Source organism: Rhyacophila brunnea, unplaced genomic scaffold (assembly GCF_057557595.1).
Source record: "Rhyacophila brunnea isolate RB1 unplaced genomic scaffold, BYU_Rbru_1.0 scaffold_8, whole genome shotgun sequence".
Taxonomy (NCBI): domain Eukaryota; kingdom Metazoa; phylum Arthropoda; class Insecta; order Trichoptera; family Rhyacophilidae; genus Rhyacophila; species Rhyacophila brunnea.
In genome coordinates this window covers 27,192,393-28,218,375 of record NW_028233350.1, presented here as the reverse complement: position 1 = coordinate 28,218,375, position 1,025,983 = coordinate 27,192,393, and the positions used below count along the sequence as shown (strand labels likewise).

Sequence of the window (1,025,983 nt, the reverse complement as noted above, 5' to 3'; positions counted from 1 at the left end):
GTTTTAATTTAAGTAATAATTTTAATATTAAATTTATTTTTTGGTTTACGTTTTTGAATTTTGAATGTATGAATTTATTAGCTTTCGTATTATTGTGCCACCCCCTAGCGGAGGTCGGCCACCATCAAGGCGATCTTATCTTTGTCATCTGCTACCCGGAACAGTTCAGTGGAGCTGCATTCGTACCAATCACGGAGGTTCTTAAGCCACAAAATGCGGCACCGTCCTTTGCTACACTTACCATTGATCTTTCCTTGAATGACGAGTTGGGGAATGTTGTACTTTTGTCTTCTCATAATGTAGTCGAGGTACCGCGGTTTCCTGGTTTTGATACTACGCATAACTTATCGGTTTTTTCCCATTCGAACTTCAACATTTTCACCCGGTCAGTCCAAGGAATTTCAAGGATGCGTCTATATACAGCTATATCTCCGAAATTATCTCGAAAGCTGCAGGTCTCCACGATTTCTCTTGGTTTAGCGTCTATACTTCCATACCATTAGTTTTAAGCACTGTAAAATATAATAGTCTTCCTGCTCAGATGGTCCAAAATTCCGAGAATTCAAGCTCAGTACGAGCCATTTGTAACAGGGTTCGAAATGGACCGGAGCGCACCGGAGCGCCGTTCCGGTTCATAAAATCCCCAAAATTATCGCTCCGTCTCGTGAAAAAATAATTTGACAATCCGAGCTAGACAGGCCACGTAATAAAAAAATCTAACACACTTTTTTTGGAAAATACACATAAAATTAGATAACTACCTATGTTCATATTTTCGTAAAATTATCGAGCGCTCCGGTTCGTAAAATTTTCCATTTCGAGCGCTGATTTGTAACATAGGCTAATCGGGGCCAGCGAACGATCGGCAGTCGAACGTAGCCCTTTCAGGAGCGGGTCCGAAAATCATCGTCCATAATTTTTGGAATAGTTAGTGTACTCTGTTAACTTCCTTTCTGGAATAAAAAACCGTTCTAAAACGAAGATTTCGTTTATCGGACTATTGCTCAGCCTGAGCAGTAGGTACGAATGTAAAGATATAATTATTACATTGAATGTAATATAATACTGTAAATGAGCAGACATAACATAGATCTAATGGAAAAGGGCCGAGGGAATGGTCACCGTATAGTAGAATGTCAGAATTTAATTCATAATAAATAATATATACATAAGTATCTAGGTACCTACTGTTGGTGGGAAAATACAAAATTTGTAATGTCGATATGAATAAGTAATTAAAAAGATAAATTGATTATGATGGGTTAGTAAATAAATTAAATGAAAAATATTCTTCTTCTCATGACTGAGGATCGCCACCCGGATAATTTTGACGTAAGCTGCTGGCTAGCCGTTTCCACGGCTTGGCTTCACCTCTCCAACGATCCACGCTAGTCCTGTGATCTCAAAAAACGGGTGGCAGTCTTGATTCTTCATCCTCCGCGATTTTTTTCCAAGTTGTCGTCCCTCTAAGGCCAAAAATAATAATATACTAACTGATTAGAGGAGAAACAAATTCTATAGTATAAAAAACAAATGTATAAGCATATTGGCTACCGAAATATATAGGTATCTGCCTACTGAGATATTTAGATAACATTAGTGTTAACAGAGATTCTCAACATTATTGATACGAAGAGCGCATTACAAATTTTGAAAATCGCCAATGAGACATAAAATAATTGACCTAATTATTCGTAGGTACTTTTTGACTGCTGTCAATTATTAAAAATCTTAAAGATAAAAGTTTAAATCAGTTTTTTTTATCTATTACTCAATTTAACGTTATGGAGACAGCGCTCGAAATGGAAAATTTGACGAACCGGAGCGCTTGATAATTTTCCAAAAATATTACCATGGTTATCTAATTATTACACTTTTTTTTCTTTTATTTTGTTAACTGTCAATTCATGGTGGTACCGCATTGTATTGTTGTTTTATTAAATTAAACAACAATCATTATTATACTTTATATATTTTTTTGTTATATGGCATATCTGGATCTGGGTAATGGAGATATGTCTTTCATTACTGTATATTGATAAGATTTTTATGTAAGCTCTCCCGATAGTTTGATTGATTTACAGATATATTTTGGCGGCAGGCGCCTATACAAGAAGGAGGAGGTCCTGTACTGTTTAACTGTTATATAAAACCATTAAACGTCGTGTGGTCTATGCCATACTTGGAACAATACATTAATATTCTTCGAACGGTAACTCTTCGGGCAACGCAATGATATAGATTACAGATAATAATTATTACCGTTAGCCTTGGCGGCCAGTCGTTGCTCGATGCATGTAAGAATTGTGCATTAGTAGGTATATTAAGTCAGTAAAAAAGTTTTTTTGAAACAGTTTGCTTAATTTGCAGAATGGCGACGAATTTTATATAATATTTTTCACAATATCGCTGAAGTTCAACCAGTGACGTCCCGTGGGGGTAGGCAGATTGAGCGTCGCTTGGGGCGGCAGTTACTTGAAAGGCGGCAAATTGAGGAAAAACATTTGGAATATATAGAAATAGCTACCTAAACTTAGTAATAACGAAAATATCTTTCCATTAAAAAATTCAGCTCATTGGTTTTGTCGGGTTTGCGATATCTAGTTTACTTCCGTTGCACTTTGACGTCCTTATTAGTCTGATATTTTGTTAGTAATGTATCCATACAACACATTTCTTAGATATTGGATGGATGGAAGGATGATAAAAATAATGTATAAAAAAATGAGGCGGCATTTCGGCGCTGCTTAGGGGCGGCATTTTATCTAGGGACGTCACTGAGTTCAATGAAAGATTGGAATGTGAAAAACACCATCGATATGAGTTTATGAAATAATAATACAGTTTGCTTTATTACATGTGGATACTTTATTATGTAACTATAATACTCACTTGTCTTCTTGGTGGTTCAAGTCGTAACGTTCCTACGTGAATTTGTTGTACATTTCATTGTCCTAAAGTTGCCCTGTTATCCAGGCGTCCAATATGCGGCGCCGAATCGTCCTAGAAAAAATATAATGTGGTAGGGCGCCGCGTTATCGTCATCTAGTTTAATTTTTTTTAAACTTATGAGATATTATATCCATTTCAAATAAACACTTACATTTGCGTTGGTTCACAAATGCATATAATAATACTAATGTTCCACAAGCATAACTCATGTAAATGCGGTTTTAGGCAATGCATACAAACTCAAAGGACTCAAACTGTTGTACGAAGTGTTTATATCCTATAGCCAAAGCACAACGCCGTACCTTATATCATGTAGTGTAGCCGGTGAATTTGAGTTATCAGCTGATTATTTCGAATGGCCCACAATAGCCGCTGTCACACGCACAAGAGTAATCAAATCTAATCTTGAGCAGTGGCCAGCAGCTGCAATGGGATTCAGATTGAAGTTCATCGTCTTCTTTCTTCTCGATTTTTTTTCTTTATAATGATAATACCTACATACCAGTTATGCAATTACGTATAAAACACTCCGCATATTTAATTAAATATAACTTTTGTTAACTTCTACCACAACACAATAATCGTACGTTTTTGAAAGTGTTGAAACTCAACCTTAAAATTTGTTTCAGATGAAACAATAAAAAAAAACAGAGCGTTAAAGCGGCCTTTTTTTTTAGTTGCTCAGCTCCAGCTCCGCTCCGGGGCCTAATACTTGCTCCGGCTCCGCTCCAGGGTCTGCTCTGCCCCGGGTAAAAAGTTTTAATAAGTATTAAGTATATGCATACAAATGTTAAAAAAAATAAAAAAAATAAGTACCTACATAGTTTTAAAATGATCGTCATTTTAAATATTAATTCTATTAAACAAACGACAGCAAATCGTCTCTCATTATTTGCTTCTTCCGTCAAAAATGTGAGGTTATTTATCACTCGGCAGTGTTGCCATATTTCAAATAATTCCAGTGTTGCAAAGTTTCAATATGCATAATATACTATTTGCATTGAATTTTTGGACAAAAATTTAATAATAATAATAAACATCCGGAGCAGTGGAGCACTACAAATTATCGGTGCTCCGGCTCCGCTCCTGCTCCGGCTAAAATCCCATTGCTCCAGTGTTCTGTCCTCCTGCTCCGAGCTCCGCTCCAACTCTCTGAAAAAAAAACCAAAAATGGTCACACTTGCTTGTTTATCAGAACATTAATTGAATAAGTTTTCCATCCGCGGCGGATAATAAAATAATGGTTATTTCCCAAAAATAATAATAATTGAAATGTGTTTACACAAATATTTTATATAAAATATATAGATAATAACTTTAAATAGTTTTTACACCATCTTCATTTATTCACTGGCTTATGTATAATGTTGTATCTAGATCTCGACTTGGAAATATCTTCATTGTCATAAAATTACTAAAATGTTGGCGGTCCACATTGTTCTTTTTTTATGAAACTATTTACACTAATATTTACAGTTAAGGTAGAGTTTTCAACATTTTCCTTTGTCCACTAAGTCAAGTCTATTCTTTGATATTGAGGATTTTTGCAGCCTTCTTCCTTATGAGGCTTATGGCAACCTTACATTATCTTCGGCAGTCGTTGGACGTCCGCAAATCCATCACCAATCTAAATTACAGAAAACGTGTATTAAACAGTACCTACATACGCAAAATAACCACAATGCTCGCTCCAGGCGGAGCATACGTATTCCAGAATATAGAGAATGTTAATTATTTTTTAAGAATATTGATTCGCTCAATTTCTATTAAGGCTACTTCAGCTGGGGCACGGTCTAAAACGATCGTGACTACGCGACGCGAAGATTGTGCAAATGACGCGTGCAGAACAAAACATAATTAGTCATAAAAAGTCAACATGCGTCCATTTAATGTTATGTTTATTGTTCTATTACTAATACTAATAATATATTCATTGGCATGTTTTCTTAAATTAAATGGGTAACGTTTTTTTGTCATCTTTACATGATTTAAGAATTAATTCCCCCGTCGCCATCACAAAACAAATCGACGTGTTCACAGCTCGACTTTTGCTCTCCGATTGCCAGCCAGTCCGAAATTTCATCGCGCCTATAGTTGAAAATTATTTGCCGTTTCACTGAAGTACCGTCTTAAGAGAATGGAAAATAAGAGGAAAGACAAAACATCACAACCACATATTCCAGTTTACTGAAATACACAATTTTTTTTTTTTTAAATAGGTGTCTAGTAAGATCCATACAAATAAAAATATACATATATGTCCTAGTGACAATCAATTAATGTATATAATATTATAATGTAATTATTTAATCTTTACATTATTTATTTCGTAAAATTTCGTATCTTCCCAATTTGTATACAATACATTTCTGAAACTGTGATGGTAAAAGCAAGAGAAGTATTTGAATTGTGGCGTTGGAGACGAATGCTGGCAGTCTCATGGATCACTGAACAAATTAATGTTTTCATAATCATCACATTTCAGATTAGATATAGACTCTCCAGTTTACCTTCGACGAACTCTCCAATGTTTTACTTTTGATAAATTATTACTAGTCAGGCTGAAGGTCGGAGTGGACGAGAAAGAGCTCCCCCTGGATGGATGTATCCAATCAATAATGCCATGGATTTCCCAGAAGAAGAAGAAGATCGAGGTTGAGACAACACTTACGTGATAGCATTAAAACGATTGGATAAGTATGACAGAAAGTAGGTTTTGTTAGTGAGTTATAAAAAATATTTAATAAACATCATTTGAAAACATCTCGAATATATACCAACTAGAAAAAATCTTTGAAAAAAATACGACATCCGACGGGAGTTTGATAAGCATTTCAATATGTAATAAAACCACTAATTACGCCCGTGTTGGTAAATCACTTTGACGTGAATCCAGTGGACAAGATACAGGTTCAAGTGCCGTCGGACATAGTATTTTAAAAAAATCTTTCGGAAGTTATAATATATCGGAGGTGTTATCAAATTATGTAGGTATGTTTAGTATAAAGAATGTAATATTTTCAAATCTTGTGAATTAATCGTTGAATAAAAGAAATAGTAGGTATTTTAAAATATTTTGATAGTATTAGTATAAACCTATTTGGTTTCTGTGATGCATTTGATCAGATAGGATAAACTAATAGCTACGAGCAATAATAATACATAACTAAGTAAAAATTATTCAATTTCGTTAAGTACTCAGTAGGTACATTATATATATATATTATATTTGTTTTATTTTTCATTGTAGTTTAATGGTGCGTACTATATATTTTCGCTTTTCATAAGATTAATGATAACGCCTATATTTCTTTAAAATGATACAGTTTTTATTCAGTTACTTGCATCGTATTTCAATAATATGGATAGAAATTCAGCTGTAACCGATATTTTCTTTCGTAAATCAAAATAATAAATAATCTGCAGAACACTATTTTAGAATGGCATTGTTTGTTATATACTGATGAGATTATTAAAATTTATATAAGTATACTTTCACTGAGGAAGTAGATCCATATCGCCATAAGCAACAATATTATGTAGTAACCTACACATTATTATTATCGTCTTGAAAAGACGTGCGTGTTCCCACAAAGTTTGATAAAACACATGGGAATTTACCATCCCTCGGGAAATAGGAATATTCAAGTGGATTATCGATAGCACTAAAAAGAAAAACTTATTATAGGTATACGTTCCGAATGTTTTAAAGAAGATAAATTCATAATAAGAAATATTTTACATGACGTGAAGTTATGAGATATAAGAAAATTGGTTTGAATAATTTTGTCTATTCGAATCGACAGTATGATATTTCGCTGGTTTAAATAGATCACAATACCTCGATTTATTTAAAATAACAACGTAATTTAGGGTTAAAACCGATGTCACTAAAAATATAATTTTCATGGTTTTCAAAGAAAATAAAGCACAATAAAAAAACCCTTTAAATGCATCTGAAAATGACCCAAACTAACGATCTCCAAATTTTAGTAGATATCAAAAGAAAACTATACAATATATAACAGACAAATGAAATTATACCTAACCGGCTTGCAGCTTGCAATTTACTAAATTTAGAAAAAGTATACACAAAAGAAAAATATTCGATCCGTTGGATTTAAAATACACTTAGATAAAATATCTATGAATACTCGTACCTGACGCGTTTCTTCGTTGGTGACTAGAAACATAATTTATTTAAAAAGCATCTGTTCTTGTCGGCCCGCTTTCCATGGATTGTGATTGTACTATAATCTATAGTAGGAGAATACTAACCAATTATTATTATTTGGTTATATTTATTATTGTGGCACAAAGTAATACATGTAAATCTATAGCAACCTAATGCTCTCCTTTACATGGCCCAAGCAAGGCGAATGTACGCGGCGGTATTTGCGTTGTGTGGACAATGGTCGGCAAATATTCGCCGCATTTCAACACAATGTCGGTATTTCTGGACGCATCAAAGGTCGACAACATTCGCCTTGCTACACTACAAAATACTCAAGGCTGTACAATCCAACGTGTATCTTGCTGCCGCACGAAGAGATTTCAGAACATTTTTTTACGAGAAATTGATGTTAGCCATTTGTTCAATCTATTAACGCTTTCGCTGCTGAATAGATAATGAGATTTGTAATTATGTAATTACAAATCTATATAATAGTAATATAAATATTTGTAATGTAATAATGTAATTGCCCCCTTTTACATTACGCACCGTGTGCGTCTTCCGCGTCCAAAGTATTAAGTCCAAACTCTGGGTCCAACTAATTGAAAAACAACACGTATATTAAAATTTTCAGACATATTTGAATGCGAGACCGATGCAATAATTAATGGATACGTTACCACTCGACCATCACGTGCGCCTACTCAAATCTTACAGATTGCGACAATTAAATTGAGAATCATGACATAAATGGTAGGTATGTGTTTGGCTTAGGCTCACAAGATACTATCTGAACAAAAGTTATCTATTAAACGATTAAATTATTTGCATTGATACCTTTAATAATTTTATCGTTTAGTTATCGCTCATCTCTACAAAATAACTATAAACGAGCTTTTCAAGAGCTTTTTATAGCCGTAAAAGTTTACTTATTCATTTATATTAAATAATCATTTTCACTGACAGTGTTTCAGTTCAATAAAACATTTGTGATAAACCTACATTATATTTTGATTAATAATGCAGTACCAATTAATATAAGAAAAAATAAAGCAATTTTTCAATGTATCAAGTGAACTCGGCTACGTTAGTTTGATAACAACTAGGTTAGATAAGCCAGGTTAAAAAGCTTACCAGTAAGTAATACGAGTATTTTAAGAAACCGTATAAAAGCTATGTTACTTAGAATGTGGCTTTTATTTAGTCTGTTCAACACGCGATGCTATTAAAGAATGGCGAATAATGACATATTTCTAATAAAATATAATCACATGCATGCGATACATTAAAATGTTTTAAAAGTTTGTAATGATTGTCAATTGAAAATATATAATTAAAATATTAGCTATGATGATGACATTTGATTATTAACAAATTAATGTTGATTAGTTACTACAGGATGTATAAGACAGTTTTAATATTTCAAATAATATTATATCAGGTTAGTAAAATTGTAATCAGAAATGTACCTACATGTCTTATATTACTATCTATCATTTAAAAATGTACGTACATAATATTATTATGCATGCACGATAATTATGAAAACTATTCACATATGTCAACACAATACAGTTTTTAAAAGTTTGAATGAATTAAATTATTTTACCAATATTTAATTTTAATATAAATTCATGTATAAGTATTTGTAATTTTAAACCCATTATGTTCCCACATTACTATAATATTATATTCAATTATTGTACATTCTGATGATTGCTAGCATCATAAGCATAAAAGAAAATCACATCCATCAATAATTAATAATTATTTTTACCAATACAAATTACAAGATAAGAAAATTATTATTACATGTATTGAAATTAAAAAGTGCACATACTATATTTTCCGAAAATTATATATCTACTATATTTATCTATTCATCATAGTTTTAATTATGTATAGGAAACTTTATGAACTTAGCAAGCAAACTAATACATAATATTATATAGGCAGCAATAATTAAATTGTAATAACATTATTTATGTGATATTATTTTTTTGAGAAATGTTCTCACAATAAAAATAAAGTTAATTTCGCCTATTTACAAAAAACTGCTTATAGTTAGTATAGATACTTGCCACAACGTTACGTTCATTATAATCGAATGCGGACTGGGATAGTTTATAAAAATATACTGTTTCGCACCATTATAAACATTAAAATCACAAAAATTACGTTAAACCGTCAATCAGGTTTAATAAAAAACGACAATACAAAATCTTCACTCAATATAACTGCACAGTGACTAATACTAAGAATTAGTAGTGGACAGAGCTTTATAAGGAAGTACCCCCACCCCTCGTGTAGAGGGTAGTTAAAAAACAATAGCCAATAGCCAATGACAGAGATCGGCAACATTTTATTGGCAATTAAATACGGCACGGAGAATTATTGTTTTTTCATAAATATTATGTCAATATTATTATGGGCACGCGTAGTTTATATCGTTATCACAATCAGGTGTACATTGAAGATAATGCCTCCACCAAACCACAACTGGTCTCAAAAATCACCCTACTTTTGGATGTCAAACTTTCATTTCTTTATGATTGGGGATATCTCAGAAGCAGTTACTGAAGACCGAGGACGTCTTGCACTCATGAGTGCGTTGACTGATTTTACATTACTTTCAGTTAAGAGTGCTTGGTGGAGGAGTAGCACATAGAGGCAATACAATAAAAATGTATTAAAGTAACAAAAGCTAAGAGAAAACTGTTAAACAATATAAGTGAAGAGATCTTCACATTGGCAGTAAGATAAAAAGTCAAAAAAATTGCCTTTATGGTGATCAGATCAGAGAGTCAGAAGGGCTCAAGAGCACATTATAGGAAATTCCCAGAGTACCTATGTGGTTTTTCATAGACGCTGTTCAGTGGTGGTTTTAGGTACGTGGATGCCCATGTCGTTGACATGTTTGGAGGCCTTCTATTGAATATTATGCCTTTTTGATAAACCGCCATTGGATAATAACATAAATCAGTTGTGATGTCGCACTCAGATTGTGAAAAATACGCATACATACAATATTTTCATATTTTTAATAAAGCGACCTTCTCATCTGCCTTACGGAAAATTGCCACTGCACGTGAAAATATTTGTACGGTATTTTTTAAATCTATATAGTTATGGATAGTTTATGAATAAAACATTCTTCAAATATTAAGTATAGGAAAATTGTGATTTAAATTAATCATCTCATTACTTATCTCATTATTTGTGTGAAAATTCATATTTTTTCAACAATTATTCATTTTCTTGGGATTTATTACTAAATCGTCAAAAAATTATGCATAAAAATCTTGAAAACCGAATCGCAATAAAAACATATATTATATATATGATATATTATGTTTTAGTTCCTATCATTGAGTCATATTACGTTGTTGCAACTAATGAAAAAAACGCAATTCCTCCAAATTGATTGAAAAAATTCATCGGTATACAATAACCAATGTGGAAAAGATGTTTCAGAAGATCTACATTACACACACACCTTCCTAATCAATAGATTTTTTGTCTCGCGATTACAAAAAATATATAAATATTATTAATTAATTCATATATCGTAACTGTAAAGATGGTTTCATACCTCTGCCGTGCCGAGGGAAGGAGGGTAAATAAATTACACGCTTATCACGATTGTAAACTACAATACGTAAGCAATGCTTATTTTTTAAGAAAACTTAATAAAAATAAGAAAATATAATAAAACATGTGGTTTTCAGCATACACTTGGAAAAAATAGTACAGAAAATACGCAAAAATAATCGTATTATAAAAATATATAAATACATTACTGTGCTGTGTGATTTCTTTCTATGCCATGTATCTTCTTGGACGTCGGTAATCATTTTACCTATCTTTTCCCTGTATGTCGCTACTTTAAATAGGGTTATAATGCTGAGCTCCAATGCGAGAAATCTTAGAATAGTTAAATTCTAGTATATGTTCATTTGAGTATCTAAATTAAGCGTCTCTGTTGAATACGAAAAGCTTAGAGAATTAGTAGGCATACATTTTAGGGTCTGGGACGTGTTGGCACCGGACAACTGGACGCTACGGAAATCTAAAATAAATAGACGTTAGGTACTTATAGGTACTTTAAAAAAATAATATTATTATTTATATTTAAATGATTATATTACGATTTAATAGTTGGTGAGAATGTAAATATGCAGACGTAAATAATGATTTAATCGTGCATATGTTTAAGTTCTAACGAAAAAAGAGTTTTTTATTTTATATATAGCCTTAGGCATGGTAATTCTCAATCCACAATAAAGAATACATTATGTTGAATTAAAACTACTAAGTAGTAGATAGAAACTGATTAAAATACCTCGTCTACGTTCTGTATACGTGTCTACGACAGTGCGGCGTCCAATTGTCCGGAGTACAGTTGTCCCATTCTCTAAATTTTATACATTTGTCCTAGTCAGTGAACCTTAATAAATTATCTTAATTTAATAATAAATATTAAAAGATTGTATGTATTTAATAAACTATTTCTTTTATTCAACGAATAATTCACAAGATATGAGAATGTTACATTCGTTAATGAATATTCATATTCAGGAAACATACATATAAGTAAGAAGAAAAAAATAAAAAAATATGATGCCGGATGATCCATCGGCATTGCTTTATCGATTTAGCGACCTGCATATTACTTATTACGACGAAATTAATAAATAGTCATGTAACCGTAGCGTTTCTCGAATTTCGTTAATGTTGGCGACTGGTTTTTGTGGTTTGAATCAAGGTACCAATAATAGGTAACCAGAATCTCACCATTTAGTTTTAAATTACTTGCACTTGTTAATAATATATTTAACTATTTTTATATTCAAGAATAATTCAAAATGAAACATTCTTAATTGAACGGATACAATTCAGAAACACATTAGAAACAAACCTACTAATATGTAAGTTTCTTATAATAATATTTTATAATATCTTAGAAACTAATAGGTGTTTCCGAATTATATAATATGGTTATATTTATTATAATACGATGAATTTTCACCAAATTAGAATTCCATTTTCAAAGTAAAAAAAATAAATACAATGACAAAAATTCGTGTACAATGTACAATGATGCATTTCTGACAATTTTCAACAAAGTTATCGATGTGTGAGTGACTTTTAAAGCTTTCATTCGATTGGAATTTGTTACATTACTTATAAGTTTATTACTGTTGGATATAGTTATAACATCAGCGTGTATGTATGGGTATATCATAGTATAGCGGAATGCAAATTAGATTACCACTAATGCTTCTTATGTAATACGAAAAACAAGGACGATATCACAAAAGCAGCGTTACGTAGTTGCCTATGTACACATGTAATAAATCTACGTAAAACTTTGTTTCTACTGAACCTTTTTATGGGTATTAGGATTCATTTCAATAAAAACACAACATATAACTTCATAATTATAGATTTTTTTTAAATGTAATCATTATAATATTATAATATACATATTAAATATTGGCACCCATTCTATTATAAATTTGATGAATCCAACATAACCTAAAGTATCAAGATATCCCGACAAGATGGGCTACTCATGATTTGCTGCATTCGTCTGGTTGAAGGATTGTCTCTAGGCCCTCTCTTATGAGGTTTGTTAAGAGAACTATGTGTACATGAAGTACCTACCTACTTACGTAGAGTTTGTGACGAGAAGTGGATTAATTTGGATTATGTTTTTGACACATAATATGAACGAATAAATTATTGGCTTAATTAAAACTGCAAAATGCTGCACATATAGGAAAATGTAAATTAATTATAATTAATTAAATACTTTTTTGTCAGTGTTCATATCTTTAATAAACAACTTAAATAATACGATAGCTGTTAAGTAGATTGTATTTCTTGTATAATATTAGATCGTCATATTTAAGTGGACAAAACGATCGTGATTTTTTTTAATATGTGGAATGAGCATTATATATTATTGTGTTATATTTTAAATAATTCTTTTCATTATGTTGTTTGTATTCATGACTGTAAAAATGTTCGTTGAGTTGAAAATGTCCGTCTAAGTGTGGATGTAGCATTATTTATAGTCGACGTCCTGTAATCAGACTATATTATGGGAAAAATCATAGTTGTGAGATAATTGGATCAACATATTTTGGCCTCACTGAGCGCCCACGATGGCTGACCGGTTACGCGTCAGGTTTATAATGTCATGGGTCGCGTGTCTCGGGTCTGGAAAATTCACATTTTTTTTTCAATATGTTTTTGGGTCCAGGGCTAAGATTCACTTCTCATAAAAATATTAATCTGTTAATATCACATCCAATCTGTGGAGGGTCATATAATATTATGAACTTATTAGGTTGGAACATGGTAAAAATTAAATTTGGTAAAGGTAGAGATATTTTGGTAAAATAAAAACAAATATCCCCGAAACCACACTGATAAAACTGACATCTGATACTAATGTAGTTAAAAGTACTAAGTTATGAACTACAATTTATTTAAGTCTACTCCACTATATACGCATACTTTTATTAGAAGTTAGACTATGTTTTTATGAATAACTCCAAAATAATAATTAGATACACCAGTTGATACAAATAATTGTAGTAACTCAAAACTGCTTTTTTTCTAGATACTATGTAATAGTCTAGTCCGATGTCGCCGATGTACAGATCGTATTGTATTTAGTTAAATGATAATAATTATACGTAACTTATTAAACCCCCACTAAATTTGATACAAATTAGCTGTTAAAAATGCTTTCAATACACATCCAGTTTATCAACAAAAACCGTATACACAAATTTATTAGTTGCGGTGTCGAAGGCATGATAAACTTAGATATCATAAATATGTAATTTTAATTCAGTCGATATTGATCCATTACTTTTGAACGACATGATGGAAGCTTTTACAATGGCGGTGTGCACTCGAGCTAGGGTTAATAAGTACATTTAAGAAATATGTGCAAATAAACGTAAAATAATTTGACAAATAAATTAATACAAACTATGTATAAGTAATAGTAACGAATATAGGTATAAATAATTTATATTCGATTTAATTAACTGTCAGTTTTATGAAAGCATTAAGCATTTAGATTTCTCTAATTATACTGTGTGACATTAAAAAAAAGTATAGTAGGTATTTCGAAGTAATATTTTTTATATAATTATAATCGAATGGTAATCATTACAGTATAATCGTAATATACACGGAAAATATTCAACAGCATAAAATGTAGGTATATTATATTTTTGTTGAAAATACATAAATATTATTACCAACTATCAGAAGTTAAGAATAACTAATTTATTAGACTGTAGTATTTTTTTTGTCAGCCGTGAAACTTTAAGATTGTAAGAGATAGGCCTTCGTAAAAATGAGTTGTTATGTTATCGTTTTGAAGATTTATTATATCATGTATAAGAGATTATTGTTTTGCTGAAGATTTATTATTAAATGAGAAATCTTTCACAAAATCAAAATATTTAAAGACTCGCTGTAGTGAACCGTTAAAATTATTAAGTCACGATAGTAATAACAGAAATAACAAAAAAATATGTTTATTATTGTGTTTGTTTAATACCTAATGTTATTTATAGCAACTTTTCTACATTTATTAAAGACCAAAACTGGTTAATATTATTAAATTAACACACGCTATATAGTATCCATATTCTGTAAAGCGCTTGTATACTGAATAAAATACTAACACTCACATTAAATGATTGACATTTTATTCTCACTGTTGTTTTTCAGAAATTCGAGAGGTATTCTATTATTATATCGAGCGTTAACTAATAAAACCAAAAAATCTAAATTCATAAATAACATGTGATTATTTTGGCCTTAGTATGATAAGATTAACTTTCAAAAAGAACTGTGATATTAAGTTCATTTTTTACATTTATGATCAGTATAGTATATATTTCTTGAACAACGGTGCCAAAGTATCCAAATTTACTTTCAAAATTATTAGTCGTCGATTCGCGCCACTTATAGATGCTGTTTTACCGCAAAATTGCGTTCAGCGATGACGCTTATTTTTGGCTAAACATTTTTGGTTTGTTAATGAGCAATATTACCACACGTGGAGTGAAACCATTCCAGAAGACATCCTAAAAGTCGATTACATCAAAAAATGCACTGTTTGATGCGGCTTACTCGCTGGTGGCATTATCGGACTATTTCGACAAAATTTGCTAAACATACATTAAATAAAATATTTAAACGTCCACAAACATACTAAAATTATTAGTGATACAGTCAAACACTTTATACGCTCCACGGAATCTACTCTCAAAAGTCGTTTTATTAAACAACACATGACCCACTAGTTTCCACGGAGTGTTACTGTGGCAACCCTTATTTATTTTTGTTCCTGAATCCATGTTATGTAGTCTGAATTCGGTAACTGTATTTCTTTATGTCTACATGATAACCTCAAACATTTTAAAATAAGAACATATTTTCTTTAAATTCTATGAACGTAATATAATACAGGTACTAGGTAGGTACTTATATAGGTACCTGGTTAAAATCCTATATCATATTATGTGCTGACGTCTATCGCGTCATATATAAGCCATATATTTAGAGCACCTATACGTTTTATAACTTTGCACATTATTTGCATTATTTACTACACTGATAGGTACGCCGCTTTGCCTGAATACCTTGCATACAATTAGGTCAAATAATGATATTCACTTGTATTAATATATGTAGCAATAAATAAATAAATAGAATATAGGTATATGTAAAAAAAACATTTTTAGAATATATTACCTACATCATTTTTATCCTAGAGCCGGAGTGCAAAGTTATGAAGCGTATACTCTACCACTCAATGCTAAGCACTAAAATGAAATAATTGTGGAAGCGAAAGCTTGTGCAATCGTGTGAATCATATGCTATGGTAGAAAGAAGAAGACAAATGGTCAGGTAATACCTATCGATAGGTTAATGAGCATGACGGTACGCCACTAATTCGTCGCATGACAATATGGAAAATGGAATAAGGAAATCTCACAACTGCCGCCCTCGAATTCTTCCCTCCTCACCGGCCAGCCCCACTCCACCCCTGTTCCAAAGGCTTAGTATAAGATTATGCCGGCGGAATGACAAGCCGTCCTCTGTTGTTTCATTTTAATTTACGTATCCGCCTATAGAAAGAATTTAAAGGTGGACGTCGGAAATATGTTCAGTGGCGCCTCGCTATGAATGATTTAACAAAATATATTATAATGTGTAATACAGTTAGCTGGGTGCATAGATTATGAAAGCAGTGTCGCGCTACCTTAATTTAAATCATAATAATATATTAGAACTTGTATAATAATATTATAATTATTTTTGGTACAAGTCGGTTATGTGGAGTACAGCGGCAAACACATTTTGAAAATAGCCGATATACTGGATTATTTGTTAGGTTAACCTAACCAAACCTAACCTAACCTAAACTAACCCAAACTAACAAATAATCCAGTATATCGGGTATTTTCAAACACTCGATATATATATATATATATATATATGTATATGCCTGTCTACTTGCTGGTTCAAATCGCATCATACGTAAATGTTTTCTCATATTTTGTTCACCTGTGTGGCGCCCAAATGTCCGTTGTCCAGTCTTCTCTCCCTCCAATTGTTCTTGCGTCCAGTCAGCAATTGCGAATCATCATAATATGATATGAAGAATATTATTCTTTTTATTTTTCAAAAGCCAGCAGCGTATTTACGAAGATATCTACAGATCCACTTTTTATAAACTCCAGAATGCTTCCGCCAATCTCCTTTATCCATTTTCATCATGCAACGTTTAATTTTTTTTAGATGTTCTTCAAAAAAATTATTAATAAACGAACTCGAGGTCTTTTACCGATAGGTGGTAAGTTTTGTTTATTTCTCACCTGTCATCCCCATATGGAAACCTTTAGATGTGAATCTAGATGTCGATTTTATTATCTCCTTTAAAGTGACTCCTAATAATATGTACCGTAATACGGATCTCTGAGTCATTTATAATTTATAATAATTTATATGAAGATTGCTTAGTGAGCGTCGTGATTTGGTTTTGATATTAATTTTGTAGTATATTGAAAATATAAATATACACATAGCAATGTGAAATAAATTAACTATAGATGTGATTTAAAATCGTTAATATCCATTATTCGTTTTGTATGTCGGGGGTAATATTGTAACATGATAGTATGTCGAACGCTTCTAAGCTTGAAGCAGCCGTATGAACGACACACGCTCTAACTATAGAATATGTTGACTGATTTTCTTTCAACGGGCGATGTTAAAAGTTAGAATTGAAGAAACATATTTATTACACTGCTACCTAGTATTAAAAAACCTCTAAGAATAAAAACAATCGGTATATTTTCACCATTATTTTTACACTGCATACTGTTTAACTGTTAATTAATTATCTGTTTATTTTTGTTTCTCTTAGAATTGTAATATTATACCTTCTATAGATACTAAATATAGTAATTTTATTATGAAAATCTTTCAAAAACGTAAAGATTTGGCTGATGTAAAAAAAAATGATAAACAATCATAAAAGGTCGCATTATAGATCGATGTTAATTGTTTAATCTATCATGAAAGATTCAATCATTCTGTCGCATTTACGTACACTCAAAAGGACCCGTACTAAAAAACCTGTATATTTTTCCTTGTTGTGAATTATTCATATACACATACTATTTTTGCTTACTGTTATAAACATCACTTATAATCAATATAATCTTTCAGAATCTATTAACATTAGAAGTGAATATGATAGATGAATATAAGATTAAAAATATCTCTATAGTGATACAACAATAATATTTTCGTTCGTTTTTTCGACTTTTGAATACCTATGTAGTTATAATGTATCATCTAAAGGAAATACACAATTATTTGAATATACTGATATATATTTTATAATATCCTATATAAATCGTACGCTATTCGAATTTGGATTAGTTCCAAAGGACAAAACAGTATAAAAATACTGAATTATATACAAATTCTTAGCAAATATCGCCTTCACTTTGTGGACTAATTATACTGACATGTGATAGTTACCAATATGTATGTCAAAATCTTATTTTCATAAAGTTGAAATACATCAGATATCGCTTTAGTTTCAACAATATACTATGAAACGTTGGAAGTTTTGTACATAAATTTATCTTTTCCTCAAAATCTTTTCTATATCAAAAATTAAGTTACATATTAATTAATATATCTAAATGTTGGAAGTGGTATTTCTCATAGCTAGCGAAGCCTTAAAAGCACGATCAGTGACATCTAGCGAAGCGTTGCCACACTAGTCTACCGGAAGGAAGGGCTCAGTTCAGCCCCAACGAGGGCGGAAGAGTCATTGCCTCCTTCCTTATTGAAATACGATCGCGATTCTCCTATCCGACTAACAGTAATTCAATATGCCCTCTTTATAATTATGAATACAAAAGTACGCCTAGAATGTTATGCAAGGTGCGTTAGGTAACTATAAAAATATTCAATTGAATTCCAGCAATTTGTGTGCTTACATAAATACGACTATATTTTTGTTTATGACTGAAATGTCTTCACAATTAACAAATTCTTAATAGTATGAAATATGCCTTACAAAAAGTTAGTAATTTCGAAACCTATACAAAATATTAATGTAGGTAGGTGCACCATAATTTTGATATTCAAATCCCAACATGCCAAATTTCCGATGTGTACAAATGTACTAACGAAGGTATGGAAAAATGAAGGTGAGTCCTGTAGACAAATGTGTAAAATACTTGATTCTCATTCGAGAATTCCGGGTTCGATTCTCGGTCAGGTCACAATTCATTTAGATAATTCTTTCAAAGCCTAGGTGTTTTTGTGATTATTTCTCTGTCACTACTACACTACTGTTTTACAATTGTAATTAGGCTTCATGACCTGTTTTAGTATAAAAAAGAATATAACAAAATAAAAAGAAGTAAACATCTGATTGTTTTTACGATTATATAAATGTATAGGGGTGGAAGGGTTTGAACATATACCTAACCCAACTGGTATTTTGAGATTTTTACATGTCAGAATTTTTACAAATTCAGGATTTAGAGTTTAGACAAATCTGGAATTTGTACGCTCAGAAAATAAACATTTAAATTTCCCTCTCTCTCTGCAAACAAAATATTAATTGAAACGCTGTTCAAATATGAAATTCAAATATATATGTATGTATATATATTTCAATTAAATATATTTGTGGACAGGTGTAACTTATCGCGGACATTAATTTTATTGTACCTATGTAACCTTGGCAAATATAAGAACAGCAGATATGTGGGAAAAATTGAATATTTAGTTTTGTAAATAATATACAAATTGATTTAAATTCTGCATATTTCCATCTATTATGTAGTATAAAAAAACTAAAATCTTCAACGATTTTCAGTAAACCTTTTCTGTTAAGTAAATGAAGTTAAATTCAGTACACTGGTGCTAATCCGTAGGCAATACATTATATTGAACTTTGAGGGCGGTGCAAGAAATAATTTCTTCAAACTCTTTTATTAATTATCAATCTGAAATTTTCTGAATAAAATGTAAAAATTGGTGTCGTCGATCTACTTTTCGAGATAATGCAACGGATACATTGCATTAGTGAACGTTGTCGTTTTGCGCGAGTAAGGAAGGGGAAGTAGGAGCTTTGGCAGAAGGCGGTCGGTTCAATCGTTTTTTTCTTTGCGTTCTCAATATTTATTATAATTAATTAGGCATACATATTTCATACATTTTCATTTTTTTTCTTGGTTTCCTTTTTCTTTCTCACTCTATTTGATGTTTTGTAATATGGTATTGTCCATGAAATAATAAATTAAATGACAACTTATTATATTAAATTATAAAATGTAACTATTTTATTAGTAGGTATTGAAAGTACGAAGTAGGTACTAACTCTAATAATTTATTATACCTACAGCTGTGTTGGAGACTTATCCTATACATATACATAGTAACTGTGTTTAAATATAGAATGCGCTCGAATCGCGGGAGGTCGCTTCCATGAACTTTGTTACGTCAATCATACAAGCAGGGCATTGTGATCAGGAGAACAGGATTGAAAACGGGTAGATTTTCTTCTGCGCAACCAACACGCGTTCTGACGTCATCAGAATTTCGAAATGCATAAGTAAATAGATGTGCAATCGGCGCATGCGTAAATTCATACGTCAAATCAAAATAAAATCTTTTATTCCATTCAATAAACGATAATATTGATGGCTAGTTAATTAATATATTTGAAGAATTGATGGATAATTTTCTAACATTTAATTTGAACTTTCGAGTACCATTATTGTCAAATAACTAAAATAAAAATATATTATTGTAGATTCCATTTGAGAAAATATGACATGCGGGAAAATTGTGAACTAAATTAACTCTTACATTTTCCGCTAGAGTATCATTTAGGAATCACCATTGAATTTATATAATATTTTATTTTAATTATGAAGAGATTACAAAACTGTAATTTGCCAAAATTAATAAATACTATTTTATTTCTTTGAATTATCTATAAAATAAATCGTCCTGCAAGCCATTTAGAGCCGTAGCCAATCAAACGAAATAATTCCTAAAATCAAAAGATAATAATATACAATTTATTGCTGGATATAATAATTATTTAATTACGATTTAATTAAATTATGTAGTGGTAAAGTGTAGAAATTACAGGGGACATAGAATCATTATTATGGAAAAATGAATAAGTATAGCGAAAATTGAATATCGTAGCGACATCTCTGGTATAATATTGTTTTTGTTAGAACTTAAACTAGTGGTAAAGACAGAAACCTTCCAAATAAAATAATAAATAATTTTGAAATGAATAATATGGTAGGTATTAATATAGGATGTATTTTCATAGCACTGTAAAGTTGTTTTTGATTGATTGATTGACAATAATTTTAATTGTTATTTTTTATTAATTTAATTGTATATATACTTTTTATTCGTGACTTAATATCACAAGGATTTCATAATATAAAAATGATGAAAATTCATATATAAGTACATAATATTATATGTTTTCGAGATATTTTTCCAAATAATTATCATTACGCATCAAAAATATATTCAATTTATTAACACGATAAGGTTTGGTACAACAAGAAAGATTTGGTTGAGAGTTTTTGGATGTTTTATCGATATTAAAAAAATGCTATTAAGTATTAATTAGAATACGATTATATTTTTTGCCTTGATAAAAAATTAACTTCACTTTAAACGAAATGTATTAAAAAAAACAAAGACAAAGCTTAAATCTAAGTTTCAGAGCTACCGTATCTCTACTAAGGGGATTTGGCAACACTACTACAAAGTATGTCATGATAATTTTTATCATTATTTTGTAATTCAATATGTAAACTATTTCGACAATAAAACATACATTTTTCTAGAAAATAAAAATGTTTACAACTTAATTATCAATTTAATCTTATTTTATTTATGTCAAACCAAGTTTTAGCACCTATTGTGAATGTACCGAAATTTAAAATGTTTGTACTTTCCTTTTATTGTTTTAAGATACGCCGTATTAATTAAAACACTTCAAAATGTTAATTATAAATAACATAATATTATCTTAAATTTCAGTTTCTTTTTCGTTGTCGGTTGACCTAGTAGAATTACCCTCACCCTTAAGACAATTACGAGTAGATTAGTATTTTTTTTAAATAACGCTATTTTTCTTGATAAGAATACCACAAATGATAATAATAAGTGACCCTTACCAAATATCATTAATCATATAATTATTTATACACTATGAAAAAGGGAAGAATTTCGATTAAACTGAGATTAATCTTTAAATAGTAAAATTAAAATGTCAATCGTTATTACATTTTTTTCATACTGTTTTATTTTATTCATTAGTGTCGTTGTAATCGAAAAACGTTATTATAAAATTGCAATAAGTAAGTATTTAGAAAAATCTTTAAATAATAAAATTCAAGTGTCAAAACACTAAGAAAGTTCTGAAACTGAGAGGAACACAAACGCAGCCGATCTATTTTTAGCGGATTGACCCCTATTCTAAATATAGCGCCCCCATCCTAGCGGCGAAGCCTTCGCTATAGGAACGGGGCTGTTGGAGAAACTGGGTCAGAGGGTTGCGACGCGTCAATACGCATGCGCGAATTAATCCCCTCCCAGCCTCCGTGACGTCATTCGAATGGAATGTGTAGAGTTCATTGTGATAACGTGGCATTGCCGGCGTAGATGCCGAGATGAAAAGTCCACTATGAGAATTTATTATATAAGTATTATTAAGTTATACGATAACTGAAAAATTCAAATTTTCAAGAAAACTTTTAAAATATTTTGACATCGCCTTATAGTACAGTTTTAATGAAAGGTTTTAGGGGCATAAACACGTGTACTTATATTCAATTATAATTAATACAGGTTGATGGGTACCTACCAAACAACGATGTTGTTTGAGACCTTACAAAAATGTACTCCTTTGTAATAATTTTTACTATTTACTAATATTTCTAATATACGGTCAACAATTTTCGGTTACAAAAACTGTCTTATCTTGGATCTGGATGTTTTGAATGAAATAATTTATTTTAATTTAAAAAAAACATACTTATTTCTCAAAATAATAATACTAAATACTGAAACAAAAATATTTTGATTCAGTATTTATAGCAGGTAAGTATATTTAGAATTTTATTGATATCAAACTATTAAACTTCTAGTTCATATCTTCGAGTTGCCGAGAAAAGAAGTCGTCATTCATTATTCCCAAATACCTAATTACGTTCCTAAGTAAATAAGTATTTCCAAAAACGTAGGTACCTACGGTCCACTAACTTGTCCATCGCGATATCAGCATTTGTAACTAGTTGTAGATGCATTGATCGTTCTTGAATCACTCATATATTTTCAGTACACTCAGTATGACATTTAGTTTATTCACAATAATATATCCATAAACTAAGTGATGAAGTCGCATTAGATGATTTTTTAGATCTAGATTATGAATCTAGATTAGTGGCAGCGTTTTACGATGCGGAGCGTGCATATTGTGTGGACTTGTTTAACATGAACTCCGCACGCCCCGCTCCGCAAAACGCTGCCACTTAGATATTAGCGTTAGCTCTCAGTGACAGTATTTTGTAGGTCGGAGCGTGTAGCGTGCATATTGTGTGCACTTGTCTTGTTTAACATGCACGCCGCATGCCCCGTTCCGCAAAACGCTGCCACTTAAATATTAGCGTTAGCTCTCAGTGACAGTATTTTGTAGGTCGGAGCGTGTAGCGTGCATATTGTGTGCACTTGTCTTGTTTAACATGCACGCCGCATGCCCCGCTCCGCAAAACGCTGCCACTGAAGCCTTACACTAACAATACGTCTGCTAAATGGCGGCAATTTGCCTAGAGATATTTTACCATCAAGTTCATATATTTATCTTTTATAGTGTTTACAATAGTCATAAAAACAATAAAGTACGCTTGAAAAAAGACGGTGCAGTATAATAACTATAGTCCATGATCTATGTGATCGAGGAAGTTGAAATTTATAACCTTTTACCCCTATTATTACTAAAAAAATCTCTTGTAATGTGAGTGGCGCTTGATGCATTTTAGGACGGTCTATTTTGTTGTATCTTTATTTAGATTTCTCTGGCTTGTAATAAAGTAAAATACCATAATTCATTCGTAGCGGGGTATATAGGCTTCTACAGAATGGAGGTTGTTTGACATTTTTTTTATATGAGAAATAGTTTGTAGCCATTTGGCCAACTAGATCCATAGATCGGATGGAATGCACGTTGAAAATACAACATACATTTTTCATCAGTCTATCCTACAGCATCTTACGGTATTGCATTTAAAATATGGCCTTTATAATAACTAGACCAACGTAAAATTAAAGCTTATAAAATAAAAATCGTAATTATATACAAATAAAAAGTGGAAAAACTAATAAAACTCTCTCAACAATTTAAATAGCTGTTTACTGTTCATATAATAAACATCTTTTTATAATATATTTTTTCAATTTTCCTGAATTTTTATGTAATAGAAAAATGGCAGTTAGTTAATTATTTAGTTAGTTTATTGTTTAATTTGTATTTTTTTTAACTATCGTTGTTTTTTTATTTGATTTATTTTGTATAAAACTATTTTTTGCTTTGTTTTTTTTCTCTACCTTGTTGTTTCTCTAACTGATTACTTGCACCTTTTATTCTAAGTGTCATGTTGTGAACGTCCTGAATTAATAATTTGTTATGTACTCAACGTATATTTTTTAAATAAATAAATTTTGATAAATTTTATAGACTATTAATGCACAGGTGATAAAGTTTGATAAAATGTGGTATTAACATGTTTTGTTGGATCCATTATAATTTTACTATCGAAGGTTATATGCTGAAAACATTGAATCAGCGCTCGAAATGACCCGGAATGCACTGGAGCGCAACTCCTGTTCGTGAAATCTCAGAGATTATTGCTCCATCTCGTGGAACAATTTATTAAAGAGTGCAATCCAGTTTGTGAATTATTAAATAGTAATAAAATTAACATTACTTTATGTATTTTTTAAAAAGTTTATACGAAGCCTGTCGGAATTATAGTAACACAAAAAATATGACGTGACGTAAACCTCGATTTTGGTGTATGGCATAGACCCTAAACTTTCATGACGCAAGTTTAAAGACATTTATTCAATTTGACCATCTGACTTTTGCAGGTATATTTTCCATATAATAAATACATAGGTACAACCATTACATAAATATGTAAATATTTTTGGAAAATTGTCAATTGCTCCGGTTTGTAAAATATTTTATTTCGAGCGCTGTATTTAATGGAAAATTAATCCATTAAAAGTCGTTTAATCAAAATAAAGGTAACACATCATAGTATATAGACGTGTATGCTGCCATAATACACAAGGAAACAAATGGAATTACTTCTAAGAGAACATACAAGGATATGAAAGAGTTCTATATAAAGTTAAAATATTAATATTCCAAACATATTATAATATAATAATATGTTATATTACAGCCCAAAAAAGAGAAGTTGCTGGATAAGTCGATTCATTCAGCGGTAAAAAAGAGATATGAAACGTCCGAAAGGTAGACGTAATAGTGTCTACTTCGTTGGAAAATAATTCATCGACGAAAATAGTTGTTCGCAGACATGTGTCTATAAAAAATGGTCAACATATCGGTTTTTGAATTTTCACTGAATTATTATACCTCCCTTATAATTTGTCATGTTCAATATAATATGTAAAAAAAAATTGAGCTGAAATGAATTCTGGGCAAATACTAAGCAATAAGCTAAATTAAATACACAGCACATGAAAAATGGAATTAGCTCAGAAAACATTTATCTAGTAGTAAATAAAGCCAGACCGATGATAATGATTATTATATATCATAAAATCACATTTATTATTGACAGTAAATCGATCGATGTAACGAGGATTTATTTTATTCCACAGTATTTCTATATGTCATTTATCAATAATACTGTCGATATAACCGGATGACCGGATATAATGTGAGGTATAAATAATCAAGTTGATTTTTTAATAGTGCATACGATTTGGCTATCGTACAAATCACATTCATGTTGTGGCCAATTACAATCGGACTTATCTACATAAATTTATCTTGCTATTAAAAAAATTATCTCAATGGTTGGAAACAAAATGTATTAATAATTAACATAAAGGGTTTAACAGGACTGTATTTTTTGCCGGGCTCGCGATATGTAAGAAGCCACTGTATTACCAACGTCAAAAAATTTAACTTTTGGGGTAAAAATATTAAATAAATTTAATTTTGTATGTTTTAGTGGTACATATTTTGATAGCACCTAGTGTATCAATACAACACATTTCTTAGATGTTGGAGTTATAAAAGGATGATAAAAAATACTGGATAAAAAAATGAAGCGGCATTCTGGAGCTGCCTAGGGGCGGCATTTTGTCTAGGGACGTCACTGACTTTATGCCTCGTGGGTCTAATTCGTTAGAAATTCTCATGAAATCAAACGAGAGAGTATGTAATTCACATAATATACTATTATGTACTTTTACTAAATCAAACAAGCTGTACATATGCTGATATCATAAACATGCATAGATTTAATGATAATATTATCATACTGCAATAAAGTTAAAGTGCATTGGTAAATAAAGATGGATGAATAGATAAGAGCGCATACTGCTGATGGATCGCAAAGACTTTAATCAAATTGAAAGGAATATTTTTTTTCAAGCATGCCATATTGCGTGTTGTAACATTGTGAAAGCAAAGTAGGTAATTTGCCTAAATAAATACAAGGAAGATACCGGATAAGGGTATTAAAATATACTGAATTTACAAGCCTTAATATCATGAATATTAAAGTAAGGTAAAAAGTGAATGAATGTAGTTGTATTTTTATGACTATAGTTGTAAAAATATTACCTACTACCCAAAACAATCAATGTAAGCTTTCTTATAAATATGATTATTTATAATATTTAACCTTCCATTGTTTAATTTGTTATTAGATTGCTAAACATATAAGCTTAGCTCATAGAAAAACTATAACCAATATCAGAACATCTAAAACTATTACAGCAGACAAATTTAAGGGTCAGCCAACATGCTTAAATTTCGTTATTTATATTTATTTATTTAAAAAGATACATTGAGCACAATTAGACCAATTGAAAGTAAATAAATTAAATATTAAAGAACCGATAAAACCGGTCTGAAATTATGAAGTGTCCATGAAAACGTATATATAATATATTATATAAGGTGTTTTATTAATTATTATTATTTGCAATGGTCTTCCACTACGGAGTAAGTGATGCTGCAGTGGCGAAGGGTGGAGCAAGGCTGTTAAGCTCCGACACAAGTTTAGTGTGCACTATATATGTCAGATCTAAACAGCCTACCCCCACTCTTCGCCATTGGGTGATAGTTATATAATATTAAAAGTGTGGTGAATTGTCATACGTTCTATATTCTGTCTATTATTCTTGGATATTTTTTTCTGATTTTTGATTATAAAACTTTACACATGCATGGATTTATGGCCGCAAACATGAACCTTAGTTAGTATACAAGCACAATATAATTAACTTTCGCGGCAATAACGGTTCGATGAACTCTAACTTATAGCGCCTATACCTGCACGTGCATGGATTTACTAGCAGCAATATTGAGTATTTTAAACTATCGTGTAAACAACTGTTTATACGTCAATATGTGGAGTGTCTCTCCAATTTCATTATTCAATTGTCATTTTATGGTACTATTTGACAGGTAGTGAAAATCGGTTAACCTCAAAATGAGTCTCTGCACGGTGTAGATCGAAAAACCCCAAGTGTCACATGAAAATTCAAAAGCTTCCGAACTATGTTGGTTCATGCATGCAATCTTGCAATTACAGAATAATACATGTTTACACGTATATTTTCTTGTTATGGCCACGATAATACGTACTGTCATCAGTAAATCCATGCATGTGTAAACGGGGTATGATGCTTGCGAATGCATGTTAAAATTGTCGCGATAAATCTTTAAAATATGTAGGTATCTACTTTTACTCAATTAATGCCGTCAATAATGTTCCAATCTTCCGGTTTTGATAGGATTATTGCATGCAAGATTAAAGACCATTTTTATAGAAAGAAAATAAATATTGACATTACTAATTTTATTGTAAAACTACAAAATCTTTCCAAAGTTCGATGTATGACTCGCTCAGATGTACGCCATAAAAATTACGAAGTCGTTTATAAGTTGCGCGAATCGACATCTAACTTTCAAAGTAATTTTAGATAATTTGGTAGCGTTGTTCAAGCGATGATTTGACAGATTATAATGATCATACATGTCAAAAAGTGAGCACAGTATCGCTTCTCGGTTTGACAGCTTTTGAACACTTTCGAAAGTTCTATCAGCAAAAAAAAATCCCTTTACTTAGTAATCGTATTAATAAACCACGTGCGTGTATTTTGATGATTATAGTTTTGTTTCTGTGTTGAATTCTTCACACTACCACTAATACGACAAGACAGACAATATTTTTATTATAGCATTAGAAAATCACGTATGCCTAACTATGAATAATATTGTTAAATAAGCTGCGTTTAAAATGAAACTGAAAAACAATGATGCAGTATTATCGTCGAACAAAAGCTTCGCAGGGTGGAAGGCCCGTTGGGTGGAAATCTTGCGTACTGTACATCCCGATGACGTAATTGGATAGATGCCAGTGCCGGAGGAGGCTCCCCACCGCCCGCTGCATGACGTCACGAGACACCCCGTGACGTCGGAGGCAGGCCGTATCGCGAGCGCGACTGCCCTCATTTTCAGCAGTTACATAAAACTGAATCAAATTTACAAAAATAAAAACAATTTTGAAACTACCCTACTTTGTTCTCAATAATATTTTATAAAAATATTATATTATATGAATATAATTTGGTCAATAATTGTGATGGAAAAACCTAAAATATAATACATTTCCCAATATGTCTGATAATATATAAATTCATTTCTGACGATGACATATTATACATAATTGTATTATACACGAGACATTTTTGTGCGGAGGAATTTGCTAAGCATCAATTATAATGATAGATCTTATAGCAGGTCCTTTCTTGGTGTACGTTCGCAGATTTCACGCGTGCATAGTTTTCAACATTTTATAAGGCAATCGAGCTATTTATTGGTCGCTCAAATGGTATACGCGGTATGAGGCAATTAGGTTTCATATCGCTATTGCAGGAAGGAGGGACGTTGCAAATGAGTGCCTGCAGTCGGATAAAACGTACTTTCGTTAGAATCAATAAACATTTTGTAAAAAAAAACGGCAAATAAATAATATTTTCTATATGTAGATATCAATAACTTACCAAATTTTAATAAACTACAGATAGTCTTTTTTTAATTACACCATTGACGATACTATATGTAAAAACAAGCAACATCTAACAAGAGTTTTAGAAAGAACAATTGTTTACTCGACTGACTGATGAACACATGTAATGCTTTAATAATAAGGATTAAGATACCTTAGTTTTTAAGTGGATGTAGAAAATTTGGCTAAGATAAAATTACCAGGTGATTTATAAAGTGCATTTTGTTTTTACTCAATATGTTTTCATTCGGTTTCAAGTTTCTATTTTAATATTTTAGTCCATTGAAATAATAAATAAATATCTGTTTTTATACTCCCTAGTTATTCTTAAATACTTGCGGCCCGATTGTTAAAATTAAAAATTGAGTGTGGATCATCAGTCTAAAAAGGTTGCCAACCCCTTCAATAAACTTTATAATATTATTAACCTATATATAGATGTGGTGGAAGAGAAAGAAAAGGGAAGATGTTTTTTTCTCTGATATTGAACGTTTAACATCCAAACACATATTATAACTACTGAAGTGATTCAAATAAAAGTATATTTATTTAGGTTTAGAAAGAGAACATTGCTTATTAGTTTAATATGTTTACAGCATAACTTGAAAAACACAAAGAGAAATGATCAATATTATTAAAAATATACATGATTTTCCTATATCAAACGCTACGTCGCTATAGCCCTTACTGTAAGGCTTACAGGTATATATCGCGACGCGGAGAACGAAAACGCCCTTCAGCCCCTTGTGGTGGGAGTCCTCCGAAGAATTTCTTAAGGCTATACCTCAGCTGAGGCATGGTCTAAAAAGATCGTGACTACGCGATGCGCGGATTGTGCAAATGACGCGAGCCGAACGAAATATAATTTGTCAAAAAATTCAACAAGCGTCCTTTTAATGTTATGTTTATTATTATATTCGTAATACTAATAGTATATTCATTGACACGTTTTCTTTTTCAAGCACATGCGGAAAGTTTTTAAGTCATCTTTACACGATTTAAGAATATATTCCTCCGACGCCATCACAAAACAAATTTACGTGCTCACATGTCGACTATCGCTCTCCGACTGGCAACGCGGCCAAAATTACGTCCCACATACTGTTGAAAATTATTTGCTGTTTCACTTATGTACGCTCTTTTAAGACAGTGGTTGTAAACAGAGTACACTAAAGTATGATTGATTGCTAATTTTATTTATATTATTACTATTCAAGCTTGGGTAGGAAGCGACATTTTCGCTATTTGACGTCGTAAATTTACCAAAAAGCTAAGTAATTCTTCTCGTAGAAACCTTGTTGCAATAGCCGATCGGACTAATAATTGAATATTGGACAGACTTCGGTAAATCTTCTTTTTACGAACGGCATAATACTCGTATGTACCTATAGCTTGAAATGGGAATTTTATAAACCGTATAGAAAATAGTTTTATGCTTTTGTGTATACTTATTATATAAAAATAAGTGTGTAAGATTTTTTGTTATATACTTACGTAGCTTAGATGGTCGAATGAAATAGCAGTTATATTAAGATAGACACATGCAGAAATTGTCAGCGTTGTAGGCGAAAAACGGGCTTTACAGTAATTCGTCATTAATATCTCTATATATATAAAAATCTCGTGTCACGATGTTTGTGGTCGAACTCCTCCGAAATGGCTCGACCGATTTTTATGATTTTTTTTATGTATATTTGTTAGGTATGAGAATAGGTCAACAAGTATATTTCATACCGCTAGGTGATTAGGGTATCTCTATCCAGAAAAATTTTCTTTTATTTTTTTGACATTTTTTTTTTGTATTATTTTTATTATTTGGCTTAAAAATACCTATAACCTCAAATTTTCACTTTCCTACCCCCATCCTCCCATTTTTTAATCGCGATTATATTATTTTTGTATGAACAAATTTAACCGTCGTTCGTATTTCAAACAGAACGAAATTATTTATGTTGTTGAATGACAGATGGCACTACGTCCGAGAAGAATTCAAGAGAAGCGTCGCGTCATTTTGACATTTCATTCGGCAAATCACAACGCAGTGCGTGCAAAATTTTGTACGATTTATTTTAATTTATCTATTTTTATGTGCGTGTATTACAGTGCACAATGCCAGCAAGACACAAGGGGGGCCATTTGGGCCGTCGAACGAATAAAGCAACAAACATGCGAAATAGTAGAGTAGAAAGAACAGACGAACAAATCCAACAAGATAACAAAAACGTGCGTGTAAAAATGTCACAGTTGCGTGCATCTCAATCACAAGAGGCACGAGCTGAACGAAATCAACAACGACAATTGGAACGGAGCCAAGCGCGCCGGTTCGTAGTTAACACACGCAGAGCAAATGACCGACAACGCCAACAAGTACATCGAACATTTACATCCGCTTCGTTCCTTCGTCTCGCATTCGAGTACGAGCCAGATATTGAATATTCCGCTCATCCGAAAGTGCTGATTGGTGCTATGGACAAAGAATGTCCCCATTGACATGCGCTCAAATTCAAACATGAGTCAGCCGGGATGTGTTGCGCATCAGGAAAAGTGCAACTACCAGAAATTGAGATACCACCAGAACCATTGAACAGCTTGCTCACTGGCACGGTTCCAGATTCAAACCTGTTCCTGAAGTCCATTCGCACATTCAATTCATGCTTCCAAATGACTTCGTCCGGAGCAACAGAAATAGTTCACAATACTGCGGCAAATGGTCAACAATTCCATTCTACGTTCAAAATCAAAGGTCAAGTATACAACAAAGTAGGCTCATTGCTGCTAATGCCAAACGAACCACATACATTTTTACAAATCTACTTCATGGGCGCGGCGGTGAGGACATCAATCATGTGGATGCACGTTGCGGCTACAATAGCCTCAATTCGCCTAATGCCAGGCGCATCGTCGGCGAACTGGACGCCCTGTTGAATGAGCACAATGAATTATTGAAATTCTTCAAAGCACACATGCACGAATTGCAAAGTGACAATCACGCTATTGTCATCAATCCTGATAAAACACCAGCTGGAGAGCACGTACGTCGATTCAATGCGACTGTTGTTGACGACATTGCTGGAATCATGGTTGGCGACCGCACATCGACGCGAGAAATCGTGATTCAAAGAAGAAACAATATTCTGGAGTTCATCGCTGACACACACCGTTCATACGACGCTCTCTAATATCCGCTAATTTTCTGGAAGGGACAAGACGGATATTGCATAAACATTAAACAACGAGATCCTGTCACAGGTAATTCATTCATTATGAACATCATTACTCATTTTGAATTGAGAAAATGAATGGTTGATGTTTTTTTGTTTTTATCGGCGGTCATCGTCTACAGTGCTCTATTCCTCTTTCTGTCATAGATCCCATCCCCACACACTTACGATACATTCGTTACTTTTTATTTAACAACCAAAATATTCACTAGAAATAATTTATATGGCAGAACAACGTTTGCCTGGTCAGCTAGTATATATATATATTTCTTTTTAACACTCAATAGGCCAGGTAACCTAATGACTGTAGTGCAGTCATTTAAGTGAAATTATAATAATTTATAAACCAGTGCTGCATTCCAGTGTACTCTGGTCAATTTAGAGCCCTGTGATATGGGGATACTCCCAGAGGTTATGATTAGCATCGGGCAATTTGCCATATACTGAAATAATGGATATTAAAGGAAATCTTCGTAAAAATACACTTTATGGGGTAGGGCATAGACAATCATCAAAACGATCTCCAACAATGGTTAATTAAAAATTATGTGAAATGATACAAAAGGCAGTACTATACCGAACGAGCTCAGGAGAATTAATAAAAAATGTCCACATAAACCGATGCAATTTCGTTGTGTACAGTCAGTATACCTGTTAAAACACCTTGGTGCAGCAGCCCTTGGTGATGAATGCATCATAAAGAGGCCCTTCACTTGAACTGAACTTGTGTTTTGGATGTTGGCAGAGAGCGTACCGCTATAGCAGTGGGTGCCCTTTCTTCACCCTGCAGCTGTGCTACAAAAACGATCTACGCGTTGCAGTTCTCATGTGGCTTGAGAGGCAAGACACGGTGATGGTCCTATGAAAGTGACGCGACCTTGTGTTTGTCTTCTGCTCCGTGGCTGGAGCATAATGGGGTGAAGGAAGTAAGCAGCACCGCAAAATTCATGTTAGTTCTGTACTTAGGTATATTAAAATAAATTATGTATAAGTTTTTTGTTATACTACGCTTGTGATGTATAATTAACTAAACCCCGAAATATAATATAACATGGTGATAACAAAATATCTCAGAAGCAATACTCAAAAAAAATTCTTGCTAATTACTCATTCGTAATCAGTGAATAGAATGATGCTGTTGAAAACTACATAAATAACAAAAAAATTCGATGAACTGGAAACATGGATTCACAACATTGGGGATGCGACAATTATTGTTTAATCATTAATGAAATATAACAGATATCATTAGCTTTTGCATAATATTAATTAATTAATTGATGTAGTAGATATTAGATTAAATTATATATTATCAACGCTCGAAATTGAAAAATATAATTTTATGAATATTGTTTATAAAAATAAGTATGTTAGATTTTTTTTATAAGATCTACTTATTACAGACAATCAAATTATTTTTTTCAGGAGACGGTGCGATAATCTCGTGGATTTCATAAATAAGAGCTGCGCTTCGGTCATTTCAAAATATATATTACAATAGTATTTATGTACTATTAATTATATATTACAATGTCTTACATTCAGATAAACTAATTTTATAATATAGTTATAGCTAATATCAATATGTGAGCAGATGGAATGCCAATCGTAGTGAAGGTACATAATTTTTCACTTTTTCAATTAAGCTTTCAATCGGCTTTCAGCAATTGTTAATAGAAAGATACCTACTGATAAATGTGGCACTGGAGTGGATTTTAAGCACATTGAAAATATGTACTAGAGTTACGTTCCACCACAGTCAAAAAAATCTATTATAATTATTTATCAATTATCAATAATCTTGATTTATCTGTCTGTAACGTAGTGCAATACAACACAGCACAACACACTCTCTGTCTGCACCCCCTGAGCGCATCAACAATAATTTGACAGGCGGTACTGCCATTTGGTATTTTTTTCAAGTAATTATTATAAAATCAAATAATTAATATAGAAATTAATAAATGAATAATAAATGGCCTACATAGTGATTTCTTTTTGATAATACGACGTGAGGTTAAGAGCATACTTCAGTAAAATTCAGTGTTTGTTTCATGGTGGCGACGTGGGTATTAATTCTTAAATCGTATAAAGATGACTTAAAACGTTACCCATTTACTTGAAAAAGAAAACATGTCAATGAATATATTATTATTGTTACTACTAGAACAATAAACAGAACATTAAATGGACCCATGCTGGATTTATATGACAAATTATATTTCGTTCGGCATGCGTCATTTGCACCCGCGACCCGCAATCCGCGCATCGCCTAGCCATGATCTTTTTAGACCATGCCTCAACTGAGGTATAGCCATAAGGAGCTAGTGCGGTAGACTGTAGAATATCAGTGGTGTTATTACTACATACTTTTTCGTATCACGGTGCCCTTCGAGTTTAAAAATTGAATGAGCTGAAAATGTTGCACTAGGAATTACATTCAGTAGCTGTTTTAAGCTTTTCTGAACTAGCAGGAGGTACCTTCTGTTTTTCGAAAATATGTACAAATGTGAATTTGCAAAAGAAGAAATATAGTCTTTACGTCTCTCCGCTATAATACTATACGACTATCATCTAAAATAAAGGACGAATGTTTACTGTAATGTAACGGACGATTGTTTAATGTAAGGAAAGAGCAGTTGACCTTTTATAATGGCATGAAAAAAAATAATGAAGCTTACAAATGTACGATTATGAACGTACGTCGATTGTATTACGATTACCTGGATCTATTATTTTGTTGAATCGCTTGCGACCCTAATAGGAATTACTTGGCGCACACTTGATTGACTTCATAATTTAATTTAATATAATGGCTTTCCATCAATTCAATATGTTTGATTAAGACGATACTTCAGTGAAACGGCAAATAATTTTCAATTATAGGTGCGACAAAATTTCGGACTGGCTGGCAATCGGAGAGCGAAAGACGAGCTGTGAACACGTCAATTTGTTTTGTGATAGCGATGGGGGAATTAGTTCTGATATCATGTAAAGATGACTAAAAAACGTTACCCATTTACTTGAAAAAGAAAACATGTCAATGAATATATTATTATTGTTACCACTAGAACAATAAACAGAACATTAAATGGACGCATGTTGACTTTTTATGACAAATTAGGTTTTGTTCTGCACGCGTCATTTGCACAATCTTCGCGTCGCGTAGTCACAATCGTTTTAGACCGTGTCCCAGCTGACGTATAGCCTTAAGATTTCTGAATAAGTTAAATCAAGATAAGACATAATTATAATACTTATGTAAAAAATGATAAACCTTTTATCTGTATTTAATATCTAGAGTTCCGTAATAGATGATATTCACTGGTATAACTAAAAATATGATATAAATTGGGAACATTTATATTGAATTCTGAATTTATTGAATAACAACTTCATTCAGTACCGTCGTACTAAATTTAAACTCTATGGGGACTATTATCTAATATTTATGTAGTTTATTTGAATCAACAATTAATGATGAAAAACAATGTTAAGTATATATTTTTTCTAGATCTGAGAAAATAAACTCCAACACACACATTCAGAGATGGTCTTCATTATAGTTGTTGTACCGTAAATTTAATTGTTACGTTTTTTTGTAAAAAAAAATAATAGTATAATCATTTTAGTACTCGAAACGAATGTTATCAATAACTTAAGATATTAGAATAAAAAAAAATCTATTAAACACCTTTTTTAACTAGGTACATACTTACTCAATTATATCATCGATTAAAATTTATAGAGATATTTGGAAAATTGCCAGAAGTGACGGCTATCTCGCCATAAGGGGTTGAAAAAGAAAGCGAAATGATAAAAGGTATACATATCCAAGACAAAATAATTATTGATGGTCATAGATTCAAACAATACTATGTCGTAACCTGTATGCTGCTGAAAAATATCGAGATGGTCAACGAATATGTTTTTATTGGGTCGAGCACCGTTGTGTAAAATGTAAATTCGAGACTGATATCAAAAGTAGAAAATGACCAAAAATGCTATATAGAAACTACAACGAATTTCAAATAACAAAAATATTACCAAAACGGCTAAAATGCGTCTAGTAAAAGCTTTTGTCTTCCCGATTTGTATATATTATTATGCCTTCGAGGCTTGGACGGTAACGAAAGATGTTTTTAAATTGTAGTGCTGGAGGCGGATGCTGAGAATATCGTGAACGATTCTACAATCAGAGAACTCCAGATTTGAGATAAACTTTCTTCGATTTACCTTCGCCATATTTTTTAGTTTTTTGATCATATAACCCGCAAGGTAATTTGGAAAACTCATGATGTTTAGCCAGGATGGACCAAATCAAGAGTGTCACGTATTTCACATTGACGAAGGTCCTGCGCGGTGCTGAATGGAGCAGATCTGTGGAAAAGGCTGTCAGATAATTAAATTAGCTTGGTCACGATCCTCAGTTAAGACGTACCGACGAAGAAGAAGTGTCATAAATTTATAAATACTTTATATATTTTTTTCTATAAAATAAGCACATTCACTATAATATTAAAAAAAAAATGTTTTATGAGACGCTAAACCTCTTAAGAACAAAAGCATATAAATAACCTGTAAAAGAACAAATTCGCAGATAACCTAGTGTTTATCTCTCAAAGTTCTGATTACATGTTTTACTATAAATTCTATTCCAATAGAGTATTTTCATAAAGTAGTCAATGATTGAATTCTAAGAATATTCCATATTTCTATTCCCAGTATCGATTGATTTGGCTATGAGTGAATGAAATGTAATGGTACACTTTTCTGCCGTCGAAAGTATGAATGGGCGTGGTGTGACATATAAAAATGTAGGAAAAACTTAACTGTTAAATAACATGTATCATACATGTTATTTAACAGTTAAGTTTTTCCTACATTTTTATATGTCACACCACGCCCATTCATACTTTCGACGGCAGAAAAGTGTACCATTACATTTCATTCACTCATAGCCAAATTAATCGATACTGGGAATAGAAATATGGAATATTCTTAGAATTCACATGTATGTATAGTATTTTACAGAATATTTTCTCGACTAGAAATGATTTTATCAATAATTAATATTGCCATAGTATATAATATATTACGGAATTATATTATTACTTTTGTATCCAAAATAATAAATGATTTTTAAATAATGGATAAAAAGAATGATCCACTGATATAAACTATTTAATTGATTATCTAAAGATATAACCTAATCCAAGTTATAATACAATTCCAATCCATATTGTTAAACGCCGAAAAAAGTTTTGGCGTATTTCAAGTATTTTATTATACAATTCGTACGATACTAATCATTTAAAATCTTACAATAGATTATATATGTGTCCGAGATGTTATCTCACATTCCATTAATATTGGCACCTTTTTATGACAATTTTGTGACTTTCGATCAAAATATTTACCCTGAATCCTAGATGGCATTAGGATTAGCTACTTAATCAGTTTTTATTAAATGGATAATAAATAACACGTGAGATATAATTAACCGACAAAATTAATAATAATTAATTTTCATTTTTGACAACTGATATTAATTTATTATAAAGTGAGATAATTAAAAATTAGTTTATATTCCATAGTCATTGAATTTAGCCTATATATTTAATGTACGTACATTTCCATAATATCGAAAATGAGAATAAAATATTATAATAAAATCTGCTTTGTACAATTAAGAATATAATCTATTTTAAAGTTAATGTAATTTATTATTTTATAGCTGTTAATTATCATTTTAAAGTTAATTAATATTAATATTAATATTAATATTATAATATTAAATAATAGATTCTACTAGATAAATGTCCATTAATATTGCTTAATTTTAATATAATTCATTATGGGATTGCGCATGCGCATTAGAATTTTAGGATACATAACCTTATTTTAAAACGAGATTGCAGTAGGTATACACATATTTATTTTACGTAAACAAAAAAATCATATATAATTCGATTTATATAATGGCTAAGGCATTTCTATTAAAGGTAACATTGGGTTTAGACATCAAGAGTGTGTTCAAATAATAATTGTAAATGAATTAAACATCCGTTGTTCTTAATACCGGTGTTATAAAATGTCCCTTTCGCACATAAACTATATTATTAATAATATTTTTGCTACCCTCAAAATGATTTTCAAATTATTTACTTGTTTAGAAGATAATAATAGTGAGGTTAGAATGCGTATGGAGTTATTAAATATTATGTTACTTGTATTGAAATTACAGAATTTTATGACGTATACATTATTTACATATTATTTAAAAAAATGCCAAAAGTTATATTTATCAATTTCAAGACATTCTGACAATATAAAAAAAACTTTTATAAAGTTTTAATTTTGGATTCGTTAAAACTTATTTATTTTTCAATGGGTAGGTACTAATATTAAAGTTTTTATCTATTGGTGATTTGGTCGCTTCATGGAAATTTGTGTGAATTTTCACAGAGTGGAACGGCTGTAGACATTTCAACGTAGGCGTAAAGGTACTGTAGTATGGGGGCTACGATTTCGCGTAGGCGTACCGGCTCGGGGGCTATCTCGCTCGAAGCTCTACGCCAGAGTCTCGCGGTACGTCGAAGTTAGTGTGCTACGGCGTAGGTACCAGTGAAAATGTACTACAGTGATTATTCGATCAGTGTCACAGACAAAATATTAGTGTTAGTTGAAGCGTTATATTTTGTGTTTACTACTATTAATAACATTGGAATATGTTAATTGAAGAACCAGATGCGATTAATAACTGGGTATTTGTTGGTTTGGAATCGTATACCGGGTTATGTGAAATACAATTTGCCGGTGTGTTTCTTCTTGACGTTTTCCATAATAATAAAGATTTTATTTCAATTATGTAATACAATTTTAACTAAATTAAAAACTTTTAACTAATCAAAAGGTTTAAGCAAAAATTATCTAATTAGCCAAATTTTGAGTGCTTTTTTATTTTATCTTTTGAGCAAGTTTAATCATTTTATAATATTGTTAATAAGAATATGATTATTACTCATTGTCAAAATTGAAAGTCAAAATTAAAATAATTTACTTTATAATTGTTTTAATTATACGGACGGAAAGTTTTTGTACACTTTAAACAATGTTTTAATATACTACAAGATTAATAATTTATTTCTGAATCATTTACTTACACACAGACTCACCACACTTTGATGCTCTCGTAAATACTTGATTGACTGTAACACATTCACATTATTTTTTATTCTTAATTTATAAACCTAAGTACACATTTGAGTTATCGTTTTAATGTCAATTTTTATATTATTGATTATCATTATCAGCGTATTATCGAATTTTATTTTAGCTGACCTAACAAATTATATCTGAATTTAGATACTTTTTTTAAAATATAAATATCCACTTCATGTTTTTATTAAATTTTAAAAATAGTGAGTGTTCTTTTAATAAAATAAATTTAAGGCAATACAAAGACTGTCTTAGTATAATACTTATTTAATTATACTAACATTTAGAAACGATGTAGGCTTTAAATAGTTTAAATCATCAACTATATACGACTTTATTGTAAATGTTTGATTTTAAAATTTCAATCCTACTATGTTTGGATTTATTTCAATCGTATAATATCTCAAATTCATATACTTAGAATTTTTATAATGAATATTCCAAGACTTTTATATTGAAAGCTTAAAGCTCGTCGCCTACGCAGTATGCAACCCGTCGAACCCGCGTGTGGCGCGATACTGCCTAACCATCAGGCGCTGCCAGTTTTCCTCAACGAATTCTGGAGGAGACTTTAGCTGAATGGACCTCTTCCGTGATTGGTGCACAATGTTATGACGTCATCCCGAATTGATTATGTATATATCTATGTCATGCATTTCCAGAACTGGGTCACCACTTGCACAACCCAAAACGTGTGTATATTACACAAACACTGTAAGGAAACACCTCGACAAGGGTGTGTGCGTGACGACCTATATAGGTAAAACCTATACATTCAGTCAACATGAATTTTTCCCATTAACCAAGTCAGTAGGGCTCAGCTATCCGGAGGGTTCACATCTCGTAACATTTACACCTGAAACACAAAAGGCCCTCCAAATGTATTCATACACATAACCATTTTGGCTAGAAACATTCTAAAATAAGCGTAACAACCTTCATAATTTAATAATGTATTAATAGCAACCTAAATAATTTTATACAGACCTTTTTTACCATGAATTTGCTTACACAATACTAGCTGTGGATCTATATGTAACACAATTAATGTAAGTATTTACTGAGAAAAATGCTTTGAGATTTGAAATAGAAGGCACTGGAATAAAGTTTAATATTTACAGCAACTCTCAAATTATTGCTCTAATAGTCTAATACCTTGAAAGATATATACGTAAAATGCATATAATAATGTAAATAATTCCTATATTATATAATAATCATTTTATATTAATAATGCAATATAAAGTGAAAAGTTAGGATGATAGTAAACAAACTGTTCTAAAAATATTCTCCGTTCAGTGTATCGACCCCGCCAAGCGTGGTTCATTGTCCGATGCACTTCCCCACCCTGTTTGCCTCTCGTTCTCGCTATCACAGCTTCCATTCATCCCTCTCCGTCTGTTACGCGGGGGTGTTTGACCCAGTTACCCCTACACGACTATTCTCGGATCGAGGGTGGTAAGGCGACTACGTGTGTCCTATATTGCAACAAGTGAGGCGGCTCCGATGGGGCAGGTCTTTTCAATTCATCATTAATGAATTGAACATATTCTCTTATCCATTTTATTTTATTTTACGTAGGTATGTGGAATCCATCGAAAATGTATCATGAAATTGAATTTTTAAATTACTCATATTTACAGAAGACGTAGGTATTCTATTTTCAGTTTCCGTGATTCCTAGCCTTTTTTATTTGGCTTAACCCTCATAGTATTATATAAAATCTCGCGGAATAGACTCATGGCTTTCACAATATTATATTAACGTGCAGAGAGGTAAATTACAAAATAAAAGTGTAAGACATATTTTGCATTGAAAACTTTATTATTATTAGGCATTTCCGCTAAATCTACTTATAGTATACTTATATTATTCGCATATCTTTCTTTTTGGGATCTCACAGCCGGAATTTATTAGTCAATACATAATATTCATTAACCAATATAAAATATTATTTATAAAAAATAAATTAAAGTGTATTATTTATTGTTTACACTTCGAATACACAAATTATCTTCAACGATGCAAGTTGTACTTTTTATCAACATTTTGAGAACTCTTGCGGAACCCCAGATTGGGTAACTCCGAACCCTGGTTCCGAATCACTTACTTAATTATAGACAAAACGCTGTTATAAAAAAGTCTGAACATGCCGACAAGCAAAACTTATGTCTCAAATAACGATCAACATGATAATGAATGTCATTGATAACCGAATGGTTTTATATATTTTCTGGTTTTCATTGGTTAGTTTAGTTACCTATAGGTAGTCATGAAATAGTTTTTAATTTTCTTTTATTTGAATGATTTGAGGTCTTTGATTGGAAATAGTTAACGGGTTAATATGTATAATATGAAAAGTTGAGCAAATGTTACACAGTCGTAATAGCTATTGTAATCGCAATTAATCTTAAAGAATGTGTCTTGTAAAGGAGACACCCGGCTTGGTTAATTATGCGCTCAATAATTAGCTCAATACATAGCTTATAATTAGTATCTTTAGAATTATCTTTAAATGTATAAATCTTGCCAATTTTTTCAATAATAAAATGCCTAATTCTTGTCAAATTTGGGACCACAGAGATTATCAATATATTTTTTATCGCAAATATTTCACTATAATAATGTCGACATAAATTTTACTAATGGTTTTATAAATGTTTTTAAAAATTAATAAATCTAAAAAATCTTAACACCACTGCACATGGATGTACTGAAATATGACTATATTCTAAAACATTAGATCGAGAGGTTTAAAAGAATACTATTTTATGTAATGAAAATACTTTATGCAGTCATCAAATGTTTAAAATAAATATAATGCATAATAAGGCTTCAAAATTATATAAATAGATTATCTACAACGTTTATGGAATGTCCAGGATCATGCTTTGAAAATAGCATAAAATCTCCATTTTGACCTACGATTTAAAAAAAGAACATCGGTGATGATTAAAAATGATAAATGCATAATAATTGATTGTCTTTTCTTTGTCATGTAAATATTGTTATAACGTTGTTTTGATGACATTGTTTATTTTAACCCAATGTTTACGGGCCGCACAAAATTGTGTTTTTACTAATTACTTTTCAAATGCAAATTAACACGTTAATTACAAAATTAATTAAAAGGGCCCGTAAGCATTGGGTTAATATGATGCTGTAAAGATATTTCCATATTCCATCAGAAACGATTTGCTGATCGATTGAACGCCCCTGATAATAGACAGGTTGATCGCAACATTCTTCTGAAAGTGGGTTTACTAAATTTTAGCAACGTAATTATCCTAACAATAAAAAACCATTATAATTTTATCATTGATTTTTAAATATTCCAATCATATAATGAAATTATGTACCTATTATGAATCTGCCATATATTATTATATACATTATGCTATTTATTCAAGTACCTAACAAATATTTCAAGGTAGAATTAGATTCCAAAAATATTTTAATAATATTACCTTGTTCTTCTTGAATACCAACCTTTCGTTTTACATAGCAATATATCTATCTGTCGCAAAAAAAAAATGGAACATTTGATGCGAGATAGACAAGGAGATGTTACGGATAGCATCAGTGACAATCGACTTGGCCATCATAACAGCCATAACATCAGCGCTCGAAATGAAAAATTTTACGAACCGGAGTGCTTCATAATTTTCCAAAAATATTAACATAGTTATCTCATTATATGTACATCTTATCAAAATGTGTTAAATTTTTATGGCCTGTCTAGCTCAAAACGGTAAAAATATTTTTTCCACGAGACATTATAAGCAATAAAACATAATGATAGCTATTGATGATGGTTTTTAATATTATTTATTTATAAATAAAAAGTAATTAATAAAAGCTTTTCATGATTTTACACTAGCAAATTTAGTGACTATTTCGGAATAATCGAACGTAAAAGCAATCTCGCTAGTCAGTCACTCTTATTGTTGATGGCAGTTAAAAAAAATCTTTTCATTAGGAACACTAAGTGATATGTCTCCTTGTCAACACTCACATAGGTACATAGTTAAATAAAATCGAATTGCAATAATGAATACACACAATCATTAATTTATACCTATATTTTGTAAATCCACAAAAATGTAAAATGTAAACCCTTAAACCACCCCCCTTATTATATGACTAATATGGTAATGACTTTACTGTGTATATTCTTATATTGTGTTTATTATTGCCTCATACTCTGAAACCATACAACATTTTGAATTATTATATATCTTACACCGATAAATATCAGTGGTGAGGGTGAATGTAGACTGTTCAGCTTCAAGCTTGTAGATTCAACTTAAATAGGACACACTAAACTTTATCAGTCATACTTATTTGTATTCATTGTACTAAGAATACAATTTTCAGATTGTGCTAGTTAGATTTTAAAATCCAATTAAACCCTGCCTAATCCAAACCATAACAGTTTAGGTATGCTACGTGCGATCCGACAAACATAGTGCATATTTTTTCAGTCATACTTATTTGTTTACGTTGAATTAAGAATACATATTGTTTCAGATGGTGTTGGTTAGTTTTTTTTAAATTCATTAAATCTTGCCTAACCAAACCTTAGTCAATATTCTTCTATCTATAAGATATCTAAAATTATGTAATTATGGTTTAATAGCATAATTTTAGATATTTTACAGATAATCGAATATTTTTTCAAATTTTAAAAACTAACAAACACTACCTACACATTGTAATCTTAATTCAAAGAAAATAAATATGTTTAAATGACAATTTAGTGTGAACTATTTATGTCGGATCGAAAAAACATACCTACACCATTCGCTACTGATAGATATTAAATGAAATGTTTTTTTTGTGTTCAAAGATATCCAATAGTGGGTACTGATATGAACATCGATTAGAAAATTGGAGATAGTTATTCCACGAATTATTATAAAGTTTTGCCGAGCGGGAATTCGAACCCTGACACATGAGTAGCGGGTACAACAAAGGTGCTGCATGGATGTTCCGGGGATAAATGTCACAGTTGAGCTAGGCTGGGTGGTGCATTGGCGTCACTGCGCACCCTTGCTTGTGCTATGACGTCTGGATAGTGAATTTTCGCCGGGGTACAATTATTTAATTGGACAATTTTATTTATTGTATTTATATCATTGTATATTTATATCATTTATATCATTGTATATCATTTATATCATTATATCATTGTAGATAATGTACTATTTACTTTGATTTAAATAATATTTCTTTAAATAACTTTCAATGGATTAATTAAAATAAAAGACAATATTATATAATCCACATTGCTTAAAAACAAATACGACCCATTCCGTCAGCTTCAATATTATGATCAGTTAATAATATCCTATTGTAGTGGACTAACCTACATTAGTTTTTTTTTTATACATATAGCCCAAAAACAGTTATATATATAACACAAAGTAACTAAGTAGGTCGGTATATAAAAAGATAATATGCTAAACATTTCTGTTTGCCAAAATAGTGTTCCTTGTTACCTACGATACTATCATTATTAAAATGTAATATTTTCCTGGAACCGACTTACAATTCGACAGTCATTAGTGAAAGGAAACGATAATAAATTTTCTATTTCATTTTTCATTGATTGCCCAAGCAAAAACGCCTCGTATTGATGTAGGTACGCTGCGACGGCGATAAGGCGCTGCTCTCCGTACTTCGCGCCTATCCCCGCCGAGCTTTAAGCTTCGGTGACGTCATCACGGGATGCTGTCGATATAGAGCTTCGGGCTTACTAGTGTCGGTGTGTTCCGTTCGTTCATGCTCTCACAATATTTTTGGCTCGTTGGAGAGGTGGTCGGCGGCGTTTTCCGTGTATTCAGAAATAACTCACGTAAATGGCGGACGGAAATAGATATCTGTAAATATATAAGCTCTATCTGTGATCTGTATTAAGAGTTTTGATGTAGTATTTGAATGATTTAATATTAAATATTATATATAATTATATAAAATGATTTTAATTCGGTATGATTGCAGTCAGATTATTGTTGTAAAATTAATAGACGATCTATTGCTAAAAACATCTGAGAAAAATCTGCGTAGCGTGTAAAGTATAATAGGTACATATTTGACAATCTCTTAGAGAATAGTTTATTAGTAAATACATATTTTGAAAACTATAACCAGCAAGCAATGACAGTTATGTTTATTAATTAATTATTAATTAGGTATTTAAACACATATCTTTCACTTTACGAGTGATGGGTCTATATGTAAAGCTACCGATTTGATTGCCCCTCTTACTAATATTGTCCAAGAGCTATACTATCTGTGGTTTTCAAATTTTGCCAAGAACAGTTTCAATATATTTTTAAAATAATAGGTGTGTAAATAGGTACCTGTAGTTTTATTTTAATAATAAAAAACTAAGAATATAATAATATAATAATATTAAGCATTGTATAATAAATCCCTATCACAAAGTTTCCGTCTCTAAAGCTTTGGTTGCAGGTCCAAATTTAGTTTCTGATCAACTGTCCTGAGGATAGTGAAGGTTTTATTCATAGACTTTTAAAATGAGGAATAGTAGCTAAACCCATTGATTCCTTGGTATATGATAAATAAACATTTACACGTGGTGATTTTTGACAAACAATCTGGCTGTAATCCACCATGCATCCAATACTGTACATACAGATTTAATTGACACCTATAAAATGAATTAACAGACACACATAGGTACCGTTAAACAATTCCGTTATAAAATTATCTTTGTTCACTATAAGGGAAAACTTTGTTCCCGATTGAAAAACGGGAGGGTGTTTGTACATTGTTTTCAAAACTGTTTGACACATGACCTTTCCATAGCTCCGCTTTATTTAGACTGCTAACCTAGAATTGAGGCTATTCTGGACCATCCTTATGTTTCTATAATATAAATCTATTGATATCAGTAGACAGTTATTTTGAATTCATTGGGAAAATAATAACTAACTATTTAATAATATTTGAAAACATCAAAAATAAAAAAAATGTGCAAATTCAAAAGAAACGTTTGTATGTTAGTTTAATTGTTAAGTAATATGGAATCTACACTGATTAAATTTAGTACCTACTTATATTAAAGAAAATATATTCCTATAATAAAATATAATATATACATTAATTAATATATAATATTACTCGTCAAATTAATTGAGCATTGATATTCCTAATTCAATCAAATAAAATATGTAATATGTAACAAGCCACATTGCTTTAATGATAATTATTATAATCTTAAGTACTTATATCATATTGCGCCGAATATATATTTTCTTAATAATTTAGTTCATAACCAACTTATATAATGATTCTTTGCGCAATCAAAACTTATATTCGTTAAACAACTATTTAGGAAATCGGTAAAATGCATGCAATGCTCCATCCCTAAAGAAATTATTTAGTTTTTAAAGAGACCATTAAAGAAATTATTACTTGTATATATTTTTTATTATTTTAGGTATCATAGTTTGAAAGATTCAACAATGTCGTAAAGATTTTGTAGTGATAGTATTATTTAATTTAGAAGTGATCGGAAAACCTCATTTATTATAATAATTTTGTTTCATGAAAAAAGTCAACAAGTAAGCACTCGCCTAATTTTTTTCTCAAAAAAAAAATTCTCTCGAAGAGGTTAAATATATAAAAATGAACATGAAAAAAACTACTAATACTAATGATAAAATTTGTCATACATTATTTTGTGTTGCAGATTCATTTTGACTTTTCAACACAATTTCTGATTCATTCAAACATTGAATTCTATAAAACGTTAAATGTTGTACCTAATTGTAAAAATAAACCAGGAAACTTGATTGTTTTATTTATTATTAAAAACTGCTATTCGAATGGTTTTAAGCATGACCCTCACAAGGGGTGGGGGGGGGGTGACAGGCCTCTAGCCTGGGGCCCGGGCTCAGGAGGGGCCCAGCGAGGCGAGTCAACCAGATAGGTAGATGAGATAAACACAATATATTACAAATTTGTTTTAATAGTAAAAAAAGTCGCCTGTGGCGCTATTTATATTATACTATATGGCGTTTGAGAGTGAACTGACATTTTATTAGCCATATAGTAACCATTTGTAACAAGGCGCTTAAGATTTTGGGTTTCGTTATGCGTACTTCCCGGATCTTTTCGGATGTTACGGTATTAAAACTTTTGTTAAATTCTTTAGTTCGAAGCAGGCTTGAGAGTGGGTCTATTGTTTGGGCACCGCATCGGTAGAAGTATGGACTTATGGTCGAGAGGGTTCAGAAGAAATTCTTGAGACTCATTTACTTGCGGTTGTATGGATACTATCCGTGGCTTTATCTAACCGACTTTCTCTTAGGTATGATTACATACTGCGGTCTGCAACTCAGAAGAGTTTTTTTATTTAGCTATGTATTTTTTTCGACTTATACGAGGTATACATGACCGCTGTGTCCCTGATAACTATCTTAGAAATAAGGAGCATCTGTTGTTTATTATCCCAAGGTGCAGAACCAACCTGCCACTGGTAATGCCAATTGGGAGGGCGATAACTATGTTCAACCAAATTGCTTCGGGTGTTGATATATTCCACTTGATTGAGGATGAATTTGGGTGGACGCTATTTTATAAATTCTTAAAATAATAAGGTGTCCTTAGCAAACTCGGTGTACTTCTTTGAACTACTATAGATGTATAATTTCAATTTTCATTGCGTTTATGTGTTTATATTGTGTTCTCTTTTTATATTTTAATTTTTATCCCTTTTATTAATTTTCTTTTTCTTTATTCTTTATAATACTGTTACATGTCATGTTGTGAACGTCTTAAACTTATAATTTATAATGTCCACAATATATTAAATAAATAAATTGAATTAGATTGAATTTGATAAAGCATAACAAAATAATAAAAAGCTATAACATAACTACTCAAACAGATATGTACCTACTTATAGAAAATAAACCAATTAAGTATATTATTATGTGTTATAACAATTATTTTTAGTCACAAGATGTGATTTTAGGAAACAGATTCATTGATATTTTTACTAAGTTTGTAGTAGAAAGTTAATGGTTTTTATTTTGTGGTGGGTCTTAAAAACAGACAGTCCTTCGGATTTCCAAGTCCCTAAAAACACCACTGAAGAAAGGTGGTGACTAAAAATAATAACTTATAGTCTTCGTGTTTCAATTTTATAGTAATTTTTCCATACTTAACCGTTGTGTTGTAAACGTAGGTAGATAGAGATTCTCATGACTACGGAACCTCCGTAAATCACTCAATGAGCAAGGTGTTCAGGATCTGATACGACAGGCCCAGAATATGGAGGTCTAATAATTAATAATAAACTTCGCAAGTTTTTCCCTTGATATAATCCAAATTGTTTGGTCCCGCACCTATTGACATCCTAACGTAAATTTGTTTTCATATACCATACCCCAAACGCACCTTGATATTTTCTCCACTACGGCACCTAGGCACCTATCCCAAACTCCAACGTGCCCCCTCGCCACCCGCGCCCCTGTCTCGCGGATCAAGCCGTCGGAGCGGGCGGCGGGCGACATTTCAGAATGAAACTGACCCAGTTCCGGAGAAAACTGCCTTAACCCCGCGTATCCTCGCCAACTTGCCCCCTGTCATGCGAATGCGTGACGTCACGCGTTGGGTTTGCCGAGGGGTTGAAGAGGGGGAGGTTGCGATGAAAATGTGGGTCACATCTGGCCGGGGTGCACCGAAGCGGTAATGTTGCCAGGTATTTTTTTTAAACGCGAATAATAATTGAATATTTTATTAGAAATAATATAAATTACTCACCTACTTTTGGTTTTAACCGAGTATATTCACCGATTAAACGCCGCCTATTCTAACGGTGATGCTTTACAGTAGCGAATCATGGCACCTTTCGGAAACATGTTTACGATACTTGGTATATGGTGGTATGACTTTAGGGCTTAGGCGTAACAAAGAGAAAGAGAGAACTGAGCAGCCTCTTATCATGCTGAGAGTGAAGAGACGACGTTGGACCTGGCTCGGCCACGTTATGCGGACGCCTGAAGATAGCTTCATGGAAACCGGATTCCGGCATCCTGGAAGGAGTGTATATGACCTATGTCCTATGGGATGCTGGCATGACCTGAAATGAGGCAAGAAGATTGGCAAGCGCAATGATTTTTGGAGGCGCCGTGTGGTTTTCATACACATACCTACTTACTTACTTCACCTTGTCACGTTTTAGTGTTGGGATATAAGATCCCTAGCCACGTCAGTTCTGTAAACCGTAGATATGTATTGTAGCCGTGTTGCTGGACGAACCAGGGAAAATGTGTCGCTGTGGCATACGGGTGCAGATGTCTGGATCCATAAACCCCTCCCCCAACCTTGTGTCCGCGCCTGGTTTTGAAACAAAGTTTTAATGTTATTTTACGACATTTGATTTGTTTATGAATGGTCTACGGTAACTACTGCTATAATTATAGCTAGATATTTAGACAACCCGTGTTCATGCTCCTTGAGTATATTATGTTAATATTTGTTTTCATCCTCATTCACAACAGTGGCGTAGTCTTAAATAACTTTTTTCACTTTATTTAAAAACTATTTTTTCTTTATATGACCTATAGAATTTCCTATTCGTCAGAAAATAATTGAACAAAAAATTTCCAAAACTACACGAATTACCACTATCACTTGCTGTAATATATTATAAATCTTTCTAATAGTTTTTTTGAACGAAAAATCATTAGTAGGTCCATGATTTGATATATAAAATAGGTGAACAGAAAATTAAAAAAACTTTTCCGATAGGTATTGTAAGTTGGGAAAGTTATATATTTAATCTATGGTTGGGAGATAATTAAATATAATATAGACAGTTGTTCTCTTCGATACATTTGACTATTATTGTTTTATTTCTTATCATCATTTTCTTAAAACATGTGACCAGTAACTTTGTTAATATAATATATTTTTCTTAATAATTCGACCTGGCAATCTGCAATTCATATCGAAACAGGTCGCGGAATTCGGGCGTCATTCACGTTTACCAAGAGAGATCCGTCCTTGGTGCGTGCACGCCGCAGTCTATATCTCCACAGCGCCCCTCCCTCCTCACATCCCTTCGAAGCGCCCCTCGCACCCTGATCACTTCTGAACCAGCTTACAGCCCCTCGCCCATCGTGGCGCAGCCTCCATCCGCCCTGCAAAGAAATTCATTCATCAATTCTGCAGTAACAGAGAGCAGAAAATTTGAATTGAGCTTTGACATTTTATTTGTCAATGTTATGTTAGATCGCTGAAATTGTGTTATTATCTAATTAAGTATTACAAGGTGTGTTATAAGTATTTATATTTTGAAACAATCGCTTCGTTGTTTATATATAATTCATTATGTACCTACTATATATTTGTTCAATATTTTATTTATATTGATAGGAAAGAGGTAAATAAGTCAGTTCAAACATCCAATAATCAATCGGGTAATGTGCTACGAGAAACAAATTTATTTAAAAGATACATTTTAAATAAAGCTATGCCATACTATCAATAATCTCTTCTCAAGAGTTAGTAATAGGTATATTTAAAAATATTACATAGATTCTACACCTATTAGTGAAGAAAACATCTTAAAATAATATTATTCTTTATAGATTTATATTACTTGGAAAGTCAAGGAATTAGATCAGGAGTAGTCCTTTTTACCTTTTTATTGCAACCGCCCACTTTTGTATCTCTGTTAGTAGTAAAATTTTCTAACCGCCCACCGGTTCCTCAGTAATGGTGATTTATAAAGTAGGGAAGTAACTTTACTTAGTACTACTAGTAAAATTTATAAAGCAAGTTACAGCAAGTTAAAGCATAAATATAATAATAATTACTTACCAAATACTTTATGTCAGACTTTCGCTAAGTTTGGCAGAATAAATCTTTATAAAACAACCTAATGTAGTTAAATCTATATTTTTATTTATATTTTGCATACATATAAGTATGAAGTCTGATGAAATTACATTTAATAAATTAAATTATTAATGAGATTCCTGAAACTGATGGTGCAAAATTAAATACTGGATATCTGGCCAATTTATGAACATTTTTAAAACATAATGAAAATGTTTTTAAAACCCCTACCGCCTAAACTGGACAAACTGGAAACTAAAAGCTGGAACGTCCACTAGTGGGCAGTAGGGACCAGGTTCACTACCCCTGAATTAGATAATTTCAATTACTCATAATCGATTATTTACAAAATGTGGTATACTTGAGTAATGTTCTAAAGTGTGGTTTATAACAAGAATAAAATAATCTCCTTTATTTCAACCTTGGTCTGTTGAGATACTCCTGGTAAAAAGGAGTCAAAATTCGTCACGCCAAAGTATATTCGAAAACCAGAAATGACTCTTAGTTGTACTCATACTACAAAATATCTTTTAATAACGGTTCCTTTCGTACAGTATTTTGAAATAATAAAAGAGATAGTACTATGGTAGCTGCTGCGTACATCCGATTTTTTACCGCTAGGCAGGTTCGCGTTAAGCTACGTTAAGCGAATGTGTATTTCATATACTACGTCCGATGTCACCGACAGTGTTTAGATTCAGCCTGTTTTATCGCATTGTCACGCTCGACCCCTGACACCCTTTCATATTTTATACCCAAACTATCAAATCTTACTTACTTACATAATATGGTATTAATAGAATTAAAAAAGGTAAATTAACAAGTCCCCTTCTAAGTGGAGGTTATATTATATTTTTACGAGGAATGGTTGTTAGCCATTTACCCAACTCAATTTTTCCTTGCATTATATCAAATACGCATTGAAAAAAGCTACAAGATTTTTAAAATTTGTAAATAATTTATAATTGATAATATAAAAAACATAATATGTACCTACTCACATGGGTGTACGTACCAATCTAATTTTTTGTTCTTGTGAATTCAAGATTTTTACTTATAGAATGTTAAAACTTAATAATTGTGCAAATTAACATTTTATTATGTAAGTACCTAACTATTTATTTATGAACAGTAAAAATAGTTATACAATTTTCTGTGTTGTTTATTTGTTTATAGTATTTTCCTAAAATTTTATGACCATGAAAACTTGGCACGTTCCCTCTCCCGTGAGCCCTCGAGGAATAGTCGTAACGAGGGTGTGAGTAAGGGAGGCCGTTTTATTCATTTGACCTGTTGCCTTGGCAACGGCAGAGTGACGTCATTGAGGTTCGCAGAGAAGTGGAGGAGTGAAGGAGATCCTGGACCGCCACTGGTTTAGCAGAAGACCTCGCCCGCGTACGCCACTGGTATCCCCCCACCATGCCTATTGTTATATAGGTCATCCGTATTTTTAATATTTTTACCCTCGTTGCATTTATATTTACTGTTCAATGTTGCGGACAATCTATATTTGGAATCAAAACTACTAACTATTTTATGAACATTATTATTAAGTCACTAATATGTTCATACAATATAATAATGTTATTACACAGGTAGTTATTATAAATACATTTATATCAGTGAACTATCAACCCCATAGCCTTTTATAAAATACTAAATAATTAATCCTCTACATTCACTTCATTCAGCCTTTCTTATAAGCGAATGGTTTTCATGATAAGAAAAAGATAAAAATAACTAAACAATTACTCGTAAGTAACCCTAATTTTACAAAACCGTGCAAAGGGATCAAATCATGAGAAAATAGAAATATTTTTAACGAAAAGTGACCATTGTACATTTAATCAATCATAATAATATAATATATTACGATCAAATATAATATATTGAATAAAGAATAGATGAAGAGATATATTTTAAATATAATCTTCATAAATATGTTGTCGACATACGAGGGAGGGTTTTCTTTGTCGATTGCGTCAGTAGCAGCAAATAAATACAAAATGCATACCTGCGAGTGACGATCAAATCCACCACTCGACGAATTCATATATCTGGGATCGTGCATTGCTTATCAAAATTATGTCAGCCAAGAAGTAGAAGAGAAGGACAAATCTTTTAATCTAATCTTTTACAAGAGACTTCAGATGAAGACAAATCTCAAGTAGAAATTAAACTAAACCTTTACTAAATGCTCATTAGACCCATATTGACATAGGGTCAGAATGCTGGGTTTACATCCACACTTCTTCTTGAACTTTCCAGAACAGAAAAATGAAGACCGGGAAAAAGGTATATTTTAATGCCGTAATTGGACTCTGTAGAATGACCATCCACCAAGGCGAGGGTAGTGGAGACGTTTTATAGAGGCGATCAAACCCCACATTAGGTTGTAGTGCCGATGATGATGATGTATCTCCTTATTTTTTTGCCTATTGAATGAGATAGATCAGTATAGTTTTATTTTTACATATTACCAAAGATAACAGAAACCATGATGTGAAACAAATCTGGATAAGTATACAATGTAGGTATTTCGGCTAACTGTCATGTAGTATTAACATTATATATTATGCACTATTGCGTATTAAATATTATTTAAAAAAATATAATTAGACATCTCTCAGTCAGAAATCTATGAGTGCATTCACGAAAAATTAAGCGTACATAATAATTATATATATTATCGTCATAGATATAGCTGATTTTGGACTTAATACTTAAAAAATTGTATTGTATTGGGAAAATTAGGAATTATAAACAGTATTACATTTTTTAGCTTTTCTTTTCTACTTTTGTCGCATCCGAGTGGTTCTCCTTCTTTTTTTTCCTCCGACCGAGAGTACTTTCGCTTTAGGGTAAATAACCCATTTGTTCCAGGTGATACGCGTAGTTCCCATCACTCTGATAAATGACAATTGGTTAGTAGAATTAACATTATTGTATATTATATTGCGTACCAGATGTGTTTCAATATGGAAAACAAACTTGTTTTAGGGTTGATCTAGCGTATATACTTTTCTGCATATCAGCGAAATTTCTGCAGGAAACACATGTGGCATTCGTGCCATAGGCTTGCTACTACTGGTCAACATGGTCTGTTAAAATTATAATAATTAATATATTAAAATAAGATTTATGATAGTTTAATATATTTCATTTTAGAATGATAAATCTATCTCTCTCTCGACCCCGTCCGATCCTAATAAGATCATATTATGGGCCTCCACAGAGTGGAGGTTTGTATTAACAGATTTTATTTTTACGAGAAATGTATGTCAGCCACTTGCTCAACCTATTAGGTCCATACTAGGATTCATACATAAATTGAAAAACAATATGTGTACTTGCCAGACCCAGGATTATAACCTGGGACCCACGACGTTATAGGCCGACGCTTAAGCCGCGCGACCATCGTGGGTATAATGATTAATTATTTTTAGGAAGTAGACTATGTCTATCATTGTCAAGAAATAGCAGATTAGCTAAACTGATTTCTGCTTAAACGCTAAAGTTATGTAGTAGTTATCATGAATAGTGATACATATAAAGCTATACTGCGTGCTGTTGCTTTGGGGTAGGAATTCCTCTCAGTATCGAACTAATGTATAATAAGTGTTTAATGGTATTGACTTACTACCAAATATGTATAGCCAGGGTTGGCAACATTGTACCGGTGTTAAATTGTGTTAGGGAAAGTCACAGGAACAATTACTATAAAAACATTTCGTACAAAGGTCTGATGCCAGTGAATTTTTTCGAGGAAATGTCAATATATTATGATGTAGAGAAATACGATTACGATATTAAAATAATAAAGCAATATTTATATACACTTAAATGTTGTATATAATTCGCAAATCAGACCTATATATTATATCTAACCATTATTTTGAATTATTAATAGTCAAATGATTAAATAGCACCCTGATAATACGGTGAAAATTTTACCAATTATATACATATTTTGAATACATCCATACATGTTTTATTCAAATTGTTTCCACGTGAAAAAATAACAAAATACTATATTGAAAGGAGAGTAACGACATCTGTTATTTTTTGGAAAAGCGAGTAAATGAAAATGCTTTTAGGGCAGGAAAGCGATGTTTATTATTGGGAATAGCGATACTGCCTACTGAAAAATTACCATAGATGGTAGGTATTATCTAAAATGACTCAAAATTCAGTAACAACGAACTCAATGTTTCAATTTTTATACATAGTGGATAGTGAAATAATAATTATTGAATTATTATATCATAAAAATATTATAATAAAATGAAACCTGATCGAAGGGTTGCATAATATTAAATAATTTGTTGTCGAATTCCATTGACAGGATTACCAAATTAGTTTGACCATGAATACATCTGACAAAAAATTAATTGATTATTAATGTCAAGACTCAAGAACATGATTAATGATTAAAAAAGACGGCGTACCAGTTTTTTTCAATTAAATGTTGGTACGTTTATGAAACTCATATGATGCATAAAGATCTCATTTTCCAAAATTATTTATTTCAGTAAATATAATTAAATAAATGTCAAACACTATTTTTGCTATTTATGTATTTATTTATTTTACTTTTCCGTAAAATTTCCACAAAGAAAATATAATTAATAACCAACACAATCAAATTTGATTTGCGCAACTTATGTTTTTAAATTGTTGTTGCATGATTTGTATATTTAAAGTTACAGTGGTATCCAAGGGGCACTAAACGACCAAGGAGACGCCTTAAAAGCCGTTGGATAAAAGAAATTCACAAAGTTCAGTGCATGTATCTGGTAAATAAGAATTAAGGACCGAGAAGGGTGGAGGGAGATAGGGGAGGCCTTTATACAGCAGTGAATCGACAGTGGTTGATGATGATGATATTAAAAGTTATCAAACACATTGTTGGCCATATTAATTTATTAGCGATTAAAAATTCTAATATTAATTGTATTTTATAATTTATAGTAATTAGTTTAAAACATGTTTATTGTGTTATATTACATCGTAAGAGTAGCATATTATATTCAATAGGTATACTATATTGAGACAAAGTTTACGTAGGTACGTAATATAAAAATTTAATTCCAAGAATGCAGGTTTAAAAAATATACTAATTGTGAAACTATAGTGGTGCAGTGCGTGAGGCGCTTGCCTTCCACCCGAGAGTTCCTGGGTTCGATTCCCGGTCAGGACACACAGTATGTATGTGTTTTTCTCAAAGCCTGGGTGTTTGTGATTGTTCAAAATTACTAACAACCACCTTGTACGAAAAAGCAAGGATATGGTTATTAATAATTCTAAAAAAAAAAAAAAAATACGCTAGGGGCTACTGTCACCTTCAATCTACCCCATTTATGCATATTATGTATATGCACTTACTTAGAAGGCGTTCCTATTTCTGGAAGTAAGTTACTCTAAGTTAGGTACTTAGTATAAAAATCTTCACTCCTTCAACTCAATTTTAATATAGCTAGAAACCACAAGGAACAAAGTCAGGTAAATAGGAAAGATGATCTAATTGGGTAGTCTATTTTTGGCCAGAGAGGCACGTGAGCGCATTGTTTTCAGCTGTACAGATATATTTCATATATATTATGGTTTTTCAATTGAAATTAGGTTAAGTAATTACAGTTTAATTTGTGATTCTTCAGCTAGTAATCTCACACTTAATTGTCTGTCGGATCATATATAATCTAATCGTAATATGGTAATATTAGCGTCAGTCAATGTTTTTTTGGCGGTACATTTATGGAGTCATCTAGCACCTCTTTTCGCCCATTTTTTGAATATTTTATGCCACTCAAACATACTAGACTTTTTCATGTTAGCCAACGGTTCTACGGTAGAATCTAGTTCAACGGTAGAATCTATCATACATCCGATTATCATACAACGTGTGTTTGATGGCGGCTCTCGTGGTGCAGTGCGTAAGGCGCTGGCCTTCCATCCGGGAGCTCTGGGTTCGATCCGGTGAGGACACAATATTTATGTGATTTTCTCAAAGCCTGGGTGTTAATGATTGTTCAAAATTACTAACAACCACCTTGTGGGAAAAAGCAGGGACATCGTTAAAAAAAGTTTGTTTGATGTTAATAAGCAGCTCTAAATATTAATTGCCAATTTTTACGGCAAAATCTACAACCAAATATCTGTTAAATTTCCAATAACTAACTAACAACTGGCTTTATCTTTTATATTATTTACACACACATCAGTTAAGAAACGTACGCGATTATGTTACAATTATGTCACGGATATTAGGGAAATTGAAATGTCAGAGGTGAGACATTTGATATTTACTTACAAAATATATATAATATACAAAATATGTATAAAAATTGTATACTTATGTATACAAAATAATATAATAATTGAAATTTATTGGTTGAGGTTTTTGATAACCCTAGTAATCAATTAATGCAGGATTACAAATGATATTCGTGGATTTAAAAAAAAAGATTGTGAATCGTTTTGCAAACGTTTTCGCGATCATTAAGATACTCCTGATAAAAATGGACCATGTAATGGGATCCGGATAATTGGCAACATGCCCATTGAATCTGCCGCGCTGAACCAACCGAAATCTTGAAAAATACGACTAACCTCACTTCCCAGCGCGTTGTCATCAGGGATTACAATCCCGGGTAAATTCGGTCCCGGGATGAATAAAACATATGAAATGTCTTGCGTTTGTGATTTCAATCATTTTTTACTATCTGGAATATTCAACATTTTATTAAATAATCTTATATAGTTGGCATTTTGTTTTAAAGATAGTAGATACAATAATTAATAGTTAAATATATTCTTTACCTGTCTACATATTGAAATAAGTATTTATACTTTTTCCCTCCGCCTTTCGAAAAAAAATATTATAAATTTAATGATATTTTTTACGAGTTTCTATAGATAATCTGAATAAAATTGGAGAAAAAGACAGAACTATTTTTATTAATCATGTTCAATGATGAAATCAAAAGGAATAAGTGAAAACATGACTCATTTGTTTTTAAAGCAAATGAAAATACAGTAAACTGTATTACCGCTTGAGCTTTCATTTATTATTTTCGTTAGATGTCACTACAAATCTGTATCTAATTGATTATTTTTTCAACAGAATTTGTCTATGATGCATATTTAAAATTTAGAAAAACAGTCATTTATTATAATCTTAGTCACGTAAAATATAAAAAAGTGAATTAAGTAAAATAAAAGAGTAGGTTAATACGTATATATGGAGTTAAACCATGCGCAATATCTTATTATAATCATGTTTGTTATTGGTACCGATTTATTGAGACAATAGTAATGTTCTTAAAGTTATATTTCATTAGATTACGAAAATGGTTATTGTTTTTAATAAAAAACAGTCTGTAAATTCTAAGATTAATTTTATGTCGTATGCTTTCGGGGTCAACCAATCGAGTGGAATCCCGTGGAAAAAGGGGATTTAGGTATTGCAAGCCCTAGTTGTCATCACCAATCGTTGCATATTTCGAGGATAGCGTTGACACAGATACACCTCATTTGCAAAGAACAGAAAAAGATACTGAAAACTCTTTATAAGATGCATGTTCAAAACTTTCTCAGTGTCTACATCAGTTGTCTCCAAACCTTTTTAATTGCGGATCCCTAAGACAGAAAATACATCTAATATTATATAAACCTAATATGTCTATTTTTTTAATACACTAGATTCTTTATTATAGGAAAAAACACAAATTTTGAGAAACCTCTAGTAATTGAAATACCGCAAGTTAAATGTAAATATAAAAAAATGATTTGCACGAATCATACACGGATAGATAGCTTCGAGGTTAAAGCACTCACCAGGAAAGTGACAGACGCAAGTTTGAGTTGCACTGGGTTTCTAATAAGTATTGAAGTAAGTATTATCGAGGTTTTTCAAATAAATATGTTTTAAATGTATTTGTAATTTATTTTGAGCAGTAATTAATTGATATACAGTCAATCTACCTGAACATACGCTCACGGGTCAATTTAAGTACCCAACGTTGGAGATTTATGGTCTACATAGTAAATAGTTATACAGTCATGCTAAAATGGTATTATTATCAATTGTAGCCGATTAGAATGATGGTTGTCGAATATACATTATAATGATTAATTATAAAAATATCAATATCAATTATAATATAATTATACACTTATATTACAAAAAATGATAGTCTAATAAAATAGAGTTAATTCTGAGGTTTAAGAAAAAAAGAAAATGTACTTAAAATAAGTTAAAATTAATAATAGCGATCTGAGATGTAGATTATAATGCATATGACAGTTGAATGTACTGTTAAAGCGGTATACACCACATGCACACGCACTTGTGGTATGTACGCTATTTTTATAACAATGCAAATTTAATGATTTATGCGCTCAGCTGATAATTTGAATCAGCGCACTGAAGAGTATTTTCAAAAGAGACTTGTTTTGTGCATAAAAAGTAAGGTGTTCAACCGATGTATGTCACCGTGCTCTCAACTATGAGTACATAATAAAATTAAATAGGTAAGATTAAAAATAGCGCAACTTTGTGACATGAATAGGTGCATGTTGGACATAACGCGGAAGTATCACACACTATTTCAATGTATACGAAGCAAAAAAAGAGTACGCGGTGTGATAGGTGTGATAGGTGTTACCGAACCCCTAAATTGGCAGTAGTATGAACAATGGACATGCTGCTGGGCATGCGGATAATTGTTGGACAAATACAATCAACCAGTGGTGCCCAAGACATATTTATTAATGGCCCACATGCTCACCGTACGTCAAAATGGAGCTTTTATGCTATTTTCAAACCATGATCCTGGACATACCTTAAACCAGGGGGGGGGGGCAAACTTTTTGGATGGAGGGCCAAATTCAAGAATTCAAAATGAGCGGCGGGCCGCATGTAAAATACCATTTTTAGATATACACTATTTTTTATCACGAAAAACAAACATTACAAAAAAATGAGAAGAATGAAACTGTTGTACATTTTTTAACATTTTTTTAAATTCAGGTGTTAATTTTGTAGTTGATATTTTCAAAACTGCTTGTACGTGGGCATCGGAGATATTTGATCGTAAAGAAGTTTTATTGAGGTTCATGATCGAAAATGTTTGTTCACATAAAATATATAGGTTGATCCAAAAATAACGAACATTTTTCTTGCATAATCTTTAAGTTGGTCGGATTTGTCTGAATTAAGGGCATTGTAAAATTTTGAGATTTCTTCACGACGATGCAATTCTCTTAAATCAGTTGCACACTGCAGATCAATAATCTCAAGTTGTAGCTCTGTCGGTACACTATCAATCTATTGAAAATAGATCGCGTACTATTGCTAAACTAGTCTCAATTTTTCGGAAGTCACTAAATCTTTGTGAAAAATCGTCATTCCGAGCTTTAATAATTTTACCAAATTCTTCAAATTTATATTCTGATATATTCAGCAACTTCAAAGTTGGAAAGTGGTCCACGTTGTTATTCGACATTTGTCGAAGGAATAATTTGAGTTTTAATTGAAATCCATTCAAACTTTTTACCATATCATGGGCATATATTTTTTTCCTTGCAACGTGGAGTTAAAAGTATTTAAATGTGTCACGATGTTCAAGGTAGAAAATAGTGGTTACATAATGTGAGACGAGACGCAAGGAAGACTTACGAAGGAAGTTATTCATAATCAGTAGTACAATTAATAATAGCGGGCCGCAGTTTGCCCCCCCCCCCTGCCTTAAACGTTGTAGATAATCTATTTACATAATTTTGAAGCCTTATTATCCTTTATATTTATTTTAAGCATTTGATGACTGCATAAAGTATTTTTATTACATAAAATAGTATTCTTTTAAACCTCTCGCTCTAATGTTTAAGAATATAGTCATATTTCAGTACGTCCATGTGAAGTGGTGTTAAGATTTTTTATGTTTATTAATTTTTAAAAGCATTTATAAAACCATTAGTAAAATTTATGTCGACATTATTATAGTGAAATATTTACAATAAAAAATTATATTGATAATCTCTATGATCCCAAATTTGACAAGAATTAGGCATTTTATTATTAAAAAAATGGGCAATATTTACACATTTAAAGATAATTTTAAAGATACTGGTTATAAGCTATGTCTTTAACCATTCAAATGTGATAAACATTCTACGAATAATGTTTGCTTTATAATAATTATTGACCAAAGAATAAGGTAGTATTTAAAAATATATTTTTTATTTATACAATTATCTAATTTTATTGTTAAAAACAAAAAAAAACGGAACCTGTATTTTTATTAATAAATGGATAAAGAATAGAATATTCTGAAAGTACTTCTTCGATCATAATATAATGTTGGCACGATAACGTATTATAAAATATTACACTAAGCTGGTATTCTCATAAATAACCTACCCTCGTTAAGATATTCGTAGGTCTGTTAAGAATGTTAAAATAACCGTAGCTTCACACGGTGACGGATATGGAATTATGTTCCGACTTCGAACGGAAATGTGAGTTTACACTTTTACCCACAAAATTTTGACTGATTTATTTCTGCACCTACGGTAGACGAAACATATTTTTTTAGAAGAAAAACTACAGCTGACGGGAAAACAGAAATAGAGTAAATCTGTTTTGTGTAATAGAATAAAAATAACTACTGAATTAGCTTGAAGTAATTATTTATTACGTATTAATAGTTTGACATTATATTAAAACTCTTTGCACTGTTTCATTCATTCAAATTGATTGAACAATATTTTACGCTCAAACTCTAAAATACAATATAAAACAGTGGATGATATTAAATATGTGTATTTTACAACGTTTTTATTAGGTCGTATTCTTATGTGTCCGGTGGTTGTTTGTCCGGTACAAATCTTGCAATCAATTTTTAACTAACTTCCCGACTAACTAGACATTTGAAACTTTTAAAATATACCAGAACACGATGCCAATGCATTTTTTTTAAATACTTTTAGCCATTTTTAAGTAGAATTAAATTCATTTTCAGTTAATTCTGCTTTGTATGAAAAGTTATTTCGGAAGAAATCCGTAATCCAATCCACTATTATTGGTTGCTAGGGTCCTAACAACTAAATTATTAATATATACGTGCGTTACTATGGAAATCAATATGAGTGTCAAAATGACATTTCAGTATTATTTCTATCAAATACAATTTTTTTTGATCGTTTAAGCTAGTCAAGTCAAGTTTATATGATTCAACAGAAAATTTAAAAACGTTGTATATAAAAAAGTTCTTTTTATCTTGTAATTATTTATAAATAGGTACATTTAATTTGTGGCAGATCATAATATTTTATACGTAAATCAAATATTATAAATACAAATTAATTGTACTAGACTGAGGTATCTGGAAATAATGCAGTTTAGAGTTAGCTACAGAAATTTTATCACTATTCAATCCTCGGTGAAGTGCATCTTCACGATTACGTTAATAACAGACGATTGGCATATCAGCTAACGAACTCGAGTCTTTGTAATGCAGTTGTACCAGTATACTCCTAAGATTCGGGGGAGACTGATTGCCAAAGCTCATAAGTCGAGACCTTTGTGACTTGGTAAGATGAAATGTCTCAAAGCCATAAAGGACAAAATGTATACAAATGACATTGCAACACTGAAAAGACTGCCATCCCCAGCAACTATGGTACCTAAGTATTTAATTATGGTCACACAGCTCGTTAGGAAGACTGAAAACCTGCAAAGAAGTTTCGGAGTCAATGAATGCATCACTGCATATTGATTTGTTTTTTGTGGCACACCTTTAAGGTTTCCGTCACCGTAGCTAGCCGTATCTTATCCTGCAGCGGTACTATAATGCCGATCTACGCGGTGCGGGACACATTTGACGGGAGGCGCGAGACGTGGCGATGGACCGAGGAAAGGGGCGCGATCTTATACTTGCCCTACGCTCTCATGTTAGAGTGTAACATGGTGCAATGGTAAAACTGTCGTATTTAAAATCAACCTTATTTTGTAGTTATTCACAAAAAAGTCTTACTTCTAATGATATTGTATGCACTGGAGTAGACTGTAGTAAAATACTTGCTATAGTTTAAGGGGGGACGTGCGCCGCGTAGGTCAAAATGGAGCTTTTATGGTATTTTCAAAGCATGATTTTTGACCGTTTAAAAAGAAGATTTTTTTTTCGGTTAGGTACATGTTCAAACACGCGCGTTAACATGATTTTACTCCCTACTTCAATTATAGTTTGTCAATTTATGGCTACGGCCGTATGTTGTAACTTGACCACTGGGAAATGCCAAAAGAAATGGCGTATTTCAAAAAAATACTACCTTACTCTTAGGTCAATAATTATTATATTATAACAACCATTATTCGTCTGATGTTGATCACACTTGAATGGTCAAAGACATAGCTTATAATCAGTATCTTTAGAATTATCTTCAAATGTGTTAATATTGCCCATTTTTTGAATAATAAAATGCCTAATTCTTGTCAAATTTGGGATCACAGAGATTATAAATATATTTTTTTATCGTAAATATTTCACTATAATAATGTTAGCATAAGTTTTACTAAACACCACTGCATATGGATGTACTGAAATATGACCATATTCTAAAACATTAGATCGAGAGGTTTAAAAGAATACTATTTTATGTAATAAAAATACTTTATGCAGTCATCAGAATGGTGTGTAAAATAAATATAAAGGATAATAAGGTTTCAAAATTATATAAATAGATTATCTACAACGTTTAAAGAATGTCCAGGATCTTGCTTTGAAAATACCATCAAAGCTCCATTTTGACCTACGCGGAGCACGTGGGCCGTTAACCGTGGCTCGAAACTTTAACACAATTACTCTACATACATAATTTTGAAAAACACTTCTGAGAAAATATATTATAACCAATAGAAAAAATCTTTTTGAAAAAAGTAAGGCACCCGGCAGGAATCTAACCTACATCTCTTGGGTTCACGCCCCGTCCGCGCATTATCCACTATGCTACGACGTGACATACTAATTACGACACATTTTAACTATTCGCCTTTTAATACTTGCTCATCAGCGCTCGTCTAAATCAAGCTACTATTCTCAATCGGTACATTCTTAAATCTTTTTAATTATTCGTTGAATAAAAGAAATAGTTAATTAACAATTACTTTAACTCGCTAAATATACTAGTGTGGTTTCTGAACTCTTTGTTTTTAATTTAATAAATTATTTCTACCTCTACCATTAGTCAATACTTGGTTTAGTGAGATAAAAATCTTTTAATCCAGTTACATATTTATTATCTCAAAAATTATGATTTTTTTAGATACTATAGTCTGGTTTCAGGTAGGAAAATATATTAATTTGATTAATATACAATAATTATTTAACAGTTATGTTTTTGAAATATTTATAATGTTACTTAAATGTACCACATGCATATTGAAATTATTTAGATATTTGGCAATTTCCCAACATGGACGGTATGGACAATTTTACGATCAAAGCTGTCAAACCACATCTCGGAATGCTACGGGATAAGATGTTTTTCTACAACCTGTCTAAATAATTCTATTGGAAAAATTTTGAAATAGTTTTTTTAGATTACTACATCAAAAATGTTACGTCGATATTACGTACTACAAAATTCTAAGGAATGGTGTTTCTTAATGGTAAATGTGTATGCCTACATTTATTACATTCCTGAAAAAAACATTTTTTGACAATATACTAGTGTACGAAGTTGAAATGAAAATTTAATTTTAAAATATTTGCTTCATTTAATCCAGTGTTTCCCAAACTTTCGACATCTGTGTCAAAGAAAATTGCATAAGCCGACTTTAATAACAATCAAAATATATTTATTTTTTCCCTTTTTAGTACATAAACAAAATAATAATTACCGAAAAATAAAATTCATTCATAATAAAATAAATGGTATGAGTTATATTATAAATAACATTCATTATAATCAATGAGAAGGATGAAATTGTTTATGTTGAGAAGACAGATCATCATAATTTGGTTCCCTGGTTGTTAATTTTAATCTGAGATGGCGTTCCACATCCAAAAGCCTGTTCCTTTTTTTAATGACTACAAATACTGAAAAAGCAACTTCACATAGATATGAAGTTGGAAAAGGCAAGATGTATTTCAGGATTTTACTTGTTAAAACTATACATATGTTGCATTTTCAACCAGAATGATGTTAAAGCATACACCTTATATTTATTTTTCAAGAATCCGTCTGAAGCTAATTCCAACAATTGCTCTTCTTCCGCATACGATAAACCTTCTAGCATGGATGTTGTATTGATGTCGTATTAATGCTTGTTGCACCAGGAGCAGCCAAAGCCCGGTGCAGCGCGTACCCCCACCAAACTTTTCCCGTTCCCCAGGGGGTACGCGTCAAACACTTTGGGAAACACTGATTAATCCATACACATTTTTTAGTTTCTTATCTCATGATATAAATATGCCAACCTACAATCTAAGATGTATTAAAGTAAATGATTTTTAGATCTTTTTAAATTGTTTTTATTTTGGAAAATACATCCTCGATATTTTTCATACATATTTCATTATTCATATTCATCTAGCATACTGTAAACGTAGGTATACAATTTTTTTTATGAGATTTTATTGATGGCCTTTTCAAACCATGATGAGATGGAAAAAGAAGAAATTTGATTTAGGCATATTGTATTGTATCAAAATAGTTCCTACCCAATTAATTATAGAAATATTGCACTCGTTATTTTACAGAATCATTTTGTCTAATTATAAAATAAATTGAAAGAAAAAACACCGTTAAATATTTAAGTGTCTAACTTAGCTACCTACCCAATTAAAATTAAAATGGGAAAATTGTTTTTGTATTGCAAATCTCTATCGTGGATACGATGGTCAGTTATAAAATACTGAAGCTAAAATTAGTTTCTTAATTTATCTCGCTGCTGTAAACATTCATGTGTTCTTAGTTAACAAACAGGCTTACTGATATAATTTTCAACGTATTCAGGTAACCTACTTTTTGTATTTTACAATGAGAAGATAAGCTATGTATTGCAGTAAACTGAAATCGAAGAGACCCTTTTTATTACATAGTTTTAGCTTAAATTCATTATTGATTGTCTTTCTGTTCCTAGTTTTCTTACAGTAGTGATAATAATTATAAGGTAAAAAGAACTTTTTATATACAACGTCATTATATTATATTATATATCAACACAAATCATACTTGATAGATATACTGAATAATGAAATGTCATTTTATATTGATTTCCATAGTAACGCAAGTATATATTATTTAATAATTTAGTTGCTAGGACCCCCTAGCAACTAATAATGGTATCGAAATAACTTTTCATACAAAACAGAATTAACTAAAAATTAATTCGATTCTACTTAAATATGGCTAAAAGGCTTTAAAAAAATGCATTGGCATCGTGTTCTGATATATTCTAAAAGTTTCAAATGTCTTACTAGTCGGGAAGTTAGTTAAAAATCGATTGCAAGATTTGTACCGGACATACAACCACCGGAAAAATAAGAATACGACCTAAGAAAAACGTTGTAAAATGAGAAAGTTTCGACTCACAGATTGAATGCTCACATGATTAAAAAATATACCATTGCTAAATGAATGAAGATTTTTTAATAACTTGTTTAAATATCAAAATCCAAACATAAAATTATATTGTTAAATTTGACTGTTTATTGTGTTCTATGAATTATTTAAATAATATGAAATTGAAGGATTTTTTTTAAATAATGAATTTATTCAATATTTTATCAAGCATTGGAAAGTTTATTCTGAAGCCGGGTACTCATTAGCGAATCGTAACTGTAATTGTTATAGATACTGTAACTAACTCTAGATCTGGACGCTTCGTCAATGATCTGCTTGTAACCGATGACGAGCCGCCGTATCCGCAATGTTCGTTCTGAGATGAAACATGTTCGAATTGATAGCTAGTGCAGCGTATGTTTGTATAGACTTTTTACTTGATGAAAACAAGCGTCGTCGACGATGTTGGTGGAGTCACAACATGTATAAAATAAGAAGCAGTTCTTCTTTACTTACTGTATTAAAATATAAACATATCAGTGGTCATTACAAAAATTATCCTATTATATTTCTACAGATTTTGAATATGTATTTAATTTGATTGGACCTTATATTGAGAGAAGAAATACTAGATTTCAAGAAACAGCATTAGTGCAAGATAGATTAGCTGTATCCTTAAGATATTTCATTACTGAGAATTCTTTCACAAGTGTGCAATATCTTTTTTGCATATCTAAACAGACCATCAGCACTATTGTACCGGAAGTCTGTCAGACGATGACCGATGAATTTAAAGCATATGGTAATATACTTGAAAAAATGCATCAAACCAAATCATATATATTTATATTCGTGTACGTACTACAAAGGGAGTAATTATAAGTTTCGGTTAGTGTAAAGATATACGACTCAGTATCGAAGTATTTTCAATGTTCGCAGCAAGAAACGGGTGTCGCATTCTACATACATGAGTGACTGCGAGCCTCCATTTGATTTGCGGCAACACCAAAAAACGATGGATCGCTGTGAGCACGCCGCTAGCTGCTCGCGGCAGGCTCGCAAAATAATAATTTGCTATCCATACTAGTTACTGTATCTGCAACGGTCACAATTACGGATCGCTAATGTGTACCCGGCTTTATACTTCTCATAAAATGATAAAACAGTATTTTCTTTTTAACATTTTCAGGTATTTACTAGTGAAAACTGATGAAAACATGATTTGTAAAAGTATTAAAAACACACATATTAAAAAAACGATGAAACAATAATCGTTTCATTATTCAAGCCCAAATATATCGCAACTCTTAGTACTTTACAAATTAAACAATCGATTCACTTATTATCCGTGGAGATATTTTATAACAACTACCTAACTGAGGTATTTCAATACATGTTACCTACCTTTATTGTATCAATAATTAAAGGTATATTTTGTATTTTTTATTCATACGTGGCGTCAGGATTTACTTTTGGCTTGCTAATAATTTGAATTATTCATTTCTACATAAAACATAATTTAAAACATACTTTAAGTTAGTCAATAACATTGTTAATAAAATATTAAAAATAACTATGTGTAATTTTCAGGTAATAATAATGTTATTACATTTAAAAATATTTAGAGACTTGAAAATAATATGAATCTGCTTTGACTGCAATCTTTCCCCAATGTACTTAATATATTTGATCACATTTTACTCGATTTAGTATAGGCACCAACTTCGTTGCGAATTCTAAAGTTTACAAATAATGTACAAGTTCTTTCTATAATATTTTAGATGATTGTATATATTTGTATTTATCTATACCATTGGTAGGGAACCTATGGCTCGCGTGCCACTAGTGGCACGCTAGATGATATTGCATGGCACGCGTTTAAAAATATAAAAATACATATTATTATTAAATGGCAGATCGCATTTTATAAAAAATAGCAGGCAAATACTTTTCAAGAATACGTATTACGTTTAATGTAAATATATAATTGCATAGGTAGGTCTTTAAGCTTGATGCGTCATATTTAATATTATCGCATTATCCTCATCAGGCGGCGGGGGTGCCGCGCCGCGAACCTCTAATTTTTATCGATTTATAATGCTTGAGACCACGGTAGCGTGAGAATGCCTCATCTGATTGGAGAGATTCTGATGTCAATATATGCGTAAAAAACCAAACTAATTAATACATTGACAGAAAATTTCATTTCTCCCTGGGAAAAATGGCTGCACCAAATAAGAAACAAAATCTTAGTAGAGCTAGTAGTAGTAATTCTGGCAGACAGTTTCATAATTGGTGGACCGAAATGTATGGAGTAATTGAAAAAGTGATAAAGTTATATATGTGCTATCTTCTATGAGTGGTATTTAGAACACCGTCATTTTAAAAAAATAGGATTATTAAAAACTATGTTTTTCCATGAAAAACTGCTCTGCACGTCAGACAGTCGAAAAATAATGTTTGTGGAAATTTTGGCACGCGTACGTAAAAAGGTACGCCAGCCCTGACCTATATCAACTGATAATAATCATATTTTTTACCATGTCCGATCCTAAGAAGATCATAATTATGGGCATGAGAGATGGATGTTAGCCACTTGGTCAACCTATTGGGTCTATACTCTAACTGCAAACACACATTCAAAAACAATATATTATGTATTTTACAAACTCAGGATTCAAACCTAGGTCGACATTATAAGCTGACGCGTTAGCTGCTCGACCATCGTGCGCCTTAATACATCCTCTGCTGAATGAAGACCTTTTCGAGCGGATTTAATTTCACTCGGTCCTACGCGATATTTCTTTTCTATACCACACTGTGCTATTTTATGTTTCTGAACGTCTTTTTTCAAAGGGTTTATGTTTCAGACATAATATGTGTTTGCTGGGAGTACCTAAACGGACAACAGTCAATATAATACTTTCAAGACAAATACTTATTTTGAAAAACTCAAAAATTAAATGAAAACCTGAAAATCGTTTCATATAACTGTTCAAATGAAGTTAACGCTTCCAAATCATACGATAATAAACGATGTTGAATTTTAAATATTTCACGGTAAAATACAAAAGATGTAGTAGTATTGAGGTCGGAGGCCTTTCAATCCCTCACCGGCCCTGTGTATCGCTGTTCCATATCCGGCACGCAAACAGCCGAAAATATGGCCCGAAAAAAAACATGGAACGTTCAAATTACAGAATTCTCAATTCCCACATATCGGACGGGAGAGACATAACACCCAGTTTTGTGTTTTATTTCTGGTATGGGGGGTGAGGAGGTGGCGAAACTAAAAACGACGCGGGCCCGGGGCATCGACGACGTCGCGACGCTAGTCCGCTTTAGCGCCTCACACCGGCCAGTGCATCTGTCAGGGCTCTCGCACGCACAGTGTTTTAGTGTACTTCCTAGGTGAGTGAAACTTGAAAGCTCAACTTTACCCTTTACCACCCAAATCAACCGCCAAAGAACAGCCTCCTCACCGGCGATCAAGGACAAAGCTTTCACTTTTGGATATCATCGAAGTGACCCGAATATATTTCGATTTAACCGCCTAACTCTTGAATACCGAAAGTTAGGCCCTGGCCAAACTTCAAGTGGTTTAACTCTAGTGAACACTTTTTGACCGACCCTTTGTGCACACATTCATTAAACATAGTTTATTTCATACCAAAACCACCCACACTTATCATTAAGTTATACGACCGGTTAACATACGGCTTCTTTCAAAGTGCCGAAGAACTGATGTGCAGAATTTAAATTAGAGTTGCGGAATCTATGTAGAATGTTCTAAAATTAGTTGTAATACGTTCTTCGCCACACTGCATTAGCTTCCAGGAGTAGGTCGTTATGTCTGCGATATAATTCTTGATTCCGTTACTTTACGAATTAACAAAAATACCAATACCAATAAATTAACTACATACATACTGATTTGAAACGCGTCACGTGATACTGAAAACGTGTGAATCTAAATAAAAATATCGTTACTATTCTTTACTGTTTAACTTCAATTGATTCGGTATACTTAGAGTAAAACGGTTTTATATAGTTCATATTATTCATTAGTGATAATACTGATAATATAGAAGGTTTGATATTTTAAAGTCAAGTTTTCTGTTAATTAATTTAACAATTAAACTGATTTATACATTCATTATTATATTATTAAAAGAAATATGATATTTTGGTTATAGATAAATAAATTATACATTCATACGTCAATTAGCAATGCTCAGTGTCATATGAAATCATATCAGCTGTGTTGGACATTGTTCAAAAACCTGAGCTATTGTTATTTTAGTTTCGCGGCATATTCGAGTTAAGGTAGTGTGCCAAATATTAAATTAGAAACTACGACTATTTTTTACATCTCGTACTTGATTTATATTTACAGAAATAAATTAACCACGTTCTATAGATGAATCTATACAATACAATATTTGGAATAATTTTAGGATATAAACGTAGTTTATAGTTTGAAAAAACTATACTGAGACTGTTTCCAATACTTCAATTTATTTGAATAGTATTGATGAATATTGTAAAAATATTTTTTTAATTTTTAAAACGTATGACGGAAACTTTTTCAATCATGAGATGCAGTACAATAATGAAAAAAATAGTAATAAATCAAAGATGCAGAAAAAAGTGACATATTTTTTTTATATAGTTATTGGGCAGTAGTTTAAATTAATGTTTAATATATTATATTTTTGTTTAGCACACATATTTTAAATGAACAGATAAAACAAAAAAATATTTGAGTACAACAACTGTTGTTATCAGTTGAAAAGTTTTATAATCATTTGGTAATATAATTTAAATTATATTTTAAATAGTTTTGTTGATTAATATTTAACAAAATGATATGATAATGCAAAACGTAGGTAACGCTTTAATTCTAATTGATGGATTGTACTATTCCATAGAGAATGGTTCTGACCCTTTGATATTAAATTATTTAACACAAAGTAATCAATTATTGAAAAAAATATAAAGCGTATAAAAAATGAATAAATATTGGCGTCAAATCTTACTAAGATTTTATTTGATTATAACTACACTTCACATATTAAATGCAACCAAGAATAATATATGACTCTTATAATTTCAATACGGACGTAAACATCTAAAAAACTTAATCTTGATATGACTGTATTTTAAAAGGACACAGTAAAGTAATTAAATATCCAGAAACTATAGTTATCTATTAATATTATTGGCATACGTATAATTCTTATATATATAATATTCTGAGCTAATAATATAAATTAATAAATTTAACTATCATAAATAATGAATAAATTTCAGGATTAAGAGTAAGCATAGTCTCGTTGACAGAACGATTGCGCGCAAACTTTCGCGAAGACGTCCGTTCGCAGCTTCCGCCTGTAACCGAAGACGTCGCGACGCCAATTTTCAGTGTGGGCGCTCACTCGCCAGCCAAATTAGGCTTCAGAACTCGATAGCGTCTGCATCTGGTCTATTTTAGTAATACCGGCGCGATTTTTCACGAACGCATCCGAATAATGTCGGAGTTTATTTTAGCCACATTACGTTTTTGTGTACTCTAAAGCCGCCATGATGATATATGCACATGTTTAGCAAAAAGAACTAACATTTTTATAATTTAAATATATACATTTAATATAGTCACAAAGTATGTTTAAGGATATTTTATTTATGTATTGATTTATAATTTAATAAGTATATTCTATTTTATTGTAAAGTAGCGTAAAGTCAAAATAATTTTATACTTAATCAATAGCGAAGGACAGACATTACACAAAAAAAATCTTCCGTACGTCAAAATACACAAACCAAAAACCCTACACAAAAGACAGAAAAACAATATATTTAAATATAGTACGAGTACTTTCAATTGAATTAATCTCATGGAAATCAATAAAGTCGCCATATTATTCTATTCGGCTATATTTTAATGAATAGTCATTTGCTGGAGAGTTGTTTCATATAGCATATATTACGATTTCAGTAGTTATAAATATTTGAAAAATTTAGTACTTTTAATTTACATTTTATCTGAAAAGTATAATGGAAAATATCTATGTTGTATAAAATATAATGATTTTCATGTTATTTTTTCTTTGTTATAGGACCACCTTTAAACACAACTCATCACCATGGCGGACGATGAAGTAAGGTTAGTAAATCAATGGAATATTCCAGAACAATAATATAATTTATATTACGAAACAATTTAAAAAAAAATCTATTTTTCACTATCTTTCAATCGTGAACAGTTTTTTTTGCGTTTGAAAACTTTCAAATCGTTTTTGGCAAAAACCAACATATAAGACTCATTCTAAACAAGCATGTCAAATTTTGGCAATGGTAAGATTTAACGAAGCTGAAGTTTTGAAAATAGTACAAAATTAGACGTAAAGACGTAAATGTATTTCAATGATAAATCACAACGCTGAAATACATCATAAAATATTTAGAAAACAATAAAAAAATAATGTAGTCTTTATAAGAATGTTTATAATGATCAATAAAGCATGTTATATTCTGTCGTGTATAGTCATTATATCTGAAAAAATAATTATACAATTCGTTGAGTCGAGATTGGTTAAGTATGTTGAAAATTTTAAATTTCTTCGATTTGTCATATCTTGTAATCGGTTTCGTATAGTATAAAATTTAAAGTATAGGAAATTGGATGTAAATATTCATTTAAATTTGTATATTTCCATATCTAAACACAATTCAACACTTCGCGCTGCCTGGGAACTGTCTTCACGATTTCATCCACTTAACTACTTGGTGAACTGAATTTTTGGCAACGACCACATCAATTATGGAAATTTTATACATACAGTATAAAAGAAATATATATTTTAAAAGGTAACTTGAATGTCCTAATACGCATGATTTATTATAGCTATAAGTTAACAAAGAATTATAAAAATAAGTCTATAGGAACTTAAAATATAAATTCAAATAATAAAACGTAGAAAATTATTTTCTATGATCAACATGATCGAATCGCTTCAAGATGAAATGACATGATAAAAATTGACTTTAGTGAGTTAATTTAACATTTCTATATTAGTAGTTTTAATGAACTTTGGTTTTATTTTTTAGCAATACTAAGTCTACATTTTATCATATGATTTCAGCTTGAAAAAAATATTTACGAATATATTAGATTTGATATCAGTGAAATATATATCACATGAGTATTTAAAATGTTTTCTAAATAATCGAAACAAAAGAGAAATTCTTCTTCTACATATTCAAAATTCTATCTTTTTCTACACCTAAAGGCAAATACTACTATTTAAAGTATTCCTTCCAAAATTTCTTATACCCCATCACAGTTACGATGTGTGGATTATTTCATTCATCATTCGAAAATACAGAAAATATACCTATTTCCGAAAAAATATTACAATCAGATCTTTTTTAAAAACACAACTTAAAGAATTTATGCTATTTTCTTTCTAAGTAAATTAAATATTTTGAGTATTACACGTTTAAATAACCAAAACTGGAGTTCAGATTTTTTCTAGATACATGATATACATTTCTTATAACTACACACGGGTTCAGTAAGTAAAGTGGGGTATTGGAATCTGTGTCATCTAATGAAATGTCTTTTAATACTTAATGTTATGTGTCTGCCAATCACCCCACGAATTTACCACATGGTTAGAAATACCACACCCCACTGCAAACTTGTCGATTTGTATTTTAAAAGATTTTCGTAATATAAGCTGCATTTTATTTTGTGTCAATATTGGAAGACATTACCGAATCATGAAGCTTTTAATTTGTTCATACGTTTAAAATGTAGCTTACATTTAGAAAGCTTTTATGAAAATTGCGGTTTTTTGTGTTTGTGGTCACCACACATACATACACTCGTTTCATTCGCACAGAATGTATCCACTAGCACACTGACATAGAATGATTAGTACGCTACATCTAAAGAATGCATAATAAAAAAGCATAGATTGCACAAATTATCCAAAATCACATCCACTGGAATAATGTATTATATTAATATCAACATAAAATATATTGCATACCTACTTAATTAAGTATTAAGATAAATTGTACGCTACGACCTAACATTATGCAATTACGCGTCGAAGGAGTCAATATTGTTGTTATTTTTATTCTTATCAATTTTAAAAATCAGGTTCCATTTTTCCAATAACAAAATTTACGATTAACTTTATATAATATTGCATATGGAAAGAAGATGTTGAATATGGAACTCTTAAGTCTAAGAAACAATATCTACTGTTTCTTAACGGAGTTTTAACGAGAAATGGTTCCCAGTCATTTTCTCAAATCATTGGATTCATTGGTTAAAAAACATGAATTAGCCAGTGGGATTTATTTCTGACTGCTCAAAAGGGCCACACAAAATTGGATTATGGTGTGACTTGTCTCTTTGTAAGAGAATTAATTGACTTAACTATAATAAATGCAGGTATATAGTTTATCGGGAATATTTTTGTATGCATATAGTATAATTATGTTGGTATTAATATAATATAAGTTTTTTTGACATCATTTCAATAATACAATTCAATTACGATTTTTTCATCCTAGTCATTTTCCTCAAATATCCAACACTTTTACTCCTAACTATCTTGCACCAGAGTAAACAATACGTGACTTACAAATATATCAATGTATCGATGTTAATATTGATTGTCATTTAATTAAAACCTTGTCATAATAAAATGTTTATGCTGTCACGAAGAGGCAAATATAATATGTCTTCATAATAAAAAATGCCAGATATTTGTTTAAAATAATTTCATGTGAAATAACAAAAAAAACGAGCATTTTGGATAAGATTAATTTATTTTAACTGTTTTATTGGTATAAAATTATCAATAATGCATATATGAGAATAGATTTAATTTTATCAATAAATGCTTTATTTATAAAATAATTATCTTATATTTAACAAAAATAATAGCTTAGCATGGTAAACCACCACGTTTTTAAAAATGTCATATTTTGTAAAATTATATTTATTTATATCCGTCAAGAATAATATTATATTGTGCATTTCCTATACGTTAAATATTGTTGTATAACATTATTTATTTTTTTATTCGTTCAATGTTTAACAATATTTATTTTCGTTATATCCATCTTAATGTTTTAATATTATATAAAATACGTCGTAAGTACATTTATGTTTTAAATGCGTACCTATATAATCACGTACTTTTTTGAATACATCCAATGATTTTTTTCTAAATCGTTGTTTTCTCAATTTTAATTCAATCATAAATGGCGAAATAGTATTCATAATATATTTTAAAGAAAAAAAAGTTAACTTTTAAGTGTGTCTGTTAGATGGCAACATTATTATTGTTTAAACTTTTATTCTTTAGTCATGAAATGCCATCGAATTGAAGAATAATGAATAAAAAAATATTCCCTTTTTTACCCAGATCATTTTAATTACTTATAAATGCAAAATTCTAATGTTTTTTGTTTTTTTTTCTTTTCAGAAAAAGAAGATCGAGGAGGCTAGTATATCACGCAAACAAATTTACACTTTACATTTTACACATTTATTTTTTTAAACATTTACATTTCCGTTTTATTAAAATATTATGGTTACCTATTAAATTAATTATTCCTTTAAGCTCAAGAATAACAACTGAATTCATAAAAAAATAATATCTTTTTTTTCAATACCGAAAAATGCCAAAAATTTCCAAAATTATGTATTTTATAAAACATATCACTTTTCAAGTAGGTACATACTTATACTTACAAAACTTTTATCTACATATTCGTAGTACGTAAGTAATTAGAATAGTTTTTTTTTTATAATTAATAGTCTAAGTGGCATACAAATAGATTAAAACATTCAAAACTATAAAAAATGTGTCATTTGAAATATTACATTTTTTACAATAACTATAAAATGTCATGAAATTTATTTCTTTTCATTTAACATCGATAAATAACAATTAAACGTTTTTATATTGGAAAAATACCTTTTTATCAACTAAATAATTTAATTTATTTGTTTCATTTTTACAGTTCTCAACTGTAGGGTTGCCAAAAAAATAAATTTGACAACTTTAGAATTCAGAATTCAAATCCAAATTCATTCACTTACATAACATTAATACATAAATTGTTATGCTATATTATGTTACTATAATTCATTGATTGTCCTGCCGCGGAATAGGCGAAGAAGGCCAAACAGGCCGAGATCGACCGCAAGCGTGCTGAGGTGCGCAAGCGTATGGAGGAAGCCTCCAAAGCTAAGAAGGCGAAGAAAGGTTTCATGACACCGGAGAGGAAGAAGAAACTCAGGGTAAGTGGCATTATTATTATATCGATTTTAAAACAAGAATCCTTAAAATAAGCTCACATAGATAATTAATTAAACTTTTTTTTGGAAAATTAACTTTCAAATAGTATTTACTACATGTTGGATATGAAAAACATTACGTTTTAAAATTTCTTATGTATCTAATAAATGTTTTAATATCCAATCCAACAGTTGCTGCTCCGTAAAAAGGCTGCTGAGGAATTGAAGAAGGAACAGGAACGTAAGGCCGCCGAAAGGAGGCGCATCATTGAAGAACGTTGCGGCAAACCAAAGATCGTCGATGACGCCAATGAAGGTAATGTAGAAAACTGTTTTCCCAACATGGTTTTTCACCCGTTGCACAACCCTGTCGAAACAAGACCTTTTACGTTTTCCCAGTAGATGTCCTGTTATATTTTTTATAGGAGAAATCACTGAAAAATATTTAAAATGTAGGATGCTTTTTCTACTTTTGTTTGTTAATTATCTTAATGTTTTTGTGTAAATTTATTGTAAATATTCGTAAGACAATATTTACGTAGCTGATTGTACTGAGAATACAAAAATATAGTTTTGAAGTAAATTAAATAATACCTACAGTCAAGTTATTCAAGTTAATTAATTTTTTTATTTATTTATTTTTAAAATATTATATTATTATAATTTTTTGTTAATATTATCATCTACTTTCTATGTATCACAATTTAATATGACTTTCTTCTGATCTTTTTTTCTATTTCTTCTTTCATATTATTACTTATTACAGTAAGTCACTAAGTAGAAAATTCATGGCATAAAATCATTGACTAATCACATGAGCGTAGTATTCATATTATACATAGAAACCTAGTATTTGCTTTATTTCCAGCCGACATTCATTTTGTCATAAAAATGCCATGGGTTGAATTATTTCATTCATGTAAATACACTAAGTATCATATTACATTGGCCCATATATCACAATCACACATCAAGAAGGCATCTGTTCAATTTATTAGAGAAGACTTCATCTGACTGCCTGATGTGAGTAAAGGTATATGATTTATATTAACGAAGGATCTTTTCAGTGACGCAGAAGTGTAGGATTAACTGATGAAATGTATAATCTCGTTCTGACTATTTGAATCGATGATGTTTTAGAAACACTTAAGGAAATTCTGAGGAAATACCACGAGCGTATCAACGGCCTTGAAGACATTAAATACGATACGGAATACATCGTTCATTCGAAAGACGCTCAGGTAGTAATATAAGTCAATAATGTGAAAGTCACATACACGTACACGCCTATACACACCCAACTCACAAACACATTAATAATATATAACAAATCGTTGTTGATCAAAAACATGCTTTATGAAGGCAAAATGATGGTTTACCTTGTGTTTACGTTTTATTTGTAATCTTGTCTAGTCGCAGGCGTTCCGACCGCCACACAACGTCCTAATTAGGCTTATGTCTTCAATCTGTCTTCCACCTTCATCTTCACAGCCTAAAATCATTCATCAGAAGGCTTCAGGGTCCCCCGAAACTGGCAAAGATAATACTATATAATATGAAAAAAAAGACAGTGAGCCAATACGAAATTTTAATTTTATTATAGAAAACAGTTGTCGTCTCAATATAAGACAACAATTGACACTTATTCATTTTAACGTTTTGAGATTTTAATTATTCCAATTATAAATTTATACAGTATTCATTAAATGATACTGAGTGGAACTTAAATTGTCATCTTTTTAATAAGTTAAAGTAACCTAATAAAAATAAATAAACGTACGGAATATAAATAAATTGAAACGTTTGTATTGTTTGCTCATTGCCATGGTACATAGTAAATTGATACCATTATCAAAAACTCAATATTTTTATTTTTAATTATTTTATCACTTGAATGGATTACACAAAATCACGATTATTGTATATTTATTCGTATTATATTATATACACGTTTTATGATACAATTGTCAACGACGTCGTGCATAATTTATTTACACATATTTAAGTGATATATTAATTATTAAAAACACCAGAGAAACTTTACGGCATCCGGCAACTATAATGAAATAATATTATGTATACAAGACATTTTTATAACATTATATATTCTATCTTATTTTTATGTATGTAATGTATGATAAAGTTTATCATAATAACATTCGTGTAAAATTAATATAACATATAATTTACCAATTCATTATTGAATTTACAGTTGCATGATAGTAATAAAAGTTCTCTGTTGTAACGTAAGGATAGTGAGTTTTCATAATCAAATGATAAAAATCTACAACTTGATCTGAGAAAAACCTTGAAATACAGGGAAGGCAGCCAGTTAAAGTTGTAGATGCACGTATCTGTGTCGCTTTCGAGGAGCCCTGTTTTGAGTAAGAAAATCCGACGCACCGAGCTACAGTTGGTTAGGGGATCGTATTACTCGTATTCGTATGTTTTACAAGCGTGCAAAACTAAAAGCATTCATGACTGCTTGTTGATTCTGTAGCAAACCTGAAGAGTATAATTAACGGGTACCACACTCGCATCGGGACCCTCGAGGAAGTGAAATACGACCGGGAGTACGAAGTGGCCCGCAAGGAACTCGAGGTTCGGAACTCCCTAGCATTGTAGCTTATTGCGCTATTGTTTTAGAACAAACACCCATGTACCACTTTCCAGCCCGCCCAATATCCACTTGTTTGTTATAAATAAGGTCGCAGGTTGTGTATAGCCTTTTGTTGACTTATTTCTAGCATTTTAGTATTACTTATTATAATATGGGCAGTAATGTTATCCCCTTTGTCATTATTCGCTATGTGATAATAATCCTGGTATGTAACCGCCCTTCCGATAGCAGAAATTAATCTCTAAATAACATCGTACGATAATTTAGGCTCTAAACGACCACTCTTGTAAATGTTGAATAAAAACGTTTTGTTTTCAACAGAATGTTAGATGTTTAGATTCCATCGTTCACAATGACTAATATTAAAACCATCATTTTTCTGCTTTATGGTTTTAATATTTTTCACGATTGTTACAGAATCAGATGGGTTTTAAATGTTCTAACATTGAACTAAACCTGAACGGTTTTACTCGACTTTTACCAATAACATCGGTTGTTCGATAAAACATTAGAAGAAGACGTAATCGATACTCGTTCGTGAGAATACCTTTTGATCTATCGATCCGACAATCGGCAACATTCGTTGCGGTGTCACGACTTCTTCTATACTTTTGTTTGCCGAATTTTCTCTTCAGTCTATTATTTAACTTTAGCTTCTGCTTTCGCTTTTCCTTCACACCCGGGTCATTGTCTTCCGCGAATCCTACGCCCAAACTCAATTCTTGGATTGTTATTTTCTCTAGCCGAGTTGCAGACCATATGCGCCATGCACTGGCATAGAGTGTACGCTCTCGAAGGTGATAAGTACGATCTAGAGAGGGGCATCAAGCTAAAACAGATGGAGGTAAACCTCTGGGTCCTGGGATCCGTCCGATGATAAGAATGTTTCCGTATTTCACCCACACATCACATCACGACAACAAATTCAGTTTGCGAGACAATTAAGATGCGGTTTAGTGCGATAGTCGCGTGAATAAGCGATTCGTATCAGTGTCGTGGTCAGTCAATTCACCTAGTAAAACACATCTCTCAATCAAATCAAATACAGATGAAAATTTATCAGTTGACCACAAACAAACAAGTCTGAAATTGATCCATATCGGGTATGGGAATAAGTCGAATTGTCCTGGCGACGACTCTGATGACGTTCGTAAGCGTACGGCAGCGTCCGCGGTGGCTCGCTCGCCGTCTTCAGCATTTTGTTTTCAGATAGCTGTAGAGATTCTTCAGACTCATCTCATCACATTGTTGTCAGTCGCAACTCGCAACATCGGCTCGACTTTACGAGACGACGTTACTCATTTTTCATTTTCGTGTACGCTCCGACTTCGGCGACGCATTCGATCACACATCTGATTGACATTAATTTACTTCTATCGAAATTTAGATTGAACCGTCAATCCGCAATGAATGAGATTTTAACGTAAATGTTTCCATTCCGTAGCCTTGCTCAAGAGAATAGTACAGGAGTATTATGACCGCATGTATACATGCGAAGGCCAGAAGTGGGATTTGGAACATGAAGTCAGGAAAAGGGACTGGGAGGTATTTAATTGTATCAATAATGCACAGTGAACATGTTGTGAATATAGAATCAGATCACACAACCGAACGTGTGAACGTTCTTGTTTTCCGTGTTCATAACGCTTGCAGTTTTGGAAAAGTTTTCTTTTTGTAAATAATTTATCTCTTGATCAGTCCCCGGACACGAATGCGATCGATCGATCCTGCAGTAGTCTTCTCCGGATTAGTGGAGTGCACTTTCCGCCGGGGCTGACCAAGTGTTCCTAGTCATAGACCGTAGAGCCGATGTACATAATTCCGCAGACATTTAGATGAATAACTTCGCTTGCGAAACGTGGCGGTGGTGCAAAATCGATTCTGCGCGCCGTCAAAGAGGATCGCTCTTCGGCGGCGTCCTCCGAAGAGACATCGTCGGTTTGGAAGGCCGCCCGCCTCCGCCTCCGCCCCGCCCACCCAGTCCCGCCCGCTGCCAGACCTCATACCGCTTTCTAACGAATCACGTAACTTACTCACATGGACTGAGCATCTCATACTAAACAGTATTATATTTTACTTACACATTAACACTTCACGGTGTGGGGGTTACTAGGTTTCCAGCCCTCACCCGCCGCTATTTAATTCTTGATGTCGGCCTCCCGCCATAGATAACCAAATATGTCACCCTACTACTCTACAAGCATGTCTCAATCTGCACGTTGTACCCTTGTGTATGTTTTCCTACTTTAAAATGTTTCATCATTGCAATGCCACCAAGTAGTTTTGGCCCTTGTTTTGTCTTGCTCCACATTTGAAAGTATGGCACTCGGCACTGTAAAAAATTTAATTCTCATTTTTTGTGTGATTGCTATTTCAAATCGATTATTAATATTCTAAAAAATGTAATATGCGCTGTCTTGACGCGTCTGTTTGCTTATTTGGCGGTAGCATTTGTTTGTTGCTAATTGCGACGCATCGTGGAGTGAGCGGTGAGCGGCGAGCGTAGCGGCTAGCGGAGCAGCGGAGGAGGCGTCCGCGCCTCGCTTTGCGCCCCGAGCCCCGCCACCCGCCACCCGCGACCGACGCTTCTTGTTCCAAATCTCCGTCTCGCTAATCGACGAACGTTCGACTCCGTTTTGAAAAGTACGAACGTGACCCGAACGGAACGAACCCAAAAGTGCCATGCTACGGAATCAATCCTTCACGTTCCATCCGTGGCCTGCCCTCGGCGGCGAATTGCCACTGTATATATTGTTCAACCGTTTACACCATTTTTTCCAAAACATTGTGAAATCCCGCCAGACTGACATTCTAAGTGATTCTTTTTTCGACTGTACCTACAGTATTTGAGTACACGTTTAATGAATCGATTTTGCACCGAACACTCCCGCACACTGCCACTTAGTTGCCTTCATATACGAGAGAACAGATGAAATGACAAACTGTGTTTGTGTGTCGTGTGTTGTGGGATATTCTCATTAGACTAGTGGTGAATTCAATTTTTGGTTTTCATTTTCATTCGAGATCATTTCAAATTGTTTCGGATGACTGCAAACACATTCAACCACAGAACGAGTATTTTACAACACTGATAACAGCAAAATTTGACATTAAACGAAACAAGGTGAAATGTATCTCCAATGTATGCACTGAACGAAATGTTTGAAAAAAGGTGATTGAAGCCTGACGGTGACGCTGTACATGACCAGCTGTACCTGGTTTTTGGACTCGGAATGAATGAATGATCCCAATGGAATTTTGCAGACCCAAACCTTTCCATCGATCGAACCTTATCTAGGTACGAGTTGTCTCTCGGATTCTCTCTTCTACAGATTTTCTGAAGTTACAGCAACATATTTGTTTTATGAACTTTACAATCTGTCATATTATGGCTATATCTTTGATTACTCTCGTATATCACAAAAGAGTAAATTGTAATCTATCATCAAAAACAATATCTTCATTCAACTTATTCAACTCAATAAAATTAAATGAAAGGAAACTAACATATTCTTCAAATTTTAAATACTACAGATTGTTTAATTTATAATACAAATAAATTACTGCTTAATGATGCCCAAGATTTTCAAACACAATTGAAGTATTTTTTTAGGAAGAGACAAATAAACCAATTCTTTAATACTAAACTTGAGAAAGCCTCATTTTGTACATGATATCATAAAAAAAATAATATATTATTTCCATATTGGTTGATAAAATAAATGTTAAACGTACAATTTCTCAAGTTTAGTATGCGATTGGTTTGACACACCCCCCAGCTGTAAATAAAAGCCTATGTGACTAACATTGGCATCGTACCTACTTATATAAATATGACAACATGAGAAAATTCGTATTTTCAGGAACTTACAATATTTTCGTTTGATTATTTGTTTCAATCGTTTTGTTCACAGGTTTCATAATTGATTGGTTTTAATTTCTCTCGATGAGGTATTTCCAAATTGACTCTATAAATCCTATTATTGCTGAATTCTGACTGCACGGTCGTTGATCCGTGGCTGCGAAGAAATTTTTTTCAGTTTTCAGGGATATTTGTCGTTATCTGTGTAACTATAATAATTATTAATGTGCTATCCAAGGAGCAATGATTCCGTACGCTAATAACAAGCCTAATTTTCATTTATGTCTATTACATTAATATCAATAATTTAATAAACTTTATGTTGTTCACATTTTAGTCAACTGAAAAATTTTGTAGTGTAAATAGACTAACAAATTTATAAAATTTCTTTCAAAAAATAAATATCGGTGTATAGATTTATTCAATATACACAAATTGCTACAGATACTGATATTTTATTTTTTTGAGAAATTATTTTATATATTGTATATTATTTTTATTTCGTGTATTTTATATTATTCGCTTTTGTGTTTGTTTTTGTCTTTATGTAGTATCTGTTATACAATACAGAAAAAATACATTTTTTTTTGTAAACGTATGATCCTAATGTACATATAACTCCTCACAAATTCATAAGACCACATAGTGCACGCATTAGTTTTGGAATTTTTGGTAGTATATAGTGTTATGATTTGTACACATTTTGTTGTATATTCATATTTTGACACTTTTTGATGTTATTATTTTATTTTTAAATATGATTTAAAAAAAATGTAAATACATATAGATACCTATGTACATTTATAAAGTAGACAGTATTATTTTTATGTGTATTTTTTATAATGTTTCCAGAAATATTTTAAAGGTTTTATTTTCCATATTTTAAAAGCTTGTTTATTATCTTATTCCAAATATACCTTTTAGTGTTTTTATACCTGTTTGAAAATATATTTCTATAGATGAAATAAACGTAGATATTATTATTATTTAGCTTCCTGTTGTAATGCAGTAGTATTCCAATCATTTTATTTGTGATGTCTGATTGAGCACGTATATGTTTTTGTCTTTTCTAATTATTATACAATTTCTAATCTTATTTGTATTTCCCATCCAGATCTCAGACCTTAACACTCAAGTCAATGACCTCAGAGGCAAATTGTAAGTTACTTAACATATTCAACAATTTATTTTTATTAATTATAAATTAGAAGTCACTATTATTTCAAATATTTTTGATGTATCCAGTTTTTTATGTCCACCAAAAAGTAATTAACTTTAAAAGAAATATCTATGTTTTCAGCATTTTAAAATGCCTTAAAATGTGTACTTGTAGCTAGTTTTATTAAATTTGTTTTTTATGTAAAACAATTTATTATTTAATGAGATAGGTAATACCTAATATTACAATATTAATTCAAATTTAAACGATAATAATATCTTCATTCTTTAATTAGCTAAATACTTATGATTAACATTTTGTTAAAATTGAAAAAATTGAAATTTCCATAATAATTTGTTTTTATTTTATTAAATTGTTAATCTATAAGAAATGTTCTTAAATCATACATTCTTTATATTACAGCGTTAAGCCTACCCTTAAGAAGGTGTCCAAATACGAAAACAAATTCGCCAAGCTCCAGAAGAAGGCTGCCGAGTTCAACTTCCGTAATCAACTCAAGGTAGTCAAGAAGAAGGAGTTCACCCTTGAGGAAGAAGACAAAGAGGTAACCCATACTTCTACTATAATTTTAAATTTTTCAATAATAATTATGTTCTCAGTCTCGGGTATACTGCGAGAACTTTTTAACCCCCTACCTCTAATGGCTACTTACTTATCTTAGAACTAAATGTATTAAAATGTCTAAATATTAAATTAAATAAAACATATTCACAAATTATTTGTGAAAAAAATGGTTATATTGTTAAAAACAATATTAAAACCCCTATAGATATTCATCAAATATCAAAACTAAAAAAATAAGCAATGAATCTATACTACATAATAAATATTATATTATAATTATTTTTAATAAAGCAGTTTAATGTTTTGTAAATGTAAAGATTTAATAAATCTCTCATTATAAACTAAATGTAATTGTACTTAATAATTTAAACAAAGTTATTAATACTTAACCGAGGTTTATATATGAAAAAACTTCAAAGGTGATGATAGTATTAAAACAAAAATGCTTTATTAATTTATTTGCCCATTAAAAAGTCATATTATATAGAAAACATTCTTATTTAGCTGAGAAAAGTAACCGATATATCATTTAATATATTGTTTTCTATTTTTTCGCGCATCGCTTACAGGGCAGCTCCGGTGCTAAGGTAAACAATGAATGGAAAAACCCGAATACAAAATGTAAATTGTCAAATATGCCTTCTTAGGTGAAATGCGGAGACTTTTTCTTAACATAGATGAAGTTAATATTGCACCTGAATATAATCATGCATTCAACACAAAGGGCCTTACTAAACAAAAATAAGGGTCTTCTTTTACTGGAAATTTCCAAAGTAAATGCTAATGAATTCATGGGCATTGTATTTACTTTAGAAATAGCAAATAATACTTATTTTTGTTGAAAAGACCTTGTACTCAATATTAAATATTATATTATTAAACAATAAAGTATTGTTATCACAAATTTGTAAATAATTCACCCACGATTAAAATTTGTTCTGTAAATACGATATAAGTTTTCTTTTATGCAAATAATTTAAATATACTTTGAATTGATTACGGAAAATTTATGATTGGACGAAGGTAATCTTATCTATGTCTTTCTTAATACACATTTATTATGGTTGACGATTGTAATAATAAACAAAGGGATTTCATTAAAAAAGTTCGTCATAAGCTTTATAAGCTTTCATACAAAAAATGATGTGGTTCAAAAATCCGAAGCGGAATCCACACGATTGTTTTTTTTTTCATTCCTATGTAAATCTGCATTATCAAAGAAACTATACCATAATAGTCATATTATCATCAATATTATGGTTAATCACAGTTTGATTTTTTTTACTGAATTTTAATTTATAATGCATTGTTCCAAATTTGAATATTATTTTTTGATTAAATTGAAGAAAAAAATCATACGGTAAAGTATATAATCAAACAGTGATTACGATAATAATTACCTATTTTCAATCGTTCATGAATTTGTTAAAGTACTTTTAGATGCTTTTACATAAATTCCATACCTACGTAGTGTTTTATTTTTGTTTTATTTATTGACGTAGTGATTATTATTTTTTATTACGCCGACTTTCTTCTGCACAGTTGGAATTGTTCATCACAGTTTTCACTGCACAAAATGCACAATAAATGCTTAAAACAAATATTTTATAAAGCAATTTGTACAGTTTTATTTTCAAACTATGATTTGCTTGATGAGAAAATTAGAAGCATAATACTATTTTATTATTATTATTTGCTTATGGTTTCTAGAGTATTTAGGATTTAAATTAGTTTTATTTTTGTTGGCGACGAAGATTATTTCGATTTTTTCTTTTTATTGCATTTAGCTAAATTGTAAAAACGCTTAGTTTATTAATGTATACGTAGCAAATAGATATATACATATTATACTAACAAGCTTATATAAGATAGTTCTTTATAAACAAAATTATAATTAGTCCCGCTTTAGATTAAACATTTATTATAATGATTACTTGTATCATCTTACTAAAATCACCTCTATTTATAATTCTTAAAAACAAGGTTAAAAATGTATCTTTAAAATACGTATTTTATCAAACAATTTCTAAATATATATACATATATATTTAAATTAATATAAAATGTCAGTACGTAAATGAAAATTAAAATTATTACAATAATTGGTAATGAATTACGGGTTTAAAAAGGCGCTCATGAAATGTTTCATTATAATTAAGCTTTTATATTTTAATAAAACAAATGAAACTAATCTAATAACAAAATATCGTTTTGTACTTATTCAGAGCGTTAAATTATTTTCATAAAGCTGGTAAAATATTATTATATTAAACACATAAAGTAGGTAGGTAGTTACTTAGTTCAAAATAAAAATAAAGTTTGTTATGTGTTTTTAAAAAACAGTTCTCTAAGAGATTAATAGAGAAATCAAACCGAATGCCCAGTGCATAAATTTCGTTGGTTCATTTATGAGCACATTCTGATTTATGCGTTCTTGTGATTGCAGAAAAAACCTGACTGGTCCAAAGGAAAGCCCGGAGATGCACAAAAGGTAAAGGAGGAAGAAGTCGAGGCATGAGCATTCTCTTCAGAACCCTTCTTGTACCTTTCTTTCCCAAGAAACATATTCCAACTACGTGTTTCGATATTTATATTCAACATAACAATAATTTTATTACCATACGAACCATACATTTCACAACATTGTTATTAATTTAATCTACACTTTTTTCAACCAAAAATAAATCATTATTTATATTGTTACAACTTCTTTATATATTTAATTTATATTTTAAAAGAATAAAAGTGTTTTTATTTTGATTTCCATATGTATTATTATCATTATTATTATTGTGTAAAATTGTTTATTCTTGTAAAATACATTATTTTATTATATCGTAACAACTGATAGCTCTATGAATAATTAAAATTATTATATTTTATCCATTATGTTTTAGAGGATATTTCGTATACTGTGGGTAAAGCATTTTTACTCATATTTATATGACAATAATGAAAAAGTAATAAACACAACTCAATAAAAACACAATTTGGATTTTTTACATTGAATTTCATTTCATCATATAAATCATTATATCACTTTCATGAACACAACTTACAGTAAATATTAAATTCTCTTATGAAACTTTGCATTTATAAATAAAACAAACTATATTTTCTTTCAATTAAAATTAGATTTTTAATAATAAGATAACAAATCGTAAAAACACCTACGTAATATCTACATTTTTTACAAACGTTGTTTGCTCCTAAATTTGAAATTGATTATTTATATACATATAATATTAAATTTTCAGTTAGATTGAATAAATAATTATTATTCAGAGTGTATTCAATAGTTCTGATATTTTGAGCCACTTCATAAATAACAAATAATAAAGTACACCACATTTGAAAATATTTATTTATTTTTAAAATTCGCATTAGTTAGAAAAGTACAACAATGAACTCAACATAGTACAATTTTGTAAGACAAAACATCACGAGATTACATTAAGCGTACAATATGTTATGATATGATTTCCATCACTGTTTCACTACAATAAATTGTTTAATATATACATACACGGAATGTTTACATATTACGCTGTCTATGTTACTTTTATGTTACACAGTCCAAGCACGATGTCAATAAAAAGTTTTGTGTGAGAATGCATTTCCACCTTATTACAATGACTCGTTTTGATTTTTGTAGTTGTGACATGGATGTGAAAAAAGAAGTATTCCATAATATTGTTTACCTGCCTTAGAAAGCGTGTTACCTTGATACCGTCGAAGTTTTCTGCAATAGAAGAAGATTTATTTATCACATATTTTTATTCAGAAAAGAATTATGATTTACAAATATCTACTAGAGAAATATTACTGTTAGACAAAATTATTATATTATATGAAGAGTGCAAATAAAAAGCAATAAACTACTTGTAGGTACATTAAAAATAAATACTTGAATAAAATTATTAGTCGGCAAATGAAACAAATTATAAGAGGAGCCAAAGTAAAATTGGAGAGTTTTTGAAGTACTTATAGAAATCTTGATTAATTCTTTATCATGCCATACAAATCTGTCAACTATGGAGTTTGCTGGTGTTGAAAATATGTATAAATTAAAATATTATTTAAACGCGTTTTTCTCAAAACTATAATATATTTGTTGACACTTAAGCCTGTCTTAAATAATAAAAAAAATATAAGCATGCGAGATTCATAAATCTTGTAAACTTGATTATTTAATTGAGTAATTAATTAAGTAATTGTATTCAATAGCACTAAAAAGTACCGAACGGTGAAAGAAATTGAAATATTGAATTTTTGTGTGCATGAGAAGAATGCCAATTTTTTTTTTATTATCAACCGTTGATAACAGAAGATGGTCAACATTATTAATCTGTATTTCGTTTCTACGTTTAAGTACATACGCTACAAGATATAATTTGAAATAGTGTTCTACATTATTTTTAAAATTGTCTTTTATAATTGTCAATAATTATGTAGATAGGTAGGTATCATATATATAGTGCTGAGCATCATTGGACATTTTGGCGAACGTCAACATTCAATACATATTCATGGTAAGAGCATGTTCTTATTTTAGTAAAAGCACGTATTTTTGTTTGCATTTTTATAAGTATAATTTATATATTTTATAACAATCACATATATGTCATGTAACGTATCTTTTTCATGCTTTTCGTCCTTTACATTATATTATCAAGACAGTTTTATTGATAAACTTTTCATAGTATTTGCTACCACTGCTCATGTATAACAATCTAAATAAATTGATGAAATCATTTTAATACCTTTTCTATAATATTATAATCTGCTTCTCTTTCTTTGTTAGATCCTTCTTTATTTTATATTTAAAATTGAAATAAAAATAACATTTATTAATTAGTTTGAGAAATTAAAATATTAATTTGAAATATTTGGTTGCTTCGCGTACAATGATTTAATCTTATTAATATTACTACTTAGGTGCTTTTTAGCTTTGTTTTAAATGCTATATATATTTTTTTGAATATTCTTTCATTTGTCAAGCTTTAGGAGAGTACGTAAAAATATCAAAATAAATGAGAATTTTATAACAATTCTGAAAATGTCCATGGTGAATGTTTCACAAAGAGAATCTTTTGGAAACGGACCTTTGAATAGGTAACCGAGTGACGTCGGTAAGAGCTATGTTTTTGCTGGTTCCATATCAGTGGCAGTTATTATGGCATCATGAAAAAAAATATGTTCGAGATTTTACTGAAAATACGCTTCGCTGAGCGAGAAAATATCTGTAAGTGTATGTGGGTACATACAAAGGTTTTTATGAACTAATATCTTTTGTAGATAAGGATATTAAAATATTTTTCAAGATCAAACAAAAAAAAGGAGTTGGGACATGCTAGCGATATTGTGCGATCCAGCTACTGAGTAAAATTGTATTATGTAATATTCAAGTAGAAACGTTTGAAGCCTTATAAGGTACAGGAGAGCATTATTTGCATAAGACCTTGTGTTGTGCAAATAATTATACAGTATAAAATAAATATAATTTCATACTCCTTAGTTATGAATTTACTCTGCTGTGTTTGTATTATCTGAATAATAAAGTTTGCCTAAAAATAGTAAGGCAAATGAAAGAATAATCGAAAAAATACTATTGAAAATATTGAGGATATTTAATGAAGTAAAAATGAATAAACAGGAAGGAGAGGCTGGAGCGGAAGGTGCCGCTCCACCCGCAGAAGGTGCAGCTCCACCCGCAGACGGTGCAGCTCCACCCGCAGATGGCGCCGCCCCTCCGGCTGATGGTGCGGCACCCCCGCCCGCGGATGGCGCCGCTCCACCTGCGGACGGTGCCGCTCCCGCACCTCCCGCAGACGGTGCGGCTCCACCACCCCCTGCAGACGGGGCGGCACCACCCGCCCCCGCTGCCGATGGAGCCGCACCGGCTGCTCCTCCCGCCGATGGAGCCGCTCCGACAGCCGCCCCCGCTGCCCCTCCGGCTGATGGCGCTGCTCCACCAGGTGCCGCACCACCCGTTGAAGGTGCGCCTGCGGCACCACTGGCGGAAGGTAACTGAATTTCATTATACTCTAAATACTACCACTTCCGTTCTGAAATACGGCGTTATGAAATCGAAACCATGAGATATTTTTTTGTAGAATTTGTCAATCATTTTGGACTATAAATAATGTACCATATGATCAGTAAGGTTCGATAACAGGAAACAAGAAAAAAAAATAATAGAAACTGTCATTCGAATTGAAGAATAAGGGTTTTTATGTACCTATAATTAATTTATTATAAGTAATAGTTGACACCGAGTGGTTAAAGAATTAAATACTTAATTAAGTTAATAATTGTTGCAATATGGTAAGAGATTGTGAAAAATATCTATACACATTGTGTATAGAATATGTTTAATTAAGAAAGCGAGTTGAATTTATTAAGTATGTGTATATAGGATTCGGTGTTTTATTATTTCAGGAGCACCCCCAGCACCCGCCCCCGCGCCCGCAGCAGAAGCCCCACCCGCTGCACCTGCGGAAGGTGAATTAATTAATAATTACTAGTTTCCATTTTACTACGCCACATTTTCATAATTTTTAAATGAAAATAATGTATTAAATATAGTATAATTAAAAGTATATGTCGGTATAAAATATTTTTTTAATATATGTAACTATTTAGTTCATATATTCTAATATCTAGTGCTCTTGGCATATTAAATAGTTTAAATAGCGGTGACCAACTCGTGATTAGCACGTTGATTTTAAGGTTTGAAGGTTTTTACAAATTATGAAAGACATACCTATCTCATTACATTCAAAGTTTTGCGAACCCGTTTGGTTTAATGACAAAGTTAGCAAATGCGCTATGAATAATTTTTGGATAAACATAAATTGTTTTCTTTAATAAATTTTATTATAATATTAACTAACTTAGTAAATAGGTACATGACAGTTACACGAATCGGTAGGATTACTTTGAATCCCAGATAGAAAAAAAATAAACATCATATTCCTCGAATAAAACGAAAAATTCTTCTACTATATAGTAAAATTTATATGCAGTAAAAGGTTTTCTATCGCTGGTATAAAACGTACGTTTATAATGTATAGTAATTACGAATATAAATAAATACTAACATTTTTTTTCACAATTTTGTAAATACTGTAACTTTTAAGTAAACGGCGCAGTTCAAAATAAAATAACAGATTATAATAAATAACCTGTTTTGTAAAATTAATGTAACTTTTGTATGTAGTGACATCAGATACGTACTATTAGTACAGACAATACGTCAAAGCTTTTTGTTTTATTCGATACATTTAATATAACGTCTTGTGTATATTATCACTCGACGTGATGACAACTTCGCCACTACAAACTATAAAATTATTGTTAAGTTTTACTAAGCCGGGTAACAATATAAAATTTGTTGTTTTGCAGAACGTGCGAATGTTTATAATATTTTGTAGATTTTAGACTCTGACAAAAAAGAAAAAAAATAATATATTAATATAAACAAAAATATTTATTTTTTAAAACCTTTGCAGCCGCCCCAGCACCCGCTCCAGCCCCCGCACCTGCACCAGAAGCTGCTCCTGCTCCTGCACCACCAGTGGAAGGTTGGTACCATCATACCTTTGCCATCTTAACGCAACATGTTTGCGCAATCATCAAATATATTTTTCATGAGATTATCACAACGTATAACCACGTCATAATGGAGTTTGCCGTGTGTTAGCATACTGGTGAAGTAGTATTACACAATAATATTAATATATAGTACAACTTAGTGTTAAGATATAACATTAAATTTGCTTATTATAAAGTATACAAACATGCGTTTCTATATTTATTAATAATATAATTGTAATGTTAGAATGCAACCGATTTTTAAAATTGTGTTTATACTTCCTATGTTCCATTTAGTACATATTATTTTAACTTAGTCAATTGATATTTTAGTGGTTACAAAATGTTAATATTATTTAATTAACATACTAAAATTATTATAGTTTTAAAATCAATTGAGGAATAATAGTATAAATATTATTCAATAATAAATAAATAAATTAATACAGTGTAATTTCTCTTAAGATAATAATTTATTTCTTCTTTTAATTATTTGCATAGTACCTACCTAGATTATTATTGTATGCAATACTTATTACATTGTAGAATCTCGAGTCATTCCCGTAGGCGTATATCAATAATTTATACTCACTATTGTTTTTTTTTAATTTTATTATTAAACTAATCAATTAATATTTTTATAAATGTGTTTTATTTTCAGCTCCCGCTTGATTCCTCAAATCGTGATGACATCTGTCGGTGATAATATACAATCTCTCCTTTCCCAGAAAAATCTCCTTGTATTATTTTCCGTATGTTAACCAAAGTAAAACATAAATACTCACTCAGTATTATTTTTACTCCTTTGGTAACTTTCAATACATGTGAAATGAATTTTATTATACAAATTTTCTTAAATAAATGAATTTTCGATAAAAAAAACACATAGGTATTGTTTTTATATTATTTCGTAATATTTTCATAGTATACGATTTTTAGCATCACAATTTTATACAATGCTTATAAAATTGATATTATAGGAAAGCAGAATAAATCAGAAGGTATATTACAGTCGGTACTAATTCCTCAGTGCCGGCCTGTGGGTAGGGCGTAGAGGTGAGTTGGAAATACTATCACCAGTTTGTGTACTCCACACCAATAAACTTATTCCAAAAAACTTGTGATGATATCATCGCGAGTCGCTGTTCTGTGCACTCGCCAGTTGGTAGACTTTCAACACTATTGACATTAAATACGCGCAAATGAGATAGCACTTGCATATAGGTATATTTTAATTTATAAGTCTATTGCGTTAGAATGTATGAATAATGGGTCATAAATTTTGTATCGCAGCACAGTTGTGAGATCACGCATAGGCTTAGGGATCGCTCAAAACATGTTTAAAATTAAAAGAAATCACTGTCATTCATTTTAGTTAACAAGAATATTGTAACCTAACAGAAAAACAGCTCATAAATTTAAAATATGTTTAAAATTTTATAATAAATGGGGCTATTCGACAAGCGGGGCTCAGCGTATTTTTAGCGATTCTATTGAAACCGATACACAGTCTGAGTTTCCTGAGCCTTTTAGTTTCAGTTGAGTATGAAACTTTTGTCGCTTACGCACGCCAAACGCTCTATATAGTATTCCAAATACTAGTAAGTATTTTGGAATAAATTTCTATACTAAGTATTTTTTTATACTAGTAGTAAGTATACTTAGTCTTCAAAATTGTCCAGTTTTCCCATCTCTAGTAGGGCGAGCCACACGACCGCCAAAACTGCCGAAATCGTTGTTTTTGATAATGGCCAGAAATGCTAACAACGATTGTCGTTTTGCTTTTGATGCCTGAAATGTTAAGTTAATTTGGGAACATACTACTGCACCAGTGGTGCGAAACATTGTTTTATCTATTTAGTTATATTGTTTTGTAATATAACCCGATTCATATATATTTTGTGACTGGGTAGGTTTAGAACTTATAACTATTTTATATATTTTTCATGGCATCACCCTTTTTATAATAAAAACAATTCTAAATACAAATTTCAGTTTACAATATAAAAATTTGTTTAGAGTCAAATTCTTGGTGGAAGGACAATGTTTTATTTTATTTTATGGATTTGAACCAATGGGAAAGTCTTTTACTCAACTCAGTGTTTAAAGTAAAGTGCATTTTTGTGCTATATAAAAACAGTTTCATTTATAAAAAAAAAATTAAATAAAATCATTTGCAATACATATTTTAAATGTTCCAATAACAAACACCATAAAGACCTTTTTCACAAATCACGCATATTGTACGCGATCTTTGAGGCTACCATGCATTTTTTTTCTTTTCAGCCGGGTAGTTTCCTAATTCCACTACTTTGTATTATCCTTTATGTGGGATAACCGATTGTTTCCAATAACTGGTAAAAATCAAAACTCTGTGCGCGGATTGTGCATTTCGCTCGCTCTCTCGATCGCCCGTATGATGGAGCGTGAAAGAGATATGTCAATTACTTTTAACAGTAGATGTAGCTCGGGATATCTAATCGCCTCATTATCTATTCAAAACGATTAATTAATTACGAAACGTGTTTTCATAATATTCCGATTTCGCAGAATCAATTAGAGTGGTAAGGTGTCTAAAAATAATACAATACTTTAATTTATCGACAATTATTGGTAGCAATCCTCGACCGGATTTTGCACAACATCGTAGCAGCCAAAGGGTTTTAAAACGCCCGCAGCAAATGGGATTTATGGACATTTTAATTATTGAAGTTATACTTCTTTTTAGGCGTTTGGTAGAGAGTGAAATTGAGAGCCGTTATAAAAGTAATTGACAGTATGAAGTTAGCTGCAAATCAGTTAGCTATATACAAACGCAAGTTTGATAGTAGAATTGTTCCGTTGCCTACGCTTCTTCTTCTTGTTGTGCCATCCCCTAGCGGAGGTCGACCACCAACAAGGCGATCTTAGCTTTGTCGTCTGCTATCCGGAACAGTTCAGTGGACCTGCACTCGTACCAATCACGGAGATTCCTTAGCCACGAAATGCGGCGCCGTCTTCTGCTACGCTTACCATTGATCTTTCCTTGAATGTCAAGTTGGGGAATACTGTACTTTTGTCCTCTCATAATGTGGCCGAAGTACTGTAGTTTCGTTGTTTTGATACTACCAAGAACTTATCGGTTCTTCTCCATTCGATTGAGAACTTCAACATTTGTCACCCGGTCAGTCCAAGGAATTTTGAGGATGCGTCTATACAGCCACATCTCGAAAGCTTCAAGTCTCCGTGACATCTCTTGGTATAGCGTCCATACTTCCATACCATAGAAAAGAATTGAGAGAACATAACAACGTACCATACGCAGTCTCAGACCTAGGTTAAGGTGTCGATTGCTAAGGAGGCGTCTCATTTTGAGAAAGGGACTCCTTGCGATCTCAATTCTAGTTTTTATTTCCTGAGACTGGTCCCATTTCTCATTAACCCATGTACTTACATATTTATAATGGGTCACACATTCGATTGGTTCGCTGTTAATGATAACATTTGTGTTGTTGTCAGGTGTTGCTATTTTTGATACTATTTTGTTATATGATGTATAGAAATAAACCAGCGGCACTCCAATAAGTGGCCCTCCTTTATTCCAGTTTTTGCGATGCCGAAGACTGACGCGGAAAATTGTCGGCACTATCGATTGCGAAAAAATATGAAAATGCAGCTCAACCTCAACCAGGAGTTTCTATACGAATTCAAAAAGCCATGACAGCAGCAGAATGCATGCGACTTTATAGACTACGAAAGAAAAAAATAAAATGGCTTGGAATGAAAATGAGTCATTAAATCACAGATCTTCTACGCTTGATAATTGTCATACAACATTGCAAACTGCTCCACTAACATCAACGGACAATCATCAACGGTTTCGAGCTCAGAGAAAAAAACCAACAACCAATTGACACGTCACAGATACATCAAGATGCTATGGACCAAAACTCATCTTTGCCATACAGCGGTTATAATCGATTCAGAAGTGCTCATGATGAATTAAAAAAAAAACTCCTATAATTCATTTGGACATGCGTGTTCCGTATGTGATGGGTTGTGGTTCAAAGATGATTTAAAGCTTCCATCTTCTGGACATGAATAAATTTTAACCAAGATTATACCTAATATATCTGAAGCAAATATTAAACTATGCACCACATACATTCAAGCTTTAAATAAAAATAATATACCATTGATGTCAATGTACAATGGTTTCAAATTTCTAGAAATACCTGATGATCTACCGCCGTTGGATTTAATTTAGGAAAAATTTATATCACCACGTATTCTTTTCGTGCATATCAGAACACTGAGATATGTGAATGGTCAATACGGTATTTATTTTATCGTATTTCTACTTATTTGTTTTGTTTTTGTTTAGTTACGCCAAAGAAGTATACCTTCTAGCGCGCGTACATAAGTACACGCACCGATTTTTTAAGACTGCATCAATTTATTCTCTTACGGTATATTATATTGATGTAATATTTTAAATAAAAATGTGCATATTATACAGCATAATAATAATAGTATGTACGTACCTGTGGCGTGTGGTGATTTTTGCTTGTAGAAATGCTGAATAAATAAATATTTATTAGCATGTTAAATATATTATTATATGCTTAGGATATCGTAACATTAGTATTGGCGGACTGGTGTATAGCAATGATACAAAAAATACATAATAATTTTACATATGAATATATCGATTATTTCAGGAGATACTTCGCATTTAGAAAATCTATAGACCAGACGCCACTGGTACCTACCTAATTCAAATTTACCTTTAAAACATATATAATTTTGAAAAACACTTTCTGAGAGAATATATTATAACCAATAGAAAAAATCTTTTTTGAAAAAAAGTAAGCCAACCCGACGGGGAATCGAATCCCGTATCTCCCAGGTTTACGCCCTGATCCGTGCATTACCACTATGCTACGAGGTGACATACTAATTGCAACAAATTTTAACTATTGGTCAATTTTAATACCTACTCATTAGTGCTCTTCCAAATCAAGCTACTTCGGAAATTAATTTTTGTTTCTTCTCTTAACTATTTACTATTACTTTGATTACTAACCGACGTCGTGGAATTTCTCCAATATTTTTATTATATGTAATATTTAAAAATCAACACAAACATACTTGTAAAATACTTAGATAATACACTATACTTACTTAGTTTCATTTTCACTACTTATACTAGATAAAATGGAAAACGATACTGTCATTCTTCTATGTGGGAAAATGAATAATAATTCATCCGGAAAGCACCAAAAAAACCACAGAAATATAATATTGAACCCAATGAATATGATCCCAAGAATAATAATCGCAAATATCCGGTAGGTAACAAATCTTTTCGGATAAAGCTTATTCACCTTTCATAGAGAGTAGTTTTTTTATACTAAATTACTAGGTTAATAATTATACTAGATAAATAATACATAATATGTTATACATATTATATTATAATGTACTGAACACATATATATTATCTACTTTACGTGAAGGTTATAGGCAGTAAGTCATTTAGTTGGTCAAAAATATAATTTTTATCCATATTGTGACATTACATGAGTCAGATACTGTCAGACACAGGTTTATTTAGAAAAATTTCGTAAATAAGATTGATTGGAAAATGTATTTCCTCTATCCGGGTTTTCCGTCCAAAAAGTTAATACATTCGCCGCTAGATGTCTGCAGTCTTCCTCGCAGTTCCGTTTGTTAAAAGCGTGGTAAAATTATTTCTCAATAGATTTATATTTTTTCGAAGACAAATACCTCATATATACAAAACGCACAAGTATTTTTGAAGGTCGTAAAAATATTATCAAATAACGAGTTGACAGTCTTGAATAACTTATTATTATTAATTTTCAATATTTTTTTACGTATTAAAAAATATATTGTATATTTGGAATACCAAACATGTTTTAATTAGATTAAACGAATCGTACGTTTGTTTGATAAGAGGTATTTTATCCAACGTGAAGATGAAATAGCGAGAGTTTTGCCGCGTGAGGTTTACATCCGAAGTAAAACCTTTTCTGTTTTAGTATACCGGCCGATCGCTGAAAGGACGGTTGTGCGTTAGAGCAGATGAACCGGTATTTTGACGTTCTTTTGTTTACATTCAAAACGTGAGTCGTAATAAAAAGGCGCGTAATTTATATTTCGAACGACAACTCAAAAGGTTAAAAAGTAGTTGACAAACGAAGCTATCGATATTATTCATTATTGTCTATGATGCGCGTATCCGTTCATGCGTTTGTGATGATTGTCTATTTTTCAATCGATGGATTTTCCATAGTTGAATAAATAAAATCAGTGATTTGTTTACATTTAGTTCGCATGTGTGTGAAGTAACTTGCTCAACTGTTTATGTTCACACTCAGATAAATAGTGTTTTATTGTGCTACAAACATTGCACGCTGTGGAAAATTCATTGAATGGTAACGTACCTATTTAAATTTAAAAAATATATATTTTTATATTTATTAAATTTTACATCGGTAATTAATTAAATCAGATTTGTACCTATATTATTTTTTATGACTTCCGATTTGAAAGTAGACACTTTCAGATTTTGTAAATATAATTAAGAATGAAGCATGTACAATATAAAACAAAATCGTGGTATGTAGGTACCTACTTTATTCGCGTAATTGAATAATGACAAGCACCAGTTTCACTCGATTACAAAACTGGTCGCGATCATTGTTGTGTAATGCCGGGTCCACACTGGCAACATGTCGCGCAACAACCTCGTTAAATTTTACGATAAGTATTATAATTATCGTAAAATTTCTTAAGCAATTATGATAATTATCGTAAAATTTAACGAGGTTGTCGCGCGACATGTTGCCAGTGTGGACCCGGCATTATATTGATTGATTTAGTACCATTTTTTTTTTGCTTTATTACATGATAATGGCTTTCCAACAATAATTGACAGTAAGTTTAAGACATTGAAGTGAATAATGCGAATTTACACAAAGTTTTATTTCCATTTAGGTTACAACCAAATTATTATGGTATTTGTTCTACAATTTTCGAGTTATCGATGTTAATAGTTGTTTCGAACTATAAACCCATCGTCAAGACGGTTCAATGATTTATACCTGAAGTCGTTATAATTATTATAACTCCAAAATTGTATAATAAACAAAAAATAAATAAACAATTTTTATGATCCACTACATCGTTATAAATTAATGGAAAAATCTAAAATTTCCTTCTTGTCAGACGGAAGTTTTATTGTTGTTTTTATTTAATAAAACGCATTTTTTTTTACAGTACTTATTCCACTTTAATTAATATATTAGGACCGGTTTCGTCCGCCTCAGTGGGACATTCTCAGTTGAAAATGTCCCACTGAGGCGGACGAAACCGGTCCTAATATATTAATTAAAGTGGAATAAGTACTATAAAAAAAATTGCGTTTTATTAAATAAAAACAACAATACAATGCAGTTCCACCATGAATTGACAGTTAACAAAATAATAGGAAGTTTTATTAATTTGTGTTAATAATATGATTGCTGACGTCTTCATATAGCAGTATATTATTGAGGTTAAAATGAAATTACTTAATAGTACGCATCGTAATGTTAGTTAAAATATAATTCATGTGACAGTCTGAAAGTGCTTGATAGAAACGTCATAAAAATAAGGTAATTAACTATCTAAGTACTTACCGACTGTTTTTTATAAAGCCTTGAAGGTGTCAAGAGATGAAACCTGGATAATATGTACAAAATCTGTGGATTCGTTCGTATACATTATATTAGGTATACCTACTTGATAACTATTATCAAAACTGCAAGTATAAACATACAAATATGTAGGTATCATAAACAATAACATATCAAGGCTAGTAATAATATTATATTAAAAGAGTTATCTTTTTTCTGTAATATCAACATAATTTAATTATAATAATATGTTATGCAATTATCTGATGTGTAGTGTAAATATTATATCTGAGTTCCCTTATAAAAATTTATTATTATGTCACTGTATGTACTATTCAAGTAGGTACCTAGTTGTTTTTACACATCGTTATCTACCATCGTTCATATATTAAAATAAGTATATTGTTTAAAGTCATACATTCACGTTGTTTCAATGACTGATAGTAAATTAAAATAAATATACTATTGTATGTGTAATATTATGTACCTACACATACAAATAAAATAGTAGCAAAAACGCTGTAACCTTCAGTTTTTATGAGCCATTACTATTGCATTTTGTTTTGTGTAGATACAATTCTTTTACAAGAAAAAACTGCATAATTTATTCAAATTCAGAACTGTTTCGTTCGAAATTTGAATGTCACAGAATTACAAAATAATGTATGGCTAAATGGCAACGTAAATTGAAACAAAAAAAACGTATAAGGTCACGGGCAAACTTTCCAATCTAAAAATGTTTTTTGGACGCTAAATTGAATTCTGTCAAAATCATGTAACTACCTCGGTACATCGTGTATATATTGTATAGATATATATACGATTTATTTTATCCAATATTCCGTTTATGTAACATTTAGGTTGTGTATAGGGATTTATGCCAGAATTAGAGATTGCAATACCGGTATTTCAAAACCGGTATCCCAGTATTTTTCGATACCGAAATACCGGTTTTGAAAATCAGATAATACCGATATATTCGGTATTGAAAGTGGAAACAAAATGTATTAATTAACATAAAACGTTTAACAGGATTGTGGTTTTTTTGTCGACTTACGCGATGTATGGTTTACTTCCGTTGCCTACTTTTTTGGTGACCAGCGATGACATGTGCAGATTTGCGAAATACATTTGCATTAAATCCGTAATTTTAAATTTATCCAAATATTTTCGCCAGTCGCTTGCGTGTTTTAGAAGTTGACAGTTGTATTTTTAACTAGATTTATCTGAAATCCTGGTTAAAAACCGTTGTATAATCATTAATAACGTCAGCTCTGGTGGCGAATATTTCATAATGAAATTATAATAGTTATTGCCTAATAAAGTATAAAAAGTGCAATAAATTAATAAAACATTAGGTGGAATTACCAATGGGGCACACACACAATATAAATAATAATATAAATTTATTGAAAGATAATTTGAAGAAGAAAGTGCCAATAGTTCAATTACTAAGTATTTGTAAACATCAGCATCCTTACCATATCTTACCTCAACCTATATTTCTATATTTCAGAAAAATCCGTAAAAAGTAAAAGACTATTATTGGTTGCTAAGGGGGTGGTCGTACCAACTAAATTATTAACATATACGTGCTTTACTATGGAAATCAAAATGACATTTTAGTATTCTATATTTGTTTGTTTGTTTGTTTTTTATTTACTTCATATCAAGTAGGTACAAGTTTGATCATATTGAGCAATTCAACAGAAAATTTAAAAACATTGTACATAAAAAGTTACTTTTATCTTGTAATTGTATATATTTATATTTAAAAAGATTTTTATATCTATATTTATTTGTAGATACTTACTTATATTTTTTTTCTAAATATTTCATAAATACCGGTATTCAATATGAAATACCGAAATACCAGTATTCGTATTTTCATTCAACATTGCAATCCCTAGCCAGAATATTTTGTTGCATAGTTGTATACTTATTATAAGGAACGGATTGACGTGTCTCTACATAACCAGAGAAAATCTCGGTGGGCCGACGTGTCCTAAATCATTTTTTTGCAATATTGCAAATCTTGAAGAACGTATTTATTTTGATCCCAAATAATAATATCACGGAAGTTTGAAACTATTGAATAAAATCATACACAATAATATTCCTAATACGTTGTCATGTTGTGTTTATTACATTAATATCGCCATCGAAACCGTTAAATAGTCGAAAATATGATTAACGATAACACAATATCTTTAAAAAATAAATGTTTTTATTGTTAGGTCGATTGACTAAAAAAATTCGGACCTGCATAAAATGCACATAAATATAAATAAGAATTATATATTCTGGTATAGGTTGTTACAAAGATACGTAATGCGTTAATTCGTAACATACTTAGCATCAATCTTTCTTCGGTTGGTTTATAAAATTAGATGTGATTCACGAGATTTTATTAAGCAATATCTAAAAGAGAACATCGGTGCAGTATAGGCTATTTTTGTGTTATTCAAACTACTTGATAAAAAGCCAAGTGTGTTAAATCAAAACAAAATTTTGCAAGAAGACGCTAATGCATACCTATATTGTTTGTACATTGCAAAGTTTAATCCTTTCCACGCGGACGGAACGATACAATTAGCATGTTATTTAAATGCGTTAATTAAAAAGTAATTAAATGCTCCGCAGTCAACAAGTTGATAATTAATCTAGTATTAACATGTCACTGTCCTCATGTAGTAACGGCAAATACTTCTTACTAAATGATTATTTAAAAAATAATTTTAAAATACCAGTACCTACCAATACCATACCATACTCGATATCTAACGATTTTTTTAACAAAAATATAATGTTTTCATTGTTACAAAAATTCATTAAACAACAACATGTAATTAGTGGTTCAATGGGTGAAATAATAATATTCACTCATGTTTTATTTAAATGACGTATTGGCTCACAATTATTACAGCCTTATCGACGCATACAAAATCTAAACAAACATACCGTTGACGTCGCCTGTAATATTCAAAATCGTATGCGTGATCTAGGTGATTTTTGACAAGCTTACGCCATACCAGAAAAATAAAACTGATTTTTTGAAAACAATAATAATATATAATAATAACTGACAGTTATGTTGCCTTTCTATTATTATTATCTATGACTATTTTAGCACTTTTTTTGGTTACACATTGTCTACCAACTTCAAACACGTACTTTTCGCCAGTGTGTATAATAGTAAGTTGTAACTATTAGTTAGGTCCCTGTATTAAATTCTACTGAGAAGTTAAACATTTTAATAAATTTCACTAACTGATTGTACTTACCTGGGTACAAGTAGGTATACACCTGTGTTTGACTTTGAACTTTTTAATAACAATGGATGCAGATAAAGGAATAACTTCCTGGTAAGTATTGAATTCGTCCGACGTGGAAGTCTGGTTGATTTTATAAATTTACAATAAAAAACCGTAAACAATATGTAGGTTATATTATTTTATTCGGATTTACATATACCTACCTACTTTGGTATGCGTTAGAGAGAGTCGTGATGTGGATTATATAGCGTGTTTAGTGTGGTTAAATTTATAGATAAGTATAGAAAAATTAATACTTTATACGTTGGCGCATTGAGACACGAAAATTAAAAACTATTAGGTTACCTACTATTTATAAATACAGAAAAATACAAAAGTAACAAAAAATCAAGTTTAATTATCATAATGATAGCAATTTTGTTTGATATTAAGTGTGTCTAGTAGTCTCTAAAGTGTAAATAGTAAATATTAAATACACTTATAATACAATTAATATAATATATTAGTCTGTTTATTTTATTGAATGATAATTAAAATGGTATGCAACATTAAAATTGTATTATAACAATTAATAATGAACATATTGTTTAGATTTTAAAGTATGAACGTTGCAAAAGATTTGAATCTTCTGCCAGATTCAGCCTTTTGTAATCACTGAAACATGTTTCAGTTTGACGTAAGAGTGAGCGTAAGAGTCTTTTTTTGTATGGAAAAAAGAAATAAGATGGAGGCTAGAGAAGCACAATACCTACAAGGGTTTTGTAGCACCAGAAAAAGAAGAATTTGTCAGTAATTCTCAACCTGCTTTTATTGGTGAAACCATTAAAATACCTCAGATATTGGAGTTATTAAGAATTATTCGCAAGATGGGCAGTTAGAACGGTAGTGAGATGCAGTGTTTTTAAGCATTTTGAGTTAACGACACACTTTACAACTAATTAGTATGATTTCGCGACACACCAAAATTGATAAAAACAATAAAGCATTAATTTGCACCTATTATAGTTTTCGAAAAAGAATTGCGACACACTGGTTGGGAAACACTGGCTTAATGGATAGAGTCTTCTCCCGGAAAGTGAATGATATATTATGTTCGTATTTTATGTTTAATTTATAGTCTACAAGCCTGCTTTCGGCCGCTACGGGTAGATTTGTATCGAAGTATTAGCACTTATTGTAACAGTCACAATAAGTTAGCCGCCTATAAAGTCAAAACTGTCTATCTCGCTCTAAAATGTATCACAGCCAAGAGAGGTGCTGTTAAAACATCGCACTTATTGTAACAATTACAACTAACTTATTGTAATTGTTACAATAAGTGCTAATACTTCGATAAAAACCTACCCTAGATAGCAGCCGTAGCGGCCGAAAGCAGTCTTGTGTATAGAATAGATGCGCAGGTAAATATCTAACAATGCTGAACATTCAAAATGGTTTATTAGGTTAATAGGACAACCATTTTGTTTTTAATAATATAATTACTGTTCAATTAATCATTTGAATTTAGTATTTTAAACGAAATTTAAAATAATTAAAAGATAAAAAGAACTTTTTATATACAACGTTTATAAATTTTCTGTTGAATTATTATGCTCAATATGCTCAAACTTGTACTTGATATGAAGTAAATAAAAAACAAACAGATATAGAATACCAAAATGTTATTTTGACATTTCATTTTGATTTCCATAGTAACGCACGTATATATTAATAATTTAGTTGCTAGGACCCCCCCCCCCTTACAACCCCTTAGCAACCAATAATAGCTTTTTACTTTTTACGGATTTTTCTGAAATAACTTTCCATACAATACAGAATCAACTGAAAATGAATTCAATTCTGCTTAAAGATGGCTAAAAGTATTAAAAGAATGCATTGGCATCGTGTTCTGATATATTCTAAAAGTTTCAAATGTTTAGCTAGTCGGGAAGTAGGTTAAAAATCAATTGCAAGATTTGTAATGGACAAACAAGAACGAGAAAGTATACGAGCTAATAAAAACGTTGTAAAATAATATATCAAGCTGTGGTCTGTTGGATGATAAGTTCCGAATATTCAAAAAAAGAACTTCGTTCTGAATAAATAATTATGGTGAATGAAAATTTTAGGTATGCTGTCCAAACTAAAAAGGATTCATTGTATATTGTACAAGCACCGTTTAAGAAAGTGTCTAAAATAAATAAGATGTAAAAACGCAGTGTGCTCTTACTTTGATAACAATATTTTCCTTGTGCACGTAATAAAAAAGAAATACGTATTATCACGTATAATAAGTCCATTCCATCCCATCACCTCGAACTGGTTCTTTGAATATAAAGCAAGGAGTCACATAATGGAGTAAAGCCTAGATAACTTTCAAGTTAATTCAACTAGAAGAAGTGAGATAAGTCGACGCGCAGATTGTACGTCTTGGAATATTAATATGCGCACTGACTAATCGATGAAATTTGACATTTAGAAACGAGCCGATGAATGGATTAAAGTTTAAAGCAAAAATATTCTGAAAATCACGCACGAACATTGAAATAAAAATTATACGAATTTAGTACAACATGTGGGTTTACGTGATTTGTATATTAACTTTGGTAGAAATACCACTGATAAATGATTTATCAATGTTTACTCATATATCAGAATAAAACGGGCGGCCCTCATTAACTGAGAAATAAACATCGAACATATTAGATACCTACAGTATATAGGTGTTTAATGTTTGCCCCGTAATATATATTGCTACAGTTCGCAGTCTCTTTGCGGTCGGTATGTGTCAAAACCGTATACGTAGTAATCATGTCTGTCGCAGCAGACATCTTGTGGTAGCTCTTTGAGCTTTGACTTGCCACCTGACCAACATGTCCATGTGGCAGAGAACTACAGGATGCAAACAACGTCCTCTGGGAGTGTTCTCCGAAAGTGAAGAGATGTTCAAGTCGGTCCAACCAGCTATTGTGCACATTGGGCCGTCCGACCTGGTTGCCACAGAGGCCAACTATAAAGCTTTAAAAAGATTACGGGGTCTTTCTTATTGCAGACGTGATTATCTCTTCACACAGTTTAGTATGTTCGTATTGTTTGTTTTAATACATTAGACGTAAATTAATTAGAGTCATTTATTTTTGTTAATTCTCCGTGATCCTCTCTCTCTCATGGGCACTTATATTAAATTAAGTCTCAGTAAACTCAGTCTAAGCGTGCTTGCGTGACATACAAGACTTGGCTATCTGAGGCATTCCCAGGCGTAAACAATTGCTGATGCTTTACATCCAAACGTAGGGCCTCTTGATAGACCAAGCGTGGTGCGGAGCGGTTGGTTGGACTATTAGGTGGTTGGTAGTTACTCACCACAATGTTAGCAGTTCCTAGCATTTTTTATTGACTGCAGACGGACTGCAATACTGTCACAATAAAATAAATAACCTAGATACTAATTAACTACATAATAACTGTTTATGGGATAGTCGTTAAAACATAAATGCAATATTCATGAATATTATCAGAATAACTGTCAGTAATATTGAATATGTAGGCCATAGGGTTAGTCTGCAAACTAACGTCTTCCAAAAATACAACACCTTTGCAGTTGACTTGTATTTGGTTTGCAATATATACAATATTTATAACGCTGACTGTATTACTTTATTGTATTACTTAGTCGCAAACCGATTGCAGTTTTTTTTGCAAACTACAATTTGAAAATCACTGTGATTATTGAAATACGAAAATTTATAAAATAAAAAAACAGAAATAAGAAAACAAGTGTTCGATTTGCTTCATTCACCCTCCACATTTTCACACCCTTATCAGCGTTTATCGTGACATCAACGAGAAGCGCATCACCAAGGTTAAGTTGTTCTGTGAGTATATCGAAAAAGACATAATATCCCGGTTGTAGATGTCGTGCATTATTGCGCAGAATAACATAAAGAGACAGTAGATGGCTACTGTTTCGGTTTAGACATAGGTATTGAGTAAAAGTTAATAAATATATATTAATAACTAAACAATCTCTATAATTTTTATTTTACTCCAAATGGTACCCAAATACCGACGTAGTCGTAGAATTAAATTTAAAGCAGGCGTTAAAATTCATGGCACGTAACTTTATTCGTTGTAATATTTTTTCGGTCCAATTGAAAAGGATTAGGAATCCAAGAATGAATAGGAAACTCACCTGACAAGCCATTTATTGGTTGAAGGTATTTTTGTATAAGAGGGGCATGTTATATTATTTTAATTATTTTACAGTTTGATAATTGAATATATTTTCACTAGTATAATATCTTATATACCTATAAATGTTTGTAGGTATAATTAAACAATTTAATATAATATAAAATTATTCACAAATGTATGTAGGTACCTAAAATACACGATGCCCGAGCGATAACGTGGGTCTTAGCGATAATGTGTAATCGTGGGTCCCGGGTTAGAATCTCTGGTCTGGCAAAATTCACATGTTATTTTTCAATGTTACCTAATAGGTTGAGCAAGCGGCTAACATCAGTTTCTCGTAAAAACAGAAATCTTTTAATACAACCATACGGAGGTCCATAATAATTATGACCCTCTTACGATTGAACATGTTGATGTAATATAATACCTGAAATGAATTGTCTCGACGACACTCATGTCGATCGTCCTGCAAGATCGCGAACCGTAAATAATCATTAAGGTGTGATTATATTATGCTGCACGTCGCGTACTATCACGTGACGTTACAATAAGCTGCCTTATACAGGAAAAAAATGTGTAACGTCGTTTTTCTTGGTTTTTTAAATGTTATCAGACTGATGCTCCCATCCAGTAGCACATTTTGAACCTTTAAACTAAACGAACATTGTCAGTTAGAAAAATCTGCGCAAATCAGCAGAACAACAATGAGGTGACCTCACGTTGTACCACACTGCATCGATATCTGCATGACTCAATGAATGTTTTTTTATCATTTTATACATGTCTACGCATTTTCAACTCATGTCAAAATCGCGCGTTTTCTAGAATAATGTTGTCTATTATCTATAGTCTGCATGTTGGGTTCTGTTCAAAATATTATCTATGGATGTAATATCGCAAGTAATTTTAATAATAAACAATAATTCAAAATAATATTTGAGTTGGCACTCTCCATCATAGAATTTAAAGGGATGGTGATCGTTCAAATATTCTGCAAAATGACGAAACCATAGACTAAATTTGTCGCCGTGACAGCGTGACATTACGCGTCGTGCATCTCAATATAAACACAACTTTAGGTACACATATACACTCGTATTATCGTCCCAAACGTCGTCACAACGCTTGTCGTGATTCCTTCAGTTGATATTGCTAAAAATTATTATTTGATCAATTATTTGTAACATACGTTATAATTTACATCATAAATAAATTGATCGAAATATATTTTGGATTATTTATAATAAAACAGACTTTTCTTATATTTTAATATTTGAACTGTCAACATTGTATCTTGGACATTAACGCGTTACTGACTGTATTCAAGTAGTTACCATATTTTTTTTTCGAATTTCTAATATTATCTCTTTATACATAGTGCATAAAATCAGATTGACATAAATATAAAGCCAAGTTAATGTTAACATGAATGATCACGCATATACCTACTCGTATATGGCGCTTTAGTATCAAGCTTTGGTCTGCACTATAGCCGTTGCAAGAAGTCCTTAGCCATAGTCGCCGAGTCGAATCTAGAAAATAATGTATTTTTTACTCCAGACTGTCCGAATAGAACTTCTTGTCACTAAAGATAAATGACGGCAGAGGAAGTCATGATTCTCTTTTTATTTTCTAAACTCTTTCTTTAACCACCGAGATGCATGGTAGTCCCGTGCAGCTTCGTTTCGGCACAAGGAAGGAAGGAAGGTGGCCGTGTACAAATCGCGGCTACATAATATACACGACTGGTAAAGATGGAATAACTCAAAGATTTTTATTTTGTTTTTAGAATTATTAATAACCATGTCCTTGCTTTTTCGTACAAGGTGGTTGTTAGTAATTTGAACAATCACAAACACCCAGGCTTTGAGAAAAACACATAAATATCGTGTTCTGACTGGGAATTGAACCCAGACCTCTCTGATGGAAGGCAAGCGCCTTACGCACTGTACCACGAGAGCCGCCATTGGCCAACTCAAAGCATTGTCCGAATAGATTATAAATAAGATTTAACAAAATAATATAAGTACCAAAATCCTTTTTCATTCATTATAACTGTCATTCTAATTAGTCAAAAAGAATGAATTAAATCAGTTATCCTTACCTAACCTATTCAATATTAAATTTAATAAATTAAAATCAATCTTAAAATTAGATAGGTACATGAAAATATAATTAACAAATCGCAAAACCTACCTATATTATATATTATTATGATAAAAAATGAGGAGAGGCTTTGTTCATGATTAGAAGAGTCGAAAATTAAATTTAATATCTCTAAAAAATATGCACGAAATTAATATTCTGTTTTTTTTTATTAAACGTAAGTAGGTACTTCAAGTACGTAGTTAATCATTTTTATCTGGGAACGCGAGGCCGTACAATTTAATTAACTGAAATTCTTATAAAATATCTGATACCTTCCTCCTGCTAAGACGGTATTATTTATGTGTGTTTCAGAAAATATGTTTCTGAGTTTTAAAAAAATCCAATAATATATACTAAAATGACAGGAGACAACATTTTCCAACGCTGGTTGAAGCACAAGAGCTTTTGATTCCCAATAATTATGAACCGGAGAACTTAAGAGCTTTTACATTTTGACAATCAATGGTAAAGCTTGTGGTTTAGCATTTCAAGGCTTGGCAGATTTCAAAAAGTTTTTTTAGTATTTTTAACTAAGCCCGATGTTCGAGATACTGTGTATTATAAATAATACACATAATTGTATTATATTATTTTCACGTAATAATCGTAATATAATATCAAAAGATAAAAACAGAATATAAGAATTCTACGACAATTATTTTGAGACCAGTAAAGCTTCGTAAATTTCATTATAAATATTATTCAACCATTGTACTGAGTTGGTAGTGCTTAGTATTATTAGAAGTTGGCGGAGTGAAATCGTAATAATGGCATGGATTTAATTCAAATTACTTTTAGATAAAGAGCATGTTTGTTTGTGAATTTATTTTTTATACCATTATTAATATAACCTAAAGTATATAAGTGAAAATATGTTATGTGGTATTATTAATTCAAGATTTTATATGACGTTGATATTAAAGGTAAACGCATTTTTGGGCTACAATGTTCATGGAATGAAAAATTGCCACTTATTATTTCTTATTCTTATAATTTCCGTATAGATAATATCTTTGCCGTGTAGGCAGCGTTAAGATATTAGTGATTCGACAGACATACAAAACGTAACTTACCCTCAGGTTTATATTTGATATAAGGCTAAAGGGGCTCTAGTCCGTTTTCCCCAAATTGGCGAGGCTGAAAATATTACAACAAATTAAGTACACATATTAAAATATTCGTCAACGTCTATCATTTTAACTTTCTCTGGTATCAATAGAGTATCAATGGTACATTTACATGATTTAGATTGTACCAATTCGTATGTGAAAGTATACTATTTTTTGTCCGGTGGTTGTTTGTCCCAACTAGCTAGACATTTGAAACTTTTAGAATATATCAGAACACGATGCCAATGCATTCTTTTTATACTTTTAGCCATCTTTAAGCAGAATTCAATTCATTTTTAGTTAATTCTGTGTCGCATGGAAAGTTATTTCAAAAAAATCCGTAAAAAGTAAAAGACTATTATTGGTTGCTAAGGCGGTGGTCCTAGCAACTAAATAATTAATATATACTTGCTTAACTATGGAAATCAAAATGAAATGTCAAAATGTCATTTTAGTATTCTATATTTGCCTGTTTGTTTGTTTTTTATTTACTTCATATCAAGTACAAGTTTGAGCATATTGAGCATAAAAATTCAACTGAAAATTTAAAAACGTTGTATATAAAAAGTTCTTTTTATCTTGTAATTATTATTAATTATGTTGTTGCTCTCCTAATTGATATTACCAATGTCAGGTTAGTTCTACACTTTGGGAGAATAAACATGTGATTATCCCGATATGTCATATCGTCGCTATAGGATTTGTTTCCCGAATATCCATTTTTGTCGAAATCGACATTTTAATGCAGTTCAATTTCTTTTATCGAACTCTACCGAAATCATTTATAAAAAAATATATTTTTATCTAGGAACAGAGATATTTTTTTGAAAAACCCGAATATGCCATGTTAAGTTACAATTACTCCGTGTTGTTCTCCCGAATGTCCAACTATTCGTACCTGAATATCCAAGTTAATTTCGGTCGAAATAAATCTCTGGCTGAGTTTTTATTTCCCGAATATGACTTTTAGCCAATCAAACCGCGCTGACGCCGTGCATCTCGCTCCCACATTCACGCTGTCTAGCTCTAAAACAATCACGCCCACTTTCATATTTTTCGGCCGTCTGGAATCCTCTTTCAAATTTCGTCTTATTGATATTGTTTTTAAAGTTACTATTGTTTTAATAGTGAATTCATCTAATTTGAAGAGATCATTTATAGCTGATACATCACCAGTTTGCCCTGAACTTGTAGTAAAGTTATGGAAGTGAGTATTTTAACCTAAATAACTGCATTTTGTTTTGATAAATGACACAAAATCCCAACGGTTATATGAATTCTACAGTATGGCCCGGCAACTACTATGACGTAAAAAATAATTATTATTTCAAATTATTATTAATCAAACATTGTTTGTCTTTATTTTACTTTTAATCTAGGTATTTCTATGAAAATAAAGGCGATGCTATGATTTATTTTTGAAGGCGCTGATAGTTAATTTAATTTAATATGTATGTTAGTAACTATTTATTTGGTGAATATTATATACTTAGGATATTGGTACCTACCTAATATTAGCAGCCAATGGTAATTAATTTATAGATGCTATTATTTTGTGTTGTCATTCCAATAGTAAATATATAATATTTATTTGGTGGTTTGTAATAAGTTTAATTGTTAATTATAGAAATATATAGATATAATAATATACAGATATATATACATAGTTTTTTTTTTTTGAAAAAGTATTAATATAAAATTGTTAGCAAGTACGAGTAAGTACCATCATAAAATATTGGAGAAATCCGTGACGTCGGTTAGTAATTGAAGTAGTAGATACCTAATTTTATTTAATAAACAAAAACCGATCGCCGATAGTCGCTTGATTTTAAAGAATACTGATGAGCAGGTATTAACAGGCCAATAGTTAAAGTTTGTCTTCATAAGTATGTCACCTCGTAGCATAGTGGATAATTCGTGGACTTGGTCGTAAACCCAGGAGATGCAGGGACGATTCCTGCCGGGTGTCTTACTTTTTTCAAAAAGATTTTTTCTATTGGTTATAATATATTTTCTCAGAAGTGATTTCCAAAATTATGTATGTTCAATAATTAGAATGGTACATTCTTAAATCTTGTGAATTATTCGTTGAATAAAAAAAAAAGATTATTAAAAACTATTTTATTACTTATTACGAAAAAAACCGAAAAAAGCGAATGCTGCATGTTATTATTACCTACGAACTTGGGTTATTACGATCATTAGGTATTTAAATAGTAAAAGTAATCATTACCAATTATCGTGTAAATAAATATAACATTTGAGGTGCGTACTTTTTAACCACTCAGTGATCCGTGGGCCGTGCAGCAATACGCTACGGTCTTAAGTCCCGAACGTCCTTGTTTTGTCCCGAATATCCATTATTCTGAGAGAGCGCTAAAAATTTCCCGAATATCCACAACGAGTACTTGTAAATAAAACGCATTTTCTGTGCATTTACTAATTTATACCAGTATATTATTCTTGGAATCTATTCTTAGATAATGTTGCAATCATACAGTGTAGAAAGAATGATTGATACATCTACTGATATTTCAATATACGACAATGAAATTTGTTTTTCGTCTCCTGAAAAATTGACATTTGGTCTATTCGGGAAAAAAATCCTATAGCGACGATATGGCTATGAGAGGCACATAATGTCAATATTTTCACTCTTCTCAGAGACTTTCGTGAAAATATAATAATGTATATTGTTTCTATCCATTATCATTTTCAATTTATTATTTGAATCATTTAACGTACCGGTTCGTCATTGAAAATAGTAAAACCGAGAGCAAATTTCTTATTAAATATATTAAGTGCACCTCATACCTGTACAAAGTCTTGTTAAGGTCGTGCATTGTTCGGCATGCATGTGACACTTACGCGACGTAAAAAGTAATGATCCGCTTATTCGTTTCTGGAGCTTAAAGCTTCTCCACTTTGTTCTTTCAGATATAAAAGGAAGAATACGTTAGCTTTTTACACTTGAATATGCTTAAGAGAAGAATTTGTAGATAACTTAATAATTAAAAAAATATATTACACATACCTACATATACTTCAAAATTTAAAAAAAAATAGTTTTTATATAGTCGTTATTACTGTATAATATTATTATCACCATTATCATGATCGAAACTACAACCCACTGTGGGTTTTGGCCACCTCCAGAAAATGTCTTTATTCTCTTCGATCTGACTCAAACTCCCTTCACCGCCTTAGCTTCAGGGATATTGTGTCTCTTTTTACACAGTAAAACCACGCAGTCTAAGTTTCTCTTGCCTTATTTAACCTTATTCTCTATTGGAGAGAATCCTCTTTGGTGATTGGGTATATTTTATTCGTGAGAGATGCCGGTCCAGCGGAGTCTCCCCACATTCACTTAAGAAATGACGAGAGAATTATCATACAACGGTTATAATTCGTGGTTATACCTTCCTCGCCACGTGCCATTTTCCTATACAGGCTCCGTTAAAGGGTCTTTTCAGTATCTACCTTTGATTAGTATATACCTAAGATGTGCAGTATTTTGTTGTATGATTATTGTAGATAGTTTTTATAATAAATCAAATTGGGTGCATACACTAAAATTTATACGTAAGTACATATTTTTGCGATTTCTTTATAGATACTTACCTACCTACCTACCTATCAATTTCAAACAAAAAAATCTTTAACAAACCCATATCATAGATTAACAAAGATGGAGAATTCGCAATTCTCAGTCGGATCAAATCTTGTATCAAGATGATAATTATTATAAAAAACTGTCAAATTTACTTGGGCAATATTCATCATGGGCCCTCATCTATGACGATGACCACTTTGAAATAGATTTATATTCATTACAGGTTTAAAATTTATTTTAGTATTTATTTATTAACTAATATTCTGAAATTGTGGGGTTGGTTCAATGAGCAATAATCAAAGTTTTTCTTTCAAGAAAATCAGCGTTTACTTGTGGTTCATGATAATTTATAAAATGGTTTATTACATTTATAGGTCTGATATTGTTTCTATGAAACAAGTACCTGCTCGAAGTATTTGAAAAATATCACCACGTGAGATAAACACGTGTCGTAGAAACAATATATATATGCGGTGAACACCAAGTGATAACCCATTTTATAAAAAAAGTGTTTTTAATATTTTAATATTATGTATAACTTAATATAAGGTTTGGCTTTTGAATCAAAAATGAATATTATGTAATTTATAAAATAATATATTCAAAAAATTACAATAATTTAATTTTGTTTGCTTCGAATGCTTGCCATGTTCATTTAATTATTTTTAATTTCAGATTAGAATAATATGCTTTAATGGTCAGTATTTATTTGGTATTCGTTTATTAAAATTCATAATAATACTAATAGCATACCTACGACAAAATACTTGATGGATTTTTTTGTTCCTGATTTTTTTTTAATAAAAGATTTGTTTAGGTACTTACTGTAACTAACAGAGATGATAAACATTCTTCAACGTGAATGAATCACAATTTGTTCAAATCTGTCAACTAGTATAATGACCTCCTGTTAGGTAAGACATGTTTATTTTTTATAGGGTAACCAGTCTTTATCTATTTGTTGTTATAATCTTTGAATAATAATCAGTATATAATCAGCTTGCTGTTGTGATCATTAATTTATGTTAACGTCTCGTAATTTTCTAATAAAAAATCGGTGAATATTATTATCGGTATATATCAAATGATAAAAAATATATTTTGTTAACCCCTCACAAAAACCTAAATGCAAATTCCACATGTTAAGCCAACCGTATTTTAAGGAAATATTAACATTGGATTAAAATAATTTCCTTACTTAAAGTAACCGATGTGGGTTGACATAACGTAATATGTTATTACTCGTATTTTATTTTCATGGAAATGAAACCTGTCACCAAAAAATGTCTTCCGAAGGTTGGTATATAATAATATTATAATTTATCTTTAGCAGTATGTACTGTTGTCTACCACAGCATTTTAAATAATACATAACATTATAATTATATAATTTATAAATATTCTTTATAAACTACGTGATATCTTGTACCAAAACTTACTTATATTTTCCTCTGCAACAAATTACATATTTTTATCTAAAAGAGTGAATTTTAAATAATACATATATAATAATTATATAAGTATGTGCTCTTTTAAATAGGTAGTCACATTTTGTACGGATTTGGCGTCGAACAGCTAAATTGTATTTTTTCTCACAAAAATAAAACCGTCGTCAATAGCGTGCGGTGACTTTTGCGTGTAGGGATTCTATTAAAAAACACACGTATCTTCTATTTGCTACGTTGATATCTTCATATTAATATATATATATTTTTTAACTAATAATTGAACTTTGACTGGCAGCCGTTAGAGTAATATGGCATATGTGTATAATCGAAGTAGTAGGACTACGATATTCTAATCTAAAAAAATACTAAATATATAAAATATGTAGATTCTTTCGAAAAACTATAATTAAATTAAATTTACCATACTTTTTAACCAATTGAATCTTAACGACCAGCCGTTGGAGTAATATGGTGTATGTGTATATAGTATTGCGAAGTAGTAGCTCCACGATATTCTAAAAAAAAAAAAACTAGTTTAATATTATAAAAAAACAGATTCTTTAGAGAAACTATTATTCAATTAAATTTACCATAATATAATATCAACACTAGTGGCATCCCCATAAATAGTCGATTTATTTATTACCACATAACAATATTACGTATCTATTATATCCCTATTTATAACCTAAGTATTTTGTTGTTTTATACTCGTTTTGTAGGTAAAGTAAGGAAATATTAATTATAAATTATGAGAAAAGAAATTTCATGTAACATACAATATTTCACAGAGAAAAAAAAAAATTTCAGAAAGTACCTAGTCAAAGTTGTAAATATTATATTTTATTACTTACTGTTCATAATTATGATTATGACGATTTATATTATGATGACTATAATTATGTTCATCGAATATGGCATATAATATATATATATATATCCGCTTAAAACGGAAATTAGTTTCAAATGTTTTTATGATTATTCGTAGTTTTGTAATGCGATCAAATAAATAAAAACATCGACCACTAAATTAGTAATAATATGATTCATTTTACGTAAAAAATTATCGACACTTCTTATGACATAATTTTTATTTCCTTTAGCGTGACCCGTAAGGTCAAACTTTATCATATTAGATTCATAAAAATGCCCGAAAGTAATATACTAAGCCATTAACGAATTATTTGTGTTTTTATGTGAGAATTGCCCACGATATTGGACTTTTATACAAAACTACCGGAGCAGAAATTGTAACTACCTCGTCCATAAGTGGGTTACCTTTAATATTTTTACGGGTTTTGTATTATTATTTACGTTTAAATATTTAATAGGTATGAACATAAAAATAAACTTTTTATTGCATTGATTTTATACATATTTAGTATTTGCCTAAATTATAAGTAAATAAAATATATGAAAAAAATCTTTAAATATTCTAACAATTTCATAAATATTATGGTTTTAGTCAACGCCCTCTATAATCAGGTCGTGACATGAAACTGTCAACATTGATGGTAGTGCTAGTTATTGTTCATACGTCTAATGCAATAGATAATGATGATTATTGCATATTAAAATAAATAGTAATGAACTATAATGTATTTAAGTTTTGTACTATCCCATTTGAGTCGTTTTTTTGTGACCCGCACTATACGTACTTACCAATGGTAAATTCACACTGTCAACGAATACAGTTGATGGTGAGTGCGCATTGTATAATGTCGCATGACCATTTTCCATATTATACACTCCTTCGAAAAATGGTCCGGCGATAATATTCGTCGCGCAACTTTGTATCGCGCGATAGTATTCGCTGCATGTGAAACGAAGGTTACTCTGTACCGGTTAATACATTAAATCGAAGCCATGAATAGTTTGACACGTGTCGTAACAGGCAAATGTTTTAATTGCATATTAGCAATATTTCATTTAATATAAATGTAATCAATTATTAACTGAATATAAATGAAGAGGTATTTAATATACGCGCGTACTTGTGTATATAGTATATTATTTTATTCTATCTCTCATTTCCTTAGATTGCTCTTAACTACATCTCAACAAGCCGTCAAGTACATACGAGTATATACAATTATTAATTACGTACTATAATATACTATACTATTATCTCCCATCCCTGGAGAAATGTTCTTGGCTTGCACCACATATTAAACAAAGCAAAAATATCTAAAATATAATCATATATATACCTACTTATTAAGATTTTTTTGAACTTATATGTGTAGGTTTTCTACACATACATTATTAATAAATTAATTTGTAAAAACGCCTAAACGGCTATTTTATAGTCGCATATGACGACTATACTAAAAAAAAATTATTAAGTTATTATTTAGTTAGGTATATATTATGTAAAATAATATGTATGTCCTAAGTGCTTATATTACCTAATACAATGGTGATCAATAGAGCATCGTTATTAGCATATTATATTCTCTGCTCGATAGATAACTTTCCAAGCTGATTCCATGTCTCTCGATCACGTGCGTTGAGTTTCTACGTATTTCTGGAGCAATTAGCCATTTCATCTTTAGTGGCCTCCAGGTATTATATTATACATATGTATAGAATTCTACAGTGACACCATGAGCGATTCGTATATTATGTACTGGATCATTCGCTACAATACATGTTTTAGTGCTAACAAGCAATATCAATACAATTGGGAATCGCTTTTGCCGTTACTGTAGAACGATTTACATATACCTTCGGACATTGTTTACCCATATATACCTACTACTGAATGACTAGATTTGACCATCGAATGTCTCTTATTCAAACTACGATCCTGGCAATTTCCACGCTATTACATCGCACACCCTTGTTTGTTCCCTTATCCAATTATTTCGTTGTTTGTCTTTTATGACCTTCCCTTACCACGCTGTGCTATTCTAAGTTTCAGGACCTCTCTTTTACTGAGGGTCTATGTTTTACATATTGTACATGTGATTACGAGGAATGAATACTGGTTGAACACTTTACGTTTTAGGCACAAACGAACAACGGCTGATAAGTACATCAAAGAGTCTAATTACATGACAAGTAGGTATATACTAGACATTATATAACAAAAATAGTTTATATTTCTGTTACTCATGATGAAACGTATTAAGTATTTACTTTTTATAACAATGTTGTACCTACCTTCTTAGTATTATACTATTATGTACTGTAGGTTTTGAAAATGTTACCTGGACAAAAAGGTAAAAACGGTATATTTATTTAACTTTCTTCCATTTAATTGTAGGTATTGCTTTGTTCTATGAAAGGTATTTTTTTACAAAAATCAATACAATATATTTTTCTATGAATAGCGCTTAAAAAGGTTTCTTGTTCGTGACGAGAGTATTTGAAGCGATACTGTTTCGTAAATATTGTTTTTGTCCTACTCTCGAGACACTCCCAGGTTTTTCTGTTTACTTCTAGCTTTTCAGCGAGAACCCCCGCTATGCCAATACAAGGGTTTTTATCTCTATGGGGTTAGTTTATCAACCCCCTCCTCATAAGTTTCTGTTCACAAGACAGACAGCAAAAACCACTAAATCTATTGTCAGTTCGTTTCATTACGAAATAGCAAATGTCTACACAGTATCAAGTTTAATGATTTTAGTTAGATCAAATATACAAAGCCAAATCAGTATTATTTCGATTGGTTACTATAATTATTTATCTACCATTTGCCGATATTTGTAATTAGTAAACAATATCTATAAAATACCTTCATATTAATAATGGATTATTTTATTGAATAAATTTATTAGGGTAGGAAAAAAAATCAATGTGTATTATTTTTTTTAAAGGATTATCTTTAAAAATCATGAAACACTAGGGGAAGATTTTCAAAAATACATTTTCAAATAAAAAATTGATGGAGAAATAAATTTACGTATTTTTTTTACCCAAAACCGAATACCAAATTCGAACCGAGGTCCAGGATGATGGCCTGAAAGCTAACTTTTTATAAAACGTTTATCAAAAGTAGTATTAAATATAGAAAAAAGTTATAATAATAAAGAATACATGTAACTAATCTAAGACATGGTGGCATTACGCTTGTATTTCTCCCCCCGTTTTTTCCTCAACATTTCAGTCTCCATTCTGAAGAAAAAATTACTCTCTTTTCCCTCAAATTATTATTTTGAGAATACTCTTTGCAATAATCCAGAAAAAAAACTGAAGAAAGAAGGAGAAATTAATACACGGTGACAACCCAGAAACCAAATCAGTGGCGAAGCAGCAAATATTGGGTACCTATGCAAAAATCATGAAAAGACGTCCTTCTATATTTCTAAAAATAAAATGCAATGATTTTTTCTGATATGTTGCTAATTATTCTTTCTCTCGCTTTCATATTACGGATTCATGTTATTTAGAAATTTGGGTGCAAATATTATACTATGATCCCGACCATGTCCAATCCTAATAAGATCATATGTGCCTCCACAGAGTAGAGGTTTGTATTAACAGATTTTGTTTTTTACGAGAAATGGATATCAGGCACTTGCTCAACCTATTAGTCCATACCCTGACAGACACAAATTGAAAAACAATATATTATGTGTACTATGATTGGTATTTAAAAATAAAATGTTCACATCGAAACAAAATGAAATTCATTCAATTTTTTTAAGAATTCATTAAAATGAGCCTCTCTCTGGAAAATTAGCATTATCATGAAATCGTCATTTTTATATAATAGCGATAAAAATGACAAGGTATATTAAATACCACGTGAGACGTAGGTACTGTGCGTAATCACTCTAATACTTAAAGCGGCATCTGTTGTCGGGATTAATTAATATAAGTGAAATACAATACAAAGATTTTTGATATGAAGTTAAATATGTACAATGATTTTTTGATGGTATGGCGTATCATTTTAACTGAGTTTTTTTTTTAAATTTTGCATTTTTGTGATAACGCTCTTTTTATAGAAAGTGGCTCAATTATTGCACGTTTAAATAAATGATTTTAGATTTCCATGGGATTTATTCATAATCTTTATTTTTTGTAAAGATTGTAAGTATTATAAAATATAAATTTCAACAAGAACTATCGGATTGAGATTTGGGGCTTTTCTGTGTGTTAGGGCCAAAATATTTTCCATAATCTTGCGATGAGGTAGTTACACCACTGCACCAAATACGAAAAAAAAATGGAATTTTGTTGTATTTTTTCACGAGATCAAAACGATACAGATTGGTACTATATTACTTATAGAACCTTATTGCCTACGATGTTTCGTATCTTTATCAGTTTGGAAATAGCACAGACTTTTTTGTGTAAACCTGACCTAAGTAAACACCCACTGAAAACTTTTTATTTAATTTATTACAACTATCCATATATTCTATACTATAAAGTAGATTCGCTTATATACGATGATACGTCGTAGAAATGATAAGATATCCTAGCATACATACTGAGTTTATTTCAAATAAAAAAGTAACTTATGTTTCTCTTTCGTCTACGGCCTATGTTCCTTTTTTGCTTTTGTCATTTTTTATATAAACTAAAGCATCGCAAAAATGTAGTCGTGCGTTGTTTTGTTTGGGACGAAAAAATGTGTATGCGGTTGAAATATGAAAACTACTGGAACCGAAGGGAATTGTGAGATGCATATAAACACAGTATTATTATTTCAGAGTATTTTCAGTCTGAAATAATTGAATCATGGATTCACTCAATTCACTGCACAGTGAGAATAAACTCATTCATTTAATGATGATTTATTTCCAACAAACAGCAACTTTGGTTTATATTGGTCATTATTGGCTAACGTAATTATATCTTCATTATCATCACCAGCCGGGTCGATTCACTGCTGGAGGAAGACCTCCCTTTGCTACCTCCACTCTTCTTGTCTATCCAGAGGATTTTATGATGTCCATATGGATGTTTAGTGCCCCTTGGGTACCACTGTATGATGGCATTTGTCAAGATATTCTCCACTCACCGAGCGACATTCCAGCCCATTGCCAACCCACCTCCTTAGCGACATCTATCATATCCCATACTCTTGTCTGCTTCCTCATGCATTGGTTTATTTTGTGATCTTTACGCGTTATGCCCAACATGCACTTTTCTCTTATATTATAATAATATATTTTGTTAAATTTAACAGCATTCTTTATCGTTTTGGTATATAATGGTAACATTTTAATATACATATTCCAGCTACCATTTATAAATTGATTACCTACTCACAAGTCAAGCTATAAACTTCATTTTATTATAGTGTTTATTGAACCGGTAAAAATTTATTCCACCGTAGAATATGTTTTATTTGCAGTACATATCTCGGAAAATCGTGACATGTCATAATCGTCATGTATTTCGTCCACATCTATTATAAAAAATTAAAAAAATAGCTGCCATACCGATTTAAACATTGAACTAAACGATTACTAGTCGCTGACACTACCGATATACTATTGCAGACATCGCAGTAAATTAAATGATGATTGTACACGCAGTTAAATCTACGATAATGTAGAGAATAAATTCACTTTTACCAATGGCATTATATTTTCAATATTATTGATTTATAAAATATCAAAACAAATATATTATTATATTATAAATTTGATAGACTAATTTATTCCAATTCACAAGTCTCTTAAAATAATAATTAGGATCATCGATATAATTTGTTCGTTGAAATAGATTCAAATAAGTAATTTCGGTATTTATCCTTAATATCTAACGTTTTTTCAATTTGTATTTCTGATACATTAGGGCAGGGTTTCCCAAACTATGTTCCGCCGAACCTGAATAGATGTTCCGCGACCATTTGGAAAGGTTTTATACACTGCAACACATTTAAAGATCTTCTAAGTAGAAGTAAAATAATTAAAGAATCTACTTTATATTGAAAAGCGAGTGATGATCAATTTCCACTGATGTTTATAACGTCAAGTATCTAGATAGGTCATGGCTCCCACAAGGTGGTGGGGGGGCTGATAGGCCTCTAGCCTGGGGGCCTGGGCTTACGGGGGGCCCGGCGTGAGAAATCGACCAGCCAAGTGAGATAAACACACATCACAAACATGCACAGTAAAAAAATATCGCACTGCGCTGTTTCACTTCAAGCATACTAATATTTAATAATATATTATGTGGTTTTGCCATGGGTACTTACAATTTTTGATTATTATCGATATTTGACATGTCCATTACTGTGCATATCAACATAAAAGTGGGTGTTTTAAAAATACGAAAAATCGCTAAAAAAATATCCTTAATTTTACCTCGAACACCATTTACATTGCCTTTAACCTTAGCGATAAGTAGGGGGCCCGCTTCGAGATGCGGGGGCCATGATCTAGGTACAGACGGAGGACCATCTTTTCTCACACCGTGTGCATGAAAAAAATAGGGAACCTATATTGTTTTTAACTGACCGGCTGACAAGTCTTGTCAGTTTAACGACAGTTTCCAAAATTTGGCAGAACGGTTAGCTGCGCTAATAAATAACCTACTAAGTATTCCGTTAAAATTTCCGGGTTTGCGAAGTGTTCCATTGCAGAAAAAGTTTGGGAAACCCTAATATATAATTTTCCGTTACAGCATGAGTATTATTTTTCTGATTTATTCGCAGATTCTTATACTGGATAATAAAAGATTTCCCGATAAGGTTATCTCTATATATATAAAAATCTCGTGTCACGATGTTTGTGGTCGAACTCCTCCGAAATGGCTCGACCGATTTTTATGAATTTTTTTATGTATATTTTTTAGGTATGAGAATAGGTCAACAAGTATATTTCATACCGCTAGGTGATTAGGGTATCTCTATCCAGAAAATTTATTTTTATTTTTTTGACATTTTTTTTTGTTTTTTTTTTTATTATTTGGCATAAAAAAATACCTATAACCCCAAATTTTAACTCTCCTACCTCCACCCTCCCATTTTTTAATCGCGATTTTATTATTTTTGTATGAACAAATTTAACCGTCGTTCGTATTTCAAACAGAACGAAATTATTTATGTTGTTGAATGACAGATGGCGCTACGTCCGAGAATAATTCAAGAGAAGCGTCGCGTCATTTTGACATTTCATTCGGCATATCACAACGCAGTGCGTGCAAAATTTTGTACGATTTATTTTAATTTATCTATTTTTATGTGCGTGTATTACAGTGCACAATGCCAGCAAGACGCAAGGGGGGCCATTTGGGCCGTCGAACGAATAAAGCAACAAACATGCAAAATAGTAAAGCAGAAAGAACAGACGAACAAATCCAACAATATAACAAAAACGTGCGTGTAAGCATGTTGCAATTGCGTGCATCTCAATCACAAGAGGCACGAGCTGAACGAAATCAACAACGACAATTGCAACGGAGCCAAGCGCGCCGGTTCGTAGTTAACACACGCAGAGCAAATGACCGACAACGCCAACAAGTACATCGAACATTTACATCCGCTTCGTTCCTTCGTCTTGCATTCGAGTACGAGCCAGATATTGAATATTCCGCTCATCCCAAAGAATGTTCACATTGTCATGCGCTCAAATTCAAACATGAGTCAGCCGGGATGTGTTGCGCATCAGGAAAAGTGCAACTACCATAAATTGAGATACCACCAGAACCATTGAACGGCTTGCTCAGCGGCACGGTTCCAGATTCAAACCTGTTCCTGAAGTCCATTCGCACATTCAATTCATGCTTCCAAATGACTTCGTTCGGAGCAACAGAAATAGTTCACAATACTGCGGCAAATGGTCAACAATTCCATTCTACGTTCAAAATCAAAGGCCAAGTATACCACAAAGTAGGCTCATTGCTGCCAATGCCAAACGAACCACATAAATTTTTACAAATCTACTTCATGGGCGGTGAGGACATCAATCATGTGGATGCACGTTGCGGCTACAAAAGCCTCAATTCGCCTAATGCCAGGCGCATCGTCGGCGAACTGGATGCCCTGTTGAATGAGCACAATGAATTATTGAAATTCTTCAAAGCACACATGCACGAATTGCAAAGTGACAATCACGCTATTGTCATCAATCCTGATAAAAAAACACCAGCTGGAGAGCACGTGCGTCGATTCAATGCGCCTGTTGTTGACGACATTGCTGGAATCATGGTTGGCGACCGCACATCGACGCGAGAAATCGTGATTCGAAGAAGAAACAATAATCTGGAGTTCATCGTTGACATACACCGTTCATACGACGCTCTTCAATATCCGCTAATTTTCTGGAAGGGACAAGACGGATATTGCATAAACATTAAACAACGAGATCCTGTCACAGGTAATTCATTCATTATGAACATCATTACTCATTTTGAATTGAGAAAATGAATGGTTGATGTTTTTTTGTTTTTATCGGCGGTCATCGTCTACAGCGCTCTATTCCTCTTTCTGTCATATATCCCATCCCCACACACCTACGATACATTCGTTATTTTTTATTTAACAACCAAAATATTCACTAGAAATAATTTATATGGCAGAACAACGTTTGCCGGGTCAGCTAGTTATTATATATTATATTAGTATACTGAATTTCTATAGTCATCAAAATTGTGTTATGTTAGAATATATCGAATCTTTATAAATAAAGTTTGAATTAGAGAAAAAATATACAACACAATACTCGCATGTTAAATAAATTTGCGATTCTAATAAAATAATTATGTTGCGAACGTCCATTCCCGGACCAATTAATTAACTCCCGGAAATAAAGAAATGAGAAACTAGCGGGAGTTAATCTGGATATTTGTGTGTCACCTAGAGGTTGCGTTTATATCACACTATATAATAAATTAAACAAAATCTTTATTTATTAATGATGTATCTTTTTATTTATTTTTTTCTGTCTCATATCAGTTGTGAAAGAAATCCGTGCTGTAATTTTTCACCATTTTTTATATTAAAAAATGGTATTGTGACGTCACTTCATTCATTTCAGTAAAGCTCTTCAAAGATTAATAGGAAGCCAAGTACGTTTTCCAGACGGATACATTTCAACGCATTGAAAAGATTTTACGCTTTGTGATAGAATACTCACACTGAGACTCCATAACATGAAAATTCTAAGTAGTTCTATCACACTAGAAGTTTACACCGGATTGCATGAAACGATCGATAAAATTTAAGATATCAAACCAGACTTCCGGTTGATAATATCTGTGAATGTGGATTCATTTATTCGCGTGTTTTAAACAATTATCAGGTGAACAGAAAAGTGTTTTAGTTTTTACAACTCTTAAATTTAATATAGAAGTGATGTAGCACTTGAATGCAGAGCTATCGTCATGCTGTCAGATTTTACGTAGTTTAGGTACATTAAGGTTATTTGACGCATGCTATTAATTATTCATATTTTTTATACCTAGACAGTTTCAAGTTAATTAAGTTCAAAGATTAAATAATACGCATTTTATAATACTAGTGGAATAGAATTCAGAAAGCAAAACTTTTTTTAATCACAAACTTTTGTAATAACTGACGACGATTCAAAAATAATATTTTGACGTGTCGTGACGTAATGTATATACTATATTACGATATTATATAATATATTCGATGGTCACGAAAATATTCCATGCATAGTTGAAGTCTCTTAAAAAATATTATATTTAATATTGTGACTTAGAGCGTACATACGTGAAACGGCAAATAATTTTCAACACTATGTGGAACGAAATTTCGGCCGCGTTGAGGCGCGTTGCCATTCGGAGAGGAATAGTCGACCTGTTCGCACGTCAATTTCTTTTGTGATGGAGTCGTCTGAATATATTCTTAAACCGTGTAAAGATGACTTAAAAACGTTCCGCATGTACTTGAAAAAGAAAACATGTCAATGAATATACTAATATTATTACGAATATAATAATAAACATAACATAAAAAGGATGCATGTTGAATTTTTATGACAAATTATATTTCGTTCGGTTCGCGTCATTTGCACCCGCGACCCGCAATCCGCGCATCGCCTATTCACGATCTTTTTAGACCATCCCTCAGCTGAGGTATAGCATCGGGTGACGGTTTATAATGTATAGTATAGATTAGAGCAGGGTTTCCCAAACTTTTTCTGCAATGGAACACTTCGCAAACCCGGAAATTTTAACGGAACACTTAGGTAGCTTTCTATTTTGAGAAAAGTGGAGGTTTGAGGAGAGTGTGAGAAAAGATGGTCCTCCGCATGTACCTAGATACTTGACGTCATAATCGATACTTGATCACCACTCGCCTTTCAATATGAAGTAGATTCTTTACTTAGGTACCTATTATAGTTTTAATTATTTTACTTCTACTTAGTAGAAAAATATGTGTTGCGGTGTATAAAACGTTTCCAAATTGTCGCGGAACACCTATTCTGGTTCAATGGAACACTGGTGTTCCGCGGAAAATAGTTTGGGAAACCCTGGATTAGAGTATAGTGACGTCATGTATCGTGAAAGACAATGAAAATTTGTAGAAAAATATGAAGAGAGTAGACTACTTATCCGTCTGAAAACATGAAAGGGGAATTTTGTTCAAGCAAATATCCTTTATCGACTAAAGTCACGATAAAAGAGTTATTTGGTTAGTGTTAAAATAATAATTCACATAAGTAGTCAGTTTTTTTTTAATAAACTGTGATTGCCGCGAGCCCTTTGATGCACTCCACTACTGTCTTCTAAATTAGGCCACCGAAGGACAGTTGTTATTTTAGGTTAAGTAATGCTACTGAAACATGTACCCAAATTGTAGCCCCATGCATATTTGTCTATGTAATGAACCAAGCGAAAGCTTTGATGCAACCCTTTGTACCCGAACTTAAATAAATACACAACTTTTAATGAATTTTGTGCCCTATTATTTAAATGTTTTTTCACTCTTCACCAATTGACGCTTTTAAAACTTAAATATAGTTCATTTGGTAAGTTTAGTCTATGTTGAGTTATCATCATCATTATCACACTAACCTCTCTATCCTGGGTGAAGGAACCACTGGATGAAGGCCTCTCTTTGCTGTTTCTATCAAGTAAGCTACTGATGCAGACCTGATAGATATGTAACTCAGGCTGCATCAGATGAGTTGCCGCGAGTAAATTTACGAACAAAATAATCAATCGTTAAAATAATAGTTTTATTAATAAGAATCTAACATTCTTGGTCTTATGTTCATATATTCAGTATCCATTCTATTCTATTAAATAAGTATATTCCGTTTTTATTCTAAAATAATCAATCGTTAAAATAATAGTTTTATTAATAAGAATCTAACATTCTTGGTCTTATGTTGATGTATTCAGTATCCATTCTATTCTATTAAATAAGTATATTCCGTTTTTATTCTATAAATTTCTATGTATGTTTAAAGTGATGATTGAATTTATAAAATAGAAAATAACAATTTACCTAACTTGCTAGCCGACGTGTGTTGTTACCATAAAATTTAAAAATTGATTGAAACACGTTGTACTACTATGTAAATTCGTAAAATACAAATTCAAATGCTGGTAATTAAAGATTCATCGTAAATTGATACGCTGTAAATGAAATCGATTTGACTAGATTGCTGTATGTGTTTCAAACAAAGACATAGTAACTATGCTGTTACTTCAAGTTGATGCAAAATAAAATAAAATAAAAAACAATTAAACTACATAAATGAGAATATGTTTTAATAATTCGTTTTTTTATTAATCAAAGGTTCTGGTTCCAAATTAATTAGGGGATTCTCAGGGTTCCAGTTCTATTTTCAGCTTGATTTATTTAATAAATTATTTATATTCTAGAATCTTTTCATTGTGGCTTTAGCAGCCAAAACTAGATTTCTAACTAGTACCGATCAAGATGTTATGCATCAGCTTACAACATGGCCCCCACAAAGGGAGGGCTGACAGGGCTCTAGCCTGGGGGCCCGGGCTCAGGAAGGGCCCGGCGTGGTGAGTCGACCAGATAAGTGATATAAACACTCATCACAAATTCTCTCTATTATGTGGTTGTACGATATAATTTTCAATTGTGTATTGATACTCGACAACTCCATAATTCAAATGGATGTATTAAAATATCTGTAGAGCGTCACACTGCCTTTGTTTTTAGCGATGGGTAGGGGGCCCCGCCAAAGATCCTAGCCCGAGGGCCCGGTTCAGGATGTGGTGGCCATGGCTTACAATAGTTCATTTGTTTATACTATATTCTTAGTATATGAATAAGTACTATCTTGGCGTAGCTCGCTCGCTTGTACTTTGGTTCTTTTTAAGAAATTTTATTTTTAAGTTATATATGACCAAGATTTTCCATTCAAGCTATCAAACACCGAAATATGTTCATTTGATTTCGCATAATTTCATGTAGGTAAAAAACGAAATTAACGAACCGGTATGCTATTTATAAGCGGTGTGATGAAAAATAATAGAGACTGTTTGTAAACCAAAATATTTATCAAGTTAATGAAAAATCGTTAATAATATTCAAAATTTATTCCATAAAACTGAGAAAGATATTAAAATATAATTAATCTGAATAATTCACATAGACTCATTTTAATTTTAATTTGACCATAAAATACGTGGGCAAAATATTATAGATTGCTGAGAAAACTCCCACAAAACAGCTATAATATTTTTCAAATATCAAATTCGTTGCATTCATGTAATTCGATAACACAATATAAAGTTACAAAAATAAGTACCTACATACAAAACAATCTTTTTAAAGCGATAGATTTAATCAAATACCGTTTTAGTCAGTTAATTGTGTATCTTTTAGCATTTGATTTAGTGTAAACGGAGTTTTGTTTGATGGCGATAATTATTTCTCCTTGATTCTTAATTTTTTGGCGTTTTGTTTATTTTATTTCAAAGATTCTCTCAGATATGACTTATCGAAATAAAGTAAATATTTAGATTATAACATAAAATAAATATTATGAATTGTAAAATATATTATGTAGATACTTTTGAGGAAATTTGGCAAAATGTGCTTGGTTTTTTTCTCTAACAATCATTAAAATAACCATAAAGAATTAATGTTATGATGCATCCTCGGGAGGTGGCCCAGATCCACACAAGATTGTTTAGTCAATAAATGAAAAAAAAAAACATAGGTTATACTTAACTTTACGCCCACGGTGGCCGCGCGGCATAAGCGTTGGACTATCATGCCGTGGGTCCCAGGTTCGAATCCTGGGTCTGGCAAGTACACATATTGTTTTTCAATATGTGTGTGAGTCAGGGTATGGACCTAACAGGTTGAGCAAGTGGCTGACATCCATTTCTCGTAAAAAAAATCTGTTAATACAAACCTCTACTCTGTGGAGGCCCATATGATCCTATTAGGATCGGACATGGTCGAAAAAAAAATACTTAACGGGTAACAAATAACAATAGTAAAGAGAAATCTTCATTGGTTTTTTTCATTAATACATACAAACTTTAGAATAAGCAATATTCGTATCCACTGCCAGATGAAGGCCTCCTTTAGCTCCTTCCTCTCTAATCGATCCCCAGTTCTTTATTGTCGTGTAAATCCGCCGAATTTAGTTAGCGACATACCGGCCCTTTGTTTACCAGCTTGGTAACCTCTATCGCATCGCATACTTTTGTCTTCCTCCTTTTACATTGGTTTCAATTGTAGTCTTTTTGCGTCATGCTCAATATGCACCTTTTCATACCACGTTGCGCTACTCGTAATTTTTGGATTTCTCTTACATTAAGTTTTCATGTTTCACATGCGTACGTGAGCACTGGTAGCACACATTGAATAAACACTTACTTATATACCTAGATATTATCGATCTCTATAATGATCTAAAAATATTGTAAGTATACGTACCGGGTAACTAATAAGGCACATACTTTAATTACTATTTAAACTAGTTACATATGCTTAGGTGACCATTTTGAAATAATTCTATTTCTTCTTCAAACGCTGCTTGGAGCAAACAACAGAGGGTTATTAAGCATTATTTTGATGTCTCTGTTACCATCAAGGGTTTTAAAATTGTAGGCTTTTGGTATATATGGAGAAGATTCCCTCAGTTCAAGAAATGCGTCTAACCACCGTATTTTCCCTTATTTCAATAAAGTGTAGATGTAATCATTTATTATAAATCAGTTGGAATAAATAATTTTAATAATAATTACATTTTAATGAATAAGTATGATTTCAAATTTTTGATTTGAGACCTTTTGGTATTTTCGTTAAATATAGTTCGGTAAGTGCTGACAGCAAAGTGTCTTGTTTAATAGTCTACAATCCTTAAACAAATCAATTTCCAGTTTAACTGTTGGTCTGCAAGTTCATCTCAATATCACAGTTAATTTAGATTTGAAACACCTAAAAGAATAGAAATAGTGTACTGCGTAAGCCAATCATAATTATTATTCAATGTATAATAATATCACGTGGCACATTGGCTAAAAACTGTTATGCCACAATGGTACGTAATGAATAAATTAATGAATAAAGGTAATGGCATTATTTTTTTTTAAATTGGTCATACTGAATACAAATTTATTTTATACACGTGTACACTTAGTCTTAATGGCCATTTATTTTTTCTGAATGTAGGTTTGAATAACTTAGAAATCCTATTCATGGACAGCCTGAATAAGTTCTTTTTAAGTACATAATACAGTAAGCAGCAAGTAAAAGTACATAATATAATCTATACGTAAATACGTATATGGTTTGATCTTTTTGAATACCCATTCAGTCATACAATAGCTCTATAAACACATACTTTATTCTATAGATCCACCTATAAAGTAGTCTTATATGAAATGGAAAAATTTTCATTAACTTAAATCCATATCATATACAAACATATATTTTTTTTCAGTTAATATTGTAATGTTTATAATTTATATAAATCATACTATTTTAGATGTCTTGTAGTCCATAGTGTTTTATTTTTGCAATCCTTTTATTTAATTTAATTAATCTGACACGTTTCACGACATTTTGTTTATTTTCTTTTCATTTAAATTTCTTCGCAGCTTGATCTACTTACGCCAGAGGTGATAAACCGATGACGTGTGACTATTATTTATATAATTTATAATGTACACACTCAAGTCTTACGACAATGTCTTCCCATTTGACTATATATATAGCAGAATACGGGGTCTTGTGATTTCTTCAACTAGGTACCTACCTCCTATAACTAATATATTTACTTGACATTATAGGATATAAATTTAATATCTTGATAATTAATATTGGTCAACGGTTAGTATTATTAAATTGATTTACATTTATATAAAATTTTATTATAAATAATAAAATGTGAAACCATATAATAATTTCAAGTTAGATTAAATAAAATAGTATATTTCAAATATAATTTTAGTTTTAAAATGCACTACAATTTTTCTCAATTTATATATGAAAAATATGTTTTAGACTGAGTTCGCCACGTACTGTATTGCGTGTACATGGCTTTAAGTACTTATCTAAGTTAAGATTATTCACGGGAGAGCTGAGTACGGAGAAGAGACTGCTGGGCCGTCAAACCTGATCGCCACAATGTCCAATATTATGGTTTAAAAACATCGGCGTCATAGTGGAAACGTGAAGATTTCTTCGCATAAATCGTTGATGGTAATTATTTATCTTTGATTATTTGCTCACCATAAAACTCCCTCATTGGTAATGTGATTGGCCCAAGAAATTCTCATGGTACGTCGATAAAGCCAAAAGTCGAAAGCCCCCAGACGATTTATTTAAAAGGTATGTTTTTTCAAAAATATGTTAATTAACATCTTTTTACCAATATGGGCACAAAAATAATCGGAGATTTTCAAATTGTAAAAAAGAATTCATACAATTCCTAACTAACAAATAAATAAATATAATACTTTTTAAACTTCGCCGCGGGCCATGTATTGATTGCATTACTCCGATGTGTTCTAATAAAAGCACATTTTTTATTTTACGAACTTTGAAACTTGCCCCGTTTTCAAAGCGACCATAATGGTCAAAGTCGCGCGAGTGAGCTTTTTTAATTAAGCTCGTTTGCATCGGAGTTGTTACTCCCACGGTCGCACTTTCATGTTCCAATTTTCAAAATTAACGTCATTAGTGTTGTTTCAAAGACGTGAATTATGTGCAAATCAAAATGACCCTTGCTTTTAATTAAAAGAAAATTTGATAATTTCGCTACGATTATTCTACAATGGGCACACAGTTATTTCAAAACTGTCTACGATATTATATAAAGACAACATTGACAAATATATTATTAATTAATTTATTACAATTTAATTATAAATTTGAATACATTTATATTTTAACCCACGGAAAGTTAGGGTTCCCGTATCAAACCTGTGGGTGCGGATTCGATTCCAACATTCGGCAAAATTCTCATGTTCTTTTATCAATTTATAACGTGCCCAGAGCATTTAATCCTTGCTTTGCCGGATATATGACTAACGATGGTACCTTATGAATGTTGGAATTTGTCTTGCGTACTTTCCTGGTCTTTTCGGAGGTCACGGTATTAAAAGTTCTTCATAATTCTCTTGTTGGAAGCAGACTTGAAAGTGTCTCTGTTGTTTGGGTCCCGCATTAGTTGAAATATGGCAATATGGTAGAGAGTAGGGAATTCAATCCCGAGCCAAAATTTTGATTCCAAGATTTCGGGATTACAATTTGACGATCCCGGGATTGGATTTTTTTTCGATAGTTAAGTAGGTATTACATTTCTATATATAACAATAACGTTGAATAAAGTCAGTCAAAATATCTAGTAGGTATAATTTATACTATTTAAGACATTTATTCTTTATGTTGTGCTCGTTCAATCTTGGACATACTTAGGTTTAATGAAATAAATAATATTGTAATATAAATAATAATGTTAAAATAAAACACTTTTATTTATTCATATTAAAATAAATATAAATAAAAACAATAAAGAAATAAGAGAATTATGCGCCACGAACAACAATTTTAGAAACCAGAAACATAAATTGCTTGTTCTCACAAGATACAGAATTAACCTGCCATCGGTAATACCAATCGGGCGTGTAATAACTGTTCAACCAAATCGCTTCGGATATTAATATATATCACCTGCGTGAGAATGAGGTAAGGTGGATGTTGTTTTATAAATTCTTAAAATTGAGCCTACTTTGCTCGTTCGGTATATTTTAATGTATTTTATAATTTTTGTGTATACTCTTTCTTTGGTATTGCTTTTATTTCTTTGTTCCCCCCCCATTGAATGTTGTGAACGCCATGAATTTGTAATTTGTAAAGTTCACTACAAATAAATAAATAAATTAGAATTTAAATTAAAACGCCTGTTAATCTAACTTCCAACTTATGAATAATCATGCGCTCTGCTTAGGTGGGGAAGAGGGTAATCTCTGTCGTTTTTTATTACATCAGGATATAGAAAGAAACGTGCCAATAATGCTTTAATTTATTGATTTCTTGCTTTCTGTGGCAAATCAGATGCCCAACAATCTTTTAAATGTGATCTACAATTATCTTATAAATCATCTAAAATTAATGATTTTCGTGCCTCTTTTTACTGCCTTCATATTTTTTTATGACGAGGAACGCGTTGATTATAGAAGCTACTCTTGAATTTTATATACTAACATTAAAACCAGTTACTAGAAAAAATTGACAATATAACATTGTGGTACCAACACAGATATTCGGTAGGTAACGGAATTACGAAACATACAATTGAAAATGTAGCTTTACGTTATGTATTTTAATTAATCCATTCATCACGATCCATATAAAAGGAAAAATAAATATTTTTTTAAAATATATACTTAAGTAGTTAACATGATACATACGTTTGTTGAACATTGAATAATTGAACAATACCTAAGCTCGATTAGATACACCAAGTCTATATATAAATCAAAGTACCTATTCAATAACCTTCGAGAGAATTTATTCGTAATTTTCAGTAACTTGTAGTTATTTAAATTTATGGTTCGTAATTCCATCAATAGATATCTCTAGCCATACTAAGCTCCTTTTTAATAATATTAATATTATAGTAAAATAATTTAAAATAATGATATTTGAATTAATGGTTACTGAATTATATATAACTAGTGGAGCATTATCTACCTGTTCACCTTTGGCGGTTAATTCCGACCTCCCGCCAGAGCCCCTACCTTTCCTCCACGATACGCGTGAATGACATTCTTGTTTTAATTACATTTTTATCTGAACACCGTCCACTAGTTGTTCAGATCGAACAACTCTCGCCAGAGCTACCACTCGCCCATTTACTTTTTAAGTTGTATTATCTGGAAAAGTATATCGACTACATCCATTTTTGTTTTGGTATTCTATAGGGAAATCGTTCACGAGGAATTCATAAGTGCATGACGTTAAAGATCGTAAAGATCCTTACCAAAAAAAGTTTTGTAGAAAGTTGTTTGGAGATCTCATGTTTGGAGTATCTGACTGCCTCAAAATTTTACTACTACATTTAGGCGTGACAGAAAAACGTTGTAGAATTTTGCTTTTTTTTTTTTTAGAAGAATAGATAAAATTTCAGCAATTGGAAGTTGGAATATTGTGTGATCTAGACAGGGAAAATTATCTGGATTCACCATTGTACTTCTTTTGATGTGATCAAAAAATACGTTTAATTTTACAGTCCACCCATTTTCATTCTTTGGCTTTTTAGTGCTAGCGTTATTTTATCTCTTTCGTATAATTTCAGGTGAATTCATTAAATTTGAAATTTAACAAATTGACTCAGGAATTTTATTATTCCCGTATTAGTTACGCTCTAGAGGGGACTAATTTACTTACGCTCGAAGAGAATTCAATCAAAAGAGACTAAAGACTCACAAAAAAAAGAAAAAATAATAAAATTTAAGTGGTTTGTCAATTTACTTGACTTTGTGAGGCAATTTACCTTCATGTCCATTGTCGGACCTTTTTACGGGCTTGAGCTATTTTTACGGCCCTATAAACGGGCATGTTATGATGCAGTTATGTAGGAAAATGGGGCCGGCTTCTAAGAAAATGGCCCCTAAACTGCTGAAGGTAAAACTGAAGGGCTGCTTTTAAGGCTATACATAAAGAACTATATTGGAATTTGTGAAATATATACGTGATACTTTTATCAGAATGATTGCCGATTAAAAATTGTTGCAGAAATATGTTAAGTAACCACACATAGTTAGCTACCATCAACATGTTCCAGTGCTTGAATTTGACCGGAACGCGCATCGCGTATTGATGGTGATTCGTACAAAATATCTATGGATTTCAATGCGATAAACATGTACGATGGAGTATTGTGTACCAAAGCGAAGATGAAATTCGTGCATCGAACATCGATATTTCTATGAATCAAATCATCCTCTTAGATCAGAGGGGGGCAAACTGCGGCCCGCCGGGTATTTTTTTACGGCCCGCCATCATTAATTGTACTTCTGATTACGAATATTTTTTTTGTAATTTTTAAAAAAAAATATTGACAATAGATAAAAATTTGTTTAGCAATAGTACGCGATCTATTTTCAATAGATATTGTTAGTGTACCAACAGAGCTACAACTTGAGATTATTGATCTGCAGTGTGTCACTGATTTAAGAGAATTGCATCGTCGTGAAGAAATCTCCAAATTTTAAAATGCCCTTAATTCAGACAAATTCCATCAACTTAAAGATTATGCAAGAAAAATGTTCGTTATTTTTTGATCTACCTATATATGTGAACAAACATTTTCGATCATGAACCTCAATAAAAATTCTTTACGATCAAATATCTCCGATGCCCATTAAGCCATTTTGAAAACATCAACTACAAAATTAACACCTGAATTTAAAAAAATGTACAACAGTTACATTCTTCCCATAATTTTTTTGTGATGTTTATTTTTCGTGATAATAAATAGTGTATATCTAAAAATGGTATTTTACTTGCGGCCCGCCGCTCATTTTGAATTCTTGAATTTGGCCCTACATCCAAAAAGTTTGCACCCCCCTGTCTTAGATCAATCTTAATTCAGAATTTTTAGGTAGTTAATACATTTTAAGTATGTTTCTGACATCCAAATGGTATTTATAATACGAGGGTGGGTCAATAAGTCCTTAGAAAAGCCGACAGGTGGCGCGACTAGTACTGTAAGCGGTTTGTTTTCATGCAGCGGCACTACCGATTCAGTATGCTGCGAAGTTTCAATCAGATTGGTCGGGTTGTTGTGTGTTTCTCGTACATTTAAAAAAAAATTTGCTTGTGGAAAATGGAAAAATGGAAAATGGAGAAAATTGAGTTTAGAGCTGTTATTAAACATTTTAATATAAAAGGGTTAACAGCAAAGGAAATAAAAAATGAGTTGGATTTAGTTCACGGCATATCTGCTCCTTCACTTGCAACTATTTATAACTGGTTAAATGAATTTAAACGTGGTCGTACATCAACAAAGGATGAACCACGCTCAGGACGTCCTGTAGAGGTGACTACACCAGAAATGATCAATAAAATCAACGATATGGTGTTAAGTGACCGAAGATTAAAGTTGAGTGAGATAATTGAGGTTACAGGGATCTCAAAAGGTAGCGTCATTTCTATTTTACATGACAAATTGGGCATGAAACACCACTATACTCCCGAGACGAAAGAACAGTCAAAGCAGTGGATTGCGAAAGGCGAACCATGTCCAAAGAAGGCGAAAACCGTAAAATCAGCTGGTAAGATTATGGCTACTGTATTTTGGGATGCACGTGGAATTATTTTCGTTGACTATTTGGAAAAAGGAAAAACAATAACAGGGGATTATTATGCATCTTTATTGGACCAGCTAAAAAACGAAATTGAAGAAAAACGGCCTCATTTAAACAGGAAAAAAATCCTCTTTCATCAGGACAATGCCCGTGTTCACACATGTTTACGATCAATGGCTAAAATTGAAGAATTGAAGTTCGAATTGGTCGACCACCCACCGTATTCGCCAGATTTAGCCCCCAGTGACTTTTTCCTTTTCCCAAACTTAAAAAAATGGCTAAGTGGACAACGTTTTTTTTTTCAAATGAAGAAGTCATCGATCGGACAAATGCTTATTTTGAGGACCTTCCGAAAACTTATTTTTCTGACGGTTTAAAAAAAATTGAGAAACGTCTAACCAAGTGTATTGAGCTCCAAGGAGATTATGTTGAGAAATAAAAAAAAAATACAAAAATAAAAACTGTTTTAATGCTTTTTTCTAAGGAATTATTGACCCACCCTCGTACCTTATTTTAAAATATGACAATCTAAATAATATGTAATACTTACAAGAACAATAATATGTGAGCAGTGATTGAAAAATCATCTACAATTAATTTATTTTAGTTAATCTATAGCGAGTAACAAATTTCATGCTGCTACTTTATAATAGCATATTAATTTGGTAATTAAAATAATTTATGTAGTGTAAACACATTCATCTATTCATTGGGATATTGTTAACTGAACCGGATATTGTTTCATGTTCACAACATATCAATACAGCTTCAAAAGCCATCTATTATTAATTTGTAGAATTCATAATTTTGTTTTTTTTCAGTGTTTTTCATCTTTCTAATCTTATTCCACTACATTAAATCAAGTTTAACAATTAATTTTAGCTCAGAAATCATTTAGGTATTATATTTATGTAAGTTAAATGTGTTATCATTTATTCTTATTAAAGTTATTTATTATTTACAGATTAATATAAAAAGAGGTTAATTTCTTTGTCAATAGTAAATTCATCGTAATGTTTGAGGTGCAGGTACTGCCACGAAGCATCTTACTAATATTCTTCCGAAGCATTAAGTTTTACAGATTCCCCGTCCTATCAGAATATCTAAGTACCAAATTAGATCAAATCGAGAAAGTTAAATATAAAACTTTGCCATTAGCCTTCAGTTACGACACAAAATTAAGATGGCAATTCACATTTATGGATTCTACACGATAAGCTTATTTGAAAATCTAAAAAAAGCTTCGTAGTGTATTTAATTGCAATTTTATACTTATTATATTTACCCTTTGTAGATATCTACTTTTGATAATTGAAATCTGCAACATTTATGTGGAAATTTGTGGGTTTCGCATTTTGTTTTATTCAGACTTATTAAGCTTTTAATCACATTTAGAACAGTGACGCCGACTACATATTATTTTATCTCATGATATATGATTCAAAAATACAAACCTTACTACAATCTCTCTAAATAGATATTTATCACTAATAATTCTCTTTTCATATTTTTTGTTCAAAGTAGTTTTTTTATGTAATATATAATATTATCATCATGTAACAAAGTTTACCATTGATGAAAGAGTCAACGAAATATGCCAGTAGGTATATTTTTATTTAATGAAGTTGGTCGATTTTAATATTAATAACAGGGCAGTACTTCTCAACCCTTTTCACGTCAAGGGACCTAAATATTACGGTGCACTGAAAAATACGTACTCAGTATGAGAATCTGCGGTTAACTAATTTTCTGCAAAACCAGACATACGACATACTCATTCTGTAAGATATGTTTCTCTGAATACTTACGTAAACGAAATGTTCACTAGTGATTGACATTTTAGCTCTTTGCATAATCGACGGTAGATAATAGAATTTTATAATGATACTGCATTTAGCAACTGAATATATAGGTATATAATTTATCATTTAAATTGTATGAATGAAATTTAATTGAAGTTGTAAAACAAAGGTTACAAAGCTTCCGGTTCTCAATTATTTCTCATTCAAATAACATAAATGGATGTCATGAATGAATTTTATTGTAAGCTGATTTCCGGAGCGTAAAAAATCCACTTAGGTGGTCAAATAAACTGTAACAATAGGTATTCGCCGAATGCCCGGTGACTATAAAATATATCAGTCTTGAAGAAACGTATAGAAAATTTAAATAAATAATAACATGCATTTAACCAATGTGTTTCTTATTTATGTTTTTTTTTAAAGCAGTCAGTTTAATATTTACCCTATTCATTAAAAAGTGAGTCTGCGTTAAATAACTGACGCAAAATCTGACATAAGGAATGTATATTATATTTTTTGATATATGATTTTGAAGTTATACTTCTTTTGGCGCATTTGGGAAATCAGATCAGAGTGTATTTTTGGCGTTTGACATATAACACATAATTTATTTTTTCACACGAAAAAAAATGCACTCGTTGGAATCGAACCACCGATTGTTCGGTTATCAGCCGAACGCACTACCTTTACGCCACACAGCAATCGTGACGATTATACAGTATAATATTATAGTTTAGAATTGTTCCGTTGCCTAGGCAGCGAATTTATTATTGTCGGCCATTTGCAATTCCTTACGTAAATAAACTATTAAACGTCAGAGTGACAGTTGGTACTTTATAAATAAAAACATCGAGAAACCATTATATAATTTAGTAATATAAGTTAAAGTATATAGAAATAAACCAACGGCGTTCCAATAAGCGGTCCTTTTTCTTGAGTGTGTAATTTAACAATATAATTAAGAGCTGGTCAAAGAATCTAGTTTATCACAAGTTTTGTTATTTGTGCGTTAGAAGTTTAACTTCTACGCGTACATAAGTACACACACCGATTTTTTTTATTAAAAAATCTTTTTAAACACTACAACAGGCCACGAGGCTCAATGACAGTATTGGAGTAGTGGATTCGAAACGATCACATAAACACCCACGCTATGAGAAAACCAAATACATCGGAGCCTCCGGGTGAGACCCCAGTGTCCAGTGTCTTACGCATTGGACCACGAGGGTCGAGGTATTTTTATGCATTCTATCTGACACAGTATGATTAATTAAACTATAGTATATTTTTTGTCATTTCATACAATGTGCATAATCAATTCCTGTTTTAGTTTCCGCACACTGAATAAGTTTACTCGTATTAATTGAAATCCTTTGTTGGAAACACGTACAATATTCTTTTACCTCTGTATCCAGATGCTGTAAAATTCTTCGCTAAACACATACCTCAAAATGAAATAATATTGGTAGGTACTTAAGGATAGGTTATTAATTATATATTTATTATAGTTTGAAAATGTTTTAGAAAGTACGTGTGCCTAGCAATTGCCATTATCAGATGTAAACAAAATATTGCTATTGTACTAGTATTGTAAATAGAGAAAATTGTTTAACAGGCTTATACAAAACGTGCCATAATATGCGCACTGCACAGCGTGATGTTATTATAAGTGAAAAATGATCCATTGCTGTTGCATCCATTTCCGTAAGTAGTTCACTTCACGCGTGTTAAACTATAACTTATACGATAATATTATTTTTTAGGGTACCATATTCTGCATTATTATTTCCACATTTCATTAAAAATTGCAATGTTGCTGTAAATCCATTTTAATAAGTTACATATAAACTAAACTAAATAAGTTAAAGATACTTCACTACTACGATTTTTTTATATTTTAATATGTTTAGTTTATAAACAGTAGGTATTTTAATGGACACAAGCAAACTCAAATAATGAACATTTCAGATACTTATATAATTACTTGGATAATTTTTTGCAAACGAATAATGTTAATTTAGTATATAAGTAGTAAGTAATTACATTTGGTGTCATGTATATTATATTTAACATAACAATGCATGGCAGGGGGCCCCGCGAGAATCTGTAAAATATTGAGCAAAATAGTACATCCTGAAACATTTTTAGTACTAGGATAGACGCGAGGTTTCACGTGGCCTATTCAAAAATACTACATTATTTAAAAAAAATTAAGTTATGACCAGTGACGTCTCTAGACAAAATGCCGCCCCTAAGCAGTGCCAAAATGCCGCTACTTTTTTTATACTTACAGTACTTTTTATCATCCTTTCATGACTCCAATATCTAAGAAATGTGTTTTATGGATACATTACTAACAATATCACTAATTAATCTAATATAAATGCCATTTCTGCTTCAATATACAATATTGCGAATCTACGATTTCAGATAGGTACATTTAAAAATATGCCTGACATCTTCCAAAACGAGTAACTAGCAAACATATTTCGATAAATTTTAAATTAATGCACGTATGACCTACCTAATGTAAGTATTACCCTACAATTCAAATATTATTTGCAAATCTACACTTGTCATTGCTGTTCACTAAGGACGCGACGTCCAAGGACAACGGAAGTAAACAAGACATCGCGAACCCGACAAAAAAAAATTAAGTCCTTTTAAAACTTTTATAATAATAATTAATATATTTCATTTCCAACCGGTGAGCTTAATTTTTTAATGGAAATACATTTCCGTTATTACTAAGTATAGGTAGCTATTTCTATATATAAATAACGAATCTCCTCGATTTGCCGCCCTTCGGGTAAGTGCCGCTCCCAAACGATGCTCAATTTGCCTACCCCCACGGGATGTCACTGGTTATGACTGAAGACTGATTAGCAATAACTAAAGTAGAAAGAATTTCTTTGTGAGGGATATTTTCATAGCGTACAACACACTGGTTATTTTTGTAATAGATTCCGTCTTAGTGACAATTTTTTCGCCTGCGACGCTTAATACTTGCGTTTTATTTAATGATTTTACATGTTACGTGGTATTTTGATTGAATTTTCCCTTCTGAACCAGCTACATAGGGGTTTCGCGAGATTTTACAAAATGTTTCAAGGGTTTCATCATACGCAAAAGGTTGGGATTCAATAATAGTTATTGTATGCTCTACAGTGTATAGTATAATAAAATAGGAAGTCGGTACCTTCCGTCGGTGTCTTCTACATAGGTAGTTAATTCAAAATAACTACGCCTAATCATTAATAGTTGTCATGGAGGCTAAAAAATTAAAAGAGATATCGAAAAGCGAATCCAAACAGACTAAACATCTAAGCATCAAATTAGATTAGTATGATAGGTAAAAATAATACTTTGTTTCTTAAGGTTCTTGTCAAACTGAAAAAAATAGATATTTCATTAAAAAACGATATGGATAGATACTCACATTTATTTTCTTTTGTTTTACTTTATATTACCTACATATATACATTTATTTTATTTGAAATGCAACATGGTCTATCTAGCGATTTTTTAAAAATAAAAATTAGTTTAGAGTGCAACATAATGTCATACGATCTGATTGCTATGCACTATTTTACTGAAGAGATCCGGTAAACTTGTCGGATAGTTAGTATAACTAATAATACCACACTTCGTACTTCATGTACCTTGATGACGTGTTGTATAAAATAGCAGTTATTAGGTGTCAATGCTACGTTTAATAAAACATTTTAAATTGTATTATTGTTATCGATATTTTAAATTAATAAAATTCAATACATATTAACTAGTCGGAAGGACGTGGATTCTAAACCACAACACAATAAAAACAAATGACGTTGTCGTAATGTGTATTTATATGTTAAGAGTATCATTTTAATAAATATGTCTTTAGTTAGTGCGTATTATTGTAAGCATCGTATTTATGTTCATTCAATGCATGTAACCAGCGCACAGGGATGTATGTGAAAAACGAACCTTTCGACTGATTTAATGTAGTACCTACTGGTATAACTTGTACGTTGGGCATAATACGAAATGACTACAAAAGAAAGCAACCGGTAAATAAACAGATATTTGGGAATCGAGGAGGATGTTTATTGTCTATTGCAAGGTACAGAGAGTTACGATGGTCGGAGTAAGATAATACAGAGTATTGCGGTGACGGTGCACTAAAGAATTCTTAAAAAAAATGATCGTATAGAAAAGTTTTTTACATCTCGTTAACCCAGTTGGGAACATCTGAATTAATTAGCACTCAATTATGTACTTAATTATAGCTGGTTCTACAGACCATTCAAAACCATGGCTGACTGCACAGTCTTCGTCCAAGAGCCTCTATCCCGAGCCTTTTCTCTCGCACAGTCGATAAAAACTAAGAAAGTTTGGAACTTCTGATCTAATTAAAACTTGGAATGTGGAGAGGAAAAAAAATATTAATATATTATTAATAATATAAATACTTTGTACATAGGTTGGGTGGCAATGTATCTACTAGGTAAGGCATGGGTTTCGAATTTGAAACCCGGATCTGGTAAATTCACAATATGTTATTTTTCAATGTGTTTGACTCCAAAGAATATACTTCACAGGTTGAGTAGGTAGCTAACATCCATTTCTCGTAAAAATAAAATTCTTATAATATTACTTTCACTCAGTGGAGACCCACGTGATCTTCTTAGCTGAAAAGTTTAAAGAAATTGATGGTGTGAATTATCGTTTTAGCGGTGCTACTATACATGTGAAATTGTTAACGAATGAAGTATCTTTCTTGATTTGCGTTAATGTTGCTTAGTGTTATTTGAATTAGAGAAAAAATCTACCTCGTTTAAAATCTTAAACAAATATAAATATTATATCTAATGTTTTAACAGTCGGTAGGTAATTGAATTTCACAGTTTTGCGGCTCAAGTAAAATCGTGTAATTAATAACCGTCTGATAATGAGATGACAGCTTCTCCGGACGCAAAACGATCATTTTGTCTGTTGGAATACCTGTCATGTTATTGTTGGCACTACTAAGATTTATTAAATTCATTCTTTCAGCAGTCGCCTACGGACCTGCCTAAATATTATGAAAATAATAATTTATTTAAAATAAAGAATAGATTTTCATATTGTAGACAGATTATGAATTATTTGTTTATTAAAAACATTCGTGAAAGATAGGATGGTAATTAAAATTCTGAAGTGAAATTTGTTAAAAAAAAAATAGTAAATATTTTTTGTTGGTGGAAATTGATGTTTATGTCAACTGTCAACACAAGCGATCACCGACAATTTCACCCACATGAAATATGAAAAAAAAGTAGATTACAATTTGAAAACATACTGATTTGTAAGTTTTCGTCTTGTCTCACATAATTGCGAGTGCGTTATTTTCGAGATGTTTATTTTGAGATATCGAGAATCGAGATGAAAAAGCTGTGAAAATTTCATCATTAATGGTCCAGTGAGTTTTGAGCTATAAACATACAATCAAACAAACAGACGGAGACATTTAAATTTTATTATTAATATAGATACATAAGTCGTGTGTTAGATTTAATTATATAATAATCCCATCTACTCGAACTTAAATTTCATGATTTTGAAATATTCCTGTTTGATTTTATATTTTATTTCATATATTTACATAATTAATATGAAGTAGGTATTTTTCTCTCTAAATGAAGTATCATCAACATTGTTACATTTCAGAGTTTCATTTAATATTTCAACAAACGTACAACGATGATAAATCAAAATAATAATATAGAAGTAGGTAGGTTATTATAAAATAGACTAACTGCCGTATTCATACACTTTTGAACCGCATTCAACGCAGTAAGCGGTTTATCGGCCAAATAAGAAAACTATAAAAAATGCATACGTCACGAAGATGCGTACAGGAATGCGCACCAAACTTAAAATGGCGGCGATCTGCGCGAGCTATCAGTGTCGCTTTAATATACGTCTAAAATGAGTTCATCACAACAAGCGTTTAGTAGGAGACTTGAAACGTGCCGTTGTGCTATAATCGGATTCCTGATGATGCTAAATGATGCTAAATGCTTGTAAAAATGTATACAGATCGTGGATCGATGGAGATGTATGTAATATTGTCAATGAGTCCGCGAAGCTGTATTGCCATATTATGGAAATATTTACTGGGTGTACTTTATCATTTTGTGCATTAAGGAGTATAAATAAATATGATTTTATAACAAATAAATTATTTAAAGTTCATGATAATTATTCATTTATAATTATTAAATTTATATGGTCCCGTTTGTACATTTTTACACCTATTCACAATTTCAAAATTTAAAATTAATTATCGGGAAATTTAAATTTAAAAGTTGGTAACATTATCCACGGCATGACGTGTATTACGTCAGTGACGTGACGTCACTATTCGACAGATTCAAATTAGGTTTATGCATGAAAATTTGCAGTAAATAGCTTGAATGCAGTTTGCTGTTATATGCATACGCCAGTAACAAACTTTGTTTAAGTAATTTTATGAGTAATTGTGAGGTGTTCTAAGATATCAAATACTACTAAGGACTCATGCGCAATTAATTCAGTTTATAAATAAGGTAAATAATTACATTAGCTAGGAAAATGTTAGTGCAATATTTAACCACGTGATGGTGAACACTCATTTTTCATAACTAAGTCTGCACAGTATTCATATGCAAATTAGTTTATGACTTGCTTTTTTATTCTCATTTCTGTATGAAAAGAAAGAGCATTATTCAGCAAATTGCACGTTACGAAATATTAAATTCATGCATCAGCATCTTGGTGCATACCTGTGATGGTAGTCTCATAACAATGTTAATAACAATAGCAAACACACCTGTCATAATTTGTATACCACCCACAAAAGAGAATTTATTATTAAATACTGTAATGCAATATTTTATTGAGTAATGTTATATTGTGATGTTGCATTTAATATATTGTATTAAGAGCTACACGTTGACTAGTCTATTAGCCTGCTGCTGCACTCCGCACTGCCCTTCGTTCTAAAGGATACTGAATACAATGAAACCTTTAGGTACACTAAAATCTTTTCCTCTTTGCATGCTGCATTCCAAACTGGTGACACTATTATAATGAACATACATAATTTTGAAAAAAACTTTCTGAGAAAATATATTATATATAACCAATAGAAAAAATCTTTTTTGAAATAAGTAAGCCACCCCGGCAGGGAATCGAATCCTGCATCTCCCGGGTTTACGCCCCATCCGCGCATTATCTCTATGCTACGCAGTTACATACTAATTGCGACAAATTTTAACTATTGGCCACTTGTAATACCCACTCAATCGATTTTTTTCAATAATTAGAATGGTACATTCTTAAATCTTGTGAATTATTCGTTGAATAAAAGAAATAGTTAATTATAAATTATTAGCAAGTTCAAGTAAGTTACATCATAAAAATATTGGAGAAATCCACGACGTCGGTTAGTAATTGAAGTAATAGGTATCTACTTTGATTTAATAAACAAAAATCGATTGCCAAAGTAGCTTGATTTAGAAGAGCGCTGATGAGTGGGTATTAAAAGTGGCCAATAGTTAAAATTTGTCGCAATTAGTATGTCACTGCGTAGCATAGAGGTAATGCGCGGATGGGGCGTAAACCCGGGAGATGCAGGGTTCGATTCCCTGCCGGGGTGGCTTACTTTTTTAAAAAAAGATTTTTTCTATTGGGTATAATATGTTTTCTCAGAGTGATTTTCAAAATTATGTAGGTTCAATAATTAGAATGGTACATTCTTAAATTTTGTGAATTATTTCTTTGAATAAAATAAATAGTTAATTACTATTATAATGGGTTGACAAACATGCGTCGTTGCTTTGACTCTCTTCATTACCACCAATACTACCTGACCATCACATATATGTCACCGACAGTGTAAAGCTGTGCGATCTGGAGGATCCATTCAAAGGAAAATCGACAGGTTCCACATACATTTGTTTCGTATTTAGGTGCCTAAAATTGAACAGGAAGCAAATTAACGTCATCTGTAATAGTAGGTACCTATCTCAATTCAGTTAGTTCTTTGGTCAGTGACACACATGTCATCGAGAGTGGTGATAGTTTAAGATACTTCACAAAAGGAGCTTTCTAACCTAATGTTATTGGTTGAAGCAGAAATTCACTGAATAATGTCTGGGGTTCCAAGTTGCACTCAGTCAAAACCAAAATATCGCCTGTTCAGTGCTTGCCTGCATGAAGTATACGATGGAGATATGTGATGATGGAATGACCTGACAAGACAGAAGACGATTGGTTACCGACATGGAATGGAATGTATACGTAGATTGAAGAAAAATGATTAAATTTATATTGTGGTATCTCCTATTAAATGGCACATAATATAAGAACTATCCCAGTTTTGAAAAGATGTTTGGAACAACGAACGTGTTCTTATATAGGTAATAATATAATAATAGCATTATCTGTGTATTAGGTATTCACTAAATTCAATGTATTTTGGGCATAGCTGTACTTAAGTTTTTTGCCCTTTTTGTGCCTTCTCTTGCATAATGTATTATGAAGGAGCTCGTAAATAAATTTTATATGGCCAGTGAATTTTCGTATTTCATATTAACGATCCTTAATTTTATTTTCATGGATTTTTTCAAGAAAGGTTTGGTTTGGTACACTATGTATCTAATTATCTTCTAGACTAGGATAAAATAAAAATATACTGATGTCTGATATAGTTTGTTTTTACTTGTATACTTAAATAATCATGTTTTCTTGTACTCGTGTTATTAATCTTAGGCCCAAGTTACTCAAATAAATATTATATTTCCCAAAGGTTGAAACATAAATAATATGGTGACGCAAATTATTCTCATTCACTAAATCATACGTAAAAGCAATTCATTCTAGTTTGTAGCCTAATACATAATATAAAGGTACCTAAACTAAACAAACAAAATGTTAATAAACAGGTGGAAAAGTAGGTGCCTACCTTTCACATGGGAGATAAACATAACAAACAATTCACTGTAAATGAAAATTTATGTATTCGACTTATTTAAATATACCACCAACAATAATAAGGGTGTAAGCTTATATTATGAAAATATACCCACAGAGTACGAAAATTTGCAATAAAATCTATAAACTGGGAACAGTACAATAACATAATTTTAAGTATAGTCAAATATTTTAAGTTAATATGGTCATACTTAACAGATTCATGAAATTTTTCAATACTAAAATTCCTAGTTTTCCTTTTATTAACTTTATCGTAAGCATCCTGAAAAATATTCTTTTATTCATTTTTACAAAAATGACGATATATGTTTCCAAATGAGTAAATTGTATTAACAATATTAATTTAACTATTTAATTAAAACATGTATTATTATTATATATTAATTGCACTGTTATCTACGTGGTGTAACTAAGTTGTAATTGTTTTACAACAAAGTTTTTGTTAATTCTACCATATTATAATAATCTTAGTTTCACAATCATCCATCATTGATGTTATGATACGCATATAAATGTCATCAGAACTGACTGAATTATGTAGTTTTCTTGCAATTGGTGGTAGTTATAAGTTTCTTCGGCTCATCGTCAAGACTCCAGATATTATAATAGTGACAGATTGCTTTAATAAATACTAGTAAATACCTATAGCAAAGTTATCACGACTAAAAGTCAGGTATGTAGATACATTTACAGGAAATTATACTATCTGTTTCACTGAACAACATAGCTGGCGAGTTAAATTTATGTGCATAAAACTTCAATACCATTAAAATACGATCATTTATCGAACCTACCTGTCGGTCTCGTATAAAAACTTTGCCAATCGAACGGGAGGGACGAAAACCTCTCTCAGGGATTTTCCCACGCATTAATTGACGTCCCTCCCGAATTTGTTCAAAAGTAATTCTCAAACGGCCGTCTCAACTGTCGTAAAAACGTCAAGGCTCAGCGTCGCGACGCCGGCGTCATTAATTTGGCGGGAAAATTAGCCTGATAATGCTGCCTTCATATACTCGTGCAGTAATTGAATCAAGGCGTCGAAAAAGCTGTGAGAGTCTTCTTAAGATTTTTCCTCGAGATAGTGTCTCTAGTGAAATTTATCATGCTTAAAACTACATCAACTATTAACATAATTGCATCATTATTTTTATAGTAAAACTACCTATAAACTGTATTTATCATTAGGATAGCTCTGTTACCCGAGAAGTCTTTTTTGAAGGTTATTCAAACACGCTCATCCAGTAATATTTACTTTGAACTTTTTTGCATCAATTTTGCTGACGCCAATAACTCAAAGATCTTCAAAGATGTAGTATCTAGTAAGCGATTCGCAATCTATCAAAACTTGTTAAAGATAGTTACGGGTCACGTGACTGAATCTTAGTAAATTTGACGAGGTCTGGTTCACCATATATGTACAAATTATATGGTAAATGATTAAAGCAAAGTATCGTACATATCTCAGATTAGTTTAACATTTTCGTTGCGAACAGGATGTCTTTCCAATGCTTGCAGTTTCTGAGACTCATCGGCGGTCATCGTCCATGTCTCTGATCTATATAATATCAACACCAACGATCTATATAATATGCACCTATAAGGCGAAATACATTGTATTAATTATATTATTATAGTACATATTCCATATAAATTAATAATGATCAGTTTCGTCGGTTTCAATGAAACATTCTCAACTGATACAAAATATAGAATCTAACAGCTATTTACATTTATAAATTTAAAGAAAAAGTTATTTATTGAAATATGGGTATAGTTCATCTACCTACTTTTAAAGTTAATGTAACTTATACATTGCATTAGCGCATATCATCATTTTATGATGATCATTGTGTATCACAAGTAGGGTAAGAGCTCTGGGGAAGTAGGGGGGGGGGGGGGTTACTATAGATTGTCAGGTGGGCGGAGCCCTATTCAAATTATTTTAAGTCCAGGCATTTTTGATAAATTCAGAATTAAATATAAACGCCAAAACTTTATATTGTATTTAATCGACACTGATGCAATGAGAAAAAAAAATCTATATTATGCGGTGTTGTATTTAATATGTTGTGTTTATTTTTTAACATACATTTAAAGTGTATTTTAATCCTAATTTAACTTATATTCTGATATAATAATCGTACCAATCGATTCAATGAACAAAAATATCTTTAAGTGCGGAATCTTTTAACTTTCGGATTTTTACTGCCCATATAAAGTAGACTTTTTTATAATAATTGTTTCAATTTTTTTCAGATTTATTATTATTTTACTTATATAAAAGTCTTATCTGCAAAAAAGAAGTCTTATTTCTACATCTTTGTATTAAAATAAAGAAAACTTATTTATAGGCTTTTCGTTTGTTAGCAAAATAAACTCCCACAATTTTTTCCTAAATACTCATTAAACTAACGATTGAATTTAAATCTGATCGTCTATAAGCTTGAAAATGTTTGGCCATTTTATCCGTCATTGATTTTATACATTCTAAGATTTCTTTGTTCATCTGGAGTGGTTAAACTTTTTATCGCAAAATATTCCTTTTATTTCGAAAGTTTAGCTGGTATCAATTCCATGTGCTGAATAAATTTGGCGAGTATCTGTAAAATATTAAAACGATTTCGGAACTCTTAAATTTCCATAAAGTGGAAGTGCAGATTTGCTTACTTCATTATTTTTCGCTGAGAAAGAGTGAGCGATGGGTGGAAAGTTATTCAAGAAATATTTTCGAAAACTGGGTTTTGTTTCAGCAAAAATAAAGTTTATTTCTTTTCGAACCGTTTATCGCTTCCTTCTGATATAATAAAGAAATTAACTAACTAAAAAACTGTATAAAATAATTATTTTCAGCATATTAGACTGTGAATTTATAATACATTAGCTGTTTATTTATAATACATCTGCTTTTATAATTTAGCGTTAATTATTACTAATTATGTGCTTACTTCATCTTTCCATGTAAGTCTCGATCATGGCCCCCACAATCGCGGGAGCTGACAGGGCTTTAGCCTAGGGGCCTGGACTCTGGGAGGGCCCGGCGTAGGGGTTGACTTGATAAGTGAGATATACACACATTACAAAATTGCCCTAATGCGAGAAGTCACCTGCGGTGCAATTTTACTTAAAGAGTATTAAAATTTCTAAATGTCTAATGTGTGAAGCAATTTTTGATTATTCTGTGTCGATATTCGACAACTCCATACTTCAAGTGGATTTATTTAACAATACAAAAAAATCGCTAAAAATACACCGAATACCATTAATTTTACCCGAAACAAGATTTAGAAAACGATTATGTAGAGCGTCCTACTGCTTATAACACTAGCGATGGGTAGAGGGGCCCGCTTCAAGATGTGGGGGCCATGGTCTCGATGTATGTAGATCACTCAGGGGTATTATTTAACGAATTAATTTCAAGTGAAGAAAATTTACAGAGTAGGTATTTTATTTTTCACTATTAAAGTGTTTCATTAATATTAGAATTGGTTATATACTTTAAAGATCATCAGCATATTTGAAAAGGATAAGTTTCGGGCAATATTCTATAAACAAACTTCACGATAGTTGAACGAGCAACATCCCGTAAAAATAGATTTTATCATAAAACAATAAACCACACTGATAAACTTTGCATGTTCAGAGACAGTGAACCTTCGATTTTATTGAAATTTGTTAAAATAAAATTAGTTAAGCAGATAATGAGCTTATTTTTTTTTATTAATGCATCAATTGGAATTTCGGTTTACGTGACCATGTCACGAAAAAGAACTAAACTAGTTACCTTGCTACGCTCCACTATCGTAACAAAACAATTTATAACAATAGGTCTTTTTTCAAATATACAAAATATACAAATGTAAAAAGCACATACGAAATACTTATTTCGAGGTTTCAACTACTGGGCTCGTTTTTTTAAGTGTCACTGTTTTCGCTGAAAGTTATTTCATTTAAAATTAAATTATTTTTCCTCTGAAAAAATTTCTACTCGACATACACACACAATTTAAAAAGTTTTTTTTTATGAAAAGTTTATCAAGTAGGCTGAATTTAATGGCACTTTATGTTACTACAAGTGAAAACATTTTTAAAACTTTCACTGTATTACATTACTTCGACGTTTTCGAAAATTTCTTCAAAAAGTACAGGAACTTCTCCATTGTTAAATCTTATGAATAAATATTATGCTGTAAAAGTTATTTCGGGCCACATTAAAACTTCATTCGCTACGCTCCTTTTGGCGTGTGTAAATTCCTAGAATATGGTTTCCATCTATGATACTAGTCTTGAAGTTTCCTACCGATGTGATTTTCCAACTTTGTCTTATTTTTCTTGTAACACCAGCAAGAGAATATCGAGTGTTTAATATTATTTTCAAATATCATTTCCTGCCTTAAAGTTTGTTCCTGAAGTTGGTGTTTCATAAAAAAACTTTCAAAGTTTAGTAAAACTTTGAACCTATTTAATAATTAGATTTCTTCTTACAATACCTACATAATATTTGCATTGTTATTTCATTTCCATGATAATATAAGCAGTGAGCTTTACTTTAATGTAACCTTGTTTACTATGGAAGTAAAGATTATATAATTATGGGAAGGGAAAAATAACAATAGATAATTCATCAACATCAAGTAGACACGATTCAAGAGATACAGTCATGTCGGAATGAAAGATTTTATGGTATGTGTATGACGGATAGTAGAGGAGAAAGCATGTATATATTATTAATATTAATACTATCGACAGAGGGTACTTGATGGATTGAATTTAAATTCTGATGGATTTAAATTTTGTACTATTCCATTTGCTGTATTACTATGTCATCTGCGCTTTGCCGATGACATAGTAATTTTCTCGCAAGACCTTCATAGCAGAATGCAGAAAATCACTGAAGTAAGCAACAAAATAGGCTTGAAAATAAATGAAACAAATACGAAAATTGTGTTCAACTGCTTTGCGCGCCAAAAAACGATCCTCATCAATGAATGGCACTCAGCTTGAACAGGTATATGCCAGACTAATTTTCCACCAGGCGGTTCCAATCTAATTCCCTGAAGTCTACAATAAATTGATTATCCGTAAGTGTCGACGGATGATTTCTACCTAAAAGTCATTTTTTTGTACTTCCTGCGTAAATAGTCTTTACAATATAATATAGTGAATACATGCAAATTCTGCAGTTGAGAAGTATTTCATTCTGATTTTTTTATAACCCACCTATTGATTTTTATCAATATAGATTTTGAGGACATATGGGGTAAAACTGAAATACCTATAATTTGAATGCATCTTACAGAAAAGTATTTTATTTAAATAAAATTCAGTTATATTGTAGACCTTATTGTTTAATTTTTTGTCTAGACCAGGGGTCGGCAAACCGCGGCTCGCGAGCCACATGCGGCTCTTTGCCAAATCCCCAATTTACAATGTTTACAAAAACTTTTGCAAAATTCACAATTTTTATTTTTTGTCATTGATTGTACACTTATTATATTACATAATGCAATTATCGCGAGACTAATTTTTCTTCCATGATGGTTGATCCAAAATGGTATGATTGTTGTTGTTTTAAATCCGCCCACTGCAAAAGTCGACAAATGAAATTTTTCTCCATTTGATATTGACACGAGCACTTTTGAAATACAATTTTATTGGTGGATTCAACAAGCAAAGAGTTATGGAGCTCCAAATTTGTAGGTCTTGCCACCAAAATTGAGGATTTGGAGACAGAAAAATGCAATTTAATTTCACAACACAAGTGGAGCGCTCTAAACTACATAAGGTAGAATGGTGGATACTACGATTTTTAATACATGGAATAGCTTTCCTAACTTATAATCGAGTTTACATAATATGTATGTAAACAATCATTTTCAAACATGAACAATATAAATAGCATTTAGAGAAGTCAAATAACCGACGAGAATTCGGAGTTGCGCCTGAAATTAAAAACTACAAGTTACATAACAAACATACAGAAACTCTCCAATGAAATGCAAGGAAGGTCCATCATTGTTCACATTAGTTTTAAGGAATGCGTGAAAATTGTATGTAATTCATATTCTGTAAAAATTATATTTTTAATTTCATCAATAAAAACATATATTTATGTTAGTTTTATTCGGGAAATCTTCTTCACTTAATAAGTAAACAATTATAAAATGTAATTAATTCATTTAAATATAAGTATGGCTTTCGAATTTTTTTTTAACCGTTTGTGCCACTCATATTTGGCCCCTTTTGCCAACCTCTGGTCTAGACGGTTGATAAAAACAGTGTTTTTAAAGTCAATAATATGGTAAATTCGGAAAAAAAATCTAAATAATTCTTTCAGATAAATACGATTCAACCGTTTCCTACTAATAACATGTATTATGCATTTAATGCAATATAAGTTTAAAATTATTGTTTGCGTGAAACCGTATTATCATGATATAATATTTATCTGCAGTATCGAGATTTTATTAAGCACCAAACTTTGGCTGAACTGCAAGCATGAGATATAAAATCGAGCGAAGTTTAAGTGAATATCTCTCAAAAAAAGCTCAATGCAGTTTGCTGAAGAATTTTCTCACTTACAAAACTTTTCTCTAGTATGATAACTATATTAAATAAAAGGTCGAACTCTCATTACGAAGAATGACGAAGAAAGTTTTTCGTAAATAAACAATACATTTTCATTACCTATATTTCTATTTTTACCAAAGATTTACTATATAATTTAACAAGAAATAATTTAATACCATTCTCTTATTTTACTATGACAATTTATATGCTATTAATATTATAAAACTCGTGATACTTACACATAAAAATATAAATTATAAAATGAAAGCTACATATTTAATTAGTCAATTAGTGTTGAAAAAAATGCTCATGCCGTCTGATTAATTTTAAATAGTTTATCTACTTGTAATTATTGTAACCCTCATTAAAAACTCAATAAATGATATTCACTAAAACCCCCCAGTTAAAAATGTTAATTATTCAGATATATTGTTTTAGAAAGAATTAATATTTTTGAATAACATTAATCAAATAAATATGATGGAAATTATTAGGGTACGATAATGCACACTGTGTTTTTCTTTAATTTTAAGATTAGGTGCCTTAAAATATATCACTTATTGCACGCACCTACATAATATTATAATATAGGTACCTAACATAAATTAGGTACTGCAATCCTGACAGCACACTAGAGCTCATATTATCCTTTTGCTATACGCGCAAAACAACTAATGAAATTTTTAAATTGCATTATCTAAAAAAGTAGACCAACGACAACCATGTTTTTTACATTCACATTTGGAGATCGTCCATGAGTAAACCAGGTGAAGTGAAGGTTTCAGATCGAACGATGAGAACGTCTCCGGTCATACGGGAAGTTAGCGAAAGAAAGTTAACAGCAAAACGTAATAAAACGTATTTAACGTAATATACTTTTTATATTATAGAGAAGATCAGTAATTTTAAACTTTAATATTTGATACGTGTTGATTACTATGTAAATATCTATGACTAAATATGTATGAGAAAGTTATTCAAGAGAATTTTATTTTAATACAACAATGTCATATTCTATTTATGGTGACGCGGATTACATGTCATATTACAATTTGGTACAATAACCATCGCTATAGTACCTATATTGTATGTTAAACCCTTATTGTACCTCCGTCATACGTGACTTTTCATTTTGCTGGAACCCGCTTACAAAAATTTCTTCCTTCATCACTCAGAAAATGCAATAACGACAGAGTTATTAAAAAATGAAATATGCAAAAAACAACACGTTAATAAAATTTTCATATAGCGTCCCCCCTACTGAGTAAAAACGTATCTTGTAAGTAACCAATAATGGTGTTTTAACCTCACAGCTTATTTTTCATATAATTATATTGTCAGGCTTTAGGCCGGGAAGGCTTTCCAGAGATTCGGTCACCGGATGGGGTGGGGTCTAAGAATAAGGAGCTTAAAATTCCGTTTTTGTGGGGATAGTCGCCTACGTTACAAGCATGTTATCAGTATAAGTGGGGGTCTAGGATGACTTGCGCCGGGACAACTGGACGTCACGCAATTCGAAAATAAATATACGTTAGGTACTTATAGGTGATTTAAAAAAATATTTAATATTATTATTTATATTTAATTTATAATATTATGATTTAATAGTTGGTGAGAATTTAAATATGCACTCGTAAATAATGATCTAATCGTGCATATGCTTAAGTTCCAATGAAAAAAGAGTTTTTATATGTATATAAAGCCTTAGGCATGGTAATTCTCAATAAAAAACATTATTTTAAGAGTAAAATGAATTAAAACTACTAAAAAGTAGATAGAAACTGATTAAAATTCCTCGTCTACGTTATGTATACGTGTCTACGACAGTGCGGCGTCCAATTGTCCTAGCGTCCAGTTGTCCCATTCTCTTAATTGGGTAGCGCGGTGTATTGATGTTAATAGCAAAGACCTATGATTTAACTTAAACGGATGCGCTATTTGTAATAGATAGGGTCATCTCATTAGATCTGGATAAACAGTTACACGATGCATTCACAATGCTTCTAAACGACAATGATATTGTGATTTCTCGTCGTGATGGTGAAGAACTATCAGTGAGGAAATGGACAACCGTCTTATGACTCTAGTTGCAGCATTGAAAACCTGGCAGACAAAATGGGGTACTTCCATCTTTTTCTTTTTTTTCAAATATTAAAAGGCGAATGGAGATTACTGCTTTTAATCAGGACCATTACACCAGTCAATTCCAAACTGGACATGGTGGCTTCGGTGGAAGACCCTATGAGCTTGGTCTTGTCACCTGTATCGATGTGGTGGAAAAATACATGATACAATCCACATCATCTGGGAATATCCAGAAAGCTGTTGGGCTCATTTGGGCCGTCGAAGTTGTCACCATAAAGGCCAATTTTGTTGCATTTAGAAAATTTGCGGCAGTTTTATATTTTTGTTTTATTTCTTATTATTTATTTTTGTCTTTTCTCCGTAGTTTTCACTTCATAGTAAAAAAAAATATAACGTATTAAATTATTATGGTGCTGTCAGTTTATATTTAAATACTGAAGTTACATCGGACACTTATTTATAATAGTTAATTTAAAAAATATTATAATTATTGCTCAGTTGAGTGCCTACAAAAAAACCAACGAAATACAAAGAGGTGAAGATGCGTTCGTTATTGTGTATAAATAGTACACTCAAAGTCCCTACAAGACCGGAAGAAATATTAAGACTATACCTCAGCTGAGGCATCGTCTGAAAAGATCGTGACTAGGCGATGCGCGGATTGTGAAAATGACGCGAGCCGAACGAAATATAATTTGTCATAAAAATCCAATATGCGTCCATTTAATGTTATGTTTATTGTTATGTTACTAATAATAATAGTATATTCATTGTCATGTTTTCTTTTTCAAGTACATGCGGAACGTTTTTTAGTCATTTTTACAAGATTTAAGAATATATTCCTCCGACGCCATCACAAAACAAATTGACGTGCTCTCTAGTCGACTATCGCTGTCCAAATGGCAACGCGGCCGAAATAACGTCCCACATAGTATTGAAAATTATTTGCCGTTTCACTTATGTATGCTCTTAACACATAAGGTATTTGAAAAAATATTTCATATTTATATACCTACGTAGTAATCGTATAGTAGCGTGGCACGCGGTCCATAAATGCTGTAGATGCAGAACATCATCAGAAAAAATTGATATAATTACCATTTATACATTGCTTGTGACTTTCTTAATAGATTATTTTTATATACCTACTATATTGAGTAGTTAATAATATGAAAATATGTTAAATATAGCAGAACTACCTACCAGTCTGAAAAAAATCACATCAAACTACTTCATCGGCTATTTGCCATGATATAATTCCTTGCAAAAGTTAAGTATATAATACGAGTATGTAGGAAATAGTCGATAAATATTTATTTTTAAAACAGAATTAAAGTCACCACATGCCACTAATAAGTAGTTATGTGTCTAATAATTTATTGTTAGTACTCTTAGAATATTCATTTAATTTCATTGTAATTATTGTATGTAGGTATATGTGAATATTTGACATTCTGTTTTAATTGGTTGAATGTTTAGAATAGAATGTAATTATAAATTTATCTTCTTTGTGGAATTGTAAATTTGTAGAATTCGATGATTCGTAATAATAACAAAATTCAAATATATGTGTAATGCTTCGTTTCTTGTTCCATTTCGGTTTTTTGCAACATTTGTTAACAATCACAGCTTTCAAAAGTTTGTTGTGCGAACGGGTTTAGCTTTCCTCTGTCGTGGGCTGGCGCTAAAACCGCGAAACATCAGAAACGGAATACACGCAATAGAAATAATAATATGTTTCATATTTATTTACAAAGTAACAAAATAACAACGCGCACAGATTGTTGGTAAAAGCACGATTCGCACACTCTATGGTTTTCTCTCTGGTAGATTTTCTCAATATTATTTTTTGTTTGACTTAAGCTTTCGGATTTAAAGAAAAAAATATAATATACTTATTGCGTCGAGTTTATACAGCATGACTGGCACTTTCAATCTTCCAAATAGTCCCATTAACTTGTGCTCGTTTTGAACGCTTTCATAGTTTTATCAATATTTGTTGATAAATTTGAGATTCGTATTAAATATAACTAGATATTATATTAAATTTCTCACGTGTGTTTTTTTCTACATACTCACAATTTGGTCGCACTCAATAAATTATAATTTCAAGAGATTCAGCTTTTACTTGGTAGTAATTCATGATGGCTTATAAAACGGGGTATCACTTGGTATTCACCAACCACATATTATAGATATTGTTTATATGACACGTGTTTCGGTCACTTGTTATCGTGCTAATCAAAAATAATCATAACTTTGTCAAACAAAATATTTTACCTTATATATAAACGATGGATCCGCGGCTTAAGCGTCGGCCTATAGGGTTGTGGATCTCAGGTTGAATCCTGGGTCTGGCAAGTACACATATTGTTTTTCAGTTTGTTTATGAGTCCGGACCTAATAGGTTGAGCATGTGGCTGAAATCCATTTCTCGTATAAAACAAAATGTGTTAATACAAACCTCCACTAACTGGAGGCCAATATGATCTTCTTAGGATCGGACATGGCCAAAAACATAATAATAATATAGCAGATTTAAAAATATTTACAATACCTAGAAATAAATAAAATGTTAATTATAATATCGCATTATTTATTTTTTAGCCGTAACTAATTGCTTCCCATTGCTGAAGATTTTTCCATTAAAAATTTCCACCCCTCCACTCAATTATAAATATACTAACTATCCCTTTCCTACAACATAATATAATCTCCTCTTTTTATACCTACCTCAACTACCGCAGTACTAACAATAATAATAAATTATAAAACTATACAAATTCATATGTAACTTTCGAAATTTACACACTTGAAAACGAAGTGAGCGAAACATATGTCGTAGAAAAAATATCTATATATTGTGTTGAATACCAAATGATAATCCATTTTATAAATTACCAACCCCAACAGTTCTCCAAGTTAAAACATTTACGTGAATCTTGACCGCCTCCTGAAGACATTTCTTGACACTCGTTTAACCTATCAGGCATAAAGCCCATTGACGCAGCGAGTGCGGCGCTCGCGCAAAATTTCTACAAGTGGCGCGTAAATCATCGAAAATACAACGTAATCAAATACGCCAGCGCACACTGGACTTGACGATGCCTTGTGCCCCGCCTGCCGCATGAGTCACCGTTTTTCGCTTCTCGGCGATACGATTTAATGAAAATACAAAGAAGTCCATTCATTGAACACGGCTACCAAAATCACGCTGCTCGAGGCGTCGTCGATCGACGGGCGAGAAGCAATTATTTAATAACAGAGATCTCTTTGTTTAATTTTATTCCGTGTCCTATATTTCGCTGGTTGAATAATGTCGTCGTAAATATTAATTACAAGCCCCGAAATAATATAATATTTTTATTGCTTTGTTATGAGAGACGCTGTAATAATAATTATTTTGTGCTGCTTGGGCCGCTTATTACATAGGTGAAGGGTAATGCGCGGCAAGAGACGTGTGATTATGGTTATGAATAAACGCTTCATACGCCGACTTCGCCCGCTCGACGCGTTCTATGGGCACTATCGCTTAGGTTCATTATATAAAACTAAACATACTTTGAATTCAAACTATATGACGTGTATTAAACAGGCGTGGGCTTCAATCTTGCAACCCATGGCTAAGAAACAGATACTCTACTATTCGTATATCGCGGGCGTAATCGTTATGTTACCAATCCATGGGTTTGGATTCAATCACGCATCTAGCAAAAAAACATGCGGTTTTTCAATCTGTGTTTCATCCGAGTAGACTTGTAACTATTCTCAGTATAAAAGAGATATGTTGATAAATCTTTTAATGTGGGTATTCTTATCTTCACTATTGTAGTATCTAGGTAGGTATCCATAATGGGTATAATATCTAGATAACACTCACTTCGCAGCGAAGATGGCAATTTATTTTTTTCACCTACATTTCTGTTTATAAAACGGCAGAATTTAGTTTTACTCAATTTCAAGAGATGCCATCAAAAAACAATCACGTTTAATTTCAATAAAATTTTACGGCGCCCTTACCGCAGAGTTAATTGGGTGTCCCTTCAAGTTCACTTCATTGTCTATGGCCGCACAGTCCATTGCGCAAGATGGATCTTAAACAAAAGACAAGTCAGACCCCTTCAGCCATAAAACATCATTAAAAGTTTTCGATTTCGCAAAATCACGTATCTCTTCGCAGAGTCGGCAGAAAGCATTGAGGTCGCCTCCTACAAACTGGTCTATCAACTTACGTATGTACTTGCTCCGCGATATGAGTTCGCTCGTGTTCATGCAACCATGTGACAATATTGCATCGCGGCTTTTGTACTGACAATTGAATTGCACATGTCATTTTGATCAACGTGCCATGAAAGCTCAACTTTCAATTGGATCGCGCTTATAGATGTCCTGACATATAAAAGAGTTATTATTAAGAAATATTTAAATGTTGTAATAATATAATTTGTAGGAAACCAACTCTGTGTTCATGACGTTATGTTAAGTATTTAGATGTCTTCCAAGATTTTGCTTAGAAAGTGATACGCTGAAATGGCAAATGCGACATACACTTACTATTTTAATTTGTGTTAGTAAAAAATGATCTAGTTCCGGTCTGCATATGAATAGTAGTTTTTTGATTTGTTTGCGTACCAATTATTATTGTATTAATAATATTTAATAAAAACTAGTTCTCATATAACAACACGTCCAATTATAATGAAAATAAAACAGTCTCAACATGCAGAAAATGACTACAACGACATTATATGATTTAATCAATCGATCACAGTGGAACATCGAAGAAGGAAGACATACATCATCACACAAATTGCACAATCAAAGTAGTAGTAGTAATCTATAGCATTATCAAAATACATTTTCTGATTGCATATGTCTTTATATAAATTCATTATATTCGTACGTTATTATTAAACATACATTTTTAAAACGTTCGTTATCGGATCGATATATCATGGCCGACTATTTTCCGATCCGATTTTGCATATATACATATTTCAAACCACACAAATTTCTCCTGTTTGAAAAAACATCTCTGTTTAAAGCTATTCTAATTCTTTCTATAGATACCGAATGAATTATATATTTTAAACGTTCTCTCTTACTGCTTGTGAAAATGGTTAAATCGATCAACAATTTTACAGTCCAATTGATTCAAGAGAATATTTTATGAATATTTCATGGTTACTCTAAAATTTAAATGTTGTATTTAAATTTATAGTATGTAGAGAGAGGAAGAAAGGAGCAGTATCTAAAATATTTTATACACCACGGCAAGTACAAATCTACTAGGTACCTACAGTATGTTTTTTCTGTCGAAATAACTGAAGGGAAAAGGCAAATGCAATTCTCATATATACAGTGTAATATATAAGATTATACGGCAATGTAACAAAATTAGGGAACACTTGTACATACATAGTTTTGAATTACCAGAAACCATAGTAAGTGAAAATGGATATTTTTCAACTTTCATTTCCTGTATGGATTCTAAAATCAGTATTTTGGGTATTTGAATATACGGTACAGTTCGGTTATGAGGAAAACACATTTTGAAAATAGCCGATATACTGAATTATTTGTTAGGTTAACCTAACCAAACCTAACCTAACCTAACCTAACCCAACCTAACCTAACCTAAACTAATCCAAACTAACACATAATCCAGTATATCGGGTATTTTCATAATGTGTTTTCCGCTATATTCCTCATAACCGAACTGTACCGAATATACCCTTATACAGAGCATATAATTAAACGTAACCATATGCAACCTCTGGGTTCAATTAATCGTATCTGAATAAGGAATAGGAATATTTACTAAAAAAATCACACTGGACGATTTATAAAAGAGAATTAGGTATATTAAATCGATACAATTATCAAAATCACATTCATATATAATAACTTTATTGATTTTATTATTTCAAATTATGAAATATAATATGATATAGGCTACGACTGATATTATAGACATGGTTGGAATTTTTTTCGCAGTATTTTGATGTTATTCTCAAAAGAAATATATTTCCGTTCACGACAGATAAACATTATTTCCCAATGATAAAATATAAATAATAATCTAGTCGCAAATGTGAGCCGCAGATCAAATATATCTGTCCATTGACAATCGCGTACGACCGGATGGAAACGCGCTCGTCGATGTGACCACAATTTTAATTGGTTACTTTACAATAATCAGTTTCACAGTACACATTAAAATATACTCCGCAGTAAATCGACCTGATAGATTTGAGCGATAGCTAATTGATTTATGTTTGTCTTAACGTATGAATTTTAATTATTAAGCTCGTCGATTGAATGTTGATTTTTAGTATTGCATTGTATGCGATGCAATATACGCATCAGGTACGCAGATACGCGGAGTGGGTTCTGGTTCCTACGATTCTTATAGTTTCACCATTTTTCTCTAGACAAAAATGCCGCATTCCAATTCAGTACTATCATTATAATAATATGGAAGATATTGCTATCTCTAATTAATCGCCGTAATGGATGTTCGATAATATTGTATCATGGTTGAATTTATTGTGCTGAAATATCCACGCAGACCATAGAGCTTAAAACTGTATAATATATTATTATATTATCCTATTAATGCCGTCTACGATAAAAAAAAATCTTTCGAATATGCTTAGTACCTACTCGTTTGTTTCGTATAGTTTATGTCCGGGTTTTTGAGGCATAAGTAAACACAGGCTCTACAATTTTTTTTAATGTGCGTTTAGTTCTTGGAAATAGTAAACGGGACTGAAAATCATGGCCCGCACATCCTGAAGTGGGCCCCAGGCCAGCATGTTTAGCGGGCCCCCTACCTTTCGCCAAAATTAAAGGCAGTTTAATGATCTACAGCAGAGTTTCCCAAATGGTATTCCAAGGAACCCTATGATTCTGAGAGGTATAATTAAGGGTATTACATGTACTTTTAGTGTTTTTTTTTTCTATTTTTCAATAAATCAAAGTTGTCGGCACTCGACATCACATTATAAAGGACCGCAATCCCCTTTTATGGTTGCCAAGTAACATGCGACCATTCGCTATATTGGATAAATAGCCATTTTTTATTAGTAAGGAACCACACATTATAAACTAAAATTCTACACGCGAATTATCATTTAATTAAATCAATCATACCCTATCAAATTACATCGTATAGCCACATATTTTAAGATGTTAATATTTTTTAGTAAAATAGTGTCGCAGGCGACTTTTATTACTGTTAGAGCAAATTTTTATTGTCTGTATATCTCACTTAACTGGTCAACCCCCACGCCGGGCTCCCAAGCTAGAATCCTGTCCGCCGTCCCCCTTTGTGGGGACTATGCTGAAAAGTCTTAATATACCGAAGTATTATTTATTCACTTACACACTGTTACAACCAAGATGTATGAAATCGTTAGTCACAAGTACACACTGATGTTCCATAATGTGACCTGACAAAGACAAATATAAATATTGTATTGTCAAATCGTTTATGTATTTCCACTAGTATGAATGCCTTCTTCAGTGCTAATTCTGACATCGTTATGAAATCATTAACATACCTCAACAGCTGCTACACTGGCTACATTTATTAATACTGCTTTTAATTGTTTATTGATTTATTATAGTTTTGATGATAATCATCAGAGTTTATTACCAATTCACGCCTTCTGCCACGCTTCAAAAAGCTCCAAGCCATGACATAGCACTAAAATTTACGGTGAATATTTTTTTTCAATTTTATCAATAATTTCGCGAGTTCTATTTTTAAATCAGACAGACGGAAAATTCTTTTTCATGAACGTTAATAACGCGATATAATATCGGGTGATTTTTCATTTTTCAGAAACCGTATATCAAATTTAAAAGCAATAAACAAATACTCGTTTTTCACTTCAGTAAACGTCTGTCAATAATTTTCCGCTTAGGGCATTCGAAAAGAATTCGTATCATTTGAGAAAAGAAAAATAATATATTGTTATGCCTTTTGCAATGTATGATAAGTGTCAAGATTCCACATAAACTCACAGAATCTCTACGCAAGAATGCTTTTTAAGGATCGCTTTTCTTTATCCTTTATTTTTCTTTTGGGACAAATTTTCAATATACACAGTGGCAGAAGACATTTTCCGTTGAGATATTATCATTTTTAATACACTCTACTGCACTATGAATTTTCTATACATCTGTCAGTTTTCGAGCAAAAATATATATCTTAATATTGTATGCTGTATCACTGCTATATATCTGCTGTTCACGTATATACATTTAGATAATTAAATCGCCGTGTAGGGTACCCTTTTTCAGAATACTAATAATCAAAATTAGTAAAATTTGGTGGCGCTGAACCGAGGGAGGAGTATTTTTTTTTATTAATATACAAAATAGGTACATCCTTTTCTTTAGACATTTTGTAGTTTTTGTCTAGTACGAGAACTATTCACATCATTGTATGAATTCAAATGGTATAATTATGTATATCAGTGGTGAACAGTAGGCTATTAAAATTTTACATAAATAGTACACAATATTAAACTTTGTCATTCATACGAATTTGTTTTAATTTAACTAAGACTAAAAATTGCAGATAGTTAGTTTTTAAAAGTCAATTAAACCCTGTGTAAAATACATTGCTACGAACTTCCATATAACTTAACCAACTCGTCTATCTAACGGCATTTAGGTATATTGTACGACTACGGCTATTGAAGCTCTGCTCAAAAAACATGGTTTTTCTATTCTTTTAGCTAGACGTTCTGCCCATTTTTATATAACAACACAATCTTTATTACATCGCATACCCTTTTTGTTATCTTATCAAGTTATTAAGATTTTTATCCTTACGTGTTATGCCCGGCATGTACTTATATGATGGTACTCCAAACTTCCGGACAGGGCCTCTCATTTATTAAGACTCCGTGTACTGCATAAACCGTATAGCCATCTCTATAATGTCAATAAAAATGACTTTAAGAACAGTGACGATAATATATAATTTTAGTTTTCCAACGTTAACAGCTAGTAAACGAATGTTTTAAAATACAGTGACTAAGTTTTCAGGCGCCACAAGATCATGCCAATTTTTTATGAGGCGACAATCAGTGGGTAGCGTGAATATTAACCTAATAACTTCAAACGAAACAATATTATTTTTGAGGAAGTGTATCCATTAAAAAACCCCGTTACATTACGAAGAGATTTTTCTGCATGAAAATATTCTTTGGAAACGTTTAATTTGGCAAGAAAAAAATAAAATATTTTATCTCAGCATCTAACAAAGAAAATACGTGAAATTTAAATAACGAAGTTACCCAGTCAGATGTCGTTGTCAAAATAGTGACAAAACGAATGCTCTTAATTTCCCTTGTCGTGCTCATAATTGTCTACTTTTGTTTTCCACAACAACTGACACGACTTTTAGGAACATTTTGCAGTCTACATAATAATGTGACATTTTTTAATATGCTATGACATGGGTATAGTATTATAGGTAGGTATTATTAAATTATGCTGTTTTAATGCGATGTTTTTATTTTAAATTAAAGCTAACTTAAAAAGAAACAATGAACGTGTCATAATAATGTGAGGAAACAGATTTTCTAAACGCGTGAAGAAGTGAAAATTTTTTATTTTTTGAATATCAAAGTTTCTTGACAATATATATTCCACTGTATATCCAACTATATAAAGATTCTAAAGTGTATTTCACAGCGCAACAATTTCAGTTTATTGCAGGAAATATAATATATCATGAGCGTTACATTATTGTTGGGTAAAAAGTAAAAATAGTAGTTTGTTTTAAATCTATTTATTTGATTGCTACCTATTTTTCATAAAAAAGGGACACATGCTACTTTGTACACAAAATATATAATGCACGATCATATTTGGTCAGGTACCTAAATGGTGTATCATAATTCATAATCACCAATCTCTTTTTTGTCTGTAGCAGGCTACCTCCAGTAAATTAGTCTCAATGATGCTGTATCTCTTTCTAGATAGTCTAACTACCTTAGTATCGGTCTCCCGACTCTCCTTTTTCTTCACGTTATCGAAAAGAAGCTTCTTGCACAGTTGGGTATTTTTAACACATGTTCCAATGTAGTTTCCTCATTGTCACATGTATAAAATATTACATATAATATATTGGACATTGCTTTGCCACGTGTCATATTTTTGTAAACTACATATTTTTTAAGCATTTCGACTATGGGCCAGATGATAGTTTTGTTAAGTATATTAAATGCCTGCCAACTTCAAAAAAGAGTGGGTCACTTACGCGTCGGCTTATAATATTGTGGGTCCCTGGAAAATACACAGTATGTACCTTCATTGTTTTTCAATTTGTGTTTAGAGTCAGAGTACGAACCTAAAATGTTGAGCAAGTAGGTATCACCGATTTTCCATAAAAATAAAAATCTATTAACACTAACATCCACTCTGTGGATGTGGTGGTGATCTTATTAGAGTCGGACGTGGTTAAAAAAAAATGCAAAATTTCAGTCGGTACGAGTGGAGAAGACTGGAAAAGACTCAAGTTAATTCTATATCGTGCAATGGATGATAACTGATAACAATGCTACAATAATGGTGGTGGTATGGTAATAATAAAGGTCTTACACGGGTGATATTTTCTTTAATTTATAATTATTATTCTCAACCCTTTAATTCACATTTATTAGATTAGTACGAACATTAAATTTATCCAGTCAAATCACAGACACAATTAAGATTATGTAGAGATAGCATGAAATCCTACGTGCTTATTGCAAAGAGTATAAAGCCGAACCCTTTATAAAGAAATACTATTGGAATATCACATTTGCATAATACCATTGGTATTTTTAAGGAAATTGGAAAGTAGATGACGGGTTATATATGCATGGCGGTCAGTTGGGATAAAGCGAAGTATTCAGTTTACCAAATCTTTATAAAGATTAGTTCTATAGTGATAACTGATAATGTATTCTACTATAATTATATAGAGTGACCAAAACAAGTTATATGCTGACAGAATTTCAAATCGAAATTACCACCATTCAAAAGACACTTCCAAAATGTATGCGTACTACATAGTTAGGTGAGAATAATTATTTACATATTGATAATCAATTTGATTTATAATGTTATGTATATTGCATAATTATTATTTATATTAGGTACCGTATTAGACAAAGGATATCTTAGACATAGATAATAATTTCGATGAAAATTGGCTAGACACACTAACGAGATTTTGATTAAATTGTGTAATGCGTATTTTAATATTATTATTGTTTTAAATAACATTTTTTCTCTTGCTAAATCGGCAATTTCAAAATGCTTCAATCGTTATATAAGGCTTTTGAAAAAAAGTTGTTAGTTGCCGGTGTAGACTAGAGGTGAGTTGGAAATACTGTCACCAGTTTGTGTACTCAAGTATCGCATGAAACTACCCATACTCAGTACGTGTGGCCCAATAAACTTGTGATGATATCATCGCGAGTCACTGGCTAGTTGGTAGACTTTCAATAGCGAGCGAGATAGCACTCGAATACAATTATATTTTAATTTATTAGTCTATGCATGCGAATGACATCATCTTATGTATGAACAATAGGTCATAAATTTTCTGTAGCAGCATATTATTCCCTCGGAAATGTGGTAAGTGACGGAGGTGACGCAGTTTATAATAAAAAAAATCATTGTTATTAATTTTTTGTTAACAAGAATATTATAACATAACATAAAAACATCCTATAAATTTAAAATGTGTTTAAAATTTTATAATAAATGGGACATTTCAAAAAGACCAGCTCAGTGTATTTTCAGCGATTCTATTGAAGCCGATATTTCAAATACTGATTTGTGGAGTTAAGTTTTAGTTCCAGTTTAGTATGAGACTTATGTCGCATACGCACGCCAAACGCTCTATATAGTATTCAAAATACTAGTTAGTACCTATTTTGATGGTATTTTGGAACAAGTTTTGATACCAAGTATTTTTTTATACTGGTAGTAAGTATACTTAGTCTTCAATATCGACAAGTTTTCCCACCTCTAGTGTTGACAACGAAGAAATAAATATATTCTGTACGTAATGATATTTGCCATTTTTTTTTACTATGATTGCTAATACTTAAATAGTAATGATTAGTAAATCAATGATTCGTTATAAATTATTTTCACTATGATGCTAATCGATATTAAAAAAAATATCAGTAATACTCGAGAATAGTTAGTGATTTAAGTACTTATTTGATAAAATTATGTTACATAATATGACGTCAGACTCCGTTGTTAGTTAAATTAATAGTAAATTTTGATTTGACATCAGGTTAAAAATACATGAGTGTTTCTTTCTAATGAAATATATTAATGTACCTACTAATAAAGCAAGCTAGCTTACTTGCTTTCCAGGAAAAGTGAATGAAATAATCTTGGGATTCAAAGTAAAATTGTGCAGTGCATTTATTTTTCTTTCGGCAAGATGAACAAGTGAGTGAACCGCTTAAAAGCCTAGCCACGGAAGCCGAGGAATTCCGCGCGAGATGTTATTTGAATTTTCCACTTCAAACTTTGACTATTTCCCAGATGGAATTTTCCTTCCAGCAGCAAGTGAAATAAGCACGTGCTCAGAGAGGAAAAAATGTTTGAATAAAATGAAATTTACATTGCGGTGAAACAGACATTTTTGTGCATTTTGCCTTCACTTCGTATGTACTGTGCCGCATCTATATTTTAGTTTTCCGAGAAAATATCTGGGATATTACATTGTAAATTTGTATATAAAACAAATAATAACTCTTAAATATTTTAATAATATGGTTTCGAGTATTTTTATTAAAAATATTTTATATATTATAATCTCTCCTGGTTCAGTGATAGGTATTTCCTTCCGAGAGTAGTGTATATCAAATAGTATACAGTATAGAAAAAGGGCGTAACCCACACAGAACAAATTTTACAGGAGAGGCAAAAAATGTTTTTTTGAATGATTTTGGTTTAATATCAATAAAAAAATAAGCACAGATATTGGGTGCATGATGATTGATGATTTGGTGTAATATCTTTTCGATCTACTAATAATTAAATAAGTTAATATAGAAAATCATTAAAATTGAGGGTAAATGCTTTTTTCCTTAAAATAAAACTTAATTAAAGCTGAATTAAGACCTGAATTTAGATAATAAATCGGCATTTGCGGCTTACTTCCCTTTGACATAACATGTATTTAGTTGTATACATTGTTGATATCTAATAAAAGCACTTTTCGAAAAATCGAAGGTTACGCCCTTTTTCCTAAACACAGTCGATATGCTTCATAACTTTGCACTCTGGCTCTAGGATGAAAATCATGTAATATATGCAAAAAATATATTTTAAACATCATATTATGTTATCTATTTATTTATTTATTACTTGTATTAATTACAAGTGAATATCATTTGATCTAATTTAAGGCGAGGTAATCAGGAAAATAGGCGTTAGGCGTATCAGTGCAGTAAAAAGTGCAAAGTTATAAAACGTATACTACGAGTAACGTATTTTTGTCAGTATACCAACCTGTTTTCAAACTTCAACAATAAATTTATTAGTTGTATTATTATTTGTGTATTTATAATATACCTATATATTGATCTAATATTATTATTTTACAAAATATGTTGCCGTAGTGTAGATATGCCCACAAGATTGATCACAAAGCAATTTTTGTCGATAGCCGCCGTATTAGTAATTATTATACAATATATTTTTGTGGACTAAGTAAGATGAACATTTAATATTGAACAAAGAACCCCAACAACAAAAACCTTGACCACTTTTAATATATAAAATATAATATACTTACATATGGATAACCAACGAGATAAAATCATATACCTAAATGCAGTATTTCTCATTTAAATTTCCAGCATTTTTAAAATAAAAATCACATAAAATGACAGATGCTGGTGAAAACCCATTTACATGTGAAGTTTCCTCATTTATATACAGATAGCTACATATTATTATCTAATCTCGTACTGGTAAAAAAACCATATCGCTGCAATGTTTGCGCATATAAATACTCGGTTATCTTAAAACCAAAGCCGACTATATTCAGTCCGTGACACTGAATTTCGAATTACGATGGTAGTGTTGGTTATTGATTATATTAGAATGCAATGCGGTAAATTATACTCACCATTATAATGTTTGCTGAATTGAATGTTCGCATTTGTGTGATTTTAAAGACAATATAACTCATTTAGGTTAAAAAAATATATCAATTCATTTTATTTTTGATTGGTAGCTTGCCACAATATTATAATGCGAAGTTCAATCACAACAATAAATTAGATAAACCTGAGATGTACAAACTTATGCTTTAATGTATTAATTACATCCTTCACCCAGTTAAGTTCCATTATCAGTCTATAACAAGCACGAGGTCGCGGGATTCTCCTCCATCCGTAGATAATGTAGCAACGCTGCAGAGTTAGACAGGATCAGGCACGACGTCAAAATCCATAACACATCATGTACCACAAGAACTTAGGGTATCGGTATGTGAATAGTCATTAGGAGTATATCACTAAGAACTGAATTCTAGTGTTTGTAACGCGGTCGTGCCAGTATACCTCAAGATTCGGCAGATACATCAATTATTCTAAAAAATAAAAAATCCACACCCTTGAGTATTTATCATTTGTAACGCCTTTGGCTCTCTGCTATACAGATGCAGAAGACAAGTAGATAACATGCACGCATTGAAAACCAGCATTTGGACCTCCATGTTGTAAAAATGTTGTAAATGGGTACCTACCTTATCCAATAAATGATTATACTTTATATATATATATATATGTATAATATGTTACGCCGAATGTGCGAAATTGAAGAAAACATGAAATGGTCAAAATTTTGCCTAAATCATGAAAAATGCAAGCCCGTTGCCTTATTCATGAATTAGACAAAATATCTGAAGAGTGCGTGAATTCGGCAGTATTTTTTCTGCCTACTTCATGTATTGGACAAATTAGATAGAGCGCTACGGTGGTATTTTTTGCAACTAAACTAATGTATCAAATGCTCATGCATTGGTCAAAATGTACGTATTATATTATCTATGGTCAAAATAGATGATCGCGCTCCGGTGGTATTTTTTGCAACTAATCAAACTAAACAAATGTGTCAAATGTCATTGATTATAATATAAAAATATACCAATCCTACAATGACGTTCATATCCATTTACTATGCGCAAAAAAAATCTAGAACTATAATATGATAACGGAAGAATTTTATTGAAAAGTATTTTAGCGATTTCATTCGTGCTTGGGTATCAAACTTGCAATGGTCGATTGAATGTTTGTGATAGTTTGTTGACACTTGATAGCTAACCTCAAAATGGACATTCACTTGAATAATTTAATTCAGAATTACAAATCCTAACCTAACCTAACCTAACCTAATAATAATAATATTATATTATGTCCAATTATAACTAATAAAACCATCCGTATTAAATTTACTTTTTCTTCTGTCATGTTGACAGTTCAAGAATTCCATACCCTGGCGAATTCATGTACTCAGCAGAAAATTTACCTAATTCATGAATAAGGCGACAGGCTTGACTATTACATGAATTAGCTAAAATTTTTCCCATTTCATGTTATAGTTAATTTTGCACATTCGGTATAACATATATATAAATAATATTTATATACCTAAAATTATTGTATAGATCATTTTAAGAAGGGGAAGCATTGTATTATTATATTATATTTAACGTGAAATAATACTAGGTACTAAGTACATTGATTACGTATTTATAGTTTTTATAAAAATATGTAAATAACGGTTTTTATTAAGACTAGAATTTTGCATTACCGCTAAAATTATTATTTATAATATGTACCTACCTACGTACCTACATCTGGAACATTTTTCAAAAAGCAGTAATTATTTTGTTATCCTTTCCTCATATACATCACATTGTTTTTATAGCGTAATAGATCTATATAGAGTTTTTTTTATTTAACTAATTTACATAAATTACGCGGCGTCCTTTTATCCTCAAAATTTAATTACAATTTAGCTTCGTGATTTAAATAATATGAACATGTCTGTTATAAGTTATATTGTTTTTCACTGAACGCATAAAATAAATTTGATTTCCTTGATTTGAATATTCCAGATGGTCAGACTACCCAATTTGGCTAACCCTTAATATTAATGTATTTTGTTTACATAGACAGACTCAAAGAGACTATTTGCATATATTTTAAATTTTAACTAAGCCCTTAAACCGTCGTGGAGTAATTAGAAGCTTAACAATTTTGATGGCCAAGTAATATTTCAATGACATTTTTGGTAAATAAATTCACAAAATCCAGATTAGCCGCTACAGCAAAGCGTTCGTTATCGTCTTACAAGATCACTTTATAGATATAATCAATTATTATGATTAATTAACTATAACACTGGAGGCATACCCGATATGCGTATATCATTCATGAATTGTGATTAAACCCGTCTCCTTTATGTGAATACGGTGACATCCAAATCACTATGCATTTTGTGGAGACTTGCATCATTAGACTATAGATACATCTAAACGGCACCCATTGCATTGCTAAATGAAGCTGCGTGCCGTGCGTTTGGTTTGTGGGCGAGCGAACGCATTCGTATACAAATGTTTGAGACCATAGACCATTTCGCTAGTGCTCGCCCAAAGTGCTCGCACTGGACGCTCAGAATTAAAATATAATTTTCTAATTTTTTACGTTATATAGTATTTATTATAGCGGTCAAATTGCAACCATTAGGTAAAAATATCCATAATTTAAGTTATTTTAAAGAAACACGGTCACTTGATATTAAAATATATAATAATATACAAATAAATTATCATTAACATGTATTAACTTACATATGAAACGTAATACCATCTTCTTGCTTATCAGTACGGCTACCACATTTTAATACAACACACAGCACCATCTTTTCTACTTAATTAACTAAAAATATTTACCACTGACTTTATGTTTAACACAAAAATATCAATTTTAGCAATACGCGCTCGAAGGTTATCGACGCTTAGTTAAGCAACAAACTAAGATTTGGCAAACAAAATCTTCTACACATCTGTAAACCTTTCATCTTAACTCTAGCGCGTGTCGCAGAGATTATAAGGGTGCCGAATACTTTCTCACTCGCATTTATGCATCGTTTTTGTTCAGGCCATATACATCATAGATACATCCTTGCATGCTATCTGCCTTGCTAAACTGAGTTTAATGAATAATTATTGTTATGGTTTGAGTCTACTGGCGTACCTATACCTACTGCTATTTGTAATTTTATGTTGATACCTGTAGTTTTGTTTCTGTTCGAATTTCTCTCTTATTTTCTATACTTTACCACCATACAAGTAAATGAATGAATCAATTAAAATATTATCATAATCCTATCTATTTTTGTATGGACATATTATCCGAAAATATTTCTTGTACAACTAACTACTGCAAAGAAAAATATTGAAAACTTTTTTTAAAATAATGATATACTTATACAAACAATGACACGTGTCGTTTAATTAAATTATTGAAAAACTCTTTTTGCAATTTATTGTTAAATTTTAAGTGCCAGATGTATTTATAGTTATAATTAGGTGACCTATGGGTGGTTATGGCCTAAACCTTACGGCCATTTCTTACCGAGATGACACGATCACATCCGTCGCCAAACATAACACATTATTAAATTTTGTATGACGGGTATCTGACCTGAAGATATCTTGGCAATTAATAGTCAATTTGACAAGCTAACATTTCTTCTTATTGTGCCATCCCCGAGCGTAGGTCGGCTACCATCAAGGCGATCTTATCTTTGTCATCTGCTACCCGGAACAGTTCAGTGGAGCTGCACTCGTACCAATCACGGAGGTTATTAAGCTACGAAATGCGGCGTCGTCCTCTGGTATGCTTACCATTAATCTTTCCTTGAATGACAAGTTCTGTACTTTTGTCCTCTCATAATGTGGCCAAGGTACTTTAGTTTCCTGGTTTTGATACTACGTAGAACTTCTCGGTCCTTCTCCATTCGATTGAGAACTTCAACATTATTTTGTTACCCGGCCAGTCCAAGGAATTTTGAGGATGTGTCTATACAGCCACATCTCGAAAGCTTTAAGTCTCCGTGACATCTATAACGCTAAAAGCTAACATTAACAGTTCTTTATTACTATTTATACATTACCAATACTTTAAAATCAAAACAGCTAAAATCCATAAAGTACCTATACATTGATATACATGCGGATAAAGATTTAGGAAAGAGAAACGATTTTTTAAAGAAAGGGTTAAGTACACACACAGTTGTAAGGTTGTTTAATGTACATTATAAGTTTTCATGGTTATATTACGAGTACCAATATTGATAAAGTAAATTGAGTTACTTCAAAAGTTGTTTTAGAATAAAAACATTATTTGGCTTAATATCAACATTTTAGGGAGTTACTCATGTGCATTATGCTGCTACTGGAGACTTACCCTTTTTTATTTAATCTGACATTAATAATTATTCCTTACAGTGAATTGTCAACGCATTAAAATAAACCAAATTAAAATCATATCCTGAAAGTTGTACGTAAACAGTTCACCGCAGGACACTTATTTGTGCGCCGCAGTACGTGAAACATGAGTTTGTGTAACATTTAATCAATGACGAGTTCTTCGTTGAACATTTCACCGTGTCGTATATTTGTACGTATGCTACAACATGTGGCGAATTTCGAATGTCTTTACTAGGTTAGGTTAGGTTAGGTTTGGTTAAGTTAAGGTTAATCTAATTGGAACAGTACTATTTGCAAACTATCGCCGCATTTTGTAAGATATGTACAAATGTATTCCACGGTGAAATGTTCTACGAAGAACTCGTCATTTGATAAAATGTTATACGAACTCATGTTTCACGTACTGCGACGCACGAATAAGTGTCCCACAATGAACTGCATACGTACAACTTATGTGTAACCAAATAAAATATGTCATTAACATAATATTCAACTCATTTTCCTTAATAAAGATATTTTAAAAAGAAATCACGTAACAAATAATTATTAAGTATAATATAAAGTACAAAGCCAGCATTTTTCACGTGAGAATTGCTTTTGTACACATTTTTAGTCTCGTCGCGTTGTACCTTGTCATTTTCCATTTTACAGTGGGTAATAACGAAGTATCTAACGCGACATATTAATTATTATTCTTTTGACCTGTCCTAGATAAATTAAAGCACGTCCTCCACTTCCTAGTCCGGCCTTGCAAAGTTTTCACACTTGGCTAAATTGCTTTGAAATAGCTTCATACGACAGAGAGTGTCATTTAGATTTCGCAGATGAATGAATTGTGAGATTATCAGTTTTTTTCTTCCGAAAATTATTAACTTCGTGTAGGTATACTGTGGGATTTATTACAAACGAACAAGAAACCTAAATTGGTTGTAAGGATTTGTTCATAGTGATAAAATACACACCCTCTCATGTCAATATACCAATTTACCACACGTTATGTAGGTACATGATACATTGGCGCACCCAGGATTTAATATTGGGGGGGGGGCAAGGAGGAGATTGTAAATTAGTCCCATAGGCTCTTTTTTTTCTTCACAGCCTAATTTATCGTTTATCGGTATTTTGTCTATTGCACTCGGTGTAGCTACACCATGGTCCCCACATCCTGAAACGGGCCCTCAGGTTAGGATATTTGGTGGACCCCCTACCTACCACTAAGATTAAAGGCAGTGTAAAACACTACATTAACGTTTTTCAAATTGTGTTTTAGTTCAAATTAAGGGTACCTACTTATACAGTGAATATTAGCGATTTTTAATACATCTACTTTAATAATGGAGCTGTCGAATCAGAAAATATATTGCACAATAATATAATTAAAAATTTTCATGAGCATGAAATATAATAGCGCCGCAGGCGACATTTTTTTACTATTAAAGCTAATTTATGATGTGAGTTTATCTCACTTATCTAGTCAAGCCAACACGCCGGGCCCCCCACAGCCCGGGCCTCCAGGCTAGAGCCCTGTCAGCCCTCCCCAGCCATGACCCACACCACTCCGGAATTCGGGTGGACACCAAGAATTTTTTGACAGTTTCATTAGGGATTGGGTTTCTAAAAAAACCCGACATTAGTGTGTGTTAGAAATTAAAATCTAAGATTTTTTTCTAAAAAGGGTGCTGGGAATTACAAATCATTTTTTGCCATGTTTTTATTTGTCTAATCCCAATGTATAAGTAGTTTATTGGCTTTCAATTTCAATGTTGAAAATCATTCTGATAATTTTTATGTTTGGGGGGGGGGGCCGAACCTCTTGCCCCCCCCCCTGGGTGCGCCACTGACATGATACACCGATGTTGTAAGTATTAGAGTCTAAAATCCCTAAATCTTGAATTCCATGATTGAAAAGGAATTGGCTTCCATGTGACTCCCATCTGAAATAATTCAGTGTTGTTGACTATAGACTAAAAATATCTACTTCATTTTCTTATTATTTATGAGAAAGTTTCATAGAATTTTTAAATTTATACAAATCGGTAATTGTAATAAATGGTGGAAATATTTCTTTATTTAAAATGTCATTGATAGAATATCTAAGTATCAGTGGCAAGGGTGGAGGTAGGGTGTTAAGATCCGCCATAAATAGTGCAAATTAATCTTTGTCAGGTATACATATTTGTTTTTATTGAAATAAGACTACAATTTACAGATGGTGTTAGTTAGTTTTTAAAATTCAATTAAACTCTGTGAAAACCGAGCCATAATAGATTATAATAAAAAATACTTTTCTATCTATAAAATATCTAAAATTATGCAATTAAATCACACATAACATTGGATAATTTATAGTTAGAATAATATTTATTTATCTATTATAGTTTGGTTTAGGCAGGGTTTAATGAATTTGAAAAAAAATAACCAACAATATGTGTAATATGTATCCAAATCCAACGAAAACAAGTTAGTATGAATGAAAAAGTGTCCACAATTTTTTTGTATCACCAAAAATATACCAAAACTTCTATGGTTTGGTTAGGCAGGGCTTAATTGATTTAAAAAAAATTAACCAACACCATATGTAAATTGCACAGCAAGCAGAAATGACACCAGGAAACTCTTCCGAATCACCCGTGAAGTCTGCGGCAGGCGACCACCGACTCCCGGAGCCATTCGTGGTCCCAGTGGAGCAATAGAGTCTGACGCAGAATGCGTCAAGAAGATTTGGAAGAATCATTTCTGCGGAGTGCTGAACCGCCCACCCCCCTTGGATCCCTTTGACATATATGCGGAAGCTTTACTTTTGGACATTCCCCGAGCGACCGACATTTCCGATTGCCCGCCCACGCACACCGAGATAAAATCGGCTGTGAAAAGGCTCAAGAACGGAAAGGCACCGGGGGGAGACGGGATTCATCCTGAATTCCTCAAGTACAGCTTGAGCGCAATCCTGCACCCTATGTTTCATCTGATGACAAAGGTGTGGGAAGAAGAGCGCTGCCCAAGGGACTGGGTGAACGGTGAAATCATCACACTTCTTAAAAAAGGTGACCCTCTAAGCTGCGACAATTACCGAGGCATTACGCTACTCAGTGTTCCGGGAAAGATTTTGGCAAACATCATTTTGATGAGAATAAGGGACCCAATAATGCACGTCCTCAGGAAAAACCAAGCCGGGTTTCTACCTGGTCGAGCGTGTGCAGACCAAATCCACAACCTTCGATGTCTTCTCCAGCAGAGCCATGAGTTGAACAGTCCGATGGCCTGCTGTTTTGTGGATTATGAGAAGGCTTTCGACAGTCCGCACCGCCCCTCCCTCTGGATGATACTGGGAGCATACGGGATCCCTCCCAAGATCATTGCCATAATCAAAAGCCTGCACGAGAATAGCGAATGCTGTGTCAGAATTGGAGACACTGTCACGGAATGGTTCGGGGTCACGACCGGAGTCAGACAGGGTTGTGTCCTTGCACCGTTTCTCTTTATCATTCTCTTTGACTTCATACTACGGAAGTCAATACCACCCGACCGAGGCATACCTGTTACCCCCACGGTGAAGCTATGCGACCTGGAATACGCCGATGATGCTGTCCTATTCGACAACTCAATCGAGGGCATTCAAGAGACAATCGACAGGTTGCATAACAACTCCTCTCGCGTTGGTTTGAAAATCAACGCGAAGAAAACCAACGTCTTGTGCAATAGCACCTGTCCTGATCCAGATTTCCCTCTGATTAGCGATGGACAGAGCATCGAGAGCGTCGACAGCTTCAAGTACCTGGGGGTACACATCACGGGAGATGGCATTTTGCAGAAAGAGCTCGCTATCCGAATGGGAATGGCTGGAGCAACATTCAACTCGATGCGAAATGTCTGGGACTCACGATTGTACTCGGTCAAAACCAAATGCCGCCTATTCGACGCTTGCATTCTGACGGTGCTGCTTTACGGTAGCGAATCATGGCACCTTACGAAGGCTCAGAGCAACCGTATACTGAGCTTCGAAAACAGATGTTTGCGACGAATACTGGGTGTGCGGTGGTATGACTTTAGGAGCAACGAGGAGATAAGAGAACGTACCAAGCAGCCTCTCATCACGCTGAAAGTGAAGAGGCGACGTTGGACCTGGCTCGGCCACGTGCTGCGGATGCCAGAAGAGAACTTTAACCTGGCTTGCCTGTTCTTCAAGCCGACCGGATTCCGGCGTCCTGGAAGGCCGCTAAATACAATCTACAGAGTGTATACGGCGGAGCTACGGGATGCTGGTTTGACCTGGAACGAAGCAAGAAGACTGGCGAGCGACAGGGATTCTTGGAGGCGCCGCGTGGTGTCCATATGCTCCAGTTAAGGGGCGGATATGGGCAAAGAAGATATGTAAATTGTAGTCTTAGTTCAATAAAAACAAATACGTATGATTAACACAGTTTAATGTGCACTATTAATGGTTGATCTTAACAGTCTACCTCCACCCTTCGCTACTGCTAGGTATAATACGTGTGCATGATTTTTTCGAAATTATAGAATCATAAAATAAAACTATTTACTTGCCAAAATCAAAAACATTATAAAAATTCATTTCTAGGGATAGATTCTAATTAATTATTTTCTAAAAAAAAACATCAAAATGTCATGTGTTCATCAATCCTGGGATCGATAATGGTAATAATGTATGAATAAAATACCGGATTTGAAAATCTGTCCAAATGTTAAATAAAAGTATTGTCTACTATTAAAGTTTTAGACAAATGAAAGTACTGTTAAAACTGTATGTTTAAAGTAAACGAAACTGATCCTGTGGGTCTATTCTATGCTTATCGACCGCTAAAGTGGTAAAGTGAAAAATATTATCAAACTTAGGGTAGGTTTGTATCAAAATATTAGCACTTATTGTAACAATTACACGAAGCCGGTTTTTATTGTTGCAATAAGTGCTATATTTTAACAGCACCTATCTTGCTGCTGTTAAAATATCGCACTTATTGCAACAATAAAAACCGGCTTCGTGTAATTGTTACAATAAGTGCTAATATTTTGATACAAACCTACCCTAAGTTTGATACTATTTATCAATTTAGTGTTCGATAAGTATAGAATAGACCCACTGATCGTTATTCAAGTATTTGGAAGTTTTATAAAGTGTATTATGTTTTATACGCGTTTTGTATGTATTTGGAATATCGACCGGCAAAGGGCTCAGATTGTTGTAGTGTCTACAGGCACAACTACCCCTTTGAAAGTGACCAAACACTTGCATGCTTCAAGTAATCAAATTATAACCTACTCTCGGAAAATTGGAGAGAGACGCTCTCGACGTGATAGCGTCCATATCTCAGGACAACAGCGTTCTAGATGATTTATGGCTCTCAGCCTTTTTCATACAAAAATTTAATAAAAAAATGGCATCAAGTATAATATACGATCAGAGTAATTTGCAGGCGAAATTGTTTTTAAACACACCCCTTTTCGAATAATGAGGTTAATTGCGTAAAAGGTACGTTTTTTTAGGTTATAAAAAGGAAACAGTAATAAATCATGTTTACGTATGCAAACAAAAAAGTTTTCAAGGTGACTCACGTCACGTGGTAAAGAAAATGATTTTTTTTTTGAGTTTGCAATTCAATAAATACCTACTACTCATCTACTGCAAAAAAAGTTGAACTGGTTCTAAGAAGAACGTTGTGGATTTTATGTAAAATTCAACCAAAAGAGTTATAGAATAATATACAATTGTTTTAGTAAAAAATCAATACAATAATTAATGATATTAGTATTACTCACTCATCTTTTACAATGATTATGTAGTAAAATAATTATGTATGTACTCGCATATATGTAAACAAAGATGCAAATTATTTCGTATATGTAATTATTTTGTACATTTATGATTATTTTGAACCAATTAAAATGTAATATTATTGTTTGTAGTACCTACCTACATTTATTACGTATCTATTATTTTTTGCTCATCAGGAATCACTAATAAGTTCCGTATACAATATGTCATTCCACATGGTCGGAAAACAATGGAAAGCTTTTATTTATGCGCGATTTGTACGCGAATGCTCTTGACCAAGCTAGCAGATATATTTATATATGTATATATAAAATGTATTCAGGGATATGAAAAGGTTTATGTCGTAGGATTTACTGCTAATTAGTATCGGGCAATCATCGAGGCTTTTAGAGGAATACTTATATAAAAAGTTAATTTACCATTTCCACGGTAAGACAGAGAATATTATGGCCCATTCAGTAATATGAAAAAATATATCGTCCGATTTACTGATAATTGGTAACAGGCGATCATCATGTCTTTGCAGGCAATTATTATGAGGATATGTAAATTACCATATCTACATCAAAATACTTAGCAGCATATGGATCTCGAATCAAAGATAGAGCCCAACGAAAGTTCTTTATAAGGAATAGTTGATAACCATTCATCCCACTCATTGAGTATTTTTGTGTAACATGCGTATTTTTTGATATAGCCACTTTCAAAAGATCAGGTATCCATATCTATATATATGTATATATCCTATACCATTCATCCGATTGCAATGAAACTTTCGTCAGTTGTTGTACCCACACCCGCGAACGTTTCTGTATTAGTACAACCATCTTTTTCTCCTTCCTCTATTGTATCTTCTTCTATTCGTATGCGTTCCTATACCATTCATCCGATTGCAATGAAACTTTGGTGAATTGTTGTGCGCACGCCCGCGAAGGTTTCTGAATTAGTACAACCATCTTCTTTTTCTTCTTCTTCATTCTATCTTATTTTATTCGTATGGTTCCTATACCATTCATCCGATTGCTCGAATTGCCGAACAGGATTAAGATACACACTTTATTTCATTGAGTGGCATTGGAATGCATGCCGGGTACTCGCTAGTTAATAATAAAATTTGTGTATCTGTCTGTTTCTCCAATTTTTCATTAAGAATTTTTAACAAGAAATAAATTTCCACTAATATGATGGAATAAAGTCATTAGAAATAAATAAAATTTCGCTCGTTTAGTTTTAAAATTTGACATTTGGATACAATATCTAAATTTTACTAATCAATAGTCTTCGATGCCATTGATTCGACTAATTGATTTTGTTGCAAGTTTCTTCAGTCGACATATTTCATGTCATTAAGTATTTAAGTGCATTGGTACTATATAAGTACCGATAGCGATTAATAAAGTAACAAAAACTATGTTGTAAAATATTATTTCAAATATCTGTGTCACAGCTCATAATCCCTGATATAATCAATCTAACCATGCGTTTTCGTTCAATATATCTTACTGAAACAGTGCACGCTTGTGTGTTCTCACGTTCTATCTAGTCCTCTTACTGTTTACACTTGCTCTAATTTGTCAGAAGTCCAAACAAATGAAATTAACTCCAAGTGGCTAACTAACCTAGCTACTAACTAAGTGAAAACGAGCGCACGGTATAAATACGATGTATTTATTTACACACAAAATATGATCTACGACAAACTTTGTAACTTACAAAATATATCAATGTCACCACATCTCTTAATTTAAATTGAACATAACAGCAATATTTCGATTAACTCAACTTTATTGAGTATGTACATCTTTAATATTACGTAATATATTTATTTAAATTATATTTTGAGATACCCACTTCTGTCACGACGGATATTCCAATTTTAAAATATATTTCTCCGATACTCAATTTATACAAGATTTTTTTTAAATAAATGAACGTAGCAACTAATGTCACTAGCATACTATCTACATTTCTACTGAATATTATCAATAATAGATATTAAAATAAATCCATTTAGTGTTGCAGTCAGAAAGTGACACTTAAACGTATATTTTTTGCCGATTTATCATAAATTTTCACTGTTTCTACCGTGTATATATTTAAAAATTGCGCATCTAACAATTTTGGATAATATGGACTGCGTAAGATAATGTTTATTATGTTTTTTTACAAACAAATTATTGTGATAATAATATTCTACTTTTATAATATATTTATAATATAAGTGTTAAAATCAAAAATATCCATTGTACAATTTTTATTTTTTACTACCAAATATAAAATCCCACAATACCACACTATATTAAATGTTCTTGTGGGGAGCAATAGTTTATGATAATTTTATGTCAGCAATTTTAGGGATAATAATATTATAAAATTGCACTCTTCGTTTTTTTCCCTTTTTTCACATTCGTTCACTCGCAAGAAATGGCGTACAGAAAAAAATGACGGGCACTAACTCAAAATCACATCGTCAGAAATAATAGTTCTCACTAGACAAGAACCGGCAGAGTTTCAATTAATTTCAGCGCATTTTCATCCCCATGGTGAATGGCAAAAAGTCTCTCAGGGAATAAACACAGAATGCAGGTTTTACCGACACATTTTTTATAACCAACCATGTACTAATGAGAATCGGAAAAGTAAAAAAAAAACATAGGTATTCTATATTATGACGAATGCAATTTAATAAAAATAAAATATTATAAAGGTAGATAGGTACACGCAAAATCTCTAATATTTTAATCTGAATGGATAATAATTTATGGAATTAAAAAAAAATAAGCAGTTATTTCCGATCCTAATAGGGTCATACGGGACTCCACAGAGTAGAGGTTTATATTAACAGATTTTGCTTTTACGAGAAATGGATGTCAGCTACTTGCTCAATCTATTAGGTCCATACTCTGACTCATACACAAATTAAAAATCAATATCTGTACTAGCCAGACCCAGGATTCAAACCTGCGACCCACGACGCTGCCATTGTGGGTATTTTACATATTATTATTATTAATTATATTTATAATGACAAAACTCGGAGGAATGATAGAGGAATAAACCCAGAATAATATCACAAAACTTACACGTAGGTAGGTGTATACTATAAAGCTGTCAAGCCAGATTCCGTTAATTATTTTATAACGGTCAGGAAAAGTGCGTCGTGTATCCTATATCTTCAAATATTATATAGTTTAGTAAATAGATATTTACAAAACTAAACTAAACTTTTATTTGATTTTGTTTAAATCAAATTTTTTAATATCTAATACTTAGGTATGTACCTACTCAAAACGATCCTAATTAGGATTTTTTTGTTAACGGCCCACATGCTCGTCGTAGGTCAAAATTGAGTTTTTATTGTATTTTCAAACCATGATCCTGGACACTCCTTAAACGTTGTAGATAATCTATGTAAGTATATAATTTTGAAGCCTTATTATCCCTTATATTTATTTTAAACATTTGATGACTGCATAAAGTATTTTTGTTACATAAAATAGTATTCTTTTAAACCTCTCGCTCTAATGTTTTAGAATATAGTCATATTTCGGTACATAACTGTGCATTGGTGTTAAGATTTTATTAGTATAATTTATTACGAGATAATTTTTGTAAAATATTCACGATAAAAAATTATATTGATAATCTCTGTGATCCCAAATTTGACAAGAATTAGGCATTTTCTTATTCAAAAAATCGGCAAGATTAACACATTTGAAGATGATTCTAAAGATACTTATTATAAGCTATGTCTTTGACCATTCAAGTGTGATAAACATCTTATGAATAATGATTGCTTTATAATAATTATTGACCTAGGAATAAGGTAGTGTTTTTTTGAAATACGCCATTTCTTTTGTCATTCCCCAGTAGTTAAGCTACAACATACGGCCGTAGCCATAAATTGACAAACTATAATTGAAGTAGGGGGTAAAATGATATTGACGCGCGTGTTTGAACGTGTTTGAACACAAAAAAATTCGGTTAGGTACATGTTCAAACACGCGCGTTAACATAATTTTACTCCTTACTTTAATTTTAGCTTGTCAATTTATGTCTACGGCCGTATGTTGTAGCTTAACCACTGGGGAATGCCAAAAGAAATGGCGTATTTCAAAAAAACACTACCTTATTATTAGGTCAATAATTATTACAAAGCAATCATTATTCGTAGGAGGTTTATCACACTTGAATGGTCAAAGACATAGCTTATAATAAGTATCTTTAGAATTATCTTCAAATGTGTTAATCTTGCCGAATTTTGAATAATAAAATGCCTAATTCTTGTCACATTTGGGATCACAGAGATTATCAATATAATTTTTTATCGTGAATATTTTACAAAAATTATCTCGTAATAAATTATACTAATAAAATCTTAACACCACTGCACAGTTATGTACCGAAATATGACTATATTCTAAAACATTAGAGCGAGAGGTTTAAAAGAATACTATTTTATGTAACAAAAATACTTTATGCAGTCATCAAATGTTTAAAATAAATATAAGGGATAATAAGGCTTCAAAATTATATACATAGATTATCTACAACGTTTAAGAAGTGTCCAGGATCATGGTTTGAAAATACAATAAAAACTCAATTTTGACCTATGACGAGCATGTCCCCCCTTAAGCATTAATACAATAAACTAGGTAGGTAGCTCAATGCAGTGTTATGCCGCATTGTACAATTCATTCTCAGATATGTACTTATTATGTATTCATAGATATAGGGTAAATGCACTGGTATCCGGACAGTTAACTATTTTCTCACCTTATTTTCGATTATCTTTTCCATTTTTAGAAGAAAACAAAATATGTTATGATTTATAAATGTTTACATATATATGCTTTTGGTTTATAAATATTTTAAAAATCTATATTTAGGTAAATTACTATCATATTTCTCATGTTAAGAAAAATGGTTGGTTTTTTTAGTCTCCGGACACACAATCTTAGTTTCCGGACGTACTATTTTTAGTGGTCGGACAGATTATTTCGTATAGAAAATAAGACAAGTTTTGGTGTTAAAAAAATATTTTTTCACGTTTAAACAATTTTAGTTAATACAGTGATGCAATAAAAGCAGAAATAGTTCACAATGAGCACTCAAGCAACTGCTAACTTGAAAAAAAAACATATTTTTATTTATTCAATGTGTTTCTTTCATATAGTTCTGTCGAAGTAATTTTGAGTGCAAATTGAGCAAAGCAAAATGAAATAAAAAACTGAACTTCATAAATCAAATGGTAAAACTAATAAACATCTCAAGTGAGTTGACCAAATTTTGACATTAATTTTTATTACATCCAAAAAATCTCAAACTGTGTAACTTTTGTTTGTGTTCTATAATATGCAAAGCAGGCTTACAAAAAAAAAACATACTTGAGAACTGCTGGCAACTAAATTATTGCCATTGATAATTTTAAAAAGGTTCAACACTTCAGCCACCATAATTATATTTCCAAACACACTAAAATAAATTTCAATACTAATCCTAATTCCTTCTCTGACGAAAAATAAATGTTTTCAAGTGCTATTTTCAATCATAAATATAAAAGAGAACTAAGTGTAAAAAATCCATGCTTGAATCAAGCACTCTTCAGTAGTTTTACAGAGAAAAAAATGCTTCAGTGCTATACCCCCAACCCAATAGCCTGGATATGTGACTTAATGTCTAAACACCTACAAACCCGGAACCGGGGTTCAACGTAATACGGGTGTCTGAGTGATTATACGGGTGATAAACATATTAATGTAGGTCTAAGTTTAAACAAAAATTACATACAAAGTCTTTTAGTGATGCTTCACTATAAGATAACATAGACATTGTCGTGCATTTACGGTGAAACCAACGAACACATCCATCACAGCCAATGTTCTTTAATAAACTATCCTCAACATCACTTTCTAATTCATCGGAACAATTTTGGCAAATCGCCTTTTTCGCTTTCCTTTTTTTATTTGTCTTCTCTTTTCTAAGGAAGACCTTTAATCATTTATGAATTGCTGTACTTTTGTCATCCTTCACTTTTTCTTCTATGATCTTCCTCTACGCTTCCGAAGAAATGGCGCTTGGTGCATTGACAGTGTCTTATTATTCTATTTTTACTCCCAAATTGAGTAGGTTTGGGGTAAAAAAGATGAGATTTTAATGTTAAATTGCTCACACTTGATGAACTGGTGCTTGCATTTGACGTACTCGTACCAGCTATTGGAGATAATTGTGTAAATACATAATAATTTATTAGAAAATAGCTTTGTCCGGTCATTCAATATTGAATTTTAGTCGCCGGACAGCAGGATCAAAATTATAAAATCGTGTCCGAAAACTAAAAATATTTACAATTCTATGTTTGTCCTTTTCTAACTTGTATGAAACCAAGCAAGCCTCGATGTGATACTTTACACACACAAATACTCAATGTCTCTTATAAATTCAGTGCCCGGACACTGCGTCCGACAACTAAAAAAAGATAAAATTTTGCACTTTAGTTGCCGGACACCAAATATTTAACTAAATTTAACAAAATACATTATTTTTATCATTGAATAATATACAAGAACATATTACTGAATAATATGAAACATCTTTGAAGCGAATAAATGAAATAATCATAGTTTTAACGTACTTTTTGTATCCTTCGTTCACTAATTATTTTTTAAGAAATCGAATATTTTTTTTGTTCGAGTCAGCATGTGCACCACTACTAATGTAATACTATAGAATGAATTCCTTTGTGTGTGACAAATATAGTTTTATTGGTCCAGGAACAATACAGGCACAATATGTGAGTCATCCTTCATATGAAACTCTCATACTTTGCTTATTTTCGTTATATTTGTACAAAACTGTCCGTATACTGAAGCTGTCCGGGGACTAATGCAGTTACCCTACACAATCGTTCAATGAAAACGAAATCTGAATTCCAACCATGAAAATGTCTAAAATAACTTCCTGAATTCCGTAATATTTTTTGACTTATATTTTGAACATAATCGCTGACAATCTACATCAATCAATCACTACATGATGTCTGTAATACGAATGCAATATTATGTAAAAAATCAGAGAATTCTCAGAAATATTTACAGAGAAAATAACAAAACCATTTCACCTTCTTCCCATTCATCTTAGTTATTTGCTTGCTATTTGTTTGCTGAGAACATTTTTTTATGCCCACTGTATTTTTTGTCAACAACGGCACTATAAATATTTGCCTAACAATCCATGTTTTATTTGATTGATTGCTTTTGGAAAATATTAGGTTCTTGTCGTGTCACTAACTATTTGTCAAAATTTTACCAATATGTAGTTACCCAAGATAATTATTTATGTAAGAATTGTTTGTCTTTTGTTTTTTGTCACATCAAAGTTAATGTTAATTGACCCAAGCCGTATGTCCCCAACTTTTCATAACTAATTAATTGTCTTATTACATACCTAATCAAGTACGAGTCCCTGAGTAATATCGTCAAATATTATTACTTTTTAAATATAAAAAAGTCCTGTGGGAAGATTAGGCCATACAATCTGTTTAGAGTTTGATGTATTCATGGGCAGAAGTCATTCGCAGCTATGCGATGAATGTGATGTTCACGATGGCATTTTACTTATGGTGGTAGACTGCTCTATACATAATAGTACTGCGACTTGCAATTATTGTATTTGGAAATGTCGAGTAGGTATCTGAAAAAATGTGCCCTGACATTGGGGAAGATAGACAACCTCGGAAACATTAGCAACTTCTTTAACGGAATTGTATGGTGATATGGATAGTGGATCCTTGCTCAGAAGACAATAATCGATATGACTTGAGAGTGGGTCTATTGTTTGGGCACCGCACCAGTTGAAGTTTGGCCTTATGGTGGAGAGGGTACAGAAGAAATTCTTGAGACTCCTTTATTTGAGGTTGTATGGATACTATCTGTGGCTTTATCCAACTGACTTTCTCTTAGGCATGCTTACATACTGCAGTCTGCAATTTAGAAGAAATTTTTATTTAGCTACGTATTTTTACTTATACAAGGTATAAATGAGAACTTTGCCATTCTGGGCAGTGTTGACCTGTGTGTCCCTGATAACTATCTTAGAAATAGAGACCACCAGTTGTTTATTCTCCCAAGGTGCAGAACCAACCTGCCACTGGTAATGCCGATTGGGAGAGTGATAACTATGTTCAACGAAATTGCTTCGGGTGTTGATATATTCCACCTACGTGAGAATGAGTTTAGGTGGATGTTGTTTTATAAATTCTTAAAATAGGGTCTGCTTAAGTCATCCGGTGTACTTCCTTGTACCTATCTAATTCATCTACTGATGTATCTCTTTTTTTATGTAATACTGTTATATTTATATATCTTTGTTTCTAAATGTCATGTTGTGAACGTCTTAAACTTATAATTTGTAATGTCCACAATATGTTAAAAAAAAAAATTGAAAATAAATTGAAATTGAAATGACAGCGATCCATTGTCAAACCCACATACAAATAAAAGAAAATAAGTGTTAAATAAAGCTTATTAGATAATTTGAAAACCTGAATTAAAAATTAGTGTAGTGAAGACAAAATTTTATAATGATAATATAAAAAATATATATTAAAATTCACTCAGATCAAAATTTAAGATTGTAAAAAAATACTCGGAATATAGTTAAATGCAGTGGATTTTTGATCTGTCATTTTTGGAAGGACCAAACGATAAATGCGGTATAAGGCAAAAAAATAAAACTCCTAATAACTTATTAAAATTTCACATTTTTAATGTAAATGGATTCGTTAAGACTCAAGACATAAGAGCACAAGATATCAATCAATACACTGTTTAAAACACGACATCTGAGAACGACTGCAATTGACGATGTGAAGAGTCAGTGATACATGAATTTGGGAGGAGGGACCGGCTTATTAAGAATTCAGAGAAAATAAAAGCTTTAATTGTTTTTTTATCCGAGCACGTACATCATAATATAATAATATACTGCACAAAAACGATCACTTCAGGAAAATACGACAAAGTAATCTAAATTTTAAATGATTAATGCGTGAGGGTGGAGCATAGACTGCATAGAGGAACGATCAGTGCGATATTTTGAATGATATTTTTGGAACTTGTATGCTGTTAAAGTTTCCAGTGAATAAAATTAAATATGTAAGTATAAGTATTTACGTATTAATATTTTTTGACAATCTTGAAGAATATAAATCATTTTTAAGTGGGGCCCGTTACATTTTGTATCACGTTTTAGACTTCCGCGTAAAATTCATCCGTCATTGCACCAAGTGAAAAATGATACAACGAAATAAAAGTACGAATTACGTGGACTGGCGTGTCGCCAATGTCAAGTTTTCTCTTGGCTATTGCACTACAGACTACATACTATAATATTATCTTCCCAGTATCTACATATTATTAAACACTGCTAAAATTGTATGAATGTCACTAAATAATCCATGTACTTATTATTATATAAATACAATGACATTGATCTGACATAATGTTTGACGTTTTTTGTTTACCTATTCAAAATTCTACTGACAAATACTTTACATAAATGGCAACTGTATAAATATTACCTAGAATTATTAATTACTTTTGTTTGATATTTGAAAAAGAAATTCAATAATATACTACATAACAATTTTTGTACGTACACTCCATGATGCATGATGATCATAACATAAGTCCATCTGAAAAATACAAAGGTATTATTAATTAATATAAAACAGGATTCAAAAACTGTCTGGTTATAAAATTCTTTTTTATATCTTTAGTAGAGTAATTCTCAATCAGTTTTTGCTATAAATGTCAAGTTTGCAAAAAGAGTAAATTTCATCATTTTTGTAATTATTCAGTAAAACCTTTTTTAATGATGGTTTTCATGCTATGTATTTATAAAAAAATCACCTTAGATAGATTTACGTAAGTATTATAGTTTAATACAAAATAAATATTTACTTATTGATTAAAATTTAGAAAAAAACTATAAAAATAAAGGTCAGGACCGGTTTCGTCCATTTAGCAATAATTCTCAACCAGTAAAATCGATCCTGATAGGTACTTATAAAAGTATGTATAATGGGTACTTTATTTGTGTTAATATAATATAATTCCGCTAAGAATAATTTGGCAGTTAACACGACGGAAGTTATCAAAGACCTAGATACAGATTGTTTGTTTGTAAACAGTAAAAGTAAAAATGACGTAGAACCTAATATTATTACGCGCGTGTCAGTCATTTAGAGGTTCCCGAAATTTTACGAAATAGGTCGGGAATCACACCTCTAACAAATATTTATTAATAATAAAACTAAAACACTTATCCTGTGATCACCATACAAATTGGATGGTTGTATGAATATATAAATAATTAACTAACGTTTTCGTGAATCTGATAATTAGTTGGATTTAATTTACCTACTTATAGTAGTATCTTTTTTCAAATGATGACGTCTACAATTAGTACAATGACGCTTAGTAATTTATTGAGTAGCACGTACAAATGACACTTTTGGTATTATGTATGTTTTGCTTACCTATCCAATATATGTATTTCAAATTTTGTCGTAGATACACGAATAATAATATTATAATGTATATAGCGGAAATACAATAGACATCAGATATGTTTATTTTGTTTTCGCAACAAAAGTTTTCTATCGTTTCGGAGGTCGACACAAAACTTCCTATCATAAAAAAAACATATCCCAGTATTTTATGAATATTTTTTCTGCCAAATATTTTTAATCTTGCAGAAGAAGCGACAAGTCTCTTTAAATGCATTCGAGCAAGAAAATTACTTTACTTTGACATATTTTTACTTTTAGTTGTGTATTTTTACAATACCTATTTTCCTCGTTATTAACCTAAGAAACGACCAGTGTCTACTCTACATTGTCTTACTTTACAATGACGTAGAGACGCTGAAAAGATGGCTTGAACTCTGTCTTTTATTTTTCATTAGCTGAACAATGGCTAATAAAAAAACTTAATTGGATTTAAATTGTTGCCTAACTAGTTACTATTATTACTAAAATACCCATTGTCATTGTACTTTGCAAAAAGTTTCCTACTAGATATAAAAAGTATGTTAACGTACCGTACCTACCGGTATTTTTATACTACGATATTCTCAATACTGCAAATGGTTAATAGTGATAATAATACTTAAGGTGTGTACCTTGTAGTACAATTATTATTTTTGGTATATTAAATTGATAAACTTATGGAACTAATAATTAAAATAATTAAAAAAAATGTAGACAACAATGAGTAATTAATTCACATCTATCGCAGTAGGTACCAGTGGTGAACTTTAACCGATATAAATCCTTTATTTATTGAATAAAAAATGTTATCTCATTTATTGAGCTTTACCTACTGAAATAAGAGAATAAAAATTAATGGGAAGTGGGTAACCTTCTGTGTAAAGCAGTAACAAGTATAAAGTTATAAATTAATATGGGATAAACTTAAACAAGTGTACATTATTTTAAATAGCTACATCTGTATCATAGTGTACGTCACATAAACGCACATTCAATATTGCTAATATTTGAGGTGACTATCATAAAGTAATATACCGAATCCGGCTTAAAAATTTTGACCCATGGCGACTGATTTTCGCATTTAAAGCTTTTTGATAACATTATGTTCTTTGGAATATGGGGTGTATTTCGGTATTAATAGAGACAAATTAATGCAGCAGAAATAAGCGTCTTTCTGGTTAAACTGATAAAATAGGTCTCGATTTAGAAATCAGCTAGTTAGTACTTACCTATGTTTTTTTTTACTTTGAGCAACCTAAATTTTTACCTAGAATTATTAAATATTTTTATTTGGCCAGCGTATGCTAACCTAACCTAATGCCGGGTCCACACTGGCAACATGTCGCCGGATGATAATTATCGTAAAATTTCTTAAGCAATTATGATAATTATCGTAAAATTTAACGAGGTTGCCGGCGACATGTTGCCAGTATGGACTCGGCATAACAGCCATGTCACCTCTTTAAGAATTACCTAAACCTAAGCCGTCGAGGAAGGAAGGAAAAGCAAGCTTATACGGTGATACCTCCCCAAATACAGATAACAAATAACAGAAATAAAGTCTCAAGCAGTGCATATATTTATAACTTTGTAAATCAGACATAATCTATGCGTAGCCGTAGATATATCTCCTTGCCATTTTTTGCGCTTTTCATATTTTTCAAACCGAGATAAAAATGTTATAAAAACTTTTGTCCGTGCGTTATCATTTTGTGAAAGTTTTCCATTACGAAAATGCGTCGCTGCTATTTTAGTTTGTTTTTGATTTATTAGTAGAGTGTTTCTGGAAGTGACCGCAACATTTTACAGAATCTCCAGTAGAAAAATTGTTTCGCGGTTCATTCATAAATACAATAAATCAATTTTAGGCAATATGTATCATAAGACAAAAAATTTAAGATAAATATTCTTATCGTAGTTGGAGCAATTGTATGAATGAAAGTAAAACTGAAAAACTAAAAAAATGATAAATATTTAAACTAGGTTCAAATCATTTTACTCTGCAGATATAATGAATTTCTGTGTTTAAAGATCTTAACGTAAGTAAACAGTGACAAAAACTTATAATAATGTGTTTGTTGATGTTGGTTGAATAAATCAGAGCGTTGGAGCGGAGCTCGAAACAGGAGCAGGGAGTAGTTGAGCAATGGGGTTTTACCCGGAGCAGGAGCGGAGCCAGAGCACTGTAAATTTGTAGGGTTCCTTTGCTCTTGATGTTTTTTTTATTATTAAATTTTCGCCTTAAAATCCAATGATAATATTATATTTGACACTTTGCAACACTGGAATTATTTGAAATATGGCAACACTGCATAGTGATAAATAACCTAATTCTTTTAACAGAAGAGGCAAATAATGAAAGACTATTTGCTATCATCAATTTTATTTAATAGAATTAATAATGAAAATGGCGGATAATAAACCGTATTTTAAAACTAACTACTATTTCTTTTTTAACATTTTGTATATATACATTATATTATAATACGTCCTATTAAAACTTTTTACCCGAAGCGTAGCAGATTCTGGAGTGAAGATATTCAAAAAAGGATCCGCTATTCATAACGTTTATCAATGTTGGATTATTGATTACAAAAAAACAATTATTTTGAAATACTCATCTAAGAAACATGCATAATATTATTAGAAAAAATCAGGTAAAGAAGTTGGACTGAGTGGGATTTAAAATGACTTTAATCACTTTTCGGGCGAATGGTCTCGAATATAAGCCATTGATCCTTTGATGATTCATGTGAATTATTTTTTGACTACAATCTTACAAACTACTCCAAAAGTCCAACTTTTTCAAAATAATTATGTTTTCCTATCTTAGTTCATTATTTACAATATTTTATTATTTTTGCGTGGCTATTTTCATCAAATACATATACAGAAAATCTGTAAAATCCTGATATACACATTCACAAATACTCACGGTCTATAGCCGCCGCTACGAACAAAATATAATCCACTCCTATATTAAAAGAAATGAAAATATAATAAATATTAAATTCTACAGGTTTTTCAAAAAGGTTTGTCGATAGCTATTTCGGTTGTAACACCATTATCAAGACTATTCAGATAGGCCGTTTGCCTTTGCTTACATACTGCTAAACCCTACATATTACTAAACCCTAAACTATATACTATATACGAAACCCTTACATATTACTAAACCCACTTAGGGTTTTCAAAGTATTAATAATATTACAATTAATAATAAGTACTTATAGAAAGTCATAATATTGTTTCAACGAATAAGAAAATGTATTTTGTCTCTATCTATGCGTATAGTATTTAAGCAAAGGCAAACGGCCTATCTGAATAGTCTTGATAATGGTGATACAACCGAAATAGCTATCGACAAACCTTTTTAAAAAACCTGTAGAATTTAATATTAATTATATTTTCATTTCTTTTAAAATGGAATTCTACCAAGTAAATGCTAACTCAATTAAAACACTCCTATATTATGTTATAGTACGAGTACCTATACGTAGAGTTGGGTTTGGGAATTTCTCGACGGGAATCCTCGAAAAATTTTCGAGATTTTCCATCCTGAATCTCGAGAATTGAAATTTTTAACATTTCGGGAAATCTCGGATCTCGAGAATCTTTTCTCGGGATTTGAGATTTCTTTATTATCAAATATTAATTGAAAAAACGATTTTTTATATGAAAAAAGTGGACAGAAAACACAAAACGTTCAAAGACTGATCGAGGCATTTAACACAATTAAGCCAACGTCGACTCAAAATGAGCGCATTTTTTGCAACATCGGAGAATTTTGTAAATTTTGCAAAAGCGTACCCGATTGACCTGTCTGTGTTTTTTGAAATTCCATTTTAATAAGTAATGTTTTGAATTATTTTTGTTTTCCTACGTCTATTTTGTTTGTCTTACATAAATTAAAAAAATCATATTTTTTTGAATTTGTCTGTTTTACACTGATGTTAGGATTTTTACAGGTTTTTTTTAAATTTCCCGATATCTCGAGAATTCTTTTTTGTAAGTCCCGAATCTCGAGAATTCCAAATTTCATCATTTTGAGATATCACGAAACTCGAGATTGGGATATTCTCGGGAAATACCCAACTCTACCTATGCGTATTCATTCCATGATATGCCTACACTTTCCAATGTTTTAAATGACTTGACAGAAATAATACAGCTCGAAGACTGTTACGTTCGTTATACACGACTTAATTATCAATTAATTGTATTCCTCAATTTCTCACTGCTTCAAAAAAATCCTCACAATCCTCTCGCTACTTCAATAGTATTGTCTATAATTATGGGGTTCTAATGCAAAAGTGACTATTTCAAAAAATGACGAAAATTAGTTACGTCGTATGCATGATTATACATTGGTATGCCAGGAATCGATTGGCATATTTGTTTTCCACCAAACAGCGATATTTTAATATGATTTTGCTCTTTGAAAATTATTATTTTTTTTAAAAACTATTTTCAGTATGAACATTATTCTATTTTTTTCCAAAACTGACTATTTGTGTTTGTAGCCAAAACTGACTATTTTCCATTAAACTACAACACTAAGAGCGCGCGATTTATTTCATAGTGCACTAATTCCTTATACAAAAGATTTTCTTCAAAATTGACTAATAATTCCTTGTTTATGAAATGTCATATGTCATATTCATAAAACATATTATTTGTCTGCGTTGATTTGTCAATAAAAGTATTTTTAATTTAGTAAAATGGCAAGCTATAAATTATAGTGATCAAACCATTAACAATGATGATATTATTGCTTACTATGCATACGAGAATTGATGTTTGGTTGAAGAAAGTCCCACAATCGAAAATATGAACATTACCAACAGACTAAAAATCAGTTTATGACAGGTTATTTATTGAACTACATAAATACTACCCAAGTTTTTTAACAAAATTGAGCACGACTGTTGGTGTTAAAACATTAAAACACCATTAATAAAACTATATCTTCTATACAATTCTGTCAAAGTCTAACTAAAATTTAAAAATGCATAATTTTTTAAAGTAATTAAGAGTTACTGACATAAACATTTAGCATCATAGGTATAGTTTCAGTATATAATCTAACTTATCATATAAAGCTTAGCAATCTTATACATTGGCTCCGTTTAGTTTTAGTAGATTGACGGAATGAAAACAAACACAGATTTATTTTAGAACGAGTTGTTTTTGTGGGCGTATCTGATGTAAGAATCCGTTTTTGTATTTTCAACAGTCAGAGACGTAATTTCGCGTGAAATATGTAGTTCTGTGAAGTTTTTTATGAATACGTATTATTTATAATATTATGAAATCGCAAAAACAATAGACTTCACGTTTTCTATTCACTTCAATGATTAAGTAGGGGTTTGCTAATTTTGCTTTGCATTGTTGTATTTTTATCAGGCGTAAACGAATTCATCGCGCGGACCATTGTACAGATCGAATGATAAATAAAATGTCAACAATTGTTGCCGTTATTAACTGGTGTAGAAATAAAATATTCGAATAATTCATTCATTTGGAAATAAAAACAACGAATCAGATAACACAGATTTGTTGCGAATTTCAAAAACCATTCAAACACAAAAACAAATTATTATTGCCTGTTCTAGTGAACGTATTATGAATTAACACAGAGTGGAATAAAGATCGATATAATATACCTAAATACCTCTTTATTTTACGCGAAAATAATTATGAAAAATGCACGTCACATGACATAATTATCTTTTTAATCTATCCATTATTTTTTTTCAATCAAGTAAAATCTTTACACGTAAGATTTAAATATTACTTTATAAAATACCTAATTAAACTTGTCAATAATTATTGTGGGACTGATGACCAAAAGTGACATAACTAAAAACGTGATTTAGGAGAAGTTTTCACATCACCAGAATATATCTATGTATACATGTCAAAGATTAAATTTCATTTTACCTATTCATAATATTATATTACACTCCATGAACTGGTCAGCACAAAATATTGTTATTCGTATTATAAAAATGTATCTAACATTAAAAACATTTGTTAATAGACATACCTAAAGAAATATCGATACCTATGAATTTATTCTTAGCGTAAGAATAATATTCCATTTGAGAACCAGACACCCATATCACAGAGTAATGGCAAATTTAACAATGCAATTGATTTACTCAATTATGTTAGGTTTGCTTAGGTTTCATACATTTGAATCCCTTTAATGCTCAGATTTTCCTTTAGTTTTCATATCTTATCATTTATAATTATTTGTCTATAATATATGATTAAATTATATTTTTGTCTCAATTGATAATATCCAGATCTGACTCTCTTCAATTATTTTTATTAAGTGCAATAATTGTATTGTCTTTTATTTAAAATTTACCTTATTATATTTACCTAATTATTATAATATTAATAATTAATAAATAAAATTGAAACGATATCTTGCAGTAGAATATCTGAAATTAATTTCAAATAAAACATAACGTGATTAATAAATTTATTCTGTATAATGTATGTTGCAAACTACCATTTTTCTGGAAAGCAAAAAGCATCAGCGTTCTCTGCAACATATTTAGTTGACTTATCGCAGTATCGTTTTTTCCAATTTCAAGATTTTGGGACACGTAAAAGTTTTATGGGTTTTGTAGAAACTTACGTACTTATGTTGGATAAATCTACGTAAAAGCAGAAAATTGCAACCATCCACTATTAATTGACTAATAAGTAGTAAAAATAGTTCACAACTTTAACACATAATAATATGAAAGCAATTAAATATTATAGCAGTTTGCCAGGATCTTGGATACTTAATATTATCATACATTTATTTATGGTGTAGGTATATTGAATATATACCTAATTATTTGAATAATGTTAAATGGTTTAATGATTCTTTCGATACCAATTACAGAAAGCTTGTACAATAAATAATTATTGGAGAGAGTAGTATAAACTTTTTGTTTTACAGCACTTGAACGCAATAATTCCACGAAGATTATAGCTCGACTGAATTGATAGTCATACGGAATTATTAATATTTAACGCATCTATAAACTCCTGTCGTTGATATAATACTTATAATGCAGTGGTTTCCAAACTTTATGTTACTACGCCCCCCTTTAAAAAAATCAAATCTCAAATCTCAAATCAAAAATCAAAACCCCCCCCATAACATAAAACAGATACATTTTTAAATGGTAAGAAATGTATTAAAATACAAAAAATTGAAAAAAAACTTAATTGATATTTATTTATTTATAAATTAATTGCAATTTAACGCGATGGGTGTGCTTGTTTATTAATACAAAGTTTATCAAATTTATGTGTCATTGAGGAGAGTGATACTCATAGTTTTCTTTCTACTACTAAATGGGCTCGATATTTGGATTTCATTGCAGCTAAGGCAGAAAATTCCATTTCGCATAAATATGATGTTCCAAAGGCAGCAGTTTCTACTTGCATTTCTTTGCTTGACAACATATTATATTCTGTACTCAGATCACTCTGATATTTTTGTTTCAATGAAGTATCGCATGATAATTCTTTCAATTTTTCCGTTTCAATAATAGGCAATCCAAATTCATCTTCTTGTTCATACTTACTTTTACACTAGTCCTAGTCTGCGGCTTCCCAGGGAGGCGCGCCTTCGCTGTTATAATGCATGCATGTCATATCTACTACGATGATGTGTGAGTATTTATTTAAACATTCTAGGATAATGACGGTCATTTGTATAACTATAACAATTAATAGTGTAAGTCATTTTTATATTAGTCCAACCGTCGCCAATAAATCGCTCGACTCTGTTACAATGTTGACTTATTTGCGATTTGGCGAACTATTCGTCTATATAATAATATGGTTCACCAGAATAATTCAGGAAATTCAACTTTTTGGCAATATCTGCTTATTTAATATGAGTGATTTTAAAATTATGTTTTCAAGCTTGCAGCACGCGTGGTATGAAAATTGGTTAATTAGGTATGCAATTTGGTAAATAATGAATTTGTAATTTGAAATCATTTGCATTTTGAGTCTGAGTAATTTTTTCTCAATTTGACTTTCATATAATGTTTAGACTTCGTATATTATATAATATATATACTTATAGAAAGTTGTATACTATGCACCACAGACGCGCGTGTTATCTTAATTGTATTTATAAAATATGTGGTTCTGTCAGAGCTTTTCAAAAGATTAAGTTTTCTCTGTCAACTTGTTTTTTCGTATTTCTGTCGAAAGATTTCTTGGCCATCTTATTTATAAATCGCACACCATATTTCATCGGACATGTTACCCCTTCGTACGTTATATCAAGTTAAAGCTCATAACTACTGTAAAATTAATAACAAAGATTATTGTGATAAATCTTTCACCGTTAGACAAATTGTTTTATTACATCACACAATTTATTATATTAATGCATATACAATTGAAGCACACATTCTAGAGGAGATTTGAAAGTGACATATCTCGAAGAAGAGATCAAAACTGAATAAAAATCTAATCGTCGAGTTTTATCTAAAAATATTAAGAGACCATTTAGCTACTAGTACACGAACAGTATTACTGACAGTACCTACCATAAAGTATTAATATGTCGTGGAATGGGTGGAATGATGGAGTGATGGAATGAAATGACGAGTATTAGAATATTTTGATATTATACCGTAGATAATATGAGATTAATTGATATCTTTGATAATTTATTGAAATGAGTATATTTTTTCGATTCATATCTGTTTTTTCATCCAATTTCTACAATTAATTAGTCTATTTAAAATTGATAATTAACATGCCTTTGAACGATTGTTTATTTCTATCCAAGGTAAATCTATACTTATTTTACTTTCATAACTTTTAACGACCTTAGAATTTGTTACCCTTGTGCATCGCATTATTTGCATATCTTGTCGAGACAATACTGTTGGTAGGGTTAGTACATAATCGATTATGATCATATGTTTGCTGCATATATTGGTACATAGATTTATGGAAACTTTCCTGGTTGCAATAACTTTTCATTATTATATTTTAAATTTTTGTAATTAATATGTAACTGTTTGTTTCCTTAATAATAAAAAAAATTAGATAATTGACTATGTATTATACTCAATAAATAAATTTAATACGCGTAAGTATTGATTGAAAAAAAACGTATTTTTTACATAGGCAGAGCTTACATCGTGGTCGATTAGAAAAATAATGGAAGCGTCTTAATGCATAAATTATGAATATAAATTTATTTCATTAAAACAATAAACTATCTGATCATACATTACAATTTAATACTTGTAATTACTGACCACATGATAAATAAATTATATCATTTTTAAATGACTTATGATAAGAAACTACTGATCAAGGCTGTGGTCAATAATATAATCAGTCTAAATCGATAAGAAGCGAATCGTCTTGAAAGTGTGTAATTTAATAAGAATTTATAATATTGTTGTAAACACTTTGATTGGGCGTAATAAAAACAATATCTTTTTGTTCCTGTCGTCACAGTGGAAAGTGTGTCTAAGTCAGCCTGTATTAATTTCTTACATACGTCTTCATATTTTCGTTTTATATAGGTATTTGGTAATATTGTTTTAGACAGGTGGCTAACGGCTGTCACACGTGAATAATCTTCATAATAGTTTGTTTCCATTTTCATTCTAACCAAATAAATCCGGTTAACTAGAATTTTGAGATATATTATATTATATCGTCACCTTATTATCAAAACCTCGTAAGTCTGTTTGAGAAGAATGTTGAGGGGAAGGAAAAAACGTAATAAAACAATATTTTAAACATCTTTCTAATCGACGAATCTGCTAACATGGTATGAAATACAAGGTTTTAATTCCATGTTTGAAACCACGAGACTTACGAGTTTTTAAAATTTGTCGATAGAATAATATACAGCATACTAGTCTAGATAACCTAGGTTATGATATTATGATTTAAAATGTTTTTTTGTTTAAATTTTGTCGAACAAACTTCATTTGTCCATAATATCGGACTTACGAGGTTTTAATAGAAAGGTGATATCACCGTGATATATTATATAGATATTATGTGTGTGACTTTTTTTTGGCACCTATGTTAAGGCGTCAAAACAATCTGAACTTGTGAAAAATATTTCAAACGTCGTACATACATTACTAAATTTGAATGCTGTTCAATTAGGCTATTGTAGATGCACTATTTTAATATATTGTATGGTCACAGACAATCTGAAATCGATTCGGCAGGTGATCGGATGCTTTAACTGCTGTGAGATGACTCGGAATTTACCACCCAGCGCTCACGACATACAACATAATTAAATTTGAATGCTAGTGTCAATGTTACAAATGGCACGATGTCAAATTATTAGGTAGGAATCTACGATTAACATTTTTTTAGTATAAAAAAACACTACTCAACCGTAAGTTACATGTTTAAGCTAGTAATTTTGAATGATCAGCAAATTATAGATGCGCATAAAATATATTATATTAAACCAGTTTGTGATTGCATAGATTAGAGCTCCCCAACTGGTGTGCCATAACATACTGGGTAATGTATTTCACGATATTTTTGCGTACAGTAAAATTTAAGCGTCTACTCAACATCGAGCGATTCGTTATTATTAATGAAATTATTTTAGTATTAAATCCTTTCTATATTAGTGTAACATAAAGTAGTTGACAAGGTTTACAATTACTACGTCAGAAATTTAGAGTAACTCTTTCAAGCATCGATTCATTTTTTGTTTTGTTTTTGTGTTCTATTGAACTCTGTGAATTATATGTATGTATAGGTAAGTACCTACATTAAAAATATTATACTAAGTATATATTTTGAAAAACCTTTTAGTATAGTAGAAATATTTTCGTGGTAAAATATGAAAAATATGGTAAATTTATCGTTTAATTAAGTGTTAGCTGGGTACGTCAATATTGTTTAGTTTGAAAATCGCAGTAAAAATTGTATTATTAGAATGATTTGTCATATAAGACGTAAACGGTCGGTTAGCGCTAATACTATTATGCTAAAATAATAATCATGGTATAACAAGTTAGCTGTCTGAAAGCGCAAAATACGAAAATGGGAACTACAGAATAAAACACGAGTTGGAAGAGCTGATTGAACAGCAAAGAATCATAAGATACTGTAAGTCCCAAAGACTACGATAGGCGGGACATGTGGAGAGAATGCCTAAAGTTAGAGCGCCAAGGATCATGACGAAGTGGCTACCCCAACGGAAGAGACCCAGAGGCCGCCCAAGAAGGAAATGGATTGACGCCGTAGAAGTGGACTGGCTTCATATTGGAAGACCCGGTAACTGGAGAAGTGTGGCGAGAGACCGGAGTAAGTGGAGAGCGGTTGTGGAGGAGGCCAAATCTCACCCCGGGATGTAGCGCCGTGTAAGAAGATAACAAATAAATATAATAGATTGATTCTATAAAAATAAGTTACGGATTTCTTCTGAAATAACTTTTCATACAAAACAAAATTAACTGAAAATGAATTCAATTCTACTTAAAGATGGCTAAAAGTATTAAAAGAATGCATTGGCATCGTGTTCTGATATATTCTAAAATTTTCAAATGTCTAGAAGTCGGGAAGTTAGATAAAAATCGATTGCAAGATTTGTACTGTATAAACAACCACCGGACAAATAAGAATACGAGCTAAGAAAAGCGTGGTAAAAATGGTACCTAGTTAAGTTTAGTAAAATTTAGAATATACAATATTTTTGTTTATTGACTCATTATACGTATATTTCGTGCAATCAAACTCTATTATAGTATCGATACAGGTAACTTTCAGAGAATTTAAATACCTTGACTCTTCGACGTATTAAATATGCTTTGGTCAAAGCAATTATGTATTGAAATGAGCAGTTGACCATATTGGGGAACCCCGGATGTTGCTTGATGGACGTCGACTGCAGCATAAACGTCGCGCGAGTGGGGTAACCAGTCTCCCGAAAATGTTTATAACTGTGATTAACAACCATTTTATTGATATGAGCTATTTTCGTAACGTCATAAATAAATTAAATTTGATTTATCTCTTTTGTAACTATCATTACGTGTATTTTATTAAATGGAAGGATGTCCTTATGTAATGAAACTATAATAGTTATGTTCTTACTTAATATGTATAATTAATAATAGTTACTGTTCACATCAAGTAAAGAGCTCGCTATCCGAATGGGAATGGCTGGAGCAACATTCAACTCGATGCGGAATGTCTGGGAATCACGTTTGTACCTACTCGGTCAAAACCAAATGCCGCCTATTCGACGCTTGCATTCTGATGGTGCTGCTTTACGGTAGCGAATCATGGCACCTTACGAAGGCTCAGAGCAACCGTATACTGAGCTTCGAAAACAGATGTTTGCGACGAATACTGGGTGTGCGGTTGGTATGACTTTAAGAGCAACGAGGAGATAAGAGAACGCACCAAGCAGCTTCTCATCACGCTGAAAGTGAAGAGGCGACGTTGGACCTGGCTTGGCGATGTGCTTCGGATGCCAGAAGATAACTTCAACCTGGCTTGCCTATTCTTCAAGCCGACCGGATTCCGGCGTCCTGGAAGGCCGCTAAATACAATCTACAGAGTGTATAAGGTGGAGCTACGGGATGCTGGTTTGACCTGGAACGAAGCAAGAAGACTGGTGAGCGACTGGGATTCTTGGAGGCGCCGCGTGGTGTCCATATGCTCCAGTTAAGGGGCGGATATAAAAGAAGAAGTTCACATCAATTAATCAAGGTAACATTCTTCTAAAGAAACCTAATATAAAATAAGTTTCATATAATTTTATTTCTTTATTTAAATTAAAATGACTGTCACATAAAGAAGACTTATTAATAAGTAAATACTGTCACCATATTGTATTGTTTATTATTAATGGGTTAACCATTAAGTTACCCAATCAAGGCTCGGTTAAGTTTTGTTAAAATTTCCCGCCAGTTTGGGCAGTACGTCACGAAATCGGGAAATGAAGATAAATTCGAGAGACGACGCTGACCGGATACTTAACGGATTGATTTTTTGAGGGGCTGCACCAGGAATACAACAGTAAGGGAAGCGGATTACCTTCTGGGTGTGACTATAAAAAGGAACAATTCTCATTCTCGTTCTTGAACGAGTGTGGAGAAATATGAGATAAAATTAAACATGTGTTTAACAGTTACGTATGAATCATGATATAAACTAAAGTTAGTCACGTAAACGAAACGTGCATTCAATATTGGTAATGTTTGGGGATATTCCTGAGGATTTATATTTCTTGCGTTTTAAAGGCTTTAAAGAATTGGTGTAAAATGGGAGATACGACTGAAAATTTAAAAAAAAACGCGTTGAATATGCCTAATTAACCATACTAAAAGCTTTATGGCGACAACTATGCCTCTGACCCTCCCACCCGAAGAAGATAGACTAACCGAATGGGAGGCGAACCTAGCCTCTGAGGATCTTGAAGATTGTGTAAAGACAGCAGAGCATCTCCCACCCGGAGCCAGTCTCGGTTACAGTACATGGAAAGCCCTAAACAGACTGAGAACCATGGTAGGGCGCACCCGAGACAACATGGTGAAGTGGGGGTTCTCCAAAGACCAAACCTGCGAGTGCGGTGAAATGCAAAGCATGGAGCACCTATTATCATGCAAGTCTTGCCCAGTAAACTGCAATTTCGACGAGATCCTACAAGTCGAGGAAAATGGTGTTGCTTTCGCCAACTTTTGGAGCGATACATTGAAGTTATTGAAGACCCGACACGACGAAGAAGAACCATACTACATAGTCATATATATGTATATATCAGCTATAAAGAAATACATCCACGTCGGTACAGTGAACAGAGCGGCCGTCTTTATGAAAATAGGTAACTGTGGGTTGTGGGTTAGAGCTCGCGGCTGGCCAAATAAATGTATATTGTTTTTTCAATATGTATTTGATCCAGTGAATGACCTAATGGTTTGCACTTGTGGTTAAAACTCGCAAAAAAATGTTAATATGACCTTCAAATTGTGATATGGTAATGTACTTTAAAAAAAATGAAAATAAGAACAAATCGAATCGAACACCGATGAATTGGTAAAATATAGACATCCAATCTTTTATTTGTCTTAAAAGGTATTGATTTTAGACAGAGATATCTTTCCTTTACATTTCGCACACAGAATAATTATTATTCACGTAGGACTCTACATCTATTCTAAATAACCAATACAGTATAATATAAACTATAAATGCCCCTAATAAATGACTCGGATACATTAATTTAGTATTTGAATTTGATTATTATCTACTATAGGGACTCGTATATTGTAGTAGTATTTAAACGCCAATAATTTGAAAGCAATAGAGATTACAATAGAGTACGATGATTAGAAAATATATAGCTATTTTAATACCTATAATAAAGGCGCATAATAATAATGTTACGTGAGTTTTCCCCTGTAATATAAATTATTCCGTCCAATGTTTGCTAAATGAATAATGGTCACACTGTTGATAGTAGTTTTACCTGTCAATCATAACTGCCACAAGATTCGCGGGAACAGGTATGGCGTGCACAACAAATATATCAGGTGAATAAATAAATTCCACCTATAAACTGCTAAATAATTGGTTTTATCAACATACAACCACAATGTAAATTGTCGTGGTTTCAACACTTCGCTTCAGATGGTACCTACTATGATTCAGATAAAGATACACGATCTATATAGGTATTATATTTATATATAAAAAAGTGTTTATTCATTGTAAATTTTAAAATAATTTATTATTTACCGCGGTATGCATATAACGTAAAATTACCTTCAAGCTAAATATTGTCAATTTGCATGCATTAACGCAAATGTAATCCATTGTTTAGCGACGTCACTAGTGTGACGTCATATGCGTCATGGCGTCCATATAATGGCCAACTTATAAAATTTGTTTCCCCGATCATTAATTAAATTTTTTAAATTGTAAATATGTGTCAAAGTGTGCGAACGGTACCATATAAATTGAATAATTATATTATTATGAATTAAAAAAAAAATATCAGTTATAATTACTATGTATCACATTTATTTTATAATTCTAATCACGAGAGGATAAAGTATTCCCAATAAACATTTCCATAATACGGCAACGCTTTTTGCCGAAACGCATATGGACGTTTCGTGTTCATATCATAACATTGTTACTGATTTGTCGTTATCTGGAAAGTCGAATCTGATTTTACTGTTACTATTTAATTACCACATTTAAATAACATGCAAATTATCGAAAGGCCAATTAATGAGGGCACAAACGGGTGTGCCGTCCGCGTGGAAAGCATTACACCACAACATACCGTGGAGCCCAATTAAAGTGGCAAAACTTCCAGCCTTAAGAGCGGACGTGCTCAGCGTGGGTCAAAATGGAGCTTTTTTTCTATTTTCAAAGCATGATTCTGGACATACCTCACCGATTTTTTTTTAAACGGTACATGTTCAAACACGCGCGTTAACATCATTTTACTCCCTACTTCAATTATTGTTTGCCAATTTATGGCTACGGCCGTATGTTGTAGGTTAACCACTGGGGAATGCCAAAAGAAAAGGCGTATTTCAAAAAAACACTACCTTATTCTTAGGTCAATAATTATTATAAAGCAATCATTATTCGTAAGATGTTTATCACACTTGAATAGTCAAAGACATAGCTTATAATGAGTATTTTTAGAATTATTTTCAAATGTGTTAATCTTGCCCATTTTTGAATAATAAAATGCCTAATTCTTGTCAAATTTGGGATCACAGAGATTATCAATATAATTTTTTATCGTAAATATTTCACTATAATAATGTCAATATAAATTATACTGATGGTTTTATAAGTGCGTTTAAAAATTAATAAAGGTAAAAAATCTTAACACCACTGCACATTTATGTACTGAAATATGACTATATTCTAAAACATTAGAGCGAGAGGTTCAAAAGAATACTATTTTATGTAATAAAAATACTTTATGCAGTCATCAAATGTTTAAAATAAATATAACGGATAATAAGGCTTCAAAATTATATAAATAGATCATCTACAACGTTTAATTTATGTCCAGGATCATGCTTTGAAAATAGAACAAAAGCTCCATTTTGACATACGCTGAGCATGTCTCCCCTTAAGGAATTTACATATTAGATTATGTAAATATATTTTGACCTCACCGGGAATCAAACCTGGAGCTCCCGAATGAAAAGCCACCGCTTTTTATGCTTTTAACTTAGTAAAAGCACGAATGATTTGTGTGTGCTCTTTCCATTTTGTCACATTTTTAAGTGGGCAGTGAGTGAAAATAATTAATATGAAATAAACAATTATAGTTTGTAAAATAGCTCAGCTTTTGAGAAAAATACTATATTTAAACTATCATGCAAACATGTGGTCAAATGCCTGCCTGGGTGTATAATAAAATAAATTAAGATATCGACATATAAGTAGGGTAAAAGTTAAACTGTCTTGTTAAACAATCCAATTTTATACCCAATTTAAATCAATTTCACCCGAACGTTCATTTGATTGATTTACATACTCCATATTTGAAATAGATTTTTCTTCTTACATAACTACCTACTCATATGTTTCTAAAAATAACAACGTTATTTATTATATCGGAGAAAATCTTTATAATATTATTATTATGAATACTTATTAGAATTGGATACTATTTCATCTAATTCTTCACAGGATGACCGAAGATAACGATCGCACAAAAGGCTTTTTCAATATTCTCCTTCCATTATGAGCGATCCTGCGCTAGTTTCTTGATGATCTGAAACCTTCGCGACCTACTTCCTTCAACGACACTAGTGATAGATACGAGTACCACTCTATTAAATATAGAGAAAAATACTTCAATTTTCAGTTAACTATATTATGACTTTCCAGTAAATCTTCTTTGGCAGTCATTCTTTTTTATTTATTAACACTACCAAGCCACGAGGCCCAATGACCATGGTGTAATTTGAGAGATACATTGGTGTATCAGTAGCGGTGAAATATTGACAGAGACACTCAAGATTTGAGGAAACCACATAGATTTATTGTGCCGGATGAGAATTCATTATGTTGCGAATTGGCCATACGACCGAGGGTGGATCCCAGCCTCCTCAAGTAGTAGATTCCAATATTTCCAACCTCAAAAATTGACACCAATAACCTTTCACAGACCCGAACGTTTGACCAGTTTGAACTTTGGGCCTATCGCAAAACATCAAAACGCAAGTCGCCACATGCAATCAAGAAATTCGTCTCATTTTTTCGCAGGACTTTTCTCTGGAAAATAATTAACGCAGTCTCACGTGTATGTGTTACTGTCCAACTCTCTGAACCATATGAAATAACTGGCTGGACCAGCGATACTCAACCTGCGGTCCTTTAAGCTTTTATGTGCGGCCCAAAACACATTTATTATCAGGAATTTCGTTTATCTTGAGATTCGTTTCGACTTTGACGCACAGATAGTGACACCCGAAGAGGATTGTCATTATGGTCCACATCAGATCCGGTATAAGAGTGTTGCTATTTCACACGATTAATTAAAAAAAACATGCATCATTTTTAAAATTTCAATAATCGTCACACCAGTAGTGATGCGGCCCGCGTTACTTTACAAATATATGTATTTGGTCCGAAGAAAAAAAAGGTTGAGTATCATTGGGCTGGACGAATGTCTTGTAGATAAGAGGAGTAGTTAACTGTGTTTTTTCTCGACAAGAGTTAAATTATATTTTTAGTCATAAAAAGTGTATGTTGCCAGATGTTAAAAATTACATTATAATAACGATTAAAAATACAATAAAAAAGTAATACATGAATAAATATATAATCAGTTTGTCTATATAATCAATATAATTTAATTCTTTCTATTTAAATACATAGTATGTATCAGTGCCGAAGGGTGGGGTAGGCTTTTAAGATCCGACATAAATAATACACACAACCTTGCCAGTCATACATATTTGTTTTCATTGATCTAAGATTATACATTGTACATAGTATTAGATAGTTTTTAAACTTCAATTAAATCCTGTGTAAACCATACCATGATAAATACTAGTCAAAAAATATTCGTCTATCTATCTAAAATAGTGACATTAAATCATAAATAATTTTAGATATTTTATAGATAGAAGGATATATGTTTTATCTATTATGGTTTGGTTTTGGCAGGGCTTAATGAACTTTAAAATACTAACCAACGACATCTGTAATATGTATTCTTTATTATTCAACGAAAACAATGACGTTGTGATTCAAATAATTGTATGTATGGCTGAAAAAGTATCCAGTATTTTTGTCGGATCGCCCATAGCATACTAAAACTATTGTGGTTTCGTTTAGGCAGGGTTTAATTGATTTTAAAAAACTAACCAACACTATATGCAATTTGTAGTCATGGTTCAATGAAAACAAATACGTATGATTAACTAAGTTTAGTGTGCATTATTTATATATGACCTTAACAGTCTACCTCCACCCTTCGCCACTGATATGTAGGTATATATAAATTCATGGTTATCCACTCAGTTCATGACTTCATAGTGTGTGTTATACATAGAACGTATCTACAAAGTTATATAACAAAAAATGAAGTCTATGATTGCTCTCTGAATGTCAGCATAATAATATATTAATTTCCTATGCATAATTCGTTCATCTGGTTGGAATGACCTAGCATTCCAAGAAGTATTATCTAGATGGGTTTTATAATATGGGGTCACCGGGTAACGACTACTATTTATAGGGCAAGTTCAGCATTCTTATCCGTATATGAATAAATACATTGGGTGGCTTTACTTTTTTATCTGAATAAAAATAGTCCATATTATTATTATATAAAGCACTTACAATATGATTTTAAAGTGTGTATTATACCAATTATTTCAATTAAAAATATTTAATATAAGTACATAGGCAGTGACGTCCCCTGGGGGTAGGCAGATTGAGTGTCGCCTGGGGGCGGCAGTTACTCAAAGGGCGGCAAATCGAGGAGAATCATATGGTAAATAACTACCTACCTAAAGTTAGGAATAATGAAATTATCTTTCCAGTAAAAAATCAGCTCACTGGTTGGAAACAAAATGTATTAATTAACATAAAAGGTTCAACAGGACTGTCATTTTTGTCGGGTTCACGATGTCTAGTTTACTTTCGTTGACCTTCAACGTCCATGGTGACCAGAAATGATACGTGCACGAATGATAAAAAATACTGTATAAAAAAATGGGGCGGCATTTTGGCGCTGTCCAGGAGCGGCGTTTTGTCTAGGGACGTCACTGTACCTAGGTACATTTGAACATAGCATATGTGATAAACCGGTAAAATTGCTTTATTTAATAGAAATTACATGGACATTTAAAAAATGGTTTATCACTTGGTATTTATTTATCATATACCTACTTAACATATTATATTATTTTTTCGACACGTGTTTCGCTCACATGGTGAGCTTTTTAAAGTACGGGGGTACGAGAAATTTACATTTGGGTTCCTGTGGGGTTATAATTATTGTTTCGGTATCTATGTGGTGAATGCACGTGACATTGCCATGGCCCCACATCCTGGCACAGGCTCCCAGACTAGAATCTTTGGCGGGACCCTCTCTCAATTGAAATAAACAGTGTAATTATTTACAGAAAGCTTTTCAATCACGGATTCGAATCCATAACCCAGAGGATATTCATGCAATCTAGAAAAGAAACGTTAGAAAATAAGGAAATACAAATTAAGTAAGTATATAATGTAACTAAAATTGATGTTGGGCATTTTATTGAATGCTCCAATCAATGGATTAACAATCAGGATTCCATAGAACTTTGGGAATCCATGAGCTCATACGGGGTAGATGCAGTGAGATTTATTTTTAAATCTTGTGAGAACTCGTTAGTCATATTTTGTAATTGACTTAGAAAATAATTATTCTAGCTTTCGTGTGACGTGTTGAATATTCTTAAAACAATGTAGCATTTTGATAGAGTAGGTATTTGAGTAGGTGGTTAATATTATTATTGAGACAATTTTATATTTAAAAAATACTTACCTAAATTAACATAACTAATTAATTATGTACACATATTATTATCCCAAGTAAGCCAGGTAGACGGAAGGTAAATAAGTTCCTTTGTTATTTTTTACCTTTGTCGAACCTGATACTCTATGTCCTCCATGTAGGGACAATCTCGCCCCGTGACTGCCCCACGCGAAATCATCCTAGAGGGTGGACGGACTAGAGTCCCTCCGATTAAAATACGCACACGCAGATATGTTTTTAATAACGATGGAAAAACTCGATAATTTTAGACCAATATTTTTTCGTAGATATAAAAATTTTAGTATTTTCTGTAAATATCTTCGTAGATACTGAATTCCGCAATTGAAAATATTCTACATAGGCCATCTATATTGCCTATATGAAAATGCGCTGACTCACTTTTTTCGCAAAAAAAGACGTAGCGTATTGTTTTAGCTTTTGTTGTATTAAGTATGTGTTATGTAATTAATTAGAATCATTTCTTTTATTTTGTTAACTGTCAATTCATGGTGGAACTGCATTGTATTGTTGTTAAATTTAATAAAACGCATTTTTTTGTAGTAGGTAGGTACTTATTCCACTTTTAATCAATAAATTAGGACCGATTTCGTCTGCCTCAGAGAGACATTTTCAACTATCCGGAATATATATTCATTCCATATCCATTTCCTATACCGGTCCTAATTTATTGATTAAAAGTGGAATAAGTACTACAAAAAATGCATTTTATTAAATTAAACAACAATAATTAGAATCATTTGTTTTTGTTACATCTCCGTGTTTCTCTTTCCCATGGGTATTTTTAATTAATGAAGTCTCTGTAAACTCAGTCAGAGCACACTTGAGTGCGATACTCAAGACTTGAGTATCTGCTTTGGAGACATTTTCAGGCGTCAAAAAACTGCAGATGCTTTATCATACCATACCCAAACATATATTATGGCCTCGTGATACGCTAAATTAAAATCGAGTGTGGTGCGGGGAGAGTTGGTTTGGAGGGGTCTACCGTTTCTACTAGAGGTAGGAAAACTGGTCGATTTTGAAGACTAAGTATACTTACTATCAGTATAAAAAAATACTTAGTATCGAAACTTGTTCCAAAATACTACTAGTATTTGGGATATTATATAGAGCATTTGGCGTCACGCGAACTTGTCACCATTTTTGTCCTTCACTATACCAACTTTACGATTGGGGAGAAAGAGAGAGCAATGACGCCAATGACAGTTGAGTGTATCACGGCGCGCATTTAATGTCAATAGTATTGAAAGTCTACCAACACAAACTAGCGAGTCGTGATGATCTCATCGTATGCGTTCGAACAAGTTTCTTTGAACAAGTTTGTTGGGCCACACGTAATGAGTATGGATAGTTTCATGCCGAGACTTGAGTACACAAACTGGTGACAGTATTTCCAACCCACCTCTGGTTTCTACCATAACAATGTTCACAAAATACGCTGTGCTTCGCTCATATCTTCAGAGCATTCGCGACAGACGTTGGCTGGATGAAAACGTAAATTTTAACCGCCGTTTAAGTCTTGAGAGATGCACATAAAAGTTGATGTATGACTGTTTCACGAGTAGCCAGCCTCTGGCTTACACATCTTTCAGTCATGTAAGTCAGAAAGTCGTACATAAACGACGCATATCTATTCCTCAGTATCTAAAGGTTCTATCTAAAATATCCGTATCGGATGTTACGTGTGGCATCAACACGAACATGATACTTAACTGAAACCATTTTTTTAAGTATTTACTACGAATGGTTGTGAGGATGTCTGTATGAAGGGCAGAGGTTACCAACCTTGAAAAATTTTGGCCTCAAATTACAGTTGATCGCACATTTTACACAAGCTGTCCTGAGTAAGGATAGGTACCACATGAGTTTATAAACTAGGCATTTTAAGAGCTCCTCCACCCAATGAAGGTTAGGAATAATTACTGGCTTAAATATCAAAGAAAAATAATCCCGATTGATTCAGTAAAATCAATACTGCCTATAATATTGTACACTACCTGTATTTTTTCTTTTAAATTAGGTAGGTAAGCACAATTTTAATGGTTTATTTAAAACTGTGGAATTCTGTAATACCCAGTGGCGATGCTCCCTTGAGAGCGCTGGAGCGGTGTACACCCACCCACTCAATTTATGCGAAAAGACTTATTTTTTTTGAATAAGTATTTCATTTATATTTGATTAATTAAAAGTGTTCTGATATATTACCGTAGTCATTTATTCATATACAAAAACAAATTCTAATATGTGTTTTTAACCGGCTATTTTAAATATTATATGTTAATGGGAGCGATATCCGACATCGCTCGACCAAAGCGCCCAGTTCGATTCTTTGCAATGAGAAAGAGCGTCGTCTGTCGCGTGGAATAGCAATATGTAAATATTTTTTCTGCGTGCTCCGGAGCGACTGTTTCAGTCGCTCCCGGCCCGAATGCGGCTTCGTCGGTTTTAAAACAATACAGCTCGTATCACACGTACAATTATTGTTTGAAATTTTTATTCAATATTATTATACAAATTAATTCTTTTCACAGTACGTATATTAAATTTCCGCACATGTTGACAACATTTCTCAAATTTAGGCGAAGTACAATTTAAAAATAAACTTCAAGTTTTTTTCAGTTTGATAACTAAATTCACAATGTTTATCAAGTATGATATCTCTCCAAACTAGCTCTGTGGGGGGTTTAATATGTGTGGTAGGGTGAAAATCGTAAAATATCACGGCTACATGCTTTAATAATGTCAATTTTGATGAGTTACTGCTTTCAAGAGCCACATTAAATCAGGTCACCTATTTTCTTAATTTGTTATTGAAGTAAGCCAATCCTTAAAATGTTGCTTCTCATTAGAGGAAGCCCTATTTTTTCATTGGAATTGAATGATAAATGGCATTGTTGATGATAATATTCTCAATAGTTTTTTTTTTGATTTTTTGGTGAAGTTTTGATGAAGGCAAAGGCCTTTTTACGGCAGTCAAAAGGTAAAAAAAGTGAACTCCCAGTAAAATAACTCACCGGTCGCCACTGGTAATACCTTAAAATAAATGCACGACACTCAGTACACAGTAATATTTTGTAGTAGTTATTGAGCTCCATAAATTCTTTGCAATTTATGGTCGGTATGGTTGAGGCATGTCTAAAAAGATCGTGGCTAGGCGATGCGCGGATTGCGGGTCGTGGGTGTAAATGACGCATTCCGAACGAAATATAATTTGTGATATAAATCCAACATACGTCCATTTAATGTTCTGTTTATTGTTCTATTAGTAACGACTGGCTTTGCCACAAACTCTCGAGTAAGACGTACATCGTGTAGCTCCCGGGTCTTTTGTGCTTTAAAAATCGAAAAGTCATCCGATTTTGAAAAAAAAAAGGTTTCTCTGTTTTGGCTCATGAATGTCAACCTGGTGATACAAAACTTTTCCGAGAGATTCCTCCGGAAAGCCGTAAAGCCGGAAAATCTTTTTGAATGTTAGTTTTTTGATAAAGTGTCGCGAGAAAGTGTTTCAGAAAAGTCGGTTTTTGCTCCCAGGCGTCGACGGGAGCCCCCTTGCATTCGAAGTCGTCGGAAAGTTTTGGGAAAATCTCAAGGTTCTTCGTGAATCGAGTGAAAAACCATTTTTTTTTGTCTTTTTTGTGCTATTTGTGACATTGTGAAGGCCCCCTTTGGGCTATAGTGATAAATTGTTTGTGGGATACAGGCGTATGTGCCCTCAACGTTTTGGTGTTTGTCCGAAGAAATTCGGTTCAGACCAACCGATTCTAGCTCCAAAAAACCATAATTTGTATTGTACCATTCCCCGAACACGTGCAAATTATTCATGTTTTGATTTGAACGATTTCCAGAACTTTCTCGAATGATCTGGAAGAATCGAATTTCGAAATCCGCATAGCAATTACACTTAACTGCAAATCCTTCTAGAAGTTTCTCGAAACTACTGAAGCAAATCGAAAACTTCGAGGGACTTTTTTATTAATAATATTACTTGCATATATATTTTAAGTTTAAATTTAATTTAGATTATTTTATTGAATTGAATATTATCATTTACCTAGTTTCTTTAATAAAGAATATATATTTTATATATATTTTTTAGAAATATTTTTTAATTTTTTTTTATAATTCTAAAAAAGGATTTTTTAAATGGTTTTTTAATATTTTTTTTAAATAACATTTTTTTTTTCTTTAAATATTTTTTTCAATAATTTGAAAAAATATATAATTTTTTTTTTAATTTAAAAATTTTTTTTTTTTTTTTACTTTTTCTTTTACTTTAGTCATTTACTTATGCCACTAATCTTATATATATATATTATATAATAAGCTTCTCCACAGCAACTCCACAAGAAAAGCAACGGCATGGGAAAACCTGCAGTCGATCCGCCCCCGGGAGGGGATAAGCCAATAGTTCCCGAGGACTGGTACAATACGCAATCCGACCCCTCCTCCGAGGACTCTGACACAGATGCAGTGCTTGACACCACCAAATCCGAAAAGGAAACGGTGAGAACTAGGGCGGAGGCTGCCACAAAGGCGAAAATCCTTGCTCGAAAGGCTGCGGATCTGAAAACGGAAAAAATCCTAGCGGAAGCTGCCGTGAAAGCCAAAGCATCCGAACGCCAAGCGGCCACAGAAAGAAAAGAGAAGGAAGAGGCGGCAGCCACCAAGGCCAACAAGAAGGTCAAAAAGGTCAGGTAGGAAAGACGTTCCCTGGCTGAGGAAATACCACAGGACTCCGAGGAAACCCCGAGGCCAAACGCCAAGAATCCAAAGAGCGTTGCCCCTCCCGGGGATAGGATAGCCGACTCGGATGTTACGGACTCACAAAACGGGGCTACTAAGGTTGCTCAAGCAATCCAAAGAGTGAAAGAATTACTCACCGGCGACGGAAATATCCCCACATCGACAATTAAGGCGATAACAATGGAACTGGAGGCAGTCGTCGCGGAGACTTGGTCTCTCGCAATCAAGCTTGAATCCAGCAAAGCCATACTGGAAGATCGTGCCTCCTACATAAACGCGGTTGCCGCTGCCACTGGTGACGCAGTCAGTGAAGGAACCAAGTATTCTTGGAGCGACGTCACTCGAAAAGGCGCCAAGCCGGTCAGACAGACTTCTCCGGAATGGCCAATTGTGCCACCAACAACCGCCGCAAGGCCCGGCGTGTTCTTTTTTCCTACACAAGAAGGAATGGAGTCTCCGGCCACTAAAGAAGTCGTCAAGAAAGCCATCGTGCCCGCGGAACTAAAAGTCCAAATAACGGGCTTGAGAATGGTACGTGGAGGTGGGGTAATCATTCACCCCAGAACCGAGGAAGAGGCCAAACAACTGGCCGCCGCTCCTGGTCTAAAGGAGGCCGGTCTCCGGGCTGAAATCGCAGGAAAAAGGCTCCCGCGGATAATTGTATTCAACGTGCCGGTCAAGACGACGGAGGACGACCTTAAGGAAGCCATTAAGGCCAACACTCAAGAGGTCACGGGTCTCCCCTCGGAGGCATACCGCCATGTTAAACTGAGCCACAGGGCAGGCCCCAGAATCGGAAAATGTCACATGGTGATATCAGTCCCGGCAAAGGTGAGGGAAGCGCTCATCAATGACGGGCGCATATATATGGGATGGGAATCCTTCCCAACCAAAGACTTTTGTGGCGTCGTCAAGTGCACAAGGTGTCACTTATACGGCCACATGGCAAAGAATTGTTCGGCGAGAAGCGCCACATGCGGCCATTGCACCGAGGAAGGACACGATAGGGCTGAATGCCCTAATATTAAGGCCCCCGGAAAGTGCCCGGCCTGCGCCAGGCACAAGAAGCCGCATCAACATGCAGCGATCGACCCTGATTGCCCAGCGCGCAAGTACGCAATGGCACAGGAGCGGAACCGAACGGATTATTCGATTCAATGATTCGGTTCGGTCAGTTAAATGCGGGCAAAGGGAAGGCTATAACGGCGGAGCTGATCAAGACGGTTCGGGAAATGGACATCGATTTGGTCCTGGTGCAGGAGCCTTACTCCTACGGCCCCAACCTGGGTTTCAGTGGGGGTCGGGTAATGCACCACGGCCTGGGGTCCATGGCCTGCATCTTCGTTGCGAATCCTACCCTAGTGGTGCTACATCTTGCCCACTTGTCGAGCGAACTCTTTGCCGTAGCGGAGGTCTCCGACCGATCGGGGAACTCCATTGTGGTGGTCTCTTCTTACTTTAAATTCAGCGTAAACATCCTGAAATGCGTCGAGCAGCTCGATAAAATTCTGGTTGCATGCCGCGGCAAACAGATTATAGTGGGAGCGGACGTCAACGTTCAATCATGGCTGTGGGCCCCCCGGGGGCCGCGGTCTGGCCGGGACAATCCGGCGCCCCTCGAGGAACTCGTGGCAACTCACGACCTGACGGTGCTGAATAACTCTAATGGTCCAGCCACATTCTCTACCAACAATGGGGAATCTCACATTGACGTCACTTTGATATCCAATGGTTCTGCCGGACGCGTCGTGAACTGGACTGTCCATTTGGAAGCGTCAGCAAGCGACCACCGTCTGATCACGTTCGCCTACAGGACCGAGAGGGGCCACGCGTCTCTCGCTCCACTTGTGAGCGAGTCACTGCCGAGGCGTTTCAGGACCAAGGGAACCGACTAGGTACGTTTTGACCGCGAGTTTGCTGAGGGTCTGGACAGGATGGCCTCGCGCCCTCCGCCAAAGGACATGCACGCTGCGGCTGAGGACCTCACGAATCTCATTATTGAAAAAGCGGAGGGCACTATCGGAAGGACGACCCCGAGACCGCCGAACCTCGCACCCTGGTGGAAGCCGAGACTGACAAGACTGAGAGACACGATGAGGAGGGCCAGAAGGGCCTTACAAGCAGCGCGAAGATCGCTGGAGGGGCCGCTGCACGCGGACCATCCGCTTGCGGTCACCTACAGGACCACTAGACTCAAGTTCAAAAAGGCAATCAGTAAGGCTAAGAAGGTGCACTGGAGAGAGTTCGTCACTGAAATGGGTGGCAATGATCCGTGGGGCCCCCCCTTCCGCGTGATGAAGCTTGGCCTACGGCCCGGAAAAGTCATGTCGGCGGTACGGCGCCCCGACGGATCGTTCACCAATAGCTCTGAAGAGTCCGCCACAGTCCTGTTGGATGCTCTTATCCCGCAGGACAACGAGTCGCTCGACATTGACAACGACCGATTTCAGCAGCTTCGCGTCTATGCGCTGCTCCCCTTAAACACTCCGCGATCCGCAGCCACTACCATGTCCGAGCTAGGGATCCTGTTTGCAAGCTTCCCGATTGGCAAAGCCCCGGGGCTTGACTGCATAGATAACGCGCTAGCGAGAAGGGCGTGGTCTCTTGCCTCACACGAGATCACGCAACTCTACAAAGAATGCATGAGTAGTGGCATATTCCCCGACTGCTGGATAAAGGGTCATCTCACGGTGATCCCCAAAGCCGGCAGTCGCCCTCCTTGTGACCCGAAAGCGTATAGACCGATTACGCTCCTTCCCGTCTTCGGGAAGATATTGGAAAGATTGATAAACAGCAGGATTGAGTCCCACCTGTCGGAAAACTGTCCAATCTCGCAAAGACAATTTGGGTTTAGACCCGGAAAGTCCACCGAGGATGCGATTCGCTTTGTGATCGATTCTGTGGAGAGCTCTGGCAAGGACCTCGTTGCCGGGATTTTTCTCGACATAGCGGGCGCGTTTGATACTGCGTGGTGGCCCTTGGTTCTGGCAAAGCTTAGGCTGAAACAGATCCCCGGGGACCTCTTTGCCTTAGTTCAAAGCTACTTCAGCAATAGGGAGATAACCTACGACTCCGGCCCCAGCCTGATTCACAGGAGGACCACCATGGGGTGTCCTCAGGGCTCCGTCCTGGGACCCCTTCTGTGGAACATTCTGTTTGACGACGTTCTGTCCCTGCCACTGCCTCCGGGCTGCACGCTCGTTGCGTACGCCGACGACTTGCTCCTGCTTGTTGGGGCGACCAGCCGACCGGCACTTGAGCGTGCAGCCACGGACGCCTTGGGCAGAATCCTTAATTGGGGGTTGCTGAACAAGCTGACCTTTGCCCCGAGCAAAACGGAAGCTGTCCTCCTCAGGGGTAGTTCTCGGGTCAACATAACTCGACGGCCGCCCACGGTTCGTTTTGGCCAGACCTCAGTGCGTTTCTCCGAAAGGGTTACGTATCTGGGAGTAATTCTTGATGACAAGCTGTCTTTCGTTCACCACGCCAAGACGGCCGTCTCTAAGGCCAATTCGGCCTATCAGAGAATGGCCCGAATGGCGGGCAGCAATTGGGGACTTAAGCCTAGAGCCCTTAAGGTTGCATACGGCGCAATTTTCATGGGAATTGCCGGTTACGCCTCCAGCATTTGGCATTCTCGAGTAAACTCCTTAACTCTCGTGAGACGCGCACTATTAAGCGGGCAGCGACTTGCGCTGATCTCGCTTACCAAAGCCTACCGCACAACTTCTACTGACGCGCTTGCCGTACTCGCGGGGGTGCTACCCCTCGATCTGCACGTCCAAGTCAGAGGATCGATCACCCTCCTCTTGAGGGGGATCAGCACAATACTCGCCGGTGTCCATCTGACACCACCGCAGAGATCCGAGGACGTTCCTTACAGGAAGACTGTAAGTGACATTGTGTACAAGACCGCATTTGTGGCATGGCAGGCGAGGTGGACCGCCTCCCCCAAGGGGCGGCACACTTACCGTTTTTTTCCAGACGTATTCTGCAGGCACCAAACTAGAAGACTCCAACCTTCGCACTGGATTAGCCAGTTCCTCACCGGCCATGGCAACTTCGCCGCCAGACTCCACGAGTTTGGCTTGATAGTAGATGGGCCGGGTTGTACCTGCGGGCATGACCACCAAGATGTTGAACACATCCTCTGGGATTGCCCGCTTATGGAATTCGAACGAGCGGAGCTGTTTGCCAGGGTCCGTCCTCACACGGGCCCAATTGGTCATGGAGATCTGGTAGCAACCGAGGCCAACTTTGCGGCATTTGAGAAATTTGCAGCGTCGTATGGGGAGCGGGATAGTCCCGACTCTTCTGTAGACTCATCCATTTCAATTCGTGACACTCAGTATGCGGGTACACAAAGCGCTTAACGTCAGCGGACAGCAGAGCCAGTCCAAAAACAAACATTTTCTTTCTTAACTTTCTTCTTTCAGCACTACGGTGCATGGTTGCAGCATCAGTCCCGTGCGGCTCCGTCTCGGGACGGAATGAGCACTTAAAATCACTTCTTTCAGACACGTTTAAAGCGTCATAGAAAGCGGCCGTGCATATCCACGGTTGTGCATATATGACGGGTGGTGGTGGGCACTTTAACGTAATGTTCTATTAGTAACAATAATAATATATTCATTGACATGTTTTCTTTTTAAAGTAAATGGGTAACATTTTTAGTGATCTTCACACGATTTAAGTATTAATACCCCCGTCGCCGTCACGAAACAAAATGACGTATTGACACCTCGACGTTCTCTCTCAGACTGCCAGCAAGTCCAAAATTTCGTCGCGCCTATAGTTGGAAATTATTTGCCGTTTCACTGAAGTATCGCCTTAAATATCAAAAAAAAATAATACCGAGCGATTCAGTGAAATTAATACTGCCTATAATATTTTACACTACCTTTATTTTTTATTTTAAAGTAGGTAAGCAAAATTTTAATGGTTCATTTAAAACTGTGGAATTCTGTAATACTTAATATTTTAAAATAAATACACGACACTCAGAACATGGTAATATTTTGTAGTAGTTATTGAGCTCCATAAATTCTTTGCAATTTATGGTCTTTATTATGGTTAAGCCTTTTCCAGACTCGTGCTCGAAAAAATATGTCTTATTCATTTTTCAAATTTAATGTTAACTATGTCACACGTGCACAACGCTTTGAAGTGGGTATAGTATATACCTACCTGCAATATTTCTCCACAACAATACTCAATTAATCTTGTTTTCAGTTCGCATAACAATGGTCTGAAACGCGTTTAAAAATATCCTAATCTTATCGCAACGTTCGCAATATGCTCACTGCTGGTTTTTATCACTAGAAAACTGTAAATAAAACAAGGCTGGAGATTTTATAACTATAAAAGGTGTATGAAATCTTGAACATTTTTTTTTTCGGATGTCAACAAAAATTATGCTTGCCAGGCGATATTTTTTTTCTATCCATATTTTTACCACAAGACAATACATACAACTCCTATATTATATTATATGAGATACTAGGGATGGCATTCTTTCACGTGACACTGGCAGAAATACCGATAGAAAGTATAGATTATCACAGAAATTTGCAAATGTTAAAATGAATTCATAATGATTTCTGTCGTGATGTTTGATCGTATTTGAGTACCTAGCTCAATTTCCACAATAAAATTAATTATGTTTCATGTTTTTATTCAAAAATAATTAGAAGATAAAAAGAACTTTTTATATACCACGTTTTTAAATTCTGTTTAATCATATAAACTTGACAATTCTATGTATTAATAAATACTTTTTTTTATTATTTTTTTGATGAATTATCCCATCAACTTGAAAGAAAATGATTAAATGGGTAATAAAGAGAGCAATTATAAGAATTTTTCAAAAATTTATTAATTGAATAACATAGAAATATTAGATTTTTAAAACTTGTACTTGATATGAAGTAAAAAACAAACAAACAAAAAACAAGAAAGCGAGTTCATTCTTTTTTCAAAATCTTCGAACGCCGTTACGCAAAAGTGCAAGCATTGAATTCGATCGAAGCGCCACCTTGCGGATTTTTTCCGAATTAACTTTCCATACAAAACAGAATTAACTGAAAATGAATTCAATTATACTTAAAAATGGCTAACTGTATTAAAAGAATGCATTGTCATCGTGTTCATTTAAAATTTAAAATTTAAAATGTCTAGCTAGTCGGGAAGTTAGTTAAACATCGATTGCAAGATTTGTACTGGACAAACAAGAAAACGAGCTAATAAAAACTTGGTAAAATAGCAATATTCATTGAGTGCATATTATAATATGTATGATATTATATAATATGATGATTCGAACGAATGAATGATGTATTTGAATGATTTCTCAGCGTTAAGTTATGATTTAGACTGGTCTTCTATTCTATCAAATTTATATATGCACTAACCTGACTAACCCATCGATATATTCAAACAACTACAAACAAAAAATATAAGTACTTGATTAAAATTTTGGGCATATTGACCAGAAAATTTCCCGGAATTGTTTCAGTCCACCAACACCCGCCACTGCAAGTAACTACTTCTTACATAAATTCTTTAAGTACATTCTTAGGTACTTACATACATATTGTTTTTTTAAGTTAAGTAAAAAACTGTTGTAAGTATAACATATGTATATTATATTATCTAACATATATTTTCATATAACTATGTGCTTGTAAGTCATGTGAAAGCCTAGTTTTACTAAATCTATATAGCTATCTCAACGATTATTATAATAACATTGTAAATATATTACAAAGGCTCATGAATTGGCATTTATTTTAAAAAGCACGTCGTAAGCGGAAAAAAACTCTGCTTTTATACCTTTTTAACCGCTACAATCCCATCTATATATACTAGCTTTTCCAGCTTGGCAGTGCGAGTGAAAACGCTGACTATTTGTATTTTTTTTTTTGACACGAAGAAACTCTAAACTAGTTTGACAGCCCTATTCTAAAGGATTTACAGTTTTATAACCCAACAATGCATGTTTTTCCAGTGAGGTGAGATAAGAGACAGTCGTGAGAGCAGCTGCGCCGTCTCATTGTGTGTGCGTCTCTTTACCTTCTCAACAATCCGAGGTAAGTTTTACCCCCATTTTTAGTTATGTCACGTGTCTTCAATGTTTTCGTGACATCATTTTCTCAGCGTATTCAGCGGTATTCAATATGTACGTCTTGGTACCCTGGAGCATGACGAGCATCAAAAGTGTCGAAAGCTATCAAAAAAATACAATAATATCAGGTAATTTTAATTAAACTGGTGCACGATTACAATTATATAATCGTTTGCTTTGGTGACTACTTTCTTCATGCGATAAAAAAGTAAACTACTCTTCTCTTATCGCTCAGTGACCTTTATTATTGTAATATAGCACTGTTTCTTTTAGATTTCCTTCAAAAACCTACATCTGTCATATATTTCAAAACCCATTTACGTAGGTACTAAGTTTAAAATAAAGTACTACCTAATACCTTAAGGTTATACTTCAGTTGAGGCATGGTCTAAAAAGATCGTGACTAGGCGATGCGTGGATCGTGCCGAACGAAATATAATTTGTCATAAAAATTCAACATGCGTCCATTCAATGTTATGTTTATTGTTATATTACTAATAATAATCTCCTATATATTATTATCTCCTATATATTATTATCCTACAGATTTGCCCGTTTTTGCGAGCGATTGTGTGCCTTATTCGTCACGTCCGATGGGTTAAAACGCCAAACACACTTATGGAATGTTCAAAATTCAAATAGGTCATATAGAGTATGAAAGGAAGGGTTTTCCGAATTTAAGTTATCTTGCGATATAATATTGATGTTTCTCTAAAGCTTTCCGGCACATACGTCACATTATTGACAATATGGGAATTTATTTTTTCACAATGTTTGCAACACTCGAACCGACTAAACAAAGATGGCCGCTTTAAATTTAAAATGCGTTTTAACCGATATATACAATCAATTTTCACAAACTAATCATAATAAGATTGATCGATAAACATATTAGAACTGATTTATTTAAATTTTTATGAATTAAGTTCTCTGTTTAAGTTAAGTTTCTACACCTCTAACGGAAATCAAGTCTTTTGACACTATAAATTTATTACGCTATGTATACTAACATACGGTATTTCAATTGACTGACCACATATTTACTTATGAGATGCATTCGAGTGACTGTAAGTTGAAGTGAGCACAATTTTATATAACTTAACACAGTCACAAAAAAATCACTTTTAAAAACAAGGTAACATAGTATACGTCATTATTTGTTGTTTATGTAAAAAACGACAGGTGATATTATTTACGTCTCCTAATGATTTAAAAATGCACAGCACTATATAATAACTCACATTTATAACAAGCACCCATAGATAACTATAAATATTCAAATAAACAATAACATTTATACGAATTCCGATTAAAACTGATCATTTCATTAAAACGCGGGCGTACGACATATCGGCGTTTTACGACACCAAGGAAAATTTTAAAATATGATGTCACTTTTTTTTTTTTTTTGTAAGGCTGTTGAATCAATTTTTATTTTGAACCAATGAAACTTATATACATTTAATTAGCTCATTATAACCCAAAAATATATAAAAGGTATCAACCAGTGTTGCCAACTAACATTTTCAAAGTTCAGTAGATTTTTTGATTTTTTCTTCAAAATACCATTGATTGACAAAAATGTATGAAATTCAACGATTGTGTTTGGTGAAAGCGTGCATATTGACATAATCTCACAAGTGTCTTTTAAAAAATCATGTAAAAAGTGACTTTTGTTCATCACAAATATCATAATTTCTTCTTTTCCTGACAAAAATTTCAGTAGATCTAATGAAATTCCAGTAGACATGGCAACACTGACTATGCGATCAACCCAGTGTTGCCAAGTCAAAATTTAAAAATTCAGTAGATAGACATGGCAACACTGACTATGCGATCAACCCAGCAGTGTTGCCATGTCTACTGAAATTTGCCAATATACTGAATTTTTGATTTTTTTTCGAAATTCAAGAAATCTACTGATATTTGTGTTTCTCCATAATTGTAAATTAACTGATGATTCTTTCAATAATAAACTTGAAATGATTTACGCATGACCTTTTTTGATGTTATACACTTCTAAATTGACATAAAAAGCATTGTAACTCTACCCAAGAGCGCCATTTTACCCATTAATATCATCATTGTTTACAGTAAATTAATATTATTAGTTATTGTTATTCTTATTAGTTTTAAATCATATCTAATAAACCACATTTTTCAAAATCTTCTGAAATTTTAAATTTTCACTTGGCAACACTGGGTTGCAGTGTTGCCAAGTCAAAATTTAAAAATTCAGTAGATAGACATGGCAACACTGACTAATGTGATCAACCCAGTGTTGCCAAGTCAAAATTTAAAAAAAAATCAGTAGATAGACTTGGCAACACTGACTATGCGATCAACCCAGTGTTGCCAAGTCAAAATTAAAAAAAATCAGTAGATAGACATGGCAACACTGACTATGCGATCAACCCAGTGTTGCCAAGCCAAAATTTAAAAAAAATCAGTAGATAGACATGGCGACACTGACTATGCGATCAACCCAGTGTTGCCAAGTCAAAATTTAAAATTTCAGTAGATTTTGACAAAAAATTCAGTAGATTTCATAAAATATCAGTAGATTTTGAAAAATGTGGTTTATTAGATATGATTTAAAACTAATAAGAATAACAATAACTAATAATGTTAATTTACTGTAAACAATGATGATATTAATGGGTAAAATGGCGCTCTTGGGTAGAGTTACAATGCTTTTTATGTAAATTTAGAAGTGTATAACATCAAAAAAGGTCATGCGTCAATCATTTCAAGTTTATTATTGAAAGAATCATCAGTTAATTTACAATTGTGGAGAAACACAAATATCAGTAGATTTCTTGAATTTCGAAAAAAAATCAAAAATTCAGTATATTGGCAAAAAATATCAATTGATCTACTGAAATTTCAGTAGACATGGCAATACTGGATCAACCGTAGAATATTATTTCAAAATTTAATAAAGTAACATTTTTTTATGGCTGTTAAATGATAATTTTTTTAAACCAATGGAACTTATATACATTCAATTGGCTCATATAACCCAAAAATATTTGAAAGGTATTCAACATTAATTGGTGTTATACATATTATTTAAATCATTATCAACCAGGATCAATCCACTGCTATAGCAGGCCTAGCAGCCTGAAGTGGTTTCAGGTGATATTGTGAAGGCCTGACTCCAGAATAGACTACGCATATGACTCCAAATTTGTATTGGCAGTGACGAGATGCAAATTGTAAAACTGACAAATCAGCGAAATGTCAAAATGTCTGACGTAAATGAAAATCCATCCCGAAGGGAAAACTATGGCGCCGTTTATGCATACTTCACAATTATATTAATATACAATACCGCCAAGCCGTCCGCAAGACCTAGCGAGACAGACTGGCGAGAGCCAGCTGGCTCAGCTAGTAGTATATTAATTATTAACATACGTAAAGTTTTTTAGTCATCTTTACACGATTTAAGAATATATTCCTCCGATGCCATGACAAAACAAATTGACGTGCACACACCTCGGCTGTCGGTCTCCGATTGGCGACGAGTGAGAAATTTCGTCGCACCTACTGTTGAAAATTATTTGACGTTTCACTTATGTATGCTCTTAAATAATCTTTGTAATTAACGACACGAAGTAAAGAAACTTTAACATTTGATATACAAGCTTTCGAATGGCAGACCGGAAAACAACTTAAAAACAACACATATCTGATTCAGAAAGGATTTTTTTTTAATTATTAGCTTATCTTCTTATTCTCACGTCACCCCCTATCGCAGGTCTGCCACCATAGGGTCAATCTTTGTTCCATAATTTTTACCCGGAAGAATTCGTGGAGCTTATAAAACCTAAACATTTTGATTCTGAAACGGACATTGTCAATGTGCAGCTTAGAATAATTAAAAAAGCTCTCAAATCTAATCCTGAAAAAAGAGCCGCTCAGAACGCTTTTAAGGCGCTGTGAAAGATTCTTTCTACATTAAGGGCGCTGGTAATCGGGAAAGTTTTTGTTGCAACACTATTTTTTTTCTTGAACAAAACAGATATGTACCGACCTACACTGCGATGACTATGATATTACCATTGATGTGTGAGTATGATTAAATAACGTTTCTGTCGTTTGGAAAACATCAATTGATTCATAAAAAAAAATGATGCTTTTCAAATGCTTATTTTATTAAACAATTTTCTATTCCAGTTTGGTAAATATTGACCATATTTTTAGCTATTAGTAATACATAATAAATTATGCTTAGTATGTAGTACTTACCTATGCTATTTATCAGTCTATAATTATGCCAAAAAGTTATTTTTCTTTTTCGTTTTTCTTTTCTTCTAACCTAGTCATATTTTGACTTTTTGGATTCTGCCGTTCAAATAGAACAAATACCTATGTATTTACTGTTTTTCCTTTTTGTTGAAGAACTGTAGAATTTTCTGAATATAATTATTTTAATAGTTTAGATCGCCGAGATATACGTTCTCTTGGCTGTTCACGACAATCTTAGCATGCATTTCCACCAACACATCTTGAAGCCATTAATCATACTCACGTATTTTTATGGGCCAAATCTAAACAGTGTAAAAAGAAAGATGAAAACGTTTGGCCGGACAAACGTTGGCCATTCATAGTACACGACTGTTCTTATTTTGTTCGGGCTCGACATTGCGTCACTATAGGATTGGTTTCCCGAATATCCGTATTTGTCGAAATCGACCTTTTAATGCAGAATATTTTTTTTGTATCTAATTGGACTAGAACCATCCCTTTCTTTAAATTACTTTGTAATGGTAATGAATACATCATTCATATGCTGTAAAAATAACAATTTAAATATCTCCATGGATTGCTCCGATATTTTATCAAGTTTTCGCTTTTAGATTCGTTTATCTTAATTATAAAGTTCACATCAAAATAATTAAAAGATGTCAACGTAAATTTCGACGTTTTATTAACTTGAAACTTGGTTTTCGATAAATAGCTGACCTTTTGGTTATGTTTAAAACTGTATGCTTCAGTTTTGTGTCCCCATAAGGCAAAAAAAAAATATGCCCCCTTTTATGTTGAGTTTTTAAAAAGCTAATTTCTCTTCTTATTCCTCTAGGATTTATTCTCTTTTCCAATCGGAGGAGGTGAATACGTTCAGGCACCAAGCACTGCATTGAATGATATTGTTTTGTAGTATCTATATAGGTACCTGCTCAATTTTATTTTTCATATTTTGTCGTTGATTTAATTTTATTGCGTGTTTTCTTTTTGTTATGTAAGTACCCATTTCAAATTTAATGATTCATTGTATTTTGTTATATGTATATTCTATTTTACCTGACTGTAATATGTATATATTAGATATTATTATTGTTATGTGTGCTCTGTTTTACTGTTGTAGTGAAATATGTATATTTGCTTTCATAGGCCTTGTCCAGATAGCGCAATTTAATTTGCGCGTAAAAACTCGCGCGCATTCCAGGTAAATTTGATATCATTAAGCCGTCCATATGCACTCGCGGCGTATCATATTTCGCGCGACAAGCACAAGCGCTCGCTAGATTCTCGACAACGCGACCGTCTTATAGCCGTTCCAAAATAAATTGCGATCGCTTCGACAGTTTTATGGTCATTTCAAAATAAATTACGTCACCTAGCTTGTATACCTATAAGAATATATCTTGCCAGTAAATCGCGAGATATTAAATCTCGACCCATCTTCTTGAACTCGTTCTTTCTCGAACTTTTTAATGCCCATTCATAAGTGAATTACGTCACCTAGCTTGTTTATTGCCAAATGAAACGCGTTATTTGGGCGCAGCACATTTTTGGTAGGTAGTCGCGCGTAAAGCGCGGTGAGAGTCGCGCCATCTGGACATGGTCTTGTGTGTAATACAATTTTATTCAAACAATAGTTTGATTAGTATTTTTGCATGGTGTTTATTTTTTCTTTCTACTTAACATGATCTTGTTCTATCTTTTCTACTCTTCCTTATAGTGAAATTATTGAGTATGTAATATCATTCTTTACCCCTGACAATTTTAATGAAAGATATCCTTTAAGTTTTTCATAGTTTTCAGTCCAACATACATTTGGTGTGTTTGATTTGCTTCTTAGTAGGTATATTTTCAATACTTCCTATTAAACTTATTACCTACTTGAGATACTATAATAAAACCTCGATTACTCAAAACCCCCATGAATAACATTGGATCAATAATTAGATATTTATAGTGTAATCCAGGTATTTCTTATCAATAATTTCATTGAGTAAAACTTTTGTCCCATGTGATCAAAAGCGAGAAATATTGCTTTAGGAGTTGTTTTAGACGCAAAGGTTTTCCCATGATACTGTAAGATGAATTTAATCAATTTGAGTGGAATTAGAATGAAATTGATATCTACCTTTATTAAATTATAATAACTAATACCTAATGTGTGGTTAGGTATGTCGAGTTATCCATAAATTTACCAATATTTGTTTATAAGCATACGCCATAATTAGTAATACTATAAGCTTTAAACACCATAATCCATTATTCATCCTGTGCCATGTAGACCTTATTTGAAATATATCTATTATATTATAAAAAATGTGTAATCATGTTTTGAGTTGACGCTGTTTTATCTTCCATTAATGATTTATTTAAAGTGGTTTTAGAAATACTTATCAGACAACAATAATAAATAAATATTAACCGTAACCGAACACATTTAACTATTAACACTTAAAAACTATTGAAAATATTAATTGAATTATTTTTATGATTATTTTTGATAAGTTGATTTATTGGTGGTGAGATTTCAGATATAAATTGTAGGTATAAATTTTTTAATATATTTCTGTTTAACCAAAATATTTTATAACACAAACAATGTAAAAGAAAACATGCTATGTTATAATATTATCAATTGTATCTAATATTTTTATATTATGCAATAGTAGGTATCTAGATGTGTAGCTAGGGAAATAGCAGGTGTCTGTTATGAGTCCACACCGTATGTATATTATTGAACATTGGTACTCGGGATGCCTATGCGACGAAATTTAGGAAAACCGTTTTATTCTAAATTGGATGATTTCAGTTTCATTTTTGCTGCCTGCCAGATTAAGGTGAGCTTAGAGGCACATGGTAACTAAAATTCACTAAATAAACGACCGTTTGTGATACCGTAAAAGTAGTAAAGAGAGTTATTATAGTTGCAGTAATTGTAATAATATATAATATGTTAATGTCTTTTTCGTTGCACAAACCTAATTATCTATAATATGTTCAAGTTTCAATTCAGAAATATTTTGCTGAACTATGTTCGGAAAGAAAGTCATTTGTTGAAGGAATTGATACACACCACAGAATATACCTACTTGTTTTGGCTATGAACACAATATAATCGGAACGGTCGACTATTATTTGGCCCAGTAAGTTTACTCAATCAATGCGAATCATATGTATTCATTTTTCAAATAAGTATCTAATATAAAACAGAAGTATATTTTTTATATTACTGATTGGAAATACGTACGATAAGTAAATATATTTATAGTCCTTACTTTATTCAGAGCATACAGAATACAGAATATCTCTTTAGATAAACAAACTGAAGTGTTTTTCATTCTTCTAAATTTTTGTATCCAACTTATTATGAGATCTATATTGAGAAAAATCGGCCTTAAGGTAAACAATATGCATTAAAAATACCTGTATGACATAAACATCTTATACCAAGTTTATGAATGAATGAAAACTACGTGTGATTACTCGATGGTCCTAAAAATACTAATGTGTTGGTAGGTAAATTGGTTCAAAATTTTATATTTAGCTAGATGTAAAGCTAATCTACCAAAATAAAGAGGGAATTATGGGAATATCACTGGACAGAAATGTTTTGTGTATTTTCAATTTCGGGATCATGGAGGCAGTGAGGCATAAATGCGCCTACGACAGGGGTTATTTATGGCCCGCCACATAAATTACGCTATTTATTGTATCAGACCTTGCAGAATAAGCGCTGTGATTACATAGATACATGTCGCTAACTTAAAAGCTCTCGCGGAAACAAACAGTAAATATGCAACCGCGTATTCACGAAAAGCTCCCGTTCAAAGGTTACTTACTTTTGCCAACGTTCTGATATAAAGTATGGAAAAGTTTATTCTGGTTTTGAACTTTCGGTGAATGTAACAATGGCATGAAAGAGGCTTCTATACCTATTGTCAACTTTTTATACGGTGCGTGATTATATGTGTTGTTGGAAAAGTAGGAATGCTAACTTTTATTTTATGTAGTTAACTTTTAGGAAACAAGTTCTACTTTTGAAAGCTTTTTATTGTTTTATTTCGAAATACTCAAAATTTACAACATAACATTAACATTAATGAAAGTTCAATTCAATTAGCAAAAGTTATTAATATATTTCGCCTTAATTAGGTAAGTGCCTGTATAACCGCGAGGACTAAATGTGTAAATAAGTAAATAAAGGTCCTTTGAACCTAAATGTAATCAAAATCGAAAATTAGTCTGTTACGCAATAAAAACTGCTTGCCTAAGATCCAGATTTCTATGTACCTGATTATTATTTATGTTTTATTTTGAAAATTCATTCCGATTTTTTTAAAATTTGTACTTAGATATCTAACTACATGGATAATTTCACAAATAGATCAATTATATAGTAATTTATTTGGAAACATTAATAACGAAAAAATAATCTAATTAATACGTAATGATGTACCTATATTCGAATGGTATACAACATTTATTATCATCGTGTTCATTCATTCTAATCAAATTATATTTAATATTACTCTATCTAAAATAGGTGTTTGGTAAAAATATTGGTTAATATTTAACTGAATAACCAAATGATTTTATGGTAAAAACATTATTTATTACCACGTTTTTATTAGCTCGTATTCTTGTTTGTCCGGTACAGATTTTTTCTTGTGTGTCAGTACAATTTTTTTCTTGTTTGTCCAATATTTGTATTGGACGATTGAAGATTTTTAACTGACTTTCCGACTAGCTAGACATTTTAAACTTTTAGAATATATCAGAACACGACGACAATGCATTCTTTTAATACTTGTGGCCGTCTTTAAGGTGACGAATCAGTGAAACGCCAAATAATTTTCAACTGTAGGCGCGACGAAATTTTGGACTCGCTGCCATTCAGTGAGAGAATGTCGAGCCAGAAACACGTCACTTTGCTGCGTGATGGCAACGCCGACGGGTCAATTAATTCTAAAATCGTGTAAATATGACTAAAAACGTTACCCATTTACTTTAAAAAGAAAACATGTCAATGAATATATTATTATTGTTACGAATAGAACAATAAACAGAACATAAAATGGACGTATGTTGGATTTATATGACAAATAATATTTCGTTTGACAGGCGTCATTTGCACCCGCGACCCGCAATCCGCGCATCGCCTAGCAACGATCTTTTTAGACCGTGTCTCAACTAATGCATGGCCTTCAGAATTGAATTCATTTTCAGTTAATTGTGTTTTGTATGTTTCGGAAAAAAATCGTTAAAAGTAATATTATTTACTACTCTCTATTATTGGTTGCTAAGGGGGTCCTAGCAACTACATTATTAAAATATACGTGCGTTACTATGGAAATCAATATGACATGTCAAAATGTCAATTTATTCAGTATTTCTATCAAGTACGAAAAAAGTATGTATTAATACATAGAATTGCCAAGTTTATATGATTCAACGGAAAATTTAAAAACGTGGTATATGATAAGTTCTTTTTATCTTATAATTATTTTATCTAAGGCCCCTTTGGCTTGTGAATAAAAAATATTCGAAATATAAAGAAGTTTGCTAAGTGTTCGATTTAAATTTAGAAAGCCGTCGTAAATTTTGTAAGTATTTCGAATATTATAATATGTATCGAGGATTTACATATATGTTAACAAATATGTTAAAATGTTAAGCTCTATCTCTATACGATAAATCAGTAGAAACCTTTATCAAAGTATGCCTACGCAATTTTATGTATATACTTGCAATGCAATACGGAGGTTACACTTAGTTACTTAACAGTATATTATAATATAGGTACGAGAAAAGCTCCATAATAATATGTTATATTTAGATTAAAAAAATAGGCATTAATTTTTTATTAACCATACCAGATATCGGCAAATTTAATGGTATAACATTTAAACAGTGTATTTCACTATGCTTATATTATATAGTAAATTATCCAAACTGCCACTACAGCCCACACAGATTCATCCTTCAGACTTCTCTATCTTGAGCTCTCTCACTTTCTTTTACTACAGTCGGTCACACTCAGCCTCTGCATCCCTCTTGACGTTATCCGTTCATCTCCACCAGGGGAGGCCCGGAGACTTATCTTTGAATAACATAAAAATATTATTCATGGAATGTTTTTACATTCAGAAAAAGTTGATTCAGTTAACCACGGGTTCCCAACCTATGGGTCGCGACCCCAAAGGGGGTAGCGACGGGTTTTCTGTGGGGTCGCCAACTTATACAGTCAACTAAAAAAAATATTCACTATAATGCAATTTTTATTTTTAATGGTGTCTTGATGTTTGAATGGTTTTTAAGAAAATAAATGTTGTGAATAGTGTCTTTGACTTGAAATATGAAATCAAGTTGTTCCTGGAAGTGCAGGGAAAACATGACCTTTTGGTATACTTTAACGACAAAGCTTGGTTGAAAAGAGTAGCATATCTAGCAGATATATTAGAACAGCAAAATAGGCTTAACCTGAAACTTCAGGGAAAGTAAACGAATATTATCGCATTTCACGATAATATCGGGGCATTTTTATCCAGGCTGAAAAACTGATGAAGAAAAATAAATCTTAGAAACATTGCCATGTTTGAGAAACTCTCCAATGTGGTAGATGAATCTGAAGGTGAAATAAATGAAAATTTGAAGGAGGAGATTACTGGGCATCTCGAATCCCTTGAAAACGAGCTGCAGCGTTACTTCCCTGAGCTGAAAGAAGAAGTAACTACATTGACACGAAATCTATTCTCTGCTTCCCTTGATGTAACCAGCATTCCTGATGAATTACAAGATGAATTCTTGGATTTGTGGAAAGATTCCTCGGCACGTAACTTGTTTAATGAAAAATTTCTCACACAATTCTGGTGTGGTATGTATCATTCATACCCAAATGTGAAGATGCTTGCCTTTCTAGTTTTAGTTCCATTTGTGTCTACATATCTCTGCGAGAGTGAATTTTCAATTTTTCTTCGTTTAAAATAAAAGAAAGAAATAAATTAAATGTTGAGAGTGACATCAGGTTAGCGTTAACAAAAACTTACCCGCCAATTTTGAGGCTGGTTAATAACACGCAAGTTCAACCATCGCATTAAATTAATTATTAAACATAATTTAAAATAAAATTATACTAAAAAAAACTACTTTAGTTGTTTTTTATAATTACTTTATTAAAAATGCCCTTTTCAATTGTATCGGGGTCGCGGGTCACATGGAGTTTATAAAAAGGAGTCGCTACCCGAAAAAGGTTGGGTACCTGTGAGTTAACACATAACATACATCATATATACAACGACATGTCACTATCCTGTAATAACTATGTTTTTTTTTAATTGTTGTCATTATCAGTTGTTATGATACATCGTATTGACAAAACTTTTGATATTGGATACTATTGTATGACAACATCTTTTTGGCTACGTGTTAATACTGTGAACTAACATGCTCCGCCCATTTTACCCGGAATCCCATTATAAACTAAGAAGCTCCTCCCATTTAGTAGACAGCAGCGCCTAGAAGCTTAGCCAAGAAGATGTTGTCGCACAATACGTGGTAATGCACTAAATTCTGTTAGAAAGTGCCAAAGAGAAATATCAAAGCAATACAGAATTATTGTATACCTATTATTCTAGCTATATGATTAAGTATAATAGCAAACCATGAAAGTCTCAAGCATTGTCACTATTAATAATTAATATTATAGGTACTTAAGTTATTGTATAGAAAGATACTCATTGTAATTAAACTGAGCTTAGCTAATGACACTGTTTTTGTGTAAATTTCTATGAAATATAATATTAATAAGTTTTACATAAAATAACGCTTTTAGTCAAATTAAATTTGTCCAATGGATCTTCACAAAATAAGGTGTGATGGGTGTGGAACATGTCACTGGCAAAGGTGTGTAGGTAAATAATTAACATTACCTGTGCTCTTGAGATGTCCATTGTCCTCAATAAACTTACCAGTAAAACAAACTTAGCCATCGTAACACGTTCCCTTTGTTAAGACTTACTGGATCATTCTTTGAATCCTTGAATACCCTTAGCGTTGGCCAGCGAGCAGTGGTGTACCATGACATTGTCATATCTTCTGAACTTTATTTAAATAACATTAAGTAATACATTCATTAAATTAAGGCAATAATTAATATATGTATTGATATCTACCAATTAATTTTATAAATGCCTTAAAACTCCTATCATCGATAGTGTTAGAGATATACATAATATTTAACTTTTAAATTATATGTAACTTTGAAACAAGACACTCACAGGTATATCTTTGCCTAACAACAACGTAAATAATTTTAGGACTTTTAACATGGCAGAAGAATTATTGCAGTTACTTCCACATTTGCGGAGTTTAAGGACGACCAGTCTGCAACAAGCCCTTGAAACCGACGCTTAGGCAGGTCACAAAACCTAAATATCATCCTTTTTGTGCCAAAGTTAAATTGAATTATAAAAAAAACTCCTTTCCCAAAAAAAGTGCCTTTCAACTATGTTTTTATTACTTCCATAAGCATCTACATTCTACATAATAATGTGTTATATTATTTGAAAAGAAAAATATACTTACCTAATATTCAATTGCCCCGGATCCGTGGTTTTAAAGTCAAAACAAACTTTCTGACATAAATTCCACATCAGCGTGTATAAGAAAATATCCTAGTTAACTTGGGTCGGGCTATAAGCTCGACAAGTGAAGGATATGTCTCCATGTAAATCCCTCATAATCTAAGTTTTCCAGATTTTTTTGTATATTATATAATATGTTTCAGTGACTTCAAAAATTATGTATTTTCAATAAACAAGCAATTATTATTATATCTAATGTATAAAATATCTAGTATAATGTAACATAATTATATTAAAATATATCTCATTATATTGGCGTATTATTACTTATTTATAGATATTATATTTTCATCTCCAACACACAAGATGGATTTTTTGAATCCAGGAAGTGGTGAGGTAAGTACCTACTTAGTTACTAGATAAATATTTTTTATATAATAATTACTTATGTAAAAGTCTAGTATTATAATATTTTAGTGCGATTGTAAATGTGTTCATATTTCTTTCTTTCAGACTATTTTATAAACTATGAAAGTTTACTGTCTGTCATTTTTATATTATTTACTAGTATCGTTAAATTTTATTACCTAGTCGGTTTTTAAAGAAAAAAATGATAGTTAAATTGCGTTCGTTGTGAATATACGAATATGAAATAGGTAGTTAATTATGCACGCCTCTGATAATACGATTGATGTTGGTTCCAGGTATTTATTTATTCTCACCTTCACGAGTGCTTAAACACAAAAAAGATTTTTACGACACCCGTCACTCAAAAAGGTTTTTTCTTACATTTATCTAGAAAAAGTTTTTTGTTAGTTAAGCCCATTTTGAAACGACTTTTTTTAAGAATAAGTTAAGTCAGTTATGGAAATATCCTAATTAAATTGGAAATATTCTTTGAAGTCTTTGAACTTGTTTACTGAGCAGTCAATAAAATTCATAATTTCATTGTTTATTTTGTTTTTAATTTTACTTTTACGAAGGCTAACTTTATTTTTTATTAAATTATATTTAATCCAAAATTTATTGGAAAACGTCATGACCATAATTATTAATATAAAATAAATAAGTAATTTCTCTACTCAATTCAATAGCTGATTTTAATAAACTATTTCTTTTATTCAACGAATAATGGCGAAGGGTGGAGGTAAGCTGTTAAGATCCGACATAAATAGTGCACAATAAACTTTATCAGTCAAAGGTATTTGTTGTCATTGAACTAAGACTACAATTTACCGATAGTGTTGGTTAGTTTTTAAAATTCAATTAAACCTTGGGAAACCAAGCCATAATAGATAATAGTAAAAAAGACTCGTCTATCTATAAAATATCTAATATTATGCCATTAAATCACACATAATTTTTGATATTTTATAGATAGAATAATATATTTTATCTACTATGGTTTGATTTGGGTAGGGCTTAATCAAATTTAAAAAAACCAACCAACATCATGTGTAATATGTATTATTAATTCAACGAAAAGAAATAAGTATGAATGAAAAAGTGTACACTATTTTGTCAGATCACCCATGGTATACCAAAACTAGTATGGTTTGGTTTAGGCAGGATTTAATTGATTTTTAAAAACTAACAAACACCATCTGTAAATTGTAGTTTTATTTTAATAAAAACAAACACTTATGACTGAAAAAGTTTAGTGTGAACTATTTATGTCGGATCTTAACAGCCTACCTCCACCCTTCGCCACTACTACCTACTGAATATACATAATTTGAAAACATCTCATGCATATAGGTAGGTATACACTTGAAAAAATCGTTTTGAAGAAAAAAATACGACACCTGACGGTATCTGCTGGATTCACGCCAGTATGTTTTACCAATTAAACTACGGGCGCCTTAGATAATTACGACGATTTTAACTAGTAATTGTTACATGAAATGCTTATAACGCAATTCGATAAGCATTAATATAACAATCAATAAGTGATATTAAATGGATATTAAGAATACCTAGTTTATATCGATTTCCGCGATGAAAGTAAAGGTTTGGAAGTTTACTTTTTTATAGTTAATAAATATTAACATATAATATAATATGCTGTAGGTTCCCTTTTCGATTACGTATTTATAATGATTCATAAAAATGCACGACGTAAAAATCAACACTTTCGGTTTTAATCAAAGCCTAATGAAAATCTTCACACAAGGAATATTAAAGTAAGGGTTTGAGCGCCTCTAAAATAATAATTAAATACTCGCTGGTAATGAAAGTTTACCCTTTCCTGAGTAAATGTAATTAGGAAACTCATTGCCGCAATGTCAGAATTAATTACCTGCTAGTGACAAGGTATTTTTATTATCAATAAATCATTAACTTGGCTCATTTTTTTTTGCTTTGTGTATAAGTAATACAAAAATTAGTATATTGTTAATTTATAAATAAAGAGTATTAAACCCATGTTAGAGATTGAATTTTTACTATGTAAAGCCGAACAAATAGATCAGTGAGTAGGTAAGTAATATGTAGGATAATAAATATTTTTATCTCACGAAAAAGCTTTTCTACCCCGCACCATTAGCGTTTACAGTGACTACGAACACATATTATGTACCTATATTATGTGTTGGATCCAGGGTATGGACCTAATGAGCTGAGAAAACGGTTATCAATCAATCCTCGGGAAACTTTGCATATCTCAATTCTCCGTCTTAAAGCGGAAATGGTGATTTACATTTACTTTACATAATGCTTAAAACGGTTATTTTTATCACTTTTGTTTTTGGGCCATCATCTTGTGTAATTACTTCTCCTTCGTCAATCATTTCAGGCCATTTTTAAAAGACAGTGTGATAAAAAAAATGTACCTACTATTAGTATACGAATCAAACAATTCAATATAGTAACTATTTTAAAAATAATTACAAGATAAAAAGAACTTTTTATAAGTATACAACGTTTTTAAATTTTCTGTTGAATCATATAAACTTGACTTGACTAGCCTAAACGATCAAAAAATTTGTACTTGATAGAAATAATACTGAAATGTCATTTTGACATTTCATATTGATTTCCATAGTAACGCACGTATATATTAATAATTTAGTTGCTAGGACCCCAGACAACCAATAATAGTGAATAATTGGATTACGGATTTCGTCCGATATAACTTTTCATACAAAACAGAATTAACTGAAAATGAATTCAATTCTACTTAAAGATGGCTATACGTATTAAAAGAATGCATTGGCTTCGTGTTCTGATATATTCTAAATGTTTCAAATGTCTAGCTAGTCGGGAAATTAGTTAAAAATCGATTGCAAGATTTGTACTGGATAAACAACCACCGGAGAAATAATAATACGACCTAATAAAAACGTTGTAAAATACACCGTGATCTCAAAAATTGTATTATTTATTTTGATCGTTTGTTTTCTTCCTAGTGGGTGCTCAGTAAGTATATCACTTGCCCTCTGAACTGAACGCTTGGGAAAACTTTTAAACTTTATGTTTCTCCTGTATACCTATTGTACGTCGCAGTTTCTGGCATCTTTCCATAAACCTTTTATTCATTAAAACTCGTTTGTTATAATATTATAAAAGTGCAGTATTTTGTTTCTTATACGTACAGTAGCGGGAGTAGGGATGTGGAGGCTCAACGCTCTGCTTGATTATGACCGCCCCTCACGATAAATAATAAAACAAAACAATAAATCACATCTGATAATTAAAAATAAGTAATACATACTGAGGATAATAGTGATGACATACAGTTAATAATATTAGTGGTTTCATTTTTGTGAAAAAGTACGTATCTGTTGGAATGGTTGTTATGAGGCCTTTTTAGTTGTAGTTGTAGGTATTTATACTTTATTTATGAGATATTTTGAAGATTTTAGTTTAATTTATAATTATAATATCATCAATTTTCCTACGTATCCATTAAAAACGCACATTACCAACATTTTTGTGACCATGCCGATCCTAATAAGATCATATTGGCCTCCAGGGAGGGGAGGTTTGTGTTAATAGATTTTTGTTTTTACGAAAAATTGATCTTTTAGCCACTTATCTATTAGGTCCATGCTCTGACTTAAACACAAATTGAAAAAATAAAAATATGTATATTTTCCAGATCCAGAATTCGATCCTGGGACCCACGACGTTATAAGCCGACGCTTAAGCCGCTAAGGCGACCCAATAGGGCGACATATGGGATTATTAAAATTGTACCAAACAGATTCCTAATGTACCTTCTTGGATTTCATACTGAGGTACTCGTATACACATTCGACCGTGATTCAATAAGATGTAAATGCCTGTATAATTATTGCCTACTTAGTCTCTATTTATAGATATATTTTTTGACAATTTCAATCGATTTTGAATATGATTAAATTTATGGCCGCGTGGCTTAATCGTTCGCCTATTGCGTCGTGGGTCCCAGGTTCGAATCCTGAGTCTGGCAAGTACACATATTGTTTTTCAATTTGTGTATGAGTCAGAGTATGTACCTAATAGGTTGAGCAAGTGGCTGACATCCATTTCCCGTAAAAAAAATCTGTCAATACAAACCGCCACTCTGTGGAAGCCCATATTATGATTCTATTAGGATCGGACATGGTCGGGTATTAATTGTGTAATATTTCAATTTATATTATCTTATTTTATCAATTTATCTATATATTTTATTAATATATTTGTAGAAATTGTAATGATTTAATTTTTAAACTTGAGAGTCATATTTATCCTAATATGGGGATGAGCTTATTCATGTTAAGATTTTAACTATTGTTATGGCAGGCCAAAATTTAATTAATAGGTACCTATATGCCGTTTAACCTTGTTTTCAGTATTTATCGTTGATCGACATGATGTAGGTGGAACTTCTGTAGCAGGTATTTCACTTTAAATACCATTTCAGATAATAATTCCAGTTATTCACACTTTCATTTCCATGTGTAAGCAATACAAATCAATTAATTCGTAAACAAATTCTTTCATGACATTTGTATTCGTGAAATAAATTACGTTGTGTTTTTAAAAAGATATATTAATTCTTAAATACATATATTTTATCTCGTTTTTGAACTAGAAGACAGAATCACTAAGTGGAACGTAATCTATGATCCACCTATCCGGAACTATGGCATGCTTAATGCACAGGTAAGCGGTGCTTGATATAATATAATAGGGGCGATAAATTTGTGGTATTTTACCTGCATGGAGAGCAACTAGGGTGAGACTTAGGGTGAGGCAACCTGTTTAAGTTAAATTTATTATTTCGGATAACACACTTCAGTAATAATTTCTGAAAGGGGTAGGTTAATTATTATAACAAAAATAATTAAGTTGAATCACACCTAACTTCACTCAAATGTGTGTCTTATTATTTAGGCACCATCATCAGTGCAAATCAGCAATAATCTATTCTTCTTTTTACCATATCCGATTATAATAGGATCGTATGGGTTTCCACAGAGTAGTGGTTTGTATTAGCAGATTTTTGTTTTTACTAGAAATGGATGTTAGCTACTTGCTCAACATATTAGGTGCAATGATGTGAGTTGCCCAATCTCCTCCTGCCATGTATATACAGCCGCATTTTGTGCTCGGTCGCCTTCCATAACGCTAGAAACGTGTCAGAATGAAAAGATTTTAGTGCCAAACTTCCTTGTTCCGAAGCGATGCTACACGGGACTGATGTAGCAACCATGCACATACATGCACATCCAGTGGCGAAGGGTGACTTTTGGAAAGAGGTAGGCTGTGGAGATATGATAAAAAGAGCACACTTGTCAGGTATACTTACGAGAATAGTACGATATTTACTACTAATGAATAGGCACACACTAATAAATGATAACGACACACTAATTCAATGAAACTTCAAAAACTCATTGATGACATAAAAATGAGCGATGTGTTTAAATTACGTATTTTTCAAAACATGTATACCCATCAAAAATCATTAGATAAAATTTATTTTTATTTTTAAAAACAATCTATACTTACTTATTTATTAATATTCGATTAAACGCCGTTGAAATTATTTTTTTAATTATCTAATTATTAATGATTTTGGACAAAGTGCGCAGTCGTGACAACAATATTATGCGCGAATGTTTTAGGCTCTGCGAAAGGAGCTTGCCTCATTTCGTACAAATCAGCAGACTTGCTGAGGTTACGAGACGTAAAGTCCATACGAAAAAAACTCAGAATTATTCCAAACATAATCGGAAATTTATTTACGTCGAGAAGTAGCAGCGTTTATTATTTAATTTACGGCGCGGCGCGCTGTGGTTTTTTTAATACCTTTGCAGTTGTTTTGTAAACTGTGTAATACTGTAATACATTCCTACATATGCGATCTCGTTGGCAAAATAAATTATTTTTATATAACATAAAATAATGAAGTGATTAAGTATATAAATATGTCAATATGCAATTAAAAAATATAGAAGGTAGGCTTTAAATAATCGCCTAGTATGGAGTCTTCGCCACTGGCACATACACATACCAAACACAAATTAAAAAGCAATATGTGTATTTGCCAGACCAGGATTCGAACCTGAGACCCACGACATTATAAGCCGATGCTTAAGCCACTCTGCCATCGTGGGCGTAATCTATAATAGATATCAATAATATTATATTACATTTTGACCAGTTTCATACAATTTACAATAAATAGTCACATATATTACTAATAAATAATAAAGAAAAGTAATTGGAGCAGTATGTAGGCAGTTAATTGTATATAGATAAAATAAATAAAGATTCCTATTCCCTGTTTTCATTCCAGACATAGTAGGTACATATGAGTGGAATATTCTTAACCTGGCTAGTTGATTGGTTTTACACCATTCGCTCAACCTCCTGATTAGTGTGTCGGACTAGAAGGGATGAAAATGAAAACATTACAAACATCCATGGATCAATACACACATAAAAGTATTTAATTAATTCACTAGTGTGCGCAGCGTGGTCAGGGGGTTAAAATCACCTAATGCTGTTTTCTAAGGGCCCCTTTTTACCAAAACCTTAATAAATATTTTAAATTTCATATTTAAAAAAAACGTGAATTCTAAACGTGAAAGTGACGCATAAAAATCTACCTAGATCTAAGATCATACTAAACTATCTTTTCTAGAAACAAAATAGGAGCAATTCTACCTATATAACCTAATGAGTATCTGACAGTAAACATATCGAAAAGGACAGGCCCGCCGCTTGCTTTTATGCTTTGTGATCTATGATGAGATGTTCCATGGATGCAAATAAATACGCCAAGGCTTTTTAGATGCAAATTGAATGAAAACACATAAAGAAATGTTAAAATTTATTAAATAAAGGATATATTGTATCCTCAGCACTGGCATTTTTTTTTTTAAATCATTAGCTACCAATAAATTCATGTTACACTACTGACATAATACATAACTTTTTTAATTTATCTAAATAAGACTTAGCATAATTATAATATACTAAATAATTAATATACTTAACTGAAATTAAGGTAGAATATATGCTTCATAGCTTTGCACTCCGGCTCTAGGATGAAAATGATGGAAGTAATATATTCTAAAAATATTTTTTTTACATATACCTATTACCCACGATAGGCGCGTGGCTTAAGCGCCGGTCTATAGTGTCGAGGGTCCCAGGTTCGAATCCTGGGTCTGGCAAGTACACATATTGTTTTTCAATTTGTGTATGAATAGTATGGACCTAATAGGTTGAGCAAGTGGCTGACATCCATTTCTCGTAAAAATAAAATCTGTTAATACAAACCTCCACTCTGTGGGGGCCCATATGATCCTATTAGGATCGGACATGGTCGAAAGAATGAAGAAATTATCTGTCTAGTTATTTACTACTACATATTATATTAATACAAATAAATATTATTTGATCTAATGTTATGCGAGGTAATCAGGGAAAGAGGCATATCAGTGTAGTAAATAGTCCAAAAAAGTACAAAGTTATAAAACGTATACTATACCTACTTATATTAATTTGAGGTCATTAAAATACCATGATTTGAGAGTTTAGGCTACAAAGTTAACAGCTCGACAAATATATAATTTTGGTAAGAAAAAATAACGACCAATACGCAGATGAAACTTTATCGAACGCAATGGGCGAATGGCTTACAATCAATATTCATAAAATATGTAGCTGGTGATAAATATTTTATGATCTTTGCAACTTTGAAAGGCATGCAGTAGATAGATAATGTGATCAGTTTAATATAAGAGTCGTCGAGTCACAAAACCTGCTCTGGTGACTTTTTCTACTGAGAAATAATCCACTACATACCTACTAAGTAAATATATATAATTAAATTTTCTCACATATTTAGTATATATATATATATATATAGTCCAATTTGCAAGGAAATGTAAAATATAGGGGGTTTTAATAACTAAAAATGTCCAGAGTGTAATTTGATGATCAATACTTGTAATATTATTAAATCTTCACTGCTTTCCAAACTTTTCGTATAATCTATTTTTAAAAGCTAGTTTTGATAAAGTTTTATGCATAAAAATATATATTTTTAAAAGAAACATAAATTCAATCTAATATTTTTATTATTTTCAGTACATAATAAAAGAAACTTAAAGCACACAAATATTTTGGTACTTGTTTATAATTTTTCCAAAAGAGCATTTAATTCTGGGCCAACCTGTTTTATAAAGTATTTTTTCTTTCATTTTAAAATTAATTTATTACTTAATTAAAAGTTTTGTTGACATTCTACTGACATCTTCATCATTATGAAGTCCGCTTATTATGTCCCTTGTCATCTGTAATTTGACATTGACGTCGTTTGGTATTTACGTCATAAGTCACTTATTGTGGAAGCTATTTTTTACATATAATTTAGGTATGTCTCTAACAAAATATTTTTTTAAATTTAGTGATCAACAACATCAGTAGTGAGTTTAAAATATATCATTAATATGTTTTAAAATAAAACACTTAATCACTTTATGCTGTAATATAAATTTATCGAATATTACTATTCTCACTTTTAGTTAGCATGAGAGTACCTACTAATAGATATAATTCTGTCAATAGATAATAAAACTGTCAATAATATACATTGTACGTAATTATTAACTGAAAGTGATTAATATGAGGTAGATATGTACTGAATTATACAATGATATAATTATTATAGATCAGTGGCGAACACTCCATACTAGGCGATTGATTCTTTAAAGCCTAACTTCTTAAGAAAATTATTTATTAATTATTGCATATTGACGTACCTATTCATTTATATTTTATAAAAATATTTTAATTTGCAATCGACATCTGTCGTATGGGTAGGAAAGTATGAATATATTATAAACGAATACAAATTACAGCACCTGTAAAAGTTTTTTTTTAAATAGGGCACGGTGCGACATCTGTCTTTAACAAATTTGTCGAATTATCTGCCGGGAATTGGGATTTTATTAATATGTACTTTATGTCACGTGACCTCAGCATGTCTATTCTAGTGTATAGAAAACGTGTAGAACGGAATTATTTAGTTGTGATGCATCGGCAATGGTCGACAATTTTCGGTATTTGCGGACGAGGGCGTTCGGGTACAGCCTACCTATATTATAAGTGTCTGATGCATTGATTACACGTTAGATGGAATCATACCATTCTATACATAATATTCATTTTAAATAAAATGTTCTTTTATCACCTTATTTGTGCCAACCGTCGATTCTTGATGGATAAATAAATCATATTAATTAGAATAAAAAATAAAAAAAACACCACAATAAACATCAACCTACTCGCCTGACACGTTTTAAGGTCCAGACGGGTAAATTGCAAAAGAGACGTATTAGTATTAGGGAGTCACATACTTATACACAAGTACCAACCTTAAACAAACTCAAAATACACTCTTTAGATAGGTACCTACTACGTTTAGTATTAAAATTTATCTAAGTTCTTTTCCTAGTACAGGTTATAATTTCTGACTAAAATATTTAAAAATTCTGACGTACACATCTAAGGCCGCTGGCAAAAATTTTGCCATATCCACAGAATCCATTCTCAATGTTTTATTAATTTGTAGCTATTCTATAATGTGTTGCTCCTAATCAATGCATGACCTTTCCATCTACATGGGGTATCACGTTCAGTAGGATCGGTAAATAATAGTATGTAATACTTAATAAAGAATACGTTTGAAAATATATTTATTGTAGGTACCTACTACATCATGCTCTTATGATACATACACGAATTATAGTATATTTCCGTTTCCATTTATATAACCAAACCCGTTGAGCATTCCAATAAGCACACTTAATAATAATTAGTATCTAACATATATCACAACATTACGAAAAAGGTTTCATGTTGTAATTTTTCCGCAAAAATTTTCAGATTCTCACGTACCCCCTGATATGGCTCACGGAAGCTTGTTGGGAATCACTGATTTATACTTTAGCAGCGAATTTTCTTCAGCGAGTGTTCTACTCTGCTGTAACATTTTGTCACACAATGCAAAGATCCGTTGACATTTCTCAAGTAAATTGCAAACGTGAATCACGATTGGAAAACTTCAACGGCAGCTGATCTCTAATGGTTTCATAATGCGCAGAATTTTCATCAGTAAAGTCGTCATGGGATAGAAATATACCGAACTGAAATGACTTAAATTATTCACGGAATACAGCGCCGTCGAGTGACATCTGTTATCCTTACAGCAAAGCGCGGAAAGCGTTATACATACTTATCTAATGCACATAAAGTAGGCATGAAATGAGTCGGTATTTAAGCTATTTCATGATTCTCTGTCAGCTCTTACCAATCGGGTTACACCCAATTCTACACAAGGGAGTTATATTATTAACTTTGCGGTGAATACAAAGTTTTGAATATTATCAGTGCTCATTTTAATCCGCGAAAGGTATCGTAAGAGATCAGATAATACAACTTTTATAATTTCTTTCCACTGACATTACTTTTTATCTCTTGCGCGATTGCCTTGTAAAACTTTTAATTGTTTTAAGAGGTTATCGTTAATGTTTATAATATCTCGTTTTCAACGAAGAAGACACTTGTATTATATTGCGTAGGCAGTAGGGATTGCAATACCGGTATTTCAAAACCGGTATTCCAGTATTTATCAATACCGAAACACCGGTTTAAAAAATCCAAAATACCGGAATTTGTGGTATTAAAAGCCACACTCGTTTACGTTTTTGAAAATAAATTGAATGTTATATCTACATTACTTTATACTGTATTGCCTATTAAATTTAGTGTATTAGTTATGTGCTGCTAAAATGCAAATATATTTACTGAACCCAACAAATTTGAAATAATAATAAAACAAAATCCATCAAATATACCTATTTATAAAATTGTCGCGATAAATTAACATAAAATTATTTCGAAATAGAAAACATCCGTGACAAATGTCCAATTTTATTATTCTATAATAAAATTATTGATGACTGTACAAGCGTTCAACTGAAGAAGCATTTCCTGCAAACACACTCATTTGCACGTCATACTGAACTAGTCTTTTTGAGGGTGTTAGTTAAAATTATCAATTTATTCAAATTATTTTTAAAAATCACCAATTCTACAATATTATTATCAATACATATTTTAAATGTCAACATAATAAAATAAAAATGTAGGTGTGTAGGTTTAAATTTTAATAGCTATATTTACTGATAAGTACTTTTATGTTTCAACGAATACAGGTATTCATTAAGAAATACCGAAAAACCGGTATTGATATTTTCATTAGGTATTGCAATCCCTAGTAGGCAGTATGAGTTTATACACATAATGTCGTATTTCATTTATAAGAAGAAAATGTAATAATGAACCGATCCATTCCGATTATTCGTTACATTGTAGAAAGGATCCTGGCTGACTATTTGTTAAGGATTAGTAGGAAGATACATATTATTATGAAGACATCAAAGGACAATCGCCAACCTCTGTTTTGTGTAGGTACATTCAATTAAAAAATGTTTTTTCAACTACAATAATTTATCTACAATCAAGCTTCTTTGTTATATTAGACGGTGTTTGAGATTGTGTAAGAATTTATAATTTCAAAATTTCTATTTAATACAGCGTTTAATGTGGATTGGGCTCTGTCTCCTTCAATATTTATTAATTTGGCTATTATTAACATAATACCATGTTTACACGTACATTGGTTTACTGCTGATAATACATATTATTATCGCAGCGATAACAAGAAAATGTACGTGTAAAGACGTCGTATTATCGTGCAAGTTACAAGATTGCATGCATGAATCAAATACGTTCAGCAGTTTCTGAATTTCCACGCGACAGTCGGAACTTGTACAATATCCTCGCCTGCGCTGTAGAACGATAGTGGCAAACCTGGTGGAAAAAATAGGAAGCAGAGCATTTTTGACGTTTATCATTTTTTACAACCTGTCGTATAACACCATATTAAAATGATATCAACGCGTCTTTCTTACGCTAGAAGAATGAGACTGGCGAGACAGTCAGCAATTTTACGTGTAAACAGTAAAGTTATTATCGCGATATTTTAAAATACACACTATTGGTACCAGTAAATCCATGCACGTGTACAAGCGCTAATTTTTAAATCAGATTCAAATAATCAAAATGACATACCGAGGGTCATTCATGAGCAATATCTATGATACTCATAATATTATATAAGATTGCATAGTGTAAAAAGAGGGGATTGGGTCGTCGCGTTTATCAGAATAACATATTTTTTCGACCATGTCCTATCTTAAAAGGATCATATGGGCCTCCACAGAGTAGAGGTTTGTATTAACAGATTTTGTTTTTTACGAGAAATGGATGTCAGCCACTTGCTCAACCTATTAGGTCCATACCCTGACTCACACAAATTGAAAAACAATATGATGTGTACTTGCCAGACCCAGGATTCGAACCTGGGGCCTACGGCGTTATATTCCAACTCTTAAGCCACGCGGCCACCGTGGGCGTCGGTAATATAATAATATACTAACTATGAAACTAATAACACTGGATTGCTTAAAATCAGATATTGATAAGCGGTTTTTAACAACTTATAAAAATATTTATAAAAATAATGTGAAATCGTATTGGACATATCGATATTGTGCTACATTTCCCGCCACCAGTGTGACAATCGTCCAGTTGTCCTGCGGCTGGATGGCGTCGTCAAAATATATAAATATATAAAGATAAATAAAAATCAGACATGCCTCACGCAGCGACCCGGATATTCTTGCTCTATGATAATGATATTAGAATTAGATATCCGACACCAAGTCAAACTTCAGCTTCAAGTAATAACAATAATATTATAATAGTTCTTCGGGAGGCTGTGATTGTTTCACGTGTACGTGATACGCCAGTAGCGCGTAAATTTTGCCTTCGTGTTTTCGGTTAATCACCAACCGGTATTGTGTATTAAGTTAGATTTGTTTAGCATTAATTTGACATTTCGTCGTAGAGCTGCTAAAACTTTCGATGCGACAATTTTATTAAAATGTTATTTTTTAATACTTCCTATTTATGTTACACCGCGTAGGTAATTTGGTAAAACTCTCACCATATATAACACTAAAATTAAAATATAATTAATAATTATATAAACCTCCAATGTACGCAGGCATTATATTGGAGCTATAACAATCACACGATGATGACCTGTTATTTCTCTTCTTATTCTTGAACGTATCCTTCTGGCTAAGGATCGTGATCACCTTTGAATTTTATCCCGTTCGATCCTCTGCTCTCTCAGGGCAGAATGAATGGTGCCCCCAGTCAGCTCCTTCATTTGGTCACTCCAGCGCGCTGACGGTCTTATGTATATGTCCAAAAAAACTGCAGAATGCGTCTCAGACATATTATTGTCGGAAGCCGTTCCGTCACCTGCAGTCTCTGTATGATTGACTGGTTCGTCCTGTGCTCTGTCTAAGAAATACGAAGCATTCGGCGCCAACACCACATCTCAAAGATATCAATTGCCTTCCGCTACTTTGCCTCCAGAGTCCATGAATATACACAACATAAAATTATGAAGAACACTAATGTTTGTACAAGCATCATTTTTGTGACAATTGAAATTCCCCGATCCTTCCATTTGTTATTTAGATAAATTAAAATATGTACCAGCAGTTTTTTGGCTCTACTAAAATTTTGTCATACCGGAAGCTAGCAGCGACGATTTACAAACAACTAACTACCATTATTTTAATCTATGTGATGGGTTTCATAACTAATCTGGTTTAATTTACCTAACTTTACCTAAAATAAACGTGATGTTTATGTAATTTTATATTATTCTCGATATACGCTTACTCTTTGCATAATATTATTATTTAGGAATACATATTCCGGCATGTAGTAGGTTCCACCTAAAAACATATTATACGTTAAGTTTTTTGATGGATACGAAGGTACTTACTAGTCTGAGGTTTGTTCAAAATAGTTTGAAACAATCTGTAGGCGGTTTACCTACGACCTAATATTATTATTGTTTTCAGTATAAGATAACATTTTGTATGTAGGTATCTAATAAAATAATAAATATAATTATAATTAATAACACAATAATAAATATAATTTTCACTGAAATCGCCTAATAGTCCAGTAGTTGAGTAGTTTTGCATTGCATGAAATTTACTCATTCTGTTTTTTTGGTTTATCTGACACTTCCGTCTTGAAAAGCGGTGCATAATGCCGTTTTTTTTTAAATGAATATTTCACAAGATTTTGAGAATGTAACATTCCATATATTGAACATACATTACTTGAAAACACCTCAGATATATTCCCACTAGAAGGTGTTTTCAAGTTATGTAAGTATGTTCAATATATGGAATGTTACATTCTCAAAATCTTGTGGATTATTCATTTGAATAAAAGAAATGGTTTATTAAAAATTGTTAGCAAGTTCAAGTAGACGTTATAACTAATAACTAAAATATTTGGCGAGAGTCGGGCGTCGGTTAGTAATTAAGGTAATTAATATTCTTTGATTTAATACACAAAATCCGATAGTCAATAATAACTCAATTTGATAAGCATTTCATGCTTAACCTACTAGTTTCAATTGTCGTATTTAGATAGGAGGTTCGTAGCATAATTAGTTAATGCACAGATTGGCGCAACACCAATGGTTAATCGGGTTCAAAACCCGTCGAGTTACGTATTTTTTCAAATATGACTTTTTCAAGAGGGTGTATATCTGAGGTGTTTTCAAGTTATGTATGTAAAAATAGTTATTATCATTTTTGTAAAACATAATATAATTACCTATAACTTTTGTATATAATATTATGTAATCGATAGCGAGCAACGTGGAGATAATTATAAAAAAAATACACTTTCCCGCATACTTCACTGTAATTAAGTTTAGTTAAATTAAAATACACTATCTATTACCTGTTTCATCCGCTTCAATGGGAAATTGTTTACCGATATAAAATGTGCAATTGTACAACCATTTATACATATAAGAAAAAGTAAGGGAAATTTACAATTCAATAAAATTATGTTTTATCTTATTTTTATTAATGACGCTACATAATGATGTTGTCCCGGTCTCCTCCAACATTGGTCTCCACCATGTACTCTCTATTATTCTGAAACGCCAACTGGATATATTAAGAGTCTGGAGGTAGTTCTCTACTCAGTTCAGCCACCGGATTCGTGGTATATCGGGAGCGTCGTCTTTTCTCCGGCTTCGTCAACTTTCCTCTTTTTTCACATGCCCAAGTATCTTCCTGAAAACCAGTGGAGTACCGGCTCCATCTTTGAGCCTCGTCTGCCAGTATCAGTCTCACGGGAATTTCGAACATCATTGTTTAATCTGGTTAAATATTGGACAATATTTTATTCAACAAATATTTCGATAATCTCAAACTATAATAAAATATCTACATTCTGAATTCAGTATAATAGAAAATAGGAAAGTAATTATCCAATATTCTTACTTAATCGAATCACTGATACGTCAGAGAATACTATCGAAAGTGTATTATTTTCATTGATATGATATTATCGTTCCCGGATTGTGCATTGTACCTGAGTAATATATTTACAACCTATTCTATCTCCAGCCAAACTATATCGAGCTTTCAATGCATATACTATACCTATTCAATAATCAGAAGTTTCCTTTTCCATGTTACAGGAAGCGTGCTTAATATTCCGAGCATGAAAGCGAAAAGAAAAATATATTTACATTGTTCGTAAATCGTACGGAAAAGTGTTTTCAATACTTTCTCAATTCCTATTCTTCCGTTACAAAAAGTGGGCCAACTATAAGTGATTTGTGGTCTAATATATTTTATTATATTACATAAAAAATATTATAAGTAAGATTTATTTTTAATTTAGGCATTGAAGTTTTTTTATTTGGGACAGCATATTAAAATGAATTTTAACATAATGTATGACGACGAAATAGATATAATGTATTCAAACAAACGGGGGCGGCGAGATTTTCGGGTACTGGGCATGACCATACATCTAGGCCAGTGGTCTGCAAACCGCGGCTCGCGAGCCACGTGTGGCTCTTTGGCCCCTTGAGTGCGGCTCTGCAACACTCACAACTGCCCTGTTTGGCATCGCTACAAAGAAGAAGCAAAGAAAAACGAATGACGAAAACCGTGAATTTAAAGTTGAATGGACTGAGACTTTCGCGTTTATTCAGAACTTAAATGGTCGATCTGTATTATTTGTCGGGAAAAATTGGCGCATAGCACGAAGTCAAATTTGGAGGGACACCTAAAACTTAACATGCGTCATTTAGCACTAAATATCCTGTCGATGATGCAAGACAGAAAGCAGTTGAGGATCTTTAGAAGAGTCAAGAAAAATCAAGTTCTGTATTTAATTACTGAATACAATCTTAAACAATGTTAATATTGAATTATTTGTGGTTAGTAAAGCGATTTCTAAGAAAGGAAAAAATCAAGAGTAAATTGGGAAGTCATCTTATTGATGAGAACTCGGAATCGTACTTAAAATTAAAAACATCAACATACACACCTGACACTCAAACTTTTCAAGGAGATGCAAGGCCATTATACACATTAAGTGTTTGTCAGTCATTGTCATGATTTAATTCTATGGATACCTTACTTACAATTTAATTTATATTAATAAATAAGATCGTTATAAAGTATGATATCAAGTTTTATTCAGTGTACCTATAGTTTAATTAAGACTTAAATCTTTACCTAAAGTTTTTAACTTAATGAACTGTTTACATAATATTATATAATTTCAGTTTAAGAAATTTGGCTCTCAAAAGAAATCTCAATCGTTGTACTTTTGATATTTGGCTCTGTTGACTAATGAGTTTGCCGATCACTGATCTAGACCCATCAAAAAATAAAAACATCTATGTTTACAATGCACAAGATAGCCCAGCGGTAATGTGTTGCCTTATAATGTCGTGGGTCTCGGGTTCCAATCGCGGGTCTCGCAGAGTATAGTCCTAATAGGTTGATCAAGTAGTTAAAAATCATATGTTGTAAAAGCAAAAATCTGTTAATACAAACTCTGCTCTGTGCAGACGCGTATTAATCCTCTTAGGATCGAACGTGGTGATGCAATGTTTATAGTGTTTACACTGGGAATATTTTCTTTAAAAAATAATAAAAATAGCTACGTCTTATTTATAGATACAACATTTTTGTATTGTTATCACTGTCATTAGTATATTACTTCTCAGATTGTCAAAATGATAGTATATTTTAGACAAAAATATAGAACAGTTGGTAGGTACCTACCTAACCTATTCAACAATTAAAAAAAAGTATTTTATTATAGTATTGTCTCGCTCAGGACTACAAACCCTGGATCCTATTCAGTTGCCTGGTCCACTTACGGCCTAGGTCATAATCCTGAAAATTTTTGATACCCATATTCAATGTTCGATTTAAAACACTGGGAGCTTGTCCAGATGAAGTGTGTCTCAATCGACGGATCAATGAGGTCACATGTACCTGGAATGCGCGCGAGTCAAATAGCGCCAACAAGGCCCAAGAAACTCTAGGCATAAACTGAACGTGAAACCGCTCGCTAAAGATAGGTACTTAATTTGTAATCAGTAGGTACAAAGTATATTATATGTATATAACTTAACCTACAACACAATATTTGCTTCCAAAAAATATATTAATTCCACCTTAATTAAGTCTATAAAATTTTGAAGTGGACAACTGAAGTGACTTTTATTATAAAGTAGATTTACCATTCAAATAATACACCGACTAATGGATACACATTACTATACTGTTTTTTTTTTTTTTTTTTAGAATTATTAATAACCATGTCCTTGCTTTTTCGTACAAGGTGGTTTGTTAGTAATTTTGAACAATCACAAACACCCAGGCTTTGAGAAAAACACATAAATGTTTTTGTCGTGACCGGGAATCGAACCCAGAACTCTCGGGTGGAAGGCCAGCGCCTTACCCACTGCACCACGAGAGCCGCCTATTTTTACTGTTATCAATATTATTTAACCTTGATTTTCTCTATGGCGGGATAATATAAGTTTATGGTGCTTAGGCGTTGTCCACATGCCGCGGTTTGACTCGCGCGCATTCCAGATACATGTGACCTCATTGAGCCGTACACAAGCACTCCCGCCGTAACGACTGTCGCGCGCGCGAATCGCGGCGAGACACGCGCCATATTGTGGACAAGGCCTACGGGTGGCTACATATTATGCAACGACCATAAATAATGTAAGTATTCAATTTACTTGTGAATTGAATTGACAGTATAATATATTTTATTTCATTTTCCATAGGTATTAATTACATTTAGAAAATGAACTGAAGTTACCAGCTGTATTTCTGCGGCGTATGTACATAATTATTATTATATAGGTATGTATTGTGCAGTTCTTTGGACACCGTTCGTCGAAGACTCTATATGACATTTCCTGTTTTTCCTTCATATGGTGTTGATTTGTTTTCGCAAAAGAGACGTCCTTTTTATGGACAGTGGGATAATGAGGAAACTTTTCCTTTGTCAAAAAGAATATAAATTAATAGATGAAAATCGAAGTGGCAAGAATACAATTCTTTGGCGTTTTCAAGGTAGGTATGTAGTTGTAATAATTCAATCTGATAAAACTATTTTATTGAAGGAAATTTTTAGATTATAAAGTTAACAAAGTTAAATATATTTATAAAACAGCGTTTAAATCTACGTTTATCACATAAATATTGTGAAGAAAAGTCCCGAAGCATCTTGACAATTTGATAAACGTTTAATTCCGGGCTGGATTACAGGCGGTGCATAAATTCCTCCGTGTGAAGGAATTTAAGTGAAAATGTCCAATACGTGGACAAGAAAGTAGGTAGATACCTACAGAGAAATTTAATAGAATTCCTATTTCACCACGGTCTACTATAGTATCCAGTTCATTTTTCAATACGGGAAAGGAATACGTGGAGGAATTTGATTTTAAAAGCTATTCATGCACCGGCGAATAGGTACCCATCACGAGGAGCAATTTTATTAGACTCGTATTCTTCGTAAGCTTGAACATAAAAGGATATTTTATACAATATTGTCCCGAGAGCATAATACATCGCCGCCGCGTGTTGTTGACTATGTAGCATATTGTTAGCTTCTTTACGATTTTTTTTCACTTGATATTATTATGTGTAAGTAAATTTTACAAACAAAAACATGCAAAATTACGACTTACAACTATTTTTGCCGAGGATAGTATAGGGATGAAACACAATCATATAACTACATACCTACGTGTAGACAGAATGAGTGTAGTGACATCCACTAAACCGAGACTAGGGCGCACCATTACGAGCACGTAAGAGATATTTGTGATGATTTTACTTATGCGACGAATGCAACCGAATGCGTACACTCAAATGGCAGTGATTTTACTTGATGTGATCAGTGACGTCCCATGGGGGTAGGCAGATTGAGCATCACTTACGGGCGGCAATTACTCGAAGGGCGGCAAATCGAGAAGAATCATTAGGTATATATAGAAATAGGTACATAAACTTAGTAATAACGGAAATATCTTCCATTAAAAAAAAATCAGCTCACTGGTTGGAAACAAAATGTACAATAACATAAATGGTTTAACAGGACTGTACCAATTTTTTTGTCGGGTTTGCGATGCCTCGCTGTTGGTCTTGGATGCCACTTCCTTAATAACCAGCAATGCCACGTGCCGATTTACGAATTATATTTGAATTATAGGTAGGCACATACTTACTTAATTAATTTATCCACATATTTTTGCCAGTCATTCGCGAGTTTTGAAAGTTCTCCGGTGTATTTTTAAATGTATCTGAAACCGTGGACTCGCAATATTGTCTATTGAAGTAGAGATGGTATTTGAATTAGATTTAGTGGTATGTATATATTTTGTTAGTAATGTATCCATACAATACATTTTTTTAGATATTGTAGTCATGAATGGATGATAAAAAATACAGTATAAAAAATGGGGCGGCATTTTGTCTGGTGACGTCACTGTAGTATGTGATGAGCGCATGCGATCATTGTAGGGAAATTTAGTTTCAATTTTTTCATGCGATTATCATTTTTTTTCTTCAATATTATCAAATAACAGTGATTTTAATTGTGCAAGAGATTAACAAATCCGATCATTATTACTCCAAATTACTCAATTGTACACTTTGCGCATTTTACTATGAATTAAGACTGAAATCGACATGGTGGATTTTACTAATGTCGCACGACGCACCAACTTGTTTTGAACCCCCCCATGATCAATAATTTAAATAAAAACCATAAATCACATTATTCACAATTAACATTAAAAATAATTGTTATCGAGGATGGCTGTGATAACACATAATAATAGTAGATACGTGTCTGTTTCAGTATTTTGTAAACGGTATGACAAGTTTGAGCTGTTTCGAGGCCTCCTTTAAAATTTGATTAATCGATTTACGTCATCTACTTCAAAGAAAATTGTTGGTGTGATGATAGCATTCAACCGAATTGAATGAGTAAATTCAAATGGGAGTGATTTTACTTGTGTGATGATCGCATAGCAGTTATAATAATATGTATTGCAATGATGTATCTATAGTCTAAGATTGTAGTCTAAGATTGCAAAGCAATTGCTCATCAAATCGTTTTGGTTTGATAACAATTTAATTATTTTTCTATTATTATGTATTATACATTTACTTTAATTCAGTAGTCGCATTTAACAAATAATAAAATATAAAAACGTTGGAAACAAAAACTATTTTAAAATGTTGTGTGCATGCGATCATCGCACAAGTAAAATTACAACCATTTGAATATATATATATAGGTACGTATTCAATTCGGTTGCGATAACCGAAAAAGTAAAATCACCACTTAACTGTTGATAACATTACATTAAGATTAGATGATATCAATGGATCTAGGACCTAGGTTATAATCAAGCAAATCCAAAATTCAGTCAAAATTCTACAACATCAAAATCATGAAATGTCAAAAATTACAACGAAGGAGCGAACTGTGGAAGGATCTGGTTGGACCCGCTATTACATAATATTATCCCGTTCTATATCAGTGTTACCTTTACATTATTATAGGGCGGCGATAGATACTTACGTGATTTCACCACTTGCGATTTTTAACATGGTACATGTTTTACTCATGATATCCGACGCAAAAGCGTTATGAAAAATAGACGTAGAATAACTATAGACGCGCAGCCTGCACGCGGCCCGCGCCCCGCCCCGATTATTTTCATTTTACGTTCAGTAGTAAGTATATTAGTCTATGTTCAGTAGCCTACATTCTTTGCGACGTATTGTTCGTCTGTTATTTTTACTTCTTTAGTTTTATTATTGTAATTACACAATTTTCAGAATAGTAAAATTGTTTGAATCCTTTGGATTCGGTTACTTTGACAAATAAATTTTCTTTTGAATTTGGAGAACCAGTATTCAGAGAATCAGTAGACAAAGCATGTTCCATGTTTAATAATTTTAGCCGTCAGGATTTAAGTATTTTGAAAGATTTTTTTAAAAGTTTATTTCTTAAGTACCTACCTCTAGTACCTAAGTTCAGTTCAAATCTTAGACTTCTATACATTGTGTTCAATATTCTCATTCTAATATTATATAGGTATACGGTATACATATATAATATGGAGGCTTTTAATACATTGTTGATAGTATGAGGTATACACACACTTGAATTCAATTATTTCTTTCATATAAATAATTAGTAATGAATATTTTTCAGATTAAATGAAACATATTATATACTTACATTGTTATTGTTATACATTATAAAATGACAATGGATCTTGTACAACAGTCAGAACAAAATGAATACCATTAACAGTTTTCCCGATTAGTATTTACAAAATTTAATAACATTGTGAGTAGGTATATCGGTATGTCAGACTTTTAATCGCCACTTAATGGGGGACATGCTCAGCGTACGTCAAAATGGAGCTTTTATGCTATCTTCAAAGCATGATCCTGGACACGCGTGTTTGAACATGTATCGTTTAAAAAAATCGGTTAGGTACATGTTCAAACACGCGCGTTAACATGATCTTACTCCCTACTTCATTTATCGTTTGTCAATCTATGGCTACGGCCGTATGTTGCAGCTTAGCCACTGGGTAGTGCCAATAGAAATGGCGTATTTCAAAAAAATAGGGTGAATGTCCCAAAGGTCAGCCACTTAAGGTTTTTACTTGATTTAAAACAGTTTAAAAAATAGTATATAGCTATTAAGATTCTAACAATTATACCTTATTATAGTTCAGAGAAAAGGTTATCCACTTGTCGTACTTAAAATGTTATTTGTTTTGATTAAATTAATTTAACGGCCTTTCAAAAATAATATGCCAAAATCACCCAATGTCAGCCACCATGTGCCTATCTCCAGCCTTTTGTGTTCCTAAAGTCAACCTAAGTCGATAGATATCCAGCAGGGTACATTTTCCATGAAATTAAACTAAATATTTAGGTATGTGCAGTCACAACAGTAGTAATTTTATTTTCATCTACATAGTTAGCAGACAGATATGGCAAGTAAATTTGTTAGAAGCAACTTCCACATAAGGTATACCCCGTTTTTGGGTACACTTGAGATGATACCATCTTGGACAGATGTCGCAGCCAACATTTTTGAGATCATCATCGTCCACATCACTGATTAAATCTTCTTCACATCCATTACATGAAATTTTAGATTGTGTAGATGTTACTTTTAATTTTTTTTTAGTTTCTCTAATCTTTCGTCCTACGATCTGGTGTTTGGTGATGTTTCTTTTTCGTTGCACTTGTTCTTCCTTTCTTTTCACTCGTTCTTTTATTTTTGTAGCCTGTTCTTCTTTTCTTTTTTTTATAGCTTCCTGCCTTTCAATCCTCTTCTCTACCAGTGCCTGTTTTATTCCTTCTTTTTTGTTCATGTAGTTCTTCCAAGCATCAGATGAAATTGCCATCGGCATCTGATCTCCTGGTTTCAATTTTCTTTTTCCAAATTGCAAACATTTTGGAGTAAACAGGTGATTTTTGAAGAAAGGAGATATTCCTCTTGTCATTTTATTGGGTGCGCATGACAAAGGTGTTGCGGGCAATGACGAAGGTGGGGTATTTCCAGACTTTGTAATAATTGAGGCAGGGCTTGAGAGAGGAGAGAAATTTAAATTGTTTATCATGTCCAGTGATTCAATAGCATCGTCAAGATTAGGTAAAAATGAATTATTTTCGGTATCTTCTTGGTTGGGGTTTATTATTCTTTCAGTAATTTGGAATTCGTCTGTTACATAGCCTGAAGTTGAGGGTTGAGGGTCAGCATCTACTTCCAGAACGCCACTGGATTTTAAAATGTAGTTTCCAATAGTGACAACACTATTGTCTGCTACATTGAAAGAAGTTTCGATAATTTCGATAACACGAAGTGCATCTATATGTTCATCTTCTAATTGTTTTTTTAAGCTTTTGATTATGTTTTGTGCCGTTATTATTTGTTCTCGGCTAAAAGTAACCGCACCTCCAGGAGTCATTTGTTCATTCCTGTTGGTGTTTTCGGCACGCTCTAATGTATTTTGAATACACTTGGTGTAGTCGACAGCATCAGGGTTAAACGGGAAAAGCCCACATTTTCTAAAACCATTCTTAATAATTTCCGTCATATCATTTTTTAGGACTTGGTTCAATAACGGACAAAAGGTGCTCTTAGATAATACTGAATTAAAATTTTCTGGATTTCCTTGCCATTCTCTAACAGTTTTTCGCCATTCGACTTTGAGAGGCCGGAAAACGCTAACATCTGCTGGTTGCATTAAGTGAGTCGTGTTTGGAGGCAGTGCATACAGAATGATTTGATTGTCATTACAGAATTTGTTGAGTTCAAGAGTAAGATGGGATTTATGCCCATCTACCAACAAGAGTACCGGTTTTGGTACAGAGTTTTTTTCCAACCACACATTCACTGCATTGGCCACATATTCAAAGAATATTTCACTTCTCATCCATCCAGTCTCCGAACGACCAAGAAACCACCCATCGGGCATACTTTCAATTACGTCTCGCGGCGGCCGAACATATGGAAAGACGACCATCGGTTGTAACGTGTCACCTGCCGCTGTAAAGACTAATAATACCGTTATAGTCTCTTTTTCATTCCCGGCTTGGATTTCATAAACATTTTTCCAGCCTTTTGGGGCGATAACTTTTCCGGTTTTTGGGCAAACACTAAAACTGGTTTCATCGCCATTTAGAATTCTTCTTGGGTCTTCCAAAAGGTCGATAGCTTTTATATCATTCAAGTATTTTTTAAGATCATAAAACCATTTACGAATGTATTCTTCTGTAACAACTGCTCTACCCTTACTAATTCCTTCCGGAACACGCTCATTCAATATTGGGTGTCTCTTAATAAACAGGTCGTACCATTTTCTTCCAGGCCGGTCATTAGTAAACGGGTTTGGCCGTTTATCATCTTTCATAATTTTTTGAACTGTATTCAACAGATCATCTTTTTTTCTTGAAAATCCACATTTGGACAATTCTGATAACCATTGCACCAACGACTCTTCTTCCTCTTTGCTTAATGTGGTATCTCGACCCATATTTTTATTTTCAGCAACTCTGCCGTGGAGACGATCTTGTAGAGTTCCTCTCGGAACTCCATATTTTCTGCTGGCTTCTCTAATGCTGACTTGATCTCCCCTTATTGCTTGGAGTGCATCTTCAATTTTGCTCCTGTCATATTGTAGAAGAGGTCTTCTATACCCATTCGGCATGATCCTCTTCTCTTTCGGCATGACGAACTTAGTTATGTGAATACCTTGAACAAAAATATAACACTGAATCCATTGATCAAGCCATTAAAAGAGTATAAGCACGTTGACGGCCGACATTTGGAGCATTAATTTCCTAAAGTCAGCCACGTCTACCCCAAAACAAAATGAGGCGGCTGACCTTTGGTATTTTTCTTTAAATTATTATGTTTGTGTATGTACGATCAAATTGGAAAGATAGAGAACACTACTACATACTTAGATTCCAGATTTGAAAGAACTGACTCATAGCCAAAGGTCAGCCCCCATGGTTGACTTTAGGATGCTCTAACAAAATATGTTCCTAAAGTCAGCCACCACAAAATTGCAAAAATCAAGCATAATAACCGTCAATTAAATGCTTGAAAACAAGGAAAAACAATCACCAAAACGTAAAATAACACTTAACTCAACAATATAAGTAAAATTGAGGGTTTTTGAACTTACTTGGAAATGGTTGTCAACTGCAAATTTATTAGTAGCACGAGGAAGAATGGCACAGGTCTTCACTTGTTTGAAAGCAACGGCTGAATATAGGGACAGAAAATAAGTTACAACTGCCATTTTGAAACCATGTTTGGTTCATTGGATACTAGTTCATAAACGTTCTCATAGATGGTGATACAATGCATAATTTTCTTATTATTTCACGAAATGATGAAAGAGGCTGACATTAGGCACAGGCTGACTATAGGAGCGTCCACCCTACTACTTTATTCTTAGGTCAATAATTATTATAAAGCAAACATTATTCGTAGAATGTTTATCACATTTGAATGGTCAAAGACATAGCTTATAATCAGTATCTTTAAAAGTATCTTTAAATGTGTAAATCTTGCCCATTTTTTAAATAATACAATGCCTAATCCTTGTCAAATTTGGGATCACAGAGATTATCAATATAATTTTTTATCGTAAATATTTCACTATAATAATGTCAACATAAAGTATACTAATGGTTTTATAAATGGGTTTAAAAATTAATAATTAATGTAAAATATCTTAACACCACTGCACATGCATGTACTGAAATATGACTATATTCTAAAACATTACAGCGAGAGGTTTAAAAGAATACTATTTTATGCAATAAAAATACTTCATGCAATCATCAAATGTTTAAAATAAATATAAAGGATAATAAGGCTTCAAAATTATATAATTAGATTATCTACAACGTTTAAGGAATGTCCAGGATCATGCTTTGAAAATACAATAAATACATTTTGACCTAATCTGAGCATGTCCGCCTTTTGACTTTTTTCAAAAACTTTTTTCGAAAACGAATGTCTATATAGTCAAAGTTTTTACTGTTAAATGAACGTTTAAGGACTTTTTGTTAGCCATTAGCCCTATTCGAAATAATACCTACCCCGTATTCCAACACAAAATAATATTGATATGGTCAACGTGTGAATAATAATTCCAACTCGGGCGGAGCGTGTTACCCGTTGATAGGTGGAGAGTGATAACGATAAACACAATTATTGACTGGGTTAATTTTCTGTTGATGATTATTATTTATCCTTTAACTAACCGTCAGATAAAAATACAAAACGGACAATGTAATCTCTGCGGTCTCATGAAACGAAAATAGAAGAAAACTCCATCTGGCGAATGATGCAAAGAATATGAACGCACTTCGAATGGAAACCTCACTCACACAATTAGTCGCCAGGATACTTTTTATGTGAATACCTATAAGGAAAAATCTTGTAAGGGGGTAATAATCTGACTATAGTTATATTATATAGAATGTTGTTTTAATGTACCCAATAATATTGGTAAAATTGTAATAACAAGTATGTTATTTACGGTTTTATATGTGTCGGGTGGAGGCTCGAGACACTGACACAACACATCAATGTTATAATACCGTTTGAAGTCAGTTGCAAGGCTTTTGTTATGCGTTGGGTAATTTTGTATCTTACTCATGGCCCCCATATCCCAAAGCGGGCCCCCAGGCTAGGAACTTTGGCGCCCCCCTACCTATCGCTAAGGTTAAAGGCAGTGTGACGATCTACAGTTGCATATTCCAAATGGTGTTCGAGGTAAAATTAATGGTATTTTTAGCGATTTTTTGTATTTTGAATACGCCCACTTTTGTGTTGCTATGCACAATAAATTATAGACTTGTAGAATATCGATAATAATTAAAAATTTCATCGCAGAACAACATATTATTATAATATGCTAGTATGTTGGAGGTGAAAAGGCGCCTTTTTTTTAAAAACATTTTTTTTTACTATAAGTGCAATTTTGTGCTGCGTGTTTATCTCACTTGGCTGGTCAATCTGCCACGCCGGGCCCCCAGGCTAGAGCCCTGTCAGCCCACCCTTGTGGGGGCCATGATCTTACTCAATGTACAAGAAATACGCATGTTTTTAAGATTTTGATACAATTTAATAGGTATGTGACTGGTTTGAACTGTTTTGAGGTCTACTTTCAAATATTCACCTTCGTCGAAGAAAATCGCCGCTGGTGTCACTGTTTCTTCGGCTTGTAGGATCTCGTTTAAAAGTTGCATTTTTGTGAGCATCCCTTTCATGAAAATTGCGATGGTCTCTAAGAGGCGGCAAATAATAATAGAGGCCAAAATAATATCCAACCAACTTACTAAGTGTTCTTTAGGTAAGTTAAAATGATCTGTCAAAAGTACAAAATTTCCCGGTCAAAGAGCGGAAACGGATGCTGTCCATAGACGAACTGTGAGAACTAATATTGGGAAAAGCACTAAACTCTCCCTCCATCACTAGCCAATAATGGAACACGCTTCACGCGTTAATGGAACGTCATTTGGTAGTATAATTTGCGCAGCGTCTCGTCCGCAAATGGGCTCTAAACCGATGAACTAAAATATATTCCGAGACTTCGCTGTGCATTTAAAATAGCTCGCAAGAAAACCATAAAATCAACTCTTCAGACAGAATAACGAGGACCCTAAAGTTAACGAAATTACACTGTATTATACAATATATTATTTTATTACAGAATTGTGTAGTTTTAATTAAAATTTGATTGTATATGGTCTGTTATTATATATAAAAAAAAATTAAATACTTACGTACATTCACTATTATGTACCTACACTACTAAATTTAAAACAATACAGTTTTCGATCTACATACCTACCTACATGAAAATGATGAATCCTATATTATTACTGAGCAGGTAGGTGTGTGGATACTATGGAATAGCTTTCCTAATTAGTTTTTCACACTTTTGTCTTTTTTGCTTCGTCTCATCTCCTTCATTATTACGTTATTACGATTACATTAATTTTAATAACAATTTTGGTTAGATCCATCAATGTTTGAAGAGGATAACCAATAATTTCACGTATTAAAAATAATAATATTGTACCTAATTGAATATGAAATCATCAGTATCATTGATTGTAAAGCATGTCATCAAGAAAATAGATAAAGTTCATATCACCCGCCTGCAAAATATTGAATACGATAGCTTGCTGTGAAGTGAGCGAGACAAAAGATATAAAATATGTACGCCGGCGAGTGGCGACCGTCGTGCATGTAGCCTGTAGCGCCTCTAGCGGCGCCCCGTGGAAGTAGAAAAACTATCTGTCAGTCAGATGGCTGCGTAGTCGATCAGTAGATTTAATTTTAATTTTACTATTATTATTTATCAGGTGAGTTGACAGTGGTATTGATATAACGAATCATAATTAGACTATTGTGCGATTCTACAGTTTTCATGTGCTGTGTCGTTTTAGGGCGTGTCATTTACTGAAATTGAATTTGTGAGGTTATGACGGAGTGCTAAATTAATATCTGAGGATGTGTTTTCCTGACGTCACTGTTCGGGCGTTCGTTGTTATTTCGTGATTTTAATATTATCAACATTATTATCATCTTGTCATTCTATCGTTGAAAGTACTGATTAAAATAGTTGAATATACTCGATTACTCTTCAAGTGCAGTTCGGGTGTAATATTATCATTTCTGCGTATTCATTCTGTTCACAGACTAATCGATATATTACTCACCACACCAATAAATGTTCGATATCTTATCATATATGCATAGTATTATCAATTTAATATTATTTACTAATTGTCCCCTTCAGAAATTACACTTTTCGTAACAGTTTAAAAAATATAATATAGGTATTCCAACAATGAATCTCACTTTTCATTGTAACTAAGTTTGGTGTGTTTCTTTGTCTTTATTTTTATTGATTATTATATTACACTTTGACCGTGTTGTCAATAATTAGTAGTAGCATTGTTTCAAATATGTTTTCAAAAAGTCATGGCATGGTTTGTGCAACCATTCATATCGTTTTGTAAAACTGACTGTAGTCAATGTCATGCTTCAAGAACACAACTAACCATAACGTCAGATATATATATTTTTTAGTTTCTAAAAAGAAATACAATCGCGGTGTGCTCTTTTTCTTGTGGAAATTAAACTAATTATATACAATAGCCTAATACAGCAAAAACTATTTATAACGCCAGATAAGCAATTATTATGGTAAATGATTAATGATTACATTTCACGATGCAAGAATACAATATAATATAAGCATCAAAGTTTCGTTACCGGTTTTTCAATTTATTTACGCATGTATCCACGTATTGGCGTAATTATTTTATCAAATTAATTACCGTTATACCTACTTAAAAATTTTAACGGGTCCTTATCGAGTAAGTAGGTACACTTTAAAATACACCGTCAGTGACAGGTGTCAAAATAGTAAAATACTTTGTCGATGTTGTTTATGCGCCTGCGCTCATTATCTATGGCTTATTAAAATCTTTTCGTTAATTTTAATGACACCACTCTCTTTATGAAGATGGTATTTTTTCTGAATATAATTAGGTGGGTAGGTACTGAAATAATGTTGAATGAAAATATATATTTTTATTTTAGGTGCCATCAGAGACAATGTCGTACCAAGTCCGAGCTCTGTATGACTTTAACGGTGAACCTGGTACCGCTGAGTTGTCCATTGCCAGCGGCGAAGTTTTGACCGTCAACCGGAAGGACGTCGGCGAAGGATGGTGGGAGGGATGCAATTCCAAAGGCCAGACCGGTCTGTTCCCCGCCACCTACGTGGAACAAGTAACCGTGGCCGGACCCCCTGTCCGTCCCCCGCCTATACTGCCGCCAACAGATGCCGGGAACAGATACGACCAAACTGCTGATGATTGGGCAGATAATGCTCAATATAACACCACTGACCAGAATTACACCAAAGGTGACGGAGAGGCGTGGGATGATGATTGGGATGACGATACATATTCTGAGATCGGCCCCGGTGGGGTTCCCATTCAATCGAGTTCTGCTCATCGGGCACAATCGCAGGTTACTTCTCCCGATGCACCCAGCTATCCTCTACCCGGCATGCCCATCAACGAATTTAATGATGACGCTTCTTCAAACCTCGGCGGCCCACAGTCTGGAACTGTTTCCAAGAAAAACTTGAATAGATTTTCAACATTCGTGAAAAGTGGTGGAGAGAGTTACATTCTAGGAACTCTCAACGTAACCGTCTTGGAAGTTGATAAAGTTATCATTCAACATAATGATGATGGCTATTCATGGGTTCCTATTACCAATCCATATAATGTAATAGTCGCATCACCTAAAAAGGAATCAAAGTTCAAAGGAATCAAAAGTTTTATTGCTTATCAATTAACACCTTCTTTTAATAACATTCAAGTATCTCGCAGATATAAACATTTTGATTGGTTACATGAAAGATTAACGGCAAAATTCTGCCTTATTCCCATTCCTCCGTTGCCTGATAAGCAAATTTCCGGAAGATACGAAGAACAGTTCATCGAGCACCGCAGAGTGCAACTGCAGGAATTTGTCGACTGGGTGTGTAGACATCCAGTATTATCACGATGCGAAGTGTGGCAACATTTTCTGACATGCACAGATGAAAAACGTTGGAAAGCCGGCAAACGGCAGGCTGAGAAAGATCAATTGGTTGGTGCCAATTACTGTATTACAATTTTCCCACCGGAGAAGGCCCTTCTGCAGTCGCAAGTGGAGCAGCAAACTGATCATTCGTCAGCGTTCATCCATAATATGGACGTGGCTGTGAAAAATTTAACCGCCACTTGCGCAGATCAAACTAAAAAACATCAGGGACCTTACAAGAGAGAGTATCAAAAGATCGGAGAGGCCTTTTATAGTTTGGGAAACGCTTTAGGTCTAGATGAAAATGCAATTATATCAAAATCAAAATTAACAGCAGCTATGAAAATGACCGGAGGCGCCTATATAGATATCGGACGTATGTTTGAAGAGCAACCCAAGTATGATTGGGAGCCTCTCGGGGATAAACTTCACATATACAAAGGAATTATTGGCTCTTATCCTGATGTATTGGCTGTCCAAAAGGGTGCAGTTCAGAAACGAAAGGAATGTGAAAAATTAACGTCTGACCATAAAATGGAAGTTGTCCAGTTGAATGAAGTTATTAGAAGAACAGATGTAGTGTCCTACGCACTCTTGGCCGAAGTCAATCACTTTAAGACGGAGCGGTCTACTGATTTAAAAGAAGCTATTCAAAAATACTTGCAAGAACAAATAATTTTTTATAAGAAAATTGTGGGTAAACTAGAATCGACGCTTCAGCATTTTGATGATTAAAAATATCTGTGGCATTCGTTTGAACGATTGTAACATTTTTGTGGTTTACTTGTTGCAGAATGAACTGTGGATCGGTCGCGATTGTCTCTCGGTTTCATAAAATATTCCAATCGTAATGATTATTATTAATTATATGTTCAAAACATCCAGAATATTACATTAGTTAGTTATTCAGTGAACGATCTCTCCGAGATAAGTGTAGACTAACTCGAAGAGTGTCATGTTTATTGCTGGTGAAATTATTTTTAATAAATACCCCCCCTCCCCATTGTTCCAAAGTTAGTGTAGAGTTAAGGTCACCCTCCCTTCCTTTTACAATACCTACCTATTTTATTTAATATTATATTTCAAATCAAATCGCTAAAATATATTGTGTAAGTACAATTAATTATTCCAGATATTTTTGTGAATTAAAAAATAAATCGTGGAATTATAATAATAATCATGGTCAGTATTGAGAAGGCCTCGCTCGCTTAAAACTATAATATTATTTTCAGACCACTTGTGATAAGCTCTTCTTAAGATTCTTTTTTTATTTCTATTGTTATTATAAAGATATTCTTTTCTATATACATTTTATATAACATGCATTGTTAGACTGAAAATAAATAAATTTCTGTAATATGGGAATTAATATTGATAGTAATGAAACATTCTATTGTCATGAGACCTTATAAAAATAGACTTGTTAAAATGTTAGGACTATGTCATATGATGTAAGGCAGACCATTTGACTTTATAAGAATGTTATTTTTTAATGAATTTTTATCGTTTTCAAATCAATTCTTCTAATGTTTTCATTAATTTGTTAATCTTTTAAATTATATACATTTTATAATCCTGTGTTTACACGAATGAATTGCATGCAGATTGCCAACATGCAGTGAATTTTTGCATGAATTATATTTTTGTATTTTTTACAGGTGCAGACAATCTATGTAAAACTAAAAAACACAAATAATTATTTTATGTACCTATATTTGATAAGAAATATAATCACATTGAAATGCATTCATGTGCTTCAAAATAAACTATTTTTTATTTATGCATTTTATCCGAAATAATATCTTTTTATACAGACACTATTACACCTCAGAAATATAAATTATTAAAAAACAACTCTACCTATAATGCATTCATGACTCGATTTATCACAGCACATGTCATGCAAATTGATAAGCTCCTGGGTACTGATAAATAAAAAAGGACATTGATAAATCAAAGATTGTTAGCTGAGTGCTCAGTATTCCAACATTTTTCTCGTGTAGTTACCTTCAAATACGAATTACCAAGGCAACAGGTACACTTATTAAAAATAATGTGTGTGACATCAATTAAATTCACTTGGTCTAATCTAAATATAGTCTGAAATGGATTGTTATAAAAAATAGAAATTTAACTAATTAATTTAAATTACATTTAAAAAAAAAATGTTTAATGTAATATGTCCACCTATTAATTATTGTTCTTTTTGGGTGGCAAAAATTATTAGTCCATGAAGCCTAAATGCGATCCTGAATGCATTATGAAATTGTTTCACATTATGTAGTATGGAAGAGAACAAAAATAATTAAAACCTCTATATACCAGGGTTGGCGAACTTTTTTACGCAGGTATGCGTGCTAAAAGTTCCCAAATATTTTTTGACTGACGTGCCTAGCAGCTTTTTATAAGGAAACAATAGTTCTATTAAGAGAGTTAAAAAATTATAATTGTGTTCTTGAGTATTTCTGTATTAGGTACCTAGGTACTTACTTAGTTTGGTTCGTCACACACAAATTGTAAAAATAAGGCATTGTCTATCTCAAGGTCTCAAGCATTGTGAAATGATTGTAAATCGATCAAAATTAGAGGCTCGCGGCGCGGCTTCCCCGCCGCCTTATAAGGTCAGTGCGATAATATTGTGTGACGCATAAAACCTACCGACCTGGCGATTTAAATCCAACGTAATGCTTATTCTTGAAGAGTATCTGCCTGGTATTTTTTATACAATGCGATCTGTCATTTATGCATGAATTTCGTCGTTTCCGTTTACGCATCGATTGGTCAACATTATTAGTAAAAATATTAAAAACCGAAGAAAATATGCATGGCTATGTCGTCATTATTTTTAATATTATATACTTCATAAGTAGGTATATGTATTTATTTGTAAAAAAAAATATGTACCTACTTAAGTATCTATTTTTACGCACGTGCCATGCAAAATCATCTCGCGTGCCACTATTCGCCATCACTGATGACCAGCGCTCGAAATGGAAAAGTTTACGAACCGGAGCGCTCGACAAATGTTCTGAAGATATTTACATAGTCATCAAATCGTATTTGTATTTTATAAAATAAGTGTTTCAGATTTTCTATTCTATGGCCTATCTGGCTCAGACGGTCAACATATTTTTTCCACGAGACGGAGCGATAATTTTACAAATTTCATGAGCCGGAACGGCGCTCCGGTGCGTTCCGTTCCATTTCGAGCCCTGCTGATGACATACAATATACAGAAATGAAACTATCATCAATAATTGAGACTAATATTGTAATGAAATGCACCAATATTTTCATAAAATATATGCAACATATACTAAATAAAACTTTGTTTTTTAAGTTCAGTGGTTTTATTTATTATTCAAAAAGTCATTGAACTTAAAAAATATATGAACAGGATATTAATCATTGTCAAATTAAATCCACACTGAGTCACGTCTAAATGTCAGCGAAAGGGGCTTACGTTCATCGAATTGATGTGGTATGATATTTATAGCTTCTAGAATATTAGCCAAATAACAATACTTTTACAATTTCTTCCATATTCTAAAAAGCTGACACCCGATCACATTTAAAATTGATAATAATAATTATGATTATGTATTAGGTTGCATTTCGGAAAATAAAGTAACTCATTGCAGTAGGTACTTACAGTGATGTTATTTTTATAAGTAGAGAATTACAAAAATTGGTAAACACTTGATGAATTTGTCATCATAATCTGTGTCATGTCTACTGATAACAAAATGATTGTGCATATAATCCACAGATAATATAGATAGGAGAAAATGTTTAATAAGATTTGTTTTCTGTACCATATCGTAGGTCGACGATGATTTTGGCCATATTTTCCTTGTCTGTCGCTGATCTAAAGACAGTTGGTCAAATCCAGAATATTACTCTTCTACCAGGGCCACGCTCACCTGAAATCCTCCCTTGAATGATTAGATGCAAAAGTTGAGATCTCTCAGGATGCCGCGTGTTGTGGCTGAAGTATGTCAACGTTCTAGTTTTTACTTTGATTATTTCTTTGGCCCTTTTCATTCTCGAAATTAATGTGTAAATTTGTCTCTCCAGCTGATATTAAGTATTACACGTATGCAAATCCACATTCGAAAGCGTTGTTCCTGTGAGTATTCACGATTCCGCTCCACATAGTAGAACTGAAAATACATAACATTCACGTTCTGATTCTAGCTAGAGTCTAGAATCTAGATCGTGGCTATGTAGTATTCTCCTCAGTCGTGTACAACCCGCCCTAAGTGTGACAGATAATCCAGAGTGCAACCTAAGTATACCGACATAATGGAATATGCTCTCTCCAAAGGTACTCCATTTACTAAACACGTTCTGTCACCTATAGAGGACTTTCTTAGACAAATTTATTTTGTATTTTGAGTATTCAGGTTTACCTCGTATTTTTTGCAAGTCTCCGTTACCTTATGACGTAGGTACCTATGAGTATTGTGAAGACTTTCCCGACTGTCTGCATTGAGTATTTTTCATCCGCGTACCTCAAGTTATTGAGTATAACTCCATCTACCTATTTTGATTCCATCTGTCGATACCATCAGAGATGTATCGAAAATATTTTGTATACATAGGTATGTACGTACTAGGGCAGGGGTCGGCAAACTCTTGGACCAAAGGAGCCAAATATGAGTGGCACAACGGTTAAAAAAAATTCGAGAGCCATACGTAGGTATATTTTTATAAATATGATTTATTTAAATGAATTAATTACATTATAAGTAAAGAAGATTTCCAGAATAAAACTAACGTAAATATATGTTTTTATTGTTGAAATTATAAATATAATTTTTACAGAATATGAATTACATACAATTTTCACGCATTCCTTAAAACTAATGTGAGCAATGACCTTCCTTGCATTTCTTTGAAGAGTTTCTGTATGTTTGGTATGTAGCTTGTAGTTTTTAATTTCAGATGCGACTCCAAATTCTCATCGGTTATTTGGCTTCTCTAAAAGCTGTTTATATTGTTCAGTTTGAAAATGATTGTTCACATACATATTATGTAGACTCGAATATGAATTCGGAAAGCTATTCCATGTATGATCTTTTAGAGCGCTCCACTTGTGCTGTGAAATTCAATTGTATTTTTCTTTCTCCAAATCCTCAATTTTGGTGGCAAAACCTACAAATTTGGAGCTCCATAACTCTTTGCTTGTTAAATCCATCAATAAAATTGTATTTCGAAAGTGTTCGTGGCAATATCAAATGGAGAAAAATTTAATTTGACGACTTTTGCAATGGGTGAATTTAAAACAACAACAATCATACCTTTTTACATCAACAATCACGGAGGAAAAATTAGGCTCGCGATAATGTCATTATATAATAATATTATAATAAGTGTACAATGACAAAAAATAAAAATTGGGAATTTGGCAAAGAGCCGCACGCCAATATCCAAAAAACCACGTGCGGCTCGCGAGCCGCAGTTTGCCGACCACAGGGATCGGAATGTCGGGGTAGGGAATCCAATCCCGAGCCAAAATATCGATCCCGGGATTACAATTTGACGATCCCGGGATTGGAACCCCTAGTACCTACTATAGGTTTATTAATCATAATTTGGGATAAGATGCAGCCAACAACCGCCAGTCCAAAAAATAGTTGTCGCCCATTTAAAGAAGAAGAAGAATATCCATCTGAAGTCACGGTTATCAACTACCTATTATAGTAGAAACGTAGGAGCAAATTTCGCATTTATTTTTTGAAAATTAAATATTGATTTCTCGAAATTTCAAAAAATCTATTACTTATTAAAAAAATTTTATTGGTCGTTTTGTGATTATTTTAGTAAAATTATCAATAGAATTTTCATGGTAGGTATATATTTTTATTCATAAACAGACTTGTGTTTCTAATAATATAATATTATGATTTAAAAACTAACATAGAAAATACTCTATAAATATAAATAATAGTTATTATTTCTGAGTCAGTGGTCCGCGAAATAATTATGTCTCCTATTTTCACCGGTCCACGGGTATAAAAAGGTTAGGAAACACATTATTATCTAGCAATCATATTATTATTTAGTGCGTCGATAACCTCTGTTTGGCTGTGAATTTTTCCTAACATGGCAAGGGCTAACATAGTGATGCATAATTTCTATATCTGTAGGGACAATAATTATTATTGTCCGAGGGATGACTGGGTACATATTGTGTCACGGATAATAATTATTGTGTTGGGCATATAGATATTTTCTCTCGATGAATGTTTGCGGTTACTAACGTATTTACATAATAGATAATTATCACTGTTCAATAATTGATATATGTGTTGAAATTATTTTAGTTTTATGAAGTAAAATTCTTGCTTGTTTCTGTAAAATATTGGAGGAATATAGGTACATACTTACCTACCGACTGTTAATTTTTAAAACTCACAATTTGCCTACGTATTCGTCGTTATATGCGCTGGTCACAAACATGTAGCGATATCAATATAACTCCACATTACAGTGTATAATTATTAATAATATATATTGCAGCAAGCTAAACTTTAAAAATTATTACCTTTTTATTTATTTATAAACGGCAACCATGAAAAAAAAAACTTAATAGACGAAACCACTTTAACATGTTTAGTTGAAAACCTCGACTATGTAATTTGGATATGCGAGTTGTGTATCACTGGGGTAAATCAATAACGTAGACCAGCGCATCTATTCTATACACAAGACTGCTTTCAGCCTTTACGGCAGCTAACTAGGGTAGGCAAGTATAGAAATATTAACACTTATTGTAACAATTACAATAAGTTAGCCATCAGTGGGTCTATTCTATACTTATCGAACACTAAAGTAATAAATAGTATCAAACTTAGGGTAGGTTTGTATCAAAATATTAGCACTTATTGTAACAATTACACGAAGCTGGTTTTTATTGTTGCAATAAGTGCGATATTTTAACAGCAGCAAGATAGGTGCTGTTAAAATATAGCACTTATTGCAACAATAAAAACCAGCTTCGTGTAATTGTTACAATAAGTGCTAATATTTTGATACAAACCTACCCTAAGTTTGATAATATTTATCACTTTATCACTTTAGCGGTCGATAAGTATAGAATAGACCCACTGAATCATCAAAACTGTCTATATCACTTTAAAATGTGTCACAGCTAAGAGAAGTGGTGTTAAAACATAGCACTTATTGTAACAATTACAACAGAAAAATCAAATATAAATAGGCACCACACCGACGTAGATTTTCTTCGAGAATTATACAAGCATAACATGATTTTATAGAAAATATACAACACATATCACAAAAGAATTCCTTTAAGCTAATGTGATATTGGTATAACCTTAAAATTCAGTTACTCAGATACACGTATAAAACTATTATTTGTGTAGATACCAACCTAGTAAATTTTTATGAGAATGGTTTTTCTCTCTAAAGGAAATCCTGACGCACGAAAAAAAATGCAATATTATCAAGATTATTGTATGATAAATTGTCTCCATTAATTAAATACCATGTATATTATCTAATGCCTATATGTTGGAATATAAGCCGCTTTGGTTGTCTTATTGTTTTATTCTCGCATTCAATAATATTTATGAAGACCCAAGTGCGCACATAAGTAGCCAGACGTGGCTCGTGAACCATTGCTTGCCGATCCCTGACGTAGGTTAACAAAAATTCAGCATAATCAGGCAGATTTTCCATGACATAATCTGGATTATAATAATAATTATTATCAAAGTTCTGATCAAAAAACTTTACGGGTCATTTTCAATTTAACTTTGTTGGGTAAATGCGTACCGCCATGATACTGGATTTATCAAACTATGGCATCGCTTTTATTCGAGAATAATGGTTCAAAAATCGATCTTTCGTTTACAAAGCAAATTACCCAAAGTTCCCGAAAGTTACATCGTGATTTGAAAGTTTTCTTGTGTTTTTAATACAAAATGTTGGTAAGTATAAAATGGAAATCCCCTACCGTGAATTTTTCAGAAGTTATAAGCTATAATACCCATCGGTATACACGTACAACTTGACGTACCTAATATTTAAAGCTGTACACACCTACGTACCTGTAAAGTGGAATAATATACAAAATACATTCATAAGACCTACCTCCCTATATTGTTAAAACTTTTTGAGTGGAAAATTAAATAACAATTTATAATTAAATGACACTTTGACAACCATTCATTACTAAACTAACAATGGAAAATATTTCATAAATTGTTTTAGTACTTATTAAAATGTTCTACTTAATTATTGTATTACATTGATTAAAATAATTGATGTGTATGTTATGATGTGTATTCGGAACGATTTGATGAATATTATTCTCAAACGTTTCAATGTCACCATGATAAAGAATTTCGATTTTTTTTTAATTTCGCTGTTGCATCTTTGACCAGATAGCCTTGACTAGTTAATAATAAAATAACTATACTGTATTAACCGATTCAATATTGAAAAAAAACGTGGGTTTTTCTTAAGTAGCGTGTCTGTCCAGGTCTTACGTAATCTATGTGTAGTCGTACTGTGCCAATATAAAAATATGTTGTATGTATTTACCAGAATCGCATTAAGATTTTGTAAAATACTCGACCACAGGTACTCTGAGGCCTCTAAGTAATATTGCCAAAAAGCAAACGTAGATTCATCTTTAGAGAGCCAAAAATTAAAACTAAAACATTTTCTTTCCGTTAGTAGTAATACAAACAAGTTTTTCCAAAGGAAGTACATTTTATGTTTTCAAGAAGATCATCTTTTTATCAGTGTCATTGACAGGGAACTCATAAATAATGGGAACTGAAATACCCAACGGGTAAGGCGATAGCAGGTAACCGTCTCGAATAAGGAAGAAACCGGGTTAAACTCACACACGTGTCAAGAATGCATTGTACGTCGAATACTGAAAACTGACCTCGGTTTATGCATTTACGCTCATTTAATGTTGGTGTATTACACACACTATTGCACGTGCATAATGCGTGCTTCATTTTCGTAGGATACTCACACATTCAAAAACCCTGCTTCAACGTATTGAATATAGCCTATCGGTATTCTATTTATTATCTGTTCTGTGGTCATTGAGGTCTATTAATTGTAGTCCAATGCCTAAGGTGATAACTTCTTATATTGGTGATTCCGGGTTCCATTCTTGATGAATGTAAATTATGATGGATATAATGCATAAATCTGATTTTCTCAAGCCGAACCAATTTTTTCACCGAGAAATTTAGAAAATTACTTTCAGCATAAGAAATTCTGGTAAAAATCAAGTTGAGAGTTTTTTAACCGGCGTAGCGTAGTAACATTGTCCCCCTTAGTTTTCTCGAGAATCGGGTGAATAATTATTTTAAAAATGTCAATTCTTGAAGTTTCTGAAAATTAATTTCTTCAGATTCGAGATTGCCCTTTTTTCTCTATTATTTCTCTAAAATTCTCATATTAAGGCCCAAGTATTTTTGAATACGTATCATACGTTTGGGGGTTTATTATTATCAAACATCCTGTTTAATTGTTATTTTAATCAAATATAGTAGCACGATATGCCTATAGAAATAACTGAATAGAATATGTGTATACATGTTATTAAAACTAGAGGAAAAGAGATTTTACAACTTACATACATTCTATAAATACCTAACTATACCCATTCAACTTGGGTCTACGTATAACCATTCACCTACACTCTACCTACAGCAATCTTACTTATATTATGCGAAAACATTACAAGTTCGGCAGTTGAAAACATTGGTGAATGCTTGGAAATTTGTTGCCCTTTTCAGGAAATAAGTAGAACATTGCTTAATTTTCATGTATACATACGGTGACCATATTTTATTGGTAAAAGAGTGGAAATTATCAAGTTTTTTTCCTGTCCGATGAATTAATAACAAGATTAACAAGAGTCCTTTTTATTTATCCTAATCCTACTTAGCCAATTGTATGTGTTCCCTTCAGAATCAGTTCATAGTGATGTACTTAAGAGTTTTTTTTATTATTATTCCTGCCAAATATCACATTTTCTTGTTGGTATCTTTTGTGGGTTTTTTAGGTTAGAGTTTCCAGGTATGACAAAGCAGTATTCTTTCCATGTCAATCTATCAGTGGCGAAGGGTGACTTTTGGAAAGGGGTAGGCTGTGGAGATCATGGAAAAAGAGCACACTTGTCAGGTATAGGTAGGTACTCACGGGGAATAAGACGATATTACGATATTACACATACACACTAATGTCAACTTCACACTAAATCGATGAAATTTCAATAGCTCATTGACGGTATAGAATTGAGCAATGAATATATATTATTTATATTTCCTATACCTACACGTAACATACGCCTAAAAATATATCATCAGTACATATTATCAACATCCCAATATGACAAACAACTAAACAAAAAAATAATACACTTATATGTTCGATGACCGAATTAAATGATAAATAATAATCACGAGATAAAATTATTAATTATTTTAAAAAATATTCTATCTTTATATGACGTGATTGAACAAATAGAAATTATTTTTTTAACTATCGCATTATTAATTATTATTTGAATCAATCGCCAAAGCGACAGTCCTCGACATTAAATGTATAAGCTTTGCCTTATAAGCCTATAGATTCGTATGAATAAAAGCAGACTGCCCCGATGCCCTTGAGACGCAGTTCATACAATAAGCTCGGCAAATTATTGTCGAGTGAATCGATATTAATTCAATACTCGCTAGAGGCGCTGGTTGGTCACTTATTATTTATTTATTCTACATTATCCTGACGATAGATGGCTCTCATTTATATATATTTAAATATTAATTATTATTCTGACTATATATTCAATTGGTTCAACCCGCAATTTTTTTATTTAAGTATTTAAATATAAATACTTTCTATCTATTTTTCTTAGAAGGTAGGCTTCAAATAATCGCCTACTATGGAGCCTTCGCCACTCCAATATATATGCAGAGTATTTTTACAATATTGAAATAATTGGGATTTTAAATTTAAAAGTATTTTCTATAAAAATATATCACAGATTTCCAAATGAAATCTACCAAGTAAATGATAACTCAATTAATAGAGTTACATGACTACTTTATCTACACAGTAGTATAATTTTTGTTTCGCTATGTTTGTTTATAAAATGTTTCGATTCTAATGTAACACTTTTAATACCTACAGGATAACCGAGCGGTCGACGTATCTTCAACGTCATATCTTGTGGAATACAAAAATGTAATTCTATGTCAAAGTAAATTAATTCTAAGGACACAAAAATACAGGACGACTGATATATTGTAATAATACACCAAACCTCACAAAATTACTTCGAATTTTTCACCCTGTCACGCTCCGGTATCGGAGTATAGAGTAAATACAAGGTCGTTCCACTTCCCTCACTACACCGCCACGTCTGGCGTCTCTCATCATGTGAGACCAGCTGCGCGCAGATCGCTTTTTCAGGAGCGCTATGGAAGGGTCGGTCACGGCGACGGATTCCTCGAAGTTGTGACGCAGGGGTACGGAACGCCAAGCCACCTCCGTGACTATGTAAATCTAACTCTTGTAATACGGTTGTAGCTGCAGAATAATAAGCGATCGAATATCTATTGTTTATAAAAATATCAAATTACTTTGCAGTAATATATTCCCAGCGAATCCATTTCCAGTAAACAATTCAGCTAGACCAGCAAGTCGATTGGCGAAATTAGAGACGGTGTATTATTACATCATATCACAACACATTATACCATTACGGTGTATTAGCTGAATAATCATTTTTCATAGTATTTTCTTACAACTGTAATAACAAATAATATTTCATTTCGCTACTCAATTTAAAACGCTGACTCTATATTTAGTTTAATATGATTATGTAACAGAATTTAATGTTAATTTACTACCTTTTATTGTATAAATAACGAAGAACAATTTATCTCAATGTCATTCGAATCAGAGTACTTAGCTAGTAACTATCATGTATAATATACTATTGTACCGATACGCTGCTAATAAATCTCACCCTGCTACATCGTAGACTTCGTCATTTTCATTATCCTCAACCTACACATCGAACACCACACTAGAGTGACCCAACACGGTAGTACCAATGTACCCCTAAGAGAAAAGGGATTTGGTTCTCACAGAATGCAACGTTGACCTCAACGCGACTTTAAGTTGGCTGAATGCGACAGTCGACTTTAGTATTGGTTGAATACAAACCACGTCACAGCCATGATGATTCCAACTTGACTGGAAAGTCTGTCATCGTCGGCAGCCGTGGTACCTAAGTATTTAAGTACTACATGCATTGACGCCGGTACTCTCTGATGGTCCCTGGTCGCGTCTTGCAAAACCCTACGTTCGTGCAAATGACTACTGCTATATACTGATTTCCGATGATTTGAGTTTCCCCATCTCCACCCGCCATGTATCCGCGGTTTGTGTACGGCCGCCTTCCATGACGCTATTAACGTGTCAGAATGAAAAGATTTTAGTGCCACACTTCCTTGTCCCGAAGCGATGCTGCACGGGACTGATGTAGCAACCATGCACCTTAGTGCTTAAAGAAAGAGTTTCAGAAAATAAAAATAACCTTGTAGGGTTTAGAGCTGTAGTCTGTATCTACGACTTTGAAATGCGGTCGCCAAAAGCTACACCGACGTCGACGTGAAAATTGCCTCGCCCTTGCTTTTTGGTAAGTAGAAAAGCAATACCTCTCAATAATTTATGACTTTAGTTTCAATATTATGATAATAACATTTTTGCGTGAATGTAATATTTAAACACAATAATGGTGTTATACGTTGTGTCGATAGCAGTACATACGAACCACGATAACAAAAATAAATTATTATGCAGTTGACTAACAACCTACATAGATATTATATAATCTACCGACTGCACACAGGTCGTGACTGTAAGGCTCTACTGAAAATAGTTCAAATGCAAAATACAATACGGACGTAGTTAGACACATAATGCATATTGCACGACATGTCGCCGTGACTTGCTGTAGTACAAAATTAGCTTTACTACGGTAATTTAAGTTGGTTTATTGTTTTTATCTTATCGGCTATTCAATGTCGATTGATAGCTTATTTGAAACCGAACATACTCAAAGAAAATGCCGAAATATGATAGAAAATCTTTGTAATATTTTTTTTTGTGTAAGTATTTAAATCGTTATTAGTAACCTGGATTTTTCCTTTCGTTTTCTTTATGCACTATGCATACTCACCAATGGCAAACGCAAAAATTTACACATACTATGTAATACTATAGTTAGGTATATACCAACTGTTTATATATATGACTATTAAATCAATATCATGCTATTTGTAATTGGATATTATATGAAAATTATTATATTAGTATATTATTGGCATCTTCTTTTTTCCTTATAATTGTGGAGTTTCACGCAATAAGTACGGGCTGTTTATCACTGACTTAAGTATTCAGGAGCACCGCCCAATTCCCTTCAGAAGGTGAACAAGATTTATTTAGCCCAAACACATTACTGACCCAATAACTCTACTGGCAGACATCGTAACTCTTAGAGCACACTGCGAGTGGTCGTACGATGCGCGCGTGCCGCGAGTGGCGTCAAAAGCACTTGCTTTGCGTACATCGTAGTACATACTTGTGTCGTGCGCGCATCGCACGGCTTCATGCAGTATGCTCCGCACATAACGTTACTTTTTTCAACTAATTTCATATATTTATTTATCATTCCGCATTACCTTAAAAGTATTATTGTTCAACGATACACAAATGTCAACAAGCTATTTTTGAATTGTTGCCCATTATTACAATGTTAGGACAACTACTGTCCAATATTGTCTGATCTGCAATAATGGGCCGGTTCCAATTAAACTTATATGGGTCATTTTCAAGAAGAGCGACCTGTTGAAAATAAAATTAATGTATTATTATTATTCATATTATAACTATCTTGGTATATTTCTCCACAATTGTAGAGATTCTCGCTAACGGCCCACATGCTCGTCGTAGGTCAAAATTGAGTTTTTATTGTATTTTCAAACCATGATCCTGGACACTCCTTAAACGTTGTAGATAATCTATTTATATAATTTTGAAGCCTTATTATAATGATTGCTTTATAATAATTATTGACCTAAGAATAAGGTAGTGTTTTTTTGAAATACGCCATTTCTTTTGTCATTCCCCAGTGGTTAAGCTACAACATACGGCCGTAGCCATAAATTGACAAACTATAATTGAAGTAGGGTAAGAAGAAAAATACGAGAAACTAGCCTTAACTATTTTCACAAGAACAAAGATTGAAATAAATATGCTTTCGGAGGTAAGAAAAAAGTCATTTAACAAAAAACGAAATTTGGTTATCAATTAAATATTATTATAATATGTTACATTAAGTTTATTGGTTATTATGTGTAAAAGGTTCAGCTCGTTGATTTTCATACAAATCTGTTGCAATATTTTGGTCTTTCTATGGGAGATTTGAAGCTGTTTGTGATATCAATAAACCTAAAGCTAGATACATATTAAAAATGCTAGATCTGACAATAAAAAAGACTTTTTTAGTAACACTGGTTTGGATACAGAGCTAGGACCTAATGTAGAATAGCTACCAAACCAATTCATAAAACTAGTCTGTTAAAATAACCCACTGCTAAAGAGATATCTACTCAATGGAGAGGCTCATATTTCTATGATAAAATGGTAATTTACATTCATTACCTACATATATATTTACATTGTTTTCGTATCTTCCTAAACACCAACGCAACAATATTATCATTCTATACATATGTTCGTATGCCGACGCCAACGCAATGATATCGTTCATAATAATAATTGCGTTCTTTTACCATCTTACGCAGTAAAATAAAATGTAACATATCCCAATGTAAGATCACAGAGAAAATTTTTTATAAAATAATAGAATGTATGTGTGGTATATTTATTGAGATTTGAAAATAGGCGCGGATTAGTTACAATATTACATCGTACAAAGCCGTTGAACTACGCCACATTTTTTGTGAAAATAAGCATGGCATGGCAGGTCGATCAGACAAGTGAGATAAACACATTTTACTTCAAGAATATTAATGGAATATTAAAATAATATGTGATGCAATTTTTGATTATTATGTGTCGATACTCGAGACAACTCCATAATACAAAAAATCACTAAGACACCAATCAATTTTAATTTTACCTAATTAATTTAACCTTAATTTTACTACAAACACCATTTGAAAAACGCTACTATATAGCGTCACTCTGTTTTTAATCATAGCGATAGGTAGGAGGAGCCAGAACGTTTCAGAATGTAGGGGCCATGAAAATAAGTGGACGTTACTGAATATATTTTTTCTTTCCAAAAATATATATATTTCTGTGAATATTAAGTGTATGAACTAATAATCTTTAATTAATTATAAACGTAGCATCATATTTATAATATTCAATGCTAAAATTAAAAACATTATGATATTCATAAATCATAATACATACTATGATATTATGTATTAAACATTTCCCCCTATGTACAACCCAACAGGTAGAATGCCTCCACCAACCCCTTTGCGGTAACTAGTGTACCCAAGACAGCAGCGATATTATAAATTCATTGAAATCAATCATTATTAATTCCATATTGTAATATTGTTCAGAAGAACTTCACACCTGTAGTTTTTAATTCCACAACTATTGTTAATTTAAGGCTATACCTCAGTTGAGGCATGGTCTAAAAAGATCGTGACTAGGCGATGCGCGGATTGTGCAAATGACGCGTGCCGAACGAAATATAAATTGTCAAATAAATCCAATATGCGTCCATTTAATGTTCTGTTTATTGTTCTATTAGTAACAATAATAATTGACATGTTTTCTTTTTCAAGCAAATGGGTAACGTTTTTAGTAATCTTTATACGATTTCAGAATTAATACCCCCGTCGCCATCACGAAACAAATTGACGTGTTCACAGCTCGACTTTCGCTCTCCGATTGCCAGCGAGTCCAAAATTTCGTCGCACCTATAGTTGAAAATTATCTGACGTTTCACTGAAGTATGCTCTTAAGCAATGTTTATTAATTATTGTTGCTACGGGACGGAAACCTTTCCAAGCTAATTCCATTCTTCGCAGTCCTGTGCGTTGCATTGCTACATACCTCCGAAGAACTTCGGTATTTTTTCGATCTAGCGATTTATATGTCAGACTGGTAGGTACAGCATGGTACGGAGAGGAGAGGACAAACAATATGATGATTTGATAAGGAAACAAATAAGGATATAGGATCTAAGAGAGTTCGTAAAATTGTCAAATGGAATGGGCAAGCGGGCGCACAGTTCGAAGAAGGGGACAGACGTAGTGGCAACCATTGGGCAGAAAACTTTCATATAAAGTAAATGTTAAAAATACCATCGAAATGTATTTACTATTTACCGTTTATATTATCAAAATATATATGTTACGCCGAATGTGCGAAATTGACTATTACATGAAATGGGAAAAATTTTGGCTAATTCATGTAATAGTCAAGCCCGTTGCCTTATTCATGAATTAGGTAAATTATCTGCCGAGTGCGTGAATTCGCCAGGGTATGGAATTCTTAAACTGTCAATATGACAGTAGAAAAAGTAAATTTAATACGGATGGTTTTATTAGTTATAATTGGAAACAATATAATATTATTATTATTAGGTTAGGTTAGGTTAGGTTAGGTTTTTTAATTCTGAATTCAACTGAATGTCCATTTTGAGGTTAGCTAACAAGTGTCAACAAACTATTACAAACATACAATCGACCATTGCACGATTGATACCCAAGCACAAATCAAATCGCGAAAATACCTTTTAATAAAATTCTTCTGTTATCATATTATTATAGTTCTAGATTTTTTAGGGCATAGTAAATGGATATGAACGTCATTGTAGTTATTGATTGGTATATTTTTATATAATCAATGACATTTGACACATTTGGTTAGTTTGATTAGTTGCAAAAAAACACCACCGGAGCGCGACCATCTATTTTGACCAATGCATGAGCACTTGACACATTTGGTTTAGTTGCAAAAAACACCACCGTAGCGCTACTATCTAATTTGCCCAATGCATGAACTAGACAGAAAAATTACTGCCGAATTCACGCACTCAGCAGATATATTGTCTAATTCATGAATAAGGCAACGGGCTTGCATTTTTCATGATTTAGGCAAAATTTTGCCCATTTCGTGTATTAGTCAATTTCGCACATTCGGCGTAACATATACACTATTTTAGGCCGAGGTCGAAGGCTAGAGTAACTCTTTGGCCGTTTAATAAAAATAGTCTGCTCTTTTCTCATGAGATGCGACAATCATAGTAATAATGTCTGTTAATAATGAAGTAGAAACTTTATTAAGTCGCAAAACCCAACTGGCTCCAAGTATCCAAAGTTAGCACAACTAAAGTTCCATTTGGGAGAAGACTGAGTGAGCTCAAGGGAAAACTAACATGAACGTATTATTACTTCCTCGATCTATTCGACTTATACTCAGGGGTAGCGAGTCATACAATAAGTACCTAATAATATTACAACACATAGTAATAATAGTACACGCAACATATTAACTATGAACGTAGAGCTAAAACTTCTTTTCATTATTAAAATCTTAATGAAGATAAATTCTAATACAAACATGGTCTTTCTAAAGCTGATTACAGAATTTATTTTATGAAACATTTCATTTTAGGCTTGATATATCATGTTAGAATTTGTTAGTAATTTTCCACTAATTACTAGCTGATACTATTACTCCAACGTACCCACATAATAATAATGAATTTGTCATTGTAGTTCTTGAAAGTTCTTCATAAGTCTAATTAAAATTAAAGTAAGGCTAATATTATTATATAGCCAGTGGCGACGACAGAAGTTAATTAAGTATTATTTTATATTATAAACTATAATCATGTCAGCATGTTTGTTTACCGAACATTGCCAATCTACTGAGAACATTAACTTTGCGGATTCAAGGAGAGATGGGGGGGGGGGGAGACATTGCGCCCCATTAGACTAATTAAATTTGATGTACATATTAATATGCATTATTATTTTACCATAAACTAATATTAATAATACGATAATACTATTATCATCTGAATAATCTATTTTACATCTTTATGAAACATTACATAATTACTACAACAAACACATCGATAGACTATGTAACTAAAGACGAAATTCACCGAAATAAAACAAATTACAAAAAAAATACTTTTAACCACCAGTGAGCAAAGAAAGATTTATTTTTGATGATGACAGAATACTTACAAAGCCTTTTCGATTTTTAAATAAATACAAATATTTCGGTAATTAAAATAAAACACAAAATGTAGTACGTACCTACTTAATATTCCACATTACTGTTAACAATAATTATATCGTATACTTTTTGCGAACTTTTTTAATTAAAGCTCCTATTATGATCATTTTCTAAATTCACTAAAGTGATCGAGAACAAGATAAATATTTGAATATAATATAAGGGACATTCTGGATAGACTATAATATACTATAATATTATTAGGACCTATTTCATTTATTAATTCAGTTAAACTAATCGTAAAAGTTTTTTTGTATGTTTTGTTCTCATCTCTTAAATACCCCGTTTACACGTGCATGCATTTACTGCTGACAGTACATACGTATTATCGCGGTCATAACAAGAAATTGACGTGTAAACACGTAGTATCGTGCAAGTTGCAAGATTGCATGCATGTATCAAATAACCTCAGAAGCTTCTGAATTTTTACGCAATAGTTAGTAGGTACTTGCATGATGGGTGCGCGGTAGAACGGAACATCGCGCCTCGCTTACTCTTGGAGAGAGAGTCAGCACTTTTACGTATAAACAGTTAATATCGCGATAGTTTAAAATATGTACACACTATTGGTGCAAGTAAATCCATGTATACTATCCATTGCTATATAATAATTAGTCGTTATGAAAAAACATAATTATGTGCCTACCTGAGAGTCAAAGTAAATTACCCTCGTTTAGAACTAAAGAGGGAGTGAATTTACTAAATTATGCAATAACTTTTAGCACAATAATTCAACATGGTAATAAAGGACTCGGAAAATATAATTCATTGTTATTTTAAATAAGTTGTATTATGCCAAATAGATTGAGCATTCTAAAGAAGGCGTTTGTTCAACGTCTTTGATTTTGATACTGTTAATGAAAATGCAATCGAAATTTGCTATTTTTTTTTAGTTTGGTCTTTACTATAAAAATAATTATTGGAAAAAGGTTTCTTATCAATACGATTGATCTGCCTCCTATAATATATATTGTGTCTATTGTCATATTGAGAAGATATTCTGTGCGAACGTAATGATCCTCATGATATAATATAAACCAAGGCGAATATATGAAACATTATTGACATTCATAGTGGGAACTTTAATAACGATAACGAATCAATCTCGCTGATGTGTTTGACAAACGATTTCGTGACAGGCTCTCAAATTATTCCTACGAATAATAACAATCATGATATTAATCGATGAAATGCTAAAATTAACTATTGTCAATCTTGAGATTCTCTACGCTTGCGCCTTGGCTATATCGTTGTGTTAGGTGAGTTGAGTTATATACCTACTATATTATGACAAAAAATATATGATAAAATCTGTCACGTTTTTCTGTCAAGTTTTCTTGCAATTTCCGTTTTCTTCTCGTATACCCAGAGACTTTAAAAATACAGTAGGTACGATGACAATACATATTATTCAATTTTGGGGACAGTCGGGTACTCCAAAGATAAGGTCTTTTTTATTTATGCTGCTTTAGACCTGACACCTCATCATGAAATTCCTCGTGAACGATTGCCAGACAGAGATGTCTGAGATGAGATATTCTTTTCGAGACAATGAATTATTATGAAACATAATCATTACAGGGAGTGTAGGGGTTCTGATAGTACTGTGTGCACACTAGTTTTGTGCGTTTTCCTAATATTACACATACAAAATTATAAATAATATAGTACTATAAATATAACATATTATAAATGTAATAATTGCAAATATTTACATAGTTCGCACCGTGAGTGTAAAACCAAGGCAATTTTTCAATTTCGAGATTAAATGCAAAACAACTGCAAAAGTCGTGAACTTGATAATGTAAAAGTGAAGTAAGTGAAAGAACATGCAATATAATGTAGATATAAACCAAATATTATGGTTTTTTTTAGAAACTCTATCTATCCTAACAAAACGAAGACTTCAAACCCTAATATATCCAAAATATGTCTTTTGCAGATGCCTTGGTTTTACACTCACGGTGCGAGTTGATAAGTCTGTAAAATATAAAACTTTTTTTTTAATCAATGAATAATTCACAACATTTGAGAATGAAACATTGTTTATTGAACGTACTTACATAATGTAGAAATATGCCTATTATAAAACCCTTGAAAAAAATAAGTCACCGGACAGGTCTCAAACCTGAATCCATCAGATTCTGTCCATCCTTATACGGGCTAATGATCAAGGTAAGTAGTACCTATCATTAGTACTTTGATTCAAACCTCAACTAATATTAGGAAAAGTTGTGCTTCATTTGCACGACATTTAGAAAATTTGTGGTGTCATACTACTAACGTGAAGATTGTTTGGCAGTTTTATATTATCTTTTGTTATTTATTACAATTTTTAATGTTGCCTTTACGTGCCCCTCTCTCCCATAGCCTCGTGGGTACTCTGAACTTAGAGTCATTTAAATTCAGTCAATGCACACTTGAGTGCATGGCGACCTCAGTCTTGGGTAACTACTCCTCAGCCATTCTAAATCATTAAAAAATGATGCTTCACATAAAATGTAGGGTCCCGTGATAAGTCCGATTAAGACCGGGCATGGTTTGCTAATTTCAATGTTTTCAAATTATGTAGGTATTTTAAATAAAATTGGGTGTTTAAAGTGGAATATTGATTATGAATAACATGAATGATGACCTTTTCTTCTTTCATCGTCTTGATTGTTCGTTCCCTGTACATCATACGGTGCCTCGAAGAATCCCTGTCGCTCGCCAATATTCTCATTTCTTTCCATGTTTTGACAGTAAAGTTGTATGTACAATAAATAAGACGCACTTACTACTATCATATTTTTTATTCAGGATCAATTCTAAAACTGTCAAAACAATACGCCAAAATAAACAGAAGAAGGAATATAATATCAGTACTTTTTAAATTGATTTTTTTTATTGAAGAACACTTTAAAGCTATGGTTGGTATTATTATAGCATATATTATATTATAATATTCAAAGACGTATGAATTTAGCTGACTGGGACAAGATATATGTCCGACTGAGCTTGTCATAAGACGTCCGTAGGACGTTACTCAGCCAGGTTCAACGTCGCATCGAGGTTGCATGGTCCACCCACATATCTCCTAAATTTCTGACATAATCGTACTACTACATATAGAGTATTAATTATGCTGCAAGCATCTGTTCTCAAAATTCAGTACAATGTGTATTAATTAAATCGGCATTTGCGTGGCCGAACTCCAGTAGAATTGTTTTAAGTAATTACCATTTTTTTTAAACTATTACAATGTAATAGATAATGCTTGTTTTGAGTATTCGCAGACCCACTAAATTACAGCAATTTCGTTAGAATGCAACAGGCTGCGTTTGGTTTAAGACAATATAATCTATCAATTCAACAAGTTTCTTAAGTTTATAAAAATTCACCTCACAGCCTGAATGGCTCTTATAAGAGTCAGTTGCGTAATGCATTTTGAAAATATTGTAAACATAAAAGTAATTTCTAGTATGAATATAAATATCATTATTACATTTATTATTTTCTTTATTTGGAAGCAATTGAGCTCTTCTCTGAATGGAAGGCTATTCTACTTTACAATGGTTTACAAAAATATACATACATTTTTTTAACGGCAGGCATAAATAGTTACATTATTAATGATACAGACTTACATTTTTGTTACACTATACACTAGACATTTACGTTACATTTTTGGAGAAATTCATGTACAATTTTCATAACTGAAATATTTGGTTTTGCCAGGAATGAATTAATTGTAAAAGGAGGGTATAACCTGCATTTTCCCAACTTATTCAATAACACTTCTCTCTCCTGGTCATAGGCATCACATTGCCAGATAATGTGGTTAAGATCTTGAGTGGGATGTCCACACTGACGGCTATCTACCACTTTAATTTTGTACAATGATTCGTTGAGACTGTAATGCCCTGTCCTGCTTCTAGCTATTAATTGTCACTATTACATCTCGCTTTATTTTACAATGTTTACTAAACCAAGTTTTAGGAGATCTACTATAAAAGTTTTGATAGTAGTGTGTTCCCTTTTCTTTCCCAAGATTTTCTAAATATTTACCATTATTTTCGCTCATTGTTTGTTTAAACTGGGCTTTAAAATCTGTGTATGGAATTCTTATATTTTCTGATGGGTATTTTACAGATTTTTTATTATTGGAATACAATATTAAAAGACAGCAAAACAGAAACCTTGTAGACACGCTGTAACATGAGATAAAAATCTCCGAATTGCATCATCGCTGCTAATCATTAATAGATAACCTACTTAAAATACATGCTGTTGCATTATGAATGCATATTTTGAATGACAATTCGCAGCATGTATTCATTTACTCGAGAATACGCGATCTGCGTATCGAATTCTTGCTGTCTATAGAAACTATACCAACTATAAGACTCGGTTGTTTATATTGACTAGATTTACTTTATTCTTACATGTAAGTAGTACGTACAACATACCGACACCAAGCAACGATAAATAGTATCATTTTTACATAACGGCAAATTTACTAGATTATTCTGATTACGATGTATTATTATATTTATTATAGATATACGAGTACTTTCATATATAAACAACACATAAGATAACATCCTAATAATTAAATAATACTTTAATTCGGTATTTAATAATGGCATATAGCAAGGGTGGCGAACCTATGGCACGCGTGCCAAAATATTTTCCTAAAAAAACGACCAGACTGCGAAAAATTGACCAACGTGCGGCCCGCGGCGAAAATATTTTCCTAAAAAAACGAGCGAACTCTTTGGCATGTCAGACAGTCGAATTTTTTTTTTTGGAAAATGTTGGCACGCGTATGCAACAAGGTTCGCCGACCCTGGCATATATGATACACGCTTTTCTAATTACGATTTAATTGAAAGGTAGTATTTTCTTTAAGAACAGTTCTCTAAAGATATCCTAATTATTAATTATTACATGGGGATCGCTTTTATCACAGTAATTTAGTTTTAATTAATTATTGTGTGTAAAGAAATATTATATGAAAGTTTCGTAAAAATAAATCTATGAAACAGGATTATGAAGGTTTCATGTCATTGATTTATCGGAGAAAAAATACATTTAATTTTTTTTTTTGGTTTAGAGGTTAGTAGTGGAATCTATTGAAAGGTAAATAATTAATCTTTGTCAACCATTGAAACCTAAATGAGCTTTATCGGCTTGTCGCATCTCAAAAGCGGAAATAAATCAATCGATGGCTATTCATTATAAAATGTCCTTTGTCTTTTGAGCCGGGAAATTCCCTCGTGACTTGCAAATACCGATTAAACAGCTTAGCAATTTGACTCCTAGATCACTATGTCAGAGTTTCCATTTTAAATAAACATTATTTAATATTATGTTCTCTATAGCGTAAAGCCTTATTTTAAAGTAGGCAAGATTGAAATTAAATTATTACTCTGACGACGCTAATTACTGTTCACGGTATAACAGTAAAGTGAAAATATGGATAAGATATTACATCGTTTATTGCTTTGACATGACCAGAAGTCAACAGCTGCTTGCTATACACAGAAATAATCAATATTTTAAGTAAATAACAACATTAACAATACGATGTATTAATAAGTTTCTGCAGTTAACCTCTTAAGCGTATTTAAATTTAAATATAACTATGCATCTTTCTTCAAATAAGGGGGGACATGCTCAGCGTACGTCAAAATGGAGCTTTTATGCTATTTTAAAAGCATACCTAACCGATTAAAAAAAAAAAAAAAAAACGGTACATGTTCAAACACGCGCGTTAACATGATCTTACCCTACTTCATTTATCGTTTGTCAATTTATGGCTACGGCCGTATGTTGTAGCTTAGCCACTGGGAAATGCAAATAGAAATGGCGTATTTCAAAAAAATACTACCTTATTCTTAGGTCAATAATTATTATAAAGCAAACATTATTCGTAGAATGTTTATCACATTTGAATAGTCAAAGACATAGCTTAAAATAGAAGATAAAATAAAGATTTCGTCCGGCACCCAGTACCTAAGTAGTTTATCAATCAAACAACTAAAACATTTATACTTAGCAGATAACTTACTTAATATTTTGTTTGTAATTTCATACTATCTTAAAATACGCATTTATGCATAATAATATACATGTTTAAGCTTTATTATAATATTAAGTCGATAAAACGCTGAAATATAATGGAATTTTCATTCTAACATCTAACATTATTTTTAATATTTGTTGTAAATATAAATAAGTACCCATGTATAGACAATAAATTAATTGATTATGCACATCTTTAAGTTTTAGCGAGGGAAGAATTATTTTCTTTTAATAAACATCATAAGGCATAATAATTTTTCTCAATCTATATTAAAAATGTGTCAAGCGCGAAATGTATAAGGTACGACTACTGAGAAGATAGAAGCATATTAAACTGACTTGCTTATTTACTCCAACAAATCGTAACGTACGTCTATTCCTTTGCGCATTTAATTCAACTGTGCGGCGTCCAATCTCCCGGAGGCCAGTTGGGTCGGCGTCGAATTGGGTCGGCGTCCAATTGGGCCGGCGTCCGATTGTACCGGCGGCCAATTACCGGAGGCCAATCGGCGGAGGCCAGTTCGCGGTGCCAAATCGTCCTAGACCCTTTTGGAATGGCTTAGCTTGTCTCATGGTGAACCATAGAAGCTTACTTCCATACTTCCACGTAGAGTTGTAGAGGTGATGTCGAGTCAAAAGATCGACATCAATGAGCTTTTTGAAATTCTAAATTCTATATTTTTGATCGGGGATCTTGTCATAGAAAAGTTAATACAGAAGCAGTTGTAAGTATTACATTCAAGTTTACTATAAATTAAACGCACGTCAAGAAAGTATATGTAATATTTATTTAACTACTATGCATCGCATACTATGAGAGAACAGAAAGTTCTTGAATCACCGGATTGGTGTAAATTCCTGAATATAGGATTCTGTACAGTGAACTTAAACTATTTTTGACGTTGAGGTAAGTATTTCAGACAATGCCTCAGATCATATCATACGGAACTTTGACTTACAAATACCGAAGCGACTTTGAAGTTATTTTATGTTGCAGCGTAAATAGTTTCAATAGATTTGAGAAAGTCAGAGGTAAAACTTATTCAAGTGAAATAATAAACGATTGAATCTAATGAGTTTTACCTCTGATACAGTTATATACTATTAATCTAATACACATTATTCATAAACAGGTAAATACTTTCAATAGAAGATTAAGTGGTTCGGTAGTTGGGTCAATATATAATTCAATTTGCTTTATGTATGAAATATCTACATTATTTTTAGAATAGTATGTACTATGTATTAATGTATGTAATGTTGAATACATCATACTTTGCAAAGCTTTCTAAGTAACATGTTTCTGTTATTCCAGGTTATCAAAATGATGGAAAAATAACTGCCAAACTGAAATCGACACTCATCAAAATCAAAATGCTGAGAACGGTAAGCTAATAATACATTTTAATAGCTCATCTAAATTATGTTTTCAGTATAGATACTTTACAATTATTTATAGATGATATTATTTAGTTACATAGTTGGTCAAAACATTGAGATACAATGAAGTCAATCAATACATTAAAGTCTAGGAACTACATGTTATAAAAATATGTTCTACCAATATATCTTATATTATAATTAGGTAAAATTATCAGAATGCAATGAAGGCAATAAACCATACCTTGGGCTTAGACAAATAAAAACACGGAAAAAAATGATTTGTAATTATTCTCCAGCACTTTTTTAGAAAAAAATCTTAGATTTTAATTTCTAACACAAAACTTTCGAAACACTAATGTCGGATTTTTTTAGAAACCCAATCCCTAATGGAACTGCCAAAAAATTCTCGGTGTCTACCCTAATTCCGGAGTGGTGTAGGTCATGGCTGGGGAGGGCTGACAGAGCTCTATCCTGGAGGCCCGGGCTGTGGGGGGCCCGGCATGTCGGGTTGACCAGATAAGTGAGATAAACAAAAGAACATTTTTTTTCAGGTGAATTCGGCATAAATATCGTAGCTCTCTAGACCAAGCGGGTAGCACAGCCGATATTATTTGAGCAATGTTTTAGCATACTAGGCGCACATGTTCAGCATGGTCGCTGTTAGTCACTTCCAATCCATCAGTCGCTGATGACACGCTCAACGGTTATCACCACTATGCCTCCAATTTAATAAAAAACTTGGAGAAACTCTAAAAATATACCGCCGTGTGTTGTGAAAATATGTAAAAATAATTATATGAAGAAGAAAAAGAGCCTATGGGACTAATTTACATTCTCCGCCTTGGGCTCCCCCCAATATTAAATTCTGAGTGCGCCACTGGGTATTATTATATATTTACAACTGACTGATTGAAAACGCAACTTTTATTCAGTTACGGTTTTATTACCTTTGAAAAAGTATCTGAATTATATTTAATATTTGTTTTACCTACACAGGTAAAAATATTTAAGAAACAAAAATGATTTTTTCTCTACTATAAAAATAATTGAAAGCAAATACAATTATTTTATAAAATTTAAAAAGTTAAGCAGTATTTCGAAAAATAAATCATAAAAATAATTTCCACTCACGTAATTTTGGCGGGAATAATAGTACAAACGTGCTTTTTGTGAAATTTATATCCTTAATTCTTAATCGTTTTTGGACCCTTTTTCAGGTTTTTATAGTGGGGGTAATAGATTAATTCGCTTTATTGCAGCTTAGGTTGGAATAAATAGCGGAGACCTTACCACAGAGCACGTTTGGGCGTTGTTATCTTCGCCATTTTTTTTTGTTTTCTCCAATCTATAATTCACACAATAGTAAGCCAAAGTACCCTAGAACTTTTCCAGGTGAAAAAATCGAAATAAAGAAATTATTAAGACATATAGACATTTTAATCTTGCTCACCTTTATTTTATAGAACCAATAAATACGAAACATTGCAATAATATTATTTAGGTATCCATAAAATATATTTCGGGGATTTATAACTACATCTTATCATTTTAAAACGTACAATTTTAATCGCTTGACTCTAATGAAAAGATAACACACTTTTTAAATACTACTGGCAAAAAAAACTTTTTCACTGTAATAATTATTAAATGTATTAAATTTGTAGAATGTAGTAGAATCTAGTTGTTTAGATCTGCATGAATGAACTATATTATAAGAACATAATATACTAATAACTGCAATAAAACAATATCCCATTATGATTCTATAGCAATTTGATAACCTACGCCATAATTTATAAAGATAAGTTAAAATCTGCAGCGCTTTTCTGTCCCACTCAAAAAGCTTTTTCGCTTTCCTGAGATTTTAAATTATGTAAACAGATGATAATGCGGTGACAATACTAAAATCTGGGGGCGGTTCGATACTCTAAACATGGGTTTTTATACAACGTTCTTAAAAAAACTAACTTTTTGTTAATAATGATCTGAAACCTTCACTATAAGATTCTTTATTGAGAATTTAATAATAGAAATGCAAACAAAAAAACATAATTATGTATCGTCGATTTATTTTCTGAAATAATATAACTTATGTAAGTATTACCTCTGGGCGGTCCAAAAGGGCGGAGTCCTACTAATAATAATTATATAACAATATTATAATGAGTCTTGTGTCATCAATATGGTAAACTCACGTTACATTATATTTTTAATCTCGTTTGGCAATAACAGCTATTACACTATCATTACAGAGCCAGGAAAAAAGCAAATAACACAATCGATGTAACATCCGAAATTTAAATATTTCTATATTTTAAATTATTTGTAAAATCAACTGTATTAATCTGTCTCCTATACTTATTATGATATTCTACGTCAATATTGCATAGATAATAAATATTCTGTATACAAGCTTGCTTCATCATTATAGGTCAATCGCACACTATGAGAATAATATGACGTTACCTGAATAGCTTAGCAAAATGTCATCCGCCTAGCCCTCTGACCCAGTCAGTGGCGTACAATGCACTCAAAGGGCACTGCAATAGCCCTCAGGGAATAGTAGGTATGCGAAGTATGAATAGAATTTTAAACTAAGCTTTCCACCAATTCAAGCCGTAGTCGATAAACTACTTGCGAGCAAATGGTTTTCTTTTATGTTTTTAATAAACCTCATGAAATATAAACCCGTATATAAACTAAATTCTATAATATTAAACAAGCGAAATATTTATTATTTTTAGTGTTTTTTGCGCTAGGTACTCGTATTATTATAAAATATTAATCAATAGTCATCATCGGCACTACAACCCACTGTGGGTCTTGGCTGCTTTCAGGAAACGTCTCCACTCCCCTCTGTCTACCGCAAGCTCCCTCCACCGCCTTAGTCCCAGGGATGCTGTGTCTCTTTCTATACACTATACAGTCCAGCCACCGCAGTCCAGGTCGCCCGACCCTCCTTTTATATTAATCAATATTAATCCTCCATATTAATCAATGATACATATATAATAATATAACAATGTTATGTCATAAAGTATGTTAATCGTAGCTATTTACTAAAATAACATATTTAAAAAAAATACAATTAAACAAAACAGATGGCACGAAAGTTAAAGAATGAGTACATATTTTAGGTTATCCGGCCTATATATCAATAAAAATCGACACCAACTAAGCAACGTGTGAAAATGTATACACTGTTTTATGTAACGGAGGTGTTTTTCGGTTTATACTAAACAATATGATTTATTATACACAATGTTAAACGGAATTTGCCTCTGACAACGCTAATTATTGGCTACACTCACAGATGCGCGCCAAAATTCAACTGGATCTGCGCACTTTATCACAATACATATTATACATAATATATCATAATATACAATATTTTATGAAGTTTATGGGTGTTTATTTATATCGTAATAAGTATTACATAGGTACGTCTTTTTTAAAAACCAAACTACCAAAAAAATACCTTCATCAATAAAGCAGTATTTTTGTGATTGTCATGTAAAAGAAACGTGATTTGATTATTATCACTACCAGTTTGTTTGCTGTCACTGTTTTTTATCGGAGAAATCATCGCAAGTTGGTGTACCTAACTATGACGATCAAACATCCGATAACGGGTCGGCTCGGTTCTGAACTCGGCCTAAGATGCGCAGATTTTAATGCGACCATTTGACCCCTGTCTCCTACGTAACAATGTTTGCCATTTAAAATCAGAGACCCTCTCTTTATTTATTGCCCACTTTACTGGCTCTCAATTTCATACTATGTGAACCTTTTCCGACACCATTTTAAGAAGAACGTGCATGCAACCAATACAAATTATCTTCTACCGCTATCCTTATCGAGATTTTATTCCCTATAAGTATAGGTACATATAAATATTGTCATAAAAATTTCCATTATTTTAGACAAAAAATACTATTAAAATGATACTTGAATTTTTGATTTGTGTAAAGGATAAATTATTGAAAATTTTATCACTAACAATAATTAATAAGAAAAAGATACAGTTTATAAACAGCAAGTATTTCTCAGTAAACGTGAGTTTCTAAGTAAGTCATAATATTAATTTATGTTATCAATTTATTTTGACGATATTGAAACATCCCTAAGTGTTGTGCTTAAAAAATAAATACTAAACATCTACATACTCATGGAAACTGAGTCATTAGGAACTGTCTCGGAGACTAACATTTACAGAAGTGTCTCGGTCTGATTAGCTCATTTGAATATTCTTTCCATTAGGTATCTTTGGATAATTTAATAAAAAAAAATTACCTACTTACGATTTTTTACGTAAAAATAAGCATTTTATTATTGACAGTTAAAAATTAAAAGTGCATAATATGACAATTATATAGCAAATCAAATAACAATCCTTAAAAAAATTATCACATAATTTAAGTCTATTTCGAACATATTATAAACATCGTGAACATATTATTACGTAATAGAATTTCGACATGTACGTCTGTTTTTCAGTACAATATGATAAATAATAAAGAAATTATGAATCAGAACAACTGGCTCATAGCGTCATGACTCATGAGGCAGTTCATACAGTATGGCGTTACAGTATGATACAGTATGGTGCATGCTCATAGACGCTGGTGTACAACTGCTTCACAGACAGCCTACGACTCCTGACATTGGCTGTGCAACTTTAAAAGGAAATTAAAATTTTTGTGCGCCACATAACGGTATTTAGCCGGTGTTGCCAGTGTAACTCAGTGTTAGGAACTCATCCTAACGCCCCACACTGGCAACATGTCGCGCGACAACCTCGTTAAGTTTTACGATAATTATCATAATTGCTTAAGAAATTTTACAATAATTATCATACTTATCGTAAAATTTAACGAGGTTGTCGCGCGACATGTTGCCAGTGTGGACCCGGCATTAGGTACACCATAACGCTGGTGTAACTTTTGTGCGCTCTGTTGCAATGCATGTGCGCGCGCACACGCGCACAGCTTAGAGGGAACACTGGTGCCAAGCATATTGTACATACTAATTTAACATAATATCAACAGATCGTCAATTTTGTTTTATATTGTTGTAATTATTATATTATTTATACTAATCGTTGTTTAATGACGTAGATTAAATAAAAACCTGCTAATAAATCGTATTAAGTTTTATTAAAATTAATCGTGACATTACCTTAGCGGGTGTATTGGACAGGAAAATTAGTTACAAGCGTCATTCAATTGTATGAGTATCTACATTCTAGAGACTAGTCTCGACTTTGAACAATGAGTAGTTTTATTATTTGTTTATATGTTACCTTATATTGAGCACAGCTGTCTGATCACTTATCTTTTTATCAAGTGTCAGTGGCGTCGGCGCGCTGGCGATCTCCGCGATGTGATGGTGAGTGGATGGAAGATATCATCTTCATTGGAGACCTCGAGAAATTATTTTCGGTACCGCAATCAAAACATCCGCCAACTGGCATATACAATAATATATTTTGTTAGCCATGGGTACAATATATTCTGTACATCACATTCTATAAGGTAAACATGATTCTTTGATTTTGTTTAAATTCAATGTTTACAGGGCGCACAAAATTGTGTTTTTGCTAATTGATTTTCAAATGCAAATAACACGTTAATTACAAAATTAATTAAAAGGGCCCATAAGCATTGAATTAAGCATACTTTTACTGTTAAATGTTTAAATATTTTTCCCTTGTCTTCTTCAGAATCAAAGATTCTACATTATCACTTCTTATTCCTCGTTTGATGTAGATGATTTTTTTAAATTAATAAAAAAAAACATATAATATAATATGCGATATTATAGCCTATTATTCTTAATTAGCACTTTATTAACTAACGATATAATATTATAATAATATAGGTAATCGGTGAGGAGATAACAGAAAATTTCGTTCATGCACAGCCTTTGCAAGAATTGATACTTACATAATATCCGTTGTCTCTTACTGTAACTCGAAAAACTATGGTTGTCTATATTATATCATATCATATCATATCAGAGAGTACACACTCTTTGTATAATACTAAATTCTTGACAATATTATAATAGTATATTAAACCATCATTGGGTATATAGCATGACAAATACAGAACGTAACATGTTGCGAATTTCCCAAACTTGCGAGTCAATTGCAAATTACAATGTAAAATTTACCGAATATAGTTTATTATATTATTATAATCTAAAATATCTTTAAAAATAAAGGTATAATGAATATATTGACAAAAAATTTTTTTTAAAAGATGCTATAACGCTAATTTCTTGTGTCAAAATATGACTTTATTTTTATGATATTTTCAATAATACGTTTTTATATTATGAAATGTTAATTTCAAGAAGGAGAAAATATAGGGCATAATAATGATATTTAAGTACATATATTCTAAATAAATATTCAGATTGTACAACTATTGTATTACTTAATTCTAAAAGATACCCCAAATTATTTATTTGTGACGTTTACTAGGTACCTATATGGGCACCGAAGATATCTTCAATTGGTCAAATTGTATAAATATAAATAGTAAAAAAATAAAATATACCTATTAAATAATTAAATAATTGTTATTATTTAATACCATGTTACGTTGCAAATATACCTCGAAATATATATCGAAAATAGGGATGAGCGATTCGAAAAATACTCTACTTACTTACTTAGGGTATTGTGCTTTCACATTTGGGATGCCAGGACGGTTTTTAGCGCCTACTCCCTTTATATCAGGTGCCTATCTCTTGTGCAGCATGATTTGTTGGTGGTGAGGCCCGGCCTTGGTGGCTTCGCGACCGAGCGAGTCCGGGGTGGTGATCTCAGTGAGTTGGTCTGGAGGAATTAATAGTAAAGCAAACTGTACGCAGGTGTCCGTCGATTTTTTTCGCTCGCTTCTTCTTCCGGTCGATCCTCTTCGCTTCCGGTCATCCGCCATAGCCTGGAAGAGCTCCGAGTATCGCCGCTCGGAGCTCTGCTTCTTGGCGGTTGGCAGGGGAGGGCTTGAGTCTTGATTCGGCGGTGGATTTCTTCCTTCTCTTCGGTAGTTGGCTGTCGTTTATCGGTGGTTATTCGGGTTATTCTATATATCGCTAAATCTTCTTTTAGCTTGTTTTTCTGGGTTCATGAAGCAGTCTTGTAGGATGTTATTTGCAACTTTGATGTAGTCGTCCAGGAACAGGTTTAGTCTTTGATCTGCGTAGGAATTTTCGCAGTCTAGTTCGGCCTTAGATTTTTCTGCATTATTGATAAAGAGTTTCATGTGTGGAATTGTGAATTTTGATTTGTTTTTCTTCAGGTTTTTGGTGTCTGTCCGGATCTTACGTTCTTGATCGTTTTCGGGTTTTGTATTCCTGATTGTTGTCGGGGTCATTGGTATTTCCGTTACCGGGGTCTGGATCATTGGTATTTCCGTTTCCGGGGTTGCTGCTCTTTCTGAGACAGAGGTTTCCGCGGTATTGGGAACCGGGGTCTCTGGTATTGTGGTCTCCGGGGTCGTTTGTGTTTCGGATGTCTTGTGTTTGGTGTGGGAGATGATGATATTCATATCCGTTTCCGTATAGGTCTCCTTGTGATGTTTCGTCATGTCGTCTGGGTTGGTTTCGGTTTGAGTCTGTGTTGTCGTCAAGTGTCGTCGGTGAAGTGCGTATTGAAGAGTGTGAATCAGCCTCCCTCTGTCATTGTCGAGGAGTCTGACCAGGACAAGAGGCATCGGGTGACGGCTTCTGCCCCGGGTCATTCTCCTGACGCTGATGATCGGGAAGCCGCTGCGGAGTAGGTCATTGGTGATGTCCTCAGTGTGTGTGCCGATCGGAAAGCCCCTGATAATGACAGATAGTTGGCCGTTATCGTGTCCTGAGAGTGTGACTGGGTCTGCTGCCTTGATCGGCGCGCGGGATGGAGATTTGTGTTGGTGATTGGTGTTCCTGTTGGTCCATGTGTGTGTAGTTGGTAATCGTCGTGGTGTGGTCGATCTAGGGTTTTTAGTCCTCCAGGTATGAGGTCGGGCGGGAGGGTCGGCGGGAATAGCTGACTCGGCCTGCTCTTGATATGCCGTCAGGAGTAGTAAGTGCAGCGTCATGAGATCCCGTAGTTTGGTAGGTCTGAATGCGGCGAGTCTGGCAATTTCTATGGTGATCTGCTCCATAGTGCAGTAGGTATGTGATCGTCTGGGCAGGTGACTTGCGGCGGTAGGCAAATAGGTAATTTGCTTGGTCGGCAGGTTGTAGCAAAAAGTAGGTATTTTTGCTTGGTCGGCAGGATGTAGCAAAGTAGGTAGCTTGTTAGGTCGGCTGGTTCTGCTAGGTAGTTTGTAGGTCTCGATTCGAATGAAGATCTCAGCTGGTATCGGAGCGCACGGAAAGGCGATTGCTGGAAAAATACTCAATATTGATTTTCTCTTTTATACCATTGCAACGCTGCGGCAGAAGAGAAGGGCTTTAGATTCTTATGACTCGAGCACTTGACTTGACTACACAGATGGATGGATCTCTTTGATAAACAATTTACCTTGACGGTTGTCGCTCGGACGGCATCCAACTTTAAATTCATTATGACAAATAGCCTCATTTGGAATTTTTATAGAATCAATGAATACCAAAGGACGTGTCTCCATTGTTAGAACATAGGTACCATGTGTCTACTTTTTTGCAATGTTTTAATTAGATTAACATGGATTTTATCTTTTAATAAATAATTGAAAACTATCTAAATTACAGTGTTTTTTTTATATCTGTACCTACCTAGTATTTCATCATGTACAAGATCACACTCGGCGACATAATTACTAATGTATACACTTACAATGCTTTTATATTTAAGTTTTTTATAATCTACTGATTTTATTTTTATATATTTATCCTATAGATTCGTATTTCACTGATAGTCAAATCCACGTGACAGCGTGATCACTCGCCCCGATATTGAGAGTCATTCAATTAATCCTTGATTTAACTGTTTTATCATTCTTTCTAACTTAACTTTTTACTGTGGCAACTATGTATTACCGTCAAGAAATTACAGCGATAAATTTATTAGGTATAATTTTTTGTAGGTATAGGTAGTCAATCATACTATCGCCGTTTATTCAATAAAACTTATCTATAGATACTCATTAGAAACAGGTCGTTGAGTGTCGATTTAAAAAAAAAAAATCTTTTACCTGCCGTTTAATCTTTGGCTTTTTAAGCGCTCGGCGGAAGCGTTACGTAATATTAATTAACTATCACAGGTACATGATTTTCCTATCAATTTGTTATCCACAAACTGCGTCTGGGGTAAAACCCCCACGGCTAGATGAAATTAACAAGTTGTTTTGACGATATTATGCCTGCTTATAACATTCTAATTTTCCACCTCTAAATATAGATACGCTTACTGAATTAAGGCTAAGTGACTAAAAGTAATTATTAATCCTGCAACAAAATATCTTAATATATTTCTATATTATGAAGAAAATTGCGTAGGTATACCCTGTCTAAAAAATAAATTTGATAGTTTAATAGTTTAATAGTTTTGCAAAATAGTTGTAGGAAGATACTTAATAAGTAGGCATTGGCTTCTTCCTCCATCCGCTGTTTTGGATGCTCAAGGTTTATAAATTTAATTTAGCTATGTGCCTTCATCTCGTACAAGGTCGACCAGGTCTTCGCTTGCCTGCCGGTTTCCCGAATGTTGGTTTTTTTTTCATCCCTGACTCGTTTATTCTACATTGGTATATCATGTTTCATCTACCTAAGACGGACCGATTGTATGTAGGTTTATTCTATACATCAGAGTCAGTGTGCCATATGTACGAGCTTGTACCAATTATTCACCTATTGAGTCTATATTCCTAATAGAAATCTTAAATTCCTAAGACCAAAAGGACGAAAGTCCGTAGTTGGGTGGCATCAAGCACTTGGAAAATGTTTGAATGTATTTTCTCGAAATTGTTCTATATGGACGTACGATGCACTCAGTGACGTCCCGTGGGGGTAGGCAGATTGAGCGTCGCTTGGGGGCGGCAGTTACTCGAAGGGCGGTAAATCGAAGAGAATCATTTGGTATACATAGAAATAACTAAAATTATTTTGTTTACATATTGTACAATAAATAGCATAGTAAAAATGGTGTGAGAATAATAAATCTGTGTATTGCTAAATGACACAAACCAAATTTGTCAGAAATATCCACCAAATAGAACCTCACACTTCTAGTGATTTAGGTAAGTGTTTAACGTAGTTACCTATATTATATGTATTCGCTTTTTATATCTAAAATTAATTTTGTGTAATTTAGTTGTATAGATTTTGTTAGTAAGTAATTTATCCATAGAACACATTTCTTAAATATTGGGGTCATGAAAGGATGATAAAAGTAGCTAGGTACTGTATAAAAAAAATGGGGCGGCATTTTGGCGCTGCTTGGGGGCGGTATTTTGTCTAGGGACGTCACTGGACGCACTGGCTCTCGTATACCTTCAGATATTATAATAAATTAACCAGTTATTAAATACGATTTTAGGGTGAAATGAAGATTAATATATATTTATATTAGACACATGAAAAAAAATATTAACTATAAATTAAACAACAAGAAAAAAGGAATTTTACAAAAAAAAAAACTAGGATAACGCATCACCTAATCCAGTGATGGCGAACCTATGGCATAATAAATGACATACTTATCGCACTGTATAAAAATAGTAGACAAATACTCTTGAAGAATAAGCATTATGTTTAATGTAAATAAATAATTGCATAGGTCGGTCTTTAGGTTTTATGCGCTACATATAATATCGCACTAACGTCATCAGGCGGCGGGGAAATCGCGCCGCGAAACTCAGATTTTTATCGATTTACAATGCTTGAGACCACTGTAGCGAGAGAATGCTTCATCTGATCGGATCAATTCTGGTGTCAATTTGTGCGTAAAGAACCAAACTAAGTAATACCTACTGCAACAAATAAATTCATTTCTCCTAACAAAAGTTGCTGTACCAGTGTACCAAATTGGTGGACCGAAATGTATGGCGTAATTAAAAAAAAGGTGATAAAGCTATTTATATGTGTGTTATGTTCCATTGGTATCTGAACATCATCATTTTTTAACCCTGACCTAATCTGTAATTTTAGATAGTGTATTGATGAGTCGTGGGTACCTACAACATTTAAAACACGCTTTTAATAAACTCTGTAATTTTATAATCATTAACATTATCACATTTCACTGATTTTAATATCAATATTAAACAGTGGCGAAGGGTGACTTTTGGAAAGAGGTAGGCTGTGGAGATCTGATAAAAAGAGCACACTTGCCAGGTATACTTACGAGAATGGTATGATATTTACTACTAATTAATAGGTACACACTAATAAATGACAACGACACACTAATTCAATGAAACTTCTGAAATGAGCGATGTGTTTAAATTACGTATTTTTCAAAACATGTATACCCATCAAAAATCATTAGATAAAATTTATTTTTATTTATGAAAACAATCTATACTTACTTATTTATTAATATTCGATTAAACACCGTTGAAATTATTTTTTTAATTATCTAATTATTAATGATTTTGGACAAAGTGCGCAGTCGTGACAACAATGTTATGCGCGAATGTTTTAGGGTCTGCGATAGGAGCTTACCTTATTTCGTACAAATCAGCAGACTTTCTGAGGTTACGAGACGAAAAGTTCATACGAAAAAAATTCTGAATTATTTCACACATAATCGGAAATTTATTTACGTCGAGACGTCGCGGCGTTTATTATTTATTTACGGCGCGCTGTGGTATATTTTTAATACCTTTGCAGTTGTTTTGTAAACTGTGTAATACTGTAATACATTCCTACATATGCGATCTCGTTTGCAAAATAAATTATTTTTATATAACATAAAATAATGAAGTGATTAAGTATATAAATATGTCAATATGCAATTAAAAAATATTTTTCTTAAGAAGGTAGGCTTTAAATAATCGCCTAGTATGGAGTCTTTGCCACTGATATTAAATATAATATGTTTGAAATTTAGTTCGTTGTAATTAGTTTAGTGTGGTTGCCTCTGCTTTTAGTTTTCCGGGAAAATGTATAGGTATCTAATGAGATATTAAAGTGAGGGAATAGATTATGCAGGTTTATCCCTATATGGAATATTAATTAAGCGGTAGTCGTTATTAAAGGGAAATAGATTGGATACAATTCAGGAACTAAAGGTCGGAGTTGAATTATTATGAAATGAAAATACACAACTAATAATATTTGAAATTCAAATAATTATTATTACTCTAAGAGGTATTTAATACGAAAATAATATTATTAATATGTATGCAACAAATTTTCCGGAAATCGTGTATGTTACATAATCCCTTCAGTGTAACATTGTCTACCTTTATCATTATCAGTGGCGAAGGGTGACTTTTGGAAAGAGGTAGGCTGTGGAGATATGATAAAAAGAGCACACTTGTCAGGTATACTTACGAGAATAGTACGATATTTACTACTAATGAATAGGCACACACTAATAAATGATAACGACACACTAATTCAATGAAACTTCAAAAACTCATTGACGACATAAAAATGAGCGATGTGTTTAAATTGCGTATTTTTCAAAACATGTATACCCTTCAAAAATCATTAGATAAAATTTATTTTTATTTTTAAAAACAATCTATACTTACTTATTTATTAATATTCGATTAAACGCCGTTGAAATTATTTTTTTAAATATCTAATTATTAATGATTTTGGACAAAGTGCGCAGTCGTGACAACAATATTATGCGCGAATGTTTTAGGCTCTGCGAAAGGAGCTTGCCTCATTTCGTACAAATCAGCAGACTTGCTGAGGTTACGAGACGTAAAGTCCATACAAAAAAAAATCAGAATTATTCCAAACATAATCGGAAATTTATTTACGTCGAGAAGTCGCGGCATTTATTATTTAATTTACGGCGCGGCGCGCTGTGGTTTTTTTAATACCTTTGCAGTTGTTTTGTAAACTGTGTAATACTGTAATACATTCCTACATATGCGATCTCGTTGGCAAAATAAATTATTTTTATATAACATAAAATAATGAAGTGATTAAGTATATAAATATGTCAATATGCAATTAAAAAATATTTTTCTTAAGAAGGTAAGCTTTAAATAATCGCCTAGTATGGAGTCTTCGCCACTGATCATTATGTATTATGAAACCCTTAGAAGCAAGTAGTCCATATTTTTTTCTTTCATACAAAACAAGGACTGACCAAAAACAGATTATTATGGCGCTGCATCTATCTACTCCCACAATTATTGTATTGCTGATCCCAACATACTGGTCGTTTTATAGTACCAACATATTACTATTCTAATTACCCCTCTACTTACTTCTTCTTCTTCTTCTTTGGCCATACCCGCCCCTTAATTGGAGCATATGGACACCACGCGGCGCCTCCAAGAATCCCTGTCGTTCGCCAGTCTTGCTTCGTTCCAGGTCAAACCAGCATCCCGTAGCTCCGCCGTATACACTATATGGATAGTATTTAGTGGTCTTCCAGGACGCCGAAATCCGGTTGGCTTGAAGAACAGACAAGCCAGGTTGAGGTTCTCTTCCGGCATCCGCAGCACGAAGCCGAGCCAGGTCTAACGTCGCCTCTTCACTCTCAGCGTAATGCAAGGCTGCTTGGTGCGTTCTCTTATCTCCTCGTTGCTCCTAAAGTCATACAACCACTCACCCAGTATCCGTCGCAAACACCTGTTTTCGAAGCTCAGTATACGGTTGCTCTGAGCCTTCGTAAGGTGCCATGATTCGTTACCGTAAAGCAGTACCGTCAGAATGCAAGCGTCGAATAGGCGGCATTTGGTTTTGACCGAGTACAATCGTGAGTCCCAGACATTTCGCATCGAAATTAATGTTGCTCCAGCCATTTCCATTCGGATAGCGAGCTCTTTCTGCAAATGCCATCTCCCATGATGTGTACCCCCAGGTACTTGAAGCCGTCGACGCTCTCAATGTTTTGTCCGTCGCTAATCAGAGGAAAATCTGGATCAGGACAGGTGCTATTACACAAAACGTTGGTTTTCTTCGCGTTGATTTTCAAACCAACGCGAGATGAGTTGTTATGCAACCTGTCGATTGTCTCTTGAATGCCCTCGATTGAGTTGTCGAATAGGACAGCGTCATCGGCGTATTCCAAGTCAAGTCGCATAGTTTCACCGTGGGGCAACAGGTATGCCTCGGTCGGGTGGTATTGCCTTCCGTAGTATGAAGTCAAAGAGGATGATACCTACCTACTCTACCTACAGTGATAATTAAAAAAACTGTATGTTTTAACAAATAAATTAGTAATATTAAAATTAATATCTTTGCTAGTATCGATATGAGAGGCACATAATATATAGTTATATATCTTATGCCATCCTCTGTCGAAGATTGACCATCATCAGGAAGATTTTTGCATGTTCAGTGGAGCTGCACACCGATCACGAATGTTATTAATTCACTAAACTTGACGTCTTCCTCTGCGACGTTATTCATTTATTTTCCTTGGATAATGAGCATGGGATTGCTGTTGGTACTTTTGTCCTACCATAGTGTACCCAAAAGTACTGTCGTTTTCTGGTTTTGATACTACGCAGTATTTCCTGGTCATTTACTATTCGTTTGAGAACAGTCTAAAGATTTTCAACGATACGTCTATACGGCCATATTTCGGAGACTTCAACCCTTAGTAGGTACCTAACAGTAGCGAAGGGTAGAGGTAAGCTGTTAAGATCCGACATAAATAGTGCACATTAAGCTTTGTTAGTCATAAGTATTTGTTTCTATTGAACTAAGACTACAATTTATTTACAGATGGTGTTGGTTAGTTTTTAAAAATCAATTAAACCCTGCCTAAACAAATCATAATAGTTGTGGTATACTTTTGGCAATTCGACAAAATTGTGCACACTTTTTCATTCATACTTATTTGTTTTCGTTGGATTAAGAATACATAATATTACACATATTGTTGGTTCATTACATTAAGCCCAACCTAAACCAAACTATAAGAAATACAACATATTATTTATTATATCTATAAAATATTCAAAGGTATGTATGATTTAGTTGCATTTTATGAGTATTTTTCGACTATTATTTATGACTAAAAAGCCTACTAGAATTATGACTAAATAACCAACGCCTCCTGTATATTGTAATTTCAATGAAAACAAATAAGCATGACTGATAAAGTTTAGTGTGCACTGTTTATGGCTGATCTTAACAGCCTACTTCCACCCTTCGCCACTGGTACCCAATATACTTTTTATTAAACTGAGTATAATATAAAAACGTGTGTAATTTTATTAATTATACTTACGTATTATCTTTCAATTTTAATACAATATTATTAAAATTGATTATTATTAATATTAATCGCTTTCAAAATTCAATGGCTACTTCTACACCGTATTATATTTTATATTAAAAAGTAATGTTGCTTACATGTGTGCAATTTTATTTTATCTATTTTCACCTGCTTTACATTTGGAATAAAGAGAATTTCGTTATCAGTTACACTTTGTAGCGTCTACTTCTTAAACCATTTAAGTACGTACAGTTACGTACAGTGCATATTATAGAATTTACAGGATGATCTGACTATCAACTACTAACATTAGGTAAAAAATAGTTTCAAAACCGACCTAACTACTATTTTTTTTATTTCGGTGCCAAACTGTTCTCTATTAATTCAATATCTACGCGACAGATATTCATTCACTTGCGTAACCGCTCTAAAAACAAAGATAACGCATGTTAAATAAATATTAATTTTGTTTAAAAACCTATCCAAGTCCAAAATAGTTCAATTTTACATAAGGCTCATTTATCCATACAACGAATTTATCAGAAACAAAAATGCCCATTTTATTTTTTCATCCAATTAGAGTCATAGAAGGAAACGTCATTGAATGTAGGATACAACATCTGATTTCAAAACAACTTCAAACTATATTATTCACTTTCTAAACCTATTCAAAGCCGCAATGGTACAATGCTGAGTTTTAAAATCCTTGTTTTAGAGTTTTAAAGTGCATTTTGAAACCCTCTACTACCAATTTAAAGTTGCTTCTACATTTAAAAAAAACCCTGTCAGAATGGTGTTGTTATAATATATTTGTCTATTTTTTTATATTAATTAAATCGACATAAGACATTATTTGTCAACAATTTGGTTTTCGCCAGTTTTGATAATAAAGTGATATGTATTATATTATCAATGTTAACTTATCAGTATACGCTACAAAATTATTGAAAACAATGTAGATAATAATATATTCTTTTAAAACTAAGTTAAAAGAGATTTACTACTTTAATTAAGTAAAAAAAATACAGATATGTGCAGTATTGTGCCAACTTTTACATTGCGATATGCAAGTGAATCTTGATTATTGCTATCATAATAATGTGGTGTGTGACGTCAAAAAAGTATCGATTAGATAACGATACCGGGTATCTATACTTTTTCTTTCGATATGACATGCTTATTTATAGGTGGTTATTGTTGAAAAAAATAACATCTAATATATTTAAACTCCAATTTACTATAGTATTTCCTAAAACTTCAAATTTCCGACACTAGTTTTTATACATGCTTCTTTACTCTTAGTCATAAGGTTTTTACGTTATTATATTGGATTAATTTTTGTGTAAATGAGGAATTAATATATTAAGTATCAGTGTGAATTTGCCATTGGTGTCGTAGTGTCTGAAGATGCCGAAAGGTGAAATCCAGGCCGCAAAAAATATTTAAATGGTATACTACAAAACTTAAATAAATTAGAATTAAATTTATATAATACAACTTGAGATGTAACTATTTTGTACACCCTGCACTTACGGAACTATCAAAAAATGTGCAAGCACCGTATTACTGTAAGTGAATCAATATAGAGAGTATGTTGGTACCATCTGTTGAGAAAATCGAACGCGTTACGGAAGAAAATTTCAAGTCACATAAAATGCACCTGAATGCTAGAATCTTATTATGCATAAAACACACATATTAAGTACTATGCACTTTATATTTTGTTGTGTTGAAGACTATCAATATCATTGGTTTTGTTGTAGGTACCTAATTGGTTTTTTTAGCGTATCGTTTTTACCTTAGTTTACTTATATTTATGTGAGATAGTGCTCATAGAAAATTTCTCCTTTTAATTATTCAACAACGACCATAATAATTTAAAATTACGTCTTGCGTATAAAAAAATAATTGACGTTACCGCGTTGTGCAAACAATGGTGGGATTCAAGTGTTTATGAGGAGTATTATGTAACCTACGCGTGATAAGTATCTACACATTGTTCAAATATTTACCGTAAATATGCCGAGTGAAATGTGAAATACCTTTCACAAAAGTATGTACGCATTATGTACGGTGACCATATTTTCTGCTAAAAATAATGAGAATTATTGTTTTTTTACGCGCTTCTATTTGAGGCTACTATTTGCAAACACGGCTCGTTCAACAACACATAATTATCGGCAAAATGCAATAAACTGAGGGCTCTGGAAACAAAACCGACCGTATACATGGCGGGTGGAGATGGGGAAACTCAAATCATTGATTATTTTTTTCTTAATTTTTTTAAAGTTAATATTTATGTTGTATTTTTTTTTTCTTAGATGACGTATCATTTCTGAAAAAAATGTTATTAAATGTTGTTTATGAAATATTAATAAATAACATTTAGATACATTGTATTAATAATAAATAACATTTTGTACATTTTTTTACTTGCCAATATTTTACGAAAATGGAAACTGTAGTTTTGTTTATAGACCCCTCAGCTGTTTTACATTCAAGACTAATTTATAATATGTTCTTTTAGTTAATCGGTAGTGTAGCATAATAAATGGTCTCTCTTTATATTTCGAGTAGCCAATCTGATATTTTTCCTTCAGTCATATTCATTCATGACTTTTTTGCTTTATTCAGCTTCCCATCGAAATTGTCTTTTAAAATCATATAAGATGATTTTAAAACGTTTTTGTTGGCTCGTATTCTTATTTGTCCGGTGGTTGTTTATCCAGTACAAATCTTGCAATCGATTTTTAACTATCTTCCCGACTAGCTAGACATTTGAAACTTTTAGAATATATTATCAGAACACGATGCCAATGCATTCTTTTAATACTTTTAGCCATCTTTAACTAGAATTGAATTCATTTTCAGTTAATTCTGTTTTGTATGAAAAGTTATTTCGGAAGAAATACGTAATCCAATCCACTATCATTGGTTGCTAAGTGGGTGGTCATACCAACAAAATTATTAATATATACGTGCGTTACTATGGAAATCAAAATGACATTTCAGTATTCTATATTTGTTTGTTTGTTTGTTTTTATTTACTTCATATCAAGTACAAGTTTGAGCATATTAGGCATAATAATTGAAGAGAAAATTTAAAAACGTTGTACTTATATAAAAAGTTCTTTTTATCTTGTAATTATTTATATATTTTTCTGGGTTTTAATCGAAACTTTCAGAAGTAAGAGCTGTTTTCTTCGTGTCAATCTACATAATTATGCACAGTATTTTTTGAAAATTATTTTCCGGTTGGTTTGAATTTCCAAATAAATGACACAAATGGCCTTTTGAAAGACTTGAAAGGAAAAAAAATACAGTTGGTTCTCTAAAACCTAAAACAGTAGTCGCGTGGCCACTATGTACAAATGAATACATTTTCCACTGTATTATAACTTCAAGCTTTATATCTCAACGGAGCAGAATATAGTTTAAAGGTTTTCCGATCGAATATAACAATATGTCATACAATTTCCGATAAGATGCAACATAGTGACTGGGTATTTATAACTGTTAGACACCTTAAACTTTTGGGCATTATTGTAAACTACAAGTATACAATATCTAATATATTATTCAAAATACATTTCTACGTTTTTTAACATTCTTTAGTAAATAAGGTGATACCTATTTTAGTTTATTTACTAATATAAAATATTGATATGCTTACTTCAAGCAATTAATATATTCTTTGCTTGCAAAAATCATATTATTACCTTCAATGAGATTTTTTTAGAAGATAGTGGGTACAATTAGAGTTGGGTTTCGGGAATTTCCCTGCGGGAATTCTCGAGAAATTTTCGAGATTTTCAATTCCGAATCTCGAGAATTTAATTATTTAACATTTCGGGAAATCCCGGATCTCGATAATCTTTTTTCGGGATTTCTTTATTATCAAATATTAATTGAAAAAACGATTTTCTATATGAAAAAATGGACAGAAAACACAAAACGTTCAAAGACTGATCGGGGCATTTAACACAATTAAGCCAACGTCGACTCAAAATGAGCGAAATTTTTGCAACATCAGGGAATTTTGTGTTTTTTGAAATTCTATTTTAATAAGTAATGTTTTTATGTATTTTTGTTTTCCTACTTCTATTTTGTTTGTCTTCTTACATATAGTCGATTACATATTTTTTTTGAATTTGTTTTTACACTGATTTTAGGATTTTTACAGGTTTTTTTAAACTTCCTGATATCTCGAGAATTCTCGAGAATTGTTTTATGGAAATCCCGAATCTCGAGATTGAGATTTTCTCGGGAAATACCTAACTCTAGGTAGGTACAATTCGGATAATAACAATTAAATTGGCTTAATTACCATGAAAGTAAACAAAAAAACAACATTCATATCCGAGATCGTGAGGGAATGAAATGAAATAGAAATCATTAGGATATTCCATACGGCTCTTGTCTCCATCGTGTTTTAATGAAAATTCTAATTAAGCTGAGAGCAGTTTTATGTATACTTATAAATAATTTTGCATACAAAGCACTTCCACTTGTGAATCCTTTTTCACGCATAAATAAGTATGCGGGGATGTTACAACTGCGTTGAACTCATTTTAAGCTCAGTTCTTACTAACTTGTCATAGAAGTTCCTCAGTCGCTCATTGATTTAAAAAAAAAGATTTATTCTACCTATGTATTAAACCTTTGAAATAATAATAACCATTTAAAAAAAAAGATTCTATCATCCAATCTGGGCTCTGGGCTGTCTCACGAAGGATTTTCGTAAAAGATTTTTTTTACGAGAAATGGATGTTTGTCATTTGCTCAACCAATTAGGTCCAGACGTCCATTGGAAAAACAACACGTGGTTTTGTCGGACACGCGATGCGAACTCGAAACCCACCTGTTATCGGGCCGTTATTAATAACTATTTGTATATTTAAGATGTTGAAGAAAACCGTCTTGTATATAAATATAGCCCAAACAAATGAAAGATGAAAGCGATTCTAAAAAAATCAATAGAACCACTAATTTTCATATATTATTTCAGTCGGAGACGAGAAAAATTAATTTTTATTATTTGCATACAAAAACGGCACTTACTTCAAACTGGAATTACTTTCAACGATTTTAAAGACAATCACAGAAAGCTCCACCTGGAAGAAGATTAAATATCTTTGGATTTACCATACTTATTTATTATGAATGAAAGGTTTAGTTGTGAAACCATTTTTTTTAACTTTGAAGATTAGGTTTTCCGTACGTAATAATATACTTATCTTCATATAACTCGTCTAAGATTCGGTATGTATTGAAAAAATTTGATCCTTTTCTGAAAAAATTAATTGACATGCGTAGAGAACCTATACCTACGCTTTGCACTTTTTTACTACACTGATACGCCTCTTTGTCTGATTACCTCGCATAAAATGATATTTAATTGTCTTAATATAATTATGTAGTAATTAATAAATAAATAAATAGATAATATAAAATTTAAAAAAATATTTTTAGAATATATTACACCATGGTCATTCTTGAGCCGGAATGAAAAGTTATAAAGTGACAACTCTACTAAATTTAAAATCGGAATAAAATGACAAAACTGCCGGAACGTAAGGTATGCTTATATAACGCAATTCGTTTATGAGGAGGTGTTAAATGTGTAGTATCTGCATGTGCTGATGTATGCTTATAGAGACACTGGACTAATAGCTATATATGGGAGGACTGAATTATTTTTTAATACTAATAATGGTTTTTTAATAAAATAACTGCTTAATCAAAAATAATACCAAAATCTATTACATTTAACATTTCAAACTATATTACCATTAGAATAAGTGAATGCCATCAATTGTATCTAGTGGTGTTGGTATTTTTAGTTCTTGGCAATCTGCAAAAGACTTTTCGCCTCGGCAATTAATTTATTTTTCAGTCCCGGGCCGCTGAGCTATATAATACCTACGTTTAGTTGGCCCTATGGTAATTCCAGCCGTGGCGCCGTGGGTACCTGTACTTAAGATAACGCTCGCAGTCAGCGTTACAGAGTTTGCGTTTTTCTTGCTAGATCGAGCATGTTTGAGTAGCAATCTAGCTTATAAAAATTGCTCTTGGTGTATGACGTTAAATCTAGCGTTTGTCGACGTAACAAACAGTTTAAAACTTATCATAAATAATTACAAGATAAAAAGAACTTTTTATATACAACATTTTTAAATTTTCTGTTGAATCATGTAAACTTGACTTGACTAGCTTAAACGATCAAAAAAATTTGTACTTGATAGAAATAATACTGAAATGTCATATTGATTTCCATAGTAACGTACGTATATATTAATATTAATAATTTAGTTGCTAGGACCCACTTAGCAACCAATAATAGTTTTACTTTTTACGGATTTCTTCCGAAATAACTTTTCATACAAAACAGAATTAACTGAAAATGAAATCAATTCTACTTAAAGATGGCTAAAAGTATTAAAAAAATGCATTGGCATCTTGTTCTGATATATTCTAAAAGTTTCAAATGTCTAGCTAGTCGGGAAGTTAGTTAAAAATCGAATGCAAGATTTGTACCGGACAAACAACCACCGGACAAATAAGAATACGAGCTAAGAAAAACGTTGTAAAAAGTCAGAATGTTACACCAGATTTGCTTGAATGTGAACATGGTGGCCTTTTGTACCTTATATCTTACTAAAACAGAAATGTTACAAACAATATTTAACGATGGCCGAATTTCTTTGTTTGGCGTATATATTAGTAATGTTGTGAAACAATAAATGCTTATTGTATGTTTGTTCTCTAAAAAATGATGTTCATAATAATTATGACTTGTATATTATGTAGTTATTTTTACACAGTTTTTTAATTTGCGAAAATCTATCATTTTTTTTCTGACATCTAGCTTATTTTTTATCCTATGTGGCATATTTTTGCGAATAATAGTTAACAACACTGTTCGCAATGAACAAAATATTATATTCATTATACAACCGTGGCTGTTTTTATTAAAACTATCATGCCAAGTATTTGCGAGTAGGTACATACTGTTAACACTACTCTTCATTTGTGATTTTTTCTACTTAAAATATTATGTTCTCCTCCTTCTTCATATTTTGCTTCTTCAGGACTTCATGATTTAGGATCATGATTTGATAATCTGACAGCCTTCTATCCAGTCTGGTGCTATTCCTCTAGGCATTTAGCAGCACTCAAAGCATTCGACTGTAGAAAGGTAAAAGGAGTAAACCATCAGTTTTTTAAAAATAGGTTTTATTGGATAATAATATCTAATGAACGAAAAAACGATTTTTTTGGTTCGGTACATGTTCGAACACGCGCGTCAATATTATATTACTCCCTACTTAGTTTAGCGTTTAGCGTTAACATAGTTTTACTCCCTATTTTAATTATAGTTTGTCAATTTATGGCTACGGCCTTATGTTGTAGCTTAACCACTGGGAAATGCCAATAGAAATGGCGTATTTCAAAAAAATACTACCTTATTCTTTGGTCAATAATTATTACAAAGCAATCATTATTCGTAGAATGTTTTATCAAATTTGAATGTTCAAAGACAGCTTATAATCAGTATCTTTAGAATTATCTTCAAATGTGGTAGGTAATCTTGCCCATTTTTTGAATAATAAAATGCCTAATTCTTGTCAAATTTGGGATCACAGAGATTATAAATATATTTTTTTATCGTAAATATTTCACTATAATAATGTCAACATAAATTTTACTAATGGTTTTATAAATGCGTTTAAAAATTAATAATTCTAAAAAATCTCAACACCACTGCTCATGGATGTATTGAAATATGACTATATCCTAGATTGAGAGGTTTAAAAGAATACTATTTTATGTAATAAAAATACTTTATGCAGTCATCAATAAATATATATAATATAAAATAAATATAAAGGATAATAAGGCTTCAAAATGATATTAATAGATTATCTACAACGTTTAAGGAATGTTCAGGCTAATGCTTTGAAAATATCATAGAATGTCCATTTTGACTTATGTTGGCATGTGGGCCCTTAAGTCATTTTTCCTTTTAACAGTCAAATGTAAGTAACAAACCCGTGACTCTTTGACTTGGTCCATTCCTCTGGAAGGAGTTATTCCTCGTCATGAACCTGACAAAATACCACGATTTTTTTCCAAGTTGTCATCTTCTGTGTCTCTCTATTTTGGAGTTCGCTGATAACGGAATGATTTTAAATACATCTAAGCTACCTACGATTTCTCCTGCCTTAATCGGCTTACATTGCTGATATATATTACGCGTATTAAGTTGTCTAAATGAATTGTTCGGTTTTAGATAAGACAAAGCCGATATTTTCATCCCCTACTCATACAGTTGGTATTACTTGAACTCGAATAGGAGAACTTAACAAGTCATTGTCCATAATATTATTATCTTTATCTCAAATAAGTGAGTGAGTAGTGTTCTAATATTAATACTAAGTCTGATTAATATCATCAATCCTCTTATTGGCTCACATAGAAACTCACGGCGTAGGTATGTATGTATTGCCCAGTGGGTATCCACTTGTTGCAAATTCGCTTATTATATCACAGTTACGATACTTACAATAGGGATACGTTAACAAATATTTGAAAAAGAGTCAATCGACCATATTATGACAGTTTTAATTGATCATAAAAAGGATTATCGGTCTCTATGTACAGTCACTATAGTCGAAAAGCATATTATTCGTTTTCGTTGATTTCATTGACTTCAATTTCAAATTCAGCACCATAAAATACAATATGTCCAAAATGAAAATCAATTTAGTCAGACTGTAATTATTATAGAAAATTCTCCTCAGCCATTTTGGTATTTAGAGGCTTCTGGATACAGTTTGTAGCGACTCAATATCTTATAAATTACACTTTCTGCCTATCAATCATGCCAAAGTGATACTTTTATAAAGAAGTGCCTAATTTGGCCACACGGCTTAAGCGTTGGACTATAACGCCCTGGTCCCAGGTTCGAATCCTGGGTCTGGCTAGTACACGCATTGTTTTTCAATTTGTGTTGAGCAAGTGGCTGACATCCATTTCTCATAAAAAACAAAATCTGTTAATACAAACCTCTACTCTGTGGAGGCCCATATTATGATTCTATTAGGATCGGACATGGTCGGGGGAAAAAAATATTTGATTTTCCAAGATATATAATATATATTATACATATCCTATGGAGGGAGTAATAAAAAAATAATCAATATATAAATAGTTATATATTATATTTCACCGATTAAAATATTAAAAACTCTATAATACTCGTATCTAGTATCGCGCATGCACAATTTTGTCAACGTATATTGCTGTTAAATACTGAATCGAGTAGTAGCTAATCTTTTTACTGTAGGTACAACAGATGTATAAGAAAATGTGAGTTTTTGTCAAAATTTTGGAAAGGAATCAAATGAAATGTAGTGCTTTTTGGTGATGGCGCATCCTTCATGAGTACCATAGCGTAAATTAATGATATATTATATAGCATTATAACAATCTTGAAAAGTTATAATTATTAATGGTTAAAAGATTTTTACTATATATCACTGAAAACCTAGTCTAAGTAGATTTTATAATAATATGCCACAGAGAGTCACATCCGTCGTGCATCTCAGCATTAAGTGATACGCAACGATACGATTCGTATATATGCAGCATGCGGATAACACCAGCCTTATAGGAACACTTGTATGTTTCAAAGCTCCGTAAATGATGGCTAATAAATTATCATCCATCAGACGCTGTAGCTTTGGAGTGTTCACATGATAAATTGATTATACGTGAAACACGTGGAATAGGTACATATTGCCTGATTCCTTGCGAGGATAAAGCAATAAGAGGATTCCTTATAAGTACATCAGTCTGTTCAATCCGATGACGATGATAGCATTCTGCTAATGGCAGAGCATACAGTGTTATTATGGTTACATCTTACTTACATCAATTTCAACTTGCGGTTAGTGATTAATGACATATCAGATATCGTTTTCCCACGATATTTAATGAAAGACAGATTGTTCGGCTTAGTTTCATTGTGGGAGACCGCAATTAGAGTGAAACACTCGTACAATTTCTTGAAATTATTTTGACGTATGTAATTTAATATTATAATTTATTAATAATAAAGCTGAGGATAATAGATTAAGATGCTGAGGATTGAATGAATACAAGTGTACTGGTGACCAAGATGAGTAGATTGACTTCAAAGTTAAACATGAGATTGTGAATTTTACATAATTGTTTTCAACATTGTTCAACATTGATGTCGTATTATCAAAGAATCTATTATTGCTTTGCGGCTCTCGTAGCGCGTGGTATTCCATCCGGAAGCTCCGGGTTCGATTACCGGTGAGGTCAAAATATATTTACATAATCCAATATGTAAATTCCTCAAGCCTGGGACTTTTGCCACTGTTATTGGACTTCACGGCCTGTTGTGGTGTTGAACAAAGAAACAAATAAATAAATTAAAAAAATAATGAATTAATTAATTAATTAATTTCTTTGAAGAAAAACTCATTTTTTTTTCGTTTAGTGTTTGATAGAGAGTTTTCATACAGACCAGTATGTTACATATTTGTGTGTATATATAGATGTGTAGTATCTACCTAATGTGAAAATTGCTCCTAATTATTTTTGTACTTATATAATATGTCACTTGTACTTGTTTAATCCACTTCGTCTCAATTCTTCTTGTTCTTCTTTTGGTGACGTCTTCTTTGGAAGATTGGCGGATTGACCAAATATCAGTACATCTCTTTATCATTGGTCAGGTGTATCAGATCAAGATCGCCGCTGGTACTTATAGCGGCTCTCGTAGGCCAGTGCATACGGCGTTAGCGTTTCATCTGGGAGCTCCTGGTTCGATTTTCGGTAAAGTCACGATGTATTTATGAAATTTTCTGGTTGTTTGTGATTGTTTTACTTATATTACTAACGACAGTACCTACTATCATTGGGCCACGTGGGCTGAAGGGAAATTTTTGAGTGAAGCAGTATCTAAGCTATTGAAGCAGCTTACTTCGATTTCGTATGAGAAATTTTATTTCTGCTTCGATTTTTACAACTGCATCTAAAAGTGGCGGATGCTTTTGAGCTTTATACGCTTCGGCGCTAGAGGCGCTAGTTTATGCTGGTGGTTTTCCGTTTTAATGTTGACATATCGATAACTAATTAACGTAAGTATCTTCGTATTTTAAGAATAAGTCGTTTTATAAATGTTATTATAACGGTTGTCGGTTACTAATAAAATATGATAATGTAATTATTATATTTTAGGGTATTTTCTTATTTACATTTTTTTAACTTGAGCTTTCATTGGCTGTCATGAAGTCCATAGACTAAAATATAATACAAACTCTTACGCGACCCAATATTTCTGTTGCATTATTAGGCACTGTTTACTGAAGCGGTATGCTTACTTTTGAAGCTATTTCGGGTTTTCAAGCAGGTTTTCAAACTGCTTCGTTCAAAAATTTCCCTCTAGTTGTATTGTTAAAAATAATATATTATATTATATAGTAGGTTGAGTAGACAAGAGAATCTCATTCTCCTCACGCTTCTGGTATACCTAATCTATATGCATATAATAAAAAATGCTCTGATGTAGACTGGAAGTAAGTATTAGACATCTGGGTACTCATTTATATTGTTTCAAACTGACAATGCTACGAATGGGGATGATAATAATCTTCAGAGTATTGTGTATGATAATAATTTTCTGAATATACGGTAAGTATTCCAAGTGTGTCATATCTGTCATCCCCAGTCAGCTGGTGCGACGGAATTTTCCCGAAGGGCGCCAACCCTTATGCGGAACTCTAAACATCTTTATATTAATAGACCGTGTTGTCGTCGAGGACTCTTCGGCGAATCTCGTCTTGTGTGAATCATTATTTCGCCTCTCGTATTCTGCCTTTTACGTGGCATTAGAATAAACGTACGTAATATATAGCATGATATATTATTATTACACATTCTGACATCATTATTACGCAGATATTTTTCTTGCAAATGTTAGCTTCCAATCGTGTCAAATAACAAGTCATTTTTCATCTCACGTATCATCACCCCAGTTCTGACTTGGTATACCTACGTGTGATTTATTAGTTTTGAATTAAGTTTGAAGATTGAATCCAAAAAATATATTCAGTATCGGTGTAATATATGGTATAATATAATTTATAAAAACTAACCTAGTACAATGCCTACTGAAAAGAGACAAAAAACTTTAAATATTATTAATTGTAAATGGCAAATTAAAAAAAAAGCAATAACTTTTAAAACCTGGTAACGGTATTGAAAACAATATAATAATAATGTATAATAATGGTACTTAAACTATTTATTTTATTCAACGAATAATTATTCACAAGATTTAAGAATGTAACATTATTTATATTGAACATACATACATTTGAAATAGCCTCAGATATATAATATAAATACGATGCCTGATGGGACTTGAGCCTGTAACCAATGGATTTGCGCCAGTGTCCTTTACCATCTAATTAATCAACTAGTAGTGTTTCCACGAAATGCTTATCAAATAGTAGGTAGTTACGTAATTCAATTTGTTTAACACTTCATATCTATAACCCTCCATAATATGTGATTTAGAAAAGGATTCCATTTTCTTAGCACAAATTAAATAGTAGTAATAATAAGAATCTAAAAGAAAACCCTTGTGCTGGATTCAAATACTAATAGTAATCCGTGAATATCACACAGCTGACAGGATTTGACTTCTATATCATCAGAATAATATACTTCTGCAAAATGACCACCACAATGAACCAATCTTTTGGGGAGAGTATATCTCGTAGTACTGTGCATTATGTACTGTAAGTAATAATCTCTCGTAATTAATAATTCCACTCCCACACACTGTATATATATTAGATGAAGTATTTCAATGCAAAAATATAATATATTATATTTGGCTAACAAAAAGCCACTCTAATATTAATATTCAATCAGCTAAACTATAGAGGTACTTTGTAACTTTGTCAATTCATGGTGGAACTGCATTGTATTGTTGTTTTTATTTAATAAAACGCAATTTTTTATAGTACTTATTCCACTTTTAATTAATATATTAGGACCGGTTTCGTCCGCCTCAGTGGGACTCAGTGGGACTCAGACTCAGTCCGACTGAGGCGGACGAAACCGGTCCTAATATATTAATTAAAAGTGGAATAAGTACTATAAAAAATTGCGTTTTATTAAATAAAAACAACAGTACTTTGTAAAGTCTATTTTTAGTTACTGGCTTCATGTAGGTATATTTTTGCCCAACCCTTGCCGATAGACAAACGTTCCCTAATACATAAAGTGCGCGATATAAAATAAAGATGTCTAGAATTCTGCTTCTGTGTATACTAAACTTGACAATAAAGCTTGAGGTCACATCTACCTGTGTAGTGCGTTGTGTATTACGTTCAAATTCAGCGTTATTCAATCAACGATCACATCGACCCCCGCTTTGAAGAATTTTGTTTTTAATTTGGAATTTTAAAAGATTGATGAATGAAAAATTTTCATTGAGTTACGGCATAATTAAATGAACGAAAGTGGAGTTGGCGACCACACTATTTTCAATATCTAGTAACGTGGGATCATTAGATTTTAAGGAACTAATCTTTATTAATAACTAGCTGAAGTTCACAACTTTGCACTAGGTAAATCATGAGATGAGGTAGGTACTCTTTAAAAATATTATGAGATCTTTAATCCAATGCAGGGGTAGTATTGGACTGGTAGCACTAGTAACAACGGTTCAGCAATTCTATACTATAACAGTAGAAGTCAAACAAAAGAACACTTATTTCAAATCGAAACCAAAATATGCAAACGTTGTCTTAATCCGTTATAAAAATCCAAATTAGCAAGGTATAAACAACATACATACTTTGTATTAAGTATATATAATATAAATCGTGAGAACAACGGAGTAGTTCATAGTATAAGTAGGTACGCATTATTTTAATAGATAGCTGAAATATTCTACTATACATAATAATTTCTGGTTATTACGTCTCTATTATATGATGGGCTTTAAACATAAAAGCTCTTCGCGACATCAAATAAAACAGTTAAAACAATGTAACTTAGACTATGTGGTGTTGTAGATAATATCAATATAGGTACCTAATATGATATAGAATAATTACAAGATAAAAAGAACTTTTTATATACCACGTTTTTAAATTTTCTGTTGAATCATATAAACTTGACAATTCTATGTATTAATAAAAACTTTTTATTGTACTTGATAGAAATACTGAATAAATAGAGAATACTGAAATGTCATTTTGACATTTCATATTGATTTCCATAGTAACGCACGTATATATTAATAATTTAGTTACTAGGACTCTCTTAGCAACCAATAATAATAACTTTACATACAAAACAGAATTAATTGAAAATGAATTCAATTCTGCTTAAAAATGGCTAAACGTATTAAAAGAATGCATTGTCGTCGTGTTCTGATATATTCTAAAAGTTTCAAATGTCTAGCTAGTCGGGAAGTTAGTTAAAAATCTTCAATCGTCCAATACAAACAAGAAAAAATTTATACTGGACACACAAGAAAAAATCTGTACCGGACAAACAAGAATACGAGCTAATAAAAACGTGGTAAAAAATTAATAAAGACTAGTGAAAATAAAATCGATGTAAGTATATAATATTATATATATACAAATCCAATAAACGTAATATAGCAATAACTTAAATGAGAAAAACTGTTGTCTTGGCGGCGTTTCAGGGGAAATTAAAAAGACTAGAAAAAATGGACACTGATTGTCTGCTTTTGTTAATTATATCATTCGATGAATCGGAATTTGAAATGTATACTGCGTAGGTACACATAACTACATTGTAGCACTGTGACTGGGACCATAAATAACTTAGACAGTAATATTGTTTTTTAAGCTTCCCCGCGACCCATGGTGTGAAAGCCAATTTTCTTAATTGTATTGGAAACACCGCAACACGCAACGAACGGTAGGCGCACCCTTTGACTGAAATAATAAAATCACCCAACTTTGTTTACTAAACTACACTAAACCTTGGAATTATGTAAACTTACGTGTTCTTCGAAATTTCTTGTTACCTGTGCGCCTGAAAACATTAGTAATATGATTAAAAGCTTTGATCTTGTATTTTCTACAGAATTTATTGTCATTAAATTTGTTTGAAATGCTGGTTGTAAAAGCTTTGATCTGTTTTTGACTTTTATCATTTAAGGGAGTTTCTGAGAAATTAAAAAAATACGCTTATACAAGTAGGTACCTATTTACTTTAAAAGCATATTAAAGAGAATCGGGAATTTTCTAAACTTAAATACCTAAAATTATGTTATTTTATAAAAAGTCCTTTATTAACTTAAATTAATTAGAGTATCATTATTTTATTATTACTACCTAACTATAGGTTCCTATGTAATTATTTATGGCTTGTCTTTGTATAGATAGTATGTACTTATGTAATTTTTGGGTGCCTAATAATAATAAATGTGTCATTATTGATACGTTTGATTGTAGTGATTATTGGTGGAAGAATTTAATGAATTGTTATGTACCTATTAGGAGTAGACGTTACGTGATATATTTATTTTTGTTATTTCGGTATATTTGTTATTGAAGGGCAATCATTCTGTTTTCGTAATCTGACATTCTTGTGTTATGTGTTTGACGTCCCATGGATATAATAATGATATGTTGTCTTCTATCAGAACTTAAAATAATAATGTACGCTACACCAATGTTGAAAAAAATATGGCGGAGGAAAAAATAAATAAAATATTATAAATACGTGGACAAACACGATCAATCATTTAAGTGCCAATATTAAATTAACAGATATATATACTTTGCCAGTGTATTATTTAATTCATTGTTATGCAATGGTACTTACTAATCATCAAATGGTTCAATTATGTGTTATTTGTGGTGACCACGTAAATCGTAACTACGGATATATTATGATGATCGATAATTTTCCAGGATATGGTCAGCAAGAATGTTAACAGTGTACTGTATGTCCAGGAATCAATGAGAGTCGTATATTCTGCAGTGGACAAAAACCAAGTTGGAATAGTGATAATGATTCAATTATAATGTAAGTAATAGTGATACTTTTCCTACTCAAAATTGAAAGTATATTTCAAAGAAAATTATTGTTGTTAAATTTAATAAAACGCAATTTTTTGTAGTACTTATTCCACTTTTAATCAATAAATTAACCGGTTAAATTAAACCGGTTTCGTCCGCCTCAGAGGGACATTTTCAACTGAATGAAAAATTGCATTTTATTAAATTAAACAACAATACAATGCAGTTCCACCATGAATTGACAGTTAACAAAATAAAAGAAACCAAAGAAAATTGTTTTGATTTTTATATATATAAATTTGTACTAAGGGGCATATATTATTATGAAAATTTGAGTTATAATATATGTCTATACAATTTAACATGGGAAAATGAGTTATAATGGAAAATTCTTTGGTGTTGAATGTATTAATTAACACAGTGGAATAATGCGAATCACGATTCAAATATGTATTCTTTCTTTCTAATTTTTTGCAATACGATAGGCCATGAGGCCTAATGGCAGTTATCCAGTGAAACAGTAGTGTAACTATTTCGTAATAGAAGAGAAATAATCACAAACACCCATTCTTTGAGAAAATTATATAAAAATCCTGTAACCTTACTGGAAATCGAACCAAGAGCTTCCAGATGAAAGGTCAGCACTTTACTCACTGAACTACGAAGGCCACTAAATATACTATCATAATAAATATATTGTTGAAAATTGATACTTACCATTTTCATTTATTTGTCATTTTCTTTAGTATCTATAGTATGTATGTTGACGGCAGGGTAATATTATTGAAGGTTGAATAGAGAGAGACACCGGGTATGCTTTAATTTATCAATTAATTAATGCTACTTCAGTAGCTGCGAATACAGCGTATAATGTCTGGAAATTAGCTCGTGAAATAAAAGTATGCTTCAATGGCCTTGTTGTCTTGCTTACGTGTAGTTTTTCAGGATGTAGAACAAAGCGAATTGTCTTAAAAGAAAATTACTTTTGCTTTTATATTGGCACCTTTGAGAAACAAAAACTGTTGACTACTTCGTAATAAAAGGAAATTGTTTTCCTTCCTATTGGAAACTGCTTAGTTGAAAAGGATCGACATACAAACAAACGTAAAATTAACGCCTCGGTAATTCTCAACAGATTGTATTTTAAGACTTCCTTTACTTTACACATGGTTGCAATAATTTTCTTTTTAATAACATTTTTTTTCAAAGTGGAATAAATTTTTTTTAGTAGAATTTAAAAGTTATTTTAGTAGATAAGATATCTGAAAATATCAAGTAAAACTGGCATTGAATCTTTCTCTCAATAACGAAACTAAATACCTACATTATCTTCACCATAAAAAACATTCCAGATTATTTTTATGCTCAATCTCTTTTGTGATGGCAGCATATAAATTCTATATGAAAAGAAAATTAAACATATAGCCATTTCACAACTTACACACACATAGTATCATCCAGTGGCGAAGACTCCATACTAGGCGATTATTTAAAGCCTACCTACTTCTTAAGAAAAATATTTTTTAATTGCATATTGACATATTTATATACTGAATCACTTCATTATTTTTTATGTTATATAAAAATAATTTATTTTGCCAACGAGAGATGTCGTGTATGTAGGAATGTATTACAGTATTACACAGTTTACAAAACAATCTACAAAGGTATTAACAAAAATATACCACAGCGCGCCGTAAATAAAAATAATAAACGCCGCGACGTCTCGACGTAAATACATTTCCGATTATGTGTGAAATAATTCTGAATTTTTTTCGTATGGACTTTACGTCTCGTAACCTCAGCAAGTCTGCTGATTTGTACGAAATAAGGTAAGCTCCTATCGCAGAGCCTAAAACATTCGCGCATAATATTGTTGGCACGACTGCGCACTTTGTCCAAAATCATTAATAATTAGATAATTAAAAAAATAATTTCAACGGCGTTTAATCGAATATTAATAAATAAGTAAGTACTTATAGATTGGTTTTATAAATAAAAATAAATTTTATCTAATGATTTTTGATTGGAATACATGCTTTGAAAAATACGTAATTTAAACACATCGCTCATTTTTATGTCGTCAATGAGTTTTTGAAGTTTCATTGAATTATTGTGTCGTTGTCATTTATTAGTGTGTACCTATTAATTAGTAGTAAATATCGTACTATTCTCGTCAGTATACCTGACAAGTGTGCTCTTTTTATCAGATCTCCACAGCCTACCTCTTTCCAAAAGTCACTCTTCGCCACTGGTATCATCAATGTAATATATAGGTAAATCATTATACATTGGCATTATAGGCGATTCGGAAGAGCATTGGGTTTGTAACTATGCTTGTTTTAATTAATGATAGCAAACAATACCACTACAACTGCAAATTGCTCTTGTCGTTTCCATTGTACCACTGTGGAATTATTTACAATACTACAGTTTCTCATATTATACTGCACCAAAAGACACAAATGCATCAGACTTATTGATATTTATATTAATACTATCAAACGAAGATAGATACATGATGGAATTTGAATTTAAATTCTAATGGATTTTATTTGTATTTGCTTGTTTTTTTTCGTAATATCATTGTTATAATGTTGTGTTCTCTTATATTTCATAGCTATTTTTCTGGTGTAGATTAAAATGTTAAATAAGATAAAATATGTATTTATTGTGCTTTTGTGAACATATCTGATTAGCGATTTCGAATGCGATAGTACGCAACGTGCATCTCAATATAATCCCAACTTTATTAGCGTTTTGCATGTTATCGTCGTTATCACATAACATCCGATTTCAGATTCGGAACCAATATTGTACTTTCGTTTTTCACTATGTACGTCTTGTAAGATGACAAGCTTTGCAGGGAACGCAAACTCTTCCATCGCTTTCCACAGTACCAGTCGGTTTCTATTATTCTACGTTATCTTCTAAAAACATACAGTTAGACACTTAGGGTCGTATGCATGAGATTCCCAAATACTTTATAGGCTAAATACTGCTCATTTGTATGCATGGGTGCAAATGTAATCTGTTGGTTAGCGACGTCACGCTGTAACGTCATAATGTGTCATGGCGTCCGTATAATGGCAAACTTATAAAATTTCATTCCCCGATCATTATTCAAAATTTTGAAATTGTAAATGTGTCTGAAAGTGTGCGAACGGTACCATATAAATTTAATAATCATAAATGAATAGTTATTATGAACTTTAAATAATTTATCAGTTATTTTATCACATTTATTTTATAATTCTACTTAATGAAAGGATAAAGTATTCCCGATAAACATTTCCATTTGATGGCAATACATACAGTTATATTATGACTAACTTCACTTCAATCACTTATATTATTATGAGATGTCAAAACAGAATAAGAAATGACAGCAATGAAAATGGATTTAGTTTAGAATGTAATTTAATGGTCTCTGTATAATATTATACAGATACAGCAGTAGGTACCTATCTTTGCGGTCGTTTATCGGAGGTATTTTATCGTAATCTTACGTAAATTCACCTTATCCTACTATCTATCTACCATCCTACTAGATTAGATCTAGATTAAAGACTATGGATCAAAATTATACGTATTTTATAAACATCACGACTGTTTTTAAAGTTCGCAAATGTTTTACAGAGTCTACAAAATAAACGAGGGCCTTGAGCAAACGTTTGTTGTAATGAATGCATTATTAAAATGACATTTTAAAGTGACAGATGAAGCAGCCATTTTAAATGACGTGTGACGTCAGATTGCTTACGTGACAAACAGTGCTATACGCTATATGGTGGAAAATCGGTTAAATAGCTTATATAGAATTTGGGAATCTCATACATACGGCCCTTACTTACGATATTCATAACTTCTAAGACACGAATCTACATATTTTGTAAATAAATAAAATATTTAATGTTGAATTAAAAATATCTCGAATGATTAACAGAAAAATGTTAAATTGTATGCCGATATAAATAATATTGTTATTTTATTATATTTACAACAGATGCAGTAGCGACCAGCAAAGATAAGATCGGGTTGCATAATGTCTTGTCAAATAAATTAGTAAAGCATTCATTTCAAGATACCGTACCCTTTCTTCTTGTCGGCATTGAAAATTGCGGTCAAGAAGCGGCTCGCTTCGTTAAATACGATTATACAACATCAAATAGCAATAGTGCGGCCTATAATTATTATCATAAACCGGTTCGCGTAGGATGAACATTCCATATTTTTTTTATTGAATACATTTAATAAACTAAGATTTGTTGTAAATCACAGTCAATTTATCTTTGGACTATTATAGCTTCTTAGAATTTGACCGAGTCGCGAATTTTAATCTCTCGGTATTAAATTTGAATCTGTATTCGAACGAAGTCCGAGAATTATTCGTAGAAAAAATCTTATGTTATTAATGTTATAGAAATCGTAGTGCTAGTTGGTTCAAATCACGCGAATGGGCTAAATTATTATAAATATCCGCATCCATTCATTACACACGACTGCTATCGGCCGCTATCGACGGCTATCGAGCGTAGTTTATTATATTTATGTATTGAGGTATTAAAATTGTTACAATAAGTTCGTTGTAATTGTTACAATATGTGCCACAGCACCTCTCTGACTATTTTAACTTTTAGAGCCAGGACAGTTTTGACAGTTTCGACGGCTAACTTATTGTAACAATCATAATACCTCAATACATAAATATGATAGACTACCCTATATAGCCACCGATAGCAGTCTTGCGTATATAATAGATGCGGTGATGGTTTTTAATATGTTATTGGATTCATAATAATAACCTAATAGTATATTAAATGAATAGGTACAAATATTTAATTTTTCTTTAAAACAACTAGGTATTCAAATTCAAGTTTTATTTATTTATTTTTACATACGGTGAACATTACAAATTATAAATTTAAGACGTTTTTGTGAACATGATATTTAAAAACATAGAAATACATAGTATTAAAACAGTGTAAAGAGGAAAGAAATATATGCAAAATTACAAAAACAGTATAAAAAATAAATAAGTACAAAAATTATAAAGCAAGGAAGCACACCGAATGAGCTACTGAACCCTATTTTAAGAATTTATAAACGACGCCCAACCAGCTCATCCTTACGTAAGTGGAATATATCAACATCCGAAGCGATTTGCTTGAACAGAGTTATCGCCCTCCCAATTGGCCATAACACCAAGAATGGCAGAGTTCTCGTTCACACCACGTATGTCTAAAAAAATACGTGGCTAAATATTGATACCTTCTAGCATTTAATTTACAGTATGTAGGCATTTTAAGAAGCCTGTATCGTGGTCATTTATATTTTTCAATGTACCTACTGTTTCAATAGTAATTAATTAGTATGTAATCTTGCTTGTACTGTAAAAATAACAACCTTTATCGTATTTACAATAGTATGTTTTAAATGCAGATGTTGAAATCATACTTGAGTTCAAACATTCAAAAAAAATTGATGTACACACGATCCTCTTTTTGCACGGGGGATACGTTTCAAAGACTACTGTGCAAAACAAAACCGTGTAAAAAAGGTGCCTATACGAAAATCGTAGATAGGTTCCATTACTTAAAATCAACTCAAAATACGAAATTCTTGAGCTCAAAAATAAATTGAATTTATTTATTATTTATACATTAAAATATTTATACATAAAAATACATAGCTTTCAATTTAAATTAAATATAGCATCGAAAAATATATTCATTCAGTCTCGTTACATGACAATAAATGTGCCCGTTTACTGCTGTTTTAGTCTGGTGAAAAATCACTCTCATTGCTGGAAATATTTAATGACGCTGACGCCGAAGCACGCGGCGCGTCTCTAATATCAAACCTGAAGTGACTGACTAGTGGCGCCATGTATGTACGTATGTATGTATGGGCGGCATCCGGTGACAACATAATATGTATGCATTAGTGGCGTGCGGTCCATTGCAACGCAATTTTTGATTAATATGTACTTATACATATATTTATTCAGTTAAGTTTTTTAAACCGTGTTAAAGCAAGAAAATCAGTGTAAATAAAAGATATTAAAAAATAATCAGTATTTTTTTAAACCGTGTTATTTCGAAACCGTGCAAAAAGAGGATCGGGTGTATTAAAATAAAATCATTATAAATGTAGCTGCGATATCTTATAAATCGCCCTAAACATGCCCGACCTTTATTTTAAACTTAGAAAAGCCAAAAAGACCTGACAATAATTAATCTTATTGCTAGAATCGTTGTTAAATAATTTTCTGTTTTAATTAGAAGAGTCAGTAATGATCTAAATGACCATTGGCCTTTAAAGCGGTCAGTTAAGGATTAACCGTAAAAATTTCTCATATTTCATAGTCCAATGACGGCTAATTAATGCCCACTGCCATCATTAGACATGGGATATTGAATCTATGTTCCAGGTAATGCTAACAGGCGTCATGAGATAATAAATTATTTTTCAATACGCTTCTACGTACAGAATTTTTTACCATGACCTATTTTTTTCTGAATCTCCCGCACCCGCTCACTTTTATTGAATCTCTAATGCGCTAATCAAACTCTGTTTCTAATTAATTTTACCTACTTGGTTTTTCGTTTTCGCTTCAGCATTTGACGCATAGTTTCAATGCAAGCATTTATTCTAGTTGTTCAGAAAATTCCTCGTTCACAATTTGTGCAAAATAAGTTATCACATTGCATTATCGTATTCGACTACACTAAAAACATAAATATTCCATTTTATCTTATGGAAAAAATTCACACTCATAATATATATCATAATATATTGTGACACAGTTTTATGGATTATAATATGTGAGGGTGTATTAATGATGATGATAGATTCTGAATGAGTCTGTATCAATTGAGTCAATCACGTAAGCGACGGAAAGCTATTATAAGCCCGCTCACACCCGCTATCGAGATGCAACTGAATGTTCTTTGTAACACCGTTTCTCATGATCAGTAATTGCTTATGGATTGTCTGGTAACAATAACACTGGGGATTAGGAGGTGGGTGAGAAGATAAGGAGTGGAATGGGAATATAAATGTCCCAACCATATAATATAATAAGTTATTTATCATTAAAAAAACTATTCATACAAAAGTGCCTATTTCTCTGTTTGTGTCTTGTGTGGACTGACTGCTTTATGCATAATTACGCTGAATATTCCATATGTAGGTATATAAAAATATTTGCTTTCCTCGACGCCAAGTTCCAAGTAGATAACAAAAATAATAATTACAGAAATAAAACATAAAAGGGACACCGATACATTCATCAGTGCACTAAGGTATGTTTTAAATTATAATAATTACTAGATAAAAAGAACTTTTTATATACAACGTTTTTAAATTTTCTGTTCAATTATTATGCTCAATATGCTCAAACTTGTACTTGATATGAAGTAAATAAAAAACAAGCAAACAAACAAATATAGAATACTGAAATGTCATTTTGACATTTCATTTTAATTTCCATAGTAACGCACGTCTATATTAATAATTTAGTTGCTAGGACCACCCCCTTAGCAACCAATAGTAGTGTTTTACTTTTTACGGATTTTTTTGTAATTACTTTCCATACAAAACAGAATTAACTGAAAATTAATTCAATTCTACTTAAAGAATGCATTGGCATCGTGTTCTGATATATTCTAAAAGTTTCGAATGTCTAGCTAGTCGGGAAGTTAGTTAAAAGTCGATTGCAAGATTTGTATTTGATAAACAACCACCGGAAAAATAAGAATACGAGCTAATAAAAAGCTTTGTAATAAAATGGAATATATAATAATATATACCTACTTAAGTATAAATGAAATAAATCATAATATTGTATTAACAGATATTCAAGAGGGTTTTAGATATCAATCAATTAGCTCTCACCTGTTGTGAATCCTGTTTAAAAATACTTTTATAATATCATAGGATTACAAGGAATTTTGTTCTGTTTATCCTTGATTGAATAACGAATATCTTACATTTACGTTTGACATATTTCATTACGGCTCAAAAGGAGGAAATATTATTTTTCAATAATTTCATAAAATTATTATTCACGAATGACAGATGAGACAGATTGATTGATGCTACGGAAATTGGAAGTCAAATCGATCGATTTTTGTTTGTTTTCGCGTTTTTTTACTTCGAATCAAAATGGCCTTATGTAGTATCTACCTACACTTAACTAATCAAATAACAATTTATAAAATACGGCTGTTGGAAAAATATTTATATGAATCACGTATCCGGTGTCATAAACATAACTATCGGTCAATTACCCCTGAGGTATCGGTCGATTGGGTATCGTATATCCATCAAATATAATAATAATCTGTTAAATATATATTATTTATTTTACTTAACATGAACTTTTCAACTTCGTGTAGGTATAAGTAGAGCTTATGTCAGTATTTTTATACTGCAACGGCGTAAAGGGCAATTTTGAATATAGGAGAGCAAAATGAAAGAATAATTTATCTATGTTAGTACTAAAAAAATGTTATCTCTTAAAAGTTAAAAAATAATCCTTTCAATATATCCGTATACTTCAAACTACACATATAAAGTACCTACATGACATGTACTAAAACAATATTATACGTACTTCAAAATTTTATAAAGAGCATTTTACCAACATTCCATTGATTAATTAAAATTAATGTCATTTTACAGCAAATCGATCAAACGAGAATTGATATTAATATTGGAAAATAATTACAAGATAAAAAGAACTTTTTATATACCTACCACGTTTTTAAATTTTCTGTTTAATCATATAAACTTGACAATTCTATTTATTAATAATTTAGGACAAATAAGGCAATTGTCAACAAATCATTTTGTTGCTATTTTGCAACAAACAAACCAACAAATACCTATAGAATACTGAAATGTCATTTTGATTTCCATAGTAACGCACGTATATATTAATAATTTAGTTGCTAGGACCACCCCCTTAGCAACCAATAATAGTGGATTGGATTACGGATTTCTTCCGAAATAACTTTCCATACAAAAATGAATTCAATTCTGCTTAAAGAGGGCTAAAAGTATTTAAAGAATGCATTGGCATCGTGATATATTCTAAAAGTTTCAAATGTCTAGCTAGTCGGGAAGTAAGTTAAAAATCGATTGCAAGATTTGTACTGGATAAACAACCACCGGACAAACAAGAATACGAGCTAAGAAAAACGTGATATAATGAAAGCGGCCACCTGTATAGAACCAAAGTGCGATAATATTATGCTTCAGGTGGTTTATGTACAGAACGTGAAACGTTTTTATGCACACACGCATGTTATTAGGGCCACAGAGAAATACTATTCGAAAACAATGTTAATTAAGAATATACTTAACTTCATCTATTGAGATCCGTCTCGCTATAGTAGTAGAAAACAAAATACATATTAGGTACTTTTTCGCTTCATTAAAAATGAAACAGACGAAACATCTTGTATTTTTGTAGCTAGAGAGAAAGAGAGCTTACTAATTCGACGCATGAAGACACATAGTAGACATAATACGAAGCAAATAATCACAAAGTTGGCTATTAAAAGAGTGTGTTTCATCCAGTGTTCGAAATGGACAAAACCAGAGAGGAAAGAATTTATTAGGTAATTTCTATTTCTATTACGGCTGTCAGTAAACGGAGCTTATTTTTTTATGGAGTGTTCCTGTTAAATAAAGATTATCTTTATCGCTTGCAACAAAGTTGTATGTTGATTTTTTATTAAATTGTTAAAAAAAATAGAAATACCCTTTAATCAAAATCTGTGATTGACATAATATTTTTTATATTTATGCTTTATTATGACAATACGAAAAAAATCAAAGAACTGCAAAAGTATACAACAGAAGAAGTGCTTACAATATTCAAATTAAGTGGTCAGAAAAATAACGCGTGATAACTAAAGCGTTACTACTGTCCAACAAGAAGATCTAGGCAATAACCCGAAGTCGCTAGTGCGGTTAAAATGGGTGGAGCTTCAGCTCACAGTTTTAACATGTAGCCAAGAAGATCTTGATGGACAGTAGTAATAATTATTCATGATTAATATAAGTACATATGAATGCATTTTAATATTAATTATTATAGAAAATAATATAAATTCTAATTAATGAGAGTTTTGTACTATTTCGTAAGGAGTTGGTTTTAGCGTCCCGGGTTTTTCTTTTCAATAATTTCATGGTTTGTGGATATTTTGTTTGTTTTTACTAAATCAATTAATTAATCAATCCGAAAGAATACATTATTTATAATTATACATAAGATAAGTACTAGATATAGAAATTATATTTTCTACGTTGACTACTTTTCCCTGCCTTAACCTTTAGTAGGTACCTAGATCTCGTATATGAAAATGTATAACAAAAAAAACTATCACAAGTTATTATTTTCGCAAAATTATCAAGCGCTCCAGTTCTTACTTTTTAATATTTCGAGCACTGGTTTCATTGCATTTGTGGATGTCACAATTAAGGCCGGTTTCAGACGGGACTCCGGTGTCACGCTCGATATAATATAGGAGGCCTTTGTATTCGAATAAAGGAGCCTTTGTATTATATTTATGAACGCCCCAGAGCTAATGAGTCAACGCATAATTTCGCGTTATAAATTAGAACATAAAACTGGCTGCAGTAATGAAGTGTATCGGCGGCTTGAGAAGTGTACCGAACACGCGTTTACTCATTAGCTTTAGGGAGTTCATAAACATAATAAAAATGCTCCTTTATTCGAAAACAAAGGCCTTCTATATTATATACGAGCGAGACACCGGTGTCCCGTCTGAAACGGCCCTAATACTCGCAATGTAGCGGACTGTCAATATAATGGAACATTTTGTGATCAATTACAAGCGGCGTACATTAATGGAACATGCAATTATTCAGTAGATGGATCCATTACTAATCGAATTACGATAATTAAATCAATCCGGTGAGACAGAAATCCTTGACTTAATCGCTTTGAGCAAATTTATTGAAACATGTAATGTAGTAGGTATCTAGAATCAATGACAGAGACTACGATTACTGATGACCATCAAACAGGGCTACGATGACTACTAGCTAATTAATTTACGTAGGATTTTCCTAATTATTTACTGCTATCTATTAGTGAAATCAAAATGTCTACAAGTAAAGAATAGATGCCACATTTTCAGTGTGATCATTTAATTATTAATGTCATATTTGATAATATTCTGTTATTTTTAAATTAAATTCTCCTCGTTGCTTAGTAATTTTTAAAATAAGTATTATTTCCATGGGTTTAAATCGGGTAAAAAATATTCTACGTACAGGTTCCGGCAGAGGAGGTGAATTTCATTATTAATAAATAATTCATGAAATCATAACGGACTAAAATAACTATTAATTATTTATTATCAATACCGTCCTTCAACTCAACCACATCCGGACCATGTGTTTGGCCGATATTAGACAATAAAATAAGAGATATTTTATAAATAATACACTGCGTAAATTATTTTATAAAAGTTAAGTTTAAAAAATTAACAAAGAATGAATTTTGGCTTGTATGTATGTTTATGTTATATGTCCAGCCTTTAATTTATATTATTGCAATCTGGGTGGCGAGTATTAGAGCATTTCATATTTGGACGTATTTCTGCAAACAAGATCCAACCCATGCTGTAACATTTTGAGAAAAATTAATATTTGAGGGATGGTTGATTTAAAATTTTTAAAAATATGATGTGTGATTATTTATTAAAAATATGATGGGATACTTTAATAGAATTAAACAATCACACGTTTTAACAATTTTAACTAAAATATTGAATTTTCTCAACATGTTGGATGGATCTTGTTTACAGAAATACGTCCATTTTTCGTGTACAATTAATAATTTAATACTTTGGACGCTAAAGACGCACCTGGCGCGTATTGACCAGGTGGCCGATCGATGTAATTAACGTGTATTTTAAAGGTGGTATTTAAAAAATCATTATCTAGTCAGCAGCGATTGAGTTAATCGGTTAATTTATTGCCGTCTTCTGTTTTGAAATGAGTTGTCAAAACAGTTTATCGAAAAACACTATACTAACATTAATCATTAGTAATATTACCTTTTATAAAAGGTCTTTTATAAAAAATATATTTTATAAAATATTGACTATATACCTACTGTAAAATATTTTATAAAATATTATTCATAAAAGATATTTGTCATTTTTATATTGTAATACCGGCCGCAGAGAAACCTACTGACCATTTATCATCGAGCCCGCGTTCTAAAATATACATTCTCTGAAAAACTTCTCTTCAGCAAGTTGATGAAAATGATAATGTGCATATTTAAATGACATTTTCTACACTTTATCACATTATTAGTTAATAGATGAAACTTTTTTCTGTAACATTACAAAAACGGAATGTATATTCATTTTCGTACGAGGATTGCTTGTTGGTTGAGCTTTTTAAGTGGACTGTAAAATTTTTGTGAAAAGATGAGGAGATCGGATCTAAGGGTGGGGGCGATGGAACAGAGTGCCAGAGATTGACCTTTGTGCTGATGTTTGATGGCTCCGTGGTCTGGTTTTAACTTTCGCTCGCGCGGTATTGTTGTTTTCGGTCACCCGGTTCGTACACTCCCGCACTTTGTGACACAGTTTTATGGATTATATGTGAGGGTGTATGAATGATGATGATTATAGATTCTGAATGAGTCTGTATCTATGAGTCAATCACTTAAGCGACGGAAGGCTATTAGAAGCCCGCACACGCCCGATATCGAGATGCAACTCAATGTTCTTTGTAACACCATCTCTTATGACCCGTAATTGCTTATTGCTTGTCTGGTAACAATAACACTGGGGATTAGGAGGTGGGTGAGGAGATAAGGAGTGGAATGGGAACATAAATGGCCCAACCACTTGTTATGTTGGCCAATGATCCAACCCATTGTATTCATGATCTGGATTCAGAAATATATTTTTATTATAAAAATTCACGTGGCAAGTTAATCTGGCGGCGGGATTCGAACCCATGATCAATGGAAATCTGGAAAGTGTTCTAGACTATAGATACCTACTCTAGATGTAGACGCTCCCTATATGACGTTATTTGATCAAATGTTCGGCAGTTTCGTATTAGCTTTTGTTACTTACTACAATTTGTAATATTGCCTCTACGTGATCATCCCTCCCATGGGTACCCTTAACTTAAAGTTATGTAAATTCAGTCAAAGTACATTTAAGTGCATGGTGACCTCAGCCTTAGGTAACTGCTCTTGAGACATTCGTCATTAAAAAATGATGCTTCACATCCAAACGTAGTGTTCCGTGATACATCCGATTAAGACCGGGTGTGGTTTGGTGGGTCCATTAACTTCAATATTATTAATTGATCATTTTTCTACCATATCTATGTAGATGCGTAAATGTATGAATTTCAAAATTACAACTGAAATTTGATTACCTTTCAGCAAAAAAGCCCTTTATATATTTATATAGGTACCGTAAAGAGCTCTAGGCAACCCATCATTTAATTAGCAGTAATAAAGTAAATCGAGCGCGGACAGTACCACCCACTGGAACACACTTTACGTATTCAATCACACTGGAGGCTGCAAAATCAACATTTACTTGTAAATAATGTATCTGCTGGTGTAACAAATTGTTAATCTTGACTTCTGAGTTCGTTTGAATACGGCTATAATGTAAACGCACATAGGTAGATACATCTCAGTAAAATCCCTCTGGGCTCATGCCAGTAATCTATTAGAGAAATGAAAACCATATACTATCATTATACCAGTAAGTGGTTCATGTAAATTGATGTTTGCAGAGAAGATTTTACTTTGTAATTAACTAGTAATAAATCTTCACCACAGTAATTTATTATTGATCGCCACATCTAAAATAATAATATTATATTGTAATATGAATATTAATAGATATTAGATGTTATATGAATGAAAATCAATATACTGTACAAACAATAATTGTAAAAAAACGTATTTATAAAAAAACCCCAAATTATTTATGAATGTTTTGATATTAAAATATCTAAATTTATGTACATATTTGCAAGATTTAACATTATTCAACGAAAAAACCAGGGCTAACGAACCGTTATTATTTTTCGTTTCGGTGTTCGTCCGGTTCGATTAAAAACATTATATCGGCTCGGTTCCCGTTTTCGGTTTATCTCCGAGTGATTAATTTTTAAATGTTTTTATTTGGATTAAAAATTTATTTTCTACCATACTTTAGAACATTATTTTATAGTACTTGTATGATATCCCGGCGCCACGCTCTGAAACTAATGGTAAAGCTAACCGAAAAAACCGATATTTTTTTCGGTTCAGTTCCGGTTTTCGTTCCAATAAAAATAACGGTTTTCCGGTTTTCGGTTCTCTGTTCAGTTCCGGTTCAAATACCAGGTAAAAACAGAACTCGAAAATTCATCATACCCAAGGCCTGAATAAAAACGATGCATAAGTGCGAGTGAGAAAGTATTCGGCACCCTTATAATCTCTGCGACACGCGCTAGAGTAAGATAAAAGGTTTACAGATGTGTCGGATGATTTGCTGTGGTGTCGCCGCCAAATCTTAGTTTGTTGCTTAACTAAGCGTCGATAACCTGCGAGCGCGTGATACTAATAAGCAAGAAGATAGTATTACGTTTCATATGTAAGTTGATACATGTTCGTGATAATTTATTTGTATATTATTATAAGTATATTTTAATATCAGTGACCTAGTGTTTCTTTAAAATAACTTAAATTATGGATATCTTTACCTAATGGTTGCATTTTGACAGCTTAAAAATACTATATGACGTAAAAAATTAGAAAATTATATTTTAATTCTGAGCGTCTAGTGCGAGCACTAGCGAAATGGTCTATGGTCTCAAACATTTGTGTACGAATGCGTTCGCTCGCCCACAAACCAAACGCACGGCACTCAGCTTCATTTAGCAATACAAGGGGTGGCGTAGATGTATCTATAGTCTAAGATCATACCAGTGAAACATACCTATTATAATACCGAATGGGATTTGAACACACTCTATAGGTATTAAGTTAGCAATGACATTACCATGTTTTAGCCAGTTTATTGATACTATTTTACACAACGTTTATTGACGTCAGGGTGAAATAGATTATGATACTATTTATAATAAATATTTCATCAGGTTGCCAACTATTTATCTGTGTGTATGTATACAAAATCATAGTCATATATCACATAGCTTTTGACGTCCATTCCTTCTTTATAATCAATCTATGAATCCTTGCATACTATGAGCTATAACTGATAAATATTAAATGACAATATAGACATTTTAAAAATACAAATCATAATAGTTTTAATCAGCTGTAATCTTATAATATTTTATATTTCTTGTACTAACTTACTTCTCTTTCTTAGAAAGCTGTAAAAATTTGACCATTTCAGTTTTAGGTCGTTATTATTTTATTAAGATGTTGTGTATTTATCTTTACATTTATCTTAGAGACTGCTTCTTCTTATCAACATCTCCTGTCAACAACAACTTCTAACTGTTCAAATATTGTCCGTTTAAAAATATTTTTCGGTCTAACAGTTCCATCAGAGCGAGATAAAAAATATTATAGCACCAATAAAACTTTTGAACGACTTAAAATGTTGTCATGACTAAGATTTTTACACTAATTATATCAACAGTGGGTAAATTTTATCGTTTATAAAACCTATCAACGTTATCTTCCCATTCATTAATTAAAATGTTCTAACTAGGCATGGTAATCCCATTATTTGGTAAACGGTTAAACCGAACATCTTCCCAATTGACAGACAATCAATCAACCGACGTAATTATTTTATCGTTAAAATTTATTGGAAAAAATCAACTAAAATACAATCTATTTTTTGAATCGGTAGTATAAAATACTATTATCCTAGTAAATAATTTATAGTAAATCACTTTTCATTCATGTTTCATATTTTGTGTGGTTAAATTGATTATGACATAATATGAACAAATAATATTCTTGGTTATATATAATGTTTGAGGCTATCACGGTTATTTTTCATCGTGGTAGATTTTTGGGTATCCACCGTGTGTCCTAATTGAGTCTTATTTAGCCTTTACTTTTTAACATACACTATTAATACATTTCATTACAATAATTACTTATACAGTTTATAACAATACAAATTTACAGGAGAGGAAAATAAAAAGAAAGAAAAAGAACAAAAACAGTTTAAACTTGTAGGCCACACTCACTCAGAAACATATGGACACACTGGAACGCCTTGATATCCGGCCGAGCCAAAAATATCGTGAGGTCCAGTGGCAATAATTGGTGCTTTTGTTTACTTAAATCTTTAAGAAGTCGCTGTCTCTGGGTATCATACAGAGAACATTGCCAAACAACGTGGTTAACATCTTCTGTCTCACTTCCGCACCGGCGCCCAGGGTCATTTATTATACTCAAGCGAGCCAGGGATGAGGCAAGATTATAATGGTCCGCTCTGCAGCGATTGATTGTGACGATTGTTTCCCTATTTAGCATTTTATTGGTATACCTACCATGGTTTGGTTTCAGAATTGTAATAACTTTGAGTATTGTATATATATTCAGAGTAACGATTGACAGACGTTTACATTCATATACCTACACTACATTTTCATCATAAAACATATCATCTCTTGATAATGGCCTCTGCAACGAGCCCAAAACGTCGAGTAAAGAAGGAATAAGGACACACGGTGGAAACCTAAAAATCTACTACGATAATATTCTTAGTTTTTGACGTATTTATTATTAACCAAATGACCGTTTAAAAAAAGAATTCATATTTATAATATGAACTACAACGTATGTTAAGTATATAATTTATATTTAGTTATCATCTGACCGAACTAATAGAAAACCATATTATTTCATTCGATTAATAATCTTATTGACTTCACTTGAATAAGCCATGAAATCAAAAGGACTCGTAAAGCAGGCATTGTACATAATATGCGATGTAGTTGTGTATACAGAGAAGATCCGTTGAATTCACTCTACCAGTAAAATAATACACACATCTTCTAACTATGCTTATTCCATGTTGTAAGTCCATAGTGGTTGAAGTGCAAATAAATAACAAGATTATTCTACAAATGAATCGTCAGTTTTGGTCATTAATTGTTTATACAATTTAATTAGATTGCATCTTAATAAATTAAGGGTTTCTTTACCAATATTAAGTAGTTAAAATTTTCCAAAAAAGCACCTGTATTATTTACGTAAAAAAAATATTACGTATAATATATATATTAATTTTTCAATTTTCCATTCCGTTTTCTAATCATGTCGTAGACATGGGACGTTACTAGAATATTGTTCATAATATTATTTAATTTACTTTGTTTAGGAAAAATAAATACGCTAACCAGGTATGCAATACTAATATCTGAAAAGTAAGCATTCTCCCGCAAAATTACGAAGCCAATTTTCCAAATGGAGGCAGCAGAGACCCGCAAAAAACTCGCTTGAAATAATTATTATCCACGTGTTCCCGTGGTGTTTTCTTTATTTTTCTTTTTTTAATAAAATTTCGACTTTTCGTATATTTTTAAATGTTCGCTTTGTTATTCTATAGTGTTATTATGATGGTATCCATGTTTTGCTTCGTTAAATTGTTCTAACAACATTACGAAAAATTGAGAATTTTTTTATAAAAGTTAAAACGAAAATAACACTTTTTATTTGTGTTTACTGAATTGTTTTTTTTTTTTTTTTTGTACTCATCGATTGAAATTTTATCTTTCCATATTTAAAAAAAACATTTCCGCGCGTGCCATATTCATTACTGGATAATACGAGCAATAATATTAACCGACGAACATCATAGTAATTATTAAGAGAATCATCCAAATACAATAAGGTTAAGTATATGTATATGTTTCAATGTATGGCGTACTCTCCCTAGTTAATATGTCCATTACACTAATTGATCACGAATTTCAATCACTTTGCAATAATAATTATAATTACGAACGTTTGACATTTTAACCCGTCCCGAAAGTGCAGAGAATTAATGTAATATTTATTTTAATTCATCTATTGACATGAGCATAATATTACATGCTATGACAATATTACAAGCTATACGTTTAAGACGTTCACATAGCAAATATGAAGAAAAATAAATGTACCTACATTATTAAGCGTAGTGGCTTAATAGGTAAGTACCTTCATATATACACAATATTATAACAGTATGATAAAATATATAAAAAATAAGATGTACTTTTACTCAAATATTGTAGAATTAAAAGAAACTGTTTCAGATTTATAAATTAAAGTTAATCTAAACTCACCCCATTATGACGATAATTTACTCCTATTTCCAATAAATATTATCGTAACGTCACTAAATTACATAAAAATATAGTTTGTTTTACAATGTTTACGCAGTGTAATGATTCTGATGTCTAAATTAGTTTTTACCTATGTGTTATCATATCCGAAGGTGGGGAGAGAGCTTTATGCATCCCTCTCGTTTGGTTGATGTATGGTGAATAGCGTCGTCTTTTTTTGTATACTTCGGATGATAAAAACACAGACGGTAGAGAGAACGACGAGATTTGACTACTTATTGAATATAAATTACTGTGGTTACATTTAGAATTTTTACATTATTACAATAATGTTATATATATATATATATATATTAGTGTCGGTGTGGTGAAAGTACCGCGTGAATCGATCGTCTGAAGGGCTCGTATCTGCAAGTGCAAATGCATTCATCTAAAAATATACACAGAGCGTCTCGCTTCAGCCAATCAGCAACGATTTAGATCATGTAACATATCTTCACACATTGTAAAATTTGAATATTATTATCAACAGAGAAGTTAAAGTCCCTCCACCAAACCCGCCCCGTACCACCCTCGGTCTTAATCGAGAGTATCACGGGACCCATCAATTGGTGATGTGAAGCATCTAAGAATTGGCCTGGGAGTGTCCTGGGAGAAGATGCCCAAGACTTAGATTGCTACGCTCAAAGTGAGCTCTGACTGAGTTTACTGAGTTTACTCTAATGCAAAGTGCCAGGGAGAGAAAAAGCACATGGAAATTACTAAAAAGAAAATGAACCTACTTGTTTATTAAATTAAAGAACGAAGCTAATCATACAGGCAGCAAAATTTATGTGAAGAGATCTTCACGCCCGTAGTAAGACGCCGCAAATTTTTTGAAAGCAAGATAATTGGCCTTAGTAGCAACCAGGTCGGACGGGCCGATGGGTCCAACAGCTGGTTGGACCGACCTGAGCATTTCCTCCCGTTCGGAGCACATACTCAGACACTCCCATAGGATGTGGTTGGCATCCTGTATTTCCGCATGGACATGTCGGACGGCTTGCAAGTCCAAGCTCGAAGAGCTTGCCAGCGAATCCACCATGACCAGTCACAAATTGACTGGTGTAATGGTCTGGAGTCAGGTATTTGGTTATCTCCATTCGCCACCGTATGTCTGGAAAAAACGTATATGTGTGTCGGCCCTTGGTCGATTCGTTCCACTTTCGCTGCCAGGTCTTAAAGGCCGCATCGAGCGAAATGAGTCTAATTCTGCGCCTCAATAATGCTACTCCTTCGCCAGCTAGCCGAGGGGGGGGGGACGAGGTGAAAATCACCAACGTCGGCCTCCTCGCCCTTGAGGAGCAATATTGCAGCGCAGCTGACCTGAATGTGCAGGTCAAGTGGAAGAATGCCGGCCAGGACCGGGAGCGCGTCAGTTGAGGTAGTACGGTAGGCCTTGGTAATGGACAGGAGCGCGATGCGCTGTCCTCTTAAAAGAGAGATTCTAAGTTTGACACTTTTGGGAATGCGCGGGCACCAAGCACTGGCGGCATAAGCCGCGATTCCCATAAAAATGGCGCCGTAGGCGATCTTGAGCGCCCTTACTTTTAAGCCCCATCCTTCACCAGCCATGCGGCCGATCCTCTGGAAGGCCACCCCAGCCTTGTGGACTTGGGTTTCTGCATGGTGTAGGAAATTTAACATTGTGTCCATTTTGACGCCTAGATAAGTGACGATCTTCGACACTTTCACTCTCGTGTCACCGAATCGGACTGTGGGTAGTCTCGAACAGCTAAAACGTCTCGGTCCTTTGAGGACAATGGCTTCTGTCTTGGAAGGTGCGAATGATAGTCTAGTTAATCTACCCCATGCCTCAATTGATGCTAAGGCTTCGCCAACGGTGCTCTCAATCTTCGCCCTGCTGTCGGCCTGGACCAGCAGCAGCGCATCGTCTGCGTAAGCGATGACAGTACAGTCGGTTGGAAGCGGAATTCTAAGGAGATCGTCGAAGAGTACGTTCCAGAGAAGGGGCCCGAGGACTGAGCCCTGGGGACATCCCATGCTGGTGTTCCTCTCTATTGTGGTTGATCCAACTCGAAACTCGATCGATCTATTTTTGAAATAACTTTGAATTGACGCGAACAAATTTCCTGGTAGTCTCTTCAGCCGGAGTTTTTGAAGTATAAGAGGCCAGGATGCACTATCAAATGCACCTGCAATGTCCAGGAAAACTCCTAGGACGTATTTACGGCGGGAATTTTCAGCAATGGCAATCACATTTCTTATGGCGTCGACTGTTGATTTGCCTCTTCTGAATCCAAATTGTTTATCGGAAAGCGGCGAGTGTGTCTCCAGGTGGGCTTCAATCCTGCGGCACAGTAGCTTCTCCAGCACTTTGCCCAGAGCGGGCAGAAGTGTTAGAGGGCGGTAGGCTTTGGGGCTAGACGGTTCTCGGCTGCCAGCTTTGGGGATTACCTTAAGTAAGCCCCTCTTCCAGCAGTCGGGGAACGTGCTGCTCCTGATGCAGTCACTGAAGAGGGCTGTAATCTCTGGCGCGGCGATGGCCCATGTGCGTTTGACAAGTAAATTGTCAATGCAGTCCGGGCCTGGGGCTTTGCTAACAATCAACGTGCGTACGATGTGGTTGATCTCCTGTTCGGAAGGCAACGATGAGTGATCCGTGTCGATGGGAAGAGAAGCCTCGAAGCGGGCTATCCTCATGGCGTCATCATCCCTGGATACATCATCCAGGGGGATGAGAGCCTCGAGTAGGACCGCAGCCGTTTCAGACTCAGTACTGGTGAATCCGCCACCCGGTTTCTCGATACCGCACAAGAGGCTCGTCGGTATTATTATTATCAACAACAGATATTTACATTTTGCACTTGAAATTGCTGCCGTAGTCAACGATGCTCATAATTCTATGAGTCTGCCCGGTAATGATTCCGGCCTCTTGAGTGTTCCATGGAAGTAGATACTTAGGGGATTATACTATTGGTGGTGTTAGTATCCAACGTAGCCACAAATGTTACGAACATAATATGCATGTATTTATATGTAAGTATGGTACGGACATTCAAACTTGAGAGAAGCCTTCTATGGATAAGGATAGGTTGAAAGAGTTTTGTACGAAGATACGAAGCTCCCCAGATTATCGCGCTCGTTCCAGATGATGGTGGCACTAATCTTCAATTGGTGATAGTGTTACGCTGCAACACGAATTTTAAGATGTATCTTATACATATTATTAGTTAAAATAGAACGAGACGTAGGCACCTACGTCTGCTAAAATTGTTTATATCAATAATCCAGCTTGGTCACCTTTTAATTATTTTAAACATATGATTATATATTTTTTCCAGCAATGATCTGTTTTTCGAGCGATGTGGCATGTCCGCTTCTACTTTTTCTCACGAGGTCTTGGTGTATTGTATTATATTCAGAACTTTTGTTTAGTTTCTTACCCATTTACCTACCCTACGTATTATAATATATTATATCTTTCCAAACTACGCTATACTCTTAGTTATTAAGACTCTTTTTAATTTTAAGCTTATGTTTCGCAAACATAGGTCCGTTAGTACTTGAATAACATATTAGTTAAACGCTTTATGGATAATAGAAGGTCACCCTCGAATATTTTATTCAAAGATCAAAATTATTCCATTCAAGCTTTGATAGCAGGACAATTTTGTCAGAAATTCCTTCATCTGTGTAGGTATCTACATATACATATAATAAATTTTCTGTCTAAGATATATGTAATTTCCGACTTGTTCGAGCTAAGTTCCATTTAGAAGGATTTACTTTTTGTTTTAGAGCCATTTATCGTCAAACCTACTTTGAGGCTGGTTTCTTATCTAGAGATCAGTTTTCACCAGTTTTGAAAATTACATAATATATTATAGTATTTAATAAAATTGTTTTTTAAATAACACATTATAATATACAGTTTATAATATAGGTATGGGGCATTTATGTAGGCTTCTTAAATGTTACCAAAATATATTTTTTATCCAATATTGTTTTTCCTGTGATAATTAAATTTAATATTTTAATTCAAATTTTCAGTGTACAAAGTATTTGTTTTTGTAAATACCTTTCGTGTATTTTTATCTAAGTTCAATTTACAGGGATTGCTTTTGTGTCCGCAAAGAAGAGTTTACATAAATATACATAAAAACAACGCGAACAGACACCCCTTTAAAGAGGCTGTAAATTAAATCATATTTTATTGGTGTTAAAGCGCCGTAAGTGGCACTCTTAAGCCACGTGAGGGTTGCTCCAGCCCTTACCCGAGACCATCCCATTATCCAGAAGCCCTCTTGCGTATCTCAATTACACGCCGACCTTTATACATTTTCTACTCCATGCCTTCATAGGGAAAACGTCAATAAAATTATTGATCCCAATTTAAGGACCGAACAGCATGTCCAGCCATAAGATTTTGTGACCTCAATAAATAATAATAATAGTTAGATGCTGGATATTATGTCCTTTTATACAGTATGATATATGTATGAATCGTTCAAGCGTGGGAATTTTATTTTCATGGAAATATTTGATATCTTATTTTTCATCTTTGGTGGCTCGAGCCTTGGTTCCATTCACTACTTTGGTTGACCCAGTCTTCTGCGCTGCTATACAGTTTGCTATTCACTAGTTGCAAAATTATTCATAATTTCCCGGTTACACTAATATATAAAATATGAAACATGCATGATATCATATGATTTCTTAAATTATGATTTTTAATATGTTTAATCTACACTAATCGCTATCTTATCAATATTTCCCTGCTAGGATATTTTATATTCATTTGGATGCTTATTTATTCGAGTCCAATCATGCTTGTGTACATACTTACAATAATATAATCCAAATAATATTATAGTAGTAAAAATTTTAAACGGTTGAATGAAGTCATATGTAATATATTAAATAAATTTTTATATTATGATAATTTTTATTTAAAACAATATGTATATTTTATAATTTAATTTTGAGCATCTTTATGGAATTTTACAAACCTGTTTCAGGTCTTTTATTCACCGAGGAAGATACTTCATTCTCATTTGATGGCATTTTGCTTAGGTTGGTACTATAAATATATTTGATATACTATAGATCGATTGAATTGAGAAGATTATTGAAATTTTGAGTTGATTTTGCATTGATTTTCTACGTGCCACGAGAATATTTTATGGAACTATTTTCCCAACATCTTCTCCAGTAATGTCTTTCCGAATATAAATATTGGACCAAGATAATAATATTATGTAATATTAATATAAAATAATTAATTTTAGCAATTTGCTTATAATGAACGGCGTAAATAAAAAATACTTATGTTCAAATTTTATTTAATTTAATACATATTATATAAGTCATCATATATGCTTGAGTCAGTTGCTTCAATATCGTTAAAAGCATATAAAACATTAAGATTTGCGACGTCATAATTTCTTCATCTCATCATCACATTTGCATACTAAATGGTCAATAAAAATTCATCTCGTCGCTCGGAAGTACAAATTTATGCACCACATTAAATTTCATCTTTATTAATTATCAAGGATTCACATTTAAATAAACATTACCCCTTAAGGAGGCGTTTTATTCATAGAAAAAAAATATCGTTTACGATGAATAAAATTCTTAAGTCAGCAACTTAATAACATGGTTTCCAATTCCGGGATTCTGCTTAATTTTTTAATTTACAATTTCCGGGATTTCAAGATCGGTTGTCAAATTTTACAAACTAGTATCGTCGAAGAATAACGATCTGGTGTGTAAAATTCCCACCTCCGCTCCCGTTATGTATATGCAGCCACGTCATACGCGGCCGGCTAACATAACTCTTACGTATGCCCGATCAAAGAATTTAAGCCCTCATTTTTGTCCCGAGCAGAGCCGCACGGGACTGGTGATGCAACCTTGCACCGAAGTGCGAATGCATACCCACATATTTTCTAAATAAAAAACATTATCTCCATTGGACTCCTTTTACTTTTTATAAAAATATTGATGGTAAAATCGCATGCAAAAATCTTTTCTTTTATTCAAAGAATAAGTCACACGATTTAAGAATGTAACATTATTTATATTGAATATACATAATTTGAAAATACCTCAGATATACCTATACGTATCTACTAAGAAAAAATCAAGTAATTAGAGCACTTAATTGATTTAAAACACAAAAACCGATAGCCAACATTAACGTTATTTAATAAAAAAAATATGTAAAAACTACTAGTTATTCATTGTAATTAGGTAGTACGCCTGTAGCTTAATTGGTGAAATACATTAGCGCGAATCCAGTGGTTACAGGTAGAAGTACCGTAGGGAATTATTGTATTAAAAAAATATCGGAATAAATAATAAATAATAATGAATATTTTTTTTAATATTTCGTTGTTTTCATTTTCAATTGTTAAACCGAAAATTCACAAAATTCTTATAATTCTGGGATCCCAGGATTCCGATATTGAGTAAATACCAATCCCGGAATCTTTAATTCCCTACTCAGACAAATTTTCATTTGATTTTAACATTTTTCAGTAATACTTACCCTATATGTAAATTTTTATCTACATTTTAGAGTAAATTTTAGGTCAGCGCATATTTTTTCATATTTTAATCATAAATAACCCGCCACGAATATTGAAACTAGTTCCTACGCAACCCGTCTCAAAAACAGACGCATATTTAGATTTACTACGTCCCCTTTTACGTATTAAGTAGCATGATGATATGCATGATAGAATTCATTAAAACACGCTTAGATGAATAAATATTCACCATAAAAATATGTAATTATAACAATACTTATAAGATAATTTGCATTATTTTCGAATTTAAATTTAAAATTAAAAAAAAATTAATTAAAAGGGTATTTAATAAAATTAAAACATTATGATTCACTATCATTCTTAAACATGCAAGTTTTTATTGTGACATAACAGCAATTTTGTGCAAATATGCTAGTACCTACTCAGTAAAGATAAAACGCATGCAATACGTATAAAAGTGCAAACTTTAAAACAAGTACTTAATGGAAAAATAATTATCTACACAATCAGTAATGAGAAAAAATTTGAAACCATAATTTATTGCTTATATTATGTAGTAACATAGATAATATCATAGTAAACGTAGGTATAAGCAATAGTAAAATTTAATGAAGACAAATAATATAAACTTATCGTATTTGACATATCAAAATATAAAAATAGAAAAATTGATAGGTAGATAATCGGTATTCTTACAACAACATGAAACATCATATTATCGATGTTCTAATGTTATTACCCCGTACCTGACCTATATGACGAAATTGAGTTTTTGACGTACTAAAAACAACACTACCACCTATCGACTGCGAAATTCCCGTATCTGTAATTATTTTAACAAAAATGATACAGCCATTTTAGTAATTTCCCGTATCTGAACATTGCAGGAATAAACCTGTAATAGCCCTATCTTGCCTCTAAGCCAGTGGTTCCCGAAGTTGACTAGGCTCCGACCCATATAACAAAAAATTCCAATCTTGGGACCCACCTCTTAGCTGTCTCAGAGAAAAGAGGGCATAAATATTGGTAATGCTCAGATTCCCTAGTGGCTCGTGGAACTACTCAATGCTGTCTTATTTGTTCTAATTGAAATAAAAAAAATATTTTTTATAAGTGTTACCAATATGAATGAAATACTGTTGAAATAAGAAACACAACTTAAATAAAAAAAAAATATTACTTAAATACCTACACCTGCAAGGTTTTTCTACAAAGTTATTTCAATGGGAAGGATGTATTTGTTTCTTATTTTTCTTCATAGCAGTTTTAGCATCAACTTCAACTTTAGTTACTTTTAATCGCAGTGAGTTTGATATATCCAATTTATTTCGGTATTCAGTTTTAATGTTAACCATAGCCGAAAATCCGACCTCACATAGATATGAGGTAGTAAAGAGGAGGAGGACTTTCATAGCTTCATCGAACAGGCAAGGATAATTATCAGCAACTGAGAGCCAGAATTTCGTTAACTGTTTACGATTGAAACTATTTTTCAGTGACGTATCTTTTGATAAATCAATGAGTTCTTCACTTGCTTTTGTTGATATACTAGTTGGTAAGTCGTCTTGAAATGGGCTATAAATCCAACGCAACGAATCAAACTTTTCATCTCTTCCTCAAAATAGTCGTCAAAGTTATTTATTAACTGTGATAAATGACTGGAAACTTCAAACAGTACGTTCAAGCTGCACTTGGTTTTCAATAATAAAAGTTTCAAGTGTTTCAAAACAATCATATTTGCCATTCTCAATACAACTTTTCCACAACATAAGCTTTTTCATGAACGCTCGAATTTTATCGTGAACTGCAAAAATGTCTGATCCGTTTGATCCTTGCAAATACAAATTAAGTTCGTTTAATTTCAAAAAAATATCCGCCAAATAAGTGAGCTTGAGAATGAAGTCTTCGTCCAGTAGATGTTTAAGATAATTCAGTTTTTCCTTCCAAGTAAATTGTAACTTCATTACGCAATTCCACTAATCGTGTCAGTACTTTTCCCCTGGATAACCAGCGAACTTCTGTATGCAGAAGAAGAGATGTATGGCGGCTACCGATTTCTTTACATAGTTTTTGAAATAGGTCGAGGGCCCACTCAATATTCGCTTGCGACCCATAGTTTGGGAAACCATGCTCTAAGCTGTTAAGCGTGTTGCATTTCGTGTGTTGAATTCAGCTTCAAAATGTCACTTTCGAATTATTTATAAGGAAAAACAGTAAGTAATATAAGAAATTTGGAAATTTATATTTATATAATATATATCACATTTTATTGGATGTTATCTTTATATTAGGCGTTATGTGCTTTGCTTTACCACTGTTTACGTAACGGGTTATTGGCATGCTATATAGTTACAACATGTATATGCTATTAACAGTCAGATACGGGATTTTAAATATTTAGTTATTTTAGTTTCCGGCACATTTTGTAAAAAGTCACATACGGGATATTAACATTAGGCCATCGATATTTCTCTTATTAAACTTATTTTAAATAATAGTGCGTTTTATGCAATCAACAAATTGCAGTCACATTGTTGATGTCTCTATAATATATAGGTACTTATTGAACACTAAGAAGTATTTTGGTTTTTACACTTAATTAACATTTTTACCGTAACTCTGGATTTAGATGGTGCGCCGATCTTTATAAAACTGTTGTGCTGACTGCTTAGGCAATGACAGTACGAAGAATGCTCTAAAAATGTAATTTTCTTGCACTTTGATGTACGAGTATCTTCTGAAATTAAATCTGTTTAACAAATTATTCAGTTAAATTTGGCAAGTTAATGCTAATGGCAAGTTAATGCTAATAATAAATTTAAAATCGATATATTATTTCTAATATGCATCAATAATTAAATCAGAGATAATCCACAAAATTCAAACTCAATATCCATTATTAAATACTGATAAATTTCATATGAAGCGATTTATCGAAAATTGTATTAGCTCAACGTATTTGAATAGGTTTTCTTTTACCATTATTTAAATACTTTGTGAATTCACGTGTTGTTACGCTACTAAAACTGCTGCAAAACACAAAGCTCAAGTGTACATAAAAAAAGGAATGGAAACTTTTGTTGGGATGCTACGTTAATTATTTCAGTTGCATTGTTCGCTATTAAAGGCAAGCCGTAAGAGCTCTCGGAATTCTTTGGACGCCCCGTCAAGCGGAAAAGGGAATGTTAATATTTGATCGTGGAATTTTCAGACACAATATTTGTTCAGGAACTTTGGACCTTTGGTAAGTGTGTCGTTTTTGTAAATACTGGAGCGCTAGGTGCCTCGCATAATAACAGCGAGCTTTCGTTTTCAATTCAAAAAGTTTACAGATTGTTATTTTATTGTTTCACCCCTCTTAAGCACTCTCAATTTGTTTCATATAAGGTATAACTACTTATATCTATCTTTTCAGAGAATTCTTAATGAAGTGAATGGAAATTCGTTAATAAACTTTAAAATGAATGATTAAGTGGTGAATATAAAGTAGGTAAACAGAAAGTTTATTAAAACGCCTAGACCTAAATTATGATATTAATTTAATTAATGCTTACTGGAAATAAAGTAAAACGGTGTGTATTATATTTCATATTTACACTTAATTTTTCTATGGTTAATTTAAATAATATTGAGATTTTTTAAATATAAAATACTAAATCAACTTGATCTTTGTCTATTATATTTACAATCCAGTGAATTAATTATGGTCTCCTGAGAAAGTTTCTTATAAGATTTTTTTTTACGAAAAAACAGTCGTTATTATTGCCGCCTTCTTGATGTTTGTAACTAAATCGTTTTGTAATTTTAATAAAATCATGTTTCTATCAAAATATTACTTAATTTATTCTCTCCATCACAATAAAATTTGGTATTATAAAAGACGTTTTGCCAAATTATTTTTTTTTAAAAAATCCAAAAGTATTTGGAATATCTTGATTCACCGCCAAATTATTTTACCACGTTTTTCTTAGCTCGTATTCTTGTTTGTCCGGTGGTTGTTTATCACGTACAAATCTTGTAATCGATTTTTAACTAACTTCTCGACTAGCTAGACATTTGAAACTTTTAGAATATATCAGAACACGATGCCAATGCATTCTTTTAATACGTTTAGCCATCTTTAAGGATAATTAAATTCATTTTCAGTTGATTCTGTTTTGTACGAAAAGTTATTTCGGAAGAGATCCGTGATCTAATCTACTATTATTGGTTGCTAAGGGGGTGATCCGAGCAACTAAATTATGAATATATAAGTGCGTTACTATGGAAATCAAAATGACATTTCAGTATGTAGTATTCTATATTTGTTTGTTTGTTGCAAAATAGCAAAAAAATGGTGTGTTCACAATTGCCTTATTTGTCCTAAATTATTAATACATAGAATTGTCAAGTTTATATTGTGATTCAACAGAAAATTTAAAAACGTGGTATATAAAAAGTTCTTTTTATCTTAATAACATATATTACAAAATAAGTAATGGTTGTAAATCCTATGTAAATTTTATACTCTTGTAAGGTCGATCAAGTTACCTAATACTTATATTATACGTTCAGGCGTAAATGAACATAACATTAAAAACAAATCCAAATATACATAATATGCATAAAAAATATATTATTTTATTTAAAATATTTTCCTGAACGTAATAGTAAAAACATAACCAATCATTTATTATGTTTTATATTTAATAATAAATATTTGATAATACCTATGTTTATTGTCGTTTGCACAATCAACGTTCATTAGTTAATTTCAATTTCTGATTATATATTCATTTGAATACGATACTTGAATTCAATTATTTTGTTCTGTTATAAATTTTGTGATGATACTTTCTCAACAATTAATTGTAGAAGCAGTAATAAAAAAAAACTACTAATTGGCAGTTATTACGTATTTCCTACTGTAATAAGGAAGACATCAAAATCTTTCGTATTTTATTCGATACCAAGTATTTACGTGCATATTTTATTCGAAATATTACCAACGTTGATACGTTTATAATTTCATGGGAAATAACAATATATTCATTAATATTAAGACATTAGGTATAATAAACTTCACATATTTATACGTTAATATCAACATACCTACGTTAACAAACGTCGAACTTACGTAAGAAATAAGTAAGTAAGAATGATAATGCTACGCATTTAAAGACGTGGCTCTACTCAAACCTTATTAGAAACGCGGCGCAAAGTGAATGCGATATAAGGCAAATATTAAATTTACCGAGGAACTTTCTTATGTGAAAACTTCCCCTATGTGACAGTAGAATTCCCAACGATATACCTAAGTTATTTTGGTTCATGGTTAGATATTTAATTTCGCAGCTATTTTGTTGGCGATTATTACTTTCTTCAAATGTTTCTGTTGCTATTTTGTGTTATATAAAAATAGGCCCAAACAAAAAGCTTTTTGCTCAAAACTGGTAGGTATATAAAATATATTATAAAAACTCTATCGCGGTAATTTACCTTTTTGTTGTCCGTTTTTAGTGATCACTGTAAGTATCCACTATACCAGTGCTCCGCAACCTTTTCTCAGCCACGGTACACTACAGGTCTTCCCAGAATTCCGCGGCACACCACACGTAAAACAATTTTTACACCAAAACATTGACCCCAGGCTAGGATATTCGGCGCCCCCCCCCCTATCTATCGCTAGGGTTAAAGACAGTGTGATACTTTAAAATAGCGTTTTTTCAAATGATGTTCGAGGTCAAATTAATCGTATTGATTCTATGTTTGCGACTTTTTGTATTTATTAATACATCCACTTAAATTACGGTTAGTTGTCGTTTTAACAATAATTATATGACGATTATTAACACAATAATAATAAATTGTATCCCACAATCGTATGTGGTAAAATAATAACGTCAGTGAAAATAATAACAACACCACCGCAGGCGACTTTTTTGGTATTAGAGCAAACATGTAATTTGTGTTTATCTCACTTATCTGCTTGACCTGCCACGCTGCCCCCCTGAGCTTGGGCCCCACAATATCTACATATTCCCATGTATTTGTATTAGCATTAGAATAACTAATTAATATGATACCTGAGTTTGTTTCAATCGTAAAAGTTTTTAGCCTTACCTACTTAGTTTGGTAGCCTTGTCAAAAATACGAGGATATTCTCTATTAACCGAAATCCAGAAAATAGCATAAGCGCTTCTATAGAATTTTCGGCATTGGTTGCAAAAGGGTTTCGAATCCAGTCGTATTGATTGGATGAAAGTAATGATGAAATTTCTTTTAAAGCAAAGTTAAATGTTTTGGAGACGGATCCAAAATAAATTGCTTGTTTTCATTGGTGGTCTGGTTGGTCCTTTGGTACATTTGTAGAGATCCTTGTCTTAAGTCCTTCTAATTTGTCAGATCACGTCAATATATTTTCATTCTGACCTTGCATTGTTTTATTAAGTTTATGCAGGTGCTCAAATTTATTTATTATCAGCCATGTACGCAATTTTGGCTATCAAGTAATTATTGTATAATATACAAAATCATTTGTGTTTCTTAAACACTGCTCCGCGGCACACCTAGCATTGTCTCGCGGCACACCGGTTGCGGAGCACTGCACTATACGTTAACCTGTTAGGTCCGTTTCAGACGGGACACCGGTGTCGCGCTCGTATTAATAAATGAGGCCATTGTATTCAAATAAAGGGACCTTTGTATTATGTTTATGAACGCCCCAGAGCGAATGAGTCAACGCGTGCGCGGTACACTTCTCCGTCGGCCGGTACATTCTCAAGCCGCCGAAACACTTTTTTTACCGCAGCCAGTTTTATATTCTAATTTATAACGCGAAATTATTCGTTGACTCATTAGCTCTGGGGCGTTCATAAACATAATACAAAGGCCTCCTTTATTAATACGAGCGCGACACCGGTGTCCCGTCTGAAACGGGCCTTAATCTCTACACTCAATGGTAGCGATCACAAACAATACAACTATATTATTTATGAGTGTTTGCTAGATAGTTTTATGAATCATACCATCTGACCACGCGATCAAATATCTAATATATTGGTACCTAATATCTTCAATCCATATACTTAAATATACATCTCAGCGATTTTTACTTAACCTTACATTAATTTATTATTTTTTGAACGTAAATCTCAATAGCTATTATAATAATATGTAATAATAGAAACATCTTGTAAGAAAAAGTAAGGGTATGGTTTATGTACGTAAAAAAATATATGCGTGCATAGTTTACCTACAGTTTGTTGTTGATATAATTTATTATACAGTAATGCCTATACAAAATATCTTGATTTGAATAATTATTGTAATAATACATCAGAACTAGAAAATGATTTATAGTGCCACAGAAAACCTCGGAAAAACTTTGGAAAAACTTTTGTAATAATGTGGTACACAATGGAATTCGATTACACTTGTTTTCAATAAAGAATTCTTTATTTTTCAATCATGTATATATGTTCAGTATTGCATGCAAATATGTAAACTTAAAAAGATATTCTACCTTCCGAGAAGGCGTTAATTTAATTACATTTTAAGTTAAATAAGGCTCATTAACAAAGCCATATCTCTGAGATGAGGCTGGTTTGCGCTGTGTCCGGAACAACGCATTTGCCAAATATGTGCATAATATTAATTTATACCCGGTATATTTATAGTTGATTCATAAAAACTAAAATGTAATCCGCGAACTTCTTGGTAAAATATGACTTTGTTATTTTTGTTTCTAGTAAGTTAGGAGGATGCAGGCGTTTTTCTTTCGTAATATCCGTTTTGGATCCTCACGTATTATTGAAGAAAAAAACTATATTCTTACGCCTTCCGGCTATCATCATCTATCATAGAGTCGCCGTTCTGGCCTTAATATATCAATGCTCAAACCTTTTCTAAGATGTTAGTCATACTTTTCATTAAATGAATTCTCAGATTTGAAATTTCTTGGCTCATAAATACTTACGTATAAGGAAATATGTATTTCACAGAATATATAATGATACTTACTGATATTTATAAAGGATAATAATTTGAAATATCTAAAGAATTTATCAACATTATTTATAGATTTAGTATCGCCTACTTTAGCTTATTATTATTTTAATAGCGTTTAGTTCATAATAGCATTCTATAATATAGATATATAATGTATAATTATTAATATTGTTCATAATTTTCAATTCCAGGATTAGACAAAAACCAGTGAAATTACGCATTTGCAATTTTTTTTTTAATGTAGTATTAAAATAGTGCAAGCACTTTCTTTGATTAGAATTCTGACTTATATCACTCTTGAACATAGCACAACCAAGTCTTGAAAGAATCTTGAAAGAGTTTATTATTGAAAGCTTAGTCAATTTTTTTAAAACTAAAAAAAAATAAACAACATAATATTATGTTAACTGTAATAAAAAAAGAATATTTCGGTTCAAATACATATTAATTAATATATAATGAATGTACAAAATAGTACATGTCTTAATCCAGATTTCCCTCGAATTAGCGACGGCCAAAACGTTAAGAGTGTCGACAGTTTCAATTACCTAGGGGTACACATCACGGGAGACGTCATTTTGCAAAGACACCTCGCTATCCGAATGAGAGTGGTTGGAGCAATATTCAACTCAATGCGGAGTGTCTAAAAGAACCAAGAAGCCTCTTATCATGCAGAGAATGGAGAAGTGACGTTGTACCTGACGGCCATGTGCTGCGGCACCTTAGAATAAATTTAATCTGGCTTGCCTGATCTTCAAGTCAACCGGATTCCGGCGTCGAGGAAGGCCGCTAAATACTATATACAGAGTGTATACGGCGGAGCAACGGGATGCTGGTATGATGCAAGTATACTGGTGTTGTGAGCGACAGGGATTCTTGGAGCACCATGGTGTCCATATGCTCCAGTTGAATGGCGGACATGAGTTGTTTTTTATTAGATACGTGGCGTATCATTTACTAGAATTTTATCGTTTATTGATATTATCATTACTTATTATATTGATAGCAGATAACCAATTCCATAGAGTTTCGATCATATTTATCGAAGTAGGTACAGTAAAATTATATTTATAGTCGACTTTCATTGTTCAATGTCGTAAGTAGTTACGATATTACTGTTTGTACGTAAACAGAATGAAAATTATTGTAAATTATTCTAATAAATAAATACACATTATACGCTGTTGGCCTTGTTAAAACATCCAGCTATAATGGTATATATTATTTGATATACGAAATAATATTTAAATAATACGCCAATTTAAAATGCAAAAATTGACTATATCAGCATGTTTGTTTGATATTCCGGCAGTTGCTTCGCCCAGCATTTTTCCAAGAGAGAGAGACAATTTTTGCCCACAGAAAGGGAGAAGATGAGCCATAATGTTCTCGTAAAGCAAACGTATTGCCCCGTAACTTTTGTAAATTGGCTTGATACCCCAGCCATCTTATTTCCAGTTCCGCCGCAAGAACGATCGTCCATTTCTGGCTTTTTCTTATTGATAAGATGACTTGATTTATTATGTCATCATCTTGCTTTCGTGCTTTTATCTTACGAAAGCTTCCAAAAGAAAATTGATCTGGGGAAACTTTTCAAAACCCGACAAGCTTTCGGGCAGACTTATTACAATGTATTAACTAGAATTGATTGCTCCTTTATTCTTATTGAAACATTATATCTTTGGTAAAGAAATCTGGATTAAGTCAGGTTGTTGATTAAACTTTGTTAAGTATAGTTTCACTACACTATTCTAATACATACAAAAAAAAAATCGGTGTGTTTAGGTACTTATGTACGCGCGTTAGAAGTTATACTTCTTTGGCGTAACAAAACAAAAACAAAACTTCTGATAACCTAGATTCTTCGACTAGCTCTTAATTATCTTGTTAAATTACACACGTAAGAAAACTATATTACTAAATTATATAATTATTTATCGTTATTTTTATTTTTAAAGAAACAACTGCCACTATGACGTTTAATCGTTTGTTTACGTAAGGAATTACAAATGGTCGACAATAATAAATTCGCTGCCTAGGCAACGGAATAGTTCTAAACTATAATATTATACTGTATAATCGTCTCGATGGCAGTATCGTACTGTGGCGTAAAGGTAGTGCGTTCGGCTGATAACCGAACAATCGGTGGTTCAAATCCAATCGAGTGCGCTTTTTTTCGTGTGAAAAAATTAATTATGTGTTACATGTCACACGCCAAAAATACACTCTGATCTGATTTCCCAAACGCTCCAAAAGAAGTATGACTTCAATAAAAACTTAAATAAATATTTTACAAATATGAGGAAATAGGTAAATAAAATAAATTAAAATATTTCTTTTTTGACCATGTCCGATCATAAGAATATCACAGATTGTAAATGTGTATTACTTAATTTTTACAAGAAATGTATGTTAGCGACTTGCTCAACCTTTAGTTCCATACTCTGACTCCAAGCACACATCGAAAAACAATAATATGTGTATTTGTCGGTGTCAAAATTCAAACCTGGGCCCCACGACATTATAAGCCGACGCGTAAACCGCTCGGCCATCGTGGGCGTATATTACCTACCATACAATATTTTAAAATATCCACAAAATAAGAACATAATGTATCAAATAATAATAAAAAGAATGATCGGTCCATTATTATTGATCGAACAATATTTGATAATCGGTCTGATAGTACGAGTATAATAATGGACACAACTTCAAACAGCTGAGTTTGTTGACTTAGGTAAATGCTGAGCAATATTATTGTTAAAACTAATATGAGAACGATACGCAATTACCTACTATGTGTAGCTAGTGCTAGCAAATGAAATTGAAAAAAATATGGCACTTCAAAAAAGATAAGAATGATAAAGAAAGAAAAAAAGAAAACCACTAATAATTTATGATACCGACATAATTCCACATACCTACACTTAATAAATATCTGAAGAAGCTTAGGATTGCTCATATATTGGGAGAATCTACTACCCTATCATCCACTACCATAGATTAATGGTACAATGAGTACTTAGCAACAGCACGTACTTATTTTTGTATGATTCTTGTACAATGCAGAAATCGCATGAAGATTGAGTGTCCCTCAAATTGTAAAATATGTTCTCTAACCCTTTAAAGAACTAGGGACTGAGAATTTTACAGTATAAGAAGCTAGGAGAAGTCTTGATTCAGTAGTGGAATGACCTTATGATCATGGTGATAATGAATCCTCTGAACACTTCAAGTGAACTAATAATAATGACTTCTTTGGATCTCTAACATAAATGACCGTCTCGGGTACTCACCTGACCAATACTCACCTGTTCGGTCAGCCAACCGACGATCAATCTCTGCCACCGCCTTCGATATGGAGAATTCTCTGAGTTAAAAAGTCTTGAAGTGTACTTACATCATAACAATTATTCCAGCATCTTAACGTTACGATTTAATTATAAATATCAAATAGAATTAACTGAAAATGAAATCAATTCTACTTAAAGATGTCTAAAAGTATTAAAAGAATGCATTGCCATCGTGTTCTGATATATTCTAAAAGTTTCAAATGTCTAGCTAGTCGGGAAGTTAGTTAAAAATCGATTGCAAAATTTTTACCGGACAAATAAGAATACGAGCTAAGAAAAACGTTGTAATAACAAAAAAAAACGTTGTAGAAATAATATTATGTGACTAGCATTTGAGTTTTGGAATTATACAAATAATAAATATTACTAATACCTACACACAAACATTCACTCCGTCTGATGGCCGAGGAGATATAACATTCTAAAAACTTCTTGTAATGGTCGCATAACGATAATCCAGATTTTTTATTTGAATTACCCATTGCCCTTTTTATAATTGAGTTACTAGTGTAGACAGAAGTAAGCTTTTAATCCAGATATACTTATCGGGATTTATCGGTCAAACTAAATCGCCCAAAGAGAATTATCCTCTTCTATAGAAAGACAGTATCTGAAGGGATTATCGACATGTGATATTTATTAAGGAATAATGAATTTCATGATTATTTTCACGTTACTTACTAGTATGCCACTCACTTAATAGATATTATATATTTAAATATTTTTAATGATTCTATCTGTTTATTCTATTTTACAACGTTTTTCTTACCTCGTATTCTTATTTGTCCGGTACAAATCTTGCAATCGATTTTTAACTAACTTCCCGACTAGCTAGACATTCGAAACTTTTAGAATATATCAGAACACGATGCTAATGTATTCTTTTAATACTTTTAGCCATCTTTAAGTAGAATTGAATTCATTTTCAGTTAATTCTGTTTTGTATGAAAAGTTATTTCGGAAGAAATCCGTAATCCAATCCACTATTATTGGTTGCTAAGGGGGTGGTCCTAGCAACTAAATTATTTATATATACGTGCGTTTCTATGGAAATCAATATGAATGTCAAAATGACATTTCAGTATTATTTCTATCACGTACAATTTTTTTTTGATCGTTTAAGCTAGTCAAGTCAAGTTTATATGATTCAACAGAAAATTTAAAAACGTTGTACTTATATAAAAAGTTCTTTTTATCTTGTAATTATTTGTATTTTATTTGAATTCACATTATATTACATTTGCCAGAATTACCCACTTCTTATTTCCGTAGCAACGTTTATATAATATGAATATTATTTTAACAGTAATATCCGGCCAAATGTGCGCTGATGCACTCATGACAGATTACAATAAAAGTGTCTATTATTTATAAAAAGCCTCCTACGAATTATTTGTGGGTTAAATGGCTCGTAGACTTGCTGATCTTATGGCAATAAAAACTTAATGCGTAGATTTTTAAATGGAAAACGTAGCCGAAATGTATATTACGTTTCAAGTTATAAGTACGTAGGTACTAAATACTCATATGTTATATAAAAATTGCATTCCCGGATAGAATCGTCTATTCCTGATCCCAAAATCAAATAAAACAATGTAATTTATCCAAACATTTTTTAGTTATTGATACTGATATCATATTTTTAATCAAAGGATTACACACCCTAATTCGCAGAGTATGATTTATTTTAAGAAAGTTCATTTACAATTGATTTAACAGTGATATAAAAGTAATATCAAATGTTTACAGAGAAATGATAAAAATAAAATATACACTTTGCCACAAAACAGGAAAAATAGATTTTCTCGAATTGAAAATACAAACGTTTACTGTATGGAGACTGGATTATAGAATTTATTTGTTAACACACATAAGCGCTGTATTTTATGCTTCTATATATTACTTCAAATGCCACGAGTATATTGTGTCTGCTTCGTAAAAACTGTCACGTTTGATACAAGTGGAAAACAGCCTCGGTCGCCTGCACCCTTAATCCGATACGTTTCCCCAGAAAAACAATAACCGGAAAACAAATTTCTTTTATGTAGCAACACTAGCGTCATATTTCTTCGGATATGTGTTATATATATCTCGCTTTGAAAATAGTTGGGATATTTGTACATCCTCTGTTTATTTTGACCAACTAGCGGGAATGTTTTGGTTCATAGTTATCACTAGTTTAATTAAATAAGTTGTTTATGAGTTCGGTTACAAAAATATTATGTTTGCCAGTTTCTCTATTTTATTATATCCCTAACCTATCGTAAATTATGAATGTCTTCATCCAAATTACGTATTATATTAATATAATTTTGAAAGTAAAGACCACATCATAGACTGATTAAATATAAATAACATAATAATATTATATCGTGAGTTTATTAAGTAGGTAATCATAAAAAGGATGACTTTAAAATAAAGACTGTTTATTTATTAAGATTTTATTAACACCCACGATGGCCGCGTAGCTTAAGCGTTGGACTATCATGCCGTGGGTCTCAGGTTCGAATCCTGGGTCTGGCAACACATATTGTTTTTCAAATTGTGTGTGTCAGGGTATGGACCTATTAGGTTGAGCAAGTAGCTGACATCCATTTCTCGTAAAAAACAAAATCTGTTAATACAAACCTCTACTCTGTGGTGGCCCATATGATCCTATTAGGATCGGACATGGTCGGAAAAAAATGTATTAAGAAGGTTTCCAGACGGTAAAGTTTGAAATAAGGAACGTTTTGGTATAACTAACTCAATGTCATTTTTTCGAATTAGTGTCTTCTGCCAGAACAGTGGCGATATAATATACCTACTAATATTTATATACATTAATCTGAATTAAATAAAAAATAATTATTATTGACTGAACGAAGAAAAATTCTCCTTTAATAATTTGTTCTTTACATATAATATTTATAATAAGTATTTAGAAACATTCTAATATATCAAAATAAATATAGGATAAAAATATATGATATTTAGGTAAGTATCTATAATTAAATTCCTTTCATTGAATTTTTATGATCAGTAGAGTTGTTAGTTACTTTACTACATAATGTCAGTATCCAAAGATAAAACGGAATATAAATACATAGTTCAAAAGTATACGTAAATAATACGAAATATATTATTGATAGGAATATTTGAATGAAAATAAAACAACAAAATTTTCATCGAGTCATTAATGACTGACCTACACATTAGGGTACAGTAAAAACAAAACAATGATTCGGTTCTTGGATTGTATGCGTACGAATACGTACACCGTCATTAGCGCTACGAGTACATCGGCTGACGGGTAATTAGTAGCACTAGTAGGGGTAAACATCCGCACGCACACCATCGACCAACCGAATCATTTTGCTTTAACTGTACTTGCATTTATCTAAATAATATGACATATTAATAATCACTTGACTAATATTCAGAATTGGAATACTTACTGATTATTCCATAATAATTATTAGGTACCTATTTCAATTTATTTATTCAATTTATTTAATTTATTTATTTTTTTAACATATTGTGGACATTACAAATTATAAGTTTAAGACGTTCACAACATGACATTTAGAAACAAAGATATATAAATATAACAGTATTACATAAAAAAGAGATATATCAGTAGATGAATTAGATAGGTACAAGGAAGTACACCGGATGAGTTAAGCAGACCCTATTTTAAGAATTTATAAAACAACATCCACCTAAACTCATTCTCACGTAGGTGGAATATATCAACACCTGAAGCAATTTCGTTGAACATAGTTATTACTCTCCCAATTGGCATTACCAGTGGCAGGTTCGTTCTGCACCTTGGGAGAATAAACAACTGATGGTCTCTATTTCTAAGATAGTTATCAGGGACACACAGGTCAACACTGCCCAGAATGGCAGAGTTCTCATTTAAGTATACCTATTTATATTCATTCTAATGAAAATGGAGCTTGACTGTGATATTTATGTTACATATTATTAGATATTATTCAGTATATTTATATACTCGTATTATATTCCTATTATATTATATTATTGTTCTCCTATAACACCTACCTATTTTACTGTCCTAATAAAAATGGATCTTGATAGTGCTATTCATTATACATGTTACATTACCATGTTCTTTATATTTTTAGTGGTGTAGATATTATGCACTCGATAGTAGAGGCATAATAATCCACTGAAGAAGAAAGCCGATACATTACAAGACTGGTCCTACTTTTCGCCCCTCCCGTTGTCTATGGATGACCTGTCATTGTCTATAGAGTGCTCATACTGACTTGGCTGTCGTGTTCACTTGTTGGAGTATTATTCCTTCCTTTTCAGGGCTTATTTACACAGAAGCGTGATAAGTATAATGAGAGAATGTGAAGATCAATTTTCCAAACGTATGACTTACTTGATTTCAGTTTCATTCAAGCCATTCTATTTTCAGAAAACATATTCTTACACTATTCATAATATATTGATACACTGCTAATAAAAATATGAGTATTAAAATGCTATTACAAATCGATATTTCCAGCTGCCTTGACACAGGGAATGGTTTGATTTGGATAGATGAGTTAAATGATAAATAATACACTAGAATTAATACACTTTCTACAAATGCATAGATTAATGCTACATATTTTTTGGAAATCGGTATTATCACCGGTTTTTGTGTGAAGGACTAGTCTGACTTTTATAGCTGGTGAATACCAGAAATGATTATTTATAAATAACACTGATAGGTAATATATTTGATTTGAGAATTTTTCATAATTCAATTTGAAACGATAAAAGGCGAATCAATATGTCAAGCAATTTGTGATCTGATTTTGAAAGCTGAAAAGTGGACCACTCGTTGCTTGTGCAAAAAGTTATGCTCAGGCTTTATTAATCTAAAGATGGCGTTGTGCTATGTCAATAATTGGCATGACAAATTAAGTCAATGTCATATTTCATTGTCATGTTAAATAGAAAAGAAATACAACATTCTTAAATAACAGTCACTTCTTGGAAATAATTAATTGTATTCAAACAGTGTAGTCTGAGAGTAAATAATCTAATTCCAGTAACTAGAATAAATTTCTAACGTCATGTTGCAACTGTCGTAACTCGAACCCTCTGCGGTTTTTAATGTAGATTAAGTGAGTCCCTTTTCGGGGAAACAGTGGCTTCCCACAATCCTTTTACTGGTGGTCGAAAATGATCAATTATCGAATTTCATTGAAATTCAACTCGCCGACGAAAAGCAATATTCTGATATTACCGAACAGGATCGTTTTACAGTGTGATTATCGATATAGGTATATAATATTATTTTTAAGTGTATACACAATCTACAATACTATTTATTGTATTTTATGACTTATAAAACGTAGTATTATTATCATTATGTTATACTTCACCATAACACTCCAGCATCGAAGAGTATACAATGCAAAATATTTCCTCGGTCTAGAGCCATGCGACGAACCTCTTGACATGTCAGACTTGCAGCGCGTATATCGTTCTTATAGCAACGCTGCTGGGTGAGACACGATGCCGAAATCTATATAGCTGTACTACAAAGGCCTTCTCTTGAGCATCATGTTCCAGCCGCGTGAAGCGTTTCTTCACGATACCACCCATCATACAAGGTTCGGCGAAGACATCGAAAAACTTAATAATCAAGACCTTAAAGCTTGACGAGATACCACGCCTCACAACCATACTTATATATTATGTAATAATTGTCTGTAAGCTTAGGTGTTCTGTGATTTTGTTCACTACTTCTAGACTATTATTATAGGACTTTATTTTCTATTGTTATAATAAAAAAAAGAATAAGTAGTCAAAAAAAGATGAAAAAATATTATTAATAATGTAACATTTTCTTAAATTTTATATGGGAGTCCTACTGTTATTTTAGACCTACTATTATTGTATTGTTTTGTTATGATTGTTTTGTGTATGAATAATTTATTATAAAATCTTTCAAATGTCTCCCACTTGTGAGAAAAGGTCAAATTGAACTTATGTAATCACTCATTGTTTGATATAGACATGATAAAATACTTATGGTTATAAATTAATCAGCTCTGTATGTGTATTGCCGTTTTCCGATGCCAATCATAAAATGGTTTTAGACAGGTTGACATATTTTTATACGTATGCGTCAAATCAAAAAAATATTTTTTTATATTTCATTTCATTCATTGTCGCAGCATTGGGAATTGAGAATATTTTAAATTATATCATATATATCAAGCAGTTGAATACTTCATTCACAAACTGATCAGATCGTTGCCAATTGCATGCCCGTCTGGAGGAATTCGGCTGCCCTCGTGTAAATTCTCTGAAAAGCCAACCATATTGCACCCAAAACTGAAGCCATCCCTTACAATCTAAAATTCTAAAGGCTTTATGTAAATTAATCTTATAAAACGTTACGTATTAGAGCAGTATGTACATAAATAACCATTTTAAGTATTGAATACAAGTGATTTTGAAGAAATATTTATAAAGGGTTGCGGTGACCAGCCTTGAATAATTAAAGTCAAATGAAAAATAGCATATATTTCGGCCGCTTTTTAAATTCGGCCACCCTCGTGCACTATATACTTTTGCATTATATGGAATAGGCGACCCTGTCCAACCACTTACTCACTTTTGAGCCAGTAGGAATAGAATTAAAACTTATGTACACATAGCATTCACATATGAGAACGCGTGTGGTGCATGCATCTAAAATCACCACACTATCCAAAATACTAGTTGGAATCATTCTTGTAAGACGTATTACTTATAGTATACGTCCACTTGATAGTTTTATATGGATATAAATATTTATCATAATATATAACATAAAGTTCTACACGATGTATTGCTATCTGATATATTTACCTATCTAAAATATGTATACAGTAGAATCTCACTAATCTGGCTATTTTGATTTCTTATACATCCAGTAATTCAGCACTATATGAGATAGTGCAAGGCGAGTCATAGTGTCTAAAAAAACTCAGGATAGCATTTTAAATGTAAATTAAATGTTACGTTTTTCTATTACCCATAATACTTACCTAACTGATTTTAATAATTCACATGCAGGAAATACTGTATTATTATATTAAATAAAAGCACGATACAGATTTCAGTAATCCGGCACTATCATATGTGATATAGTGCCGGATTAGTAAAACTTTACTGTAATATATAACCACTGTGTTAAGAGAAAATCTCTTGTAGATTTTTTCTACATAATTAATATTCTATGATTACTTAAAATGAATCGACTTTCTTAATCAACCGACAAGTTAAAAGGCGTTAATCGTGCAGAGTGCCCATAACATTTTGTGCTGGTTAAAGTAAATAATGATACAGAAGAGTTCACTCAATTGTGATGCTATCAATGCGTTTAATTGTTCATTTCCAGCATTAAACATACGAGTTAAAACGTTCAGGTATTCAGCTTAATTAGCTAACATTAGTGGCTACCTACACAGGAAGATCACAATCGCGGAGAGATGAACGTAACACCATTAAATAAATAAAAAGGAAATCAAAATGCATGCGAGATGTAGGTAGGTATCTATATCTGGAATATTAATCATTAGTTCCAATCCTGCATCAATCAGGGTATTAAATTTTTTAAATGGGTAAAGATTTTTTTTCCATCCTAAAAACCTTTCGATTTCAACACCATTTGTAAAAAAAGTAGATACGTACGTTCTTATTTCATTATATCAAAGTACATTTTCATGTTTATGTTTGTGTACGAAGAAACATCGATACATAGTTGCGGGGACATAGCTCCAAAATGTAGACGTATTTTTAACAGAATTATAACAAAAGATTGTAGTTAGCATTCCAATCAAATCCATCCACCGTTTAGACGCTCATCATCACAGCAACTGCTCTACGGTGGGCGGTTCGTATAATACAGAAACTAAAATAAATATATATATATATATATATCTGTAGGAAAAACATATTTATAAATAAGTCATAAGTACTTTTCGTGGAGTCGCACATACAAATTCGATTTAACTTCACCCATAAAATATGGTTTAAATTAATAAAACACGATCGCACTCAACATTGTTGAACTCGCGTGCAATTAAATTGGTAGCAACGCGTCATGCTTGTCAGCTTGTCACTTTCGGTGGAAGTAGGCCACTTGTCAAATTTGATACACGTATGATAATGGTATACCTACTATCTTAATAATATATTTTTCTTCCTAGATGTTGAAAAATATCATATAATAATAGGTTCACTGTGCATCGTTCTTCCGTTTAAGTCTTTATATTATGGCAAAATCGCTGATTGTTTATTGACGTTTAGAAAATTAGAGAGTTAAAAATTGAGTTTGTATCAATAGCGTCTGTGTGCGAGATCGGAAAAGCAATTTTGTTGGCCTTTCTGAGTTTGGATTAAGTTGAGTTCGTCTCGAATCTCAATGTACGTACCGCCTACAGGTAGCGTGCTGTGCCGACATAGAAGCAGTAAGTTGTCGTGTCGCGGCGACTTTGTTTGTTTTTTATCGACTGTTGCGGCACCAACTTAATGCCTCACCTGGTCATTCATTACCATTACACTACCTGCACAGGTGATTCCAATCATTAATTAAATAGTAACATAGGACCTTGTAAAATAAGGCGAAGTTCATGGTTGAGTAATTTAAGCCTGTACGTGCGTATTCCACTGTCACATGTCAGTTACGGCTTTCAAAGTGTACATGTTTTGTAAATTATGCCATCTAGTAGGTATTCATCGAAATATATATCTACCATAAGATTATTGTAAAGCACACATACAGCCAGATATTTTACATCACACAGATTTACAAAGAAATACTAATATATAGAATAATTTACGTTCTATAGATTCACGGATCTTTCGACTACTACTAACTATTTCGGTACCTACCGCTTATTTATATAATTTGGAGCAATAACTTTGATAATCGTGGGGTTCCTGCCAAAAGTTAGTATGTCGATAATTTAGGTATTTAGAGTTAACAACGGATTATGTGTCTATATTATATAAATATGCTTGAAAAAAAATTAAGTCCATCCGATATATAGAGCATGCATGCACATACAGCACAAAGAAATTAGCATTATGACTGATTTTATAGGACATGTCAAACTTTCAAGTTGTAATTACTCCATAACATGATTAATTCGAGACTTACCAACTTTATATAATATAATTTATAAAATATTATATATAAATATTAAATATAATATAAATATATTTAAAAATTCATAAAATACTCAACTTGTCCTATAATATACTTTAAAAGACTCACCTGTATGGTTTAACACAGGGAACTCAGTGTGGTTTAACAATACCATGAAACTATGCTACTCTAGTTATATATCGTCACTGTTCTGGCAGAAGACACTTATTCCAAAAAATGACATATTGAGTTAGTTATACCAAAATGTTCCTTATTTCAAACTTTGCCGTCTGGAAACCTTCTTAATAAATAAACAGTCTTTACTTAAGTCATCCTTTTTACGGTTACTTAATAAACTCACATGATAGACCATTTCAAACATTTTAACAACTTCAAATTATTCAAAACTAGTCTTCTCCAGTTAGTGTGTTCTGCCAGAACAGAGGCGATATGCGCTGCATGGTATGGCCAGCGGCGTGTTTCCATAACGCAACAGCATGACTAGGGTTTCCAATCCCGGGATCCCGAACTATTTTCAATACCTATGAATCCCGGGATTGGTAAACATAATACCGAATCTTTCGGGATTGATTTTTTTATCAATTTTTGTGGAAAATAAAATAAAAACGAACAGAAAAATACTTTTAATAACATATAACTACATTAGAAATAAACTGAGTTTGAATGAAATGTGATTTATTACCCATGTGTTGCCAACTCATTTTATTTTTTCACATAAATTAATAAAAATGAGAAAGATTGGAAAAAACAATGCTTCGCACTTTTAACAAAGCGATTCCACCGTGCAACACTAAACACAAAATTGATTCTACGAAATTTTATAAATGAAAATCTTTTAGATTTGTAAATAGTTTAACATAAATTAAAAATTCCACAAAATATTTACGATTCTGGTAACATACGTGATATGAATTTGAGAAATCATAACATCAGAAGAAACTAAAAACATGCTTTGATATTACTTCAGGCATATTATTCAGAATAATTTTTTAATTACTTAAATCTTTTATTTTAATTAAGTTTGTATTTGTTATCTTTTCATAAATAAATAAAACTGTTTTACTCATTATTTATATTACAATATTATTTACTCCATTAAATCTCTTTATTTCCAAGATTGAACGTACACAATATAAACATTAAATGTCTTAAATAGTATTATATGTACTAGATTTATTTTTGACCTATTTTATCAATGTTTTTTTGTATATATAAAAATTTTGTATCAACTATCGAAAAAATTCCAACCCCGGGATCAATCCCGGGTTCGTCAAATTGTAATCCCGGGATCAAAAATTTGGCTAGGGACTGGATTCTCTAATCATGACTCAACCGATTCGTGAGAAAATTTAAAAGCGGGCCTACGAAAAGTTAAAACCTGCTACGCAGTTATTAAATTATATTAAACATTTCAAAAAAGATGAATATTTCTCAAAAACGAAATGGAAAATAGGTATTTGCCCGAAGCATAACAAAATCCCTGCATAAAAGTAGGGGTTATATTATTTATTGATTAGATCTGAAAATAAGTTAATTGTGTTAGTAGATACGAACAATGAACAAAACAAAAAATGTGCCCTCTGTGTAAATTTGTATCTTTGATATCGATTTCTTTTCATTTAATTTGTTGGTATTTTAGTAGGTATATACGAATACATCTATAAATATAATAACCAAATAAAAATTAAAAAATGTTTGAATGCATGTATTTATTGGGAAAATTAAAATTAGATTGTTCATTTTTTATCGTTGAGGGCCTCAAAATCAGTCATAGCATCGGGCCTATATGAGGCGAAATAGCTGTGAATCTAGCCTTGCTTTATTTTCCGAAACTTTAACTTTGTAGAATACGGTACACAACAATCTATCAATAGATATCTTCTTACTTTTTTAATATTTTGTGGTATATTCGTCATATGTCATGGATTAAATCATTTATCTGATTTCTTTTATAGTGTTATCTGTCAATTCATGGTGGAACTGCATTGCATTATTTGATTAATTATTTGTGATTAAATAAATGTCCACTTGAAGACGACGAAACCGGTACAAATTTAATTAAAAAGTGGAATAAGTATTATGAAATTGTGTTTTAATTAATTACAAATAATTAATCAAATAATATCTAATTTCTGTTATAACATTGCATGTCAGTAGTCTTGGTATTTAAAAAAAAAATCTCCATAACGTATAGAAACTTTTAATTAGTCAGCTAATTTAATCTAAGACTGAAGAGTTACTTAGTAGTTTAGATAGAGTCTCGAATACGTGCAGAATATTCTCTTAATCAGACAATCGACTATTTTATAAGCCGTATAACGTTACTTGACAACCGCTGCATTACGTAGTTTTATCTAGCCAGGGGCGCAGTTAAAATATAGGCCTTCTGGTATGTTATTCATCACTTCACCACTCCCCGACCTAGCCCAAGTCCAACCTTATTTTTAAAAATAATTTTAGTTATTTGAAATATATTCTCACTATACATATATCATTTTAAATATAGGTTTGCTGCCCGTGACACAATTTTATTTTAAAACCCAACACGCGATTACTAGGATGAGTAACTACAATTACCTAAATACTTATGTAATTCATTGTTTTTTTCTGCGGATAGGTATACCATAACTAGGATCATCATATTGGAATAAAAAGTATAGATACACGGTATCTATACTTAGAGATGGATGTGGAGTTTATTATTTTGATGCAGAGTACAGAGAGTTACAATGGTCAGAGTAAGATAGCGGTACAGAGAGCGTGAGCTTAGGTGCTCAGACCGAGCTGCGTTCCGTTGTGATGATAATCGAGTGACGAGCTTGAGAGACGAATGTCTAACGACGAGTGTCGAGAGCAAGAAACTGTGAGCAAATCACTGAGATGAGTGGTAAGACTCGAGTGGAGTCACGAGTTATGGATCGTCCTCACTATTTATACACATGGAATCAGTACATAACAAGATTTATTTTATTTTAGCAATTAAATAAATCATAATATACACTGTTGATCCAGGTTATGATTGAGGAAACTGCTGGCAATCATTTCCTCCACTCTGATTTCTTTTGTAAACAAAACATGAATATCGAAGCGTGTCACACTAGTAATCCTGGGTAGTATGATTCCTATATTACATTTATGGATAATTAAAAATACATAATTTTTTTCTACTTCTTCAACTTCCATGTTCACTCTTCAGTTTGACAATGTACTAGGAGGTAGTTTGAAATTTGGTTAAATCCACACGCTGACAAAATGAAAAAAAAAACATCGTCATTTCTTATTCCTACAAAGTTTACGTTTACTAACTAGCAACCTCTCGTATGGCTTTTATAATGACACTTTGCCTTTACAATGACGTATTTGATTGAAATGGATTTGACGCCGTTTGAAAATACACGGATTTCTCCAACATTTAAAATTAATCCGATGTTTTGCTGGTTGTTTTTACCATTTGATATTGAATTTGGCGAGCTCTGAAAATACCAAGCAGTCTCAAGAAAATAGTCTAGCATTGCCAGTAAAAAAATCTTTCGTAAGTTTGAAACTCCCTCCTGATATATACTACCAATTTTCTCATGCCTTTATTGGTTTTAAAAGTTCTACCAAATACAATACTGTACATGTTAACTTTAATGGTTTTCAATGCTCAATAATTCAATAGGCGTGAAAAGCGTAGAAAATAATTTACCCATATCACAAATAATCAGTAGTAATTATTTATTAACATGTGAATAAATAAGTTAATGCCACAGTGATAAATAGCATGAAAATCTGGAATCCTTTATAATCGGCATTAGATAAATAGTGACGAAAATTAGTCAAATAATATATCATCATGATTATGTAATATCATACTTATTGATAATCAATTATGTACGCCTGGTGTAAGCCACGGGGTACTGTAATATTCATTTAGATTAAATTACATATAATCCTCTCCATCAGTAATTAAGTGTGTAAATATGAATCGTTATTAATATACAATACTCCAGGGGGCTACGAACGTAATAATGTATTATGAACATAAGATTTGTAGGGTAATTGAGTCTAAAATCTCAAGTATGGCTAATTTGAATGCATCAGTATGTCTTCGCAGCAATATATTATATTATACATCTGATTTATATTGATTTTAAATATTAAAAAAATTATTAGTTTGACTTAACAGTGGTTTTTCAGTGAAAAAAATGTTCCAAAGATTAATATAAAACAAACGATTTAAAGCTATTTAAAAAAATGACATATTTTAAAAATAAACGGTATATTTATAAAATATTACATTTTTAGCTTTTTCTATGACTATGCTACTATTTAACCAAGGGTTGGGAAACCTATTTATATAGGAAGTTACTTGTAACCTAATAACGCAGTATTTAAGAAAGTATTTTACCCATATGTTACTTTATTGTAATATTAGTATGTGTGTATAATCGTACTGACTGCAAGAAATGAAAACTTTGCAAATGTAATATAATTAGGTTATGGACTAATTGAATTCACAGATAACGTAAATATCGGTGATCTATTTTTATAATTATACGTATCAAAAATATATATTTTTTAGTTAATTTTAAAGTTAACTAATACTATTTTATTGACTGTTTGTTGTGACCTCTAGGATTTATATTAGGTTGTAGCTGTTTTTTGTAGGAAAGAATTTGTAAATTTGCTTAATTTTTAAGATTTAAATAAAAATAATAAAACATGAACAAAAACATAATATATATTAAAATAAAAGGATTTATTTGGCAAATTTTGGATTCATTCAAAAAACCGCACTTAATAGCCTGCAAAACCAAACGAGGCTTTCCGCAGGTACGCCACCCTGAATTAACTGGTAATAATATGTATCCACAACTTGATTTACTTAAATTAAAACATTGAATGCCTATTTTGTGACATACAATTCATAATTATTTATAAGACTTAATCAATCAGATCAATAGCAATTACGTTTTAATATTTTCACTAATCTGGCGACGCTATACCTAATATGTAACCATGATAATATAGTATTGTAATGTAATAATATTATTTGTGGCGGTAATTTTTGAATATCTTTTAAATTCGCAAGTGATCCTCGAAAATATTATATTTTATTCTTCTTTTCGGGTGCAGGCACCTACGCAGATTACTGGTATACTTTTATTTTATTATATTTTTGGAAAGAATTATTTTTCATGCGTTTAACATTTTTGCTGAATGGGTGCTTCCAGCTTACGGCTTAAATTATTTACGTAACATTTCTGTGGAAAAAAAACAACCACATTTTTTCAAACAAATAATTTTATTTCCTTTTCTATGTGATATAATATGACGTATCTATAAATAAATATTTATTAAAACACAGATTTTCCGAAATATTAAACACTTCAATTAAAATTTTAAATATATTAATGATTAGCGATTAATTATTAGAATATTTTAATATGTATACACCACAACTATGTAAATGAATTATATCACACTTTAAAAAGCTTTAAGCTAATTAATATATTTAATTTTTAATTTAAATAGGTACTTAACACAATAAAAATTTATTGTGAAAATAATAAAAGGTTGCTGACTTCGAAACTTAGATTTAACTATAGTTTGTGTTACCTATTGAGCGTTATGTACTACTTATAGATTTTTAAAACGTCGTAACAGACTTTTTTTTCTGATTCTCACCAAAATTGATATTTTGTATTCAGTATTGTTTGAAAAATCATCATGAAAATATACACCGCTATTTATTGTAAATTTTTAAAATTTGGGCTTTAGAGCAACTTGAAACAGACATCTCTTAATCTTTTACGATGAAATTCATGGTTGGTTAAATGACTTTGTAAATAAATAAGCAGAATTGTCGCGTTTTAAAGTAATGAGAACCCATATGCTATTCTTGAAACACCTTTACATTTCACAAAAATTGGCATGGTTTATGGTCTGGAGATGTAATTTGACCGAACATTTTTGAAACCGAAAATGTCAATGCAGTTACTGTCAATGGACAACATGACTGCTAAATTTTTCGACAGACATTAGATGATTTTGATCTGGACTAGGTATATGTGGTTCTAACAAAATGGTGCAACATGCCATACAGCTCGTGACACAATTTATTGAGAGAGATCTTCGGTGACCGTGTAATCTCAAGAAACGCCGATGTGAACTGGCCACCAAGATCATGCGATCTCAATTGAACCTTTTCTCTGCGGTTATGTTAAATCATTGATTTAGTCCAATAAACTACAATGATCTAAAACCAACATTATTCTTCTCATCTGTGAAATAAGTGCTGATGTATGTGGAAAAGTGACCAAAAATTGGTGTTCCAAGAATCGACTTTTTAATTAAATCCAGAGGCGGTCATTCATATGAAATCATTTTTAAATGTTAATGCCACAGATTCATCTTCAAAATAAAAAAAAAAACATATTGATATCTCATATCGTTTTGTTTTTATTTCAAATTAAAACATAATATACATATCTCTTATTTGATTTAACATTTTGTTTATAATCCGAATGTTAACTCTTTAGCTTTATACATATATTATACTTATACAATGTTTCTTTATATTTTTTTAGTAGATACTAAAATCCTTTTTCTAAATATAAATACATACGATACTTTCTATGGGACGTTAATTTTAATGTGGTCACAATCGTACTAATGCTCCATTGGCCACAATGGCATAGATAGAGTACCTATCCCTATGGCATATACAATGGTAGGTATGCAGTTATTTATTGAGTTAGCTTCCAGCGCTCTTGCCCTAATATTTATACCCCTCTATTTACACGGTGGGTGTCGGTATACATTTTTTTCTTCGAATGAGATATTTATTTTGTACAATGTTAATTGGGATCATTTGTTAGTTGGAGAACTGATTCGAGGACGACTTTTTATGTATGGGTCGTATAAACCGAATTAACTATGGTCATTCCAACATTGAAGGTAGATTTATTTTATATATTTATTCAACTGAAACAGCCCATTTATAGATTATTTATACTGTATTATATTACTTTGTAAACATGCCATATAAACACAATATTCGTCACTTTTTTATTGAAAAAATATAATTCATAACTATTATCAAATACTTTGTAAATATTCTCTACTTAAATATCGTCTTTGAACTGTTAAAACCTCCGTTAGTCTTACAGGTGATACAAAAAACTGTTAGTTAACCACAAATATAAATGATTGTATTGATGACAGGAGTTATTTAAATTCGAGTTTGAGATAAGTCGTCATAATCGACTGTTTGGAATAGCTCTGATGTGATGAATACGTATATTGGAGATAATACGGTGTTATTAAAATGAGACATTAAATTGGAGGTTTCTATATTATATTAAAATGTGTAAGTGTGGTCTTCAGGGAACTAAGAAATAATGGGAAATGAAATACATAACGGGTAAGGCGATAGCAGGTTATCGACTCGAGTAAGGAAGAATCCGGGTTAAACTTACACAAGTGTCAAGAATACGTTTTACGTCGAATACTGAAAACTGCTGTCGGTTTATGCATTTACGCTCATTTATTGTTGGTGTATTACACACACGGGTGCCGGACGAAATCCCCAAGGCTGAAATCCCGAATGCTGAAATCCCGAATGGCCGAAATCCCGAATGCCTGAATCCCGAAAGCCGAAATCCCGAAGGCTGAAATCCCGAATGCCGAATACCGAATGCTGAAATCCCGAATGGCCGAAATACCGAAGGCCGAAATCCCGAAAAATAAAAAAATACAAACATCAATAATTGCGCAATTTTTGCAAGAGAGACGAAAAACCATTTTTTTGTAGAACAAATGGGTTTTTGTCTCTCCTGCAAAAATTGCGCAATCTTAACACGTATCTTGAATTATAATCTAATTAATATTTCCACAAAAAATGGGGTTTTGTCTCTCTTGCAAAAATTGCGCAATTATTGATGTTTGCATTTTTTTATATTTTTCGAGATTTCGGCCGTCGGGATTCCGGCCATTCGGGATTTCGGCCGTTGGGGATTTCAGCGTTCGGGATTTCGGTATTCGGGATTTAGGCTTTCGGGATTTCGGCCATTCGGGATTTCAGCATTCGGGATTTCGGCCTTCGGGATTTCGACCCAAACCCACACACACTATTGCACGTGCATAATGCGTGATTCATTTTCGTAGGACACTAACACATTCAAAGCCCTGCATCAAGATGCGGCGTATTGAATATAGCCTATCGGTATTCTATGTATTATCTGTTCTGTGTGTGGTCTTATACTAAACAGATAATATTGTTATTAGAAAAAAAATCAGAGGTTTTGATAGCTCAACGATAATAAATAATACCTAGTAGGTAAAGTGCGGCTGCAAAAAAATTTACTACGGCTAATGAATTAGTTGCAAGTTTTTTCGCATCGCAAAATCATTTTACATTAATATCGCATATTAACATGTGGAAAACTGCAAGTACACATTTCAAATCAAATTTAGATTGTCGCATTCTGTCAATTCGATGCATTATTAAATGTGCAATTTTGAACCCTGAAACTTGGGTTTGTCGTGCATATAATATGGTATTGTTTTCCTAAATTATATTTTATAATATGAACCATATTTAACTATTACCGGAACCAAATTATTCATAAATTATAAATTGCCTGTGATAAGTCAGACCATGTCAACTATTGTACGTAAATAAGCAGCCAAATATACATAACCACTATTATATTATAGACTACATATTTAGAAAACCAAACACAATAAACTCAAGACAGTCAAGACTTTTAAACCTATTATATATTAAGTAGATACTTGGTGATAATGTACATAGTGAAATTGATTTAGACCAGTTTTCTTATTGAAAAAGTATTTTACATTATAAATGTCTTGAGTAAAAATAAAATTGAAGTATCTCTGTTGAGATATCTCATTTATTCATCCAAATTAAGTTTACCCGGGAACACTGGATAATCTCATCTCGCAACTTTAACATAATTTTCGCTTGAATTCTTCCGGTGCCCAATAAAAGTCTGTCAATTGTCGCAATAAAAAATTCAAGATAAATCCATTTTGCATACCTAAAAATATATTTTGCATAAATTCAAAACGATATTCACCCTGAATTTTTTTTCAAGCCATACATTTTGGTGTTATATATACACTGTTACATTTCATGTTATTTCATTATTTTTATACTCCCCGATGTATGTTTAAAGGGAAAGAAGATGACTCCTGGTAGGGTAATAAAATGTTGCTTTAGCAAAATTGTTTTCGACTTTTTTATACGTTTGAAAAAAATATCTCCAATTATATTATTATTAAATGCTTTTCGCTTTGTATTTTATTCTAAGGAAACTCTTTCGAGAGATAAAAGTTTAAAACGGTAATTAAAACGTCTAATTTAACACAATCCTTCTCCCAAGCGTATACTATTTAATCCGCAGTTTTAAAATTCTGAAGCTGGGTAGTGTAGAAGATAAAATATTATATAATACAGGATTTTTAAATGTCCTGCAAAATAATAAATTATAAAATATATTATGTAATTTGGACTAAATTTGATAGTGTCAGTCAATAATTATTTATATCATAAACTATTTTAGGAATGTACCATTTACAGAAGGTAAAACAAAACCATTTACAATGCTATTCAATTATTATTATTTAATTAAATCAATGTCTGTAATTGTGACAGTATTTCTACTAATTTCTTAAACACATGGACAGCATTAATGAAATTAGAAAATTTTGATAAACACCTTAATTTCTTAAATTTTCATTTATGATACAACCACAAATAATCAATTCATTTCTCCGATAAATTAAAATCCGTGTTCATAAAGCAAATTAATTAGATGGGAATTGATTACAAAATGCGTTTTGACTTATTCTGCTAATTTCTCCACTTTAATATAGAGATTTTGTATCAAAAGAAGTTTGCTCGATTTTACAATTATTATTTTTTCACATAATATTATTGTGAGGTTTGATTGTTTTTCATACATATTAACAAAAATTACATAAAATCTAATAGATTAAAGCTTTGTACTATTCCATTTGAGTATAGTACAAAACTTAAGTCCATTAGAATTTAAATTCAAATACCATCAAGTACCTTCGGTCGATAGTACCTATTAATATTATTAAAAGTTACATAGGCAAATCTATATTGATCTACTGAGTCGAAAACTACACGTTGAAGTAACGGACTACCGGAAAATGGATGTTTTCGAAATGTGATACAAAATTCCTGTACTGATCACATTACCAATGAGGAAGTTAAAATGACCCAATAAACTAAGACAATTATTTATCTTATAGCTATCATCAAACGCAGAAAAGCACAATATTACAACATCTACAATCATATTTTCCGCAATGATAAATATGATTTAAGTACTCCGGTCTACAATCCACGAGAAGGTAGAATATAGCTTATGCAGTAAGAGATTTCGTTGGCTGCGTAACCACTGTAAATGGTTCAATGTCCAAGGTATATATTAGTCACTTTATACAACTATTTTTATCAGACGGAGATTTGCACGATTGACTATAGTATAACGGTACTGAGTGTAGAAGATTAACAAGGGGATATAGCACCATACTTTAAGTCGTTTATTAGCTTATAATATTGAAAAGGCTCCAATGGTGTACTATCGAAACGAACCAGGTAGTTCATGGACGTAGAACAACTCTTTCCAATGTATGGGCAAAATTAGCCCAAGAAATGTATATTTTGAATTTCTTTTGTTTACAAAATACAACGTCAACATTTGGATCTGATGAGATCTCACGGATTAATGCGCATAAAATGGCTGTCGGAAGGCATTTATCAATGTCTGTTTTCCTCAACCATCTTGCTGTCCTTGTGGGCTAACCGGTTTAAAACCAACATCTCCCATATAATAAACGGTTACATTTAACAATGATTCATGCCTTTATCATCCAGTGATTGCAGTAATAAAAGTTGGGAACAGTTATCAGTATCAGTCGAAATTTATTTTTTCACGGGAAAAGTATGAATATAAATCGCAATTCTCATTTCCCAATGAATACAACGAAATATTCATCATACATGAACTACAAAGAATTTTCCACGATTTTTGCAAGGTGGTTTCATAGGTCCTGGTCGAATTAAAATTAGCAATACCCGATGCGGGTAGACGAATTGTATTCGATAAGGAATTTTTCTCACCCGGTACTAATTTCCTTTGACTTTGTATCAAGTAGAGTATTTTACGTGCCAAAGTCCTCAAAGTAACCTCCATAGTGAATGCGAGGAATCCATAAAGGCACAAAAGAAAAAAATCGGATTTCATTACCTATACAGTGGTATAATATTTTTTTTTCGCTATGCATATTATTTCTTTAAAAATTGTAAGCAATTTTAATGTAAATAACACTTTTTTTATACCATTGTCGAGTATTGGATAACCCTTATTACCGAATGTAAAGGCGTAGTTCTACGTTAAAAAATTACATGCTATTAATAATATTTACAAAGCTATAAGAAATTACTTACGAAAGTGAAACGCATAAAACCAATATAGGAACCGCAACGCTTCGGTATTTAACATGTAACCGAATATTATCGGAATTAAAAGGCGGTTTAATAATAACGGTAGACCGACCCTCCGGCAGATAATCTTTTGAGTGAAATAAGATCGCGACCACAATCTGGGAGAGATGGAAGCTTTGACAAATTTTATTAGCTTTATTGATTTCACGAAAGCACTGGAAAATTATTACGAAATGACGTTAAAATAATTAATTATTAATTGCAACGAATATATTGAAGTAAATTAATGAAACTTTTTAATTAATAAAACTTCATTAATTAGCAACGTATTTAATTCTAGATATTATATTGTTATAATCAATTTATGACGATAATTTGTAATCCCCCGCTGTGAAAACAAATGCATGAATGTAGGATATGCAAAGTAATATAATGATTTAATCAACAATGAACTTTATTCTTTTTTATTCGAATTTAAGCGGATCACAGTTTCTTATTGATATTTTCACGCCAAGATACGCATATTATATTATTTATATAAGTATTATATTGGTAAAAAATATTTTTCGATTAAGCACTGATATTTTAAAAATGTTTTTGTAATTAAATTTGTCAGGTCAAAAGGGTCGCTTCTTACCTCTGATCTGGGGATAAACCGACTAAACCCTCTGTTTATTATGTTCTACAAATTATATATATCGATGACGCTATGTTTGGTACTGCACTAAAAAACTTCGGTAAAATAATCAAGGATCTTCCATATTAATGTATACAATGGAATTAATAATATAATAACAATAATAATCAATATAGAATATAACTTTCAGAGATTGACTTTAGTCATATATTGGGACCGCCAATCTCAAAGCCAAAGCCTTACAGATGTCTCTGAATTCCTTTTAGAATCTGAAATAAATACGTTTATTTAAAATAAGTCGTTCACAGGTTGAAGCTAATCTTGTAATAGGATATTTTGGGAGAAAAAAAGAAAGTTGAATCACCGACTCACTTTTTTAAAACCACTATAAAGATAATAAATATATTTAGATTATGTCTGTTACGTACCTACTTTTAAAAAAAGTAGCGATCACATAGTTTACTGACGTACCTAAATTCTAAGATATTACCGGAAAAGTTAAACGCACAACTATAATCCGATATAAAATATGATGATAATATTATTATGTATCGTTATGGTAGTTTTCTAGTCGAGCATTCACGAAAGCTGTTGCCAATCTTTTATAAACTCGTATTTTGTAGCAATATTATTTTTTATAAGCTCCAGTTCGGTTAACCGTGCAGGCAAGCTTGGCCGCAGAGCTTTTCTTGTAAGTTGTTGGCAGATAAAAGCTCCCCAAAGGTCGATATTAAGTTACTCCCAAATGCGTTATTATCATTACACCAAAACAAAAGAGTGGGTAACGGCTGTATCGCCATCGCGCAGTCGTTAATGGCGCCGGTTTTTTTGTTAGTTTTATGTTTCCATTTAATACGATACAAATGTTTCCCGGAAAATTGTAAAACTCACCTCCAAATTTTTATTGTTATTATTGCGTATCACTATTAGTTGTGGGGCTGATTATTAAAAGAGTATATATTGTGACGTATTATTCAGTTATAAGCATGTTTTCATTTATCACCTTAGAATGTACCTACGTATTTATGCGTAAAAAATATTCAAACATATAATTTCACAAGACCAAATTGCGAAAATGCCATAACACGCCTTACTAATATGTAATATAAGGTTTAAGGAATATTAATTGGCACGAAAATGATGATTGTGAAAACATCAGTGATCTCCATATTTTTGTACGGTAACTAGTCATGGATCCTGAGGGAAAGGGAGCGGAAGGGAATTGATGCATACAAAATAGTGTTATTTTGGTGCTGAATAGTTCATATTCATACCAGTCAATCATCTCCAGGTACATGGCTGTTTGTTTTGGATTGCCTCCAGGTAAGGTGAAGCAGATAAAGAGTGACCAATTAAAGAAGATTACTATGGGCAGCCTTCAATCTGTCTTGAAAAAAGCAGATTGCCGATCTTGATAGCGACGTATCTAAATGAATACCTACTCCTTATATTTTATTGGAATAGTAATAATGAATCGTTTCAAAACAAGATTTTTTTACAGAATATTGAATAAGTATATATTTTTAACTTTTAAGTCGATTTACTCAACTTCAACAGTAAACGCGGATTCTTTTAATCCTTAAATCATTAGTTATTCAGAAATAGTTTTCACCATGACCAAAATGTCTCCAATCAGTAAAAGCATTTTAAAATTACTAATAGCATATCAAAGTATAGTAGGTAACTTAAAAATATGAGGACATCGTAAATAATGCAGTATATATTATGTATATCACAAAGTAACTGCTGAATGTTTAAATTACACCAGTAATCTTTGGTATCCATTTTTGGCGAATAAAAATACATAATGATTTAGGTTACTATTTATACCTAACTAAAATATACTTACATGATATAATAAATGACAAAAAAATAATCACTGATGCAAAAAAATTTTCAAGATATAATATAGATCGTAGATAATTTAGATAGATCGTATACTGCAAGAAGTGTTATTTAAATACAAAGTTTTCTCTGAGAAAACTTAAAATATTATTTTATTATTCATTGATTAAATGTCAATAATAAATAACGTGCTATTAATATATTTTTCAATTTTTTAAACACAATTTGCTATGGCTTAAAATAAAAAAAAAATACAATCGACCAAAAGGAAAACCTTTAAATAGATTGTACTAGCTAATGATCAATCATTTTGTTTTTATCGTTTGTTATCGAAAATTAAATGTTTTTACTGCCATGTTTGTAGACTGTTAAAGGTATACGTAATTACATTTTATGATGTCATTCAATATATTATAATGATGTCTACCAAAAGAATACTTTCTACTGGAATCGATCACTAACTCATTTTATGGTCCATTATTTCAAAAGGTTAAAAACCTTCTTTAGCCTTATATGGATCACCAGTTTATGGGATGGTTTGATAGAATATTACTAACGTATATATGCATCAGGGATAGTAATGTGATAATTTTTTTAAATCCCAAGATTTCGAAATTAGTATTCTCGGTCGTGATGCCAGAATCAAGAATTTGGTAAAAAACTTGACATTTGGCAAATTACGGAATCTAATTTAAATATTATGATTATAAGTGAACAATATTTTCACAATAATTAGTAACATCATTATTATCATCATCATCATCATTATCAGCCTGAGTCCATCCACTGCTAGATGAGGCCTCTCCAAGCGGATCTCACTGCTTTCGGTAATGTGCGTTGTTTTGCCACGTATTTCCTCAGAACTTAACCATTTCATCGATCCAGCAGCCTTTAGATCTACCATGCGGACGTTTTGTACTCTTTGGGATGACACTGATGATGTACTGGATGACTAGATTTTTCCAGCAATTGTCCCTTCTTCGAGCTATGTGTACAGCCCATTTACATTTTAGCAAACTCTTTCACATCACAAACCCTTGTCTGTTTCCTTGTACAATCATTCCGCTTTTTGTCCTTTAGCGTTATACCCAGTATCCACCTCTTCATACCAAGTTTTTGGATCTTTATTTTACTTAGGGTCTATGTTTCACACGCATATGTGATTACGGGAAGCCCACAATCGTTGAACACTTTGCGCTTTAGGCAAAGTGTGAGGTCATTTTTAAAGACATTATTCAGGCGGCCAAAACCACTCCAACCCAGCTTTACTCTTCGGACAATTTCATCAAATATACATACATCTATAGACACTTTTTGTCCCAGATAGATGTAGTTTTTCACCTGTTCGAGATGAGTGCCATAGATGAGGATCTCTTTTGTTTGATTTTGGTTATTGATAACCCTTATGATTTCTTTATACTAATATGTCAGTACTTTCTAAGGAAGTCACCACACTGTACGCTTCACAGAAAACTGTCACTGCTTTCAAAAGTTGTAATGATCTCATTCTTTCCTTCATTTACCGTCCTTTGTAATGTGTCGCCTTTAAGCAACACTTAATCTGCCTATTTCTACAAGATGTCAATGCATATACATAATAGCATGCGTAAATATGTAATTTGTATACAGGTGGAACGATTTATATTCTACGCATAATGAATGAGGAACTATGAGGAATGGTGCATTCCTATAATTCGTCGGAAGAATTTTATTGTTTATTTTTTCGACAGTTCTTCGGCAGTAAATATTTTCTATTATAACTGATAATGGAATATGTTACGTTGCAGCGTGCCTCCGTAACAATAAGGTGCATCTCGTAATGAACGCTCAACACGGCGTCCTGTGGCGAAAGGTAGGCTTGCGTGCGTCCACGTGCAACTACGTGTGCACTTGATCTCCGCCCACGCGACAAACAGACGTGACTGAAGCTCTCAGCCCGCACGTGTCGCGTTTAAAGCCTCCCGACTGCACCTGAGGAGGTACCCGATCCTACGATACCCGGAAGCAATGATTTACAAACTTTCCGTTATTTATTTTTTTGTAATTGAATTAAGTTTGTATAGTCTTCTAAGATTTAGTTGTACTTTAGAGGGGTTCTCAAGCTGTTTAATTATCGAGACACTACACATAATAATATATATAATATTGTAATAGACCTGCAACATCGTTTCAATATAAAAACAAAAAAACGGAAATACATCAATTTTCAAATTAAGATTTTATAATATACCTACTAGTCGGTACTCCACCTTATTAGGGGACTTGGCTTCCTGGTTATATTAAGCATCAGATGGAATAAAATAATTTCTGACATTATCTAGATGGGTCGCTTAAATTGTTTTAATGAAAAATGGGTAGATAGTTTATTTTAAAGATTTGGATTTTTTTTGATTTCCCATTTTGAAATTGAAATATCATTAAATTCAGTTTTTACTTTGAATAATCTCAATTTAACCTTTTCAACATATTAATACTGTTAATACTATCAACCGACGGTACTTGATGGAATTTTAATTTAAATTCTAATGGATTTAAGTTTTGTACTATTCCATTTTAAACCAATTAGAATTTATATCAATACTAGTTTAAATTACACCGATTAGATTCAATGAATGGGAATTATAATAGCAATTAGTAAGAGATTTTCTAATTTACTCACTAAATTATGAACAAGCTGTACTCTAGCAATATTCATATTACTATACATTATAATATTATTCATACATTCATAACTCTAGTTATTTTGTATATGTACACGCTGTTAATTTATTCAACTTAATGGAGTATGAAAACAAACCTTTTAACGATACTAAAATATGTATATCCGTGCCTACCTTAAGAGTTAGAGGAATTCGGAAAAGCGTTGAACTCTCATATACTTCCCAATCCCAATAGAAAATTATGAGTCGTATGATAAATTCACAGAATGTGAGGCGATGATATTTTGACAAGTAGAGTAAGCATACAGAGATCGAGTTTCGAGCTATATTAACTACGACGCAATGAAATCTCAGCATTCCACCGAAGATGGCAGACCTGAGTTTGTAACAATTCTTGAATTACTCATTTTGAAATAAGACATGAACTGTTGTAATAGAGAGTGGAATAAGAATTTTTGTAATTAAAAATTACAACACTTAATAACGACTCGATGTATTGGCAGCATTGTTTTTGGAAATTATAATAAATTACGAGATTGTTTACTTTGATTATTTACTTATGTGGTACTATTTGCAATTTCTATTCGAAATAATGATGGTTCGTTCTATAAAAAAGTGCGTGTTTTCTCAGTGCAGTCCTGGAAAAGAAATTTTATATCTCAAAGATATATATATCTACAGTGGCGGCTTAACGACTTTCTATGTGGTGGGGTTTAGCCATTCATTTTTTCTCATAATATTATACATTATGTACCAAGCTACTTATAGATAATAATATGATTTTATTAATGATGAAATGAGTATTTTTTCTGAACAAATAATATGATTATCGGATTCGTTACTTAATCACATCTAAAAAGCGTCCTTGAAAATATTTTTTTAAGTAATTAATAATAATTAGTACTTACAGACTTCCGTTATCAGTTTTGAACAACGACATACTTACAGCTAGCGTTTTTACTCACCCAGGGGTCATTTGATTCGTTCACATCTTTGTAGAACGATATTTGTACCGCGGCGACGGGATGAGACTGAGTGACTCCGATCAGCAAAAAATAGACACCTTAGCTTTCTTAGTTTTTACATAGGTGTCACCGTGAAATAGGGCATATTCAATTTAATTAATTATTTTAATACCGCGTAATCATCATTATGTTAATAATTTACAATTATTTATTGCTTTATTTATTTGTATCAATACATAATGATAATAAATATGTCTATAAAATCGCAACTAGTTTAGATGGATAAGATAAATTAAATAGTTCATTTAGTCATTTAATTAAGTAAGTATATTATGACAATGATAAAAATATCGGACGTGTATTTTTGACCTGTATATATTATACTGCAATGTAAAAATGCGTTTTATCTAACATAACCATTAGTCCAAGTTACTTTTTTGAGAGCCACTTTTATATAGTAAAAAGGTCTATCCACATGAAATGCTTTTTTCGACGTTACCGTGGATATAAAATTATATAATTTAATATTTATGCATTAATTTGTTTATACACACCATAAAATAATATTAAACGCTAAAACTATACATTATAATAAAATATAACAAAAGTTACGTTTAGTAATTAATTGAGGTAAAAAAGCTAATTCACTTATGACTCGCTCGATGATGATTTGCTTAAAGGTGGTATTTTTTTAATACATGCGTTTACATAATGATATAGATTGTGCGCTATCGATAGGTTCCAGAGACAAATAGTAACATCATATTTCTTATTTGAAATCATAAATTTTGACTTCATAAAATGCCCGAACAAACAAAAAAAAAACTATAACACGAAGAACTTATTTACTAAGACGACTAGATTTACAAATACATCATTAGTCTAGTCAAAATACTGATGTAATTATTCTATATGGTCTCGATAATATTTTGACTATATCTTATTTGTATATTATGAGTTGATTCACCAAGCTTACGTTCCGGTGGCGGCTTCCTCTTATGGGATTTTTTATTTAAGTTAATTAACTATGTTCTTATCTTGTATCACATTACTGTAGAATTATCGCCGTAAAGATAGGTAAGAATTTTCGTGTTATAATATTATAATACCACTTCATAAGCTTCTCCCGCAATATCGATCGAATTAAGAGAGCCGTGTGATGGAAATTTGTTATGGAGGCGGTCGGAAAATTTGCTTTTTAAATTATAGGCAGGCCCGAAAAATACAGTGTATAAGTAGATTGTAGATACCATATAAGAGATATAAACATATATATATATTTACCTCTAGCCAAGTCATATCGACGTTCATGTTTTAAATTGGAATTATATATTATGCAGAAAGCATCCAACCCACGTCAAAAACGAATACATATTCTGCTGTTTAAAATCAGCCAAATTTCATTGTATTTGTGTATAAAAAGGAGCGTTCAACTAACCAAGAGTTTAATATTGATATCATTTTAACAGAAAGTAACCATTAAATAAATCGGCAACATGTATTTATTTTTTTAATCATTACAGTAATGAATTCGATGACACTTCACATATTACTGAGTGCTTATCGTCTTACTTTCTAAAAAGATGAAATGAAACGGTTTTAAATATGCCTCCAGCCGTGAATTGAATTTCGAACCGAGAGAATTGTTCTAATTGATTATTTTTTTTACTTTTCCATTTGAATTGTTTTTTTTCTACCCGAGTTAATCTAGGATATTACTTAACATAATACGATTCTTTACCTGGTATTAAGTATAAATATAATTTCATCATGATATTATGTTATTTATTGCATAATAATATAAGTGTAGGATGATAAACAGTATGTACAAAATGTCCAACACTTTAGATTTTTCAATACCTGGGTAAATTCTTTAGTTAGGAATAATATTATATTTTAATATGTTAACTTAGTATTTATTACTTACGTACCAAACTATATTCTGCATCAGTTCTATGCATGTCATTGGTGATTGTACAGAACGGAAACATGGTCGCAAAAAAACTGTTAGTATACAACTGTAATTTAAATTCAAATTTCATTAAATACTCTTCAGTCGCTACGTATACTAATTTTCTACGTATTCTGTTTTTTCGTTTATATTTGAATCTTCAGCATTGATCTTATTAATATTTTCTCTACACTCACAATGATCCGTGTTGTCCTCTATTTTTAACACGCATATGCCAATTAGAGTAAGAAAATAAGTTAGTTGGCTAAATAAGATGCTAGATTTTTGAAAAATGTTTAGAACGAAGATTTCAAAACAATATGTTGTATTTATGAGCATTGTTTTCATGAGCACAAAGATTAAAGTGAAATTGAATAATTCCAGCACAATACACATTTTAATATATATATATATATTAATACATAAGTAAGAAATTTAAGAAATAAAGTAAAAAAGTTTAGCATGTTGAGTTGTGAAATTTAATATTCAAGCTTATATGTAAAATAATAAGCTGTTTGTGGTGTCGAATACGCTACATTTTTTGCCATATGCCAGATAGGTATTTAGCAAGCTAAAATTATTTTTTGCTTATCATAATAACATTATTATTTTCCACGTAAAAATAATTTATCTCAATTTCCTACTCATATTATAAATTTATATTATTTAATATTAATTAATATATTGGTATCTACTTTGAATGTTTCTCTTCTCTAATACCGATCAAAAGTATTGTTCATTGAAATATCTGATCCCTGTCATATCATTACAATGTCAATATTTTGAGATAGGCAAATAATAACGAGTTTTATGTTCTTACGCCAACAAAATAAACACCATCGCCTCCGAGCGAACCAAAAGGTGGGCGTCTAGTCGGGTCAGTACACAAAACAGTGTTTATTATGTGGAGCATCCATTCGTTTCTTACACACCTTTCCCATCGAGTTGGAGATGGATACTAGTTTCAACGGTATTGTTGTCATGTCACCCATTTATTATCTATATATTTCCGATGAAAGTGGATGCCAGAACTCATATTTAACAAGCTAGACTAGTTGATTGTAGTCATGTTATCTGACAAAACCCATAAATAATGACTACATCGCTTAACAGTGTGGTCAATAAATTATCGAGAATATTCAATTTATCTATTCATTTATAAATTTCGTAAGTATGATAAAGGCTTTTTTATAACACATTACACTCAAATATTTTTTTTTAGATTATGCTTTACTATACAATGTTTGATAGGTGTTCCGTTGTGTTATATTATATTATACCAAAATTTTAAAGCGGTGTCCACATTGGCAATAAGTTGCTGACAACGTTTAAACGTCAGTTCTGTTGTCCGTTCAGTCTCAGTTGGCAGTTCAGTTAGGAAACGGCGATATATACTTAGGTATTTTTTATCCACTAAAAATGAATATTATTTTTATAATAACTTTCTGGTTGGTATAATACATAACGGATGGCGGCGGTCACATTAAACAAGTACCTATATTTTGAAGAAATAAAATATATAGAAATAATAATAAGAAAAATACGGCAACATACTAATTCACACGTCAATTATTTAACTGGCAATTCTAAAAACGGATAAGATAACTGATGGAAAATCTATCCTTCCTCGTCTCCGTTTTGGTTTCAGTCAGCCGCTTCAGTTTTGCATTTACACGTCAGTTTAACTGACAGCTCGACTGACTGAAACGAAGACTGATTGGACAGCAAAACTGATCGTTTAAAAGCACCTTTCTGTTTGAGATGTCATGACATTACGTCATCTTCCCTAAAGTTGTATATATTCAGAGTAAGATCTCATTGCTCGTTATAAACCCCGAATTCAGTATTCATATCCTACATACTTTGATAATTCATCACCTGTTTCTAATCTGTTATAAGATGAACATATCTTTTTTCAAACCAATATCAGTCATAAATATGTGTAGTTTTTGCCTCTGTTCAATAGGCGTTTTCGTGATTTCTCAATCATCTTTCTATTCCATCGTATATTGTATATACCAAGATCACATATATTTGGATTAATTCTGCAATCTTGATTAAACTAATAAATCGCTGAGAATATGAACAGGGATGACGAATTATTATTAAAGGAAAACACATGAATAGATACGTACGAATTTAAATATTAAATAGGATGATACTTCCAGAAAATCTCTCAAGAACATGTCTGAAAATTGTGAAAAGCTTTAAATGCTAATTACACCCCAACTAATATATGAATATTTAATTGCATGAGTATGTAGAATTTATGGAATAGGTACTTACGTACTTTAAATCCTCATAATATATACAAATAATTAAATTAAATTAGTCTATATTTTAAATTTATTTTATTTTATTTAATAAGTAATTAATAAAAAAAATATTATGTTACCAAATGCGCCTATGTTATCTTCTCTGTAAATAAAATCGCATGTAATTTTAATTTATTTTTTTTGAAACAAAAAACTCCGGCGTGGAGTTTTCCTCATAAATGAAAGCAATCAAGTTTTCCCAAGGAGCCTGCAATGCCTGAGATGTAAGAGGATTAGTTTTTTAAATGCTTTTCCAGTAATAACATTAGTATGAGACACCTGTTTTTTCCTTACACAGAGTGAATAAGAAAATCTTTTAGAAAATTCTCATCTCCAAGAACTCGTATATATTTTTGCCGAATACTTTTTTCAGCGTTCCAAAATTTTCTGTAAATTGGAAAAATTCGTAACTTCTTACGTTATATATTTTATTATACTAGCTATAAATATACCTATAATAATCATAACTAAATTGAGTTTAACATTTTAATATTTATTAATGTAGAAAAAGCTAATGTATAACGTCATCGCTATATGACAGTGGTAATGACCCTCATATTCCAATGGTAGTCAAAGCTTCGAAGGAGTTTTTCACACAATCTAGATAATCAGGTTGATTCTGCACCAATGGATTTTGCAGTTATCGACCTATATACGGTGGATTTCCCTCCAAGCTTAGCCTCATCTTCTATTTTATATGTTGTAATAATTTTCAATTGCAAGCCGCAAATAAAATCATCTGGGAGTGTCCAGTATCCCCATATTGTAATAATACGCTAATCAAAGTCTTCGTTGGTTTGTCTTGGGATAATTTCTGCAAACTTTGAAGATAGACTTTTTTACGCCACAGTATGCATGGATTATGGGTAGAAAATCAAATGGATCCACCATTAATCGAGTATATTCACATCCCAATATAATAATAAATAATTATTTTTGGATATATTTATTTTTTGACTGTTTTGTTTATATATCATTTCCTGTTAAACATCTCCGTGTTGTGTATAAGTTTTTTTGTTTATTATATGAAAATAGAATACGTATTGTTAACTTGTATTCAATTTTAAAAGCGTACGAATGTTGACTAAACAAATATAATATAGACTTTGTACCGTCATTTCAATAATGATTTTGTGGCATAATTCGCTTGAATAGATGTTTTTGAAGGTAAAATCAACACAATAATAGTAGGTATTGAAAGGAACCTAAGAGTAAAATTATACCAATAAAATAAACAAATATTTTCAATTCCGACGATTCATTAGAACGAACGTTACATTTTGTAAGTAAATTGATCTTTTCGTGATAATTTCCTTCAGTAAAATATTGTTTAGTAATTAATGGCTTACATTTTGCCGAATTCCTTTGGGTCATAAATCATCGATCTTGTCTTTCAGGTAACTCCTTGCCAGCAACAATTTCTCAGATATTTATTTCTACCTTAAATATTTCAGCAATATTTGGACTTATTGGTATCTTCCCGATAATTATCCGTACAAAAGGCACTACAATGATTTATCGATATAGCGTGTTCTTTTGTTTTACCAAATTTAACTGAAGTTTTTCCGTTAGTTATTCAACTAAAAAGATTAAAAAAAATACACTGAAACTATTATTTATTAAAAAAGCTTTGTGATACTTCGAAACAACTTATCATACAACGTTTTAATGATAAAAAGTTTCATAAAACTCAATGCAATCATAAAAACCGGACTTTCAATGAACCCACATTTTCTATCGGGTTTTTTAAATTGTAATTTTATTTCTTATTTAAAAATAAATCTTAAAATAATCAGTAAAATATATTGAATTGTAGTTATTGCTAAACATATTATTCTCACCCTTTTACAGGTTAGTGCAATTTATGTACTGCCCTATTTATAAAACTTATAAGTCTTAGCATGTATTTAAATTATGTTTATACTATTATACCAATTCCTTCATTATTAACTATTAAATACAAAATTAGGACAGTGAAATCTTCACGGAAGATTATTACACTTTTTAAAAAGGCACCTATATTTATTTATTTATTTGAAAAAGACATGTTGAGTACATAACAAATTATTATTCAGGACGTTCACAACATGACATTTAGAATAAAAATGACAAGTAATCAGTTCGGAAAATCAGAAAAAACAAAGTGGAGGAAAAAAGAAAGCAAAAATAGTTTTATACAAAAGAAATAAAATTTAAAAAAAAAACAATGATTCAAAAAGTACAAATTAAACAATAAAATAGAATTTAAAAATCAGAATATATAATGGATCGCCAAAAATATCTACATCTCTAGGGAGTGCATTGACCAACCGCACAGCCCTCGCTATTGGTGCCTGGTGAGCCTGACATGAGGAAACAGCTTTCAGCCAAAATAGGTCATGGCTGCGACCACGCATGTAATTGACGGGTGCGTAAAAATTTAAATTTTCTAGAATATCGGGATTGAAAATGATACCACGTGAGACCAGCGAAAAATGATTTAAGAGTATAAGTAGATAATTATGAAGAGTTCTAGAAACATACTTGTTAGAAAATTTCTAGAAAAAAACCATTAAGACAGACCCAAGTGTCCTTCTTGCGAATAATTCCTAATATTTACGATATCATTGGCGTTTAAAATTCCATCAATAAATGATTACCATCCTTGTATATTCAATTAAGAACATGATTTATAGATGACGTCAAAAGTAGTGTACATTTAAAGTTTTGACGACGTTAAACATTCTAATAATTTGTAATTCAATTATTTTTTATTGAAGATATGATATAGGATATATGATAAGATTTATAAAAGCTCTAGCAACGAGTCTCATTTTTTCTAGGCATGTTTTTGGATTTTATTAAAAATATGTACATTCCTTAAAAATATTGAAACATTCTTTAATCCTGTTTTGAATGAAATATATTATTTGAAAATAACAAATTTGAAGACGTAGTTGGATTATCTGTAGTAAAAAATATATTAACATCGCGAATCTTGTAACCTTTAGCGTGACATGTAACATTTATCCAAGGTTTTTAATTTTTTTCCGTGCTTCCCGGAAAAGTAACTTTGGGGATTTTTCAAGAACACATGAATATAAATCAGGATTATTTTCATAATAGAATTCTTGATTTTTATACACGGTTTAACACATAAGTTATGTGTTTAATGTGTTGTGTGGAACAACATATTACTTTTTTTACTCGCGTAAAAAAGGATAATGGTATTTTTAAAACCTATATAGATTTTATGAAAAATGTAAGATGAGATAATAATTTCTGTACACAATATTATTTAGGTAGGATTATGTGAAATTATTTGTGACCAGGCGTGACATAATTTTAGTTAAATGTTGATCTTTAAGTGATAGATACATCTTAAATAATGATGTTTTTATCGGCAAGGACATCATAACTGAAATTTTGATGCCATCTGTAAATTAATTTTAGTATTGCTATTACCTTGATATTAAATTTAAAAAGATGGTTGCCATTATTATAGAAATTCTAAAAAATCTGATTACTCGTAGTGTCATCTCCCTCCATTTTAGAAAGTGGCAGCACGCTATCACTTTTATTCTTTGTGTGGTTTTTCGTCTGGATTCGGGTATGTGGAGGTGGACAATTAACACACCGGAATTGTGATGGAAGCGGCGAGGTTTATTTAAGTTAATATTATATAATAGTTACATTTTTAATAATTTAATTTACGGAGGACGAAATGTGCGTGTTTACTGTTTGGCTGTTTGCAGCGTATTGCCCGCCATCTTGTGTTTCGCTTTCAACGAGAGCGTTATCGAAAAACGGCGACGTTGCTAATATTTTTCAACGGTCGTAATCTATGGCATTGCCGGCTCTATTATTATTTATTTTCTTAATCAGCCCTTACTATTTGTTGGATTTGATACCGACTCAGGCCTCTCCAGATACACAGAGACATCCCCAAATGGGGACCATTCGGGGGTGTAACAGTAGTTATTATAAAATATCATATCGTGAATAATGCTCGAGTTTATTTTAACTTTGATAGAAAATGATATTAAAAACAAAATATATAGTTACTTCAAACAATTTATAAACCGTCAATATCGGATTAGTCTACATAATTGTCAACAACTATCAATTGACAATATTGGTCAAAACTGAAAGATACTTCACAGAGGTATGTCACTTTTAAAACATATACATGCATACATAATACTACGTATGTTTTTTTTATATTAAGTGTTTAATATTAAATATTTTCTTATACTTGAAAACTGCTAGAAAAAATAATTGCTTGAGCATTTTCTTTCAGCAGGTGTATGACTTTTAAATTTGCTGCGAAACATTAATTTACTCTTTCACAGTTGGCAGTAGGTACTAACGTTTTCTTTAGATACTTTTTTTCATTCCAGTCTCAGATATTTTTCAAAAATATTACTTACTTTGAATAAGTTTTTCTTTTTGTATAAAATATGGCACCGGAGTTCGCCGTCGTATTTTATTGCATACTTAATTCCTCCAATTAACTTAAAATTAAATAAATTATATTTTTTCCACTTTTAAACAATTTTCGTGCAAAAACTTTTGGGAAATTCGTGTCCATTATAACTCATTGTACATTCTTTTAGTATTATTATGAGTTTTATTACCTCAAAGTTTTTTTTAAAGGAAATCAAAAGGTTACTTGATTGTAATAATAACAATAAATTTTCCGAAAAATGTAAAAAGTATTTTTCCCTCGTGATATTTTTTGTAATATCTGGTCTAAACCTTATACACTGTATTATAATATCCTGCATTATATATATATTGATAATTCCAGTGGGCTTGATGATGATGTTCAGGTGTTCGGGAGTCTACCATCTTAGTGTTAGAGTAGAGAAGGAGGCACAGGTGAATTAAACATTGTATTTTGTATCACTATAAAGTATCAAAACACAGTAATTAGGTCGAAAAAAAGTCCGCGCACTCGTTTGATTCATTAAAATAAACAAACAAACAGGAGAGATAAACTCCGGTTGTTATAGAGTAATTTTGATTTCAGTGGTGAATAGTTAATATTACGAAGGGATAACATTATAGTTCCACGAAGCGTTCGATTGTCGCAAGACACACAATGTCACGGGAAGGTTGATTAACCTTGGATTGGCACAGGGGGGGAGTACTTTTCTAGAATGTTCTCGACAGAAAGTACCCTTAAGATTTTAAAAACCACATAAATATATTGTGTCCTCACCGGGATCGAACCCAGAGCTCCCATATGGAAGGCCAGCCCCTTACGTACTACACCGCGAGAGCTGTCTTAAGTATAATATGTTGTCTTCATCCCCGAGAGATGCAATCAATTGCTTTAAGTCAGACTGAAAAATTACGATTTTGTTTTATAAAAATTATTGATGTTTTCGTATTTTTTTGATTATCTATGGAGAATTAAGGTATTTTTGTATGAGATAAACATAGTGGGGTAGGTTTGGTGTTAGTATCTATCTAGTTAGATTTAGCTAGCGAGGAGTTGATAGACCAGCTGCATGCGATCCTTGGGTTTGTCAGTGTTAGAGTCAGATTAATTTTGAAGGCTATTAACACTATGAATGTCAAAAAAGTGTCTAAACTTTTGACTAATAGGTATTACATAAGTATCGACACTGTGTCGACAAAGTTTCTCTTTTTGAAATAACAGAAAAACATTGCCTCCAAATCCCCTTATAAAGTTGGTACCTAATCCCATCATCTTTTTACCACTGCCAAGGAAAATGGCTTGCATACCCATCTGAAACTATTAACTCCACAATTATTAATTTTAATAATGAATTCATTCAAATATATTCTAAAACCTTCTAATATTTTTTTACATGCTTTGCAAAATATTCTCAATTATTTTAAGAAACCAACACAATATAATATAATATTACGTATTTACTATAATTTAATTATCAACTATTTTTTCAATGCATAATGCTAATAACAACAATGTTATGTTTGTTTGTTATGGTTATCTACCATTGACTTCAAAATAATGTTTTTAAAATTTGAATTGCGCAGTATACATATAGGATTTAAATTAGGATAAATTTAAATTATATACCTATAAACTACAACAGGAAATAACTCATAAGAAATGTTAACAAAGGACAAAAAGGAATTTGACAATTATATTGTGAAGATTTTATTAAAATCACATTGGTCGTTGACCCTCGATTTGGAAATCAATTTAGCACCTAAATTCATAAACCGTTTTCAGGTGCACGTCATGTAGCTCAATGACCATTTGATGATGAAACTGTAATAAAAATTAAGCGGGACCGTTTTATTGCATGGAATTTGAAATGCCGCTTGCAGAATTCCTGCGAGTATTCCGGAATGACTCTATCCGGTGCACCGGCTGGAATACATTTTATGTACAAAGTCTATTTTCAGCATCAGGTTTTTTACGAAACCCAAAGAAGCTTGTTTTAAATTTGAATATATTAATAGCACAGCATGCCGTGTTTATAATCAGACTTTTATCAAACAACAATGGCAACATTAAAATTACCACATCGAATTTAGTGTACCTATATTATATTTACCCACTTTACAGTAAACGGCAAAAAAATGTCATGATTTCGTTTCGAGGAAGCGGAGCGATAGGTAATTGATAATAAGTACTTCATTTACGGTCAGATCCAACCAAACACCATTATTTTAATACTAATTTACACATTTCACAAAGCACATTTTTATTAGATACACGACAGTCACAAAGGGTGAAGATAATTATATTGTTAAAATCTGACATAAACATTGCACATTAAGCTTTTTCAGTCATTCTTATTTACTTTCTTTGAACTAAGTATATAATTTGAAGATGATTATGGTTAGTTTTTCAATTAATCCCTGGTCTAATGTATATTATGGGCGATCCGACAAAAATAGTGCACACTTTTTCAGACATATATTTTTTTCATCGAATTAAGAGTATACATTTCAGATGCTATTGGTTAGTTTTTTTTTAATTCGTGTTACCTCTGCATAGATCAAATAAATCGTAATAGATAAAAATATTCAGCTATTTATAAAATATCTAAAATTATGTATGATTTAATGGAATATCTCTCTCCGTGTTGTTATATTTATCTATCAGTTTTTTTTTATTTACCGTTTGCCTTTATTCTTTTTTATCTTGAACTAGCTGACCCGGCAAACTTCGTACCGCCTCAGAAACAATAATCTTGTGTTAACTTATTAGCTGAATTAAATTCAGTTTTTTATTAAGTTAAAATGAATACTCAAAATGAATAAGTTCAATAAATGTGCAAAAATCAAATCAAAATGAAAAGTATTTTAATTATATTGAACTGTACACACTGTACACACACGATGACCGCGTGGATTAAGCGCCGGTCTATAGTGTCGAGGGTCCCATGTTCGAATCCTGGGTCTGGTAAGTTCACATATTGTAATTCAATTTCAATTCAATGATGACTACCGAGCCAACCTTCAGTCGTAAATTGTGCGGTGGCAAGCCAGGCAGATCCAATGAGTTTAAAAATTCAGTTGGATAGTTGGTTGCTTCGTCTTCGTTTGTTACACAGTCGATATATTTGAAGGAATGCAGTGGACCAACGATTTGATTTTGAATTGTGAAGTTTAAGTGATCCACATCTTTGTTATTTACCGCAAGAATGCTCGTTCACTCAACCAATTGTCATGTTTGTGATTAGCAATGATGTTCGGTAACACTTTGTTGATGAGTTCGTCCTTAGTTGAGACGAAATTGGAAAAATTCAGCGGAAACGAAATCAATCCGCTCGATTCATCGACAGGAACACGGCCGTTACCGATAGTCAGCAATTGCTACCACAGAGTCGATGATTTGAGGCAAGCATTTATTTTATCAGCAGCGGTCGATCTTGGAATGACTGGTAGTGTTTGGCGAAAATCGCCAGATAGTAGAATCATTGCGCCTCCAAAACTTCTTGAGTCATTGCGCAGATCTTTCATAGTTCGATTGAGTGCTTTCAATGCGCGTTTGTGCGCCATTGTGCATTCATCCCAGGTGATGATTTTACTTGCTAACAAAACTTTGGCCATTGCTGAGTATTTCGCAATGTCGCATGTCGGTTTTTCAGTCGGCAATTTTAACGTTGAATGAGGCGTTCGGCATCCTTCTAACAACGTGGCCGCTATCCCAGAAGAAGCAACTGCTACAGCATTTTCGGATCTCGCACGAACAGTAGCCAAAATCAATGACATGAGGAATGTCTTCCCAGTTCCATCGGGCGCGTCGAGTAAAAATAAGCCACCATTTCCATCATCAATTGCCTTCATTAACGTATCGTACACTTTCTTGTTGAGGGTTCAACAGTGGTACATTCTTTCGAACTGATTGGTTCAATACATCTCGATCATATTCACGATCACGTTCCAATTCTCGATTGAAAGCGTCGTTCATTCCACGATGTGGCGTTGGCATTCCTAACTTGACTAAAAAACTTCCGCACATGAGGTAACACATGTACTCGATCAAAAGCAAAGCCTGGTTACGTATCTCCTCATTCACCTCGAGATCGGGATTCCCTGAACTACACAAATTCGATGTAAAATGTCTTCTGACATGTCATCCTTTCACTTGTTCCATAGTTCAGGTGGATTCGATGGGAAGCATGTCGAAATAATGATATCAAATAATGTGCGTATCTGACTTGGAGATGCAGAAACAATTGCTTCAGCGATTGTCATATCCCAATGAGCATCGTTTTCAAGCAAATTGAGCTGTTGACATGAAGCACGAAATGTTGGGCACACTACACCATTGACAGTTAGACATTTCGACTATCATTCTTTCTTTTGTTTGTTTGTTTCTTCTTTATTGTTTCTGTCATGTATCAGAGATGGCGTTGTATACGGATTTAAATTTTTTGTGATTTTCTTTTATTTTCGAATGCGCGAGGTTTTCATCGTTCAAATTCATCGATGTCAGTCAAAAGCCTTTCCATACAAAATGTATGAGAAAATTAATTTTCTTCCTAATTTATTTTTCCGTGATTTATCCAATGTTTTAATAGTTATTCTGCTATTCGGGGCGGAGACAAAACCAACAAATCAAAGATCATAAAAATCGGTCCAGCCGTTCTCGAGTTATAAATGGTGTAACTAACCCGACTTTGTTTTATATATAGATTAATAAATTGTAATGTCCTCAATAATAGTCTGATAAAAATGGTAATGTTTTTTATTTAATAAAATACGATATAAATAAAATGCCGTTTTGCTGATTCATTCTACAAAAAACAATTCCTCCGTATTTTAATGGTATAATTAAGTATTGAATAATAAATAAATGTACTGAAAAAAATACACGCATTTTTGTAAAATGTTTGCTGTGAGTTTGTTTATTATATAACGTTGAACTTTGAATATTTTATCATTCACTTTACTTCTGCGTGAAATCACATCACAAAACTCATATAATCTACATACACGTGATGAGCACAAAAGGTCGACGCGATTATTATCGTTGTTTGGAATATAACTTTATTCAACTATAAAGGTCTGGTTAACACGTCTTCTTTCTAAAGGTTATTTGAAAGTTTTGAAAAACAAACAAAATGTCAGCTGTTCCACCATTATGAAACAAAACGAGCAGGAAATTCAATAATACACGGCAAAGGATGAAAATACCATAAATCAATCATTAAATTTGTATATTGGATATCATAACTATTGTTATAATGAGTAAAATGTCGTCTGAACATTATAATTAATTATAATAGTCGAAATACATACGTGCAACCTTGAAAAATTGATTAACACTCTTTTTACCTAGATGGTATTACAAATTAGTATTCATATTACAAGCCTACGAGGTAACCCTAACCATCACCCGGAGATTATTAATTGAGCTCACACTGAGCGATTATTATATTTACCGTTTATCTTAAAAATACCAATGCGAAAGACTCCCCAACAAAATATTATTTAACACATAATATTTATCCTGACTTATAAAGAAATCATTTGGCTACTGTCTCACTCTATAAACACCTATTTATTGTTTAGTATTACTTAATAGGTGTCCATTAATGACTCAAATACAATTTGGGATATAAAGATTTCGCGATTATTCATACATAGTCGACCTCTAAAAAAATCTTATTAAACACGCTGATAACGTTAAAATTAATGTTCTAATATGTATGGAGTGTCGATGTGGGACGATTAACGACGATTTTACGGCTTACCAGAAAAATAAAATTGTATGCTTGTAAAATAATAATGTTATGGAAATAATCGTCAGTTACGGAGTCCGGTGGTAGTTTTATTTTTTTGTGGATACTTTTTGTTCGAGACTCGGTTGTTTGATTATTAAATTATAATAATATATAGTAATTACGTAATCTGAGAAGGCCGAGAATCAATTTCTTGTGTGTGATGTGATGTCATTGGAAAAAAGAGTAGGGAAAGATGGGATTAGTTGCAACAGGGGTAAGTTGCAACACTTTATTTAAAATGGCCGCCAATCACGATTTTAATGAAATTTATTATTTGTACATCAAATTAGTATAATACACACTGTGGTCTAAAAATCAGTTAAATATATTGCGTCAGACAGGAGTTATTATAAAATGTTTGTTTTCGTTTACACAGAGTATTTTATTAAAATACTTTATTAATTTGGATATCTGTGTTATATATTTTCTTGCCTAGGTATTGTAAAATATATGCAGGTATCTTAAATCCACGTAATATTACTGCAATCATAAAATTTTGAGGCCGGAATTCAATTTTAGATGACGGGGTTGGTTGCAACAATTGTTACAGGGTTACTTGCAACATATTGAAACTGACCCAAAGTAAAAAAAATAGTATTATTTAATAATAATAGTGATACGGAAACATAATTAACAAGCCGTGGTTGTGTAAAAGATCGTTAGATATAAACGAATGAAAAATAAGAGATTTCATACGATGAATCAATAATATTTTGTATGTTTTCACACCAATGGAAATAAGGAAAATGAGACATGTGGGCATACTTTATCTGTACCAATAAAATGCTTTTTACACATGTGCCAATTGAAAATCCGATGTTCCTGATGCCTCTGGGTAGATGTTGCAATTTGCCCCAGAGTTGTTGCAAGTAACCCCCACTGTTGGGGCAGGTTGCAACGATTATCCATTTTTATATAAACATACATATATGTATTTATTTTCTATAAATTAACTAGTTTGTTCAGAATAATATATTATTTAATTATCAATTGTTATTTCTTCATTGGAATACATTACGTAAGTTTGAAAATAAAAAATACAAAAATAGCCCCTTCCCGAATCTTCCCCTATATAGAAAAAGTGTAAAAGATTTTTCCATTAATGATCAAACTGTAATGTATTATGAAATTTTGGCAGGGCAAAAATGTCGTGAATACGGTTAAATTGTGTAGGTAATATGTTTTGTCAAAATGAATAAGAATATATTTTAATCCTTAAATTATAATTTAAATTTGAATTATTCCGCCGAAACCGCTTTGTCGCTTCCACGAAAAACAAACGATTCCATTTCACGCTGAAATAACATTGGCATTCGAAAATCCAGAGCTTTGAGCGGTTTAAAAGAGTTCTTAAGCGGATGACAAGAAAAAATTAGAGCGCCGGAAAAATAAGAGACAGAAACTGGGCGGGAAATCGACTGTTTGTAATTTATTACCACGATGGGAATTGCCAGTTATGGCAAATGAGATAGCCATAAAAATAAATGAAAGGACCATGATATTTAAGACGCCATTTCTTTCGACGGGGTGCGCCAAGTGGAGCCGACCTCGTTCGGCGGAAATTGCTAGCGCTTAAAATATGGACGAAATTAAAATGCCATTATGCTAGGAATTTTCTCGCCGTATTACTATCATTAAATACAAAATAATGCGTCACAGATAAATAAATTCTGGTGTTTTCTGATAAATATAATGAGAACTTTCTCGAAATACTGCTTTAATTAACATGCTGTCTTAGTGAAGCGTTCATTTAAAACATTTAATAGTATTTACATAAATTCCTCTATTACGTACCATTTTATACAAAAACCTAATAATCCAGAAAAAAATATTGGATCGAGTGAGATTTTGGCTCACCGGGCGAAAGCACATAATCAGTTAGGCTGCCGACCATGTGAATTATTCTGCCCTGCAAGTAAAAAGACGGTTTGATTTTAGTGAAATGAGAACCCAAATTTTAAACTACTTGTCATCTTATAATATTATGTAACATTATTGGATTGTTTTGACATATTCTCTAAATATGCAGTGTATATTATATTCCTTATGACTCTCGCTAGCTATGTTTCAAATACCGTCAAAATCTTTTATTCGACTAAAGCAATTGCGAGTATCACACAATAATTATTGGCAGCCATCGTAGTGCAGTGCGTAAGGTGCTGGCCTTTCATCAGGGGGCTCCGAGTTTGATTTCCAGTGAGGTCACAATATATATGTGCTACACCAGTGGTTTCCAAACTTTATGTTACTACGCCTCCCTTTAAAAAAAATCTAATCTTGGCGCCTCCCCCCCTTTGTTTCATTAAATAATACAGACACCTTTTTAAATAGTCAAAAATGTACTAATACAAAAATGAAAAAAAAAATGATTATAAAAATAAACAAGGTTTTACTACTTATATTATATTAATTTTTAAATTAATTTGTTTTTCTTGCGATAAATGTGCTTGTTTATTAGCATAATCAATTTAAATAGTAGTCAATCCAAATTCATCATCTTTCATTGACATATGGATTCTAGCATGGGTCCCACATCCTGAAGCGGACCCACCTACCTATCACTGAGGTTATAGAAGCGTGGTGCTCTAAAGTAGTGTTTCCTAAATTATACACGTGGGTTATCATTTAAGTACATATATCAATCATCATATAGGTATCACATCTAATTGCAACGCACAACAACATACTTAAAATATTTAATAGCCCTGAAATAAAGTTGTGCCGTAGGCGACTTTTTTTACTATTAATAAAATAATGTGAAAAATGCATTAAAAAACTAACCAAGAACTCAGTAAATAAATTTTTGTTTGCTTTAATATATCTGGCGCAGAAATCATTCAAAAGGTTTTTGTAATTTTGATTTCCAAAGCTCCAATTTTTTTATGAATGCCTTCGCTTTGTCTTTTTAAATCAGTGAATGCATTAGTAGACCTTGCATTGATTTATTCACTCATTTTTTTTAATTTCAACCAAATCGACAAGTTTAACAACAAAATTACCGTTCCTACACAAATTTGCCTCAAATTTCAACATTATGATTTGACGCTTTTATTTCATTTTTTCACGAGCTAGCTAGCGCGCTTCACAATAGTATAGAAGTGAGGTATGTATTATAAAATTAGTCTCCATATTTTCAGACAGGTGTGCAAACAACCTTTTATAGGACTGTTTTTTATGTAGTTTATAATTAGCGGCCTTTTTATAAACTATGTATTTGCAAACTGCAAACCTGTGGCGACATTAATTGTATTGTGTTGAACTTTTCGCGCCTTCTTTTGCAACACTCCGCGCCTCCCAGTTTAAAAATCGCTGTGCTACACTACTGTTATTGGGCGTCATTGTCTGTTATAAAAAATATATATGCATAATAGATATTATATGATATTGTTTATATTTACCAAAAAAAAAAATACTAGCAAAACTAAAATATATATCAATTAAAAATAAGTAGACTTTTATTAAATAAAATTCTAAAAAGTGAATGATGTCTGAATTAATATCATGTTTCTAGCTTCCATACTATAGAATGATAATACTGGCAATGATGAGACCAATATATTATGTTATAATTCTTAATAATCCGCAAATAAAAATGAATTCCTTATAATAATACATAATATCTGTACTCTTTACTCAGTTACTTCAGCCGAAAAGAGATTTAGTTTATATCGCAACTGTTATTTTTTACAATCACGCAGAAATAATTATTTTGATACGTTTAAAAATGTAATACAAAGAATTCACTTTATTTTTTCAGGGATTTTGTGTTTCAGTGATTTTATCGATAATGTTATTCGCTTCATCTGCAATTTTATCTATCTATCTATTTTCTATCCGAGCAATTGGTTTTAAGGGCAGCCCGTAAAATTTATGATAAATAGGTGGCTGTGTCGATCCGAAAGGGAGATTCCTACAACAAAATACTCAGCCATTTTACAATGTAATGTTAAACATCGAACAAATTACAATTGAAATCTAAATATATATTTTTAAATCGTATTCCTGAAAAAAGTTCACTTTTTCTACATTTAACGCCTTTTTAAAAATAAAATTTGAATATACACGTATTGCCACGACACTCTTAAATTGGACAAATTCGAACAACTTAGAGGTTCTGCTTGTAAAACATTTGTTATTTTTTGATCAACCTGTGAACCATTTTCAATTATGGGTATCAATAAAAACTCTTTACGATCAAGCATCACCAATGAACATTCATAAGCAGTTTTAAGAATCTCAACTACAAAACTAACGCCTGAAATTAAAATCATGTTGAAAAATTTAAAAAATTCTTCTCATTATTACATATTAGAGAATCTTTTATTTTTTTATGTTGAAATTTCCTTTTCATGATAATAAATAAGGTATGTCTAAAAATAGTATTTTACTTGCGGCCCTCCAATTTATTTTATATTCCTAATGTGGCCCTTCATCTAAAAAAGTTGCCCTGGCCTACCATAGAGTATGTTATAGACACCTGGTCTCTGTAGAGAATTATCTGATTTGATGCTTTTTCTATTGGATCAATCATGATTATGCTAGTTGACTGATGAAAGTTTTCTATGTGTTGGTTGATTTAATTTTTCCAATTATAGTTTCCTTACCCTTTATCATCGATACTCTGTCGTCATACGAATAAATAATTCACTTAAAGGCGGACGTGCTCAGCGTAGGTCAAAATGGAGCTTTTTTTCTATTTTCAAAGCATGATCCTGGACATACCTTAAACGTTGTAGATCATCTATTTATATAATTCTGAAGCCTTATTATCCTTTATATTTATTTTAAACATTTGATGACTGCATAAAGTATTTTTATTACATAAAATAGTACCTATTCTTTTAAACCTCTCGATCTAGGATATAGTCATATTTCAATACATCTATGAGTAGCGGTGTTGAGATTTTTTAGATTTATTAATTTTTAAACGCATTAGTAAAATTTATGTTGACATTATTATAGTGAAATATTTACGATAAAAAATTATATTTATAATCTCTGTGATCCCAAATTTGACAAGAATTAGGCATTTTATTATTCAAAAAATGGGCAAGATTAACACATTTGAAGATAATTCTAAAGATACTCATTATAAGCTATGTCTTTGACCATTCAAGTGTGATAAACATTCTATGAATAATGATTGCTTTATAATAATTATTGACCTAAGAATAAGGTAGTGTTTTTTTGAAATACATTCAGGCATTCCCCAGTGGTTAAGCTACAACATACGGCCGTAGCCATAAATTGACAAACTATAATTAAAATAGGGAGTAAAATGATGTTAACGCGCGTGTTTGAACATGTACCGTTTAAAAAAAATCGGTTACGTATTAATATTAAAATATTATTAAATTCTTCAAAGTATGTATATATATTATTTGCAATAAAGAATAATATACTTGAGTTAACACAATACTAGTATATACAGTAAGGTTAAATGTGAAAATACAAAAAAATGTTCATATAGTAAAACACAAAACTAAGATGGTAGATTTAATTCGATATAGATACAATAAAAAGATGTCGTTACGGCAATTGGAGTGATAGCCGCTGGAGCATTTCTTTTTTTACCGATACTCTGCGCCCTTAAAAAAGCATTTAGACAATTGGAAAAAAACATTTAATCCAATTAACTACACAGGGGAGTGGCCTTTTATCTTTGCGCTTCGAATGATATTTTAAGTACGCAGGTATAGGAGTATTTTTTTTACTGGTTGTATAATAGGTATAAAGGCATATACCTAAATACGAATATTACATCCAAACGTACGGTGATGGAACATTACGGTAAATATTATGTACCTACGTAATTTTATAAAAAAAAACCTTATACTTGTGACAGTTTTTAAATGATATTTTTCTTTATTTTCAGATGGACAAAAATAATAATATACAATGGCATACAGAGAGGAAACTAAAAGAGGGAAACTAATTACTTCTGAAGATTTGAATAAAATAAATCCACAAGTTTAGTAATCAACTATTCAAAAAGTGTTTCATAAATTATAAATCATAGTGCTACAATAATCTTCTGTTTTATAATTTATGGTGTATAATAAGTATTGCTATTTAAAATAACTTTCAAAGCCTATTGTATTAAATTCATAATATTGCAAAGTTTAATTAATTGAATTAATATTATTTCGATAAGTGGCGACTATAATGTATTTTAGAGAGCTGTTGAAGATAATATAATATGTGCTATGCAGTGTTATAGATGATCTGTGAATTTAATTGGTGAGATTATCTGAAGTTTCTTAAATAATACTGTAAAGGGCCACAATGAACGGTGGAACTATGCACCAAGATGGCACGGGTGCCCTCCTAGGCACGAGCAGCGTATCGAGTGCAGGCGCAACTAGTTCTGAGCAGAGGAAAACTAGAGACTCAGATTGCTGCAGCGTGAACTTCCTCAAATATGTCCTTCACATATTCAACGTTGTTTTTATGGTGAGTTCTTCTATTACTTTTCTAATCATATTATTATTCACAATGTATCACTAAATGTTCATTTTTTAACTGACCAAGTATGCTCATACCACTCTGAAAACTATCACTTTGAAAACTCTGAGGCAGTCTGGACCGAAAGATTCTAATATAGCCTAGTAGAACCTTGCAAGACCTAATACAATCTAATAAGAAAGTTAGAGTTTCAATTATCTAATAAAGCGTTTTCTTACTATTCTTATTAAAAACGTAGGGGGTTTTTTTAAAGTCATGTACTATGGCCAATTTTATTGATCTTTCTCAGTCATTAGACTGACAATTAAATATTATTTTATAAATACATCACAAATATGCTACTTCAAATTCTTTGTCAAAATCAACATACCTAATAATTATTGGAAAAATAATCAGTGTGATAAAGGTTAAATTTTAGATGAATATTTTGTTCTCATGAATAAATCTCACTTATTTTAAGATGTGCAAATAATATAAATTTTTTACATGAAATTATGATTTTTGAAACCACTTTATGAGTGATGTTTTAGTACAAAAACACCTTTAATATAATATAAACTTATTGATCTATGTTTTATATTATTAGATATGAACCGTTTTTAATGATCCGATTTTCGCCTTTTGTATTATTCGTATATGAAGTATATGACGTAAGTACCAACATTTTTCATTCATGTCTTAAATATTGTCAATTATATGAGTTGAGGGAAAACGAGCTCCATGATATAATTTCTAATTTACAATTGAGTAAATGGTGTGAAAATATTTAATTTGAAAATCGACACGGATGTGAAGCAATTATCTTTCAATATTGCTAAACAATGTGCTGATACTGTTAATAGTTGTAAAATGTAGTATGGATACAATGTATAAAATATTACCATGAAAGCATCTTTACAATATACAATAATATACTTAATCAATTTACGTTTATTGCATCTGAGTATACTTTGAAATCATAACTTCATTAAAATAACGGCGTAATAAGGTGTAGAAATATCTTTAATAAAAAAAAATATGAAAAGTGGAAAATTAAAAATTCTCCGCAGAGTTAATATTTTTCATCTGTATTTTCAACGTGATTTAATAAAAAAAAATATTCAATAACTTGGAAAAGAATATCATAAAATTTAATTTGGACTTTATTTTAGGATCAAGGTACACTCTTACAAAAATATTTTTCTTCGTCAAAATGCAAATCAATTATCTTTTGCAACCTTTTAAACATGGAACGAATTTTTGAAAGTCTACGAAGGCTTGTTTTTTTATAGGAGAATTTTTAAATTATGCTAAGATACTATATAATGTACTAGACTGTAGAGAAAGCACACTTGGCAGGTGTAATTAAGGGAAATAAGAAGATAATCCGATATTACTACTGATGAATAAGTACATACTAATGACAACGACACACTAAATTGATGAAGTTTCAAAAGTTTACTGACGATATAAAATTAAGCAATGAGTTTGAATTATGTATTTTCCTATAAACGTGACATACGTTCAAAATATATTGTCATCTTTGAAAGAAACCCATTGTTATGTATCTGTCCCATAACAATTTATAATTTCACCCGTAAAACTAGACATTTTAAAATACTTATATATTATATAAAATACTGACGAATGACTATAAACAACAATATCAGATCTCAACTGACGTAACTGGATAATTAAATTATATTAGTTCATGACTGAACTAACTGTTAAATAAAAATAACGAGATAAATAATTTTTTTTATTTTTAACAACAATCAATATTTATGTGATTTAATCCAATAGAAATATTTTTTTTAATTATCTTATTATTAATTATTTTGAACAAACGTACATCCATAGATAATAATATTATGGGAAAATGTGTTGGGCGCTGTTTCAACAGCATATCGATTAGTATAAACTGGTATAGACACCCTGATGTCAAGTGACATAAATAATACAAAATAACGTTCGGATTTACCATAAAATAATCCATACAATACAATGTTCATCAAAGACGCAATATATAATTACTATTCAATATATATTATATATATAAATAAATTAAATATATAAATGTAATTAAAAATGTAGTCTTTAAATAGTCGCCTAGTATGGAGTCTTCGCCGCTGATAGATATATAAATCTTCTTAATAGAGATTTTAACACCATCAAAAACATTAAGCTATCATATTTGAGGTAATTAACTAATTACGTCAAATCAATATATCGTAATTCCGCAGTATTATCTTATCTTAAGATGCCTACTACTCGTATTATAAGAGTTCTGAGTAAAACGATATCCTAGTTAAAATCCATATATAAGTTGTATTCAAATTATGTCAGAATCATAATTGAATTCCGGAAATCAATGAACATAATAATATAATAATGCCACACATATTGCACACATTGAAAGACATTAGCCCTTTACTGCTATTCAGCACTCAACAAGCATTATATTATTATCTACGATAAGGAGAGATAAATATGTTACGCTAAAATCTTTTTTTTACTTAAATATAAAGCCACTGAAGAGTATGGATATATCATTTAAATCTCAGATACTGATAATCAAAACCGTAATATTTACGATAACGAAAAACAGTATGAAAAGTAACCTCTTAATAAGAATCCATATAAATATACGAATCTATCATTGTGACCGTGCATCGGTACATTGTATTTAGGGATTGCAATACCGAATGAAAATGTCAATCCCGGTTTTTCGGTATTTCTTATTGAATACCGGTATTAATACCGGTATTTCTTAAACATTAAAAAAACAGAAGTAGATGCTTATCAATAAATAGGTATAGCTATTAAAATCTTTTTAAAATATTATTTTATAGCAGAAACCTACATACCTACATTTATTATGTTGACATTTAAAAATATTTATTGATCATTATTGTGGAACTAGTGATTTTTTACAAATAATTTGAATATATTGATAATTTTAACTAAAGCTCTCAAAGTTCATCAAGTGCAAATAAGTCTAGCTGCAGGAAAAGTTTCTTAAATTCAACGCTTGTACAGTCATCAATAATTATAGAGTAATTAAACATTTTTGTCACGGATGTTTTCTATTTCGAAATAATATTACGATAATTCATCGCAACAATTACTTATATAAATATATGTGATGAAATTTATTTTATTATTTTTTCACCTCTTTTGGATTCACTCGATATATTTGCATTTTAGCAGCACATAACTTATAAGTAATTCATTTTCAAAAACTTAAACGAGTGTGCTTTCTTAATACAGAAAATTCCAGTATTTTGAATTTTTAAAACCGGTATTCCGGTATTGATAAATACTGTAATACCGGTTTTGAAATACCGGTATTGCAATCCCTAATTGTATTAAAAATTGCCTGAAAATGATATTAAAATTTTAGAACAACCCACAGTGCTTCAAGGTACTGAAGTTGAAAACTTCTATACTACTCGTAAGTAATATTAACAATTAACTACGCAAACCACCTGTATAAATACGATAAAAGACTTTGAGTTTCATATTGTTTGATACTTTTCTATTGAACAGTCACCGAGTTTTAATTTCAATAGTGCCAGTAACAATAGAGGTCCCTTGAATTAAGCACAGAGAGAGTCGGTAAATCGCTTCATTGTTTGAGGGGTAAAGTTATAGCGGAACCAAGGTAAGTGGAGAAAAGAGGGCAAATATGGTCCCGTTCGGTGTGGTAAAAAAGAACCTAGTGCATTCAACACTGCGAAGTCCACATAAAAATATACAATACCTACTTTTTAAGTATCTATTATTTAATATACATCAGAAATTTTCAACATGGTCTATGTCATGCACCCCTGTGAAAATTTGATTAATGTGACAAATGAATAAGTATTTTATTTTATTTTTAAACCACAAAATGAATTAAGGCTATAATGGTCTAAAAAGATCGTGGTTAGGCGATGCGCGGATTGTGCAAATGACGCGTGCCGAACGAAATATAACTTTTCATAAAAAATTAACATGCGTTCATTTAATGTTATGTTTATTGTTATATTACTAATAATAGTATGTTCATTGACATGTTTTCATTTTCAAGTACATACGTTATGTTTTTTAGTCATATTTACACGATTTAAGAATATATTCCTCCGACGCCATGACAAAACAAATTGACGTACGCAGTAGACTGTTGGTCTCCGATTGGCGACGAGTGCGAAATTTCGTCGCACCTACTGTTGAAAATTATTTGCCATTTCACTGATGTATGCTCTTAAGTACATTATAGTAGGTATACGGGTGAACAAATTAAATTTAAAAAATGAACCTGTATAAAATGCAAATATAAATAGACCAACTAAAAGAAATTATAAACCAAAAATAATTAATCTGATTATGATCATAAAATTCTTTAAACTAACCTGTTTAAAACAAAAGTATCGATTAAACTACTCTGACAGTATTTTTAAAGTACGCGTACAGTAAGTCGTGGAAGTTACGAATCTAACTTTAAATAAAGGAACATTATTTAACAGACTCTTTCAATCCTCTGATGCCAAAATTATAAAATTTTATGTACTTATTGATTAGTAGGGGGCTATGAGGATGGTTATATATTCCTCCTAGTCCTAGATTCATACGTTTCGCGCATCTTTCGCACGAATGTACTGCCGTACTGTTTCAGGAAACAGAAAATTTATAAAAAAATAGCCGACGTGTTTACGACAAAATAATTATTCCAGTCATAAAACACATCGGTTTACAAGCATCACCGATCATTTTTTTATGATGATGTCACTACCTATATCAGGGATGGCGAACTTATGGCACGCGAGATGATTTTGCATGGCACGCATTTGAATAAAGTTCAAGAATAAGCATTATAAGTAATATAAATATATAATTGCATGGGTCGGTCCTTTGACTTTATGCGTCACATATAATATTATCACACTAATCTCATCAGGCGGCGGAGGAAGCCGCGCCGCGAATCTCTAATTTTGATTGATTTACGATGCTTGAGAGTCTTGAGACCACTGTAGCGAGAGAATTCCTCATCTGATCGGAGCAATTCTCGTGTCAATTTGTGCGATAGAACCAAACTAATTAATACATTAACACAATCACTGCGTATTTTTTAATTAATTTATAATTACCAAATTTAAATAACATGCTAATTACATCTAATGACCGTTTAACGTCGAACGAGATTAACAAACAAGTTCATTTCTACCCACAAAAAATGACTGCACCAAAAAACTTGGTAAAGCTAGTAGTACCGGCAGACAGTTTTAAAATTTGTGGACCAAAATGTATGGCGAAATCTAAAAAAGTGATGCTATACGTGTGATGTTCTGTGAGTGGTATCTATAACATCATCATTTTATTAATAGAATTTTTAAAAACTATGTTTATCTCATGAAAAACTGCTCGGCACGTCAGACAGTTGAAAAATATTATTTGGGAAATTTTTTGGCACGCGTACATAAAAAGGTTCGCCAACCCTGACCAATACTGTGTTTAGCTTACCTATTGAATTATATTTTGTAATCTTACAAATAAAAATAACAATATATTATATATATAATATAAGTGTAGGTATATAGTATTTATAATAGAACAGTGTTATATAATTATATTAGCTTACTTAATAATCACAAGGTGTGTTTAAAAAAAAAACATTACGTATATTGTTATCATCTGTGTCTACCATTTCATTAAATTTGATAATATTATTAAGACTTCTAACGTCAGAAATAGCATTATTAATCTTCGTCATAACACTGAAACGTGTGTGTTATAAACATAGGGATTAGGTACTTGAAATATAAATTTAGTAATGTCTACTCATGTAAAATTTCTTGGGATTTAAAGAGTTATCAATCTACCTGATCCACCCACATAGTCGACAGGTCTGGCGGTAACTGAATATAGGTAATACTTTCTCGTTAAAGCCTTCTCTAGGCAGTGGTTCCAGTTGGATTACAAAAATTATAATATATCGTCGTTGAGCTGTTAAAACCTCCGATGAGAGACAAAATACTATTATAAAGTAATAACACTAAAATTAATAATAACACTAAAATTAAATTAGACTTTCATTGTTTTAACGTCTTCAAATAATACTTCGAATTGTGCTCATCATCGTCCAGTATTTTTAATAGCTCCAATTACTACATAGATTGCACGTATTACAGTCTTATTACCTATATTTAAATATTTGTCATATACAGAATTTGTAAGGTTTATTAAACTTTGCTGTATATAAAAAACAGAGAATACAAGTTAAATCCAAACATAATATATTTTGCAAGAAACTTTCACAGTGTTTGGTATTGTACATATTATGCTTTTGGTCTATCGTGTGTATTTTATTCTTTTTCCAACATTTTGAGCTTGTTTCAGAAGCCATTCTCAGGTGATGAACACGCTGGCCATAACTACTACTTGTAACCATACGTTAAGAACTAAATTTTCCCACTGTGTGCATGTAACGGTCGCACTGACCAGATTTAACTTGCTACGACGTTCAGAAAATCTACAGGTAGCTGTCGTATCTGAGGACCACTTGCACCACTTACCGTAACTCATAGCTTCCACAACAAGCTCCGTACTTTGATTCTAGCGAATAACACCTGACACGTGACCCATCGCGTCCACAAGTCACTAAATTGTGCTCATTGCCTTAGAGCTAACATAGATACATCCGTCACACCGACTAGTATTTAGACGCGGTAGGTATCTCTACGTAGGAGATCAATTGCACCGTTAATTTGTGGATCTAACAACTATCTCAGTTAATCGCACATGTACGACGTAACGTGTGTGCAACATTTCATGCAAACAGTATGAACAATGCAGTCCATAACGTGCGGCTGCCAACTGTCGTAGCAACAAATAGTTGTAAGTATATGCATTATGAAATATTATGGTTGGATTACATCGAGTTTTGGAAAACGAACACATGGTGCCAGTCCAAAAACAAAATACAAAAACTTATAGATATGCTATATATTTATATTAAAAATAAGATAGATTTTGAAATGTCGTAATAGATTATTTGAATCACAAAATGAATACGTTAGTGGGCGGAATGCATAAATGAAATGGTCTGTAATAAATACTTCCTCGTTAGAGGGCTCTCTGCCAGACTATTTCTGATCCTCGAATCTCATCACAGCCACTCCTTTGTCTTGCTTTATCTCAGTGGGAGCATCTTCATGTTAAAGCGGTCTCCTTCACGATATACTGGGAGCGGTATTTGTCCTAGAGACTATGTAAGGATAAGAACAGTCTCATATGTAGGGATGTGTTAGTGTTTGTTTACGATGCGAATATTATTAAATTGTGCACCTAACATACCCTTACTTTACATATATACACAAGTGGTATTAGATAATTTTAGATAACTGTGAAATAATACGATATAAAAATAAATCACGTCAATAATTATTTTTCGTCTACTCTAGAATCTAGATGCTTAAAAAAAGATTTTTTACATAATCGAAAGAAATAGAATCAGATTGGAGAGGCCTTCACTCAATATTATCAGTTGTTTGATGTCCTGAAGTTCAGTAATAGCTTATCATTGGCAATACCAATTGGGAGGGCAATAACTATATTCTACTAACAATCTTCGGATCTCGGATATTGATATTATATTCCACTTGCGTGAGATGAGTTTAGGAGAACGTCGTTCTATACAAAAAATTAAATAGGTTCTACTTAGTTAATTTGGTGTAGGTACTACTATGTATTTTTTACTCTTAAAATCATGTTTTCTTTTTTAATATCATGTTGTGGACGCCGTAAATTTGTAATTTGTCATTTTTACTGTATGTAAAATAAATAAATTTTAATTTAGTGGATTAATCCAATAATAGTATTTCTACAAATCATGCTTATACTGATTCCTTGAAACAAATAATTAAATCTCCATATTAGATGATAACGAAATCTATAATTATTTTGAACACAAAAATTCTCGTATTTCTGCAAACACATTATTTGAGTAATATAATAACATACGTATTGTTATTTACTATACTATTATAATATCATGTTTACTGTTTAATATAATATGAATTTGTGAAAACAATTTTATGCGTGACACTTGTATAGGTTTGGTTTTCTCGTGATTTTTGGGATGCTTGCGTTACTCCCCAGCTTTCCACAACCGAATACCACAGAAAACTATCTACTTCTCAACCTTAATATCTATGATACAATGTGAGTTAATATTAATTTATATTGTATAAAATCAGTGCCTCTATGACATTGAGAAAATCCTCATCGATATTTCTTATTTATTATCAATGTATAAAATGTTTTAAACGGTAGTTCAAGAAATCTTATAGATTTCGGCAAAGAAAATATTCCTTTTCTTTAAATAGTTATATATTTTCATTTTTGACATTACTAAAAAGTTAGTAGGGTTAGTAATTATGCAAACAAATCATTTTTGATACTTATTCTTTATGTAAGATACTAAATAACATAAAAGAATAATTTAGTGCCGTTCAGCTTGCCAATTTTATTTTAACTGTAGTGCTTTCATAGACTGTAAAAAGACAACGTTTAATTTTTTTCAAATAATTTTAATGATCAATTAAAATTTAATGTCCGCTGTGCGTGTATTTTTGTAATCTATACTAGGGTAGGTAACTTTCTTAGACCTTTAATCAACAAAGTTTAATTCCCAATAAAAAAAACTTCTCCTTGTTTGAGAATATGACTGGATTTGTTTTTATTGGAAAGCATATGGAATAGGCATCGAAGGAGATTATTCACTTCATTTGCATAACAAAAATATTGAGTTTGATTAATTCCATCATTTGATATTGTTATACCGTCTGGAATATCGCGACAGTTACAATGTTTGCATTTCAGTTGACTTCATCGTTTGTGTATTGGAATATTTATGTTTTCATATATATTTTTTTGAATTTTGTAGACATATTATATTTTGCATTTTTCACGTACTATTTATTACCTATATTAAAATTACTCAGATTAAAGAATTTTTTAATTATAGGTACATATAACATTAAATCTATATTTAAAGTACCTAAGTATTTACTAGTGGCAATGGGTGGAGGTAGGCTGTTAAGATTCGACATAAATAATGCATACCAAACTTTGTTATTCGTACTTGTTTGTTTTCATTGAACTAAGGATACAATTTGCAGGTAGCGCAGGTTAGCTTTTAAAATTTAATTAAGCTTACCTAAACCTAACCATAATAGTTTACATATGCTATGAGTGATCCGACAAGATGGTACACACTTTTTTAGTCATACTTATTTGTTTTCGTTGAATTAAGGATAGGTACATAGTATTACAGCTGATGACATTAGTTACTTTTTAAAGTTCATTAAGCCCTGCCTACTCCAAAACATAATCATCACAATTTAATGTAAGCATGTCAATTCAAATATGTAAGGATATAAATACTTCATTGCTTTAGTTAATTATATTTTTTAAGTTGAGATCTGTAAGTTTCTATATCTAATACAGCTCGTTTACCCCACAAACCTTGAAACATCAGTTATTTATTGATTCACGAATCCCGTATATTTTTATTATTTTAGTGAAATGATAATATTTTCCGCATTATTATTTTTATAGTTATATATAAATTATTACATATTACTAGGTAATAACGTAAAACAAGTTATAGTAATATTTTAATCCCATAGAAATCTATAAAATATATGATATTATAAGTAGGTACTTATAAGATATCATACAATACATAATGATAATAAATATAAGCAGGTATTTGGGATATGTGGCAGATACGTACTATTTTATATTTATGTAAAAAACTATGTCATTTTACACGAATTATTAAAAGTTTTAATTATTCTGCTTGAATGCATCTACGTTTATTAAAAAAATGTTGCAAGCTTTTTGTATTTTCTAGACCCTTAAAAGTTCCAGTACCTAATAGATATCACAAAGCTTCTACCTGTGCGGCCATCGCTTAACTCTACTATATTAAAGAATCAACTTCTATTGTCCGAATGTCACATAAAGAGTCAATTTTACGACCTATCCGTAGCTATACGTACTTAGTTCAACAAATTTATTAGTAGGTATCACATTTTGTATTTTGACTTTGCATTGTAGGTATTCTTTGATGATGATGATTATAATATTAATACTGTCGACCGAAAGTACTTGACGGAATTTGAATTTAAATTCAAATGGATTTAAGTTTTTAACTATTCCATTTGAGTCGTTTTTTGCGACCCTGGTTTCGCCTTTCGGCATCTTCAGGCACTATGCGCACTCACCAAGAGGTAAATACACACTGACAACGAATACAATCAATTCTTTCTATGATTATGATGATAATAACATGTATAAATTACTACGGATATTTATGTCATCAAAAATATATAAAAAAAAACTGTCTTAGAATTTTCACGAACCGAAGCCGCGTTCAGGTCCGCTCCAGTCATCTTAACCTTTGATTTTATGTTTTATTAAATATTAATAAATTTTATTACGCGACGACTATATTTTAAAATACCTAACGAAGTTTGAGCTACAAGTATAAGCTATAAGTAAGTATAATAAGGTATATTATTATAATCGACCAATTAAATTCTTACAAATCTTCAGGTTTACGAAACACATTTTAATTGTACTTATAGACCCTGTGTCTCATTTAGAAACTAAATCTTGATTTAAAATACGGTAAACCTTTTAGGTATATATTTTTTTTTTTTTTTGTGATTTTACCGAGGCTTTGACTGCGACTCGCTGTCATATCGCCTCTTCTCTTCTAGAAGGGGATCCTTCGATCAGGTCCTCACTCCTATTCTGTTAAATGGCTTTATAATTATTTTGTCTAGCTCTTCCATCTTTCTTTCTTTCTTCTTTAGACGCCAGTGTTTTATGCACCAGAATCGCTCTCCTCCGTATCCATCCCTTCTGTATTTTCGATACATCGTGTAATCATTGAATTTCAGATAGTCTAATTCAGACCTCAGCCAAGTCTCTGAGATTAATGCTATTGAAATTTTTTGTCTTATTAAGTAGAGTTCTATATCATCCTTTTTTTGCTTCATACTTCTGGCATTCCATTGTAAAATCCTAATTTGTTTTTTACTATCCATTTTGCTCCAGATTCAACTCAACAAGAACAAAAAAAAAGTTTAGGTATATTTAAATTCAATTTATTTTTATCAGATAAACTTTTTACCCGCGACGTTTAAATTTAAAAGTATATTTAAACCAGCTCTCAGTCCACTTATAAATACATAGTGATCATGTATTTTTGATAACATGTAGGTAGGTATTTCTTTTTAAGTATTCTCAACAGGATCTTAATATAAAAAATATTGGTATCTCCAGTATATCATGCCTCAGTCCTATACAATAAATCAATTTGATAATCACAGGTCTATCCTAGATAACCAATCGTATACCTGTGTTTCTTTGTTGTATTGACCAGATGAAATAAATTATAATACTATTAATCACTCTACGAAATTTACCTGTCAATACAAATCGAACATTTTGAACTTAAAGATATACGTAATGTTATTATAGGACCACATACGTACATACAATAATATAGGACCTCTTGTATTTTGATACGTAAGAATGAATTAATTTATATTATGGTTATTTTAAAAAATGTATTATGAATTATTAATTGTAGGTAGGTACACCTCGAAAAATTGAAGATAAAATCATACAAATGACTCTTGATAACATTTCAGTAAAGCGAAAACAATGAATAATTCAAAATGCAATCAAATTTTGAAATCATTTCATCGTAATGTATTAATAAAGACATGAGAATAAATCACGGTACGATACATTTTTCTCATACCGCAAGAGCAAATAAGTATAGTGAAATGTGGCACAAATCACAAAATAATCCAAAAAAATAACTTGTTCAGCTGTATGCCTACAGTTGATACATCAATTCTGTATAAAGGAAACGGGAAATATGTCTAAAATCACTAGTTTTCAGGAGAGCCAAAATAAGATTGGGTTTTGAATAACCTTGTATGTTAAATGTGAAATTTACTAACTCAGACAGTTCTTCTGCTTTTTTCTGTTTCTCGAAGGTGCGTATACCTGTATGGATTTTGATTAATTTGTGCGTATTTAAATTTGTTTTCATTTTTTATTACTTGTCTCCCTTTTACTTTCGCACACAAAATTATCTGAAACTCTAACGGTTTAAAAGAATGTTCTGACAAACAAAATTCATTCCTTAAATTCCTTAATTTTATCGAATATAATCAATTTTATTTTAACTTTCATTATTCTTTCCAAACAAAATACAAGTCAGGGTTTGAATATAAAAAGCCCTATTATTAAATTATCTTACTTACCTTCTTCGGTAACTTTTTTTACGATAATTTATCAACCAGATCTTTAAGAAGTTTAGTTTATCTGTAAAAAACCTTTTCATTAGTAAATACTTGATCAATATATTTCTTAAAGGGTTAAACATAGATTACTTAACGAATTAGATGGAACTTTATATGAATAATATAAATTAATATGGTTTAGCATCGTTTTTTTTATATATTAAAAATATATAATATATTACCTACATATTATTAAATATATTTTTGAATTCATTATGGCCAGATGTTTTAACATTTAAACAAAGGTAGCCTTGATAAAATAATAGTATAAATAAAATTCATTGAATCTCCTCTTCTTTAAAGTTTCCTGTAACAAATTTCAACGCTGAATTCAAAGTCTGATAAAAGTAAGTGTTCTTGATGGCCTAATATATTCGCAAACATTTTAACAAAACATTAAAACGTCTGTTTGTTAGCGATGTTAATTTATATTCAGTACTCGTCATTAAGAAATCTCATTATTCTCGCTTATTCACAATCACTAGGAACCCGTTACTTTAAGTTCAATGTTAATTACAAGTGACATCTCGACATGAAAGGAGACTTCCCAAGTCAGCTTAAATTGAGCTTTCAAAACTTTTCGATAACGCGTGGCTCGCCCATTGAGGGTAGGGCATATTAAATTTACAAATATTTATTTGAAATTATTAAAATTAGGTAACTTCATAAAAAACAATGAAACAATCAGACATTTTAAAAACTTATACTTTAGTAAACTAACTAGTTAAAGATTTTATACATAAATGAGAATGGAATGAACTCGGTTAAAAATGATATCATTTTTTAAATCACAATTTCCCGTAATTTTTTAAAACATTTTTTAATAGGCATACCTACTCACAATGGTTGGTTACTTTATCAGTCTTATAATTGTAAATGCATACACGTATTATGGATAAAGTATTCCCACCATTATTTTAATTTAGTATTGAAATGACAACACAATCTATGCGTTCAATGTTATTTTTTTACCAAAAAAAATAAATCAATTAATCATTATTAAGACAGAAACGGTGTGATATTTGATTAAATGTTATACTAATAAATGAGTGCACCGATTAATCTAAACATACATAAATTTAAGGATATATTAAACAACTTTTCCCTGAGTGGAATATATTAAGTATAACACTTCGACAATACTGCGTCCCCTAGTTTGTGATGTCGTGCTTCAGATTAAAGTAAAGTTGTTAAGTAGACTAGATTAATCTTAGCGTGGAATTCAAAGCGATTCAAATGTTCGAGATCAGTTCCGCCTGTTAAGCCTTTTAGTGGCTCAATGCACTGGACCGATTTACCCTTTCGCCGTATTGTGATACTACACTCCCTATGCTAATGACAACATCATTCAACATTTACCCATATCATTGGATATAAATTGAACATTTCCATTCATACACTTGTACTTTTGTGATATAAATAAATTCAACGAAATTGAATTAGATTTAATATATCACCCTTAAGTAAACACCTAACTAATTCAAACCAAAATAATAATTGTTAATATTTATAATAATACGAATTTTTGTTGAGGATTGAATTGAAAATAATATAATTCATTAAATCATTCTACTTTTTTAAAAATCGTTTAGTAAGTCGAAAATAAATACAAGGGGTATTTTATATTTTCATGAAATTACCTCGTCATACAGCAAGAAAAGCGTTCTTTTATTTTCTGGAACTAAGCATCTTGCATACTCTAATGTACATGACTAGGATATTGGAATGTTCTTCCCGGGAAACTGCCAGCACAACTTCGAAGGTCGATTTTCGAGCGTTACTTCACTTTATAGCCTTGAAGAGTACGGAGACGTCATGGCGGAGGAACGCATGAATACATTGAAACAAACAAATTTCATTTTTAATATATCTGGACAACAATAAAAATATTTTTTTGATGAAAAATATCACAAATAAATTGACAATATTAAAAAAACGAAATAATAAAATCATAACATTGTCCGTTGGTGCATCCTTCAAGTGGTCTTAAACAGGTAAATCCCCTTATCCAGCATCGTGAAATGTGGCAAATAAACTTACAAAAAGTGTAACTAAATAAATCTGTTATATTAAGTGATGCCTACCATCCCCCGATGTACAATTATGTTACATATTATCGTTATGGGACAGACGGACATTTTGACTTAATCCTCGTATTTTTCTAATTAACCTTGTCCGTTATGTGATGTTGTTTTACACAGGTTCATAAATATTCTATATTTATGGTATACGTACTACATAGTGCATAATATACACTTCTCTTACATCATAAGCAGTTAGCTATTCATGGAATTATTTACAAAATAAAAAGAAAATATTTATGAACACATTCATAATAATTATAAATCTATATAATATTATTATGTTACCAAAACCACTGGGTGTTTAAAATACAGTCATATCTTTGTAATAGTACGGTAACCCAATATGATGGCACAAGACGGAACAAATTTGAACTAAATTTATTAGCACAGTAAGTTAGGTTATAAGCAATCTCTTAAAAATGAAAAATCAATTTGGATCTAAAAACTTGCAACCGTATGGAGAATATACATGTGAGACTACTTCACGGGTCTGCATCAAATTCCTAAATCTATTCTGCACTAAACACGTGACCTGTGACTTTCTGTGACTTGGCGCAACATCTTGTGGTTGACGTGTGTTCATGGTTTTAATATAATGTAAGAAGACTAAACGTCACTTGTACTTGTCACATGTACTTATATGTTTTTTTTTAAATTGTTACGAATGGAATCAAGACTCGTGAATTGTGATCATTCGAAATCAAGCTGAATGCCATCAGAATTTATGCGTTTGTTTCCAAGTGAACTAAAGACATTACTTGTAACTTTTAAGCAGCCTCTATTGACTTAAGCTTCCAATTATCTATTCTTTACAAAGTTCTTGCTAGGCACTTATTCCATTTGCTTTGGCGGCCAGACTTTTCGAAGTTACCCTAATACCGGTAATGAGATTTAAATCTCGAAAATATCTACAATTGAGATCTTTGATGGCACACTTTGCGAAGGTTGGCCAAATATTCATAGATATTTAGCCGTTTTTAATAATCCAATTTGGAAAAAAATAATCATCCCTAAACAATGAACGTATACCAGCTTACCGATACATCATTGCACCCATCTGGAGAACTAAAATTCCCCCGTTCTTTCACACAAATCGCTATTTTTGCGACTCTAGCTTATTACAATTTCCCAATCCATTTCACGCATATCTTTAATCCCTAGCACCCGCTAACTATATAAAACACTCGTTTGGTATTGTCCTCAATCTCAATAAATAAATAATATATTCTTAATGAGATCATAATGACTCTAGCGATATAATATGACAACTGCATTTTAATACAGCTTATTGATAATTCTCATTTTAAATAATTAATACGTAGATATGTATTTAAAAACATTGACAGGTTTTTTTTACTTTTAGTTTTCAGACTAGTATTAAGTAAAACAAACAATGTCTACTAATGAAATTATAATAAAATAAAAACACTCGCTGATATCTCTATGCGCTTGATAACTACAATCTATCTGTCTGACAATCATGACAGTATCTCTTGTAGAATAGTTTAATCGACGAAATAATTACGGTCGAACCACCAGCCTTTATGGGAAAATTGTGAATAGTTATTTTAGCTTGCAAACGGGATTTATTATCAATTGATTTCCCATTATCATAACTTTGAGCACACTAGAAATTGCAATACGCTTGAGCACGACTTGCTCAACTAGTTAAGTATATTGCGTATGTATAACTTTACTGACCTGCATAATATATTGCTAGAACATAATACTTGTATATAATACTATGAAAATATATACATACATTATTATATATTATTTATAATACTAAAATGGGGCAAGAATGACTGCAGTGTATTTAATAATAGAAATGAAATAATCACAAATTCCAAGGCTTTGATAAAAATTACAATTAATTATAAAAATATATTATGACCTCACCGGGATCAAGCTTGGAGCTTCCGGATGAAAGGCCAGTGCCTTACGCACTGCACCACAGCGTATCTATTAAATATGTATAAAAATATTGTAGTTAATAAATGCATTGAAATGCAACTACTTAACTAGTTATTAAGTTCACTGAAAAAATATAAATCACCAGTTATCACGATAAATGCTTCCAAATAAAGTAAAGACCTATATAGATATTTTGGTTCAACAAATATATCACAGTTGTTAATTAAACATGCTTTTGCTTAGTAGAATTACGTATTAATTATAGATTTTAAATTCTACAAATGGTTTATTAGTCGATAGCTATTTTCTGGTAGTTTTGGTGATGATAATGTGTCAACCCTAATAACTTTTGACTTATTTATTTTCAAAATACTTTATATTATATTAACACGTTATATAATATACAATAAGTAACACTTTCGGGCATTTCTAATGAGAAAATAATGTATATTCAAAAGATTTATAATAATTATGAAATACTATTATTTCATTTCTTTCTCTTCTAATCCAAATTTTGATAAAGTCATACATATAATAAATAATATGTGGTGTATCATTGGTTGACATTGAAAATGTGTCTCAACATTAATTTATTTAAGAATTCTGATATATATTTTTTCTTGTATTTTCTCCACCCTCTGAACGTAAACACTTATATAAAAAAAAATCAGATGCAGGATTCTAACCGGTAACCCCTGATTTCAGAACCGGACAACTTGTCACTCGACCATTGACTATAATAACGTACTTTTACTTGTTAAAATTTATTATTAACACAAACAGCTGATAAAAAAATTTTGAGTTCAGTTTTTCACGGTAAATGTTAATGTCGATTTGTTGATCCCTATGTAATTATTCGTATTATTGACAAATCGAACACATTTAAATTAACATAAATTACCATACAAAAAAATGTATTACAATTAAAATAAACACTTGAACCGGATATCTAGCTTTACTCTAACAAATATTAAATTTACCAATTAGAGTATGTTAGGAGACAGAGAAGACCACACAAGTGTGTCGAGCTCTTAACGTTTTGAACATCCTCGACAATAATTTTCGAAGTATTAAGTATCACTTCAGTGAAGTACAAAGAATTTTTATTAATAGCCGTTTTATAACATTTTTTTTTCACAAGATTTAAAAATGTAACAATCTTTATTGAAAATACCTCCAAACACGGTACCAATAATACTCGTAAGTACTTACTTTAATTCATAGCCGATATCAGGATCTCTAGTATATTTTAGTTTGTAAAGTTAACGTCTTTATAATATTTTTTCATTCAACGAACAATTTACAAGAATTCGGCTAGGAATCAAATTAATTAAGAACATAATATTACTTGATTCAAACCAATAAAGCCGATTGATAAAATTGACACAATTTGGTTAACGCTTCAGTTGTATGGTTACAACCTATAAATTAATTTTGTTGTAATTAGATAGAACGCAGGTAGCTCAATTGATAAAGCACATTGACTAGAATCCAATGGATGCGGTGTCGAGCCCCGCCCGGCGTCGTATTTTTTTCTTTGTTTCTGTAGTGTTTTAAAATTACGAGTATGTATGATCACATTGTTATTTCAATGTGTTTTTTGAATCCACAATATGGAACTTTGATGAAATGTTTTATAACCATTAGATAGTCGTAACAATGTTAGGTAATTAGTCAAGACCGACATCGTTTTGTAGTAATAATGATAATAACTACTAATAATATAATATTTATTGTTTTCATAACAACGGTTTACAGGGACTTAATTGGTGGAATATGTAACCACCATTTAATTTTATATTTAAAGGTTGGTATCATAAAGAAAAACTACAGTAATAGTGTGTTTGGCGTTTCGCCGTCATTTTACGTCGTTATCACGCCGGGGTCACCACTTTGTGGAGGAGATAGAAGGTCGTTGTTGCGTGGATCTTTGAAGGACAGTTTATTGATCAATACAAGAATACAATAAATACAACAATACTTTAATAAATATGGCAGCGTTAGATTATAATCGCGGGTAATGATGTATGGTAATGGTGAATGTCGAGTGAAGGACTCGTGACAATGGTAGTGCATCTCGTGACGGACTCGATGAGTGAGTGAGAATTTATGCATTGTCTTTCTTATTTATACAAATGCAGTACATATTACATTGCAAGAGATAGTATCGCAATTATCAAGTCATAACATACCTTTCTCATCTAGTTATGATTGAGGAAATGCTGACTATAATTATCGCCCTATTGTTTTGTTTTGACAGCAAAACATACATATTAAAGTGTGTCACTCATTTAATGCTATGTGGTATGATTGCTACAAGTGCTGTATCTTTATAGTATTTTCTTCTTCTTTTGGTGCCATCTTCTATCAAAGGGTTGGGAGCCAAATTGGAATTGGGGTTGACCTCTTCATCCTAACCCAATCGTATCAAATCCCTAACACCTTGGATATTGAACTACTTACGGAGATTGCGTAGCCAAGAAAATCCTTTTCAATATTTATACTCGTCTGCGGTCTTCTACCTTTCCATTCATTATGAGCTGAAGTAGTTTATACTTGTCATTGCCGAAAGTATGGTCAAATTTACATGACGATGTTGTAAGTTATCTACTGTTTGAGATAATAATATCAATCGTAACATTGTGAAGTAGTTTATACTTGTCATTGCCGAAAGTATGGTCAAATTTACATGACGATGTTGTAAGTTATCTACTGTTTGAGATAATAATATCAATCGTAACATTGTTTCAAGTCAAACACTAATAATTTGGTAGTTAATAATTAACTATTTCTTTTATTCAACGAATAATTCACAAGATTTAAGAATATATCATTCTGATTATTGAACATATATAATTTTGAAAAACACTTTCTGTATAACCAATAAAATAAAAAAAAGTTAGTCACCCCGACGGGGAATTGAACCCTGTATCTCCCGAGTTTACGCCTCATCCGTCGCATTTATCCATTATGCTACGGCGTGACATACTAATAGCGACAAATTTTAACTATTGGTCAATTTTAATACCTATTCATCAGCGTTCTTCCAAATTCGGGAGATACAGGCTTCGATTCCCCGTCGGGGTGACTTACTTTTTTTTATTTTATTGGTTATAATATACTCCTCAGAAAGTGTTTTTCAAAATTATATATGTTCAATTTGGTAGTTGTTTAAAATCAATCCAACTATTTTCCATATTATAAAGTAATCATAATTAATTAAGTTCTATGACTTACTATTCATTCATATAAGTAACCTTTTTAGGTTGTCACTCCTATTGCAGAGTATGTACTGAGAAGAACTTTACTTAATCATAGAATTGACTTGAATATTTTATTTAATCGCAGTTCAAAACGACACTGAGCATAGGTATTATAATATGCGCATTTACTAAGTAAGTACCTAAGTAGCCCGAGTAAACAGTAGCCCTCTTCAAAACGCCAAAAGAACTCACTAAGTCTTGCCCGAACATATTTAAGAAGCACTTGAAACTTTTAAGAAAAATCTAGATTACAAAGCTCTCTTTGCTTCACTTTAAAATTCCTTGTCTTTTCTCAAGTGCGCGGTGTGTTGATGGTTTTTTTTTTTAATTTTGATTCATCGAATTCGAGCGATTTTATTATGACTCATAATTCAAATAAACATATACTCACGCTTTATTCATAATTTAAATATGTATGTATTATATTATAATTTTAAATTCTTAGCCATTTTAAATGGTAACAGTCAATTCTTAAACAAATATTTTTTCTAGAGTTTTAAACGGGAAAATTTATAAAATTAGTATGTAATATTCCGGCTTCAATAAATAATCGAGAGTATAATTTTCTTTAAGATTATTTTTTTGGGCACGAAAAGGGTTTACGGGAAGCCAGGCGGGAAACGCGCCAATTTTCATAGCCGATTTTGGCAAAATTCATGAATTCAAGAATGAAAACCTAATCTAACCGAACTTAACACATAATCTAGTATATCGGCTATTTTCAAAATTGTTTGCCGCTGGCTTCCCTTAAACTGACAAGCTTTGTTTTTTGTATTAGTTGAAAATTTCTTATTGAAGCAAATAAAACCGATTCAGATCTATATTTAATTAGGTGTAATACGTCATAATATTATGATTTAATGAGTTGTAAGTATTTAATAAATTACATTCTTAGTTTAAATGAACATCGCTGAATATATTGTTACATATTAACTAATGATGATACTTTCTTATGTCAAGAATAATATGAAAAGCTTACAAAAAATAGTACTTACTGAAAGAGAAATTTTCTTCTAAGCCCAGGAAATCAAATACCAGTCAGTACCTATACCTACATCAAAATTCAACATAATTGTTTTTTTACAGAACTGTATTTTTGTCGTTTTTGTAGAATTTTTATATAGTTATTAAGTATTTATTTTATATGTGTAGGTATTGTTGTTATGTTTTATTTTATATTACTAAATCATATTTTTTATTAATTATACTACATTATAATATATCGGTACAAGTCTGTTTACTGGAAACCAAGCGGAAACATTGACAATTTTTATAGACGATTTCGGCAAAATTCATGAATTCAAGAATGATAACCCAACTTAACCTAACAAATAATCCAGTACATCGGCTATTTTCAAAATTTGTTTGCCGCTGGCTTCCACTAAATAAACAAAAACCTATATATTATGTTTTAATTATTTATCTACCTAAAAAGATCTTCAAATAATACTCAAATTCAAGCAGGATGCACTATCACTCATCTGTCACAGATTGAATTAAATTCCCATATGTTTTAGCTTTTCTTGTGCTTTGGTTTTAGTTGAATGACTTCCCTACGCTCCATTGTACCATCAAGTTATTATTAGGAATATACCCACACGTATTTCGAGTGCCTATGTGTAACCACTATCTTTACAGACAAAGCTTAATTGGAAAATGTAAGCTTCTGCCATTAAATAAAAATAAATAAATAATTTATGACTCACTTAAGAGTACTTAAGATTACCTATGAATTGTCTGAAAAAACAGATTGAAATAGCCGTCTGATAAAATAACAACTAAATAAATGGCGCATAAATGTTTACAGAAATTAATAATTAGATACTATTACATAATTAAATTGTTTTAAATTCTTGTTGGGTCAACTAAACTATAAATAAAGATTTGTCATAAAATTATGTTATAATTATAGAGAAATCTCCAAAATTTTATATTTTACTATTTAGTATTTAGCAAAACCTTTAATATATAATACGTATATACATAGGTATATTTTATAAATATGCCCGTAATTGCAAATTTTAAATTTGAAAAATAAACTAACACGAAAATAATGGAATCGTTTATTTCAATTGGGCAGTGAAAGAAAACAAATAATCGGATACTCTCATAATAGTTTGACAGATGCTTACAGTGCAGTAGTAGCGTATCGAGTATATAGAAACTGTTGAAAGTATTAAACGATCTTACAATTTATTAATTTGTGACTGATTGACAACAAGGTAAGGCAGTAATAAAGTCTAAATATGATATTAATAAAAATAATTATTTATATTGCAAAATTAACCACCTTCAATAATGTTGACAGGTGGCACCTCCGCCTGGTATTTTTTTCTAGTATCATGGAATTGACACGGAAGTTTGTTTTGAAACCATTTATTATGTGTTGGTATATTAATGTTTGCCAAAATAGGTCGATGTCTATCCACAGGCATCAGGACTAGATATTTCCTGACCTATAAGAATTCAATACTATCAAAAAAATGTTGTTAAGTTTGTACATACATTTCACGAGAAACTTAGTAAGTGCAGTATACAAATAAAAATTATATCTATAATGCAAGATTCATTTATTTATTTATTTCGGCTATAAAATGTTCAATATATTTTTATTCCATATATATATTATTATCATGTATTTTATAATATGTTCTTTGTGATATCAACCTCTTTCATCCCATTTCAACCGTAGTAATAGGTGATCAAGTAACTCAACCTTCGCACGAATAGGGTTGAAACCTCTACATAATATTACCTAATTATTAAACCTTGAGTAAAATTTAAAAGACTAAGTGTATCACTTTAGTAGGTATTGCTCAGTAGGTATATATGTAATACTAATAAACCACCGTGATTGACATAAATACGTCTTTAAAATCTTTATCATGTATTTTTAAAATTTCAAGAATCAGTATTATAAAAATCTTTTTTGTAATTTAATTTTTTTTATATATTTCTTAGTTTGTTTGTCTCTCTTCCAAGAATTATTTTATTAAAGGCAAGATGCTCAAAGAAATTCAATTTAATCCTGAAAATTAAATTCCTCATAATATTCAATACGCTTTGTGACTGACATGTGTCCTTAAAATGATGGATGTGTTTTTAGAATTGAAATTTGAAAAATAAATATCTAATAAATTATTTAATATACTCAAATACTACGTCGAAATAATGTTATCATGAATGCTAACCATACTTGATTTATATTTTGCAACTTATATTTGCCATTATATTAAATTTATACAATGTAATAATAACATAAGTAATATAGGTATATTGGAAACTAATTTAATTCACATGTAGTTATAATGTATTTCAGTTTTCTATAAATAAACCACATTGTGATATCAACTTTGCAGTACAAAGGTATCGGTTTTAGTTTTGGGAAATTTGGGTGGTGTACCTACCTTCATATATATACTTTTATCGAATTCACATAAATCATATATAGATTTCCTTCCGAACGACGCTGGACAATAATAATTTTAAACTCATACTCAGTGGTGTTCAATCATCACTCGTAATAGATTATGTTTATATTTATATTAGGTATACATATTATATTTTATTTATATGTAGGTATATATTTTTGTAGTATTTACATTATGTTTTTATTTTAATAAATACTATGTATATATTAGTTACATAAAATATAAAATAACATTTTGTATTAATTAATATCGTTCATTTTTCTAGTATTTATTTGGATGCTATCGATGCTATATGTAAACAATATGTTACCTGTAATAAGCGTATATTATTATTAATATTAATATAAAAATCTATAAGAATATAGTATGTAAGTATAGTTGTTATTATGTAGATTGCTAATATTTATAGCTATAAGAATAATTTATCTAATAGTGTAAACTCTATAAGAATGGAAGAAGATTCTGTAGTTGACTAAAATATTCAAACTACTGGCTTAAAATTGTGTATCGCATAGTAAAAAAAAAATCATCAATATCGGACATAACAGATACACTAAGTCTGTAGAAAGGAAAAAGGACGTAACCCTTAGTTTTTTTCAAAATTGGTTTTATTGGATAAGTGGGTAATAAATTTGTACACGACTAAATAGACGTTGTGTCCAAAGAATTTAAGGCCATGCATTAGTTGAGGCACGGTCTAAAAAGATCGTTGCTAGGCGATGTGCGGATTGCGGGTCGCGGGTGAAAATGACGCCTGTCAAACGAAATATTATTTCTCATATAAATCCAACATACGTCCATTTTATGTTCTGTTTATTATTCTATTAGTATCAATAATAATATATTCATTGACATGTTTGCTTTTTAAAGTAAATGGGTAAAGTTTTTAGTCATCTTTACACGATTTTAGAATTAATTGGCCCGTCGCCATCACGCAGCAAAGTGACGTGCGTCCGACTCCACGTTCTCTCAGTGAATGCGAAGCAAGTACAAATTTTCGTCGCGCGTACAGTTGAACATTATTTGGCGTTTCACTGATGCGTCACCTTAAGCTGCAAATGCCGATTTAACATGACTAAAATTTAGCTGGCAATTAAAAAAAATAAGAAGGAAATAAGGTGGGAAAAATGACTAAACCATATTGTTTTGGTTTTTCTTTAATTAACTCAATAATTAATATCAGATTAAGAATATAATAACCAAATTATTAATTATCATGCACTTTCAGTTATGTATATTTTATATTTTTCTATTTTGTATTAAAAACGTTTTTCTGCGTCTTATAAAATTTGATTACTTACGTCCTTTTTCCTTTCTACACTCGACTAAAAACTATTTGTAAACCAATATGGAAGTGCACAAAGTTATAAAAACTGTGTGAGACGCTAGTCTTACAAATAAATAGGTAAGATATCTACGATATCGTTTTGTAATACATTTTTCAACGTTTTCCCATTTTTTATTAAAGTAGTTAGCATTTTAAACTAAATAAAAAATCCTTCTTAGAAATGGCTTAAAAACTACGTCGTAAAACATCGATGTTCCCGTAACTTAAAATATATCTAAGAACAGATATTATATTATATTCAAAGAAAAAGAGTAAATTATAACAAAAATAAAAGTTTTGAACTTCTGTTTTGCATAGCTAGATTTCCGAATGCACTGGTCTATGAAACATCCAATAAATAGTATGGTTTCACTTCCGTAGCAGTTTCCAGTTTGCGAGCGGTTCGCTAAGATGTGCATCTACATGCATTCAACTTGCACCAGTTTCAAATGCATCCTGCAATCACGACGTGCGCTCATTCAAAACAAGTATTCTTTTCAAAAGCCGTATCTACGCTTTCGCCAGGAATGTTTTCGATATTTTTTATAAAGATTTCTGAATAAAAAAACTTCCCGTATTCATAATAACCTATTTTATCCCTTTTCATCATACATCATTTATTTAACGTAATTATTACAACTTACTTATTAAATTTAAAGAAATCGTAATTTTTTTTATTCCTATTACATACATAATAACCACAATGCAGTGAGTGAATTTCATACATATTTTATCTGTGTGATGTTCACTCACTGCATCTCCAGAGGATTTCATTCATTTTTCGACGTTACTGTATATAAGATTTTTGTGTTGTATCGAAATATGTTTACTTTGTTGACTTTCCATTGATTTTCAAACAGTTTAATTGGTGCATATAATTATCTAGTGGGTACCAGTAACCAAGGGTGGAGGTAGGCTGTTGCTATCCACCATAAATAGTGCACATTAAAGTTTGTCAGTCATACGTATTTGTTTTCATTGATATAATACTACAATTTTCAGATGGCGTTGGTTAGTTTTTAAAATTCAATTGAACCCTGCGAACACCAAGCCATAATAGATAATAGTCAAAAAATGCTCGTCTATCTATAAAATATCTAAAATTATGCAATCAAATCATTTACAACTTTGAATATTTTATAGATAGAATAATATTATTTATTATCTAGTATAGTTTAGTTTAGGCGGGGTTTAATGAATTTTAAAAAATGAACTAAAAATATGTGTAGTTTGTTAACAGCCTACCTCCACCCTTCGCTACTGTTAGGTACTACACCAATTTTCATTCACCATAACATATTAATAAGCATTAGTCCAGTACTCATTGGGGTTACTATATAACCCCAGAGTTAACGTTATGCTATGTATTCGTGGTTACCTACCCATTCACTATCCATGCGCAAGATTAAACTTGGTACTCTAACGAGAACCGCATCAGTCAACACGCTGTTGCCCAGCATTAATTAAATTGCTGTATAATTTGGTTGATGTTGAAAATGTTGCTAAATGAAGTACCTATAATAAATAATATGGCACTCCACTGAATCAATATTAGATTTACACAAAAATTATTTGTTTCCTTAGATTAGATGTTTAGTTGCACAACACGTCGGAAACATAGATAATATTAAAAAATATATGTTTATTAATATAATCTGCACTGAAGCGAAATTTTGGCATGATTAGTGATAGCATATTCAATAACACAATACATTTGAATAATAATTCGTTTATAAAATTTACAATATAAAAATACATGATGGACAAACGATCAATAGAAGCAGTATTAATTCGAGCAAATTATGAATCAAAACTAAATAAAAATAAATAAAATAAAAAATAATGCACAATATATGTAGTTTGGATTTGAGTTGAAAATGTCCCACTGTAGCCGACGAAACCGTTCCAGATATAATTAATAAAAGTGAAAAATGCACTGTAAAAAATTGTGTTTTATTAAATTAAATTAATAATACAATGCATTCTACCTTGAATTGACACAACACAATAAAAGAAATATACATATAGCTTGGGTTTATATCATTTTCAGTGAACATATTTACCTAAAAAAATCTCTTACAATACCTAAGTGAATTTAGTGTTCCAAAGTATGTAAATTCAATAAAGAGTGCTATATTCTGAAATTTGGCGTAGTCTTCGTTGAATAAAATAATTTCCTTAGTGTAAGTATGTTATTATGTATTTTTAATTTATAATAAATAAATAAATAATACTAATAATTATTATTCATTTATTTTCTTCTCAATTCAGTCAACGATATTACCACCTTTTGTCTGATAGATGTATCATAAATTAAAATATTTTATCAAGACAATCATATCATATTCTAATAAGTATTCTTATACTCAGTCAAAAATACCGAAATTCACAAAATAATCTCTCGACAAGATACTATTTTTAATACGTGTTATTCGATACTGCATATAGATAGAAGAAATTATTTGGTATCATAAAAAAAATACAAAATATTATACTGAAGAAGAAAGCCTCCGAAATATTTTATAATACATAATTATTATCATTTATTGTAAAAATATGATTTTATGATCATATTCGAAAAGGTTATTATTTTACAAAGACAACAGGCTTGTCAATCAATATAATATGCCATGGGAATTCATATTTTTCAAAATAAATATGATTTTAGATATTATGATTAGTTGTGTTATTTAATCTTCGGTTAATAAGATACAATGAATTTAATTATTGTCTGTTATTTTAAATTACATAAATATATATGTGTTATCTTTTTTAAATATCTATGTGAATATTACCTGTCTCATACTATCGCATTTGCGCAACTGTTCTTAACAGTTAATACGAGGGTGGGTCAATAATTCCTTAGAAAAAAGCATTAAAACAGTTTTTATTTTTGTATTTTTTTTTTATTTCTCAACATAATCTCCTTGGAGCTCAATACACTTGGTTAGACGTTTCTCAATTTTTTTTAAACCGTCAGAAAAATAAGTTTTCGGAAGGTCCTCAAAATAAGCATTTGTCCGATCGATGACTTCTTCATTTGAAAAAAAACGTTGTCCACTTAGCCATTTTTTTAAGTTTGGGAAAAGGAAAAAGTCACTGGGGGCTAAATCTGGCGAATACGGTGGGTGGTCGACCAATTCGAACTTCAATTCTTCAATTTTAGCCATTGATCGTAAACATGTGTGAACACGGGCATTGTCCTGATGAAAGAGGATTTTTTTCCCGTTTAAATGAGGCCGTTTTTCTTCAATTTCGTTTTTTAGCTGGTCCAATAAAGATGCATAATAATCCCCTGTTATTGTTTTTCCTTTTTCCAAATAGTCAACGAAAATAATTTCACGTGCATCCCAAAATACAGTAGCCATAACCTTACCAGCTGATTTTACGGTTTTCGCCTTCTTTGGACATGGTTTGTCTTCGCAATCCACTGCTTTGACTGTTCTTTCGTCTCGGGAGTATAGTGGTGTATCCATGTTTTATCTACAGTCACAAAGCGACGAAAAAATTCATCCGGATTGCGTTGCATGAGCGACAACAGGGCTTTAGAGGCCACCACCCTATTGCGTTTATTGTCGACTGTGAGCAAACGCGGCACCCATCTTGCAGAAATATTTTTCATGCCCAATTTGTCATGTAAAATAGAAATGACGCTACCTTTTGAGATCCCTGTAACCTCAATTATCTCACTCAACTTTAATCTTCGGTCACTTAACACCATATCGTGGATTTTATTGATCATTTCTGGTGTAGTCACCTCTACAGGACGTCCTGAGCGTGGTTCATCCTTTGTTGATGTACGACCACGTTTAAATTCATTTAACCAGTTATAAATAGTTGCAAGTGAAGGAGCAGATATGCCGTGAACTAAATCCAACTCATTTTTTATTTCCTTTGCTGTTAACCCTTTTATATTAAAATGTTTAATAACAGCTCTAAACTCAATTTTCTCCATTTTCCATTTTTCCATTTTCCACAAGCAATTTTTTTTTTTAAATGTACGAGAAACACACAACAACCCGACCAATCTGATTGAAACTTCGCAGCATACTGAATCGGTAGTGCCGCTGCATGAAAACAAACCGCTTACAGTACTAGTCGCGCCACCTGTCGGCTTTTCTAAGGACTTATTGACCCACCCTCGTACTTCAGCACGTTTCTGTTATTATCATTGTTCCAAATTAACATGAAAACCATTTCATATGCAAGGCGATTATCTACAATAATTGGTAAATTCGTAATACGGAAAAAATTTAAGTTGGTAGACATACGTGTGAAATACGTCTGAATTTGTTCAAATTCGGGTATATTCATGCCGGAGTATTTATTTTTTTCACCCGAATCTCGAAATGCTCAAAATTTTATATTGAAATGTCAAACAACATAACCTACAATTTTCTTAGTCATATCATTGCAGCATGTAGTAAAATAATTAATATGTTACTACTAGTCACTCGATATTTGACAGCTCTCGGGTAACATTAAATTGAGGCGGAGGACGTGACCCGTGACATAGAATAATTTTCAAAATCTCGCATCTCAATTTTCAATACGTAATTGACGTACTCTATCTCGCTCTAAAAGTTGACATGGCCAAGAGGAGGCTGTGAAAAGAGCACTTTTTCACAGTTCAGACGGTCAGCTTATTGTAGAAATTAACTTCCTGAATACATAAAGTGATATGATAATATATATTTATCACATTTAGCTCTTTTTGGATGTTAAGTGATATGTTAAAATAGCATGGCAGACACTTTAGGCTCACTTGCCAAAGCCGAATATTGTCAAACATTGCCAATAATAATTCAAGACTATTTGTGCGCGCTCTATCTACCGAAATTTTACATAATTTAATGGTTCCTCCAAGATTCAGAATCAAATAACTAAATAAATATAATGTCGAATTCTATTTTATAATAGTTTTCTAATTACAATGAATTAAATTCTTAAGAATTTTAGTAGAACTGTGTAAAAATCGACATAACTAGATGTTGATTCAAGAACGAATGTATGGAATTTAAATCATTTCAATTATTACACTAATATTTTTATAGAACTAGTAATATCATTCTACATTCACACAAAATATTTTAAATTTTGTAAGCGTGAATGGGCGAGCCTCAATATGGGAGAGCATATTTATTTATCTTAAAAGTTAAGACACCCATTCATTCTTAAATGGGAACATCACGATATATTCCACACATCTTCGCTAAAAGGTAAGATGCATTTAATGTTTATGTAGGTTCCGATTTCCACGGGATTTATTATTTTTATCTGATGTGGGTATACAGACTCGGACATTTCCGGCATTTCCTATCTTAAGTGTAGACCAAAATACATTTGTACAGTATTTACACTTAACATGTTCTATTTATAGCTATAGATGTTGCTTATACTATCAATGAATGGATCGTGTTGCATTTATATAAAGACGCAGATAAATACCTAATATAATAATATTTTCTAATATAGTAGATCATAATATTATTATACTATATGTCTTTAGCGGTGTTCTAATTTTAAAATATAATTTTGAAGTCAAAAATGATGACACGACAGATGAAAAAAACAAATAAAATTTGTGTGTTCTGTCATTCGTATTACAGACCTACAAACTTATCTGAAGAATGGGATGAGGAGGAGGAGTCAGTGTCGAAAACTATCCAATCAAGACTCGTAACTGGACAAAATCTGACATTCTAATGACGTCATATGGTAGTTTGTAGTTCCATTTTTGGCCATTCTACAGATAAGTTTGTAGGTCTATACGTGCATATTAGATGGTGTGGTGGTTGCTTAAAATGATTATGAATATTTTGCAAAATATGAAAAAGATTTATTTGAAGGTTTTAGAAGAAATTTTGTCCATTTGGATGACTTCAATAATTATTAATTGTGGAAATAATACTTTTCAATTACCAAGACAATATTTTACTAGGCAGAGGTAAAAATATGATGGAACCAGGTACCTACCAACATTATAGCGGGAGGTAAGGCAATATTTTTTGTTATTTTAGATCCTAAAAATGCCAGCATACATTTTATAATAATTAAGAAGAATTTAAAATCATTTCGTTCATCCTTGCATGAATTATGCATTATCATTGTCACAGCTGTTTATAGGTACAAGCAGACAAAAATAAAATCAAAATATCATCATTTTTAAATTGTGCGGATTAAGTGATATAACTATATTAAACAATATTTAGTCCGTACCCATGCAATATTATGCTTTTGTTTCATTTTAATTAATGAAGTAATTATTGTATCAACATTATTTTTTGTAGCAATCACCTTTCTTCGAAATGACTTCAATGCACGCGTGACCGACTGCATTTCATATTATACTTTGTCTTATTCCAATTACATACTATCATTTCGCCTCTCATTCTAACTCATGGGTATAACATAAACTGTTATGAATGAAGAGAACATATTAATAATATTACTAAATAATACGATCGCTCGGATAAATGCATCATTTTATCTAGTACAATTTGTAGAACATGAGGGATTATGAAAATATATATCTCCTAATTTCAATAAAACTTTATTGGAATGATAATAATGCATATTAATAAAAATCTTATTTTAATGATTTTATTTATTTATTTTTCTGCTACGTATATAATATTATCAATAATAGAATGATGCTTCCGATTATATATCGTCTACCTTTCGTTATTTTGCGTATATTTGTGTATTTGTCGGCATGTGCTTTGTAAAGCTCTCATAATAAGTTGTAATAAACTGTTACATTTTGATAATGATTAGTGATTCCGATTATATTACAGTTGTATTAAAACACGTTTTCATTCATTATTAATTACAATATTATTATTAGAACACTTCGATAGAGTTCACGCAGACAATACTATTTACATTAATGAATGTTTAATTTTCAAAATGATTTTAATACACCGTGACTATTACACTATGCTGGTAATGCATTCGGTATTACTCAAACAGTGTTCCTTAGTTATGGCGGATGCGCCTTCAATAATGAAAATAGTGCTGATTCTATTGACCGAGCCTAAACAAAACCTAACCATAAGTGAGAGTGGGAAAGCGATAATATAATAATCTACGCAATATTTTTGGTAGTCACGCCGTCGGTCCCAAGTTCGAATCCAGAGTCTGATAAGTACACATACTGTTTTTCTGTGTGTGAGTCAGGGTATGGACCTAATAGGTTGAGCAAGTGGCTGACACCCATTTCTCGTAAAAAAACAAAATCTGGTAATACAAACCTCTACTCTGTGGAGGCCCATATGATCATATTAGGATCGGACATGGTTGGGAAATAAAAGATAAAAGACACATGAATAAATGATTTAATGAAACTAGTCGTGATGCCAATAATTAACATTGTTCGTCTAACTGATAATATGCTTAGGGAAAACCAGAAGTAGGTTTTGCTAACATACAGTTTTCTTTGTGCGAAATACAAAGGTAGTGGGCAATATTTTTTAGATAATTTATTATAAAATATGGTTAACTACCTATATTATGTTTAAATATTGTAGCTATACTGAAAAGCAAGATGATGGTATAACGCGTCATAGGTTAGTTCATCATATGAAAATTAAGGTTTTACTATGCGTTGTACTCAAAGAAAACAGTTTCATGTAGGTAACCGGACAATTAATACTACCTCTCCTTAGTAGTATAGCTCTGATCTTGGTATCTAATTAATTTAGGTAGATAGTAAGTAATAATTAGTTCAATTCTGAGTTAGGGGTAGCAAATCTTTTATGTTTATGTGTGTTTTTTTTAGAATTATTAATAACCATGTCCTTGTTTTTTCGTACTAAGTAGTTGTTAGTAATTTTTGAACAATCACAAACACCCAGGCTTTGAGAAAAACACATAAATATTGTGTCCTCACCGGGAATCAAACCCGGAACTCTCGGGCGGAAGGCCAGCGCCTTACGCACTGCATCACGAGAGCCGCCTATGTTTATGTGTTAAAAATAAATCAAACAAAGTATCAGTTAAAATGTCCTATTGAATTGGACAAAACCAGCCCTGACCGTTATTAAATTATATCTAATAATTACTACATACTATGTTGTATTTTAATTAATACAATGTATTTCCACTAAAAATTGACAGTTAACACCATTATATAATTAATATATATGCTAAAAACATATAGGAAAAATATTTATTAAAAAGTATCTTAATATTAGCTGATTAAATTACGATTATTATTGCGGGTTCATTGGTAGGCCGATTAAGTATTACAGATAAGTTTTTGTAAAACAATAATCATGAACGGATTTTTCCAATCGTAGAGGGAAAATTCTATATGTAGGATGGAAGACAAGAAGGTTTATAAAAATTATTGCAAGGCAAACCCTTCCTCATTTAATCGAGATTATCTTTTATTCACTTTTTGTAAAGGTGTATAGAAAATACGACTACATTATGATGACTATATCGTTATCTGCCAAACCGTATGCTACGTAGCGTACCTCGTCTAAATATCTCCGTCACTTGATTATCAAATGTACGAGTAGGCCATCAATCCTTTCGCAAGATAAGACGGTACACACCTGACATTGATAATAAAATTAAATAGTCTTTATGATCGTTTCTGTACGTACGCCTCTTTTTCCTAGCTAGACTTATCATTTTGGATCTCGGTTTGGAGTAAATATCCTCGATTAGCTACTACAGCCATTAAATCTCTGTTGTCATTTGGATCGCCATGTTATACCTATGCGAATTAGATTCTTGTTATATCTATTTATTTAATTTATTCATGCGTTTTGGTACAATTTTTTTCCAAAAAGCGATTCCATCCTTCTTACTAGTAAAATAATTATTATCCATATTACCTTACCAGTGAAGGAATGATTTTGAAAAAAATATAGGCAACGTGTTACCAATATAATATAAGTAAGTGCGTTTTATTTACTCACATTTTTTGATGACATCTATTTTATTTGATATTATACTTATATATTGTTAAAACAATATTATTTTATTGTTAATTATACTTGATACTAATAAAGTATATTTCATATTTTGGAGGATTTTTTTATTTTACACGAAACAAACTCTCCTTCTCCAGTGTGCTATTTAGTAAAAAGTTTGGGCTCACTAGATATGAGGAAATTGGATGGAATATATTATGTTTGGTGAAAATTAGTATTCTTCCAGGAAATACATTATAAGAATAATATTTTTAACTTTTATATCCATTTCCAGGTGGACATAAGAATAAAACCCCACTGTAATTTATGTGTCATTGAATAGAGATAGAAATATCTCAGTAACATACTAAGATAGCATCGTTAAAGGGAGAAAAATAATGTATGTGGATTCTATTAGCCGACAGATTTATTTTAGATGTATTTATAACATGTATGTAAATGTAAAAACTACATAACAGATTAATAATATATATTAATGTGAAAGTCACTCGCTGTGGACCAATGTTTTGAGATAAAGTTCCCATATTTCTCTACACTCGAGATTTAAACCTTGTTACAACCTTACCCAGGAGGCAAACCATTACCCACTATTGTTGTATTCCCTGGTTAAAACATAAAATATTTTATATTGTCTGTGAGCTTTTAAATTTCATAGATATCCAATTAAGTCGCATTATGTGGCGCGTATACATCTATATCAGGGGAGGGCAAACTGCGGCCCGCCGGGTATTTTTTTGCGGCCCGCCAACATTAATTGTACTTCTGATTACGAATAACTTTTTTTATATTTTTTTAAAAAAATATTGACAATAGATTAAAATTTGAAGAATTTGTTGTTTCGTTAATGTATTATCTCAGTACGTCTTCCTTGCGTCTCGTCTCACACTATGTAAACACTATTTTCTATGTTGAACATCGTGACACATTTAAATACTTTTAACTCTGCGTTGCACGGAAAAAAAATATATGCCCACGATATTATGGTGAAGAGTTTGAATGGATTTCAATTAAAACTCAAGTTGTTCCTTCGACAAATATCGAATAAGAAAGTGGACCACTTTCCAACTTTGAAGTTGCTGAATATACCAGAATATAAATTTGAAGAATATGGTAAAATTATTAAAGCTCTGAATGACGATTTTTTACAAAGATTTGGTGACTTCCGAAAAATTGAGACAAGTTTAGCAACAGTACGCGATCCATTTTCAATAGATATTGATAGTGTACTGACAGAGCTACAACTTGAGATTATTGGTCTGCAGTGTGACACTGATTTAAGAGAATTGCATCGTCGCGAAGATATATCCAAATTTTACAATGCCCTTAATTCAGACAAATTCGAACAACTTAAAGATTATGCAAGAAAAATGTTCGTTGTTTTTGGATCAACCTATATATGTGAACAAACATTTTTGATCGTGAACCTCAATAAAAATTCTTTACGATCAAATATCTCCGATGCCCATTTACAAGCAGTTTTGAAAATATCAACTACAAAATTAACACCTGAATTTGAAAAAATGTACAATACTTTCATTCTTCTCATTATTTTTTTTGTAATGTTTATTTTTCGTGATAATAAATAGTGTATATCTAAAAATGGTATTTTACTTGCGGCCCGCCGCTCATTTTGAATTCTTGAATTTGGCCCTCCATCCAAAAAGTTTGCCCGCCCCTGATCTATATGAATAAACTCATGTTTATATAGTAAACTGTTATGAATTATTATATACCTCCCTCCAAAAAATGTAGTCTCCACAACTGTGATATGTGAGGTAAAAACCATATTATACTTAATCAACAACAATCGATCATAATACATTATATATTACGTAGGTATACATATGCAAGCATACGCACACCATTGTCCTTATATTATTTTGATATATTTTTATGACAAGAAAATAGAGTAAGTACCTAACATAATAACATGGTTTAATTACTTAGCCAATGTCGTTTGCACCTACGACTCAGTCATGATACATATAAATTATTGTATCCAGCTCGATCATTTATTTTCATCACAACTCCTGTTTCCTCTTGTCGTACGTCGTCTATCTACGCACGTATTTGGAGTTAAAGTCCAAAAAACGACTCGTTGGTAATATTTTTGTACAAATGAGTTACAACGAAAACCTTTCAACGGATGTGAGGTGAGAATGCTCTCTTTCTTTGGGATTACGCCCCATTCACACCGCACCGTCACTGGCGTCACTCCGCCTTGCCGGAAATTGATGCCGGACGTGTCTATTGTTCGTGCTAGTCAAATTATCGTGAAACTGGCTAAGCTAATGAACTCGAAATACTAAAAAATATTGCTTTCATAACTGCCAGCATATTTATGTATATTCAGCATTGGTTTATACAAGGTTACACCCTTGTATAGCAAATGTCGATATTAAAAAGGACACGTTAGCAAAATAGATGATATACATAAAAAGCATAATAATATATACCCTTGTTTTAAGACGTGTAGGTGGAAATCATTTTTTAATCACAATGTATATTATTGTGTGTGGTAATATTTAAACTGACATGCAAGGAAACGTTATCAGAATATGACGACATATTGCCATTATTGAAATGTAGTTAAACTTATCTTTTATATTCCAAAGTGGTTTACTAGATTAAGTCAATGAAAAGCAGTTAATAAATTAATAATATAATATTAGATAATCACCTTCTAAAAAAATGTTAAGTAAATATACACGCGGTGGGAAATAAATTTTACATCCATCTTTTATACATATGTAATATAAATTGTACCTTGCAATATCAGTATTATCTATCTATACGCCATAATATGATAAAGTTCTCTAATTTGTATCTTAATGCCAGTTAATAATATATCTATTTTTAATAGATAATCTTAAGGAAATTAAATGAAATGAAAAAAAAATGAAATAAGCAAAGAAATTAATGATTAAATCAAAAATAAGCATATATATATAAGTAATATAAACATGAAAATAAAAATGATTGTCATGGATGTCAATGAATTTATAACTTTTTATACACAGGTTTTAGTCAAGAATCAACAACACTTCCAAAAATGCATTTACCTAGTTTTTCATAAACTTCTGTGGTAGCTTTTGTCATTTTAAACTCACACCATCTCAAATTAATATCCCACTTCGTGGCTCTTGTCTATAGTAGTGTACAGTACTAGTGTCTCTGTGCTCTGTGTCTACAGTATGCACTGTCAATAATAATATATAATGTTGTAATATTATAAGTAAAATTGTATTATTTAATTTGTATTATTTAAAATAATTACAAGATAAAAAGAACTTTTTATATACAACGTTTTTAAATTCTGTTGAACCATATAAACTTGACTTGACTAGCTTAAACGACATAGTAACGCACGTATGTATTAATAATTTAGTTGCTAGGACCCCAGACCCCTAGCAACCAATAATGGTGTCGAAATAACTTTTCATACAAAACAGAATTAACTGAAAATGAATTCAATTCTATTTAAATATGGCTAAAAGTATTCAAAAAAATGCATTGACATCGTGTTCTGATATATTCTAAAAGTTTCAAATGTCTAGCTAGTCGGGAAGCTAGTTAAAAATCGATTGCAAGATTTGTACCGGACAAAGAACCACCGGACAAATAAGAATACGAGCTAAGAAAAACGTTGCAATAAAGACAATTTTGATGGTTTGAATATGTTCTGTGTATATTTATCATGGTTTGAAGCCACCTCCAATGTGATGTTGTTATATTATCGAATCTCTTATATTTAAAACAAACAACAATATAGGAATATAATTATCCACGAGGTATGGAAAACTGTGCGGAAATAATGTGCGCGGAATTTCGTTACAAAATATTTTCCTAGTCAAGTCGAGAGGCTGTTTTCGAAGCGTAAAAAAGGATTGTGTGCTTAAGGTCTTAGGGAGATTTTGAAGAAAGTGTGATTGAATAAAATCAGATCCGTGTAATCTGATGAATAATTTATGAGATAACTTACCTTTTCCAATTCGATTTTCAATAAAACTTCCAGACTTAAACCAACGAGGAAATAAAATTCCATTACTTTATTAGAGAGGTTATTTTTTGGTGACTGCGGTAGTTTTTTAGTTTTCTGATATGAAGTTCACGATATGTTTTAATAATTTGTATTTATGTAAAATAATTAACTAACTTGTTAGTTTAAATCTATTATTTTATATTCAGTACCAGTTGAAAACGTCTATCTGAAGAGGGCGAAACAGATTCTGTTTATTATTAATCTAAGTGGACTTAGTACTACATAATATTGTATTTTATTTTAATTAATTCAACTTATTTTAACTAACATTTGACAGTAAATACAATGAATGAAATAATATAGTAAAACCAATCAAGCTTGATTACTTTATTTTTACCTAATGTGATTTGTGTTTGAATAATTTTTAGTAAGTAATAAAATGGTTGATGGCATAATTCTGGCAACCCATAATACATAGAAAGGATTGTAGTACAACCTTAATTAAATACCTCTGCTGAAATACCAGTAAAGTAAAATACTAGTTCAGTATTTGTACGATACCAAAGCTTGATTCGATATGAATAAAAATGATTTTAAGTTTTGCACTGCAACTAGTTAGGCAGACACAAATTGTTTATTTGATAATAACTTGATAATGATGTAACAACCGAAATATAGTTTTCGACCTTAAAACTATTGCTTTTCTATATACTTACATGTAAAAGGTTTTGTAAAGCATAATTCAGAAGAAACACACATTTTATTCATACATATCGTTTTTTTTGGAATGCCATTTATTTAAAAGTCAGAATTTACTGTTATAGTATTTTACGATATGATCTTATCGGAATATAACTGAACAATATAGCCATAAAACAAAAACGATATGATTCGAGTTATGATTATTTTCAATATATTTTATCGAATTCTCCCGAATGTGAATTTTTATCTCTAAAAAAGAGATTTATGTCATGTTCAAATTTGACGAATCGATTTTAGAATGTTGTATTCCCTTCCCAAACTCGACATCGAAGTTATAGCCCTATTTGAGAGTTGTTTATTGCTTTATAGCTGATTATATGTGGGTGTCTTTTGTTACTAAATCATGCCACGCTACGATCAATTATTTACCACATATCATTGTAAACACTAAATGACAATGCATTTAACTATTCTAGTATTCGATACTTAGTTGGCATAGGAAATAATAACTTAAATAGGATGTGTGTCTGACCGCTTGAATCTATATAGACCTGTACGATCAATCCTGAAGTTGACATAGTAATTACATACTAATACTATTAACTAATAGTACTTGATGGAATTTTAATTTAAATTAAAATTGATTAAAGTTTCAGTGTACATAATGCTTGAAGATACCACATGTCGAAACCGGCTCTTAAAAATAACTCAAATGCTAATACAAAACTTTAATCCATCAAAATATCTGAGTTACGTGATTTACCAAAATATTATCAAGTGTACTTTATACATTAAATATATTCCATTAATGATATTTTAGTTATCTATTAATAAATTAATATAACTACTTTGCATAAAGTGTACTTTCTCATAAATTGGATATTATATTATTTTATTATATCGGTAATCTATGATTATAATTGATTATGATGCATCTTAAGTTTAAATATGATATAAACGATAATTTTCAGTTAGGTTAGGTTACGTTAGCTTGATAGCAGAGGGTTGGAGCGGACCTTTTTGGAGTTGCTCCGCTCCGGGGCCTAATACTTGCTCCAGCTCCGCTTCAGGGTCTACTCCGCTCAGGGTAAAAAGTTTTAATATATGTAAACAAATGTTAAAAAAATTAAAAATAAGTAGTTTTGAAATAAGGTTTATTATTCGTCCTTTCCATTATAGTCCATAGTCCTTTAATGATTAATCATGTACTTAATATTCATCGAAGATAATCAAATTTAGCTACAGATAAATTAAATTAAATGTGTTATTTTATCAATAAAGAATACGGTACTAAACGTATTTCCCAAAATTTTCTCAAAAATGCTAACAAAATACTAAAACCTATGATTATTAATATTATCAAAGAATTGCTTTATTCACACGTATAGCGGCATGGTTTTAATGATCCCATTTTACAAGCATTAACCCAATATCATATACCTACTCAGCTTAATTGTTAAAATATACTAATTATCCATACAGGTCTATAAAGATAATCGATTTGTGTAAAACACAATTTAGTGGATAGAAAAATATATCTTCCAAGTAGTGTTGCCAAGTACCCAATATGATAATTTATAGTATTGTACTACAATAATTTTTGTTTCATTTAAAATCTAAAATAGTAAGTTATATAATGTATATCAAATTTTACGCCTAATATACGAAATCAATAATATAATAATAACGAAATCACAATGAAAAATAACCATGTAAGCACTATAGTTTTTATTACCTTTCGTAAAAAACCAAATTCTAAAAAAAATATGAGAGTCAACCGTCGTCAAGATTAAAATATGTTCTCAACTCCAAAAAGGTTCAACCTTCGTGATAATATCATGTAGTATATACTATACGCATCCACCTGCTATCCTAATCTCATTATCTCTTCATACTATTTAATGCTAAGAATGTAAATATAATAAATACGGTTTCGCTAATGCACTGGATTGTAAAACACCTGATACTCTTTTATGGTTATAATATAATGTGCCACCACTTTAAATTTTCTTCTTGAAACCTTTCGCATAAATAATATGTTATTATTATCTCTTACTGGTGTTTCAAAAAACATAGAGCTTTAAAATTTTCTGTAAAATGAACAAGGAACCACTAATACACGAAAATGAACGTCAATATTTACACATTGTCATGTTTGTGATACAATAGTTCATCTTATAGATTAGTGATATGTCACATTCAATATGTTCTTAGTACATACGGTTTATACAAATGATTAAATTCCAATACACATATTGGTTATAATAATTACATTATTATGTAGCAAAATATCAAAAATCTTACGTTTTAGACAGCGTAAAAAACGAAGTCAGCACCAAATAATATATTATTGCATATTGTTTTCAAAAAAACACTGAATATAATACATTTAATAATATATTCCTCGTAGAGAATCAGGGTAAGCATGCATAGGAAGGCTCGAGGGCTGACAGTCAAATACCGTCGGTACGTGTCGCATTCACTCAAAGTCTCATTCCGTACTTTGACGCACACGCTTTTCGGCGACGCTCCTCGACGCTGGGTGACGTCGCGCCGCCGCCGACGTCGACGACGTCTGTCTACGCGACGTTTCATCTCGAGTTTGCTTTTCTCACAAAGCCGACATCTCGCTAGGTTCACTGACTATAAAATCACCCCAACGAAGTATTCTTCAGGAATATTATTCACGAGACACAGAATTGTTTTTTTTTTTGTAGATACCTATTATATTATTCGTACGCTTCATTTGGCATAATAATATTATCTTCGTCTAACTAAGGGAAATAGTACTTATGATAATTATATTCATAATTTATTTTTAATATACTGTTTATGCATAAAGTTTTTAGCGACGTTTATGACTTAATATTATATTGTCCCTTAAAATGTCCGTCTGAGGCGGACGAAACCGGTCCTAATCTATTGATTAAAAGTGGAATAAGTACTAAAAAAAAATTGAGTTTTATTAAATAAAAACAACAATACAATGCAGTTCCACCATGAATTGACAGTTAACAAAATAAAAGACTTAATATTACTATTACGAGTATATTTTCAATGAAACGTATCCAACATGCGACGAGGAGTTATTGTGCTGTCGCTAAACTGGAAGCAGCATGACTAAAATACAAGCTGAAATTCAAGCGAAGCAAAATTTCCATGGTAAATCCGAGAAAGTTTCAACAATTAATGTCTCAAAACTTCGAAATCTACCAAAGAATTAAATGGTAGCGTCATACTACTCGTACGATATTTTTTTGGCCATGTATGATCCTAAGAAGATCATAATAATATGAGCCTAAACAGAGTGTAGGTTTGTTTTTACAGATTTTGTTTTTACGAGAAATTAATGTTTGACACTTCCTCAACCTATTAGATTCATACTCTGACTCCAAACAAACATTGAAAAACAATATTATGTATTTGTGAGACCCAGGATTTGAACCTATTACCTGCGACGTTATAAGCTGACGCGCAAGCCGCTTGGTCATCGTGGGTGTAAGATATAGTATTGGTATAAAAATATAGTGACTGCAATCATTTTTTCGATCAAAATTTGAATTATTATTTCATTACCAAAAATATTTAGATCATGTTTTTTTTTTTCGACCATGTCCGATCCTCGTAGGATCATATGGGCCTCCACAGAGTAAAGGTTTGTATTAACAGATTTTGTTTTTTACGAGAAATGGATGTCAGCCACTTGCTCAACCTATTAGGTCCATACCCTGACTCACACACAAATTGAAAAACAATATGTGTACTTGCCAGACCCAGGATTCGAACCTGAGACCCACGGCGTGATAGTCCAACGCTTAAGCCGCGCGGCCACCGTGGGTGTCAGAACATGTTAACATACCTAAATCTACATCGTTTATCTTTCAAAAGAAGCATAATATGTTTTATTAATAATTATAATATTGAAAGTTCGACAGTACACTGGCAATTATTTATGAGTATAAAATATTAGTACTGAGAAGCAAACATTAAGCAACGTGTTACTATTTTTTAATTATTAATCATTACACGTGTTTTCTGTTTACTCTTTGTATACTCCTACACATTGAATAGCCTATTATAGATAAAATTATATGTGATTCTTATAATTTAAAATGAACCATTGAAATTTGGAACCTTTACATCATATGGACTCTATGCACTGAAAATGGTAGCGTAAATTGAATATTAGTAAAAAGGTTAGTTAAAAAAACTAGTGGGTTTCGCCAGGGTGAGTAGGTATGTAGGACAACAGTGTGCATGGATCTCCAGAGATGTAGTACTTACATATACGAAGTGAATCAAATTTTATTCCATTCAAAAAACATATCAACGTTACATTGTATAGAATGTTTTATGAAAGTCGTGCAGCAAACGCGATTCAATGGAATTATCTAAATCTAGTAAATATGGCATATAATCGTCGTGTTACTTTGATTAAATTGTATAATAAAATTATTACTTGCACATTAAAAGTAATATGTAACAGTATACCTGCATTGCATTATCGTGTTAAATACGCCCTCTTTTACACATTGTTGACCTTTAACAACCATATCTATTAGTAGATTACAGTTATTATTGAATTTTCTATCCCAGTATTAGTATTCTGATATCGGGATGAGTGAGAATAATATATTTTCATTTCTCCCATTTTTGTATCTGCGATATTGATTTATTAATTTTAGACAATGGAAAAAAAACAATATCATTTTCACAAGAGTGCGATGTTTATATTATTATGATTTGCCAATTAAATGTGTTAGAGCTCCGTCCCACAATTTCGAATAAATCACATGCTTACAATTAAAAAAATACAACTTCCGATTATCAAAAATATTATAATAGGGATAATTTAATCTCTATTTATTAAAAATAACAAACATGTACACATTAAAATTTACCGGTTTCATGACGAGCACAAATATCTTAGAGGTATTTCAATAAACAAACTTTTTATAAAGGATGGTTGTAGACCAGGGGTGGCCAATCTTTTACATACTATGCGCCAATTTTCTTCACGGACGAGTTCAGATGCGCCATACAACTGAAGCACCTTTTCTATCTTCTTACGTTCACGGTTGGGGTTGGAAAACAGGAATATGGGGTAGTGTCTGCTTCGCTTAGGGGAGGAAAAGGAATAACTCCATCATGTAATTAAATTTATTTATTTATGTCAGTTCAAAAACACACATGTATTGGAGCACCAATAATATGCAATCGTCAGAAATGATCTCTTGGACGATAAGGTGATCGCTGTCGTGGACCCCGCTGATGGTGCTACAGCTGCCAGAGAGTCCCGTTTGGTGAATATAACTCTGGACCACAGTTGGATGTGATGAGAAAGAGAGAGAGAGAGATCTCTGAGCGGGATGGAGCACTGAGAGCTTTTGAGCATTTGGATTTCGCTAGTCTTTTAATTTATGGTCTTAAATTTGTTACTCAGAACAACAGATAATTTTTCAAAATTGAAGCAGTTATTCGCGACCTTGTTTTCCTTTTAATCAATTTCATCGATGAAAATACTTGTTTACATCTGTATGTCGATCCAAAGCGACATATATAACTTTTTGCAGATTTTATTAGCTCTGGGAAATGTTCACAGAGTAATGAACGTCAGAAATTAATTATATCAGAAGCATTTTGACCAGGAAAAAGCTCATCAAATTTAATTTTTAATAATGAATTTGTTTTTAAATCAATCAGTTCCATTTGTATATTACTAGGCATCTGCGTTATATTTTGTTCACTAAGTGAAAATGGGTTTATAAATGCGAGCATGCAGTTATTTTCTTTATCAAAATCATGAAAACTACTTTCAAATGACCCCTGCAATATCTTATTTTTTCAATATATTTGGTCAAATTGCTATTATCCACAACACATTTATTCTGCTCTTTCAAGTGTGTAAATTGACTCAAATCCTCATTTTCTAACTGAGAGATAAACAGTTTTAATTTAATTTTAAATGAACTGATGCAATTTACTAAGCGAGGAAATAATTTATTATTGCCTTGTAGTGTTAAATTTAGATCGGCTAGTAATATCAACTAAAATTCCAACTCAGATAGCCAGTTGTTGACAAATAATAGAGTTCTTTCATCAGGCGCAAAGATGCAATGCGCCACTTGTAATCATCCAATGCGCCACGGTTTGGCCACCACTGTTGTAGACATTCATACAATCCAATGCTCTGGACTTAAACATACGTTGAACAAAAACCTTTGCCAGATTCGGGAGTTCGAACTCAGACACGTGGTTTCAATGACAAGCGCTCATCCAACAGCTCAAGTTTGGTTCATGGCTAAGTTTAATTGTTTCAACACATTTTGAATATCTACTGAAAACGATGTTAATAATATGATATTAAAATGTTTTATGCATTACAGTGCGATAATAATTATGGTACATGCCATTAGTTTTATTGATAATCCTTTCCTGAAATATCAACGATCGGGTTTTTTATTATCTATAATATGTTTTGTAATAGCTGAAATAAAAATAACATATTCCATTTTTTTTAAATGCACTGCTTATAATATGCAATCACAATGTTATGGTAAAAAATCTTTCCTAAATAATAACAACTGCAGAGAGAAAGTTATTGCTTTTATAGTGAAATGGAATAAATGATTCGTCTGTCTCGTTCTGTATTCTGGTCTCGTATATGTATCAAGGGTTTACATTTCTCAGTTGAGTGCTTGCATCCATTTGGTAGAATCCTTTTAAAACATCTCATCGATTTTAATATTTCATTTCTGTTTCATTTTAAAGGAACACTGCTGCGAATCCAAAAGCAATTCAGTTCACTTTACAAGAGCGGAAACATATTGGAACATTTATTTTGACATATCTATAACACCATTTTGGATACTACAATTTACGAGATTACAATTTTATTTATTCCGGTTAACAAATTAAAATTCAGGACATTCACGCCATGAGATATATATTATAGTAACGACATTGTTGTCTGCGAAAGACCCAAATAATCTCCAAAGTACGATGCAGAACCTTGCAAAATGTTAGAGCCGCTAAGTGTTGAAAACAAAAGTAATCATATATTAATATGATGAATCAAAAGTGATTCTTAGAAAACATCTCCGGCTGATGATGATTGTACTAAATATGTTTTCTGTAAATTGTAAATAATATGCAGCTATTGTTTTTTCTTGTTATATGAAAAGAATGTTTTTAAATGTTTAAAAATTAATGTAATTTTAATACGACTTTGTATTGTAAATTGTACTGTTTATGATGAACTTTTACCTGAATATACAACGAAAAAAAATGATTTCATTATTTGATTTTTAAAACTAATTTTCGACCAAAATCGACATAATATAATGTAAAAATATTGTATTGCTAAATTATTTATCACAAATTGATTAATAATACTGTGAGGTGACACTTTAAACATAATTATAATAATGGTTTTTTTATTAACCATCATGTTTATCCCCCATGCAATACCAGTAACGAAAATTAATAACATTACTTATTGCTAATGATCTGACTTGACTGCTTTAAAATAGTTTACCCAAATTATGGCGACTCTCCAAGTCATTAACCACCGTCATCCATAAAACATTAGTTTCAGAATTCGGAATGACTTCAGATCAAGTGTCACATCCTTGGAGCTAACACGAGTTTTAAGGAAGGTCCTTCCTCTGCCGGCCACCGCAAGAAACTTAACAAGTAACTTTAAGACAGCGACCCTAATCAACAACGGATACGAATCAAAATTCAATTAATTACTTTCGATCAAAAGTTGATTGATGGTTAAGATATTTGAACTTCGTGAATTGTTACACCCCATAATATGGAACCTTTGAGTTATATAATGTAAGTAATATGTGATATAACGATGAAGATACTGATGAAAGTTAATGACCAAAATATTAAAATATTTGGTAAAATATAAATAACTTGATTTTTATATATTTTTGTTAACATAAATTCCGGGTACATAACGTGATCATAAAAGTGATATTAGAAAACGCTATCCAAGTATTCGGATATAAAATTCACTGTGCTCTTAGAGCAATTAAAGTCAAATATAGTCACCGGGTGATGGCCGAGCGGCTTAAGCGTCGGCTTATAATATCGTGGGTCCCAGGTTCAAATCCTGGGTCTGGCAAATACACATTTTTTCAATTTGTGTTTGGAGTCAGAGTATGGACCTAATAGGTTGAACGAGTTGCTAACATCCATTTTTCGTAAAAAAAAAAACTGTTAATACAACTTCCACTCTATGGAGGCCTATATGATCATCTCAGGATCGAACATGGTGAAGTGAGTAATAATTAATTTCTTGAGGCCGCGAATATTCAGATTGGCCGGTCACGTTGTTAGGTGCGATGGATTTAGAGATCTCTATAGGATTTATAAACCCCAGTAGATGCACTCGCTCTTCCCCGGAGGAGACTGAAGGACACTAAGGTGGACGCACACAGTTAAATGTGACTTTTTGGAGAGCTCTGGATAGAGATTCTGGAAGATAGTTATATAGTTGTATTTGAATGGTTTATAGTGCCAGCTTAAGTAGAAGATGGAAGCCTTACCCCGGAGCAAAAGCTAGCATGCTCACTTCTTGACTGGGTTAGGCAATTCAAGGTTTAGCAATATATCGTATAATTAAAAATAAATTATTACAAAAATATCATACTGGAGTTTACCACTTTGGCGTTAGTAAACTTAATATCGTGAAAAATCTTCTGCCGTTTTATCGCAGTAATGAATTTTAGTTATGAATCATGAACTGCCAGAATAACATGTTTTAATATAATTAATTCATAGAATATTACGAGCTGATTTTATGGTTTTAGAGCGGAATGCACAATCTAAGATTTCCATCCTAAGGATAAGTTGCCGAAAAGCATGACTTAACTATAGACAATCTTGAGTATAGAGTTAAGGAATCCTTAACCATAGACTACTTTTGTTATGAACACGCCCCCTTCTGTATTACCATTTACCAATGACAGCTGCTGTCAAAATAAATTCGCATGTCTATAAAATAGTCCATACACTCAAATTCATTTAACAATGTATCTCAATATGGATATTGATAGTGTTAATTCGTTTGGCATGTACTTGCAGAATATTATTTTACTTTTATACGCCAGCCCTCAGAAATACAAAATGCCAGATGAAGAATGACACTTGACGCTAGTGTTACCATGTTAAAAAAATATCTTGCGGTGCCTGTGGAATCACGTATAATGACTTATAACGGAAACATAAGAGTATTATAATTAAATATTAATATGTATTTATAGTTATTGCATTTATAAAATGCAGTTGTCATATTTTCGTAATCGTTTAACAATTATAAAATAATTTACCTAAACTATAGGAAAGAGAAATTTTTAAATATGGTATTATTTTCAATAGAAATGATCTTAACTAAGGACAATGTTTCTGCATAGTGTTTTCTGCTGAGGAAATTTTAATTATGACAAATGTTTCTGCATTCCGCTCTTAGAATTTATTATTTTAGTAAATAGCTATTAATATTTTAGTTAATGTTTTCTATGTTTATTACGGTACCTACCAATGTATTTTTAAAAGAGAAAATGTATTTAATTCTTCGTTAAATAATGAATTATATCATAAATATTAATAGTAATAGTAAACATCTGTAGAGGTAGACAGCAATACGTCGAGTACTTGGTACACAATGTCCTAATACCACTTTCAATATACATAAATTTCCCGCTCAGTTGTTGTTGTTTTCGTTCATTTTGCTTTATTTATTTGTCCCATTCAAATATTATTCACTCTCATATTTTCTTCTGTGAGGCAAAAACCTTTTTCTCTCACGATTTGCGAAAACCAACAAACGCACCACATCTACTGTAGAATCAAAACACAGCCTCGAGCGGAAACTTTTTTATTTTACACAAATGAAGGGAAGCCCGTCAAAACATCTGAATTGCGCGATTTCCGTAATCGAATAACTTTATCTTTTTTTCTTTTAAAAAGTTTCCGCGGTTGATATGCCTGTTTCCTGTAAAAAATCTGAATTGATTTTCCCCGTATTATTAAGTACCCATTGACATTCTATTTTTGAACCGAATAATTTTATTTTTATCCGAAATAAATATGCGTCACATTTTTCTATAGAGTCATATATTTTCAATTATTGGGAAAATAATTTCCTATAATACAATCTAGTTACTGATAGCTAGATAATTTGTTTTCTCCCAACTCATTTTTATCCTGCAAGACATATTTGAAATAAACATGTACTAATAAATATTTGTCTTTCTCTATATATAAATATATAAATATTATTTAAACTATCTTTCAATTCCATATTGACATACATGAAAATAATTTGGGTAAAGATACAGTAGGCACTCTATATTTTTAATAAACCATTTCTTTTATTCAACGAGTAATTAACAAGATTTGAGAATGTAACATTCCATGTATTGAACATACATAAGTTGAAAACACCTCAGATATATACCCACTAGAAAAAATCACATTTGAAAAAAATACTATGCTCGACGGGATTTGAACCCGTATATCGAATGGTATCACGTCAATATGCTATAATCAATTAAGCTACGTAGCTCGTAGTTTCAAGTTATGTATGTACTCTACATTGTTTTTTGTAGTGAAGGTGTTTTGAGACTAAAAACCAAACCAAAATCTAATACAATTTTTTTTTTGTGTTATATTAATAATTAGTCTGTGTTAAGTTATTTTTAAGTCTTCGACCATAAAAGCGATAGTATGCAATACTGTATCTTTACAATGATTTGTTTTAGCAGTATTTAAGTAAATTTATTATAATACGTGTTTAATAACAGTCTCTAAAAATTGCCATGACGTCACTATAGGATTGGTTTGTCGAATATCCGTTTTTGTCGAAATCGACCTTTTGATGCAAAATGATTTTTTGTATCTAAATGGATCAGAACCATCGTGTATTTAAATATAGGATAATGACATTTGTTTTTCATCTCCTGACCATTTACCAATTTGGTCTATTCGACGATGAGTTGCTACCATAAAATAGGCAGTCAGAATGCAAGCATTGAACATACTTATATTTGTTTTCAAATTAGCCTTAGAACCGGTTACGAGGACACATAGAAATAAACAGGTTAGAGAAAATTGAGTATACCCTCCTTAGAACTATGACCTCACTGGGAATCAAAGTAAGAATTCACGATGTAAGAAACTAGGGGTACGTTAGCTATCATAACATAAATATCATACATATGTAGATAGCAGTGGCGAATGCTGACTTTTGGAAAGAGGTAGACTGTGGAGATCTGAGAAAAAGAGCACATTTGTCAGGTATACTTATGGGAAATAAGAAGATAATACGATATTCTACAAACGAATAGGTATACACTAATGACAACGACACACTAGTTCGATGAAATTTCAGAAACTCACTGACTACATAAAATTTAGTGATGAGTTTAAATTACGCAGTTTTCTAAACACTTATACACATCAAAAATCAACACATACACGGGTTTATAAGTTACATATTATTCATTAAAAAAACAATATAATATTCTTAAATTCTAAGAAATAGGGACCTAAAAGAATGAAAGGAGTTAGGCGAGGCCTCCATCTAGCTATGGATCGATCTCGGTTGATAATGATTATGGTGATATTATTGTTTGTAATGAGTAAAAAATAAATATTAATAATGACATCATAAAACATAAAGCTTTTTACCACGTTTTTCTTAGCTAGTATTCTTGTTTGTCCGAATGTTGTTTATCCAGTACAAATCTTGAAATCGATTTTTAACTAACATCCCGACTAGCTAGACATTTGAAACTTTTAGAATATATCAGAACACGATACCAATGCATTCTTTTAATACTTTTAGCCATCTTTAAGTAGAATTGAATTCATTTTCAGTTAATTCTGTTTTGTATGAAAAGTTATTACGGAAGAAATCCGTAATCCAATCCACTAGTATTGGTTGCTAAGGGGGTGGTCCTAGAAACTAAATTATTAATATATACGTGCGTTACTATGGAAATCGAAATGACATTTCAGTATTCTATATTTTGTTTGTTTGTTGCCAAATAGCAAAAAAAATGATTCGTTGACAATTGCCTTATTTGTCCTAAATTATTAATACATAGAATTTTCAACTTTATACGATTCAACAGAAAATTTAAAAACGTGGTGTATAAAAAGTTCTTTTTATCTTGTAATTATTTACTTTTATCTTTACGAAATTGGTTTATTTTATAAATCTGTACTAACTTTTTATGTCTATATTATAACGTCATTCAGGATACATAAAATGTTTAGTGAGAATCAAATATATATTATTGTTTCATTACTAATCCAATACACGGGTAAGGAATGTTCTTTTATCTGTTTATTTTGTGTTTACTTTTAAAGTGTTATCCTTTTTCTTACGCCGGATTCGAATTGAGATCAAATAGTGTATTGGGTTCGATCAATCGGCGTTATATAACCTGCTTGCATAATGAAACCGGTAAAATAATCTTCACATCGCCGTGTCTTGGGAAGACACCCACTCAATGCCTCAAATATCTACCGGGGTCAAAATATTCCATGTCAAACAATATACAATAGTTTGATTTACTAAAGACGAGCACAGATTTTATAATTACAAATTAATGACTAAATAATAATTTGATGGTAAGTTACTTTTTACAAAGTTTTTCTTAGCTTGTAAGTATTCTTATTTATCCGGTGGTTGTTTGTCCAGTACAAATCTTGCAATCGATTTTTAACTAACTTCCCGACTAGCTAGACATTTGAAATTTTTAGAATATATCTGAACACGATGCCTATGCATTTTTTAAATTTTAATTTTAGCCGTCTTTAAGTAGAATTGAATTCATTTTCAGTTAATTCTGTTTTGTATGAAAAGTTATTTCGATACCATTATTAGTTGCTAGGGGTCTGGGGTCCTAGCAACTAAATTATTAATATATACGTACGTTACTATGGAAATCAATATGAAATTTCAGTACTATTTCTATCAAGTACAATTTTTTTTGATCGTTTAAGCTAGTCAAGCCAAGTTTATATGATTCAACAGAAAATTTAAAAACGTTGTATATAAAAAGTTCTTTTTATCTTGTAATTATTACTGTTTTTTATTTGTTGAGGGTTGGTATGTTTACTTACTTAAGCCTGTGCAGGTACTGGCATCAGGACCAGGTGACATCGAGATAATTGAGAAATCCAAAAAAGCCTACTAGCGATGGAATACGAAAGATGCAATACAATTCACTGAGTATTTACATTTTAATTAATCAATACGTATAGGTATCTTTAAATATTCAAAAGATAAATAAATATTTTTTAAGTCAACGATAAACGTACAATTAATAAAACAGTAAAGTTAAAAAAATGTGTTGATAAATCGAGCTCTTTTTATCATTTGTTATAATTTAAATATGAATAGATATGCAGCGTTTGAAATGGAATATTTTACAAACCGGAGCGCTCGATAATTTTACGAAAATATTAACATAGTTGTCTAATTATTGTATGTGTATTTTATAAAAATAAGTGTGTTAGAGTTGTTATTATATGACATATCTAGTTAAGATGGTCAAATTAATATTTCCACGATAAGGTGTGGTAATTTTGAAGATTTTATGAACCGAAACGGTGTTCCGGTGCGTTCCGATCCATTTAGAGCCCTGTAAGTATGACAAAGTAATTTTTGTCTAAAAGTTTTATAGATTTATTATACTCAATATTTTTTTCTTTGTTTATATATCTGTAACGTAGTGCAACACACCATAATACACATACACACACATCAACAATAACTTTGACAGGTAGCATAGTCACTTGATATTTTTTCTAGTATTTTTTAGTATGTTTGATATTATTTAAAATATCGATTTTACAAGAAAATAAAAATGTGTATAACTTGAAATCATTTATATTTATATTAAATCGAGGTATGACCATATCAGAAGTTCAAGTTATTAATATTAAGATAAAAAATAATTTATAAATCAAATTAAATAAATCGATAAATTAAATCGAAGCGATTATCCAGCAAAATACAGATACGGCAGTAGGTACCAAATCTTTGTGATTTCAACATAAACCAACAAAAACCCACACTTCGCTAATTGTGAGATACATAATATGGTGTCTCTGTGAACAGGTGTTCACATAGATTTTTGGCCCAGTTTCTTAAAAATAGAGCATGGTGGTTGTGACAAGCCGGATTTCGAAAATTTTAGTATTTCATTTTATTATTGTTCGCCGGTACAAACTCAATACTGTGTAATACTGTAATACGTTAACTATCAGGGTGGTGTCACGATTTTGACATAATTTGTCAGCATCCCGCACCATGATGGTGGCGATGTTGTTCGGACATGTTATTCGCTATTAATTATTCTTTGTCGACCTTCCCCCATCCCTTTTTACTGCAGGTCCGTCAATCATCCTTGTAGAGTATGAATTAACGCTTCATTACTTTGCAGTTTTTACTACACTGATACGCCTCTTTGCCTGATTACCTAACCTCGCATAAAATTAGATCAAATGATATTCACTTGTATTAATATAATATTATGTAGTAATAAATAAAATTATAATAATATAATTTGTAAAAAAAACATTTTTTAAATACTACATTGTCACCATAGAGCAGGAGTGCAAAGTTATGAAGCGTATACCTTAGCTTTATGAAGGCTTGTTCGCTTACTATTTTTAAAATATTGAATCGAAAAAATAAATAATAGTAAGTAATTCAGTAATCATAGACCACTTCTTCCTTATTCCACGTATGATGAAAACTGTTTTTTTTTTTATATATTTATATTATAAGGACAACACTCATGTTCTGTGAGTGCCTATTAAAGTCATTATACATGGTGTGTATTGTGTTGTATTTGGCTCGGTGTCTCTCAAGGGTCTTCCAATAATTACATATTCCAGATCGTATTCAGAGTTGATCGACGGACCAAATTAATTGTTTCTGTCAGAATTGTACGTTCAAATTAAATTTAGCTCTACACCCTAGATATAGATATCCATCCGCCTTACTTTCTCGAAGATTCGGCATCCTACAGAAGAATATTTATTAACAGCGATACAATTTATTGCGAGAGACTAATTAAATTACAACCTGTATAATTGGCTAATGAGTACTCAGACAGACAATCAGTACCGAGAATTAGCACCTTTGTGAATCTAATTTAATCTACGTAGGCAAGGGCGGACATAAATCCTAAATCTCCTTAGTCGGGGTTTCCAAACTTTAACACCCCATTTGGTGCGTGTTTTTATTTGATTCGATAAATCTTCTTTCCCTTTTCCGACTAATTTTTTTATTGTAGAAAGCAACCGCCAAAGTATTTAAATGGTGGTCTAACGTCTTACTACGAGGTCTTCTTTCCTAATTTATTAATCATATGGTACAAGTCGGTTATGGGGAAGCCAGGCGGGAACCGCGCTAATTGTCATAGCTGATTTATGCAAAATTCGTGAATAAAAACGTAACCTAACTTTACCTGACCTAAACTAACATAACCTAACAAATAATCCAGTATATCGGCTATTTTCAAAATGTGTTTGCCGCTGGTTTCCTCAAAACCGACTTGTACCAATCATATTATTAAGTATTGGGTTAGATTAGAATAGATTGACGTTGTATAATATTTTGATACTACGAGTATGTTACTATACCACTTCTGCCTCGTTCTAACAATTTGAGAACGATTTCTGGCAATAATTCAGTATAGTAAGTTACTATATAACTGCTATCGGTTACTTATCTACTTTTGACACTCTTCGCTTTTTAAAATAATTAAATATACAATCACTAGTGAAGCACTTGAATGGCAGCTATTAATTCGAAAGTTAATTAATTGAAATGAAACAAAATAATATGTAGTACTAGTTCCACTTATTTTAATATTACTCAGACTTACTAATATTAAAATGAGCGGAACTAGTAGGTACTATAAAGGATATTGTGTTTTATTTTAATTAATATAATTACTTTTTACCAGTAATATACAATATAAATAAAATAAATTATAAAATATTAGTATCGACCGAAGGTACACAATGGAATGCATTCTAATTGATTTATATTTTGTACTATTCCATTTAAGTGTGTTTTTTTTTTTGACCGGCGTTTAGCCTTTCGGCATCATCATAAATTATGCGTATGTACTGACCATTGGTATTTTTTAATTGTCATTAAAATGATCTCCATCTTTTTGTACGGTGTCAAGCCATGGACCGTGATAGCAAGGAAGCGTAAGGCAATTATTGATGCCTTCGAAATGTGGTGTTGGCGCCGAATGCTTTGTATTTCTTGGACAGAGCACAGGACCAACCAGTCAAACACCCAGAGACTACAGATAAAGGGATGGCTCTCGATAATATGTTTATGACGCATTCTGCAGTTTTGTTGACATATTTTTTGGCGTGGACTGGATGACATGGACGTAGAGGAAAAGCGTCGGCGCACTGGAGCGACCAAGTGAAAGATCTGGGGGTAGTTCTGCTCTGAGAGAAACAGAGGATCGAGTGGAAACTCTAAGAAGAACCAATGATAAATGCACACTGACAATGAATACAGTTAGTTCTCGTTTATATAACAAATTAATACAATAAAATAACATGAACCTCATTACTAACTATAAAAAGTATTTTAAAAAAACTCTTTATAGATACATTAGATACCTACTCACTATTGATGCATTCTGTAAGCGAATTAAAATGACATTACTCATAAACAATGGAACTAGGTAGTGTTGAAAAATTAATAATATTTGATAATGAGAAATGTCATTAAATAAACCTACCTAAATAATATTTATCATCCTGGATATTCATTAATTCTGAGATAACTACTTAATTAAGCTTTATAGTTACGTATATTTATGTCAATCACACAATAATATTCTATTATAAGAAAAATAATAGATCCAAATGACATTTAATGTACCTGGATTTAAGAACTTTTTTAAATCATACTGATACGTGACAAAATTAATTGTAAATTGTCACATCCCGAGATTACAAAATCAATAAATCGAACGGGTTCCCGGGATTATTTCATTTTATTTTATTACTTACATTACGATTATGCAATCAATTTCTTCTCTTCCTAAACTTTTTAAAATCTAAACTATGTGAAGAATAAGATTTAATACTTTATTGTTCTTCAGTATCTCACAGCAAAGGTCAAATTACATTACATTAATATAAGTGGCATAAATCATTTTATTGAATTTCTTCATTTCATTTCAAACTGTTATTTTATTAATAGTAGGTAGTACTATAAATACATACATAGGAAGAATGAATGGTATATTATCAAAGAATATTCAAACAATCATATTATATTATGAATCAAATGCTGGCGTGGGTTTTGTTATTAAAACATTTTAGATATAGGTACCTACCTAATTTATTACCATATAATAATACCTTTTGATACAACTTACTTTCTCTCAATATTTTTAAACACTATATTTCAACGTCGTTAGTTAAGAAAAGTTAGTTATTAACTTCAATAGAGTTTGTTTATGGAAATATATGAATGGGATTTTGATCATCGACTAATAATATAATTGGGGTGTCTGTCTTTATGTCAGTTTATTCGGTTATAACTCAAAAACTAAAAGGATAATATTGATGAAACTTGCACAACGTATAGACTAGGTACGCCGTTGGTACCTGCCAGCTTAGTGTTAAGTCTCGATATTATTGCAAAGAATTATTCTCAAAAACGCTCTTGCAACAATACATAGTGAGGCGTGCATTAAGAAACGCACGCCTAGAAATCGAACAAATTCTAGCTATAAAAAAAATCATCCATATGGAGGTTGACCCGGGTAAAGAATCGCGCCCCTATAAATCTAACGATTAATAATACGAATCAGTATATCTGTCTACTTTGTCTTTCCATACTTCACGCGGAAGAACTCATGTAAAATAACTAGAACCTATTCAATATATTTCATCCGGAAGCTCCGCGTTCGACCCGGTGAGGACACAATATATTTATATGATTTTCTCAATGCCTGGGTGTTTGCGATTGTTTCACTTCTATTACTAAATACACTACTGTCAATGGGTCTCTGGGCATGTATTTTTCTTTATATATTGCCTGGAATTGTTACCATTTGAGATCATCTGCGATTATGTTCTGCTATGCGCAGTTCTCCTGTTATGAGCATCTGTGTAATCGGTCATCGGCAAAAGTCATCATATAGCATCCTTAATCTATTCCAGCTAGCTTCATCCTTCGATTCTGGAGTACTATCCTGGATATGCAGCATGTTCACAATAGTGGCGATAGTGCGTTTAGGGTTCAGACACACAGCACTGATGTTGCAGCGCATCGACGCGAGTCTTACTTGATTCAAAATGCATCCGATGAGAATCCCTAGTTATATAAAAAAAAAAAATGCAATTTGATATTAAAATAGAATACATTTGGAATCAACTAAGACCTGCTTCGACATGCAGTGCTGTATGTCTGAACGTGCAGCATCACATAAAACGATAATACCATTTTTCTTAACTTCATTAAAAACGCACTTTAGTGTGTAAGGTTTTGCAGCCAAGTTCTATCACCTTGGCTTAATAACAAAGTATCTCCTACTCGCTTATATGGTGAATTAATACTAATTAGGTACATCGTTTTCGTCGGTCCCATTGTGTCAATTGGGTACGAGCTTCTTAACTGCAATCTCGTTCATCTTACTAAAGATGCTAAGTACTTATTTTCAATGGCCGCTAACGCCAATAGTGTTTACATCACACGCATTGTCTTGCTCGGTGCCTCTCCCACTTTCTCTTGTTCCCTGCCCAATCCATCAAACTTTATTTTTATAATAAATGTTCCATCTATTTTTATAGTGTGTACATAGATCATAAACGCACATCAGCAGGCAAATGTAATACAATAAAATATGTGCTTACTAAATACTTCCGTATTCACTATTTTATTCCGTAGATAAATGAACTCGTCAAATTTTTATATCACGAATGAAAGTTGTATTTTTATGTAAACTATACAATGCTTTTACTCGATGCTAAGTTACATTCGTATCCAGTAGATCAACCAATTTCGGTATTACAAACTACTGTCTACAAAAGTTCTGTGTGCGGAGGTTGTAACCATTTATTTGTGCGGACAGATTTTGATACACGCACACCTTAGTTATAGGGAATATTGCTTATAGTATACGGTAAATTGCGTACCTATGTAAAAATGGTAAAATACCATGTTCGATATTAACCAAAGCAAATCGTCGCTGATTTTCTACAAACATGTATTTCAATTTATGTCAGTTTTGAGTTGTGAATTCAGAATTTGAATACGCACATATTCCACTAACACGTATGTCAAAACATGCTTTACAACATAATAGATTTAAGCAATAACAAAAACTCGTGTCACAATAAAAGACTTTTATAAATATTATAAACTCGGATCTTGAGTTACGTGTTTGTAAATATACATAATACTGAACTCCGACAGATGATTGTACTGAAGCTCTTTCTCGTAAGTCAAGATACGTGTTTGCTGCAGTAATATTCACAGTAAAGTTGCAACGCATTCTCGTATCTCCGACAATATGACTGATCCGTCGAAAGTGTAGTGCGATAAATTGAAGAAACGTAACACTATACTAAATGGATATTTCATATAAGAAAATTTATTTCTAAATTAAGAACTGAGAGAATAAAGTTGTTATTTGCCTCTCCTGAAAAGTTATGTTTTTGAGATACGTTGTGTTCGCCCATATTTTCTGTGATTAAATAACATGTATTTTATACCTAATCATTTCTTGCCGTTTTTTTGCATGATATTTTTTTCTACTAAGTTATTTTGTGTATACAGTAGAACCTCGATGTAACGGACTAATGCGGGTGAGGGAGTGTCCGTTAAAACTGAAAGTCCGTTATATAAAAACACAAACAAAATCCTATTTATTCGACTTTGGATGATATATCCAGACACACCCGTTGTGTAGTGACGTAAATGTTCGTTTTTGACGCGCTTGCTTTCGGTAATCCTGCTTTTAAAAAAAGAATCAAGTTTTGTTTGCCTTTTTGAAGTCTGCTATTTTTTTATAATCTACTCTCCAAAATTACAAAAATGCGTGTAATATAGGTGAATTCTGACAATAAATGTTATTAGATCGTCTTATTACCGAAAACGTTGTTTTTGGGTGTGCTGTTTCTTCTTCCTCGCGATCTTCACTTCCAACCTCATTTTCCAAGATCATAACTTCATCTGCTATTTCACTTTCAGTTATTATAATATGATACCCAGGGCCAGTTTCATCTACTTCTTACCATTGTAAACTTATTGAATGGAGTAATAAATGCATCTATTCACTTCGAGTAAACAAATTAAACTGCTGTGGAGCTGTGTGAATTAGCGGCCAGCGTTGCAAACGTTAGTGCTACGTTCAGTCAACGTCTAGTACGGAATTATGATTCGTATTCGAGTGTGCGAGATATGACGTAATTATCATGTGCAGAACATTGTTTACAACCGGTGACTTTTGGATTTAAATATGTATAACATTATCAAGACGTTTTTATCAATTTTCACATTGATTGATTGGATATTTTATCCGTTATATTGAGGTTCTACTGTATATGTACTTTTGATCCACATGATCAGAACTATGAAACCATTCAATCAGCAGACTATCTTAAGTTTAACTGTAGGAATTTTAGAAATGTAACATGCATAATATATTCACGCAAACATAAAAAAATGTTAAAGACGACATAATGATAACATTGTATAATATAATATTATGACTTCGTTACTCGGGTATTAAGAATTATACAGCATCTCTTTAGAGGTGGGTATATTAATACATATTTTGAGATGTTTCTTTCGGTACAATTCTTCTTCATTCTAGCAACAACATTATTTTAATTCTAGCAAGACCGCGCTCGTGTACAAGTTAATCGCCCACGCAGTGTCTCTATAAGGTTATGAGACGATGGATATTTTTAGTTTTTATTAAATAATTCTTAAAATTGCCGCCTCGCAATTGCCTTGAATAACTCACGAGACAATAACCAAGTCAGAATAAAAAGTATATAATAAAATTACATAACTGTATTAATTTAAACTAAACCATACGATTTTTTAAGTTAAAGAAATGGAATACCTAATCACTGAGTATTCTTAATATAACGTATCGACATCACAACCATCTTCCAGGAATCTCTATCCCGAACTCTCTCTCTTTCCAGTAGGTCACACTCACCCTCTCTGCGTCATTCTTGGCGTTATTCACCCATCTCCTTTAGGAACGGCCCAGAGGCCTAGTACCTACAGAGTTTTTTTTCATAAACTGTTTGGAGAGCTCTAGATCAATCGCATCTAACAACGCCAACGTGACCTGCCCATCTGAATCTTCGCGTCCTCAAGACATTTACTAACTCGTCTATCCAACAGCATCTAGGTCTACCTTTCAAATGATGTTTATCTCGTTGATACCATACTTATCGCTTGATTTGATCAATTATTGTACTTTTTTACCCTTTATCTTGTCCACTTTCATTGCTATCAACTATCCAATTATTTAGTTTGTGTCATTGTGCGTTATGTTATGCCCAACATGTACCAGTCAATAACACGCTTTCATATAGAAAATTTCAAGACCTTTTATTAATTTTATACTTACCATTTATTTTATTCATCATATATTCACGTATTTCATCAACTATTATTGCAGCTGCTGCCCTTATAATAGATTACAAATCATGTTTGAAAACTTAAAAAAGATAAAATGTGTGCCCTAAAGGATTTTTCAATTGATAATTTTCCATTTTGCTCCCAAACATCTCAACGATACGTTAAAATATGCAGAAAATAGAATGGAGATTTCACAAGATATTTTCATAATCGAAATTCAAACGAAAGCGAAATATATCCTGAAGAAGTGGCATTCGTTCTATTATTATTTCTGAATAAATAATATTTGAATTGAATAAACACATTTTGCTATTTTAACAACCCGTGATTTGAATTCTTCAGAAATCGATCGTGTAATTTTAGAATAAAATAATATTATTATATTACTTTGTTCCGGGATCAACGTCATAGTAGATATTATGTCAACTTAGAACAATATTATTATTCCAAATTCAAATTTTGTCTCGTGATAAAAACCATAGACAATCCGTTGGTGGGACTGTTTTGTTTGAGATGTACTAATAGTGCATTTTTACTTGCACCAATAGTGTGTATTTTTAACAATCGCGATAATAACTGTATAAAAGTGCTTCGCCAATTTCATTCATCAAGAGTAAGTGAGACGCGATGTTATCATTATTTGGTACTATTTGACAGCTCGTGAAAATCGACTAACCTCAAAACGAGTCTCTGCACGGTATAGTTGGTTTTTTTACCGGCAAGTTTACTGATCTGTCCAATTGTTGCGTAAAATTTCAGAAGCTTCCGAACTTTTTTAATTCATGCATGCAATCTTGCAATTTGCACAATAACACGTGCATTTTTGGTTATGGCCGCAATAATACGTACCGTCAGCAGTAAATCCATGCACGTGTAAGTATTATTCTAATTTTAAACTGCATCAAATCATTTAAGCGCGAAGGCGGAAGCTATGCAGTCAAAAATCAAAGTGAATACAAACGAAGTTATCAGTTGAGTTTTATAACATTAAATACGAAGCTAATTTAATTATACACTATAAATCCATTATCTATCGATGTTAGTGTACGCTATTAGATGAACTATGTACTATGTGATTTCTAACTATGCACAATATTATTTGTTATTATTTTTGAACCATTCAGAGATTCTTGTGTGTATTTTGAATGTATTGTGATAGTTTTCATACATCTAATCAAAGCTTTGTACCTACTTAATTGTTCCATTTTGCAATGTATAAAATAATAAATTTACTCTTTAACTCTCTTTTGTTTCACCGCAAAAACATACAATGGAGTCGAAAATGACAATTCCACTATTTTCAGATAAACTTCACATAAAACAAAAGCACACAATTCAAATAGTAGTGAGTAACAATGGCAGAATTCAAAGCAAACAACGATCCCAAACACATTTATTTTTCGTATTTAGATATCCACCGTTTTCATCAATGCCTACTAAATAATTTTAAAAATTGTTATTGGGAAAATATATTTTCACTGTAATAATGTTATCTATACTTAGTAATTTATTTATTTCAATCAGATATTAATTAATTATCTTTTGTGTTGTTTACAAATTAAACCATCACCCGTGTATAATTTACACCTAATTTTATCAGCTAAGTAATAAAGATATTGTATACCAATTGGAATCGTTCACAGATATTCTATATCTAGTTTTATATTAGGAAAGATGTAAAAATGACGAGTGATTCTTGAAAATCTTGTGTGGTGTCCATAAGTTCTAAGTAAAGAGCGGATATGGACTAAGGAGAAAATATTATACTTACTACAATAACCAGACCAGTATACATCGCGGTCATCCTACTTGTGGTAGCGACATGCCCCAATGACTAGAAGGTGATCATGCCTACCAGTGATTATTCAAATCAAATCTCGGAGCGTCAATTCGTGAGGAATGTATGCGGGATAAATGAACCGAGGTCAGTTATATTGCCTAGATGGGATGTTTCCAACTTGTAACGTATACTGGATGTGGTTATCAGTGGATGTCAGTGGCGAAGGGTGACTTTTGGAAACAGGTAGGCTGTGGAGAAAGCACACTTGTTAGATGTATTTACGGGAAATAAGAAGATAATCCGACATAACTACTGATGAATAGGTAGATACACAAAAACCGATGAAATTTCAAAAGCTCACTGATGGTATAAAATTAAGCAATTAATTTGAATTATGTATTTTCTTAAATATAAACGCAAGATACGCTCAAAATATATTGAAAATATCCGTTGTTGTGAATCTGTTCCATAACAATTTATAATTTAACCCCTAAACTAGACATTTTAAAATACTTCTATATTTAAAACACAGACTTAGATACAATATCAGATTTCAACTTACATAATTGGCTGAATAAATAAATTGTCTTAGTCTATGAATAAACTAACTGACAAATAAAAATCACGAGATAAATTATTTATTATTTTTAACAACAATCAATATATGTGATTGAATCCCTAGAAATTATTTTTTTAAATTATCTTATAAATTATTTTGAATAAATGTGCACGTAAAATGTAAGCGCTCCTTAAAGAGCTTACCAATTTATATGGGCCGCCGCAGACGTCGTGAAATTATGAGAAACAAACTTCATATAAAAAAAGTTTTCGATTCACGCGAACGTAATCCATACAATATGTGAAGCGAAACGAGATATCGCTTATTTTTTTAAACTTTCGAGACATGCCACAAATAGTTCTTATTGAAATAGTAGAAAAGATCATAAAATTATTACGACAATTATACGATAGATGTCGTTGGGCATATTGAATATATTATTATGTGATTATATTATTTAATATGTCAATATAAAATTTAAAATATTTTTCTTAAGAAGGTAGGCTTTAAATAATCGCCTAGTATGGAGTCTTCGCCACTGGTGGATGTGATTAGTGATTGTGTCTCCACTCGGCCATAAGCGTCATGGAAATACCGAGTAACGGTAATTAAACAACATGCCAAAAATAAGCATTCCAAATAAAACATTAGATCTTGTTCATTATGTTTTTGGGGATATAAAAGATTAATAGTAGGGGAAGAAAACAAAAATTATTTCTTTGCAAAACGTACGTGGTATATTATGTCAGTTTTTTTCACGTGTGTAAGGTCTATAAGCCAATTGTTGCCGTATTTTATAGTCGGTTGACTTTCGATTCAGGGCACGTCAACGCCCATACTCCAGCTTAAATACTACCTGCTAGGGACTGCAATCCCGGGACCTTGGGTTTTGAATCTCCAATCTCGGGAATCCGGGATTGCTACAAATATAAAATTTTACAAACATGTCTTTCGTTATTTGAAATAATATGAATATAATTGTACGAAAACAATACATATAGAATATAAATGCTTCACAAACAAATATATGTATTCTTTATTAAAAAATAACATGTAAAATATCGCAATTTCAAACGTAGATGTCAAAATTATCAGTTCATATCGTAAGACAGCCTTTTTCTATTATTATAATGGACATTTATAATGTCTACGATATTTTGAATATAAAATAACATACCATTTATTACTGTTTCAAACTTTTGAAATATGAAAATGTGCTTGTAATTTTTCTATAAATAATGATAAAATTAATGTAGGTATACCACACCATAACACCCATGGTGGCCGCACGGCTTAAGCGTCGGCCTGTAATGTCGTGTGTTCTAGGGTCGAATCCTGGGTCTGGCAAGTAGGTACACATATTGTTTTCCAATTTGTGTATGAGTCAGAGTATGAACCTAATAGGTTGAGCATGTGGCTACCATCTTTTTCTGTAGAGGCCCATATTACGATCCTATTAGGATCGGACATAGTAAAAAAACTTAAAACCTGAGTCGCAATTTTATTATTATTGTATAATATGTTTATACCAGTAAGTAGCGTGCGATCAAAATGAAACTATTTTCCAAAAGATCATTTTCATTCAATATTGAACACAAATTTAATTTAGGATATTTTAGGTGAGGATCATTTAAAAGCTAATCCTATTATCATGATCATGGCCTCCACACCCTGAAGCGGGACCCCGGGCCAGAATTTTTGGCGGGCCCCCCTACCTATCGCTAAAGATAAAGGCAGTGCGACACTCTACAGTAGTGTTTTCCAAATGGTGTATGCGGTAAAATTAATGTGTATATTAAGTGTTTTTTTGTATATTTTAATAGGTAAATCCATTTGAATTATGGAGTTGTTGAGTATCTATACACAATTAAAAATGGTATCGTACAACAACATAATTTTAAATAATAACATTATTGAAGAAAATAGCGACTTTTTTTACTATTAGAGATATTTTGTGATGTATGTTTATATCACTTATCTGGTTGACTCGCCACGCCGGGCCCTTCTTGAGCCCGGACCCCCAGGCTAGAGCCCTGTCAACCCCCCTTTGTGGGGGCCATGATCATGATATTACAGAACCTTCAATCCCGGGATTCGGGATTCCTGGTTTGCAAACCCTACTTCCAACTCTTGCTGACGGGAAATCTCGCACGTCGTAAACCGCGCTCTGTTGTTATATTTCATAAAGGTAAGCAGGGAGAGAATTAATATTCCCGACCATGCTTTACAAACTTCTGCCGAGCGTTTGCCGTGCGCCGCTTGTATTTGTCGTCGACTTAAGGGCCGACTTATTAACTCGGATAATCCACTCCTGAAAGGGCAAACTGGGAGGAATTTGATATGGGCAATTCATATGCAAACAATTCATCCCTAAAAAACCTAAAACAATTGGAACCACGTATTATGTGCCTGACCATTCTCTGTTGATATTCTCACAATGGCAGAGTGCAAAAATGAGTCAGCTAAATGAGTGGAGATTTTCCATTGTATATTTTTGCTGTGGAAATATGTCTTTTTTTGCGGTACGTATAAGGTGTCATGTACGATGAGGCCGCATCAAGAAATTGGACGGTATTCAAAACGCTGATATTTTCAAAACTATTCAAGATATTGCAATGAGTAAAGTGCGTTGTTTATATAACAGATGAAACTATCTCATCACCAAAAAAATCAGAAAGGTTGAGATATACATATTATTAAGGGCGGACGTGCTCAGCGTGGGTCAAAATGGAGCTTTTTTTCTATTTTCAAAACATGATCCTGGACATACCTTAAACGTTGTAGATAATCTATTTATATAATTTTGAAGCCTTATTATCCTTTATATTTATTTTAAACATTTGATGACTGCATAAAGTATTTTTATTACATAAAATAGTATTCTTTTAAACCTCTCGCTCTAATGTTTTAGAATATAGTCATATTTCAGTACATAAATTTGCAGTGGTGTTAGGATTTTTTACATTTATTAATTTTTAAACGCATTTATAAAACCATCAGTATAATTTATATCGACATTACTATAGTGAAATATTTACGATAAAAAACTATATTGATAATCTCTGTGATCCCAAATTTGACAAGAATTAGGCATTTTATTATTCATAAAATGGGTAAGATTAACACATTTGAAGATAATTCTAAAGATACTCATTATAAGCTATATCTTTGACCATTCAAGTGTGATAAACGTCCTATGAATAATGATTGCTTTATAATAATTATTGACCTAAGAATAAGGTAGTGTTTTTTTGAAATACGCCATTTCTTTTGGCATTCCCCAGTAGTTAAGCTACAACATACGGCCGTAGCCATAAATTGACAAACTATAATTGAAGAAGGGAGTAAAATGATCTTAACGCGCGTGTTTGAACATGTACCGTTAAAAAAATCGGTTAGGTACTTGTTCAAACACGCGCGTTAACATCATTTTACTCCTTACTTAACAAAAAAACTTAATAAAAGTTCCATTTTTACCTACACTGAGCATGTCCCCCCTTAACCAATTGACGGCACGAATTTCGTCAGTCACCCAACAATCACTACGCGTAGCACCCATGCCGTGTGTCGCAGAAGAATAAGTGAAGTGTAGATAGATACTATACATACATATTACTATAGATATTGTATCTATAGTCTAAGATACATATACTATTTAATAATGTTTAGAATCGATTTCATTCGCTTAGAGAGACTTTCTGAAGTCATCATACTTCACAATGTCTCTCTTAGCGTATAAACTGGTACTGATCATTATTAAATGGTATCGTTTGTTTTTTTAAAATACTAAATGGTAATTTTAATATATTCAAAGAATACTACCATTAAAATGAATAATATTAATATAATTAGCAAGCTATCTCACATATATTATAAATATATACAACCTGGTATGCAAAAGAAAAGCAAATGCCTCGCAAAAAAAAATTAAAATAAATAAAATGAATTAGATATATATTTAAATACCTTATTTATGCAATATATTATTTTCCGGTGAAAACTTGTCCTACCAAATGTTGCGTTTCGGATTCGGCAAGGCCCGAACGAAGCAATTGTTGGAGCCCTTATGTCTGGTTTGGGACGTGATTTTGCATTAAAAACGTGCGTTAAAATCGCCTGACCTTTCACAGCGGTCCCTTCCGCCTTTGTTTCATCGTAAGGATGAGCGAAAATTGGCGCGACGCAAGTGATAACGATCTCATTATTCATCTCGGCGGATTATGTGGATTATTTTTCGAAAATTTCCTCCTGTTACGGGATTAACGTATCGAACGGGATTGATATTTCAATCACTGTATTTTTGACAGGGAACATAAATATTATACGTACAGGAATAACGTTCGTGAATTTATCATTTTTTACGATGGCAAAATCGCATTTTCATATATTATTATGTAGAGCAATATTTTCATATCATTGTTTCAGAAATAAAACACACTGTACGACATATTTTCCAAAAAAAGACTTATATTATATAAAACCAAAATATATACTACAAAATGAGCAAATAACCTCGTAGATAATAAGGAGTTATTCTAGACACTTCAAAATAAAATAGCAGGAAATATAACTCATTGTATAAACACGCATAATATGGTCCATTAAGTGGTAATATTGTATATTGTTTATTGTAAATTTTAAAAATGAATTATTAATCAAATCTATTATGTTATTAAATATTGATTTATCATAAATATACTTTGTTTGGTGATATATTGAAATGTTTTATTCTAAGTGATTATTGCTTCATATTTTGTTTTATGTTAATAATTTAGAATATTTGGTTTAACGATGTATTATGAAATATTAATGTCCAATTTTCATTAATTTTAATTTATTTATTTTGTTATTGACGGATGTGACGGATAATTCAATGAACTGGTAGATTATTTGTGTCACCTTTTGAATTTGTTTTGATAAATGCCTGTTTTTGTAAAAAAATATTCAGTTAAAAATGTCCCACTGAGGCGGACGAAATCGGTCCAGATTTATTTATTAAAAGTGGAAGAAGTACTAAAAAAAATTTATTTTTTGCGTTTTATTATATTAAATTAATAATACAACGCATTCACAATAAAATTAAAAAAAGACTTAGTATTAATTAGACATGTTGACAAATTTAAATGGCTGTGAAAAAATATCTTATTTGAAATTTGTTTATTAAATAATACCTAATGTACTTACCTAAATCTCTGTCAGGGAGAAGTTACATCTTTGCAAGAGAGAAAAATAATATTGCAATAATTACTTATTCATTTTTCCCTAACGCCCTACCAAAACGAGTTGTAACTTCGTCACAAATAATTAATTGTTGCTGGTTGTCACTTTTGGGGCCCTTAAAATGTTTTCCTAAAGAATTTAATCATATAGTTACATAACTCAGTTTTGCTAAAATATTCCATAAGGTCTTTTATTAAAAATATATTTTACGTAATATTTCTCATTAAATAATCCAAAGAAAATAATATAAGCATGTAAAATTGCAATCTCTTCCTCATTTAATTACTCGTACTATAGGTGCTTACGGATGATAATTAATTTTAACTGCTTCTCATACAAATATTCGTTAAAGTAAATGGAAAACAATTAAAATTTATTATTCCATTTCATACTCGTTGTTATCCTTCCTGTAAGTGGGTTTGTAAATAATTATTCTTCACATACTTACCTGAAAAGGTTTATAACAGAGGTTTATTTTATTGAGTTGGTGTATTTGGTTGGAATAACAATATATTATACGAAGTAAATTTATTACGTGAATCAGCTTAATATTTTTAGAATTTAAATTGTTAGCATTAATGTTAGCTTATAGTATAGCACATTAGCTTTAATCAAACTTTGTACATTACAATGTTTTTATAATACAACATTACTTATATTATTATTTTACAGAAAAAAATATGTAAACATGTATTTTTTTATATTCATTACAAAACACACTCTTTCTTAACGTACACAGATATTATACCCTAATGATAATCGATAACTTCATTTCTATGAAAGGCAATTAATATATTTTTCTGGTAGCTGTCAAAAACATATTAAAAATATTAACACCTTAAATTTGTTATTAATTATGTGATGTATGTGAATGCATGCTGCTGTAATTGTATTGTTTTGAGTTTATTGTATTGTAGTTAGCACCTGGTATAAATATTTATGATAACCATAAACTTGGAAAATTGTCTTGATATTTGGTGTAGATGTCAACGATTAATACTATGACAGCACACCATGGTGATAGCGTCAATCGGATAATTTAAAACCTCAAAATATTCTGTGTTACACAAGCAAATCTTTTTAATTTAATAACCTTTTTTCTATACATGGAAAAAAATATGAGAAAAGTATACAAAAGTATGACTTTCTATCACAATAATCAGAGTACAATTGCATTCTTAAGAAAGAACTTTCATAATTTATGCTTGCAATTTCCAATTGTCCAGTGTAGGCGTAATAAATATCATCCACGGACGCATCAAGCCTTGCGGATGCTGCGTAGAATACGTTTTTTGTTTATAACAATAAACTGTTTTTCTCAATTATTATTGAAAATATAAGGCTTACTGTCACCTTTAAATACGAATACAAACTAAGCCCCGTTTCAGACGGGACACCGGCGTCGTGCTTGATAGAATATAGGAGGCCTTTGTGTTCAAATAAAGGAGCCTTTGTATTATGTTTATGAACGCGCCTGAGCTAATGAGTTAACGCATAACTTTGCGTTATAAATTAGAACATAAAACTGGCTGCGGTAATAAAAACAAGTGTATAGGCGGCTTGAGGATGTAGCGGCCGACGGAAAAGTGTACCGGACACGCGTTAACTCATTAGCTATGGTGCGTTCATAAACATAATACAAACCCCCCTTTATTCGAATACAAAGGCCTCCTTGTTATATACGGGCGCGACACCGGTGTCCCGTCTGAAACGGCCCTAATACTTACTGGATTTATTATATATCGTGGTTTTGAATAAGTACATCTAAATTTACCATTAGATACGATGTCTGCATGCCGTATTGATAATTATTACCGGAGCTCAAATTTGCATGTCGCACATTTTCTTGTCTTATGTATAGATACTTATAATTTAGTAAATAATATAGCATTGTCATCTTAGTAGTGTATGTAAAATTTAGTAAAATGTTGGATCACGGTTTGGATTTTGGACAAAAAATGTTATAAAAAGTCTTACCAATCAACATACTCTACGTTGAAATTTTATAATTTTTATGAATCTATCCGATACATCTGGCTGTATATAATATCTAACTATATAGAGTATGATTTTTCGTTATTTCAACATTATTCATCTATATGATATATTAAACAAATGACGTTTTTCGTATACGTGACAGAAACACGCGGTACCACCGCGTCAGTCATTTATCATCTATTGACTTGAAACAGAACTAATATAAAACTCTGAAATGATCACGAAATGATCAAAGTAGTAGGATATATAGCAGTAATTGATTAGGTATAAAAACTACGAGTTTGTTTCAGTAGAGAATCAATCATTTACTTACTGATAGTAAAACTTCGAATGCTATTTATTATTCGCAGAGTATTTCAAACGTACGAGAGTCTTCTACGGGTTATTAGGTTTATAAAGGTTAAATTTATTAGAAGTATTCGCGGAAAGAATTCAAAAGACAGTTTTGAGACAACTTTATTCTTGTCAAACGATGCGAATGTTCTTGAAATAATTGATAGTTACGAAAAAGTAGAAGAAAATGTACGTACTATGTAATATTAGATTTACTGTAATTTGATAGATCTAGTCACATTCTTAAAAATAAATTTAATAAAATTGTAGTGGATATACAAAATTATTTATGTTAAATACGGAATATCTTATAAGAGAAGACAATATCAAAAATAAAATACTGATCGGGAAAATTACTAAATTTTCTTATATGAGAACACTTTAAACTTCAAATTTAAATTTAAATTAAATTTTCACATTAAACACTAAAAAGCGAACATACATACAGCCTCTAAAATATACATTAATTTACATGAGTTAGTAGCATATTATATTATGGTAAATCACTCAACCGAAATGCGATAGATGTGGATGTATCACGATCGGTCTAAGAATTTTAGACAATTTTTTCCTACGTATGTTTCTGAGGCTGTGCCATGTTATGTGAATCAATAAATAATGTCACATTTGTAAAAAATGTCTATAAGAAAATAAATAAAAACAAGAAATTATACTACTTAATTTTATTATCACACAAAATTTATTTTTTTAGCCTTATGCTAAACTGAGCCCAATCATACAAATCTATATCTCTCACCTCCATATAATATAATATGTCTGTCGAAATCATCAGGAGTCACTCTATATGTTTATATACTTTTTCATGAATAAATATCGCAATTAAATGTTCCAATACTCACATTATTTAAATTTAAAGTGGTTAAACTGTATATTTATATGAAAATAAATAACGAATTTAAATGTTTTTAACCAGTAGCCACGTAATATTTTATATAATACGTAACGTATGTATAATATCAACCATCACATTTTCAAAATGTTAGTTGTTATTTTAAAAACACTTTTGATCGTTTCAGGAAGTGAATAATTATTCGGGTTTGATGAAATATATAGAGTACTCCAGAGGTTTCCAAACTTTACGTTACTACGCCTCCCTTTTAAAACAATCTAATCTTGGGGCCTCCCCCCCCTTTTTATTTCATTAAATACATTTTTACACAAAGTGCTTTTTTTCTACTAAACGGGCTCGATATATGGAATTCACTGCATCTAATGCAGAAAATTCCGTTTCGCATAAATATGATGTTACGGATGGTAGCAGTACCTACTTGCATTGCTTTTCTTGACAACGTATTATATTATTCTTCAGTTCGATTCAACCAAAATTGAACAAAGGTTTTTGTTTGCATATTTGCCATTTTTATTAGACAGGAAATACACTACAAATATTTTTTTTTTTTTACTAATATAACGAATTTGTGGTGTGTGTTTATCTTACTTAACTGGTCGATCCGCAAAACCGGGCCCCCAGGCTGGAGCCCTGTCAGCCCCCCTCTTGTGGGGGCCGTGCATAATAGCATTATGAGGTATAATAAAATTAGTCTCCATATTATTATCTTCATACAGGTTTGCAAACAACCTAACTTTTATAGGAATGTTTTTTATGTTGTTTATAACTTGCTGCCATTTTATAAACTATGCACTTGCAAACTGCAAACCTGTGGCTACATTATTGTGTTAAACCTTTCACGCCTCCCTTTGGAATAGTCCGCGCCTCCCCAGGGAGGTGCGACCCCCAGTTTGGAAATTGCTGGAGTACTCTAAAATTGGGTGGTATCCCGAAAAAATGGAAACTCTGATCTTAAATGACACACAAAGATAATAAATGTACCTAATAAAAATGTTGGCAAACGATGGTTTTGCTTCGTATGTTGATTAGGTAAGTACTATAGACTCGACAAAAAGTTTAGTTAAGCTACTAATTTGGACAAACAACTACTGTCGTACTATAAAGGCTTTTAAATTAGGCAGCTGGCTTGATGTGACCAAAACTTCAATACTTGTGCGGGTGAACCTAAATTCTACTCCGATAATAAAATACAATATTTTTATTTAGATTAGCCTCCTTTTATTACATACAAGTTGTAAATTGAATAATAACATAAACGATACAGCAATCGATCGGATCCTCCTTTATTATAAAAACTTTTATTCTTCAGATAATAAAAAAAATGGCAAATAATATAATTTCAAACTACGCTTGATGCACGTCATGTATCATTTGCAAATTATAATGGTTTAAAAATCTAAATGAATCTCCAAAATTTTCCGTATAAACAAATTACTTTACAATGATTTTGGGAATCAATTACGAGTGAATGCTTCCTAATCGTGCTATTATTCTGTTGACCCATTTTCACTTAAAATAAATTTTGGTGATCAGTGAGACTCATTATTTGAAGGGGTATCTTTAGAACAATTAAGCGATAAATGAACTAACATAGATTCCATATAATATAATCTATACTTTTTCCTTTTCGTAGTGAGTGTCGTTGCTACAGACTTTTTACAGAAGTCCTCAAAGGATAAACGATTTTCCTCAGTTATATAGGATTTCATTGAAATTTAATTTTAGTAAACATACCTTGTATAATAACGAGTGGCCCATGCTTTTTATTTTTCATATTTGTTAGCTTGGTTATTCAAATTCATCCACTTTACTATTGTCTCAAGTGCACCATCATTCTATATCTATTACCTATTTGAAATCTTCAGAACTGTAATTCACTTTCCATATAGACAGTCAGTCCTCTTCAGGTGAAAAGGTGAAAGATGATTGTTGCAATAAAACTTATTCTTGATTAACTGACTACTTAAGAACTATTACAAATATTTGATCAACATTAAAATATTTGGAATATTATCGTTCTTAATTCACTATACCTAATTATTAAGACGTTATAATATCCGCAAGCACCGTTTAAAAACAAGACGTGCTTGGTTTCTAGAATAGTATATAATCAAATTTAATGTCAGTAACATATATTCAATTAACTTGCAATGTCGTGAAAATAAGTGACTAACTCATACAATTAATTATTAAACGACTACTATTTACTTCATAAGTATTTACTTATAACGCAAGGATTGTAGAATAACATTTCTGATGCATTTGGGTTTTATATAACTATTTAAATCAACGGCAATAGTTACTGACGATATTGTTTGACAGATACCATGTTTTCATCGACTCATAATTTATTTTTGAGATTTCAAAAGCTTCGCTCATTACACTCACCGGATATCCAGCGCGACCGCTGACGACTTGACGCAGTGTCGGTAAATAATTACGGACTAAAAGCTTTGGCAGCCGCTCTCTGTGGGGAGCTTTCAATTTCAAGCTCGCTTGATGTTTGATGTGCCTCAAACGGACTGTGATATTCAAGAGAATTTTATTGTTTAATTCAGAATGATAATACGTACATACTTATAAGTTTACTGAAATATTGACGAAATTCTATATAAGTATATATATAATATATAATAGGCATATAAGAGTTAGAAATAAGAATAAAGTAGCTTTTTACTAGAAACTGGTAATTGTGACAAGTTGTATAAAATCTCATATTGGCGACTCGCCACTCGCTGAGCGACATATACTGCCTATTGCCATTTTATCTGTATATTGACCTTTATTATATCATGTATTTCATTGGTTTCTTTTGTGATCTTTACGCGTTATGCTCAACGTATTATTCTAAATACGAGAATTTTAAATGAAGTCAACGTATGTATATCTATGTTACAATATGGTATGGATAAATCTATGCTGGACATATTACACAGAGATTGAAAAATAAATCCATGGATAAGGTGGCAAACAAGTGTGTTGGACATAATACAAAGTATAAAGACTTTGAACTATCCCTAAAACATATCGGTGTGAAACATGGACCTTTAATTCAAAATCAGTTAAAAACTAAAAGTAACTCGATATTATGTTTGAAGAGATGCATGTTCGGACGAACGGGCATATGTGACAAATGCCAAAACAAACATGCGTCATGGCCTCAGAATGGAGATAGGCAGACCATATCGCTCTAAGAATCGATCGCTTCTGGATAAATATCATTATCCTATATATTAATAACTTAAAGAGTGACCTAGAGCCTATTGAATCAATCAGATAGGGAATGAATGAGGTAATAAAAGACTTATGACTGATAAGGATGGAGACAATAAAGGAAGGGCTTTATTCAGCAATGTATCGAGAGTAGATGAGATTATGATAGTATATATTAATATTAATAACATCAAATTCAGGATTTAAATCACACGACAGTTCAAACTACGATTGTGAATTGGCCGTGATACGATTCGCGAATACAAAACCAGATGTAAATTTAAATTTTGCATTTTCATTTATTTTCAGTCAATAAAACTAATAACTACTGAAACTTTCTTCTTCTTCCGGTTTTCTTACTCCACTTGGCAGAGAGCCACGGTAGGAATGGTTTATTCAATTAATGACAAAAACTTCCGAGTTTAAGAGTCGTTTGGTTAAATATTTTGACAATTAAGAAAAGAGCATTTTGACAGATATAATTAAGAATCGTATCTTGACCTATTATAAAATACAGGCGGGAGCTAAAGAGTGTGATTGTAAGTGTAGAGGTAGCCCCCAGAAATAATATTTAGGCAACAGCTATTATAGAACGTCTTCCTTATAATATATAATATTATATATGTTGATAAGAGAAGACAATAGCGTATATTATTTTATTTCATTTTTCAGTTGTGTATACCGGCATCTATTGTAATTCTATGAAAGGTTTACACAAAAAGAATAATTAACAAAGAGTTAATTTTAAATTATGTTTTAAATTCGTTCTTTTACAACCCTTACTGGTATTTTATTGTGTTGATAATAGGGACTGCAATACCGAATAAATATATCGATACCGGTATTAATACCGGTATTCGTCAAAACTTATTATAGAAAAAAATAATTATCTATCAATAAATATAACTATTAAAATCTATTTGAAATACAATTTTTTTTTGCGATCTTCAACATTTATTATGTTGACCTTTATAAATATGTATAGATGATAATATCTTAGAACTGTTAATTTTTACAAAATACTAGTCCGGGTATAGGAAAATCTCGCTGAAATACAACATTATTGTTGGATGTACTATCAACGTTGGTTCAATAGTTGTAGAATAATTGGAGATATTTGCCACAAATATCTTCTTTTTCGAAATATGTTAATTCATCGTGACACTTCTATAAATATATTTGAGGGTTATTATGTAACTTTTGTTTGTTTCAGTCAATATATTTGCGTTTTTGCATCATATAATTTATACAATTTAGTACCTAGTAAATAATGAAAAAATGACATTAATTCATTTTTGAAAACATAAACGTGACTATGCTTTCTTAATACCGAAAATACATGTATTTCGGATTTTTGAAACCGGTATTTCGGTATCGATAAATAATTGAATACCGGTTTTGAAATACCGGTATTGCAATCCTTGATAATACTATACAAATACCGTAATATTATCATCACGTCTTTTAATATATTATACACATTTATTACAGTATTAGTTCTAACAGTGATATAGGCCATATAATAGTATACATGTCAATCTATAGAATTAAGTAGGCATACAGAATTTTTGGCAAACAGAAACAATTACTTACAGCTACACACTATTGTCTTTCATTATTCATCTGCCAATTCTGTTTATGACTTAATCAATCGCCATAAATCTTAAATAATAGTTAATTTTTTTGAATAACCAGTTACAATACTCTTGTCATAATAAATAGCATGGTTGTAATATCTTCTGCATATTATAAACACGTCATGTCCATAAGATGTTATTAAGTGATTAAACTTGTTTCCCAAAACGGTATTCAGTAATTTCATAATTAGATAGAAGCTTAATTTTACGATGTGAAGGTTGTTTGTTCTGAAAGGAACATAGTTTAACGACGTGTTTACACCTACGCTAAGCGTACCCAGTAACTTTCCTTATCCATCTCATCTTTAATACTAAACTAATTTTGTGGTATAACAGATTTATGTTATGAATTACTTACACGTATTGTATTTCTAACAAAATGCAACCGGTAATATTATTATTAATTATTAGGTCTAGAATACCCAAATAAGCCTTCTAAAATTTATTTGATTTATATAACTTCGTAGACTATTGAAAATGTTAAATTTATATGTTAAATCTTACATTCATCCATCTCAAAATTAATCACATTTTACTTTCAATACAGTGTTTTGGTATCAATTATAAATCATTAATAATTCTAATTGCTTACTATATAAATTACTGTTCTTTACCAACCTTCTATAATTTCAAAACTTTAAAATGTAAACAGTACCTAATACAAGCAACGTTCCCTCACATATTTGTAAAAAAATATCCGCACAATTTTGTTCAGCTGATTGTTTTCAAAAAGTAGTAGGTATCCGATATTATTTTTTTTGTTTGCGTAAATAGCTTAGCGGTATAATAAAAAAAAATACAATATTTGCTCACATAATTTTTTTTTATACAAAATTTATTCCTCATGTGAGTTTATGATCAGTATACATCATTTAAAAATTAGAAGGAGCGTTGACACTTAGTTTAGTAAACAAAGTAACAATACGAGACTGTCACACCAGGTGTGTGACAGTATGTACTTTGAGATTTAGTGTTTATGTTTCTTGTAACGTTTACAAGCTTTGTTGTTTTATAGTGTTTTCTATCTAAGAACATTACATTTAATGTAATTAATTAAAAAAGGTAACTTACTATAATATATATATTATTATAAGATTTGAAAATCCTAAAATAGTTAGACACGTGTATGATATTGATGATGAAAACTTAATCTAGGGCGAATACACACTCAGTTATTTTATTGTATACATAAATAAATGATTAACGAAAGCATTACAATACTGTAAATAAATATTTCTAAGCGTTACATATTGAACTCAGATCCTCGAGTTATTTGTGTATATTAGACGGAAACGTTCATTTCCTAAACGCCTGTTATGAGAACACGTGGCTCTTTAAATGTTCGTGTAGGTAGGTATCCCTTAGATTAGTGATTTTCAACCTTTTCTGGTTTGCGGAACGATTGAAGCGTGAATATGTCAAATCTCGGGGAACCCTACCTGAGACGATGACATATATTAAGATCCGGAAGGGTAAATTACAAAAGAAAAGTGTACTTACCTACTTTAGTAAGTAGAGACATACTTTAGTAAGGTGCCGCCCATAAGCAGACTCAAATTACCGCCCTTTTTATATAATATCATTATCGTCTGCATTTTATTATATTAACATGGTTATCTATCGTAGACAGAATGATGCATTTATAATGAAAATTCTTATATACTTACACATCCACAAACGTTAAAAAAATATTATGTCTACGGAATCTATTCATTATTCGTATTTCTTCCTTAATGTGCAGCGCCCTTTTAAATGTGCCGCCCCTAAATATGTAATGATCTACCTAGCTACACTAGATGTCACTTTCCGTAGTCAATCAATTACAATTAACAAAAACGTTCGTTTTGTAAAAAAATATTTATTTTGTAGAATTCAAAAACACGAGTCAAGTGACACTTTGCTGTAGATGAAATAGTCCAGTTAAGTTTTTACATAATATTGTGGTGGGCGTCTGAGATATGGAGCTTAAATTTGACAAGGGTGCAACCCTTGACTCTCCTATTGACCGAAATCAATTCATTATTGGGTACAGTTCGGTTATGAGGAATACTGCGGCAAATACATTTTGAAAATAGCCGATATACTCGATTATTTGTTAGTTTAACCTAACCTAACCTAACTTAACCTAACCTAACCTAAACTAACCGAAACTAACAAATAATCCAGTATATCGGGTATTTTCAAAATGTGTTTTCCGCTGTATTCCTCATAACCGAACTGTACCATTTTGTTATTAACGAGATTAATGTCGCAAATTTTAGCTTCATATCTCATACATTGTGTAATTCTGTTGAAAATTAACAGTGCACACTAGGCGACAACTCTCATTACTGAACATTTAATTCCTCAATTTTTATTCTTTCGCCCATATTTGCTACAAAATGTCTTCTCCTAGGTACTTCAATGATACGTTTGATGCGATATCCAAATCAATATATTATTTAATATGCTACTACTACTTTACCATGTTCGATCCCTAGAAGACCCATGTGGGTCTCCGCAAAGTGAAGGTTGTATAAACAGAGGTCCATCCTCTCACTCCAAACACAAATTAAAAAACAATATGTGTATTTGCCAGATCCAGGATTCGAACTGTTACCCACGACATTATAAGCCGACGCTTAAGCCGCTCGGCTGATTAATATACGACATTCTTTAAAAATATTACATGTCATACCAACCCTTTTTGGCGAAATGAATGCTTAAAACATGTTGTAAAATTTGGCAGAACCCCTACCTGACTATAGTATAAACGTCATATTACTATTAAGGTCGATTCAACAGGGGTAAAAATTACAGACGTTTTTACTCTCCGTCTGGCTTACATTCATAAAAGCATTGTGTAGATTTACAAAATGAATTTGCCAATCAGCCACCACATATTATATTGCTTTAATTTATTTCATGTTTCAATTGGTATCGTAAAGCAATCATTATATGCAGTGATAAACTAAATTTATAAAGTATCACGAATTACCAAGTGAGTCTCTTGAAAAGTTTGTGTTGCGCGTTTTAGCTGATCCTCGCACGAGCTCGCGGATCTTAGATGAGAATCACTGCCATAGATAAATAAATTTTCGCTTCAGATTATGTAAATGGGTGGTATGCAGTTATTATTGGTTTACTACGGCATCATTCCGTAGTCGTAAATGCGAGACGCTAGAGAATTCGATGATAAATTTTAACAGACCGAACATAAAATCAAGGAAGGAAAATTGAATGAAAATCCCAACGATATTTCTCATATAAGGGAAATCAGTGAAGCATAGAATAACAGTATTAGGTACTCATTTAAATAAAGCAAAGCCCCTATAAAAACCTAAATAATATATTTTTGCCGTCACGTATAATAAATACACAACGTAAAAAATATAATCATTTATGCCGAATCTATTTTTATAATAATATTATAATATGTTATTTATTTTATTTATGAGCACATCGCTTCCATACTTCCTGTCACGCTCCAAAATTGGGGTAAAAGTAAAACACAATGTCGCGCTATTTAAAGCGTCATGCGTCTCCCTTGCTATATCATAGGTACCTGGTAGATATGTCTTCATTCATATCATTCATTTATCAAGGACGGATGGGTCTTCTCACAATATATTAGAATATGATAATAGGTATATTAGAATGATGTAATTGAATATATTATATGAGTATTTGGTGTAGCATAGCACTTAAAAACGATATTATATTTATCTAGGACAGGACATAATACGCATCCACAGTTGCCGTATTAGTAAAACGGCCGTCTCTGAAGCCGTGAGCGGCTGGGAAAAAATATAATATGTGGTATTTTATTTATTTATTTAAAAAAAAAAAACATTGTGGACACAAAAAATCAAAATACAAGACGTGCACAACATGAGATTTACATTATAACAAATATTACCCTCACAATAGAGAAGAAGATAATATATAAAATAATAAAAAAAAATTAAAAAAACACAATAAACCGAAAAATAAAATTTCAATGTCTGTTTGATCAAGTGCCAGAATCCAATGGTTTTACAACTGATAGCGTAGGAGCGAACAAAATAAATGACGTATATGTGTATATTATATATATTAATAAGTTGATGATCATCGTTGACCAGTGTCAATATACCTCCGGATGAAGGCCTATTACATCTATTTCGCAGTTCTTAATATTTCATTATATTGTGAAGGCAGTGGCTTTTAGGAGGTCAGGGATTCCTTTAGTACTTTTTGAATATAATAACATATTTATATCACTCGATAAATAACAATTGTTAACAATTTTGCATTCAGTATATTTTAGTGAATATGTCATTTTGTAGTTATGGTTTTTTTCAATCTAAGAAAACATGACGTTTAAAATTTATAACGGCATAATAAATTCGGGTACTAAAAATTAAGTACGCTATGTTAAGTGCTTATCATAAGTACTCACTACTCTCACTAATACCACCACGTATAAACAGGCTGAACTAGTAATAAGCATTAGTATTTTGGTCTGTTTACACGTGTCGGTATTAGTGCGAGTAGTGAATACTAGTAATTAGTACTAAGCTCGTGTAAACAAGCCCTTAATCAGATAATTGTTATTATATTAAACGTAAAAAAGTACGTTTTGGTTCAGGTTAAGAACCCCTGGCCTACGATATAGGCTATAACACATATATGTATATATATATATGTATTATTAATGTGTTTATAATTAAAACGATTATATAACGATATTATTTGATATAGTATTAATTATGACATTTGAAATAAATATTATTTATAGATTATTCGGGCTTAGTTTGTACAAATAATGACGCTTATTATATATAATTGAGAGTTACAACGAAATTTATCAATTATAGGTCACAACAAATATGTAATTAATATTTATTGCCGTCTTTTCCGTGAAAACTGATTATAAATGAACTCTAAATCAGCAAAATAATGATAATGTACTCGAACATTATCTGTTATTTATTATGAAATTATTGAAGTCATTATATTTTTAAAGAATATATTTTTCACAAATAATGGACAGTTTGCATCATTCATGTAATTATTTTTTTCATATTTAGTGCATTCGCTCAGTGAGTTAACAATCAAGCTTCATAAAATGTATAAAATATAACTCTAAAAATAGTCAATAACATAATTGAAATATACATAATTTTTCGTAACACTAAAGAAACATAAAGTATTATATTATATCATTAAAAAAATATATATATTTACACCAATGTGACTTCAACTCGCAACCATGCCAATTTGGGCACAGTGTTTAAGCTTCATTATTTAATCATGAAATTAAATAACTTAGATAGTCTTGAAGTGGAAATGATAATATATATTTAATACTTTTCAAAAATATTATTGCTTATCGATGGTTTTATCTACTCAACCATCGACAGTATCAATTCTACGATACATAACGAAAATATAAACGTATCCCTACTTATTGCGATTATTCGTGGGGACTCTTTTTATATTCAGTTATGTGCGGAAACGGTTAGACCGGCGATTCAGATGTGAAGATTTGATTTGCAAATCTAAATAGGTAGACGTATAACAGACAAATTGGAGTCGATGCGACTGCTTCCTGAGAATGCCAAGTGAGCCGAAACCTTTTTTGCCGAATAAGGTCGTGAAAGGTAACGACTCGGGATGAGTTAGCTTTTTTTGACCCTTCGGAATAAAACCGACTCTATATTCTTGCTTTATCCAAATTACGTTTTCCCACCCCTGTTCTTTTGACACAGTGTTTTCCTGGAAAGAGCCGAACTATAAATCTGATACTACCCGAATTCATACATTTTTATTATTACATATCGGTTCATACATACGTTACCTATCGAAAAACATGTAAAATAAAATTTAAATTCGGGTAACTTTCACTTTTGCCTATCTTTGGTACGAATTTTCTTATCTATATTTATAATATGCATTGCATTATTATAATAATTTTATCAAAATGGAGTCATGGTTGATAAGTTATCTCTTTTCTATATTTTACAATGTTTTTATTAGCTCGTATTCTTGTTTGTTCGGTGGTTGTTTGTCCAGTACAAATCTTACAATTGACTTTTAGCTAACTTCCAGACTAGCTAGATATTTGAAACTTTTAGAATACATCAGAACACGATGCCAATGCATTCTTTTAATACTTTTAGCCATCTTTAAGTAGAATTGAATTTATTTTCAGTTAATTCTGTTTTGTATGAAAAGTTATTTCGACATCATTATTGGTTGCTAGGGGTCTGGGGTCGTAGCAACTAAATTATTAATATATACGTGCGTTACTATGGAAATCAATATGACATGTCAAAATGACATTTCAGTATTATTTATATCAAGTACAAATTTTTTTGATCGTTTAAGCTAGTCAAGTCAAGTTTATATGATTCAACAGAAAATTGAAAAACGTTGTATATAAAAAGTTATTTTTATCTTGTAAATATTTTTACAATACTGCTTACCAAAAATTGTACAAATATCAAATGAGGCACATTTTCATGATTTGTCTATAAAAAACTATTTACATAAATACTTACCTACTTACCTATAAATAATGTTAACTATTAAACTGGTTCTAATCATATTTAAAATAAATGTTTTAGATTATGTTTTCTTTTAAGTGATACATCATAATTTAATTTAATCTGCTTATCATTTTTTTTTGCAAAAATATAATCATAAACTTTTAACTGTAGTTGCTACTAACTAGAAAATGTGTCTGTTACTACAACCATGTACGTAAACGAAGAAGAAAACTTAAAGAAACTTGGAGTCATCTATTTCATAGTTTAGTTATTTTTTTTTACAATAAAATTATTATTAAACTATTGATTCATTTCATAGTTAAGTTTTTATTATAATCAATACCCTTATTCTGTGTTGCTTTGGGAAATGGTAAAAAAAAATCATAATAACCCGACGTTTGTTTAAACTTTGTTCAATACCTATTTATTTTACTATGTTAAAATATTATATTTTGTTGTTTCTTTATTTTTTTTTATAATATTTATATAAGAATTATAACCATATTCAAACAAACGCGACAGTAATGGAACTTTAGCTCTCCATTCTCGGACACGCTGTCATCCACTTATAGGAGTTTTTTTATTCATCGGAACTGTATTCTTTTTCGATACTCTTTTCATAATTGTATGGATATTTTCATCATAATTTAGTCGCCGAGACTAAATATTAAATTGTATATCGAAATGTAGCGTTACTGGCGTATGAGCGTGACAATTAATACGAGGCAGTAACGCATATAATATTATCTCGTCAAAACTTTCCGGCAGTATTATTTTGCAGTCGTGCGTTGTCGGCATTTCCCGTCGACGTTCGAGAGTCATTCGTTTATCGTAACGCTTTTTTGTGTTACTCATCAGTGGAATTCACTCTACGCATATAAAAAACTTAAAAAATATATAATCAAGTACTAGTCTAATGCCGTCTCTGATCTTCGTCGCACTTATTACAGGACATATAAGCAAAAACTATACCCTTTTCTTCTCTCATTCGCTTGCCATTTTCTCGACAATAGAAAATAATAGCGGATCGCGTCGCATTGTTATTTATGAAACGGATTTCGCTTCAACTTTTGCTTTTCATAGACATTTCTAAACTTTGCTAAATTCAATGTTGAGCATAATACTTATCAAAATTTAACTTTTAGTTGTGATCCCTAAACTTAGACAATGGATATTCTAAATCTATTCAAAGCTCAAACCGTCTGACGCGTCAAATTTTAAACAAAACGACGATAAACAATTTCTTGGCAACTTTATTAATCTAAGTAGTTGTGTTAATGTTAGTAATATCATATAGTATACACCTGTATGCCATAATACTTTAGAAGGCCAACATTTCGTTAAAACCATAGTAGCAAGAAATAATATATTTATACTTCTAACGTATACATTTTGTATTAACCGTCTAGACTAGACCGATTTTATCTAAATGCGAAGCATTTTCCCTTCTCTTTTTTTCAAAAAATAGTTAAGTAAATCATTGGTTTTATAAAAAATCTGTTAATAATTGGTATTAACCACTTATAAAAATATTTAATATGGCACGTATTTCGGGAAACGTTTCTCATTAAAGATTCCCACACGTTCTAAGTAATTATGACATGAAAACTTTATCATCTGCTCCTTTTTCAGAGATATATCTCTTTTTATACCCAGCATCCCTCATAGTATTGCCAATAATTAAACTTATGTAAATTCAAACGTTAAATTTTGGTACTAATACTCGATGAAATAAAACTATGTCGATGATATATAAGACTTGATAAAGTGATAGATACATTTTATAACTACCATCAAATTAATCCCGAACGCCTTGAAAAATGGTTCCAAGGTGAATCGAAAATGAAATATAAAAAAAATATATTTTACTTCTATATCCAGATACTTTCAAAATTTCAATCATATTTTATATTCATGTGCTTCTTGAATCAACAGAAAATATTCTTAAATGACAGGGTATGGAATCGACAGTAAAAAAATTGTGTGCTTGCTTATTACATAATATTTACAAAATTTTGTTTGATGTATTTTTTTAATTCTCCACGTCTTTTGCACTAGTTTTCTTAAAATTCAAAAAATAAAAATACCTTTATTATGTTAGTTATTTTTATATCTAGAGGCCTGTCCAAAACTTACTAGTCATATATATTTAAAATGTTATTGATTAATGTGTGTTCTATGTAAATAATACATAATTCAAGAACCACTTTAATAACAGACAAAAAATTATCTCGCCAATAATGTAAATATATTAGGTAACTAAAGTGTTTTGACACTCTTACGTATATAAATCTTCTTTGAACTAGGTAACTATTCTATTTATCGTGTAGAAAATACATTGGAAAAATATGTGAGACTAAATTTGATTTGTATGTAGACGCTATGTCTGAATTTGTTTGTAACAAAAAAATTCCTCGATATATACATTCTTCCCGTCCAATAGATATTTATATAGCCAGGGTTAATCCTCTCAAGTCTTGGAAAAATTTATGGCCGCATCTAAAATATGCTTTCGGTAGACTTTTCCCGTGTCTCCGATCTTTTTTGACGGTGTCTTGTGGTCTCGACTTTCGCGTAATAATTCATTGAAAATGTTGATATTCCCCGCGCTCGAAAAGGGGAAATGGAAAACAATTTTCCTTTTAGCGGCTTTATTGTTGCGTGATACTTTCAATACTATAAATGTCACGTTAACATCAAAGTTTGTTAACACTTTACATTTGAATGATGAAAGTGAAAGTAATTATTCATAAATGAGTATATTGATGTTGATATTTAAAATTGTATTCTGTTTATTGTAAAAACCCAATGATGATATTGGCCTCTTTCCATAGAGTTTTCATAACAGACGAAAAATTGTTATTGACCTATTAAAACCTAGTCCACTTTGTTACTGCAACTCGATTTTCAGGTGACGGGCCTATCAGGTAACAGTAGACTCAGAAACAAATTTAGACCCAACTTTCGATATATGCTTCGGACACAAACACATATTGAAAAAAAATGTGAATTTATCAGACACGGAATACAACCCATCCAATAGTGGGCATTGAATAGTGTATCACTAGCAACCTCTGCCATCTGCTGCTGAATGTTGGCCTCCTCAATCTTTTGCAATAGATTCAATACAAACTGTATAATATTTTATTCTGCCTTTACCTTGTATTCTGGTGATTTTACTACGTATTTGTAAGTGATTTATTTAGATATGCATTTAATCTCAATACTACATGGTAATCTATTTCCAATACAACAGCTCACGCTGAATTGTGATACGGCCAACTGCATACATACAAATTTCCGAATACGCGTACATCCCACTCCAATCTTTTCGGTTCTTCCGTCATTTTATTTTTAATATGATCGATCTAATTATCCACGAGTGTCGGAGTGTCGATATGATTATCTGTCATACGATTCATATTGTGTTCCGATTCAATCCCATGTTGTTCTTGTTCACTCTACTAAGAGGTTTCTAATAGGCCTTGCTTACGAGACATGGGTGTGAGTGACTTGTTCGACCCATTGGGTCCATGCTCCGGCTCGAAACACATATTGAAAAATAACATGCATATAATAGTAGCGATTATTAAGTTTTTAATTATTTTGGTATGAAATAAGATTGTGAGGAAAACAGGATATTACTATAATTTATAATTACTTACTAAAAGATATATATTATGTAGCCATGGTGGATACTTAAAATAAAGTTCCAATACTGTATTTTATAAATGCATATTTACTTAAGAGGCTTTTGATAATAGATTGTACATAATGATTGACATCTAACGTTTTGGCGATGAAATAAATGATGAAATAAAATAAAAAAATACAAATTTAACATAACAGTACTTACTTATTCATGTGTTTCTCTTACTGTGAATGAACTAATAAAAATACCTACATTAAACATTTGTTTTCTACCAAAGAAATATGTTATAAATAAATTATATTCTAGTTTGTATTCTCTTTGGCGTTTTTTATTGGGGTGAATAATCGTATGGACACGAGCGGTCAATGATTTCCTTTCATCTCATACTCAATGTTTTTTTATGAATTTTTCTCTTTTATTTCACACATGTTACGCAATTTTCCGAATCATTGAATCTCATATGTATTTTGATCACTGATTCAATTTTTCCATATATGCGTTTACATACATGGCACATCGCGTATTATATGTAAATTTCATAAAATGCGTAAACGGCTTAAATTTCCATAATGGAATCCAAAGAAGGTAAATTTGTTATATTTCTAATAAATAAATTACAATTAGTCTTGACATCTTGACAACGATTGAAAAATGTAAAATTTGTTATTTATATAGGGATATCTTCTTCTTCTTCGGCCATATCCGCCCCTTAGTTGGAGGATATGGACACCGCGAGGCACCTCCAAGAGTCTCTGTCGCTCGCCAGTCTTCATGCATCGTTCAAGGTTACACCAGCTGACCAGCATCACGTAGCTCCACCGTATTCAGTCTATAGATAGTATGTAGCGGCCTCTTAGGACGCCGGAATCCAGTTGGCTTGAATACCAGGCAAGTAAAATAATATTTCAACGTCGTCTCTTCACTCTCAGAAGAGAGGCTGCTTGGTGCGTTCACTTATCTACTCGTTACTCCTAAAGTCACACCACCCACCGCATACCCAGTATCCGTCGCAAACATCTGCTTTCAAAGCGCAGTATACGGTTTATTTGAGCTTTCGTAAGGTACCATGATTCGCTATATGTACCTATATATTAGATAAAAATTCAATTACAGTAGATCTACGATTATCAGAAATAATTTAGGTTGATAGATAGTCCGGAAAATTGATTAAAAATTAAACATCTTCTTAACTTCCGGAATAAACCTTTTAATTTTTATAACATTTTTTTAAATCTTGATATGTTGATATTTTAAATCCGTATAATCAAGGCTATTGTGTCATAATATTATGTAAATAAAAATAATACATATCGAATAATAAAAATCTATTCAATTTTTAATTATATAGCATGGGTGATTTATTACGTTAAAAATGTCTTCATGAGTTTGTTGAACATTTCCTTGAAATACGTTCGGAGTTGGTATTAAAAATGAGTATCTACTAACTTATCTAAAGACTAATTAAAGTAATATCTTCTTGGTGTTCTGAGAAAGCGTACCGGAAACGGAAAAGTGACAATTGGTCCACTGCCGGAACCGGAACTACGCTTGCTTAGTTGTCGTCTTCAGACAATTCGTTTTTCCGCCCACGATTTACTTTATATAAAAGTACCTACGAGTTTATTATCCCTCTACGTTATGTTCAAAATAATCAATACTACCTTATTTTTACAATGGCAACTAGTATCTACTACTAAATACTAGCTAAATGTTACTAAAGTATTAATATATATAACATAAAATCAAGTATGTTTACATATAAGTAAACTGCTTCTGTATAAATAAAATTATTCCATGCTAAATCTTTAATACACACACACTCAATCTATATACAGTTAACATTTTTATTAATATTATAATGTGTTTCAATAGTCTTTCTGGTTAGATACTGTTTTAATAATAAAGATAGATACAATATGTTAGATAAAAGTTACAAAATTCATACGTAATGATTTCTCTGCTTTAGTCATGTCACTCATGTCATTGTATAAATAAATAACTGATATAAATCGTCACTTCAATACGAAAACTATATAATTATGTAAAATTTTGAAAAAAATTATCTTAATCAGAGAGTAAATATTTTTAGGTAACTAGGTAGAATAAATTCTCCCATTATTTTTATCTTTAAAATATTAAAAATAGAAATACCTTTAAACAAACCATACACAGTTTTATTTCTCTAAATCTCTTTATGGTATATTATATGGCATATTTAACGCGACCGATAAACTGACTAGAAACATGCATATTCTTCAAGCCAGTGTTTCTTTGCCTGACTCTCTAGTTTTTTGATGATGTATCACGCAAGGAGGATGGTAACCTGTAGAATCAGGTTGACGTCGAACAAAATGAATAAGTGGATAAAATTATGAGTATCATGCAGGTTTCCCACTGACCTCTGAATGCCATTGTGTGCCGAGATATATAGAACTGAGCCGCAAATGAGTCTGCTGCCCAACGGCCAAATCATTCAGGTCACGATCCTCAGCTATGATATCCTGACGAGTAATAAGAATAATAATGCTAAAAAATAATAGTTACGTACTTAATACATAACAAGCTTCACAATATTTTGCATACGCAAGTTAAGCGCGCGCGCGGTTTCTTTTAGATACCGTCGATAATGTCGTCTAAGGTAGATGAATCACAAAATAAACTGCGACTATCATATTATCAACATGAAGCAGAGGCGTTAAAGTAGCATGTTACGAAGGTGAGGATTGGAAGCCATGATTACTTCCGAGGCTTGCATCACAATACGAGCCGCGTTCCTCATATTATATACTCAAACCCATCCTCCACCTGGAATATGTTCGCTTTATACGACACAACTTGAATATTTCGAGCGACGCATTTCTTTTTTAATAATCTGAGTAAACATTTTGACAGAATCAAACATCGAGATAACTTCCCGGAAATTGTCGCAACAATCGCAATGTCACGTGCCGAAGAAAATGTCACATCTCTCACGACAGCGTCGTAAATTTCAACTTGTTTATCGACCGAATGTAAAACCTCTCATATGTTAATACAATATGTCCTGCGAATGATTTATGTAGGTTGAAAAAAAATTCTCATATGTCCCTAGGGCGTGATATAATATTTTGTGGGACAATTCGGTTTACTGCCCTGTTTGCTGAGACCCTCCTTAGTTTTTATTCTAACTATTGAATTTCCTGCTTAGAAAAATAATGCTTTTTACGGTACAGTTCGGTTATGAGGAATACAGCGGCAAACACATTTTGAAAATACCCGACATACTGGATTATTTGTTAGGTTAACCTAACCAAACCTAACCTAACCTAACTCAACCTAACCCAACCTAACCTAACCTAAACTAGCCCAAATTAACAAATAATCCAGTATATTGGGTATTTTCAAAATGTGTTTTCCGCTGTATTCCTTATAACCGAACAGTACTCTTTTTACCAATATATTTAAAATACATGGCGTACCTACTGTTATTAAAAATATTTCATACTGGAACAGTATCGCAATGATTTATAAATTCATGATGCCTAAGCCAAATTTAATAGGTACATACTCCCTAACTTTATAATTAAACATCTTATTAGTAGATATATGAGAATAGTATTAGGTATTTATTGTACCGTAAACCTAACAACTAGGTTTGTTAACTAGGTTAGTTAATTATTATTAAGTTAAAGATTAATCCTGCGGAATTTTAAATAATTAGGATGCTATAATAGCTTGAGTCAAATATATATACAATCATATTTTTGAAAAAAGTAAGACACCCAGCAGGAATCGAATCTGCATCTCTCGGGTTTCGCACCCATGCACATGGATCACTATGTTATAGGCGCCATACTTCATTGCTACAAACTTTAACTAATGGCTCGTAATACTCTCTGTAGCGCTTTCCAAATTAAGTTACTATTAGCGATGGGCTTTCAAAATTATGTATGTTCAATAATTAGAATGTTACATTCTAAAATCTAGTGAATAATTATTCGTTGAATAAAAAACTAGTTAATTGAAAATATATATACCTCGTTCAGTGAAGTTATAAACTACCCATAATATATCATGCGGAAAACGTTCGACTCAAAATCAAATTGGCCAGATTATAAAATTTGTATCGTAGGCCGGCACCATCAGGTTGATGGTGACGTGCCGACTTCACATTATCATATGTGTTATCCGGAAAAGTTCGTAAGAGCTACACTCATACTATATAATAAACCACGAAATACGGCGTCTTCCTCTGCTACGTATACCATTGATCTACACTCTAATAAGCTTGGGAATTGTGTATTTTTCCACTCTCCCGATGTGGAATAGGCACTATAACCTTTCTAGAGTGTCAATGTTACGCTGAACTTTTCGTATCTTTCCTATCCATTTGAAGACGTCAATATTACTTACAATGTCAGTCAATTCGTTTATTCCGAGTATTTGTATACAGCCATATCTGAAAGGTCCCAACTCAGCGTAATATTGTCTTGATTGGCATATACCTCCTTAACTTTATACAAAAAATCTGAATTCTGAATTTTTATTTAATTTAATAAATTCGGGAATGGGACAACTGGACGCCAGGACAATTGGATGCCGCAATGTCGTAGACACGTATACAGAACGTAGGCGAGGAATTTTAATCAGTTTATATCTACTACTTAGTAATTTTAATTCATTTTACTCTTAACATAATGTTTTTTAATGCGAATTGAAAATTTCCATGCCTAAGGCTATATATAAAAATAAAAAACTCTTTTTTCGTTAGAACCTACACATATGCACGATTAAATCATTATTTACGTGTGCATATTTAAATTCTCACCAACTATTAAATCATAATATAATAATTTAAATATAGATATAATATTAAATATTTACCTATAACTACCTAACGTCTATTTATTTTCGAATTGCGTGGCGTCCAGTTGTCCCCGCGCCAAATCGTCCTAGACCCATAAATTCTACATTTACATATTATTTTTATATTTTCCCTTACTAATTCTCATGTTCGCAAATAATTATTCTTGTGTAACAAAGAATAATATATTGTTTTAAATGTTATATTTTGAATATTTGTAAAATTGTGTAAATGGCAAAACAACTAAATAAGCAGAACTGATTTGGTTTTGTTGAGGTCGAAGAAATAAATACAAACCGAGTTTTTTCGATTCATTTTTTGATTGGAATAACCCGTAATATAGGCAACGTCGACCGGAATCATTTGAATAAATAAAAAAAATACCTTTTCTTATTTTGACACGTGTCAGTTTTTCGTTTAACTTATCGCGATGCCTCTCCACTCAACGTACGTAATGTGTTTCACTTTTTTGGGAATTCCTCTGGGAAAACAAAATGCAAATGCATTGAAGGATTCCTGCGTAGAATTCTACGTTATGAACACCTTTACTGAAAGTGCTCTTTCGGTATCAATATTTTACTTTTTATGGTAAAAATGTCAACGTAATAGTTCTATAAAATTGAAAGCATTTTCCTTACAATTTTCTTGGACATTTTTTGTATCCGATATATTATTGTTATTTTCGTATTATTTATGTATTAAATAGAAAAGCTTTCTTTCACGAATATCGTTGTAATAAAAAAGCTTTCAAAATATGTATAAAAGGTAAAAGAACCTCTGCCGATAGCGGAACCATTTCCTACATACGTATCTACTTACTCGACATTATAACAATCTTGGAAATATTTTTGATAGATATTTTCTATTATTTTTGTAAATTATGTTTGTGTGAAAATTCTATCTGTGTTTCATAACGATTATCAGTATAATATTATCTATCATGATACTTACAAGTAGTAAAAATAGTAATACTGACTTTTATGTTGTACTTTTTTATTTTTTAAACAATCGGGACATCATCTTCATAATATGGCACTAAAGACTCAATTGTAATAGTTCTTCTTCTTCGGATACCACGTCCTAGTATGAGTCATGACTTCCTCCAGGTTCCGCTTCCAATACAGTGGAACCCCGATCTACTGTTCTCGCATAAATCGTTTTCCCTCACGGATCGTTCATTTTTCCCGCCAAAGTCCCGCCAAACACCCATTAGAACAATGTTAAATAATCCCGCATTAATCCCCGATCTATCCTATAAATATTATGGTCCTGTTACAAATATTATCCCGATTGACCGTTTTTGTTTAATATTTTTATTTCGCTTTCGTCGAACTGTTTATGATACATACAGACCTTTCAATCGCGTCGCTTTGTTTGCACAGGTCGGTCGGCGCTCAGGCTTGCCTCGCATCTCGTATCACGAATTTTTATAAGTCGCAACTAAAATTTCTCCATGAGAAAAACTAGAACTCTAGCTGAGAAACTGAAAATAATTCAAGGCGTCGAAAAAAATCCATGAGAAATACTTACTAGTTTTTTTTTAAATTATATAAGTATCCCGCATTTATCGTTTTTTAGGGTCCCTTGAAAACCGTAGAATCGGGGTTTCACTGTAATCCCTTTCTAGAAAGTTTCTATCCAATACATTACATTGTCTTAAAATCAAGCACCTCCATTTATATTGCACGTATTCGGCCAATACGTCGTCTGCCATCATCAAAATGTTATTGTTTTGTAGACTGTGACTGTTCCGTCCCATATATATCCACGACGGATATGTAGCATTGGCTAATTTAATGAATTGTATTGGTCAATATTGTGCACTGTCATTTTTATATAATAATAATAAAATAATACCTAACTTACTTAATATTTTTGTCAAATGTATACTATTATTATTGAATTTTGGCAGCAGTAAGAGGAATGGAAATCTAATAACGTTGACATTTTTACAGAACTTTTTATTATGTGGCGAACGCGAAGGACGAAAAACCGATTGAAAAGAATAACGCTTAATTTACATTTTTAAGGGGAAGTGAATATTTTTTAAATAAGAATTATACATCAGGGAAGTAATATTTGCTCGGGGTGGTTTTAGGTTTTTATTTCTCAAGAATATTTACTTATTTGCGCTGTCTTGACAGATCGTCGTAATATTTTTTTAAAGGCTCACTTTACACACACTTTTTTACGTCATTCAAAATAAAATTATAAACGTACTTTCAAATATATTTTATTTATATTAAACAAGTGACAGTTTTTTTAATGAAAAAGTTTATATTAATTACCTATAATATAGACTTTCACAAAACAAAATGTTTCTATAAGAAAATTTACTATTCAAGATCTACCCAATATTTTACGTGTGTTGTCAGTATTCACGTTAAATTTAAATGTATTTTTTGACCAAGTGCGATCCTAACATGTTCATAATATGGGCCTCCATAGAGTAAAGGTTCGTATTAATAGATTTTTCTTATTACAAGAAATGTATGTTAGCCACATGCTCAACCTGTTAGGTCCATACTCTTGCTCCAAACACACATTGAAAAACAATATGTATGTTTGCCAGACGCCCGCGATGGCCGAGTGACTAAAAGCGTCAATGTCGTGGGTCCCAGGTTCGCATTCTGGGTCTGACAAATATATTCCTACCAAGATATACTAGGGCACTCATTATCAATTCATATTTAATCTCTTAGCACAGTTATTTTTCATTCAATAATATTTTATTTTCAAAAACTTATTAACGCTTTTCTGTAAAAGCTTTATTTCACATTATTCTTCCTTTTCATTTTTTCAAATACTTATATATCATTCAGTCCCACCAGTTTCACATAATATGTTATATTATTCTATAATATACAAAAATAAATAGTATAAATTAGTTTATTGACCAATTATTATTATGATTAGTTTTGGTGTGGTACACAAAACACACTATTTGATTCGCCGAAATATAAATTCAGACCTACTTACATTAATTGTCGTCTCTTCGAAAATAGATAAAACCTTAATAAATAATATGTACATTTGATAATTGTTTTACATACCTAGTTTATTTATTAAAATTTTGAAATAATAATATCCGATGTTGACTTAGTAGTTGTGTTATTAAAAAATCACATTTTGAAATGTAGTGTGTAAAAGATACTCTTAATAAATAATTATATGAAATTATTACATTTTGTTAGTCGATTGTCTATTTTTTCCCCTTTTGATATTTTGTCGATAAGTTTTGTTTTTAAGAACTTTTAAAACACGCTCACATCGAGTTTCAATACAAACCGTATACATTTATATCATCTTCTAATATATAAAAATCAATATTTGTTTGTTTGTTCGTATTTTATGCGCTGCCATACCGTTCATCCGATTGCGATAAAACTTTTTCAACTTATTGCTTGCACTTTCGCGAAGAGTATAGGCTATATCTTATATATAAAAATGAATGTCTGTCTGTCTGTCTGTCTGCCTGTCTAACTGTCCCGTATGCGTTCCTATACCATTCATCTGATTGCGATGAAATTTTGGTAAGTGGTTGTATGCACACCTGCGAAGGTTTCTGGATTAGAAAAATCATTATTTTCTTCTTCATCATTCTATTTTCTTTTATTCGTATGATTCCTATACCATTCATCCGATTGCCACAAAACTTTCGTCAGTTGTTGTACGCACACTAGCAATGGTTTCGGAATTAGAAAAACCATCTTCTTCTTCATCATTATATCTTCTTTTATTCGTATGGTTCCTACACCATTCATCCGATTGCAATGAAACCTTCGTCAGTTGTTGGTCCTTATAATACCATTCATCCGATTGCGATGAAACTTTCGTCGGTGATTGTGCCAACATCCGTGAAGGTTTCTGAATTAGTACAACCATCTTCTTCTTCTTCATTATATCTTCTTTTATTCGTATGGTTCCTATTCCATTCATCCGATTGCAAAAAAACTTTCGTCAGTAATTGTGCCAACACCCGCGAAGGTTTCTGAATTAATACAACCATCTTCTTTTTCTTCTATTCGTATGCGTTCCTATACCATTCATCCGATTGCAATGAAACTTTGGTGAGTTGTCGTGCGTATGCCCATGAAGATTTCTGAATTAGAAAATCATCTTCTTCTTCTATTCGTTTGCGTTCCTATACCATTCATCCGATTGCAATGAAATTGTGATGAAGTGTTGTGCTCACGCCCGCAAAGGTTTCTGAATTGATACAACTATTTTCTTCTTCTTTTTTTTTATTCTATCATCTTCTATTCGTATGCGTTCCTATACTATTCATCCGATTGCAATGAAATTTTGATCAAGTGTTGTGCTCACGCCCGCAAAGGTTTCTGAATTGATATAACTATTTTCGTCTTCTTTTTTTATTCTGTCATCTTCTATTCGTATGCGTTCCTATACCATTCATCCGATTGCAATGAAATGTTGATCAAGTGTTGTGCGCACGCCCGCGAAGGTTTCTGAATTAGTACAACCATCTTCTTTTTCTTCTATTCGTATGCGTTCCTATACCATTCATCCGATTGCAATGAAACTTTGGTGAGTTGTCGTGCGCATGCCCACAAAGATTTCTCAATTAGAAAATCATCTTCTTCTTCTATTCGTATGCGTTCCTATACCATTCATCCGATTGCAATGAAATTGTGATGAAGTGTTGTGCTCACGCCCGCAAAGGTTTCTGAATTGATACAACTATTTTCTTCTTCTTTTTTTTTATTCTATCATCTTCTATTCGTATGAGTTCCTATACTATTCATCCGATTGCAATGAAATTTTGATCAAGTGTTGTGCTCACGCCCGCAAAGGTTTCTGAATTGATATAACTATTTTCGTCTTCTTTTTTTATTCTGTCATCTTCTATTCGTATGCGTTCCTATACCATTCATCCGATTGCAATGAAACTTTGGTGAGTTGTCGTGCGCATGCCCACGAAGATTTCTCAATTAGAAAATCATCTTCTTCTTCTATTCGTATGCGTTCCTATACCATTCATCCGATTGCAATGAAATTGTGATGAAGTGTTGTGCTCACGCCCGCAAAGGTTTCTGAATTGATACAACTATTTTCTTCTTCTTTTTTTTTATTCTATCATCTTCTATTCGTATGCGTTCCTATACTATTCATCCGATTGCAATGAAATTTTGATCAAGTGTTGTGCTCACGCCCGCAAAGGTTTCTGAATTGATATAACTATTTTCGTCTTCTTTTTTTATTCTGTCATCTTCTATTCGTATGCGTTCCTATACCATTCATCCGATTGCAATGAAATGTTGATCAAGTGTTGTGCGCACGCCTGCGAAGGTTTCTGAATTAGTACAACCATCTTCTTTTTCTTCTATTCGTATGCGTTCCTATACCATTCATCCGATTGCAATGAAACTTTGGTGAGTTGTCGTGCGCATGCCCACGAAGATTTCTCAATTAGAAAATCATCTTCTTCTTCTATTCGTATGCGTTCCTATACCATTCATCCGATTGCGATGAAACTTTTGTCAGTTGCTGTGTGCATGCCCATAAGGTTTCAAAATTAGTATTATATAAAATACAAAGTTTGTTATTTGTTTGTTCCATCCAATTTTGATTTTTTTTACTACATTAATAACGTTTGCATATTTTGGATTCGATTTTAATTTAGTGTTCTTTTGTTTGACCTTTACTCCTATTAGAATTATTTTCATATTGCCATATTGTATTACACAGATATTTCAATTTAAAAAAAATAATTACCTCTTATTCTTTTTTAAATATCTAAGATAAGTATAACCACGAAGCGACCCTGTGCAAAGCCGGGTACTTCAGCTAGTAATTTATACATATTAATTAATATATATCAAGATATTAATTATTTGAATATATAACGATTTTAATTAATTATTTATTTAATTATAGTTAACACCGTTAAAGTGATTAATTCACTGTTGTTTATGGTTTTCTGGTATTATTTGGCGTTGTTCTCATATACAGCATAAACCAAGGCCAAGTATATCCTAGTTCTCGCTTAATTAATATATCTGCGGTTACATGCGGGGTGTAGGTATAGACACGTACACCTACCAGTGTATTCAATTCGCCTAATCAACCACACTCAATACACTATAAGATCACAATATGTGGAATGGGGTTACTTGATTTTAATCACGCTAAAGTGTTCTCACTGATTGAAACCTGATACGCTAGAATTTGGTTAGAAATTAGGGATTATTGTGTACATATAATTGAAAATTGCATGCTAAGCAATCAATAATTTAATAGTACTATAAATTGATACAGTGTGATTAATAGTATCACGATGGACTATTTTTATTTATTTACAACATTTTTCTTAGCTCGTATTCTTATTTGTCCGGTACAAATCTTGCAATCGATTTTTAACTAACTTCCCGACTAGCTAGACATTAAAAACTTTTAGAATATATCAGAACACGATTCCAATGCATTTTTTAATACTTTTAGCCATCTTTAAGTAGAATTGAATTCATTTTCAGTTAATTCTGTTTTGTATGAAAAGTTATTTCGACGCCATTATTGGATGCTAGGGATTTGGGGTCCTAGCAACTAAATTATTAATATATACTTGCGTTACTATGGAAATCAATGACATGTCAAAATGACATTTCAGTATTATTTCTACCAAGTACAAATTTTTTTGATCGTTTAAGTTAGCCAAATCAAGTTTATATGATTCAACAGAAAATTTAAAAACGTTGTAGGTACTCGTATATAAAGTTCTTTTTATCTTGTAATAATTTTAATATAATCTTTACATTGACGTAGAATACGTACCTACAGTACTTACTACTTACCTATATTTAGCTTCACATCTTTTTACCGACGTTAATTTACGTTTACTGCGTTTGGAACATAACATAGCAAAACGAAATAATAATCATAATTTTTTTTTAAATAATTTAAAATCATATTTTATATGGGTATTTTTTGATGTAAACATTTCCATGTCCGTTATTCCAATTTTAAAATTCATTGTTCGGAAAATCTAATACTCATTGTATCCAACATTAAAAAAACAAAAGACGTTTGATTGTTTGATCGACGTTGACATTGTTTTATTTGATTGTGGTATCTTATAATCATATCCAATAAAATCATTCAATGTTTATAATAATCATTTGCACAACCGTGTTTATGACAATTTTGATGGCGTATTTAATATATTTTGTTCTTATTTTGTTCACAGCTCGCTGGACTGGCAGTATTCTCCGTTGGACTATGGACAGTCATAGACAAGCATCAATATGTCTCCTTGCTGAGCACTATCACCTACCCGATGGCAGCATATGTGCTCCTGGTAGCGGGTTGCTTAGGAGCTCTGGCTTCAGTTCTGGGATATTGTGGATTGTGGAGGGAAAATAGATCCATGCTATTGGGAGTGAGTACTAAATTTCATAGAAGTTTAATTATACATGTTTATTTACTGTATTTCAAGCGATGATATTTCTTAGATTTGATTGTAGATATTATATTCTGCTAATGGCTAGTATAAAGGTTTTTTAACTGACTTAAATTTTACAAAAAAAAATAAGATACACCTATATTAATGTAAAAACTGGTTACTTAGCTTTTCTTTATTTTTGACACTGTAATTATTTTTTTCTCCTCAATAAAATATAATAAAATTAAATTAAAAATTGAATGAACATCTTTTTGAAATAAAAATTACTGTAAATTATAGTTCTCATGATTAATATTCCAGTTTAGCCAGAGAAACTTGGGTAATTACGTAGTTAATTAAAGGCTGGATAACATTATTGTATTTAATTAATTGACATCGCACGTGTCTCTGGTGAATTCTATATTATTCAACAATGTTCACTTTAGGCAAATTATGTGGCTCTCCTTATTTCATGAGTTAGAATATGGGAGGAAAGGAATAACATTACAAAAACTCACACGTTTTCTAATATGAAAGGGACTGGGTTCTTATATCGGGGGTTCTGAGTTCGATATCCCGGTGAAGCCACTATATTATGATATATGTAATTTTCTTGAGCCTATGTGTTTCTATAATATCGTCTTTCACTAACTACTAAAATTGGGCCTCTTGGCTTGTTGTAGAGTTAAAAAACAACACGCTTCCTTCACCCATTAAACAACACTCGATTACTAAATATCTATGTCACTAGAGTAACGAGATATTTTGGTAGTATAGTAGGCGGCATTTCGTTTCGTTTGAACACCAATAATTGCTAAAAGTTTTTATGATAATCAAGTATCACGTAGGTACAATACTGTTCACAATGTATTTTTTACTCACTCATTAAAAAAATATTTACAAACTCCCGTAAAACTTGAGCTTTTTAAAAGAGAAAATCTCATATTTAATATAACATACAATTCAATAGCGCTACATTGTGACGTCTGATGGATGTTTACGCTAAAAGTTTGAAGAAATGAAGAGATAAAAAGCGATATTAATGCTACTTGAAGCAATAAAGTCTCAAGATGTCTATATTTTTTACATTGTTAAGCAGTAATAAAACATTAAATTCCAGTCATAAAATAACCAATAGAGTTTTATCTTTTTGATGTTCAAAGTTGTTTTATTTACCATGATTTATTTTTAAAACGTTTTTTAAACAGTCTAGTATAAATCTTTAAAATAATAGCGTAGTAATCAGTGAAGAGTTTCCTTCTTCTTTATTTACCAACATCTTCTATTTTTTGTAAAATTCTGAAGAAACGTTTATTTAGAATTTAGAGAGGGTAAACGGAACACACCATTAACATAATCATCTGTCACTGTCATAAACTGTCAAAATAGGGAAAACTTGCTAATGGAATACACCAAATATTTGAAATATAACAGGCATTTATTCATATTTTTTCGTCTTCAACACTCAGTGGCGGTTTAAGATATTTGGGGGCCTAACGCGTTAATTTTGAAGTCCCATATAAAAAATAGTTAAGGCGTATTGTTCCGCAGATTATATTTTTCATTATTTAAACTCTCGAATATTAATAACAATATACCAATATTAAAAGTAGTTAATAGTATCGTATTGTAATACAACATTTGATAGGAATTCCAGAATGTTTTTTGATTAGTTGAATTGGTCTAAAAGTGGTAAATAGAAACAAATACTCAGCCCGTTCACATATTCTTTTTGTTAAATATTTTAGTTGAGCAATCACGCAATTCGGAAATAATATTATATTTACGATTTCGTTTAGATATTTGGCTTACCGTCCCTTTTAAAAAAATATTTTTTCAGCGCCCATTCTGGTAAAATCTCTATCTCAACTATTAATAAAGTAATTTGCGATCTTTGGATTTTTTTGAGCGGTTAGTAGCGGGGTGTGTAATTTTTTAAATCAAAAAAAGATGGTATTGAAATAAAGTAACTTGGAACTGAAATTATACATACACGCATTAGATTTCTTGTTATAATTGGTATATTTAATAATACTTACCTAAAGACAAGGACGAGCATTGTGTTGTGCCATCTACCATTTTTTTAATATTAATCTGTACCTATATTTTGTACTGTCCGCTTGGCTCTCAACGCTTACCTACTATACTTGAGCTAAAAATGCCCACCAGATACATCCAGTGCCCACAGGGCGACGGTTGCATCCAATTCGGGAAACCGCAATATAAATAATGATGGCTCAGTACATTAAAAAACTAGTTTTAAACGAATCAGTGCGCCCCTGTAAAATAAATAATCTTTCTACGAACGAATAAGCAATGCGATATTTCTTGCACTTCATTCAATCATTAGCCTTGCTAACCTTTTTTAAATCTTTAAGTCCAGATTATATTAAATATCATAAAATATCCTTCCATATAGAAAAGTTTCAACATCTTCGTTTTACTAAATTTAATATTCGGGCGTAAATCGTACGTTTGTAATCTTCTTAACGATGTAGCTGCTAATTAATTATTATTATGTCAGTAATATGAAACATTACTTAAATTATGTTTATTTATGTACAACGATTGACATGTTTTTGCTTTTTTATATGTATACAATACAGAATGACAGAATTAATAATATGTTATGTTTAACATGTTTACGCTGTTCGTTTTATCTACATATTTATAAATTTAAAGCATTTTCGCTGTTTTTCTCCCCTTCTTGAAGACGGAGGTACTGCATACTTAAAGGCGGGGAGTATTAAATAATGTTTCTCCTTATACTATCTTGTATTCTGCGATCTACGGAAATTACCCTTGTATTATACAAGTTTGTTGTTCTCAAACTCTGTTGATTATAATATCACTTTGGCTAATATTTAAACCCAAATAATTGCTCTTTAATGTTAGGAGCTTCAATTTATAGATTATTAATTTTAGTGCTTTGAAAACATAAATTATTTATTTAGTCATCAAAATGGAACAAACAAGAATAATTAATTACATACCATAATTTTAATATTATAAATATAGTCTTGTTACATATATTTTTAAATGATTTCGATACTTTTAGCTTCGTAAAGATGTGCGTATAACTAAAATAATATTTTGTTTATAAAATGATATCGCTTTTTTAGGTTAGGTTTCTTAGATATTATGGTAAATAAATTTGTTTATTATTCAATTATTTTCTAAAATTAAATTATAATATTACATTATTATTTTTGTATTCAATACTGAATAGACTTTTTAGACAACTTTTAACTATAAAATTCTTCTAATTAAAAATGCATCATTTTTAAACACCTCAGAAAAAGTACATAGAAGTATTCATAAAAAAAAAACTTGGACCATGTTGGAGAGGCGAACATCACATATTTTTCCTGTTCTAGTGAATTCTCTATCCCATAACACTATAATCGTCATAATCCAATGATGGGGGTGACAATTTCTTATTAATTTGTTCATATTCTATCTCTTATCTCCTCGTTACTCCTGAAGATATACCTTTACTCACCCAATATCCACCGCAATCATTTCTTGAAGTTCAGTATACCGTTGTTCTGAGCTTTCGTAAGCTTTAATAGTAAAGTTGCACCGTCAGAATGCAGGCGTCAAATAAGCGTCATTTTGTTTGGACCGATTATTAAATACAGTGTCTAATGATAATAAAATAATGTAAAAATTAGTTAAGATATCACTTGATATATCTCATATCATATTAACGCATTTTTTCCCATACTGACCACACTTAGTGACATTTAATTTTTGAAATTACCATGGATTACCATTAACTAAATGCTGAATATCTCATTTTTTTATAACGTAACTTAATGATTAATTGTGTATAATTATTGTATTCGTGTAATTGAAACCCCCTCAGTTTTCCTTCTCAGTGGAGACCCGCGTGGTTGTGCTTTCAATTTGTGGATTTGAATGGTCCGATTGATGGGTTGAAGGATAAAGTGTGAATATAATAAATTGGTTAAATTTACACTGGGTTGCTGTTATTAGAGTTATTGTAAAGTCGTGTGACTTGTTTCTATAGCCGTGTGTGGAGCATTGGAGTGTAAACTTGAGAACAAAATAAACACGTGGCACTGAAAGTCACCGGTGATATATTCACAAAAGGATTTGACAATAATTACAATATTAATCGTAAAACAAATATACACGTGGGTTCGTTAGGAAAATACACGTAGTCTAAATATAATAATGAGATAATATTACATTTATACGGGTAGATTACGATCAACGGCTGAAAAATTATCACTAGACACCGGACATCTGGAGTCCTTTTTTTTTGGGACGGACTCGAATATTACAACATTTTTTAATTAAAAAATGCGTTAATAATTTATGGAACCTATGTTTTTCAGAAAAATAAGTTGTACGATGTAGTAGGTACAATGAAATATGAAATAAATGATATTGATAATATGTGCAAGAGACTTTATCGATACTTAATTATATAGAAACGCTGCTATTAGTAGATATACTATACTATTTAGAAAAATTAATGAAGCGCTTACGTAAAGAGTGGAAGAATTAGTTGTTAATAGTAATATCTATAATATTTAATAATATTCCACTTTTTATATACCTATTATTGAAATCAAAGTTTAAAATTTCTACTAAACTACTTTTATTTTCACTATCAAATAACAAATCACACTTGCTCCCATAATGAGAAGGACCTGACAGCTAGTGTATTATTAAAATCGTACCAAATCTGAATGATTTCGTATATTATGTTCATACTACGAAAATATATAATATGAAAACATATTATTATATTATATGGATTTATGGATAGGTAAAATGGGGAATATCGGACCTACGTGGTTAATGAAACCCTTTAGAAAAAGTTTCGTACGAAAGATACTTCAAATCGTACTTTTGTGTTTCAAGCAAGTGGTTGGACATATTGAGATATTCAATTTTAATATATAGGTACTGATGTTGTAATGTTTTTTTTGACATTTTTACAGGCCATTTTCAAACACTTTATATTCATCATGCAAAATATGTAAGGACATGCGTTTTCTGTTAATTGCTACTCCCTAATACTATAAATTATATATCATAGTATTATTTCAATGAAATATATAAACCCGATATAATTATTTATTTCGGAAGTTATCAAAATGATACAATCATAATTAGTCGACATTGATACATTGTGTATATATATTACCTAATACCATTGATAATAAATTATTTTATCAAGAAAATATTAGATATAAATAGGTATAACACAGTTGCAGTGCATACCATTTGCCTTAACAAGTTGACCTTGGTTCTAATAGTTCATTGCTTTATCCAATCTGGGAGTTCACACATGAAACTATAATTTGATGTTATAGTAATATGGTAGAAAAAACAAAAAAAACTTAACCTGCGCGTTTGTTAACTGATCTACGTATTTTCTTAAAATCCGAGATCACTTCAGTTTTGACGATTATGGATTATAGCTTAAAATTGTTTATTTGTTTTTAATTAGTGAGTAGGTATATTTCGTGATATTTCACATTAGCTGGTTCCATTGTTTACGGGAAATGACGTTTTAACGGGCTTACCTATTGAATGTATTAATAGTATGTAATATATTCATTACGGGTTTTCACAAACACTTCAGATAATCAAAATTTGTTTTTTACTTGATCCTTTACTAATAGGTAAGAAGGTTTTAACAATCTTTTATTATGTCAATGTGCATTTACGATCGGTGAGTGCGCATAGTGCACGAAGAAGCCAGAAGGCATAACCCGGTCGTAAATAATGACTAATAGAATACCTAGTACAAAACATAAATCAATTGGAATTTATTGATTAATATTTTTGCCACTCGTACCCGTTAGATATAGGGACCATTATACCACTTTCCTCTAGAAGGTATATAAGGTACTTTTAAACACTTTGTACATTTTGCATTTTTGTTTATTGTTATTAAATCTTAGTTGATATTATTCTTTTGACTTATTAACTTAAAAATAACAACAATGGATGAAATATAATATTCCTAAATATTATAATATGTCACATATATAATATTGTGTAAGTATATAATATATAATTATCAAGCCTCGATAGCGAAGGCTGCGTGACTAGCAAATGCACTTACGACCTATGTCAACCTGCCGTTCATATTGTTTTAAAAGCACTATAGATGGTTGCACTATTATATCTAAAATGTAAACATAAATTTATATACAATATTGGTATGTACTACAGCTGATGATGATACATACTATCGTATGGAAAATAATTCATTTTTAAGTTGTGGACTTCTTGTATGTATCATGCGACAAAAGCAATAAAATCGTCTTCAAGTTTTTGTCATTGGTCGGGAACCTTTTTTGATACATACACCTACGGTAGGTGAATTTTAAACACAGCAAATTTTTCACAGTTTTGAAGTTACGCTATTTCTTAATGTATATAAATCAGTCATTTAATAAATAAGGACAAATATCACCAACAAGTTAGTTCAAGTAAACAATCGACTCCCACGTCCTCTATACTTAATTGACTTTTTATGCAATAATATGTACCTACCTATATTTTGTACTGTTATTCAATTGAAAATGTCCATTAGGATAAAATCGGTTGAATATCAACATTATGGAATAAATGTGGAAAAAGTACGAAAGTACATATTATAAAGTGTTTTAATGAAATATGTATCTAGGTACCAGTCGTTTTATGTGATGAATAGTTCTTTACACTTTATAATATGTAAGTATTTAAATCAAATACATAATATAATCATATATCAGATAATTACTTTTTAATAACAACATTTAAATATAATGCTAATTATGTCGAATGGCCACCTAATCGGCGCGCCTTTAGCGTACAATGTATTAAATGGGACGGCGGGACTTTTTTTAACGTTACACACCTACAAACTTACCTGTAGAATGGCCAAAAATGGAACTACGAATTACCATAGGACGCCATTTTGAAAATTTCATTCGAATGTCAAATTTTGTCCAGTTACTAGTCTTGATTGGGTAGTTTTCGACAATGGCTCCATTTTTTTTGTAGTACTTATTCCACTTTTAATCAATAAATTAGGACCGGTTTCGTCCGCCTCAGAGGGACATTTTCAACTGAATCTTCCCTTGTTCGGTTGAAAATGTCCCTTCACAGTTTTGAAGTTACGCTATTTCTTAATGTATATAAATCAGTCATTTAATAAATAAGGACAAATATCACCAACAAGTTAGTTCAAGTAAACAATCGACTCCCACGTCCTCTATACTTAATTGACTTTTTATGCAATAATATGTACCTACCTATATTTTGTACTGTTATTCAATTGAAAATGTCCATTAGGATAAAATCGGTTGAATATCAACATTATGGAATAAATGTGGAAAAAGTACGAAAGTACATATTATAAAGTGTTTTAATGAAATATGTATCTAGGTACCAGTCGTTTTATGTGATGAATAGTTCTTTACACTTTATAATATGTAAGTATTTAAATCAAATACATAATATAATCATATATCAGATAATTACTTTTTAATAACAACATTTAAATATAATGCTAATTATGTCGAATGGCCACCTAATCGGCGCGCCTTTAGCGTACAATGTATTAAATGGGACGGCGGGACTTTTTTTAACGTTACACACCTACAAACTTACCTGTAGAATGGCCAAAAATGGAACTACGAATTACCATAGGACGCCATTTTGAAAATTTCATTCGAATGTCAAATTTTGTCCAGTTACTAGTCTTGATTGGGTAGTTTTCGACAATGGCTCCATTTTTTTTGTAGTACTTATTCCACTTTTAATCAATAAATTAGGACCGGTTTCGTCCGCCTCAGAGGGACATTTTCAACTGAATCTTCCCTTGTTCGGTTGAAAATGTCCCTCTGATGCGAACGAAACCGGTCCTAATTTATTGATTAAAAGTGGAATAAGTACTACAAAAAAATGCGTTTTTTAAATTAAACAACAATAAATATTAACGTAATACAATCACTAAGTGAAAATCTGAAGTATTAAATGGGACGGCGGGACTTTTTTTTAACGTTACACACCTACAAACTTACCTGTAGAATGGCCAAAAATGGAACTACGAACTACCATAGGACGCCATTTTGAAAATTTCATTCGAATGTCAGATTTTGTTCAGTTACGAGTCTTGATTGGATAGTTTTCGACAATGGCTCCATTTTTTTTGTAGTACTTATTCCACTTTTAATCAATAAATTAGGACCGGTTTCGTCCGCCTCAGAGGGACATTTTCAACTGAATCTTCCCTTGTTCAGTTGAAAATGTCCCTCTGATGCGAACGAAACCGGTCCTAATTTATTGATTAAAAGTGGAATAAGTACTACAAAAAAATGCGTTTTATTAAATTAAACAACAATAAATATTAACGTAATACAATGACTAAGTGAAAATCTGAAGCAATATTATATTGCAAAACCTTTAGAAGAATGCAATTACGGCTTACGCAATACATAATATTATAATAGTAGGTTCAAACGAATATTTTCAAGGATGTCTCGCATCTACAGATGTACGCCACTGGTATTTTGAAGATGAAATTTCTTACGATCGATTTGATGAAATTCTTCAATGTCAATAGTTTATAATCAAATAGATCAGTTTGGGCAGAGCATCCTCAAAATACTTAAATATCTAAAGAAATAAACAAGTAGGTATGTGACTTTTTTATCGATATGTAGGTACGGTATTGTTGCTTGATAATACTAATAGGTATCAATATGATACATTTAGAACATAAAACGGGTCAGCGGACAAAATCTTCCAATATTTGTATTTATATTAGTGGTAGGGTACGCAAAAGCTATTCGATATTTAATTATGAAAAAACATATTCTACACGCATTTTATAAAAATGGTTTACCATTACTTACCTGCAATAAAACAAACCATCAATTTTGTAATGCGACCTTTTTAATTGCATTTTGCGAATTTGAATTCGTTTGTCGTTGCCGCAAGTCGCGTTATAATATTGGCAAGACGATTATCTTAATTACATTAATTACCATCGCACCTGAGCTGCCAGAAAAAACAACTGACAAATTGTAGAAATCCATACTAAGAATCATTTGGGCAAAAGTCTCCTTAGGATATTGGATTCGTCCACCAATTTAATGTGTTTTTTTATGGGTTGACGGTTAAAAACTTCAACAGGCCGGCCTTTAATTATCACATAAGCTTATGACTAAGCATGTTGTTGCCTTTTTAATGTTTTTCGGCGTATCAAATAATCTCTTTACTACAATAATATTATCAGTTCACATTTCTTACTGGTATTTTGTAGGCCTGAGCAGCATATTACATTGCGAACTCGATATTCATGTAGCATGAAATCGTGGAATGTAAAAACTTTTCCTTTATGTGAGTATGTAGAAATCCAAGCTACTTAAACATGGTGTCGAGACCTGCGTCCTATGTGCCTTTCCTGGTTGAACTCGAACAACTATCAAGCTGATAAAAATGCATTTTATAAAACTGAGTTTTATGATTTTTATACTTTCTGATATTTAAATCGACCGCCTGATCTGATTTCTAAAAAAACACCACTGGTCATCCATCTATAGATCTGCACAACTCAATGCTTGATGATATTTACTAAAACGTATTTCTTTTTATCAGTAACTTCATATGCTTTCGGTGGGCGGAGTTCAAATAGTACTTCTTATCTGCGCCTCCACGTATATATTTTATCAATTCCATACTTCAGTACTCCCCGCGAAAGGGGAGATATTTCTACCACGGGGCTGTGATCTCTTGAATTTTAACACGGATAGATAAATTTATTTGAACGAAGCAATCCTGGATTTTGTTGTATACCTATAAAATATAAAATATGTTGTTTCTTTTATCAGATATTCTCTACTTTGCGTTATTTGAATGACACGTTTATACTTACTTTTAGAACAAAATTTGACAGTATTCTTATTATTGTCAGACGTGTTTACTTATTTATCTAAAATGTAATTATATATATGATCACGATAGCCGAGCGGCTTATAATTTCGTGGGTCACAGGTTCGAATCTGGTAAATACACATATTATTTTTAAATTTATGCTTAGAATCAGCGTATGGACCTAATAGGTTGAGTTAGTGGCTAATATCCGTTTCTCGTAAAAACAAAATTCTGTTCATACAAACCCCTAGTCTGTGGAGGCCCATCTGATCATATTAAGATCGAACATGGTAAACAAACATATAATTATTTACTAGCAGAAACGTGTGTATGTGGAAATTACAATACTTATTTTTGATAGGTTCATAGAATAAGTAAATTAAACGTAAATCTTAATTGATTTAAGTTCTGTTCTATTCCATTTAAGTCATAATAATGTAATATTGTATTAACCTTTACGATCATTAAATGTTATTATAATAATATATAGCTTTCGAGTGCACTATACTTTAACAATGCATAAAAATTGTACAAAATATGTTATAGTTATTACGTATATATTTGAAGTTATTATCATATAATATAGGCAATGAGTCATAATTAAAGCTTCAAAACTTGAAAGTTTTGCTTTTACAGTACGCAACTTTCGAAACAAAATATTGAATTCAATTCAAAAATATACGCGGAGCAGTTTTTTGCGAATCCATTTGTATGATTGCGGCCAACCCAAATTCCTTTGAATATGCAATATGACGATATTACATTCCGAAAAATACACGAATATACTACAATCGAATCTAGATAACATCCGTACAATGTACAAGGACATTTATTTATTTTCAACTTCATAGCTCTAAAGCACTCCCCCCGTCCTTCCATGCTATAAGGAGACACCCCTTTCGGAAGTAGTGCAACAGCTTTTAAAAATCTACATGGTTTATTCATCTCCCTTATTAGTCATTCTCTGATTTAAAATTTAAAAACCTGAAGCCGGGGCTTTTTCATATTGGTCGTTACTTTTGCTGTGACAACGTTTTCTGTATACGCTTCTAAAGTAACAAAATTATTACAACAAAAATTGAAAATAATAATGCATTCCATTTATACACACAGTCCACACTGACATAATCATATTTTGTGTACAATTAAGTATACTATCAATATCTATCTATACTATAATTTTAAGAATATATCTGGATGTGGCTACCGTCGCGTCGGTACACAAGCCGGAGTGCGTGGTCGAGGTCTCGAATTTCAGACTTAACCCGTTGCACCCCGGGGACAGTTTGACGGTTTTTGCGGAAAAAAGCCTTGAAACGCGGAATTTAATGTTGTAAGCCGCATTTTTATTGAAAATGTTGGAGAATGTGTATATTTATAAAATATTGGCTTTTATTTCAGCTCGATCGGAGGTCAAATGTCAAAGTTAGATGCAAATAATTGTGTTATTAGAATCGCTAAACGCGGCGCGGGCGACGGTGTGCTGCCACATTAGATCGGAATGCTTCACTCATGGACAATTAGTCAAATTTCGACAAAATTTGGAGAGTAGATGGAGACCAACAAGCCGGAGTGCATAGTCGGAGTCTAGAATTTCAGACTTAGCCCGTTGCATCCCGGGAACAGTTTTACGGTTTTTGTGGAAAAATGACTTGAAACGCGGAAGTTTATGTTGCAAGCCACATTTTTATTGAAAATTTTGCTAGAATGTGTACATTTATAAAATATTGGCTTTTATTTCAGCTCGATCGGAGGTCAAATGGCAAAGTTAGATGCAAATAATTGTGTTATTAGAATCGCTAAACGCGGCGCGGGCGACGGTGTGCTGCCACATTAGATCGGAATGCTTCACTCACGGACAATTGTATGTAGCGGCATCCAGAGTAGAGAGTAGTAAAAATCTATATATTTTGGCACCAAATGGAAAAGCCACAAACATTGTATATCGAAAAGCCCTGGTACGATGGATTGGGTATTTATATTATGGATGGATATTTATATTATATAGAAAAGCCTTAAAATAATAAATTGAATATGTAGGTACTACTTTTTAAGATATTTAAATGCAATACATTTACAAAAATATACTTACTATATTATGTTAAAAATAATTAATATTATTATTATATTAATATATTTTTTTACTTTTTTAAATTCAATCCTTTTGCACTCTACGTATTACATATATAATTTTTATTTTCAAATATTAAACCATTCCACTCCTGGGCAGCGCCGGGTGATACTGCTAGTATATAATAATTATACAACACAGTACATCGTAGAAAAGTGTACCATGGTGAAAATCGGGATTCAATGCAATTTAAATCGATAGGTACTTAATATTCATTCATTCCGGCTTTTTATTATTGTCTTTTGTGAGTTGCAAGATTAAAGCTTCAAGTTTCAAGTTATAAGATTGACTCCAAATACATAATATGTGAAATATTAGTATATGTAACATAGTAGAATCACGGGTAGTAAAAACATATAAACCGAATGCCTACTGAAAAGATTCTAAATTTATACACATTTTCGATAACTGATCGCATTTAAAAAAAAAATCATTTTACCATTATAACAAGTCAAATTTCAACCACCTTATAAAAGACTACGTAATATTTTATAAATATACTTTATTACAATCTTCTTTTTTTCGTGCCATTTCTTATTGGAAGTCGGCCACAATCATGCCTATTTTCGCATTATTGTCTTTTATCCGGAACAATTCGATACAGCTGCATTTTTTTACAAAAAAAAATCTAATAAAGCCTAACATATAAACAAAATTTAAATATTATCTTACATCATACTCTAAAGATACCTAGTAACTAGGCCTATATTTTAATATTTTTTTTCATTCTCTAAAGATGTATGATGTAAGATAATATTGAACTATTGTTTTATATGTTAGGCTTTATTAGATCTAGTACAATGTCGCACCATGTTCTTTCATCACCACAATTTACTTCATTGCATAGATCGCCCTTGTAGCATTGCCGTATGGTGTGAGAGTCTAAATATTAAAGCCACATGTACAGAAAAGTTGACAATCTCAAAAAATATTTATTGTAATGTACTTCTCCATAATTGATGTAATGGATTGTATAAATAACAGCTTAACTTTTATTGCTTTTTTCTAAATTTAAAGGGTGAGTTTAGACGAGTTTCTATTTTACGATGTTTTCAACTTGTGTGTGTACAGTCTTTAACACATCTGTTTACAAACTCAAGTATTAAAATTACTACTAAAATATTCAGAAGTAGGTACTTCATTAAAGTATTTTTATTTTTACGAGATAAAATACATTCCTTTTAATGACTTAATAAAAATAAATGAAAGAGGGCTGTTGCTTAAAACAACCCCGAATATAATACTAAGATAAATAAAAATTAGCATACATTTATTTAAATTACTGATGAGTATCTATCGAAAAATAAATAAATAAAAAAATATTTAAGTTCCGTTTTCTCCAGAATAATTGGACAGCTTCTTAGGCATGCAAATTTGAAGTGATTCGCGAAACATTTTTTTTTCAGGTAAAATTTTATCTCCGGGATCTTTTTTGTCCTCTTTATATTCGAAACTTTGTAATTCTAAAAAAAAATGTTGTAGGCACTAGGATTCTGCGCATGTTTTTTAAAACTTTCTTTTTAGTTTTTTACGCGTAAAGTTTATGACTTTTTGATGATATCATTTTACACTACATCTATACAGGATCAAAAATTGTAACATGGTTAGCAAACAAAAAGTAGCAAATTAATAGCAATGAAAATTTGTTACGTAAATCTGTAGTAAAAAAAATACTATTTTTGGGCAATAAAAAAATTAATGAAATAGAAATCAAAAACATATTGTAAGTTAGTTATTAACGAATAAGAGATTGTCTCGTATAATTGTATTCAATGTATCTATTCATTCAAAGTATTAATATCTTTTGTAATTAAGTACTTTCTAAAAGTTTTTTCTATAAAAAATCTAAAAGTGAGCTAATGATTCATCATTTTTGAAGTTATACTTAAAGAAGTCAGATCAGAGTGTATTTTTGGCGTGTGACGTGTAACACATATTTTTTTTTTTTACACGAAAAAAATGCACTCGATTGGATTCGAACCACCGATTGTTTATGAAAAGGGTATATCAACATATTTCCCATTCTGTGTAGTCCAAAAATTACTTTTTTACACATTGATATAACCAGAAACTAAATTAATACATAGATTTTTAAGTTCGGTGATTCAAATGTACTTACGTATAATATATTTTGTATCTCTCTATGACCACACCAATGCTAATCATAATTTATAATGTTTAATTTACAAATCTTAAATTCAATTATAATTAGTACTATGTGTCAAATTTATTTATGAGTTAATTAGTTGATGTATATGAATACACATGCTTTTGATTATGCATAACTCGCCTTAGTATTATTATGTAAATTTTCTTATCATAAATCTCCGTTTCATTTTGCTTTCTTATCAAATAATGAAATCAAAAAGCTCATAAGTAGAGATTATTTTATTTCCTAACTCGACTTCAATATTATATTAAGGCAAACAATTCAATATTTTTTTATGACGGGCTTTAATCAATAATCACAAATTGAACGAGAATAACTGAAAACGGTTTAATATTTTATGCCTCAAGGGAATGTTCTGAACCAGAAATATAATAGAATAACAAATATGGAGTAAAGTAAAGCTACGTTGTGTATTTTCTTTATGTGATTTTTGACCACTCCTCCCCCCATATCTTAGAAATTAAACCAATCAACTGATATTAAGCATACATATTTGTGTTTTTGCATTTTATTAATTTGCGTAAAGAAAAATTAATGATGTACATTTTTTTTCGTATAATGTTTTCATGTTGAATTATTTATTTTATTTGGAGTAAATAAGGTTTTCTATAATAGTCAGGCTATGCCATGAAACTATAAAAAAAACTGTGCACGAAATTTCAATCAAATGCAACATGATAAACTGTTTAGAGAAAATGATCATGATATGTTATTTAATATAAACGTAATATTGAATCTAAAATCTTCATTTATTGCAATTAGGTAACCGTATTGCATTTGAAGTTAAGCAATAACTTACTGGCACTACCATCGTAACTAGAAATGTAGTGCCGCGTTACTATAGACGACAAGGCGACTTGTTAGATAGACTGCCACAAAGTATTAAATGTCAGTATAGTATGAGTTTTTATACATAATACATTAGAGATTTTATCAAATAAAGTAAAGATGTTATACATTTCAAAACCTCAGAATGTAAAAGTACGAATCAGTTTATGAATTTAGATTTTCACGAGCGTTTTCTACAATAAAAATTAAAAAATCTTTCACAGCCTGCAACTGTTATATAAATTATACAAATATAATAAACGTATTAATGTAAACTCAATATTACACCTAGTACTATCGAATAGCTTCAGTTCCAATAATAGGCATGCTGTTATTTTTTTTCTCTATTAGAAATACAAGACAAGTTACACCGTGTTTAAAAAATGTAGAACTATTTTGAATATTTCATCATATCAGTTAATGATTACTCTCTATTTACACGAATCCTCTTAATGTGAAGGGTTTGGAGAGGAGTCAAGTTACTAATCGATAATAACTGATGTTTTGAGGAAATGAACATAGTCGCATAACATTACTGATGATATCTTAAGGTTTGTAAATAAAAATTGAATAAATATTATTTTTTTACCATGACCTCAACAATTTTTTTTATTAAACTATAAAAATAATATATGTAAAGTAAGTGAGTAACGCAATATTAAAATTTATTATGAGACGGAGTGATAATCTTGGATATTTCACAGACCGGAGCTGTGGTTCGGTCCATTTCAAGCCCTGCAATGGAATTGCATTACACATTATCTTTAGAATATATTAGTAGTGGTTTCCTAAACCAAACATCGCATGACTGAGCAAATAAAGACTAAATTACGTATATATGTGAATGTAAAATATATCGGTTTGTAATCTTTACCTTTTTTGAGTATCCTAGCGGTCCCTACAGGTCCATACCGTCTTCAACCACTTTTTTTAGAATGAAAAAGGCTTGAATAATATGTATTTTTACAGTAAAAAAGCAATAAAATATTTACGTTTGAAAAAAAATGTAAGTCTAGTACCTACTCTCATAGTTAAAACACTGAAGACATCGCGTGTTTATATTAGTTTATGGTTTTTTTAACACTTATTCAAAAATTGTTATCTATAATGAAATATGAATTTTCACAACACTTGTTGAATTATAACCTCGTATGTAACGGTAAAATCATAACACAACATCCACAAACATAATAATCTGCGCAATACCGAGAAACGACAGCATGAGAAGAGGCCTGAACTCAAGTATACAAATTATGTAGGCGATTCGGAACACTGAAATTACTGTCAGAATTTGGGAAGGATAGCTAAGAGGTTTACTTAAACATAGTGATACCTGCGTTAAAAAAATATTAATAACCCTAAGAAAGTAGGTAAATATAACCTTTTTACAAATCATTTCACTAAATACTGATATTAGCAATTGATTTTCCAAATATCCTGTTCGTCTACAGGGCAGACAAATATTTACCAAGACTGCTTCAAACGTTTACATTCAAAATAAGACGAATGCAAACATTTTATCTGAAATCACTTGTAAGATAATATTTATCGTCAGATAACGAAATTACTGAAGCTAAAATAGGACTTTTCATAATAATATAAAAAGTTACATACTAATTACTCTTTATACTTCGTTTTGCCATGGCAATTATTATGAAATGATTTTTCAGTAAATACCATTGAACTTCAACCTTTAACTATGTAGAACATACTTTATTTTAATCCTCTTTTAATAAGCGAAAAAGTTATTCGGTATTCTGTATTTCATATTTTTTTATATTAAATAGAATCCTTAGAGAATTTGTACCTCATTTTTTTTATATTTACATTCTTATAATAATAATAAATAATATAATATGACGAATTTTCAATAACATTTTTAATTCAATTCAATTTATATTTTTAACATATTGTGGACATTACAAATTATAAGTTTAAGATGTTCACAATGAAAAAAAAATAATAATAAAAACGATAAAAATGAAAATATAAAAAGTGAACATAATATAAATATACAAAACACTGAAAATACAATTATACATATATAGAAGTTCAAAGAAGTACACCGAGTTTGCTTAGGACGCCTTATTTTAAGAATTTATAAAATAGCGTCCACCTAAACTCACCCTCAAGTGGAATATATCAAAACGCGAAGCAATTTGGTTGAACATATTTATCCCCCTCCCAATTAGTATTACCAGTGGCAGGTTGGTTCTGCACCTTGTGAGAATAAACAACTGATGCTCTCTATTTCTAGATAGTTATCAGGGACACACAGATCAACACTGCCCAGAATGGTAGAGTTCTCATTTATACCTCGTATATGTGGAAAAAATACGTAGCTAAATAAAGATCTCTTCTAAATTGCAGAATGCAGTATGTAAGCGCACCTATATAGAAAGTAAGTTGGATAAAGCCACGGATAGTATCCATACAACCTCAAGTAAAGGAGTCTCAAGAATTTCTTCTGAACCCTCTCAACCATAAGCCCATATTTCAACTGATGCGGTGCCCAAACAATAGATCCACTCTCAAGTCTGCTTCGAACTAAAGAATTAAACAAAAGTTTTAATACCGTAACATCCGAAAATACCCGGCAAGTACACATGACGAAGCCCAACATCTTTAGACGTAATATGTTTCTGTAGAGGAATTTATTATAGTCATTTTTTTTCTTTTGACCATTGGATCATATGAGCCTCCACAGAGTGGACGTTTTAAGAATTTTTTACGAGGAATGAATGTTAGCCTCTTGCTCAACTTATTAGGTCCATTCTTTGACTCTAAACACAAATTAAAAAACAATATGTGTATTTGCCAGATCCACATAACTTTTACCAAATTATAAATAAATACGTAAGTATATGATATATTTTTACATCGACTGTTTAATTGTGCATTGGTAGTTAAACTTTATTTAATAATTGCGTCACAATATACAACAACTAATTATAAAAAAGTAAATTAATTACGTAGATAATATTAAATCCTTAAAATCAGCTAACCAATAATAATAATAAATACAAAACAATAAAATAAAGAAAAACAGAGAAAGTAAATATATAACAAAAAAAATCTATTTATTAAAATAATTGTAAACTAAACCTGTTTAACACATTCACAAAAATTAAATGATTTATAAAAACAGATAAAGCTTTATTGTGATATCAAATACAATAAGTATATAATAAATAGCGTCATAAAATACCATATCCGTCCTGCGATGTAGTAGCACGAAGACCGGAGAGTTACGAGTGACATTGGTGGAAACATGGAAATTAATACTCCCTTATAAGAACCAGATAGAAATGTTTTAAAAGAAAAATTGCTTTACGGGTGGATAAGGTTCGTATTTACAGCATGCCCAATAAAATCTGTAGGAATTTTCTTTGTCAATTATGTAATTTACTTTTTCATTTTTAACCGGCAAAAATTAAAACCTGACACATACTTGTCCAAGTGCATACGTACTCAGTATTTTGACATGCAATCAAAATAATGATAGAGAAAAGTAGAAATTTCTATAGTGAGACCTTCATTCAAGAGTGATTAGCATTTGATTATTTTTTGAAACGTCTAATATTTGTAGTTTAGCATTTTTCAGAAAAATCAGCTTTACATATTCATCGAAATAATAGAATGTTATAAATTATATGTGATTCATTTCACAGGAAGAAAAAACATCTCTGGCTATTCAATACGGCAATACTAAAGATCTGGCATATATCCTCCCCCTTCTCATCCCGAAAAATACCAATTCTTTATTTTCAAACGAAATTTTCCCATTCTGACGTCTCTTTACTGGCGGAATTTCATTAGTATAAATAAGCTCTGGAAAACGAACATGGCTTCCGCAGATATTGCGATCTGTTGAATCGACGGCTGACAAAGATGGTTTATTTCGGAGCATGAGTGTTCGCATCGAGCCCAAGCACTGCATAAACAGAAGAGGAGGACAGACCTTCATTCGAAATGAACTCATGCTTGGAAATTATTTGTCAACGAATTTGTGAATCTAATAGCAGTTGTTGCCAATTATTTTGTACATACAGCAATTATTATTAGTTTATTGAAGACATCGGAATTTTTTATGAATATCACGTTTTAATATTCTACAAATTGATTTTTTTTCAATTAATTCATTTGTGGCAACACTCGTGTACAATATAATAACAATTAGTGATTCTGTGATTATGTTCATAATACCAAGCTATATTGCGGCTCACTTAATATTAAACTGTTATCAATAAAGAAAAAATAAGTTTAAAACACTTGTTAGGAATGCTCAATATCTCGTGTGCAGTCAGTGATATAACAGCAACGAAGCAAAGACGTCTTCTACATAATAATATTGTGTAGTGACAAACGACAGCGTGAAAATGCGCCTTTAATCGAACATATACAGATGTATGGCACTCGGGATTTTATTAATGTTTCCACGCATATTGGTGAATATTATAAATGTGATTAAAATAATACTACGTAGATTTATTAATATATAAATAAAATTTCTTATGTTTATAGAATCTTCTTCTATAAAATATATATATACAGTTAGTTTTTTAATTTTAAAATATCAAAATCAAAATCATTTCAAAAATGTTAGCCATTAAATGTAATCATTATATTTGACATTAGATTGACTACCTAATGTAGTTAACGAAACGTCAACGAAATTACGCCTCGCACCATACCTGTTTTAACACAGGGTACATTGATGAATTTTCTTAATCCATATTCTATTTTTTATACCTGAGAATATCTCTGGAGCAGTTACCTGAGACTGAGATTACCATGCACTAAAATGTGCTTTGACTAATTTTACTAAACGTTATATGCGAGATAACAACAAGCTAATAGAAAAATGACGATTAATCTAGGTAAATAATATTCACATATAGACTAACAATGAACTAAGGTACTGAAAATCCTTCCCCTCCCAATGATTTTACGTATATTACTATACTTCCGCCTCTATACACTATATTATTTTACATCTAGTAATATCAAACACTATATCTTCAAACTCATGTAGGTAATTCAGATTTGGTACCATCACCACTATTCTCAACATGCTTTAATATACGTCATAAGTATGGCGGTAAATGCAAAAGAAATTAATTAGTATAACTATTTTTTTCACATGTGAAGCCTGTATTTTATTTTCAAGTTTCAATCAAAAGAATTCATTTATAAAAATCCACAAAGACTCAATTAAATTTATTTGGACAGGTATGTATATTCTAATAAGTATCTAATGTAAGAATATTGATGATTGTAGACGGCTTATCACGAATGAATGATTATTATGACTTTCTTCACCTTCGTGATTGATGGAACACGTCCATTGTACCACTCGTGATTCCATTCTTTGGTCTGCTATTGCACATATTTGGCCACCACTGCTTCACACAGTCGAACACTCACGCGTAAAGATGAAATGGAAATTTTATCATGATGGAATTCTCATGTAACAAACATTTTCCTCGTGCGTTTATTTCAAATAGCTTTTTGCGCCGGTACATTTCTCAATTGTGAGTTGGAACTTTTTTGATTCTCTCAGTCACCTCTGTCAATAACATATGTTTTATTCTTACAAAGTCACGTTTGAAAAAAATCCAATCATTCAAACATCATAAAATACATAATTGAGGCCCTGAAGATTAAAGGGGTATACAATCAATTGATAGAAAAAAAAACTTGAACCGATTGGGATATATATATAAATATGTCACTATCCGGTTGAGTTGTCTTATCGTTTGAGCTATCTTTAAGCATAAATAATATTATATCCATAAGTAATATAATCAGCCAGGATCAGTGTCACAGGACAATATAACCAACTATTACATGTATGTGTGGACAATTAAAGAAATGTATAACTTTCCTTTTGTAAAATGTTATAGTCGTTTGATTTCTGACATTGGACATGAACTTACTGGGCATACAATTTTACTACTACTTTCATAGAAAGGTACCTATGTTTTTTAAAAAAAGAATATTATCGATTGTGCGAACTTGGCGGCATTTTAATTTTAATTCTAATAATTTATAAAACTAATATTCCATATCGATTGATTTTAGCAATCAAACTACATTTTTACATCTGTTGAATTGTTGTTAACAGTTTTGTACAATTTATAATCGTTTATTTAACTTTATTATTGAATCCTTTTAATCTTCAGTTCTCCAATCATTCATAAAAAATGTGTATTACATTCACAGCGTGAATGCATTAAATAGACTCTTTCATGAGGATTCATCTTTCTAGTATTTCAAGAATTAATTCAAGGATTTATTTCAAGGATTAATCATTCACTCTAGCCATCCCGGATTGAAACATATATATTAGAAAAACCTACGTTGATTTGTCCAGCCACATGATCTCATCCACAAATCAGAAACCAAACGTGTATCGACGTATGGGAAGAAAAATATTAAAAATATATATTTACAAATTTCGTTATGATTAAAAACATATATATTATATGTATAGGAATTAGAGATTTAAAAAAATACAAATAGGTATAATTATTATACACATAAACACATTTATTAAAAAAAAAACACTCTTTCCATTCCAAAAAGATGTTTGGCTGCTTTGTTTTTCTCCACCTCTATTGTTTCTTCTGATTCTGAAAATCACTCGTTCCCACTTTTCAAAGGATAGAAGTTTTTGGACAGTTATTATAAATTCGTTTTTATTTTCTCATTTAAATCAAATTACTCCTTATTTTTGTTAAATTTTGTATGTTCAAAACGATTCTACCACTACAGAAACCCCCATTAGACGATTAGTTTATTTTAAAATAAGTCTAATCACTTCTCAACCGTAAGCAGTGCTGAAACATTTTATAAAAATTGGAAACATTTTCCGGACTTAAAAAAAGCTACTAAATAAAATGGAATAGTGTCTTTACAAATCCGAAGAGGGTTGCCAAATCTGGACTAAATCCGAACACATGTTGACAAGTATACTTAGCAGTAAAACCATACTGAGTGCATAATCTTATTATATTAGTATAGAATCGTTAGTCACGACGTTTTAAGCATAACGAATAATATAAGAAATTATATTCAAATATTGTATATAAGTTAGAAGTGATATTTATTTGGCCACGTATTTTTTTTCCAGACATACGTAATGCACATGAAAACGCATTGACATATTGTGTCCCTGATTACAATTTTAGAAATCAAAAGCATAAGTTGTTTGTTCTACCAGAAGTAAACTTCCATCGGTAATGCCAATTGAGAGGGCAATAACTATGTAAAACCAAATCATTTCGTGTAATAATTTAAACAACTTGCATTAAGGTGAATTTAGATGGAGTCATTTTATTAATTGGCTCATTGGGTGTACTGCCTTATATACATCCATAATTATTTTAAATATATATATATTTTTATAATGTTTTATCATTTTATTTATAGGAATGAACAATCTTTTATATAGTTAAATATGTTGTGCCATGTTGTGGAAATCTTAAACTAATAATTAGTAATTTTCGTTCCGACTAAGCAAACTCATGTCCAACTTTAAGTTGGCTGTGATCTACTATTCAGTATCAAAACTGTCAGTGATCTACCACATTCTTCAATTGTCTTTCGTAAATTTTAACAAGCGTATTAAATATATTTGGCTGAGGACATTAAGGTGTTACAAACCTTCCTACCATCACAAAGAAATACTTATTTTACCATTGGTCATGAAAATTATGAGTTTCGGTCTTCTTTTCGGCACTCATTGCACTCATCATTAAACTATTATCCAAATATGCAAAGAGTACACAGCATGAAGGTAAGGTGAAACTACGTCTTAGTTTAATGCGTGGGGATTTAGATATTCTCTTTCTCTCATTCCTGGGGTAGGCCGTGGGTGATGCGACACAAAATAAGGAAATAAAAATAGGAATGGTTAATGCTTCCCTTTCGAAATCAGAGATATGTGTGGACACGCTTTTTATATTTTTAAACTCAATTCTTATCGACCTTTCGTGAGATCGATCAAAATCCATCCCGCGATCGATGCATCGGGACTGGTATAAATAAATGAATTTAAAATGATAACCCCTGTTAACAGTGAGACTATTTGAATTGATATCCTACTTTATTCATGTCGTGTTTATGGTATAAAGGCTTTTTTAAATTCTTTAGAAGTTAATGTTAATCGTGGTAATGTAAATTTATATAATAATTCAAAGCGGTCATTAATCTTGTTCGTAATACTACAGCTGAAGGATTTTCTGTCAATTAATCAAGACAACACGGAAAGACTAAATTAAAATATAGGCTTTTTCACAACGCTGAGTAATTAAAGCCAAAGGGTTGTAAATAATATCCTTAATAAATACGTTCTTATTGCCTTGTCTTATTTATTCATTGATCGTTTCATCTTACCGGGTGTATTTTCAAGGTTTAACTTTGCATCGACCATTAATGGACTTAATTCAAAATTATATATAGTTAATTAATAATATACGGTTCATTTTATGCTAAAAAAATAAAATATTATTTAAATACACTATTCTCTTAACATTTTTGTATCAACATCCTGTTTTTGGAACCGCTAGGACTAGGTTTTCAGTTATTTTTAACAGTTCTTTATTTGTTCAGTTATCTATTATGATTAATTATTATATTGGAAAAAGAAAAACTTTAATAAAATTAAATATTTAATTTTAGGTACATATAAGCTTGGTTATAAATTAATAAATTGATTGGAAATGATTCATAGTCCAAGAGTATTGGTTTTAATCTTCACAAGTTTGTGAAACCGGCAATCTGAATTTTAAGAATTCCTATTTAATTAATTATATTTTAATATCCAGGGTATAAAAAAAAATCAGTGGAAATACAAGTTTGAAAATTCCATGTACAAAATGGTAAAAAGAATTCTTAACCGTAGTTAGCAAAATAGAATATATTTTTTGTCGTTTTACGAAAAACGGTAAAGCCGGACTTTGTGTCTCCTTTGTTTCTCATAGCTTATATAACATTATATTACTTTATTATATTAGAAGCTCGTAGGGCATTCGATATTTTCAATTTATAACATTAATATAATTACAATTCGATTTCCTTTGTTGACTCACTTTATAAATTAACAGGAGAATAATATATGTTTATTTATTGTGATTGTAGTTATTAGAATCATATTGAGTTAATTAAATACACAATATAATAGTATTGTAATAGCAAGCGGAACTCACTGATAATATTAAACCTGATTGAAATATCATTATTATTCGTAGTACATAAAATAAACACAATTTTGCTTTACATACTTGTTTGACTTATCAAAACAACTATCTTATAACTAATCTTGTTTTTGAGTGTTTCAGTAAGTACACACTATTAATTGGATAGGTACCATCACATCACATAGATAATTATATCAAAATATATAACGATGTAATTAACTAAAATGTCTATTATTTTCCATACGCCGCAGACGTTTACATTAATAAATTATTCGAACATTTCAAAAGTAATTAAAGTCAAATTGCTTTGAGTCTGGTTTTAATTGAAACAGTGTTGATTAGAAATTTGGTTAGTTAGTAGGATGTCCTATTGAATTAATCCAATTGGGTGTAACCTCCGGGGCGATATTGGCATATTTTCGTATGAGACGCCGGCATTGTTTGCGGCGCAGAATTTAATTTGCATGCAAATAACTAAAGTACGCAGGGAACTGTACAACAATTCCCAGCAATTAAGCGTGCCAGTAAAGGTGTTTCACGGAAACGGAAGCCTCAGATGTCACTTAGAAAGCTGCCGGTATTAGAAATTTTGATGATAAAATATTTAATTTTGTTTTCGACTGCTTCATGTAAACATATTATTCTAACCTTTCTAAATTAACTCGCTATTCATTATTGTTCTCTCGTCTTCTTGTTTATTTCATTCAATTTATCATCAATGTTTATCAAAAAAAAGACCTTCGTCGTCCTTTGTATGGTTCCTTTTTCTGCAGCGGTTTTGTTTACATTGGACATATTATATCAAAACTATTGCATTCGAATATGTACTTCTTTAAAATAACTATAATATAGCTTGTTGCATCTCATTAATTCAACGAAGTAAAGAAAAATTTTGCAACTGGAAAATCATTGGTGATATTTTAAAGGTATTATGGCACTTTTTATAAACACCAACCATTATTTATTTACCTGTGAGGTTTATTGCTACCGATTATGGAAAAAAATTATCTACACCATAATCAAAGTCGAAAAAAATCACACGTATTTTTTTTTCAAATTACATTTAATATGATTTGGGGCTTTTTACAAAACATTAATCACAAAAATATTTTTTAAGTAACCTCGAAATGAAATGTACCTATGCTAACTGTGTAATATTGAATATGCAATTGAAAATCAATTTACAAAATTACTAGCTTTTAGCCTTAATAATGGTGTTACAACCGAAATCCCTGTAGACTTAAAAACAACCTATCGAATTAAATATAATTTATATTATCATTTTGTTATGTATTAAAAAAACAAATAGTTTATTTTTTTAAATATTAAGAATAATACCGATAATCTAATGACATTCACGGAATAACGTATAGATAGACAATTATTATAAAACTTCGAAAGTATTATTAAATGTTAGCTTTATAGAATTATTGTAAAAATTTGACGCTCATGATAGCCGAGCGGTTACGCGTCGGCTTATAATGTCGCGGGTCCCAGGTTAAAATACTGAGTCTGGCAAATACACATAATAATAATAATATTTTTTTTCAATATATGTTTGCAGTCAGAGTTTGGACTTAATTAATATGTTGAGCAAGTGGCTAACATCTATTTCTCGTAAAAATAAAAATCTGTTAATCCATATTTATGATTCTATGAGGATCGAATATGGTCAAAAAGAGATTAGTATGTCGGAACTATATATAAAAAAAAAACATAATTTTACTTGTGCTTATAATATAATCCTAGAATCCCGAGATTGCAATCCCTATTATATACCTAGCTAGGTATATAACTTCGTTTTCCTTGCACAGGTAAGTTTTTACCTGGCAATATATTATTAAAAAGTCAGAGGAGACAAAAAGTGTTGAAACTTATAATATGTCCAAAAAATATGTTCCTTTGAAGTACCTAACTAAATTTATGAGACGTAAAGTTCTGTATTATTACATTTTACAATTTTCATATCTATTTAAATAGTTTCATAATTTATAAAGGAACTATGAAGGTGAACATGATATCCAACTCATGTATAGAATGTTTAAATGTAAATGGAAAATAAACATTTATAAAATTATTATTAAATAGATAAAAAAAACAATTTGAAATTTCATTTTCGTGTAAGGAAAGAAAATATTTTTGTTTTATAAAATGATTTTATCGATTTAAAAAATATAAGTTTGACGTATTTTGGGAGCTAAGCCTGAACAATCCGTAGATTTTTCAGTATAGTTATGTATGTCATTATGACGCCATATCTTTCGTCATCGTGGAAAATAACATTTCGTGAGCACATAATATTATTATTTTGTATTATTTTGATTATCGTCGTTCTATAATTGAGATTTTTTTTTGTTTTCAGAGACATTCGTGAGTGTATCACTTTTTTTAAATTAATTGTATGTTAATATAATTTATTATACAATGATATTTTTAATAAATATCATAATTAGGTACTCCAATCATTCATGACTTTCTTATATTAACCTTTATATTTCAATAATTTAAAATCCCATTTTTACAGTCAAAATTTTCCGTTAAAAAATTAAGCAACAAATCTAATTATGTCAACGAATCGAAAAAAGGTCCTTTTGTCTTTTACATTTTATTTCAATAAGATTCTTTTTATCATTTTGAATTTCTTCAACCAGGCTGTGTCTTTAATTTCCCGGGAGATGTTGCCAGTAAAATACACAGTTAAATAATCCAACTGTTTTTTCGGGAAAATTCTCCCGAGAATATTACTTGGTCTACATTACCATAGTAATATATAAAGACTGACGTTGCTGAGTTTTAATGGTGTGTAATGAAACGATTGGTCGCTCACTAAGCTATTTCTTCCAATGTCAAAGCCAAGATTTTTTAGAAGATAGTACAACTTTTATACATAAAGATCTTTTTAATTATATAAATTTTAAAAGAATTTAAGAAATCACGAAATTTTATTTTTTATTCAAAAAAAATCTACTACCTACTTATAGGAATTTGTTTGGAGAATTTAAACCCCACCCTACCTACAGTATCCTCGGAATATATTTTTTTGTATACATCTTTTGTTAAAAAAATATTTTATAAGCTTATAATATATTTAAAAAAAAAAAGCAATATTTCGTACAGGGAAATTGGCAATTTATTAAGCTTTTGACAAGTATGATTTTTGTACTGATGTATTGATTTTATATCGTTATAATTTTCATTTAGCATATCATCTACCGTCTATATAAATATGTCGGATAGATTATTAACTAGACCGTACAAAATAGTATTTGCATGTTGTACATAATTCAGGGATTGTTTATTATATCAAATTCAATGCCAAAAATACAAAAACCTTTATAATATCATTGATACTAAATCTTATATTGCGGTAAATTTTTGTCATGGTGCTTAGATTTTTATATTATTAGAATAACATATTCAAGGAACTTATATTTCAATTACCGTACGTATTATAGATTACAATATTTCTTCGAGTCGAGTCGAGTCTAAATCGATTAACCAAAAACTAAATTATCCAAAACGAGTAAAATCAACAATAAACATTTACTAATAAAATTCAAAACATAAAATCTGTTATATCTCATATTATATTTATAGTAGCAGTTACTCTTATTATTCCCGGTGTTATATTAAACACAGCATTGAAATTACTTAATAAACGGTGTTGAGTTTAATTCTTAACCCGATAGAAATATTGATTAATATAGGTAACCAAAATATTGTACAAATCGCTGTTTTCCGTTTGTGATTATATTGAACATTTTTATTGAAGGTCCAGGGCTCAATTGTCTGCTAAGTATAATATATTTATTTGGATATTATATTGTTGATATCATAAAAGTATATAATTACATTGAAAAAAAAAGTTATATAAGCTTGTGTGAGCTATTCTTTCGTAGACTATTTTATTTGGGTTCTGTCCTCAACGTCTTTGCAATAAAATCCCTATAAATAAAATCATCATGTTTTTTCTCGCTCACATGTTATCAAAGCTAGTAATCCAGTCAGAGTCGTCTGACCGTATACATTCACCGCCAGATCACTGCTAACATTTCTAACATAAACGTTATGCTAATCATTTGTGGAAATCGAATCAGCACTGACAGTTCTCCCACGCAGACCACTGATCTAACTGATTAGAACAATATGGAAATTATACAAAGCTACATTTGAATAAGCTCCATATCAACCAGTGATAGTTATCAGATTTGTTATTAGCATTGGATATGTTAACCTCTTGTCTAGGGAATAGCAAAACATTTATTCACATAGCTCATTATTTGTACGTTATAACCAAATATGTTAATAAAACTTTCTTTTACAGAGATGAAGTCTCAATGTATTAATTAAAGCTAAAAATGACCTCTGCGCGTTTAATCTATGCATAAGACTGCTATTAAGGGTAGTTTTTCATATGTTTGTAACGCAGTATAATAATTGTTCCAATAAGTTAGCCGTCTAAACAGTCTATTTCGCTCTAAAATTTAGCACACCCAAGAGATGTTCTGTTAAAACATAGCATTTATTGTATCAATTACAATTAACGTATTTTAATTGTTACAATAAGTGCTAATACTTCGATACAAAACTACCCTCGATAGCTGCCGATAGCAGCCGTTAGCAGTCATGTGTATAAAATATATGCGCTGGTCTGATTATCTTAGCTATAAATAATTTCGCATTGCATGTTCATTTGCAGATAATTTCACAGTATTGCTATGTCATTTATTTGCCGATTTGTATAGCATATGAAAACACAATTCGTCACGATAAGCAGATAAGCTCCAGTTCGGCATTATTATTTAGTTGAAAGATCCTGTCAAATTTGTATAAAATCGTTTGTAACAGCACTCGAGTACTTGTCATCACAATTTACATTTAAGAATTGCAGCCATTGCATTAGTAATAAAATTGGAAAATAATAATAAATTTTATTTTATTTATGGTCCCAATATTGAAGCTCGATTTGATATAAATAAAAAGGATTTTAAGTTATACAAAATAAATATAAAAAATAGTAAAACGATGAATTAGTCAAAAATCTACACGATGAAAAATTGAAAACTTAATAAACTAAATTTTAATAATACCTAAATATGACCATAAAATATAATGTAATAATAAGATGTGACCCTGCAACGAATTCACATTTTATTACATTTTTTTACAATTGTAAGTTTATCTTTGAATTAAAAAATAAATAAAAAATCTTTTTAATTTTTTCTGATACATATTTATTAATTAATACAGTTGAAATTGTAAATTAACAAAAAAAATCTCAAATTGCAAGCTTCGTATTTTTCCGCTAGGTTCTCTGCTGGCATGCCTCCCCCCCTTAACGATGCGTAATATGTTTAATAAATAATAATTTACTATCCCAATTCTTTCATTATACAAGTGTATTACGAAAATATAGGGAAATTATGAAAAGTGTCGTGGAATGAAGTTCAGCAAAAAGAATAATAATTTTGCACCAGTGCATGCAACAAGATACATACACCAGTACGCATACTCATGCACACGTGCATATTAGCGGATGAACATTTAGCTTAGATCAGTTTTTCTCAGGTATAATATTATATTATTTATTGTACAGAAAAGTGTAAATCTTTTTTGCTCCTAACTAGTACAGTGTTCGTTGTTTACACATATTTCTGAATTGAGTTCCTGGACAAATAATTTTATAGATGTCAGTAGCGAAGGGTGGAGGTAGACAGTTAAGATCTGACATAAATAGTGCACACTACACTTTGTCTGTTTGTTTTCGTTCAAGTAAGACTACAACATATTATTAAAGTGTTTGTTAGTTTTTAAAATTCAATTAAACCCTGCCTAATCTAAGCCATGGTAGATAATTATTGTAAAAAAATATTCGTCTATCTATAAAATATCTAACAATATGCCATTGAACCATACAAATTTTTAGATATTATCTATATAATATATATAGAAGAATATTTTTATCTTTTATGGTTTGGTTTAAGCAGGGTTTAATTGAATTTTAAAAACTAACCAGTACCATCTGCAAATTGTATTCTCAGTTCAATGAAAACAAATAATTATGACTGACAAAGTTTAGTGTGTTTTATTTATGTCGAATCTTAACAGTCAACCTCCACCCCCATTGTCACTATTTGTCACTGATAGATGTCGTTAGTTTATCGTGGTGTAAATTTAAGTAGTAGATTTTTCCATTTTATTGTTCTTCAATTCACAGAATCAATTTTATTGTTTTGTACTAGTTAGTAGAATTCACCATAGTGATTAGCATTGAAGATGTGCACCATAAACGCTGATTACCGTTAAATATCATGCCAAAATATCTTACTTTATGACGTATTAGTTCCTTAGTATATCATGATAAAAATGAAAATCTAATATTCCAAATTAATCGTCGCTATCAGCCCGCAACGAGCTCCTGCGCGTTGAAAATTCGTCAAGACTTCGTTTAGGTACTTTATTTTTTATCATATGATAAGTATCTCGGTGAATTTTCCTCATCTCATTATTTTGCTAAGCTAACTTCGGTATCTTCATTATAAAATAACATATTTTTTAACAAAAAATAAAGTTTTTCATTTGACTTATAACCTTGACAAGACGTTTTTATATTATTAAAACCAAGTACGTCTTCAGATTATTCGACTTTATACGTTAATTTATACGAGAAAGAAGATCTAAGTATTTTTAACCTAAAATGTAATTAATTAGGTACACATAAAAATTATATATTAGTTCCACTCCATCCATAATTACCATATGTTCCTCTCTGATATTATTATACTGAAAATATTAGATAATATTGAATTTGCTATAAATACCTTCAAATGAAAAATATTATGACATTTAGCCGAAAAACAGACAAATTTGTAAACAATACGCACTTCAAATATAAGATATGTACCTACTATAACTGGAAAGTTTTATAATATTTATACACCTCTTATATTACAACACACATAATTCATTAAAAATTCAAATTCGATTTAAAAACATTTTTATTGTGGTTGAATTGATAACCATAAATAACTGTGCGTTGATGCTTTGAAAACGGTAGCTGTAAAATAAGACTCCTATGTTTTGATATTTGGTTATAATGTACCGATATCCTGTTATTTACGATCGTTTATGATTGTGCATCTAAATATTATAAATAATGTTTTACCATTTTTTTTTCTCATACAGGCCTTTATTATCTTAGTCCAGACCAAGAAAATCAATTTAAATGCTAAAAGGTGTGAAGTTAGCTTCAGAGAATCTTCAATTTTGTAATTAATTTTCTTAATTTATATTAATTAGCCTTCTTCTCTGTGTTTCTAGTGATCTCTAGTGTTTAAGGAGATAAGCTTATATTATTATAAAATTACTTAATATTAGTAAATAAACAAATTTGACGGTTCTCGTGGTGCAGTGCGTAAGACGCTGGTCTTTCATCCCGGAGCTCTGGGTTCGATTCTCGGTGAGGTCAGAATATATTTACATAATCTAATTATAAATTCCTCAACCCTGGGAGGTTTACCACTGTTATTGGGGATCACGGCCTGTTGTGGTGTTTAATTAAGAAACAAATAATAAAAAATAAATAAATACGATATTTTGGCTTAAAATCTTTTGGGTATGGCTCTTTCTTTCTTAGCTTTTGTTTTATATTCAATTGTTAAACCCTTTGGGTCGATATTCTGAATTCAAACACACATAGAAAAATACCATATAAAAGCAGTCACAGAATTCTGATTTGCTACTTAAAAGGTATCTACAACTAAATAATATGAACTATACTATTTAAATAAAATACCATCTTAGCGATTCCCGATTTAAATGAGTTAAATATTTATTTTCCTATGAGGATATATTTTGAAATATTTTACACACAATATTCTTGTATTGTATAAAAATATTTTTAGCTCCGAATTATTATGAACATTGTTAGTATCTCAACATGTAAATTATTCACTTGTTGGTGGTTGAATACATTATTATTTGTCAAAAGCATTTTCGTATTACATATGAAAATTTATTTACAAAAACCGTTTTTCATAAATATGAGCTACAAAAAAATATTCAGAATCATAATATATTCTGTCGGGAAAATTGTTGAGGGGTTGTACGGATAGTACGGGTACTAAAGCGTCTATTTTGTATGTAGTTTTTTTAGGGAAAATATCTGAAAATCCGTTTTCCAATTTTTCGTTAATAATCAATCGACTTCTATTTTGACGTCGATGTGAAAAAAATGTACATAATAAAGATGCTGTCAATGGTCAAAAGATTGATAGACTCAAAACGGGGGTAAAGGGTATAATATTGAATAAAGAAACCTAACGTATATTGTATTTTTATCAAAGCATTATAAATGAAATTAAATTCCGAATAATGTACCGAAATGTTTAATCTTTTAAATATAAATTGTAGCTAAAATACATTTAGAGTCTCTTTTATGTCTTTAATATGTATTATATATGTAATGTTTATTGAAGCTATGATAAAATCAATATTGAAAAATTTGAAATAGTGTACAGTTTGGCTATTTTTTTACAACATCCAATTAGTTAATCCAAACTATTTAAATAATGATTTATTTTATTTGATAGTTAGTTTTCCATTTCAATTTCTATCGTAATATGTTCTTTTCTTCGGAGGCATTGCAGAGACAACAATTTTCAATATAATTATAATGTATTAATAATTGTACTGTTGCGTGTATGACTGTGAACGCCGCTCTGTAAGTGTCAAAAAGATTATTTTTTCGCCTAAAAGTGAACTATGCATAAAATATTAACAGTCATAAAGCAGTTTCTAAATATAATAGCTTTGGATAAATTTTCAGCAACTAACATACAACACGTATCTATATCGGTATATTTCATCAGAGTGCGCGATGTGAAAATAGGGTGTAAATTAGTTAAACGTAAAATGTTTTCCTTTATTCAAAGTGATATATTTAATTTTTACTTTGAATAAATTTATACTATTTAAAATAGGTGTTAGTTGGTGATGATTTTATGATGTAAATTAAAGTACAGGTTATTGATAAATTAGGACTCCAAAATACGCAATTAAGTTTAATTTCGTCCACGTTTTATTCTTTTTTTTTCTCGACAGAAAGATAAAATTATTTCCATGTTACGTCTGCCATCTTTTTACAGCCTTAACTTTTACGCCTATTTTTCATTTTCTTTTATTTTATTATTACAGCTGGTTTACGCCCCATAACCCGTGAGCTGCGGTGTGTTAATGTTTCTAATTACAACAGCAATTTACCAACCAGGTCAAAAATAACTTTTACCACATCATTTTGCAATTTTTAAAATAAACGATGGCGACAGAGTTTTACTAAAACAAAAGAATAATAAATACTAAAACCGTAAATATTAAAAAAAAATCCCGCAACGTTTATCGAAATAAAATGTATATATTTAATTAATAATTAGTGTAATAATCTCTACCTTTCCTGTCATTCAGATCTTTGATTTTTTTATAGAACGCACCATCTTCGTGTGAGGTCATAATATAGAAATTAGGTTTTATATATTTTATACCATACTGTAATCAACAGCTAATGTGTACATGTGACTTGAGTTATGCCCCCTGAAACGTTCACTATGTGATAATGACACATATCATTCAGGTTGGGGTTATATTCTCTGCGGATGTGTTTTTCCCTTTGACCTTTTATGCCATATTGTCTAAAAGTCTTCGTTGCTAGACGCCAAACGCCATTGTAACGTTAGCATTCATTAGTGGGCGTGAATAAGATTGAATGAGAAAATAGAGAACATATCGTAGACGTCCATGTTTCGATTTGAATTAATAATATACATACCCGTACTTTAGTTAAAACCAAAATACATCAAATTCAAATCAAATTTATTTATTTTACATGTAATGAACATAACAAATTATAAATTCAAAGCGTTGACGACATGACATAAAATAAGTGTGAACAATTTTTTAAATAAAAATACAGAGAAATGTGAGTTAATAATACAATAAGTAATAAATAAGAAATAAAATAAGAAAATAAATAAAATAAAATAAAAATAACAAAAATAAAAATAGAAAGTAAAAGTAGATGGAAGCACACAGAGTGAACTATTGATAGACCCTATCTAAAAAACTTATAAAACAACGTCCACCTAAATTCACCCTCACGTAAGTGGAATATATCAATATTCGAAGCGATTTCATTAAACATGGTTATTGCTCTCCCAATTGGCATCACTAGTGGCAGGTTAGTTTTGCACCTTGGGAGAACAAACAACGGATGCCCTCGATTCCTAAGGTAATTATCAGAGACACAAAGGCCAACACCACCAGGAATGGCAGTGTTCACACTTACGCCGCGTATAAGTCGGAAAAAATAGTCGCTGAAATCGAAGATATCGCGGTCTCGTGTAATGTTGTTTTGATTAAAGCCTTCAAATTTGTACGATATAAACAGTCAAAATTACGTTTGAAGCAATGATTGCAGATGTAAACGTTCTTTGTGTTTAAAAACTTTCAAACAGTTGAATTTGCATGGACAATTATTTTGGAACAGATTTTTAATTTAATCATGTAATGAATCCATTCACGTTCAGACATATTTTGATGAGGCTGAAAACTGATGAACATTCAACGAGTGCTTTGATTTATTTTCAAACCGAAAAAATTAAGCTGTTGCCAGACATCGGTTACAATTTATTCAGTACTATCATTTACCTTAATTGATTATAAAGTCGGCTTAGAGGAAATTGGCGGAATTTGAACTACCTCAGATAAAACGTAGTTAGTACAAATAATACGCATGAATCATAATATGTAGATCAATAGTTTAAAGGCTAGAATACTCTCCCTGAGAAGTAAAGTGGAAGAAAGATGTTTGAGACCCACTCTATCCAACTTTTTTCTAAAAGGTGTTGAAACATGCTTGAAGCATTAATTTGCAATCCAAAATTATTCTTATTTTTTTCGATTGATTTATTTCAAAATACAATTTTCATGGTGTATTTAACATCAAAAGTAAAGTCGTGATAGCTAAATTTACATTTTACTTTAATAGTGATCAATCTCTTTCGATATTATGAAATATTATTTATGTTTAACAAGAGATGAATTTTCCACCGACACTTTCAGCATTCGCATTATTCTTTTACAAAAACTATTTTCACAGTGCCGTACTAGTTCGGAGAACAACTTTTGATTGGTTTGTTAAATATAATGCAATATATTATGTACATAGTATTATATGTTACTTCATGTTCTTCATATGAATTATATGATTAAAAATCGCGACCCAGATGATTTGGCCGTCGAGCAGTCTTTTTTATTTACTTGTATCCACCCTTTCGGCATTTAGCACCACGCAGAGCCAACGTTAGTATGGTTTTATCCAAATTATCCAAAGTTTATCCAAATTATCATTCTTCTTATCTGGATCTATTTTTAAATCTAGAATTCGCTGATTGTGGACTCGTTTAAATGATTGGCTCTCGTCATCCACCTACCACACTCAATTTCAAATGTGTCTAGTATCTGTCTTCTAGCCCTTCATGTAATCGAAATTTAAATCGTGAAAATTTTCCCTCCATTTTCGCAATTTATTAGTTACACACTAAATTAAACATTCAAAACACTGCTTTGTTATTTTATGTTACTCACCATCTAAATTTCTAACTAATTAATATGACAAATAATAAAATGTAATACTGTTTATATTTTACAACTTTTTGGATTTTTTTTCTTTTCATATACGTATGCAGTATTTATATTAAGTGTAATAATATATTTATCCTACAAAATATTCGGTGCCTACATTAAATTGAGAAATATTAATAATGTGCATATATTTAAAACATAATAACTTTCACGTGCCACTATGTATACTATTGTATCAAATATTTAACTCTTTAGAAGACTTGGAAAATAATGCTGCAGTGTTATCGCAAAATAAGGGATAACGTTCGTGCCGCTGAGCCTAACTCTCGTATGGAAGTACCTTCAACGATTTATAGAGGTTGCCTAATGGAAAAATGTAAATGAAAAGTATTATATATTATCGCGTGCACTAGGCAATTTTTAGAATTTTCAATGTATGGAAGCTCTTATAGGGAAAAAATCTTGAAGTTGACTATTATCTTTCTGGCTATACCTAAAAAGATCACATAGTCATAGTAAGATATCAAATATGTATGTAGGATATAATTTTTCATTTTAAAAATATCACAATCACACTTAAAATGAAATATTTGCTGGGGTGCGAGTTTTATTTTTGTTACGGACTGAATAATTTCGTTTTTTATTGGAATATTTAATACTATTATATTTTAGTTTTGAAATATCATTTTTGTAAGCTGTATGATATGTGAATATTAAATTATCCTAATAATTATATAGCATATTGTATAATTTAAATGACGTTACCTAAACTATTTGTGCCATTTTCTATTGGCCACATAATCAATAATATTTAACTATTAATTCCGTGGCATACACCTACATACACACAGTATATTTTAGGTATATTGAAATATCATTATATATATGTTAATTATTATATTATTATGAAGGAGATTGAGACTTCTAAATATATATGTAAGAAGATTGCGAGAGATACGACAGAATTGGCAAGCTTTCTCACTTCAACCTGTCCCATAGCGACTAGCATGTTGAATTGGTTATATATTTAAATATTTTTCGGTTATTTTGGGAATTGCCTTAGCTGCGTAGTTTATCAGTAACACAAATGATATTATCAAAGAAATAACGATGAAAAACATGATCCGTAAAATTTCATTCGCCGTTTCCATAACATCTGACAATGCTGCATTATTTAACGAAAGCAGAACAAATGTTTTTTGATTACTGGCAACACCTTTTCCAGTTGTTTCATCATAAAAGTATACAAGATATTTATACCCGCTCGCGGAATTGAAATGTTTCAAAGTAAACCACATGGATGCAAAAAAATGTTATTTTCGTGTCTCCCGCCCGACTCCCCCGAGCGCACTAAACGCGTTACCCGGGTGAAGCCCCGCCATAATTCAGCTAAATTGGCGGGAGAAAATTTTTCCCGCCATTTTCATTTTTTACAGACGCATGATACTTCAATCGAGTCAACGATTTTTTAATAACTAGGTACAAAATATTTTGATCTCAAATGTTTCATTCATTATCAATATTCATTGAGTCGTGGTAGTACTGTGTATCCACTATTAGAACATGTCTATGTTAATACCATTTAAAACATTTGATTTCAGCAATTTCGAGTCGTGATTCCCATTTATTACCCACCCTTTCCCTTGCCTAATTTTTAAGCAAATTTTTAAATTTTATTTTTGTGTGGTAAATAGATATACGAATAAGATATTGCTTAACATGATTATGCTAAATGAAATGTTTTCATATGGCATATTTATAAAAGATGGCATAGTGCGGTGCGGACGATATAAACTGACACTAGCTGTCCCTGTAATTAGGGGCCACGCGCACAAGATAACGACTTATGAGTGCAATACACCGCAGGTGAGCATCTGACCAGTTGTTAGGCGTAAAACCCACTTAACGCAGCGAGTGGGGCACTCGCGCAAAATTTCACAAGTGGCGCGTAAATCATCAAAAATACAACGTAATCAAATACGCCAGCGCACACTGGATTTGATGACGCATTGTGCCCACCCGCCCCATGATTCACCGTTGTGTGGCTTCTCAGCGGCACGAATTAACGAAAATACAACGTAGTCCATTCATTGAACACGGCAAGCAAAATCACGCTTCTGGAAGCGTCGTCGATAGACGGGCGAGAATGCATTATTTAATAACAGTGAACTCATTGTTTAGTTTTTGCGTGTCCGATATTTCGCTGGTAGAATGATGTCATCGTGAATATTAATTACAAGCCCCGAGAAATTTAATAATATTTTTATTGCTTTGTTATGAGAGACGCTGATAATAATAATTATTTTGTGCTTCTTGTGCCCCTTATTACATAGGTGAAGGGTAATGCGCGGGTGGGAGGGGGCCTACTTCTTAGAGAGCGCACCGAGCGCCGCTTTAGTGGGCTTTATGCCTTATAGTTGCAGGCCAGAAGTTCATGACTAGAAGTGCGGAGTATCTGGACAGAGGGTTTGTACCAGAGAGTAAGTCCAGAAACCAACGAAGCCCGAAAAATAGTAGGCGGAATTAAAGCGAAAGTTAACATAAAACTTTTTGAAGTCCATAGCGGTCTCCCCAACTTCGTACAAAATAAGACGTAATGAATTAATAAATTACTTTTTTTTTAAATGAACCTCCCTATACTATTTTTTGCGTGCTAATCCCTCATATCTGTGATATATAATATAACATTTGTAAAAAGTAATTTTTGGTATCATTAAATTGTCAGAATATAAAAATGTGTTTTATGTATATCGTACCTATAAGCTAACGGACCTTTCCATTATCATAAATGTATGTAGAGTAAATACTTGGTAAGTATATACTTCAAACAATATATTATTTGTAGTGTATATAATACCTATATTATGTCTTTCCACCCAGAATTGTAGTTAGTATTAAATTGATAATATTGTTAAGAAACGTATGTACAAATTTACAAAATCAAATCTTTTTATCAAGTTGCATTAGAAAAAAACAATGAAGTGCTGTGTATGTTACAGTTTTTACATGTACCCACTTATACTTGTGTAGTGTTCCCAGTTGCATGTTTTTACTGGCAACATACTCCAGAAATGTTTCCCTCAGCGACAATGTATTCCTGAGCAATTCCACTCGCCAACAACACGTGCGGAATAAATCCTAGACGCGGTCTAGTTTATGTGGTGTAATTCAAATTCAGATGTAACACACCCATCCATCTTTTCGTTATAGAAATATGTATAAATATACTGTTTAATGAATTATCAACTATGTCGTTTTTATGGGAATAAAAAGTTAAATAAACAATACATTGATAATATAACTACGTATCACTTATATAATATTATTATTTATTTTTCATGTAGGTACTATGTTTTAAAATAATAATTAAAGGAGGATATAATAATTACCGAGGGTATTTTATTTATTTAATTTTGAAATAAACTATCCATATCCAATGTTTCACTGTCACATATAAAAATATATCAGAAAATTAGTTATTTGGTAAATAAAAATACTAGATTTTCTCAATATTTCAAAAAAAATATCATATGTTAGAATATTGTTTTCATGAAATAAATATTGAATATGGATTTATTGTTTCGCAAGTAATAAATAGGTAAACATTTAAGCACTGCACCAATATTTAATAATTTTTCAGTAGGTATGTTACTGAGGTATTTCAAATTATGTATGTTTCATATATAAGTCATAATATTAAAAATTAATCTAGGTACAAAATAATAAGATCATGATTAAATAATATCGTGTTATATTGTTGATTTTCATGCACGTATTCGTTACCTACATTATAATATGCACATGTGTAGTGTTCGATGTGTGTGTTATCACTTTGGGAGTTGTCGATGTGTCGTAGGTTATGGTGTTGAGGATGATGATGAAGAAGTCGAAGATATATGCAGGAGCGAGCTTTATTTGCAGCGTAACGATCGGTACGATAGTATAAATACAACGACAGTACATATGTACTGAGATAGTTACGAGCCAGGTACTTGTAAAAAAAAAATCAAACAATATATTTTATATTATTTAAAAAATATACACTCGTTTGGTAAAGAAATTATAAATTGCTTTTAGAAAATATTTTAGTAAAATGAACAGATATTTTTTTTTTCCAATTTGACAAAAAAAATACTTCGGAGACATAATATGGCAGACAATACTGTTGATATTTTCATTGGCTCTTCGAAGAAAAATAAATTATAAATATTCAGATATAGCTGTGTTTTCATTTATGTAAAAAATATCTTTGATCTTTCCTTTTCCGCGATATTGAACAAAAAAATATATGGAGACGGCCGTTGAATGATTCTCGGTGTATTTGCTCTTTCTAATGGACTTCCTTTTTAAGCACCGACTGCTTAAAGGCATAAGCTCGGTAGAAGTCTACCTAATATTTTCACTCTTTGAGATTTTCAACTTTTAATGAAAAGACAGCTTTCATTAGCAGGACTTTTATTTCCGGCTTAATGGGATACTTTTGCTCTATAATGCTTATACTTACTTTACTAAGTACACTATCTGTTTACTTAACGTACTCAAAGCCAGGTTGGAAATGCAAAAATATTTTAATATTTAGTAAAATAGTCTTCTTGTATCCTACCTGTAATTACTATAGTATTTCATATTATCCATCTTTCACTATTCGTTTTCGAAGTTTGGCGGAAATTTTATACTATATAGAGAGGGTAGCGAATGTTGCCGCCTTAAAACGAATGGAAAAATACTGATATGTGCTGATTATTATTACAACTAGATAATTATTATAGTATCTTGGGCGTGAGACGATAAAAGTACCTACAGCATCCACAGCCCTTTATCCAATTACCAACGGTAGTTATACGTGTCAGATGAAGACGTCGTATTTTGTGGCTAACGAATATTTGTGACTGATACAAGTGCACCTAAAGTATTACAGATTTAAGAATATAATCGTTTGCTTAATTCTATAAGTATATTTACTAAATTTTTAATGAATAATTTTAAGTTATTTCTTAATACAAAAATAATCTTCAAAATCACAAAACTATTTTTGTGTAGTTATTATTCCACAATTTAATAATACTATCAATTCTAATTGGCTGACGTAGGTGATCGATCCTAATCTTCAAAGTACGATTATTACTCAATATTAAATTAAGTAAAAGTTTTCATTATAATTCCAATATAATTATGTATATTATATCTTTAATAATACGAAATTTCTTATTAGTAAATAATAGGGTAGATTGAGAAATACGTTACGTTTATTATAATAACATAATTTTTATAACATTTATCATTGCTGAATGACATATTTTCTGGCTATGGTTCCAAATATATTATTAAGTATATATCTTCTCTGAATATCTCCGAGAGTGTATTGTTATAACTAGAAGCTTTTATTAAATTTCTAAAAAATCTGTAGGCACTAGAACTCTCCTGAGGTTAGCAGCTTTTCCTTAAATCAGTTCACTGCCTACAGTGAAATATTGCTCTCGTAATCAAAAGAGAATAGGAAATCTTCATTTTATTTATAATATATACTTACTAGAATTTAATTCTTTTCGAGTTGTAAATACATTTTTTTAATTAGATTATTTTTACGATCTATTCATTAATTTAATATTTTTTTTTATGAATGTTCTCAGTAAAGCGTTTGTATCTTAAACCATGGGTGCGCGTTCGAATTATTCGTCTTGCAAAACGTGTTGTTTTTGCTCTATTTGTTTTCACTCAGACCAAATGCAGAATTGGTAGATTGGCTAAAACCCGTTCAGATAATGAGTGTTTACGTTTATAAATATACGTTTAGTTTTTTTTTTAATATAAATATCTGACAAACAGGTCTATGATGATATAAAAACTGGATTTTTTTTAATACCCAGCCCCTCAAAAAAAATATAACACCACAATATATGCATGAGTCTCTCGAATATTTATAATAAAAAAAATCTAGTATTATGGCAATTTAAAAGTTTAAAATTAACAATATATTTTATACTATTGTCCGGCAACTTGATCTTGGCTACGTGGCAAAACTGTGAACTACAATCGAACTTCCGGTTTCAAATTAGGAACGCCCCTAAATTATTCATTACATTTTTGACATTTGTATTTGACGCATCTATCTTTTACGTAATTTGAAGCTTATTATATTCAAAAGATGTCCAAAACTATACGAAGTGATGTTCGAAATATTATTAGTAAACTTTTGATGTATTGTGAAGAAGAAAAAGAGTCGCATTTAAAAGGCGAGCCTATACAATACTTAAACAAGCCCATATCACGGGTGGCGGCCATGTCTGGTATGTCAAAATTCAGTGTTGTAATACTAGAAATATTTCCCCAATTACTGGAAATTATGTTTGTTTATTATATAGTTGTGTGTATCGTAATATGTTTTATTCATATTTTTAGACGTATAATAATTAAGTATAAATGATCATTTAAGTACACTGGCAGTGTAATAATAAATTGGCAAGAAGAATATTTTCAAGAATAAACATTATTGTAATTAAATCAATTATTACAAAGATGTAAAATTTACAAAAATGCTTAAAATTATATAGATACTTACAGGAAGTGTATCATTAATTTACAGGAATATCCCCAAGGACAGTTTCGAGAATTAAGAAAGAAATGACTACAGCGAGTGCCTCCTCTTCAAAAATCGTAACGCCTGGAAAAAAACGCCGTGGAAAAAATAAGATTGCATTGGACAGTATGGACTTATGTACCATACGTCAAAAAGTGCAGGAGTTTTATACTGTCCGCAAACAAGTTCCGACGCTGCGAACCTTACTAGTTTCTTTAAGAGAGTGCATGGACTTTCAAGGAAGCAAAGAATTTTTACGGCGATGGTTACATAAGCTAGGGTTTAAATTTAAAAAAAGCCTTTCTAAAAGAAATGTTATCATAGAGAGACACGACATAGTTGCGTGGAGAGGTAGATATCTCAACACTATGCGAAATAATCGGCTTGGTGAAAATCGTCCTGTGTTCTATGTAGATGAAACATACGTGCACGCATCCTATGTTATGAATAAATGTTGGCATAGTGATGATATTAGAGGAGTTTTGAAACCGGAATCCGCTGGTCTTCGATTATGCATGAAAATGGGTTTATTAATAATGGATTGGTAATATTTAAATCTAAATCAAAATCTGGAGACTACCATGACGATATGAATACAACTAATTTTAAACAATGGGTGGAAACACGCCTTGTTCCAAACATTCCCACAAATTCTATAATAGTTATCGATAATGCCCCTTACCATAGCGTTAAAATAAATAAACTGCCAACTATGGCCAATAAAAAAAGCGTTATGAAAGAATGGCTGAAAGAAAATAATATTATATTCGAAGAAAATATGGTTAAAACTAAATTAAAAGAAATAATTGATAGAAATAAACCAACACCAAAGTATTTATTCGACGAGCTGATCAAAGAAAAAGGCTCAACAGTAGTTCGTCTACCACCATACCACTGTGATCTTAACCCAATAGAATTTATGTGGTCACTTGTGAAAAGAAGAATTGCAAGTAATAATGTTGATTGCCGAGCAGCTGACATGCAAAGGCTAACAGAAGATGCTTTTGGAACGATAACACCGGACGATTGGAAAAAACAATGTGAACACACAATACATTTGGAAGAGGATTATATGATAAAAGATAGATGTTGTGAGACTATGAGTGACCAAAGTTTAGTTTTTAGTGTCAATTTTGATAGCAGTAGTGAAAGTGAATAAATTAGTATCGAGTGATGATGAAACCAATATGTCTGGTGTAGAATACCTCACATGATGATTGATTTAATCAATTTTTAATATCGTGTCCTTGGAAATGTACTTTTAAAAGTTGTGTTGATGACCTTACATAATATGATGTTATCAATTATTTTAATCTTATTTGTATTTACGGTTAGTTAATTAGTTGTCCTCTTGTATTTTTAAACCGATAAGTAGGTACATATTGTTTTAAAGTTTATAATGTTAGGTGGATATAATTTAATTTATAGAAAATTATTTTCACAGTAGGTATGTGTTTCTACAACAATTTTACTAAAAATACGATATAAAAGACGGCATTTGTAAATTATAAAAAAATGTGATTATGTCATCAATATAATATTGAATATGTTATATCTTTCACTTCTACTTATTTAGTCATAATTTGTGTTCTCCTAATTATTTAATTCATAAATACCTGCAGCAATATTATCAGTTAATGTGGGTTCAATGATAGATTTCCTTCCAAATTCAATAATTACGCTGTATTAATTAACCTAATATAATAGTAATGAGGTGAAATTATTTTTCTATTGATACTTATCAAACAATAATTAGATTTATAAATTAATTACTTATTGAGAATAGAATTGTTATAAATTAAAAACTTAATTTCGCGGGATTTGTTTTCTCAAAAAATGACAACATTGAGAAATATTCTATAAGTGACACGGGCGACTTCCTGTTGTCGCCTAAATAATGTTGTCGTACAGTAGTAGCTTTTTAATACCCACTTTGGTCTAATGCGTTATTGCAACATAATATATCAACCTAAATTATAACTAACGAGCTCAGACAATAATTCAGTACTCGTCACATGAACGTCATAATATTATATTTGTTGATTATAATATTGAGTCGATATCAAATCTTTGAATCAAGCTGTTCAAAACTAACCTCTCAATTAACTAGTCGTTCCACGCATATTGTGTTTGTCCTAATATGACATATAACTATTACATACTAAATTAAATTAATATCTAAATATATACATCCTCAAAATATAATATAGACAATTCTGGCTAACAGTAAATTATGTATCTATATATCAATATTTTTTAGTAATTGAATAACTACAATAATTAGTAACCCCTTAAATGAATTAACTACGAGTAGATTGGTCTTTTTGTAAATAGTCGAGGTGTGAACCCGTGAATTAGATGTTGTTCTTTCAATGTGCATTTGTATGCAGTGCTAGGACCTAATGGGTTGGGCGAATAGCTAACAATTGTTCATCGACAAAAAAATGTTGTTATAGCCCCCACTCTGTGGAACCTCATATGCTTCGCATAGGATTGAACATGGAAATTTACTTAATTTTTATTATTACAACGTTTTTCTTAGCTCGTATTATTATTTTTCCGGTGGTTCTTTGTCCGGTACAAATCTAGCAATCGATTTTTAACTAACTTCCCGACTAGCTAGACATTTGAAACTTTTAGAATATATCAGAACACGATGCCAATGCATTTTTTTAATACTTTTAGCCATCTATAAGTAGATTTGAATTCATTTTCAGTTGATTTTGTTTTGTATGAAAAGTTATTTCGACACCATTATCGGTTGCTAGGGGTCTGGGGTCCTAGCAACTAAATTATTAATATATACCTACGTGCGTTACTATGGAAATCAATATGACATGTCAAATTGATATTTCAGTATTATTTCTATCAAGTACATTTTTTTTGATCGTTTAAGCTAGTCAAGTCAAGTTTATATGATTCAACAGAAAATTTAAAAACGTTGTATATAAAAAGTTATTTTTATCTTGTAATTATTTTTAATCATCTCGAAATTAGTCAGAAACTGCCAACAGCCATTTTCCAGGTTATAAATATTTTGTTATCTCAAAATACTTGCCGAAAATGTAGTATAAATATAATAAATTCTATTTATATGGATGAATATACCCAATTCATGTCGGATGTATCACTAAAAGTTCGAATATATTCCGGATATTGGTCATTCTTTCACATTGACCATATTCAGAGCATTCAGGCTACATACTAAAATTTTACAGCCTAGTTTTTTTGCTATGCTTTTAGAGGGGTGGAAGATAAAAAAATATCACTTAAGGTACATTGAGCGGAACACTTGGCAAGATTGCGTTTCCCGGACGCACTGTTAACAGGCTCATAGGAGGCATTACACAGATATGTGGAAAATTTTCACTTCGTTTCATGGAAATATTTCCCAACAAAGAAGAATTGCTCTCAATTTAACGACACTGTAACAGTGAAAGAAAAGTTCATTTCTATATAAAAGTATCGTTCAAGTGGCGAAAAGATTTCACACCAAACAACAAAAGATTACATAAATTATTCGTAAGGACAAAAAAGTATTTAAGTGAAACTTTTGCAGCAATGTCGCTGGCATAGTGAATCCGGCTGATATCTAACGAAAACCCACATAGCCGATTCTAAAATTGAAAAGAAAAAATCCCTCGATTAGTCACTAACCATCACTCTTTCGATTGACTACCAAGCGCAGTACCAAATATACCATTGGAGCCGTGACATTATATACTTGTATATTATTTTAGAACACTTTAACAACTATCTACTTCAAAGGTAAACGGGGTAAATTTTTTTGGTTTTAATCCAGCCGACCAACCGCGTAAATCACTCCACTCTCATATAAATTACAGTAATTGGCTGTTAATACTTAACCTTATCACTGCCAGCCAATTTTTACTGGGTGGACACTTGTAGGCCAGCTATTTTTGGAATAAACTAAATCCCTTAAAAAATATGAAATAGGAACAGAATGATAAATACTTGTGAAAAGTTACCAAATCAACATGTTTCTCGAGTTTATCGTGAATATTTTCACACTAAAATGATAAATATTGTTAAGACAATATACACAAATAGTTAATTCAGAAATTATGATGTTTACTAGAACCTGTGAGTTAACTCGTCCGTAGCACTGAAGTATCAAAGATAAGTCATAAAACATATTACCGATATTTGCTAATTTGTCTTTTACGTATACTCATTTATCACGAAGACTATATTCTAACAGATTAGTATATTTGTTAGTATTAGAAGAACCTTAGTGGAAGTGATGATGGGATAGTTTACTTACTTAATGAGGAGAATTCTGACCACAATCTCCATATATCGACGACGTCAATGTTGATGGTTATGAAAGTGGAGAATAAAAAAAGTTTCACTTCTGTCGCGTGTTCAAGCTACTCACACTCATTTTTTTTTATCACACAATGGCCATTCAATACCTCTATAAATAAACTAAATTAGGTAAATAATTAATATCGCCAGTCCTCGCATTTGTGAATATTACAAAGATGTGAATGCGTTGATTCAATACCATTAGAGGAAAACTGAATACTTTGTATGTATGAATCTTGTTATCTATTTGCTTTCAACCTCTTTTTCTCTCAAGGGAATTAATTAAAATAAACACATCGTGCTTTCAATGTGAACATGTAGGTACTCATGCAAAAGCTGCAATTTAAATTCAAATTAACTCTTTTATAGTGTATTAAAGCTTTATGAAATGGTAACGAAGGTGACGTAGTTCTTGCATTCTTCTCACAGTGTTAAATAAATACCTAATTTTATTCGGGAATACTTTTTATCGAATATATTGAGTAGTGGCAAAGACTATACTAGTATAAGGTATAATTGACTAATATAAAAATTGTTAATTTCTGCAATAGTAAATGAAATTACTATAAATAGTGTAAATCGACTCATTGCAATCCGTAAAAATGAAAATATAACAACGTACGAAATTATGGATGCCTACTTATCTTTAATTAAAAAAAATAGTTATCTAGTAATATTTGTGAGAAGATCACTGGCACCGCACTTTATACAAATAACAAGGATTCAGAAGTTTCTGTAGAAAATAAAGTTAAAAAAATATATTTTCGGATTAACCAAATATGCCAGAACAAATTGACGCATCTTAGGTACATGGCGTTACTATCTACTGTAGGTATATTTCAATAAATTGATCACTGTCCATGTAAATAGTTATTTTTTTCATTTGTTATAAACTCTTTCTTCCGTTATTTTTACCATTGGTATTAAGTATAATAATGTATTTACATAACCCTAACCTTTCCCTATCACAAAAATATCATTTCAAGCTAATGTCTACTAAATCTTTGAGGATAGAAGAATATGTGAAGAAGACAATAAAAGAACAACATTTATGTTGACCTGATTGACTGACCTTGATTTCAAAAAAATACTACCTTATTCTTAGGTCAATAATTATTATAAAGCAAACATTATTCATAGAATATTTATCATACTTGAATGGTTCAAGACATAGCTTATAATCAGTATCTTTAGAATTATCTCAAAATGTGTAAATATTGCCCATTTTTTGAATAATAAAATGCCTAATTCTTGTCAAATTTGGGATCACAGAGATTATCAATATAATTTTTTATCGTAAATATTTCACTATAATAATGTCGAGATAAATTTTACTAATGTTTTTATAAATGCTTGTAAAAATTAATAAATATAAAAAATCTTAACACTATTGCATATGGATGTACTGAAATATGACTATATTCTAAAACATTAGAGCGAGAGGTTTAAAAGAATACTATGTCATGTAATAAAAATACTTTATGCAGTCATCAACTGTTTAAAATAAATTAAAGGATAATAAGGCTTTAAAATTATATAAATAGATTATCTACAACGTTTAAAGAATGTCCAGGGTTATGCTCTGAAAATAGCATAAAACCTCCATTTTGACCTACGCTGAGCATGTGGGCCGTTAAAAACAGCTTGGCTTGTTTGTAAATTTTATACCACTAAGCAACAATATTGTAAATATCAATGTGGAGACGACAAGCAAAAATACATGAAGCTAGCCAGTGAAATAGAAAAAATGTGACACTTCAAGAGGGTAAATATAAGACTGCTGGTCATCCACTGGTGATTTCTGCGACCAGTATAAAGTGGTAAACTGCCACATATACGGAAGAAACAGCCGGAGGACTGAGGATTGGTCACCTCCTGGGAGTATTTAAAAAATCGGTTCTCCTGTATATGTAACATCCTCAGGAGATTCATGGCGCATTAAATATTGCGAGAAACGTCACAAATTGTGAGGACAAAAAAGCTACCTAGATAAAATTATCATTTACAAAATATTTCAAGTATTTTCTTGCGCTTGATACCGTTCATCTTTAGCGGACACTTCTACTTTATAATAATAATAATCTAGAGCAACGTGAAATATGAGTTTTCTTAGATAGTTCCTTGTCAAAAGAGTTTTTCCATTGTAAAATTTTCTTAAGTCTCTAGACTAGTGAAAAGTTTAATCCTGAAAAATGGGCGTCATTTTTCACGGGCTTGCTTTAATTTATATACATTATAAAGTCGAAGACCGCTTAATGAAGTGAGTTTTAGACAGGGGGGGTTTATTATAATTAAACAAACATAATATTATATTTATTATGTTTAAAACTAAATAAACAATAATAATTTGTGTTAAACCTATCACATAATAAATCCTACAAATTTTCATTGTTAATAGACGTGTGTTAAATATTTAAAGTTCTTCCAATATTGATTTAATTGTAAACAATATAATATTGGTGGTATTTTTTAAAAACTTTTTCACGTAAGTATTTACTTGCTCTAGAGAGTGTTTGAAGCCATAATATACTCTCCAAAAACAATCCATTGATAATTAACCTATCGCCCTCCTCAGCACGTCCAATTCATTTTATTGTATTTCACACCGGCAGACCAGCATAGTATGATTAAGGTGACGCATCAATGAAACGCCAAATAATTTTCAACTGTAGGCGCGACGAAATTTTGGACTCGCTCGCATTCAGTGAGAGAACGTCGAGCCAGAAACACGTCACTTTGCTGCGTGATGGCGACGGGCCAATTAATTCTAAAATCGTATAAAGATGACTAAAAACGTTACCCATTTACTTTAAAAAGAAAACATGTCAATAAATATATTATTATTGTTACTAATAGAACAATAAACAGAACATAAAATGGACGTATGTTGGATTTATATGACAAATAATATTTCGTTTGACAGGCGTCATTTGCACCCGCGACCCGCAATCCGCGCATCGCCTAGCAACGATCTTTTTAGACCGTGCCTCAACTAATGCATGGCCTTAAGGTCCTGCACGTCGCCACACTCTTATAAGACGTCCTTGCCGGGGATTGCAATACCGGTATTTCAAAACGGGTATCCCAGTATTTTTACCGATAATTCGATATTGAAAGAGGAAACAAAATAATATATTGATTAACATAAAAGGTTTAAAAGGACTTATATACTATTTTTTTTCTCGAGTAACTCTCTGTAACTCTTACGTTTGGCTTACTTCCGTTGCCCTTTGACGTTCATGATGACCAGCAATAACACGTGCAGATTTGCGAAATACATTTACATTATAGGTGGGTGCTTGCATAATTTTAAAATTATTCAAATGTTTTTCCAGTCGCTCGCGGGTTTTAGAAGTTGTTAGGTGTATTTTTAGATGTAGGTCTCTGAAATCCCTAGTCCTTGTCACATAAGATACCACACCTTTTCAGGTTCATCTTTCACCTTAGGATTCCTAATCACAGCCTGTAAAATGCTTTTTTTTTTTTTTTGTGATTTTACCGAGGCTTTGACTGCGACTCGCTGTCATATCGCCTCTTCTCTTCTAGAAGGGGATCCTTCGATCAGGTCCTCACTCCTATTCTGTTAAATGGCTTTATAATTATTTTGTCTAGCGTCTTTCTTTCTTTCTTCTTTAGACGCCAGTGTTTTATGCACCAGAATCGCTCTCCTCCGTAGTAAAATGCTTTGTGCACATCGAAATTTATTAATTTATTTTAAAAAAGACACGTTGAGTTGACATAACAATTTATCAATTCAGGACGTTCACAACATGACTTTTAAAATACAAGTACAAGTAAATCAATTAGAGAAAAAACAAGGTAGAGAAAAAACAAAGCAAAAAATAATTTATCAAAAAAAAAAAAAACAACAATAATTTAAAAAAAAAAATACAAATTAAACAATATAATAGAATTTTAAAAACAGAATGCATCGCTAAAAATGTCTACATCTCTAGGGAGTGCATTGACCAGCCGCACAGCCCTCGCTATTGGTGCCTGGTGAGCCTGACATGAGGAAACAACTTTCAGCCAAAATAGGTCATGGCGCTGCGACCACGCATGTAATTGACGGGTGCATGAAAATTCAAATTTTCTAGAATATCGGGATTGGAAACTATATCACATGAAAGCAGGGAGAATGCTTTAAGAGCAGAAGTGATCTACGAGCTTCAAGAGAATGAAAAGCGAGCATGCCTTGAAGAAAGTTAGTCGTAAAATACTCGCGTAAAATGATATTGACGCGCATGTTTGAACATGTACCGTTTAAAAAAAATTAAAAAAAAATCGGTTAGGTACATGTTCAAACACGCGCGTTAACATAATTTTACTCCCTACTTTAATTTAAGTTTGTCAATTTATGGCTACGGCCGTATGTTGTAGCTTAACCACTGGGGAATGCCAAAAGAAATGGCGTATTTCAAAAAAACACTACCTTATTCTTAGGTCAATAATTATTATAAAGCAATCATTATTCATAAGATGTTTATCACACTTGAATGGTCAAAAACATAGCTTATAATAAGTATCTTTAGAATCATCTTCAAATGTGTTAATCTTGCCGATTTTTTGAATAATAAAATGCCTAATTCTTGTCAAATTTGGGATCACAGAGATTATCAATATATTTTTTTATCGTGAATATTTTACAAAAATTATCTCGTAATAAATTATACTAATGGTTTTATAAATGCGTTTAAAAATTAATAAATGTAAAAAAATTTAACACCACTGCACAGTTATGTACCGAAATATGACTATATTCTAAAACATTAGAGCGAGAGGTTTAATAGAATACTATTTTATGTAACAAAAATACTTTATGCAGTCATCAAATGTTTAAAATAACTATAAAGGATAATAAGGCTTCAAAATTATATAAGTAAATAGATTATCTACAACGTTTAAGAAGTGTCCAGTATCATGGTTTGAAAATACAATAAAAACTCAATTTTGACCTTCGACGAGCATGTCCCCCCTTAAGATGTAGTTTCGTTTCTTGCAGTTTCGGATAGTCCTTTTTTGATAAATCCTTTTTGGACTTGAACACTATATTTGCTGCATGTTGATAGAGTAGATGCCTGAAATCAAAATGTTCGTTGCCACTCCTTTTCATGCAACAGGATAAATATGTCAATGCTTGAGGAGATATTATCTACGGAAGTTAGCCACAGGGATCATATATATATGCTCCTCAAACTTACATAGGATCAAACGCTTAATTTTGCGATCAGGCATCTCGTGGAAGTAGCAGTACAAACCATCAACTAATCCTTTCACCACCTGAACATAAACACGTTTGGCGCCCCTTTGTAGAAAGTTTATGTGAAAGTGAATAATCAATGAAACTTTACTCCCATTATGTAATAAATAATTTCGTAGCTTTGATCCACTTTATAAATAAACAGCCATATTAAACATACAGTTTAAGTTTGAATTATTCATGGATCAGCATATTATTGGAATATTTATTTATTTATATGCAACTTGTTAAAAAAATATATCTCCCATATTCATCATAGTTAACTATTTTCTATTTTAAATTGGCATTGTTGCACTATTTAATCCGTTCACTGACGTCACGTATAGCGGAAAATTATTAGCAGTGTTACCAGTCGTATACTAGAACACATCTGCTTTTAAGTTGTTTCACGGTCGCTCAAATAATATTTATTTTATTACGCGAATGGAGTGTTCGCAAGGCAAATAATAATTTCCACGCGTGCCGCATTTGACAGAACGCGCACACTATACATAATAAATATTATGATTTCCTAAAGGTGAAGAATGATTTTCTTATTCGCAAATATTGATGAAAATTTACCTGATCCCTTAAAATTATATTTTTTCCAACAACACACTTTAAGCCTAGTTCAAACCGAGATACATAATAATATGTCCGTGACCAAACGAATATTGTGTAAAAACTGTTTACAACATTTGTATAAGAATATTTATAAGAATAACTCTGTATCACCAGAACCGCATTTATTTAAATCTTTCTGTATCGTTATCACGAAATAAACAATAACACTGATCTACAGTATTTTGACACTCTGACTATATAATATGACAATACCTGAAAGTTTCATTTACTATCGAAGGGCTTCTGGGAATCTGGGATAATAAATATTGGAGGTCGCAATAGAAAAACAATGTGTTAACTTAAATCATACTTTTTTATAATTTATAATTCGTAACGGTCTTGCAATTAGTTGCAAGGCACCAGTCCTGGGAATTAGGACCATACTATATTATAGTTCCTTTAGCTTCGTGGTAAAATCCATTAGTGATTATTTTCGTCATTTTGTCCATTGGTCACCCACCAGTCACCACCCATATCGCCCTATCACCCACATTATACCCATGGCATATCCTGAATGAAAATTAAATGATTTTTTTTGAAATTAATAGTTAATTGTTGACATTTCATTTTAATTAGAAATTAATTTTCCTACTCAGCTTTCGTTAATCAATACACAACAGCTGCAAACCGTGTCATTGCGAGATAAGAGTTGTTTCGCTCAAGGAAAATGGGCGTTACGTCGTTCAAGATTCAGGAGAAATTAATTGCCTTTAGTTCTGGCAATACTGTGATACATTTGTTTCATTACTCCTGGAATTTATCGAATAAGTGCATACAACAGTAAAACAATTATATTAGATACCAATGCCGTTACCATCGTAAAAACAGAATAAATAATGAAGAGGTATTTAATATTTATAATTTTGTTTCAGTTCTAGGGGGAAATATAACCTTCCGGGTATAAATTGTTAATTATGTTCGCATGTGAAAAACTCTGAGAGGTATGGCCCTGTAAGCCGTACTCAGTGGGTTAATTAATAACACTAATGGCTATTCATGCATTATTTAAAGACATAGTTTGAGAAGAATCATTGTTTTCGCCTAAAAGCATTCTTTTATAATCAGCTCAATCTCGTTTCTATGTTGTTCGTTATTCTTTTACAAACAATTATTTACATTTTTTCAAAAAATTAAAGAACTTGTTACTGTCATCGATAATTGAGATATTATTAAATTATCTAAAAAACAGAATTTCGGTTTTAAGCAAGTTTAAGCAAATTTTCCTGTTTTTTCTATAAATATAACCAACATTTTAAGGGTTGGCTAAAATTGAAACGCTCAATTTGAATGCTATTTATAATTATAGTTTTAAAAATCGAAATATCAACATAAAAATAACTAATTAAACGAGATTTATCTTCCAAAAATAAAATTAAACGACGTTATATAGTGGTATCCTAGTTATCTATTGAAAGTGTGGTGACTCCGTTACACCACAGGCTATGGCTCGAGGATCGAAATCGTCTTTAAAACACACCTATAATGAAAGGGAAGGGCCATCTATTCTGAGGTTATTTGACTGTTATTTAACAAAAAACACGATGTTCTTGAGGCATTGGAGGGAGCTGAGGGTAGCCAGAAAGAAATCCTCGGGGTTGCCATAAGCCTTAATATTTTGTAGTGCCAATTATGAATTAATGAATGAAATTCTTATTGATAATTGTGTAATGCTAACCATACAACGACATTTTTCAGTAAATTGAGGAGTGTATTTTCAAAGTGAACTTATTCCACTACTTGACGAAAATGAGCTATGAATGCCAGAATTTAAAGGATACAATTTTAAACAAGTATTTTTTGTGTAGAAGAAGCAAATCGCATTCTATCTAGTAGAAGAATCAACTTCAAAATCGGTGTTAGTTACAAAAATATCTTATTCCAATACTAAAAACATATGTAACATCAACACCAAAAATTTGTTGAAGTGGTTAAAAATACACCCCTCAATTACTGAAACATCTTGTATACCTACCAATATTTTAAAATTGGTCATATTATGTTACTATGCGAATGAAGTATCTAACAATATAGTAGAAAGAGTGCGAAAGATACTAATACAGTTTTATTGGCAGACATTGCAAAATTTTTCATTCTTTTACCTTTTATTTCTGAAAAATGATTTATATTTTACCCATAAATAAAATGGCTCCAGGTGTGACTGAAAAATATATATGTCGACGCTTAGATTAAGGAAGAAAAAAAGAAATAACGTCTATGCAGTCATAATATTTATTTAGCCATATTTATGGCCTCTTTACTGCAGATTTATTGTCTATGATTATATTGTTAGTGTAAACGATAACAAAATTTGTATGATTATATTTAAGTAAAGCCCATGCTTCACGATTTAAAATATTTACTTTATCGTATATGTTACTCATTCAAGATGACTATAATAGTTTCATAGTCTATCTATTACAAATAAGTTAATTATATTTATCAGTTGTTTATATCCAAATAAATATTTAAAAATGTACCTAAATATACCTACAGTAGCAATACATTTAGGAACTTTGCATATTATTTAATGATATTAAATGAGACATAAACAATTCGCCACGGGTTTCCGAATTTGGCCCGTAAAATGTAACACTGTCCAAGCCATAATTTATCTTGTAGTTAGTTTTCACTAATTAACTGCTGCGGTTACCATTATTTATTGACCCCTGGATTAATTTGATAAATTTAGCACTAATATAATTTGCAGGATTTAACAACCCAGAATGAAATATTTCGCCAAAATATATATTGATTCTGCAAATTGTTGTATATTTGTTAAGCAGAAAATCAGTTATCTTCTTCTCTTTTGTCCATGTTCACTCTTTAGATATAAAATATGGACACTACACGTTACCAATAAGTATCCCTATTGCTTGCCAATCCTTTACGAGGTCCCTTAACATACCAGCATATTATTATGGTACCACCGATTACTTTATGTAATATGCCAAGATCTGGAAATTCAATTGGCTTGAAAAAGTAGTAGGCAGGTTGAGACTCTATTGATGCATTTGTAGCATGTAGCCTAGGCAGGTGAAACGTCGCACTTTCACCTTGTGTGTGATGAATTGGATTAGATTGGTGATTACATAATGAAAAACTCGAGTTTTTTATATTATTTGCAATGTAACCTCAATTTTGCTATGCTCTTAAATTGATAATTAAGTTTTTGTAAGGCTAATTTTAAGTTGGGTAACCATTAAAATAATGAACAAGCCAGTCTAAATCTTACAAGGCCATATGTAAATTAAAATATATTTTAAGTACAATATTATACAATCACAATCACCTCGTAACAATTATGCACAGTAAGTATATACTGCTGCGTTACTTTAGGTAAATTAACGGATTCCGTTTCCCTACAAAATCTTTTTGTTTATTCTGAAAACCCTTTGTCGAGAATATTTCTTTTGTTATCCTCTTTTACTCAGTTGTTAATACATTATCTTTGTAAACTTACTAGGATAAATAAAACAAAACAAACAAGGAAACATACTTTAAATTTCTTCATAACAATTCTTAATCCTTGTGTACTAGTTAAGAAGATTTCATGGAGAAAATTTTACTAAACTCTACGCTGAGCGCTAACACAAGAATATTACCTGATGCTCCAATAGCTTTAGCTCAAAAACTTTATAGCCAACGTTAAAATTTTCATCTTACTTAAAAATACATGAAATACTTTTTATGAGTATTTACTTTTAATCTTAATTTAAATTGTTATTACACTAAAAAAAATATGGCAAATGTAAAGGCTTTTACATTTGTTTTAATGAACGTATTTCGTTATTTTACCATCATGTTTCTTTTAATGTTTTGTGAGTTATCATTAACTACCTATATTGATTAAAGTAATCTGATGAAATACCAATCCACTGGACATCTCTATTGGTGACCGTCGTGCTAATCCTAACGCCATGCCGGTGAATTAATTCTTTTCGGCCATGTGCCCCTTAGCTGGAGCATATGGACACCATACGGCGCCTCCAAGAATCCCAGTCGCTCGCCAGTCTTCTTACATCATTCCAGGCCATACCAGCATTATGTAGCTCCATCGTAGATACTCGTAGTATAGATAGCTTAGAATAATCGTTCTAATCCTCAATATCTTTATATTTGATTATATTTAATAGTAATAACAGTAATAATTCGTTTTATGTTCGTTGCAATCGGTCTTGTATATAGTTGTTGATTTTGGTTGCTATGGTTTTCTACTCTTGTATTTTCCGCCTGTCGCCGGTGTTGCCATCTCTGCTGGCACAATAGTATTAAGCGGTATTCTAGAGCATCTTCTGTTAAAACCAAAAGCCGCCTAATTCACGCTTGCATTCTGACGGTACTGATTTATGGCAGTGAATTGTGGCACCTTACGAAGGCTCATAGCAACCATTTATACTGAGCTTCGAGAAAAGATGTTAGTGACGGATACCGGGTATGACTTTAGGAGTAACGAGGAGATAATAGAGCAAACCAAAAATTAATTACGTTCAGTAATAACATATGGTATATAAAACCACACGATTTCAAAAAGCTTAAAATGTCATTTGACACCAGATCTACAATGTCGTGTTTTGATGACATAAAAATTACAGAATATATCAATAATTAATTATAACTATTTTTAACACGTAATTTTAATTTTTTTTTCACGAAGAATTTTGTACGACAAGGCCAAAAAGGTGAAAGTCACGGGCTTTTTATACCAATGGTTCTCAAGATTGCGGACTGTAGAAAAATGGCATAAGGTCGTCGAGGTTAACGAAGCTGTTCCAATTAGTGGAAGTCGTGACCCTCAGCTCTGAAGAGAAATATTATATGTAAAGCACTCTGAGGAAGAAGGATACCAAGATATATTAATTATAACATGACAAGCTGTTAATAAAGTTTAAAATGAATGTATTAATTTATATGAGTATTCTACCGCTACGGCGTAGGCAATAAACGTAGAGAGGTACTGTTGAAGATAAATTAATTCGCATGTTGTTTTTTATTGTATTGAAAGTATATTATATATATACTAAAATCAGATGTTTGAACACTCTCTTATTGATACGTGAGTCGCGGGGAATTCCTAATACGGCTACGACAGATAATATAATATATGTTTAATAAGAACATGGCAATTAGCTTAGCAAATAAATTCCATTTAGTAACAGCATATTTTCCGTTTATATACACATAAATTTTAAATATCGGCACAGAACCTATATTTTTAATAATCACAAATATTAAATACGAGGGTGGGTCAATAATTCCTTAGAAAAAAGCATTAAAACAGTTTTTATTTTTGTATTATTTTTTATTTCTCAACATAATCTCCTTGGAGCTCAATACACTTGGTTAGACGTTTCTCAATTTTTTTTAAACCGTCAGAAAAATAAGTTTTCGGAAGGTCCTCAAAATAAGCATTTGTCCGATCGATGACTTCTTCATTTGAAAAAAAACGTTGTCCACTTAGCCATTTTTTTAAGTTTGGGAAAAGGAAAAAGTCACTGGGGGCTAAATCTGGCGAATACGGTGGGTGGTCGACCAATTCGAACTTCAATTCTTCAATTTTAGCCATTGATCGTAAACATGTGTGAACACGGGCATTGTCCTGATGAAAGAGGATTTTTTTCCTGGTTAAATGAGGCCGTTTTTCTTCAATTTTGTTTTTTAGCTGGTCCAATAAAGATGCATAATAATCCCCTGTTATTGTTTTTCCTTTTTCCAAATAGTCAACGAAAATAATTTCACGTGCATCCCAAAATACAGTAGCTATAACCTTACCAGCTGATTTTACGGTTTTCGCCTTCTTTGGACATGGTTTGCCTTCGCAATCCACTGCTTTGACTGTTCTTTCGTCTCGGGAGTATAGTGGTGTATCCATGTTTCATCTACAGTCACAAAGCGACGAAAAAATTCATCCGGATTGCGTTGCATGAGCGACAACAGGGCTTTAGAGGCTACCACCCTATTGCGTTTATTGTCGACTGTGAGCAAACGCGGCACCCATCTTGCAGAAATATTTTTCATGCCCAATTTGTCATGTAAAATAGAAATGACGCTACCTTTTGAGATCCCTGTAACCTCAATTATCTCACTCAACTTTAATCTTCGGTCACTTAACACCATATCGTGGATTTTATTGATCATTTCTGGTGTAGTCACCTCTACAGGACGTCCTGAGCGTGGTTCATCCTTTGTTGATGTACGACCACGTTTAAATTCATTTAACCAGTTATAAATAGTTGCAAGTGAAGGAGCAGATATGCCGTGAACTAAATCCAACTCATTTTTTATTTCCTTTGCTGTTAACCCTTTTATATTAAAATGTTTAATAACAGCTCTAAGCTCAATTTTCTCCATTTTCCATTTTTCCATTTTCCACAAGCAAATTTTTTTTTAAATGTACGAGAAACACACAACAACCCGACCAATCTGATTGAAACTTCGCAGCATACTGAATCGGTAGTGCCGCTGCATGAAAACAAACCGCTTACAGTACTAGTCGCGCCACCTGTCGGCTTTTCTAAGGACTAATTGATCCACCCTCGTATATATAATTAATATTATTCATTTTCTTTGTTTCAGTATACTTACTTCCTTCTGCTAATATTCCTTTTGGAAGCGATGGTGGGGGTCTTGGCTTACGTTTACGAGGAGCAAGTTGCTGGAGAACTTCAAGCGAATTTAAATAACACTTTCTTGGAGAGCTACCGTATTGTGCCGACGAGAACACGGGCTATTGATGACATGCAAACCAATGTACGTATATAACACTTTAATAATATATTTATCTGACGCTAAAAACTATCTAAGTCCATAGCTAATTCGCAAAACCTTTCGACAGTCAATCCTTTCTTACTTGCCTTCATTACTTTCCATGTCTCTGAACAATAGCGTAAAAACTGGTTGGATGATTGGTGTCTTATAAACGAGTTCTTATAATTTTTTAAACAGTAGAAAAAAAATCATAACACACAAGACGAACATTTTTTTAAATGAATCTAATTATTAATTCTTCTTCACCAAAAAATATGTATAGTTAATGATTTATAATATTACTAGTAAATTATAATGATAACCAGTGATGAAAATTAAAAAAAAACTTTGATAGGTACATTCCTTTTAGATTTAGATTTTTAGTTTTAATATAATATGTATTGTAAGTATAATATGTAGTTTTATTTGGTAACATTGCCCTAAGTACTGATTTCTGCAACTAATATCATTTTGTTTGTTTTTTTATAACAGTGAGTAGAAAATAAAACTTGCGTGCTGAATTACCATTTCGAGAATTATTATGACTTAGATATTTGCGTAACCAAATTAGGTACCATCATAAATACACTAATTTCCTATTAATTTGTTTTGCAAACAACCCGCATACAGCAATAAATTACTAATTAAGCAAAACAAATGACTTTAATGGAAACGCCCAGTGGTTTACCTACCAACTTCTAGAATTGTTCACTTTAGAAGAGGGCTCCTTCTTTGCAATCCACCACGTACTCGAAGCTATTTATAATATGCATTAATAATATTATCAATTCAAAACCAAAGTTTACTCACAAATCCTGTACTTTTTACCTTCAAAAATGTGAGAGAATTTTTTTTTAATAATTAGAGAATAGCGGGTCGCGTGATAAAAATGTTGTTAAATGTATATATTATAATGGTGACCTATGAGTCTCAGAGTGCTTTGACACATATTTCGCACATCTCTGAGCTTCATGAAGTTTAGTATAAAATGCAGTGACAATATCATCGCCTGGTAGTGAATAGACCAACTGAACATGAATTTTAAAACAATGTTTTTTTTCTCAGCAAACGACATTAAAAATACCATATATTATATACTTATTTCTAAGTAGTTAGTCAAAAGATCTAATTTGTATATACAATTTTTCATAAACCATAATATTATATTATTATTATCATCTGAAATTTCCAAACATGATATATTAAACGACGATATACTGTATTAAGATTAATTCAATTCAGTATATTTTAGAAATACTACAACCTTATATTATCTACCAAAAATTAGTCCACACAGATGCAATTACTGAAAAAATACTCTCATCTACGACGATGAAGTTTAACAATGGTTAAATTATAATTCAAATGAATTTTAGAATTATTTCGTAATTTATTCTCATATCGTGTTTTATGTGCTGTTCTAATAAACGTAGATTGTTCTCTCTTCCTTAATGTCTCTAATAATTGTTTTTTTTCGTTTTGGTTTATAGTTACTTCTTATTATTCTTAAAGAATATTATGTGTATAAGTCAGTGAAAATGTAGCTAACTATAATGTATTCAACTAAGGTTCTATCTTAATCCAATGTAATATATTAATATATAATGTCCCAGTAAATATTTCACGTTGATCACGATTACTAATAACATAATAATATATCGTTTTCTAACCAATAATAATTAATTATTAACGGCAAAAGCTGAAAATTTTACAAATACTATCATTTGGTACATTTTCATTATCATGAGTCCAGACTCCAGACCATCCCAATGTATTAAAAAAGTTTTTATTAATAAAAAATATATATCTATATCGTATAATTAAACTGAATTCTAAATCTAACGTATTTTCGTGAAATTATTAGTTCTTCGATTTTTTTAGGAAATTTCGAGATTCATTTAATGAGAAATTATTGTTGAGATTCCCGAGAAATCGTGAAATGTTCAACACATTTCCACGTTTTCCAGAAGATTTTCAATTATCATATGGAAATGCCATTGAAATTATCATACTTAAATAACTAAATCGGTACTTCATATTGTGTATCACTGTATTAAATATAACGGCTTTTCACCAAGAATTATTAGTAAATGGCACGAAAGTTTTGTGTGAAAATCAATTATAATGCACGGAACGTTGACGTACCAATATGTTCTCCAAGTATTTGGGTACTAGTTGATATCTCTATACATTGAAGTTGTAACAGTAACAAAAATTTGCACCGCTTATCACATTCTTGTGTAGTTTTAGTCTCTAATCAGTAGACATTGTTATATTTGATCCATCGCTTTTTGTCTTTGCTGCCCGGAAGTAAATTCAATTTTATATACATAATTATATATATATAATTATGTTTATAAAACTTATAAAAATCAAGTCAGAACTAAGGTGACGAATTATCTGTTTTTATCAGCTATACATTCGAAATAATATTGTGACACTACTGATTTCCGATACTATAATATGGTATGTATAGGTACACTTGTATATTCCTACATGACATATCATTCGTAGTAGGTAATAATTCATTCCACAGTATTCTCCAGAGACGATCTACATCAAAATGCTTGTATCGAACATTATCAAAGCATATTTGATGTGGTTTACCTATTTCCTGTACAATTTCAAATGTCTTACCCATTAAAGATAACATACAAGGGTACATCAACTTCGCAAAATATTACACTTATATCATAACTATTATAATATTAATAAACTTCAACATTATCCCTTATCGTACTAGAAAGTCAGTCAGTGGAATCAGTAGCGAACAAAAGGGTGGCAGTCCAAAGCTAGCTGAAAGCTGTAGGTAACATAATATCAACCAAAATAATCATCTTCACAGTAGAGAAGACATTTCACGCCTACCGAATGTTAGTTAAAGTTACTACTGTATACAAATATAATATGTTATGTAATCGTTGATAGGACTCTAATATGTATATAATAATTATACTCACATGGAAACAAAAAATGAAGGACTGCGATAAAAACAGTTTTCCAAAAAACACACACAAAATCACATTAGCTAAAATGTATTACGTGATCGATTTTGTCATAATATTGTTTTAAATTTTGTGTATGTTTATTTACTACAATGATGAAATCGGAAGAATGATGTAATAATTATCAATTCCATTATTTGGACCAATTGGTAGCCGCAATCATATCAAAAATATACACCGCATTATTTCAAATAATACTAAAGTTTATCATTATAGACTATACGTACTGCGGCATTGTATGTATGTGTCGGATTGCGACGAGTCGATAATTTATTTTAGGATTTAACTTATTTTTTTCTTTCTTTCGACCGTGTCCGATCCTAATAGGATCATATGGGCCTCCGCAAAGTGGAGGTTTGTATTGACAGATTTTGTTTTTACGAGAAATGGATGTCAGCTACTTGCTCAACGTATTAGGTCCATACTCTGACTCATACACAAATTGAAAAACAATATGTGTACTTGTCAGACCCAGGATTCGAACCTGGGACCCACGACGCAATAGGCCAACTAACTAATATGTTATCTCAAAAATGTGTTTGTATTATTTTATTATGATGTATTTCGTATTTTAAAGCATTACCAGTACCAAGGTATTTATCTTCCTATATTTGTTACAGTTGAAACTCGATAATTCTCAAGTAGGTTGGTATATGAATTGTGTTATGAACTATTATTAATTTACGTAATGGAAAGCTGTCGCATTTAAATATAACACTGTATCGTTATATCTGTATTTCTTTCGCTGGATTTATTTTTCTAATATCTTAACTGTACCTTGTTAACTAGTTATATTTTATATTTATAAAAATGTCATAGATTGATATTTTTCCTACATCTACGCGCACGTAATAAATCTATTTTGCACCTAAATTGTTATTGCGTACTGACTATTTTCCTTGTTAGTACAATAAGGTATTTGACAGAGGGAATAGTGAGTTATCAGAAAAAAAACAAATTAAGTTAACGTCATCATCAGTCAATATATTATGCAGGTTTATCCAACTTGTGGTACGAATATTACAGCCGTGTTATTTGTTATCTGTCAAATATTTCGCGCGTATTTTTTAATATATCGTCAGTTAAAAATCATACTACGAAAATGGCGAATCTTCGACGATCGTACTGCGAAAATAAAGAAAAAAATTCTGTATCTTATAAATCTTCGACTGTATTCGCAAACTGAAAAAATATGAAGACACTGGTGTTTTTTTTGCATCGCCTGATACCTTCTAGTACATGTTTGTAAAGCAGCCCGTTCACTCAAAAACATTGCTGCTGTATGCGAATATGTGGCTGTAGTGCCATAAATATTGATTTCAAGAATATTGTAGCTTCTTTGCCTCTCATATGGCTCTTTATGGCGAATTTTGCATAAAGATCTTCACCTACAACACCCCTATAAAATCCAGTTCACACAAGAACTAAAGCCAACGATCTTGATAGAGCAGGCAACCAATGATTATTTTTCAAGGAAATTCAGTGATGAGGCACATTTTCATCTCAATGGGAAGGTATTTTAATAAGCAAAACTGCCGTATTTTTGGATGAGGAAAACCCAGAAAGACCACAAGTGATTCAAGACAGGCCGTTACATACTGCGAAAGTTATTGTTTAGTACGGTTCGCTATAGGCAAATGATAATTGACTTTTTATGGCCGGAATTGGAAGATTTCGATTCGGTAAACATGTTAACAGAATGGAGATAAATGCCATACAGGTCGTAAAAAAAATTCGTACCAGAACTTGGATAACCCTTTATTACCGATAATGATTCTATCTAAGCCCAGATTTCACGTACCTACGTTTAAAATTTACTCTAATCAATATTAACTGATTTATTACATCGAAATTTAATTATATTATTCCTATTAGATAGTTTGTATATACCTACTTATATCTTATGTCTCTATGTTTCCGAACTTTTCGTAGCGCCCACCCTCCATGTTCAAAGACTCCACTCCAAGTTCCATTTCCTCGGATAGATTTCAATTTTCCACGAGTGTGTTGACAAATGAAGTAGTTAATTAGCTGATTGCCCCTCTGGCGTGAAATATAAGTGTTACCAATCCATTAGCTAATATAGATTGCAAAGTCTCTAACACAAACACTAGGTACCTACGTATTTCTGCGAAGGCAGCATTTGTATAATGATTTTAATAACATTAATTATATTGATACCCAAAAACACTGTTATTTTTCTATTCACTCCTACACCTGAAGGTTGTCTAAGAATAAATTAGTTGTGGAGTTTATTCACCATTTCTTGTGACGTGTTTTATTTGTCCTCACACGGGGTAAATTCCATTGTCCCATATCAACATTAGGTATAGATTGATTGTTGACAATGGCGCTGAGAAAATAATTATACCCAGCAGTAACTTCAATTAATATGTATTGACTATAATATTACTAGGTACCTATAGCTAATGTGTTTTTCCCGTTTATAAGTCATAACCCGCTCAAGATAAACTAATAATTTAATATTAATAATTCACATACCTCTAGCTCCCTCTACCTATCGTAATTATATTACAATATATTTTTTTACAAATAATACCATATTGTTAAACATGAATGCATTATCCCAAATCTATCAATTAATATTGTAAGGGAAAACACTTGGCAAACAAAATAGTAAGTATTTAAGTGTTTCATGGTTTGATTTTTAAGTTAAAAACATTTTTTTTCCGACCATGTCCGATCCTAATAGGATCATATGGGCCTCCACAGAGTAGAGGTTTGTATTAACAGATTTTGTTTTTGATGATATTGATGCTGACATCTTGCACTTGCTCAACCTATAAGGTCCATACCCTGACTCACACATAAATTGAAAAAAAACATACCTATGATTAAAAATATAACCATACAATATTAAATTCTTGTTATTTATTTCGCAAGTATTTTTCTTCTCTCCTGTAAAATTTTGGTTTTGCATAATATAGTCATCTTATGATAGGGTATGTACCTTTATTTATTTTTAATTATTTCCAGTTTTGCATCATATTTATTTGTACGAATCCACTACAGCAGGCATCTTCTACCTTCCAATATTGTATCATAAATTACTATTATTGCTATAACTGAAATAGTAATACATGCTTCCCTGATTAGGGCCAAGACATACGGCGCGGCAACTTACCGCGTTCGCACGGATACTAGGTCGGTTTGGTTGTACCATAATGATATGTGCTTTGCATTGTATTGTCGTGCAACGTTATGTGTCTTAATACAATTATTTCACTAGAATACCTTTTTATTCTAACTCTTATCAAATTGACAATCAAAATACTATACTTGAAATAAATTATTCAATTTACTGTACATACCTACTTAAACGACGATAAATGTAATATTAGTTAATTTAGATATATATAATATTATTGAAAAACGTTTAACACTGTGGTTTGTACTTATTGGAAAATTACGATGTGAAATATCAATTTTTCTATATTCCAGAATGTGTTTTCATCTCCATTCTATTTTCTAAAACAATCCTATTCCAAATAACCATCTAGGACGTGTGTTCCAATACGATGTTGAAGTCCATATGACTGATTGTTTTTTATTATATCTGTTATGTTTATAAATTCCCTACCAGTAAAAATTGCTGTCTACGAGACGTAGCAAGCGTAGAGGGCCGGGTTATCTTCGTAGAGCTAGAAAAAGCTCACGTATGCGTTCTCGCAGCACGTTGGACGCTAAGCAAAATTTTCGATAAGGGTTTTTTTTAGTAAAACAATATAATAAATCAAAATGAAAATGTTGACAGGTTCGGGTTTTCTACGGAAATATAAAAGAATAATATAATTATGTACCTATGTGTTTTTTTTTTTATTAAAACGCTATAGACTTGGTACAGTTTTATTATCACGTATCAACAACATTGCTACAAAAATAATCCAGTCTTTTCAGACATTTAATCCACTGGTCCTAAGTATTTATATTGCGTATCTGGCGTATGACGCCGCTGTGCGTGCATGGCAGGGGCGATGGACATCCTCTTCCAAGGGCAGACAAACGCATTTGTTTTTTTTTTTTTTTTAAATATAAAGTGCCGCATTGAGATAACCAGATTGACTCCAAACCATTGCACTTCTCAGTTCTTAACCGGATACGGTGGTTTTGCCTCCAAGCTCTATCAGCTTGGCCTAATAGGATCTCCGACTTGCTTATTTCGTATCATATCCTCATCAATCATATCCTCTGAGAGTGTCCCCATATGTCGGTTGAAAGGGAAGAGCTTCTCAAGTCGGTCCGACCCTCAGTTGAACCGGTCGGCATATTGCGACTTGGTTATATACAAGGGAAAATTTCTCAGCCTTTAAAAAGTCTGCGGCATTTTACGGCGAGCGTGAATTTATTTTCTTATTGAGAATTGACAACTTTGAAGAGCGCCTAACATTCGTTACGTCATTGGTATACGCCTGCATACCGGGTGTGGAAACGTGGCGGGTGATGGAGGGAAAAGCAAATCTTTTTTATTATATCAGATCTAATGTGTACCTAACCCATTTAATTTAATTTTGAGAATCATTGTAGGTATTATATAATGTCATCATCATATTCTAACTATAATGAACTATGAATTTGTTTTCAGTTTCACTGCTGCGGAGCTCTAAGCTTCGAGGACTGGAAGGCAAGCGCCTGGCTAAGAAGGTCTCCTGCTGAACGAAGACTTGTCCCCGACTCCTGCTGTCGTACCGTCACTCCGAGATGTGGACTGCGTGACCATCCATCAAACATTTTCTATGCTGTTAGTGTTATTTTATTATTTTGTAAATCGTGGCGAGAAACGGAGCCTCTTAATTTTAAAACAAACTATGATACATTTGTAGCATTGCTATTTTAATAACACGCATCGGGAGATCAGTAATTGAAATTGAATTATAGGTACCACCACTGTATTTATCTACGACTAAATCTCTTTGATCTACATTCTACACATACACTATTATAATAATAACTAGCAGAGCCAGCTGGCGGTCGCCAATCTATCTCGCTAGGTCTTGCAGACGGCTTGGCGGTGTTGAATAGTAATATAATTGTGAAGTATGCATAGACGGCGCCATAGTTTTCCCTTCGGGATGGATTTTCATTCACCTCAGACAGTTTGACATTTCGCCGATTTGTCAGCATTACGATTTGCAAGTCGCCACTGCCAATATAAATTTGGGGTCATATACGTAGTCTATTCTGGAGTTTGGCCTTCACAATATCGTCTGACACCACCTCAGGCTGCTTGGCCTAGCAAGAACAGCTAGCAATCGCCGATTGCTACCACTGGCATTTTAATTTTAATACAATATTTGTGTAGGTATGTGCATTTAAATATGATCAATAATTATACATCTCAATCATTCGAATATACAGCAATATAAATATGTGAATAATATAAATAGCGATCCAATATAACGTTCGGGTCCCATTTAGATAATAGAAAAGGGTTAGGCAGCGTAAAAAACAAATTTAAACATTTTGTTTCATTGTCTATTAAAAATAAATGCTTTTGCAGCAATAGAATAATATTTAAAAATCAAATTTTGAATTAAAAATTAACCTTAAAACAACATAGTTTCCCGGTGCGGGACAGTCATATCAAAACAAAATAAATGTTGATAAATAATAAAGCAATCATATTATATCTGAGAAGAATAGACCAATTCTGATAAGAATAGGAATTTATAAGACCTAAAGATGTGGAATCAGCTTAAAGAGGCCTTCATCCAGCAGTGGATTGATACAGGTTGATGACAATAGTGACGATATAAATGGGTAGGTATATAAAATCACTAAATTTAAAAAAAAATATAGCAGTTTATATGACCAAGAAGAGTAGAATTAGGTTGAGATAACCTTCATCCAGCAGAGGATTGATCTTGGTTGATGATGATAATGACGATATTATGAATGGGTAAATATAATATCAGCAATTTTTATAAACATAGCAATTCATAATATGACCGACAGAAATACAAACAACTTAGAGAGGCCTTTATCCACCAGTGGATTGATTCAGGCTCATGATGATAATGTCATTATAAAGAGATATAATATAATATCACCAATTTTGATAAATAAAGCAATTCAAATGACAAAAAGAGTATAATCAGGCTGTAGGAGGCCTTTATCCAGCAGTGGATTGGTTCTGGTCGATGATGATAAGGATGATAGAAATAGGTATAATACCACAAATTCGTTAAAATCACCTTCAATCTTCATCTAGCAGTGGATTGATGATGACGACATGAATATGTAGATACATAACATTAGCATTTTTAATAAATATAGAAATTCAAGACTGTCAAGAACACAATCAACGTAGAGAGGCCTTCATCCAGCAGTGGATTTATTGAGGCTCGTGATAATAATGGCATTAAATATAGATAGGTAGATAATAATATAATATCACTGATTTTGATAAATATACCAATTCATGTGTAAGTAAGGAGTAGAATAAGGCTGAGGAGGCCTTCATCCAGCAGTGGATAGGTCCAGATTGATGATGATAAGGACGATAAAAATAGGTAGATATTATACAATATCACAAATTTTGATAACTATATCAATTCGTATTAATTTCTTTCATTGTTTGCAATGGCAACTTTGTTAGTTTAATTAATATGACTATATTGTTATCTATGGAAATTAGTAGCCTAAGGCAGTGCTCCGCAACCTTTTCTCACCCACGGCACACCAAAGATCTTTTCACAATTCCACGGCACACCACACGTAAAACAATTTATAAACCAAAAGATAGACCCCATTTCCTGAAGGGGGACCCCTACCTATCGCTAAAGTTTAACACAGTGTGATACTCTAAAGTAGCGGTTTTCAAATTATGTTCGCGGTAAAATTAATGGTATTGATTGTATGTTTAGCCATTTTTTTTTTTTATTAATACATCCACTTGAATTATGGATAGTTGTCGGGTTAAGAATAATTGTATTATTTGTCGAGTATTGACATAATAATAATAAATTGTACCTATCCTACAATCGCATGTTTTAAAATATTTATACCAGCGTAGTAAAATAGCAGGCGACTTTTTTTACTATTAATGCAAATTTGTAATTTGTGTTTATCTCACTTATCTGGTTGACCTGCCACGCCGCCCTCCCCCCCCCCCCCCCCCCCCCCCTTGAGCCTGGGCCCACAGGGTAGAGCCCTTTCAGCTCCCCCTCGTGAGGGCCATGCACCAAAATTACATTATTTTATGTTTTTTTATTTGATAAATAATTAAATAATAATATACAAACAACATAACACACGACGAAGAGCTAAAAATGTACATATTTCCATGTAGGTATGTGTATTATTAATATAATAACGTAAAAGTTGTATATATTTTGATTTGATATTTGAAAGAGCAACACGAAGTTTTCGGTCAAGTCCCTTCAAGTAAGACCGCTAATTATTTTTAATTATAACTTGAGTTGAAAAACTTTGCCCACCTACATATGTCGTAGGAAATGAGAGCTGAACTGCGATAGCCTTGTCGAAAATCTGAGGATATTCTTTATTGACCGAAATCCAGAAAATAGCCAATGGAACATCGGCGAAGGTCAGTTTTAGCGTCCCGTCGTTTCTCAATCCAACCAATTCCTCTCGAATTTACAGGGAAAGCGCTTCTATAGATTTTTCAGCATTGATTTCAAAAGTGTTTCGAATCCAGTCAAATTGATTGTAGGAAAGTAATGATGAAATTTATTTTGTAGCAAAGTTAAATGTTTTTGAGACGAATCCAAAATTAATTGTTTGTTTTCAATGGTGGTCTGGTAGGTTCTTTGGTACATTTGTAGAGATCCTTGTCTTAACTCCTTCTAATTTATCAGAGCACGTCAATATATTTTCATTCTGACCTTGCATTGTTTACAGGTGCTCAAATATATTACCAGCCACAAACGAAAATTTGGCTAGTTAGTCTTGTATAATATACAAAATTATTTGTATTTTTTGAGAGCAATGTGCCGCGGCACAACTAGCATTGTCTCACGGCACACCGGTTGCGGAGCACTGGCCTAGGTAATTATTCAATAAAAAAAGAGTGCGTGAACAGCCACAAAGAAGTATTTAAAAAAAATCAAATTTGGAATATCACGTTATATATGAAATTATAGCAGTAGCGGACGCGTCAGAAGATAATTTACGTAGTGAATTGTACCAAGATTATGGTTTACTTACCGGGAAAAAGTACGCCAATGCCTTACGATATTTGAATTAAAATAATCGATTCCGTTTGTCAATAAAGGATTAGAAGGTCTTAACCGACGAAGACGTCATTTTGTTGGGCGTTAAAAGAAATATGGCGAATCATATACGTATGTAAGAAAATATCGGATATCACGTTTCTGGGAAATCATCGGATATTTCTCAAATTTAGTCATTTCAATCGGTAGATAATTTGGTAGCGCACATATTGAAGTGAAGATGTAAAAATAACAATAAAATGTCGCTTAAATGAGCCGTTGGTGCGTTTTCCAAAATCTCTTAGGATAATAATATATAAAAGATTATACTGGTCAATGTATGAAGTACTGTATTGCCATATTCATAAAATATTTTACGTCACTAATTTCCAATGGGTCTATTCTTTCATTATTTTATAGAAAAACATATATGTAAGTGATTGACTCGGATGGGCACTTGGTAAAATCCCAGGAGTCACAAATGCATTTTTTTTTGCTTGACTTTTTTATTGCACATCATGAACTCGTGATTATATTTATCACAGAAATTTGAAACTATAGAATAAAATTAATCATACGCAATAATTTCTGATGGATTCTATTGCGTTTATTACAAAATGTCGTCTTAGGAGCCAGGCAATATTCGAAAATAGGCATTTTCGTGTGAATTTTTGACAAGAAAATATTTTTTCAGTGTTATAGGTATTATGAATACATTAATTTTGGGCCTATTGACTTGAAAAAATCCTAAGCCAGTCTCAGGCTACCAATCCGCTCCCATACCTATTCAAATGAGTTTAAACTATATTGTTGGATCAATACGAACTTTTTATAAAACTACACATAATGATTTCAGATAGTTTTGCGTTTTTGCCAAAGAGATTGGACTCACATTTGGTTTTTGCCCATTTTCGTATATGAAAAAGTGAATGACAGCCAGATTAGATATTTGTAATTTTACCTGATTGTCATCTAAATAAGGATGATTTATTGTATAAATAAAACTTATTTGTGTTCTTATCTCAATGTGGCCCTACCAAATAAATGTTTGACCACAAGTGTGAAGCTTACTATAAATGGATCTGTTGTTTGAAATGAATTGCGGCTAATTTCATAATTAACCTTAATAACCTTTATCAGCTTCACTTTCATACACAGAACTTCCATTAGGTATACATAAAACATTTTTCTTTGACCTATCTATGAACTGTTTTATAATTCTAAGGCTTTATATTAATTACATCAATATTAATTGATATACTTATATTTCATTTCAGGGTTGTATACGACCGATGGCTGATCATATAAGAGACCACTTGATTATCTTAGGAGCAGTCGGTTTGGGAATAAGCATCATCCCTATCTTCGGAATGGTGGTTTCTTGCTGCCTCTATGTCAAACTCAAAGACGTACTCGACTGACCTTTACCAAAACAAACCAACAATCCAGTAAACAACGCCTCCAGAAAGAGTAGTTCTAAAGCTAAAGTGTTCGACAAGTCAGCTGACCAAAGTAATAGCAATAAGAATGGTATGATTAGAAGATCCAACAATGCCTTTGGGACGACTGATAGAGCGCACTGCCCCGTACATTCTAAAAAGCGTCGACATTCTAGACACAGAAGTTTAGAAGAAAAAACTATCTGTATCACCACTATAAGTGATCTAGGATTTTAATTACCATAAACTGAGGTTACTTTACCCCACAACGGGGATTTCTTCTCCAACCGAGATATTATTGCCATTTTTTGAACTAAAATAGGGAAAACTTTATTTAAATCATCTGCCATATTTAAGAAAATAATAAAATTCGCTGTAAATACAACTCGCTAACGATATAATAATAAAATAATGAGTAATAAGGTTCATTAACTTTTTGGCCTGGTAAGCAGATTATACAGATCTTGGTTTCTGTATGGCTGTATTTATGTTTTAAGTAAGGAGGGATATTATACCACCTGTCGGTCTTTGAATATTCTCTAACAATACTAAAGAATGTAAGGAATAGAATACTGTGATGACGTGGTGCCCAAATTGTCTAGTGTTTGACATGTCCCATTGGACCACTCCTTACTGAAAAATATTGCTAAATAACAAATTGTAAATAATAGTATTATGGATGCATAGCTGTCGGAGCCTACAGAACTTGAAGAATTTAATGTAATATATTATAATATAATATCACGAGTATAAACTTTGTACAATATAATATTTCAAATATTAAACAAAAGTTTTCATATTATTATATTCATTGTAAAAACGTACATAGTAGAGCTGTGGAACGAAATCTGATGACATATGTTTAAAATCTATTTATTATTAAGTATATTAACGAGGGAAGAGTCGTTTTTGGTTATAGTGTTTAGACGGCCATATTAATAACTCTCTGTTTAAAATATATGATAATCTGTGTACCAATATGTTTCACCACGATAAGGAATAAAACAAATAACTTTTTTAGTTTACCTCGGTTTTGTTCCGCAGCTCTAATTTTTTCAGTTGTATGCTAATTAAAACAAGAAAAGTGGTGTAAAGTAACCTCAGTTTCCCTAATATGTATGTAATTATAATAACTCTAACAATATACTTAGTACAAATAACTATCTTATATCGTTTTGCCATATAAAATATTTTATATTATCTCTATTTATTACGTTGCTATTACATAATATGTGTAGAATTTATCACATCATTCATATGACTACTGTGAAAAATTAGATGCTAAATTTTAAGTAATTTATATTAATGTGTAAATAATATGAATTCAGATTTCTCTGAGGCTGATTTACAGTATTCTGTTGATTAAATAATAGCCTACTTAACTGTCTATTGTGTAAGAAATTTTTCACACACTTACTTACTTCATGCTTTAAAAAAATTAATAATTTCACTAATTTCTCCTTATAATAATAATAATAATAATATGCACCAACATCAAATTAATTTGTGTAAACCAAGAGCTTAGTAAATTTCAGATTTATAGTTTTAACGACAGATTACTTTATTATATATATTGTTTACTTGCAGATTTGACTGAGTAGGTAGTCAGATAATTCCTATAGTCTTATTTTCAAATAATCTCATTAATTATTATCTAGTCCTCACATATTTTAAAGGGTAATTGAAACGTTATTGCTGTAATTATAAATGAAAATTAAACAATAATAATTTTTATGAATCTCAGGAAAACCTATTACTTATGTGTAATCTTTCTCATTACATAGGTACCATGTAAATATAATATTGGAAAGTTGTTTTTTTTTATTATGTAAATAGTTGATAATTCACTTCATAAAAAGGTGCTAGCCAGTATAACTCTAAGAATAGATTAGATGGGGAAAAAATGCAACATAAAACCACCTACACTGTTAAAAATTTTCAGAATCTGCAGTGTATGTACATAGATACAATTTTATTATAGAGTTACTACTAAATCACCACTACATTTTTCTTTAAATCCATTACATCCATCCATGTTAAAAACACGTTTTAAATTTAATTGTATTAATTTAATTACATTCTTTAATTTTAACCATTATTGTTCAAATATGTATGTGTATTTGAAATATTATATTGCATTATATTGTAACATGTAACTACTTAACATCTAATATTATTATTTTATAACAATTTGTAACTATGTATCAATATGCAGAAAGGGATGTATGTAATAATACTATATGTTTAGGCTATTGCTAAAATCCAAAGAATATAAAATTAGTAATTGTACCATTCTAGATACGGATGCTTTGAACACCAATATTTGAAGAAATTATTGGAAAATTCACAATATTCACATTTAGTCAGACTTTCTATCAGATTACGAAGTCTACTGAAATAGATAATGAATGTTCCATCCCTACTAAATTAACTCCATAGACAATATTATCGTAATTACATAAATTTAATATACAAAATTAATCATTGTCATAGTTATTATGTCATCGAGCACACGAGGAATTGAAGTTATTTGTTAAAAAAAATGTGATAACTTTCTCATTTATTTTTGAATTACATAACCTTTCGAATGTCAATAATTTTGAATATTGACTTTTGTGTATCACCTAATAAAATGCTTTAAATATTATCCATTTCTCTAAATTTAAAAAAATAAACTACTTCAAACACAAAAGTGCTTTATACAAACGAAAGATGGTGTATTAATCATCTTAATAATAATAAAAATAATGATCTATTCAAACAAAATTATTGAAAATAGTTTCATCCCATCGCAAAATTGTTAAATTCACTAATTTAGCCGGGACGCACATACAAATTCGTCTCGACTGCAACATGTCGAATTTGTCGATGTCATTTTGCTGGCTTTCACAAAACGCATTAAACTAAATATACCTCCGAACACAAAGCCCACACAATATTTTTGGTTGAAAAAAATGGCTGCTGTCGCATGCAACATCGTCGGTGTTTTGTAAAAAGGGCGAATCAACCATTTTGGCGAAATCGAGATTTTAATGAAAATACAATGTTGTGTAAAAACGGCGAATTTTTATCTCCACAGGAAAGTACTTAAATATTATATAATAATACCTATTATAATGACAGTATTCTTTCTAAGCTTTATTATAAACTTGTTAGATATTTATAATCATCTACAGGTAAAAAACAAATAAATGTCAAAAGCATGTCCTCCTCCTGTAAAGTAGCATTTTGGTTAATTCGCCCTTTTTACAAAAGACCGACGATATATGGAAGCATGCAGCATGAATATCGCTTGTGTGCAGTAATAATAACACGCCGCATAGTCAGTCATAGTGCTCCAGTTACTTTTCAACCTACAGTAAAACCTCGTTAATAAGAACACGGATAATTCGAAATAATTCGCAGTAACTCGAAATTTTCGCAAAAAAAGTTCATTGAACATTATTTTCATACAAAACCATACCCTTAATTCGAATTTCGTAATTCAAAATGATTTCAGAGTCCGGGCATAAAAAATATTCAATAAATCGTAATAAAGTACACAATTTCATGAGCCAGTCATTGAAAATTGTGACAGATTTTTCTTAAAACATTATAAATTACTTATTTTAAGAAGGTAATATAAATAATCCTGACATTTTATGACCCATTAACACACACTGAATTGGACACATCTATGATCGTAAACGAAATTAATGAAAATCAACAAAAAAAATTCAAAATTTTTGTATTTTTCCCCCATACATTTCATATTTTGTAATTCGAAATTTTTTTCGATTTTTGGTCCCATGGAATTCGTATTAAAGAGGTTTTACTGACAAGATCGCCGCGCCATCCTGGAGAGCCAGTCAGTGTCAGATCACAACAGAGCAAAAAAATATCAAATAGCAACGATCATAATGTAATTACATTTTCAGGTATGCAATGAAATATCCTTCCAACATTAGGAACACCGTGCATTCATATATTTCTAATTGACAATTATTGTTAATGTACAAAATATTTCCACCATCTTATTTTCTTAGCGTCAATACAAAATCGCTATTTCTATGTCAGATGTACAATGACGTTTATCTGTTTTGACAGGTTGTGTTGCATCACTGTCGTGGCTGTGTGAGATACTTTCAACATTGGTGACAGTTATGTTTTATGGCTATGTTGATGTTGAGTCGACTTTCAGTGTGCATTGGGCCATAATACCTAGTTTACATGTGAATGGATTTACTGCTGACAGTACATATTATCGCGGCCATAACAAAAAAAATGCACGTGTAAACAGATATTATCCTGCAAGTTGTAAGATTGCATGGATGAATCAAAAATGTTCAGAAGCTTTTGAATTTTTAAGTGACGGTCAGATTTGTTTGATATCTGCTTCTGCACAGCAGAACGAGTGGCGAACCCGCCGGGAAAAAAACGAACTACACTGCACAGACTCATTTTGAGGTTAAAAGATTTTTACGACTGTCAAATAGTACCATAAAATGACAACATCACATCTTGCTTACTCTTGAAGAGTGAGATTGGAGAGACAGTCAGCACTTTTACATGTAAGCAGTTATTGTCACGATAGTTTAAAATACTCACTATTGGTGCAAGTAAATCCATGCACGTGTATGGGCGCTATAAACTTATATTCAACATAATTTCAATTCACTTGATATATGTTTAAATTTATTGCTAGAGCCATTCAGATAAAATGTTTATTGTTTGTGGTAAAGTCATCAATTGGTTGTTACATAGTAAATATTCATATTGCACATGGCTTAATATCATTTTGAACAATATAATAATAGTTTTGTTAAAGATTGTGTGCTTAATGTGAACATACTTAAAGTGATATTATAATCATAGAATATAAGAACTCTATTCTAACACTCTAACAATGCATTAGTAGCGGTGGCATAGGTAAAGAAAATTTGTAATGAATAAAAAAATATTTTTTAAAAACAACTTTTTATTTACAATGTATCCAATTATATATACACATACACAATCAGATCATTTTCCTTTTATAGTGTACTTGGCATAAGTTTTTGTAGGGTCATATGGCTCCCAGCGCGACGCGGGGAATATGTGCTTATTTCTTTCATACCAGGATCTGTAAAAAAAAGAGGTAATTTATATATGCAGAATAAGATTCATACTTATACAAAATCATAAGGGCAGACATAAATTGGCGTGAAGCATGGTGCCTAATCCATAATGATGGAAGTGAAGTTAGTAGTCTTTGAGTGAAAAATTTTATGTAAAATCTCTGGTCCCACACTAAAACAGGAGTTTACAGAATAAAGATGAACCATAATGGTCACTCAGTCGTATTCAGTCGCTTTTTGTAGATTAGTGAGGAACAAGAGCCAGATTAGAGGATCCTGTGGAGAAGGCCAAATGCCGTGCTGAGATGTAGCACTCAGAAAGAAAAAAATGCTTTCATGCATTGAAAAAATAAAAATCAAAATAGTGATTCACGTGATTTAACAATTTTGTGAACAATCAAAATCGTAGGATTAGAACTACGACTTACAATCTAGATACGGGCTTGACGTTTACTACTGTACCTCTGACATATAAATACATTCTCGCATAACATACATGTTGCCACTTGATTATATTGGTAGCTAGCCTGGAATTTTTGTCTGTACTTTAGTTTGGACTATACCTACAGCCAGTGACGAGGGGTGGAGGTAGGCTATTAAGATTCGACATAAATGTGCATAATAAATTTTGCTAGTCATACTATTTGTCTTCATTGAACAAGAATGCAATTTGCAGACGGTGCTGGTTATTTTTTAAAATTCATTTAAACACCGCCTAACCAAACCATAATAGTTTAGTTAAGTATGCTATGGGCGATCTGACAAAAAAGTGCATACTTTTTCGGTCATACTTATTTGTTTTCGTTGAATTAATACATGTTACAGATGGTGTTGGTTAATTTTTTAAATTCATTAAGCCCTACCTATAATTATCATAACCATAATCGATAAAAAATATTTTATATATAAACAGATTTTTTTTACTACATTATTATCTACTATGACTTGAATTAGACAGGGTTTAATTGAATTTTAAAAACTAACAAAATTTACACATAGTATTAGTTCAATGAAAACAAATACGTGTGACTGACAAAGTTTAGTGTGCATTATTTATGTTGGATCTTAACAGCCTACCTCCACCCTTCACCCCTGCATACAGCAATCATAATTCTCTGTAATCTCAATTCTTTTCCTATTGGAAATGTGAGTAGCAAAGGACAAAAACATCAGCGTCTAATATTTTTTTTAATATTTGACCAGATTATGAAGCACGATAATATTTACTTATAAAATCTTATAGGAAGTACCTTAGTAATACTTTGCCAGCATGTGAATCCTGTTTTTCTTGGGTGGCATCATTGACAAGGCGAATATCATCAGCAACATCAAATTGAAACAGTGGCCCACTCTTTCCTCTCGCCTATACAAAAGAATTCACATTATTTGCAATATAATATAATGAAGAAAATTAAATGCTTTCAATATATGTTTGCAAGTAAGTACTATCAAGTAAAATCATTTAGAATATACTATAGAAAAATAAAGTAAAATTTTAAACATGAAAGATTTTCTTTTAACTCATTGCAGACAGAATTAATTTTTCAGGATTGATTTGATTGACGGGATTTACTGATTACTAAAATTGATATAACTCATGTATTATCCATTCAATTCAAATAAATCTTTTAAATAGTTTTAGGTTTTGAATTTTTCTATTAAGTATTTACATTTTAAGTAAACTTTGTATATAAGTGGAATGAAAAAAACATGTCAAATATAGTTTTTTGGGTTTTTTGGGTTTATAGATAAAAAGTCCATGATGTAAATAATAAAAGGAAGATATACTAAAACTGGAGCTAAATATAATACTCTTCAAGATATTTAGAAGATGTCTCAAACAACTCATACCTAGCGAACTGATTTTGACAAATTTAAATAAAAATAGATTTTATAAATCAAATATTTCTTTAAAAATATATTGGATTGTATATAACTAACATCATACAATGATAGCTACATCTATTATTAAGTAATTTCAACTTTAAAAAAAATTAAAATATCATTCAATTTTTTTGATTTTCATAATTTCCTGCATCCTGTAACACCGGCACCAAATTGGCGCTGATAGGGCGCGATGGGATAACAGTATCTATCTAAATAATAAATACAGTCTTGTGTCATGCATTGTGTACCTTAGTAACTATAAAATCGTAGAATGTGTAGTGGTGTGGCAGTATCAAATCTTCTTTTACATACATCAGTTGGTCTGCAGAGACTGTTTTAAGTTCACCAAATTCTGGCCTTAACGTATCAAGACATCTTTGAAGAAACTGGTACACAGAATTACCTGTAATAATTATTATCATTATTTATAATATGAACCTTTTCTATAACAAATTATAGCCTACATACTACTGCAAAATACTGTTTTAGATTAGTTTTTTGGAAGCTTGTTTCATCTATGGTACAATTTTTGGTTCATTCAATTATGATGAGACCTATGATTTGAGATACTCCAACTGCACTCCTCATGTATATGCAGACCCGATGTGTGCACAGCCGCCTTCCATAATACTTGAAATGTGTCGGAATGAAGAGATTTTAGTGCCACACTTCCTTTTCCTGAGACGAAGCCGCACGGGACTGATGTAACAACCGAGCAGTGTGTAATGAAACTGTCAAAGCGAAGAGTCAATAATTGAATTTATGAATTTAAAAAGGAATCAGAATTATGCCATCCTCCATACAACGCAGAAAATTTTTCAAATGCCTCCAAGTTGACCTCTATTGATAACAAATCAGCATGGCCAATTGGGTTAGTATGTCAATGGACCCTGGCAACCAGCTCCAGTCATTCGGTTCCCCTCAGTGTGCAATCCTAGAGAATGTGTTCAGTAACTTGGTAGTTGTACCCGCACATGCTTTCCTGTTAGCCATGACATTCCAGTTATGAAGTCTCGGTCTGTAATAAAATTACTTCAATAGATGATACCTTTCTTTAATGTGACATTTCGCCTGTGTCCAGAGCCATCCCAATAACTGAATGTGACAGTAATAGGCTGGTCTTTCAGAGTGGCCTGTGTCATGGTCCATTCAAGTCTCAATTCTTCTCTAAGCTTTAATTCGGCCTCCTCTCGATCACGGTCCGGCAAGAATGACGTGTCAACATCAGGATTTTTACAAATTTTCTTTGAAGGCTATAAACAAACTAAATATTATTTATTTGAAATGGTAAATAGTTTATAACTCGATTAAAATAATAAATGATTTTCACAATTCCTCGTTAGACAGTAAAAAAAATGTATGGAATTAGGATACATATATAATTATAGGATTGATTTTATATGATGCATCGATTCAAATTGATATCTAGAGCAGGGGTCGGCAACCTTGATACTAAAATACTAAAAATGTTAAACAATAAACCAAGATTGAAATTTTCAACATTATTATAAATTTAAATTGTTAATACGTATTTGAAAATGGGTGTTCGTATATTTAAATATACATACATATATTTATATACATACATGCTTTGCAAAAAAAATCAATGCGACGCATGGCACTGTAAATCTTCAGCTAACTTATTATAGTCAGGTACCTACATAATTAGAATTACCTGTACTTAAGCAATTATCAAAGTGAGGGTCTGTTTTTGATTTTAAGTATTTCATATTAGAAAACAGAGACTCGCAAAAATAAGTCGTAGCAGAGTATGAAGATACTTTTTAATGCTCATTTTCTTACATTAGAATAACTTCCAAAACATTTTATCATTAGGTATAATGTGCTTTTAATATAGTATCATTTTGTATACTTATTTATTACTTCCAATTCTGGGTGTTACTGATTTCAAAATATATTGAAATCATACTGAGTATATCATTTTCAGTAAATATTAAATGGATTTATAAGAAATCTCACCACTTGTTCTAATAACACAAATTACTCAAATCTAGAAGAAAACTCTTCTATGAGAGTATCCATAATCTTTATATATATTTAGTACAAATAGAGTTTTCTTCTCCCAATTTCTCAATAATATGTCAAGATTTAGGAAATGTATGATGATTTTTTTATTATTATTTATTAATTTAGAAAAATGTAGATTTTTATAGTACTTTTTTCACTTTTATTAATTAAATCTGGGCCGGTTTAGTCCGCCTCAGAGTGACATTTTCAACTATAAAGTTATGACTCAAGCTGGACTTTCGAGTGTAACATTTGTCACGGGACCACACATTGAATCATGAATCTCAGAACCATTTTTTTTCTCGCGGACATAATAATTTTTTTTTCATGAAATTCAACTTGTTAGTGGAGTGACAGTATTATAATTTGATGGTATCTTGAGGGCGCATCGAATATTCTCCAAGGGCATACTGGCGCCCGCGGGCGTCACGTTGCCGATCCCTGATCTAGAGACCACATAAAAAGAGATATTATAATATGAGCATCAGAAAAAATGACCTCACAAAAGATGGAGAGATAGTGTTGAGTTGGATTTAAAACCTTGGGTGTTCAAAACTGGAGGGAAGCGGCTTTGGACAGACCTGGATGGAGACAGATGCCAGTGGAAGCCAATACCTCTATAAGGTTTGTAGTGCCAAGAAGATCACCAAAAGGCACGGATGAATGGTAATTTTTTTTAGTTAGATTAAAATACGTTTATTCGAGAAATAAAAACATTTATTACGTTTTTTGATTATCCGGATTACTTTCTACTGTACTGTAAGATCTACGGTATTGACAAATACAAATTCAAACTGAAGTCTTGCCTTTTCAATATACTGTATTTCCTCATGCATATTTTTTCTTATTTTGATGTTTCTGAATTCGGGGTGCGTCTTATAATCAATAGTGTCTTACAATCGCTGTAAAATTCCGCAGTTGTGATAAATCATCACTGATTACTAGTAGTGAGGGGGTCAGTTGTCCAACACGGCAAAGCAGGTAGTTGGGTTACAGTAGCCACTGCCTAAATGTTTTGAGTTTGAATAAAAGTTTTGTCCCTAATTACAGTTTAAAATGTCAGCAAGAAGACTAACTTATGATGCTGCATTGAAAAGAAAAATTTATTGTGTACGCAGAAGAGCATGGAAATAGAGCTGGAGGGCGTAAATTAGGATAGCGATCGATATACCTATAAATTAAATATTGAAGTATTATGAATGTTACACAGACCGGTTCGCCCTGTTCTTTCCAACTGTTGAGTTTGTCTTTAAGGTCTTCACCGCTACCATCTTTATCTTTGGTGCTGTCAATATCATCGCTGTCGTCACCTCCATCATCATTATCTGAATCTTCATCAACGGCAAATGATAAAGCCTGAATCTGCAAATTGGAAATAAACTACGCTTAAAGTATACTGTAGTTTGTTTCTTTAACCACCTTGTAGGTGAACGATAGTATTTTACAAGGTGCTTGTTTAACCATGAGGGACAAAAATACCAATACCTGTTGTTTCTGTTTGTTTTTTTGAGCTTGTTTGGCTTCAATTTCTTTTAAACGCTCTTTATCTTTCTCTGCTTTCTTCTGAGCCAATTTTTTCTCTCTTTCTTTGACGATGTGTTCTTGTTTAGCTCTCATTTCATCGAGCGTAACCAATCCTATGGTGGAACTTTTCAGTTGTTGTTCGACTGCATCATAATGGGTGGCAAACTTATTTTCTATATTGTGAATACGAAGATCTTCCTCTATTTTTTTCTTTCGCAACTCAATATCCTGCTGAGCCTTTTCACGTTTCTTCATAAGTTGCATGGCTCTACCTGCCTCAGAAGCAGCACCTTTATAGTGTGCCATTTTCACTAGATAAATAATACTACACGCCTGCAAAATAAACTACTTAACTTTTTTATTGTAATTAGAATAAAACAGTTTTATGTTTAAATTTCAGACCATGGATCTCGTTTTGTTGTTCTTCTGGTATTAGAAGAACATAATAGAAATGCAATGTTATTTACTTTCATATAATCTGTTTTCACTGTAGCCCATAGACAAACAATTAAACAATATACTTTAGTCAACATGAGTCAGTGGTGACAGTTGTTTTCAATGTTGCCACATATTACAAATAATGCCATAACAATATTCCTAATATTTCTCGGTGACCAATAAAAATAAATTAGTCTCTGTAATATCCAAAGATTATCAATATGACAAGGGTAGTTTCCTAATACATATTGATATATATTTTCATAAAAACTGTTAAATTCAAACATGTTAGGTAGGTACAAAGAGATTGGACTCCTCCCAGTCTTTTAATCTCTTTGGGTAGGTATTTAGAATTGCCAATAGAGGGTAATTTGGATTTAGGGAGAACCAAAAGTATAAATTAATTGAAACTTTAAAAACAATAAAACACGTTCGATAGAATATCAGTAGAAGTATCTTTGAAAAGTACATACATAATATTTTTAAAGTTTTTTTTTTTATAAATGACTTATCAACATAAGAAGGTGGTAACACCGTACATTAGTCTTTTATAGTACCATAGACTACAAGATGGCTGCGCTATTAGGGTTGTATCGAAAGAAAAAGTATCCATACTAGGTATCGGTATCGTTTCGATTAAAAGTGTCGTATCGAAAGAAAAGTATCGATACGTTTGAAAATATTAGTGGGATTATCCGCTCAAATGTCGTTAAATCGCTATTTATAATTTTAATAAGATTTTCATAATATTGTGAAGACGTAGGCCCTCCTCCTACGGCGCAACTGAAATCTGGTGGAACTGTTTGGTGATGGTACTCATAAACTGACCAATGTGATGCCTCGCACACGGCGCTACTGAAACCACTTGAAAGAATAATCACATAACTTCAAACCGTCAAACTAGACCATCAGCTGTTTTATACAAAAACCGACAACACGCACGCTGCTACGTTTACTCGAATAGAATAAGGTTATTTCAATAATTTTGCTTATCTTGTACTTTTGACGTCTTGGGATGTTAATGGTTTTCATAGCATGACACTTGGTCGCAGTGCTACCAATTTTGGTAAGAAAATATGATTTTTCACCGAATCTAATGATGTTGGTACCACTGTTTTACGGAGACTGGAAAGTTCAGAGACCAAAGGACTAGCATGTCGCGTCTCTTCGCGACCATTTTGAAACTGAGAGATTCCAGTCTCGCCGTCAGCGAGCCACCATTGAAATACATTAGCTAGATACTGGTTGGAATTTTAGTTTCAGTTCCGTCGGTTTTCAGTTGCTCCGTCAGCTCCGTGAGAGGGGGGCCATACATATCACGATCTCTGACGCGCACTATGCATTTTAGACGTCGTTTTGATGAGATGAATTAAATATAATGCCGCGTCTTCAGCATGCTGGGTTCAAAACAAATAATGCAGCACAAAACAGGCGAGTACACTTGTCACCGAGATGTAAGTATATTTCAGACCGCACCCACTAGTATTTTCAGAAGTCTTTTCTTTGGATGTTAAGTTTTGAAAGAGTTAATGCAAAGGAGTTAAGTCGATTTGAGTGCAAATCTTTTTTGGGTCGCTTCGCATAATATAAGAATAGAATATATAAACGGAATGATGCTTTTATTGAAGTAGACTCATCATGGCCCCACATCCTGAAGCGGGCTCCCAGGCCAGGGTCTTTGGTGGGCCCACTTACCTACCGTTAACGTGAAGGGTAGTGTGATGTTCTATAATAATGTGTCTCAAATTCTACACGTGAATTATCATTTAAGCACCTACCTATATCAATCATCATATGACATCAAATTGCGACGCACAGCCACATTTTTTTTAAAATATTTAATAGCCCCGAAGTAAAGTAGCGCCGCAGGTGACTTATTTTCGCCCGGCAGCCCCTCATATACCCGGGCCCTTAGGCTAGTCTAAGGCTTAGCTTTGTCAACTCCCCTTGTGGGGGCCATGATACTTATATCATAGCTGTCATTTTATTGACATGGTCAATATATCCATTTAGGCACTAGAGCAGTAAATAAATTAACTTTTCTGTTTTTATTTATAATTTAATGATTATTTGTATTTTGTTATAGGTACATACATACCTATATTATATTTTACTTGACTGTAATATTATATTATTATTGTTCCGTGTGGTCTGTTTTAGTGTTTTTATATAAGTACTGACATACCCATGGACTTCCCGTCTTAAATGGGAAGTCGGAAATAAGGTTTTGTAGACCTAAAAAGCGGCTATTGACCTCCTAAGTCAATTAGCGGAGCAGAAAAAACCTATGATCGTATCACTTGGTTATTTAGCGGGATTTTGCTGGTGTGTAAGGGATGAGCGGAAGCAAATAATTAGATATTAAGTATTAGGAATAGTGAAATTGTAATTTACCAGTATGCGATTTAATAATATGCAAGATTTAGACTAAGAATGTACCGTATAGTCGGTGTACAAAAAAACAGCTGGAAACGATTTTCAAATCGATCATAATTCCGCGAGTTCGTAGTTTTCTTTATATCTGCAAACGCAATCCCTTCTGGATTAAGATCACCTATCTTTTGACACCTCAACGAGCTGATCCCGAGAAGTTAATTTTTTTTTTCGGAACATTCGTCTGACAGGTGCAAGGGTGGGGTGAGAAATTTTCAAAAGAATTTAAATGAAAATTTTCCAGAATTTTTTTTTGGAATCAAGTACACCCACTTATATGAAGGAAAACAAAAAAACTACAGCCTTTGGAAATGTCGGTCGTCAAATAAAGTGGAGAAAACGGCGCAGCATTTTGTAAACACATGGGCTCTTAAACGGTATTTTTGGGAATCGACCAATCACAAATTTGCAATGGTCGCTGCGTGCCAAGAAACCGCCCATTTTTTTTAAATAAAACAGTTGTAAATTATCCTTCAAAGGGACATCACGCCCGTTTAATCCAAGTTTCGTGGCCATTCCAAAATTCTCCGGACTCCAAATCCTCATCCAAATACTCCTCCGGGTAAATAAAGAAACGTCACTTTGACACTTGGCTATTTATAAAAAAACATTAATAACTAATAGAATAATTAAATAATAAGTTATAAATAAGTAAATATACTAAACCAGAGGTACTCCAAGTGGGATCCTAAATTTAATTGACTTAACGAAGTTTATTTTAAATAAAATTAACTTTACCCTTTGAAGTTGGAAGCGAAATATACTAAACCAGAGGTACTTCAAGTGGGACCCTAAATTTAATTGACAATATTAACGAAGTTTATTTTAAATAAAATTAACTTTACCCTTTGAAGTTGGAAGCGAAACATACTAAACCAGAGGTACTCCAAGTGGGACCCTAAATTTAATTGACAATATTAACGAAGTTTATTTTAAATAAAATTAACTTTACCCTTTGAAGTTGGAAGCGAAACATATTAAACCAGAGGTACTATAAGTGGTACCCTAAATTTAATTGACAATATTAACGAAGTTTATTTTAAATAAAATTAACTTTAGCTTTTGATGTTGGAAGCGAAGAATATTAAGCTAGAGGTACTCTAAGAGAGAACCTAAATTTAATTGTGAACTATTATCAAGATTGGTAATAAATTTTATCTAATAAATGACATATAGTTATAAATGAAGCATAAAAACTAGGGGCTCACTGAAAGCGGCCCTAACTTTTTGTGGTTTGTGACTATCAAAATAATTGAGAAAACAATGTTAATGTGTATTTGTGTTCTGAATAAACACTAACTCGAAAAGTTTGAGCGTTTTATTACTGGTAATAAAATATAACTATGTTACACACCCGGATATACATAATCAACGAGAACGACTAGAAATGACAAGTAACTAAAAAAAAAGTAAAAAGGAAAAAAAAATTGTACTATCGAGGGGTGCTAAACATCACCACCTGAGTTACCCGACACCCCCTAGATATGTTAGTCCATAATATTTATGTGCGTGTCTCAGTTTATAAAATAAATGCATCAGTAGCTTGATGCTGAGTACCTCCCCTACACGGAAGTACATTGGAACATATATATGTCTGAGAGCGATTGTTTCTCCTAAAGCCGGGAGGCGCTCGAAAAAATTCAAACGTTCGCAATTACTATTTTTATACCGTAAAATTGTCGCTATTGCCGGGGGCGACCGTTGATGCAAAGGTAGGGCAGGGCGTTCGGCTGCTAACCGAAAGGTCGGTGGTTCGAAACCACCCAAGAGCATTATTTTTTCATGTGAAAAAAAATATCTAATATTATGCCATAAATAAACCATACACAATTTTAGATATTTTATAGATAGAAGAATATTTGTTATCGTCAATAATTATTGTTTACTCTAAGCAGGTCTTGATGAATTCTATCATTAACATATTAATAATAAAATGTCAAAATGTTATTTTGCATATTGCAAAAGTGGTCACTCATCCAGGCTGTTACAACATAGTACTTATTGTAACAATTATATCTAAATTATTGGATTTGTTACAATAAGTGTTAATAATTCAATACTTTCCTACCCTATTTAGCTGCCGTTGCGGACCGAAAGCAGGCTTGTGTATAGAACAGACCCGCAGGTGTCAGAATGTAAAAAAAACTATGCCAGAAATAATCGAGTCTAGGGTTCGACAAAGATACCTATCGAATCATCCAATATTGATAAAAAAAGTATCAATATCAGTATGGTATCGGTCAAAAAGTATCAATATTTGTATACACATCCCTACGCGTCATAGATAATGTACGTAAGGCTGCTTCAACTGCGTGTTGATAAGAAACAAGATAACGTCGGAAGATCGTAGTCCCAAGGTTGGGATAAAGTCAAAAAATTGCACTCAATGTGCATAAAATTTGTAACAGCTGGTCATTTGTTAAAGTTTCGCGGTGGCATATAAATCTTTAAAGGGTTTTGATGATACTTAAAATGTGTACACTCGAGTTGGAGAACGACTTAATTAAAGACCGCAGTCGAAATGATGTTATAACAATATCTGACCCTGAAGATGGAGAAATCAACGATGCCAGTGATCTCGAAGACATCACTGACATATCGTCGGAAGAAGAATATTTGTTGAAGGAGAGAATAAAAGTTCTCGAAAACATCAACTTGGCACTAGAAAAAAAAGAAGCCAGGCGTCTGTCACTTATGACTGGTGAGTGCTGTATAATATTGTGTATTGGTCATTTTGGTTAAGGTGTTTTGAGACCAAAAACCAAACCAAAACATAACACAACTTATGTTTAAGTTACTGTAGGTTGTGTTAGGTTTTGGTTTGGTTATTCCTAGATCACAATGAGGATATGGAGTAGGTATCATAAAATTACCAAAATTGTATCCAATACAATATAATACTTTCTATTACAGGTTCCCAGCATGTGAAACCGGCTATAAATTTAGAGTCATTGTCAGAAATTTCTTCCACCACTGAAGACGTAATTGTGAAGAACGATGAAAATACTAAAAGTGAAGTTAAACCTACGAACAAATCCAATAAAAGAAAACGGAAACTACGCCCTCGCTCTGCCATTGTTAACCCCAATGCTAATAAAAAGACTCGCACAAAAGAAACAAAACTTCTCAAAAATGAGTCCTCGTCCAGTGATTCTGATGATGAGACAGCTCACCAAAGACGTAGGTTAAGAAATGCCGTCAGAATATCACCTGTAGTTAAAACACAAAAATCTTCCCTCAAATCAAGACTGTTTTGCATGATAAAAGCTCCTGAAGTCACGCCAAATATTAATCACCCTGACATTATTGACATGGAAAATGCAAACAGTGTAGTCGAACAATTTAAACTGTGCGATGAAGATAAAATACTGTCGTCAACCAAATCTTTACAATATGAAGCGCTTTGCACATCCGATGATGACCCTGAAGTTCTGAGACAGCTGGCTCTCAAATCAAAATCATCTCGCAACCTTAAAAATACTGAACTCAAACTGAATCTTATCGCTGATGTCAAATTTGACGAAATTAATACCAATATCGACAAACATACGACTGACGATGTCGACAGTGATACAGCAGAATTGAGAACGATCGCATTAAAATCGGCCATGCTAAAGAAAGCTATGGCACGGAAAAAGCGACAAAAATATGAAAGGAAGAAACAATTAAAGTTACGGAGATCCATTACGACTACCTTTTCAGATGATGCATTAGAAAAGGCTGTAGATTTTTCTCCTCTGAGAGAGGTAGTAAATGAAGCAGAAACTGATATCGAAGCTGTGGATATGGAAATCAATGATGAGGTAGACGATCACCCTATATATGAAAATAACATACATGACAATTTGGTATATCAGCAACACCCGATGGCGGGCGTGTATGATGATTATCAGTATGGAGAATATTCACCGCAGCCTGATGATCAATATCTCTATAACCACTATTATGACAATAATCTTGTAATTGAACCAGCACAGAATGATAATGATACACTAGAGGAAATCCCAAAAGAACCTATTACTCAAAAAGATGATGATAATGAAGAAGATGAAGAAATGTTAAGAGCTCAACTGTTATCTTCGATGAGCAAGAGTGTCAAAACTTTACCAAAAAAACCGATTGTCAGCCAAGAAAATAAAGAGACCAAGGTCGAAGTCAAAGAAGTAGCGGTCAAACCTGGTGATACAAATTTTGTTATCAAATTAGGAGATTCTGATTTTGACAGTGAATGTGAAACAACAAGAAATTTAATAACAATGCACAACAAGTTGAAGAAACAAGGCGAATTTGAAAAGAATCTTGAGGCTTTCCTTAAAAGTGCAAGATCTAAAGCAGAAAACAAACTGCCACCTGTTCATCAGGATTCCGTTACTATACCCGCTCAAGTAAAACACACTCCTATGGTGAGTAAATGTTTAAGAATAATTATTACAGTATACATACATTAATGATATATACCTTATAGCGCCTGTTACAGTAAACGTGTATGGATTTACTGCACGCAATTTGAAGATTTAGACACGTAGTCGTTGTGTGCTGCTGTTTGACAGGTTGTGAAAATCGGTATACATCAAAATGCTCTGCATAGTGTATTTGGTGTTTTTAACGGCAGGTTCACCATTATTGTTCTGCTGCCCGGGTGCATATGTCGCAAATATCACGTGAAAATTCTAGGCTAAACTTTTTTGATCCATGCATGCAAGTCTTACATATTGGACGATAATACGTACTGCCAGCAGAAAATCCATGGACAACGCGTAACAACAGGTTATTACTTTACAACCGAGATACATTCCTGGAAAGGTAAAGTAAACTGTAAAGTGAAATACCGTATAATAGATCACGTAAACATTAAAATGTCATCAAAAAATATTGAAATGTCAGAAGTTTTAGTTAAAATTGTATTTTATTTTTTTCAAAATCACATTTCATTATTGTTCTCCATCCAGTCAAAATGTTTCCAACAAGTTTTTATGAACAGCATACATATATTTCTACGGACATAGGTACATAATATTAGTATTTTTTTATCAACAGTATCTTTCGGTCATAGATTGATTAAAGTTCGGCAAAACAATAAAATTTTCAGAGATATTTTCAATATAAGTTTCATAATAAGCAATTTTGAAAACAGTGAAACCCCGACTGTGTTTTTGAAAAGACTGGCAGAAAAAAAAATGTGTATACAGTGGAACCCCGATCTACCGTTCTCGCATAAATCGTTTTCCCGCACGGATCGTTAATTTTTGAAAGTCCCGCCAAACACCCATAAGAACAATGTTAAATAATCCCGCATTAACCGTTCCCCGATTAATCGTTTTCCTCAATCTATCGTCTAAATATTGTGGTCCCGTCACAAATATTATCCCGATTGACCGTTTTTGTCGAATATTTTTCATTTCGCTTTCGTAGAATTATTTATGATACATACTATTACAGACCTTCCAGTCGCGTCGCTTTGTTTGCACAGGTCGGTCGAAGCTCAGGCTTGCCTCGCATCTCGTATCATGAATTTTTATAAGCCGCAACTAAAATGCCCCCTATGAAGTAAACTAGAACTGTAGCTGAGAAACTGAAAATAATTCAAGACGTCGAAAAAATCCAGGAGAAAAACGAGATTTTTTTTTAAAAAAATTTGTATATCCCGCATTTATCGTTTTTTTCTAGGGTCCCTTGAAAATCGTAGAATCAGGGTTTCACTGTAGCGGGGAATAAATGTACTATACAATTTTGTTGTGTTCAACACAAAACAACTTTAACAAACAAAACATGCAAAAATGATGTAAATTAGAAGAATGAAAAATGTCAGCAGCAAGTGACTGTAAGGTTGAGTGCTAGAACGTAGTGGTCAGGCGGGCGGTGGCGCGGCAGCGTCGTGCGCATGTGAAATGCTCGTAGACAGTGTTTTTTCTTTTTGGGCATATCACACACGGTTATACGTTTGGGTTGTACGGTGACCGGACAAAACAGAACATGACAAAACAGAACAAGAAAAAACAGAACACGACAAAACAGAACAGCCAGGGGAAAAATGAAACATTAATTTTTGTTGAATCTATTTATTAATTAAATTATATAATACACGAAATACATATACCTACTTATATATAAATATTTTATATTTAAAAAATAAACCAATTTTTAAGTGAAATTATCAAGATATAATATCTATATACTTTCATTTTTTTTACAATACCGTTATTTTGAAAATAATGCATTTTTTTATAAATAGAGTATATAAAATTGTATAATGTAATCACTGCATGTTGGCCATTTGGCGTAAATACCTAAATTTATCTGTTTGATTTTGATAATCATGCACGACTATTGCCACTCGATTACTTCATAGTGTTTATACCTTGAGTGTTTCATACTTTTTCTTTATAACTTCAAGGCGACCTGTATGAGCATTAGCTAATAATAACCGGGGTGCCGGACGAAATCAAAAATCACGAAAAAAATGGTTTTTTGTCTCCTGTAAAAAATAGCGCAATCGTAACACTTATTTTGAATTGCGCAAATTTTACAAGGAAAACAAAAAAAACATTTTTTTGTAGAAAAAATGGGTTTTGGTCTCTCCTGTGAAAAATTGCGCAACCTTAACACTTATTTTGAATTGCGCATATTTTACAAGAGAGTCAAAAAAATCATACATTTTGTAAAAATTTGCTCAATTCAAGATAAGAGTTACGATTGCGCAATTTTTTTTCAGGAGAGACAAAAAAGCATTTTTTTTATCTTTCTTAATTATTTTTCGGGATTTCGGCGTTCGGGATTTCGACCCAAACCCATCCTAAGCTTGCCGGCAACACCGAGTTAAGTTTATTTGCGGCTTTCTAGCGATTAGTAATGCAGAAATTAGGTATATAATTTGATTTATTATGGCGTATTGAAAATCTCTGCTAGTAAAAATCTATCAACACAATAGAGATAGGACAATTTCAATATTAAATTTATATTTTTCCTGAAATGTCATAGTTATATTTATCGTTGTTCTGTTTTGTCACTGTTCTGTTTTGTCATGTTCTGTTTTGTCACTGTTTTGTTTTGTCATGTTCTGTTTTGTCTTGTTCTGTTTTGTCACCGAACCGGGTTGTACACGCCACTGCCGTCCTGCTGCCCGCCCGACCACTGTGGCCAAGCACTAAGCGCACATACATGGTTAATTAACTGGTCGATCAACAATTGAGTAGTTACAACTATTATGTTGTTTGTATATTGCCAATTTTTAAATGTGTTTAGTCACTAATTTTTGACCGTTCACGTCCTGCCACGTGCATTACATCACTATTTTTAAATGAATGTGCGCAATAACATTCGAGCCAAAATGGAGAATTACTAAAGTAAAAGATTGCCCACCACGTTTTACGAACTTGTACATTTAGCCATATCTGTAAAAAAGGAATGCGCATATTATGCACTAAATCAATCGCGCTGTATATTTGGCCTTGGACACGGCAGGCGTATTTATAAAAAGAAATGCACTTATGCATTTGGAACTTAAAATTTTGACGATTGCCGTGCATTCATATATTTTCGTTCATGCATAAAAAATTGAATGTGTTAAAATAAATTAAATTTTGAATTTCAGACGTAAATTACGGGAAATAAAAATGTAAAACCGGGAATAAAATGTACTGAAATAAAATGGCATTGCCAAAATTACACGCAAATAACGGGAAAACATGAATTCCGGGCACTTAAAATCGAGGTTCGACATTAGTTTTTATTATGCAGACCCTGATTTCTGTACCTACATTGATGGATGTCTACATTTATCTAGTGTATGTACATCATGGCCCCCACACATATCGCTAAGGTTAAGGGCAGTGTGATTTTCTACATTAGTGTTCCCTAAATGGAATTCCCTAATCGGACTCCAGGGCTGCAAGGTAAAATTAAGGGCGTTCCGTGTATTTTTAGCGATTTTTAGTATTTCTAAATAAATCCACTTGAATTATTCAGTTGTCGGCACTCTGTATTCTATTATGAAGCACTGATCATGACTCCTCTTTGTGCCAGTCAAGTAACATGCAACCTTTCAATATAATTGATATATAGCCATTTTTATTAGTCTGGAAACAAACTAAAAAATAATTTTAATTAATTTCTACACGTGAATTATCATTTAACTGTATCAATCATCATATCACATCGAATTTCATCACATAGCCACATATTTGTAAATGTTAATAATCTTCAAGTAAAGTAGCGCCCGCAGGAGACTTTTTTTACTATTAGAGCAAATTTGTGATGTGTGTTTATCTCACTCAACTGGTCGACCTGCCACACCGGGCCCCCAGTCTAGAGCCCTGTCAGCTCTTGGCTCTTGTGGCAGCCATGATACATACTCTTATTATATGTGATTTTTTCCACCCAATTAATTATGTATTTGAATTTTTAGGCTGTCAAACATTTACCTGAATCCGATCAACAAGAATACAGGAAATTAATAAAAAGAATGGCGGAACTGGACAAAGTTCGGCAAGCCCGACAATTGGTCCTTGAAAACTCAATAAAAATATCACAACTCAACAAAAAACTTCCATCTTCGGAATCCATTGATGGGAAAAATATTCTGATTGAAATGTCAAATATACTACATTCAACCACTAATACTCAAGCTATATCGGAACAGCAAATAGCCATTTCTAGGTTGTATTTTTACAATTTTAAATGTTTCATTAATTTCTGTTTCTGTATGTTGAATTGTCATGTACATATAAAGTTAACCATGAAACGATTTTACCAAATTGTATGCAAGTACAGTAAAATCCCGTTAATTCGACAGAAAATCGAAAAAAAAATTACAAATTGCAAAATGTGTGGCAAAAAAACAGTAAAACTCGAAAAAATTATTATTCGAAATCACTGTACTTAAATAGATTTTATGAATTTTCGCAATAATTTTGATTTGCTGCGAATTTTTAATTAACCGTGTTCTTATTACATTTTTACTGTAATATTTTGCAATTTATATTACGTGCAATGTTTAATTACTTTGTTAAGGATTACAACCACCAACAAAAGACTGTCTATCATAATTCTATGGTAATATTTTTGAATCATCAAAACAAAACTGTATTATTGCAAAACAAGACTAGCTAACTATCATGTTCAATTTCTTGTGTGTTAACACCCTAGTTTTATTTAGGCAAAAAATATCAAGTCAGACGAATATGCTGGAGTCGTTGACGAAAGAAGGCAAAACCCTGCAGCAGAAAACTGAATTGCTCGCCATTCAATTTCGTGCCGTCGCGGCTTCCTTACAATCCTCCAGGGCTGCCCTCTCACAAAACCAACACAAGGTGCACGCAGCCAACCGCAATTTAATGCGTCTTAGAAAACAACATCAAGTCCTACTCACTAGGTACAATGTTTTCGTCTTTATTTCATTGAACTTAAAAAAACATCTTGATTTAATGATTGAGAAGCATCGGATTTGTTCACAATAAAATCCAGCAAGTAAAATTGCAAGCAATCAAATTAAATAAAAATTTTGGTTAATATTCATCGCTTATGTTATATGTCATGCACATATCAGTTTAATAATTTAAAATAATTTAATGACTCCATATGAAAAGGTCAAAATAATACAGATTAAGTATTCATATTAATTTTTACAAAACACTACATATTCCCATATGTTAACTCTATTTCCCTACTAAATATTATAAATGTTTTTTAAATCTAACAAGTCAGTATGTTCCTAATTTTTACATGTGACTGAAATGTTGAAAAATAAATTATCTACTTCAGGAAGATGCTGGATTTCTTCTGTCTTCATCCGGTGCTTCTAGATTACATACCAACATCTTTAGTCTTTATACATATTTACATCCTATAAGTACTGTAATTTTTAAAAGTTTTACATTTCTTTTAGGTCCAAAAGTCATTCCATTAAACGTGGTTCATATTTCTCTAATATTAAATTTACCAAGAATACTTTACTGAACGATTCATCGTTTAAGCAAAAAAGTATTTCCGCCGAATCGACTAAACATATTGCGAATCTAGAAAAAAATGTGTCCAAATTGGTTCTTGATAATAATAAAAATTCGCAAATTGCAAGACTGATTGGAAGTGATAAAATTACAAATATACCTAAAGAGAATCAAAAGACTAAAATTTCTGTTGATCATATCAATAATCATAGAACACTAACGCAAGAGGTCACCCGATCAAAAGACAACAAAAAATCTTGTTTACAAAATATGACTGATATATCAAAAGAAGAAACACAACTGCCTATATGTAATATTGAAGTGAAAGATTGTAGGTATGTGTATGATTTTTGTCTATCTTTATGTTTACTTTCAATACATTACATATTATTATCATTAGCTGTTACATATCATGTATATCGATTGATTTTCTAATCAACCTTTACTTTAATAATAATGGTACATAGATATTATTTCTTGCTTATTTTAAACTTTTGACCATAAAAATATAATAAGATATAATATGGAACTAATAATCTATTTCATTTTAAATAGGATTTTTTATTCAATGAATAAATATACAAGACTTTAAAATATGGCATTCTTTGTTAATCAATATTATAATTATTATATTATTATTTCCTAAAAAAAATACATAAATTTGGAATAACACCTCAGAAACATTGTTTATTTATTCATTATTTAAATATTTGGAACTTGAACCCACACGGTGGTGCCTCACCAATTTAGAAATAACACACGTCAGTTGCATATTGTTTGGTATATTTCGGTTTGATTAATGATCACTTCAACAGCTTAACTCATTTAGTGCTGACAACGCGGCTGGCGCGTTTGCATTTGTTGGCCATTAGATATAATTAACATGATATTTAAATGTGATAATTAAATATTAATTAACATGTCAGCAGTGATTGTGTTATGGTAAAGTCCCATATGGTACAAATAATTTTTCTAATAAGTTTGTTTCTGGGGTTTCCAAATTATGATAAATTCGGCAAACACCTTTCAAATTAAAATATTTTCAGTTAAATTTGTGATTGTAATCCAATAATAATGTATATTCCTTTAATATTATGTAGCTATTTAGTATTTATATTGAAAAATCTTAACAGTCTTTTAGTGAAATCACCAGAGATATCCGAAGAGAAATTGCTCGATGTTATTGAAGAAAATACTAAAAAATCAAAAGTTGTCGTAAAACCTATAGAGGACAAATTTAAAACAAAACGAAATGTCATAATCGATGATAAGATGTGTGACGATAAACAAATAATTATTTCATCGTTAACCGTTGAAGACGAAAGTAAAAACAATTCCAATGAAGATAGTCTGAGAAAAGATGAAAATATTTTGGGAAACACGGGAACAGAAGGGTACTCATTAAATCTACGAATATCTTCCATACACACTGTACCGCCTTCTAACGATTCTCAACTAGCCGTATCATCCAAAAACTGCCATTCAGTTGAAGATTACAAATCACCGTTACAATTTTTACATCATAGGTAAGGATCTCAAGTATTATTATCATTTTAAGTATTATCGGCTATTTTTGATTGACTTATCAATTTCACATTTTGTTTGATAATATTATGTATGTGGTGGTAGTAGATTATTATTAAGAATTTAATAAAAGCAAAGCAGTATATTAATTAGTATTTATTGCTAAATCATAAATTGTTTTGTGTACTAAACTAAATTACGTATTATGACAACTAAGCAAATCTTCAAAATTGCCTTATTTTCTTGCATAAATGACATGATATAAATCCATACATAGCGTAGAAACTATGAACCCATGCTTTATTTTTTATTTACAGTTCAGCTGCTGATATCCAGGCAATATTCTGTCCATTTGAAGTTGACGGTAGTTGCAACGATCCGGAATGTAAATACTATCACCCAAAAATTTGAGTCTGTCGTGCACGTATAGCCGACATTAATTTTATTAAAGTTTCCTGTGATATACTCTTATGTTTACCATGATATATTAACATTATAATAATTATATACAATCTATCCGATGACTTTATCGACGGATTTCAAAAACAAACGGAACAATAACATGGTAATGAATACGAGGATACCAAATCTACGTATGAGATTATAATATTTAAACGAACATGACATATTCGATTACTATTAACCTTATATTACCAACATATACCTAAAAAAAAAATTTGAGCTTATTATTTAAGATAAGATGGATATCTTGAAAAAAATTGATGTTAGGTATATTAATTAATAGGGCCTTTTTAATTTTTTACATATTATTTATTCTAGAAGACTTTATGAAGTGCATACTTGTCAAAATGATCAAAATTAAGAGTTCGTCATTTATCTATTTTTTTTTCTTATTTCATAATAAATAAAATGTTTTCTGTGCTTTTAGACAGTTAGCTTTCGTCTAATGTGTGAGTCATCATTCTCCATCTTCAAGACATGCTCAGCGGTAAGTAATATTATTATAGTGTATTTCAGTAAGTGTATGAGTGCACAAATAGTATTGAATCGGTGTGACTATGACTTTGAAGCACGGCGTCTACTGTCTATTACTTTCGATTATTATTATTATATCCTTTTAATGTATATACTTTATCCATAATACATACCAATAAAATATTTCTGAAATATTGATCAGTCTTTTAATTTATCACAGACCCTTTCTTGGATTTATTTGCCAGATAAAAAAAACCCCTTTCATTAGTGTTACAACTATGATTTTTTTTATATATACGATTACTATGAAAAAAAAATGCAAACGATACAGAATAACAAACTATAAAGATAAATACACTACCAGTTAATTCAAGTTTTTACTCTCATAATATCACAGCGAGCGGAGTAAACAAGATTAGAACAGCAGATCACTTACTCCGACAGTCCCTACGTAAACTCGGACATCTACAAAAACAATTTTACGGATCCAGTAATAAAGTAAAAATTCTCTGAACTTCATTTTTTTATTACTGGACACCTGAGTATTATAAAGACTATTCGCAGTTTATTTACGCATTATTACATTGCTGGTTAATTATATACTTTTGTAGAATTGTAGTTGTCCTTTTTTAAGTCACTCAAACCTTCATTCATGAGACAACTAGGTGCCGCATGTCTCACTTGACTTGGGAAAGTGTCATCAATAATTATTAGCAACTAAATAGGTATAATTATCACTATTGAAATCATCATAATTCAAACTTACTATTGACCGATTTTTTTATCTAAAAATCTTTTATCAATAATAATGTAGATGTCTTTGTTTACTTTCTGGTTAATGAGTGCCTCCTCACCACATAAAGTAAGATAACTACTACTAGTACCACTTGTTTTCTTTATGTGGTTCTATTTTCTAACCATACGTAGTCTTGTGGAAGATGAAGGTAAAACTAAAAAAAATATATAGGATTAAATCAAGCCTGGTCACACATCTAAACTTGTCTTTACTGCAAGACGTTGAATATGTTGATGTGATTTTATCGGTTTTCGCAAAACACGTCATGTAGTTTAATATCCTCCGCACACAAAGCAATAAATTTCACCCGACATGTGGCGCTATAATAACGAAATGTCACATTTCGTCTAGCTACGTGACGTCACTGTCCGGCATGGCATTGCCTATTTGCACGGAAGAAAGATGCCACATGGCGCCCAGTTTCGCTACATGACTATCTCCTAGTCGAGAAGATTTTTAATGTGAAACTGGGCTAAAACATCAAATTAAATTCACACATACTTACTTAAGCTCAACACTCAATCTCTTTGCGTCTACTGACTTTATCCGCCAATCTCCTCCGGGGTGGCCCAGGGGCCGAGTACTTCATAAACTTTATGGAGAGCCTAAATCCCAGCTCACTTACTCAAGATACTTACTATATCAAGCATAAATTATTATTGTTCGCATTTGTAGGGATGCGCTACCTTTGGTTTTCTTAAACTGATCCAAATATTCTTCAGAGAATTTTGCTTACACCTAGTGACACATACCTGTTATCAACAGGCTTTTCTTGGTGTTTATAAATATTAAATAAAAGTGGGCCGAACCACTACCCTGATCTCTATAAACAATTGAATAAAACACCGGATCTGGTTCCCTGCTGAACTACATAAATGTTTTATTCTTAGGTAAAGTTCTTCGTCCGGTATATGGAAGTCACATGCTGGACGAAGATGAAAAGCAAACGTTAAGGTAATATTAAAGTATGAAAGATGATGTATGCAATCAATTGTTTAAGAATATAATAAATTTGTTTTATAAAAAAAAAAAATATGTATTAGCTATAAGAAATAAAATGTTTAGTTATAAGGTTTAAATGAAGGAATGAAGTAAATTCAAATATTATAATTTTGCCGCACGTTGCGCAACGCTGAACTCGTCACGCGCAGGCGCTGAGGTCCACCTCGTGATTTGCCAAATCAAAAGATCATCCGATCGGATTTGGCCGATCACGGGGGTTCCTTGAAAAGCTGGCTTGGGTTGAAGAGTGGTAGAAGAACCCCGTGGCGAGCAGTGAGCGTCTTCTTGTCAAAGTGAACAGACCTAAATCACTGTAACTCTGTAAAAACCCGAAAGTAAACTTTTGTAAAACTAACCATGAAAATTTAAGACCACGTACGAACAAGAAAGACTTTTTTTTACTTAATTTTTGTGAATCCGGGGTTCTATCAACACCTGAGCTAGTCACTGAACCTTGGATATCTCACTAGGTATATTATTCTTAACCTTATAACATCGTGTACTGTTTTAAAAAAAAGATTTTTTTAGGTACATGTTCAAACACGTGCGTTAACATAATTTTACTCCCTACTTCGTTTATCGTTTGTCAATTTATGGCTATGGCCGTATGTTGTAGCTTAACCACTGGGAAATGCCAATAGAAATGGCGTATTTCAAAGAAATACTACCTTATTCTTAGGTCAATAATTATTATAAAACAATCATTATTCGTAGGATGTTTATCACATTTCAATGGTCAAAGACATAGGTTATAATCGTATCTTTAGAATTAAGTATCTTCAAATGTGTTAATCGTGCCCATTATTTGAATAATAAAATGCCTAATTCTTGTCAAATTTGGGATCACAGAGTTTATCAATATAATTTTTTATCATGAATATTTTACAAAAATTATCACGTAATAAATTATACTAATGGTTTCATAAATGCGTTTAAAAATTAATAAACGTAAAAAATCTTAACACAACTGCACAGTTATGTACCGAAATATGACTATATTCTAAAACATTAGATCGAGAGGTTTAAAAGAATACTATTTTATGTAATCAAAATACTTTATGCAGTCATCAAATGTTTAAAATAAATATAAAGGATAGTAAGGCTTAAAAATCATATAAATAGATTATCTACAACATTTAAGGAACGTCCAAGATCATGTTCTGAAAATACCATAAAAGCTCCATTTTGACCTACGCGGCGCACGTGGGCCGTTAGGATTGCACATATACTTGCAATGCACAAAAAACCCTTTGACAACGGCAACATAATTAAAGAAGTAGGTAATGCTTGCTGCATCAAAACATTGTTTTAAGAATTTAAAAATAAGAAGGCAATTATTTCAGCTAGGTATTGAATATGTTCAATTATCAAGAAATTCAGTCATTCGTAGAATAGAAGCAGTGTCTGAAAATATCAAATTAAGGTGAGTCAGGGTAAGTGTAGCTACTAAGATATCTCAGTATCTACTACAAATTGGATGATGCCATCTATGGAAAGGTGATAGGAGAGTCACCGATTTATAAAAATAATCAGAAATGGTGGCGATACCATGTTATTTGAGGTGACTACATGGATTATTCTCCAGACGAGATTTTGAAGTCGATGAGTGAGATGGTAGCTGTTACTAAACTATTTTTTAAAACACGGAAATCTGCACATTATGGTTGTAAAATTTGGTGAGTATATGTGTTTTGATACCCTGCTTCACGTGTTGTTATCGTTTTACTTATTGATAATCATTTTAAAGCTTTAATCGAGTAGACACACTTCCCCCACGAAAGGGTGGTGTAAGTGTGCCTTTGTTTTGTGTCACACTTCCCCCATATATTTTCTATGAATTCGTATAGTCATTATTTTAACAAGTGATGGGACACTACAAAAGAGATTGAAATCCAATCTCTTTGGACATGACGTATTATTTATATTGATTGAAAAAATGTTCGCAATTGAAATAAAATGTTTATAATTTTATTGTTATAGTTTTATGTTAGCTAAGTAGGTAGGTACTCGGAAGAGTGCATGTGTTTCAATTTAATAGACAATAAGTTTTTAAAATAAGTGCTTATCTAACATGTGATAATAATTAATGTGCATTTTTTTCACATGTAAATATAAACGAAAGACAGATAAAGGAGCTTACGACCAAGGAAAATTACAAAAAACAGTTGAATGTGTAAAAAAACAGGATAATATGTCATATGGATATGTATTATCATGTTTACGAAAGAAGACAAGACAGTTTTAGCAGAAGTACAATATTACCCAAAGAGATTGAAACATCTTCTGCAGAAAATTTGCATACGTTAGAAAAGCACGTCTCACAAAAAAAGTAGTCCTCGAATTAATTGGACAGTATATTAAAGAAAATAATATTAACACACCGTTTAAAATCGAAGTACCCGGACACAATTGGTTTATAGGTTTTATTAAAAGAAATAAGTTATTATTTAAAGACGATGGTTACTTAAACCCTAACGGCTAAAATTATTAAACATGGAACATGATTTGCCCACTGATTCTCTGAATGCTGGCTGTCCAAATTCGAAGGAAAATAAAATAAATTGAAGGGCGCGGGTCACACGTTACTCCCGAAGCGCCGTTCGCGGCCGACTGAAGCCACCCAGCCCGCGCCGCGCTACTTTCGTGACTTTATTTTTTGTTTTCGTTACCGCTGCCTGTGCGATGTTTTCGTAACGAATCCGGCCAGGTGGTCAAGACAAAAGCATGTTCCATGCTAAAAACCGCAAGCCGTAGAATATGTTTGATTAAAAGTTTGCGATCCTTTTGTAATCAATAATATTGGTACTATAACTTGTCTTATTAAACAGTACAATCATCAACCTGAATTTAAAGGATTGTCCACAATGGATATATTATAATGTTGACTGTCAACTTGACATAACAAGTTTTTCCCATGATCCTTCAAAAAGTAAACTCGTTAGTGTCATCGGATTTTCGTCAACTACCTACGTTAATTAATAAAAAATAGACATCATTAGCGCTTCATACATTAGTATGACACACTTAGCCCAAAAAATATGTTTTAGTCCATTTTGCTGAAATTCTACAGGTACTGTAGTTTAAACTCAAGACTTAATATCCATTAAATGAAATATTACCTTTCTATGCATATAATACGCTATGGCAGTGGCGCACCTAGGATTTAATATTGGGGGGGGGGGCAAGGAGGGGAATGTATATTAGTCCCATAGGCTCTTTTTCTTCTTCATATAATTATTTTTACATATTTTCACAATACACGGCGGTATATTTGTACAGTTTCTCCTAGTTTTTATTAAATTGTAGGCATAACGGCGGTAACCGTTGAGCTTGTCATCAGCGACTGGCGGATTGGAAGTGACTAACAGCGACCATGCTAGACATGTGCGCCTAGTACATAATATGCTAAAACATTACTCAAATATTGTCGGCTGTGCTACCCACTTGGTCTAGAGAGCTACAATATTTATGCCGAATTCCAATTAGCTTACACTACCACCGACTAGTGGGTGTAGTCGTTCTTTTCGCCGAATGTTTATCGTCGATTTTTGGTTTTTTAATATTGAGGTTCCAAAATATTAATTGAAAATGGACAAAAAAATATTAGTGCATTTAACTTATATACAAACTTACACAACACAGCCTAATTTCTCGTTTATCGGTCTTTTGTCTATTGCACTCGGTGTACCTACACCATGGCCCCCACATCCTGAAACGGGCCCTCAGGCTAGGATATTTGGCGGGCCCCCTACCTACCGCTAAGATTAAAGGCAGTGTGAAATACTACATTAACGTTTTTCAAATTGTGTTTTATTTCAAATTAAGGGTACTTATACAGTGAATTATTGGCGATTTTTAATACATCTACTTTAATAGTGGAGCTGTCAAGTATCGACACATAATAATCAGAAAATATATTGCACAATTATATAATCTAAAATGTTCATAGCCATGAAGTATAATAGCGCCGCAGGCGACTTTTTTTTAAATATTAAAGCTAATTTATGATGTGTGTTCACCCACGATGGCCGAGTGGCTTAAATGCCGGCCTATAGAGTCGAGGGTCCCAGGTTCGAATCCTGGGTCTGGCTAGTACACATATTGTTTTTCAATTTGTGTATGAGCCAGAGTATGGATCTAATAGGTTGAGCAAGTGGCTGACATCCATTTCTCGTAAAAAAAACAAAAATCTGTCAATACAAACCTCCACTCTGTGGAGGCCCATATGATCCTATTAGGATCGGACATGGTCGAAAGAATTTATGATGTGTGCTTATCTCACTTATCTGGTCAACCCGACACGCCAGGCCCCCAGGCTAGAGCCCTGTCAGCCCTCCCCAGCCATGACCTACACCACTCCGGAATTCGGGTGGACACCGAGATTTTTTTGACAGTTCCATTAAGGATTGGGTTTCTAAAAAAACCCGACATTAGTGTTTCGAAATTTTTATGTTAGAAATTAAAATCATTTTTTTGCCGTGTTTTTATTTGTCAAAGCCCAAGGTATAGTTTATTAATTTCAATGTTTAATATCATTCTGATAATTTTCATGTTTGGGGGGTGCCAGGGCCCTTTGCCACCCCCCCCCCCCCCTGGGTGCACCACTGCATTACGGTTTTGAAGTACTTTTGGAATAAATATGAATTTAGTTACACTTACCCCAGTATTGGGGTAAGTGTAACAAACTGACTAGTGATCAAAAAATAATAAAATGTATTATAGTAAGATATATAGTGGGTTCCTTCTGTACATATTAATTGTAATGCTTTTATGGATCCTACGGTAAAGTTTTCAACTGTTTAAAACACACCTATTCATCATGAACCACGTTGAAATTCATATCATTGAATTATATGTCACACTTACCCCGACTCACCTTACAGAGAAAAAAAGATTTAGAAAAATGCGTTTTTTGTGCTGTTTAAAAAAAAAGGTCATCGCTGTGTGTGGCTTGCCTAATATTTTTAAATTCATAGAGCCCGATGCTCAATTACGGCTCAATACGGAAAAAAATGGTAAGTAACCGAAAACCATCTGGTAACAATTTGCTCAAGATATACTAATGCCTGTGCTCCATAGGCACGCAAGTCAGACGGCTCGCACAAACCAACGCGAATATTCGCAGCGAATTCGCAACGCAGCCGCTATCGCTATCGCTGTCGCTACCGCTTGCATTTGATGCGAATTTCGCGTTTGGCATCACACCAATGCGACAGCGACGCAGACATACTAGACTAAATAATTGTATTTCCGCGCCAGATTTAAAATTGTAAATAATATTAATATTTTACGCCAAATTAAATATGAAAAATATACGTACACTATAGCGCTTTCAGAATTGGTTGGAGCCATAGACTTAATACATCAGATATTTGATTTTGAGCGGCCGTCAAGTTTTAACACAAAACATTTTTTTTCCACATTTTTTAAATGCATACCTTTTAAGCCTCCCCCAAACCAAAGCGAATATTCGCAGCGAATTCGCAACGCCCTCGCTATCGCTGTCGCTACCGCTTGGATTTGATGCGAATTTCGCGTTTGGCCCCACACCAAAGCGTCAGCGACGCAGCCATAGACTAAATAATTTTATTTACGCGCCAGATTTAAAATTGTAAATATTATTAATATTTTACGCCAATTATTCTATAATTTTTATGAATTAAATATAAAATATACACGTACACTATAGCGCTTTCAGAATTGCTACAACTTTTACCCACTTTGCGTAAAGTGTATTTTAATTATCTGAAACAAGGTGGCAGCATTGGATGCAGCCATAGACTAAATACATATACGAATGTCAAAGTGACAGTTGTGTGTTGACAAAATGTACACGTCTTCTGAATACTTATTACACGCTGAAGATATAATGAGATGGCGTGCGACAAATTACATCGACATTTAATATAACCTTACTTTATGACAGGGCAAGATTGCCATGGCTCATAGGTAAGATAGATTTACTCAGTTTCATAACTGCACATATTATAAATAAGCATTTACCATGAAGGGTTAACAGGATTTGAAGGTAATATGTGGTAATATGCTATTGAAATAACATGTCTCCGTTATTTGAATTGTAGGTTTTGACTATTTTGCGTTTCTACGCAGAGGGAGCGTACCAAAAACGGGTAGGCCAAGTCTTCTGCGCAATGAGCCAGGCATCAGTAAGCAGATGCATAGGAAACGTGTCCGATGCTATAATAGCAGTGCTTAGTAATACTTACATACAGTCGCCATACAGCGCTGACAGTCTTTAGTGTTGTGTTGATACCCTCTGATCAATTTATACAATATTACAATGTACATGTCATGTAACTGCGCATAGACACAACAAGTAAATTACCTACTCAATAAGAATTTAACGGGAATATTATTTTGTGTCGGTAAAAATATTTTTCAATTTCAGACTTCAAGAAAGGGCAGGTTTCCCGAAAATCATTGGGTGCATTAACTGCACCCATGTGCGAATATACCCGTCATACTTGGAGACTTTCAAAAATGAGCGCAGAAAATTTTCTGTAAATGTGAAATTCGTAATAAAATCTATGTTGTTTCTGATACATTCATATTCATTACGTATAATATCATAACATGACATTTATTTTTATGCAGGTATCTGACATGGACATTCTGGCAGTGAGTGCCAGATTTCCTTTGAGTGTTTATGACCAATTCATATTTAGTGGATCGTTGGTAAAAACTGAAATGAAACATCTACAGAACGACAAGAATTGGGAATTTTGTTTTATTAGGGAAGTATGTTAAACTTTACTTTACTATGGCAGTACCAGTAACAAATATTTTTGTTTGGTTTATATTCATCCGTATTTTGTATAGGTACTTCAAAGGAATCAAAATTTTGCATAGGTATGAATATGATATTTAATGAAACAGTTTTTTAATTATTTAAATCCTGATTTCTAATATTTTTACAACTTTCAGTCGAAAACATATTCAAATTAACAGACTGTGTATATTGAAATCATTCTAGTGCCACCATAGGCCAGCCAGACTCACTACACGGCTGCCCGCTGTTTGACCAGGGATGTGATTGAGTGTTTTTGGATAATGAACCACACCAGATCGCATAGCTACAGCAACAAGTGCAAGACCAACCGTGGCTATACATACAGTATACATGTATATATTAAATATAATTTATGTATATTTATTTATGGCTTATACACCGAAACAAAATATGTCACTTAACTGTACTTGAATATTTTTGCAGGATCATTCAATAAAAAATACTTGGTTTAGGTTAAGAAAGTTTTAATAATCATTTTTGCACAGAATACAAGAAAAATATTTATATAATTATTAGAATTACAATGAGCTTTAAAAGTAACACGATATTGTAATAAAATGGACAAATATGAAAAAAAATAACAATAAATTGTATATAGATAAGTAGACAGGGTTCAGATGATTCTGGCAGTGCAGGCGACTCATTTAGGTGTCAGTATTGTTACTGTCAAATGACAATAACACCGTTCCAATGTGATTCGGTCATGCCAGAAGACTCTGTCCTTCCTCTATTTAGTAACCGGGCGTTTTACAACTTTAAATGAAAATTAAGTGGGTATATAGATAGTATATTTTTTCTAGTATAATATTATTTAATTAGGTGACTTTTTATTTCTTTATTACTTGAAATGGTGTTTATATGGTAGATGGATTATAATGGTGTTGAAATATAGTTATTTTTGTTAATTCTACTTTAACTGAGTCATTTACCTTGACAGCTGTTTCGGCACATAAACTCATTTTCGGAACATTCAACAATAATTTGTGATTATAAAAGAGCTACAGGTCACGTAGCAAATTAAATACGCTTAGTTAAATAATAAATACGTACCAAATATTTTACAAAATACACCACATACATCCATCGAATATGGTATATAAAATACAGATTCAAGTATCAAATAATTCTTGGATAAATAGATGTTTATGTAAGTATATGTTTTTTTAAATACTTACATGATACTGTGTTGTATAACATTTAAATTTATATTTTTGATTTTGATTTACATACTTAAATGTACCTACATAAATTTGTAATGTACAGTAGGTACTTAATTACATTTTTAACATTAGGAAATTACCATTATTCGATTCTATCCACCCGCCATGTCTATAATCACCCCAACGCTGGATAGAAAGAGACATCACACAAAATTGGCTGTTTGATAATAAATGGTAGTTGAAAAATATTTTAGAGTATGATTATGTCCATAGAAACAGGTTTTAAGTCATTCATGTTTGTCCGAATAATGTGTAGCAGAAAAATAGAAATTTTAAAAAGGGTCTATTCAGTATTCACCCCATTCTACGGCAAACATTTTTCTTAATAAAAATAGGTACATCAATAGAGGAATCATAAAATGGACCTTGGCCCTCGCCCACGCCTTATTCATCCTTGTATATTATATTATCACACTTAATGTTTTAGAAAATTCATTAACATTGTGCACAAATGCCACTTTTGTTGACTGACACTTCACTTAGTTGATCTCTTTGTTCACGTGAAGTACAATAAAAGTATGTAGCAGCGAAGAACTAGAGACCGAAAATAGTGGAAGGAGCTAGAAGAGGCTTTCATCTAGCAGTGGAATGACCCCGACTGATGTTTATGATGAAATATTATTTTATTCCTGTTAATGCCGGGGGTTTCATTTTTAATTTCTTCTGGTGCTTTGTACCTACGTTGAAAGGTTGAAGATCTTTGCTAAAATTAAATTCATCACAAAGCATTAGTATATCTCCAACATCATTCAGGTAGGTATCCATGATGATAATATAATACTATGTACTTAGAGGAGGTACCTGACCTTTATATTTACATGCACATAAAATTATTAATCTTATTGCCTAATGCAGACCAAGATATACCTACCTACATAATATTACATGAACAGAAGTTTAAGAACATCTCAATTAAGTTTAAAATGTTTGTAGGTATACAAATTAATGTGAAACAGAAAACATTGGTTATGTTAGGTAGGTAGATGGAACATGTAGATATTATCTTGGTTCGCGGTCGGCACTGGGCAAAACCAGTTTATTAGCTCAATATACCTATACATAATGAAGGAAATATATACCTAGTAGGTATATAGGTACATAATATCGTTTTTGTGATTGAGGTCTCTTGAGATCAAAAAACAAACACAACCTAGGTATGTCCTACTGTAAATAACCCGATAGTAAGTAGTATGTAAGGTTTTTGGTCTAAAACCTTACAAAATACCACAATGACGACATGGAGTACCTACTTATCTACCTATATGTATATTATATCTTTAGCTACAATAGAAATGCTATGCTGCATAATGTTAGAAGCAAAAAAATAATCTTAAAGACTACCTATCTAACCTAAAAAAATATTATCAAGATATTATCGACGAATATAAAATGGGTATTTACGTGACCGATACCGAATATGATTGAAGTATTGTAACTGATACCTAATTATAACATTATTGATATGACTGCTCGAAAGTCGAAACCAAAACGTCAAACGATCGCAAGTTAGAACTGTCAGTGCACTAACAATCAAAGTTATAAAGTTTCTGTTATTAAAGGCTGTGCATGACGCAAATTAATAATATGTATTTTTTAAATATCGGGACCTTAGATTAAAGTTATTTATTTATAATAGCGTATTCATCCGGTCAAAAAACTTTACATACTTTGGTTAGACAAAGATACCTACATAATATTATTATGACGACCTTCATACCATTTTCAACAATTTCCCTGCCAATTTCATCCCATATCTTATCTTTCTTTCTTATGTTTTGTAGTCACTGTCAGAGAAATCATAAAGGACTGGATATTTCCGGACCAACTCGATCAGCTGCTCAATGTCTTCGCCATTTTGATTTTACTAATTCCCTTGGCGAAATTGTCCGCCGCGAATAAATTCGCTGTCGACAGAGTTCCCGAAAATCGCAGCGAATATTCGCTGCAAATTCGCACTCAAGACGCAAGGCGGTCGCGCAAGCGTGCTCTGTCCCGTAAGCCAATACGAGCTTGATTGACGAATAATTCGCTGCGAATATTCGCTTTGGTTTGGGGGAGGCTTTAAGTAATTTTATTGCATATTTTTATGATTTTTCCATTGAAATTACGGAAAAAATTTGCATTTTTGTATTTTCACTAAATACCCCGTCAAAATATCCCGAAAAAAGCATCCGCCATCGGTACGGAAGGTCCAGTCAAAAGAGTCTCAAAAAAAGCCAACACCGCTGTATTGCTCCCTACTTACCTGTTGTTAATGAACAAACGAAACATTTATGCACGCAGGAGATCTAAATATACTATGAAAGCCATCAATTTGTCATATATTGGGCTATTTTTTGAGACTCTTTTGACCAGACCTTCCATACCGATGCGGATGCTTTTTTTGAGATATTTTGACGGGGTAAATGCGAATGGATGGCAGTGTTGGAGACAAATTGCATCAATGATAATGAAAGGAGTTTTACATACCATTAAAACTCTTATTATTCTTGTTGACTCTGAAGTCCCTTGAGATGTTGATCGTATTTTTTGCCTTGGGTTCTTCTGTGCTGGCCCTTTTACCCCCTTTTCTTCTCGATTATTTATCTCTCTGGTTGCTCATCTTCTTTAGCAGGCTGGCAGGACTGACGCTTCCGTTGGTGGCGTCCTTTTTTGTCTCTGCTATTCATTTTTTAGTTGATTAATTTTTCCTTTGTTCGCAAGCGGAAAAAATTGAGTCTTACAAAATTACAGTGAAATTTTGAATTTGTGCGTTAAAATGAAGTGCAATGAAGACAGCAACGTCGCGGGAGGAGTGACGATGGAAACCGACTCGAATGAGTCGGAATTACTGATGGAGGACACCGTGAGCGTCAGTGAACTCAGGGTGTCAGTAATGTCACCGGACAATAAGGTATCGCAAATCTTTTCAATGTTGACCCAACAGGGTCTACCTGCAGTGGTACCTACTCCACAGAAGCCGACGATAAGCATCGACTCTCCGGTAAGTTTTTTTACGGCCGCCTGCAAGGCCCGAACCAGCGGAAAACCCCAACAGGATTCTGTTGCCTGTATTTAGTGTCATAGTACAGGAGCCTGCTTTTCCGACACCAGAAAAAGCTCGGCTAGCGGAACTTACCAGGCTCCAGCTTTTTGATACAGATAATTGGGCCCTGTTCCTAGTTAGGAAGCAAGACGGCAGTCAACGACCCGTCTTCAACCTAAAATGCCTAAACGGTTTCCTACAACCAGGGCCGTTAAACTGTTCCACCATTTCAAGAACCCAACATTCCTGCAAAGGGAAGACTGTTTAGTAAAAATAGACCTAAGCCAAGCGTACTGTCATACCGATGATTATTGGGCCTCTCCCGATAGATTAAATTAATTATTAGGTATAACCATGTCACCTGACCTTCTAGTCAACAATGGGCGTACGTACATCCATTATTCCTTGATTAACTTTCAAAATATTCAACTTGTACTTAGCACGTAAGGATTGCATCTAATTAATAATAAGGAGTATGCCAGGGAAGGATGGAAACACTGCTCGTCTAGGGTCGATATTTAAAAAAAATGTGAGTATCGGCCGGATCAGCCCTCACGACTCGGGGAGTAGAAAAACATACATAGTCGCGGGAGGACGCGGAATCGGGTTCGCGAATTCCCGCGCTAAAAACTTAATAATACAACGAATTCAGATAAATAATAATTAGAATATAAGCGATGTTGAGATATAATTAACATTAGGAATGTAACAATATAAGATTAATTTGGGTACTGTTAAACATAAGTTTCTTTGTAAAAATAACCGTTGAAAATATAAAGCCATGTGTCCAACAAAGAAAGACTTTTCATTAATTATTTCATTTTTGTGAATCCCGGGTCCCACCAACATCCCGAGCTATCCACCATGTCCCTGGATATCTCAATACCTACATGTACTATCACTTCCCTCCATTTTGGTAAGAGAATTTCTCTCAACTGTCACTTTGTGTTTTGTTTTCTTTTTTATCGTCTGTATTTGGGATGAAGGTGGATAATTAAGCCACCGGAATTGTGATGGAAAACGGCGAGGTTTATTTAACGTTAATATTATACTATACGGTTACATTTTGAATAATTTATTTTATCCGTACGAAATCGGCGTGCTCGCGGTTTTGCTGCTTGTCGCGGTCTCCGCGCCATCTTGTGATTTTTTCCAACAAAACCTTCGTCGAAAAGAAAGCGACGTTGCAAATCTCCAACGGTTAACAAAATTTACGGCGTTGCCGGCTGGGCTCTTTTATTATTATTTATTTTCGTAATCAGCGCTTTATTATTTGTTGGCTTTGATACCGATTTGGGCGTCTCCAGATACACAAAGACATCCCCAAATGGGGACCATACGGGGGTGTCACAAGCGCACCTCTCCGGAAAGGCCCGAATGGGGATCGGGCCAACTAAGGGCTGATTACGATAGCGTGTGTAACTGGACAGTGCGGCGGCTTGATAAGGGGTGGTTGCGTCTCTAGACGTTGAAGAATCGAAGCCCTCCCGGTACGTCGGTGGCTGGAGAGACTCGGATGCAGCACTGTAGCATAGTGGTTCGCGGTTCCCAGGCCTACCGTAAAGCTGCTGAGAGAGGAGGGCGTCGCGCCCAGCCCTCTCAACACCCTCGGACCGTAGGCAACCGGAGAGTTTCGGATGCAGCACTACGCCGCTTTGTGGGCGTAGTGGTTCGCGGCTCCCCATGTCTACCGTACGGGTGGATGCTGAGAGAGGACGTCGCACCCAGCCTTCCCAACAGCGACCGTCCGAAAATCAGTCGATCCCTCACGAAAATGCATACCGGCGCATTACTCGACCCCCTTTTTTGCTCGCTTGCCCTGCCGCGGCTATCGAATTACACGCACTACACTGATATTATACTAATATAATATGCAGAAAACTTAATTTAATACTTAAATGGCTTTAAAGTTTATAAAAATAATTTTAAAAATATATCAGGGCCCGAAATGGACCGGAACGCCATTCTGCCTCATACAACCTCTCCGGGTTGTAAAATTTTTCACTTCGAGCACTGAACTAACTTATTATACATCGCTTCCAAACACAAAACACTTAAACTAACTAATCTATGATGCTAATGGCTGAGGATGCTGCTTGGCTGCTATCCGCTGATGGAGGCTGCTTTGCTCAGCTGAAGAAGGCCGCTTTGTAGCTCTCTTCATCCTGGTGCATCTGGGCCAGGGCTGATTGCAAGGCTCACAGACACGCTGCTGTTGACGAAGAGGGCTCAAGCGGCTGATGATGCAGGGCGTTTGATGCCGTTTTCCCTCGTTGGAGCCAGGGTCTTGCCCGATACACTCGTCCGTGGGCCAAGTTTGCTGGCGGATGCAGTTGGTCGGGAGTACATCAGGAGCCATGACTTCGCAATCCGGGTGTTTCTGCTCTTTTCTTCACTGGCTTGGCTTTTTTTTTTTTTTTTTTCTAGATGCCTTTATGGATACCTCGCATTTACTATCGAGGTTTCTTAAGGACTTTGGCACGCAAACTACTCTACTTGGTGCTAGTCAAATGAAAATTGTGCCGGCTGAGAGAATATGCCTTATTGAAAACTGTTCTTCTACCCGCATCGGGTATTGCTGATTTGGATTCGGCCAGGGCCTATGATACCGCCTTGCAAAAACCCTGGAAAATTCTTAGTAGCGCAAGGCGGAGGTGATTCTGATGAATATTTTGTCGTATTCATTGGGAACTGAGGACTGCGATTTGTAGTCGAGTTTTTTTTCCCGTGGTAAAAGAAATGTCGCATTGGACTAATGTTCTAAGTATATACTTATCCTATCTTATATGATTGCAGTCACTGGATCTGAAAGGCATGAATCATCTTTACATGTCACCATTTATTATTTTTATTCTTTTTATTACATCAATACAGAAATTAAAAAGGGCATCTCTTCCGGCCTCGTTTGCCATGGTCCCCGGAAGGTCTCGAATGTCCGCATCTGCCATCTGTAATAAAAATTTCAGGTTGTGCCGCTCCTTGCTAAAGATTTGACAATCTAGGAGTAAATGTAAGACGTCCTGGTCGCTTCCGTCGTCGCATGGACACTTTCCATCAGATGTTATTTAAAACCGGTGCAGGTATGCTCGCATGACTCCGTGACCTGTAAGAATCTGAGTCATCTCAAAACACAGTCCCTTATGCACCCTGACGTCTCGTGCTGCTAAAATTGAAGGTAAAAACTTTCGGGTCAACTCCCCTGTCGATGAGTTTATGTATCGTGAGTTCCATTCGTTTTTCACCATGTCTGAAATTGTAATTTTCGCGTAGCTCAAAGGAAATTTGTCATAAGCTACTGCGGTCTTGGGTTCAGAGGCACCATGCCGAGCCAATTTGTCAGCTCTTTCATTTCTTTCTATCCCGGTGTGTCCCCTTATCCACTTGAAGTGCACCTCGGGGTGGCGCCGTCTCAGTAGAGCGGACTCGCTGTGAATAGAAAAGACAATCGGATTAGTAGACAACGGATTTCCAATTGCTTGGATTGAGCTTTTGGAGTCCGAATAAATACAAATACTATGGTTTTCGGTGAGCTTTCGCTGAATTGGATCTGAGCCTGCCCACTCCAGAGCGCATTGGATGGCATAGAGTTCGGCCTGCATTACCGTACAATAGCTGGCAAGGCGGTACTTACGAGCCGCTATCTCACCGCCATTAATGTATGCCACAAAACCTGCACCAGTACCGCCATCAAGTTTGCTCCCATCCGTGAAAATCGGCATGTTATTGCATTCGTTGGTTTCCAACGTTGCAGGATAAGAAACCACTTCAGAAAATAGTCTAGCCGGGTGTTGCAGCCTTCTATAGTCCACCGGTTTTTCGTAAAGCCTGTCGTCAGGCAGAAAACCTGCGAGGCCCTCCTCGCCCTTCTAAGCTCTGTAAATGAGAGCGATTTGTTTTAAACGTAAATCTAGAGGCATAAGTCCTGCTAGAGCTTGCGTTGAATTGAGCGAAGCCGTTCGGTAAGCTCTGCATATTCGTATCGCTAGTGCTCGCTGAACCGTATTGAGTTTTTTTGCTATGTTTTTCCGTTTGGCAGCTTCATGCCATATGCTGGCCGCATACGTGATCATAGGCTCAATAGCACAAGTGTAGAGAATTCGAAGAGCTTCAGGAGATACACCCCATGTGGGTTTGGCCATTCTTGCTAGTTTGAGCGAAGTCACCGCGGCTCTTTTGCAGATGCTGTCCGCATGCTTTGACCAATTTAGTTTGTCATCGATTACAACCCCTAAAAGTTTAAGATCCCTAGAAAAAGATAGAGGTTGCCCATTCATCACCAGCGAAGGCGGAGAGACGCGCCTCCTAGTAAAGAATAAGGCCTTCGTTTTCTCCGCGGAGAAAGACAGTTTGACCTTCCTTCCCCAGGCCTCGACGCTCTCCAGCACGCTGTTAGTCATGGATTCTAGAGAACCAAGTTCTTTGGCAGCATCCTCTTTCTACTGTTTTTTTTATTATAGTTTGTTGAGCGCCACCAGAGGCAAGCCTCTGGATGTTTTTTCCTCGCCGTTTCCTATTCCGGTGTTTGGATCTCAGGGTGTGTGTCCGGGTGAAAGAAATTTCACCTGCTTCTTGATTCCAGACGATCAAAATCAAGAAGCGTAGTCCCACTTTGACTGGGGCTACTTATCACTTCCCTCCATTTTGGTTTCTCTCAACTGTCACTTTGTGTTTTGTTTTCTTTTTTATCGTCTGTATTTGGAATGAAGGTGGATAATTAAGCCACCGGAATTGTGATGGAAAACGGCGAGGTTTATTTAACGTTAATATTATACTATATGGTTACATTTTGAATAATTTATTTTATCCGTACGAAATCGGCGTGCTCGCGGTTTTGCTGCTTGTCGCGATCTCCGCGCCATCTTGTGATTTTTTCCAACGAAACCGTCGTCGAAAAGAAAGCGACGTTGCAAATCTCCAACGGTTAACAAAATTTACGGCATTGCCGGCTGGGCTCTTTTATTATTATTTATTTTCGTAATCAGCGCTTTATTATTTGTTGGCTTTGATACCGATTCGGGCGTCTCCAGATACACAAAGACATCCCCAAATGGGGACCATACGGGGGTGTCACAGTACCTATAGTTATACAACATCGCCGATTCCTTCGGCTAGTTTACCAAGGAGAACTCCTGCAATTCACATGCCTGCCGTTCGGACTGTCGGCGGCACCAAGACTGTTTGCCTCATTAATAAACTGGGTGGCCGAACACCTCCGGGGAAAAGGTATGAGAATCGTCACTTACTTAGACGACTTTCTGATGGAAAATCAGTCCAGAGAGATTCTTCTGTCGCAACTGACTTATATGATATATTTCATGCAGGCACTAGGCTGGATGATCAACAAGAAAAAATCTTGTTTAATCCCGAGCCAACAACGGGAGTATTTGGGCATCACATGGGATACTCACAACAATCGGAAACATCTATCAACATAGAAGTGCACATCACTTCGTCACCACCTACAATTACAGATCCAAAAAGACAGTAGGTCGCTCAAGCAGGCCCAACGTCTCCTCGGGTGACTTAACTTTGCAACCTTCGTCACTCTACAGGGGAGGTTGCATTGCCGACGTCTACAACGTATGACCGCTCAATTATCAAGGAGCCACCCTCACCAAACAACATCGATTTCACCACAAGCTCGAGAGGACATCATATGGTGGATTCGAGCGGTGGGCTTCTCAGGAAAGATTCACATGGCAACCTACAATCACTTGCTCACCACAGACGCAGCTGATTCAGTCTGGGGAGCGCAGTTAGACGAGTACCACCTATCAGGTACATGGACACAAGGGCAATCCACGTGGCACTCAAACCGAAAGTAGCTGTATGCAGTACTCTCATCCATACAACTCCGGGAACAAACGCTCAGGGAATCAGATTTACTCCTACAAACCGACAACAAAACAGTGGTGGCCTACATCAACAACGAAGGGAGCACAAAGTCCGCAACCCTACTAAGTCTTTGCCGACAGATTCTGGAAATCACCAACCTGGCCAGTATATCATTGACTGCACAGTACCTTCCAGGCAAATACAACTGCGTGGCAGACCATCTCTCACGCAGCAAAATTTTCCCAGAATGGCACCTAGCTATGCAGCTACAATTCCCATATTTCAAAGATGGGGACTCCCAGAAGTAGACCTGTTCGCGTCCAACACAGCCCATGTAGTCACAACGTGTGTCTCACGAATCCGAACATCCACTTTGAAGACCTATAAACCTGCATGGGACAAATGGAAGATATGGTGCCTGGCCAACTCGATAAGCTATAATACCCCCGAACCGATTGAAGTGGCTAGACACCTGGGTCACTAAACTTATACAATAAGGAAGGTCTTTCATATAACACTATTCTTGTTCATATGACAGCCATAGCTAACTTTTGCAAACCTATGATCAGTAAAGACATCAGCAGTAACATAGTAGTGCGTCATATGTTAAAAACCATATCCACCCGCAAGACTAAACCTACAAAATCACCGATTTGGGATCCAAGAATAATCGTAGACTACCTCAAGAAAACAACACGACTAGTATACAACCCATATGAAGTTTCACGCAGAACATCTATATTATTATTACTTGCATCGTGACAACGGGTTCATGACCTTACACTACTCAGTGAGGCGGATAATGGCCTAGTCGATAATGGCGACCATATTATTCTATGGCCAGTGTTTGATTCCAAGACGGACACATCAAGGCACCGCCAATCTGGATGGAAATTAAACACGCCCAGTTGCCAAAACATCGATTTAGTATTTTGGCTACGAAAACTTATCTGCGTTTCCAATGAGAGAAGAGAAGAAAGTGGTAACATTCCGGCATTATTTATCTCGTCAAGAGGTCCCCTAAAACCTGCGACTCGAGCAGTCATCGTAAATTGGGTGAAGTCAATACTCGCTGATGCAGGGGTACAGGAGTCACCAGGCAGTACTCGATCAGCAGTCGCCTCCTTAAATTGGTTAGAGGATTACCCCATACATGACATCCTGCAGAGAGGTAATTGGCGCCAGGAGGCTACTTTTAAAACATTTTACCAGAGACTGATGGACACACAGCTTCTACAGCGGGGGAACGAAATATATTGTCCTCTGTGTTCAGCCCGGTGCACTGAGTCTAAAAGTAAGGAATATAATTATTATACCTAGTTCCCATGTCAGGTTTCATCCATCCTATCTTGCTTTACCAGGTGATAACAAGCAGATATTATCTCAAGGGACTTCAGAGTCAATAGCGAATAATGAAAGGAGTTTCACCTACCATTAAAACTGTTATTATTCTTGTTGACTCTGAAGTCCAGAGAACACCTACCTGGTTTCCCTGAGAAAATAAATAGCAGAGACAAGGACGGGGCCGCCAAATACTGTTTTTGGGTTTCAGCATAGCGAACCCCTGCCCAATTATCTGTGTCAAAAAGTTAGAACCTGGTATGTTTCGCTACCCGAGCTTTTTCTGGTGTCGGAAAAGCAGGCTCCTGTACTATGATACGAGGGTGGGTCAATAATTCCTTAGAAAAAAGCATTAAAACAGTTTTTATTTTTGTATTTTTTTTATTTCTCAACATAATCTCCTTGGAGCTCAATACACTTGGTTAGACGTTTCTCAATTTTTTTTAAACCGTCAGAAAAATAAGTTTTCGGAAGGTCCTCAAAATAAGCATTTGTCCGATCGATGACTTCTTCATTTGCAAAAAAACCTTGTCCACTTAGCCATTTTTTTAAGTTTGGGAAAAGGAAAAAGTCACTGGGGGCTAAATCTGGCAAATACGGTGGGTGGTCGACCAATTCGAACTTCAATTCTTCAATTTTAGCCATTGATCGTAAACATGTGTGAACACGGGCATTGTCCTGATGAAAGAGGATTTTTTTCCTGTTTAAATGAGGCCATTTTTCTTCAATTTCGTTTTTTAGCTGGTCCAATAAAGATGCATAATAATCCCCTGTTATTGTTTTTCCTTTTTCCAAATAGTCAACGAAAATAATTTCACGTGCATCCCAAAATACAGTAGCCATAACCTTACCAGCTGATTTTACGGTTTTCGCCTTCTTTTGACATTGTTTGTCTTCGCAATCCACTGCTTTGACTGTTCTTTCGTCTCGGGAGTATAGTGGTGTATCCATGTTTCATCTACAGTCACAAAGCGACGAAAAAATTCATCCGGATTGCGTTGCATGAGCGACAACAGGGCTTTAGAGGCCACCACCCTATTGCGTTTATTGTCGACTGTGAGCAAACGCGGCACCCATCTTGCAGAAATATTTTTCATGCCCAATTTGTCATGTAAAATAGAAATGACGCTACCTTTTGAGATCCCTGTAACCTCAATTATCTCACTCAACTTTAATCTTCGGTCACTTAACACCATATCGTGGATTTTATTGATAATTTCTGGTGTAGTCACCTCTACAGGACGTCCTGAGCGTGGTTCATCCGTTGTTGATGTACGACCACGTTTAAATTCATTTAACCAGTTATAAATAGTTGCAAGTGAAGGAGCAGATATGCCGTGAACTAAATCCAACTCATTTTTTATTTCCTTTGCTGTTAACCCTTTTATATTAAAATGTTTAATAACAGCTCTAAACTCAATTTTCTCCATTTTCCATTTTTACATTTTCCACAATTTTAAATGTACGAGAAACACACAACAACCCGACCAATCTGATTGAAACTTCGCAGCATACTGAATCGGTAGTGCCGCTGCATGAAAACAAACCGCTTACAGTACTAGTCGCGCCACTTGTCGGCTTTTCTAAGGACTTATTGACCCACCCTCGTACTAAATACAGGCAACGGAATCCTGTTGGGTTTTTCCGCTGGTTCAGGCCTTGCGGGCGGCCGTAAAAAAACTTACCGGAGGGTCGATGTTTATCGTCGGCTTCTGTGGAGTAGGTACCACTGCAGGTAGACTCTGTTGGGTCAACATTGAAAAGATTTGCGATACCTTATTGTCCAGTGACATTACTGACACCCTGAGTTCACTGACGCTCACGGTGTCCTCCATCAGTAATTCCGACTCATTCGAGTCGGTTTCCATCGTCACTCCTCCCGCGACGTTGCTGTCTTCATTGCACTTCATTTTAACGCACAAATTCAAAATTTCACTGTAATTTCGTAAGACTCAATTTTTTCCGCTTGCGAACAAAGGAAAAATTAATCAACTAAAAAATGAATAGCTGAGACAAAAAAGGACGCCACCAACGGAAGCGTCAGTCCTGCCAGCTGCTAAAGAAGATGAGCAACCAGAGAGATAAATAATCGAGAAGAAAAGGGGGTGAAAGGGCCAGCACAGAAGAACCCAAGGCAAAAAATACGATCAACATCTCAAGGGACTTCAGAGGCAACAAGAATAATAAGAGTTTTAATGTGTTTGCTAAATTTCCTAGCTGCCAGACTTCGTCCGTCGATCACTACGTACCTACATTCGATTTGACATTATTACGCAATCATTCGGACCGAAAAAATCTATAATTGTTTTAAACATTTTTATTGATTAATTTGTTAATTTACACATTAGAAAATGAGAGATTTATCAATTATTTTTTATTTGTATTTATGAAATTCATAAAATAAAACGTTAAAATTGTGTTGTTTTCACTACTATATTATTTTATGTAAGTCTACGGATAAATGACAGAAAATTGTAGGACTATCGGAAGACATAACGATAATCTAGCGCCACCTTTAGATTAATAAAGCCTGATCATATCTTTTTGCACAAGCAACGAGTGGTTCACTGTTCAGCTGTCAAAATCAGATCCCGGATTGCTTGACATATTGATTCGCCCTTTCTCGGTTCAAATTGAATTATAAAAAATTCTCAAATCAAATATATTAACTATCAGTGTTTTTTATAAATAGGTACTAAACATTCCTGTTATTCATCAGCTGTCAAAGTCAGACTAGTCCTTCACATAAAAACCGGTGGTAATCAGTAGCGGTCGGTGATTTTTTGGGGATTGTAATTTTTGAGGATGCGCTGGAAACTTACCTTATTGAAAAATTAAATCAATTCGGTGTTTTTTTTGATTTGACAAAACGTTATTGACATTTGGGAAATTACCTGTATATTTTATATTTTTAATGAAACATGTTGCGAGTTACTTAAATCTTTATTGGATTAGATTTAAGAAACGATTGTATCTCTTATAGTAAATAAATACCTCTTACTTTTAACATAAGCCATCTTATTCTATATAAGTACATTATCTTTAGCAACTTGTACACTGTATGAATAATGATTATTATGAAACTGCACTCTAATAAATAGTATTAAGATTTATTAGCTTATCACTAGAATTCATGAATCAATAATTTTCTATATCTATTATAAATAACCGACATCATTTCGCGTTTAGTCAACACACAGGATAATGCAATATTAATTTTCCAGAAATGCGGTAGGTAGCAAAATTATTTTTATCTTCACTGATTTAAATTGCAGTATACATAAATCAATATAGGTATCTTCTTCTTCTTCTTCTTTGGCCATATCCACCCCTTAATTGGAGCATATGGACACCACGCGGCGCCTCCAAGAATCCCTGTCGCTCGCCAGTCTTCTTGCTTCGTTACAGGTCAAACCAGCATCCCGTAGCTCCGCCGTATACACTCGGTAGATTGTATTTAGCGGCCTTCCAGGTCGCCGGAATCCGGTCGGCTTGAATAACAGGCAAGCCAGGTTAAAGTTCTCTTCTGGCATCCGCAGCACGTGGCCGAGCCAGGTCCAACGTCGCCTCTTCACTTTCAGCGTGATGAGAGGCTGCTTGGAGCGTTCTCTTATATTCTCCTCGTTGCTCCTAAAGTCATACCACCGAACTCCCAGTATTCGTCGCAAACATCTGTTTTCGAAGCTCAGTATACGGTTTCTCTGAGCTTTCGTAAGGTGCCATGATTCGCTACCGTAAAGCAGCACCGTCAGAATGCAAGCATCGAATAGGCGGCATTTGGTTTTGATCGAGTACAATCGTGAGTCCCAGACATTTCGCATCGAGTTGAATGTTGCTCCAGCCATTCCCATTCGGATAGCGAGTACTTTCTGCAAAATGCCATCTCCCGTGATGTGTACCCCCAGGTACTTGAAGCTGTCGACGCTCTCGATGTTTTGTCCATCGCTAATCAGAGGGAAATCTGGATCAGGACAGGTACTATTGCACAAGACGTTGGTTTTCTTCGCGTTGATTTTCAAACCAACGCGAGAGGAGTTGTTATGCAGCCTGTCGATTGTCTCTTGAATACCCTCGATTGTCGAATAGGACAGCATCATCGGCGTATTCCAGGTCGCATAGCTTCACCGTGGGGGTAACAGGTATGCCTCGTTCGGGTGGTATTGACTTCTGTAGTAGTTTGGTGGTCAACGGCTGGTCGGCCCCAAGTGGACACATTGACGCCAGTAGATGTGTTCATAGCAAAAGTTGGGAAATGCCAAACTGCCAGCAAGTCCCATCTGCTGGCCTCCCCGCGGCGACCTCCGGACAGTGCAGCGTACGCTGTTGCTAACAGCAGGGGGCGAAGGGCGAGTGACCGGCGCCATAAAACTGTCTAAGGGAAGGAAATCCCCGACAGAAAAACCTGGTCGAGCCGACCTTCAGGGCCCTCGTGGCTCAGGCCTCGGGAGCGCTGGGCTAATCACCTTGCCTCCTTAAACGAAACAGATTATCAAAACACCAACACAGCAGCCTCGGACGACAACCGGCTCTGTAAAACGACGACCTTGCATGGAAATGGACAATGAAACAGGTAGAGTAATCCTCTCTAACAACTCGAGTATGCGCATTGGGACATATAATGTTCGCACTCTGCGGACCCCCGGAAAGGACCTGCACGCCACACGTATCATGCACACCTACGGTGTGGACATCCTAGGGCTGAGCGAAGTGCGCTGGAAAGGAGCCGGGAGAAAGTTGATTGAGGGTTACTCTATTGTCTACTCAGGTCAGGAGCAATACCATCGCCAGGGAGTGGCAGTATTGATGTCGAAGAGAGCGGCCCGTTGCCTCGTGAAATGGGAACCAATCTCGGAGAGACTGATACGTGCCTCTTTCAAGACGCCTGGTAGCTCCTTGGCCGTCTTTCAGTGCTACGCCCCCACTAAGCATGCCGACGCACAGATAAAGGATGATTTTTACAATTCTCTCCACACGGCAGTCTCCGCCATCCCCCGAAGAGACCGCGTGATTGTAATGGGGGATTATAATGCGAGAGTAGGAGCAGACCCGATGCTTGGCCCCACGGTGATGGGACGACACGGCCTCGGTGACCCCAACGATAATGGTGAGCGGCTCGTAGAATTCGCCACTCTGAACGAGCTCGCAATCGGAGGCACTGTTTTTCCCCACAAAGACATTCACAAATATGCTGATATGATATGAATATACTGATGGACGCACGAGGACGCAGATTGACCACTTCTTGTACAGCTTGAAACACCGTAAGGAACTTCTCGACGTGCGTACTTACAGAGGCGCCGATATCCATAGCGATCATGGGTTACTTATTGGAAACATCCGAGTAAAACTCAGTCGCCATGCGAGGCCTCCAAAGTGCGAACGAATTGACGTTGAGAAGCTCCGACGCCGAAGAATTCGGATTGACTTCGAAACTACTGTACGAGATAGTGTAGATCGTATCTACGAGCGGCACAAATCTGAATCCGACCTCCTTGAGGCGGACTGGAGCCTCATTAAGAGTGCGATTGAGTCGTCCGCTCGTACCGTTCTTGGTACCAGAAGGAGTGAGCAGCCAAAGTGGATGTCTAACGAAACGTGGGTTGAAATTGGTGAACGAGCCAGGCTGAAAGCCTTGAGAGACGTAGAGACAGACCCCGACCGAACCGAGGACCGCCGGACTGACTACCAGACCCAAGACAGGGTAGTCAAACGATCCATGCGGTTGGACAAGCGCAATTTTATGAACCGGCAAATTGAAGCGGCAGAGGAGGCAGCAAACAGAAATGACACCAGGAAACTCTTCCGAAACACTCGTGAAGTCTGCGGCAGGCGACCACCGACTCCCGGAGCCATTCGTGGTCCCAGTGGAGCAATAGAGTCTGACGCAGAATGCGTCAAGAAGATTTGGAAGAATCATTTCTGCGGAGTGCTGAACCGCCCACCCCCTTTGGATCCCTTTGAAATATCTGCGGAAGCTTTACTTTTGGACATTCCCCAGCGACCGAGATTTCCGATTGCCCGCCCACGCACACCGAGATAAAATCGGCTGTGAAAAGGCTCAAGAACGGAAAGGCACCGGGGGGAGACGGGATTCATCCAGAATTCCTCAAGTACAGCTTGAGCGCAATTCTGCACCCTATGTTTCATCTGATGACAAAGGTGTGAGAAGAAGAGCGCTGCCCAAGGGACTGGGTGAACGTGAAATTATCACACTTCTTAAAAAAGGTGACCCTCTAAGCTGCGACAATTACTGAGGCATTACGCTACTCAGTGTTCCGGGAAAGATTTTGGCAAACATCATTTTGATGAGAATAAGGGATCCAATAATGCACGTCCTCAGGAAAAACCAAGCCGAGTTTCTACCTGGTCGAGCGTGTGCAGACCAAATCCACAACCTTCGATGTCTTCTCCAGCAGAACCATGAGCTGAACAGTCCGATGGCTTGCTGCTTTGTGGATTATGAGAAGGCTTTCGACAGTCCGCACCGCCCCTCCCTCTGGATGATACTGGGAGCATACGGGATCCGTCCCAAGATCATTGCCATAATCAAAAGCCTGCACGAAAATAGCGAATGCTGTGTTACAATTGGAGACACTGTCACGGAATGGTTCGGGGTCACGACCGGAGTCAGACAGGGTTGTGTCCTTGCACCGTTTCTCTTTATCATTCTCTATCATCATCTTACCAACATTGTATTATATTTCTTACCCATTTTAAATTTAGAAAATTATGAATTAATTCTATTGATTTTAGTTTAACAGGCATTTTACATAATATGAGATGCTAAGTATGATACTAAACATAATTTGAGCATAAACAGTAAGCTGCCAGCGTCTATAACAACAAACCATAATTCAAATCTGTAATTGCTCTCTACTCAGACCAATATGATGTCATTTTACCCGGTCGGCGCACGATATTCTGGAACTTACGCATGGCGAAAACGATTAGCACGGTTTAAGTTGTTTTTATAATGGCTTTAGTTAATACTAAGCTTTGGGTTCATTTTAAGTAAACTAAATTTATTGCCGGGGCGCAAACGATTTCAGTGAAGATGACGTATACAGTGCATAGTACCTGTATTATCGCTGATTGGCAATATGGGCACATCGGTTTATGGTTTGCAATACAATAAGTGAGTGATAATATTAAAAACCTATGAAGAAAAAATATGATTTACGATGTTTCATAGCAATGCAAGCAGTGCAGTGCACTTGTATGATGTTAGACCAGCCGCCGCTGGTGGTAATATCGATTTTCAAAAAATATGTAGCATTGATCTATGCATTACATTTGTAGAAAGTGTGTTAATGCTAGTGTATTATTTATTATGTAACTCATCTATCCAAATCAAATCATTCCCTGTGTAAACGCGTCAGTATGAGCACTCTATAGAACAATGACAAGTCATCCATAGACAACAACAGGAGGGGCAGAAAAAGTAGGACCAGTCGTTGTGAATGTATGGGCTTTCTACTCGAGTCAGCAATGGATAGCAATGGATAATCATAACTTTTGACAGCTCGATTTTTTTTCGTTCGTTGATCAGTAGCAGAGCATAGACAAATCGGACGATTTATTGTCGTCGGACTTTTGGCTCGCCAATGGAGCGCCGGCAAAAGTTCGGCACCAACAAACCACTTTTGCCAAAGATTGAGAAAACGTCAACAACTTTGACTGTTGTGGTTTTTTTTAAATGAATTGTGAGTTCATAATAATACGCAAATTAGTGTGTTTCAAAATATTTATCTAGTTTAAATGAATACCTAGTCACTTTTCAAAACTATCGAATTTTAACAATTTTATTTTGTCCGTACAATAGTGGTAATTGCCATATTAGATATTATCTATGATTCAATCTGGCAGCACTGCATACCATAGGGCATAGATAGGCCATACTTAAATTTGACAGATTTGAGATTTACGAAAGGCTCCATTCATTATTTCAATTCGTTCACGAAAAGATTATAGGTATTTAGTGAAAATGCTTAAGAGAAAATTCAGCGCTCTAAATCACCCAAATCCAAATGACTTCAATGTACATGGTAAGAAATATGTAAGATTCTTAATCATTCACTGTTTTTACAAGATTTACCCGGTATTAATGTTTGTCAAACATCCAGATGAAGCTGAATTTCGAAGTGCTGTTATTTGGCTGGAAGACCAAAAAATTAGACACTACAAGATAGAAGAACGAGAAGGTCTGAGACAAATGAATGTCCCAGAATGGGTAAACGCTTTTGCAACTTACCTAAATGATATGAGTTGCCCTGTGATAAATGAATCTCCTGCTGAACAATTGACATGGTTAGCATCCTACGCTGTGCGGTTGGAATATGCCGACAATGGTCTGAAAATATTCACTTTTATTTCTTTCCTTCATATTTACCATGATTTCACTTAAGAATTTATTTGGCGAAAAAAGCCTTAGGATCTTCTGTAATCTTACAAAATATAACATAACTGATTGAATAAGGTTTGGTAATTCTTAACATTTACAGCTACCAATTATAATGCTGCACTAGCTGAAAGAACTCGTAAGAAAACATCTGTACCAAATGTTACTTCAACAAATCCTTTGGATAATCTTGACTGTAAGTAAATGATTATCCTTTGTAAAGTAAGCTTTTAATCTATTGTTTTATTAATTCTCTCTTTAGCTGGCACTAGTTTGAAATTAGCAATGACCGAGTGGGAGAATAAATACGGCAGTTAGTGCCATGTGTTGATATGGTGACACATACGTTTGCTGAAGAATACACAATAATTATCTTCTCTATTGGCTGCCACTTACTGTCTTAAATAATTATACATTAATTACACAAACTCGTGTTTGTAATTATCTCAAAACACTTCTGAGAAAATATATTATAACCAATAGAAAAAATCTTTTTTGAAAAAAGTAAGATGCAGGAATCGAACCTGCATCTCTCGGGTTTCTCGAGAGTATTATAAGAGTCATTAGTTAAATTTTGATGTAATTAAGTATGATACCTTTAGCATAGTGGTATATGTGCGTGGGCACGAGACCTAAGAGATGCAGGTTCGTTTCATAAAAGATTTTTTCTATTGGTTATAATATATTTTCTCAGTGTTTTCAAAATTATGTATGTTCAATAATACATTCTTAAATCTTGTGAATTATTCGTTGAATAAATAAAGTCCTTAATTAAAGATTATCATAAGCAATCATTAACTTTAAATAATATTGATTGTATGCAATGATTCACCTACCGATTAACCCTGTTTGATTAATCACAGTGCATTGCCTGTCTCGAATCAGTTTCAAAATGACCATTTTTCATGATGAAAGTCCTAGTGCACATAGCTCCATCACCGATGGACTCCTAACTTGATTGAATGAGTTTTCGAAAATGTATGTTTACAAGAAATAATCCAAAAATACTATAATTTTGAAGGATTCGAAAAGAAAAATGTTCAGTGTACTATAGTTTTTTCAAAATATTGTAATTTTTACATCTTTATATTAAAATCAGCATTATAAAAATATGATTACACTGCTTTCCATGATGTACAAGTGAACAGTTGACGCGGTGTATAACACGTTTTCAAATTAAAACTACTCAGGTGTCAAAACCAGAATTAAAAAGTTGAAAATGAAGTTAGTGATCAAATAAATGTAAACATTTTGATATTGGATAGGTTAGAATTCAGGGTTTCCCAAACTGTCTCTACGATAGAACACTTCGCAAATCCTGAAATTTTAACGGAACAGTCGCGCATATCCTTTCAAAACGCATATATATTTGGATGCAGCGACCGGCGAGCCGGTATAGGAATGACTACTTCGTATGTGTGCATATGCATTCTGGCATCTTTGACTTGCAGCCCGAGACGCATGCGATTTGTTGTTAGCAGCACTAGATGTATTTTTCAAACTAAAAAGTTGCATTCGACCAATGTGCAGAGCTCCGCGTTGGTAATGCGTTTTTTGTGAATAACGGTGACGTCACATCGAGGTATTTGACACATTGCAGACAAGATGAGTTTTGATAGTGATTCAAAATTATATTTCATTATCAGGCCAGATGGCCGGTAAATGTTGACTCGTTTGTGTAATTAGTGATGGTAATTAATTGAACTTATGTTCCCATGATAGAATCATATTCTAATAGTTTTTTTTAAACAAAATGTTGATAGCTGTTTCAGACCATGTTCAGAATAATCTTTCAGTAATTTATTGTGCTGATCTATGCAAAAAGCATAAATTAAAATGATTCAGATGAGAATTTCATACAAAATATTAGATCACAAGCTGAGTCCTTAACTTTTTGACAACTTTCATGTGTATTATTTATATACTAGTGTGTGTTGTTAGTATCAAAGAATAGCTTAAGTTAGTTTTACGGCTCAATGCCGATTTATTGTTTTAATATTATCTTTTTCAGAAATCATTGTTATACAAGGTGGTCATCCGATGCCAGAATGAACAGAGAATAAAATAATTAGATGCTGCATTGATGCAATTCGTGTGATGTGCAAATAATAAACAGTATCTTCATGCGTAGCGGTTTTCTAGCAATCATACACTGCTGCTTCTGGTAATTGTTATAGCACAAGAATTTAATTTATTGGTTAATGTTTATTACAGTCACGAGCGAAGACTTTACATCGGGCGTTGCCGAATTGGCGGCGATGGCTTGTGTCGGGCCTCACCCTGATCCCAGAGTTCGTCTCAGCGGTTTGGCGACTGTCTTGAAGACTGCACCGCATCCCAGCCCCACCTCCAAAAATAATGAATCTGTCAACAACCGCTCTGATGTTTTGCAGTTGCTGTTTATATCAGAGCTGAGATCTTTGCAAACCTCCATAAACGAAGCATTGGTTGCAGTCCAAAAAATAACCGCCGACCCGCGTACTGATACAACTCTCGGAAAAGTTGGCTTTTAACTATACATGTTCAATTTGTTTTTTTTTTAATGTGACATTGTGATTTGTACTTGAATAAAGATTGTACGATTTATAATTTTTGATGTTTTAATATCCTCCTATTATTATTTTTTTACCTTCAAAACGCTGATGAATTTACTATTCAGTTATTTTGGAAAAATATTGGTTTTTGGATATTTTTGAATAATTGCAATGGTTTTGTCGCATGCAGGGACGGTGAACACAGTATTATTTTGACTAATGAAAAATCATTACATTTCATAGTCAAGAGGCATGCTTTTGTGACCTGTATACCATCCCCCATTGATCGAGGGGGAAATAGTCGCGATAAGTGAAATTTCACGATCAACGAGGGATTTGAAAATTAAAATATAAAAATGAATAAACTAAACAAAATAAATGTCATACATGAAATTTAATAAAAGTAATATAACTGCAATAAACTGAAAAAATAACGTTTGCAAAAAAGAATCTTTATACAGTAGTTTACCCTGCCTGTTTACTAATTATAACTATCTTAATATTCTGGTAGACAGGTGTGATTCCACTCCTAATGACGATTCCTTGGACATGGAACATTAAGTTTGGTATAAAAAATGATGAGAAATCAAAAAAACACTCATTAAGGTTATCTGTATTTTAAATATTTTTATGGCTGATTCCTTGCACACAAACGTGTAATCAAAATTAACATGGAACTCATACGGTGGGTGTATGTGACGGCAAAGAACTAGGAAAAATCAAAGGAGTTAGGGGAAGCCTTCATGCAACAATGGATTGGTTCTGGATGATGATACAATCAATATATTGCTTGGAAACTAATAAAAATCAGATAGAATCAAAAATCGTAGATATTTTTATGTTATTATAGCCATTAACAGGACCAATATTGATAAAATATAATACTTATGAGAAGATTTCAATTAAACAGTATAATATATTCGCATATGAACGATTCAATGTTTGAATGGTGGCCAGGCAAATATTCTTGCGATTCCGAATGCTGTGAATCCTGAAAAAAAGATTAAAAAAAATATGTTAATCTCCCAAATAACATCAATTAGGTATATTAAATTCAATGGGTTGGTTAATTAGTCAATATTTATTTTGGTTGTATACTTTTTCCTTAAGAAGGCACGTCACCACCCACAGGGCTGTTTTCGTGGTTTCAATTTTGGTAATTTTATAGTACTCTATACAGTGCTCCGCAACTTTTCTCACCCACGGCACACCACACGTAAAATAATTTATACACCAAAACATGGACCCCACAGGATCTTTGGCGGGCCCCCTACCTATCGCTAAGGTTAAAGACAGTGTGATAGCATGATGTTCGAGGTAAAATTAATGGTATTGATCGTATGTTTAGCGATTTTTTTGTATTTATGAACACATTCACTTGAATGATGGTTAGTTGTTGGGTTAAGAATAATTATTTGTCGAGTATTGACATAATAATAAGAAATTGTATCCTACAATCGCATGTTTTAAAATATTAATACCAGCATAGTAAAATAGCGCCGAAGGTGACTTTTTTTTACTATTAGAACAAATTTGTAATTTGTGTTTAGCTCACTTATCTTGTTGACCTGCCGCGCCGGCCCCCCAGGCTAGAGCCCTGTCAGCTCCCCCTTGTAGGGGCCATTCACCAAAATTACAATAATTTATGTTTTTTTATTTGATAAATTGTTAAATATACAAACATAACACAACGAAGAACTAAATGTACATATTTCCATGTATTTGTATTATCAATATAATAACTAATTAATGTGATAACTGAGCTTGTGCCAATCAACCTAAATGTTTTATACATTTTGACTCAATATTTGAAAGAGCAACCCGAAGTTCTCGGTCAAGATCCTTCAAACAAGACTACTGATTATTTTTATTGATAACTTAGTTGAAAAACTTTGCTCATCTAGGTCCTAGATAATATGTCGTAGAAAACGCTGAACTGCGATAGCCTTGTCGGAAATCCGAGGATATTCTTTATTATCTGAAATCCAGAAAATAGCCAATGGAACATCGGCGAAGTTCAGTTTTAGCTTCCCGTCGTTTCTCAATTCAACCAATTCCTCTCGAATTTATAGGGAAAGCGCTTCTATAGAATTTTTGGGATTGGTTGCAAAAGGGTTTCGAATCCAGTCGTATTGATTGTATGAAAGTAATGATGAAATCTCTTTTGCAGCAAAGTAAAATGTTTTTGAAACGGATTCAAAATTAATTGTTTGTTGTCAATGGTGTTCTAGCAGGTCGTTTGGTACATTTGTAGAGATCCTAACTCCTTCTAATTTATCAGAGCATGTCAATATATTTTTATTCTGACCTTGCATTGTTTTATTAAATTCATGCAGGTGCTCAAATATATTACCAGCCATGTATGCAAATTTGGTTATTAGGTAAGTAAGTAGGTATATACAAAATTATTTTTTGGGAGCTATGCACCGCGGCACACCTAGCATCGTCTCGCGGCACACCGGTTGCGGAGCACTGCTCTATAATATAGTCACTGTGGTTAATGTAATTTGAGAGCAAAACTAACATAATAGCGCCTGCACACGTGCGTGATTTACTTGCACCAAGTGTGTATTTTTAAACTATCGCGATAATAACTATTTACATGTAAAAGTCCTGACCGTCTCTCCAATCTCATTCTTCAAGTGTAAGAGAGACACGATGTAGTCATTCTATGGTGCTTCTTGACAGGTTCGTAGATAATTTATGTTCTTTTCATCAATAAATAAAAACGGTACTGTTCAGTTGTCAGGAATACAGCGGAAAACACATTTTGAAAATTATTTGTTAGTTTGGGTTAGGTTAACCTAACAAATAATCCAGTTTATCGGCTATTTTCAAAATGTGTTTTCCGCTGCATTCCTGATAATCGAACAGTACCCCATAAAAACTATGAAGATGTATGGGGTTTCTTGAATACACACTATTACCTAAAAATTAGATGTCCCGTTTTGAGGAAAAAAATAAATGGTCACGTTAGGTTTAACCTACTGAAAAACAACCAACACAACTTACCTACTTAGTAGGTTGTTGGGTTTTTGGTCTCAAAAGACCACAAAATCGATACGGAGTACTATAAATTACTTAATTTTTTTAGCTATTAAGACGTGAAAATATTAAGATAATAATATTAACATTGGAGTAAATTTGCTAAGCATAATACCTTTACGTCAGTTTTTACAAGGGTTTACTCTGGTCTGGTTCAGAATATAGATACCTAGTAGAATATAAGACTACAGGAAACGTATTTATATAGGTATATTTAATAAAAGAACTAGCTGAACGAGGAAATTTACCAATTCCGACAACTGAAATGACAGACTTTCCCAATTTGGTTGGATTTCGTTTTGCTTGATATCCCATATATCCCCCGATGCCTATTAATCCGGTTCCACTTATCAGCCTGCAACCAAGACAGTCTCGGTCTCTGTTTGTTATAATAGAAGTCATTGTATAAATTAAATTTTTGTTGTATTTACACAAGCATTTATTAGCAAAGTTATAGTGCCAACTGGTATTTTAAGAGATATAAATATTTTAATTAGGTTATATATTACGGCAGTAGACAATTTTTGTTTTTATGCAATGCTGAATGCATAGATGATAGATGGAATATACCATAGACTGAATATACGATGAGTTGCCAGCCATTCAAACAGGTTTCCAATTTTCCCATTTTTTCATAGACTAATATCGTGCATCTCCGTAGCGTGCCCACCAGTGATGCCAACCGTACTATAATTATGGTCTTGTTCTATAATTTTGGCCCGCGTACTATGTACGATATAAAAGTCCGAAAGCACTATAATTTTGAATTTATGGAAAATACCTTCTGAATTTTGCCTAAAAAAAGGTTTCGTTCATCCCTTTACGTGTAATTTCTTGAAAATGCAGAAAAGTGTTGGTCATTCAACGCATACCGCATATTTTTTCCCGCCCATCCCGTTTTTTGTAGGTATATGGCGGATGACCTGTCATTGTTTTATAGATAGAGTGATCATACTGACGCGTCTGTCGTGTTCACACATGGAATGGTTTGATTTGGATAGATGAGTTACATGATAAATAATACAATAATATTAACACACCTTCTACAAATGTAATGCATATAGATCAATGCTACATATTTTTTGAAAATCGATATTACCACCGGTTTTTGTGTAGGTAAGGCCATCCTCCCACGGCGCAACTGAAATTTGATGGAACTAGTTTGTGAAGGAACTCATAAACTGACCAATGTGATGCTTCGCACACGGCGCTACTGAAACCCAGTTGAAATAATAATCACATAACCTCAAACTGTCAAACTCAACTATCAACCGTGTTGTACAAAAACTGACAACACGCGCGCTGCAGCGTTTACATACGGTTATTTTGATTTTCCAATTAATATTTAACCAATTTTGGTAAGAAAATATGATTTTTCACCGAAATCTAATGATGTTGGTACCACTGTTTTACGGTGACTGGAAACTTCAGAGACCGCGCGACTAGCATGTCGCATCTCTTCGCGACCGTTTTGAAGCTGAGAGATTCCAGTCTCGCCGTCAGCGAGCCGCCATTGAAATACATTAGCTAGATACTGGCTGGAATTTTAGTTTCAGTTCCGACGGACATAAGTTGCGCCGTGGGAGGATGGCCTTAGGTAGGTAAAAATTATTATCTTTTCAAAATATGTGTATGTATGAAAAGAAAAAGAGAAACAAGTCGTAAAAACGATAAAATGAGTTGAATGTGCCAAATTAACCACGGCCATTGCCGACTCAAGTAGAAAGCCGATATATTCACAACGACTGGTCCTACTTTTTCGCCCCTCCCGTTGTTGTCTACGGATGACCTGTCATTGTTCTATAGAGTGCTCATACTGACGCGTTTACACAGGGAATGATTTGATTTGGATAGATGAGTTACATGATAAATAATACACTAGCATTAACACACTTTCTACAAATGTAATGCATAGATCAATGCTACATATTTTTAGGAAATCGGTATTACCACCGGTTTTTGTGTGAAGTACTGGTTTGACTTTGACAGCTGATGAATAACAGGAATGTATATTATTTATAAATAACACTGCTAGTTAATATATTTGATTTGAGAATTTTTTATAATTCATTTTGAAACGAGAAAGGGCAAATCAATATGTCAATCAATCTGGGATCTGATTTTGACAGCTGAACAGTGGACAACTCGTTGCTTGTGCAAAAAGATATGCTCAAGCTTAATCTAATGATGGCGCTGACATAGCACAAACCCATAGACTATTATTAGACCTATACATTAGTAATAAAGAACATTCATTGGTTTGTGGCATAAGTGCCCATATTATTATGGTGATTAAAGTGCCCAACACAATCATCACGATTTTCTTTATTCCTCAAAATATTATTCTCTCTTCTATGTAAATAAATTATTCTTTATTGGTAGGTAATTCAAAATTTATAATCATGACATTATTTGGAGAGTAAATTGCACTGATGACCAATTTCTTATCAGAATATTAATTTATGAAATCAGGGCTATTCGAGTAGACAAGTACATAATATAATGTTAAGCGACAAAATACTCAAAAACAGATTTATACAGAATAGGTACTGATTTCTCAAAGAATTGTTAAAACAAATTGTATGAAATAATAATGGAATAATCATTGTTCATATGAAGCGCCTAGTTTCAAAAGCCCCTAAAACGGTTTTCATAAAATTTTGAGTTAGACATATATTTAGAGATATGTTTTTGTCTACTATATGTTGGCCAAAGTTATTGTTTTAAAAAAGACCTAAAACCGTCAATATTTATTATCAAAAATTAGGCTTAATTTCAAAACCCCCTAAAACAGTTGGCGTGTGAATTTCAAATCCCCCTAAAATGAATAAGCCAATCAGCGGCTGCTCTGATGGTAATGTGAGACGGATTTCAATATGTCTGCCTGAACAAAATTAAAGTGACTTCGTGTTGATCGCTCTGTAGGTTAATAGTATTTTTCAATATTTATAAAGAATGTTGAACTGATTAATGTGTCAAAACGTAAGCCCAATGAGTCAAGGAAGCGTTTACAAAGAAAAGAAACATGGGAAGTTAATATCGAACGCCAAAAACGGTAAGTGAATATTGACAATTTCTGCGTGTTATTTGTCCAATACAGTGGTGTCTCGTCACACTGTCCCTATTGTTGATATGTATGAAATAATTACAGTTTACCATTGAAAACGTTAAATACGTACCTATTGACTTAATACTTTTTTTACATACTTATTTTATTAATTATCAGGACCGGTTTTACCAACTTATTATTTTCTATACAAATATTTTAAAATGCATAATAACAAAATATAAAGTAGAGACAGTCACTAACTAGAATATAAATAATTATGTAGGTACACTATACCTATACTATTCATCCGATTAGGATAAAACTTTGGTGAGTTATTGTGTGCACACCTGCCAAGTTTCTGAATTAGAAAAATCATCATCTTCTTCTTCTTCATTTTAGCTTCTTCTATTCGTATGCGTTCCTATAACATTCAACCGATTGCAATGAAATTTTGGTGAGTTGTTCTGCGCACACTCGTGAAGGTTTCCGAATTAGTACAACCATTTTCTTCTTCTATTCATATGCATTGCTATACCATTCATCCGATTGCGATGAAACTTTCGTCAGTTGCTGTGCTCACACCCGCGAAGGTTTCTGAATTAGTACAACCATATTCTTCTTCTTCTTCTTCTATTCGTATGCATTGCTATAACATTCATCCGATTGCGATGAAACTTTCGTCAGTTGCTGTGCTCACACCCGCGAAGGTTTCTGAATTAGTACAACCATCTTCTTCTTCTTCACCTTCTTCTATTCATATGCATTGCTATACCATTCATCCGATTGCGATGAAACTTTCGTCAGTTGCTGTGCTTACACCTGAGAAGGTTTCTGAATTAGTACAACCATCTTCTTCTTCTTCTTCTTCTATTCTATCTTCTTCTATTCGTATGCCCGTAGTACCCATAGAATAAAATAGAATGAAGAAGAAGAAGAATAAGATGGTTATACTAATTCAAAAATCTTTGCGGGCGTGCGCACAACAAGTCACCAAAGTTTCACTGCAATCGGATGAATGGTATAGGAACGCATACAAATAGAGGAAGATAGAATAAAAGAAGAAGAAGATGGTTGTAATAATTCAGAAACCTTCACGGGTGTGCGCACAACAACTGAAGAAAGTTTCACTACAATCGGATGAATGGTATAGGAACGCATACAAATAGAAGAAGATAGAATAGAAGAAGAAGAAGATGTTTGTACTAATTCAGAAACCTTCGCGGGTGTGCGTACAGCAACTGACGAAAGTTTCATTGCAATCGGATGATTGGTATAGGAACCATATGAATAAAAGAAGATAGAATGAAGAAGAAGAAGAAGAAGATGTTTGTACTAATTCAGAAACCTTCACGGGTAAGCGCACAGCAACTGACGAAAGTTTCATCGTAATCGGATGAATGGTATAGGAACGCACACGCATACAAGAAGACAGAATAGAAGAAGATGGTTGTAATAATTCAGAAACCTTCGCGGGTGTGCGTACAGCAACTGACGAAAGTTTCATTGCAATCGGATGATTGGTATAGGAACCATATGAATAAAAGAAGATAGAATGAAGAAGAAGAAGAAGAAGATGTTTGTACTAATTCAGAAACCTTCAGGGGTAAGCGCACAGCAACTGACGAAAGTTTCATTGTAATCAGATGAATGGTATAGGAACGCACACGCATACAAGAAGACAGAATAGAAGAAGATGGTTGTAATAATTCAGAAACCTTCACGGGTGTGCGCACAATAACTGACGAAAGTTTCATCGCAATCGGATGAATGGTATAGGAACCATACGAATAAAATAGAATGAAGAAGAAGAAGAAGAAGATGGTTATACTAATTCAAAAATCTTTGCGGGTGTGCGCACAACTGACGAAAGTTTCATCGCAATCGGATGAATGGTATAGAAATCATAAGAATAAAATAGAGTGAAGAAGAAGAAGAAGAATATGGTGTTTCCAATTCAAAAACCTTTGCGGGTGTGCGCATAATAACTCACCAAAGTTTCATCGCAATCGGATGAATGGTATAGAAACGCATGCGGGACAAACAAACATTCATTTTTATATATAAGTATAGACTACTGTTCTATTTCATTATTATTTGTAATATTTTTAATTATATAATTTGTAAGTATGTATACAATAGTAAATTCTATATCGTTAACGTAATTTATATTGTTAATTTTAGTTACCTACTTCGAATAAATATTTTTTTAATTGGTACAAAACAAGTATTTATTTTTTCTCCTAGAAATATAACCACAGGACGCCTTTTGCAATTTCCTCATGCACCATTGCTATAATGTAAGTTTCATAACCCCCTAAAATCATATATGTTAATTTCAAAAGCCTCTAAAACGGTAGTTGAGTTTCAAAGTCTCCTAAAATGAAAATCATTTGATTTTTAATATATTCTCTCAGAACAATATGCAAAAGGTGAGTAAAGGATACTAAATATTATACTCTTTATAGTGTATAAATCAAATAATAAATACATAAAGTTCACGCATTCAATAGATATGACTTTTTCTCATTTTTCTCAGAACTGTCAAAAGTCGTTTTAGGGGCTTTTGAAACTAGATGCTTCATATTTTTATTTCTAGATAATGATAAAAAGAAATATATATTTTTTGTAGAACTAGTAAGTATAATTGTGTTGCTAGATTTCAAAATCAGCCAAGTCCATCATAGATGAATAAGAGAAAAACACCTTTTTGTTTTCTCAAATACACAGTCACAAGGGTGAAAGTTAATATTATTTCGAGTATAGAATATTTAAAATTAATAAAGTCTACATTTTGATAATGCAGAAATGTTAGAAAGCAGTAGTTCTTCAGCAATTCACAAAAAAATGAAAAATATCTAAAGGTGGACTTGGCTGATTTTGAAATGTAGCGACACAATTATCCTGTATCTTTCTACGAATATTTGGTTGCTTAAGATTTTACTCCCGACCCCTTCAAATGTTATTAAAGGCAAAGAGATTGGACTCCTCCTTCAATCTCTTTGATTAAAGGTGTTTCCGCAGTCATCTCACATGCGATAATGGGATGATAACATTAGGCAGGCCATGCCATCATGACAATGAGCATGCCAGATCTCAAGAGTCACTAAATGAGACTGGTAGACACCCGACCACCCAAGAGACTCTGCTTTAGGGTCGGAAGAACTAGACCTTTAGGTGGATGGATTGTGTAGAAAAGGACTCAATATTCCTAGGAATAATGAACTGGAGGGAGAGAGGCAGAAAGGAATAGAGACTTTTCCTGGAGGCAGCCAAGATCCACTTTGGGTTGTAGCTGATGATGATTAGGTACCTACTCATAACTTTAAGAAAGTGTTGAGGTCCCATCAATCCGATACTCTTGCGATAGGTGTCTATGAACTAATCTTCCTCTGTAACTTGACAGGTGCCGACAATAATAAGTTCTTCCCTTTTTTTATTTTCCATGGTATGTAGGTGTGTGATTAATTTGCAAATGTTTGTTCCATTGTGTCATGTTTAATATAGGTAATGTTTTTTATGTACGCTCCTTTATTAATAAGATTGAATTTGGCAATTGCTTGATAGATAATCTATTAAACTTGAACTAATACCCCCTTTACACGTGCATGGATGTACTGTGCACAGTAAGAAAATGTATGGGGAAACATGTATTATCCTGCAGTTAGCAAGATTGCGTGCACAAATCAAACAAGATTGGAAGATTCCAAATTGTGATGATTTATTGCGCGCAAGTAAGATTATTTTCGATCTGCACCTGCGGCAGTGGAGGCGAACATGCCGGTAAAAATAAACGAACTACTCATTTTGAGCTCTGATTTTCAATACGAACGATCTGTCAGATAGTAGTATAAAATGATAACCTCGCGTCTCTCTTACTCTTGAAGATTGAGATTGGAGAGACAGTCAGCACTTTTACGTGTAAACAGTTATTGTCATGACAGTTTAAAATAAGCACAATTGCCGACAGTAATTCCATGCATGTGTACAGGCGCTATTAGTTGAACAAGAGTATTATTATTTGTGTTTATAATTTTCATAATGTTAAGCAAAAAGTTGTACGTTGAGGTGTATTCAGTAGTTCAGAAAGTAGTCCTATATGATATTAATATATTTTTATTTTCATCCTTTTTTTATAAAATTCAATTTGAATGTACAGCGTGCAGTCGATAGAATTGCTTAAAATCCAGATAGTCAAATAAAATCAACTAGTTAAAAAAATATTCTTAAGTTTGACAAAATTTTAAGATAAACACTTCTTTCATAAAGAATTAAGTACTTACATAACTTATAATGATCAGATAAAGAATAATAATCACATAACAATTAATAACTATCTTGAGTTACCACTTGATAAGATTAGTTAACTGCTGATATGAGTGACCATTGATAATAATCAAATGTTTATAATACATTTTTCAGAGCACCACAGTTTAAAGACATTCATGTCTTTTAATGTCTGACACATTAAATATTAAGGTTCATTTTAGGAGTTTTATACAGTAATAAAATAATAAATAAATAGCAGCTCATTTCAGTCCATAGTTAGCTTAAATTGGTCCAATGCCAATGCCGCCAACAAGAAAAACAAAAATTATTAATATTATTTACATAAAAGTACCGCTGCACTCAGTTTAAATCTTTCACGTTTTAAAATTTATTTGTAAGGCAACCGACACTGCTTGTAAGAATTATTATAGTTTTTTTTTCACACATCGTGGTATTCACGTTTAGCACAGAAGTGAAATAAGTATTTTTATATACACAGTCCTTTTGAATTTTCCAAAAGCCTCTATTAGAGAGGCAGTCATTCTTTGTCACACTCTTGTATCGTGTGGGGAGTTTGATTTCCATTTGCTTCGCGTAGAGCTGCTCGCGTCACAGTCCGTGTCTGAATCTTCGATTTCACACACATTCACCGACAGATTACTCACTGATCCCGGTCCCAGTAAAGAGTTTCTTTCCTCTGAAAATTTCCAAGAATTGTAAAAATAATTTGAAACCACATGTATATTGGAAGCTGACATAAGCATTTATTGTTAACCACCTGAACAACTTAAATGACTGATGGACATATTGTATACCATTAAGATAGTAGTAATTATTGGTGGAAAGACATTGTTAATTTATTGATATTTTATAATTATTGATTAGGTGTCAATTAAAATAAAACACTACCTAAGTATACGATTCAGCATTGGTAATTTCGTGGTAATTCATGATTATTCAAAAAATGGGTATATCACTTGGTACATACCCACGATGGCCGCGCGGCATAAGCATCAGCCTATAGCGTCGTGGGTCCCAGGTTCGAATCCTGGGTCTGACAAGTACACATATTGTTTTTCAAATTGTGTATGAGTCAGAGTATGGACCTAATAGGTTGAGCAAGTGGCAGACATCCATTTCTCGTAAAAACAAAACCTGTTAATACAAACCTCCACTATGTGGAGGCCCATATGACCTTATTAGGATCGGACATGGTTGAAAAAGAAAATTCAATTCAAATACCTCTGGTTATTGATATTTTCCATTTGAATGAGGTGAGTTTAGGTGGAAATTTAGCTCATTTGGTGTACATATCTACTTCCATGTACTTTTTTATGATTTTTTCTATTTACGCTTTGTTTTTTGTATAAATATTATTAATACTTTTTTCATGTTATGTTATGAATATTTTCAATTTATAATTTTATTAACTACACTATAATGAAAATAATAATTTTAAATTTGATTTCACTTCATCGCACATTATGCCATTCGCTCACATTGTCAATAATAATATTGTGTGAGGGTAGATAGGGAAAAGGATAGTTGGTAAAACTACTAGTTATAATTGATTTGAAGCGCACCATGTGGGCGACAGACACAATGGCATAAAGCAATTTTTATATGTGGTGAATACCAGGTGATAAACTCATTTTATAAATAAAGAAAACCACCTGCTTATATTAATATTTTTTACTTATGATAATGTATGATATAAGTACATAACTACTAAGTGGACAAAACCGGTCCTGATCGAAATTAAATTATGTGAAATAAGTATCAAATTATATTGTGTTTTATTTTAATTTAGAGATAGGATATAATGTGGAATATTGTAATCAGCGGCGGCTGGTCTTACATCATACATGTGTACTGCACTGCTTACATTTTTTTGAAACATTACTCAACATCGTGAATCATTTTTCTTCATGGGTTTTCAATATTATCACTCACTTATTGTATTGCGAACCATAAACAAATTCCAATATTTATAGTCACAATACACTAATGGTGAGGGGTGGAGGTGGGGTGTTAAGATCCGACATAAACAGTACACATAGAACTTTGACACTTATTTCTTTTCATTGAACTAATACTACAATGTGTAAATATTAGTTTTTAAAATTCAATTAAACCCCTATTTATGTTGGATCTTAACAGCCTACATCCAACCTTCGCCAGTTCTATACTCCACATGCGTCATCTGAGCGAAAATTGACTGCGTGCCTACAATATAGCACTTCAAGTAGGATTTGATGTTCCATTAAGCTATTCATCTCATATGTGAGTCGGTGAGTCGCAAAATCGCTCTGGGTAATTTAAAATATTCACTCAGGATATTTTTAAAAACCGCTTTTATTAATACATGACATTTTTTAAATTGGGGTATTTGTCATCACTGATTTATGTCATTAAATATGATGGGAAAATAAAATTCTATATGCATATTATTAACAATATTAGTATGTATGAAGTGAAAATCGTTTTTTTTGATTTTTTCTTAAGTAGAAAAAGTCACCATAGCAGGTTTTGTGACTCAACAACTCGTACATCTGACCCTTAAAGTATGGTCAATTTATTCTTCAATGAAAAGATAAATATTATGAGCATTGGGTGTTTAATTTAGATGTTATATTCATGCTGAATTATACCAAAATACTACTAATGTATAATGACAAGTACCCAGCATTGATATGACTGATCCAAGTTGATTGTCATCGTAATTTTGTCTTCTTCTCGTGGAAGGGAATCCGTAAGGCTCTACTCCTGATTCATCTTCATTTTCAGGTTCGTGTTCTACCACAGCTTCGCCATCTGTCGAACTGTATGTAAAACAGGGCAAATATGTGTTCGGATGAACTGTGTAATTTACTCCTGTAAAAAAATTGAAGCTTTATTCAAAAGACCAAAAAAAAGATTAACAAAAAACACTAAAATGGAATAAATTATCCTATATGAGAAAAAAAAAATCTTTACCAGTATTAAATTCATAGCCTTCATCGGTGACTGTTTTTTCTACAAAGTCTGGATTTGATGGCCTATCGCTGTACGGTAGAATTGTTTCAACTTGTAGGTTCTGATTGTCCACTTTTGTTGAGGATTCATCTTCTTGAGAGCAATCATTACTGTGACAGCTCGATCTAGATGAATCGGGAACTTCACTTCCTGGGACTTCCGCTATATTTGATAATGGTCCACCAACATTTGTACACCAGTCGGAACAGTCCCAATGGTATCCTAAATGAAAGGGATTAAAAAATGTCACGTTAGTGGGTGTCACAAATGAAAGTACCTATTCTATTTATTTCAAAATAATTTAATTTAATTTTCAATTACCTCTTGGTGGCGATATGACATTATCTTCTTTGGTGTTGTATGTTCCTGATAAATCTAAAATAAAATGAAAGGAACGTTTAGTCTCCAATGAATGCATCATTTGTTATCAAAACAATCTGATATGTATATTCTGTTGCAGGGTCGTATTTATACTTGAAGGGGCTCTGGGCTAAAAAATGTATATATGCAGGGGCCCAAAAAACGCAATATACCTATCAAAACAATTTTTTTAAGGCCCTTAAGATACACCCCCTTCATGGTAAATCCACCCTGGTGTTAATTTTAATTTTGTTTAGTAGGTACCTTTGTAAAATGTAATTAAGGTTGTACCTCAGTTGAGGCACGGTCTAAAAAGATCGTGGCAAGGCGATGCGCGGATTGCGGGTCGCGGGTGCAAATGACGCATGCCAAACGAAATATAATTTGTTATGTAAATCCAACATACGTCCATTTTATGTTCTGTTTATTGTTCTATTGTAACAATAATAATTTATACATGTTTTCTTTTTAAAGTAAATGGGTAACGTTTTTAGTCATCTTTACACGATTTAAAAATTAATACGCCCGTCGCCATCACGAAACAAAGTGACGAGTTTCCAGCTCGACGTTCTCTCTCAGAATGCGAGCGATTCCAAAATTTCGTCGCGCCTATAGTTGAAAATTATTTGCCGTTTCATTGATGTATCACCTTAATAGTAAGTCACAATTTTATTTCATACAAAAATTTTGTTGATTGTATGAGTTGTAATGAAAAGATCAATGCTGGAGAGCAACTGTATCAAAATATACATTGAAATAATTAGAAGATAAAAAGAACTTTTTATATACAACGTTTTTAAATTCTGTTGAACTATATAAACTTGACTTGACTAGCTTAAACGATCAAAAAAATTTGTACTTGACACGTCATATTGATTTCCATAGTAACGCACGTTACATATTAACAATTTAGTTGCTAGGACCTTAGACCCTTAGTTAATTCTGTTTTGTATGAAAAGTTATTTCGACACCATTATTGGTTAATGGTGTCGAAATAACTTTTCATACAAAACAGAATTAACTGAAAATTAATTCAATTCTACTTGAAGATGGCTAAAAGTATTAAAAAAATGCATTGGCATCGTGTTCTGATATATTCCAAAAGTTTCAAATGTCCAGCTAGTCGGGAAGTTAGTTAAAAATCGATTGCCAGATTTGTACCGGACAAAGAACCACCGGACAAATAAGAATACGAGCTAAGAAAAACGTTGTAAAATACAAGTTTTATGACAAATAAATACATAAATTAGTTTAATTGCTTACGTATATACCTATTGGGATTTATTTATTAATAAAAAATATTTGTTAGGTAGTTTTAAAGTTAACTAACCTCTTAATGATGGTTAACCTCTTAATAATCTCTTACTGACTGCAGTAGAACCTCGATTATCTGGACCAAACGGAGATTAAAATTGTCCGGATAAAGAAAAATCCGAATAATCGAGAAGAACTGGAATCTTGAACTATGTATGTGATACTAACTGTTTTTTCGAAAGATTGTTTCATGATGTTTTAAATATTGACATATCTAGAGAAATTCTAGCTCTTTGCTACCATGCAACAATTCTTCAAATAAAATTTCTTTGTGGAGACTGATCTGAATTATTTTCGTCTGCTAACAAAAGTAGTAAAAAAAAAGTCTCGAATCACCTCTTTTGAAGGCATTGATAATATCCAACATGTCTTTTAATGATAGGACACCACATTTTCTTTAGTGTTCCGTAGCAGATTTGATATTATTTGTTTCGTACTGTGGCCGTCATCGACTTTGTGTGACCCAGTTCTCAATTATAATAATATTATTTCTTAATATTTATTTTCACGTAGAATCAGTTAGTATCCAATTATTGCAACTCAATGAAATAGCTGACTTCAATTATAATATTATAATTTCTTAATATTCATTTCAGTGTCAGTCAGCGAAATGTCCAATTTTATTATCGTACACTCAATAAAATAGTTGATCCGCAATTTATTGAATAAGTCATTTCAACATAGTATTATTCAATAATGCGTACTTCAATAAATAGCGGATCATAATTGATTGGAAAGGACACTCTATCATAACTTCCCGGACAGAGCAAATCTCAGTCCAACAGTAATCTTCGTGTCAGGCAGATCTCAGTCTCTGTATCGCTTCGCACAGCATCTTATCCACCGAGCCTCGGACCTTGGAACAGTATGATAACTCTTGTACCGACTGTTACGCCGCAATAAAAACTCGCTCTCCCATCCATCGGAGCAAACACTTATCTGACTTCTCATCTCAACACCTGGTTCACCTAATAAACTGGTCTCGACCACCTCTACACCTTCACCCCCAAAGTACAATCTGTATAATCGAGGTCTGGATAATCGAGGTCTGGATAATCAAGGTTCTACTGTACTTAGGAGAAGAATTTGAATATTTGCTTTATTTTAGGATTAAATAAAAATAATCAAGAACGAAGAAAAACATGTTTATAAAAATAAAACCATTAATTCTGCAAATTCGGATTCATCCAAAAGGCCGCAGGTTCCCCACCCCAGGAATAGATAATTGAGGAGCTGGGTAGAAGATGGACCAATGTAAAATTATAGCATTCTACTGTGGAAATGTTTCTAGAATTTTCAATTTCTACTTTACCGTCTCACCAAAATCATTTAGATTTGATGACTACAGATCAAAATGTAAACATATTGGATTGTTTGAGATAGTTTTTTTTATAAAATCATTATGAAACATACCCTTCCTTTTTCGTATAAGGTTCAAAAGTGTTATCGCATAAGCTCATTGTTCAATCACATATCTTGCATTTTTGAGAAAAATATTAAAAATCGCTAGAGTAGTATAATATTTACGAGTTAATCATTACGAGTATTAGATGGTATTAACAGGTTTTGTTTTTTTACGAGAAATGGATGTCAGCCACTTGCTCAACCTATTAGGTCCATACCCCGCCCCGACTCACACAAATTGAAAAACAATATGTGTACTTGCCATTTCGTAATTTAATACCTAGTATTTACTGCAGAGAGCTTGAGAGCCCATCGCTCCTTTTATAGTATCGGGCAGTTGTTAATGACATTCCACACTGTTTCAGAGGTATTGCTGTCACATGGACAACAGTCATCGTCCCTCAGTTATTTTTTTTTTAGATTGTGTCTCAGTGCTCCATGGACTGTTAGTATCTGAGTTTGTGATGCTTTTATGTTCCTGGCAAGAGTGCTGGCGGTGATAATGTTTGGAATAATATTCCGTGCTATTGATCCTGTAGTGAATGTTGTGTGCCTATCTGTGGTTCCATAGTTTGTGTTTGTTGTTAAAACGTTTAAACGTGGTTTTCTCAAATCCACAATTTAGAATTTACACCCTTCTTCTACCTAACTTCTCAATTATGAAAACTAGTAGAAAACTAAAGAAATCATAAAATATTTATAATTTAACATGGTAACAAAAAAGCATCTTATTACTAGGTGTGAGAGTGGAAAACTACATTAGATATAATAATTACATCAACTTTATGGAGTGCTAATGAATGTCGAGCAAATCATAAATAAATTATTTAATTAGATAAAAAATCGTTTGTCTGCAAATTTCAATGTGAATTACGTTTACCCAATATTTATTGGTAAACACCGTTTATTTGAAAATGTAAACAGCAGATTTTAAATGATTTTATATGACATAAAGAAATCTTGGCTGACTTAGTATGGCTCTGCTATATTAAATGCATGGATTATAAACAATAGCTTTCTTGAAAATGCGTTATTTATATCTAAATTATGCCAAAAGTCTTGGTTAAAATGGGTCGGGTCAAAGCTGATTTTACCATTATTTATTCTATTATCCTGAAATGATTGAATGTGCATCTGCTCTGACCAAGATGGCTTACGCAGTTGGTCAACATCTCCACATGACGCTGTGCTCATGGAGTTGTTCGGAAGAGCATCCCTGTTCAAATTGCGGCGATAGTCTGGTGGAATGTTCTCCAGGTCATCACCTGATGATTAACAGATCAAATTAATTATTTAACACACACATTCGACAGAGGCAATTAAAAAAGGAAAAAAAAATATTTTCAACTTTAAAAATGGAGATTTATGTAGATAGGTACAATTTTAATTAATATGAGTAAGCTACCTGCAGATCCATAATTCCTCAACATATCCATGTTGTTAAGTATGCTGTGCGTAGAATGTATGGGATCTAGTTGGGTTGTAGAGAGAGGTGTGTAAGATGCCGGTCGTTCTCCGACTACCGTGCCGCCGATGACTCCACACTGGACTTCTAGATTTGACATTTTTGATCCTCGGTGCTTTAAAAAAAATAGGATCAATTTAGTATATGATATTAAAACATTTCCATTTTCGAGATAGGAATATAATAAAATCGGTAAATTTACATTTTTTCACCTAAGCGAAGCATATGGACCTCCATAGTCTGGAATTTATCTTGACATTATTTTGTCTAGGAACGGTCATTAGTCATTAGCTAAAACTATTGGACCCATGTTCAGGATAAAAAAATATATTTTCTTCATTATATAATATACCTAAGAAAGAGGTTTCTAACACATTGCTTTTTTTTTATCGAGAATTGGATTTTACTGACAGATTGAATCCAAACTATGGGATTTGAACTGATTTGAGGAGTGCTCTTTGTCACTACATCCTAGGTACAAAGAAATCATCTAATAAGATAATTTTCTCTCATAAGATAAATATAAAAATATCTCATAAGGTATATTTCAACAAAACAAAAGTCTCATAAAACAATATGAATTACCATCTTTTTTTAAACAAGTTTCTGTGTCAATACCTTGATCATTTGCATTTCATGCTGCTTTACGTTGGAGTTTAGTACATGAGGTTTTAAATCTGGTGGAATCATTCTTAGTTGTCTTTTATAGCAGCCAACAATGAGTGTGCACATCATTAAAAGGAGTAGCGTTCCACCCACCGCCGCCAACAGCCACATAAGTCTGTCTTTCCCTATGAGTTCATATACACCCGATGTGACTGCATTAGAGTGGAGTGGATTACCACAGTGCATGCCTAAAAGTAAATGTTATCGTTTTAACAATACATAATAAATGAATAAAGTGATGATTAAAAAAATCCAAGTGGATACGTAACCGAATAGAGAAGACTTCAAAAATATATTATATGCAATTGTAAATTCTATATTGTAATAATTATTATACAAAGAAATACATTTTGATATTCCTTATGTTTATTAGTGGTTAAAGATGTAAAAGTCAGGACAAAACATTCAAATCAGTTACAATACTATGAAAATAATAACAATAGGTACACACGTATGTTTATGGTCTTCATAGTTCAGTGCGAGTAATGGTTTCTTATCCGGGGGCTCCGGGTTCGATTCCGATGAGGTCAGAATACATTTATTTTTGATTTAATCAAAGCTTGGGTGTTTGTGATTGTTTCACTTCTATTACTACACTACTATCATTGGGCCTCATGGCCAGTTGTATTGTTGAACAGAATATATAATATGTATGTATGTATTTTTTCTTTATTATACAAATTATTATAAAAAATTTGTAATATAATTCAATGATAGAAATAACCTTTCAAGCAAACCCTCTTTTATATTCAACATATTTGGTTGGATTCTTTTGAACACATACATATTATTATGTGTAGGTATTGTGGTTAAAAATGCCCATTATTCAATTTATATGTCTCTTGCAGCCTTTTAATCCTCAGCATCTCAATTATTCATTAACATAATATAGGAAATGGATTTTTCAAAGAACAATTAAAAATGATTTGCTTAGAAAATATTATTTTAAACAAATGAATCGATAAGTCTCACCAGTTTTATCAGGCGGGCAAACACATCTGAAGCTACCGGGTTCATTGATACATGTTGCGCCGTTCAAGCATGGGTCTCCTTTGCACTCGTCGATGTCGAGCTGCAACCGAATTTTTTCAAAATGTTATGAGTCCCATTTGTTTACTCGCATGACATTTAAAAGGTTATCAATGACAGATGAAACAAATATATGAAGTTTAACGTACCTACCTAAAATTACACCAGTCTTCGTAGTTAATTCATAATATTCCAAATATACTGCCAAAACAAGCAAGATGATTTTAAAATATTTAATGTCATTATTTTGTCAGTATTGAATGCGTTTGAAATTAAAGAAACAAGCTATCATATTTGTGATCAGCATCCCTTTATGCAATGCAGCGATGGGTTGAGAACTTCTTTAGTGATCCTCGTAGCTCAATTGTAATTCTCATATAATAGGGATTCCGGGATCGATTCCTGGTGAGGGCACAGTATATCATTGTGATTTTTTCAAGCCTGGGTGTTTCTGTGATTGATCCACTACTAGGTACCACTATTCTACTGTTTCACTATTTACACAACTTTACTGTAATTGGGCCTTATGGAAAGTAGTAGTGTTAAAAATACAGGTAACTCTCGTTCATCACGAATCCAGCGGTGTGAATTCGTTACATCACGATTGATTTAACAAAAAATGTCCCACACTTATTTTGACATGTGCCACGTGCCAGGAATTATTGTAACGAGTAGAGCCATGCACATACGATTAGATTATTTTCTGTACCTCACATCTGGGTCCGTGGTATCCATGGCATCTACATGCGGGTCCGCTATCTCCCTCTTCGCAGAGGCCTCCGTGTAGACATGCCCCGCCCGATCCGCACCATCGACCCACTTCACAGCGACGACCTTCAAGCCCTCGCATACAAGAGCACTCATAATCACCTGAAAATATTATTGCTTTTATCTTCAAATTTCAAATATTCATATTCTTGTATTGACATTCAAAATATATTGTATAAATCTGTCCACAGTCAAAGAACTTAAAAGAAGTCACCTTCTTCAACAGGGAGGGGCACAAAAATTAAGAAGATAGTAAAATACAGACCTTCAGGCAAAGATGAACAAACTCCGCCATAGAGACATGGCTGTGAGGCACACGGGTCGGTATCGAGCTCGCAATGCTCTCCGGTAAACCGTTCGTGGCATTGGCATTCATATTCTGAAGAATCACCATCACTGCTCGATGTTTTGTAAAGGTTCTTGCAGGTGCCACCTACAAAATATTATTTTAAAATTGAAAGGAGTTGCCTAATTAAAAAAGAAAAGGCTAATAATTTTAACTGGTTGATTTAAAAGGAAAATTGATTGCAGTATTTTTTTTTATATTGTCGTTTATTTAATTTTATCACATTGTTAAAAATTCAATAACACGTGACGTTTATAATTTATTTCTGAATTTTTTACTAAATGCTTTCATTGCCATCACTGTCCTTTGATTGAAATTTAGGTGATATGTAAATAGGTAATTTATGAAGAACATTTTATAATTACCATTAAAACATGGTATGCTCCCACAAGGTCCAGGCAATTCCATAACAACAGGGCAGCTAAACTCGACATTCGCAAGCCTTTTCAATATGAGAGAACCTCCCACTCCACCGTTGTGTAGAGGGATAACTTCATTTGAAACTCTTACATCTCCTAAGCAGCCTACGAAACCTCTCCTGATGTCTTCGAGACCTGTAATCAATACATAGGAAATTTTGTCTTTAGTAAGTACAAAATAATGAATCAAATAGATTGGACGGTGGTGAATCTCTTAGAAATAAATTCATTTTGCTGTTTGTCAGTGTAAACTTTAGTAAGTTTAAGAAATTAATGAAAAACAAAACTTCAGTTTTTAGTTAATTTTATCCAAGAAGTCTAACTTTTACATTAAATAGTCTCAGTCTGATGGCAATGAAGTTCTAAAATATTTCCCCTGGCTACAGTAAAGGTGAACTTGTGGCAGCAGAGATGCCAACACTGGCGACAGGTAGAAAATTGGAGAGCAGGAAACCATAGCAACCAAAAACAATAGAATAATAACACGAAAGAAAAGCACTGGCATTGTGTGACAGATATTTTACCAATTATCACTCTTATTACTACATACATACAATATAATCAATAAATACAACATTAATTTAACAAATTATTATTCTAAATAGTATTAATTAGTAAAGGTAACCAATTAAAAAAAAATAGTAGTAAAATTTATGAGTTGCGTTTATGAGACACAGTATATTTAGTGCACAAATAATGTGAATTGTCTTATAAAGTCTATGATTTTAATGGCGATAAAATGTCCTAACTATAAGATTAAGTATTTGACTGTAATCATTGCTTAAAAATATATATGTAGATATGTATTAATAATATTAAGTCAATAAGTAAATAATACTATCAATTTTTCAGCGCGTTGTTGACTTGTGTTATTGTGTTATTATCGGGAATCCAAATAATTCAGAACAAAAACAAAAGGAAGCGTCATGCATTTATGCATTATTATGGCTTATACTTTTATTAAAGCCACCCATCTCAAAATAATATTGTCAGTGAGATTTTCAAATTTGATCAAATTGGTATGTATTTTAGTGTTACAAGTTTAGTAATAGTTTAATAATAATATTATATTATTTTTAGCAGTTGCTTAAGTCAAATAATAAAAGTGAATAGACACTTCTTTTTGGTTAGAGATAACAAACACTATTAAAACTGATAAAACTGTAAGTCAATCGTGTAGAGAGAAGGCGTAGAACATGATTAGTATAATGAGGAGTATTGTTATATTAAAATACAAAGTTTTGTGAATGAACTTTACCTAATACTGCCGGATGCTGTGTTACTTCGGCTCCAAAGAAAAGATCATCAGAGAATAAATTCAAAATTCCATTGATGCCCGGTGCTGACCCGTGAGCGGCATGTTTTCCGTCTACCGTCAATCTGGCACTGCTTCCATCTCGGTCTAATCGAACCTCGTGCCACCGCCCATCGGAGACTTTGACAGATCCTACTCTGATGACGCCTTCTCCAGAACCCAACTCCAAACGGTATTGTATTATTCCGTTGATGATCTGTGGAAGTAAAATACATTTCTCAATTAACACATAAAATTTCTATTTTTCACTGTGGTTGATTATTTTCATTATCTATGAATTTAATAATACCCATTCTAGTAGCAACGTCTATAAAATTAGATGCTAAAGCAAAATGTAAAAAAAAACAAGTGATATTTGCAGGAATTAAACTTTATCACATTAATATTAATAGATCTATATTACAAAGCATATCTAAAAAGTACTTTTTTCCAAATATCTAATGAAAACAATGGTATTATGTTTACCTCTAGTATACTGTAATCTATTTTTCCTGCTGCATACAAGAGATTCCCAGACGGATGCAAAGTCCGTATTTTAAGGGAAAGAGCAAGAAAGTCATCAAAGAATCTTTTCCCATTGAGTGTCTCCTTTCCAATTTTATATTGTGCGTAACTTTTCCCGCCGAAATATACAGGACTCACCGGCTTGAGACAATTACCGGAGTGGCACTTGACCATTTCTAAATGACATCTTCCTTCTTCCAATCTGTCCACGCACTGACAGTTGTATCCTAAAATAGTTTGGTCCGGGAAGCACTTTTCATTCTCCGGACACGGCTTTCGAGCGCATTCGTTCACTATCGTCTCGCATCGCTCTCCTCCGTATCCATCGTGGCATTTGCATTCAGTTTTGTGCTGGTGGTACGGGCTCACTAAACTGGTCATGTCAGTCGATATCGAAATAATTTTATTTTTTTCCAAAATAAAGCGTTCTATACATTCCCCATATGCACAATAATGAGCGCTGCACTTCACTCTTATCATTTCTTCGACTACGAGCTTTGTTGACTCTTCTAACTCTTCCAAATGTACATTTAAAGACTTCCTTATTGCTTCCGAAGTAAAAAACCCTGCTGTACCCTGAATGGAAGTTTTCTTAACGGAAAATAAAACATCTAAATCGTGACTAATATGACGAGTTTTACGATGCGTTGAATTATTATTTAACCGATTTAAGGAGCGCTTCTCTTTGTGATGTACGAGATTTACATCGTCCGACGAAGGCTGCACACTAATTATAACAATGTCCTTAAGATGACAGCTTAATGCGTTTCTAACAGTTCGAATGAATCCTTTCCGGTGATTCATAATAAAAGACTTGGCACTCACTTCCCTAAATCTAATCACAACTGCATTTCTGAGCATTTCTTCAGACACCAATTCGATATTCACTTTCACTATTGAGTACGCTGTAAATTTACCATCACTCACGCTGACATTTAATTTATAATCTCCTACATCTAATTGGGGCAACGCAAATAGTGTCCCATCTTCTTCACGTATACTGAAGAAGTCTGACGATAGACCGGGCGCAAAGGTATACGTCAATTTGTCATATGAATCTTGATCGAACGCAAACACTTTTCCTATATGACCTCCAGCATATTCATCCATGAAAGAATTGATATTCACTTCGAGCGGAGTTATAATCGGAGGATATTGCGATTCTTCAATAATTCTAATATCGACCCAAGTATCCGAATAAAGTGGAGGTGTACCGTTATCGAACACGCGAATTTGTAAAATGTATCTGTTTTTTATTTTGTGATCAAACACAATGGCCGTTTTCAGTAAACCGTCTTGCTCCAATTTAAAAGCAAAGTCTTCATTACCGGATCGGAAATCAAAAATAAACGGTTCCGCATTTGGATGAATATCAATATCCGTAATAAGGAATTCGGTTATTAAATATCCTATCGGTTTATCTTCTTGCAACACAGCGGTGTAATTCACTTGAGAAAACAGAGGTGGATTATCGTTAGCATCTGTAATATCTATATTAACTAAAACCGAGCTGGACATTGTAGGCACTCCATTATCTCTCGCTTGTATCTCTAGAATGTAATTGGACTTAGTTTCCCGATCCACATGGGAAGCTAATGAAATCTCACCGGATAAACTGTTTATCTTAAACTTCCTAGAAGGATCACCCTTTTCTATTGAGTATATAACTCTACCATTTGATCCACTGTCTATATCGTTGGCGATTACTAATAAGACTTTGTCAGATACTTGAGCGTCTTCATTTATTTCAGTGTTATACATATTCTGAGAAAATATTGGTGCATTATCGTTGCTATCAGTCACTGATATATTAACAGTCGCTAGATTACTCAACGGTGGCAATCCTCTGTCCATCGCCTGAATTGTGAGGAGATATTCTTTTGATCGTTCATAGTCGAGAAGATCGAAAATCGATATAACTCCGGTTTTAGGATCAATGATAAACTTCTTATGTTCGTTGCCTCCGATGATTGAATAAAAAATATCAGCATTAACTCCGGTGTCCTTTGAAGTGGCTAAAACCCTTATGACTTCAGTACCGATAGGGTCTATTTCGGGAACGGATGCAAAGTAATTTTTAGCTCCGAATTCCGGAGGGTTATCGTTAACGTCTGATACTGTCAGCTGTATCGTGGCTTGGCTCCAAAGCGAAGGTCTTCCGAGATCTGATGCGCGGACTTCCAAACTGAATGAACTTCTTGTTTCTCTATCTAACGGTGCCAACACTGTAACTATACCACTCGTGGAAGATATTGCGAATTGTCCTTGTAAATCGTCCACAAGTGTGTATCTTACTATTCTATTTTGTCCTTGGTCTTTGTCATATGCGTGAACTTTCATAACGACGCTTCCAATTTCAACATCTTCCGGTAGAGTTACGCTGTATTGACTTATTGAAAATTGCGGTGCGTTGTCATTGACGTCTGTCAATTGGACATAAATTTCTGAAGAACATTCCCAAGACGCTTTTTCCTTGTCTTGCACATGCGCTATGAGGTGGTAACGCCAATATTGTTCTCTGTCTAACATTGAAGTTGTTTTTACTTCGCCGGTTTGTTTGTCGATTACAAAGTGTTCCGACTTGAAACCTGATAAGAAGAATCTCAGTTTTGCATTTTGTTCTTGGTCCTTGTCAGTTGCCAACACTGTCAGTATACTTGTGCCAATGACAGCGTTTTCTGGGACTGTTTCATAATATCTATGTCGTAGGCAGTATGGTGGATTATCTGAAAATGAAAAAGATAACCATAATTTTACTGGTAATTCTTATAATTTAAAGTGTTTAGACTTTAGAGTAATCCTATCAAGCATTTTGTAATACAAAACTTTTGACAGTGATTCTAGAACATTTTTACCATGTTCGATCCTAAGGAGATCATAAATGGCCCTCCACAAATGGAGGTTGCATTGAAAGATTTTTTTTTGTTTTTATGAGAAATGGATGTTAGCCACTCGCTCAACCTAATAGTTCCAATCACACATTAAAAAACAGTATGTGAATTTGTCAGACCTGGTCAGGCTCACACTATTATAAGAAAACACAGTAACCACTCAGCTATCATGGGCCCCGGTGCTATAATTGATAATTTATTCACATAAGTACATATTATAAAGGGACACTAATGAAAGGTATTTTTTTTAATCTCAGTGCAGCTCAGACAAATAAATGTCAGAGTAAAAGTATGAAATTTCCTACAAATTAACTAATTATCAGCTTCACTTTGGGATTATAAAAATTCCCTCTACATTGAGGAAGGTTTTTCTTCAACATCTTTGTAATTCATTCTGTTTGTATCAAATTTAAAAAAATATATATATAGGTACATAATAAAATCAATACATACCATTAACGTCCATAATATCGACAGACATCAATGTGGCAGTTGTATGTTTTCCATCAGTAGCAATGATTTCCAGTTTGTATTGTGAAACACTTTCCCTATCTAACGGTTTTACAATAAACAATTCACCAGTTGGTTTGATGTGAAATTGGCATTGTGGATCCCCGGCTGTTATATAAAACTCAACGGGAGTCACGTCGAAATCGTCATCTGTCAATTCTAACCGTGTCACAACTGTGCCTGTAAAAAGATATTTTATAAATTTTATTCATGAAAGCAATTTTGACTGGATTTACGATATATACTAAAACATTTAAAAAAAGAATATTTGACTCAATGAGAAGGTTTTCATCTTCTAAATCAGTCTTTAAATTTTCTGGTTTTTTAGTGAAAAGTGCTTGTATCAAATTTCTCTTTCTTTGCCTATGAATCTAAAGATTCAAATTACCTGGCTGAGCATCTTCGTTTATGGATGCCTGATAACTTTCCTTAGTAAATACAGGAGGACAATCATTATAGTCCTTCAGTCTGATGATAACCGTCATTCTAGTGACGTGTTTCTGATGAGCATTATCCATTGCTAAGACCTGGAATTTATACATGGGTTGCACTTCTCTGTCCAGTTCAACGAGGGTTGTAATCCATCCAGTGTAAGGATCCATTGCAAATACATTTCCGACAGTGGTGTCAGCGCCGAGAGCGTATCTCACTTCCCCGTTCGATCCGAAGTCTTCGTCTTTTGCAGTTACTGAAAGGAAAAGACGAAACATGTCAGAATGTGATACACCTGCATGGAAAAAATCTTATATGTCTAATCAATTTTGACGTATTCGTTGCTGACCCAGAGATCTCGTAATCAATAGGTGAATTTTATTGAAATGCCAAAGTAATAAACAAGAGGATATTATGGGATATTCTTAATTAGATGAAATTTTTACTATAACTAGATCAAGTAAAATATTGCCCCCCGATAATCTCAGAACTAACCTAAGTATTACATGCTTAGATAAAAATAAAATAGTGTATTAAAAAATTGTTTAAAATCACTTAGAGCGGATTTTGAAAATTGATACTGCAGTTGTATTTCTTTCGCACAATAATGGGTAGTGAACACTCACTAATATCACCCTCAAGGATTATAAATATGTCTGAGAAATTTGAATAAACATCCGTCTTTAGGATCACAGGGGCCTAACTACAAAAATGCATGTTTTGAGTTAGCCCCGGTTTCGATAATGCCGTAATCATATTTATTGGTGGAACAAAGCTTGATGTCGTATATATATTCATTATTTACAAGTTATAGTTGAGTAAAGTGTGCTATATTTAATGAATTTCATAGTAGCAAAATCTTTATTTGCGTTTATCTTAAAACTGTGTTATTGTAAATAGGCCCCTGTGATCCTAAACCCCCTGACATAATCACAACTTCAACCAAGTTTTCTCCTACTATCCTACTACCACTTTTTATTTTGTATGAGTTAACATGTATATTGAACCCTCTCGCTCTGACAGGAGTCATGGAGTAAATGAAGTGAAGCCTACTTTAATAATAATATGACTCATCGCTAAACAAAGCTTAAGTTTCCTATGAGAATAATTTTTGAATTAGAATAAATCTTTCCCCAAACTACTTAGATATATATTAGACCTAATAAATAGATGATAAATTAATTATACCTTTCATTATAGTAGTTCCTAGCTCCACATTTTCAGCAAGCATCAAAAACATGGGTGAAGAATGAAACATTGGAGCACTATCATTCTCATCCAATACATTTAGCGCAATCTCAATGAATGCAACGATCGCTGGACTGTTTCTTGTTTCTGCTAGAATCCCAATTGAGAATGAGTCTCTCTTTTCTCTATCGAGAGATCCGGATACCACTAGCTGCGAGGAAGAGTCTATGTAAAATAATGACGAATCATAGACAGCGGGGAGAATACGAAATGTCACCGGTATATCAGAAGACATCTTCAATTGAGTGATGACACTCCCTGTAAAAAGAAAAGAATCTACTTAAAACAATAATAATTAAGGTAAGTATATTATATTACATCACTGGTTGGCTTCTATATATTGACATCTACGTTATGGCACTGTTTGCCAAATAACATCCAATCTACAAAACAAAAATTGAGCTGTGTGACTATCTATCTATGATATTATCTAGGCGGTAAAAAGCTTAGCCCAAGCATTCCCTAAGTCAAAAAGTATGATAAATGGATGGCTAATATTATATTTTATAAAAAAAGAATATTTAAATTGTTGATATACCTTGAGCTGCATTTTCTAATATAAAATATTTATCATGATTTCCATCAAACACCGGCACTTCATCTTCTGGAGATAGTATGTAGACCTCGATAGACACATCCGCATGCAAAGCTGGTAACCCTCTATCAGTTGCTCTCACCCAAAATTGGAATATTTGAGACACTGAAATTATTAAAACAGGAGCGAGAATTAGTATAATAACTCAATAATAAAAACGTCTCGTGCATTATGAATTTGATTCTGATTTATAAACATACTCCATGTCCCTGCATCGTCAATCATTGACACAGCACCGGTTGAGGGATCAATTTTGAAGATGTCGGCGACTCCCGAATTTTCCATGTCGTGAATGAAGTATTGAACTTCAGCATTTTTCCCATCATCAATATCCTCTGCTAGAATCTACAAGGTTAAAAAAACACAATTTAATATTATCATAAAATAAAGCACAAAAACACCTACAAAAGATGGTTGATAACAATCTTTTGAAATAAAATAAATATACTTTTTATGTGTTTATGTATTCTTATATGTTTTTGCTATATTGAGCTAAATTGAGCTGCTCAAGTGTAAACCATGTCCACTTTTTGCAAAACTTACCTTTTTCATGTAAATGATGCTATCCAACGTCCTCTTTCATCGCGTATATTTTACGTAGTAGTAGTACTGCGTTAACATGCATTTTTACAGCCTTATCATTATATCGCATTATATCTTGGCTATGGACGTCATAAAAGTGATCTGGGGAACTACGAACCCGCCCACCACCCCGAACACCGTTATAGTCCGTAACACTACATAGGGCGCTATAATGATGGTTCTAGTATAGAATGCGTAATGTATGGTATCTGACAATCGTTTCGTGCAGACTATAGTAAGTGAAGCAATATGGTGGAATGTCTACAGTTAATACGTGTTGATACCAGATGGAAATCTCCCACAGGAGACTACCTCAAAGGGCGGACCGAACCATCATATTTCCCAAAATACCACAGCCTACATCCACTCTTCGCGGTGATCGCAACCCTCGGCCGAGCGGAAACCGTCTCCTTGAAATTCAAATTCGTCAAATTCCCGCCAAAACAGACGCGGTCTATCAAAAACGGCCGCTCGCGCCGCCACTAGTCAATCCGTCGGTAAAACAGGGAGCTTCCTGACCGACGGATAAAACAGGACGCCGCGAATCTGGCAGTTGGATCTGGATGGGCGCGAAAGCTCTCTCTTGCCTGATACGTCGACCAGCCAGCATCTCTCTTACATCAACCGCCGAACCAGCAGCATCTGACATCGGCAAAATCTCTTCTCGCCTTCGCTCGCCTCGGACGCGAAGCCAAGCCAGCATTCCGGACAGCCCGCCAAAAAGACCACATCTGACATCGGCAGATCGCCACGCCGCAAGCACTGACTCGCCTCGGATGCCAAGCAATCAATCAGCAGCCCAGCCGCGACACCACGTTGCAGCCCGCCAATTACCAACCGACCGCCAACGACGACAATAACCTGTATCGTATCTGTAACGACTACCCTGCAAAACGATGAAATAAACCAGCCTTGACCAAATACCCCGTGCGTTTCTGTCCCCCACCCCCGCTTTGACCTTGACGTTATCACGGCCTGCCATCTCCGCTTCAGAGCGCGCAGAAGGCCGGTGATAGTGTGCCAATCTCACAAATAACGAAAGAACTTATGGAAAACTTAATTATTTCAGTAGTATCTTTTGAGAGCAATAACAGTGTGATGGGACCCGAATTATTCTAATGAAAATAGTGACGTCAACTCATCAAATAGTGAAGATACGAGTGTAATAAAATTCTAGTTTATTTTCGACATATTTTAAGTATAAATATTTTATGTTAAGTGATGCCAATATCTCGAAATTTACTTTATGTCACTAAACATGGTTTACACCCGAGCATCTCAATAATTATGGAAGCTTGAAAACTATATTCAAGTGAAAAAGTATACTTCCAAAGCTAATTTTATTTATAAAGAATACCTACATAATTTTTTATTATAATTTTTATCGTAATTTAACGAGTTTTACTTCTAATTTTAATAATTATTAATGCCTGTTTAATTTTACAGGAAATATTGACAAATTTCTTTTCGATAAGCTCATAAATGGATATGAATTTAACTAACTTCACCAACCTTTATAAAAGACTTAGAGACGGTTTGGTTAAAATATATGGCTGTTTTATATTCTTTGTATATGAAGACAGGAGCATTATCGTTTTCGTCTTCCACTTTCACCCTCACAAGAGTGAAGGCCGGCTTTCCTCCACCGTCAATTGCCATCACGGGAATTTCATATTCATCGCAAGTTTCCCGATCTAATTTAACCAATGTTGTAATTTCTCCGCTCTGACTGTTGATTGAGAATGTTCCTTTGAGAAAATTGGATTGAATACTGTATGTTACTTTACCATAGTCACCTTTATCGTCATCATTTGCTTTAACCTGTAAATATACAAGAATGTGAATATTATTTTAATACCTGTCTTATCGAGAAAAGGATTTTTTATATACTATTTCATAGCTGCGAAGACTTGAAACAATGAGTATTTAGCCGTTAGCGTAAACCATGACTCATTACCAATTTATCCATGTGCAAAAGGAAAACGAAGACAAAAAAATAATGCCAAATTAACCATAATAATTCATTTATCAGGTGTAAATAAAAAGAGAACAAGACGAATCAACGAGGTATCAATTAGGTATGGTCTTGGGACTATTGAAGCTCGATTTGATATAAATAAAAAGGATTTCAAGTTATACACATTTATATTTTTATAAAAATCGATGTTTTTTAAAATAAATATAAAAAATATTAAAACGATGATTTAGTCAAAAATTGAAAATTTAATAAACTAAATTTTAATAATAAATATGACCATAAAATATAATGTAATAAGATGTGACCCTGCAACGAATTCACATTTTTTTACAATTGTAAGTTTATCTTTGAATTAAAAGAAAAAAAATGTTTTTAGATACATTTATTAATTAATACAGTTAAAATTGTAAATTATCAAAAAAAATTCTGAAATTGCAAGCTCCGTATTTTTCCACTTGGTTCTCTGCTGGCATGTCTCTCCCCTTAAACATTATCAACTATTTATAATGCTGAACTATTTTATGATTTTGTATATTTACCACTGCGATTATATGACCAGGGATTTTATTTTCCATAATGGAGACTTCATAAACTTCTTGAGTGAATTGAGGTCTATGCTTGTTAGCTGGATGCAGTGCTATTTTGACTCGTGTAAAAGCTGTGTAGACACCGTCAGATACCGATACATTTAATACAGCTAGCGGACTGTTTCCAAATTTTTCTATATTTATCAGATTAATGATACCTGAAAAAGTTAAATTATTTATTATTTATTGCATCTGTATAGTTGCAAATAGACACAGTTAGGAAATAGTGGCATTTATATTTAAGAATTGTACAAAAAGATTATTTTAGACTGGCTTGAATTATGGGTAAACCATTCTACATTGGCACCATGGGTACGGCAATATCGATTTGCAGTTATAATGGTATTATTGTTGCTACTGTAGAATGATTTACCTTTTTTCAACATAATAATGTATGTTAGGTCAAATTATATAATTTATGATTGAATTAAGTTAGGAATATGTATATAATATACAAATCAATTTCTATTGCTTAGTGCTAACTTTTCAGAGTTAGTCAATTATTATTTTGGTTGTAAATACATAAAATTAATTGCAAAAATTACATACACATTTATTTATTGTATAGATATTTTGCAGATTTTTCATAAACCTTTGTAAATAAACATAGGGTTATAGAGAGTTCTCAATCCTTTGCTGATACTGAAGGTCATGTATTGCAGGATGTTTTGTAATCCTTGCAAAATTGGTCAACCAGAGAACTTAAAATAAATGCTATGTACTATCTCCCAGTTTCGGCAGTGAACACAGTTACACACAGCGTAGATAATAAAAAAATAGGGTAAAAAGAATGCCACATCAGACTGGACTGGGATGATTTTGTGTGTGCTTGTGTCACAGTGTTTTCATTTCGTCACATTCTGTTTATTGCGTCATTGACAAACTGCCGCCATATGAATGAATGGATGACTAAAGAGTTCTTACCATTTGTGGTATTGATGGCAAATGTTTGTCTATTGTTTCCACCAACTATAGAATATGACAGATGTCCCTCATCTACTATATCAGGGTCACTGGCTGCTACACGAGTGATGAACTGTCCTCTTACCGCATGCTCCGATACGGCACTGTTGTACAAGGTTTGCTCAATATATGGAGGGTTATCATTCATGTCCAATACTGTAAGATTATAAATTGAGAAAAATATTAATTTAAAAATCGGTTGATTTAAATATTTTACTTATATTGTGGTACATGGCCAAGCTAATGTGTCGGCTTATAACATTGTGGGTCATGGGGTTGACAAATTCATATGTTGCTTTTCAATGTGTGTTTGGACTTAATAGATCCGCAAGTAGCGAACATCCTTATCTCGTAGAAATAAAAAAAAATGTTGATATAACATCTACTATGTAAAAGCCCTATTATGCTCAGTTGAGGATCGATGTCAAAGAGTTGCAAGAGAAGGTACAATCAAAAATAACTAAAGATAAGATTTGAATAAAGAAACAAAAATGCATTGCATCTTGTAAAGCAGTGTTGCCAACTCTAGAACGTCATTTGACAAAATGTTAATATTTTTCACAAACAAATAATATAAGAGCCATTTTGTATTTACCTGTTACCCAGACATGTACAGTACTTGAGAGCGCTGGGGTTCCTTTATCGATAGCAATAATTTTAAAATGGTGCGCAGGGAACAGTTCTCTATCCAATGACTGCTTCAAATATATACTGCCATCTGTGGAGTCTACGTGAAAGTATTGACTTGCATTGTTCCCACTAGGTGGCATTGCGTACGTTATTTCTTGATTTATGCCTGTGAATAAAACATAAGAAATTTGTTACAAATACAGCAGTGCATGGAATGTTTTCTTCATTACAATGTCATTGAACACAAATATGTAATAATTTGGAAATTACCTGTATCATTATCATGAGCTTCCTTCTTCATTAAGAGTGTACCAAATGGTGCAGCTTCGGACACAGAAATGTGAAAACTGTCAGCAGAAAATTCTGGAGGGCAATCATTGACATCTTCAATAATGACAGAAACAGAAACCTCTGCATATATTCCTGTAACGCTATCAGTGGCTCGGACAGTTAGCTGATGTAAAGGTTGGTCTTCGAAATCCAATTCCTCAGCAGCAAACATTGTACCTACATAAATAATTTGTGTTATACATAATGTTGTACAAATTGCGTAGTAAGTTTAGTACACATTGTTTATTAAAAAAATAAAATGGATTCATTTAATAATCATACTTTGTGCCGCATCAGGGGCGGGTCTAGCGGTAAGTGGACTAAACGGCCATGTGGGACCCCGAGTTACCAAGGGGCCCCGAGATCTTGGAATGTCTTTAAAGAATTGTCTTACAGACGGATTTTAATAATTTCTGATAATTTTTTGATAATTTCTGTGATTGGGTGCAGTTCATCGTTTACTTTATTATGGTCTCGCTACTTAAGTCTTAGTTTCCGAACAATAAAAAAATGCACCGAATTAAATTATTTTTCCTGACGTTGTGTGAATGTTGGTTCAGCAATAACCGAGAAGAAGTGACTCACTAGTCGATTTCAAAGTTAATTCATTTTATGTCATATGTGATAAGACCAAGACAGAACTATCGCAAAGAACACAAACATATGGAATAGTTATAGAGCCTTTTCGAATATTTTTTGATTGGAATCTATCAATGGAAGAAAAAAAGAATGCGATAAAAAAAGTTGATGGATATTTACAAAGAGGACATTGATGTTTGTACTTTTGAAGATGAATTTGACCATTTTTAATATTTTTTAAAGAAAACAAGGACACTATTAAAACCACACCAGACATCTATTGAGCCGCCAAAGAAATGTCTTGCACATTCCCAAATGTAGAAATATTATTGAAAATTTTTTTAACAATCCCCTTATCTAATGCGTCAGGTGAAAGATCATTTTCTGTTTTAAAGCATGTAAAAAATTATTTGAGAAGTACTATGGGAGAAGAAAGATTAAATAGTATGGCCATTTTGTATATAGAGCGAGAAATTTTAAACCGAATTGACACTGCCAAAATAATTGATGAATTTGCAAGAAATAAAGCAGGACGAAAATTTATTTAAAAAATATGTTTTTATATTTTATTTCTATTACCTTTGTTATATTTTATGTTAATAAATTAATGAGAGTTTCTATGTTTTTTTTTTTCTAACATGAATTTGGGGGCACTTGACTTGATCCGCCCCTGGTTGGCAACATATATATTTAACTCCAAGGTGTGTAATTCATTTCTATGTGGTCTATTTTAATACTGCGCTGTGAATTTTTTATAATTAATAATACAATTTAGATACTTACATGGTCCATTATTGATATCCGGTGCTGATGCATTTGGAAAATAAGATAATGGTAGGTATATTTTTAATCCAAACGAGAAGTATATATTTTTCTTGTTTTGAGCTGAGATTATTATTCGAGATTAATAGCAAAATATAATATATCAAAGTGTATTGTCCGGCAACTTCATCTTGGCTACGTGGCAAATCTGTGAACTACAATCCCATCCAGTACAGCTAATCGAACTTCCGGTTTCAAATTAGGAACGCCCCCAAATTATTCATTGCATTTTTGACACTTCGTATTGGACGCATCTATCAATTGACGTAATTTGAAGCTTTTTATATTCAAAAGATGTCTAAAACAATACGAAATGATGTTCGAATTATTATCAGTAAACTTTTGATTTATTGCGAAGAAGAAAAAGAGTCGTATTTAAAAGGCGAGCCTATAAAATACTTTCAACAAGCCCATTTTACGGGTTCCTGTCATGTCAGGTATGTCAAAATTCAGTGTTGTAATACTAGAAATATTTCCCCAAATACTGGAAATTATGTTTGTATATTATAAAGTTATGTGTATCGTAATCTATTTTATTATTATTTTTAGACGTATAATAATTAAGTATAAATGATCATTAGTTAGTTAATGAATTGTCCTTGTATTTTTAAACCGATAAGTAGGTAGGTACATATTGTTTTAAAATTTATGTAAGGTGGATATAATTTAATTTATAGAAAATTATTTTCACAGTATGTGTTTCTACAACAATTTTACTAAAAATACGATATAAAGACATCATTTGTAAATTATAAAACATGGGTCATCAATATAATATTGAATATGTTATTTCTTTCACTTCTACTTTTTTAGTCATAATTTGTGTTCTAGTTATTTAATTAATAAATACCTGCAGCAATATTATCAGTTAATGTGGGTTCAATGATACATTTCCTTCCAAATTCAATAATTACGCTGTATTAATTTTCCTAATATAATAGTAATAATTAAGAGGTGAAATTATTAGAAAAAAAAATTCTATTGATATTTATTGAACAATAATTAGACTTATAAATTAATGTACTTATAAACTTACTGAGAATAGAATTGATATAAACTTAAAACCTAATTTCGCGGGATGTTTTCTCAAAAAATGACAACACTGTGAAATATTCTATTCGCGACAAGGGCGACTTCCTGTTGTCGCCTAAATAATGTTGTCGTACAGTAGTTACTGTAGATAAGCATCTGAGAAACAGAAATGTTGTTACATATTCGTTTCCAATATCTAATAGAAAGTTGCCGCCGATGGTATATTTAGATATTATAACTATATATACATCGAGACAGCGAATGTGGTGGAATAATCACAGAACATTCGATATTGTAATTAAACCTTATTAGTGTGTTTGGATCCAGAGCATGAATCTAATAAGTTGAGCAGATGGCTGACAACCATTTTTGTAGAAAACTGATAAGAAATCTCAGGATATGAGATCCAAGATCCACACCGGATCGTAGAGCGAATGAAATAAAAAGTATATTATGTATATGTTTTTCAGATACTGAGCTGCTGTAGCTACAGAATATGACTGAAATGACTGGTTGAGAAATTTATATGCAATAAGTTATGTTGTTAGTAAGCAATAAGATATATTATTTACCAGCATTGAAATCCAGAGTAAACTTCTCTTGTTCATTTCCATGTACAATGCTGTATATTAGTTTACGTCCTAGTGGGGAAGAAGCTTGTAAAGGAACTCCTAAAGGACTCAAAACTTGTACATTTTCTTTGACGTTCATAGAGTAGAATTGTTTATCGAAGACTGGCATAGATCTATCAACAACTTTCACATTCACTGTTGTTTCACTATAGCAAGGGGTAACTCCTGTAATAATACAAGCAGAAAGCATAAAAAACATTAATTGTCTGCGATTTTTTTGTCCTAAGATATAAGTAGTTACTAATAAATAAAACCTTACGCATTATAAAGCCATATTTACACACTCAGACAAAATATTATTGCCCTGGTACGTTCTGCGTCGATTAAGGTTCCATAAGCACCCGTCGCTAATATGTTAATCGCTAATTGGTGTCATTCTTTAATACGAACAAATTGTACAGACCATCTGAGTAGCTTTAGTCTCATTAAACAAAAAACAAGTGATATGCTACCCTAAGTATTAATTATTCATTACCTATCTGGACTGATACATAATTTTATTAACAGCACGCATTTAAACAATTAAAATTTTGTTTATATTCAGATTGGACAGTTACATCATATGAAGTAACTATCGTTTCATAAAATTTAATAAGGAAGCCTACATAACAACTACACATCTAATGAAGAATCACTCAGAAGGGTTGCCAAAACAAGTGGGGGCTGGTGCAGAGTGACGTTGCACATAAGGATAGTGACTCTGTGTATTGACAGGAATTAATGAGTGCATATACATGCGATTAATTTATATAAGCTGGGCTTTATGATATTATGAATTGAACCATCTTGGAGACCAGGCAGAAAATGTGCATAAAAAAAATTTTTAGCTATTTCTTTACTGAAGTTCAGTACAGTGGAAAGTGTTCTTCATGTTTCTTACATAGAAAAGTGGTTATATATTATTTAAATTTCATGTGCTTAAAGTTGTCTCCCTTTTCCTTGATATGACACATTTAGTATATAATAGAAGGTAGTTATGTATACTGACCTCCGTCATAAGCTCCGATGATCAGTTGATATTCTTTGTTATGCCCTTCAAGATTTTGTTTCAAAGATATTTCTCCAGATTTCCGGCAAACTTTAAATAGCTCTCCGTGTCCTCTTTTCATTTCATATCTAACTTCACCATTTTCTAAGCTATCCATATCGATTGCGTGGACCTTCGCAATCACCTGACTCTTCTGATCGTCAACTGACACTATCGCATAGTATGGCAGATTTACAAACATCGGACAGTTGTCGTTGACATCCATGACTGTTACGTTTACGACAACGTGAACTACTCTAGGAGTAATATTTTCCTTTTTGTAGACCGATTCTAATAAACTTTTTGCTTCAATGATTAACAAATAATTATCTTTGGTTTCCCTGTCGAATTTTACACCGGTCGTCTGTATAGCGCCAGAAGTCAGACCGATCGTAAACATATCGGTCGGGTTAAGTATATGAAATTTTACATGTTCGTTAAGAGCATTGCCTAGAACATTAACAACAATGACGGTCACAATTTTAGTTGAATTTTCCATTACGTTTCCTTCATAATAAGTCTTTTGAAATCTCAATCCTGAGCTTTCCGATTCCTCAACTGATATATAGACTTGGGCAATGCTGGAATGTTTGCCGTCGGAAACTCGGACGTGCAGTTTATGAAGTTGTTTTATTTTATCAGGCTGTAAGACAATGATAGTCCCGTGCACGGGATCAATAGCGAAGACATTTTTCTTATCTCCGTCGATGATATCATATTTAAGACTGTTTTTTTGAATAGTGTCAGCATCCGTAGCGGTGAGGGTTATTATCGCAACATTCTTATATGTCGGTAATAACAGGGTAACATTGTAATCCTGTTGGTCGAACCTCGGCGGACAATCATTTACATCGAGTATTTCAATCTGCACTTGTGCGACTGTATCTGAGGATAATTTTGGTTTCCCCATATCGTAAAGCCTCACATGAAACTTGAACGATTCATACATTTCGTAATCTAAAGGTTTGATTGTTTTTATGGCCCCGGTTGTAGAATCAATGTGAAAATATTTCCTCGCTAAGACTTCAACTATTTCATAAGTTCTCAATGCATTTATTCCGGAATCTAAGTCATCAGTAGATATTACCAAACGAGCGCTTGCATTAGAAAATACCAATGAAGAAATTGGTGCTGATTCTGCTATACTTCCATAGTATGTATTATTCAAAAAACGTGGAGGATTGTCGTTTTGGTCCAATACATGAATGACAACATGGCATTGTGTAGAAACGCTACCCTGGAATTTGGGAAAAGAAAATAATTTATTAAATCATCTTCTCAAAATACTCATAAAGGAATTAAGAACATTCTTTTTAAATAATATTTGACATACCATATTGGTAGCTGAAATAGTGAGATTATAAATTTGAAGCTTTTCATAGTCCAATGGATATCTGGTGACAATGACACCTGTCGATGGATTTATGTCAAAGACATTGTCAGTATTTCCCTTGACTATGTCAAATAGTAGCGATGATGTGCTCCTTGCCTCCAAATGCTCCACAAATGTCCCAGGCGGTTCATTTTCATAAATATCTGAGCTATATAATAGCTTTAGGAACCTGAAAATATTTCAATACAGTATAATTTAATAGTCTATTAAAAAGTTTTCTCATAGAGACAGACCGGGTCCTGGAAAAAGTGCGACGCCCGATTGCAGTGTGTGTGTGAGGCCCTTAGAAATATTATTTTCCCTTACAAAAACGATTGAGGGGGGACACTGATTAGTGAGAATAGTTTATTTGAAAATATTTTGTAAAACCTTCATTACTTTATACCTTATATTATTATAACAATTAACGGAATATTGTGTTAATATAACTACTTGCCTTATCAAGATGGAGAATTTTCTTGCTTTTCTATTGGCAAATTACCCATGATTATTCAAAATTTACACTCCTTGCATCTTCAGTAAGAATTAAATAGTAAATAAAATCAAAAGACATCAAAATAATGGCCGCCTGCTACCAGTATTGTATTGTAATGCATTTACCACGATATCAATGAGCTAATTTGAATATGTTTTTCAATAGACTTATTAGAAAATGTCATTCTGATTTTTTCCCCAAGAATTCTTACATCTTTAAAGGCTGTTTTATATGTAAGATATATGTTTTCGAAAATATTTTATTGTAATTTAAAAGGAGCTTAGATTTATTGTTTCATTCGTGAGACATGTGGCCCCAGAGCGCTAAACATGATTGGACCCAATCAGTCCAATTGCTCTAAAACCGGGCCTGTATAGAGGAACTAATAATTGATAGTTCAAAAGATCTGCATTATAAATCTGCCTTCTCTTAAGCCAGCTACAAACATAACTGCTTCTTCTTCTTTCACCCTGTCACGTCCCAACATTGGGGCATAGGGCAAGCACAAGTTGGCGCCACTTCCCTCGGTCCATCGCCAAATCCTGTGCCTCCCGCCATGTCAGACCTGCAGCACGTAGGTCACTTTTGTAGCATCGCTGCAGGGTGAGGGAGGGCCGGCCACGGCGACGGAACCCTTGAGGCTGTGCCACAAGGGTACGAAGTGCCGCACTCTTTGGCGGCATCCGGAATACATGTCCCAGCCACGTAATTCGTCTCTTTGTGATAACTTCAATCACCGAAGGCTGTTGTGTCTGCTCACGAACTCGGGTGTTTGTAACGCGGTCGTACCAATGTACCCCTAAGATTCTGCGGAGACATCGATTCTCAAAGCTCAAAAGCCGAGACTCTTGAAGCTTAGTAAGATGCCATGTCTCACAGCCATACAGGAGCACAGGTAGCACGCACGCGTTAAACAAACGACATCTGGTCCTCACAGAATACAGCCTTGACCTCCATGCGACTCCAAGTTGGTTGAACGCAGAGCCCGCCACACCCATGCGGATTCCAAGCTCACTAGAAATACCACCATCATCGGCAACCGTGGCACCCAAGTATTTGAATCTGGACACCAGCTCGACGGGCAGACCAGAAACCCGCAGAGGAGTGTCAGCGTCGATGCAAGCAGCACTGCACATGGATTTGGTCTTAGCGGCATTCAGATGAAGACCCACACGCATCGAGTTCGCGGCTAGCCTGTTCACGGTCACCTCCAACCTTTCGATCGTCGAGTCAAACACGACTGCGTCGTCTGCATACTCCAAGTCGCACAGTTTTTCTTCGCATAGATCGCTTGTGTCATCATGATGTAGGCGTATCCCACTGTCGGGGCAAACCGTCTTACGCATTATGAAATCCATCATGATGATAAAAAGAAAGGGCGCAAGTACACATCCTTGCTTGACTCCTGACGTGATTTCAAAAAGGTCAGAGGATGTTCCGGCTGCTCTCACGCGACACTCTGTATTGGTGTAGAGAGCACTTATCACGGCAACCAGTTTCCGTGGGACACCATAGCCTAGCAGAATTTGCCACAGAGATTCACGATGAGGACTGTCAAATGCCTTTTCATAGTCCACGAAGCAGCAGGCGACAGGTATATTCATCTCTTGGTACTGTTGCAGGAGGCATCGGAGAGTTGAAATATGCTCTGAGCAGGACTTCCCCGGGACAAATCCACTCTGCTGCGCACGCAAAACATCCAGCATGGGACTTCTAACTCGAGCAATATACAATATACATGCACATTTTTTTTGTATAAATATACATGCGTGTATGTATCATCATAATTATAATTTTTTGGCTGAACTTATATGAAAATGTTTGAATATCTATACTGTATACTAGTGCAGGTATAAGTGTATTTGTGTAGCAAAGACTTGTGCAAGTCTCAACCAGTCACGTATTTTTCATTTCATTTTGAACAACATAGTTCAAGCATATTAAACTGACATCATTCAGTGTATAAAATGGTCGTCATGTATAAGTACTTTTGCATACAAATTGCATAAGTATGTAGTTAAGTTTGTAAAAAACTATAGTAATGAATGTTGCATGCTAATTTTATAATGGATTGTCATTTCATAATGTTGGGTCAGATGAAAAGACTGCTTTAATTACCTTGGCTTGGCATTATCAGCCATTGTGACCATTATATGGACAGGAATTGTAGTCGCTAGTGGATCAGAACCGGGGTTTGAGGCTTTCACTTGAAGCATGTATTCAAAAGCACTGTTGAGATCCAATTCATGAACTAACGTTATGTCACCCATCTCTGGGTTAATTGAAAAGATGTTTCCTAAATTTCCTGGAAAAGAGATAGATAATGTAAATTTATTTTATTCTCTTTCTATTCTCATCTTCACTAGTTTGATATTTTAAAATGATATATTATTACTAACTTACCACTTGTTATTGAATAGACAATAATAGCATTTGCACCCTTGTCTTTGTCACTCGCTTGCACTTTTACTATTGAAGTACCGATAGATGAAGTTTCAAATACTTTTCCTTGGATAATTTTTGAGTTGAACTCTGGCGCATGATCATTATGGTCATATACTCTCACTAGGACTCTAGCGTAGCTTCGTTGTGACTTGATTGCTTGGTCTCGCACCATCACAGTCAGAAGATGCTTCTCCATAGTTTCCCTGTAAAGCAACAGTGATAATAATTATAATATGGTATCTTTAATTTCTAACTGGTGGGTCACTGTCTTGAACTAACATTAAAAATAATATATATTTTTATGAAAATGACAATATAAAGTTTATATCTTACCGATCCAGCGGCTCTTTGATTGTGATATCACCACTTAAGGAATCAACTTTGAATATATGCAAAGACGAAGGGCTCTGTGTGTTGTGAAGGCTGTATAAAAGAGTATCTTGACCAGTAGCTCGGAGTGATAAAACTGGTCCTCCACCAGCAAAGTTCTCAGAAACATTAACGACGTACAAAGTTTGGCTGAACGCAGGTGACTTGTCATTGATGTCATTAATTACGATAATGTTCAGCTAAAAAAAATAGAAGTATTATGCAAACGAAAATTATAATTAAAGGTGCATTAACTGTGTCCTGAAAAATGACGTGCACACAATTCATCAGGGCTATGAAGTCATTTAAAAAAAAAAATTGTAATATAAAATAACACTTTTCAAGTTTGCAGTCATTACTGATTAGCTATCTACTTAAAAATAGCATATTTAAGAAAATGCATTTACAAAAAAAGGAGGTGAAGATGGTTGATTTCTCATGACTTTGTATATCTGCACATATTAATGGTTAAGTAGGTACAGTATAATATTTTGTGTTTAGAAATAATCCATGGATAAATAAATTACCTTTGTGTACGCAATAAATGTTCCATCTGTAACGCTGATATTGAGTGTGTAATTGTTTTGTCTTTCCCACACCAGCATGTTTGCGAGTAATACATTACCATTCTCATGACCGATATAAAAGTCATTTCTTGGATCTCCATCTGCAATACAAGATAATTTTTAATATTGTTATTGAAAAGTCTGAAACATTTTTGAAATATTCCGGCTAATAAAGTATGAAAATAGAAATGTGTTTTAGCATGTCCATGATAAATATGATAATATTTTTGCTAGGTTTAATGAGATTTGTGTGATACAAGATACAATAGCTGTTTAAAGTATTAAAATCAAATTTAATTGACAACTGTATCCTGTTTGGTAACATACTAATATAATATTAAATGTGAATGCTCAAAACTATTTCTTCTATTATTAAACTATTATTGTGCCGAGTGGTTTACACGTCAGCTTTTAATGTCCTGGTCCGATGTTCGAATCCTGGGTCTGTTAAATACACATTATTGTTTTTCAATTTGTGTTTGGAGTCAGAGTATGGACCTAATAGGTTGAGCAAGTTTCTGATTTCTAGTAAAAACAAAAAAATCTGTTTACAAACCTCCACTCTGTGGAGGCCCATAATATGACCTTTTTTTTACCTTGTCCTATCCTAGACAAGGTAAAAAAAAATATTTGTAAATTTAAAATATGCATTAACTGGTTCACATTTTAAACTGCTTATATATTATTTGTTATAAAAATAATCTTTACTTACCGACAATATCATACCACAAGGTATCATTGTCATCATCAAACGCTTGAATAGGAGAAATAAGAAACCCAACTTTATCGGACTCGGTGACTTTGATGGCTTGCAAAGAGCTCTGAATTCTTGGAGGATGGAGGGAATCTTCAACAAGTGCCACAACTTCTATGCTGACGCGAGTCGTGCTAACTTTTGGTGGAATGCCATTATCTGATGCACGGATCTGAAAATTTAATAAAACATTTTATGTTACGAGGGTGGGTCAATAATTCCTTAGAAAAAAGCATTAAAACCATAGACTATCGATACATCTAGACGCCACCCGTTGCATTGCTAAATGAAGCTACGTGCCGTCCGTTTGGTTTGTGGACGAGCGAACGCATTCGCCTACAAATGTTCGAGACCATAGACCATGTCGCTAGTGCTCGCCCAAAGTGCTCGCACTAGACGCTCAGAATTAAAATATATTTTTATATTTTTTTACGTTATATAGTATTTTTAAACGGTCAAAATGCAACCATTAGGTAAATATATCCATAATTTAAGTTATTTTAAAGAAACACTAGGTCACTGATATTAAAATAAATAATAATATACAAATAAATTGTCACGAACATGTATCAACTTACCTATGAAACGTAATACCATCTTCTTGCTTATCAGTACGGCTACCATATTTTAATACAACACGCAGAACCACCTTTCCTACTTAATTAACTAAAAATATATACCACTGACTTTATGTTTAACACAAAAAATAGCAAATTTAGCAACACGAACTCGCAGATTATCGATGCTACGTGAAGCGATTCACCACGATTTGCCAGCGATACTTTTGGAAACTGACTCAAAAATATGTAGACCTTTTATCTTACTCTAGCGCGTGTCGCAGAGATTATAAGGGTGCCGAATACTTTCTCACTCGCACTCATGCATCGTTTTTGTTCAGGCCTTGATTAAAACAGTTTTTATTTTTGTATTTTTTTTTATTTCTCAACATAATCTCCTTGGAGCTCAATACACTTGGTTAGACGTTTCTCAATTTTTTTTAAACCGTCAGAAAAATAAGTTTTCGGAAGGTCCTCAAAATAAGCATTTGTCCGATCGATGACTTCTTCATTTGAAAAAAAACGTTGTCCACTTAGCCATTTTTTTAAGTTTGGGAAAAGGAAAAAGTCACTGGGGGCTAAATCTGGCGAATACGGTGGGTGGTCGACCAATTCGAACTTCAATTCTTCAATTTTAGCCATTGATCGTCCACATGTGTGAACACGGGCATTGTCCTGATGAAAGAGGATTTTTTTCCTGTTTAAATGAGGCCGTTTTTCTTCAATTTTGTTTTTTAGCTGGTCCAATAAAGATGCATAATAATCCCCTGTTATTGTTTTTCCTTTTTCCAAATAGTCAACGAAAATAATTCCACGTGCATCCCAAAATACAGTAGCCATAACCTTACCAGCTGATTTTACGGTTTTCGCCTTCTTTGGACATGGTTCGCCTTTCGCAATCCACTGCTTTGACTGTTCTTTCGTCTCGGGAGTATCCATGTTTCATCTACAGTCACAAAGCGACGAAAAAATTCATCCGGATTGCGTTGCATGAGCGACAACAGGGCTTTAGAGGCCACCACCCTATTGCGTTTATTGTCGACTGTGAGCTAACGCGGCAGCCATCTTGCAGAAATTTTTTTCATGCCCAATTTGTCATGTAAAATAGAAATGACGCTACCTTTTGAGATCCCTGTAACCTCAATTATCTCACTCAACTTTAATCTTCGGTCACTTAACACCATATCGTGGATTTTATTGATCATTTCTGGTGTAGTCACCTCTACAGGACGTCCTGAGCGTGGTTCATCCTTTGTTGATGTACGACCACGTTTAAATTCATTTAACCAGTTATAAATAGTTGCAAGTGAAGGAGCAGATATGCCGTGAACTAAATCCAACTCATTTTTTATTTCCTTTGCTGTTAACCCTTTTATATTAAAATGTTTAATAACAGCTCTAAACTCAATTTTCTCCATTTTTGTAAACAAGCAATTTTTTTTTTTAAATGTATGAGAAACACACAACAACCCGACCAATCTGATTGAAACTTCGCAGCATTGAGCATACTGAATCGGTAGTGCCGCTGCATGAAAACAAACCGCTTACAGTACTAGACGCGCCACCTGTCGGCTTTTCTAAGGACTTATTGACCCACCCTGGTACTTAATATTTAACTTCTAGATGGCGGTAGTCGACAAAAATTTATATTTTTAATACATATTATTAAACTTTGGTTTCCAACCGGATAAAATATTAATCACAGTTTCCAAGTGATAATAATGAAGCTAATAAAATATTAATTTGTGATTGAATTTAGGGAAGAAAATGGGATAAGCATCTAAAAATCGTAATTAATAATTTCCTTAATAATATTGCCAATCAGAACAAAGTGAAGGTTATTTTCCTGTTTATTCAGAAATATGTAAACCATTATACTTTATAAATGTACCTACTTTTGATATTATTTTAATTAGTTAATTAATTAATTAAAAAAATAAATACATTTCTAATTAATTAAACTTGATATTAATTATACAGAGTGATAAAATTTATATTTGTGTGTATACAATATAAGAGCAATTAAAAATAAAATTTTACAGAAGAAATGAGATTATATTCTTACATTCAACTCATGGAAACTTCCTGGCTCAAGATTTGCATTGCAAATGACGACACCAGTCTTAGGATTTATGTGAAAGATATTTTTGCCTTTCACTGGTTTAGTGGTGTAGGTTATTTCTCCATTCACACCTTCGTCTTCATCGTAAGCAAGTACCTGAAAAAATACAAAATATGAATAATATTAAAATAAAGTCACTATATACAAAACTCAAATTTATCAAGTTCAAGTAAAAAAATAAATTATAATAATATGTTATTATGTTAAATTATATTATGTATAATATGTAGACTTATGAGTCCAAGTGAGTAAATATTGTTTATATTGATATTATAATGAAACTGGTAATGTTAGTTACAATGTACAGTGGTTACTTAGAGGCTACAGTAGAGGCACCCATCGACAAAATAATATGACAATCAATACATTAAATTAATATACCTATATATATTTTTTAAATATATAATTTATTAAAATTTAAGAAATACTGTTGTGACAGATAAATGAGACATTTTATTATTGGTACCTACATTTTTGATAATTGTTTTTATGATTTTAATTTACCTCGAAAATTGAGGTAAGATTTAATTTATTTTTTGTTCAAATGAAAGAAACGTTTCTTGAAAATAAAAATGTGTTTAACTTGAAATCATCTTTAAGCGAATTTCCGTGTTTAGGGTAGCATTGCATTTCACTTAGAAATATCGTGGCTAGGCGATGCGCGGATTGTGCAAATGACGGGTGCCGAACGAAAAATAATTTGTCATATAAATCCAACATGCGTCCATTTAATGTTTTGTTTATTGTTCTATTAGTAACAATAATAATATATTCATTGACATGTTTTCTTTTTCAAGTAAATGTGTAACGCTTTTCGTCATCTTTACACGATTTAAGAATTATTAATACCCCCGTTGTCATCACGAAACAAATTGACGTATTCACAGCTCGACGTTCGCTCTCCGGTTGCCAGCGAGTCCAAAATTTCGTCGCACCTATAGTTGAAAATTATTTGCCGTTTCACTGAAGTACCGTCTTAAGGAGGAACCCAACCTTAACTCAACCTTAACCTTATCTTTCTATAACTTAATATTTCTTTTTTCGGTTGAATTAGTTGTTAGATAATTAATAAATACTAATAGTTTTTAAAATTTTAATATTTTATTTATTAAAAAAAACAGTAGATACGATAGATTATGATAGAGTAGTGATTGGCAGAAATGACGTCAGTATACGTGTTGAACATAAATCTCAAGTAGATAAGGCAGTTGTTATAATATATAGATAACTGAAGTGTCTGATATATGTGGGTGCTTGATGGAAATTTAGAGCAGCGTATTAGCCTCAAATTTTATGTTAACATCGGAAAAGCGGTACTGAAACGATGAAAAATTCGACTAACCATGTTTAAGTGGAATAAGGGATTCAAAATTGAGCGAAATGTGATGGATGACCACCATAGAGGTATTAAATAAACCATAATGATGACCACAGAAGCGGACAACCAAAAATAACAATGACGCTAATATAGAGTGTGAGATGTGACACAGCGTGACAGACGATTAAGTGTGAGATTGATGACTGAATAATTTCCAGATTAATCGAGAAACAATTATGCTAATTCTAACCGAAGTTAAACAATGCGCTAAGCCACAGTTGGCTCACTGTGAGAGATTTCCTGGTTATAAAAGTAATTACCGAATTAAATCATCTTGTCTATTCACCTGACTTGGCTCCTTTCTGGCTATTTCCAAAATTACAAGCTACCCTGAAGGGAGGAAGATTTCTAACGGGTATATCAGTATTTTAAAGCTATATGAATATAACTGATATCTATCCAACAGAATGTGAAACAAGACAAGTGATCAACAATTTTCCAGAAGATGAGTTCCAGGACTGCTTACAGAAATTTAAATCCTGTCAAAGTCAGTGTATATACCTACCTACTATATATATAATACCTAGTACTTTGACGATTTTGAAGACAGCTTTTGACAGCAAACAAAACATAGTCGGAGCGGCGTCGAGCGAGAGAAACCGATGCAATAGGCTCGATGTAAGTACAGTTGAGACATAGCAACCGTAAAAATAATCGCATCGCCCTGCCTGATTGCTGGTACCTACTAGAACAATGATGCTCAACCTTTTTTTTCTTCGGGCCAAATACATATATTTGTAAAGTAACGCGGGCCACATCACTACTGGTGTGACGAAAAAAATCATGAAACCCCCCCTTTTTTACAAAACATTTTTGAGATTTTAAAAATTATGCGTGTTTTTTTAATTAATCGTGTACAATTGCAACACTCTTATACCAGATCTGATGTGGACCATAATGACAATCCTCTTCGGATGTCACTATCTGTGCGTCAAAATCGAAACGAATTTCAAGATATACGAAATTCCTGATAATAAATGTGTTTCGGGCCACACATAAAAGCTTAAAGGGCCGCATAAGGCCCGCGGGCCGCAGGTTGAGTATCGCTGTACTAGAAGATATCGTATATTATTTTACGCATGTTCAAGGTTAAATTGTTCCACTATTGTGTACATTTCCGTACGTATATGTGCATGCCAGGATTTAAATCGTCATACTATTAATGGAGTTTGATTGGAGTTTGATGGAATTGATTTAAGTTTTTTATTTTTTCATTTCTGTATATTTTTTGCGAAACCCGTTTTATAGTAGGTATAAAAATATATGGTTACCGATTTCATTTCTTCGATATTTTGTATACCTACCAACTTTTGATATTTTATTGGCTACGTAAGTATAAAAAAAAAACTGAACATTTAATAATTTTAAATGAAATTCGAGAACAAATAATATGGCTGTAAAATAACAATGAAATATAATATGTTATTTAAATGGGTCAAACTTTGTTTTAGTAATTACAGATTTGGTACACAAAATTTTTCATTATCATGTCAAGAAAAAGAAACTCACCGCAATAATAAATTATTATAATATTTTTTCTCTAATTTATGCTTCATGTTCAATGTTACTGGATATCAATGTACTGGATATCAATGAACCTAATATTTATACTACATAAACTGAATAATATTATACAAAACGAACATGTAAAAAAGATTTATTGTGGTACCATAATTTTACCGAAAAAAAATTGAATATAACACAAAAGAAACGTGGATTATTAAAAAAATAAAAAATTCTCCACCATTTATCAGATGACTAGACAATAAAATGTTGAATTCATTTATAACCCTTGCAAACAGTGGCAATTAAGGAGGATTGTACTGTATCCACCATCTTGTGAATGTATACGGTTATTATAAAAAGAAATAAATCCTTCAACTGTTATGCCACTACATATTTTACACGGAGGTGTTGTGCTTTGCGTATGATTTTTTCTTTTTAATACTACAAGAAGCCGCGTACCATACCTCCTAGATAATTAATGAAATTTATAATTAACAATCTAATCTGGAAGCTACAAATTTAACACCAAACAAAAGAGATTAATTACGTAATATAGTGTAAAAGACGTTGACGAGGATTGTTACTTGATCATTTATTTAATTATTATTTGTATTTCTATGATTATTACCTATTCCATAGAGAAAAGCAGAGGAAAGAAGAAAACTCATTAAAAATATCAATTCCCCAAAAATTCAAATACACAATCAATATGATGTTGATTCTCCATGTTAGTTAAATTAAAAAAATGGTTTGTTATTATGTTTCCCATATTCACGGAATATTAAGTTGTCGCAATGTGAAGGTAGGTAAAAATTATTATCTTTTCAAAATATGTATGAAAAGAAAAAGAGAGACAAGTCGTAAAAACGATAAAATGAGTTGAATGTGCCAAATTAACCACAGCCATTGCCGACTCAAGTAGAAAACCGATACATTCACAACGACTACCTTTTCGCCCCTCCCGTTGTTGTCTACGGATGACCTGTCATTGTTCTATAGCAGTGGTTCCCAAAGTTGACTGGGCTCCGACCCATCTAACAAAAATTTCCAATCTTGCAACCCACCTCTTAGCTGTCTTAGAGAAAAGAGGGCATACATATTTTTAATGCTCAGATTCCCTAGTGGCGAGTCGTGGAACTACTTAATGCTGTCTTATTTGTTCTAATTGAAATAAAAAAAATATTTTTTATAAGTGTTACCAATATGAATGAAAGACTGTTGAAATAAGAAACACAACTTAAATAAAAAAAATATTACTAAAATACCTACACCTGCAAGGTTTTTTTACAAAGTTATTTCAATGGGAAGGATGTATTTGTTTCTTATTTTTCTTCATTACAGTTTTAGCATCAATTTCAACTTTAGTTATTTTTAATCGCAGTGAGTTTGATATATCCAATTTATTTCGGTATTTAGTTTTAATGATAACCATAGCCGAAAATCCAACCTCACATAGATATGAGGTAGTAAAGAGGAGGAGGACTTTCATAGCTTCATCGAACAGACAAGGATAATTATCAGCAACTGAGAGCCAGAATTTCGTTAACTGTTTACGATTGAAACTATTTTTCAGTGACGTATCTTCTGATAAATCAATGAGTTCTTCACTTGCTTTTGTTGACATACTAGTTGGTAAGTCGTCTTTAAATGGGTTACAAATCCAACGCAACGAATCAAAATTTTTCATCTCTTCCCCAAAATAGTCGTCAAAGTTATTTAGGAATTATAAATAGCTGAATGAAATATCAAATTTATCACTTCCTATTTTTTAATTCATGTATACAGTGGCGAGGGCCCACTCAATATTCGCTCGCGACCCACTGGTGGGTCGCAACCCATAGTTTGGGAAACCATGTTCTATAGAGTGCTCATACTGACGCATCTGTCGTGTTTACACAGGGAATTTTTACAGGTTACAGGTTTGATTAAGAATTACAGGTTTGATTCAGATAGATGAGTTACATGATTAATAGCATTTAAGCATTAACACACCTTCTACAAATGTGATGCATAGATCAATGCTACATATTTTTAGGAAATCGATATTACCACCGGTTTTTGTATGAAGGACTAGTCTGACTTTGACAGCTGATGAATAACAGGAATGTATATTATTTATAAATGACACTAATAATTAATATATTTGATTTGAAAATTTCTTATAATTCAATTTGAAACGAGAAAGGGCGAATCAATATGTCAAGAAATCTGGGATCTGATTTTGACAGCTGAAAAGTGGACCACTCGTTGCTTGTGCAAAAAGTTATGCTCAGGCTTTATTAATCTAAAGATGGCGGTGCCACAGCACATAAATGAGTAAAGGTTTGACACGAATCAATACATCTGAATTATTATAATATTTCACACAGAAACTACAAAGTGATCTTCTTTTGAATCTCCTGAAAATCTGTGATTTTAGACTGTTAGATTTTGCACTCAAATATTATGTAAATCTAAAATGAGTAAGTTATGATAAATACACTTTAATTTATATATTAGCGGATATGGGTAAGGGAACGAGTCAAATCGAAGCCACTAAATTTCACACAAAAACTGAAATTTAAGTCGCTTGAAAAGTATTGATGACTCATTTTTCTTTTCTTAGACATACAGGTTTAAGACGATTATTTGTTAGCCATTCACATAAAACTCGCCTTGGAAAGCAAAGAAATAAAAGCATCTCATAAGCATGGTTGCTTAATATTTTTGTTTTTAAGTAGTTACAAAATAAATAGTGTAGATAAACTTAGATTGGTATCTACCTATTAGTAGTACCTGCCTTACAGGTGCGGTACCTGGAATGTAGGTATGTATTATAATACTGTGTTGGTAATTTGAAAATAATATAGAGGGCGGGATGGTGACTCGTTTGAAAATATATAACATTAAAAAGCAGACAATGGTTCGAAATTATTTGAAAATTCTCACTAGAATGGAAATGACAAAGCAAAAAATATGCATAGGTAAAACAAATGAATGCCGAATATTAGGATCGTATCAGTGAAAAATATTCTACTATGCTTTCATCTTTTTGTTTCTATGATTTAAAAAAAATATTTAATGGATACGCAGAACAGAGATAGGGTATTAATATGTATAAAATATATCTTTACAGTCATATTTTCTATTTAATATTATTTTACGCTTCTACGATATTTTAAAACGAAGTTAATAGCTAGATACTATAGTATATTTTTCAAAAAAATGTATTTTTAATACACACTGCGGCTTAATGTCATGTTTAATATTGAGTATAAAAGTTTTGATACTGAAAAAAACATGATAATAATGTTAAAACAACTAACAAAAAATATAATATTATTAGTAGATGCCATATAACTGGTATGTGCCGAACAGTTTTTTAGGATTATTTGTGTAAAAAAATCAGTAAATAAGTAATAAAATTAAAATAAAACAAAATACGGTAAATAATCTACATAATTTAATAACGATCTCGATCGATTTCATTTGTCAAGAAGTCAACTGATAACTTTTTAAAGATTTTTTCATAAATATTATTTTGTAAAATTGTGTATTGGCAATTAAAAAATTGTAATACGTACTAATAATATGATATAATATTACTTTAAGATGACAAGAATTGTTTTGTACCAATTACGATGTACCTACTTATAATTGAACACATCCGGTCCTAAAGTCCTAACTAAAGTTGATTAAATACATGTTGCTTTATTTTGATTACATTCATATTAATAAATAAAAATGTCGCTGTCATTTTTTTTAAATGTCTACTAATAATTACTATGTTTTAATGTTGGAATGTATGTATGTATTTACAGTAACTTATTAGGTGATAGAACATTATTATTATGATATTGGTATTGTTTAAAATAGTACACATAGCACGTACGTGCAAAAAACTTAAAAACGAAATTTATGAAGACAATTTTAAAGCCATAGTAATTACATCATCATAATAAAAAAGAGGTGAATATAAAATGATCACAGTACATATTAAGTATGCAAAAGAGCTTTTACCCTGAAGACTGCAACGCCTTTTAAATCAGCGCCGTCCCAAGAGATTGAGTCTTCGTTCATTTCCGCTTCATGAATATCCTGGACTGCAGCCGTTTCCTGTTACAACAGTAATTTGATTGATTAACATTATTTTTTCACGAGCGTTCAGAGTATGTTAGGTTAGTCGTCTTGGGATAAATAGTTGAGTTAAAACATGTCATTGGTTGAATTGATTTATTTCTTTCTAAAAATTTCTTCGAGAAGAAGCCTTTTGTTCACCACACAGTTTTATATAATCTTGGAATCAAACTAAGCACAATTAGCCTAATGTCCCGCTCCGTATTGTGTTTTGAGCGATATTTGGTTTTTAATACAGTTACCTGCTACTTTAGATTGAGCACTAAGAAAAGAATATTTTTTTTTTGATATCCAAAACATAACCAGTACACGCACCTTGAAAACAATTAATAGCGTAGTACAAACTGATATTGAGATATATCTATTAAGATTTATAGTTTTATGGTATTTATAAGTACATATTGATGAAACTTGAAAATATATTTACAGTAATATGTAAGAAATAAAATTAGGTTAGTAGATATATATAGCTTTTTTTTAAATACATAAGGTATCAAATAGGTAAATTATTATGGCCATAATTATATGGAAATTTTATTCAACACTAATTGTATAATAAATACCTGTAAGCGCATAGTTACATAACAAGTTATTACTGATTATACGAGTGTTTTCTAGCCAAATGTGTCGGAAAATTTTTGAAAGAACTATAAAGATCAAATTAATGTGTTATTATTTCAAGGAACCATTTTAATTTAACAAATTATTTTGGTATGTCGCAAAATTAAAATTAGTTGTTTGCTGTGTTTTGCTAAGCTTGACAAATACTAGCATTTAGGTACCTACTAGACAAACTTTGAGTTTTGTATTTCCCAGTCCTAAAAATTCCAATTTATTAGATACTTTAATAACATTATTTTTACATATTTTTTAGCAAATAACTGTATATTGCAACTTTAAAAAAATAAAACGTCACATATGGCGAAATAATTTTTATTTTGGTTTTATGGTACTTAAATATTATGTAGGTATGTAACCATTAGAATGTAGGAGTTTGCTTGCGACGGCCCAGGTTTACCTTGGGATGACAAATATTAGAACAAAAGCATTTTTTTCTAAAAAAAATCCACAAAACTTATGAAACATTTGCGAAAGTATTGTTATAAACCTTTTGATTATAATACTTACTTATTGTAGATAATATTCTAATTCATAACATATTAAGGAGATTCCCAAGTAGGCAGTACACATTATAGATATTATATAGGCTGTACCAAAATTACCCCGTTAAACATGTAGATATTTGCTGTATGTATTTACATGTTTTCCGTTATTATACGTCTAGTTATATATATGAGAGCATTATTAAATTCGGAGTGAGATAAAGTCCCTATTATTATTTGAAGAGGCACACAATTTTCCTCCAACCCATCTGTAAGTCCACTGGATTACTTGAATGCGATACGGAAGAAATAATCCTATGAAACGTAGATAGATACAACCTATACTAAACTTAGACATAGGGTATTTCATAATAATATTGTACTTATATGTAATGTGTACCATATAAGTTTTGTTATTAATGGATTTTGATTCTATAAGAAATATAACTATTTAAATTATTAATTATCATCTTTATACGCTAGGCTTGATCAACTGACGGACAAAGGAGCTTCAGATTTCTCTTTAGTTTACTCATATTTCCATCGGTTTGAGCCCAGTATTACCTACTCCATATCAAGATTCTCAGGGTAAAGAAATACCAAGACACCTTTTGTCAGTCTTCTCGGAACTTTTTTTCCGATTTTTACATCTACATATTATTAAAATACAAATGGTCGCTTTTTATTTCACTTGGCGACATCTATTATATTATAACATCGCGTATTATTGCCCACTTTCTTATCAATCGGTTTCTTTTGTGGGCGTTCCGCAAATTTTAAACTTATTTAATTAAAGTAGATATTGTTGATTTATCTTCAAATCATCTGTTGGTATAAAAATAGATTTTTGTTAAATACTAATATGTAATATCAAATATTATATTCCTCTCTCTAAAATTCTTGCATATACAATACAACACGTCTAATGATTTCGAAAATGAATCCACAAATACCTCTTAAATTGTGTCCATAGAATGTAAAACATTATAAACCTCCTAAATACTAGGAATCATTGTTATTTTGTGAAGAAATCTTGTTTTTAGTTTTATTTCATTGAATTTTTAATTTTAAAATTTCTAATTTCTAAAGTTTTTTGGTCTGTGAGGTTTACAAAATATAACAACACTATAAATCGGTAAAGTTTCACTGTTTTATGATATTGAACCATTGATATACTACTAGATGAGGAGTTCCCATACAAGTGTCATTTTAAAAATGTACCACAAAAGAAGATATTACGCATATCGTCTTATAATATTTCCTTGTAGGTATAATGCGTTAAGACCGTTAACATGGATTCCCGAATTTCACCCGTATTGCCTTGGCTGTAAAACTAAATTTGTGTTCTTGGAATAGTTACCCTAAGGGTGTCTGCAACCCAAAGCTTGCAAGCTACCAAAAAATCATGTCTGAGCGGACAGAGCAAGTCGTCATGCGCTGACTATTAGAGTAAGATGCAAGCTAGATCGGGCTTACTCATAATTATTGCCAGGTCGTTTTCGAGACAAATATTAAGTGAGCTTATATCGAGTTAAGTCCGCTGATATTAAAACAGTAAGTTTTAACACTGGCCGAGTCGCTGAAAATCGGGCGTCATTTTAAGAAGCATATGATTCATCCAGTAGTATATCAATGTATCGAACTAACTGGAGTACAATTTTTTTACCGTATTGGATTTCAAACCTCTACTCTGTGGAGGCCCATATGATCCTATTAGGATCGGACATGGTGGAAAGAAAAGAATTGGGTTTCTTCTGTGTAAACAAATTGATCTGTTGCATATTTGATAAAAGGAGCTAGCTATGTTACCTGAAACATGGTCCGATGTTTTGATGTGGCAGGAATTCTCACGGAGTAGTATTGCTCCAAGAATAGCGGTGCATGGTCATTTACGTCAGTCACATCAACCAAGACTCTCGTAGTGGATGACAGGAAACCATCGGAGATTTGGACTTCGAGGGCGTGTTGTGATTGGTTCTCGCGGTCTAACCTGGTTGTGGCCGTTAAAACACCTAAACATACGAAATAAAAACAAATTAACGGTATAATATATTAAAGTAGTTCTATTATTTTAAAATTTACCTACCAACATACACTCAAGTAAGTATAAGTGAAAATATTATCAACAAAGTAATTAATTTTCACGTTTAAAATGAAATTATTATTACTATCATTTGATACGACGGTGCCAATTTAATCAGAAATCAGATCCGGTTGATACTGAAATAATAATCCCCATTTACCACGTAGTGAGTTAATGCTTAGGTATATTGTAAAAAAGTAAAAGGTAGCCGAGATTTAAAATATTAATGTTTAACTTTCTGTTGTTTTATTCGGGATGTTTATCGGAATATCACCAAAATCTGGTTATTCGTCCAATGTAATCAAAAATTTCACCTACCTAGTTGACAGAAATTAATCCCTATTCACTTTGTTAAAATATGAACGAGTATTTTTTTATGAGGTGTTTGAATTTAATCCAAACTATTAAGTGCCTAACTAAAATTCGAATTGTTAAACCATTCTGTTTACATAAATTTTGATTATCAAAGTACTTTTAAGTATAGTGTTTATTGGTAAACTTTTGTTGTTAGTATACTTTACTTTTTTCGGGCCACAATAAATTTAGTAAAATTTAATAGTCTACAGCGAATGAGTTATCTCATTCGCTGCTGACTAGATAATGATTTTTTAATTACCACCTTTAAAATGCAAGTTAATTACATCGATCGGTCGCCTGGTCATTACGCGCCAGGTGCGTCTTCAGCGTCCAAAGTAATAATATATATAATATTATATCGGCTCCAAGAATGTTTGAAAATTTTGGTCCTCCGATGGAGACAGACGTCGTACAGATCATACTTTCAACTTTTTGTAGAATTTAAGACAACAAAAACTCTCTTTTAACGTATGGTAATTTTAACGTATGGTATCAATGGTGGACTTCAATATCAAGGTTAAACTCTCAAGGTCGTAAAGTATTGATGCGGAATCATTTTAATAATAATAATATAGTATCACGTATATGCATAGGTATAATATATATATACGTGTAATACGCGAAATATATCATGCAGAGTAGATGATGCGTTGTCGAATCAAACGTTACGTTTTATGGCGATATATACGGTGAACACGAAGAAAGATTTTTCTTTTTATCTGAGCGCAAAATTTGAAAAAGAAAATAGTCTAATTTCGAGAGACAAAATATTACACATTTGGTATGAGGTTGAAAAATGAGAAAATTATTGTTGAGACACTTTATTTGCGTGATTTATTTCGCCTCAAGGTAATTTTTTCGTGAATTATTTAAATTTTGTTTTTGTTATGATTGCTAAACTAGTTTTAAGCATTAATTTAAAACGTTGTTTTCAAACAGTGAATTAAATTAATGTAGATTGAATAGAGCAGGTGATTTAAAAATACAATGCTCAACTGAACTCTATATTAATTATTACAAATATACATAAAAGGTAATATCTTCGTTTCTCAGTACATTAGCAATTAATAATAAAGTCTTATTTCAATTAAATAATTAATATCCATGTACTTTCGAGTAAGGATGAGTAGTAACATTTTGTTAGATACTTACGCAGCTTTTACGAATAATTTTAAACAATATTATGTACATCATTTTGAAAATAAACATAAATATATAATATACATATTATATTATTATGTAAGTATTAGAATAAATCTTGAATTAAGTGGGTTCAAAACATATTTGTCGGGATATTAACTAATTTAGCTACCGACCGAAATGTTCTTCTTTCAAAAAATTCCTATTAACTGGGTATGTTATTTTAGATGTTTCAAATTACGTCAAGAATATATTGAATACTACCTTTGTATTTTACATATTGGTTGGTAACTACGATAGCCGAGCGACTTACGCATCGATTAATAATGTCGTGGGTCCGAGGTTCGAATGCGAGGTTTGGAAAATATACATATTGTTTTTTAATGTGCGTTTGGACGTAATAGGTTGAGCAAGTGGCCAAAATCCATTTCTCGTACAAATAAAAATCTGTCAATGTAAACCTCCACTTCGTGGAAGCTCATATAAATGTTCTTATCAGAATGGGATATAGTAAAAAAATATAATTAGCAACTTGATTTATAGATGGGGCTAGGATTCATATTTTCTTTTTACTTTTGATGCCTTTGCACTTGGTAATATTTTTTATTCAATACTACATACAATTTAAAAATCTAGCAATATTTTTATTGAAAATATTTAAGAAAAAAATACTACTTTGAGATTAAAAAATAGTGAATGCAGAAGTAATTAGTTTAAATTAACTTATTTAATAAACACACATTGATGAGATTTGAGTAAAAAATATATTTACTTTTATGATCTCTTTCTTTTATATATAATAGTAAGTAATGGTACTTAAAATCAGTCTTAACTAACGGGGGTGAGGGAAAAGCTAAATGATTAAGATTGATCTGTTAAACATTTGAAAGCTGTCTTTTTCTACCCACTCTTATCTTTAACACGGTTGTAAAAATCGGAAAATGTAAATATTTTTGATATTCATGTCTGATGTCTGACTATGTAGGTAGATGATTTACGTATTGTAAAAGTACATTCATATAGCATGGGAACTATCTAGTAAATATTAAATTAATAATGAATCTTTTTGTTGACATCGAGTTGAGTTTATCTTGAATGGTGAAAGCAAGCAGTTTTAATGCCAATAAGCAGTGGCGCACCCAGGATTTAATATTGGGGGGAGCCCAAGGAAGAGAATGTAAATTAGTCCTATAGGCTCTTTTTCTTCTTCACAGCCTAATTTCTCGTTTATCGGTCTTTTGTCTATTGCACTCGGTGTACCTACACCATGGTCCCCACATCCTAAAACGGGCCCTCAGGCTAGGATATTTGGGGTCCCCCTACCTACCGCTGAGATTAAAGGCAGTGTAAAACACTACATTACGTTTTTCATATTGTGTTTTAGTTCAAATTAAGGGTAGGTACTTATACAGTGAATTATTGGCGATTTTTATTACATCTACTTTAATAATGGAGCTGTCGAGTATCGATACATAACAATCAAAAAATATGTTGCACAATTATATAAGTAATTGAAAATGTTCATAGTCATGAAGTATAATAGCGCTGCAGGCGACTTTTTTTACTATTAAAGCTAATTTATGATGTGTGTTTATCTCACTTATCTGGTCAACCCGACACGCCGGGCCCCCCATAGCCCGGGCCCTCAGGCTAGAGCCCTGTCAGCCCTCCCCAGCCATGACCTACACCACTCCGGTATTCGGGTGGACACCGAGAATTTTTTGACAGTTCCATTAGGGATTGGGTTTCTAAAAAAACTTGACATTAGTGTTTCGAAATTTTTGTGTTAGAAATTAAAATCTAAGAATTTTTTCTAAAAAGGGTGCTGGAGAATTATTACAAATCATTTTTTTGCCGTGTTTTTATTTGTCAAAGCCCAAAGGTATAGTATATTGGCTTTCAATTTCAATGTTTAAAATCATTCTGATAATTTTCATTTTTGGGGAGTGCCAGGGCCCCTTGGCTCCCCCCCTGGGTGCGCCACTGCCAATAAGTATAAGTATTTACTCAAAGAGCGAACAAAGCCTACGGAATTGAAGCTATGGTGAATACATATCGTGAAAAACATTAATCTACCATGAGAAAATCCAATCGGAAAACTTGAAAAGTCCTAGTCAAGACTAATTGAGTATGCGAATCACAGAGAAACTTTTGGGCAGGTTAATACTTTGGGTATGTAGGTATATCTACACCAAGACATGACCCTGGATCTTGTAAAATATTCCATTAATCAAGGATGATAATCCAATCAATCTCTATTGTTTTACCTGCCAATATTAATAGACATTAATAGCTTATACGGGATTGATGTAGTACTGGAATATGTCAGACGTTAATTTGATTGATAGTAATGGTCGAAAAGAGACCCGGATTAATAATATCATAAGATAGATGTCTGGCCAATTCAATGTCTCAAAGGATATTTATTTGAAAAATGATTGTCTTTATTCAATAGTCTGCGAAAATATTATTCAGTAATGAGAAAAGACCCGCGAATCGTTATTACCTCTTACAGGCCGAAAATATTCGACGATTCTCCGAATATTTATGTTCTATCAATTTATATCTTATTGGATATTAGTAATCAATATGTATTATTTTATATGGTTAATTATTTTGTTATGTTTAGTCATTAATTGTAACTATCAATTATTATTTATATGTAAGAAATTATTGAAAATTACAATTAAAAATATCGAAATAGATAAAATATATTTTCAATAGATTTATTGCGAGACCCATATCATTTAAAGCGCATAAAATATAGATGCTTAAATAATATTATATAATTTATAACCCTTCATTAATATAAATCACTTCATTGTGAGTAAGCGTAAAAAGATAAGCTTAGTTTTTGGTGTTTATATAATTTATGTGCATGTGTAGTTCGAAGAATTTTATAAGGCTATAAATTCTAATGCTTAGATAAGTTCATAAATTATTGAGATATAATAATTTTATTATTTTACCTCCAACATAATGTATGTAGATAAACATACAAATTGTATGCATTAATATAATAATAATAATGTAATCTTTATTTTATTATTAGGTACACATACTTTATACATTTTAAATTATCTTAAATTAGGAACAAATAATTATTGTACCTACCTAGATACCTACATATGCAAAAGATTATAATTAATAATAATAATATAACAATTATAGAAGCCCAATGAAAGTAGTGTATTTAGTTATATAAGTAAGTGAAACCATCATAAACACTCAACCTTTGATAAAATCACATAAATATATTGTGTCCTCACCGGGGTCAAACCTGGAGCTCCCAAATGAAAGGCCAGTACCTTACTAAGAGGCCATCCATGGACTGAAACCGTATGCGGTTTAGATCCGTGTGCCATACTAAACTTATGATTTTTGCTCATGAAAATATATTTTCACTAAATTTGTAAGTGTAAGTGTATGGTATACACGGATACGATCAGATGCTTATAATATACTTTGTGGAAATATATTTCCATGACCAGAAAAGATAAGCTTAGTATAGCACATGGTTCGAAACCGCATACGGTTTCAGTCCATGGATGGCCTATAATACACCACGATTGATTAGTATATATATATATATGGACTTGATACTGAGTATACAAAACATACTTGATAACCTTAGTAGGTCCCTATCAATAAGTCTTTATAATATTGAGTGGATACTCTCTAATGAGATTATAATATTATTATCTATGTATATATTAAGGAGGGCTCTTGTATATTATTATGTTTTACCTGTTTTCTCTACATAGGTTTTGCTATTGTAAGTGCACTTAATGACTTTCTAAGCTTGTTTATAGGAACACATAAGACGATTATCGGCTTTGCACTTAAAATACGACTGCTAATTGAAAATGGAACGTTATTATTTATGCACTCAATTTATAATGGCACTCCTGCATATTGCACAAGCCATTCTGTTTAATGTGAGATAATTTTGACTCTAAGACAGTGGTTTCCAAACTTTATGTTACTACGCCTCCCTTTAAAAAAAAACTAATCTTGGCGCCTCCCCCCCTTTATTTCATTAAATAATATAGACACCTAAATTAGTCAACAATGTACTAATACAAAAATGAAAGTACTTATATATTCATTTTTAAATTAATTTGTTTTTCAAGCGAAGAATGTGCTTGTTTATTAGCACAATCAATTTCAATAGTAGTCAATCCAAATTTATCATCGTTCATTGACAAATGGATTCTATCATAGGCCCTGAAGCGGGCCCCGAGATCAAGATCTTTCAACCACATATTTAAAATATTTAACAGCCCTGAAACAGAACAGTGCCGCATGCGACTTTTTAACTATTAATAAAGTAATGTTAAAAGTGCATTATCATACTAAACAAGAACTCAGTAAATAGATTTTTGTTTGCTTCAATATATATCTGGCGTAGAAATAATTTAAATGTGGACACATGGCGAACTTATTTTTTTTTGTAATTTTGATTTCCAAAGCTCAAAATTTTTATGAATGCCTTCACTTTGTCTTTTTAAATCAGTAAATGCATAAGTGGTCCTTGCATTGATTTATCTGCTCATTTTTTTTTTTAATTTCAACCAAATACAACAAAATTGTCGTTCCCAAACAAACTTGCGTCAAATTTCAATTGACCCTTTTATTCAGACTTCATTTTTTCACGAGATAGCCAGCGCGCTTCACAGTAGTGTAGAAATGAGGTATTATAAAATTTGTCTCCATATTTTCAGACAGGTTTGCAAACAACCTTTTATAAGACTGTTTTTTGTATAGTTTATAACAAGCGGCAGTTTTATAAACTATACATTTGCAAACTGCACACCTGTGGCTACATTATTTTTTTCTTCAATTGTAAATAAATTCAACATCTACATATTCAAATATATATTTGTCACGTCACTTTCACTGTATAAAAATATGGATTCGGGTTTTAAGTGAATTGTGTTAAACTTTTCGTTCCTCCCTTAGCAACACTCCGCGCCTCCGCAGGGAGGCGCGCCTCCAGTTTGGAAATCGCTGCTCTAAGATAATTTAATTTAGGTACAATATTATTATTATCTACGCGTACTTCAAGCATTTTGATTTATGAACAGATTGTTAAGAGTTCTCTTCGAAATTAAGCCTTTATCGTTATTAAAATTGTACGAGGAATGCTTGAGAATACTTAGAAACGGAGAAATTATTGTTAACATTCGTTCATGCGTTATGCATTTATTTTATATTGTTTCTAACAAAATCAATGAGTGGACGTATGGGTATATCGAAAGGTCTAGGACAGGGATGGCGAACCTTTTTACGTACGCGTGCCAAAATTTCCCAAATATAAGTTCTCAACTGTCCGACGTGCCAAGCAGTTTTTTTATGCCGATTTTTTTTAAGTTTTCTAAAAAAATAGTTAAGAATTCTATTAAAAAGGTTTAAAAATTACAATTGAGTTATTGATATTCTATCTTTCATAATTTTTCCAACCAATCTTCTTTCATAATATATTCTTCATCACTGTGCGGTTTTCCATTTATAGAGATTATGTTTGAGGTAAAATAACAAGCAGTTATTATTATTTGAGTGACTGCCGATAATTAATTTCATAAGGCTTGTTGATTGAATATTTTTATTCTTAATTCCCCGATCCCAAGAACCACCGACTTATGCAATGGTATATTTACAATAAACGGAATGATAAGTCTTTAAAATGATTTGCCTGCATTTTTTTATACAATGCGATTTGTCACTATTTATGCATGAATTTCGTTGTTTCCGTTTGCGCATCGATTGGTACCTAAACGTAATATGAAAAACCGAAGAAAATACGCATGGGTATGTCGTCATTGTTATTTAATATTATAATATAAGTAAGTACTTAAGTACTTATATAATAATATAATATACATATTTGTAAAACTTAAAAAAAAATATTACTTATATAATATATTACTATTATATATTCTTATATAAAATAGTAATATTTCTTTTCTCTTCAAAATGAAACATTTGCGTGCCATGCAAAATCATATCGCTTGCCACTGGCGGCACGCGTGCCATAGGTTCGCTACCGCTGGTCTATGTGTTAAAAGTAATAACAAATACGAATGAAGAGAGTTGGGTTTTTGTTTCTTTTTAGCAATTTTCTACATTAAACCATTCATGTAAACTATGTAACCACATTGTTGTAAAGTTTTTTTTATAGTATGAAGATGTTATCTTTGTAATAGAGGTGCAGTTTAATCGTAAAAATGTGTGATGATTTACCTAATACACATTTTTATGCATACATAATGTATTAATATAAATTTTCAGCAGCATTAAAAAAATACTTCTACAAAAGTTATCTTATAAAGCTATTTTAACTTATGAGATTTTTGAAGTGTATTAATAATGTGTAGATCTACCAGCTTATAAATGCTAGTAAAAATAAAAGTTTTCAAAATATTTTATTAGCATTAAAAACTTTTAGTATTGGTCACTAAATTTTAACAAACGTAATGTTCTCTCTTGTGGTGGAGTAGTGAAGTGAACTCATACACTTATTTAATACGAATTCGAGTCCGATGACAGGATAAATAAAATTCATATGTTGTTGTTTTCTTTAATATATGTTTGAATCCAGAACATCACTCCATGGAGTTGAGTTAATTTATTGCTAATAATGATTTCTTATAAAAAAGCGTCAGTTGAGATAACCTCTACTCTGTGGACGATTGTGTGCTCAACGTTCGAGCAGCGAAAACGGTGATTAATTAAGATAAAAGATAGGTAGTTATATAGTATTCATTCATAAAAGGGGGTCGTAAACATGATTTAAAAATAAATAATATGTAGTTCAATAATTATTATAGGAAAGGAAACAGATAAAGGCTGTTCTGAAAATGTAAGTAGGTACTATATTATTATTTGGGTAGATAAATGTGTAATTTTTCTATGAGGTATACTTCAATTAAAAATATGAAAAAATTGCGACTTAAAATTTAAATTGGATTGGTACAATATGAATGAGTTATCTAACGGTACCTATATGGATCAATAATTCAAATCCAATCCTCAGCGAAAGACTAAATTGATTGCCGTCGAATGCCCGATATGATAATACAATACGATTTCTTAAATCTTTTGGGTAATACATTTGAAGGCGATCAATATTTCTTATTCACTGTATTCCTACTGGAAACAATATTCACTGGAATACTTTTATTTTGAATACAAGCAGAGATTTTTCAGTCATGTTTTTGTAATTATATTATTACAATTACAATTAAACGCCTGATTTTCTACTTTCGACTTCTGTTTCCCGTCGAGCGTTACAGTTAGAAATACCAAAAATAGGAGGGCCCTACGGGATTCTATACCCAATTAAAAATAACCCCAAAATAATATAGTAATAATTTATTTATTATCGATAAAATTGTGAAAATAATAAAAAACAGCTTTATGAATTTTAATATTGAATATTACTTATAAATACTAGACGATTAATACTTTTATTTCATTGATATTTCGCCGCAAACATTAAATATTTTGTTTTCGATGGGTTATATAATAACTTCTGAAGATTGGACAAATAAACAAATATAATTATATTTTAAAAATATTTATATACTTATATCTATCTATCTGTCAAAAGAAATATATTATTTTGTTTTTATTCATAAGCCTTTTGTTATGAAAAGTGTCTTCATACTGTATTATGAGGATACAGGATTTACTTCGGAAGAATTGAAATATTAATATCGCAGCGTTTTAATCTTTAACTGACAAAATAGACTATTCCAGAGTTCAATAATAATATTACGATTTAACAGAATAAATGTGATTACGTTGTCATATCTTCGATATTTCGACAAAAACTTTTGATATTTCAATTGAAATGGTTTTAAAAAAAAATCAATCGTTTGATAAAAAATGTTTTGTTACTATTTAAGACAAAATGTATTTTTTTTAAATAACCATACTTCAGGCATTCTAACAATTTTTGTGGAAGTTAATTAATAATTTTCATAGATATGTATCCAATCGATGTATAGAACTGAACTAGAAATTGGTCATATGTGCTTAAAAACCTGATGATATGTTTTATTAGAAGATTTAAAATCATCAATATAATATGCATATTAAATTGGTACCTAGTTAAGATATACAAAATACGAATAAAAAATCACATTTTAGCTTCAGATAAAATAAATGCTTAATTGATTTTTTAGCTTTCATCAGAATGCTTGCGATATGTTTTCTATTTATTAAATGTTTGTTACAAACAAGCGTTCTCCAAATACAAAATACAGAGATTTCGATCATTTCTTTATACCTATTATAACTATTTTTAATGACACAGCCAAAATTTGTTGCTAGCCTCTGATTATATAATATACACTGACACAAATGAAACTAATTGCTAAGTCTAGTCGGAGGAGCTTTCTAAGGCTGAGCTTTAAGTTTATGCTATAATTCGAGTTGATAGAGTTTACACTTCTATTGATTGATGATCTCCCATTAATGTTATGGTTCACGCAGATAAACTAGTTGACTGGTTTATTATTTTAGGAATATGGTAGATAGCTAAATATAGATAGTTTCATCCCAAAGTACTAAATAGATAATAATGTACAGTCTTCAGATGATCTGTATTAACCTACATAAATTAATATTATATTGGGTCAATTGGCTGGGATGAAATTAGGGAATATAGTAATCAGCTATATAATGACTATTTATATATAATCTCACGTGTAAATTCCACTACTCATCATATACGGTCTTAATCGGGAATATCACGGGGCGTCATGAAATAGTGAGGCGTCTACAATTTTTTAGGCTTCGTAATATTTAGTGAACATAAGACACAAAAAAGTAACGTCACCACGTACCTACCCAAGTGTGATTTGATAGGGTTTACTAGATTTTATTCTTAAAAAATGCTCACCGCGGAGAGGTGATAAGAAACTAGAAAAATAAACCTATACAAAAAAGAAGTTTAATAAATTCGAGCTAAGTGAGATCCTATTTTTTGCCGTATGACACTGTGAAAATGTTGGGCGGGCCGAAGGCTCAGAATAACTTCATCTTTTTCATACATATTTCAGGATATTCCTAGAAGATGTGGTAACTATCCTGAGATTCACAGCCACATAGATATGTGGGCTGACCACTTTTTATACATGTATTTATTTATATATGTTTACAATTAATTTCAGACTATTCGGACAGATCTGCTTACAACGCATTACAAACTTTATAATAACCCATGATTATTGATGCACGTCAGTGGACCAGCCGAGGACGAGTGGTAGGGAGTCAGCTTCTGAAGACGTGGATCGGTAGTTACAATTCCGCATCTGATACATTCCTTGATATATTCAATATGTATTTGTATCGCGACTAGCTATTGTTATATTTAAGACAACCTACATGACAACAATATATCATTTTGAAAAACTTCAGAAACATAGTTAAAAAAAGTTAGACCGAATGGAATTTGAAGTGATATCGATTTGACAACACTATCTGACGTATTTCAAATTACGCCAATGAAAGACTAATCTAGCTAGGCTTTGTAATTTGAAGGTGGGTGGGTATATTACTAATGACGTTATGAATACCTATACTACAATTTTAGTTATGACGTTGTTAGGTAACGATTATTGTTATTATTTTTTATTTAATACTAGATCTAATCTAAAACATTAGATAGCATAGTTATTGGGTAGTAGTAATTTGCATGGATCATTGACGGATAGCTTATGATGTATTATCAATACTAAGAATCCAACATTCACAAACAGTAATTCCGTGTAGACTGTAGACCAAACGTAACATGCAACCGCGGGGCTATTCACATATTATTAATAGCTGTTATTGTTGGGAAATTTGATGAAAAATCTGTATATTGATAATAAATGTTAATTATGCGTTGAAAAAGTTTGAGAAATTTAGGCTTTCATATCAAGCAATATTCATTTTCGTCTTCTCATAAAATTGATAGAATATTAGCCAAAATGTAAAATACAATTTCATTTTTAGGTTCTCTTCAATGAAGCAGTTCACTATTATTTACTAATACTAGGGACAACTTAGTTGCCTAATGAATAAATGGTTTCTATTGAATTCGAGTTTATCTGTTTTTGATCTCCAGCAAGGATTCATTTATCCACCGTAACTATAAAGCAGACTTCTTCGGAATAAATTACGCAAAGTTTTGTGACACTGTAATTAAAAGTCGTTAGAAAACTTTGTTACTGGGGATTCACCGAAATTCGACTAGCGGACTAAAGGGGTTTCCACTAACCGGAAATAGGAAATGTCTTGTAAAGCTATTACAGCCAGGCTTAGTCGAGCTTTAATCAGCCTTACTTATCGATACCATTTTGGTCTACCGTTAGCGTATGTATCTTGGTCGATAAGTTTGTGGAAATGGAGAAATACAGAAACCGCTGGTGTGAGACTAATGCTAAGCGAAAAAAGGGTTGAGAAAAGCTTATTTGTGCGGACTTTCAAAATTTACCGTACATACTTATATAACTAGAGCATCAAGTAATTAATGTAAAGACAGTTTTATTAGCCATGTTAAATCTTTAATACTTTAGTTCGGAAAATGAATTAGAAAATTGTTGTTGTTTCAAAACTGAATTTATACGATAGTTTATCACTTGTAATCGGAGCATAAATAGAGACCACTATAAGGTATAGGTTATACTTAAAGAAAACTAGAATGTTTTGTTTTACCATGTCTTACTTAATATTAATATATTAAACCTAACATAGATAAACATATACCTTACCGCAAACGAATTATACAATTTTGCATTTAAATAAATGTACTTGCACAAACATTAATTGTTTGAAACTCAACGTATGTTCATAACTGCAAAGATTGCCATCAGTGTAAATTTAATTTGACAATCCACATCGTAAATATAATATGTGCGCTTTAATGAAAACATATTCTACGAGACCGCTCGTAAATAATTTTAATGAAAGAGTAAAAAAAAAACTAGCTAACATGGTCTCACTTGCAGGTATGTCAATGAATTCACACATCTTTTATAACCGCGGCGGAATAAAAAACATGGGCATAGTTTGTATAGGTACAACTGTTCAATAGTTTTCATACAATGTTTTTTTATTTGTAGGCAGATGTATTACGTATTTCAGTAACCGCTGCGTAGGGACATCAAAAAAGTATCGAGACTTTTTGATCGATACTCCGATATTTTGGTGTCAATACATTTGTTTCGACACCGACACCAGGTATTGATATTTTTTCTTTCAATATAACGTCCCTACTGCTACCCTGAGTATGTCGCCGAAAACGAGCAACTTTTATCAAGGCATGTTAGTTACACGGTCACTCAAATGAAAAAAAAAATGAAAATTATGAAAAATGAAAGTATCATACATATTATATGAGAGACTCAATTTGGTTTTAATAACAGTATGTAGGTATTTATTTCAATTAATAACATGGCATAAAAACTTTCACATGATACTATTACGGCAAATAGCGAAGTAATAAATTCATTATGAATAATATAATGTAGGTTATAATTGTTAGTTAAAATTATTAAAAGAGTAGATGAAAAATTACTGACCGGTCGTAGAGTTTATGTAAAATAGTCCACTAGGGTCCCCAGATAGTATCTTGAAAGTGATTTGTGTCGAATTGGCTGAACCAGCATCACAGTCTGTGGCGATGAGTTGCAGAATTGGTTTTCCGGAAGGTGAGTTTTCCAGGACATGTCCTCGATAGAAGCTCTCCGTTGTTAGAGGAACGCAATCGTTTTCATCTTCTACCACCACGTATACCTAGATTTAAAAAAAACATAATAGTAATTAACATTATGATTGTGTTATCCAATTATATTTCAAAGAGGGGATTCGGTAAATAGGTTTCGAAGTAGACATTATATTGAAGGTCGTATTTAGCTATGTTGTATAAATAAAAGAAAAAAAAATAACGCACCGTGGTCAGTGGCCCCAAGTACTCGGTATGTAGTATTGTTGTTTACCGTAAACATAATATTAGATAAATTTATAGGAAATAATATAATATATCGGAAAGATATTTAGGAAAACAGACTGATTTTTCTATGAAAAATGAAATGTTTTTATATATAAATTTATGTAAGTACTGTGTATTATTTATTAGTAGTTTAAAAATCATTTTAAATACTTGTAGTGTTATAAAAATACATAAAACAATACAAAATAAATCGTAACTTGTGAATAACTTATACTATCTTCATTTTAAAGTACCTATTTATTATAAAACCTTGTCAATCAATAATTATTAAAAAATAATATTTGGATCAGATTGTTATATTTTATTGTACTCGTATATGATGTAGGAGTATGAAATTTGCACTAGGCATCATGTAAAAATGATCCAGTCTTTTTAATTTCCATGTATATACGTACGTCATAAAATTATTATAATTATTATGTCTACATTTGATCACTTAATCTTCCAATTCACTTCAACTTTTTAATTCTGGTTTTGACACCGACTAGTTTTGCGGATGCTTTTTGTTGAATGTGTGGAACACACTGAGCTAACTGTTGACACTTGTCCGTCAAATAGTTTTAAATTTTTCATGGGAAGTAATGTTTGTCATACTTTATGGAGCTCATTTTAATACATATGTATAAAAATTATAGTATTTAGAAAAAACTATAGTACATAGAACATTTTCCTTCAAAATTATAATTTTATACATAACGGGCGTATTTTGAATATGTAAATGCGTGGTAAAAATCACACTTATATAATGTATTATCATCAATATATTATTATTATTATCATACGAGAGTTAACTCTACGCAAAAGAGGTGCTAAAGCATTTTTCATTTCGGCACACTTAATGGTCATCTCGATGCTCGCGATGTTAAACTTTTGCGTTACCTGCATAAATTTATACTAAGTGATCCGCACTTACATAAACTAGAATTAATAGTAAACGATACAACCTTTGAAAGGTAAGACGTTAAAAAATCTTGAAAACTGAAAAAATGTAAAAATCACTTACGATTTTCACGTTCACCATCTAAAACGTTTAATTTATCATAAACCAGTAATACACTAACGAACAAATGCTTTTTAAAAATTAACTATTTCTTTTATTCAACGAATAATTCACAAGATTTTAAAAATGTATCATTCTAATTATTGAAAACACATAATTTTGAAAAACACTTTCTGAGAGAGTATATTATAACCAATAGAAAAAATCTTTTTTGAAAAAAGTAAGCCACCCCGACGGGGAATCGAACCCTGTATCTCCCGGGTTTACGTCCCATCCGTCGCATTAAGGATTAATTATAAATTATAAGCAAGTGCAAGTAAGTTACATCATAAAAAATATTGGAGAAATCCACGACGTCGGTTAGTAATCGAACCTACTTTGATTTAAGAAACAAAAATCGATTGCCAAAGTAGCTTGATTTGGAAGAGCGCTGATGAGTAGGTATTAAAATTGACCAATAGTTAAAATTTGTCGCAATAAGTATGTCATTCCGTAACATATTGGTAAATGCGACGGATGGGGTGTAAACCCGGGAGATACAGGGTTCGATTCCCCGTCGGGGTGGCTTACTTTTTTCAAAAAAGATTTTTTGTATTGGTTATAATATACCCTTTCAGAAAATGTTTTTCAAAATTTAGCTTTTCAGAAAGTTTTAATTATCAAATATTTAAAAAAAATGTATCATACAGGTTCACGATGGCGAGGCTAACTGCCGCACAAAAGTAAGAAAATTACCAAAAATAGAAGAGGTAGGCAGATGAGGTTTTACAGACATCAAAAAAACCATTACCTATAATCAACTTGTCGGCATGATGTTTAACGTAAAATTTTCGTTTCAATCGTAGCTTGAATCCCAGCATTTTTATGTAATAAAAAGCAAGGTAGTACATTTAATGATTTCTTAAAACCCCTATATAATGAGAATCCGTGTTAAAAACTACTCTAATAATTATTAAAAGCTTTCGTATAAAAAGAGAAAAAAGACTATGTCATAAACTAAAGTAGCGCAGATCCCATCCAATTATGGCTTTCGCGTGGGGTGTGATGACTTAACATTAAATTCAAAATGGCAGCAAAAAGTTAATGTTTAAATATCAACGTGACATATTGCGTCAACGAAAGTATATTAAAAATAATATTTTCATACCTTATGGAGGCGGATAAAGTGCTATTTTATTAAGCTAATGTGAATTGTCACATCGAATTATTTTACACTTTCATGGAGTACTTATTAAATATTTACGATTAGATTTCAATTCAGATTGTATGTACTTCAATAAATTACGATGTAATTCCATTATTGTTTATTTTTAGCTAGAACATCTATTATAAATATAACTACTTATATATTTTTTTCTGTAACTTTATTTGGTCATAAGTTATAATGATTGACGAAGTTGAATTTACTACAATAATATAGTTGACTGACGGGGGAAACTGTTTTATTTCAAATTCAGATAAACGAAGAAAACATGCCGCTAGTTTTGTCCATGGTATTTAATATTAATATATATATTAAAAAAAAATACTTAACAAAATCTTTTTACGATTTCGCATTAGCAAAGTAATTATTTCAGAATAATCGGATTTCCGAGTTATCTTACCAGTCGGTCAAAGTTTTTAAGCCTTTTGAGTAGATACCTACACTAAAAGATCTTTCTCTTTCTTTTACACTCATAGACATTGTTTAAAAAGCTAAATAATTAACACTACTTATAAGTTTATCGATATTTGCATTGCGATCAAATTGCAAAATTAAGGTTCCACAACAGCCCTTCCTCATCTCTCTCTCCAACAGGTCTGGGTACTATGACGTGTTTTTATGATTATACGTACGAGTATGTTATGTACGTACATAATATGCGGCTTTTCGATAAACTGGTATCTCAAAAAGTACTAGTTTTCTGGAGACACAAAAGTATAAGTACCTACTATTCTTCATTTAATTTAAAAAAATCTTTTTTATGTAATGCACATTTTCAGCTTAATAATTTGAAAAAGAAAATTTTCTTCAAGGAACACATAATATTATATACGATGTGTTTACAGTATTTTACTTTGATTATACATTCGAGTTGGTATTCAATAATCACACATTATATAATATTCAGTAAATTTACCAGCACGTATTTCAAGATACGAGTCTTTTTTTGTGATACGTGTTTGCTTGAATTTATAATATTATTATGACGTATATTTTGAGATATGTGTTAATGGAAAATGTGCGTATTAGTATTATGATTTTTTTGACCAAGTAACTCAACATCACCAAATAATAAAATATGTATCCGTAGAAAAGGTCCGACGATAATATGCCCAAGTAGGCCTAGTATATTATGATATTTTACCCTTTTAAATATTGTAATCAAATGATTCATTGTAAGGAAATCGATTTTTACTAATATTGTTAGAAAGTGGCACTTTAAGAAAACTGCTAATAAATGAAGACATATTGGATATGATAGTTTATTTTTTAAATAATTAAATACTTATAGAAGTTTGTAAATATTATAATATAATATAGAACCGACATAATGATATTATACACACAAAAGAATACAATCTTTTCGATAGATTCAACGTTTGTTTAGTATTAGAACATTTGTCGAAAGTTTATTATTATTTAAAAAAATACCGGTTTATACTTTATAATGTTAACATATACAATATTTATTACATGTATAAATTACAAAAAAATATATTTTTAAATTAAAAACTACCAGTCATTTCAGTAATAATTACAGTTATATACGTCTATCAAGAATATTAATTTTGGTTTTGCATCTCTTATCGGTTTATTAAAAGGAAAGAAACATAATATAAAAGGATCTTTAGGGTATTTATTACTAAAATATGTCTGAGACAGATCCTTATAGAAGAGAAGCATTGAGAATATCTTAATGAAGTGATGGATCGAAAATGATTACACGAGTACAAACTTTTATGAAGGCTGTGTAGGGATGCGAATGAATTTTAATTCGTACGAAGTATTCGCAAGGCACATTGTGAGAAGAAAATAAGTCCTTCGCTGCACAAACTTAGTTATTCAAGGTGCGCAGGAGACCGCGCTGTGAAAAGTCCAAAGGTCACTCCGGGGACCCGTGAATTAATTTAAAGGACCCTCTACGACCCGCTGCGGCATCACGGTCGATGTTTCGAGGACCCATCTATGACGCTAAGTAATTCATGGCAATAAAAAAATGATTCGCGTCACGGGCAATCCGGTGCTTTATTTTTTATACGTTTTTAAAGTCATACACGCCAGAATTTTATATAGGCCAATCCGTATCATTAGCATACTTTAAATATGTTGGCCATTTGAAGTGCTCAAGGATTCCGCTTAATATTTAAAGTAGTTTTGCCATTTTACAAAAAATAACATTAATTTGTTTTGTTCCGCTTTATTAAAATACTACAAAAGTATTTCGTAGGCACGATATAAATGAAAAACTAAAATTTCGTAGAAAATTATTATCCTCTGGAAAAAATGAGAACAAAGCTAATGACATAAAAATGTTTTTTAAAAATTTGGACAAATAATGCAGAAAAACATTTACAAATAGATACAAGATAAAAAGAACTTTTTATATACCACGTTTTTAAATTTTATTTTCAATCATATAAACTTGACAATTCTATGTAGGTAACTTTTTATCGTACTTGATAGAAATACTGAATAAAAATAGAGAATACTGAAATGTCATTTTGACATTTCATATTGCTTTCCATAGTAACGCACGTATCTATTAATAATTTAGTTGCTTGTACCCCCTTAGCAACCAACAATAATAACTTTCCATACAAAACAGAATTAACTGAAAATGAATTCAATTCTGGTTAAAATGGCTAAAAGTATTAAAATAATGCATTGTCGTCGTGTTCTGATATATTCTAAAAGTTTCAAATGTCTAGCTAGTCGGGAAGTTAGTTAAAAATCTTCAATCGACTAATACAAATCTTGGACAAACAAGAAAAAATTTATACTGGACACACAAAAAAATCTGTACCGGACAAACAAGAATACGAGCTAATAAAAACGTGGTAAAATACACAAGATTCGAAGGTTCTTTAAACTAAGATTAAGTAATTGGTTTAAATATTTTACTTTCATTGAATAATACGTAAAATTGATATTATATGAATCAATTAATATAGTTTTATATACACATACAGGAGCAGTTATGGATAAGTATACAAAAAACCCCATTATCAAGATTATTATATTATTCTATAGTGATTATTTCGGTAGTTTTTTTAGGTACCTAAGTAATATGAATCATTGAAAAAACTACAAATATTTGAGGAGCAATATTTTCAATGTGTACATAAACAAAAACAAACAAACAATGAACAAAAAGGTTTAAAATAATGTACTTATATATGAATTTATGCTGTATATTATTTCGAATCTAATTTTGTTGTGGTCTCAAAATTAAAGTTCCATTTGATTATTAATTAATTGATATTTGAAGTATTAAAAATACGAATAAATCAAATATATTTTCTATACAATATAAGAGAAGTAACCTTAACAAATTTAATTTTGTTAATTAAACATTTTATTTGATTCATTAAATTGCAAGTTTCATATTCTGTTGGTTTGTGCCTCTGGTAGGTTGAGCATTCGCCTTAATAAATACGATATTTCTATAGATAGATATTATTATGCTATCTATAACTTTATGGTCTATATACCTGTATGGTAGAGAGCGAACAAGCTATCTTTTAATGGTTCAGTATTGTGGGGTATCTTTTAATACTGCTTTCAGACTAATGAAATTGCATTAATTATTACCAGCTTTTGGCTGAACTAAAGTGGATAATTATGAAGTGGCTTAGGACTATTATTGTTGTGCAACTTCTAATAAATTCATTTTAAAATAAAAAAATTAACGGAAATCATAATAAAACCACCATGTGTACAATGTAGCGATTGTAACTGGGTATTTTTATTATGACCAGGAATTGTAGAAAAATATCAAAATGTCACTACACCAATTTCACAAAAATGTAGCGATATTAGTAGCGAAAAGTTTATTCATATCGTAATAATAGTAGTGTCTTTTAAATCGTATGATTATTTTTAATTAAGAGTTATGTAGCGATCATGCTATTCTGCATTAAATTAGTGACACACTCTAACATGTAGGTTTTGTTATTAAAACAAAACATTAGAAATAATATTTGTCATAGTTTCATGAATCATAACTATACCAGTAGTATTTGGTTTGATTGGATACAAAGTATTGAGTATTGAGTACAGTACTTACTGAATTTAATATAAATAAGAAGAAGAATCTATGAACTAACACTCCACTTGTAGAGTCCGTCACGAGACGTAGGTACTGCTATTGTCACGAGTTCTTTACTCGACATAGTACATCCGTTATTCCACTCAAATCAAGTCTCTCAGTGCATTCTTATCATAATTAATCTCTTGATTATATCGATCTCACAGAGTACATCATTATCTCAAGATATTTATCTTCACATTCACAGCTTTATTAAAGTATTATTTCTATCTTGTACCGACGTGAAACGGTCATCATACATCCAAAGTTGAATTATAATTTTTATAAGTCAACACAAAATGTAAAGAGCCTTGAAAGTGTACTATTTATTTTTAACATTATTTCATTATTATCAAGTTTTATAAAATGTTGAATACGAAAATATTCTTTCATTGAATCAAATAAATGGTTGCATTCTTAAAAATATGTATATCTGTATAAATAGAGAAACGCAAACATGTTTTAAGCCGTGAAGTCCTAGAGATATGCTAGAGAGTTTAATAATATCATATAGCCTGAGATCATATAAAAGATATATTATAAAGAATAACGATAAAATTAAATTGAAATTGGTAATTCAAGAGAAGAAAAATAAAAATGGATATTTATATTAATAATAAGAATATTATATAACAGCAAGTTAATATACATATTATTATATGAATGTATAATTAACTATTTCTTTTATTCAACGAATAATTCGCAAGATTTAAGAATATATCATTCTGATTATTGAACATATATAATTTAGAAAAACACTTTCTGAGAGAGTATATTATAACCAATAGAAAAAATCTTTTGATTATGAATGTATATATTTATATTGTATTATACACACGTACACATTATACACAGTGCATGAAATTAAAAAAAAACACTAAAAATATAAAACAAATATACATTTTATTTACGATCTGGGCTGATCTCACAATATATTGGAAATGGCGCGTTAAAGGAAGCAGGTGAGTTTTGAAATGCGCTAATAATGCAGAAATAACCATAACATTATTGCAACAGCAGCGTGGAATGAAGGAGTTGCCGGCGAAATTAGAATTACTTCGGCTGACATGGTATAAAATTTGATGTCGCGTAAATCTTGATGGATAATGGAAACATATTCCTACAATGTATATAAGTAACAAACTACATACAATGTAAATAAACTCGGATCAATCTCGGGCATTACGAGATATTAAAAATATTAATGATAATGTAAATATTCTTTTGAATCATTTTATTTCCGTCAATATTTTACAGAATTTACAATGTAAAGGTACACACTAGTATAAAAGTAGGTAAACGGATTTAGTATGAATAGTTTTTAAGTGTTGTAGTTACTCACAATGCCACAAATAATACACGAAGTAGTAGGAATAATCGTAAAATTTAATCAGTATTGCCTGACTTGAAAAATATTTCATTATGCAAATAATAAATAATTAAAAATATATTAGTAGTAGTAAAACATTCATGTATCGTTTCGCGTGATTCTTATATCACAGTTTGATTTGCTACAAAAGTTTCTACCCCTATTTATGAGACTTCTGAAACCAGTTATTAACGGGGTTAGATCTGCAGTAATTTGTACATACAGTTTTATAATAACTAATATTTTTGAGTCAATAATTTTAACATTAATAACAGCCACCTTTTCAATAGATATCTTCTCTACTAATTTTACAATTAAAGTGTCTATCTGTGATTTAGAATAATAAGCATCCATAAGCAAAATATATTATATATTTTTAAATGCTTGTCTAACTATTGCTGAAAAGCTACTTAACAGATATCAATGAAACCTTCACAGCTTATGCTTAGAAGCTATATTACTTGGATCATATTTAGTAGTAGTAGTAGTTTCATCTAGCTATCTAAAAGATTAATTTCCAGAAAATAATACATTTGCAAAAATTCATCACGATTTGCAGCAGTGCGTAACGAGGTACTCGTAAGTCAAGCTGCGCGTAGAGAATCGCGTAGTTCTACATACTGATACCAAATATCATAATGCCGAAATTCCCCATCAAAAATCCTCCAATCGACAGAGTTGGGAATATAATTATAATATTATTGTAACTGTAAATGAGTTAAGGCTAGACCAGGATGCACAACGAAACAAACAAAAAGAAAGTACCGTTATCTGTTTCTTGGCGGACGAAGGATCGAGAGTAGGTACGGCCAGTCGGTAACCTACCCCGAGCCTCAAACGTCTCCTCTAAAAATTCAATTTGCCACCTTTTCGCGCTTTAGCGTGCGTTTACAAAATAATGTTGCTAATAATTAATTGTTACTTGTCAAGCAAAATATACTGACGTAGGTAATACTTAATGTCCCTGAATCAGTTTTATAATAAGTGGAAAAGTGTAAATCAACACCTTACGTAAACCCAAACCCATCAATACATATGTTGTCGATCGCATATAGCACATGTACACGTGCATGGATTTACTTGTAGCAATAGTATGTATTTTAAACTATCGCGATAATAACTGTTTACACGTAAAAGTGATGACTGTCTCTCCAATCTCATTCTTCAAGGGTAAATGAGACGCGATGTTGTTTTAAAGTATTATTTTATTTTATAGTGAAAATCGGTTAACCTCAAAATAAGTCTCTGCGCGGTGTAGTTCGTTTTTTTACCGGCAGGTTCGCCACTATCGTTCTATTGCGGAGGCGCATTGTTATGGCCGTGATAATACGTACTGTCAGTAGTAAATCCATGCACGTGTGAACGGGGTATTACGCTCAGTCAAGATGTTGGCTGAATGTGATACTGGTGTACGTGTCTAAAGGTACTCACCGGATATATAACTGTCTACTTCATTGATTTAAAAAATCAAATCGAATTGGTCTATTTTTACATTTTGTATATTCTTTTTATTTTCGTATTTGTTACCATCACACTTGGTACTTAATGACATATTGGTTCACAATACATTAAATAATTATACTCTATCTTTTAGTTATTATATAGAGAATACCTAATAAAATTTTTAGAAATCCAGGATTTATTTATTTTATTGTCTTCTCACAGTAAAAACTCACCACATTACTTTTACATATTAATATTATGTAACAATTAGAAATCTTCTTTGAAAGTTTGAATTTATAGTACCTTTAAGACTTTCTCTATTTAGTCTGATATCTTTTCAAGAAATTCAGTATTTATTTAGTAGTATTTCATGACACTACAACACGTGTCTATCACTACATGTAGTCATGTACAATGTATGTTACTGTTATTTTTTATGGTTATAATAAATAAGCATTCATATTTTGCTTCCAACACTTACTATATGAAAATTTGGAATTAACTTTTAGAAAGTTTAATTAGGCGTTATTTAATAATGGGTCATTATTAAATTTATTATATGAATAATGAATCATATTATTACATTTATAATTGTGTAAGTTAATTTATAGTATTAATCATAATATGCTTCAGTTGAGTGCCTGCTCAATATACTTTTATAATGATCCATTAAGAGTTGACAGTTACTAAATACCATCAAGTTATAATATGATATATTTTTTACTTATAATAATAATATTGGAAGTCGAATATCTATTCATGGATAGCTAAAAAGGTACCTCATTAAATTATTTATCAGCGATAAAAAGTCAGCCGGAAAAATATTATAAGAAATTTACAAGAGTAACAAGAATTATTCGTGTTGAAAACATTTGTAATATTGCTCGTTAGTATCATGTTGATCTTTGAAATTCGTTGAAATGATTCTAGAGGGATGTTTTCGTCCAATTTTATCAAAAAGTAATGAGCACTAGTATGCATTCCGCATAGCTTTGAGTTTGGTTATTGTGAAAACTGACCACATTTAAACGTCTGGTAGCATTCGCCAGAATTTGCGTTCAGAGAATATGAATTTTTAGATTAGCGAAAGATGAGTATGGACTATTTTACTGATTTAATATATAAGAGATAACTATTTATAAATATGTAAACTTATAACACATAGTCATATTATTTACATGTAATTCAGTACCGAAGGGATCTAGAATAGCAATTTTGTGAAGATAATATATTTTTGTAGACAAAGAAGCTATATTAATGTTTGGCAGAAGACGGCGTACATTACATTATATTACGAGTATATATTATAAAATATAAATCTATTGATTGAATAAATACAATTTATTGGTTATATTGTTTATTTATTTTTATAGGTACCTAATAATATATTTTAATCACTTATAATAAAATAATATGTTTATTATTAGTATTAGTTTATTAGTCACTTTTTTAGGACTGTATAAAAATAATTAAAATACATAATATATTTGAAAAACCTCACACACATAAACATTCCTTATATGAAATAACTTGGAATAAATCCTATATTTTGTAGAAAATGCATAGTTTTGAAAATTCTCAGAAACATGCCAATTAGAAAAAAAAATCTGATTAAAAATCTTAGACCGAGTGAGACTTGAACTTACATCTTTCTCTTTTCGGATAAGTGTTCTATCTTTTAAGCTATCGATCCGTCTATGATTCATGTAAATTATTTCTAATAACTACAATCATCTGAGGTGCCGCCAATCGCTAGGAGATTAGCCTTGTAATCCATTATGTAAATACGACTACCGAATTATGGCTGACGTCTGGCTTTAACCGAAATTTTATTTTATTGAAAATTTCTGAATTTACAAAAATTTGAATTTTCTAAACTCAGTCTCATGCAGCTTCGTTTCGAGATGAGAAAGTGTGTCACTGAAATATTTTCATTTTGACACGTTTATGGCATAAAAAGTGGCCGTGCACAAATCGCGGCTGCATATATATGACGGGTAGAGATGGGATAACTCTAATCACGTTATCTAGAAGAAATATAATAGGCGGATTGATAGCTTATGTTTATGAAATAGGGTACTGATCCGGAAAGAGAAAGAAGTGAGGTGCGAGTCCCACACAATCCTACTTCTTCAAAGGATTTTTGAGATTATTAAAAATAATGTATTTTAAATTTGTAATGAAGAATTGAACACTGAAAATTCTTGTGTATGTTCAGTATAGAATAAATAATAACAATAATAATAATAAAAATAACATCTGTGTGTTACTGTGACAATACATGCTTGGAAAAATAATGGATATATTTTATGGTTCTTCCCTCTGTGACGAATTATGAGTCCTTTCTTTTAATGTTCTGAGCAGCCAAATTTTTCTCTAGGGAGTTAGATTCGCGACCCTTTTTTAGCTTTTCTGAGCGGTCAATTGGAAATTTTCCCTTCACAATTCAATATGAGAGCTTTTTTTAGGTCTTCCTTCCCTTTTTCCATACTACTACTTCAATTTTCAAAATTGTAGTACTACCTATCTATATCCGCAAAAAATTTTACGGAATTTACAGTCAGAGGCGTGCATTGTTTTCATCATTTAAAAGTGTTTTATGATTTCAATTATCTCTCGCGCTGGTCCTAGGCGATTATCTCTGAATTTTGACTGACAACGGTGAAAACAAGTACTCACATAACTATTATTATTGTATTATTTGATCATACTATGTAAATTATTTTTCATATTTATGTTTAGTTATAATGATTGTTGTCTTTGTTATTGTGACATATATCTTAGCTCGTATTCTTATCTGTCCAGTAGTTGTTTATCCAGTAAAAATCTTGCAATCAATTTTTAATTAACTTCCTGACTAGCTAGACATTTTAAACTTTTAGAATATATCAGAACACGATGCCAATGCATTCTTTTAATACTTTTAGCCATCTTTAGGTAGAATTGAATTCATTTACAGTTAATTCTGTTTTGTATGAAAAGTTATCTCGGAAGAAATCTGTAATCCAATCCACTATTATTGGTTGCTAAGGGGATGGTCCTAGCAACTAAATTATTAATATATACGTGCGTTACTATAGAAATCAAAATGACATTTCAGTATTCTATATTTGTTTGTTTGTTGCAAAATAGCAAAAAAATGATTTGTTGACAATTGCCTTATTTGTCCTAAATTATTAATACATAGAATTGTTAAGTTTATATGATTTAACAGAAAATTTAAAAACGTGGTATATGAAAAGTTATTTTTATCTTGTAATTATTATTTATCAGAATGATGGTATGGTAGAACATATGGCAATACTGGCGATAGGCGGAAAATAGAAGGTAGGAAACCATAGCAACCAATAAACAACGATATATAATACCGATCGCAACGAACACGAAATGAATAATATATAATCGATAATAAAGACATTTGACATTAGAACTATTATTCTAAAATGTAAATGCTATTTATCATTAAAATAATATTACCAATACCTCAACTGTGATTCGGTATTACTCAAAAATATTCTAAAACTAGATGAAAATTCCATCTAAGGAAGGAAGGTAATAATATCTAGGTAACTTAATGCTTGTAATTTGTGGGGTGATAATTATTGTGTTAATTATTTGTCCGTTGACTCAGAGCCACAATGGGTTGAGCGAATCGTTAGTTTACTTCTTCTTCTACCTCAGTACTGCATCTTAGGGTGGAATTTACGACTTTTATCTCTTGTCAGTTTTCTTCAGTTTTCAGACCTGCCCACTCTTCTCCAGTCATCCTTATGCTTGGCCTCCCTCTATATCACTTCCAATAGTGTAAGTACAGAACTGATTAGGATTTTTGGAGCTTTATCTCGTTCACTCAATGACGGTATAATTATTTTCATTAGTTTCGTAAACATATCATCGAGTTTGTTCTGTACCTAACTAATTTATTTTAAAATTGGAATATTTGCGCAGTAGCAATGTGAAAATTCTTTGCTTCACAGCATTAATGTAAATATATATATTATATATTAAAACATAAATGATTTAAAATTGGCGACGAGTATTATGCATATCTTACTTTTTAGTCAGAGTAAACTTCTCGTGAGTAGTCTTTTAGCGCAATAATAATGTAAACGGAATGACATTACCGGACATCGGGTAATGATATCCAGAAAATGTCTGCGTGCACAAAGCTTTGTAATGTGCCTGGCTATCATATTATAATGACTAACACATATATATTTTGTACTATATATCAATAATACATGTATGTACACTGTATTCAAATGAATACGTGTATTAAATAAGGCTCTAAGTACCAAAAAGTAGTATTGCCTGTAGTTACAAAATACCGAGTCATTGCAGTAAAATTTCATGAAGCAGACCTTTTGAAAAATGTAGTTTTACAGTGTGAAGCAATCACGGCAGCTTCTATAATTTAAGGTATTAAGAACTCGCAAGTGTCAACACACCATCGTCAGCTATTTTATATTGAATGCCGTTGACCACTGCAGTGCTACTTACACGATTATAAATAAAACGGACTTACAACGTCGACAGGTTTAATTATTTTGCTGTATTTTTTTGACTTGCTTGAGGCACTTAGACTATAGTTGAAGTTATTGGCGTTGGTATGTAGAACATTTTTCTTTAAAAATGTCAGTTTTTATGTTTTTGGTACTTAGCGCCTTAATTAATACACGTTTTCAAATAGTTTGCGTATATAAAATCTGAATAGATTGTTTATACTTCGGGTCAAAAACCTACGCCCTGCTGCTTAATGCAAAAATTTTGGCTGCTTTTCAAGTAAAATTAAATACAACATACTGTTTTACTATTTATTGCAAAGTGCAACATTTAAAAGGTCAACAAAAACTAGTTAAATATTTATAATTGCATGTAATTATTTAAGTATAATATTTGTAATAATATCACGTGCCAAGTTCATTAAAAATGTTTTCATAATATGCACAATGTTATATTTATTGTTAATTATTTTTCTATGATCTTTTTTGCTCAAAAATAATGATACTATTTTGTTTGTTAAGTCAATATGTAAATATTTGATTGGAAATCTTTGTCATTCTGTTTTCAATGGGTAACATTCAAATTAATGTAGGTATATGATGGGACGTAAAGAAGTTAAAAGCATTTATTGTGTTGTTGCTAGCGCAAGAGGATCTTTATTCCAGAGCGGAATAACCTGAATGCTGTAAATGGATGCTATCCCCAAGGAAAAAATAATTCCCCATGGACTGCTTTGAGAAAAACAAAAATATTTTGTGAAGCAAAAATATTTTTCTGTTTTAAAAACAGGTATTTCATTTTTGGCTTAACTCAAAAGCCATTTATTAGTCAATTAGACTGTCACAAAAAGAACAAGCTTTCAATAATAATTACTTATATTAAGTATAAAATTTTTTGAAATGTTAAAAAAAACTCAATTAGTTTGAGAAACTTTTTTCTTTCGTAAGTATAATGAGATATATAATAACGAATAATTTATTGATATTTTTTTATATATATTAGGTGAGTTTATATGTATATTTAAAAAAATACAAAAAATATATATATGTATGTATGTGTGAGAATATATGGATGAGGATTTAGGTATGTATAGGTGTGTATATACATATATATATATATATCATATTAGGTGAGTTTATATGTATATTTAAAAAAAATAATGTTATAAAAAAGTAGGTACCATGTAAGAGTATTATTGAGTGTTGGTTGTTTAACTAATAACATTATAGACTAATATCTCATTAGTTAACTCCATTAATTATTTTCCAATGTTCCTGGAATTGGCGATTTACACCTCTTGAGTATACTGTTTTTAGTGTTTATAAAGAATAATGATCTATTATTAGGCTTTGACGATTTATTATAATATGCTATCGAGTGTATTGTTATTATAAGATATGGTTTTTACCAATTAGGTTTTTTACAGACACTTCAACTATTCATAAATTCTTTGTTGTATTTTTTGTGACCTTTGACTTGATAGGTAGGTAATTTAGTTGTTACTTACTTTATTGTATTGATTTATTATATAAGCTAGAGTTAAAAAGTGTTCGTTGTCAGTGTGTGTTTACCTTTGATGAGTGTACACGTCGCCTGAAGATGCCGACAATATTAGAACACAAAATTTGGCATTTTTTCTTCAAAAAAGGTTATTGACATCTGATAAAATCTGTAAGAATCACCCGTATTGCAATGAAAATAGAGTTCAGTTTTAAGTAGATCCAAAATGACGTATTTATGTACCGAAATATGACTATATTCTAAAACATTAGAGCGAAAAGTTTAAAAGAATACTATTTTATGTAATAAAAATACTTTATGCAGTCATCAAATGTTTAAAATAAATATAAAGGATAATAAGGCTTCAAAATTATATAAATAGATTATCTACAACGTTTAAGGTATGTCCAGGATCATGCTTTGAAATTAGAAAAAAAGCTCCATTTTGACCCACGCTGAACACGTCCGCCCTTAATATATATATATATATACATATATATAATTCGAAAAAGATGACGAGCGGCCTGATAGTATCACAACGATTCCATGGAGGAAGATAAATGTATGGTTTGGAGTGGCACTGTTATGGATACACTCGCGGTGTCTCACCTGAATAAATCAGTTTAATCGTCAGGTTCAGCAACTCTTTTAGCTGAGTCCAACATATTCAAAACACACGACTGTCTGTATTGCGTCCAAATTATATCGTCTGTCCCATAGGAAACATTTGGACCCTGGGGACCTTTTGTTTTGAACACAAACGTTGCTTGACGGGTGAGTGCCGTTAAACTAAGTACCTGAGACAGAAAATAAGTATAGAAAAGCAAAAAGGTAATACAGTCGCTGTTTAAGGTATTCTTGATGTATTCAGAGGACTAGTGGATATTTGATATACTTGAGGTTCAATTATAGGTTTAAAAATATTTGTTTATTGGTTTAGTCGTTTAATTTTAACCATTAAAGTAAAAATAAAATTTATGTAGTATGGAAATTGACCATTATTGTAATGCAGGCAAAATTATTTTATAGTCTTTTTCATCTGTATTTGTTTGTATTAAGAAATAATAAAAAAAAATATTGATTGCTTTGTAATCATTTTATTTTTCACACATTTCGTCCATACATCAATAATCTAATGCTGCTATTTTTTGTTGTATTTTTTTATGTCATGCTATGAACGATTTGGAATTGTGGCGTTTGTTTTATGTAAATCACTAAATATATTTGAATTTGAAAACAACCAATTTTTTCAAACCTTTCAATCATGAGAAAATTTTGGTTTGAGAAAGTTATGAAAACATTGTAGGTACAAGCAAAGAATAAAACGCCTAGTTATAATGAAAAACACAGCACCTTCCGGTCTAATAGTAATCGCTTGAATAATTTATAAGCCTTAGTTAATTAAAAATGTTTTACTTTTAATAATTCTGATTAAACCTTTAGAATACAAATATAAATTTACATGAAATACACAAAATATTAATATATTTTAAATAATGTATAGTGCTTTATTTATTTTTAAATTTAGGAATATCATGATTATTAAATATTTATCGAAATTCTTAATTAAATCATTTATTATAATATAATAATTATATTAATGAAATTTAATTTAATGATTAACAAAAATGAAAAGCACATGAAAATACGTTTTCAATATTTTTAACAAAAAAGACGGTTGACAGGTAAAAATAGAGATCTTAAAATGATTGAAATTTTATATATTTTGTTCTGCTTAATTTACTATTATATTTAATATTATATATATCTAAACAATACGATCAAAACAGATTTTAAATAATCCCAAACCTTAAAAATGCGTACCTACCTAAAAGTTAAAATGTTGCAAAGCGTGAAAATAAAAGAGAGGAAAAAATTATATCGTGGAAAAATGTATATTCTTATGTATCAAATTTCTAAAAATATATCTGGAAAGTAATCGGATATTATAACGCAGAAACAAAATAAGAAAATCTCATTTTACATACTATAATATTATAATATAGAATCGTTATTTTCAAGAAATGATTTTTCTTTTGATGTAGTAATACTGTAATATTATAGATTAGTTGCGTATATATATATATTATTTTCTTTAAGAGAGTCGCAATAGGTAAACGTTTTTTTATTTGTCATTTTCGATATGTTTGAAAATTGAAAATAAATGTAAATATGATTATTGGCGTAAAACGAAAAAGAATAAATACAGAGATTGTATTGTATACATTTTGTTATATCCTCAAGCATGCGGAAAAATCTACAAATTTAATGTGATTATTTTATATGATAATAATTATATTATATGTACCTATCATACTAGTGCAAATGAAATTCGGAATTGAAGAAAAATTACATTAGTTGCAATGAGATAATGTCGAAAATTCACGCTAAATTCACGGACGAGTTTTCACGTATGAAGACATACGTAATGGTTAGTAATAAAAGTAAAAGATATACTAGAGATAACGCGGTAAAAGATAAAAAAAAGTGAAAAGTAGTTGTGCCTTTTCTCCCATATAGAAAAACAACCCTCACAACCGCAAGGGTGGATAGATCAAGATGAGAAAGAACACAAGAAGTGGAAACAATAGCTCGGCTCAGATGAATGTAGCGAGGTGTTTTATGAAGGCTTTCAGGAAACTGGCCGGCAGGCGGTGTTTAAGGCTCTAGCGCACGACAGCATTATAACTCTTTCATTATGGTGATGCAAATATAACATACTGGCATAAAGCAACAGTTAACTGAGATTTAATTGATTATATTTAAATAAAACGATACTTAATAACTCACTAAGCAGACATTAAAAACATAACGTGGTTGCGCCTTCAAAACTGCATACGTGTTTTTTTAACTTCGTGGATTTAAATCACCACATTCTAGAACTAAATATATTTTTCTCACTATACATTTATTTTTCTTGTCTGATAAGGCATTTGTGTTTGAAATTTGTTCTCCGTCGATTATATTATAATGTTTACTTGTTTCCGGAGCAAGATATCCGAATTTACTTGGCCTGAGGTTTAAACCACTCATAACTTTAAGGCGTTGTGACCTATCATAGTGGTTGTAGTGTACGGACAGTCTTAAATAATTTGTTATTTCTATGCTTATTATAATTTGAGAAGCAAACTGGATCAAATTAAGCAATATACTGTAAATAATCTGTAGAATATACTCTAGATATATATACAAAGGTATGAGAAAAACTTTGTAGTTTTTTTTATATAGAAAAACAATAATGTCAATTGTCTCTGCAAAATCGACGATAAACTTTCTATATCCTCGTGTGAAAGAGCTCTTACATCTTAGTGACAGCCGGAAATAGAAACCCGCGCGTCGGCGTCGGGACGACTAGCGCCAGGTGATTAAGAGGAAGCTGCTAAAACACACAGAAGGGGAAAACCCTCAAGAATGTGGCCTTAAGTGAGGGGGTTGTTGATTTTTCAGCCTGTAATAAATGGGTAGCTTGCTCTTGACTTGGACTAGGACTCGATGTCGTTTTGAAACACATGATTGATTAAAGGCCATTCCGTGGTCTGTTTTCAATTTATAAGATATAAAAATATTCATCGTTCAACGATACTTCATTTCTTAAAACGGGCAAGTATTATATTTTAATTAATTTTAGATATCCCGGATATTCATTTACCATTTACTACGAACGATTTCGTTTTTTAATTAATAATTTGACATTTTAGGGTTCTTAAAGATGAATAAATTCAAAATTCTATTTATATTAAAGGATAAATTAAAACGTGATGTTGTCAAATTAGTTGTTTCTGTCAGATTTTTTTTTAAAAAGCTATTTGTATTTTTGTTAGCAATATTTCCGTAATATGACAGAATTTCGGAAATTTTAATTAATCTTGATATTATGAAACAGTTTCAGTCACAATTCATTAAATATATTTTTTTTATTTAACGAATAATTTACAAGATTCAAGAATGTCACATTCTTTCTTAAATATAGGTAGTTTGAAAACACCTCAGTGACATACTAAAGAAATTAATTCTCATCCCGCCGTGTTTCTCTAATTTTTAAAAAGTGTAATGTTAGTTGACTCACAACTGTGCAGGAATATTAATTACCTACTTGACAAATAAAATATTTTTAGACAAAATAGTTAAGAACTTATTATATATATTTATGGTTATAGACTTTCTCGAAAATGACAAAGATATTTTATAGAATAGTGTAATAGTTTCTGAAAAAAAATATGTTATGAGAAATTAGTATCCGAAAATAATGATTGAAAAGATTTACTATCACAATGGTGAAGTGATAACGTCATATACTTTTAAATAAAATAACAATTTACATTTTTTTGGATATTATAGTTCAATATAGAAATAACTAAAAACAAACAATAAAAACTTTAGAAAAACACTGGCGTCAGGAATATTTGGACAAACTCTTTTGTTTGAAGAATGCGTAATCTTTGTGACTTAGTTCCACATATAATAAGATATTATTCGATAAAATTTATATCTGTTTATGTATGTTCAATAACGAATGCTATATTTTTATCCTGTATCATTAAGTAAAAAAATAGTTAAATTGTATAGGAATCAAACAAAAAAGATGGTTGCAGAATTAAACGGACGCAAAATTGATAGCTTATTGCCATGATTAATATGGTATAGGTAAATTATTCTATAGTAGAACCATAGGCGATTCGCGGGTATATTGGAATTGTTTGATGCCATGTATGTTTCAATGATAGCAAGCGATTCTACCACAACTGCAAATCGCTTTAGTCGTACCCTTCGTCCCACTGTAGAATGATTTACCTATACAGATTATTTGGTAAAACCAATTTATTAGCCCAAATCCGATGAATGCAAGTTCGAGTCCAGCCCTGTCCAATGTTGACAATTTTTGCACAATATTATTATAAATTTTACAAAAATATGATATTTCCGCTTTTGGAGTCACATTTGAAAGAGTTATCGGGATTTAAAAACGATTTTTTTTAATATCTACTATATTGTAATAATTGTACATAGTACCCGGACCAAAATAACAGTACAAAATATTGAGTTGTATTATGTTGAGTGCACGTATTTCACGAAAATATATTTTTTAATATAAGTGTTTTTAAAGTGTTTTATAGTGAATACGTGCAATACTAAAATAATGATTCATCCCACAAAGATTTGATTAGTTTAATTCAATTTGAATTATAAAGAAAAATCATTCTAGATTGAATCGCACCATTAATTCAAATATCAAAATTTTGAGTTGTTTCTTTAAAGAATTATAGTATCGATTTGTTGAGTATGAAATGATATTGTATTGCAAATATGGTAAGTATATTTTCAATATTTTTTGCAAGAAAATACCTGAATTTGAAATGACAAGTGGCTATTTTTTGCACTACATAATAATATTATATGAATGAAAATGTTCTTATTTAGTTCTTTAAGTGCTGTATCAATCATGACTAACAATATGTAAGAACACTTACCGATCAAATCGTTGTACATACATTTATGATTGGAAAATGGTAACGGTCATGGTCAAGCAAAAAATGTACTAATAATAATTTATAAGCATGGCAATACAGCGGCTGAGTTTTTACAGCCGCCATTAGGGTATGAAAATACTAAAAGAAAACTATATTCAGCGATATTTCAAAGAGAACATATGCGCGCTGTGGAAAGATTGACGATAACAAATAGTGACGCTGACAAAGAAATTTATTAAGGTATTTAAATATACGTCTTCATATATATACTAGCTAAATATTCTAATGCCTATGATAGATCTGTCACGAAACGTTTCAACAACTGAATTGTATGTACTGTAACCTGTAACCATAGCCACGAGTCAAGAGAATAGTGTGTTAAATTATAACAAGCAATTTTTAAATGTTTGATATCCCGATATTTCAAATATTTTATCATTAGCATAATATTACATAAGTATTATAATATTATATTTCAATACACATTTAATTTAATTACAAATTAGGGTTTCTGGAATATATCACATAACATGTAGACTTATTCATTTCTAAAGTTGAGTAAGAGGGTTTTAGCGGAATATTGTGAATAATATAGGTACTAAATTCCTTGTTGAAAAATTGCTTATTGAAAAAATAACCTAAATACTCAAGCAATTTTACACATATAGATTTTCGTATAATTTTGTTTTATACGGTCACAATGATTTGCCTATTTATTGCTGGGTAGTACTGCATTATCAATAACACATGGTACGAGTAATTCGTTTTTGAGATTTTGGTATTTTAAATTAAATATACATGAAACGATTAATAATATAATATGTAGCTTAATATTTAAAAAATACATGTATGAAATTTCATTTACACCTTAATGAATTAGCAATTTTCATAATTTAATTAAAATATTTGTACTTAGATTTTTTCTATTATCTCAATCTTTATCTGTACTTACTGTGATAAATTAGCTTCAGAGTGAGAAAAAGTTACAAAATCATATCTTATTTACCGAAATGAATCCAATACCTGCGGTATGACATAGACAGGCAGTAAGTTTAAATAATTAAATCAAAGGATTATATATGAAATTATGTAAAAGAGCAAGTCATAGAATCATATTAAACTAACAAATTGAGATAGATGCTGAATAGCTAATTATAAATAAATAATGTCATTACCTTGACGCATGAATGCAATGGTACTACACCTTGGTCTTGTGCACAAACTGTTAGCCAATAATGGTCTCGTGTTTCCGTATCCAATACAGCAAGTGTGCGTATTTGTCCTGAAAAAGATAAAAACAAAATATTTTTGATAAAAGTCACAATTTTTGTATGAATGGGATTAATAATGATATATAAACCTATTCGTTTTAATAACTCAGGTATAATAGATATTTTTTAAATATATGGTTATAAAATTATTAAAATCATAATCATTTGCTTTGTGTATTTTTGATGAAATAAAAATCTTGATAATGTGATAGTGTATAATTAAAATATGGGTACTGTTCGGTTATCAGGAATACAGCGGAAAACACATTTTGAAAATACCCGATATACTGGATTATTTGTTAGTTTGGGTTAGGTTAGGTTAGGTTAAGTTAAGTTAGGTTAGGTTAGGTTAGGTTTGGTAAGGTTAACCTAACAAATAATCCAGTTTATCAACTATTTTCAAATTGTGTTTTCCCCTGTATTCCTGATAACCGAACAGTACCAAAATATGTTTATTATAACTGTATATAAGAATATGTGAGTAAAATATTCTAATTATGGCTCAACTCATGAATCACAACCGAACTGTGTAGATAAAAATATGTATGTAAATAATATTTTAAAAACATGAAAACAATATGATAAATTTTGTCTTTATCGAATAAAATCTCTATCACATAATTTATAAAATTGTTTCTTTTAAAGTAATTTAAAACATACATTATTAATGTTTTGGCTAGATCATCAAGAACATGGTGGAGCAACGCTTCTGGTTAGTAGCTACTCATAATAGTATGTTGTCCTTGTGCTTGTTTAGGAAATTTTGTGGTACTTGGACGATATTATTATACCCTTTTTAAAGTGGCCCTTTATGATACGAGTATGTTTTATGGTCGGTTACGTTTGCGCTTTATAGCCATGTTATGGGAATGATATCCTTGCTGGATTATTTGGTCGAACCGGTTTAGTTGATTTTTAACTAGGCCCTTCAAACATCTTGATATTTTAGAACATTATCATATAACAATTTTCAATTCAATGACTATGGATAAAGTATAGTGATTAGGGGACAGAATTAATTTTAACCCCTAAATAAATACACATTTATTATATTGTTAGTGATTGCTAACTAAATAGTTTTTCACGTGTATTTATAATTGTTCCAAAGCACGTTTTTAATTATACATTTATTTATTTAAAACATATAGTATACTCGTACATGATACTAAATAACATAATAATAATTCAAGATGTTAACAACATGATATTTAGATTACAAATAAGAGGTTAAGCACGTTATAATAAAAATACAAAAGGAAGGAAAAAATAAACAATAATAGATATATATATTTAGTTTTTTTTAGTAAAATACATAGCTAAATTATATACGTCTCTGGGGTGCGTATTGGATAGCCATGCATATATTGATATCTGATAAACCTGACACGAGGTAACAAGTATAATACAGAATAGGTCATGTTTACGACTGCGCAAATTCATTTTTTTCAGAACATCAGGATTGGAAACCATCCCATGTGATTGATGGCAGAAAAAAAATAGTATATGAACAAAAGTGACCCACGGACTTCAAGAGAGTGAAAAGTGAGCATGTCTTGAAGAAAGGCAGTCGGAAAATACTCGATTGGGGAGTTATTGAAAGGAAAATCGTTACAAATGTTCAAATAAGCTATTAAAAAATCTCAACTGTGCTGTGAAATACCTTTCATCTGAAATAAAGGTGAAAATACTAAATTGCTATAACCTACCTGTATGGAGATTATGAGTATATAAAAAGAGAAAGAAAGGTTTTGTATGAAAAGTTATTGACTTGATATAAACTTTGTACAACTTACATTATATTCATATTGTGTAGTATCTAGAAGTATTAAATATAATTACATTAATGTTTTCTGTAAATGTAAATAAATTTAATTCAATTATTTTTAAACATTTTATAGAATACTGTATTTATTTTGGGCATATTATAAGAAATGGTAAATACCATATGCTGTATCTAATCATTTAAAAAAGAATATAAATATATTATTGTAATATCAGTAGAAGAGAAACCTCCTGATTGGAAAACCCTAAAAAATCATTCATTATCGGCATATTATAACCACTGATCAGAACAACTGCACGAAAGCAAGACGATACGGTGACTACGGAATTGTGATCACAAGATGTTATAACTACTTTACAACTTGTGATTTTAAAGTATAAGATCCTTTTTTACTCCCATCACACAGTATTGACGTTATATAAACTCTTAAAAAAATATTAAGTAAAGTGATTAATTTTTAATATATTATACTTATACAAATGTAGGTTTTTATTATTCGTTATTATATAATCAAGCTCGTTAATTTTCATTACAAATGTAGTATTTTTTAAATAGTGAGTCGATGAAAAATATTCATAATCATTATTTTGTAGTTAAATAGAATTTCGCAATACTTTAAATGAAATTTTATAATCAGTAAGGAATTTTCCCTAACATTATTGTATAATATAATATAATTAAATTAATTATTAATTACAGAAATGGTTATTCGATTTAATAATATATTCAAGAAATTTTCAGCTTGTTTTAATTAATGAATTATAATTAATAAATCTTTCTACACCGAAGCATCATTAACCCAATACCTTGAAATTTTGAGTTGTTTCCTTATATAATCTAAGTTCTGGAAATGCTATCCTTTTTCTAGGAAAAGATTTAAATAAAAATTATTTTACTGTAATAAACACTATTATATTATTATTGATAAAAAAAACTTGCTCAAATTATTTTTCGATGAATTTATGTTGTCAAAATAGTTAAATAGTAGACAGCTGCTATATTATTTATTGCTATAGAAAGCGGCAATCTTACCTAGCGGATTTCCTTAATTTTCGTAGGTCAAAAGTTACGTACGGTCATAAGTCATTTCCCATACGGTCAGTGAATTATTAATAATAATGTTTACCTACATTTCGCTTTATCATAATGCTAAGCGTAGGCCCAGAATGGTTTTTTGGAGGATTACATTTTCCCAGTTAATCCGTGGATTAAATAGCTTATCTTTTATATATTTTTTCAGCAATATTTTTAACGGTTCATTTCACACATAGCATGGGTCTTATTTATAGTACTATAACTTAAACAAAACACCAGATTAAACGTATAACTTACGTCTTTCACAAAACCTATAGATACTATGTAAAACTTGGACACCTGGAATTCTGGGATTCCACACAATTTCTTGATTATTAAATCCGTTATTGAAAAAAATTATATCCTAAAATTTCATATATTTATGTCATTTGATAAAGCGTAATTGAAAGATTACAACAAATTTATGCACAATAATTAAATATCGAAAACTCGAAAAAATATCATTAATTTTATTACTTTGATGGTGTTACGATACATATTTTATTACAAATAAAATAATATTATTATCAAAAATTGTTTTTATTAAATCATCAACATAAAAAAATATTATTCAATTCGTCATTTATTGTTTTTTTTTGGCATAAATTCATTTTTTTTTGAGAAATTCCATAATTTGAAATAACCACAAAAACATACATTCTATATATATAAAAAAATCAATTACAACTCAAACTCACATATTTTTTTTGAACCATTGATCTGGCAAATACTCCGGGAATAAAACATTCTAATTCCGCAATTTAGGACCAAAATTCCTTTTCTAGATAATTATAATCCCTAGTGTGTTTTAACATTAAGTTTGTTTATAATAACTGGTACCTACTGCTTAAGTTGGTACAACTTGAATTCGAATAATATTATAGATATATGATTGCTTCCTAATGCAGCTGACATTTTAGTAATTAGGTCATAATTGGCTGATATGTTTGGTATAACTCACAAGTTAAGCTATCGATATTACCTAATGCATTGGGTAAGAGAAGTTTTAATTGGAACCCTGGCACTACGTCTAATATCAAACATAACATCTAGCAATGTCATATTCGATATAAATATATATAGAGCTATGTTTTGAATTAACAGATTTAAATGTTATGTACTTACTTACATTATAATAAATGTTAGTAGGTATAAATGTTAAGCAAAATAATACATACGAATTCCGTTAACAAATCTGTGTGCCAGTAAAACAAAACTATATATTATACGCAATAAAGCATAATATTACAAACTTCCATGCTTTATTTAAAACACACGAAAGCTTTTAACCGTCTACTGTCCTAGCTTTGTTCTCACCAAGGACCCATGCTACTGAAAAGCAAAAACTTAGCTCATTAATTAACTTGCCCAAAAATTGCTCAGTTCATTAATTAAAAAAAAAAAACGAATGAACATAATAACGGTATTAAATTTGGAATATTTTAATTATTTCATTTTGTTTGTAAAATCCAATGCCAAATTCTCAATTTGTAAAATCTCTGTGAAGTAATGTGTTATATGTTTGGTATCTCTCTCAAATGTCTAACATCGTGTTTATCATATCAAACACAGTAATTTACTTAAATAGCAGAAACGATAATTAACTAAACACGTCATATTGTATCAATAAATCTACAATCGGCTCGGTATTGATATTTCCACATAATATGATTAATAATTATTATTGTAATGTGTAATGCGTGTTATTATAATATTTAATAGGTATTTATGATAATATTATGAACACCAATATAATATGCAGAAATTCAATGGTCATTAGGTTAATACCACAACCATTAGTATTGATGAAAACTTAGATTAAATATTTGAACTAAAGTAAAATTATTATTAATACTCGTAGCTAGGTACTTAAATCTTTTCATAATATATTTTTTTTTACCATATAGAATATACAATATGAAGTGAGAAAGAAATAATCAAGTACGTGCAATACTAAAAACAACGATATCCTAATATTTTTTTTACCGGAATATAGTACTTTCTTAAGTATCTACTCTATTAACTTTCGTTCTTTGATAATTTTCTTTTAAAAGTATAATTTAATACTGAATAATATTAAAATAATGGGTGTAGCACGATTTGCCTACGGAACAACTGGGTGATATGCAATTGAATGAAATTCGAAAATAAAAAGACGTTTGTGAATTATAGGCATTGTTAAAATATATTATATTTAATTACTATGTACATTTAAATTATTATATTATTATTTAATTCTATATGAGAATTTGAATGTGCACACATAAATAATGATTTAATTGAACGAGAAGAGATATGAGAGCTATTTTATTTTTATATAAAGCCTCTGGCATGATAATTCTCAATCCGTAGTAAAAAAAACATTATGTTCAGAGCAAAATGAATAAAAACTACTAAGTAGTAGATATAAACTGATTAAAATCAAACTGAATGTTTTTTATTTTATTAAAAAGTGCGGCGCCCAATTATCCTGGCGTCCAGTTGTCTCATTGCCAAAATACTACGAGTATCATACATATAATGTTGAAAAATCAATGGAATTAAAACAATAAATATAAATTTGTGTTTATATAATTTTGAAGTGAGTCGTAGATCCTTTTAAATGAATATAAATACTTTTCACCAAAAACTACATATAAATAATATTTCAAAGCTTAACTCTTGCAATATAAACTAATGACCATACGATGAATATCATATAAGTATTTTTTTCCTAATGTAACAATCATAAACCTTAAATTAGATTTTTATTATATTATATAGTCCTAAGATTATGTAGGTGAACGTATTTATTAATTAATTGAAAAAAAAATCACGCGCGTTAACATGATCTTACTCCCTACTTTATTTATCGTTTGTTAATTTATGGCTACGGCCGTATGTTGTAGCTTATCCACTGGGAAATGCCAATAGAAATGGCGTATTTCAAAAAAATACTATTAGGTCAATAATTATTAAAAAGCAATCATTATTCGTAGGATATTTTGAATTTGAATGGTCAAGGACATAGCCTATAATCAGTATCTTTAGAATTATCTCATACAATAATATATAACATTTAGTATAGCGAAAACTGTGAGAACATTCACAGTTAAAAATACAATTGAAGAAATATTGAGAATTAATCCCCTATCGTTCCAGTTACCAAAGATTGTAAATGTTTTTTTTTATATTATTTATTTTAGATGTTGTTCTTTAGAACACTTTGCCAAAGAGATTTGTGTTACCCGCCTCTGCTTGAGTAAACATCAAAGTTAAAGGCAATCACAGAGTTTACTTTGTCACATCGAGTGGAGTGTGATGAAACAATCTAATTGAAAACATTTTATTTTCCATTTGTTAAAAAAACGTTGCATTAAGGTCTTACTCATCAATTTGCTGATATTGAGGTCAGCCCTTGACAGGGCAAACACAGTCACATCGATTTATTGAAATAATAATGTTTACAATCTATTTTATTCGTAAAATACGCCTTCCATGAAAGCTGCCACAGCAAAGAAATGTTATTTCACGCAATAATTCATTTATAAATACAACAATGGAATCTAATTAAAAAATACTATTTATTAGTTTTCGAATCTATTTTGAAATGACAAAATGAATTGAGCACTATTGCTGACTCTAACGTTCCTAAATCTTGTGTAAAAAAATATTCGAAAGTGTAAGGATGTCACTAATAAATTTGATTAACGGACAAAAACTATATAATTGATAGTATTAGTACCTACCTACCTTAATTAATTAAAAATTGATTGATTTTACATTGGCTGAATTTGAAAACACCTCGGATAATGTACATATTTTAATTGAATTATATTGCATGACTCATGGATATAACGATAGTTTAAAGAATAAAAGTACTCACCCTGAATGATGTGGGCCCGAATCCCATTCGGTCAAACTTTTTTCCAGGACTTTTTCTATGTTATAATATGTTTCTTAGTTTTTTAAAAACTATGTATTTCAAATAATAAGAAAGATGGTTAATTGGGATTATAGAAATTTGTAAAACTGAAATATCTTTTTATCGTAATCATGAAATCAGTTCGTTATTTTCACCATTTAGTTTAAAGAAGTTTCAATTCTACCGATCATGCATAATAAGCTTGAACTCAATTTCAGAACTCAATTTTAGAATTCAATCAGTAGAATTGACAGAACAATATTTTTTTCAATAGATACTTTTAAAAGTCTTTTTATATTATACAATTTTTATCACAGAGTTAACAATATGAAATATTGAAAAACGATAAATGAAGTAGGGAGAAAGATCATGTTAACGCGCGTGTTCGAACATGTACCTAACCGAAAAAAAATTATTTTTTTAAAAACGGTACATGTTCAAACACGCGTGTTACAATGATCTTACTCCCTGCATCATTTATCGTTTGTCAATTTATGGCTACGGCCGCATGCTGTAGCTTAACCACTGGGAAATACCAATAGAAATGGCGTATTTCAAAAAAATACTACCCCATTCTTAGGTCAATAATTATTATAACGCAATCATTATTCGGAGGATGTTTATCATATTTTAATGGGCAAAGACATAGATTATAATCAGTATCTTTAGAATTATCTTCAAATGTGTTAATCGTGTCCATTTTTTAAATAATAAAATGCCTAATTCTTGTCAAATTTGGGATCACAAAGATTATAAAATATATTTTTTTATCGTAAATATGTCACTATAATATAATGTTAAAATTAATTTTACTAATAGTTTTGTAAATGCGTGTAAAATTTATAGATCTAAAAAATATTACCAACAATGCACATGGATGTACCGAAATATGACTATATTCTAAATCATTAGAGCGAGAGGTATAAAAGAATATTATTTTATGTAATACAAATACTTTATGCAGTCATCAAATGTTTAAAATAAATATAAAGGATAATAAGGCTTCACAATTATATAAATAGACTATCTACAACGTTTAAGGAATGTCCAGGATCATGCTTTGAAAATAGCATAAAAGCTCCATTTTCACATACGCTGAGCATGTGGGTCGTTAATTGTAATAATAAGATGTCATAGTAATAATTTAGAAATGGTTTGATTAGTTTGAATTGGTTTTGGTTTTATCTCGTTCAAATAAATGGTGACATTTTTAGCTGACAATAATATGCTTAAAATGTCATATAATAATTATTATAAAAATAAAATGATCTTGAAATAAGATTATGTATCTAAATTATACGGTGAAAGTAAATATGCTAAAATGCGATATAATATTTTAAAACTTATATAGAATTAAATTAAAAAAAGGTGATTCGAATATAATGCAGACAGCTACCAAAATTTTGGAGATATTTGAGTAAGAAATATTTTTATACGTACTAACCTACTTAACTTTCAATGTGTGCAGTTAAATCGATTGAACTGTATTACTGCAGTACGGGAAGAAAATCAGTAAATACACTTTTCTATAAAATAAACTAGTAAGATATTTTCGCATTCGAATATGGGAAATTGGTTTTGTCAACATAAAAACCTTAATACTATACCCGTTGAATCATTCCACTTATTCTCTTTGTTGTTTTAAAAAAACGCGAAGAAATAAACATACTCGTATATTTTAATGTATATCACGAAAAGCTCATCATATATTTTTATTTAGTCTGGATGTTGTTTCTATAATATGTATTTATTCAATGACATATACCTACATATTATTATATGTTATTATATAACTTAATAGTAAAAATACAATAATTAGAAATTAACTTTGGTATTACTTTTATAATTTGGTACCTACTCAAATCAGGCATTGTTTTTCGGGAAGGTATAATGTTAACTTTTTTGAAAGCTTTTGGTTACGTATTTTTTTATTTAATTAAAAAATTCATAAGATTTAAGAAAATAAAGAAATTCCTCATAATCATATTTGTAAGAAAAATATTTTTGAAAATATTTATTCCGAGCGCCAATATTAACAGAATATAAGATGGGTACCTACCACCCCAAATGCGTATAATAATAATAATTGTACGTGACATGTATGCTACAGATAGCTTAATAAGTGTAGATATGTAGATAGATCCATCATCTATGAATGCTGGTTTGATTCCCGATTGGTATACATATTTTTTCTTTATTATACATGTGTCTGATGTGTTACAAATTGATTGTTTATTATGGGAAAGATAAAATATAATGCCCTTTGTTATATCCTATATTATGATGTTTTACATATGAGACTATATTATGGTCAATGTTATTGACACAAAATTTATATATGTATGAGAATGTATGGATGAGGATTTAGGTATGTATATTAGGTGAGTTTATATGTATAGTTTTTTAAAAATAATATTATAAAAAAGTTGGTACCAAGTAAGAGTATTATTAAAGACTAATATCTCATAAGTTAACTCCATTAATTATTTTTCTTAGAATTGACAATTTACACCTCTTGTTATTCTTTATAAAAAAATAATGATCTATTATTAGGTTTTGACAATCTATTATAATATGCTATCGAGTGTATTGTTATTAATAAGATAGGGTTTTTACTAATTAGGTTTTTTACTGACACTTCAACTATTCATAATTTGTTTATTGTATTTTTTGTGACCTTTGACTTGATAGTTAGGTAATGGAGTTTTTACCTACTTTATTGTATTGATTTATTATATAGTAGTGTTCGTTATCAGTGTGTGTTTATATGTGTACATGACGCATGAAGATGCCGAAAGGCGAAACCCGGGTCGCAAAAAACGACTTAAATGGAATAGTACAGAGCACGAATCCATTAAAATTTAAATTCAAATTCCTTCAAGTATCTTCAGTTGATAGTATTAATAATAATATACTAAAGTAGTCATTATTTTTACATTACTGAAAAACAGCAATTAAGTATTCGAGTTTTTTAAAATAAATATTTATATAAGGTATAATATTTATTTTCATCGTAAGATACCTTGTTCATAAAGGTTTCAAAGTCTCTTTTTATAGATTCCTGGAAAGCATAAACATTTCGTACGCCAGTGACAGTTCTGTTCATTTTATAATATCTCACAAATTTTCTTATAACATCCAACTTTTCCTTTTCCGCCACATTTCCCATTTTGATAATCTATGAAAACTTGTAATATTCCATTTTTCTTTGATCAAAGAAAATAATGAAAATGTATTGTTAGTCTCGATTTAAACAGGCGATTTTTTTTCATGGTTTTTTTTCGATAAGATAGTTGATGAAAAATCTGAGATTTTTTAAAAAAATAATTCCATTTGTTTAGCAAAAAATAGCGCGGGAAAACTTTTTATGTTTACGTATTTTGAAATTGAGTGCCTCTCGGTTGATGGAAGCGTATCGACATATTGGCATCGAGATTTAAGCCACCCGCTTTATATGGAATAAATTGATTTTCTAAAATAAATTGAGTTCTTTTCGATGAAAAAAAATGAGACCAGATTTTTTTTATAACCGTTAAACCAATATTTTTTTTGATCGGATAACTAAATGCACAGTTTACAAGAAAATGAATTTTTGAAGTTGATTCTCGAGAAAGTCACTTAGAATATTATTAAACGAAAATAATATTGGGTGAAAGGTTTTCGAAATCAATATGTAAACGCAATTTTTAATAACTTACGTAGTCATATATGAAAAAAAAAGGTTTAATAATGATAAAGAGCAACGTTTTATGATTATCAGTAATATTATTGTTGAGGCGATGTTGAATAATTATTTTGTTTGTCACGCCCACCAACGTTATTGTCACGCAATGAGCATATGGGTCGACAAGGGTTGAGCTAGCAAAAGATTGCCGGGTTGTTGCGTAAAAAAATAATGCACATATTTGTATCTCAGAAACCATCAAATCAGAAATTTTACACGCATCAGTCACAATATTTTGCTTTTAAAAGACATGTAAGAGGAATATTAAAAATATCCAACTATTTATAAAATGCCGTTTTAATTATTAGTTTTACCCAGGGTCTTTGAAAAAAAACAAACCCTGCTTTTAACAAATTATTCCAAATTTATACTACTTATACGAATTTTTTATGTTGAATTCATTCAAAGTAATCTTATGTCTAATAAATTGAGTCTATAATTCGTCGTCTCTAATAAATCGTCGCTAATTTTCTACAAACACGTATCTCAATTTTTGTCAGTTTTGAGTTGTTTGATGTAATGAATTCAGAATTTGAATACGCACATATTCCACGTATCTCAAAACATACTTTACAACATAATATATTTAAGCAATAACAAAAACTCGTATCAGAATAAAAGAATTTTATAAATATTATAAACTTGTATCTTGAGTTACGTGTTTGTAAGTATACAGAATATTGAACTACAACAGATGATTGTACTGAAGCTCTTTCTCGTAAGTCAAGATACGTGTTTGCTGCAGTAATATTCACAGTAAAGTTGCAACACATTCTCATATCTCCGACAATATGACTGATCGGTGGAAAGTATAGTGCGATAAATTGAAGAAACATAACATATTTTTTATGAAAATATGTGTAACTACTAAATGGATATTTCATAGAAGAAAATTTATTTCTTAATTAAAAACTGAGTGAATAAAGTTGTTATTTGCCTCTCCTGAAAAGTTGTGTTTTTTTGAGATACGTGTTTGTAGAAAATTACATACGACATGTTACTAAGTATTTGGTATGTTATATTCTAAAATACGACTTAGATACAAGTTCAGTGTAAGCAATGTGATGCATATCTGTGACTTATAAGATATTTATTGGTTTATGTTATTTGTTTTAGTATGATACTTGCAATGTTATTGGAATGAGAGAATACAAATATTGAGGGAAAATTTCAGTTCGTTTAACGAAACACGAAAGCAAAATATTATTTTCCATCAACAAGAAGAACATTGATTCACTTCCTGATTTTTTATTCAAACAAAAAGTTCCTTTGAAGACATGATACGAAAACGAGTTAAGCTCCCTTTGAGCTACAAGCAAGATACTTGCGGTAAGTTAATTGTACGGTGTAATTTAATAATAAAAGAAAGGAAAACTTTCTCGCTCCCACCTGTCCCATGAGAATGTTCACGCAGAATATCGGAAAAGGAAAATATTTCAAATTCCTCTTGCTCGATGAAACGAACTTATCTGAAATAGGGAAAGCAATAATTGTCAAAAAGAACATATACCTTATTGATGCTCTCCAAGGGCAAAAGGGAAACAAGTATTCCTTAATTTATTACAATAAAATAAACGAAAGAATACATACGAATACCTTTGCAAAATATCCCCTGAGTAATAAATAAACTCTCTAGAACTTTTCTTATTATTTTAGGTGAATGAGGTGTTTCAGTATCTTATATAATATACTTCAATAAATATAATTAAAAAAAACATCAACGATAATCGATTAAATTTATTAGGATTGTATCACAGTATCATTTGAATGTATGTATAATCATTATGTAAGTAGTAGTACCGGCAATTTGATTTAAATAAATTAACTGAAAATAAACTTTCATTCAATGTCGATATACATAGAAATTCATGTAATATCTGTGAATGTTTGTGAATAACAAACTATTATATTTTTATTATAATAATTTGAATATAAAGCAAGAAAAATAAAATTCTCTACCCATATTTGGTAAAATTGAGTTATTAGAATTTGAAATTTAATTTGATATGCTCTATAGCGTGATAAATAGCAGTTACTCATGATGTATTTTAATAAAAAAAACGTAAAACGTTAAAATATATTTGGAGGTAAACAAATATCGTTGTGGGCAATTAAAAAAAATTAAAACTAGAATATTAAATACCAAATATTTAAAATCTGAAAAAATATTAAAATGTATCTCTGGTTATGTTGGCAATATGTATTTACAATAGTTTACCTCTCGCATTCAGTACATTCTAATGAAGTCTTTTGATAATTTTTTTTTTTATACTGTTAGTTCTTATGATTTCATTATGATCAAGATTCTTATCTTATCTATTCAGAAATTTTAAATTAGTGACTCGTTCATTTCACTTATATAATTCAATGCTGTAACCATTGAAATGACTGCTAACCTCATAACTTAGATAGCGTTTTATTTAATTATCCTATTATATTTCGTTCATCAATCAAATCATGGTTGATTTTATAAACAAAAGCAGGTATATACGTAATATAATTATGTAATATGAAATATTTCCACAGCCGTATCTTTGATGAAACTCGACCTACAAATAATGTGTTTAGTTTCCAGATACGTTACGTTACGTTAGTCATCAATAAACTTTTGCCAATAGGTTTTGTAAGAGCTACTGCACACGGTTAAGGATTTTGAATTTTATTATCTAGTTTGTATTTAAAAAAGCTCACAAGTTACGTTAACCGGGAAATAATATATAACTAGTAAAACGTAATAGTTTCACTACGTAAACTTGTAATGTTCTCCGTTCATTGTTGAAATTAGTATTTGAAGATGAGATTACATATTTTAATAATTTCAATTAATAGTGTTTAATATTAAACAATCATCAGTACTATAACAATGCATTATGTCTCTTCACCCTTTGGAGGTATGCAGATGATGGTGTGATGAGGAGATGAGTAGAGAACTAAAGACTGATTGCTGAGAGGGTTGCATGTTTATTTGACAGATTGATACGTGCAGTAATGATATATAATGATAGAAAATAACAGATAGGTAGATATTATAGCCCGAGGCATGACGATACGGAGTGACATTTTAATTCAATCGCGATAAACTATTTATTGAACCCCTCACACTGAATATCAACCAAACCAACAATCAAATAAAGTATTAGTTAACGGCTTGACAGATGCATAATAACCACAATTTATATTATTTGATGTAAAATTCTTATTTGTAACTCGTAACTAGATTCGTGTGAAATGCATGTGATCGACAATCTTATTTTTCGTCGTCGTGTATCACGGATTTTGCTGATAATGCTTATTATCACAGGACTTGTTGATCGCCACAACCACATTGCTTTTTAGTCTAAAGGATGCTGAGTCTGTTTCTGTACAACTCAATCACCTTAGTATAGGTCTCTCAACTTTACTCTCTCATTGTATTTTTATCTACTGAAAATAAATCTTTTGGGTGGGTTTGGGAATACATTGCCTACAAAACGATAGGAGAATTATTATAATATACAATGCGTTGGTTTGCGGTGTCATCTTCGTCGCATATGAATATTTTATTTTCAGTCGCATACTTTAAATTGCTAATTATAAAATGAAATGTTAAACAAAAATGTAACGACGAAAAAAATAAAGAAAGTGTAATTTTTAAGCGACGCATGTTTGCTCAGTAGTTTCCGATGTTGTCACCTCTGTCAACGCCTGAAATAAAAACCATCAAATATATTACCGCGGCGAAAGTGAATTTTATAAAATTACTCACGCAAAATGTTGACATAGTTTGAAATAATAATTGATACCGTATCGCGTCACAAACACGCGCGCTAAGTGCTTCCTCACTCTCGTGTCTTCCGGAAAAAATCGTATCCGATACCGAGCGCATTGACACACCTCAGTGGAAAACTATTTTTCAAAAATTCTTTGACGTGGGAAATTTCTTTTGGAAAATGTACACCCTGATGCTAGGCTGGATCCTTCGGTAAAAAGGTATTTTGAAATTAAATTTCTTATCGATCTCTCATGGGTATGACACACCATATTATTTTTATGGCTTATTACTCATCAGTCATCGTTTAATTTTATCATACCCGTACATAATATTGACTTGACGTCTTCGTAGTTTACGATAATATAAAATATAATACATTGATTAAATGATTTGCTTATTTTGAAGGCGTATATAATTTATCATGTCACTGAAAATAAATTGCCAGTGGGTTTCATAATGCTATGCGGCGTAGAACTGAGAGAATCGTGTAATTCGTACAATTTGCAGGTATGTGGTTTAAATCTTACTCGTTCACTAAAATCCACATGTTACATTATCATAAATATGTGATCTAGTTATTTGAATGCAAGATATGACTATATATAATTTTATTTTTAATTCTTTTTACGATTTCCACAGTTATTGGTAAGTAGTACAATATTTTGCAATTATTAGGTAATTTTATAACGTAAAAGTGATGGTATTAAAATACCTTTATATGTATTTAGTCACCTATATGTATAGACAATTTAATAATTTTGGTATCTACTTTCAAATAAACAAAATGAAAAGATATTAGCTAGACAGATAGACAATATCAAATTCAGCCATTCTATTGAATCTAATATGACGTAGACATATTAAAAAATATGACTTAATCGTCTTAATCCAACAAAAAGAATTATATTTTTTACCAATCCTATAAAATCTTTGCCAGACTCATATTAACATATGGGTCGGAGTGCTGGGTGACACAAAAAGATGATCTAATGCTAGAGATCTTTGAATGAAAAATATTATTAAGGGTCTTTGGAGTCGTATGCGATGAAAATGGTACGTGGCGATAAATAACCGCGAACTATTAGTGATCTTCCTGCTGTCTCAAACGTAACGTAGAGCGGAGTGACTCCGTTGAACTGGCTATGCCGTAACACCTCTAAAGATAGAAAATATTTAAAGACATTCTCTTGACATCTTCAATGAAACGGAAAATAAAAGCATAGTCGGGATACTTAGATTGGGGTAGTTGGAATATGTACAACGTGACGGCATCTCTGAGGTTAAAGTAGTGAGTGAAAGAAGTTTGCGGTAGACAGAGAAGAATGAAGAAGTTCCCTGGATGCGACATGGCTTACACTGGTTTGTAGTAGCTATGACGAATGAAGGAATCAATCCGGTTATTCTATCTATTCGTTTTAAAAAATATTGACTTTGAAGAAACCCATGTTCCGTATTTTTTACATACCTACCTACTACACAACAAGCATATGAAAAACTTCGGGATTACAAAAAAACAAGTGTTTGATTTGAAACAGCGATCAGATATTAATCAAAGGCAAATTTGTTTTACGTCATTTGTATTGAAGGTTGATCTGCCAAACAGATTTTTTTCAAATCACGTCCTCGCAGGGCTTTTTTCCGATTTTCCGTATTTCTGCGCCACGTTTATGGAAAAGTCGTTAACCTTTCTAAAGCCTCGCGAAGAAAAAACCTTTTTGCTATTATAAATACTACTTACAAATTAAAAATCTAAAAAATACCTATGTTAAGTGATGCTAGGAGGGTGAAAAACACCTTTTTGTTTTATTGGAAGCCATATTTTATCTGTGAAATGTCTGCATACATTTCTAATTTGTACTCGTATTATTCAATAATTTTAAGGTGCTAAGATGGTTGAATATATACTATTAAAACAACATTGAAAGCTTACGAAATAATTTTTGTATGGTTTACAAAAAATTGTTTCCTTTGCAGAATTAAAAAAATACATTTTCTATTTATTCATAAAACACTAACAATATATACTTTTTATATGAACATATTAAAAAAAATATTGGAATTTATAAATACCAGCCAATTAATGGGTACGCATACCTACTTTAATATTTCTGTTAAACAGGTATGTGATTTTCTTTGAAAAAAAATGTTACATAAAATAATCCAGCTCAAAAAAAAACTACTCTATCTAATGAGCTAACTAATGAGATATAAATTTTTGTATCCAAAATAAATATAATATGAAATAAATGAAGTTTAAGAATTCTATCATTCTTTTTTTGGTGTTTTTTTGCCGTATGTAATATATTATTTTGTCTCCAATATTTTGACGTATTTATAAACATTAGATATATGAAAATATTTAAATACGAAATTCATTAGTTTAGCATTCTGATTATAGAAAAAAAATATAGGTAGAGACCTAAAAACTTATCTATAAAATGGCCAAAAAATGGCAAACTACCATAGGACGCCATTTTGAAAATTTCATTCGAATGTCAGATTTTGTCCAGTTACGAATCTTGATTGGGTAGTTTTTGACAGTGGCTCCCTCATCCCATTCTTCAGATAAGTTTGTAGGTCTGTACAGTAAGAATAAATACAGTAAGAATATCATTTAATTTGAATATTATTCTTTTTTATCTTTAGAAACATGAAAAATCTATTATTTATTTTCAAAAACAGAAAAAGCTGAACCTAACAATACTTTGGATAATACGTACAAAATTATCATTAAATAATATTTTGTCCACTTGAATAAATCGTACTTGGAATATATTTATGAACGGAAGAAAACAGATCAATACTTCTTTAAAAACTTATGAATGTGTTTCAATCTAAGTATAAATTGTATACTCTAAATAAAATTCTATTTTGGGATTTCGCCTTAATTTACGTTTCCAATTGAGAAATTAATTTACTTTCATTTAATAAATCATGCAAAACTACCCAAAGATAAACAAAATTACAATGTGTATAAGTATCTGATATTTTGTACCGAAGCATTCAGAAATGTGACTTTTTGTAACAAAACTTGAAATCACCCCAGATAGATTATTTTTAGTAAATTTTGTGGGGTTAATATTATATTGGTTACTTAATTATTATTGGTATGGGACATTGCCAGAATTCCATGGATGTCGGCTTAAGCCTCTCGGTACAAATATTTTTTCTACGAGGTTTTCCAAATTTTAAAATAAATGCATTGTAGTGAATCGTCCATTGTTCAATATTGTATATTAATCATTGCATACAAAATAATTTAGGCAAAGATTATCATTTACAATGGTAAAATAACATAATTTTATAATAATCATTAGACACACCTGTCAAATGATTGTGTATTTTTGTAAGGACGAAGGAATCTAAAAATATGACATATTAGTCGCAATATTAATATACCTTTTATATAATATCATATAATATAATGTATACTACTACCATTTGATCAAATTTACTAGTAAAGTTGATAATATTAATAAAAAAGTAATGAAATTGAAAGCTGTTTGCTATTAGACGTATTTAATGCCATTGCTAAATGCGTATGTCACACCAAGCGTCAACAACGTTGGTCTATTTGTGGTATGCGGAGCACCGGGAGATTTTCCTGTAAGCTTTTCGAGATCCAAATGTATTTTTTCCTAAATATAAATACTTATTGTACTTATTAAATATTAAAATTGTAATAGTGATGTCATATACATTAAAAAAAATCGATGTGTGTACTTATGTACGCGCGTTAGAAGTTATACTTCTTTGGCGTAACAAAACAAAAACAAAACTTGTGATAACCTAGATTCTTCGACGATCTCTTAATTATCTTAATAAATTACACACTTAAGAAAAATGACCGCTTATTGGAACGCCGTTGGCTTATTTTTATACACTTTAACTTATATTACTAAATTATATAATTATTTATCGTTGTTTTTATTTTTAAACTAACAACGGCCACCACTGTCACGTTTAATATTTTATTTACGTAAGGAATTGCAAATGGCTGACAATAATAAAGTCGCTGCCTAGGCAACGGAACAATTCTAAACTATAATATTATACTGTATAATCGTCACGATTGGAGTATCACACTGTGGCGTAATAGTAGTGCGTTCGGCTGATAACCGAACAATCGGTGGTTCGAATCCAATCGAGTGCATTTATTTTTGTGTGAAAAATAAATTATTTGTTTCATGTCACACGCCAAAAATACACTCTGATCTGATTTTCCAAACGCGCTTAAAGAAGAATAAATTCAAAAATGTTGAATGAGGGCATACGTAAAAATCATATTGCTTTATTTCACAATACAATTTATTTTAATTTTCTATTTCTTCAATCATAATTTATTATGTGTACTTATTATTTAATTTTAAACCAATTCACTAAAAAGTTTCCCGGGTTAGTTTCAGTCTACCAATCTACCAATTTACTCTTATAGCTTTATTTTGAAAGTTTTATTAGTACCTTTTATAAAATATGTTGCATTAATTAAATCAAGCAATAGTGTGTATGCAATATTATAAACTTGTTTTCTATTCATATGGGTATGTTCATTAACAACAAGAGCCAGCAATAACTCGGAAACCCGAATTACTGTACGTGACTCAACAGATACAAGCTGAATAGAAGTTTACCTATTGAATAGACAATGCGTGTTTCAAAATATAAACGTTACGTGTAATATTCTCATATTTGCGTAGAATGAGCTACACACTTACGCCGATTTTATCGCATGAAATAATAACGTCTGCTATTTTGTAAAGTGAGCAATATTGTGTAATGTGTATGGTTAGAGATGGCCGTTTGGAGATTTAAGAAATAGTTATGTAATGGGCATTATATAAACTTTCACATGGATAATCTCTAACGTCTGATAAGAATGTTATCTATTTAATCAATGACATTAAATAAATAATTTAATTAAATCATTTGCTCATATGGCGGCAGAGTGTACGCGAAATATTCATATAAACAAAAATACATCACATAACCATGAAACAGTTAACATAATATTATTATAGTCAGTTAACCCAAGTCCAAGTTTAGGGAAAATATATAGAATGAAGATATATTTGATTTCAAAATGTTAATACAAACATAATTTGAGCTGTAATTAGACGGATTCATTTGAATTATTTGTATTTTAATATACACGAGTATGCACAGAGAAATATTGAACATAAATAATTTGAAAACAAGTTAATTAAAAAAATATTCTATTAAATACAATTATTAGCAAGTATAAGCACGTAGTAACTAAAATTTGAAGAGATCCGGTTAGTAATTAGTGTAATTGATACCTTGATTAAAAACACAACAGTCGATAGCTATAACTAACCCAATTTGATAGGCACTTCATGTTGTAAAAACTATTCTTAGTAAATTTCGTCGTAATTCGATAGGACGCCCGTGGGATTATTGGTAAATGGTCGGTGTTTTTAAATATTTTTTCTAGCGGGTACTATATATATCTGAGTTGACTTCAAATTATGTACCATATAAAAAATACATTCCCAAATCCTCTGAAAGAATTATTGAATAAAAAAATCGTCTACTAATAAAATATGACATAATTTATTTTATGATAAATTATTTTAATGGGGTGAGCTAAGTGGACGACTTTTTTGGTTACCATCTCCGTCCATGCAGCGGAAATAAACGTTGCCGTTTTCTATTGGTGTTAAATACATAATATATATAATATGTTGAGCGAGTCGAGTCTTGTTGCCTATTTTATGATGTTGTCAACTCGAATTCAGGTCAAACCACTAGTTACCAGTTGAAACCAATTCCAAGACGTTTTTCGTATGGTGTAATTAGTAGCCATAAAAAGATTAATATTCAGTAGGTACGTTGAAAAGTGACGGCCACTTTTGATGTAACTGACTAGTATACTGTTTATTGTATTTTTTTGTGATTGTTCATTTAAATATTCTGAATAAGGGTGGTAATTGATATAAAAGATTTGTTTTATCCTTGTAACATTAATGTAAGGCGTTATTATGTCAGTGTAGCTCTGGACAATAAATCACAGAGCACAACAGCGTCATGTTTGCTATAAGTGAATCTGCATTTCAAAATGACCTGAAGACAATGTAATCATTATACTTAGGGTCTGTCTTTAAATAATAATATTTATTCAGTGAGTTTTGTTTATATATTTTTACAAATAACTAGATACGTTAAGTTTAATGTATTTAAGCATTAAATAAGTAATTATGTAAGGTAGTATATTATATTAATGAAAGCTGTACAATATAAATTGCTAAATGGATTAATTTTATAAATATCATGACCAGAACCGCCCACTTAATTGACACTGCGAACTGATACAAAAATTACATTTTAATGACTATGTAAACGCCACTTATCCTGCTTGTAATTAAATTATATGGATCAACTACCATATATTTTGTAGTATTTTAATTAGTATAATGCCTCAACCAAGCATTGAAAGTTAACACCATTAAAGTGATTAATATATTTTTGTTACACGGATACTACAGATGTTAGAAATAAAACATCGAGTAAATACTATATTTCGCTTCGAATTGTACGTAGGGAAATTAAATAATTGTTTTGATATTACGTGATAATATATTCTGTAGAAATGTTATTAAGGATTTGTTGGTATTAATTTAATAAGCACAATATCACATTTTTAATTTTTAAATAAGTTTAGGACATAACAAGCAACAAAAAAAGCTGGTATTTCTCGCACAATTTTTGTTTTCTTTCATTTGTGTGGTAGTTAGTTACGGTTTCGTTCATCTGTAAAATAAAAATTGAGTCTCCTAAATAGTATGTATTTATTAATATATTATGTTGAGTAAATCACGAGACATTAAATGTTTTATAGTAAGAATGTGAAAATAGTAAGTGATTTGACATGACCGCCATTTTTAAAATGATTCAACAATTTTTAAGCATGTTGACAATATGTTTCTCACCTTGAATACGATCTATCGGTCACCATTTTTGTTAAAGTAGGCGCTAAGCACTGGTAAAAATTGTGATAACTTGAAATTCTGTTACGGTGAGCGCCAAGGTAACCCCCCTATTTTGTGTAATATGTCATTTTAAATTAAAAGAGAGAAGCCTACTGTTAATTGTGATAAAAAATATTTTATTTAACAATATAAAATATGAATCAACATTTTTAAGAAATAATAAAAAACAAAAATTTGTCTATAACATTATACCGTTGTTAAATTGTTTTAAACAGAGCTTTAAATGTTCACCTATTGCTGTCTTTGCTATAAATATATTTTAACCATAGCCGCCCTCCTATGGAAAGCCGACATTTTCATGTGAACATTTTCTAGGGTAAAGAGTTTCCCAGAATGACTAGCCGGTCTTTTTAGACTAGTTGAATGAGAAAAACAGGAAAATTGCGTTGCCATCCGTACTCAGGCATAGCAATGAATGTTCTGTCAGTTTACCGGTGACATAGAGACTGGGGTAATTGCCTCCTTAGCTAAGAATTTATACTATGTAGATACCTACAAAAAGATATGTTTGTGTTTACTAAGATTTTTTTTGAAAAGTAAGAATTTTCAAAAAAAAAAAATATATTTCTCGATGGAAATTACTACATTATTTGGTACTGATTTTTAAAATACTATTGTAGTTAAGTATTTATAACTGAATTATTTTAATGATTTCTTTAGATTTTTGTTATAATAATTGTCTAATGAAATTTAACAAAATAGTCTAAATGCAAAATGTGAATTAGCATATTATATCATAATATCTGTAGGTACTTTGGTAAACATTCTTTGAATAATATTATAAGATTAATTGTAAGCCAATAAAATTAGTTGTGTTATTAATAAGTAAATTATTACATAATTAAAAGTAGGTATGTTATTAATGCATTGCATATTTATAGAATGAAAACTAATTTTTAACTCCAGTCTTAATAATATTCTTAAATTGAATTGGTTATCGACATACTTTAACCAAATGATTATTTAACTGGTTTTTCGCTCTTAATTGTATCAAATAGGTCTGCACAGATTAGAGGTTATATTAATAAATTTTGTGCAAGGTATGTTTGTTAGCCATTTGAATTAATTATGGTGTCTTTGAAATAACATATTTTTGAATTGAAGTCATATTCACAATTTCAGAGATCCGGTATACTAACATCTGTCAACAATCAACACACGATAATCACTAACGATTTCAGACGACAATTAAGTACTCGTTACTCGAACTTATCATATTATATTGTATTAGGTAGATACAATGATTAGACGATATCAAACCTTTCAATCAGGCAGTTCACAAATAATATCTTAATTGAATAATCGTTACCAAGTAGTTGGACATCATACCGAATTAAAATACTAAACAACTACAAATAGTGATCTCGACGGAAAGTGATAAACAACTGCACTGGTGCTTTATGAGTTATATTACCGTAGTGAAATAATATTTTAGAAAAATGATAAAGACATATTTCTAGTACCTATCTAAATAAAGTATATTATTATGATTAAAATAAATTGTAAGTATATATATTATGAAACTATAATTATAGTTTAAGCAAAAGTAACTAAATACCAGATCGTTCTTGTGATCGATAAGTAATTAAGGGATAAGAATATATATTTATGATGATATTGCAATAAATATTATAAGGAAACTCTTAACGAACAAAATGATATAATGTTTAATCGATTCCACCATTTATTTCTCATTAATATTCCAGATATGTAACGATTTATACTTAGCGTATATTTATTTATCATCAAAAAACAGATATAATATAATATTATTCTTTAATATTTATAAAATATATAATTTTCAGAATCAGTATTTGACAATATAAAAATCGTAAAATAGATAAATATAATGTTCATAATATATAATGTTTAGAGCAGGGGAGGGCAAACTGCGGCCCGCGGGCCGCATGTGGCCCGCCGGGTATTTTTTTGCGGCCCGCCATCATTAATTGTACTTCTGATTACGAATAACTTTTTTTATATATTTTTTAAAAAATATTGACAATAGATTAAAAGTTGAAGAATTTATTGTTTCGTTAATGTATTATCTCAGTACGTCTTCCTTGCGTCTCGTCTCACACTATGTAACCACTATTTTCTATGTTGAACATCGTGACACATTTAAATACTTTTAACTCTGCGTTGCAAGGAAAAAAAATATATGCCCACGATATGGTGAAGAGTTAGAATGGATTTCAATTAAAACTCAAGTTGTTCCTTCGACAAATATCGAATAAGAACGTGGACTACTTTCCAACTTTGAAGTTGCTGAATATAGAGGAAGGGTGCCTATTATGAGATACTTTTTTTTGAGACATTCTCAAATCTAAAATAAACGCATTGCAGGGTATCTATTATTATAAATACACCAAACATACTGTTTACTAATAAATTTGTAGTCATGAGATTTTTCTTTCAGCCAGTTTATTTTAGATTCGCATTTTAGTGAAAAATGTCAAATAAGCTGTTCTCCAAAAAGTGTTCCTAATTTGAGATAGTCACTGTTCCTAATATGAGACTATCTCATATTGGGAACATTATGAAAAAAAAACAATAGCTGTAATTGATATGAATAATTATATATTTGTTTACATTTCACATGGTCTCATTTAATCCATATCCATCTTTTATTCAAATATTATCATAACAAAATACACAAATAAAAACATCTCCTGCTATTAAATTACCACAATCTTCGTGACTCCATTTGAAACACCTGCGTCCATTTTTCTACTCTTGTATCTTCCGTAAAATTCCAACTACAGTAAATAAATACACATCGCATCATTTTCTTCACCGTCGTCATCAGCACTATCATCTTTTCTCCACCTTCGCTTGACGACGACTCAGATTCCTCCTTCTTCTTTCTTTTAATTTATTTCTAATTTTCCTTTCCCATCGTTTATTCCATTCTAGTTTTCTTTTTTTCCTCAGCCGTCTTTTCTTTTTGTATTTTGATTTCGTTCGCTTACTGGGTCTCGATCATCTTTGACATAACGCTTCAGTGTGCTTTTTGGTACTCCGAACTGTTTGGCTGCTTTCAGATATCCCATTTCTTTCTTGCAAACGGCATTCATAGCTTGAAACATAGACCCGGGGTCCCAGCTTTTCTTTTTTGACGGAGGCATCTATGGACAATATAATATAAAACATACACACATTATAAACGTTGATATGGTTTCAAAGTAAAATGTGTCCCTAATATGAGATATCTCATATTGGGCACACCCAAGTCTCTCATTTTAGGCTCATTCAAAATTTGACATAATAAAATTAACTATTCTTCTTCTAGAGTCGATAATGATACAGAAGATACTCAAATATAAAATAAACTACCAAACTACGTATTTAATTGAGAAATAAACATTGTACAATACCTCAGAGATGTTCTACAATCATCAAAAGTAGCACGCGGCAAAATTTCTTGGACGAGTGATCGACGAAAACACACATACATCACCAAAGACAGTCGCTGCACCCTGCGCACCGACAGTCGTTTGGAGCTATTACTCCTCGCTACCGTGTGACACCATCACCATATTTTATTATCGTTCGGTTGCTGAGTTATTGCTATATCTCATATTAGGCACCTATCTCATAATAGGCACTCTTCCTCTACCAGAATATAAATTTGAAGAATATGGTAAAATTATTAAAGCTCTGAATGACGATTTTTTACAAAGATTTGGTGACTTCCGAAAAATTGAGACAAGTTTAGCAACAGTACGCGATCCATTTTCAATAGATATTGATAGTGTACTGACAGAGCTACAACTTGAGATTATTGGTCTGCAGTGTGACACTGATTTAAGAGAATTGCATCGTCGTGAAGATATATCCAAATTTTACAATGCCCTTAATTCAGACAAATTCGAACAACTTAAAGATTATGCAAGAAAAATGTTCGTTGTTTTTGGATCAACCTATATATGTGAACAAACATTTTCGATCATGAACCTCAATAAAAATTCTTTACAATCAAATATCTCCGATGCCCATTTACAAGCAGTTTTGAAAATATAAACCACAACATTAACACTTGAATTTAAAAAAATGTACAACACTTTCATTCTTCTCATTAATTTTTTTGTAATGTTTATTTTTCGTGATAATAAATAGTGTATATCTAAAAATGGTATTTTACTTGCGGCCCGCCGCTCATTTTGAATTCTTGAATTCGGCCCTCCATCCAAAAAGTTTGCCCGCCCCTGGTTTAGAGTAACTAACGCTCTCTTTATCTGTGAAATATAAATCACTAAAAGAATAAAAAATCTTTCGGGTTTACGAATGACGTAGATTTTTCATTGAGTGGTACTTAATGAGTATTCTTATAGAAAGTATATAATACTGTATGATGTCTTTGATTTCGCCAATATTACTATTTCTTTGCTCGATGGGATCTGAGAGCTTTCATAAATATTATTTTACTGCATCAAAAGAAGACACGAGTCGCTCGTTTCTCGTGACATTTCAAATAATGAATACATTTCGAGGAAAAATGGGAGGAAAAGTCATTCGTTATTATATATTGCAAGAATTATTACAGACTACGTTGGTGCAGGATCTAAATATAGTAGATTTAGTAAATAAAATATGAGTTTAATTGAGTGAAAGTTATCCAATCTAAACGTTATTATTCAATGTCAACCAATTCACGTTAAGAAATGTATAACAATCAAATCAAATTGAGAAATTAAGTTTAGTTCTCGTTCTAAATAATCTCAAAGTAATAAATATATGCAGGGCTTTGTTTGAGACACTTGTTTTAATAAAAACATCTTATGAACAAAACAAAATATGATTATTTCGAAAATATATTTTTTATGTGTATAACAGAATTAAAAAAAAAACATATTTATTTATTTTATGCAACCTCCAGAGTTCACTTTATAATCCATTGTAAACAAAATACCAAAACTTTGCATCGAACTATCAAAGAAATAAAAGTGATAGTCGTTTGGTGTTTTTAATATCTGCTGGTCATCTTTTATCTTCTTTCGACCATGTCCGATCCTAATAGGATCATATGGGCCCCCACAGAATAGAGGTTTGTATTGACAGATTTTGTTTTTTACGAGAAATTTATGTCAGCCACTTGCTCAACCTATTAGGTCCATACCCTGACACACACAAATTGAAAAACAATATGTGTACTTGCCAGACCCAGGATTCGAACCTGGGACCCACTGCGTTACAGTCCAACGCTTAAGCCGCGCGGCCACCGTGGGTATTATTATTAGTTTACATGTAATTGGGAATATAATCGCGTAAGTGATTATTGACTACAGACTTTTAAGTACCTTAGAAAAAACGTAGATATTATAAAATACTTCACAGTGATCATAGATGGATCGATATTTAAAAACTAAGGCACTCACTCTGAAAGTGATAGATTTGAGGAGTACTACTTAGTCAAACTTTTTAAAAAGATGTTAATAATACCTACTTATATAAAATATAAGGGTTATTTCATACAGGTTAATAATGTTCAAGACCGATTTAGTCCACTTTAAGAAGACATTTTCAATGACAACGGTCCTGATGAAGTATTTAATTATTATGGTATTAAGTATTTAATTGATGCGGAATATATAATATTATTTATATACATAGTGTCTTTCATTTTAATTAATACATTGCCTTCCTATCAAAATTTTAATAATGATAATGAAATGAATCACCATTATTTATGAAAAAGTCGAACAATGCGGTGGATATACCCTGTTATATTTTAGCCAATTTATTCATAACTAGCTGACCCGGCGAACTTCGTACCGCCTCAGAATCAATAATCTTGTGTTAACTTGTTAGCTGAATTAAATTCATTTTTTTATTAAGTTAAAATGAATATTCAAAATGAATTAAGTTCAATAAATGTGCAAAAATCAAACCAAAATGAAATGGATTACATAGTTTTGGTTGGTTAAGATTTCGAAGCATGATGACTACCGAGCCAACCTTCAGTTGTAAATTATGCGGTGGCAAGCCAGGAAGATCCAATGAGTTTAAAAATTCAGTTGGCTAGTTGGTTGCTTCGTCTTCGTTTGTTAGTGCAAGAACGTAGTGGTCACGCGGGGGTGGCGCGCCGGCATCTTGCGAAACTCAAACGTATAACCGTGTGTAAAATGTTCTTAGACAGTGTCTTTTTTCGGGCATAATACACATGGCTATACGTGTGAGTTTCGCAAGACGCCGCCGCACCATGCCCGCCAAATTACTACGGCCGAGCACTTACACAGTCGATAGATTTGAAGGAATGCAGTAGACCAACGATTTGATTTTGAATTGTGAAGTTTAAGTGATCCACATCTTTGTTCTTTGCCGCAAGAATTGCTCGTTCACTCAACCAATTGTTGACACAAAATTGCAAAAATTCAGCGGAAACGAAATCAATCCGTTTGATTCGTCGACAGGAACACGGCCGTTACCGATAGTCAGAAATTGCTTAGAGAAATTTTCGGCAGACGGATCGTTTAGCAATATAACTCGCATGTTTGTCGTCAGCTGAAGGTTCTTTACATAGCGCCACAGAGTCAATGATTTGAGGCAAGCATTTATTTCAACGGCAGCGGTCGATCTTGGAATGACTGGTAGTGTTTGGCAGAAATTGCCAGATAGTAGAATCATTTCGCCTCCAAAACATCTCTCACAATGCGCGTTTGTGCGCCATTCTAAATTCATCCCAGGTGATGATTTTACTTGCTACCAAAACTGTGGCCATTGTTGAATGTTTCGCAATATTGCATATCGGTTTTTCAGTCGTTTGAAGGTTTAACGGCAATTTCAACGCTGAATGAGCCGTTCGGCATCCTTTTAGCAACGTGGCCGCTATCCCGGAAGAAGCAACTGCTACAGCAATTTCGGATCTCGCACGAACAGTGGCCAAAATCAATGACATGAGGAATGTCTTTCCAGTTCCACTGGGCGCATCGAGGAAAAATAAGCCACCTTTTCCATCATCAATTGCCTTCATTAACGTATCGTGCACTACCTTCTGTTGGGGGTTCAACATTAGTACATTCGTTCGAACTAATTAGTTAAATGCATCTCGATCATTTTCACGTTCACGTTCCAATTCTAGATTGAAAGCGTAATTCACTCCACGATGTGGCATTGACATTCCTAACTTGACTAACAAACTGCCGCACATGAGGTAACACATGTCTTCGATCAAAAGGAAAACCTGGTTATGTATCTCCTTATTCACCTCGAGATCAGGATTCCCTGAAATGACACGAATTCGATGTAAAATGTCTTCTGACATGTCATCCTTGTAGTTTTTCTACAGTTCATGTGGATTCGATGGGAAGCATGTCGAAATAATGATAGCAAATAATGTGCGTATCTGACTTGGAGATGCAGAAACAAATGCTTTAGCGATTGTCATGTCCCAATGAGTATCATTTTCAAGCAAATTGAGCTTTTGACATGCAGCACAAAATGTTGGGCACACTAAACCATTGGCAGTTCGAAGTGATTCAAATGATGTCGGCCCACGAACATTTACCAGCAACAACCGCAAGTTGAATCATTCGCCATTTTTCGGATGAACTGTGTAAATGCGACCAAGGGCATCAGTAGAATGCACATCCGGATGATCAGGAACCGCATCGCCTTACTTCCGACGTTGAAATTTCTACGATGAAGCGTTCCAAGTGTAATATCGTGGCATCTTAGAGTAGAACAACGTTCGTGCAAACGGATCGCTTTGGCAAATCGAAAAGAAACTGGTCAATGTTGGCGCTGGAGATATTTCAGCACGTTGAGCAACATTCGATGCGTTGAAATAAACTTGTTGACCATTCTTCAGATGCACCGCCAAATGTACAGCAGTGGGATGACGTTCATGAATGGGAAATGAGAGAATACGCCAAATTGCTTCATTGCAGCTCACATATCGACCAACTTGATAGTGCGTGATTTCATCGTTGGTATTGGGAGTTTGAACGCCAAAAACTACAATATCGCTGCCTTTGCTGACATATTTGCAGATGTATTTGATGGATTTCAATGAATTGCAAAACTCCACGTTGCAATTCGCCTTGAATGTTTTGGAAAAAAGTGGCGAATACGGAACAATCCAAGTGTTGTCGACCACGATATCGTTTCACTTCATTTTCGTTGTGATAGTTCTACCGTTATCATTGGGTGATCGACGCCGTTACAGTGGATAACCATAATTGGCAGTGATAGTCTCCGCCGATAAACTTCATGGATAACGCTTGGAACACTTGCCGTCGACCATGCACGCTGATTGGGGGGGGGGGGGGGTTGATGGCGCCACACTGTCCATGAATCATTTAAGTAATTACAACATCATGCAGGTCTGGATCGGTTTCGGGATCAGGAATCTCGGCACATATGATGTCATCTTTTTGGTCTGGTCGAATTCTTTCGACTAACCAAATAAGAATGTGTGCATGCGGCAAGCTTCGTTTTTGTCATTCAATCGAATACATCCAGCATCGAGTTTCCCAAAGACGCAATGCTTAACAATGTAGTTTATCAGCGACAGGATTTTTTGTTTGAAGACACGTGCCGATCACTTGATGTTTGTCCGGGGAGTAGCAGTTGAACAATTTCTATTCATTTCGGATTTCATGTAAAGGTGATGAATAGATCTGGACGACCGTAATGACGAACATATTTCATTGCATCTAGCGCATATTCATGCATATGACGTGGGCTGCCAATGTACATCGCCGATAAAATCATCAATCGACCAACATTAGCTGCATCTCCTACGGTGCTGATTGCATCGCGTAAATGAATATACTCCTCCGATCGCAGTTTGGCTTGGTTCAACCGAATGAAAGTGAGGCGCTCCGTCTTGATTTTAAGCAATCAACAAAATCGCAGCAAATAGTTGTCAGCATTTTGACGAATCATCAAATGATAAACACTGGAAAATTAATCACATAATTCAAAATTACATAATGAAGCAGTTATCGATGCACACATAATCACAAATTTGATAACCTCACAAAGTGACCATCTTCGAAGGCAACTTACCGTTTTAAAATCACGATCGAAATAGCTATTTGCGCACCTAGCTGGTAATCGGCTCGATTATTCACGTAGATCGATTGTCGAATGAAGTTCGAAGGATGGATTTTGAAATTGGTAGGTAAATAATGAGCAATACCAGCAATGAGATCATGTAATTTTATCCTTGGCTTTATTTTTGGACGCTGTCGAAGAAGTAAAAAAGATTCAGGCAGGACAACTTCCTCCAAAATTCACCGGGGTATACAACAAAGTCTTTCGGGATTATCTGAGGCTGAACTTAATCAACTGTCAAAGGATAGATAATGCACACAACGCCTTTCATTTGTTTCTTGTTTATTCTTTCTGTCATGTATCGTTGTATATGGATTAAAATTGTTTGTGATTTTCTTTTATTTTCGAATGCGCGAGGTCATTTTTCAAAATGTCAAAATGTATGAGAAAATGAATTGTCTTCATAATGTATTTTTTCCGTGATTTATCCGATATTTTAATAGTTATTCTGCTATTCCGAGCGGAGACAAATCTAACAAATCAAAGATCATAAAAATCGGTCCAGCCGTTCTCGAGTTATAAATGGTGTAACTAGCCCGACTTTGTTTTATATATATAGATGAAATAATGTTCTGGAATATCTATGTAGTTTTGATAATATGCAGTTTGATAGAGTTAATTCAAACTATTTGATGAATGTGAAAGTTTTTGCAATGCATAAATTGAAACCTATAATAGATTTTTCACTATTTATTAACAAGAAAACTATCTTTTATATTTAATGAATCTAATGCATTATTATATATATTTTAGTAGGAAAATCTCGAATTCACTACTGTTTGGAATGCAAATATAGAATTTAAATGACTTTGAGGATATATGTAGAGGAAACAAGTTGAATTAAAATTCTAGAGGTCTAAAATATTTATTATTTTAATGGTTTTCCACGCTTTCAGTTATTTATCTCCAACCCTACTCAAAGTCATGCGATACCGCTCACAAATTTCAATTCAAAATTTAAGTCCCGATTTAATTTTTCACTTCAGTTAAATCGCTTTTATCTCCTTTAAGGCAACTATTAAGTAGTTCTATTATTACTTTGCCAAAGAACGAGCCATCAAAACTGAAGTGGCAAAAAAACAATATGGAATAAATATTTATATAATAAACATAATTTTTCACAAAAAATAATCCATGATTAAAGCATAGTTACCACGGTTGTAAAGTTGAGGTATTATAGTATTGTTATAGCATGGTTTGACCAGGTTGCTATATTTAGTCCAAATTAGTAATTAACGATGTTATCTTAATAAAATTCTTTAATGGATTCATTTATTAGACAATTGTAGGATGAGGTATTTAACATAAATAACTTAACAGTATGACGTCTGTAGCAAGTGTCTCGTTATATTGGCTAGATGATCTATATTATATACCTATATGTTGAATACTGAATAGACATTTGTTGTACTTGCGATATATTCACACGCACAAGGATTAGTACTATTAGTTACTAATCAACAGATGTTACACAAAAAAAAATAACTATCAACACCATCACAATTTATATTAGTACTTCCTACAGCATTGTGAGAACATAAGTAAGTTCTTAAAAATAAACAATAAATCTAGTTTATAATCACTACTTAATAGAAAAGTTATCCTTTATTTATTGATATAAAAACATCCCTTGAAATATAACATATATGACTGCAGGAATTCGGTCAGTTATTGACTTACATTAAATCATATTATATAATTAGATTGATTCACATCTTATATCTAATAATATTTTATAACAGTGTATTAAAATTAGAAGGTATTTTTTTAAAAACTAAACTATCTTTTATTAAATTATGGGTATACACATTTTTAAGAATGAAGCGTTTATTATTAAAAATACATAAAATGAAAGAGTCTCATAAAACAGTTTCATAATCCTGACTATTATTAACAATTACCTTACACTACAATTTTGAAGAATCCTTTCGCCATCTATTGATTAAATTTAATCATATTATTACTGTGATTAAAAATACAAATATGGTAGCCATATAATATCTATGAAATGAATTATTCACATTTTTCATTTAAATTAAGTTGGTATTTTATTTGTCTAAGGAACTTACCTAATCGTCCGGTAAGCGGTAGATATGTATTCGAATCCCAATAATTGGTCCATTTTATCTAATTTACATGATTCTGAGACGATTCCAAGTTATGTATAAATTAATATATTATTGAAATATATACTATCGTTATCTGTATGTGCTGATATTATTGTACTTAGTATGCAAAGAAATTGCAGACTGGATATTGTTTATTTTAAAGTTTTATCAAAATATTTAATAAGGGTGTGCAAGGAAATGTAGAACTTTTCGCTATCACGTAAGTCATAAAGCAACAACGGGCAACATAAACTTGAACTTTTCGAATAAATTAATATACCACATGATTTTATAATGGCCAATTTTACTAAAGTGCTATCGACGTAATAACACGTTGGAATGAAAATATTTTCCATGTGCGTGTGATATAATTAAGGTTAGTTGGTCAAATTTTGCTTATCAAAAGGGAGTTAAATTTTTTCGGTTCCATATAAAAAAAACTTGCATTTCACCTATTATTATTGTTACAAACAACTAAACCTATATTCATTTATTAGTAGCACATAAAACAAAATATCAGAAATAACCAACCAATTTAAATATAAATAGTTTCACATATTATACAGGTATCAGAAGATTTCAAATATATTTTAATGGTAATAAATTAAGTTGACAATGTGAAGAATACAAAAAAAGGTTTACAAGACAGCGAAAAAGCATATACATACAGAAAGGTAATACGGTCGTTGTTTTGGGACACCTGAGGTATCCAGTGGACCGGAAGAAATATTTTACATACTGAGAGACACCTAAGGTATTTATACGCGTATATATTATAATATATGTGATCTAAGTATTGCCATATAATTTTAATGTCAATTAGGATTTTACAATGGAATGCCAGAAGTATGAAGCAAAAAAAGAATGATATAGAACTTTACTCAATAAGACAAAAAATATCAATAGCATTAATCTCAGGGACATGGCTGAGGTCTGAATTAAACTATCTGAAATTCAATGATTACACGATGTATCGAAAATACAGAGGGGATGGATACGGAGGAGTACCGATTCTGGTGCATAAAACACTGGCGTCTAAAGAAGAAAAAAAGAAAGACGGAAGAGCTAGGCAAAATAATTATAAAGCTATTTAACAGAATAGGAGTGAGGACCTAATCGACGGATCCCCTCCTAGAAGAGAAAAGGCGATATGACAGTGAGTCGCAGTCAAAGCCTCGGTAAAATCACAAAACATTTTTTTTTAAATGTCCTTATTATGTATGTCTTCGAAAAAAAAAATACAACGTAACATAATAATCGAGCAGAAGAAAAAGCGCCCATACTAGCATTATATCTGACAAACGTTTTTGTATCTGAAATAAAAATACATAATATAAATTATCTAGAGTTTATGGGTTCGATCACCCCCTTTTATTTAGCTTATATATATTCTGTAGCCATATCCGCCCCTTAGTTGGAGCATACGGACATCACGCGGCGCCTCTAAGAATCCCTGTCGCTAGCAAGTCTTCTTGCATCGTTCCAGGTCATACCAGCATCTCGTAGCTCCACCATATACACTCTGTAAGTAGTATTTAACGGCCTTTCAGGACGCCGGAATCCGGTTGGTTTGAAAAACAGGCTAGCCAGGTTGAGTTTCTCTTCTGGCATCTACAGCACGTGACCGATCCAGGTCCAACGTCGCCTCTTCACTCTCAGCGTAACGAGAGGATGCTTAATGCGTTCTCTTATTTGCTTATTACTCCTTAAATCATACCACTGAACGGCCAGTATCCTTCTTAAACATCTATTATCGAAGTTCGGTATACGGTTGCTATGAGCCTTCGTAAGCTATCATGATTCGCTACCGTAAAACAGCACCGTCAGAATGCAAGCGTTGAATAGGCAGTATTTGGTATTAATTGATGCCGCCTTTCGTTTATATATTATAGACCTTAATATTGTCATTGTGTTTCGTAATCATATCTATGTATTAAAAATTACATTGTGAATAAGTGAATTTTTATGTTTTAGTTTTAAATTTAGAAATATTAATAAAAAATGTTATTTAACTTTTATTTATTGTTATTCTATTAAGTAAAATTCCATTGTATTTATTCTTGGATTTATATTTTAACTGGGAAAATATTATAAATCAAAGTATATGTATGTAAGTTTTGTGATTTCCAAATATACATTTAATGATATACATAGCGAGGAAACATTATCAGTAAATACTGTGGCAATAATACGTGTCCAACATGACAATGAATTGACAGATATATATCAGTGATCAATGGGTCTATTCTATGCTTATCGACCGCTAAAGTGATAAAGTGAAAAATATTATCAAACTTAGGGTAGGTTTGTATCAAAATATTAGCACTTATTGTAACAATTACACGAAGCCGGTTTTTATTGTTGCAATAAGTGCTATATTTTAACAGCACCTATCTTGCTGCTGTTAAAATATCGCACTTATTGCAACAATAAAAACCGGCTTCGTGTAATTGTTACAATAAGTGCTAATATTTTGATACAAACCTACCCTAAGTTTGATACTATTTATCAATTTAGTGTTCGATAAGTATACAAGACCAGTTAATTAATCATTCCGTTGTGTGATTATTCGAAATATATATCTATATACGGCTCATTCGAATAGAAAAAAATCACAATTAATCTTATTGGTGATAAAATAAAAATAAGCAAAAGTCACAAAAAAATAATATACTTTGACCGTTGTTTTTTTTTGTATAATTCCAGAGAAATTTTATTCGATGGAGATGCTGTATGTATTTGTAATATTTTTTTGATGTTGCCAAATTAGTCGTTTAGTGAAAGCTTTTTAATGAAGAATAATGAAAAGTGGCATCATTACATGGGAAGCATAATAACGAGAAACCATAATGCGTGAAAATATTACCCCTCTTATTGCTTAATATTCGTTAGTAAATATCTGTTTAGTATTCAATTGTAGAAGGACATACCGTTTTAACTTTCAGCGGAAAAAAATATTCGTGGAACAAAAAAATCAGATTATGTGAAGTTTATTATGAAGTCCTAATTTTACGGCGAACCCTTTTATGTCTTACAAAAGAAAAGACTATAAAATGTTTTTATAATTAGGTTTATCTTCTAAAATAAAACCACAAACCTCAGATTATGAGTTTAATCTTCTTTACACTTCAAAAAATAGACAAGAAATATAAACTATGTTAAAATATAGGAATATAACTGATGTAGTTAGTTTAAACCATTAACTGGATAGCAATATTTAATTTGATAATGAGTAATTCCTCGATGTCTAATTTTGGTAATGTAGTTACTACTGAGTACTTATTAGAAGCATATTGATTTTTTGAATTAAGCGTCTGGGTTTGAGTCCCGACCTTTCCGTCAAATGGACTTTTCTATTTTAATTAATTTAAGGTGTGTACTATTTCATTTGAATCATTTTTTGCATCCCGGGTTTTTTCTTTCTGTATCTTCAGTCGCTACGAGCACTCATCAAAGTCCAAAATTAAAATCCCATTAAATACCTTCGGTCGATAGTAATATTTTCTACAACTTCTTACAACACTTAAAAATTGGTTATGCACATCATTCGGAACCATTCTCGTAGATAGTCTGTCTACATCTAGTAGTTTGAAAATGGTGATTTATATATTTCTTATATTATTTAATTAATTTTTATAATTTATTACATTGATCAATAAAATAATACAAGTATAATATTCTCATAAGAGAACTTTAAAAAAAAAAAAAAATTTTTATCAGAAGTATGTACCTATTGACGACAGGTAGGTATTTTATCAAATACGTTTTTGAGACGTCACTTTACCTATCGGTATCGTCGGGCTTGGAACACACCACCCTAGGCATAAGGTACGAAGACACTTTTTCATTCGTTTGTAAATGTCAGATTGAGTCATTAGTTCACACCGGAATTACTTGCCCCTGGTTTGGGCGGTTCGATTTAGAAAATTGGATTTTTTCTCAATTTTCTGATTCTTCCACCCTCAAAAGAAAACGACGTGGTAGAAAATTAAAGAAATGTAAAAACGACTGCTTTTCCATCTGATAAAAAATGGGAAAAGCATAACCGACATTTTATTATGCAATCAATAAATTAATTTTCTTGATAGGAAAAATAAAATTATATCTACGTACATAGTTTTACGGGGGCTTGTATGCATGAATTATTTAGCAAATAGCATTTTTTGGGCATAATTAAATTTGACTTGCGTATCGTAGAGATTTAATTAGAAATACATTTTCTATAATATTAAAATATCTAATAGAAGCAGTGTCATGAAAAATAAATATCATACAAATAAACAGGAATTCCGTAAATCTAAATAAAGTTAAGTATATTTCAGATTTAGTTTCAAATAGTCTCATAATAGCTAAGCACACATATTTTATTGACCGCATACTATATATATTTATTAAAAATAGATTTTTCAACCATTGATATATTTATTTATTATGTGATTACTGTATTATTCAGTAACGGACAAAAAACAAAATCCACCAACTCATTTAATTGGTTGTAATATTGAAATATTTAAAATTATAAAGATACATTCGAATCCGTACTATTAATCGCTATTTGTTGAAATATAAATTTTTAATATTATCATTGTTGTTATTTATTTCATTAATCATATTTTAATAAGTTTGTAAAGTTGTTGTGTAATCAATTGCTGAAATAATGCTGTATAGTTAACATATTATTATGTAGTATTTTTTAATTCAAAATAGTAGGTACTTACATACAGGTATATATTGTTAATTTTATAATAAAAATATAATTAAAAAAGCTGGTGCCTAAATATCGTGTATGACAGGCCATAAGTTACAGTAAAGATATTGTGAGAGACGGTTGTGTTTTTTTAAATTTGTTATATTATTACGATATTAATGGGAAATTCATTTTTATGATGCTTAAACATGTTTTTAAAAAGCTCTTGCGATAATTTAAAGATTATATTATATTATGATAATAAACTAACCAATTAAAAGTAAAATAAAAATGCAACTCACAATTATTATTGTGTCGTCAAAGACGCGATTCTATTGTCGAGAATATAATTATTTTCTGCCTGGCACAGTAAAAAGTCTCTGAATTTTAAATTAGATGTTATGATAAAAGAAAAATAAATTAATCTTATTCATTTGTATATGTACGCAATAAGAATTTTATTGTTGACATACTATTTCACGCAATGCATGCACGTACAATATCATAATTTTTTCTTCATAATTTTCAAGTGTCTTAAAAGACTGTTTTATATTTAAAATGCGAAAAATATATAACTTGGAAAAGTTTCAGAAAAATACTAGAAAGACAAGTTATAAATGCAAGGAAATCTAGAAAAATATGTATAATGTCTATGTCAAACCTTCGTGGATAAATAACGTTGGCTTTAAATGAAATTACGAGTTAATTAAGCACTTTGTTTCCGTTGCGTCTTACTATACCATTGCATTTTACTTTCAGAGTCTTGATTCTTAATTGCTGCGAGGAAAATTAAAAACGAGATGTAAAAAACTGCTTCTAAATCAACACTCGTATTGCGTGTAATATTGTCGTTTATAACTGCTTCAGTAATTTTGTTAGGCCAGCCGTTGAAAATTTTGCTGCTTTACAGTTATATCATAAAAAAAATGTCGTGTAACGAGTTGCCAGTTAAATCACACGGCTAATATGTAAATTATGTTTTCTTTCAGCTGTTGTAACTTCTATACAAACAATTTCAAAAAACGCGTAAGTAAATAAACGCTCATTTGAATTGCTTTTAACCAGAACAATAAGCTCCTAAAACCACGATGAGAATTAATAATAAACTACCAAAATGTTAATTTAAAAAATGAAAACGTTACTAAAAATAATGTGTTTAATTTATTCACATAAATTTATGTTGAATAGTTTGAAATATAATTTAGTGTATGATAAATACACGATTAAAATACATTAAGCTTTCCACAAAAAATGCATAATTATTCTAATGAAACCTAAGAATACGTCATAATATGTTCACGAAACATTGTCCGTAGACGATATATCTTAATTCTACGATATTTTTTGTATCGTTTTTCGTTTTCTTTATGATTGCTTGCAAAGGAATTGTAATTATTTTTTGTTTTTCAAATGGTCAGTCGGTATATGTATGAGAATTTGTTGGTCAATGATTGAAAACTAATGCTTTTATAATATCCCTGAGATCCAGAAACACCTATTATGTTAAAAATAACACTTTCGGGAAAACGCAATTTAAAATTCGTCAGGCTCTTAATAGTAATCGACTTACGTCTTTTTGGTTTTAGAAAATTCAGATTTCTGCTATGAATATACTCAAAGCTGTAGGTATTGGTAAGAATATATTGTACTTTTTGAAATAGTATTAATAATTACTCGATATAATTATATTTTACAATATCTAAATAATAATATTAAATTCCATAAATTTAGTTTGTTATTCTATATCTATTTTGGTTGTAATATCTAGAAGAAAATATGTGTTTATTAAATAAAATACAAAATACACGTGCAAAAAAATCTAAATTTACTTTAAGAGCCATATTATTATTATCGTTTATAATTAATATGAAAGATTATACTGCGATATGCAAGAAACCTAATGAAATCTTTGCTTAGCTGAATATTAATTAAATAGTTAGTTGTAATATATTCCAAATATACAATAATTTATCTTGTTGGTTATTTTAATGTTCAGCCATGTTGAGTCTTTACTATTATTGTTCGTAAATAGGCAGGGAATGATGTATATTTTAAATTAAGCGTAACCTAATGGCCATTTTAGGTTCTAAAATGCTGTTTATGCGTGACAACCGCAGCTATTACTGGAGTTGTAGTATAAAAATGTGATTTATAGCAGGTTTTTATTACGTGAATATTTTTTTATAATATTTTTATGTGTAAAATGTGTAATAAAAATTAGCAAATTATTATAAAAGCATGCAAAATTATTTGTTTACAAAAAAAGGGAGGCCAAAGTTTCCTTATTGTATTTGGTGAAACTAGTAAAGCCTGCGACAAATACGGGCAAAACTCAAATACTAAAAAACGCGAGCATAAGTACGAGGGTGGGTCAATAAGTCCTTAGAAAAGCCGACAGGTGGCGCGACTAGTACTGTAAGCGGTTTGTTTTCATGCAGCGGCACTACCTATTCAGTATGCTGCGAAGTTTCAATCAGATTGGTCGGGTTGTTGTGTGTTTCTCGTACATTTAAAAAAAAATTTGCTTGTTTACAAAAATGGAGAAAATTGAGTTTAGAGCTGTTATTAAACATTTTAATATAAAAGGGTTAACAGCAAAGGAAATAAAAAATGAGTTGGATTTAGTTCACGGCACATCTGCTCCTTCACTTGCAACTATTTATAACTGGTTAAATGAATTTAAACGTGGTCGTACATCAACAAAGGATGAACCACGCTCAGGACGTCCTGTAGAGGTGACTACACCAGAAATGATCAATAAAATCCACGATATGGTGTTAAGTGACCGAAGATTAAAGTTGAGTGAGATAATTGAGGTTACAGGGATCTCAAAAGGTAGCGTCATTTCTATTTTACATGACAAATTTGGCATGAAAAATATTTCTGCAAGATGGGTGCCGCGTTTGCTCACAGTCGACAATAAACGCAGTAGGGTGGTGGCCTCTAAAGCTCTGTTGTCGCTCATGCAACGCAATCCGGATGAATTTTTTCGTCGCTTTGTGACTGTAGATGAAACATGGATACACCACTATACTCCCCAGACGAAAGAACAGTCAAAGCAGTGGATTGCGAAGGCAAACCATGTCCAAAGAAGGCGAAAACCGTAAAATCAGCTGGTAAGGTTATGGCTACTGTATTTTGGGATGCACGTGGAATTATTTTCGTTGACTATTTGGAAAAAGGAAAAACAATAACAGGGGATTATTATGCATCTTTATTGGACCAGCTAAAAAACAAAATTGAAGAAAAACGGCCTCATTTAAACAGGAAAAAAATCCTCTTTCATCAGGACAATGCCCATGTTCACACATGTTTACGATCAATGGCTAAAATTGAAGAATTGGTCGACCACCCACCGTATTCGCCAGATTTAGCCCCCAGTGACTTTTTCCTTTTCCCAAACTTAAAAAAATGGCTAAGTGGACAACGTTTTTTTTCAAATGAAGAAGTCATCGATCGGACAAATGCTTATTTTGAGGACCTTCCGAAAACTTATTTTTCTGACGGTTTAAAAAAAATTGAGAAACGTCTAACCAAGTGTATTGAGCTCCAAGGAGATAATGTTGAGAAATAAAAAAAAAATACAAAAATAAAAACTGTTTTAATGCTTTTTTCTAAGGAATTATTGACCCACCCTCGTATCTAAGTACCCTATAGATAACAAAGCATGCCGACGGTGTGCTCTTAGAGGGAGCTCCTATATACTTAGGTGGTAGTCTGGATGAAAACCGGGATATTACTGTTGAATTGAAATCCTGAATCCAGACGACCAGGACTACTTTTACACGACTGAGGAAATTGAAGGGATCACCTAAAGTTAGGAATTTAAACTTGAATTGTCTTTTCGGTCGTAATATAAAAATAGATAGAGCGTAGGCGTAGGCCGTAAACACTTATAGAAACAGCTCTAGGAAAGCTTATGAAATGTGTATACAGACTTATGCACTGTATCAGCTGGGATAAAAAATAGCAATCATAGCAATAATAAAATTTAACTGCGTTACTTTTACAACATCAAGCGGCATCCTGAAACATACATCAAACCCAGCATTTTATAATTGAATATTTCCAGTAGGTAAGTGAAATCCAGGCAGAAGAAAAACGTTGACTAATTTGAGCTTAGCACTTTATCTCTATTTATTAAAGCAGCGAGATACAAAAAAATAGTGGACTTAAAAATTCATTCGTTACACATATTTTTTTTTCAGGTAGAAGTACCATAAATATCTAAAATATATTCTTGGATGTGACTTAGTTCTGCAATAGAAATGTCATAAATTAATTGTAATGCTGGCTAAAACTGTCTATTTAGTCAATATGCTAATACTGCACTATGAGCATATGTCAGACTGTATTGAGAGTATCCTATCATTTGTTTTCTTACACGACCCGATTAAAATACTTAAACGATTCCATTGTCAGTTAATTTTTTTAATTAGAATTTGCACTTATATGTATTTCTTCTTCTGACTTACTCGGAGTTAAAAAGTTGCAATATTCATGTGTAGGTAGAGAAATAAAAGTAGAGCTGATATGCAAGAAAGAAGAAAAAATACGATGTCGGTTAAAACAATGATTAATTAAATGATTATAAATATCAAGGCATGTGATCACGCTGTCTGATCTGACGCGCGGATCTCACTGTCAGTAAAACTTGAATCTATAGGTCAAAGGATATATAAAAATGGATATAAGTAGAACTATATAGTAATATAAAATATGTTAAATAATCAAACTTTGTAGGTGTATTTTAGTAATTATGTGTGATCTTAATATGTACATGATTAAATACTGTAGATGCAAAGAAAGATATGCAATTTAGAGAGAATGATTGTTTATTAAAAGCTATCCCTATTAATCTAATTAAAATAAATGAAAAATAGAGACATGATATTTATTAACAATGGAGGCACGTGATAAATACTTGCAAAGACAGAGAAATTATAAACGTACTCATACTCATATGTACGTCCTTTGTTATTCACTGATTTTTTAAAAAAGTCCAAATAGAAAACTGGATGCCGTCCGCGCAGTAACCGTTAGTTAAACTATTTATCAAAGAAAACCGTCCATCTATGCAGCCAAGGTAAAAGTGACTGAGTCATAGGAATATAACGCCTTTCATCGCAGCGTTGCAGTTGGTGTAAAATAGAAAACCATTCTTGCGACTTTGCTCACCCTATACATATTTTTTAATTAGGTATATATGCAACGCGACAATATTTACATGTATTTTCTCTCATGCATTATAAATAAATCAAGATAAATGCTTACATTATGTAAGGCAATTATTTGGCACGTGCCAAATACCTAACGATACTGTATTTGTGTAGAATATCGAAGGCTCGTATATAATATTGCAGTATGTCTTTCTATACTGTATTCGTCAAATAAATTATTCAATAATATCTTGAATATTGACCCAATTTCTGAAGTTGCGTATCCAATAGAATTTCCTTTTAACTACAGATATGCCACAGGGTGTTGATATTGTAATACTTAGTGAGTATTCTTCTCATCGTGGTAATATTTACTGAAGTAAAAGGCTCAGTTCTTTTAAATATAAATGGTATTACCAAAAAACCTGACGTATCACACCTCTGGTGACTGGACGGAGTAAAAAAGACCTCTACCTGATAACTGGCATTTCACAAAAAAAAAGAAGAAATTATGTTTTCGATGTTGGAGCCTATACTGTGCTATAATAGCAACAATAATAATACTATTAAATGGCCCACGTAAGTCAAAATGGAGATTTTATGGTATTTTCAGAGCATAAGCCTGGACATTTCTTAAAAGTTGTAGATAATCTAATTAAATAATTTTGAAGCCTTATTATCCTTTATATTTATTTTAAACATTTGATGACTGCATAAAGTATTTTTATTACATGAAATAGTATTCTTTTGAACCACTCGATCTAATGTTTTAGAATATAGTCATATTTCAGTACATCCATGTGCAATGATGTTAAGATTTTTTAGAATCATTAATTTTTAAACGCATTTATAAAACAATTGGTAAATTTCTTAAGGGCGGACGTGCTCAGCGTGGGTCAAAATGGACCTTTTTTCTATTTTCAAAGCATGATCCTGGACATACCTTAAACGTTGTAGATCATTTATTTATATACTTTTGAAGCTTTATTATCCTTTATATTTATTTTAAACATTTGATGACTGCATAAATGTTTTTATTACATAAAATAGTATTCTTTTAAACCTCTCGCTCTAATGTTTTAGAATATAGTCATATTTCAGTACATAAATGTTCAGTAGTGTTAGGATTTTTAACATTTATTAATTTTTAAACGCATTTATAAAACCATCAGTATAATTTATATCGACATTATTATGGTGAAATATTTACGATAAAAATTATATTGATAATCTCTGTGATCCCAAATTTGACAAGAATTAGGCATTTTATTATTCAAAAAATGGGCAAGATTAACACATTTGAAGATAATTCTAAAGATACTTATTATAAGCTATGTTTTTGACCATTTGAGTGTGATAAACATCCTACGAATAATGATTGCTTTATAATAATTATTGACCTAAGAATAAGGTAGTGTTTTTTTGAAATATGCCATTTCTTTTGGCATTCCCCAGTGGTTAAGCTACAACATACGGCCGTAGCCATAAATTGACAAACTATAATTGAAGAAGGGAGTAAAATGATGTTAACGCACGTATTTGAACATGTACCTAACCGATTTTTTTAAACGGTACATTTTTTTGAAATACGCCATTTATTGAAAATACATAATTTTGAAAAACACTTTCTGAGAGAATATATTATTACCAATAGAAAAAATCTTTTTTTGAAAAAAACTAAGTCACCCCGGCGGGTGTCACCGACAGGTTTTTCTGCCCCTGAGGGGGGCGCTCCCATAAGGAGTAGTGCTCCCCAGCCGCTCGGTCTGACCCTGGTAGTCAATGTGCCACCGATGGAATGATGATGACCCTTGGCAAGGCTGAACAAAATATTTCATATATTAAGTCCCGCAGTTTGCTTTGACAGGTCCCACGGCTTCTCAGAGTGGACTGTGGATGGTTAAGCCGTATAGGTATAAGATAAATAGGTAATATAAATTGTAATATAATAGGTAAATGTAAAAAAATATGTAATGCAAAGGATAACGAAGTAATAAAGGGGGACTTATGGATGGGCGTTAGTAGTATATAGTAGTTAAAATAATTAAGATAATTAAGGAATTAATGTAATTTAAGTAATATTAATGTTAATCATATTATGTACATCGATATCGCTATATGTTTGATTGATAGTCTGACATCCGTCAACCTTATATAAATGTGTAGCATATGGCGGTATCGGTTTTGAATTGGTAAGAAATACGACCACCCCTAACAGATAAAAAGGCAAGATTATTAAATCCAAAGGCAGTCTGTTTTGTCACTTGTGGGTTCCGGAGGTCGCTTCGGCGACGCTCGTTGTCCCGGGACCCTCACGACCACGTCTGCATAACTAATTAGAAATAATTAGGTTAATGTTAAATAATTAGTTAATAATAATCAAGTTAATTTTTAAATAATTAAATAATAATATTCGAATTAATTTTTAATCAATCAGTAATAAATGTGGTTATTTTTGTGACTTCGGATATTAGTTGACTCTTGTTTATTGAGACTTCGAACTGTGAACTTCGAATATTAATTGATTTGACTTTTTTCTTTTTTTACTAATTGTGGTGTATGGATAATAACAATAAATCGAGTTTCTTTTACCTGAATAGCAGCATTCTGTTGGGCGCCAAATGAAGGCCTCCGACTTCCTGACTAGCTCCTACACTACTACCTATTATATTACAATTTATATTACCTATTTATCTTATACCTATACGGCTTAACCATCCACAGTCCACTCTGAGAAGCCGTGGGACCTGTCAGAGCAAACTGCGGGACTTAACATATGAAATATTTTGTTCAGCCTTGCCAAGGGTCATCATCATTCCATCGGTGGCACATTGACTACCAGGGTCAGACCGAGCGGCTGGGGAGCACTACTCCTTATGGGAGCGCCCCCCTCAGGGGCAGAAAAACCTGTCGGTGACACGGGGAATCGAACCCTGCATCTCCCGGGCTTACGCCCTATCCGTGCATTACCACTATGCTACGCAGTGACATACTAATTGCGAAAAATTTTAACTATTGGTCAATTTTAATGCCTACTCATCAGCGCTCTTCCAAATCAAGCTACTTTGGCAATCGATTTTTGTTTCTTAAATCAAAGTAGATACCTATTACTTCGATTACTAACCGACGTTGTGGATTTCTCCAATATTTTTTATGATGTAACTTACTTGCACTTGCTAATAATTTATAATTAACTATTTCTTTTATTCAACGAATAATTCACAAGATTTAAGAATGTATCATTCTAATTATTGAAAATACATAATTTTGAAAAACACTTTCTGAGAGAATATATTATAACCAATAGAAAAAATCTTTTTTTGAAAAAAGTAAGTCACCCCGGCGGGGAATCGAACCCTACATCTCTCGGGTTTACGCCATTTATATTTTTTAGTAAAAATAAGACAAAAAGGGTCAATCTCACATTTTCGTCTAGTAATGTATCAACTGTCTTTTTTTAATACGCATATAATATAATAAATAGATATTCTTGTTTATATTATGTTATTACCTATTTGTAAAGCCGAGTGTACTAAGTTGAACGATTTTTTTTCTATTTCATTTTACAAGAAATTTCACTTTCATATATTTAGACTTCATTTTTATAGAATAAGTTATTCATCGACATCTTTGAATAAATTAGATATAAGACAGTTTTTTTAATGTTGTTTTTAAAACACAAATATATAGTGGCAGATACGAGTGAATAAAATTATATATATTTCGACTTCAATTATCAAAGACGAGTCAATAGGTGGAGATTATTTGCGCCCCCTTCTTCGCAAACAAATCAGCGCAATTCAAAGAGGGCTTGCGAAAACATACAAAAAGCACATTTTTCACGCCCAGAACAAAAGGCATGCCATTTTCGAGATTGGTAAGGCCCCGTAAAGGCAACAATGCGTCGCCGCTTCTCGGGTGAAAATTTTTAAGTGAAAATATCACGATGCTCAAATAATATAAAACCCGAAAGAAGTGCTGCCATAGACGTATCTTTTGTGGTAAGTATTGTATTCTTTGGACGTTTGTGTTCAATGAATACCACTGGGAAGTAAAATACATATATATGTTAGTAAATATTTATTATAAAAATGGTTTTTTTTTTATTATAAAATATATTGATATACATACTTAATATAAATTAGTATCATTTATCACGATCTCAATCAAGATAGTGAGAGAAAAATGTACAGTTTCTAGTTGTTAATGTTTGCAGTAGAGATTGTAGTTCCCAGAAAAACTTTTTTTATTGAGAGAAAGAAAAAAACCATATCCGCCCTTAAGCGGGGCATGTGGACTTTCTTATACTGGAGGTGTATTAAGAGACTCTTTTAAAACTAGGAATATAGTAAAGTTGTTAAGGGGATCATATATGCTAACAGAGAACCTAGCGGAAAAATACGAAGCTTGCAATTTTTGATAATTTACAATTTCAACTATATTAATTAATAAATATGTATCTAAAAACATTAAAAAGATTTTTTTTTTGAAGTCAAAGATAAACTAACAATTGTAAAAAAATGTGAATTTGTCACATATTTGGTACATAGGTTACGTTATTATTACATTATTTTTATGGTTATATTTAATTTCTAAATTTAGGTTATTAAGTTTTCAAATTTTCAGTGTTTAGATTTTTGACTAATTCATAGTTTTAATATTTTTTATATCTATTTAAAAAAACATAGATTTTCATAAAAAATATAAATTGGTATAACTTGAAATCCTTTTTATTTATATGAAATCTTATTTAGGTATGGTCCCAATATATAAGCTCGATTATCTGTTGGCATAAATGATCCCCCTTAACCATTCATCCAACCTATTTATTCATTTTTAATTAACTATTTCTTTTATTCAACGAATAATTCACAAGATTTAAGAATGTAGCATTCTAATTATTGAACATACATAATTTTGAAAAACACTCCTGAGAAAATATATTATAACCAATAGAAAAAATCTTTTTGAAAAATGTAAGACATCCGGCAGGATCGAACCTAGATCTTTTGGGTTTACGCCCCGTGCGCATTCCTCGCCTTTCTCACAGTCATATGTTCGATGTAGTATAGAAGAATGAGAAGCCTAAAATTACAGTGTAAACTGACAAATGGTCAATTCTGTAAAACTAACCACTAAATACGTCCGATTCAAATCCTGGATCTGAAAAAAAAACATGTTGTTTTTTCAATGTGTGTTTGGACTCAGAGTATGCACCTAATAGCTTAGGAAAGTATAGTATAGCCATTTCTCGTAAAACAAAATTCTGTTACGAAGCCTCTTCCTGAGGATCCACATCGGGTTGCCAATTAAAAAAAAACACCTATAAATACTATATTATAATCTTAATGGTATGGAGCAATCAAATAATCTCATATAATATAGTAAAACTATATCTCAATAATAATATATGACTGTTTTTTTCACTTCTCAATAATATTAAGTATAGGTATCTCAGAATTACTAAATTTTCTATAGAATTATTTAATCTTTATGTATATTTAAAACTCATTGATCAGTAGTCAATTACTGCAGATAATTAACTGCGAATTACCATTCACCTGAAAAGGCCGCCCCTTACCAGCCAGCAGTTTACCTTACAAATAATGAAATGTAAGGGAACGGGCACTTTTCGTGGGGTACCAGATACCCAACGACCGAAAAGTGAGGAGATAGAATAGGAGAATGACGTAACCCGACTGGAACAAAGGGCCAAGCACAATGGCACTCGTTAAGCCGCTGCTGAAGAGCAGACATTGGACACATCTTGTCCGTAGGCGGGGGGTCTCATGGGCCGCGTCCCTCAATCGGTGGTGCGTGATGGCATTGTTTGTCGCTTTTGTGATGGCTGGGTAACTAACTACTGTGTGGTGCAATCCCCGACCGGTGCACGAGACGACAGTGGAATACAGCGGTTCGTTATTTAAGGGGATTCATTTTAAGTAATTTATTAATTTGAATTGAGGTTTATATGCCTACGTGGTTAGCGTTGGGTACAGTTTCATTTCTTAATAGCGCTTTGAGAAAATATATTTTATAACAATGCTGAAAAATAATTTTACATTATTAATAATTTTCCACATAGAAATCGTGTAAACTGAAAAGTTTTTGGGTCTAGAATATATGCAAAAATCTTGATCAGGTGATTTAAAAATATATAGTTAACTATTTACGTAGAATACTTTTCTGTCACGATTTTTGTTAACATCAAATGACGCGGCAACAGGGAGGTTTATACGACGTTTTTACTATGTTCTGTCTACTTTCAGCTGTCTAAATAGCCCGCGTTTCTTGATTGCTGTTGGTCCGTCAGTCACCTTTGTTACGTTATCAAAGCAGTGGTTTTGATGATATTGTTTATGGTTACGAGCCATTATAGAACAACAACTGGTTTATGTTACTCTATCCCATGCTACTTCGTTAAACCGATTGTACATAACGTATCGACACGATCTTTACTCGACATATAGAGAAAATTGAAACTAAAAAAATATATTAGTTATTTCAGTATCATAATTCACTTCATCCGGTAATTGTCTCATTTTATAAAAAAAAAAAGTATTTTCCACATGATTTTTTTAAGAAAAATTCGTATATTTTTTATATTATGAGACCATTTTAATTATTACTATATATTTTTAAGCAAAATATGATGCGTGTGAGGTTTTTTGAGTGACTTATATCTTGATCCTAATTAGTTGAGAAAATAGCTAAAAAGAAACACATTTGGAAGGAGGCTAAGATCTATCTCAGATAGCAAAGTTAATTTAAAAGATAGTATACATAGGTAATAATTAATTTATCCACAATACGATTATGTCTCATTGTCTTTAGAATCTTAAGAAAATCTGTTGTAAATGGTATTCCTTAACTTCTTTTTGTATGTCTATCTACCTGTTTTTATTGCTATTAAAATAATTATACAATATTATGCTATCAACACTGTTTAGTAATAATATGATGTTTAATTTTAACCAATTATTTACATTAATGATTATTATTATGTATAATATAATTTAATGATTTATTCTAGCACTCGAAATAAAAAAAAATGTAGATCGGAGTGCTCGATAATTTTTTGTTATATTTTCGACATAGATAAATACTATATCAGTTTTTAAACTTCGAATATGCATAGAAATATCTACTGAATATTAGGATAGGTAATTTTTTTAATAATAAATGTACTTACTGCCAACAATTTTTTTTTATCGCTTTATGTGTTGATCATAAACTGTGTATGACCTGCTTACCTAAGGGATGTGACTGATTTGTAGTTTTAAAATAATGTATTATTTACGATAGTTAATAAAGTTTTATGCACTTATGAAGATGTCAGAAGACAAAATCCAACATAAAAAACCCAATTACTATAAAATAATATAAAATCTCATCAAATAGCATTTAGATACATTTCATATATTAATATAAATCATTATTTATTATTATTATTAGGGTAGATAACGATTACGTTAGCATGCGCTGGTGCTATTTTTCTGAAGGCCAAAAATAAAATCCACCAAATAATTTTCATAACAAAATAAAATAAAAGCTCATTTTCGTTTGTATAAATAGGGGTTTTAGATATTGAAAAAAACCTTATTTTATAGAAATGGATCCTAAATGTATGAAATTAGTAAAAGGTATCTTCGCATTGCAGTATTATGCCATGTGCCAATTTGCAGGGCCGCTCCTAGGCGTAAAGACGTTTTGTGAGAAGATACTCATTTATCAATTTTGTGCAGGCAGCCAGAAGCAATACATTGACCATTATTGTTAAGATAAATAATCATGAAAAATACAAAGAAAAGTAAACAAAGCAACATACTTCAAACGATGCGAATGCGAGTTGCCATTTTGGTTTCGGGGCTATCAATGGAAAAAGAAAATAATTAACTTGTTACCAATACAACCACACATAAAATTGTTTGTTTCGAAAATCTTAATCTTCGAAATTCCTAAGAAGACTCTTTCTATCTAGAGTCCAAATTCTTTGGATTTTCGACATTATTTTTTAACATGCGTCTGACGAATTTTGTGTCAAATATTAGGAATAATATACATATTATGTAAAGTAAATGAATTCAATTATTTTGTTATTAATTTACGAGACAGTACTTTATTTTAATTTTTTCGATGAAACAAAGCAATATTCTTGAGGATTTAATGACTCCGGTTCATTTCTAGTCCTGATTTATACACAAAGAAATTTCCATCATACTAAGGTGAGTTTTTTCTCAAAACATAAAAAAATATTGGAAATTATACTATGCGGCTTGATGACGGCTGTCATACTGAGAAAATAAATCACACTCTTAATACATTATCTAGTATTGCAAGGTGACATCAAGCTTTTACAAAAATCGAAAATATTACTTCAAGGCCGATATAATCTCTATGTGGTTAGCTTAAAAGAAAATGACACAGTAATTTATATAAGTATAGATAGATTTGTATTGATTTTATTATTATTATTATGAGCTAAGTATATTGTAATACATTCATCTCTTATTACATCTGCAATACGTATTACAAAATCTAAATGATTTAAATTTTTAATAAAAAATAGAAGCATCTTCGTTTGAATATTAGTGTGTTAAATAAAACATTTTTAGAATAATATTTTGAATTGTATATTCGATGGTTTGGTTCGCATATTATAATTTCTATTGAATGTGTTTTATACAAATATCGGAATACATGAACGAGAAGAATTGAATATTTTTTGATGAAAGCCTGCGGTAAATTATAATAATGCGAAATTTCGATATACCAAAATACTCGTTTTGAATAATTTTGAGTAATTTAAAAGAATCAATCGCAATACATAAGCTGGATATTTTCAGTTTTTCAAATGTAAATTATCTGAATTCATTATTTTTATTCCACGGAAATTATTCATTCCGTATTCTTTCTTTTTTAATGATTGTACAACAGTTGAAAAATATTTTGCATCTAATATTAATTTATTATATCGTAAACCTCTTATTATTCATACTATTAATTTAATAGTCACTATATAATAGCTGCTGAATTGGTTCTGTTTCAAGTATATAATTATGTTTTTCCCATTTATAACATATCTGCTGAAATTTTGAGTTACAAATTTGTACATAGATAGCAATTATTACTAGAGTGAAGATATAATAATATATTTGATATTTATCCGTAATGAATATTAAACATTTTTAATGAAAAATTATGGATGTGGTTGAGGATAAGTATGTTAAGTATGCGATGATATTGGTTAAAAAAACTTTTAAGGATAAATTAATAACTATGAAGGAATAATGATTTTTTTTATATTCCATCCGAAGTATGTAAGAAATGACATGATGGACATATTAAAAAATATAAAAGTTTCGCAGAGGAAAATTTTCATGAAGTCAAAACCCGACGCAGAATTAATGTTAAATGATATTTATGGCAGACCACGTGTTCATGAATTCTCGTTTAATAGTCAAAATGCTTCTTCATTTTAATGATGTTTTCTCATAAAAAAATCTGCAGTCTTAAGTACTGACGAAATATAAGTTTAAAATTTAATATAAAGAAAAATGTTTATTACTTGAATATAAGTAATTAGGTATTTTATTCTTATTTATTTTTGAGTTTCTATATTTTTATTTGTTATGTACTTAAAAATATTTGACGGCTCTATGATGGCCACGTCATGACGTCGTGGGTCCCAGGTTTAAATCCTGGGTCTGGCAAGTACACATATTGTATTTCAATTTGTGTATGAATCAGAGTATGGAGCTGATAGGTTGAACAAGTGGCTAACTAGCAAAAATACTTAAATACCTATCATAAATAAAAAATAGAATTAAAAAAATAAAGTTGGTAGAAGAGGGTGAGAATGGTTTATTCTAAAAATACTTGAAAGCATTTTTTGTGAAAGTAATGTTTTATTGCCAGAGATTTTATCTATACTTACTGATAATAAAATTTAAGTAGGCACGCATCTTTCCATAATTTCAAAATATTTGACTATAAGATTGTCTATTAAAACACATTTTGTACAAAATATGTTTTTTTAATGTCAGTATGTTTGGCTTATAGGCTATATTATACCTATATTATATATGTTGGTAAATATTTAATAGAGTCCACAGATTTTGAATTTATTGAAAATAGCAACAATTTACCACGAGTAGGTAAGGCGGTCTAACAGCAGCGGTGGAGTGATAAGGTGGGGGTACGGGTAGAAGTGCGCTCTTCTTCATTTAAAAGTTGTCGATTGTTAGGGGTTACCCGAGTTCTCAGTCGAGTAGTGATGTATATTTCTAATGGAAGTGACTAAATATTCATATAAATGAATGCGCATAGAGTCTACGCCTAACCGTCTTATTGATTTGATACAATTTCAATAAACCCTTTTGTAATTATTATTACATTTATATTTTCATATTTGAGTCGGAAAATGTCTCGAGACGGGCTATCGCTAATAAAAATATATTAATTTTCTTTAAAAACTCGCTATGCAGAATATTAATGTATATGCAGTGTTATAATTTTAGCTGTTGATACAATTTTGTAAAGTGCAAACAACGAAACGAGACAAAAGCAATTGTACGGAATATGATTCGGTTACAGTTTCATGTATACAATTACATAGCTTACATACGGTCCCTGTTCAAAAATAACTATAACAGTGGGTTCACTTAAACTGAGTTAATACAATGATTTAATAAACAATATTTTACAAACTGATTGTAATTCCTTGTTTTAGCCTGGTTATACCAGTTGTTTTGCAATACAATCAGATTACGAGAAACTCATTTGTGACCTAATATACTTCTACGTATAATCAAATAACTGATTAAAATTTAATATCTGCAAATAGTAAAATGTAATACCGAATAATGATCATTGATTGTATCCAATATTTTTAGGGTATTAGGAGGTACCGACATACTATTTTACAGGTGTGGATAAATTGTTTTCAACTGTTGACATTGTCTATGTTATCATGTAAGTAATATAATATTTTCTCTTTATATCGCACTTATTTTGTACTACTCAGTATAATTAAAAACAACGTATTAATTAAAAACCAAAACACTTCATTTTAATTGAAAATTGTGGAAAAAAGATTATATATGTAACAATATCACAATAATTATATGAAAAAAGATGTTTAAAAGAATACTAGCTACACGTAAAATTAGACCCAAGCTATGGCGACTTATGGTTATTTTCAGTTGAGATGTAAAGCGTCTAATATTTATAAATATATGAAAGTTTAAAGAGTGATATAATTACTATGATTAACAATTGAAATCAGTTAAACATTAAAAAATATGTTAAAATTTAATCCTTGAAAATATTCAAAAATATAATTACAATACAAGGAAAACAAATGGTTCTATGCCCATATTGCGTTTCACGGAAAAATTGTCAATGCAGTCAATTATTATCAACGTGAGTAAGTTTCTATACGTGAATTATCTTCAGCGGTCATTTTCCCATGGATTTGGATGACAAAGAGTCTTAAATCTAGTCCGGAATTTGTGGAATGACCGCCGAAAATATTTCATGCATGGAAATTCACCCGTGTTATCAACACATAGGCTATACACGCTTTTCCGTGAAATACAATATGGACATAGGACCGTTTCGTTGCTTATTACTAAATACATTATCCCCATCCTAGATATTAATATGTTCTTAGAAAAGGAATTCAATGTTAAATTTCAGAGGCATCTGAAATATAGACGACTACATTCAACCACTTCGTTCTCGTTTTGTTAACCGCTTCGAACTATACTCGCCTGCAAAATGCTTATCAGAAAATGCACAAAGTGCCATGATATCATTCGCCTTGTTCCCGAACCGGCGCAGTACAGTGTGCCTTCAGTTTTGTTCATCGCCGGCTGGAATTTGCATGAAATCGGCACATAATAACCGGAAGTATTGGCCTCGTGCCAGGAGACGCAGCCTGCTGGGTTTTTCCGCAGGGCGAGGGCGGAGGCTTTGCGGTATTGCTCGACATCCGCCCGCTCCGAGAGCTACTCGCAGAGCGGGCTCGGAGCCGGATGTCGGATAATGTAAAGGTTTTCATTTTATTTGAAGCAAAGCCATTGAAGATGGCTTTCAAATGTTTCAGATTTAATAGCTGGCGATTTATTTAATAAGCCGCAGCCACACGATTAAAAGATTAATTTATTTGTTTGCACTTTTATTATTTTTCGCGTTTAAAACGATGTTTCGGTTTATTTATTTTATGGTTATATGATACAAAGGCCTACAAATACCTACAAAAGATTTACCTATTAATTTCATTTTATACTTTAGGTTAAGATACGTGAATATTATTGATATTCTTCTAATCACACATAAACCTTAAAAATCATACTATGTGATACAGAGAAAAATATTTACATACATAGTAATGACAATTAAAATAAGATTGAATATGCATACTGAATGAGTTTTTTAAACAAAATAGTTACTTCGTAACTTCAAAAAATGCAAAAAAAATAATTACAAGATAAAAAGAACTTTTTATATATACGTTTTTAAATTCTGTTGAACCATACAAACTTGACTTGACTAGCTTAAATGATCAAAATAAATGTGTACTTGACTTGTCATATTGCTTTCCATAATAACGCACGTATATATTAATAATTTAGTTGCTAGGACCCCAGACCCCTAACAACCAATAATGGTGTCGAAATAACTTTTCATACAAAACAGAATTAACTGAAAATGAATTCAATTCTACTTAAAGATGGCTAAAAGTATTAAAAAATGCATTGGCATCGTGTTTTGATATATTCTAAAAGTTTATAATGTCTAGTTAGTCGGGAAATTAGCTAAAAATCGATTGCAAGATTTGTACCGGACAAATAAGAATACGAGCTAAGAAAAACGTTGTAATATACGATAGGAGTCAATTTATATTTAATCATTCATACAAGTAATTATAAATATTATTATATTCTAACTTGTTTAACTTATTGAGGTTCCTTATTAAAAAGTTTTTTTATAAAACAATATTTTCCACTACTTAATGGTTTTATAATGAATTAAAATAAATAATGGGTATTTCTTAAAACGATGGTAAGCAGCTTACAGACTCAAATAATGCCAAGTTATACAACTGATAATAATGTTTTCTACGAAAAAAAATAATGATTATGAAAAATAAAAGTCTCTTAATACAAATACTTCTCTATAAAACAACTCCAAAGAATTCTCAAGTGTTCTTGTAAGAAACACAAAATAACAATTAGGTATATTTTTTGCAACTGAAAAAATATTCGTTAAATAATTGTATTTTAAACTGGCAAACAGATAAAAAACGTTAAAATAATATGAAAGTTTTACGGGTAATGTTAATAATGATAAAAGTTCAGAAAATTTACCTACGAAGACGTTTTCCACAAAAAATTTAATTTATCAGACAAAAGCACATTTTTTTTCAAAAACATTGTACGTTTAAGAAATACAAATTGCTCGGGTGAGGTTTAATTAAATTGGATTACAAAAATTAGAATGACAAAGAGCAAAAGTTGACGATCAAACAAAAAACAAACACAAATGAAAAACATTCTCGTTACACAACGAAGGTGTGCATAATTCAAATTAGTTACACAGCATTGCTACAAAAGTATACAAGGGTTACAAAAACCTTGACCTCTTAAATATAATTAAGGTCAACAACACATGAATATAATTAATTCCAACGCGAAACTGAAAAAAACACTTTGTCAACGTTTTACCTCATAAATGTCAGGTCGAAATCCTACAATAAGCATTAAATTTAATTAGGCTCGGAACAGGTAATTACGTAGATTCAGCGGGAAGAAATTAGATAAAACAATATTTTTTATCGCCTAAATAATCTTAATCTATACAAGAGGGCATTACATTTTTAATGCGAAAACTTCTGTGTTTTTCGTGGTCATAAAAAGGAATTTATATAAAAAATCCCGTTTTAAGAAAGCCTTTTATGTCAGGATAAAAGATTCACTTGAAATTTTGTCTTTTATTTAGACTTCAAAATTAACCAAAGTACTCAGATTCCTTTTAAAACAAGTACTATATAGTAGAAAAATTCGTATGTCTTTAATAAACAAGATATTTTTTAAATATAGAGATGTAATAGAATATAAATACTTACTTAAATCCTATACAATAAAAAAAATAGCTTATACAGTCTATAATATTTTCATATTAATATTTGTAAAATTGCATATTATATAAATTATAATATCACGTTTAATCAACGTTTAGTAATTCATTTTCAATCAATAAACTTTTCGATTTAGTCAAGCAATATTACGCCAACAACCACACAATTAGGCGTTAAGTTCAAAGGTTCAAATCCGATTGCATGAATTGTTTGCTTTGGTTTTTCTTGTTTAATTAAAACATGGACTAAATACTTGTGATATTCTCTCATTTTTTTATTTTCTCATCTCATTACTAAAACAGAAATAGAGTAAAAAACTGCTAAAATAACTGCATATTGTGAAGTTATTACTAAAACTAATATGTTGAGAAAATTATTAAATTATTAAAATTGTGAAAAAAGATAATATTATCTATATTATTTGAGAAGTCATAGACAGAATTTTATGGTCGGTATCGGGTCATTAAGTTAATTACAAAGCTTAAAGATATACTTAACTGTAATAATATATATGTTCGATAAATTAGTTTTTTTTATCAAACGAGATATTTTTATTTGATATAGGATTACTGTCATTATATAATTATTTTTTGTCATTGCCTGACTGTTAAAATGATATCAATAAATCGTGAAAAATAAAAATATATCATAAGATAAGTTATTTTTGGAAATGACCGCTGAAAAATAAAATGTTGTCAAGCCATAAAGAGGCCTTGTAACATCGATGGCTTTGCTGGGTAAAAATAATAAAACTTCAAAATTTCCCGATCGTCACGTCTGTCAATAAAAAAAATCTGCCGGAATTACAGTGTAAACTTTTTTGAGCGCGCATTTCGACTGTCACGATTTGGGGGATCTCCCGGAATTGGCGGGAAACGTAGAGAAAGTTTTCATATTATTAAAGTGATCGAATGGTGGGCAACCACTATAGTGAGCCGCCATATCGATTGGGCCTTCTTTGTAATTTACTTGGAGGCTTCTTAAAGCGGAGTTACGATTTGCTTGGAGCAGTGGCGTGCTTTCATAATAATAATAATTATTAACATACAAAAATAAATAAAATTGGAATCAAATTTTTTGTAACACTTTCTCTCATTCAAGAGTTATCCAGATTATAAGGAATCTCCATAATTTATAGTCTTAAAATTATCTGTATAATTAATATACATATTATGTGCTGACGATGCAGTATCTTCTGTTATGCGTCAGTTAACGGAGTTTGATCGAAGTTCTTAGCTTCATCAAAAAGGATGACTGGACACCATTGAAAGAAAATACGGAGAGTGGTCTTCGTTGAACAGTGAATTGTTTATTGTCTCATAAAACATTGTTAAGATATGTAAGTTTAAGAAGGTATAGTAGACATACAACTATCTCTCCAATAAGTTTCATAGAGATAACTAAAGCCGATAGCAGATACAGCCACTGGTGATAATCACGCTCCGTGAAATGTATCTATCATTCTGTTTTTATGGGACATTAAAACACGATGTATAGCATAATATATCGAACGTAAGCGACTCGTTGTAGAAGCCAAAAAATCTCCGACTGACTTCAGTTGCGTTTACCGTTGACCAATTTTATTATGTCCTTTCTCTTAGTGCATACCTATCTGATTAACATTACGTTACCTATATTTTTTCAGTGACTGTGATGGAAAAAATCTCTGTAAAGTATTATTTGCTAATTTTCATATTATATAGGTGTGTAATTAATAAAGTAATCGAAGCCAAATATGACAACATGCTTTTTTTTGCAATTTCCACTTGTAATAAAATCCATGTTGCTTATTTAAAATAATATAAGTTATATAATTTATATTCATAAAATTACGTTACGTAATCCAACGATCAAATTAAAATTAATTCTCTGATGTTATCCATGAAACCAATTTGTTTGACGGAATTCCCTACTATTTAAACTAGGCATTCTCAGATACCAGTTGAGACTTCTCGCTATTAAAGATGGTTCCGTATATACGTACACTAAGATTATCAGTGTTTATTTTTAAAATACTACAACCGAATTGCCGCAAACCTAGTAATACTAGTGAAACAAAAATAGAAACACTCTGTCCATTGCCGACTCAAGTAGAAAGCTGATACATTCACAACGACTGGTCCTACTTTTTCCGCCCCTCCCATTGTTGTCTAAGAATGACCTGTCATTACCTTTCATTTTTCTATAGAGTGCTCATACTGATGCGTCTGTCGTGTTTACACGGAATGGTTTGATTTTAATAAATAAGTTACATGATAAATAATACACTAGCATTAACACAACTTCTACAAATGTAATGCATAGATCAATACTACATATTTTTTGAAAATTGATATTACCACCGGTTTTTGTGTGAAAGACTAGTCTGACTTTGGCAGCTGATGAATATTAGGAATGTATATTATTTATAATTTAATTTAATATAATATTTGATTTGAGAATTTTTTATGATTCAATTTGAAACGAGAAAGGGCGAATCAATATGTCAAGCAATCTGGGATCTGATTTTGACAGCTGAACAGTGGACCACTCGTTGCTTGTGCAAAAAGATATGCTCAGGCTTTATTAATCTAAAGATGACGCTGCCTTGTCTCAACAAAATTATATTGTGACCACACCGGCGAATCAAAATCGAAACCCCCAGTGTGGGAAGCCACTACTAAACTATCTTAAACTATTATTGTTGTGACGATGATGAACGGTTAGTCACTATGCACATGCGCGCGAATAGTTTTTTTTTAATACCGGGTGAGATTTTAAATGCCTAAGTTATTTTCAATAGAAATACTAGTGTTAATTTGTTGGACGTCTTTTGGTGGGAGTAAATTAGAGGGAAATCGGTGATTAGAATCACGTATCTGCGCGCGGGATATCCTTAGCTTAATTGTTTTAATATTCGATTAATGATTCTGATAAGCTTTGAAATTGTATTAGTGACGTGGGGTGCGTGTTACAGAAGGCATTTAGTAGGATTATGTATTGCAAAATACATTAATCCAGTTGGCACGTTGTATACTAAATACAATTCAAACCTGTTTTTTTTACTAATTTACACATAAAGAAAATGGAATAGTTTTGTCATGCAAAAAGGCAGTATAATCAAAAGGTAAGTAAAATAAATATCGAAAAAGACATAAGAATAAATTCATATTACATACATCTATTAATAGTTATCAATTCATATATTTTTGCAGTTCTGATTGATAAGTATTACTGTTTTCTCAGTCTATCAAAAATTTTTTTTTCTTTATTTGGAAGCAATTGAGCTCTTCTCTGAATGGAAGGCTATTCTGCTTTACAATGGTTTACAAAAGTATACATACATTTTTTTAACTACAGGCATACATAATTACATTATTTTTTATACAGAATTACATTTTTGTTACACTATACACTAGACATTTACGTTACATTTATGGAGAAATTCATGTACAATTTTCATAACTGAAATATTTGGTTTTGCCAGGAACGAATTAATCGTAAAAGGAGGGTATAACCTGCATTTACCCAACTTATTCAATAACACTTCTCTCTCCTGGTCACAGGCATCACATTGCCAGACAATGTGGTTAAGATCTTGAGTGGGATGTCCACACTGACACTGAGGGCTATCTACCACTTTAATTTTGTGCAATGATTCGTTGAGACTGTAATGCCCTGTCCTGCTTCTAGCTATTGTCACTATTACATCTCGCTTTATTTTACAATGTTTACTGAACCAAATTTTAGGAGATCTATTATAATAGTTTTGATAGTAGTGTGTTCCCTTTTCTTTCCCAAGATTTTCTAAATATTTACCGCTATTTTCGCTCATTGTTTGTTTAAACTGAGCTTTAAAATCTGTGTATGGAATTCTTATATTTTCTGATTGGTATTTTACAGATTTTTTTGCCAATTGATCAGCAAATTCATTGCCATTAATTCCTTTATGTGCTGGAATCCAGTATATCTGTATATTTGTACCGTGTTCGTTACTATTGCTAAATTTGGAAATGTTGGTTCTAATATTAAGAATGTAGTCATTAGTTTTGATGTTGAAATTTGGATTTTCGAGCGAGTGAATCAGACTTAAGGAGTTAGTGAAAATGTTGATATTTTTCTTCTTCCAAATTATCAAAAGAATCAAATTTCGATAAATTTAACATGTTAAACTTTAGTGTTATTTTCATTTTTATATTAATTTACACCAAACCATTGATTAACATTCACAATGTTGATCAATGGTATTGTGTAAATGATTTTTAATTCGTAACTAGGTATATTGGAAAAAGATTTTCGTTTCATCACTTCATTTATTTTAAAGCCTCGGAATCGCAATCAATATTATGGCATAATGGCCATTGCCCTTTAACTATGGTGAAGGGATCGTTCTGTGACAGCTGATATTCCCGATTTATTAGATATTAATTGCCGGGGATATACACATAGACATCCTTTTGAATTATTACTACACAGTTTTCATCCTCTTTTATACTTAGTAGGTATTTATTTAAAACACCGAATTTCAGACGTAAATTCAATTAGATGTAAATTTATGTTTTTAAAATAAAATAAAATTATTAAGTTCATTTTAACTAGATATAAATTACATTTCTAGTCCACACATGCCTTGCTGAGATATTCAATTCAATTTAATTCTAAAAACAACTAAACACGTGTACTGTTTCATTAAAACGCTTTTTAAAATGTAAGTAAATTATAGGTGAATTATATTAAATTACATGTTTAGTATTTTTGTCACTAGATGTGCCTAATAGCACTTAACTAGCTAAAACACACGGCGCTGCAAGATTATGCATTCATAGATGCAGCTGATTGGTTATACCAGATGCTCATAGACAATGCAATACATAATAATCTAACAGGCAACTTACGACGCCGTGTGTATTCGATTTTCTACAAATTGCAGCGCCGTGTATCTTAGCCCTTATGTAGTAGCTATTAAAATATAAGTTAATAATCGATATGTAGGTATTAATTAAAAAAAACATCATGCATTTTTTTCTATGATTTTACTTAAATCAGGGTTATATTTTTATGTATTATACCGTTACTTACTTGGTATGTATTACAGCTTTTTGTATATCTATTATCGTTATAGGTACTATGACTATTTAATTAGTAAAATACGATTTTTAATCGTAGTATAAATTACACAGGTATTTTAATGCGTGGCTACAAAAACTGGTGAAAACTATTCGACTGAGAAATTAATAAATTTTGATTATTTTTTAAGCGATAAAGAAATAAAGGCTATGGTTTCAAATTCGAGGCAGTTATTCAAGGTGTCTGCATTAAAAATGCAAATGGCTTGCGGTAATTGCAGAGTCGATAAAACTGACTTATGGGCACTAATTAGATTGCGGCCCACCTTGTTTCTCAGCTTTATTATTTGCCGCGAGTTTTATTGGAAGTTTTTCACCAATTCTAAATATTACGAGAAAGTTCTCACTCACGCAATATAAATTTACCCTATTTTGATATATTATTTTACATTTCAAGTACATACTTTTCTCCAGTTTGATATACTAAGTTTGTACCTATATTATACTTGATGAGATTTTTATAATATTCCAGGAATCGGTTGCTATGGAAATGTACAAAAATCTTATCAATTACAAGTACAATTTATTAAATTTTAATCAAGCATCGTCAGTCAAAAGTATCAGTTAAGTAGGTATCTACACATAATTTATAAATTATACGTACCTACATAATATTATATGTTTTACAATTTTCAATAATAGTAAAATTATTTTAAATTTCTATTTAGCATAATAGTGTAGACATTAAAACGGATAAGTATCACAAACCACATTATATCCATGGATAGATCCACAAGTTAATTGAAAAAAAAACTGCGTTTCCTAACCTTTTTTGATTTTTTTTAGAATTATTAATAACAATGTCTTTGCTTTTTCGTACAAGGTGGTTGTTAGTAATTTTGAACAATCACAAACACCCAAGCTTTGAGAAAAACATATAAATATTGTATCTTTACCGGGAATCGAACCTAAAAATCTTGCGTGAAAGGCCAGTGCCTTGCAACAACCCTTGAAGCACGTTGTAAAATCGTGGGTGGGGAACCCCTACCCGGTTGACTCATATTAAAGTCCAACGGGAACCAAAATGCTACAGTTTATTAGTTTAAGTCTCAAATGCATGTAAATTCGTTAATTTGAATTTTTTACTATGTTCGATCCTAAACGCTTGGCCACACTGATGGGCGGGCAGCGGGACGGCAGTGACGTGTACAACTCAAACATATAACCGTGTGTGATATGCCCAAAAAAGACACTGTCTACGAACATTTCACACATGGTTATACGTTTGAGTTGCGCATACTGCTGTCGCGCCGCCGCCCGCCCGACCACTACGTTCTTGCACTAAGATGAGCATGTGGGCATGGGGACAGAGATAACGTTGTATTAACGGTTTTTTTTCACGAGAAATGGAACTTAACCATTTGCACAACCTATTGGGTAGGTACATTACACAATAATTATTTTTTTCGGCTTTCAAACCCGGGACCTACAGCATCATAGGTTGACACGTTACCACTTGTCTTTTGTGGGCATCTTAGGATGTTGGTATACACTTCTATTAAAGATATACAAATTTCCATGGAATCCAAAAATATGTTTATATCATACACGTGCTATCTAAAAATAGTATGATGTTTTGTGTTTTAATATTGTCTAAAACTAATGGACAGGCCAATAAAACGCTCACAATACTTTTCTGGAAAAATTTACCTGAATATGTTAAATGCTTCTTTACTTGTGTTACTCGCTTTACTCTCTTCTTTAAACGCATTTTTACTACAACATTTTCCTTTTACAAACTATCGCTTGGTATATATTACTTAATTTAGTCTTAGTGTATACTATGAGGCAACATCTAATCAGTAATCAAGCTAAGAATGCCTCAAAATGCCTCAATCTTTAAACATAGGACTCGTCAAATATTTTTTTAATCAGTTATAAAAATATTTTCATTAGTACTTTTTTTTGCAAGTCTCGTCCGAATTCTCCTGGAGCCCCTGAAGGCTCCGCGGAATCTGATTGGGAACCACTGATCTAAATGCTATGATATTAATTAACGATTGTTTGATTGAATGAATATCAAAATAATAATTTATTGTGTCTTCATAAGTAACGTTTAATGATTTGATTGGAGTCTCTTTAGAATTTGAAATAATTCGAGTATACAGCCAATTTTAGTGCATTACACGAGTAGATTTTTCTCTTTATATTATGATAATGGTAAACAGTCCTAGAATAAAGCTGATTATAACTTACTTTCGTCTGAACTGAGATTTTTGTGTCGGTAAATTTTCTTTAAACCCAAGCGACTATATATTATGGTAAACAATAATGGGTGACTTTATTAGTGAACAACATTATTGAAGATTAGAAACAATTAATTACAAAGTTCAATAAGTAAACGTTCATTGTAGATTACATATTTTTTTTTAACACTACAACAAGCCATGAGGCAATGTATTAATATGACATTAGTGTAGTCAAACAGTAGTGTATTTAGCAATAGAAGAGAAATAATCAGGCTTTGATAAAATCGAATGAATATATTGTGACATTACCGAGGATCAAACTCGGCACCCACGGATAAAAACCCAGCGTCTTCACTACGAGAGACGCTTTTTTCAAAATACATGACGTGTAGGCACGAATATTTATTTCTTTGGTCAACATTTTATTTCTTAAAAATGTTATAACGGTGTTTAACTTCTTAAAAAGTCCAAATTCTTCTTAACGTTGTTACAATCAACTGCTTGAAAGTTGAAAATATACTCTGTACCTATGTAAACCTACTGAATTAAAATGTTACTCAAAATGTGTAATAAAAATTAGTAAAGTTCATACAAATTAATAATTATTGCCAAAGATTTAATGGGTCGAACTCTGGCACCAATCTCCATTTTATGGGCCTCATAATAATTTTATGATTGCCTATTGATTTTAATTTGCCAATATTTGAAAGCATTAAAGCTCGTTTCGCAGCTTCTTACTGGAATGACCAGATGTCGTCATAGTGGTCTTTAGTTTAAATTAGCTTTTAACAACGAGTAAAAGTTTGTTTAAAACTTAATCTCACTGCTGTGTTCACTGTTTGCCGCAGAATATTACATTAGCTACTTCAATTGCTGGTAAATACTAATTGAAAGTAGCACCATAAGACAATTTATCACTAACTAACGCAATTAAATAATAATAACCATATTTACATAATATATAAATTCTGTAATACACAGCATATAATAATATGATGTACCTATAGAGGTTTGGGTTTACGGAAAATTGACCGTAGTGGACAATTAAGTTTAAACTAAAAACTAACTTATGAATATGTTTATTCTAGACCGCCCAAAGACTCTTTATGTCTACTTTTCGTTTACAAAGATACCGAAAACACGGTATACAGATGATGATGCAATACAACACATTCTATACAAAATTTCAGGTAGTTTGATACTATAAACATGGTATCTCCATACAACGGTTTTAAAAATAATATTATTTTGGTAATGATCCTATTGATCTGAAACCGCCACTATTAGATTCTATAGGGACGGTTACCAAATAAAAAATCATGAATGTTAATGATACGGATCACCAGTAGTTATAAAATAATGATAGTTAAATGTATGATAGTTATATTATGAAAAATATATAAATACGAATTTTTAAATTTAAAAGTATTGAAATTATAATGGATTCAAGCTCTGTACTATTTCATTTAAGTAGTTTTTTAACTGACCAGTGTGTGTTTACCTTTGGTGAGTGTACACGTCGCCTGAAGATGCCGAATGGGTCGCAAAAAACGGCTTAAATTGTACAGAGCTTGAATCCATTATAATTTAAATTCAAATTCCATCAAGTACCTTCAGTCGATAGTAATAATATTAGAAGTATTGATTGACAAAAAACATTTCCAATTAAAGTTTCAATATAATTAAAAGCTATCAGAAAGTATCAGCAAGTATCATAAAATAAAAGATATATAGATATACTTATAAAGAGAAAAAAAGTAATTAAGTAGACGATTTAAAGACAATTTTATTTAGTTATAATATCATAATTGAAACGTAGATAATTAAAAAAATCATGACAAATTTAAATCTGCTAATAGAAACTTGCTCAGCAAGCTTTGAAAAAAGCGCTGTTCTTTGAGTTTCATGACAATTAGAGTCCAACTTAAACGATCTTATTACTTAGCGAAATAAATTAAGCTCTGTAGCGATTTCATTTATATAATGTTTTACTGCACGAAGCTCTTTTTAATCCAGCGAGATCTGTTTGAAATATTTTTTTTCTAACTTTTTCCTGATATTGCCTGTATTTTTCACATTAATTTAGTTCTTATAACAACTTAATTTTGATTACATAAACATAAAATAGGTCACAGAAAACTACTACATATATAAAATACTTCTGTCACAGTGTTAGTATTATGTTAGTTAGTAGAGTGTGGATAGTAGTCAATGACTGACATTACAGCACGAATAAATTATTTATATACTAATTCTCTAAGTATTATCAAAATTAAAATATTATATAGGTATTTAAAAAGTGACTGTTGGCAATTTTTTAAATGTGCAATATTTTTTTTAATGTAAAATAAATATTATTTATTACAAGTAAAATAGTAAAGTAAAATAAAGATATTTTGTTTATCGTTATACAAATTAATAATAATGTTTAAACATTTTTTTAATACTGAGACAGAAATTCATTAGTTATATTATGTCATATATTCGGATTGGCTTCATTAAAAAAAAAACAACTAGTAAAAAGGTTAAATGCTTAAAATTGTTGAGTTTTGGTTTCAAAGAGTATTTTGGTGAGTATATAATAGTAAGAGTGGTTTGAAAAATGTCAATTTGAACGAAAAAATCAGTGGAGAGTAAATTTTTGTGGTAATCGTTATAATGGTTTTCAGTAATTTAAATTAAAATAAATTATAATAGGTGACAGATTTCTATATTCCATTCTATATGTATACAATAAATCTAAATAATGTATATTTATAACAAACGATGATTAAAGTTTGTTATTTTTATATACCTACTAAATTATAGGCATATTACGCCTAGAGAATTATTTTGTACCTACCTACTTATATCCACTTTTCGCCTGCCCGATGAAGTGGGGTTTTATGAAACCATGGGTTGCGAGATCTTTAAATATATGTTATTTTTCAATATGTGATCCATCTAGTGCACGGATCCATTGGGATGGGCGTATTGTTATTTCCATGGAAACAAATACGTATGAATGACAAAAGATCTCGGATCTCCACAGCCTCTACCCTACGTCACTGTTGTGTAAATACATATCTACTTATATAAATAAACATAGTTGAAAGCTGCTGGAAAGTGAACTCGATATCTATTAGATATTATAAAACATATCATTTTAATACTGGAATGTAAAATATAATATTATAATGTGGCTAAATAATTCAATTTATGTAAATTACAGTTTATTAAATACAATATATTGGATAAAAACAAATTATAATTATTTCAATCTGCCAATGACTGCTTAATGAGACAATATACTCAGCTTGCCTATAAGAGCGATGCTAAAATCATGTTTTATTATATATTTTTTAAACTTTAAAATATTTTATCTCAAAATAATGTTTTTGCTGTTTGTGACTTTTGCTTAAACTGCGAAGATGTATATCTTCAAATCTTGACATTAGAAGACAGAGTTTTGTGGCATATCAAATAACATAGATGGTTGTCAATTTTCTTATCATGAATAGCATTGTACTGGACAGAATATCAAAGGAATCAATTTCTACTGTTAATATAATAATACAATATACAACTATTGTATATCTGAATATAGTTGAGAGAGCAAGTGAATAATTATTATTTGAAGTTAATATAGATAAGAGCTTTAAAATTAATAATATATCAATCAAGCTCTAAAGCTTTTGAAATTATTCTAAAGGTAGATAATATTGATATTTTAAATTACATTAAAATATTGAGTAGGTAGTATGAAAATGTAATTTTGCTTACCTCGTGTGCAAGTATTACTATTTAGATTTTGTTTTTTTATGCAACGGATAATTCACAAGATTCACCGATGTGCTTTATCATTGAGTCACTTGCATCATATTTAATTACGATATTTTTTTATTATACGTATTTAGATTCTGTTCGGTATATCTACATATTATATGTTTTTATTGATTTAAATTAATATAAAATAACTGAAATCAACGTGATATAATTATTTATATTATGTATTACTATAGAAGCCACATTACATTATACATACAAATAAATATTATTAATATGAATAAAGTATTACTTTTATATAGACACTCTTATAAAGTGTGATAAGATTAAACCCATCTTCACATACTAGGCTTTTGGATTTCGATTACATCTGATTAAGACTTTATTAGCAACATTTTGTTACCCATACAACAAATTAGTTAGAATGCTTACTGCTAGCATCAGTTACAAGAAATCTTTATCTTTTACACACATTCTATACGAGTGCGGTCGTTCTGAAGAAAATAAAAAGAAAAGAAAGGGGTATTTATAAGAAGATTTTATCAGTTACGAGTCGCTAAAATAGCCTCACTTACACACATTGCAAGAATACTTAAGTAATGATATTCAATCACTAATATTATTTTAATTTTAGCACAAATAGAATAAAATATTTAAAAAAATCGGTGTGTGTAATTAGCCGGCTCGCACATCACAATTCGCCTTGTGTGCCTAACGGCCATAAATCAAAAGTTCTAAGACTTTCGACGAATGTTGCATCGTACATCCTCGCACATCTGCTTAGCGGCAAACGTCAAACACGAAAAAAGAGAAGTCTCTCGTCTGCCATTTTTATTGTGTTAATTGTATGAACAAATGTCAAACGCGGCGGCGTGAGCGAGCAATGACATTGTAGACAGAGACAAAGACAGAAATGACCGATGGCCGCCAGCTGTGCGCTTGCGCGGAGTCGTCTTTTTTTAGATACGACATGCAGGCTGTAACAAATTCGACATTTTGCATCAGCGGATCGTCTCGCGTCGCAGTTGCAACGGCCAATGTGCGAAGGTCCATTTAATAACGTTTGTTTCTTGGTTTAAGATGACGTCACATCGACGAATTTGTCGTAAGACGCATGCGGCGAGTTCTGATGTGCGAGCCCTCGTACGCGTGTTAAAAGTTAAAACAAAAACAAAACTTGTGATAAACTAACTAGATTCTTTGACTAGCTCTTAATTATCTTGTTAAATTACACATTCAAGAAAAAAGACCGCTTATTGGACCGCCGTTGATTTATTTCTATACACTTTAACCTATATTACTAAATTATATAATGGTTTCTCGTTGTTTTTATTTTTAAAGTACAAACTGTCAACCTGACGTTTAATCGTTTGTTTACGTAAGGAATTGCAAATGGCCGACAATAATAAATTCGCTGCCTAGGCAACGGAAAAATTCTCAGCAATAATATTATACTGTATAATCGTCATGATTGGAGTATCAATACTGTGGCGTAATGGTAGTGCGTTTGGCTGATAACCGAACAATCGGTGGTTCGAATCCAATCGAGTGCGTTTATTTTTGTGTGGAATAATAAATTATGTGTTACATATCACACGCCAAAAATATACTCTGATCTGATTTCCCAAACGCGCCAAAAGCAGTATAACTTAACTTAAACTTAAAAATATTGTAAGTGACAAATAATTTGTGGAAATATTATTAACATCTTAACCACGTACTCGCGTCATGAAGTACCTATGTAATATTATGCCTGCTACCAAGTGCCATCTTACGAATATTTTCAGGATGAAAACTTATGCAAATATGACTTTCTGTGTTTATAGCATTACGCCTCGTAAACAAGACTTTTAAGACTGACTAATGCGAAACAGAATTCAAAATTATAAATTAGAGAAAGGGCCAGGAAGAAGCAAAGAGTTATTTATGCGAATGTTTATACGGAGTTGAGGCGAAACGCAAATATTTATTTCGGTGATAGAGTGTGCATATTTGTGTTAGAAGTATGGAAGCGTTCGTCTGAAGTTTAGTTTGTTTGCGTCCGTTAAACCTGCGGATCTTATTGTTTACATACCTTGCCGATCCTGGCGCCCTGATACCTCTATTTACAATTTCATAGAGCGCTAGACAAAAAAAATGTTTTCAAAGCTTTCGTTGGGTCGTTTTCACAAAAGCATAACAATAAAAACTTCAACAAAACAGCGAAAAAGTTGGGGAGATACTTATGTTGTAAGTATATATCCTATTGTAAATTGTATCACCTCTATAATACTTATATAACAAAGAAATTGCTTTGGCATTTATTGAATCTGATGTATTTACACAGTCTGAGTACAGATTTTGGAGGGAAATTAATAATACTAGTACCTAGTACTAATTAAAATATAAATATTTTATAAATACAGAAAAAATACTTACGTAATGCAATATAAATAATAAAACCTTAATTTGACATTAACTTCAAAAGAAAAATGTAATTACCGTGATATATTATGAGCATAGTGTGAAAATTTATTCATAATATTTATAATCTTTTTATTTCTATAGTTAACATTTAATCCCCAATGAATATAGAAAATTCATTTATTATGTAGATATATTGTGTTCTTAGATAACCAATAAATTTTTGAATTAGATGTAATGTAACCTCAGTTATTTAATAAATTAATACTATCATCTGAAGAATATATTGCTAAACAATAAATTTGAATTATGTATCTCTTAAGACGGTACTTCAGTGAAACGGCAAATCATTTTCAACTATGGGTGCGCCGAAATTTTGGACTCGTTGGCAATCGGAGAGCGAACGTCGAGTTGTGAACACGTTAATTTGTTTCGTGATGGCGACGGGGGTATTAATTCTTAAATCATGTAAAGATGACTAAAAAACGCTGCCCATTTACTTGAAAAAGAAAACATGACAATGAATATATTATTATTGTTACTCAGTGGCGAAGGGTGGAGGTAGGCTGTTAAGATTCGCTATAAATAGTGCACACTAAACTTTGTTGATCATATGTATTTGTTTTTATTAAACTAAGACTACAATTTACAGATGGTGTTAGTTAGTTTTTAAAAATCAATTAAGCCCTGCCTAAACGAAAACATAATAGTTTTGGTCTAATTTGGGCGATACAACAAAATTGTGGACACGTTTTCATTCATAGTTATTTGTTTTCGTTGGATTAAAAATACATATTACACATATTTTTGGTTCATTTTTTTATTTCATTAAGCCCTGACTAAACCAAACTATAATAAATAAAAAATATTATTCTATCTATAAAATATTCAAAGTTATGTATGATTTAATTGCATAATTTTAGATATTTTATAGATATACATGTATTTTTTGACTATTATCTATTATGGTTTGGTTTTTCAGGGTTTAATTGAATTTTAGAAAACTAACCAACACTTCCTGTAAATTGTAGTCTGATTTCAATGAAAACAAATATGTATGTCTGAAAAAGTTTAATGTGCACTATTTATGGCGGATCTTAACAGCCTACCTCCACCCTTCGCCACTGTACTAATAGAACAATAAACAGATTATTAAATGGACGCATGTTGGATTTATATGAAAAATTATATTTCTTTCGGCACCTGTCATTTGCACAATCCGCGCATCGCCTAGCCACCAACTGAGGTATAGCTTTAATTAGTAAAGCCTCAATTACATTGAGCTTCTTTACGAGCTGTTTATGGGCGAATTTAAAAGCGGGCGATTCAGCTACTGTGATTTCATGATTACACACAAAACTTTCCATTCGCTGAGAAGCCACAAGCCAGCGACTATTTTGACGGAACGTAGTTCGTTTTTTTACCGGAAGGTTGGTACTGCGCTCTACTGCCCAGACGAAGTAGGCCCACACGCCGGCGTGTAGCGTGTAAAGTTGACCGGTTTTCAACTTTTCTCGGTAGAGTGTTTACAACCTGCATATTAGCTTATTCGATGATTACACTGGGCGACTTTACAGGCAGATTGTAAATTTGCCAATAAAACTCGTAAAAAAGCTCAATGTAATTGAGGCTTAACCAATTTTCGTATTGTGGCATTTTCAAATTTAAGTAAATGATATCTGAAGTTTTAAAGATATAATAAATTTATTTTAAAATTATATATTTTTCATATACGAAAAAAAATATTTAAGTGCGTAGGCAGGTACTCAAATTGAATACCTACATGTAATGTTTCGAAAATAAAGGAATACTATTTCATGGTCCCTGGTTATGATATTATTTGCAAAAAATGCAATATTTGAGAGAAAATGTATTTTTAGAAAGCTCTGGGGATATTGAAGACGAATGGTTATACATATTTTAGCATACAAATTTGAAAGGTGAAGTAAAAATGCACATTCGAGGTTTTTTGTAAAGGCAAAAAGATGGGAAAATTATATCATACCATTTAACTATATATGAGTTGGGCACGTATCGAACATTTTAGACCGTTTAAATACTATAAAAGAAAAAAAGCTTCCTAACTTTGCTATTATCTTAAATTAGAATCTGTGGAAAAAAAAACGTTACAATAATTATTGACATGTGTAATATATTTAAAAAAATATATATTATATATTATGAAAGTTTAGGCATAAGAATGTTATTTTATTGAAAATATATTTCGAATACTATAAAAAATCAAAGTCAAATAATATTTATAACAATATATTGTCAACATAAGTAGATTCATAAAGGCTTTCAAGGATTGACAGTAAACATCATTATTTTTTTTTATTTCTATCTCTGAAATATTTTTGGCTGTTGTTATGTATTCGACAACTACTGTCTGTGTAAGTCGTATTTATTCATACAAATGTTATCTAATCTGACATAAAAGAAAGAATACATGATCTGCGAACTGTAAGCACTAAAAATACAGCAGCAACGACGCGTTTTTTGAAAAAAGGTTTTCCAAAAAAATAATCGATGTGTAAATTTTTTGCCTGCTAGTTCTTTGTGTGGAAAAATCCATTTTTACTGAAATAAGAAACCTAAAAACTTCTCCGTGAAGACTGTCGTGTAGCAGAAAATGTAGAATATTCTCATAGGATTTGAGACACATCACTGAACAATAATAAAACGGGGAAATGGAATATTTTCCAGGTGATGATATAAATATTTCTCGAAGACGGATACGCAGGGCGATGCAAAAGAGGGTCAAAAGGGGTAAACGAAATAAATATGCGAGAAAAATGTTCTACACGGGTAGATGACGACAGTGGCAGGACGCAAAACTAGTGGCTGTAACGAGACCATAAAATGCTACATTGTTAAATGAGTTACGGCAGCTACTACGATAGTAAGTTTCAGTATAAAACATACAACGGGTTTTAAAACAAACTACCTACTCGATTTAGTAAAATAAACCGTGTTATAACTAACAATGTACAATATTATGCTATATTCGTACAGTGCGTATACCCGGAGCTTCATAACATGACACGTTTAAACATACCTTTAAAAAACCTTTAAATATTATTTATAATTAAATACAATTCATTAAACCATTCGTTTAATTTACATTCATGTTTAATTATGTGAATTATTTCATGTAGGTATGTCTGTAGTTAGAAATAATATTCTAAACGTATCAATTACCTACCGTTTCTTCTTCGTGATAGAATAATATATATATATATGCCCAATATCGGTGTGTATATCTATTGAAAACGCAATTACTTTTACAATGCAATTGACATGATTGTAAAACGACTGCTCCCAATTTGAAAAAAGAAAAATAGTAAGTATTATGTACTTACAATGTGTAGTGTTTTTGATTTTTGAAGTTGAGTTAAATTTTGTGGCAAAATATTTACTGCATACAAACATTATATCAGTATACTTATCTAAATTTGATTGTGTCTCGAATTTAATGATTTTTTAGAAGATTTAATTACTTAGTCACCATTTTTTCAACGATTTACTTACACGTTTTAGATTCAAATTTACTTTAATTGAACAAACATAGTATGATTCTTTACTAAAAAAGCGAGACTTTAAACAGTAACTCTCTGATCAGTTGTAGAATACATTAATATCTGATTTGTTAAATTAATTCGGAATATTATTATCTGAATTCGTTTTCACATATTCACTAAGGTGAATGCAGTATTTTGCTATAGGTCGTATATCTACAGATACCTACCATCAGTATTGTTTATAAGAAATACGCTTCCATACAAGTTCTTAGGCAAAATTTATTTCTACAATTAGATCAATTGAGTTTAATATCTAAATAAAATTTGTGAATTTAAAAAATGGCTCAAGTCAATTTTTAGTAGGTATCTATAACATTAATGTAGACTTTTAACCCCGGTGACCGTGACATGCGACATCGACAGACGACTTGCTGCTGTAGATTTATCTAGACGTGTCGACTGGAGGTATCGCGCGTGACGCGCAACAGAACATTATTCTCATAGCAGTAGTGTTGTCAGTCCCAGTTGCATGTCGCGGTTGCCAGACGTCTAACTTAGTACCTAATCCCTAACAACGACATTGGAATTTTAGCTGTTTTTTAATGGTTTGACATTTTCCCTGTGTTACCGTCTAAGATTTTTACACAAATGAAACATATTGCCTACCACTAAAACATAATTAGAAAGATTTTTCTCTATTAATTATTATTATTGTCATGGTTATGTGTAAACGTGGCACATTTGTATATTTGCGTATTATTATTATAATATAGTCAATGATATAATGTTATTTTACAGGTTACATTTATGTAACGATAAGATATGGTACAAAATGCATTAATTATTGAACATACCTACTCAAGATGTAAGCCATTTGAAATTTTGTAATTATTTTCATGCGATCACTCTACGCATAAAATAATTATTCATCTTTCTACTATCTAATATCGACTTCCAGATTAATTTGTTACTGAAAATTTTTGGAGGTGACCGCGAGTGAGATATCCTACATAAAAATACTTCAGATTTAAAATACCTACTGCATTATTATTAAATTCAGGGGCTATATGCAAGCCTTTCGAAATAATAATATGTAAACGTAATTTAAACTAGTTTTAGACAGCCGCCATAAAATACGATGTTTTATCAGATTTCAGCGAAAAGGCAAGACAATCGAATCATTCTACTTCCGTTTCGGTACGCCATTGGCTTGTTTGCACCGCCTTATACATGATAATGAGGGCGGAATTCGGTTTTTTTGAGAGGGAGTCTGTTCCGCTGCTCTGTGGGAGAGATCCATTTTGATCTTCAGAGTTTTAAATTACGCGTTAAGGCAAAATATTTGAGCGAAGCCTGTCGATACCAGGTGCCAAGTTTAAAAGATATCTTGGAAATAGTTTTAGACAGTGTCGATTTTGTCAATGTTCCTTTATATTGTAAAATATTTTCTCTGAATCTGGTGACGTTATTTATATTGCAGACAAAGTTTATCAAAATCGATTATACAATTTATTACAAAATTTTCTTCTTCCTCTTCATCATTATGATGGAGAAACGTTATCATTCGATGCCATTTATATAAACTGTAACAAGACAAATATAAGCCTCGTCATCATCAGTTGGGTCAATGGGTGAATGATCTATTAGACTTTTCGCCAAATTTGATGCTTTTCATATTTATTTTGTGTTTTGGGTTGTCATTGTTTATTCTTCCGCCTTGTTTTCTCGACACTTAAAACCAGAGCGTTGGAGCGGACCTTTTTTTGAGTTGCTCCGCTCCAGCTCCGCTCCAGCTCCGCTCCAGCTCCGCTCCGGAACCTAATACTTGCTCCGGCTTCGCTCCAGGGTCTGCTCCGCTCCGTGTAGAAAGTTTTAAATTAGTATTATATTATGTACTTATACAAATGTTAAAAAAATAAAAAATAAGTAGTTTTAAAATAATCGTCATCTTCATTATTAAATTTATTAAACAAAACCGACAGCAAATCGTCATTATTTGCCTCTTCTGTCAAAAAAGTGAGGTTATTTATCACTCGGCAGTGTTGCCGTATTTCAAATAATTCCAGTGTTGCAAAGTGTCGAAATATACTATTTTCATTGGATTTTAGGACGAAAATTTAATAATAAACATCTGGAGCAGTGCAGCACTACAATTTTTTGGTGCTCCGGCTTCGCTCCTGCTCCGGGTAAAACCACATTGCTCCACTGCTCCGTGCTCCTGCTCCGAGCTCCGTTCCAACGCTCTGCTTAAAACTCACTGCTGAGCCCAACTTAAGAAATAATGTCTTGAATTAGTGTACTGTTATGTGTATGCATATTAACGCGTTTGAGTTGAAAAGGATTCTGTTCAGCTGGCAGTAAACGTTGTTTAAACTGAAAACCAGGTGACGGTTCACTATTTTAGTTTTGATAAGAGATACTATGTAGATTAGATATTGGATTTTGCTGAAGGAGTTGGAACCCATGGCGTTTTTAAAAATGTAGCTCATTGTCTCTATCACCATCGTTAAGGTTCCGGTGTAATTTGATGGCATATTTTACTAATAATATATTGGTTCTTATATCATGGAATATTCGTGAATCGCCAAAATGGTGTAGTGTTTTAACTGATATGCCTCCTGTATACGAAAACACGCTTTTTATTTTCCGTGAGGTTTGTCCAATATACTTCTTCAGACGCTCGCGTCAATTTATATAATATACGTTAAAAAAATTCACTGTGAGACTGCATTTGTCTTCCCGTTATTATTACATCAGTTTAGCAACCTATACCATATCAGGTACTCTATTTTCGACTGTTTCCATGTGTGTATTTAAACATTTTTTAGTAATTCCCCTTCTAACCAGTTTTGCAACTTTACATTTTTTTAGATCTAAGTGTACTCATTTTTTTGGCTCTGTCTGCTAAAGTTTTCACTCCATAATAATATCTTCATTACAGTATGAATAAAGATTACGATATAAATGTTTTAAAAGTGAAAAAAATATTATTTTATAAATACCTAAATCATTATAAGAAAATATATTTTTCTTTGCATCAGTATCGATTTTAAATATTATGAGATCTTAAAATTTCCCTTCAATTGTAACTAACTATTAAGTAAAATATTTTGTAGTTTATTATAATTATACAGAATCAATAATATGATTAAATGGATACAGGTGCAGTGACCATTGAAATAAATATACCGAGTTCTAAGTTAATTATCAGATAGATAATAATTGTACCTACATAAGAATTTTTATTAATACTTTATTATAATTATTGTTACTTACTTATTTTTTTATTAGTATTTGAAAGCATAAATGTCAAGCAGATAAATTCGAATCGAATCCGTTGCTATTAAAATAATAACAGTTTTGTATTGCTTAGGAGTTCATTAAAAATTATTAGGCACATGAATAGTGTAAGCAATAAAATTAATATACTTAAGTATATAATTTGTACTATTTTATTTATCGGTACTACCATTTTTTTTAAATTTTTAACGACGACTTTTCTCACTTGACATCAAATGAGTCAATAGTTTTTGAGTAAAACATTTTATTTTTTCAAATAAATTACGATAATGTAATTGTGATATTATGTCGTCAAGGTAATACATTTTGAAAATGATTAATGAGCAAACAGAGTATAAACCTCTTATGTTATGGGTACAATGCGGAAGCGAGTATTACGAAATGATGGATGATTAGCTTTACTACAAAACAAATGAAAGGACTCGCCGAAAAATACACTTCCAAACAAAAAAAGTATTAAAATAAAATATAGGGGAACGAAAAAACTTGACATCTAATTTTAGGCACGTGAATAAAATATCTGGTGGACTTCGTTTGTTAAGGGTATCCAATTAAATGTTAAATGGTTATGCACAATTTATTATCCATAGTATAGATTAAATTTAAACATACTGGGAATGGGTACAAAATTTTCATCGAAATTCATTTGACTAAAATTTGATTAAGGATGTAGATAGCTTTGTTAATTTGGTAATATTATCAACAAGTGCTTTACAGTCAAAAACTTCATTATTATTTACTAATGTATCTTCAAATATCTTCAAATATCTACAAACAATTGCACAATATATTGCAGCTCCAAAGTTTGGCTAATGATTACCTTATTCAACAACTATTTCTCTGAAGTAAAGTTTGCAAGATTTCAAGCAAATGATAATGTAATCATACCTCTAAGCTTTCAAAGTTTTGCGGTCCGGTTTGACTTATGTAGAACTTCAAAAGTTAAAGCTTCTACAATATTGACATTAATGAAGACTATTTTATCCCTTTAGTATTAAAGACCTTGGGAATATTTAGTTGCGTATATTTTTTGTATGAAATGGAAACTAGGAGTAGTTTCAAATAACATGAAGCTATCGAGTATATGATAGATTTTACGTATCATTAAACAAAATGTACCTACGTAATAATGTTATATCAGAAAATATACATATATTTAAAATATAAGTACCTATGTAAACCATGTGTTTTGCTACAATGAGTTTGTTTTTTTAGATTTCAGTGGACTGCATCAATGGAATGAAATAAAAAAATGGGTGTGTATCAGAGTTGTCAACCGTACTATATTAATTAGAGTACAATATTATAATTTTGAATCCGCAAAAAATGTAAAATACTATAATTTTACGCAAATATCACAAAAATACTATAATTTTGAAAGATTCGAGACGAAAAATGTTCCTGTACTATAGTTTTTTTCTGAAATACTATAATTTTTACCCTTTCGTAGTATAATCAACATAGAAAAAGATGGCAACACTGGTGTGTGTACTTATGTACGCGCGTTAGAAGTTATACTTCTTTGGTGTAACAAAACAAAAACAGAACTTGTGATAACTTAGATTCTTCGACTAGCTCTTAATTATCTTGTCAAATTACACACTCAAAAAAAGGGCCGCTTATTGGAGCGCCGTTGGTTTATTTCTATACACTTTAATTTATATTACTAAATTATACAATTATTTCTCGTTGTTTTTATTTTTAAAGTAACAACTGTTACTCTGACGTTGAATCGTTTGTTTACGTAAGGAATTTCAAATAGCCGACAATAATAAATTTGTTGCTTAGGCAACGGAACAATTCTACTAGCAAAATTGCATTTGTATAGAGCTAATTTCATACTATCGCGCACTTTCGTCACGGTGTGCGCGCGCAGCTCTCAATTTCACTCTCTACCAAACGCCCCAAAAGAAGTATAACTTCAATAAATTAAAAGTATACTTCTCCAAAAAATAATTCATCTACTTTTCATATGAGTGTTCAAAAGCATAGTGAACCAAGTCCATTCTGGTTATTTTTGAGTAAGCTAGGTTCAAACGTTTTTTGTTCTGTAAGGGTATGATTTCCCTTACAATGATAACTTAAATGGACTCCTACCCTTACCATACCCTTACAGAATTAGAAATACTCAAATATTAAGTTTGAACCTAGCTTACTCAAAAATAACCAGAATGGACTTGGTTCACTATGCTTGTGAACCACTTATATCATTCCTTATCGGAGGTCAACCACCATCAAGGTAATATTCCAATTCCAATGTGCCCAAGGTATTTTCTGGTTTGTATACTATGCAGAACTTTTTGATCTATAATCATTTGTTACATGATATTAAAATTAATCATCCTGTCCCAAGGAATATTGTGAACACGCCTATGCATACTACTCGTATGGAAAAAGAGTATCAGCGATGGCGTCGATATACACTTTAACAAAAGCACAGTTATAGTAATATAAAACCATGTTGTCAGGACTTTAGAGATACCGGTAAAGCTTCAGAGCCCTATGCAGAATCCAAGATTTCGATCTTAAGGATAAGTTGCCGAAAAGCATGACTTAACTATAGACTATACTGAGTATAGAGTTAAGGAATCCTTAACCATGACTACTTTTTTTATGAACACGCCCCCTTCTGTATTACCATTTACCACTGACAGTTGCTGTCAAAATAAATTCGCATGCCTATAAAACAGTCCATACACTCAAATTCATTTAACAATGTATCTCAATATGGATATTGATAGTGTTAATCCGTTTGGCATGTACTTGTAGAATATTATTTTACTTTTATACGCCAGCCCGCAGAAATACAAGATGCCAGATGATAGACTGACACTCGACACTAGTGTTACCATGTTAAAAAAATATCTTGCGGTGCCTGTGGAATCACGTATAATGACTTATAACGGAAACATAAGAGTATTATAATGAAATATTAATATGTATTTATAGTTATTGCATTTATAAAGTGCAGTTGTCATATTTTTGTCATCGTTTAACAATTATAAAATAATTTACCTAAACTATAAGAAAGAGAATTTTTAAATATGGTATTATTTTCCATAGAAAAAACAAACGCAGCTTTAAGACGAGGTGAACCACAGACAACATGATCTTAACTAAGGACAATGTTTCTGCATAGTGTTTTCTGCTAAGGAAATTTTAGTTATGACTAATGTTTCTGCATTCTGCTCTCCAATCTACATTATCAGCTTGGCGTTTTTAAGAAGGTATGTAGAGCGCAAGTCTCAACAACATGCTCATTGGCTTAGATTTCTTTGCACTCATCTAAAAAGAGGAATTCATTCCCCAATTATGCATGTTATGTACATTGGGTATTTCCGTAGCATTTAACGGTTTAGGCTTACGGTAGAAGTATCCGATTCACCGTCAAACTAACGATCGTCATTACGCAAGTAGTTAACGAGACTCGTAACAGCGCGGTGCCGGTGGTGTTTTGAAATGATTTGATTCATCAAGTGATACTCAAGTTGCCGCCAAAATGAAACTTTCCGGTTTCGGCAGGGTTAACATTAATATGTCTATACAGCCACCCTACGTGATATCTCCTGGTTTACCGTCTATACTTTCATGCCGTAGAAAATGATAAGGAGAATGTAACAAAAAATCATATGCAGTCTCAAGTTTAACTTAAGATCTCGATTGAAATAGAGGCGTCTTATTTTGAGAAAGGCAGTTTGCTATAAATTAATAATTGTGATTTTTATTACTTGAGACTGGTCTTATTTTACCAAGTTTTTCTTAGCTCGTATTCTTGTTTGTCCAATGGTTGTTTATCCAGTACAAATCTTGCAATCAATTTTTAACTAACTTCCTGACTAGCTAGATATTTGAAACTTTTAGAATATATCAGAACACGATGCCAATGCATTTTTTTAATACTTTTAGCCATCTTTTGGAATAATTGAATTCATTTTCAGTTAATTCTGTTTTGTATGAAAAGTTATTTCGGAAGAAATCCGTAATCCAATCTACTATTATTGGTTGCTAAGGGGGTGGTCATAGCAACTAAATTATTAATATGTACGTGCGTTACTATGGAAATCAAAATGACATTTGAGTACTATGTTTATATTTGTTTGTTTGTTTGTTGCAAAATAGCAAAAAAATGATTAGTCGACAATTGCCTTATTTGTCCTAAATTATTAATACATAGAATTGTCAAGTTTATTATATGATTCAACAGAATATTTAAAAACGTGGTAGGTATATATATTTTTTTTTATCTTGTAATTATTTCATTATCACTTCATGTTTCTAATTGTTTATATTGGATCACGGGTCCAATTGGTTTGTTATTAGTAGTAATGAACTGTGTGTTTGATAATATCATACATTTTTGAAACTGTGACATTATAATTATCAATTAATGTAGGTAATAATTGGCTACGCCAAAATATTATTTGTAAGGACTGTTGTTTGATTTTATTAATTTGCAATGTGCCAAATAATAAAAAATGGTTTAAATTAAATTCAATATAGTATGAATTAAAATTTACCAAACGTATTTAAAAAATACGCTTAACAGGATCTCATACAAAATATTTTATTGAACTTAAAAACTGAGTTATTAATTTTGCTAATTTAAAAAATTGCGGTAGGTACTAAACTATATACAGTACCCATTGATGATACGTTGAGTATTTTTGTATGCATTATAATATTATTATAAAACTTTCCTTGTTCAAAATGTTCCTTGTACAAAATAAAGATTTTCTTTCTAGGCGGCTTATTAGCTGTTTATATATGCAAGAATTTGTTGTAATCCATTTGGTTTAATCACTGAGTATTTTCTCTGTATCGACGTAAAAATTTCAACCCAAATGACCCACCGGCTTAGAAATAGACGGTTGAAGATATTTTTTGTGATAAAATATTATAATAATTACAAGATAAAAAGAACTTTCTATATATAACGTTTTTAAATTTTCTGTTGAATTATTATGCTCAATATGCTCAAACTTGTACTTCATAAATGAAGTAAATAAAAAACAAACAACTATATAATACTGAAATGTCATTTTGATTTACATAGTAACGCACGTATATATTAATAATTTAGTTGCTAGGACCACCCCCTTAGCAACCAATAATAGTCTTACTTTTTACGGATTTTTCTGAAATAACTTTCCATACAAAACAGAATTAGCTGAAAATGAATACAATTCTGCTTAAAGATGGCTAAAAATATTAAAAGAATAAATTGGCATTGTGTTCTGATATGTTCTGAAAGTTTCAAATGTCTAGCTAGTCGGGAAGTTATTTAAAAATCGATTGTAAGATTTGTACTGGACAAACAACCACCGGGCAAACAAGAATGCGAGCTAATAAAAACGTTGTAAAAATATGATAGGTACTGAAACAGTTGTTTAAACAGTTAAAATTGCTGGCATAAAAGTGCACTTAACAAAAATATACGGGAATTGGTTCAGCGGATCATGCTCTCAAATTGATTTCCCTGAATGTCGTAATCGGCTACCTACTTTTCAACAGCGCACTTTTACGATAAATAAACACAGCCGCACACGGCCATTTTAAATTCAACGGATCCCAAAATGGAGGTCATTACTAAGCTAAGATTGCAAGAACTTTAGTACGAATGTTTTTTTTCTTTTTTTTAGATAAGAATAATTTTTTAACAAATGTTACTAGTAGCTGGTAAGTATTTTTCTTATATACATTGATATATTATAAATTAAAAGTTTAATGTATGACAACTAAAAATACCTTATTAAATAATAATTTATTATCAAGTGTTAACTATCAACTATAAGTTGTTGTCGATAAAGTATTATTGTAATTTATTGCATATATCTCTAGAAGCAGACCTGAATAATCGCACTGACCACTTCATAAAATAAACATACGTAACAGTTTAATGTTTAATATAAATACAGTGTTTGTCCGTATTTTCCGTTACGTAAGGATTATTATTATGCAACATAATATTTTTTTATATTACATTATTCTATCCTAAATTCCACAATCAGTTTAATTACCTATGTATGCTCATGAAAAGTATTTTTAAGACACCTCGATGACATCTTTGTAATCACTTTTGTCTGGAGCTATGATAATAATAATATTTGACCGTAAAAATTATGAACATGATGAAAAAATAATTGTAAACGTCAAATTGATCTTTGTTTTATTGGCCTGACAACTGTATGTAAATTATACCTCAATCAATCATTACCCACAAATTGATCTAAACGGTGTATTATCAAATATTATTAAGCATCTATCAAATGGAAAAATATGGTGAATAAGTATGTTGAAACTTCAACCAATTCGTACTAGCAAAAACATTTCGTTCAGTTCAGCTTTATTGTTTTTACAAGACGTTTTTATCTAATTTGTTTTCATATATGTATATCTAGTTTTGACATTTGGCATGACAATGCAATAGACAAAAAAATCGGAGTGTGTACTTATGTACGTGCGTTAGAAGTTATACTTCTTTGTTTTTATTTTTAAAGTAACAACTGCCACTATGACGTTTAATCGTTTGTTTACGTATGGAATTGCAAATGGCCGACAATAATAAATTCGCTGCCTAGGCAACGGAATAATTCTAAACCGTCAATTTTAATCGTCACGATTGCAGTATCATACTGTGGCGTAAAGGTAGTGCGTTCGGCTGATAACCGAACAATTGGTAGTTCGAATCCAATCGAGTGCGTTTTTTTTTCGTGTGAAAAAATAGATTATGTGTTACATGTCACACGCCAAAAATACACTCTGATCTGATTTCCCAAATGCGCCAAATAAAGTATAACTTCAAAAAATTAGACATATTTGAAACCTTGTTTCAGAAGCGGATGTCTCATAGATGGAGCATAGACAGACGAGTCCACTACCATCTAGATTTGAGACAGACTATGCACTATGACATAATGTTTGAGTCAAAATTAGGTGGGATGCAGGGGAATTAATTGGTAAAGCACGTTGGCCGAAATCCGATCGATTTGGGTTCAAGTCCCACTCGGCGACGGTTTTTTTCTAATTGATATGTTTTGAGGTGTTTTCAAATTATGTAGGTATGTTCGATATAAAAATGTTAAATTCTCATTCCTGGTGAAAAACATAGTTTATAAGATAATTGTTTTAAATATTAAAAATTGTACTAATATAGACAATTATAACTGAAATTAAAATAAATAAATGAAGTTAAAGTCTTTAATATTATTATGTACGATTGAAATCAATTCGCGAAAAGTAATATTAAGAATATTTAAATATCTATTGAAAACCACATGTATGGTATCTCAAACTATGTAAATTTTCATCATTTCACCACTGCGGAGAAGAGGCGATCGCAAAAAACTTGTTATTTTTACGTGATGCCAGTATTTTCCATCAAAATAAATACACATCCATTTCGATTTAGCTGCATAGCAAAATGGCGTTCGTTTAAAACTGCTCGCCCTGGGCTGCTTTTAGTATGTAAAGAGCACCTCTGAAATCCAATTTGATTCTACACAGAACAGCATACATTTTTAATCAACGGACTTCCATTAGGATGGGTAACTGTAGTAAGCCTCAAGATGTGGTAAATAGTTTTGGTGTGGATTTGTATTAGGCAGACACCCCGGGTTTAGTGCGGGGCAACAGTTCATCAATCACAATATACTTCTTGCGAATTGGGCTAGTTACGTATCCTTTTTACCCTAATCACGTTCATAAATATCCATTTGTTCTGCCCAATCAAAGTTTGACGCTTTCGTAAAAAGTCATGTAACGTGTAAGTTTTTTTAGCAAAAACTTTTATCTGTTGTTATGGTAAAATGGAAATTTCTTTTAACGATTTTATTTTATGTAATGAATAATATAACAAATAAATACTTCATAGTAGTAAATAAAGATGGGTAGCTATTTCTGAAAGCTATTATTAAATTACATTTTAATTTGCGTAATTTATTGGCATCTCGATTAAAAACAAATTTAAAATTACCGTAATAATGGATAAAAAGTTTTATCCACAGTTCTTATATATAATTACCATAGAGAATTAAATTAAACGAAGCCATTAAAATGTATATATATTTTCCATTAAAACAAGAAAATACCGATTCTTCGAAAGAAACAAAAATCTAAACATAAATTATACCGAAAAGACAATCTTATTTACACAGTAAAGGACCGAAAAGTTTTGCTAGATTTTTATTTTATAGCTCAGGCCTTTAATTGAAAAATATCCGTGGATAAACTGAAATTAAATTTAAGAATATTTTTGTTAAAAATTTATGTTTTTATTTGAGAAACATATTTATTATTTATACTACAATATAATTAATTTTTATAAGTGTTTTGTTGATACGAACCATTCATATTTTAATAATATGTTTATATATAATATAATTATATTATATATAAAATGTGTCCAATATTTTATGAAGAGGGGTAGTACGTGGTGCTGAGTCTGCAGAGTAGAAATTCTGTATGGATGCCGTTATCTCCGGGAGCTTTCCCGCGCTTCAGTCTTCTGATACATAGTACCACGTGAGAGTAGCTGGAATATTCTACGATCTTTGAAATCATGTCAGGAGTCGGGCAATACTGTGTAGTTGCGTCCTTTATTTTTATCATTATGGCAGATTTCATAATGCGTAAGGTCAAATCCATGTGCAGTGCTGCATGCATTGACGCCAGCTTACACTCCTCTATGGGTTTCCGGTCTGCCCGTTGAGCTGGTGACCAGGCTCAAATACTTCGGTGGCATATTATTTGCAGATGCAAATGTCCTTTTAAATTAAAAACAAAAGTTGAATATATTTTATACTTGTATATTTAATATGTATATACGAGGGTGGGTCAATAATTCCTTAGAAAAAAGCATTAAAACAGGTTTTATTTTTGTATTTTTTTTTTATTTCTCAACATAATCTCCTTGGAGCTCAAAACACTTGGTTAGACGTTTCTCAATATTTTTTAAACCGTCAAAAAAATAAGTTTTCGGAAGGTCCTCAAAATAAGCATTTGTCCGATCGATGACTTCTTCGTTTGAAAAAAAACGTTGTCCACTTAGCCATTTTTTTAAGTTTGGGAAAAGGAAAAAGTCACTGGGGGCTAAATCTGGCGAATACGGTGGGTGGTCGACCAATTCGAACTTCAATTCTTCAATTTTAGCCATTGATCGTAAACATGTGTGAACACGGGCATTGTCCTGATGAAAGAGGATTTTTTTCCTGTTTAAATGAGGCCGTTTTTCTTCAATTTTGTTTTTTAGCTGGTCCAATAAAGATGCATAATAATCCCCTGTTATTTTTTTTCCTTTTTCCAAATAGTCAACGAAAATAATTTCACGTGCATCCCAAAATACAGTAGCCATAACCTTACCAGCTGATTTTACGGTTTTCGCCTTCTTTGGACATGGTTTGCCTTCGCAATCCACTGCTTTGACTGTTCTTTCGTCTCGGGAGTATACTGGTGTATCCATGTTTCATCTACAGTCACAAAGCGACGAAAAAATTCATCCGGATTGCGTTGCATGAGCGACAACAGGCTTTAGAGGCCACCACCCTATTGCGTTTATTGTCGACTGTGAGCAAACGCGGCATCCATCTTGCAGAAATATTTTTCATGCCCAGTTTGTCATGTAAAATAGAAATGACGCTACCTTTTGAGATCCCTGTAACCTCAATTATCTCACTTAACTTTAATCTTCGGTCACTTAACACCATATCGTGGATTTTATTGATCATTTCTGGTGTAGTCACCTCTACAGGACGTCCTGAGCGTGGTTCATCCTTTGTTGATGTACGACCACGTTTAAATTCATTTAACCAGTTATAAATAGTTGCAAGTGAAGGAGCAGATATGCCGTGAACTAAATCCAACTCATTTTTTATTTCCTTTGCTGTTAACCCTTTTATATTAAAATGTTTAATAACAGCTCTAAACTCAATTTTCTCCATTTTCCATTTTTCCATTTTCCACAATCAATTTTTTTTTTTAAATGTACGAGAAACACACAACAACCCGACCAATCTGATTGAAACTTCGCAGCATACTGAATCGGTAGTGCCGCTGCATGAAAACAAACCGCTTACAGTACTAGTCGCGCCACCTGTCGGCTTTTCTAAGGACTTATTGACCCACTCTCGTATTACACGCAGATATAATGATTAAAACATATTGAATTTATAATTTTTCGTTATTTTTTTATGTTTCTATTTTCCATACTATTTTTAGTGCTTCTGTGATTGTTAAATAAGCTACTATTCAGTGTAAGTAGAAATAAAACATAAATGTGAAACATACAAGATCAAAAACGCCACGTACGATAAAAAGCTGCTGGCGTCAAAGAGTTTTGACTTAATTATAATGGTCTTGTTAACTATGTTCATGAATCTATGTAATCCTTTTGAATAAAATCACATGTTCACTACCTTTCTCACTGTAATACTTTATAAAGGTTTATTTTAATACATCACAATTCATCATACTTATATATTAATTATTTACTGTATATTTTTTTTACATATTGATGCATATGTATAGCGTCCACATATTATCTTAAAAATCTGACAAAAAATACGAATAATATACTATTATTTAATATATATATATATTATTTGAAAACACATCAGAGAAATAAATCCACTTAAAACTAAATTTCATCTATCCGACGCTTGCATTCTGACGGCGCTGCTTTGCGGTAATGAATCATGTCATCTTAATATTATGTATACTGAGCTTCATAAAAGATATTTCCAATATGCACTGGGTGTGCGGTAGGATTACTTCAGGATTAACCAGAAGATAAGAGAATGCACCAAGCAGCCTCTCATCGCGCTAAGAGTGAAGAGGCGACGTTGGACCTGGCTCGGCTACGTGCTGCCGATACCAGAAGGTAACCTCAAACTGGATTGCCTGTTATTCAAGCCAACCGGATTTCAGCGCCCTAGAAGATCGTTAAATACTACATATCTATAGAGTGTATACGGCGGACTTACGGCTGCTGGTATGACCAGGAATGTCGCAAGAAGACTGGCGACAGGGGTTCTTGGAGGCGTCTTGTGGTGTCCATATGCTCCACTTAGGGGCAAACGTGGGCAATTTTTGATCTTTATGTCCCCTGGGATTCGCGGAATATATGCTCTAATCAACTCAACTAATCTATGTTTATCCTATGAAATTAAGTAGTTGTTTTTATAATTTTCAATGAAGCGCTTTCTAAATCACTAAAATTCTAAAAGTTAGCTAATATTATTTATGTAATTTAATACACTGTGTAATGATGTATAGCTTATACCTAAAACCCGAAGCTAGCCGCAATTGGGTCGCTAAAAGTGTCCAAGAAAAAATCTCCATTGATAGGTATTATAGTTATAAAATAATAATTAATCAGTATATAAAATGAAGCTACTATAGTGGAGTATACATTTTCTTCGTATATTTATAACAATAATTAACAACCGTGATATCACTGCAATTATTATTGATTGCATAATAGGTTAACGCAATCATAATATGCTTAGTTAAAATTTATTGACAGTGCCATTTTAGTAAGCACCATACATCACAAATTATTGTATCACAATTTTTGTGAAAGTAGTAACTAATCTTATTATTAAAAGTAAAAAGAGAGTAATTATCAATTACGTACCACTTTTTGCATATATGTTGAGCGTATTATGGGTAAACGTCTATTGCTTTGAGGTATATGGACACATCATTTGTTTATCTATAAAAAATATGTTGTGTAAATCAAACACAGATAGAAAGTCAACATATAACCTACACCTACATCTTCATAAATGGGCGTTCTACTTACTAATCTATTGTGGTTTTGAAATAAAATATTTTCAAAGTTTTAAAAGAGTAAGGTTTTGGTTTATTAGTTCCCGTTGGGTCATACTCCAATACTGATATATCAGGATTAAAAGTTTTTAGATTACAACGGTGATATTGCTGTAATTAAAAAAATACTTTCAAGTAATTTTCAACAAACTTTCCTACTTTACTGGCCAAAGAGCACCGGGGTGCAGAATAAATATGTTTGTATGCCAAACGAGTGCGTATAAATTAACATTATCAGGATCACATATTATGTAGTCGGGAGTTAAAACAAACTTTACGGTGCTGGTGATTTATTCAAAAGACTATGTGAAATCTCAGTCGCGTAATGAGGTCATTTCCTACCAGGCGTAGGTACCTGCTACCATTCGCCGAACACTTAACGTTTTACAAGAAACTGGAGGACGGAGTAACTTTATCAGAGGCACAGCAGGGTTGAAAAGGTAATTCTGAATGAGTGTTATTATTATACGATGTGACATGAAACCCAAAAAGTTTTACTTAAAATTTATTCAATGATATTTGTATTTTGTGAATCTTTCCTTAAACTCTAATATGTTTACTGGCAGATCAGTGTTACCCAGACTCATGTGATAGTGCCCCCTAGATTTTACCGATATAATTTTCTTATTTCATGACAAAGTACGAGTCGTTTTTTATATTCTGGGTAGCCAATTTTCTCTTCGGAGTTATATTCGAGAGAATTTTTTAGTATTCTGACCTGCTTATTTGATAGTTTTTGATTTATAAAAAAATGTATTTCGGATAAAATCACGAAAAGGAAATAAGTACAAAATTACAGTATTTTTAGGTACATACACATTTACTATTGTACATATTACGCACTAAATAATTACATTTTTTATGGTGTTAACTGCCAATTTTTTGCATAAATAATTTTAATTAATGATTAGAGAAGGGCGTTTGATTCATATTACTCGGTCAATTTCACTGCACAAGGAGATAGATTTCTTTGATAAATAGTTTAGATTGAAGGTTGCAGCTCGGACGGCATCCAACCTTAAATTCAGTATGACAAGTGGCTTTATTTGGAATTTTAATAGAATTAGTGATGAATCAAGAACGTATAGATGAGTATTTATCGATAATATATTTTATAAGTTTGCTGTCTCTGCAAACATTGAATAAGAGTCTATATTGTTAAAACATACCATGTTTCTACTTTGTTTTAATTAGATAAATATGTGTTTTATTGTTTAATAAATAATTGTAAATTATATAAATTACAGTGTTTCCTTTACATCTGTAGTATCTTCATGCACATATTTAGATTTATATTCTACTGATATTCATTTTTCTATATCCTATAAATTCAAGTTAGTGATAGTCAAATCCATGTGACAGCGGTATTAAGAGCTCGTCCAGATGACGCGTATCTCGCCGCAATACGTCCCGAGTTCATGTGGACGGCTTAATGAAATCACCTGTAACTCCTCTGCGCGCGAGAGGTGGTTCGTCGCGAGCGCGTGTGGACGATTAAATGAGGTCACGTGTATCAGGAATATGCGCGAGTTTTTACGCGCGACTCAAATCGCGTCATATAGACTCCTAAGAGTCAATTAATTAACCTTGTTTTACCTTTGAGCATTGCCAAACTTACCTATAGTTCACTTTTTATGCTTGACATTTCCTATATTTCAATACCCATGAAATGCATTAACAATAAACCAATAACACATAAAATTCTAACTTTTTAATATTAGAGTTATTTATTAAATACGAAGGTACCTATTAATTATTAATTTATCTTTCATTTTACCCGCGTTAATTCATAGAAATGAAAGAATCGAAACAATATGGTTTTTGATGTAATTATTGTGAGTTTCTAGTAAGTGTGAATAAAATCTAATGGTTTTGGTCAGTCGATTTGTTTCACCATTTGTGAATTCGATCAGAATTTAAATAAAAACACAATAAAACTATTGCGTGATACTGCGGAGAATATTCCATCTTTCTCAATGTTCGCTAAGGCATTGCGGAGGGACGAAGTTAATAGTGTAGATGCCGCGAAACATTAGCACGTGCCACTAAAATATGCAATGATTAGTTTTGCCTGGTACGAGATGAAATTAAAAATTCAAGCTTTTTTGTCTAACGAAGTTTGATAGTATGGCGTAGTTCTTATATTTAATTCATCATTTAATTCGGGGAATTAAAGAAACTTTATACGATATAGATTGACGGTAAAATAATCAGGCAGATTGAGCTTTAAAGGGAAAGCCTACACAGATAAGTATTACATCACTTGGTAGGTTGATTTTGCATATTAAAGAATTGAAAAATGAATGAATTATTCTACGACCCCTTTGATACTCAGGGTTTTAGTTATATAGTAGAACATACGTGATTTTTGTGTTTGTTTATATAAATATTTAATTAATTTAGTAAATCTAACTGTATAATTGACATGATTTATTATTACACATGCTACAGATGTAATAAAATATTGAATGTATTGTAGTGCAAATCAAATACGTTCAAGTGAAATACTAATAAGTCGTATATAAATCATTCATAATAAATATCAGTTGATGGAATTGAATATTTTAGTAAATCTATAATGTGCTAAAATTGTCGCAGGTTTTTCTAGTTGTTTGCGGCAAATAAAAACATACTGCAAAGTGACTTAGGTAATGTTAATTGGTTTCCCGTGCGATCTTCGAATATGTAATAAAAAATGTCTTAAACTAAAACAGCGTTATCATCATCAGGCTATATCTAAAGATTACTAGATGAAGGTATCTCCAAGTTGGTTCCACTACTCTTGGTTTTATGTTGCTTTGCCAAATAAAATCGCAATTTTACTATTTCGTTAACTAAAATTAAATAGTTTAAAATTCATTCTTTTGCTATGTTTGTATTATTTTTACCATCTAAATAAAAAATTTGCATTGGAAAACATCTTAAGTATATACAAAATAAAGAAGTTATATTTCTTTACATGTTTAGATATATTTTATTCTTGTATTTATTTAAGAAGTGTTTAGGTGAAGTGGGTATCCGATGTTGCTGATAAAAGTACACGTTTTCTTTTATGCATAAAAGATCTGAGTAAGAACTTTTTCAAATAAAACATTTACAAGTCTCTCCCATTTTGTGGAAATAAATATTATCTTTTTCGATTGTTTTTATGACTTTTTTCGCTCACTCTCGGAGTATAAGTATAAAACCGAGTTTTGTACGTATGCTGTAGAGCTCACCACTTGCAAAAATTGAAGAAACATGTTCGAACCCTGGAAGAAAGTGATAAACAGAAGAATGGATGACCCAAAGTAACACTGCTAAGAATTTGCCGACACGAAAAAGTTGAACTCAAACCTGTTTAAATATGCATTAGTACGCAATACCCTTCATAAACCCGTAGACGAAAGTACTTAGTTGTTTATCCCATCCCTTTCCAGCACTCACCTTAGGTAAGATGCCTACCCTTTAAATATGTTATCTTATTTGGGAAAGGAGAACTCCAAAAGGGGGAAACGCTTTTTATTAAGTTATTTAATTTTGAATTATAAATGGCCGGTTAAAGTAATTTGGAAAAAAAGGTCGCGGGTAAATGCTACATATAAAGAATTTTGATTTTTACATTTAGCTTCACGATGAATTTCTTATCGTTCTTAGAATATTAAATATAAAAGTTTTTTTCTAAATGGAAATACATTTTGATAAAATAGTATTACAATTATCTAAGGCAGCAATTCTCAAACACTGTGTCCTGATACACAGGGGTGTCACCGATTATTACTAGGATATGTGTCATGAAATATTTGACGATTCTCGAAAAAAACTCTGAAATTATATGGCGTAGTCGATGGATAATCTGATATTTCAAAAATTGTTGTACTATTAATACTTATATGTAATGAATATTAGTTTATGTGGTACGAGAAGGAGAAGAAGATTCTTAATTAATGACATTATGCCTCCCTCCTAGTCGTTATATTGAAATAAAAATATCAGTTTCCGGTACCGGTATCGAAAGAAAAGTGTCGACACGAAATTGTCCAAGAATGGGTCAAAAAGTATTGAGACTTTTTTTACAGTCCCACCTCTAACTCAAAGCTGCTTAAATCAAAAAGTGCCTATTTTTGATTGAAAATAATTAATGTAATAATTTTTCCATATTTTTATTAAATTGGTTAACCTCAAAATGAGTCTCTGCGCGGTGTAGTTTGTCTTTTTACCGGCAGGTTCGCCACTATAGTTCTACTGCGCAGGTACAGATATCGTACAGTTCAATATTGTCTCGTGATAATTCAGAAGCTTCTGAATTTTTTTAATCCATGCATGCAAATTGCACGATTATACGTGTTTGCATGTGCATTTTTTTTATTATGGCTGTAATAATACGTACTATCAGCAGTAAATTCATTCACGTGTAAACAGTGTATTAAGAATGAATATCGAAAACTACATATTATTTTTGAAGATAATTCTAGTTCAAAATATTTTAAAGCAAAAAATATCTAATATTAACTTTAAGCTAGATTATCTAAATTTTACATAGCAAAAAGTAATGAGAAAAAATTTTGAACATTATTAATTATTGATAAGTAAGACAATAAAAACCTAGCAAAAATAATAATATTTTACTCAAACGTAATAAAGTATCCATTTGAATAATAAAATCATATACTATTTAAAGATTATAGTAATTAAAAGAGGTAATCATAAAGTTAATGTCTGTCATAATGTCGTGAGGAATGATACAATTATTTTATGGTCACAATTTCACGTGACATAATATTATATTGAGTCTACACCGTACAGTAAATCATTCTACAGTGGCACTATGCACAGCTACAGCAAACATGATTATATTGGCATTGCTTGCTGGCATTGAAACATACTTTGTACTAAACAATACCTATACTATCAAGGGCAGAAGTGTAAAGCACGAAACCGAAAAATTACCGGCTATAAATCGAGTAGTATAATAATATAATAATTTGAAATCACCAATATATGACCAATAGAAATAAAAATTCAAAAAGCTTTTTTCTATTTGTATGTGCAATAAAAGAATGTTACATTCTTAAATCTTGTAAAATATTCACTAAATAAAAAAAATGGTTTATTAAATTATTAGTAAGTGCAAGTACGTTATAACTAAAATCTGGAGAGATCCTGACATCGGCTAATAATTTAAGTGATTCATTAATACTTTGATTTAAAATAAAGACGATCGTCGCTTGACTGCTAATACAGGTGAGTGCCATTCAACTGAGAACCGGAGACAGAAAATATGTATATAAATCCAAATAGGTAATATAGTTACTGTTTTAGGTACTCTTGATATATCCAGGGGACTAGATTAGATAGTTGATGAATTAATTATTCGTTGAGTAAAATGTAATAGGTCTAATGATAATACATTGAATTTGTATAACACGTATTTATTCCACGCATAAATTGTGTATTTTATAAAAAAAATAAAGTCCTATTTTTGATAGATTAATATTTTTTTAATAAAATGTTATCATCGTACATACTTTATACGCAGAATAAAATGACAAGTGAATTAAATCATCAATCAGTTAGAAAATTTTGACACAATAGATGTTTCAATATTTATATAGGAATTGATAGGTGTTGCTTATTCAAATAGTTTGAAAATGTTTTGTACCTACTTTTGGATATTATTCGATTATGAAAGCGTTATATTCGGCTTTCACAATACATTTTCTGCTTGAAATAATTCCAAAAGCTTCAAGTAAAATATTTGAATTTATGAATAATTTTGTGAAAATTGAACCGTCGTGAATGTTATGAGAAAGGTTAAAAATATGATTTTTGCCATTAAAAAAAACCTTATTTATGCATATCAAATGCTGTATAATCACAGCCAAATAGCCTTAAAATGGGTTCATGCATATATCTCATTCATAAAAAAATAAACCCTTTCGAGTGCTCTTAGGGTTATAAGGGTTTTCTTATCATAAACTATTATTAGTCAAGAATTTCCATAATAACACTAAAAGATCCACCATAATTATTGTAACTAATAACTGTGATCGAGACTTTTCGTCTCGAGAATTCTCAATAAATAATAAGAAAATGAGATTCTCCTCTCTTTCGAGATTTTTTTATCGAGATAATATCAATAAGAATTTCGAGAATTTAAGAATATTTTACCTGAAAAATAGTTTAGATTGACTTGAATTGGACTGTTTTTTTGGAAGAATAGTTAAAAGCTCTTGACTTTGATTTTCGATGGATTTTTTTCCACAAAGAGTTAAAAAATGCTCTTGAATTGTAATCTGAATCGAAAAAAATTGTTAAAGAAGATTCACAAAAAATATTTTGTTTATTAGTTTAAATGTAAAGATCTGTTATGAGAAATCTACAAATCAATATTGAATTCTCGAGATTCAAATAATTTTCAATTCGAGAATCCTTGATTTCCGAGAATCGAAAAAGTCTAGAAAGCACAAGTCGAATTAAAACCAATCAATTTAAAATACTTACAATTTTTTGTATAGAAGATTAGTAGCTAAAATACTTACCCATAAAACCCGTGATCAGTCTCATATTATTATATCTAGATAGAAAACGAAATTAATGAATTAATTGAATTGCTCCCTAAAACATCCGTAAAAAGACTTTTTCTTCAATGATGATAAATTTAAATTTGTTTGATGACATGAATGAATATTATAGTATATAAACATTCACAAGATATAGGTATATATATAATATACATGGGTATAAAAATATTTAAAAAATGCTATGCTAAAATTGACACGAGAATATACAAGATGAGAAAATAGACCATATTATCTTCACAATTGCAAATTGAGTATTTATATAGTCAACGCGAATTGGTTGAAAACTTTTATAATCATTTCAATTGACAGCAAACGTTAATAGCAGGAAGAAGAAATAACTGATGCTTTCAATATCTTAAAAAGCTATGAAAGACATACAGATCAATAGCAGTTTTCTAGCAGTGTTAATAGAATCGCAATTAAGTGGATATACGTCATAGTTACTTTCAAGTCTCTTCATTCGAGTGGAAATGACACTTAAGTGAGTTTTATTTTCATAAAATAAGAATTTAATATTCATCTTGTAGAAGTCTGAAAAGAAACCGTAATGTCACATTCATAATATTATAAAATGCTGGGAATTTAAATTTAATGAAATTTGTACACTTACAAATAGTATATTGGGTTATACTAGTTCTGAGTTAGAGTTCGTAAAATAGTAACATAGTGATTTATTAATGCTATACCTACATATTATTAATGTTAAATACTTAGTTTTATAATAGGAAATTACTGTCCAGAAACCTTTATAGAATGAAAGATATGTAGAATAAATAATTGATTAAGGGAAAGGTTGACAATATTAGAAAGGTTCATGCAAAATTAGTTAGTTTTGTTCAATTCTCACCATGAAAGGAAACTTTACCCTAGCAGAGGTTAATATTACTTTTTGTCTGGTTTCATATTCACAAAATTATATTATGCTTTGTGAAAGTAATGTGATTATAATGCGTCAAAGTTGAATGGATGTCATAAATCAAAAATTAGGAAATCTCTTCTTCACATTTTGCGTAATCCGACGAAAAATTTTTGCTCCATAAGTTCACATACAATTACATATAAAAAATATTTGACTTTTATTAAAGATTAAGGAAAAGTTATGGCAGTATTATAAGAGACTGTTTGGGCTATATATCGTATTGAAGTATTTTTAACGGCTGGGTAAACACATTTGGAATCATCATACGCGAATAAATAGTGAAAACAATTTTGTGGAAAGTAAAGGTTTATTATTTTGCCATTCTAACTCTTTCTTACGTTATTTGCGTAGAAATATTTTATTGTGTAGTATTTATGCATTCGGTCGCAAAAATAATATGCTTTATGAGAAAGAAAGTTATGTATTTTTAGACAATATTATAAGGTAGCTTTATCAATAATTGACATATCATTATGACATGCCATAAGAAAAATCGGTAAGTAAGTGCAGAGCGGAAAATGGAATGTAATATATAACTTAAGTTATTTTCTTTATATTATAATAGTGGACACATATAATTGATAAGGCATTGTTTATATTTTTATATGTATTTTATAAAATATTTGAATATATTTTAATACAAATGTGTAAATAATAATTTACCGAGTATTTAGTAACGTCTATAATATAGACGATATTAATATAAATGATATTATCATAACTTTTGTTTATTTACTTAGTATGCAGTGATTGATTTTGTAGTAATTTTGATTATGTGAAATATATGACATTAAGTTACTCTTAATTTTTGGTTATATAATTATAAACCTTCATTTTTAGGTATAGTTTAAAGTTTTATTAAAATAATTTGAGTTTTAATGTGCTTCTCACGTCAGTTAGCTTTTGAAAATCTTCTAACGTACGATAATGACTTCTTATCTGTGAATTCTGGATTTGATCCTGTAAGGTTACAATACATATAATTTTATTAAAGCCATAGTGTTTGTATTATAATATTAATAAATAGAATTCACACTGGGGAGGTAATTTTGGTGAGGGTCCATTTTAAAACACGCAACATAATAATCGTAGAAAAAATCTTGTCATTTTAACGTTGACTTAGAGTTAGGTAAAGCAATAATTCAAGAGTATTGCGAAGTAGAAAGATATATAAGAAGTCTAATGGCGACTGATTTATCTGCTTAATGAAAAACTGCCACTGCCAACTAATAGAAATTATGTAATTTTATTATTAAAACTACATTATAGTCGTTTACGCAACAGTGGTCAGATGCAGACACAATCAGTAGGTAGATAACAAATAAAACAAAAGAAAAAATAATTTTGTGTTAAACATTATATGAGATTACGTGGTTAAATATTAAATGTCTGTAGGCTTTCATCACTTGGTCACAGTATACATAAATGAAAATGCCATCCATTAAGAATTTATGGCATTAAAAGCTGGGTTATTTTAGAATGGGAGAACATTTTTTTTGTCTGGCCACTAGAGCTTAAAATAATTTGTCTAGCCATGGTAATAGATATTATTTAAATGTGAGTATTTTATGACGTAACCTATGCTATGTCCTCTAAAACTATAGTAAAGCTTTTTACTCTACCACATTTGTGTAGGTAATATAATTAATATTACGATAATTAGTGTTCAGAATAAAAACTATTATTAACACAATTAAGTAGGAGTAAAGAACGACAGTGATAAACTATTATCTATTATGGAGGTAGTAATATTTATATGAAATCAAATTACTCTATAACTCTTTTTTGACGTTGACAAATAAAACGAAAAAAAATATTTGGCGCGAAGAAAATAAAATACATGTATGTTTATTAAAATTTTCATGGCAATTTATCATATATTTCATCATTTCATCTCACAAGGTAAACAAACATGCGCAGTAGTAAAGAAAACAAAATATTATAAGAGATACAATTTCATACAAAATTGTACAAAAAGATTCTCTAAGTCCTCTGAACTCTGTGTATTTATTTGCTTTGTTCTTTCTAGTCTACAAGGCAAGTGCGAGAAAGCCAAATGTGAGAAAGAAATTGTTTATATTACAATATCATTTTCATAAAACTTCGCCAAAATGTTGGGAATAAAAATGGTTATTCTCCCGAAAGGAGTAAAATAATATATTATTTAAGTCGGTTACGACAAATAAAAGAGTAGACATTCCGAGAAATATGTGACACAATGAATGCAGCACAATAAGCTCTCTTTTAAAAATATATTGTTTGACGAATTAATTCAAATGACTGCATTGTAGCACCATCAGTTATTTTGTGGGGGTCAACAACCCCAGGCGGTATCAGCACAACAACATCGTCAATAATTATCGAATTACCCAATTATCGTATATCACTTCATCTACGGTCAGCGCATTCTGCAAATGTAAAATACGCCGGTGAGGATCGACAACCCCGAGCCTTGTCAGCAAAATGCTGCGAGGTAGCAGCAATGCGACAGCAAGCATATTACCTAATTATGAACTACCTCAATAATAGCTTCCCTCAATTTATCGAATATTCATTTCAATAAATAGTGAGTCATAGTTGATGGGAGATGGCACTCAACCAACACACCTCGAACGATGGTACTCACTATAAGAGCGCCTCGGACTGAGCAGACATGACCGCGCATATTGCCTTGCACGGTTAACCTTACACCTGCCGTTGTATTAATTTCTCAATCAATAAACTTTCACTTTGATCCACTCAACTACCTACGCTTTATTCGTCACCAATCAACTCCGCCAATTATTTTTTTTTAAATATAGAGGTTTCTTTAAATTTTTTGAATATTAGTTTTAATGTTTTTTAATTTTCAATTTGAAAGGCATAAACATGTCAAAGAATTAATTGCATAATAGTACATAATGTACCAATATTTTGTCTGATCTGTAATCCTAAAAGATTACGACTCCTAGGTTTACTACCAGCAAGCTTTATTTATAAAAATCATGAGCCTACCTCAAGAACGGGATTATTACCTGTAATACGTCTTATAAAATGTTAGTTATTGAAATAATCAACTAACAAAGAATAAAAGTATTTCATTGTAAAAAGTGAGAAAATTAATAATTCTTATATATCTATTTCTAGCAATTTAATTTAAGTAACCCAGAATTCAGAACGAAAATATTTGTTATTTAAAATTAAATACTTGTAAAAGCTAACCAAAAAATCCCAGAATTATTGGATTTTACTAATAATCGAGCGGGACTGTAAACCCTAATAGGAACATAAAAAATATGCACAATTTTTAATTTACACTTAGTAATTAAATTTATTAAATGCAGTTTGACATGCATTTAATTAAATTTATAGTTTTGTATTTTTTAATGATTGTTCTAATATATAAATTATTTTTAAACAAATAAAGTATGTGTTATTTTTTTAATCATTATGAAATTTTAATATTTTAATTATTTGCTATTAAATATCATGGATGTTTAGCATTTTTAAATCAAAATTTATATCATGAAGGCTTAAAATGTTTTATTGTGTAAACGTAATGCTGTTGCAGCACTAAAATTCAACGACTTTATGAGTAAGGTTCCTTTAGTGAATGTTAAAATATATCTTGAATTAGATGTATAAAATTTAAGATTCAACAAAAACATTGTTGAATAACTGCAAATTATTACTTTCATTTTGTTTATGTAGTATAAACGCAGGTCTTGCCCTGCCATCGAGAGAAAATTTATTCAAATGGAAGCGAATAAAACTGACAAACAGACGCTACGGATTTAATTGACGTATTCGGTAACGAGTAAAATGTGTTTTATAAAATTAGTGGAAGACATTTGCGGGTGTAACGGGCCTTTATAACGAGCAATAACTTGCTACAAAGCGTTCTTCTGTCAGTTTAGTACACTTCTTCTTACATCTATGAACAAAATGAACAAACCAATTCAAATACTTACATATATTTGTAATCAATATTAATTGACATTTTACGACTAAGAGACTTAACAAATAAATGAAAAGTTTTATAAGAAAGAGCGCTTTACCGTTTCATTGACGAGCGCAAAATTACGTTTGCATTTTTGATTACAAATAAATTTTAATGAAGGTTCCTTGTAATATAAAGGAATTGGTAAAATTGTTTTTGTCATTAGGAAGCGGTTTATTGAGTTATACTAAATCAGTTGTGGAATTTATTAAAACATTTTCAAACAGTAGTGGTATTTATTCTCTACCTACGACAAACAATATCATGTAGGTACCTATAATTTAAACTTTGGTATATGTTTGCTTCTTAAATGAAGCATAATTCAATATAGACTAGTGCAGTGATGGCAAACCTATGACACGCGAGATGATTTTGCACGGCACGCGAATGTTTTATTTTGAAGAGAGAGAAAACAAAAAAGTTTTACAAATAAATATACTTAGAGCCCAATGCAGAATTCGTACTTACCAATTTTTTCTTAAAAGCCCATATGCCCCACGTAGGTTAAAATGTAGATTTTATGGTATTTTCAGAGCATAATTCTGGACATTCCTTAAACGTTGTATATAATCTATTTACATAATTTTGAAACCTTTTTATCCTTTATATTTATTTTAAACGTTTGAATATAGTATTTTTTAAACCTCTCAATCCAATGTTTTTAGAATATAGTCATATTTCAGTACATTCGTGTGCAGTGGTGTTAAGATATTTTAGATTTATCATTTTTTAAACGCATTTATAAAACCATTAGTAAAATTAATGTTAACATTATTCAGTGAAATATTTACGATTAAAAATTATATTTTATAATGTTTGTTATCCCAAATTTGACAAGAATTAGGCATTTTATTATTCAAAAAATGGACACGGTTAACACATTTGAAGATAATTTTAAAGGTACTGATTACAAGTTATGTCTTTGACCATTAAAATGTGATACACATCCTACGAACGATAATTGTTTTATGATAATTGTCGACCAAAAAATAAGGTAGTATTTTTTTGAAATAAGCCATTTCTATTAGCATTTCCCAGTGATTAAGCTATAACATACAGCCGTAGCCATAAATTGATAAACGATAAATGAAGTATGGAGTAAGATCATGTTAACGCGCGTGTTTGAAAATGTACCGTTTTAAAAAAAACGGTATTTTTTCGGTTAGATATTTACTGTGAAATTATATATGATAATTTTTTACTTAATTATACTAAACATTACGTAATTACCATTGAATCTATATGCTGCAATACTACACATCCTAGTTTGACCATCTGGTAAGATTTAATAACTAAACTAAACTGTTACCGCACACAACTGTTCCAAAAATCCCTGTAACCCGTCAGTGTTCTTGTATCTTTACAGGGCTTGCTAGAATTCCATTGGTACATAAGATAGATCGTAATCTAGGAATCTTCCAGTGTTGCTTGAAGAAATAATAGACCCACTTATTAAGGGACATGCAGTACATAACTGAGCTAGGTTCAATGCGGTATTTTTACTTTCGATATAAAGATAACATGCACGATAGTCTGCATCATAATTTTCTTGCTTCTTAATGTAGGTATATGCTGTAGTTATGCAGTATCTATTACAAGTATTTATTTTTAAAGCGTAGTATATGGTTATTCTTAGTTCTTGTAAATTACAATTAACGTACAAAGGTTGTGTTTGAAGGCAACTGTAGAATATGTGGCATTTAGTTATGACCAAATTAAACTAGTTAGTTAAATATTACCCTTACATTTCAATATAAGATGTTATATTATAATGTATTAGGTAAGCGATTATTATACAATGAATCTATGTGATAATAATTTAACTGTGATCGTACCTATGCATCGAGCAATTGAGCTACGCATATTTAAACTAAACTGGGTATTTCTATTTATTGTAATTGAGTAGGGAAAAATTGACTTTAGTATTGTATTTCATTGATGCAGTATACAAAAAAAATGTATATATATTATATACCATTATCTACAAATTAATATGATTTAAAAATGGTACAAATGTCAAATAGTTATACGCTGAAAATACATTCTAATAAGTATTGCAAATAAAGGCACTTACTCTCTTTTTTATGTAGGTAGGTATCTAAGCCAAAAAGTATAGGTACTACCATTTTTTTTCCTACTCCAGTCCAGATTAGTACAGCATAATGAAAGAAATTGTGTTAATTCACGACGTCCAATAATAATTTTGAAAAAATGAGCTTTCTGAAGAAAGCGGAATTTTCTTATTAACACTTTATGAAATCAATTTTTTTTTGATTTGTCTAACTCGAACCCTTGTTGCATTTTGAAGCTCAGCGAGACAGTTTTGTAATTTAATTTGAGCATAAATATTCTGTTCAAACCAATTAATGGATCTCTCACCAAATCTGGGATATTTATACTATCATATTGTTACTGAGTTAACTTTTATAATATCCTCGAGGAACTGTTTCAACACAAAAATATCATAATCTTCCCAATGTTTAACATTAATTATAAAACGAAGAAAGTGAAACGTGAAAAGAGAGAACGTATTCTTTACACATTGTGAGATTACAATTTTTCACATGTCAGCGATTAATATATTTTTGTAGTTTGAAAGATAAAAAAATAACACGATTAGTACCAGTTATTTCTTTCAAAATTGTTTGAAACACATAAATAAATGATACCAAAGGGCGGCTCTCGTGGTGCAATGCGTAAGACACTGGCCTTCCATCCAGTAGCTGTGGGTTTGATTCACGGCGAGGTCAAAATATATTTACATAATCTAATATGTAAATTCCTCAAGCCTGGGAGTTTTACCACTGTTATAGGGATTCACGGCCTATTGTGGTGTTTTCATTTAGTGCTAACACCGCGACTGGAGCGTTTGGAGTTGTTAGCCATTAGATATAATTAACGTGTTATTTAAATGTGATAATTAAAAGGTTAGCAATGATTTTGTTAATAAAGAAATATAATTAATAAAAAAAATAAACAATGTGACGAAGGCAATATTATTACCAATGTAATAATGGTGGTCAATCCTTCATCATACAGTTGCTGGACTTGATTTGATGACTATCATGCAAACATCCTTCAATTTTTTTTGAAAAATCTTTTGATGGTTTTCATATAATTTTATTTTGTCCTGTGCTTCCCTTGACATATTCTGTAGCCTCAAGGGAGGCACATGGTCCCTGGTTGAGAAACGTTGCGGGCCCCTTAACTGACTGGATCAAACAGACCTAAAAAACCCAATGATATACACTGCTACTGTCCTACGCTGGGGCAATACTATTGTGTTATGTGTATTAAAAATTATTAAAATTGTATTAGGTTATCAAAAATGAAAGTATTTACCTATTAACAAAAGCAATGACGTGTTTAGAAAATAATCTATTGGTTTTAACATGAAAGAAAATGATCATTATAAACTGTTCTATTCAAAGTTAATACAATTTGCCGCATTCAATTTCTCCGTGTGTTTTCTTAGAGTTGGCAAAAGTTTCCATACTTTCCACGCGCAAGTTAGACATTTTTCAAGCATATAAGTTATTATAAAGAAAAGCTGAAGCCATTTAGTGTAATTATCGCTCCGGCTCTCAGGCGTTTATATAAAATGACTAATTGTTCTTTTACAAGAAGAGTCGAGGCAACTGTCGAGTTGGAGGCAGCATTTTAAGTGGGACTTAATTACACACGTGCTCCGGGGCTGTAAATTTGCCTGTGCCGTCGATTTTAAATTAAAAATTTATCTCCGAAATATTATAACTTCATTTGAATTTTTTGCGAGAATTTAAAAGTTTTTATTACTCATTATTAATTTCGTAAAAAGAATTTTTATTTTTGTTGAAAGTAAGTGTTTTCCAAGAATTATATAATCAAAGAAAACAAAAAAAAAATCTAGCAATCATATTAAATATCATTCTTTATTTGTTCTTAAATATATTTTTTTTCACAATGCTTATATTTCTATAATTGACTTCCGCTTGGTACCATAAAATAACAAAAACAATTAAGTTAAAAAAAAAACGTAAATAGACCATAATTCTATTAAAATGATAATATTATAATATGAATACCAAATATTTTATTTTAAATAACATTTTTTCATTTGATCTACAATCTGCTGTGGATCTTTTTTTCATTCATTTTTTTTCACGAGAAATAAATGTCACCAATTTGATCAACCATCTAGATTCATGCTCTGGTCCAATCGCACATTGAATAATGGAAACATACGGATTTTGCTAATTTTAACCAGATACTATCACGGTTGCTTATTTGAGTACGTCGCAAATCATGAAGTCGAAAAAAATACATGAAACACTATGTAAATTTCTCTTATCTATTAGAAAATATCAATTGAAAACAGTTTTCTATATATTCCCAAGCTTAACCCATTCCAGATAGAATTAATTTTTCAGGATCACTTAAAAAGGCACACTGATTACTAAAATTGATATTACTCATGTATTATTCATTCAATTCAAATAAATCTTTTAAATATTTATAGGTTTTAAATTTTTCTATTAAGTATTTACATTTTAAGTAAACTTTGTGTATAAGTGGAATGAAAAAAACATGTCAAATATAGTTTTTTGGGTTTTTTAGCCCTTTTTTATACAAAATAACATAGATAAAAAGTCCATGATAGAAGTAAATAATAAAAGAAAGATATACTAAAACTGGAGCTAAATATAATATTTTTTAAGATATTTAGAAGATGGATGGCCATTTTATGTTTTTTACTGTCTCAAACACCTCATACCTAGCGAACTGATCATTATTTTGAAAAATTTAAATAAAAATATATTTTATAAATCAAATATTTATTAAAAAATATATATTGGACTGTATATAACTAACATCATAAAATGATAGCTACATATTATATTATTAAGTAATTTCAACTTAAAAATAAATCAAAATATATTTTTTTTTTGATTTTCATCATGTCCTGCATCCTGTAACACCGGCGCCAAAATGATCACAATGATATATATTTTTTTCAATTTATATCATATTTGTAGGGGTGTGAGGGTTGATGGTGTTGTAGATGAAAGACGATTGTAGTTATTCGTGATGATAGAGAAGTGAGAGTTTATTTATGATTATTACATAAGTACAAGGGTACCTAGAATCGGTACAATAATATAAATAAACTGACAGTACATATACTGAGATAGTAACGGGCCAGATACTTAGATTAGAGTGACATTTTTGATGAATTATTATAGTTCGCTATGTATACATCAAAATAATATCTAAACATTATAATTTAGTAAATAATTATAATGATCGAGTCAGCGACTAAATTGAATTTGCGTCAATGGACATACGAATAGCTAAGAATTTATTATTGCGGTCATATAATTTGATACTATGGGAATGGATATTAAAATAATTTGTCATTGCGATACAGTAATTAATATCGCCAATCAATCTATTGATATAGGTAATGACTTTTTTATCGCCATACATTTACCAATTTATACGTAGGTATTAATTTAATGTTATAAACTATCTATGCTTGAACTTCAAAACTTCAAAACTTGAAATTTAAAAAGATTTTAGAACCTGAAGTGTGGGGGGGTTTCATTCCAAATTGTATATAGTGAAATGAAAATATATCATATGGTCAGCTTAATATTACGAAACTTGAAAAAATTTAAAAACTCACATATAGAAAGAGTAAATTTACGTCGACAAGACGATAAGTACCAACAAAGTACGACACAGGCAGCTGGACTGAGTGAAAACAAATCTTCAGACTCTCGACATGCGTAACTGATGAATACTATAAATGAGAGAATATAATTACCTAAAGACGATTATGGAGGTACACCAGGCTCTATTGCCATCAATACAAAACATAAAAATATTGATCAACAGATATTTATCTATTAAAATAAAGACATACCAGAGATCTTGACTCTGATTCTAAGTGAAGCTTTCTGTGATTTCCTTATTAAAGACACTGAAAGTCATTTCAGTTTGACATAACTGTCATTTTGTTATGCAAAATTATTCAAATGCACACTTATTATTTCAAAGTTTTGATCAAAATCAGTCGTCATTTTTTACTATCACTTTTATCTTTATGTTTTTGGGATAGTAGAATTGGTAATAATACTGTTTGAATTTTCTAGATAAATATTACTTACTGCTGACGTCTTACTTTGGAAATAATTATACATTATGTACCTGATTTATTGTTATAAAATTTCCCAGTATATAAAAAAATTATATTAGATTTTAACACTAATATGAAACATATTTATCTCAGTGCTACCCTGGAAAATAAATTTCAGAGTACAAAACTACAAAATGAATCTTGCAAAGTGAAATAATTCAAAGCTAATTTCTTTTCGCTTCGTGTTCATATACTCGTATAAAAGCTTTATATGCGTAGAAGGTTTTTTTTTAAACATATTTATTATTATTAATAGAATTTTTATTAGAACACAAACGATTCAAATACTGGAAAGCCAGTTGATGTATAAATATTTTAGTGTATTAGCAGATTTTTTTGTCGGTTTATTAGATTTTTAAATTAAATGTTCTTATAGAAAATAAATATAATGAAATTTGGACAGTATGTAATAATACGTGTCTGATAAAAACATATTTTTATTCATTTATTTTTTTATTCAACATTTATTTAATATATATTCTGTGTAGATTTATTTCTTTCATTTTTACACGAAAAATATATTTTATAACTTTAATGTAATGTCTTGAGATATAATTATTATTTTACCTGACGAAAAGTTCAATGAGATGCTCTTTATCATTTCAGTAAATAAATTTAGATTTCACAAAGAGTAGTCAATAAAATGTGAAGGAAGAAATTTTCTCTGGCTGTCTGAATAGACATTTTTTTCTTTTATACCCATATCAATCACTCGATGGGAGTTTATTGAAACTTTTCCAAAATTAATATTGAAGTTTTGTTATTCCCCAGAATTTAGCATTATTTCGTAATTTACTGACAAGATAAATTGCAGTTTACAATAGTTATAAAATAAATCTAAGCGAAATCTCACAGACTTGTTTTTTTGAACGTATGATATTTTTCTTTGAAATTGGAAAGTTTGAAAACATAATAAAATATTTTTTTATTCCTTTGTGTTTATTTCAATTTTTATTTTATAAAAACCATTTTGGTATGTACACTATGTTAAGAAACAAAAATAATCTTGAATGCTTGTCATTATTTTTGAAAATATCTAAAAATAATGTTATTCAGCTGAGCACAAAAAAAGCTTTTAAGTAGATTTCAGTTTTTAAATTATTGTATTTTTGCTTCATTATAAATAGTTCACGAACATAATATGTATCATTATGATGATTTTATAATATTATAAAAAAACCATATTTTAAAAATTATATTCAATAGAAATATAATGCCGCCATCTTTTTTGAGCAAAATTATGGCATTCATCGACATGGTTTTCAATCATGAAATATATTGCGTTATTAAATTTATGCGTCAGATTAATTTAACAATATAGTAAGTTTATAATGATAAAGTCGACAGAAGCTTTACTAAAGTTAGCTTAAATTCATGTAAAACCGAGTTAATAATCTGAATTAAAAACAATACATAATTTTCTACACGTAGGTACTAATAAAAGTAAATAATATGAAATCAACATGATACCCGTATTACATAATACATAACATCGTTTTTAAAAAATCAATTAGATTTACAATGTTCGTTGAATATGATTGAATTTTTAATAATTAATTATTGTTGTCAATTTATTAATCAACTCAGAAGAGCTTTATTGCCTATAGATAGATATTTTTTTATTAACATTTTTATTTCAATTCGACTAGATTTATTTAAAAGTTCAAAGTAACAGTTAAGTCAAAACTAGTTAAAATAAACGAGAGGAATTTATCAAGTACATAACAAGAGATTAATTGTATTGTATTTTATATACTATACCTACCTATAGTAGTTTTTATCGGAAATTCGGTATTCAATGTAATACGATATACGCAAATGAAAACAAATCAGTTGATAATTAATAATAAAAATGCATTTAAATTTATAAGAAATATTTAAAAAAAAAACCTAGTTTATGTAATATTTGGTATGGATCTTATTTACTTCCCGAAAATATCTTTTATATATATTTATATTATTTATATATTTATAAGAAATAGTTATTAACTCAATCAGTTATCTATTATACAAACCCAAATGAATTTTCAAAAATTAACATGTAGATTTTACAGGTATAGGATTGGAACGGTGGATTCATAAATAATTATTCTGCTACTTGTACATCGTGGCCGTAAAATAATTATTTAATTGAAACTGCTAAACGCGAAAAGTTTTATCTGACCAAAATTAAATGCAATAATTATCCATGTAAATAGTTATCAACCCCGATCATAAATAAATCAACAAGGTGGACATTGATTTGAAATAAAGCGGTAAATAAAAAGTAACGCAGTATGAAGCTGTATAGGGCGAGGAGCTTTCATAACGTCCCTCTGTAGACGCAATGCGCTATTGGGCCCGCGTAGAGCTTTAAGCTCGAATACGTCGCTACATCTCGTGGGTGATGCGTGAAACGCACCCTCGCATCCGTCGTCAATAACGACTGTAAATTTTTAATGACAAATTTTGTAATAAAAAAATAGTATTACCTTTAAAAATAACCGAATGTAAAATCATAATAACTGGTAAATTATATAATTCATCCGTCATCACATTCAGATGCCACAAAAATGGAGGACGCATTTATTTTTTCAACCATTATTGAATAGAATTACATAAAGTGTTAGCATTTTAAAATCTTATAACATAATTTGGTTATGTGTGTATTAATAAAAAATTATGAAAAATAAATTGTAAATGTATTATGATGAATTAAGATGAAAAGTATTAACGGCAATTCTTTATGACTTAACATCTTGCTTTTACCAATAATAGGTTTATTTAACGACTTAATAGTTCCTTGATAATTTTGTAAAAATCATATAAGTTGTGTAGCGGCATGACTTCAAAAAGAGACCCACAATTGACGCTGCCCATTCACTGGATGTCGCAAGCGTTATGTAGACGGATTAGGATTTAACTTTATGTTAAATGCATAATTTTCACTCACAATCTTACAGCCTCAGCTTATTCTGATTACCTCTGACACTTTTGATAATACAGGTCTTTTATTTTAAAAATAAGCACCGTACACTATCAAGATTCGTTTCTAGTGTGGTTATCTAGTTGTCAAATGCGATACCTTCCTGAACTGAACTAATTCTTTGGTTACTGAAATATTGGGTCGAGCGTGTTATCATGTTTATCTATTTTCGTGTACCCGTAAACTCTGAATAAATACTAAAACCGGAACCTTTTCTATAAATAAGCTATCATATAGTTGGAGAATTTGATATTATATCTCTATTCTCTGATACAACATCAGAGAATAGAGATATAATATCAAACAGTCAAATCAATAAATTTGTTAGAACACTGATGTTATTAATATAATAACTTACTGAGGAAAAACATTATAATATTCCGTCAGTTATTTAATGTGTTTTAAATTACAAATTCATTATTTAAAATTCTAAAAAATATGTTAATAAAATATATTCTATTATATTATATTATATTATATTATATTATATTATATTATATTATATTATATTATATTATATTATATTATATTATATTATATTATATTATATTATATTATATTATATTATATTATATTATATTATATTATATTATATTATATTATATTATATTATATTATATTATATTATATTATATTATATTATATTATATTATATTATATTATATTATATTATATTATATTATATTATATTATATTATATTATATTATATTATATTATATTATATTATATTATATTATATTATATTATATTATATTATATTATATTATATTATATTATATTATATTATATTATATTATATTATATTATATTATATTATATTATATTATATTATAAAAAAAATATTTTCTATTCAATTCAATACATTTGTGTCGAATTGTATATAGGAAAAAGAAAACTTTCTTCACCTCGTACAAAATTGAATTACATAACACGGTTCATTGTGTTTCCTTGAAAGTTTTCCACCAATCACGATTTAGTAGGACGACAACCAGGTCATAAAATTTATTTTTGTCGTGCTAGAATAATGTATCTGGGCATTTTCGCCAAAGTTTGTACATTGCGTTTTTGGCATGTCCCATGACTTTGATTGATTTTTTCATAGTTATTATATTATAAAATGTTGGAAAGTTATGTACTTTTAACATGCAAATTTATTAATTTACTCTATTCAATCAGTTAAATACAACTATCTGACCTGTATATATTTTTAATTGATTATTTAGATCGAAAGGTAGTGCGTTTTTACCATGTCCCACCCATAAATTCAAATAAACAAAGTCTGATTTCGTCATTAATTTTGAGTGTGTAAAATTAAATTCGTAGTGTTTTCAACAGCTTACATTATATATTTTTGGAAAATATATAGTTTTTTCGTAAATTTGTACCAATATTGAAAAAAAATCACGTTTAAAGTGTGTCCCAGGATATTTGAAAAAGTGGAACTCCACATTCCGTTACCACGATTTTAGCATGAAGGCGAAAAATTTTCACTATAAATATGTTTTTTTTTAATGTAGCAACATTTTTGTATAACACTGATCGCCATGTACACTTTAAATTGTTGGTGTGTGTCGGTATCGCTATCGGAACAGGTTGCTTTCTGGGTTGGTCATTTAAGAAGTTCCACTACTGTTACCACGATTTATAAGGTAAGAAAACACATATTTCTATTTCACATACTACACATATGGAGCTTATCTTTCATACTACAGATATAATAAAACATATCGCAGGTTTAACAATAAAACTAAGCTAAATTTTGGCTTCAAACACTTCTGAAACAGAATCCGTTACTTCCACTCCGAAACTATATTGGTGGTAACGTATATGTGGAATGTAAAAGTAACGAAATGGCATGCATAAAGTTGGGTTTACAGTGTGTGTTTAGTTCTTCATAGATTATAAAAAAAATTATTTTGTCTGTTCGTATGAAAAACAAAAATATTTTCATTAAAAAATATAAAAAATAACCTGACTATAATATAATAATATAATAAAGATTAAAAAAGTATGTGATATGTCTGAATACGCAAAAATAGCGCACATAAAAGTATGGAGATAAAAAAAAACAACAGAAGGAAAAGAAAAAACACCAGACTGAAATAATTGCGAGACAGGCACTGGCTCTGTCATACTCTTTCTGTTATACGCCACCAAAATTTTAAAACTTCTCCATACATTTTAGGCATAGAAATTTATAAAAATGTATGAAAAAGTATTTTTTTGTCACGTTTAACAGAAATGTGTACTCGATTAGATTTAATACCTAGAACTGTAGGTATTCACGAAATGTCAGAAAAGTACGTCTTGATTACAATCAACCTGTATAGCTACATTTTATGTTGATGAATACAATTAAATTTCAAGACAACATAAAGTCGAACTTGGTTATTACGAGGAAGATGGGACCGACTGAATTTGCTTGTTATAAGCGTTACTCGTTATATCAGAGAATAGGTATTTTTAAATGAGCATGTCACATTACACAAAAAGCCGAAAATAAAAAATTTGGAAACCATCGTAAAAATCCCCGAAACGAGCATGGCATTCATAAACTACAAAAGAAGTTGTTTATTGTAATTAACGCTGGTAGGTACCTACGGACTTCACAAACCTTGGATTTTTCAACCATATGCGTGGATACTTTTTATTATTGTCGGTGAAACACCAATAAGGTAGGTACTTAGACACTTTACTAGTGTCATAAACGTAATCCGACCCCGGCGGCATCCTGTCCAATCGGATTTTATTGCTTAGGGTCGAAATGTTTTAAAACGGTCGACACATTAACAGTATTTTAGCTCGGTATATCCGATAAGTTGCTCGTTATAACAGTGAAAGAATTAAATGTATGGCGAAAATCATAAACCAATTGTCAACAAATGTTTCGTTATTACATCCGAGATCTCGCTATGTCAGAGATCGTAATAACCGAGTTTGACTATAATTATTTTCGTAAAAGTTATATACTCCGTGCCGCGCTAGGAACTCGCGTCTGAATCCCTTGCTGATTTTTTTTTTCATATATTGTTAATTTGCTTAAAAATATTTTTTATCTGAGTTACAAATAATATAAATGCCAAATAAAGTTATGGTAATGTATAGTGTGTCAAAATTATTACCTACCTTATTTTACAAGTATTGTGAAATTTATTATAAAATATGTCTATTTTAGTGATTAAGTTTGATTTGTTTTGTTATTTTGACGCACGTTGAATATTTATCTGTCTATCAAAAAATTCAAATAAATTTCATAAAACAAAAATTTGTTTTTATGGTAACATGTAACTTAAGCTTTACAAATTACACTCCGTTACCATTTCGTTCCATTCCGAAAATGTCCCCAAAAAAGTTGAACGTTAACTATTTTTCATTTGATTATTAAATAACGAAACTTATTTATTTTTCCAATAAAATTTAGTAAAAGTGATTATTGTCTTTAAAAAAATAGCAGAACGAACATTGATTGGTTTTTTCAAATACTAAAGGAAAAATGCTCTGCCATTATAGACATAGGGTAACGGAGGGGAACGAAATGTGCCCAAGAATTAAAATTCAATAATATTTTTTGACTATTTGTAGTTTTATTTTGAAGTGTATGGTTTTTTTAATCTAATAGAGCTCTTTTAAGTGATAAAAAGTGTTTCATTCATGTTTTAAAAGCTAAGTTTCGTAGTCACGGAACGGAAACTTATTATGCCCAATTTCATAATAAAAATGATATAAATATTGTATTAATCAATATTTTGCTGAAAAATTGCTATCACCAATTCAGCAATAGAACAAGGAATCTGCTAGCTATATAAAAATGGTTAATTTGAGTGAAAAAATAATATTACCCAAATTTCAAACATGTACAAACTTTGGCGAAAATGCCCATCTATCAGATATGGTTTGCCAAATTCATAACACAATAGGTTTTATCAATTTGACTAAGCTAAAAATACGATATGGTTAGTGTTTTATGTGTCTTTTTACTACTGGAAAAAATGTTTGTGGGTAGAAATTTCCCCTTTATATTTTGATATAAATAATTTGAGGATGCACTCACTGTATATACGTGATGTTATTACGTAGCGAATATTAATTTACAATACGTTTTATTTAAAGAATGTAAAATTAAAAAAAAAATCAATAATGAAGAATACATTTTTATCAACAGTTTTATGATAGCATAACATTTAATGCACGGTCAATAACGTCATGTACTTTGAGAACTAATAACAACTAACGAAAGATATTATTACATTATAAGCATGTTTTATATTGAATCAATGTTAACAAAGTTTAGCCAGCTAAATTAAGTTTATTATTAATCGAAAGGGATGATAAATGACTGTTCATACATAATTATTAATAAATATTTATTTCTGAATACCCTCCAAATAAAAAAAGAATACAAAATAATTACACTATAAATTTCGTTTTTAAAACAAAAGTAATTATCGTAATGTGTCGTAATGGGCAACGTATAAAATATTCGGGAGAGTTTATTATAGAATATTCAGTAATTTTATGATTTATTAATTATAAAATATATCCCATATAATATCTCAAACTTTTCAAACAGCGACCACCGTTTTAGTATGTCGCAATTTGAATAATCACCAGATGAAATAGTAATGTTAAATAATATGTTATTATTTTTATTACATACTTTATTAAATTAATTACATATTTATTATATACTATTAACTTACATATTTATTACTCTTTAGCCATTATCTGCAATCAGGCGTATGCTGCGAGTTATTTTTTAAGGACGGCGCATAAAATATTTTTTTTACATAATCGTACGTTCAAAATTTTCTGGAGTAGTATGCAGATTTTATATCTGAATAAGTACGAATAAGCAATGCAGATTTTTTTGAAATTGTACTCTGTACCATTTTATATGCTGACTCGCAGTCCGTAACCTGATATTTAAAATAAGCTCTAATACTGTATTTTGTTTGGACTTTATTTATCGTTTTATTGACAAACATTATTTATTATCAGTTAATATCTATATTGCGTTTGATTTTTTTTAAATAATAACATTAAAAAAAAATGATGTCATAAATATCAAAAATTAACTAGCGATTCATGATTTTGGGAATCTCCGGTATAGACGATATTAATATATGTGTACTGAGATTGCGTAGCTGTAATTAGAGAGAAAGCCGAGCAGAGCTTTGTTTGTGTTAATATTATGTGATGAATGAATAATCTCTTCTTTAATGATGTGATAGAAACCAGAAGCAATTTTCATACACGAAGATATTTCCTTTTAAAGTTATTGCAAAAATATACATTATTAAGCCAAGCGTAATACGCTTCCAGCTGTATACATTATATGCATATTTGAATATTAATTACAAAGCAGTGGTCCAAAAATAATTGTAAGCCGCATAATAAACATTATTTATTTCTCTTATTTCTTGTACCACTGTTTATATTAATGTTTAAAGCTGAATTAAAATTTCTCAAGATTTCTCAAGATTAAGATTCGTAGAGATTTTTATTGGAGACATTCTAAAATTTCTTACGGTTATTCAGCAAAACAGAAGAAAAAGATAACATTAAAATTATCATAACAAATTTTACAATAAACTTTAGAATTATTTATTGTAGTTTTTTACAGTAGGTACTTAACTGGAAGTTTACAATCCCTGAATTCATAATTTATGGGATGCCACTCAATTTATAAATCTGAGAATTCAATGATTAGCTATCATAAGATTTGTATTTGAAATAATCAATTCTTGTGAACTAAATATGAAAATAAATACTAATTTTCTCAGACGGTAATTATATAAAGTTTCCAAAATTATGATTTAACTAATTATAAATTTATGTTATTGTTATATATCTGAAAATGATGACAAGCAATGGTTAATTAATTTATAAATCAAATAATATTTAATTTATGTTTTTTCATTTAAAAAATCATTAAGTAATGATTAGTGCTTTCGTCATAATAATAATGTCAATCACTTAAAGTTGTTTAAAAAACTCTAGCTAGCGCTAAGCTAAGCTAGCGAAATCATAGTACAGGTGCGTCTGATCAAAAAAATATAGCTACATAATATATAGCTTTTTAATTACAATAAAAGTATTCCACTGAAAGTAAAATATTAATAATGATATAATATTTAATTAGAAAAAAATATATTTATAGAATTAAAAAGATTTGAACAAAATTTCGTGTTATCATTGGTCACAAAAACATTATCAATATTGTTCTTCCAGAAATCTCGTGATTATAAATTTAATAATTATGTCCAGGATTGTTACTCATTTACTGAATAATGGGCGCAAAAAAACGATATGACTAAGAGAATGTATGGAAAAAAGTGACCAAGAAATGAGTCATAAGGGTATTTATATATTTTTTATCGCAAACTATTTATTATAAATAAAACGTAACTTATTTGTATATATTTTTCTTAAAATCATCGCGTTCATGATATACATATTTTAAAAGTATTTTGTGCAGTAAAAATATATTCTTCATTACCAAAATATTCTATAGGTTCTTTTCTTTAGTTACAGTAACTATTTTGATCTACAATTTAATACTACACGCAATTTTTTTTCGATCCGTAATTGCGATAACTTTTGAATCCTACGTTATTATCTCCGAGAATCATAGCTTAGGCCTCTCAATACTCCTATCATCAGCAGGGTGTGAAATGAATGTATGAATGAAATGTTTTCGGCTAATAATGTTCATTCGTTTCATATAAATACCCAGTCTGAGTTGGGAAATAGTTTTTCTCGTAAATACCATTGTAACTCTTAAGTATTATATACCTTCTAATGGATTCAACCTCTGTACTATTCCATTTAAGTCGTTTTTCGTGACCCGGGTTTCGCCTTTCGGCATCTTCAGGCGTTGCGTACACTCACTAAAGGCAAACACACACTGACAACAAACAATCTTAACTCTACCTACATATTGTCATAGTGTGATATCCCAGTTATTGTACAAACAAAATAATACTCTTCATATTAATGTAATTATCACAATTATTATATAGTCATATGAGTAAAGTATTTATGAAGACTCCAAAGCCAAATAAATATTCGTGGCGGTGGCGCATGGAGGCGATAAAAATGTTGCGTTTACTGCGACAACGAAATTCGAAATTCGCGTGTATGATCACATCGACGTACCGTTTTTGACATATATATTCTGTGGAAAATGAACGTGTCTTTCATATTATTTGACAAACCAAAAAGAACGACAATCGGTATTTTGAAATTTTAGAGCCGCCCCGGAGCCTGAACTTGAAGCTTATACTAATTTAGACAAAGGTTTGAAATGGGAATTTTCTTTGTTATGAAAAAAAGAGAAAAGTTTGTAAATGATTTTAATGAATGGATACTAGAATAAATCATAGCCACAATACTGTTTACTTTAATACTTTTATTTTTTTTCAATTTCAGTCGATAGTTTCTCATATTACCTGATGTTTTTTAGCCTGAATGTAATAAAGCGTATTATAAATGTATTTGTTTTTGTTCTTGATATTTAAAAAAATCTATAAATACAGATGTCAGTTAAAAATTGCACTACAATTCATAAGGACAGAGTGGGCGGTGAGTCTGAGTACCTATACATAAGATGGCGGACGCAGTTTTTCTGATTCGTATACCTAGGACGATATTGTACACGAAAAGTCATAGCTCCCCCACTCCTCACCTCCGCAACTTTGTAGTTCAAGGGCACCGCGCGTACAACTCTGCTTCGCATGGATAATGGGAAAGGTGCATTTTATTTTGTAATTTTTCCATCTGAGACGGTATTGTACACAAGGATTAATTGTACCAACTCCGGAAAAGGTCATGGAACCCACTTCTCACCGTACTAACTTCGTATTTGAAAGGCACGACATGCGCGCACTTACTTTCACACGCATACTATTATGATGACAGGGTGACTTCTGTTATGTTACGTACTAAACGGTTTACCATATTGAATTTGAAGAATAAGCAACAACTAGTTCTACTAATGAAATTTGCAGCTTCGTGCCCCGGCCTGAATATAGTTGGCCTTGGCAGGGGCAATGGATAATTTACATTGCTCTATGTGAGACTAACAACAGAGTTTTAAAATCGAATAGAATTTTCATTCTTAAAATCAAATTAACTAAATCCAAGACGCACACTTTTACAATGGTTCGCAAAATTTCTCTATTGTACTTAGTGTTGTTTGTTTAGGAATACGTTTAAAGGTTAATAGGCAAATAAATATTTGCTTTTTTTTTAAATTGACTGCTGTGTTGTATTTTTTTGATTTATTTAAAAAGATAAAGAATGTAGATTTTATGATATGATTGGAGAATATTAGAGAAAGCTATTTTCAGATTATTATTATTATTAGAGGCATGATTGTCGATCATTATTCTTATTGAATCCCTAATGAATCTAAGCTACGCGAGTATTTTTAAAAACTACACATTAAATTTCGCTTATAATGGTGTAAAAGTACATTCTTTTAGTAAGAGATCAATCAAAGCTTTACCGAATTACAGGAAGTCATTATTCCTACCGTAATGGCAATTTAAAAATCACGCCGCGGCCTCACCGAATAATATAATTTTTCGGGCCATTCATCATATCACGCTATACTCCAATCGGCCGAAACTTATTTTTTCAATCGGTAATTTGGGCGAATTATGTTTTTTGGAAGAGAAGAAAAAAAAGGGTAGGTACTCCCAAAATCCGAGAGCGATAATTTTTCATATTTACAATAGATTTCAGTACTATTGATAAAATTTCTGAGTATAAGCATTATTTCATTTTTCAAGATCACTTACTCACTCATTAATTGCACTTGTATATAATAATTTTATATTATGTTATGATACAAAAAACGTATAAAATCATATCAATAAGTTTATCTATGAGTTGTAACTTCACACTTAATGATTGTGACCATTAAAAAAATGCAGTCATTATTGAGCGACGAAACTCTCCCTCTTTTGCAGTTCTCTGCTTAGATTAGAGTGAAGACTGACGATTAGGCACTCACACTAAGTTGCTTAGGTTAGTCACTCCATCACGATGATGCTATTTATCCCTTTCCCAAAGGCTACCAAAAAACCAACTGCTTCTCTTAATGATTCGGTACACGACAAATGAGATCTGTAAACTTAAATATGCATCTCATTCCAGCTATTATCGCTGATCGTCCCTTTATTTTGAGTTATGTGTTCTCTGTTCAATAACGTTGAAGTATTTAGTGACATCAATATGAAATTTATAACGAATTAATTGTCTATAAATCGACACCATACAACAATCATGTAGAACACTAATATTTCAACAAGCTTAGTTTTCATACTAATATACTAATTGTGATTTCCCGATTTGTTTCATATCCAATCTATAGTTTGGCCGCAGTACAAAATTATTAATTTAGATCATAGTATAAACTATTGCTTAAACTTCTAATATAACATTGTAAATTTTATAGAAAATAATTAATTTTTCACATTGTATAACATGATGACGCGTTGATTACAATGCATGAAATATGTAATAAAACATATTTAATTATCACGAAAAGGCCACGCATTGAATTCAATGTATAAAAATGACTAGTGCCTTCTAGCAGGACTTTTCGTAATACCATTTTTGATGATCTATGTCCCCTTTTGCCATTTCGTCTTACATCCGTATTTTTGACTAATCTTCGATTAAAAGCATATAAACTCGTTTATTGTTTATAGATCTCGAAGTGAATTTCATTGGCTTGATAAATAAGTTTATTATGGTCTTATTTTTATTAATAAGGAGGCCACTTTTGCGTAAGTATAATATTATCTTCATATCCTTTGCCTCATTACTGTGAGTCTGAAGAAAATCTACCTACTCACTGTACACTATGAGCGCTTGACTTGAAGTCTCAGTAGCAATGATATTATGTTCATGTCAACTCAGGGCGGCAGTTAATTAACCCGACTTACGGGGGAACCAACAATTGATGGTGGATGAGTGACCCAAGATAGTCATTTGGTGCCTAGAGTACTATATACTCTCTAAATCTATACTGACAGAGGCGGATAGACAGCAGAGCGTGTCAGTGCTATATTGAGAGATGGAGAAAGACTTTTTTAATGGCTATCTTTGAGTATTTTGTACGTGTACTTAATAATAGCGTAGTGTAGACGAGAATGGAAATTTACAATACTAGGTTTCCCCGAAAGACAGAAATTCTAAAACAACATAATTATATACTTATTATACAAACACATAATTTGTAACATATGCTACATTAATTGCACTGAATGCCACATTTATAAATTAAAAATTATCAACAAATTCAAATGAACCGTTCATAATATTTTACTATAATAATTTATTGACAAGATTACCTTGTAGTATCAACGTAAGTTTACGAAGCAATTATTAGTTTTATGTTTTTATTAGTTTCGTATGGTTTTATAGTATTATTTAGATCTATTGAAATAGAAAAACTTTATAGGATAAAGGTAATTCAATTAATTAAGAACCAAAATGTACTATAATTCACCAGGTAAAATTTTTTTGATAGTGAAACTTTATTTTCCGTAAGGAAAAGTCTGCTACTATTTTTTTAATTATTGAAATGTTTGTTTTGTAGTACAATATTATTGTTTTGAAAAACGTATCTCTTTGGTTCATAGTTAAAAGGAAAACATCTAATAATTATCAAGCCTCTGTTATCATCTATTGAGCGGCCAATATTTACGATGATAGCACTAAGGTAACGAAGCGTAAATTAGCACCCTCTTTAAAATACGATAAAATAAGCTTAATTAAATAAAAAAAAAATCTTTAACAAAATTATCAAACGAAACCAGCAAAGCAGTGCGGTTTTAATTAGGCTAAGTCTGCAAGACAAAAGAACGCTTGCGGAAAAACAAGAAAACCCAAGTAGGATTAACGCCACCTCTGGCTTTGCTAAAAATATTCAAGATTACAAGGAGGATGGAAATTAAAAAGAAAACAGAATCTTAGTCAAACATTTAGAACACCCCATTTCCCTCAAATACTGACGGTGGGGGCAGGGAGACGGAAGCACGGGTTGGTTACATCCCTTTTCTCAGGTATGGCGTGCATATTTAATAACGGACAAGGAGGGTAGGTATTTGAGGATATACGATATCATTGTTTTGTTATATAATTAATATAATCAGTTTATAAGTGTAGTTAAAGCCGCTTGATTATCTACAGTGCTTTGAAATTTGAGATAATAGACAATAATAATACCTTTGAAGAATATGTAGGATGTGACTTGTAATAGCGTAATATTAATATATCATAGACAAGACATCGGACCGAGTGGGATTTGTCTACATCAATTATGTTACGGAGCCAAGTGTCCTCCATCAAGATTATTTCTAATATCTACACGATTGACAGTATTTTCAATCTTTTTCAAAAACATGTTCACAATTATTATTGTTGTGTATAATAATTAAGTATTTAAAACAAACTAATTAAATATATATTTTTAAAGCATTATGGATTTGAAACTGATTTATGAATTAAAATAATTATTATTTTTGTCTAATTTTATGCAATAATAATCATAATAATAATATATTGATCCTTATTTATGGATTTATACGCTGATAATATATTATGTATCTTGGGCATATTTAATTAAATGATTTTCAGTGGGTTTTTGAATGAAAAAAATTAACGGCTATACGAAATATTATATTCATAATGTACTTTACAATCATGGTCTAGTAGGTATTTTTCTTGAAGTCATGGTCGATGATGTATATGACATCTTGAATGTAAGATGGCGGTCACATCAGAAAACACATCGCTAAGCCAGAAAGAAATACATAACTTGGAAAGGCTCATCGGCAGCACATAAATCCAGGAGGTCGATGCGGAAAAGAGAGGTCGCGTGTATCAATGATCCGGCCAAGTAGAGCATACTATAGATATTTCAGTACAATCAGCTATGCGGATGGAGAAGTGCAAGGATCGTTAGAGAAACATTACTATGGCGTTTGTGTGGAGTCATGAATAGTAATAGACATGCAAATGAAGAATAAATATCCAGTTAAAGATTATATGAACGAGGAATATGTGAATAATTGTAAAGTTTCAAAAGTTGTTGATTCAATTTTTGACATAAATTATTTCAACAATAGCAGTTTGAATAACAAGTAGGTAATTAATAGTTTATATAATTATTAAAAAATGCGTTTGGCTTGAAAATCATTAAGTAATTTTCTATCATTGTGAATTCCAATTAAAAGTTTAAAACGATGCCATAATAATTATAGCACGTGACTTAAAGTTCCTCAATGCATTTCTATGTATATTCTAATAGTTGAATTTAAATTATGCCAACTTCTAATTTGAAGATATCCAGTAATAATTTAAACTTTTCTCTGTCTATTCTGCTTTTCAATTACAATATTAAGTTCCTTGTTATGTTGATAATATATTAGCCACTCAAAACTATAAAAAATGTGAGTTAACTTATCTTTTGAATCTATGAGACTCATTTTTTCTGCACGCCATTGTTACAAGATCCGTTATTCAGTCTTTTTTCTTATTCATCCTTAATCCATATTTACACTGAAGGAGCATAAATAATGAGCTTACCAGGGTGATGTGGAATGTAAGGCTTACATAAAGGACACCTGAAAAATGCCAAGTAACCTCCGTACTTCTTTCTCACCAGGTGAAACATTTGATGAAAAACGCGATGAAACATTTCGCCGGCGCTATTTTGAATAAACAAAGACGAACGCAACAAAGGTGCGACATATTTACAGACTGCATAATCCAAAAAGGCCCCAACACTACGGTTTTTACGGACGATACATTGCTTTTGCGCCAACACCCTTTCAGAATAACTTTTTCATATCGCAGATATGAGGGTTTGAATGACAACCGTTTGAATATTTAAGAAATTTTTGTGGCTAAATAGCTTCTATTTTGTATTTTGTTATGTAAACTTTACATTGTCTGGTAGAAACAATAGCTCTCGCAAATTTGTCTTTGTAATTTGAGCAAAGTGTGTAAATCAGATTCTTTTGAGATAAGCATGGCGTAAATTGGTTTATTATTCAAATAAAAACTTAAATACCGCGCTAATGATTAAAATTACTAATAATAATAAAAATAAAATTTATGTTATTTAAAAATGGTTTTTATACAAGATTTTAGAATGTAAAACTCATATATTGAATAAAATCATAATTAGAAAAATAATAATAATAAACAAGTAAAAATACGTTAAAACCAAAATTTTGAAAAATGAGTGGGTAAGTCGTAGGTACTAGTGGCAAGGGTTCACATTAAACTTCGTCATATTTATTTGCTTTCATTGAGCTAAGAAAATAAACTGCAAGTGGTGCTGGTTAGTTAAAAAAAATCAATTAATCCCTGCCTAAACCAAACCAACATAGTTTAGGTTTAATATGGTCGATATGGCAAAAATAGTGCAAACTTTCAGTCATACTTATTTGTTTTCGTTAATTTAAACTTAATGATATTATATTATAATATATGATGTTATTTAGGGTTTCTATATTCATTTAACCCTGCATAAACCAAACGATAATAGATAAAAATATTCTTTTATCTAAAAAATATCTAAAATTGAATGGCATATATTTTATAGATATATGAATATTTTTTTATTATTATCTATAATGGCTTGGATTACGCAGAGTTTAACTCAGCCTCATCTGCATCAATATAATATATATAATATATATAGTTTAGTACACTTTTCGGAAGTAATTTCTCCAAAATGATGTATATATTATATATTTCTACCGTTATATTATCCTTATTCTTTATTTTTTTTTGCACGTATTCAGTGGTATTTCAGATTGAGTGTTTTTTTTAAAACTAACTTCGTCTAAGCGAAGATGAGAGAACACAGCTAATTATTTAATAAATTGGATAAATTAATGCTATCGATATATAGATAAACAATATCTATCCACAAACTTTGTAGTGATGAGTAAGGATGATTCCATGAGATTCATGAATGTTGTTACGATCTCTGAATAATATTATTAAAATAAATTTTATTTTCACTGAAATATAATATATTTTGTTACGTTAGTTCATAGTTATATTCCGGATTTATATTTACAAAACATCTCAAGTCAAGAAATGTAATTTCCTGGGTTTCAATAAAATATCATTTATTATCATAATATTTACCTGAAATGTCAACCTCCTTCTTCGGCATATTGCAATCCTTCAAGTGTTCCGTCTGATAAACTGTCGCGAAAAGTCGGGGAGGGACAGGTGTCGAGTCTGGGATCGAATCACGATTCATGTCATAGCAACGTTACACTTTTATTAGGGTCGAATCAAGCATGCACTGGACCAAGTGGTCACTTGGGAATAACTATTTACTTTACAGGGATGTAACAAACAATATTATGGCAATATTGATAAAGTTATGATTTTATGTACATTCTTAATAATATTTGAATGATGTTGTTAGGAATAATATCCGTAGTTTAAAGATTTTAAAAATATAATAACTACATTAAAACGAGTGAGGTATTAAATTTGGTTGTTGTTACTTACCTCATATTAAGATGACTTGTAAGCAGTATATATATTATAATTGTCGTATATTTAAAAATCTGAAATTTGTTACACATGCTCTATTCCGATAACCAATTAAATTAAATTTAAATGTCACAACTACATATATCGTCTCTGTTCTGGCAGAACACACTAACTGGAGAATACTAGTTTTGAGTAATTTGACTTTGAAATTGTTAAAATGTTTGAAATGGTCTATCATGTGAGTTTATTAAATAATCGTAAAAAGGATGACTTTAAAATAAAGACTGTTTATTTATTAAGAAGATTTCCAGACGGTAAAGTTTGAAATAAGGAACATTTTGGTATAACCAACTCAATGTGTCATTTTTTTGAATTAGTGTCTTCTGCCAGAACAGTGACGATATCATAATATTTAGTCGACAATGTGGTAAAGACCAAAAAACAGACCCCATCTAATAACCATCTATGGCGATGGTATATTTTCAGCATGTTTATTATTAATTCATGTGTCATCGTAATTTAATTAAATCTTAGATCATAATGCGGACATAATATTGATTAAATTGTTGAATGTGTAAATATTTGTGTTGTATCTTTTTTTATAAATATTGTTTTTATTTAATTTTCGATATTTCAGGAATAAATAGTAAAGAAAGTTAGTCCCCATCGAAATAGTAAGTGTGGTCATAAACAATATATTTGGTGCCGTTAAATGCCACAGTTACAAGGATCTTTATTATTTGGTATAAATCAGTTATGCGCAACCATTTTATAAGAAGGCCAATTTTTATAATTTTGAATTTTGTTCATTAACACGGTGTTTCCTATCCGGTATTATCTGCCGTATATACAAATATTTCATACGATTTAATTCAACCAATAAACTTGATATGGTAAGTAAAAATAATAAAATACTCCTACTGCAATCTGACCTGAGGAGATAACGTATCATGGAAAACAATAATCTATTCTTACTCTCAAGTCATGAAAAAATATTATAATATAATAATTTTTACTAATTTATAAAATCTTACTCATACTAGAATATAATATTTGAATAATGCTTGTAGTAAATGATAATCTTTACATACAAGTTTAATTTAATTTTAACCACATTCTAATAAAAACCTTGAATCTATGGGGATAAAAAACTCAAGCGGTGTTAGCATATTGATCGGCGATATTAAATAGCTGACCGCAATCACGAATTCCTTCATATCCATTTCCCGTAATATCCAATTATTGTAAACTCAGTTTAATTTTCGTAATATCCGTCTTTATATATAGTCAGCCATATTCAACTATTGCAAACTCGATATAAAACAGGTGATTCATTTATAATAGTTATTTTTTCAAGATATTATTTTGATTGTGAGTACGTCGATAAATAGCGGATTACAATAATTGATTCTAGATGCTAAAGGACGATTTTCTTATATTTTATTTTCTTATATTTATTATATTATTATTATACTTATATTTAGGCCGCATTAAATAGCATTAATTTATTGTGAAATCTCAAACAAAATTAATTAACTAGTTATAGATTACGATATATTTTATAGTTCAATGTTCGTCATATGTAAAAAGTTCAAGAATTCATGTGATATTTATTAACATTTACAAATTTCTTTAAAGTATAATATGAAATATAGAATATAGCAAATTGTATACCTTTATTTGGGAAATAAGTGGTAGGTAGGTATCTACTATAGTATAGAAAATATTGTATACCTACTTGAATACGTATCATATTTGCTTTCGTATTATAAAGTTATATGCTATATAGAGTATAGACATTGTTAATAATATAACAATACCTTTAGAAATGTACACCGCGATGTATGTTATATATCTACATTGTTGTGTGTATGCTCTGCAGTGCTACCAGCCGAATAAAAAAATACTGCCGAATAAAAAACCGCTTTGAATGTTGGCAGTATTCTTTTCATCGCATCAGAGAGTAATTTGACAAAATGAGGTTCAAATTGTTTCAAAAAAGAGTATTTGAAAATGGAAGGGTAATTTGAGAGCATTTTTTATAAACTTCAGACTATGCGTGAGCAACAAAAAACTATGTTTTTAAACAGAGACATTTTTTAACCCGCTTTGTTAAAAGGTTGATTATGAATAATTAGATATTTAGTAATTAAAAATGTGTTTACATTTTTAAAAGTGGATTATATTGGTCATTTGATCACTTAATTTTAACCGGTGAAAGTATAGAAAAGGGATAGAATTCTGTATTGTATTCAATGATAGTGTGTGGCTAAAAAAATTTTTTCTACACGAATAATATGAAATAACATTTTTATTAATAGAAATACTTTTTAATTTGCAAATTATATAAATCAAACATTTAATGTTAATATAAAATAATATAATTCTAAGTTAACAATTAAACCACAACATATAGCCCATAATGCAAAACTGCAAACAAAATTATGTAGATTTATTAAATAAATATCGTAAGAAATAGTTAGTAATTAAAACATTAATTGACACAAATGATAATGAAAAACTACATACGAATAAGTAATCATTTAAGTGCAATTTCAAAATAACATACTTCAATGATTATTGATTACTTGGAATAACTACTTCTTCCCATAATACAAAATTACATTGAATAATTTAAATATACGTCTATATAAACAACAAGCAAATAATATTACTTGTATGATTAAAAATGTGTTAAATCACAATTTAAAACGTTTAAGACGTTATAAAAAATACCTATTCCATTTTAAAAAAATCTCAGAAACATACATATTAGAAAAAAACTCAAAACAAACAAACAAAATTAGATTTCATATATTTCATTTTCCAGGTGAGTACTGTAACAACATTTAAGATACCCGTCTCTGATTTTTGTGAATTATTTCTGAAAACTACGCTTATCTGAGGTGCCTACTTAAAATTCCGATAATAAATGTATATTTATAGTGTTTTTCAAAATGTTATATTTTCTGTAATGAACAATCTACCATTCTTAAGTCTTGTATATAATCGGTATTTAATCAAAACACAATAATTATACGGACATTATATAGGGACTAATAAATCAGATAGATAACAGATTATATGCAAAGAAATATCTTTGAAATTGGTCCATTGGGAATTAAAGGTACGATTATGATTTTTGTGTAAGTTAAATTAAGATGGGTTACATTATAAATTATGATAAGTACATCGAAAATACGCCATTGTAATTTTTAGACAAAGATTTTTCTTTTCTCAGTACAGAGTCGTCTAAATACGATAATTATATTTAATTATCAATTCGTCAAATCATATTTTGGCAACATTGCATTTTCTTTAAAATAATAGTTAACAAATTACAATTTATATTTATATTTTAAGTATTTTTTGCAACAACATTATTTGCGGATCCAATGTTTTGGAAGACTTGACTGTCTCAAGTTTTAATAGAAAGTATTGTCATCGCTCTACCATCTGTGTGCCAAATTAACATGACACACGACAAATAGTCGAAGAAACCGTTGATAGTTTATGTAGGAGATTTTAATATATTATATTGTTACCTTTTGAGTTACCCAATTTGATCCATACTAAGGGTTCAAACACACATTGAAAAACAACATGTACATTTTTCAGACCCGGCATTCGAGCCAGGGACCTTTGACATTATATGCCGATGCGGTAACCGCTTGGTCATCATGGGCGTATAAGTAATATAGTTTAAGTAAAGTTAATATAAAGCGACGGCAAATAATTTATACCTACTAGTATTAGTGATCATTTAATTTAAATGTGACATGTAGAACAGATTGTCATGCATTGTTTGGCGCACTATAGGTATGTTTTTTAAATATATATTACAATATTGTTATTATTTTTGTTTGTTATAGTTTTCTACCACTTACGTCTAAATACACAGTATTCACGACTTGAGTATGAAATTTTAATTGATTAATTTTTAATAGTATTTTACTTAAATGGTCAGAAATAAAACGATTAAAATAAAATGACAAAATAGACCAATTAGATTTAAAAAAATAAAATTCAATAACGTACTAAATGGGTAATGAACGAATAAAGTCATATAAATAGTCCTTAGTATTTTGTATGCTAATACAATCTTAACAGTTATCTCTTGCTACGGTGGCCAAGCTTCTACGATATCACCCCTGGCGTAGCATGCGATACTACGGCGCGGGCGATCGCGTAGAGGGAGGCCGCTGCGCTAACAACCACAACGTTTTGTTTCCCCGGCACGTCCGCTCCAGATGTCTTAGAGGCGGTGGATCGAGAATTAAGATGGCGTCGGGATTGAATCGAAAGAGATGAGGCTTGAACCGCTATGATCCTCATCTGAACGGAATGGGAGGCATGCCGTTACGTTTCCGCTTGCTGTTTTACACATAGCAATCTTGGTTCGTGGTTTTAAAAACAATGTTAAACGTTTTAGTACACCGTATAGAATAATAAACGTGCTACTGTATTATACTTGAAACACAAATTCAATGGGTCATTGTTTTATTTACGTTAGGGGCAGATATTTAGAATATATATATATATATATATATATAGTTTTAACGAAAAAAGTGTCTTTTTGTTTGCGTCTGCACTAGTATACATAGTTATTTTTTTGTGGTATTTAGCTACAATTTAAAATCAGATCGCGTAATTTTGTTACGTCAAGCTTTCTATAAAACAACGTTCCAAAACCCTGTGACTGCACCAAAAAAAAACATAACGTTGTAAAGTAGATGTTGACAAACATGTTACATTTCAATACGATAGGTTCTGCCACTAAATGTACATATAGGTACTACGTTTTAAGTCCATTTTCAGCGATTTAACACTTCAGAATTGAGATTCGTCGTCCTAGTTCTAACAATTTGAAAGTGCAATTTATAAGTTTTGGATTAATCAAGTTTGAACATTAAAACCAAAATTACACGATGTTGGTTTATACGACCAGAGCCAATACCCGAGTAACCAAGACTTGTGGATAATTAAAAAAAGATATGTTAATGCATATTAAACTGATATTAAATCTACATACATTTAGCACGTGGTAATTTAAAAAAACTCATTTTCCAAATATAGCGAGTTGAAAATGAATTGACAAACTGTAAACTCCATTTTTACTAACCAAAATAAAATAAAATGTTATGTAGGCAGCGCTTAATCCACGTAATTATAACAACATATACTTACCTTATTGTGGAGTGACTTTGTGAAGAAAAGAAAAATAAGTTTGTGAGACTGTTTTACTTGAGGTTGTATGGATACTATCCATGGCTTTATCCAACCGGTTTCCTCTTAGGTATGCTTACATACTGTAGCTTAAACACTTGACGATATTTATATTTGGCCTCGTATTTTTCCGACTTATATACGTGGTGAAAATGAGAATTCTGTCATTCTTAGTAGTATTGACCTGTGTGTCCCTGATAACTATATTAGAAATCGGTCAGTTGTTTGTTCTCCCAAGGTGCATAATTAACATGCTATTGGTTATGTCAATTGGGACGCTGTTCAACCAAATCATTTCGGATATTGACAATATTCCACCGGCGCGAGGATGAGTATAGGTAGGCATTATTTTATAAATTCTTAAAATAGGGTCTGTTTAGCTCATTCGGTGTACTTCCTTGTATTTAATTTATATTTTTTGTATTCACATTGTTTTAATAATATTTATTTGTTTCTAAATGTCATGTTGTGAACGTATTAAATTAATAATTTGTAATTTTCACTAAGTATTTATAAAAATAAATAAAATTTAAATTTTATTGCAAGTTAAATTTATTTTACATAGGTTTGCAATCGAAATTGGCGAAACCGGTCATGGTTATTATTGAGATAATAATATGTACATTAAGAAATATTCTCTAAATATGTTTGGATAAATTGAAAGTTAGTGTTAATTAAAGTGTATACAATAATTAATATACTTTTGTATTTTTAACACTTAAAATTACGAATGTACCAAAAATATACACGATATTTCATAGATATTTTTATTATTATTTATAATAATATTATGAATACGAAAATACTATTTATATAATAAATGTTGATCAATTTATCAAAAAATCACATTATATTTTATTACTAAACTAAACTTAATATTAAAAAAATTACAGTAAATTTTCAACGTTTTATACGTATGCAGGTTACCTTTTTAAATCAGTAGACTAAAGTAAATTTCCATTTCAAATATTGGCTAAGCTCTTTTCGTTTCTGAAAAAAAATGGATCAAGCTTGCAATTCAATCAGCAAAAGTAGTTCTTTAGTGTAAAAAAGTACCATGCTACTACTTAGTTTGTTGCTAGAAGTTTAAAGAAATCGACAGCTAACAAAAAGTACAAATAACGAACATTTTTCACTCGATTCCTGGATTATTTTATTGCGCTAGATAGTGAGGAATTGCACGGTGGCCGCATTAGCTTTTTCGAGACTCCGATTCAATTAGATGAAGCCTCACGGGGGATATAATAAAAGTCATTCACTTTTTACATTAAACATGATAATTAAGTATACTACTAGAGTTTAAAGCTAAAAGCACTTATATTTAGAAAATTTAAGTAGTCAGTATATTTTGATTTATTTATAATTTACAGTGAAGTATTGCCAAAGAGTTTGCATATAAGTGCACGGGTCGAGAAAAATTCACATAATATTTTTTTGTTCAACGTATGATTTATTCAAAGAAACGACCAAACTGGTCGATATAATAGATGAAATCATATTTTGGTAATAGCTGTAACCTTTACGGTGTTGATTCACGTATACTTTGAACATATTTGGTAACATAAGTCTTTTTTGAAGTTATACTTCTTTTGGCGCGTTTGAGAAATCAGATCAGAGTGTATTTTTGGCGTGTGACATGTAACACATAATTTATTTTTTCACACGAAAAAAAACGCACTCGATTGGATTCGAACCACCGATTGTTCGGTTATCAGCCGAACGCACTACCTTTACGCCACAGTATGATACTGCAATCGTGACGATTATACTGTATAATATTTTAGCTTAGAATTGTTCCGTTGCCTAGGCAGCGAATTTATTATTGTCGGCCATTTGCAATTCCTTACGCAAACAAACGATTAAACGTCAGATAGACAGTTTGTACTTTAAAAATAAAAACAATGAGAAACCATTATATAATTTAGTAATATAAGTTAAAGTGTGTAAAAATAAACCAACGGCGTTCCAATAACCGGTCCTTTTTCTTGACTGTGTAATTTAACAAGATAATTAAGAGCTAGTCAAAGTATCTAATTTATCACAGGTTTTGTTTTTTTTTTGTTACGCCAAAGAAGTAAAACTTCTATCGCGCGTAGACACGCCGATTTTTTTAAAAAATATAAAATAAACTTTTCACATGGTATTCACCACATGTAAAAATTGATCTACGATACGTATTTTGCTCATTTGGTAAGCTTTATCAAATATGGGTATCGAAGTTTTTCTCATGTTATGTACGTTTTTGAGGTGTTCCAAATTATGTATATTAATAACCAAATTTGTGTATTATAAAACTAAACAAAAATGTGTTATGAAGCAAGTAATCGATAGGGTATCATGCAAAATGCCAAGACAGGGTAATAACTATATTTAATTTTTTTGATAGATAATTATGTATAGGTATATTGAAAATATTAGCAATTTTATCGCTGTCAATATTTTTTTATTATAATTAACATTTTTACTACTTTACCTGTTTGTAGATATTACTCACATACTAAAGAGAATACAATTAAAAAATACTGAAATAATTTAGTATAATACATTATTAATTGCTAGATATATTTCATAAGCTTTTAATACAGTAGAAAAAAATACAAATTGAAAATTATTTAATATTCTGAAAGTCGGTCCATATCATAAAATTTTATATATTCTAGTAAAGCTGGTCTTCAACTTCTGGTGAGAAATAATACTGATCAAAGCTAATAGTTTTGATAATATTTCAATACAAATTAACACAAATAATAACTTATGTATGAAATTAATTTTTTTATTACGTGTCTTTTGAACCATTTACTGGTAAGATAAAGATACCCAACTACTCATTATTATAAATTATTATAAAGCTTCTTATAAGATAATGGATATTTGCCAATATTGCGAACATTCTTTTTGTTCTATCTACTAAATGTTATATGATTAGAACATGGTATATACGTATCGAACCATGATAGTGGACATGAGTGTAATGTATAGATATATATATGGTATATTTAGTTTTGATCAAGATTCTCGGCCGGATGATGACAACGGAAAGATATTTTTATAGCGATTAGGTACATTTTGGGAGGAAAAACTTGGGCGGAAATAAAAAAGAACGCCGCCTGTATTATTTATTGCTTTCCCCTTATCTTTTTTTATTCGCCGTCTTGTTATTACCACACGATGTTAAGCTTGCTGATATGAAATTTTCAGTATCAAAAATGGCCAATTTTATACGTTTCAATATCATTTTTGAGAATTTTGAATTTTATAATCCGGTATGATATTATTATGATTAAAAATCACAACGTGAAACTTTCACACTATACTTCCATTTATCAACCGTAATTTTAGCTTTTTATTTTTAGATACTGCTTCTGAATATTAAAGAATATCGATAAATTCTCAATTCAAGCTGTAAGGCTTTTTACTTAATTTTATATTACGATGCTATAAGATTTTTCATCGAATATAATATATTATATAAAATAAAAATGTGATAATAATGATATATATCATTGTTTACCTTCTTCTCCTATTAAATGTCCGCTCTTTAGGTGGAACACAAGGGTATCTCACAGCACCTCCAAGGGTCTATGTTGTTCACTTGTCTTTTTACGTATTGTGTAGTATTATAAAAATGGACTATTAAAAGTCTTCTTTTAAATAAGCGCTTTAAAATTTTATTAATTTAAGAGATATGTTATGTACAATTCTGTGATTACATTTTATTTATTATAATGTATACGAGTAAAAGTCAAATAAATAGTTTTGATAACTGACGTACACGTCACATGGAAAGCATTGTACCATCGCGTTCAACTGCTGCAAGTTTTTAATAGGAGGGAACAAGATAGATGCTAAAGTGGGGGGGGGGGGGAACTAGCACGCCAGTTTATAGAATATAGACTCTAGTTTAATTTCCACTTGCAAACCGATATAAGAAACTATAACAGTAACTTATATAAAATTAACCATAAAATTATATAATCCTATCGTTATTTTAATAGTTTGCTTCGTAAAATTACTATATAACAATCGCGAAGTTAGAGTTGCCTCTTCATAACTTTGCACTCCGACTTAAGGATGAAAATGGTGGAATATTTTGAAAACATATTTTGTATACATATAATATATATATATTTATTTATTACTGTATATATATTAATACAAATAAATATCACTTGATTTTATTTTATGCGACGTAATCAGGCGTATTAGTGTAGTAAAAAGTGCAAAGTTATAAAGCGTATACTCTACTAACATTACACATAATAATAAGGTCGTATAGATATATATTAAATACTATGGTATTTAAAACCAAGTATATTCAGCGTAGAAAATTTAAAATAAAATCTGTTATTTAGGTTTTTTTGAAATATTGTTAATTATATTAATTAATCTGTGCAAATAAACAGTACACGTGAAAAATATTATGCGTAATATTTTTGATAATAAAATTATTGTATTGGCACATAGTTTTATAAATTAAGCCTCTCAGCGTCGATTTAATTAAAAAGTGTAGACATGTTTTTCACCTAAATGTCAGTCAGTGTTTGTTAACTGATCAACATGTACACGGAAACCTCTACTCAAATAGAGAGCTTTCAGACCAAACTGCAATTGATTTATTGATTTTTTCCCCTTTGACAATTGGAGTTCAGACGCTTGACCCATTTTAATGTTTTTCCTTTCAATTCAAGTGGCGTTATTTTTCAAAAGGCAGATTACAAGGTAACTGTCTTACAGCTCTTGATAAAAATAATATATGGAGCCGGATTTCTTACAGGAATACGAAAAAATAATACGGAAAAGAATTTTTCGAAAAAGTATTTTAAAATTGTATTTCAAATCATATTTAACTGCTAACTCTCATTTACAGTTCATGCTGCGAAATAATTATTGAAGATATTTTTTTTAACAAAAAAGAAAACCATTCCACTATCTGAAGTTATGGTAAAATATTACAGATCATTTATAATATACAGACAGCATACATAATAATATGTACATACGTATATTATTTTATATTAAAAATATATACTGAATAAAATAATACTTTAAAATGTGTAAGTATAGTTTAAAATTATTATCAATAATAATTATATCCAATATAACATTTCAAATAGTTAGAAATAATTTTATAAAAATCTAGGAAGTAAAATAATTTTAAAAATAGTAGGTAGGTAATGTACAAGGAAATAAAAAAAACAATAATTTTCTTTCAAATTAACGGCTGGTCAACAAAACCACGTTTTTTATTCAATTCAATTCAATTCATATTTCATTCAATTCAATCGTGTAAAGACTAATTGAGTTGGTGAATGGCTAACAACTTTACCATTCCTAACTTATAAGTCAATAAATACCACCTTCACTCATAACATGCTTCAGTATCGAACGTAGTGGTTTACTATCTTTATAAATTTTTATTGTATTTTTTAAATTTTTTTACAACAATTTCCTTAAATATTTTATTATAACTCATTATAGTACATATATAATTGGTATAAACATGTTAATATAAATAATAGTATTTGTTTATTATTTCTTTAAAATATTAATGTCTAACATAAAAATAATAAAAAATAAATAACAATCTATAATAATACAATTGACACATCATTAGGCAAAAGAATTTAGCAGCAGCAACGAATGCTTTTTAAGAGAGTCACAATTGGGTCGTTTTTTTTTTTTTTTTTGAATAATGTGTATTTAAGCATTTGGAAAGCTGTTAAATACCATTTACAGACTGGATTTAGAGGAGATACGGAATACCGGTAAGGCCTGGAAAGACGAAAGAACATTATAAAGTACTACTCCACTTAGGAAGTAAAATGTATGAGAAAAATAAGTAGAATTGTAAGTTTTGTTAAATTAAATGAATGGTAAACTTATGGATTATAACTAGATAACGTTATATTTATCTACTACTACTACTTTACTATGTCCCACCCGTTGGAGAATAGGCTAAGTACAAGTTCGCGTCATTTCTTTTGGTCCATCAACAACTTTTGTGCCTCTCGCCACTGACTGCAGTGCGTAGATCTTATAGCACCACGGCAGGGTGAGGGAGAAACAGCCACAGCGATGGAACCCTTGAGGTTGTACCTGAGTGTTGTACTCTCTGGTGGCTTCCAGAACACATGTATTGGTCAAGTGAAGCGTCTCTTCGTGATTACTTTAGTCACTGAGGGTTGCCGTGACCTTTAAAGTTGCGTAAGGCGTTTACTACCGAAAATCGCTCTCTTAATGCGGAAGAGAGCACTTAGATTATTGCCGCAGGTTGCAGAATCCGCATCCCGAATAAAGTCATCCAGGTGTCAGCGCTTATCGTGGCGAGCTGAACGCTTTATCACGTGATACATTTCTTGGTATTCTGCGATGCGCTGTGGGTTGTACGCACGGGTGTGTCGCAATCCTTTCAAGAGCTTCTTCTTCTCAATCACCCATGTGTGAGGTAACATCCAGTCCGATTTATGCGTATGCCGTTCTCCTACGGCAGCAGTTGCAGAGTTTTTTATGGCATCCCGGAATAATGCCCACTCTCCTTCCACTACCGAAAAGACTACCACCAATCATAAGACCATTTATGGATGTGACATCTACCAGACGGGAACCATTATCGTTGATTTGGCATTTAGAATTATTTTATATTAAATTTTTTTTTGATAAATCATAATATAAAAAGAACAAATTAATGTCTTTGAAATTACTATGTACAATAGGATATGGAAAATCAATTAAAATTGAAATTCGTATAACATAACAAATCACATGTTTTTTCATTCAACTCACTGTAATAAAATATGTAGGCACGAGATCATTATTATACGGAGTTTTTCACAGCCGCATCTTGATTGATCGCGAACGGTCGATGGCAAAATTGGATTTTTTTTTACTAGATTAAACCGCATACATCCATTATGCTCTCTCTAAAAACGGGAACGCTTCGTTTCTAACCAAAGTGATAAAACAAAAGTCAGTGTGCGAGTCACATATAATTTAAGTCGTTCCCAAAAAAATATCAAAATGATGAATGGTTTTTATGGCACATTGACTTTACGAGACTCATCAATTTTCCGACATTTTAAAGGCTATATAATATTATGAAAGAAGATAGATAATACCTACTTAAATTGAAAAATTTAATATTTAATACATTATATACTTTTCATAAACGATAATTACGAAGAAAGTAAGATAGCTACGAAAATTGAGTTTCAAAAATTTCAGAAATTATTCTTTCTTTCGACCATGTCCGATCCTAATATGATCATATGGGCCTCCACAGAGTAGAGGTTTATATTGACAGATTTTGTTTTTTACGAGAAGTGGATGTCAGCCACTTGCTCAACCTATTAGGTCCATACCCTGACACCCACAAATTGAAAAACAATATGTGTACTTGCCAGACCCACAATTCGAACCTGGGACCCACGGCGTTATAGTCCAACGCTTAAGCCGCTATAATCAAAATCACTATAAAATACATGTAATTAAAATGTCTTTTTTAAATCTGAGTTTGGACCCAGTGTTAAGTAAGTGACTGACATCAATTTATCGTTGAAAAATACATCTAAACTTTAGAGACCCATATGCTTCGTTTAGGATAAAATATGGTAATTTACGATTTTTAGTATGCAATATTAACAAATATTGGTAGGTATTAGAATTTATATGAGTTTTATATGTCAAAATTGATTTATTTTTTCGTATGAGACTCAGTTTCCACCTTTCAAGTTATTTAAACTCTCTATATATACATTAATACATACGTATCCATGAATGGTGGTGGAGAGTGAAGAATAATTCTATTCTATCTAGGTACAACACGGAACTATGCCGCTTATACCAAGATTCAAAACTCTCCACGTTCATATAACTACAGAGGCTAAACTGAGCAGGCCATCATGCCTGAGTCACGGATACCGAAGAAGATCCTCAAAGGAAACCCAAGGGGGAAAAGGCCAGTGAGAAAGCTACGCACAAAATGGGGTGATAACATTATAAAAGATGGCAACCAGCTGCTAAAATCAGGAACTGGAAAAGACGTGCGAGGACCGTTCCGGCTGGAGGACGGCAGTGGAGGAGGCCAGGGCTCGACTTGAGCTGTAGCGCCATCGAAGAAGAAAAATATATACATTATTAAATTAATTGATATCATGTAACTATCTATTCCCATTTGACAGTATTTTTTTAAAATTTATTAACGGCTATTTTAGGATAAGAATCATCGTTAATACAGTTTAAAACTAATAATTTCACTTTATTTATTTAAAATTTGTTGGGTTAGCTCAGGGGTCGGCAAACTCTTGGACCAAAAGAGACAAATATGAGTATCACAACGGTTAAATTTTTTTTCGAGAGCCATACATATATTTTTATATATATGATTTATTTCAGTGAATGTTATTGTTTATTTATCAAATGAAGAAGATTTTGCGAATAAAACTAACGCAAATATACGTTTTTTTATTGTTGAAATTATAAATATACTTTTTAGAGAAAATGAGTTACATACAATTTTCACGCATTCCTTCCGAACAATGACCGTCCTTGCATTTCTTTGGAGAGTGTCTGTACGCTTGGTATGTAACTTGTAGTTTTCAATTTTAGGCGCGACACCAAATTCTCATCGGTTATTTGGCTTCTCTAAATGCTATTTATATTATTCATGTTTGAAAATGATTGGTCACATACATATTATGTAGACTCGAATATGTGTTCGAAGAGCTATACCATGTATTAAAAATCGTAGTATCTACCTTATTATGTAGATCTTTTAGAGTGCTCCGCTGAGTTGTGAAATTAAATTGCATTTTTCTCTCTCCAAATCCTCAATTTTGGTGGAAAGACCTATAAATTTGGAGCTACATAACTCTTTGCTTGTTAAATCCACAAAAAATCTATTTCAAAGTGCTCGCGTCAATATGAAATGTAGGGAAATTTAATTTGTCGACTTTTGCAATGGACGGATTTAAAACGACAACAATCATACCTTTTTTATAATTAGGAATTTGGCAAAGAGCCGCACGCCAATATTCAAAGAGCCGCATGTGGCTCGCGAGCCACGATTTGCCAACCCCTGGGTTAGCTTATTGTCAATAAATATGGGAGGCTATCATCATTAAGCTGAAAATAGTCTAACTTATTGAATTTTTCAATTTTATTATTATTTAAACCATATTATTTGTTTAGAATTGGATAGGTGTATTATTGAAATTTGTCAAAATGTCAAAATGATGGTTTTATTTCGTTATCTATCTCTAATATTTAGGTTTTTAAAAATATTAATTGAATATACATTAAAAGCTCGATGGGAAGCACTGGAATATAGATTTGTGTACTGAGTTCATTGACTAAAAGTATTGTACTGTATTCTTTGAACATACAAGTTTCTCGGTGCAGAATTATTCATGCAAAAGCTTCATATTTTCCGCTTCATAAAAATAACGAAATCCGCTTTTGAAAGAAAACCGTCCCAGTTTCCTTTGTCGCTCGAGAAATCTTTGCTTTGTAGTTTTTAATACCAAGCCATGCATAAAGATGACCACTCTCTTCTATGGGCAAGATCTGACCTTTACGTAAAAACTTCATTATTTTACGTCAAAAAAACCCACAAGTCATTGATTTCATAATATTATCAAAAATTCTGAAATATTTGAACTGAAATTAAACGATTACCTATGGTATGTGTTTAAAATTATTAGCATGTTGATCAAGATTAAGACATTGAATAATTTTGAAAAACAACAAAACATATATTATAATTCAAAATGGTTAGGTCAAGTGGAACTCGACTCATAGTTTTTCTCTTCAGGTGATTGCTCTAGCCCCTGAGCTGTCGTCCGTTCTGTATTGTTTTCAGTATTTTTAAATTGTGTATTAAAATTTTTTAAATCGTTTGTTTATATCTATGTAATATGAAAAAATGAATAGGTACCCTAGATACGTTAATTAAACTGAAAGTGAATGCATAATGTAAGAAATACATATAATTAAATGTATGTAATAATTGTATCTAAATTTATAAGAATACCCTATAAACATTGAAGGAATATAATATTAATCAAATTATTATTTTTTAGACGATATATCTGCTGAAAGGTGAACTATTCTAGATTAATTATGATAGAATAAGTAATCTATTATGTATAACATAATTAAATTATTATAAATGTTATGAGCTTTTAATAATACCTAAGAAATCCCGGTAAGTATTTGACCCCTGGGCCATCCCCGGAAGAGATGGCAGGGTAGCGTTGAAATCAACGTCAACAGACAAGGGAGGAAACAGAAAGGCTCAGTGTTACCAACTGGAAAGATAGCGCTAAAGATAGATATTTTTGAAGAACGGTATAGTCAGCTATTGATATCATTAGTCTTTAGCGCGAGCTTAATTATTATAATATATAAAACAATTATTAGTCATTCTTTCAAATTTTAGTTCTATCAAGTTATTTTAACAATCTTACACATCCGATGTGGAATAATTGCAAAGTGTAGATATTTTTTCAGTAATTTTTAAGCCCATAACAACGATTTAACGGGTTGGAAGTAAGTTATTTTAATAATATGTAAAAAAAACTTTGAATATAATCTTTACTTTCTTTATCGGCGATATTATGCTCTGGTTGGAAATTTAAGTAAAAATCACACAATCCTTAGTTAATGTAAAAAATGATATTATATTGTTACTGGGACTCTTCTTTCTTCTTTATTACTCTACGTATTATGCTAATTATATACTAGATGCTGTTCTCAAGAGAACATGTGATGAAGACTACTGTTAGGTATATAAATGCAATAGCTGGTCTAAGAGTAGAGTGTATAGAAAAAATATTAATGATAAGTCGGTTACACATGGTCATGTACAATAAATAGTTTATAATATTGTATAAATGTGGCTTTGTCGACAGCAAACATTGATGATAGTGACTGTCTTATTTGTTTGTAAATTATGTACTACTTTAATAATTAAAAGGATAAATGAAAATAAAGATGGCATTTTCAATGAAAAGAAAATGTTTTACGAAGGTGATTAATAAATGTAGAGCATTAAAACAGACTATAAATTACTAACTAGTATTGACTCTGATTTTTGTAAAACAATATAAAAAGAGATCGTAATATTACAAACAAAACATTGAAATAAACAGCAAACAAAAGTCGACGCTTGATGTTAATATTTCTATCGGCAACGTCACGTTGAAGACTGCCAAACCACGTAATTAATCGTGTCTATTGTTTTTGCCTGTTAAACTATTTAAACGTGTTATTTAATTTTGTTGACAAATGAGTGCTATTAAGGCTATTGCTTTTCTTCGTTAATTGGTTTTATTTTAACAGGCAATATTATTTAACCAATATTTTAAGTTAATTAAGGTCTGATTTATTTCAGTATGCATAATCAGAATAAAAAGTTAAAATAAGTGTCGTTATCATAAAAAAATAAATATAGATAGGTTTATTATTAGTATCTTTTTTTAAATTCCCGGGGTTGTGATACTGGTTTACATTTACGTGAAGAATTTTTCGGTCCTTTTTCTTTGTAAACCATGTCACGTGGAAACCTTTGACCAATTTTTTACGTGTAATTATCATTATTTATTATGACTGTCATTCTGGTGCTATCAATTTAGTATGTACAGATCATGGAATTGTAGGATTCTGTATTACAAATACTAAAATCAATACTTGAGGTGGATCAATCAAGTAACGTATTATTGAGATACATAATAGATAAGCGACCAGTAGAGTTATTGAAGGAAGCCAAAACCTACCAACTATCATGTATGGTCATTAACGAGTTATTTTATTTATTATTTTCAAATTAGTCGTATTTTCCGCTAAATATATAATAAAAATACATATTTTGTGTTTTTTTGTTGTATTTTATGTTTGTATCTGCAGTTTGTATGTTTACGACAGCTGTCACAATTGAGAGATTCACATTCAGTATTCAAAAGCAAAAATAAATCACATTCTACAGTCGCGCTTTTCATACATCTGTTCAATTCCTGAAGGGATGGGTTGTAAAAAAAGTTTCCCATTTTCAAAAAAAATAAAATATTTTCCATTAAATGTGGGGAAGGTAAAAGATTCCACTAATTATTGTCCGCGCGAATAAACGTATACAGCGCCAATTAAAAATGAGTTGAAAAAAATCGAAGGAAATTAAATAATCTTCCATCCAAATTCTTATATTTAACAAATGGTAGAGAAATTTCGAGATTCCGTTATTCACCGTTATTATGGAAAATTCTAAAGAATGTTTTATTGAAATGATTAATGACAATATACATCCATTCACCCAAGAAAACAGTATTCATGGTAAGCGGTTCCGTATTGAAATTATATTTTCATATTTTATTTACTACTCGGGATAATATTCTGTATTATTTATATTGATATACCATGCCATTCTCTTACATACAAAATTTCAATATTAAATAGAGCTCGTTGGTAGGATATGTCAAAAATATAAGGAATTTTTTTCTACAATTACCGAGTTCATTATTTCAACTTTTTTACCATGTATAATCCTAGGAAGACTATAATTTAAAGTGAATGTTGTTTGTTAACAGTTTTTAGTTTTTACGAGAAATAGATTTTCGTCACTTAATGAACGTATTAAGCCTACATACTCTGGATCCAAACACGTTGAAAAACAACACTTGAATTTATCAGACCCAGTATTCGAATCCGGGACCCATGACATATATTTTCAACTATATACATTAAATCAAGTTTTCTGAGCCAAAGTGCGCAAGTAGAAATTTGAAAAATTACACGAGAGAAATTTAAAATGTTGGCTTCGCCAAATATTTTTCTCTATATGACGTACCAAATATAGTTGGTATTTCGGTAATATGATATAAGACAAATATTGCTCACGTACTTCTGGAATGCTGACGATGACATTTTGAATAATCTAACCTCATAAATAACTCATTTTCGGTAAAAAAAAGTCTCATGTACCCATTCGGCTTAGCAACATTGTCTTCTGCGGTACAGTCCTCAAGAAAATTTCTCCACCCTGCATGGTCCTCCGCTCTCTTTCTGTAGGTTATCAGGCCGTTTACGATGATAGGTACATAATATACCTAAACCATATAATAAACAAATGTGTAAGCAGGATACAGTAACAAATGATCGTAGATGTAATTTTTAAAAAACATTCTTTATATTTCATCTGTTTAAGAAATAATATAATTTATATAACTAAATCTAGATATCTATGAACAGGTCATTTAATATTTTTATTTTTCATATGCTACGTCTATTCGTAAATCAATATTATCTTACTAAGTAAATGTACTGGGAAGGTCATATTTTCTATAATAACAATCTTAAATCGTGTGTCTTCAATATTAATTTAATAAAAATGTTTAATAATGTTATTAATTTAAAGAAATTTATATTGGTATACAACTTTTAGTATATTGGCTGACGAGGAATGAATACGCGTTGAAATAAATACGTAATAACTAAGAAAATTGAGCTTGATGATGATGATGATGATAATGGTATACCCAACTTTCTGGTTTTCTTTAATATTCTTTTCGTAAAATCAACACAGAGAGAAATAAGGCGGGAGCTCTTTCGATAAATTCAATGAAAGAAAATATATATAAGCAACACTTTCAATACAAAAAAACTCATTCCGTGCTTTCCGTTGCTGCAAATACTTGGATAAATTGGCACGTAAAAAAGACAAATTGACAAAGTTTATCAGCTCAGCACTCTACCGCCGCGACGCCTAAGAAAAGTGCAACGCTTATGAAAACCTATTATTACTTTGAAATACATTTCGTTTGAAGCGAGGCAGCTAAGAAAGAAGGCTTACGGAGACTCGAGAATAAAGCGGCCTATTATATCGGAAATAAGTTGCTTCGTCCTTACGGCAGAGAGAACCTGCGGATTGTTACCAATTATACAAACTGTACAATTAAATTATATTATTTCGTCATGGTCATATTTAGATTATTTTAAAGCTTGCCTTTCACAAACAATTTTTTTAGGGAATAAATGACTAAGTATCAAATTATTTACTTAAAGTGATTTTTGAATAATTAATTAACTACAAAAAGATATTATTAAGGACTTAAACATATAATTTTAGTTAGTTTATGTGTTAACACTAATGAGGATCCGACCTATTGTCTTCGCATTACCATCCGAGTAACGATTTTCAAGTTTCTGATTACGAAAATTAATTGATTAATTACGAAAGATTATTGGTTTTATTTTTATATTATGAAGAGTAGATACCTAATACAATATATTAAAAAACTTTAATTAAAAATAAAAATTTATTAAAAAGAGTGTAAAAAAATATCCCAAATTACAAATGAAAATTAGTAAACTTTCACTTTGCAAAACAATTAAAAAAAATACTACACTCAAAGGCCCTCTACGATATATTATGAATATTATTCCATTTAAAAAAATGGCGAGACGTTAATGATTGATAGTATAGTTTGGGCCAATTATGGTAGTGCTAATCCTATACAAATTTATTACCTACCTGCCAAAATTATTGCTGTGTAACCAGGCATGTTATAAACAATTTAGTGACTCTATCATAAAACCATTACGAGCGACAATTATATGGCCGCCGCGCCTATCAATTAAACTCAAAAAATTCATACCATCTAGCCACCATAAGTACAGTGTAACCTTGAGAATGATCATACTAGTTATCTGAGTGCAGAAATACGAAGCCAGCCCACCTTATCAACATCAAAGGTTAGTATCTGGATTGAATCTCTGTATAATGCCCCCCAGTATCTAATCATCCCTTTCCTATAGTCTACTAAATAGCGCCTCTAGTATACAAAATATTCATTCAAAAATATTTTTTACCGCACTGTGAATAACCAGTCGACATACGACGGGAACAAAAAATGATTCCAAATATTATTTTCTTTTGCTTGGTATAGTCTTATGTATAATTATTTTTACACATAAAACATAAAATGTTGATGTATAATAACATTAAAATTTAGGATACGCAAAAGGGTGTACGTTCGCATTCTGAGTCGAAAAGATAATGACTTCAGTTAACGACACACTTACTATGATTTTATTGCTAATAGGTATAACAACCTAATTTCTACATTTTCAGAGTGCATTTTGATATAAAGTAGTATCATTTATATTATAAATTTTCAATGTAACCATAAATATGAATGGTAATTATTGTAAATATAATTCGTGTGCGTAATATAATATTATTATTCTATAATGACGCATAAATAAAATATTTTTTCTTATATTATGATATATTTATTCTTTTGCTGAAATAAAATTATTGTTTTTTTTTTAGGTTTTTATAATGTCATTTGTTTATATTATTACGATGATATTGTGAATAATTTAATGATTTTTAAATAAACTGGGTTGGATTTTGTAAAATATTGATGTAATCTAATAAATATAATATATATTTTACATAACCTGATTTAAGTTAGGTATGCTGTTTTTGCCATCTCTTATCAAGACTGCATAATCAGGAATTTTTTAAACTAAAGTTTTTACTAGTTATGGATTTTTAATTAAAACATCTAAATTATACAATATATGTGTTGTTCACAATAATTATGGATCAAGTCTAATTTTCATAATATTCGAATTTTTTGTTTCAGTCGCTTGATAAAACAGATTTCTATATTGTTTGTTAATATCACAATCGTTGCTCTACATTTTTCCCCATAAAGGCAATACTAGTATTGATAAGACATCAAATTGAATGTGAATCATGTCCATTTTGACAGTTCCTTCAGCAGTATAAAGAGGTATTTGCTAATAAAGCCTGAATATACTTTATGTTTCGACTATGTATTTAAATTGATCTATATACATACTATCAAAATATGGTACGTATATACTGTTAGAACATTCCTGAATTTTACAAAAGGAGTTTTAACTTTAAGTCTAAATATCTCAGGATTCATTTTGATGGACTTGATCCATAATTATTGTGAACCACCCATAGGTATATGAATAAAGAGGAGGAACAACAGTTTTAGATGTAGCTTTTTAAATTTATTGTAATTAATTCAAATAATAATGATTTTGTAAAGAAATACTACAAATTTTCTTTCATTATTCCAGTAATCTATCGAATATATGAGGATTTCTGAAATTGGACTGATATATATCTGTTTTAAATATAACAAAGTAAATCTTTGCCTTTGATGGTATCGCAAATCCCAAGAGCCACAGGTATTCGATCATAGGAAAGATGAAAAATAAACATCGACCGTATATCGCGGCTCTGATTGATCACTCTTGTCCGCGGATTTCCCTTGAAAGTATAACGGTTGATTGGAGTTTTATTCACGCCTGCTTGAGCTTTCGCGCTACGTATATGAATGCACCCGCCCACAGGCCGACTAAAGCTCCGCACGGCGAAAATAAATATAGAGAATTTATAGACTTTGAAAGATGAGTCTTGTTGCCATATAAATAAAACCATGAAAAACAAATAACGCTACAGTGAACTGCTGCTGGAATTACACGAGGAATAAAATATGTAATTTTTTAATTATTTTGAACCACGTTTAATTCAAACACCTCTTTCACATAAAAAAAGAAGCAATAAAGCGTTGCTACTATGAAACTGAGAGTACGTAATGAAATTTAAATTTAATTAAACTATTTTTTTCATTCAACAAATATTGAGAATGTAACATTATTTTATTGAGAATGTAACATTATTTTATTGAACATATATATAATTTGAAAACATATTTGAGAAATATATAACCACTAGAATGAAAATATTATTTCAAAAAGGTTTTTTTATTGATTAAGTATATAATTAAAGATGTCAGTAGGCAAAACTTGGATTGCAAAATATGAGTCCAATAGGAAGCATAAAATATAAATTAATTGTTAGAATTAAAGTTGAAATTCTCATTACATATTCAAGCAGGTATCGCCAAAATAGCGTAAGAAAATGATTCTTATGAAGATTAACCATCTTAAGAAAATTATTAGTACGTTTAATTCAGATGTATTTTTACAGAATTACGAAAATAAGTCCCTGTGGACGTTTAGTGCTCTTTGCATACCTACCCCTGAATGACGACATTTGTTCAACGGTTGTCCACACACCGAGCGACATGTCCAGCTCATCGTCATTTCATCTGCTTAGCGACCTCTATCGCATAGCGTCCTCTTGTCTGCTTCCTTATGCATTGGTATATTTTGTGATCTTTCCGCGCTATGCCCAACATGCAACTTTCCATACTACGTTGCGCTACTCGTAATTTTTGAATTCCACTTAAATATAGTATGAGTAATTATTAAAAAACATGCAACTTTTAAGTATATTAATATACTTTTTCTATACACATTTATCAATAAAGTTTGTCTATTGTTTTTTGCCTCGACTAAAGAACTTGCGCTTATAGATTAAATCTAGTTTTCTGAAATATACAGTAGTTATATTTTAGGTTATCGGTGTATAATATGGATGAGATATAAATTACATTGTGATTATGAATGCAAAAATGACTAACATTAATAGTATTTATGTGAATATACTATACTAATATAAATTATACACACCGCTCAGCTTTGCAAGGGCAGGACTTGCCCCCTGTGTATTTGAAAGCATTTATGATGTGAGGCTCAGTCCATTAGCCATTTAGAATTTATGAATGTCCTGGAAAAACACTTTGAACGTATTTTGGGAATACTTTCAACGGACCGCGAGTGAAGGGTGGTTATCCCAGATTTTCACGGATAATAAATTTATATATTATCTTCTTTATTCGTTAAAGATTTTTTAAATATAAAAATATTACAACATTAGAACATGTAGAAAAAAATAAAATTTATAGCGGTTAAAGTATATTGACTACAAAAATTTGATTCAATTATATTTCAAGTTATATTTGGAAACCTTGTATTTCCGCTAATATTTTAAAATAGTGGTATGTAAAACGATTAAAATAGTGTTAATCCCATTGATCCGATCATTGAACATTGAATCCGATCGAAAGGTTGGAGGTAAGCGTGAACAGGCTCGCCGCGAACTCGAAACGTGTGGGTCTTCATCTGAATGCGGCTAAGACCAAATCCATGTGCAGTGCTGCATGCATCGACGCCGACACTCCTCTGCGGGTTCCGTCTTCCCGTCGAGCTGGTGTCCAGATTCAAATACTTGGGTGCCACGGTTGCCAATGATGGTGGAATTTCTAGTGAGCTTGGAATCCGCATGGGTGTGGCGGGCTCTGCGTTCAACCAAGTTGGAGTCGCATGGAGGTCAAGGCTGTATTCTGTGAGGACCAAATGTCGTTTGTTTAACGCGTGCGTGCTACCTGTGCTCCTGTATGGCTGTAAGACATTGCATCTTACTAAGCTTCAAGAGTCTCGGCTTTTGAGCTTTGAGAATCGATGTCTCCACCGAATCTTAGGGGTACATTGGTACGAACGCGTTACAAACACCCGAGTTCGTGAGCAGACACAACAGCCTTCGGTGATTGAAGTTATCACAAAGAGACGATTTACGTGGCTGGGACACGTATTCCGGATGCCGCCAAAGAGTGCGGCATTTCGTACCCTTGTGGCATAGCCTCAAGGGTTCCGTCGCCGTGGCCGGCCCTCCCTCACCCTGCAGCGGCGCTACAAAAGCGACCTACGTGCTGCAGGTCTGACATGGCGGGAGGCGCAGAAGTTGGCGATGGACCGAGGGAAGTGGCGCCAACTTGTGCTTGTCCTATGCCCCAATGTTGGGACGTGATAGGGTGGAAGAAGATTGACCTTTGATCCATTGACCTTTTCAAATTTATATAGAGTAATGGTGAAAAAATGTCATCATCAGTATTATGATTTAAACGAATGTTAATTATTGCACGAGGTAACTAAGTAGATGTAATCGTAGTTTAGTGTAAAATGTTACGCAACGATATAACTTTAAGCTTGATACATTCATTCGTATAGTGGCAGAGCATAGACTGCAATAGGTACATATAATTCATTATTACAGTAATCATCCAAGTGGAATTATTATAAATATCTTAGTTTATATTTAGGATACAAGAAATTCTAGAAAATTTTCATTTTTACGCACCCGTAAATTACAAGCGTGGTCGCAGCCATGACCTATTTTGGGTGAAAGCTGTTTCCTCATGTCAGGCTCACCATTCGCCAATTGCGAGGGCTGTGCGGCTGGTCAATGCACTCCTTAGAGATGTAGATATTTTTGGCGATCCATTATATATTCTGTTTTTTAAATTCTATTTTATTGTTAAATTAGTATTTTTTTTTTAATTTTATTTCTTTTGTATAAAACTATTTTTGCTTTGTTTTTTTCTCTACCTTGTTTTTTCTTATTATTATTATTTACTTGTAATTTTTATTCTAAATATGATGTCGTGAACGTCCTGAATTAATAATTTGTTATGTACTCAACGTGTCTTTTTCAAATAAATAAATAGGAAAAAAATTAAAAATCTGTTATTAATTTACAATTTTGACTCCTAAGTAGAGCATATAGACCTTCACAGATTAGTGGTACTGTGAACCTTATTTTTTAGGGAATAGTAAGTTATTATTGTGTTATTGCTGCGGATTAAATATATATTGTAAAAATAATTAGTAATTTTGACATGACATTATATTCTAATTTGCAAATACATTTTTTTATATACTATTAGTCAGAAAATTATATATACCTACTAGCAGAGCCAGCTGTATTGCTACTGGATAAACATCGATTGTTCAATATGACAACGTAATTTATAGGATCTAGAGAAATTGAATCAGCTTGTAGAGGCCTTCATTTACTTATTTTTTTATTTCAATGAATTAACATACACTATTTAAGAATATAGCATTCTTTATTGAAGATACATACGTCAAAACATCTCATAAATATTTTGTATGGGATATTTAAATAGAACAACTGCAGGCAATTTCAAATGCCTTTTACTTTCAAATCAATACAATAAAAAAGAGATACGCTAAAGTTGTTGTTGTTTTATTTTCCGCAAACAGTGTCAAATAACCTCAAACAATAGGTAATAAGAAAGACCATAAAACCAAATGGAGATAGTTTTTGCGCCAAAAGGTTCCAGAATGGTTCAATTCCTCTAATGAACTCATTCATAAGCCCTTGTCTAATCAAAATCCTGTGAATAAACGCCCAAACAGAAGCAATATTAACATACATTTTCTCGAGTAGAAAAGCCAGGGTCGCTATACCGGAACAAAACAATGGTAGCGTTATTTTTGTATATTTTTACGATATGTCGGTGTTTTTAATATTGAAATTGGTACTTTTGACGTAGAATTACATCGTTCTATTTGAAAATATAGGACGACAACCGCTCGATATTTTTAGGAAAAATAAACATAGCGAAACAAATTTTTACTACTGAGCAGAAAAATTACAGGAGTAGGTAACTTTAAACCGGTTATTTTTTTAAGATCGACAAAACGGGTGGCGACAGTAACCTTTAATTATTATGTTTTGGCTGCTAATTTAGGAGCCCTTGTCTCTGTAATATTTTACTTAATAAATAAACTATTCATACATTCAACAGATAATACAAATTCTAATTAGCTCAACAATTTCTTCTGAACCATCTTCGCGGACAAACTAGGTCCTTAAACTCTGTATCTCACTTAATTAGTAAACAACTTATGTTGCGGTATTACATCTTGAATTTTGTTTTCTCCATAAGTTTTATTCACTGGATCCTGTTCTTCAATTTCAGTTTAATTATTTATCCATCTTATTCTAGTTTTTTTTCATTCAATCAACCTACTTCAACTACATCTTATCAGAATATTTTTTAACGCGTAAGCAAAGTTTTTCATGTTGGTCTAATTAACTATTTTTTTACTAATTTTTTTAGACTCTACTATGATTTAATAAAACAAAAACCGATTGCCAAAATAGCTTGATTTAGAAGAACGCTGATGAGTGGGTATTAAAAAGGCCAATAGTTAAATTTGTCGCAATTAGTACGTCACCTTGTAGCATAGAGATAATGCATGGACGTGGCGTAAACCCATGAGATGCAGGGTTCTATTACCTGCCGGGGTGGCTTACCTTTTTTTCAAAAAGATTTTTTCTATTGGTTATAATATATTCTCAGAAAATGTTTTTCAAAATTATGTATGTTCAATAATTAAAATGGTACATTCTTAAATCTTGTGAATTATTCGTTGAATAAAAGGAATAGTTAATTATAACTTAATGTTAGTTATGAAATATGTATTCTACACAAATGACGGTTATATTGGTAAAAATAATTTTTATTATATTTTATCAAATACCCGGTTTTACCGGTGCCGTATTAACCGGTATTAAAGATCCCGGTACGCGCATTACTTTGCAGAGATGTAGTAGAGGCAGATAATTTCAAAAGTAATATAGTAGCAATGCCATTCGGTGGAACTGTGGTTTCCTATGTTTGTGTCGGGTTGTTGAATCGTATCGCACTGCGTCTACGGAATTTGCATAGGATAAATTGGCCGTCCGTTGAATTTAATCCCCGGTAAGACAATGGATACAATGTGGGCATTATGCCTTCGGTCATGTTCCGGCTGTGGGAGCTTGTCATGAATCTTAGAATGACATTACGTCTTACATAGGTAAATTTGTTGTGATACATACAATCAACAGTGTTAAACGTGTGACATGATCCTATTCTAATAATCCTTAGGATACCTACCAATGTCAATTTAATCTTCAAACAGTTTACGAAATAATTAGTACAGACAGAAAAAAACTGTAGTAATTATTTTTGTCCTTTCATTTGATGTCATACATGCTATAGTTATTTTGACAATGTTACTTAATTATAGCAATTATGGTAAACAACTATTATAATAAGATAATGTGATAAATAAAAACGATCGTTGATTCACGAATGGTGTTATTGGATGTTTTTAAATATATTATCAAAAAATATAAAATTAATAAATGTATGACTAAGCTTAAATATAATAGAAAATAGCTTAATATAAGAAAAAGTAGAATATATAAGTCAGCCCTTTTTCCATTCTTACTATTTATTTACGTCGAGATGTTGAGAATCCTGTACGCCTCATCAACGCACTGGACTCTCTAGAAATATACATATTATAGCCAGTAACCTTTTTCTTCTTATTTGACTATATCCGCTCCTCAGTTAGAGCATATGGATACCACATGGTACCTCTAAGAATCCCTGTTGCATCCCTCTAGTATTTTTACATCTTTCCTAGCCATAGTAGCATCCCGTGCCTTTAGAATCCGGTCGGCTTGAAAACCGGCAGGCCAGATTAAAATTCAGTGATGCGTTACGTTTATTATATATTACATTTATTTTAGTGGTGTAAATGTATTTTTCATGGAAGTATTTTATTTGTATTTTGAAAAAAGTCGATGGTGATTGGTACTTTCATTTATATAATTCTAGTGTATGCTACTCTACTGAAGATAGTACCATGAAATTATTTATGTACTACATTAAGTACCTAATGTACGTAATTTTGTGTCACAAAATGTATGTCGTCCCAGCGGAAGTTGTAATGTTATGTATTGCTGTGTGTGTAAATAAATAAATAAATAAATATAGTTGCTGGTACTGAAAACGATAGTAAATATTTAAACATAGCTAGATAAGGCATTATTTCGTCTAGGTATAGAAACTCTCTCCCTTCTGTGGCTTAGTATTTGATAGTGCTACGCCGTGACGTAGCGGTCATGTAGTCACCAATTTTGAATGTACTACGACTAGATTTAGGGTATTTTCATTTCCGTATTTTGTAATAATTCACTGGGTATGTAAAGTGTTACTTATTTTTGAATACGTAGGTATAATTTTTATATTTATTATTTATAGTATGTTTATAGTACGTTTATAGTACGTTTCTAATTTTTTATTAAGCATACTACCGATTATGCTAATAAACGGTTAAGTAGTTTGATTATATTTTCTTTATTTGAAGGTGGATGGGAAAATTTATTAAAAAAGTTAAAAAAAATATATATCATACTATAAGCAACGTAATAATAATCATATTGTCTATCGTAGAAAAATGTTGAATAGTCTAAGTATATTATTAAATTTAATGCTAATGATACATCATAATTAATTAGTTCTAAAACTATGTATGTATACAAAACTTAAACTAACTTAGTGATGTTAGTATTTGACAAAGTTGAACTAATTTACTGGTATGAATGATTATATAAAAAATAATGATTATGTATCTAATGACTGATATAATATTATAATTTTGTTTTTGAATCACATAAATAGCACAAAATTATACTGAATACGATTGTTATATCAATGAAATGTATTACAATGATTTTATTGTGATCTTTGTATAACTTTAATAATAAATTGAAGGTCAGTTGAACTGCTTGAGCTCTGTGTATTCTGTACTAATTAAGTCAGTAGTGGGTGTATTAAACATGAATGTCAACAATACAGTTCCTGCTATATAGACAGATTTAAACTACCGAGCACTGATATCTTGATTTAATTGTATATTCAACCAAATTACATGAATAATTAATTGTGCCATATGTCACGTTTTGAGTCTTGGGATTTTGATGATTTACTCATGTTTTAAATATGCACAATTCTAAAGAATAAATTAAGTAATATTATACATGCTCGGAATATTTTAATTATGTGTCCTGTTTACTTTGTTATCAGACATTCATTTATCTAAATATGGTGCTATAATATTTTATATTTGATTTTAAATTATGTAAAATATACATACATACTTAGTGCCTTATATTGTATATCTAATTAATAAGTAAATTAAATAATAAAAACCATACCTTGATTAAACATTTATTAAATAAACAGTTCTTCTTTTATTGATATTGTACCCGATTACTTGGGGTCTATAAAGATTCGGCACCGAGACAACTGGGCGATACGCAATCGAATGAAATTCGAAAATAATGAATTAATAAATAATAAACATTCATGAATTATAGGTAATTTAAAAATATATATTGGATATTTACATATTATTATATTACTTAATACTTGATGATAAGTAATTAATTGTGCATGTGTTCAAGTTCCAACTAGAGAATTCTTTTATTTTTTTTATAAAGCGTCAGGCATAATAATTCTTAATCCACAATAAAAAACATTATGTTTAGCGAAAAATGATTTAAAACTAAGTAGTAAATCGAAACTTCCTTGTCTTACTTTCTGCGTCAAATCGTAACGAACGTATATTTATTTCATTAATGACTGTTATTTCATTCGACTTTGCGGCGCCCACTTCTCCTGGCGTCCACTTGTCCCAGTGCCACTATTTAATGGGCTTAAGGTTGTAATACCATTATAATTTTTTAATAATATATTTATTTTTAAGTGGTATCAATTTAGGTTTTAACACCATCATCAAGATTATCTATTATATTCATAGTGGAAACATTTTTTATGATTGAGTACTTGTAGTATTACATTAATTCATTATAAAATGAGTATAATTTTATATTAATTTAGCCTGAAAGATCATTTTCATGTACCCATTGATCAATATAAATTGAAACCTTCAGAAATAATTTTCAATAAAATAGTTTTAAAAAAATAAAAAACAAATTTTCGATCAGTTTTCCTACGCTAAGTATTCATTAAAAGTTCGATACCAAGAGACTGCGGTCCCGGCTTTTTTTTACCTGAATATTATTAACGGAAATTTCCCTGGAGGAAATAAGGATCGCATAAAAAATTATCGGAAAAATGAACGCTCGGAATGAAAAAAAAAACAGCCACTTTTTAAGAGGATCTTTTTATTGACGCAATTTTTCATTCATAAATGATTGCTCCGAAGTATGATTTATGCTATTAAATGAAAATGGCAACCAACCACTAAGTACACGAAATTTCATCGAAATGAAAATGAAATATTACATTTATAAAATAGTTCAATCAAAAATAATACCGGCTAGCTTTTTGATTTTCAATTACCTATTATTAAAGAAATATATATTTGTCACTTGATTGTTCATATTTCTTAAAGATATTCTTCAGAAATCAATTAAAATTAATTTAATTAGCATTATCGTTATGAATGAAAAAATAGTAGGTACCTACGTAGCTTTAATATTTTTCCAAAAAGTTTATTAATAATAATTATTACATTGCATTGGTAGTTCCATTATTATTATGAAAACCACCGTACTCATATAACAAGATGGCAATTTATTATAGAAAAAACCTATTTAATCAGACTTAGCAATGGTGAACCTTTTAATGCGCAAAGAGAGCATAAATATGATTATAAGAATGCGCGTTATAACAACGGCAAATATTGGTTAAATATAAATAAGAAACAGCATTATATACCTATTACTAGTTTTTTATTTTATACAAAAAAAGACTTTAGATTACAATCTTGATCCTATGCGAGCATGACATAAAACGAAATCAAACAAAATAACACATATTGGGAAAAACTCAATCAAATGTGATTTGTATATATTTATATACCAGCAAAATACTTAATCACTTAAAACACTTCATGGTAAAAATTCACTTAAATGCGATGTTTGCTCATAAACAAGTATACATAACATACACACACTGGGAAAAAACTACACAAATGCATTTGCTGTACATTTACAAGTACAAAATATGATCATCCAAAATATTAACTGGTGAAAAACCATGTATATACGGTTATTTTACATAATACATACTATTATAATGACGGTTGTCTGGCACACCCTATTATCAAAAATAATTTTATAAGTGTGATCAAGACCAACTTGATTGTTATTTCAAAATTTATAAATATGGATATAATAAAATAAGTATCGTATATAATTTATTTGCGTGCCAGAATAATTTCTGCAGGTGCCATAATTGGCACAAAAGCCTTAATATCGCCAGCGCTGGTTTATATTATTATGATATGACCAAAGAGTTATATCATTATATTAATACATTTGTATAGCATAAATATCACATTAGTAGGTAGGTACGTATTACTAATATTGCTTCATTAATAACAAATTGAGATGTTTAAGTATTCAAAAATCTACGAGAAAGAGCAGTGATGTTAAATAATTATTTTCCTTTTTCAGATTTATATCATAAATTTTTGATAATGCTGGCAATAGTTTCATATTAATATTATATCGGTTAACTGTACCAATAAATATAATACAAATGTTATTTTGATTTTACGATACGTGATATTATATTGATATGTATATTATATATCATTAAGTGTGTAAAAAATAATACCTAATCACTATAATAAGACGGGACCTACGCAGATTGACTGACTTATTGAAAAAATATCTACTAACGGTGGTTATAAAACAGTTTATTGTCTTTTTAGTTAAATAAACTATTTTTTAATAATAAATTTGTACTGGTTGCTTAATTTGTAAATCATATAGATGCAGGTTCAACTTACGCTTGGTACATTTCCCCTCCTTATAGTAATGTTTCTGGTGAGTTTTTTTTAACCATAAAGAATATTATTTTATTGAAGACTGAAATATTTTCCTCTCAATTTTAAATAATTAAAATTTACGGAATATTAGACGAGTTACACCATTGGATTTTTTTTAATACAAAGGCAACCATAAACTGATTAAAATAATTACAAGATAAAAAGAACTTTTTATATACAACATTTTTAAATTTTCTGTTGAATCATATAAACTTGACTTGACTAGCTTAAACGATCGAAAAAAATTGTACTTGATAGAAATACTGAATAATGAAATGTCATTTCATATTGATTTCCATAGTAACGCACATATATATTACTTAATAATTTAGTTGCTAGGACCCCTAGCAACCAATAATGGTATCGAAATAACTTTTCATACAAAACAGAATTAACTAAAAATGAATTCAATTCTACCTAAAGATGGCTAAAAGTATTAAAAAAATAAATTGGCATCGTGTTCTGATATATTCTAAAAGTTTTAAATGTCTAGCTAGTCGGGAAGTTAGTTAAAAATCGATTGCAAGATTTGTACCGGACAAATAAGAATACGACATAAGAAAAACGTTGTAATAACAAAAATGATGAAAAATAATCTGAAAATAAAATATATCGTTTACGTCTAATTGTTTATAATTTACTCAATTTTCAAGGTATACATAATGTATAAATATAGTAGTTTATGACTAAATTAGTAAAGATTGCTTTTAAATTACTATGTTCCACTTAATTAAACTATAATATAATTTAGGAATACTAGGAAATATATTATTATTAAAATATTTGGTATAATGTGGAGTAATGATGTAATTTATCAGTGCCAAAAACTTTTTTAATCGAACCTTTTCTGAAAAAAAATCATTTCATCTCTATTATGTACTGATCAATCAATTCTGATTTACTTGTGTAATATGGCGTCAACTTCGTATTGTATATAAAATATTTTTTTGGCAGTTTAGTAATTATTATGGTATTGAAAATATTTTTATATTATTGGGTACAGAAGGTCTAAAACTGATTTTATCGTAATTTAATTTGTCATACCTAATATTAGATTATTATTAAAATAAGTATTGTACTAGAACTAGGCAATAAATGTCGCGTCGATCTAATGGAGGTTTTACGTTCCAAGACATAGAACCAACATTTAAAATGTATCTTCCACAGAGCATTTACACACCAGTTGTTATATTTGTCTCGTATCAATCATAGTAGGGGTTGAGATGGAGATACAATTATTATGAGTTGTGCACTTTGTACAGGAGCTCGGACATTGTGTAATCCATCAAAATAGACCGCATTTGATGGCTGGCTACGTACATAATATGGACGAGTCACGCGCGACAGAGAAACTGATATTCGGGAAGCCGGAAGGCAAACGAACACCTGGTCGACCTCGTACAAGATTGAGGGATAGTGTCGAGTTGGATTTAAAGACCTTGGTAGTATTAAGCTAAAAATGGCAAATTTTGACAGAACTAGGACAGATACTAGAGGAAGTCAAGACCTACATAGGATTGTATCGCTAGGAAGAAAAAGGAAAATAAATTATAATCGAGAAATCAGTGAAGCATATTTTTAAATAAAGCCTGAGTTGGGTGAGTGAGAGAATATTCCGTTTCTAAAACAGTGGTTTCGGGTTCAGGTCCCACGTCTCGTAAATTATCGTGTCTAGAGCAGGGGTCGTAAATCAACGACCTGCGAGCAGCATAAATCCATAAGGGATATTTTACGATTGATATTAGAACAATAAGTACCTAATATAATGTATTAATGACTATTATTCTAAATATATCCAGGTGTCTAAAGTATTGGCTTTTCTGCAGTTGGCAATAACATAAAATCAATAGTATAGATTGACACTCTCCTTAATTATTGTCGGAATAAGATATCAAAATTTTAATTATTATTGAGTTGTATGAAGATGAAAACACATAAATCATCAAATTAACTCAGTCAACTGGTAAAATACTCTTAAGTTTTTATTGACATCAGTTATGTGATATGAATGCAGTTTTTGTCATTTTTAGATTATATTTAAGTAAAAATTGAATGCAATAAAATATAATAACATTCTACAAAGAATCAACAAACAAAACATTTAAACGTAAATATACATATTTAATGTATATTACGTATAGTAAATAATCAAAAAATAATTTGTAGGTATTTAAAATATATACCTCCTACTATATTTTTAACTGTATATTATGTTATTCTTGGTTTACCGGTTACATATGAATTAAATTTATTTTAATTATGTTATATTATAATTTTATACACAGAACCTATAACCATTTGTTATCCAAGTACCGATATGTCTCAAGAATCTTCTTTAGTTATCAAGGATAAAACTTCCAAAGCTATCTGTTTTTATTTAAAGGTAGGCCCCACAGGTGAGGTTTGATTTACGCGGCTAACATTTGCAGGGTATTCATTTAACTTTTTCGTCAACCCGGAATGAAATATTTCGAAAAAAAGTTTGCATTCCGGCGGGATTTATATAACGCTTTTCCGCAAAAAAAACCGTAGCAGTTTTTTTTCGAAAAACGTCGCAGTTTTTTCAACGGCGTTTACATGTGTGTTTTACGTTTTACTACATACCAAACAATGCCTAGGGAGAAATAAATATTGTAAAATGATGCACGTGTGTTGGTTAACCGGGATGGTGTTTATTGCAAGCATTTATTTGATAATTTTAAAGGCCATTAGAGGAAACAGTGAATTATGTCACAATAAAACTCGAATCAAGCGAAAGGGTCGAAAACCAAAATCAATGACCTTTTCAAAATTAGTTTTAAACATAGGAAAAAGGTTTATCAGAAATTCAAATTGTTATACTCAATGGTTATATTTTACAAAAATATTAGAGACTAAATAATACAATAATTAAGACAGTCTTGAAATCGAAAAATGATCCGTAATAGGTTGTTATATTTTTCTTAACTCGTTTTTGCTATAGTAAATACAAACTAAACGTATTTTTTATCATTACTTTGTGTTGCGGATATTATTGATTGCAATAATTTGTTTTTCGAGTTCAAGAAAAAATCCTTTTTAGTAAAGTTTTTAAAACTTTGACCAAATAAACAAAAACAGACATAAAAGACGTTTTTTGTGTAATTGCTCAATCATTTTACGAAAAATAAAATATTTCAGTTAATAATGGTCACCGCCTATATTTATTGAATGTTTCAAACTGTTAGTAACTAACAAAAATAAGAATAAAATATTGAGCAAGATTTACATATTTTTATTTATTAGTCATTTGCTACGAAAAGTCGCCACTCGATACCAAGAGTTTTATTTGTATTTTACATAAGTTTACACTTAGGCATACAATATATGAGCACCAAATTACCATTTTTTTACAATGGGTCAAACAAGCATACATGTAAAAAACAAAAAATAATAAAAAATAACACAATCATCAGCTTTGATCAATATTATGCTGCGTGAAGGTCCGTCTAAGCTGATTCTTTTCCGTTTCGTCTAGTGCGTTGTGTAGCTATATTTTTTTCTGAAATTAACTATTTCGTTGATCCAGTGGCCTCTAGGTTTACCTTTGTCACTGGGTCACTAGATTTATCTAGCGATTGTCTACGATTATATGCACAATGTGTACTTGGAAAAAAAATACAATTTAATTTGGATCAGATATAAATACATCTTACTAAGTTGAAAATATTAAGAACATTACTTGTGGAAATGATTTTTTTTATACGTTATTTAACAAAAATATGTTGATTCTAAAAAAATTACCAACTGATAGTTACGCATTAAAGAAGGTTATACTTTATAATAAATATTTTGTTAACGTCAAGCTAATGATTATAAAGAATCACCCATTTATATATTAATTAATCAACGAAAATAGCGATAAATTGACTAAACTTAATTTTTATTAAATTTTGAAGAGATTAATCCTCCCGTATTTATCTAAAGATGTAAGCTGATTATATTATTAATCTTCAGTTACTTTAATCTGCTGGCTTCACTAATCGACTTATATTTCATTAAGCCATTCATTTACATTAATAGTGAGATACTTAGTAAGAATTTCTTCACGGAGTGAATTTATTATCATTATTTTTTTTATGATGAAGATATTATCCTAGATAGTAGCTTTTTAGGTTATGATTTATAATAAAACGTATACACTACATTTCAATATAATTAAAATAGTACGAAAGTATTAATAGGTAGTTTTTAATCTTTTAATTATTTTATGGAATATTTGTTTTTTAGACAGTATTTTTCATAACAGAGTTATATATAAGTAAATTATTAAATTAATATAATATTATTCTACACTTTTAACCCTTATAACAGAGGTAAAGAATAATTCATTTTTTGTTCAGTTTTATTTCGTTTACTGATTTCTGTTTTTAAATACTATCATTCAATAAAAAATAATAGTCAGCTCGATAGAACGAAAAAAAAATTAGAAGAAAAAAATTTTAAAAAAACGTGGACGAAGTGACATTCTAACATGCATTGTTAGCTTGCTAGCAGAGTACTCCGAACATTAAAGTATACACATATATTTGCAGATAATTCCGATAATAACGATTGATAAGGTTTTTTTCCAAATTATGATGAAGGAGATTTACGTTTATAAGTAAACTTATTTTTCATATATCGGATGGTAGAAGGGACCACCAGTCATTTTTGAGAATGTTCAGGAGAGCAAAAATAAGATTTCAATTTACTCTAGTAAACAAAATAATCATATCATATATGAAGATATCATTTAAACAATATTCTAATAAAAAAAAAACAGCTAAATAATATTGAACATTTAAAATGATAATAAATAAATGAACACATAAATACTTTAATCATATTAAATTTCCAAAAATTAACCTTATGACACAAACATTGTATATAAGTTGTCTTATTATTAAATTTGGATGGTGAATACGTTTAATGTACCTATTTAAAAAAAAACATATTGATTTAATATCAAAGTCTTACTTTTTTCATTGTTTTTTTTTTCTAAAAGAAAAGAGCTTTCTGTCGAAGCTTATTACCATCCTTAGAAACTATGTTAGAGTGTTTGTGCATAGGTATGCGCTAAGCTCTGCTGGTTTGCAGTAAACCACTGGATGGAGCCACAAGCGCTGGCTTTACTTCCGCTCAAATACCGCCGTGCTGTAACAAGGTGAATAGCTAACGGCGAAGGCTCAAACACTTTAGCTGTGTATTTTGGGAAAATGTAACTCTGAATTTGACAATAAAAAAACTACACAAGAAAGAATTTCGTGTTTTAAATATGTGTACAATGATTTATATTATTTTTAATACATGTTCTAAATATAATTTTAATTCGTGGCGTAACATTGCATTATTTTATCGTATTAACTTTTGATGAAAAGATATAGTAATAATAATAATCAAAACAAAATAATATATAGTACCTACCTACTTAAGATTAGTTTTTTTGAGTTTAATAGGTATTTATCATTGCATAATTATGAATCATGTATATACTACGAGTATATAATATGTAGGTACATTTTTATTTTGCACAAATTCTATACATTATCAGCTAAAAAAATATTAGCAACTTTAAATAGGTTGAAAACCATATTTAGTCCTAAGTTGAGCATAAGAATGGCGAAACAGGAACTAAACATTATAATAACGTACAATTTAACGAGTAACGGTTGTTAACCTTGACATTATATTGTATCAAATATACATTGATGAAACGCATCTGATTTTTGCTAATAAAAATATATGTTATATATTAATATATTACAAACAATATATCGATTCGTATGGACAACAGAAAAATAGTTAGCACTTGATCGTATGGTCTTAAATATTATTGTACTGAAAGTATTTTTTACACTAATAATAATAGCATTGGTGTTAAAATAAAATTCGTAAACTGATATATAAATTTTATTGATTTGAGAATTCCAATTAAAAGTTTTTAATATAAGTAAGTATGTATAATACCAATTTCATCTTAAATTGTCATAAAAAAATTAAATGCTCAACTTCCGTAAAACGGCTGATAAAACAGTTCGTTAATCGTTAAGGTCCGTTGAAATTGTACTACGCTGCACAATTGAAAACATTTTAAAGTAATATTTTATAATAACGAAGTTCATTTCTATTCCAGAACGAACGGTATTTATGAAACAGCATTATAATTTAGCCTCGTTCTGTTTATTTAGCCGCAGAAAAGTTTGCTTTTATTGTATTCATTTACGGGCACCAGGGATGCTATAAATCTGTTTTCGCTAATAGTAAAAAGCACGAGAAATAACCCTCACATACAATAATATAGCTGAAATTTCGGGCATTTAAATCATTTCTTCTGGCAATGTATCTTATCATAATAATATCCTTCTCTCTAGTACAATAAATTTTAACACGATCATATTTTTGTACGTAGAAGAATACAACACGTGTACGATATTAATAGTTAGTTTATTACTACGGTATAATGAATAATACGTTTTCAGGAATATTTGAAATTAAATCTAAAAAATATTATTTAGTAGTACAATAGATTTTCCCACATTATATATATATATATTATGTAGGGAGTGACGTGTAGTTTGTAGATGGTATGGATGCGAAGCATTTACAGAAATATCCAATGAATAGAATAGGTACGAAAGAAAGATTATTTTATAGTAACACAATATTATATTATATTGGCAGAAAAATAATAATCTCGGTCGATAAAGAAACATACTCGTCATCGAATATTGATATAAGGCATATATTATATTACGAGTATCTTAATGGAGTCGGCAACAACAAGCTAGACAATAAAGTTAATATTAAAATGTAGAAGTCTCCATGTTTTAATATAATATATGACTATCCGAAATGAAAGGTTAGTAAATGTATGAAATAACTTAAACAAATTTTAATACGAAAGCTTAATATGTAAGACTTACACCGCGTTTCAAGGCTAAATTTCATAATTATGGAATCCTACGTTGATAATAATATACCTACTATAAATATATTATGTCCAATAGAAAAACTCACCACATGCCGCTGATATTTGAGTTAGTTCTAGGGAAGCCAGACTCCATATTATAAGAATGATTGCTCTTCTTTCGACCATGTCCGATCCTAATAGGATCATATGGGCTTCCACAAAGTGGAGGTGTGTATTGACAGATTTTTGTTTTTACGAGAAATGAATGTCAGCCACTTGCTCAACCTATTTGGTCCACACTCTGACTCATACACAAATTGAAAAACAGTATGTATACTTGTCAGACCCAGGATTCGAACCTGAGACCCACAACGCTCTAGGTATCTATTATTTTTCAGGTAGTAAAAAAAGAATGTTGGATACATCCGTAAATTATGCTTTCCGCATACTAACGGTATGCTTAAAAATCTATATGGAAAAAGTGCTAATATTGATGAAATATTCCCACTATATATGGAGATAAACCGACAAAACTACGTTTGAAATCCAGAATAAAATTTTTTAGGTCATTCGAGGAGATATCTGATTCGCCGGTAGTGGAAAGAATTGGAAGCTGGAGTAAAAGAGTCTTCTCAGATAAATTCTCTACTAGTAACATGGCCATCATATTGTTGGTTGATTGTAAAGAATTTAGGTACATCCATCACAAAATAAAAATGTGTATTCAAATTTAATAATATTTCATTCAATATAAATTGGTTCGCATTTTTATAATATTATTTGTATATATAATGGAAGAACTATCGTTTTTTAATCGGTATTTATCCCTATAATTCATTTACTTATCACATTAAGCCCTTAAATATATTTTCCGTTAACCAAAAAAATATGTCATTATCTCAAATACCTACCCAAAAAAATTATATGTTACGAGTATATAGGCTATTTATGCTTGTAGTGGCGTAAACTTAGATTGATTACAAAAGTTAGCAAATTTTATGATAGATAAATAAAATTATCTACGGGTATAAGAATAAAACCTACCTTCGTTATCGATAGTGAAGTACCCCATACCATCGCCTCCTCTGATGGTGTAACTAATTCTCGAGTCCATTCCTGGAGGATCAGCATCAGTGGCTTTTACAGAAAACACTTTAGTACCGATGGGTCGATTTTCGCGCACTGAACCTTCAATCACAAAATCATCAAACACAGGCGTGTGCACATTCTCATTAACGTCGACAATTTCTATCACCAGATTCGTCTCCGAATACAATGACGGAGTACCATGATCACCACCTCGCACTATTAAACTGTGAACTTGTTTCTCTTCGAAGTCGAGGAGTTTGGCTGTTCTAACCGTGCCAGTCATAACGTCGATTTTAAAGTAACCGTCATAATCACCTTGGTCAAGAATCGAATATTTTATTTGACCACCCGAACCTAGGTCCGGGTCTACTGCGTTTAATATTGCAACTACAGTACCGCGCGGAACGTCTTCTCTTACTTTTACATTAAACGTTGGTAAAATAAACCTAGGCGGATTATCATTTATATCATCGATTGAAATTCTAACTAAAGCGTCAGTGTATAATCCACCATTGTCTTTTGCTCTTATTTTAAGTTCATATACACTTTCTTTTTCTCTGTCTAAAGATCCTGATACGCATAATATTCCAGTTAAATGATCGATTGCAAAATCCGATGTGTCAGTCACTAAAGAGTATTTTATTTTAGAAAACTCTCCAGAATCAGCGTCTGTCGCGTTTAGTTTGCACACTATAGTTCCGTTTAGTGCGTTTTCTGATACTCGATAACTGCCTAAAGTTTTTTCAAATTTAGGCGGATTATCGTTGATGTCTAGTACGGTAATGGGTAAAACCCGCGATACGCCTTTTTGCGGTTTTCCCAGATCATATACACTGATGTTGATGAGGTATTGATTTTCTCTCTCCCTATCTAGATAGCCAATCACCTTCAAGTCGCCAGTTTCCGGGTCTATCCTGAACACTGAGTCCTGATCACCTCCCGATATACCGAATATCAGTTTTCCATTGTAACCTAAATCTCGATCTTTTGCTCTCAATCTTGTGAGCGTTGTACCTAAGTTTACGGATTCGTTGACTTTTATTTCCAAAGGAAAATCGAAAAATTCAGGCGAATGTACATTTTCGCCGTATCTGCTTGGCATCATAGCAAATTCTTCCGGACTTACATCATGGCCTTGTAAATTATTCTTTTCTGCCGAAGATAATACTTCCGCAAGTCTTCTAGCCACGCCTGTATCTTTACATTGAAATAATAATGGCTCGTCATTTGCTAGACGACCCGATGACAATATAGTTTTTTTGGCAGTTGTTAGATGTAATACTACCCTTGCAACATCTGAAAAGTGTATACCATCTGTAGCAGTTATATTAACTTCGCGTTCATCTTTTCGTAGATCTTTTAAATCACAACCCACCGACATTATCCCAGAGTTTGAGTCAAGGTTAAAGCAATTATCTTCATTTCCTGATACAATTTTGTACTTAATTAAACTGCCCGCGTCCAAATCTATGGCCGAAAGTTTTATTATCTCTGATCCAACAGGCAAGTATCTCGATACATGTCCGGAACAGTCGACCTTTTCGAATTGGGGTCTATTATCGTTTACATCTCTAATTTTGATGGTGAGTTGCATTTCGGTTTGTCTTCTGTAGGGAAGCCCCCAATCGCTCGCTCGAACCCTAATTATAAATTCCCTTCTCATACTTTCAAAATCTAAAACGTGCGTCGTTTTGAGTATTCCGGAAAAGTGATCAATTTCAAACGGTACTGGATTTAAATTAGCGATACTATAAGATATGTATGCATTCTCTCCCGAGTCTCTATCTCTGGCGGTTACTTTAGTTACTGAAGTACCTGCTGATTCATTTTCATCAAGCCAGACTGTTATTTCCGATTTATCAAATAAAGGGTCGTTATCATTTGTATCTATAACGTTTATTTTTACCTTCGCTGATGACTGTTTTCGTGTACCTGTATTTCCTTGATCGATTGCAGATACCGTTAAAGTATAAAATACTTTAGCCTCAGCGTCCAGTATGACTGCGGTATAAAGCATCCCCGTGTAAGGATTTACATAAAATTCCCCACCTTCGTTTCCACCGACAATTTCTAAAACTACCCGCGCATTTTTTCCTGAGTCGGCATCGGTCACTTTTAACCGTATTACCGGCGTGTTCACGGGGGCCGTTTCCGGAACATTGACTTCGTATATTTCTTTATGAAATACAGGCGCATTATCATTAATGTCAGTTAAATGTACAGGAACTGACTTGTAGCTCTGTTTTGAAGGTATCCCACGGTCGATCGCCCTTAATGTTAAATTGTATCCTTGGGGCGTTTTTTCTCGGTCCAATAAGGAGTGGACTATAATATTAAATTCACCCGATCGTTCGCTGGGCTGTATTCTAAAATGGCCATCTGGGTCTCCGTCTACGATATCTAAGCTTCGAATTTGACCGTGAACGCCTTCATCTTTATCAACTATTCTAACGACAGCATATATTTCGGTATGAGAATTTTCCACTATTTCTGGAAGGTGTTGAACATATATTTCGGGTCCAAATAAATTTACTTGCTTAACTCTTATCGTTAGTAAAGCCCGGGCTGCGTGTGCCGATCCACTGGAGTGAAATAAAGCTCCTCGGTCTTTTCCCAGAACCACTAACTCATGATACGACCGTTCGGTCAAGACCAAAGGTCTAGTGATTGTCACGACGCCCGAGCTGGGATGTATTGCAAACTGATCCGTTTCTTCTAGGAAGCTGTAATATATTTCACCGTTGAACCCGAGGTCAGCATCCTCGGCGGACACTTTAACTATACTTCTGTGAAGCGGTGTATCTTCGGGAACGGTTATCGAATATTCCGTAGGGTAAAATAACGGATTCAAGTCGTTCGTGTCCGATATTTTCACAATCACTGTGGTATCGGCTTCGAGAAATATTTTATGTTTACCGTCTCGCTTCGAAGCCGACGCGCGCACTTCTAATGTGTATTTGTCTTTTCTTTCGCGGTTTAAAAAATCTGTGTTACCTGTTCTAGTTCTTATGGATAAAAAACAAAAATCACCCACTTGCCGCTCTTCGGCTTTGAAAAACTTGTTTTTGTCGCCGTTGATAATTCGGTATTTCACTTCGAGGTTGCTATCTAAAGGTATCCGGAGGCCTAACGTGTCTTCTCCCGGCGGTTGTTTGGCGTATGTTTTCCCCACGCTGTTTTCCGGCACGCTGACATTGTAGACGGCGTGTGAAAAACGAAGGTCTCCCGGGCTTTGGCCGAAAGCCAGTGGCAGGTACAAAAGAAGCCATGTCACCAACACGCCCGGAAACATTCCCAGGCTTTTCCGACTTGTTCAACTCATAGGATCTGTAACAAAGAGAAAACAACGTATTCACTCTTTGTACAAAATATTTTTTTAAATTTAAAATTCATTTGTTTGAAAGGTGAATTAACAGCATCATACACCTATCAGGAAAAAATAACATGATTAAAATTATAATAAAAAGGTAAATTACCATTTCATTTCCTAAGCAGAGCATATGGGCCTCTACGGAGAGGAGGTTATATTAAGAGACCTCTTTTTATAAAAGTACAAAGCAGCAATCCTAATAAAAGAGTAACAGATTTATTTATTTCGTAAAATATCATGGCACTTCACCCTAATATAGAGTATATTTAAAAATGAACAAAATAACTAATTCAATAACAAAATAAAAGAGAATGAATGTATCTAAAAGTAATCAGAAAAAATGAAAAACTTAAATAATTCATATTATACTAAAAAATCAAAATATTACCAATAAATTTATTTAAATTTGATATAAGATAAACATAAAAACATTTAAAAAATAATGACGTTGATACTACAAATATTAATATAATATATTATTATTCAAAAAATATATGATTCCTTTGATAAAATATACAGAAAAGTTGGGCTTGAAAGATTGAACTTCTAATCTTAAAAATAAACACATTTTTTACTTGAATACATTATATTCACTCCTGATTTTTAGTTATATTGACCGAGTTTACCAGGATTAGTTTTTGGCCATTCGCTTCTTATAATAGTGGATTAAACGCGCATTAAAAAAATGGAAGACATTATTTTTCCAGTTGTGTGATCAAACCCATGACCTAATGCATAGACCAGCATTCTGCCAACTAGGTCACCGTGCATGCATATTTCTTATAATATTGCTTCATTAACACTCATAAAAGGTTTATGAATCTGTTTTTTTTTGTTTTTGTGTAGTTATGACATTTTTAACTTATAATAATATTGCGATTATTTATGATATGAAATAAACGGTTCTCATGGAAAATTATTAAAAATTATTTTACTGACCAGTAAATTAGATCGGTATCACGTTATGTCTTTAATAATTTGCATTAATATATAGGAAATAGAAGATTTATTAAATGTTTTCGGTTGTATAGGAATTATAAAACTCTTATGTGGGATACATAAAGTAAAATAAATGTTGATCATATCGCGGTTACTGTACTAAAAGTGAGGTTAATAATCTGATCGCTGGAGCCGTAAAAAGTTTTCGGCAACCTATTATGAGAATAAATTGTTTAAAACCGTTTTTTTATAAAATGTTCTACCTTATAATTATTTTTTTAAATACACACAAAGGAGAATTACGTTCAACAATGTTGTGGGTTTGCCCACTTTGATATTGTTGATAAAATATAATTTAGCAATAATTTATTATGCTTTCTGTAATTATCAAAAAATATTAAAAACTAACATTTTGTAGAATATTATAATGAAATTATTCAATGAACTATAAAATACCACAATAAAGTTAACATTAATAGCATTAATATAATTATGTATATTATATTATATTATATTATATTATTGACTAAGAGTAGTTTATTAGTATTATGCAAAAAATAATGAATTTTTGTATATGCACGACAATAAAAAAAATAATATGTATTTTAATATTATTATGATTATGTTATTGATATTTTTATTATTCAAGTATTAATTATAATTGTATTGCCTTTAGAAACATAATTACTTATGAGAGAAATTTTGAAAAAACCTTTAACAGGCTGGGATTTGAGTTCACATAATATAGTGGATATCATGCATAAGTACGTACATATCTCGTAGATATTTTTAACAGCTATTAATCTGAGGTATTTTCAAATTTCGTTAATAATGACAACCATATTTATTTTTTTAAATCGTGGTAATTCATTAAGTACTAACTTTGTTTCATAGATGGCGTTAGGATGGTTTGTCATTATTTTGGAAGAAGACGATGATTCATTTTATTAGTAATATTACATCTACGTTTAGAATACAGATACCTATATATTTTTTTAAATTTTTTTTATGTGAAAATTTAAATTTTATAATTGACTGTATGGTACCTCCAAATCATTTGTCGATGCAAGCTGAGAATTAGTGTTTAAATACCAATCTTTAGTACGTGACAGCGATAGACACCTTTGTAGGTAGGAATGAGTATTATGAATTTAGTGCAGGTACAATATTCGGGAAGAAATCACTCAGCGATACAAGTGGCAAGGTAAGGTTAAGTAGAGTAATAATGGAGGTCAGTCACACCGAAAATCTGTGATGTTTAATATATTATAGCTACAGTATGTAAATGAAGGTCTAAATTTAATCAAAACACCATTCTCAAAAGAGAAAGTTGAAAGTTGTTGTTGATTAAATAAATACTCTCTTCGTCATGAATTTCCATTCTAAAGATATTTTTAATCAACAAGCAAAACTTTATACGCGTGCCGTATGTCAACTAGCTAAAACTTAAAACTTCTAGTACGTACACGTTATCATAACGAAACACTGAGTTTGAACATAGACTACGTGGCGTGTAAAAACTTATTCTAAAAACAATATGGGAAAAGCAGTTGGTAATTTTGATTACCACTGGTGGCGACGGTTAGTGATTGTGTCAATAACTCTTTGACTTAAATAATATATCCTATTAATTTCTATCCTACGAAAGTGTACGTCGGTGTTATCTATTAAAAGTCGGTCGTGTGGTGGGGAGCTAATAAAAATAAACAAACATTTAAAACTTGTGCGTGACCTTACGCACGTTATTTGAGGACTAAAAGGACCCGAGGATAATGTGTTCTGTTTATGGGCAGTAAAAAATTCGGATTTTTTTCTAGCGCGGGTCGTTGCAAATTGAGAACGTAATAATAATAGCCGCTTTTTAACAAGTGCTTGATTTTTATGTTCCATTAAATTTTCACGCGTTTCATCCAAACTCAATTAATTTTGACAAAAAAAGGTTTTTTTTTTATTACTTTTTACGAGTCTGGAAACTGTAAATTTACAGCAAATCATCAAAGTTATAGGTACCTAGTTATAATTTATTAGCCAGAAAATAATTATTAATTTTAACACTTGTCATTTGATTCTTATTTTTTTTATTAATTAATAATTATTGTCTATTTATTAACCGAAGAAAGCTAATCTATAATTGTCTCAAGAGGTAGTTTTTTCATTAATTCATTAATTCATTTATTCATTCATTCCTTGAAAACTAGTTAAGTGGTTAGTTTTCGCTTCTACGATTTTTGGGGTGGCATTCATGGTTTGATGTAGAATGTCTTACATTTTGGTACACATAGAAGATCAACTCGCTATTTGCGGTGGAATATTTTAGCGTAACTTACATTAATTATTCACAGTGCTTTATGACTACACCGACTAAAGCAGTTGAAAGTTTAGAAATATTCATACATATAAAAAAATAATCATTAAAAATCCTGAAAACTGTTAAAACGGCGGCCATGTCAAAATCACTTAAGATTTTCACGTGTTCACAATATTTCAATTTCAATTTATTTATTTTTTAACATATTATGGACATTGCAAATAATAAGTTTAAGACGCTCACAACATGACATTTAGAAACAAAGAAATATAAAACTGTATTACATAAAAAAGAGATAGATCAGTATAGAGATAGATAGTACATACAAAAAATATAAATTAGATAGGTACAAGATAGTATAACGGATTAGTTAAGCAGACCCTATTTTAAGAATTTATAAAACAACGTCCAACTATACTCATCCTCACGTAGGTGGAATATATCAACACCCGAAGCAATTTCGTTGAACATAGTTATCGCCCTCCCAATTGACATTACCAGTGGCAGGTTGGTTCTGCACCTTGGGAGAATAAACAACTGATGTTCTCTATTTCTAAGACAGTTATCAGGGACACACAGATCAACACTGCACATAATGGCAGAGTTCTCATTTGTACCTCGTATAAGTCGAAAAAAATACGTAGCTAAATAAATATTTCTTCTAAATTGCAAACTGCACTATGTAAGCATGCCTAAGAGAAAGTTAGTTGAATAAAGCCACGGATAGTATCCATACAACCTCAAGTAAAGGAGTCCCATGAATTTCTTCTGAATCCTCTCCACCATAAGACCATACTTCAACTGATGCGGTGCCCAAACAATAGACCCACTCTCAAGTCTGCTTCGATATATAAATGTTATGCCACGGTTTAACCAGGCTGTTATAATTATACAAAATTTTATTATTATTTTTAATAAGATAAAACAGTTTTATCTTATTAAAATCCTTTGTTGAATTCAATTAATTGACAATTGTAAAATCAGGTATTTAACATAACGTCTCATTGGTATGGCTTCTGATACAAGATTCATCCTTTATATTGTCTACATGCTCTATATATAGGCTGGATACTGAATAGAGATATATTGTACTTGCGATATATTCCCACGGACAAGGGTCAAGGGGAAAATATCTAGTTCCCCAATACAAATCATAAACTATCGATTTTATGATGAGAACATTGCAAAACATATTACTACACGTTTTACAACATTGTGGGAATATAGCTAGTAATTAAATTTGCACAATGCATCTTTATCTAGTCTAATCAGTAATTAATCTAAAGGTATCCGTTATTTATTTATACAAAAACATCCCTTGCTATAATATTTAACAACATAATATAATATTATGGGAATTTAGTGAGCCATAAATTTACTTATTGATTCATGTCTTATATCCAATAATATTTTATAACACAAAACTCTAATGATATCTAACAACATTTAACAAATTGTATCTTACATCTTAACGATACCAAGACTACCTAATGCAAAATATCAAAAAAATAATCGACAATGGAAAAAAAATAAGGTAGTTCACTGAGTCCTAAATGATATATTGGGTACTACAATCAATCACTTTGTTCTTTCGCCCTTCCATCAATCAGTAAAATATTTTAATATCTTCAAAAAAATACCAACATTCAATTTGTCGGCATGACGTTTTACGTACAATTTGCGGTTCAGTCAAATTCAGGCAATTTTTGTAATTACGTACCTGCGACATTCTGTTTCAGTTTTTCTCCGGTAAAAATAGCATTGATATAATATATAACGATGACGCTAATTTTTGATCTTTGATTTTGATTGATCTCAGCAATATTATGATTATACAATAATTATTATAATGGCTTGTTGTGGTTAATCTAATATTAAAAAATATATATATAATAAAGCTTGTTTTCTGGAGAGAAGCTCAATAATTTTAGTCACCGGATCTTTACTGATGACATTGTTCATATAAGAATTTCCTCCAGAATACCATTTAAGAATATAAAAATAAATACAAGATAAAAAGAACTTTTTATATACAAAGTTTTTAAATATTCTGTTGAATCATATAACTTGATAGAAATAATACTGAAATGTCATTTTGACATGTCATATTGATTTCCATAGTAACGCACGTATATATTAATAATTTAATAGCTAGGACCCCCCCCTAGCAACCAATATTGGTGTCGAAATAACTTTTCATACTAACAGAATTAACTGAAAATGAAATCAATTCTACTTAAAGATGGTTAAAAGTATTAAAAGAATGCATTGGCATCGTGTTCTGATATATTCTAAAAATTTCAAATGTCTAGTTAGTCGGTTAGTGAAAAATCGATTGCAAGATTTGTACCGGGCAAAGAACCACCGGACAAATAAGAATACGAGCTAAGAAAAACGTTGTAATAAAAGGCATAATGTAGTATTTAATGTATTGAAAACATAAGTAATGAACTGCTTTGCCAGCCTAATAGCGATCCTCATTAATGGCACTCAACCCGAGCGGGTCAATTACGTGTAGTTTGTAGGTAATCGTAGACGAAGGTATTGATAACGAGATTGGACGCTTAAACGCCTGAATAATATTTTTAGAAGTGACTTTTTACTGTACCTAAGGCATTATAATATATTCAATCAGTGTGTATTATTATCTATATGAAGACTTATTTCATTTATCGAAATACGAGATATCTCGAAATCAAGTATATTTTTTATTTCGAGAATCCGAGAGTGGTTTTTTCGATAAGTCTCGAGAAATTGTCATTATGACGATATTTCATGTCAATTATTTTTTTTGGGAAATTCAAAAAAATCTGTTTAGAGTCCCTTTTTAACAAGGTGTCAAATTTTCTTGAGAAATTTCATTCAGTTATGTTTAATTAAATTTTAATTAATTTTGGTTGCGGTCGACGGCTTAGCCTAGTGATAGTTTTTTGATTACTCAAGAATCTCATTGATCAATTCTCAAAATTTCGAAAAAAGATAATTATATCTTGAGATTCGAGATTGGTCTTTTCTGAATATTTATCGAGGATTATCAAGACGAAATTTTTCGATCACAACCTCTACTCATATATGTATGGGAAATATTGAGCTTCAAACGAAAAGAGATGACAAAATTACGAGTTATACGTTATGAGTATAGAAAAAGCAACATGTTTAAATGGAATAAACATAACTCTTGGGTCTTAAACAGACGTAGCAGTATATTTTCAAAAACTGCGGTAAAATTTTAAGCGTTAAATGTAAACACAACGATAAGCGCATTGATATGAAACAAAAAAATATGAAATATATTTAGCATGAAACCTATTTTGAATGCCCCTGTAAAGTCTAACCCACATCTAAGAATCAAAAATCGTCTGTTATAGTCATCCCATAAGCACGAGAAGAAGAAAAAATGAAAAATTATGACATATGTCACAGAGAAAATAAATCGTCAACGATTTTTATATAGATTTATATTCTTTTGGATGCAAGGGCTGCAAACTGTCTGGTAATATTGAGGACTGACTTGTTTTAAAAACAAAAATAAGTTTGTTTTGCAGTAGGTAAATTTATTAGTAATGTTATTAATAGAGTATATTTTAATATAATGTGTTACCAATAACGAATTATTAAACTATACGGTAAAGTATAATATAAGATTTTTCGAAATGATGTACCATAAAAATATTGATATAATAAAATTATAATATCATTATGTGGTACTTAAAAAAAACTTGTTTAAAAATATAAATCCTCTAAAGGCAGTTTATCAGTTAGTATTGATAGAAATGAGATACAGTTTGTATGTATTATATACTATCACAACAATTTACAATACTCAAACTGAACAATACTGAGTTAAATCAGAATTATTCAATTTGAATGGTTTACGGTTATCGTCTAAATTGATGTCAGTAGATTTGTGGTAACGCTAAGTATCCGCTATAGCAGGCTTAGTAGATTTACGTCTAATCAATTTATGATCATCAAATAATATATAGGTACCCGAATTAAACAATATATTAGTAGAACTGTGCATTACGCAATGTAAAACTTCGTAAGAAATCAGTACATTGCTGTAATACATTTATACATATTAAATAGTTCGATAATATTATGTTTTCTCGTATTTATAATTTGTGAGAGTATTCACATTTTACCACGTTTTTATTAGCTTGTATTCTTGTTTGTCCAGTACAAGTCTTGTTTAACTAACTTTCCGACTAGCTAGACATTTGAAACTTTTAGAATATATCAGAACACAATGGCAATGCATTTTTTTAATACTTTTAGCCATCTTTAAGCAGAATTGAATTCATTTTCAGTTAATTCTTTTTTGTGTGGAAAGATATTTTGGAAAAAAAATCTAAATTATTAATATATACGTGCGTTACTATGGAAATCAATATGAAATTTCAAAATGACATTTCAGTATTCTATATTTATTCAGTATTTCTATCAAGTACAAAAAAAAGTATTTATTAATACTTACATAGAATTATGATTCAACAGAAAATTTAAAAACGTGGTATATAAAAAGTTCTTTTTATTTTGTAACTATTATGTTTTTCATTTCCAATATTATACTGTTAAGATAATAAAATATAAATTTTACATAATTACTATTATAGTAAAAAAGTGATTTAACTTTTATGACAATATATAGGTAGAGAATTCCAAATATATAACAGGAACTTAAGTATTCAATCTAAGCTGTAGAGTGTTATAGACATGCACAATTACTTCAATAAAATTTATTCAGTTCAAAAATAAATGAATAAATTAACTTTAATTGTATTTATCCAGTTTGCAACCCTGTTTTTAAAATAATAGGTATGAATGACCGCCTTTAGAAAGTTTTCGTGTATCCAGCAATTCTATGCCACCCCAATTCAGGATTTTTCATGTTTGCATTGCCCTCATATTTTTACAGTGGTCGTTCAAATATTTTGTTCATAGTTATATTATTGTTTTAAAGTTTTTTCAACATCCAATATTTGTATGATGTCGATGTGGAATTTTTGAACATTTTCAAAATAACCGCTACAGTCGTTATTATGTTGTGTTTAATATTTTTTTTTGTGATGCAGGAAGTTGACAGCTATTCAATAATGCTTAGGTGTCGTATGCATGATATTCCCAAATACTTTATAGGCTATATACTGCTCATTTGTATGCATGAGTGCAAATGTAATTCGTTGTTTAGCGACGTCACGATGTGACGTCGCTAAACAATGGCAAATAATGGCATACTAATAAATAACTAATAAATAATAACAAATAAATAATGGCAAACTTATAAAATTTCATTCCCCGACCATTTATTTAAAATTTTGAAATTGTAAATGTGTCTGAAAGTGTGCGAACGGTACCATATAAATTTAATAATTATAAATGAATAATTTTTATGAACTTTGAATAATTTATCAGTTATTTTATCACATTTATTTTTAAATTCTACTGTACGAAAGGATAGAGTATTGCCAGTAAACATTTCAATTTGGTGGAAATACATACATATTATGACTAACTTCTCTTCAATCATTTCTATTAAGAGATGTCAAAACAGAATAAGAATAAATGACAGAAATGCAAATGGATTTAGATAATAATATGTAATGATCTCTGTATAATATTATCATTTATACCAATCATCGTATGACACTATTTATATTACCAATGCATTTGAGCGTTGTGCCTTGTTTATTACAGTTATCTTACAATAATTAACAAGATAAATAAGCGAAATACGAGGCATTGTATCAGTTACCTAGGTACTATCTAGATTATTTATAGACTATGGATCAAAATTATACGTATTTTGTAAACAGCACGACTAGGAACTGTTTTTAAAGTTCGCAAATGTTTTACAGAGTCTACAAAATGAACGAGGGCCTCAAGCAAACGTTTGTTGTAATGAATGCATTATTAAAATGACATTTGAAAGTGACAGATAAAGCAGCCATTTTGAATGACGTGTGACGTCAGATTGCTTACGTCACAAACAGTGCTATACGCTATATGGTGGAACATCGGTTGAATAGCTTACAAAGAATTGGGTAATCTCATACATACGGCCCTAGGATCATATTCGTTATACTACCATTTTATCATTAGGGCCATTTTACCGTTTTTATTGTGTAAGAGCTGGACAAGGTACACACTGCCACTAATAACAATTTATTTTCAAAGATATGTGGCTTTATTAGAGTATGTTAAGGATTTTATTGGATGACCACGTTACCGATAATGAGGTTTTAGATGAGCCAATAAACTAACGGAACATCAAGCCTAGAAAGACTGCATACTTCGGCCATATTTTTTTTTACAGCAAGATTTATGATTTACTTAGCTCATAATACAAGGAAAAGCAGGCGTAGGTAAAAGAAAATTTTCTTAGTTATACAATTTCCATAATTGGTATACTACTTATTTAATATGTTGGTGACCTGATATGAATTTTATCTTTGAAAAACAATCAAAATCGATGTTGGTTTTAGTGACATTTGAAAAACGGCCATTGTATACCGTCAAATTCCTTTACTGATTTACTCCAGGGGATGCTGTATTTCTATCTACATAGTTCAAAAATATATAAATAAATAATTATAGAAAACGACACCAGCACCGGGATACCTACTCTAATCAGGCCATCTTCAAAATGCTGAGAAAGCTAAATATATAGTGTATTTTTAATAACATTTAAAAATTATTATTGATGGATGAAACTATTTTACCATGTTTCATTTTAGATAATTACGACAAGCTATTTTTGTTGGCATGGATGAGTGTGCAATACTGATTTAGATGGACAGCAGAAAAAAAATATTAACGGAGGAATCCGATACTGATTGTCATTAAATAATTTGGATTGTATTACATAATATCTTGTTTTAATTAATACTTAATCTTTCTACCAAGAATAGCCAGCAGCAAACATAAAAAAAATCTTATGTTCCGTCAGATTAAAAACAATGTTGAATATTTAGATGGGTAATACTTTGATAGCAAAAAACATTAATTAACTCTCTATTAGAAATGTTTCACATTTTCCATTACCCAAAACAATGTCAGCTTCAACACTAGATTAATATAACACCGTAACGTAAGCTTGGGTGGACTGAAGCTTATATCCCTTTATGCCGGTATTATAAATGTCACTTGCATGCTTAGCGGTGGAAAATTTCACTCGCAGGGAAAAAGAAAAACCGATGAAAAGGCATTACACTTCATTTTAAAAATATGCACAGGAAAGCCACGCCACAGTACTAGGTGGCGGTTAGTTGTTTTAACATGATTTAATATTCACCGGTAAAGTATAAGCCATGCAATAGTGCAACATTGAAAATGTTCATTAGTGATAAATTTCATTTAATCCCTATCCGAAGCACTTTAATTATTTATGATTGTAAAGGGTATCACTTTACGACTACGAATTTAATTTGATGTTATAAACAATGTGGCATTTATGTTATATAATGTTATGTATGTGAGTTGTATATTATGTACAATACATATTAAGATATGATAACCATAGCAATGAATAATTTAAAGATATGACGTCGCTGACTTTACGACGCTATCTGGATAAGGTTTAATGATTGTCATCTTGGCACAGATACTTATTAATAATCAAATTTATAAAATAAAATCGGTGTGTGTACTTTTGTACGAGCGTTAGAAGTTATACTTCTTTGGCGTAACAAAAGAAACACAAAACTTGTAATAACCTAGATTCTTCGACTAGTTCTTAATTATCTTGTTAAATTACACACTCAAGAAAAAGGACCGCTTATTGGAACACCGTTGTTTTATTTCTATTATACACCTTAACTTATGTTACTAAATTATATAAATATTTATCAATGTTTTTATTTTTTAAGTAATAACTGCCAGTATGATGCATAATAGTTTGTTTACGTAAGGAATTGCAAATGGCCGACAATAATAAATTCGCTGCCTAGGTAACGGAACAATTCTAAACTATAATATTATACCGTACCTATAATCGTCACGATTAGAGTATCATACTGTGGCGTAATGGTAGTGCGTTCGGCTGATAACCGAACAATCGGTGGTTGAAATCCAATCGAGTGCGTTTATTTTTGTGTGAAAAATTAAATTATGTGTTACATTTCACACTCAAAAATACACTCTGATCTGATTTTTCAAACGCGCCTAAAGAAGTATAACTTCAAAAAGTATCTATTTATGTCAGAACCGAAAAAATAATTACACTATAACAAGTATAATATTATGTGATAAATGCATACTTATACAAGTACTATAAAGTATAAAAATAAAAATATAATGCTACAGTATCGTCGTTTTTAGCACTTGGTGACATGATTAATATTGGTGAACGTTTGGTAGCTCATTAAAAGCTTGTACAATATATCGTGTCAATAAAAAGAATATTAAAATTTATTGCTTCACCAGCAGAATATTTCTCGGTTTATCATCATCGGCTGATAAAATTAATATTATTAGTAATATAAATAACTAGCTGAAGTAATCGTCTTTGTATGGGGTTGCTTTATTTATCAATATACATTTATCATAGGAGTACATAACAAAACAATAATAATTACATTCTTCAATATTAAAATCTGTATCTACTCCTCCCGGCATTGGCAAAGGGTGGAGGTAGGCTGTTAAGATCCGACATAAATAGTGCACATAAAACTTTTTTCATTGAACTAAGACTACATAATGCAAACATAAACCAAAAAATAGTTATCTAACTATAAAATATCTATAATTATGCCATTAAATTATATATAGTTTTAGATATTTTATTTAATTCAACAAAAATACATAAGTATGACTGAAAAAGTATGCACTATTTTTTTCGGATCACCCATAGCATACCTAAACTATTATGGCTTGATTTAAAGAGGGTTTAATTGATTTTTAACAACTAACCAACATAATCTACAAATTAGTTCAATGAAAACAAATACATATGGCTCACAAAGTTTAGTGTGCACTATTTATGTCGGATCTTAACAGCCTACCTCCAGCCTACGCCACTATTCGCCACTGAGATGATCTATGCATACAACATGTCAAAATGAAAATAATTCTTATTGCTTAGTCAAACAATGGAAATTAAAATCGAATTCAAAATACGAGTAAGTATGAAAACATTACCAACTGTTGTAAACTTTGCATATTATCTATAATAAAATGTACATGTCAATTGAGGCCAAGTAGGAAAAAGAAATCAAACAAACATATTTTGTCTTTCATATTTTAAAAGGTTGTATAGTGAATTAATATACGTTATTAGTTATTTATTTATTTATTTATTTATTTATTTATTTATTTTAGTATGTTTCCGAAATTTAGATATACAAAAATATAAAGCGCACATTTAATTCAGATAAAATATTATTTTAACACCACTAAAAGTATGTAAACATTGATTTTACCAATCATATTTGTGCATTTTATGGTGTATGTTTATTTTAACAAAAAAACATTTCATATACTACCAAACAATACAATTTATAGACATTGTTTAATATGGATGACGATGCGATAACTGCTAACTTAAAAAAAAGTCTGAATACAAAAGCGGTTTTGTCGTAAATTTGTGAACAGCCGATCGATTTCCAAATAAAAGCCTTTTCGAAAGTTTACTTTTCTCAAGAGGCATATTACGTAGACGATTAAATACACAGCGTTGGCCAAGTGTAGCTTTCTCTATCTATATAATATTCTTTATAGTATTACTGTGTGTAAAGACTTGTCAATAAATAGAAACATAATTAATGATATTATTGTAGATTGCATGCTAAATAGTCAGGTAAGTAATATTTTTTCAAACAAGAACTCGTTAGTACTTATATATAAAGTTAATAAAATAGGTTACTAATAATTAAAGAAATGTTTATAATAAAATTAAGTTTTTCCCATCAGGAAGTTATTGTTTTTTACACCATTTATTTTAGCCGTATATATCACTTAAACTATATTTAATAATAAATAATGTATGGATTATTATCATAATACAAATATTATAAAAACTATTATTATGGTTTCGCCAAATTTTGGTGGCCGTAATCCTTACTTTACACCTCCCTCAAGTCCCAGTATTATTGTCACAAGACCATGTGACTGGTAGTCACGGGTCATTATAGATCGTGATGCAAATAACATTCAGTTAACTCAAGTAATAGGCAGCAAGTGGACGTGAGCAAGTTGTTAAAATTTACCGTCGTTTCATACCTTCAGCGTGACTAAAAAAGAGTGACTCCAGAACCGCCGAGCGCGTAGCGCATGTGTGGCATTCTCTTAAATCGCCCCCGTCCCTAGATCCGGAATACACTACCCACATCCATACTTAAAATTATACAGTCCACTGCTAAAAGCGCCACCACTATAATATTATGAATTTATTGAATTCTAGCGGCCACTAGAGCTCCAACCTTTCCTACACTACACGCGAACTAATGCAATGTATATATTCTATAATATCGAAACATATATGCATGGAATTTCTTTCGGAAAATCGTCCACGAAGAATATAATATCAGTGAATGTTTGAAAAAATGATATTTCATGTTTGTAGTGTCGCACCGCCCCCAAAAATTTAATAGTATATTATAATATTGTCATCGCATTAGCACTTGCGTATCAAATTATCTGGTTATACGGGAAATAGGCGGAAATTGAGCGTGACAGAAAAACTTTTCAGATGTTAGCTTATTTTTTTATTTTAGTGAGGTAGATTTTTATTGTTAGAACTTTTGTCTTATTCTTATATATTATTTCATATAAGTTAAATGCCTTATGTTATAATACTCGCTTAAGGACGTGAGAATAATTGGAAAATATACGGAAAATAATGAAAAAGGTAGAAATTAGGTAGAAATGTATTTAGGAATGATATACCCATTTAATTATATCCTCATGTTTCTTTTCTAAACTTTGGTGTATATACCCGAAAAGCTTTTTCTTGGATAATCCATCCTAATATGTTTAGTTAGCGGAAAACCTTTTTATATTGAAGCGTAGTGGGGCTAAGCTCCTAGAAAAAGAATGTTTACACACTTTGGGCGAAACGACATTAACACAATCGCTGCGTACCTTTTAATTACTTTTTAATCACCGTATTTAAATAACATGTTAATTGGATCGATCGGCCGCTTAACGGGGACACGGCAGCCGTGTCATCCGCGTCGAATGAGTTAATGAATGTCTTTACCATGGTCTGGAGACTTTAATGGTTGATTGGAGGGGTGATGAATATCTCACCGTGACATTTATCTATTAACGCGGATAAAAAAGAAATTTGACTCAAAACTTTCTTTAGATTTTTCTTCAACTTTTTCAAAAAAAAAAACGAATCCTGGTATAATACAGTCAGCCACAGTTATATGAAACTTCAAGATACCTAACTGTTAGTTAATGCTTATATTTTAACAATAATACTTATTATAGTATATAGGTATCAAACAGACTTGAGAATGTATCGTATATACATAATAACCTTTAAGCTATTCAATATAGGATCACGGTGGCGAAGATTATAAAAAACTGAATTGCTTGGACAATGTGATAGGCTGTTCACATTTATTATTAATTCTTTTATGTGATTTTTTTTTCGATTAATATGTATTTATGAGTTACAACACTTATCAAAAAATGTCTCATATTGCAAGCTTCGTATTTTTCAGCTATATACCTCTGATAGGTGGAGTATTCACCTAAATTGTTTTGTACATAGTTTGTAGAGCATTAGTCTCTGAAGCGATATGTGTGGATTTAACCCCGGCCTGAACAAAATTAAATGTAATTATGTCAATGTATATTTAATCCATTCCAAGGATCCAAAGAGTTAGGCAAATACCTTATTCTTACAAAGTTCGTGAATGTTATCTCAGGAGTGAAAATAGTAAATTACTTTAGTTCAATAAAACCATATGAGCAGGCTATTACTTTTTAATAATAATAAACGTCTATGAGTCTGTATAAAGTTTTCTAGAAGAAACGTTGTTTATCGAAGATTAAATTTACTATTTAGAGTGAATTGTTGACATTGAAATAGTTTTGTTGTTAAATATTGTTGTATAAATAATATAAGATTGTACTCGTAACTAAAAATGTTAGTTAGGTACCTATAATAAAATTGTGTATCACAGTATATAATTTAACTTTTTAAACAATTATTATTTACATAAATGACTAAAAGTAGAGCTTTAGTAGTAAGTCATATTGAGAATGTCTCGAATTAATAATTTGTTATGTTGTTACTCTTATTTTTATTTTGTTCGATCTCCACCCTAAGGCGAAGCATATTAGCCTCAAAAGTTTTATGAATAAATACTGGAGTAACTACACGTTAAAAAAAACTATATTTGACTGATGTGGGATTGACCTTCTCCCTCCCACCTACGGTTTTAGATGCGGGCGGTCAAAAAATTACGTCACCATTGGGGTAGCTATAATAGTACGTATTATTAACGATGAAAATACTTTGTCCGCATTTAACATTATAAAGTAAATGACAGTATGTTTTTTTTGGCATTAACTGCTGGTTTCACCTACTTTATGAAAGTAACTTTAGATTTGTACGCACATTAAGACTTATAAATGTTGTTATTTTGCCAGAATTATACTACATATTCAAGTACATACACCAATAAAACTATTCCATAAATGAAAATTCATACCCTAAAGTTTTCGTTTCCCTCAAGTATTCAGAAATGTAAAACATTTTAGTGGAAAATAAAACTAGAATAAATCAACGCTTCGTCCTCATGTAAAATAATACATTACCACGAGTAAGTTATTTAAATAAATACTACATTAACGTTTCTGAAGAATTTAGTAATTTTACACACTGAAAATTATTTGTATATTATCTAAATTCAACGACTTCATTGCATGTTAACATAGAATTTATTTATAACTACGTTTATTGATGCAATATAATATTATATATACTATATATTATTATTATTAGGTATTTGTTCTATTTTAAGCCAATCCAGTACTTATAATAATAACTTGTCTAATTATCCGTGTGATAATTCTTTAATGCGATCACAGTTTTCTACACGACTCTCTTGCTGATAGGTCATCGATTTAATTGATTAGAATTTACTACCAAATTTTATCTATGAAACTATAGTATAGAATCATAAAAAATATCTGGTTGCTTGTGGTCGACCTTTTTAGTAGATTGCTATGTCCAACATACATTATAATACAAGAAGAAATATATATATATACATATAAATGTTCAATGTATTCATGAACATTACTTCCTAAATTATTCAATAAATAGTTTATGACTATTTTTATTCAGACAACAGTGGAATGATATTACAGTGATTAGTTAATGTGCTACAATACATAGTAAAATACAACGTGAATTTTAATTATAAAAGTAACGAAAACAATAATATAGGTAAAAATAATTTGTTAACAATGAAAGTCAATATAACTCGTTAATAATATATAAAATAAGGCAAAAGTAAATGGAAAACATTAATAAAAATACTTATAAACTTAAAATATTTAATTAAACCGCAGATATTAAATAATTTATAAAAAATAGATCAACCTTAATAGTGTTATCAAAAAGGTTAATCGGACGATATATCTAGCACCGAGAAAAATCACATCGTTCCTGTGATGGGTGGCTTTACTTATATTATCTATGAGGGTAGTATAAAGACCGTAAAGTTACGATTGGTATTGGTGAGAACACTGAAATGAATAGTTGTTAGTAAATGTTAAATGAACTACCAAAGTAGTAGAAAGAAACGTTTTAAGACAGAAATCGCTTTGCAGGTGGACGATGTTTGATTTTGAAACCCTCATAAATAGTGTTGATGTCGAGATAATAATAATGGTGATTAATACAATACACTCAAATCCTTTATCTTTGTAGCTACCTACTAAAAAAAGTATTAATATTTTAAGAAACCCAGTTATTGCGTACGTTTAAAAAATAGTTGTTATGACTAATTCAACATAGTTATATGCACTGTAAATTCAAGTATAAATTTCAATTGTTCAATAATGTAAATTTAAAGATATCTATTTTTTGTACTGATGTGTCGACAGAAATAAAGAATACTAATAACATATCACTTGTTTTTATTTACTGTTATTTCTCTTTCAGTTTACTTTTAATATAAACGATTGTCGAATGGTGTTATTTCAAAATTATTTTGCTAATACAGTTAAGCAAGACATTAATCCGTCACATTAGTCTATTTGGGGGCAATCAAAGCCGGCTAACAATCCTTGAAACACGATTTTGGTCAACTAGAGCATTGTAGATTAAAGCATAATTTGTGTATGTATTCTTGGCCTGGGCTAGTTGCCACGAATCGATGAATTAGTTATGCTTAACACATCTGTTTTAGATAATTCCAAATAGAAACTAAATATTTTGAGTACATTGGGGATTTGTTATACATTATGATGAAAGTTTCAAAGATATATAATATATATATTGTAACAATTAGTATTCTAAAACACAATATAGAGTAGTATTTGACTAGAGGCTCTTTTGAAAATATATAGTTATGAATTCTGAAGCATAGGGAATGAAAGTAAATAAAACAATTAAAAAAAGGATTATACATAATTACTAGAGCATTCTTTGGAGATATCATAAGGATGAAATTTGTAAGTAACTAACTATACAGTATCGCAATTCGAGCAGCCTGGAAAGGAAAGTGATCATTGGTGAGATCAAAGATCAAAGGTAGAAAGGAGGTGCACTTTCTACTCGGAGTAACATCATCAAGGAAGCACAGAATTAAATTTTTGATAATGCCATCACCATCCCCTGTAATTAGATAAAGGATTTAAATATAATCATTTAATTATAATAAGGCATATTTAAATAAAATTTATATTATATTATTATAAATCGTGAAAACGATAACTTATTAAGAATATAATATCATTTAAAAGAATATTAAAATAATGTATAGCGTAAAAGAAAATCTTTTGGCCGAGTTATACAATGATTTAAAAACAAATATGTCTTATTCGCGCTCACTCAAGTGGAAAATATTGAAGCAATTTTGTTGAGCATAGCCATTGATCATGATTGCGGGGTAATGCGTTATGCTTTACAATCTGGTTGGTATATTGTGATATATCAATTTATTAAAAAAAATATATAAGACGTTTTAGCTCAGGCCATAAAAGATTTCAAATACAAAAATATTTCTCAAAAATACACCCCAAAGTTTTAAAAAGTTAAAAAAATAAAATTAAAATAAACTTAGAAAATTATTGTTTCATATTACGCTGCCTGTTAAGAGTTTTCATAAATAACAAAATTTAATAATGTACCGAAATTGGCAGCAAGTGTCAGACTATTTCTCGCACGTGTGCAAATATTCATAATGTACGGGTATACGTTTAATACAAAACGCTTTCTGGCACTTACATATAAACCGAATATCTGCAGCGAGTTCTATTCTGCATTTGACATATGTACTTACTTCAACCATATTTCACGGAAACAATGAAAATGAGTCCTATTTGTACTAAGAAGAACTTCTAACACCTAATGCAGTACATGCGCTGGTGGTTTTTGTTAATGAAATTTAATAAAGAAACTTTTAGTAATTTTATCACTAAAAATATACAAATATTTTGTGCAAGACTTGTTTTTTTAACTCCAGTTGAAAGTATAAAAATAACTACTTAACAAATAATTATATTCAAGTGAATTTAGTAGATAGATTTTAAAATGTTGTTGAATAGGACATACGTCTTATAAAGCCACGAGCATTGTGTGATTGTCAGGTCAATGGTGAGTATAATAGTTATAATGTGATAATATCTAGTAGTAAACTGTTTACTTATAATATGTTATTATCATAGCATATAATACGATATTTATTTAAATATCTAAATATTTAGATATACAGGAGGACCTCGACTTTCGCACATAATTGGTTCCTGAAAAGATGTGCGAATGTTGAATGTTCGAAAGTAGAGGGAAGTAAAAAAAAATTAAATTGTGTGTATTTTGAAATATGTATTTATCAAGTAAATATAAGATGTTTAAGAGACATGTTTAAGTGGGGTATGCGGGTGTTTCCATTAAAAAGTTATCAAGAGTTAACTGTTTGCCACTCTTCTTTTTCTTATTTTAAATGGATGCTCGTCGAAGGTCAAAATTGAGTTTTTATTGTGTTTTCAAACCATGATCCTGGAAACTCCTTAAACATTGTAGATAATCTATTTATATAATTTTGAAGCCTTATTATCCTTTATAGTTATTTTAAACATTTGATGACTGCATAAAGTATTTTTGTTACATAAAATAGCATTCTTTTAAACCTCTCGCTCTAATGTTTTAGAATATAGTCATATTTCGGTACATAACTGTGCAGTGGTGTTAAGATTTTTTACATTTATTAATTTTTAAACGCATTTATAAAACCATTAGTATGATTTATTACGAGATAATTTTTGTAAAATATTCACGATAAAAAATTATATTGATAATCTCTGTGATCCCAAATTTGACAAGAATTAGGCATTTTATTATTCAAAAAATCGGCAAGATTAACACATTTGAAGATAATTCTAAAGATACTTATTATAAGCTATGTTTTTGACCATTCAAGTGTAATAAACATCTTATGAATAATGATTGCTTTATAATAATTATTGACCTAAGAATAAGGTAGTGTTTTTTTGAAATACGCCATTTCTTTTGTCATTCCCCAGTGGTTAAGCTACAATATACGGCCGTAGCCATAAATTGACAAACTATAATTAAAGTAGGGAGTAAAATTATGTTAACGTGCGTGTTTGAACATGTACCTAACCGAATTAATTTTTTATTTTTTTTAAACGGTACATGTTCAAACACGCGCATCAATATCATTTTACTCCCTACTTCAATTTTAGTTTGTCAATTTATGGCTACGGCCGTATGTTGTAGCTTAACCACTGGGGAATGCCAAAAGAAATGGCGTATTTCAAAAAAACATTACCTTATTCTTAGGTCAATAATTATTATAAAGCAATCATTATTCATAAGATGTTTATTACACTTGAATGGTCAAAGACATAGCTTATAATAAATATCTTTAGAATCATCTTCAAATGTGTTAATCTTGCCGATTTTTTGAATAATAAAATGCCTAATTCTTGTCAAATTTGGGATCACAGAGATTATCAATATAATTTTTTATCGTGAATATTTTACAAAAATTATCTCGTAATAAATTATACTAATGGTTTTATAAATGCGTTTAAAAATTAATAAATGTAAAAAATCTTAACACCACTGCACAGTTATGTACCGAAATATGACTATATTCTAAAACATTAGAGCGAGAGGTTTAAAAGAATACTATTTTATGTAACAAAAATACTTTATGCAGTCATCAAATGTTTAAAATAACTATAAAGGATAATAAGGCTTCAAAATTATATAAATAGATTATCTATAACCTTTAAGGAGTGTCCAGGATCATGGTTTGAAAACACAATAAAAACTCAATTTTGACCTACGACGAGCACGTGGGCCGTTAACTGCTAGCACGAAATGTAAAGTGAACCAATCTTTTAATATTAACGCAGTAAACCCAGGCTTTTTTATTTGATTACTGGAAGCAATTCTTTATCCTTCCCTTTCAATGCTCTGGGATTTTCTAGTTGATAAATTAACATTGGCATCAATTTTAAATCACCAGCCAAGTTTCCACCAATAAGCAATGTCAATCGGTTTTTAGATGGTTTATGCCCAGGGGCAACTGATTCTTCCTTAGATAAGAATGTACGACTAGGCATTTTTTCCAAAATAAACCTGTGTCATCTACATTAAATATTTGGCTAGAGGAATATTCTCCATCTTCAATAATTTTGGATAGTGAGGAAATAAATTCTTTTGCAGCATCTTTATCCACATCAGCCGATTCTCCAGTGAATTTAATATAAACCAACCGTTACTTGCTTGAAAAATCGTGTTAGAATCTTCTTTTTCTAGCCTTCCAATCTTCGTACAAACTAAGAGCCTTCGCTTGAATAATTGAAATATTCAGAGGGACATCTTTTTGATGTTGGTCGTCGATCCATGATGACAAATATTTTTCCATTCCATCCATAACTATGCCGTGTCTTTTGGAAACAACCTTTAAAGATAATATATTTCCACAATTTTGAACGTATTCCTTAAGTTCATTTTTATTTTTCAAAATTGAACATATCGTAGTAGACCTATTTGTATCATACGAACGTCCGATTGAAGCAAAAGATTCACCGCAATCAGAACGTCATGTGAAGTTTATATGTCCTTGATTTCTTTTTGTTCGTATCAACACTGCAGTTTTTTCGTTTCTCACTCATGTTTATAAATTTTTAGGGTGAAATATTTCAAATGAAGAAAATTAGCAAAACGCACAACACGACAACGCCTGCACGCGCTCCTGCGCATCTCCTGCGCAAGACTAAACCTATCCTAGCTAGCTCACAAGCAAAGTGACGGGTGTGAGCAGGATGCAAGTGACGCAAGAAATGCACTTGCTTGTGAGCGAGCGAGAAGGGGATATCTTAACCCCACGGCCAGCGCGACGTTTTAAAAAAACGATTTTTTTTTTGAAATGTGCGAAATAGCGAATTGTGCGAAAGTCGAACGTTCGTAAGTCAAGGTCCGCCTGTACATAATATTATTATCTCCAATGCATAATATATTAATCGATTTTTGTCAAAAATGTTCTATATTAAAACATATTCAGATGTATGTGAGTATATAGTAATATTTTATTTTGCATTATGATCACTATTTCCAATACTTATTCCGATTAGAAACTGGCACAAAATTGAAAGTAACATTATTAAAGTGTAATAATACATGACTTGAAAAAAATCCTTTTTTTTAAATATCTCCTCTTTATATCCTTTGCCTCATTACTGAGGATGTTCATCACCATTTATGGCACTACAATCCTTGGCAAGTCCTTGGTATCCTTCAAAAACTTCCTTTATCCTGGACAATCCGGCGCCGACACTCAACACGTGTCAAGCCTATCAGGCACCATTAGCGAAGGGTGCAAGATTAGTAAATGCGCTCCCTAAGGACATAGACATTTTCAATGATGTACTTGGCATTTTGTTTTCAAAAATTTTATTTTTCTGTCTTAAATTGTACTTAAGTATGTTTTGATCTTATTTTATTTTTTGATATTATTAAGTATTATTATTGTTATTATATTTTTTTTTATATTCTCTTCTTCTCTCTTTTGAGGGTAATATTTGTGTAAATCTCATGTTGTGTACGTCTTGAATTTAGATTTGTTATGTCCACAATGTTTTGTATTCTTAAATAAATAAATAAATCTCAATTTCGGCCGTCTAGATCTTCTCTTGCCATCGAGGGTTGTAAACATTATCCCGCCTCGCCGGTATATCCTCCGGCATTATATGCACGTGGTCGATCTAGTGCAGTCTCCGCATTTTCAAATGCCGGGTGATTTTTCACTGCCATATAGTGTATAATACAGCTCCTTATTATATCTTGACCTCCAAATGCCACTTTCTTGAACAGCCCCAAAGACTCTTCTTGAAACTCTCTTCTCAAAGATATCCATATTAGTATTCTGATGCATATGTTAATACCGGGCATAGGAGAGTTTTATATTATAAGGTTGTTTTGGTTTTCTTTGAGAGTGCTTTGTTCTTTAGAAGCTTTTGGATACCAAAATAGCACCTGTTGGCGATGGTGATCCAACGTTTTATTTTGCGCTCGTGTTATTAGTGTATGTGATAAGGGACCCTAGATAAACAAATGAATCCACAGTTTCAAAAACATCACCGTCAATGAAAAAGGTGTTATTATTATCTGTAGTACTGTAGAGAACTTGCAAGTATTTTTTTTACACTGAGGATGGTGAGCACTAAAATTATAGGCGTAGCCAATAATTTCTTTTTATCAAGAGCATTCCTGCGCGGATTTTGTTGCTTCAGCTATTATTTGTTAATTTAGTCGCTTTTTTGATAGTGGCTATCTATCGAGAGGGTACACCCCTTTCCAACTTCCACCATCCGACGCCACCAGAAATCACTATTCTCTCCAAGCTGCTTTGATCTCTTTTTTTAATATGCCCAAATATTTGGAAAATACATCTCTTGAAGTCAAAAGCATATAAAAATCGCCTTATCGATTTGAACAGTGCTACTTTCGTACTAGATCATATAAGATATTAAACGGTTCTATTAGACTTTATTTGAATATTTCGGGCCAAACTGTTATTCAAAATTGAGTTAAAGTACTGCATAAGTAAAATAAAAGTAATTTACAGCATAATTTTATTTAAGTTTGTTTCACCCGATCCAATTAGTTAACGAAAATAAGTAAAGTTGGGAATTGTGTTTGATGTTGGTATATATATATATTTAACTAAGTTTTATTTATGTGTACTTTTGTATAAAAAAAAAATGGTCTATTGTTAAAAAAAAACTACTATCCAGTGAAGTTAATATTTCTGACTTTAGTAGTTTACCTGAACATTACAGATATATCGTCGTATCAAAGTTAAAACCCCTTAAGTATAATAATTCACATAGGGAATTTTATCTCAAATGTAACAATATACTACATGAGATAGGGACTTAGATTCAAAACAGAGACAGTAAACATGTGTAATAAATAACTCCGATTACTAAAATTAACCCAACATGAAAATATGTTCGTCTTATTCCTGATGCCACAGCAATATCTGGGTCTTGGTCTCCTCTAGTATCTCCCTTCATTCAGGTCTTTCCAAAGCCATTTATTTACAGTTTACAGTACAATACCTAAGATATTTAAAACCAGCTTGAAGCTATCCTTCCATATTGAACGAGGTCAATTAGGTCTTCGTTTGCTAACTAGTTTTCCGAATGTAGGTTTCTTTATCAAACATGATTCGTCCATTTGATGTATATGTTTAAACCATTTTAAGGGACTTTATTATTTGACAGCATAGTGTATGATGTGCGAGTTTCTGTACAAAGCTCACTATCGTGTCTCCATTACACCCCTACTGTGCTATGGGTCCGAATATACTACTACGTATGCTCTGCTTAATTGACCGTAGCACTATTTTCATGTGTCATGTATCAGATTTCCAAGAGATTGATTAGAGATACGAGATATATCCATAAAGATTTCCAAGTGGTTTCCAACTGATCTTGAAACGTGGAACCTTTGTACTACGGGTGGGTATACAATTTTTTTGATAATCTCAAAAGCGCTATTATGTACACTGATAGTGTCTCATGTTGTGTTCAGCCCTATGGGTATAACCGTATATTGGAGTTTCTTCATACTAACAGTAAGTCCTAGTACGGCGTGTTTTTCAAGAAGAAATACTTATCTGCTAGACATTTCAATTTAAACTTTGGTTAACAGCTTTAGTTAATAAAAAGGATATCAATTAAATAATCTGAGAGGAAAAATCGCTTCTTGATTTTCAAGAATCAATTTTGATTATTTAACTTATAGCTGATTGATATCTATTAAGTAATATATCTATATAAGTCAAAAGTGAGAAAAAAACACAAAATAAACTAAATATTACCGTTGAAATGCGTATGTTATAATTATTAAAGGATATTTGATAAATTAAGCCCATAGCAGTATTTTCGGTGGCGGGGTTTTTTAATACATAAGGTTGTAATAAAAAAACGTTTTTATTTAAGTTTACTTAAGCACAAAAGTGCTCGTAATAAAACATAACATTGTGTATTTTTCAAAAAGCAAAGTTTCAAAAATTCAGATCATTTTATTTACTTACAAAAAGAGCCGCGTCTCAAAAATAAAACCAGAGATATTCTGCCTTAAAAAGTTTTAATCCACATTGCCTTACCCCTCTTTGCTATTAATAATTGAAGAAACTTAAAGAACACCTATACCCGGCGCATAAATATATTGATGTTTTGCAAAGGGTTTTGAATTTATCATAGGACGGGTATTCAAAAAATGCAGATTAGTATTCCATTTAAACAATCATCCGAAGCTTTTCTCGAGTGCTTAAAATTATTTGACTGTGAAAGCCAATAAGTGGATAAGGTGAGTTATCGGATAATCGGTATTTGAGCAGATAGAAAATTTGGGTCTGGGTAAATTTATTGCCCGCTGGGATTATAAGGGTCTTTACTTTATAAGCAGGTCTCTTTGGAAGGTATCTCTTTAAAGTAGAAAAATCCCTATAAAAAGGAATGCGTCAGCATTTTTTGATATTGGACGATGTTACACTTTGATGTTTTCAAGTAAAGCCGAAAAAACCTTCAAAAATGAACGACGTACCTATATGTGATAGCTTTTTTCAATATGAGATATTTTAGTCAATGAAAATAAATATACCCTAAAAAGAACTATGAATAAAATAGGCTCCTTTAGAAATACTGGAATTTTGTATATTTTTATACTTTTTTATACTACAAGCTTCGGGCACAACTTCGTACGATGATGAAGCCTTCTTAAAAGATGTTTTATGCATAGTTAAGTTTGTATAAAACACCAGTTTATCAGTTAAGATTGATGTATTTTCACAGGGAAGCCTAATTTTTTTTTGAAAATACGTACGCATTTAACGATTTTGACATTACCATGTAGCCTTGACGGATATTATCATTTCATACGAATATGACGCGTCTTTCATTAACCAAGAATATTTAAAGACGTGTGTAATACATACGTGCGTATTCATATTGAAATAACTGGTATTATTGTTTAGCTTATAGAATTTAAAAAAATCAAATAAATATTATTATGATCATTAAAAGCTTTGATATTATTCAAAATATTACAAAGTAAACAATATTTTTAAACAAAAACTTTTGTGATCTATATAATAGTGCACCAATATAATTTGTGATTGTAAGTTAACTTGGCTAAACATAATAATTATATGATAATATTATAAGTAACAATAAGTTTTACAGGTGCTGATAAATCAGTTTTAATAGAAAAGCAAATTAGCTACGATTGGGGATCGTATATCAGACATCCAACAAAATGAGACCTCTTCCAAAAACAATGCAAAAACGTTTCGTGGTAACTACAATTTAATCACGTAAATATTTCTGTTGGTATGAGAATACACTCTCAGGCCTCCATCAGCTTTTAATTGTATTTCATAATAAGGAAAATCGTATGCGCTTTGTAAGTTGTAGTTACTGACAACCCAACCTGAAAATGAAATCTTGCTGAACTGAACGATGGAGGTCTAAGGTTATACTAGATACCTAATTAATTAAAATTATTGAAATATTAATTTAAATTCATTTTCTTGCTATTTTTAAAATTAACCTTGTTAACTTAAAAATTAAAGACCTGTCTGAAGTTGTGTAATGAGAATTTAGAACCACGCCAATTAGCGACAAGCGATAAAAATGTTTCGACATAGAAGAGTGTATTCATTAGTATCTGTTAAAGCAGAGAAATAATCTAGTAGGGGGCAAGCGAATACGCCCACACTTTTTCACTAACGATACCTTCATTAAACATCTCGAAGACGAAAAACGGCAGAAATAATAAATCCGGAGGAAAAAGAAAATCACTGTTTGTTTTACGCGTTAAAAATCCTGTCAAGAAAGCTTTTATTGAGTGATCAGGACTAGCAACTAAATGCGATGGCGAGATACTTTGGTTACTTCAAAAAAGCTATATGTACTAATGCGAAAAATGAATTGATTACATAGGTATACTTGTTTATTTATATTGCTTAGCTATCACAATAATATGGTATTCATCGTATATTAAAAAATATACAACACGTCATGTTTCACTCACATTCATAACTTGGGCCATCCACGAGGTTCACATCGTCAGCTGAATGCAGTACGATTCTAACTCATATTTGAAATGTTTTGCAGAAGATTTTTTTGACACAGCCTACTTCAGTTATTTATTATTTGTATAGTCAAGTGCACAATTTTTTTCATCAATAATCCTACTAAAATGTGATAAATGGATACATGTGTATAAATAAATGGATGAAGATAATAAAATAATTTCAGTAAGTTGTTTTAAAATACTCTCTCCTCAAAAATTTCAATTGTACCTAAGTTAGAATAGTGCATTCAGCTGACGACATGTTTAACTATGAATACTTTTTAGCAGTTTTCCCAACTCGTTGGATCCGTCAGTGTCGAAAATTATACCATGCACTTTTTGCACATACTCAAAAACAAGCGCGCCACCAACTATGCCATCATGGGTGCTATGTTAGTATTTTTTTATATAATTATAATAAAGATATACGATGTTATCAATATTGATTTTGTGACTATTGATTTGAATAAACAGTACAGGTATTTAAACACGAAAAGATTAAAATGTATTTAGCTAGTACTTGAATATCTTTACCACCTTTCAATTTTAAACTGACTAGTAAGGTTTTGAAATATAAGTTATATGATTATTATTATTAACTGAATTTTTATGGATAATATCTATAAGTAAAGTAAAAATTATTCAACAATACATTGATGAAGATACAAGGAGATCCTCAGCCGTGCTAGGTCGAAAGTGTTGAATGAAATGGATCCAAAGCCTTTATCTTGCCGCAAACTTTTCACAAGGTAGTGGGAAAGAGATTACTGATGAACTCGTATACTGTCCTTAATATATCTCGCACCAATCTTCGTTGTATATTGATTAAGGGTGACTTTTTGTTCTAGAGATGTTTTCATGCTTAAACTTTTGATATATGTATATCTCGTATTTGTGTACGAAAATTGTCAATGTGATAATAAAATATATTTGTTTATCAATATACTTAATGGAAAATGTAATCTAGAATACAAATTTATAATTATATAGACTAGAGTTTAAAATAAAGTGGCATAACCTTGTGACTTAATGTTACTTTCAATGCACGACAGCATGCTTTAGAATTTTGTTAGATCTTGTTAGAATGGGAAGAATGATAAATTATAACAGGTATAGTTAAAGTTTTCCTCTGGTTACCGCAAAAAACAAAAATGGCGTAGTCTACATGTCGACTTCTACTACAGTGGAGAACCACGGGCGATTATTTTCAGTAATAAGACGATGTCTATCGTTATCTTTGTGTACTGTTTGAAAATGGCGCGTAATTTGAAATTTATAAAAAAATAACGCAATTCTAATAAATCAATTTAGCTAGCCTCATCGATACATCATCATGATGTTAACAATACTTAACTGATGCATTAATGGAAAACAAAAATCAAAAAATGAGCATAATATTTTGTTATAATAATACAATAATTCATAAATTTAGAAAAACTGTTATTGCAATAATATCCACTAAGTCTGAAGGATATGATACTAAACTGTTTAAAAAATGTGAACCTAAGAAAATATTAAATACTATGATTAATTTTTGTAAGTATGGTCATGATATTTTGGAACAGAGTCAAAGTAAGTAAATGAAATGAAAAATTTATAGGCTAAAGCTTGATTACGTTTGATGGCTGTTTCTTTCATTTTAGCAAAAAAAAAATCCCTGTGTAAAATTTACATTACTTGAGCGCTGTGCTGTTATTATCTGATAAAACAGTAATTAATTAATTTACTTAGAATAATATAATAGGTATTGTTGGCTACGCAACTTAATTTATTATTTATGCACGTTTTATTGCTCTGTTGTACACATGTTAGAGCCAAATTAATTACGTACGGTATACGAAAAAAATACTTATAGATTTTTTATAAATTTAATTTAGCGGGCAACGTTATTATTTTTTCTGGGCCTAATTTTATCCTTCTTAGTATTCATTGTCACGTGATATGCTTTCCAAAAATAATGAAAAAGCTTTTACAGAAGCTGATCATTTCGTTAAAATTTAAAAATATATTATGATAAGTATGTAAAATTGAATATTACCTTAAGATACTTAGAGTTTTAGTTTTTTCTTTATCTAATATAAGTGGATGTGGAAATAGAATAAAATATCGGAAGATTAATTATATAATACTTATACAATAATTTATTTGATTCTCTAATTTTGATTCCGATGAACTACAAAAACTTATATTTTAATCTTTTCACTGCCAATCAAATTTTACTATGTATATAGATACCTGTAGGTCAGCTATTTTCGGAATAAAATAAATGAAAAAAACCCATGTTTCTCAGTGAAAATAATTTTCATACTAAAATGATAAATATTATAATTGAGTCAGCATTTATATTAATATTGATATACTGTCTTAAAAATATACATATTAATAGATAGAAAATATACGTGATGTTGGTAATGAAGTCGCGAGTTATAAAGCTAGTGGCTTAACAGTACATACAAATTTTGGCGAGTTAACTCGTTCATGGCACTTACAGGTAAACGTTATTTTTTTTTAAAAATTTGTCTTACTTCATAAATATATTATTATATAGGTATCTATCTACATAATTAAATCACAAGCTTTGTATTTCATTATTTATTTAATAGAGAAAGAGTGTTCGTGTTGTGTTAAATATTTTTGTGTGCAGTAAAACAGTCTGCACAACGAGTAAGTGTGTTGATCAAATTAAACTGCAGTAAAGCATTATTTAAGTAGGTACGAGCTTTTATACAATTTTCATGAGCCAAACGGGCATATGAATTATCGGTCATGAAAACGTACGATATTATGGCGTGACCTGTAAGATTTATTCGATAAAACATTTTCTCATTCAAATAAATGGTAGAATATATCAAAAGGTTTCATTGGATTGGGTCTATAGAAAATTTACTTACGAACACCTTTGACGCGGCGACCTTACCTTTCAGGTCGTATATTAAGTACGTAGTACATGTGTGAATATTAAAAACGAAGACAATAAATTACTTTTTTGAAACATCTTGAAAAATAAACGGTCATGGGTATATTTTATTCTAAAAAAATTACTTAACGCATCAACATATTTTACAAAGAAAACGTATGAACAAATTTAATATAATCAGTTTTATTTGAGTTTTTTACTAAGAGGCAATCAGATTTCGCTAGGGTCATACGATCCACAAAAATAGACTTTGCCAACATGTTAGATAATATATGCTATATATAGGAATTACAATACCGAATGAAAAAGTTAATACCGGTTTTACGGTATTTCTTATTGAATACCGGTAATTCTTAAACATTAAAAAACAGTAGGTGCTTATCAATAAATATAGCTATTAAAATCTCTTTAAAATATTATTTTATAGCAAAAACCTACATACTTACCCACATTTATTATGTTGACATTTAAAAATAAGTATTGATCATAATTGTAGAACTAATTTTGTCACGGATGTTTTCTATTTTGAAATAATATTATGATAGGTAATTCATCGCGACAATTACTTGTATAAATATATATGATGATATTTGTTTTATTTTTTTACCTCTGTTATATTCACTCAATATATTTGGTTTTTAGCTGCATACTTATATACTTTACTTATACTAATTCATTTTCAAAAACGTAAACTAGTGTGCTTTCTTAATACCGAAAATACCGGAAATTCCGGTATTTTGGATTTTTAAAACCGGTATTTCGGTATATTATAAATACTGGAATACCGGTTCTGAATTACAGGTATTGCAATCCCTAGCTATATACTATGAAATTAGGTCAACTTTATGTCTCATAAAAAATCATGAAACTTTTCGCACAATGCAGTAAATTTAATAATACCTATTGGGATGAAAATATAATATGTATAATATATAGATACTGTCCATCAATTTAAGTTGCTTTTGATAGTCGATAGACATCACGCATGAAAAAATCTAATATTCATAATGTCGGATGCCAAACAAAGAGCGTATAGCTCTCAAGATGTCTAGTTGAATTTGTAGAGATTTGGAGTACAACATTGGAGAAAAGCGGCATTGCAGAGGCTTGGATGGAGATGGATGCTTGAGGAAGCTAATACTTATGCATGATTGCAGTATTATAAAGAAAAATAATACAACAATGTCCCAGTTAAGTATAAAACATGAACAATTCGCAAGGTATACGATCCGTTTAAAGGAAATAATGTTATTGTATTTACAATATAATATGTAATAATTACAAAATAAAAAGAACTTTTTAAATACCACGTTTTTAAATTTTCTGTTGAATCATATAAACTTGAAAATTCTATGTATTAATAATTTAGGACAAATAAGGCAATTGTCAACAAATCATTTTTTAGCTATTTTGCAACAAACAAACAAATAATATAGAATACTGAAATGTCGTTTTGATTTCTATAGTAACACACGTATATATTAATAATTTAGTTGCTAGGACCACCCCCTTAGCAACCAATAATAGTGCAACTTTTCATACAAAATAGAATTAACTGAACATGAATTCAATTCTACTTAAAGACGGCTAAAAGTATTAAAAGAATGCATTGGCATCTTGTCCTGGTATATTCTAAAAGTTTCAAATGTCTAGCTAGTCGGAAAGTTAGTTAAAAATCGATTGCAAGATCTGTACTGGATAAATAACCACCGGACAAACAAGAATACGAGCTAAGAAAAATGTGGTAAAAATACTACAATATATTGGTCTTATTTTTTGTTCAGTTTCATTCATGTCAGTTAGAAGATTTCTCTGATTTTGGGATTTTCAAGATCGACTAGATTAAAATTAGCGTGTTCTTTTTCTCTCAATGATGTTGGAACTATTTTTTACAATATGACATGTCCCTAACCCTCATGCATATTATACAATTATGCAGTATTGCAGTTATATTAAGTGGAAATTAAAATATACCTATACAATAATAAATTATAGTTCATTCTCATCAGTTATTATTATTATATCATGAACTTGAGACTTTTAAAAATGATGTATGTCCAATTAACAATGTTACATTTTTTTAACATTGTGTATATTGTATTATTCAGTGTTGAATAAAATATCAAAAATTGCAAATAATTAGGGGTGGCAGAGGTTTTTTTAATATTATGGTAATTATTAATGTTATTTGCAGTGAGAAGGAAATAGATTTTGAGTATGTTTGATATTTTGTCCGTTCGATCAATCTTACGGGAAGAAATATACTACCTATATTAATTATTGATCGAATAATTATTTAAGATCAAATAAAATGTTTATAAATTTATGTATATGTTTCTTGTTTATATGAAAATATTTTTTTTTGTATTTTCTCGTCTGATCTGAAATGAAATTTACAATGAAAATTTCTTTATTGTCGAAAAAAATATGAACAACTTGAATACAACGTGAATTCAGACTAAAACAAATTGAATATCTTCTTTTTCTTATATGAAATCTTTTTTTATTATATTTTGTAGAAGGTACCTATTTAATTATAATTTAAGATTATAAAAAAAACATGTTTGTTTTATGTACATGTTTTTCACATACAAATTTAAAAGCAATTGGCTAAAAAGTAATATTGCGTAATATTAAAATAACGGTCTATCATTAAGTAAAAAGTTTCACAAAAAATGCTTACGAGTTTTTGAAAAAAAAGTGTCAAATTATTATTCTTACGCAAAAAATTAAAAAGGTCTACTTATCATGCTAAAAGTCCAACAATACGAGAAACAATGGTGTCTAATAAAAAAAGACAAACAAAAATTCGCAAGTCCGCCCATTATAAAAAGGCCGGTCGCAAATTGTGGCCAAATTTAATTAGTTCAAATGCTTCTAAAGGTAGTAAATTTGCGGAGAACTTGAGAAAGAGAGGGGTACAAAAATATGAGTCCCCTTAGACTCATCAGGTGTGGCCAAGCGCGGTTCATTGGAGAAGACTGGCCGCAAACTAGACTGGCTTACTTGGCCTATTCTGAACTATACCAACAGAGTTTTCACATAAAACTTATTTATCCACACAAATAAAAAGAGTGGCGTATCAGAATAAATCTACCGTATTTAAAATATACATTCTTTTACTAATCTAATTCCAATATGATAAATTCATAATAGAACAAAATGTTCATAACTCCATGTTATGTTTAGTCTACACTGCGCATTTTATTTTACATAACATTTTAACACTTTACCATTGTAATATGTATTAAATTATTTTATCATCATAATCGTACATATTACTTAAGGGGGGACGTGCGCCGCGTAGGTCAAGATGGAGATTTTATGCTATTTTCAAAGCATGATCCTGGACATTCCTTAAATGTTGTAGATAATCTATTTATATAATTTTTAAGCCTTATTATCCCATATATATATTTTAAACATTTGATGACTGCATAAACTATTTTTATTACATAAGATTATATATGATGATTATTCATTTATATTTATTATGAGATATTCTTTTAAACCTCTTGCTCTCATGTTTTAGATACCATCATAATTTATTTTATCGAAAATCTCCGGATCTATTATTTGTATTAATTACTTGAAATTCAACCATGCACATACGACATAATATAATATGCCAAAAACCTCAGTAAACAATAAAATTACGATTCTAATGGATTTAAGTTTTGACCATTCCATTTAAGTCGTTTTTTGCGACCTGGGTTTTGCCTTTCGGCATCCTCAGGCGCCGTGTACACTCACCAAAGGTAAACTTGACTTGATAGGTAGGTAACGGACTTTTTACGTATTTTATTGCATTGATTTATTATATAAGCTAGATTTAAGAGTGTTCGTTGTCAGTGTGTGTTTAAATTTGATGAGTGTACACGGCGCCTGAAGATGCCGAAAGGCGAAACCCGGGTCGCAAAAAATGACTTAAATGGAATAGTACAAAACTTAAATCCATTAGAATTTAAATTAATTAATTAATTTAAGTACCTTCAGTCAATAGTATTAATATTAAAATTATCATTATCCAAAATTATTTGTTTTTATGTTACAAGTTATTTCTCTTACGTAATATTTTATAAAGGTAATCCATTTTGTGAAATTTTGAACGTAACTGTAATCCGAATAATAATTGAACCAATGTAATTCCAAGACTCATGATTATATTTGGGTAAAATGTAAATATAATATTAATTTGTCCACCACTGACAAGAATATATAGGATACAGGTAGAGCTACAAATATTAATAATATCATACATGTACGCGTACGTACAAACAAATACAAGTCCACTTATTTGAAATGCTCATAATTACACACACCCAAATAATATCACGATGTATCCTAAAAACGTTTTCATTAATTTCTGTAAAGAGGATATTAAACCTTTTGTATTTGATAGTAAACTAATAATGTATTCCACGAGAGGTTATTAAAAAACACTCCTGTAATTAAATTGTACACTTTATTTAATATATACTTCATTCATACACGATTTTAATGATAATACAACTCGCTTGCCTTACAGTATTGATTAATTGGATACGGAAAATTAACAAAAAAACGTAGGTACATACCTAAGTTAAAAAATTCTAAGCTAAAATTTTTTTTGGTAATCAATATAGTCAAATATGATCTCAGAATTTAAATATATTTAAAGCAATGATAAATTTATCGTAAATCTATTTTGTAAGTGCTACACTCCGCGCCATTGTGCTTTATGAGTCATTATGGTTTACCGTATAGCGATTGTATTAGAACGATCTACCAACAGCTATATGGCACAGGACGTGGATCATGGCGCTGAAATGAGGGATATGGAGCGGGCCTGTTATTGCTTATGCGACAGGGAAAGGTAAGTAATAAGTATTTATTATGGATGAAGAAGTTAAATAAATATCATATAAACTTTTAACACTTTCAATAAATTATTTGGGATTGTACAACAATCGATTATATACAAGTAAATATACCTATATACACGATTACATTATCAATAAAAACATGTTTTTGCTAATGATGCTATCGATCTAATTATAATTTTCGTGGAGATATTCTACGTTTGGAGTATCTGTGTAGCAAATTCTAAAACTAGTTACATATAAAATATACTGGACGTTAAACGACAGATATATTTATAGTTTATACATATTATTATATTAATACAAGGATATTATATTAATATAACATTAACCAGATATTTAATGTTTTATTTTATTAAAAAAAAATCTTGTGTAGATTTATGCTAGAAAAATATTTTATAGAGACTTTTATAATCTTCCGTAATGGTGTAGATGTAATGAAAATATAGCAGTTTTCCACATGGGCTACGCGTTATAAATAAAGATGTAGTGGTATCATTACTATATTGAATTAATTAGTTATATGACGTTCATACCATAGATTACACTTTCATTTCACACTTCTATGCATTGTCACTATTAACTATAATCGATTAGTCGCACCAATTTACAGGGTCAGTTACTGGTAAGTACTTATTATGTATAACTGAACAAAAGTTTAGATCATTTGTGTCAAATAATGATTGAAGTGCCGAGAATTATACGAGTACAAATTAATGACAAAATATATTTTTTTCCCTGAGGGCGAGACTAAATTCTTTCCAAAAAGAATATATTTCGGAAAAAACACAATTTATGATTTTTATTGATATAAAATTTATACATTTAATGTATTTACGGCTTTATTGTTATAAGAAATTTAGGTTTTTGATATGAATAAACTGTGAACTATCATAATATACTTATATTAGGCCTGACAGATATGATAATTTAGACAAAAAATCTCTACAATGATTTCGTATTTTTTGCATACAACGTTATAATCATTTTGTTGTGTGGTGAATATTTTTTTTATTGTTAATTTCACAGTTTCTCTTATTTCAAAGACTAAAAATATAAATGGATATTAAAAATCAAAATTTTACCTATTGTTATTGTAATAAAAGATTATTTGAAAACAAGACCTCATTTAAAAAATTATTAGACTCAATATAATGTTTAGCTTTGAAGTTGACTTAACTTGGTTTCGTTCACCTTAAGAGCGTACATAAGTGAAACGGCAAATAATTTTCAATACTATATGGGACGTAATTTCGGCCGCGTTGCCATTCGGAGAGAGAAAGTCGACCCGTGAGCATGTCAATTTGACGTCGGAGGAATATATTCTTAAATCATGTAAAGATGACTAAAAAACGTTCCGCATGTACTTAAAAAAGAAAACATGTCAATGAATATACTAGTATTATTAGTAATATAACAATAAACATAACATTAAATGAACGCATGTTGGATTTTTATGACAAATTATATTTTGTTCGGTTTGCGTCATTTGGACAATCCACGCATCGCCTAGTTACGATATTTTTAGACCATGCCTCAGCTGAGGTATAGCTTTAATAATAAGCTTAAAAAATAAAATTCATAATTAATACAAAAAAATATTTGATTTTACACTGAGCGAATTAATGGTAATTAAACTAAATAAATCATACAATATTATATTATTTTAATGGTAATTTTGTTATGGCACTTTAATAGGCAACCAATTTAAGACAACTTACTGTGATTTATTGCGATATACCATTTTAAACTTTTTTGTGACGCAATTAGTTGAAAATAAAATTATTATTTTCGAATTAAAGTACAAATTTAATTAAGAACAGATTAAACATTTTTCGGAATAGAGCCACACACTATTGCAAAAACAACTACATACGTACAGACATACGTACAGGCATACGTACAGTATTATAGTATCAGACTTAACAAGAGTTTATAATTACTAGAGGCACGTAACTGCGGCAGACATTTCTACGGAGCCACCGTTTACGTTGTATGAGCCTTTTTACGTTCTTTTTTTCAAAATAATTTGTTTGTACGTTGGTAGTCTAGCGTAAAAATGAAAAGTAGCGTCACGATTTTTTGTTGTAGAATCAAGCTGACGCGTTTTTTGTGACATCACGACACATCATTATACTCGTATCATTCATGCTATAACCACGTTGAAACATATAACCAAAATAACACCCAATTTTTTGGCATGCTACACTATTTTAAATTTATATTATTATAATTAATATTAACATTTAATTAGAATTTCTGCCATTTGTGTTTATATAGATTTAAATTATTGATGCTTAATATAATTATGTAAATAAAATTACATGGTGACGCGCAACACTTAGGCAATTATTGTAGAAAGGTATGCGAGGATGAACTTTACAAATATTATGTAAACACATGTTTATATTCTGATATGATACCTACCACATATTGTATGACAGTAATTATGTGTATCGCATTTACTTTCAGTTGATGGTAGTTGCAAATTCTTTACCTACATGTTTTATAGATCATAATATGATATTATCATACCATATTTTTTGTATTTAATAATGTGTAAATATTGTCTCATTAGGTACCTAATTTTATAAGGTTTTTAATATGTAGTTTATTTAATTTAATTGTTTATCAGCAATGACATTTTAAAAAGCATGTTAAAAGTCTTAAAATGGAGTAGGTATATATGTATGATCATGGAAAATATTCTAATTACTTCAGATTTTTCACGTAGGTTCATAATTAATAATATTTTTTTAACGATCGGTTACGTATTACTTGAATATATAAACGAGAATTATTAATTATATTATGTATGCATTTACTATTTGTGAGTGTGCATAGTACCTGCAGATACAAAATAGAAAAATCCAGGAATTACTCAAACGGAATTATAGAAAATTAAAATCAATTAGATTTTAAATAATTTTTGCTTGTCTTAAGTTTAATTAACTTCAATTGGGATCTATATGTGAATAGTAAAATGTTTTAATTAAAAAAAAAACTCTACAATTCATTGAGGATCTTGTCCACCGCACTAGGAGGATTCTTAATAGTTATTTTACGAGAAATGATTTGTAATGATTCACCCAACCAATTATTATGTACTTTGCTCATATTATTTGAATTCACTTATCCGTTACAAAACACATACTTGTTAAAATGTATGTGAAAAAATTATATAGATTTATCAGTAGGTACATAATAAAAATAATTGGTACTTTTGTTATCCGTGATGTATTTCTACGAGAATTTATCACGTGAAATGGAAGTTTTTATCCTTCAACGATCTTTTGTCAATATGTATAAAGAAAACTGTTCCAAGTGCCTGCTTGCTGGAGAACCCAAAATAACTGAATGGATTTCAGTGAGGTATTTTACCTTTAGCCTTTGAATCACGATAGTTGTAAGCTTCGACAAATAACTGTACCGTTACATGTCGCATGAATGTTTACATACACAATAATAATATGTATTTAATTAAATTATGGTTGTCCAAGTATATCTAGAGAGGTATAAATGTTTACGGTTAAAATATAGTAAAACATGTCACCTAGGTATAATATGTAATTTTCTATCTCTGTTTTTTTAAATATGTGGGTATTTATTTATTAAAACAGTTTTATAGAAGAAGTTTTATAAACATGTAAAAATAAATCTGTGCATATTCTTAATATATCCAACACGGTACATTGTAAAGAGAGTACTGTTTTCTAATAAAAACCTCAACAAAGAATAATCTGAAAAATGACACATTACAATTACTATTTGTATTTAATTAACATGGGTGTCTTATGTGTATTGTAATTCGACGTACAATCTAGCCACGCAATGGTTACCACTTTAAGTACCGACGAGCATTGTCAAATTTTTATAGGTCGTTTTCAGCGCCACCTATTTTGGAAATAAAGCTTCGTAAAATTTAAATGATAAATCTATTTATATAAATGTCGTAAAAATGATAAAATTGCGGTTATGTAGACAAACTGAATTTCTCAATTACAATTATTGTTATTATTAAGAGATCAAATCAGCAAAATTAAAAAAAATATAATATTATATTAGGCTATATGTATATGACTCATCACCCACTTCTTTTTTAATGCTTTATAAAGTCATTAGTGCCCACTTTGGGAGACCACGTTTCAGACCAATCATTACCAACTTCTTTTAATGGTGGAACAATTAACGCAATTTATAAAGTCTAGAGGAACCCCAATTGGTCTGACATTTATTATAAGGTTCAGAAGTCTTAAGCAATATACTATTGATACCTCCACGTTTCTACGTGTATGGAGGACCTCTTAAAGGCAAAGTACGAGCAAAGCTACGGATGTCACATTCATGTTTCTTATAGTCCGCCAAGCCAAATTTCCGTCCATCGCCGCTCGATCAAGTAGAATGCTCTGTACTTTTATCTATTAACTGAAAAAATGTACAAATTGCTAGATAGGGAGATCAAAGTTGGTCATGCGAGATTGATATGATTGAGACTCAAAGGAAATAATTTTAGTTTTTAAATCGTATTTGTATTAAGATACCTAATGTTGTTTCTTTTGGGCTCAATTCCTCCGAAATCGCTGTAATTTTCGACTACCTGGGAAAAAGGTGACTTGGACGACCCTTATGGTAAAACCCAGGTAAAGGCCAAGCATTCTGCCGCAGGCGAGAGCGACAGAGAGGGATGAGCGTTCAGGGGTAGATCGAGAGGGACATGGTGTGTAAAATTCCCACCTCCGCTCCCGTTATGTATATGCAGCCACGTCATACGCGGCCGGCTAACATAACCCTTACGTGTGCCAGATCAAAGAATTTAAGCCCTCATTTTGTCCCGAGCAGAGCCGCACGGGACTGGTGATGCAACCTTGCACTGAAGTGCGAATGCGTGATGTTAATTTATATGGCAACTATCAGAGTGACTTTAGTTTGAAGAGTCGCAAGGGAAGTCGAGAGTGTCCCGCCCCCCGTACGCTCTGGCGAATTTAGTAAAGGCCGCAAAATTGGCCTCGGTTGCCACCATGTCCGCGTGTCCTATTGGGCCCGAATGGGGTCGGACCCGGGCAAACAACTCCGCTCGTTCGGGGCCCATAAGTGGACAGTCCCACAGGACGTGCTCTGCGTCCTGCTGGTCGTGTCCACATGAGCAACCCGACCCATGTCCTGCCAAACCAAACCCCTGCAGTTTGGCCGCAAAGTTTCCATGGCCAGTCATGAATTGACTAGTCCAGTGGGTAGGCACCAGTCTCCTCGTCATGTGTCTCACCGAGACATCTGGAAAGTATAGAAAAGTCTGGCGGCCCTTAGAGGAGGCCACCCATCTCGCCTGCCATGCCGCATATGCGGTCTTGTAGACCAGCTCAGATACAGTTTTTCTGTAGCTCACGCCCTCCACTCTCGATGGCGGTGTCAGAGGGACACCGGCGAGAGTTGTATTGATCCTCCTCATAAGGAGAGTGATCGATCCTCTAATTTGAACGTGCAAGTCGAGGGGAAAGACCCCCGCAAGGACCGCCAGGGCATCCGAAGATGTGGTCCTATAGGCCTTAGTAAGGCCAATCAGAGCAGCCCTCTGTCCGCTAAGCAGAGCCCTCTTCACAATTGTCAGCGAGGCTTTGGTGTGCCACACGCTGGAGGCATAGCCAGTAATGCCCATGAATATAGCCTCGTAGGCGATTCTCAGGGCCCGAGGCTTTAGGCCCCAATTGTTGCCCGCCAGGCGAGCAACCTTCTGATAGGCTGAGTTGGCCTTAGCCACAATTACTTTAGCATGCTTCAAAAAGGTCTGCTTCTCGTCCATAACGACCCCCAAGTAGGTCACCTCTCGAGAAAACCTTATAGCAGAGTCGCCGAAGCGCACTGCGGGTGATCGCTTATTTATGTTTATCCTTGAGCTGCCCTTTAGGAGGATAGCTTCCGTTTTGCTAGGTGCAAATGCAAGCTTATTAAGCTTACCCCAGTTAAGGATTCTCGATAATGCGTCCTTAGCTACGCGCTCGAGTGTCGGACGGCTCGACGAGCCAACTAGTAAAAGAAGGTCATCAGCGTACGCGACGAGCGCGCAGCCCGGTGGCAGAGGTAACGTCAAAACATCGTCAAAAAGTATATTCCATAGCAAGGGGCCAAGCACGGAACCCTGCGGACACCCCATGGTGGTCTCCCTGTAAATCAATTCAGTGCTAGAGTCGTATATAACTTCCCTTTTATTAAAATAGCTTTGCACTAGGGCAAAGAGGTCCCCCGGGATCTGTCGGAGCCGAAGTTTAGATAGAATTAATGGCCACCATGCGGTGTCGAAGGCACCGGCTATGTCCAAAAAGAAGCCTGCCACAATAACTCCTTCTGAGTCCTCAACAAATTTCTGTGCAAATCTGATAGCGTCCTCAGTAGACTTGCCGGGTCTAAAGCCAAATTGCCTCTCCGAGATAGGGTAGATGATCGATAGGGACAGCGATAAAGCCAAAAAGGGGGACATAACCAGTCTGGTAGGCAGTACGCCGCAGCCTTTCGATCCGTGATGGACACGGTGTCCCCGCGCACCGCTCCTAGTGATAATTTTTGCTGAATTGTAAAATAATTTCAGAGTTCGCGTGCTACGTACGTTGAGGAAGAATTCGCTAGTGTTACGAACCAAGTGATTCATAGATCCTAAAATTTTAATTGCCGCAGCCCACGGCGCCCACCATTAACAATTTAGGGCTGTTGTAAAATTATTCATGTATTCATTCAGTTCACATATTCATGTGTGTATAGCGAGTAACCTTTTTTGTGAACCTAGACTGTTAAAAATAAAACTTTCTGCTAAGATTTGTGATACGAACAACGTGTGTTTCATTTTGAATATCCACCATTGTCAATCCTACATCTTAACCCAACTGTCAACACCTAACCTTACACTGAACGTGCTCTACTAACCCAAAAGCCAGCTTCGATTGACCGCCTTGAACAATTTACATCACTGAGCTAGTCGAAGGGTGGAAGCTGGTCGCGCGACTCATACGTATCGACCAAAGGCGCGCTGTCAAGGGCGTCATTATCGTCAGGTCGACCGGAGAGTTGAGCGCGGAGGTCGGATCGGGCTGTGCGGCCCCGACTCCCCTCCCTACCCGGACTTCCGGGGTGTCACTATTATATAATAATATGTACATAGTTTATTTGAAAACACCTCAGATAAATACACACTTAGGTACCTACTAGAAACGTCTTTGAAAAAAAAATATTTCTTTTAAAATAATATAGTATGGTACATTCTCAAATCTTGTGAATTATTCGTTGAATAACATAATAGTTTAACACATTTTACACATTTTTTTTTGTTATTTTATGTATTATATCGTGATAAGTGGTTTTATTAGTAGGTATTCATTTTTTAATTTACCACCACCTTAAAATATGCCACCATCAAGCAACGCATGACCTCCGTATCTACACGGTACATAACTGACATTAGTGCCAGTTACCTAAACTTCGGATACACAAATTATCTTAACCTAATATTTCAATAGAATGCTCTCTTTTTGCTCTATACTATAAAACAAGTTTCATATTGTACCTACAGTTTAGGTAGTAATCTTACTAGGAATAATCTCGGATTCCTAACACGGGCCGCAAAATCCCAGGCTTCTGCGAAACCCTGGTTGAGAATAGATAACGTTATAGTGTTTCAAAATAAAAAAAAATTTTAATACTGTGATTCATTACAACAAATCTTAAGCATAGTAGAGACAATGTATTAAGCGACATTTTATTGAATAGATTTGTTAAATTGTAATTGTAAGTTTGTTTTACAATATTATCTTTATTTAAAAAAAATGTAAAATTCCGTATTCATATTTTTTTTAAAATTTAAATTTTATTTCATGTTTCCTAATTTCATCACTAGATTACACTAGTGATATAACATTTCACCTTAAGTATATAAAATTTAAATATATCGAAGAGCTAGTTTTATATTGGGTTGACGATATTCTAACTAAATTATATTAAAACAATGGACCACAAAAAACTTAGTAAATAAAAAACCGCTTAAAGCTAAGCCGAAAAACTTTAAAACTTTTTAAAAAGTTGTAAAATTCAGCCTCTTAGCTATCATTTCACGATCCTATTTTTGGATGAAAGTACTCACAGAAAATTACTTATACATAAACTGGAGTATATTTTTAAGATTATGGTCGTGCAATTGAAAATTATAATAAGTGTAATTAATCATTGTATTTTATTTAATACGCTATTCATTGTGAAATACAAGTAAAATATATTTTTTTATTTAATAGAAGGCGTTATTGCAAAATAGTACTGAGGCGTGTCTTCAAAATGAATAAGTCTACAAAGAATATTCATTTCTATATCCCCTAGAATGAAATACTTACCTTATTTTCTTGGAATACCATTTCTATGAAGTGATATTATAGAAACAGACTATTATTGTTATAGCATAGGTATCATTACAACACATTTTTCAGCTTATATGAGATTTCAGCTCTGTATAAAAGCTCCATAGCATCACTGCGAGATTTTTATTATATTATATTTGGTATTGCTGCTTATCCAGATTTCCGGTGTTACATGTTTTTATTATTTGCTTATTACAAAGCTTTTACCCCCTTTTATATTATATGGAAAATAAATAATATAAGCAAATTTATGTTTCATAATAAATGAAGTATCATTATACGCATTTGTAATTTATAGAAAAAAGAACCGTAGTAATCATTATTATAGTTATTGCTTTTGTTTATATAATATTGACATAATCATTAACTACTAATATGATAGATACTATGGTAAAACACAAGATTAAATTATTTTCGATGTTAATAATAATGACAATAAATTAGATTAAAACCCATAAACATAAGGTTTAAGTATTTTAGTTACTTTGCTATGTAGGTATTGATTAGATCAGATAATCACGTGTTGTTTTTTTTACATTTATTTGATTGATCATTTTTCATGTCCAATATTTATTTTTGTAATAGTGTCTTTTATTTCTTTCTCGTTCTATGGAGAAAATGCAATATGCGAATGATTTGAGACTTGATATTGAGACTTGATTTGATACCCCGGAACCAGAACCTTAAATTTTACGGAGTTCACAAGGTTCCGTTGTTCTATCATTTTCGATCATAAATCACTTACACAATATACTTATTCCAAAAATATTATATACTTATATATATATGTATATATATATATATATATTATATACACTTCAATGCGATGGTTTACATTTTTTTTACTAGTGTGGTATTTGGAGAAAAATAGTAGACACCTATATTTTGAATTTTGAAATTAAATTTAAATACCCATAATGTAACTATACTTAGGTAAGTATGTAGGTAAGCATATTTTTTTAAATAAATATTAACAGAACTCAGGAACATTACATCATTATTTTTTTTTCAAAGAAAGTAAACCCCGAATCTAACCTTAAACAAAATGGAGGTTCTGACAACTCTGGTGACAACACCACATTGTGGTCCACCGTTCCGGTAAAAGTCACAATCGAATCAACATATATTTAAGATAACAGTCTTTGAAAGTTTAAATGTGTATGAAAAATCAAGAATATATCATATAATGTTATATGATTGATCATTTTCACTAGATACCTAATATATTTCAGTTAGTTACCTCGGTCAGTTTAAATTTTTAAATATCGTTAGTATATTGAACTCAAAACAGCAATTTCTGCTGCTAATGATATTGCCTGAAAGGCTATAATGTGCTCTTTCTGAGGATAATATACCAAATAATTAGCTCTATTAAGTGTATCTTGAGCGGACTGGTAATTAGATGTTCTGATGATGAGAGTACATAAAAATATAGTAAGTTATCGAAATTTCGACATAAAATGTCCACCGCTTTAAATAAAAATTTACCACGTAAACGTTCACGTGGTTTAATCAATACGTACTTGTGTTCACTTTGCCCTGTTATTGACTATATATTATATTGATTTTTATTATTTACGTATATATGAAGATAACAATTTTGAAGGCTTCCGGTAAATATTTTAAATTAACAGCTAGGCAAACAAATTTAATGATACGCCAAGCGTTCAAAAATAATAACGAATGCCCTTAATGGTGTAATGAAAATATTGATAAGGATCTCTCTTGTTCAGTACTTTTTATTGAAATACTCAAGTTGAAAGTTTTGCAGAGCACAGTAGATACATTTTAACGATCATTTTTAAATTGTGTCATGACATTTTCACTCATTAAATGTTTTTTTAGCAAAAATAAATGTTGGAATTTTTCGTGAATTGCCTAAATTCCGTTAAACAATTTTTATATTGCGTCACCCCGTTGTATTAAAAGAAATTTCATTTTAAATCATCAACATAAAAAATTCATCAGGTGCGTTCAACTGGGAGTAATTTATTATATGGTATTTATTTTTATTATATTAAAATTAATATATAGTAGGTATATATATTACATTATTCAGTTATTAAAAATAAATATAGTATAGACTTGACAATGCAGCGTGGATATTGTCGGCTGCTTTTGTAGATTTGACGGTTGGATTCTTTAAAAACGAAATAATCATTTAATAATTCGATTAACTCATTGTATCTATGCTCTACAACTAAAATAATACGTGATATTGGTTTGAATACCCACCATATAGAATTATATGTGGATGCTCTTTTGCTATTTAACTACAGGCGCTAAAAAATAATAATCATAACATAAATTTCCTTGAACAACTTTATCTTTTGATTGATTAAAGATAATATTATGTTGTAAATAAACAAAAAAAAATTATTATGTATTAACGCAGGTAATACTATAAAAAATATTATTGCATTAACGAACGCCTACGTGGTAACTATATACCTATTCATATTATATTATATACGTTAGAGTAAAATCCGCCGCAGTAGACACTTTAGCCGATTAACAAAATATGGCAATGCTTACTGAAAAGACACGGATTTGTGATAAATGATAGTAATTAATAATGAGATAAGTAAGTAATTGAAAAAAGTAATTTTCAACTTAGAACATGTGAGAAAAAGTGTGAATACCAATTGCATAAAACGTTATTATTTTAATGTAGCAAAAGGTACGGAGCACAACTTGGCATCTCAATAGTATCTTGACCATTTGTAGCAATTATACAACTCAATATTAAATGAGTGACACACTTTAATAATATGTATGTTTTATTGTCAAAACAAAATAATAAAGCGATCATATTTTCAACATTTCCTCAATCATAACTAGATCTAGATCAGTAGGGTTCGTTTTGTTTTGTTAATTGCGACAATATATCTTGTAATATATGTACTGTATTCGTATAAATTGGAATGATAATGCATGAAACCTCACTTAACTCACCGAGTCCGTCACGAGACGTGCTATTTTTATCACGAGTTCTTCACTCGACGTAGTTAACCATCATTCCTTTCGAATCAAGTCTCTCAGTTCATTAATATAATCAATCTCTTGATCATATAGATCTCACCAGTGCACCTGTATCCGCGATTATAATCTCACGTTATTATGTTTATTATTGTATTCAGTGTATTTTTGTAATGATCAATAAATTCTTTTCCAAAAATCTACGCAACAATGACCTTCTATCTCCCCCCACTTCACCTACTACCAAACATCTGTAAAACATCAATAAAAAATAATGACCTTCAATAAAATTGTGCCTTATGCGTAAAATGCCCAATCAATGTGCATTATCACTACTAACGTCTGTCTGTGAAACATATATCCGTAATACGAAAAAAATAAAAATATCAAGCACAACGTGATATAAATAGGTGCATGTCAGGTATAACGCGGAAAGACCAAATGGATAATGAGGCAGATAAAAGCACGCGATGTGATAGAAGTAGTGAGGTGGATATGGCCTCGGCGAGAGGAAACCGCTGGACAAATTCCGCCATACAGCGGTACTTAAGAGGTACTAGACAACCACAAGCATGCTTTATAACCCGCTGCATAGACGAACTCGCAAAGTTTGGTAAATGTATATGGCAGCAAAGAACTTGGGGCATAGAAGAGCGAAATAAGCTAAAGTAGGCCTTTATCCAGTAGTGGATTGACTCCGGTTAATATAAACATATACCAATTAAGTAAATAATATTATGCTTACATAAATTAGATTAGTGTAGATAGTCATCGGTAAGGTACCAAAATCATTAAAATGTATTTTTTTACAAGAATGGTTATTAACGATCATTAAGAACACTGATTAAGAATGACGAGCCGTTTTTCTAACGTATTAATTGGAATGATTCGATTTTTTCATGGGCTCACGTGAGCACCTGAAAAACGTGATATTTTTTTCTCAAAATCTCTTCATTAGCGAGAAACTTTCGTGAGTTACGACACGATAAGGCAAACGAAAAAAAGGCAAACAGTATTATATTGTTTCACGTAAGGTTTACATAACATACTATATAAATTACCATTTATGTCTTATTTAAATAAATTATTTTTTAATAAAAATATACATATTCATTTAAAATATTGTGACGTCATTTATTTTTATTTAAAAATATGGAAAAATATTATTTCTTTTATATAGTTTTGTTTATTTATTTATTCTACTGCCGGAATCATTCCGTGAATTGGGATTTTTGCTACTACACGCCGCGTGATTTCTTTCTAATCCAGCGGAATCTCTCACACGGGTTGTAATAACGTTCAAAAAGTTTGGGATAGTGGAAAATAAATTGGATCACAAGGTTGGTAGTATGTTTCAGCCCCGTGTACTCGACTAGAAGCGATGACTTTCCCTGAGGGCAGTGGAGGAAAACTTCAAACAGTCAAATATTTTTCACCCTATCTTTTCCAGATCGACCATATCGACGTCATTATTTTTGCAAGCGTCGTTATAGATTTTTCTTAGCTCTTAACTAGAGTTTTTTTACATGATGCTTACAGAAAGAGCGTGTGGATCCAACTATTTATTGCAACGTTTTTATTAGCTTGTATTATTATTTGTCCGGTGGTTGTTTATCCAGTACAAATCTTGAAATCGATCTAACTTCCCGACTAGCTAGACATTTTAAACTTTTAGAATATATCAGAACACGACGACAATGCATTCTTTTAATATTTTTGGCTATCTTTAAGCAGACTTGAAATCATTTTCAGTTAATTCTGTTTTGTATGAAAACATATTTCGGAAGAAATCTGTAATCCAATTATTGGTTGCTAAGTGGGTGGTCCTAGCAACTAAATTATTAATATATACGTGCGTTTCTATGGAAATCAAAATGATCTTTCAGTATTCTATATTTGTTTGTTTGTTTGTTTTTTATTTACTTCATATCAAGTACAAGTTTGAACATATCGAGCATAATAATTCAACAGAAAATTTTAAAACGTTGAATATAAAAAGTACTTTTTATCTTGTAATTATTATACTTTAAATCAATATTGATTTTTTTGATCAATAAGAAAATCAGATACCTACATCATCTTCCATAGTATACTGATGCGATATAATAATTCAGTAGTTAATTGAGAATTATTAATAATTAATTTAACAATAAACTATGTTTTAAATGCGTTAAAAATTGTATATAAATTAATAATATACCGACCTCGTCAAGAGTTAAAATTTATTTGAAAAGAAATGGTTGTTTCCTATTTGCTTAGTTAGCCTAAAGATTCATAGATGCGCCAGCAGGAATAAAAAATATATAGTCAGTCTTAATTCAATGAACTGAAGATAATTTAATGTAATATACTGCTTTTCCCTTATCGTAAACATCACACACGGAATCGGAATCGGATACGATTTCACTTCCATCTCTCTGTCTAAAAAAAATAGTCAAGTTGTGTGTCTAGATTTATTTCTAGATTCGAGGAACTGTATGGTTTCTCAACTAAATCTTATTTTTTTTACCTAGTATATTCTTTTTAAGGCACGGTGTGAATCGAAACACCTTGTGAATTTTCCAGACGAAACTCTTTTGCTGATTTAAATTCTGAATTGTAAATATATACTATTAATTGTATTACTTTTATTTCATTTATATTCGCCTGATAGATTTTTAGGATAAATGCGTTAAATTATAAAATTAATTAGAAATTAAAACAGAAAAATTCAAATTCTGGTTGGCTGTAATGCTGTGTTACAATAGGTATATCAATGTTATTAAAAATACAAACATAGTTCTAAAATAAAAGAAAACTACCTAAATGCTCACACTGAAGGAAAATAAACGCAAATATATTGGTTAATAAATGAGCGAGAAACACGACAAATGACGGTTGGCGACGACTTGTCTCGAGGGGGTCGGTCATGTTTAGGCGTTTTGCGCCCCGTTGACCTACGGATGCCTTCCATCGACTCCCCCATGAAAAGGTAAACTTACTTGTACTGCTCATAAAAGAAATGAGATGGTACCACGATAAGATAAAGTCTCACCGCTGGACAAGTTGAAAGAGAAACCATTTCTTTTTCCGCTATTTGGTTTCGATGACACTACGTGACGCGAAAGTAAAGCGACTACATCAGAATAAGCTACTGCCTCCATTACTGGCCTGCCGTCGACCTTCGTTAAGTAAGCAATAACAACAGAACAGAGATTCGGGCTAAATGCTTCTTGGATTTCACGCTTCGTGCGGCTTCGACGATACAATCGACGTGCGATTGTGTTAATGATTAGAGATACGCCTTACATATTAACCCATCTCACTTGAATCGGTTTCCCAATAATTGAAGGTGTGTTTTTATAACAATTTCAAATAAACCTTAATTGTTTACATAACTGATATATTTTTTTTCTTTTTCTGACACTCATAGCTATTAAGATGGTACTTCAGTAAAACGGAAAATAATTTTCAACTATAGGTGCGACGAAATTTCGGACTGGCTGGTAATTGGAGAGCAAAAGTCGAGCTGTGAATACGTCAATTTGTTTTGTGATGGTGACGGGGGAATTAATTCTTAAATCGTTTAAAGATGACTAAAAAACGTTACCCATTTACTTGAAAAAGAAAACATTTCAATGAATATATTATTATTATTATTAGTAATAGAACAATAATCATAACATTAAATGGACGCATGTTGACATTTTAGGACAAATTATGTTTTGTTCTGCACGCGTCATTTGCACAATCTTCGCGCCACGTAGTCACGATCATTCTAGACCGTGGCCCAGCTAAAGTATAGCCTTAAAAGAAGCCGCAAGAAATTATAGCTGGACCATTTGTTGGAAAACGACAAAAATACACTAAAATATTATAAATATATGTTATAAGTACCTACTGTAAAGTAAGTAATATTCTATATATATATATATATATATATCTATATATATCTATATATCTATATCTATTATATATATATATATATATATATATATCTATATATATATATATATATATTATATATATATCAATGTCTACATAAAATAGTTGTTTTCAATTTATTATATTTTTTTTATAAACTAAATATTTGATTAGCATTAATATTAATTTAAATTGAAAACTTTGTTTTCAGCATGACGTATATTTTGAAGCCAATATTAAGTCTAGGATTTGATATTTACAACTATTATTTTTTAAATTGAATTTATATCTGGCCGAACCTCGATTTTTATACAAATTTTGAATTAAAATAGCCGAAAGTATACTTTTGATGGTTTTGGAGTTTATTGAATCTATATTTATATCATACGTATGGACACATCTTAATAATATATTTTGTTGTATAGAAAATTGACACCAAATATCTGAAAATTAAATGAAAGAGATAATGTTGTTACTGTAGACAAAAGAGTCTAATCGCTGTTTAATGAGTACAGATTAAGTTTAATGATCAATTATTTAAAACAGGTCCTTGCGGATAAACAAAAGTTTCGAAAACTCTCTTAATAGTATGAGGTTACCGAAAAACATTGTAGTTGGATAAAAGAAACTTTGTCTAAGTTTAGAAACTAATTCCTAAAGAAAAGTGACGAATACTTTGCGGTATAAGACCTCACTGATAAATAATTACGAGGAGAAACGAGTTTAAGTAAGACCCATCTGGGTTGTTTGTTTAATTTAAATTGGTGGAACTTTTTGGACGCTTAGTAAGAAGGATCATTATTTGAAAGCTGACGAGATGCGATTAAATAAATTGAAACCGGACACGGAAGAATAAATTAATTTCGGAAACGGAATAATGGTATCTTATAAATCAGACACCAGTCGTTGTTCCTTTTTAAGTTTAATTGAATACAAATGAAATCCACACTAAGATATATTATGTATGAAACGAATTTACAACCTATTCTTTTTATAAACAAACTTATTTTAATTCAAAATAATATATTTATAAGATTATACTTCCCGTAACTCAATATACACGTCTGAAAAATTAGAAATTATCTATAATATTTATGACATCAATATTTAATTAGTTAGTAGAAAAACGATTATTCAAATTGTCGAAAATTAAACTTTTTTAAAAGGTAAATAATATATAGATAATATTATACGACTATGTTAAATATATAGAAATAATAAAATAAAGTAAAATATATTATCAGTAGGTATATAATTATAACTACATATTATGTATATCATGAAATTATACCATGTATTGTTGTTTAATTTAATAAAACGCAATTTTTTTGTTGTTGTAGTACTTATTCCACTTTTAATCAATAAATTAGGACCGGTTTCGTCTACTTCAGTGGGAAATTTTCAACTGAACAGTTAACAAAATAAAATAAATTATACTATGAATCGATAGTATTTATTTTGTCGTCAACAATAACAACATTTAGGTTTCAATGAAAATGGTCACATTTTTTAAAAGAAAATCAAATAATAGTAATTTTTAATATATATATTATTACAATAAAAGTATTTTTTATTACTTTTAAGCCTAAATATATGGAACACTTAAAATGTAAGGTTATTTTATTTAACTAAAAGCCAAAATGAATATAAAAAATATGCTCAATAAATTATTTCTATATTCAAAAATGTTGTATCAATAATTCTTCGAAACCCATCAATATAATATAAGTAAGTTCAAGTATATTCTAAGAAAAATAAAAAACTTTTTCAAAAAAAAAAAATGTCTTAAGACTTTTTCATAATAGGTTTCCGATAAAAGGTAGTTATTTTATAATTGCTATTTCGTGTAGCAGGAATGCTTTGATGGGACGAAAAAAACACAAATGAATTTGATACTGATGGAATTGTAACGTGAATTCAAACGAAATAATTAGCTTTGTTTTTTCAAAATTCCTTCTAATAACCGAGAAATTTGAAATCAGTTGGATTTCTTTTGTTTTTTAAATTTAATTTCAGAAAATCTTTTATGAGGTGGGAATTTTCACTCACCGTAAAAATATAAAACTTACGTCTCTTTAAGAATAATATTGTTTGGATGAATTATTCAATAGCCGTGTATAATTTTTTGAATGAATAACATATTTATACTTAATTTAAAATGAATGAATAACATATTTATACTTAATTAACTATATTATTGAAATATTAATTTTAGATTACCTACTAGTAAAAAGATTTAAATAATTATCTCAAAAAATATCTATACCTATATTTTTATTGCAGAGAAGAGATTTTTTCTCTAACAATAAGAATATAAAAAACACTAACAAAAAAAAAAACATCCGAAGAGTTTAACCATCTATTGTTTTCAAGAAAAATGCTTTTTATTAAATAATACAGAAATGTAATCAGTGTTTTCAAGACTGTAAGTACAAAAAGTAATCTCACCAGATGCCCTTCCTTGTGCAGTAGAAAGAGATAAGAAGTTGTGCATTAACCAATTACGCTAAAAGCCTGCCTCGGTTGAAGTTGCATCAGCAAATTATTTTCATAAGCTGCCAATCTGGAACAAAAAAGAAAATTTCTGAGCATATTTAAGATTATACTTTTCATTATTTAATTTATTTTACGGATATACAGTTAGTTATAAATCAACAATAAAATATAAGATAATAAATACAATAACGATTTATATACTACGTACTAATATTTACTTGAATTTAATTTATCGAAAAATTTTTGAAAAGAATAAAGGGTGAAAGATTTTTTTTTATTAAAGTTTAAATAAAATTGTACCGCACTGAAACTTTCTACTATAAGAAAGTAATAGAATAAACGTAAAGCCTTTAAACGGACAGAAAATGTCCTAACTAACTGTTCAATAGATGTGAGAATTCCGATATGTAAATTATTTAAGTAGGTAAGTATTTCTCCCAGAGCGCTAGAACGTTGCGTAATATATTAAAAAAGGGACAAGGGTCCTTTACGGTCACAGGGAAACGCGTTGTCATTCTTTGACTAAACTTACAACGTGCTATGAAATTTAAACTTACGACCTTTTTGCGTCGGATTTTGTATTGTAGTATTGAAATTTAAACAAATTAATTAAGGAAATTACATTTATTTTAGCAGCGTCTGCAGTATTCGATTTTATTACTACCAATTGAATTAATGTTGTAGGTACTTAAGTTATTAGGTCCTGCCCCGGATTCGTAAACCTCTACGTCTTTCAGCATTCTAGGTATCAGTCAGATCACTTAATCATTTAATCTGTATAATAACTGCTTCAGCTTCTATCGGGCCTTTCGTAAAATATCTATTGAACTGTGGAATAGCATATCTCTATCACATTCAGCACTTGACTTGACATCGTTAAAGATGATTGGGCTAAGTGTAAATACGTATTTTCTATATATATGTACATATATTCAATTTGACGTTGTTTTGTTTTGTATCTGTTGTAGTATGCATTTAATTTACGTTCAATATTTTGTATGAGAATAATAAAAAAAACTACAAACGAAACATGTAATCAAATGGTAGAGAACGTGAAAGAGAAAAAACGTCAGAAAGTTATATTTTTGTCGCAGAAAATTCATAAATAAAATTACAGATACGATTATTAAATTATCTATTTAAAGTTCGTAACAAAAAGTTTTGCTTAAATACTCAATTTCACATTGAGAGAGACATTTCACGAACTCGGCACGAATTTATAAATTCTCATATTAAATGTTCTATTTAGTTTCAGCAGTGTTTGACATTTTGACATTTTGTTTCAAACTGTCCGGTAGATGTACTCGCCAGACCCATTCACGACTATTTTCAATGACTTCCATTGGCCTAAAGGTGGCCCTTTCTTAGTTTCTACTCACACTGCCCATTCAGGCACAAAGTTTTCGTGTTGTTTTGATATCAAACTACTCCTACTCATCGTGTAAGAGAAGGTCTTTTGTTAATCCGTTTGAGAATTCTCCCTCTGCTATTTGTCAAACAAGTTTTATTTCTCTACACGTCTTGCCGACAAGTCTTAGAAATTATTTTGTCCTAAACATGTATAATAATAATATATATCCTTCAAAATAACAGTAAAAATTGTGGTTTAACTTAGATTTATCTTGTGTTTTATCTTTAACTTTTTAAAGCTAAAAAAAAAAACGTTATAAAATTATATTTTCCTATTGAGTGGCATGTCGAGAATCTAACCTCAAATTGTATAATTTGGACCCTTTTTGATTTACATAATATAGACACTAAAAATAATTTCTAAGCCACAATACATCTAATTTCATATAACAATATAGTGAACTTTCATAATTACTAGTTATTTTTTGTGGATAATTAGTCGCTATCGAGTTATTTGATGATATGTGTCATTTTTTGAAAAAATGTTTTCCAAAAAAATCGCAGGTAAAAATAATTGTTTTTGTTTTCATTCAAACTGTAATAACTTTTTGAAATACATATCTCAGAATGAAATAAAATAGTTATGGAATGTTATATGTATAAGTAGAAGCCTATATTGCAAAACAATTTTTTTTTTATTGTCTGAGTATGGAAAATGGGAGAAGCGGAAGTTTTAGTGCGAAAGACCTTAAAGACATGGGTGAAGACGCATTCCTGAGATTATTTGAAGGAATTACAGAATACCAAGCTGTGTTGGATAATGAAAAAAAAACCTATTACACATCTTCACTTTAGAAACAAGTTGGCTGATCAGCTGATAGGATCTTTTACTTCACGAAAATGGGTTGGTCGACCTCCATTTCCTGACGATATCAATTCAAATCATTATCCCGAAAAATGTACACTTCGTAGATGTGGTTATTGCAGCACTACGCTGAAAGTGATATAAAGCTCAGTAACAAATTGCAAAGTATCCCTTCGCATACCGTGTTTTATGCCGTGTTATATATCTGAACAAAAGAAAAAGCCAACAAGACCTTAGAAATGTTTGTTATTTTGAGAAACTTCTATAAAATTAATAAAGTAATTATTATTGTTACAGAAATAAATGAAATTATAATTTTTTCCTAAAAAACCTGTGTTTTTATTATTAAAAAAAAATCCGAGAACAATTTTTTTTTTACCTACATGGACACCGGTCAGAAAACTGACCGCTGGGAAATCGATAATTACGAAAAAACTATATATTTTTCAAAAAAAAAAAATATTTTTTCTGTTCATCAAAATGAATATAGAATACACAAAAAAAATAATTAAGCACATATCTTTGAAAAAAAAAGTTGTCCTATAAAGGGTTAAAAAAATGTTAATAGTTGGTAAAATTCTATATCAAATTCTAAATTCATCATTAAAATAATACCTAGGTACGTATTTTTATTTATTATTTCAACTTTTAATATAATATTGTGTCGCATTGTGGGTTTTGACGAAAATACGCAACAATATTAATATGAATATACATAATATACATAAATAAATAAATATACATAATATAAAAATATACATACAATATTAAATGTTACGATTTAAAATATATATATATATATATACCTATATATAGAATCAATCAGTTCTACACACTAAAAACTTATAAATTAATTTATATGTGAAAAAATAATAATATTTAAAAACAATAATTTTCATTGTAATTGTATCGTCTAATGATTTGAATTTATTTCTGGTTGATTTAAAGTTTGTATAATTCTATCTCAGTGTTTTTTTGTGTCCTGGGTCCACACTATGCATAACCAAGGGTAATTATTTCAGAGTGCGTAGTGCTCGAAGATGCCGAAGGCCGAAGACTGGGTCGCAAAAATACTCAAAAGAAATATTACCAAACATAAAGCAATTAGAAATATAAATATCATTTACTGGGTAGATACTATCGTTCATGGTAATTTATGAGCTATTGAATCCTAAGTACATGACAATAATTATTGCTAATAAAGACTTCAGGAATAAGATAATTTTGCTCAAGGTAATAGCAAAATTGTTGCGTGTATGATATTTTATGGAAAATAATATGCTGACTGTGCTGCAATTTAACCATTCTCAAAAGTTTTCTAGAAAATAAGTTTTTCTTCTTTTGGCGCCAAAGTATCATTATATCGTTCATGGAAAGCTCAATAATTACAGTGCATACCTATTTGATATTAAAATAATACACATCTTAATTTTTGTCGGTATTAGTTCTGAATAATTAAGCCTATTGAATTATGTGGTTTAAGATGTCATAATCAGTAATTGTATTCTTCTATGAGGGTCTTAAAATAGGTCAAAATGTAAAAAGTTTTAGTTGCAATATTTTCTGGAATGAAAAAAATGCAACAGCTCAAACGTTTATAGGAGGCACGTCCTAGCCAAAAAAGGGTAATTGTTTATTACAACTTAATAACAATAACTTAGAGTTTAAAATATTGAAGTTAATCAATACTTATCTAAAAATATTAACCGGTTAAGTGCCCAAAGCGTCTTTGGACGCCCTAATTACACCAATTCTTATGTTAATTACTATCAATTAACTAATTGCGGCATAGAAAGGATTAAAAAGCTTTTTTAAAACCTATAATTGATAAAAAAAAAATTCATCTTACACCACGTATTATTTTATTGTAAAACTAAATTATTTAAAGATTTTAAAATCTTTAAATCAATAGTTCATAGTTTTAATGTATTTTATATTTATTTAAAAACAACTTGAAATTCTTAAATTATTGTTTAAAAAGTACTGATAATATTACAACTAGGGATTCCAATCCCGGGATCCCGAACTATTTTCGATACCCATGAATCCCGGGATTGGTAGACATAATCCCGAAACTTTCGGGATTGAGTTTTTTTTAATCAATTTTTATGGAAAATAAAATAAAAACGAAAATATAACAGAAAAAATACTTTTAATAACACACAAATACATTAGAAATAAACTGAGTTTAAATTAAGTTTGATTTATTATTACCCATGTGTTGCCAATTCATTTTATTTTTTCACATCTAATATATAAAAATTAATATTTCTTTGTTTGTTTGTTTGTTCGTATTTTATGCGCTGCCATACCGTTTATCCGATTGCGATAAAACTTTGTCAACTTATTGCTTGCACTTGCGCGAAGAGTATAGGCTATACTAATATATAAAATGAATGTCTGTCTGTCTGTATGTCTGTCTGTCTGTCCCGTATGCGTTCCTGTACCATTCATCCGATTGCAATGAAATTTTGGTAAGTGGTTGTATACACACCCATCAAGGTTTCTGAATTAGAAAAATCATCATCTTCTTCTTATTTTTCATTCTATTTTCTTTTATTCGTATGGCTCCTATACCATTCATCAGATTGCGATGAAACTTTCATCAGTTGTGGTAACACCCGTAAAGGTTTTTGAATTAGTACAACCATCTTCTTCTTCTTATTATTCATTATATCTTCTTTTATTCGTATGGTCCCTACATCATTCATCCGATTGCGATGAAACTTTTGTCAGTGGTTGTGCCAACACCCGCAAAGGTTTCTGAATTTTTTACAACCATCTTCTTCTTTATTCTATCTTTTTTTTCGTATGGTTCCTATAACATTCATCCGATTGCGATGAAACCTTAATCAGTTGTTGTGGTAACACCCGCAAAGGTTTCTGAATTAGTACAACCATCTTCTTTTTCTTCTTCTATTCTATCTTATTTTAATCTATCTTCTTCTATTCGTATGCGTTCCTATTCCATTCATCCGATTGCAATAAAACTTTCGTCAGTAATTGTGCCAACACCCGCAAAGGTTTCTAGATTAGTACAACTATCTTCTTCTTCTATTCTATCTTCTTCTATTTGTATGCGTTCCTATACCATTCATCCGATCGCAATGAAATTTTGATCAAGTGTTGTGCTCACGCCCGCAAAGGTTTATGAATTGATACAACTATTTTCTTCTTCTTTTTCTTCTATTCTATCGTCTTCTATTCGTATGCGTTCTTATACTATTCATCCGATTGCGATGACATTTTGACCAGTTGTTGTGCGCACGCCCGCAAAGGTTTTTGAATCAGTACAACCGTCTTCTTCTTCTATTCTATATTATTCTATTCATATGCGTTCCTATTCCATTCATCCGATTGCAATAAAACTGTCGTCAGTAATTTTGCCAACACCCGCGAAGGTTTTTGAATTAGTACAACAATCTTCTTCTTCTACTCTACCTTCTTCTATTCGTATGCGTTCCTATACCATTTATCCGATTGCAATGAAATTTTGATCAAGTGTTGTGCTTACGCCCGCAAAGGTTTATGAATTGATACAACCATTTCGTCTTCTTTTTCATCTATTCTATCTTCTTCTATTCGTATGGGTTTCTATACCGTTCATCCGTTTGCAATGAAAATTTGGTGAGTTATCGTGCGCATGCCCACAAAGATTTCTGAATAAGAAAATCATTATCTTCTTCTATTTGTATGCGTTCCTATATCATTCATCCGATTGCGATAAAACTTTTGTTAGTTGTTGTGCGCACACCTGCGAATGTTTCTAAATTAGTGTTATATAAAATGCAAAGTTTGTTGTTTGTTTGTTCCATCCAATTTTGGTTTTTTTACTGCATATTAATAACATTAATAACGTTTGCATATTTTGGATTCGATTTTAATTTAGTGTTCTTTTGTTTGACCTTTACTCCTTTTAGAATTATTTTCATATTGCCATATTATATTACACAGGTATTTTAATATTAAAAAAAGAATTACCTCTTATTTTTTTTTAAATATCTAAGATAAATATAACCACAAAGCGACCCTGTGCAAAGCCGGGTACCTTAGCTAGTAAATTAATAAAAATGAGAAGGATTAAAAAAAACAATGCTTCGCACTTTTAACAAAATGATTCCACCATGTTTTTAAATGCATTTGTCATTTTTTTTTAATTTTAATTGAACTCGTATTTGTTATCTTTTCATAAATAAATAAAACTGTTTTACTTTCACATTATTATTTATACATATTACAATATTATTTACTCCATTAAACCTATGTATTTCCAAGATTTAACGTACACAATATTAACGATAAATGTCTTAAATAGTATAAATTATACAAAATTTATTTTTGATTGATTTTATCAACGTTATTTGTATATATAGAAATTTTATATTAATCATTGAAAAAAATGCCAATCCCGGGATCGTCAAATCGTAATCCCGGGATCATATTTTGGCTCGGGATTGGATTCACTAATTACAACGTAAGTCTACTAAGTATAATTATAGATAATATTTTATTATAGATACATATAATAGATTTAATGATAAGTACCTATTTAAAAAAAATATTATGCCTGATGTTATGTACAGGTACATAATAATTTATATTAATTTACGTAGGTACTGGTAGAAATAATAATTCTCTCAATTTACTGGCTCAAAAGCAATGAATATGATGATATTTCATAGAAATTTCCACAATAAACAATATTTTGAACGATATTATATATATACACAACAACACATTAGTGTTTTGGGCAAATTCACATCTATCGCACAGTAGTGATTCGAAAAGGCTATGCAGGCGGCTCTCTTTGCTCAGACAATTTAGCGAGGCATTGTCATCCAGCCTGAGGGCGATCTGGCATCCAACAATGATCGACTATTCCCGGGGGATGTTTTCCCACCTCTGAAAGGCTCCGTTGGTTGCCCGACAAGTTTCTCCCTTTGTGAGGGCTTACGCAGATCACCTCTTTTTATCAATTCCTAACACCCTTCTTCGTCTTTCGGAACGTGCAAAACTTTTAGCGCTGGAAATCTTATCTCGGATTTTCATTTTCACTTAATCTGATTCGCGTTATATATTTGAATTGCAAACGTCGAAGTGGTAATTTTTTTTATTATGAGAAAACCGAATTGTTCGAAACTAATTCGGGATCTAATTTTCAAACGAATTTCGTATGAATTTGAGATAGCATTTGTAAAGTTGATATTTATGTTACCATTTTCATATGTGAATGAAATAATACGTTCAATAAAATATAAATTGAGAGTAATTTTTATAAGTAGGCATTAAATACAATTTTACATATTGATAGTTGATATGTGTACGTTTATTTATTAAATTAATGACATACATATAAATCCATGCACACCTAATATGAAGAGTCATATCGCCGATTTCATACATATTTAAAATAAATGAATAATAAAACCAACTATATAAAATAAAGAAACGCTAAAACTTACTTGATATGCAAGAGTAATACATAAATGTATGAATGAATGTTGTAAATGAATGTGAATAAAGTGAGTGAATGGAAAGAAATTAAATTCTTATGATTGTTTTTGTTATTATAATATATAATAATACACATAATAATATATAAACATATTTTCAAAAGAATAGAAAAGTTTGTATAGTGACAAAAACAAAATTACCTATACATTTTGTATCTTTGAAATTAATTACCATAATACACAATATATTTATATCGTCTATCCATATTTTTTACACGGAGCGCAATTTTTAAAGTATTGGATATTGGAAAATAGTTTTTAGATAAACATTGATACGATGTAATTTCATGTGTAATTTGAATACAATTGAAAATATTTTATTACTGCAATATGTAAAAATAAATTAAATCGCAACGGCTAAGAGTGTAATGTGGCAACAGGAATACATATTATGGAAAAACGGTTTTATTTTAACGTTGACTTAATTTATTCTTATCGTCCAAGGTATGGGATAAACATAAAAATTTTAGCGGAAATATATACCATACTATCAGTGGATTAAAACGAATGTAAGATATTGTGGTATTGGAAAAGAATCATACCATGGACTTTCAAGCTTACCAACAAATTTAATAAACCTTTTCAGAGGTAAGGATAAAATACAGATTCATAATGACCTGTCTGGGACTAACTATTAGTTCTTTATGCATATGACTCGGTTTGACAGCATAAAACTACTGAAGCTAATAATTGGCAGTGCATTGATAAAATAGGAAGATAAAGTACACAAGTAGGACACAATAAAATATGAAGAGTAAGACGGGGTCGTTATTGGCATAGGCGTAGATAAATCCACGAGAATCGTAAGCAGAATGGAGATTGTTCACCACACTCACCAATAATGAGTCAATGACTAAGGAAAAATTGTAAAGTAACTGTTTTCATTCTTATTTTCTAATAATTTTATACTATTACAAAGAAAAAAGTTATCCACGTTATTTTTCCTTCATATTTTCTTCTTTAGTAATAACAGCCGAAAAGCGATGTAACGTTTATTTTTTTCTTAATATTCTTTTGAAACTGCTTATTGAAAGGAAAACTTTCTTCTAGGCGATCTGATAAAACGTTTCCGAAATAATTTTATAGATCAGAAGTAGCAAATAACTCTTAATTGTTTTCTGAGGGCTGTGAATCAAGATTTACGGAGAAACACCTTAAACCTTACTAACAAAAGATTAGCGAAACTTTCAATCACAATTACCGTTTCCACTCACAGTGTGACTTAGTTAGTTTAGCTGCCGGATTTTTTTTATTGTAGACGGAATAAAGGTAAGCAACTTAAGATTTCAGATAGATTTATCTAAATAACACAAAAGTAAAAGCCAAGAGAAAAATGTTAAGTTTAAGCATTCACTTAGATAATACCTTATACAAAACATTGTGAATACAAATACAATACGCATAGTGAGTTTTTTTTTATATATACATATAGGTATGTAAGAATTTATTTCTGACTAATTGGTTAGCATAATGCAAAAAAAATCATTTCGTCACTTATTATAATATAATCTGCTCTATGAAAGTAATCTCCACTGCTATTTATTTACTGACAGCTCCAGAATGCTGCTTTTCTTTCTAAATTAATAGTCTAACTTCTCTTCTCGTCTAAGATTCTTCTTTCCATATATACAATACATAACATTAACTCATTCGCTGTTGACTAGATAATGAATTTTTAATTACCACCTTAAAAATGCACGTTAATTACATCGATCGGCTACCCGGTCATTACGCGCCAGGTGCGTCTTTAGCGTTCAAAGTATTAAAAAACGAAAAAAAACAGAGCTTAACGGTTAAAGTATTCGCTTGGCAAGCTAAAGACGTACGTTTAAACTCTGTAACTATGCTACATTTTTAAATCTTATCTGAACTCATTCGCTCTTAAATAAAAATAATTTAATTCAGTGCTTTACATAAAATGTTGGAAATATATTTAATATTAATGTTATATTCATAATACGTTATTGATTGTACAGACAAAATACGTGTACTTCTACTAATAAATTAAAATTAACGTCCTATTAAAAATATGAAAAAGTACCTACCATTTTATACAATATCCAAATTAGTTTATCAGTAAAAAAAAATATAAAATTTGTCGTCGGAAATGATTAAGTATACTTACAAAAATAAATCATATTTTATTGTTCACCGGAACATGGAAATTATTTTATGTTCATTTTGCTAATTATGAAATCCGATTTGATGTGCAAATGAATGTTTTAATTCGAATAATAATCGCGATTACACTGATTAAATAATAAATAACATCGTTTTTGAATGTTGAAAATATTGATATTGCCTGCGTTTTGTTATTAGAGTATTATTTTTATTGAAAACTGTCGACATTCGAAATGTCAAAACATTTTTTGATTTGAAAAAATATTATTTATGTTTTTAATTATATTTTATTAGATCTAAATCTTTTATTGAACAACGTTTCTTTTAAAATATCCTGGTCGACATTGCTTTTTTAGAGCAAAATTAAATATTTCATTAAAATGGTTTTCAACCAAAATAAACTACTGCTTGGCGTAAGTATATAATAATATTGCTATACTTATCGATTTTTTGAAAACTTAAAGTATTGTGTTAGTGTTCTAAACTTATAAGATGGTCTAAATCGATTCGTGATAAAAATAAAAAATACTTACAAAATAAAAAGAACTTTTTATATGCAACGTTTTTAAATTTTCTGTTGAATTATTATGCTCAATATGCTCAAACTTGTACTTGATAAAAAGTAAATAAAAAACAAAGAAATACAGAATACTGAAATGTCATTTTGACATTTCATTTTGATTTCCATAGTAACGCACGAATATATTAATAATTTAGTTGCTAGGACCACCCCCTTAGCAACAAATAATAGTCTTTTACTTTTTACGGATTTTTATGAAATAACTTTCCATATAAAACAGAATTAACTGAAAATGAATTCAATTCTGCTTAAAGATGGCTAAAAGAATTAAAAGAATGCATTGGCATCGTGTTCTGATATGTTCTAAAAGTTTCAAATGTCTAGCTAGTCAAGAAGTTAGTTAAAAATCGATTGCAAGATTTGTACTGGACAAACAACCACCGGACAAACAAGAATACGACCTAATACAAACGTTGTAAAATAAAAAATGAAAAAGAACTGGTGAATTTATTCTACATAATTTATCCTGTTCATATGCAAAAATTTTCTAACACAAAAATGTATACATACGGTAAATACAATATACATTTATTTGGAAAAAGGTTTATTTTCAATAAAATAATTAAAACAATATAGTTTTTTTGTCTGCTTAATTGGTTAATATTTCTATTGCTTAATAAATAATAAAAAAATAATTATAGCTTAATGAAGTGAAATTATTGTGTTGAAAAAAATAAATTTATAATCATGTTTATATATTTACAGTATTATTTTTGTATTTATTTAATGAACATGGACATCTTAAAGCCATTCAAGGACGTTTTTAAACTTCCAAGTTATGTAGGTACATACAAATATTAGCCTAGGATTTCAATTTCAACATTTAAATTTTTATTATCCGACCAAAGAAACTTTGCCAAATACTTAAGTTGATTATAAAGAAAACTCTAATTATTACATCTCTCTCACCTCTTTTCGCTTAAAAGCAGCCTTGAACTTTCACAACCGAAAGTTTTTAGAAGTGAAAAACTCACAGCTTTTAAAGTGAAAAGGCTTTACATTGAGGGCGCACAGGATGCCGAGCTTTGGCTGTAAGCTGATTTATGCAAGATACGTTTGACTTTGCTGAAGAAACAAATAGTTACCTACTTTTTAAATCTGGTGATTTATTTATTTTGTCATATATACTTTTCAGTAAATTTAAAAGATATTTTTTAATATATTTCCGATGTCATACAAAGTGTACAGTCGGTTAGTATTCATTCGCTTAAATATTTTTAATTTTAAATAAATAGATAATTTTAATACTGTACGAGATAAAAAAAAGAAACACAACACAAACATCTATTAAAAAAAACATCTACCTAAATAATAAAAAAAATCTAATCTAAGATACTATATTACATTTGGAATCCGTAAGGTTGTGTATTCTGCCAGATTGGAATCATAATGAGTCAAGCCTATATTCTGTAAAGATCAAATTAATGTTATTTTTTTAATACGTGCGTGTTACCTGTACTCATATATGGCTATGAGGTACGGCATCTTACCAGACTCCAAATGTTTCGACTTTTGAGCTTTGAGAATCAATTGGTACGACCGCGATACAACCATTTGAGTTCATGTGGGGACACGGAAGCTTTTAGTGATTAAAGTAGTAATGCAGAAACACTTCACGTGGTTAGAACATAATATGTTTCGCATGACGACAGACAGTGCGACACACCTTACCTTTGTGGCACAACCTCAACTATTGCAGTGGTGCTACAAGTCGATGGACAAAGGATGCTTTTTTTATGCCACAAATGCAGGGGCGTAATAGCGTGAAGTAAATAAGTAAGTACATAAGTAATTAAATTGATACGTACGATTAAATAAAAAGTACATTTCTATATTTATTCGTAAGCAGAATACCACCTCTATAATAGGCATTCAACACGTAGACTGCGAAAAGTTTAACGTGAAGCATGGCCGTTTTGAGAACTACAATACTGACAATCCTTTCATAACATCGCAGCGTCACGACGGCGGCCATGACAATTAAACTTATAATTTTCACACTCTAATGTCTGTACCGGAGGAAAGCTCGTGAAATTATTGAATCGGTCAGTTCACCAGGAGAAAATCTGTAATTTGCTAATCATGGAATTGTTGGTTTATATGATCATTCATGAAACTCTTTGTACGAATAAGCATAAAAATCCGAAGAGGCAATGGTCACTATTTTAGGTACTCCTGAGGTATCTAAGGAATTGGATGAGGTATTTTGTATAGGTAATTGGTGAAAATTAGTTTATCAATAGTTTTATAACTATTATTTGATTGGTTTAAATATACGTTTAATTTAATATATTTTGTCATTTAATTAGTTTAACTCTTTTATTATTATTATTATTATTGTTTCTCTATTATTCTCAATATAATATACAAATATGTAGGTAACTAATTGTTTGAAATAATAAAATCAACTTATTTTTTTTTAATTAAAATTTAATTTAAATATTATATTGAAAAACATATTTCTAAAGCAGAAATTAATTCTCAATTATTAACTCAAAAATCTGCTCCGCAATGAAAGCAATATAATATAATATTAGATGTTAATTCAATATTCTTAAAAAAATATAAATAACCATATTTTTTATGATTTAACTATTTTTTCGCATTTAATTAAAGGCCTATTTGTAGTAGAATATTCAGTGAAAACAAACTTGTTTTCGTTATTTTTATTATAAATCTGTCAAATGGAGAAAAAAATTAGGCACTGAATAAATCATTACAAATTTTTCTCATTCTTAGTAAAATCTGCGGAATAATAATTACATTACATGATTTATTAAAATATTCCATGACTATTTGCTGATCAGAATGATCTGATATTTTAAAAATCAGTGGAATGTAGTTAAACATTAGAAAAAAATGTTATAAGACGAAAAACTTGTAAGGTATGCATTATTGTAGCAATGTTAGATAATGTAATTTTGAAACATAATTTCCCTACATAATATTCAACATCAACCAATAATAATACTGACATAAGACTGCTGGAATAATACATAGCAATGTAAATTTCACCTGTGTTTAATTTGATTAGAGTTAATATCATGATTCAAAATAAACCTCAACCTAAACCTTCAGTCTAATGTAGCATATCCGTCAATGGATTCATATGCTTCATAAGATAACTATGTAAGAGGAAATTCACGAAAGGTAAGCAAATGCGTTCAGTATATGCGGTAATTTAATACATATATTTCCGGTAATTTTACGGAAATAATTCTTGGCAGTTGGTATTACAGAATCGAAGATTAAGCTGTTTGATAAAATATGTTTAAAAAAACTAGTTAAGTGAATACTTACTGTCATGCAATTATGATATTATGTACCTAATAATTTGCTAACATGGATAATAATTATAATTATTATCAATAGCGCCCACAAGCTGGCGCTGATTGGGCTCTAGCCTATGCTCCGTGGTTAGGAGGGCCCGGCGTGGCCAATGAGCCAGCCAGTTTACATTTAAATACATTTTTATCACATATGTATTTCATGAACAGCGAAAAAAATCATCTATGGCGCTATTTAATTTCACGTCTATTTTTAAATTCAAAATTATGTTGTTGCTAGTAATAGTTTCGTTTATTTCAGGTGGATATTCGGTACAGAATATTAAATAATACATAATATATATTTATAAGAACAAACTTTTAAAGATAAATTATTTATTGAAGAGCAGTATGCTGCAATTAGACTAAGCGATATGAAAGGGGGGGGGGGGGAATATCCTGGCCTGGGGCCCACTTCAGGATGTGGAGGACATGGAATTATCTATTATATTAAATAAAATATTGCACAAAATAAGCACATTACTAAGACGAGATAGTAATGTTCTAAACAAGTTAATACATTTATCTGATAACTTTTAGTTTTAATAATCTAAAAAACTAGTTGCCTATTAACATGTGTAATTTTTAAAAAACCGATTTTTATTAGTATAAGTATCGTATTTTGTGAATATTATTAATGGTGAAATGTAATTTATGAGCTATTAAAAATACTCCATGATGATGAACGCGACATTACCTGTTATTTAAATAAACTCGTTTTTGCCGATTTTTTAATTTCAATTTTGTCACATTGGAACTAAAACAGTTTAATAACGATAATTTAAATGTATTTAACTTATAATAATTTTGGTATTGCTTTGAAATAGTTTGCATCTCTCAGCTTTTGTAAGATGTATTATAATACTAGTCTTGTACGCGTGTACTTCATATGAAGGTAATGTCGAACCGTGGATACACGCCAATGAGCATGACATCACACCCTGTGTGACGGTTCAACAATATATATTGCCGACGAGACGCCCACCTTCTTCCGGTGCAATAAGTAAAACGCTAGTGTCTCCCAGCACACCTGGATACGACGTGCAACCCGTACGCTAAGTACGTAATATGCCCATACTACAATGAAAGATCCGATTATACTTTATGAAAATATGGTACCTACTCACATCTCTACACATCGAGAATATAAGTTTAAGTAAAGTTAACTAAAAAATAAAGGACGGAATAACAATTTCTAATAATAAATTTACTTAATGTTCTATTTAACTCATTCGCTGCTGACTATATAAAGAGATTTTAATTAGCACCTTTAAAATGCACGTTAATTACATCAATCGGCCGCCTGGTCATTACGCGCATGTGCGTCTTCAGCGTCCAAAGTATTAACGGATTGTTTTATTTATTTTTGTAAAATCATATTATCTGGTAGGTAGTAGGTATAATTTGGTCAAAGTTGATTGTTAAAATAAATTTGTCATGTAGGAAACCTATTAATATCCGCTTCCGGGACGGAAAATCAAATATACAATTTTCGTTTATGATAATCGATACATGATTTTCCTTTAATGATATTTATTACAGTTTTTATTTTCAAATCGAACATTCATTCATTTATGATTTTTTATTAGTAAAATAATGATTATGTAGGCGATACAATGTTGTCTTATGGGTTACTTACTATTAAAATAAATTGCCTTCAATAATAAAAAAAGAATTTTCACAATACTAGGATAAGTACCTCATAATTTACAACAACAACGAAGTTAAGACGCCGTATGTATACATAATATATTATAGTGACAAGCGACGTAATGAAAATATATCTTAACTTGAGGACGTGTATGACGTAGATCATTAAGAATTTTATAACCGTTTCCACGAGATCACTCCACGGATAAATTCACCTATGCCTTCTTTTATCTAGCTAACGTTTGCACTGGCTTTGCTGCGCATAATATTTCCGTATGGTTTTACGTACCTAGCATTTTTCTGAGACTACTACAATATGATTTTTTGTAATTTTAGATGCCACACTACGTTTCACGCATCATAATACATAAGCTTTACTGACATAAGATCACGCATAATACATTTTCATCGGAAACTAACGATAACAGATACATTCGAGAATGTAAGATAGCGTTATGATTGAAAGGGCATTAATGCCCACCCAAATTTATACTGCTATATTTTACAAAATTTATTCTCGTGTACCTGTGTATTATTATCTATGTTACCTTTAGTATTGTAAACATATTAAACTAGTTTATAACATTCGTACACCTAAATACATTTTAATTACAATATTATTAATATTTATATTATTGTAAAATATTCAACTTAAGTTAAGCCTCAATTACATTCAGCTTCTTTACGAGCTGTTTATAGGCGAATTTACAATCTGCCTGTAAAGACGCCCAGTGTAATCATCGTATAAGCTAATAAGCAGGTTGTAAACACTCTACCGAGAAAAGTTGAAAGCCGGTTAACTTTACACGCTACACGCCGGCGTCTGCGCAGTAGAGAGCAGTACCAACCTCCCGGTAAACGTTCCGTCAAAATAGTCGCCAGCTTGTGGCTTCTCAGCGAATGAAAAGTTTTGTGTGTAATCATCAAATCGCATTAGCTGAATCGCCCGCTTTTAAATTGGCCAATAAACAGCTCGTAAAGAAGCTCAATGTAATTGAGGCTTGAACGATTGTTCAATAAAGTAATTAACGTGAATTGGTTTTAAAAACCACGTGATATGCCAATACCCACAACTGAGTGGTACTAAGATGTATGGTATTTGTCACGTGTTTAACTGAGTTGGGACTTTCCGTGTGATATAGCTATAAGAAGCAGTCATACTACATTTACCAACTTGGCAATTTGCAACGAAAACTGAATATGATATCATAATGGTGAGATGCGAAGCACAGCAGAGCATGCTTGAACATTTCGGGTAAGCTTTGTGAACTACCGCTGTGAACTTTCTATTTATAAATCACATTGTAGTGGAGTAAAGTTTATGATTTTGGACGACGGAAACAATAGTAAAGTTAAAACAGCGTAATCACTCCGAGAGTTGTAGTGGCAGGATTCCAAATAGGTACCAACTTAATTGTTGTATTATTTATCGCAAACAATCAGCTACGTTGATTTTTTTTATAAATCAATATTTATGATCCCACGTGCGAAGCTCTTATTGTACTTTTATACTGCGTAAGCACTAAGGCAGCTTCGACTATGACTAGAGTTGTTTTTATTGGATTGGTCAGATAGCAAGATTTTTAATAAAAAATGTTGAGGAAATAAGATAATAGGTAATTATAGGAAATAAAAACTTCCCAAAAATTATTACATCACGATAGCTAAAAATACCTTACGTCATAACTGAAATAAATATAATATAATATAATATATGGTTAGTGGTTTGGCCAATAATTATGGCGGCCTTAATACAACAAAAAGTCCTATTCATCCGACATCCTGATCCTTGTCAAGCCAACAATTAACGGCCAGTCATACATAAACTGTGCGCTTATAAACATTTATAACCTACACAATTTTTTGACTATCAAGTGACGCGCACCGGGTGACCCTATAAACCAGACCATGGAGCTAGCCTCAACAGCATAAAAGGTCAGTGCTTGGCGTCCTCAAAATAAACCATCCCCCACCCCAGCATCTGAATTATTCCGTCACATTTTACAGTTACAAAATGCTCAACCATTAAATAATATGCTGATTATAACTTATGAAAGTAACTGATTATATTATGGTTTTATGAAACTACACTAAACTCATTAGAAAATAATATTATAAAGAGTGGGGTGTATATTAAAATTATGTATTACTGTTAATACTACGTATATAAATAATACGTTTAAATTATTTTATAAAATTATTGATTCAGGAAATTTTCAATATATTCGTTAATCTTAACATTGACAATAATATGTAAGGAATTATAAATAATTTATATCTCCATTATATAAAAAAAAATTCTGCGCTTTGATTCTAGCGATGATTTTTACTTGTAACTGTATCCACTGGTGGAATACTCGTCTACCAGTCAAGCAGTCTATCGGATACACAATAATTATTAGTGGTTAACGTATACGTACGATATTATTAATTTGAATAAGATTTAAAAAATAATAGTAATAATCGATTCTCACGACGTTCATAAAACAATTTGATGCCATTTTTGCGTCACATTTTTTACGATGCTATTTTAATCTCCTGTATTTACTGTACTGTATTGATAGATATAATATTTAAGTGTATATCTGAAAAAAAAAATGTTTCTTCTGATTGTTTATATGAAGTTTCACATGACAGATTATAGAAAAAAAATATACTTTTAATGAAATTATATTTCGTACTAGTAAAAGATATAATAAAAAAAAATAATATGATAAAATAAGCCTCGTAATAAAATAACTATTGTATTTTTCCTGTTAAGTTCTATTTATGTTAGACATTAGCCGGATAAATTATGAGTTCTATTTAAAAGATTTTGGGCTTCTCAAATTGCCATAAAACGGGCAAATTATTCCCTCGACCTACCCCAAAAAAACAATGCGGCTTTGAAAACGTGATGCTTGCGGAAATCACCAGACCAAAAGGAGAATCGAAATACGACGCCGTGAAAGCTTTTGCTTAGAGATATCGCAATAAATCTGGAGAGCCAAGTTCGACGGCGCGGATTCGTTTTAAATAATCGACCTAATTTCTGAATTTATTTGACATGTTTCAAAACTTTTGGCATTCTTGGATTGTGTTAAATAATATAAATTTAAATATTTTTCGCAATATCGATAAGCTTAAACTTAACCCAACAAAATAAGGCTTGCGATATTTTCTCTTGAAAGTAAATTATCGACTTTATTTTTTTGCTTAACATTCAGGTGAAAAAAAAGTTAAAAAATAAAAAAATAGGTGTTTGCTTTAACTATGAAGTGGAGCATAATATGAAACTCTCAAAAATGAAGAAAAATCTATTTGAAGAGGATTATATATTATCCAATTATGTCCTTCAACCAGAGACATAGTTATTGAAAATACATGTGAATTTACGGAACCAGATTTGTACCAATGACTAATGAGCATTGGATGCTCTGTTACTGGTACCTATTTTGCCAGTGTATTTATTAAAAGTAATAAATACATTTCAAATCAATAATCGCTAGTAAGTGATTAATACATTATACGATACATACATGTATGTAATATCGTGCAAGTATCTTAGAAGTAAATGAAAAGATTTATGTTCCTTGTCATCTGTTCTTTGATAGTTACTAACGGTAAGTTTTTTTCCAGAGATGGTTGAAAAATCAATGTATATTTGCCGCAATAAAGTGTGTATACACATTGGAGAAGCTTTCCGTGAAAGTATAGCAATTTATTTCTGAAAACTTTCCCGTCTCTCAAATTTGAAGTATTTTCCACACACATTACTGAAGTAAGCTGTCACGTCGATTGCTATTGTCAATGTTCGTTGAGTAGATAATGCGAGACGCTATCGACTGCCAGGACCCTTTAAACTTTAAGTCCTGTAACATTATCTTTGCTTTAATGCGATGTAAAACTCTAACATACCAACACTCGGGGGACATACAAACTTTTGACTTTATATCCGGGTGGCATACTATCTACTCTTAGTAGAGTAGTTAATTTTTTGTGTTTATTACTGGGTCGGCATAATTAAAGCGGTCGTTATATCACGACTCTCTGTATTTCTAGGCACTATTTTGCATAAAGTCCAACAATCTTAAGAAATAACATTTATTTTAAGAAACATAATATAAAGGATCTTAAACAAGAATAAATATTACTTAATGTTACATTTTAAAAGTTGATAAAATATTATTTTCAATCTCAGATAAAAATATACTATTGGAAGTGCGAAATATAAATAAAACAAGTATTAGCTAATGATGAAATGCATTCTATTTTTGTATATATTATGTGTAGAAAGTTGATGTTAGGGGGTGGCAAATCCAATAAACAGACGATTAAAGCATAATATATACTAAATCAGAATGTAAATTTAGAATCGCAGCCAGCATAATATGTCAGTGTGCTAAAATACAGGATTCGATTGACGTCTTATCTGCGACCTCATGTTAGTGAAAAATAACGACAAAGTATAATCATCACCCCTTGTTGCTTATCAATGGCTTTTCTTTATCTGACTGTCTCGAAAATGGCTCACTGGCAGGACATTAAAAAAAAGATATGTTATCATCTTACAGCTATTCAAATTTTTACATAAACATAAAATACAGCTATATCTTAATATTATTACATTCAAATTAAGTTTTTAGACCGGTCATTTCTGGTCTAATTTTGTAATATTAATCAATGTTAGTGAGTATAAATAATACACACGATGGTATAAATTATACGTCATCAAAAATGCTGATAAATAATATAAGTAAATATAACAAAATCACAAAAAACCTGGTTATACTTTTGAATATATTTTTTTTTATATTTTAGGTTGGTTTCAAAGTTTTTCCTTTCACAGCGTGGTATGGTACCTATCAAGACTTTTCCAGAGTACTCTAAAATATCTCAATTAGTAGAATGGGCGCGCCTGTTGTTCATCGCAGAGTTTTTCGGAGCTTGAAATAAAACTGGACACATTTACCCTGATTTTCCGATCCACGTTGACTTTTGACCGATTTGGTTTTATTACAGCTACCACCAAAAACCCAGCTTTGCAAAGGTAAGTCAACGTAAATTGAACCACGATTCGTTGAGCTTTATTACTCAAAATACTACATCCATTCTTCACCAATATCCAAAATTCAATCAATTCCAAATTGAAAAACAATTATTTACCTACAACGTACAAATAAGATAGCTCAACCAACTGACTTCCTCTACATTGCAAAATTTAGTATTAATGTAATATTATTAATACAAACTTGAATACAGGCTTGAATACAAACGTGAGAGTATTATTTATACTAAAGAGGAAATAAATAATAATAGAGAAAAGGGAAGAGCAGTATGATTCTTTTTTAAAACATATTTTTTTAATAAAAATAACTACAGAAGTATATTATTATGAATCATTGTGGGGTATGCATGTGCTTACCATGGATTATTATAGATTTCGAATATTTTGCGGCGCTGCTGAAAATTATTAGCGGCACACTAGGGAGCCAAGAGGGACACTGTTAAACCTTTTGACCTATAAGAAGATTACAAATGATATATTGTAATAGGTAATATCTACAGTGTTAATGTTTAATTATTGATAAAGTTTATTGTTCGGTTAATATTAATTGAATGCAAGACGGTGTTTTGCATATTATTTTAAGAATTTGCTATTATTTTCACTATGTAATTGACAATTCAATAATAATAAAATAAAAATCGAAGTCAGAAAAATGTTGGCATATTTTATTTATTAAATTGAAATAACACGGACTACAACATGAAACACAGACAAAAGTTCAAATACGGTGAGTTAACTTTTCATATTAATCTAAAAACGTGAAAAAAGTTTTTTTCTAAAGTAGGTATTATGGCTTCACTTTATATTTTTCGAAGTACTTATAAAAACTTGAATACTGCCATTGAAAAGTTACGAATGTGTGTGTTTACAGACAATTAAAAGCCATAGAATCTTACAAAGTCAATTATACTTCAAACAAGCATACGTGCGTATAAATATTGTAGATGAAATTAAAATATATACAACATTAATATTTTTATATTATTATTATTGATAATATTTAATATTTTTTATAAATGAAATCGTAAATAGAGTCCAATAAAGGTGCATACAGACAGTTCTACTAAAGCTAATACCTTTCTTCAAAGTACTCTAGACAAATATATTATTAGCATCAGATAGGTGAGCTATGTTTGTGTACCAATATTATTTCGATAATAAGTCTACATTAGTATAACCAAAAAAACTTAATAGATTAAACGATTATTTTTCTAATAAAATGTGTTATAATACAAAAAACAATCTCAGCAAAATAAATGTTGTCAAATACTCGTACATTCACAATGCTACGAGTAGGATGTGAATTGAATATAATACTTAGGAAAATTGAAGATATTAGTTTCAATCTCGATAGTCTAAATCAAAAAAACCATCAAACACATTTAAAAATTCAAACGTAGTTAATATAAAATTTTTGGAATTATAATTTTAACAAGCAAAATATATCCTACCGATAAATTATTAAAATGAATAAAAAAATACATCTGTAAAGTTGTTCAAAGTATATACAATATGACGACAGATGAATATTATAACTGACTTTGCAATCAATCTTCGATTTGATAGTATTTTACTAACAAACTGATCTAAAGTAGATAGTAAGATATATGAATATATGAATAGGATATATGAATACGATTGACGAATACACGTTGGAAAAGTACTTAGAGAATTATTGCATATTATATAATAAACTTGCAAGCAATAGGGGTGTAATGTTGTAAAATAGAAAAAAAAATAAAAAGTATACAGCAGTTTGACATGGTTAAAATTGAGACGTTTAATAACAAAAGGCGATAAAATTACCTTATCGAAGTCCAATAAAAATCATAATTATTGTTATCTACGAAAATATTTTTTGAGAAATTTTACATAATATTAATGATCTATAATTTGATACACCAAAAACGTAATTTATGATTGATGTTCAATTGTGGACTTATAGATTTTACAACGTTTTTCTTAGCTCGTATTCTTATTTGTCCGGTACAAATCTTGCAATCGATTTTTAACTAACTTCCCGACTAGCTAGACATTTTAAACTTTTAGAATATATCAGAACACGATGCCAATGCATTTTTTTTTAAAAATATTTTTAGCCAGCTTTAAGTAGAATTGAATTAATTTTCAGTTAATACTTTGGACGCGGAAGACGCACACGGCGCGTAATGACCAGGCGGCCGATCGATGTAATTAACGTGCGTTTTAAAGGGGGCAATTAAAATCTCATTATCTATTCAGCAGCAGCATTATAAAAAGTTATTTCGACACAATTATTGGTTGCTAGGGGTCTGGGGTCCTAGCAACTAAATTATTAATATATACGTGCGTTACTATGGAAATCAATATGACATGTCAAAATGACATTTCAGTATTATTTGTATCAAGCACATTTTTTGATCGTTTAAGCTAGTCAAGTCAAGTTTATATGATTCAACAGAAAATTTAAAAACGTTGTATATAAAAAGTTCTTTTTATCTTGTAATTATTTGTTATTAGACGCTCATGTTAAGCCGGAGTGTACTTTACAATAGATTAAAATTCATATAATCGCTCATACCTTTTAAATTGATGTTACACAAAGAAGTTAAGAAAATAGACACAGATGTTATAGAGGCAGCAGCAAAGAGCTAAGGCACATTGTAATCACTTGAGCTTTGGGAGGAATGCCAGGAAAAGCTTTTTAATTCACCATCTGTAATTAGAATCTGTGCCCAGTACCTTTCACAAAGTTGTTTATCTATTTGTTTAGGGTTTATGAAAACAATTTAAGTGCAATAAAGGTGTCTGTTTGTATTTATCTTTTGCACGCATTATGTGACTTCAACAGAGCGCATATATATATGAAAAGATTGTATTTTATTTTGAGAAAAAATCTTTACATCCACAATAAACACACAACGCATAAATTAGTAGCACTAGTATATTTCATGTATTTTAGTTAACATAAGTAATAAATAGTCTTTGAAAACATTTATATTTCATTAAATAGTATATATCTCATAATAAATAATATGTAAAATGTCAGTACTTAATATAAAAAGTATTTGTATTCATGGTAAATAAATATTTATAATTAATAAATTAAATTAGGGTGTGTCGAATACACCATCTTGAAGGGTAAATAAATGCCATGTGGCACATTTCAACAACGTATTTTACAACACTGTAAATAAAAAGCAGGTGGTACTTTTTTTATAGTATCCTTAAACAAAACGACAAGTAACAATCAATATTAGAAAACTGTAGTAATTGTATTTAAGGTTTAATAAAAATAATTAAAATATTTGCAATACATTATAATAATGTTTATATAAAAAAGCAAAATGGACCACATTCTTCATGTAAAGGCAATCGTTATATGAGTAAGTATTATCGGGCATACGAATTGGCTATTCACAAGTTCAAAACCGTCATAATTGAATTCTATCATATGCTTTGTTTTATAAGATCTGACAATAATTATTGTAACAAATATAGGGTTGATTTTAACAAAGTTAAACAGTTCCCTTATTTGTTTATTGAAAACTGCCTGATCAGACAATAACGGGTCCTATTCATAGAAATATAAAAAATGTCACAACAGTTACTTCAGTATATCACATTTATCACATATACTGCGAAAAAGATAATGCCAATCTGTTGTACCTATTTCATCAGGGAAAATGCTTATGTATCACTTATCAATCAAACTAGGATGAAAACACATTGCTTACTTTTACATTTTGTCCATTGAAAAAAAGCAGAACCAATCTATCTGGCATTAGTAACGATGTTGTCATTTAAAGAAGGTAAGGGCACTGTTTAAATGAGTTTATATAGGTACGGAGAACTATTTTAGATTGTTTCGAGGTAGGTTACCTCCTATTGAAACTTACTTCCCTCTACAAATATACAAAACATTTTTTGGTTTATATTCATAACTAGTTTTTTTTTATATTATAGAATTTATTAATTATTTTTTGTGTGAGTAATCATGACTTTTATAATATAATATATACGTATGAAAATATATAAATGGTATATAAACGTTAAACGAAACATAATGGCTAAAACTATGTATTTTGTATGATATTTATAGAAAAATAACCTGTTCAATTCTTTAAAATTCCGGTCAATAAAAAGATCTGGGAAGAAAATTAGTGATAATGTTGATAGGAATATAATTGAGCTTTTTAAAATTAAAGTTTTAAATATGTAAATCCTTTTCCACTTCTTTAAATAAATTCTGATGATGATAAATTGAACTACTAGCTAAAAGTAATTTATTTTTAATGGCTTTTACCGGATTTTACAAAAGCTTTATGAAACATATATTGTACATTAAATTTTTGCAAATAACCCCAGTTCACGTAGAGCGGAGACAGCCTAAAAACCACGATAATTGATTTGTTTGCAGTCGATGAAATTTTCAAATAGCTAATGGAGATTAAACGCTTATCTGGCAAGTTCCATTACATATTAGCTACAGAGGTAATGAAAAATACTTTGTTTTTTACCATTATTTATTTTTGTATTTATAAATTTTATAATTAGGTACCTAGATAGTTAAGATAAATGTTATCTCTTAAAAGTTAATGTTCATTTATCATCATGATTTTAGCGGCTATACTGGTTTAGAATTTGTATAAATTGTTGGCTTTGATAACGATATTCTTGCCTGTATATTTAATTTTGTTTTCTTAATGTTCATTCCTGTTTCCATATGTTCACTCCTCAGTCAGAGCAAATGGACATTACGTGGCATCCTGTAGCTTGACAGTAGGTATATACCATGTAGACGATATTAACTGGCTCGCTGGAATCCAGTTGTCTTAAAAATATACAGGTCAGGTAAAAAAATCTTGAGGAATGAAAAGCACACGACAAACCCAGGTCCAGCGTCGATTCTTTACTGTAAATGTAATGAAAAGCTTCTTGACCCATTTATTTTCTCGTAAAGTAAAGTTATACTACTGCATATCCAGTATCCATCATAAACACTTATTATTAAAGTTCAATATATACGCAGTTGCTTTAATAAGTCAGTCCCAGATATTTCATATCAAGTTTTTGCTCCAGCCATTCCCATTCAAATATACAGTTTTTTTGCAAAGTACCATTTCTCATAATATGTATCCACATCTAAATCTATTGACACTTTCGGTGTATAGAGAGTAATTTTATCATAAAACGGGTGTAAAATGAACGGCTAATGAGAATATACAATATAAAAAATGTGGTAATAAACTAGGTTCTAACTTGATTTGATATGAAAAAGTAAGTATCAGGAATACTCACTCAATATTAAATTCATTGGGAAGAAAATTCTACGCATTCGTGTAAATATTTGATAAATTAAAGTTTTTATATATTTTGGTGATTCTAAGGTTATTAATATATTTTATTATTAATAAGCCAGTAGGCACTGCCCGGTACACTATTATTTGACACAGCACGTGTATCCGTAAAAGTTTCCAATTTCGTGTCTAGGCTTTCATGATATTCAAAAGGCGGTCACAAATATAAGCCATTACGGTTATTCTCCTTTCTTGCCAGCGAAATATTTTAATGAAAACTTTTGCATCATAACGTAATAGCTTCCGCGATAAGAAAAATCGTAAATATTTACTATAATTACATTCTGTAAATTTTCATAATATTATTATAAACAAAGGTGATCATTTCTTTATCACATAAAGCTTATACAGTAAAGGTACCCTTAAAAAATAATTATCAAAAACGAATTTATTTTACCAGTGCAAAAAAACATCATAAAAAAATGTTTTTAATAAAGATTTTATTGTTCTTTGAATTATTTTTTTATGTTGAAATCAGTAAGGCACATGAAAATGCACATTATCCAAGATTTATATTTTATATTAGGTTATTAAATACGTGGTGAAACTTTTAAAATTATTTAAAAGGTTTTAAGTTGAAAAGTTTTTCAAATACAATAATGTCATGATTATATTTTTGAGCAAGAAAAATTATCTTGGATAAACATGAAATTGTATTAACATAATATATATACGTATGTATCACTATTACAGATACGCAATGATTATGTGTATATTTTTCTCTCGTTCATCTCGTAGTCGGTGTCTTTTTATTTTATGAAAAAGTACTTCTAAATTATACGATAAATGAATTGGAAAAAAAATCATGAGTTTGAATTCCGCATTTTACGTATAGTTTTCAATGTGTGCTTAGATCCAGAACATGGACTAAGCACGTTTGCTAATATTAATTTTTCATAAAAAATCTGTTACGGCACCCTTTTTTCAATTAACAAATATCTTCACTGGCATGTAGTAGGCACTGACTAACAAAAAAGAACGTTTTAGATATATTTGTATGAATAGAATATATATTGGTATCTTGAATTAGTCACGGACATTTGAAGTTTTTTAAGGATATTCTTAGATCAAATTTAAAAGGCTCATCTCATTTTCTTTGCCATAGTATAAGTGTAAAAGGATGTGGAGACGTAGCAGGTGATGAAGAGAAAGCATAAGGGTTCAGTTGTATAGTCTTTGAATTTTTTTTATTGCCTATTACCACGCTGACGTTAGACTTTATATTCACCCTGGAGAAACTTTTGCACATGAGAGAAAACAGTTTACATATAAAATATAAAACTCTTTACTTCTTGACTTTATGTACATCATCTCAAATAGGTATAGTTAATGTTGTACCGACTCAATTTTCCAGTTAACGCAAGAAGCGAAAGCCAAATTTAGTCATGATCTCTATCGCAGGCCAAAACGAGTACGTAACAGTATGCCGGTAAGAAAATTGCGGTAGTCTTATAATAGTGTTATTAGAATAATCGGCCAAGGCTGTGATTATTACGTATAAAAAGTTAAACTAATTATGCTACTAGCTTAGTAGAGCTCATTATCTTAGCTTGAATTTTGTTTTAGTAAATAGAGTTTTGTTAAAATTTAAGTTTAGTTTTTATTATAAAATGTAAATAGATTCAAGCACAAAGAAAGTTGAGAAAAAGATTAAACTCGAACTGTTATACTAATTAAGGTTTTTAAATTAAAACTAAGTATATTTAAATAATGGAGACGTCCTCTTTCGAGGATTTTCCGTTGTGAAATTTCTACGATAGAAAAATGTTGCTTTTTATTACCACCCAAACGTACTAATTATATGATAAAAAATAAATCGGTGTGTGTACTTATGTACGCGCGTTAGAAGTTATACTTCTATGGCGTAACAAAACAATAACAAAACTTGTGATAAATAGATTCTTTGACTAGCTCTTAATTATCTTGTTAAATTACACACTCAAGAAAAAGGGCCGCTTATTGGAACGCCATTGGTTTATTTATATACACTTTAATTTATATTACTCAATTATATAATGGTTTCTCGTTGTTTTTACTTTTAAAGTACCAACTGTCACTCAGACGTTTAATCGTTTGTTTACATAAGGAATTGGAAATGGCCGACAATAATAAATTCGCTGCCTAGGCAACTGAACAATTCTTAACTATAATATTATACTGTATAATCGTCACGATTGCAGTATCATATTGTGGCGTAAAGGTAGTGCGTTCGGCTGATAACCGAACAATCAGTGGTTCGAATCCAATCGAGGGCGTTTTTTTTTCGTGAGAAAAAATAAATTATGTGTCACATGTCACACGCCAAAAATACATTGTGATCTGATTTTCCAAACGCGCTAAAAGAAGTATAACTTGAAAAATATTCGATACGCATTAATTATTTTGCCGATTGCAATAGTTATCTGTTCTTGTAATTTGATTCATTCACCGACTCCAAATCAACCAGTTTAACTGATATTGGTATTACACACATATACACCCATTCTATATGTATTCCGCGTCACTAATATCACTTACTTATTACATCATATTAATAATTAATACTATTATTAATCATTGTATTATTTTTCAACTCAATAACGAGTTATTTTACGGGAAATCAAATTATCCCTAATTATTTTTGTTTATTATTATTATACTTCGAGGCTTCACAATAAAATACTTTGAGATTAACATCACTAAGTACCAATACTGATATCACTTTCCATTAGACTATATTATGAAGGAATGGTGTTAAAAGTTATTCCGCTTCCGAATACACAACAGAGATTGTGGCGGATTTATTGGCCAACAGACCACAAAAGAAACTAACAGATAAGGAGGTTGTTGAAAAGACAGTGGGTCATACATTTTGTTTGGTGAGTGAATAAACTGCTGGAAAACTGCAATCACATAACCACAAACTATCGGAAAATAGTTAGGAATTACGAAGAGTTGATATAGTTAAGAGATACCTTTATATAGAAGTAGATCGACCTCGACTGATGATGATGACTTTTTAATTAAAATATCTGTGTGAATCAGGTCATTCAGAATAAGACGTCATTTAGTTAATGCCTACGTTAAAGTGCCCACCACCACCCGTCATATATGCACAACCGTGGATATGCACGGCCGCTTTCTATGACGCTTTAAACGTGTCTGAAAGAAGTGATTTTAAGTGCTCATTCCATCCCGAGACGGAGCCGCACGGGACTGATGCTGCAACCATGCACCGTAGTGCTGAAAGAAGAAAGTTAAGAAAGAAAATGTTTGTTTTTGGACTGGCTCTGCTGTCCGCTGACGTTAAGCGCTTTGTGTACCCGCATACTGAGTGTCACGAATTGAAATGGATGAGTCTACAGAAGAGTCGGGACTATCCCGCTCCCCATACGACGCTGCAAATTTCTCAAATGCCGCAAAGTTGGCCTCGGTTGCTACCAGATCTCCATGACCAATTGGGCCCGTGTGAGGACGGACCCTGGCAAACAGCTCCGCTCGTTCGAATTCCATAAGCGGGCAATCCCAGAGGATGTGTTCAACATCTTGGTGGTCATGCCCGCAGTGTGTAAAGCCATTGGATTTTACTATGTTTGTTTCTTAATATTGCGGATAACATTACAGCCATAACATAAATGCTCATTTCATTCCGCAGGGTATACTTTACTAAACGGTTTATTCATTTACGATTCGTATTTCAGTTGACTTCCTTCCTGAAGTAAAACGTAATGAAAATTAGAAATAAATGTATAATGTTTTCATCAAACTGAGAATTACAAACACATTTTGTTGTTGTGATATGTCATATCCAAATAATATGACACAATTATACATAATGGATAATTTTATATTATGAAAATAAAGATAATATAAATTGAACTTAAGGTTTAATAATAAAGGCTTTGTTCAGACACGGCGAATTCCGCGCGTATTGTATCGCGCGGAAATTGGTAGCTATTTAGAAAGACGCAGTTTCCGCGCGGAAACTAAGCTCGATTCTTCATTGAAACATATAGGTAAGTCGAAAAAGTAATTTTACGTATATTTTTAGTGCTCTGCCAAAAAATAATAAAAAATCAATGAAAAGGGTAATATTGGGTGCACCCAGTATTATTAAGAGATATGATTAAACATGTCTAATTTTTACAGCTTTATATTCCAAATTGATAAAACTTGAGAATTAAAGTTTTCTTCATTATTTTATAGGAATACCTACTCTAGTTCTGCATATCCCAAATTAAATTTCATTTCTCCATTTCATAAATAAACAATTATTCAAGCGCTCCACTTCCACGTTTAAACATTTATATAGAAAATCATCAAAAAATATGTAGTACATGGTCATAAGATACATTGAAAGTCATGTTATTTTTAATATTAACAAAAACTAATTTAATTGTCACATATCTTCTAATATATAAAAATTAATATTTGTTTGTTGGTTTGTTTGTTTGTTCGTATTGAATGCACTGCCATACCGTTCATCCGATTGCAATAAAACTTTGTTAACTTATTGCTTGCATTTCCGTAAAGAGTATAGGCTATATCTTATATATAAAAATGAATGTCTGTCTGTCTGTATGCCTGTTTGTCTGTCTGTCTTTCTGTCTGTCCCGTATGCGTTCCTATACCATTCATCCGATTGCGATGAAATTTAGGTAAATGGTTGTATGCACACCCGCAAAGGTTTCTGAATTAGGAAAATCATCATTTTCTTCTTATTCATCATTCTATTTTCTTTTATTCGTATGGTTCCTATACCATTCATCCGATTGCAATGAAGCTTTCGTCAGTTATTGTACACACACCCACAAAGGTTTCTAAATCAGAAAAACTATCTTCTTCTACTTCTTCTTCATTATATCTTCTTTTATTTGTATGGTTCCTGTACCATTCATCCGATTGCGATGAAATCTTCGTCAGTTGTTGTTTTAACACCCGCAAAGGTTTCTGAATAAGTACAACCATCTCTTTCTTCTTCTCCATTATATCTTCTTTTATTCGTATGGTTCCTATACCATTCATCCAATTGCGATGAAACCTTCGTCAGTTGTTGTGGTAACACCCGCAAAGGTTTCTGAATAAGTACAACCATATTCTTCTTCTTCTTCTTTTTCGTCATCATTCTATCTTCTTTTATTTGTATGGTCCCTATACCATTCATCCGATTGCAATGAAACTTTCGTTAGTGGTTGTGCCAACACCTGTGAAGATTTCTGAATTAGTACAACCATCTTCTTCTTCTTCATTCTATCTTCTTTTATTTGTATGGTTCCTGTACCATTCATCCAAATGCGATGAAACCTTCGTCAGTTGTTGTTTTAACACCCGCAAAGGTTTCTGAATAAGTACAACCATCTCTTTCTTCTTCTTCATTATATCTTTTTTAATTCGTATGGTTCCTATACCATTCATCCAATTACGATGAAACCTTCGTCAGTTGTTGTGGTAACACCCGCAAAGGTTTCTGAATAAGTACAACCATATTCTTCTTCTTCGTCATCATTCTATCTTCTTTTATTTGTATGGTCCCTATACCATTCATCCGATTGCGATGAAACTTTCGTTAGTGGTTGTGCCAACACCTGTGAAGGTTTCTGAATTAGTGCAACCATCTTCTTCTTCTTCATTCTATCTTCTTTTATTTGTATGGTTCCTGTGCCATTCATCCGATTGCGATGAAACCTTCGTCAGTTGTTGTTTTAACATCCGCAAAGGTTTCTGAATAAGTACAACCATCTCTTTCTTCTTCTTCATTATATCTTCTTTTATTCGTATGGTTCCTATACCATTCACCAATTGCGATGAAACCTTCGTCAGTTGTTGTGGTAACACCCGCAAAGGTTTCTAAATAAGTACAACCATATTCTTCTTCTTCTTCTTCTTCGTCATCAATCTATCTTCTTTTATTTGTATGGTCCCTATACCATTTATCCGATTGCGATGAAACTTTCGTTTGTGGTTGTGCCAACACCTGTGAAGGTTTCTGAATTAGTACAACCATATTCTTCTTCTTCTTCATTATATCTTATGGTTCCTATACTTTATACATTATTCTTATGGTTCCTATACCATTCATCCGATTGCGATGAAGCCTTTGTCAGTTGTTGTTTTAACACCCGCAAAGGTTTCTGAATAAGTATAGCCATCTCTTTCTTCTTCTCCATTATATCTTCTTTTATTCGTATGGTTCCTATACCATTCATCCAATTGCAATGAAACCTTCGTCAGTTGTTGTGGTAACACCCGCAAAGGTTTCTGAATAAGTACAACTATCTTTTTTTTCTTTTTCTTCATCATTCTATCTTTTTTTATTTGTATGGTCCCTATACTATTCATCCAATTGCGATGAAACTTTCGTTAGTGGTTGTACCAACACCTGCAAAGGTTTCTGAATTAGTACAACCATCTTCTTCTTCTTCTTTATTACATCTTTTTTTATTCGTATGGTTCCTACACTAATCATCCGATTGCGATGAAACCTTCGTCAGTTGTTGTGGTAACACCCGCAAAGGTTTCTAAATTAGTACAACCATCTTCTTCTTTTATTTTATGTTCTTCTATTCGTATTCCATTCTTTCGATTGCAATAAAACTTTCGTCAATAATTGCGCCAAAACTCGCAAAGGTTTCTGAATTAGAATAACCATCTTTTTCTTCTTCTATTTTATCTTCTTCTATTAGCAATGAAACTTTGGTGAGTTGTTGTGCGCATGCCCACGAAGATTTTTGAATTAGAAAATCATCTTCTTCTTCTATTCGTATGCGTTCCTATAACATTCATCCGATTGCGATGTCAGTTGTTGTGCGCACACCTGCGAAGGTTTCTAAATTAGTATTAAGTATATAAAATACAACGTTTATTGTTTGTTTGTTCCATGCAATTTTCATTTTTTTTTTACTACATATTAATAACATTAATAACGTTTGCATATTTTGGATTTGATTTTAATTTAGTGGTTTTTTGTTTGACCTTTACTCCTATTAGAATTATTTTCGTATTACCATATTATATAACACAGATATTTTAATATTAGAAAAATAATTACCTCTTACTATTTTTTAAATATCTAAGATAAATATAACCACAAAGCGACCCTGTGCGAAGCCGGGTACTTCAGCTAGTACTTAATAAAATGAGCACATTGAATTTATACTCTAATATTTTATTCAGAATAAGATTAATTCTAATTTAACTAAATAATTTGTAACGTCTTAAAAATCCAACTTAGGATAGGTTACAAATTAAAGATACTATTGGATACCTCGATGGTTGCATAATAATATATTGACGGAATTCGAAATGGTACCTCAGATACATTAGAAAATTTGTGTCGCTAGATTTCAAAATCACCAAAGTCATAAATGTTGTCAATATTATTCAGTCGTGCATAAAAATAATCTAATATAAAATTTTAGTTAATTTAAAAAATATATTATTAGCTCACTTCTATAAAATTGTTGAAGAGCTTTCAAAGTTTATTTGGTTGAGTGTAAACCACAATGTTTTACTTCAGTACGTGTGTAAACAATACTGCATATAATTTCAAGAGCCGAAGAACAGTGGCTGGGAAAAAAAGTTTTTCAAAAACATTTTTAAGAGATATCAGATATCAAACTCCTTTCCAATAAAAATACTGTTCCTACTTAAAAGTACGTGGTAAAGTGACGCCTTTATATTTTATCGTAGGTTTTTTTTTAAAATTAATTGTCATGATTTGACAGTAACAGTTGTTTGTCCACCCAAATTATATTCATATAATTTATTATTATTTTATTATATTATTTATTATTTATATTTTATTATATTATTTATTATTTATATTTTATTATATTTATTATTTATTATATTGATATTGTGTTATAACATCTTATAATATACTTTTTTGAATCACTTTGTAAACTTCTCACCATTATTAGTGTATTTAACAGAGTTATATTTACTCAGAACTTGCATTACTTAAATATTATTGTTTAAAATACGACTACACTAATGTTATCTAAAAATCGACGTGTTTGATAGATTTACTTTTGCATAGAGAATGTTTAGAATTTGATTGAGTAATTATTGTGAATAGCTTAAGGCTATACTTCAGCTGAGGCAAGGTCTAAAAAGATCGTGACTACGCGACACGCAGACTGTGCAAACGACGCGTGCTGAACAAAAAATAATTTGTCATAAAAATTCAACATGCGTCCATTTAATGTTAAGTTTATTGTTATATTAGTAATAATAATAATAATAATATATTCATTGACATGTTTTATTTTTCGAATAAATGCGTAACGTTTTTAGTCATCTTTACACGTTTTAAGAATATATTCCTTCGATTCCATCACAAAACAAATTGACATGCTCACAAATCGACTATCGTTCTCCGATTGGCAACGCGTGCGAAATTTCGTCTCACCTATTGTTGAAAGTTATATGCCGTTTCACTGATGGCTCTTAAATAAATAATTTTGTTTTCAAAATCTGTTAGTATAAATAGCTGAAATATAATATAATATTTTCTATCAGTTGACAATGCCGCATTGAAATGGAACAAGCCGGTCATGATTATCATTAAATTATGTGGAATAAGTACCTACTACGTATTGTGTTTTATTTTGTTTAATATAATGCTTTTCAATAAACAATTGATAAATAATACCATTAAATATACATATTATTATACACTTTATAATACCCATAACGTGTTCAAATAAGTAAATAAATTGACGTACTATTCCTAACAAAACAAATGTATAGATTACACAGTAATGATTACATCAAATAAAAATCATTGCATAATATCAAATATATTATGTTAATTAGGTAAGTATAATTATTGGAAAATTTTCTCAACAAAATTTTAATTATATTAACATACTTTTACATAATATATTATATATATCAAGATATTATTACACATACATATCACTGTCAAATATATACATATCACTGTTATGTAAAACTTCATAATTATATTATGTTATTTATATTTTGTTTAGATATGGTACAAACATAATATAATTATAAATAATTACATAGATATATCTTTCTACTCACACTCTTGCAACCCTTCGACGACATTGAGAGAAAATTGCCAGTGCAATCAGTACGATCGTTTGGGCACATTGGGCAAAGTGAATAAAAATAAATGTTAACTCAACGATTTCAAAAGTCAAAGCATTCACTGAAAAAAAAAATCAAGTAAAAGCACGTTTTTTTATATTTGACCTTACTCTGCATATATATAATATTAAATAAGAGAGACCTTCGTCCATTAAAATATTGATAGCACATGCCGATAGAATGTTTATGTTTGTTATCTTTATTAAAATTTTCATTTTTTTTTCTCAGGAAGCATTTTCTGTTTAATTTTATAAAATATATTTTTTTGTACATTTATAAATAGATGGAAGGGGAGGAAAATAAAATAAGGCACCCGTTGCGATAACTGAGAGTCTTCAAGACTAACACCAGCATCTTTGTAAGCTTCTATCAAAAGGATACCTCTTTTGTATAAATTTGCTTTAGAAAGCATCCGACGGACGAGGTAAGAAATTAATTAGTTTGGGATATAAAATAAGTACTCGTCTCATGATTTTTTTTTTAAATTCAGTACAAAATCTGATGATTAAATATACCTTAAATTAAAAAATATTCTAGGATTTATATTTTCGCATACTTATCTGGATTTAAAGAGTATTTTTTTTTCTAAATGTCACGTGGTGCATCAGGATAACCAGATTTACTCCGAACTAAAGAATCCAATCCCGAGCTAAAATTCTGATCCCGAGATTTCGGGATTACAATTTGATAATCCCGAGATCCCAGAACTGGTCCCAGGATTGGAATTTTTTTTCCATTGGTAATATTAAATTTTTATATTTACAAATAACATTGATAAAATCGGTCAAAAATAAATCTAGTATAATTTATATTATTTAAGACATTTATTGTTAATATTGTATACGTTCAATCTTGGAAATACGTAAGTTTAATGGAGTAAATAATATTGTAATATAAATAATAATGTGAATTTAATATGAGATTGCTGTTTCTGACAATAAAGATGTAAAGAATGGGTTAGCGAGATTTAAAATAGTAAAGCAAATCATGGTGTACTTATGGACTTTCCGCTTCATAAATCTCATTAGTCAGCCAAATATGAAACTGCCGTAAAACGTACGATATCATGGTGGAATTACTTTGCTACTAGTGCGAAGCATTGATTTTTCCAATCTTTTTCATTTTTTATTAATTTATGTGAAAAAATAAAATGAATCGCCAACTTACAAATGGGTATAAATCAAACTTCATTCAAACTCAGTTTATTTTTAATGTAGTTATTTGTTATTAAAAGTATTTTTTCTGTTATATTTTCGTTTTTATTTTATTTTCCATAAAAATTTATATAAAAATGAGTTTTGGGATTATGTTTGTCAATCCCGGAATTCATAGGTATCGAAAATAGCTCGGAATCCCGGGATTGGAATCCCTACTCCGAACCACTGGACTTCTCAGTTCTTATATTACCAGACATGATGGTTTTGATTTTAAACTCGTTAAGCGTAGTTTAATAGAATCACCCACTTGCTTATATAGCGCTTTACAGTATACCAATCACATCATCTGGAAATGTCTGTCACCCAGTAATACTATACCAAAACAATGATATATTACTACGCAACAATTTAACGCAAGGTCTGCTGATTAGAATTTTCAAACGCCAATATTATCTGATTTATGGATGGCAAATATTGATTAGAGTTCTATATTTTAAAAGTTGCAATATAAGTTTAGTTTCATTGCTTCATTTCTAGGAAATAAGTAATTTTGTTTTAAAATTAAACATCAAGATTTAATTACCAAAATAAAAATATATGACACATAAGACATAGCCAGTTCTCTACAGTGCAAAAAATGATAATAGTAGCTATATTGTTGGTGGCGATGCTTTGACGATTTTTTCCCCCCGACCATGTCCGATCCTAATAGGATCATATGGGCCTCCACAGAGTAGAGGTTTGTATTAACAGATTTGGTTTCTTACGAGGAATGGATGTCAGCCACTTGCTCAACCTATTAGGTCCATACTCTGGCTCACACACAAATTGAAAAACAATATGTGTACTTGCCAGACCCAGGATTCGAACCTGAGACCCACGGCGTGATAGTCTAACGCTCAAGCCGCGCTATCACCGTGGGTCCATCAATAAACCATCAATAAACCATCTTTATTGATCTTTAAATCAGATGGCGGCAACCTTTTTAGACTTGTAGGCCACTTACAACGAGTAGGTTTAAGTTAATAGAAGGAGTGGAAAAAATATACTCATCAGTTTTCTATATTTTAATCTTTAAAAATATAGACTGAAATAAACTGAATTAAATAAATAACTATTATAACATAAATAATAACCATCGAATTAACTTGTACTAATGCCTACACTGGTACTGTTTTGGTCTTCATAGTTATAAGAAAAACAAAGCACTCCCAAGAAAAATCAAAATACCTATATATAAAACTATCTTGCGCCCAGTATTAACTTATGGATCAGAATGCCGGGCATTTAGCAAATAGAATGATACAAATATGGATATTTTAGGATATTCTTTGGGGTTGTATGGTATTTGGAGATTACGGTATAATAAGTTGTATACACTTTATAGGGACTAAATTGTCAATGAGCATATAATGCCGGAAGAGATAGCAACAATGTGCATTATGTAGTACACAACCTTTGAGGGCAAACGGATGGAAGCAAAATTCCCGATTCACCTTCAGTAGGTGTAGCAGTGTTCTTCCCCCAATCCAACACGTCGGTTGCCAAAAGTGTCCACAGATTCACTTCTATCTATACAGCAGAGTGCTTAGCCTTATACGAAGCCACTAAAATTGCACTTAATTACAAAAATAAAAATATCAACATTTTCACTGACTCCTTAAGTCTGATTCACTCGCTCGAAAATCCAAATTTCAGCATCAAAACTAATGACTACATTCTTAATATTAGAACCAACATTTCCAAATTTAGCAATAGTAACGAACACGGTACAAATATACAGATATACTGGATTCCAGCACATAAAGGAATTAATGGCAATGAAATTGCGGATCAATTGGCAAAAAAATCTGTAAAATACCCATCAGAAAATATAAGAATTCCATACACAGATTTTAAAGCCCAGTTTAAACAAACAATGAGCGAAAATAACGGTAAATATTTAGAAAATCTTGGGAAAGAAAAGGGAACACACTACTATCAAAACTTTTATAGTAGATCTCCTAAAACTTGGTTTAGTAAACATTGTAAAATAAAGCGAGATGTAATAGTGACAATAGCTAGAAGCAGGTCAGGGCATTACAGTCTCAACGAATCATTGTACAAAATTAAAGTGGTAGATAGCCCTCAGTGTCAGTGTGGACATCCCACTCAAGATCTTAACCACATTGTCTGGCAATGTGATGCCTATGACCAGGAGAGAGAAGTGTTATTGAATAAGTTGGGGAAATGCAGGTTATACCCTCCTTTTACGATTAATTCGTTCCTGGCAAAACCAAATATTTCAGTTATGAAAATTGTACATGAATTTCTCCAAAAATGTAACGTAAATGTCTAGTGTATAGTGTAACAAAAATGTAATTCTGTATCATTAACAATGTAACTATTTATGCCTGTCGTTAAAAAAAAAAATGTATGTATACTTTTGTAAACCATTGTAAAGCAGAATAGCCTTCCATTCAGAGAAGAGCTCAATTGCTTCCAAATAAAGAAAAAAAAAAAAAAATGAAATCAAACCAGTCTTTGAATTCATTTGTATTGAATTTAATGCACCTTATGTCATTAATTATTACCAGCAATATTTTTGTTTTTCTAATCAGAAATATATTTTTTATCACACTATATAAAATCAATAGATAAAGTATTAAATGTAAGGGAAGTGTATAAAATAATCGTTGTTAGACATTTTGACAGGGGAAACATATGGTCTGTCGTTAATAGAAAATACATAGTGTTATTAAAATTATTTGTTATTTAAAGATTTTGATTAAATAAGGCTCCAAACGCCACAAAATTTTAAACTGTGTTAAGTACTAAAGTATGAGGTTTTATTCTTAAAACAAAAATACAAATACCGTCAATAAAAACACAATTCTTAACAAAAAAATATGGGAGTAAGTCAGAAAGAGAGATTAGACAGGTTCTCACAATGTGTACTGTTTTCAAGAAGAGTGCTTCAGTTGGATGACTTGAAATGATTATTAAAGTATATTGGACGAAACCCGATGGATAGGGGTTCGAGTCCCGCCAAGTACCATATTTTTATATATAAGATAGGTATGTGTCTAAGGTGTTTCCGAATTATGAATATTAGAAATAATGTTATTATAATATTTAGTGTATTTTATTCATCCATTGTCTCCAAAACCTTGTTATACAACTGTTACAAAATATGTGCATTTTTAAAGGCGATTTCCTCTTAACAAAACTCTTTATTTATTTCAAATCTTCTTATTTCCTTGTGAAATTAGGATGTTTATTTTTGAAACGGAACTTTCCAACGCTGATGTATCAATTATAAATGTGTAATATATAACTCACATCGTAAGTTTTGTTTCATCGCTTTCAATGCTGGAATAAGAAATACGGTTGTCCGAGAAGAGGTGCTGCAGGTCTACATAAGTTTCATTTCGCTCACCATGAATTCATAATATCGCCTCCAGGCTGACTCGCTTTCTACATATACAAACTGTCCGTTTTTTACGATTAGAGCTTTTTGCCAGGGGTGAATTTTGCACTTTATATTCTTGCCTTAAACTGTACACTAAACTTTTACAGGTTTTTGTTTCCATTTATCGGCATGAATATGATATATATATATCGATAATTTTAATTTTGTTAGTTTTCAATTTATAATGGGATGACATTTCAGGTAATTAAATAAATTATTTTTTATATTCAACGAATACTTCACTTATTTGAGAATGTAACAATATTCTTTATTGATTTTATCGATTATACATATTAAAAAAATATATGGCGCCGCGTCGGACAGAACACAAGCCTACATGGAGATAGGATTCCGGGAAATGTACTTTCCCACTTTAACCACATGTGCTCTACCTAATTACGATGAAATTAACTAATAGTCATACGACTGAAGCGCATATATTCTAACTTGCGGTTGTTCGGCGCTAAGTATATTTTTTTTAAGATTTGTTCGAATAAGTATGTTTTTGAGATATTTTAAAATTATCTATCTATCTATATTCAATAAAAAAAACTCAATCCATATAATTTTATAATAATCACGATTCATTCAGTATGCTCACATGAGCATTGTTACATACTTATCTGATAATTACTCTCTGAGGGACGAAACCAATCCTAATAATTTCTAAATTTATTAGGTGAAAAACTATAATATTTTTGTTTGCGTAATGGTCTTGATTATCTAATTCTGTTGGAAAGCCATACTATATAAAATTAAATAATCATATTATTCGATACTAATTACTTAACCAGTATACTTTTTGTCATCGGTTGATGATACTTCCGTAGAAGTGGATTAGTGGAAGATGAAGAAACCGGTATTAAACGGTATTTACTGGACATCTGATTGATAATACAGCGACCCACGACGCTTACATTATTGATAAATAATCTACGTAAAGATTGTACTGATATATGGATTATATATTATATATATACAAATATACAGACACATAATAATTGTATTACGGGTAGGTATTATTACGCATATTGTTAATGGTTACAACTATTTCTGAATTGTCAAGAAATGTCTAGTTACAGATCAGTGACAATATTTTACGGACGCATCTATGGCGTTTATAAAATATTACTTTATATAAAAAAACCATAAATAAAGGCTTAAAAACTTAAGCAATAGGAAATGACCCTTTTATATCTAAGATTAGCTATGCTATAATGTAAAATTAGCTAGTTTAAGGTTTTTTTTTTTTGTTTTATTTATTTGTAGAAACGCTTTTCTGTAGTAATCATAAAATCGATTTGATGTCAAAACATACTACGGAATCAAATTTCATGTTTGTATTTGTTTGTGAAAATAATAAGTACGAGTATGTAGGTATGCAAAGCTTTGGTAGTAATATTGTGAATGAATAGGGGACCATTTTTCGTTCTTAATAATGTAATATAATAATAATATAATGTTTGCGTGTTTGCCTACTCATGGTATGTATTTTAATCACATTGTATTGGATTGTCATGTCAAATACCAGAATTATGTCATTATTACAAATTACTGAAATAATTGAAATTACCCACTATCAAAAACCATTTTTAACTGACTTTATATAACCGAAAATTCAGGACAGGATTTATACTACTTAATAATGCTTTGTGCTTATATGCTACTAATTATGCTTAAAAAATCGTATTGAAAAATAAAATATTGCCTTTTTCATATGTAAGTCATCGAGTTGCAATACCCGCTCTGAAATTTCTACATAACCCGATCTGGATATTTTTAAAATCCTTTTTTATGGTTTTAGTGAGATGAAAATCTTTTTTCTTGTATTATGTAAAATTATTGGTTTGTTTTGAGATAGTCTCTAAATAGACGGTGTATTCCAATAATTTTATATAATCTAAGAGAAACGTAGTTTAAAATTTAGGTTCTCATTTCATTGAAACCAAAAACACTGTATTTTTTCTTAGCAGAGCAGAATAAATATTATGAGAAAATAATTTTTTATTAAGTATATTATATTGACGTAGTAAGTATGAAGTGAACACCGCTTTCTGTGTTTTTTCTTAAATATAAAAAAAATTAATTATGAGAGGGGTTTGTGACTCGACGACTTATAATATGGTTGTTTTTTATATACCTACATTTTATTGGTCATATAATAATATAATGACGGAATAGTTTGATTGACGTATGCCGACTAAAACTATTATAAGTATATTTACTTAATCGTTATTTTTATTACGTTTTATTTTCTGCACGTTCGAAATTTATTTATTTGGCTCCGGAAACCCACCTAAATACGGTCCTATTGAGAGTGTATTTCAATATGGATATTTTACAAAATGTTTTCTATTAACAATTTTTAAATACGATTTTTTATTTAACTTTGTATTAAAAATGGAAATATAAAACGTTCATACATATTTTTAAAAACAAATAAAATATACTTAAATATAACTTAGTTCAAGTTGGCTAGATATTGACATCAATTTACCTTTTTTAGTTATTGTATTTGCATTGATAAATATTGTACCGATACAATTAAAGTGGAACCTACTTATTTATTTATAATATTTATATTTTTATTATATATCAGTATATTAAAATCAAAAGACACAGCATATTAATATCGTACAATCCATCAAACTGGGTTACCTTAGAAGATGGCTGTGCTAGATATATACCGTCATACAATATGGCAAGTTTACTAACATTTGGGAATCCGCTAGGAAAAAAATAACCTAGTCGATCTCGTCCGTACAGGATGGAGGGATAGTTTTGAGTGAGATTTAAATACTGCGCATCCAAAACTGAACGGAAGCGTCTTTGGACAGACTTGGATAAAGGCAGATGTTTGAGATGATCAAAATCCATATACGGTTGTGGATGAAACAAAGATATGGAAAACCTTCTTCTATAGAGGTACAACCTAAAAGTATGAAATTGAATCAAAAAAATGAACATTGATCCACATATGAAATTAACTACAAGTGACTGCATTGCAGGTTCATTTTAAGAGAACTTCACACTCCTGATATGATATTCATTTGCCAATTTGCAGGGCGTATAGAAAAACAATTCACCGCGATGACTAAATAATCAGCCGAGAGTACTACACTTCAGCATTATTATTTAATTGAAAAATCACGTAAAGCTTATGTTAAACTGCACTCGACTTATCATCATAAAAGCATCACAATAAACATCATAAAAAAGATAATGCATAAGACTCCTTATATTTGTATTCCAAATTATTTAGTTGAAACAGTTTTATTGAGTACAAATAGTACCAGAATTAAATATGTTTAATGATACAGTAGTGTAAAATCAACTTCTACTATTTCTATAATAAGTATTGTAATGTTATAGTATTTTATAAATATATTCTTTATTCTGCAAGAAGAATCAATGAAAATTTGAGGATATAAATTTTTATCATTATTATTATTATATAAGTATCAAAAAAATGTATGTGCAGAAAAGAATAAGTTGTTGCGAATACTAGAAATAAGTACTTTTATAAATCCCCGCGAATATATTTAAATTAATATATTTTCTGATTCACCCCTGCGTTTTTACCTCTGGGAAGAAATTTTCACATGAACGTCAAATAAAGTTTTATTTTGGAAACATGCGAGTGCTTGTAAAGTAAGTATTCGACCCAAAACGATAGAAAGCACAAATATCAAATTAAATCACAGAATGCGATACTCAAGAATGATATGTAATTTATTATACTCCATATTGGATTTATAAGAATCGAGTATCTAGTCAGTGATATAAAGTAATGAAAATATTTATTATTAGGTATGTAATAGTTTTATATTTACAGTTGGCACTTACTTCATGTCGATTTGTGTAAAAGAAATTGACAAAAACGTGATTCCAGAAAACTGATTCACAAAGTGGGCACTAGAACGAAGAAAATGTTAGAAAAATAAAAGTTTTAGGCTGCTCTAGGGAGCAAAGAAAAAAATCGGTAATATTAATTTATAACCGTTGATTATTTTATGTGATTCTGTATCAGTGGCGAAGGGTGACTTTTGGAAAGAGGTAAGCTGTGGAGATCAGAGAAAAAGAGCACACTTGTCAGGTAACTTACGGGAAATAAGAAGATAATACTTACGATATTACTACTGATGAATAGGTGCACACTAATGACAACGACACACTGGTCATAGGTTTCACCGCTGAATTTGTCAAATTATTTAAATCACTTATGGCAGTAGAATTCCACGCATACTTACTTTCTTTACCAAACAATACGCATCGCCAACAAAAAAGTTTGTTTAATGTATAACTGCCAGTTAAAAACAAATATTTATCATATAAATTGTTGTGAAAATGTCTAATATAAGTTTTTTTGCTGTATTCAAATCTAAATGAACCCTTGGAAGGTCAAGCTTTGATAATTTTTAAATGCAATCGTTCGCACATTTTCTACCGGGACACTGCACAATTTAATAAATACTTATATATTTAAAGCACTGGCGAATGATTTCGGTACAATATGAGATAATTTATCCACATTCAAAACACAGTAACACAATGAATTTTGTATTATAAAATAAACCTTTATCACCGCTTTGAAATGTCAAAATGACATAAACTGTGAATAGCATGTTATGTTTGTCTATGACTGAAGTAACCTAAATAATAATCGCGAATTAATACAATATGTATTTTTAATAACAATTTATAAATTATATGTGATCGAACACAATAGTTATTATTTTTTTAGTCATCCTTATTATTTATTATTTGCTTTTAAAGATAAGCATAGACAATAAACAAATCAACATTTCGAATAAGCTTGTCTGTTTACGCTTCCGAGTCTCGAACAAAAACGCAGACATGCATGAAGTTGGCAACTGAATTGCGGTAGAAAATTTGGCTTGGATTATCGTTGAAATAATTCTAAAAATAGCACCCACGTATGACGTTCTGTCATTTATTTTTGATTCGAAACTTGACTAAATTAAACGCTCTACTTATAAATAACGACTATAGATGGCAATCAATATTTTTATTATAACCTACAATGTCCTACAATATAGATATTTATTTATATAAATTAAATACTTGAAAATAGAAGGTAAGCTTTAAATAATCGCTTAGTATGGAGCCTTCGCCACTGTTCTGTATACATGTAAAATGACAAAAATCACAGTATTTATATTCTTTCTCTAATGTGTGTCAATTTCAGCAGGCATTACCATTGTTACCGCCTAAACCATGGCATCCTCAGAGGATCCAAGACCATGAGGCCTGAATCATCATTGGGCGGATTCATGCAAACATGAGCAGATCGACTGCGAGACAAATTTCTAGCCCGTAAGCTTAGACGTACGAAAATTTATAGTCACCCTTTAGAAACTTAGCCAACAAAGTCTAAACTGAATAAGTATTGTTCCATGAATACGTGGGTATTAAGAATAATTACTTTCTCAGCATTAATAATTTTATCAGAAGCCTTGCCATTAAATTCGTCCCTAGCATAAAAAAAAATCATTGACCTAGCGTAAAAAAAGAGCATCCTAAAAGCACTTACCTACTTATATTAAAGTCATGCATAATAATAATTCTTTCCAAGCCATTCAATGTCTAATGTATTTAGTTTAAAATTATGTATATTAAGATTTTATTTATAAGAATATGTCTGTGTTCATTTTGTTTAGATATTTGAAAGCTCCGGCTCCTCATCGGAGGTGACACCATTTTATGCTAATGTAAAATAAGCATCGTATTTTTTTTTAAATTTATTTTTACTACATTAATTTGACTGAATTTATAGAGCTTTATGACCGATGAAAATAAATATTATGCTTATACATACTCGTACTACAAAAATATAAAATAACAAGATGAAAAAATATGACAAAACGCTTGATGAATTATCTTTTTTATTATAATATTGTGTTATGCTACTAACAAAATTATGTCAAAATAATATATTAAATGTTGTTTTTAATACTATATCATCTAATTAGTTCTGAAACATTTGTTTCGTCCAATCTATCATAAAATTTCTTACATAAGACATTCGAGTATTTGCCTGAATTTTCTTATATAAATGTATGTGAGCGAAAATAATTGAACAGATAAGACGGATGATGTACCTATCGTTTGGATACGTTTTATAATTTTAAAAAGTACGATAGTTAAATTAAACTAATAAATTATACGAGGTTCGTTTACAATGAATATATTCTTTTATTTATTTTACATTAAACCAGTAAGTATAAAATAAGATGATATTTAGGTAATACATACAGTTTAGAACATGTTATACTTAATAATAATACAGTTATATCTAAAACCTGAGCAGTGTTGAGTGAAATACGAAGTACAAGAGAATTTTGTTACTAATAATATTCTTACAAATATTTTTGTCTATTTTTAAGCTTTAAAACAGTATATTAGTTAAAAATACGTACTTTCTGGCTAAGTTTTTTTTAATCCATATCCTTAACATCTATATTATAAAATTATTATAGTTTTCTTTCTAAAATCCTCAGATTAGTTATAGAAACTTACAAAGTATACTTGGTTTTTTACTAAATACAGTTACATTAAAATTACAATAAAATAATTTTAAAGCGTATTTTTTCATGTGCTTTCAATTGGCCGCGACGGTCAATTTTTAGGTAAACGACAAAAATACACAAGGCATATTTTTATAGCTAATTCTATATAACTGTGATATGTGGCATAAACATATTAGTTTTAAGATGTCAAATAAATAATCTTTATATTAAGTAAGCTTCTTTTTGCTATCTAAAGTATTAACGAAGAAGCACTAGACCAAATAAAGCTTCGCACTCAAGAAAAAAGTTTCGCATTTTATTATATAAAATCGAACTTACAACGTGTATTATCGGCACTTAATGACAGCCTTTTTTAGAGCAATATTGTAGAGCAATTTTCAGCAAAGAGGGAATTATGAAAGGTCGTTAATGGTAATGACTTCATAATGATCCTATTTTTTTTTGGAAATTTGTAAATTTTTAAGGTAAACGCTCGGCTGCTTAGAGTATTTCAAAAACGCCGAAAGTTTGGTTATAAAATATACAGAACTCTATCTTGAAAGCTCCGCTGTCTATTGAATACTAAATTTGACTAGGCGTAGGTACCTACAACTTCAACGACAAAATTAAGTCGATACTCTTGCGTCCAAAGTTTAGCAAAGTTGCTGAGGGTGGAAGTAGTCCGCAGACAGTGCAATGTGTAGATAGCAGTTAAAACCTAAAAATTACAACATTTTAATAATTCAATATTTTTAATAATCAGCAAAACACTGCCGTGAGAACGGACATATGATCACCTCCCGCCGGCTGAAGAAATGCTTAAGTGCCGGGTGTCAGTTGTCCATCACAGGAATGAACGAGTAAACAGTGCATTCCTGTCATTGTGTCGTGTGAAATCCATTGTTGGACTGATAACGTTTGTACCTTAATCAAATTTCGCAGACAAAATCCCAGGAATCTATCCGCAATGTGGGAACAAAACAATAAATTTACCCACGCTGTGGATAGCATTTCCTTTGTCTACTTTCAATATAAAAACAGACGTGGCAATCCAACAAGAACTCAGTACCTTAAATTCGCTCGTCTTAATAACACGCCGCTCGCTTCAACGTTAAAATAACTTTTATCACAAACACTATCGTCGTAATCTAATTTATAAATTTTGTATTATTCAAGCTGTGAATTGAATCTGTAATTTGTGTTAAGGGATAATAAATTTGGGGAATTACTTTTATACGCATCAAAACCTTCTGATTTTATTCATCACCTACCCCTCATCACACCATCCCTTGCAACAGTGGTGACCCCGAGAAAAAATCAACCGACCTTACGTCACCCTTGCAACAGTGGTGACCCGTAAAGTAAAATTCAATTCATTCATTTTCATTTTACAGACTTCGTTTAATTTTTTTATTAACTACTATTTTACTGTGTTTGTGAGAGAATTATTTTTTCGTTGGAGCTCGTTTTCCCGCGCAGTTTTCAACATCCGTTTTCCCGCGTTAATTTTCTTAAATTCACTTGCCTTGTCAAGATGCCCAATGGACAGTTCTCCAGCGGGTATGGCAGCAATGCCGGAGGAGAAACGACAACACCAGCACCAGCCCAGCAGACCACACCTCAGATCAGCCGCGTGGCAGTGAGGATCCCACCATTCTGTCCAGAAGACCCGGAAATGTGGTTCTGCATGGTGGAGCGAAGCTTCGAAGCAGCTGGCGTCACGACTGACGCGACCAAATTTGGATACATCCTGGGAGCTTTGGAATCTCGTTACGCTTCAGAGGTTTGAGACATCATCCTTAACCCACCTCGTGAAGGAGCCTACGAGCACCTCAGGACGGAGCTGACGAGAAGGCTGAGCTCTACCCAGGAGCAGAAGACCAGACGACTACTGGAGCACGAGGAAGTTGGTGATCGCAAACCATCACAGTTCTTGCGCCACCTACGTTCTCTCGCAGGAGCAGCCGTTACTGATGACATCCTACGCACGCTTTGGATGGGTCGCTTACCACATACCATGCAATTGGTACTGGCGACACAGAAGGACGCGGATCTCAACAAGGTTGCAGACCTAGCTGACGCCATGGCAGATTCCACATCAAAGGCATCCATTGCTGAAACCACGATGGAAGACCTGTGCGGCATCAGCAAGCTGGTGATCACCTTGCGGGAGGAAATCTCAACTCTTCGCGAGGAGCTCTCCAAAGAGCTCGCAAGAGGAAACCGACCATCAAGGCCACGTCACCAGTCACGATCAGCCAGCCAAAGGAGGAACCATTCCCGACCGCGAGACCAAAGCCACAGCAAACCTGGCATGTGTTGGTATCATCGTAGATTCGGCCAAGATGCGGAGAAGTGCGTCACACCATGCACCTTCAACAAGGGAAACGCCACGGGCAGTCGCTAAGCGCGGCCAGCGATTACAGCCCTACCTCCAGCCGCCTCTTCGTCACCGACCACGCCACGAAAATACAATTTCTTATCGACACCGGAGCGGACCTTTGCGTTTTCCCACGCACGAAAGTACAGGGGCGCCGACCAAAATCACAGTACGAACTTTCAGCAGCAAACGGATCTGTCATTGCTACGTATGGCAGTATCTCACTGACGCTGAATTTGGGGTTACGAAGAGAATTCACCTGGAAATTCGTGATTGCAGATGTCACCAAGCCCATTATTGGTGTTGACTTCCTAATCCATTTCGGATTATTAGTCGATGTCAAGAATCGCAGACTGTTGGATCAGACGACTCAACTTACAACCTCTGGACGCCACAGCAGCACTGAGATAGCAACTGTCAAAACTGTCGCAGGTAAATCCCTTTATCATGGATTACTGCAGCAGTTTCCGGATCTCACGCGCCCAGATGGAGCTGGTAGAGAAGTCATCCACAACACGAGACATCACATCCGAACCACCGAAGGACCTTCTGTAGCTCAACGTCCTAGACGCCTAGCTCCCGACAAACTTCACATCGCCAAAAAGGAATTCGAAACCATGACCAGACTTGGAATAGCACGACCATCTGAAAGTTCTTGGGCGTCACCCCTTCACCTGGTGCCCAAATCTGAAGATCAATGGAGGCCATGTGGTGATTACCGCGGATTAAACGCTCGAACCGTACCTGACAGGTACCCCGTGCGTCATATCCAAGACTTCACACAAACATTGCGTGATAGGAAAGTTTTCTCCACGATCGACCTGGTGAGAGCATACAACCAAATCCCAGTGGCTGAAGAGGACATTCCGAAGACTGCCATCACAACACCCTTTGGATTATTCGAGTTTCCATTTATGTCTTTCGGCTTGAGGAATGCGGCCCAGACTTTTCAGCGCTTCATTGACGAGGTTCTGCAGGGTCTGGACTTCTGCTACGCCTACATAGACGACATCCTGGTAGCCTCCACAACAGAACAAGAGCATCTTCAACACCTGGAAATTTTGTTCAAACGCCTACAGGAGTACGGCCTGGTTGTCAACTCCACGAAGTGCCACTTCGGAGTAGAGGAAGTAAAATTCCTTGGCTACCTGGTTTCCAGCACCGGAACTCGACCACTTCCAGATCGTGTCAGCGCTATTCGCGAATACACCCGCCCAGACACTCAAAAAGGACTACGACGGTTCTTGGGAATTTTGAATTTCTATAGGAGATTCGTCCCCAAGGCCGCAGAAACGCAAGCTCCACTGAACTCACTCCTGCAAGGAAAAACTTCCAAGAAAGAACCTATCATCTGGACACCAGAAGCAATCAAGGCCTTCGAGGAATGCAAGAAGAGTTTGGCGGAAGCAACGCTATTGAAACATCCGAAAAGTGAGGGGACTCACTTAGCGATAATTAGTGACGCATCCGATACTTCCGTTGGCGCAGCACTTCAACAACGAGTTGACGATCAATGGGAACCGCTGGCATTCTTTTCAAAGAAGCTAAGTCCAGCGGAGAGAAAATATGGCGCTTACGACCGCGAGCTTTTAGCTATCTATCTAGCTGTCAAACATTTTCGACACATGATAGAAGCTCACACGTTCACCATATTTACCGACCACAAGCCCATTACGTTCGCATTCCAACAAAAATCGGACAAGTGCTCACCAAGACAATTCAGACACCTCGATTTCATCGGACAATTCACGACCGACATTCGTCACGTCGCTGGAAAAGACAACATCGTCGCTGATGCCTTGTCTAGGATAGAAGTCGTTGAAGACACACTGAATTATGCCAACCTCGCAGCCGACCAGGAAACTGACAACGAAATGAGTACATTTTTACGTGACGGATCGGTACTTCAGTTGAAACAAGTACTTATTCCCGACACAGACATAAAAGTATTCTGTGACTTGTCAACACCTATCGCAAGACCTTTCATAACCAAACCGCACCGACAAGCAGCTTTTAATCATATCCACAGACTTTCACATCCCGGAATTAATGCGACCGTCAAACTTGTCACACAACGATTTGTTTGGCCGTCGATTAAAACGGATTGTCGAAATTGGGCCCGCAACTGTCTTCAATGCCAGAAGAACAAGATCACACGTCACATATCAGCACCACTCGGAAACTTTGCACCTTCAGGACGATTTGAGCATGTCCACATCGACATCGTCATCCTTCCTATGTCTGAAGGCTGCAGATATTGCCTCACCTGCGTTGACAGATTCACGCGGTGGCCGGAAGCATTTCCGATTAAAGACCAAGAAGCGGAAACGATCGCCCGTACATTCTACAATGGTTGGATCGCCCGTTTTGGAACGCCCTTGAGAGTGACAACGGATCAAGGCAAACAATTTGAGTCGAACCTTTTCAGACAATTAAATCGTCTGACTGGTACGGCGAGGATTCACACGACAGCATATCACCCAGCCGCAAACGGTATGGTCGAAAGACTGCATCGTCAATTAAAAGCCGCTATAAAATGCCACGAGAATGAGAGATGGACTGAAACATTGCCGACAGTGTTAATGGGAATCAGAGCAGCTTGGAGAGAAGATTTAAAGACGACAGCAGCTGAGCTTGTGTACGGCGAACCCTTACGCCTACCAGGGGAATTTTTGTGCCATCAAACCAGCACAAACCAAGACCCGAGCAACTACGTCACGATCCTAAAAAAACATTTCCAACAACTGCAACCTGTAAAAAGCCAGCAACACGGCGAGAAACGCGTTTTCATTTTCAAAGACCTTGACAAATCGACACATGTGTTCTTACGCGATGATACAGTTAAAACTCCGCTAAGATCTCCATTTACCGGACCATATGAGGTCATCACGCGCAATTCGCGAACATATGTCATTTGCAAGAGAGGAAAAAACGTCACCGTTTCTATCGACCGTTTAAAACCAGCGTACATTCTCAAGGAAAATAAAACAATGGAACAGCCTGAGAAAAATCCTGACACCGTGGGAGCTCGTGTTACCCGATACGGCAGACGTGTCCATTTTCCAGACCGTCTCTAGGTCAATAGGACAAATATCGGTCAACAACATCAGGCACGAGCCGAACAATGCAATCGGGGTCGTGTTTCAAAACAGCACGCGGAGTTTCCGATTTCAAAACAGCAACGTTAGCGAAAGCAAGAACACACATCGACCTAGAATGTAGGTCAGTGGTGTACGCAATATTTAAAATGCAGGCATAAACAATTTATTCACAATAAATGCGGATAACTCAACTGGATTATTCAGTATTTTACCATCATCATCACCAAGAGACACCAGCATACGAAAATGGGTGCACAACAGACAAAGGAAGAGATCATCGTCGCACAGACTGCGTCGGGCGGAGCAATTGTCAACGACACGTCGACAGGCCAACTGTCGTGGGCAACGCTTGCCTTGATTATCGTCATCATTGCCGCAGTTTCCAGCTACCTGCTATGGACAAATTGCAAAAAGCACATCACCAAGAGAGTCATCAAGGACATGAGAGCAGACGTCCCGGGATGCAGACCACCGCAGCATCCACCGAGACAGATCTGATTGGACCTTCAAGCGACCACCTCTACCTACTTTCATCGCGATTTGCGTGCCGCATTTCGCTGGAAGGGGGGTATGAGGGTGGAAGTAGTCCGCAGACAGTGCAATGTGTAGATAGCAGTTAAAACCTAAAAATTACAACATTTTAATAATTCAATATTTTTAATAATCAGCAAAACACTGCCGTGAGAACGGACATATGATCACCTCCCGCCGGCTGAAGAAATGCTTAAGTGCCGGGTGTCAGTTGTCCATCACAGGAATGAACGAGTAAACAGTGCATTCCTGTCATTGTGTCGTGTGAAATCCATTGTTGGACTGATAACGTTTGTACCTTAATCAAATTTCGCAGACAAAATCCCAGGAATCTATCCGCAATGTGGGAACAAAACAATAAATTTACCCACGCTGTGGATAGCATTTCCTTTGTCTACTTTCAATATAAAAACAGACGTGGCAATCCAACAAGAACTCAGTACCTTAAATTCGCTCGTCTTAATAACACGCCGCTCGCTTCAACGTTAAAATAACTTTTATCACAAACACTATCGTCGTAATCTAATTTATAAATTTTGTATTATTCAAGCTGTGAATTGAATCTGTAATTTGTGTTAAGGGATAATAAATTTGGGCGAAAAAACTGGACATTGTCTGCCTACGCTCGATATTTTATATGAAAATATTATTTACTAATAATAATAATATTAATAGTGTTGACCGAATGTACATGATGGAATTTGAATTTAAATTCTAATGGATTTAAATTTTGTATTGTTTCATTTGAGTCGTTATTTGCGACCTGGGTTTCGTTTTTCGGCATCTTCATGCACTATGTGCACTCACCAACAGGCAAATACACAATGACAACGAATATAACTAATTCTCACTTATATAATAAATTAATACAATAAAAAACTATTAAGCCAAGGATTACCTACAATAAAAATATAAGAAACAAATTATAAAGAGTTGAAGTATTTGTAAAAAAAACTATCACTAATAACACAATCAATAGGCGTCATGGCTCCCACATCTTGAACCGGTCCCCAGGCCAGGATCTTTGGCAGGCCACCCTACCCATCGTTAGGGTTAAAGGTAGAGTGACGCTTTACAGAAACGTTTTCTAAATGTTGCTTCAAGTAAAATTAAGGGTATTAGGTGTATTTTTAGCGTTTTTTTGTATTGCTGAATAAAGCTTGAATTATGGAGTTGTCGAATATTGCCACACAGTTATCAAATATTGCATCACACAACTAGATATTTTAAAATGTTAGGACTCTAAAAAAATAGACTTTTTTCTCATTAGGGCTATTTTGTCATGTGTGTGCACCTCGCCTATCAGGTCGACCCGTCACGCCGGGCCCCTAGGCTAGGGCTTTGACAGGCGTATACATCGTCAAACCCTCATAATAGATCTTTAAATAATAATCAATAAATATTATATTCAAAAGGTATGAATCGTCAATAGGTACTGGGAAACAATGGCAATGTATTGGTAATTTAATGGGATCAACTAATGAGATATATCAATAATAGCTATCAGTCAAAACTTAAATCCATTAGAATTTTTATAATATTAAGTATGTTTATTTTATCAAATATTACACATATTTAACATAGCCTCAATATAACCCTGTAATGTAAATCAGCTTAAATGCTTTTCTAAAAAGCGATACCTGACAAAAACTATAGATATTAAATAATTTAGTATTTAAAGAGGTACAACTAAATAGTAATAATATTTTATATACTTATGTAGTTATTAAATGTTAGGGATTTAACCAATAATAACATTTCATACAACGGATACAAAGTTGAATAATTTATTACGTATAAAAAGGCATGTGATGACAGATTGATACTAACTCATTTGTTTACTTGGGAATTGGATAGAAATCCATTATTTTCACTCATTTTTATTTGAGTACACTTTGTGACCGTACGCAATAAAGTTTTTTCGTAATATGTACTATTAGTTACTTTATTATATTATATAACAAAAAATGAAACAATATAAAATATCCAGGTACCTACCAACTTGCTATATTATTTTATTTAAAAAATTAATGTGATACCTTGATCTACTAATGAATTTAGATTAGCTATGTATATCTTAAAACAATTATGTTCTATATTTTTTTAGAGTCCTTTATTAAAAGTACCTAAATAATAAAAATAATTTAATCTAAAATATTTTATTATTTAATTTAATATCGGTTTTTGCTTTTTTCCAATTTAACTTTTACCAATAACTTCAATTTAATTAAAAAAGGAAAACTTAATAATATCGAAATATTATTTTTCAGAAGTGTTCTGATAGTGTTTCCAAGAATATCGAAAAAGTATAGGTACTGATAAAATCTATTTCACTAGTACTTTGCATAAATTTGTATGGTTCAACTTTTTAAAGTAATTGGCCGCCTATGTATTTTTATAAGTTCCTTTTATATTAAATTTGAATATAAATGCTTAGAAAATGGACTGAATAAAGTGCCGCACTTTATATGAGCGATATCAAATTACAATTTTAAAAGCTTACGTGGAAATTGACTAGCAAACTAAGTGTTCCGTTGTTTATGCATATGTACATATTATTATTTATATTACACGACAATATGATAATATTCTACCCAATTATAAATTTATTTGAAGCAAACATCACCAGAATGAGTATTTAATTATATCACCTTTATTAATTGAATAATATAATATAAATAAAATAATATGGTTTATACGTTTTATTTATTGTAATCTTTTTATTCATTATTTGTAGACAATATATTTTACTGTTATGGCTTCAATGCTAAAATAAATGTAAATTATTATAATTTTACAATTACAATATAATATAATTTATCTAAAATATATGACAATGTATTGTCAAGAAGATGTTAAAACTACAATATGTTTGAAAAGTACATATATTAATTATTATTGGATCTTTTTGGATTTTACAATCAATATTTAAAAAATACTTGGTTTAACATTATAGTACCTACCTATAACTTACTATTTAACATTTTTTGTGGAATTATAGTATTACACTATATTTATTAACGCTTTCGCTGCTGAATAGATAATGAGATTTTAATTGCCCCCTTTAAAATCCACGTTAATTACATCGATCGACCGCCTGGTCATTACGCACCGTGTGCGTCTTCCGCGTCCAAAGTATTAATTGGTTGGCAAATTTATAAAATATAAATAAACTAATCAAATGAAAATAAATATTTATATTAATCGAAAATTTTAAATTGCAGTATTTTTGTAATTTTTAAGATATTTAAGTTATTTATGTTGACTGGTATTTCGGACAATAAACCCATCTTCAGAATGATCATTACTATTTTTCAAAAATGTAAATCGTAAAACAATTATTATAAAACTTAATCTTAATTAAAACCAGTATTATATTTTAGATCTACGAAGCATACGTCAAATAAATTAATAATGAATGTCCAAAATTTTTATCGATCAGTTTCTTTAATGTGCGTATTCAGATTTGTTTGGATGTGGACCTAGCCTAGCTAAAGCGATTGATAAAGAGGTTTCTTAACAGATTTTTGTTTTACGAGAAATTTATGTTTGCTATTTGTTAAATATATTAGGTCCTAATACGCATTGAAAAATCAACATGTGAATTTTTCAGAATCGGAAGCAGATTTGAACCCAACACTTATGATTTTATAAGCTGAAATGTTAGCGATAAAAAAACGGACGTATTGCTAAAGGAAGTAAAAGTTGGTTTGTTTTAATGAAAAAATATTTTTTAATGAGCTGCGTGCCTAAAAAAAGAAAAGAAAAGATTTTTTTTTATAAATTCATCAAAAGTGAAACTTGACTACCGAATCGATTTGCCTAATTTTTGTTCGCCTAATTTCTCGAATCGTTACAACAAAAGTTTTTTTTTTGTAAAGAAAGTTACAAGTTTTCTTTTGAATAATCACAACACATTGACATTAATTAGTTACTAAGTACTTTTGGAGGCATATCAAAAAGCGATAAAGGAAAAATATAATACACAAACGTAGTAGAAATAGATTGGTTAAACTAACGAGAAATTAACAATCAATATCGTTGCGTGAGGGAAAATACAGAACCGAGCGTGGAGTGGCATTTGTTAGCAGTTATGATATACCAACGGCACGAGCGTACGTAATGACAATGGGGATTTTTACCTCGCACGACACTTATAGAAACGAAGCACCTACTCACACAGAAAAAAATACAGGTACATTTCATTTTGAAACGTTTGTGTAACTAATAAATTTCTTTTACGGAATTAAATGTCAATTCTTGGTTGAAATACATTGTAGTATTACAATAAAAACTTTTATTAATAACTAAGAAATGTCAAGTTATTTAGAAAATCATATTTAGAGTTCCAAAAGACGGATAAAAAAGTTTATTATATTACAAAATTAAAACGATTTTTGGTAGGATAAATAAATAGTATTATTTTTCTGTGTTGAATTGTACTTAAGTATGTTTTGATGTAATTTGTTTTTCTGTTATTATTATTATTATATTATATATTATAATATTTGTTATAATGTCAAATCTCATCTTGTATACGTCTTGAATTTAGATTTGTTATGTCCACAATGTTTTGTATTCTTAAATAAATAAATAAATAGTGTAAAAGTTATTCAACGCCATCTATATGCGTGTGGTAACGTATAGGCTTATAAAGTTGTGGATAGGTCTAGCAAATTTATAAACCGTTTTTTTTTTCAATATAGTTTCGGGTCCAGAGCATAAAATTAATACGTTCAGAATATAACCATCATCCATTTTTCATAAAACAACAAAAACCTTAGTTAAGTTAACTTTAGTTACCTACTTAAAATATATCATAAAAAATACTCTATTGTAAAGTATAACGATGTTATTTATTTCAATATAATAATTTTGAAAAACCTCACTTTATATTTAGTAATTTGGTCTGCAAAAGAACTTTCCGCTACTCAGTGATAATATGTTAGCTAAATACGAATACAGAGCTGTAATATTTATATTAAAATGCGAGTTTATAATTATACAATACCACAATCATAATATTATATTACATTACGTGGATACACGAGAAAAGTTAAAAAGTTTTTGCTTATTTTTTATACAAAACGGAAATTATATATTTGTATTTATTGTATAATATACCTGAACGTAAGTTATATTAAGCTTGTTATAATATATTGTTATAATATACTAAAAAACACTATGTAGTACTACTTTTATAAGAAAAAAATGATCAAAAGCTCTTTTGCTTATTTTGTAAAAACATATAGCGTAAAATAACATCATGACTGCTGAGTATAATTGATAATTTACCAAAAAATACTCGACCACAAAATCATGAAATGGCATTTGAATTTTATTTTTTTGTATAAAAAAATAAAAGATCATCATCGAAAAGTTTGGTATCACTTTAAATAATGTTTACAGCATAAAGAAAGAAATCACATTTCCATTGACCTCCATTTCAAGGCATTGTAATCCTATAAATAAAGCATTAGATTTATATAAGAAAATTTTCTCTGGAAACAATATATTACCTATCTCTTTGTGAAAACTATAATCTTTGTTACTTACCTTAATTTATTTCTATTCAGACAGAAGTGATGGAAATTGTGTGCTATATTTTAGAATTTCCATCAGAGAAATACAGATTTATTGAAAACAATAGATCCAGTATTAATGTATTATAAAATAACACGTTGTCATAATTTATTTTACCCTTACTTTTAAAAATATTATTCGTTCAGAACCATTCCATTCGGATGTTAGTTAAATTAATATATTTACGTAAAATAAGTCTTAAAAATTACATTAATTTATTTATGATATAAATTAGATAGATTAATCTTTAAAATAACCTACATAAATTCAAAAATGATAAGAGTGCTAAAATATTAAGTAAATTTATTTAAATTCTACATAAGTTTTCGACATTTTATAAAAAAATATGTCTCATTTTCAAATAATCATTTATTACTATTCCACACTACAATATAGACATATTCTTATGTTTATTAATGTTTCAAATATTTGAGTGAGGACAAGTGAAGCCGAGACATTCCAATTATTTAAAAATGCTGTGAATATAATAATAACATTATATTTATTCACCATATTCGTAGAATATAATATACACTGGAATATCGGATCTGAATATCAAATCGATGTATTGGGAAAGATTTTTATCATATAAAGCTGGTTGATGTTCATATCTTATGCCATGTATAATGTATGTGGTGATTTTAAAACTGTTCCTTACTCATTGATAACTTATAATATGTCACTTGCATTTGTTTAATCATAATAACCTGATTAAAAATATAATTTATACTGAACAAAATATTTATAAAAACGAAGAATACAATATTACATATATTTTTTGACGCTTTTTGTTATGTTTTCAGTTAAAAGGATCTTTTAAAAGTATTTAAATAATTTATATGGTTAAAAAGATAAAATAATCTATGTGTTAATGTATAAAATAAAACAATTATGTAATCTAAGATTTAATATTGATTTATTGTTAGTGCTCAATCTAAACATAATCTTGATTAAATATAAGCACAAACCTTGGATAAACAAATCGGTCTGCAGAACTTGGTATTGACCGCTAATCCACAGTTTATTTAGGATGATAGTCGTATAGTTGTGTCAATATTTGACATTTGGACATTATGGTAGCTCAATATTTAATTACAAGTTGGAGTTTCAAGCTTGCCTAGTCGACATATTTATGAAAGGACAAACCTTTTTACAATTTAAGAAAAAACAATGTTGTCATGGATACAATACAATGGATTTAATTTTTTTTGAAAAGAAATGTAATTAGTCATGAAAATTATAATGCCATTCAAATATAAAAAAAGTCAAATATGTGTCATATAGATAAAAATAATACTTTCATGAAATTGTACTTTAGGTCTTTTTGGTTTAAAGAATTTCTGGTATCTTTTAAGAATATACTCAAAAGGTAAATTGCTTCTAAAAGGTAATATGAGACAAAATACAAAAAGCATCAAAAATGTAATTAACTAATTTTCTATATAGTCGGACATCCGACACGCTGGCTCTGTGGTAGGTATGTCTCATCGCAGGTGATAAAGCGCCCATTTATTAAAAGCCATAAGTGTGGGTTCAATTTTGCATTTGGCATAAATTACGTGTTGTTTTCGTTAGGTAGTAAAAAATGCTAAGCTACTAAGGCATAATTTGCAATATTAGAGAGAAACTGAAAAAAAGAATTTCATTGGTTTATGGCCGAAAAAATAGTTGTAACTTTGTCACGGAATAACTCTTGCTGACATACTTTTTCAACGTAATAGATGTTATATTAAATAAACTAACTGCATAAATAACTCAATTTTACTATACCATTCCTAACGACCTTTTGGCTAAGCATTCACGATATGTTTGATCCAGACAAGGACCCAAAAGGTTCGGTGAATATTTTCGTAAAAACGAATGAAGTAATTTAAAAAATTACAAAAGTAAAATTAATTTATTTTATAAAAAAATCTGATTGTACCAGATGTATAAAATAAATATTATGTTTATATCACAGAATGCATAAGTGTATTTACCTACTTTTTCATGATGACATATTTATCATCCTGTAAAATTTTTAACAATTTTAAAAATTAAAACATGAAAACCTACGCACCGTGAGTTGCTTTGATAAAAAAATGCTTCAAAAATATAAACGCAAGGAAATATTCTTTGTAAAAACACGTCAAGTGATACACCATACCGATAACGTCACTTGTAGACATTGACTTTAGAGGGTAAGAGTATGGAAATACATGCTTTCAGAGGCTTTTACATTGAAAATATTTACGTAATATAAAATTCCTTAAAATATTTATTACGGTCAAGGATTTGAACAACCTTGTAAACCTATAAATAATATTATTATGCATAATGCCTATACCCGTCTAAACAATGAATTGATAATGTTTACCAACTTAGAGTAGGTATCTCAGATTTACAGTTTTCTTATATTATATAATATGTAGGCAGATATTAATAATATATTATAGTGTATTTTTATAACACAATGAATAATAATTATATTATTATAATAACCTATTTTTTGACCATGTCCGATCCTAATGGCCTCCACAGAGTATAAGTTTGTATTAATAACAGATTATCGTTTTTACGACAAATGGATGTTAGCCACTTTCTTAGCCTAATAAGTCCATACTTTGACTCAAACACAAATTGAAAAACAATGTTTATTTCCCAGACTCAGAATTCGAACCTGGGACCCACGACACAATAAGCTGACGCCTAAGCTGCTCGGCCATCGTATTTTTTTTAATCAAACTGTAGATTCTAATAAGATGTATTTGGAATCAAGTAAGACCTGTATCAACACACTGCAACTCCGGTACTGTGTATCTAAGCCCCGCGAGATTAGTTCTCTATTTAAAAAAATCGTTATCTAATTCAGCCAGACAGAGCCACATATATTCGGATCGACAAAAACTTTACCGATACACACGGATAGAGTTAGGTATTTCCCGAGGAAATCTCAATCTTGAGATTCTGGATTTCTAGAAAAGAATTCTCGAGAAATCGGGAAATTTAAAAAAAACCTGTAAAAATCCTAAAATCAGTGTAAAAACAGACAAATTCCAAAAAGAAATAAAAAAAATAATAAGACAAACAAAATAGAAGTAGGAAAATAAAAATAATTCAAAACATTACTTATTAAAATAGAATTTCAAAAAACACTGCCAATCGCTGCGTCTGACAATCGCGTACGCTTTTGAGACACAAAATTCCCTGATGCTCATTTTGAGTCGATGTTGGCTTTATTGTGTTAAATGCCATGATCAGTCCTTGAACGTTTTGTGTTTTCTGTCCACTTTTTTCATATAGAAAATCGTTTTTCAATTAATATTTGATAATAAAGAAATCTCGAATCCCGAAAAAAGATTTTGGAGATCCGGGATTTCCCGAAATGTTAAAAATTTAAATTCTCGAGATTCGGGATGATCTAGAAAATTTCTCGAGAATTCCTGTCGGGAAATTCCCGAAACCCAACTCTACACACGGATCCAATATGAAACGAAACGAATACAATTGCGCAGCTTTATATACTAACACCTCTCACAAAGCCATACTATGCTATGCTTGGATATATATTATGAGAACGAGAATTCCTTCAAAAATATTTATTCCAATTAATGGGATATGGGCTCAGCCTAGGTGTCCCATTCGACAATTATACCACAAGTACTCCTCACCATCGCACTTGCCCCATCAGTTGAGGAAAATGCTAATGCTGTACTGTTTTTCTATTATACATTACAACCACATTTAGAGGAACATGCAAAATCAATAAAAATGAGTTACCTACATTTCATATTTTATTAACACGTGATAGTTAATTAAGCTCAGACAATAAAAAAAAAACATATATAATATTCTACTATTCACATCATTCGTCCCTATACAAAATTAGTTTTTAGCTGTTGTATTACCTATATCGAGACTATTCACTGGTTGGTCTATTAGCATGAGACGGTGTAAAGCTAATTAAGATGTACGCCGTCACTTAGTTGTTGACAATGCACAGTGGGCTTGATAGGTAAATATATTTTTTAATATAGGCATCTTCATAAGCATATTATTATCGGACGATATAAAATCGCTCTACCACTGTTCGCCAGCGCGTATAATATGAGAAATGATTGCGCGATTTTATATCGCCCGATAATATTCAATGCGTGTAAAATGGGGGTTAGTATCACTCATGAAATTTTAAACCTATTTACTTAACACCATAGATCAATGATACTCAACCTTTTTTTTCTTCGGGCCAAATACATATATTTGTAAAGTAACGCGGGCCGCATCACTACTGGTGTGACGAAAAAAATTTGAGATTTAAAAAATTATGCGTGTTTTTTAAATTAATCGTGGTCAATAGCAACTCTTATACCAGATCTGATGTGAACCATAATGACAATCCTCTTCGGGTGTCACTATATGTGCGTTAAAGTCGAAACGAATCTCAAGATATACAAAATTCCTGATAATAAATGTGTTTCGGGCCGCACATAAAAGCTTAAAGAGCCCCATGTGGCCCGCGGGCCGCAGGTTGAGTATCGCCGTCATAGATGGTAAACAATGTTTAAGAAATTATAATAGAAGTCATCGTCATGTATATTTATAATTAAAATTGCTCCACAGTAATAGGTATAATATATTATATTTTTATGAGGTGGACGATATTAAAGTATGTAATTTGATTGCAATTTAAATTTTAAACAAATTGAACCATACATTGAATGTAAATCTGTTATCATCTTTACTGTTCACTCAAAATGTAATAAATTACCAATACAATGGAGATTGACATGCTGTAAAATATTTCATTGTTGTTTCATTGACCATTAAAGCAAATAGATCCATAAATTTTCCGATACGTCTCATAAAAATGATTTTGTGAAATGTATTGTATTTCTGGAAAAGAAAATAAAAACTGCTTGAAAAGCATAACTTTAATAAAATGTACGCTTATGTAAAATGGGTATATCTCCTATGTTGTTGAGATTGTCGTATTTTCATATACATATACTATATACTGCACATACAATCGTCAAATCAAAAGCGGTGCTTTTATTGTAGTAAATAATATTATGTTTTGTAAATATTAGTTGTTTTCCTTTTAAGAAATATCATGTTATTATCTAATCATACGCAAATATCAATCTGTAACTATGTATTTAATTCGGTTACAACGAGAAAAAAATATTACCGTTATTACATTTATATATTATAAGTTTCATTGGGTCCAGGAAATGTCTCTACTCGCTATTATGTCCTGAAAGCTTGTTTTTGCTCATATACATACATGAAATTATTTTTATTTCTACACAGTATGTTCACCTCAAGCGTAGGTCTTCCGAGGATGATTGAATTTTGGTGGTTTAATTTTGTTGTTATGCTAATAATCCAATGAAAAAAAGTATGTGGTTTGCATTACAAGGGAACTTTTTAGATATCGTATTTAGTTTTTAACTTATTATATAACTTAAGGAAAACGTAGGATTGGAAAAATCTCATATATAATGGTTAATAGGCGTTTGCAATTTTTGTAAGTATTTTGTATCACATAGATAAATTGAAATAAAATAAAATAACACGTATCATCTGCAGGTCTAACTACGTCAATGTTAAATCGACCGAAAGATTTTTTCTATGCGTCTTCAAATATTTATAAAGGCATTTCGTAGACCTGAATCTCTTTATCCTGAAAATCTTCTTAAGCTATGCTTGTTATAAGGAAAGCTCGAACCATCTGTCTGTAAAAACTTCTATTGATAAGATTCCTATATAAGAAGGTGCAGATGAATTTTCAGGAGCGTGCAAAAAATATCTGAAGATGGAAAGTGAAAAGAAAGAAAACATTCAACAATAGATCTGAATGGAAAATAGGAGAAAAATTTGTTACTGAAAAGTGGTGGCGCTGTATGCGAGTAATGTATTGTTAAAGCTTTTTGTGTTTCAATATACTGTAAATTTAATGTGCCTTTAACATATAAAAGGAATAAATACATTTCGTTTCCAGACCACCATTGTGCGATTATTTAATGTAATGAATTATTTATTGAAATTCACGGTTATTTTGCGTCTATAGATAACATTTTTTTTTATAAAAGAGTAACATTTTAACCCCTCGTAATTCATTATAAGAACTGGAATTACTTGCTACAGTAAATTGTGCCTTTATAGCTTAATGCATCCTCGAATTTTTGTGTAAGACAGACGCGTAGTATCGTAGATTTAATTTTAAAGCGTCATTAAAATAACACAACCCTGTTTAAATAAAACAATTTTCAATATACTATTTTAAAGAGAAATAAAAACTAGGAGTTACTTTCCAAAATGGCTTATTTGTATGTTGAAAATATTTTTAATAATCGAAATAAGGATGTGTGCCTACGATTTGCCAAAGGTTTAATTTTTAATTAAATCACATTCGAATCGTACCTAGTTTTATATTTAAAAAAAATGCATAAAAACGTATTTGGTCAAAGTTATAAAAATACGTCCTTTTGTATTATGAAATATCCACTACGATATAACATTGTTTAAATAATTATTATTTTTTTAATTTATGACATTTTCATAAATAATGATACTTGACAATTTGACGTTTTATACGAAACGTGTATAGGTATTCGCTTCTTTTTGAGTTGAGATTCGAGTGAAGAATATTTTGCAATGCTTTGTGTCACAAGAATTTTATACTTTTAAATAATATTATTATAAAGACAATGCCAACTAAATATATTTTTTTCCACCATGTCCGATCCTGATAGGATCATATGGGCCTTCACAGAGTGGACTAAATATGCTATATGGTTAAACATATAAATAAGCCATTTTGAAAAACCTTCCTAATTAAAAATAAAATAACTTCTGGATATGCAAAAATACAAAATTAAAATAAAACAAAAATTGTAGAAACAAAACGAATATAAGTTACAAGTATAATTGTTGATTGTTTGATTAACTATTAAACTTATATGTGATAATATAAGAAATCATAGTAGGTATTACTATTTTTGAGAGGTGCTTACCTTATATTATAATATTATATATCTCAAAAAATATTCTGTATTAGTAAAGAAGTATTATGTAAACTGTAAAGTAAAGTATATTATATTATTATAGTTTATATAGTTAATTAGTATGTGCTGTAATAGAAAGCTGAAATTATACTAGGCTACAGATCTTGTAAGTACAAAGTTTCCCTAAAATCTACTGGATCGACAACTTTGTCAAGTTAGTTCAGTAAATGTAGCTATGTAGCAGCAAACAAATAGAATAAGAGAAGGGTATAATAATAAGCTAAGAGAGGTCATCATCCAATGGTAGATTGACCTCGGCCTATATTATGATAATAATATTGGTACGCGACATATTTGACTTTTTTATTCAAAAAACTATTTTATTTGATCATAATTTTGCTTCACGCATTAAATAAAATATAAAATGCCAAAAATACTGTAATTTTGAGAAGAATATATACAAAAATGATCTTAGATATCGATGTAAATGAAAGAAGAAACTATCCTTTCATCTTAATCGGAACGACTTTTTTATTGAAAGGTCAGAAGTCTTAAAAAAAGGATTGGTATTTGGATCCGAAAGAAAAGCCTTCAATTGGCAGCTCAGGGTATAAAAAGATTATAATTCGTCTTCAAAATTGAGTTCTCAATATTATTGTATATGTTTTGAAAATACTGGCCTATACAAAAATAGACTATTAGTTTTTATATACGTCAAAAACGTCAAGTAATTTTTGATTCTGAAAAACATATATATATATATATATATATAATCTGATAAAATATTGTCTTCTTTGTTGGGCGCAGTAATCAAGGGTGTCGAAACATTCATATGTTACGGTGATAACCCTTCGTCTTATTTGTAAAGATTTATAATAAAGAAGTAGGTTCATGTTGGGTCTTGCCAAATAGTATGCCTTACGAGTCATAAAATAATATGTTACGTGTCAAAATAATAATAAAGAAAATACAACAGGCAAAACAATATATAACAACTCGCATAAGTTATGTATTGCCATAAATTATTTCCGCAAACAGAATGAAGCAGTTTCAAAAGATCTGTATCGAGATACTGGAGGCTCGCAACTTTGTGATTAGACAGCCATGTTGTTAATAATAAATAATCCAGACTGTGATGGATACTAGTTTCCTAAAAACCATAAAATTGAGAGGGTTTTTTGATTATTAAAACTTTTTAATCAATATATCGATGTAGTAAAAATAATACAAAATCGAAGAATGATACTTTTGAGAATGATGACGATAAACAATATAAAAAAATTACTACAATAAAAAAAATTACATATATGGGTGTGACCACTTTAGTCTTATGAAACTGAAATAAATAAATCTTTATAATAGTTGTGTTAATAATAACATCATAAAAAATTGTTAGCACACTACCTGTCAAGACAGATAATTCCAGTAAATTTGGAATCCGCATAGGTATAGAGGGATCTGCATTCAGCCAAGTTGTTGTCGCATGGAGGTCAAAGCTGTATTCTGTGAGGACCAATTTTATAAATATCGTTTGTTCAATGCGTGCGTGCTACATATTAAGCTCCTGTTTGGACGTGAGATGAGGCATTTTAAAAAGCTTCAAAGTTGTCAGCTTTTGAGCTTTGAGAATCGATGTCTTCATCGAATATTAGGGGTACAATGGTACGACCATGTTACAAAATATTTGAGTTCGTGAGCGGCCACGGTAGCCCTCAGTGATTGAAGTAATCATGAAGAGATGCTTTACGTTGTTGGGACATGTGTTCCGAATGCCGCCAAAGAGTGAAATAGGTATAATTAATTTATTGTTATATTTGATCATAGATTGGAGTAACTTCAACATCTGCATCCAACTGCGGAGTCATACCGGTGTGACTTACAGTTCAATGGATGTCCGCTATACCAACTAATGCAACAAAAAAATGTATTTTATTTAACAATATATCTTTATTTCAGTGCAAGATCCTAACGGATTGGGCGAGTAGCTAACAACTATTCCTCGTAAAACAAGTATAATACTATTACCTTCACTACATGGATGCCCATATGTCTCTTTTATGAGCAAATATGGTATTTTATTTTACTTACAATCTACTACATTATATATTGGTATATCAGATTTATGTACTACGTACATTAACCATAGTACTGAAAATCAATCTAATCATAATTTAGAGAATTATTTAGACAGTATAAGCTTTTTTCATTTCCGCTCGTCTTGATTTATTCACTCGGCAAGCTTTCAAAAAGTCTACAGGGAAAACAATTCAATTATGACGTGAGGATATACTTTGTTATTACCAAACAAACCGTATCGCACAATTCGAATTCTCTTTGAGCTTCCCACCAGAAAGCTTTGAAGTATGAAGACTTTAAAGCTTTTAGTTTAATATAATCTGGTAATGGACCGTCCGAGTCTTAACGGTTTTGTACTGTCCCACTGAGCATTACAAACCTTTACGAGTACATCTGTTACGGAAAACCTTTTTTTATCGAGAGCATAATAGAAAAACCTGCTGCTGAGCTTTGATTAAAAGTTAAATTCAATGACAATAAGACAGTGTATTTATTAAAAATAAAAAATAAATCATGTGCATGCTACAATAAAATTATACCGTAACATAATGAATCTATAGGAGTATTTCAATAATATTATGTTGAATTTGAAATACTATCAGTGAAGCTGCAAGTCATTAAACGTTGAAATTATCATAATATAATATATTTACGATAGGTTAAGTTATTTGAGTAACACTTTCAATATGGGTAGGTACTTTGTTTATAATTATATTAATAAAATGTCTTAGCAAAATCAATAAATATTTAATTCAATATTAAATTTTATAAAAATAGGATCATACTATAGGAGGGATCCACTGAGTAGAGGTTTCTTAACAGATTTTTGTTTTTTTACAAGGAATGGATGTTAGCTACTTTCTGAATTTACCTATTAGGTATATACTCAGTACGAAAACACGTATTAAAAAATAACATGGTATTATATCCCACGATATTATAAGTCTACAAGTTATAGTTCAAATATCGTGGGTGTTATAATATATGTTTATATATATTTGTTCTTTAAATTGTCCTCAATGGACTTTTTACTTATGTTTCCCAACGTTTTCGGTACGGCTTAAGGACTAACCATACATCAAATTATACATTCAAATTTGGCAGCGATCTGGTGCTCCAAGCATAGTCTCAATACATTATTCAAAACATGTATATTTTTTTTGAATTTTTATTATTTAAAACCTTTGTATCATTATTTAGTTGATACTTATTCAATGAGTAAATAAATCTCTCTCATCTATGACGATGATAATATATTTCCGATATGGTCATCATTTTATTTTAAAAGTATATTCATATAGATTAATTCACTTAATCTGAGATCGTTATAATAATATTGATTAAATAAATAAATAAATCTTAGCGTAGTTCCTATATAAAGTGTGTTATATGAAAGCTTTTTTTTATTCGTTTAGTATTTAATTTAGTATGTACCTAACTGACGTCAAAATGAATATTAGTGTTAGTTATTCGGTTATCGGGGTATTTTCCTATAACGCCATCTGAATTATAATTCGTCGTGTCACAAAGCAGTGTACGTGCTATAGATTGGCGAGCCCTGCTTAACACGGTGTAAAGTAACCTAGCAGACCAATGGAAAATTGCCTTTGTGCTATATTCATGTTTCTGATTTTCAAAGCTGAATTTAAGGCCACATAATCCATTTCAATTCTGCTGTAGACATTTTATCTAAATGTACAAACAACCATACTTTGTAACTACTAACGCACGAGGCATTTTGAGGATTAGCTTACAAAGAGACTAATATGGAATAAAATTTATCCTTGAATTATCATAATATAAATTCAACACATAAAAAAATGGTAATTTTATGTATTTCCAGAGATTAAAGCCTTCTGTTGTTATTTTTATACTGCGTTTAGACGTGGTGGATCAGACGTTTTTTTGCATTTTCGCTCATTCAAGGAAAGCAATATTATTACAACTTTGTCCATACTATTACAAATTATCTGTTAATGATGTTAGATATTCGTTTAATCTAAGCATTTTTTTTTACATTTTTTTGGTTTTTATCATAGTAGGCACTTAATAAAGTGGGATACTTAAAAAGAGATGGCATGTGCATCCAAGATCAAAATTTGATACATACATAAATAATTTGTGCATATTATGTTATGTCAATCTCGTACATTTAATTAATAGTATCAATTTGACCAATAATAATTTAACGATTCAACAAAAAACATTTTATATAATATTAAATATATATTTTTCCATATTATTTATCTATGTTTTTTTTTCTAATACGTATTCTTATTTAATTAATTATGGATCATAATTGTTTAAATTAACTAAAAAAATGCATTCTTAAATATTGTATAGGTATTGAAGAAAAATATTTTTAAATAAAAATATACTTAGTAGCAAATTTCCAATACGTAAAAATGAACATTTTGATAAATCCGGACAAGTCGCGCAGTCATGGAATCAAAATTAGTATTATAAATATACTTATTGATTTTAAATTTAAAAGTGCATGGATGAGATTCATACTTTTAAAAAAATACCTCATAGTTAATAACTGTATCTTTATCTTAGTCGATATAGCTGAATAATTGTAATGGATGTGATTTGATTTGATATAACACTATTTAGGATTTTTTAAATGTAGGTTTCTGTGGTTATTGTGTTTGTAAACTAACAATATTTAATTTATTATTAGGAGTGAAAATGAATTAAATCAAATTTTCCTATACGTCTAATTATAAAATAAATATTGTTGAAGTAATGCAAATATACTTCTCTTCGACTGATAAATAAAATCTATAGAATTCTTAACTTAAATACATATAATTTTAAGTATATAATATAGTGTATATTACTCCTTGCTAGATATGACTACTTGCTTAGAACAATTCTTATACTGCTACTGACTAAATAATATAATACGTTACCTATAATAAGTTAATTAACTATTTACCTAATTAATACATAAACGAATACTTTTCCAACGGTTAATTAAATAGCGAATGAATGTAGACATTAAAATATACTACATAATATAATATATAAAAAGCAAATCAAACCCTTTAGAAATTGGGGCACGTGTAGTACTAATAGAATGGGTCCCTGTATATTATTTTACTATTCAATACGGGGTAAAATGTACACAAACTTCGAATCGTAGGTATCTTTCCTTTCTCTTATTAGGCGCCAAAATAAAAAAAATACTTTTAAGAGACGACTGAAGATTCTGGAATTTGGAAGTAAATTACATTTTAGTTTTGTATAAATTTTGCTACTGCTCGAAGTTTTCCGAGACGTAAATGAGCAAAAAATGTTTGAATAACAACTACACTGCTCTCTTCATCTTGATTTATGCAGTGTACGTGGAATCGCCTGCTCTTTGTAAATATTTAATTAACTTCAGTTCTCATTAAATTATGCTCTCTCGTATACAGTTGGGAAATTTAGAATATCTCGCGAGATATAATGCAATTTTTCATTTTAAATCATTTATAATTGGCTTAAATTTTCCACCGTTATATTTTAAGCAGCACTTGATTAATATGTGTGGGTGATTGCAATTACTGCAGATAATTGAATATATTAATTTGTCTAATGGCCATTATCATCACAATCATCGGCACTGTAACTTTTAACCAGGTGGCTTTGAAAACCTCCAGAAAATGACTTCACTGTTACTGTATACTGTAAGCTTTCAGCATAGTCTCCGTCCTACGTCTTCAATTTTTCCTTTTTCTTAAAGTTTTTACAGCACTATTTTACATAATATTTAATAGGTACTTAAGAATATAATACAATTTTAGTTTGCATTATATTACTTGATATTTCCCATTTACTTACTAAGAATACTCTTTAAGAATACTATTGATTATACAATCAATATTTTTAAAATTTAAAATTGTAAAATTTATTCACGAGGTAATTATTTTAATATAACTGACCATCAGCTATCTTGCTAAGCATTTTGTTTCAGATTGGTGTCCTAACCACCAAGTGGTAGATTTTAATATAACTGAAATGCATGTACATAATTATAAACGCTGACTTAGTCTGTTTTTTATGCGTGTGTTTTCCAAAATCCCTTACGATAATACTGTGTACTGTAATATAATTTGTGTTTTTTAAAAAATATACTTTGATATTTAGCTATTAATTAAGCTGAAAAAATGCTGAAAACTTTATGTAGATACGTATATTTGAAGCATATTACCCTAACTAGAATGGATTATCACTCCTTGATTACATATTAAAAAGATACCATATGTACCAAAGTCTCTGAGTACTTGAAAAATAAGCAAACTTAGTTTTAAAAAATTTGGAAAAAATTGAAATTATTATTATAATGCCAGTAAACAATATTGAAAATATATTATTTTTGATAATGTTTTTTAATATTCTGTACATTTTGCTAAATTCATGTATTGTTACTTATTATATAACATTAAATTATAATATAGTAGCTGGTCAAGTACTTGTAATCCTTCGCTTAAATCTCTTCAATGACTGATCTGGTCTTTAATATAAGTAAAATAGGATTTTTTTTAAATGAACAATAATAATTAGATGCGTTTCTGTGAAATATTTACAATATGCACTTAATTGAGATGTTAAATTGTCGATAAGATCTATAAAAAAATGTTATTTTTATTTAAATCATAAAAAATACTTGTTAAAAATGTATAAATTATTTATTTAATAATAAGTATTCATTATTAGACTATGATAAAATAATATAATTCGTTGAATAACTTTTTGCTTTATAATTAGTTAATTATCGTGCAGAAGCTATTGAATGAATGAACACTTTATTTAATTATGGTATGATTAAAATTTTACTGTCTGCTCATAATTATATTGGAAATGTTTAAAATTTATTTCACCGGAAAGTACCATTATTTCATGTTATTTAATGTAAATGCTTTAAGGTTCTAAAGAATATTATTTAAAATGATGAAATTGAATATATATTTAAGTAGCAACATTTTTTACATTCTCATAAACATCAGCTATAACCTTCCGTACTGGATAAATAATATTAAATTCTACAAATTGTCTTCTTGGTCGACAGGAATTTTTATTGTAACACCATTATCAAGTATTTTATATCATTATTTCGTTAAAATTTCGTTATCCATTAATTGAGTACCTAACTCAATTAATAGATAGATAAAATTTATAGTTTGTTGCCATTTTTTTGACTTGATGAAAAAATAGTTAACATGTTTTAAAAAAAAAGGTTAAAATATTATTCATTAGTTTTATTTTATATGAAAATCAGTCTTCTTAATTTATTTAGTTAAGATGAAAAAAATAATAATCATGTTATATTTAAAAGCTTTCCGAGTAAAACGTAAACCTTCTTCTAATAAGTAGATTATTTTTATTACAAAATACACCGGTATGAGATTTTGCTATCCGAGATAGTAGGTAATATTCTTTGAACAAGTAAGTATGTCATCAAAATGTCGTGTAGAGCACTGGCGTCTTGTTGATACAGCGATTACTAAATAAGTGCTATTAGCTTGTCTTTAATAAGCAAAAAAGCACGAACGTTTCTTTTTCCCAGTGCCACAGAGTCATTTTTTATATAATATAATCGTAAGTAGCTACTGATATGATATGGTATGAGTATTTATATACAAGTTTTTTTTTTATTGTAGAAAACTCCGCAAAAAAGTTAAGTAAAAAAGTAAGAAGCTCGCGATAGAATTACCTGTATTTAACGTATATTTTCACTGAATAAAAAATAAACAAGATAATCGTGTTGGTTTACCAATGCAACTTCGGTTTATTAAGATATTGTAAGTCTAGCCTGCTATCTCAGTAAGAAAAGAACGCCTTTAAAGATAATATTAAAAATACTGTTTTGAACTCCATATTTTTAATATTATATTAAAAAATATTAAAATAATATACTGGCTATCAGCACCGTATGAATGATAATGAATTAGGTAATGTGTAGCATGATAAAAATCCATAAAATAGAGGAAAGCAGGAAAGAAGGAAAGGACGTTGAATAAGATACTAAGACCAACGCGGGTTTAAATATATTTAAAAGAAATTCAATAGAAAAATGGCCATTCATAGTTGGGGTGGAGAATCTCATGACTTTCGGTTGGGTGTAATTTTCCCGCAAAAATGATTTTACTTAAGTTATGTGTAAAATCTAGAATTTAAGTTAATACTTAATACTTTCGGTGTACTACCGCTGTATAAATGGTGGAATATAAGAGTTATGTTTGGGTTAAAACAGAATCTAAGTGAGCTACCAGTAACCAATAAACATAATATAATATTTATCGGAAAAAAACCCACCCCAACTTGTTGCCCTATTAATGATAATCACTGATAGGTTAAAGGAATAATATATTTTGAAAAGTAATTAGTGCTTAACAGAATTAAAATTCACAGTGCTTATGTTCAATTAATAGAAAATACAGTAGGTATTTATCTACCTACGTTATCATCAAACAACACATATTCATACATGTGTCCCATGGGTCATGCGTAAATATAAAGCATTATATTGCTAAGGCAGTAAAAAAACAGCACCATAAATTCAATAATAATATTGTTTCATGGTTGAGTAAGGTTAGAATTTATATAGTAAAACCTTAGAGTTGTAAGAATAATTCTACTTTTGTGTGTTTGGATTATTGGCAGTTCTAAAGTTTAGAACTGTTACACCGGATGATGGGTTTGTAGTCTGAGAAAACTATCAATATCTCTAAAGAATTCATTCGATGTTTGTTTTTCACTATTGTAAAAGTTTTTACTTCATAAATTTTGCGTTCTATGTCTGATTTTAAAAGATAAAGTAGAAATTGAAAAATATTTAAAAATAACAAAAAAGTAAGTAAGTAATTCACGCAAAAAATATGCAATTTTAATTAGAATAACACGCATAGTTTGAATAAAATAATAAAAAAAAAATTACACAATATGACAATAATAATATGTTCTGCATACTCAGTTTAACAAAGTAACAAGCATAACGTATTATAAAAGGTTTGTTCTTCATGCGATGGCTTGTAATCGTAAATAATTGTATCAATAGTACCGCCTATGAGATTGTCACAAGGGCGACTGACGGATCTGTAGCAATCAAGGACTGAGTACCACGTCCATCTAGCCGTAGATAAACTTGGAGAATGACAAACACGTCTGGTCAACCCTTTTGTTGTTGCGCTTCACAATATTGACAATATTAACAAAAATCAAACCAATTCAAACGTGATTTTAATAAATACCTAATTGTAATGTACTGTAGAAATTTATGTAGCATAATATAGTAAGAAAATAAACAAATATTTACGTATAACATTTAATTTAGTTTCCAATTTTATTTTAAAATTTAATCAATAAGTCTGTTAAATTTAGTTCGTATTTAATTATTAATATCTGCATTCGAAATCAATAACAAGAAAGTTCAAAATTATTATAGCCAGCCTATCAGAAGGCAGGCCATTACTTGTTTTTGTTGCTTTTCGTAGACCTTTGTGAATAGGAGTTACTAAAATACAGTGCGCATAAATTTATTTGCAAATGAAGGGTTCATTTTACAAAATTACTTGCATGGTTAATTATTATTCTATTTTTTATAGTGAATAAATAAATATAATTAAAAATATCCCACGTTTTATTTATTTGGGTCGTTTTGAGTAGGTTTTTTTATGGAAACAAAACAACGTGCAACGTTAATATTAATACTGATTTAACAAATAATATTATTTGTATATATGTACATACATTATTTACAGATTTAATGATAGCGTGTTTGTATCTGAGTTTTGAATGAGATTTGAAATAAACTCGAATCGACGGTATCGTAAAGTATGATGATAAATTTTCTCACAATAGAATTATTACGACATTTTACCACAAAATTATTAAAGGTACAGTCTAATGGATTTAAATCTTGTACTATTCCACTTGAGTCGTCGTTTTTTGCGACCCGGGTTTCGTTTTTCGGCATCTTCAGGCACTATGTGCACCCACCAAAAGATAAATACACACTGACAACGAATACAGTTAATTCTAACTTATATAATACATTAATACTGTAAAGTAAGTAAAAACTTTATCACCTATCTATTAAGTCAAAGATATCGATAAAAATATAAAATCCTAAACTTATTGTTAAAATGTTACAATATAATAAAGTAGTTGATATTTGAGTCACTGACTTAATTTTTACGTAATAATAATAACATATTAATACAAATTTCATAATCAGTACATATTTAAAACAGCTGTTGATATTATTAATTAAAGTGAAAACTAAAAAAAACTAGTGTTCATTGAATTTACTTACTACATAATATAAGAATATAAGTCGTTAATGAAAAAATTTGCTATGTAGGTAGGTACCTAGTTATTCATACTATATTACAGACTGCTTAACTTATCATCGCTAGACGCCATTTATCTTAGACTAAAGTAATTGAATTTTGTCACAAATAGAGCCTCGCCGAAAGCATATAAACTGACTGGAAATAATGTCGGCTAACTAGAATTGATTGTAATCACAGATAGCCGTGAATCTCCATATTATATTGGCTGAGTGTACAACACAGATTGTGCGGCCATTGATGAATTCTGGTCCAGTTGATTTATGATCGGGGTTCACGGACTACACATCGAGATATAAAATAATTTATAATAGTTTACCACTTTACGAAGATTCATAGTGGGTAACAGCCAAAATATATGGAGTACAGTCGTCAAATTTAAGTGAAGTTATATATTCAATAATAATAGTTGTAGGAAATTTATACCTTCTCATTATAAATTAATATCTCTCATTTTATAATGAACCTTGAGATAAATAGGTAGGAGAAAACTAATAATCGTTGATAGATTAAATACATGGTTAGCACTGGCACATACTTTATGATGATACTGATCATTTGAGAAATTAACTATGTCTTTTATCTTGGCTTATTTATAACTGGATATAGAAGTTGTGAAGTTAAGTACTAAGCAAATAAGGATGATTTAATGTCTAGAAATTACAAAATTTGAAAGAACATGAACGTAACTAGTGCTAAGAAATGTGGTTCAATAATCAATAACTTGGTGGGTAATGGTTTATATTTAAAATGTCAAGACAAAAAGCATAAAGGCTCCCTTCCGACTGTCATTACCTGCAATAGTTATTAGATAACTGCAATTACGATACTGTCTAAGAATCATTCCCTCCATTATGTGAAGCGTCGGTATAACTATATTGAAAATTACTCACTGGCAGAATATGCAGATGAAGGTATATTATAAATATGATAAGTAAGTATAAGTTAGTATATATAAGATATGATAAGATAAATATATTATAATTATGATATAAATAAAAAGGATTTCAAGTTATACACATTTATATTTTTTTATAAAAATCGATGTTTTTTAAAATAAATATAAAAAATGTTAAAACTATGAATTAGTCAAAAATCTCTTAAGTTATGCTTAGAAAACCTAATAAACTAAATTTTAATAATAAATATGACCATAAAATATATGTAATTATAGGGTGTGGTCCGATTCAACAAATTCACATTTTATTACATTTTTTACAATTGTAAGTTTATCTTTGACTTAAAATAAAAAATATTTTTCTTTTTAATGTTTTCAGATACATATTTATTAATAAATACAGTTGAAATTGTAAATTATCAACAAAAAAAATCTTAAATTGCAAGCTTCGTATTTTTCCGCTAGGTGCCTCTTTAAAAAAGGCTCAGTAAAGGCTTCACCTTAAAGAAAGAAACAACAATATAATGTAATATTAATAATCGTAGATAAATTGCAGCCAACTACTAGTTATAAGACCTCCAGAAGCCAGTTACGACCTAATTTTTGAAGGAAGCACAATTTATGGAAGTTCTTAAAAATTAACACGCTTGACTGTTAGGTGGTTTCTGTAGTACTGAAGGAAGATTCTCCAAATTTCATGTATGAATACTTAATATGAAATAGCTGCACATACAGAATAGGCTCTCGATGTCATGCGTAAGACGCATACTCAGTTATCAAAACTAACAATTAACTTACTAAACAGCATTCGTTATTTACATAAATCATTTCTGTCTTACTTGAATTATGTAAGATATGTAGTATCATAATATCGAAGCATGACTTACCCGGTGCACAAAATATATAAGTAAGATGATGTTATATATTATGTGCTCGTACCTTAAATTAATTAATTGATTTATATAAACTTACGTCAATTCTTAGTAGGATTCTGTAAAATAACAGAAAATATAAATGTATTATACAATAATAGATATTAAGTTACAACACATCAACAAGACAGTATGGTATCACTGTTGGCGGTCCAATCTCCGACCCATTGCCCTTTGCAACATGTACGATAAAATATCGCGTACTAATGCAATATTTAAATTTGATTATCTCAAAAAATAACTTTTTACGACTTTTTTTTAGATATATGGAAACCGCAAAATGAACTATATTTGTATGAGCAAAGATTTCATATCGATTCCAGTATCGTTCGTTTTTTGAAGAACGTTGAAATATGTAGACCCTATTTTTGATGCGCTGAATCGACCCAAAATTTTAATAAACTGTATTTTCATGTATTGGGACTTGCGTACCATTTATATAGCTATGGAAAGTAAAAGAAAATTAAGCGTAAATTCCGGACATAAAAATGTCACAAAAACCTGACTGCAAAATTTTATAATAATTATTGTCTTCCAAAATAGCGTAAATATTTTTTTTAAAAATAAAAACTTATACCTTTCAATGCTAACTATGAATCAAAGGTCATTGATTTTATGAAACAATGAAAAATGTGTTCAGTAAAATATTATACAACTCATGTTATTGAGGAAGTATGTCTTAAAAACATCTAATAAAAAAGTTAGAAAACTTAAATACATTTATACCACAAAAATGTCTAGATAGCATAAGCCATGGGACATAACGATAACGACTTTACATCAACAACTTAAATTCTTGCATTTTCTTATGGTTTAAATAATATTGACTGAAACCAAAGTAAGTTTTGAAGTCGAACGTCATGAGACAGCATGTTTACGAAAACAAGCAGATGGGAAAAATAGGAACAGAAAAAAACTTTTTGAAATTCAAAATAGGTGATACCTAGTAGGTAGAATTTTTCTTCCGGAACATTTGGGGATGAAATAAATAATATTATTACATCAGTATTGAAGAGGCAGAACTTCTTTGAATAAAGCGCGCATTAAATAAAATTTGACAACAGTTTAATTTAATTTTTTAAATTATATATTAGTATTTCAATTTTGAAAAATAAATTGTATAGTGTAAAATTAAAGATATAAATGGAGGCACCTAATTAGCCCCACATCAATGCAACTAACCCACCCAACCACCTTGCACGAAAAAGCAAGGGTATGGTTATTATTAAAAAAAAAAAAAAAAACACGTAGTTGTCTAACCTAATAGTAAGAGTAAGAGTAATTGGCTGACATCCATTTATCGTAAAAAACAAAATCAGTTTCAAACCTTCACTTTGTGGAGGCCCATAAGATATTCTTAGGATCAGATATAATACATTTTTTTTACCAAGGATGAGCGTCGCCGATTGACCAGAATCGCTTAATTATTGATTAAAAAACGATTTTTTGGTAGTATGTATGAGACACATCATTTGAACTAATTTACTGAATAGTAACGTTATAGGTTATAACGATCGCTTTTTCTGTAGAAGGGCTTAATTGAATACGAATGGATAT

The 1,025,983-nt window shown here is 31.5% G+C and overlaps 13 protein-coding genes across 28 annotated transcripts; 7 read left to right on the top strand and 6 right to left on the bottom strand.

Moving 5' to 3' along the window:
• The first annotated feature begins 70,298 nt into the window (after positions 1-70,298).
• wupA (troponin wings up A) lies at positions 70,299-88,278 on the top strand. Of its 12 annotated transcripts, none has more exons than XM_085959226.1 (9): positions 70,299-70,376; positions 73,085-73,126; positions 76,475-76,492; positions 77,167-77,295; positions 77,485-77,608; positions 81,357-81,457; positions 84,889-84,932; positions 85,357-85,498; positions 87,965-88,278. In XM_085959226.1, the coding sequence occupies exons 2-9, from the start codon at positions 73,112-73,114 to the stop codon at positions 88,034-88,036; spliced, it is 645 nt and encodes a 214-aa protein (XP_085815352.1). In that variant the 5' UTR covers positions 70,299-70,376; positions 73,085-73,111; the 3' UTR covers positions 88,037-88,278. The 12 variants fall into 12 exon arrangements, with proteins under 12 accessions (XP_085815352.1, XP_085815350.1, XP_085815351.1 ...); XM_085959224.1 differs by lacking the exon at positions 81,357-81,457 and adding an exon at positions 79,793-79,893; XM_085959225.1 differs by lacking the exon at positions 81,357-81,457 and adding an exon at positions 78,433-78,533.
• Positions 88,279-90,591: 2,313 nt separating this feature from the next.
• Positions 90,592-93,988, top strand: LOC147064097 (uncharacterized). Its single transcript, XM_085959234.1, has 4 exons — positions 90,592-91,544; positions 91,960-92,022; positions 93,042-93,104; positions 93,776-93,988. The coding sequence occupies exons 1-4, from the start codon at positions 91,163-91,165 to the stop codon at positions 93,784-93,786; spliced, it is 519 nt and encodes a 172-aa protein (XP_085815360.1). The 5' UTR covers positions 90,592-91,162; the 3' UTR covers positions 93,787-93,988.
• Positions 93,989-99,156: 5,168 nt separating this feature from the next.
• LOC147064094 (CD151 antigen-like) lies at positions 99,157-579,634 on the top strand. The gene is made up of 8 exons (XM_085958707.1): positions 99,157-99,554; positions 224,423-224,504; positions 294,302-294,372; positions 409,179-409,756; positions 507,277-507,468; positions 566,695-566,868; positions 574,474-574,629; positions 579,340-579,634. Exons 4-8 carry the CDS (start codon positions 409,589-409,591, stop codon positions 579,481-579,483), a joined length of 834 nt encoding a protein of 277 aa, XP_085814833.1. The 5' UTR covers positions 99,157-99,554; positions 224,423-224,504; positions 294,302-294,372; positions 409,179-409,588; the 3' UTR covers positions 579,484-579,634.
• LOC147064096 (uncharacterized) lies at positions 260,333-263,366 on the bottom strand. Its single transcript, XM_085958928.1, has 2 exons — positions 263,105-263,366; positions 260,333-262,665 (listed from the first exon to the last, which is right to left on the bottom strand). The coding sequence occupies exon 2, from the start codon at positions 262,640-262,642 to the stop codon at positions 260,375-260,377; it is 2,268 nt and encodes a 755-aa protein (XP_085815054.1). The 5' UTR covers positions 262,643-262,665; positions 263,105-263,366; the 3' UTR covers positions 260,333-260,374.
• Positions 266,222-270,317, top strand: SH3PX1 (sorting nexin 33-like protein SH3PX1). The gene is made up of 2 exons (XM_085958704.1): positions 266,222-266,306; positions 267,553-270,317. The coding sequence occupies exon 2, from the start codon at positions 267,568-267,570 to the stop codon at positions 269,284-269,286; it is 1,719 nt and encodes a 572-aa protein (XP_085814830.1). The 5' UTR covers positions 266,222-266,306; positions 267,553-267,567; the 3' UTR covers positions 269,287-270,317.
• Positions 579,635-584,192: 4,558 nt separating the features above from the next.
• LOC147064093 (protein FAM50 homolog) lies at positions 584,193-590,538 on the bottom strand. Its single transcript, XM_085958705.1, has 6 exons — positions 589,998-590,538; positions 589,725-589,874; positions 587,533-587,737; positions 586,733-586,887; positions 585,848-585,960; positions 584,193-584,602 (listed from the first exon to the last, which is right to left on the bottom strand). Exons 1-6 carry the CDS (start codon positions 590,340-590,342, stop codon positions 584,503-584,505), a joined length of 1,068 nt encoding a protein of 355 aa, XP_085814831.1. The 5' UTR covers positions 590,343-590,538; the 3' UTR covers positions 584,193-584,502.
• Positions 590,539-595,187: 4,649 nt separating this feature from the next.
• LOC147064092 (uncharacterized) lies at positions 595,188-605,507 on the top strand. Its single transcript, XM_085958596.1, has 7 exons — positions 595,188-595,608; positions 595,821-597,310; positions 601,312-601,562; positions 602,062-602,277; positions 602,791-603,186; positions 603,985-604,377; positions 604,693-605,507. The coding sequence occupies exons 1-7, from the start codon at positions 595,368-595,370 to the stop codon at positions 604,784-604,786; spliced, it is 3,081 nt and encodes a 1,026-aa protein (XP_085814722.1). The 5' UTR covers positions 595,188-595,367; the 3' UTR covers positions 604,787-605,507.
• A 7,407-nt stretch (positions 605,508-612,914) lies between these two features.
• On the top strand, positions 612,915-614,371 carry LOC147064091 (uncharacterized). 3 transcript variants are annotated; one of them, XM_085958871.1, is made up of 4 exons: positions 612,915-613,058; positions 613,519-613,630; positions 613,725-613,868; positions 614,104-614,371. In XM_085958871.1, the coding sequence occupies exons 1-4, from the start codon at positions 613,048-613,050 to the stop codon at positions 614,149-614,151; spliced, it is 315 nt and encodes a 104-aa protein (XP_085814997.1). In that variant the 5' UTR covers positions 612,915-613,047; the 3' UTR covers positions 614,152-614,371. The 3 variants fall into 3 exon arrangements, 1 of the variants encoding a protein (XP_085814997.1); XR_015071991.1 differs by lacking the exon at positions 613,519-613,630 and having other exon boundaries at positions 613,725-614,371; XR_015071992.1 differs by lacking the exon at positions 613,519-613,630 and having other exon boundaries at positions 612,915-613,137; positions 613,725-614,371.
• Positions 614,372-633,236: 18,865 nt separating this feature from the next.
• Positions 633,237-636,330, top strand: LOC147064090 (tRNA-splicing ligase complex subunit RTRAF). 2 transcript variants are annotated; one of them, XM_085958693.1, is made up of 4 exons: positions 633,237-633,386; positions 633,465-633,689; positions 633,843-633,935; positions 635,954-636,330. In XM_085958693.1, the coding sequence occupies exons 1-4, from the start codon at positions 633,326-633,328 to the stop codon at positions 636,250-636,252; spliced, it is 678 nt and encodes a 225-aa protein (XP_085814819.1). In that variant the 5' UTR covers positions 633,237-633,325; the 3' UTR covers positions 636,253-636,330. The 2 variants fall into 2 exon arrangements, with proteins under 2 accessions (XP_085814819.1, XP_085814820.1); XM_085958694.1 differs by lacking the exon at positions 633,465-633,689.
• A 757-nt stretch (positions 636,331-637,087) lies between these two features.
• LOC147064089 (uncharacterized) lies at positions 637,088-639,917 on the bottom strand. The gene is made up of 2 exons (XM_085958695.1): positions 639,567-639,917; positions 637,088-637,264 (listed from the first exon to the last, which is right to left on the bottom strand). Exons 1-2 carry the CDS (start codon positions 639,718-639,720, stop codon positions 637,209-637,211), a joined length of 210 nt encoding a protein of 69 aa, XP_085814821.1. The 5' UTR covers positions 639,721-639,917; the 3' UTR covers positions 637,088-637,208.
• A 6,582-nt stretch (positions 639,918-646,499) lies between these two features.
• Positions 646,500-661,874, bottom strand: LOC147064088 (fat-like cadherin-related tumor suppressor homolog). Of its 2 annotated transcripts, XM_085958828.1 has the most exons (13): positions 659,200-661,874; positions 658,678-658,930; positions 657,366-657,554; positions 656,920-657,087; positions 656,596-656,756; positions 655,830-655,929; positions 654,810-655,045; positions 654,132-654,306; positions 653,821-653,991; positions 649,970-650,023; positions 649,610-649,870; positions 649,316-649,507; positions 646,500-647,330 (listed from the first exon to the last, which is right to left on the bottom strand). In XM_085958828.1, the coding sequence occupies exons 1-13, from the start codon at positions 661,765-661,767 to the stop codon at positions 647,182-647,184; spliced, it is 4,677 nt and encodes a 1,558-aa protein (XP_085814954.1). In that variant the 5' UTR covers positions 661,768-661,874; the 3' UTR covers positions 646,500-647,181. The 2 variants fall into 2 exon arrangements, with proteins under 2 accessions (XP_085814954.1, XP_085814955.1); XM_085958829.1 differs by lacking the exon at positions 653,821-653,991.
• Positions 661,875-662,571: 697 nt separating this feature from the next.
• LOC147064087 (fat-like cadherin-related tumor suppressor homolog) lies at positions 662,572-668,591 on the bottom strand. Its single transcript, XM_085959142.1, has 7 exons — positions 668,014-668,591; positions 667,009-667,317; positions 665,115-665,259; positions 664,858-665,019; positions 664,260-664,577; positions 663,028-663,327; positions 662,572-662,819 (listed from the first exon to the last, which is right to left on the bottom strand). The coding sequence occupies exons 1-7, from the start codon at positions 668,047-668,049 to the stop codon at positions 662,572-662,574; spliced, it is 1,518 nt and encodes a 505-aa protein (XP_085815268.1). The 5' UTR covers positions 668,050-668,591.
• A 7,819-nt stretch (positions 668,592-676,410) lies between these two features.
• On the bottom strand, positions 676,411-894,900 carry LOC147064086 (fat-like cadherin-related tumor suppressor homolog). Its single transcript, XM_085959141.1, has 11 exons — positions 891,564-894,900; positions 728,194-728,300; positions 706,014-706,227; positions 692,670-692,872; positions 689,641-689,736; positions 682,701-682,853; positions 680,037-680,250; positions 679,286-679,425; positions 678,723-678,958; positions 678,348-678,592; positions 676,411-678,249 (listed from the first exon to the last, which is right to left on the bottom strand). Exons 1-11 carry the CDS (start codon positions 894,898-894,900, stop codon positions 678,059-678,061), a joined length of 5,136 nt encoding a protein of 1,711 aa, XP_085815267.1. The 3' UTR covers positions 676,411-678,058.
• Between the last annotated feature and the right edge of the window lie 131,083 nt (positions 894,901-1,025,983).

What these genes read in the sequence shown, in the direction of transcription:
- wupA (XM_085959223.1), top strand. An exon ending in CGTCGATGACGCCAATGAAG is followed by an intron (nt 77,609 to 81,356) that starts GTAATGTAGAAA and finishes TCCATTCCGTAG; the next exon opens with CCTTGCTCAAGAGAATAGTA. An exon ending in AATGACCTCAGAGGCAAATT is followed by an intron (nt 84,933 to 85,356) that starts GTAAGTTACTTA and finishes TTTATATTACAG; the next exon opens with CGTTAAGCCTACCCTTAAGA.
- LOC147064097 (XM_085959234.1), top strand. Translation starts at nt 91,163, where the DNA reads ATGAATAAACAGGAAGGAGAGGCTGGAGCGGAAGGTGCCGCTCCACCC. An exon ending in TGCGGCACCACTGGCGGAAG is followed by an intron (nt 91,545 to 91,959) that starts GTAACTGAATTT and finishes TTATTATTTCAG; the next exon opens with GAGCACCCCCAGCACCCGCC. An exon ending in ACCCGCTGCACCTGCGGAAG is followed by an intron (nt 92,023 to 93,041) that starts GTGAATTAATTA and finishes CAGCCGCCCCAG; the next exon opens with CACCCGCTCCAGCCCCCGCA.
- LOC147064096 (XM_085958928.1), bottom strand. Translation starts at nt 262,642, where the DNA reads ATGCCGAAAGAGAAGAGGATCATGCCGAATGGGTATAGAAGACCTCTT.
- SH3PX1 (XM_085958704.1), top strand. Translation starts at nt 267,568, where the DNA reads ATGTCGTACCAAGTCCGAGCTCTGTATGACTTTAACGGTGAACCTGGT.
- LOC147064094 (XM_085958707.1), top strand. Translation starts at nt 409,589, where the DNA reads ATGAACGGTGGAACTATGCACCAAGATGGCACGGGTGCCCTCCTAGGC. An exon ending in TTGATGACATGCAAACCAAT is followed by an intron (nt 566,869 to 574,473) that starts GTACGTATATAA and finishes ATTTGTTTTCAG; the next exon opens with TTTCACTGCTGCGGAGCTCT. An exon ending in CATCAAACATTTTCTATGCT is followed by an intron (nt 574,630 to 579,339) that starts GTTAGTGTTATT and finishes ATTTCATTTCAG; the next exon opens with GGTTGTATACGACCGATGGC.
- LOC147064093 (XM_085958705.1), bottom strand. Translation starts at nt 590,342, where the DNA reads ATGGCACACTATAAAGGTGCTGCTTCTGAGGCAGGTAGAGCCATGCAA. An exon ending in AAATGTCACATTAAAGAAAG is followed by an intron (nt 586,888 to 587,532) that starts GTATCATCTATT and finishes TAATTATTACAG; the next exon opens with GTAATTCTGTGTACCAGTTT. An exon ending in ACGATTTTATAGTTACTAAG is followed by an intron (nt 585,961 to 586,732) that starts GTACACAATGCA and finishes TCTTTTGTATAG; the next exon opens with GCGAGAGGAAAGAGTGGGCC.
- LOC147064092 (XM_085958596.1), top strand. Translation starts at nt 595,368, where the DNA reads ATGATACTTAAAATGTGTACACTCGAGTTGGAGAACGACTTAATTAAA. An exon ending in GCGTCTGTCACTTATGACTG is followed by an intron (nt 595,609 to 595,820) that starts GTGAGTGCTGTA and finishes TTTCTATTACAG; the next exon opens with GTTCCCAGCATGTGAAACCG. An exon ending in CATCAAGTCCTACTCACTAG is followed by an intron (nt 602,278 to 602,790) that starts GTACAATGTTTT and finishes CATTTCTTTTAG; the next exon opens with GTCCAAAAGTCATTCCATTA.
- LOC147064091 (XM_085958871.1), top strand. An exon ending in ATGAGCGCAGAAAATTTTCT is followed by an intron (nt 613,631 to 613,724) that starts GTAAATGTGAAA and finishes ATTTTTATGCAG; the next exon opens with GTATCTGACATGGACATTCT. An exon ending in AATTTTGTTTTATTAGGGAA is followed by an intron (nt 613,869 to 614,103) that starts GTATGTTAAACT and finishes AAATCATTCTAG; the next exon opens with TGCCACCATAGGCCAGCCAG.
- LOC147064090 (XM_085958693.1), top strand. Translation starts at nt 633,326, where the DNA reads ATGCTTAAGAGAAAATTCAGCGCTCTAAATCACCCAAATCCAAATGAC. An exon ending in GTTGGAATATGCCGACAATG is followed by an intron (nt 633,690 to 633,842) that starts GTCTGAAAATAT and finishes TAACATTTACAG; the next exon opens with CTACCAATTATAATGCTGCA. An exon ending in TCCTTTGGATAATCTTGACT is followed by an intron (nt 633,936 to 635,953) that starts GTAAGTAAATGA and finishes TGTTTATTACAG; the next exon opens with TCACGAGCGAAGACTTTACA.
- LOC147064089 (XM_085958695.1), bottom strand. Translation starts at nt 639,720, where the DNA reads ATGACTTCTATTATAACAAACAGAGACCGAGACTGTCTTGGTTGCAGG. An exon ending in CATTTCAGTTGTCGGAATTG is followed by an intron (nt 637,265 to 639,566) that starts GTAAATTTCCTC and finishes TCTTTTTTTCAG; the next exon opens with GATTCACAGCATTCGGAATC.
- LOC147064088 (XM_085958828.1), bottom strand. Translation starts at nt 661,767, where the DNA reads ATGTTAGACAGAGAACAATATTGGCGTTACCACCTCATAGCGCATGTG. An exon ending in TAGATTACAGTATACTAGAG is followed by an intron (nt 658,931 to 659,199) that starts GTAAACATAATA and finishes TTACTTCCACAG; the next exon opens with ATCATCAACGGAATAATACA. An exon ending in AGGCTATGAATTTAATACTG is followed by an intron (nt 649,508 to 649,609) that starts GTAAAGATTTTT and finishes ATTTTTTTACAG; the next exon opens with GAGTAAATTACACAGTTCAT.
- LOC147064087 (XM_085959142.1), bottom strand. Translation starts at nt 668,049, where the DNA reads ATGGAAAATAAAATCCCTGGTCATATAATCGCAGTG. An exon ending in CTGGTCATATAATCGCAGTG is followed by an intron (nt 667,318 to 668,013) that starts GTAAATATACAA and finishes GTATATTTACAG; the next exon opens with GTTAAAGCAAATGATGACGA. An exon ending in AAACGAAGATGCTCAGCCAG is followed by an intron (nt 662,820 to 663,027) that starts GTAATTTGAATC and finishes ATCTTTTTACAG; the next exon opens with GCACAGTTGTGACACGGTTA.
- LOC147064086 (XM_085959141.1), bottom strand. Translation starts at nt 894,900, where the DNA reads ATGTTTCCGGGCGTGTTGGTGACATGGCTTCTTTTGTACCTGCCACTG. An exon ending in AAGGCGTTGCAGTCTTCAGG is followed by an intron (nt 682,854 to 689,640) that starts GTAAAAGCTCTT and finishes GTATTTTTTCAG; the next exon opens with GTACTTGCTTACGATGAAGA. An exon ending in GAAGTTTCCATGAGTTGAAT is followed by an intron (nt 680,251 to 682,700) that starts GTAAGAATATAA and finishes TTAAATTTTCAG; the next exon opens with ATCCGTGCATCAGATAATGG.